General features: G+C 30.3%; 53 protein-coding genes, 3 long non-coding RNA genes and 6 other non-coding genes across 96 annotated transcripts; 31 read left to right on the top strand and 31 right to left on the bottom strand.

The window, feature by feature from the left end:
• Positions 1-23,886: 23,886 nt before the first annotated feature.
• Positions 23,887-26,916, bottom strand: LOC109594734 (cysteine--tRNA ligase, cytoplasmic). Its single transcript, XM_020009971.2, has 10 exons — positions 26,762-26,916; positions 26,516-26,702; positions 26,271-26,457; positions 26,140-26,219; positions 25,870-26,086; positions 25,603-25,813; positions 24,651-25,471; positions 24,436-24,598; positions 24,167-24,378; positions 23,887-24,107 (listed from the first exon to the last, which is right to left on the bottom strand). The coding sequence occupies exons 2-10, from the start codon at positions 26,689-26,691 to the stop codon at positions 23,988-23,990; spliced, it is 2,187 nt and encodes a 728-aa protein (XP_019865530.2). The 5' UTR covers positions 26,692-26,702; positions 26,762-26,916; the 3' UTR covers positions 23,887-23,987.
• Positions 26,917-27,076: 160 nt separating this feature from the next.
• On the top strand, positions 27,077-28,737 carry LOC109594744 (eukaryotic translation initiation factor 3 subunit M). Its single transcript, XM_020009986.2, has 6 exons — positions 27,077-27,232; positions 27,325-27,504; positions 27,558-27,652; positions 27,707-27,925; positions 28,021-28,430; positions 28,481-28,737. Exons 1-6 carry the CDS (start codon positions 27,188-27,190, stop codon positions 28,681-28,683), a joined length of 1,152 nt encoding a protein of 383 aa, XP_019865545.1. The 5' UTR covers positions 27,077-27,187; the 3' UTR covers positions 28,684-28,737.
• A 647-nt stretch (positions 28,738-29,384) lies between these two features.
• On the top strand, positions 29,385-32,229 carry LOC109594740 (uncharacterized). The gene is made up of 8 exons (XM_020009981.2): positions 29,385-29,973; positions 30,028-30,201; positions 30,263-30,371; positions 30,428-30,602; positions 30,733-30,847; positions 30,906-31,050; positions 31,101-31,234; positions 31,294-32,229. Exons 1-8 carry the CDS (start codon positions 29,854-29,856, stop codon positions 31,402-31,404), a joined length of 1,083 nt encoding a protein of 360 aa, XP_019865540.2. The 5' UTR covers positions 29,385-29,853; the 3' UTR covers positions 31,405-32,229.
• A 57-nt stretch (positions 32,230-32,286) lies between these two features.
• On the bottom strand, positions 32,287-36,522 carry LOC109594764 (ubiquitin-protein ligase E3A). Of its 2 annotated transcripts, none has more exons than XM_020010007.2 (11): positions 36,207-36,522; positions 35,874-36,048; positions 35,409-35,628; positions 35,104-35,289; positions 34,753-35,052; positions 34,457-34,695; positions 33,932-34,396; positions 33,525-33,875; positions 33,301-33,468; positions 33,088-33,243; positions 32,287-32,870 (listed from the first exon to the last, which is right to left on the bottom strand). In XM_020010007.2, the coding sequence occupies exons 1-11, from the start codon at positions 36,248-36,250 to the stop codon at positions 32,532-32,534; spliced, it is 2,643 nt and encodes an 880-aa protein (XP_019865566.2). In that variant the 5' UTR covers positions 36,251-36,522; the 3' UTR covers positions 32,287-32,531. The 2 variants fall into 2 exon arrangements, with proteins under 2 accessions (XP_019865566.2, XP_049820248.1); XM_049964291.1 differs by having other exon boundaries at positions 35,104-35,286.
• A 353-nt stretch (positions 36,523-36,875) lies between these two features.
• On the bottom strand, positions 36,876-78,526 carry LOC109594763 (cyclic AMP response element-binding protein A). Of its 2 annotated transcripts, none has more exons than XM_049964301.1 (6): positions 78,131-78,526; positions 41,014-41,212; positions 39,174-39,346; positions 38,748-39,068; positions 38,551-38,694; positions 36,876-38,487 (listed from the first exon to the last, which is right to left on the bottom strand). In XM_049964301.1, the coding sequence occupies exons 1-6, from the start codon at positions 78,215-78,217 to the stop codon at positions 38,278-38,280; spliced, it is 1,134 nt and encodes a 377-aa protein (XP_049820258.1). In that variant the 5' UTR covers positions 78,218-78,526; the 3' UTR covers positions 36,876-38,277. The 2 variants fall into 2 exon arrangements, with proteins under 2 accessions (XP_049820258.1, XP_019865565.2); XM_020010006.2 differs by having other exon boundaries at positions 38,748-39,053; positions 78,131-78,525.
• Positions 78,527-82,623: 4,097 nt separating this feature from the next.
• On the bottom strand, positions 82,624-94,893 carry LOC109594760 (phosphatidylinositol 4-phosphate 3-kinase C2 domain-containing subunit beta). Of its 5 annotated transcripts, none has more exons than XM_020010002.2 (22): positions 94,811-94,893; positions 94,300-94,498; positions 93,699-93,942; positions 93,209-93,645; positions 92,823-93,034; positions 91,912-92,017; positions 91,706-91,861; positions 91,433-91,653; positions 91,072-91,374; positions 90,885-91,017; positions 90,392-90,602; positions 89,902-90,340; positions 89,683-89,849; positions 89,410-89,626; positions 89,214-89,351; positions 88,215-88,743; positions 88,006-88,156; positions 87,797-87,953; positions 87,492-87,742; positions 87,232-87,432; positions 84,129-84,552; positions 82,624-84,078 (listed from the first exon to the last, which is right to left on the bottom strand). In XM_020010002.2, exons 2-22 carry the CDS (start codon positions 94,454-94,456, stop codon positions 83,899-83,901), a joined length of 5,034 nt encoding a protein of 1,677 aa, XP_019865561.1. In that variant the 5' UTR covers positions 94,457-94,498; positions 94,811-94,893; the 3' UTR covers positions 82,624-83,898. The 5 variants fall into 5 exon arrangements, with proteins under 5 accessions (XP_019865561.1, XP_019865560.1, XP_019865559.1 ...); XM_020010001.2 differs by having other exon boundaries at positions 94,736-94,825; XM_020010000.2 differs by lacking the exon at positions 94,811-94,893 and adding an exon at positions 94,625-94,795.
• On the top strand, positions 84,691-86,653 carry LOC126264826 (probable serine/threonine-protein kinase kinX). Its single transcript, XM_049964299.1, has 2 exons — positions 84,691-85,395; positions 85,450-86,653. Exons 1-2 carry the CDS (start codon positions 85,290-85,292, stop codon positions 86,526-86,528), a joined length of 1,185 nt encoding a protein of 394 aa, XP_049820256.1. The 5' UTR covers positions 84,691-85,289; the 3' UTR covers positions 86,529-86,653.
• A 280-nt stretch (positions 94,894-95,173) lies between the features above and the next one.
• LOC109594751 (uncharacterized) lies at positions 95,174-96,038 on the top strand. Its single transcript, XM_049964303.1, has 3 exons — positions 95,174-95,580; positions 95,628-95,772; positions 95,829-96,038. Exons 1-3 carry the CDS (start codon positions 95,219-95,221, stop codon positions 95,931-95,933), a joined length of 612 nt encoding a protein of 203 aa, XP_049820260.1. The 5' UTR covers positions 95,174-95,218; the 3' UTR covers positions 95,934-96,038.
• A 141-nt stretch (positions 96,039-96,179) lies between these two features.
• LOC109594745 (peroxisomal biogenesis factor 3) lies at positions 96,180-97,505 on the top strand. The gene is made up of 3 exons (XM_020009987.2): positions 96,180-96,648; positions 96,700-96,906; positions 96,961-97,505. Exons 1-3 carry the CDS (start codon positions 96,319-96,321, stop codon positions 97,462-97,464), a joined length of 1,041 nt encoding a protein of 346 aa, XP_019865546.1. The 5' UTR covers positions 96,180-96,318; the 3' UTR covers positions 97,465-97,505.
• Positions 97,506-98,556: 1,051 nt separating this feature from the next.
• Positions 98,557-103,106, top strand: LOC109594736 (suppressor of cytokine signaling 5). Of its 3 annotated transcripts, none has more exons than XM_020009977.2 (4): positions 98,557-98,789; positions 100,443-101,032; positions 101,320-101,738; positions 101,795-103,106. In XM_020009977.2, the coding sequence occupies exons 2-4, from the start codon at positions 100,473-100,475 to the stop codon at positions 102,271-102,273; spliced, it is 1,458 nt and encodes a 485-aa protein (XP_019865536.1). In that variant the 5' UTR covers positions 98,557-98,789; positions 100,443-100,472; the 3' UTR covers positions 102,274-103,106. The 3 variants fall into 3 exon arrangements, with proteins under 3 accessions (XP_019865536.1, XP_019865535.1, XP_049820729.1); XM_020009976.2 differs by having other exon boundaries at positions 98,558-98,735; XM_049964772.1 differs by lacking the exon at positions 98,557-98,789 and adding an exon at positions 99,912-100,068.
• A 7,557-nt stretch (positions 103,107-110,663) lies between these two features.
• On the top strand, positions 110,664-123,713 carry LOC109607298 (uncharacterized). The gene is made up of 8 exons (XM_049964883.1): positions 110,664-110,821; positions 118,874-121,001; positions 121,784-122,090; positions 122,146-122,216; positions 122,356-122,552; positions 123,035-123,165; positions 123,227-123,391; positions 123,447-123,713. The coding sequence occupies exons 1-8, from the start codon at positions 110,764-110,766 to the stop codon at positions 123,579-123,581; spliced, it is 3,192 nt and encodes a 1,063-aa protein (XP_049820840.1). The 5' UTR covers positions 110,664-110,763; the 3' UTR covers positions 123,582-123,713.
• Positions 123,703-124,818, bottom strand: LOC126264786 (uncharacterized). The gene is made up of 2 exons (XM_049964083.1): positions 124,767-124,818; positions 123,703-124,713 (listed from the first exon to the last, which is right to left on the bottom strand). The coding sequence occupies exons 1-2, from the start codon at positions 124,816-124,818 to the stop codon at positions 123,716-123,718; spliced, it is 1,050 nt and encodes a 349-aa protein (XP_049820040.1). The 3' UTR covers positions 123,703-123,715.
• A 361-nt stretch (positions 124,819-125,179) lies between these two features.
• On the bottom strand, positions 125,180-130,483 carry LOC109607301 (mucin-2). Its single transcript, XM_049964472.1, has 3 exons — positions 130,417-130,483; positions 126,383-130,304; positions 125,180-126,325 (listed from the first exon to the last, which is right to left on the bottom strand). The coding sequence occupies exons 2-3, from the start codon at positions 130,277-130,279 to the stop codon at positions 125,498-125,500; spliced, it is 4,725 nt and encodes a 1,574-aa protein (XP_049820429.1). The 5' UTR covers positions 130,280-130,304; positions 130,417-130,483; the 3' UTR covers positions 125,180-125,497.
• Positions 130,484-165,353: 34,870 nt separating this feature from the next.
• Positions 165,354-165,893, bottom strand: LOC126264984 (uncharacterized). The gene is made up of 3 exons (XR_007547541.1): positions 165,795-165,893; positions 165,608-165,745; positions 165,354-165,486 (listed from the first exon to the last, which is right to left on the bottom strand). It is a non-coding gene; the product is annotated as an uncharacterized LOC126264984 (long non-coding RNA).
• Positions 165,894-167,927: 2,034 nt separating this feature from the next.
• Trnae-uuc (transfer RNA glutamic acid (anticodon UUC)) lies at positions 167,928-167,999 on the top strand. Its single transcript has one exon. It is a non-coding gene; the product is annotated as a tRNA-Glu (tRNA).
• A 5,673-nt stretch (positions 168,000-173,672) lies between these two features.
• On the top strand, positions 173,673-181,687 carry LOC126264785 (putative gustatory receptor 28b). The gene is made up of 3 exons (XM_049964082.1): positions 173,673-174,593; positions 174,643-174,894; positions 181,613-181,687. Exons 1-3 carry the CDS (start codon positions 173,673-173,675, stop codon positions 181,685-181,687), a joined length of 1,248 nt encoding a protein of 415 aa, XP_049820039.1.
• On the top strand, positions 176,259-176,330 carry Trnae-uuc (transfer RNA glutamic acid (anticodon UUC)). Its single transcript has one exon. It is a non-coding gene; the product is annotated as a tRNA-Glu (tRNA).
• On the top strand, positions 181,137-181,208 carry Trnae-uuc (transfer RNA glutamic acid (anticodon UUC)). Its single transcript has one exon. It is a non-coding gene; the product is annotated as a tRNA-Glu (tRNA).
• On the top strand, positions 181,293-181,364 carry Trnae-cuc (transfer RNA glutamic acid (anticodon CUC)). The gene has a single exon. It is a non-coding gene; the product is annotated as a tRNA-Glu (tRNA).
• Positions 181,682-182,979, bottom strand: LOC109605567 (nucleoporin Nup43). The gene is made up of 4 exons (XM_020022153.2): positions 182,684-182,979; positions 182,379-182,628; positions 182,110-182,325; positions 181,682-182,058 (listed from the first exon to the last, which is right to left on the bottom strand). Exons 1-4 carry the CDS (start codon positions 182,903-182,905, stop codon positions 181,697-181,699), a joined length of 1,050 nt encoding a protein of 349 aa, XP_019877712.2. The 5' UTR covers positions 182,906-182,979; the 3' UTR covers positions 181,682-181,696.
• A 140-nt stretch (positions 182,980-183,119) lies between these two features.
• Positions 183,120-185,118, top strand: LOC109605564 (crossover junction endonuclease MUS81). Its single transcript, XM_020022147.2, has 4 exons — positions 183,120-184,135; positions 184,190-184,619; positions 184,668-184,781; positions 184,833-185,118. The coding sequence occupies exons 1-4, from the start codon at positions 183,126-183,128 to the stop codon at positions 185,073-185,075; spliced, it is 1,797 nt and encodes a 598-aa protein (XP_019877706.1). The 5' UTR covers positions 183,120-183,125; the 3' UTR covers positions 185,076-185,118.
• LOC109605568 (leucine-rich repeat serine/threonine-protein kinase 1) lies at positions 185,110-203,211 on the bottom strand. 4 transcript variants are annotated; one of them, XM_020022154.2, is made up of 27 exons: positions 203,081-203,211; positions 202,769-202,966; positions 202,445-202,610; positions 196,259-196,418; positions 196,040-196,205; positions 195,863-195,978; positions 195,528-195,684; positions 195,341-195,469; positions 195,117-195,287; positions 194,218-195,063; positions 193,986-194,161; positions 193,553-193,935; positions 193,315-193,499; positions 193,116-193,254; positions 190,663-190,931; positions 190,123-190,292; positions 189,703-190,067; positions 188,947-189,645; positions 188,563-188,893; positions 187,831-188,509; positions 187,317-187,775; positions 187,118-187,259; positions 186,828-187,060; positions 186,390-186,772; positions 186,086-186,334; positions 185,721-186,027; positions 185,110-185,669 (listed from the first exon to the last, which is right to left on the bottom strand). In XM_020022154.2, exons 1-27 carry the CDS (start codon positions 203,132-203,134, stop codon positions 185,316-185,318), a joined length of 7,686 nt encoding a protein of 2,561 aa, XP_019877713.2. In that variant the 5' UTR covers positions 203,135-203,211; the 3' UTR covers positions 185,110-185,315. The 4 variants fall into 4 exon arrangements, with proteins under 4 accessions (XP_019877713.2, XP_049820088.1, XP_049820090.1 ...); XM_049964131.1 differs by having other exon boundaries at positions 193,556-193,935; XM_049964133.1 differs by lacking the exons at positions 202,445-202,610; positions 202,769-202,966; positions 203,081-203,211 and adding an exon at positions 200,648-200,785.
• A 248-nt stretch (positions 203,212-203,459) lies between these two features.
• LOC109605566 (suppressor of fused homolog) lies at positions 203,460-205,980 on the top strand. Of its 2 annotated transcripts, XM_020022152.2 has the most exons (7): positions 203,460-203,616; positions 203,677-203,839; positions 204,287-204,558; positions 204,615-204,843; positions 204,895-205,124; positions 205,176-205,266; positions 205,320-205,980. In XM_020022152.2, the coding sequence occupies exons 2-7, from the start codon at positions 203,691-203,693 to the stop codon at positions 205,597-205,599; spliced, it is 1,251 nt and encodes a 416-aa protein (XP_019877711.1). In that variant the 5' UTR covers positions 203,460-203,616; positions 203,677-203,690; the 3' UTR covers positions 205,600-205,980. The 2 variants fall into 2 exon arrangements, with proteins under 2 accessions (XP_019877711.1, XP_019877709.1); XM_020022150.2 differs by having other exon boundaries at positions 204,895-205,266.
• A 104-nt stretch (positions 205,981-206,084) lies between these two features.
• Positions 206,085-280,123, bottom strand: LOC109605565 (Kv channel-interacting protein 1). Its single transcript, XM_049964929.1, has 5 exons — positions 279,242-280,123; positions 222,073-222,142; positions 218,704-218,774; positions 209,489-209,683; positions 206,085-209,433 (listed from the first exon to the last, which is right to left on the bottom strand). The coding sequence occupies exons 1-5, from the start codon at positions 279,395-279,397 to the stop codon at positions 209,305-209,307; spliced, it is 621 nt and encodes a 206-aa protein (XP_049820886.1). The 5' UTR covers positions 279,398-280,123; the 3' UTR covers positions 206,085-209,304.
• Positions 280,124-280,529: 406 nt separating this feature from the next.
• Positions 280,530-284,711, top strand: LOC109601684 (formin-binding protein 4). Its single transcript, XM_020017951.2, has 9 exons — positions 280,530-280,690; positions 280,742-281,060; positions 281,113-281,191; positions 281,536-282,261; positions 282,317-282,450; positions 283,901-284,172; positions 284,232-284,320; positions 284,384-284,545; positions 284,598-284,711. Exons 1-9 carry the CDS (start codon positions 280,621-280,623, stop codon positions 284,688-284,690), a joined length of 1,944 nt encoding a protein of 647 aa, XP_019873510.2. The 5' UTR covers positions 280,530-280,620; the 3' UTR covers positions 284,691-284,711.
• A 448-nt stretch (positions 284,712-285,159) lies between these two features.
• LOC109601677 (40S ribosomal protein S13) lies at positions 285,160-286,033 on the bottom strand. Its single transcript, XM_020017945.2, has 3 exons — positions 285,878-286,033; positions 285,565-285,692; positions 285,160-285,507 (listed from the first exon to the last, which is right to left on the bottom strand). The coding sequence occupies exons 1-3, from the start codon at positions 285,898-285,900 to the stop codon at positions 285,203-285,205; spliced, it is 456 nt and encodes a 151-aa protein (XP_019873504.1). The 5' UTR covers positions 285,901-286,033; the 3' UTR covers positions 285,160-285,202.
• A 1,010-nt stretch (positions 286,034-287,043) lies between these two features.
• On the top strand, positions 287,044-295,219 carry LOC109601681 (PHD and RING finger domain-containing protein 1). Of its 7 annotated transcripts, none has more exons than XM_049965463.1 (11): positions 287,044-287,459; positions 288,211-288,923; positions 289,566-289,661; positions 289,753-291,313; positions 291,562-293,545; positions 293,600-293,910; positions 293,982-294,236; positions 294,294-294,552; positions 294,615-294,715; positions 294,771-294,899; positions 294,956-295,219. In XM_049965463.1, exons 1-11 carry the CDS (start codon positions 287,247-287,249, stop codon positions 295,082-295,084), a joined length of 5,751 nt encoding a protein of 1,916 aa, XP_049821420.1. In that variant the 5' UTR covers positions 287,044-287,246; the 3' UTR covers positions 295,085-295,219. The 7 variants fall into 7 exon arrangements, with proteins under 7 accessions (XP_049821420.1, XP_049821416.1, XP_049821418.1 ...); XM_049965459.1 differs by having other exon boundaries at positions 289,729-291,313; XM_049965461.1 differs by having other exon boundaries at positions 287,045-287,459; positions 289,729-291,313; positions 294,615-294,709.
• A 186-nt stretch (positions 295,220-295,405) lies between these two features.
• Positions 295,406-297,584, bottom strand: LOC109601676 (lysosomal aspartic protease-like). Its single transcript, XM_020017944.2, has 7 exons — positions 297,389-297,584; positions 297,209-297,338; positions 297,021-297,144; positions 296,409-296,527; positions 296,154-296,353; positions 295,736-296,099; positions 295,406-295,681 (listed from the first exon to the last, which is right to left on the bottom strand). Exons 1-7 carry the CDS (start codon positions 297,466-297,468, stop codon positions 295,520-295,522), a joined length of 1,179 nt encoding a protein of 392 aa, XP_019873503.2. The 5' UTR covers positions 297,469-297,584; the 3' UTR covers positions 295,406-295,519.
• Positions 297,585-299,082: 1,498 nt separating this feature from the next.
• LOC109601680 (serrate RNA effector molecule homolog) lies at positions 299,083-300,833 on the bottom strand. Its single transcript, XM_020017948.2, has 3 exons — positions 300,673-300,833; positions 299,887-300,071; positions 299,083-299,828 (listed from the first exon to the last, which is right to left on the bottom strand). The coding sequence occupies exons 1-3, from the start codon at positions 300,696-300,698 to the stop codon at positions 299,704-299,706; spliced, it is 336 nt and encodes a 111-aa protein (XP_019873507.1). The 5' UTR covers positions 300,699-300,833; the 3' UTR covers positions 299,083-299,703.
• Positions 300,834-304,754: 3,921 nt separating this feature from the next.
• LOC109601683 (cAMP-dependent protein kinase catalytic subunit 1) lies at positions 304,755-310,037 on the top strand. The gene has a single exon (XM_020017950.2). The coding sequence runs from the start codon at positions 305,079-305,081 to the stop codon at positions 306,138-306,140; it is 1,062 nt and encodes a 353-aa protein (XP_019873509.1). The 5' UTR covers positions 304,755-305,078; the 3' UTR covers positions 306,141-310,037.
• Positions 310,038-327,395: 17,358 nt separating this feature from the next.
• LOC109601678 (diuretic hormone class 2) lies at positions 327,396-370,215 on the bottom strand. 3 transcript variants are annotated; one of them, XM_020017946.2, is made up of 4 exons: positions 370,081-370,215; positions 348,229-348,342; positions 344,605-344,712; positions 327,396-327,822 (listed from the first exon to the last, which is right to left on the bottom strand). In XM_020017946.2, exons 2-4 carry the CDS (start codon positions 348,336-348,338, stop codon positions 327,687-327,689), a joined length of 354 nt encoding a protein of 117 aa, XP_019873505.2. In that variant the 5' UTR covers positions 348,339-348,342; positions 370,081-370,215; the 3' UTR covers positions 327,396-327,686. The 3 variants fall into 3 exon arrangements, with proteins under 3 accessions (XP_019873505.2, XP_049820295.1, XP_049820294.1); XM_049964338.1 differs by lacking the exon at positions 327,396-327,822 and adding an exon at positions 336,492-336,682; XM_049964337.1 differs by lacking the exon at positions 327,396-327,822 and adding an exon at positions 336,861-337,052.
• LOC109601646 (liprin-alpha-1) lies at positions 350,086-518,348 on the top strand. Of its 9 annotated transcripts, none has more exons than XM_049964328.1 (19): positions 350,086-350,102; positions 495,886-495,987; positions 506,893-507,057; positions 507,112-507,300; positions 507,918-508,016; positions 508,480-508,767; positions 508,826-508,963; positions 510,536-510,907; positions 510,962-511,189; positions 511,252-511,593; positions 512,526-512,615; positions 513,091-513,245; positions 513,936-514,161; positions 514,219-514,367; positions 515,109-515,285; positions 515,340-515,636; positions 515,695-515,851; positions 515,909-516,025; positions 516,093-518,348. In XM_049964328.1, exons 3-19 carry the CDS (start codon positions 506,947-506,949, stop codon positions 516,171-516,173), a joined length of 3,216 nt encoding a protein of 1,071 aa, XP_049820285.1. In that variant the 5' UTR covers positions 350,086-350,102; positions 495,886-495,987; positions 506,893-506,946; the 3' UTR covers positions 516,174-518,348. The 9 variants fall into 9 exon arrangements, with proteins under 9 accessions (XP_049820285.1, XP_049820279.1, XP_049820281.1 ...); XM_049964322.1 differs by lacking the exon at positions 350,086-350,102 and adding an exon at positions 379,355-379,871 and having other exon boundaries at positions 513,945-514,161; XM_049964324.1 differs by lacking the exon at positions 350,086-350,102 and adding an exon at positions 379,355-379,871 and having other exon boundaries at positions 515,124-515,285.
• LOC109601679 (transmembrane protein 183) lies at positions 375,522-377,258 on the bottom strand. Its single transcript, XM_020017947.2, has 2 exons — positions 377,088-377,258; positions 375,522-376,927 (listed from the first exon to the last, which is right to left on the bottom strand). The coding sequence occupies exons 1-2, from the start codon at positions 377,134-377,136 to the stop codon at positions 375,921-375,923; spliced, it is 1,056 nt and encodes a 351-aa protein (XP_019873506.2). The 5' UTR covers positions 377,137-377,258; the 3' UTR covers positions 375,522-375,920.
• On the bottom strand, positions 439,052-439,124 carry Trnam-cau (transfer RNA methionine (anticodon CAU)). Its single transcript has one exon. It is a non-coding gene; the product is annotated as a tRNA-Met (tRNA).
• LOC109600372 (RNA polymerase-associated protein CTR9 homolog) lies at positions 482,548-839,805 on the top strand. 2 transcript variants are annotated; one of them, XM_049964330.1, is made up of 6 exons: positions 482,548-482,552; positions 835,827-835,871; positions 835,927-836,025; positions 836,087-836,788; positions 836,847-837,779; positions 837,839-839,805. In XM_049964330.1, exons 2-6 carry the CDS (start codon positions 835,830-835,832, stop codon positions 839,639-839,641), a joined length of 3,579 nt encoding a protein of 1,192 aa, XP_049820287.1. In that variant the 5' UTR covers positions 482,548-482,552; positions 835,827-835,829; the 3' UTR covers positions 839,642-839,805. The 2 variants fall into 2 exon arrangements, with proteins under 2 accessions (XP_049820287.1, XP_019872077.1); XM_020016518.2 differs by lacking the exon at positions 482,548-482,552 and having other exon boundaries at positions 835,740-835,871.
• LOC109601648 (hapless 2) lies at positions 483,737-486,367 on the bottom strand. The gene is made up of 4 exons (XM_020017908.2): positions 486,181-486,367; positions 485,860-486,124; positions 485,497-485,809; positions 483,737-485,446 (listed from the first exon to the last, which is right to left on the bottom strand). The coding sequence occupies exons 1-4, from the start codon at positions 486,252-486,254 to the stop codon at positions 483,798-483,800; spliced, it is 2,301 nt and encodes a 766-aa protein (XP_019873467.2). The 5' UTR covers positions 486,255-486,367; the 3' UTR covers positions 483,737-483,797.
• On the bottom strand, positions 518,534-522,761 carry LOC109601649 (dentin sialophosphoprotein-like). Its single transcript, XM_020017911.2, has 3 exons — positions 522,623-522,761; positions 522,207-522,570; positions 518,534-522,138 (listed from the first exon to the last, which is right to left on the bottom strand). Exons 2-3 carry the CDS (start codon positions 522,556-522,558, stop codon positions 518,708-518,710), a joined length of 3,783 nt encoding a protein of 1,260 aa, XP_019873470.2. The 5' UTR covers positions 522,559-522,570; positions 522,623-522,761; the 3' UTR covers positions 518,534-518,707.
• On the top strand, positions 523,077-523,923 carry LOC109601647 (acireductone dioxygenase). Its single transcript, XM_020017905.2, has 3 exons — positions 523,077-523,301; positions 523,354-523,653; positions 523,716-523,923. The coding sequence occupies exons 1-3, from the start codon at positions 523,179-523,181 to the stop codon at positions 523,845-523,847; spliced, it is 555 nt and encodes a 184-aa protein (XP_019873464.1). The 5' UTR covers positions 523,077-523,178; the 3' UTR covers positions 523,848-523,923.
• Positions 533,714-534,302, bottom strand: LOC126264835 (uncharacterized). The gene is made up of 2 exons (XR_007547453.1): positions 534,183-534,302; positions 533,714-534,116 (listed from the first exon to the last, which is right to left on the bottom strand). It is a non-coding gene; the product is annotated as an uncharacterized LOC126264835 (long non-coding RNA).
• On the bottom strand, positions 595,905-597,098 carry LOC126264836 (uncharacterized). Its single transcript, XR_007547454.1, has 3 exons — positions 597,019-597,098; positions 596,462-596,648; positions 595,905-596,286 (listed from the first exon to the last, which is right to left on the bottom strand). It is a non-coding gene; the product is annotated as an uncharacterized LOC126264836 (long non-coding RNA).
• LOC126264831 (uncharacterized) lies at positions 603,610-619,652 on the top strand. The gene is made up of 7 exons (XM_049964333.1): positions 603,610-603,860; positions 604,405-605,090; positions 607,845-607,966; positions 608,554-608,743; positions 609,934-609,993; positions 616,816-616,979; positions 619,392-619,652. Exons 1-7 carry the CDS (start codon positions 603,610-603,612, stop codon positions 619,650-619,652), a joined length of 1,734 nt encoding a protein of 577 aa, XP_049820290.1.
• Positions 661,274-662,102, bottom strand: LOC109604186 (pheromone-binding protein-related protein 6). The gene is made up of 6 exons (XM_020020715.2): positions 661,996-662,102; positions 661,867-661,945; positions 661,762-661,808; positions 661,676-661,711; positions 661,519-661,624; positions 661,274-661,464 (listed from the first exon to the last, which is right to left on the bottom strand). Exons 1-6 carry the CDS (start codon positions 662,050-662,052, stop codon positions 661,385-661,387), a joined length of 405 nt encoding a protein of 134 aa, XP_019876274.1. The 5' UTR covers positions 662,053-662,102; the 3' UTR covers positions 661,274-661,384.
• On the top strand, positions 684,230-685,032 carry LOC109604185 (GS homeobox 1-like). Its single transcript, XM_020020714.2, has one exon. It carries the CDS (start codon positions 684,247-684,249, stop codon positions 684,991-684,993), a length of 747 nt encoding a protein of 248 aa, XP_019876273.1. The 5' UTR covers positions 684,230-684,246; the 3' UTR covers positions 684,994-685,032.
• On the bottom strand, positions 697,546-829,735 carry LOC109604187 (uncharacterized). Of its 2 annotated transcripts, none has more exons than XM_049964332.1 (14): positions 829,494-829,735; positions 745,381-745,592; positions 727,192-727,742; positions 726,282-726,431; positions 720,664-721,018; positions 710,435-710,565; positions 702,834-703,085; positions 702,531-702,783; positions 702,255-702,470; positions 700,317-700,485; positions 699,773-699,931; positions 699,546-699,660; positions 698,874-699,201; positions 697,546-698,820 (listed from the first exon to the last, which is right to left on the bottom strand). In XM_049964332.1, exons 2-14 carry the CDS (start codon positions 745,511-745,513, stop codon positions 698,402-698,404), a joined length of 3,231 nt encoding a protein of 1,076 aa, XP_049820289.1. In that variant the 5' UTR covers positions 745,514-745,592; positions 829,494-829,735; the 3' UTR covers positions 697,546-698,401. The 2 variants fall into 2 exon arrangements, with proteins under 2 accessions (XP_049820289.1, XP_049820288.1); XM_049964331.1 differs by lacking the exon at positions 829,494-829,735 and adding an exon at positions 771,223-771,366.
• Positions 703,176-704,894, top strand: LOC126264832 (cilia- and flagella-associated protein 157-like). Its single transcript, XM_049964334.1, has 2 exons — positions 703,176-703,764; positions 703,818-704,894. The coding sequence occupies exons 1-2, from the start codon at positions 703,177-703,179 to the stop codon at positions 704,829-704,831; spliced, it is 1,602 nt and encodes a 533-aa protein (XP_049820291.1). The 5' UTR covers position 703,176; the 3' UTR covers positions 704,832-704,894.
• On the top strand, positions 708,589-710,127 carry LOC126264833 (cilia- and flagella-associated protein 157-like). The gene has a single exon (XM_049964335.1). It carries the CDS (start codon positions 708,589-708,591, stop codon positions 710,119-710,121), a length of 1,533 nt encoding a protein of 510 aa, XP_049820292.1. The 3' UTR covers positions 710,122-710,127.
• On the top strand, positions 761,126-762,017 carry LOC109600361 (uncharacterized protein DDB_G0290685-like). Its single transcript, XM_020016507.1, has 3 exons — positions 761,126-761,292; positions 761,381-761,799; positions 761,851-762,017. The coding sequence occupies exons 1-3, from the start codon at positions 761,126-761,128 to the stop codon at positions 762,015-762,017; spliced, it is 753 nt and encodes a 250-aa protein (XP_019872066.1).
• Positions 774,403-774,930, bottom strand: LOC126264784 (uncharacterized). The gene has a single exon (XM_049964079.1). The coding sequence runs from the start codon at positions 774,928-774,930 to the stop codon at positions 774,406-774,408; it is 525 nt and encodes a 174-aa protein (XP_049820036.1). The 3' UTR covers positions 774,403-774,405.
• Positions 775,514-776,490, top strand: LOC109600362 (uncharacterized). Its single transcript, XM_020016508.2, has one exon. It carries the CDS (start codon positions 775,514-775,516, stop codon positions 776,378-776,380), a length of 867 nt encoding a protein of 288 aa, XP_019872067.1. The 3' UTR covers positions 776,381-776,490.
• LOC109600371 (uncharacterized) lies at positions 777,489-778,099 on the bottom strand. The gene has a single exon (XM_020016517.2). It carries the CDS (start codon positions 778,092-778,094, stop codon positions 777,555-777,557), a length of 540 nt encoding a protein of 179 aa, XP_019872076.2. The 5' UTR covers positions 778,095-778,099; the 3' UTR covers positions 777,489-777,554.
• LOC109600370 (fibrous sheath CABYR-binding protein-like) lies at positions 779,067-779,739 on the bottom strand. Its single transcript, XM_020016516.2, has one exon. It carries the CDS (start codon positions 779,731-779,733, stop codon positions 779,098-779,100), a length of 636 nt encoding a protein of 211 aa, XP_019872075.2. The 5' UTR covers positions 779,734-779,739; the 3' UTR covers positions 779,067-779,097.
• On the bottom strand, positions 780,977-781,709 carry LOC109600363 (uncharacterized). The gene has a single exon (XM_020016509.2). It carries the CDS (start codon positions 781,659-781,661, stop codon positions 781,026-781,028), a length of 636 nt encoding a protein of 211 aa, XP_019872068.2. The 5' UTR covers positions 781,662-781,709; the 3' UTR covers positions 780,977-781,025.
• Positions 783,298-783,871, top strand: LOC126264834 (uncharacterized). The gene has a single exon (XM_049964336.1). It carries the CDS (start codon positions 783,325-783,327, stop codon positions 783,829-783,831), a length of 507 nt encoding a protein of 168 aa, XP_049820293.1. The 5' UTR covers positions 783,298-783,324; the 3' UTR covers positions 783,832-783,871.
• On the bottom strand, positions 815,287-815,366 carry Trnal-uag (transfer RNA leucine (anticodon UAG)). Its single transcript has one exon. It is a non-coding gene; the product is annotated as a tRNA-Leu (tRNA).
• Positions 839,806-839,874: 69 nt separating the features above from the next.
• Positions 839,875-842,799, bottom strand: LOC109600369 (solute carrier family 35 member F2). Of its 2 annotated transcripts, XM_049964863.1 has the most exons (7): positions 842,428-842,797; positions 842,072-842,375; positions 841,659-841,812; positions 841,445-841,601; positions 841,183-841,387; positions 841,002-841,132; positions 839,875-840,946 (listed from the first exon to the last, which is right to left on the bottom strand). In XM_049964863.1, the coding sequence occupies exons 1-7, from the start codon at positions 842,487-842,489 to the stop codon at positions 840,763-840,765; spliced, it is 1,197 nt and encodes a 398-aa protein (XP_049820820.1). In that variant the 5' UTR covers positions 842,490-842,797; the 3' UTR covers positions 839,875-840,762. The 2 variants fall into 2 exon arrangements, with proteins under 2 accessions (XP_049820820.1, XP_049820819.1); XM_049964862.1 differs by having other exon boundaries at positions 841,445-841,812; positions 842,428-842,799.
• An 18-nt stretch (positions 842,800-842,817) lies between these two features.
• LOC109600368 (ras-related protein Rab-39B) lies at positions 842,818-844,544 on the top strand. Its single transcript, XM_020016514.2, has 2 exons — positions 842,818-843,011; positions 843,072-844,544. The coding sequence occupies exons 1-2, from the start codon at positions 842,904-842,906 to the stop codon at positions 843,618-843,620; spliced, it is 657 nt and encodes a 218-aa protein (XP_019872073.1). The 5' UTR covers positions 842,818-842,903; the 3' UTR covers positions 843,621-844,544.
• A 281-nt stretch (positions 844,545-844,825) lies between these two features.
• LOC109600367 (facilitated trehalose transporter Tret1) lies at positions 844,826-846,508 on the top strand. Its single transcript, XM_020016513.2, has 2 exons — positions 844,826-845,960; positions 846,017-846,508. The coding sequence occupies exons 1-2, from the start codon at positions 844,904-844,906 to the stop codon at positions 846,319-846,321; spliced, it is 1,362 nt and encodes a 453-aa protein (XP_019872072.1). The 5' UTR covers positions 844,826-844,903; the 3' UTR covers positions 846,322-846,508.
• Positions 846,509-901,875: 55,367 nt separating this feature from the next.
• On the top strand, positions 901,876-1,096,724 carry LOC109604748 (ecdysone-induced protein 74EF). The gene is made up of 8 exons (XM_049964080.1): positions 901,876-902,374; positions 950,966-951,027; positions 953,413-953,695; positions 953,752-953,964; positions 954,643-954,892; positions 1,081,021-1,081,122; positions 1,084,589-1,084,816; positions 1,094,010-1,096,724. Exons 3-8 carry the CDS (start codon positions 953,606-953,608, stop codon positions 1,094,579-1,094,581), a joined length of 1,455 nt encoding a protein of 484 aa, XP_049820037.1. The 5' UTR covers positions 901,876-902,374; positions 950,966-951,027; positions 953,413-953,605; the 3' UTR covers positions 1,094,582-1,096,724.
• On the bottom strand, positions 909,036-937,700 carry LOC109600364 (U7 snRNA-associated Sm-like protein LSm11). Its single transcript, XM_020016510.2, has 4 exons — positions 937,376-937,700; positions 922,229-922,344; positions 909,374-909,512; positions 909,036-909,322 (listed from the first exon to the last, which is right to left on the bottom strand). Exons 1-4 carry the CDS (start codon positions 937,683-937,685, stop codon positions 909,114-909,116), a joined length of 774 nt encoding a protein of 257 aa, XP_019872069.1. The 5' UTR covers positions 937,686-937,700; the 3' UTR covers positions 909,036-909,113.
• Positions 1,096,725-1,099,716: 2,992 nt separating the features above from the next.
• Positions 1,099,717-1,102,238, top strand: LOC109604747 (carboxypeptidase Q-like). The gene is made up of 4 exons (XM_020021278.2): positions 1,099,717-1,100,109; positions 1,100,883-1,101,530; positions 1,101,583-1,101,765; positions 1,101,820-1,102,238. Exons 1-4 carry the CDS (start codon positions 1,099,769-1,099,771, stop codon positions 1,102,148-1,102,150), a joined length of 1,503 nt encoding a protein of 500 aa, XP_019876837.2. The 5' UTR covers positions 1,099,717-1,099,768; the 3' UTR covers positions 1,102,151-1,102,238.
• On the bottom strand, positions 1,102,234-1,113,767 carry LOC109604749 (protein unc-80 homolog). Of its 4 annotated transcripts, XM_049964372.1 has the most exons (38): positions 1,113,691-1,113,767; positions 1,113,489-1,113,637; positions 1,113,288-1,113,423; positions 1,113,074-1,113,233; positions 1,112,881-1,113,016; positions 1,112,716-1,112,828; positions 1,112,467-1,112,657; positions 1,111,796-1,112,414; positions 1,111,659-1,111,744; positions 1,111,447-1,111,606; positions 1,111,185-1,111,399; positions 1,110,853-1,111,136; positions 1,110,423-1,110,582; positions 1,110,120-1,110,367; positions 1,109,850-1,110,057; positions 1,109,607-1,109,793; positions 1,109,000-1,109,551; positions 1,108,807-1,108,947; positions 1,108,558-1,108,751; positions 1,108,162-1,108,502; positions 1,107,913-1,108,108; positions 1,107,640-1,107,858; positions 1,107,444-1,107,589; positions 1,107,067-1,107,394; positions 1,106,810-1,107,013; positions 1,106,631-1,106,747; positions 1,106,442-1,106,576; positions 1,106,263-1,106,386; positions 1,106,125-1,106,208; positions 1,106,008-1,106,070; positions 1,105,769-1,105,953; positions 1,105,562-1,105,718; positions 1,105,339-1,105,509; positions 1,105,034-1,105,132; positions 1,104,194-1,104,331; positions 1,103,257-1,103,405; positions 1,102,849-1,103,108; positions 1,102,234-1,102,792 (listed from the first exon to the last, which is right to left on the bottom strand). In XM_049964372.1, exons 1-38 carry the CDS (start codon positions 1,113,763-1,113,765, stop codon positions 1,102,513-1,102,515), a joined length of 7,410 nt encoding a protein of 2,469 aa, XP_049820329.1. In that variant the 5' UTR covers positions 1,113,766-1,113,767; the 3' UTR covers positions 1,102,234-1,102,512. The 4 variants fall into 4 exon arrangements, with proteins under 4 accessions (XP_049820329.1, XP_049820327.1, XP_049820328.1 ...); XM_049964370.1 differs by having other exon boundaries at positions 1,106,008-1,106,208; XM_049964371.1 differs by having other exon boundaries at positions 1,106,008-1,106,208; positions 1,111,659-1,111,738.
• An 805-nt stretch (positions 1,113,768-1,114,572) lies between these two features.
• Positions 1,114,573-1,117,599, bottom strand: LOC109604746 (protein unc-80 homolog). The gene is made up of 10 exons (XM_020021277.2): positions 1,117,568-1,117,599; positions 1,116,942-1,117,154; positions 1,116,723-1,116,892; positions 1,116,460-1,116,668; positions 1,116,283-1,116,404; positions 1,115,846-1,115,875; positions 1,115,319-1,115,643; positions 1,114,989-1,115,266; positions 1,114,675-1,114,913; positions 1,114,573-1,114,601 (listed from the first exon to the last, which is right to left on the bottom strand). Exons 1-10 carry the CDS (start codon positions 1,117,597-1,117,599, stop codon positions 1,114,573-1,114,575), a joined length of 1,647 nt encoding a protein of 548 aa, XP_019876836.2.
• Positions 1,117,600-1,122,794: the final 5,195 nt, after the last annotated feature.

Here is a 1,122,794-nt window from a genome sequence, read left to right as displayed (position 1 = left end):
AAACCTCCAAACACAGTCCTTAAACTAAATTTCAGCAAGTCCCATTTCTTCCAGGTTGACTTTAAGTTGACGATAAGAATGGATTGTTTTATAAGAGTTGAATTATCAATTTATAGATTCTTTAAAGTTTTTCGATGTCACTGAATATGTTTCGAAGCTATATTTTTCTAAATTTTTTATTAATACCAATTTTTCAATTGGGTTTAGTTCCGGACAATTAAGAACCTCAAGATGATAATCTTTAAATCAATTTTGAGCAACTTATTATTGTATATAAAAAGATGTGTTACAAAATAAGCAAAAAAACGTATGGAATATTGAAATATGCTTTATATTTACTAACTGGCCAAATTTTGAATTAAATCATTTTATGAAATATAGTTACGTAATTGTTGCTATGGAATGTTTATTCAACAAATATTAAATTTTATTCTATTTTTTCGGCCCTCAATGTATATATTTGAATACAACAATACGGCCATATAATTGTTTATTAGTGGGTTTAGTTAGTTATTTATTAATATTTGAAAAAAATTCAAGAGTTTATTCAAATTTGACAGTCCTTTTGTACAGACTGTATACTAAGTTTCGACACTTAGTAATTATAAAATTAAATTAAATTCAAAAGAATTGTTCTTTTAACAAAATTATTATGTATTTTAATTTGTTGCTCTACCTTTGAGCGACATATTTTTAATAATAAGTTGCAATGTTTATTTTTCATTATCAAAAAGATTTAAAACCACCCTTTCCCAAAATTAAAAAGGTGGGACTAATCTGTTATATTTATTACTGTCGATAATTGCATAATCTTAAAAGTCATGTGCGTTTGGCATCTGTTGTGCCGCCGAGCAACAGACTGGCAGAAGAAGGAACCCCAGAGGGAAACCTTCGGCTTGCTGAATGGCTTTGGACGAACGTTTTGCACGCGAATGCGGTCAATAAATTTATGGAAATAATAGAAAATGTTTCTATTAAAATAATTGGTCGGTCGTTAAATTGAGATGTGTTTTTGTTTATTATTGCCTTTGGAAAATAGAACGGGAACAATTTATTTGAGAGCACTTTTTTAAATTGCACGCTAAAGGGTAGGAAAGCATGCGGCGTGTGTCGTGAATAGTGACCGTAACGCCGAACTATCCCCAGGACAACGTCGTGCAAGAAAGGGGTGCACTTTTTATGCGTGCCTATTTTTTATTCCGCTGTGAAGGTCACTGCCACAACCAATTTGGTTTTACATGTGTGCACCCCCGAAAAAAGGGAGATCAATCGATACCGGATGATTAATAGATTTCACCTTTAATTGAGATAATATCTTGAAAAATTTTTTAAAGTGAATACGTTACTTGTTTATTACTAATTATGTCAAATTTGAGTACTGAAATTGAATTGTTATGTTCTTTATTTTCTTCTAAAATCAACAAATAATTCTTTCGTACCCTGAAATCAAATCTATTTAAAAAAGAATACAATAAACAACCTTAAAAGTTAAGCAAAATTCGCATTTGAATGTTTGAGACGTGGCCCGGTTGATGTGGAAACACACGGAAATTGATACGTTCCACATATATTGCATGTAACTTCCTTTAAAGTTGTGTCGTGTGGTTGGCGGAGTTGTCTTACAAAAAGCATATGTAATTGGCATTGTAAGAAGTTAAGTAAGAAACTGAAAGTGACATGATATCTATGTTGCGTGTTCGCTGGCACCTGCTGTACAGTTGCTATAGTAACACTCATCCGGGGATGAAAAAAGCGAGGGTGAAAAAAAAACCGTGGGGGTGACTCAAATAAAAAAACGGATCAATATTAACTCTTTCCTGCCCCACGCGACTGTCTGATTGTGCTTTAGTAAAACTCTTTACTTGATTGTTATACTCGAACGTTCTCTCGTCGGGTCGGTTCACGTCCTGTTCTTTCACAGAATCTACACACTACTTACCATCAATTTCCATTTGTTATTGCTTACTTATTGTATTATTTATTTTTGTAGTACCAATTAATTTGTTATTAATTTCCTTTATTATAATAAATAATTATTGAAAACGAAAGCATATGGAAACTACATCTTATTTAATTAAAGCATTCTAACAGTTTACAACTTTTATTGTCTTTTATGATATTTTTTATTGCTTATTAAGTATATATTTAGTACTAAATTTTCTTCCGAGATTTCTCTTTATATTTTTTTAACATTGTTTATTTATCATACTCTTATCAGAATTTATTAAAAAAATATGTATTATATAATAATATACATGGTATCAAATAATTCTTTTTTATAATTTTTTGCTAAATGTTGCTATTTAATATTTCTCAATAATTATGGGTATATAAAAAATTTTAAAAACAAATTAATTTAATTAAAGTCAATTATTTAGAATCAAATAAAATTTTCTAGCAAGATTTCTCTTTATATATTTTTTGCTACATTTATGTTATTTAATATCGTTTATTTATTATTCACTTATTTACAATTTATAAAAAAATAATTTATTTAAAATAAAATTATCTAATAATATGTTTAGTATCAAATAATTCATTTTTGATATTTTTTATTTACAGTTTCTTTATTAAATGATGTTATTTAATATTTTTCAATAATTATTTGCATATTAGAAATTTTAAAATGAAATTAATTTACATTAAGAATCAGATTTATAGAACAATATATTTAGTGTCAAATAAAATTTTCTTACAAAATTTCTTTTTATATATTTTTTGTTAAACTTATGATATTTAAGGTTGTTTAAATAAAGTTTTCTTATAAAATTTCTTTTTATATAATTTTTGTTAAATTTATGATATTTAATGTTGTTTACTTATTTATCTGCCTATTAGAATGTATAAAAAAGTAATTTGTTTAAAATACGATTATATAATAATATTCTTAGTATCAACTAATTCATTTTTGTTAATTTTTTATTTACAGTTTCTTTGCTAAATGTTATTATTTAATATTTTTCTATAATTATCTGTATATTAGAAATTTTTAGAAAGAAATTAATTTAACTAAAGTCTATTTATAGAACAATTTTGGTATCAAATAATGTTTTCTTACAAAATTTCTTTTTATATATATTTTTTAAAATTTATGATATTTAATGTTATTTACTTACTTATCTGTCTATTAGAATTTATAAAAAAGTAATTTGTTTAAAATATAATTATATAATAATATACTTAATATCAAATAATTCATTAATTAATTAATTTTTTATTTACAGTTTCTTTGTTAAATGTTGTTATTTAATATTTTTCAATAATTATCTATATATTTACAATTTTAAAAAAGAAATTAATTTACCTAAAGTTCATTTATAGAACAATATCTTTCGTATCAAATAAAATTCTCTTATAAAATTTCTTTTTATATATTTTTTGTTAAATTTATGATATTTAATGTTGTTTACTTATTTATCTGCTTATTAGAATTTATAAAAAAGTAATATATTTAAAATATAATTATATAATAATATACTTAGTATCAAATAATTCATTTTTGGTAATTTTTTATTTACAGTTTCTTTGTTAAATGTTGTCATTTAATATTTTTCAATAATTATCTGTATATTAGAAATTTTTAAAAAGAAATTAATTAATCTATAGTCCATTTATAAAACAATATATTTAATATCAAATAAAATTTTCTTACAAAATTTCTTTTTATATATTTTTTGTTAAATTTATCATATTTAATGTTGTTTACTTATTTGTCTGTCTATTAGAATTAAATAAAAAAGTAATTTATTTAAAATATAATTATATAATAATATATCAAATAATTCATTTTGTTAATTTTTTATTTAGACTTTCTTTGCTAAATATTGCTATTAAATATTTTTCAATAATTTTCTGCATATTAGAATTTTTAAAATGAAATTAATTTACCTAAAGCCGATTTATAGAACAATATATTTAGTATCAAATAAAATTTTCTTAAGAGATTTCTTTTTATATTCTTTTGCTAAATTTATGACATTTAATGTTGCTTATTTACAATTTTTTAATAAATATTGCTATTTAGTATTTCTCAATAATTATCTGCATATTAGAATTTTAAAAAATAATAATTTACCAAGTCCAGTTATAGAACAATATGCTTAGTAACAAATAAATTTTATTATTTAAAGAATTTACTTAAAATATAATTATAGAATACTTTATAGAACAATAAGAGATCAAATAAAAGTTTAATGTTTTCTTTGTCTTATACACTTGTCATTTAATTTTTTAAATTTTATAATGTAGTTCAGATTAATTTTTGATTATTATTTTTTATTTTCTACAACAACAAATTAAAAAAAGTTGAGTGAAAATTTCTCGTTCAGTATTCCTCATTTGAAATCCGCCTGTCACGTCATAATTTTATGGTTTAATTTCATGGTGCGCAATTTAATTCCGAATATTATATGTCCAAAGTCACCGTAATTGTTTTAAATTTCCCGTCTCATTTGTTCAGTCAAATAAACCTCCACAACGCGCCACATTTCTCGGCGTCTCCTAAAAATCTAATTTCCTACGTTTTGCGTCAGATTACATTTGCTAAAACCCCCGGAAAGTAACACTAAAACTTAAAAACCACCAGTGAAAACGTTCACATACATGAAAACAGGTGTCTCTTAAAACCGTTAAGTGTCATTTCTTAAATTAGATCCCTGATAAATTTGCAAAGTGACGAGAACTCATCGGCTAATGTATTGTGCTGTTATCTATTACACAGTGTCCTTGCGGGAAATGCTAAGGAAGATAAATTAAAAAATATAATTACGAACGCTCCCTAAAAAAAAATCTACCCCACAATTCTCTGTCACCCACAAATTACACCAGTGCCAACCAAAAGGTTTTAAGCCCACTCAAATCCCTTTAATATGTTCTTCCTTCTAAATTATAACATTACCAATAAGTAAATATTTTATGTGATTTAATTACTTATAAATTCTTTTATCAAGTTAAGGAAAAATTCAATTTTTTATTTTTTCTACTAATGTTGATAAACTTAAATATTTATTTTTAATATATCTATGTTGTTAATATATGTATGTATATAACTACCCAATTAGAAGTCGTCCCCAAAATAAAGGAAATAATTTAATATAATTTTAATTATTTCTATATTTATGGTCCAACAATGTGAACTTCTCAAAAAAAAAGCAGGAAAACTTTTGGTGGCCGCACGAGTCCTACGTAAAAAGCGGCGCTATAAAAATGCATGAACCCCAGCGAAAGGGTAGCGTCTCACCCCAGGGACGTGGAAAAAAAATCTACATAAAAAATAACCGTGCATAGCGGAGGCAATTTCTGCAAACGGGCTCCATTAGCGGGGCGGCCATTGTTTAGCGTACCAAATTAATTTAATCTCCCCCCGTTACTCTGCCCCGCAACCGTCAAGAAGACCCGGACCCACGAATAATGGCCATTCCCCAAAATCTAAATTGTTTGGTTTGCCGTTTTTCAACCGTCCCACGTGAATTATGTGTCTTTATCAAAAAATATAAATTGGAGCAGTTGAGTTAAAAAAAAAAAAAAATGTTCTGGCAAAAACAAGATGGGCCCACTTAAGAATACAGAAATCTTATTAGTATCACTTTTAATTAGCATTTACTCCCTTTGGGCAGCTCTGAAGCGAAATTAATTAAATCACTTTTGAAACAAAAGGAGTGAGATCAAACAAAGAGGCTCCTTTGTGCAAAACTTTACTATAAAACATTAATTATAAGCTACAAAAGGCTAAAGTAAAAAGGAACTGAGAGCCTCGTGGAAGGATAACGTAAAGTTTCCGCCCCTGACTAATTACTGCAGGTGAATCCCCACCATCGCCGCCAACGTCTTGGTCCCCGTTAAAAGCCATTATATGCTTGTTCTCTTTACTTTTCACTTTGGGCGCTCCTTTCTTGTTAAATCCGGCCCTTTTCTTCTACGGGAGTGTGTATCCTCATTTCTCCGTACATGTACTGGGTATTGGAACTAATAAAATGTACCCATTATTTTTCCAGGAACAAAAGTCTGAAGAACAATAACAGGTTATTTAAAATGTGGGGTATATCGAGTCTTGCAGAGAATGATGGTTAAATTGAATGTGTACTCTTTAAAGAAAAAAAATCAACGTACCCAATTAATGTTTTGAAGGGATCTTGATTTACTTTACAAAAAAAATATTTCCTTATTCACATGTTTGGAATTTATAACAACTTCAGCATGTAAACTAGGAAGAAATTAAATTAATAAAAATGACGAACATTAATGGGAAACTTTTTAAAATATTTATACCCTAGGTTCTTAAACTTCCACATTCACACAACTTTTTAATCAGCTACTTACTTCATATTTTAGATCCTAATGGGATTTTACTCACATCCAATTTTCGTCAAGTTTGTTGCCAATCATAAATTATTATGGTGATCAAATTAATAAGATTAAATTCTCCAACCGGACTGAACCGCATAAAATAAATTATGCGAGTAATTTTCATAATCTAAAGCGCTTTTGGAAAAACGTCGACTTTTATGTGGAAACTTGTAGGACAAACAGAAAGATAAACGTTAGATAAGGTTTTTATAAATGCAAATTTGGGCCCCAGTAATTTCCCCGAGGCAACACCTTTCACAGTTATAAATATGCCCTGGTAGATAAAACAATGGTATTTTTGGAATTACAAGAGCAGATAGAAGAGTAATATCATAAAACGCACTCATTTATTCATAACATTAACGACACGACTTTAAGACGGCTAATATGGACGAAATAAGCCGTTTTTGATTTTAAACGACGGAGATTTTAATTACTTTTTTAATTCGGGCGGTTAATTTCGCATAAACGATTTTAATTGGATCTCGGCAAAAGCTCCGGAATAACTTTGTCAGGTAACGTAATTTCGACGTTTTTTTATATAAACGTCGAAGCTTAAATTTTTACAAGGTATAAGGTCGAATTCCAATTTAGTACCTTTATTAATATTAAGCATATCTTTTTATGTTTATAAATGTTTTTTTTTTATATTTTGAGATATAATTTTTAATAGCTTCGGACAAAAAACTTTATTTTCTTGATGGGAACCAGACATCTTAAATAATAATTTAAATATTGTAAACACTTTGAAACTATTTAAACTTTATAATATATAAAATTATTATAAATAATTAATATAAACGGTAACATTTATATTTATGCTGAAACTTATTTCTTGTTCTTATTTATTTGTTTTAAATTTTAATGTTGAAAAATTCCCTAAATAATAATATAAATAATTTTATCAAAACTCTTTAGACTTTTTTAGGAAATTTTTAAATAGTTTAATCGATTGTAAAAAATATTTTAAATATTTATCTAATGAAATTCCCCAATTAGTTTAATTTATACTGGATTTTATTTTCATACTCACATACTTAGACGTTTTCACTTTTAATAAGCAATTTGCATAAAATATTTCTTAAATAATAATCTAAATACTATAATAATTTCAAGTCTGATTTAGACAAATCTAGGGGAGACTTCAAACTATAGAATTTATACTTAATATAATTTACTACATAATTTTATTTATACTTAAATTTATCTATTACTCTTATCTATCTATCTTTTTAGTAAATTTTTAAATATATGTATACTTTATCTTATATTTATTGATATATGAACTGTTTTAAATTTTACTTAATGAGCATTTAAATAATTAAACTAATATTAAATCATCTCCCAAATATTATTAACTAATGTTAATTTATAATATTATCTAAATAATAATATTATCTAATTTTTTAAATAGTTTAATAAGGCTTAATGAATTCAAAAGTATACTTTTTTATTTTCTTACACTACTTTTTATGAAAAACTAATAGATTTAGACTTTTTCACATTAAATAAGCAATTTGTATAAAATATTTCTTAAATAATAATCTAAATACTGTAAGCCTAGTCTAGACAATACTTAGGGAAACTTTAAACTATAAAATTTACTATTATATATTTATACAGTAATTTGTTACTTTATCCTATATTTATTGAAAAATGAATTGATTTAAATTTTAATTAATGAGTATTTAAATAATTAAACTATTGTTAAATCATTTCCTAAACTAATGTTTATTTATATATTCCTTAATTAATAATATATATAGTTGTTTCAAAACTCTTCAGACTTTTTTATAAAATTTTAAATATTTTAATAATCAGTTCTAAAGAATAACTTAAAATATTTTGAACTTATGTTTATGTAATGAAATTTAGTACTTTAATTTATACTGAATTTTATTTTCATTCTCTATGTCTTTTTATGAAAAAAAAAACAGATTTAAACATTTTTACTATTAATAAGCAATTTGCATAAAATATTTCTTAAATAATAATCTAAATATTAATAATTTTTTCAAGTTTAGTTCAGAGAATACTTGGGTAAACTTTAATCTATAACTGCACGAAGAAAGTATCTTTAAGTTATGTTTTACAGAATGCAATAATTCGACAAATTTACAGAATTTTACAAGTACTGATTATTGTTTTGTAACCAGAAATAAACTATTTGTTTTTTCGATGTATTGACCTGTTTAATATCATAGAAAAATTAGCTATTTTATCGGAAAATGTACAGTTTTGACATTACTTTCATGAATGAATAAATAATGTTAAAATGTATCCTTCTCATACACAAATGATAATACATGTATAACTATCACATGATCCGATATATAAATCGAGGGACTGAAAGGCATACGAGTCACATTCACCGGATCGTAAGTAGTTTGCGAAGTTGACTTGATCCGTTTATCCAGTTTGAAGTGTGTTTAGTAGGAGTTCGACGAGCAACTCCACAATGGTCCAAATCCACAAAAAATCCGTTTTATATTCTTACTTGTGTATAATGTTATCGAAGTGTAATTAATGTATCATAGTTTAATGAATAGAAACGAAAGTATACTTTTACTATTTTGAAACACGCTCTTCGTCTTACAACTGTTGATTAAATTGCACACTTCTTTATGATTACCATTAACTCTAAACTGTTTTGATGTGTTATTGATATTTAATAGATTTACAGGAAGATAAATTTTATATTTCTGCTTTTTTTATTTGAATTTTGGGCCAGGGTGCGATTTTCGGCGACAAATCCGCCTCGCCACCTGATGAACGACGCGAAACCTCCACGACATGTGAACGTGTGTGCCGCTTCTGCTCGCACATCGGCACAGGCTAATAATTCACTCTGCCGTTCCTGCATGCGTCGTATCCTTTTCCTGCCTACCCGGAACACGCCACCTATGCAAATTGCAACTAACCAAACATTTATCGTCGCCATAAATCCACCATTATGCCATCGGTTATTGAGGGAAGCAACCAAATTGTTCGCAGTCAACTTGAATGGGTTTATTTTTCACAAAAAATGACGCTAATTGAAATTTAAGAGACTAAAAAGTAATAATTATCGGGGTCCTGTGAAAGCTCCTTAACATTTTAATTTGGAAATTAATCACCTTTTTTGATAAGTTGAAAAATGATGCAGGCAGACAGTGATTCGTGCAGAGTAATTAATTAAAGAGGCATTAAGCAATCCATCACGACTTTAATTCGGTTGATAATAGAAGTAAAGTGCACTGCTCTTAGCATTAAATCCTCTTCCCGTAGAACAACGGACTGAAAAACCTAAGCCTAAAATGTCTTGATGCTATTTACCCTAAAACTTCCTCATTTTAACGTCTTCGGAGACACGATGGCTTAAATTATAATGAAAAAAATGAATTTCGCTCACGGTAGAACTGTTCTTGTTAAACCGGATGGGACGTTGAAAAAATTAAGGTAGCATTAATTCGGGGATGGGGATTTACATAAAAAGAGGCAATTTTTAATTGTTTAATTAATGTAGTCATTACTGGATTCGTATTTATAAAGTCCGTTGTCTCAAGGAGCTCCAAATTTAATGTATTATTAACAAATATGAAAAAGGAAAAAGAAACGGTGTTGATTGTCAAAGAGGCACAGATGACAAGGGTGATACGAGATGAATTTAATTAGAGCAAGAAACTTAAAGGCGTATAAATTTCAAATTGATTATATTGATGGGGAAAGGCAAGTGGGTTTTTGTTTCATTATCTTATAAGGAGATAGCAAGTGATTAAAAACTCATTAATCTTGAAACAAAAACGCCTCTTTCCAATAAAAACTTATTTACATAATGAAATTAAATTTGCCAAAGCTAATCTAACAGATTAAAAAAAAAAAACTTCCACGTTAGATACAACGAGCACTTTTAAAAAAATTAATTTAACTCGACTCGCATGAGTCATCCACATTTTCTTCTGCCATTCCGTAATATCCTAGACTATATTTTAATGGTAACCCATCGCGTAAAACAACAATGCAATTTAATTATGTGATGGGGTGGATTTTTTATTCCGCAGGGCACGATGCATTTTTTCGACATTAAGGAACGCAGTATTGACACAGGGCTTAGGGATGCATCCGCCACCCGAGGCGACCTCACCCCGCGGAAGGCTCACTCGAAAAAAAAACGTGCCCAGAGTTTTTTAACCCTACGTATTTCATTCAACGTTACTTGATTTGAATTCCGGGTCGATCTTTGGATGGGTTAAATCCAAATCTGCACCTACAAAACGGTCCATTTGATTTTATATTTTTTACTTCGAGAATCGTTTAGTAGTTTGTTTTGGAAAAGTTTATGCCTTGGGTGTAATTCTAATTTACATTGTTTCTCTTATAATTGGCTTAAGTTTAAGCTGCAATTTTGTGATAAAAGTTCACTGTTTACTCTGCAAATCATATTTCATGCATAATAATTAGCATAATTGGATCCAATCTAAAATTATAATATCTGAGGTCCCGATTTTTATTTAAAATGTCAACTGCCATCTAAAAGTAGAAATACAATGGGGAAAAAATAACAAGTAAATTACAGACTACAAAACGTAAAATTATATTTAGATTTAAAGGCACAAAAATATCATCAAAAGCTTTCTAGGAAAATTTATAACTTAACATTTTACTGGCCCAAAGGTCTCAAAGCACATTTGTTCACAACTTTTTGACTTCATTACAATAATATTACATTTCTTTTGAATCCCTTTAAAAAATATCTAATGCCTAATAAGGTAAAAAATATGATTTTCTATTCACTTTTTGCCTTGTCATTAAATCACATTTTGCATATGAAAGTGGCGGCCCCGGCAAACTTATTTCGAATGAATTTCGTTCAACCCTTATTTTTTCTACCCCAACTAATTACGTTAGGGTTCTTAGGTGGAATTACTTATCCTTCATCTATAACGAGTGTCGGTCTATAGCTCCGTCTGCTCCTTATCGAACCCACCCCGGCCAGATCCTGCGAATCCTGCCCGGAGGATCTTGGCGTCGCTCGGCATTTCCAGGATAATGCGGGGCAAAGGAGAATCAGGAAAACTTCTTTAACATTATAAATATGTAATGAACAATATGGGGGGCTTTTATAATTAATTTCGATTTTTTATTTCGCCCAGTCTCTGTGCTTACGCATCAACATTATTTTTTACATCTTCTTTTAGTGCTTGTTTTAGCCATTCTTCAGTGCCTAATGTTTTTTAATACATTAATAAACAACCAGAAACGTAACAAGGATAAACCCGAATCAATACGACAATAAATTTTAGGGCGGTTATAATTTTTACAGTTATTTTACAATCCGAATATAAAAGGTCGGTTCGTGCCAGTTTTTTAAGGACGCAAACACAATTGTTACACGGCATTGTGGTAGACGGTGCTACTGAACGGTAAACGTAATGCGACTTTTTAACTTTCCATGGAACATCATAAACTGCTACTTGCATCCGAAAAACTTTTATTGCACGAAAAACGGTATCTCCTTTCAAATTTATGGGTCCGTCCGAGGTAGTTTTTATTTTATTTGTTTTTCACGTAACAGCTGTTTTAAATATCAAAGTTGGAGCCATGCAAAATAAGCAGAAGGCCGTTGTAAATAATTACTGTACTTTTCTAGATTATGCTAATTTTGTTCGAGGAATTCCCTTTTAGATTTTTATGCGATTTAACTTTAAGATAACTTTTAGTCGACAAATAAATAATAATTATATTATATATATATATATTTCTCTAGGTTCTAACCTTAGTTTTTTAGTTCTTAATAAACACTTTATATATAAAAAATTGGACACTGATGAAAATAAATTGAAAAATAGGAACCTATGGTGGATGAGGATGAGGTTCCCATTTAACATTTTGAACATTAAAAAGTGACTTTTTAATTAAAAAATAAATCTTTGAATAAGTTTTTCATTATCTTTCTTAGTTTGGCCCCATGGTGGTTAGTTAATAAGTAAGTTTCTATACCCAGCCCATCATAAAGTCATCAAAATGCTTCTTGAGTTAAGACTTTCTTAACTACTATTCCATCAGGTTTACCAGTTTAAACACATTGACCAAATCGAGGAGTTGTCAATGTCAACTCATTCGCATGTAACAATACGACCAATAAAAGGTTCATTTGCTTTGCGTGCAGAAGAGAATTGACAATTTTTACTTATTTTGTATGGAATATTGTACATTTATCCAACTTGTTCTTATAATTTATAGGAAGCCTCTTTCTAATGATTGATTCATAGCAGTTTAATTATTAATTTATTTACTCTCAGATTTCAGGTCATCTTTGACGTTCTTCATCTTCAATGCACTCATTGCCACTTGTAAACCAATGAAATCATAAAATTACAATAATTGTTGTACTTGAATTTTAAACAAATAGTAAGATAATTTTTGTCCAAGACAGTTTAGATATTGTCAAAAATATTTTATCTAATTTATGAACTAAGTTTGCATATTAGCTACAACTATAATAATTTAATAATGGGTTGTAGTCTGTCTCATGCAATGTGACTAAATAAGTCAGTGTTTACTGTTTTAATAAAAAAATTAGGGAAATAAGGCAAGTGGCTACAAAAAATATTCAACTAACTCGAAAGAATCGCGAAGTGGGTAATTCCAATGTCAAATTAAAGCTGGAGGAAATTTAGTTTAAGTATTATAGGAAGAAGATTACTGGATAGGAGTTTGTTTGGCTTGAGATCTGTAAAGAAAATCCAACTTTGTACAAATAATGTAAAGGTTCAATTTCGATTTGCTCACAAAAAGTATATTGTCTTATTTTAGAATTAAATGATTATTTATTCAAAATTAAAATTGTAATAGAATTGTAATAAAAGAAATAAATATCAACAAGAAGTTAAAGCAAAGGCAACTTAAAATTTATTAAAAAAATAAATAAATAAGAAATGTTGTTCCCACATATAAAATAAAAAATACACTATTTTTTTTAATGTCGCCTCTGTTCCCTATTACAATTTGTACCCCAGATGACAGATATTCTTCTTATCAGGACAGCCAAAACATTTTCATCCAAAGCGTCCCATAATTCTGGAAGAATTTGTCTTAATTCTTTGGCAATATGAGCACAGGGATGGTAAGCACTTCCAATCTATCCAATCATATCTCAGGCATGTTCTATGCAAGTTCAACAATGTTTGAGATAATGTTTGTAGAATAAATTTTACCGGTCACACTACGACCACAGATGTAGAGCTCCATTCTACCTCCTAGAGAAATACCACCCCATACCATTATGGACTCATCTTGGTAAACGTGAAATTCCTGCATACAATATGGAATTATTTTTTGACTTGGAGGTCTCCAAACTCATATTGACGTTCTATCACTAAATACTCCAAATCAGCTTCCTCCTGTAAGCATCACATTATTCCACTCTTCATGTCACAATTCTCTTTTTTGATATCAAGGTAATTGCCTTTAAGTTTTAAAACTGTTATTGAGCTTATATGACGTCCAATAGCCAAAATTAGGTCCTGCCTGAGAAGTATGCGGTTTCTGAATGGGTCCGCTCATACTCCTCTGATTAATAATTTGTCTTCCTAGTTAGATCAACTTTTGGTCGACCTTCTCTAGGTCGATGTCGCACAAGTCCAGTCTCTAGAAACCATTAGTAAAGTCTCCACACTACGAAATGGTCAATATTAAATGCAGGGGCCACATCAACTTATCCAGAGCCAGCCTGAAGTATTTCTACAGCACGATGTCGATCAGCTTCTGATAAATGACATCTACGGATGATTTTTAAAAAAAGGTAGTTGAAATTGGTTGTTAATTCTTGAACAGAGATAAAATCAAACTGAATATTTAAATATTAACCTTCGTTTATTGTTTTTTCGACCTCGTTGTTTTTTGTCTAAGATTTTATTGTTTTCATTTTTATATTTTTATTTACCATTAAAAATACTATTTCGGGCGTATGGATCCATCGTACAGAAGAACACATGGACCAGGTATATTAAACAACAATTTGCCTCTACATATTGAAAAAACAAAGCCCTTAAATAGTGCATTTTAACAAAATATCAATCCCAAACACAGATCCAAAATTATGATGGACTGGTTAAAAAATCAAACCGCCAATGTTTTGTCTTGGTCGACGCAACCTCCAGATACCCAAGAGAAAACACAAAAAAAAAACATCTACATTATTCTATTTTTGATATATTGATACAATAATAATTTGAGGAACTAACTTGCCCTAATCGAAATAACTCGAGTTATATAGTTCAATATTTTTTTATCATATCACAAAATAAATTAGCACATTGTCATGACCATGACATGAAAATCAAGGACTATTATTATTTTTAACTTCCTTTAATAGGGTATAAAATTTCAAGTTGAATTAAAAATCTTTTATTCTACGTCAGTCCCCCTGTTTTTGTTTACTGACATATTGACGGGATACTCAAAATCATTGTAATTGACCCGGGAGAAATAAAATTGGGGATTTTGAAAGTTTTTTAAAAAATTAGATGATTTTCGTTATTTTACAAAAAATACAGCCTTATGAGTCTTCTGCAACGAAGTCCTGCGTCATTTAACCGTTTTAAAATTGTCCTTGGCTTATATGTTATTAACTTGTCCAGGGCCAGCCTGAAGTATTTTTACAGCTCGACATCGATCAGCTTCTGATAAATGACATCTGTAGATGATTTTTAAAAAAGGCAGTAGAAATTTGCTGTTAATTCTTGAACAGAGATAAAATCAAGCTGAATATTTAAATATCAATCTTCGTTTATCGTTTTTTCGACCTCGTTGTTTTTGTCTAAAATTTTATTGTTTTCATTTTTATGTTTTTATTTGCCAATAAAAATACTACTTTGGGCGTATGCATCCATCGTACAGAAGGACACATGGACCAGGTTTATTAAACAACAATTTGCTTCCACATATTGAAGAAGCAAAGCCCTTAAATAGTGCATTTTAACACAATAACAATCCCAAACACAGATCCAAAATTATGATGGATTGGTTAAAAGATCAAACCGCCAATATTTTGTTTTGGTCGGAGCAATCTCAAATACCCTAGAGAAAACACAAAAAAAAACATCTACATTATTCTATTTTTGATATATTGATACATTAATAATTTGAGGAACTAACTTGCCCTAATCAAAATACCTCAAGTTATATAGTTCAATATTTTTTATCATATCACATAATAAATTAGCACATTGTCATGACCATGACATGAAAATCAAGGACTATTATTATTTTTTAACTTCCTTTAATAGGGTATAAAATTTCATGTTGAATTAGAAATCTTTTATTCTACGTCAGTCCCCTTGTTTTTGTTTACTGACATATTGACGGGACACTCAAATCATTGTAATTGACCCGGGAGAAATAAAATTGGGGATTTTGAAAGTTTTTTTAAAAATTAGATTTACGTTATTTTACAAAAAATAAACCGATTTTTTACAATTGGATTCAATTAGTCAATTCATGCTATAAGAATTCACTTCAATTCAAAACAGTAGCCAACGCGGGAACAACTTCCCACTTCTATGATAATATTGTTAAAAAGTTCGTTACGTTCATTTCCAAAAAACTAAATGACGCAGATGCCGTTCTTTAGAAACTATTTCTTTCTAACTTGGCATTCAAATAAGTAGTAGGAACGTTCGAAACGGTTATTTTTTTCTTGCACTCCATTTTTTTATTTATATTCAAATAACTGATTTAATCACGAACGAAAACTTAATAACAGAGCCGCTCACGAAATTCTTTTGAAAACATGTAAAATAGGTAGAAAAAAGTGCGCACCCGACAAGAAAATAATGATGTGAAAAATGTCAATCTTTGTCAAATTTCCGCCAATTGACTTCCTGTATTGAAATTAAGTGCGTTTTAAGTATGCATAAATTGAATGGAAACGTGGACAATGCAAGGAAACCGTTGCCCGAAATATAATAATTTAATACCCACTTCGCCTTGTCCTGTATCCTATTTTGACTGACGCGTCACAATACGACCACGTCACCGTGTGCATTCCTAACGAGGCAGCTGATCTACGAATTTTTGCGGATTGTTCAATTGCACAATTGCACTCGGCGGTTAATCTGTTGGAAAGTCGATTTCCGTTTTGATTTTTATCGCTGAATATCATTAAGTGCGGACGGATTTTCTTGACCGTTGTACAATTCGTTTTGCATAATCGAATCTAGTGTATATTTTTGGGTGAGTTACTTCCAATTGGGATTAATTTTGATTAGGGGACTGATTAAGTTTGGGAAATGAAGATCTCATCGCTTTGGACCATGTGAAATTTTTCGAATGTTCCTCGCAAACATGTTTATCTAAAGCAACACAACAAAGCTCATAAATCAAATGAAAAATTGACAATTGACCAAGAAATTTTGGTCAGCTTTTTAACCTGGACTTTTACGGTTATTGTGGTCCCCGGCCAAAAAAACCGTTATGTGCATTTATAAATAATTGCTTATAGCCAATAATAGGAAATAATTGTATAAGTAATATTAAAAGAATTGAATTTGTTAATAAATTTATTAATTTATAAACAGTAGTGACCAAAGAAATAGCACATAATTTAAAATCAATCATTTTGCAAGATATTTCATAAAAAAATTTAATTCAAGTTTTTTCCAGTGAGTATAAAAATTATTCTTCAATATTCTATACTTTCTTTTTTGCTTTTTTTGATACACATTTCATAAACGTCAGAGATATTACTTTAAACGCACACTCTTAATAGTTAGAATACATTCTTAGTAGGATTTATATTATTTTATTAAATTCACTTTCAGTCAGATAAAAGAAACATTGCACTCCAGAGAAGAGGAAAATAATTAACATGAAACATCGAGATCTAAATATTGCTGATATATCTGAAAACTACATATTTTCTTATCCTCTAGGTAAAATGAAAATGAATTAATTGGCTCATACAATATCACTGTGTTTAGTAGAACAATCAGGCATCGACTGAATAAACTTTCAAGAATTTATTTCAGTAAAGAGACCATTGGCATCAAAAATGAATATTCAAACATATTATTTTATTAAATAAATTCACTTTCAGTGAGAAAAAGGGAACATTGCACTCCAGAGAAGAGAAAATTAATTAACATGAAACATCGAGGTCTAAATATTGCTGATGTAGCTAAAAACTACATTTTTTCTTGTCCTCTAGGTATAATGAAAATTAATTAATTGGCTTATACAATATCATTGTGAACAATAAGGCATCGACTGAATGAACTTTCAAGAATTTATTTCAGTAAAGAGAGCATTGGTATAAAAAATGAATATTGAAACAAGACTAGACATTTGTTCAAGAATATTAATTATCCTCCAGAATTTTGGTGAAAGCTACTTTGAAGTGATAAATACATGTTCAATAGAACAAGATCAGAAATTACATCGTCCTCCTAATAAAAGTTTGTATCCCAGATACATTACTAAAACTTTCAAACTGGATGGAGGAAAAGTTTTAGTTTGGGTTTCCTTTTCTTGGCATGGTATAGGACCATTAAAAAAATTATTAATTAAATGGACCGTTTCTTATAGACATCAAATGGAACCATTTTTCAATGATAATTTACCAATTACATGGATTTTTGTCCATTTTAATAATGTAAAACATGCATCAAAAGTTGTTCAAAGTTTGTTAAAAAATAATCATATTGAGATATCGATTGGCCAGCATAAAGTCCGGATCTAAATATAATTGAAAACTGGAAAAACATGTAATCTTGATTACAGCCAATAAATAAGTAATATTAAAAGAATTTAATTTGTTGATAAATTTATTAATTTATATACAGTGGTGACCAAAAAAATACCACAAAATTTAAAATCAATCATTTTGCAAGATATTTAATAAAAAAATTTAATTCAAATTTTTTCAAGTCAGTATGAAAAGTATATTTTTTTTGCCTTTTTTGATATACATTTTATAAACGTCAGAGATATTAATTTAAACGCACATTCTTAATAGTTAGATTATATTCTTAGTAGGATTTATATTATTTTATTAAATAAATCCACTTTCAGTGAGAAAAAAGAAACATTGCACTCCAGAGAAGAGTAAAATAATAATTAACATGAATCATCGAGGTCTAAATATTGCTAATATAGCTAAAAACTACATCTTTTCTTGTCCTCTAGGTAAAATGAAAATGAATTAATTGGCTCACACAATATCATTGTGTTTAATAGAACAATCAGGCATCGACTGAATGATCTTCCAAGAATTTATTTCAATAAAGAGACCCCTGGTAAAAAATGAATATTCAAACAAGATTAGACATTTTTTCAAGAATATTAATTAGATTAAATAGAACAAAATCAGAAATTACATCGTCCTCCTAGTAAAAGTTTGTATCCCAAATACAATACTGAAGCTTTCAAACTCGATGGAGGAAAGTTTTAGTTAGAGGTTCCTTTTCTTAGCATGGTATAGGTCCATGGACCGTTTCTTATAGAGACATCAACAGAGTTATAATGGAACCATTTTTCAACGATAATTTACCAATTACAAGGATTATTATGCATGATAATAATGCGAAACATGCATCAAAAGTTGTTTAAAGTTGGTTTCTAAACAATTGAAAACATGTGGAACAACATGTAATCTTCATGAAAACACCAAAAAGCATCAAATTTAGATAACAAGAACTTATACATAAATTATTTACCAAATACATAATTTTCAAATAAAAATAAAAGCAGATAAATAAAATATAAAAGTGTCCTTCCTAATTAATGTTAGGATGATAATGAGTGTTATTTCTGTGACCACCACTCTGTAAAGAGAAAGATACTAAACCGAATTTATCTTGTAATAAATGCAAATACAGGAACAGTAATGTTAAAAAGTGCTTTTAATCAATGTAAAATAATAATAAGTTAAATGGCACGTGATTGAATGGATGGCTCGTGTCGGCCACGCATGCACACACAAAAAACAGAAACTACCTGTTCGTGTTTTGTCAATTAATTGGGTACATGTCATCGCAGCCAGGTAATTCTGGAGTGTGCGACCGCGGATCACGGGTATTAAATTATCGCAGGTAATAAATTACGGTAACGTTACACATACCGCTGTTCGAACATGTTTATTGTTCAGGTAATTTTTTTTCATCGTTTTGTGATATATCATCTCCTATATTTTATATTGTGCATCTTGTGGGAGTTATAAATAAATATTATAATTAATTATTTAAATTTATAAATAAATAAATATTATCAATAATTGTTACAGACATAAACACAATTTTGTCATAAATAAAAAAATTATGTTCCTATTGTTAAAAATGAATAGGTTCCAAAAATTGTCACCACAATTGTTGTTTAGAAAATATAAAAAGTGATAATTTGAGATTTTTAAGATGTAGATCACAAGATAAATTGATATATTGTTAGAAATTTAAAAAAAAAAACTCGTTTTATTTTTTCCAAATTTCCTCCTTAATAGGGTATAAAGTTGCAAGACTTTATAATCTTTTATTCCATATTTGTTCCCCTGTTCTTGTCTACTGACATATTGAAAGGGCACTCAAATCAGTGTAATTGACATAGGAGACAAGAGTATAAAGATTTTTGTAGATCTACTTCACATTTATACTTTTTTCATTCATTCATTATTTTATAAAAAAATCCCAATTGAATTAGTTAATTTATATTATTGACGAATATTGTTAAAAATTTATTGTTATCCCAATTGAGTTTCACACAAAATATAGGAATTTCAAATAACAAATATACAAAAGTAAAATAATTTTTGTCTTTATTCAGTTTCAGATCTTGAGTTTATTTATTCGTTTAAAAATATGCTAAATAGTATTTCACATTAAACAGCATTGTAAATGTGTCAATCTCTGTCAAATTTCCTCTTTTTGACTTCCTGTCGCCGATTTATGTATATTCGTATGAAATGCTTGAATAGATTTCACTCAATCAGTAATGAAAAGAAAAGAAATATTTCCACTTCATAGGACTATAATTTTGAACGTAATTTTTCTTTATTAAAGTAAAAATTACTGAATGAAAAGTAAAACAATTATGTGTTTTGATTATGCTCTAAAAATAAGTTGTTTATACACAATAAATATTGGTATGATACAAATTTTTATTTTCAGTGATCCTTGTCGATTCAGTCGATTATTTACCAGAGGTCATTTGCTTATTATAATTATTTAATGATGGATCGTAGCCAATGTATACCACATCAAGCACTGTAAGTAAAATTATAATTCAGCCTTACCATGTCCGAGAGAAATAAGTAGATATTACTAAGAGTTTACAACTAAATAAGCCTTCCACGTCATAAAACTATAATTTTAATTAATTTAATTTTTCTTTATTAGAGTAAAAATTACTGAATGAAAGGTAAAACAATTATGTGTTTTGATTATGATCTGAAAATAAGTTGTTTATACGCAATAAATATGGGCATTATACAACTTTTTATTTTTCATATTTTTACTTTAGAATATTTCAGTGATCCTTGTCGATTCAGTCTATTATTTACAAGATCATTTATAAATCAATATTATTTTAACAGATCGCATTAAATAAATTAGTTAAGTCCATAACTTTTTAAAAAGTTGTTGTAATAATGACCACTATTGTTTGCTATCTCATATATGTATAATATCAATTAATTAATTTGATTGTAAACGTTAATTATATATTTTGTATATGGATGTTTATCAAAAATTAAATTATAATTTATTTTAATTTACTCGTGATCTATTTTTCAAAATTTCTCCAATGTTTGTCCAATTTTCTCAGAGAATAATAAATATATAATAATTATTATTTTTGTTATAGAATGTTAAAATCTTAATTTTTAATAATCTAATTATTGTAATAATGCAAATAAATTTAATAAAAGAACATATTTTAGTCTTATTGCTAATAAAACGTTTAATAAACCCTCAAAGTACCGCACGCCATAAATCAAACGAGCAATTTTTCCGCAACTGAGTCAAAAACGATATTTATTATTTTTAAGACAGGGCACCCGACAGATTAATAATGTATAACCCACAGCAAATAATACATACTCGTGCCTCGCATGTCCCCCGTTTAAAACAATCTTCCCGATGCTGACATACACGTTCCAACATAAAATTACAACGGAATGACTATCCAACAGCAACGCAACGGTGTGTGTAACACGGCATTTAAATGGTGGTACCGTGTAAAAACAGTAAAAAGTGGAAAGTAGTGCGCTCCAACCCCCCGGCATTAATTTTTTGAGGGTTTCGGTAAAAAATAGCATGTGCCGACGAGAAGCATTTGTGAGGCTGTCACCTGCCTCTGGGGTGTGTGCGAGCGTGCTCCATATCTGCCAAATCGCAGACAATGTGCGTTTGTTCGAGAACAAGGTAAATAACGACACTATAAAACTTTGTCGAGATGTATGAATGTGATGTGTTACTTTTTATTACTACGATGGGGCACCGACAAATTTGTCAAGCATTATTTGTTGCAACGTTTGTGTGCCCAACAAACTGAATTTACAAAAATGTAAAGGTTGCAGTGGAGGCTAATTTGTTTTTATTTAATTAAAAGCACCGCATTGTTGTACGTGTTGAATTTAAAATTCATAGAAACAACTCAGCGGCGGTCCCCGCCATTCAAAATTCATAATAAGGGAACGAAGTACAAAACAGGAGTAAGTTTGCGGGGGTGGAGCACGAGTAGAGCAAAGAGACCGGCATCTTACGCACAATTTAGCATTTTTAATTAGTGCTACGAGGGCGAAGATTTATATTTTAAGCTGGCGGCGGGGAGACAATGAAAGGTTGTCACGGAGCGTGCATAAATATAAATTATATTTTGCGATTACAAAGAACTTTTATAATTCATAAGCTCGGCGTACGTAGTTAAGATAATGGATCCCATCCATTGGGCGCGTAATTTTCAAGTTTAGTCTTGATTAAAAACAATGCCCGGACCGTTTGAACGGCCCGAATTAATGGAATTGTTAAGTGAAGAACTTTTACTTGAATTAGCATACATTGTGTCATATTTTGTATGTTTAGAAACATTTCTCTAATTTTATTGATGAACTGTTTTTGATGATGTTTGAATGTTATCGGTGTTTACGACTTAAAATTGGAAAAATTAAAAAAGAATAAATTATTTAGAAGAGATTAATTAATTTTCCGAAGCTAAATACTTTTTGTAACGCTTTTCCTACCTTTGGTACCTTCTTTAAACGTCCTTTACGGACATCCTTTCCTTCATGGTCATATGTAGGTATAACTTGCAAGGTAACATTATGTTACTTATCTACAACATATAATATATATAACAACAATAAGCTTACATTCTCATCAAACTTGAAATATTTATCAGTTTCTAATTTCCAACTTGACTTCTTTTGTTCTTTTTTTTCTTAGTAAAATTTCTTTATCAACAAACTTTACAGTACTGGGCTCGCCTAAATATACGAAATAATAAATCACACTGTTTTAAGATTTCTGTCACCTTAACACTTTTGGTTTGTGTTTCACTCCGACTTCTGAATTGAACGAAAAGTAATACTAAAGATACATCAGTAGAGGCTCCTGTTGAAACTGGAAAATCAATTTTTGAAGATATGCTGCGACTCCAAATACCCGCAACATTTAAGTAATGTACATTCTAATGTCATTCAATAAAACTTGATTTAGATATTTCCTGTCTCACAAGTACAGATTTCCGACCATGACCAAATTTTTGAACACCTCCAGGGGCGATCTAGTATCAATATTATCGAACGAAGCTGCAAAGTTGTCTCGCCGCGAAGAATTTCTTATTCAGTTCCATTTCGAACAAATCCCATTTTCTGAAGGTTTGGAAAGAGGTTTGCTTAGCAAAGTTCTGGTTGCCTCTTTAACATTGAGGAAGAATTTGTCGAAATGTTTCTCATAATTAACGGCGCATTCCACTGTGTTTTGACTGCAATTCAAAGTATCCCTCAACGAGTGTAGCAGGAACTCAAAACGGAGTTGCCTCGCCGAATATTTCTATAAAACATCTCGGATTGTTGCAAAATTGTTAAATGTTCCGGGTCCAAAATTGACTTGACCCATTCTGTTTTACCAAAATATGCCTTACTTTGGGCGTGGTGTGGAAACTTTGGTTGGTTCTCCCAGTCTACTCTTTTTCCACAAGGCTGTCCCAAATTGGACGACTACCTTTCTGATTAGTCTTGATTAAAAAACAATGCCCGGATCGTTTGAACGATCAGAATTAATGGAATTGTTAAGTGAGGTACATTTACTTGAATTAGCATACATTTTATCATATTTAGTGTATAGAAACATTTCAATAACTTTATTGAAAAAATAATATTAATGAAATGTTATTAATTGATTTACAATATGTTATCAGTGTTTACGACTTTGCTGTCATATCTTATATATAATATAACCGGATAAATTCGAACAGATTAACATAATCATTTCGTAATATACAATATTATGACTGGATATTTATATTCTTACATAGTCAATCAATTGATAAACATAAATTAAACACTTAACACAACTTAAAATAGTATGTATTAATTTATTCATAAATTAAAATACTGGGTGTTTATAAAATTTGAAAAATTAAAAAAGAATAAATTATTTAGAAGAGATTAATTAATTTTGCGAAGCTAAGTACTCCTTGTACCGCTTTTCCTGCGCTTGGTACAACTTCTGTAACTTCTTTAACTGGCCTTTACTGACTTCCTTTCCTTCATGGTCATGTGTAGGTATACCCTGCAATTTTATATATTATATATCTAAACATTTTTGTTTTTATAATAATACAAGCTTACATTCTCATCAAACTTGGAATATTTATCAGTTTCTGATTTAAAAAGTTCACTGGGAGGAATCTTTTTCTGAGCATCTTTCGCGGCTTGAGCGACCGCAGCTTCAGCCTTTTTCCTCTCTTTTTCCGCCGCCTTTTCCAACTCGGCTTGCTTCTTCTGTTCTTTCTCTCTCAGTAAAATTTCTTTATCGACAAGCTTTACAGCACTTGGCTCACCTAAATAATACATAATAATAAAATATATAAAAATTAAACTAATTGCTTGTTTATCACCTTCTCTGTCTTCTAATCTCACTCCCATGTTTGGTAAAATTTCATCTCTAATCAAATCACATTCTTTTAAGATTTCTGTCGCCTTAACACTCCTGGCTTGCGTTCTAATCCGATCTCTGAATTGAGCAAGAGTTGACAAATAAGGCATAATAGCCTCTTCACTCTAAAATTATTAATTATACAGTAATTCAACAAAAAAGTAATATTAAACATACATTAGCAGTTGCTCCTGTTGAGACTGGAAAACCAATTTTTGTAGGTTCTGCAATGACTCCGAATACTCGCAACATTTGAGTAATGTACACTCCAATGTCATTCAATAAAACCTGGTTTGGAGGTTTCCTGTCCCTCAAGTAAAGATTACCGGCCGTGACCAAATCTCTGAGCGCCTCCAGAGATGATCTGGTATCAATATTATCGCACAAAGCTGCGTGAACGTTTTCTCTGGCCGCCAAGAATTTCTTATTCAATTCCATTTCGAACAAGTCCCACTTTCCGAACGTCTCGAAGGAGGTTTGCTTGGCCAAAGTTCTGGTCGCCTCTTTAACGTTAAGAAAGAATTCGTTGAACAGTTTCTCGTACTGAACAGCGCATTCCATTGTGTTTTGACTGTAATCCAACGTGTCCCTCCACGAATGCAGCAAGAACGCGAAACGAAGTTGTCTCGCAGAATATTTGGACAGAGCATCTTGGATGCTGACGAAATTTTTCAGAGATTTTGACATTTTGCAGCCGGCTATCGTTAAATGACCCGAGTGCAAGAAGTACTTGACCCATTCTGGATTACCAAAATGTGCCTCACTTTGGGCGATCTCGTTATCGTGGTGCGGGAACTTAAGGTCGACTCCTCCAGTGTGAATGTCTAGTGTGGGTCCGAAAATGGCGGAAGCCATCGCCGAACATTCGATGTGCCATCCGGGACGGCCCATACCCCACGGCGAATTCCAAGCTGGTTCTCCCGGTTTACTCTTTTTCCACAAGGCGAAGTCGTTCGGCGAGTGTTTTTCGCTATGTTGATCTGCTGTTGTCAAGTCACCTAGTAAAATAATTAATTATTTTGTATTTACTTTTACTCAACCTACAAGGAACTGTAAATGTTTACAAAATGTGACTAATGCAAAAGTAAGCAATAAATAAAATTAGCAATTAAAGCATTATTAAGTTTACCTTCCCCTTCCTGCAAACTGTTTGTATCACCATAAGCTTCTGGTACAAGTTTTGCATAATGATGTTTCTCATTTTTGTCAAATGAGGACACATCAAAATAAACAGAACCATTCGCCTCATAAGCAAAGTTATTTGAAATGATTTTCTCAATGTAAGAAATGATTTCAGGTATGTATTCACTAACCCTTGTCAACACATGTGGTCTAAGTACCTAAAGAAAACATATATTATTGACTAATACAGATTTTAGTCAAACAAATAACTTACATTTAAGGCATCCATATCTTTATGGAACTCATTTTCCCAGTGTTTAGGCAAAGCACTAAATATAGCATTATCTCTAACAGTTGCACCAAATTTGCTGTCTAGCCAGTCAGAAAGTGGATCTTTACTTTCTTTAACAAATTTTACCTTTGCCTCAGTTTCCAGCTTCCTATTACCACTTTTCACTGCTTTTTCGAGGTCCTCAATTGCTTTTTCAAGTCTAAATTAATGACTATTTAAGTTTACATTAAAATTACAAAGAAAAATTCTTACCTCATGAGAAGTTTTTCATACATCTGTTTTTTATCTGGATCAGTGGTATTTTTGGTGGTGGAAGATAATTTTTGAAGAACCTATAAGAGATTCTATCATTTCCAATTGGATTTAATTATTTTTTTACTTACCTGTTTAGAATCAGTAAGTATATCTTCCAGTGATTTATTTTCAGCAACATATTTCTCAAACAAGTAATTCTGCCTAGCTCTCTTGATAATTTTATCATCAATATCAGTAATATTCATAACAAAGAACACATCATACCCAAAATAATCAGTGAGTACTCTTCTTAGAATGTCAAAAGTAATGTATGACCTATAAAAAAATGAACATACATTTACATTTCAATTTGAATTAAAATTTTATTCATTACCTGGCATGTCCCATGTGAGAGGCATCATAAACAGTGGGGCCACAACTGTACCATGTAACTCGCTTACCAGCCAAAGGCACAAAAACTTCCTTTTGTCTGGTTAAACTATTAAATACTTTCAATTGAGGACCATTTGGGGCCGGCAAAACCCATTCAGGTTGTACTCTCTTCGACATTTTTACAAGTTCTACGATAATTTCGATAACAAGACTGATTTATGAGAGGAGCAGTATAATATTTTTTTACCTGATAAAAAGTTTAATATTATTTATATAAATAAAACGTTCTGAACGCGAATTGCATCAGATTTTAATCCTACGTGTATGGTATTTAATCGAAATTAATCATAAAGTGACACATGGACAAGGTTGCCTAACCTAAAACGTTCATAGAACCATACGGAACAACTGAACTACCGTCCTAGAAACCATAATATTCTATCTATTTAAAAATATTTTGAAAATGATTTTCTTTAATTAATAAAACATTGCGAATACTCACATCACTTGAAATTTATCATTTTTATTTAAGATAATATAAATAGGTTTGTTTGGCAAATTGACCGGAAAATTTTGTCAACAAAAACTTTTGAGAGCCTCTTTTCACCGCTGGTGTGGTGTGTATTTGTCAGATTTTAAAACCCACTAAAAATAACCCACATAAGGCGTAAAAATGCAAGTCCCGCCGGTGTTTATAGACGTTAACTTCGAGGACCAGGTAACGCTACATTTAATAACGAAATAGGAGTTGCCCCATCGAAATAATCGCCTCCATATGACATTGATTTTGAGGTTATGCATTTTTTGTAGGCTCAAGAACTGAGGGTGTATTTGAAGAGTGTCGGTGCCGAAATATCCGAGGAAAAGTCCGATAAGGGTATTGAAGATGATTTGCACAAAATCATTGGCGTTTGTGAAGCCTGTTTCAAAGAAGGCCAAGATGCGGAGGTTGAAATGGTTCTCAATGATATTGTCTCCATTATGGTTTTGGTATGTACACAAAACAATGATTGCATTAGTGTATTAATTGCATTTTACTGTAGATTCCATTGGAAAGGTCAGAAAATTTAATCTTGGCATTCTGTGAGAAACTTACTAAAGCACAAGGACAAAAATTGGGACTTGTCTGCTTAAGAGCGTAAGTGCAACAGACGCCTTTGATAAATACTTTACTAAATTATTAAATGTTTAGGTTATGGCTGTTGTTTCAAAGTTTGGATCAAGCATCACCAATGAGATATCATGTGTACTATCACTTGATTCAAGTAGCCAAACAGACTGATCAAGTCAAATCTGTCTTCCAAGATGTTGAGCACTTGAAACAACAATTTGCTGCTTGTGTACCTTCCAGCGAACAATTGCAAAAACTTTACAGGCTCCTTCATGAAGTTTTGGTTAACAGCAATCAAAGGTATAACTACAAAATTATTAAATACAATATTGGAAGCTTTTTTAGTTTATTCAGACTACAATTCCGAATATTTTCTTATTAATTTTTAATTTTAGTGAACATGCAGCCAAAGTGATGATTGAACTCCTTGGCACCTACACTGACAAGAATGCAGCTCAGGCTCGTGAAGACGCAATTCGTTGCATTGTAACTGCATTGGCTGACCCCAACACCTTCCTCTTGGACCCTCTTTTATCCTTGAAACCTGTTAAGTTCTTGAAAGGAGAATTAATTCATGACCTACTCAACATCTTTGTAAATGATAATCTGGCTGCATACTTGAAATTTTACAAGGAGCACAAGGAGTTTGTAATTAAACAGGGATTGAATCATGAACAAAACATGCAAAAAATGAGGCTGTTGTCTTTCATGCAGCTGGCTGAGACCAACCCTGAAATAGATTTTGATGTTATTGAGAAGGAATTGCAAATCAAGCCTGAGGAGGTTGAAGCTTTCATTATTGAAGGTATTAATTCTCCATGTGCTTATAACACAATTTATAATTGTATTTTTTAGTATTAAAAACCAAATTGGTGAGAGCAAGAATGCACCAATCTGCGAGGAAAGTGTTTGTTTCAAGCACAATGCACAGGACTTTTGGTAGAGCTCAGTGGCAACAGCTCAGGGATTTGTTACATTCATGGAAGACCAATATTAGCAGTGTACAAGAGGGAATGAAGAATATCACCCAAGCACAGATTGAACTTTTAAACCAATAAATTGTAACGTTTTTTACAAAGTTTAAATAAAATATAAAATAGGTAGAACGTTTATTTTGTGAATGATAATCTCTGTAAGATAAACTTTAAAATCAGTTAAATTATTAATATCATTATAATTGAAAATTCTTGTAAGCACATAATCGCCTAATTACGTTGACTCTTGAGTCTATATACTGGAAAGACGTGAAATGATTCTTGTTATCATTTGAATTGGAATAATAGTACAGAAATGAACAAATTACTACCAGTTTACACCAGTATTTATTTGAATACCCAAGAATTTCTTTGGTGATAGATATTTCTTCAAGAAATCCTAAACTGAACAACAAAATTCATTGAGATGAATCTTGAGGAACTTTTTGAATAATATACTTAAAATTCTTTGTTCAATATTTAATCAAAGAAAATAAATAACTTACAGTGAACTATATCCAGAGTCTAATAACTATATTAGACTATAACACAAAAATTTCAACAAAATTTAAATAGGTCGATTTGACCTATTTGGCATGTAGTCATTGTTATTATAATTATTATTTTATTATTATAAGGTACATTATTTTATGTAGATTTTTAAATATATAATTTGTTGTGTACAGAATACAATATGAGAAAAAGTACTATTAATTTTTGTCTATGATCCAAAACCATAGACTGAAACAACCGTACATTTTTGTGCGACTGTGCGGGGAACCTACTACGAAAATAGGCAACAAACATAATAAATATCGATTTATTCACCCCAATAACAACAAAACATTTACAAATCGCACAGATAAGACTTATTTTTAAATTGCCTATAAAAAAATGCAAAATATTACGCACTTTCGTCCGAATGTCTACGCATTGTTTTGAGGTTGCTTATTCTGTTTCCGAGTTCCTGTCGTTCGTGTGCTCTTTGTTATTAGTTTAACCTCCTATAAAAACATCAATCCCTTGGTAAAACCATCGCGTAAATCAATCACAGTTAAACACTGGCCCATCTAATTTTGCCATGAATGTGCTTACAAACAAAGTGGCGTGTTAGACTCTTTTAACAGCTGAAAACCGACTTTGCCTTGAAGTAATTAATTGATATGCGTTTCTGAGCGCTACGTGATTTGTCAACCGAGATTTGCTATCGTTTAGGAATACTATTTATCTATTTGTTGACCAAGATTCATTATTATGAGGTCCTGTAACTGCCTAAACATTCAGATTGAATCAGAAGGTGATGACTTTGAGAAGGTTATCCAAGAAACTCTCAATTTGACTGAATTCGAAATAAAGGACAGCTTTTTCAAACAGGTACTAGTTTATTTATAATGTCTAGTTGCACAATATTAATTTTGGTTGCTTTAGGACTTGTTGAAAGTGAAGAAGTTGGTGAACATCAGCAAGATACTGCCCGGCATTGTTCAAACAAGAACAGTCGGCTCATGGACTGTTTCTAGGTGTATTAATTGCAATGTTCAAACTCATGCAGTTCACAAAGAAAAAGGTGCCTCTCTTGTTCTGATCTCACATTGTTTGCTGGTAAGTTTTTAAGACACGTTGGTGTGGTGTTTGCTAATTACTGGAATATTTTTTGATTCAGAAAAGTGATGTAATTGGAAAACTTAAAGCAAGTGGAGCAGTTTCATCCATCTATAATATAGTGATTAATCCAGATAACATTGATTTTGACAATGGTCTAATTGATACATGTAAGTTGAACTCTTATCTTTATGATTATGTGTTCCATTTTATAAATGTGTTTTAGATCTTTCACCAGAAGCACAACAGATAATCAAGAGCATTGGTCAAATTTGCTCCGACGTTTTAAGGAAAGAATCATTAGCCATAGAAGATAGAATACGAAAATTCAAGGAACAGCAATATGACATGTTAAACAACTTAAAGGACAAAGCTTTCAGAGAACAACAGCAATTAGTTAGGTAAAGTGCAAAACTTATATACTGTATATTTATAAACGATTTTCAAAATTATTTTGGCAAAAATTTGTATAAAATGGTACTAAAAATACTTTTTTTAAAGTTCTATGTCAATAACGTAATTTTTGTACAGCGTTATAAAAAGTGATACCGGAAGTACAAATTTACATCCAAGCGTGTTGAAACGCAGCACATCCGCACAGTCCCAAGAGAAATCATCTCAGGTGAACAACTCAACTGGCAATGCGGTATTACTCAACAAACACGAATATTTAATTTATAATGTTTATATTGTTGTTTTGCCAGAACCCTAAAGTGGGACCCAAACGTCAAAAAAGCACCCCAATAACCCACACGCCTTCGTTCGATGCGGAAGGCCTGTTTGATTTTGAGGGAGCTGAGGAGGCGCAATCTGTGCCTAACTCTGATGTTGATGAGAGCGACAAAGAAGGTAATAATTGTTAACTGCATTGGACTCCAAGTTTTACTATATTTTTACAGATAAAGATGATGGAGGTAAAATAGGTAGAGGAAGAATCGGTAGTATAAGCATAGCTAAATCTCTGCCGGTTAATATTCCAGCCTTTTTGACACCATCGAGGTTTGAAGATCCAGACGACTTCGATGATATACTGGTAAGTAATTGGCACGTCCAAACTATAGTCAGATAACACTGAATTGAACTTTTTTAAAGCCTAAGGATCCAATGGAAATAGCTGCCAACATCCAGGCACTGGCGAAAAGTGTCCACGGCGACGCAGTCTTCGGCGATTTGCCACGACCCAGATTTAGCAACCAGTATTAAACTGACCAAACACTTGGGATTGAGTTCTTCCGAAGCATCTTCCTTTTTTTATTCCGTTAAAATGATTAAGAATATTTTTCAGTAACGTTTTATTAGGGTTTTATTGTCTTTTAACGTTAGTTTTTTTTATTGTTGAGGGCCATATTAGCGTACAGGGAAATTGAATAACAGTTAACAATAGTTGATTATTTTTTGGTTGCTGACCCTATTGTGAAGATTCATGTTAAATGGTCTTTGTTTTAATGTGGCAAACTGCAAAAATGATACTGCATGTCCTGGCTTAGTTTGATGCTTAAAAGTTTGTAATCATGGAAATAATAATAATAATAGCTGTGTGAATATTGCGCTGGACATGCCGTACATAAAATTGATTTTAAATGATATTCATTTGCTTATTATATATATAAAAAAAATGTTTGACATTTAGTGTACTTCTGATTTCTTTATAAGTCGGTCAGTGAATACATATCTGAAATTTAATTAAGTTCAAATTTGAAAGTTGCAAATTATGGTGGAAGTAATTTAACAATTCATTGATGCAATTCAACCTAGAACCGAATTTTTTTGTGCCTTTATAACACCAAAGCGTTCAATAACCCCAAAGTAGGGACGTGAAAATTCATGCTGTGCTATCTTATAAGTTTAATGGATCTGTTACTTTTAGTTGCTTTTTTTAATGTTTTGTATGATAATTTCGCCATTTGTTAATTACACTTTGTTGTTGTATATAAAAAAGATAAATTTATGAACTGGAAATGTACAAGTTAGATTTGTAATTTTTAAGAAAACGTTCTTTCACTAATGAATAAACAATTTAAATATAAATTAGCATTCTTTATTACACTTAAATTGTGAGTAACACAAGGTGAAAAAAAATATTAGTAACATAAAAAAGTTTTATTTTTATCAATCATTTTATCTTATATTTGGTTCTAAATAGTAATAAAATATTACTGAAAAGAACTCTGTTGTTGTTTTAGTATCTACAGTGATAACAGTAAAATCACAACTGAATTTTAAAATCAAATTCTGCCCGAATTATTCAATTAATAACAATTACAATACTTCTTATTACTAATAAAAAATTGTACACTACAAAACGTAATCACATTGAACAAAAAAAACTACTACAACATACCAAACCCTTTAGAATAGTTGATTGCTTTTACAAGTCTATCTTTTAATTTTTCCTTTGACGAGTATTCCGGCAATAATAGTACATTAAAACATGTGTGTGACGTTGGTAATCTATCTGTGTCCGAACCATTTTTAGCGATGACCAGTTTCAACCTGCCAAGTCCGCCGACTGGAACCCTGTCTGAACCGGTTGTAAATTGAAGCAGCTTTCTTTTATCTTCAACCGAGAAGGCGTGTACTATACTCCAGAAGTCTTTTATAATCGGTGTCTCATTCGTGTAGCCCCCGTCGTATTCAGTTGAGTCCTCTAGCTCTCCAAAGTCAAAGTTCTAACATAGAAAAATTATTAAATTATAGTTCAATAGGAAGACTTTTATATAAATATGATGGCACCAATGCAATTATTATATTACCTCCATTAGATAATATTAAACAAGATGAATAAAGCATAATATTTAAACGTCAAACCCGAGGTAATTGCATTGGCTATTCTTCTTCTTCTTTATGTTCATGTTATATGAAATCAGAGATAAACATGTTTTTTACCTTTGATCCACAAATTAGAAGTTCAATTTCTTCTGGACGGAACAATAATTCCAAAGGCGATTCATCAACCACCATTTGGAAACCCTTGTAAAAAGCGTGGAACTGCTTTTCCACTGATTTATTCAATAAATAATTGGCATATAAATCTACAAAGTCCTAAAAAAAATATTATAATGTGATAACTGAAAACAAGAACATTAAAAGGGTAAGTACATATTTATTCTCTTGTGTCACGTTTATGGTGTCGCCGTTTTCCTTTAAGTCATAAGACATTACAGAGCCAAACACGTCCGTATAATTTATCCTGAAAGTTTGCATGAACACTTCTTCAAAATCCGACTCGGTGTAGTCCAACATAGATTTCAAACTGTTATAAAGCAGCTACAACAAACATATATGATGACGACAAATAAACAAACATGCATTAGTTAACTTACGGGATTCCACTCCTGCAAATCCTCGAACGAACCCCTTTTCCCCATCAACTTTCTATAGACAACCATGGGGAAGTTGACGGCCAAAATAACGTTGTTATAAATAGCCAGTCCGAGAACGATACCAATCAACGTGAACTGAGCATCGCTCTCGAAACTCGTCGGATTGAACCACACCGACTGAGTGTCTGGCAAATTGGTGAACATTCCGTAATCGGGATTGAAGATTTCCTCAATCACCAACTGGAAGAACTCCTTGGAGACTCCACCCTCGTCTATACCCTGTTCTCCCTCGAACTCCACAACGAGTTGCTTCTTTAAATCGTTCGGATAGTCCATAGAGATCATTTCTAACTGAAATATTACAAGTAAATTAGGGTATTTTGTATGCATTAATAAAGGAGTGGTACCTCAACAAGTGCGTCGTCGATTATGTGATCCCTACGCACTTTTAGCCTTAAATACGGCTGTGATGGTTGCCCAGATACGGCCTGCAAAATACTAATCCGACGTTCAGAATACATTCTTATCCTGTTGTCGAAGTACAGGCCCATAATTTTGGTCGCGGGCGTCAAAATAAACGGATAGTGCATAAAACTGAACTTCCCAGTGTCGCCCTTGTAGTTGGCAAAGTCCTTGTCCATTTCGACGGCTTCACTGAGCGGTTCATTGTAAAATTCCGAGAATGGCAAGTATGGGGTCCTGCAGTCGAGAACGTTAATGCCTAGTTCCGTAGCCAGCGGATCCGGCGGTGGGCTATTTTTGCTGAGCTTCATCGCCACGTAGGAGTCCTCCATTGAGGCGCTCATGTCTTCAATGTTTCTCAGTTCTGACGATTCCAAGACGCCGGCTAACATGTTGGCGTAATAGAGAATCTAAAAATTAAAACAGTGTTCGTAGTTTTACATTCATATTCGCGGTTTAAGAATGATTACTTTCATAAGTTTTGTGGCGGATGTGATTACGTTTTCGTCTTGAACAAAAAATTCCCTGTGAAACTGCGAAACAATCACCCTGAGAGTGATTAATTGCTGCAGGTTTTCCAAGATATTGCGCAAGCTAGATCTGTGCGGTCCTGACCACATTCTAGCCAGCTTCGCTTGCACTTCCACGCTGAGGCATTGCGATGCCCTACAAATTGCCGGAAGGGCCGTTTCCAAAAAGTCTCCTGAACCTAATTTAATACTCAATTAATTAACTTGATACAGAGTTTCAACACTAGAACTCTTACCAACAACAGGAATTTCGAAAACAATCATGAGCACGTTTACAATATCGTCGCAGTGGACTTTATCTTTTCTGGTGGGTAGTTCCATTTGAAGGTTTCCGGCCAACGTCACGAGGGCGTTTACTAACGGTGTTTCATAAATTAGCGGATCTAGTTCGAAAATGGCATTGTAACATCGTTTTAGGGAAGGCAGATCGACTGGTGGGATTGAATTTTTACTAACCACCGCCGACGAATCCACGTCTTTATCTTTTTCGCCTTCCAGAGCTCTGACTGTCTCTTTGTTTAAACCTTTGATGCTATCTGGAAAACAATACTGAATGATGTAAATTCGTTGAACGTTATTCACATTACCTCCTGCTGTTGTATTTTTACCGTCCAAGAGGGAATCGTCGGTTTGCAGGAAACTCCTCGATAAACATTCGATATTACTAAAAATTTCGCCTAAGGTTCTAATCAGCGGTGAAAAATTGTCGTTACGCTTGCAGTCATCTATTAGGTCCATCAGAATTTGTTCATTTAAATATGTTGTCTTTGCTACTGAAATTTAATACATAATATACACTTTGTAAACATAACAGAAATTAAAATATACATATCAGAAAATGTCTCAATTCAATAATTTCATTTTAGAAAATTTTTAATAAGAAAGAACTTGCCGACTGGTCTGTTGTTGAGGGCGTTGTCGCCGTGGTTGTGGGCCTTGCTTGAGGTCACATCATTGGTCGGTACAACTTTTTCATTTTTAAATGGTTTAATGTTAACGGCTTGTAAATGAGTGCGTGCGATTTTGTTGGGGTGTCTTTCACAAAGTCTCGCGTCCTGTGAGAACAGGTTGATAGCTTGAGCGGCTGCCTGGTCAGGTGTCAGGGTTTCCATCTAAAAAATAATTTGGGGTTCATAAAGTTGCTTGTGAAAAGATCAAATAACATTTTCTTTGTGTAACTTCCATTTTTGATGTTATTTATTAACACTAAAATAGTATTTACTGTATTTATAAATATAAATAAAACTGGTAGTATAACTGCAAACTGATATTATGTTTATACAGTAATCTGATAACAACTAAACTGATAGTTTACAAGGACACCCTAAATACAAACAATATAATAACAAACACTGACCTGTCCACTTGAAGCACAATATTTGTTGTCACAACCTGGATTCCCACAGCCATCGGTCAGCTGGTAAAAGTACCTCTCAATAAGCTTCTTGGCAGCAGCCCGTTTCATTCTATCCTCTTTCTTATCTGTATGTGGTTGTTTTGTATCACTACTAGACGAGGCTTCTTGGTTACTCCTGTGTATTATTATGTTTATTTTACTTTATAATTACAAAGAGAGTTAATGTGAAGATGACATTCAAATATGACTTTATCAAACATAACCTATATGTTTGGTTAAAGGGACAAAAAGACATTGTGATCGATAACTTGTTTTCTTTCAGCTGTTACATACCTTGAAGCTTCGTCTTGTTCGGATAATTGTTCTGATGAGCTCATAGAATTGGATTAAAAAATAATCTCTATTACTAAAAAACAAAAGGGATAAGAAAGTCATTCACGGTTGTGTTAGAACATTGAGGGGATCATTGTGCACGCTAACAATTTCTTGATATATAAAAGATATTTATAAATTTCGATATATTCTCCAACTTTTATTTTTACGCTGTTGATTCTCAGGGTTTTGTTGGTTGTGTAAAAATAACAGATGACAGATGTGTTGTTCTCTAGCGTTAGCCAAGCGGCAGATTTAAAATTTTCACGATATCCAAGCAATTTTACTTCTTATTAATTTAACTTAAATTTTGACTTGACAAATGTCAATAAGTTAACATTAAACTTAAAATGTCAAACAATACATGAATGCTATGGAAACATGTATGTTATGTCATAACATGTTATATTTAAATTTGACATTTATATTTAAAAAAGTGAAGATTCGGATAATTCGTTTTTATAATATTTAATAATTCATATTTCAATGACTTCTTGCATTTATTTATAATTTTAATTGAATGTTTATTAATAATTAATTCATTATTCATGTTACATTAAACAGAGTAATTTTACAGGTAATATTTTTTCATATAAATTAAAATAAACAAAATAAATAAAAAACAACAACTATTATTATAAATTTTATTTGTCCATTCTATTATACAGAATAAACTTTAATGGTACCCAGAGTGCAACAAAGCAAGACATCTCATCACTTAAACAAAACACTTCTCTACATGAGGAGTAAATTGCACACAAAATATTGTGTTTAACACATAAATAAATACACACAATTGTATGAAAACAATAAATATAAAATCATTTTGAAATAAAATGTTATTAAGAAGTACCTAACATATTTTGGAACATTAAATTATCAGTTCTTACCTATACAATTAACGCTTGTCCTGCTTTAAAAAAGAAATTACACAATTTCTTATAATCTAAAAGCACAAACCTATTTAGAATCCCAAAATTATTTGCTAAGTAAAGGTTTCGACCAATTCAATTCACACAAGTCACACATATAATATACAAATGTTTCATTTGCAATTTATTGTATGAATTTAATTGCATTATTTATAAATTTCACATAGTTCCTAAATTTGTCTAACAAGTTTAGCATTAAGTTAAAAAAATACTTTATAATTGCCTATATTTTCAAATGCGTAACAATATGTATAAAATTATAAAATATAATATTTAGACTCTGAATTATTTAACATACTATATACAATATATATGTAAAGTTCAAGGCATAATCATGAAGTGTACTAATAAAATATATAAATTAATAAAATATTAGTGGACAATGACTTAATAAATAGATTAATCCTACTTGAAATACTTTTTCTGAATATCTATTCTCATCATTATAGGTGACGACACTAAAAACGTGAATTCGGCAACACGCCGCAAATTCTTCAGTCTGTTATAAGTAGGAAGGAAATTTTTAAGTTTAACTCTATATCTTTAAAAAATGCACTCTATATGTCACTGACATAATCTTCTATTGGTCCCAAATAAGGTGGACTCAACATTCGGCGGTATTTTTGTACATTGCACTAACATTTTATATAATATTTTCAATTTTTTCTTGTATATTGCACTAAATAATTTCAGGAAATACTCTGGTATCTGCACAAAATACAAAAATACGCTCTCATTTAACCACTGAGCCTGTGTAGTAAGGCACACACTGAATGTATATATACATTTTAAGTACAGTATATTAAAAATATTTATACAATTATTTGAGCTTATACATTTATATAATTTTTAAACTTTGGTTTATGGAATGTATTATTTATAGCGACGTTTTAACTACTATTTCTTGAGATAATCATGCAAAAAATGATATCTTTTCCATGATTTCCTCCAATATAGCTTTTCGCAACGCCGTTCGTTATGTTATTAGGCTAGTACGCTTAGGAAGACGTTTAAAGTGTTAGACAAAAACAATTATTTTGTACTTTAGACCTGTTAAAATTTGTCATATTACAATTAAAGGCAACGGGGATTAATTTCGCTCATTGTTTAAGTTGCTTAATGATTTGCGGGTGGGTTTTTGCCACTATAGCCTCAAGTTTTTGCAACTGGCTCATTAGGGTCGTGTTTTTATCGACCAGGTCGTCGATTTTCTTTTTGTAGTCGGTATTTTCTGTGACCAGAATTTCAACTTTTCTCTCCAGCTGGTCCATGTACTCCTTCTTTTTTCGTCGACTTTCCTGGGCTGATATCTGTAAATATACAACGGTGTCAAGTTTGTTTGAAGAAGTTTGTAATTTTTTTATGGTGTATACCTTGTTTTTGATTTTCCTGCGGATTTTTTTCAATGATTTTTCTTCCGCTTTAGTTAGAGGCAGGCGAGTTGGAACGGGGTATCCTTCAGCGATCAAGGTCCTCTTTTCCTCCTCCGTCAAGACTAACATTCCCGTTGACCCTTTCTGTAATTACAATTATTAGCACAATTCAACAGAGCCACTTCAAATTTACTTACTGGTTGGGAGCTAATTAGAGGCGTGTGAATCGGTTGCCTCGGTGTGGAGTGGTGATTGAGCATCATCCGCGCGGTGCTGATCTTCCTGGAGGCGGGTGACGATGGCTGGGAAATAGTTGCGTTGTCCTCGCTGTCGTCGCTGCTGCTGCACGACGGCGGCGTCGGCGGTAAATGGAACGCCGTCCCCGGCTCGATTTTAATGTTCAGCTTCTGATGTTGCAGCTGTATCCTTTGGGGGATTATCGTGTGCGGGGAGCTGATCAGAATGTTGGACGGCTGTTTCACTATGCAATTTTTCGATGTCGTCTGAAAGAAATCGTTCTGTGTTTATACAGAAGATAAAAGAGAGAGTGTTGAGTTAATTTATGGCTGTCAGATAAACTAAGTGGAATGAATGAATTGGTATAAAGTGTGCGTGATATTCACCTCAAAGGACATGTCCGCGGGATTAATGATGATTGACTGAGGGGACGATGGGCAGGAAGAATGCGGGCTGTTGTCCGACTCGCTCATGGGTTCGTCTTTTATCGAAACGCATTCAGATAGTCTGCCACACGCCTGGTTCATCGACATCGCGGGGAAACATTCATCTTCCATGTCTGAAATAACATCATCATCATCATCAGTAACATTCATAACAATTTAAATAATAAATTTTGTTTTATATCAGACATTCAAAATATTATAATAGTTTTAAGTAGGTCTTACTACACTAGTAGGAAACAATATAATAATATGAATAATTTCTATTCATATCTGAGAACGAAAAACATAATCTTTATATCCCAATTCACTTAGCAACTAATGGAACATAAAAAATAAAAAAAGAAAACAATCGAGGAAAAACATTATTTATAAACAATGCTGTAAATCATCTCAGGTAAGATTATAAACATGGTTGTCAAACAATTCCATTAGGATAGTTACATAAAATCCAGAGACAGATAATTATTTGCGTAGCATTAAGGACAATTGTTTAATAAAATATTTTGCAATCATATTTATAAAGTTTAGTTTTATGTTACGTAACATACCCGAGATATTGTACAGGTGCTTAGAAAGATTCCAGTGAAATTTTTATCATTGTAGATAAACAAGATAAGCAATATGGACGCTTTAGTTTGTATCTTCAGACAGAAAAATACATAAGCAATCTATAAAAATATCTGTTTCGAATTTGTTTTTTTTTTGGGTAACATAACAATTACAATTACAATTACAGTTTTTATAATGGAAAAAAGTAGTGCAATTTTATTTTGAATAACTATTTTGAATAACAGTCTATTATTTACAAGCAGTCTTTTACTTATTATAATTATTTAGTAATGAATCGCAGCCAAACTGTATAATTCTCAAGACCTAGAGAAGCAAGTTGAGATTGCTAAGAGTTTACAGCTAAATAAATCAGTCATTTCCTGTATTAATATAAACTTTGGAGGAACATAGAAAGTGGTAACTATGAAAACTATTCTGCGAGTTCCAAGATCTTGAAAGAATAAATGAATAATTCTAACGTCAAAAAACAATCCAATCTATTTAAAAATGGTAGTTTAGCTTATTTTAGATGTCCTACAGAGACAAAACTACTTCTTCAGAGCAATTCAAGAGGCTTGGAGGAATATAGGCATGTCATATATTCAAAAATTGATCGAATCAATGCCTCGGAGTTCTGCTGGAATTATATAGCAAAAAGGATATTATACAAAGTATTAAGATAAATTAAACATTTCTGATTCAGTCAATAAAAATTCCTTCCAAATTAAAGTTGATATTCCTTTTTAATCCTCCATTAGAACCCCAGAATTATAGGCAATCGTGTCGAATTTTACAGTACAAAAAATAAAGCAATTTTTCCCACTTAAAGTACAATTTGCAGCATAAAAAGAATAATCGCATGCATTAATTACTGTTATTTCAAATTAAAAGTAAAAACTGAGAGATTAAGCGGTCACGTTTAGTGTGCTGTGCATATCGCATACAATAATTAGGCAATTATTTTTATATGACGTGGAGGTCACGACGTTTCCAGACGATTGCAGTGTCCGGCATTATCGCAAATTATGAGAAAGATTAAAGCCTTCGATGATGCTAACTTGGGAAAGACCTGGACAAACACCGAAATTCCCACTAGTCCAAGATTTCCAACGAAATCTTATCAAAGATTGTTATTTGTTTATTAAACTGATGTTAAATAATTCCAAGGAATGTTTGTTTATGTTTTAACGAAATATGTTAATAAATAGTACAAAAACAAGTTGTTGCATACCGTCGACTTTTTGATGTGGAATCGGCGAATCCGGTAAAGAATCCCCGTCTGAGGCCAGACTGTACGAGTGTTCTGTTTTGATGGGGCGGGTACCTAGGGCGGCGTCTGTCATGAGTCTATCATGGAGCACCACTCCGGGCATCACCCTGTCCAAGTAGCTCCACTCCGTCATGTCCGAGGACTGCAGTCGCAACACCTCCTGTAGAAAACAAACAAAAAATATTATTACTATGTTGAAAATTCAATGCAATCGATTCTTTCACCGCACCATTAAATTATTATGTGGAACAAACAATTGCGGTGAAGAGTTGTCTGCGAGTTTTTACGTTGGGTAATCAACTATTCATGTACCCAACAAAACCACATTGTGAAGGGTTTACAAATAATGAAACGTACGATATTGTTCATTATTTAAAATTTAATTTAGGTTTATAACTAGAAGATGTTAAATAACAGTTGGGTTAGATAATATACGAAGTCTGCGTTAATAATTAAAATTATTTGACGACTTCCGCCGACACAGGAAGCCATGGACTATGATATAATGTACTTATAGGATACATCATAAAAATCAGTTACAATCTAAGTTTTTAAATTAACTTATATTTAATAAGAAGGTATTACTAAGATATAGAGAAACCAACTGAGTCTTTGGTTTTACCAACTGTTTAATGTCAAATATTATGGACGTAATTATTTTACTTAATGTGAACTTTTTAAATAATATTAATTTACTAATGTTCTTTATACTCTAACATAAACAAAATTTATTCTATAAAATCTAACATTTATTTTTCTAAATAGAACTGGACACAGGTCTCTAGCCAAACAAATCCCACCTTCTTCTCAGAGTCATTAAACTAAATTTCAGCAAGTCCCATTTCCTCCAGGTTAGCTTTAATTTGAGTTGTTGATAAGAAAGAATGGTTTATTAACATTCGAATTAACTAATTATCAATTTTTTCATATTTTCAGATCTTCTGACCATTTTTCCAAACTACCTTTTTCCCTGTTTATTTAAATTTTTATTAATACGAAAACGATTGAGTTATTTAGCTTTAAACTTTTAGAAATCTCCACTTTTTCTTGGGCTTGGTAAGTCTTAATTATCATTTTTCTTATAGCACATGGTACAGCTTGACTTTACAAAAGATTTCTGGTAAATAATCGACTGAATCGATATGGATCATTGAAATTCTATAAAGTAAAAAGTTGCTGTAATTTTGTCCAACAAAAAATAAAAAATGTACGAAATTCATTAAAGAATAAAATTGAATTGACCAACTGCTTAGTGGACGAAATAATAATATTAAAAAATGAATCTTATAAGAATTAACAGTTTATTATAGCAATCTGGTTAGCAGTAACCAACTTAAAAATAGTATACGTTACATAAGTTAGTCATTATACTTAAAAATATAAATTTATCGTATTTAAAGTTGTGTTAAATAATGTAAGTATGTTAAACAGATAAAAAATAAACGTATAGAGAGAAATGAATTTAACAATCGGTGAATTCTCGTCGCGTTTTAAAAATATGAGCAATAAACAGTGATAAACTTCAACGTTAAAAATAAGTATCGCTGTGCAAAAGTTTCTTCAAAATAATGATGGTGTACTGCATGCGCTGTTGATAATTTTTTTTATGCGACGGAGTACATGTAGTCGATAACGAAGCCCGATACGAGGCGAAACTCGTTAATCCAAACGCCAAACGTCGATATAACTGCACTTCTAAACCGGTCGATTATTAGGTTTTACGATCGGTCAAAATTCACATGACGACCATTTCCACGGATTCGTCCGGCTGGAATGTCGGTGAAAGTTTCGACGAATTTTTTACTACCAGTTTTTGGCTTCGAGCGTACTGCAATACGATTAAATCTAATCGTGCGCCCGGACAAGACAATCTCTATGCAAATGTTTGTCTTCTGGGTATTCGGACATAATAATAACTGAAATATAAAGATTTGCCCATCTAATAAAACAACCGGGACTTTAATCGTACAACTGACGATCTAAATAACCAAATTCAATTAACCGACAACCGAACCGCACTAATGTTTTCTTAATTCCTTCGAAAGTCCGTTGAACAGGAAGCCGACCATCGCACGAATTGGATAATTCGTGGCGTTTAAGTAAAACGAACATATTGCCGACGGACGCACAATGGTGTTTTTTTTTTCTAAGACGTCTCCGGCGTTAGAATAGCAAATAATTACGACCATGACCGTGTACGGTGCTTCAGCTTATAAGAAGGTTGTTGACATCTTGGTACCGGGCCAACCACCTCTATGTCCGAATTTCTACGCAATTGATTAGCGAATATTCTCAGGCCTACGAATCTCTGCCTTATTCGTTAATATTTACTCAATGCATGCGTGGGTGCTTTATTAAAGACTCAGACCCAGGCTCAGACTCATGAAAATCATTTTATTGAGATAATATTAATACCAAAAAGTACATTTTTATGTTTTTATTCTTTAAAATAATAATATTAAACAAAGCCAGAAGGGTAATATGATGTAAAACCAACAATTAAACAAGCTATCAGTTTCATATTAAATTTCAATGTATATTTTGTGAGCAAGTTCTTCAGAGGCACTTTTAAACGTGTCTCTTCGGGACAGTTCCTCTCCTAAATAAATCTTGAATATTTCTATTTGGTTTCAACTATTGTTTCAATAGTAGAGGGCCAATGAGATAACTTCAGTTGTGGAAATGATTTCCTTCAATATATTTACGTTTCATTTTCATAAAAAATCAAATATTTTTTTGTATTAAAAAAGAGTATTTTTTTTGTATTTGTTTAAAAAAGAATTGTTCAAAATATCCAAAATAGAAAAATATTGTTTTAATCTGAATGACAACTAACTTTTTATTAAATTTATACAAAATAAAGTGACAAAATTTTAAAACAATATATTTTTTTTGTTATAAGAGAATCCTTCAAAAAATCTAAAATAAAATAAATCTTAAAATATTATGATTTATATAACTTAAACTATTTTAATTTCTGTAAAAATTTGATTATTTACTCAAGAATTAGTAAGATTCTTTAAGAAAAATCCTTCAAAATATCTTAATATTCCGGTTTCATTAAAAATTATTTAAGTTAATTATTTATACAAAATAATTTGTGTAAATTTGATAATAATTTTTTTATTATTATGTTATACAACAATTTTCTTAAATTTATATAAGAGTTTATTAGTAATTTTCAGTTTTATAAAAAATGAAATATTATAATTATTTATACAAAATAAATTGTGTAAATTTTAAAACAATATTTTTCTATGTTTGATTTAAAAAAGAATTTTACAACATTTACATAAAAATTGATTCACTCAAGAATTAGTATTTCGTATTTTTTGAATTGATTTAAGAAAATTCCTTCAAAATATTTTAATAATTCAGTTTCATAAAAAATAATATTTTAAAAAAATATTTTTTATATATTTGATAAAAACAAATCTACAAAATTTATATAAAAAAATTGATTATACATTCAAGAATTAGTAATTAGTATTTTTTTAATAGTTAAAAGATCAAATTAGTCAGCAAACTCGCCAGATATGAATTCGGTCGAGCACGTGTGAGATGTGCTAGGTCAAGCAATTTTAAGAAGAATAAATCCACCCACAACTCCTCAAGAGCTAATGGTAGCAAGTCAAGACGAGTGGGCCAACATTTCGAAAGAAGATATCCATAATTTAATTCTTTCAACAGAACAGAGGAAGATTTACAGGGTGTTAGAGTATCTATGTGTTTCTTTAAATTATATTATTTGGCAAAATTACAAATTTCAATAAAATACTTTTTGGTTCTAGTTTCTTTTCATTTTTCTTTCTACGAATGCTTCACCAAACCAAACAAACAAATATGCTAAAAACGTTTGTAATAAAGTAACAATTATGTACAATTAATTTAATATGTTATTCTCTTTTATTTTCAAAAATAAGAGTGGCCTTATTTATTAAAATGTATTAAAAATATTATTTTAACAGATCATTTATTTTACTACTAAATTTTAGCTTATAATTAGGTAAATCATTCTACGAATTTTTTTTATTATTATCAAAATAATCTTGACGCCTTAATAACTATGTACATATTTGTTAATAGAATAAGTGATCTTTAACGCAATAAAAACATAATCTAAATCTGATAATAATCTCAATATTTTGTAACTACTTAAACAAATATTTCCGATATAAAAATATTCGTGATTCACATGAAGTATTTTATTTTTAAACCAATTCCTATGGTGATTGGCAATAAAAATTATTCATCATTTAGAAACAGATTTCACACCGAATCATCCTTAAATTCCTATTAAAAAAACTTTCATAAAAAAACGAAAATAGTTTCTAATTCCTGAAATAAATTTGTCGTGAACAGCGTGAACAATTTTTATAAGAGCGTTCATTTCACCTCGCAACGGAACAATCTAACCGTGACTTCAGTGCTCGAACATAATTGTGCTGTTCGAATCCAAGGAATTTGTTTAAAAACTACGTTTCGATGAAATAATTTAGTTTCTGTGTGACGGCACGTGCTGTTTTTAAAACGATTAAATTATCTAAGCAGTCTAAATTATGCAATTTTTTTCAGAATAACGCTTAGTTTATATTAATTGTTCGACTGTTTTCATTTCGTTATCTAATTAACTTGGGTTTAATTATGCTAAATAATTATTTTATTTTGTATTAGCCCGAGCCAGTAATTTCCTAAGCTTTGATCTTTTAATAAACATTTTAATAAGCAGTTCTATGAATACTTTCACTTGTCGGAGGCCCACTGATAACTTAATTCGTGCCATTATCATGAAAATGTTTATCAATATATTAATGAATAAAAAAAAAGTCAAGTCGTGCGGCTACATTTTTTATTGAAGATTAGAGAGAAAGGAGGTCTTGCACAATAAAGAAACTAGGGCATGTTCCCATTCGCTTAGGGGTAACTAATACCATTGTCAATCAATACGTTCATTTCGATTTTGCCCACGCTTTACTTGTACGTCTATTTACGTTTTTTATCAGATAATTGATTTATTGCAGCCCCAATTTATTTACTACGTCAACTTTTATGCAGACAAAATGGTGAAAACAATTAAGTTTGGCACCAGTGGAATGTCTTGGATGTACAGGAAGTCGAAGATCTCGTTATCTAGGAAAGTTAAAGAGATGTTTCCGGGTTGTTATCACAACGTTGGGATTTGAGATTTATTTAAAGCGCATAGATATTGTCATTGTCTAAAGCTGAAGTCAAAACATCGATTTGTCTTGCTCTTTTATCGCTATGCTTAAATATAAATTGTATACATCAATCTGAGTTTGAAATTTCTTACTAATACAACATAAAAGTAGTTTTTATTTAGTTATCACCTTTGGCCTACATTGAGGATTTTACGTAAGGCTCAATTTTATCGCCGCATTCGCATACTTTCTTCCATATTTATGCAAGAATATCAGTAATTCGTTTTTTGCGTAAGTACGTGCATCTCATTATATTTTCCCTTAATTATCATGAATAATTAACAACACGTGGTAACTGGCTAGAACACGGTAATTGAAAGCAAATTAATACAAGTAATTACTGTGTGATTTAGAAAATCGACTGTGCACTTGACCATGTAATAAAATTAGTAAATTCTACGCGTATCTATAACCCGTTTTGCGTTTGTCGCTAATAAACAAATGACTCAAACGGTACCGTTAATCTGCCAATAAAATTTGCACATGACCATTTGCGGTCACACCCAAAAAAAAATACTAAATAATCAATCGGTCCGAAGAGATTGGGAAGAAAAAGAGAAACGTCGTTTTTAAATAAATTATAAATAGATAAGAAAAGAGGTATGAAATACGTGCGAAGCATGAACATGGGAAAAGTCAACGATCTTATTATTGGACACGGTTATGATTTTACGAATCCTTCACCTTGCTATGCGATTCTCCTGCCTGTTGGCTAATGGAATCACGGTCGGAATAATTAACGATTTAATTCGTGAAAATAACAACCATTGTTTATCTTATCCGCGTTTGTGGTTACTGAATGAATCAAGTTTCATCTGAAAAATCATATTGGCCTCTCACGAACAATACCGGATGGGAAATTGCAACTGAAGTTATTTTTAATCAAGAACTGTTTACTAAAGCTAAATTTTAAACATTGACACACCTGTTAAATTATGTAGTGAAATCTTATTTTGATATAAACTTTTATTTAATTTAATTTAAAAGTGCCGGAAACAAAAAAAAAACTAACTGCTAATGAATTTGTTACAAAAAACATCGAACAAGTAAAACTGGAAAATTATAAATACTTTATTTTGTTGCAAAATGAGAATAAACTAATGGGATGTATGTACTGTATATATAAATATTATACTTTGAATGTGTTAATAGAAGATTGTCAGTGACCACAGAGTGTAATTTTTAAAGGTATATATTTATTTATATTTAAAAATTTCATTTCTACTTAAAACTAACTACGCTAAGTAGAATTAATCAATTTATAAAGACATTATCCATTAATATTTTATTAATTTATATAATTTATTAGCACACATTAAACACACAAAATTATATTGAATAGAATCATGGAGAAAATGTCGTTTTGTATGATTATTCCAAAAAATAGTAGTTAAAAAGTCTATAAATAATACATTCCATAAACCAAAGTTTAAAAATTATATAAATGTATAAGCTCACAGAACTGGATAAATATTTTTAATATACTGTACTTAAAATGTATCTACACAGGCTCAGTGGTTAAATGAAAGCGTATTTTTGTATTTGTGCAGATACTCCGTTCTGCGGAAGAAAAATCATTGAAAAAAATCCAAAGGAAAATCAAAAACAAGGTATGCACCATAAAAAATTTACAAACTTCTTCAAACAAACTTGACACCGTTGTATATTTACAAATATCTGCCCAGGAAAGTCGACGAAAAAAGAAGGAGTACATGGACCAGCTGAAGAGAAAAGTTGAAATTCTGGTCACAGAAAACACCGACTATAAAAAGAAAATCGACGACCTGTTCGATAAAAACACGACCCTAATGAGCCAGTTGCAAAAACTTGAGGCTATGGTGGCAAAAACTCACCCGCAAATCATTAAGCAACTTAAACAAAAGAGGTCTAAAGTACAAAATAATTGTTTTTGTCTAACACTTTAAACGTCTTCCTAAGCGTACTAACCTAATTAACCTAACATAACGAACGGCGTTGCGAAAAGCTACATTGGAGGAAATCTTGGAAAAGATATCATTTTTTGTATGATTATCTCAAGAAATAGTAGTTAAAATGTCGCTATAAATAATACATTCCATAAACCAAAGTTTAAAAATTATATAAATGTACAAGCTCAAACAATGGTATAAATATTTTTAATATACTGTACTTAAAATGTATGTATGTATGTCTTATTACACAGACTCAGTGGTTAAATGAGAGCGTATTTTTGTATTTTGTGCAGATATCAGAGTATTTCCTGAATTTATTTAGTGCAATATACAAGAAAAAATTGGAAATAATATATAAAATGTACAAAAATACCGCCGAATGTGAGTGCACCTTATTTGGGACTAAGAGTCACCTTGTCAGTGACATATAGAGTTAAATAATGCACTCTATATGTCACTGAGATATAGAGTTAAACTTAAAAATCTCCTTCCTACTTATAATAGACGTTTTTAGTGTCGTCACCTACAATGGTGAAAATAAATATTCAGAAAAATTATATCAATTAATTTAATATTAAGTCATTGTCCATTAATATTTTATTAATTTATATAATTTATTAGTACAACTCATGATAATGATTTGAAATTTACATACAAATTATATTCAGTATGTTAAATAATTCAGAGTCTAAATATTATATTTTATAATTTTATACATATTGTTAACATTTGAAAATAAAGGCAATTATATAGATTTTTTAAACTTATGCTAAACTAGGAAAATTTGGCAACTATGTGGAAATTATAATTACTAGAATTAAATTCATACAATAAATTTCAAATGGAACATTTGTATATTAATATGTTTGACTTGTGTGAATTGTATTAGTCGAAACCTTTACTTTGCAAATAATTTTGGTATTCTAAATAGGTTTGTGCTTTTAGATTATAAAAAATTGTGTAATTTCTTCGAGACAATCGTTAATTGTGTAGGAAAGAATTGGTAATTTAATGATCCAAAGTATGTTAAATACTTCTTAATAACATTTTATTTTAAAATTATTTTATATTAATTGCTTTAACACAACTGTGAATATTTAGTTATATGTTAATTACAATATTTTGTGTGCAACCTACTCGTCATATGGAGGAGTGTTTGGTATATGTTAAGAGATGAAATATCTTGCTTTTTTGGACCATTAAAATTTATTCAGTATAATAGAATGAACAAATAAAATTTATGATAATTATTTTGTTTTATTTGTTTTATATTTCATTATATGGAACAATTATTCACATATAATATTGTTATTAATAACTTTAAACCAATTATAATTATAAATGAATACAAAAAATTAATTGGAAAATGAGATAATTATTAAATATTATAACATAAATTATCTGAATATTTACTGTTTAAATACAAATTATATAAAATATAAAAAATAAATATTTAATATAAAATTTAAATATAAACGAAATGATATTATTTCAAATTTACTGTAAATAACAAGTATTACAATTAAATTCCTATAACAAATTGCAAAAGGTCAAAACGTTTATTTAGCAAATAATTTTTGGATCCTAAATAGGTTTGTGCTTTTAGATTTTAAGAAACTACTTACTTTATGTAAAATTCGTAACATGTACTAGGGTTTTAAACTTAATAAAACAATAACAAGAAAGTGTTTAAATCAGTTTAAAAATGTGTAAGTTAAAACAATAATAACAAGGAAATTATTCCAAACTGTTTAATAGGTGTTAAATTAGAAATTACCACTGAAAATTTATGCGGTATAAGAATTTCTAATGAATAATTTACTCATTACAGAAACACAATAAATTAACAAATGCTAGTCAAAATGACAAAAAACATTGTTTAATTAAATTGGAAAGTATTTATACAAAAAAATAACTATTAAGTATATATAATTGTTAAATAGAGATCAAACGACACATCGGCATAGGTATTAAATTACTGCCAAGTATATTATTTTTTGTTGATGTTGCTTCTTTTGTGAATTGAAGTATAAGTTTAAAAAATATAAATACATAAATAACTTATTACATATTAATCAATCTTTAAGATTCTTCTTTTATAAATTGTATTTAAACTAAATATATATATTTTTTCTATATATAAAATGAATAAATACATAAATTATCTTTATTTTATTATTTACTTAACATAATATGTTCACATTTTCTATATATATATATATAAAATCAAGTCACCTCTTTTTTAAAATTTTGACAGTTTGATAGTCTAACTGAAATGCCTGTAAAACTATCGATTTTGACGAAGAAAAGTTCATTTTTACCAAACATGTAAACTAAGGAACATCCCATAAGGAGTCATGATTAGTACTTAGAAATTTTACACAGGATGTTCGTTATTTACGTTAAATTTATTTTCAATGTAACACCATGTATATTTTAACATAATTAAATTGAATATTAAAAAACGTTTCGATTGGTATAAGCATTCCATATATATAAAATGAATATTAACATAGATTTTACCATTTTAATGTTAAAACAATATAAATAAAAAAAGCTACTTTCTGTTTACCATAATAGATGTTAAATCACAAAAACAGCAAGGAAACAGGGCTGTAACAACTTCATGTTTTATCGATTATCAAATTCATCTTCCGCCCATCCCCCAATTAGTAGTTATTTTTAGAAAACCAATTGCATACTCCTTAGAATAATGTCTGGCGTTTACACAATGAAATCTGTCACACACCCACACTTGACGCGAGGGTGTGTTGTCGAGGGATAAATTTGCGTCACACATTGCCCGCCGATTATGCAACAATTAGTTCTAAATGTAGAACCAGTTACAATAACCAACCCACATGTTTAATCGTACACGACATTTATTAAAAAAAATAATAATATTAAAAATGACGTTGGGGCGTAACCGACTGGGGAGTTTCTCCGTATAAAGGACAAGCACGTGTTCGAGTAGAAGGTAAAAATTCGAGTTTAAAGTGGTAAATTCAATGCGATCACGTAGCTCTTTTCAATTTCTCACGGTTTGTACGTTCACGAATTCTTTTCCGTCGAAAATTTTCGTCGTTGATTAATATTCAAAAGCGGTAATGCCGGATAAACGAGCGCGAGCGGTGTCAATGCACCTTTCTTCGGGCCGTGCTGTTTTCGGTAATCGGTAATCGGTAACCGGCGATCATCCCGTTGACAAACGACCTGTTTGAATAAATTCCTTCGACGCCGCAACGTTCGGTTTCGTAAGGTGATTTGTCCATTTTTTTCTTCTGTTTATAACGGAAGATATTTTATTACTACTGGCAGATATTTTACGTTATGTGATTGTTAACAAACACAATAAAGTTGCGTGCTAAACACAATTTTGTTGTGGAAGCATGCTGACTGGTGAAATATTCTGAGGAAGGTAAGTTTATTGATCCCAAGTGAACAAGTTTTATAATTAACACTAAAAATAAATTGGCTTATGTAAAATATGGTTAGAGAGTAAGCGATAATTGAGAACGGATACGGGAGGGTGTTTAATATTTCTTAAGATAATGACCTAAAAATAATCACTTCATCCTCTAAAAAAAGTAAGAGACTGGTTCTCTTAAATTTATAAAAAAGTTAAAAATAATATGTGTACTAGATTTCTTGAAATTCTTATAATTGTAAATGAATATGATAAAAATTATTATGGAATAATGTTTAAATATTGAATGATAGATTATAATTTTTCAAATAAATGATACGAGATGAACAAATATAAATATAAGTAAAATCAATCATTAACTGTTGTAAAAAGAGTGATGAACAATTCCCATTAAAATTATTATTTATAAAATTTAGTTACATAGACCAAAATCTGCATTATATAAAAAAACAAAAATGGAAAGTGACATTTTTACAAATAAGAAAAAAATGAAGTAAAATTATTCTAATTGTAAAATTAATTTAATAGAAATTATTATATTATGTATGGTATGTCATAATTTTTGAAATAAATGTTAAGAGTTGAATAAATAAAAATTTCAGGATAAAAAATCATTAACTCTTGAAAAATATAAGAAGAGTGATGAACAATTCTCTTTAGAATTATTATTAACAAAATTCACTTAAGCTGAGAAGACCAACTTCTGTATTTTATAAAAAAAAATAAAAATGGAATGTGACTTCTTTACAAATAAGAAAAAAATGAAGTAAAATTATTCTAATTGTAAAATAATTTAATAGAAATTATTATATTATGTATGGTACGTTACAATTATTAAAATAAATGGTAAGAGATGAATAAATAAAATTTTCAGGATAAAAAATCATTAACTCTTGAAAAATATAAGAAGAATGATGAACAATTCTCTTTAGAATTATTATTAACAAAATTCACTTAAGCTGAGAAGACCAACTTCTGTATTTTATAAAAAAAAATAAAAATGGAATGTGACTTCTTTACAAATAAGAAAAAATGAAGTAAAATTATTCTAATTGTAAAATAATTTAATAGAAATTATTATATTATGTATGGTACGTTACAATTATTAAAATAAATGGTAAGAGATGAATAAATAAAATTTTCAGGATAAAAAATCATTAACTCTTGAAAAATATAAGAAGAATGATGAACAATTCTCTTTAGAATTATTATTAACAAAATTCACTTAAGCTGAGTAGACCAACATCTCTATTTTATAAAAAAATAAAAATAGAAAGTGACTTCTTTACAAATAAGAAAAAAATAAAGTAAAATTATTCTAATTGTAAATTAATTTAATAGAAATTATTGTATTATGTATGGTACGTTATAATTATTAAAATAAATGGTAAGAGATAAAAAAATTTTTCTTAATTAATAAGTCGATATTATGTAAGTAAAGTTTTTAATAATTTTTTCATATGGTTTTTGTAAAAGTCATGAAGATACTTAAGTGGTACTGAAATGTTAACGAAACACATTTATTTTAAGTAAATCAAAATTTATATTTTATATTATATGAAAAACGAAAGTGAAGAGTGAAATTTATCTTAAAATAAATGAGGTTAATTAAAAATATGCTGTTAAGGTTGAAAGTACAATTATTGTAAGTTAAAATCATAAATAACTATTATAGTAAAATATTTGTTAAGTAACAAATCAATGAAATTATTTATTTTATGTATAAGTTTTTAAAAAGTTGAGTGAGCTCAATGTTCACTTATTTTTTACATAACAATTCTGTAGTTGATTAAACTAATAAAATGCAAATGAAACATTCGCGTGTGAGTGATAGGGGCACCAGATACCAGACAAGTCAAAATACTATTTCCTTCCGAAACCGATAAGCGTTGTAGGTGTAACTGTTTTTTATCTCTTCCTGCGAAACGAAATCCATTGACACGCTTTGGCTGCGCCATCCAGATCTATTAACCCATTTATATAATTGGACCGAATCTCAGCAACATTGTCTAACAATTATCGGTCGTTAAACTCGTCGTCGTGGTGTCGTTTCGCCGACAATTTACAAACCAAGAATGTACAAAAGGACTTTGTTGCAATTCGGTCGTTATAACCGCAACAAAACAAAAGATACGATCGCATCGTGGCTCACTCATACAAATCGACGATTAAATAACCGCATTACGTATGTATCTTCACGGAATTATTGCTAGGGTTTCCCGCATGTTGACCGATTTCCATGACGCGAACGAAAACTGGGGTAAAATTGATCGTCGGTGACGCTAATGTGGACAGAAATTTCAATATTCCATTTTATTATGCATGAGTTTTAAAACAGTGCAGGGAATGTTGGGTCGGCCTCTATGGGTGCGACTTGGGTAAATACAATGCCGTTAATTCGAGGAGGAGATTAGTTGGTTTAGTCGGCTGAAAAATTCAACAAATACGTAAAAATTTACGTACAGTATGGGCCATAGAAATAACACAAAATTTAGAAAGCATTTAATTCAAATTCAAGTTAAACAATATATTTCAATATTCTATACTTTTTTGCTTTTTGTTTTGCTGTTCTTTAGGTAAAAAAATTAATTGAATGAAGATGCAAAAAAATACTTGAATACACGGTGGAAGAAAATTTCTGGTTTAGTATTCCTTTCCTTGACATGGTATGAGACCATTACAAATAATTATTAGTCAAGTGGACAGTTTTGTATATAAAGACATCATGAGAGATGTAATGAAACCATTTGCCAACGAAAATTTATCAATTACATGAATTTGTATGCATGATAATGATACGAATTATTTATCCAAAGTTGTTCAAAGTTGGTTACAAGATGTTGAGATTCTCGATTGGCCAGCGTAAAATCCGGATCCAAATACAATTGAAGACTTGTGGAACCTCATATAATATGGATTGAAACACCAAAATGCACCAAATTTGGATGAATTATGGTTATTAACTGAAGAGTGGTGTAATTTAATTTCAAAAGACCATTGTGGATATTTCATTAAATCTTTGCCTCACCATTTACAGGTGGTTACAGCAAACAAACGGTACCCAACAAAATATTAACAATTTTGTTTAAAGTTATGTATTAAATTAGTTAACAAATATATATTTTTTAAAAGTGTGCTATTTCTGTGACATTTCACATTTATTTTGTTTAATATTCAATTTAAGTAGAAATTATTTTCAAATAGACACAAAATGAATTGTGGAAAAAAGAATGTAGTGTAATTATTTCAAATAATATAGATGATTACATTTAATTAGTACGTTTCCTAATTAATATCAAGATGGAAATGGGTGATATTTCTCTAGTGACCACTGCATAATCTTTTATTTATGAACGTGGATTATTGGTCGTTAGTGATGAATATTTTTAAAGATATGAATAAAATTTTCATTAAAGTGCTTATTTATTATGAATCACACAAATAATTGTTATAATTTTATGGCCCAGTTCTGGTGACACACTCATAAATCCACGCACCGACTTACTTATCTTATCATTATTGATTTCAGATAAGGAACTAGTTCATTAAAAAATTTATTTATCTGCTATGCATTATTATCACTAAATAGCCCATTATGAAACGAAAATGCCAATTACTTAGTATATGGCATTTCTCAGCAGCCATAAAACGAATTAGTTTTGTGCATTGCGAAGGATTTATTCATGCTTTCCATGCAAAAATAGCACAAGGAATTTCAATTGCATCAATCCCATAAGAACCGAATTTGCGGTGACATCATCATTATAACTATCATAAACTTCCACAGCTAAAAAACCTTTTCACATCATTACATAATTCCTAAATCGAGCCGTTGCCTAAGTTTTACGATAAATGCACAATTGTACTCATATAATAATCAATACAACAGCATAAACTTGATTTGTGTCAAGATCGACCCCTTTGTTCAATTAGCACACAACAAATACTAATACGAGGCCCAAACATCTTAGAAACAATGCCTTGTAAATTTTATCACCTTGCATTTTAACGGTCGTTACCGGATTCATGGAAGCAGTACATACCTGAAACAATAACAAAAACAATTCAGAAAACAGTGCAAATTAATAAAAATAATATTTTGTGGGTAGGTGAAATGTTTCACGATCACGTTAATTTGATCTACGCCTAGTTAAGTGTGCGAAATTCAAGAGTTCGTTAACCCCGGGCGAAATATTTTGACCTGGATTTATTCACAACTATTGACAGAAGTAAATTATGATCGTTTACGTTTTAATTTAATCACCACCTTTCCCCAGCTGTACTTTACGTTCATGACGTCAATAATTTTTCCTGTTTGTATCGAATAAAAATATTTTTCGAATTTCGAATCAATCTGTGGCTACAATCAGATGTAATGCAAACAGTATAATCTTATCGCATCGAACACCGAGCCAGTAATTAAATAACCAGTCTTGGAAATATGTAATTACCCAATCAATATTACCAAGAAATTGATCACATATTAATACAAGCATCTTACATAACCAATTCCAAGGTTGGATCTGACAATTGCCAAGGTAAAACCCGACAAGCAAGTGACATAAAGCGAAATGTTACAACCAGAACAGGGAAAGAACAGGTCAGTTGACTGCCCGCTTTCTTGCACTTTATCGTTTTACATCATTCCGTAATTACATATCTTACATGTGGGTACTGCTGAGGCAATGGCCTATCGCGTTTCTTCGCCATTCATAAACCTTTTATCTTTGCAGAATGAAAGTTTACGTATGACATATCAGTAAAGCATTTATTATTATGTAAACTATCTTATTCTATCAGCATTCAAGTTGTTGCACATTTTTTGTCGAGTTGTAATTGTGTGAAGATTATGTTACCCTAACTTTATGTAAAAAACGTTTTTTGTAAAAATATTTTAACACAACTACATTACTGTAACTGGACATAATACGAAGTGTAAATGAAGTAGCTGTAAATTATATAAACTTAGTGTCTAAAAATGAAAAGAAATTAAAAACATCAAGAGAACAGTGATCTATATCCCAAAAAGAATAGATTTTATTATTATGTCTACTATTCTATTAGAATAGAAACTGAAAAATTAAGATATTCTAATAAATTGGTACCATGTTATGTTAAAGGAAAATTAAAGCCAACATAATTTCCATAATGTTCAAATAAGGGAAGACCAAACTTGTTGCACAGGTACTCATAGTACCTCTTATGGAATATGCACCATATAATTTAAATTCAAGGTATTTCAACAATCTCCTTTCCAAAATTTGGTTGTAAATTTTGTAATATGTAAAACAATTTCAATTTAAATTAGACAATTTCTCATAATGAATCCAAGAGACTTATATGCAGAACTAGACATCTCCTTAATATATATGTATATGTTTATTAAAAGTTAATTTATCATCTAATCATTTGTAATATGGTTGTGGTAAAGAAAATAATTATGCAAGATATAATTAAAAACAATAGGTTTGAGTCTCCGAGAGAAAGAACAACTACTACACTTAGACACAATATTTAATTTATTTCCTATATAGCAGTCACACAGCATCACAATTTACATAATCAGAGACGGAATTGACAGAAAAGAAAATCTTGAAATCATCAGCAAACAATAGATTATTACACTTAATGGACAATGGTAAATCATTAATGAATAGGAAAAGAAAAGGTCCAAAATTGGATCCTTGTGGCACCCCAGAGAATACCAGGATGAATTTTGACTTCAATCCATTGTAGCTGACATATTGTTCTCACTCACTGAAGTACGAAGACAGTAGTTGAATGGTGGAATTGTTAAATCCAAGATAATTTAGTTTGTTGAGAATTATAGAGTGGATTATCTTGTCGAACGGCTTCGGGAAATCTTTATAAGTAACATCGACTTGAACACCTTTATTCTTTTCACTTGACTTATACTCAGTAGCATTGTTAATTGATACAATAATGTATGGACTGTTATTTCAAATACTTTTGAGGCACTGATTAGAATAAAAATTGGTCTATAGTTTTGAATATTACTTGAATTTCCTGGTTTTAAAATAGGACAAATACTTCCAAACCTTTGGAAAATAATCAGACTTTAAAATCGAATTGGGAATGAGCACCTTTATTCATTACACTTCACTTCATGACACTTGATGATGATGACTTCAAGTATTTTTGAGACACTGATCAGAAAAGAAATTGGTTTATAGGTTTGGATGTTACTTCAATATCCTAATTTTCAAATGGGGCAAATTCGTTCAATTTTCTAAACTTTAGGAAATTAACCAGACAACAATTTTTCAGATAAAAAACGCAATATTGCATCGTGTCCAAAAGTAGTTTTGTTAGGCTTTTAACAGCTTTAATAATAGTGTCATCAGTAAACTCAAATACATTGTGTAGTGAATGTGGGTATGGTGGCTCCACTAAGTTTGGTTTATTAACTGTTAAAACACTTACATACTGATCTTTAACATATGTTGTGTCGTCTTAACATCTCTTTAGTGAATAAACCCTGTAGTGGATATACATATTTTTTTAGGGGCTATACAGTACGGCCTATTTGACAAGTGGGACGTCCTCATAAAATTTGTAATTTTTGTCTGATTTTAACAAACTTTTTTCAGTTGTAAAACATGGCTAAAAATATTTTTTGGCTAAAAAAACAAACCTACATGGTAATTTTTAGACATGATAATTGAAGAAATCATTCTAGCAATTATATAAAGCAAATTTATATACCCATTCCAGAGGATGCTTCGTCCAGAGATGTAGTTAGATTTGCTAATATGATTTCTTCAATTATCATGCCTAAAAATTTCCCTGTAGGTTTTGGATTTAGACCAAAAACCACGACATTTTGACTATAAGTACATATTTTCATGCTTTACAATTGAACAAAGTTTGTTAAATTCGGACAAAAGATACTAATTTTATTAGGGTGTCCTGCTTTCAAATGGCATTTTATTAATTCTCTGATTTTCTCTAAATGTACTTCAAAGTAGTGATTTGATGGAAGGCACCATGAAGGCAAAACAACAAGGCCACACTCATATTTTATATAAAGTGTTATTTATAGAAAATATTTAAAAAATACAATGCAGTCGGTACTTATTTCGATCAGTTTCCGCTGGCAAACAAGTATGTAATAGCTTTATGCACCGACGAGCTCCATCCACCTCTTACATCGCCATTCCGTTCATGACGAACGATTTAAATGTTCATACAGACCAATTTCGTGTGTACTAAAAATAGAATTTACAACTCGAAGTGGCTGACCGGCATTTTCGCTTCTCCTCCGATCCGTTCGATCCATCCAGTTCGCCAACAATTAAAGAAAACAATGCACACGCGAAGCCGGTTGCATCCAGCGATTCGTGCGACTAGCCATCTTAAATAATGCGTAATCTTGGGCCGATTAACAATGGCATTGCAAAAGAGGAAACAGGATTAATTTTACAATAGAGCATTGTTTATTTGCGCCGCATAACTGGCTGTGTAAAGTGTGTTAACTATACCAGTGCTAACTGTACAATGCCACATGTAATGGTTTTATTTTTCCGTCTGAAAAAAGCGTTTTTCTCAAATTAAGTGCTCGATTAAGATTCGAAGCCATGTGTGAAATGGCTTCAACGCAAACAGTGATAAATCCCCCCAGAAAAAATCTTATCTTAAGTAACAGCAAAGTATAATTTAGAAATTATGATCCAATTTAGTTTTATTGGCTGATTAAACTGTAACTCAAATACCGATGGATGTTTTAGTGTCGACTATCTGGAGTGGAACTTGGCCGTTAAAGAAATTTAAATGCACATAAATATTTGCGGTGTGAAAATAAAAAGGAGCCTCTTGTTGCCGACATTAACATAATAATCCCCCCAACAATTGTCATTATTCAATTAACACGTAGAAAGTCGCGGTCGCAGTCGCAACTAACGAGCACCCAATACAATTAATATCGAAACTATTTGCATCGTGAAAGCGTATTATATTTTTACATTGTGCCGTTCACAAAACAAATAAATCATAGTCCAACAAAAATATGACGACCATTCAACCTCATGACTAATGGATTTTTGCCAAATTGAATTTTGCAACTGATATTGTACGCGATTTTTTCCTTCTGCACTGAACTTTTGTTTCGCAACCGTGCAGGAATATCCGAGACAGCCTTTCACTTGCGAATTCACCGTAGAAAATGTCGAGCTAACATTCACAGGCTCCGATCCATCCGTCGAAAATACCAGTCCCATTCGAAATAAATTTTTATGCATACAACGTCAATGATAATAAAATTAACACATGTTTTGATAACGGTACAGAGCTGTGTTGTAATAATAGTAAACATCGCACGATAAATGTGCTGTCGTACATCTACAAATCTGGTTTGAATCGTCGTTGTGAGTAAACAATGGTACTTTGTTTATTTTATTAATAACGATTTTGAAAAAAATATTTTATTTATTGTAGAAATTGGTATTTAACATAAACGGAGCAACACGACGAAGGTCAAACGGTTTAATTTGTCTGAGATTTGGAGTTTTATGTAGATAGTGTGAACAAACTTACATTTTGCATTTGTTATTTGCAATGCCCAAATATTTTATTACTGATAATCTATTTGCTTAATAAAACATTAGTAATGATAATGAATTATAAATAAAATTCTATAATAATTTGTTAATTATACTCAACCAAATCATTGATCTGATTTTCGAACTTTGAACGAAATGTTTCATTTATAAATTGGCGTTAAAAACAATTAAGATCAAGTAATTTGATTTTATTTTGAGATTTATTAAACAAACAAAACATTTACAGTACTACTTTTTTATAATGCAATCTAAATTTTTTAAAAGGAATTATTATTATTTTTATTGTACATTAATAAAAGAATTAATTATAAAAAATATTTTTAAAATATGAATGAGGGTTTCGACGTTTTGTTCACCAAAATAAATTTTATATTTTATATTTTATTTTATATATTTTATAACATTAAATGAATAATTTAGGAAAAATAATAAAAAAATGAATAATTGACAATTTATTTATATTTCTACTTTTCTTCCAAAAAAATTATTTCTTAGATTTTTTTAATACTTTATATAATATGAATAAATAGTATTTTTTATCAATAAATAAACAATAAATTGAAATAAACAAAATAGCAATAAAAAAATTGACTATTTAACAATAATAAATAAAACAAATATGGAAGAAAATTTAAACAATATATCCAATTGTTTATTCCTACTTTTTTCAAAAAAATATTTCTTAGAATTTTTAACAAAATTTATTTAATAGGAATAAATCGAATTTTTTATCAATAAATAAACAATAAAAAAATTAAATAAATAAATAAAATAGTAAAAAAATTAATTAAAAAACAACTTTTTTATATGAATAAATAGTATTATTATTTATTTTCTATAAATATATAGTTTTTGTATATAAATTAGTAAACAAAGAAAATATAGTAACAAAATTAATAAGATATTAATAAAACAAATGTGAATGAAAATTTAATCACATACACATTTTTTATTTGTACTTTTCTTCCAAAAAATAATTCTTATTATTTCCTAATTTTTAAATTTTAAGGACCAGTTTGCTTTATTCACTTCATATTTTTGTTTATTATTTTATATAAATGTAGTATTTCCATATCAATAAACAAACTCAATGAAAAATGAAATAAAATAAATTCTTCACTTTAAAAAATCTTAATATTTTTTAAATTACTGTATTTTAACGTTGTATTATATTTTAATATTTTAATTTTAATTTTAGTACTTTTATCTCATTAAATTATCAATCATCAATAAACAAATTCAATAAAAAAATAAAATAATAATTTTAATATTTTGTATCAATAAATAGTATTTATATATAAATCAATAATAAAATAAAATAAATAAAATGATAATAAAATAATAAAAAAATAAAACAAATATGAAAGAAAATTTTAACAATATGTGGATTTTTTATTTCTATTATAATTAACTTCAAGAAAAAATAATTCTTAGTATTTTTTAATTCAAATTTTTAAGGATCACTGATTTCCTTTCTGTATTTTAACTAAGTATTTAATTTAATATTTTATATGAATAATTAATATTTTTATGTCAATTGATATACAAACTAAAACAAAAATAAAATATAATAAATAAATTTCATATTTTATATCTATTTTACCAAAAAAAAATAATTGTTAGGATTTCAGTTTAATATTTAGCAGCAATGTTTTCATTTCTACTTTAGTTTTCGATTATTTAATTTTATATGAATAATAGTACCAGTCCTATACCTTCAATCCAGTAATTTCTGAGTTATTAATTTTTTTCTAAACTAAAATCTGCCTGTCAGTAAAATTACGAGTTTTAAAGCTGGAAAGTTCATTTTTGGCTACACGTTAACCAAAGACAGTCGTATAAAGAGCCATTATTAGTAGTCCCAAATTATATACAGGGTATTCGTTATTTAAGTTTACGAACATCATGTATGTTTTGGCATAATTAAATTGAATATTAAAATACCTCGATTGGTAAAAGCATTCCTTATACATAAAATGAATATTATCAGAAATTTTACCAAAAGTGTAATGAAATGTTGTCAGATAAAAAATAAATAAATTATTATTACGAAAACTTTTTTATGTTATAATAATTTTTTTATGCTTTTTTTACTTAAATTCTTCAAACATTCGATATAGTTGAGTTTTCCTTTAAAACATCAAAATGACAAACTTTCTAAAAATGCACAATTTGTAATATAATATAAACCTTTAGATAAGATATAACATCTCTGCTATATTTCTAGATAATTAATCACGTTGTCTATGAAACAGTTTGTAAGTGATAATTTATTTTATTCATATGTTTAAATGTTTTATATATAAATACATGCACGGCAAAATTGTAAACTTGAAACAACATGTAAAAAAGTTCAAGAAGAAACAAAGAAAACAAAGTTCCCGATTCCATTTACGATATGCGAATAAAACCGTCTCGACAAACAACGAATTTGAACTGTGAGCCGAAGCACGCGCTCTGCCTCCAAGATAAATCGTAATAAGGAAGTTGTGAACGTCCTCAGTGCAATTGCCAGCACAATACGAAATTCTCCGGCGTGATTCACTGGTTGGGCAATGAGCATGATGCAGATGCCGCCTGCCAGCATCACGGCCTTGTTAAGTCCAATAAAACCGTCGTCTTTTATTTAATCCTTGCGCACAAGTGGCGGAATGTCTGCTAATGCGACCAGATTCGTTTCCCGTCTTCCCATGATGTAACCACTTCACACAGCGGTTCCAGTCCAGATCGTTTAAACAGACGGCCGCGGCCGACTCAATTTGCCATGCCGGCATGTAACGAATCTGGTCCCGGCTTTTTCAATGGGATGTGTAGATTTTAATCGGGCGACGAACGAAACCGGCAAATTCGTCCGTATGGTCTCGATGGAACGGTTTAAATGACGGGGAATTTCGGTGTCTCACTCGCATCAAGTTTGACATTTAAATCTATTGAACGTTTCATAAATAATTTATGAAATTTGTCGGCTAGTATCAGCATAAAATATCCATGTAGATTGGTAACCTTTATAAATGCAAGGTCCTTGGAATGGCCACTAAATAATACAAATATACCCCATAGGAACGATTTGCAATGAAACGTGGAAACAATGCATCCATTAATGTGTATTTATTTAACGCGGATTGTCTTACTGGACTTAAAATGGAAGGTAATAAACTTTAAGAACGAAGGTCGAATCTATCACGTTGTGGATGCAACAGACACAAATAATTATGATCATCTCTAATTCTGGCACGGCGATTTTATGTAAAAGACCTCACCAACACTTACTATGGTAATGGATGCGCCTTTGTTGCGGCAAATTAAAATTTTAAACCATCCTAACGCTGAAAACTTCCAATTAAGCCATCCCGTGTAATTGATCCGCTAATTCAATCACTCGAACGCAAACGATAAAATTTTTTAACTGCACGCCACGTTCGTTTCATTGCTAAATATGTTTGTTTCAATTACCATTTTCAGATACATCATAAATTGTATTAATTAAGGTGAATGGGTCTCTCGTTAATTCAATTACAAATTGAATTCGCAGTTCCACTTTAAATGTGTTTGAAAGAGAGCTGTTTATTTAATAATAATTATCTAAAAATAGACTGTGATAATAATTTCTGAACTAATGTTATAAAGATTACGGTTTTTAAACCCATCTATTAAAATGTACTAAATCATTTTATTGGTAAATGTTTATAAAAGTATAAATGTATTTTTAAACCAATACTAAATTGTAATTTAAATTATCAATTTTGGAACTTGAAAATTCAGAGTGCACAAATAATTTGTAAAAATATTATTGGAGTGTCTATTATACAAATATTGTTATTAGTAAAATGTAACATGATAAGAAGATATGCAAATAAAAACGCTTTAGCAAAAATAAGTATTATTCACAGATAAAATATGTCCATAGCTGTATTAGTATAAAATATATGGTTAAATTTCGTCTAATAATAGTAATAACCATTTTTGCCCAACAGAACCTACAGTAGTGACCACAATTATAGTAACTTATTAAAATTTATTAATATTATATATTCCGAAAGTGAAGTATGTGGTGAAATTATAAAGTAAAAAGAATATTATAAAAAATTCATTGACTCAGCCAATAAAAACTAATTTCAAAATTAGAGATGCCATATGACCAGCTCAATTCAAAATAATAAACGTTGCACTTCATAAAATGAGTTGACATTAACATTAAATAATACATCCCAATAACTGAAAAAAATACAAAATGTAAATAAAGTAGTAGTAGTAGATGGCAACTATATGTTACTAGCAGCTGAAAAACAAAAAACAGTATTTACCCTCACAAACAAATATATTTATTACAGAAAGAACTGATTTTAAGTTTTTACATGTTGTTGAAAAAGTAGTAGTAAAATTTGAAATGTTTACCACTATGGAAAGTGTAACAGAAAGGAATGACCGGAAATTATTTCGAAAACTATAAATATTGCTTGTGCTGCACTTTTATGATTTTATTTTATTTATATAGGTTGTTGTTATCGTGTTCAACATTTATTGATGATTTGGTACGAACTGTTTTGATGTTTTTGTAGATCCATACTGTTTATATACGCACATTAAAAAGTATTTAGAAATGTACAAATTGAGGTAAAATTATGGATTCTGTGAATATTTTTAGATAATTTCATTGAAAATTAACTTCCGGTTAAACAGGAAGATCTAATAACCTTAATTTTTGCACTGATTGCTTGCAACATACAAATACCACAATGTATTTTTGTTCATTCAAAATTCATTGTAAAATACCTAAAATATTCCTATTACAAATAAAACTCGCATTATCTGTGAACTTTTAACTGAAACCTGACTCACAAAACAGAACAGAAATGTGTAATACACAAACATTATGTCTAAATTTAAAATTTACAGTCTGTTTAATTTGTTTATAGTAAAACATAAAACGATTCTTTTTATACTCTCACTTTTTACTTCCTGGACATTAATATTTAAACTTTTTTGTAACGAAGTTGTCCTAAAACTTACTGAATTTTCAAAATCTTTCGTACTTCTTATTTAAAGTTTATAAAATATAAAATAAAATAATATAAAATAATATAAAATAATATAAAATATAAAATATAAAATATAAAATATAAAATATAAAATATAAAATATAAAATATAAAATATAAAATATAAAATATAAAATATAAAATATAAAATATAAAATATAAAATATAAAATATAAAATATAAAATATAAAATATAAAATATAAAATATAAAATATAAAATATAAAATATAAAATATAAAATATAAAATATAAAATATAAAATATAAAATATAAAATATAAAATATAAAATATAAAATATAAAATATAAAATATAAAATATAAAATATAAAATATAAAATATAAAATATAAAATATAAAATATAAAATATAAAATATAAAATATAAAATATAAAATATAAAATATAAAATATAAAATATAAAATATAAAATATAAAATATAAAATATAAAATATAAAATATAAAATATAAAATATAAAATATAAAATATAAAATATAAAATATAAAATATAAAATATAAAATATAAAATATAAAATATAAAATATAAAATATAAAATATAAAATATAAAATATAAAATATAAAATATAAAATATAAAATATAAAATATAAAATATAAAATATAAAATATAAAATATAAAATATAAAATATAAAATATAAAATATAAAATATAAAATATAAAATATAAAATATAAAATATAAAATATAAAATATAAAATATAAAATATAAAATATAAAATATAAAATATAAAATATAAAATATAAAATATAAAATATAAAATATAAAATATAAAATATAAAATAAATATAAAATAATATAAAATCGCTGTATATACAAGAAAAATTCGACAAATTTTAAAAATTTGTATGATTGTACACGTGTGTGTAACATATTATCAGTTAATTCTACATTTTTCAAAATATTTACAATTTCTATGGCTGTTATAATTTTTACATTTTAAATATTATTTAAATTTTGAAATATATTTAAAGTCGTTTTGAAATTTAAATTAAAAATGTATGTAAACAAATTGGTAGCTTTTATTTTTTACTGTGGATCATTTATTATAATTATTATTGTGTTTAGATGGTTGTAAATATAAAAGAAACACTTAACTGTAATTCTGAAGATAACAGCTAATTACAGTTAATTTAACCACACTAAGATTGTGTTTTTAGTTAATAAGCCACATGTAGACAAAACGAAAACTTTTTAAAATAAAGCGGTTTTATGACTTGAATAACTAGTTTATTTAACTTTGTGCGACGTTTATTCAATTATTTTTATACCTATCAACATAAAGCTCTCATCAGATTTACCTTTTTCTAAAAAAACCTCACAGCTTATAAACATATAATGGGAAGAGATTCATGGTCAAGGTCGCAGCTCGTCTTGTATGGTCAACGCGATGGGATTATGTAATCGGAGGACTACACACAACAGGTGCTATGCGCCCGTGCAAACGAACGAAATGGTACCCGACGAGTTTGGTAATCGGTATCTGGGTACCTGGACGAAACGCCGTTTTCTTACTTTTGAATTAACGGCCTCTTATGCTCGTTTGAAGATGTGGACTTTCACGCCAGACGAAGATTACGTAACACAAGAAGATGGTGTTTAATTTTTTTAAATTAATTACTTACTATATATATTAAGTTGGTCTGCATATTTAAAAAAGTAAAAGTGCTTCGTTTTGGGGTGTTTTCAAGGGAAATGGGTTGGTGGCTTGTTTTTTATTTTAATCTTTTTTAATTTGTTTATTTTTTGGTTTTGACCAGTTGTTGATTTCAGGTTTTGTTACCTTAATTTGTGACGTTGTTGTTGGAATGGTCACAAAATAAAATTTACATGGCAAATAATTAATTAGTGATAAGCAAATTTTAATGGTACCACTGAAAGTTATTATCAATAAATAAATGTACAAAGTATTAAAATAAAATAATCTATGTGGTAAGGTTAATGTCAAGGCCAATAATCATTCTTAGCCATTGACATTTAATTAATTAAATCAATCCAAAAGCACATATTTAAATAAGTATGTGGTAAATGAGTAATTTCATAGTTGAGCACATAATAAATTCTCACCTATACAAAGTAGGAATGGGTATTGAGTCACTCCGGCAAAAAATATGTTGATCGGCCCATTAGAATTCATACATAACTAATAATTCTTTTATTTTCCATGGACTAGATGTGTCGTTAACCCCGACTGGAAGTAGGTTCATTGAGTCTCGAAAGTGCTCATCCGCGGTTTCGTGAAAGGTGCTCAAATAACACGAAGGTCATTTACACCAGGATACTGTTAACTGGCAAGGCAAAAAATATGTTACAGTATGTACAGTGGAGGAATCGGTATCGGCAGCACTGACTATCACCGGCAGAACTTAATTTCGCCTTGGTATTGACCCGAAGTTGCGAATGTTGCTTTCGGCCGGCACGGATTTTAGAACGGACCGCCGTTTCAAGTTCCAATTCTAGACGTGCCGCAAACTCGTTTCTAATGGACATGTTGCCTACCGCGTGATCGCGAAAATTACACCACCAAAGTCCAGGAAAACAAACTTAATTTATGATCATCCTGCTAATTAAATCGCATTTTTCGGTCTGAATCCCCGCTAATGAGCAATTACCGACGGCTTATGGCGTTCTTCGTCTCTCAGGTGAGGGCAGATTGGTGACCCAAAGGAAATAGGAAACGAGCCGAGTGCATAATTGCACTCGATAAATATGCACAAGTGTGGAAATGTGAACGGAGAAGGATGCCTGTGACCTTTACCGGCTGCACCTGAGCTCAAGAATTCCTCTTCCCAGTTCCAACTGTTAAACGTCGCGGAGATTCATTGTTTATCTTTTTGCATCGGCACTCGTAAAAAGAGACACTTTAATTTACTTTGAATGAATACATTGTCTGAAAATAGCAACTGAGTCATACTTTCTTCTTTTATTTGTACACTTAAAGTTTGCATGAATGAATTACTTAATTATTTTTTAAACAATTTAAAATTCTATACGTCTCCATAGAAGGAAAATGTTTCCTATTACCTGATTAGAAGTTTATTGAGAACGAAAAAAATTATTGATTTAAAATTTTTATAGATATTATTTATAACTTGATTTGTATTACTTACGTATTATTTACTTTGAACAAAATTTGTGGCATCAATAGTCATAATTTTGGTGTTAGAATGTTCATTTTTGGTATGCAGGTTAACAAAGGACTATCTAATGGGAAACCCTTATTAGTACTTACGTTTAATTTCGGTTTATACCCATCGAAAGGTTTTTCAATATTCAATTTAATGATACCAAGTTAATGATGTTTTAAGATGCACAAAATTAAATGTAAATAACGAACACCCTATATAAAATTTACGAGTACTAATAATAGATTTTTATAAGTTAGTCGTTGGTTAATGTGTGTGCCAAAAATGAATTTTCCAGTATTAAAATTGATGACTCTACAGATGTTATAGCTAGACAAGCAATTTGACAAAATTTTTGAAAAAAAAAATAATAACTCAAAGACTATTGGGTTTAGGCATAGGACATGGTATAGCCATTTTATTTAAAATCATATGTAAAATTTGAAAATACAAAAATCTACAGGGTGTTTTATTGAAAATACCAGAGTTAATTGATGTTTTAAGATGCACAAAAATTAAATGTAAATAACGAACACCCTATATAAAATTTAGGATTACTAATAATAGATTTTTATAAGCTAGTCCTTGGTTAATGTGTATCCCAAAAATGAACTTTCCAGCATTAAAATTTATGACTCTACAAATGTTATAGCTAGACAATCAATTTGACAAAATTTTTGAAAAAAAAATTAATAACTCAAAGACTATTGCGTTTAGGTATAGAACATGGTATAGCCATTTTATTTACAATTATATGTAGAATTTGAAAATACAAAAATCTACAGGGTGTTCTATTGAAAATAATAGATTTATTGATGTTTTAAGATGCACAAAAAATGTAAATAACGAACACCCTATATAAAATTTAGGAGTACTAATAAAAGATTTTTAAAAGCTAGTCCTTGGTTAACGTGGATGCCAAAAATTAACTTTCCAGCTTCAAAATTGATGATTCTATAAATATTTTAGTTTATTTATTATTTAATCTGTCAAATATTTTGGAAAAAAAAAATCGTGACTAAAAAACTATTGGATTTCATTATGACATGGTATACTCATTTTATTTGTCGTTGCTTGTAGAATTTAAAAATTCAAAAATATATAGGGTGTTCCTGGAAAAATAACATAGTTGAAGTCATTTTCGACAAAATCGGAAATAAATTTGAAAAGTATATTAAGTCAAGTTGTAATTACTATACAAATTTCAAATTAAAACCTTTTTCTATTCTGTATAAATTTCTAATGATTATATGAATATATAATATTAGAAAGAGGCCTTTCCATGCGTTCTTTTTATCCTAAATGTATGAAATTTTGAGATAGTGGATAGTTTTTAAAAAATTTTTTATTGTATTTATGATATTAATGCAAATAGCATCAATCATTAAGAGGCCTTTTCCGATGTAAAACATTTTTTTTATTTCGTTGTTCGTGTTTAAATTGATCTAAATATTATTAAAGTGGTACGCCACTGCTTTTTTTCATAACAAAAATTATTATATTAATTCTTATTCACTTGTGAGCTAATTCGATTTCCTGATTTTTCCAACGACTTCGACTTTTGATCGAATCACCTAAAATGTTAAGTACAAAGCGATAAATAAAAACGAAAGGTTAGTATTTCAATGTGACAATTTACTGCTCATTAAAGGTGAATATGAATTTCGAAATGAATTATGTATAGAAAATTACCATTCAAAGATCTCATTAAGACCATTTATTAGTAATAAACTTGTGCGAAACATTTTCTAACGACCTCCCAAGTTTGTCCCCTCAGTTTCCAATACAACTGGATCGAATCACAATTTCACCATCGCCGAGTTAAAATCGTCAACAAATCCCAGTCGAAAGATTAACGAATGGAAAGTCGGCGAATTAACCCGACAACCTTTTAAAAATTGCGAACTGCGATGATGTAATTGTATCTAGAAAGCAATTAATAGGTTTTTAACCTGGGGCTCGTCATGTGGGAGGTGAAAGAATTCCGATTGGCATGCGTAAAAGTCAATCGTCGATCGAATTGGGTTATCGGAAAAACGGTAAAATCAATCATTGTTGCATCGCACACCGACCATTTTTGGTTTTGACCCCATAGAAATAAACTATTCGACGAAAAAAAAAATAGAAATCACAATTCTGCATTAAATGGGTAATTTGTTTCTGTTTAATAGTGGCGTAAAAAGCAGCAGTGTGTAAATACAATGTAATATAATCTCACGGGAAAGGAAAAAAAATGGAATCGGACTTTCCTTTTTGATGCATCAGTGGTCTTTCAAATACCCCAGTTGTGACGTTAATTTATTTGTTAAAGCCCGCATCCAAGTGTATTGCTACGTGTGTCATAAAGATAAATGTTATAATTCAAATTGTGTGGTTGTTGCAACGAACAAATTTCGTCTGTACTTCGCTTTAAATTCGCTTTTAATGCTTTTATAATAATATTTATGGGAAAATAATATTGTTAAAACCTCGTTATAGTTAATTAATGATCTATAATATTTTCTATTCTTATATGTAAATTACGAGCAATTTAAAATTCAGATCTAATGTGCCATGAAAGATAAGAATTGTATTTAAAACTGACATGTTTTCTTCATATTAAATTAATAACATCAAGGTTTGTTTGATATTTTTGTTTTATTTAATAACTGACATTTTAATTATACCAGTTAACAAGTTTTTTATCTCTGAATTACCTTAACTATTAAGTTTTTCTGAATAAAATAAAAATCCTTCACTTAGTTATTAAAAAAAGTAAATCAAAAAATTCAAAATGGCAATAAAAAGTGTAAACTAGTGTTTTATGTATGTTTTAATTAAACTATTTTACATGGTTTTTTATCTCTAAATTGTCTCAACCATTAAGGTATTATGAATAAAATAAAAATCCGTCACTTAGTTATCAAGAAAAGTAAAGCAGAAAAAATTAAATAAAAAACTCAAAATGACAATAAAAATTGTAAACTAGTATTTTAATTAATTATACTAGTTTATATGATTTATATCCCTGAACTGTCTCATCTCAAGATATTCTGGATAAAATAAAAACCTTCTCTTGCATATTAAGTAAATAACAAAAATGGCAATAAAATTTATAAACTAGTATTTTATTTAATAATGGATATTTGAATTAAACTAGTTTATATGATTGCTATTCCTGAATTGCCTCAATCATTAAGAAATTGTGAATAATTTAAAAACTTTCACTTGCTTAATAAAAAATAAATCATAAAAACAAAATGACAAAAAAATTTTAAAATTAGTATTATTATTTAATAATAGATATTTTAATGAAACTAGCTTACATGTTTTTTTATCCCTGAATTGCCTCAACCATTCAGATATTCAGAATAGTAATTAATAAAATAAAAAATTAAAAAAAAAAATTATCTCATTTTTAAAAATGTGATTTTGAAAACCATATATCTTCACTTCAACAAAGATTTATATTATACGATTCATCTGACAGACGACCCCTATAAAACAACTTTTATTCAATTTACCAACCCTCATCTTAACCTTCTTTTATTTTTTTCTCCCTTATTTACCTCATTAATATTTAATTAGCAGACAACAATTTTATTCAGATTCAATTAATCACAAAAAAAGTTATAATTTCAGTATTACTGACCTTTAAATTAAGTAATAAAGTTTGTAACATTTCGAATGCGTCATTAAAAGCTTTCCCATGAAAACCGAAAACAAAAAAACAAGTTTTAAATATTAATAATTTGAATGTAGGCCGTAACAACATATTTGGAAATCAATTCGTCTAATTCCTAGACAATATTTCTTTGTCAATATAATTCGTAATAAATTACCTATTAAGTTTAGCACCATAAATGAGCACAGGTAACATAATTATAAAGCTGCGACTTAATGACGAAGAAATGATAAGAATATTTCATTTTAATGGCACAATTTCACAAGCTAATTAGGAACGCCGTATTTGGGAGTTAGCATAATTCTTAATTATATTTAAGGGTTCTTTTAAAAAGTCACAAAAAAGCATTTACGTCGTTTCATAAAAGGTTGGAATATCATTGATAAAGAGGCTAATATTTTAGATTATAAATACACTAAAAAATGGATGTATTGAGTAAATAACACCAGGTTCCTGTGGTTTCCCTGTGATTCCCCTGTTCCCTGTATCATATGTTAACTTCATTAATAATCTTCAGTGATATTTAGGTAGTTTCGGGCAATTTTTTTATGTTTTCAGTGTTTCAAAAGACTAAACATCATCTAGTTTATATATAAAATAGATACAGATAACACATTTTTCATTATTAAAGATTCAAAATGTTTTCTTATAGACAAGACAATGTTAGGCACGTTTTATAAAAATATAACAATAACAATATATAAACAAAAAATATCAATATATAAACAGTATTTTGACAAGTGTATACGTTTAAATTTATAATTTCCCAGAAAATTTTTTGTACAGATATACACTTATTTACAGGGAATATTTCCATCACTGACATGAAATGAATGATTCTGTTGATACTGGTTCATGTATTTGAACCTTCCTCCGGGCTACAGATCATTCATTTACATACATTAAGAAGCCTTACGTATTAATATGCAGTAAATTGACCGAATCACACGGTCTGGGGATTTCACCTGTGTTTATTAACGTTCTCGATAAATAAAAAACACGCTCAAGGATTTGCGTTTTACACAAGAAAATACAATAGAATTTAATGCATTTTTACAATATGCGCACGTTCGATTTAAAAAACTAATCGAAACTTACACAATTGAGTATTGAAAAATAAAATATACTTTATGGAGGGTCATAAAAATTATCAATGAAATAAAAAAAAACGATAGGGTTTAAATGGGATTACGCATGCTACAATATATCAAGCTTTTCTAGAATTATATTATTAAGCGATAGTGACTTAATTCCGTTATCAAATTGGTTGTCAAGTCCTAACAGAATATACAAGAGTCATTCGAGAGGATGCGGAGAATTAATCGTTTGGACTTCCTGGCATTTAAATTAAATCATTTTTGTGGCGATTTCCTTTTATTACAAAAGCTAGAAAAGACATAATCCGCGTCTTAATTGCAAAACCCAGATTCCATGTTTAATCGTAATTATAAAATGCCGTTTCGATTTCACCGTGCCGTTTTTTTTTTGTATTATAAAATCAAATGGTTTTCGAACATTGTGGCGCAGGAAATTTTCATGGCGGTGATAAAATGAAATCGTACGTTGTTCCAGTTTTGTGGCACAACCGTGTGTAATTTATGTGCATATATGTGTGTGTTATCGGCGAACTAAAAAATATATATTTATGCATGTATTACAATAAATATTTCAGCGATTTTACCAGTCGAACATGTAAACAACTGGCTGAATTATCGGAGTTTTTATTTTTCAATATAAACTGGTCGGATTGGCTCGATCGTCGAAGGCAAGAATATTGAGAAATTCCTAATGAATTGAAACAGGAAATGCAAAGAAATTTCAAACCGGTACCGTGCCGGATACCGTATGACTAATTCCAATGCCGTCTCCTAGACGTACTGTTTGGCTACCTGTTAAACACCTTATGCGACTTTAGTTGACTTTACTTTATGGTTACCACTTGCTTTACGTTTAAATGTCAACTTTTCAATCCTGTTTACGAGTGGATGACACATTACCAAGCTAATTCGCAATGCACGTAATATTTTTAGTCTTAAACTACAATTTACAAATAATTTCCTCCAGTAGTAAATTACACCAACTGGTTGCATTCAATTAACTTTTGTAATTTAATTGTGTGTGTACCAGGAAAGGTAATTTCATTAATATTCTACATAAATAATTTTAATTCAATTGAAATGCAAGGTTGAAATGTTTTATTATATAATAATTCATAATTTTTATCACATCTGTGTGTGTTCAATTAAATAATTCCAATGATTTACTGTCGAATTTTTAAAAGATAAGATAAGAAGTTTGGTTAATCAATTTTATTAATCTGTATAATAAAGCAAGAACAAATATTCCTACTTACATTTAACTCCAATAATAAAGCTGTTTAGATGCTTATAAGTAAAATTTTTATTCGAATCTCAAAAATAATTAATGATTTTGATAAAAATAATTTTCAAAACAATTAATAAAATTTTAAAAACTAATTATACAGTAGTGGTCATAATTATAGCTACTTATTAAATTTTATAACCTTATATTTTATTGCAAACCTCTTTCAACAATGAGTAAAAAATTTTGCAAATTGTTCTCCATAATTTTTTGGCTAGTCGTTTGTATAATTACAGTTATTTTATTTACATTTTGTCTTCGTCGACTTATTGGAATGTACAGTAGTGGCCATTATTATGGTAACTTTTTAAAATATTAAATGTTGTGACCATAATTATTTTACTTATTGTGAACAGTTTAAGATAAGAAGTCTGATTAACCAATTTTACAAGAAAAAATATTCCTACTTACATTTAACTCCAATAATAAAACTGTTTAGATATTTATAAGTAAAACTTTTATTAGTATCTCAAAAATAATGAATGATTTTGATAAAAATAATTTTCAAAACAATTAATAAAATTTTAATAACTAAATATACAGTAGTGGTCACAATTGTATCCACTTATTACATTTTATGCAGAACGTTCTCCTTTTTTTGACTATTCGTTTATATAATTTACAGTTATTTTATTTATATTTCGTCTTTGTCCACTTATTGGAATGTACAGTAGTGGCCATTATTATAGCAACTTTTTAAAATATTAAATGTTATTACCATAATTATTTTACTTACTGTAAATAATTTAAGATAAGAAGTTTGGTTCATTAATTTTACAAGATTAAGTATTACTACTTACATTTGACTCTAAGACTGTTTAGATACTTATACATAAGTAAAACTTTTATACGTATCTCAAAAATAATGAATGATTTTTATAAAAGCAGTTTTCAAAACAATTGATAAAATTTTATAAAGTAAATATACAGTAGTGGTCATAATTATAGCCACTCATTAAATTTTATAACCTTACTTTTTATTCCAAACCTCTTTCACCAATGTGTAAAAAATTTTATACACTCCAATTATTAACTTCAATCTGTTTAGATACTAATAAGTAAAATTTTTATTCGTGCCTAAATATAATGAATGATTTTGATAAAAATAATTTTCAAAACCATTAATATAATTTTAAAAACTAAATATACAGTAGTGATCATAATTGTAGCCACTCATTAAATTTTATAACCTCACATTTTATTCCAAACCTCTTTCAACAATGTGTAAAAAAATTTATACAGACTGCTCTCCTTTATTTTTTGGCTATTCGTTTATATAATTTAGTTATTTTATTTACATTTTGTCTTTGTCGACTTATTGGAATTTACAGTAGTGCTCATTATTATAGAAACTTTTTAAAATATTAAATATTATGACCATAATTATTTTAGTTTCTGTGAAAAGTTTAAGATAAAAAGTTTGGTTAATCAATTTTACAATAATAAGTATTCCTATTTACATTTAACTCCAATAATAAAGCTGTTTAGATACTTATAAGTAATTTTTTTATTCATATCTAAATATAATAAATGATTTTAATAAAACTAATTTTCAAAACAATTAATAAAATAAAAACTAAATATACAGTAGTGGTCATAATAATAGCCACTTATTAAATTTTATAACCTTACATATTATTCCAAAGCTCTTTCAACAATGTCTAAAAATTTATACACTGTTCTCCTCTATTTTTTGGATATTCTGTTATGTAATTTACAGTTATTTTATTTACATTTTGTCTCTGTCGACTTATTGAAATGTACGGTGGTGGCCATTATTATAGCAACTTTTTAAAATATTAAATCTTATGACCATAATTATTTTATTTTCTGTGAAAAGTTTAAGATAAAAAGTTTGGTTAATCAATTTTACAATAATAAGTATTCCTATTTACTTTTAACTCCAATAATAAAGCTGTTTAGATACTTATAAGTAATTTTTTTATTCATATCTAAATATAATGAATGATTTTAATAAAACTAATTTTCAAAACAATTAATAAAATAAAAACTAAATATACAGTGTGGCCACTTATTAAATTTTATAACCTTACATTTTATTCCAAACCTCTTTCAACAATGTGTAAAAAATTTTATACAGACTGTTCTCCTTTTTTTTGGTTATTCGCTTATATAATTTACAGTTGTTTTATTTACATTTTGTTTTTGTCGACTTATTCGAATGTACAGTAGTGGCCATTATTTGAAGCAACTTTTTAAAATATTGTTTGACTATTTTACTTACCGTGAACGGTTTAATTTATTAATATTGTTTATTGAAAACTAATATTTTCTTTTTCTATAAAATGTTACATTTATATTTCTGAACTGTGCTGAACATAAATATAGCAATTTTAATTTGGAACAAATTTTTATTGATTAAATGAATAAATAACGTTTAATTTAACATTAATACCTCGTATAATATCCTTTGTGTATATGTATGACAAGCCCATATTCCTCCAAGCTGCTTGAATTCATATAAATTTGCATAATTTTTATGATTTGGCGAAGACAAAACATTGATGGTTTTATCTTTTAACCAACCCGTCACAATTTTAAATTTGTGTTGTAACATATTACTTAAAAGCATCGTTTCTTCAATATTCCAATATATAAATCGGTCTATGCTTCCTTCTATTCAGAGATGGTGGCCTAGGCTAGAACCAAGAAAGCATTCCCATACCATAATGAAACCACCACACTGTTTCACAGTGGGTATAACAAACGTTTTGTGTAGTTTTGCCCTTGTAGGACATCTAACATAAGCTAAACCGCCATTTTTAAATAAATTAAATGTAGACTCAAAAAAACTACCCATAACCACTGTTCTGCGGTCCAGTGAACGTGATCCTGAGCAAATAGAAATCGGGCCTTCACATTTTCTATACAGGTGTTTGGCCAAACAAAACCCCATCGACTAATATTCTTCTCACAGTTCTTAAACTGAATTTTAGCAGGTCCCATTTCCTCCAAGTTGGTTTTAATTTGAGTGATCAGAATTATCCATTTTTAGATTCTTTCAAACTGAATACTTTTCGTAGATACCACTTGCCCTGTCTCTCGGATTTTTTTATTAATATAAGAAACGTCTGACTTATTTATTTAACTGTAAAGTCTTAGCAATCTCTAAGACAGATACAAACAGAAAAAACAATAAACATTACATATACTGCTTCATTTCAAGCAGTGCAACTCATATTTTTAATGCATTTTAGTGAGTTGTTATAATTATGACCACTACAGTTTATATTATCTTACTACTAAATTCTATTTTAAAAACCACAAACCACAGAACGTCCAAAAAAAATGTAATTATATGAATTAGAATTTCGTCTGGCTTTTTCAACGTAGACCATAAATATAATCAAAACACCAGAATTCAAGCCTAGTTTATTGTATTAAATTAAATTAAAGAGCATAGAAGCCATCATTATTAGTAAACACTCGTTTGTAAAAAGCCATAACGCAGAACGGAAAAAATGCCAAACATAAAACCGAGATGCACAAACAAAAATCCATTAAAAAAATTCAAACGTACAAACCAAACAGAAAATTGGAAGGAGTGAAGGCCGAAACGCGCCAGTTAGAATCCGATTGAAACAGGTAGAGAACAATTATTTTTCCCTCGGCCCCAGGAATTCGGTATTAATGATGAAAACAAGTCGGACGGAATTATGCAAATGCCGACTTACCGGATCCAAATCGTCGGACTCCCACAGTTTCAGATCGTCCGCCGATCCGATGTCGTAAAACGATTTATCCACCACGAACGTTTCCATGTTCTGTTCCAATTTAATTATCAATTAATAGGTCGAAGTTTTTCACAATTGTCACAGTGCCACTTTGATTGTCGCGTCCGGACGTATTTCCATATGGAGATTGGGCTGGCGTCGACCTGCGTGTGTCGTAACTGTCCAGTGCACTTGAATCGATGCGGTTTTCAATTCATAAAACCCAAACACCTGTTGATGGGACCCACAAAACACGGCGCGGAACGCGGGATGAAAAAGGGGACGGACCGCACGGGATGGGTATTTTGACGCGGACCGATTTCGAACTCGGGAGTGAATGGTTACGGACGGCGAAGTGCCGGTACCGGTTTCGGACTCACGTGCGCCGTTTCTATGCGCACTGGGGCGGCATTAGCGTCGTTTAGGCGTTCGGCGTCCGACAGTGGCGTGTTATTGGCCGCGTAGCGATGCCGCTTTTGTACCGAACAGGTATATTTTGATGTTTGAGGCGCCAGCTCTAATTGTAAACATCATTGAACGATACCAGAAACTAATCTTACAACTTACCACATAATTATTAAATAATTACAGATTGATAATGGATTTGAATGAAATTACAATCAAAGATTAAATATTTATACAATTTTCAACTATATATTTATAGCCTATATTAAAAACTGAAGACTATAAAATAAGTTTTCTAGTTATTGAATTTTAAATTACTAGTTTATAGATTTTAATAGGAAAATTTATGCGCTTTCTTCGTTACACAAATTCTCTGCAAAATTTGAATATGTTATTAGTTTTTGAAATACCCACAAAAAAGTAATGTTTATGCAAATTGCAAATATCTGCAGTGGAGACAGGAGAAATATCACAAAATTTAAAATCAAACGTTTTGTAAGATATTTCATAAAAGAATTTGATTCAAATTTTGTCCAGTCACTATAAAAAATATATTTCAATATTCTATACTTTTTTTGTTTTTTTTTTCTTACACATCTTATAAATGTTAGGAATATTACTTTAAACACATAAATTAGTATGATTTCATTGGTCAAAGAAATAGCAAATGTATTCACGTGCATTTAATAGCGAGAATTTATTCTTAGTAGGATTAATTTATTAAATAAGGAGAAAGAAACACTTGAATCCAGAGAAGAGGAAAATAATAATTAACTTGAAACATTAAGGTCTAAATATTGCTGATGCTACTAAACCTAAAATAGTTTACAATACTTATTAAAAAATTTGAAACAACACATTATTCAAAATACAAGTTAAGTTAATGTCCTGACAAAAAAATAACTCCGTTTATAGACAAATTGGAAAAATCAGTAAACGACACCCTTCATTGTCCTCTGAGTAAATAAAAATGGAATTAATTGGGTCATATTATATCAGTGTGTTTAGAGAACAATCAGACGTCGACTGAATAAACAAAACTTGCAAGGGTATATTTCAGTAAAGAATCCATTGGTATCAAAATAGAATATTCATACAAGACTAAAAGTTTGCATAAAAATGTAAAATTATCCTCCACAATTTTGATGAAGGGTACATTGAAGTGATGAATCTATGTTGAATAGAACAAAATTAGATGGTAAAAAATACATTCTTTGTCCTCCTAATAAAAGCTTGGATCCCAGTTACAAAAACTGAACCATGAAACATGATGGAGGAAAAGTTTTAGTTTAGGGTTCCTTTCCTTGTCATGGCATTACAAAAAATTCTCAATAAAATGGACCGTTTTATATATAGGGCCATCATGAGATGTAATGGAACAATTTGACAACAATAATTTACCAATTACATGGATTTTTGTGTATGATAATAATATGAAGCATGCATCCAAAGTTGTTTAAAATTGCTTAAAAGCTAAAAATGTTGAAATTTTCGATTGGCCAGCGTAAAGTCCGGGTCTAAATACAGTTGAAAATTTGTAGAACGACATGTAGTCTCGATTACCGAAGGGTTGTTCAATTCAATATCTACTTTAAATAATAAAACTTCATAACAAAAAAGAAACTTCATTTATAGACAGACAAATTGGAAGAATCAGGAAATCTTACTTTGTCTTCTAGACAAATAAAAATTACAATATCAGTGTGTCTAGAACACCACAGCAAACTTCTTAAGGATGTATTTCAGTAAAGAACATTCGAACAAGACTAAAAGTTTGCACAAAAAAGTAATTATTCTCCAAAATTTTGGTAAAGGGTACTTTGAAATGATAAATCCATGTTCAATAGAACAAGATCAGATGGTAAAAAATACATTCATCATCCTCCTAATTACAATTTGGACCCCAGATATACTAAAAAAAAAATGGTGGAGAAAAAGTTTGGATTTCCGATTCCTTTCCTTGGCATGGTACAAAAGATTATTAGTAAAAGGAACCATTTCGTATATAGAGAGATGTAATGGAAGCATTTGTCAACGATAATTTACCACTTACATGGATTTTTATGCATGATAATGACATTCATAGTTATTCAAAGTTTGTTAAAAAATAATTATGTAGAGATTCACAATTGGCCTGCGTAAAGTCCGGATCTAAATACAATTGAAAACTCACATTTAGATGAATTGTGGATATTAATTGAAGAGTAGAGAAATTTAATTTCTTTGCCTCGTCGCTTCTAGATAGTTATAACAAAGGTTAGCCAATAAAATATTAATAATTTTGTTTTATGCATAAATTATTTAATAAATATATGTTTTTCTAAGATGCATTTTGCATTTATTTTGTTCAAGATTTAATTTAAGTAAAAATCATTTTGATTTAAGTTTAAAATGAATAATGGGAGAAACAGTATAGTGTAATCATTTTAAATAAAATATTTGGATTGCATTTAATTAGTCCTTGTTAGATACCTGTTTCCTAATTAACTATAAGATAGTAACGTGTGCTATTTCTCTGGCCATCACTATACGTACAATATTAGTCAGTAAAAAATAGAACACTTAGTGAACATTTTAAACCATTGTGTAATTGCAACTCTAATAGTTCATTAACTATGAAACTTTTTACCATATTAATTTCAAGCATTAAGAATCGTATAAAAGAAACTTTCACAAATTGATGGTATACAGGTATACGAAAATGTACATTTTCGTATGTAGTAACATGAATTATATAATCAGTAAGAATCAGAAAATTAACAAAGAGTTGATCATTTTCAACTACTAAATTAGGAGGAAACTAATCTAGATGAGATGCAAAAAACCCATATTGATTTTAAAATTCTAGAATTAATTAACTATATAAGAAACAAATTAATTTTCCTAATGTATACAGGTATCCAAAAAGACGTTATAGCTAAGATAAATTTATATATACTCCAAAGAATTATAATAATAAAATATACATATTACATGTAATATAATTGTATAATTGCAGTACAACCATTTTATAGCTACATTAGTGGTCATTAATATAGCAACTTTTTAAAATGTTATGGCCATAACTATTTTATTTAATGTGAACTATTAAAATAATATTAATTTACTAATGTTGTTTTATATTCTATTCTAAAAACTATTATTCCCTTATTAATATTATTCCCGTTCTTATATTTTTTTGAATAAAACTGGATATAAATTTGAATTTTTACTCATTTTTGCTTTATAATTTCAGCACATATCTGGGGCATAAACTCGATCAATTTCCAAATATATAACATATTTCTCCAAGCTTCTTGAATTGCTAAAAAAGGTCGTTTAAATTCATATAAATTTTATGTCGAATAATCATCGTGATCCCACTTATTTTCTGTAGGGTTGGTGTCTGGTGACTGTGGCGGTAAAACATTGATGCTTTGATCTTTTAACCAGTCCGTTATGATTTTGGCATCGTTTCTTTAATATGAGGAACCAAATAGTTGTTTAATATATCCCTGTAAATACATACACAATTATTTTTTGTATGATTTTAAATTAATGGAAAATAGTGTAAGCATAAGTATATAGTAATTTATTAAAATATACCTGTTATTATCGTTAAAATTAGTAAAAACGTAGAAGGAAAACATTTTATATCTGTTGACGTAAACTTGTCTATTTACTTATGAATATTTCTTGCGATTGGAACTGATATGTAAAGTTTAATATATACGTTTACATTTAAATTATTTTTGATTTAAATTACTTCCATTTTCAACACGTAATTTGTCTAAGTTTGTTGTTACAAGTCCCAATGGATGAAACAATACAGTTATTATAAGCTTAATAACTAATAAAATTTACATTTTAATAACATTCTTATGTAAATTATAATATACTTTGATGCTTTTTTATACATATTAACATAAGTAACAAAATATTCAAACAAGGCAAGACCAATCAATAATTTGATAATAATAATAATAAAATGATTCTTTTATGTTTCCATAGAAGAGTTTATTATATTTTTGGCTTACAAATCTTAATAAGGTGAAAAATAAAAGTCAGTATAGAAGAGATTGTATGTATACAAAGGTACAAAATAAATGCATCAGTTACAGTTTTACAGCTTACAAAATACTAATTGATATACTTTATTTAATACAATTATTAATAAATGACATAATTAATAAGCTGTTTATGATTACAGTAGAGTAAATGTAATGGCAAGCATATTATATGTAAAATAATGAATTTGACCTGCAAATTCACAATTTAGCTCAATGAAATATGATGAAGTTGTAATTTATTAATTACGTCTTAAGGTAAGATTACATCCATCTCACAATTAAAATATTGTTAAAAATTTTAAAATGCAGTTTGACATTTAGATATTGAAGATTCCATTCATTATAGATAAAATATACAATTCCACATTTATATTGAGTGTTTAGTTTGAGTGTATCACATTTACTGAGCTTCATTAAATTATTTTATAAAACATTTATTTAGGCATCAAAAATTATTGCAAGATGCATTGCCATATTTCTAAGGCCTCAGAGTTTTAAAATTCGTCACAAGTTGATTTGGCTATATTTTGGGAACATCAATAGCTTATAAGTATGCAAGATCTGGAAAGAGTCAATTGATTTCTACAAAAACTTTGGCATAATAATAAAATATCTAAAAATTATAAATACATAACTACTAAATATGAAAAACTAAGTAAACAATAACAAAACACGTTTTAATAAAATTCATATTAATAAATATAAATGCATATATTAAAAGTGTATAATAAATGAAAATCTTGATTAAATATAGAGATTTTAGTGGTTGGGCAAACTTTTCGTTGTGAGTGCTCTATTAGTACATAAATAACATGCTTTTCACTATATATCACAGATTATATTTAAATTGAAGTGTAAACTAATTAACTTTACAATAAAAATGAAAATTCTATAGTGTATATAAATTACAAATAGATAAACACAGCAATAAAAGATGTATAAATTATATTGTGTTAAAATAGTTTCATTATTTTAGAATATAAATAAATAAAAAGGACAATAAAAAGTGACAAGGCAATTAACTGCTAAATTCAATAATGTTTTAGTTGCCTACGAGATAAGTGTATAAACGTACACTAATTCTATTCTGAACTGTATCTAAACGTGCACCCTGTATGAATTTCCATCCAACCCACCAACACATCTAAAGCCCATTGAAAAGTTTGCCCAGCTTAATGAACAATTTCGAACTGGCCGCAAACGAGGTGCGATTTATTGGAATTGTGCGTAGCCACCGTGCGTCCTCCCGGCACGCAACACCGGCTGATACAAGTGCTATTTGCTGACCAAGTTGCCCAAAGGATACCACTCGGTCGTCTCAACCTCCAGGTTGAAGTTGCTCAGGTCGAGCTCGACACCACCCATGAATTCGTTCTCCTGCAACGCGTCGTAGTTCCAAACCGTCGCCTGCAGTTTCTTGTCTTGGATTCTGTCTTTTTGCAGCCGATAAACCAACTGAAACACCTTATGTTAGTCAAATGTTGAGTATTAATTAGTAAGCTCACCATTTCCATAAAACTGGGATGGCAGTTCCTCTTCACGACTTTGGTTTTTCGTTTCGTTTCCTTGTTGTCGTCTGGTCGTAGGTAGATCTTCACGTACGTCGACGGTTCCTGCCCGTTCGACAGACGCGGCAACCCCCTGACGTGGTGGACCATGACGGTGAAGGCGTCTTTCGAAAACTGGAACGCCAACTTTATCTGGCCCGACAGTTTACCGTGCACGTGAACCGTGTTGTCTTTCAGTTTTTTGGAATGATCGTCCTGTTGGTCTCGCAACAGCGGATGGAAAAATGTGAAGACTAAATTCGACTGGCGAATTTCGTCAGCACACATCAAAAGGGTGGAGATGAATCTGGTTATTTCGGCAACTCGTTTTTCAGCCACTTGCTTTATGTTCGATCGACCCATGTGAAGGCCTGTTGTCAAGCTGAAATAATAATACGCCTGTTTAAAGAGGTGTTGGACGAAAAATAACTGAGTTACAGCTGATCAAAACTTCAAATTTCCTGTTTTCACTTAACTCATATTTTATTTTGAATAACAGACTAAGATTTGTAAAAAGATGAAAGGGTTTGATAGAGAAAAGTCTATACATCTACCTTAGTGGTCATTATTATAACACTTAATGTGTTAATAATATAAATTGACTAATTTTTTATACTGGAGATTACGTGGGCTTAGGCAAAACATTGATGGTTTGACCTTTTAACCAATCCATCATAATTTTGGATTTGCATTATCATGTTGAAATAGTACTGAATATTTGCTGCTAAATGTCATTATTTTTCAACTATACAAATCAGGTAATGATATCAGGGACAAGCAAATCATGGTGGATTATTAATAATACTGATTTATCACTTCAAATGAGTAATCTTCGTATTTGGCATTCTTTAATTGCTGTAAAAATGTAAAAGAACTTTTTTTAATTTTGTGTAAATTAGTGTTGGCCATGTAAAATTTTGTAATGGTTAAAATCAAATACATGTTCAATTGTATTTTAATTTAAAAAATCGTTAAAAGGAATGTGTACCTTATCAGGGATTTCATTGAATGATTATTAATGGCGAATAATGATAAAATAATCAGATAACAGATATTAATCATTGCTTCAATATCCATAATTATGATAGTCTGCCTTCTAAACAACATACACTGTGAACAATGGGGCTTTTAACTGGATTTAAAGCAAAATTTAAAAGCGGCCGACAAGAAAAAAAGCACCATCAAGATGTCGTATGTTTGACGTACAAAACATTCAGCTTCGATGGTGAGTTACAGTTTTAATCATGAGTTTGTTTATTACTTTATCGATCGTTTTTAGGTCCACCCGTTGCTTACCACGTTTTAGACGTAGGGCCCTCCAAAACACAGACTAAAGTTTCAGAGAGAAAATCACTGTCAAGTTCGTTTTTAAAAAACAAAAATAACCCGAATAAAGGACCAACTTTTCAATTTGTAACGTCAGCAACGGCACCCTTAAGTAGCACCTCGACATTCGAAACAAAAGTTGAAAGGCAAGTTAATAATGTGGAGGAAAAAGTCAGTGTGGAAAGAAAGATTACTATTAAAAGTGATAATAATGTGGAGGATGATTACGAGAGATTTGAAATTCACAATCCTTTACCAGCAATAGATAATTTGTCTGAAAACGACTTTAAAGTCCACAAGTCCCATACCAGCATCACTAATTCAAATCACAAACAAGAAATTGACGTAGGAAACTTTAAAAAAGATGTAGACTCATCTACTTCTTCCGACATTGAAGATGACGACGATGATGACGATGAAGAAAACTTCAAAATAACCATTGTGTCTCCAACTAAGAATACATCTACAAGCGAAGTAAATATTTCTAGTGATGATTTTGTTAATACTCAAGCTTCAAGTCACATAAACATATACGAAAATATAAATGAAGATTCCGATGATGAGGATCACAAAAATGAAGAAATACAAGAGGATGACGATGGCAATTTTAAAATCCATTTCGTTCAACATTCGCAATATGCCAAAAATGATAAAAATGGAAATGGTTCCAAAAAAATAAATTTTGTTGAACCCATTCACAACGAAATGGAAGAAGAGGAAACACAAGACGAAGAAGACGAAGGCAATTTTAAAATCAATGTCGTGCAACATCCTCCCTCAAAAACAGTTGACAACTTTGATAACAGTGATGAAGATGAAGAGGACGACGGAAACTTCAAAATACAGATTGTCCAAAAGACAAATAATAAAAAAGATGAATCAGAAAAATCGGAAGAGGAGGACAAATTAGAAAAATATACTTCGCAAGGATATAGTAACCAAGCGGCGAGCATTTTCTTAGATAGTGATGACGAGTACGAACCACAAGTCATGAGACCAAGACACTTCCATGAAGATGAAGAGGATTGTTAACAATTTATATTAAATATGTGATATACAAAAAATAATTTATATTGTATAATGTATGTTGTCAAATCAGGTATTATAAAATATTTTATCAAATATGTTTTTTTATGTATTTTTGTATAAAAACAATGTATAAGTTCCTTAGATATTTTTAGAAAAAATTTATGCATATATGTTAAATTATATATAAAATATAATAAACACTTTTATAGATTAAAAATATAACATAACTGATAAGATTTGTTAATGCAATTAAAATATTTGATTATTTATACTCAAAACATGTAACAAATTTTAATATAAATAAAATAATTACATAAATTGATGTTAATGTGTATAATAAAAAGGTTTGGCCCAACTAAATTTGATACTTTTTTTATTCTATCTTATTAAAAAATATTCAACAACTGTATTAGTTAAAGAATTAAATCATAATACTGTTGGTTTTAATATATAATCTTAAATTTATCTTATTTTATTAGGATTCGTTGTTTCTAAATTATACTAATCATATTGATTTATGTCAAGTAATCAATCAATGTTATAATATCTATTTAGTTAATTTATATAATACTTAATTTTAATTTTGAATTTTACTTAAAATTAAGCATCTATTGTTTTTAAACGTTCACATAGAAAACAAATATAATACGATAATTTTCATATCTATTTCATTTTCACTTATATACATCACCAGAAAAGGGCTTACCTAGATAAAGTGGCTAATGGAAAAGCCATGCACAGCTTTTGATGAAGTTCACACAATTCCTTGTACGTTCTCTGAATTATCATCGGCTGTGATGAATTCTCACGGTAGACTTTCAACAAATAAACATAATATTTGTCGGGATCATACCGTTTTTTATAACCCAGAACTTCAACGTCGACGATTTTACCATCCACATCTTTACTATATGAACAAACAAACAAATTATTTAAAAAAATATCAATATTGAACATTGTACTAACCTGTAGACTTTAGGAACGAACGAGAGAACGGAACAGTCGTCCGTCTCTGAGCTGAACTTGAGCTGGGCGATGTTGTGGAGAAAGAAGTTGACTTGCGTAAACCACGACTTGAGCGAACTCTGAATCATCCTAGCAAACTTGGCGGCCGCTTCCGCATTCGAAACTTCATCCTCGTTCCTCAACAACAGCGCCTCTTTCAAATACTGAACGGAATCGGCGGTCACGCCCGCAATTGCAGACGACGAAGCCATCTACAAAACCAAATTATTAACGAAGAAACGGGATACGGATGAATGGGCAATTACCATGGTGAACAGGCATATGAGAAGGTTGGCGTTGTTGCGAATGATGTTGAAGGCCTGGCAGCACAAATCCACAAAACGGTGGAACTTTTCGGTCGGTTTGTCACCCCCGTTGATCACATACGCCATGTCCGAGGTTAATACAAAAGGCACTCGATCCCTAACGAAATTATTTGTTTAATACATTAAACTATTTTAATCACACGACGTACCGCTTAAAATTCTTAAACATTTGTGCGTCCCCCAGGAACTTTCCGAAATCAATATGAAACAAGTGCCCCGAAGTTTTCAACATAATATTATCATTATGTCTATCACAGATACCCAATATATAAGTCGCCACACAGTAGCCAGCACACGAAGCTGCAAATCCAACAATTAACTTAACAGTGCAATTAGCGGCGACAACTCAAAAACTCACCGGTGAAATTTTGAACAGCCCTCTCGTATTCCAGCTCTGAAGGATTGTGCTTGCCCAACCACTCCGCAATCGGTTTGTCTTTGAACGAACCGGTTAAACCGTGCTCGGTCTGTATCTTCCTCAGCGTCTCCGCGTTGGTTACCATTTCAATCATTCCCTTCTTGTCCGACGTTGGCACACACTTGAACGTCACGATTTTCAAGTCCAGACCTTCGTTCAACCACAGCTTGTCCATCAGTCTAACCATTTGCAACGTCAGCATGTCCTGTTGCAGGTCGTCGCCCACTTTGTAAATAGCGGACATCATTGAGGTGTCCTTCATAATGAAATTGATTTTGAGCGGCAAAGTGTTGGAGGGAAAATAACTGCTGGTGTGCACGTCGATGCCGATTACTCGTAATGACGGTGATAGAGGTAAACTGGTTGGTTCATAGTTTAGAAACTCATTTATTGCTATAAGTTCAGTTGAGAGGCATTTCTTGGGTTGGTCTTTCGCTTGTTGAACAGCCAAAGCGGCGTTATCTAAATGCTACAATAATTCAAATTCAAACAATTACTTTAAATTACAAATGATAAACCTGAAAGTTACACTTTTTTGAGTACAACTGAACGTCTAATTGACCCATTTAGCTAAACAAGCATTTAAATTAAAGATAATTGAACGTAAAAGAATGTTCTTTAAGAAATTCAAAGTGGACATAACTTCGTCATTTCTTTTACTCCCAGCATGATGTGACTATTTTAAAACGACTTAACAAGTTAATAAAATCGCTGGGGTCTGAACTATTTGGAATAGTCTCAAAACAACCTAAATAAAAGTTGTAATATGTTGATTTATCTTTAATTTGAATGCTTGTTTAGTAGAATTTGACAATTAGATTTCGAATTATATCAAAATTGTCGGTACAACTCCGAAATTTTCGTGTTTATTAGTTATAGGAAAGTCTCAGTGGAATATGAATGCCAAAGTGGCTGTAAACTAATAATAATTTAACCTACTGTAACAAGTGCGTCTTGTCGGAAAAGTGTTTTTCTTAAAGCTTCGCCGCAAATCGCGATTAAGGATCGATACATCAGCCTCATCCTCCTCAAATATCGTATTTCTAAGTTCTCGTTTTGGTCCCAATTTTTATCATTCTGAAAAAAAGTTTTTGTCCACAACATGTTATAATAACAAATATATGTAATAACATACCAGTTGTCGCAGTTTGTGACTCAACAACCAAAACAAGCAGTGCGCAAATCGCGGTGAACGAAGCGAATACTCGAGAAGCATTTGAGCAAGACTCGAAGTGTCGTAAGTCTCAAATCTCAAGGCCACAACCAATTGAGGTAAATAGTCGATTAGTTCGTCTTCGGGAAATCCGCAGATTAATTTTACTGCCAGCTTTCGGACTTCCAAATCCGGATATCTGTTTATTAATATTGTTAGTACTTAAACTTGATCAGTTGTGCAGTTTTTACTCACGTGGGTAATAGTAACTCTAGTGCTTGTATCGGTTTTAGTGGCTTCCACAAGTTGACCATGGCGTGCAACTCCGACAAATCGGAATACGCCCAACTTCTGGCCGCCAATAATACTTTAGGTAAGGCTTCGGGATATGCGAATAAATAATTACGTTTCTCCCATAAAACCTACAAAAACTCGTTGAGTAACACAATAACCACAACTTAACTCAAAACATACTTCTCGGACAGTCGGAGGTATTTTATAAAGCATGTTCTTGCTGCACACATCCATCAGCACTTCCTGCGTTTGATTATCCAAGCTTTTAAAGTCACCGATCGTCAACGGGAACGTCGGCACGTGTTTGGGAAATTCGATGTTCGACGGCGACAAAATCTCGACGCCGATCATCGGACTTCCAGCCGGCGACGATTCAGACGCGGGCCCGTGATGCAAGAAGTTCGATTCGGCCGGCCATATCGACAGCAATATGTTACCGTTCCTGAATTTCCTGTCGACACCGAAAAATTGCACGGACGCCCAACCGATCTCCTCCTCCTGGAACTTCTCGACACCATTGTCGTTCGAATCCGATTCGTCCAATGTTCTGCCGTGAAGCACAATGACTAGTCTTGTTTCTCTCGCCAACGAGTTGATTTTTACTTCGTCGAACTGAAACCTGAAGAGAAATTTTAGTGTGGGAGATGATTAAGAATGTTTTTGGACGTACCAGCTGTCGACTACAATTCTGCCCGGCCAAAAATCCTGCTCTATTTTATATTTGTAGTCGTTCTGATAACATATTTTATGTATTGTTCTCGTTCCGTGACAGATTCGCACGTCTATGTTGTAGGAATGGTATTTCCATTTGACCGGAGGGCGGTAAATGGAGCAAACTCTTATCAAAACTGAATCCTGAACGTCTTGCACGTATAAAACTTCTGTAAATTAATATGTATTACAAACATGTGGAGGATTTCATCAATTAAAATAATCTGAATGAGCACGAATTTTTGGGTTTAGGCAAGGTGTTCTTCCTAAAGTGGTACCAAAAGGTACCCTGACGAATCTCGATTTTGAAAGTCATAAGAACCCGAGGAGGAGAAAAACGTAATCTAATACATTTTGTAGTATAACATGTGGCTGACAGACTAATGATTTGAATGAATATTCAAGCACCCCAGGGTTTTAGGACAACATTTTATTAATGAGCAGAATTTTACCTGATTTTGCTGGAGGTGTTTTTATTTCAAAATCTACTGAAAATGCCGACGAATACATTTCCACCAAATTCAAGACGGCCAATCTAATTTTGTTACACGTCCGTTTCACGTCTTCCTCCAAATTATTACTGGCCTAAAATAATACATTATAGACCCATGAAAATATTACAAAGACGCCAACACTTACCATAGAGTTGGAGCAAACTTTTTGTAATTCTTCCACACTGTCCATGATGTCCAAAGTATACAAATTGCCCATCAGATTCACAACACATTTCACAGACTGCGTAACTTTTTGTGGCTGCGTTAACGGCATGTCCATCGGACTAGTTTTGTTGGTTACTTTTTTCGCGGCTTCTTCCAACTTCTTCATTTCGCTTTCCAGCGTTTCGAGGAGAATTATCAGACTATCATAGTTTATGCATGGCTCCATGTCGCATGGAATTATATCGTGGAATTTGATGTGCTTATCTATTATATCATCTTGGGACTAAAATATAAAAAAAAACTGATTGACACGTTTATTAAATTAGGATTAGAAAGCTTACGGTTCGAGCAAATGGTTTTTCTTTCTTTCTATCTGGAATCAATATGAGGACGATATCTTCTTCCAATTTAATACAGTTATGCACATACTCATAATCTGATAATAAACTAGTAGGGACTAAATATTCATCGTATCCTTTCACCTTTAACGTATAATTGTCGTCTGAAGGTGCCTCCAAATTGCAAATAAGCTGCAGAGTTACGTGTTCAACACTTGTAGAAACTAAAACGACGTATTTAGAAAACAATCAATATCAGTGGTAAGTTAAATGTACCAGCACAGGTAAAATAAATGGGACTATCAAATTGGGCTCCATCAAAGTCTGGATGTACACAGAGTTTAACGCTCAAGTCTTCAGGACACCTGAGTTTAATCATGGGACTCACTATTAAACCAATGTTTCTGTTTACTTCATTATGTCGATAGTCGTCTAAAATGTAAGAATTTAAAAACTGGTATTATTTTATTATTGCAACGTACTTCTTAATTTGTACACCATTTCGTAAAATTCTTTTAAATCTGGATCTTTTATTTGCCATGCTTGATCGCCGCTTTTTCCGACCTTTTCTAATAGATTCAATTCTCCCTAAAACAGAAATAAAATTTGGCATGTTCAAATTGTAACAATTAATTTGATAATTTGTAATATTAATTTTTGCGACAATGTAATGTAAATATAAATAATACAACCTCAAGATAAATGTTCATATATAAAAACGAAACAATGTAGCGCAATGCAAAAAAAACGACAACCAATTCACTTATTCAATTTCTATTATTAACTAGTTAAATATAACTACACATAAAACAATCCGTAGATATCTGTAAATGTAAATCATATCGCAGACTTTTAAACAATTCCAACAAATTATAATACCTGCAATAAATGAATTTTTTTTCTGAGATGGAAATTTATGGCGATACACAAATTGGTGTAATCGTTCAATATCGGGTCCATCTGTCCTAAAAAATTATTACTCCCTGGCATCAATTCAATAACAAGCTCAAATGCAATTTACCTGCTTGGCATATCAGTGAGAGAAACATACACACTAAATTGTAAAATCAATTTAACAAACATAAAATTCTTTCTAAATATTTGTTCATGATATAGAAAGATAAGTGTAATATGTTACAATCTAATCTATCAAATTGTGTTAAGTTTATAAATTTAATTCTATTTTTAATTAAAAAACAATATTAAACACTGTAATAAAGTATAATTAGTTAAATGTAGTTATTAAAATTTTATTAAATATACCAGAATAGATTAAGCGTGTAATTTTAATATATTAAAACAGTATATACACGAACTGTTGTAATCACTTACAAAATATCTATCAACAAATCAAATAACAACATTTCTAATCAGTGTACACAATCAAACCTACCTTAAGATGATCAGAATTAGAGGACAGAAGACTGTGCACTTTTTCAGCCCTGGGTGGTAACGGTGGCGGAGGCGATTGCGGCGAATGTTCCGGCCTGTTGACCGTGGCATAGATTGACTCGATCAGACTGTTGTTGCTCGATCCCTGCTGAATGTAATCGTACGGATCGTAATCGCCATAGACGCTGTCGCAGACTGACGCACCATCATCCACTGAAACACCAAGAAGAAATTAAGTTAGATTGAACGTATATCTATTTTTAACCTGTATTCAAAATCGTTTGATAGAAACACTTGCAAAACAAATACATAGTAACAATTAAACAAAACGGTTGATAAGCCCTGCATTAAATTGCAATAAAGTGATAATAAAACGGCTCAATTCACCTTGACATTCGGGACTAGTTGCTCTGTGTGTGCTCGAACTTGATAGCGGATCAAACTCATCTAAAATGCTGACTCTGACCTGTCCAGTTGGTTGTAAAAAGTCAATCAGATTGTTTGACGTGTCTTTCACCCTTTTAGTTACAGGTGTGTACTTTGTTGTGTTCTTGGCTGGTAGAGGCGGTGGCTGAATCTGTTTGACCGGATTGTTGACGTAGGGTACGGGACTGGTGCGCACTGGTTGAAAAGTGTTAATTTGCGCAGGGGGTGTAGCCGGATAATGCTGCATCATGGGCATGTTCGGCGTCATGTTCAGCTTCGGTCTGGGCGACGGATTCATCGGGTCCCTCTTGATTCCGAACAACAACGGCGGTTCCAAGTGTCCCTGGTAAATGTTGTACGGACTTCTTGGTTGCGCCACTGTTGTCGAACTGTTGTAACTGTAAAATGAGCACGTGTAACGGGTATTTAAAAAGTCTGATAAGCCTGTTACATCTGTTGGTTGCAGAAATTGATGATCTCGTGGGTGGAAGTAGGCGGGCTGCTGAATGAGATAAGGTCTGGTCCAGAATCGAATGATGATGAACTTTGCTTTCTCTGGGAGGAGGGAGGCGGCGCCAGAAGTGATCCGGCGGGACTGCCAGTCGATCCGCCGCCTCCGGGTCGTGGTCGGCTCAATTGGAAGTCGTATTTCGCTTGCTGAGATTCGGTCTCCTTCATTGATGATGCCCTCACTACTGAAAGTTTTTTTTTGGTAAAATACAAACTTTATCATTTCTAAAACCTTTAAATATACATAATGATGCAGTGAGCACACTCAAAAGAAATTTACAACAATATTTGGAAACAGGTAAAAAATCATGGAAGAAGTCTCTATAAACCATGTTAATGAGGAACAAACATGTTTTGAAACTGGTATTCAACTAACTATAATTTAACAGAAAAAAACACAGTTACTCACATATCCCTCATTTATTATACATTTACTATTCTACTGTATTAAAAGTATGACATATTTAAAACTTTTAACTAAGAAACAAGGATAATGGTTTCATGCTCAGAAAATAAACATTGGGTAAAACTTTACAACCAACCTGTTGAGTTTTTAACTTTGACCTTGTCTGGTGTCATATTATGTTTTGACTCTTGTATAATTTTTTTCCTTCTAAATTGCTCTAAGGCAAGTGACTCCAAACTAAGAGCCTGGGCTCGCTCCAAATCTTCTTCATACTGTTTATCCAAGTTGGACATTTTGGAATGTGTGTTTAAATTTATTTATTTATGTGCTAGAACCTAAAAATTTCAAGGATTTTACTTGTTGTATTAGTTCCATAAAGTTATAATAACAATTATGTATGTTTAACAAACAAATAACATATTTAACGTTATGAGCAATAAAAATTACTGGATACCACTCACATATTATATTTGATTGTGCATGTATTAGTTAAACATAAATACAATTTACACTTAATATGACTGTAAAACGTAGTCAAAAAAACAGATGAAACTTTAAGTTACAATTCTAACCTTCACAAATTTCAACTCACAAAATACACAACTGTCAAATAGTAATAGAAATCACTCAATATCAGAACCACGTACGATAGACAACCATCCACAGGCTAGTTTTGGAAGATGAGTCGTTCTTGGAATCATAATATGAATCAAACACAACGCATGCGCAGATTAGATTATTATGGTTTAAGATATCATAGATTAGGCTTATCAACATTAGTCCTTTATATTAATCATAAACTGATTAACTGAACAGATAATCTTTATATTAATTCCCTGAATACAAACAATCACAAATTAAAATAATGAAATATAAATAAGGGTTGTTCTAGGTATTGTTATTTGTAAAAAATTCAAATTCAAAACTAAAATTACATATATACATTTATAGAAGAAATTATATTTATTATATTCAAAATATATATACCATATCCATAAAAAAGTGAACGTCAGGATTGTTTGACAATGTGACGTTTGGCAGAAACTATTTAAATCATGTCTGATGAAGAAGAATTTTACGATTCCTTAGAAGAGCTTGAAACTGATTTTAATGGAACAAACAAACCCACAAACGAATCCGCAGGTTTCGACGACTCGGAAACGATACCGTTCTACAACAGGGAAGCTGTCCGCAGCGAAGTATGTTTAGCGCCGAAAAAGAGCGTCACGCAAATGCAAAAGGAGAAACGAATTAAAAAACCCTTTCCGCCACCCAAAGAGAAAACGGTCAATCGAACGTATCACGAGATTTTTTTGAAAAGATGTTCGTTACAATCGCAGCTGACGAGAAACATTTCGGAGTCAGATTTGTCTAGCACTATTCAACTTCAGTCACCCATTTCGCCCAGTACCAGAAGGTGAGTTCTTAATGGTCTCGTTTCAATTAGTAAATGTCTGGTTTTAGTCAAGGATTTTACAATTCCGACACGGGAACTGCAGGAAGTAAATGCAGTTCGCCTAGAAATTCGCCTTTTATTATTGTTTCAGAAAGTTATTTAATGAATCCGGCTAAGAAGCTTGTAAATAAAGAACCTGAAACTAATCAAAAAGTAAGATATATGTGGATACACTTTTTATATAGAATTTTAATTGTTTCTTATTTTAGTTGTTGCTATTAAAGAAAAGAATTTCATATGGGAAAACTGTTAGTGATAAAAATAGGCTTTCCATCAAGGAAAAAAATATTCTTCCAAATTTGAAAACGGCATGATTATATCAAAATTTCTACGTACAAAACAATATATTCATTTATTTAGATTTTTATTAATATTACAAATATTATAAAATATACATATAATAAATTAATCGAACTATTGGTTTTTTATTAGTTAGTAGTTCAACCGCACGTGTCGCTCTGATTTCAATAAAATTTGTAGTTAATGATTTAATGTAACTTAGAAATAAAATGAAATTCACAAAATATAAGAAATAAAATAAATACTAAATAATTTCTATTTATCTAAAAAAATCATATGTCATTTGATTGTTTATTGTCATCGGGAAGAAGAAGATAATTATGTGACAAGTCGTGTACTTTGATATTATCAAAAACCGTATAATTAATTTGTTATAAATGAACATAAAGTAAAGTTAGAATGAGTGTGTTCTCGAAAGTAAAGGACTTTTTTGTGAGAAACAAAAACAAATTCATATTAGGGGGAGTTGTTACAATCGGCTCTTTGTATTTTCTTAAATATGCACAACAAAGGCTTAAGCAATGGCAAGAAAAGGAAGCATTGGAATTTCTGGAACGCAACAGAAAACAGAATCATTTTGAGAGCATAGATAGAACATGCAATCAAACAATATTAAACCTGTCGACCACATTAATTGATGTTATTTTCAAGAAAGTCAACACTGATGATGTTGTAGAAGCACTGAAGTCTAATCCAGAGAACAAGTTGGAACTGTGGAACACTCTTAAAGTAAAAACCTAAAAATTGATCTATATTTTTATTATAATAATTGATTTTCAGGTGTTGGTTTTTGTTAAACTTGCTTGTATTATTTATTCTCTTGTTATATTGGTGGTGACTCTAAGGATACAACTTAATATTGTTGGAGGATATTTATATAGAGAGCCTAATTCTATTACAACAGAAATACAGGAAAAATATTTGTCACTTTGTCAGACCTTTTTGAACAACACTATTAATACTTTGGTAGATTTAGTTGAAAAAGAGGTAAAAATCCATTATCACAAATCATGCTAAAATGTGCTAATTATTGTGTTTTAGGTTTCAAAAATTTTGAAAACATTTGAACTAAACAAGCAATTGAAACTGAGCGACCTGGAAGGAATATTTTGGACAATACAAACTTCAATAGCAGCACATGAACAAAATCCAATTGACAAATTACTAGAGTACATAATTCCAGGTGAAATTCCAAGGGCATCTGACTTATACAGCAATTTAATATCTGACACGGCTGATTTACTGGACTCTGATGAAGTGAAATCAATATCAACACATTGTTTGAACAGAGGCTTTGTGCTTTTGGGTGACCAGATGTCAGAGTTTTATCTTGGAAATGATCCTAAAATTAAAGATGTTACTAACATTGATCCAAACACTCAATTTCAAAATCCTTTTGATGCCAAAAAGCCTTTGGCAAAACTTTTGCCTATTTTGAATGGACTTTTATTGAAACAGTCCTTTCCACATAATTTAGTGCAACAGTTGTTGTCCAATGAAAAACTTAAAGTATTAGGAGCTAATGTCTATGAGAGTTTATTGTAAGACTTATTTTTATATGTACATGTAAATACATCTTTTAAAATAATAAATTGTTTTATTATAACATAAGATTTCAAGAAGAAATTTAATTATTGTTTCGAAGAGTTTCTATGTGTCATTTATGCCGTCTATTTTAATTTAATGTTACCAAAAAGTCAGTTTTAGTTTTAAAAATAGATTAATTTATTCAACTATAAAATCAATTATGATAAAAAAATTAATGTTATTAAGTTTTCCATTCATTCATGAAAATTCAACAATGATGATTTTTTATTCCACGTTAAGAATTTTTATCATTTGGTTCAAAGATTTTCAAAATTTGAGAATTGTCAGTATTTGTTTATATTTCTACAGCATACACAGAAATCAAAATTCAATTTACGTACAGTATGTTTAAGAAAAAACAGTAGTCATTTGAACAACTTTTTGTTTATTTTTTGACCGTATGACCATATACCGTATCAAAAATGATGAGCGTGTCTACTCGCATATTGAGACGGAACATCAATACCCCTTTGTAAACAAAAAGGAAAGATATACATGCAATTATGTGGGCGGGCCGAACTGACTGGAGGGGATCATTTGGGTTTGCTGCGTTTAGCATGCGGTTCGTCCCCGCAGACGTTGTTTTTAGTATATTTTATTTAATTTTTGGGATACATTTTTATTTTGAAAAAAGTAGTTTATTTTTAGAATACTTATTTTTGTTTTTGATATACCCTCAAAAAATATTTCAATTTACAGATTGAAAATTATACAAAGTTACGGAATTTAAATGGAGCATCCGAAGAACTCGAACTACATCCCTACGCATACGGAGAGTTACTAAATGCATTCGCAAAGATTAATTTACATTGTGCGCCGGCGCGCACCAGCACGGCGCATTGCCTCTAAGAGTAGGGATTCTTACTACCGGGCAAAACTTTTCTCTCTTTGTCGTGCATCCATCTCTTACAACATCCAGACACGAAGAGCATTTTTCGTACGGTATATTATTAGTAATTACGTGAAATTCACAGATTTGTTTTCACTCTGTTCTTCAGTGGGGGTTTGAGTAAGGGATTGACAGTTGCACACAATCGTTCTGCGGTTGGCAGCACTGTTTACATGTGGGCATGACATTTCTGTTGTCATTTTATTTTTCACGTATATTTATACAAAAAACAAGCGTTCCAATCTGTTTTTGTGCAATGAATCTTGTGCGAGTCGAGTCTGATGTGTGCTAGTTATTAATTCCATGTTTGGTTATTGTATTTCATCCAATTACACCTAAGGTGAGCATTCGTAAAATGTGCCATTCCCTCGAATCGCAATTAAATGCGTTAATCGTAAGTAATTGATATTCACGTATGCAAACAATAAACAAATTATATGTTGCACGTTTACAACTTTCTTGGACATTTGTCTTTATTAAAATTGATATATTAGGGAATAGTTGCTCAAGATGGCGGACTTAACATAAATATACAATTTTTGTTGACTTAAACTATGCACAAACTTATATTTAGCATCGTGATCAAATGATTTGAAACGGTTGTTGAATAATAACTATTTGAGGATAAGCCAAAGTCACATAATTAATTTACAGTTAAGTAATATTCGCCACATGCATTTTGAAATTATTTTAATCACAAATACAGTATTATGCGTCTTATTATGGTACAGGGCATCAATTTTAGTACAACTTTATCTCTGTTATCCAGTGGAAAAATATTTGTACTAAGTCTACTCTTGAAATCTATAAAATCGACGTTTTATTGGAACACTTGAATCAATTACTAGCAGCTATTTTTGTAAGATGTGAACATGTGTCAACATTCAATTGTGTTTAGAAATGCAAAAAGATGATATGAAAGTTAAAAATTTTTGTTGGATTTAGTTACTTTTACAAAATATTTAAATTAAATGAAAGTACAGGTGTTTCTGTGTCAATATGATTTCTATTACAATATAATCAAAATTAGCTTATAAAAACAAAGAAACTTCTGTTTATTGTCTTGTAATGTTTGCTGAGTTTAGTAATTTCTTATTTGCATTTATTATTAATTGTGTAAAATGTTTGTATATTTTAGTATAATGTTAAAAAGTTACAAAAATATAATAAGATTAATTTATCCAGTTTGTAGAGATATAAAAATAGATTAAACCAGTTTTTTGAGTTTGTTTACCAAATCTTGATTCGCATTGTTTACGACCTTCAAAAATAAATAATGCAAAAAATATCCAGATAAATTTATCAGTCTGCCCCCTTTCATAATGCCGCATTTGATAACATAAATTAAGAAGAATAGTTTGGTAATTAACAATTAAAAAAATTACATAACTACAATAAAAATACATCGAAACAATTAAGAGGTCAAAGCGTGAAATAAACATTTTGCATCTCGTCGAAATTGGTCTTGACTTGAACGATAAAAAGGCCGATACGTAATTTGATTCGACACTGACTAGTCCCAACTAGTCGGTACGAATTCAGCGGCATACAATACAGTAATTGAGTCGTCGGTCTAGTTTTCAATTTGCCTCAATTGAGTCGAGCCGTCTTGGAATTGTTTGTGCGCCTTATACATGTATTAATCAAAGTTAATGTGTTTTATAAACTGTATTGTAAGTAATGCAACGGAATTGCTACAGTAACGTAATAAATTGTGTGTTATTTGTTGTTTAACGGTGGTGTGAACGTTTCAAAGGTGACATGCATGATATTTTTCCAGTTGGAATCTAAATATTTGTTGTATGAAACAATACAAACTAAAGTAAACATGTTAAAAATAATTTACCCGTATTTCAAAACCAGATTACTGCAAATTTAAATTCTATTTATATGTAACTTGTGAACAAAATGTTGAAATAAATATAACGTTCCAAAATTTATTGGCAGAAAATATTTGAAATAGTATTTTAATATACTATGAGGTATTCAACTTAAATTAAAAACCTTTACAATGTTCAATTAAACACACAAACACAATAATTTTCAGAAATGTGAAAGGACCTCCCAATAAGCCGACATGGACACCAGCAGCAACTCCAGCATAGAAAAATGCTCGTGCGACAAGGCGGAGCAGACCTTCGAGAGCGACAGCAGCTCCTCCGACTCGCCCAACACGAAGGAGAAAAAGAGCAAGATCCCCTTCTTCAATTTCCATCGCGGTCGCTCCTTGCACTTCACGAAACGGACGAAAAAATCGACGTCGCCCGTGGCCGGTTCGAGTAAAACGTCCGGCACGACGATTAAAAAATCGCCCAAGTGGAAGATCAGGATAAATTGCGCGAAGAAAGAGCCCAAAGTGGCGTACAACCATTCGAACGAGAACTGCTGCACGTGCACGTGCTACAAACGAACGGAGGAGACGACGCAGGACCCGCCGGGCTGCGCCAGTGCCGAGGTGCAGACTGTAGAGGCGCCCAACGTGGTGGACGAGGGCGGTGTTAACTGTGGCCTCATCAACGAGGATGCCGACGTCGTCGTTGTCGAACCGCAGGTCATGCAGGCGGACGACGACGTCGTCATTTACGGCACTGCCGCCTCTAACATCGTCATCAACGCCCCCTTCGCCGATATGCATTGGTAATTTTTCTTATTAATATATAAGAATTTGTTAAATCTCAGAAATTGTCAATATTTCAATTTATATAAATCCTGTTTATCTGAGTCACCTTAACTTGTTTGCCATAGCCTTATATAGAATATAATATTATCTACTTAGAGTGTCATAAAACAGGTTACTTTCATTCAAAAATCCCTGAAGAGGGAGATATATCTCTATCTGTGTAATGATAAATTTTATTGTGTGTTGGATTGAACTAAAACTAAACGTAGTGCACCATCCTATATATTTATTTATATTATTTCAGGCTTCGAACGGCCCACGAAGACTGCGACGAGGCGGCCCGACTGGCTCGCGCTCAGGAGATAGAGCAGGGCGTGGAGGCGCCAGCTAACTTCAGGCCGGTGCGTCGCGTCCAGCTACTTTGTTCGGACGTGCCGACGCCCGCCGAATCGACCACGCCGAGCGGCCCGAATAACACTGGCGGCTCCCAAAGCGGTGCACAGACGCAGACCACCAACGCCGCCCAGAACAGTGGATTACGCAGGTTGCAACTGGTGTGTCCGCCCGACCTGAGCGTAGAATCGTTGCGGGCGCTCTTCCAGGACCACGTCACTCTCAGATCGTGCCCTCTGGACAGCATTACCGGTTGTCACACCCAAGTGGATTTCATTCATTGTCTGGTGCCGGACATGCTTAACATTACCAACTGCAGCTTCTATTGGGGTGAGTCATATTAAATTGAAACACGTATTTGGAAGGTACATTGTTTGATTTTTTAGGTAAAATGGATCGATACGAGGCTGAGAAGCTGTTGGACGGCAAACCAGAGGGCACTTTCCTTTTGCGGGACTCAGCCCAGGAAGAGTTCCTCTTCAGCGTTTCGTTCCGGAAGTACGGTAGATCTTTGCACGCTCGAATAGAACAGTGGAACCATAAATTCAGTTTCGACTGTCACGATCCAGGTGTCTATACCTCAAACACAGTATGTGGCCTTATTGAACATTACAAAGATCCTAGTAGTTGTATGTTCTTCGAACCGATGTTGACGTCGCCGTTGCATCGGAATTTCGTATTCAGCCTTCAGCACCTGTCAAGGGCTGTGATAGTTAGCAGGTTGACCTATGATAACATCAACCTGCTGCAGTTGCCCAAGACACTTAAAACTTACTTGAAAGAGTACCACTACAGACAGAAAGTCAGGGTTGAGAGGTTTGATGACGATGTTCAGTGGCTGGAGGTGAGGAACATGCCGCCTTGATTTCGTTCAGTTACGCGTTACTATTTGCAGCTACCAAATAATTGTTTTGATGTTTGAAATTTTTTATAATTTTATTTAAGAATCTGACATTGAATATGTGGCAATAAGTTTCGGCGCTTCCTGTTCAATACAGCGATTGTGTTTAGGGTTTGATATGTTGGATGTTGTGTGGCTGTGTATTTTGAATGAGCCTTCTTATTGATTGAATCGACGTTGTTTTCTACACGGTGCCAAATTGTTCGTCATTTGAAATGTTTTAAAAAAAGTGTGATTTAAAATTATGGAATGTATGTATATAAAGAATTAGTATTATCTTTTATAAATATTATTCATTTGTTGTTTAAGTATTAAAATTTGAGTTTTATTATTAAATGAATAAAATATGAATAGTACTTGAATGGTGTTTCATGTTTCACTAGGGGGAAATAGGTACAATATAGTTTACATGACAGTGATTATTCACTCTAAATTAAATATTAAGATTATTATAAAGAAATTGTTGTATTTTACTTATGAATAAACTAGACTAATTTTACTCTGGACTGTTACTTAACAAGTTTTAATTAAACAGTTTCAGATACGTTAATTAAATTGACTATGTTTTAAAGTCTACTTATGGAGCAGTGTGACTTATCTAGTGATTAGAAATCGTTTTTACTTAGGCCAATGTTGATGTTTATTCAATTTTTAAGTAATTAGGTGGAATTAAAAACTGAAATATGAAACATCATTGCAGCAGCGAGTTGAAAACTTATGCTGCTTTATATAGGCGATATTGTAATATTTAATGTAACATATTGTAACTTTAAAAAAGTATTAAAATGTTTATTTTATTCCTCTGTTTTATTTACTCCCTTTATTATTTATACACTTGTTGTCTAGATTACACTTGGTAAATTTAAACTGCTTAACAAACGGTGAAAGCATTATCCGATAAGTTTCCCGGATAAAATTACGCAATATTTATTAAAGCAATGTTTTGTTCTTAATTTGTTGCCACACGAGTATTAAAAAACCGGCCAGTCCAGTCAAGCATAGAAAAATATTAGCGTGTTTTTTAGACCTCAACTATTGAATTAATCAGCATGATAATAAGTATTAGCCGGACTCTATATTTGTTATATTTGTTTACAGGCTATGTAATACAACAATCGCGAGATTTGCAATCGAAAATAAAAACAAAGTTGTTCATTATGTAAGGTGTTAAATTTAAAATAAAATGAATTTGTGGGATTTCAGTAGAGTTACATAAATAATATTTTTTATTAGCAAAAAGTGTAAGCAAAAGCATTTAATGACTAAATATATAATAATTATGTATTTTATACAAATAGTAGCAAATTATCAAAATTTAGTAAAAATATGAGCTGTATTACTTGATTTGAATTCCATTATACATAATGTTTATTGTTTTCTCTGTTATTATGTACTCATTATGTAGTTGGTTGATTTATACTTATAGCAACTTTTTACTTTTTAGTAATTTTCAATAATTATTTAATTAATAGGTCTTAGTAAAACTGTAGTTTTAAGAAAAATTATAATTCAGCCCAACAAAGTCGAAGAAAATTAAGTGGAGGTTGCTAAGAGTTTAAAACTAAATAAGTCCGACGTTTTCTCTATTAATAAAAAAATAAGTGAGACAGGGTAAATGGTTAGGAAAATCTTGCTTTCTACCACGAATGTGAAGGCTTGATTTCGAATTGTTCTGGACCACAGATTCACTGTGAAATAGAGTGATGGTTTAATTTGGGTATAGGAATGCTTCTCTGTTTCTGGCGTAGGCCTCCATCGTACAGTTCATATATATTTCAAATACAAATCCAAAATTGTGACGGAGTGCTTAAAAGATCAAACCATGAAGGTATGCCAGGAAGACGCAATCTTCACATTTGAACCCTCACACATAAAAGTGATACAAATTTAAATAAATTCTAAATATAGGCATGTCATATATTCTAAAATTGATCGAGTCTATATATCGGAGATGCTGATGATGTTATAGAGCAAAAAAGATATTATATAAAATGTTAAATTTAAGGGACTTCATTTAGTCAAATTCCTTTCAAAATTAAAGTTGCTATATTTATGTCCAACTAAACAATTAATGACATTTTAAAGAATAAGAAATTAAATAAATTTTAGAAGAGTATAAAACAACATTAATAAATTAATATTACATTAATAGTTTATATTAAGTGAAATAGTTATGGCCATAACATTTAACATTTGAATATATAATGATAACCACTACTGTAATCTGCATTCTATTATTAGAGATGCAAGCAAGAAATATTTGATGGTAAAATATATAATAAATTACGTATTTTAGAAATTCTATTCAAATTCTCATTCGTCACCTTCGTTTTAGAATGACTAGTTTCAAGCTGGTCATCTGTACAACAAAGTGAGTGGAATTTTGGCTATAATTACCAGACGACAATAACCAATATCAGGGTCAATTGAGACAGACAATCAAATTCGATTGCAAAACGATTATTGTAAAATGACCTATTATATTAGACCGACAACAAAAACACATTCAAGCAAATTCAATTTGTAACTTTGAAATGCAAATCTTACAAACGAATCTTATAAAGAATAAATGTATTTTAGGTTGACTCAGTGGACCACACGGAGATTCACTTGCATTGTTATTGATGTAACTGCATTTCGAGAGTCATTGGCCTCAGTAACACCACGGGGTGCGCAATCAACGTTTAAATTAAAACAAACTGGGATATATTTTACACCGCAAGAGATTTCGGTTAAATAAATGGAACGAAAAAAGTACAATTAAAATGAGAAGTTTCATTTAAGAGATTCAAGAAGGGCTATAAATTAGTGCTTTAGAATTAATAAGCAATAATGAGGCAATAAATTAAATAAAGTAATCATTAATCAAAATTATAAATACCCACTTCTCATTTTTAATTATACAAATCAATAATCAATTTATAAATATTTTTATATTTAAATCGGGTTTCTACCTAAACTTTCTCATTCACTGGTCGTGATGTAACAATGAACTGTCCTGGGTCAAAACATACATACACGTTTTACAAACCACAACATTTCAGGAAACGTATTTATAATAATGTATGTAATTTGAAAATCAATTTCCCTTCTCATATGCCAGATTATCTGAAGTCATTATGCCCTCTTGATTATGTAGAAATTTGTCAGGTCTATTAACTTTCTACCTTTGTGCGTACTATTCTGTAGAATTTTTTAACAAACCAAAAATTGAAATGTTCAACAACAAAAATTGGCATCCAAAAGAATACAACGCAGTTCGTGACTCCTCAATTTTGCAGTGCAAGTGCGTTCGAATAAATTGCAAATACGAGTTTTGTTTTTTACATTTTTTAAGTGAAGTACGTGCTAAAATCTGGTTCTGTAATCCGAAGATATCAGGACGTTGAACTCGACAAAAGTCTTATTTATATGCAAAAACTGGATACTATAGACCTTTGTGTTTTTCTTAAAAAATTTTAATTGAATACATTCATTAAATATTAGTACCTAGCAACTTCAATGTCATCTGCTACTTTATTAGGTGGAAATAGTTAGGTTTATGCCTGAGTGAATCATTGAGAATTTGCTTCAAATACTAAGAATAACAAAGTATCGTTGTAACGACACTATAAAGTCTAGTATGGCAATTCATTCATCATCCAGGACAAATAACTGTTGAAGATAATTGCGAAAAACATTGTAATGTATTTATTGACTACGGCCTACCCATATTTTACCTACGAAAACGCGTGGGAGTTTTAATCGTTTGGCAAACGAAAATCTGTTATGAAACCGCAAAAATGACATTGAGGGTCAAGAAACTACACAATTTATTGCAATTATTGAAATATCTTTGATGTTTCATTATGATTACAAGAATATTTCAGGAAATTTTAGAAATACTGATTCACTGATTAAATATCCATATTAATTCAAAAATATTGCCAGATTCTTTCATTAATTTGAATTGCTGAATAAATTCATTAAAAATTTTAAAAATTCTGGTTGCGCCACGGTTCTAGTGAGTAGTAAGTAATAAATACAGATGGGAGGCCGGGTGTTCAAATAGTGGAGGCCATGTCTCAGAAATTTCTAAACAAAGAAATATAAAAAAGAATTATTAATAAAAGAGGACCAAAAATACTGTCAAAGAAGTTCTTTATTAATTATCTAGAGAACATGTTTCATATTTTTTATTAAAATTTTGTATTATAAAATAATGTGGTATTAAACATGTAAAAAGATAAAACTCGATAATTTCAATTTATCTTATCGAAAACGCTAATTGTAATTGAAAAAGAAGGAATTTTCTTTGGCCTCTCTTCAAATTTTAAGAAAATTTTGTATCCGGTGACTAATTTGAATTTTTTTAAAAGTTTGAACTGAATGTGTTTTAAACAGCATTTTGAAAATTATATGGTGGGCATTTTCACTTTTTCAGATCAAGCAATTTACTGTCCTTAACAGCATATCTACTCAGTGTAGAATATGTAAACATTATTTGATTAACTTAATTCAAAAGATATATCAACACAGATTATGATTGATTTTTATCTAATTAGTATATTTTAGAAAGAACTAAGAAATATTATTTAATTATAGTAAACTAACAGATTATATCCAAATATATTCCACTAATTTTAACAGACCTGAGTAAAATTCAGTTTCTAGTATCTCCGTAGAATTATTGCCACTTCAATTAGTTTAGACACAGTAGTGGTCATTATTTCAGAAACTTTTTAAAATGTTAAATATTATGGCCATAACTGATTTATTTAATGTGAACTGTTTAAATAATATTAATTTATTAGTGTTGCTTTATACTCTATTCTAAGAATTAGTATTTTCTCATTTTAAAAAGTCTTAAAGCAAGTAAGCAACTTTAATTTACAAGGAATTTTTATTTACCAAACGAGTAACGATTAATTTAACATTACTACTTTGTGTAATATGTTTTTTTCTTTATAATTTCAGCACATTACAGAGGCATAGACTCGACTTATTATGACATACCTATGTTCCTCCTACCTTCTTGAATTGCAGTGAAGAATTTCTTCAAATTTGTGTTATTTCTATGTCGAATTTAGTTATCAAAGTTATCCGTCATGTTTTCTGTGGGAGTGGTATCTGAAGATCAGTCAAGGCAGAACATTGATGGTTTGATCTTTTAACCAATTTTTCACAATTTTGTATTTGTATTTGGAATTGTTATCGTACACATTGTTTTACGCCATCGTTTCTTCAATAAGTAGAAGGAAATTGTTGTTTAATATATCTCGGTACGTAAATCTGTCCATGCCTGCTTCTATACGATGAAGATGCCCTACATCAGAAGTCCCTGTTCCTCAGTGGATGTAATAAAAGTTTTGTATAGTCCTGTAGGGCATATAACATGAGCAAAATCGAACCTTCACATTCTTAGTAGAAAGCAGGGTTTGCTTTACATGTCTTTAGTCAAACAAACCGTCATCCACTAACCTTCCCACAGACCTTAAATTAAATTTCAGCAAGTCTAATTTTTTTCACGTTGACTTTAATTTGAATTAACAAAAAAAATTGATTGTTTTTTGACATTCAAATTATTCATTTATCGATTATTTCAAGTTTTTCAACTCTGATATTTTTCATAGTTCTGCTTATCTAATATTTTTATGAATTCAGAATGTGACTGACTTATTTAACTATTAACTCTTAGCAATATTTACTGCTTTATTTCGTTCTTGGTAAGGCTAATTTATATTTTTTCTTACAGTACATGATACAGTTTATATTTATAGTTTAAGTAAAAATTTACTATAATTTTGTCCATTATAACGTGGTAACACGTTAATTGTTGCTAATAAAAAAAATAATAATAAATGAGAGAATAAAATTAAACTCGACTGCTGTTGAGTGGACTCAACAATAAATAAAATATCTCAAGATTGATTCATTGAAAATTTGTAAATCTGGAATCAAAAGAGAAAGAAGAGAAGAGAGTTTTTTCTGTATTTTATAGAATTTTTATATCAGTCGTTAAAGAGATTAAATGTTCACACATACTAAATAAGTTAGTAACAGTGGCATCTTAATATTTTTTTTATTAGCAGGTATATAAAAAATTTGTAAAATATGTATTGCAATTTATTTATCTGTAGATATTCTATAAAATATTTTGTGGCACGTATAATTATATTTTATTTATTGTTGAGTCCACTCAGCAGCAGTCGACTTTAATTTTATTCTCTCATTTATTATTATTTTTTTTATTATCAACAATTAACGTGTTACCACGTTATAATTTTAAGAAATATAGTAAAATATAGTTAATAAAAAATATGGAAAACAAATAATCAATTATCTTAAATGTACCTTTGGTACCATTAGACCTCCTAGTTTAGAAACTACCCACTCGATTATTAATTTCTCATTCACCGTCAAAACTACCAACAAGCTACCTAATAATGGACTACCGGTTTATCAGGTTTATCCCACTAAAATCTTAGATTACCTCGTGGTTGAATAGAAATTAGTGATAATAACTCAAGTACCAGCGCCGAAGGGTACAATGGTTCACGTTACTCCTGAATCTTCGCTTAGCAGGGAAAAACATCAAAAAAAGAGTCGCCTACCTCCACTGCTTCGCCACTCGGTGTAAAATTTTGTTTTACCTTAGAATGTCAACAATTATTTTCAAAGATGACAATTTGTATTGTAATTTCTATTAGAAAATTTAACATTTTTAAGAAAAATTAAGTATCATGTGTGTGAAAGTAAGTTAGATAATTCTGGTACCATTTACTTTTACTTAATTAAATAAATTATGAACCTAATTACATTTAACGTGCGACAATTCTTTTCCAACCATTAAGCCCAGCACCATTTAACACTTTAAACTATGCTTTATTAATGATATTCAGCCGGTATTAACACATTTTATATTGCAATACAAATTGTTATAACGCTTAAAATACCATTGAACTCAATAGGTATTAGATAGGTAAATGTGCGCTATGTATAAAGATCTTAATCGACAAACAAATATGAATTCTTGCCTAACGCCAACTAACACGTGAAATGTGCTTTGACTTTCTATTTTAATTACAAAAACAATTAGTGGAAAATATTTTCATTGTTTTCTGTAAAAAAATTTAAAATATTTTAATTATAACAAAATTTTAATGGAAGTTTAAATATTTAAGAATCAAATGATTTTGTGAAATCAATTTATTTATTAAATTTGTGAAACGGGTAATAAATTGCCGGGCGCATCCTCCATTTATTTAAATATTTTGCTGGTTGCTCAACGTTAATGAATTATGCAGAATTTTAAACAAACAAAATAGATTTCGTGTTTATTTTTATTTGTATCATCTTTAAAATCTTGATATATACAGAAATAAGTCACGTTGGAATTGTGGATTAGACACGACACTTTCACTTTTGCTCGCTATCTGTATAACTAATATTGCCATTTGTTATATATATTGTTATATAATTATATTAAAAATTAAAAACACATTAAAAAACATGTGTTAAAATTTGAACTACACACTTATCTTTGACATTAATACACAATTTCTTGTATTAGCTTTGCGAATTAACATTGTCCAGAATTAAGTAGTGTGGGATTATTTCGTTCTTAAAACGTAACATTGTTATGGGAATTCTTTTGACCAAATGTTATACGTGTGGCAATTTGGTGACTTAATTAATTTAAAATATTTTTGCGCAAATTCTTAGATATTCGGATTTCACAGTTTGAATCATTTCCGCTTTAAACTGTGACATTTAGAAATTACAACTCCGTGATTTTGTAAAACAAACATGATTACTTTAAAACTTGACCTTCCTCGATTGTTGATCTCCCATATGATTTAGAAATGGACAAAAGTGTGGGTACGTTATCGACAACAAGAGCAAGCTGAGCATTCCAACAAAAAACCGAATGTCTTTAGTATCGCAAGTATTTTCGAGGACACACAGAACAAAATAAAAGTTGGATATTTAATTAGGGCGCACCCAATATAGTGGTACCACATAACGTTTTCATACTGTAAAACCTAAGACGGTAGAATTCCCGTCGACGCAGTCAGGCCTCAAATAGTGTATCGTCCACAACAATGCTCAAGGAATTAGACCATTGCAGCTTGAATAATTTTAAGTCGTACCGAGATCTAAGACAATGGGCTCTACGAGGGACGTTCGATGAGTCGTTGGTGGTCGCAGTTGTCGCTCTTACCTAACAGTATTGTTGCATACATTACGCCACTGGTATACGTGGCGTACCTCTGCTTTCATTTCTTGAAGGTGACTACGAAATAGTTGTTTTACGACAGGGTCATCGAGTTCTGCCCGTTAATGTTGTTTCCTTTCAGTTTCAACCGCAACTTCAGACACAACACTTGGTCGCTAATCAAAACAGTGCTTCACACACTCGCCGTGCAAATGTTTGATACAAATGATTGACTATTATGTGAAATTTAATAAAACATGTTCAAATTAGTGTTGCATTGTACCGTGCTGGTGATATGTGTTCAATTTTGTCGAGGTAATTGCATTTATGATATTTTTTTTTTTAAATTTAATTCAGTTGCGTAAGTGGTTCATAATTTAAATTCTTTTGGAAGGAACGTGTTGCATGAAAAGTGCAAAAGTAAAAGTGGACGTGCCCCTTGACAACTGCCCCCAAGACAAATAAGAACTCATTGCATGTCTAGGCCAGATTATCAAGTGTTTAAATGTCAATAAATATTTCGCAACTTAAAATATCATCGGAGGTGCGTCAGAGAATTACTGATATGGTGTTTATTGGCATTTCATGAAAATTTTACTTGATTATTTGGGTGGAATTTATAATCATATTTGATATTTTGTTGTTATTAAAAATTGAGCCTTTCCTAAGGCTAATAATTATTATTGCCTCGTCTTAAAGTATTGTTAATATTTTTATTTTTATATTTGATAAACATTTTCATGAAGAAATTATTCTAACCATATAATTCTTCTTTATTAAAATCTTGACAGTACTAAAATGTTACAAAAAATAGAGGATATGAAGAAACATTTCTTTTTAATTGTTTATTGCTTTTACTTAACAGGTTGGTAGTGAAATTAATAAATACTCGACATAGCACACTTGTATGATTTCTAATCCGAAAAGGAAAAACGGTTTAGAGAATAGTAAAATCTGTGTTTATGAGAGTGATCCATATTCGTTCATAAATGTGGTACTTCCTGTTTCCCCTAAACTTTTTTTTTAATTAAAAGAGTTTTTAAACATACCCTAACTTATTTTGATAAAAATTAATTTAAAAATACTCAAAAGTTATTTTCTAAATTTGGTTGAAACTATTTTTAAAACTATTTTAAATATTTCTAAAATTTTTAGAAAACTATATACAGCTTGGAAAATATTAAATCCTTAAATTAGTTATTGTTTTAATATGTCAACAATTGGAAAATAGTTAAGTTGATGGTAAAATTTATGTTTATGAGAGTCATCCACATTCTTTCATAAACGTGGTACTTCCTGTTTCCCTTGAAGTTTTTTTTTAATTAAAAGAGTTTTTAAACATAACCTAACTTAATTTGATAAAAATTAATTTAAAAATATTCAAAATTTATTTTCCAAATTTGGTTGAAACTATTTTTAAAACTATTTTCAATTTTTTTAAATATTTAAAAAACTATATACAGCTTGGAAAATATTAAATCTTTAAAATAGTTATTGTTTTAATGTGTCAACAATTGGAAAATAGTTAAATGAATGTTTATGAGAGTCACCCATATTTTTCCATAAATGTGGTACTTCCTGTTTCCCCCATATTTTTTTAATTAAAAAGTCTTTAAACATAATCTAACTTTCTTTGATAAAAATTAATTAAAAAATATTCCAAAATTATTTTTTAAATTTGGTTGAAACTATTTTTAAAACTAATGGTAAAATCTATGTTTATGAGAGTGATTCTTTCATAAATGTGATACAGTCCATATATTTTTTAATTAAAAAAATATTTAAACAACCTAATTTAATTTGATAAAAATTAACGTAATTAAAAAATATTCAAAAATTATTTTTTAAATTTAGTGAAATTATTTTTAAAATTTTTCTGAAATTCTTAGAAAACTATATACAGTTATGAAAATAACTTAAATTAATTATTGTTTTAATGTGTCAACAATTGGAAAATAGTTAAGTGAATGGTAAAATCTATGTTTGTGAGAGTTTTCCATATTCTTTCATAAATATAGTACCTGTTCCCCTATTTTTTTAATTAAAGACGTCTTTAAACAAATATTTTTTTAAATTTTGTTAAAATTATTTTTAAAATAATTTTACATTTTTCTAAAGTTTTTAGAAAACTATAGACAGTTTTTAAAATAGTATATCCTTAAATTAATTCTGGTTTTAATTTGTCAACAATTGGAAAATAGTTAAGAGAATGCTAAATTTGTGTTTATGAGAGTGATCTATATCCTTTCATAAATGTGGCACTTCCTGTTTCCTTTATTTTTTTTTAATTAAAAGTGTTTTTAAACATAACCTAACTTGATTTGATAAAAATTAAATAAAAATATTCAAGAATTATTTTTTAAATTTTATTGAAACTATTTTTAAAACTATCACATTTTTTAAAAGTATTTAGAAAACTAAAGACAATTTTGAAAATAGTATATTCTTTAATTAATTATTGTTTTAATGTGTCAACAATTAGAAAATAGTTAAGAGAATGGTAAAATCTGTGTTTTATGGGAGTTATTCATATTCTTTCATAAATGTAGCACTTCCTGTTCCCACTATTTTGATAAAAATTAATTAAAATCCAAAATGTATTGAAAACTATAAACAGCCTTGAAAATAATATGCCATTTAATTATCGTTTTAATGAACAATTAGAAAATGGTATTTAATATAAATTGTTAAAATGTCAAATTCAAATGTTACTTAAAAAGTTCAGTCAAGTGATTTATTCATACCTCTTTTATAATCATTTTGAATATTGCATAAAAAATTAGTTGCAGAATAGATAATTCAACAAGTTCTAAAAATTATGGTCTTAAGATAAGTTGTATAAGTCATTACATAACTAGAGAATGTTATACACACATTAGTATGTAAAATAAATTGGTCTACTTAAAAAGTGTGATTAAGCTCTAATGAATAACATTAGTCTGAATCTGTGCTTAAAATAAACGTAACTGACAATAAAATGCAGGAATTTTTTTTGACTTGCATCTTTCCGACTCGGATTCACTTGAATTTATTCATCACGTTCCCCGAAAAGCCAAAAGGCGTCGGTCATCGCACTCGGGCTTATCGCCCCGCAATCTGTACCTTAAGTATATTCGAATGTTCCCAACCGAAGACCTTGGAAGGTACCATATGCAAAAGTGTATCCGGATTATTTATCTCAAACATTTGGAACCACAGCGTCCACTGAGTCATCGTAATTAATTTTAGAACTCGTTTGGGTGTGGGGATATGTTTTACCAATGTCTCATTATCTGACCTTTTGCAAAAAAGGTGCCTACCTGTGTTTGAATTGTTTTTAGCACGTTCTTCTTCAAGAAATTTGAAGTGCTTCCACAAACGATTTAGCAACGTAAAGGAAACACCGCTGACCTCCTCTCTTAGATATTATCAATATCAATTACTGGATTTTGCAATTGCTAAACATTTTCACAAACAGAAGAATGTTATGAAGATCTTGAACTAATTTTACTTAATTTTTTTTTACGTATTGTGTTGCCTTAAAGAGAAATTTGAAGGCATTTATTATTGATTATTCTAAAGATGACAATAAATCCTCAGGTTGTAATATGGTGTAGAGTATTAATGATATTTTATGGCCTATTCATTGTTCCATGCCTGTTAAGAAATAACATAACACTATTCAACTTTCCCATTTTTATTAATAAGCCAGTTTCCTTGTATTTATAATGTTAATGTAGGTAAAATGTAAACGGTTAAATGTCAGTGCATAGAAATTGTTTTTATTGCGATGGAAGGCAACGTTTTATGTGTCTCATATTAAATTAGAAACTAATTTATTATACGAGTTTGTGTACTAATAATGACGAAATTACAATGCAATTTATGAATATTAAAGAAACTATGTTTGTGAAACACAAGTTATTTGATATGGTTTTATTGATTTGTGTAATTATGTATTTGAAGATTCTCCTCAGAGTGATTTAGAAGACTAAAAGTGAAACGATAAGCTCTTTGTTGTTGGTGCAGGGATTAATGATAGAAATCCACACAAAACAAAGTGTTGACATAAATGTGATAAATTAACACATCTAGAAAATATAATAAATGAATAAACAAGATATCTGAATAAAATTTAAATAAGTGAAAGTAACATTTTAGAGATTGTTTACTAATTAATTTTTTACCCGTGCTTGATTGATTTTTTTAAAGGTATCTGTAACCAAATGCCTTTGGCTTAATATCAAATTTATAATGTCACAGTTTTAAAATAATTGGTTGTCATATAAGGTCGCGTCGAGTTTCCGCTCGATTTTTTCATTAATCGTGTTCTTTGTTCTGTTTTAATTTGTGACTTGTGTTCCAATCGACTTTGTTATTTTCGACGTAATTGGAGTTGGTGATCCCGTTAAGTGTTTGTCCCAGAAAAATCTTAATCGTAGGTTGAAAATGCCCACTCTTTGTGCATGTACAGTTTTAAATTGATCAAAATTCAGACATGATCTAATGTTTTACTGCAATAAACATAAAAAACTGTATTTCCATATTTTTATTTTGTTTTTTGAAACGCCATATTTATAATACTTGATATTCAGACCGTTATGAGCGTCGAGATTTCTTGGAACCCCGGTGCAAATTTATGCACCTGCATTAAAATAAGTTTGAGGATTTATTGCACGGCGTTAATAAAAATGTAAACCCCATATGGTAACTTTGAAGTTGAAAAATTGAAGGTACCGTTATTGAGGGCAAGGAACTTGTACATTTTTTCTTTTGCAAATCGGAGTCTGAATTACCTTTGAATGGAACCACTGAAGTCTATTTTTAAAAGTGTGTATCATTCGTCATACACTCACGCATAATGTGGTTAGATGTTGAAACAGCAATAGAAATAATCGCTGACAAAGGCTTGTAAAGCATCATTCATAACAATCAAAGGGGGGAAAATGACTCAAAAGAATACATGGCGATGAAGAAGACAACGAGGAATACTACATTGATTCAATTAACATACCTTAACTCCAGACTCTCAGTTTAAATCAGTGATTTCTTTAGTGACAACGAAAAGTGTCATCAACAATACTGTTATTCCTCACTTTGTTAAACCAAGGGGTGTTTTGGAGTCTGCTGAAACATGTCAAGAGGAAACCACCGACAACTGGGTGGTATCGTGATCCATACAAACTAGCAAAAGTGTTTCTGAGGTCAGATTTGGTGAGACAAACAAATTCTCGATTATTAAGAGGAAACCATTGTTGAAAATATTGAAACCACAAAAGACAAATCTAAATCTTCTACTGAAAGTTTTTTAGACAAATTAGATAGAGTGCAGTCAGACATTTCCAGCAAATTGTTGTCTGTTAATTTTAAAGATACAAAAACAGTATTACTGCTATTCGAGAGAATGAAAGGGAGAATAACCACGGTGAGGAGGATGAAGTAGAAACAACAACTAGTAAGAGTGTTGAAAATAGTTTCAAGTGTCCAACGATCAGGCCAACAATAACAACAACTACAAAAGCCGCTGTTAAAACTACACATTTCACTCTTAAACCCAAACCAAGCAGGAGGAAACCTGTCAGTGAGGAGCAGTATCGGAAAGCATTGCGTGCCTCCACCACAACAGTGAGAACCACCACAACAACCATCAACCCCACCAAATTTGGGAACCTGTTCAAAAACAGTCAGGATGACATCAGTGCCTTTTTGCCTCCTGGTTATAAATTAAGCTCTACTACTACTCCCAGTACTACCACAACTACTGAAACTCCCAAAATAGTTAACAAACTGGAGAGTTTATTCAAGGATACTCAACCTGATATTAATGCTTTCTTGCCGCCGGGTTAAAAATTAAAACCTTCCAGTAGTACCACTGAAGCTACTACGTCTACTACTACTAAAATTAGTAAATTAGAAAATTTGTTTAAGGATTCTCTACCTGATGATATTAGAGTATTCTTGCCGCCAGGCTTTAAATTGTCATTGACAACTGAAGCCACCACAACCAAAAAGACAATTAAACTCAAAAACCAAAGACAAATCCAAATCTTCTACTGAAAGTCTTTTAGACAAATTAAATATGTAGTCAGATCTTGCCATCAGATTATTGTTTGCTGATTTTATGGACATTAAAAACAACATTATTGTTATTTGGGAGAATAATGCATTAAAATAAGTTTTAAGATTTAATGCACGATTTTACTAAAAATGTTAATGGTAAACATGGTAAACTGAGAAATTAAAAGGTGCCGTTATCTGGAGCAAGGAACTTTTAAGATTTTTTCTTTTGCAAATCACAATCTGAAGTACCCTTGAATGGAACTACCGAAATCTTCTATTTTTAGAAGTGTGCATCATCCGCCATACACTCACGCATAATATTGGCTCGATGTTGTAACAGCAGCCAATGTCATTGAAAGGCATCCCGTTGTTTTTCATAAAATTTACGTTTACTCATCAAAATAACATTATTGGTGCATGTACGACATTGTTTCTTAATGGGCTGTTACACTTTTGAAACCTTGGAACAGGAAACGGCCTGCTGATTGGGAAATCATGGGAAATATTTAAAGACATTCTTTTGCTTCCCTTTTTGTTAACCTTGTTGTAACATCTTTCCGACAATCTGTGGTACTTACTGATCAAATGTAATAACGGGAATGGTAGGGGTAAGGGAACTGGCTAAAATGAATATTAATTAGAATTTTTAATTAACTTTAGTTAGTTAAATTCAGATAGTTACATAGAAAACGACCTGATGATTGAGAAATCAGGGAAAACATTTAAGGACATTCTTTTGGTTCCTTTTTGGTAACCTTGTGCAACTATAATTTATTGTAACATCATTCAACTATGGCCAGAAATCTACTACTTACGACTTAAATCTTATGGTGGAGGTGCGGGAACTATTAATATATTATATATATATATATATATATATATATATATATATATATAAATTAGTATTTTCAATGTAAATCGGTAGATTCAAGTTAGTTAATTTCGGGAAATTACACAGGAAACGACCTAATGATTGGAAAATCATGAAAGATATTTAAAGACATTATTTCGCTTCTTTTTTGTTGACCTTGTGCAATTATAATTAGTTGTAACATCTTTCCCACAATCTGTGACCAGCAGTATGGTACTTACGGATCAAATGTAATGATTGGAATGGTCGAGGTGCAGGAACTGGCTAAACTGAATATTAATTAGTATTTTCAATGAACTTAACATGTAAATCGGTAGATTCAAAGTTAGTTAACTTCGGGGAAAGTGTATACTTATGCAAAGTTTAGTAATCCTAAGGTCATATCGATTTCGTTTGGTAAAATTAGCATAGGTGCAAAGATTCCCATGTACGAAACAATATGAAGATCTTGAACTCATTTCTAATTCATATCTCATCAAATCTTCTACGCATTTATGGATGTAATCGTTTATTTACGGAATACCATGAATAATTCCATCTGGCACGCTCACTTTCAGTGACTTTCAACCACTGCATGTTCAATTATGACAATTCAAAGTGCACAATGATGTGCTAATACCAAGTGTAAATGACTAGACACAAAAATCAAATGGAAAGTGACGGTTTTTTTCCCTTTTGATCAAATGGTACCGTTATTGCAGTACCTTTCAACAATGCTGTTTTGATTAACGTCACTTTGGTATCTATGTAATTTGTGTGATTGTCTGCATAGCGAGAATTATTGAATTATGTTGAGGATTGCGTGAACGCCGCCACAATAGACGAATTCCCATCTGAAAGATTATATTTATGAACGGCCATTTAGTAATGTCCACTTGGAGCAACCTCGTTGCCTTGAAATTCTATTGTTTTCTACAACATTAACCGATACGGCATTTTCAACATTATTTTTTATGTAGGGACCTAATTGTATGCCGTTGGAACAATACTAATTAATGGAATCGTGTGCAATATTACAATAATTGTGAGATTTAACGTTTTGAAATTGGAATTATTAAATTAATAAAAATGTTTTATAAGAAAATCATACGTTTTAAAAGAATGTGTTTCGCCATTGTTTCGGAAATTCAAATGTGTACTTTCGAACAAAAACATAACAAAAGATTTTATAAACACTTCACTGCTCATATTTTCCGCACTATTTGTCTTAGTTCCAGATAATGGTTCACGCCTATCATAAACCAATTTATATTAAACAATTCATGCGAGTTTTAACTGTTAAAAGGGAAATTTCACTGCAGAAAAACTACACTTTCTTACGCTCTATAAAAAAATTGGTATTCTGTGCACAAAGTTAACGATCTAAACTTTCTATGCAGCAAAAAACTAAAGTATTATTAATTTAAAATAACATCTACGTTAAACATTTTGACTAAACAAATTTATTAATATTTCAGGTCAAGATTTCGATTCTTCCAGCCCTGAAGACTACGAATACTACGATGACCAAGACAATAGTGATCTACACACCTACGTGCCCTCGTATTTAAACACACCGGATTTACAGACGTCCGACATACCTCAAAACTTACAAGAAAATTTACCTCAGTACAATTACAAAAATTTAAATTATAACAATTTGTATACGAACATTCCCACAACTCACCGTCCAAATTATACAAATTTATTTATTAATAAGCTTAATTTTAGTAGAGAGACTCTTTTGAATGAACCCGAAAAGACTGCACCTTCGGTGAGTTTGGATGACTCCAAGGAGGTGGATGATAAACTATTTGAAGAGTTAATCGCCGACAAAGAGCTGCAAAACATCATCCACAACAATCAAAGGAGGGAAAATGACTCCAAAGAATACAGTGATGAAGAAGAAGAGGATGAGGAAGACTACATTGATTCGACCACCCTCACACCAGACCCCCAGTTTAAATCGGTGATTTCTGTAGTGACGACGAAAAGTGTTATCAATAATACGGTTATTCCTCAGTTTGTTACTCCAAGTGGTGTTTTGGAGCCTATTGAAACGTCCCAAGAGGACACCACTGACAACTGGGTGGTACTGGGATCCATACAAACTAGTAAAAGTGTTTCTGAGGCCAGATTTGGTGAGACAAACAACGAAACTCTTGATTATTCCGAAGAGGAAACCACGACTGAAGATATTGAAACCACTATACCCCCAATCACAAAAGACAAATCCAAATCTTCTACTGAAAGTCTTTTAGACAAATTAGATAGAGTGCAGTCAGACCTTTCCAGCAGATTGTTGTCTGCTGATTTTAAAGATATCAAAAACAACATTACTATTATTCGAGAGAATGAAGGGGAGAATAATCACGGTGAGGTGGATGAAGTAGAAACAACAACTAGTAAGAGTGTTGAAAATAGTTTCAAGTTTCCAACGATTAGACCTACAACAACTACTACAAAAGCCACTGTTAAAACTACACATTTCACTCTTAAACCTAAACCAACTAGGAGGAAACCTGTCAGTGAGGAGCAGTATCGGAAAGCATTGCGTGCCTCCACCACAACAGTGAGGACCACCACAACAACCATCAACCCCACCAAATTTGAGAACCTGTTCAAAAACAGTCAAGATGACATCAGTGCCTTTTTGCCACCTGGTTATAAGTTAAGCTCTACTACTCCCAGTACTACCACTACTACTGAAACTCCTAAAATAGTTAACAAACTGGAGAGTTTATTCAAGGATACTCAACCTGATGATATTAGTGCTTTCTTGCCGCCAGGTTATAAATTGAAACCTTCCAGTAGTACCACTGAAGCTACATCTACTACTACTAAAATTAGTAAATTAGAAAATTTGTTTAAGGACTCTCAACCTGATGATATTAGCGCATTTTTGCCGCCAGGCTTTAAATTGTCGTCGACGACTGAAGCCACCACAACCAAAAAGACAATCAAACCTAAAAATCAACTCGAAAATTTGTTTAAAGACAGTCAACCTGATGACATAAGTGCATTTTTGCCACCCGGCTTTAAACTTATAACCGAACTGTCAACCAGTTCTTCCAGTACTACGGTTAAACCTAAAGACAAGTTGGAAAGTTTGTTTAAGGAGGCAAAAACAGACGACCTTAGTGCTTTGTTACCGCCAGGTTATAAGTTGAAACCATCTACAACAACCACCACGGAAAAATCTAAAGTACAGCTCCTCCTCGAGCAGTCGCAACCCGATGATATCAGTGCCTTGCTACCGCCTGGTTATAAGAAACCTTCGGCAAGCGCCCCGAAGAAGGATTCCAAGGAGGACATATTTAAGAACGCCAAAACCGACGACATAAGTGCTTTCCTTCCGCCAGGCTACAAACTCAGGTCGTACTCATCAACGACAACCGAACCGACAGCGCCGACGGAACCTTCCAGCACCACTGCCAGCTCCAGTACTGCCGCCTCAAGTGCCGGCGGTGCGAAACCGGTGAAAATAGTGTTCCCGACCAGACCAGGAAAGAAGAACTCCCGCACGACGACGACCAGTCGCAGCAATGCCAATTCCGAGTCCCGCAGCGTGACACCGCCCACCATCCACATAGGTTGGCCCTCAAGGTAGTTCAGTTTTTTCCGTTTGGTTTTATTTGGTTTTTTATCGCTAACCCAGATTGTCGTAATTGCGTTCGCGCACAGAAATCTAATTGGGCTTTTAATTTATGCGTGACTGACATTTGTTTCGCGTCGAACTTAATTATTGATTCGAAACGTGTGTGCTTTAATTGGGTGGTAACAATAAAGGCATTGCTATAGAAATAATTGTGCCGTTGCAAAATTGCACTCCGTTTGCGGACTTTGCTGATTTCGAACTGGCAAAAGTAGAAACGTTTAAGTGGGGTTATAATAGATGGATTATGCCTTTTTTTATTTGCTCCAAGCCAAGTTGTAATAATATTCTTCTTCGTGACAACACAATGATCATTATTATCTGGTTAAATACCATGCAGAAAATTCACTTGCAACGATTGCATTCTAGTTCATTGAAATTCAGACACTCCTAGAAAATGCACGAATAATTAACTGTACATGGTGTTTTTCAATGTTACGGATTCCGTTGTTGAATTGATAAACAATGCATAAAGTAATATTTGTACGGTACTCGCATAGTTGTGATCTAACAAAATTAATAAAACATGGAAACAAGAAAAACATAACTGATAATTATAAGAGTTATGTAAATAGCTGAGCACATGCATATTAAAATTACCGTGGAAAATGGGACAATGTCAAAATTAGTTACGAATTCCGTGCGTTGAATTGACCACAATACGTAATGTGACATTTTACGGTACTTGCTCGATAGAAATTAGCATGAATTATAAATGAAAATATTTTTATAGGGCGACCACAGAATTCACAGGTTGGCCGACACCTTCGACGACCCCGATTTCGATAGAAAAACTTCTGGAGTCGGCTAAAATCGCCACCAGCAGTACGACTGAGGTGGACATTTTGACAACCTCGACGACAACCACCACGACAACCACAACTACGACCACACAGAGGCCCACGACTCCAGGAATATGCGAAAACAACTGTGATTTGGCCAGCACTATTAAACTGGTCGGTGGTGCCAAGTGGGTACCGGAACTTCTAGACAGGAACACCAATGAATGGCAAATTTTGTCTAACGAAGTGCAAAGTCAAGTAAGTTCATTACGTTTAAAAAATGAGTCCAACACATTATTGTTTGTCGTTTTAGTTGGAAGACGTTTACAAAAAGTCGTACCAGCTAAGTACTTGGTTCAAAAAAGTGAGGATAGATGGATTTAGGTGAGACGAATTAAATAATCTTCACCAGTAAAGGTCAAAACAACTTATAAAAACTAGTATTGTTTGTAATTGTTTCCTTATTTAAAAAATTAATTTGTTTCTCCAACAATATATGAATTTAATGATGAACGTTTTTCAGCAAAGGAAGCGTTCTAGTTGATTATGTCATAGAACTGAACAACGTCGACAAAAAAATCAACACTGCAGAAATAAAACAGTTATTCCATGACGCCCTTGTACAATACTCGAGAAGTGGCAAATCAATAGACTCCGAGCACCTGGATAATCTAACATTGGGCAAGTTCGTCCTGGATCCCAAATACACAGATTTCGTCGGTGAGTCGAAACGCTAATCGATTACAAAATTCAGACTAATTGCTGTAAAATTACGCTTTATTAGCGGTTGATATTTAAAAGATTATGTGGTTTGTAATTAATTTTAAATACGAGAGTCAATGGCGATGTCGCAAGTGTTGGCGCAATTCTTTTTATGTTTATATTTACCATTTTTCTTGTGTAAATTGTAAGTAATGAGATTATAATTAGTTGTGAAATAGTGTTTTCTGCAAAGCTTTTATGAATAATATTTAAATTATTGACAGTAGTAATCAACATAAAGTTAAAAATTATATATGGTTTTTATTTACGATTATTACACAGCACATAAATGTTTTATTTTATCTTGTGCCTACTCGTTTGTCTAATTGCAAACAAGTCCGCCACACACGACCAAAAAGCTAACTTTACAGCTCATCAAATTTTACACAACACCTACCAGCATCAATTTTTTTTAACAATTTAATGTTTGTCCAAATTAGTTATTCCAAGCCAACCAGAAATACACCTAGATAACAAAGAAGACCAACTGGCTTTGCCACAATGGACCATCGCTGCCATAGTTATTGGTCTTGCTTCTCTTCTGTTCATCATTATTTTTGGAGCAACTGTTGTAAGTGTATCGAATATTATTAAAACTGATCATGGTGTTAACTTACTTTTTGCATCCTCAGCTCGTAAACAGAGAGAAGAACTCAAAGAAAAAGGTGGGCACGCCGCTGAGTCAGGACATGTTAAATGAATTGGACAAAAACCATATGGGTGGTTTAGAAAATTACCCTGTGAATGAAAGTATGTATGATATGGAATGGATTGATGATAGGGATCTTCCCAGGAAGGTAATGATGGCCACTAATACCAAATCATTATTTAATAACCATTGATATATTTTAGGAATCGATGAGAGGACCGAGTGGTTTTGACAGTTGGAGATCAGAATGGAACGGTCATTACTTTAACGCATATTACGGAAAGAATAATATGCAGATGTATGACGGCGGAATGCCGCATTCTAATAGTCATTTTTGATATTATTTATGTACGTAATTTAATCTAGTTTCGTAATAATTACGCTGTATAAATGAAATTATAATTAAGTGTTTTGAAATTAAGTTATTTCAAAAAAAGAGTAAATTTTTAATAAAAAATTCTTTTACATTGTTTCATTTTTTACTCATTTTACGCGGTACACATTTCCTTATGGATAAACTACCTAAATATACAAACTTGCGGCATTTACATTCGGGCGTTTCAACGTAGACACAAACTTGAGGGATGCCGTATGTGGTTCTGTAACTGTTCAGTTTTCTTTTGTGCTCCTCCAACTCCTTTCTCTTGGACACGTCGTCCAACCACTTGGCGAAGGCCTCCTCGTTCTCCTGGGTCCTCTGCTCCCTGATTCTGTTCAAGTAGCTTCTTCTGTAACATCGCCTAATCTTGTGGTACTTCTTCAGGGCCTTTCTTTGTTCCAATTGTTTGTACGTCAGTCCGTACTCCGACCTTAATCCGTTGTAGTTTGGCAAATTGGAAGCGGATTTTTCGGTGCAACACTTCTTCTCGTGCAGTTTCAGTGGAGGACATTGGGGCGTTTCGTTGCGAATATGTAACTTTTGAATTCGTTTTGAAAGATCACATTCGATTTTATCTATGCAATGGCTACTACATTTTATATTATTTTGTAATTTTTCTCTAGATTTGGTTTGGACCGTTCTCTTTTTAGTTTTCTTTTTAATGTCTTGTTTGCTTGCTTCTTCACTTGTTGGTTTATTAAACAAGTCATTATCTTTAAGTATAATATGGGCGGTGTTCGTAGAAGTGGTGTTGGTGTTCTCTACAGTCAGATCATCAATGTCTTCTTTTATATCTTCCTCAACAGTTTCCTCCTCTACTTCCTCAATATCAGAAAATATCTCAGTTGGGTCCTCATTGGTCACAGTAGTGAAACTATTAAAAATTATATTTTCCTCCGTTTGTATTTCAATGTGGTCACTTTCAATACTGTTGATATCATCATCAGTTAGTTCTGATTCGAAGGTTACTAAACTGTCTTTAAATTGTACTCTTAAAGTTTTGCAAGTTTCGATGTTTGTGTTCAGTAAAGCTTCGTTTGCCTGTTGAATTTTCTCAACTATATTATATGGCGAATGCGCAGGTTGAAGAACTAAAAAAGTTTGTAGTTGCTTCGATTTATGAATCTATAAATTAACTACTTACAATATGAGCCGTAATCTTCCTCGCTTTCAGTAGGCGTATTCTCATTTTCCATGGCTTCAAAACTGAAATCTTTGATTGTTGTTTATCAACATGTTGCCAAAGAAACCGATTAGGTGCGCATGTATATTGTACATAATTTTCTATTATGTATATATTTTTGTACTTGCTTAAAATAGTGTAGTCGCTTTTAACGTGTAGTTTTATCGATTATCACATAACTTAATTGCTTTGTTATGAATGTAGCAAGTAAGTTTGTACGTGACATACAGGAGTTGAGGCGAAAACTGTTTCTGGGCATTATTATTGATCACACAAAGTGTTTTCAGTGTTCATTGGGGAAAATTCAAATAGATACTCATGTTTATTTGTTTATTTAAATTTAAAGTAATATAAATACAAAATAATTGCACAATTCTACCTAATAAATAATTTAAAAAAAGAATATTCCACAATGTAATACATGTATTTATTACAGTGTGGAATAAACATGGTATAAATAAAATGCATTGGATGAATTTACAATAATATGTTACGATCTCAAAATAAATTATTTATTCGACATGTAACTAAATTTTTATATATCGCAAGTTTAAATCAATTTCATCTTCTCACGTCTTGCTTTCATATAATACATAGTTACATTTCAAAATCAAGTATATAAATCTAAAGCTATTTACAAGTTATTATTTTTGTTTAAATAATTTGGCAAATCAACTAAAACATCCAATCATTTATGGCAATAACCTAGGATTGAATCTTCCCATGTGTAGTATAAGTCCTGTTGGATTGTGTCGGACCATGTACAAGAAAGGCCTGTCGAATCTCAACCTTGGAACATCCGGAATCCTTGCTTGTCTCGGCCGTAGAGGCAAAGGAAGAGATAAGTAACGGGGATCGTGCAAAGGATCGTGGAACGCCCTCTGATAGTCTCTCGGTTCCTCCAGAAAATCAGTTTGGTCATTGAAATCAAGATATCTCGCACTTCGGGCACTTGATGGAGTCGCCGGATAAATTTCCGAATGATGGGTGTCACCAATCCTTTCCTCTCCGCAGGTTGCGAAATTATTAATTTGAATCATTTCCGAGAAGTGCAGCTCGTGAGCGACTCCATTTAAACCTCTCAAATCAGCCTTAAGTGGATTGAACAAGTCTTTGAGTCCCATCTTTTGTAGTGCTCTGGTAGCATTCACTACCGACCTGTGAGAGAATCTGGGAATTTGTATCTCCAGTCCTGGACGAGGGATCAAGGCTCTGAGTAATCTGGACCAGGCACCCTTCTTGAAGGAACTTTCAACCAAACGTTTCTCTAATCTGGCTAGACCGTCACCTGGTGCGGCAATTCCTTGTTGACCAGGAATTACAAAAATGGTGCTGACGACTTGATCCTTGGTACCTAAAGCAACGGCGGTTGCATCTAAACTTGGTTCGTAACCAGCTAAGAAACCAGATTTGTAAACCACAGCTGGAATGGGAATCAGTCTTCTTTGTCTGATAGATGGGAGGACTACGAAGTGGATTTCCCCATCTCTACCTTCGGTGGAGGCTTGAGAACAATCAGTCTGGAATTAAAGAATAAGTTATTAACTTGTATAAGTTAAGGTGATTAAAATATTTACCTGGAAAACATTGACACTGACTCCAGCAAGTGGGGATCGAACCACAATACTGCTGTCCTTTAAAAACTCACTGATTTTGCCATCAGAGTGTTTCTTTACCAATAGATTTGTTCTTCTTCTTATAACATCTCCAATATCCTTGAAACTGACTTCTTCCACATGTCCATCGTAAAACTGTTTCGCCCTTTCTTTGTAAAAACCTAACAGCTGACCCTTACTCCTATCACTGTACAATTCTCTAACAATCGCAGAAACCGATACTCCAGAATCGGGAGTGGTTTGTATGGATTCGCTAATGTTTTTGAAAATCAAATGAGGATTGAACGTGACCATATCGTCAAGTTTAAGAATCTCGTTCATTTCTCCAGAAGTAGCACCACGAGCTCCCAAAAACACCATGGCCAACATGGAAGAGGCGGCAAACGGTGATACCACGACGCTTCTTGCAGTGCTTATACCACTGGTTACCGACCTCCAAAAGCCAAAAGCTAATTCGTTGCACAGTTGTGCGAATTGGAAAATATCCGTGTCCAGTTGTGAAGTACTGTCCTCTAAACCAAATCCTTGCAACGGTTTTGGCACCAAATCGACGGGAGTTGGAGGATCGATTATTGTAACAATTGGATGACTTGCAGTGCTGGTTTTGTTGAATTCAGATTCTGAATGTGGTGCAATTGTTGGAACCAATGTCCAAGATTGTTTGTTGATGTCTTCATTTTTAGTGTTGGAATCTATGTTCGTACTAGCTAGTAAATCTGTTGACGGTTGGTTGTTTGTACTTGTTTCTGTTAACAGTTCAGCTTCAGTCGTGAATTTAAGTGTAGAAATGGGGGAACTGGTAAATTCATCCATTATCACTGTAGTCGATTCTGTAACATCTTGAGGAATGACGACAGGAGTTTTATTTCTTATTGCGCTATTTTCATTTATAGTAATTTCAATCATTGGTTTGATTTCAGCGAAAGTCGTAGTCTCGATTGGTTCTTCCCTGGCTGTAGTTGTTGTTTCAACATCCACAGCAACAGTGGTTGGTTCCTCGTCTTGAATTCTCTCAGAATTGGCCAAAGTAGTAGTTTGAATTGTTTCAGCAGCAGTAACAATTTCAGGAGTAGTAACTTCAATGTTTCCTATTGACATGTTACTAGCATTTTCTACATATACGACATTTTGAGTAGTTTCTTCAGATGTTTCCGTAATCAACTCCGTTGTTGTTATTTCATTTTCAGCTTCAGTTTGTACTTTATCAGAGTATGAAGTTGCCTCGGTTTTCAATATTTCATTTTGAATTTTGTTTTGGGTTGTGTTCTTCAATTCTTCATTTAAGAATTCTTCTTCCTGACTTAAATCACTTTTGGCTGGTTTTTTATCACTACTAATAATTGTAATATTAATGATGTGTGGTACATAATCATCAACAGTTTCATTTGTAACATTTTTGGACAATTCGTTGTTCACATTTGTTGTAGTTGCTTCGGCCAAGTCAACTTCAGTATATCTAGTTGTAGTAGTCTCCAAAATTGTAGTAGTTTGAGGAGTTTCAGTTGTCTTCAAATCAAACGTCATTGTAGCTTCATCTGTTTTACGATTAATAAAAGTGGAAGTCTTTATATTAGTTGTTGTATAAGCTTCAGTTGTCATTGATCCTTCAACAGTTGTATATCTTGGATCTTCTCCTCCATAAATCTGTGACAGAAGCGAACCAACAGAGTCGCTAAGAATGTTAGTATTATCAGCAGTGATGTCACTTAAAATGTTGCTTTGAGTGGTTGTTTCTTCGTTGCTTTCGTAAGTTTCCATCAGGTTTGAAGCTATAGTTGCAGCCTCCATTTGAATGTCAGACATATTCTTTTGACCTGAATTGTCCAGCATTGATTGAATGATTACATTTTGTTTCTCATTGGAGACAGAATCTTCAATTTGTCCAACAGCTTGGGATATAAGTTGTTCGATGCTGGAAATAAGATTTTTATCAGTTGATGGTTGTTTGGTGGGATCACCAAGATTGATTACTACAGTATTAGTGCTTGGAGTAGCTTCTTCGGTCACTTCATCACTGTTGGTGGTTTCAAATCTATCATCTTCAACGTATGGTTCTTGTACTGTTGTAGGTTTTTCTGACAGTTCCGTGTTTATTTCGTAGATATTAGTAGAAGTTAACAATAATTTATCTAGTATTCCAGTGGTTGGAATATCGTCTTGTTTTGTTACTGGCAGTGAAGCAGTTGTGTAGTAGATCACAGGACCGGTGGTATCACTCATTTCAGTTGTGCTCTTAGTAAAGTTTCTCTTAGGAGTTACATATTCACTGGCCAATGTGCTTAAATCATCATCAAGGATGGATTGTGGATTATCTTGTAGCAACTGATTAATTAAAGGTGTTGCTTCCCCTTTGAACTCAGTTGTGGTGGGATAATCGCTATTGCTGGACACTAAAGTATACGTGGTGAATTCAGGTGTTGTCTCCTGTTCCGGCGTGCTTATTTTAATAGCCGGCAATTTTGTTGTTAATGCAGCTAGTGTGGACATTGTGGGTGATGACGATGAAATTTGTTGATCACTGTTCATATGCAACAATTCTGTCAGTGTTGGAAGCGAGTTTTGGAGAATTTCTGTGTTTATAGGTGCTTCAGTTGTTGGCAATTCGGTTGTTGTAGGGCGAGGACGCATGGTGGTACTCGCGGGCATTCTTGTTACCACGTAGGCAGGGGTTGTTTTCATATTAAACACAGGAAGTCTTGTTGAAGTTATTTTTGGCAGTTCTGACGAGGAGGTCATGTATATAAACGTTGTGGGCGAGGAACTAGTTGGAGCAGGTTGTTTTGTGGTAGTAGTAGTTGTTGAACTTGCAACTTTAGTTGCCATCGGAAGTCTGGTCGTAGAGGTTGTTATAACTGGAAGTCTCGTTGAAGAAGAAGCCATAACTGAATGTTTTGTTGAGGAAGAGGTTGCAATTGGGAGTCTCGTTGAAGTCGATTGTTCTAAAATTGGCTTACTGGATGAAACGTGATAAATCGGCCTAGAATTTTCTTTGGTCAATTCTATGACCGGGTACTTTTCGTTGTTAATGAAACCTGGACTTCTTTCGGTGGTAGATTTAGAGTGGGAATATATTTCTACGTTAATTGGTGACTTGCTACTAGAAATATGAGGAGTAGATACAAGTTCAGGTCTAAATGTAACAAACTTATTGGTACTTGAAGCACCTTGTGTCGTAGGAATCTCACTGGGAGTGATTTTGGAAACGTCAGCAGCAGGTGTAGACCTGGGAGTTGTGTATGACGTAGACAAAGGCCTTGGAGTTGTTGCTTTTGCAGAAGTATAAACCATATTGTTAATAACCGTAGTACTGTGGAAAGCCGGAGAAGTTGCAGGGTTAGTTGTGAACTTAGTGGGGGCGGAAACTTTAGCTGGCGGTTGCGTAGGTTCAATCATAATTGTGTCGGGTGTGACATGAGTAATGGGCTTTTCAGGTTTGATATCTTCACCGGAGTTTCCGAAAATCGCCGGAAGAATCATACTCCAAGAACTGGAAACGTCGGGAGTGTCAAACAGAGGTTTGGTGTCTATCGTGTCCTTGTGGACCTCCATTTCTTCCTTGAGTACGTTCTGCACGTTGTTGACGATGTCGTTGACTCTTTTTTCCGGGTTGTACGCCTCCATGGATAGGGGATCGAAGCTGAAACCGTCCGTGTCGCCCGTCGCAACGATTCCTTGGATCTCGTCAAGGGTCATCAGTCTTTTGACCAGGTCACCGCTGTCGTCGAAGGTGTAGAATTCGTATCTGTCGGGGTTCAGTAGGTTTATCGGACTGGCCAGGTCGGAGGCTGCGTTTGGTTTGGAAACAGGTTTGCCTGCGGCATCGCTGAATATCGCTTTGGATCCGTTTCCGGTGTCCATTATTACTGAGACCGACGTTACGACACTAGAAAGAAAAAAAATTAATTAGTACAGTGGGCTATATTTGTGTATTATCTTGAGTGATCCATCAATTAAGAGCAGTCACGCCTAGAAAAGTGTTTTGTATAAAACATTACCATCATAAATCGGGTTACCAGTTAAACACGCACTAGACCTGTAGTACCAAAGATAATTAACTCGATTGTTCCTAACAATAACCTATTTTCTAAATCCTACACCGGCAACCGATGTCAAATGAGTTAACTGTAAAACAATCCAGAGATCAACGTTGGATTATGATTTATCGACAACACCTGTTCGAACTCACACTTAAAACTACAAGCGGAAAATATTTACGACCCAGTTAGTGTTGTGACTGGTCACTAGATCGGATGGCTTTGTCATCTTGACTCTAAACGTCGATTAACTGGCTAATAAGATTTATTATTTAGGCTAGAGAGAGGGACTAATGAGAGACATAACAATAAATAACCATCAAGATCAGTTATGTCAACGTATTAATTGTTGGATTATGTACTGTTTGTTTTATTTACACGCACGCGGTACTGTTAACAAAGGAGGATAAGTGGTTTAAGTCAACTTAACAGTTTATATTTCTTTCATTTGGTATGTCGTAGCTTTCAACATACTTTTGTATTGTTAATTTTTTGGCCTTTTACTTACAAAATTAATAATTAATTATTTGTACTCAACTTTTTCAATTAGACAGGAAGAATAAGGATCATAAATTTTAGTTACTGCATTGTTTTTAACAAATTAAAATTTAATAAAATAAGATTTCTTAAGTAATAAAACTAAAATACATCAGTTTATTGTTGTATGGCGTGTAATTATGTAGTAAACTGTAACAGATTTTAATGTTTATTGTTTAAGAAGTAATTATTTTAGTTAAATGAATATTTCAATACTTTACCTAGATCCTAAAATCTTCCTGGAAGACTCTCCATCAATTTCGGCTGGTTCATCAACTGGCTGAGCAAATGCTCCAGCCAGGAGGAAGAGAAATATCCACATTCCCTGTGGTGATTAATATTCTGTAAAAAATAAATTATAACTAATTTAAAACATTCCCATCTTTGTTCTGCAAAAAAAAAAATATCCGTTACATATAAGTGATGTATTAGCTTATTATAAAAAATATTTTATTGTATTAAATAACTGTGCCACATAAACAGGTCACATTTGCCACATCAATAATGTGAATTTTTCTCACCTTACTTGGACCTCCAATGCAACAAATTATGCAGCTTTTTAATTAATAAACCTCAAGTTGCCAGGAATGTGTTTTTGCCAATTTAATGGTTTCATCCCGGGATTTTTTTGCACATGAAAAATGCCGTTCAATCATCAACTAATTTGTCAAATTAAACGTAGGCATTCAATTTTTTGACTTGTTAAGGTTAATTGTATCAATTTAAGTAGTCGTTAGTTATAACTGTACCAATTAGTTTTTATGTTTATTTCTTTACGTGAATGCCATTTTATATTATTTGATAAAAACAAGTCGGCTGCTTTAATAATTATTAAAGTGTGTGTAACTGTGCAATGACTATTTAAGGCACAGTCGACAACAAAACGGAAATTCTTTGGTATTTTTTTCGAACGCTAATAAAGTATTAAGGCATTTTAGCTAACTGTTTATTTGGACAAACGTTTCCCTAGTTATTTAATCAATTATGAGGTTTTCCGACGTGTTCTACAAGTAAAAATCTCGACCAATAAATTAATATTGACAGCGCAATTAACCTCGGTGCGGACAATATCTGATAATTAACATTTATGCACTTTAATTAATTAAACTGTTATTTTGACATATTGAATAATCCACCAGTAATGTTATGGGAAAGGATGCGTATAATTTCTTTACTTTCTTCTCTTTGTGGGGCTCTGACTGAATATTATGCAATTGGCGGACTATCGCACAGATTATTCAATTACGGGACCGTACAATAGATTCCATTTTGCAAGCAAATATGTTTAAAATAGTGGCGAAACCGGCGGGATTATTATTAAAATAATGCGCGGTTCGTTTTAATTATCGGTTTCGGCATGGGAGTTCCTGGTTAACGAACCTTCCATCAAATTTGAGAGTTTCGCACGTTTATTATTTACTTTGATGCTATTATGTGAATTCTAAACAATTAACGCTGTAGTGTCGAAAACATTTTGAGATATGAGACTCAATATTTCAATATTTGTTAACTGCTTTATTTTTTCTTTGGACATTTTCATATGTAATAATTACATAAATCAAGGTTGATCTAGCCTCCTAAAATTCAATAATTTGTGCACCATAAAAGGAACAGGATACGTATAGCAAATTTATTATTTATATATGTGTCTCATTCAAACTCTAATTCATGTTAATGAAATGTTGCAAAAAATCTAATTATTTACTACTAATCACCTGTATAGGCCATTGTTCAATTTAAACTATTTCCTTAGATGAAATTTAAATTAATTTTGCCTATAATTTATTCCTTTATATTATAACATTCAGAGACATCTTTAAAAATTTTGTTGATCTTATATGTAGAGTAGTGGGCCATAATTATAGTAACTTATTATTTTGTATTTGTATTAAATTTTAATAAAATACTTGAGTTGAATTATAAATCAACCTTATCAGGATAGAGTAAAATAAATAGATATTGCTTAGACTTTCAGCTAAACAAGTCAGTCATTTCCTGTATTAATAATAAAAAAATAATTAAAATTGGCAGTTATAAAGACTGCCGATAGAAGTAAAAATTTAAAACTTCTATTATTAAAATTTGAAATTTCATAAATTGAACTTTTCACAGTGCTATACGTCAGCTGTATAGGTACAGATATACCGGTATAAGCATGTCGGTGACGCGAACTCGCGAGATTTCACCCATCCAATCGATAAATGTATAATTTGAATGCCAAAACACTATTCTTATCTTCAACTCAAACTAAACCTAACCTGGAGGAAATGGGACTTGCTGAAATTTAGTTTAGACTGCGAGAGGAAGGTTAGTAGACGGTGTTTTGTTAAAGACCTGTAAAGAAAATCTTGCTTTCTATTAATAATATTAAGTTCCAAAATAGATTTTCTTAGAGTCACGTCCACTAGACCACAGTCCATCATCACTGTGGTGGGTATTTTCTATTGATGAGTCTACATTTAATTTATTTAAAAATGGTAGTTTAGTTTATGTTAGATGTTCTACAGGGACCAGTCTAATGTTTGTTGTACCAACTGTGAAATAGGGCGATGATTTAAGTTTGATATGAGAATATTTTGCCTCTGGTGTAGGCCTTCTTCATCGTATAGGAGGGCACATGGATTTATTCTACATATTGAGGAAACGATACTGTCAAATAAAGTGTTTCAACACGATAACAATCCGACACAAGTTCAACATTTTGAAATATTAGTTAAAAGATCAAAGATCAAATCAAACTTCTTGCACCAATTCAAGAAGTTTAGAGGATATATTATAAAAAGTATTAATGCTAAATTGAAGATTACTTATTTAGTGTTTATAATAATAACCACTACTGTATATAAAAAATTAAATATTTATCTCTTTTTCGGTCCTATTAAATGCCTATACAGTACGAAAAACGTTTGATACGTCTGAATTTCGGAAGAGACATTATGCACGAGACAGACAGTAAAGGTCTCTAGTTTGACCCGTAGAGAGAGACTTATAATTTTAATTTGAGCAGATATGTAAACTTCATTAATCAACTCTATCAAATCGATAATATAAATAATAAATTTATATGAAAATAACAGAAAATTTCTTTAGAAATCTTCACACATTCATAATGAATCTCCACAATAGCATTAATGTATCCAATTTGCATTTATTTAAAATATAAAATTTCTTGTGCATACTTATGATTAATATGTTAAAAGTGATAAAAAGCAAAACACAGACAGTTTAAGTGCATGTATAAAATAAAAATCCATAATATGTGGGTCATTTCAACCTGTAAAATATTAGTAAATTTTCAAGCACAGGTTGAAAATATATTTCTAAATTGAAATTGAAGTTTTAATGCTAAGTAGTAAAAATTTAATGTTCATTAGAGAAACTGTTTTATGGCAAAAATAAATAGTTTAAAATTTTCCGCTTTGCTGCCATTTATAACTTTTTAATTTAGATTTTAATGTTTTATAAAAAACTGTTTAGTTTTAATATAAAGAAAAACTTTAGTAGAATGTAGGTTTTAAAAATAATAAACTTACCACTTTTGTCAAATATATATGTGTGTCCTTTAACAATTGTCCTATATTTGGTTGTTTGCTCGCATATATCTGAAAGAGACAATAAATTATTTCTTTAAGTTCGAAACCCTAATAAAGACTGAGGACTATCATTAGATTGATGTACCATCAATTGTTCCCACGAGTTTCTGAGAATATAAAAGTTGTAAAACTTCTCCCATCCGTTGCCACATTTGTTTTAAAAATGAAACTATTGCAACAAATATTTTTATAACGTTTTATAATGTTAATGATATATTTTGTAACAATCGTAGCAATTTATTTAATAGAGGACAAAAATTTACCAATAAACATTACGCCTGTTACAAATTTGGTACAAATAAATCTGTCAATTAAGTAAGGTATGTAAAAGATTGATTTACAAGCCACCGAAAACATTCTCATCGAAGAACAATGCCGGTCCGTCCAGTGACCAGGCAATATTCATTCGGTTGTGACAAGCGATGAAAAGTCGTTGCTTCACTTCTGTCTCCCCGTTTCCTTTATGCCAACGAAACATGCTTTGTCATAAGTAATTATTAAATTGGGAGGCGTTCTGCTGCTATAAACAGTAAACCATAAAAATTTGCATAGCCAATCGCTTCTGAATTGCCCAGAGATCGAGATTCAATGACCTCTCGAAAAAAAAATTAAATGAATTATTCTTCTCATACGTAACCTCTGTATTTATTTAAACGGCGTGCCAAAAGGGAATTCGGGATCCAAACCGAAGAGGTTTATTTGCTTAAAGAATGCAAATCGAAAGTAAATGTTTGTTTTCGATTTTATATTCGTTTGTATGGTGGATTTTTATTTGAGTTTAATACGTTTTTTTATGACTGTTTTCTAATATCATATGTAATAGTTTTACATTAAAGGGGGAAACTATTAAATTATCTACGCATTTTTAAATATCTATTTAGTGAAACTGAGTAAAAATATTAAAAAAAGTTTAATTTGAAAACAAAAATTAATAAAATAATTAAATATTAAATAGAAACTTTAAAACTTAGTTGTTGTTGGCAGTTCTTAAATGATTCTCAGAAGATTAGAGAAATTTTTAATCAAAAAATTATATTGTAATTCACAGAAAAACGCATAATTTAGAATTTTTAACTTGTCTTTCAGAAAAAAAAACGACAAAAAGTTATGAAGATAACGGTGTAAAAGAACTTAAGATTATATCTAAGAAAAAAAAAACAAATTTCAAGAAAACCAAAAAGATTTTTGTGAATGTAATTTTCTCAATAATGTTTTGTCTATTTTATGGAATTCTGTATGGTGGTTAACAAAGTTTTTAAATTTTTTGTGATGCACCAATTTAAATGTTAATAACGAACATCCTGTATAAAATTTAGGAATTCTAAAAATGGATTCTTATAGTATTACCCTGAGATAATGTATAAGCCAAAAATGAACTTTCCAGCATCAAAATTGGTGGGTTTACAGACATTTTAATTAGACCATAAATCTGTTAAAATTTTTATAAAAAATGTTAACTCAAAAATTATTAGATTTAAGAATAAGACACTTGCACATATATAGATTTATAAATCCAAAAATAAACAGGGTGTTACATTGAAAATAATAAAGTTGATGTCACTTCCGGCGAAACCGGAAATGAAATTTTGTTCAAGATAAATTAGAAAAGTAATTCAAGTCAAGTTATAATTGCTAGAAAAATTTCAAATCAATACTCCACAAACTTCTAATGAATAAGTTAGATGAATTAGCCTGTACATAGAAGCAAATTAATATAAAAAGATTTTTATTAAAAAAATATTATTAAATTTGTATTAAATTGATTAGTTAGTTTTATTCGTTTCAAATTAAATTCCAATTAATAAATTAGACACAATAATATGGTAGTCAATATATAATATATTTATATATAATTTTCATATGGTAGTCAATATATTGTTATTTGAATTAAAAAAGAAAAGATTTTTGTGAATGTAATATTTTATCACTAAGAACTTCTTAGTAATGCTTTGTCTATTTTATGGAATTCTATAAGGTGGTTAACAAAGTTTTTAAATTTTTTATGATGCACCAAATTAAACGTTAATAACGAAAATCCTGTATAAAATTTAGGAATTCTAAAAATGGTTTCTTATAGTATTGCCATGGGTTAATGTATATGCTCAAAATGAACTTCCCAGCATCAAAATTGATGGGTTTACAGACATTTTAATTAGACCATAAATCTTTATATATATATATATATATAATATAAATTTTTAGAAAAAAATGTATACTTTAAAGATTGTTGGATTTAAGTATAAGCAAGTATATATAGATTTATAAATCCAAAAATAAACAGGGTGTTTGAAATTGAAAATAATTTGATGTCACTTCCGGCGAAACCGGAAATAATGTTTTGTTGAAAATAAATTAAAAAAGTAATACAAGTGAAGTTATAATATATATAAAAATTTCAAATCAACACTTCTTTCGAAATTCCAGAAAGTTCTAATGAATGACTGAATATAAAATGCTTTTTATTGGAAAAAATATTATTAAATTATTATTAAACTGACTAGTAAAATTTATTTATTTCAATTTAAATTCCAATTAAAAAATTAAACACAATAATGTGACAGTCAACACATTTTTATTTGAATTATCCGATTCTAGGTAGAAAATCTTCAAAAGTATCAACAAAAAGATCAGATATAACTCAACAAAAAGCGGATGTCCATTTATCTCGGGCTTAACCTGAGTTGAATGCAATGAAATATCTACCTATTCCAACTATTTATTACTTTTAATGCTGAAAAACTGCATTGGAAATGTCATTTATAGTAAGAACCAACTTCCGTTTCTTGTACACGTCTTCGATTTATGTCTTTTACTTTACGTAAGGTATTTAAGTATTTCCTACTTTAATATCAATAGTTTCATCATTTACGTGTACGTCTACAGGATATAACAAAGAAGTTATTACGTAAATAAATTAAACGTTTGCCCTAATTTACTAGATGCTGTGCAAGTGGGCAGTGTTACTGCACCAGGAACGTACGAAACTAACTGTTATTCTAATAATTTGTGTATATTAGCATTTTTAATACCCCCGGGCAACATTAACAGTCATTTTACGTCGAACACCGATACATTGTTCCTACAAACCCAGATTTTACAGCGGCTCACACATCATAAACATCATCGGTTCATTGTGATTCATAATTTGTTCTTCGGTTTAACGTATCCATTCTAAATAACAGCTCATTATGGTAATTTACTAAATGAACTATAAATTTGCGTTGTCTCGATTCGCGGCACGGTTTTCTCCGGGTATCCAATTCGCCAATTTGACGTTGATTAAAATCAGCAGCAACGATTATTGTAAAATTGTAAATTTGAAACGAGAGCGTCTTTAATGGAAAACGTTGTGTGTGAACGAAGTGTCGAGTGGACGGAACGTTCCTGGCACAATTAAGAAATCCTTTGCTCGAGCCGAGCAGCTTTATAATAATTATGACATTTCCCTTGCGAAAAAAGTTGTTTAATGATTACGTTCACCTTTAAAGCACATAATGTAAGATTGCAGTTCCTTATTTTTATGTAAATCGTTGCGATTCGCTCGACTCTTTTGCTTATTTGTGCCCGCCGCTTTAATTATTGGCTCCAGTACGAAAGGAAGTGATGCTCAATTTAATATTGCCTGATATAATTGTCGGTACTTTGTTCGTGTGGATACAATACTTTCAACCACTTTTACTTGGCATTTAACAAGAGCTTATTCACGTTTTTTGATTGAAGTTTGCAGTTTGTGCAAGTGGTACTAGATCTGTATTCGAATAACGTTTTTGGTGTCACTTAAGTGAGTAATTACTCAAAAATGTTGTTGTATTTTATCTTAAAAATGTTAACAATTAAATTTCTAACATAAAATTTTCATTATTTAAATAAAATAATTAACAATTAAAGATCACGTTTGTGCATTTATTTATTTTTTGCGATGAATCTTTTGAAGAAATTTATTTTTTAAATAATTAATTAACGTTAATATGTTATATATTATTTTAAATAAATTTGAGATCTAAAAAGTATTTATGGAGGTAATTAATTTATGAATTTCATAAATGGATAATCACTGAAAAAAATACAAAAGTATTTTTTTATATTTCTAAATTTTATTGTTAAAAAATGAACAAACAAACATTAATCAATTTTATGCATTCATTAAATTTTCGAAGAAATTTTTAAATAATTAATTAAATTTAATATTTTATATATTATTTCAGATAGATTTAAATTCTAAAAATTATTTATAGAGATAATAAAGTATTTTTTATAAATTTTATAAATGAAAATCTTCAATAATATCAGAATTTCAAATACAAAAGTTTTTTCGTATTTCTCTATAAAAATCTTAACAATAAGATTCCAAATATAAAAAATTAATTGTTAAAAAATAAATATATAATGACAAATTGTGCATACATTTATTTTTTTATAATCAAGTATTTGAAAAGATTTTTAAATAACTAAATAATGTTAATATTTTATATATTATTTCAGATAAATTTGGATTATCAAAAATATATATCAAGATAATGAAGTATTTTTTATAAATTTTAGTAATAAAAAATATCCAATAATATATGAGTATTTTAAATGCACATATATTTTTTTGTATTTCTCTATAAAATATTAACAATAAGTTTTTAAACATAAAACTTCATTGGTAAAAAAATGAACAAATAATGATAATAATTATTATTTTGGGCATACATTTATTTTTAATATTTAAGTATTTGAAGAGATTTTTAGATAATTTATTAATGTTAATATTTTATATATTATTTCAGATAAATTTGAATTCTAAAAATTATTTATGGAGATAGTACAGTATTTTTTATAAATTTTATAAATGAAAAGTTTTTTCATATTTCTCTATGAAAGTCTGAAGAATAAGATTCCTAATATAAAAATTTCATTGTTAAAAAATGAATAAATAATGACAAATTGTGCATATATTTATTTTCTATAATTAAGTTTTTAAATAATTAAATAATGTTAATATTTTATATATTATTTCAGATAAATTTGAATTATCAAAATTATATATGAAGAAAATGAAGAATATTTTATAAATTTTAGTAATAAAAAATATTCAATAATATATGAGAATTTTAAATACTCACATATTTTTTTTGTATTTCTCTATAAATATTAACAGTAAGTTTCCAAACATAAAACTTCATTGGTAAAAAAATGAACAAATAATGATAATAATAATAATTTTGAAGTTTTTGAAGAAATTTTTAGATAATTTATTAATGTTAATGTTTTATATACCATTTCAGATAAATCTGAATTCTAAAAATTATTTATGGAGATAATAAAGTATTTTTTATAAATTTTATAAATGAAAAGTGTTCAATAACATCACAATTTCAAATACAAACACATATTTTTTTCGTATTTCTCTATAAAAATCTGAACAATACGATTCCAAATATAAAAATTTCACTGTTAAAAAAATAAATAAATAATAATCAATTGTGCATACATTTATTTTTTTATAATTAAGTTTTTGAAAAGATTTTTAAATAATTAAATAATATAAATATTTTACAAATTATTTCAGATAAATTTGAATTATAAAAAGTATAGTAAGTATATTTTATTAATTTTATGAGTGAAAAATGTTTAATAATGTATGAGAATTTCAAATATAAACATATTTTTTGGATTTCTCTATAAAAATATTAACAATAAGATTTCAAATATAAAAATTTAATTGTTTAGAAAATGAACAAATAATGATCAATTTTGAATATTCATTTATTTTTTTTTGTAATTCAGTTTTTTAATAATTAATTTATGTTAATATTTTATATATTATTTTAGATAATTTAAATTTTTATTAAATTTATAAATGAAAAATTTTTTCAGTTCATATGTATTTTTTATGAAAATAAAATTCCAAATACAAAAATTTCATTGTTAAAAAAATGATCAATTGTGCATATATTTATTTTTTTTTGTAATTAAGTTCTTGAAGAGATTTTTAAATAATTAATTAATGTTAATATGAGAGATGACAATTTCAAATATAAACATATTTTTTTGTATTTTTTTATAAAAATATTAATAATAAATTTCCAAACATACAAATTTCATTGTCAAAAAAAAAAATGAAAAAATAATGTACTATTTTGTAATAAAACTTTTGAGGAATTTCTTATTAATTGATTAATGTTCTATGTATTAGTTTATATAAATTTAATATCTAAAATGTATTTCTAAAGATAATGAAGTATTTTTATATAAATTTTATAAATAGACAGTTAATGAAAAATGTTCAATAATTCATGAGAATTTTAATTACAAACATATTTTTTTGTATTCCTCTATAAAAATGTTAACAATAAGATTTGAAATATAAAAAATTATTGTTAAAAAAACAAATAGTTATTACTTTTGTACATTAATTTATTTTTATCATTAAGTTTTTGAAGAGATTTTTAATTAATTAATTAATGTTAATAATGTCACTTCAGGTAAATTCTAAAAAATATTTATGGTGATGATGAAGAATTTACTCAATTACTGAAAAAAGTCCAATAATACATCAGAATTTTAAATATAAACATAATTTTTTGTATTTATTTATAAAAGAAAAATATTAAATAATATTTCAAATATAAAAATTTCATTGTTTAAAAATAATGTGCACTTTCTTAGTATTTAACATCAGCTTATTCACTTTTTTTCGAATGAAGTTTGCTGTTTGGGCAAGTGGTACCCGATCGTTATTCGATCAACGTATTCGGTGTCACTAGATTTCACACAATCATTGGAAATGTGTCGCACCACAAGTGAATTTAAAACAACGCGTTAGTTGTCCCGTTTAAGAAAAAAATAATATTCCGAGACACGCTCGGGTTATGTGCAAAACACATAAAATGAAACGGACGATTTATTATTGTAAGAATAAGTCGGACGTTTATTGCTGTGCCCATTCTTTAAAACGGGTATTAACACTTCACTCACGACCCTACAAATTAAAATCATCCCAGTTATCTTTATGCGTCAATAAATCATCCGCACAATTAATTAATACTCGTTAATTATTAAATCGTCGCAATTTAGCGGTTTTCAAGTTCAACTCGTCGCCTTGTACGTGATCAAAATTTGTGTAATAAATAACATAACCCGTTCCACATACAACGTACAACGTACAACAATCGTTGACGCAATTACAAATGTTGCGTCTAGTCACTTCGTACGACTTCATTACACGAGTTCAAAAACCGGAACAACGACGTTCGTAACTCGTCTTTTAATTTAATTCCAGAACGTCTCCGGACACCGCTCCATGAAATCTGGTCGGCTCGGAAATTTAAATATAATTCCGAGACCGCTAATTGTTCCTTTAACTTCTCGTATCAACGAAACGACACGGCTAATTACCCTTCAATTCGTCATAACGGCGATGTGATTCGAGCGTCTGAAAATAGGAAATAGAAAATATTGTCATCGCAATCACAATTAGAATAATTATTTTCTCATGGCTCATAATGGGCCTGTGTGTATTTTTATTCTCACACCGGCATATTTCGGGCCTAATTGTATAAGTTTACAACACATTTTATTATATAATACTTTTACTTATACTTTATAAAATGGGCATGTGAATGTGCGAATATAGGTAAATGTAAATTTGTTTCTGAATTTTTTTTTAGCATATCTCATAATCGTTAAATGCAAATGTGAATCTAGACAAACGGTCCAAACGATTGGAACAACTGTAAAACGGATGGAAAATGGCACATTCTACAATTTACGATTTTATAAACGGAAACGGTACAAAAATGTTTTTTAGTTGTTTTTATTTTTATTGCCCATTATAATCTATGTACTTAATTATATGCTTTTTTTAGAAAATAAGTAATTTAATAATGAATTGTATAATTTTAGAATACAGTGTGTTCCATTATGAATTAATTATATTTTTTAGAAAATAAATAAAATAGTAAAAATAATAAAATATTAATTAAATTAATAAATATATTTTTTACCACATTTTTACTAATATTTTTATAATGTCAGGAATGCCACTGATTTTTTTTGTTTCAATTAAAAATTGAAGGTTTTTTTATTTTACTGTTATTTGATATTTAAAATAATTATATTATTTATAAATGTAGATATTTTAATATTTTATTCAAATATTATTCCAGATAAATTTGATGTATTAACCCAAATTTTGACGGTAATAAATTATTTTTTATAATGAGTAAAAAGTATAACAATAAGTTTTCAAATATATAATTTTTGATTATTAAGTATTTGAAGAAAATTAGTTTTTAAATAATTCGATGGAAAAATGTCATGTCTTTGAAATTATCTTCTATTATTGAATATTTTTTAGTAATTTTCCATTTATAAAATAAAAATCGTTATAAAACTTGAGAGAGACATTATGCACGACAGAGACAGTAACAGTCTCCCACTTCAGGGAGACTTCTACTGTCTCTGTCGTATATAATGTCTCTCTCAAGATTCAGATGTAGTAAATGCTTTTCAATCGGTATATTATTTTAGATAAATTTGAAATTTATGGAAATAATTAAATATTTCTTTTATGATCAATTTTGAGAATTTTTTTTGTAATTAAACTTTCCAAGAGATACTTATATAATTAATTTGTGGTAATAATTTATATATTATTTCATATAATTTTAAATCCAAAAAGTATTTATGGAAATAATGATATTATTTTATAAATTTTATTAAGTAATAATAAACAGAAAAATTTTCATTAATACATGAAAATTTTAAATTTTTTTTGTATTTCTCTATAAAAATGTTAATAATAAGATTTCAAATATAAAATGAACAAATATGATCAATTTTGTACAATGATTTACTTATTTGTAATTAAGTATTTGAATGGACTTTTAAATAATTAACTAATTTTAATATTATTACTAATTATTATTATATGAAATATAAAAAATATTTATGGAAATAATGGAATATTTTTTAAAAATTTCAATTATTTTTTTGTATTTCTTTACAAAAATATTAACAATCAGATTTCAATTATAAAAATTTCATTGTTTCTAGAAATGATAAAATAGTGATCAATTTTGTGCATTGATTTATTTTTGTAATTAAGTTTGTGAAGAGATTTTTAAATAATTAAATGTTAATATATTATTTCTGATAAATTTGAAATCTAAAAAGTATTTTTTTATTAATTTTATAAATGATAACACACGAGATTTTCAAACATATATAAAAATTGCATGTTAAAAAAATGAACAAATAATGACCAATTCTGTACATTTTGATTTATTTTAAAAAATTTGAAATCTTAAAAGTATTCATGGAAATAATGGAATATTTTTAAAAAATTTTATAATCTGGTAATTAATTATTGAAAAATGATCATTAATACAAGGAAATTCTTAATATTTTTTTGTATTTCTCTATAAAAATGTTAACAAATAGATTTCAAATATAAAAATTTTATGATTTATTTTTGTAATTAAATTTTTGAAGGGATTTTTAAATAATTAATTAATGTTAAATATTATTTCTGATAAAAAGTATTTTCTATTAATTTTATAAATGAAACATATTCAGTATTACATCAGATTTTCAAATGCAAACATATTATATAAAAATTCCATCATATACATTTTGTACATTTTGATTTATTGTAATTAAGTATTTGAAGAGATTTTTAAATTAATAGTAATACTATTTATCAGTCCAGATAAATTTGAAATCTAAAAAATATTTATGGAAATAATGGAATATTTTTTTAATAATTTTATAAATGGGTAATTACTGAAAAATGTTCATTAATACACGAAAATTTCAAATAAAAAACATATATTTTTTGTATTTCTTTGTAAAAATGCAAATAATAAGATTTCAAATATAAAAATTTTGTTTAAAAAAATGAACAAATAGTGAAAAATTTTGTGCAGTGCTTTATTTTTTTTAGAGATTTTTAAATTATTAAATAACGCTAATATATTATATAATATTCTTGATAAATTTAAAATCTAAAAAGTATTTATGGAGATAATATAATAGATAATAAGTATTTTTTTAATTAATTTTTATAAATTACTGAAAAAAGTTCAATAATACATATGAATTACAGTCATATTTTTTTATTTCTCTATAAAAATGTTAACAATTTCAAACAAAATTTTTAGTGTTAAAAAAAATGAATAAATAATGATATATTTTGTGCACTGATTTTTTATGTTTCTAAAGATATTTTTAAATAATTATTTAATGTTAATATATTATATATTATTTCAGATAAATTTGAAATCTAAAAAATATTTATGAAAATATACATTTTTTTGTATTTTTTCTATAAAAATTTGATTAATAAGATTTCATATATAAAAATTTCATTGTTAAAAGAATAAAAAAATGACTTTTTTAATTGAATTTTGTTTTTTGAAGATTTTTAAATGATTAATTAATGTTAATAAATATAATATATAAAATAGATAATTCTGAAAAATATGTATGAGATTACGAAATATTTTTTTTAAATTTTATAAATTAGTACTTCACACTTTAAAAGCAATAAATATTATTTTAAAATTTATGTTAATATATTATATTATATATTATTTCAGGTACATTTTAAATTTAAAAAGTATTTATGAAGTGTACAAAGTATTTAATATAAATTTTTTAAATGAATATTTTACACTTTAAAAAGTATATTATTTTTTCATTGAATTTTAAATTAATAATTATTTAAGTAAATAATGTAAAATGTTAATAATTTTATATAAATAATCTCCTTCCTTTGTTCAAGATAAATAGTAACATTTTGAATTCAAAAATTATGGTGTTTTTTAAAAATATACAAAATTACCTATTTGTGACATTAAAACTATTTTTTAAATATTTTAGTACAAACATAAATTTTAAAACAAATATAAAAAATGTATATTTTTATAGTTAATTCTACAAAAATATTACTAATAATCTAGTAACATTTTAATATTATAATAAAAAATAAAAAATGTGTGAAAATTTCCAGTTTGCGAAAATAAAAAAAAAAATAAATAAATAAAAGAGGAAAAAAATCATACCGCAAAAAAAAGGGGAAAAACCTGATCCAAGGTCCTGGGGTGGTACCGAATCACAAAAAGCACAAGGATAAGCCGGCGGTTTACAAGAGGGAGGCACCGTGAACCGGTATGTGATCGCACGCGAACGTCAACCGGACAGCGGCAGTCGACTGGTCGGCAGCACAGAACAGCCTCTTGGCCCGAGACGAAGACGAGGACGATCTTCAGGTGGTGGGTCTGCGGTCGCGTCTTCGCGTCTTCGCGTCTTGGCGGAGTCAACGTATCTACTACCTTATCCACTGCCGGAGGATGGGCAGCACAGAACGGCGGTGGTCAGGTGCTCGACCTTGACCGTTGCCGGTCCGCGCGAGATGCAGCACACCCTCTCCCGCACGCAACGCGGGGGCAAAACGTCCGCTCCTCATGCATTCGCGGCTATCCGCTATTTATAGACAATCGGGATTGGCCATTAACATTGGCACAATGCCAATGCCGATGCCGATGCCCGTGCCGCCGTTTTTACGGCCGAGATAACGATGCCGCGTATTTAGGTGGAATGCAGGGTTGCAATTATCCATCCATTCGCCAACGACCGACTATTGTTACCATACTTTACTTTTCTTCTTCTTTATTATTACAACTGTTGCCAAGGTCCCTTACTGCTTAGTTACCACAATTAAAATAAAATAGCAAATGTTTACTAGGTGTTATTATTAAACAAGTTTTCTGTCAACAAAAATTATTTATTTGTTTATTTTATTAATACGTCTTTTTATTTCCTTACCTTACTTTACCTTTCTTCTTCTTCACTTTTACAACGGTTACCCAGGCTCTTTATTTCTTAATCACCGAAATTAAATAAACAATATTTACAAAGTGTACTACTACGATACTAAAAAAAATTAAAATAAAATAAATAATAATAAAATTTATGTATATTTATTATTTTTTATTTTACCTCATTTTTTTTTTTTTTTTTATTTTTATCACAGTTTCCAAAATTGCAATAAAACATCTAATATTACTATGTATTATTATTAAACATATTTTCTATAAACAAAATTTATTTATTTTTAAATATAATTTTTATTTTTTTTTTATTATATTTTACTTTTCATCGTTATGCTTATCCTTGCCAGGCTCCTTGCCATTTTGTTACCAGAATTACAATACAATATCAAATGTTTACAAGGTGTTATTATTATTAAACACGTATTTCAACAAAATTTATTGCCAAGATTCATTACTACTTAGCAACCAATATTATAATAAAATAACAAATGTTTTCTGAGTGTTATAATAATAACACATTTACCACATTTTACTTTTCTTCTTCCTTATTCGTATAACACTTTTACCAAGTCTCTTTAATACTTAGTTAACAAAATTACAATAAAGTATCAAATGTTTACTATTAATTTATTAATATTTTATTAATTATATTTTTTTAACATATTTTTTTATAATATATATATATATATATATATATATATATATATATATATATATATATATATATATATATACCAAGGTTCATTACTACAATATTATAATAAAATAACAAATGTTTTATAGGGGATATTATTATTATTATACATGTTTTTTATCAATAATTTATTTTATTTTATTAATATATGTTTTTATTTTTTTATCACATTTTATTTTTCTTCTTAATTCTTACTTACTAATACTTTTACCAAGTCACTTTAGTACTTAGTTACCAAAATTATAATAAAATTTCAAATGTTTATTGACTGTTATTTTATTAAGAATATTTTTTATCAACATAATTTATTTTTTTTTTTTCTCTACTATATTCTACCTTTCTTCTTCCTTATTTTTACAACTGTTACCAAGGTTGGTACTTAGTAACCAATATTATAATAAAATAACAAATGTTTTCTAGGTGTTATTATTATTATTAGACAGGCTTTTTATCAATATTTTTTTTTACCTCATTAATATATGTTTTTACTTTTTTAACACATTTTACTTATCTTCTTCTTTATTCCTATAACACTTTTACTTAGTCTCTTTAGAAGTTAGTTAAAAAATGACAATAAAATATACAATGTTTAATGGGTGTTACTTTACTAATTATACTTTTTATCAACATAATTTATTTATTTTTTCTCTACTATATTCTACCTTTCTTCTTCTTTATTTTTGTAACTGTTACCAAGGTTGGTTACTACTTAGTAACCAAATTATAATAAAATAACAAATGTTTTCTAGGTGTTATTATTATTAAACAGGCTTTTTATCAATATTTTTTTTACCCCATTTATATATTTGTATTTACTTTTTTAACATTTCACTTTTCTTCTTCTTTATTCCTATAACACTTTTACCAAGTCTCTTTAGAAGTTAATTAAAAAATTACAATAAAATATCCAATGTTTACTGGGTGTTATTTTACTGATTATACTTTTTATCAACATAATTTATTTATTTTTAAATCTTATTAATATATATTTTTATTTTTTCTACTATATTCCATTTTTATTCTTCCTTTTTCTTACAAGATTCATTACTACTTAGTAACAAATATTATAATAAAATAACAGGTGTTATTATTATTCATATTATGTTTTTTATTAATAAAATTTATTTTTTTATTTTATTAATATATGTTTTTTTATTACATTTTACTTTTCTTCTTCTTTATTCTTATAACATTTTTATCAAGTCTCTTTAGTACTTAGTCATCAAAATTACAATAAAATATTAAATGTTTACTGGGTTACTTTATTAATTATAACTTTTATCAACATAATTTATTTATTTTTAAATCTTATTAATATACTTCTTATTCTACTTTTCTTCTTCCTTATACAACTATCGGCAAGTTTCATTACTATTATGTGTCACTAATATTATATTAATATATATTATTAGGTGTTATTATTATTATTTTATTTTTACACATTTTACAGTTCTTCTTTAGTCTTATATTACTTTTACCAAGACTCTTTACTACTAAATCACCAAAATTACAATAAAATAATAAATGTTTACTAGGATTATTATTATTATTATTATTATTATTATTATTATTATTATTATTATTATTATTATTATTAAAGAAGTCCCTAACATTTTTAAAATATATTAATATGTATTTTTATTTTTTACCATAATTTACTTTTCTTTTTCTCTATTTTTACAATTGCTAACAAAGTATTATTTTTTTCACACAGGTTTTTATCAACAAAATACAGATATTTATTTTACTATTATACATGTATTTTTTTCATATTTTACTTTTCTTATTATTTATCCTTACGACTGTAATTTAAAAAATAGCTCTCATCTTCTAGCGTAGTTTAAATTGGAAACAAAAAACAAATCTAAACTTTTATTTCAAGTAAAGTTTTAAAAGTAATGCAAATTGTTTTCCGTTATTATTTGGCACAAACTTTCTGTATTTACTGAATGACTGAAGTTAAAAAAGTTATATGCATCCTCTTCATCTTCGTAATACCACATCATGGTTTCACTCGTGACTCATTAAATAAAACAATGTCAGTATCACAAAAGCAACAAGAAAAAAATTATAAAATTTACTCATTTTCATTTCCATACCGGATTAACGGACGAAGGAAAACCGTAGATTAAAACGAGTGGAGAAACGTAAATTTCTATTGTCGTCGCAATTTGACGGAATTATAAATGAACGTTTCCTGACCACTCTTGAACTAATGTATGGATCTGGAATTTACGTTCCTGTCATCCATACTTAACTTAATTTCATGACCCATTCGATTTCCTAAAATAAACGAATCAAAGTAGGGTACGAGGAAGTAATTTATGTCTTTTTGTTTTTGGTTAAGAAGCACTTATAAAGAACTGTTTTGTATGGATGTTTAATATTTTTATTCTAATTTAGAAGTTCCTTGCCAACTTTGCTCCTCCTAGTTATAGGTTATATTACAAAACATTTACTTTGTATTTAATTTTAACTACGAATAATTTAAATGTACGGCCACACTCCTCAATCAATACAACTAAGTACAATGTATTCACCGAAACCACACCGGACTTTTGCCAATGAGACGGCACAGATTCTGACATGAAACAATGTGAATTAGATGTAAATGTGTTTGAAAAATTGGTTGCAGTCGCTCCTCGTTTTCGACGTTACCGTTCGGAATTTTTGATTTTTATCCACACCGACTATTTTGAATGTTCAGAAAACTACGTAAATGTTAATGCAAAATGTGATTTTTTTTAATGGGTACATTGTCCGGTTTAGTGTTTTATTTCGGTTGTCAGATTTATGGGAATGAACCAGTTGAAAACCGCTAGTCTTGACCTGTATTCAGGCAAATATTGTAAACCGCGAAAATAATGCAATTAGATGCTCCAATAATTTGCATTGTTGGTTCGATTCACGAATCGGTAATTAATTGTGGCTCAAATGACAAATGGGCATGAACGCGATGGTTTATCTTTGCTTCGATGCTATTGAAAACGATTTAGAAGTGTTGAAAGGAGCTTTTATGTTTTATAATAAAATTTAGAATTATCCACCTTAAAAAGAATATAATGTAGTATTAATAATTCAGTTACTGTTAACTGAGGGCCTGTACAATTATTTAAATACGGATTTATTTGTAAACATTCTTAATAATATATTAACTCCATTGAAAACTTAACTGTATTTCTATTTTATCAGCTTTAGTTTTTTTAATGAAGATTTTAGAACCTACAGACTGCCGATAGAAGGGAAAACTTTTAGTATTTAAATTTAAAATTTTATGTTTGAATTAAAATTATCAACATCAATCTGGTTTTCACATCTATTGACACTCCGAGCAACAATTATAACCATGTTTATAATGGTTTTATATTATTTAAATATATTACGGGCTGTGCAAGATCAAAATATAAATACAATTTAATTGAAATAATAATTAATATACAATCATATTATTTATGGATAGTATTTGCATTTACTTAAATTTCAATGTACTTGATTTTTAAAATTATTTTAATTGTTTGCATCATTGTCAACATTAATTTCAACAATTTATTTAGACTTTTTATACTTTCAATTATTTCATTTTGTTCTAAAAAAGATACAGTAGGCTTATGGTAACTAAAGTAAGAAATGAAAATGTTTTATTCAAATTTATCCAAGTATCGTGTAAAAGCGGCATCGATTGTCGTTTTATGTTTTGTAGTACTTAGTTTTCGATCAATGGACATATTTAAACAATTTTTTCACTAAAACCATTCAATTTCACTTATAAGATATACACAGCACTATACAGTATAGTCACATATATACTGGTATAAGCATGTCGGTGACGCGAACGCACGAGATTTCACCCATCGAAAAAGTGTCTAAAACGCACAGCACACTGCGCGTGCGCCAATCATGAGCATGTCAATGACGCGAACGCATAATATTTCCCTACAAAGTGCCCAACGTGGCTAAAGAAGTTTTCACTTTTAAAAACACATTAAATCTATTATTATTTGTTAGGAAAACCTAATTTTCAGTTTACACACTTTTGTTGACGGTATAAAAAACAAGTATGTTTTACTTTTCTTTAATAAACATCTCCTCAACTCGTTCGATTGTAATTGGAACCGTTGACTTAATTTCAATACTGATCTTGAACGATTATTTGGGAAATTTATCTTCTAAACATACCCCCCACGATATTTGGTAACAAATGGTAAGTGATTTGAGCGCTGATTTTTTCCTTGAACACCCCACTTTCAAAACAGCAATAGATATTAGCGTCAAACTCATTTCCGGCTTAGCAGGAGGCTTTTAACGAAACCACTACATTAGTAAAATTTTACCTGGTTTCAAAATGCTCTCAAATGTACAGCTATAACTCACCCTCTAGTTCCAGAATTTTATTCTTAAGGCTTAGTTTTCGGTTACCAATTGAAACGCCGGCAGACACATAGTTTGTTGGTCTAGTAACCGAGGTTACCAGTCAAATCAACAACTTTTTTCTTTTGTCTGAATTTATTAACAAAAGAAGGACGAGCATGTCGGTGACGCGAACCCATACGATTTTTCCCTTCAAAAAAGTGACCAACGCGACTAAAGAAGTTTTCACTTCAAAAATGCCAGGGTATCCGTTAAGTAATGAAATTCGTTTATAAATAATATGTCTTCACGGGGAAAGTTTGGCACATAGAGGCATTTCTCAAAGATTGAATATTCATCACAGAATAGTTACGAGGAGGCAATGTAAGGGGTTCTGTAGAAACTAAACGAAGGGTAACAAACGCCAACCAAGACAAGTACGTAGTCCAGATATTTATGAAGAACTGTTAGCAGCCTTAGGAGTTATTATCAAGCTACATACCAACAACATTTTGAATGCAACCATCAGAAGACGAGTTTTTGTTTTTGTATTAAGTCCTAGAAGACCTTTAAGAGTGCCTAGACTATTACTTAGACATAAAACATCAAAATTAGAATAGACTCATCTTCTTCAGAATTGGCTTTTGTCCCAATGGTCGAATATTTTCTTTTTGGACGAAAAGAAGATAGAATTGGAGTCTGGAGAGAAAGAAGTGTCATCGGATAGAATCATGTATGGTAGTGAAACTTTTGGTACATGTTCCTGTCAAAATGATTGAACTAATTCACACAGATCAGATAATTCGACTTATTGTATAACCGTTACGAGAGGAGGTGGGTCTCAATTTTGTATTTATGGAGGACAATGGTCGCCCACATCGAACCAAGCGGTCCGGGACATTCTTAGAGAAGATGAAATTCTCATTCACTTTCTCTGTATAAGAATCCAATTGAGCATGTATGAAATTACTTATCCAGATTAATTCGATGCCGTTTAAATCCTTCCATAAGTATTCCAGATATATTACAGGCTGCAGTTGAAGAATGGAATAATATCCCTTAAGAATTTATTGTTATTTTAATCATAGACATGAACAGGCCTCTAAATGCTTTATTACAAATCAGAGTTTGAAATACAAGGTACTAAGTTCCTTAATAATGAAGATATTCTACAACTATTTCTATTTTACTTAATTATTCTATATTTGATTAATGTTTATAGAGCTTTAGGAACTCTTTAAACATATGAAGTATAAGTATGGTATTATAATAACAACAATATTTTATTAATTTAATTTTGAAATTTCTTTTTATTTGTGATGTTTTCTTGGGGTTTTTGTATCCTTATATGCTGAATTCAAATATGAGATCAATTTTAGTTTTAAGTTTTTAGTGAAGGTAAGAAGTAACATATATAAAATGTGTATATAGGTTATAAGCAGTCAAGTGAGTTATCAAAGATTAAAAGAAAAAAAAGCTTAAGTCACAAGTAACAAGTTTTTCATTAGATTTTTGTTGTGCTACGATTTCTTTGAACCTAGCAAGTTGTTACACACATTCCTGCAGTCAGTCTATACCCCATTTTCTTACTTCCTACCTCATAAATATTCCCTTTTTAAGCTTAACCTTATTCATAAATAAAGAAATGCATTTCCTCCTCCACTTGTGGTGTAAAGGTTACACAAGATGAAATTATTGAAAAGTAAACTTTGATAAATGCGATTGTTTTGTTGCTTCAACGTATAAACATAGTTTTTTTTATAATGTCGGTTATTAATTTTACTTTCAAACCCATGCAATTAATTTTAATAAAACAAACATCGCTGGTCGTTAACGAATCCGTTCCGTAATCGAATTACAACATTGATTACAGCAACATAAAATCGCCGATCGATTCGATCTCGATGTTATCGATAAATCAGTTCGTACTCCTAGTACCGATAACCATTTTAATTAGGAGTGACGTATCACATTTGGACTAGTGAACCATGACCGTCTTCATGAAGGCCCGTTATTTTTGGTTAAGTCCGGCGTCCAGTTATAATAAATATTTATTGTACGGATAGTGTTACCAGCCTCGTAAAGAACGTCTCGTATTAAATTGATTTCGGTGCTGGTGCCGGACAAAAAAATGCCGACCAGTTTCGATTCAAAATTCATTTCGTGTGTGTGTTGGAGATTTTATCACATTCGTTATTTATAAATTAATTACGGTTTTTCCAATAAAATGTTGTGTTTATAAAAATAATTTTTGGAAATTATTATAAGTTTTCAGAAATACAGACAGTATTTGATGGTTGAAGACAATTACCGTATTATTTTACGACGATTTTCTGAGAAATATGCATATTGACACTAACTATTATTCATAAAATTTTCACAACCTACCTTACTGGTTGGAGATTTGGGTCAAACTAAAAATAAGATACGACAAACTGACGTAATTTAGAACGAATAGACCGAGATAATTTTTGACATCTTTGATGAATCTCACGATTGTGTCTAATGATGGTTTGATGAAATTATTGGGAACCGTTTTCGCTTTGAACCGATAACTGATTGATTATTAAAAACTTTCAGTACTTTGAATTTCAACTGAATAAACGGAAATACAAGTGGACAAGAAATTTATGTGGAATAATTTAAATCATCTGTTACAGTTAACAAAAACGTGTCTTGTTTTTGTTTCCATTTATTATCGATTATTATTCGCCAGTAATCTAATAGGATTAACTGTTTCTGTTAGAATTTTAAACAAAAATCTGGTCCATCTCTAAAAGATTTTAGTTCCAATGAACACTTGTATAAATATGAAAGATCACAAGGCAGAGTTTGTTTGTTTATGTTAAATATGTTTGAGGTATATTGAGTTCTGAGACCTGTGAAGTTAGTTAAACCTTACATGTCCGTTAGAACAAAATCTTTGTTTTATAGTTTGTTCCACAAACATTTAATGAAGTTCAAAAATTGTAAAAAGGTCACCAATAGTCTTTCTTCACGAGGAAGGTTTGTAACTTAGACTGAACATTCATCAAAATACGGTTATGAGGACCATTCAACGATACAACGATAGATGTTCCTTATAAACTAGACCTCGAAGCAGACGTCCAGGTAACAAATGCCACACTCAGCAGGTACATAGTTCAAATGGTTATGACAAATAGGTAGATAACTGTTAGCAGCTTAAGGAGTCATTATCAGGCTACCTACCACCAACTCATTTCATATGCAACCATCAGAAAACGAATTGTTGCTAGTCGTTGCTGTAGATCTTTAAGAGTGTTAAGACTATTACTTTGACACACAGAATATCAAGGTTGAAACGAGCTCATCTTCAACAAAGTTGGCTATGGCCTTAATGGTCAAATATTCATTTTTCGGACGAAAAAAAAACATAGGATTTGAGAGTGGAATCATGTATGGAAGAAGAACTTCTGTCACTATGACTGGACATATTTACATAAATCTTGTAATTCGACCTATTGTATAACCATAACTATATAGCAGTATATCTGTAGCTATACAGTTGATGTATAGTGCTGTGTATATCTTAGAAGTGAAATTGAATGGATTTAGTGATTAAATATGTCAAATTATCGAATTATTTGAATCAAACATTTTCATTTCTTACTTTAGTTACCATAAGCCCATTGTATCTTTTTAGAACAAAATGAAATAATTGAAAGTACAAAAAGTCTAAGCATTGTTGAAATTAATGATGACAATGATGCAAACAATTAAATTAATGTTAAAAATCAAGTACATTGAAATTTAAGTAAATACAAATACTATCCATAAATAATATGATTGTATATTAATTGTTATTTCAATTGAATTATATTTATATTTTGTCATGATCTTGTACAGCCCGTAATATATTTAAATAATAAAAAACCATATAAACATGCATAAAATTGTTGCTCAGAGTGGATAAATTTAATTCAAACATTATGAAATTTCAAATTTTAATAGTAAAAATTCACTTCTATCGGCCAGCTTTTTGATAATTTAATAAGAAACATATAGAGACATGAAATTGCTTTATTACAAAGGAGGGGTAGAAATACGAGTTACTAAATTAAATTGTTAACTTATATTTTTATCGTTTTAGATAATAATATAAGTTCGTCTGTGATGAAGGTATGCTACTACTGTTTGTTTTTAACTTAATATTTCGTAAATGTTAAAGCGCTTTAGGGCTTTTTTACAGACATACAGATATTCTAACAATAGGTGTGGTACAATAACATGTTAATTTTAAATTATATTATAGTGTGGTGCAAGTCTTTTGAAACCGAATGAATATAATAATAACATTTGTAAATTTTCAAACAGGAAATAATAAAGCTGTGGGGTGTGCTAAGAAAGAACTGTTTACTAGATACAACTAATATATCTAATAATATAATTTAATGGTGAAAAGTGCTTTACGTGCTGTACGTCAGGAATAAATTATGGTACCGAGTTTTTGTGGTAGATTAATATCGTTTCTTGCATCAGACCACAACGTTCCGCCGATTGATACGCGAATCAATCCGTGCTAATACATTATACAAGTTGTTTCTTTACTGTTCCGTGAAAATATTCCAAGAATTCGTTGAAAATTTGGATAATCCAACTGGATTTCACGAGAGAGAATAATTAATTGTATTAATTTATTTTGAAACCAGTGTGCATTTAAATGGTCCACATGTCTGGAAATTTAAACAAATTGAAATGACTTAAGTAATTTATACTTGTATTTGGATCACCTGGTTATTTAGTGAACTTCACACTCCTACTGTAAAATCCTTGTAATTGGAACCGATTCTCGATTTTCCAATACAAATTTCACAGTTATTTGTTTAGTAAGTTTTTATTTGCTTACGTAAATGTGTGCGTAGAGAACAAATTAATGCCGGAGACTTGAACAGTTGATCAAGATGGGAACCGTAACTTTTAGACAAAATTAAATGAATTAATTAATTTTCACATAAAATTTAAATTAAAAAATTATAATAAATTAATTTTTGTATTCTCTTACTTCATTCGAACAATGACGATTTAGAAAAGTAGTAGACATATTCAAAAATTCTATTGTATCCAAAATGCCATTAATTCTCCATTGTTCTGTGCAAAAAAATATCAGAAGCGACTTAATTGTTTTCAAAATAGTTAATTATTGAATTGCAAATAAAACTGCTACTTTCACCACAAACATTTTTACACATACAATGAGAGGCATAGATTCAAAGGAAATGGTTTATTTCGATAAGCAATTAGGTAACTTTTACCCTAATTTTTTTAAATTAGTCTTCATTTCATAATTCATATTAAGTTGTGAACATTTATTTAAGGTTTTTTTCATATTTAAGTTACTTTCTTTGACTTTAGATTTTCTTCCATTCCACTCGAAACGGCTTTGTAATAAATTTTTATAGTAATGGAGGTAATACCCAACGCAGTCTCCAGATACAAATCCTTCAGAATGTTATGTTAATAAGCAAATTTTGCATAAAAATTATACAAATTTAAACGAATTCTTCACAAGAATTCAAGAAGCTTGGACAATATTGGCTTGTCATATATATGACTTAGAGTATATGCCCCGGAGTGCTGAAATTATGAATCAAAAAGGATATTATACAAACTATTAATGTTAAATTACACGGTACTCATTTAGTCAATAAAAATTTCTTTCAAAATTGGAATTGTTATATAATGTTCAGCTCAATTAAGAAAAGTAATTATAACGTTTTATAGAATAAGGAATTATTAATTTATATAAAGTAACATTAGTAAATTAATATTATTTAAACAGTTCAAATTAAATATCATAGTTATGGCCATAATTTTTATTATAACATTTTAAAAAGTTTTTATAGTCATGTTTTCAATTTATTACACTTATTTAATTGTATTCCTTTTATTTCTGATGGGTCTGTGATCTCTTTTCCATTTCCTTGATAAATATAATTTATCAACTGTTAATGTTCAGTTAGTTACACGTAACCACAATAATAAGATGCAAAGAGAGCACTGATGACGTCAGCAGATACTCCAAGACGCCCTATAATAAAATTTAAATAATTTATATGTTAGAAAGTACTCAACGTATTAAAATGAAACCAACGCCATCTTCATATTTTATCCAATTTATGTATTCATTTAAAATTATATATATTTCACTTATATAAAAAAATTTAAAGTTGGCAGTTATAGAGACTGTCTACAGAAGTGAAAACTTAAAACTTTTAGTATTAAAATATGAAATTTCATAATGTTTGAATTAAATTTATCAACATCAAACTGGTTTTCACATCTATTTACACTCCGAGCAACAATTTTATGTATTTGTATTTACTTAAATTTCAATGTACTTGATTTTTAATATTATTTTAATTGTTAATCATTGTCATCATTAATTTTATCAATACTTAGACTTTTTGTACTTTCAATTATTTCATTCAACTAAAGTAAGAAATGAAAATGTTTGATTCAAATTTATCTAAGTATCGTGTAAAAGTGGCAACGATTGTCGTTTTATGTTTTGTAGTACTGAGTTTCGATCATTGGACATATTTAAATAAATTTTTCGCTAAATCCATTCAATTTCACTTATAAGATATACACACCACTATACGTCAACTGTATAGCTACAGATATACTGGTATAAGCATGTCGGTGACGCGAATGCACGAGATTTCACCCATACAAAAAGTGTCTAAGGCGCACACCACAGTGCGCGTGCGCCAATCATGAGCATGTCAATGACGTGAACGCATAATATTTCCCTACCAAAAAGTGCCCAACGCGGCTAAATCTATTATTATTTGTTAGGAAAAGCTAATTTTCAGTTTATACACTTTTGTTGACGGTATAAATAACAAGTAAGAGAATTGGGTGCTGATTTTTTCCTCGAAAATACATCAGAAATAAAGATGATCTTGAAAATTTTGAATATTTCTATATAAAGATTCCTTTCAGACGGCATTCTCCTCTATGAACCCTCCACATTCAAAACAGTAATAGATATTAGCGTCAAACTCATTTCCGGCTTAGCTGGAGGCCTTTAACGAAATCACTGCATTAGTTAAATTTTATCTGATTTCAAAATGCTCTCAAATGTACAGCTGTAACTCACCCTCCAGTTCCGGGATTTTATTCTTAAGGTCTATTTTTCGGGTACCTCTTGAAATGCCGGCAGACACATAATTTGTTGGTCTAGTAACCGATGTTAGCAGCCAAATGAACAACTTTTTTCTTTTGTCTGAATTTATTAACAAAAGAAGGACGGGCATGTCGGTGACGCGAACCCATAAGAATCTCCCCTACCAAAAAGTGCCCAACACGGCTAAAGAAGTTTTCCGTTCAAAAATTGGTGTATCTAAAATTCAATTAATGCTCAATGGATACAGTAAACAATAAATTAATTACAATATAATTTGACTTGGTTACAATTTAGGTCACAGTTTCAATAAAAACATGGGATCCCAAAAAAACCTGAATTGATAAATGTTTCATTAATTAGTAAACAAATAGTTGCGTGCAATAAACATTTACAATAAACGATTATTGAAATGTCCGCAATCGTCACGCCAACACTTATGTCATTAGCTTTCTCCGACGAATAACTACACACTCTTTATCTGTTTTTATTATTTTGTGGGAGTTTAACATTTCGCTTCTTGACATTTAACCTACATTTAACCGTTCACAGTTATAATATTTGTCGTGTTATACCGAAATTGCTTTAATCTTTAGTGGGCAACGAGAATAGGAGTATTGGTGTCAGAAATTGTTGGGGAGCGATTTTTTCGTTTGTGCAGATAATAATCGCGATCGGTGACCTAAACATCAAGTTAATGGTAATAGTAGTTGCTAACAAAAGTGTTTAACGTTTAACGGATCGTGCACTTTATGTTATCCCTTTCACAAAAATCCCAGATCTATTAGTTAGATTTATTGCAGTCAATATTTAAATGTTTCGAAACGGCGCACGTTCGAAATTAAAATGCCCAAATAACGGCTCGACACGGAGCAATTGCATTTCCTGGCTTAATATTTCAGTCGCACTCCACCCCACTAAGTGAACACACGAACGAACACCATCGCCGGACAATCATCCTGTTACCTCTCGACCCGGGGCACAACAAATTTAATGATAATACGTGAAATTACTCAACTTCCTACCGCAAAACCGTTCGTTTGTGTCTTTCTCGTTCTTTATTAGTAAGCGCATTCACATAAATTGTACTATCTGATTACATCCAAGGATTATATAACTATGTTTCTAGCGAAAGGCACCGTTTTTTCAACTAGACAGCATGAACGGTATCATCTTCTCAAAAACTGCGTTGGGAAACTTTTCATTAAATGCATTCTCTCTCGTAAAACGTAATTAGTCGGGAATATTCCGTTCGGTTTCATTCTCTAATTGTACCAGACAATTATGTTCATTCTAAAACGTCTATTTTATGCTCAAGTCAAAATAAAACTAACTAATCACCGTTAAAAATCACTCTACGCACTTACAACAATGATTTCGTTGGTTTTTTTGAATTTAAAATGCAGATACATTAACTGTACATTTGTTTATGTTTACATATAGACGCATTTACGGTATTTGTTATTAGCTAAAACTGTTTTGACACTTGTTCAATAAGTATTTATTGTGTTAATTATAAAATTATACTGTCGATTCAACCTATTTTTATCTACCATTTATCTCAGCATCGTAAAAAATTGCAGAGCTTAGAAATTATTGTCTCAATCCAATTACGGTGCAAATCACGAGTCACAAAAGTGCATTTTACAAGGAAATAATCACTTCGCTCGTTTCTAGTTCAGTCGTGACTTAAAAAATTTACTGCTCGAAAATGGTTGGTAAATAAAATTAAAGAATTTGGGTTAGAATTATTTCTAGCAGAAAAAACAGGGCCAATAATATTTAATCTAAGCTTACAAAGAATTTAAAAGGGTAAATCATTTTGCGTTTGTCAGATTTGTGAATGAGGCCAGTAAAAAACTATATCTCGAGTCTTCTGCAGAAGAAACAATGTTTATATTTCACACAGATTGCGCTATCTATGAGATCAAGACAACCGAAAACCTCAGGTGTTTTTATTTCAATTTGATTAAGAATTTGATTATTTTAAGTCATCTCTTCGTTTAAGGTTCTGAAGAGAAAATTTCAGACATTTCTTTACCTTCCAACTCGATGGGGAACCATCATTGATTGGCAGTCATATTTTCTACATACATAATCTGTTTATTTACTTTATAAAATTGACCAAGTAAATTTCACATTGTCAGATGTACTTTCCCATAATCTGAGACAATTGTTTGAAAAATTTTTTAACGTCTCAGGTATTTTAAATTTTATCTCATTTTATTTCAATTTGGTTGATTTAACATGTTTTCTTTACGGAATACATCGAAGAAAAGTAAGATATACATTTAGAAATGAACAGTTATTGATTTTGTATTAAGTTTTTATAGAAAAATGTATTTTTCCTACATATCATAATCTGTTTATTTAATTTATAATATCGACCAACTAAATTCCACATTGGCAGAGATACTTCCCCGTAATCTGAAATAATTATTTGAAAACATTTTGAACAAAATCTCAGGTCTTCAAACATTTATTTAATTTTATTCCAATTTGATTGACTTGCTGTGTTATTTTCACGGAATACATCGACGCTGAAGAAGTAAGATATACAGTTAGAAATAAAACCAATAAAAAATATATCTTGAGTCTTTTGCAGATAAAATATGGTAATGTTTATATTTCACAGAGATTGTACTGTCTATGAGATCTAACCAATTAAAGACGCTCAACTGTTTTTATTCCAATTTGGTTAAGAATTTGATTATTTTATGAAGAAAAAGTGTTCCTTTAATCACCTCTTCGCATTAAGGTCCTGAAGAGAAAATTTCAGACCCTCCTTTGCCTTCCAACTCGATGAGGAATCATCATTGATTGAGAGTCACATTTCCTACTTACATAATCTGTTTATTTAATTCATAAAATTCAGCAAATAAATTTCACATTATCAGAGGTACTTACTTTCCCATAATCTGAAACAATTATTTGAAAACGTTTTAATAACCTCTCATGTATTTGAAATTTTATCTCATTTTATTCTAATTTGATTGATTTAACGTGTTTTTTTGAGGAATACATCGACGTTGAAAAAGTAAGATGTACATTTAGAAATAAACAATTATTTATTTTATGGGCGAGGAAAACATTTTGAACAAAATCTCAGGTTTTTAAGCCTTTATCTCATTTTATTCAAATTTGATTGACTTGCTGTGTTATTTTTACGGAATACCTCGCAAGAAGCTAAAGAAGTAAAATGTACAGTTAGTTAGAAATAAAACCAATAAAAAACTATCCCTTGAGTCTTCTGAAGATAAAATATGGCAGTGTTTATATTTTACACAGATTTTCTATCTATAAGATGAAAGCAACTAAAGACCCTCGTGTCTTTTCATTCAAATTTGATTAAGAATTTGATTATTTAATGAGTAAAGAAAGTGTTTCTTAAATCATCTCTTCGCATTTAGGCCCTGAAGAGAAAATTTCAGACGTTTTTTTGCCTTCCAATTCGATGAGGAACCATCCATAACATAAAATTGACCAAATAAATTTCACATTTTCAGAGGTACTTCCCTGTAATCAGGTTTTTAAATCTTTATCTCATTTTATTCCAATTTGATTGACTTGCTGTGTTAGTTTCACGGAATACATCGACGCTGAAGAAGTAAGATGTACAGTTAGAAATAAACAATTACTTATTTTATGAGCAAAGAAAATATTTGTTAAGATAATTCTTTGCATTAAGGTCCTAAAGAAAAATGTTCAGACGTTCCTTTATATCTCACAATCAGTGATAACTCGATAAGGAACGTAGACTGAAGTAGTAAGGTTCTTTTTAGGAATATTTCGGAACCATCAGTGATTGGCGATCATAGTTACCACATACCATAATCTATTTATTTAATTCCTAAAATCGACCAAAGGAAACAAGAATTAATTATTTCATGGACAAAAAAAGTACTTTCCCTAATTGTTAGAAAATATTTTGAACAGAATCTCAGAAATAACAGAAGCCAACGTAGTACCCAAATTAATTTTTATATTTATTCTTATTATTTAAGAATTTATGATATTATTTGATTGTTTACTTTTCCAAAATATAAAAATGTAAATCTATTATTCAATATTCAACTTTATTCAATAACTAACTGTGTGCTGATTTCAAAATACAGAAACTAATTTTTTTTATTATTTAGTGTAGAATATTTTAACAATTTTCATGCAAATCTTGACACTTCATGTACATCTTAAGAATTGTTTCATGCATATATCAAGATTCTCTTATGGCACTGAAAAGTTATAGGCAACTAACATTACAAAATTGACTATGTATTATAAATAAGACAACTAAATTTTAACAATTGTAGTCTACCACTATTGTCACTTAGTCTAAGGTATTGATTTTCTATTATTTTTTTCTAACACGTAGACACTAAATATTTCACATTCGATCAATAAATGATTGACACATTCCAATCATTTTAACAAGTCAAATAAAAATAAAATAACTCAAAAAACAACTAACTTAATATTATTATGATTAATACTTATCCTTTTGTATAACGTGATGACTGCAACATGCCAGTTTACTTAAAATATAAATATTTCACTCTGTTGTTTCGTTTAACGAAAATTTTAAACGTGGGTGTCATTAACGACTTTGACTCCCCGAGTTCAGTAAGAGTTTACGCCACTTGGGTTGCAATTGTTTCAGTGGCAAACATTTCTTTATTCATAATCGTAATAAAATATTTATTGACGCATCGAAGATTTCAGTACTCAGATGCTGCTTATTATTTGGAGCTTCTGACAGTGGTATTGTTTTCTTGCATGTACATATTTTCCGTACTGGAAAATTTGTCCATGCACTTCAACACGAAGATTTTGGCGGTTTTGCATAAGGTGGACAATTTCCTGCAACTTATTTCCTACACAAGGGAAAGGAGCGTGTTTTTGTTTGCCGTTTTCGTCGTTATTTTTCTCTCAAAATTCGTACTGATGGCGTTTAAGGTATTCATCAATTTTTACGTCTTTGGTTGGTTAGAGTATTGGTTCTTTTTACCCTTTCACTTATATGAAATTTGCATTACTGTTTTAACATTTCAAATTTACAGTCTGATTATGTATACTTATTATTTGTACAAAGATTGGAACGTTGAGTTTCAACGCTACGTAACGAAATGTATAAATCTTGGTTCAGGAACAAATAATATCATTTTAAATATGTCGTGTCGTTTGTCACAGTTTAACAGGAATCATACGTATTTATCGAATGTTGTTGATCTGATTGATGGCAGATACTCCTCACATTTTTTAGGTCTATTGTTTTGTATTGTGGTTTTAGCCACGAAAACTATTTACAATATAATTTGTGCCTTTGAAGACGAATACGACATTACTAATTTTAACATTCAATTCATTTGTGCGAATGTTTTAGAATGCATATATTACATGGTGAGGGATTTCAATTTGTGTAATATGTAAATAAATTAGTTTACTTTAAGGTTCTTGGACTTTTAATAACTATGTCTTGCTCGTTGACTTCTCGAGAGGGAAATTTTACATCAACCCTATGTTACAAATTGATGCTCTCAGTTCCAAACGATCAGTCCTACGAACTGGATCTGTTAAAGGAGGAACTGTTCCAAATGGCTCTGCAGGTCGAACAAAGAAGTCCAACATTTTATGCTGGTGGATTTTTTGTTGTCGATAACACTTTGTTTTACTCGGTTATTGGCACTATTTTAATGAATATTATTATTTTAATTCAATTTGATGACAAATAAAGTTTGTTGATTGAACTCTATTTAATGCAGTTCACCTTTTAAACACGGTTATTTGCCCGGAACTAATCAATTAAGAAAATTAACAAATATTTACTCATCATTTAATCCCATTGAGGGCACAATTTGGACTAACTTTGGCTCCCTTTACAAATAGACCATGAACTACCCAGCAGAAAAAACCACCCCAACTAAATGGCACAAATTGAAAATAGTAAAAGTATTAAACAGTGTGTGTTTATTTTTCTTTCTAATCCCAATTTTAAGGAAAACCAAAACAAAACTTTATATTTTTTTGACAATTTCGATGTGTATAACAAACATTCTAGGTACGGCATATGTAATATATGTGAAACAGGCATTCTCTTTTGCTCCAGTGTTGCCCACACATAAATATACGGATTTGGCTACTCAATTGTCGTTCGCAATCACAAATACTTTGGCCTTTTGCAAAACGTTCACTCACAAAACTCTATTCTTTCGGATGAACAAATTGGTCGCCGTTTTAGATCATGATATAGGAGTGTTTACGGGAAATCGAAACATTTACAGTGATGAACCATTAATAACAACCTTCGTTATCGTTCAATCGTCCGTTTGTATCTACATATTGTTTGATTGTTTTGCAGTTTTTAGCATCGATTTAATTTTGATACTAATATTCGACCACTTGAATTTATTTTTGATTTCGTTAAGTTTGCTTCAGATAATTTTTTACGTTTCATACGTGCATGCCGTTTGGAAATTAGTGAACGCTGAATTATTGAAGCATGTACGAGACGATTCAAACTTGACGTTTCTGATCCGAAAGATCGAGAATTTAATTGACTTAGTGGGGTACATCAATCAATATTTTGGATCGCAAATATTTTTCATTATAGTTGACATAGAACTCCTTATAATATTTACTATAAACACGCACATAAAAATGTACATGAAATTTATTAATGGAATCGCAATGATTCACATTACTACTTGTCTTTGTATCATTGTGATATGTGTAAGTATAAATAAAAATAATAATAACCTGCTCAATTTTTGTATTTGTAGATTGTTAGTATTAGTTTATTAATGAATTGTCACAAACTAAATTCAGAAGCAAAACACACGTCACCAGTATGTCTCGAGGTATTAGAAAAGTTGCCATCTTTATCAACGAATGAAGCTGAAAAAAATAGAAAACAGGAGTTATTTTTTCTCTCCAAATACGTTTTAGAAAGACCTATTTACATTACTGCCGCAAACTTTTTTAATATTGAACATAAAACTGTTTTTATGTTACTCACCTCTGTCATTTCTTATTTAGCTGTTATAGTGCAATTTAAATAAATAGTTATGTAGTATTGATTATGTATTTGAATAAATGTCAATTTTGTAGATTTTATCAAATTGTACTAATACCACAATGTTCATGATAATAAAACCTAAAAGGGACAGAATTAAATTGTTGTTTATACTGCTACGTTGTTTTACTGCTTCAGCAAACTGAATAATACTTCTTCTCAGGAACGTCATCTTCAAAAATTTGATATTTAATAACAAGTTAAAACAAATGGTTGCAGTGTTATTCAATTTTTTGGATAAATTATTACAGGAAATAATCAACATTCCACAAAAAATCTAAAAAAGTTCGAATTTAGATTAATAAAATTTGTACAATATAATACCAAGTACCATGTTAAACAAACAAAGTAATATCCTAAAACTCATAGTAAAAATCCGTATCCTATTATCAAAATATACATAATTAGCAACAATTGTAGGCGCTAAAATGTAAATATAACATGTGATTAATAAAACTGTTCCTATAAATACGCACAAAAAATGCAAAGCCATTTTTATTTTCATCATGTCAATAATTTCAATAATATCTTGATAAACTTCTTTCAATTCGTTCATTTCATTTTCCTGAAGGAATTGTATTTCTATTTTAAAACAGTTTTTAATACGTTTGTGAAAATGTTTGTTGTACATTTTTATAATTAAAAAATTTAAAATAACCATTACATACAGTTGTTTCTGAACTAAAATAAAAGCAAGTTCATAAAACACAAATGGAATTAAATACCAATATCCTACAAGTTTATAATCGACTATATTCAATGTACTAAATATAATGGATGGCAAAAAATTCATCCAAAACATTATTGAAGTGATTAATGTTAACTTATTAGAACTATCTTCAAAATTAAGTTCCAACAAATGGTTATGAATTGATTGTATTTTGTTTAGTAATAGTGAATTAGGTTCTTCGACAATTGTTGATATAATAAAATATATGTTAATTACTACAAATGAAAGTATTAAAACAAGATCCAAGTAAAATGAAATTTTCAAGGCATAAGACATTTGTGTATCTAATATATACTTTGCAACCTGATGTAATCCTCCTAACTGAATCAATAGGTGAATTAATAGATATGTTTTTCTTACAAATTCAAAATATTTACTTTTAAAATGTTTATAGGTTGATATACCCAATATGTCGGAGAAAAGAAATAAAAACTGGATGAATTTAGAGTCGAATATTTTTGATTTTTTCATATTCTGACTCGGACCAGTTCTCACATTTTGTAGAACTATAAATATTCCAGTATTTATTTTTTAATGTAATAAAGGGAAATCAATTTAAAAAATTGAAGGTTTGTATCATTTATGAAATTACTAAAGAACATTGAATTATGAAAATATGGATTGTAGAATACCTCTAGGAATTCTAATAAATTTCTTAAAAAGTAAACTCATCTTCAAAACTGTTTAATAATATTGCTTAATATAAAGTGATATATCGTAATTAGTCAGAAAAATAATTGGATGCAGAAAACACTTTTTTTTTATTAATTTTAATGTTTACGGAAAATCAACATTTACACTGATGAAAAACTAATAAAAACCTTCGTTATCATTCAATTGTTCGTTTGTATTTACATAATGTTTGGTTGTTTTGTAGTTTTAAGAGTTGATTTAATTTTGATATTAATAACTAATCACTTAAATTTATTTTTGATTTTGTTAACAGTGATTCAGATATTTTTTTACGTTTCGTACGTTCATTCCGTTTGGAAATTCGTCAACGATGAATTATTGAAACATGCACACAACGATTCAAACTTGACGTTTCTAATTCGAAAAATTGAGAATCTGATTGACTTAATGATTTATATCAACCGATATTTTAGATCGCAAATATTTTACATTACAGTCGACATAGAGATTCTTATAATATTTGCCACAAACACATGTATATGGATACTTCTTATGGTACAATTTAAATAAATAAAACAGTTAGTGATTATTGATTATTTGAATAAATGACAACGTTGTAAATTTTATCAAACTATACTAATAAATACCATGTTTATGAGAATAAATCCTAAAATAGACAAAATTAAATTGTTATTTATAGTGAAAAATTCCCGGTATTTATAACATTATATAATGTTATTTTCACGGGTACATAAAATTATAAGTTTTATTTCCAAGAGACAATTATTGGATTTGATTCGATTCCCGGTATCGGAAATCTTTTTCCGCTTTATTTCTAAAATTATCTATAAATTTTTGAATATGTGGTAGCGAAATTTTCCCGATCTAAATTTAATAAGATCCGATATGGTCTAGTGGCTAGGATACCTGGCTTTCACCCAGGAGGCTCGGGTTCGATTCCCGGTATCGGAAGAACTTTTTTCCGATTTATTTTAAAAATAAATAAATTTTTAAATAAGTTCTGACGAAATTTTCCCCATTTAAATCTAATAATATCCGATATAGACTACTTTATTTACATATATAATATACATTTCAGCATTACATTATATAATGTTATTTTCACAGATACATAAAATTATCAGTTTTATTTCCAAGAGACAATTATTAATTTTGATTTAATTATGACTAGATATTTTATAGGGATTAAGTTCAGTTATTGCACACCATCATCACAATAGTTTTCATAGTTTTTTCTTCTAAGTATGATTGTCGATGTCGAAATAGCTACTGAGTAACTGATCTTGTTCATCATACGTTCTGCTGCCTTTTCTGAGAGTCCTAATCTTTTTAACAGTCCAATCAACGTTTTATACTCACTGGTGTTTAGAATTTCTCAATAGCACCCAACTACGAGTATGCCTAGGTGTACAGGGCAGTTATGAATATTTTCCAGTTCGGTAACTAGGTTAACGTCTCTGGTGACTTCTTTGTAATTGTGGTATTCCACCTTAACCGGTGAATTTACAGCATATCTTGTTCTTGTCAGTTTTTCCTGAGATTCGTAATTTTGAAGATATGCCACAGATGGGTTTGTAAGTTTTGTTACCATGTCCGGTTTGTTGTGCTTAAGCGTCGTGTTTGTGAGAAATGTCGTTCCCGCGTCTATTGTGAATTGTCTGTTGTTAAGTTTGCCTTCTAAGTATAGGATGGCCTTGCCGAATGGTAGTCTTCGACTTTCTTTAGGGATTTCCCAGTTTTGAATAAGTATACGTAAGACCCAGTATACAACGCAATCATGTTTCGTTATGTATGTCTTGACAGGGCACCCTGTGGCAACAGGATTTGAATTGTCAACACATTGACAACCCAAGAGGCACATTCTTCTGTTTTCTGGGATAGCTCCCAATGCACGTATTTGTTCTTCTGATGCTTGATGTAACAAACATAGTTTCCAACTGTCCAGGTATGGAGAACTGTAGGCTGAAAACTTTATCTTCTCCCTTTCTTTTATTACTACTCTACCGTAGTGTATGTTGTTTCCCCATTCCTCTTCTATTTTTTTCCATTGGACCTACTCGACGTGGTGTGTCGCTCTTTGATACATTTTTTGTAATTATTTTGTGTGTCTGGTTGTTGGTAGTTATATTTTTCTAATATGCAATACAAGTCAGTGATTGTATTTCGCCATCCTTTGTCTTTTAGAACATTGTAGTCTTCTTTTGTTTTTTGCATCTCAGGGCGTGACTCAAGATATATTCCTTTTCTAATTATCTGCTTTTCTGTTTCATATTCTATTGATTTGAGTCGTAATTCTCCTACTTGTTATCTCAGGTATACTCTAGGACACGTGACTGAATATCCTTTTATGTTTTTAACAAGTATTTTTCTAACTTTAGTGTACAGTTCTTTATATTTTTTTAGGAGTGTGGTTCATTTCTCGAAAGCGTACAGATTCCCCAAAACATAGATTGCTGCAGGTATGACGGTAGTGTTAAATCCAAGAACTTTCTGAGTAGTTGTGATAATATGTGGTCTTCAGGTGCTTCATCTCTACACTTGTTCTTGTACCCTTGAGTAGTCTTCCCGTGTAATTTGGCCAGTTTTACTATTTCTAAATCGCACTGTTTCCACCTGTTCATATTGGTGTTTTTTCTATACCTCGCCTTGGGCTTCTCTGTGACAATTCTTGTCCTGGCAAGTGCTGGCGAAATTTTCCCGATCTAAATCTAATAAGATCCGATATGGTCTATTTATTTATTTACATATATATAACATACATTTCAATATTACATTATATAATGTCATTTTACAGGTATATAAAATTATCACAGTTCACAATTGTTGGTTTATTTATGATTAGGTTCAGTTATTGCACACCATTATCACAATAGTTATCACAGTTTTTCCTTCTGAGTATGATGGTCGATGTTGAAACAGCTACCGAGTAGCTGATCTTGACCATCATGTGTTCTGTAGCCTTTTCTGAGAGTCCCAGTCTTTTTAGAAGTCCAAGCAATGTTTTAAACTCACTGGTGTTTAGGATTTCTCCATAGCACCCTACTACAAGTATGCCTAGGTGTACAGGACAGTTATGGATGTTTTCCAGTTCGGTAACTAGGTTAACGTCTCTGGTGATTTCCTTGTAGTTGTTGTATTCCACCTTCACCAGTGAGTTCACAGCATATCTCGTTCTTTTTAGTCTTTCTTGACATTCATAGTTTTGCAGATGTGCCACAGATATTTCCAATATTATAATCTCATTTGGGTTGGTAAGTTTTACTACTATGTCCGGTTTGTTGTGTTTAAGTGTCGTGTTTGTGAGGATTGTCGTTCCCGCGTCTATTGTGACTTGTCTGTTGTTAAATTTGCCTTCTAGGTGTAGAGTGGCTTTGCCGAATGGTAGTCTTCGACTTTCTTCAGGGATTTCCCAGTTTTGAATAAGTGTACGCAAGACCCAGTATACAACACAGTCATGTCTCGTTATGTACGCCTTGACAGGGCATCCTGCGGCAACATGATATGAATTCTCAACGTGCTGACAACCTAAACGGCACATTTTTCTGTTTTCTGGGATTGCTCCCAATGCTGGTATTTGTTCTTCCGATGCCTGATGTAATAAGCATAGCCTCCAGCTGTCTAGGTATGGAGAACTGTAGGCTGGGAACTGTATCCTCTCCTTTTCTCTTATTACCACTCTACCATAGTGCATGCCCTTTCCCCATTCCTCCTCAATTTTTTTCGATTGGGTCTGTTCTATGTGGTTTATGGTCTAGTGGCTAGGATACCTGGCTCTCACCCAGGAGGCTCGGGTTCGATTCCCGGTATCGGAATACATATTTTATTTACATATCACCAAAACATCACTTCATTTTTTTAATTCCGAATAAATGTAGAATGCAGACTATTAAAAAAATTCAATAAATAGGAATTAATGAATTTTTTGTGTTCATTAAAAATTTGTTTTTTTTTATTTTGTTATTTATCAAAAACGCATTTAATATAGTGTATTTATTTATTATAACATATGATAATAATAATTCACAAAATTTTGTCAAGCCAGATCAGATATTAATTATTATTCAAGTATTTTTCATTACAAAAATTGATACAACAACTTTCAATTGACCGTTAGAAGAAACACACAACAAACATAAAATAAAGATTTAATTATGCTTCGTAACACCATTAATTAAATATATTGCTTCATTATCGCAGCTACAAAGTATTGCCCAAGTTAGGCATGATGATGAAAACTTAAATTTTTTCTTAAGATTATCCAGTGACAACCACACATTAGTATCACCATCATCCATTGACATAATGGATCTTTTCTTTGTGGACCAGTGCCAAACTTCACCTGCACTAGAAATCTTAATGAGCATTAGGAACATTCACTGAGAATGTATTTTGTCTTAAAACCCAAACTATTAAGGTCCCTAAAATTAATTCATGTAATTTTTAATGGTATAAAGATCATCTACTAGTTCATCTCCAGCATTGATGAGGTGCTTTGAATGGGGTGATAGGTGATATATGTTGGTATTACGTGGTCTCCACGTGGTTTTAGGTCTGTTAGTTAACATAGAGCTCCTATTTACCTCATATATGTATATGGATTTTATTAACAACATCGAAATGAATACTACTTCTCTTTGTGTCACTAAGATAAATGGAAATATAAATTAAAATAATAATTTGTGCAATTTTGTATTTGTAGATTGTTAGTATAAGTTTATTTATTAATTATCATAAAGTAAGTTGAGAAGCAAAACACACATCATCAGTATGTCTTGAAGTATTAGAAATGTTGCTACCAATCAAATCAATAATGCTGAAATAAATAGTAAGCAGGAGTCTCTCCAAATACATTTTAGAAAGATCTAATTACATTACGGCTGCTAACTTTTTTAATATTGGATATAAAACTATATTTCACTTCTGTTATTTCTTATTTGGCTATTATCATTCAATATAAATAAATAAAACAGAAAGTGATTATTTATTATGTATTTGCATAAATGTCAATTTTGTAAATTTTATCAAACTGTACTATAACTACCATGTTCATGACAATAAAACCTAAAAGAGACAAAATTAAATTGTTGTTTATAGTAAAAAATCCTCCGATATTTATTTTAAAATTGCGTTGTTTAACTGTTTCAACAAATTGAATAATGCTTCTTCTCAAGAATGTCAACTTCAAAGATTTAATATTCAATAACAAATTAAAACAGATGTTTGCGGTATTATTCAATTCTCTCGTCAAATTATTACAGGAAATTATTAGCATTCCACAAAAACTCTAAAAATAAAATAAAATAGATTATAAAAATTGGCACAACATAATACAAAGTACCATGTTAAACAAGCAACGTAATAAACTAAAGCTCATTACATAAATCCGAATTATTTTATCAAAATATACATATTTAGCAACCATTGTAGATGCTGAAAAGTAAATATGACATGTTGTTAATAAAACTGTTCCTGTAAATATGCACAAAAAATGCAAAGCCATTTTTTTGTTCATCATGTCAATAATTTCAATAATATCTTGATAAACTACTTTCAATTCGTTCATTTCATTTTCCTGAAGGAATTGTATTTCCATTTTAAAACAGTTTTTAATACGCTTGTGAAAATGTTTGTTGTACATTTTAATAACCAAAAAATTTAAATTGACCATTACATAAAGTTGTTTCTGAACTAAAATAAAAGCAAGTTCGTAAAACAGAAATGGAATTAAATACCAATATCCTACAAGTTTATAATCGATTAAATTCAACGTACTAAATATAATGGATGGCAAAAAATTCATCCAAAACATTATTGAAGTGATTAGTGTTAACTTATCAGAACTATCTTCAGAATTAAGTTCCAACAGATGGTTATAAATTGATTGTATTTTGTTTAGTAATAGTGAATTTGGTTCTTCGACAATTGTTGATATAATAAAACATATGTTAATTACACCAAATGAAAGTATTAAAACGAGATCCAAGTAAAATGAAATTTTCAAGAGATAAGTCTTTTGTGTACTTAATATAAACTTTCCAATCTGCTGTAATACACCCAAATGAATCAATAGGAGAACTAATAGATATATTTTTCTTGTAAATTCACAATATTTACTTTTAAAATGCTTATATGTTGATATACCCAATATGTCGGAGCAAAGAAACAAAAACTGAATAAATTTTGAATCAAATATATTTGATTTTTTCATGTTCGAACTCTTTAGATTGATTTTATGTACATGACAATCAATTTGGAACCAATTGCATTAGCACATATTTGTAGGATTATAAATATTCTAGTATTAATTTATTATTGTAATAAAGGGGCATCAATTTAAAAAATTGAAAGTTTGTATCATGTATGAACAACAATTATTAAAAGGCATTAAATTATTATATTAAATTAATAACTAAATAAATAGAATAAGAACTCAAATTTGTTAAAAAAATAAATTCATCTCCAAAAATTCCTTAATAACATTGCGTAATATGAAATAATACATCGTAATTGATTAGAAATAATATTGGAGTGCAGAAAACACTTTTTAATTTGATAATTGTCTCCAGTGTCGAGAAAACAATCCATTACTGTTGCTTGTTAACCACTCACTCACTAGTGTTCATCATGCAGACCGACATGAACACCGCTGACTCAACAATTTGGAAGTTTGTGATCGCCCCTGTTTTAAAGTTTTGCAAAATATTTGCCATAACACCATGGGATTCATCCAAAACCGTGGACACGTCAAGGCAAAACAAATTATACAAGTGCTATGCGTTGTTTTTGATCACGACGTTCCTGTTGAGCTTGGCCAGTGCCATTTATGGTGTGGTGGTTTATTTCCCGACAACTTCCACGGGAAAAATAATGAAAATCATCGACAGCATCCTATTTTTCTCCATCACGGCGGCAAATCTAACGGCAATATCGGTTACGGTATTCCTCAAGTCGGATGTTATCAAGGATTACATGTGCAAAGTTGTGGTGATCGACGATTTTCTACCGATGAAAAGATGCTCTCGCTTCTTCTGGAAGATGATGATCGGGTTTTCGATTATTGTTGGCGTTACAGTTTGCCTGGACAGTGTCATATCCATTTCATCCGGTGGCTGGCACTATTTTCGGTTTTACATATTCAGAGAGTACCAATACGTCCACTATTCCGTCATGGTTTTCGCCTCGTTTTACTTCGCTTGCATCATAAGGTGTAAGCTAATTTTATTGAACAAATTCTTAACGGACTCGGTCATACTACAACTGACGGACGAGACCAAAACGGAATTGTGGCCGGTGATGGACCCGGAATTGTCCGGATTCATGAAAATCGATCACAAGTTCCATTGTCAGATGTTGAAGAATGTGGCAAAGTGGTACAACCTTATCGCTGATTTGGTTGAAGTTTACAACAGTATTTTTGGGCAGTTAATTTTTATCGTCACCTTGTGCACCATCACTTTATTGTTGAACTACGTCGTCATTTTGATTGTCGGACAGTTCAAATTGCAACTAATCATTTTGGTCGTGTTATGGGTTGTTGTAGCATTGGTAAGTTAATTCAACGTTTTTCGGACTTTAACTTACGGTGAATTTTTAGGCCCAGACTATCATGTTAGCCAACGCTTGTGATGGAGTAGCGAAAGAAGCTAAGAGAACCTCAGAAATATGCTACTTGTTACTGAACGAACTCCCAACATTTCCAAAAGTGGATAAAGAAAGAGTGATCAAGGAAGATTTACTGTTGATTGCCCAACAAGCAGTTTGCAGAAGCCCTTGCATTTCAGCTTCCGGCTTCTTCATAGTAAATCATTCAATTTTAGGATTTATACTTGCTAGTGTTACTTCTTATGTTATTGTTACTATTCAATTTGTAGGTCAAGGAGATGAATATCATAAACTATAAAAATCCATACAATTTCAAATAGTAAATATCCTGTAATTATAGCTTTTTTTATAAGTTTCATTAAGGTAAATTGAAAATAAATCGTTAATGGAAAAATTAACAAAAAGTATTGACGATTATGGCCAAAATATCGGCAATTTAACTGAAAAAAAATATCAGTTTTGGAAAAACAAATATATTCTGATGGTATCAAGCACTTTAATTTCTTATCAGATTTATGAATTTTCTATTTCTAGAAATATTTTCAAGAAAAATTCTTTAGACTATAGAACCAAAAAAATATTATATATTTATATTATATTAATTGTATAAATTTTCTGACTAGAAATAACTACATAATTTCAAGAAAATTCTTATTTGAATTTGTACAAATCTATAAAAATTTATACTCCAGTATTACATACTAACATTGTTATTAAATAACTATAATTACTTATATATTAAAAAATTAATAAATTTATAAATGTGAATATAGTTTTGCACCATTTTTTTATGTCTTTTAACAAATTTAAGAGTAATGTAATAGAATTTGTTTATTTTAATTATTATTTTCATTTAACTGATTCTCATTGCAGTACAATTTACTTCGAAAGTTTTAGCGACTAGTTTATTATTTAGGTTATTTTTAACTAGTTTTATCTTGTTTTATTAAATATTTGTTAAGAGCTCTTACTATTCCTTTATTACATTTCAGTAATTTCGTCCTCTCATATTAACAAAAAAAAAATTTTCAATTTATGTTAGTGTCTAATAATTACGAATTTCCTACAATGACAAATGTAATAACTCTTAATTAGTATAATGGCTTCCAATATATCAAATTATTTTTCCAGCGAATAGAAGCTTTTACAATTATAGTCAATGTAATTTATATTTTGCTACTCGGGTGTTATTTGATCATTTTTCTGAAATATCACTAAAGGAAAATATTGAAAATTTACCTATTTATTAAATCATGTTACCAATTCTATGTCAAGAAATGGTTATAAATAAAATATATTAGCGTTAATTTAGTACATAATTTTATTTTTTATCAATCAATCGAATTAATTGAATACCCAATTTAGTAATTACTTTTTTCAAAACAATAATAGTTATTGTAATGATACAATATTCAGAATTTGTGTATATTCCAGTTAATTAATTTCTTGAAGTAAAAATAAAGTATAGTTACTATTTTGTAACTTCTGACTATACAAAATAATGTATTTAAAAATAAAAATTCCCTCGATGTGAGAAATCAAAATAGAAATTATAATTTTAGATTATGTGTGTAATTTTCTCAGTCTTTACGCAAATATTTACAACAATCCGATATGGTCTAGTGGCTAGGATACCTGGCTTTCACCCAGGAGGCTCGGGTTCGATTCCCGGTATCGGAAAAACTTTTTTCCGATTTATTTCAAAATTAAATAAATTTTTGAATAAGTTCTGATGAAAAACTAAACTAGTTTTGACGTAAACAACTATGACATCTAGGCTGAAGATCTGCACTTGGAACGCTAACAGTGTTAATAACAAAATACCATGTTTAATTAATTTTCTGCACACACACAAAATAGACATAATCTGCATAACAGAAACAAAACTGTCCAGCAGACATAATTTCAAAATTAAAAACTATCTAACTTACAGAGAAGACAGGCAGTACAACCCGGGTCACACCCGCCACACACACGGAGGAGTTGCAATCCTTGTTAAAAACTCCATCCCACACTCCAAAATAGATAGTATACCTAGTCATATAGAGAATATATCAATCAAACTAGCCGACGGAACCGTAATAATGTGCGCATACAACCCTCCATCCAACAATTTTTCTACACCACAAATAGACCAACTCTGCAAAAAGTATAACAAAACCATAATCTTAGGGGACCTTAACTCTCGCCACACAGCCTGGAACTGCCACAGAAATAATACCAACGGAGCCACCCTGTACAATTATATACTCAACTCGGACGTTGACCTCCTTTTCCCTGAAGAAGCCACGCACTATCCCAATAACGGGGGCACTCCATCAACAATAGACCTAGTCATAAGCAATGGAGTACGCAGAGTGACTGAACCAACTGCACTCCATGAACTAGACTCCGACCATGCCCCAGTGCTAATTAATATCCAACAAAAAAGAACAAATGTCCTCCAACAAACCAAATTCTGTTTCCGAGAAACGAACTGGGACATGTACAGGCACGAGCTAAACACTCTGACGGTCCTAAGAGGTCACATCACGGATTTGGAATCACTAAAGAGAGAAGTGGATTCATTCACACTCAATCTAAAAATAGCCAGGAACAAAACTACTAAGGTAACAAAAACCAAACCACCAGCAGATGATCTTCCAGATGATATAACAGAAGCTATCAAAACAAAAAACTACCACAAAAAACGTTGGCACAAATACAAACTCGACAATGACAAACAAATAATGAACCGGCTCAAAAACGAAATTACATATAAAATCGGGCAACACAGAAATAACGTGTGGCGGGACCTTCTGGGCAGGCTCCAAGCCACGGATTGCTCCTTATGGAGATACGTAAAGAAACTAAAAGGGGAACGTCCTATATACCCGACCATCCTCTACAACAACATCGAGCACATGTCCAACAAATCTAAAGCTACAGCCATCTCCACACACTTTGCAGAAATTCATAAAACTGATACGACAAACCTCACACCGGAACAAAACTACATACAGCAAATGGCTCAGAATATACACAAAGCTCAACCAGAGGTAATTCAAAACAGTGAACTTGCTAAACTACTCACAAGGCCGAGTGAAGTGCAGCAAATTCTGCGAAAGCTGTCAAATAACAAAGCTCCAGGACCAGACGGTATCCAATACATCCTTTTAAAAAACATACCAAGGAAGACACTGGTCCATCTAACCTATATTATCAATGGTATTATTAGGCTGCAATACTTCCCAGAACAATGGAAGCACGCTGTGGTTATCCCCGTACTAAAGCCCGGTAAACCGCCACATAACCCCAACTCATACAGGCCAATATCGCTACTAAGCTCTATTTCCAAGGTAGCCGAAAGAGTTATACGGCGACGCCTGGAAACAGCCGACTCACACCTACACATAACACCACACGAGCAGTTCGGATTCCGCCCCAAACATGGCACAGTCCTGCAGGTGGCGCGAATTGCTGAACACACTAAGAAGCACTGGAACTTCGGGAGAAACACAGTTGCACTCTTTTTAGATATGCAGAAAGCCTTCGATACCGTATGGTTGGATGGACTAGTGTATAAACTGGACCAGCTAAAACTGCCTAAATGTCTGGTCAAACTAATCGACTCGTATCTACGAGGAAGGACCTTCCAGGTAAAAATCAGCGGGGAATTATCCGAAACACAAAACACTTCGGCAGGAGTACCTCAGGGAACGGTGCTCGCACCAAAACTCTACAACTTCTATACCTCCGACATCCCTAAGTTTTCCCACACTAACTTGGCATTATACGCTGATGACACTGCCATCTACAGCTCGTCCTTTAGCTCACAGGTCGCCACCCAACAGATTAAAATCCATCTGGGCATGCTCACTGCGTTTTTTGAGAGATGGAAAATTAAAATAAATCCTGAAAAAACAGAATTGATCAACTTTACAAAAAAATACACTAACACAAGGATAGTATCTCCACCCACTATAGACGGAACCATCATTCCATGCAAAAAAGTCGTGAAATACTTAGGCACCTATCTGGACAATCGGCTGACCTTTAGACCTCATATAGACAAAATTAGACCAAAGATATTTGGTGCAATCAAGCCACTATATCCCCTAATCTCTGCAAACAGCCCCATGAGTAGAGATAACAAAATTAACTTATACACCACAATCCTCCGACCCATCATGACATACGCATGCCCCATCTGGTGTGGAGCCTCAATAACCGCCATTAACATACTACAACGACTGCAAAACAAAATACTGAGAATGGCAATCAGCGCACCCCAAAGAAGCAGAACCCGACACATACACGACACAACTGGAGTGCCATATGTACAGGATTACATCATCCAAGAGGCTAATAAATTCTACGAAAAACAAATACACCACTCGATACTCACAAAACACATAGCTGACGTCAGAATCCACAACATTGACCCTAATCACAAACACAAACCCCTCTACCATAAACTTCCAATTTTTCACAAACTCCCACCATAATGTCTGCCGCGCACTCAAAACTTTCCACTTAAAACGTAAAACGTAAAAACACCCACTAAACCACAAAACATTATCCGAACAACGCGAAACCTCCCCCAAAAATACTTCAACGGGTTTTTCTCGAGCGCACTAAATTGCAAAGCTGGCCATCCAGCAACAGTTTCCGCTAATTTCATCTACAGGTTCCATTATCTAAATCATATTGAGACAAAATGCCCCCAGAAATGCAACGACCATGTGAGGGGGGTCTTGGACCCATTTTGCTTTCAACATCGTTGCTGACGCTCGGAGATGCCACGACACCGGCAATTGGCCGTGCCAATCTCCAAGAAGGTGGACAACCCCGGACTCCATTCGGTAACCCACCCCCACAAGAACGGAGCCTACTATATATAGTGCCCACAGGAGTCTCGAGCTGTACGAGCCAATGATGTGTATTTTAACAAAAAGACAAATAAAATATATTTTAGTTTAGTTTAGTTTACATTATATAATGTTATTTTCACAGGTACATAAAATTATCACAGTTTTATTTCCAAGAGACAATTATTGATTTTGATTTAGTTATGACTAGATATTTTATAGGGATTAAGTTCAGTTATTGCTCACCATTATCACAATAGTTATCATAGTTTTTCTTCTAAGTATGATTGTCGATGTCGAAATAGCTACTGAGTAACTGATCTTGTTCATCATACGTTCTGCTGCCCTTTCCGAGAGCCCCAATCTTTTTAACAGTCCAAGCAACGTTTTAAACTCACTGGTGTTTAAAATTTCTCCATGGCACCCAACTACGAATATGCCTAGGTGTACAGAGCAGTTCCAGTTCGGTAACTAGTTTAACGTCTCTGGTGACTTCTTTGTAGTTGTTGTACTCCACCTTCACCAGTGAGTTTACAGCGCATCTTGTTCTTTTCAGTTCTTCCTGACATTCGTATTTTTGTAGGTGTGCCACAGATATTTCCAATATGACAATCTCTTTTAGGTTCGTAAGTTTTATTACTGTCCGGTTTATTGTGCTTAAGCGTCGTGTTTGTGAGGATTGTCGTTCCCGCGTCTATTGTGACTTATCTGTTGTTAAGTTTGCCTTCTAAGTGTAGGGTGGCCTTGCCGAATGGTAGTCTTCGACTTTCTTTAGAGATTTCCCAGTTTTGAATAAGTGTACGCAAGATCCAGTATACAACGCAGTCATGATTCGTTATGTATGCCGTGACAGAGCAACATGATATGAATTCTCAACGTGCTGCCAACCCAAGCGGCACATTCTCCTGTTTTCTGGGATAGCTCCCAATGCAGGTATTTGTTCTTCTGATGCTTGATGTAACAAGCATAGTCTCCAAACGTCCAGGTATGAAGAACTGCAGGCTGGAAACTTTATCTTCTCCCTTACTTTTATTACTACTCTACCGTAGTGCATGTTTTTTCCCATTCCTCTTCTATTTTGTTCCACTGGGCATGTTCGACGTGGTGTATCGCTCTTTGATACATTTTTTTGTAATAATTTTGTGGGTCTCTTCGCTGGTTGTTATATTTTTCTCTTCTATTATTCTTTAGTCAGTTATTGGATTTCGCTATCCTTTGTCTTTTAGAACATTGTAGTTTTCTTTTCTTTTTTGCATCTCAGGGTGTGACTCAAGATATATTCCTTTTCTGATGATTTGCTTTTCTGTTTCATGTTCTATTGATTTGAGTCCTAATCCTCCTAATTATTGCCTTAGGTATACTCTAGTAGTCGCGACCGAATATCCTTTTATGTTGTTTTTAACAAGTATTTTTCTAACTTTGGTGTCCAGTTCTTTACATTTTTTTAGGAGTGTGGTTCGTTTCTCATAAGCGTATAGATTCCCCAAGACATAGATTGCTGCAGGTATGACGGTGGTATTAAATCCAAGGACTTTCTGAGTAGTTGTGAGAATGTGTGGTCTTCAGGTGCTTCATCTCTAGTGACTAGGATATCTACAAGTGCTGGCGAAATTTCCCTGATCTAAATATTATAAGATCCGATATGGTCTAGTGGCTAGGATACCTGGCTTTCACCCAGGAGGCTCGGGTTCGATTCCCGGTATCGGAAAAATCTTTTTTCCGCTTCATTTCTAAAATTATCTATAAATTTTTGAAAAGCTGGCGAAATTTCCCCGACATAAATATAATCACATCCGATATGGTCTAGTGGCTAGGATACCTGGCTCTCACCCAGGAGGCTCGGGTTCGATTCCCGGTATCGGAAAGCATTTTTTATTTACATATTAGTTTTAGTTTACCGAATTTTTTAAATTCCAAATAAATGAAGAATTCAGACTACTAAACGAGAGAAAAAGAAAATAGAAATCAATAAAATGGGGTTAATGATTTTTATGTGTTCATTAAAAGTATTGCTTTTTTATGTTGTTGTTTATCTCAAAATCATTTAAAATGTTATATTTATTTATTATAGCATAATAAAATAGTTCATAAAATTTTGTAAAGTGAGATCAGATGTTAATAATCATTCAATTAACTTTCATTACAAAAATTGAACCAATTGAAGGAAAAAAACAACGAAAATTATAAAATAACAATTTAATTGTGTCTTGTAACACCATTAATTAAGTAAATCGCTTCATTATCGCAGCTACAAAGTACTTTATTCCTGTGAAGATCTAGCGAAGTGATAGGTTTTCCCAAGTTTGGCATGATGGTGAAAACTTCAAGTTTATTCTTAAGATTATCTAACGACAACCACACATTAGTCTCACCATCATCCATTGACATAATGGATCTTCCCTTTGTAGACCAATGCCAAACTTCACCTGCACTAGAACAGCTGAACAATTGATCTGGGTTATCTGGATGGAATTGAATTTCTGAAATACTATCTTGATGAGCATTGAGAACGTTCACTGGGAATGTGTTTTGTCTTAAATCCCAAACTGTTAAGGTTCCTAAAATTAATTCATTTAATTTTTGATGGTGTAAAGATGATTAAATCTTACCTAGTTCATCACCAGCAATGATGAGGTGCCTTTGAGTGGGATGATAGGTAATACATGTAGGTGTTACATGGTCCCCACTCAGTTTAAATGTGGTTTTAGGTTGGTTTTCCTTTGAGCGCAGGTCCCATATTTTCATTTGACCTCTTAAGCCACTGGTTAAAAGTTCGTTGTGTTTTAAAAATATTACACATTGCAATGAACAACTATCAGCTTCATCTGTGAAATTAAACAATAAATACAAACTAAATTATGGTGTTATTATTTTTTACCAATTCTTCTGATAATAATATTTGATTGAGCTGATAATAAGTTGATTCTTCCATCTTCTCCAACAGTAACTATATCATTTTCATAAAGTGCTAAACTTGTGCAAGGACTGGGTTCGTCATATTGAAAATAATGTAGTTTTTTCCACATTATTCCTTCATTTAGAGTAATAACTTCATTTTTAGTCTGTATTTTATATAAACAAGCACTACCATGCGATGATGAAGCAACAAAGTAATCAGGATTTAAGAACTGCAAAGATCCTAGACATAACATCGAAAAGTACATATATATTGAATAGTACTACCTTCATTTCCGTGACATCACCAGGGTGGTTATAAGAAGCAACAGGAAATGGGAAAAGATCGTCGTCTTCATCGTTTTCATTAAAATCCCACAGTTTGATTAAATTTTGTTCATCATCCCAACTGCCGGTTACGAAAAAGTGAGCATTGTTGAATGGGTCCGGTCTCCAACGTATTTTATTGATTTTTTGTGATACAAATGTGCCATGAACATTATGTGACATGTTTAAAATGTTTGTTTTAAAAATTTATCAAAATGCTTTCCAACAACACTAACCAACTTTTTAAATGTTTGCTCTGAAATTATGCACGTATGGAGTCATTTGAACTACGCGTTGACGATATAAAATTCCTACAGTATTTCTATTTGAAAATTAGTTCTTAAGTAACAACATGTTTATGTATGTTGTTGATTGACAAGTTTTAGGATAACAAATAACAGTGATGAGCCAAAGAAAGAGGGTAACCGTAAAATTGAAAGAACCAAATCCTCTCTTTGTACAATGGTTAACTGAATGGAGGGACAAAGCAAGAGAAAGTGAATCAAAAATGCAATACGCTTTTAATATAGCTTTGCAATCGTTGAAAAAATATCCTTTACCTCTTGACACAGGCAAAGATTGTAAAATTCTTAAAGGGTTTGGCGATAAATTGTGTACTATGTTAGATGATAAATTAAAACATTACAAAACTCAAAATGGTAACATCACAAGACCAAGCATACCTCAATCGCAAGGTTCATTTAGTGGAAAAGATAAGAATTCCAATGCAATAACTAAAGCAACTAAGTCAGAAAGAATATCTAGAGGAGACAAAGAATATATTCCTCAATATAGATCTGGTGGTTATGCATTATTATTAGCTTTATACAAACAAAGCTTGGAGCCTGATTATGTAGGTTACATGTCTAAAGTGGATTTGATTAGAAAAGCATCAGAATTTGCAGATACCTCTTTTACCAAAACAGATACAGGTTCTAGATACAATGCTTGGTCATCTATGAAGAAACTGTTAACTGAGGAGCTTGTTATAAAGAAAAGTAATCCAGCAAAATTCTCATTAACTGAGAAAGGTCAAGTGTTGGCCAAAAAATTAAGTAACTGTGATATATCAAATAAATCTCAAGAATCTGCACATCAAATGGATATTGAAGCAGTTGATTTATCTGAAAATGATAATAAATGTGATAACCAGCAACAAAATATTTATAGTAATATAATTAAAAGTCCAGAAAAAAAGAATGCTCTCCAACCAACAAGTACTTTCAAAAAATATAATTCTTGTAATATCATTAGTAGTGAAACTAGTGCTAAGGCATTACAAAATTCAAAGACAATCAAAAAATATAATTCAACAAACAGTGCCAGTTCAGTGCAATCAAACTCAGAATATGTGGTGTATGGTCCAAATAGTTTTGATGTTTTATTAATTGTTGATACTCAAGAAACATGTGGGTAAGTATACATAAGAATTATACAAATATAACAGACTAATACCAAAGATTATAGAAAAAACACGGAAAAGATGGATGATCCTCTTTTAGCTGAATTGGAAGTACTGAATGTGTCTTATGAAGTTCAAAACCTAAAAGTAAGTGATTACACTTGGATTTGCAGGAGCAAAACTTCCAATGTAGATTTAATCCTTCCATACATTGTTGAGAGAAAAAGAATGGATGACTTTGCAAGCAGTATTAAAGATGGTCGTTACTATGAGCAAAAATTTAGACTGAAAAGATCTGGAATCCAGAACATCACTTACTTAATTGAAAGTTATGGCAAAAATGATCACCATGTAGGTTTGCCTCTAACTAGTTTATATCAAGCAGCAACAAATACTGCCATACAGGATGGATTCTGCGTAAAATTCACCTCTAATTTACGTCATACTGCTGAATATTTGGCGTGTTTTACTGGATTTTTAGAAGCGACGTTTAAGGTAGACCACAATTTCAATGTTTATATGACTTTTAATTGAATTTTGCAGACGAAAACCGTTGCCAGCTGTCTCAAAGATAACTTACCTGTTTTTTCTTTAAATGATGAAATTGTTTCTCTCATGACACTGAAAGAATTTAATTCTTCTTCAGTCAAAAATAAGGTAGTTTTCAATTTGAATCTTTAGACAGCAAATTAATAGTTATTGTTTTAGAAAATGACTGTCAAGGATTTGTTTGTTAAGTCTCTGATCCAAATAAAAGGAGTTTCTGTGGAAAAAGCACTTGCTATTGTTCAAAAGTATCCAACGCCTCGACTTCTTTATGACGCATATCTGGAAAACCCAGGTCCAGCTGGAGAAAAATTATTATCTAATATACAATGTGGTACTGCTCGGAAGAATATTGGAATTGTGATAAGTAAAGTTGTGTATCAACTTTTTAATTCAAATTTTTAGAATTCATTGTGATTATTATTAATAAATTACTATATTTTATCAACCTTGTTATATTTATTTATATAAACATGAGTATATAAACAACAATTAAAACAAATGACGAGAAGAAATCACAGTCTAAAAAATTACAGTCACAATTATAAAAAAATAAAATACCAAAATAAATTAATTTAAAATCAGATCTCAGCTAGTATCACTTTTTATGGAATGAATTAAAATTAACTAAACTAAAAAGGCAATCTATGTAGCATTCCAATGCTCAGCTCTCCACAATAAAACGAACATGTTAGGTTTAGTTGAAGTATATGATGTGCCACCCATTGGGCTTGGTAATGGGGTACCAATATTAACGGTGACATCGGTATATCTCGACAATAAATTTCGGTAGCCTCTTCCTATTGTGGCTATTAATGGTGTGTTCTCTTGTCTGCCACTAACATTTTTGCACTGCGCCAAAGGCACAATCGCTCTAACTTCTTCTTCATATGGTCTGAAAATCGTGACGGGGCGAAGTGTACTTCTTTCAGCTATAATCACACAGCCCCAAGTAGTGCCAATGTACAAATCGGTATTTAGAATAACCAAGCTTGTCACCTAAATAATAACAAATAAGTTTGTTATATAAAATTATCTAAGTTTAGTTACCTGGCAATTTGTTGGACTTAAATGTTCCTCAATAGCAATTGATTTAAGACTCTCAGAACAAGGTACCAATTTAGAACAGTCTAGTTTGTTTACGATGGTCCTGGATTTTTGATCCCACTGGTAAACAATACAGCCTGGATGGACGTAGGAATAGACGCAATTATCCACTGCAACCAAGTTCATAACATCTACTTTTTCAATCACTGGTTGATAATGATTTAAAACTTCTTGTCCAGCAACAACTTGGTCTTTTATTGTGTAAATAGATATTTGCCCATTTGATTCGCCGCACCACAATTCACAAGCACTATAAGAAAATAAACATATAATATAATTTTTGCATAGAGCAAGGGAAAAGCCCTTACCTAGAATTTTCTAATGAAGCTGCACACAAGCAATTGATAGACGACTGAGATCCCAGCTCTGTCATAACGAACGAGCCTTCTGCAGCAGTAGGAGTTGAGGGATAAAATTCTGAATTGACAAGGAACAGTCTGCCGTTCGATAGAGCACAAGCCACTCTTTTAAGGTTTGCTAAGTACAACAGCGCTTCTACTTGAACATTAACCTCTGACTCCAACGAATAAGTAAATAACTTATAACCGTCACTAGCCCTGCAATAATATCAAAAATTAAAAACAAAATAACCTTGTAAAGTTAAAAATTTACGAATAGGCATGGAGGTTTCCCGCGTAGTCTCCAATCCATACAGCATTGCCCACTGTACAAGCGGCTGTCGGTCTGATAGGCAGAGGCATGGTGTGGTACTGCAACCAACCTCTGTCTGCGGCCAGGAGCAAATCAATTCTTGAATTAGCACACATCAGCCACATTTCCGATCCAGACAAACCGTCTTCGGTTATGTGTGTAAGAGCTGCACTTGTTGAAGCCACAACCGGGGCTTGATGTTTCAAAGAAATCACGTCGCTTAAATGGGTGAATTCTGGAGCACTGGCTATTGAAACTATTTGGCTTGCTGAAGGGCGGTCCTTAGGTTGTTGAGACCAGCACAACACCATCAGGTCTAGGAAGTAGCTCGGATATAAAGTCTCCTAATAAAAATAAAAATTTTTAGGCTGAATTACTTAACAATTTAACTTAACTTACTCTGTATGTCAGCGGTGGTCTTCCACCTTCAAGTATGCACTCTTTTACGGATTCATGGCCTTCAAAAGGCTGATGTAAAGTCAACAACTCATATATAAACATTCCAAAAGAGAAGCAGTCGACCTTCTCTGTGTACTCTTCTTCGCCGTTGTATCTCATTATTTCCGGGGCCATGAACCCTTCAGTACCACCAAAACCTTTCGTACCCGAAGGTAAAGTTAACCTACTAATTCCTGTAAGAAGGAAAATGTGCTTTATACAGAAATAAAAAGGACTGGTATATTAATTACCATAATCTGCAACCTTAATATGAACGGGATGGTCCGGATGGTCTACAAAAGGTGGAGGCATCTCCCAAACCAACACATTCTCAGATTTCAGGTCTCTATATATAATATGTTGTCGGTGCAAATACTCTATGGCTTTGGCAACCTGATAAATAAATTAACATGATTACTGATATTTTTTATTCAAAATCTAATAACGAACCTGTAAGATTATGGCCTGTAATGTGTAAGGTCCAACCTTGGCTCCAGACCTCCTGTAATGTCTTAGAACCAGATCTAAAGCACCTTGTGGCGCCAAATCCAACACTAAAGCCAAAGGACTAGTGCAAACTCCAACAAATGGGACAATGTTGGGGTGACGCAAAGACAATAAGATGTTCAGTTCTTGTCTGGCGGTGCAGTATGCTTTACACGCGTACTGTAAGGGATCTCGGTCCCATTTACCCTGTGCAGCTTTATAGGCGATGGCGGCAGATTGGCGAGCATTCGGTCCAGGTTGGACTGGTTGTAACATCTTCATCGCCACATCTATCATGTTATTTGAACCTCTAACTTTGCATGTACCTTTGAATACAAAGCCAAAAGCACCTCGGCCCAATAATCGACCTTTTTTAATGTTTTCTGGTTTTATAATGTACCTCTCTCCCAAGTCCATGAATATCTGTAAACAACAACATAGTTAAATACAGGAGTAAATGTAAAAAATGTTAACTTACAGCATCAGGTGCTACTCTAGATAAAGGTATGTCGTCGTGTGTAGGACAATTAACAGTTTTGCTTCCGTACGCGGCTAAAATGCACTCCTCCACCATCCAAGAGTACGACACGTTGGATGGTTGTTCGTCTGTCTGCACCCCTGGATGGCCCTCCATTGACGGCATACGGCTGGAGCACGACGAATCTGGTCCAACTCCGCTGTCACATTCCGAAGTATACGATTCTTGGGATTTTCTGACACGATTATGGTGCTGATTGTGATAGCCGCCCTCCTGTTCAGCTTGTTGCATCTCTTCCATTAGATTTTTAGGCTGACTAAAGTCAATTGGGTTCAAACTCTGGTCACACTCCATGGATTTGGCAAGACACTGAGGACACGGGACCAGGCGAGTTATCAAAAATTTGCCTTCGGAAGTGTGCACAAATCTTGTTCCCAATGTAGGGTACCAGTCTTCCAACAGGATGTCGATGTGATCAACGGCCAAGGCAAGTAACTGGGCGGTACATTCTGGAGTGCTATTTATTACGAGTTGGTCCTTTACTTTTAGATCGGATGCGTCACCCATTTCGGTAATGATGGGTTTGACCACCAGTGAATCAACTGGGAAATATATTTCTAATACCGAAGTACTTTGCAAGTCCACGTCGCACCAAATGCCGTCTTGTTTCAGTCGGAATCTGTAAGGAGTTTGTCATGGTATGCTTTTCTAGGAATAAGAATAATTACTTACTTTAAATGTCTGTACTGGGCAGATGAATTGTGTAATACTTCCCGCATCCTAAATAGTGTGATGTCACCATACTTTAGTTGTAAGCCAGTCTGCCACAAAACCCATTCTGCCTTCAAATCTAGTAGTTTTACTAAATGAATATCTTGTGCCACATCTTTTGGTATAACAAAGTAAGACCGAATTATATCGATGATGGTATCATCGGCTAAAATTCGGGAAATTAATCTGGACCAGAATCCAGACGGAAAATACGACATCAAAAGAAGGCGTGCTATGGATTTATCTGTCGGTTGACTTCGTAGCTGATAGTGGGCGATTTCTTCTGGAGGTTCTATAAACAATTCATTACTAATTAAAATTAACTAAATTTGTTATAAATCTTACCATTAGGAATGGATGAGGTAGAAGGAAGGCTCATTTGGAATTTTCCCTGAGAAGGATCTCGATACAATACTGACTTAGGAGAAACGGCAATCTTTTTGTTGCGCACCGCCCAACCTCGGGACCTTAGCGGCACCTTAACTTTGATTAGCGGTGGATACTGGCCGGGATACATCAGCGCAAGCTGTAAATCTTCCTCAGACGGCAACAAACTGGGAATCAACAACGTACGTGAGTCCCACGTGAGGGCCACTTCGAATTTATTCAAAAGATTCACTATATAACCCCTTGTGTCCATCGGACCAATACTGCTGGTTTTGAATATGTGTTTCAAGTCGTCCAGCTTCATGACGCCACTCCTGGCGAACGGATTGATCTCCCTGATGGTGACGACGTGTGCCAACATGTCACACAACCACTGAGGATCTAGGAAATACAAGTCTTTTAAAGTGGCATCGTCGTAATGTAATAAAACCCCGTTGTCGTGTAGAAACAGCGTGGCCTGATGCAACTCGGCCCAATCTCTGAACGTGCGGTTGTACCTTTGTTGCATTTCCGTCGTGACAATGCTTCGATACTGGTCCGCAGTCAAGACTGGGTCCAAACCGTTCGCCCTACGTTCCGACGCGACGTAATTGACTACGTCTTCAAGTGCTAGATATGTGGCAGGTACTTTTTGTTCCAGTAACAATTCTTTGCTTCCTAAAATATTTGATTTTTGGTTAGTATCTTAGTGTGGAGCACATGCTGGATCTTTACCTGGAGGTCGAAGACTGAATACTGTGTCGTATATGAGGTTGCAAAGTAACTTGACGTTGTGTCTAGTTTTACAGCTGATTTCTATGGTGTCTAGAACTCGGGGAAGACCACACTTTTCGGCGTCTACGATATTTATGAACCTATCTCTGATGATTTGTTGATAATCTTCAGAAATGTTTGGATTAAATTCTTGCACCACATCGTAATGCGTCCCTACTATTATTACTGGTGAATTTGGTGCTCTAGCTTGTATGTTCACTAACCATTGTAAGATTTCGTTTATACCCCGATGACCGTCGGTGATTTTCCAAACGACTAAATATAGACTTCTTTTTGAAAGGAAATACTGATGTGTGGCATAATACCTACAAACCCCAAAGAATAAGTAATTGACATAAATAAGGATAAACTGTGACATACTCTTTTTGTCCTCCAAAGTCCCACGTTCGGAATATGACTGGGCCATGTGAATGTGATTTAACTTTCTTTTCGTATATCCAATCACCGATATCTACACCAACTGTAGACATATTTGTACCCCTCGAAGTTTTTACATTAATATTTTTATTTCCCATTCTTTTTGCCCAGTGCTAAAATGGTACAATTATAAGTAAATTTGTTCATTTTCTTTATTATATAGAATCATAGTTAAAAATATTTTTGCCAAATATATTTACGGAAATATAAATATACAATTTTGACAGATAATTCAACTACCATCATTAGAACTACTAATTTGTTTGTCGAGTCATATTTAAAAATAGGTCAAATTGAATAATAAGAACAACAATGGGAGGACAGAGAAATATACAGTTATAATTCGCACGCTTAAATGAATGTCAGTTTTAACGTAATAGGAAGATAAACAGGTGACCCGAGTGGCAAAACATAAACACAAGTCACATGGTGCTAGCGAGTTACGTAAGACATGCGCCGCACAAAAACCATTCAAACACTCACTTCTGGCCGTCGCCTAGTGACACCTTCCTGCCTCAGCTGTTCCAACAGGCTCGTCTTTCCGATGCCCTGCACGCCGACGATCATCAGCTTCATGCGAGCGTAGGGCCGCGCGTCTTCGAGCACGCTCTTAAGATAACCGACTATGTCCATCGTTTTGTACTTTTTACTGTCGATCATCGACTTAAGCGGGTCCTGGAGCGAGCAGCCGCGCGTGTTCAGGTTCCACAGGCGCGACAACAAGCCCATCTGCGGCGGCAGCTCGTTGATATCTAAAATTAGGCGAGGAAGCGATTACGACACACGTTGTTTACGTGTTTTTATGAATGTGCGGAGAAAGGTGAAGGCGAATGTCGCACACTTGTTTGAATTGCTCGTGCTGTCGGATAAAACCGACGGATTACATTACTTTACAAATCTTAAGAAACTTGAATGACAAACATATTTTTTGGGAAAAATGTGCTGTAATATTTGATTACATTATTTGTTCATTAAAAACAGCACATTTTCAAAATAAATTCGATAACAAGTTTTTCAATATTTTATGAATTTTTTAAAATTTAAATTTTATTATTAAAAATCAAAAAATCAATATTTTTTCATATTTTCTTTTTAAATTGATGTAAAAAAAATAATTATATATTTGAACAATACAGATTTTTCAGGTTTTTCCTTTTATTCAATCAAAATTAGAAAATTCATAAAAAATTGAAAATTATTGACATTTTTTTTTTTTGAAAATATATTTTTAATAAATTTTCTGAAAAAAAAAAATAGGTTAGGTTAGGTTTCTATTTCTTTTTTTTTTTTGAAAATTTTCTATTTTTGATAACATTCCTGAAAAAAATAGGCATGCTGTATAAAAAAAAGTCATTAAAATTTCAAGGAAAAACGTCAAAAATCAATATTACTCAAATTTACAATTTGTTATTAATTTTATATTATAAAATATCAAAAAATCAATATTTTTTTTAAATTGATGGGGAAAAAATTAATTATAAATTTGAATAGATTTTTCAGATTTTTCCTTGAAATTTTTATATTTTTTATACTGCATGCATATTTTTTTTCATAGTTCATCAAAAATATGTTCAAAAAAAAAAAAACTAATTTAACCAACAATTTTTTTTTTTTAAATTGTCAATTTTAAAATTTAACAATTTTTATATTATAAAAAAAATCAAAAAATCAATATTTGTTCTTTTTTAAATTGATGGAGAAAAAAATTATAATTATATTAATTAATTTGAACAATACTTATTTTGAGATTTTTCCTTGAATTTTTTTTTATACTGTATGCATATTTTTTTCATCAAAAACAGAATATGTTCAAAGGAAAAAGAAAATAGAAACCTAGTCTAACCTAACCGAACCTAACTTAATCTAACCTATTTTCATCTAAATTAGATTTTCAAAAAAAAAGAAAAAAAATGTCAATAAATTAATTTTTTAACTTTTTATGAGATGAATACGTAATTTTAAATCTAAAAAGATACTGATTTTTTGAGTTTTTTCTTGAAATTTTTATAAATACATTTATTAATTCAATCTTTTTTGGCTCTAAATTTCTAAATATTTTAAAAATAATAAGATTTTCATATATTTATATAACAAAAAACTTTTATTTTTTTAAATAAATAAGATCATAAAATTCCAAAAATATATGATATAATAAATTCAGACGATAATAAATATCTTTATTAACTTTATCTGTTGATGGTAAAATAGAAATTGTTTAAAACAGAATATTAAAAATTTTAATATATATTCAATCAAAATTTTTCGTAACTTACTGAAAATAGGGTAATAGAGTATTTAAAATATATATTTATTTTCAAAAATTCATAAAAAATTGAAAAATTATTGACATTCTTTTTTTTTAAATTTCTCAAAAAAAAATAGGTTAGGTTAAGTTAGGTTAGGTTGAGTTAGGTTAGGTTAGGTTTCTATTTTTTTTTGAAAATTTTCTATTTTTGATGTGCTTTCTGAAAAAATAGACAAGCTGTATAAAAAAAATGTCATTAAAATTTATTATATATTATTCAAATTTAAAATTAATTTTTTTCTAAGAAATTTTGATTTTCTTCAATTGACTAAGACAATTTTTCCATCACGGCAAAAATTAGAACATCAAAAAATTAAAAAAATAATGATTTTTTGATTTTTTATGATATAATAAAATGTGAAGCGAAACCTTAATTTAATAAAAATTAATATTTCTTCAAAAATTCCCAAAAAATTAAAATTCTCAATTTTTTTATTTTATTTTTGAAAATATGCCATTTTTGTTAAAAATAGGCAAACATCGGCATTTTTTCAAATCTCGATCAAAACATATTCTTTAATGCGCAGATGTTTTATATATAATGTGCCTCAACAGACTCAAACATTGCGAACAACAAAATGAAATTTGTCATTTTCATACTTTCTAACTAATAAAATATTTAAAAACTTACCTAGATTGCCGCTGATATTCAAAACAGACAAGTTATTCAACTCGTAAATATTATAAGGAATTTCTTTCAAAAGATTGTTGCTGACATCCAACATCGATAGATTGGGGAACATAAGTCGGGCTTTACTAACAGCCGGATTCTAATAATTAAAAGACTAACATTATACAAAAACCATGTACCTCAAAACCTCTGGACTTACCCTTTCCATGTCTTCATCTTCGGTGCTGCTTAAATCGCCGTCATCGTCTGTAGCCAATTGAATGCGGTGCAGCTGATTGTCGGCCAATATCAGCGTGCGTAGATTATCCAGTTTCAAATGCCTCCGATGGGAGCAAACCGAATGAAGCACTGTTGTACGCACCGACCTACTGGACTGCCTCCTCACTAAAACCGGAAGTGTTTTTAAGATTTAGTTATTTAACAATAACAGAACTTACCACCTTCGGGAATTTTTCCTTTGGCTGCCAAATTGTTGGAGTAACAGTTCAAATTAGCCTGTTCCATTTTATCCTGGGCTTCGACTTGAGGCAAACTGGGCCAGACGGTGATTTGGTTGTGGCTAAGGTCCAGCTGTTTTAAAGAACTGGGATAACTAGTAATGTGTGACATGGATCTTAAGGTGTTAAAAGCCATGTTCAGTCTTGTGAGATTAACGGCAAGACATGGCAAGACTACGGGAATGTTTGTAAATAAATTATGGGCAAGATTCAAGGCTGATAATTGGGATGACTTCTCAGTTATCGACTCGTCGTTGTGAAGAATCTGTTCTGTTACTTCAACACTTTTACTCCAAATGTGGTGTTTAGTTAACTCCATTTGTCTACAAAAGAATTAACATAAAGGGTGATTTTAACAATATTGAAACAGTACCTATAGTCTCTATCCTTTTTCTTGTACCGAACGGCTTGCACCGTGTCCTCTAAACCAAGCAGTTTAGAATCAATATCAAATTCAGACATGTCTGATTCAGAGTCTTGCTCCGCATGACTAGAAAGTTGACTGTCACTAGAACTTACACTTAACTTATCAAACTCCTCCTTAGCACTCTGTTAAAAAAAATAAGTTTGAATAAGTTTTCTTTTGGAGTTGGTGGAAATATTACCTCATTCTCACTCGGTAAATCTTTTAGAAGATTAAATGCAGCATTCAGTTCTTTTAATTTCGGTGCCAACCACATAACATACGGCAACTGTTGTAACTTATTGTTGGAAACAACCAAAGTCACCAAAGACGGCAGCCTAAAAATGGCCTCGGGAATGTGATCCAACCTGTTGTCCTGCAAATACAGCTCCTCCAAAACGGGGCAAGAATAATTGAGTTCTTCCACGTGTTTGCTCCTGCGTTTGTAGTTTTTTTTGGTCGGCGACACAACCGGGACGGGCAGTTTGTCGATTTTGTTTTGCGCCATGTTCAAGTACTTCAGACTGTGTAATTGGAAAACAGTCAGAGGAACTGAAGTCAGACTATTGTTTGAAATGTCCAGCCTGGTGATTGCGTACAACGCCACATCGTAGCTGCGAGGATTCTGCTTCAATTTGGGGTTTTGATGTAGAGCCGCGTCCGTAAGCCATTGCGTCTTAATTTGGGTCAGTCCGCACTTTTGATTGTGCCAGTTTATCATTGTGGGGGTGTTGGGGAATATGGTGCTATAGGTCAGACTGGTCACGTTGGAGAAAATGGTGAACTGGGAGGAATTTATGTTTTCAGTCATGGCCTTTTTGTTGATTTTGTACTCGGGATCTGGGTGGGCCTTGGTGGATAATAATTTTGGGATTAAAGTTTCATCTTTATTCGCCACGGCCACGGCTAAAGCTTTGCATTCATCATCTCTGGCGCCGTACTTAAGCAACAAGTCCACTATTGGGACGTCACGGTTTTTACAAGCCTCAACCAGACCGCTGGACTGACCATAATTGGAGTCTTCCTCCACTGAACAACAAGCCAGTGTCTAAAAATGGGACATGTACACCTGAGAGTTGAAGTTGAAGCTGTTTTACTTACATCATTAATGTCATGATATGCTTTGATGACTGTGTTGGCACTGGCCCCTGCTTTAAGTAAAGCCAGGGCAATATCATAATGTTTTCCTTTTATTGCTGCATGTAACGCCGTTTCCGTGTTATTATTACAATACATATCAATCCGTAAGGGACAGATAAGCAGTGAATCCGTCTAAAATTAGCAACGTTTTACATAAATGTTTAGTTAAACTGATTTTGACTTACGTCATTGTCGAAAGAGTTTTCTTTGGACAAATTTAGTTTAGACATAATTGACTGTATTCCATCTGATATTCGTCGCTTAACTGGGCTGAGAATTAGATTACTCTCCGAACTGGGAGTAATTTCGTCACTCTAAAATAGTTCCGTAAATAAACGCCAAAAAAAAAAAAAAATATTTCTATAAACTTACGGGTTCTATACGAGTGGCCTTTACTTTAAATTTCAATATTACATCTACGAGTTTCTTATTTCCCAATACACTAGCTACATAGAGTATGTTTTGACCTGTGGCGTCGCGTTCATTAATATCGAATGGCATATAATATTCCCACTGTTCCGTTATATCTCTGTAAAGGAAGAGAAACGACGTAGATTTACGAGACCTCTGAGCAACCGCAACGATAACACAATCGAAAGAAAATTAAGCATTCTGTTGATTACACTTTGTCTGTTTCTAACCAATATTTGATAATTGCATACATAATTAATAATGTGTGAGATAATGAGAAACATAGATACACATACCTAAATTTTCGTTGTATATGAGATGGATATGGAAAATGGAAGAGTAGTTCTAAAACTGCTACATGGCCGTTAATACAGCAGGCGTGAATCGGAAGCCAACGCTCTACAGTGTGTTGCTAGAATAACAAATAGAATAAACGTCAGCGGAATCCCCAAAAGTCATTAAAACCCTCAAACCTGCACCAATTCCGGGAACTTGAGCAGGAGCAGCTCGACAATGTCCCGGTGGCCGTGGTAACAGGCGATGTACAGCGGCGAGTATCTGGTGACAGAGTGGAGCCTGCCGTCTGCACCGAAGTCCAGCAATGTTTTTACGATTTTCCTGTTGCCGACCTGGCAGGCACTGCAATTAGGACACATTAAACTGATGAACGGTTTGATCAATTGGAAATATACGTGAATAGCAGGGTGTTGGCCCCACTGGGGGCCATATTGACGATGAGCTCCGCATCGTCCGACAGCGACGATATGAGCTGCTGCACGGAATTTGTGTCTCCCTGGCTGCAAGCGTCCCGTATCGCCGCGTGGATGTCCAGTCTGGCTTTCTCTTTTTCATCTGTAACAACATCAAAAAATCTTAAAACCAACAACTTAACATTAAACATTATTAAAATAAATTAACATTTAATTCGTTAATGTAAAACATTTAATGTAGATATCAAACAATGTAATATTTTGAAGCACTTTAGTGTAAAACATGTTCGACTTAACAAGGTTAAAATAGCATGCAAATTGTAATTACATTAACTCGTGTCATTATAATAATTCCACAATTTAATTTGAAAACGCATTGAACTTCATATAACATAGAAACTGTTTCCAGTAATAGAAATATGACGTAAACATTAATTGGAACACAATATAGTAATGAGATTAATATATGTAATTGTAACCAAATGAATGTAATGTAGGTAACTGTGTCTTTAATCACCTCATTATAATATTTGTACATATTACTTTAGATTTTAAACGTTTTCGTCTTCCTTTTTAGCTGCAGTATAAATTTTTATTGTTGGTAATTGATGTGCTGCCCACAACTTTAATTGTAGTTTAAGAGAATGGTAAACAAAAGAGAAATCTACACATATAACGAATGGTAAAGCCAAAAAAATTATTAGTTTTATCATTTTCTTAACAAATTGTATTGTCATACCAGTTTAAATATAAAGATGAAGAAACGGTAAGAAATCTGTAGGTATACAGGAAGATTGTCAACATTAATTAGAAGTTTATGGAGATCGAAAAAAAGAATTGAACTTACTTATTTTCTATGGAAAATCCTGTATATTTTTGGATGTTTAAATTCTACATGTATTTTTGTGTTTTTTTTTTCAAAAATTTTTATAGATTGATAGTCTAACTGAAATGTCTATAAAACCAACAATTTTGATGCTGGAAAGTTAATTTTTGAAATATACGTTGACCAAGGACCCAAAATTATACGGGGTGGTCGTTATTTAAATTTAATTAATTAATTTTTTATTAATTTCCAAATAACTCTGTAAATTTTTTACTTTAATTGCAAATTAAATTGCTATACATTCTCCTGTTCCTAAACATAATAGTTTTTGAGTTACTAATTTTTATTTCAAAAATTTTGACTAAACTACTAACTCTCTAATTAAAATGTCTGTAAAACCAACCAATTTTGATGTAAGAAAATTCATTCATTCGTTATTTATGTTTAATTTTGGGCATCTTAAAACATCAATAACTTTGATATTTTCAACGGAACTATATGTATATTTTACTAAAATTAAATTGAATTGAACCTTTCGATTGGTATAAGCATTCTATAACATAAAAGAATATTAACAGAGAATTTTACCAAAAATATCTCTGTCAATATTCATTTTATGTATAGGAAATGTTTATACCAATCGAAATATTATTTGATATTCAATATAATTATACTAAAACATACATGGTGGTCCACTGAAAATGACAAAGTTATTTATGTTTTAAGATACACAAGATTAAATGTAAATAACGAACACCCTGTTTAAAATTTGGAAGTACTAATAACAACTCCTTATAGGATAGTCCTTGGCTAATCTGTATATCAAAATTGAACTTTCTTGTATTAAAATTGGTAGTTTTACAGATATTTTAGTTCAGATCATCAATCTTTCAAAATTTTTGGAAAAAAATTATTAACTCAAAAACTATTGGGTTTAAATGTAGGACATGGTATAGCCACTTTAGTCGCACTTACATGTAGAAATTAATAATCCAAAAATATACAGGGTATTCTATTGAAAATAAAAAAGTTGATGTCCCATCCGGCAAAAATGAAAATTAAATTTGATTAAAATAAATTAAAAAAATAGTTTAAGTCAAGATATAATTGCTATGAAACTTTCAAATTAGTACCTTTTTTCTTTCCCCATAAACTTCTAATGAATAAATTAGATAAATCACCCTGTACACTGGATGATTTGATAATGTAAATAAAACAAATACTTGCATTCAGTCACACAAAAGATAAGTATGAAATTATACATCTTCCACCAACAAAAAATCACTACATAAATTATCTTAATAATATAAGCAATTTAAGATGGTCTTGCTATAACAATTTCTTTTAATATGTTGCTCACATTTGGTCAATTTTTAACTGTTTGTTGACAGTTTTTATATTCATTTTTCATGGTTATTGTTTTTATACATTTAATATTAAAATTGTTCTAGTATTGATATTTTACAAGTATAGTTTCTATCAATATTTGATTGATTTAAATGAAAACCTATAAATGTATAAATATTATTTATAGTTTACAGTTCAACTAAAAGTATGTATTTCGTCAGAATTAATAAATTTTACAAGTAACAGTATTTTCCTATAATAAATATATCTACTTAATTTATGACACCATTGCCCAACACAGACAAACAATTTTCAAAGAGTACTTGCCTATTTCCACAATAAAATCGTTGAGGTCATCGGTGAAGTATACACAGGCATCGAAAGCGATGTCAGGGGAGCTTTTAAATATTCTGGCCTTCTTAGCCATGCCGACAGTGTAAAGTCATAGAAAAATACGATCGAAACTACAGTAGAATTCGTAAAAAATACAAAAATATAATATTGAACGAGTGTCAATTAAACTAGCCGGCTAAGACACAACCCCACCGCTTTAAATCACATCGCCGCGAATAACTCACCCCCTCGGCACCGAACAGCTGATCGCACCGTGGACTGGGGAAAATCAATACGGACGCCCGCAAACTGGTTATTACGACGGAACGGAATAAAATATTCATTGGTAAAAAAATACATCTTCGGCCTGTGGTTACATGAGAACCCGTCGGAATCGGATCGTTTCCGTGGCTACTCACATTAGTCCGATTGTCCGGCGTCCTGTGCCGCGAACCAGGCGGAAAAGTTAAACTTCCTCTTCAGCAGCAGAAAAATCAGATACGTCAAAATTAACACGAGCACCGTGGTAAACAGGCAACGACCCAGCACTTTGCACGCACACATTTGTCCCATTTGTCGGGTGGTTTTTTGTCGTTTTTGACGCCCGATATGTATGCGTTAAGGCACTAAGAGTCTTTTGTGTGTCGAGAGCACGGGAGGGAGACAGGGTGTACGTCGACTGTATCGAATTGTCCGCCCTTTTATCGGGAGGTAGTCACGAGTCCGATACAATTTTTTAATCATTTTTAGACTGGTTCGTTGACGTTGGTGAGGCTCTAGAATTTTGTTTAGAATGTTTAAAAGTAGGATATATATGAACGAATAGTATTAATATTTTTTCGTAGACGTTAGGCCAAATCACATGATGGGCTTGGTTCAAAAAATGATTTTATTATGTTCATAATGAGTAGGTTTACGTAAATTAAACCTTGAAACTAAATATTTTTAAATCTGCCTGCATGTGATACAAATTAGATAAGTATCAGTGTGTCGGATATTCAATATTTTCCTAAAAATAGCATGTTTATGTATTCTTTTCCTCGTAAATATAATTTAAAATAAGGAATTTATTACTTTAATTTAAGTTTTGGAATGTACGGTTTAAGTGATTTTCACAGTTAAAAATATACCACTACTTAGCTAATTATAGAAACAGTTGAATTAAACATTTTCGTAAATATTATCTTATTATAAATCGCATTTAATTTATAAATATTCAAGAAACGATTATTTGAAAAATTGCAACTTCGACCTCACTGAAATTACTAAATTTAATTTTGAATTAAAAGCATTATTAGTATTTAACAATGAAATTAAAAACATAAATACTTGAAAATAATGCAATTAAATATCATTAAGCTGCAATAAATTATGCAAAATGCTCAATATTTTTTTATAATACAAATAAATTGTTTTACTCATTAAAATACATTGAAATTTTGTACTGCATATTAATGAAATAATATTAAAATATTATTTGTACAATAAAATTGCATATAAATGCATGAAATAATTAAAATGTTGCAACTAACATTTTTTAAAAGTCATTCAGATAAATCGAATTTAGTCAAAAACTATATTGTACTGAAATGTATTCTTTAATCACATATTTATACAATATACACATATAGATAACAAGACTAATATTTACTACTGAAAAACCACTTCCCTTTTGATTCTAAACATAAAAAACAAAAATTAAGAATTCACAATTGTGTGTTATAAGTAGTGTTTCTTAATTAATTTATTTGAATTGGGGTAAAAATAAACAAGTAATAAAATAGCACAATTTTCGTAATAATTGTGTTAAGAAACCTAAATAATAAGCGACAATTTTCAAATTAACACAAAATAAATTCACTCACATTAACTAGGTGTTATGAATCCAATGGAAAATTTGAATTTCCTGGCCAGCAACAGAACAATTAGGCACGTCAAAATCAACACCAGCACACAGGTGAAAACGCACCGTCCCCACATAGAACACATTTGTCCAATGTTTATTTTTTTATTATTATTATTCGTGGTGAGCGTGAACAGGAGCGCGACTAACTGTCAGACCAGTAAAGCACGATCGTTTATCGTGGACTGTAAGCTGGTCCAGTGTCGCATACACACAAAATTATCTATTATCATAGGTTATCGCCAAACTGTGGCTTTATATGCTTAATTAAGTACATTGATGTGTGTGTGTGCGCGTTATGTCTGATAACGTAACTTGTTCCCACAGTTTTGATAACAAGGGCTCAGTTTGATTCTTTTAATTACAAACGTTACTTTATTCTTTACACCTATAAAAGTTATTTCTGTTTTTTCTATTTATATGATAAGCCATTTTTATACTCACATTATTTTATATTATATTTTCACTTTTGATATATCTCCAAATACAAAATAATGTTTTATTATGAAAATCGATAAAAAAATAATTGGTTACCATGAAATTTATAATTGATAACAACGACTATCGCTGATTTCGTAACAAAATTATTAGTGTGGGAAAGGAAGTCACAATAAAGCAGGGCCGTTGTGTAAGTGGTAAATAATATACCCTGATATGATCATATAATTGTGTCAATCAACTTCTTTATCAAGCAAATATTGCCTCAAACTTTAACACAAGATAAACATGAATCACATCAAAGATTTGAAGTGGTTTTTGGAATGGAAATTTATCCTTTATATAAGAAACTTTCATGTGAATATTAGATATATTACCTAAAATGCGAATTAAACATATGGCAAATATTTTTTACAATACCATCATATCTATAAATATTTCAGTTGTTCAGAATTAAAATGAATTTCAGTGAATAGTTTTTTGCATAGACAATTGTTCTTGTGGTTTATTTTGGTAAAATAAAAACTTTACACAACTTTACAAAAATACTATTTTACACTGTATCTGTATATCACAAAACAAATAAAATAGCTTGCTTAAAAAAAACTATATTTATGAATTTGCTATTATTTCAATTATTCAAATATTAAGAAATAAACAAATAAGATTAACGAAAAATAGATATAAGATATAGATATTTAAAAAGGTTTTTAAAAATAAATCAGGAATACACAACAATTTTTCGTTAATTTTATCTGTATTTATTTTATTTCAACCGTCACGCAAAATTATACTTTTTTAAAAAATAATTCAGGAATACACAACAATTTTTCGTTAATTTTATCTGTGTTTATTTTATTTCAACGGGTCACGCAAAATTATACTTGCAAAATATATTGGTTATAAATATCAATATAATGCGGAAGTCAAGAAAACATTGTTGGTGGTAAATCAATATAAATAGATATATGTATTTATGTTTTCTATTCTCAAATCCATGTAAAGAATTTGAATCAATCCAAGAATTGAACAATTATTTTATTACATGCCTTTATGGATTTTTAATATAAAATATAGTTTATGTCTATGTTTTCTTTCAAGTATGAATTGTATATGAAAATACTAATTCAATTTTATAATTCTTTCAATAGTATAAAATTTTCATATTTAATTTTTTAATTAGTAAATACCTTAGTTTGTCATTTAACTCAAATTCTTAATATCTATTTAAAATATAATTTTAATAAAAAGTACATATATTGTTGTACTTGTTTTATTTCTAATTTTTATTCATTATACCCACCCCTCAAATGATACTTACTTGCAGCATTTTTGAGGAGATCAACAGCTTTTGAATGTCCACATTTATCAGCCAAGTCTGCAGCTGTCAGGCCATTGGAATCTCTCATCAAAAGATTGGCATTGTGTTCCAACAACATAGAAATGTTTGAACAATGACCATGTTCAGCACTTAAATGCAGTGGAGTCTACAAACAATGACAATGAGTTAATTAAAATACACTATAAACTAAAATTGAGTAATCATAATTAGAAACACTTTCCATTAATGTTCTGCATGAAAACCTCCAGTTGATCATGCAAATGTTTCTAATTTTTTTGCATGCTTTCTAATTTTGTATTTTACCTTGTTATCACCCCTAGGACCACACCGAACATTTGGGTCAGCCCCTGCATTCAGTAATATTTGCAAGCACCTAGAATTTTCCGTGATTGCACCAGCATGTAAGGGTGTTCTGCCCCAGCTATCTTGGGAATTTATAAATGATTGTTGACCACCTGCTAGGAGATCTTCCAGTAACTCTGTATTATCCCATAATGCCGCCTAGAAAAAATATATTTTGTTTTAGATTTTGTTTACTTATTTATTTAATGTATACATTTTTATAAAAATAAAAAACACTTTTTAATATACATAAAGATAAATAAATTAATTTACCTGATGTAATAAGCGTCCAGGGAAGTCTTCATCTTCAGGGGACGTGTCCAACATTTCCACAATTAGCTTCTACTAATAATACAACAATTAAAAATACGGACAATCACAACATATTAATTTTATATTTATAACAATTAACAACAAATACCAGATTTGTTGACACTTACTAATACTGTGTACCAACTTTAGAAAAGTAAAATTTACATATTTCTGAAATTAAATTGTAAATACAATAAATGAAGGTTTTAATATTTGAAAATATCATCATTAATTTGGTTATAAGATTGTGACCTGGAATTGAATATATCGTATATTTTATTAAATTTAACTAATACACTTATCCCATTTTTAGGTTGGCTGTACTCAAGGACGTGCAATGTTGTTTTGTCTGGTGGGTTGTCTACAAATGGATTTTTAAGGCCATTTTTACATATTTGGAATATTTCCCAGTTTAGTGAATGAAAACGCTGTAAAAATAGTTCTGAGCTACGAAAATGCAATTCTAAAGTTTCAGTCGGCTTCTGTATGGACTCAAGGTGAAGGCTAATAAATAAAACTGGTGTTAATGAGGTTTTAATGAAGTGTTTTATGAATAGTGGCTCAACAAACAATGGATGAGGCTGCAGCTCTGCCCCACGGGCCCCCACTGAATATTTTACCACCAACGCCTGCAGGATTGGAATCGTTATATTCGCTATGCAGAAAAATTTATCCAGGACAAGTTAACCCACTACAGGTTACAGCACTTTTGAAATATTGGTATGTTACTTTAATAATTCTTAGATTATATGTATTTACGTCTAAATAAATAAAATATTAATTTTATTATAATATTAATTTTGATGTGTATTTTGATTGATTAGCATAATATTTCGCATAGATCTATTTTTAACCACCTAGTCACCCTAATATGTATTTCCTGTGTTGATCTATTTATATACTGCTTCCTTTAATTATTAGGGGTAAAGTCTGGGACAACAGACAATGTTTATAACATAAAAAATGAGGCTGTTGAACTTTCAACTAAATATATGTTATCAGTATTAAATTTTCTGATGTCTTCTGTAATATTTATTATTGTAAAAAAATTGGAAAAACATTTTTCAAGTTGTTAAAAATTACATTATGTATTCTTTAAAAAAAAAAAGAAAAACTACACTCATTAAAAAAATCTATTTTAATACTCATGAATTGTTTAATTTTTAGGTTGGGAGGTCCCGATCCTCTTGATTATATATCAATGTATGCCAATCCTGGTGACCCTCAAGAGAACATTCCACCTCACTGGCATTATATAAGTTTTGGATTATCAGATTTGCATGGAGACGGTCGCGTTCACGAACCTTCGGGTCCTGAAGACTCATCAGGCTTCGGTTTTGAATTAACCTTCCGCCTGAAACGTGAACCTGAAGAAACAGCACCTCCTACTTGGCCGGCAACTCTTATGCAATCTTTGGCAAAATACGTATTCCATTCAGGTATGCCGTCAAAATTAATCGTTCATAAAAATAGAATATAATATATAATATTTCAGGCAACACATTGTGTTCTGGCGATCACGTCTCGTGGCACTGCGCATTAGACAACAGCGAATCTCGAATACAACACATGCTCATGACCACCGATCTGCAACTTAGAACAGCTCACACCCCCTTTGGAACTGTACAATTCATCCAAATCGTCGGCATTTGTTTTGACGAACTTAAAGCCACACAACAATGGAATGGTGCAGGTGTTTTAGACATAATCTCCAGAATACCAGCGTAAGTTTTCTAAATTATAAATTAACAAACCTAATTAATTCAATTTTGCAGAGCGGGAGGTCCGTGGCACGTAACAGATATGCGAAGGGGTGAAAGCATTTTTGAATTGGATCCAAATGCACACGATGAAGTTGAGCGGGGCTTCGAGCTGGAGGGCTCAAACTTGAGTGGTGTAAGTGCTCGGTGCTCATGGTCCGAACCTGATCCGGCGAGGCCGGATAAGAGTGATTGCGAGGGTAGACTCAACGATGAAGAAAATTTTAACTCAAAATCTCTACAAGGTATACTTGACAACAGGTCATTGAAATCGTTTATTACCTTAGACTTTTCAGAATCCACCGAATTATTACATGTAAAGAAACTGGAAGGGGTCCATCTGATTTTCAACCTTGAAGCAGGCAGTTTATTACCTCTAGCTATTAGGTATAAATCTAACCAAACAAATTGTGTGAAAAAATCTAAAAATATTTTTCTAGGGGAAGAGTGAAACACGGCCGACATTTCACCTTCAAATCTGTTCTGGGTGAAACAGCTATTACTTTGGTTGCCAACTCAGTGACAGGAACTTTGGTGGATCAGGAACATCCATTTGTGGCTCAAGGTTCTTGGTTACAAGTGCTAATTCCAGATGATTTGGCACAAGATATGGCAGCCACTTTTCAAGTGTTGGCCAGTCCTGAAGCCCTGTCATTACCCAAACAGTTTGCATGGCCTGACAGAAAACTATCCATTACCATTGTAGCTGATAAGCTTTGAGAAGATAGTTAAGGTTTTGTAAGGGATTTGTCTTGAATGAGAATGGAGATTAATTTTATATTATTGTTTGCTGCTACAATGGTAATTGTGGAATTATATCATTGAGGAAGTTCATACATTTAAACATGTTTATTGTTTATTCATTTTTGTCTGAATTTGTATTTTCACCTATAATTTTAAAATTCTATTTATTTAATTGTTTAGGCCATTTTAATTAGGTGCTAAATGTAAATTATATTTAAATGCAATATTTACTTATGTAAGACTACAACTTTATATTTTAGACTGACAATATTGATATTCAAAAACGTATTTTATCATATTTATTGAACCTATGTGCCTTGTATATTTATATAAATTTTGAAAATATATATTTTCATTATCTAATCGTCTTTTTACTTTAAGGCAGACTCTAAAGAACATTTTGGTTCAATTTTAACACTCGCATTAACGTATTTATAAATAAATCCAACTACTTACGCGGTATAACAATTTATTAATTAAAGATAACAATAATGATACATTTACATTTTTTTGGTTGATCAGTCAAAATTATTTACTGCGTATATTGCTGATTATACTAAAATAATTGCATATTATGAGCCATTTGAACATTGAAATAGACATTCATAGAATTTTTAGTACGATTTTAAAACAACTCTCAGACTTCTATTAAGCAATTCTTTATTCTATATTTACACCGATACAAAAACTATCTTGATCCATTTATTAAATATTATTTTATCATGCCTTCAGGAAGTATGAGCTTGTTTCAGTTTCTTGATTATCAATCTTAAGGACGTTCAATAATTGGCTAACGAATGGCTTAAAATTCCTACAAATTGTGCCCTGCCTTTAATTAATATAAATAATAAATACATTTAGATTCTTTTTTATAAACTTTATCACTTTATACAATGTAACTAACGTATATAAAACAGCTGTTTTTACTAAAATACTAGTCTGTTAGGCTGAAAAATAAACTGGAATGTACTGTTAATAAACCAAAATTAAGTTTTGAATTATCATGACTTTTGATGTACCTGACAGAATTTGCATTTTAATAAAAGCAGTTGCAATGTAGGACCTTAAAACATTTTATAGATATTAATAGTTAAATTTTAGTAACAGTATAAAAGAAAGTAACAGACTTACTCCAAGAAACTTACTGACAAGTTTAAGTTCGTTTCTTGAAATTATGGTATTTCACACAATTTTTGGAAGATTGTGTCAAATCGTAATGTTAGAAGCTCATTAAATTGGTAAATTATCGATTAGATCGAGTTATGATTGTAAAAATCGATATGCATAACCTATTTTAATCATATCAAATATTAATGGGCTTTTCCACTTCTGACGGAAATCATGAAAAAAATTTTAATAAACACATCTATTATTGTTAAATATCCCTATTAATTTCTAATATACAATCATACATTTTTTTTTGATTAATATCTATATTTATATCAACTAAACTAAAAGAATATCACTAGAAAATTAATCATTCAAAGTAAAAAACATACATGTGATATAAGATTTACGTAAAACGACCTGACATTATCCTGACGTTTCAAATAAAGCAAATTTCACCTTTCTATAACTATACAGTTAAATCATTTACAGTCCAACAATTTTCTAGTTTTACTTTTTAATTCGATGACGTATCTATATTTTTTTTGTAAAACATGTAAGGAAGAACAAGGATCTTAAGCTAAAATGACGCATCAACATTTCTCAATACATTTAAAATTCCACTTGCCATCATGATGATAAATTGACCACAATATGAACAATTATTTTATAGTTACATTAAAATTAACTTATGTAATTTAATTTTCGGCAATAAACAATTTATAGATGATAAAATAGAAACATGACGATAAGTGGAATATGTTACAATCTACGATACGTTTAAAAAAATACATTTTTGTATGAAACATTCTGAAGTACTTCCGATCGAATATTAGGTGTTATATTTTATGAGTAGCCCCTCTTATCCATTAGAGTTTATGTATGTACAAATTTATATGCTGAGGTTTATGTACTAGGTTTGTTTGGAAACTTTTGTACTGTACTTATGTTTAAAGCCAATATTATAAATTGAGTCAGATGTTTTCTATCAAAAATACAATTTTAGCCGAATTTTCCTTATTTAAAATATACAAATAAGAGTCTTCCCTTTGAAATATAGTTATGGCAAGTTCATATTTGACAAATAGTTAGGTAATACTAAAATAGAAAAATTGTTTATGATTAGGAAGAGGCACTTCAGAACATAATATACGGGGCCCCAAAAATTCCATCCACAATTTCGAGACTGCATCAATAACAAAGACACAAAGACTGTTCACTGAATAGTTTATAAATTGTTGATGCATTTTTTGAATATCCCGTTGTTCAGTGAGATACGTTGGGATCATTTAACGTGACATTTAGTAATAAGTTATTATAAAAGTCTCACTATAGCAGCAGAACACGTCCGCTATTTGAAATAAATTACATTAAATTATACTAATGTACAATTAGTACAATATCCACAGTTACAAAGCATTGTATTTTGTTTATAAAACTGAGATACTCAAATCCAATAACATGCAAATCGTACTCAAAAAATTGGTGGTTTGTTGCGAAATCTGTGTTGAATATAGGCCTCTGACATATTTACAAATTTAATGTTGATGTTTGGTTATGGCTGGTTCTTGTCGCATGCATATAATTTGGTATCTCTAGACGTGACGCACTAGCAATAGCGACCTATTTATTCTAACAACCCCTACTGAAACCAGATCAATTCGCAATACACATCGGACAAATGTTTTAATGCGTTTAAAAATGAAATGGTTAAACTATCAAAATTCGCTGGCACCCTCCAACAGTATTAAAAATGTTAAATAAAAAGTTCAATTCGTGGCGGCCTGATCTAAAAGCAGCATGGGTTTTTTTGATGTTCACAATCACCTTGTTTTAACTTTAAATTCCTGTACAACAATTACACACCACCGACTGTTACATGCTGGTTCGGAATGATGATACTCCGTTGAAGAGGTATTTTAGTGCCGGATACAAGCATGGTCGGTCAACGGATTGAGTTTTGTCAATATTTACTTCGGTCTACGGGTACAGCGGAGACAGCTCACGCGATACCCACTCCCAAACTGGCTATTAACCACCCCCATGCCATACACACAATAGCAGACTTATACACTTGTTGAAATTAATATGGCCCGTAATTACATTGATGGGAAGTGAGATTTAATTAACAGCAAACAAACATACCTTGGTGGTGAACCGTCAACGATAATCTTGGGTTAATGCATAATTAATATTTAGAGATAGAAATCATTGGAGCCCTGTTGCGCCTACTTCTTAAAATTTAAGATTTTAAGAGTTTGGTTGTAAATAATTGTGTACAGAAATTTGAAGTTGTGGCTGGTGATTTTTATTGTCTAAATATTTGAAAGTACAAGAAATGAATCCAATAACAAGACGGCAGTAACGAAAGTATTTTTTTCGCATGTTTTGTTGTGTGGCGTAACATATATCATCGAATTTTCCTATCTAATAAATGTTCCATCGCGATCACTGTCACATCAATACTGAGTAGCAGATATTGTAGGGAAACCAAGAGAACGCACTGAACGCACAGCTTCGTCCAACCCAATAATTTCATTTTGTTCGTCAATTTCCATTGTTCCGGCACTATCATCATAGCACTGCGTCGAACATCTGGAGAGACCTAGTGATCACATCGTCTTTGAGGCACGATTCCATGAACTCCTCGATGGTGATGACGCCGTCCTGGTTCAGGTCCAGCTTCCGAAACACTCGGTCAATCTGAAACAGCACAAATTGTATTTTATAATGCATTTTATAATGTGATGACACTCACTTGTTCTCTTGCTTTCCGATCGTCCTCGACCTGATGCGCCCTCCTGCCCATCAGTTCGTGGACGGCGACCACGATTTCGGACAGTTCACCCCTACTGATGCACCCGTCACCGTTCACGTCGTACAATTTAAATGTCCATCGTAACCGCTCGTAAACTGACCCTCGCAACAAGGTCGACAGGGTTATCAGCAGGTCCTGGAACGAAACGAAATTGATTAATGAACCGTTTCATTTTGAAGATACACATCGCATCCTTCTAGTCAAAGGTCGAGGCTTTTTGTGTTCAATATTAAAGCATGAATTAAGCTTACTTAAATAAATAACGTCGGATTTCCTCACACAACACGTATAAAATCGGGTTTTTATTTCTCCACGGAGTCAGGGAAAAACACTAATGGCATGATACTAAATCGTTGGGCGAAGTGATACCTTTGTTTCCTATAGGTATAATAAGAATCGCATGTTTGCTAAACATTAATATAATGAGAGCCTTGAGCTTCCTTGGAAGTTCTGTGCAACATAACTAGACACTTTTGAGGTACACTATAAAATTCTTGACGCTCGGACAAGACACCTCCTGTATGTAAATCCGCCTTAATAAACTGTTTGCCAACAACTAATTGGGTCAGAGACAAGTAAAAGTTTCCGACATTTTAAAAATAATTACTATTAAACTATTTCTGTGACAAGACGAGGGAGAAACACCACTTACACTTACAGACCTTAGTTTTGTTGAGAGTTTTGTTAATTGAGACTGAGCCTCCATCGAAACTAATAGATTAATTCGATTACATTATTAAGCCAGTTGTTTACAAAAGCTTTCAGAATCGGTGCACTTGGATTACTTTGCCACATTGAGAATACGTTGTGAAACATGTCAACAAATAAAATAAAATATGTAGCTTTTGTATACGAGTTGTATTTTTAGAATAGACTAGCTGACGACGTCTGTCTTTATAAGGGCACTTGTCAATGCTCATCCTTTTGGATGCGATATGCAATGTCGATCGTTTTGCACCGCTATTTGTGTGACATGAATTTCCTTTGACAATTTCCTTCCTTGTATCATACAGCAAAGGTATTTACATGTGCGAACTAAATTTAACACCATTAAATTCAATAAAATATTAGACCAAAACAGTTACACGGGTCTACATTTTATTATATCTGAATTAAATTTAACAGCGTCCCAATTTTCAACGTATTATTTCAGTGTTCAGTTAACCGAGCTTTTATCGGACACGATACACGCTCATCCCGGCTACTAGTTTCACAAACACCGACGTTGGACGGTGTTAACTCATCAAACAAAGTCTTACGTGTATCCAGTCAATTAAAGCAATTTAATTTTCAGCTACAATAGACCAGAGCCTGGTAACGTGCAACTTTAATGATGATTGAGTAGTTTCGTCGCGTAGTTTCACAGAAAATTGTGTCGTCGTACGCGTGGAAGCCGTTTTATTGGAAACTAAACGAGACACTTGATAGAATTGGATGTTTTACACAGAAAGTTTGTTACTTTTTTTATTAAAGTGTGCTTTTAATTGGATTCTAAAACACCGCTGCAGAATTTCTAATTTAACTCAACAAACGTGCTTTATTTTCTAGAGATGTGTTACCAGTTATAATTAATTGATTAATTCTGTACTTCTTAGTTGAAATATTATTATTATAGAGGAGTATTAGTTTTTCAGGGATCATAAAAAAATACAATAAGACAGAAACTTTTTTGAATTAGTTTATAAATTTCAAAAACTCAGAGGGTAATTTAATTTGTTTTATTTTTTTTTTATAAAAATTTATTTTAGAAATATTGACAAACCAATTTAAAAATTAATTACAATTTAATTTAATTAATTTATATTAATGATTAGTATTTGACAACTTTAGTCAAATATTTATATACAGGATACTAATTTAGATTAAATAGTACTTTATTTATACGTATATTCAAATAATTGTAATAATAAGTTTTTAAGGAATAGTAAAAAATATGAGATAGAAACATTTTTGTAGATTAGTTAATAATTTTCAAAAGTTTACAGTGAGTAATTTAATCTAACAAATCTGTTTTTCTCTTCTAAAAGTATACTAACAATTATAATTAATTGCTTGAACGAAAATGTTTATAGAAAGTTTTCATAAATTTTAATAATTTAAAATTTACATAGTTTTATTATATTTATTAAAATTTATTTCATCAATATTAACAAACCCATTTAAAAATTAATTATAATTTAATTTAATTAATTATAATTATTATATTTGTATGCAGGATAATAATGTACACTTTTAAGATTAAATAAGATTATAATTTTTAATTTATTGTTTTGTTTATAACTGTATTAAACTTAGTTAATAATTTTCAAAAGTTTGCAGTAAGTAATTTAACTTAACAGATCTATTTTCTCTTTTAGAAATGTGTACTACCAATTATAATTAATTAATTAAAGTGGAATGTTAATAGAAAGTTTTCACAAATTCAGTTTATCAATATTGACAAATCAATTTAGAAATTAATTTTAAATTTAATTTAATTAATTTGTAATAATGATTAGTATTTAACACTTTATTAGATAGTGTATAAGATTAAATAGTATTGGATTATTTAATTAATTGTTTTGTTTATAATTGTATTAAATTCTTTATCTTCAGATATTCGAATATTCAAATAGATAAAGTTTTTCAGGAATAGTAAAAAAATATGTGATTAATTAGTTTAGTTTTCACAAATTCTAACAATTTGGGAGAAATGAAACGTGTAAAAATTACGTTCTTTTATTTTATATATTAAAATTTATTTTATCAATATTGACAAATAATTTAAAAATTAATTATAATTTAATTTAATTAATTTATAATATTTGACTACTTCAGTCAAATATTTATATACAAGATAATAATTTACACTTTATTAGATAGATTTATTGTTTTTTTTATAATTTATCTTTAAATATTCGAATATTCAAATAATTGTATTAATAATAAAGTTTTTCAGGAATAGTAAAAAAATGTGAGATAGAAACTCTTTTTAGACTAGTCAATAATGTTCAAAAGTTTGCAGTGAATAATTTAACTAAAGAAATCTATTTTTCTCTTTTAGAAATGTACTACCAATTATAATGAATTAATTAAACTGAAATGTTAATAGAAAGTTTTCACAAACTCTAACAATTCAAAAGAAATGAAACGTGTGATATTTACGTTCTTTTATTTTATATATTAAAATTCAATTTATTAATATTGACAAACCAATTTAGAAATTAATTATAATTTAATTTAATTAATTTATATAATGATTAGTACTGAATTATTTCAGTCAAATATTTATGTACAGGATAATAATTTACACTTTATTAGATAGTGGATAAGATTAAATAATACTGGATTGTTTAATTTATTGTTTTATTTATATTTGCATTAAATTCTTTATCTTCAAATGTTCGAATATTCAAATAATTGTATTAATAAACATTTCAGGAATACTAAAAAAATATGAGATAGAAACATTTTTTTTAGGTTAGTTAAAAATTTGCAGTGAGTAATTGAACTTAATAGATCTGATTTTCCCTTTTAGAAATATCTACTACCAATTATAATTAATTAATTAAACTGAAATGTTAATAGAAAGTTTTCACAAACTCTAACAATTTAAAATAAATGAAACGTGCAAAATGTACGTTCTTTTATTTTATGTATTAAAATTCGGTTTATCAATATTAATAAACCAATTTAGAAATTAATTATAATATAATTTAATTAATTTATATAGTATTGGATTATTTCAGTCAAATATTTATATACAGAATAATAATTTACATTTTATTAGATAGTGTATAAGATTAAATAATACTGTATTATTTTATTTATTGTTCTGTTTATAATTTTATTAAATTCTTTATTTTCAAATACTCGAATATTTAAATAATAATTAATAATAAAGTTCTTCAGGAATAATAAAAAAAGTTTGCAGTGAGTAATTGAACTTGACAGATCTGACTTTCACTTTTAGAAATTATAATTAATTAATTAAAATGAAATGTTAATAGAATGTTTTCAAGAACTATAATAAAGTTTTTCAGGAATAGTAAAAAATATTTTATAGAAATTTTTTTAAAATGAATTTACCTATGTTAAAATTAGTAGTTCATTTCAGTCGTATATAATAAATTTTTTCAGAAATAGTAAAAAATATGTTATAGAAGCTTTTTTAAAATGAATTTACCTATGTTAAAATTAGTAGTTGATTTCAGTCGTATATAATAAAGTTTTTCAGGAATAGTAAAAAATATGTTATGGAAACTTTTTTAAAATGAATTTACTTATGCTAAAATTAGTAAGTTGATTTCAGTCGTATATTTATATACATTATTTAAAGTTTATTAAAGGGTATCTAAAATTACATAGTCCTTGAATTATTATTTGACGTTGTTTTGTTAAATATTTGATTATTCAGATGATCCATTTTAATCAATAATTTAATTTATAAACGTCCTTTCCGGAAACTTAAAAAAACGATGAACATGATTGAGCTCGAAACTTTTTCCGATTAGTTAATAATTTTTTCAAGAGCATGCAGTAAGTGACCGCAATCAGGAATTTATGGTTCGGTTTCTGCAGGTCGGCCGCTCGCGGCTGATACACGATACCGATTAATATTTCACCGTCCGGAGAATTAGGTGATTTGTCAGTGTGTCTATGGCGCCACAGCTGTGTGTCCCGAAATCTAATCAGGGATGAATTACGGTCTGCTCTTTGTCAAAACGCCACCGAGCGGCAACCGATTGTTCACCCGGCACCAGGAAAATAGACAAACTTTTCTCGCTCGCGTACGAAGGAACTTCTATCTAGTTTCTGTTAGTTCGCAGATTACGGTACAATTTTGAATGGGTGGAGCGAGTGCGCTCCATTTGATTTAATTTCGTCGACTGATTTTCCTTGTGATTAAATAACGTGTCCTCTGCGCTAAATCAAATCTTAATCGGGCGACGGTGAAGCTAAATTAAATTAATTGTTGTGATGGCACATTCTCGGAGTTTGAGTATTTTCAGGACAAATTCCAAATGGAGTTTTACGTACTTTACTTGTTAAACCTGTCGTTCATCAAACATTCTCGAGGCTTTTGAATCTAAGAGTGTTTTTATGTACCACACATTGCGTGTTGTTTAAAGTGGAAAATTGAGGACGACTATAAAATAGGAAATACTGTAATTTTCATACAAAATAATTTTTTATGATTTTTAATTTAACTGCTGAAGTGTAAGGATTATAAGACGACATTTCTATGACAACCTAATTTAATAGTAGCTATTGAACTGCCTATTTTCAATTCTTTCATTGTAGGTAATTCAAACAAGTCTTTTAATAATCTTTGATTGAACCTGGTAAATCTGATGGAACAGTATATAAAATCTCTTAGCTATTAAAAATACTATTTTTAATTTTTTCTTGTACACAATCCAATTGAGTCTTTTATTTATCCTATTATTACAAAACATGAAAAATAAGATTTAAGCTTTTGGCGCATTCTTACATCACAATCAAGAAAAATTTAAATTTAACCTGTTGACCAGAACTATGATTTTGGAATTGTCAGTTTGTGGCAATTAATGATTTAAAAATGGCCGTCAATATCGTCCGGAAATCTGTGCCAAAGGAGAAATTATGCTATGTCTAGTACAACATATCTTTGGAAATAGGTCAATCATTAAACTGCGATGAATCAACCATCAAGTAAAGGCTTGGCTGGAGATATTCCCAAATAAGTAGATTGAATTGGATGATAGTGATAATTTAAAAATAACCACAAAATTAATTGCAAATGTTAAATTTAATTAAATATTCATCCCAAAACTAAATATTAATTAGTTTAATAAAATAGTATTATTTACTGTTAAATATCAATAATTAACCCTTATACTTAGACTAGTAATGCTTTTTTATATTCAAGCAACGATTTATTTATTCATTTTATCCTAACAAACTCCTCAAAAATATAATTGAAAACTACTTATTTGAGTACTGAAAATGGTTAACTTCAAGGGATGTTTTGGTTACGATGTTAGCAACGCAGTGGGCAAAGCAATGTGAGAACTGAAAAAGAAAATGTCGTAGTGGAGCAGTATCCGAAATATATTATAATTCGAAAAGAGGTTAATTAAGCATGGAAATAATTTTTACTAACAAATTACACTGGGCCTACAAGAAAACAGATGAAGCTTACGAAGAAGTAGAAGGAGGCTACGATGAAGTAAACTGATAGAAAAAAGTTAAGCATGTTACCTTATTTTAGAACTAAATGATTATTTATTAAAAATTAAAATTGTAATAGTAGAACTGTATAAAATAACTAAATATTAATAAGAAATTAAATCAAAAGCAACTTAAAATTTATTTTACAAAATAAAAAGAGAGAAAAAGAAATTTTGTTCCCATATATAAAATGGAAAACACCATTTTTTAATATCGCCTATGCTTCCTATTACAGTTTGTACCCTACATGGCATACTCCTTATCAAGTCATCCTGATGATTTTGATCCAAAGAAGCTGTCTTAATTCTCTAACAGTATGAGCACAGGGATGATGATCAGTTAACGACCAATCATAACTCCAAACCATTATGGACCCACCTTGATGTGCGTGAACTTCCTGCACATAACTTGGATTTATTCCTGGACTCGTGCTGACCTTGTCACTAAATACTCCAAATGTGCTTTCATCTGTAAACGTCACAGTACTCTTCATGTTGAGAATTGTGATTCTCTTTCCTGACACCAAGTTAACTCGTTGCAGGATGTACAGGCTGGAAACATAATTGTCTTAAGGGTCTCCAGCAACGAAATCCTGCATCATTTAACCGATTTAAAACTATCCTTGGGCGTATAAGACGTCCAGTAGACAAAGTTAGGTATTGTCTGAGAAGTGTGCAGTTTTATCTTGTGCTGCTCTGACTAATAATCTGTATTCCCGGTCAGATGTCGACATTCTCTAGACTGATCTCGCACATGTCTAGTCTCTAAAAACCATTTATAGAGTCTGCACACTACGGATTGGTCAACATTAACTGCAGCGGTCACATCAACTTGTCTGGAGCTAGTCTGAAGCATTCCTATGGCACGATGTAGGTCAGTTTCTTATAAATGACGTCTCTGCATGATTTTAAGAAAAGGCAGTAGAGATTGGTTGCAAATTCTTGGACAGAGTTTTTCATTTTAATATTTCTATTCACAAATTATCAACGTATACAGGGCATATAAAAATGTGTGATCAAATTTATGTTTTGGTCGAAATATATTAATATACTTAACTTTTTTTGACCAGGTTAGATGAAGACTAAGAAGAAGTAGATGAAGGCTAGGAAGAAATAAATGAAGACTAGGAGAAAGTAGATGAAGAGTAGGAAGAAGTGGATGATCACGAAGAAATAAATGAGGGCGACGAAGAAGTAAATGAGTGCTACGAAAAAATAAATGGAAGCTATAAAGAATTAAATGAAGATTATGAAGAAGTAAATGACGATTATGAAGAAGTCAAATAAGACTATGAAAAAGTAAATGAAGTGTATGAAGGATTAAAAGAAAACTAAGAAGAAGTAGATGACGACTACGAAGAAGTAAATGAAAACTACGAAGAAGTAGATGAAGACTACGAGGAAAGAGAGAAAAATTGTCGGTCAGCTTCTGATGAATGACAACTCTGCATGATTTTAAGAAAAGGTAATAAAAATTGGTTATTAATTCTCGAAAAGAGTTAAAATAAAACTGAATATTTAATATCGACTGAAACCCCTGATGCCTAGATGTTTTTTGATTGAGATTTTATTGTTTTCATTTTTATTCACAAATAATCAATGTATATAGGGCGTATAAAAACATACGGTTAAATTTATATTTGATCGAAATATACTTAAATTTTTCGATCAGTTTGAGATAAGTCCACTTTGAATTTTTTTTACATGAAAATGACACTTTTACGAAAAAAAATATATATTCAAATGAAAACGAAGGACACATAATGCCTTTTTCCGATCAGTTTAGATCAAGACTAAGAAGTAGATGATGATTGGGAAGAAATAAATGAAGACTAGGAAGAAGTAGATGAAAAGAAGGAAGAAGTGGATGAAGATCACGAAGAAATAGATGAAGATTACGAAGAAGTAAATGAAAAATAAGAAAAAATAAATGACGATTATGAAGAAGTCAATGAAGACTATGAATAAGAAAATGAAAACTGTGAAGGATTAAAAGAAGACTATGAAAAAGTAGAAGAAGATTACAAAGAAATAGATGACGACTACGAAGAAGTAAATGAAACTACGAATAAAAAAATTTAGATCTACTAAATATAAAAATTTTACTATAAATGAATTGTTGTTTAATTTTAAGTCTATTAACCACATAAAAAATTAGTCTAGAGCTCCAAATATTTTTAAATCTATTTAATCTAGGAATTTAAATTATCCACTTCAAAAAACGTGCAGTATGTACCATAAATTACTTTTCTGGCACCGAATATTAAAGAACGGAGATCGAGAATATAAATAAGAAGGAAGGAAAAATCAACACTCAGCTAAAAATTTATTCACAAAACCTGGACACAAAAACTAGTTCCGAAGTCCAGGTTACCAAGACACATTAGCAAATCCCGTGGGAGTCGTTCCAACGATTTTCCAGTTGGTCGTGTGCATGGCGACGCCTAATAAAATCTCCACTGGAAATTACGGATTAAGCGATTATAAAAAATGCACGGCCAATCATCTATGAAGGATCTAAATGGCCCCCGAAACGTGCCCGACGTTGAAAAACTTTCGGCACGTCCAAGTATTTTCAGATAGGTCACGTCGTTCGCGGAAAATTGCATAATTTGCACAATTTTTTTAGTTGCCGCTTCCGGTGTATCAATGCTTGGCACTCCGGAATTCTGTGATTGTCTCCAATTTAAGATTATAACGTTATAAAAAGAAGCGATGTTTTAATTTATTCAAATGCATGTTTTCCTGTGGCCCCAAAAAGACACGGTAGTTCATGTCTGGCTAGTCCCTTTTCAACTTACTTTATCTATTATTCAGACATTGAATAGATATACAGTTTGTGGTAGTTTCTGCATGGTTGAAATAAAATTATGCAAAAGAAGACCGCAATAAATTGTACGTCGGCGATTTTCCTTATATTTGTGTTTTGCGGTGCTTCCCTTTTTCTTTGTGCTGCGTACTCACCCTGAAACTAATTGCCCCATTACAGTTGACATCAAAAGCCTTGAACACGTAGTGTGCATATAAACTCGAATCTGAAATGGAAGAGAAATTCATGTTAATATTTCGGTCTCAATGTGGTGTATGTTCGTGTGAATTGGGCTTGTGAATAAAATCTACTCATTTGGACATTTCGTATTATGCGGTTTGAATTCGAAGTGGATTGTCCGCAATTGGACCATCTGCCAAGTACGTTCGATCATTTAATAACTATTATTTATAGACAGGAGAGACGTTAATGGGCTTTGATGCCCATGCCTCGACAAAAGTTATTGAATAAAACGTTTTAATATGCGAATAAATCCCGCATAAAATTCCTCATAATGGCTGTTCATTAAAGTTGACCCAATTTTTTTTATTTTTTCGGAAAATTTCAATGGAAGTTTTCGTATAACCGACGTAATTTGTGATTAAATTCTGCAAGAGTGCAAAAATATACAAAAAGAAAATCGCTGGAGAGGTCCTGTTGCGGCAACAAAGGAAATTAGTTCATCTCGTTGCTCGGAACCCGTTTGACATTTTGAGACCGCTAATAAAAGTTACGTAAACTTTTACGAGGTTTTCTCAACTACAATAGGTGAAACCTCGAGAAATTCGTACCGAATTCCGTATCCCGTTGTAAATACCAGGCCCCGGCCGTTCATTATGTTTGTTTCGAAATGAAAATTGAAGTTTCATATTTACGGTCCACGGGCACGATGAAAACTTAATGAACTTTTCAAAGTACCCGTCGACGACTTTGACAATGGCTGGCGGACCGATAACACTCGTATTTCCACGGGCTTATTGGCGTTCGCGGCGGATTTAGCAAGTTAAATGGATTGTTATGATTTTTATTCGACTAGGTGGGCGACGAACGTGACGAACGCCCTATATTTTATGGACGCGACGTTTTATGTTTGTCTTCGGCGCAATGTACTTACATACGTGCTGCAAATCCATATTTTCTCTATGAAATCGTAAAATTTGAATGGAACATTTACTTTGGCATTCGTTGTATATTGTGCATTTGATTTTCTATCAGAAGGTTGCATGCAAAATATGCAAGACGATCAAGTGCAATATACCCAGTGACATATGTTAGAAAATGGAAAACATAGATCCAGTGGTCAGATTTCATTGATTTTTAGTGTATCTACCTATAATACCTTACATTATTTACTGCTTTTCTTAATGCTCAGGAAAAAATGTTTCGATCTATGGAACAACATATTTTATTCCTGTCCATAAATAAAATCGTAAATACAGTCTGCTAATGAAATACATTTTTATTATTTACTGATTAACTTCAAAACAAGACGATTTTAAATAAATAAATAAACGTTATTTATATTTATTAACTTAACAAATCCTAAGGAAAAAATGTGTCGACATATGGATCAATATAATTTTTTTTATCAAAATTTAAAATGAAAAATATAGTTAATGAATAAGATCAATTAAAGAAATAAATTATTATTATTTACAACATAACTACTATACAACAAATTCTCAGGAAAATAACATTTAGAACTATGGAACAACATATTTTATATCTATCTAAATATAAAATAAAGAAATAAATTTTTATTATTTACTGCTTAACTGAACAAATCCTCAGGAAAAAATGTCTCGAACTATAGAACAATATATTTTATGTCTGCCAAAATATAAAATTAAAAAACATTTTACTAGTCGATTTAAAATGGGACAATTAAAGAAATAAATTTGTATTATTTACTACTTAACTTAATAAATCCTCAAGAAAAATATTTCGTCCTACGGAACAACATAATTTATTCCTATCAAAATATAAATCATATAAGCAATCGACTAGTCGATTTAAAATGGTCCAACTGAAGAAATATATTTTTATTATGTACTTCTTAACTTAACAAATCCTCAGGAAAAATGTTTCGATCTAAGGAACAATATATTTTATTTCTATCAAAATATAAAATCATAAATACAGTCAATTAGTCGATTTGAAATGGGCCAACTAAGGAAATAAATTTTTATAATTTACTGCTTAACTTAACAAATACTCTGGAAAAAATGTCTTGACCTATGGAACAATATATTTTATGTCTATCAAAATATAAAATTAAAAAACATTGTACTAGTCGATTTAAAATGGGATAATTAAAGAAATAAATGTGTATTATTTACTGCTTTACCTAATAAATCCTCAGGAAAAATATTTCGTCCTATGGAACAACATATTTTATTCCTATCAAAATATAAATCATATATGCAATCGACTAGTCGATTTAAAATGGTCCAACTGTAGAAATACAATTTTATTATGTACTTCTTAACTTAACAAATCCTCAAGAAAACATGTTTCGACCTAAGGAACAATACATTTTATTTCTATCAAAATATAAAATCATAGATACAATCGACTAGTCGATTTGAAATGGGCCAACTAAGAAAATAAATTTTTATTTTCTACAGCGTAATTTAACAAATAGTCAAGAAAAATTATTTCAACTTATGGAACAACGTATTTTTTCGTATCAAAATATAAAATCGTGTGTCGACCAAACGATCTGAAATGAGCACACTAAAGAAATATATTTTTATTATTTACTGCTTAACTAAACAATCATAATTACAACAATTAAACTTTAGTGGTGTATTATTATACACACGTAACGTGTAACATAAACAGTTTTAAAATTGACCCTCATTATTTTCCACGTGTAAACTCTTTTTATACCGTTTTATTAAATTTGTACATATCAACAAGATCCACGCAACAGTTGTTCAAAAATAATGCTCATTCCGCCATCGATTCGATTTTAAATATAGCAAAGGTACAGTAAACCATGCGATTTGCCCCGTTGAACTTTGATAACATGCCGGACCCATAAAATTTGCAGCTTATTACAAAAAAATGCTTTTTCCGTCAAGCTGACCGAGTTTGAAGACTTATCTCACCCGGCTATCGGCAACTGGGTAATTTCAGTTTTGCTTTATTGCCTCTAAATCTGTTTTTGCCGATATGAATAAATTTAAATAATTCGGGTGGCACAATTATCTAAAATCGCAATCACAAATAAAACGATTTATTTCATTTGTAGTTTGCAAACAAGTTACGAACTTAAATGGAGTTTGTAACACAACTAAGGAACTGTAACTTAAAATTTGCCAATGCATTTCCGAAGCAAATTAGCCATATTATCGTTGAGAACTTGTTCACTTACTACAGTGCATTCACTGTTCCATTCGGGTCTAACTGCTCAATCAAATCGCATGCCCAACGACTATGATTTATGATAATCAGCATACTCAGCCACTCCGAAGTCCCTAATGGCCAAAGTTTAATTAACAATTCACCGTTATACTTACTTCCATGCGGAAAAAACTTGGAATAAATTTCTTTAAAGCTATCTTCGTGGACGACGCCCTCTGGGCATTCCTGAAAAAGAAAAGAAACTCTTTTAATAATTGTTGTCCTAATTAGCTGGGGCGAAACATGAATGTATACAACAAAAAAATCTCATAAAACTTATTGTTCCATTATTCAATTCGTTTTGTTTGAAACTACGAGCACTGTTCAGTTCCCGTTATCGACTACCCCCTTTAGTAATTAATTCTAATTAAATTCCATTGCATAAATACAGCAAAAACGTGCATAAGTAACGTAAATTGCACGTCATGTTGTGGTATTAATTACATAGATTAATACATTTGTCGAACCCCATTTTCTCGCACAGGATGAATAAATTATTATACGTATATAAATTGTTACGTTCGACATTTTAATACCATAATATCGATTTAATCGTAATCAGAGTTTTCTAATGTGTAATTAATTTATACGTGTGCGAGAGTCCAGGCTGGCGCAAGGATTAATTTATCAGGCGGGCATTACGACAGATTTATGCACCGCCATCCATCAGTAAATTCATTAAATCCATTATCGGCGGTAATGTATAGATAATTAAACAATGTCAAAGCGGCCAGAGTGAGTAAATTAGTAGTAATAGGCTGTTACAATATTCACTTATACTCAGTGTCGGAAAATGTGGAACATATAGATCTGGTGGTTTAATTTTAATAAAATGTGTCCAAATGAGGACAGGACAAAAATTGATTACACTTTTAGGGTGGTTTCATTTTATTTTTGGTGGCGTTTCTGTGTTGTAAATCTTTCATGCAAATTTTAGACATCTTAGTGACTTCAATAGAGGTTATTGGCTTAAAAGAGGCAGGACTTTGATTTGTGAGCAGGATGGACCGAAGTCGAATGTCTGTGTGGAACTGCTGGAAGGCGTGGTCTGGACAAGATCCTGAACGATGTGTGAGAGGTCCAGGAAGACACCAAGACTGTGGTTTGAACTTTCTCTCATATTGTAAAATTGGTGTCAAAGATTGAAGTGGCTTGATACGTATTAGAAGGCAATGTGGAGGAAGAGGAAATTCACAATTTATATATCTAGAAACGGCAGGTTATCCAAAAAATCTTAATAAAAAAACTCATTTTGTTTTCTAAAATTAAACATTAAATAAAGTTAAAAAATATCGATTTTTAACAGAAAAGTAATTTAGACTTATTCAAATCATCAGAATTTATTTTGTTCAACATATTCCGTTATCAAGGTGACTTTGATATAGATTATTGACTTAAAGAGGTAAGTCGGAGCTCTGTCAAAAACTGCAGGAAAGCTTCGTCTGAAGAAGATCCTGAGCGACGTGCGGGAGGTTCAGGACGCCATGACTGTGGTTTGAACTTTCTCTTATATTAAAAAATCGATGTTAAAGATTGGAGATGTGCAGCATACGTGTCAGAAGGCAACGTGACGATAGACAAAATCCACAATTTGTGTATCAAAATATATTAAAAATGTATTTCTTCAAAATTAATAAAAAACTCTCTAGAAATGGCAGATCATCCAAAACAATCTTAATCAAATAGATTCATTTGTTTCCTAAAATTAAACGTTACGTAAAGAAGAGTATAGAGTTGAAAAATATAGATTTTAAACAGGGAAATAAATTACACTTATTCAGGGCATCAGAACTTATTTTAATCAACATATTTCGTCATTTCAGTGACTTTGATATAGATTATTGGCTTAAAGCTGGAAAGCGTGGCCTAAAGAAGATCGGGAATGAGGTTCAGGAACACGTCCAGCCTTTAAACGTCCTCTGATATTATAAAATCGATATCAAACATTGGAGTGACAGAATGAAACGTGAAGAAAGACGAAAATTCACATTTTATGTATCAAAATATATTAAAAATGTTTATATTTCTTCAAAATTCATAAAAAAAATTCTAGAAATGGCAGTTTATCCAACAAATCTTAATAAAAAAGCTCATTTGTTTTCTAAAATTAAAAAATACATAAAAAGCTAGATAATAAAGTTAAAAAATATCGATTTTTAACAGAGAAGTGTAAATAACACTTTTTCAAGTTATCATAATTTATTTTATTCAACATATTCCGTTATCTACGTGACTTTGATATAGATTATTGGCTTAAAGAAGTAACACACTGATTTGAGAACAGGATGAATCAAAGTCAAAGCTCTGTCAGGAACTGCAGTAAAACGTCGTCTGAAGAAGATCCTGAGCGACGTGCGAGAGGTTCAGGACGCCATGACTGTGGTTTGAACTTTCTCTCATATTATAAAATGGATGTTAAAGATTGTAGAGTTGCAGCACACGACGAAAGACGAAATCCTCTATTTGTGTATCATAATATATTAAAAATGTATTTCTTCAAAATTAATAAAAAACTCTCTAGAAATGGCAGATTATTCAAAAAAAAATTAATCAAATAGATTCATTTGTTTTACTAAAATTAAACATTACATAAAGAGGAGGATAGAGTTGAAAAATATCGATTTCAAAACAGGGAAATAAATTACACTTATTCGGGGCATCAGAATTTATTTTATTCAAGATATTTCGTCATCTAAGTGACTTTGATATAGATTATTGCCTTAAAGGGGCAAAATATTCGATTGGGAACAAAAACAAAGAGTCGAAGTTCTGCCTGGAATTGCAGGAAAGCGTGGCCTGAAGAAGATTGTAAATGAGGTTCAGGAACACGTTAAGCCTTTAAACTTCCTCTGATATTATAAAATCGATGTCAAAGATTGGAATGGCGTGAAGAAAGACAAAATTCAAATCGAATTTTTGTATCAAAATATATTAAACGTTACATAAAGAGTAAGATAATAAAAAGATTTAAGATATCTCAGGACAAAATTGACTAAATGGTTCAGACCCAAGACAAGTCAATGAATGTCTGGATTATCCTGGTGGTCCTTACATTATTAGTTTAAAATTGGGAAATCTAAATTCATTCATTACTGATTACTGTCCCTTACCCCAAAAAATTAATGAAATACGACTTCCGAATTTATGTGTTCTATTTTCTTTTTAACTAAGAATATTTTTTCAGTTTTAAGATCATTAATTTCAATATCAAAAGCTAGTTTTTATTTTATATCGCTGTGGTTTCCTCTAGAGCAACCTCCTCATAAGAGTTTATGTCTTACAATGCGCAATCGCCATCAGTAACAATTTACCAACTCCGCAAGACGGCAAAGGAGGAACACGGAAAACCAGTCGGACGCCAGTAACTCCTTATTAATTTTGGAATTTAGTGCTGCGCACATTCCGTAATTACTTTAATGCATGTGCTAAATTTAAACCAGCATTATCATAAAAATGTGATATTTTCGTAGACCACTACACGGTTAATAAATTTCCCGTTTTTTAGTATTCATGTACACGACGGGGTCGTATGGGAACTTTTATAGACAGGCATATTCACTTATGTAAATTAAATCACGCAACTAACGTGTTGCGCCCATTTTTCATTGTCACGGTTTCGCGTAAAAACCTTTTGCAGTTTCCAACGTTCCATCGCTGAATCTTTCATTTCCGGCGACATTAATGAACGACATTTGTCACACGTGAGCCGGGACGCTGCCGTGTTTGGTTGTTATGATTTTACACAAGAAATCCTATAAAAAAAAACACGATCAACTGATTTATTGTCTTTTTAAACTGATCCACTGAATAAATCAATTTGTTTTGTGTGCCGATCCATTCGGTCGCATCAAACTTATCTGAAACATGCGCTTTTTGTGACGAACTGGAATGTTGCCAGTTCAAGATAATGCACGGGTATTCGAGAGGAAGGAAATAAAACAGTAACAGTTTTGTTATTTTAATTTTAACTGGCACAATCTTTAATTCCAACGCTTGTTTATTCAAAGTGGGATATTCTGGTTGAAAAAATAGGAGTTTAAATCCGCCAATCGGCTATAAAGAAAATTCACTGTGTACTGCGAAGTGGAACAAGTGGCAATATTCTCCGAGGGTTATCTTTCTGTTATTGACCCGAATTATACTTGCAAATGTCGGGGTCTTCGCAACTTGTGAATTTTGCTACTGATCTTCAAATTACTTATATGAATTATAGGACAGGGTTGATTTATGGCGATCAACGCGAATAGACATCAGAATAAAATATTATACACATAACGAATATCTATAATAAAATTGGAATATGAGTATTTTTGATTTCGGTCTGTTAGGTTAAGTTAGGCAAGGGTAAAATAATATTAAAAGTAAGACTTCCCCCATCATGTTTCACAGTACTTGGTATTATACTTTTCATTAATTGGTCTTCCCACCCAAGAAATTCCATCAGATTTAAATAATTGAAACCGACCGACTTTAATCGGAAAAAACACATAAATTCGGAAGTCATATTTCATTATTTTTTTGGGGTAAGGGAAAGTAATCAGTAATGAATGAATTTAGATTTTCCATTTTTAAACTAATAATATGAGGACCACCAGGATAATCCAGACATTCATTGACTTGTCTTGGGTCTGAACCATTTAGTCAATTTTGTCCTGAAATATCTTAAGCCTTAATCTATATCAAAGTCATAAGGAATAAGATTCTGAAAGACATGAGAGATTCAGAAAGACTTTACTTCAAAAAAAAAAACATACAAATCCAACGACATTATTAAATTTAGATGAAGATATTACGAATAAAAAATGTCGTTTACATCCTCATCATATAAATAGTTGAAATTTCTAAATAAAATTATTGAGAATATCGATCGATCGAAATCCGTTCGATTAAAATCCCATTCCGACGCCGAAAAATCCCGTCCGCCATTCGATTTCCATTTAATTTGTGTTGTAAATTACACCGGCGTAACGGAAAAAATTTAAGTTCTGCTAAATATTTTGTTTGATACAACCGGCAGACACGCGAGGCGAACGGCTCCCCTATTTTTAGAATTTAATAGGAACGTGACAAACGCAAATTGCATAAAAGGAGTTGAAACTATGTTTTCTACATCTGTTATTAGGATATCGGTTATATTTATAGGCGTTTCGTTCCGTTTTGTGGTTGACAAAATAATGGTGTTTTTACTATTCCGAATTAACTGTGTACTACTTGTTCATTCTTGCAGGACCTATAAAATATCTCTGGAAATTATCAATGATACTTATTCAAAAATAATTGATATACACTTCCCGCTAAACCAGAAATTAAATTATGACCATAATAAATTAATTATAAAAGAAGTTCCAGTTTCAAAATAATATTTTTTTCGTTCTTCGAAAATGAATAAGTTATGTTATGTCAATCACCCCGTATATTTATAAATATACACTTTTTTAAAAGAAGTAATTTTAAATAAAATGAAAGCTAAATGAAGCTGATCTCTACGGTAGAAAATCAGAAAGAAGCCCTTAATTTCTACAAGTATCGTGGGGTAAGTTTAGAAAGTAAATTTCCCAAATAATCGTTATTATTAATCAGTATTGAAATCAAGTGACCGGTTGTACATATTTTGGTTCCAATTACAATCGAAGGAGGGATGTTTATTAAGCAAAAGTAAAACATGCTTGTTTTTTATACCGTAAACAAAAGTGTGTAAATTGAAAAATAGCCTTTCCTAATATATAATAATAGATTTAATGTATTTTTAGAAGTGAAAATTTCTTTATCTGCGTTTGGCATTTTTTGGTAAGGAAATATTATGCGTTCGCGTTATTGACATGCTTATGACTGGCGCATGCGCAATGTGCTGTGCGCCTTAGACACTTTTTGGAGGGGTGAAATCTCGTGCGTTCGCGTCACCGACATGCTTATTTAAAAATTTATTTAAATATGTCCAATGATCGAAAACTCTGTTCTATAAAACATAAAACGACATTCGATGCCGCTTTTACGCGATACTTAGATAAATTTGAATCAAACATTTTCATTTCTTACTTTAGTTACCATAAGCCTATTGTATCTTTTTTAGAACAAAATGAAATAATTGAAAGTACAAAAAGTATAAGTATTGTTGAAATTAATGATGACAATGATGCAAACACTTAAAATAATATTAAAATTTAAGTACATTGAAATTTAAGTAAATACAAATACTATCCATAAATAATATGATTGTATATCAATTGTTATTTCAATTGAATTGTATTTATATTTTGTAATGATCTTACATATATATTACCCGTAATATATTTAAATAATAAAAAAACATATAAACATACATAAAATTGTTGCTCAGAGTGTCAGATGTGAAAACTAGATTGATGTTGATAAATTTAATTCAAATATAATGAAATTTCAAATTTTAACACTAAAAGTCTCTATAACTGCCAATATTAATTTTTTTAACTATAACTAAAACCTATTTTTAAATAAATATACAGAGAGTGTATACGTTTATTTTCTCCGTTTCCAAAATATATTAATAACAGTCAATTGTTATTTGTGTGGTGGGTTAATTTCTTGGAACAGTGTATTTTTAAATTTGTTCAATCTAATAAATTCATATTACCCACGTCAAAAGACACACAATGTATGATAATATCCCCATTTTGGCTCGAGTCAATTTTATCCTAGGATTAAAATATTTATTACATTTTGAAACAGCCAAGAAAACATTGTCACAGATGTCGACCACACTTTTAGTGCCTTATCAATAACACTTGATTGGGCAATGAAAAACTGCGACCGGTCACAAGAGCGCTTTAATAAACCTTTTACGAGACCCGTAAATTATGGGCACCGTAATAATTATTTGCGGGTACAACAACGGTCGTAAAATCATAAAGGGGTTGACGCAGTGCGTTTCTAATTTCGAACATATACAATATAAATTTGCGTTTTGCCGCCCGATCTAGATGTAAGGCCCCTTATCGCCGCCACAATAATACCCCAGATATTGTGTATTTTGTGTGTTCGAATGCGAGATTAAACGGCACAAAATCACGCAGAGGTCAGACCCGTTCGCCCTCCGATTTTTCGTTAGGTTAATGCAAATTTTTACGGGCCCCCACACGAAATTTCGGCCCGGGTCATCGCGTTATAAATTGTGTAAATGTTTTGTTTTCAACGAACGAGACGACGGTTTTACGGTTTGGGGTGTTGATGGTGCTTGGTCAGGTTTTTTTTAAATTTGCTTGCCGAGATGTTCTCTCGAAGGATGATGCTGGTTTACAGAAAAAATATGTAATGAAAACCGTCTTTTGTATATTTTTAGGGTAATTCGTATGTGCTGAACACGAAAAACATTTATTTTCAATTTAAAATGTGCCACTCAAAATTGAATCAAAGGCAACTTAAAATTTAGTTTAAAATATAAATAAGACATTTTGTTCCTACATATAAAATGAAAAGTACACCACTTTTTTAATATCGAATAATTCCTATTACAGCTTGAACCCTACGTGGCCTACTTTTTTATCAGTCATCTAGATAATTTTGATCCAAAGCATCCCATAATTCTGAAAGAAGTTGTCTTAATTCTCTGGCAATATGAGCACGGGACTGGTCATTTAAATTTAATTAAATGTTTATCTCAAAGCTAAATATTAATTAGATTTATAAAATAGTATTATTTATTGTTAAATACTTAAACTAGTAATGTTATTTTGTATAAAAAAATTGGCAGTTATAGAAACTTCTCTTTTTTTTATAAAGGGGAAAATCATTAATTTTTGAAACAAAGTACATGTTGAAACAGAATTTGATATATACATATAACACAAATATATATTTTTATTTTGTTTAAAATTAAATATAAATTTGTAGTGATCCACCTGCTGCAGATTTTGAAATAAATCCATACTAGAAAAAACCCACAAAAATGCATATTATTTATATCTCGTATAACAACACAAAACACATCTGGACGTATTTATTATTCTCGCTTTATTAACAATAAAAATTCATAATTAATTACCTCATTATTACATGATAAAGTGTTACGCTTATTGTCCTTGTCAAAAATTACTTTACATATTATTTTTTACTGTACGACATTTGCAGCGAGAATTTGAAAAATGAATTTAGCAATATCAAGGAAGTCGCAAAAAGATATGACGGATGCGAGAGTAAGAAACGGGGAATAAACTTCGGAATAAACAGGGATTCCCACCGCTTGATGCATGATTACTAAAATGAACGCACTAAAAACTTATGGTTAGGAAAATTGATACCACATAACATAATGTGCTTTATTTGTTTTTTCTATATAATAAACGATTGATTGACTATTAAAAGTTTTTTATTTATTAAATGCAGTTAAGTATGTTGTTGTACAATTGTAAATAATTAAATTTGTGCTTGCTTTTGTCGTGTGTCTTTAACTAAACGACAGTATCTAAATTTTAGAAAAAATTTATGCCAACGAGGAGAATTTCACTTGATTTAGGAACTGATTCACCACATCCAGACAAGTTACAAAATGATATATTGAACATGAATGAAATGAAAAAATTATTTAGTATTTTGCCTTTATTTTTGTGTATTTATGTTTGTAATAACAAATTATGAATAAAACTTTGCATTAGTTCAGTTTTTTTTTTATTTATTTTGGTTGAATAATTTGCACAAAAAAGTACCATTAAGAAATGAAGTTAAAATTAGTTGTTCATTAAACAGAACACAGAGTGTGTTTGATAAATGTCAGGCCTCGACAAAAAAGTACTTTTTGTGTATTTATTTTATTTATCAACATAATCATCAATTTTTCCATTGTTACTTTCTTAGAACCAACAAATTTTTGTTAACGTTCTACAAGCAAACTTAAGCCACGAGAAAAAAAAATTAAAGTTGACAGTTCTAGAGACTGCCGATAGAAGTGAAAACTTAGAACATTTAGTATTAAAATTTGAATTTTCATAATGTTTGAACCAAAATTATCAATATTAATATGATTATCACATATATTGATACTCCGAGCAACAATTATATGCATGTTTATATGGTTTTTTATTATTCAAATATATTACGGGCTGTATAAGATCATGACAAAATATAAATACAATTTAATTGAAATGACAAATAATATACAATCATATTATTTATGGATAGTATTTGTATTTACATAAATTTCAATGTACTTCATCTTTAGCATTATTTTAATTGTTTGCATCATTGTTATCATTAATTTCAACAATACTTAGACTTTTTGTACTTCAATTATTTCATTTTGTTCTAAAAAATACAATAGGCTTATGGTAACTAAAGTAAGAAATGAAAATGTTTGATCTAAATTTATCGCGTAAAAACGTCATCGATTGTCGTTTTATGTTTTGTAGTACTGATTTTTCGATCATTGGACAAATTTAAATAAATTTTTCACTAAATCCATTCAATTTCACTTATAAGATATACACAGCACTATGTCACTGTATATACAGGTATAAGTATGTCGGTGACGCGAACACACGAGTTTTCACCCCTCCAAAAAGTGTCTAAGGCGTACAGCACACTGCGCATGCACCAGTCGTGAGCATGTCAATGACGCGAACGCTTAATATTTCCCTACCAAAAAGTACTCAACGCGGCTAAAGAAGTTTTCACTTCTAAAAATACATTAAATCTATTATTAATTGTTAGGAAAGGCTATTTTTCAGTTTATACACTTTTGCTGACGGTATAAAAAATAAGTATGCTTTACTTTTACTTAATAAACATCCCTCCTTCGATTGTAATTGGAACCACAATATGTTCAATACTTCAATCAATACTGATCTTGAACGATTATTTGGGAAATTTACCTTTTAAACTAACGCCCCACTATATTAGATCCATTACTTTTCAACGAAATTGAGCGCGTTGGTAACAGATGGTAAGAGAATTGGGCCCTGATTTTTTCCTTGAAAGTGCATCAGAAATGAAGATGACTCTGAAAATTTCGAATATTTCTATATAGACATTCCTTTCAAATGGCATTCTCCTCTATGAGCCCTCCAGTTTCAAAACAGTAATAGATATTAGCGTCAAACTCATTTCCGGCTTAGCTGGAGGCCTTTAACGAAATCACTGCATTAGTTAAATTTTATCTGATTTCAAAATGCTCTCAAATGTACAGCTGTAACTCACCCTCCAGTTCCGGGATTTTATTCTTAAGGTCTATTTTTCGGGTACCTCTTGAAACGCCGGCAGACACATAATTTGTTGGTCTAGTAACCGATGTTAGCAGCCAAATCAACAACTTTTTTCTTTTGTCTGAATTTATTAACAAAAGACGGATGAGCATGTCGGTGACGCGAACCCATACGATTTTCCCCTACCAAAAACTGCCCAACGTGGCTAAAGAAGTTTTCACTTCAATATATTATTGAAACGTGAAGAAAATGGAAAATATTGATATCTAGAAAAATTTGTAATCCACTTTATTGATTTAACAAAATAATCTATTTTAATATATTTTAACAACACAATTTATTATTGATCACATAAATAATTAAATTCAACACTGTCAAAACCAGAAAATTTAATTAAAATATTGTAATTTAGGTAGGAAATATTCCTTAATAAAAATATTTTGTTAGTGCATCTCAGTATTTTAAATTGAAAGTAAATTGAATTATTGCAACAGAAAAGTAGAAAACGTTAATACAATTTTGGAAATTAATTTATATGATTCGAAGCTGAATCATTTATTTGCGACAAATCCCCGGAGCTTAAGAAAGCGGCGAACAAAATATTTACCGATACCGGGAATCCGGTTTGACGCGAAGGTCGACTCAAAAGCTGCAGCGAGCTGCTCTCAATGATTAGCAAGCTAGAAGAAGTGCATTTGTTGCCGGGGCAACCTAATCTACTAATAGGATTTTTCGACGTAACAAGTTTAATCTTGACTCTTGTCGATTAGATCCCGTGCAAATTAATACGATCTTTTTTCCTAATTGGATTCCGATCTGTAAACTGGGAAATTACAATTCGCCACTTCGCCACTTTTCGCTTCTGCATAATTGAATTCGTTCATTATTGTCGAACCGTCGGTTTATCCGAGCGGAAAAATAAATTTTTAAATGCGAACACAATTGTCAGTTCAGTTCGAGAAGGGTGAAAGATGACTTTTTTCTTCTAGCAATTAAACAACGCAACCGTTTTCGGTGTGTAATTAAAATTTCCGAAGGTAAACGCAACTCATCGATTTTCCGTCAGATTAAACAGACACATATCAATTATATAAAACATGTCGAACCATGTTTGCCTTTCAAATGATCATCCATAATTGTTTGGGACTGCACAACTGATAAATGAAATTCAAGCGTCCAGCAATTAAATGGGAACCAATGTCGAATTCAAAATGCTACCGCAAATTGATTGTTCTCCTCCATCATTTTCCACTGATGCAATTTTAATTGCACCCTTTTCATTGACGTAACTCAAACATCGACCCCAATTTCAATTCAAATCGAATTTAATTAAAAAAGTTTGCTCCAATGTTTGATTGAACTCGATGCAGTTTCCATTCGAGATTTTTTTTTCAAGTACGAATTATGTAAATTGTTAGAATAGTATCACTAATTAAATGGATAATAAAAAGGAATTCGACAAAAAGTTGGTGCGGTTGTATTATTCTGTTTTACAAATTTCAACTTTTTGTGTAGAAAGGAATAACTAAGATATAATTAGATAGTTGAAATTTCTTATGCAATAGTTGATAATGAAAATACAAAAAATTTAAGGTTTTGATTAAATTTCATATTATGAGATTATAACTATAATTGAATTATATTCAACAAATATATAACAAATTGTTATAAAACTTCCATTTCTTTCATATCTATAACCTTTTTATGAGTTTCCTTTTTAATACATATTAACTATATTCTAAAATACCCTAAAATATCCAAATAAATTTTTCTATTAAAATCGATAAAGTGGGTTATGATTTATTTTAGATTTCTATAAACATTTTCCATCTTTATGTTACAATAATAAAATTTTATTTTTTTATTTTTTTTATATTGAGTGCTTTCTATATAGAAAACTAATAAATGATTATAATTTCTCAAATTAGGGTTTAACCACATTTAACCTACAGAAAAAATAAAGGTGCGCAATATTTGTCAACTTTTAATTTTTAATGATATATTTCCAAAAAAAAAATATTTTATCAATTATGTAAAAATTTTGTTTTGATACTTCCACTTGATTGTCATATATTAAAATTTTTGTATATACAGTGTGCCCTATTTGAAAGCGGGACACACTCATAAAATTTGTATTTTTTGTCCGATTTTAACAAACTTTTTTTTCAATTGTAAAACATGAAAATATGCACTTATGTCTCATTTTTTGGCCAAAAACCAAAACCTACTGTGTTAAGCACCCCCTGAAATGGGTATATTCCAAATTTCATATAAAAATTTACACATTCATAATTCTATAGAAAAATTAAAAATATTTTCTAAAGTAGTTTTTGGAAGAACAGACAAAAATAGCACAAATTATTTCATTTGCCATTAATCTAGAAATTTAATACTACACTTATACAAGATGTTTCACAACTTATTCGAAAAATTTTAACTACATACTCACTGTTATATAAGAGTGCATTTAAAAAAAATGTAATAGAGCAACAGGAAACGAGATAAAAAGTAATTCAATCCATCTACTTAAGCGGTTCGAAATTGTTTCCATTGATTTGAATGCAAGCTTTGACCTGCCAAATCCAGTTTTGGCACATTCTTTATAGTCTTTAGATTTTTTAGATTTTTTAGATTCTTTAGATTCTTTAGATTCTTTAGATTCTTTAGATCCTTTAGATCCTTTAGATTCTTTACATTCTTTAGATTCTTTAGATTCTTTAGATTCTTTAGATTCTTTAGATTCTTTAGATTCTTTAGATTCTTTAGATTCTTTAGATTCTTTAGATTCTTTAGATTCTTTAGTTTCTTTAGATTCTTTAGATCCTTTTCTTTAGATTCTTTAGATTCTTTAGATTCTTTAGATTCTTTAGATTCTTTAGATTCTTTAGATTATTTAGATCGTGGACTTTTTATGTAACAGAGAGTAAACACCTTGTATATTTTTTATGACGGAATTAAAGAATCATTAACGGAAATTACTCCAGTACAAGTGAGAAAGATTACCACGAACTTACAAAAAAGATATAATAATGCAATGAATTCAATGGAAATAAAATTTGGATATTACCATAAGAATTATAAGTATACTATTATTGTTATATTATTACAATATTCTTGAGAAATAAGGTATTTTGTGCTATTTTTGACAGTTTATTACATATACTAGATGTTAAATAAAAAGAATATCTTCAGTAATTTTTTATAAAATTTAATATACTCATTTCAGGTGGTGCTTATCCAATGGTGTAATTAGATTTTCCATAAAAAATATGCATATGATTTCCACAATTTTCATGCCTAAAAAGTGTCCATGTGGGTTTTAGAACAAAAAGCGTGACATTTTGTGCAAAGATACATATTTTCATTCTTTAGACTAGAAAAAAATTGTTAAAATTGGCCAAAAAATGTAAATTTTATGGGGGTGTCCCGCTTTCAAGTTGGTCACACTGGGCCAAAAGAATCACGTACTTTTTTTGTAACTTTAACTGACACTGAAAAATTGATTCACATTTTAAAAATGCTCTCCAAAGAAGAGCTTTTAATTTTAATAGGAAGGTTCTCATCTCAGTTCTCCCTTTTTTCTTCAGTCCCGTATGTACTTGATCGTACAGAAAATTTCTATTTACATTTCTTGTAGAAAACTGAATCCTCTACAAAAAAAGTATGTTACAATTTTTTCACAAATTTTACTGTTTAGAAGATATTTGAGGTCAAAGTTTAAATAAATTTAACAAAAATTTCATTTTTACTTCTAAATTTTATAACTCGTATCGTAAATAAGTAAATATTATAAAATGCGTAACATGTATCTTTGTAGGAAATTAAACGCTCTACAAAAAAGGTCTCTTGTGGTTAATCGATTACTCTAACCAGTTAGAAGATATTCACATTCGAATCCTAATGTGTACTGATTTTAGTAGTTTTTTAATAAATATTTTACATTTATTCGTTTAAGTCATGAATTTTCAAATTATTCATAAATGTTTGAGTTACATTTTAAATAAACCTGTTGAAAAATATTAAATTACGGTACTAAATTGTGATATGATCAAAATTGTGAAAAGAAAATATTGTTAAAAAATTGATGAAAGAAATATATTACAAAACAAAAGATAAGACATAACTGTTATTCTATCAAAATAAACCTATTTGTAGAGTATTTAATTTCCTACAAGAAATGTAAATAGAAAACTGAGATGAGGGGGACCTTTCTATTAAAATTAAGAACCATCTTTGGAGAGCATTTTCTAGGAACCAATTTTTTAGTGTTGGAAGTTAAAAAAGAAATAGTGGGTCTGAAAAAAAATGGAAAACTGAGACGAGGAGGACCTTTCTATTAAATTAAGAACTCATCTTTGGAGACCATTTTTTCAGTGTTGGAAGTTAAAAAAGAAATAGTCGATTTTGTTGACCTAAACTAGGCCACACTGTATATAATATTAAATTTTAATCAATTGTATTATTTTATTTGATAATTAAAAATAAATGTAAAATACTACTTTTTCAGTGTTACTATATTTCAATTTCGGACGCCAATCGTCGCCATCAATTCAGTTATTCCGCACAAATCTCGCCGCACCGAATCAGCCCGCCGAATGTGGCCGACACATTCGTACGGCATAAATTACATGGAGACTAAATTTGAATTCGCAGCAAATCCACAATCGTGCACAATGAATAATTTACCGGCAGCAACATGCGAGCGTGGCTAAATGTTTGCATTTAATTTTCATGTGCACATTGTTCGTCGTTTCGGTCGCGCGACTAACAAAGACTGCACCGCCGAAATACGCGGCTACGTGCACCGTTCAAACGTCACTACTTTATATATCGAGTGATGAATTTGACACTTGTTGAACTTGATGGATTGCGTGCCATTCCCGGAGGGCTTAGATACGGTTTCGGTATGAATACGTGGCCCGAGGATTACGCATTGTTCAATGAAAATTTATGACCGCGATCGAATTTTAATGAAATAGTATCGGGGACCAAAAAAATCGTTTTTTTTTTTTTTGGTGCCAAAATAACCAACTAATTGAATATACTATTAATGTGCTAATTTCAAAGATGTTATCAGATTTCACCTGTCAGTTCTAGTTTTTGACCAGGACAAAATTTCAGAACTATAATTAAAATCCAATTAGTTAAATATACCTCTACTGCCAAAATTGGGCAAACCTTCTTATAATGTTTATACTACCCTAGTCCCATATTATCCTCTGCCTACATTTGCTTTATCCAGCTCAGTACCAAAGTGCCACTTACAGTATTGGTCAAAAGTAGAGCAACTTTAAAAATATATAAATTGCCTGTATAAGTAAATCTAATATAATGTACCTATACCAATTGTGAACACACTGTATACAAACATATCGGTGAATATTTCTTGTATTAGAAATAATTCCGAATTAAAATCACGGATTGTATCGTTCTTTCAATCCGATGAGAGAAAAATCATTATAACTCAACAGTTTTCAAGATTTGGTAATGTGGAAGGAAAAAATAAAACTGGAAGATCAAGAAACAGCAATCGGTTTCAGGATAAACAGATTTTATCCTACTCCAAAGATCCTTTCCTTAGTTCCAGCAAAATAAAAGGTCTACTTGAGACACAACTTGAAATTAATGTTTCTTCAAGTAAGAGATAGATTACTACAAGGGGTTCTTCATGCCAGTCAAAAAAACACTACTATTAGAGAAGAACAGACAGGCCAGAGTTGAGTTTACCAGTTCCCTTTACATTGGACTTTAAATGATTGGAAACGAGCCATCTGGAGTGATGAGGTCAAATTTAATCTGGTTTGAAGTGACGGGATTTTTTATGTAAGGCAACCCATTCATGACAAGTTTAACCGAAACTTGACCATACTCACTGTTAAACACGGCGACATGGTATGGGGCTGCTTTTCGGTATTTGGAATTGGTTAGGTTAGAATAGAGGGTATCATGAATCGTTTTATGTATAAAGAAATATTGGGGAACAATATGGTACTTATTCAGATAAAAATATGCCATTAAAACTTTATTTTCAACAAGATAATAATCCGAAGCACACTTAAAAATATTTGAAGTCATGGCTTTTAAGGGAAAAAATTAATGTTATGAAATGGCCATGTACATGTAAATTTCCCGATCTAAACTCTATTGAAAACTTATAGGAGATAGTGAACAACAAAATAAGACACAAAGATTATAGTAATCAGTAATATCTATTCACGGTTCTGTAAGATGTCTGGCAAAATATGGATCCAAATATTATTGACCATCTGTTGCTTTCCATGAAAAAAGGTGTTTGGAAGTTAATTAAAATACTTATTACAAATTATTTGTAGTAATAAAACTTTAAATATCATAAGTTGCTCTACTACTAATCCAAAAAAAATCATCAGTAAAATTAAACTCTTTATTTTTTTTATTGTTTAACTATGTAATTGTTAAATTTATAAAGGGAAGTTAATTCTCAATATACTTTTTATATTTTTTTTTTATAAATTTTAAAAAAGCTACTCTACTTTCTGCCAATGCTGTATATTGAAAAGCTATTGAAATCAATGAAAAAAGGGTGTTAAGAAATTTCTAAAAATAATGGATATGTTACTAGAGGAAGACTAAATGCATGTAAGATTGTTTTATAGTTACTTTACTTTTGATACTTGATTTTTTTTTCTAATTCTAGTAGATAACAAGCAAAATTACTGATAAACAATTATATTGCCGTATTGTTGCCATAAACACTTTTATCAAAATAAATGGAAAGGCTTAAAGTTGCTCTACATATGAGCGATAGTGCAAAGAAATTGCAACACCAATAACAAAATATCAAAGATTTTAGATTTTTGAAGTGAACCTAACCTAACCTAACCTGAAAACTTCTTTAGCCGCGTTGGGCACTTTTTAGTAGGGGTTCGCATCACCGACATGCTTATAGCAGTACATCTGTAGCTATACAGCTGACGTATAGTGAAATTGAATGGATTTAGTGAAAAGTTCAATGTTTATATACTGTGCATTATTGAAATAGTGTTTTTGTTTGATTATTATTTGAATGACCAAGTCTAATGGTCGAAAACTTCAGTACTACAAAATATAAAACGACAATCGATGCCGTTTTTACTTAGATAAATTTGAATCAAACATTTTCATTTCTTACTTTAGTTACCATAAGCCTATTGTATCTTTTTTAGAACAAAATGAAATAATTGAAAGTACAAAAAGTCTAAGTATTGTTTGTAAATTAATGATGACAATGATACAAGCAACTAAAATAATGTTAAAAATCAAGTACATTGAAATTTAAGTAAATACAAATACTATCCATATCTAATATGTTTGTTATATAATAATTAATTATTATTTTAATTGAATTGTATTTATATTTTGTCATAATCTCGTACAGCCCGTAATATATTTAATTAATAAAAAACCATATAATCATACATAAAATTGTTCCTCGGAGTGTCAATAGATGTGTAAACCAGATTGATGTTGATAATTTTAATTCAAACATTATGAAATTTCATATTTTAATACTAAAAAGTTCTCTCTTCTGTCGGTCTCTATAATTGCCAACATTAAATTTTTTTCTAAAGATTCTCCTGAAGAAAATTCACCCATATACCCAACTTTACATTCCAAAAATTGTATTTTACTCATATTTCCATATTAGAGTAGATTCTGGGACATTGCCCTCTTTTTATCGCTACTGAATATTTTTAATACTAAGCTTTTTATATGCATAATTTAGAACAAACTGATTAATTTTGATCGCAATCGTTTTTGAGATATTTATGTGTATTTTAATTTTTAATGAAAATTAAAATAAACACTTAAGCTGAAATGTATCAAAAACGACTGTGTTTTTCAAAATTAATCAAAAGAACCTTTTTTATATGAAAAGTTTAATATTTTAAAAAAATATTCAATGGCGTAGAAGAATTCTTAGGGTTTCTCCTATTTTTTGCTTTACTTTCTACGCCACTGTATATTTTTTAAAAACAATAACTTCTATCGGCAGTCTCTATAACTGCCAACTTTATTTTTTTATTGCTTAATAATGTAACAGTTATATTTATAGAGAAGTTAATTTTCAATATACATTTTTTTGGACATAATAATCAGAACAAGAATTATTTAAATTTTAAAAAAGTTCTACTTTACTTTCTGCCAATACTGTATAGTGACAAGCTACTGAGATCAATGAAAAAAAGATGTTTTTGAAAATAATGGATATGTTACTAGATTAAATAAAGGAAAACCAAATTCACTTGACGTTTTTTCTAATTCTAATAAATACCTAACTAAACCTACCAATAAACACTTATATTGTAAAACATACTGCATAACTGACAATAACATGGATATTTACATGTACACTTTTATCAAGACAAATGGAAATGTCTAAAGTTGCTCCACATATGAGTGATAGTTAACATATTTAACGTATACTCAGTGGCAAAGAAACTGTAACACTAAATATTGTTTTGGTAAAACAAAGATGTTACAACAAGGAGTAAACGATTAAAATCTGGAAACAAAATATCAAAAATTTTAGATTTTTTAATTAATATAATCAATAATGTGTTTGTTTATCTAATAATGTGTTTGTCTATCTAAACACTCCCCAACACGTCTTGGTATTAATTCAATGGGTGGTGTATTTCCTCTTGTGTTTTAGTATTCCCAGTTACCTGTGCTTTATGTCTTAGAACCTCCCAAACAAGTTCTATCGATGAAAGGTCGGGGGATCTGACTAGCCATGGCATCAGATTCACATGGGTCTCTTCAAAAAAGTTTAAACTAATCCTGGCAACAGGGGGAGAGCATTATATTATTTTATAGTTGTCTATATTTTACAACAACAATTCAACTTAAAAATTAGATAGATAATGGACGAACTTTCTCGTTGCTGGATGTTATTTCATAATTTCGGTTATTTTTTTTTTAAATATTCCAAGTTACTAAATAATTGAATTTATTACACTGTAAAGTGTATGCATATCCATTGTAGACAAATACGAATTTACAAAATTATAAATTAAATTTAGAATAGGTTGAATCCAGTTTTCCCAAATTTCTCAGCCTTCCAACGCATGAAAAATGATTTCATACAATTCTTCGGATGTGAAAGGGAATTGTGTGAAACCTTGACATAGCATAGTTTTTTAGAGAAACATTAATTCTTGGCGTATACTTCAATCCATTATGATATTTTTATGAATTCTTCCCCTCGGTGTGACCGTAAATGGGGGCGAAACTTTCATGGATCAAAATAATTTCCTCAGATTTTTTTTACTTAAAATAACATCAAGCGTGTGGATTAATTTTCCCCTTTCTGGTTCTTGGTCCCTTTTCAGTTTCGCCCAAAATATTTATTGCGATGTACGGAAATTAAACTCACGACGTAAAATGGAAAATAGACGGAAGCGAAAGATAATTCGGCGAAGGGTTGTTAACAGGCAGCATGTTATATGCAAAATATGTTTCCATTTATGATTGATAAAATTAAATTTAATCCAGTACTCGTGCAATATTTATGTTGCAGTCTGCAATAACAATTAAGTTTTCCAGGTAAAATAACATTACAAATTTGAGCGCTATTTGTTTTTAATTTAGTTCAAAGTACATCCAATCCACGTTGATAATTCAAAGCAAAGTTTACGTAAGGCGATGAATTTTTCAATGTAATTTTATTCAAGTTTCCGCCCGGCACATAGTGTAACAAAAACACAACTATGGAGAGGCTGTAAAATAAGAAAATAGACACATAAAAATAACCATTTCATGTGTTCATTTTCGCCCGCCGTTAAAAGATTACATTGTGTATAATATTTTATGCCGCGCTGTTACCCAGGAAAAATGTGGTACATTTCAATGCGCCGGTTTAATCACATTTATAAACTTATCCAGTGCACATCGGAAACGATAAGGAGAATGCGACTGAAATCGGCTGAAAAATTCGATTATTTTTGTTCCACCGCTCAGGCAGATTTAAAAATTTATCGTGAAACTAAAATACGTCGCATTTATCGATCCCGAATTAAATTTTACCATGGCTACTTGTTATCTGGCGCTCATTTTTGGTAATTTGCTTACGGACCCCGCAAATAAATAAACGGGTGGAACAGATTTTCCATGGAAAAAAATGACAAATGTGCTTTACGCTTCGAATGCTTTAAATTGCTACTGCTGTTATTCAACTCGGGAAATCTACAGAAAAGCTATAAATTAATTTTATGGATATGAAATATTGCGCAGCTAAGGATATCCGAGATAAAAATGATGGCAAAAACCGTCTTAATGGCCGAGGCTGTCTTAACAATTAGAGGATATTAAACATAGTACTGCAGTTATATTTTAAATATCCAAAGTTAAAATATTGAGTTTGGCACAGTGATTCATTTGTGGGAATTAAACTGATACATTGGAATTATTGTTAGAACTTATCAGTGCCAACTGTGAATAACTTTTATGAATCATAGAAATGATTGATTAGCTTAAATATTTTATTAAGTTTATGAATAAAAAATAGCAATTCATAATAAATATTGATAATTTTAAATTCGATTTTTTGCGTCAGAGTAATTTAATATAATTGGACAATTGTTATTCCATTATTTGTAATATTGTTCTTCTATGCCTGAATTGAATAGTATATAAGTTATTTTATTTTCTTAAAATTTTGACAAATTCAAGTTAAATGTCTATAAAGCCGCCAATATTGATTGTAAAAATTTTTTTTGCATATACGTCGTACTCCCAACTTTTATACAGGCTGTTCGTTATTTACATTTAATTTTGTACATCTTAAAACATCAATAGCTTTGCATTTTCAGTGAAACACCCTCCTTATTTTAATTAAATTGAATACTAGGAAACCTTTTGATTGATATAAATATTCCCTAAACACAAAATTAACATAAACAGTTAGAGCATCAATCTGTCAAAATATTTAGAAAAAAAATAGTAACCCAAAAACTATTAGGTTAGGTTAGGTTAGTGTAGAACATATATATTATAGTCATTTTGTTTGAAATTACATGTAAAATTTTAAAAAACTAAAAATATACATGTTATTTCATTCAAAATACATAATATAATACAAAGTTATTGATGTTTTAAGATATACAAAATTAAATGAAAATAACGGACATCCTGTATAAAATTTGGGAGTACTAATAATGGGTTCTTATAGGATAATCCTTAATTAAAGTGTACACCAAAAATGAATTATTCAGCATCAAAAATAGTGACTTTACAGATATTTTAGACTATCAATCTGTCAAAATTTTTGAAAAAATATTAATAACTCCAAATCTACTAAGTTTAGGTATTGAATATAGTAAAGGCATTTTATTTGCAGTTATTTGTAGAATTTAAAAATCTATAAATATATAGGGTATTCCATTAAAAATAACAAAGTTCTTAATCTTTTAAGATGTAATAAATTAGACGTATCTAACGAACACCCTGTACTAAATTGGGGAGTACTAATAATGAGTTCTTTTAGGATAGTTCTTGGTTAAAGTATATACCAGAAATGAACATTACGTCACCAAAATTGGTGACTTTACAGACATTTTAGTTAGACCATTAATTTATCAAAATTATTGAGAAAAAAATAATAACTCAAAAACTATTGGGTTTAAGTATAGGACATGGTATAGGCCTTTAATTGACACTTACATGTGGAATTTAAAATTACAGAATTATACAGGGATCCATTGAAAATAACAAAGTTGTCACTTCCGGCGAAACCGGAAATTAAATTTTGTTCAAAATAATTTCGAAAAATACCTCAAATTAAGCTATAATTGCTATAAAAATTTCAAATTGACACACGTTTCCCTCCTCCATAAATTTCTAATGAATAAATTAGGTCAATCACCCTAAAATTTATAGGTATTTATTTAATATCCAATAAGAGTTTAGAAGTGGTTAAATAAGAAGTAAATATTATTAATAATATTCTTTACAGGTTTTATACCCATAAAGCTACTCTTTAAGGTATTATTATTCATGAAGTTTTCCTGTGAGATGAATTAGAACAACATCTTTAATAATTCAGCTTGAAAAAGTATGACTTGTGATTTAGAATGTTTAAAAGTATAATTAAATTTTACGAGCAATTTCAAGATTAAAATAAGTTGGGGTTTCTTTTAAAACAATAAAGTCACTCTGACTGACTGAATACAATCGAAACTTCCTAAAAGAAAAGTTTTATTATTTAATGGGCTGGATGGTTAATTATTCGCAAACGTAATTAAATTTATACGTCCACAATAATCAAGTCAACAATTACTTCATTTTTCTAACGTTAAAAAGATTTTCATACTTTCAGTACGAAAGTATTTTATCATAACTCATTTCACTTGAATAAAATAGTTATGTACACAGTTTTTGTAACAGTCACTCAAAGAAAATAAACCGTTTTAATTCTCATCCTCCGGATGAATTTTAATGAGAGCCGAGTACACCACTTATGCACGTCTCATTATAAATGAAAAATAAAATGTGCGACGACTAAATTTAAATTCAGTCAAATGCATCACACAATTCCGCAACATAGTCGAGTGAATGCTCGGAATATATAAATAGGGCGACATTTCGGCATCAATTAAACTGGCCCATGGAAGTTGAATTTAATTTTGTTTTGTTTGTCTTGGTAATATTGCAAACTAGATGATTGCGGTAACACGTGGGAGAACATGTTGAAATGTGTCGCGGCATTAATAGATGAATTAATTAAACTTGCGAAAACCATTAAGTTAATTAAGTACGAACACGACATACTTCTGACGGTGGCCTTTTTCCGGTGTGCTTTACGAACGGCTCGAACATGTGCAATTTACTGACAATAAGAAATCGCAAGAACTACTTTTATTTCAAAAATTAGTTATGTGATTTGTGAATTATTAGCACTGAATTTATTTATTTATTTATTTATTTATTATAAATTTATTGGTGTCTGGATAAAGTATTCGTAGATTCCCTCAATCTTGGAGCAAGTAATCACAAAATTCTTTTTTATGAGACTTTCTAGCATGGAATTTACTTAGACAACCTCGCTGAAGACTAGTTGACCATCATATGGCCATCTTATCAGTGTTAATGTAGACCTTCTGTAGTTTTAAGCTGTTGCTAAAGACTTTCGCTCTTTTTTATATTGGTATTTGGATAAAGTAGATTCTTTTAATTTAATCTTGATGCAAATAGTTCCGCACACTCCTTTCAGAGATGCGGGTTCTTCATGAAATCATTCAGTTCGGAGTCATTATAAAACCATCGATTTTTGACTACTTAAAAGTAGTTTTTAGCTGCAGAATCAAAAATAGGCATTAGATTTCGTTCTTCAAATCTAGTTTAAAAGGAAGCAATATTTATTGTTTCATTTTTTAACTTGTATTGTTTTCACATAATTACTAAGTCAGTTGGTTTTGACCATAAGTTAAAAAAACAACAGAAATATAAATTTCAGTATCTGTTTTAAAAAGTAGTAATATATAAATAACAGACAGTCATTACTTAACACAAAATTTTCTTTTATGAGACTTTCTAGCATGGAATTTACTTGGACAACCTCGCGGAAGACTAGTTGACCATCATATGGCCATCACATCAGTGTTAATGTAGACCTTCTGTAGTATAAAACTGCTGCTAGAGTCTTTCACTCTTTTGTATATTGGTATCTGGATAAAGTAGATTCTTTCGATTTAATCTTGATGCAAATAGTTCCGCAGACTCCTTTCAGAGATGCGGGCCCTTTATGAAATCGTTCAGTACTGAGTCATTATAATGGGATCGTTTTTTGACCATTTAAAGGTAATTTTTAGCTGAAGAATCCAAAATAGGCATTAGATTTCGATCTTCAAATCTAGTTTAAAAGGTGGCAATATTTATTATTCCATTTTTTAACTTATATTCTTTTCACATAATTACTAAGTCAGTTGGTTCTGACTATAAGTTAAAAAAAACAACAGAAATATAAATTTCAGGATTTGTTTCAAAAAGTAATAATATATAAATAACATACATTCATCACTTATCACAAAATTTTCTTTTATGAGACTTTCTAACATGGAATTTACTTGGAGAACCTTGCTGAAGGCAATCCCATCAATGTTAATGTAGACCTTCTGCTGCTAGAGTCTTTCACTCTTTTTTATATTGGTATCTGGACAAAGCAAATTCTTTTGATTTAAATTTGAAGTAATTTATCGATTTTTGACTATTTAAAAATAATTTTAGATGTAGAAACCAAAATACCCAGTAAATTTCGTCACTTAGATCTAGTTTAAAATGTAACAATTTTTTTATGTAATTTTATAGGATGGACATTTAGACAGCTTTGTTCAAAATTTAAAAAATAATCGGCCATCATCAACATATTGTTTTCTAGTTAAAGTATATTCTTTTGGTTTAACCTGGATGCAAGTAATTCAATTTTTGTTGAATAAAACATTGAGGAATTGTTACATCTACTTTAAAAATTTTGTTATTCTCTGTATCGCAGGATGACGTTTCTGTATCATATTCCAGTAGAGTAAGAAAACACTTGATGAAATGGGTATTTCTTCAAAATACGGTACAGATCATATTGTTGAATCTAGATTGAGATATGTCAATTTGTGTATAATGTCCCAATTAATTAATATCTACTTAAATTACTTGTCTTGATAATGTCACTTCAAATCCATGGAGAAGGTCAATAGAAAGCAATTTGTTATATCGTAATAAAGTTAAACATTGTGATCAAATTATTGTGATTAATAAATGTGAACTAACCTATTTCACGTTGAAAAATTTAGCCATGTAGCCACCCCTCAAAAGGGGATGTTGTGCATTTTTTTATAAATATACACAACAATTAAAACAATGAATTTGTTCCATTTGGCTGCCGCACAATGTACATTATTATAACGTCACATTTAATGGTTGCAGAATGTCGTGATTAAAAATTCGTCTCATAAATAACCAGACTAATACGAAAATTCCATTAACGCACCAACAGCCGTTATTGATGGGACAGACAGGTGCGGATAAAACACTAAACTAATTGTCGAATCAATAATTCGTCGGCCCAAAAATGACGCCGGCCCTGCCCATTAAATATAAACAAGTTTTCGACGGGCTTTAATCACCGAAAATGGGGGAGAAGCCGTTTTGCAGCAAACTAATCTCTGCCCGTTCAACGGACAATTAAACGATATTACGTTCGGGAATCGTTTTGCAAATGTGTTTTTATGAATTGGCGGCGATCGTCGGGACGACGTAAATTTTCCGGAAGACGGAAGGAGTTAGATTAGGGACGTTTAAAGGGATCTTAACACGGGATTTCCATTTGAGAACTGTCCCTGCTCTACTTTGGGATTATTACGGTGAAATATGTTCCTGATGCAACGGACTGACTTTGTTGGAGTTGATTCTTTAAATTGATACGATTGAGATACGTGTTTAACTTATTACTTGGGTTTAGAACTTTATTATTGGACGTCAAACCAGCGCATTCACCATAGTTTGAAATTCTATGCATTTTGTAAAGAGAACTTTTAAGTCTCCTGTTAAATAAGAATATTTAATTATTTAGGTTTTATAATATTATAATTACAATTTTAATGACACTACTGCATTAAGCAAAATATTAAAACTACATCATATTGTTTATTAGTTTTCAGGTGTTCTGGATTAGGTCAGTTAAAAACAATTATAATTATTATGGTATGATTAATTAAAATTACATTATAATAATATATTTTATAACGCTCATTTCCCTATGTGCACTCAAAGTGGTGCGCCGTATATATTTAACAAGATAATGATAATAACAATACGGCAATATAATTGTTTATTACTGGGTTTAGTTAGGTATTTGCATGGATTTTCCGTTCAATTTCATCTCAAAGAGTTTCAATTGGATTGAGGTATGGCTTTGTGCTGACCAAGAGATTATACGTACTAATATAAATACAATTCAATTGAAATAACAATTTATATACAATTATATTTATGGATAGTATTTGTATTTACTTAAATTTCAATGTACTTGATTTTTAACATTATTTTAATTGTTTGCAATTATTAATTTCAACAATGCTTACACTTTTTGTACTTTCAATTATTTCATTTTGTTCTAAAAAAGATACAATAGGCTTATGGTAACTAAAGTAAGAAGTGAAAATATTTTATTCAAATTTATCTATTTTATGTTTTGTAGTACTGAGTTTTAGCACATTGGACTAATTTTCAGATTACACACTTTTGTTGACGGTATAAAAAACAAGTGTCTAAGGCGTACAGCACACTGCGCATGCGCCAGTCATGAGCATGTCAATGACGCGAACGCTTAGTATTTCCCTACCAAAAAGTACTCAACGCGGCTAAAGAAGTTTTCACTTCTAAAAATACATTAAATCTATTATTAATTGTTAGGAAAGGCTATTTTTCAGTTTATACACTTTTGCTGACGGTATAAAAAATAAGTATGTTTTACTTTTACTTAATAAACATCCCTCCTACGATTGTAATTGCAACCAAAATATGTATATATATACATATATATACCGTATGTCAGATCCATTACTTTTCGACGAAATTGAGCGCGTTGGTAACAGATGGTAAGAGAATTGGGCGCCGATTTTTTCCTTGAAAGTACATCAGAAATAAAGATGGTCCTGAAAATTTCGAATATTTCTATATAGAGATTCCTTTCAGACGACATTCTCCTCTATGAACACTCCACTTTCAAAACAGTAATAGATATTAGCCTCAAACTCATTTCCGGCTTGGCATAAGATTTTCCCTTACCAAAAGGTGAAGTTTTCACTTCAAAAATTAAACAACGAACATCTTGTATAAAATTTGGGTCCTCTTTTATTTGCTTAAAATGTATTTTTCAGCATTTAAATTGCTGTCTTTACAAATATTTCCATCAGTATGTCAAAATTTTTGGAAAAAAAATAATAACTAAAAAACTAACGGGTTTAGATATGGTATAACCATTTTATTTACAATTACAAGTAATATTTAAAAATCCAAAAATATACACAAAAAAAGTTGTATAATAAAATAGAATTCTAAATAAGGTGAATCGCCTATAAAAAACATAATAAAAGTAATAATTAATTGAGTGTTTCTATATAAATTAATCTATAAAGAAATAGGTTAGTATTTTTTTTTATCTCAAGGAAACAGTAGGTTATAAAAAATAAATAAATAAAATAGAATTATTAAAAGAACAAACAAAATAAAAATGAAAACTTTTTAAATTCAAAACTGAAGGACTCTAATGCATTCTTGATTACATTTTTAAAGAAGTTGTTATAAAAATGTTAAGGCATAGTATCATTAAAAGTGAATCATGAATATAAGTGCAACAATAGGTCTTCGCAATATAATAATACTCAATCAACCACTTATATAAAACCAATTAATTTTGGCATTGATATCGAGGTTATTATAAATTCATTGTTACACGTGGTTTATTGAGTAGTAGATTATATACAAAAGAGGAAAGCACTGTTACACACCATTATTAGCCTTTATAGGCTTTGAAATTAATAGTTCCGACAAAGACTTTAGATCGATGATAAAATAATAACGCGACTTTTCAATTCGAATTAATGTGGAAATTACGTTTCCGTGCTTTAATGTGACTTTATTTTTCCCAGATTGTCAGATTGTAGCAATCTAAATTATATTTGTAATTATGCACTGACGATGGTATGATTTGAAAATCGACTTCAGAGTAATTTAGATTTAATAGCAAATGGAAGAACTAAACAAGTGTTTTACTTAGGTTCACTATTACTGCATTGTGAATCTTATTGATCTACCATAAAGTGTAAGAATATTTTAATTACCTCTCTGACCTAATATTTACAAATGCCTAAAATAACTACATTTTTAAAATTGAAATTTGTAAGTTAGGACAATGAAATTTAAATAATCAATCTCTGTAACAAAGACTCCGTTTTGAACTCTGGATATTTATTATTGAAGAAAATGTTCACGAATTGATAATGCTCTGTTTATATGTAATATTAGGTTAACTTTGTACGTGCTTTTAATATTTTATAAAGCTTAGTCCAGTTGTATTTCCGACTACTGGTTATACTCAATTCTGTTTTAGTTTAAAATAAATAACAATTAACTAACGAAATGTTTAGAATAGAGTTGTAGTTTCTTGGAAATTTTTAAATAGACTGAAATGATCTGATTTGTAAATAATTCAAATTGTTGAAGAAATTAAGCTGTACGACAGCTTTTGAATAAACGCACCAGATATGGAAACTATCGATCCTAAAATAGTAATATGTAAGTGTATTTATGTTAAATGTTTGTCATTCTCTATTCGATAATTAGTATTATTCGCTAGTTCATAACATATATATATATATATATATATATATATATATATATATATATATATATATATGATAGATTAGCGACTGTTAATCTGTCTTTTTAGTTGGATTAAAACACTAAATTCACAATAATACGCTTTATTACAACAAACGTACTTTAACCCTCGACATCTAAAGCTTGACTGCCTGGTTCTTTCTTAAGAACTGCCCCGATTATTAAATGTAAACAAATACTTCAGATTTGCTTATGAAACAAAACTAGTCTAAATAGATGTGAGCACGTCGCATCGGTCCATCGGTGAAGGTGATGACGTAAGCTAACACGGCCTTCCTGACATGTGGGGCGTCCTCGACCCTTCCACAGTTTTGCAAAGATTCACCTGACACCGGTAATCTGTAAACATTATAACAGCAGTACAAGCTCAAAATATATTCGAAGAACTAAGTCTAAACCTTATTTCATTTAACAAAATAGACTGTTATGTGGCACAGTTAACAACCACTAGAAGCTCAGAGGCGGCTCAACCATCAACAGGTCTGTTACACCCATGACTCTCAAGTGCTATCAAAAGATACCATATTCTAGCCAGGAGCTCAGAGGCGGTTCAACCACTACCAGGTCTATTACCCGCTTGTCTCACAGACCCAGAACACAACAATCTAAGCCTGCAGAGCAGGGACCTTAAAAATAGCCTGCCGAGCAGGGACTTTTAAACATAGCCTGCAAAGTAGGGACCTTAAACATAGCCTGCAAAGTAGGAACCTCAAACATAGCCTGCGACGCAGGGACCTTAAAAATAGCCTGCCGAGCAGGGACCTTAATCATAGCCTACTAAGCAGGGACCTTTACATATAGCCTGATACACAGGGACCTTAAACAGCCTACTAAGCAGGGACCTTTACACACATTCACACATCAATCTTATTAAATAAATCTATATCCATCATACCTTATAGAATTTCTGTATCTGGCCAGGTTTGTAACTGTTCATGCGCTGCTGTTGTAGTTCTACCTCGGCTGCCAATCCTTCGGAGTGCGTACCTCTCATTAGGTAAACAATGCGTTACCTCAAAGGGTCCGTGATACTTTGGTTTCAACTTTCCTCTATTCGACAGCTAATAGCGACATCTAATCCTAACGAACTTGCTTTTGTATGTAGTTCGGTTGACAATTCCAGATCAAAAATGTTGAAAATCGGATAAGAAGTCAATCGTACATTTTCACATTTACATGTCCATTCAAACGATTTTCCATCACGTAACAGTGCAGATATTGGTGCTGTTAAAGTAGCAAAGTTTTTTCACAAGATGTCTAAAATATCCAGCCAGTCCTTTTTCGATCACACCTAAATATTTCACAGATGTTTGGAAAAAGTTACATTTTTGTATATTTAAGGGCGTCAATGTCCTTTCTTAAGTTCTTAAGACGTTCTTGAATGGGTCGAGCAGGGCACAACACATCATCAACATAAACAAACGCAATATCGTCTTTAAGTGGTCCAAGGGCTTTAACGATGGCGCTCTGATAATCTGATGAAGAGTTTATGAGATCAAACGGCATTCGGTTGTTCTTTTATTTCTTTCGTAACCCACTCGTCCATTCCTGACAAATTCAAGTCATATTCCTCAAATGCAATTTCTAAATCTTACAAGTCGAAACTGCGCTGCAGCCACACTTAAACGTTCTGCGCAGTCATCTTCAATGTTGCTTGAGTAGATGGGCGTTGGTCATTGTCGATAAAATTTCCATGTTTTGTTTTTGGAATCTGTTGTTACTTTCATGCTGCTAGCCTCTCTCCGATGCACTTTTGGTAATGTTCACAACGTTCGGACTCACTGCGCGTTTGTGTCTTTCACCATTGTCTGTTCGTTCACAAAGAAACACAAAAAAAAAAATAATAATTTTTTTAGGTCCTTTCTTCCGGAAATAATTCACGAGAAGATATCCCACTTCTGATGATAGATTAGCGACTGTTAATCTGTCTTTTTAGTTGGATTAAAACACTAAATTCACAATAATACGCTTTATTACAACAAACGTACTTTAACCCTCGACATCTAAAGCTTGACTGCCTGGTTCTTTCTTAAGAACTGCCCCGATTATTAAATGTAAACAAATACTTCAGATTTGCTTATGAAACAAAACTAGTCTAAATAGATGTGAGCACGTCGCATCGGTCCATCGGTGAAGGTGATGACGTAAGCTAACATATATATATATATATTTACATACATACAACTATTAAGCTTCTCACATTTTTTTCACGATTTAGAAAGAAAGGTGATCTTGATTAATTTCGATTATCATAACCAATTTTGAGATATTTCAGATACAATTTTCATTTTAATTTTCTTAGAATATTTAAACTGAAATATTAAAAAACAGATGTGATAATCAATATTAATCAAGAGTACCTTTTTTCTTGTAAATTGTACAAAGAATATGAAATATTTAATAATTTTACTAAAATATTCAGTGGCGTAGAAAAATTCTCGAGGTTCTCCACTTTTTTTGTCCTATTTTCTACACCACTGAATATATTTTATAACTAATAAGCTTTTCATATTCTTTGCATGATTTAGAAAAAAAAGGTACCTTTTATTAATTTCGATTATTACAACCATTTTTGAGATATTTCAGATTAATAATTATTCACTTTAATTTGCCTCATACATTAAAACTAAAATATCTTCAAATCGAATGCCAATCAATATTAAACGAAAGCACCTTTTTTGTTGTAAATTATACAAAGAATATGAAAAACTTACAAATATTCAGTGGCGTAGAGAAATTCTAGGAGTTCTCCTCCTTTTTATGCCTATTTTCTACGTCACTGAATATTTTTTAAAATGGTTAACCTTTTCATATTCTCTGAACGATTTAGAAAAAATAGTTCACTGGATTAATTTTGTTCAATACAATCGTATTTGAGATATTTCAGTTTTAATGATTATTGTATTTTTTTTTCACACATTAAAACTGAAATATCTTAAAAACGGCTGAACTAATCAAAATTAATTACTCCAACTTTTTTCCTATATAAATTAATCTATAAAGAAATAGGTTAGTATTTTTTTTATCTCAGGGAATAATTTTGTTCAATACAATCGTATTTGAGATATTTCAGTTTTAATGATTATTGTATTTTTTTTCACACATTAAAACTGAAATATCTTAAAAACGGCTGAACTAATCAAAATTAATTACTGCAACTTTTTATTCTAAACCGTGTAAAGTATAAACAGGTTAATATTCTTAAAAAATATGCAGTGGCGTAGAAAGCAGAGCAAAAAAATAGGAGAAACCCTAAGAATTTTTCTACGCCATTGAATATATTTTTAAAATATTAAACTTTTCATATAAAAAAGGTTTTTTTTGATTAATTTTGAATAACACAGTTGTTTTTGATATATTTTAGTTTTAATGAAAATTTAAATAAACATATACAAATATCTCAAAAACGACTGAGTTAATCAAAATTAATCAATTTGTTCTAAATTATACATACAAAAAGCTTAAGAATATTAAATCAGTTGCGTAGAAAATAGGGCGATAAAAAGAGGACATCTCCCAAAATCTACGCTACTGTATCAATATGTTTATTACATTGAATTGTAGTAACATACTTTAGGATAATACATACCAAATTTAAAAACGATTAAACCAACGAATATGGAAATATGAGTATAATACAATTTTTTAAATTTAAATTTGAGGGGGTGTATAGGTGATTTTTCTTCAGGAAAAAAAATTTAAAGTTGGCTGTTATAGAGACTGCCGATAGAAGTGAAAACTTAGAGCATTTAGTATTAAAATTTGAAATTTAATGAAATTTATTTAAATATAAATCCATTCAATTTCACTTATAAGATATACACAGCACTATACGTCAACTGTATAGCTACAGATATACTACTATAAGCATGTCGGTGACGCGAACTCACGAGATTTCACCCATCCACGGGAACGGTGTTCTCTTGGATTTTGAAATTTTTTAACTCTCGTTAGAGATAATATTTCAAAATGATCAAAACAGATTTTTATAGAAAATTTAAGGTTCTACAAAAAATTTAAAATTTTGACATTTTTATCATTTTCTGACGCAACCATCAACGCGAACCCATACGATTTTTCCTTACCAAAAAGTGCCCAACGCGGCTAAAGTTTTCACTTCAAAAATTTAGATTTCCTTCATTATCGAATGTATTTTAATTGCTCCCAAATTTTGACCACCTAATTTAGAAATACACCTTGTAAATAGAATGAGAATAAGAGAGGCAACTGAATCTACGCCACTGAAACAATATGGACACACCACATTGAATTGTAGGCATGTATTTTAGGATAATACATGCGAAATTTAAACATGATTTGAGGGAAAAATTTTAGAAAAAAGATTATTTATATTTTCTTCATTATTGAATATACTAACCGTTCCTAAATTTGTGCGTATATTCAATTAGGTCATGGCTAAACATCGAAATCAAAGTATCTATTGAATGATAAGCAATCATTGGATATTTAACAACTTTCGGTATTTCCCCATCTCCAAAAATAAACCTTTCCATTCACAAGCACTCATCGGAAAACCGGTTTAATTAACCCCCAAGCCAATTAACCGGATCACGGACCGTCGTCCTAACACACAATCATGTCCCGTGCCAAATCCAGATTAAATCCGGGTACATCTCTCCCGGGGTGGCGAAAGCGCCGCCGTTGCGGTCCGTTGTTCCTCGCAATCGGATGCAATGTGCGTCTGGCGGGCCGGCGAAAGTGTGCCGTGCGTTTCGCGCGATGACGTCACGGGATGGAAAACGGGATGATGATGGTGGAGACGAGCGGAATCGATAAAGCTTCCGCGCCGTCCGTGTGCTCTTCCTCCGGCCGAGATGCCGCCGTTTGTGTTCCGACACTCCTGCCGGTGCACGCCGCACGTACGCACACGCACGCCATTAATTCGACGTGTCGATGATCGTTATCGCGATTTATGTCGCGATCGTCGGCCCGCCGAACCGATAATGGTAATTAAGGACCATCCGATTCGGCGGCACCGGCGGCCTGAGCCGTTTGATCAATTTGTGCGTGCCCGGTTCCGCAAGAAGTTACATACATTATGGTTGCATTGTGTATAATCGGATGGCCTATTTCTCTTATCAGATGAAGTAATATATTGGGATGTTATCGATTCGCTCAATAAAAATTTACCTAGTTGTGTTTACTTGCAATTTATCGTTTCCCCTATTTAATGATATTTGCTCAATAGTTTAGAATTGAACAATGAAAATAAATTTAAAATGTTTATAAAACACAAAATTCTATAATGAATAAGAGCAATAGGAAAGTAATACATTATTCCATAATTTTGCTCTATAGACATTTTTACCATTTGAAAATAAGAATATTTTGGTGTACAGGGTGATAATTGCAAAAAAAAAAAATGTATTGAAGCCAATAGTTACTGAGTTATTATTTTTTGCCAAAAAATTGATAGTATGTAAAATGTAAAAGTATGGTTAGCTTTTCATTGTATATTTATTAAATTTTAAAATTAAGAAAGTTTCTACTTTATACAATACATTAAAAATTAAAAAGAAAGAAAGATTAGTATAAAGGATGATAATTGCAAACAAAATTAAGATATCATGGACTAAAGCCAATAGTTACTGAGTTATTAATTTTTGTCAAACAATTGATGGTATATGTAAAATGTCTGTAAAGCCATCAATTTGATTGGAAAGTTCATTTTTGACATTCAAGTTAACCAAGGATATAATTTTTATAAATATTTTCTCCATTTTGTCAACAAATAAAAGTTAAGAACTATATGGCAGATATTATATAATTAAAATTTAATGAAACTAATGACTCATGTATTCACCCCAGGACAAAAGTTTCGAAACTCTAGGATATAATAATCTAAAATAGCAAATAAACAATAATTTTAAAAAATATTAAAATCAAGATAATATAATAATAATACACAGTCTATACTGCAATTTATTTTGGTATTATAAAAAATATTATTATAAGTTGACGAAGACCCATTTTTTTAACAAGATATACGTTTGGAAACCCCTTAAATTTCACTTATTTTGACCATCTACCAGTATTGTTTAACTTTTCATTGTACATTTATTAAATTTTAAAATTAAGAAAGTTCTTTCTTCATACATTAAAATTTAAAAAGATAATATTTTAGTGTACAAGGTGATAATTGCAAACAAAATGAAGATAGCACATACTAAAGCCAATAGTCACTGACACATTAATTTTTGTCAAATAATTGATGCTATATGTAAAATGTCTGTAAAGCCATTAATTTGATTGTAAAGTTCATTTTTGACATTCAAGTTAAGCAGGGGCCAGGGGGTTAATATTACTTTTATAATAAAAGTTTTAATATATAATTTTTATAAATGTTTTCTCCATTTTGTCAACAAATAAAGGTTAAGAACTATATAGTAGATATTATATAATTAAAATTTAATGAAACTAAGGACTCATATATCCACTCCTGGATAAAAGTTTGGAAACTCAAGGATATAATAATTTAAAATAGCAAGTAAACAATAATTATAAAAAATATTATAATAAACGCTTTGTATATAAAAATACAAAATAGTAATAATACACAGTCTATATTGCAGTTTATTTCGGTATTATAAAAAATATTATAAGTAGACAAAGACCCAGTTTTTTACCAAGATATACGTTTGGAAACCCCTTAAATTTCATTTATTTTGACTGTTTAGCTTTTCATTGTAGTATGCGAAGTAAAAATATATATTTTTGGTTTATTATTTGAAAATTAAATTATTTAATAAGGCTTTCAAACTTATGTCCAAATAAAAAAGTTAATGAAACTAAGGACTCATGTATACTCTCTTGGACAAAAGTTGGAGACTCTAGGATATAATAATTTAAAATAGTTAAAATACTAAAATAAACGCTCTGTATATTAAGATACAATATAATAATATCCAAAGACCCAATTTTTTAACAAGGCATACATTTGAAAACTCCTTAAATTTCATTTATTTTGGCCATGTACCAGTATTGTTTAGCTTCTCATTATAGTGTGGTTTATCATTTGAAAATTAAATTATTTAATAAGGTTTCCAAATAAAAACGTTCAATTATGTATAATATTCTATTTTACTTTATAATATCCTAAAAAAAGTATTCTTTATACAGGAATTAAACAGTAATTTTATTTAAATCATTCACTGTTTATTAACTAATCAAATAATAAACAATTTAATTTTAGGGTTCCCAAATATTTGTACAGGAGTGTATATAAATAAACAGAAAAAAAAATATTTATTAAACTTTAAGTTCTTAAGAAAGTTCTTTCTTTATACATTAAAAATTAAAAAGAAAATATTTTAGTATACAGGGTGATAATTGCAATCAATATGAAGATACCATGTACTAAAGCCAAAAGTTACTGAGTTATTAATTTTTGTCAAAAATTTTTGGATAGTATATGTAAAATGTCTGTAAATTTGATTGGAAAGTTCATCTTTGACATTCACGTTAACGTTTTTAACGTTTTGACCATTCATTAATTTTTCTACATATTGTCAATCCTGCAATTAATATATAAAAATATAAAAATACTGACATTCATGGCCTGAAAATGTGCCACACAATTTTTCTCATTTCATTTATTGCTTAAGTATTTTACAACGTTAACAGAAATTTATGGCCATTCATAAAATGTAAAATAAAATACGTATCAGTGACGTGTATTTACTTTTATGTCCTGAAAATAAATCTGGAAATAAGACCCGCGATTGTACACATAAAAGGGTTTTTCAGTGAATCGTGCCGTTTACCACCGTCGAAACTGCCCCAAACTAATAAATCACCCTGTAAAGTTATTTATCGGATTTCACAAATAATCACACTGTATCATACTCTCTAATGCAATGTAATTTCATTTCCTAACCGATAACAAAGCCCAAACCTCATTAGTTTTTTCAGACACGTCGGAAAAGTGGGTCAGCACTGATTTTAATTTATAATGTTCTTTTTATTGCGCGAGCATTACGCAAACGAAATTAAATAAACCGCCACTTTCGACTAATTAAAAGCGGCATTTTATTTTTATGAACATTTAGCACTTCACCGGTCGCAGCCGTGGATGCCGTTCAAAATAAATGTTTCAGTGCGAAATTTATGGCCGGCTTAAATTTATCGGAGCATAGTGTTAAATTAGATGTTCCCGCAATATATTTTGAGAAACTCCTCAAAAAACCCCGTAAAGACGGTTGATTTATTGCCGGAATTGTTTTATGGGAGATTTATATATAAGGATTCAATTTATCTTGGGCTAATAACTTGAGAAAAATGGCAAATGAATTATTGAGGGAAATATTAAATAATAAATACAATGTTTGGAAACGCAGTTTCAGCTTAATGTTTACAATTCGACTTAAGAGAGAAAAATCAATTAGGTTATTGGGAAAATGATAATTTAATTGTAACGTAGTGAATTAAACAAATTTTTGATGGTTACACCACTCAGTAAATTATTACATTTTGAGACAAACATTAAACAGGTAAGTGGGAAATTAAATAAAGAAATATTTCTTACAAAAAAATTGTAGAGATTATATAAGATATATTTAACTATACTAAATATACATGGTGTTCCACTGAAAATAACAAAGTTATCTGTGTTGTGCAAAGATCAAAGTTAAACGTTAAAAGTGAACACCCTGTATAAAATTTGGGAGTACCAATAAAGACTTCTTATAGAATAGGCATTGGTTAAGGTGTATGCCAAAAATAAACTTCGCATCATCAAAGTTGGTGACATTTTAGTTAGACCACATATCTGTCAAAATTTTTGGAAAAAAATTAATAACTCAGAAACTATCAAGTTTAGCTATAGGACATAGAATAACAATTTTATTTACAATTACATGTAGAATTTAAAAATCCAAAAATATACACGGTGTTCCATTGAAAATTACAAAATTGATGTCAATAATTCAAAATTAGAAAAGTAGATCAAGTCAAGTTATAAAATCTTCAAATCAATACCTCTTTTTGTTCCACATAAACTCCTAATGAATAAGTTGGGTGAATTACCCTGTAAATGCATCCACAAATCTTATATGGTCGAAATAGTTTGGAAGATAAAGAAGATGCGAGTTTAAAAATAATTTAGAAAAACATTTTATAGGGTACTATTAAAGGTAATAACAATATTCTGATTAATCAGGCCAATTATAGAAATTCATTTTGTTTTTATGTTGATAGACAGTTGGTATGACCGCTAATAAAAATCGTTATCTGGCTCCAATACAATTTTATTTCCTCCGAATATTCTTGGCGATTTTGTGACGTGCCCATAAAGACATTTCCAATAAACCGCCTAATACACTTAGCCCGGCTAAACGTGGAATTAAGACCGGCTGTTTTTGGCCCAAATTGAAAATAAAATGGTGGATTCTGTGTCAACTCATCCAATATTCAATAAAACGAAAGACAGTGGATAATAAAACGTCTGGAAGGAATCGATGATGGCCGGTTTGCATATTTTGGCGCCGCGGATTGTCTACATGACGATCGAAGACAACGAGGCCCTCATCGTTGCCTTCCTCGTTCCTTCCTTTTATTAAATTTTCGGGCTCACACATTGATAAATTGTATCGCACTCTTACGATACGTGATGGTATGGGCCGAAGTAATTGCACCGCCACGAGATAACAATAAAACATAAATGAAACGAAACGTATCACCGGGATTCGAAACGGATTACACATATACATTGTGGCCGGTCTTTAACTCCATTACGACATTCAAGTTGTAATCGCGTAAATCATAAACTTGGCGTTTCGGTTTCGATCGTAAAGTGTAATGGACGAAATTATCAGATAGACAATGTGTGCTAGTCGTGTTTCACTGTGCGCTTCCGCATTTTCCGTTCCTTTTGTTCGCACCTGTCGCATTCGATTTGTATGGGACCACCGAAATGAACGGTGCTCATAATTTTTATCACAAAAATAGATTTTAGTAAAAGCTTTTCACTAAAATGTTCCAGGAAACTCGACTGTACTATTTTATACTTAAAAATAGTCCATTAGTCCTAAATTTATGAAATAATTAAGTTATTTTAACATCTAAAGTGACTAGATTGAAGAAGTGTAGAAGAAGAATGAACAAACATGTCATCAAAATTACTTTTTAAGTCACCAGATTTAGTCTGATTTTTGAGACATATGTTAATTGAATTTAATTCTAATAAAAGGCATAAGTAAAATACAGATATTCTTTGTCAAAATAGAATTTTTTAACCTAAATCTAATCAGCCCTTCCTAGGCTATTTTATCTTCTTTATCTGGTGAAGTATGGTGCTAAGCTTTCATAGGTAAAATCACTGCATCAACAGACAGATATAGCTGCGCTTGTTACTATGTATATGAAAAAATACTTTTAAAGAAAATAGAAAACCTATTTCTAATTTTGTGATCAAAGTTTATCTTGATATGTAAAAAATGTGGTGAACTTTTACGACTGTGAACCAAGTAAAAAAAAGCAGTGTCTGAGTGTGATGAAAGGTATTAATTTGAAACATATGACATAATTAGACATATCCAAGTCTAGATTCAGGAATAAGGCTTGTGCCATATTTAGAAGAAATATCTATGTCATATTTCAGAAGTCTCCTCCATCTGAAAATGATACAGGACCAGTTCCTCAATGTTTTAATCAGTAAGAACGATTTGATCAGATTATTAAATAAAAAACTATTTTATCCAGTCTCCAATATATGGACTCTTTCACCTAATTGATGTTTATGGAGAACGATGAAAGATGTTGATTTGAAATTCTTATAGAAATAATAACATGATTTAAACTTTATTTCTAATTTATATTGAACAAAATTTCTTTTTTGGTTTGGCCAGAATTGTCATAATTTTCAATGGAATGGCCTGTATATTTTTACATTTTTAAATTCTACGTGTAATTACAAATAAAATGGCTATAACATGTCTTATAGCTAAATCCCAATTTTTCCAAAAATTTTGTCAAACTGAAGTTACTAAAATGTCTGGAATACCACCAATTTTGATGTTGGAAAGTTCATTTTTGGCATATATGTTAACCAAGGAGCATCTTATAAGGAGTCTTTATTAGTAGTCCAAAATTTTATACCGGATGTCCGTAACTCCTATGTGTACAGATAGTTGTATTTTGATAAAATCTCTGTTAATATTCATTTTATTTATAGGGAATGCCAATACCATTCGAAAGATTTTTAAATTTTCAATTGAAAATAACACCTTGTAAAGCCAAATATACAGAGTGTTTAATTTAAAATAACAAAGTTGACTTCCTGCGAAACTGAAAATGAAATTTTGTTCAAAATAAATTAGTAAAGTGGTTCAAGTCAAGTTATAATTCCTATAAAAATTTCTCTGTTCTCCAAAACCTAATGAATATATATATTAAGTAAATCACCAACATAAAAGAAAGAAAGACTCGATCAGGACATGAAATCATGAAACAACGATAGGGTAATAGATTAACCACATGCTGGGAGACCACTGTTGGAATCTTCAGCGAAAACGCCCAAGGAAACCATCACAATAACTGCTATTTTTGTTTCATAAATGTCAAGGTTTTTAACTGAAGCAATACACACAACTGAATATATCCTAATCCAGATTCAGAGATAAGATTATGAAGAAATACCCATTTCATCTTTCAGTAGTATTCTTTCACATGAACTACCCAAAGAATTAAGATTAAACGAAAATCTATTTTTATCTAGGTGTCAAAAACTAAATGTGATAAGGAAATTATAAAGACTATTTTGGATTGTGGATCTAAAGGTTACCCAATAATAGTTGAAAAATCGTAGGCATCAAAATGGCTCTTGGTCTGTAATATTTAGTAAACTATAGAGAACTCGTGTCTTTGTCTCTGTGTCAGTTTCTGTACATCTATCAAAAATAAATTCTCTTTACATCTTATTTATAAAATATCACAAAGACAAATAACTGGAAATTAATTCAATTTGTCATCGTCCAAATAGTATGAGTAAAAATATTTTAACTTAACATAAGTATGATTGAATTAATGCTATATTACCATGCAATTGGAACATTTATGGAATAGTAGTTTAAAAACTCGCTAAAGGGTTAATAAAGTAAACACAAACACACAATCTTATCACAGAACTTATGCTTAGTTAGTTTTGATAAATTATACTGATTACTTCCTAATATATTCTAGAACGGATTACAGAAAAATTTGCTCTAATTTGTGTTTCTTTTGTTGACCTTTTTAATGACTATTATTTATTAGTCTTAAATAATCAGATCAAATGCATAAAAAATTTTATTAATAATTCTCCCGGCAAATATCATAAAAAAGTAGTTAAAAACAATAGAAATATTGTTTGCCTTACCACAATAATTAGAACAAATTAGTTTCTATTGACCTCATTGGTTTTGGAGTGGCATTATCAGAAACTAAAATTAGTTTCGTAACTTTTACATGGACTGTTTGAAAAGTAATTTCAAACTTTATTTCTTATCTGATAAATTGCATAAGAAACTGTTAAGTCTCCGTGCAATCTTAATTCAGAAGTTCGGGTTAAGAACAACTCACACCGTAATAAAGATAAGAAAATATTATCTCATTGAGCATTTAAAATTTGCTCAAAGCACAGGTGTGAAGTTTATGAATCGATACATCCGTAAATTATACGTCGAGTTCTATTTTTATTTGCTAGGTTTGTCCCGATGTTGATAAATGATAAATGTTTGTTTGCGAAAATGAACTTTACAAAGAGGGAACGTTTTGATTAATGTCGGTATTGAGAAGGTTTTGGGAAAGACGATGTCGCTCGTGTGAAATTGTTGGAAAGTTGGAGGCACATAAATCTATTTAAAATCAAAATTAAATCGGCAAAAATATAAATCTCGTGAATTTTAATTGGAAACATAAAATTGCACATGCAATATAAATTACAGACCTTAATAAGGCGGTAATAGTTTTGGCACAGTTAAGCCATTTTAGGGGAGAGCCTCAACTACGGTCTAATCGCGGTTAATTTAATAACCAGGAAATTAAGGAGTTTTGCCATAACTAAATCGTTGCCTATTCACAACTTCGCAATGCAGATCGCCTCACGACCGATTCTTCAATCAATCAAACCCAGTATTTAGATTAATCACATTACGAAACCCAATAAAACAACGAATTCGATTTAGGGGATTAGTTTTAAACAGTTAAGCTTTAACAGGGCGGATTATTTCGTGTTATTGATTTTTAATTAAATTGTTACCGGATTGACACAGTGGCTAATTTTCCGAGTCATCATCCGTAATAATAAACCAGACGCGATTGGGCTTTCGAAAGAAGCCCAGATGGACGTATAAACCGACGGACCAGTAAACTCGAATATTACGGTCGGAATGTGCACCGCCATTGGTGTGCCGAACTTTTAATTGCACCACCTATAGGTTCATTAAAACCTCAATAATAGCGTATAAAGCTCCCGGAGAAAATAAAGTTTGGTCATTCGAGAAAACTCGTTATTTCGAACCGTAGTGGCGTGAAGTGATGGTTTTAAACCGCCGATAAATGAATATAAGGGACCCAACCATTATTTGTCGGCGCCATTGAAGAGATGTAGATAAATAGTCCGGTTCAAAATAAGTGTCATAATAGGATTACACTAGTTTACAGCGATTTATATGCAATTTTTAAAGATTTTTAGCCATAATTCCCATGTAGTTTATTGAATTACAGACATTTGAAGCCCTTGCAGACCTAGATAAAATAAAATGGTTGATTGAAATTCAATAGTATGGATGACATATATCAATGGTGTATGACTACTAGTAAAATTGAAGCAAGTATATTCAATGGCCCTCAAATTGTTGAATTATTTAAGGGCAATGAATTTTATTAATGTTTGAATATAGTTCACTTAGAGCAATTCCAGGAGGATACTGACATTTTCTGTCCCAAATTTATAAAATTAATTTAAATTAAAAAGTTTCGTCCTTTTAATAAAAACTGAAATTGTTGTCTATAAGAATGTGGATATGATGCAAATCTTCTAGCTCGACTAAATAATCACTTCAGAAATTATTGATAAAATCCACAATTTTTTAATAAATGTTCAGAGAGTAAAAGTACGTGACAGAATATTTTAACAACTCATTTAGAATTTAAGATTGATCACAATTGATAACAAACATAGGATCCATCATATTCACCTGATTTAGCACCCAATAATTATTTCCTACGTACAAATATGAAAAAGTTATGAGAAGAAAATGGTATTAGATGAAATATATTATTTAGTGTAATTCAAAAGGTAGAAAAAAAATTTAAAGTTGGCAGTTATAGAGACTGCCCATAGAAATGAAAACTTAGAACTTTTAGTATTAAAATTTGAAATGATTGAATTAAACATCAATCTTGTTTTCACACTCCGAGCAACCATTGTATGCATATTTATATGTGTTTTTACTATTTAAATATATTACGGGCTGTACAAGATCATGATAAAATATAAATATAATTCAACTGAATTAACAATTAATATACAATCATATTATTTATGGATGGTATTGATTTTTAACATTATTTTAATTATTTATATCATTGTCATCATTAATTTCAATAATACTTAGATTTTTTGTACTTTCAATTATTTCGTTCTAAAAAAGATACAATAGGCTTATGGTAACTAAAGTAAGAAAAGAAACGTGATTCAAATTTATCTAAGTATCGCGTAAAAGCGGCATCGATTGTCGTTTTATGTTTTGTAGTACTGAGTTTTCGATCATTGGATATATTTAAATAAATTTTTCACTAAATCTATTCAATTTCACTTATAAGATATACACAGCACTATACATCAATTGTATAGCTACAGATATACTGGTATAAGCATGTCGGTGACGCGAACGTACGAGATTTCACCCATCCAAAAAGTGTCTAAGGCGCACAGCACACTGCGCGTGCGCCAGTCATGAGCATGTCAATGACGCGAACGCATATTTCCCCACCAAAAAGTACCCAACGCGGCTAAAGAAGTTTTCACTTCTTAAAATACATTAAATCTATTATTATTTGTTAGGAAAGGCTAATTTTCAGTTTACACACTTTTCTTGAGGGTTTAAAAAACAAGTATGTTTTACTTTTGCTTAAAAAACATCTCCCTATGATTCTAATTGGAATCAAAATATGTTCAACCGGTCACTTGATTTCAATACTGATCTTGAACGATTATTTAGGAAATTTAACTTCTAATATATATATATATATATATATATATATATATATATATATATATACTATATATCAGATCCATTACTTTTCGACGAAATTGAGTGCATTGGTAACAGATGTTACGAGAATTGGCCGCTGATTTTTTTCCTTGAAAGTACATCAGAAATAAAGATGATCCTGAAAATTTCGAATATTTCTATATAGAGATTCCTTTCAGGCAGCATTCTCCTCTATGAACCCACCACCATCAAAACAGTAATAGATATTAGAGTCAAACTTATTTCCGGCTTAGCTGGAGGCCTTTACGAAAGCACTACATTAGCAAATCTACAGATGTAACTCAGCCTCTAGTTCCGGGATTTTACTCTTAAGATCTAGTTTTCGGGTACCTCTTGAAACGCCGGCTGACACATAATTTGTTGGTCTAGTAACTGAGGTTAGCAGCCAAATCATCAACTTTTTTTTGTCTGAATTTATTAGTAAAAGAAGGACGAGCATGTCGGTGACGCGAACCCATAAAATTTTCCCCTACCAAAAAGTGTCCAACGCGGCTAAAGAAGTATTCACTTTACTACTTTACTATTACTAAAATAATGCCTTGTTAAGACCAGGACGTCGTAGCTATTGTTATTCAAAATATACTTTTATAAATGAAGGTATAACGTGCGTATTATACACGAACCAAATAATCGAACAAATAAAACAATTTAACCACTTTCTCAACTTCCCGTAGGGTAATATTTTGGTTCGGCGCTTGTTAAGTGGAACGAGAGGGGCGTTTTAGAAGTCAAATGAATTCCGGGGCAAATATGCCCCATGTAGGTCAATGAATTAATTAGATTGCCGCGATTCCAGCCGAAAACTATAAGAATTTCATATCGGAGCCAAGCAACGGCCGTATATTTTCACGTCACCGACCCCGGCACTCGCATATCAACAACCGCGAACTTGGCGAATTGTCAACAACTACTTTCCTTCCGTCTTCAAGAATTTCTGTATCGCTAACGTTCGCATAAATCATGCGAGCAAGTGTTGAGCCTCTCCCATGTGACATACTCTATTTTATTACTTATCATAATTCTAAAGTGTGCACATATTTTTTGGATACACATCCTCTCGTCGCACTATTTATCCGTGTGACCTAAGTGTCACCAACTCGTGTTTAATAATAGCAACCAGATTCATTTTTAGTGTTTGCTTATCCAAAACTAAAAACATAATTTGTAAATGAAGTCACTTACAAAAATATTAAATACTTAGGTGTATTAATCGTCCAATCTTGTCCAGAAATATAACGAGACACGTCAGAGCAAAAACACGTATGTCATCCGGGGCCAAATGACGGCTTGCGATGCAGGAAATTTAAGTTTAAAGAACGCCCTGACGTTTATTTACCTGTCGTAATTTTACGTGAGTACTATTTACTATACTATTTGTATTTATGGGTCTTTACAAAAGAAACCTTTTTAGTCCAAAAATTAATTTATATTTTCTTAAATTTTAAGATTTCAAGCTTTTTTCTCATCGAGTTTAATAGGTTAATCAGAAACGAATCAGAAATGTTCATAGTATCGGGCACTTTGTGGGTTAACTTAGATAAAAAGCATAAAAAATTGGTTATTTTTGGACCTCAAAAATGTTTTCACTGAAATAACTGATCCTACAAAGAATTACTTAAAATTTATAAAACAAAAATTATTTTTAGTACCAAAATTTTAAATTTGGGTCTTTATTCAGCATAAATAAAACCTGAAATTCATATGCTGTAAAAATTGCTAATTCGATAGATGTAATTGTATAATTTCAATAATTTTCCAGTTTAAATATAAACTTACTTAAAATTTTAACAAAAAATCGATTACATTTTTGTTTTTCAATTATCTTCAGCTTATGAAGTACCAAACATTCTTGTTAAGTGAAAACTTTGTTTATGATGAATACAACTATACAAACTCACTGAGATACCTACTTTTATATAAAATTACTTAAAATTTATTTTAATTTCAGACCATAAAGTGTCCGAAATTCCTTTTACGTGAAAACATTGTTAAAAACTCTTGTTAACTGAAAACTTTATGTTGAATATAACTATATAAACTCACTGAGATAACTACTTTTAGATAGATTTACTTAAAATTTATAAAACAAACATTCTAAAGCCCAAAATGTTTGCTTTTAAGTTTTTTTTTCAGCTTATTGAGTGTCCGAAATTCCTGTTATATGAAAACTTTGTCTATGATAGATACAACTATAAAAATTCACTGAAATGACTGATCCTACAAAGAATTACTTAAAATTTATAAAACGGACATTATTTTTTAAGCCCATAATTTCAAATAAAGGTCTTTGTTCAGCATAAACGAGTCCTGAAATTAATATGCCGTAAAAATTGCTAATTTGATATATGTAACTGAATAATTTTAATAATTTGACAACTTAAATATAAACTTACTTAAAATTTTAACAAAAAATTGATTATTTCTGAAGCCCAAAATGTTTGTTTTTGAATTATCTTCAGCCCATTAAGCGTCGGAAATTCTTGTTTGTTTATGATGAATATAAATTATAATCTCACTGAGATAACTACTTTTAGATATATTTACTTAAAATTTATATAACAGACATTCTAAAGCCCAAAATGTTTGCTTTTAAGTTTCTTTTTTCAGCCTATTGAGTGTCGGAAATTCCAATTACTTGAAAACTTTATCTATGATAGATACAACTATAAAAATTCACGGAAATAACTGATTATACACTGAAATAACTGATCCTACAAAGAATTACTTAAAATTTTAAAACATATTTTACACCCAAAATTTTAAATTTAGGTCTTTATTCAGCATAAAGAAAGTTTGAAATTCATATGATATAAACTTACTTAAAATTTTAATAAAAAATCGATTATTTTTGAAGCCAAAAATCTTTGTTTATGAGTTATCTTCAGTCCATGAAGCGCCGAAAATTTTTGTTAAGTGAAAACTTTGTTTATGATGAATACATCTATACAAACTCACTAAGGTAACTACTTTTATATAGAATTATTTAAAATTTATAAAACAGATAATCTGAAGTCCAGAATGTTTGCTTCAAATTTTCAACCTATAAAGTGTCCGAAATTCCAGTTACGTGGAAACTTTGTCTATGATAGATACATCTATAAAAAATCACGGAGATAACTGATCTTATAAAGAATTACTTAAAATTTAACATTATTTTTTTAGACTAAAATTTTCAATTTACGTTTTTATTCAGCATAAAGAAAACCTGAAATTCCTATATTATAAAAATTGCTAATTCGATAGATGTAACCGTAAAATGTAAATAATTTGAACTTACACATAAACAGTTCTGGTAGTGCCGATATTTTCGTGTAAGAACGTGGTTTATGATGAAAACAAATTCATACACTCACTGAGATAACTATTTTTATATAGAATTACTTAAAATTTATAAAACAGGTATTTTAGAGCCCAAAATGTTTGCCTTTAAGATTTTTTTTTAGCCTATTATGTGAAATCTTTGTCTATGATAGATACAACTATAAAAATTCACTGAGGTGACTACTTTTAAAAAAATTACTTAAAATTAATAATATTTTTTATGTCCAGAATTTTTAGTTTAGGTCTTTATTGAGCATATAAAAAGGCAGATATTCCTATATATCAAGACGTAAATTCAATGATTAACAGCTTGTGTATAAACTTAATTGAATTTAAAATAAAAAATCGACTATTTTTACATCCTAAAATTTTTACGTTTTGACCGAAATTTCTCGACAATGTAGCCGAAATTCAGGTATTATCAACACTCCTAATTCAATAGAATTAATAATTTAAATTTAATGAGAAAATTTCGTATACATAATAATCTTAAAATTTAAAAAACACCCATTAATTTTTTTAAGTCAAAAGATTCTAATTTTAGGTTTTCTTCAACCCCAACTTGTAGTTTACAAAGTTAAATTCAATAGGTCCATGAAACTTAGACGACAAAAATTTTTACTTCTGGATCTAAATTAGCCCATATAGAACTTAAAATTCCCATATAGTTGATATATCGTTTAGACGTGAAAAGTGAAGCTTTACCAACCTCCTAAATTCAAAACGATTAAAACTCTATGTCAACAGTAAGATTAGCCTTCATCATCGCCAGACGTGTTTTATAAACAGGTCATCGCGGACAGATTAATTAGCAAACGCATCCGCCAAATGGATTTCCGTCCGTCCGAAATCGGAAAGCGCCAATTCCGATTTAAACCGAAGAATCAGCATCGAAATGGAACAAAATCAAAAATTCGGTTGACGCGATAAAGCAAAATTTAACGTGCGGAGTTGCGGAGCCGAGGTGGCCGGGGGAGAATGAACGTTGGGTTTGGCCCTTTATTGGTGTTTACTGGCCCCCAAATCCCAATATCCTGTCGATCGGTGCCGTAAAGTTGCCCTAACGGCGGCCGACGCCTGCAAAACGGTTTCTCCCAGAACGTGGCCGCTTTCATATTCCCGAGCTCCCTTAATAGATTCCGCCATCCGGCCGATGTCGCGTTCGCGTTCGCCTCCCTCAGATTAAGCGGATTTTAAAGAATTAGGCGACACGTCCTGGGATGAGGAAAAAAACGTCCCGGAGGACGGCAGACGGTTTTTTTTTATTCGATGTCGCCTCTTTGCATGTGGTTTTGCGGCGGAAAGTGGCGCGTCTACGAAAGTAACTTAATAAATCACGTAAAATTTTACATTTTTTACAAAAAATTGTTGTTTCAATATTAATTTAAAAAGCAAAGATTTTGCTCACTGAGTCATTAGGAAAAGTAAACATGGCCCATTAAAGGTGAAAACACTCCCGTAGTCTCTTTTTACTTGTAACTCGTCCTTGCTGAATAATACATCAAAAGTCGAACATTAAAAGACTGGTTGGTTACCTAAATAAGTTTCTATATGACATTACCATAACGATAAAAAAATTTCATTTTCTTCTAAATTAATTAGTACGAAATATCTCAGAAGATATTAACAATTAATATCAACTCACTTCTCCACTTTATATACAAATAAAAGTTAAAATTAATTTCTCTATTATAATATTAAGAAAGTGTTTTTTTTTATTTAAAAAAAAAAAATTCTAAATATTTGTAGCGTTTTGACATGAGAAAACAAAAAACAATTTAATTCATGGATAAATTACTCAATTAATTTGTAATAAATATTTTACTTATAAATTTTACATACACATTAAGGTTAAAAACTAATAATTGTAAGTAAATCACAGAATTCGTATAAAGAAATCTATTTTGTACAAAGTTAATTGATAATTATTTTTTTTATTATAATAATAATTATAATAATTCTCTTTTTTTAATTTGAACAGATTTCTAAATATTTCTAGCATTTTGACCATTTTAAAACAAAGAACAATTTAATGAACTATTTTAATGGATAAATTTGTCTTCTAACTGTTACATATAGATAAAGGTTAAAAACTATATTATCTATAATTGTAAGTTTATGTCACAGAATTCATATAAAAAATCTATTCTATATTAAGAAAGTTTTTTATTTTTTATAGATTTCTAAATATTTCTAATGTTTTGGCCATTTGAAAACCAAAAACAATTTAGTGAACTATTTTTATGAATAAATTGCTCAATTAATTATGAATACAGTATGTGTATTTTTTACTACTCTTTTTTATATAAAAATATAAGTTAAAAATTAGTCATTATAGTTATCCTATAATTGTAAGTTTATAAGTCACAGAATTAATTATAAAAAAATTTATACAGTACATAATTATCTGAAAATTAATTTTTTTGTTATAATATTACGTTTTTTTTATTTTTATCAGATTTTTAAATATTTCTAACATTTTGAAGATTTAAAGACAAAAAACAATTTAATGAACTATTTTTATAAATAAATTATTTAAGTAAATTTTAATAAAAAGTATATTTTATTTAACTTCTCCATTTTATATACAGAAAAAAATTAAAAACTATATAATTATCTTATAATGTAAAGTTTATGTCACATAATTAATTTTATAAAATCTATACAGTACAAAATTGATTGAAAATTATTTTTTCTATTGTATATTAAGATTTTTCTAAATATTTCTAACGTTTTGACCACTTGAAAACAAAATGCAATTTAGTGAATTATTTTTATGAATAAATTACTGAATTAATTTTGAATAAAAAGTATTTTTATATAACTTCTCTATTACTTTAAAAAATAAAAGTTAAACATTTTATAGTTATTCTATAACTGAAAGTATATGCCACAGAATTCATATAAAAAATCTAATGTATATGGTACAAAATTAATTGAAAATTAATTTTTCTATTATAATATTAAGTTTTTTTTTATTTTAACTGAAAGTCACATAAATAATTATACCATACAAAATTAATTACTAATGAATATTTCTTTTATATATTAAGTTTTGTTTATATTTAATAGATTTCCAAATATTTCCAACATTTTAAATATTTGAAAAAAAAATCTATTCAGTACAAAATTAATTGAAAATTAATTTTTTATTATATTAAGAGTTTTTTTTTATTTTTAACAGATTTCGAAATATTTCAAACTATTTTTATAAATAAATTACTAATTTAGAATAAAAAATATTTTTATATACAACATCTACTTTAGTTTATACCACAGAGTTCATATAAAAATCTACACGGTACAATTAATTGAAAATTAAGATATTTTTATTTTAACAAATTTCTAATTATTTTTAATATTTGATTATTAATTATTCAATTAAATTTGAATTAAAAGTATTTTTATATAACTACTCACTCAATTTTATATAAAAATAGAAATTAAAAACTAGTTAGTTATCCTGTACATAATTGTAAGATTATAAATCGCAGAATTCATATAGAAAAATATGTACTGCATAAAATTAATTTAGAATTAATTCGTAATATTAAAAAAGTTTTAAATATTCGATGATAGATAGATAGATAAACTATTTTTACGAAAATATTACTTATTAATTAATTATTACTTATTTAATTTAAAATATAAAGTATTTTTTATTAATTTCTCCATTTTATATAAAAATACAAGTTAACAACTATAGTTTATAGTATAGTTTATTTATACCTTATAATTGTAATTTTATAGGTCACAAGATTCATATAAAGAAGTACAAAATTAATTGAAAATGAATGTCTAATATAATATTAAAAATTAATTAATTATTAACTTCTAAATTTTATATATAAATAAAATAGATGTTTTAAATGTTTAAAATGTTACGAGTTGCAAGATTCATATTAAGAAATCTAAACTGTGCAAATATAATTGAAAATTAATTATTTTTTTAATTTTACATATTATTTCCCTTTTTTATTTATATATTTAATATATAAACAACGTATTTTAGAAAACATAATATATGACTTAAAAGACCTCTTTTACCATTCTAGAATACTTCTACTGTGGAAAATAATATTTATAAAGAAAATTCGTTGTAAGATATATATTTGATTTTCAATTCTTTAAAGTGTAATATTACTATTTCAGTTTGAATATCATATCACTAAATTTACCATCAATTATTAAATGTTCCAGTTACAATGTTGGGAGTGGGTTAGTACTAATTTTTTTATTTTTTGATAGTCTTGTTTATTCTTGTTAGTAATTGTTCAAAATACCGCTAGACTTAAATATTAGATAGAATGAAAATAGCAGTGTCATAATGTCATGAAATAGTAAACCTAATAGTCGTGTCCAATAATCAACGATAATTATTAATCGTTATATCTAATAATTACACGATATATTGCTGTCAGAAACATAATCGTTTTACAAAAAACTAAAATTAGTTTAAAATATATCAAAATATTGTATAATAGTTTAATGCAGTCCAACTTCGATAAAGTTTTGATATTTGACACTACGATGAAAATTCGTTATTCCATTGTTAACCATTCCATCGAATTTGTTTATATTCAAGTACAACATTTATATGTTGATATTTATAATACCTCATATTTTCTGAAAAATTCTTGAAAAGGACTTGAAAAAGAAAACAAAAAAATAACATTACAAAATTTCTTTAATAGACTGACCTAAATAAGTATAAAACGTAGATCTTTTATTTATACTTCCATTCAGTCAAATTGATTGATTATGATAAAAAATATGGTAAATGTCTTAAATGCACCTAAAATTGATAAATTAAAAATAATCTTACAAACTTAAAAATATATATTGACGTCTCTTTCAGTCACTTTCTTTTTTCTTTTCCTACATCTATAGTCAGCAGTTTTCTAATAATTTTCCTGCCCAGTCTTAGTTCAACGTCCAAGTATTTTTATATTTTTAATTCTACCATAAATTATCATACTTAGTTATTTTTTATTTGTATAAACCATTAATAACAACTTGAAACTTGTTTTTAAAAAATGTTTCTAAAATTACATGGAATTTGATCAATAACAACTATATTTCATCTGATCAAAACAGTAAACTATCTAATCCAAATAATACATCTATTATCTGATGTAAAACCGCAAAAATAAAATAATTGGAAGTGTTTTCGATCTATTTGTACAATCAAGTATTTAGCTATCTGATCTAATATATCAAAAGACTCGACAGGAAATCAAAAGTAATTAACTCTTATAGTTATTGTTCCGAGTAGTATTTTAAACATAGATAGGATGATTCGCATTTTCAACGAACAATAATCTATTTTGAAACAGTTGTATCAAAACAACTGTAAGATTTTATAGGCTTTCTTTATTGTTTGTCTCTGCTCACATTTCCTCCGCATGTACCGTAAATCCAACGTTAATTAGCTAAACGATCGCAAAATTATAGTCAACAAATGTTATTTATAATTTTTATGATGAATTTTCAAACGTATTAATGTTTCGGAATCAATAAAGTTCTATTTATGTGCCACGCCAGTTTTAAAATGCGTTTTGCCGCATATTGAAGCTTGTTAATTGCTTTATTATATGTTTTTTGTTGTTTCGCGTTGTTACTTTGGGAGGGCAATTAAGGGAAGCGGACGATGGAAAATCAATTACTTTTTATAACCGGCAACCCAACGGTGGTTTGCGGAAGTAATTAGGAGACTAATGACTCTTAAAATTCAGTGTGTTTAAGGAAATCTTGTTAAAGAAACATTACTCAGTCACTGAGGTTGCCTAATTAACAAATATCACTTCAAAATTTCTAATAATAGGGGAATTCTATCAATTGCCATTTCAAATTTCAATTATTTCGGAGTACACAATGCACACAAGTCGCCGTGCAGGCTTTCGGGTTACTTAAATCAAATCCGGGGTCTCATCATTTTTAATTATGCACCTCGACATTGTGCGAAAAATTGTGCGCCCGTCAGCAATTCCATTGACACGGAGCCCTCATTCATTTTTTGCTTCCTCAATATCTGGTTTATTGCTGGCCTCTTTACGAAATAGGGAGGCGTATCTTTATGGTCGTAATTTTTGTGCCGCCTCTTATCGGTCCCATTTAAACTGGAAAGTCACCATTTAAAAATGCGCTCGGTATTTCTAAATTTTCAAGTGAACGCCAGAAAAATCGTTGCTGTCAAACAAAAATTAGTATTATTCGGGACGAAGTGAATGTTGTTGTTTTTCACGATTAAACTGTCGTGGTCGTGTTTATAAAATGTATCCGAAACTAATGGAGTTTACTTCTAAAAATACCATTAAACGCGGCATGACCCAGCCTATATTTCATTGAGTATCAACTTAGACAGAACAGTGTAAATATTTCGATTCAATTATAAACTATATTTACACAGAAGTTATATGCTCACCTTAATAAAACAAACAACGCTAAGTACACTCCCTGAATCAATAATTAATGTTGTTTAGTCGTTAAATGCAATTTGTTATTTTAACGTGTTAATGTAAATTAATACAGTAATATAAACTGAATTATATTATACAATATATTTAAAATATTCAAAGCAAATGGGGTCAAATATTGTAACTGAAAATGGACCTTGGAAAAAGTTAAATTAGGATGAAATTGATCTTAAATCATCACTATTAATGTAATTGTAGGGCCCAGGCCCCACGGAAATTTCTCGAATTGTGTTTTGCTGGGTTCTTTAGCGTTGTTACATTTTATGATGTTTTGAACTCTGTATTCCGGGAAGCTTCGCCAGATGTGGAGTACCGAGAGGACTTGCCAGATGTAGAAAGTGCTGTCCTTTGAGGCACACATGTGTGGCGTTAGAAAGTGCGTGTTCCACGAAGGCCCACCAGATGTGGAAGTGCCTGGACACCCTTTAAATAGCCTTAGCGCCCTGACTCGACCTCTTAGTCTCTCTTAGTCTCTCTTAGTCACCCTCAGTCTCTCAGTCGTTCTCAGTCACTCTCAGTCTGTCATCCGTCTCAATCACGGCCCAGTCACTCTCAGTCAACTCTCGTCCGTACTCCTCCGTCTGGATCAGCTTCCATGTGTATCACAGTGATTAATAAACCTATCAAACTCAAGTGCATTTCTGTAGTGTACCACCCGTGTTCGTACACCCATCCTTTACTCCAGCAGACAGTATAACTAGGTGTTCAATCCACAAGCGAACGCCAAATAATAAATACAGTCGTGGCCAGAGAAATAACACACATTATTATCTTAACGTTAATTAGGAAACGCACACCTCTAATTAAATGCCATCACAATATTTTATATTTTGTTTAAAATAATTAAACTATGTACTTTCTCCCATAATTCATTTAGTACCTAAATCAAAATAATTTGTACCTAAATTAAATCTTAAACAGAGGAAAAATATATATTTGTTAAAGACATTACTTTAAACAAAATTGTTAATATTTTGTTGAATACCCTTTGCTCATTAAACGATGAGGCAAATATTCAATATCGGCAATTGTCGTCTGAAGTTAAATTCCATGATTCTTCAATTAATAACCTCAGTACATTTAAATTAATGCCTTTTGATGTTTTAATCGAAATTAGATGTCGCTCCACAAGTTTTCAATTGTATTTAGATCCGGAGTTTACGCTAACCAATTGAGAATCTCGTCTTTTGTGTTTTTTAACCAACTTTGAACACTTTTGGATGCGTTCTTCTTATTATTATCTTGCATAAAAATCCATGTAATTATTAAATTATTCTTGGCAAAGGGTTCCTTTACATCTTTCATGATGTCTCTTTATATGTAATGGTCCTATATCATGACAAGGAAAGGAACCCCAATACAAAACTTTTCCTCCAGCATGTTTCAAAGTTTTTATATTGTATTTGGAATAAAAACTTTTATTAGGGGAACCATGAATCTATTTTTTACCATTCTATTGAAAGTGTATTCGTCACTTCAAAGAACCCTTCGCCAAAATTAAGGACGAGAATTTATAAATTTTAGTGCATATTTTTAGTCTAGGTTCTTTACTGAAATACTTCTAAATAATAAGTCGATTTCTTAAAAAAATTTTAATAAAAGCCCAACAGAAAACGAGATTAAAAAAGTTCATAACAAACTCTACTTCGTTTTCTGTTGGACTTTTATTAGAATGTTTTAAAGAAATCGACTTATTATTTTAAAGTGCATATTTGGTAAAAAATTTCGGATAAGTTATGAAACACCGTGTATATTGTTGTTCATTCTGTCTGTTTCTGATTGTCTCACTAGACGCAGTGATATTGTATGTCTCACTTAATTCATTTTTTATTTACCTAGAGGACAAGAAAGTATGTCGTTTACTGATTTTTCCAATTTATCTGTCAATAAATAAAATTGTTTTTTGTTAGGAGATTTTGTTATTGTATTTTCAATTGAGTGAATTGTTTCATATCTGTTAACCCTTTTTTGATAGCATTACGAATATCGCACAGATTTTTAGCTATATTAGTAATATTTAGACCTTAATGTTTCAGGTTTCTTTTTTCTCACTGAATAGTGAGTGAATTTATTTAATAAAATAGTATTACTAAATACATACACAAAACGTAAATACATTTGAATGTACTATTCCAAATTAGACTAAGTATAGAATATTGAAATATATTTTTTATACTGACTGGATAAAATTAAAATTAAATTAAATTAAAATAAAAATTTTTTAAAGAGTTTGATTTTAAATTTTGTGCTATTTTGCTAGCCATTACTGTATATCAATCATTCTTGACATTTAAAAAGTTATTCACAACAACTTTAGTAATTACTATACTAGTAATAATATAATAAAATAAATTACTATACTAGTAGTAATATAATATAATAATATTATATTATATTATATTATTAAGAACATTTTACAATACTCACATTACTTCATTAAAAATTTTTGGAGAACAGAAAAAGGTATGGTTTTGAAAATTTTATAACAATTATAATTGGACCTGAACTGCTTTTGTAATTTATTTTGAACCAATTTTCACTTCCGATTTCGTCGGAAGTGACATCAACTTTGTTAATTTCAATGAAACACTGTGTATATTTTCAAATTTTTAAATTCATGTAATTGCAAATAAAATAATTAGTTATTGAGTTATTTTTTTCCAAAACTTTTAACAGATAAGTGGTCTAGAATGTCTGTAAGGTCACCAATTTTGTTACTAAAAAGATCATATTTAGCGAAACTGGAAATTTTGTTGAAAATATAAGAGTTATAATTGCTATACAAATTTCAAATCAATACATTTTCAGTTCTCTATAAACTTATAATGAATAAGTTCGATGAATCACCCTATATATAAAAAATATTTTAATTTTATAAAATTTAGTATTGTTTGTATTAAATAATTGTTATTAAATTATTTAAAATTATAATTTTCAAAAATGTTATCAATATTAAACTGTGAAATATCTCAGCGCATTCGCCATTATTAATAAAATGGATATGTGGAAAAGTATATTAAATAAACTTTGATTAACAATTACTTATAATATTAAAATAAAAAGTGAGAGTTTTATAGTACAATTTATTTAACTCTTATTCCTTTCTGAAAAATAATAATAATAAAAATATTGTGATAAAATATAAATTACTCAGTTCAACTATTACTTTTTATTTACTTATGTTAATAAACTGTGTCCCTTTTTCGTTAAAATAGGCAATAAAATTTAATGGGATGATTGTCACGAACGAAATATTCTTATGTTCTTAATAATTTTAAATAAAAGTACACAAAATATACTAAGTAATCTCAATTAATTTAATTAGAATTTAACATTAAAAATGTTCTTGAAACTTCTGGAGTAAAACAAAGAGCACAGCTACAATGTAAAACTTTGTATTGTATGGATTTTTTTAAAACTAAGCCTAAAGCACTAAATAATGTAGGCGTTTTATTATTTTTAATTTTTCCCTCTAAATAAAGCTCTGTTTATCTCAAAATTTGGCAAAACATCTATATCTATCTTTGTGCATTAAAATTTATTAATTTTTTAATAACAACCCATTCCAGATTTGAAAACATTTATTTACATGGTTGGAGTAAGGAGAGAAATTAATTAAAACAAACTAACCGTTTTGAATCCCCGATACATGATCCTGATTTCCTGCCTCGTGAACTTGGTAAGTCTGCAGAGATCCTCCAAGGCGACAGGCACAGGCTTGGGCACCCTGGACGGCTCGATCTCGTAAACCACATCCTCGACGGGACTGTCCGACGGGGTAGCCATCTCCTCGGCTCGGCCTCCCTCAGCCACTCAGCTCTAGGCCGCCACTCTTAACGGACACATGCTCCGCGAGACGCGAGGACCGCACGCACCGACGGATCAACCGTCTATCATCATCTGAGCCAGTCCTCCGCGTACCAATTGCACAGCATCCCGGTTTATTTTCGGAGAGGATCGGACCCGCGCTATGGACTAATTGGTGTTACGGGGTGGACGTTTATCGGTGCACCACATGCTCCCGTAGGTGTGTTTCGGTGGTGTCACTTGGGGGGGTGGCGAGCGCTGCGGGCTACGGCGATGGGGAGAGCCGCTCTCTCCCGGATTCGACCCAGCAAAGACTGGTCCTTGATGGAAGAGCTGCAGAGAGAGGCGCTTCACGGCGCAGGTCCCCCGCCGCCGTCCGAAACGTGTGTTCCGCATGCCAGACCGTCGTAAATCGGCGGAGGCGGTGGCGGCAGTAAATCTGATCCGGCCGTCCGACCGGATGACGTATATTTCGTTTCTGAGGCCGGGCGACCGCTCCCCGATGACATAAGACGGCAACGAGACACGGCGCCGGAGTCGATGCACTTTTGCACCGGACGGGCGCCTCTGACAGTGTTATCCAGTAAATCACTTCACTAGTTGAGTCTGTCTGGTTGAAATGTGAACTTTTACAGACTTCTCTTTGTTGATCAACAGTATTTAACTGGTTAATTGTTATAACACTGCGTTTTGTGCAGATATTTGAAGAATTTGAGAATAAAACAATATGTTTTCTATCTACATTGTTTGTTTATACACCACTTTTCAATCCAATAATGAATGAATCATAGATCTCAGCAGACACTCCACATATTTATATTCAGCTTACTCATACATCAGAACACAATTTTCTTATTATAAAAATTCGATTAAAAGGCTATTTAATTTTTGCTACGCAGTACTATTTAAAATTGTGTTTTTCTTTTAATTAATCTGTGCTAATCACTGAGGAAATAGATTTGTAAACTGGCGCCATCCTGGCTGAAAATGACATACTACTATTTAAAATTGTGTTTTTCTTTTAATTAATCTGTGCTAATCACTGAGGAAATAGATTTGTAAACTGGCGCCATCCTGGCTGAAAATGACATAAACATAACCTCAACATCTAACAGTTTATTGTCAAATACTTCCACACACACTTGATAAGTTTTTCTACTACTTAGCTTCTGCAGTCATTTAATTTGATAAACTGTTATAATATGGACGCCACAGTAGATGACTTCTTGAATGAAATAAATGAATTGGTGCCTCTAAAAGAGGACACCTCGGGTAAGTCCGCAGTTGTACACTATCAATAGATTTTGATTAGTTTTATCCCAGCCTGGCAAGAATGTTTCGACGACAAAAGCGGATTCCACTATTATTGGAACACCAAAACGGATGAAGTCACATGGTCCAAACCAGATGAATATCAACCAATGAAAAAATCAAACAAACCATTTCTACCACCGCAGAGGGTGCAAGTCCCACCTGCTGCTGTGAAGATTTACAAAATCGGCGACACCAACCAACCCATATCCTTAAATGGGAACAGCTTTAAGGACAAACCAAAAAGTAAACCACCAACAAAGCCGCCACAAAAGGATCCAGGGAAACCAGTTGGTCGGTTTAAAAAGCCTAGTAGTGATTCGGAAGATGAGTATGTACAACTAATGTGTGCCATGTTCTTTTGTATAATTAATTGATTTCAGAAAAATTGTTTTAATTTCATCATATGGTGGTGACACAGAATCTGAAAGTGATGAAGATGATAATTCTACCAAAAAAAGTGTAAGTTGCTTTTCAATAGTCAAAGTGTATTTAATGTTAATAGAAATAATTATTAATAAATAAACCTACTAAATGCATTAATCTAAACAAAATTAGATTTGTGGGATATGATGATGAAAATGTAGGCGATGCAAATACAAATTCTGCATATGACCTATAAGTTTTCAATCTGATCCAGTTCCAATATAATTGCAAATGATGATTTACTGCTAGAGTTCTCTCATTGGATATTCTGTGTATCTGTTGATTGAAGAATTCGCAGTTTCTGAGCAATAATTTGACCATTATTTACAATGAATTAATTAACTTGCTGCCTCTGATTAATACACACTTAACTAATATAGGATTCAACACGTCGTTCCCCATTGGGTGGGTTTAAGAAACCAGCAACCACAGGACCCCTGTTCCCAATTCAAACTCAACCCAATGCAAATAAAGAAATTAAAACTGAATCAAATGTTGCCTCACAACCTGCAAAAAAACTAAACACAATCGCAGGATTTTCACTAGTCGCAGGATACAGTGACAGTGAAGATGAGGAGGAGAATGAGGAAGTGAAAACTATATTTCCATTGCCTCAGCCCCAGACGGTTGAAAACAAAGTCTCCCATAGCACACTGTTTCCCATTACTAAGCCCATTGATGTGAAGGATTTCATGGAACACCAGGAGCAAGAGAAGGTGAAGGAAGAGACTACTCAGAAGGCGGATTTCGTAGACGTTAAAGCGTTTCAGAGGAAAAGGCGAATAGGTATTGACTTAGTTAACAATAGCAAAAAACCTAAGGAAGACAATGAAGAGGGTCTAGAGAGGAAAGGTTTTGGATTTTCTTCTGAAGGCGCCAAGACAAACACATACCCGGGTTTTCAAAAGGGGGGTGTTTTGTTCATTAAGTCGGACGTGCTGAATCCGGCAAGTGAGGAGGTCAAAAGGGATGAAAGTGATGAAACAGGAGGGAAAACCAGGAAACAAGTTGAGGATTTGTACACGACGCTGAAAGAAAAATTGGGATTTTTGAGTGAGGGAAGGTCTGAAGTGTCTCCTGTCCAAGTCATGATTATTCAGGCAGAGGTATAAGTTCAATTAACAACTACATTTAGAATAAGAATTCATGGTGTACTTTCAGATGTTGTTTCTGGCAATGAAAGAAGGCGGACTGAAGCAGACGTATCTGGAAAAGTGGCTGAAAGAAACGTGTTCAGACCTAATAAAATTGGAGAAAGAGGCCACCCCAGATGGTTGGAGTTTAAAATGGGATAGGTATGATTTCATAATAATTACACTTTTATTGTCAACGACCTGCCTTTCCTAATTTCCTTGATACCCCCATTAAATGAAAATAGTAGGAAGAAACCAGATTTAAAGCAATTAAAGGTAAGATTATTTATCTTTTTTTACTAATTGATGTGTTCCATTAAAAAAATGTTGAAATACTCTCAGGAAAAAAAGTTTTACTGAATTTTATTATAAAAATAATAATTATAAAAACCTTTTCCCTGATGGTATCACTGATATCAGCTGCAACTATACACATTATAAATTCTAATAATTAATTAATAAAATTCTAGCTGTATAACTATGTATATTTACAGGTGATCTCTTTTATAAAATTAATGAACTGGATTATGATTTTTGCAATTGACAAAAACTAACTTACTCTTCCTAAAATAGGCATGAATATTTAATACAAATTTTTAATCTAGTTCAATTTTTTAAATTACTATCACAACTTTTAAATTTTCACCATAGCAACACATTCACCTGACTTCAATTGGTTGTTTTGTAGTTCTACTTAAGTATAATATATATTTAAAGATTCAAAATCTTGTTTTAACTTTTGATCATCAACTATAACGAACGATCATTTGGATGGAAGAAGAATTTTAAGCCTTTCAGTTTTCTATGGAGTCATTCATGTTAATTGTGGGTCAGTTACATTAAAACACAATATTTATAAAATATATAATCATCCTACACATCTAGAAAAATTATCGACGAAGAGACTTTTGAAATACCTTAATTTTGCTTTTCAATAATTGAAGCAAAATTAAAAGTTTTGTATACGGTTATACAACGGCAGGTTTGTAAATCTGTTAGTTTTTTTAAATTTTCTATTTGTGATTAGATCACTGATTATATAAATACTAATTATTTTTTTATGTATAGGGATGATACAAGTGAACGATTCATCGTATGGTTACAACTGGTCTAGGAGGATTACTTTTTTAAATTATTAAGTAAATTTTTAAAAGGTTCAAGGTTCCCGACAGGTATAGTATTTACAAGGATTTTTCTACAGGTTGCAGGAGGCAAAATTCGAATATTCCTATAATATTTTTAACTAAATTTATTTTTGTTAAATGTTCTGTAATCATTTTTGTATATGTTAAAAAAGATTGTTTAATTGTATTTATAGTAATTGGGACCCAATGATCTTGCCTACAATATAAATTATATAATATTTAATTGTTATGTGTAAAGGCAGTTATTCAACCCCAAATTTTCTTTCAATGTGATTTTGGATTAAACATACTCCACATGCTTTTATGAGTATGTGTTAATAAATTTCCGACAAAATCAGTAATGTCAAAGGGGGGAATATCTGCCTTTCGATCATTTAACTCGGATTCCGCCCTCTTAGCCCTTAAGTCACCTGTAACGTGAGCCGTCACGACGACCGCTAATCCATCGTTTTCAAACCGTGTTTTAGGTCACACAAACGGTACTATTATCAGAACGACTCGACGGGCGAGGGCCAGTGGGAGTACCCGCAGCCCGACGTCGTGCGGTGCGACGAGGCGATGGACATTTCGACGACGCCGCCACCGCCCGACGAACTGGAAACACCTAGGGTTGGTGACGAACCTCGGTCCGACGGGGCAGATGTGTTGTCGCCGCCGTTGCCGCCTAACATTCAGTGTCCGACGCCGCCTCCTCCACCTCTGATTAGCCAGGAGAATGGGACACAAGCAGTAATGCAAGGTTTTTATTTTATTGACTATATGTTGGTTTGTTTTGTATTAAATTTGTTGATCTTTTAGATGTTCCTTTACCTCCGGACCCCAAAAAATCGCACAATCAGCCGTTACCACCCGGAGTAGATCCACCAACCAATACTGATAAGAAAAAGGTAATGATTATTTTACAAATATTTAATAACTGACAGAAATTATCAATTTATTAAATTTTTTAGGACCAACCTATTAGTGAGTCTTTAACTACAGCATTAGATTCATTTTACTCAGATATTGCGGCAATAGAAAATTCTAATTCGCCACCTGTACCTCCAGAAGAAACCAAAGTTGAGGCAGTAGATAAGTTAACTGAATCAGGGAAGAAAAAGAAGAAGACAAAGGTAAAAATTAGTGATAATTATGAATGTAAAATAGTTGATGGTGATTTTCTAGGTAAAATTAACACAAGGATTATCAATGAAGAAAAAAGGAGTATCTAAACTAGTTGAAAAATGGAAAAATGTACAATTAGGTCTTGATAATTAATAAATGTATTGGTATATGTAATTAATGTAGTTTTATTGCTATTTTAAAAGTAAATTTTATTAATACCTTTTATTGAAAACGACGTATATCCATGAATGATTTCTGAATTAATGTAGTTTTATACTCTTCCTCCTTTTATTTAAAAAACCATATTTTATAATTCAATTAATACAAGTTTCTTTTCTAATTTTAATACATCAAAATTACAAGGTATTACATTATTTATGGATAATTATATAAAAAAGAAACAAAAAATTCTTGTAATTTTCTTATAAGTCAAATTTGATTTATTTTATTAAATAAAATAAAAACTAATTATTTGCATTTTAATGTAAAAGTATAGAAAGATATTTAGTAAATTAACGTTTAGAAATAATATAATTCACACTGGTTTTCACTTACCTTAATCTTGAACTTATAAAATATATAAAGTAATAGTGAAAGAAGGAAGAATGAATAATCAAACAGGTTGATGTGTTTTTGTTTATTGTTATAAAACATTATATCTTAACTTAAGCCACCAGGGCGGAAGCGGTGCTAGATTCGTATTTCCATGTTGGTGGCAATACGCTCTTGGTCTTGTAGTATCTGGCCAAACGGTGGATTCTGGATTCTACCAAAATAAGACGGAATTTGCTGTCCTTGTCTTTCCTGTTACGTTCCAAATGCTTGCGGATAGCTACGGCCTTCTTGATGAGGTAGTACAAGTCTTCTGGTAGGTCAGGAGCAAGTCCCATGGCTTTCATGAGACGCAAAATTTTGTTACCAGAAACAAACCTGACTTGTGCAACACCATAGGAATCCCTGAGGATTACACCTGTACAACAGTGATTTTAGTTGTTGCTCTTAAACAGAGGATATGGTTGTTGCTTACCAATTTGAGATGGGGTCAAGCCTTTCTTTCCAAGTTTGAAAATGTGTTCTTTGACCTCCTCAGGAGTAACTTTAAGCCATGTTGGGACGCTACGTCTGTATGGCAGGGCTGATTGGGCAATACCCTTTCTAAAAATCAAAATATTAGATTAGTTAAACATCTTGTGTACTGTCGAAACATCAATCCACGAGGTATCATAACCTCAAATCGGCAATGAACTAAGTTTATTCGATTTTAACACGATAAACGCAGTTTATTAATTAAACATCGTACGAAGCACATTATTTTAGCCTTAGACAATGCCAAAACTTACCCAGGTGCGTGCATACGACCCATTTTTTAAGTTTATTTAATCAACACAACGACTATTGTGAAGTACGACGTCAAAAGGAAGGAAGCCTACGAAAACGACATTTTGTTCTACGATTTGGTACGCACATGCGCAAACAACTTGATCAGAAATGAGACTACGCAGACTGCAAAGGTAAAATGCTTTCGGTAATATTCGAACTACGGTTCGAAACAAATCATTGGCGTAGTTGTAAACATTATGTTTCGGATAAATATTAATTATTAATTTATAAATTATAATTATTAATTTATAAATTATAAATTTACTTTTATGTAAATTTATAATTTATGTTTTATGTTTTGGCGCAGTTGTAAACATTATATTTCGGATAAATATTAATTATTAATTAATTTTATATAAATTTACTATTATGTAAATTTATAATTTATAATTTATATTTTTTATTTACAAATACAAATATTTTTTTATTTACAAATATCATCTTGTAATTATTGACCCAATACAGTTTGAATACCCCACTGTTAAAGGGTAAATATTATAACAAGAATAACATTTTTTTTTACAATAAAAATAATTAGGTAATTACGTAATTTTAAAAGTTTCATCAAATTGCCAATAATATAAAATAGACATATTCCATAGAACTTAAGTTAAATCATTAAGTTATATTTAAGATATTTACAAACATTTATTCGTTTATAATCCAGAGTAAATAAATGTACATGTTATTGGTTTCTGATTATAATCGTTTTATTGGTTAATTTGTTGTCAAATTTATTGAAAGCAATTTGCGTATATTGTTATGAAAAACAGAACAATTGAAAATCAAACAATAAATTGGTCAATTTCTGTATTACACGTTACAATAAATTGAAAACAGCACTTATATTAAAAACAAATGCCATTAAACATATGTATATACTTTATATCTAGTGGGCGCTGAATACCGTCAAAATTAATAAATTCTCCACCAAGTTTTAAATAAAAAAGCTTTTTGTGCTTTTTACAATAAAACAGAAATATAACCAATAATGCTGTATGTGACGCAGGACCTAGCTACTCCGCCCATGTTAGATAGCCAGTTCAGAGTGCGCTCCGCTCTCAGTCGATGCCACTCGTATCATTGTTTGTTGTTGCTTTTCATAATCCGTTGAAAAACGCCTACGGTTTGGCGTAGCCTGGCTGCTTGCTACGTTGAATGGATGTCAAAATTGGTGGCTTCTTCGTAAAGTATTTAACTATTTGCACCTGAACAATTTACCTTGAGTAAATGTTGATTTAATTACGATTAATTAATTGAAAACAACACGAAACGTATTTTAGTAGTGCAAAGTGGCGTATTTATGTAGCTTAGGTATTAGCAGTAAAAATGAGTGACGATAGTGATGCGAGTCCTCACCAAAAACGCAAAAGAAAAGCTCGTAGGCTGGAAGACAGTTCTTCTGAAAGTTCCAGTGATGACTTTTCCGCGCCTGTTCGAACGAGAACAAAGAGCAGGAACCGAAATCCGATAGCGGATTCTTCCTCAGATTCTGATAGTGATGATTCTTGTGTTGTGCGAAGGAGAAAGAAAAAAGTTGCGGTATGTATACATTTGAGACATTCACAATTGTTTACATTTACATTTAGGGTGTTCAGTATGCTTTCATGGAACATTCCAGTAACCGTTTTTTTTAATTAATCTGTTTTTAATATGTATAAAGAATTTTAAATTTTAAACTTAAACTTGTACCTTATGTTTTTAAACTCATTCAATGTTTTTTATAATTTATTAATATTTTGATAAGATGGATTGCCATAAATTACACTGATAAGAGATAAACATATTGTACACATAAACTAAGTGATTCTGCTGCATTACCACTTCTTTAAGCAAACAAATAACTTGTTATAATGAAATGTTTTGTTTCATTGCAATTTCCAATTGTGTACAGCAGTCCAAGAGTCATAACTAACCACATTCCAGTCATATTCCTTTAAGTATACACTTAATATGTGCATGTAATCCAACTTCTTCATCTTATTTTACTCTCATTATATAAAAAAAAAACTAATATTGTAATTAGAATGTGACATTGAACAAGAGAAAGATCTCAGACTGCCTTGTAAATCATTTGTTATATAATCGCGTTTCTAATAATTAATATTCTTTTATAAGGCTTAATACAATAATGAGAGAAGTTATGAGTTTTCTATGTTATTTTAATGGATTATTGTAAAATCTTTTGATACAAAATTATTGTGTATTGTCCACTTTTTTTATTAAAAATAAGGCAAGATATTTCAAATATGTACATGTAAAAAGTATCATTTCAATTTTGCCATAATTTTAGAGAGTGACCTCTGACTCAGACTCAGACAATTCGTCCGGATCGTCCATCGTTGTGCGCATAAGAAGCAAGAGCGGCGCCCGAATTCTGTCGGCGAGCGAGAGCGATTCGAGCCAGTGGGAGACGGAGGGCAGCGATGCGGAGCCCGACTCGAGAACGGCGGTCGCCGCCTCAGTTCAGGACGCCAACGTCGACTCAGACTCGAGCGACGGCCAGTCCGACAAATGTCCCATCTGCCTGGCGACGTTCAGGACGCAGGAGATCGGCACGCCCGAGTCCTGCGACCACCAATTCTGTCTCGAGTGCATCCAGGAGTGGTCCAAGAACATGAACACTTGCCCGGTAGATCGACAAGAGTACAACCTGATCCTGGTGCGGCGGCAGGTCAACGGCAAAGTCGCCCGTCAGATCCCGATCGAGAAGCCGCAGCCGCAGAACGACGTCGAAATCACCGAGGAGCTGACCTTCTGCGAGATTTGCGGACAGAGCGAGTACGAGGACAGGATGTTGCTGTGCGACGGTTGCGATCTCGGCTTCCATCTGTTCTGTCTCACGCCGCCCCTGGACGAAGTGCCAGCCGGAAGGTGGTACTGCAACGATTGTTCGGCGGACGATGTGGTCGATCGTGAGATCTCGCTTTTCGAAATCCAGATGCTCTTTGATGACCAGGTTAATATGATTCAACCAACGGAGCGGCGTAGGAATCAATCTTCGAGGTGACTGAATTTAAACTCTTCTATTTATAGATTTTAATTTATAGGCTAAACCAATATCTGTTTGAGATATCGCAAATAATTTGTTTGTGTTCATTTATTAGATGTTTGTTTGTTCTTTTTTTCTGTAGAAGTTTAGTCTCAGTGGAATTGATTGATATTAGAGCCAAAGCTGCCTTAATAAGTTCTAGGATATATGTATTTTTAAGTCAAAAATAAATTTTAGGATTTTTTACATCTGTATTTTAATATCTGTATTTTAACATGCACCCACAGTCGTTTGTTGGCAGTATTGTTGAAATAACACTTAACAAGTCGTGTACAACAGGACTAAACTAAAAATGAGAACCAAATACTCAAGAAATAATACTTCAGAAATAAGAGTCAGTCAATAATATTTTAAGGTTTTCTTTTGTTCTATTTTTTTCATTTACATCTCTATTCTACATGAACGTAAATTGCTTCAAAGTTTGACTTAAAAACATACAAAATATGCATAATACTGCCTTGTCAATACTCTAAATAAAAAATATCAAAAAGTGACATTAAAACAAAACAGCCTATATCCAGATTCGTTTTTATGAAATATGAAAAAAACATGTCACTTCTATTGCGCTTTCAAATTTCTCTTCAATTTCCCAATAGATACCAGTACTCGATTCTCGGTCGGTTGTACAAAAGGCTAGTAGTTCGCTGCAAACGTCTAGCCCTAATTAGTCATACGCTGCAGCACATATCCAGGTAATATGAACCTCCATTTACTAATTAACATACATAAAATATGTAGCCGATTGCATCTCATAGGAAGACCATCTATTTTTCTGATCGACAGATTAATACCTCGCACGAGACAATCGGAACGCGTACGTCGACAGATACAAACCAACCGCATGAACCAGTCGTTGCGATTACAACAGGAAATGCCCAGCACATCGTCGGGAGCGGACAACTCCATCCACTTGTCGGACGGTGTCACCAGCACAACGAGTCGTAGAACCGCCGGAACAGCGAGAAAACCCCGCAAGAAAAAGACGAGGAAAACGAAACGTCGCCGACGTGTGTTCGAAGTTGACGAGGCCACCGGTGAGATGGTGGAAGTGAAGAGGAAGAAACGGAAGTCCAGAGCTAAGACGCGGAGACGTAACAGAGTGGTGGCGCGTCCCAAGACCGTAAAAAAACGATTGGCCGCCCAGTTGGGTATTTGCGCCCCAAAGAGTGTCCCCCAGAATCTTCCAGACGTGAGAGTTCCGTCGACTACTGCGAATTCGATAGGGGTTATGCGGCACCAGGCTGGCATTCCTGCCCTCCATCTCTTCGGACAGAATCACGAACTGGATTACTTCTCCGATGAGGATATCGATGGTTCGGACATACTTGTCAGGCGGGCGCCCAATCATTCTGACGTGGCGGCTATGAGGAGGACAGCTAGGCGGAAAGCGGTGGTTATCCCATGCACAGTCTCCAGTTCCAGTGATCTTCTTGATAGTATTATGGATAGCCAGGAACGACTTCATTCCAGGAACACCGTCTTCTCCGTAGACAGGGACGGCAAGTTCAAGATGGAACCGAAATTGGGTAACAACAATAACAATTACATAAACGTTAAACAGCAAGATAGTGTGGTCAGACAGTGTCCTACCTCATATACAAACAAGACTACCTCCAACAGCAATAACTACAGGGAAGACGCGGAAACCAGCAGAGAATACCACGGCAATTCATCGTACCAACATTCCACCCCATCATCAACAATGGAACCGGCTGCAGGTTCACGATCATCTTCCAGCAACGATCAGGATCAACCCCAAGACTACTCCCAACGGACGCTGTCCGCTTCATGCGATGCAACATACGATGATCCCGATAAAAACAAAAAAGGATCCGACAGTGGCAGCAACTCACCAAACAGCGATTCCGACGTGGACATCTACAGCGACATAGAAACCGTAAGCACAAGTAAAGTCGACGATGATGAATCGTACAATAAACCACCGCCGCAACCTGCCGCCCCACAAAACGATTCCAACGCCGGCGACGATGATGATAACAGCGAAACCGAGATGGTCATCGACACCGAGAAGGAGCCGGAAAAACATACTGAACACGACGAAGAAGACGCAAAACAAGTTACGAGCACGGTCGATGCGGAGATCGCACCCCAAAACCGGCCGCAATATTCCGCTTCCGAGATCCAATCTGAAGCCGTCCAGTCGTCGAATCAAGTGGATTACTTGAAAAATGACTACCAGGATAAAGATCAGTACGACGATGACGATTCGGAAGATGGATGTCCAAATTTCAGTATTTACTCAAAGGAGAGCATCAAATTAGCCAAAGATTCGGATGTTGGAAATAATGAGTCAGGCTCGAGCGGGGACAATCAAGTTGGAGAGGTGAGCATTATTTTCTTAATTCTGTTCCAATCTGATTTACAATACGGCTCAGTAAACCAAGATACGTCATGAATTCCACTGATATCAAGTACATTAAATTAATTAAGACCATAATTTTATAAGTAACTAAAGCTCTTACATCCGATTTAAATTTTTTATTTATAATGACTAAAAAGGGACAAAAACTTACGATATCTCATGTCAGTTTCCATAGAAATTGTTTTAATTGTCTTTTGTATCATTTCTAGGTAAGTTCATCGCCGAATGGACCTGAAAGAAGTGTACACAGGACACAGGATGTAGCAGGCCCTTCAACCAGTCAACAATATGAAGCCTATGATCCCGAAATGGAAACCGAATCTCCAAGACCACCAGAAGACATTGATGATGATGACCAGGAAGAAAACAAGCCTGATGGAGCCGAGGAAAGCAGACCCACTGAAGTCATGAAAAAGCCAAACGTTTCATCGGGTGGTCTATATAGCGACTCCGAAGATGAGTCGGTGGTCAGGAAGGAAGCCGTACAATTTGGAATGAATGACTTACGTAACATGACAGAAGACATCAGTGAAGAAGAAAGAAGCTATACTCCATGTTTGGACGAGAAGAACACGTCGTTCAAAGAAGGAATCGAAGGTTTGGATACTGAACTGATTTCAGACGAAGACAGGAACGACTTCGATGAATCGCACGAGCAAAAGGCGGTATCTGATGGTGGAGATGCGTTGGAAATCAACGCAAAAGAAAGCGAACTGGACTTCACTCGGCCGGAGGACTACGAGGAAGGGGAAATAATTGACAAGTTGAAGAATTCCAAAAAACCTGAAGAGGAGCCCAAGAAAGAGGATGAGAGTCCCAAAAAGGCAAAGAAAAAAGAAAAGACAGCAGACAATGAAGGCAACAAGGAGAACGAGGTGCAAAACAAAGAAACGTTCAAGAAACTGAGCAAAAGCAGCAAGGACAGGAATTACCGCGAAAAAGACAGGAGTAAATCACGCGAAAAGAAATCCGATAAAGACAAAGACAAGCAAAAGGAAAAAGAAAAGAAGGATAAGAAAAGGCGTAAGGAAATCGTACGATATAATGTACGAGCTCTTATTGCAGTGAAACCGAAAAGAGACCAATTTGGTAGAGATATACCACAAAGGAAGTCTGAGTCCAGAAATCGATCGTTTACGCCACCAATACGTAGATCTTCCTCACGACCCCGTCAATCACCATCACCTAAACGTCGTGGCAGATCCAGAACGAGGAATCGGAATCGCGTGACCCAATCTAGATCGCGCAACCGGGTTGGTTCTCGCTCTAGATCACGTAATAAGTTGTCCAGGTCGAAAACTCCACCCCGACGCCGATCCAGGTCCAAAGATAAAAAGCGGAAACGATCGACAAGCAGAAGCAAAAAGCCCACGAAGACAAGGACAAGTTCCAAGTCGAAACGGAAAGCAAGGAGTCACAGTAGACGAAGATCGAGGTCCAAGTCACCGAGGAAGAAGAGGGACTGGAAAAGAAGGAGATCCACTGATTGGACACCATCGTTTTCCAGGTCGCCTTCACCTGACCAAGCCCCGTTTTCGCCTTCTTGGACTCCACCTCGGATTCTAGATAAGGTACAACAGAAACAACAGCACAGCAATCTCAAAGTTATACTGCCAAATGATGGAGGGAAAAAGAAAAAGGAGAAAAAGAAGAAGAGTGAAAAGAGGAAAGATTCTGACCGTCAAAGGAAACGAACACGTTACGACAGAACTCCGCCACCTTCAAAAGAAGTTTTCGCCTCCGGTGAAAACATATTGGTTAGTGTTAGTTTCAACAAAGAAAATGAGACAAGGGACGTCACCACAAGGGATAAAAGGCGGAAAACCGTGGAAGAACCGCCGAAAAAGAAAAAGAAGTCCAAGAACAAGGCACAAAGAAAAGACTTGTCGGGTGTAAAGCCCGTAGCCATAATCGATTTAGAAAGATCACCGTTTCAAGTGGTGTCCTCACCTAAAGACGTAATCGTACTCAGCGACAGCGACAACGGCGAGGATGTACAAAAGAATATATGTGACTCGTCGCAGCAGGTCGCCAGTCCGGAGAGATGCGGGGTGAACACCTACACGATGGGACCAAAAACGCCACCTGAACCTCAAGTGAAGTTCTCACTTAATGCTAAACCGCCTACGATCCGTGCAATAAGCAATCCCCTTCACGAAGCAGATGAAATGGATGTTGAACCAGATCAAGAAGGTATGTTGCTCATAAATAACATAAATGTTAACTAAGTATGACGTTTGGTTGCAGATATTACCGATAGCGTGCACAAAGGACCAAACACGCCTCCGGAACCACCAAACTCACCACCCAGTTCGCCGGATGCTTACGATCCATTCGAGCCCACCAAGTCACGATCACCTACCCCTGAGCCTCTGGAGACGACTCAGTCCAATGAGCCCGATATGGCCGAAGCGGATGACGACAAAATACACAATCAGTCGCCCGACAAGAGCCTCACACCTCCTGTCGCCGATATCCAACCTGCTGATTCACAAAGCAGTATCCACGCGACGCCCGACATTAAATCGCCTGAAAGGATTGGGGCGACTATAAATCAAGTACGTTATACTTTTTCCAAAAATCTTAATAGATTGTTTGTGGATAAGTTTATAAACATGTTTTTTTATAGCCTGCTGCAAAACCTGTTGCACAAACGACGCCATTTTCAACCGGGGCAACATCACTGATTAACTCCGCTCCAATTAACAATTTGGCTCCGCCTAGGATTAATATTATCAATTCGACGATAGTACAACAGTCATCGATACCACAGCGGATCGTCCTACCCAATGTACAGAAGTCGAGTCCGGTAAAAATAGCACCAACAAAGTCCATAAAACCAATGCCGTCCAAGCAGGCGAATAACAAGAATTCCCGCGGAAAGGCAAATACTTACTCACTATGAAACATTACAGGTCATTAAAATGTGTATATTTTTCAGGGCCGACAGAATGGTGCCAGCGACGATATGGTGCTTGATTTAGATTCACCTTATTCGCCAGGTTCGAGCGACTACGAGGACTTGTTCGAGCCGCCTCCAGAATCCGGTGGTAAATCGTCGAAAAGCAGTTCTAAAACCACATCGTCAAAAACGAAAAGTACATTCGACGCACTGTTCGGCTCGCCTTCCTACAGTGCTTCCAAACCAACGAAAAAAGACAAAGTCAAGAAAGTGCAAGTTTCGCCCACCAAAGGTGAGAGTTAGTACACACTTTTTTATTATATTGTTTGTATAAAACCTCATTCATCATTACGATTGTAGGTACTAAACAAGTTGGTGTTAAATTGGATGAGGATAATCTCAAGATTTTGGATGAATTACCAAATTCAGCCGTTGAAATGCAAGTGAAAGACAAGGTACAGGTATTTATTAGCTGTCAGTATTTTTATTTATAATCTGGCCATGTCTTTATTTTAGTATTTAAAGAAATTGAACAGGCAAGAAAGGGTTGTGGAAGAGGTAAAACTGGTCCTGAAGCCGCACTACAATAAGAAACGTATAAACAAAGAAGAGTACAAAGATATTTTAAGAAGATCCGTACCTAAGGTAAGGGATCAAAGTATTAAAATATGAATTTTATTGATATAAATTTTTTACTTTAGATTTGTCACAACAAAAGTGGTGAAATAAATCCTACCAAGATCAAAAGTCTTATAGAGGCTTACGTGAAGAAGATTCGCCACAGTAAAAAAGTCACATCCAGCAGTTCTGTAAATCCTCAAAAAGTATAAATTCTGTAAATAATTGATATGATTAAGTAGCAGTGATTATTTTTATTGTAATTATATTTTATTTATGATTAACTGTCAAATCAAATGAATATTTGTGTGTTGTTTTAATTTTAAATATATACAATCTATATTGTATTTTATTTTTAATTAGAACAAGCGATTTGTTTTTTATTGATTTATTTATTTTAATATTGTAGTAAGAATATTTAGTGTATAATTGTGTGTGCTATAAATTCTTACTTGACGGAAATTTAATTAAAAAATAAATCAAAATAAATAATTTTATTCTAATTCACAACCTCAGGAAATAAAAAATATATGCAATTTAAATTAACTTTATTGCAATACATACTAACTTATCCATAAAATGAATGTTGATCACATTTGTTCTGTATCAATATTTAAACAACTAATCTTTGGGTACTGTAGAGAGCTTTAGACAGATTCAGCAAAGCCTACACGGTTATTGCCAAAATCAAATTCAGTATAATATTTTCCAATAAACACGTCACCCAAAATCCACAAAGGACCGTTTGGTGGAGGAATATCTATGCCCATAAAACCGGACAAACACATGGTTTTACCCATCTGAGAAATCTAAAAATACCAAATGGATTTGATATTGGAATTCCAATATATTTTCAAGCTTACCCTTAAAATATAATCCTTTCCTTCAAGTTGGAACGATTTGCCACCCAAAACAAAATTAATGGCTGGCAATTTAGGAATTAATGTACAGTCAACCATATATTCGCCTCCAACCAACGGAGTTGCGCCGATAGCTTTGTTGATGTTGGTGATTTCCTCAACTGGTCCAGCAATCAGACTGGTACCGGTGTCGGCAATAGCCTCACATCCGTTTTTGCAGAACGACTGGGAACCTACCTTCACACCATCCATCTTAAATTGCCAATAAGCCTGACGGTCAACGGGTAAATAGGTGAAATCGCCTTTGTAATGAGCCGGATCAGAACCCCCCAGGATCAATTCACCACCTTGGGCAGCATCTGGGTTTCTAGGAAAAAATTATATTTTACAACGATGACATTATTATTTGAACAATTCATACCTATCAAGATAGAACGAAAATACGGGCTGCGAAACTAAGCCTTGGTCCACCATGTTATTGAATAGGGGTTTCACTCCATCAACGGATATTCTACTATAAGCTAAACCTAGAATACCATCAAACTTGGCGGCTACAAATGCCAAACCGGGTTCGGACATGGCTTCAGCGAATGTTTGACCCTTCACTTTCAAACCACCAACCTAAATGGAAATATATTTAATAAACTTTATTATGCGACAAGCATTTTAAACTTACGCTGACAGTATCAGACGAGAGAAAACCACTTAAACTGCCGGATCCGTATCTAATTTCGAATTTGGTGCCATTCTTTTGGTAAGATGAGGACTTAGTAGCATCATATTTGTTATGCAGTACTGTAAAGGCGTACGATTTATTTAATAAAAAAATCTTGTATAAAAATAATATGCAGTGTAACTCTATCAAAAAAGGCAATTCATAATGTTTCATTACAATAAAGAGGTTTTCGTGATGATAACTTGTTTATGTATATTGTGAATGTAATCTTGTTTAGTAATGCATCAATACCATTCATATATTATTCAGAAATGGAAGTTAATGTGAATCATAACAACATATAAGATAAACTTTCTTTTGTTTTGAATTTTAATAGAAACATCCAAATATTAATGTGCTGTGATTTCAACATTAAAATGAAATTAAGTAAAATAAATATTTACTCAACTTGTAACATTGAACAACAAAGCAAAAGCAAAATTCTCAATACAGTTAATAAAATCTTCCTATTATCTGTGTTTATATAATTTGCTATTTACTTATCTGTTATTTCTGTGAACACAGACCTCTGACCTTTAGATATAAAATAAGTCATAAAAAGTAAATACTTACAGCAGGCAATGTTTGAGTAGTAACACTTCTTGGAGGGTACCCATAGATTTGATGAACCAGTGTCGAAAACAACTTTAAAACTCTGTGGAGGAGTTCCAATGCTGATTGGCCCATAATATTGAGCCTAAGGACAATTATATTCAAATATAAATATTTATAAACGTTGTACAAAATGAAATGAAACTTACGTCTAAATAATTGGACAATGGTTCAGGTGTGGGCCCATTTACTGCTCCATATCTTAGCTGTACCTGTTGTACATGAGTGCCAACATCTTCTAAAGTTCTTCTCACAGATTTGAACTTGTATAAGGGAATCCTAGAAAATATAATTAAATAAGGAAACACATTATTTGATAATTTATTCACCTAGTGAATTGAGGTGTTCGTAGTTCCCCAAGTACGAAAGTATTGCACACAACAGCAAAAAGAATCAGCAACCGAAACATTCTGAAGCCGGAATGACCACTGCTATTGTGAATTTCTGTTTTTAAACTCCGACAAGTCACATGAACTAATGAATCACTTAATGTCCGATTTGTTTAAATGACCTGTAACCGTCCGACATAAAAACAAACACAAACATTTGCGGTATCAACGGCATAGAAAAATCAACGGCAGGCAACCAACTGAGGAAAATAAATCCATACTTTGAATTTGTGAGTGGGCTTTTATTTTGTTTCTTTTTGTGGTGGACAACCTGTTGGTCAGCAAATGTGGGATTTAAATAGTCATCAATCTCATGAAAATAACTAAAAAATTGTCGATTAAGACCTTGTAAGCAGTTTACATTTGTCGTTGTAAGTGTTATTACTTATACCGTTAACAATTATTTTATACATACTAAATTGTTTTGCGTAAAATATTCATGTGCATGCATAAATTATACTGTTACGTTCGTAAAATGTTTAAGATGTGTAATGTGCTTTTACAAAGGGTGATTATTGATTTTTATACTTGGGTTTAGCTTGTAAGAAAATCTTTCATTGAGCTGGGTCAAGGCACTTCACTCTATTCAGCAAGATTTTTTTGTTACAAGAGTATCTTACTACAACCCTCAAGTCATGTACTATAAAGGAATTTAAAATCATACTTATGATGTAGGTAAATATAAATACGTCTAGAATGCTGAAATGAACGTTATACATTCAGTAATATTGCAGTTGAACTGTATATGTGGAACCAGTAGTGGACATGCGTCAGAATTCAAATAATCCTTTGTATGTATTTTATTTTATTCTGATGTAAGTATTTAAGTTGTTTTATTTGTTTTAAAATATAAATAGTTCAAAACTATTTCGTTCAAAATTAAGTAATATTTAATCAGTTAATTTTATTAAATAAATTATTACTATTAATGTAAAAATAAGAACATTCCACATACAATTTTTATTTCAATTGTGTCTATCCTCTAGAGTTAATATATATGTTTAGACCAAGAGTAATATTATTAAAATATGTACTTTTGTTAAGTGCACTGGCGCCAAAAGTATGTTTAAATTACTTGATATCTATATTTGTAAATTTTCTAATTATCATTGGAATATTCCATAATGAATAATTCATTACCAGCACCATTAAACCACATTTGGACTAATTTTAACAGGAAGTTTAAATATATTATTTCTTATTGTCTTCCACTGCTTTGAAACATAAAATATTTGAGTTACTTAAGTGAGTTATACTTAAAATTACTGATCATTTATATATTTTATATTTTAATTAAAGAGTTTTTTTGTGTTTTACGAATAATTATTCTTATTATAATATATATTTTGTTTTAAATATACAACAAATATTAAAAAATTTATAATTAGTTTAAATTATATTCGTATATAAATTTGAGGTTTGAAGGGTTTTGAGCTGTGCTATACTGTCGCCCAAACAAAGATGTTATACAAGAGAAACGTTAAAGAATCATTGACCAGAAAAGAATAGACCAAGCATGACCTTGGAACCTGTATAATGAAGACTGAATATCTTGATGAACTTTGTTAAATGTCATTCAACTGTTGGTAACAAAAGATCATTAATTTTGTCGAAAAAAATAATACAAAGTAAAGTACTGGAAACTAACTCTTTATTGCCATTCCATTAAAAAATACAAATATTTTGTACTATATGGAATAGAATGTTTCACCAGGTAATAATTCATTCACTATCATAAAATACTGTTAGTTGGCAAATTTACAACATATTTTATCTAAATGAATTTAGTATAAAAAAGGCAGTACAAAATTAGTAAGTTTGATATGAACACATTTAGAAACCACTGTTAGTGAGGTAATGGCAGAGCTGGCTCCTAGAGATTCACCACATTTTACATTAACAGAATTTATAAACCTTCTATGGGCAACAGTGTGCCATAATATATTATTACATTCACACAACACTGGACTTTTTACGAAGAGAAACTAATGTAGTCAAAATTATGTAAAAAAAAATTAAGTACACAAACGCACCTCTAGTATTTTGGTACCAGTTTCGACGAAATTCAAAAAATATGAACACCGATTCGAGCGTCGGAAACCAAGTGCCAAAACAACGAAAATATTAAATGCAATTTACTAATAAATAGTGGTGTCACGTTTTAAAAATATATGTGCAATGTTAGGGTTGCCAGCACCTACCAAATTTTCATACCCTACCATTATACATATAGCGACTTAAAAACTAAATCATGATTAAGCTACTACTTCAGCCTCTGTGGTTTCATCCAGTTTGGCCTTCTTTTCAGGGGTCGCACCTTCCGCTGCTGCCTCTTTGGCGTCAGCAGCGCTGGTTGATTTCCTCTTGATGCAGCACTTGTCTGTTGAAGGAAATTAAATTTAATGAATTAATACGTGAATGTTTTGGTTAATGTTTACCGCCAGAGTCGGCTTCGTCTCCGTTCTTCTCGGCTTCCTTTTCCTTTGGCTCTTCCTTCTCTTCGGAATCGCCGTTTTCGGCTTTGGCGTCGCCGTTTTCGGCTTTAGTCTCCTCCTTTTCTTCAGGCACTTCTTCGGCCTTCTTTTCTACCTTCTCCACTTCCTCAACGGTGGATTCAACAGGTCTAAAACAAATAAAGATATTAAATTAAAAAATAAGGGGAGCGTGGGCGTTTGTTTGTTTAGCGACCATACAAACATTATTAAGTTTTCATGTTTACGCGGAATCGGTTAAATGTAACAGTTAGATAACGCCGAGTTAGAATAATGCATGTGCGCCAAATTCACTTTCTACTTTCACAAAGTCATTTAAATCCGAGCCCACACAAGTAAAACGCCGCTTCTCGTTTAAACGAGACAAAAAAAATGCGCATCGGGGCGGCACACAACGGACAAGTTCCAAACACGTTGAGCGTGCTTAATAAGCGTAATCAGATACAACAAACGGTGCACCGATAAGAAACCCAAGCCGAATACCGGTAACGGACTCGCGCGACCCGAAAGCGCCAAATCCGCGTAAACAAACGTCGATATATTCGAATCTGGTCCTTTTCGAACGCGAACGCCGGCAATAAAAACTTACAAAAACACCACAAAACAACGGCGAAAACAAACGGACGCGTAACACGTACAAAACGTTGCGCCGGAACATCGGCCGCCGTCCAAGTGTCGAAGTGCCGCCAAAACGTGAGAAGCGTGCGAAAACAATTTTGTGCGTCTACTTACTTTTCGTCAGCTACTTTATCGGCCATTGTGCGATGGTTTTTTTGTGCTTTTTCGGCGAATATCCCAAAAAAATCGGCAAAAATGAAGAGAGCGTGCACGCTACGTACGTATGTAAGCGAAACGACAAAGAGAAGGAGGAAGCGCTAGAGAGAAACGCCAGGAAGGAAGCTTGTCGCGTTCGCGCTCCCATTGGTCGGACGCGTCAAGGTGAAATCGGGTAGGGTTTGAATCGTGCGCACACGACGCTTACATTTTTCTGTCAATAGTTTATTTTTCCGTTAAAATTAATTTATTTATAGATTTCACTTTGTGAAATTTGTGCCGTGCTGATCCGGTTGAGATAATGAATGGAATAAGGGACGGCTGATAACCGTATCGATAAGGGATCGCGAGAATTTGTAGCTGGAATATTGTTTATTTTTAGCATTTCAATTTTCAAAAGCTTGCGCTGACGGGTTTTACACGAAAAATTCCACGAACTTTTGCTTAATTTAAACCGGTGGTTTTAATTTTTACCGGTTTCTTTGAGTGCTTCTACCCATTGCTAGATGGAGCGCTTTTCCGGTCGTTAATTCTTCAAACTGGTTTAACAAAAACTTATTTGTTCAATTGATTTCTGCATGGATATTTTTATTTACGTTCTACATAACTTGCACACAACACACACGTGTGCAAGTAGATTTCATTAACTCTCTATCCTCAACAAAAATATACACATAAAACGGAACACTCCAACATTAGTATTAAACTTATTTGTACCCCTTTATAAAACTAAAAATGTATAAAGCATTCCTAATTATGATTTTTTCCATATAAACCTACGGTTATTGTAGATTGTCGAGAAGGGGAGCATCGAGTGTAATTAATTTATGGGGAACACTAATCGATTAAGCGGTAAGTTATAAGTAACATCTGCTTCCCAATAAGGAGGAAAATGACACCTAAAAATGTTCTATTCCGCTGGGCAATTAAATTTTACTAAATTAAAGATTTTTGGGAAATTAAAATAGAGTTTGTGTTCATTCAATTTATTCTGGATTAACTGGATTATTCCGGATATTGAAAACACAAGTAATTTCACACTTCACCCCGTTTTCGTTCGTTTTTCTTTCTCTACTCCTACATTTTTAATGGTTAAGGGCATCCGAGGACAAAAAACTATTTGACCTTCATATGCCCTTGGCAAGGGTAAATGAGGTTGCAGTTAGTTCACCGGCTTTTTTTCCTTTGTCTAATGCTGTACGTTTACCTATTTCAGCCCATCATTTACGTCAGACTTTGAGTTTCGAATTTTTCTGGTAAATGGGCAGCCAGTTCTTCCAACGAATTTACAACAAGGACTTTTGTTTTAGTTATACAGCAATGGTCATTATTACAAGAACTATTAAATATTATGGCCACATCTATTTTATTTAATCTGAACTGTTAAAATGATAAATTTTTATTAACTAAATGAAGAACGTTTAACTTAACATTCAAACATTGTATAATATCTTTTTTGCTTTAAGCACATCTCTGAAATATGGACTCGACCAAAATTCGAATATATAGACTTTGAGTTTTGAAGTTTTGTGGTAAATGAGCAATGAGTTCTTCCAACGAATTTACAACAAGGACTTTTGTTTTAGTTATATAGCAGTGGTCATTATTATAGAAACTATTAAATATTATAGCCACGTCTATTTTATTTAATCTGAACTGTTAAAATGATAATTTTTTATTAACTAAATGAAGAACGTTTAATTTAACATTCAAATTTTGTATAATATCCTTTTTGCTTAAAATTTCAGCCCATCTCGGAGATATGGACTCGACCAATATTCGAATATATTACAAGTTTATACCCCTCCAAGCTTGTTGAATTGCTGTGAAAAGTTCATGTAAATTTCTATAATTTTTACGACAAATTTGGTTACCGTGATCTCACATTTTCTGTAGAGTTTGGGATTTGGAGACTGCGGCGACCCATGCTAAAACATTGATAGTTTGATCTTTTAATCAACCCATTACAATTTAGAATTTAGTGTTTAGGATTGTTATCATGTTGAAACAAATTGTATAAAGGCATCGTTTCTTCAATATGTAGAGGGAAATTGTTGTCTATGTATCCTTCTGTTCTATGAAGTAGGGCAACACCAAAAGCAAGGTAGCATTCCCCTACCTTAATTAAACCACCACAGTGTGTATAATACACGTTTTGTATAGTTTTGTCCCTCTAGGACATCTAACATAAGGTAAACCGCCATTTTTCAATGAATTAAATGTAGACTCGTCAGTAGAAAACAGGGTTTTTCTTTACTTCCTTCGGTTTTGATTGAATTATACTTTTTTTACAGCATGATACAGTTTGACTGAGATCCATTATTAAATAATTATAATAAGTAAAAGACTGAATCGACACGCTTCAATAAAATATTATAAAATAAAAACTAGCTATAATTTTGTTCAACATGAAAAATATTAAATGTTCGCAGCTCATTAAGTAATAAAATTAAATTGACAAACTACAATGGAGTGGAGTGGACACAACAATAACAGAAAAAAACAATAAACGTTACATATTCCGAAATCTAATTCAAGTACAGTTCATATTTTTAACACATTTTAATAAGTGGCTATAATTATGACCACTACTGTATATGAAGTTCAATATTTTTGCCAATGAGTATAACATATATTAGGTTCTTATCTTATAATAGACATACAGGGTCGCTGAAAAGTCTGGCAACGGTTGATTACTTTAAAAGCCGTTAATAAATTTGAAAAAAAACATCATTTAAAGTTGTTGTTAAGGTTTAATCTAAACTTCCTAAAAAGTGGAATAAGTATTTTAGTAGATTAGTCAATAACACAACACAACAAATGGAAACCTTTGAATATATAAATAAATAACTAACTTTATTGAGGAATAAATTGGACACTCTAAAAATTTAAATTATAATAAGTTGACATTGAAAACAAATGAATGTTTTACTTGTTATGAGTTAAATGAAAAGTCGGCTTTGTAATGAAAATAAGTTGATATTTCAAAGGTGCCAAATTTACAGAGTGATCCACCTAATTTGTTCATTAGAAATTTGAGTGTTTTGAAACAATTATAACACAATTATACTTCCTAATTTAATTTCAAGTTTTTCGTTTTCACCGGAAAAGACATCAACTTTGTTATTTTCAGTTCAATTTCAACACACTGTACACATTCGGATTTTTAAATTTTGCATGTTATTGCAAATAAAAGTTATATATCTAAATCTAATAGTTAAGTTGTTAATATTTTGACCCTTTGTTAGTCTAACTAAAATGTCTGGTAACTTCATAGATTTTGATGATAGAAACTTCATTTTTGGCACATATATTAATTTAGAATTATATTAAAAGAAACTATTATTAGTATTCCCAAATTTTATACGGGGTCTTCGTTATTTACGTTGGATTTTATTCATCTAAAAAATCAATAACTTTGTTATTTTCAGTGGAACAACATGTATGTTTTAACATAATTAAATTGAATAAGCATTTTTAAACTTAAGATGAATATTAACAAGGTTTTTAACAAAAATGTAATGTAATGTTGTCAAATACAAAACAAATATTATCAAAACATACAGAAAAAAAAATGTTATTTTTGGAAATTTAAATTAAATTATTTAATTAAAACCTTAATTTCTTTTACCGTATCAGCAGAATTTTTATTCGTTCAGTTATAATCAAAAAAGTAAATATAAATACAAAATATTATTGACCTGAAAATTCACAAACAAGTGAAACATTAATAAAACAATTGACTTTTGTTTTCAGTCCAACTAATTTTGTTTTCAATTAATTAAAAACAGCACAAGAAACAATAGTACGTGAACGGAAAGTTCCAAGCAATCAGATTTTTAGCATGTTTGCAAAACTCACTTGGCGATTGCAGTAACCGAAATCGACATAAAACCAATTCGGCCTCCCACCGCTAGGTGGCCATGACTGGTGTTAAAATGACAGCAATGTCACAGATAACTACGATTAAAACGATGGCCAAAGTGCCATCTGTTCGAACGCAACCGACCTTCTAATTGACTGTGATCGTGGAGCGAGCTTGTATCTCACAAATGAAGTGAAAATCTGGGCACCTAGCAGCCATTTTAACGTATCGCCAGTGGCTCGTGTAGAAACAATCGGGTCGACGTATCAAATACACCACCGCAAAATCGTTGGCTGTGAGACTTAGTGTTTAGTTATAGTGTGTAGGACTGGTGTCGAACTGATACGATTTCATTTGCAATGTGTGTGCACGAATTGTGTTGACGATTGTGACATTTGTGTCCTCCGCTGCCTGCAAACCGAGAATACGACTTGGTGTGCTTTAGGCGGAGCGCGAGCAAATTAAGCTAGAAGCCCTGGAAGGTTTAAAAGTACAAAACATGGGCAATAATGCCGCAACGGCGAACAAAAAAGTCGACTCTGCCGAGAGCGTAAAAGAATTCCTCGACCAAGCCAAGGAGGATTTCGAGGAGAAATGGAAGAAGAACCCGACAAACACCGCCTGCCTCGACGACTTCGAGCGCATCAAAACGTTGGGTACGGGCTCGTTTGGCAGGGTGATGATTGTGCAACACAAACCCACCAAGGAGTACTATGCCATGAAGATCCTCGACAAGCAGAAGGTGGTCAAGCTGAAGCAGGTCGAGCACACCCTGAATGAAAAACGCATCCTGCAGGCAATCAGCTTCCCATTTCTTGTCAGTCTCCGGTTTCATTTCAAAGACAATTCTAATCTGTACATGGTGCTTGAGTATGTGCCCGGTGGTGAGATGTTCTCTCATCTGAGGAAAGTGGGCCGGTTCTCAGAGCCCCATTCGCGCTTCTACGCCGCCCAAATCGTGCTCGCGTTCGAGTACCTACACTACCTAGATCTGATCTACAGGGATTTGAAGCCGGAGAACCTGCTGATAGATTCACAGGGCTATTTAAAAGTTACGGACTTTGGCTTTGCCAAGAGGGTCAAGGGACGCACCTGGACGTTGTGCGGCACCCCGGAATACCTGGCGCCTGAAATCATCCTTAGCAAAGGTTACAATAAAGCAGTCGACTGGTGGGCACTCGGTGTGCTGGTCTATGAAATGGCGGCCGGTTATCCGCCTTTCTTCGCCGACCAACCCATCCAGATCTACGAGAAAATCGTATCGGGCAAGGTCCGATTTCCATCGCATTTCGGCGGCGACCTCAAGGACCTCCTCCGCAACCTGCTGCAGGTCGACCTGACCAAGCGCTATGGCAATCTCAAGGCGGGCGTGAACGACATCAAGGGCCACAAATGGTTCGCCTCGACCGACTGGATCGCAATTTTCCAGAAAAAGATCGAGGCCCCCTTCATACCCAGGTGTAAGGGACCCGGAGACACGAGTAATTTCGACGATTACGAGGAGGAGGCATTGCGTATCTCATCTACAGAGAAGTGTGCTAAGGAGTTTGCAGAGTTTTGAATAGGTCTTGTGTTTGTATATGGCTCTTCCAGCGTCTGCCCTGTGCTTACAACACAAATTGGCATCTCTGCACTTCCACCTTGTCATTGTTGTTGTTCTGCTTCAGATGGGATCATTTTTAAAATAGGTACAGTAATAATAATAATTGGTTGGAAAGTATTACATGTGAGATGGCTTAGTGTAAATTTTATTGTATTATTATTTATTAGTCATTATTGTATATATTGTATAATAGCGATTTATGCTGCAAGCTCACTATTTACATTAAATAGTGGTCAAATCATGTTTTAGTTCTCCCTAGTGCAGAGACACCAATAATGTACCCAAAAAAACTCCACTTCCATGTTGATTCAGCCAGTAGCTGAATGTACTGTCATGTTTTAATGAGATTTGATATATGTAATTCATATACAATCAACTATTTATGTATAAAATACATAACACACATACATTTCCACTTTCTAAGAACACAGTCGCTAGTTAATTTTAATTTATAGTGCCAAATCACTTATTTATTAATGAGCCCAAACCTTTGATTTAGATGACACCAAAGAATATTAAGAAGTCGGGATGTTTGTCTATTATCTGAATTAACATGGAATGGTTATGTCAGCTGCCTCTATAGCTTTCCACTATTCCAACAGTGTTTTATTTTTATAAAAAGGGAAACTCTTCTTTTTCTTGTTACTGAGCTGATAATTCCCTTGTTCACATCAAGAAAATGCTAGTCAATTACAAAATACATTTAAAATTAACATGATGCAATATTTATTAATTTCTAGTTCCAAATTTGACCACATTTTTTTATATTCAGATTTAATATTTTAACATATCTAAGTGAAGAGCTTTACATTTCTCTCATAGTCTCAATTTTTAATAAACAAATGATCTGATATTTATTTTTAAGTACTATATATTTATGCAAAGCAATGAACATTAGCAACAACCATAAATGTACTCATACAAACATTTACTTTGGAATTTTGCATGTATCGATGTCAAATGATTATTGGATCCAGTATTGTTATTTATGCTAACCTGTTTTGTAAGATGGACAGGAATGTCACTCGGCGATTACGTCAAAATTACTCGAGTGAAAACAAATAAATCCATTTTGAAAAACGAGATCGTTCACTGTTCCTTCGTTATTTCGATAACGATCAAGTGATTTAATACATACAGGGTACATAAGAGATCATTCTTACCGCAATGGAATTCTTGTTGTCACAAAATTTGTTTATATCTACGCCGTTATCTGCTGTGTAATGTTTACAAACACGAATTTTTTTTATCTTACGTCGTAACAAAAATAGTTTTGTGTTTGCTGTTGCTGCACAAGGTTCTTCGAATCGATTCGCCGTTATATTAATCGTTAAGGTGACAATACAATTCGGGAGGTATTCGTAAATAGAATTTATAATGAATCGTGTTATTTTTCAATTTAAAAAGAACGTTGGCCCAAACATCAACACACCCGTAATTCGTTTAATCTGTGATGATCGAACTGCTACGTGCAATTAAAAGCTGTGTGGGACGCCTCCACTGATTATGTACAAACTGTTAAATTGCATTATGAAATTAACAATAGTTCTCGATTTTAATTAACTGGTTTATCAACTTTTACCCGACGACACGTAATTTTTAATGAACCAATTTTTTAGCCGTGCAAAACAATTTGACTGTAATAATTTAGAACACCAATTTCAGAGAGGTATGTTACATAACGTGGTTGTTGGAATGTTTATGTGAACTAGTTATTTTATATTAAAATCAAGATGATATGTGATATGGAGAATTGGGAATGTTAATAAGACATTAAGCAGCAATTTAATGAGATTTTCAGATTTTAATTATATTTGTCAGATGTTTTATTTATCAAATTTGTTGTATTATGTGTAGGTTTTTAAGAATGTTTGTCAATCAGTTGCACATCTATATTCGTACCTTTTTTCGGTGGATTCGGGAGGAACTTTTGGACTTGGAGTCTTGTATAGTGTTGTTTTATTTATTTAAATTGACTCGAAATATAAATTTTGAATTCTTAGTGAACCACGCCAGATTTTCCGGAAGAATCGTCCAAATCCAGGCGGCCCTCCCTGATCCACATACGTTAGTTTGTAAACTATAGTTTTTATTTGTATACCCTAATTTGGTGCTTTGCAATATAGCTTTATTTATAAAGAAATATGAATCAAGGAAAATGACTCAAATCCAAAGTTATTACAGCGTATTGTTTCGTTTCTCCAATCCTTGGTAATACTGTTGCTTACATATTATTTAGGATATGTACAATTTTCTATTATCAAAGAGTTTGGCGAAAGTGCGCCGATGTTTTAGTATGTTTGATGTAAGTTCCTTTATCATTACTCCGCAATTATATGTAAAATGTATTCGACGAGACAATTATCGTTTAATTAGGAAGTGTTACCTTTACGTGTAATCAATCGTCCATCCCAAACAGGCGCATTTTCGTCTGGTTCTTTGACGGGATCCTTCAGTTCCTCCAAAGACCCTGATCAGGACACCTTAAGTTCCAGGGAACAGGCAACCTGGGTATTAGTACGTTTGCCCCCTGAAATTTAAGCCCTTATATCCGCACAGATGGCAGATTTGTCAAGGACAATGCACGTCCCATTAATTAAAGAGATACATAGAGTATAGACTAGAGCAAGAGGCATAAATAATATCATTTGCAATCATATTTTTTAATAAAATAACAAAACGGGTCATTTATATTGGGCGATTTGATTACGCTGTGCCGGTGAGATTAATACAGGGTGTCAAAATTGGATATTCACGAGTGATGTATAATTGGGACACAGTTCTGGTAATGAATCGCCCTCTATAATATGTGCACTCACCTTCGTTTGAATAGATAATCCATTGATCGAGCGGGCAGTTCTATTTTGAACCATTTAAAAGTGTTGTACATATTGTTTTTTAAAGAATCCAATATAAATGGCTTTGTCTCAATGTGCAAAACAAAACTGTGTGAATGGAAAATGGCTAAGTTAATGTTGATACCACTGACATTGTTACGTTCTCGTTTGTTTTAATTTAAGAGAGGTCAGACCGTAGAAGGGGCTCCACCATTTTCTATCCATGAACTGTTCCAGCCTGCTTCCCGAATTAAAGAATTAAGAGTCGTTTTTTGGGGATTTGCGAGCTCTCTGTGAGTTTGATGCTCTATGGTTTGACCGCAGTTTCATCATTAGTCCGACTGCAAGTGCTTATAATAGAGTGTGTATATGTATGTCGTTAAAAACACTATCACTCCATCGGTACACTGAGCTCTTTATGGTTATTAAATATTATTAAGAAGTAATTGTGCTTTCAGAGTCCCGTTATGTCCAAAATAAAAAAAAATCGCGCTGATCGGTCTTAGTAGAAATTAGCCTTCATAGGAATTGGAACACTGTGTACATTTTATCTTAGATCTTAGGCCTTACGATGAAGAAGCGGTTCTTGTAATGAGCTCCCAGTTTAGCCCCAAACTAAAAATTTGCGTTTACAATGGTTGTAAACTCAAATTTTACAATTATTGATTATCGTAATAATGTAAGGAGTATTCTAAAATTATGGTAGGTACGCCGAAATTAGTTTTCTTTCCCCAGAATTTTTATGGGACGTTATTACATGAACCTTAAAATTAATAGTCGATCAGTAAATGTATTATTTATAATTTTACGTTTAATGGTAATATGAAAATAAGAAAAAATTACATGATTTTGCATCAAATGCGAATTTTTGTTGTATATATTCAGTTGTATTTGTATAGAATTTTTGTCCTCTATTAATGCTACATTTTAAATACATATTGTCATTTAGATCGCTCTTTGAGAACAGTTTTAAAATGTTGTTTTGAACAATTACAAAATAAAACAAGACTATCCTCTATATTATTTTTATTTATTTGACCTCACCCACCGTCACATGACTCTCGTTTGTAATAAACCGCAATTGTTTTATATTGTTGCTACAAAATTGTAGATTTATCGTTTCATATGATGAATTATTGCTAATTTTATATTTTTTACGTTTAACACAATTTTTAAATTGTGGAATTGATTTAATTACATAAATTGTTTTGAACAATGTAAAAAGTGAAGTTAACAGTGTAGTATGCATGTGCACGGTAAGTATGTTTTAGATATGAGACTTATGTCATTTAAAAAAATAACTCGCTATTCAATAGATAATTTGTCATACTCGATATTTAAGTAGTATTTAATGTTCAGGCATTTAAGGCGAAAGATTAAATAATAATTTAATTTGGTTTTTATTTATATTTTAACCTTTGTATTATTTATCTTGCCTCACGTATAAATTTACGTTGCCAGGCTATTGGGTACAGTTTTATTAATATTATTTTAAAGAATTCATGCTCAATATTTCAGTAATATTTAATGTTCAGGCATTTAAGATCAAAATTAAATAATCCAGTTTTTAAACTTTTTTTTTGTTCTATACGAAATTTATGTTTCCAGATCATTGGTAAAGTTTTGTTAATATTATTCTAGAAGTTCCATATTTGATATTTATGTTATGCTGTATTTAATGTTCATGGATGTAAGGTAAAAGTTTAACAATTTAATGTAGTTTTCAAATAATTTTTAATTTTTGTCTTCAGATCACTGGGCAAAGTTTTATTTATTAATATTCTGAAAGTTTTATATTAGATATTTAAGAAGTATTAATGTCCATGGATGTAAAGTAAAATTTTAACAATTTAATGTAGTTTTTAGATATTTTTTTATTTGAATCGATTTATCTTACCTCAGATCACTGAGTAAAGTTTTATTTATTAATATTTTGAAAGTTTCATATCAGATAATTAAGGAACATTTAATATTAATGGGTGTAACGTAAAAGTTTAACAATTTAATGTTGATTTTGAATATTTTTTAATTTTGTCTATTTACCTTACCTTACGTATAAATTTTCTTTTCCAGGTCATTGGGTAAAATTTTGTTAATATTATTTCGGAAGTTTCATATTAGATATTTAAATAATATTTAATGTTCTTGGATGCAAGGTAAAATTTTAACAATTTAATGTAGTTTTTAGATATTTTTTAATTTGAATCGATTTATCTTACCTTACGTATAAATTTTCGTCTTCAGATCACTGAGTAAAGTTTTATTTACTAATATTTTGAAAGTTTCATATCAGATAATTAAGTAATATTTAATATTAATGGATGTAACGTAAAAGTTTAACGATTTAATGTTGTTTTTAAATATTTTTTAATTTTGTCTATTTACCTTACCTTACATATAAATTTTCTTTTCCAGGTCATTGGGTAAAGTTTTGTCAATATTATACCGAAAATTTCGTATTAGATATTTAAATAGTATTTAATGTTCTTGGATGCAAGGTAAAATTTTAACACTTTAACGTAATCTTTAGATATTTTTTAATTTGAGTCGATTTATCTCACCTTACGTGTAAATTTTCATCTTTAGACCACTGGTAAAGTTTTATTTATTAATATTATCCTGAATGTTTCATATTAGATATTTAAGAAGTATTTAATGTTGATGAATGTAAGGTAAAAGTTTAACAATTTAATGTAGTTTTTAAATATTTTTTAATTTTTGTTTATCTTACCATATGTATAAATTTTCGTCTTTAGAGCACTGGGTAAAGGTTTATTTATTAATATTATCCTGAAAGTTTCATATTAGATATGTAAGAAATATTTAATGTTGATTAATATTAACCTGAATGTTTCATATTAGATATTTAAGAAGTATTTAATGTTGATAGATGTAAGGTAAAAGTTTAATAATTTAATGTAGTTTTTAAATATTTTTTAATTTTTGTCTGTGTTACCTTACGCATAAATTTTTGTCTTTAGAACAATGGGTAAAGTTTTATTTATTAAAATTATTCTGAAAGTTTTATATTAGATATTTAAGTTTATGGATGTAACGTAAGTTTAACAATTTAATGTGGTTTTTAAATATTTTTTAATTTTTGTCTGTCTATCTTACCTTACGTATAAATTTTCGTCTTTATACCACTGGGTAAAGGTTTATTTATTAGTATTATCCTGAATGTTTCATATTAGATATTTAAGAAGTATTTAATGTTGATGGATGTAAGGTAAAAGTTTAACAATTTAATGTAGTTTTTAAATATTTTTTAATTTTTGTCTATTTAACTTACCTTAAGTATAAATTTTCGTCTTCAGATCACTGGATAAAGTTTTATTTATTAATATTATTCTGAAAGTTTCATATTAAATATTTAAGTTCATGGATGTAAGGAAAAATTTAACAATTTAATGTAGTTTTTAAATATTTTTTAATTTTTGTCTATCTTACCTTACGTATAAATTTTCGTCTTCAGAACACTGGGTAAAGGTTTATTTATTATTATTATTATCCTGAATGTTTCGTATTAGATATTTAAGAAGTATTTAAAGTTCATGAATGCAAGCTAAAAATTTTATAATTTAATGTAATTTTCAAATATTATTTAATTTTTATCTATTTATCTTACCTTACGTATAAATTTTCATCTTGAGACCACTGGGTAATGTTTTATTTATTAAGATTATACTGAAAGTTTCATATAAGTTATTTAAGTAGTAATTAATGTTCAAGGATGTAAGGTAAAAGTTTAACAATTTAATGTAGTTTTTAAATTTTTGTCAATATTTATATTATTTATCTTATCTTACGTATAGATTTTCATTTCCAGACCATTGGGTAAAGTTTAATTAATATTATTCTGAAACTTTTGTACACGTTATTTAAGTAATAATTAATGTTTAGAGAGTTAAGGTAAAATAATAAATTATAATTTAATTCTTTTAACCTTTATTATTAATCTTATCATATGTAGAAAGTTTTGTTTCCATGTCATTGGGTAAAGTTTAATTAATATTATTCTGACAGTTTCATACTCGATTTTTAAGTAAAATATAATTTATATTACAAGATTAAACAATAATTTGATCCTATTTTTGACTATTTTTTAACCCTTAACTTATGTCAACATTTTCCTTTCCAGGCCTTTGGATACATTTTTATTAATGTTATTTCTAAATGATATTGGCTAGGGTACAGGTGTATAAAAGACTCATTGGCATAATGAAAACAACCTTTGTCCTTTATCTAGTTAATTAAAAAAGTTCGTTTGTCATTACTGTAAATGTAAGAAAGAACAGAGCTTAAGAGGTATTATATAGTTTAATTTCATCTAAATGAGTTTCCTGTCCCTTTCAGACTAAGATAATTTCAGTTCAGGTTGACAGAATACCCAGATAAACTGCCAGTGATTGCAGAACAGTATGCTTTAAATCTCTAGCTATACTCACGTGAGTGTGTGAGTGTGTTTTATATGGAGTCTCGTATTACCTTATTTTTAGCAGGTGTATCTAGTGGACTGAAAGAATTGTTTCAGTCCTGGCCTGGTGATTGTTTAAATTTATTGTTATTATTAGCAACGGCGTTTATTTTTAGGATTCGAAGCTTATTTTTAGTATTTACGTAAGGTAAATAAAGGCTACATCACAACGAATTATTTGTAAACTTTAGATAACCGTTCATCCACATGCGACTTAAAGTGATATTTGTATAGAAACGGAGGAGTATCTGTTTACAAACATGACACGATATTATAAAGTATAATGTCTACTGTTATCTCACTACGTGGAATATAATAATTCATTTTTTTGAACAGGTTCACTTTATAATAAAGTGTAATGTTTATGTGAATTATCACATTTGGTAGAACATAACAATTCAATTATCAGTAATGTCGTTTTAATTATAATTAAAAGTAATGTCTGTTTAAAGCACTGTGCTGCATTCCGACTGAACAAATAGAGTTTTTTAATTTTATGTTCTAAAAACACATTTTTTTATTACAGAGCATTGGTATTTATGTTCAAATAAATTGTTTGAAAACTAAAACAATGGCTATTCTTCCGTAGCTGGAGTTTGAGTCAACAATTATCTTTATAAGATATTGTTCTATTTAAAAAAAAATAGATAACATTTACTAAATAGGTACACTATAAAGGTATTATAAAAGATTAACTTTTAAATTGCTATTATAGTCCATATTTCATTTTTTATATACTTATATTATTATTATTATTATTATTATTATTATTATTATTATTGAGATAGTTGTCTATAAGTAAAAGACTTTATTATTTCAATATTTCACTAATTTATTTTTATATTAAGGTAATAAATGCTAACAGACATACTACTACCCCAAAAAATGAGATAAAATTATGTGGTTGATAAATTGTCAGATTAATTATTATTTATATTTTTGAAACATAATAAAAATCTACTCCTTTAAATTTATAATTTATATAGTTTAACTTTGATAAAAGTGTTGATAATTCACTAAATTATAAAAGTTGAATTTTTGTAGAGAATCTGTATTGTTTATCACATTATAGATTTCTGAAATTGACCAATAAATAAGTGATAATTTACAACATCTTATGTTTTTTTGAAAAAATCCTTGAAAACATTTTGAAAGAAAAATTAATAAATAATTAATGATTGTATAAGTTTATCTAACAGCTTATGTAAAAAAAGGTACATAAATATAAAAGAAAACTCATTCTCTTTATTGTAAGTTTATCGATTTCTAATTGAAGTTATAGTGTTCTATCTTTTTCAGATTTTAAGGTGTTACCACCATTTTATTTTAGGAGATTAAAATATAGAAAATAGAAAATGTTTTCAAGATAAATAATCAAATATCTTAAATGCAATCTTAAATTGATTTTTCTGATAAGTAAGTGGTGCTAGCCCCTAACTGCTATCTTTGATACTTACAAATATGTTCCGTGTTTCTTCAACTGGAATAGGTTGCGTCGAATAATGTTACATACATAAGAAACTAGATAATCGTTATAATAGATATATAAGGCCTTTTCATATGAATGAGTGAATAATAGTGATGTTAAATATATTGAAACAAGCATTTTTCTCATGAATCATGTAAAAAAGGTGTAAAATATAAAATAGGAGCCAAGGAAAGGTCTTTCTTTTTGATTCTAACTTTAAAGACTTTTGCCCAGGAAGATTCTATTATCTCCACTCTATTTTAGGCTATGTCAAGGAGATTAAAAGTTAGAAACTAGAAAATTTATACCTTTAATTTGTAAATTGGAAAGACGAATTAATTTTCTGATAAGTCACTGATATTAGCCCCCTAACGAAAAGAAACTAAACTAAGAGAACTTAAAAATATGCTACACGTTTCTTCAATTCTGTTCAGTTAATTTGAAGCTACCCTTTTCACTATTTAAATTAATCTATTTAGGAGTTACGGAAAGGAGATTAATATTTAGAAAATATTTTCAAAAATAAATAGTAAAAAAGTTGGTTAATTGGTAAATTAGAAAGAAAAAAGAAAGTTAGTGGTATAAATCTATTTGTGAAACTTCCAGGTTTTCTGATAAATCAGTTATGTTAGCTCCCTAGAGACCATTTTATGTATTTAAAAATGTATTCACCGTATCTTCAACTGAAATAGGTTTGATCAAATTATGTTACATACATAAAAAACTAGATACACTGTTATATCAGATATACAAAGTATTAAAAAAATATAAAAAAAATTAGTAGAAGATAGACCAAAGAAAACTCATTAGTTTATATCTGTTTAGCCATATTGAAATTTTAAAGTTTTATCTTTCTCACTGTTTTATTTTAGAAGATTCGACGAAAATATTAAAATTAAACAATGGAAAATGATTCCAATGTCTTAAATGTACGTTTAATTAGTAAATTAGAAAGAAAAAATGTTTTTCTAATAATTTAGTGGTATAAGGCTTTAGAAACTTCCAAGTTTCTTTCAGGAACCTTTTTATTAGTAATATTATTGATCTAAGCTATTATTTGGTTGTCAGCTAATTACCATATTCTTCAGTTACCATCTGCAGTGTTACCACTGTTTTATTTTAGAAGATACGACGAAAATATTAAAATTAAAAAATGGCAAATGATTCCAAGATAAATTATCAAATGTCTTAAATGTACCTTTAATTAGTAAATTAGAAAGAAAAAAATGTTTTTTTGATAATTTAGTGGTATAAGGCTTTAGAAACTTCCAAGTTTCTTTCAGAATCCCTTTTATTAGCAATATTATCGATTTATTATTATTAGTTGCCAGCTAATTACCATATTTTTCAGTTACCATTTGCAGTGTTACTATTTCTTTATTTTAGAAGATGCCACGAAAATATTAAAATTAAAAAATGGTAAATAACTCCAAGATAAATTATCAAATGTCCTAAATGTATCTTTAATTACTAAATTACAAAGAAAAAATTGTTTTCCTTACAATTTAGTGGTATAAGGCTTTAGAAACTTCCAAATTTCTTTCAGAACCCTTTTATTAGTAATATTATTGACTTAAGTTATTTGGTTGCCAGCTAATTATCATATTTTTCAGTTACCATTTTCAGTGTTACCACTATTTCATTTTAGAAAATACGACGAAAATATTAAAACTTAAAAGATGGCAAATGAGTCCAAGGTAAATAATCAAATGTCTTAAATATAGCTTTAATTAGTACATTAGAAAGATAAGTTTTTATTTCCGATAATTTAGTGGTATAAGGCTTTATAAACTTTAAAGTTTTTTTCGGGACCTCTTTTATTAGTAATATTGATCTAAGCTATTATTTGTTGCCAATTAATTACCATATTTTTTCAGTTTATTTGATAAGTCGAATTATTTTGCCGTAATCGATTTTTTTAAATCGAAAAATTAATTTTGGCTCACTTTATCAATTGTCGGCGGAATAAATACAAAGTCAGAGATGTAGATAAAGATCCAGTATCAAAGATTACAACAACTAGATACTTATGATCACTTATCGTAAATATTAAATTATCACATCTACAACAATTGTAAATCATGAATAGGACGATTATGTTTACAACATAAAACGACAAATAAAACTGGATAAATCGTACCTATCGTTTCTTTTTGGTAAATCTCAAAACTCAAATAATGTGCAATAGAATATTCCAATAATGGTAGTGCAATTTAAATTATGGCTAAACATTCGCAGTGAAAAATTCCAAGCTGAACTATGCAGATAATTTGAACGCCAATTTAGTTAAATCTGGCGGATTGCAGAGTCCTGGGAATATTGCTTGCAACATTCGGAATCTCTTCCACACTTGGTGTGATTTTTTTTTGTATCGATTGCGAATTACAACGGTTGTGACGTTTGTTTATTACTCTTTCCCCTGTACTATTTATACCACGTCACCATTCCTTCCATTAAAATAGATAAAGTTAATACACGATAATCCTCATATGTTGATTTGTAAATTCGTTTTGTTTATTTAGTCTCTTATCACTTATATTTATATGATTCGACAACGGTGATATTAACTTTCTATATCTGAACTATTTACATCGTACCGAAATCGAAAATTCTGTGTACGGTACATGTATGTTTGTTTTATCGTTAAATGGTAATAATTTCACTTTATCGGCGTACAACAAACTGTGTTCAATACACTGAATAAATAAATGTTTAATAATATTATAAGTATTTTCCTCCTTAAGAGAATTTCCGTTTTTCATACATAATTTGATGGAAATTAAAATTCCTTCGTTACCCTAGATAATTTTATAAGAAAATTTAATTCCGAAACGCAATGGAAAATCTTAGACAATAACTCGAAGTTTCATTACAACGTAGATGCTGTTTGACTGCACGCAAAATCAATAGCTAATTAGCTTTTGAAATATGATCAAGAAAACAACCATTTCTAAGAAAGCGTATGCAACAAAGTGGAGCACTAACCCAATAAATTTCCCTATTGTTTTCCCAATGGATCTACTGTCAAACTGAACTGAAATAGATTTGATCAAATTATGTTACACACATAAAAAAACTAGTTCACCATTATATCAGATATACAAGGTATTTTTCCTTTTCGTATGGAAGTTTCTTATGAATCGCTGGACGATAATGTTAAAAATTTATTTAATTTTTAGCGTGTTACCATCATTCAATTTTACGACAAATTGAAGTTATAGAGTTTTATGTTTTTGAATTTTTAAATGTTACCATCACTCTATTTTAAAGGATACGGTAAGCAGAATAAAATTTACAAAATAGAGAATGTTTTCTAATTAAATAATTATATACCTTAAATGCATTTTGAATTGGTGAATTATGAAAAACAATTGTGTTTTTTGATAAGGCAGTGGTATTAGCCCTTTAGCGGCTTTCTTAGATACTTTAAAATTTACTCCACGATTCTTCAACTGAAATAGCTTTAGTTGAATTATGTTATATACATAAAAAACTAGATCATTCGTATATAAGATATACAAGATATTTTTCCTTTTCGTATGAAAGATTCTTAAGAATGAGTGGGGAATAATAATGTTAAATATGCTGAAACAAACATTTCTCTGATGGTTTATGTAAACAAAGTAAAAAATATAGAAGGTAGACCAATGAAAACTCTTTTTATATTCTAAGTTTATCATCGACTTCTTTTCATCCAAATTGAAGTTATAGAGTTTATATGTTTTTGAGTTTTTAACATGTTACTATCACTCTATTTTAAAGGATATGGCAAGCAGAATAAAATTTACAAAATAAAGAATAGAATGTTTTCAAGATAAATAACTAAATGTTTTAAATACATTTTAATTGGTAAATTATGAAGAATACTTGAGGTTTCTAATAAGATAGGGATATTGGCCCCCTAGCGGCCATCTTAGATACTTAAAAAATACTACTCCACCTTTCTTAATTGAAATAGCTTTAGCCGAATTATGTTACATACTTAAAAAACTAGACTATTCATATACAAGATATACAAGGTATTTTTCCTTTTCGTATGAAAAATTCTTTTAAAGTGGATAATAATAATGTTAAATATGCTGAAACAAATTTGTGTAAAAAAGGTAAAAAATAGGTAGACCAAACATTTTTTTTTTTTAATTCTAAGTTTAACGACGACGAAGAGATTAAAATTTAGAAAATAGAAAATGTTTTCTATTTAGGTAATCAAATTCTAAATTTATTGACTTCTGTTCAGTTATTTTAAATGAGACTGCAAAAAAAATTAAAATTTAGAAATGTTTTCAAGATAATCAAGTATCCTAAACTCACCCTTAATTGATAAATTAGAAAGAACAATTGACTGAATTGAAAGTTAGTAGTGTTAGCCCCGTTTCTTCAACTGAAATAGATAGTCAAATTAAAAAACCTAGATCATCGTTATACCACATACACAAGATATTCTTTTTTGTTTTGAATGGAAGATTCTTGTGAAGAGTAGAGAATAGAATGTTATATATGCTCAAAGAGGGATTTCTCTGAGGGTTGTTGAAAAAAGCTACAAAATATAGAAAATGGACTTAAAAAAACTGTTTCTTTTTCATTCTAAGATTGGAAAGAAGATTGTTGAATGTCATTTATGGTCCTTTCTAACGAAAAATAATTAATCTCAATCTCTGTCTGGTTGTCCACTCTAGAAGTTTAATTAAAAATAATTATTAGAAAAATATCTTCTGAATGGTTGTAATAAAAAAGAATACAACTCAAATGTGTTAAAAATATTAGAGGAAATTTCCAGAGATACAAAATTTAAATTGATAAAATAAGTCTAATAAATATTATTGGACAAATTGCTAAAATTTAACGAGACACGCGTTGAAACCAGTTCAACCCAACGACTGAATAAAATTAAACGATAAGACGCCCAGTGTGCCATGCACGTGTATTGTTTTACTTGACTTTTTTTGTTAAGCGCATTACACGGGCCGTGTGTTAGAGCCACTGATGCAATTTTCATTAGGAGATTTCCTTCACCATCTGCTAAAGTGTTGTTTTAAATCAGCCACGAGTTTGGTATCTTTGCTCAAACAATAACAACACATCCATAAATTAACAGGTCTTACTCATAACTTAGCTAGTTACCTAGATAAGTTTCACGTTAACTACAATGTATAATAAATATTGAGCTATTTTCATAAGTTATGAATCATAACAAATTTCTGAGCAACACGTTGAGAAAATTGCATTCGACAAAACGACGTGTATTTTCCTTCGGATTTACACTTCAGAAATGGTGTGATTTAATAAAAGTGAGGAAGCGATAGTTTCCCCTTTATCTTTTATCTGATATATTATAGTGAATCGTAAATTTCAGCGAACTGCCTCAGGGCTACTTTCCGGTAATGGATGGACCATTTTAGTTTTAGTCATATTGATTTTTCCATCCCGCTTTGTTATTGATTCATCTGTAATTTATTGAATTACCTGGAAAACAAATAACGAAAACATGTTTGTGTACAATTAATTGAACCGGAATGATTTGCTACGCGGATCTTGATCTGTCGATTAAAAATAAATAAATAAATAAATAAATCGTGTCGCAGCGGATCACATAAAAATAAAGGTCCGCATTCGGCCTGCTCTATTTTTATAATTGACCCGAGGTAAATGAAAACAAACATCGCATCGATGCAAATGACGGTAGCGTCATTATCGCGTTACACGGTTTGCATAAACAATATTTAGGCGAGAATACATATTTCGTGTTGGACCGTGTGGCGAGAGAAGCGGGTTTGCGCATCGTTGTGGATGTGGATATAGTGGATATATGTTAACAACAGGTGCCACGACCCACAGGCAACTACTCCGGCCAGCCACGGATGGATGATGACTCGGTCTATTTATAGAGGAGACCGTGTGCTATATTGTCTGACACTCGTTCCAATTTTGCCGATATGTTCGTGTTCTCAAATCGTTCGCTTTTAATTCTGACGCCCGCAAATCAATCCTGGGACGAAGGGCCCCCCTTGTGACAATCGATGGATTCGAAGCCTTGTTTTTCTAATTTACACAACAAATATGTTGTAAATTATTTTATGGGCTAATTAGATCGATTGCTACGTGGTCAAAGGTCGTTAGATAGAAAAAATTATATAAAAATATGTTTACGAATATCATTTTGCATTCGCAATAATTTTTATCTAACGACAAAGTCTCAAGACGTAGTTACAGTTTTGTTCAAGTATTTTACCCATTGTTTTACTTTATTATAGACAGAAAAATAATGTATAAGGTTTCTTTATAAGGTTTTTGCACCTACTTTTCCACAGTTTACTTTAAGATTTAATATAATATCCCAATGAAGTGTTGTGTCAATAACATGGAGTGTAAGTGTATTTGCAGCGTGTATACTCTCACAACAAATAAACAGTTTGCCTTCTCGTAGTTTGCTATTGTTAATTCTTATTATTAATGGATGAGTCGTTTAATAACACTTGTAACAGATTTCGAATAATTTCATACTGATTCTCAGTATATTCTTTAGAGTAAAATTTGCTGTAGAATTCGAAAATCTTTTTTGTTTTCAACTTAAAATGATGAAATACAAAATAATGTTAGTTATTTTCTATTTGTAAAACAATATTCATCTAACTACTCAATTTCCAACTGTGATTACTTATTTCCATAGCAATTAAATTCTAATGAAAATGTTCATGTTGTTCATCATTTTCAGATTCTAAATTAGAAGGAAAGTGATATATATGGAAGCACGTCATTAATTTTTTTAATTTTTTTAATCCTATTTTATTTTAATTTTTATAATTTTTTAAAATAAAATATATAATATTAATAAATTCTATGAATTTATATTGCTAATTTCTTAACTTTAATTTTATTTTATAATCTCTAAAATTCTAAAAATTTGATCAATTATTTTTTTAATTAAATTAGTAAAATTCAATTTTTTAATTTAATTCTAAATTTAAATTAATTTTACTAATATATATTTTTTACTATTTAACTGTTTATTTTTAATTTTTTAAGTTTAGTTTTAGTTTAAGTTTTTGTTTTTTATTTCTTTTTAATTTAATTAGTAAATTTTAACTTGTATAAATTTATAAATTTTATTTAATTTCAATTTCAATTTTTTTATATTTAATTTATAACTTTATTTTTTGAATTAAAGAGTTAAGTTGAATTAATAATTTAATTTTTAATTTCCTAAATTTAAGTTAATAATTTTATTATTTCTTTTAATTTAATCGGTTATTTTTAATATTTTAAGCCTATTTTTAAAATTTATAATTTTAAATTAAATATTTTATTATTATTTTTTTAATTTAATTGGTGAATTTTAATTTTTATAAATAAATTGTATACGTTTTATTTAATAACTTAATTTTTTATATTTATTTTATAACTTTATTTTTTATTTATTAATTAATTAGATTGAATTAATACTTTAATTGTTAATTAATTTTTTTAGCTTTCTAAATTTAAGTTAATAATTTTAATATATTTTTTAATTTAATTGTTTATTTTTATTTTTTAAGCTTATTTTTAAAAAATATATAAATAATTTTAAACTTAAGTTAAATTAATAATTTATTTTTTTTTTAATTTAATTGGTACAACTTAATTTTTAAAAGTTAATTTTTAAAAATTTTAATCAATAATAATCAACCAATTTTTTAAAATTTTATTTAAATTTTTTAAAATAAAATTATTAAATTAATAAAGTTAATAATTTTAATATATCTTTTAATTTAATTGTTTATTTTTAATTTTTAAGCTTATTTTTAAAAAATATATAAACTATTTTAAACTTAAATTAAATATTTTATTATTATTTTTTATAATTAATTGGTAAATTTTAATTTTTTAAAATAAATTAATTTTAATTTTTTCATTTTATTCTTTAATGTATTATTAAATTAAATTAATTTATTTTTTATATTAATAATTTTCCTTTCTTTTTTAATTTAATTATTCTAATTTTTAAAATATATAAAATTATTTTTTTGTATTCAATTTGTTTAACTTTAATATTTTTTAAGGTTAATCTTTAAAATTTAAGTTAAATTAATAATTTATTTTTTTTTAAATTTAATTGGTAAAACTCAATTTTTAAAAATTTTAATTAATAATTATCAACCAATTTTTTTTTAATTTTATTTAAATTTTTTAAAATAAATTTATTAAATTTAAATTGTTAATTTTCTTTATTTAATTTGTTGTTTGTATTTTTTTTAAATGTTAATTTTAGCCATGTAATCTAATATTTTATTCATATAAATTAATTTTCTTTTTTTTTTACTTAATTTAGTTAATTTCTTTAAATTTTATAAATTGTTAATTTTGTTTTCTTTTTGAATTTTATAAATTTAAATTAATTTTTTAGTGGTTAGAAAAATAATTTTAATTTTTAATTAAATTTGTTTTTTTTTCCTTGAATTTTAAAACATAAAATGTTACTTATAATTTTTTATATTTTTATTTGCCAGTTTTGGGTCCAAAATGTTGGGTTTACTTTTTTTTTATATTTCTTAATAAATGAAAAATAGAAAATACAGAAAAGAATATAGTTATGGACACATGCAATTTAAAAAAAGTAAAGACTTTTTAGAAAAACGATTTTTGAATTCTACGTAGAATTTTATACAGAAAAGTTTATGAAAGTGATTAAGGTAGTATTATCTAAAAAAATATAAATAACAATTTTAAATTATATAAATAAAAAACATTTTATTTTGCAAATTTCTGTTGACATTTTAAATTAAGCAATTAAATATGAATTGAGGCTAGTTATGTGCGAATATTTAAATTTTCCAGCCTGCGACTTAATTTTTATTCGTTTGCATTACGTCATGGTCATGTTAAAAACATTAATGATTTGTATAAACACAAAATTTTAGAGTATGCCACACAAACTTTAAAGGAGATCGTTTTAACCTCATCATTTCTCTTAAAATAGATTGATGTAAATTTAAACATTTACACAACTACACAACTGTAAAAATTATAGTAAATTATGATACAGATATTATCTCATTTTTAAAAACATTATTGTAAAAGTTTTTTGACCTTTGATTTAATCAACACAGTACAAACACACACACATATGGTAGTTTAGACTTGCCTAAAATGTTTATAAAACATATAGATTTGTGTTCAATCACTTTTCTGGAGAACAGACGTATTTTGATTAAGAAATAAATAAATGTAGACCTTACTCATCCGACTAGTCTATTTTTATCGCGGGCGAATAATAACATAAATTATTGTGACACCGTTGTTTTTCTCTAACAACTATCGTATCGTAATAATTTCAGTGTAATAACTAAAATGTTTGAATTCAAACGTTAATTTTACAAGATTGTATAAAAACACTTGCACAAAATTCATTTCGCCGTGCATTTACTGAGTATTTTTAGAAAAGTGATGGTCTGCAAATGATAAGCTGGCATTATCTCTATTAATAGATGTCTAACAATTTAAATAGGATTCATCAAGCTGTTATGCGAGCAATGAGTCAAACATAACACACAATCTTAAAACTTCACCAAAATTAATTAACGTTAACGGTACAAACTTCGAATTGATTCGATTCATAGAAAAAATTAAACGATGAACTGCAACGAATACATGCGCTAACTCATTAAAGGTTTTAAGTCTAAATATACACATGTACTACATTTGTAGGTTTCATTTAGCTGCACGAATAGATTTTATGACCGCAATCAATGACATTCACAATAAATGGTTTGTGTATTTAATTTCGCAACGTTATGAATCTTGGAAATTAGCCGAATCAAACAATTACTTAATGAGATCCATAAAAGATGATGGGGACATGAAATGAACGAAAATTTAATTTAATTTGTTCAATGTGTGTACGCTAATTTGTTCCAATTTGTTATCCATTATTTATTAGTTATGAGAGTGGCTTTTTTATTATTTTTTTTGTACCAATACTTTTGTTGTACACTTGTTTATTCAGCGAAGGTTAAAATAATTTCAAAACGTTTTTGTTGGGGTGAAAAATCGTTCGATAGAAGAGAGTAATGTTCAAGCACCTAGAAAATTTCTATAGATTTCCCTTAGACACTAGGGTTCACTGTATATCCACTAGATGGCATCAGATGCTTATTTTCAGGATTTTTCACGTTGAAGTTGAAGTTATTTTTACACCGTTGAACAAGTGTGTTATGTGAAAGATCTGCTTTTGATGTCACTTTACTTTATATGGTTTAAAATCGACTTCTTTTAATTTGTAATAAAAATGTATTTTTGTTTATAACACTCAATTTAACAAACTTTTGAAACAATCTAAAACTTTTAAATAATTCGAATATCACTAAAATTTTTATTTTGTATTTTATCCATTGATCTCAATAGTTAATTGAAATTTCGTGTAATTTTAATTGCATTTAACTGCTTCCTGAAAAACTAATTTCCGGTATTTCCTAAATGTTGTGGATATTTCAGAATTATCACGTTCACAGAAATTTATTTAATGAAGTTTTTTAGACAATAAAAATGCATATAAAACTGGAAATATGGTAATTACTTGTTGTTGAAAAAACACTCAAATCATGAAGGTAATAAATGGGTGAATATATAGAAAACCGTAAGTTTAATTATCAATATTTTTTTTCCATCATAACATTTTTATTTTATATCCGATTGTGGTCTGTCAGAGCTTGAAATATTGCTAATTGAATAAATTAACGGCTAAAAACATAAAACTTGGGAAATTTGAATTATTTTTTGTTGAAATCGCGAAATAGGAGATATTAGAAATTTAGGAGTAATTTAAATATCAGCTTATTTTTTATTTTATCATTACATTTTCATTTTGTGTCTGATTTTGGTCCAACAGAGATATTTAATTATTACTTTTTAATTTTTAATTAAATAAAATAATTATTTTTAAATTAAATCAATTTATGTTTAAAATTTTACTATTTTAAATTAAATAAAATTATTATTTTTTTAATTTAAATCAGTGTATATTCAATATTTAAATGTTTTCTTAATTTTAAACCAAATATTAAATAAATAATTTTAATTTAAATCAATATTCAATATTTTATTTGTTTTTTTTTACTAATTTAAATTAAATAAACCAATTATTTTTAATTTAAATCAAATTATATTTATTTTTTTTTATTTTAAATTAAATAAAAAAATGATTTTTAATTTTAAACAATTAATATTCAATATTTTATTGTTTTTTTTTTTCTAATTTAAATCGAATAAAATAATTATTTTAATGTAAATCAATTTATATATAATGTTTGATTCTTAATTTCTTAATTTTAGATTAAATAAAACAACTTTAATTAATTTAAATCAATTTATGTTTAATATTTAATTATTTTCTTAATTTTAAATTAAAAAAAAAACAAATATATTTAATTTAAATCAATTTTTGTTTAATATTTAATTGTTTTTTTCTAATTTTGAATCAAATATTTATTTTTAAATTAAATCAACTTATACTTATAATAATTTATTTGTCATATCAGTTTATTTTTCTTTCCATCATAACATTTTTATTTTAAATATGAATTTGGTCCACCAGGACTTGAAATGTTGATAATTGAATAAACTATCGATTAAAAGCATAAAACGAGGGATATTGGAATGATTTGTTGTTAAAAACACACTCAAATCATGAAACTTATAAATAAATGCACACATGGAAATTTAGCAGTAACTATTAGTTCATTTTTTTTTTTATGATAACATTTTTGTTTTACTTCTGACTTTGGTACACCAGGATTTGAAATATTGGTAATTTAACTATCGATTAAAAGCACCGTCAAATCTCGAAAGTGATATAAAAAAAATTCTCAGTAAATTTAAATATCTGTTCATTTTTCATTTCATCATAGCATTATTGGTTCATATTTGATTTTGATTCACTAGGACTATCGATAAAAAGCGTAAAACTTGGGATATTGGAATTATTTGTTGTTGAAAACACATTCAAATCTCGAAAGTTATGAATAGAGGAACGTATAGAAAGTTAGTTGTAAATTTAAATATCAATTGTGTTTATATTGATAAAATAATCAAATTAATTTTCATTGACATTAAAACAACGTTTCATATTCTACTTTACTTCTTGAGTATAATAAGTTGGAAAACTGTTATGAGAATAATTTTACTGTGATAAAGTTGGGAAAAGATTTATTCATACATGTGTATTCAATATGCATTTATGTACAATTTAAATTAATTATACATTTTAAAACAAGTACACAATATATGTACATAATATATTTGGAAGAAACTTGATCAATTTTAAAATCTACTTCAACAAACAACAAACAAGTTTATAATGTGACAACAAAATTGTTCACAATAATATAAATGCCAATTTAATGCTTCAATGTGCTTAAACTCATCACCAGTAAATGCAAACAAAGAGAGAGAAAGAGACCTAGTATTTGGAAACTTTATTTAAATTAATTAGTTTGCTGTACAATAGATTTCCTTAAATAACTAATAATTAAATTACACAATCAAACTTAGGTGCTTCTAGACATGTGCTTTATTCGATTCAAACATGAATGAACAAACAGAGAGTATTACATCGTCACAATACAAGTAGTCCTAAATTTGAGTCTACTTTTTTAGTTGCTACTGAGAGATTTAGAGATAGAGGGGGGATTTTTGGAGGTAATTGGGGGGGTGGTACATGGGAGTGTTACGGCGGTGGAGAACGGCGAAATCTACTCTTCGTCGTCGCTGCGACGTTTCCTGCCGGGGCCGCCGGCGAAGTTGGCCGCGGCCAGGCCCATCAGGTGTTTGGCCGCCTGCGATCCGGAAAAGCCGCGTCCGAGTCCCAGGTCCAGGCCTCTCTTCGAACTGAAACAATTAAACAATTTCAATCAATCATTCGAAGTCAGTGCCATGCTTTATGTTGAATGTAACACATGTTGTTATTTAGAAACATTATCAGTTACATTAATGAAATAATTTTGAAACATTCTTATCAATGTAAAAAAAACTTGTGTGGTAAAGGCATTATGCAAATTACGAATATCAGCACGACGATATATACCTTAGAATTTTTAAATTAAGACTTATAGACAAATATAGATAAGATTGTGCACTCAAGGTCGAAATTTATTGGCCATAAAAAAATAATTAGACATTTTGATATTACTCCATATTTTCCAAGTATAATTGTTTGGAATATAAAACTACATTATTAACTTACAATACGCTGACAATGCAGCCAAAAACCATTACCTCAGAAGAAGCCCAACGAGAAGACAAGGTAATCCTGGCAGATACAAAAAACAAAATTAAAAATGCAGCTCTACGTCTATGGCAAACAAATTAGGAAAACCTTTCAACGAAATTGAATGAAATTAAATTAGCACTCCTAAAGAACCGATGATAAGAAAAGAACAAATTATAATAATCCGTCTCAGAGTCGGTCATACAAAACATACACATGGATACCTTCTAAGCGCCGAAGCACTACCCCGTTACGAGATCTGCCATAGTCGACTAACTGTAAAACATATTCTAACCGAATGTGAACAATTCCGAGAAGAAAGAACAGAAAACAACATATCCAACACTATCCAAGAAATCTTAACAGACAAATTAACAATTACTAACCTAATACAATAGCTAAAAATATTCAAATAAATGTATAATAAGATATAATATAAACTATATATACATATTCGCTAATAACCCTTAAGTGGTTGATGCGATTAACAATAAAAAAAATTAAAGTTGACAGTTATAGAGCATGTCGGTGACGCGAACGCACGAGGTTTCACCCATCCAAAAAGTGTCGCACAGCACACTGCGCGTGCGCCAATCATGAGCATGTCAATGTCGCGATCGCATAATATTACGCTAGTTTACAGCAAAGGTGTAAAAATTCTTTTTATTCCAAAACTAGAAAATTATATAAATTATTATTTTTATTTGCACACTGAAATAAGATTTATTCTAACCTTATTAATAAATAATAATTTGTTGTTTTATTTAATAAAGATATTAACCATATTTTGTTGTCTGTGCTTTCGTTTTTATCTTAAATTGTTTGAACACAAGTATTCGGATAGTATTTGTTTATATTTAACTAATAATGAAATAATGTAATTAACTCCTTATTTAATTTTATTCGGTTAAAAATACTGATTAGATATTGTCCGCTTAAGAGAGAAAAAGAAGGAGTAAATGTGTATTGAGTGTGTCAGTAATTATAAAGAGAATTATAATCAGTTTGAAATAATATTTATTATTATCAAACATTCAATCAGGTAATTAGTATGCTAGTAATGTACTTTTCACTTTTTAATGGCCGGTCTTAAATTGTTTTTCTTAGAATTTAGTTGAGAATTAATTTTTTAATTTTTTGTCGAAATATGTTAATATGCTTAACTTTTTTCGTTCAGTTTATATATTATTAATCATATATTTAGTACGGTTTCATTTTTTAATGACCGGCATTCAATTGTTCTCCTGGTCTATTATTAATAGATAGAAGTAGCGAACATTTTACTTATGACATCTATCATGCGTTAGTCGTGTGTGAAGGTTGTCTTCCTTCAATTCTATTCGATTTAAAATTCGTTGGTCCATACAAGAGAGATGCTCACGAGTATTAGAGAAGGATAAAACAAGAGGGAGCCGGTGTCGTGCCGGTTAAGTAGGCGGTGCAGTTTCGTCGTGTGACGTCCGTTTGTTTTTAAGATAACAATTAATTATTAATTACTTTTCCTGGTTGTCTGTGTGTCAGTAGTTAATGGAAAAAATTACAATCAGTTTGATATAATATTCATTATCAATCAGGCAATTAGTACGGTAGCAATAGTAATTTACTTTTCACTTTTTAATGGCCCGTATTCAATTGTTTTATTAGAATTATAGTAGAGGGACATCGTAAACATTAGATATTTTAATTATGACAGCTTTAATGCGTTTGTTTGTGACTGAATACTCTCTTTATTCGATTCTATTTGACTTAAAATTCAAATTTTGCGTTGATTCGTGCAAGAGAGATGTACATGAGAGTTAGAGAAGGATAAAATAAGATGGAACCGGTGACGTGCCGGTTAAGTAGGCAGTGCAGTTTCATCGTGTGGAGTCCGTTTGTTTTTAAGATAACAATTAATTATTAATTATTTTTCCTGGTTGTCTGTGTGTCAGTAGTTAATGGAGAAAATTACAATCAGTTTGATATAATATTCATTATCAATCACGTAATTAGTACGGCACTAATAGTAATTTACTTTTCATTTTTTAAGCCGGTATTCAATTGTTTTTTTAAAATTTTAGTAGAGAGGAATAGTAAACATTGGATATTTTACTTATGACAGTTCTTATGCGTTTGTTCATGTGTGAAGACATTTTTATTCGATTCTATTTGATTTAAAATTCGAATTTTGCGTTGGTGCGTGCAAGTGAGATGTTCATGAGAGTTAGAGAAGGACAAAACAAGAGGGAGCCGGTGTCGTGCCGGTTAAGTAAGTGGTACAGTTTGAGGTAATAACTAATTATTATTTTTTTATTGTCCGAATATCAGTAATTAGAATATAAAAAAATCATCTAATTGATAGGACATTTGATTGTGTTTCTTAGTGATTTAGAAGAGTTAAAAGGGGGTACAGTAGTGACAATAAATATGTTTCCATTTTGTATACATGTAAAAATATGTATTTACATATTTTTAAGATAATTCGGGGAAGCTGGACATATTATTAATTTTTTTCCATTTAAAAATGGCAAACTAATATTTTTCTGTTTATTTTACAACGCATTTAGCGCAACTTTCAGAATATACAGCAAGTCCCATCGAGGTTAATAATATATAATATAATAAGGTAAGTAAATTAATAAATTTTTAATTTATTTTAAAAATTTGTGGTAACTACTGTGTTGTACTTAAATTTGAGTTATTATTTGTAATCCATATAAAGTTCAAGTAAGAGTTCACTTCACATCTTTCTGAGTTTATTATTTTTATTGTAAAAAAAGTAATAGGCAATGTTAATAAATAATAAAACAACAAAAATTGCTGGAAACATATCTGATTGGACATTGTCTTCGATAGAAATGTAATCCAAAATAAAAATAAATAAATTCCGTATAGAAAATGGAGAAAACTAAAGTCAATCTATATATTCCTTAAATATACGTAGAAGAGTCAACATTGCTCAAGCCACCTTATATTTATTCGACCGTAAGAAGAAAATATTGTTTTATTGATAATAAATTCCTTGTAAAGTGGACAAAACAAAGGTATCAGTTTTAATAATTTAAAAAAAATATTTAGGTAATACATTTAATCAACAATTTATGTTTTATTTATTTATCTAATTAATCTCAATCTGATTAATCAATTGTAACAACAAACGTAAATTTACAATTAAAGAAAAAATATTGTTAATACCTTTTCAGAAATATTTTAAGAAATAAAACATATTAATATATAAATTGAGGACATGTCAAAATGTTTTAAGCATGATTTTAATGTCACCAACATAAGTTATTTAAATTTATATTTATAAATTGTCAATCAACCCAAAATGGATGAAAAATGGTAATGTACATTCACAAACCACCTGTATTCAATTGTAGGATGAAAAAGAAAATGTTTTACTAATACATTTCTTGTAAAAAAGGAGAATCAAAAGAATATAATTAAATTAGTTTTAATAAAATGAAAAAAGTTTTATCTTTGATTTAATTATTTTTCAGATATTTTAAATTATTTTAAAGAATTTTTGTTGACATTTTATTTAAGAGAAATTTAAGATATTTAAAACATTTCAGCACATTTTTTAGCATATCTCACCAACATAAGTTATTTAAAAATTTGTTTTTATTTTTAATTGATGTAATAAAAACAGTTAATAAACAAATTTATTAATATATCTAATAAGCATTCTCAAACGGAATAGTTAAACAATGGAAACAACATAGGTAAATTTGCAATTAAACAATGATTTCCAATGTTCTTAAGGTTCCATAATATATAAAGAAACTCAAAATTTTGGCGTTATTACTAAAATCTTAAAATAAAGTTTATTCCCTGCTTTAAAATAAATTAATTTATTACAATAACCATGTTTTTATCATGTATTTAATATGCCACCAACATAAATTATTTATATTTAATGGAAAATATAATACAATAATTCAAATAATCAATCAAAATGTTTAAAAAATATTTATTAAACATGATATTAATAAATTACTTAACTTTTATTCAATAGTCAGAGATAAAATACTGTTTTAATAATAATATTAATAATAACTTTTTCATAACACAGGGAGAAAGAAAGGAATATAAATTAATCGATATTAATAAAATAGAGACAAGTTTTTGCCTTCTATTTCGGAAATTAATTTAATAAATAATTTTTATTAGTTTATCTCCTGATTTAAAATATATTAATTTATTATAATAACCATGTTTTTATCATGTATTTAATATGCCACCAACATAAATTATTTATATTTAATGCAAAATATAATAAATAGTCAATCAAACCAAAAAGGGATAAAATGTTTACAAAATAATGTTTTAAAAAATATTTATTAAACATGATATTAATAAATTACATAACTTTTATTCAATAGCCAGAGATAAAATATTGTTTTAATAATAATAATAATAATAATAACTTTTTCATAAAACAGGGAGAAAGAAATGAATATAAATTAATCGGTATTAATAAAATAGTTTTTGCCTTCTATTTCGGTAATTAATTTAATAAATTTTATGTTTTATTAATATTTTAATGGAAATATACAATATAAATTTGTTATATTTGAACATTATTAAAATCAAATATTTAAAGTGCTTTTCTCCAGAAATATTTTAAAAAATGAAAGTAATTTTATTGGCAATGAATATTTTTCTTTGTGTAAAAGTAATTAATATGTAACAATACATTATAAGATATGTGAAATATTTCAAAGAATTTTAAGCATATGTCATAACATAAATTATTTAAATTTGTGGAAAAATCTTTTGTTTTGCTTAGAACAAACTGTTGTTATGTAGCAATTTAACGTGCCGTGCCAAAGGCTATTATTTTGTAATAAAGCACACAAATAAATTTATTGAAAAATTCAATTATAAATAGTCAATAAAACCGATTTAATAAAACGTGCACAAAGTAAATTTAGAAAAAAGTATATATTAAACATGGTAATCTGTCATGTGCTAAATGAACAGGTCGTTGAAAATGTATAATGCAAATGAGATGGAATGTTTACATTTAACATTCAAACTGTTCGAATTGAATTAATGTCAATTATCGCGGACTTTTTTAACCGTTTTCTTGCAAATATCAGCCATGAATCAAACAACAAATATTTAAAGTATTTAACAATAATTGGAAAATCACAAATAGATTTCAATTAATATGTTTTATCTGTCGCATACAAAATAAATTATTTAACCTTTGGATAAAAACGGATATTTGCATTATAAATTTTTATACACACAGTGTGCTGAAATTGCCTGTTTAACATCGATCCAAGATAAAAAGGCGGTTGGTTCATTCTGCGGAATCAAAGTGTATACAAGTACGCGTGGATCAGCAGGTAGCCGCAAAAAAGGAAAATTCAGTTGGAGGCAATTTGAATTTTCCTATCGTATCCTAATCCACGATCGAAACGTCTGTTTCGTCCGTAATCTAATTTACCTTCCTGTTTGACATGCGTGTACACAATCGTTTTGCATAATTTACTCGAATTTGAAATGATTTTGTCGCCACGCATGGCGTACCCCCATAATATGTGTGTGTGGTAGTAGGTATGATTTTGTTATTGTACGTTAACACATTACGGCTGCGTTAATGAAAATATAAATAGACGTTTATTTGTAAAGCATATTTTTTGGAATTAATGGTGCACACATTGCATAAACACGATTAATCAGGCTTCTGGCAACGTATCAGTAAAAATCCTGCTCACCGGCACTAAACTAATAATTGTTAACCCAATTTTCTGGATTACATTTCGAAATATGCATTCTTGTAATATAATAATCAAGTGGAATTGTATAAATGGATAGGCGGAACGACCGTTACCATTAGCTTTTAGCATATATAGCCTTGTTTAAACATTTTTAGATACACTCGATGCAGTTTTATCCGTGCACAATGGGAAACATGAATTTAATCCTATTTGGAAAACGTAATAATATTAATAAACAACGTTTCCCGTTGTCGTAAATTTTATTTATGGACGCGCCGAGGATTCTTATCTGCTAAAATGTGGCTTAAAATATTCTATTGATATATTTTATTAGGCATGTCATTTTTGGAGCATAAAACATATGGTCAATTCCTTTGTTTTTTAATGATGGAATAAATCACGATAAAAAAATCCCCAATAGATATTTTCCACTAAATCTATAAATAAACTGTTTTAATATTTAACTGTCATTGTAGAAATTTATGTTACACTTCGTAATTGAATTAAACATGTTTCGTGTGGTTTTAACTTTTTTCCATAATTACATAATTTTTTTGTTTATATGAAGGCTAACATTATAAGTACCTATCCTAGTCCAAATATGTCTTCAAGACCTATAGTACCTGAAAAAGTAATATATATATTTGGTTCATTATATATTTGAATAAATTTTTATATTACATTTTAACATTTTTGTATTAAATTGTTTTCCTTAGTTTATGGAGAACAGAAAAATGAATGAATGATGAAATTTATATAGCCATTATAACTTGACTTGAACTACTTTACTAATTAATTTTGAACAAAATTTCATTCCCGTTTGGTCGAAAGTGACATTTTCTTTTTTATTATAATTTATGGGATTTTTAAATTCTACAAATAATTGCAAATAAAATCGCTGTACCATGACATAGACCTAAACCCAATAATACGTTGGGCACTTTTTTGTTAGGAAAAAATCTTATGGGTTCGCGTCACCGACATGCTCGTCCTTCTTTTGTTAATAAATTCAGACAAAAGAAAAAAGTTGTTGGTTGGTAACCTCGGTTACTAGATAAACAAACTATGTGTTTGTTGGCGTTTCAAGAGGTACCCGAAAACTAGACCTTAAGAATAAAATCCCGGAACTAGAGGGTGAGTTACAGCTGTACATTGAGAGCATTTTGAAATCACGTAAAATTTTACTAATGCAGGGGTTTTGTTAAAAGCCACCAGCTAAGCCAGAAATGAGTTTGACGCTAATATCTATTACTGTTTTGAAAGTGGAGGGTACATAGAGGAGAATGCCGTCTGAAAGGAATCTCTATATAGAAATATTCGAAATTTTCAGGATCATCTTTATTTCTAATATACTTTCAAGGAAAAAATCAATTTCCCAAATAATCGTTCAAGATCAGTATCTGGTTGTACATATTTTACAATCGAAGGAGGGATGTTTATTAAACAAAAGTAAAACATACTTGTTTTTTATAACGTCAACAAAAGTGTGTAAACTGAAAATTAGCCTTTCCTAACAAATAATAATAGATTTAATGTATTTTTAGAAGTGAAAACTTCTTTAGTCGCGTTGAGTATTTTTTGGTAGGGAAATATTATGCCTTCTCGTCATTGACATGCTCATGATTGACGCACGCTCAGTGTGCTGTGCGCCTTAGATACTTTTTGGATGAGTGAAATCATGCGTTCGCGTCACCGACATGCTTATAGCAGTATGTCTGTAGCTATACAGTTGACGTATAGTGCTGTGTATATCTTATAAGTGAAACTGAATGGATTTAGTGAAAAATTTATTTAATTATGTCCAATAATCGAAAACTCTGTACTACAAAACATAAAACGATAATCGATGCCGCTTTTACGCGATAATTAGGTAAATTTGAATCAAACATTTTCATTTTTTACTTTAGTTACCATAAGCCTATTGCATCTTTTTTAGAACAAAATAAAATAATTGAAAGTACAAAAAGTCTATATATTGTTGAAATTAATGTTAACAATGATGCAAACATTTAAAATAATGTTAAAAATCAAGTACATTGAAATTTAAGTAAATACAAATACTATCCATGAATAATATGATTGTATATTAATTGTTATTTCAATTGAATTGTATTTATATTTTGTCATGATCTTGTACAGCCCGTAATATATTTAAATAATAAAAAAACATATAATCATGCATAACATTGTTGCTCGGAGTGTCAATAGATGTGAAAACCAGATTGATGTTGATAAATTTAATTAAAACATTATGAAATTTCAAATTTTAATAGTAAAAGTTCTAAGTTTTCACTTCTATTGGCAGTCTCTATAACTGCCAACTTTAATTTTTTCCTCATGGCTTGAATTTACTTGTAGAACGTTAACAAAAATTTATTGATTCTAATAAAGTAATAATGGAAAAATTGATGATTATGTTGATAAATAAAATAAACACACAAAAAAGTCCTTTTTTGTCAAGGCCTGATATTTATCAAACACACTTTTCTGTTCTGTTTAATGAACAACCCATTTTTACTTTATTTCTTAAAGGACTTTTTTATGCAAATTATTCAACCAAAATAAATAAAAAAAACTGAAATATTGCAAAGTTTTATTCATAATTTGTTCTTACAAACATAAATATACAAACAGAAATAAATGCAAAATATTAAATAATTTTCAACCATAATTTCTAAGAAGTTCATTCATGTTCAATATATCATTTTGCAACTTGGCTGGATGTGATGAATCAGTTCCTAAATCAAGAGAAATTCTCTTCGTTGGCCTAAAATTTTTCTAAAATTTAGATATTGTCGTTTAGTTAAAGACACACGACAAAAGCAAGCACAAAATTAATTATTTACAATTGTACAACAACATACTTAACTCCATTTAATAATTAAAAAACTTTTAGTAGTCAATCAATCGTTTATTATATAGAAAAAACAAATAAGGCACAGTATGTTATGTGGTATCAGTTTTCCTAACCATAAGTTTTTAGTGCGTTCATTTTAGTAAGCATGCATTTTTTCCAAAGCGGTGGGAATCCCCTGTTTATTCCGAAGTCTATTCCCCGTTTCTTACTCTCGCATCCGTCATATCTTTTTGCGACTTCCTTGATATTGCTAAATTCATTTTTCAAGATCAAATTCTCGCTGCAAATGTCGTACAATAAAAAAATAATATGTAAAGTAATTTTTGACAAGGACAATAAGCGAAGCACTTTATCATGTAATAATGAGGTAATTAATTATGACTTTTTATTGTTAATAAAGCGAGAATAATAAATACGTCCAGATGTGTTTCGTGTGATTATACGAGATATAAATGATATGCATTTTTGTGGGATTTTTTCTAGTATGGATATGTGTTATATGTGTATATCAAATTCTGTTTCAACATGTACTTTTTTTTAAAAATTAACGATTTTTATTAACAATGTTTACAATGGTAACAAAACAGAACTGAATTGTCATTGGGTGACTTGTAAGAATATCAGCACATACAACTCAACATTTTTACTTAACATCGAAGTGAGATGAACCAAACGGTATTTGCTTAGCGATCCCATTTCACATGAAAATAATAAGGCAAATGCAATACGAGTTCTCGGACGGAACTAAATGAGTTAGGGACTGAGTGATAAAATCTCGTAATTCCACGAAATTAGCACCTTATTTCGTCGTTTTACTGGTGGTACGTAAGTCGAAACTGCTGGGCCCCAGGCGCACATTTCGAGTCACCCCGAATTTGGTTTATTGTGTTAGGCCAAACAGGTAAAATATGTAACAGTAGGCTTAATTGATTATGTTCCAGGCCCGTAGTCATGATTATATTATTATATTATTTAATACAAGTTATGGAAATGTCAAAAGGGTGGTCGGGACCGTTCAGAAACTGAAACTTCAGGCGTGTGAAAATAGTTAATATAAATTTTTATAATTTCTAGCTGGCACGATCGCCTAAATCTTGTTTTTAAATTATGTATATAAATAAACCAAATACCAAGACTAATATTATATCTCACTATTCTGAAAATAAATTTTGACTATCTATTTAAAGTTTTGTCTAGGTAAAGGTATATTTGTTTTTATATGTTACAGAGATGACTTATTTATGTAATTATTACTAATAGCAGTCAATAAAAAAATTAATACATTCAATAAAATCAATTTTTTAGAGATTAGCATTGGCTGTGTTATATATATATATATATATATATATATATATATATATATATATTAGATTATATTTAATTTTAATATATATTATAACCACTTTAATTTAAAAATGTCGAATTTTTAGTTTAATACGCTGTCTTGATCTAAAGTATCGAACACCCTATAGATATCTATTTTATTACAAATAAGACTTCAAGACCTGTAGTACCTGAAAAAGTAATTCACGTATTTGGTTCATGATATATTTTAATAAATTTTTATATTACATTTTTGTAGTAAAGTGTAGTGAAGTGACATTTTCTTTGTTATTTTCAATAAAGCAACATGTATTTTATGAGATTTTTAAATTCTACATGTAATTGCAAATAAAATGGCTATACCATGACATAGTCCCAACCCAATAATTTTAGAGTTATTAATTTTTTTTCCAAATTTTTTGAAAGGTTGATGGAAACTAAAATACATGTAAAACCACCGATTTTGATGCTGGATATTTAATTTTTGGCATATACGTTAACTAACTGTCATATGTGCGTTTTAAAACATTAATAAATTAATATTATAAAACAGCATAAGTAACTAGTTTCATAATTAGATTAATTCTTAGTGCTAACAAGAAGCACAGTTCAATATTTTTTGTTATAGACTGCTATAAAAAGATTTTCATTTCTTCCCCATCTTTTAGTTAGTTTGATGATATAATTTCATTAGAAAAATGTGATTAATTATATGACTGTTTTACTAATACATAATATTTTTATAAAATTTGAAGGATAAAAACTTCATAAAAAGTGACTAAGGAGAAAACTCAGTTTGTTAGTGATTGGGATTGGCTGACATTATGTTGTATTAAATTATATTTAATTTTAATATATATTATATTATATAACTTCTTGTGTAATTTTTGTAATTTGTTTATTTTTTATTAAAAAATTTAAAAAAGAACAATTTTAGTTTAATACATTTTCTTGACCTAAAATATTAACACCATAAATATCTGTTTTATTACAAATAATATATATAGGTTTTAAGTTGAAATAGAACAAAAATACTTTTGTTTTTTATTTATTTTTTTTATTAATATTCTGTGGGTCCCTCTTTCACTGTTTTTAATTACTGTATACATTTTTCTAAGAAGAAAAGTGAATGGTTATTAGATCCCATCTTTTTTCAGGGTAACTCTTAGGCCTACCTTTGATTTTATATTGTATCCTCTGTGTTTTCCTTCTTGAGTAACCCCACAAATGCCCAATTGCGTTGAGATCTGGCGATTGGAGAGACTATTCTAAATTAACTTAATTTGTTTCTCTTGGTAACAGTTGATACGTGATACCAAGCCTTGTAATTTTACATTCTTCAGGTTTGTTACAATAAGTTTTTTTTAAATTGGTTTCCGGTATTGTTAGTTAGTTTAGTTGAGATTATATAATTTCATTAAAAAAGTGTGATTAATTATATCACTGCTTTCCTAATACACAATATTTTTATAAAATTTGAAGGATAAAAACGTCATAAAAAGTGCCAAAGGTGAAAATTCAATTTGTTAGTGATTGGGATTGGCTGACATTATGTTGTATTAAATTATATTTAATTTTAATTTATATTATATTATAACCTCTTGTGTAATTTTTATAATTTTTTTATTTTTTATTAAAAAATTTAGAAAAGACCAATTTTTAATTTAATACATTGTTTTGACATAAAATATTAACACCAGAAGTATCAGTTTTATTACAAATAATATCTGTAGGTTTTGAGTTGAAATAGAACGAAAAATACGATTTTATGTTGTATCCTCTATGTTTGCCTTCTTAAGTAACACCACAGATGCCCAATTGGGTTGAGATCTGGCGATTGGAGAGGCTATTTTAAATTAACTTAATTTATTTCTCCTAGTAACAGTTGATACGTGATACCAAGCCTTGTAATTTTACATTCTTCAGATTTATTACAATAAGTTTTTTTAAAAAAGGAGTGTAAATTGGTTTCCAGTACTGTTTTTTTCATGAGTCATCCACAAATGTCTAATTTACTTCTTTATTCAAGATAGATACAACAGAATCAGGAAATTATACAATAATTATACAATATAAAAGTTAATTATAAATTTATGGATATTATAATTCCAAATTTAAAACAAATCATTATATATAATGTTTGCCAATTTTATTTAGTGAAATACCTATCCTGTCACTAAATCTGTTCTAAATAAGATTTGTATATTGCTTTTAGAAAGTCATGATTTCTTTTATACGGCTTCTCCCAACAGTTGTGACTCTTATTGGTCCAGCAACTTTAAGAAACAAAGAAGAAGCTAGATCAAAACAACTTTCCCAGGATTTTAATTTTTTAATTAAATTTTATTTATATATTTACAGATGTTAATGTTAAAAAAATGTTTATCTTATTATTGAAAATTTTGGCAATGAATATTTCTAAAAATCCATAAATATGATTAACAAAATTGTAATAATAATGTTAACACCAACAAAGACAAATTACTTAAAATTAAATTAAAATTGATTTGCTTCGTGCCAATAGTTTTATTTTAGTTAAAAGCACACTTAAAAACAAACTTTACGAGACATGCACATCACTGTTGCAAGTGGAAGCGCCGTTAGGCTCTCCAAATATTTACGGTCCGGCAAATTTGTGTGCATTAACTCAATCTGCGCGAAATATGAACAATTTATTGTACAACCACGAAAACCGTTCGACTTAATTATGTAGGTAGTAAACGACTTGTTAAAATACATTTATTGACCATAAAACGAAAGAATTTTTGGCATGCCAAATCCCAGATGTACGGGCGCGCTTATGCAACTTGATTTAAGAGTTCCTGCCGAATGAACCGGGGCATAAACGTCGTACGAAAATCGCACACGCAAAGCAACAATGGTATCAGGTGCCCACTCGAACATTCTAATCCGTTTATCGTTTTTTCACCGTTTCCTAACGTTGATTTTTTAATCCGCCATTCCGGCAATGTATTTATTTTCAATTTGCGGGACAAGTCGGGCTTAGGAAAACTCGTTTCATAAGGTATTATATTACATTTGTCGGTGGTTTTTAGGACATTGTGAAAGTGTGCTTTAAAACGGAATCAATTTTCCACGTCGCGGATGCAATTTCGTATGTTCCAAAGGGGTTTTTACACGTCGGCGCTCTTTGATTCGATATCGTGAATATGCACACGTATTTCCAATTGGATCGTCGCATTCGTAAATAAAAAATTATACGTTTAGTTTCGACAAGATGGTTATTAATACACACGCACAGTTACATAAGGCGTTAGGGACTCATTACACGAATGGAATCTTAAATTAAATTCGCCGTTATTGTGGATTATAAATAAACTAGACGATCATGCCAGATTTTATTAATATCCCACCCACTTACTAATAATATGAATAGTGTAATATTTATGGGTTTATTAATATATAATTTGTGATTTACAACAATTGTCTCTGGTATTACTTACAATAATATAGACAAATTGTGTCACTGTTGTCAGAATATGTTAAAACAATAATGATAAATTATTTAAGATTAAATAATAATTTATGTGATGGTTTTATTATGAATAATAATAATAATAATAATAGTAAAAATATTTTTTATAAATTGATGTAAATTACATTGTTATTATTTCAATAAATAAATCAGGCAAGTTATTTTGTCTTATGAAAATTAAATTTTCTGATATAATTATTTCCTAAATAATCATTATTTTTTTTTTAAATCCTTGAAATAAATATTTGTAAAACATGTATATTATCAAAAGTAAATATTGTGACATGTTTATTTTATTTGAACTATTTATTGGTTAAATATTTGGTACTTATTAATTTGATTAAATTGATGAAATAATATATAGTCAAAAGCTAATAACAATTGTTTTCATTGTTGTCTGAATCTTTTTAAACCATAAATAATAATTTAAACAGTTATAACCATATATAATAAGATTAAAAAATAATTTATACAATGATATTATTATAGATAAATAATAGAATGATTTACGCCTTATTAATAAGTATATCGAAATTATATATAACAATTCTTATTATAACAATAAATAAATCAGATAAGTTACTATGCCTTTCAATTATAATTTTATGAAAATTAATTTTTCTGATATATTTATTTCCTAAATAATCATTATTTTTATTTAAATTGCTTGAAATAATTTTTTGTAAAACATGTGTATTTTCAAAAATAAATAATGACATGTTTATTTTATTTTAACTATTTTTTTTTTGACTAAATATTAGAAATTAGTAAAATAATATATAATCAAAAGCTAATAACAATTTTTTTAATTGTTTTCTTTATCTCTTTAAATCAGACATAATAATTTAAATAGTTGTAACCACATAAAACAAGATAAAAAAATAATTTATACAATAATATTATTAAAGATAAATAATAGAATGATTTATACCTTTTTAATATAGAAATATTTGTAAAAAACATATTTTCAAAAGAAAATACTGTGACACATTTATTTTATGTTTAATGTGTAATACTTATTAGAAATTGATAAAATAATAGTCAAAAGCTAATAACAATTTTTTTCATTATTGCCTGTATTTTTTTAAACTATATATAATAATTTAAATAGTTGTAACCACAAACAAGATTAAAAAAATAATTTATACGATGATATTATTATAAATAAATAATAAATAATTTAATAAAACTAGTCAAATTGCAATATTATTATTGAACTATATTTTGGTTGAATATTTGGTACTCATCAGAAATTGATAATATAATGTATAGTCAAAAGCCAATAATAATTTTTTTCATTGTTTTCTGTATCTTTTTAAACTGTAAATAATAATTTAAATAGAATGATTACTTACTTAGTATTTTTTAATAAATTTATTCATCTGACATTGTTAATATGACAATAAATAAATCAGATGCCCTTCAATTATAATTTTATTAAAATAGTATTTTCTCATATAATTATTATTTTTATTTGAAATCCTTGAAATAAATATATGTAAAACACGTATATTTTTAAAAGAAAATACTGTGACACATTTATTTTATTTGAACTATTTTTTTGGTTAAATATTTGAAATTGATAAAATAATATATAATCAAAAGCTAATAATACTTTTTTTCAGTGTTGTATGCAAATTATAATTCAAATAGTAAATATTTATGACAAAATAATTTATACAGTAGTTTTATTATAAATAATTATTTCTTTTCAATAAATTAATGTAAATTACATAAAACAATACATAAATATATATATATTTTTTTTTTTTTAAAATAAATTTTCTGATGTATTTATTTCCTAAATAAATTCATCATTTATTTAAAATTGTTAAAATAAATATTTATAAAATAATAAAATCTTCAAAAGTAATTATTGTGTGTTATTTGAACATTTTTATTTAAATATTTGGTACTAACTTAAAAATAATCAAAAATTTATTAAATATATTATAATATATTTTTCTCGTTTTGTCAATATTTTATATTTTTTGTTTTAAATAGAACATATCTTTATCATAAATGCCAAATAATTTTAATTTCATATGTAACCCCTTTTAAATCTTTTATGACTGTCGTATTACGATAAATTATAACTGACAGCCTTGTTCGATATGATTTATTTATGGTGTGAGAATGAACTTTTGCATTTTTGATGTTTTCGTATTCTGGTTTAAAATTTATGACACGAGATTTATGAACCCATTTTACGTCCGCAGATAAAGATCTCGATTACTCGTCTATCAAGATAATCAAAATGATCTGACATAGTATTAAGCGATTTTGACAAATATTGATCTAACTGTAGTGAAACTCTCGGGAGGCAATCGTAGAGTACACACTTGGCAATAGTTTGAGACAAACTAGTAGAAAATTTAACATCCTCTTGGCAGAAGTTCATTAACCACTACGCTACTCTCTGAAATATTCACGTATACAAACACCAATAGGCTGACGGAAATGGTTGCCTCGACGCCACTAAAGGCACTCTTCGAAATTAGACAACGTCCTGCGAAAATACCTGTTGCAAACTCATCTCCCGACGCAGTAACGGATATGAATCTGCAAAGTCGCGGCTCAGTTAATGTAACTTTCAGTAGTCACAATCGATTAGCGTCGAGAATTGGCACACATTTGTGACGTTTGTTGTACCGGAAGCGTATCTTGATGCAGATAAACAGCCTTTACCCTAATCGATGGGAAACGATTGAAGTCCTCACGTCCCATTAGACGTGCATCCTGCATTCGGTGGCAAATTGCACGCCTCCAAAATCAACATTCTCGAGGCGTATTACGTCGAAAACAAAAACACATACGTACCTAATTATTGACAAAGACAGACGGCACTCGGGTGTTTTGTACAGCGTTGTGCGGAACACGGATTAAACTTGCACGTAAGAGATATTGCGTTTTTATTTGTCCACATTCGTAAACACGACAAGAGATAAAAGGTTATACGAATTAGGAGAAAAATACGCAAATCGACGTATTATCATTTTAATGCGGTACTTACTTTTCCAAATCGTCGGCGTTAAGGGCTTGTCGCAGTCTGGCTATGGTTTGGAGTAGGTATTCTGAATTGGCGCCTTCCATTTGCATTGGAGAGTAGTAACCAGGATAACTGAAATATACGTGAGATGTCTTGTAAGTACTTGCTCAGCTTTCAAATGATATAATCATTACACAATACAATAACTCTTTAAAATTATTACAGTTTATTTTTTCTTTTTTTAACTCAACACTATTATGAGTTTAAAATCTGGTGAATGCGCCAGTTAACTGTCATGTGTAATATTTATTTTAGATATGAAGTTACCAGCACTTTTATTTTATTACTATTTTATAACTGTTTATAAAAATGAGCACAAATTGGCATACTTTCTAAATCTTAATCACTGATTACTTTAATTAATAATTCTTTCATTGACTATCAATGGAATTCAACTAATTAATCAGTCATTTTTACTGATTAATAAGTATTATTACACTGATGAATCTATAAGTTAAACGTAGTGATTAGTCCATTGATGTATAAGTATTCGTATAACTTCACTTTGTAGTCAACAACTTTTGTAATCAGTACAATTTCATAGATGAAATAGTCAAATTTTCCTGATAAACTCAGTTCCATTGATTAATTAATAATTTTCACAGATGAATCATTAAATTCATCAGATTAATTTTTAATATCAACGTATTAATTAATATAACTCTACTTTGAAGTCATTACAATTTCATTGATAAATAAGTCAATTTTAATAATAACCTTTTAAAATTATTACAATTTATTTTTTCTTTTCTTAATTCAACTATATTATGAGTTTAAAATCTGATGAATGTGTCAGTTAACTGTTATGAGTATTTATTTTAAGTTATCAGCACTGTTATTTTATTATTATTTTTTAACAGATTATAAAAATAAGTAAAAATTAGCGTATTTTCTAAATCTGTATCACTGATTACTTTAATTATAATTCATCCATTGACAATCAATGGAATTCAATAATTAATTAGTTCATTTTTATTGATTAATCAGTCTTATTACACTGACGAACCAGTATAATTTCATAGATGAAACAATTAAATTTTCCTCATAAAATCGCTTCCATTTATTAATTAGTAATTTTCACAGATGAATTATTAATTTCATCTGATTAATCTGTAAGAAGAACTTGTTAATTAAAATAACTCTACTTTGAAGTTAGTACAATTTCTCATAATTGTTCAGTAGGTTTCTTTGATTAATTTTTAATTTCCATGATGGAGATTAATTAGTATAACTCCATTCCTGTAAACATTTCACTGAATTTCACTGAAGAAACAGTTAAATTTTCCATTAATCAGTTATTTTCATAGATGAATCATTAAATTCCTCTAATTAATCTGTAAGTCGAACTTAATGATTAGTATAACTTTACTTTGTAATCAGTACAATTTCACTGAAAAATCGGCCAAATTGTTCAGTTTGTTCCTTTGCTTAATTTATAAATTTCATAAATGCATTAGTAAGTCAATTCTATTGATTAATGAGTAAGTTCCACAGATTAATTAGTATAATTTCACTTTGTAATCAACAACTTCGTTGATAAATCTGTTCAATTTTCCTGATTAATTGAGCTCCTCTGATTAATCAGTAAAATCCATAGATGAATCATTAGATTCGTCTGATTAATCTGTAAGTTCAACTTATTGATTAGCCTAACTTTAGTTTGTAATTTTTTACTAACTTTCTTTGATAAATTTTTAATTTCCATGAATGTATTAATAAGTTCCACTGACTGATAAATTTAATTTTACTGATTAATCAGTAAGTTCCACCGATTAATTAGTATAATTCCACTACGTAAACAGGACAAGAAAGTTAAATATTCTTAATTAATTAAATTCCACTGATTGATCAGTAATTTCCAGTGATGAATTATTAAATTCCTCTGATTAAACTGTAAGTTTAACTTAATGATTAGTATAACTTTGTAATCAGTATAATTTCATTAAAAAATCGGTCAAATTCTTCCAATTGTTCAGTTTCTTCCTTTGATTAATTTGTAATTTTCGTAGTCCACTGAGCACAATTCTACTGATTAATTAGAAAGTTTCCACGATTAATTAGTAAAACTCCATCTTGTAAACAGGACAATTTCACTGAATAAACAGTCAAATTTTCCTGATTAACTGAATTCTACTAATTAATCAGTAATTTCCACAAATGAATCATTAAATTCCTCTGTATTAATCTGTATGTCCACTGATTTATGTTATAAGTATAATTCTATTATTTATTATAAAGTTTCACCGGTTTCTTAGTATAACTTAACTTTTTAATCAACAACTCTACTAATTAATCAGTCCAATTTTTCTGATTAATTGTGCTTTATTGATTACTCAGTAATTTTCATATATGAATCATTAAATTCCTCTGATTAATCAGTAAGATCAACTTATTGATTAGTATAATTTTATAATCTGTATAATTTTTCTGATGAGTCGGTCAAATTCTCCTGATTGTTCAGTATTTTTCTTTAACTATTCAGTAAGTCCAATAGATGAATTAGTAAATTTCAACAATCAACAAATTAGTTCCACTAATTAATTAGGGAATTAAATCCACATTGTGGTCACTACAATTTTACTAATGAAACAGTATAATATTCCTTATTAATTGAATTTAACTAATCAGTTATTTCAATAAATGATCATTAAATTCCTTCGATTATTAAGTAGCACAATTTCGCTGATTAGTCGATTAAATTATCCTGATTAATCAATAATTTTTATAAATGAATTCCATTGATTTCCATGGAATTATCAATAAATTGATGACTCCGCCATATTCTATTGATTAATAAGTAAAATATTTTATGATTCACATTTACAGGGTGACATTTAATCATAGCTTTTTAAAAAGTTTGAAAAACTGCTCCACGAAATTGTTCAAGGAACATCATATTTTATTTGTATAAAAATATAAAATCATGACCAGAATCGGAATATATAATAAGTCTGATAATTATATTTTACCCATTTAATACATGTTAATTTAAAAACCAATATCATGTATCGGTTGCTGTCAGTTTACAACATTTACTAAGTAGGAACAGGAGCAGTGGGTGGCCAAACAAGTCCGCAAGTTGCGGTTACCGTAATCCACCGTAACGAGACGCGCGTACTCCAAAGGCCCTCGACTCGGCCGCAACGACGGTTCAGCAATAATTAAGATATCGATTCGACGGGCCACTTTGGCGGCCGCGACGAAACTGAATTAAAGGATCAGTGAATTGAGGTATGCCGGTGTGTTTCCAGTTAATCTTACGGCTCGTACCGCCGGCGACATTTTCCAAGTCGCCTCCATACAGGAAACTTGACAACTTGCCTTTAAACGGATCCCTTATTGAAAAAGTTTAACGATCTTTTTTAATGAGGGTAATTTTGTTTTAACGACCGACAAAATGTTAAATAATTATTCGGGGCTTTGGCAATTATGATGCAGTTGATTGAGTTCATTTTGTTCGGCGATGCTGCAACACCCAAGCATTGGTAATCTGGCCTCATAAATATGTCAAAATAACGCAATTTAATTTGCTATCATAACAGATAATAATAATATCAGAAACATAGTAGTCATTGAAGTTGATACTACTACCTGGCCGGGTGTGGAGCTGCGTACGTCGTCGTCACTTGCAACAGAACTATTCCAATTACCAACAAAACAAAGATGGATGCTGCATTGTTGACCGTTGATGGCTTCATCTTCCTGCAACAAATATTTTAAATTAGTTTATTTTTTGACCTTGTTTATTTTACATTGTTTTTATGTTGGAAAATTGTGTGTATAAAGCGATACATTTAATCTACATACGAATATTCCATTTTGGTCCTCGGGGGAAATTACAAAATTTTCCCTTCAACTACGATTTAGATGATGTGATAGATTAAATCTCGTTGTTCTTTGTATGGGAGGTAAATTAAATAATATCGAAAACAATTTCATGCAATAAGGGCGCATTCACCATAATTTTAAACAATTACAGTAGTGGTCATGAATATATTACCTTGTTTAAAAAATTTTGAGCTCTAATATTTGAATTGGATTTCATTATATTTTATTTTTCTGTTATTGCTATGCCAACTTTACTACTAGTCAATTTAATTTTATTGTTATAATTATATATTATTATATATAGTATTTCAATGATCTGTCTTTATTAAGTCGATTACTGAAAGGGGTCTTTTACTTATTATAATTATTTAATAATAGATCGTAGTCAAACTGTATTATCGATCAACAGATAATTCGAATGACAAAAAGTAATCTATTGATATCGTTAACTCAAGGCAAATTATTAAAGCCAACCTGAAGAAAATGGGACTTAATAAAATGTAGTTCAAGATCTGTCAGAGGAAGGCTTCTACAAATAAAGTGAAGGCCCGATTTCGATTTGCTCAGTATCACATCCACTGGACCAAAGAACTGTGCCAATTGGTAGTATTTATTAAGGAGTCTACATTTTATTTATATAAAAATGGTGGTTTAGTATATGTTAGATGTGCTTCAGGGATAAAACTACATAAAACGTTTGTTTTACTCACTGTGAAACAGGGTGGTGGTTCAATTATGTCATAGGAAATAAACATCACTAAGAAATTTAACCAGGGACAACTTAAAATTTATGTTATAAAATAAATAAGAAATTCTGTTCTCACATATAAAAGGAAAAGTACACCATTTTTGAGGCATACTTATTTTCAGGTCATCTAGATGACTTTGATCCAAAGGATTCCATAATTCTGGAAAAAACTGACCAGACTGGCTGGTAGGGTAGGTTCAATTATGATATAGAAAATAAATATCGCTAAGAAATTTAACCAGGGACAACTTAAAATTTATTTTACAAAATAAATAAGAAATTCTGTTCCCACATATAAAACGAAAAATACACCATTTTTGAGACATACTTCTTTTCAGGTCATCCAGATGATTTTGATCCGAAGGATTCCATAATTGTGTAAGAAATTTTGTTAATTCTCTGAGTGTACCAGTCTGGCTAGTAGGGTAGGTTCAATTATGTCATAGGAAATAAATATCACTAATAAATTTAACCAGGAACAACTTAAAATTTATTTTACAAAATAAATAAGAAATTCTGTTCCCACATATAAAAGGAAAAATACACCATTTTTGAGGCATACTTCTTTTCAGGTCATCCAGATGATTTTGATCCAAAGGATTCCATAATTGTGTAAGAAATTGTCTTAATTCTCTGAGTGTACCAGACGGGGTGATAGGGTAGGTTCAATTATGTTATAGGGAATAAATATCACTAAGAAATTTAACCAGACAACTTACAATTTATTTTACAAAATAAATAAGAAATTCTGTTCCCACATATAAAAGGAAAAATATACCATTTTTGAGGTACACTTCTTTACAGGTCATCCAGATGATTTTGACCCAAAGGATTCCATAATTCTGGAAAAAATTGTCTTAATTCTCTGAGTGTACTAGACTAACTGGTAGGGTAAGTTCAATTATGTTATAGGAAATAAATATCACTAAGAAATTTAACCAGGGACAATTTAAAATTTATTTTACAAAATAAATAAGAAATTCTGTTCCCACATATAAAAAGAAAAATACACCATTTTTGAGACATACTTCTTTTCATGTTATCCAGATGATTTTGATCCAAAAGATTCGATAATTCTGGAAGAAATTGTCTTAATTCTCTGAGTGAACCAGGCTGGCTGGTAGGGTAGATTCAATTATGTTATAGGAAATAAATATCACTAAGAAATTTAACCAGGGACAACTTAAAATTTATTTTACAAAATAAATAAGAAATTCTGTTCCCATATATAAAAGGAAAAATACACCATTTTTGAGACATACTTCTTTTCAGGTCATCTAGATGATTTTGATCCAAAGGATTCCATAATTCTGGAAGAAATTATTTTAATTTTCTGAGTGTACCAGACTGTCTGGTAAGGGTAGACGTTTAATTTAGAATATTATCGATAATGTCTGTTGCATAAATTTCACTGGTCATATTACGGTCGCAGATGTAGACCTCCTTTCTACATCATAGAACAATACCACCCTATACCATTATGGATTTTTTTTTTTGACTTAGAAGTCTCTAGACTCGTACTGACCTGTCACTAAATACTCCAAATCGTCTTTCATCTGTAAATATCCCAGTTACAGAATTAAAATCAAACTGAATGTTTAAATATCAACTGAAACCCATGATGCGATTTTTTTTTTGTTTTACTACTTTAATTTTTACGTTTTTATTCACAAATAATCAACGTATACAGAGATTATTAAAATGTATTTGGAATGTTCATTCGGAAATTCGTCGTAGATTCGTAGAAGAAGGTTCTTTTTAATTCAGAAAAATAAATATAACATTAGATTAACAATAAAATAATTTCTAGAATGGACTATATAACAATATTAATAATTTAATATTGTTTTAATAGTTCATATGAAGTTAATATTTTAAATAGTTGCTATAATGATGACCACTACTGCAAGTTGTGGTGCATCCACCATAATTTTAAAAAGCAAACAGTAAAGTTGTGGTTGAACCACGCAAACATATTCCTTGAATGTGTGTTCAGTTTAATTCCAATATTGACTTAAAAAACAATCATTCGAGTATGCACACGAACAAACAGGATTATAATTGATTCAAACTGATATCTGAGTGCCCGTAAAATATCAGGAATTAAACCATCCAGAAATGGGGAAATCTCTGTTTGGCGAGACACCTACATTCACGAAGAATGCGCCTGTTTGCTTAGGAAACAATCGGGCATTACAAGAGGCCTGAAGTCGAGAACCAAGACCCAAGTTTAAATCTTATTTGCGTAAAATATTTAACCCGGTCGTAATTCATACTTATTATGTAAAGTACGTGTTCCATTATGAGGTTGCGGATTTCAACAAGTAAAACAAGCTTCTGCCTCGTCGGGATTACCACCGTTTCTTTTGCATTTACTTTTGAAAATCGGTCTTCGACTTAACTGATTAATTAAATTGAGGACCTCTGTAATCTCTGTATTAATGTGAGAATTCCTATTTTTTGTAATTTTAATAACGCCAAGTACTCCATTGTGTGTTTCACAATGGAAATTACACGCTATGCCAAAATTTGTATAATACTTTGTAAAAGGAATATCAAAGGATCGCATATTTAATTAAGACTTCCGTTAATTGTGCAACTCAAAGCACATTTGTGTTTTTATTTTAATTTAACTTGATGTTTACATTAGAATAATTAAATCTCAGCTTTGACAATAAACAGACACATCAGAGGTACGGAATTAATTGATCCTTGAAGTGCATCAAACTAATATTATTGTGCAATCTCACAATGGGACGCGTCACATGTGCAGTTGAATTAATCCACGTAAAACAAATTTAAATTTTCATCGAATTTTTTCCTAATTTCGAATGCGTTTAGTCAGATGCACGGAGGTAAAATTAATAATCGCCGTTTTTATCTACACGAGCAGTTCAGATGTATTCCGACAAAGTGTGCAAACATACAAACGGGCGATAAAAATAAAATTAATTCGAATGAATTTTTAATTTAATTTTTGTTCAGCTTCTGTTTGTTGCGACGATATTTATTTGGGGCATTTTGTCCTGCGGAAAAATAACCATTTTAAACATATGTTTGTGTATGTGTGTGTAATATGTGAGATGGAAAATAGTTTTTTCTGCATAGTTTGCATGTGAATCTGGACAACGTTGCAAAATATTACTGTTTGTCTTCAGTGTGGACTATTTAAGATGGTTTTTTATATATGATTCCATTTTAATGAATAATGTGTGTCTAACAATGCTATTTTTTTCTTACACTGTGTATAAAACATTTTTTTTTGAGTTAAAAAATCATCTTAATTCGTTGTGTCAAAAGTGATAATGAATATGTTAAAGATAAATAACATCAAAGTAAAACTTGATGTTACATATCTTCTATGATACAATGAAGAAATTGAGAAATATCTCGTGGAAAAACTTCGTGTAACCTATGAAATACGCCTTTCATCAAATTGTCATGAATCAATCATTAGAAAGAGGCTCAAGCTTCAAAATCTTATTAACAATTCTTTAAATTGATTACAAGTTTTGCCGGTCTGGAAAATGAATTGAAGCTGGTAAACTTATACTTAAAAAAGTTTTAAATGAAGATTTTGATGATAAGCTACTATATTCTCCAAAATGTTAAAAGGGAACTTCTTTCAGTCCCTCCATATGCACTGTACATTCCTTGAAATAAATGATTTGAATCTCCTTGATTAAATTGGTTCGAAACTATTTTCAATATGTTTTATTTCGAGTAAGAATATTATTTGAAAATTTGCAGCTCTTGAATATTTCTCTACATCCAGGCTTTGTACAGACGTTAGAATCACTGTAAGTCTGTCTATCATCAAAAGAAGGTTGCTTGGATCTGGTCTTAGAGCCAGAAGACGTTTCCGACACTCTTTGTTAAGCAGGGAGCTGCCAAAGAGATAGATTTTTGTATAATTTATGCAAGAGATTACATTGTTTATTAAACCTTATTGGTGTTCTGATTTTTGAAACTTTGTACTACAAACTAATGAATTAATCAGTACCTTAATTTGTCAAATATTTTCCACATTTATTTTTTTATGTTTAGGTTAGTTTAGTTGTTCAAACAACATATTAATATTATTAACTTTGATACAAACAAATATAGAATATTTGTACGGAATTTGAAGGCTGAAAACTTCGTTGGAAAACTTTATTTTTCTCATTTTAGGCACCACCATATACACTATGCATCTCTTGAAGTAGATGAATTGAATCTCCCAGATATAATTGATTTAAAACTATTTTCAATATGTTTTATTTTGAGCAATAATATTATTTGAATATTTGCAGTTTTTGAATATTTCTCTACATCTAGGCTTTGTACAGACGTTAGAATCACTGTAAGTCTGTCTACCATCAAAAGAAGGTTGCTTGGAGCTGGTCTTAGAGCCAGAAGACGTTTCCGACACTCTCTGTTAAGCAGGGAGCTGTCAAAGAGGTAAACTTTTGTATAATTTACGCAAGACAATACATTGTTTATTAAAACTTATAGGTATTCTGATTTTTGAAACATTGTACTGCAAACTAATTAATTAATCAGTACCTTAGTTTGTCAAATATTTTCCACATTTATTTTTTCATGTTTAAATTAGTTTAGTTGTTCAAACAATATATTAATATTATTAATTTTGGAACACACACATATACAATATTTATACGGAATTTGAAGGATGGAAAACTCTCATTTTAAATGGGTTATTAAATTTGTAAAATTTAAATGATCAGGAAACGAAGATCAGAGAAGGTGCCAAAGGGGAAAAGTTGTCAGAACAAACACACTGAGCTAATACTTTTTGATATCTACACATCAAATAATTCTTCTACCAGTATTAAACTGGCGAAGCTGGAGGTGTGCCCGTTAGGCTAATAGCATGAAATGTTTCGGAAAATGCAAATATCTTTGTGTTTATGTAACAAATAAAGCTGCGTTTCGTTGGTTTTCTTTGTTTGAGGTAAATTTGATGACACTGTTGCAATTAAGCTCGTTTAACTGAAGTAATTTTATTCATTTGTCTCGTTCCACAATTTGAGGACGATATTTTAATATAATTATGTCATGCGATTCCAATTTTGCAGATTAAACAGGAAACTCGACAAGTTGATGATTTAAAATTGCTCGCGTTTATTTAAATTTGAAGTCGACTTGTAAATTATGAAAACGGCGGGACCCTTTTGTTTTTCGGGGGGTGATCCTGAAAAGTGATTTAAATACGCTCATAAAGAATTTCAATTAAAATTTTTTACAACATCTCTTATTTGCCCGTCACCTCCCGAGATACTTGCACTTAAATAAAAAAATGCATCAAATATTTACAGTCAACGGGACAAATTAAAAACACCGTGAGACATTTACAAAAAAAAAAAAGTAATGAGAAAACTTCGTCGGATGTTTAGCATAAATATTGCGTCTGGCACTGGGCATCAAATTTAAATTATTGAATCGTTGATACAAAGTTGTTGGCTGAAAAAAGTGATAATTTAATAGCCCCTAATTGAATATCGACGCTGGAAGCCACACTAAGATAGTTAAAGGGTGTCTAGAAAACTGTTAAAAGTAGCTACGCGAACATTTCCTTTCGCCACCCTGAGGGAGGCACACTTCGGCGTGTGCAATAAACTTCCTCGCACTTCCTATTTATTTCCTCCCGAAGGATGGACGTGACCACCTCATTTCGAAGTAACACACATTTAATTATCTGAAATACAGCCCCGACATTTTTCTTCGGATCAAATCCAGATTTTATTACTAAAATCCTTAATAATCGAAATGGTTGGCAAAAAAGGTGGTGGCATTTTTATACATGAAAGCCTTTTGTGCAAACCGACCGCAAAGCACGTAAAATAGTTCGAGTTAATTTGCATACTGTTCAGTTTTTTTTTGTAGGCGTGGAAGTTAAATATTTTTAAACGTGGGCAGACGAATTGTCAATTTCTATTTGCATACGTCAGTCAAAATATGCGTACCATAAACTGCAACCGTAAAAACGTCCTGGTTATTCGCCAAGCACTAAATAGATGAAATGATGCGAGTGCGAGTGTGGGTTTCTTTAACACCGCATTTACAAGCAGATAAAAACTTGTCCACCCGTATAAATATTTTTTTTTTGTCAATAAAATTTCGTCTTTACATGTTTATAGGGAAATACAGTAATATGCCCTATAACATTTTTATGGTATTCGGTGGAAATATACACGAACATTTTGTTTACTTTGTTTTTGCAGTCGTCCTGATACTTTGTACCATGTGGATTTGTTGTGTGTTTCATCTCTTTGATAATCAAATTTAGCATGTGAAAGGAATCAGAAGTAAATGCATCCTGCGGGCATTCCTGATTTGGTGGAAACAGCAGTTTGATAAGAGGAACGGAACGTTTGTTAATTAAAATAATTGAAAATGTACAGTTTAAATGTGCATTACATGTTCTAAATTTGAGAATCATAAGTACACGTGAAATTATGGTGAATTAAATACTTGTAACAATTGTTGCTGGATAATTTTTGAGTGCATTTTTTATATTTAGAATGCCATAAAGATCATCAAAACTAAATATTTATTTTCAATACAATTGGTTAAAGTTTATTTGGGCAGTTAATCTCATCGAAGATTCTAACAGAAATCAGTCATCATTTTTCTTATTCTTATTCTTATACAGGTACTTTTCGTTTAAATAATACGAGCACAACTTTAAGAGATTCTCTTCAAAATCTATCTCTTGGTACTTACGAAATGTGAAGTACAACATTTATCTTATACTCTCAAATGAACTCCGAAATTTTCTAGATAAGTCTTTGTATTTGTATAATTTAGACAGCCACATCTTTTAGATATTACGGTTTTAGTTCAGTGTTTTACTATTAAACATCAGAAATATGTATAAGATAATAACTTCCTAAGAAAACTCAACAACATAATGAGTCCGGTGAGGCAGAGGTGGACAGAATATCATATGGATCTAGGGGAGATTAATCATTCATTAGTTCTGTGGAATCATGGACAGCTCCAGTTATATCTGCCTAATTGGATTTCAGTTTTTGTTATTAAATTTGTATTATAACCTTTAAAAATATTTTTATTTCTTTACATACCTATTATCTTAAGTGGTGATGAACAAAATTTGATCATAATTATAAGATCACCGCTTTAAAAGTATCCTAAATCAATTTTAAATCATCAAAAAATTGTGACTTATGTTGCTCTATCTTAAAACTTTATACCATTACTAAAAAGAACAAAATAATTGTATTTTTACAGTGATTTTAATGCAAGATCATATTGGTTTCGTGGTGAGTTTGAGAAATAATATTTTATATGAACAATATAAATGTGAAAATGTTTTATACAATCTTTATCAGAAACTGCAATTCAAAAATATAAATTTTATATAAATCTGCTGCATTTGCAGCTGTAAATATTTTTGAGAAAAAAATGTTTCCTTGAAATCTACCGGATTTACTCTAAATCCTCCAACATTGACAACGTTTGAGCTTATAAATCTGAGTTCCTATTTGGTCAACAATGTTTAATTTAAATGTTAATTCAAAATATACATGTTATAAACAAAAACCATAAATAATTGAATGTAATAAATCACACATCAGTTCTAAAATAATATACTATTTTAATCTGATAAATATTTTAATTATTCAATATAATAAACATTGTCAAAGCATTTAAACAATTAAAATGGGTACGTAAATTTAATTAAAAAGTCAATTTAAATGCTGATACATTACCGGTTTATTTTTAGTGATTAATTCTAAACAATAATTACGTTTAGGGTAATCTCCAATTTAACTTTATTTAATTACAATTAGTGGATTATGTAAAGCAGACAACAACAAATCTTTTCAGCATTGATAAAGTTAACTTTTATGCTTTTAGTACTACCGTTGTAAACTCGGGGTTGATGTGAAATTGAGAAGTGTATTTGGAACAGAAATAAATTCTTTGTTTCCTGAATTTATTGCTTATATTCATGTTTATTATGGAATAAAGGTATTTTCAATAAAATTTCTGACAGCTTAATAATATTTTCAATTTCTTTTGAATTGCCATATCTTTAATTTAAAGCAAATTTTATTACCGTATTAAATGAAATGAAACATTGCTCACACGGAAATTCAATAAACTCCAATTTATGGGTAATTTAAAAATACCATAGAATGCATAAAAGCTTCCATCATGAAATATAAATGGACTGCAAATCTGTCATAAATATTTAAACAACATATTTTTTTTACACTTCTAAAGTAAAAAGTTTACTCAAATTTTAATTTAATGGTCGAAAAAATTATATAAAAAATACTGGCGAGTCGCGATTTGCATAAGGAACGAAAATCAAAGTTGTTATTGAACTCCACTCAAAAATTTAATCCCGATTAGAAGCGCACTTGACAAATGGTTGCCGAATTTTAATTGAAAATTACTCGACGACTGGATTCGGTTATAGATTTTCGTAATTGCGTTAATTAATGAATGTTTACATAAATAACTTTCCCAAGACAATTACGAATTCAAATTGTAATAATGGAGGCTAATTGTAATGAAGAAAGTCATATAGATTTTTGGTCAACTCCCCCGCATTAATGAATTTTCTCGTTGTTAAGTGATGTGGTGTTAAATTGGGGGCAAACATAATCCAAGTTTTCTGATTACTTAACAGAGATTTGGATTCGTAATATACAAACATGTATTCTCATCATTTTGTAAATAAAAGACATTAAATATTTGATAAAATAAATTGGGCTGGTTTTAGTTTTAACGTCCTTATTAGCCACAAAGTTTAATTGATCGAATATGTAATAAACTAGACAAAAAAATAAATTGTTAAGAAGTGGGGATTTAATTAGATGACGTGGAAATGAAGAGGGATGTTGCATTAAAAAATATTTCGTGTTTCTCTAATTAAGAATAAATTTGGGTTTATTATGATGGATGTTGCGTATAAATTAATTTTTTTTATTTTAAAAATATTGGACTAAAATATAAAAGCTTAATAAAACTTTTTTCCTTATTTGATTTGCACACACCATAATTGAATCTTTGATGTAAAGTTAAAATTAATTTTGTCCAGGATAAACTTTTTATCCTCATTCAATTAGAAACAACTTATTGAAAAATTAATTATTTTACATATTAAAGTGCATTTTTTATATTTGTATGTAATAAGAAATTAATTCAAGCACATCAACAGTACCAACTATTCAATTTTAATTACTCTCAACTTCAGCGAGAAATTGGACTCGACTCTTACGATAAACACGTTAGACTTTCACTGTCTTAACAGGATAAATTTTCAAGTTCGGTTCGCAAGTGATTTACATCAAATGTTTGAAAAGTTTGAAAATTGATCGTTAAGTTTTTGCTCCCTTTTAAATACACATACATTTAAAATGTTTCATTTAATAATCGAATACGCGTTCAGTTCACGGCTTTTAAAAATTGATTTGATTGATATTGCGCATCAATTTCCCTTTGAACGAAGATACGTATTATATCGAATCATTTTTTAAAATTGCCACCAAGTACAATCCGAGACATCCGGCAATTGAATCGGCGACGGTGATTGACGAATCTGGAAGTGGATTTTAAAACGCTGCTTGTTCAGGTGTTGGTGGGAAGAAAATTTAATTTTTCCGGTGTGAGCGACTGATTGAATTACGTGGCGCGTCGCCAAAGGTCTAATTACGCCGTGAAATTAAAAATTTATATATATTAGGGGTTCGTATAATTTCAATTAATCTAATTAGGGGAACGAGGCGTCAAGGAAATTTATGGTATTTAAAATTATAACTCAGTTATATATTAGTAGTTTTTACAATGCCTGTACAAAATGAAAGTAAACGTAACTCAATTAACATTTATATTGGAATCCGAATATTCACTTGTCTCAGTTTACCTGGATATTAATTTTAGTTAATTTTTTCTGTTCTTGTAGATTTCACTATGTAATTAAAATTTAATGAGATTCGTATCGCATGAACAGTAAATTGTTGGAAAAAGAAATGGAAAAGTGCTAAATATATCAGATCGTGAAGATTGAAAGCCTAAAATAATATTTATTCTGTTAAATTTAATTAATTAATATCCATGTAATTGCCTAATTTTAATTATATTGAAACAGACCTTTAATACAAATTGAACATCTTCTAAGAAAATGGTAAAATAATATTGGATTTACTGTTAACTTGAGAGCTAATAAATGTTGTGTTACTTGGGCCATAATATTTTTATTGAAAATAAAGATTAGTTAGTATAGTTTTAGTAAAATTTGTTTAAAATGCAAAATAATTTTGATAACAATAATACGGCAATATAATTGTTTATTGCTAGGTATAGTTAGGTATTTATTAATATTAAAAAAAAAAATTAAAGTTATCAACATCAATCTGATTTTCACATCTAGTGACACTCCGAGCAACAATTTTATGCATGTTTATATAGTTTTTTATTATTTAAATATATTACGGGCTGTACAAGATCATGATAAAATATAAATACAATTCAATTGAAATAACAATTGATATACAATCATATTAATTACGGATGTTATTTGTATTTACTTAAATTTCAATGTACTTGATTTTTAACATTATTTTAATTGTTCGCATCATTGTCATCATTAACTTCAACAATACTTATACTTTTTGTACTTTCCGTTCTTTCATTTTGTTCTAAAAAAGATACAATAGGCGTAACTAAAGTAAGAAATGAAAATGTTTGATTCAAATTTATCAAAGTATCGCGTAAAAGCGGCATCGATTGTCGTTTTATGTTTTGTAATACTGAGCTTTCAATCATTCAAAGCGTGTCGGTGACGCGAACGTACGAGATTCCACCATCCAAAAAGTGGCACCCAACACACTGCGCGTGCGCCAGTCATGAGCATGTCAATGACGCAAACGCATAATATTTCCCTACCAAAAAGTGCCCAACACGGCTAAAAATACATTAAATCTATTATTATTTGTTGGGAAAGGCTAATTTTCAGTTTACACACTTTTGATGACGGTATAAAAAACAAGTATGTTTTACTTTTGCTTAATAAACATCCCTCCTTCGATTGTAATTGGAACCAAAATATGTACAACCGTTCACTTGATTTCAATACTGATCTTGAACGATTATTTGGGAAATATACCTTCTAAATTTACCCCCCACGATTTATATACATGGTAAGAGAATTGGGCGCTGATTTTTTCCTTGAAAGTACATACAATAAAGATAATCCTGAAAATTTCGAATATTTCTATATAGAGATTTCTTTCAGACGGCATTCTCCTCTTTCAAAACAGTAATAGATATTAGCGTCAAACTCATTTCTGGCTTAGCTGGAGGCCTTTAACGAAACCACTGCATTAGTAAAATTTTATCTGATTTCAAAATGCTCTCAAATGTACAGCCTTAACTCACCCATTAGTTCCAAGATTTTATTATTAAGGTCTATTTTTCGGGTACTTCTTGAAACGCCGGCCAACATATAGTTTGTTGGTCTAGTAACCAAGGTTACCAGTCAAATCAACAACTTTTTTTCTTTTGTCCGAATTTATTACCAAAAGAAGAACGAGCATGTCGGTGACGCGAGCCCTTAAGATTTTCCCCTACCAAAAATTGCCCAACGCGGCTAAAAAAGTTTTCATTTCAAAAAATAATTATAAAATTAATTTAAATTAAAAAGAATTGTTCTTTTAATAAAATTACGTATATTTTTCATATTACAACGTAACATTTAAAAATAAACATATGGACAAGGATCAACCCACGGAACCTTATTAAAAACAGATAAATGGATTATTAAAAATCAGTTACTTTTAATTGTTCCACACAAAACAGGTTACTATAAATAGAACGTTTGGCACGAATATACGAATCGGTTTTGTTTGCATCACTGAAAGTAAAAGGGCAAAAGTAATTGATTTCATTGCATCCAATTTACCTGCACAAAATGTAAATTAATAGGTCAACCGCAGGTGGTTTTATCCGCCACATAATTGTTATTAATAAAACACCCAAATTAAAATTGCTGTTAAATTTATTATGCTTGCAAATTGTGAAAACACCAACTTGTAACCAATTAGAGTAAAAATTTGTATAACTTTTGGTCAATGTTTGTTTTTGTTTGTCTGTTTTCCATTATGTGGCCGGCGAAATTTATGTTTGTGATACGGAATAGAAGAATGAAATCTTCTTGTGTAAACAAAAATGTTCGTATATAAATTAACGAGGGTTGTAATGGAGACCGGGCTTTTGATCACAGTTAATATTCAAGAGGCCAATATCAAACTAATCTTGGCACACACGAGGTGCTGAATAACGATCGCGACCGCTCAAATAAAACCATGCAAGCAGAGTCAAATTCATAAACTGGTAAAGGAACACATGCTTGTGCTGAAATCTTGTGACAAAAACTCTCAATGGCATAATTTACAGATGTTGGGAAATTATATACGCATCCTCTGAAACACAACATTTCTACGTACACTCTATTTTGCTCTTTTTGTTTTGAAATTATAGAAGGAACCTAGAGTTTAAACCATTATGCGACTTTATAACTGTCGAAGTTCATCAAATATGAGAAATGGAATGAAAAAATTCGATTATTATTTACCTTTTTTCCGTATTTCCCAACTTTCAGGCATTAAGAATCACAGAAATGGAACAAAGTGTCTTGACAGTATAAAGGGCTCTTTTACGAATATTTTCAGCCCATATTCATATATCAAACATCAAATATTCGATAAATACAGTCATTTAACTGAAAAATTGTATTATACTGCTTTTTGTAGATTTTGTTGTGCTTTAGCTGAAATTAAATCAAATAAAATAAATTCTAATAAATCTTTTTTACATTTTAACATTATTTATTTTTTCAGTATTTTATTAATTTATTTATTTCTTAGTACTTCTGATAATCAGTTTACTCCATAACTAGTATGTCTTCTTCCAATAATCTTGATATCATATTTTTTAGTAAATAAATAAAGGTAAAACTGTTCACTTTATTCATCATTTTTAACTCCTAAATAATGAAGAAATTAATCTAGATGAGAGTATAGGAAATAAATATTCCATGACATATTCAAACTTAGAATAATCATTAAAATATAATAAATTCTCAATAATTTTTACATAAATATCAACTCTCTTATTTAACAAACATGAATAATTATTTTAAATGACCTCCAAGATCTTCCGACATTTTCATCAAATTTTTCTACAAATTCGTCATTTTTCAGCTTCATCTTCAGATTTTAGGTTCTCTAAAATATCTACTACTAAATCTTTATCATAATTATCGGACTATAAAGTTGTAAAGTCATAAAATGGTGTAAAGTAATGAGATAAGAGTACAGGATGTGAATTTTTAAGTAAATACTTACACGTATATCATAGTAGTTTGAAAATGCTAAATTTTTAATAATTTTTTACGTCAACTCGATTCCCAAAATGACTGCCAACATCTTTCTTCATTTTCATTTAATTTCATCACACCTTTCTGAATTAACTCACATTTGACAAATAAACGTTCCTTAATGCATTAGAAAAACAGTGATAAAATGTAGAACTAATAAGATTTAAGTCTTAAGCTTTTCGTTAGACAAAGATTTATATGGTCAGGATTTAACATAACTTTACTTACTTCGATAAGGATTAACACCATTCATAAACTTATCGAACTCCTTTCTTACCACCCAATTTGAACATATATAATGCTCTGATCTTGCTCACTTAGAAAGGAGGAGAATTTGGCAACGTTGCAAACCAGTAATTATTGCATGAATGGTCTCAAAATGTTCGTAAATGAACCCACTATATAATGAAGTAATGAAGCCATTGGTTTCGATCTCTTTTCCGTTATTCTTAATGCTTGAAAGTTAGAAAATGTGAAAACGGAAATTAAAAAAATACTTTTTTCATTTTTATCAAACTATCGTAGTTATGAAGTAACAAAGTGATTTAAAATATTTCTTTACCCTTCCTCTATAATTATTAAAAAAATCATACTAAAATACCAAAAATAAATATTTTTTAACAAATATTACTTTAATTGAGAAAAAATCATTCTGAAATCTAGATAAAAATTTACTATTTGCCATTTGCCTTTTTCCGCGTAATTTTGGATTGATTGTTCACTAAATAATGCACCGAATGAATTTTACATGCGGTTGTTGCGGCTGAATATGCACAATTTGCGGTTGACATGTGTGTTACCCGTTTGTCACCCGACCGATTTTCGGATTTGTCACCTTGTTCCCGCCAATCGACAAAGAAAACTGTTGCAGGTCCAAAAATAAAACGTGCCAACGCGATGATAATTCACCGCCGGTCGTGTAATAATCAAAACATGCGTTTTCGGAATCGCCAACAGAAGCACGAATCCGAATTAATGCATCCGAATGTTACGGCGTGTAATTACGGTTTACCGCACTTTCATTTATGGAATGGCTCCGCTTGATTTTATTGGATTAGCAGATTTGACGCGTACCTAAACTGTCTTAATGTACGTATGCAAACAAGCTACATACGTAAATGGTAATGCAAGAACGGAATTTGGAGCTCGATTTATGGTTGGATAAATATACAAATTATTATCTAAAATTCAATTTGTTTCGTGTAGACAAACGTGCCTTGAAAATTAATTGATAAAATAAAATATTTTAACCGAAAGTTCTTGAACAGAAAAATTTTGAGTAAAATATATTAATTATAACAGTTCCTGTAAGCAATGTAAATATTGAATCAGCTGCATTAAATTAAAAAACACGGAAAAGGATTTGTATTAAAAAGCATCGTCCTGGGAACCACTTTTGCAGTTTGCTTTGATGTAATAAAAATGTAGAAAAACCATTTTAAGTTCATCAAAGTGATATTTAATTAAACACTTGCCTTCAACTTGTAATAAATCTCTGTTTTCTTAAAAATGGCGAATGCACCACAATGATTTCTAAGGCTCTTTTAACACTTGCCTTCAACTCAGTGCATGGGTATGTAAAAACTCCTGTCTCCTTCTGTCTTATTTTATCATCTACTTAAAATAAAATTAAGAATAAATGGTTGTTTTAAACTTATATTGTACCAACTTATTTTCTTAATTAAATAATTCTGTCTATTAAATAAATATATAACTATCTGGGACTGTCTCCAAATTCCATCGAGGCACTTTTAAATAATACGTCAATTTCTTTAAAAAAATCTAATAAATAATACAATTATTTGTTTCATAATTAATTGCAATTATTCACTTATTACTTAAAAGTATATAAAATGATTAAAATAGAGGAACAATTTATTATTCCACATCACAATCATTTTAAAAATATGAACAACTCATGCGTTATTTGTTTAACGTAATAAACATGTAGAAAATCCATTTGAAGCTCATCAAAGTAAACGATTGCTTTCTGTTTGTAATAAAGATCTGTTTTTTTTAATGGTGAAACGTATATACGAGTTACTGTTCATTCGAAAATTTTAATAAGACCTAAGTTTTCATTTTATCTCTCACCTTACCTAATGGGTGAGATTAAATTTATTTTTCTGTGATTCTCCTGTATCCTTTTGTCTCATATAAACTTTGCGCCTCAATGTTTTGTTTTTTACATTAACCTATAAACTGTGGTCTACATTTTGATCATAATCTTCGATTACTCTTATTTCTTTAATAATCAATTATTAATCCTCATTAATTAATAAATTTATATAAAATTTTCCAAATTGTTGGTAATCTTTGGATAAAAATATTATTTACTATTATAGACAGATTCAAATATAATTAAAAAGAGGAAAACAATTTACTTCACATCAGAATCAAATTTAAAAATATGTAAAAACTCATGAATTATTCCTTTAAGATTCATCCCTGGATCGTTTCCCGCAAGACCATCTTGTGAATGTACCAAATTTAAATGTATTTGCATTTAACAACATACCACATCAAATATCTGTCATGTATCGATAACATTTTATTGAACCAGGTCTCAAATATTAAATTTAAATAGCTTCGCATCAGCAATTCCAACATAACATTTTTACCACTCAACATTACGAAATAAATCCGTTTCATTTGTGTTTACTGTTTTCGGCGGTAATCGCGATGAGGTCAAAAAATTTAGGGAGGAAAACATTTGATTGTTGAAATACATGCTGCTCCATGTCGACGAGAATATTCCCAAAAGCATAATAGGCGAAAAAAATGAAAGCGACATTTTAGGGGTTATCGCCTCCAGTGATCGTAAAATCGCCCAAAACAACTTTCTTGGTGATTTGAGAGTATTTTATTTAATATAATTTTTGATTATATTGCCCTTTACAATGATTATTACACACAATAGTTCATACAAACATTGACAAATCAAAACCGAATCTGAATTTATATTTGAGTAGACGAAGGGATTAAGTAAACTGTGGATTTGTGAACAGTATTTAAATTAGAAAAGCCTAATCTGATTTGGACGTCTGTTGTTTTCGTTTGAATTTGCATTATTAGATACGAGAGGTTTACTGTATGTATATCATTTATGTGACAAAAATGCCTTATTCTATAGTTTAATTCAATAAGGGGGTTGTGTAGGAATTCGTATAAATTGAACCAAAGCAATAAATCTTTTGTAATTTCACTCTTTCCTAATCTTAACTTATTTTAGACTCATTAATGACTAATTTATGATCTGTTTAAGTGCTTCAAGTGTACGTAAAACAGTTGATTCAGGTTGAAGTTATTTAAGAGATTTTTTATCCATCCTATTTATTTTATAAAACTGGAATTGAGCCACAAAATTTTCACATTTTTATTGAACACTTTTGAATATTTAATAACAGTAATATACATTTCTGAGTTGAGTTGATCTAATATAAGATAGATAAACAAAAACACATATGGACAACGAAAGTGGTAATATTCATTTAACGACGACAGCCTTATAGGAAAATAAATTTTCCATATGAGCTTGCCGCACTATTAAAATATATTTTATGTCTAATAGAAATGTACTTAACAAGAAACGAAAGGGATTGTATCACTTTAACGACCAATATTGTTGTATATTATCAATAAAACGGATACGTTTTACTTGAGTTCATACAAGCGTCTTTAATTGGTAGGTAACAATATTTTCCGACTCAATTTCAAGAACAAAATTATCTACGGAACCAAGTGCAACAGTAAATTAGAAGTTAAACGTTACATTTTTTCGTTTAAGACTTATTAATCAAAGTCTAATTAAAAAAAGCATTTAATATTAATTTTCCTTTATGAAAATGAAAGAAAAGAAGCTCTTTTATCAAACTTTGATCAAAACACATCAGATGAAAAGATGAATTAAGCCCCAGTTAATTTAATAATAATGCCCGTGGCCTATTAACAAGGATAATTAGTTGTTTTGCCACAAGTGGTTTTTACTGACTTCCGTGATGTGTTAATTAAGGAAACTTTAAGAACGATTAAAAAGGTTGAGCATTTTAACATCACATCTTCAACGAATTCAGTTTAAACGTGAAACGATTCCTTTGAAATGCATACATTTTCAAATTCTGTTACAGTTCACTTGGAATATTTTCCAGATGAATAAATTTTCTATCCTAGAATTGCAGATTTAAATGAGAATCACATATATTGAAATGAATAATTTGAAAGTAATAAAACTACCAATTTCAATTTACCACATGCTTATTACTTCCACACTTTATGGTTAAATAATAATGAATATTTTAGGACGGGCGACGCATTAATTAACTTGTTTGTTATTATCACGTGTCCATTACATTATTATAGTTAAACATGTTTATAATTATAGTATGTACGTCGAACTTCAAAGCACCAGTTTCTCATTAAATGTTTATGAAAGGTAAAAGTATTCTAGGCACTGACAAAAACCGTCCACGAGATGATAAGTTTTGCGTGATTGTATAGAATTGGAATATCAACTAAAACAACAACTCATTGTTTCATGTTGAGACGCAGCAATGTACTGAAAAGTTGGTTGTATGGTGTATAAATTGTGGTGTACTCTATATGGGTTTGTGAGTTTACTTTAATTAAATTTATAAATTTTAATAATAAATTTATATATATTTATGAATTTGTTATAAATAGTTATGCAAATGTGTATTTTATTTATATTAATCCACCATTTATCGATTATTAAAACTGGAATATTCGATTGATTAATTATATTAATATTAACATTTTAGTAACGATTATTTTCTAAATTCCCCATAAATTGAGATAAATTTTATACAGACTACATTTAATTTAATGTAATATTATCTGTATAACAAATGGTTTTATTAATTATTTTAAATAAACAATTGATTGATGAGTTTCTAAAACATTTATTTATTGTTAATTGAATTGTTGTTTTAATATCAATATTAAAAAAATATAAATTTAAAAATTGTGACTTACATTTACTTTTAAAATTAATTAGTATTTAATGGTATTCTAATGTTAAAGTATAAATTTAAATTATCAAGCCATAATTCACTTTAACTAAGCTACAAATTGGTCATAATATAACAATGTCGGTTAAAAGATTATTTAATGAAGAGGAAAATTGTTCAATGAAAGATGGCTCTTATAAATGGTAAAAAGTTTTGAAATGTTTTTATTATCCATCAAAGATTCCTTAACAAAAAAAACTTCAAAGTACGCAACTTTAAGCGTTTATTAAAATGTGCCGTAAATGTGTGTCATAAAACTTGAAATTGGTCTTTTCCTATATAAGTCCAATTGGATAAATTAACCGTAGAAATTTTATCATTATATTGTTGATACAAATTAATGAAATATTTCGAATACATATGTGAGAATATTAAAATAATATTAATTAATTAGAAATTAATATTTCTGTTGCATTATAAATATTCATACTGTTGAGATAAGATAAAATTAATATTTTCCTCTTTACGATTCATATTTCATTAAAAATAAAACGATGTGCAAAGTGTGTTAATGTCAACATTTCACCGGTAATTTGAGTAAAGAAATCGCTTGATTTATGCATGAAATCTTGCTTAAGATGTTGTTAAAATGTTGCTATAAATTCTAATCAAGATATAACAAAACATCAATTAATTTAATAAAAATGTGAGATTCGAAGAAAATTGTCGTAATTTTTCTATTTTTTAGTAGGTATAGGTAATTTTTAGTATTATAATATTTAATAAAATACAAACTCAATACGAAAATTAATAAATGTAAAATAATATAATTGCCAGAAATGATTTTATCTAAATAGTTTATGTCAAGTTACAAAAATAGTATATTTTTTACAATATAATTATGATCGTAGATATTTTATAAAAATTAATTAATTTAAATTTAATTTACATATCTCTACATTTTTTTGTTACTGTAATATAAAAATTGAAATCTAAATATTATTCAGATTATACATTTTCATCTTCAAAAGGATGACAAATTAAATTAAAAACTCTTAAAAATTTACCAAAACATTGATGATAAAATTTTATATCTGAGAATAAAATTTGTGTATAATATCATAATAGATTAGTTTTGACAAAGTATTATTAATAAAAACCTTAGTTTGAGACAACACATATCACACTTTTTTTAGTCTAGCAATTAGCCTATAATTTTAGTATTCATAACTAATTCAATATAGGTTTATCTGATAAAAATTTAAAAAAAAGTAAAATGTGTCCACTCTAAAAAATTTATTGAATTAACTAACTAATTGTAATTTAATGAAATGTAAAAAATGAGAATTTATAAGTTTTTTAATGTATATTTAATACAAATCAAAATAAGAAAAGCTTAACCATATGAATAAACTCAATTATTACTCTTATAAATTGATTGAACTACAAAATTGTTGTCAATTTTATGTTGAAAAAAAAATATGTATATAATATTCTAACAAATTAGTTTTCACAATTTTTTAACAAATTAATTTAAAATCATACTTTGACACAACATATTTAATTTTTTTTATTCTAAAAATTAATTTATTATATTTTATAGTTAGTATTTTATATATAGTATAATATTTTGTAAATATTCATAAATAACTTAATCTAGATTTACTTATTATTAAATGTAAAAAAATGGTGATTTATTTATTTAATATAAATTTATTTTTTAAAAAATAGATATAAAAATTTAACCATATGAATAAACTCAATTATTACTCTAATAAATTTATTTAATCAGAAAATTGTAAGCTGATAAAATTTTATGCTGAAGAAAAAAAAGTATCTGTATAAAATCTGAATAAATCAATATTGGTCATTTTTTAACAAAATATTATTAACATAACATCTTACGTTTACACAAAAATGTTACCAATTGAATTAAAATATTTTACGAATGTTGATAAATAATTCAATTTAGATTTATTTATTATGAAATATGAAAAAATGAGTAAAAAGTAAGAATATGAAGAAGATGATAAGCATTAATTTTGAAACAAAAATGGTTATATAATATCATATTAAATTAATTTTAGTCATTTTTAACAAAGTATAATTAAAATAAAATCATGATTTAACTTTAATTTTCTAGAAATCAATTTATTTATTAATTTAATAATTATACTTCAACTTTTGGTGGATGCGCAGTTTAAATCAAAATATTTTCCAAGAGGTTTAATTTACGATTCAAATATATTATATAAAAGATAAATATATACATTTTTACTTATAGAATTTAAAATAAAATAGATAAAGTAGATAATATCAAATTATTAATTATATTAAAATTTTTATAGTAATTTTATTTTTGAAATAATACATCACAGAGATAAAAGCCTCAAAAACTATAATTCGATAAATTTAAATATAATACAATATTACAATCAAAAATAAAATTAGTAAAATTGCTAAAACCAAAAACGAAATCTTACCTTGATCACCTGTTGGACTTCTAACTAACAAAAGTCTAGGAGCGATGGCTCGCCGGATTCTTCGCGCTGAACAATCGTACAGGTGCGTGCTGAACTCTGGAACTCTCTGGCCTCTTCGGCTGTGGGGTGTTGGACCGTGTGGTGCAGAAACTGTGAGAGCATCGCCACGAACCCGAACATCTTTTATAGCGGCCGCGGCGGCGTCCCGCCAACGCCCCCTCGCCAATCACACTCACAATCCGTTGCATCCGCGCCGCCGTTCACCAACACGTCGGCGGCTGCCAAGAGGTGTTACGCTAATTGATCTATTGCCGATCATACAAGTGTTAGAATGTAACCAAATTCTACTCCATGTTTCCAAATTTTTGTTTCATTAACTTTCTATTTCTGACATACAAATGGATGGATTCTTTTAGTTAAGTTTAACTTTATGAAGCTAAAATAGAGGAACAAGTTAAAATAAGTATTTGTCTAATATTCGGAATAATGAGCTGGTGAATAAACTTTAAATTAATTGGAATTGTTATTAGACTTCAGCAGCAGCGTTTGCCTTTGTTACAATACATTCAGGGTAAATAAAGAAACAAAATTTCAAATTTTGCTCTATTGTTACGTTTGCTTTTTGTACGGTTATTGTTATTGTATGCTCAGCAGATCGTATTCTTACAACCACGTCTGTTCTTTTTCAGAACTGTAGCACCGTTCGCATTTGAAGTTAATTACCAAGATGAAGACTCGGAGAGCTTATTTTCGATTTTACAACGGCCATTATACAGGAACGTCATAAAATTTAAGGGTTCAACTAACACACAATAAATACGTATTTGTGTTCCTCTTCAAACTTATAGATGTCCAAACTTTTAATTTCGTCAGACGCCCAATTTCTTGTTCGCCTACATTGGGAAAATACGGTCGAATAAAAGTTTGATTGGAACGAAAATTAAAAAGTTTAACGGAACAAAAATTAATAATACACCTGGGCGAAATTAGTTTTTATAGGTTTTTGAGGTTCTGTAGACTAAGTCTTTTTTATTTAAGGTTAATTCTTACCTTTTGTTGCAGGCTGAATAGAAAACTATTAAAATCAAAAGTTCATGTACTATATAAACTTAAATTTTAATAAAATTGTTCTCGATGTTCTCAAAGATATTATCTAATTGTTTTGCAGTTTTAATTGCACCTTGAGGCTCAATGATGAAACCGAGTAAATAAAACTTGGCAAGTGTAGGAAAAACTGAGAAAAATTTAAAAGAGAATAGTTGTAAGATATTATATTTATTCAACTAAAATTAAATCTTAAAAATAGGTTAAATTTTCTCAGCCAAAAAATTCAAATAGTCAGAGTTAATTAAATAATAAATTGAATTTCCAATTCACTGGTTACACACATAAAGTTAAGCTTTACAAAAACCATTGTATAAATTAATAGTAATTTGAAGAAATTTTCTAGAATTCCAGGTGCTGTAACACAATATGCATGCAAATAAGTTTCCTCTGGAAAAATTTAACCATGTATAAATATGCATTTTATATTTATTTTACTTGGAGCACATGCATGTACATGAAAACTAAATACAATTTAAATTTACCTTGAAAAGTTCTCAAATTATCCCTAAACTGTGTTCATATTTATTAAGTAAAATATAAACTAAAAATTCTAAATATTAATTGAAAATAATGAGAAATTGACTGATGTGATTTTGTCTATAATTTAAAAAGTTGACAGACATAATTTCATACTTTTAAAAGGTAGTTTGAAAAACCGGCCGGTTGTTTACAGAAAATGTGACACAATGAGATTAGTGCCATTGCAGCAGGCTCGTCAATCTGGACACTAATTAATTACTTTAATAAGTATCCCTTTTTGTTATTTATGTTAACATTGTTAGGCAACAACTAGTAATTAAATTTATATACAAGGAATAAATATAATTAGTATTACACAATAAATTTAAATGTTTATTTTCGCCGATTCTGAATTCAATGTAAATAATATTAACATTAATTACCTCGAAATCCAATGCTCTAATTAATTTAATTATTAAATATGAAATGATAAATTTTAATGTTGAAAAAAGTATCATTTTTAAAAAAGGTATTATCAGTCTCCTAAGTTGTACAATATTTTTTATTCTTGCAATTCATTATTTCTTAAAAAAAAGTGAAGGACTTATTTAATTTAAAAAATCGTAGGATGGTGGAACTTAATTTTGAAGAAGAAAATGTTTGTATAATACCTTAATAAATTAGCCTAGGTTATTTTTTAATAATATTATTAATATAAATTTTTACTTTGCCACTGTAACATACGAATCTGACCAATTAGTTATTAAACCTATGTACAAGGATTTTAATATATAATAATTATTAATGTATACTTAATTTATTATTTTTTAGTTTTTAATTTTCGCCATGTTTTAACAAATTAATATAAAATCTTACTTTGAATTTTTTATTCTAGAATTTATTATATTTTATAGTTGGTGGATGCGCCAGTTTGAAGTAAAATATAGGAATATTCATAAATAATTCAATATAGATTTATTTATTATGAAATATGAATAAATGAGTAAAAAGTAAGAATATGATTAAACTCAAGTATTATTCTAATAAATTTATTTAAGCAAAACATTTTAAGATGATAAGCTTTAATTTTGAAACAAATGGCTATATAATACCACATTAAATTAGTTTTTTTAGTTATTTTTAACAAAGCAAAATAAAATCATGATTTAATTTTAATATTTTTTTATCTTCTAGAATAGTTTATTTATTAATTTAGTAATTATGATTCAATTTTTGGTGGATGTGTTTAAACCAAAATATTTTCCAAGACGAAAAAGTATCATTTTTTAAAAAGGCTCAACTCTTACTTTGACCTAAGTTATGCAATATTTTTTATTTTGAAATTAATTAATTAAAAAAATTTAGTATAGTAAAACTTAATTTTGAAGAAGAAAATGTTTGTATATTGCCATAATATAATAATAAAGGATTATTAATATAAATTTTTACTTCGCCACTGTAACATACGAATCTGGACCATTAGTTATTAAACCTATATACAAGAATTTTATTACATAATAAATTTAAAAGTTTATTTTTACTGATTTTGAGTTATCAACAAAAATGATTTAAATAATCATTATCCCAAAATTCGAAGTGATAAATTTTTATATGAAAAAAATATATATATTTTTTTAATAAAATTTTATCAATTATTTGAAGTTATTCAAAATTTTATTATTCTATCAATATATTTATTTCTAAAAAAAGGTGAAGAACTTATTAATCAAAAAAATTGTTTGATGGTAAAACTTTATTTTGAAGAAAAAATGTGTACAGAGAATTATTAATATAAATTTTTACTTTGCCACTGTAAAATATTTACGTATCTGAACACTAATTAATTAGAATTGTTAGACATTTACAATTAATAATTGAATTTATATATAAGGATTTGAATAAAATTATTATTGTATAATAAATTTATATGTTTATTTTCTCCGATTCAAAATTATTCACAAAAATGATATTAATATTCATTATCTCACAATCCGATTTTCTAATTAATTTAACCATAAAAATTTAAGATGATACATTTTTATATTGAAAAAATACATATAAATTTTTAATAAAAAATTATTAATAACTTACTCTATTTAAGTTATTTAATATTTTTTTACTTTAACAATTGATTTATTTCTTAAAAAATTTGTAGAAAATTACGTAAGTAATCTAGACACTAATTAATTATTTTATAATTATATTTTTTTATTCTATATTTTAAAATCGTTAGACATTTTCAATTAGTAATTAAACTTATATACAAGGATTTAAATATAACTATTATTGTATAATAAATTTAAATGATTATTTTCACCGATTCCGAGTTATCAACAAAAATTGTTATTAATATTATTATCTCGAAATCCTATGCTCTAATTAAAATCACATGTGTTTTAGAAATAATTTAATGCAATGATGTGTAACATCTTCCATATGGCATTATTGAAGTTCCATAGTATGATTTGATATTACCCGATAAAAATTAAATAACATCAGACAATGTCCATATGATGGTGATTATTAATTTGTTTCCGGAACCACTGCTTAGAAAACATCCACTAATGAGAATTATGAATTATCAATACTCCATGGTAAAAATAGATGTTTACGATTTTAATGTAATTGCCATTAATTACATTTATGATTAGCTTTTGATTTATAATGAATTTATATAAATGTAATTATGACAAATATTTTCAATCAATTGAAATTGAAAATCTCAACGATTTATGTATTTTTATGTCCGAATATGTTACAGTTATGGGTTCTTCAAGTCATTCATCAAAGCCAACAAATATTTAATGGAGTATCTCGGTAAATATCATCAGGGAACATAAATTCCAACGTACATATTTGATAAATATTGGTGCGATACGAGCAACGATTAAGGTCTCGGTGACTGAACAGTATTTACATAATTAACGGATCACCCACTTTTATATTTGACTACGTTTATCGTTTGATTTTCTACGGAATATTGCCTGTTTCCGCACGATCTTTTGAAAAATTTCCCTATTAATGGTCAGATATTTTTAATTCTTTAAATTTTATGTGTCAAGTAAAACTGTAATTTTTGAGATATTCTACCCCATATATTAAACCGTGACATATTTTAGCAAATAGAAGTTTTTATTTCAAAAGAATCTCGGCCCCACATAAATTGCGAAATACCACTGGGACTTAAAAATCGTTTTATACAAAACATCTTATTGGATTGTTTGTATGTTGTGTATTTTAATGGGAGGCAGTTATTTACGTACTTGTAGCTCATATTTGTCTGTGTAAGTGGGTAAATTTAAAAATAACATTCCGAAGTTGTTATAAGAGTTAACGTTAGTTGCTTTATTTTTAATCAGCATTTTCATTATTCACAAGAACAATATCTTTAACGACTCAATGTTTAAATTGCCCCCATGGTGAAATTAGCAGAACAAACCCCTTTTAATTAAAAACATAGATAAATTTCTTGTTTTGACCTACGTCACGTAATAGCGCAAAAGCTCAGGAGTACTTTTACGTTTCGAATCCCGAACATCCGTCAGACCGTCTGGGGTGCACTTGTTATTAACAAATGGATCGTGTGGGCCCAATTCAACGCGGATTTATTGTTTAATATACCCATTTATCGTACGCTATGGCACAAATCAATATCAATTTCAGCTGAACGAGTTCTGTAATTATTATTTCATTATGCCCATTTTTCCATTACGATATGTACCATTGTATTTAACGAGTTCGTCTCGTCAATTTCCGCTTTTGATGAACTTCCATCCCGTACATTTGTGTATAAACTGGTTTTTGTTATATCTATTCACATTTTGTTCTTTAAATTGACAAGTTTTTAAATAACATGGGGAATGAAACTCTTCAAATATACAATATTTTTTATTGAAAAATATTTACATTAACGGTACTTTTATTTAAATAATATCCGAATTGACTTAAATAAAAAATATTTATTGGCGACGCATTTTTATCATAAAAGTTGTCGCCAAATATCAGTGACAAAGAATAAATTTTCAAATAAATATAAACAAAGTACGATTTCTATCACATCACAACTGCTTACTGACCAACTTAAAAGTTTCGACATTCAGCGTCAAGGAATTTATACAAAAAGAAAAATTAACGGTTTAAAAAATTTAAACCACCTGCTAAAAAAAATCTACAAAATAGATGCATATATTAGGCGCCCTCAGGATAATCTATGAGACATTTGTGGGGTATAATATTATTATAGCTTTGATCAGTCATCAGTGAACAATTCGAAATTATTCTTGGTTCAATAAATGTTCCATGCTGTGACTATGGGGATAAAGAGGGTGCCACCAATCAAGGACCTTCACATTGATCACTGGATCCAGGATAACGGACACACCGGTGCCGCCATCTGTCGTGCGGAGGCAACTCTGCACCCCTGTGTTGAATCCCAACTGCAGCTTGTGATGTATGAACCCGCTGGATAGGGTAAACATAACAGATGTCAGTGTGAGTCCCAAAACTGGAGGCACTGGAATGAAATCCTTGCATGTGACCTGCAGAACTTGACAATATTCATCCTGGTTAGCTGAGACATCATCTAGGATTTCCAGCAGGTCAGGTCGATGTTTCTCAACTTTTCTTCTTGTGTGGGGAAGCACATTGGTGTTTCTTTCTTTCATTTTAAAGTAATAAAACCAGTGGCTTTTCTTTTTCTCGTGCCACATTAAAATGCATTCCCTTTTTGTGACTTTATCTGGATGTTGCTCCTGTTTTGCTTTTATTCTATCTATGAAGGGGGTGTACATAAAATACAATGCCCTTATAACAGAGGTTCTCAGACTGTATTTTCTGACCAAGCATTCTGGCTGCAACTGCTCTGGAAGGGTGGGTGTTGTTGCATAAAAACGCTTGTAGAGGTTAAACCAAAATTGTGCTGTACATACTACTTCGTATGTACTTTTACAAATTCCAGCGAAACGTCCCACATCTTCAGGTCTAATATACTTTGATAAAATAAACCACACATCTAATGGATACTCGTTTCCATTTTCATTGACACTTTGAATGTCCTCACTTTGTGAGACTGCCTTCCTGTTTTTTCGAAGTTCCTTGCTTATGACATAGGATATGGTACCATCCTCATTTTCCTGTTCAACAAATTCACCCTCATACTCATCATCTTCTTTTTCATCCCAACTCTTCTCCACTTCAAATTGCTTTAAAACTGTCGTTGAGTTGGTTTTTTTGGTTCTGTTTTTGCATACAGTGGAATTAGCGAAATCATTTAGGGTTACGTCTAAAACAGAAATATTCCAGAATTAGATAAATTGTTATAATTGGTTGTCGCTTTAATACATTTCACTTGAGGCACATATTTTATTTATCTCATTAATAAATCAAAATTGCACAAAATTGCATGATGTGTACAAATATGGTCAATTTGTTTAAATTTTTACCTCCGAGATTTTTAGTTTTGTTTTTTTTCCCTGATTTCTTGTTCGGCATTTTAAGGTTGACCCAACAGGAAACGTTAAATCATAAAATTTGACCATAGTAATGATAAAAAATAAAAATAATTGAAGCAATGTTTAAAATTGAGACCACCGCTATCAACCGCCATGATGGACTGAACTGTCAATTTTGAAGGTTAAACTGACAGCTGTCTAATTAGACAATTAAAAATGAACGTTTCACCATAGAAATATAAGTTCAGTTTTATCTTAATGTGTTGTGAATATTACATTTAATTTATCTATCTAAACATAAATCTTTACTACACCATAGATGATAAAAATAATAGATTAAGTATTATATGGCAGTGCCTCACCTACGAAAATTATTTTAGTGACATAACATTAATATTAAAAAATACATTTTTTAATGTAATAGAATATATCTTAATACTTAAACAAAGTTAGAAGGGTATCAAGTAATATTGCAGAATCCACAATTATAAGGAATACATTTAACGCGTGCGTCAATTTGATTTGAAATCATGTGTTTAGAAGATTTTAGACAGCATAGTTGCCAGATTTCAGTTTCAACAAAATCTATAAAGAAAAATGTTATTAAAAATCTATATGTAATTTATTTTGTTTTTTATGTATGACATGATGATGTCACCTAAAATTCATTTTATGAATTAATATTTTATTTACTCTATATGTCTTTGATACTTTAATATCTAATTAAAATTTCATTATTAAATAAATTTAATATTTAATAATTAAGTAAATTCATAAAGGGGAATAATTTTTATAAACAGCCGAATAAGTATATTAAATTAATATAATATTAACAAAAAATATATTTATAACATATATTTTATAATAAAAAACACAACACAATTAAAACAAAATCAAACCTATTAATATTTCTTCATATAAATAAATAAATAAATAAAATTATTCAATAAATTGGAAATAAGGTGAAAACGAATAAAAATTTATTTAATTAAATACAATACGTTTGTCTATATAGTAAAATAAATTAAAATTGTATTTATTAAAAAATAATGTTAATAATAAAAATGTAATGTTTTAGAAATGCAGCACCTAAATAATCTATAAAGTAAAATAACTTAAAAAATGACTACCAAAGATAATATAATGTTTTAAAAATGAAAAATAATCTGTAAAAGTAAAATATATTAAAAGAGCATACCAATAAATTAAGAATATAATGACCTGAATATTAAGATTAATACATTGTTTTTAAAAATACCACGGGAATATATAATGTAAAATATTTCAATTAATGATCAGTAATCATCAAATTAGAAGAAAAATATTCTTAGTAAAAAAATAAAAAAACAGTGACAACACTGCAATGTAAAATGTTCAAGAAGTGCGAAACCAGTACCTCATGACGCATGCGCTAGAAATTGTTCCTTACAGTAGTGGATTCTGCAACTTTACCGGGTAACATGATATAAAACCGACAATTAAACAAACAATAATAGTTTTACATTAAATTTCAATCAACATTTTGTGTGCGAGTTCTTTGGAGCCACTATGATAAAAGCTTTAATCATTCGTATTGTATTTTATTAATTATATGTAAATAAAAGTAAAATATTGTGTTTGTTTTCTTGTTTTATAATGTGTCCCACCAGACTCCAATCTCACGAATCGTCACTGGAGACTAGATAAAAAATATTATATATATTCAACTAAAATTAAATCTTAAAAACTGGGTTGAATTTTCTCAAAATATTACTGAAGTATACACTTGGTTTACTAGATAATTAAACAAATAATAACTCCGGTTTTCGATAATAATGTACAGTAGAAATATATTTTATATTCACTATTTGAATGTTTTTAAATATGTGACAATTCTTTTATATATTAAATTCTTATTAACTAGAAACTTTGACTTAGAATATGTATCATAAATGGTTTATACAAATAAACAAGGATAAAGGCAAAGATGGTACGGTATTAGGAAGATTATGATACATTTCTTTCTATTTAGTTATGAGTCATAAGTAGAAATAAAGATTTAGAACTAATCGAGTAAGATTTATATTTAATAGTCCTTGTTAACAATAATAAAGAATGAAAAATATTTATAGAACTTGTCTATATTTATTTTGTCGATGGGATACGATCGAACGTAGGCTTTTTGGCGCCACCTTTCCGCGACAGGTGGAGTCGCGCTAGGACGCTGCCTCCTTTACCGGCTCCAATAAGGCTTGTTTGACATGGGTTTTAAAATGGCTGGTAGGCGATAAGTTTGTGTATGTAGCTAGGACAGTGAGGGCCGGAATTTTGTAGGTGTGTCATAGTGGATACGAAATAATTATGTTAATATTTGTAAATAGCGAAGTAGTAACAATGTGCTCGTGCGATTTTCACTCGCGTATCCAGTGTCATTCGCCCGAGTTTAGTTAATGCAAGTGTGCGGATATTTCCTAGGGGGTTAGAACATCTTCATGGAATTGTACGTATAGTTTTCCGGGTGTTTGTGCTAATAATCGAACCGTCAAGATGTGGAACATGATGTGCGATGTTATGCCGACAATCTCTGAGGACAGCATTAGCCAGAGATCGTCGCAGTTCTCTAGTGAGGATGCGAATTTCGAACAGCTTATGGTCCAAATGCTGGACGAGAGGGACAAACTCATGGACAGTCTCAGGGAAACACAGGAGCGGCTCGGCGAGACCGAAATGAAGCTGGTGGACGTCGAAAAAGAGAGGGACTCTCTTCAGCGACAGATCGCAGCGAATTTGCCACAGGTAAGACTTGACAGACCCAACCACCTATGGGCATTATCGATTCCTCCTGGCGGTGCTCTCCGATTTTCCGCCGTCACCGGTGTACTTTTCATTCAGAAACCGTGGCTCTTTTCCACCGATCGGCCCGTCGTGTCCGACAGACCTTTCAGTTACACGGCTGAGAGTGTTCCGAGTTAACGATTGCAATGGGATCTATAACTCCGCCCTTTGCCACTTCGCAGCCGTCAAATTTTCTGTAACCTAGGTTACCCCTATACGCTCGCTCCAAATCATTTCAATGTTTATAAAAAACCACATGTTCACTGTCGAATGTATTTCGCACGTTTTTCGGCCGTCTAATTATATACTGTTTGTCTTATTGGAACCCACCGAAAAATTGATTTTACATCCTAATCTGTGTTGTTTATGGGTGATAATTCCTTTTAAACAAATAAGGCAAATTCCACTCGACTTTTTGTAACAATATAAACTAAGGACATCTAATTTTTTAGTACATTTATTTAATTGTCGGTTAATCGGTCCACATTTTTTGCTGCTCTGATCTTTATCATTCAAAATTAAGTATCCTTGAATTTATTACAGATATGTTATCTAAATAAATCGATTTTTAATAAACAAATTATTTATAGGAAAAAGTATTAAAATTAACTAATGTACTCAGTGGCGGCCTTTGTGGTTTGTCTAGTGAGTCACATTATATATAGAACAAAAAAACAAAAACATTATTTTATTTTTATTTACCCATAATTAAAAATGTACAATATAATTTGAATGATCAGTGCTTTTGTCCGCAAGATAGATTTTTCAAACAAAAACATGACCAGCAAGATAATTTATTTATTACTGTACCCGTTAGTCAATCAAATTTTTCGTAACAAGATAGATTAAACCCACGTTTTCTTGTCTCATATTTATTAAAGTATTAAAATTAGATATTGGACGGTTTATTTCTTTAACAACAAACATTTTGTCACAAGATTTTACATTTATTTGATGAAATATCCATCACTCATTTCTTTTGTGAATAAATTCTTTCGTGTTATTACTGGTTGACCCTATATCGTAATAAAAGAAGAGTTATTGCACAACTGAATTCACGAGACACACACACGATTAAGTCGTTTTTGAAATTGGAGAATCGGTATTTGGAGTTTTGTCATTGGGTTGAGGCATGCCTCGGCCCCCCTCCCATTAAAATAACTTTAGAGCGCATGCACGAATGTTGGAACGAAATAGAAATATTCAAAATTTACTTATGAAACGAGGAGGCACATATAAAAATTCATTTGGAGAACTTACACACAATATATTCATTGAAATTTAATGTAAATCTGTTATTGCTTGTTTAATTATCGGTTTTACAACACTGTACCCTTCTAACTTTGTTTAAATGTGTAAATAGTAAGTTATTCTATTTTAAAGAATTTAAGTTAATAAATTCTTTTCCTGCCTCATCTGAGTAACCGCCACTGAATTAACTTTAATGTCGAATATTATTAATGATTGACAAAACTCTTTACATAGCTACATAAACTCTAACAATTTAGATACGAGCAAATTATAACAGCTGTCTGATAATCTGTGGGGCAGACAAATGTATAGATAAGAGCTAACGTAAAGGGTAAATAGCAATTTTAAAAACTTATGCATATATTAAATCTTGTTTTGTATCTATTAAATCGTTTGAATTTGTGATATGGCAATTTTATTAATATTTTTCAATGCTTATTGACTTCAAATGTTTTATGCATACACTGGACAGATTATCGATAAAAAATTCTGTATATTTCTGTGTTGAATAATCGGCTAAAGTGAGCGAAAGTTCTTTTCCATTCAATAATCGAAAGTTACCATTGTAATATTTGATAAAATTTCCCTCGCTTGTTTTTCGTTCTAATTAGATGACGGGAGGGTGGTTATTAAATCGTCATTAAATGATCAGAGGAGACTGCTCGAGGCGCGTAATTGAGCCCACGATTGAAAAGCCAATAGAGATTATTTGCCGAAACTGTGGGCGTAATTGATAAATTGGTTGAACCTTAATGCAATTTAAACTGTAATAAAATTTATTTCTGGTGTAACTTTATAAGCGACGATGAGAAATATAAAATGGAACGGCTAAATAAACATCAAAGTTGTCTGTTTACAGTATCCGGCTGAATCTAGCACTAGTCCCAAGATTTTTCGTTCCGGGTCATTCTAATTTATTTGTGTTATCAAACTACTTTTCATTCATCCACGCTGACCATCGTCTAAGTCATAATCTATTTAGTACTTTCCTCAATGCTTACTTTCACCTGTTTATATAATCAGTGATTACTAATCACTAATTATTACCCTATTATTACTTCAAACGCCATGAAGTGAATATAAAAAACTCATAATTATGTACATATCTTTAAAAATGTTCTTCACTTTTTCTGAAATCAACGGGATTCAGTTCAATTTAAATGTTAAACACTATAGTTCTATATTTGAACTTGGATGCTGAATAATCCCTCCACCCGTTAAATTCATAATTACTTCCTGAGGATGTCGCACACAATTTTCAAATAAATCAACAAGGAAAAACCACTGTTTTATTTATAGACTGAAGCAGGGGTAGAAAACGTTGGACCGAAATCTGCAGCGGAAACAAAATGTTACCACTGTAATCTGCATAAAAATAATAAAATATCCTCCGACGCTTTGTTCCCTTCTTTACTTACGTTTTTTTACTTGTTGCAATTCTATTTTTAAGAACAATGAAATTTCGTGAATTGTTTGTGTATGAATGGAGCTCCGACGAATGTTTTCCTAATTGACTCGGCTACTGCCCACATCCCAATCGGGCCAGTCACTGCATACAACAACTAATTAGTTGGCAAGTGCACACAGACGGAAATCCAAGACAGCACGCCAAAGAAGATTATCCTCTCGGACGTACAAAGGCATTGTTAATTTGTCCTAATCTGCAACCCATTATTGAGTGTTACTTAGGTAATTGCTACTCTCTGCCGAAATTTGATTAGAATCGGGGGCTGTGGGCGTCCGTTTCAATTTTTCATCGCGTACGAAATCGATTCCGCACGGCTATTTATGATTTTAATGTTTAATAATAAGGGCTAGGTTGTACGTGGACGTGGGTGGCTGATAAAGTGACGTGTGGCGATGATGAGGGTCCCAGAAAATCCGATATTTATTATTAATTTCAGATTATTATAAAAACTTGGCAATTATACGAATGATTAATGAATGATTAATGTTTTTAAAACTATTATTTTGCTTATTTTTTAGGGGATCCACCTAAATCGATTGAGGCATAAGACAAAAAAAAATTAAGAAAGGATTTTATACAGTATATATATATATATATATATATATATATATATATATATACTGTATAAAATCCTTTCTTAATTTTTTTATATATATATATATACTGTATGTACTGTATATATATGTACTGTATATATATATATACTGTATAAAATCCTTTCTTTTTTTTTGTCTTATGCCTGACAATATATATATATATATATAAATATATATATATATATATATATATATATATATATATATATATATATATATATATATATATATTGTGAAATTATACATTTGTAAAATTTCAAATATGTCCTGGAGTATATTTCGAAAGATTTTTTAACGAACAAGTAAAAATCTTTACTTTTATCATTATGCATTTTTCAATATATATGTATTTGAAGACAAATTCCTATCATTGAACATTCTTTAGATGAATGAAGATAGAAATAAAAATGATAAAAGATAATTTATATTTGTAGTTAAATAAATTTACTTTACACCAAAATATCATTAAAAAATATTACTATTCTAAAAATTAAATAAAATATAATATTATGAACATAAATTATTAAGAATATAAAATAATACAGTTAATCAATAATAGTAGTAAAGAAAGTTTATTTTCAATTAAGGTAAGTCTTCACCAAGCTTCCTTAGTATCTAGCAATATTTTTATGATATAACATATTTCCAAGAAAGCCATTATATTCTGATTCATCCATTTATTAGAAGTTTATGAAGAATGTCAAAATATATTGATTTGAGTGTTATAGAAATTATAACTTGACTTGAACTAGTGACATTAACTTATTTTCTCCAGAATATCCTGTATATTATGTATATTGATCTTTAAATTATACATAATATACTTAATTCCAAATAAGAATGGTTATACTATGTAATTTACTTTAGCTTTTGTGTTATAGATTTTTTTCCAAAAATTTTAACAGGCTAATAGTCTAACTAAAATGTCTGAAAAGTTACCAATTTTGGTTCTGAAAGGACCTATAAGGAATCATTGATAGTATTTGGAAATTTAATTTAACCTAATTATTTAGATAAAAATTCGAGGACCACCTGTATATTTATTATCTATCTCTGACTCTGTTTCATTATTTAACTATTCTAAATTTTTAATAGAAATATGAAATTGGTTTATTAAACTTGCATATTTAAGGAAAATAGCCAGAATTTTGAATTTTGTTGAATATCATTAATTCATTGTATTCACTTTTTTAATATGTATTGAGTTTAATTATGCTGAAACATACATGAAAATAAAGTTATTCATGTTTTAATATGCACAAAATAAATAATGAACACCCCATATAAAATTTGACAGTGCTAATAGTGACTTCTTATGGGAGGGTACTTGATGAAAGAGTATGGCAGAAATGAATTTTCCAGCGTCAAAATTGGTAGTTATACGGTCATTTTAGTTGTCAAACTGTCTAAATTTTTGGAAAAGAAATAAACCAAAAACTATTGGGTTTAGGTATAGTAATGGTATAGCTACTTGCAGTCACATATAGATTTTAAAAATTCAAAAATGTATAGGGTGTGTCATTGAAAATAGTAGTCAAATTGATGTCACATCCGGTGAAACCGGAAATAAAATATTGTTCAATATAAATGAGAAAAGTAGTTCCAATCAATACATACCTAAGTGCTATAAAAATTACAAATCAATATATTTTTTCGTTCCCCGTAAACTTGCACTGTTAGGTTAGTTAGGTGAATCACTCTGTATAAATTGTGACATCAGCCATAAATGATGAATAATTCTCATTCTAAAAAAATGTGAGATAAGTTAAAATTCAAATATATTTTATGTTAAGAGTATTGATAAAGAAAACACATGGGTGTTGGGAGAAAAATAATTTCTTATTTAATATAACTGACCAATAACCCTTCCAAGAAATCTTAGACAGTGATATTAAAAATGTACAAGTCCTTCTCAGAGTCTGAGATGATGTATATGTAGAGTACGTGAAACAGACAGATTCTGTCAATGCTTTCTTAGTGACTATCCAAGACTGAAGAGGGATAATTTTCTCATGGAAGGCGTATTGCTGCTGAGACACACAAGGAAAACAACTAATTTAACTGTACATAAAATGGATCAAAATAATATCTCATATTCATATTTACATAAAAAGTAGAATTTTAGGTTGACTATATATGTGTATTATATATAGTACATTACGTATTTTGTCAATATATATGTTTGACTTTATATTCTTTATTGTATGGTTTAGTTTTAATAATTTAATAAATAATAAAATCGTCAAGTTCTTGGTCTTTAAAATCAAATCAATGTAAATCCAATAAATAACAATATATATATATATATATATATATATATATATATATATATATATATATAAAGAAACAATAGAATACTTATTGAAGCATTGACTAGAGGAAAATCATGTTTATAAACCTCTACCCACATTGTATCAGTAAAAACTGATCGACCAAGTCTATTGACCACAAACAGCCGGCGGCGGTTTGCACTACGAAAATCCGACAGTCCCGAAACCGCAATCCGATTACCCCAGACATTGCCCCCGTTGCATTGTTCCGCACCGTCGAGAGCGACGAAAAATAAAAAACCGGATCCGATTGAAAGCCGGCAACGCGGGGCTGCTTCCGTGTGTGTGTGTGTGTGTGTGTGTGCATTCCGGGGTCAAACGGGGCGATTCATTCATGGCGGAGTGCGTGTCTTCGGACGTAAGGCGGCGGACGTGTGGGGGGGTGGACGGCGTGTACAGCGTTGTTCCGCGGTCCTGCGTGACTCCGCGCCGTAATGGCCATCGTGTGTCCTGCGAGGAGGATAAACGACCCGTGCATACACGCGTTGTGCACTGAATTTCTTATTCTGCGCGCGCTGTTTATTTTTAGATTTCTCGCCGCCGACGACACAACGGCCGCTGTCGATGTTCGAAGTCGCAGTTTATTTATTTTACTTACTTATTTACTTACTTATCGTTCAATCCGATTTGGGATTTCGAACAGAAGAAAAAACAGTTCACGAGCCCGGAGCTATTATATTTTTTGTTCTGGCGAAGGTTCGGAATAAAGCTATTTAAGGATCCATTAAATTTGATCCGTCCTGTCTGGTCTTTTGTGTCGGACAAAAATCCTTGGCCACGCAAATCGCAGTTGGTCTAATAGAATCCCGCCCCGGGCTCCCTTTAAGCTACCCCGGCACATTTGCATGACGCTGTTTCCCGTCCAGAGGCCGACGTGAAAGGGTTTTGATCCGGACGACCCTATAATTTGCTTCGGTGCTATTCGAAATGCGTAATGCTTGGGAGCATGGCGATTCACTCCTGTTTTGATTCGTGAATTAGCTTCCGAATTTGCTTTTCATGTGATGATTTATTGGGGAGCACAAACGACCCTGTCGTGCGGTGTGGCCCATTTAAGATGGAAATACCTCTACCACTGTTTTCTTAATAAGTTGGTTTAATGAATTGGGTCTTAAAGGGACACAGACAATAAAGAATATCATGCATGTCATAAAAGTTGTTTTCTTTATCTTCCACTACATTATTTTTAAGTTTTACTGCTTGAGAAAAAATGATTAAGCCATATATCATGAAAAGATCCCTAGAAAAGTGTATAGAAAATATTTTATATTTGCGTAAAATCTAAAATATAGATACACACTCTACAAACTATTCAAATTTAACAATCACGTCTATCCCAAAACCTTCAGAAAAGATTTTACAATAACTATTTAAAAAAAGGTTATTATTACCGACGATAATGTCTATAAAACGCTGCAGAATCCAAAGATCCTACTGTCAATTAGCTGACAATATGCAGAAAAATAGCATATAAATTGAGAAAAATATATTAGAGCCTTTCTTATGAAGATATATAGAAAACAATTTATTTTTATATTGGAACAAATAACATAGATACAGAATCTACCTGACCAACATGTCTTTGTCAAGAATTACGTCAATCCCAAGAACCAGAATGCTCAATTCAAGGCAGTATAGGTACAACCAGTTGACGGTTCATTGAAACGAAATTCTAGTTCAATATACCTGATAAGGATACCAGGCAATCTAAATAGAACCTTTAGAAAAGCTCTTCCAAATTAGATGATCTTTATGATCCTTCTTTGAAGAAAAATCTATTATTATCGACGATAATTTCTATAAAACGCTGAATAATCCAAAGACCTACAATCAATTAGTTGAAAATATACAGAAAAAATAGCACATAAATTGAGAAAAAACTTTTAGGGCCTTTTTATGAAGAACTATAGAAAGCAGTTTGTTTTTATATTGTTACAAATAACATAGATACAGAATCTTCCTGACCAACATGTCATTATTAAGAATTACGTCTATCCTAAGAACCAGAATACTCAATTCAAGGCAGTATGGGTACAACCAGAACCCGCAACGTCATTGAAACGAAATTCTAGTTCAATACACCTGATAAGGATACCAGGTAGTCTAAATAGAACCTTTAGAAAAGCTCTTCCAAATCATTATTTTGAAGAAAAATCCATTATTATCGACGATAATTTCTATAAAACGCTGAATAATCCAAAGACCTACAATCAATTAGTTTAAAATATACAGAAAAAATAGCACATAAATTGAGAAAAAACTTTTAGGGCTTTTTTATGAAGAACTATACAAAGCAATTTGTTTTTATATTGATACAAATAACATGATACAGAATCTACCTGACCAACATGTCATTATCAAGAATTACATCTATCCCAAGAACCAGAACGCTCAATTCAAGGCAGTATGGGTACAACAGAACCCTCAACATCAATGAAACGAAATTCTAGTTCAATATACCTGATAAGATTATTAGAGAGTCTAAATGGAACCTTCAGAGAAGCTATTCCAAATCAGATATCTTTTTGATCCTTCCAAACATTATTTTGAAGAAAAATTTATCATTACCGACGATAATTTCTATAAAACGCTGAAGAATCCAAAGACCTACTATCAATTAGCTGACAACATACAGAAAAAATTGCACATAAGTTGAGGAAAAACTTTTAGGGCCTTTTTATGAAGAATTATAAAAAATAATTTGTTTTTTTACTGATACAAATAACATAGATACAGAATCTACCTGACCAACATGTCATTTTCAAGAATGACGTCTATCCCAAGAACCAGAAAGATCAATTCAAGGGAGCATAGGTGCAACAGAACCCTGAACATCAGTGAAACGTAATTTTAGTTCAATACTCCTAATATTTAGCTTACGAGAATTACGTTTTTCCCAAGGACTAAAATGCTCTATCCAACAAAACCCTGAACATTAAGGAAAAAAAATGTTTGTTCAATATACATGATAAAGTTTCGAGAAAGTCTAAACAGATAAACTCTTCTCTCGTCAGATGAACTTATCTTGATCCTTCCAACAACTATTTTAATGAAAATAGTTTTATTACCTACGATAAATTTCTATAAAGCACTGAGGAATCTAAAGATCACTATCAATTAGCCTACAATATACAGAAAAAACAACAAACATCCTCTTTAAATTACCAGCAAATTAAATCATGTTATTTTTGGTTAGAATTAGACCACAAATAAAACTATTAGTCAATACCAGTCAAAATAGAACCTTAGAATGCAACTCACAGTCAGAGTGATGTGCTTTGAGCTTTATTTGAGGAAAATAAATGAATTGAAAGAGTTTGATAAAAGATACCAACCTTTCTATACTGAACTTAAAAATCTAATAAAGTTAATGAAAAAATGTTTATGACAATAGTAATAGCAAATTAAAGTTACATAAATCGCCTTGGAAAGGTATGAAATCCAGACTAAATGTTTATCATACTCTACAAAAAATGGGCAGTATCAATATTGTTAATTCACTTCTAGAGGATCCACTACAATCTAATACGACAATTTTTAATCGCTGATAAAAATTAAAATCAAATTAATTTTTTTATGGATCGAAAAATTATGGGTATTTTATTACCATAATAACTACCTGTCGTAATTGTATTCAAGGTAGTTGCCGCGAACGCTATTAAATGTAATTTTGTGTAATACTTATATAAGTTGTGTTTGAACTTTGGTCATTCCAATGCGACCGTAACTTAGAACTTGCGTGTGCAACACTAAAATTTTATTTACCATTTGATACACACGTGTAAAGTGCACCCTAATTATCTCTATTTTTATATAATGGAACCTGAAAACGACTGAACTAAAGACGTCTCCGAACAAGCCATCAATTTTGCAAGCAGCATCTGTATCCAACGTCGCCCGCCTCCTCCAGAGTGGAAGCATCAGATCCGTAATGTGCATCCGATTATAACGGCTCCGTTGATTAATTTTATGGTTGCTACGTTCCGCCCCTCCCAGAACGGTGGGGCTGTTTTTTATGCTTGTTCCGCATATGCCAAAATTCAGTCCCCCGGTGCTGACTGACTATAGAATTCTTTCCCGATACTTATACGCAATTGCAAAAGACACTTTAGGAGATCCCTCCGCTGCACTCGGCGACTGGAATATTAATTACATTCAATTGCGTTTCGGAGCGGTTATTAATGTTGCTTTGATGCGTTGTTATCGTGCCTCAAGCGGTGGTTGGATGTGAGTGCTATTAGAAACAATAGATTTGATTAAAGCAAATTTTAGTGGCGAAAGAGGAATGCTTCAGTCGTCGCTTAAAAACTAATTAATTTACTTGTTTGATTACGTTTGTTTACCAAGATTACAAATTTATTTTTGGTCATTGTTTAACAAATAAAACGCATTTAATTAACAATTAATTATTTTGAATGCCACTGTTGCTAATTAATTTGTTTCATTGTTAAATATTGTTTAATTAATAATAAGGAATAAAAATTGTTAAATTAATTGAATCATATACAGGGTGATTTAAAATTTTAATAGTTATTATACGTGACTTGAACTATTGGTGTAATTTATTTTGAATCTAATTTCATTTCTAGTTTTGTAGGAAGTGATATCAACTTTCTTATTTTCAATAGAACTCCCTATATACTATATTCTTAAATGTTTAAATTCTACATGTAATTGTAAAATGGTTATACTATGTCCTATACCAAAATATATTAGTTTTAGAGTTATTCATTTTTTTTTTCAAAAAATTTGACAGATTGATGAAATTTTTTTTTCAAAATAAATGGGAAAATACCCCAAGTCAAGTTATAATTCTCAGAAAAATGTCAAATTTATACGTTTTTGCGTTCTTTATAAACTTTTAAAGAGTCAGTTAGGTGAATCACCCCTTATACTATTAATATTGTTGCTTTAATGTGAAAATATTATACCATAAAAGGTGGTTAGATATGAAAATACAAATTCAATTACATTTGTTTTTATTGTTTAAATTTTTGTTTTCCAAATTTATTTGTTTATTGGATTTTTGAAATGGCTAAATTTTAACTGCTATTGTTGTTAAACAACTAGTTTCATTGTGTTAAATGCTGTTAAATAAAAATATTGTAATATAATTTTAAAGAATAATTTTTGCTAAATTAATTATTGTTCAATTAAATCATCATATTTGGAATTAATGTAGCTTTGATGTGAGGTTATTACGCCACAAGAGGTGGTTGGATTTGAGTATTACTAGAAACAATAGATTTGATTACAGTGAATTTTAGTGGTGAGTGAGGAATGCTTCAAATTAATTCACTGTTGGATGTATTTGTTTACCAAAATTACTAATTTATTGAGGTATTGAAATGTGATGTTAGTTATGGTTTAATTAACAATTGATTAATTTTTGTCGACTTTGTTAAAAACAAGTTGTTTCATTGCGGATTAATATTAATAATAATCATTATTATTAAATTAATTATGTATAACGTTTTTATCATCATCACATTTAGGTATTTACAGTGAATTTTAGTGGAGGGAGGAAATAAATTAATTTACTTGTTGAATTATATTTGTTTACCAAAATTACAATTTTGTAATTAGGTAATTGAAATATTCTAAATTGCGTTATTCATGAAATGTCCAATTAGTGATGGTTTAATGAATAAAATCCATTTAATTAACAATTAGTATAATAGGTATTAAACGCCGTTGTTGCTAAACAGTTTGCCTCATTGCGTTATACTGTTAAATAATATTTTAAATAATAATTGTTATTGTAAAATTAATTTTATGCACGAATAAATCCCCCACGTGAAACAACCAGCAATGACGATTGTTTTGAGGAATCCAATTCTTTTGTGGTTACCGGGACAATACTGCGAATTAATCGACTGACGTCAAGATAAAATCAAGGACCCTTCAATAACGCTTATTGCTATATTCGATTATTTACATCAATACACGCATATACTTAATTGGTGTCGTCCATTATTGAGCCGTAAAATTTGACCCATCACGATAAGCCTTTGTACAAAAATTAGGGACAAATATAATTTTGGTTTATTATATTTTTGTTAGTTCAATTTGTATACAAAATTGATGTCAAGGTAGGAACAAAGTAGTTAAGTGGCTCAATTTTAATAATATAAATATAGGTACTGTGATGGCTAAAGGAATAGCATAAACTTAAGGCTTTAATTTAAATTACTATGATTTTCAGTGAGGGGAAAGAAACGTTGCACTTCAGAGAAGAGGGACATAGTATTGACATAAAAAGGATCAAGAACTTAATATTGCTAAAAGCTTAAAATGCTCTCCAAAAATGGTTTACTATATTATATATATTATAATAACCTAAGTCATACAAGATAAGTGTGTCTAGTAAAAAAATTAGACGTCGACTCACTGAACAAAACTTGCAAGGATATTTTTCAGTAAACAAATCATTGTTGTTAAGAAGAATACTCAAGATAAGATTAAAAGTTTGCACAACAATGTATTATTTTGTATTATTAATTATCCAGAATTTTGGTGGGGGGTAATTTGAAATAATGAGTACATGCTCAATAGTACAAGGTCAGTTGGTTAAAAATACATTTATGGTCCTCCTAATAAAAGTTTGGGTCTCAGATACACTACAGAAACTTTGAAACACGATGGAGGAAAAATTTTGATTTGGTGTTCCTAGGCGTGGATTTGAACCAACCACAAAAAATTATTAGTATATAGAGACATCATGGGAGAAGTAACGGAATCAATTGCTGAGGATAATTTAATACATGATAATTATACATGCATCTAAAGATGTTTAAAAATGGTTAAAAGGTAAAAACAATTGGCCAGAGTAAAGTCCGTGTCTAAATCCAATTGGAAATTTATGGAACCATATAAAGTTTCAATTAAAACACCAAAAATTGTTCAATTTAGATAAATTGTGGTTGTTAATTGAAGTCGTGGAATTTAATTTGATAAATTATATCTCTCTGTTGAATTAGTCATTGTTTATAGTGAAACAACTAAAAATATAACAAGAATAAGTTTCTATATTTTATCAATATGCATTTTTTATGTATTTTAAAGACAATAATATTATATATCCACGAAATGATAATTTTGTAATACAGATTCAATATGATTTAAATCTAGTTCCAAACACCAGTTTTTGTATGTATTCTCAGGAAAACCCAACAGCTAATTTAGGACACAGAACCTTTGTTTTTAACCTGGCGAAGAACCTGTAATATAACTAGTTTCAAGACAGATACGACAGTCACTGGTAAATACGAGGTCATAAGTCTTCAAGATTTTGTTTTTATTTGGAGGACGTGAACAAAGCTTGTGCAACAATAAATATAGCACAAAAATGTATTAATTATCCTCCAGAGTTTTGGCTGTGGGTAATTTGAAAAGATGAGTACATGCCCAGTAGTACAAGGTCTGCTGGTTAAAAATACATTTATGGTCCACCTAATAAAAGTTTGGATCCCAGATACACTACAAAAACTTTGAAACACGATGGTGGAAAATTTTGATTTGGAGCTCCTAGGCATGGTATAGAACCAACCACAAAAAATTATTAGTACATAGACATCATGGGAGATGTAATGGAAACATTTGCGTGATAACTATACGAAGCATGCATCTAAAGTTGTTTAAAGATGGTTAAAAGGCAAAAACAATTGGCTAGCGTAAAACCCGTGACTAAATTCAATTGAAAACTTATGAAACGTTACGAAGTATCAATTAAAACACCAAAAACCGTTAAATTTAGATGAATTGTGGTTGTTAATTGAAGTCGTGGAATTTAATTTGATAAATCATATCTCTCTATTCAATTAGTCATTGTTTATCGTGAAACAACTAAAAATATAACAAGAATAAGTTTCTATATTTTGTCAATAAGCAATTTTTTTATGTATTTTAAGGACGATAATATTAAATATCCACAAAATTTTAATTTTATAATATAGATTCAATATGATTTAAATCTAGTTCCAAACACCAGTTTTTGTATGTATTCTCAGGAAAACCCAACAGCTAATTCGGGACACTATACTTTTGTTTTTAACCTGGCGAAGAACCCGGAGTATAACTAGTTTCAAGACAAATACGACAGTCACCGGTAAATACGCGGTCATAAGTCTTCAAGCTTTTGTTTTTATTTGGAGAACGCGAACAAAGCTTGTGCAACAATAAACGTTTCAGGAAAGAACTAATTAAACTTTAATCAGAGTTCAACTGGAAATAAAGTGGTAAGGTGTGGAAAACGCCATACCTACATAACCACCAGAAAAATAAATAAAATTATACGTGCACGTGGATATGGTCCGGCACGGAAATTTAAAAATTTCTCTTTGTACCGCAAAATCCCCTTTGAGACTTTCCCATTTTACCGTTCATTAAACCGTCGTTCCAACATCCGTCTGGAAAAAATGAAACATGTTATTCACTTCCACATGACCGGCGCCCACATACCAATTATTTTTCCGACGTTCGATCCATCACCGATCCCCATTATCTCCAAATAACAATAAATTCGTCACCAATTAACCGACGGACCGATGGTATGTATGTGAGTGTTTTTTTTTAAACGAGGGTCCTCCCCATCAAAACTATTAAAGTGATTAGTCGACTGGTGCGGCATTTAATTCGGACGGAAATTCGGTTCGTCGGTGGATTTACGGCCGGCCGATATCAACAGTGCCACAGCATTAAGTGGATTTATGTCGTTTCATAACTCGGACGTTTCGAACACAATTGATGTTTACAAACAAAACCGGCATGCGGCCAGGCAATGATGGCGTCCAAGTTTCGCTTTCGTTGGTGTATTTTTAATTTATTTCGCGTGTGTGATCTCATACAGAATTCTCAAGCTACGAAAATAAATATCGGGCAAGTGTTGTGCATTTTTTTATTCGCCCAGAATAATGCAAGCACTGATTTACATATGGGAGGCAGATATGCTGAGTGACATAGAAAACAGATTTCATTGAGTTATGATGAAAAGATTTTCAGTAACATGTGGTATATGACTCAAAATTTAAAAAAAAAATATAGTTGGCAGTTATAGAGACTGCCGATAGAAGAGAAAACTTAGAACTTTTAATATTAAAATTTGAAATTGCATAATGTCTGAATTAAATTTATCAAAATCAATCTGGTTTTCACATTTATTGACACTTCGAGCAACAATTTTATGCATGTTTATATGTTTTTTTATTATTTAAATATATTACGGGCTGTACAAGATCATGATAAAATATAAATATAATTCAATTGAAATAACAATTAATATACAATCATATTATTTATGGATAGTATTTAATTTACTTAAATTTCAATGTACTTGATTTTAAACATTATTTTAATTGTTTGCATCATTGTCATTATTAATTTCAACAATACTTAGATTTTTTGTACTTTCAATTATTTCATTTTGTTCTAAAAAATACAATAGGCTTATGGTAACTAAAGTAAAAAAATAAAAATGTTTGATTCAAAGTTATCTAAGTATCGCGTAAAAGTGGCATCGATTGTCGTTTTATGTTTTGTAGTACTGAGTTTTCGATCATTGGACATATTTAAATAAATTTTTTACTAAATGAATTCAAATATAAGATACTGGTATAAGCATGTCGGTGACGCGAACGCACGAGATTTCACCCATCCAAAAAGTGTTTAAGGCGCACAGCACACTGCGCGTGCTCCAGTCATGACCATGTCAATGACGTGAACGCATAATATTTCCCTACCAAAAGCCGTCCAATGCGGCTAAAGAAGTTTTCACTTCTAAAAATACATTAAATCTATTATTATTTGTTAGGAAAGGCTAATTTTTAGTTTACACACTTTTGTTTTCGGTATAAAAAATAAGTATGTTTTATTTTTGCTTAATAAACATCCCTCCTTTGATTGTAATTGGAACCAAAATATGTACAACCGGTCACTATGTATGTATGTATGTATATAATAAATTATTTCTTCTCCGTACTTTGGGCATGTTAAACATTTAGTATAAGTTACTAAATAAAACAAATTGTGATAAAAACTAAGTACACGTCTGTTTGAAATACTTTAAAGATGTGAAGAAAAAAGGACAAAAAACCGACAATACGCTTTCCGATTGACTTCAAATTTTAATTATTTCTTATTTCAATAGGTACCTACTTGTATATTATATTTTATGAAAATATCTGAAAGCGTTCTGGGTTTTCTTTTACAGTTAGTATATCAGGCCTCCACGATGGTCCAGATATTCAAAGATTCGCCTTGTTATTGATCCAAATGAGGTGGTCTATTTCCTTCTGAGATACTTCATTTCATGTATTTTACTCGCCGTTGAAGTCCTCACCTTTCTCACATTCATCACACATCATTTTGCCAGTTTATTGATGATTACATTGGTCTATAGCCATTTGACCTTTTTTATCATATTAAGATTAAAAGAAACAGTAAATCAATATAAATAACAATTCATCATTATTTTAAAATCATAACTTCTTCCAGTAAAGATATCATTCATTATAAAAATATGTAAACGTTATAACTAGTATACAATAGAGAAAATATTTTATACAAAAATAAACCCACACTCACAAGTGTTTTCATTGCAGTGGTTTAATGACGGATAATTTGTAGTTGTCATTTTATACAAACATATTAACGTGTTCTAAATTACCTACTAACGTTACTTGAAATTACTTATTAAATGGTATCATTATGACCCAACCATTTATTATTTCCACCCGTTTTTATTCAAATGATTTATTTATACATTAATTAAAATTTAAAAACAGTTGTTAAAGTTAATATTAATATAGTTTTCCATATAATGCAATCACTGAAATACAAGATTAGTTATCTAAATGGATGTTGTAATCTGAAATTATTTACAAACCCATGTAGAAGTTAAGAGAGTCGGAACAAATTGCTGAAACAAGTTTATCTGCCAGTTATTTGAACATATGGTTTCAATAAAACTCGGGTAAAATGCGTTGGGAACAACGCAGGCGATAAAAGTAAATATATCACTCTCTTTGCCTGTATAATTCCGTATTTATTTACTGCACACAGCAGGAATATGTGCTTTATTATTGTATTGTTGTTATGAAGTGTACACATACACTATCGCTCATGTAGAGCAACTTTAGAAATTTTCATTTGTCTTGATAAAAGTGTACGTTTAAATATCCTTATTATTGTCAGTTTTGCAGTATGTTTGATAACAACAATACGGCAATTTAATTGTTTATTAGTGGGTTTAATTAACTATATATTAAATCAACCTTAGGTACATTTTGCCTTCCTTCATTATTTTTAATATCTTTTAGTAGCTTTTCAATATAATCGTTCGAAATTTCCTTCCATTGATTTTGAACTTCTTCGTTGGGTTCATTCAAATTTGAAAGTCTTCATCCCAAAGGTTTCCAATCGGCTTGAGGTTTGGGCTTTGTGTTGGCCAAGCCATTATACATACTCCTTAAGAAGCGAATCATTCTTTAACTTAGACCAGTTTAAACTCATGTTATCTTCGGCAAATGGAAGCATAAAATTCTCCAGAATGTCACTATAAACGATCAATTATCCTGTCTTTCTTAACATGCCAAACCCAGAAAATCATCCCCAAACCATTACGCCTTCTCCACCATGTTTCATAGAAGGTCTGGTCTACTTGGGTTATACCTTTCATTAATTTTCTAACCCATGAAATGCCATCAGATTTAATATCATAATTACGTTTTTAAATTTGTCACTTTACATGTGAGAGATAGTTTGTGATAATAACTCTTACTTGGAAATTAATTATTACCGCATCGATAATTTGAGAACACTCCAAAACAGAAAGCCGAGAATTGCCGGTAAATAATTTAAGACAATGGTCGATCGTCAGAAAAGGCTGTTGCTTCGCGCAAACTGTTCCAATTGCGGGAATTAACGCAATTCAGGAAACGATCGCCGGTTTTGATTGAGCCCGACACCCTCCTCCGCCGTTGTTTAATTTTAATCTCGCCCGCTGCAGAGAATGAAAACGGCAATTTCCTTACAGCCACATTCGGCGATGCATCGCCGTTGTCGCGGGCCCCGCATTTACATTTACGATTTCCACGTTCGTAATCGCATAAACGACTCCGCACGTCTGGGCGCCGTACTTTCGAATCTGTGCTGTTGTTCGAGCACTTGCCGATTTATTTTAGGCGACGGTAATTGAAGAAAATATACTCGGTTATATAGAAAATAGGACACATAGATCTGGTGGTCCATTTTTCACAAAATTTGATCTGTGTGCTCAGGGTATTTAAAATACTTGTACTATTTCCAAAATTTTGTTGTAAGTTTTGTATAATGGATTTCAACCTGAAGGGCAATTTCGATAGCACAAAGCCACGATAAAGTTGTTTCATGGTACCAATTTTTTAAAATGAATCCAAGAGACACTGAATTCGAGATCTCTATAATATGTCTATCATCAAACAAAATTTTGTTAGAATATAGTTGTGATGAAGAAAAAAAATAATTTTACATATACGAGATTAGTAAGTGTTAAATCCTCACAATCAAAAACAACCCAATTATGTTTTGTGATTGGTCCAGTAGTTTAGATGTCAGCGATGTTAAAAACTTGATGCCGAGAATTCAGATATTGTGCTGAGAGTAACAGAAATAAGTTATTACGTGAAGATGTCAATTTTATGAAAAAAATAGGCTGCAGAAAAGGAAAATGGAAAGACAATTTATGAAGTTTATTTATAGAATTTTACAGTGCTAGATCAATATTCAGCTTTCTGACAATTTTTACGTTTTTCCTTCTTTTATATATATCAGATTCTAGTTAAATATTATTATTATAGTTTTTTAATAAAAATCATTTCACTGGAGTTTATTTTGTTTCCATAAATTTTAAAATTAATGGCTTATTAATCTACTCTGACTTCAATTTGTGTTTTACTGATTTAATTGAGTCTTGTATTTCATTTCTTCGAAGAAGTATAATAAAACTAGTATTATACATTTTGTTCCAGTGAATCTGGTGATCAGATTCTAATTAAATATTATTATTATTATAGTTTTTTCAATAAAAATTATTTTACTGGAGTTTATTTTGTTTCTATAAATTTTAAAATAAATGCCTTATTAATCTAATCTGACTTTAATTTATGTTTTACTGATTTAATTGAGTCTTGTATTTCATTTCTTCCAAGAAGTGTTTTACTGATTTAATTGAGTCTTGTATTTCATTTCTTCCAAAGACTATAATAAAACTAGTTTTATATATTTTGCTACAGTGAATCTGGTGATCAGATTCTAGTTAAATATTATTATTGTAGTTTTTTTAATAAGAATCATTTCACTGGAGTTTATTTTGTTTCTATAAATTTTAAAATTAATGGCTTATTAATCTAATCTGACTTTAATTTGTATTTTACTGATTTAATTGAGTTTTGTATTTCATTTCTTCCAAGAAGTATAATAAAACTAGTATTATATATTTTGTTCCAGTGAATTTGGTGATCAGATTCTAGTTAAATATTATTATTATAGTTTTTTTAATAAAAATCATTTCACTGAAGTTTATTTTGTTTCTATACATTTTAAAATTAATGGCTTATTAATCTAATCTGACTTTAATTTGTGTTTTACTGATTTAATTGAGTCTCGATTTCATTTCTTCCAAAAAGTATAAAAAAAACTAGTATTATATATTTTGTTCCAGTGAATCTGGTGATCAGATTCTAGTTAAATATTATTATTATAGTTTTTTTTTAATTAAAATCATTTCACTGGAGTTTATTTTGTTTCTATAAATTTTAAAATTAATGGTTTATTAATCTATTCTGACTTAAATTTGTATTTATAAATTTATTTGTGTCTTCTATTTTGTTTCTTCTAAAAAGTAAAATAAAACTAGTATTTTATATTTTGTTCTCATGATCAGAATCTAATAGCACATTATTTTGTTTTCCTAATAGAAATCATTTCTTTTGAGTACGTCTTGTTTCTATAAATTTCAAAATCTATGATTTATTACCTTATTTGAAATTGGTATTTTATTGATTTACATGTAGATTGTATTTTATTTCTTAAATTAATAATTAATAATAATATAAATTAGTATCAAATATTAAATTTTAATAAATTTAATATTTGATACATTCCACTGTATCTAGGTAATTGGATTCTAATTGCATATTTTATTTATTTATTGATTTTATTTTAATAAAAAATATTTTACTTCAGTATGTTTTTAATAAAAATACTTTTATTTCAATATATTTTGTTTCCATAGATCTAAAAATCTATAATCTCATCAGAGTTAATTTTGTGGTTTTATTTGTTTACCTATGTCGTGTATTTTATTAGTAACACTATTATTGTGTACCGGTTTATCTGGTGACACATTCTGGTGGCATATTGTTATGTTTTTTTTTTTAAATTCCTTAGCATTGTTACATTAACCTTCTTTCTTTATTTGAAAAACGTTTAAGGTAAACAAATTAAAATAATATTAGACAATACATAGGAAATATTATCTAATAAAAAATTGTTCTTTACAATCCAAATTGTAAGTTAAATCTGAAATAACCAAACATTGTGTTCGTGTCAATGAGCCAATCTTGTTAACGTTTTGTTTCGAACTGTGGATGGAAACAGTCTCTCCAATCGCCTGCCATTATTTCGGGACGTTCACAAGTGTCACCTTGTTAAATTGCGTTCGACGAACGCCGCCAGAAAATAGGTACCCACCCGAACACGGGCCGGTCGCGGGAACAATTTCCCGACGAACGCAATTTCCGTTTCATTTAATTCGGAAACGCCACAACAACTACAGCCACCACATGGATGGCGGTGTCGAATCTATACGTGTATGTGTGTGTGTGTGTATTGTAAACTGTATCGGCAACAATCGATACGTGTGCCCGTTTCGGGGCACTATTGATGGCCGACGGCCGAGGGTCGTTTTGCGCTTTGAAACCGTGATTGGTCACTTCGGAATGGAGAAAGCTCACGTGGATTTGTGGTCGATGTGTGGAATGTTGCAAATGCGAAATGTGTTTAAAAAGTTTTAACGGCGTCGTAACGGATTGATGCTAATTTGCTGTGAGCAATTTTGTCTGCATAAAGCGTTTCTTTTTATAATGATTTAGATTATCTTAGTTGGAGGTTTGGTGGATTTATCAGTGATATTGTACATTATTCATGTTATCTAAAAATGTGGATTTGAGTCTATGAATCATTTGAACATTTGCGCTTTATATCATTCTGGAATATTTATGAAAATTTTTAGAAAATTGTTAATTTATTCTTAAAGCTGAAATTTAAAAGAAAAGGTACTTACCGAAAATAATTCGTGATTAAAAATACATATACTAAGTTCCCCAAATGGATAAAACAATAAACTGGATTATTATAATAATCTTTTGGACAAAGTATATAAAAAAATTATCAAAAAGATTCGGTTTTCAGAACAAAAAAAGTATATTTTTCGTCAAGATAAAGGTCTTGCTTACACAGCCCAATACGGATAAAACAATAAACTGGATTATTATAATAACCTTTTCGATATAGTATATTCAAAAATCATCAAAAAATTCAGTTTTTATAACAAAAAAAAAATATTTTTTGTCAAGATAAAGGTGTTGCTCACCTCTAAAATAGTTTTAGTTACTAAAGTATAAAAATAATGAAAATTTAATGTTATTTTTTTTTTAATCAGCATGAGAAATCGTCCAGAAAATTAGACCCAATGAGCAATATTTTAAGTATTGGGTCTCTAAAAACATATTTGAGTATAGCCTTGTCAGCAACATTTGGAAATATTTAGAGCTGGTAGAATGGATTTTTGAGACGTTTCGTCATTATGGAAGAAACTGGAATCTATCACCATAATCTGAAATTAAGACATGATACAAAGGAGTGGTGTAACCCATGTTTGTGTTTTTTTGTGATTCAAATCTAATTTTGATTGTAGCCTCTGAACTGATAAAACAATAAATTAGATTATTATTGATATCTTTTGGATAAATAGGATGAAAAATTCATTTAAAAGACCTTGAAGATTTACAGAAAAAAATAAATTTTTCTTCAAGATTTAGTCCTTGCTAATATAGCCCAATAAACTGCTGCTAAAGTCGCTGAACTAAAGCATGAATAGAAAATCATTCCGGAATTGCATATGTGTTAGAAGAATCTTCCCCATCAAAGACAATAGTTTGTAACTAGGTTAGCTTCTTTAATCCTGCATCATCAGCAGGAGAAATCTTCCTGAAAATACCGGATGTGATTTTGAAAGACCGTCGATTGAACCATGTTTAATAGAAGCTCTAGGGATTTCATTAGGTCCAGTTAGCAATATTTTTATTGGGTCTTAAAAAGCTCTGCAGTAGGTTACTGTATGTCTTAATAATGGTATAAAAATTTTGAGTACAACCTTGTCAGCAACATTTGGAAATTTTTAGAGAAGGTAGAAATAATTTTTTGAAACATTTCATCATTAGAGATGAAACTTGAATCTACCGCTTTGATCTGAAATTAAGACATGATCCTGAGGAGTGGTGTAGACCTAAGTTCGTGTTCAGAAATTGGCCAAGAAGGTGTTTTTTGTGATTTGTAACTAATTTTGTTTGTGGATTACATTGGAGCTGACAAGACAATAAATTAAATTATTATTGTTACCTTTTGGATCAATAGGATCAAAAAATTCAGTATAAAGACCTTAAAGAATTACAGAAAAAAAAATATTTTTCCTTAAAGATTAAGCCCTTGCTCACACATAGCCCAATAAACCGGTGCTGATGTTGCTAAACTAAAACATGGAAACAATGTGAATTAATTCTGAAATTGTAAATGTGTTAGGAGGATCTTCTCCTTCAAAGACAATATTTTGTAACTAGGTTGGTTTGTTTAATCCTGCACCAGCTGGAGAAATCGTCCCGAAAATACAAGAGGTGGTTTTGAAAGATCGTCGTTTGAACTAGGGATATTCAGTAAGGACTCTAGAGATTTCATTAAGCTCAATGAAAAAAGGTTTTGGGTCTCAAAGGGTTCAGTACAAAGTGGGTTACTACATATCTTAATAATGGATTAAAAACATATTCGAATATAATTTTGTTAATAATATTTGGATTTAGTGTTCAAATATTCAGTTTTTTATGATCTAAAAAGAATTTTGTTTGTGGATTACTTTACTCCTAAACTGTTTAAACAATAAATTTGGATAAGTTCGGAATTTAATGAAAAAGCTCATGGAAAAAAGACTCCATTTGTGGAAGGAAAAAATCATTTTCCGTCAAGATTAAGCGTTTCTTCAGACAGCTCAATAAACAACCATCGCTAAAACCACTGAACCAAGGTGTCAATGGTTACAACATCCAACCTCTTTACCAGATTTAGCTTCTTCTGATATCTGTCTTGATGGAATATGATTTTTATCAAACGAAGGGGTAATGGTTGCCAAAGAGGGGTATTTTGTAGACTTTTTATATATTTGATAAGCATAAATTGGAGAATCGTTGAAAGTGTATGAAAGTTGAAGGAGATTAAATTGAGAAAGTCATTTTTTCAACTAAAAATTACAAAATTATTAAGTGGAGATTTTTTACAATTTACTTAGTGATTTACTGATTATATGAATTTATTATCAATATAGCTATAAATCAACATTATAAAACATCAGTGCTTATTATATAAATACGATAAAAACTCTGTATCTTCTGGAATTTATTTGCTTACATTGAAAAAATCTCCCAAATATTTGTGGAATCGCCATATTGAACAAACAAATTGAATAAACCTCTTTCAAATTGGTTCAAAACATTACAAATGATGTCATTCCTTATTTTAATTTTTTCGTTATGAACGTTTTTTAATGGGCAAATAGCTGCATAGGTTTAATGAATTCATAACACGTTGCGGCATCCCATTTAAAATATTTACGGCAGTTCGGTCCGCAAATTAGTTCGAACCGCCGCGTTCGTTACAATGAGCACTCCTGATATGGTGGCGGTAAATATTTGCGAAATTAACGAGGACGTATTATAAATTAAGCCGTTAGACGACTCAAATTGTTAATAAACTGGTTAACAGTCGATGGGTTTTTGTGTGTGTTGATTTATTTTTATTTTTAATCGGAGAATGGAGCCAGAAATTGCTTCGGCCACTGCTTTATTGACGGTGGATGTCGTGTTCGATTGGAATTATCGACGCCCACGTTCGCGTTAGTACATCCAGTTCGCCCTCGCGAATAAATGCAATAACCTCTAAATATGCATCTCCGCACACTCGCACCGAGAACTATGCATGTTCCCAGATAGGCACCTCATATTATAAACCAGGCGGACATGGCGGGTCGAAACTAGTTCGATAAATTCGCCAGGGGAGTGGCCGCCTGATATTTTATAATCTCCGATTCAACCTTGTCCATTGGCAGTCGGGTACAACAAGTGTCGCACCGTGAAATGCGAATTTTGCGGAAAAATCACCGAGGCCGTTCGTTGAAAATTATGTGGGTCACAACGCAGGCGGGCCCCAGCCCCCTTCACCCCTAAAAGATAATTATTTCCGAAAGCGTCTAGGCAACAATCGCGTTTAAAATGCGACACAAAAGCCATGTTCAACAATAAAACGGGCAGACGTCCCCCATTACGGGGATAAAACTCGCAAACGTCCAGAGAAAAATACTCGTGCTCTCCGGACGCGGTTTATTATTCAACGACCTTCTCAGCCATCCTGGAGAGTCTTAAGGAAATGTGAATAATATTTACATACATATTTCTTCGTCAATACGATTATTTGTTCGTCGGTATTGGGGAGTTGTTCAAACCATGATTTGGGCACCACTTCACAGTAAGATAGAACCGTAGTTTTGTGGGCAATATCATGATTTTTTATATCGAATAATTGTACTTACTATGACCTATTTCATAGCCACTTTCTTACAGGGCTTTGAAGTTATATTATATTTAAGTTTCTAAATTAGTTTCATAAAACTAAAAGTTTGTTTAAAGCGCCTTTAAAGTTAAAGTTACATATACGGCTATTATGGCCAATTTTACAGCCATTTTCAAAGTTTCAAAATCGGTTTTATAAGGTCAAAAGTCAGTTTAGAACGTCTTTAAACTTAGTGACAAATTAGGCTTCCACGACCTACTCCATAAAAGCTTTTTCACAGAAGCTTTAAATTTAAATATTTATATATTTTTTAATTATTGTAGTTTTGTAATACCTGAAATCTATCTCACATCTTTACGGATACCTTTATAATATATGCTAAAGCAGGCTTTAAAGTTAAAATAACTTTAGTTTCAAATTTTATTTTATGAAGCAAAATATTTGTTGACGCATATCTAAAGTTAATATTTCACAATCGACTAATATTACCAATTTCATAATTTGTTTTCATAGTTTTAAAATTGGTTTCATAATGTTAAACGTCTATCTGGAACGCCTTTAAAGTCAATTTAGAATGCTATTAATATTAGTGAAAAATTGGAGACCCCATGGGCATATTTTTTAAAACTTTTTAATGAAGTTTTAAAGTTAAAGTAAATTTAAAGCAGGTTTTAAAGTTAAAATAACTTTAGTTTTAAATTTCATTTTATAAAGCCAAAAATTTGTATAAAGCATCTCCAAAGTAAAAGTTACAAAATCGACAATTATTACCAATTTTATAATTATTTTCACAGTTTCAAAATTGGTTTTATAATGTCAAAAGTCAGTTTAGAATTAAAGTTAGTGAAAATTGGACAAAGTTGTAATATTTTATTAAACTTCTTAATGAAGCTTTAAAGTCAAAGTAAGTTTAAGTTTCAAACTTGGTTTCATAATATTAAAAGTCTATCTTAAATGTCTTTATGGACATTTTTTTTAATCATTGTTAAAGCAGGCTTTAAAGTTAAAATAACTTTAGTTTTAAATTTCATTTTATAATGCCAAAAATTTGTCTAAAGCGTCTCTAAAGTAAATGTTACAAAATCGACTATTATTACCAATTTCATAATTATTTTCACAGTTTCAAAGTTGATTTTATAATGTCAGTTAGTGAAAATTGGACCAAGAGGGCATATTTTATAAAACTTCTTAATGAAGATTTGAAATCAAGGTAAGTTTAAGCTTTAAAATTGGTTTCATAATATCTTTACAGGTATTTTTTAATAACTGTTAAAGTAGATTTTAAAGTTAAAGTAACTTTAGTTTTAAATTTCATTTTATAAAGTCAAAAATTAATTAATAAATTATTACCAATTTCAAAATTATTTTCAAAATTTGTTAAATAATGTTAAAAGTAAATTCAGATTGCTTTTAAAGTTAGTGAAAAAAGGCCTTTTTCATTAAACTTTTTAAAAAAGCTCTAAATTTAAAGTAAGTTTAAGTTTTAAAGTTGGTTTCATAATATTAAAGGTCTATTTTACATATCTTTCCGGATAATTTCATAATCGTACTTGAAACTTCATTTCATAAAGTCAAAAGTTTGTCTAAAGCGTCTTTAAAGTTAAAGTTATAAATTCAGCTATTATAGTCAATTTCATAATCATTTTCAGAGTTTCAAAATTGTCGAAAGTTTAGAAAGCCTTTAAAATTGAAATGATAAATGACATTTTAAAAACTTTAAGTACTTTTGAGACATTACTAACTACTTTTTATATTTGTATATTTTTAAGAATGATATGAAGATTTATTATACGTTTATGGATTTATTCAGGTGATAATATTTTAAAATGAGTATCTATGGAAAAAGTGTAGACTTATGTAAATTTTTAACAATTATTTTTTTTTGTACAAACTCTAAAGGCATATATGCTCAATATTCATTTATATGTGTATTAAAATTCCGAGATCAGATTATGAAAATTTGAAGTATGCATAATTTATAATTTCATAACGATTTAAATCCTTTTTGGTCCAAGACTATCTCGCGGTGCACCTGTCCGGATAAAGCCGAGATGAAATATAATGCGCAATTATTATTCGACCGTGCAACAAAAATCTGACGCGTGAATGGTGAAAGATAAGAGATTTTGCCGCCATCAATAAAGCAAAGTTGCGGCCGACCGCTTATCGCGGGAACAAATGCGAAAGCCCGGGCACACGGTAACGACGACAACGACGTTTTGCGGCGCCTCCAAAATGATTTAGTCGAGGCTTGGAGCCCGACAAAAATTCCGCCGGCAAAAACGGGCGTCTAATTCAATCCGGCCACCGTCAAAGCCGCCGCCGACGCCCGCTAACGCCGGCACGTTGGAGGTGGGGAAAGGTGAAAGTACTCGGGATCACAAGAGACTGGCGCTACGGCGATGAAATATTGTTGCGATATGATGTGGCGGTTTTATTCGTTATTGTATGTGATTTCTTTTAAATGTGACCTTTTGTTTAGAGATGAGCTAGGTCAGATTTTACTTGAATCGAGTTAAGCCGGTTGAAAATTTGCCTAGACCGATTTTATATCGGGTTGATACGATCAATATGAATAACATTTATTAATCATTTGATGTGAAATATTGAGTTCAATGAATATTTAAGAGGGTGTTAAGTGTTGGATAAGAAACATCATTATTTGGAAAGAATATCTTTAAAGCCTTACCATATCATTATATTTCCTTCACCATGCTTCAAACATTTTTTACACAATCGAAGTATTATATATGCTACACGTGAAGTTTTTAAAAAAGAAGTGCATTTCATTTGAAACCTTTAATATGAATGACATAAAAGTTTTATTACAAATTTATGGATATTATTGTTCACAAACTTTATATAAATGTAAACTAATGCTTTCCTGAAAATTAGACTAATAAAACCACTTAATGTTTGGCCAATCTTCTTCCAGACATGCAGTCCAATACCATAATATTACCTTCTTCGTGGTCCAAGGTGGACACAACACATTCAAAACGATATTCCTTACCAAATCAAAGTCCTACATATGCTATTCCAGGTGTAACAAACACCTGACATTTTTAAAAAGGACATGCATTTCATTTGAAACCTTTAATATGAATTACATAAAAGTTTAATTACAAATTTATGGATATTATTGTTCACAAACTTTATATAAATGTAAACTAAAGCTTTCCTGAAAATTAGACTAATAAGACTACATAATGTTTGGCCACTCTTCTTCCAAACATGCAGTCCAATACCATAATATTACCTTCTTCGTGGTCCAAGGTGGACACAACACATTCAAAACGATATTCCTTACCAAATCAAAGTCCTACATATGCTATTCCAGGTGTAACAAACACCTGACATTTTTAAAAAGGACATGCATTTCATTTGAAACCTTTAATATGAATTACATAAAAGTTTAATTACAAATTTATGGATATTATTGTTCACAAACTTTATATAAATGTAAACTAAAGCTTTCCTGAAAATTAGACTAATAAGACTACATAATGTTTGGCCACTCTTCTTCCAAACATGCAGTCCAATACCATAATATTACCTTCTTCGTGGTCCAAGGTGGACACAACACATTCAAAACGATATTCCTTACCAAATCAAAGTCCTACATATGCTATTCCAGGTGTAACAAACACCTGACATTTTTAAAAAGGACATGCATTTCATTTGAAACCTTTAATATGAATTACATAAAAGTTTAATTACAAATTTATGGATATTATTGTTCACAAACTTTATATAAATGTAAACTAAAGCTTTCCTGAAAATTAGACTAATAAGACCACATAATGTTTGGCCACTCTTCTTCCAAACATGCAGTCCAATACCATAATATTACCTTCTTCGTGGTCCAAGGTGGACACAACACATTCAAAACGATATTCCTTACCAAATCAAAGTCCTACATATGCTATTCCAGGTGTAACAAACACCTGACATTTTTAAAAAGGACATGCATTTCATTTGAAACCTTTAATATGAATTACATAAAAGTTTAATTACATATTTATGGATATTATTGTTCACAAACTTTATATAAATGTAAACTAAAGCTTTCCTGAAAATTAGACCAATAAGACCACACAATGTTTGGCCAATCTTCTTCCAGACATGCAGTCCAATACCATAATATTACCATTCTTCGTGGTCCAAGGTGGACACAACACATTCAATACGATATTCCTTACCAAATCAAAGTCCTACATATGCTATTCCAGGTGTAACAAACACATGACATTTTTAAAAAGGACATGCATTTCATTTGAAACCTTTAATATGAATTACATAAAAGTTTAATTACAAATTTATGGATATTATTGTTCACAAACTTTATATAAATTTAAACTAAAGCATTCCTGAAAATTAGACTAATAAGGCCACATAATGTTTGGCCAACCTTCTTCCAGACATACAGTCCAATACCATATTATTACCTTCTTCGTGGTCCAAGGTGGACACAACACATTCAATACGATATTCCTTACCAAATCAAAGTCCTACATATGCTATTCCAGATGTAACAAACACATGACATTTTTAAAAAGGACATGCATTTCATTTGAAACCTTTAATATGAATTACATAAAAGTTTAATTACAAATTTATGGATATTATTGTTCACAAACTTTATATAAATGTAAACTAAAGCTTTCCTGAAAATTAGACTAATAAGACCACATAATGTTTGGCCACTCTTCTTCCAAACATGCAGTCCAATACCATAATATTACCTTCTTCGTGGTCCAAGGTGGACACAACACATTCAAAACGATATTCCTTACCAAATCAAAGTCCTACATATGCTATTCCAGGTGTAACAAACACCTGACATTTTTAAAAAGGACATGCATTTCATTTGAAACCTTTAATATGAATTACATAAAAGTTTAATTACATATTTATGGATATTATTGTTCACAAACTTTATATAAATGTAAACTAAAGCTTTCCTGAAAATTAGACCAATAAGACCACACAATGTTTGGCCAATCTTCTTCCAGACATGCAGTCCAATACCATAATATTACCTTCTTCGTGGTCCAAGGTGGACACAACACATTCAATACGATATTCCTTACCAAATCAAAGTCCTACATATGCTATTCCAGGTGTAACAAACACATGACATTTTTAAAAAGGACATGCATTTCATTTGAAACCTTTAATATGAATTACATAAAAGTTTAATTACAAATTTATGGATATTATTGTTCACAAACTTTATATAAATTTAAACTAAAGCATTCCTGAAAATTAGACTAATAAGGCCACATAATGTTTGGCCAACCTTCTTCCAGACATACAGTCCAATACCATATTATTACCTTCTTCATGGTTCAAGGTGGACACAACACATTCAAAAATATATTCCTTACCAAATCAAAGTCCTACATATGCTATTCCAGGTGTAGCAAACACCTGAAGTTTCTAAAAAGAACATGAATTTCATTTGAAATTTGAATATGAATTACATAAAAGTGTAATTAGAAATTTATGGATATTATTGAGATTTTATATAAATGTAAAATAAAGCTTTCCTGAAGTTTAGACTCATTACACAATGTTTGACCAATCTTCTGTAACTTCAAACCTATTCTAAATGGGACTCCAGATGGCTCTTATATTCCATGTCTTCCTCTAACAATTAAGGTCTAGCAACATTTACTGATGTGTTTTGATGAATTCATTCATTCTTCAAATCATTCATTCATCATTGGTCTAAATTATTTTTACTCAACGGTTTTTGGGTAATAATATTTAAAATAATTATACAGGAATTCAGTAATTGGTAATTAAAACTACTCTTTAGGGAAGTCATTTACAGACTAATGTTTATTAAATAAAATCGTAAAAGTTTAGTGGTTTTCTAAATCAACATTTGATGCCATATTGGGAATGTATGACTTTATGCAATAATATTATTATAAATAGGCAATAAAGATTATTATGATCCAAATATTATATGTTTTCTTTTATTATACTTATAAAAGTAGCCTCTGAGTCTTTTATAATAAAATATTTAAGAAACATTAATTTAAAACATATAACTATTATAATCTCAACTAAATATTAATTACCATAAATAATATTTATTAACTGCAGTAGGAACATTTTGCCCAAGTAGGAACTAGTCAGAGCTGAAGAAAGTAATTAAATGGCTAGCCCAACTCGAATTACCTTAGTATTAGTGTAAGTCCTCCAGTTTTCTTGCCACGTGAATCCGGTGACATTTTATGTCGAAACATAGTTATATACCTAAAATTGTGACGGCCGTGGGAACGTGTGTGTGTGCGTAACGCTGTCGTAAATTCCTCACGTGTCGTCGCATCCCGCTCCTTATCCGTCGCAAAAATGCGGTCTTCTTCCGTGAACCGTGTGGGCCGATCGAACGACGGGTCCGTTTACCTGGAGAGCGGCGCGTACCCATCGGGCAGGCGGCCCACGCTCGCGGGTGCCGGTATGAATTTCGCGCGGCGAGGGACGCAGGCGCGCCGTGGCCTTGCAAGGACGCGCGCGCCTCTCCGCGTACGGCCGCCTCCTTGCCGAGCGTACTACGAAATTTTGATTCATAAAAGTCTATCGGACTATCGCACAATGGGTACGGCCTTCGGAAATTTGGAATTCGCTGTGTACTCCCATAAATCTGTCAATAAGTAAACTTCTGGCGTACAGAAGTGGTGAACAATTAAAATTTTCCTAATTAATATGGAGTAGTAGAATTTTACTAATTAATTAATAGTTTTTTAAACTGTCTAAATGATTGAGTTCTTCTTATAAATTGAGTGAGTTTTTAGAATTGCTGAAGGAACCATTAGAATTTCAAACGTTTCAATTAATCAGTTTCTAGACTTCTTGGATGAAGTAATTTGGTGAACTACTGAATAAAATAGTTTACTAAAGTACGGAAAATGTAAATAATGAAAGTAGTATTTTTTGCAATACTGAATTAAATGAAAGAATTTTGCTAATTATCTAGTAATTTTCTAAACTACTGAGTAAAATAAAAAAAATACTAATTAACTAGTTCTTAACTGCTGAATAAAATAGGAGAATTGTACTAATTAATAAGTAGTTTTTTTTATCACAGAATTAAATAAAAAAATGTTACTAATTAACTAGTAATTTTCTGAACTACTTGGTAAAATAAAATAAACTAATTAACTAGTCCTTAACTGCTGAATTAAATGAATGAATTTTACTAATTAACTAGTAATTTTCTGGAGTATCGAATGAAATAAAAAAATTACCAATAAACTTTTCTGAACTGCTGAATAAGAGAATTTTACTAATTTATAAGAAGTTTTTTTGATTACTGAATTAAATGAAAAAATTTTACCAAGTAACTAGTAATTTTCTGAAATACTGAATGAAATAAAAAAATTTACTAATTAACTAGTAAGTTTGTGAATTGCTAAATAAAATAAGAGAATTTTACTAATTAACTTGTAAGTTCCTAAACTGCTAAATAAAATAAGATAATTTTGCTAACAAATCAGTAGTTTTTTTGGAGTATTGATTTAAGTGATATAGTTTTATTAATTAGCTAGTAATTTTTTGAACTACTAAATGAAATATTTTTGTTTCAACTGGTAAATTTCTGAACTCTTAATCAGTAGTTTTTTGAATATTTGAATTAAACGAAAAAATTTTACTAATTAATTTGTAAGTCCCTGAACTGCTGAATAAAATAAGATAATTTTACTAATTAATCAGTAGTTTTTTGCATTATTGATTTAAGTGACATAATTTTACTAATTAGCTAGTAATTTTTTGAACTACTAAATGAAATAAAAATATTTCATTAATTAACTGGTAAATTTCTGAACTCTTGAATAAAATAGGAGAATTTTACTAATTAATCAGTAGTTTTTTGAATTATTGAATTAAACGAGAGAATTTTACTAATTAACTTGTAAGTTCCTAAACTGCTGAATAAATTAAAATAATTTTACTAATTAATCAGTAGTTTTTTTGGATTATAGTTTTAAGTGATATAATCTTACTAATTAACTAATAATTTTTTGAACTACTGAATGAAATAAAAATATTTCATTAATTAACTAGTAAGTTTCTGAACTTTTGAATAAAATAGGACAATTTTACTAATATATCAGTAGTTTTTTGAATTATTGAATTTAACTAGTAAGTTTTTGAACTCTTGAATAAAATAAGAGAATTTTACTAATTAGTCAGTAATTTTTGGATTACTGAATTAAATAAAATAATTTTACTAGTTAAATAGTAATTTTGTGAATTACTGAATGAAATAAAAAAATTCTAATTAACTAGTAAGTTTTTGAACTGCTGAAGAAAATAGGAAAATTTTACTAATTAATCAGTAGGTTTTTGAATTACTGAATTAAATGAAAGAATTTTATTAATTAACTAGTAATTTTCTCAACCACGAAATGGAATAAAAAATAAAAAAAATTAACAATTGAAATAGGAGAAATTTATTAATTTAATTAGTAGTTTTTTTGGACTACCGGTTTAAGTGATACTAATTAACTAGAAATTTTATGAACTACCGAAAGAAATAAAAAATATTACTAATTAAATAAAAATTTTCTGGACTTTTGAATAAAATAGGACGATTTTACTAATTACTCAGTTGTTTTTTCTGAACTTTTAAATAAAATAGGGGGATTTTACTAATTAATCAGTTGTTTTTTTGATCTATTAAATTAAAGAATTTTACTAATAAACTAGTAATTTTCTGCACTACCAAATGAAATAAAAAAATCATTTAATTTTAATGTTTAATTCTGAATTGTTGAATTAAATATAAGAATTTTACCAATTAGTCAATAGCAATCAAATATTGAGTAAAATAATTCAATTTTACTAATTTAAGTAATTTTAAAATTACTAATTAACATTTCTAATCTTTTGAGTGAAATGAAAATTTATTAATTAAATATTAGATTTTTACTAATTTCTCAGTGGTTCTCTAAACCACTTGAATGAATTTACTAATAATTTATTGAATTATTGAAAAAGAAGAATTTTTTTAAGTATATTTTATTGATTTGCATTATAACACCTCTCATTTATGTTGTCGATATTAAATTGTAGTAGTTGTTGGTAAGTAAATTTCAAGTAAAATTCACACTTAGCCAATTAATTCCTGTGTAAATGTCATAAACTTCGGATTAATAAAGACATTTGCATACGTTTGCAGAAATGCAATCGACGTTCTTTATTACACCATTTTTTCATTTGCAGTAACACGATCACCTTGAACGGCATGTAAATCAGATGATATAATACATAATAATTACTTGCTAATAATTTAATAAGTTGATTGGTGTTGGCAATGATAATTTCCATTCCATCTTAATAATACTAATTCGATGTGCATCAGGACGCAGCGATATTTCACAATTTACTTTCCCGATGATTTATTTATAAAGCTGGTGCTGTCGCTTTTTTAGGAAGACACTTGAGAGGCAAGTGGCTGGTACGTGAGCATTAAAAGTAATTAGGTCTGTAGTGGAGCACATGTTGTCGCTTAATAATTCTTTGAACTTGGCTCATTAATGATTTTCGTGCGCCGGACTGCATACAGAACGACGTTGCATGCCAATGAATATTCAACGGCTCTCACAGTATTGTTTATTAAACGAGGACTCTTTGTTTCAAATTTTAAAATAGCGCTAGAGATTCGGTGGCCGTTTTCAGTACATCTCCGGTCTGAAAAACCACAAAACACGGTGGTTGAAATTAGTCGGAGCCGCATTTTTTGTTGCGTGCGAACAATGGACCATTTCCGGCATGTGTAATTGACGAGGTCTTCATTTCCCCGGAGCCGAAAGTGGGTTCGACGACGATGCGCCTTTGATGTCTTGCCACTCCACCTACGTCTCTGACGTACGCTCCACAATGCACTCAATAAACAGCGTTTCACGGTCGATTCCCTTCTATTATCGGGGCCTGGCACCTCTTATGCACTAGCGAAATTTAATTTCGCCCCCGAATGGGGAAATCAAACGAGAATTGGGTTCGGGGAGTTTCTAAGGAAATATGTCAATCATTATTTTATGTGTTTTTGGTGGTTGTGGGTTGCAATAGATGAGAATTTGTTAGTTTTATGTTGATGTGTTGAAGTATGAACTGATGCAATATAGTATTATTATTCTTTCGACAGTGTTTAAAACCCACTACATTTGTTAAAACAGGTTAATTACTTTCAAAAGTTTTATTTTATGGTATATAAGGTGATTCATCTAGCTAATAGGAAAATGTATTGTTTTGAAACTTTTATTACAAGTTTAACTTGATGTGTACTACTTTTCTAATTTATTTTGAACAAAATTTTCAGATTCGCATGTATATTTTTAAATTACTAATTAATTGGTTCCTTTTTAACTGCTGAATGAAATAGGAAAATTGTACTAATCAATAAGTATTTTTTTAACAACTTAGTAAATTAAAAAAAAAATTACTAATTAACTGCTGAGGAAAATTTTACTAATTAATCAGTGGTGTCTGGTATTAGTGAATTAAATGAATAAATTTTACTAATTAACTAGTAATTTTCTGAACTACTGAATGAAATAAAAAAAATACTAATTTATCTTTTCTGAACTGCTGAATAAGAATAGAATTTTACTAATTTATAAGCAACTTTTTGGACTACTGTATTAAATGAAATGAAATTTCTAATTAACTAGTAATTTTCTGAAATACTGAATGAAATAAAAAAATTACCTAATTAACTAGTAAGTTTCTGAACTGCTGAATAAAATATTAGAATTTTACTAATTAATCAGTAGTTTTTTGAATTATTGAATTAAACCAAAGAATTTTTCTAATTAACTTATAAGTTCCTGAACTGCCGAAAAAAATATGATAATTTTACTAATTTATCAGTAGAGTTTTTGGACTATTGATTTAAGTGATAGAATTCTACTACTTAACTAGTAATTTTTTGAACTACTGAATAAAATAAAAATATTTCATTAATTAACTAGTAAGTTTCTGAACTACTGAATAAAATAAGATACGTGAACTACTTTTCTAATTTATTTTGAACTAAATTTTCGGTTTCGCTTGTATATTTTTAAATTTTTAAATTCTACATGTAATTACAAATAAAATGTTTTTTTTTTTTTTTTTTCAAAAAATTTGGACAGACTGATCTAACAAAAATGTCCATAAAGTTACCACTTTTAATGCTGGAAAGTTAATTTTTATTATACACGTTAATCAAGAACCATCCTATAAGGAGTCATAATTAGTACTCACAAATTTTATACAGGGTGTTCATTATTTACATTTAATTTTGTGACTTTTAAAACATCATCATCGTCATTAGTTTCAATGGAATACCATATACAGTGATGGCCAGAAAAATAGTACACTTTATTTACTATCTTAACGTTAATTAAGAAAAGCACACCTTTAGTTAATGTAATCAAAATATTTTTAAACACCTTTGAACAACTTTGGACGAATGCTTCCGTATCATTATCACGCACAAAAATCAATGTAATTCTTAAATTATTGTTGGAAAGTCTCTCATGATGTATGTATATATCATATAGGAAAGGAGTCCCAAACCAAAACTTTTCCTCCATCGTGTTTCAAAGTTTTTGTATGTATCTGGGATTCAAAATTTTATTAGGATGAATAATTTTTTACTATCTGATTTTGTCATATTGAACATGATACCCTTGGCCAAAATTCTGGATGATTATTAATAAATTGTTATGTAAACTTTACATAGTTACAGATATACTGCTGTAAGCATGTCGGTGATGCGAACGCATGAGATTTCACCCATCTAAAAAGTGTTCGTGGAGGGTAAGATTAGAAGGTAAATTTCTCAAATAATCGTTCAAGATCAGTATTGAAATCTAGTGACCGGTTGTACATATTTTGGTCCAATTACAATCGAAGGAGAGATGTTTATTAAGCAAAAGTAAAATATACTTGTTTTTTATACCGTCAACAAAAGAGTGTAAACGGAAAATTAGCCTTTACTAACAAATAATAATAAATTTAATGTATTTTAGAAGTATATACTTCGTTAGTCGCGTTGAGCACTTTTTCGTAGGGAAATATTATGCGTTCGCGTCATTGGCATACTCATGACGGGCGCACGCGCAGTGTGCACACTTTTTGGATGGGTGAAATCTCGTGCGTTCGCGTCACCGACATGCTTATACCGGTATATCTGTAGCTATACAGTTGACGTGCTAGTGCTGTGTATATCTTATAAGTGAAATTGAATGAATTTAGTGAAAAAGTACATTGAAATTTAAGTAAATACAAATACTATCCATAAACAATATGATTGTATATTAATTGTTATTTCAATTGAATTGTATTTATATTTTGTCATGATCTTGTACAGCCCGTAGTATATTCCAATAATAAAAAACCATATAACATGCATAAAATTGTTGCTCGAAGTGTCAATAGATGTGAAAACCAGATGGATGTTGATAAATTTAATTCAAATATTATGAAATTTCAAATTTTAATACTAAAAGTTCTAAGTTTTCACTTCTATCGGCAGTTTCTATAACTGCCAGTTTTTTTTTTTTTAATTAAAAACGTGTCCCCCTTTTCCTTGAATTAATTCTTAACTATTGTAGGGACTATTTATATTTAACTGTTAAATTTTAATTTGTTGACCCTATATAGTCTTTTTACGATATGCTAATATTAGCAAAGCAACGTCATCGACGATGCTGTAAAATGTATAAATACGCCGTCATAAGTCTCTCTGCATTAAACATAGATAATTTATTATGATTCACAATACATGTCAGTCTGGTTGGTTTGTTTATTTTTCGTTTTCACTTTCAACATTCCTGCTTCGTTTCCTGCATGCACCGCGTTAATGTCACGTCTGTGTTTCGCATTATGTCAACCGATAGGTTTAAATAAAAGAATCCGTCTCGGCCTCCGCTTCCGGATGCTAAAATTACTCTTCCTGTCCCGGCACCTGACCGTGTACCGACAATCGTCCATTAACGACGTTTAATAGACGTCAATTCCTTTTACTCGGCCCTTAAAAATTTTCAGGTCCAATTAAATTTACGCGGACCGCAACCGGACCACTTTTGTTTTGATTACGTTCCGTCCGGCTTCTATTTATAGGCGGGCGCCCACTAATTAGAAATCGAAACGGAATGCGAAACAGATGTAGATACATCGGTTTTGGTCGTACAACATCTGCATAAACGATTTAAATATCGGATACGTAACTGAGAGTTTCTCAAGTAATGCACGGACATTATTTTCCAGTTGTAAAATCTTTTGTACGTTAATTTCCTGAATTTCTTTGTGTTTTAATGCGTTTGGGTAATTAAACTGAGTTTTAATTGTTGGTTTGTTTCGTAATTTGTTTTGTTGAGTTTGGATTTGGTAATTCACGTGAAACGCTTTGCACATATTGGTCGCGCCATCTAAGTTTTAACGTTGAAATTACAGTCTGCATCAAGGAAGCGTTTTGCAATGCAGTTTCGTTGTGCGTTCACAGATGGAGCCACCAGTTTTGTGTTGACTATTTGATTTTATTCATTTTGTTTGACTTATTTTTATTTTCTTCGGATATTGAGGAATTTAAATTCCATCGTATAATTTTTATTAGATACATAGTTTGATTTTACCTAAATTTTATTAAAGAAGGAATTTAATAAGATAAATTTTTACCATTACTAGGAATTTATATTATGAACGCAGTGAATGAATGGTATTTAATAAAATTCTGGTATGATATGATCGAATAATAAAGGTTAGTAAAGCACCTTTATATTTATATTAAAAATTAAATTGTTAACTATTTAAATAGATACGGTAGATTTGACGACTTTTTGTCTATATAATTAGGTTAGGTTAAGTCAAGTTGGGTTAGATTAGATTATGATACATAAAATATGTTAATATTCATTTTATGTTTAGGGAATTCTTATACCAATTGAAAGGCTTTTTAATATTAAATTTAATTATGCCAAAGCATACAGTGTTCCATTAAAAATAACAAAATTATTGTTGTTTTAAGATAAACAAAATTCAACTTATATACAGAACACCCTGTATAATATTTGGGAGTACTAATAATGGCTCCTTATAGGATGATTCTTGCTTAACGTGTATGCTAAAAATTAATTTTCCATCATCAAAATTTATGGGTTTATAAATATTTTAGGTAGACCATCAATCATTCAAAATTTTTGAAAAAAAAACTGAAAAACCATTGAGTTTTAGTATAGGATTTGGTATAACCATTTTATTTACAATTACATGTAAAATTTAAAAATTTAAAAATGTACAAGATGTTCTATTGAAAATAACAAAGTTGATTTCACTTATTACAATAAATTTTTTATAAAATTCTAATGAATAAATTAGTTGAATCACCTTGTATATTATATGTTAATGTCTAATTGATTTATAGCTACATTCTACTACTTTTTTATTAAAAATTTTTGAATGTTAAATGGATAATTTATATTTTACTGTTAAACTTTATTATTATTATTTGATTATTTGACTTTTACTGTCTCTGTCGTTCATGATGTCTCTCTTAAAATAATTGCTTTAAAATTTTCATCAGTACTAATTTCGATTCTTCATAAATGTCTAAAGAATAAGTTTGGTGAATTTATAATAAAAATAAGTGTACATTTAAATATAAAGAAACGATTTTAAATACATAAATTTTTATAAAGTTAAAACGTGAGAAGTGTTGAAGTAATAGTAAATCAATAAACTTATCGTTATATAATTTCGTTCTCCAATTTGTGACTACATTAGACGAAGACCAAGACTTAAACATCATTCATTTCTTAATAAAAGGACTCCATATTAATTTAATATTTATTACTTTCCACATTATTTAAATGTCAGACTGTGTAAATTTGATTAATGGAGGAGTAATGCTTTATACTGTCATTGACAAATGTAAAATAAATATACTTCATGAATTTATTAATTCATTTTTTGACTTGTTACATATAATGTCTTAATTAATGTAAGTTTACGTTATAATATTTCTAAGGGATTTAAAAGTTTCTCCTCCCCCAACCCGGCTAAGCTCGCCAACAGTAAATAATCACTGTAAGAACTAAAGGGATGATCTATTTGGGATTTGCATGGCGGGGCTATCGCCGTTTGAATTACGGTCGGTTGGAAACTTTACCTTTTAGCATATTTCAGCTGCCTTTACTTAATTAAAACGTGGAAACTCTTAGCCCGGCAACCGCATATTCGGATTCATCGTTTCGCGGTTTCATCGGTCCGTCCGAAAGTTTTACGGGGATTCCATGTGCACTAGTTTCTGGATTAATTCGGTATGCGCGACACAGACTCAGGCGCTCTCGGTGAATACGTTAATCCGGGTGCTTGACAATCGTCTTGCGGGAGCGGAATGGGCAAAATTAAAATTTCATTTTTACATCCGCCACCGAGGGCCATTAGCGCGATTTTATTCTGTTTCGGTGCCGGGATTTTAACAATCTGCTCATTAAAAATAAAACTATCCAGTGAGAATCTTAACAATCCACACCGAACGCTGTAAAAGTTAAGCAGGGTAAAAAAACAAAGGAACTTTGCTATTCCGGATAGTATTTAAAATGAATCTGTAATACTCCTTCGATTATACAGGGTGGCCCATAGGTTTCCGACAAACGGAACTCCTAAATTTTTGGTAATATTTATGCACTGAAGAAGCATAGAATGTTGACAGAAAAAAAAAAGTGTAATTGTGAATAATTAGTAGAATTTTAAAGATGGTTTATGCTATAAATAATTCAGAAGTAGAAGCAGCTAATTTACAAAAGAATTAAACTAAAACCAGCCAGATAATAGAATTTATTCGACATTTAATAGAAACGAATTGGTATAATCTCCAATCTGCATTGTAACAATTGATGAGAGAATTAAGTAAATGAGGGGGAAATAAAATTAATTAGTTCTTTAATCCTGTTCTTAATGTCGAACAAATTGCGCCTTTTACTCTGGTTTAACCAGCTCGAAAGAACACTTCTGAGACTTTCTTTGAGGGCAAATTCCCCTATTATGTCCCGATTAAGCAGCAAACAATGGAATTCGCCACACGTTTTAAATATGCCAATTAAACATTTCATCGTGTGGTTCAACGTGGGTAATATACGGAGTTATTTTCAGAAAGGGAATGTTTGGTACACTCGAGTTTATCGTTTATTAAATCCCTTATCCCGACATTTATCAAGATCTCGGGATCTTAATAAAATTACGGCCCCGAGGCTCCACGGTATGTAAGTCTGTTTGTACGGGCCCGTAAAGCTCCGCATTACACACAACGCCGACAATTTCATTTATCATAAGTTGTTGGTGTCGGGACCCCATTACACATCCAAACCGCCCGCAGATAACGAGTCCGACAAAAACCCCGTCTCTGTTTTACATTTAGATGAGCGAAGACGCGAACTTTTTGCCCCGACCAAAGTTCGCGTGCTCGAAAACCAGAAGGCCCAACAGTCGGAAATAAAACGACCTGGAGGGGAATGAAGGAAAAAAAAGGATGGCGAACACACATCCCGAGGTCCCGGCCAACAACATTTAAACTTTCCGGCCAAGTTTTGATTGCCATTTCGGCAGTGACCTTCAGGCGGAGGCGGACCAAGAAGCACCGGGATTACGGGCCAATTACTCACGTTCAGCGCGGAAACAATTCGAAGGCGGGGGCGTCGTAGGAGTAATACGTGAAAAGTCGCAGGAAATGGCGTGGGGGCAAAGAAAACATGTAAAACACGGGCCACGAACCCGCCGGCTGAACTTTTGGTGAAGGAACGGATGTTACGTGGAATTCGAAGTAACTTTGTCGCTTTAAATTCTAGTCGGTGGGATTACTTTTAAATAGATTTATTGAATTGTAGAATTTTTGGCTGAAGTTGCTGTCACGTGTGGTACGACGTGTTCAGATAATTGTATAACACTCTCTGCTTCATAAATTGTTTCATTAGATATATTTTTTCATACTAGTTCAAAATCAAAGTATAAACATTTGGATATTAAATAATACTGTGTTTTTTACTATAAGACTTATGCTGGAACCTTTAAGTCCATCTTCAGTTAGGTTTTAAAACCTGGTTACTTTTCTAAACTGTGGAAGATTGCTTGAATTGGTCTTGTTATAAAATCAGTTAATTCAGATGACATCCGAAAGTAAAGACCATTTTAATTCTATCCAGTGTCTAAAAGTATTTAAAACAGCAGTTCATATATCATTGTGTCATGATATTTCCCAACAAATAAGAAGCGACGACTAAATTTTCAAAGTTTACTGAATGACATGTCATGTGAAATGAAGAAGTGTAAATTCTACTTGGAATCCTCTGGAGTGCCACAAGGATCCAATATTGGGCCCCTTTTTTCCTTCATTTATTAATGATAATGTATATTAATTACAGTAACCTATTTTTTGATTATTATATTAAAAATCTTCGTTTTGTCAATTCTTTGTCTGATTATGTGGAATTATAATTGCAATCAATCAAACCCATTGTTTTTAATTACACCTAGTTCTATATATAAGTTTCTTGGACATATTTTGAGAAATTGTCAAGATTTTAACAACCTTGATTCTTTAATACTTAATTGTTCCTTTGATTATTATTATTCAATTCAATTAAGTCAATATGAAATGAAATAAGCCAACTATTATTTCTGCTTACAAACATTCTCCTTTAAGTTTATGAAAGGTTTTAGTTGTACCTTTTGTCTCCATTGTGCAGTTTATGTTTGTACCCCAAATCCATGTATTAAATCGCAGTGATTATCGGTGTTCACACAAGTCTCCGTCGATACCATCAAAGCCACGCAGATACGCTCGTTACTCAGTTAAAATGATGCAACGGGACCGTTTTTTTTGCCTTCGTTCTGCCTTCTCGACTCGTTAATTCCTAGTGGCGAACCGGGACCGCTGAACACAACTGGAGGCATTTTTATCCGTCGTATTATTTTGCATATTTCCCTTTCTTTTCTCCATTTCCTCGGGTTTCCGGCCACTGTTATTACAAGTTACTGCGTGCTACGCTTTGACAGCGACTTTCTTTCTGCAAATGGTAATACACTACTCGGGGACCGCGTCTGGGCGAGTTGGAATGTCAGGGGAACGAGGAGGAAATTTAAAAGATGGGTTTTAATAAGGTCGAGACAACTGAAAAGTTTATTGGGAGAGGAGGGCCGGCAAATGACAGTTGTCTCGAAATATAAAAACTGTAATTCCTTTACATCTTCAGCCACATGAAATTATCGTTTTGTTTTATTTTTTTTATGTAATGCTGAAATGTCAGTTAGCTGTAATATTTTAAAGTGGGCTGACTTGGAACTTCTTTTGAACACTTCTGTTTATGTAGGTTCCTTTGTGTCTTTTAAGTTGGATGGAGGTCCCTTTGACCACTGGTTGTTCTAAAGAATTATGCTTTGTTTGCTTTTTCATATTTATGCTCAATTCACCATCTTGTGACACTACCTGTACATTTTCTTCTATTATTTCTAGTATCTTTTTTAATTTCCCCTAATTGAATATACATATATTTATTACCTTTAGAACATTGTGTATAAGAGCTATATTAATTACACATTTCATCTTCATCTTCAAATGAGGAATGAAATTTGGATGGATCTGGTTAGCTGCATTGATAGAAAGCTGTGTCTATATATAGTCTTGTTGAAAGAGTAAATTTCTAACATTTAAGGCAAAAGTTTTAGAATGAACAACCAATCCATCATCTCAGAGAGAGCTCACAGAATGTGAATTATTTAACGAAAAAAGAATGACCAGAATTCGATTACAATGCCGGATTACTTGGACCATGCATTTCAACCTGTAACCCTTCTGCAGCGGAATTAAATTTTTCACCCTTGCGAGCGAATGCCCTCGCACGTGTGCCCACGTAGGTACTTAGCCGTGACTCCTTGGGGCGAGAGAGGCCGAAATTGATTTTTCATGCTGCCTTAATCTAATCATATTGTTAGAGCCGGTCCGTCCCTGCATCGGAACGACCCCTTTGAGTGCGGGAAGGGAAACGTGACATTTTCGCTCCGGCGTGCACATTTGTTACAATTAAATGCACTTTTACACAACGGCTCGGATATTTACGCCTTGTTTGACTAATTAGTTTTGCAGATAGGCAACTGCGGTCTGTTTTCGGGGGGAACAACGTTTTAAATAAACTTATTTAGTGGAGTGATTCAAACTGCACCACCATTGTACAGTTATTTTGTGGGCAATTAACCCTATTTGACGTGCAGAATTGTAGTGGTTCTTTCTTTGGGGTTAAGTGGCTGCGACTTTAAGAAGGGATTCCGTAAATCAACATCAATGGACACAATACCGGATCGGGGACGGGACAGTTTTCAACTTGTGTGATGAATCACCCCTCCGTTATTTCACTTAACAGGTTTTTCTGAAAACTTTTGGCATCCACGGACAAAAGTGGCGGTTATTGGAAAATCGGACCGCCCAGCGCCTTGGGGGTGGCGTGTGTTTTGCCTCGTTCTTCGGGGATTGCCGCCGCATTTATATATATATTTTGATTGGGTTTGCGCAGTCCTGGAGTTTTCATCAATTTTAAATCGTGGTTCGCAGCCCACGCGGATGTCAATTTAAATAATCTGGACAATCACTTCGTTATTCAATTTGGTTGAATTATGTTGGAGGAGGTGATTCAATTATTTATTTGGAATTGGATCCAGTATTACATATTACATCACTAACAGCTCAGCAGATAGACAATGGCGAATTCTGTATTTATGAAATAATAAAATGTCAAACAAATTTAGACCATGTTATAGAAACATAATAAAAATTAGGGGGTTGTTTTCATCATAAATGCAACATTATGCAGAGTGATTCTTCAACTTATTCAATAGAAGTTTATGGATAATGGGAAAACGGGATTTTAAATTGACATCAACTATGTTATTTTCACCCTGTATATTTTCAGATTTTTAAATTCTACATGTAATTGCAAATAAAATAAATATACCTATATCTAAATCTAATAGTTTATGAGTTATTGTTTTTTTTTTTCAAAATTTTGATTGATTGTCTAATTAGGTTAGGTGAATCATCCTGTATATAAATAAATAGTTTTTAAAGGTTTACCGTTTCATTTGTTTATAAAAGGCAATGAATGCTTGGAGAGATGGACAACTTTAAACTTCCTGAAACCTGTAAAAAGGATGCAATTAAGTAATATTTTCTAATAAATCCTCAGGGCAGTTATGTTAATTTTCACTGTGCTGGACAGTGGGTTTCAAGCTGGTAAATCTGGTTTAAGGAACATTATTTAAAAAAGTAGAAAAATTTTGAATATTCAATTTTATACATTGACTATGTTATCTAAGGGGTTAAACAATTAATGTCTACTTCTTGTATGTTGTCTAAGTTGATGAAGAACTTACACAAAGATGAGCTTTAGTCATTAGAAGAGAGGTGGAAAATTCTACCTCATCCACTATATACTCCAGATATTTTTCCATGTGATTATTTTTTTGTGTCATAGTCATAGTAATTTTTTCATGTTATAAATTTACTAGAATGTTGGCAAAAAATATTGATTAAAATAGTGATTAAGTTTTAAAGTTAATCGTTAAAAACTTAAATTAATTTTTAGTATATCTAATATTTGAATTTTGCCATTAGGGAAACATGAAACAACTAACAATATTAGCTGTTCCTTAATTTGCTGCAATAAATTTAAAATGTTTACAAACTAAACATTTTTTCTGATCAGCATGATGAGAAATGTCAGCATCCATCTTACTATATCTTCACACTGACATAAGATAACTAAGAGATTTACGGATGTCTAAAGCACAAATTCCTAAGGATAACTTGGCATAAAAGGATAATAGTAAATACATAAATGATTTAATAAATTATTAAATTTTCATCTTAATACTAATATACGTATTATGATAATTTTAATGTATTATCTCTCGGCCATACAATACGTGACCATTGATGCCATTGTGCGTTGTTGATGCCCTGTTTCCATCCCACGTCAGTCCTGGCCAGATAAGCCAGCCAAAAACCAATTTCGTTAAAGCTCCTCGTCTCCGCACCAGATAAGTAAAACACAATCTTAAAGAAAAACTAGTTTTTACAATGGGCCGGAGGACCAACCACGGTGCGAAATTGCATCAAAAGTATCTTGAGATCTGATCGATGGAGGACGCATTAAGGGATTGTGCAAGGTCTCCGAGGCGAGGTTGTTATTGGAAATTATCTTGAATAAAACTTGAGACATTCATTTAATTTTTTTGCTTATTACTTTTATTAAGGTCTGATGCCATTAATTTGTGCTTTATGTACTACTTTTCTTTGATAAGGAGGCGTTTAAATTTAGTCAGGCAATTAGTGCCCGTAACCCTTCCATTATCGGGCTGCTCATAAAAATTGTAAAGCAAGCAGGAATTATTTTTATTTGCCCTGTTTCCCAAATAAATTCCAGTCAATTAGTACTCCCAGGAGATTTTATAAATACATTATTTTATAATTTATTAACTCCAATTACTCCATAAAGTGATGTAAATGTAAAACAATTTGATAACGAACACGAACAAGTTTATTATTTTTGTTGCGTAAATTATTAAGCAGGTTATATTCTATGTAAACCTAACAAAAAAGGACCCGTCTGCATGATTTATTTCACTGACGGACGGTTCACTATTTAATTGGTCTGAAGTGTCCGTCCTAAACTAAGTCGATTATCCTTTGATGTGCAGCGTCCAACTGTTTAGCCTTATATGACAATTTGCATAATTTATCAAGGGTTTAGTGCACGGGATAGCCTAAGTAAATAAAACTTTTGAGCATCCGTTTGTCTCCTTCTGATTATGGAAATTGGAAGGATTGATGTTGTTTTCGGGGGTGCGAGAAATAAATCGTTTGACATAAAATTGTTGAATCCCGAATTTGAAATTGAATATCATGTTTAGGCAATTCGGGGTCGTCGGACGAAAAAGGTCTCAGAAAGGCGACGAAACTGCCACAACATAAATTCCATTCACTAATTTAAGAATGTGCAGTTGTTTGCCAGACCCTTTTTGAGAATTCCGTTCAGACCGCATGTATTCTGGAGGGTGTATGTTACATAGAATATTGTGCAGTCTCCGGGCATATTTCATTAAGGTTTATTGGTTCTTTCCTAAAACTGTCTGGCGGCACACAATCCGAAACATACGCCGCTAATATATCAGTTTCCCAATTACTGTGAGGATTCTTTTTATTCTTCATTCAAGCTAAATTATTAGTACTATTTTATACACGACTCCTTTTAATTTTCTTGCTCCCGGAGTTGCACGGAAGAGGGGAGCTTTCGAAGCGCAAATTTTTTACCGGAATCAACGATGCGAAATTACATTGCCTCTGTTTATCAAACACGCAGTAATACCCTTAACGAATACAAATTGCCCGTACGTTAAACAAGACAGAAAAAAATCACGGCCAGTTTTTTTTTCCTACCGGTCGTCTTGTTATATCTTTACAAAGCGGAATGATTAAAATAAATGTTTAGCGGGTATTTAGCGGCTTCCTCCCGGTTCGGCGCCCTTAAGTAAGCTAACGAGCCCCGAGGCGGGCCGTGAACCTAATTAGACGTGTTGGCTGGGACGTATTCATCTCAATTAATATTATCAGACGAGACGGCATGTAAAGTTTGGGAACGTCGCACTCTGGTGTGCGTTAAATTAAGCCGACACCTGCAGTAACTGACTGTGTGGCGTTAGTTTTTGCGCTGGCTGCACGAAATTTGTAATGGTGAGCAATTGCTTCCGTTATTTGGAGCATTGTTGGTGGATTAAGGCTCGTCGAATGGGGCGCGATCAGTAGTCGTGCGGAAGCTGACGTGAAGTAGACAGGAGCATGGCGAACCCGGAGCACTAAATCCGGAAATCTGGCTAAATAGTGGTCATATATTATATAAACCACTTGATCCAGTGGCGGACCTAATCTGTCCCTACAGGATCGATAAAATCCTTCTTACCGCCCGGCGAGCTTTAAAAGATACGACCGACGCGGATATATAATGCCACCGAAAACAAAACGTTTGGTGGTTTTATACGTTTCACACGTTCGGCGACAAATCGAAGCGTATAGTTTCGTGTATCCCGTATTAAAGCAGTTATGCTACACTTTACACGAGATCACAAGATACAAATCCGGGTTTACGAAATCGTTTTTCAGATTATAAGGTGTTTTCCGGTGTACTCGGTGGTTCAGTCCTTAGTCATCTCAATGACAATTACTAAAAATATTTAAAATGTTTACACTGGTAATAACATAAATATTTTTTTCTCTCTAATTTGGCAACTAAAAGAGTATTTAAGATTATTTATATATTTACTTATTTTATTTTTTAATTAATAAATGTTGAGGTAACAAGTTAAATACTGAATATAGTGGGGGTTCTTAGTCATATCTTGGAAATTACAAAATTGTGGTAAATATTTACATTGAAAAATCATTTTTTCTTTTTAATTTGTCAAGTAAAACTGTATTTACGATTACCTATTTATTTACTTATCTAGTCTTGAGAACATTAACCATATTTTCCTAATTTGAAAACTAAAAGTGTATTTAAGATTATTTATTTATTTGTTTGTCTAGTCTTGGGAACATTTACCATATTTTTTATTAAAAAATGTGGTGGGAACAAGTTAAATATTGAAAGTGCTAATAATAGATAGATTTCAAATCACAAGGTGGTTTAAATTCTTTCCATGTTCCAAATGGCCCAGTGGTGGGGTCCTTGGTTGAAACTAATAAAAGACTGGAAAATATTTACATTGACTAATCTGAAAAATATATATTTTTTTCTAATTTGAAAACTAAAAGTGTATTTAAGATTATTTATTTATTTGCTATGTAGTCTGGGGAACATTTACCATATTTTTTTATTAAATAATGTGGTTTGAACAAGTTAAATATTGAAAGAGCTAGTAATAGATAAGATTTAAAATCACAAGGTGGTTTAAAGGCTTTCGATGTTACAGATGCTTCAGTGGTGAGGTCCTTGGTTATATTACAGAAACTAATAAAAGCCTGGAAAACATTTACATTGGCTAATCAGAAAAATATATTTTTTTTCTAATTTAAAAACTGAAAGTGTATTTAAGATCATTTATTTATTTGCTTATCTGGGCTGGGGAACATTTACCATATTATTTTATTAAAAATGTGATGATAACAAGTTAAATCTTGAAAGAGCTAATAATAGATAATATTTCAAATCACAAGGTGGTTTAAAGGTTTTCATTGTTTCAGATGGCCCAGGGGTGAGATCCTTGGTTATATTACAGAAAATAATAAAAGCCTGGAAAATATTTAAATTGACTAATCAGAAAAAAATATATATTTTTTTCTAATTTGAAAATTAAAAGTGTATTTAAGATTACTTATTTATTTGCTTATCTAGTCTTGGGAACATTTACCATATTTTTTATTAAAGAATGTGGTGGGAACAAGTTAAATATTGAAAGAGCTAATCATAGATAATATTTCAAATCACAAGGTGGTTTAAAAACTTTCGAAATTCCAGATGACCCAATGGTGAGGTCCTTGGTTATATTGCAGAAACTAATAAAAGCCTGGAAAATATTTTCTTTGACTAATCAGAAAAATATATCTTTTTTTTCTAATTTGAAAACTAAAAGTGTATTTAAGATTATTTATATATTTGCTAATCTAGTCTGGGAAACATTTACCATATTTTTTATTAAAAAATATGGTGGGAACAAGTTAAATATTGAAAGAGATAATAATAGATAAGATTTCAAACCACAAGGTGGTTTAAAGGTTTTCATTGTTCCAGATGGCCCAGGGGTGAGATCCTTGGTTATATTACAGAAAATAATAAAAGCCTGGAAAATATTTAAATTGACTAATCAGAAAAAAATATATATTTTTTTCTAATTTGAAAACTAAAAGTGTATTTAAGATTATTATTTATTTGCTTATCTAATTTTGGTCACATTTTACATATTTTTTATTAAAAAATGTGATGAGAACAAGTTAATATTGAAAGAGCTAATAATAGATAAGATTTCAAATCACAAAGTGGTTTAAAGGCTTTCTATGTTCCAGATGGCCCAGTGGTGAGGTCTTTGGATATATTACAGAAACTAATAAAAGCCTGGAAAATATTTACAATGACTAATCAGAAAAATATATTTTTTTCTAATTTGAAAACTAAAAGTGTATTTAAGATTATTTATTTATTTGCTATGTAGTCTGGGGAACATTTACCATATTTTTTTATTAAATAATGTGGTTTGAACAAGTTAAATATTGAAAGAGCTAGTAATAGATAAGATTTAAAATCACAAGGTGGTTTAAAGGCTTTCGATGTTACAGATGCTTCAGTGGTGAGGTCCTTGGTTATATTACAGAAACTAATAAAAGCCTGGAAAACATTTACATTGGCTAATCAGAAAAATATATTTTTTTTCTAATTTAAAAACTGAAAGTGTATTTAAGATCATTTATTTATTTGCTTATCTGGGCTGGGGAACATTTACCATATTATTTTATTAAAAATGTGATGATAACAAGTTAAATCTTGAAAGAGCTAATAATAGATAATATTTCAAATCACAAGGTGGTTTAAAGGTTTTCATTGTTTCAGATGGCCCAGGGGTGAGATCCTTGGTTATATTACAGAAAATAATAAAAGCCTGGAAAATATTTAAATTGACTAATCAGAAAAAAATATATATTTTTTTCTAATTTGAAAATTAAAAGTGTATTTAAGATTACTTATTTATTTGCTTATCTAGTCTTGGGAACATTTACCATATTTTTTATTAAAGAATGTGGTGGGAACAAGTTAAATATTGAAAGAGCTAATCATAGATAATATTTCAAATCACAAGGTGGTTTAAAAACTTTCGAAATTCCAGATGACCCAATGGTGAGGTCCTTGGTTATATTGCAGAAACTAATAAAAGCCTGGAAAATATTTTCTTTGACTAATCAGAAAAATATATCTTTTTTTTCTAATTTGAAAACTAAAAGTGTATTTAAGATTATTTATATATTTGCTAATCTAGTCTGGGAAACATTTACCATATTTTTTATTAAAAAATATGGTGGGAACAAGTTAAATATTGAAAGAGATAATAATAGATAAGATTTCAAACCACAAGGTGGTTTAAAGGTTTTCATTGTTCCAGATGGCCCAGGGGTGAGATCCTTGGTTATATTACAGAAAATAATAAAAGCCTGGAAAATATTTAAATTGACTAATCAGAAAAAAATATATATTTTTTTCTAATTTGAAAACTAAAAGTGTATTTAAGATTATTATTTATTTGCTTATCTAATTTTGGTCACATTTTACATATTTTTTATTAAAAAATGTGATGAGAACAAGTTAATATTGAAAGAGCTAATAATAGATAAGATTTCAAATCACAAAGTGGTTTAAAGGCTTTCTATGTTCCAGATGGCCCAGTGGTGAGGTCTTTGGATATATTACAGAAACTAATAAAAGCCTGGAAAATATTTACAATGACTAATCAGAAAAATATATTTTTTTTCTAATTTTAAAACTAAAAGTGTATTTAAGATCATTTATTTATTTGCTTATCTAGGCTGGGGAACATTTACCATATTTTTTATTAAAAAATGTGGTGGGAACAAGAAAGAGCTAATAATAGATAAATTTCAAATCACAAGGTGGTTTAAAGGCTTTCGATGTTCCAGATGGCCCATTGGTGAGGTCTTTGGTTATATTACAGAAACTAATAAAAGCCTGGAAAATATTTACATTGACTAATCTGAAAAATATATATTTTTTTCTAATTTGAAAACTAAAAGTGTATTTCAGATTATTTATTTATTTGCTTATGTAGTCTTGGGAACATTTACCATATTTTTTATTAAAAAATGTGGTTTTAACAAGTTAAATATTGAAAGAGCTAATAATAGATAAGATTTAAAATCACAAGGTGGATTAAATGCTTTCAATGTTCCAGATGTCCCATTGGTGAGGTCTTTGGTTATATTACAGAAACTAATAAAAGCCTGGAAAATATTTACATTGACTAATCTGAAAAATATATATTTTTTTCTAATTTGAAAACTAAAAGTGTATTTAAGATTATTTATTTATTTGCTTATCTAGTCTTGGGAACATTTACCATATTTTTTATAAAAAAATTTACACATATTTTACTAATATTCTGGAAAATAGTTATACTGATTAAACAGAAAAATCAATTTTTCTTTCTAGTTTGAGAATAAAAATGTATTGATTATTTATTTAGATTCCTATTTGTTATTAAAAAATTTTAAAAATTATTTCTAGCTATTATCATTTATTTTTTTGAATATTTTACATACATATAGGTAACGATTCAATAGTTGTTTCTATAATATGGCCGACGATCTCCACTGTTTGGCCTCCCAGAGTAATTATGTGTGCCAGGTTGCAAATTCCACTTAGGAAGTTGTGTTTGTGGTCGGCTCAGTTTGTATTCAAACCACCAGGGTGCAGGTGATTAATCTTTCAGCGATCATAACGTGATACATCGCTAGCGTTATCCCTTATCGTTAACGATTAATAACTGCGTCTGTCTCGTCTCGTTTACGTGTAATCAATACAACAAAATTAAAGTTCCCCCATTAAATTTGAAGCTAGTACAACTCTGTTTCAAAATACGTCGAGCAGTTCAAAAATAATGCAGGCAAGCTGTGTTTAGCAAATCGTAACGCAATTTACTCGAAATTGTTTCTTAAGTGACAGGTCCGCGATTTTGTTTTTCTCCAGCGCAAGTGTACAAGCGACGCTTGTCATAAATACGAAGTTTATTGCGTTAGTCAAGTTGCGAAGTTTGCGCGAAAAATAAGAAGTTTATTAAATTGGTGGAAATTTGCAAGGCAACCGATTCTGCGGCGATGCGATCCGCGGAACTGGAAGTGACAAGTTGACCGTATTCCCAAGTTTTATTGCCGGTTAAAAATTCGAGGTCGCCGAATTAGACGGGCGGCACCGTCTTGGATGCGACCTGAAAGTTGCAAATTTGCGGAAACGGTGCACTCGCGTCGCAATCGACGGTCGGAATATTGAATATAATTTTCTGTGTGGCTTTAAAGTTAGCACTTAAGTTTTTATTCGTCGGGTTTCCTGATTCGCCCCATTCAAGGATTTCAATTTTCTTTGCGCTGTCGTCTAATGTTGCTAAATACTTTATCACAGCCAAAATGTATATTTTAAGTTTTTATATAGTTATATATACAGGGTGATCACTTAACTTATTCATTGGTTTTTGGAGAACGAAAAAAATTTGATTTGAAAGGCCATGAGACGATAACATACCGAATCGGATTTTATTTTTTTTCAATATGGCGTACCGTTTTTAAAAATTCCCAAAGCTCATATATTTATCGGAAATTGGACGAGGAATTCAAAAAAAAAAAATAGTTTCATAATTGTGTCGTAATCGTAAGATGGTTAAAAATTGAAATTAAGAAAATAAACTCATTTTTTTTAAGTTCCTTGTGAACCGATATAGCTCTCATTTTTTTTCCGAAAAGCTACCATCGTCCCCCAAAACATATCCGGCATTTAGATCAATCGATTCACACAGCGCTGAGAAAATTAATTTTTCCGAATTTTCAGTATTTTCGATTTACTCAGAAGCGGTTATAGATAAAGACTTGAAACTCGCACTATCGAAGTATCTTATTAGTACTAAGATTCCCTGAAATTATGAGCCCGATCTCTTTCTGGGGCCGATTCGGTATATTTATCGTCTCATAGCCTTTATATAGCAATTATAACTTGACTTGAACTATTTTCCTAATTTATTTTTAACAAAATTTTCATTTTCGGTTTTGCCGGAAGTGACATCAACTTTGTTATTTTCTGCAGAACACCTTGTATATTTTTGGCCTTTTAAATTCTGTATCTAATAGTAAATAAAACGGCTATACCAAGTCCTATACCTAAACTCAACAGTTTTTGAGTTTTTTCAAAAATTTTGACATATCAATACGTTAGCCAAGGACCATTCCATAAAGAATCATTATTGGTACTCTATGACACATTATTAACGTTTAACTTTGTGCTTCTTAGCACATCAATAATTTTGTTATTTTTAATGAAACGCCATATTTGTTTTAACATAATTAAATTGGATAATAAGGAAACATCCGAATGGCATAAGTCTTTTTTATATATAAAATCAATATTGACGGATATTTTACCAAAAATGTAATGTAATATCAGATACAAATCAAATGCTTATTTATACTTTTTGACATTATCTATTAATATTCATTTTATGTATAGGGAATGCTTAACTAATCCAAATGTTTTCCAATATTCAATATAATTATGCTAAAACATACAATAGACATTTTGGTTAGACCATCAACCTGTTAAAATTTTAAGGAATAGGATATGGTATAGCCATTTAAATTGAAATTACATATACGAGAATGACATACATTACATATTCATTACATATACATTACATATATATTACATATACATTACATATACATTACATATACATTACAAATACATTACATATACATTACATATACATTACATATACATTACATATACATTACATATACATTACATATACATTACATATACATTAATGATACGAGATTATGATATGTAGTAGAATATGAAATTGCGAAAATAAAGTTCACTTCTGTATATTAAAATTTGAGGTTTTTAATATGTAATGTGTGTAATTATTTTAAAAAATAGGGTAAAATTTAAATAAACTTTTAGTTGTCTAATTTAAAAAAAGTTAAAATTTTGATAAATAAGTGATTTTCTAGATTTACTTTCAAAGCATTTTACTAATAAAATTTTTAAGCCTTTTTCTGAGTATTTTAAATTCTATTTTTGATTTCCAAATTAAGGAGATAAACTGATTTTTCTGTTAATGTAATCTCTAAACAAAAATTTTAACGATTTATGTTCAGAAAAATTGAATTTATCGGTTTTTATCTATTAAAATATTTAAAATAAAAAAAAATAATAAATTTTAATAAAAATAATGGTAAATGTTTTCAAGATAAATTAACAAATTTCTTAAATACATTTTTCTTGTTAAAAAATTAAAAAGGAAGATTGACTTCTCTGAACAGTCAGACCTCCTAAATGTTAATTTAGAAACTTAAATGTTTTCAATAATTTTACTAGGTTTTTATAATATTTTTTTTTTTTAATCGAAGAAAGTAATATTGTGAATTTAAAAATAAAATAATATAAATATCATTTAAATCATTTTTTTCACAACAATTATCTAACAACTTTTACATCGATACATATTGTTAATAAAAGAACTAGAAGTAATTAATCACAACTACATAAATGTTGAATCCAGTCAGGTATATAATTTAATTCTGTGATAAGAAGTTACAAATATTTTATATTTATCTTTTCATTTTAGTGTTTTAATAATAAAGATATTTTATTGATTTGTTTTTTTTTGTTGAATTACCTTTTTTGGAGATTTTTAGACAAATTTTACCTGACAGCTTTAAGCGTGATTCCGATAGAAACTGACAATTACCACTCAGTGCCGGATACTCCCGTGTTCAATTTTAGGTCGGCCGCGCGCATGACGTCACGCGTAGAGTAACTTGCATTACGGAGATATGAATTTTATACGAATATTCTCAGAAATGTGTTTATTTTCATAGTTTACAAAAAAATCTAATATAAAAAATGCTTGTTATGCCATATTTTATAAATTAAAGATAAAAAAATTTAGCGTAACTGTGCTATAAGATGCATTACTGTTGCCGTAAAAAAATTTTTACTTAAAAGTTTATTACAATATTAAAGTTTATAAGGATAACCAACCATGGTTTTAAATATAAATTTTTATTAATACATTTTGACAGGTAAACATAGAACAAAAAACATAAAAACCTAACACTTGAATCTACGAAACAATTTTTTTCCATTTTCTTTTGCCGATTGATTTGTCTCTTAAAGCCCTGTTGAGTTCCTTAATTCTGAAGAACATTCTAGTTCTAAAAAAAAGCTGTTTTGCTTGTATGGGACAATCAATTTTACTACTTTTCATTAAAAGATCATGGATAAAATTCTGTTTTTCGGTTACTATGAGTTCACCATTAACTTCGAGAAACACTTTGTTTAATTCTTCAACTTGAGACATAAAACTTAACGATGGTTTTGATAAACCACCCTCAGTGAGGTGATCAATCCATGACCATGATTGACTTGGACTTTGTAAGGTGGAATCTTTTAGCTTGTAACAAACAAACCCTGCCAAATTTTGTAAAGCGTCATTTTCACTAAAAACCCGTTTAATTGCAGCAAGTTGTTTTTTAAGTTGTTCATTTTCAAGTGCGAGGTCATCTAAGTTTTTCCATGTTTCGTTTGTTTGAACACTAAAATTTTTAACACATAAGCAAATGATATGATAAATGATTTATAGAAAAACCATTACCCTTTTCCAAAGTAATATTTGATTCCACTACCATATTATTATCTAAATTTTCCTCCACCTTACAATCATTACTAACTACAGGCTGAGCTGCCCTTTCCCCAACCCTGTTAAGCAAAAAGATAAGCTAGTCTCATACAATCAAAGCAACACACCACCACAATTTGATATTTCAAAAACTTACGTGTTTTCAGCCTCAAGCATGTTCTTTATAAAACGTGCTGTTTCTCTTTTTTGTACGCAACTTTTCTTCTTTTTCCAGCTCCAGAAGTTGAAGGTGATTGTACAACTGATTGGGGTAAATTTTGCGTAGGAACAGCATCATCTTTCAGTGCGCGAAAATTTTTAGGAGTGTAACCCAGAAGGATATGTTTTAAGATAACTTTGTAATCAGTTTCACAGAAATGTTTGGAACACATTACAGCGTTTTTTGTGTTTACTTTGTCTTTTCTCTTTGTGAGATGTAACCACGTTTTGCATAGATTATTGTCTTTAGGAAATCTAAAAAATCTAACGTTTCCGATAGGACTACGTTTAGACTGGTTGTCAGAATTACATCCTACAACAGCACACCGCATTTTTATCACTTTAATACACAAATTTAATCCAGAAATTATGTAAAAAACAATACACACAGAAACAAAACGCCGAAAAGAATACCGTACATATGTTAAATAAGTATATGTATGATAGATTAGCGACTGTTAATCTGTCTTTTTAGTTTGATTAAAACACTAAATTCACAATAATACGCTTTATTACAACAAACGTACTTTAACCCTCTACATCTAAAGCTTGACTGCCTGGTTCTTTTTTAAGAACTGCCCCGATTATTAAATGTAAACAAATACTTCAGATTTGTTTATAAAACAAAACTAGTCTAAATAGATGTGAGCACGTCGCATTGGTCCATCGGTGAAGGTGAAGACGTAAGCTAACATGTATATTCAACTATTTACTTTTAATAATGCTTATTGAAACAAAATTGCCAAAGGGCATAGTAATTCGCAGATTATAGGTCAAAATCATATTGTTCAGTTCAAAACCTACTCTACGCGTGACGTATTCGCGCTAAAATAAGCACCGCCCACCATGCGCAATATCCTACCTTATATTCAGTGTATCATGATTACCACTATAAGTATCAAGATGATCATCAGAGCAGAGAACCGTGGCATTTTTTGCTTCCCATTTAGCGAAACTTTTTTCCTCAAAGTCAAAAATCTCCCGACCTTGTCGACCCTTTCAACTTGTAACTTGATTAATCGACGAAAAAGTATTAACTAGACTAAACTCCTTTAATTTTGTGAAATTAAAAATATTAATCATAATTTATTTTTTGTAGGTATGCCTTGACGACACGGTAGACAGTAAGTTGCATTTAAACCAGTCAAATTAGTGATGACCTCCGGTGATCAGTTATAATTAAGTAATTATTTAGTTATGTGACGTGAACAGAGTCGACTAAATTTAGCCTAAAACGACAAAATCAATATGATAAGTGCACTCAGAGCTGTGTCCTTTGGGCCGTAGAGTCCGATTCGTGTATCCATGTCTGCATATTGCGAATCCAATTTGGCATAATCAGTTCGTCGCCGTCTAAATTAAAATATTAATTTAAAATCGAGGCAATTCCCGGAATATCGACTTACGTCTTCGACTTCCCGTATAATCGCTAATGAAAAGAATTGTACGGAGCACCTGCGAAATGTCAAACTGCACGACAGGAATCCTGGTTTAATGGCACCACTTCCCCCAAAGTGTTGTAACATTTGAAAACCCTTTTGTGGCGTTGTTTTTCCACTGTTATCACCGACACGATTTCCCCGCTAAATGTTCCCTTAACCTATTGTTCACTAACTGACTATTTGATTTTTTGTGCATGAACTCAATGGATTAGTTATTAATTGCGCTTTGGGGAAAATACATTATTAAATGACAGTAGTCACGCATGGACATAAAAAAGTGTCCCTTGTGCATAATGTAGACGGTCGATCGATAAGTTCAATTAAAATGGCCATTTGCGGTCATTGAAATAGTTCATTTAACTGTTAATCATGGTACTGAATTTGACAAACTATAATAATTGAGCCGCACTTGCCGTACAAAATATCAACACATGTTCTGGATTAGAGTGCGGGCTGTCGCATTGTCGTTTGCTGATATTATATTTCGCGGTCTGCTAATGAAGCATTGTTGATTTTACAATTCGTTCAGCTTTGTGTTTTTATTAATAGGTCCATTTTGATGGGGGCGGTTTTTACACGCGTAATACCATATTGATATGTTTATGAAGCGTATCAATTTTACACGGTTTGTGTAATATTATTATACCAGTCATGTTCATTTATTATTAAACAATTAAGTTTTAATCGTACAAATAAAGCACAATTGGACAATTTATTGCTGCCATCAAATTAGGCTTGGGGGACTGAACACAAGTGCCGTGTACTCACTTAATTTACTTCAGCCATTAATTATCAATTACTTATGGGTTTCTAATATTTTTATTTATGTACAGCCTTGTCCAAAAGTATGAAGCATCATCCCATAAATACACTCTCGCTCATATGCAGAGGAACTTTAGAAATTTCCATTTGTCTTGATAAAAGTGAATGTTTTAATATCCATATTAACATGTTGCCAGTTATGCAGAATGATTGATTACAACAATACGGCAATATAATTGTTTATTAGTGGGGTTTAGTTAGGTATTTAATAATATTTGAAAAAAATTCAAGGGTCAAATATAAAATAAAAAACCATATACATCTATACATATTAATAAAATTGGAGTGTCTGTTTGTAATATTGAAATAACCATTTTTTTTACTACATGCATATGAATATAAATACCGTACATGCACCAAAATAACTTTTTTTACAATTTTTGTCTCTCTGTCTATGTGTTTGTTCCGGCTAATCTCTGAAATGGCTGGACCGATTTTGACGGGACTGTTATTGGCAGGTAGCCGATGTAATAAGGAGTAACTTAGGCTACTTTTATTTTAGAAAAATTCTTTCATTTTAGAAAAATAAAGTAATGTTGCAATGTCCAAGTACTGTCCAGTACCACGCACAGCTCATGCGCATGTCACCACTAGGTCATTAATTTAATAAATTTTAATGCCTTTATAAAACTTTAAGATTTCCAAAAAGTTCTGCCCCGGGTGAGGATCGAACTCACGACCTTAAGATTATGAGACTTACGCGCTGCCTACTGCGCTACCGAGGCTTGTGTAAATTAAAAAGAATCGATTTTTCAATAAAATTATTCTGTTTTTTAATTTGTTACTTTATACTTTTGATATTGAGTCCACTATTTCTCTTCTAAAGTTATGTTACATTATTTTCTAATTTTATTTTCCCCAGACTTGTGTCACCATATACTATTTTTCTATTTTTCTTTTCTTATTTTATTCCTCACAAATATACAATTGGTCAGCTCCATTAGCAGCCATGCAGCCCAATAGCATAAAATTACTTTCTTCAGGCTTTAAGACGAACATAGAACATTTAAGAAGCAGCAATTCGGAGTCTTACATATCCTAACCCATATATAGCGAACACCGAAACTTTTTAAAAAGTACTAGAATTTTGTTTTAATTTTTTAATATGAATTACATAAAAGTTTAATTACAATTTTATGGATATTATTATATAATTATAAATAAAGCTTTCCTGAAAACTAAACTATATATGAGCGATAGTGTATATGCTTTGAGGTTTATTTAGAATATATTTTGGTTGAAATAAGACTAAAAATGTTGGTTGTTATTTTGATCTATTTGTATTTATTTTCGTAGAAGTTTCTCAGGGGAGAAATTTTACTAACACCGTGGTCCACTTTTTTTCCAGGAAGATTTTTTGGACTTCTTTTGGTTTTATGTTATGTTGTGTCCACTATTTCTCTTCTTAAATGTAATTTTATTAACTTGATTCCTCTTAAACTATTTTTTGAAGAAGTTAATACGTGACATGGGACATTATGTTCTAATTGTATTTTCTCCAGACTTGTGTCACCATATACTTCTGTTACGTTAAGAGTGTAAATACCATAATATTCCTTCCCCAGATTTCAAGATGAACATAGAACATTTAAGAAGATATTTCTCACCAATTCAGAGTCTTACCCATATATAGTAAACACCGGAAATTTTTAAAAGTTACCTGAATTACATACAAATTTAATTATGATTGTATGAATATTATTGTCCGAAAACTTTAAATAAATATAAATAAAGCTTTCCTGAAAACTAAACTAATCAGACCGTACATTGTTCAGAAAGATATTCTTCACCAATTGGGACTGTTATATAAAAACAACAAATTTCAGTTTAAATTTTAAAGTGAGATACGTAAAAATTTAATCACAAATTTAAGCAGACTGTTTAAAAACGTTATATAAATAACGTTACTTGAAAATTTGACTAATAAGAGGAATTCTTTCTACTCTTTCAGCCTTTTTTCATTTCTCAGTATTTCCAAGTCCTCCCCTAACAGTGGTCCACTAACTCTCTAACAGACAAGATAGCAGCTTATACTTTTTTACTGTTTCATAAAACATATATAAATAATGGACATTTAAAATTTATACCTCGTTCAAAGACAAAAACAGTTTAATACTTTTCTAAATTAAAAGTTTACGGATGTAAGTAACTTAAGTGCTGCCTAATTTTATTAATTTAACACAGTAAAATTTGCATAAATAGTTTTATTACAGGTACCTGCACAACTAAATTAGTTTTACATATTTAACGAGTCGCAACATCGGAAATAACTGTAAATTTAATTAAAATTAGCGAACTGCTGAACAATAATAATACGGTTACGATCTTTGAGTTCATAAAATTTGCATGCATTCGAAAAAGGCGACGTCAAACTATATCAGATCCGGCATTTATAATACAAGTGACTAAGTGCACAGTCCATTAGAGTTAATCATGGTGTTGAATTTTTAAAAGATGTGTAATTGGTTTATGTGCATTGATAAATGTAATCGTGCATGATTGTTGTTCGGATCCATTTCGATTGTTTAGATTTCGCCAATTGTTGTTTACGAGTCGTATTGGATGTGTGAAAAAGATGCGATCGCATCGCCAAGGGGCTGGACGCCTGCGTCGGCGGCGTCGGACGCTGGAGATGCACGCGCCAGGCCGGCCGTCCGTCCGTCGATCAGTGAATCCGCGAACGTCGCGACGCCGCCACCGGTCCGCCCCACGTCGCCGTCGTGCACATGCAACAGACACACGCGCGCGTACCTATCGTGACCGATTAACGCGTATTTTCAGACGATTATCAGTAGTAAATTGGGTGTTCGCCGGAGTAATTGGTGTTAAACTGTTAGGGTGTTAGTTGACATGTATGTAGGGTTTTGAGGTCGATGACGTTTAATGCATCACATTAATAGTAGTTTAAAGTTTTTCATAAATTTTCAGACGCGTCAGTTAAATAAATAATTTCGATATGAATCAGATATTTTAAAAAAAGATTGCGTACTGCGTTTTATTTTTGTACATTGAGGCGGAAAGTCATTTTGAATTTTGTGAAACCATTTATTGGTTGTAAGTGTTCTTGGAGGAAACCGTCTCTTCCTGGATATATTTCGAAAATGCAATATCCAAACTAATACATTTATTGAAGATTGCATTTGCTGGTGGCTCTACGGTTTTGTTTATTTTTTATCAAGGATAAAATTTTACGATGTGAGTGAGTGGAAGTTGCTGACTCAATTTTTCGACATTTCTATAATTTTTAAGCCACTCTTATAAGCGAAATTGATATTGGAATTAAACCACTTCAGTGTGCTTGAATGAATGAAAATAATATTTGATTTAAAGGGGCAATAAATTGGTCTCAAAATAAACATATGGAACAATAAATAACAATATTTATTGTTCCATATGTTATGTTATTATTTTAATATGTATAAAAAGAACATGTTAACAATGTTAAATTTACATAATTTTTAAATTATTATATTAATTAACCATTTCAATATGTCTGAATGGTTTAAAATAATATTTGAAAAGATGTTGAATATTTTATTAAAAGATGTTTCTTCTAAATTAGACATTTGTTGTTTATATTTTTTGTGACTTTTTTCTTAAAATCCAATTTTAAGTTGAATTATTTCCTAATAATTCAAAAATTCAAAATTGGAAGGAATAAACAACAGTCAGTAAATATGATTTTAGTTTTAATATAAAAATTACATTATTGAAATTTCATTTAACTCTCTCCACATTTCTATAATTTTAGGATACTCTCATCAACTATATTATTATTGATTAACCATTTTAGTATGTCTGAATGGCTTAAAATAATATTTGGTAAGGAGGTTAAAAAATGTGTCTTCTAAATTAGGCACTTGTTTTTTATTATTTTTTGTGGCTATTTCTAATAATCCAAAAACTCAAAATTGGGAACAATAAATGACAAGATGTAAATATATTTTTAATTTTAATATAAAAACTATTAAAATTTCGTTTAAAACTCCACATTTCCACAAATTTTAGAGTACTCCCATCAAATAAATTATCATTGATTAACAATTTCAGTATGTCTCGATGACTTAAATTAATATTTGATAAGAAGGTGAATGTTTTATTAACAGATGTTTTTTTTCTAAATTAGGCACTTGTTTATTGTTTTTTTTTTGTAACTATTTCTTAATAATTTAAAAACTTAAAATTAGGAACAATACTATAAATGACAAAATTGAAATTTAATATAAAAACTAAATTATTAAAATTTAGTTTAACTTTCCATATTTCTACAATTTTTAGGATTGGCTCAATGGTTGATTAACCATTTCAATGTCTCGATGGCTTAAAATAATATTGGATAAAAAGGTGAATGTTTTATTTAAAAGATGTGTCTTCTAATTAGGCACTGATGTTTATTATTTTTTTGTGGCTATTGTCTAATAATCCAAAAACTCAAAATAGGGAACAATAAATGACAAGATGTAAATATGTTTTTAGTTTCAATATAAAAACTATTAAAATTTTGTTTAACACTCCACATTTCTACAAATTTTAGAGTACTCTCATCAACTAAATTATCATTGATTAACAATTTCAGTATGCCTCGATGACTTAAATTAATATTTGATAAGAAGGTGAATGTTTTATTAACAGATGTTTTTTTCTAAATTAGGCACTTGTTTATTGTTTTTTTTTGTAACTATTTCTTAATAATTTAAAAACTCAAAATTAGGAACAATACTATAAATGACAAAATTGAAATTTAATGTAAAAACTAAATTATTAAAATTTAGTTTAACTTTCCATATTTCTACAATTTTTAGGATTGGTACAATGGTTGATTAACCATTTCAATGTCTCGATGGCTTAAAATAATATTGGATAAAAAGGTGAATGTTTTATTAAAAGATGTGTCTTCTAATTAGGCACTGTTGTTTATTATTTTTTTGTGGCTATTGTCTAATAATCCAAAAACTCAAAATAGGGAACAATAAATGACAAGATGTAAATATGTTTTTAGTTTTAATATAAAAACTATTAAAATTTCGTTTAACACTCCACATTTCTACAAATTTTAGAGTACTCTCATCAACTAAATTATCATTGATTAACAATTTCAGTATGCCTCGATGACTTAAATTAATATTTGATAAGAAGGTGAATGTTTTATTAACATATGTTTTTTTTTAAATTAGGTACTTGTTTATTGTTTTTTTGTGACTATTTCTTAATAATTTTGTTTAACATCTCTACAATTGTTAGATTTGTCTCAATGGTTGATTAACTATTTCAATGTCTCTATGGCTTAAAATAATATTTGATAAAAAGGTGAATGTTTTATTAAAATATGTGTCATCTAATTAGGTTTTTGTTGTTTATTATTTTTTTGTGGCTACTTCCCAATAATCCTAATAAATGACAATATGTAAATATGTTTTTAGTTTTAATGTAAAAACTATTAAAATTTAACACTCCACATTTCTACAAATTTTAGAGTAATTATCAATGTTTAACAATTCCAGTATGTCTCGATGACTTAAATTAATATTTGATAAGATGGTGAATGTTTTATTAACATATGTTTTTTTCTAAATTAGCCACTTGTTTATTGTTTTTTTTTGTGACTATTTCTTAATAATTTAAAAACTCGACATTGAGAACAATACTACAAATGACAAATTTAAAATTAAAATTAAGTTATTAAAATTTTCCATATTTCTATAATTTTTAGGGTTGTAAATAATATTTGATAAAAAGATGAATGTTTTATTAAATGATGTTTTTTCTAAATTAACCACATACTTTTCATATAAAAACTAAATTATTAAAATTTCGTTAAACTTTCCACATTAATCGAATTTTTAGGATACTCTCATCAACACAATTTTCATTGATTAACCATTTTAGTATGTGTTGATGGCTTAAAATAATATTTGAAATAAGGGTGAATGTTTTAGTAGTAGATGTATTTTTGTATTTCCTAATAATCCAAAAAGTAGGGACGATAAAATACAAAATGTAACTAGGCTTTTAGTGTTGATATAAAATCTACACTATTAAAATTTTATGTATTTTTTCCAAATTTTTTTAAGGTTACACTCATCATCTAAATTAATATTAGTTAATCATTTCAGTATGCCCAGTTGGCTTGAAATAATGTTTGATAAGAAAGTGAATATTTTAATTATTATTTATTCTAAATCAGAAAGTTGTTGTTTATTATCATTTTATTATTGCCATCTTCTAATTATCAAAAAGGAATAAAACTAGAAACAATAAATGTCAAAATGTTAATGTTATTTTTAGTTTTCATTTAACTGTGATTTTAATGAGATGATTTTATTTATAGTATGAACATCAGTGTTAAAATGTCATATAACTATGTAAATAATGTAAATACCTTGATTGAATTCATTAATATTATATCTTAGCTAAATGAAGATGAACAGGTAATGAAATTATTAAAGGCATCTCCTGTTGGTTTTGCGCCACATAAATCATCGAAATTTGGTGCATTTATCTGCATTATGCAAATGCCAGATGCATAAATAGCGTGGCCGAGCAAAATAATTCAACGTATCAATTGGTCTGGGGGACGGGTAAGTGTGCCGCGTATCGATTCTTTATTACCGCCGCTCGATCGAGTTAATTCACGCGCGTCTTCCCGCTGAATTACTCCATCCAAAAGCCCACATTGTCGATAATGTGCCGCACTCGTTGCCGGAGATGAGCCTAATTGCCGAGTCTTTGTTTGTCTAGCGATTGACGTTGCTTTCCGCAAATATTGCCGGCTTGAAAAAATCGTTCCGGCATACGTACGCATTTATCAGTGCAGTTCTGTATTTTTTTTTTTTTGTTCCTGTGCTGCACACTAACGCGTAGAATAATTGATGAATTGCGGTGTAATGAATACGTGTTTACGCATCTAGGCCTATCAATTGCTGACGTGCTGAAATTTACTTGGAATCGATTCTTAATTAGGCGTCCTGTAGGGTTGCTGCTTTGTTACAATTGAATTAATTTACGTTTCTTTAATTCGATTTCTTTAACTTTATTGACGGTAATATGCTCTTAGGGGCATTTAATTAAAGCCTTCTAGATGGGCAATTGAATTTTATTATTTCTATTGATAATTTATGAACGTTGACGTTTCGGTGCAATTGTTCTCAGATTTAACTCCTGTTTATTAACTCAGTTGGGTTCTGTTGAATTTTTAATCAATGTTTTAAAGAAATTCGTTACTTTTATATTATAATATTATATGAATATCTATTAAATTCAATGTATTTTTGACTAATTTTTAAAATTTAAAAATTAAGTACACTACTATTGTTAAATTCTCTGTGTAGTGTTAATTTTAATCTTAATATTTTTTTATATGTTTGTACATCTACTATTTTAATTTCTAAAGTAACTTTAGATAGATTATTAGAATTGACTCGATATTTAAATGTCCACATTATTGTTAGTTATGCAGTATATTGGATAACAATATGGCAGTATCATTTATCAGGGAGTTTAGTTAAATATTTATTAACATTTAAAAAAATTTGAAGCGTCTAAAGTACAGGAATTATTAATTAAAACAACCTTACGTACCTTCGCTTATTTAATATAAGCATATCAATCAATTATCTTTAATAACTTCAATTTTTGATTGATTTCAATAGCTTTTCATCATAGTCATTCAATATTTCTTTCCACTGATTTTGAACTTCTTCGTAGAGTTCATTCATTAACTTTCCATTATTCTACAATTTTTAAGGCTGTCTCAATGGTTGATTAACCATTTCACTATGTCTCGATGGCTTAAAATAATATTTGATAAAAAGGTGAATGTTTTATTAAAAGATGTGTCTTATAATTAAGCACTTGTTGTTTATTATTTTTTTGGGGCTATTTTTTAATAATTCAAAAACTCAAAATTGGGAACAATAAATGGCAAGATGCAAATATGTTTTTAATTTTAATATAATAACTATTAAAATTTCGTTTTACACACCACATTTTTACAAATTTTAGAGCACTCTCATCAATTAAATTATCCTTGATTAACAATTTCAGAAAGTCTCGATTATTATTTGATATATCGGTAAATGTTTTATTAAATTAACCACACCCTTTTAATATAAAAATTACATTATTAAAATGTCGTTAATCTTCCCACATTACTACAATTTTTGGGATACTCTCATCAACAAAATTTTCATTGATTAACCATTTCAATATGTGTTGATGGCTTAAAATAATATTTGAAAAGAGAACTTAGACCCATTATCCTGTTTAACCTAACCAGCGGGCGCATGTCAAACCTAGAACATCTCCAAACCATAATACCTTCTCCACCATGCTTCACAGTAGATCTAGTGTTCTTGAAATTCTTCTCACTTATAAAATTATGATTTGTTTTTTAATTTATTGCTCTAAATATGAAAAATTGATTAACTTTTTTGAAATATTATATTATAAAAATTCATTAATATTTCAGAAAAATTGTTATTACAAAAATTGACATATTTAAATTGTTTAAGTTTACTAAAATTGAATGTAGGTTTGAGGGATAATTTGTGTTAATTTGATGTGTAGAAAGTGTTGAATTTATAATTTATTTCATCATTTCTTTTTTATTTCATGGTATTTTTTATGGATTTCATATTAATAAATGTAAGATAATTAAATTTCAACATTTTTTGTTAAATTTGAAAGTCAATGTGTTTTTTAAATATGTAGAACGTGTTTTTGCCATTTCAGTACTGATATTTTTATTTACTCATTCATATTAATAGAAATAAATTTAATACTCAATATTTTTAAATGCCTACGAAATTTGTTCATGCATATTATTGTTCCCATTTTCATTATTATTTGAATAATATTTACTACAGTGAGATTTGATTTTATATTTATTTTGTTAGTGCAGTTTAAATTATTCTTTCCACAAACACATAACTCCTCCTCCACCATGCTTCACAGTAGATCTAGTGCACTTGAAATTATACCTTCATTAATTGGTCTTGTCACTTATGGAATTATGAATAAGGTTCTTTAATTTGTTGCTGTACATATGAAAAATTGATTAACTTTTTTGAAATATTATACTGTAAAAATTCATTAACATTTCGTTTTTACAAATGTTGACATATTTAAACAGAAACCTTGTTTAGTATTGTTTATGTTTACTAGAATTCAATTTAGGTGTGAGGGATAATTTGTGTTAATTTGATCTCTCAAAAGTGCAGAATTTATAATTTATTTCATAATTTCTTTTTTATTTCATAGTATTTTTTTATATAATTCATATTAATAAATGTAAAGTAATTAAATTTGAATATTTTTTATTAAATTTGAATGCCAATGTGCTTTTTAAATATGTAAAACGTTTTTCTAATATTTCAGTACTGATATTTTTATTGACTCATTCATATAAATAGAAATTAATTGAACACATAATATTTTTAAATATCTATGAAAATTGTTCATGCATATTATTGCTCCCATTTTCATTATTATTTGAATAGTATTTGCTACAGTGAGATTTGATTTTATATTTACTTTGTTAGCGCAGTTTAAATTATTCTTTCTAGTGTTCAAATAAAAATTAATTTTAAAATTCTATTTGAAATATTGCCTTGTATAAATTTATTAAAAAACGACTATTTCCAAATGTAACCACTGTTGTTTTTTTATGTTCTCTTGTGTAATTCATTATTATCTGATAGAAAATGAAACAATCTATCCCGCCCTGATTTCATTTAGAATTGCCTTTATCCATCAGTGTCAGAAAAAAACGACATATTATTTGCCCTCAATTTTTTTATTCCCTTAAACTAAATTAAATAATTTTTCTTTGCTTTTCACAGTTGTTGATTTTAGTGCTTTTTTCTAGTGACTTATATGGTAAATTTTAGTCATTATTATTGTTTGTATCATACACGACTTTTAATAACCTTGTGTCCAATAAAAGTGCTTATTTAAATTGAAATTCCTTCAATTTTTTAAATCCATGCAGATAACCAGACGATATATTGAAAACTCCAATAAAGTTGTAAAACAATTTTGCCGAAGAGCCTTTTTATGCACCTTCGATTAGCATACAAATTAGAAATCAAAAATTCATTGGACGACCGCATTGAAAAATAATCTAAACGCAGAAGCACATTCAATTATTCGTCAGTCCGCAATCACAATTAGTCCGTGTTTGTGACATGGTGTAAAAGATTCTATAGAGATACCGGTGCGTTGAATATTCACGTGAGATTAGACCAATGTGTATTTACACGACGCCTCCGTCCGCTTTAGTGTCAAAATAAATTTCCTCTTCGGTAGGTGACGGCAATGCAATCGATATACATTCGACTGCAGCGGTACGGGATCGCATGGAAAAAGAACGGGGTTGGGATTTCATTAAGATCGATGCGAGAGAATATCACACGGGAAGGATTCGTTAAATGGACGCCTAGTTATTTATGTCGTGACGTGTAAACTGATATTATTGTAAGGCAGAGTTGTTTTAGATTTCCTTTCTTGTTCTTTGTACCTAAACTGAAAATTGTTGTTAGAAGTATGATATATGCCGAGACAACACGAAGTGTAAATAAACCGTATAAAATCTTCTGTGCAATCCGAACTTAATACCTCTTTTCCCGTCTTGGTTCGCATATTTGCATAATGGAATGTAAATTCAGCGTAATTGTGTATGTTTGAACTTAATTCGAATTAAACTAAATAAACAGGGCGTTCTTCAGGAAACATTTTAGTTGGCCAAAGTGCAAAGTATGCAGCTTCAACGTTCGAATACGTATTTATACCACCAAATTGTTTTGACCCACATATATACAAACAATTGTTCCACGTTTTACAAACAGTAACCGAAACCGCAAACTCGCGTTGGTATTTATATTTAGACCCGAAATTATCTAAACAAAGTTATTTAATGAAATTCCCCTTAAAAACGCACGGGGTGGATCATTTTAATATTTAAAGATGTTCGTGGTTACGACGGAGGTTTTGAATTTTTGATGTACTACGGTGCATATTTTGTTCCGCATTGTTGTATCGCGAATTTGTTTGACGTTCTTACGCGGCACAGACCGCAGAAATCCACTGCAGTTTTCGCTTTAATTAATTTCGTACGTGCCTTATCTGGCTCGGTGGATCGCGCAATCCTTTTATTTTATTCGGTGGTTTATTGACTTTATTAAATGGGAAATTCGCTTTGAGTTCTCTTGTTGGAGGGGTTAACTTACAATGTCATAATCGTAATTCTTAATAATGGCGAATGCGCCGTGACGACGAGACAATTATTACACTGCGGTAATTTGAGGATTCATTTCAAATCACATAATTTAGTTTCAAGAAAGGTTTCAATAATATTAAAGTAGGACCTATCTATTAACTGTAACAAAAACGTAAATAAGTAAAGAAATTAATCAAAATATCTAAATATAAATTAATACAATATATCACCAATTAGATTATTATATTTTGAAAACTTTATTTTTATTGAGAAATGAAATCGTAATGTCTTAGTTAAATATAATTTAATATTATCAACAATTATACATTTTTGGAAAGTTTGATTTTTATCTGATATTTGAATGACAAATTCCTATATGTCCTTTGAAAATGAAAAATTGTACATATCTAAAAATTGTAAGAAAAAATGTATATTTTTGAGATAAGAAACTTTTATTACATATTTGTGTGCCTTTAAGGAGTTCTTAATATTTCTCACAAAATAAAAAATGATCATATCTTAACTGAAGACAATTTAATATATCACAATTTATATACTTTTGAAAATAAAAAAATCACATGTCTCATAATACATAACTGAGTACTTATTAGAAAGTATTTAATGGGTGGTAATATTTTAGCTAAAGAATATTTAACATATCATAAATTATATATTTTTGAAAAGATTGACTTTTTTCTGATATCTTAATGACATTTTTTTTAGAAAGTCTTTAACGTTTCTCACAAAATAAAAAATGATCATATCTTAACTGAAGACAATTTAATATATCACAATTTATATACTTTTGGAAATAAAAAAAGCACATGTCTCAAAATTTCAAGGAAATATATTATTTTTTGAGATAAGTAACATATATTACATAATTGAGAATGAGATTTATAGATGTCTTTAATATTTGGTATTTTCTTAGCTAAAGAATATTTAACAAATCACAAATTATATATTTTTAAAAATATTGATTTCTTTTTCTGATATTTTAGTGACAAATTCGATTATGCCTTCCTTTGAAAATAAAGAAAATGCACATAATATTTCAAATTTTTTTAGAAAGTCATTAGGTCACAAAATAAAAAATGATCATATCTTAGCTAAAGATAATTTAATTTATCACATTTTAATGACAAGGTCGATTATGACTTCCTTTGAAAATAAAGAAACCACATATTATCTCAAAGTTTTAAGAAACTATATATATTTTTTGAGATAAATAACTTGTATTACAAAATATCAGTATCTCTAGAAAGACTTTAATGTTTTTCACGAGATAAAAAATGGGAATATTTTAGATAAAGATAATTTAATATATCATAATTTACATTTTTTAGAGATAAGTAACTTATATTACATAATTTAATATCTCTAGAAAGTCTTTAATGTTTTTCACGAGATAAAAAATAGTTATCTTAGCTAAAGAATATTTAAAATATTAAGTGCCTTTAGAAATACATAGTAAGATAATTTAATATATCACAATTCATATATTTTTGGAGATAAGTAACATATAATACATAATTGAGTATCTCTAGAAAATCTTTAATGTTTTTGACTAAATAAAGAATGGTAATACCTTAGAATATAATAAAGTAACAAATTATATATATATATATATATATATATATATATATATATATATATATATATATATATATATATATATACAAAATACACATATTGTCTCAAAATTTTTAGAAAATATGTATTTTTTGAGATAATTTAAGTAACTTTTATTACATAATTGAATGTCTCTAGAGTCATTAACAACAGCCATTCTGACAAAATAAAAAATAATTTTTATTTATATAATTTATATATTTTTGAAAACTGAAAAATGCACATAACTCAAAATTTTAAGAAGATATAAAAATGATAACATTTAAGTATTTAATATATTATAAATTATATATTTTTGGAAAGTTTAATTTTTGTCGGACATTTTAATGACAAATTCGATTGGGACATTTTTTAATAAAAAAGAAAATTGGATGTCTAAACATTTAAAAATTTTAGAGATAAGTTATAATTTTTACAAACAAATTTACATTCAGTATACAAAAGGTTTTCAGTAAAAAATGTATTTAATAAACTATTGCTCTATATAAAAATAGCAACCAATGAAATTCTTGTATAAAATTGTTTCGTTTTTTTTTTTTTTGACAACAACAATAAAATAAATGTAAAACATGTCATAAAAATAAAATGTTGATTTGAGAAAAATTATTTAATCACACAATTTTTTAGTGTAACGTATTTCGCTATTAATCAATTTATATTGCTAAAATTTATAGTTTAATATGGGGATAAATTTTAATGATGATTTCAATTGCGAAAACAACATTTATTTAAATTTTTTGTCGATTTTTTTTAATGCAGGCAATAAACTACAATTTATGTGATGCATTATCTGTTAATAAATATGCATTTTAATAGCCATTTTCACATTTATCAGCGTTGTAATTCGTTGTAAGTCGAAAACATCGAAAAACGCGATCGTTGGAATGAAATATTGTTGAATCACTGTCCTAAAGGACGTCCGGCAACAATGTAGAATGGCCCGATTCATCAACATTATAAAATCGCATCAATGAACTGGTAATTAAATTGGTGCAATCATGTGCCCGCACTGACAATTCGTAATAAACGTGTTCCGACGTTCCGTGTGAACAATGAACAACAATGGCAACAACATCAACCACATGCAGGACCGCAACAACATGAACGGCCACAACAACGAGGAACGTCCCAACAACATGTTCTTCACGCTGAGCACGATCAACAACAACAACAACGGCAACAACAACAACGGTTACCGACTGTTGTCGGCCCAGGGCATGGAGACGCTGCAGACGTTCCTCAGGGAGCACGGGAACGAGTGCATCAAACAATTCGTCAAGGTACCACGAATCCATCTCGGTTAACACTGGGATTTATTCTTGGAGCGTTTAGGCTCAATCAACCCACCCACCCCCGGTTTGCGGCGTTTCGGTTTTGTGCGGCAGCTTCACGAGATTTTCCGCTAGATTTATCCCGGCATTTTATCGGCCGTGCCTGTCCCGCACTATTTGTCCGCGGGACGGCCGGCAAAAGTTTCCCGAACTATTTTATTTATGGGGACACCGGGTCCCCATCATTAACCGCATTACAATTAGATTTTAGTTGCTGCGCGTTTAATGCTGGGTCGGAATTTATTTCTTCGCGTCGCAGTTTGTTACGCAGGATTGATTTATTTATTTTAGGGAAAACACCTCCATTATTTAATTTATTATAGGACATAAAAAAAGAAGTTTTAACAAGGTGTACATTTATGGTTTAATTGAACGCTTTGTATGTAAAGTAACGGGGAAAAGTAAGTTTAACTTTATTTAAAAATATGTCACAAAACAATCACCTCTCCAAAATTTAACAATCTATTTTATAAAAAATTGGTTAATGACAAAAAAAAACTGTGGTTAAATGGAACGTAAGATTCTTACATTTTGAAGATGCCTTTGAGTCGTTAATTTGGCATGCGATCTTGTGTCGTCATAAAAGAGCATAACGTCTTTTCTATTGATTAAAGAAATTTATCATATAGTCCTCAAAGTTTTTCTTGGGATAAGACTTTTTTTAAGTACTGTTCCACAAGTTTCACCAGCTTCAACTCATTGTCCTGATCAGCACCTGTTTCCTGAAACAATTTCAAAAGAAGTCAAAAAATCAGAGACTATCAAATAAACACTTAATAAACTTTTAGGGTGCACAACACATATCTTTATAGGAAATTAAACGACCTACAAAAAACGACTCTTGTGGTAAATCGATTATGAATCGATTTTATTAGTTTTTTAATAAAAAAATATAAAATAAATTAATAATAAAAGGATAAATTTAATAATAATTATTATTATTATTAAATTTATCCTTTTAAGTAATAAATTTTGAGATAAATTGTTGTCTGTTCTAGAAAAAATCAAGTTATTTATTTAATAAATATCATAAATATATAAATAGAAAAGAAAAAAGTTCCATTTCTCTATAAGAAAATTTTATATTTTGACACAATATTAATACGAAAATGTTACATTGAAAAAATATTTTTTATTAGCTTGAGTTATAAAAATTGATTTTTATTATAATTAGGATTAATTAGGCTTTTATAATATTTACTTATCTAAGAATTATAAAATTTAGAAGTAAAACAGAAATTTTTGTAAAATTCTTAAAAAAAATTATGAGATACCTTTTTTGTAGAGCGTTCAATTTTCTACAAAAAGTGTAAATAGAAATTTTCTGTATGATCCAGTGACGACAAGTTATACATTTTTATATATAGAATATATGAGATGAGGAGGAGAACCTTCTTATTAAAATTAAGAGTTTCAATTCTCTATACGAAATTTTATATTTTGACACAATGCAAATACGAAAATGTTACTTTGAAAAAATATATTTTATTAGCTTGAGTTATAAAAGTTGACTTTGATTATAATTAGGATTAATTAGGATTTTATAATATTTACTTATCTACAAGTTATAAAATTTAGAAGTAAAAAAGAAATTTTTGTAAAATTCTTAAAACTTTGACTTGCAACATCTTCTAAATGGTAAAAGTTATGCAAAAATTGTCAGATACCTTTTTAGAGCGTTAAATTTTCTACAAAAAGTGTAAATAGAAATTTTATGTTTGATTAAGTGATGACAAGATATAGAAATTAAAATTAAGAGTTCCATTTCTCTATACGAAATTTTACATTTTGCACAGTGTTAATACGAAAATGTTACATTGGAAAAATACATTTTATTAGGTTGAGTTATAAAAATTGATTTTTATTATAATTTATATTGCATTGAAAAATATATTTTATTAGGTTGAGTTATAAATATTGATGTTTATTATAATTAGGATTAATTAAAATTTTATAATATTTACTTATCTAAGAGTTATAAAATTTAGAAATAAAAAAGAAATTTTTGTAAAAATCAACAATCAATGTTGTACGGCAAAACCAGAAATGAAATTTTCTTCAAAATATATTAGAAACGTAGTTCAAATCAAGTTATAATTGAGTTTCAAATCAATTGTTTTTTTTTTCCGTTGTTCATAAATGAATAAGTTAGGTGACTCATCCTGTATAAATCATGCTGTTTCCTAAAACAATATACTTTAAAGATAACACTTGATATAATGGGACCTAAGGACAAGTTCCTCGCAAAAAAAAAAAATAAATATATGTCCCTCGAGATATGCAAGAGTTAAATGTATGTTAGACAACCACGCAATCAGCAAATTAACACCCGATGTTTACTTCTCCATTTACACTAATGCAATCCGTTTGATTATAATCACTATTTGCTGGCAAATAGTCGTGGAGTCTTTTAAATCTGTGACCACATTTAAGTTCTACTCCGGTAAATCCCCACTTAATAGAAATTCAAACGAAAACGCATTTTATACAAACATTTCATTAAAACCAGAACTTTCGGTTCTATTATTTTTTACCCTGCATTAACAACTTCACTTGATCATTCGCCACTTTAATTATTTCCAGTGTTTGGAGTGTGCTAAGGCGATTTTAAAAGTTTGTTTGAAAAAGGTCCAAAAAGCTGGTTGCGTGTTAATTAAAGGAGTTCAATAAAATAGTATCGAACTCTGAATCGGTGTGAGAACTTTTGTGTTAGTGTTAAATTTTCGTGTGGCTCACATTCAAGACTCCACTTGCCAATAAAACTCAAATAAATGATAAGTTACGAATTATTAATGGTCCAATTTTGTTTGTATATTTCATTGAAAAATATCATCGCCATGCAATTTTTCACGGCGATGACTGTCACCGTTAGTTGATAGCCGAACATCTCTCCAGGTTCGCGTTTCCGGTTCTCGGATGTATTATGCATTATGGTGAGTTTCCCGTTACTAAATAAGGAATGACACGTTCCGAGCCAGCCGCGTCTATCTCCGGAGCCGACCCGGGAGGATAGACCCTCCCAAATCCCCACACAATATAACTTGTGCAAAACGGGAAACGCATCTTACTTCGTTTTCGCGGCCGTTGCACCAAGTCGCCTGCATTATTTTTGCGTTTTTATGTCCCACTTACCGCTCCACTTTATCCTTCGTTCTTCCAATTATTCCCGGGCTTTTCAGCCGGGCTGGGGACGCTTAAAAGTTTGCGACAAAAGGAATGACTAACGAATCGGACGTGTCAATTAAATGGGCCAAGAAAAAATACAATTATCAATTTAATATCGTTGTAACAAGTATAAACAGTGAATTTAATAGTACAGGACATCAAAAGCTTTCCCCAAACTCATTCGATTTTGAATTCAAAGCCGTGTCTAGTTGAAAGCGAAACTTCACAACAATGAAATTTACACGTTTTGTACGGGACAAAGGACTTTTTAATTATAGAGGCAACAAGCTTTTGCTAACACCGTGACAATGGGTCCGGACATGTTCATTCTATTATGCATGTCTGCATAAAAATGCGACAGGGTTCACGTAATTGTTGAACCCTTTTATTCTAACATATGTACAAAAATGTGTTATGCATTTATATTGTGTGCATTTCATGTATCGTGTCTTTGTGCCCGATGTGATCTCATTCTGGTGTGGATTCATTTTGTATTAAAATACTTTTGCCATAGTAACTTTTACTAAGCTATTTTTAAAATGGAGGATCTTTATTAAAACGTAGAGGATTGTGGGTTATATTTTCACCTCTCTAGTATCAATTTTAATAAAAAAAAATAGAATTGAATTCTGTATTTTATTACTACTTTTTTAATACTCAAATATTCAACTATTCACATGATATTTCCGATAATTTCATTTTTATCGGTGTAACTAAAATTGTATGTATAAAATAAAATATATATGCGTATTAATATATTGATATATCTGGTAAGTTTCTATATATTTAATATTGTCATCTATAAAAAAATATAGAAAATAGTATTTTTTATAGATGATTACGTAAAAATACGAAAGAAATCAAACTTAAAAAATTTAAAAATTTAAAAAATTTAAAATAAATTTTTTTTATAGGTAACTACGTTAAAATATCGGAAAAAAGTTAACTTTCAAAAAAATTTATAATTTTTGATGTATAAAAATATATTTAGCTAAGATAGAATGACATATCTGATAAATTTGGGATATTTAATGTTGTCCATAAAAATATATAGAAAATAGTATATTTATAGGAGATTCTGAAAAAAAAAATAACTTTTCAATAATATATAATTTCTGACGTCTGAAAATGTATTTAAGATATAATGGTATATAGAGAATTTTTTATAAGTAACTACGTTAAAAAATAAATAAAGTTTTACAAAAATATATAATTTCTTATGTATGGAAATACATTTAACTAAGATATAATGATATATTTGATAAATTTTGAGATATTTAGTGTTGTTGAAGTTTTCGAAAAATATATAATTTCTGATGTCTGAAAATATTTTTAACTAAGCTGTAATGGTATATCTAATGAATTATGAGTTATTTAATGTTGTTGCCTATAAAAATATTATTTTTTATGGGTGATTAAAGTCGGAATTAAACAAAACTTACAAAAAATTTCTGATATATGAAAATATATTTAAAAGATTTAATGATATATTTGATAAATTTTAAGATAATCAATGTTGTTGTCTATAAAAATATAGAGAAAATATTATTTTTTATACGTGATTATCTCGAAATTTTTACATCTGAAAATATATTTAACTTTATATATAATAATATATCTGATAAATTTTGAGATATTTAAATTTTTTTTTATAAAAATATTATTTTTATAGGCAATTATCTTGAAAAGACGGAAAAATGGAGCTTTCATATATAATTTATGATATATGAAAATATACTTAACTAAGATATAATGATATATTTGATAATTGATTTTGAGATAATTAGTGTGTTACCTATAAAAATATAAAAAAAATATTATTTTTTATAGGTGATTAATTTGAAAAGTCGGAAAAAAATCAACCTTTCCAAAAATATATAATTTTTAATATATGGAAATAATATATTTGTCTAAAATATAATATTATTTGTGATAAATTTTTAAATATTCAATATTGCCATCTATAAAAATAAATAAATTATAGTATTTTTTATGTGTTAAAGTGACAAAAAAAATATATGTTTAATTAAGATATAATGATACATTTGACGAATTTCGAGATATTTAAAATTATTTTTTGCCAAGAGGTAGTGATTTATTTGGTATTTATCTTATGTTGGAATATTAAAATATTTTACTATTATATCATTTAAGTGTTTTTAAAATGAATTAATTATATTAAATACTTATAAGTATAATTATGTATTCTATTATTAATTAATTTAAAAGAAACGAATGAACATTTTTTTGTATTAGAAATTCGTGGCCTTAAATATTCATAATTAATTTGCAAATAATAAAGTATGCAATTTAAAATTTGACTAAATAAATTTTATAAATTGAGAATTTTCAACTTTCCGAAAAACAATACAGACAAATTTGCATCGAAAAATAACTCCCGCATTTTCTATATTAATGAACTTCGTTGTTGGGAATTTGCATGTAATTTAATTAGCGGGAATTTATAATTTAAGTGTTGTTAAATATGTGTGCAATTAATCAAACTATTTTCATTTACGTTTTGCCAACCAAATTGATTCAATTCATTGATAAGCACACATAAATTAATTTTCGAGTTAATATGTAAATACGAAAATTGAATTTCCTCGAATTTTATTAAAATTAATATTAATTATCGAAATTTTGAACAAATCAGCTTGTTTTTATATGCTATTCAAATTTCATATTGGTTAAATTATTTTAAGATGATTAACTGATTGAATAAATCATTTAATTGTGAAAATTAATTGAAAGTCATGATAAACAATCAAGTGCAATCGAACATTCCATGTTATTCAGTCACTGCAACTGATGCAGGAATGTAATTAGGTTTGGAAATTGTTTGAATAGCGTTTGGAGGTAAATAATTGATTTTTTCTGTATAAGCTTGGCGATATGGCTTCTTATTTAACGTTTTTGAGCGATGCTTAAATTTTAATGGTAGAAGTAATAAAAAATAAATGTTTCAAGCAGCAAGGCATCAAATTTCATGTTCCGGCCGAAATAGAAAATAATTATCGCCTCCAGTTTATCTGCATTATAAAACGCCGTCTGTACTCATAAAGCAGCGGATATTAACACATAAATTCGTAATCGATAGCGAGTATAATGGCGGAGATTTGCCGTTACATTTAATAAAATAATTGCGAATTTTCGGTCACCCTGCTTCGCACCCAAAAGCAATAAAATCGTCTGCACAATGTAAATTTCGACATTCGTTTTAATCTGCTTCATTATCGGACGTATTGGAAACGTGGCAGCGGTTCAAATGTGCCGTTAAGTCCTTAAAAAAATGCAAAAAAAGAACTAGCACGTGAAAACGAGATTCGCAAGAAGATAAATTTATTAAACCCGGTCGATTTATTCCGTCTCTGATTGGACGCGGCATAGATCAAATTAAGTAAAGAACTGGAAGTAATATATCTTGCGAAGGTTCGCCCTAAACAGGGGGGGCATTTAAATAAATTGGAAAAACACATGCTGTAAACCCACGTTCAATATCAATTTGTTCGCTTTCGTTGCCTCCACGGTCCGAAATGGACAGCGAAGCTGTGCGTGGTCCGCACCCGTGGCCCGTCGTCGTATTCACCTCCGCCCCTTACGGCTTTTAAATTCACCTTCGAGGTGGAGGATATTGTATTGGGGATTTTATTATTTTCTTTTTTGTGCTCGTGCTTTGAACGTCGCCATGGGAAATGCGCCGTTTTTACGAAATGAATTCCAATCGAGTCAATCGATGAAAACGTCACCCTGCTTACGGACGAGACTGTTCAGTTTATTGTGCAGCTATCTAAACAAGTAAAACAACTGTGGTATAATTTATTGATTTGAGGATGTTGCGAACAAGAATGTTGTATGACTACAAGATGTAATAGGCATCAGTATCAAAAACTGTTATTAAGATCTAGCTAAGGAATGTTTAAAATAAACTGAAAAATATCAAATTTCATCAATTAATTTTAATAGTAATCAATCATCATTATCCAAAGCTTGCAACGTTTACTTATCAAGAAGAACTATTAGCCATCTCCAATGGTCGCCAATAAATAACAACTTGAAAACTCAAGAAATGGATTTTAATAACAGATTCTACTTATTTTCTACAAGTTATTCCTAAAATACCCTGTACAGAAGTAGATTAAGGTAATAGTTATAAAGGTCATTCAATAACTCATGTGGATAATTAGATTTAGCTAAGGAAAGTTTGAAATAGACAGAAAACTATCAAATTTCATCAATTAATTTTAATAGTATTCAATCATCATTATCCAAAGCTTGCAATGTTCACTTGTCATGAAGAACTATTGGTCATCTCCAATGGTCACCAATATAACATCTTGAAAAGTAAATAAATGGATTTTTATAATAGATTCTAATTATTTTCTACGTTATACCTAAAATACCCTTGTAAAGAAGTCGATTAAGGTAATAATTATAAAGGTCAACGAAAAATTCATGTGGATAATTAGATCTAGCTAAGTAAGGTTTGAAATAAACTGAAAAATATCAAATTTCTTCAATTAATTTTAATAGTAATCAATCATTATTACCCAAAGCTTGCAATGTTTACTTATCATAAAGAACTATTGGCCATCTCCAATGGTCACCAATAAATAACAACTTGAAAAGTCAATAAATGGATTTTAATAACAGATTCTATTTATTTTCTACAAGTTATTCCTAAAATACCCTATACAGAAGTACATTAAGGTAATTATTATAAGACCTAGGAAGATTTGAAAAAACTGAAAAATATCTAATTTCATCAATTAATTTTAATGATAATCATGTCCGGAGCTTGCATCAGCTATCTACAATGGTCTTCAATATATAAATCAACAAAATGAAACCTCCAATATGTGCCTTGAACAATATAGTAATCCTCTACTCATAGATTGTTTAAATATTTATTGCAACTAAGATAACACACAGTCAAAACTGACATCAAGACCGTACTTACAGAAACAAGCCTTTGAAAACTCACTGAATTACTTAGTATACATAGCAGAGTATGACTTATAATAGTTAATTATTGTTTTGATAATTAGCCTTAGCCATCGATTCATTAAATAAAAAAATACATCATAATAAAAAACTATGTTACAAGCCATAAACCACATCGTAAAAGTGGGCATACGTAATTAAACCCCACCGGGACAGATTTGCCTTGGCTTATTTGACCGATAAGTCAGTTCAAGACTTGTAGCGCACCGACGAAGCAATCCATTTCGTTGGGGTTATTACGTGAAAATTATCGTTAGGCACGTTAGCCACCCCCCGAAGTCGGACCGACGTGTGTGTAACAAATTTGCATAGATTTATTGCACAGTTAAGTCGCACGGGTCCCGTTACACCCCCCGGTGTCCCGGATCAATTGCTATTCCGGTGAGACCTCGCGCGTCTATCTGTCGTCTGCTCGGGAACCGCTTCGGAAACTTTTCAGACGACGCCTCCCTGTTTAATTCTTCTTGCCGCGGGAGTAATTTTATTACGGAGGTGGGCCATGGAAATCGTCTTGAGTTTTGTCGCCGAATTACAACGACTTTCGAGTTATTCATGGCTATAAATTATAGCAAAATTAATTGGAATCCATTGTTGATTAAATAAGCCACGTGGATGAGTGGAAGTATCACTTCAGAAAACAACTCCTGTTAAAATGCAACCGTCGTCTTCACCAGGCTTTGTGCAAATAGAAAACTTTAAATTGGCATTAAGAAAACATTAAATTTCATATCGACCCCTCGGTCCAATCGCCCAGCCTCAAAGGAACTTTTCTTTTATGAAATAATGAAAAGGCGAAACAGAAATAAAACAACGTATCTCCGTTTCGGAGGGACACGCAAAAAGACAAAAGATGTGCGGCCAGTGCTGGATTTATTAAATTGTTCCGGATATAAAATCTTTTCAAACACGAACGTCTCCAAAGAAACTTGAATTGTTGATGACACAAAAAAGTATTGTATTTAATTTTTGTATCCGCCCTGTTCTATTTCAAGTCTGAGTGTCCATTCTGGACATCATTTTATTGTTTAATGGAATTCCTGGTGATGGAATATTATTGTCCAATTTTAATATAATTTGATGTGTACATTGAGGTTTAAAAGGGGTAAGACTGACAATGGAATAAAATGGAGTTGAACCTCTGTCTGAAATGAGGAGAAGAGTGTGATTTAAAGAAGGTTGTGAACGACAGAAGAAGTTTCTTCTCCCATAGAACAGCATCATCAAATATTGAAGTGGTGTGAATAATGATATCTTTGAAATGTGGAAAAGAATAAGTGTCAGAGATGGGTACATGATAAAAGGCAGCACAGAGGAAGACAAAATCCACATTTTTTTTGAGAAACCAAACACCAATAGATTAAGGTAATTATTATAAAAATCATCGGAAAACACATGTGGGTGACAAGATGTAGCTAAGGAAGATTTGAAATATTTCATCATCCATGATGGTTGAGTACATGATAGAAGGAAGCACAGAGAAAGGCAAAATCCACAATTCTTTTAAGAAACCAATCATCTGGTGTTATGGTTTGGAATAATTGTGGAACTCCATTTGGTGTCTTGCCTTAAGACCCTTGAAGATCCAGTTCACTAATAAGATATTGTCTAACCATAAGGTCAGCAAAATTCTCAAAAATGAGGAGAATTTGAAATTCAGCTCATCCTCCACAAACTTTCAGCCTTAAAAGGGATGAGGACGAAATTGATCACTTAATTAAGTTAATTCCAACGCGAGTCAATGAGGTTCTGGAGCATCGTTGAGGTCCAATAAAATATTTTAAAGGAATTCAGTTAAAAAGAATCTGCACATCGAAATACAATTTGAGTGTCGAGATGCAAATCAAATAACATTCAACCATAAAGCCACCGATTCAGGGAATCTATATCAGTGTTGAACCACCGAAGCGTACGAGCCGCCACCGGGTTGCGTTTCAACCCTTTCATCTCACTTTTCAAGTGCACAACTGACATGTATAATTACATTTCGAGCGTGAACGATGGATGCGAAGGATTTAACTTCACGCCATCGCTTTCCTGGGAGTTAATTGCGGTGCCGCAAGGAAAATTAAAATCCTCATCATCCGAGTGTGTGCTTTAGGTATTCCGGGTTAAAATGTGGGTTAGCAGTGATTAATCAATTCAAAAACAATTCACCAGTTAATTGTACTTTCAACGTGCACGAAATGTGAGCTTGTTAACTACCAAACATCAGCCCAATCCGAGGTAGTGACAATCGTAAGCTGTGGGTGGAGTAGAAAGGGGAGAACAAACGTCAGGAATGCAATTAAGGAAATTTCAGCGGTGGTCTGCGCCCGTTGGAATTAGTTGGATGCCGCGTGTGCGTCTTGTCCTCCTTAACTACATTCACACACACACACACATATAGTCACAGTGCGGGGGAGGACAAGACCCACGACTCGGCTCAACACGACGAAGGATGGAACGGAGGCCGCAAATCGCCGCCTCCCGTTCTTCTCTGCGATGCAAATCCAGTTGCCGAGGCTACGCTAAAATGCGATACACCAAATTCGCTTAAAATAACACAGGGCCAGACGAAATTGTATTACTGAAGGTCTGCTGGAGTGGGTTTGTTTTTGTCGTTAGTTTTTTAATGTCTGCACCTAAAGGGGTAACATAAATTGATACAAATTAGGGATGTATAAACGGCCTTACAGGAACTTTATAGACGGACAGGCCCATAAAACCGCAATGCAGCTATGGGCACAATGACTGCGACCACAAACTGCTTAACTAACTACTCCTCCCGACTCTCCTAAATAGTTTTACGTTCGTTGGCAATGATGGACGAGCGTTCATTCGATTTAAACCGCCTCAATTTAAGTTTATTGCGGAATGCCGCTGGGTGCAATGTATTTTGTAAAAGTCACCAATTGCTACGACAACGTTCAAGACATCAGCCCTTGTCTTTATTTATTCTTTGTTTAAAAGAGTTCGTAGGAATACAATTTTTTAAAGCTAATTTACAATAAAATGTTATTACGTCACAATTTACTTTTCTGTAGTTAAATTTTTCTTCGACTCTTCATTTTTGAATATTAGGAAAATGGGAAAGAAGTTCACTTCCATTTCTTTTCTCTGAAATTTAAAAGGAAACATATACTGCATCAGAAATGTCTTTCAAACCAACTTATGTGCCCCAGTTTATATAAATGTAAGTTTTGGACTTGGATTTACTTAATATTTAATATTTATTTATTATTATTAGGTACCTTACCTAATTTAGTGCACAAAATACTTGATTAGTTTTATCAAAATATCCTAAAATTTAACTTAATTATGTTAAAACATAACTATAATATTCACAACAAAGATACCAAAGTATGGTTTGGTTGTGTCACAAACTTTTAATAGAAACGTTCGCCTCCCTTCATAACTATATTAATATCAACAACTTGCCTGACTAGATAACGTTTCTTTTCAAACTCCTTCAGTTTATTTAGGTTTGCCGTCTCGGAGTTTTCCAACTTACGTATTCATTTCACCTAATTTTAAGTTTTCAATAATCTCCGGAGGATTCTCATTAATTCCAATCTGGAGTTTTCTTGTTGAAGGCGGTAAAAGAGATGTAATTCGGATTCAACTTTCGGTGGCTCATATTGAAACTGCATTAAGTTTTAAGATGCCGGCTGTCGAGCCGGCTTCGGCTTTTCTATGAAAATTAAAAATTTAATATTAAACTATGAGCATCAGAAAGGATGAAAAGATCATGAGGAGGCATTTCGTAAATTAAATTTTAAATTCTATACAATCTCCTAAAGCTGTTAAATTTCTAAACAGATATACCGTTACATTTTTAACAGGTTAGTTATCAAATTACAAGAACTTACAAAGTTAAATGCAATTAGCATCTGAATTTACCCTCGCTAATCTAATCCGATTTGTTGCCGTACAATGGCACAACTCTTTTTAAATGTGCCGTCTGAAGTAACCGTTACACTCTTCGTACTTAATCGTACAAATTAATTCAATTTGGTTGTTAATTGGCACGGTTTTTCCCCACGATTTTGTTCTTTTTGGGGACGTAGTTGCACTATTAAGGATGTTCCACAACTTAATTACTTGGGCTTTAGCTAAATCCTTAATGATATCATAAATTCTCTCCATAAAACAATTTAAAATGTCACATTTTTTTCGGTCTAATTTACTTAATTGCCGGAAAAACTATCAGCTTAAGTGGTGGCAGGTTAGTTTATTTTGGAAACATGGGAAGAAATAGTAATTACATAATAAAATCTTTGTAAATTTAATTTCACTATTAAATGTTGGCTAAATTTTGTAAATTAACTCATCGAAAAATACACATATTCCTTAATTCCCACAGTTAATTTATGGTGACAGGTTAGTTTATTTTAGAAACAGGAATGGAAGAAATGTTAACTATATGGTAAAGGCTTTGAAATAAAAATTTAATTCCATTATTAGCAGTTGACTAAATTATTCAAATTAACTCATCGAAGAATACACATATTCCTCAATTTCCACAATTAATTAATTGCCTGACAAATTATTAGTTCAAGAGATGGCAGGTTGCTTTATTTTAGAAACAGGAAAGGAAGAAATATTAACTACGTAATAAAATCTTTGAAATAAAAAATTAATTCCACAACTAACAGTTTGCTAAATTATACAAATTAACTCATCCAAAAAGACACATGTTCCTTAATTCCCATAGTTAATTAATTGACTGAAAAATTATTAGTTCATAGGATGGCAGGTTAGTTTATTTTAGAAACAGGAATAAAAGAAATATTATCTGCATAATAAACTTTTTGAACTAAAAATTAAAAAAAAAAAAATAGAAAACAGTTGACTAAATTATTCAAATTAACTCATCGAACAATACACATATTTCTCAATTTCCACAATTAATTAATTGCCTGAAAAATTATTAGTTCAAGAGATGGCAGGTTGCTTTATTTTAGAAACAGGAAAGGAAGAAATATTAACTACGTAATAAAATCTTTGAAATAAAAGTTTAATTCCACAACTAACAGTTTGCTAAATTATACGTATTAACTCATCCAAAAAGACACATGTTCCTTAATTCTCATAGTTAATTAATTGACTGAAAAATTATTAGTTCATAGGATGGCAGGTTAGTTTATTTTAGAAACAGGAATAAAAGAAATATTATCTGCATAATAAAGTTTTTGAACTAAAAATTAAAAATAAAAAAATAAAAAACAGTTGACTAAATTATTCAAATTAACTCATCGAACAATACACATATTCCTCAATTTCCACAATTAATTAATTGCCTGAAAAATTATTAGTTCAAGAGAGGGCAATTGGTTTATTTTAGAAACAGGAAAGGAAGAAATATTAACTACATAATAAAATCTTTGAAATAAAAATTTAATTCCACAATTAACAGTTTGCTAAATTATACAAATTAACTCATCCAAAAATACACATATTTCTTAATTCCCATAGTTAATTAACTGAAAAATTATTAGTTCAGGGGTGGCAGGTTAGTTTATTTTAGAAACAAGAATAGAAGAAATATTTTCTGCATAATAATAACTCATCAAAAAATGTACATTACCTTAATTCCTATATTTACTTAATTGTCTGAAAAAATATAAAGTGATGTTAGATAAATTTATTTTAGAAACAGGGATAGAAGAAATATTAACTACATAATAAACTCTTTAGATCAAAAAATTTAATTTCACTATTAATAATTGATTAAATTATGTAAATTAACTCATCAAAAAATATACATACTCGTTAATTCATATAGTTAATTGTCTGAGAAATATTTACTTAATTGTCTGAAAGTTAATGAACTTAATTTGTGGTAGGTTAGTATTTTAGAAAGAAGAATGAAAGAATGAAGAAATGAAATAAAAATTTAATTTCTCTGTTCACAGTTGGCTAGATTGTGTAAATGAATTCATCAAAATATACCTTAATTATCATACTTATTTAGGTGCCTGAAAAAGTCTGAACTCAACTGGCGTCAGGTTGGTTTATTATAGAAAAAGGTGTGAAAAAATTATTAACTACGTAATAAAGTCTTTGAAATAAAAATTTAATTTCTCTATTAACAATTGGCCAAATTGTGCAAATTAACTCATCAAAAGGCACACATATTACATGAAGCATCCCCTTTCAGCCTCGTTGAGCAAACGTAATTGCCAACAGGAAATAACATTATGAACTTTATTCGCAGAAAAACCGGAAGAAAGTTTTGCATAATTGCGGCCACTGATGCAAATTTCGCATTCAAAAGTTTGAATCAAAATAGTTAACAACCCTATTCATAATAAGAATGCTCTCAGAAAGTTAGTGTTGAAACTATTTTTCACTGTTACGATTCAGAGAACTTGTCAAACTACCGTCCATCAAGTTCACCGACATATTTAAATAATACCAATAAAAAACGCACAATACAACTCGTTGTTTAGTTTAAGAACTCGAAACCTTAATTTTAACGAAGAGCTTCCCTCCCCGGGGGTGCAAAATGAAATTCGCTCCGCAAACCCACAAACTTTATCCTTTGTGTAACAACTTTTTCTCTCGCGGAAGATCCGCGTACTTCAACAAAAAAATAAAAAACCGTTCGGATTGCGGGGCGAGACCCGGGGTCTCATCTCGTCGTCGTCTAATTAAATTGGCGCCCGACTCGCCCGTCATACGTGTGCGTCCCGTTCTTTTTCCATGTCGGCCATCCGCGACGGATATGTGGGTCATCCTTAATTTATGAGTTGAGTGGCTCACGAACAACGCGAAAAAAATACAAAACAAAACTAAACAAGGACCGTGGTGTAATCTGACACCCGTGGTTACTTTTTTTGTGTACTAATTGTGGTCGTTTGTTTCAGGTAACGTTTGTGTTCCGCCCGATCCGTCAGTCAGGGTAAGCCGGTTGGTTTTTGTGTTTTTCAATTAAGTTTTTCGCCGCGTTGAGATAAATTTCAATTCGGTGCTTTTAGGAGGAAAGAGTACGGAGTGCTGGAGATCTGATTTCGTCGGACGATAGGGCACGTATGCCTTAACTTTGGCAATCAAACGTTCGAATTTATCACGGCCCATAAAAACGCCCCGTCGATATGGTTGAATCGGAGGTTGCACTAATTCGATCTGTTCGTGACCGATTTGTTTCAATTAAGGGGGATAATCGTACCACTTTGGGTTACCGGTTACATGCACCAAGTCAAAATGCAGACTTTCAAGTGGTTTAACCATCCGCACAATGACGTTCCGTTTAGTTTGATTTTGGTTGTTCATTGACACGTTAGTGCAAACTGACTGTTGGCGTAACCGAATCTTTCGCATAGTTAAGCATCGGTTTGATATAAAGTAAACACATAGATTGGACGGCCGTTGTGTTCGGTACCCGATGTTCTACGATTTGGCAAACACAACAATGGGCACGGAATTCTAATTTATCGCGTGTGTAACCTGTGCGTAAATATAAAGGGGCATTTTCCAATCCGGAGCGTTTCATAGATGAAAAGTTTCAGCAAGGTGTGAACTAGATAGCGGCGCGTTCGAATATAAAACCGTATATTTGATTTAATGTATGCGACATGGATGCAGGCGTGTAAATTGAATCGGCGGGGTGGTAAAAAATAATAGGAAATATGAAATATTGCCATGTGTGTCGTTGGGAGGTTTTAAATGCACGTGGAAAACTTTACAGCATTAAGGCGTGTTTTGTATTGTACCTAATTAATTGTTTTTGACTGCTGGGAGTATTTCCAGACCATTCAGGTATAAACTATGGAGTATCTCAAACCGAATTTTGATATGTCAGATCATTTCTTAAATATCTATGTAAACTGACCTTTTATATAAAATATAATTTTCTGTTTAAATCGATTTTTAACTTAAATACAGTGATATACTTGTGAATTTCGAGATAAATAATATATGGAAAATAGTATTTTATATATGTAATTTGTATTATATAGAATTATTTTTAGATAATTTGTAAGGATATATTTTATAAATTCCGAGATGTTTAAAATCATTTTGAGCTAACATATTAGGACATATTTTATTTTCCAAAAATATATATAAGTATATATAATAGTAATTATTAATTATTAAGATATATCTGGTAAGTTTAGAAATTTAATATTACCTTTTTTAGAATATTTGAATTTTTTTATAAGTGGCTATATGTAAATATAAATTTAATTGTTTATTTTCATTTACTATTTACTTACTATTATGTTATTTAAAAATATTTTTATTTAAAAATTTATTAATTTAAATTAAGTTAATATTTTGCATTTAAAAAATTTAAAATTACATCTTTAATTTTTTTAAATCTAAATTGTTAATTTTATTTCTTATGCTTAATATTTTAAATTTTATAAATTTAAAATAACTTTTTTTTTTAATATAATTGATTACTTTAAATTTTTAAGCATAACATTTCAAATTTAATATTTCGAATTTTTTAAATTTAAATTAAAAAAATATTTTTAAGCTTAATATTTTAAATATTACATAATATTAATTTTTCTGGTTATTTTTAATTTCTTTTAGACAATTTATTCAAATAAGCTAAATTTAAATTAAAAATTTTATTTATTTTTTCCAATTGTGTATTTTGAATTTTTAAGTGTAATATTTTGAATTTTATAAATTTAAAATAACAATTTTAATTTTATTTACTTTAAATTATTTTTTTTAAATATAATTGGTTATTTTGATCTTAATATTTCGTATTGTATAAATTTGAATTATTATTTTTTTTTAAATATAAATGGTTATTTTTAACTTTCTGTGGTTAATATATTCAAATTTGTTAAATTTAAATTAAAAGTTTTATTTGTTTTTTCTAATTGTTTATTTTGAATTTTTAAGCTTAATCATTTAAATTTTACAAACATAAATTAATTTAATTTTATTAAATATTTAAATTTAATTTTATTAAATATTTAATTTTAAACTTAATATTTCAATTTTTTTTTAAATTGAAATTAAAAATTTATTTTTTATATTTATTATGAAATAAATTTAAAGTAACAAATTTAAATTGATAATTTTATTTCTTTAAGCTAATATTTTAAATTTTATAAATTAAAAATTTTATTTATTTTTTTTTCAATTGTTTATTTTTTAAGGTTAATATTTTAAGTTTACTAACAATTTAAATTTTATTATCTTTAAACTATTTTGTATTGTATAAATTTGAATTTATAATTTTTAATTTTTGTAGTTAATATATTCAAATTAGATATTTTATGTTGTATAAATTTGAATTTATAATTAATTTTTGTAGTCAATTATTTTTTCTAATTGTTTATTTTGAATTATTTAAATGTAAATTAAAAATTTTGTTGTTTATTATTTGTTTTTTAACTTTTAATTGTAATTTTATATATTTTTTAAATAATATTTTTATTATATATTAATTTTAAATTTATAAATTTCAAAATATTATTAAATTTATATGGTTAATATTTTAAATTTATATGGTTAATATTTTAGATTTATATGGTTAATAAAAATGTTAAGCTTAATTTTTCAATTTTACAAATTTGAATTAAAAATATTGACTTTTTTATAATTAATTTTTAATTTTTTAAATTTAATATTTCAAACTTATTGATTTAAATATAAATTTACAAAAATATAAATATCTTCTACATATTTTGAGAAAATATATGTCTTTTAAATTAAGCTTTTCAAAAATGTATAATTTGTGATATATTAAATTATCTATAACATAAATATAAAAATATTTCTAACAAATAGTTAGTTAAACACAAAAATTATTATATTATTAAAATTTAACAGAAATATTGTTAATTCAAAAATTAAGATAATTTAACATATAACACATACCTTGACCTTTTGAAGGCAATTTTAAGAAATAATATTTTTTTGAAATAAAAGTGTATCCAGAAAATTAAAAAAGAAATAAATAAATAAGTCAATTTTCGTTTATATTTCAGAAACTTAAAATGTGGTCTGAGCATTTAGTTCGGTATCTAGTAGTCTCTAGTCTTGTAAATCTCGGAAATAGCCAAATACTACCCAATTTGAAACCTAAAAATTCAGATTTATTAACGCCAGCTCCAACTTTGCTCCCCGAAGTGTTACTTCCTCATTGAAAAACCGTACAATATGTTTGTTTATGCGGGCCCATTTTATTTCTTTCCGTTCCGAAAGTGCTAAAACATGCATCCGCCGAAACGACGACAGGTCCTTTTATCCACAGAAAACCAGCTTCATATTGAATAATGGGCGCATGAAATATGGTTTCGGGGAGCGGCGTGCCCCGTCACGGGAATAACGGGTGCATCGACACCGTTTCGCTTGTCGCTAGACGGTTTTTATGGATCCCTGGACGAATCTCCTCGGCTCGGACATCGCCGCGGTCCGAAGGGACGCGGTCCCCAATTTCGTCCTCTCCAAATTTGCAGAACGTATGGCGGCACGTCAAATGTGCCCTCATCATCATTCCGATTACACTCTGCCGCCGTAAACGGCAACATTACAATGGATTTATACGGAGCCGTTCCGAAATGCTACATAGTTTTCTTCTTATCATAAGCGGATTCCGCTCATATTGTACTAGGAACATGTTTATGTTGGAGGCTCGGGAGCGTGGATATTAAAATGCCGGCTCGCCCTCCATTCGCACGTTTGGTATTAATAAAAAGCGTAATAGTGGCCGTGTTCCAAACCACTACAACATCTGTGCTTTAGCAGAGCTCTCTTCAAATATTTACCTTTTGCACGGTTTATAGGAGGGGTCGACGCACTCAAATAATATGTTAAAACGTGGGGGATTTAATTTATTGTCGACGGGGACTGGTGCAATGATTTACATCTATAAGAGGTTTTTTTACTTCACCTTGAGTATGATTAAATTTTACCTAATTGCATATTTCTTACTTTTTATGTCTGCTTTTCAATTTATAGTGGAAAATGTTATTAAATTCTGCAGGCATAATTATGTTGCCATGTTAATGAAATTTTTCCTTATGTATAGAAAATTTCTTCTTTCCCAGAGTTGGGAGCTTACATCTTATATTCTCATTATTGTGCACCGTTTACAGTTATCAAATGTTTCTACTTTGTCTTGGCTGTGTTTTATTTTACACAATTAAACTATTTTCCTTCCTTCAGACATAAGGATCTGCATTTTTATTTGTAGTTTTTTCTAAAATAGGCACTTGTTTATTGTATTTTTGTGACTATTTCTTAATAATTTAAATAATAAATAATAAAATGAAAATTTAATATAAAAACTAAATTATTAAAATTTTGTTTAACTTTCCATTTTTACAATTTTACAATTTTTAGGGTTGTCTCAATGGTTGATTAACCATTTCAATGTCTCGATGACTTAAAATAATAGTCGATAAAAGGATGAATGTTTTATTAAAAGATGTGTCTTCTAATTAGGGACTTGTTATTTATTATTTTTTGTGGCTATTTTCTAATAATCCAAAAACTCAAAATTGGGAACAATAAATGACAAGATGTAAATATGTTTTTAGTTTTAATATAAAAACTATTAAAATTTCGTTTAATACTCCACATTTCTACAAATTTTAGAGTACTCTCATCAACTAAATTATCATTGATTAACAATTTCAGTATGTCTCGAAGACTTAAATTAATATTTGATAAGATGGTCAATGTTTTATTAACAGATGTTTTTTTTTTCGCGACTATTTCTTAATAATTTAAAAACTCAAAATTGGGAACAATACCATAAATGACAAAATGGAAATTTAATATATAAAACAAAATTACTAAAATTTTGTTTAACATTCCATATTTCTACAATTTTTAGGGTTGTCTCAATGATTGATTAACCATTTCAGTATGTCTCGATGGCTTAAAATAATATTTGATAAAAAGGTGAATGTTTTATTAAAAGATGTGTCTTCTAATTGTTTTTTTTATTTCACCTTGAGTATGATTAAATTTTACGTAATTGCATATTTCCTACATTTTATGTCTGTTACTCGGTACTGCTTTTCAATTTGTAATGGAAACAATGTTATTAAATTCTGCTAGCATAATTGTGTTGCCTAGTTAATGAAAATTTTCCTTATGTATAGAAAATTTATTCTTTCCCAAAGTTGGGAGCTTATATCTTATATTCTCATTATTGTGCACCGTTTACAGTTGTCAAATGTTTCTACTTTGTCTTGGCTGTGTTTTATTTTACATAATTATACTATTTTCCTTTTTTCAGACATAAAAACTGGATTTTTATTTGTAGTTTCAATCAGTTTAATTAAGTTGAACAAGGATATTTGTATTGACATGTGTAATGAAATTTTTCTGAATGTACCAGATTTCTTTTGAAAGGCCTCCTCTTTCCCAATTTAAGTATCATAAACCTGTTGTTTATATTGAACTGAACTTAACATCCCCCTTGTACTCATTCCGAATTTGTGTGGGCACTCCACGCCGACGGCGTTCCTGAATCATTGACAACTAATGTACCCGCTCTCCCTCACCTTGCCAACGTGTTTTACGGCCGTTCTCCCCTTGTTCATTTTTGCTGGGGGACTCGACAGGGCCACTTTGAAGACACAATGCCCCAACAAAATGCCTCCATTATTTCGCATTTCCTTTTTTACTCTTCACACGTCCCTGCATCACCTGTGGAACCGATGTGTGCATGTTTTTGGGGGTACATACAACACGTTTTGCTTGAAAAATTAATGTTGGCTTAAGACAATTTATAACCCAGGTGATTTTTAATGTCTTCCTCTTAAGAAACGACTGTAATTATTCAGAATATGTGCACACACGCATAGGGATGGAGTATTTGAGAGTATCGTACGATTCAACAATTCAAATGATGCAGGCACTGTTCCTACGTCTGTACATAGACGCGATCTGAATTATTTATGAACGGTTTCTCCGTCGAGCTCCACGGTTTCAGTTTTTGGGAATATAAGATGCACGGTGTGCAACGCATTTAGCAGCGAGATACATTTTCAACAGCCATACATATTTAACGTACCCCAATTCCCGCCACTTTAAGGTTTTAATTATTATAAGCGATAGTCACTCACTCGGGGGGTTGCGTAAAAGAACATTTCAACCTATGGAGTTTCGCTTATCCATTACTCGAAATTGGTTCCATCCCATGTTGCTTATTGCAAACGTCTGGGATTAATGGTTGTCCAAATGGACGCGGGAATGATCTAATGTAATTAAGAAAGGCGAATCAAACGTAACCGAGCGTATTTTAGCTTTTCGCCAGTTTCTCGCACAGTGTGTTCGCATTTCCATATTGTTAATTAATGCTAGTGGGTAATTCATTCAATATGGCGGGCCGTGGGGGATGATTTTCGATTTTAATTTATACAATGACTATCAATTACATGCGTAATTTGTTTTAATTTAGTTTTTTGTGTAGGGTTTTAATGAAACGTAATTGCCATTTGAATTACCAAGATATATTTGGGAAAATTCTTGAAACAAAAACCCTGTCTATTGAGGAAAAATAATTAATGTAAAATACCGTTTTTAGCAATTAAATATTATATATATATATATATATATATATATATATATATATATATATATATATATATATATATATACTTAAGTGAGACAAGGCAACGTCGCATGGCAATAATTGAAACAATCATAAAGAGATATTATAACCGTTATATTGTTCATCTAGTCGTTAATAGATGTCACTAAAAGGGGGTAAAAGGCTCATTTCAAATTGAATCTAGTACTTGAAAATTTGAAATTAGAAATATTAGGGGGGGCAAATGACTATTTATTTTTAACTTTCGACACTAAATAATTGGTCCCAAAACACATTTAAAAAATGTTCTCCAAAGATAAGCTCTTAATTTTAATAGGAAGATTCACCTCATGTCAGATTTCCATTGTTTCTTCAGTACCATATGGCAAAATCCATATATCGCCATTACTTGATCGTACAGAAAATTTCTATTTACATTTTTTGTAGGAAATTGAACGCTCTACAAAAAAGGTATCTTATAATTTTTTCATAACTCTTACCGTTTAGAAGACTTCAGAGGTCCAAGTTTGAAGAATTTAACAAAAATTTCTTTTTTACTTCTAAATTTTATAAGATAAGTAAAATAAAATGCCCAATATATGTTTTTGTAGGAAATTAAACGCTCTACAAAAAAGGTCTAATGTGATTAATCGATTATTCTAACCATTTAGAAGATATAAATTTAAAATATTTATTAAAAAATTATTAAAATAAGATACGCATTGGGATTCAAATATGAATATCTTCTAAATAGTTAGAGTAATCGATTAATCACAGGATATCTTTTTTGTAGACCATTTAATTTTCTATATATTATAATATTTACTTATTTACGAGTTTACGAAATTTTTGTTCAATTCTTAAATTTGACTTCCGACATCTTCTACACGGTAAAAATTATGAAAAAATTGTAAGATACCTTTTTTGTAGAGCATTCAATTTTCTACAGAAAATGTAAATAGAATTTTTTTGTACGATCAAGTTATACCAAGATATGGATTTTACTATATCGGATTGAAGAAAATATGAAAAACTGAGATGAGGAGGACCTTCCTATTAAGATTAAGGCCATAATTATATCAACTTATTAAAATGTATTAAAATTATGAGGTGTACTACATGTACTACTTTTATTGTTGTGTTCACTATACACTTGTCAATTTAATTTCATTATATTCAATAAAAATTCCTTTCAAAATTCCAAAAAGTCCAACTCTATATAAACACTTTTTTTTATTTTAACAGTTAACAGTTTAGTTTTTGCTTGTTAAGTTCAATGCCCAGCTGCTTTTTGATAGTAGCATTTGTGATTCGAGACCATGGTGCGTGGAGGCTAATAATTCACGTTCCCTACTCCCGTAATTTGGCCACGTTCACCTTTTTTTAATATTTAATGACTCGTCCCGCTTCCCTAAGCTTTCATGGACCTCCTCGGCGCGTGGATTAATTAAAACCTGAAATGAAAATACATAAAAACGAAATATCAGCTAGGATTAACGTTTACTTGAGACTGAGTAGCTGCGTGGCATTCGTGTAGCTGAATTAAATTAGACTGGTAAACAAACTAAACTTTTCCTTCCCTTTCACCGAAGTATACGTCAAAGTTGTCGTGTTCTTGGTGGAGTTCGTTTAGAAGGAGGAACGTTGTAAATAGGGACAACTAGGATCGGAATCCCAGACCGGAAATTGAGAGACGAATGCAATTTCAAACGATAACGGTCCCGAAACACCGTTTATAATGCTGGAGGAGTAGTGTTTTCAAAAACGAATTTGTTAGGACGCCCCGAATATTGAGAATCAATTGGATTTATTGTACCTATTCCTGTTTCATTTGGTGGGGGATGTGAATAGCTTAAACGTGACGAATTAGCTGTGCATATAAATAAACCTGATTAAGATTCGTTCTAGGGGATTGTAAATGGTTTCTCAAATTGATTTAGTGTAGCTGTTATGAGTATTTCCAGACCAGGTGGAAGAAAACTGACTCAACTGTCCAGGGTACAATTTTTTTAAAACTTATATAAAGGATTGAAGATTATAATCACAACTACAATTACAATTAAGATCATTCAATCCCGGATATTCTGTATTTTTTTTAAAATCTGTGGTGAAAATTAATAAAATATGCAGTTTATAATTATGAAATCCTACATTTTTATACACCCTCCTCTAAGTTCAGTGAATAAATTTATTTATAAATGTAGCACTTTTTAGTTAGTATATATTTCCACGCAAAAATATGGCTTGAAACTTGAAGAAGTTGAATAAAATTCGTCCTTTTGGAGTATGTAATTCCGCTCGGTGTTATTAAAAGTTCAGCAATGTAGAGCGGGAAATTACCGCGTATTTCTCAGGCTCGCACCGCCGTAAATTACTTTATGCAAAGAAGTGGTGCTATCTATTAAGAGGAAGGCCACTGTCATTAATCAAACAAATAAAAAGGAGCGAAGAAGTAAACATATTCATCACGGCCGGGATGCACATTATGGTGGTTTTTGCTTTAAATTTTAAAGCACCTGCAAACACCTCGGGTCGATCATCCCCGGCAATTTTTGTTGAAATTATCAAATTTACTATCGTTACTGGGACGCGGTGCACGTCGAATTAATGTTGAAAAGGAAAAATCTTCCCCGAATTGGGTCAAGATTGCATTTGCTTTTCTGCACTTGCAGGATAATAAGCAGCATTATTATGGTGGGAAGTGCGAAACGGAGGAGTGATTAATTTAATGAACGTTCGCTGAAGAGGGATCCGCATGACCTACACCGGGAGTCACCACGTCCACCGTCTCGTGCTAAATTAATGAATAAATCCATTGTTTTTTACTAAATAAACGGATTATTCGAATTAATTTTCGGGTAGTGGCACAGAAAAATAATGGGACCGTTGATTACCGGGAACAACAAGTTTTTCGACCCCCACCCCGAATACGTGCGGTTAGATTAACATCCACCGTCTTCTGGCCGAGACAAAGTGTCTACAAAATTTCAAATGCGAACACGTCTCAGACAATAAGAGTCGTAACGGGATCCGATTATTTCGAAAGGGTTTAGCACAAACTCCCCGAGGTTATTCGAGGCGTCCCTTCACGATTTCCACATGGCGAGGCGGGTTTACTTTCTCGTTTAATATGGCGGAATAAGATGGATTAATTTTGATACTTTTTAGTTGGTAATTACTTTTCTATGGGTACACGGCTTCTGTTTTAATTTTTTATGTTGTGTTAGTCCGTACCGGTTTTCATGTCTGTGATAAACGTTTACAAATTTATCTGCGTGTCTCATATATTACTTTATATAAAAATGTATTCTGAAGTGCTTGTAATAAATTGTGAGATATACATGCACCGAGAAACATTTATCTCTAATATACACCACATTTTTTGGTTTTTCAGCATTACAAAGAAAGATACCAAACTGTAATTTATTTTTTAATGGTATACTTCAAATGGGAAAATAAATCAGTTTTTACAGTGGTCATTATTATAACAATAATTAGGAACCCTTATTGTATGTGATAAGAAAATCAATTTTCAAATGTTCAAAATATGTGAAACTTGACTTTACTGTGATTATGAATATCAATATAATGTGTCTTGCAATAATTATTGTTTATAACTAATCAAATTAAATGATCTGATCTCAATTTTAGAAGAACATCAAAAGGAAGGTTTTTTAATCAGTTATCGACAACACAAATAATATATATATATATATACTTCATTAATTAAAATAAAAATGACATAAACAACATAATTCTGAACAACAATTCTCACATAATAATTTAAAATTAGTAAACAAAAATTGTCATAAATAAATTTGTAAAAATATTATATATTATAAATATGTTTGAAAACATTGCTCTCACATTAGTTTCCAGAAATAAATGAGAAAAACTATTTTACAAGAAAAATAATAAAATGTATGCAAATTTGACACATTATATTAACAAAGATGTGATAGATTCAAAATTAAAGATAAAACTCAACATTTAAACAAATAGTACAATACAAATACAGATATTCTTACAATGGGATTATTTTTATGCAAGAAACATAATAAATATAAATTTTTATATTCAGATTTTATCACTGTTCTCGACATCTTATCAGTTCAGTTGAAACCAAAGAGATCGAATCATACTGGTCAAGGGTCGTAGTACCTCTTCCTATTACCAACTTGAACAAAAGGGTGGAATAATAAAAATAAAGAAGTGTAATATTACATTAATTAACTCGAATCCATAAACAGTATACAGCAATCACATTTTAATATAATAATACATATGTAAATATTTATAAATAATAACAATATCTCTGGCGGAAATTTTAATGAACTTTAAACAAATAGTACAAATACAGATATTATTACAATTGGATAATTTTTAAGCAAGGAATAATAAATATAAATTTTTATACTCAGATTTTATCACTCCCCTCGACGTCTTATTAGTTCAACAGTGGTAACCAAAGAGATCGAATCATACTGGTCAAATATCGTACAACCCCTTCCTATTACCAACTTGAACAAAAGGGTGAAATAATGACAATAAAGAAGTGTAATATTAGATTAATTAACTCGAATCCCTAAACAGTATAAAACAATCACATTTTAATATAATAATATATATTTAAATATATATAAATAATAACAATATCACAGCTAGCGGAAATTTAAATCAAAATATTCCTCAGCATACAGTCCAAAGCTCAATCCAATTGAAAACCTTTGGGATGAAGTTGATCAGATAATCCATGCAAAAACACAGTCAAATGTGAATGAACTCTACCAAGAAGTTCAAAATCAGTGGAAAGAAATATCGAACGATTATACTGAAAAGCTGCTCAAAATCAATAAAAAAGGAGTTTAGAAGTTATTAAATATAATGGACATGCTACTATATAGTAAAAAAGGTCTAAATGTAATGTAATGTATTTTATAGTTGCTCTCCTATTGTCCCTTGAATTTCTTCCAAATATTATGTATACCCGCTAATGAACAATTATATTGTCGTATTGTTATCAAATGTACTGCATAATTGACAATAATATGGATATTGAAACGTAGTTTTATCAATTCAAATAAAAATTTATAAAGTTGCCCTACATATCAGCTATAGTGTGTGAAAAGTAAAATAAATAAATAAAAAATATTTTTAAATCTATTTAATCTAAAAACTCGAAGTTACCAACTTCATAAGAAGTACTGTATCTTACTTTACTTTACCAATATATATAAGAACCCTGTTTTAAAAGTTTAAATTTTCAACGATTTTACTGAAAAGACAACGGCAAATTTGGTTTACTTCCACGTTTGACATTCCTGTTTTGCTCTGCCAACCCATCACTCTCAAAGCATTCAAAATATTTTATGCATCCGACGATATTCGATAAGACGAAAGTTTCTCAAAGTTGAATAAGCACACCAGCTGGAATAGATAATGCGTCATTAGTTTACATTAACGATTTATCACAGGAGAAACTTCTAATACATGCAACCTCAAAGCCCAACAGCGATAAACTTTAGCACATGATAATTTAAACAATTTATGCCTCGCAAACTTTAAAAAGCCCCACTTAATAACTTATTTAAAAACATACGCTCCCACGTACACGATTTCATACATGTTAATACATTTTTAGTGGCTGCAAAGTTTCCATCGACGTCTTAATTAAAAGTTCGGTACAACTTGAATGTGATATGAGAATTTGAGTGTCGACGTTTAAGTAATACGCCATCCAAATCTAATTAAACTTATTTCGTACACTCGATGAAACGTTAAAAATTGTTTTCAATTTGTGCTTTCCGAGCAATTTCGTGGTCACAATGAGCAACTTGGTTTTGGAATGAATTCAATAAAGAAAGGCATTAAAATTTAATCATTTTTAATAGCGAAGTTCGGAGAGCACTTGGAACGCCTGGAGCAAATCAATCCAATACAAAATACAGTTTGTGTGGGGGAAAGGGAATTAAATAAGCGTTTAAATTGCCCGTTCCTATGTATCCTAAATCAATATTAATGGAAATATTCTGTTCATTGATTGTATCGGTTTTTGTTCCCTGCGGGTTGATAATTGTTAATCACAACAGTAACATCCTTCGTAATAAGCTTTCGTCCACCCCCCAAATAAATTTTATTGCCGGGAATTGAATTCGGCCGCCGGCGTTTAACCAAGTTGGGAGCCAATCAGGAGTTAAAGTAATATTGCTAATACAATGAATGAATAATGCAGCAAAGTTGAATCTTCCTCCGAAGCGAAGTTATGTGCACGAACACATGTATGTTGTGTGCCGACGTGTTGCAATGAATTATAAATTCCTCCCCGGCATAATTAGCATTCAGGAATATCTGCCACGGGCACTAACCTACATAACTTATAATAGACGCACACTTAAAATAACGACGAGTTTCAGAATGGGTCTGGGTGGTTTGCCAATACCTGGTTTTAATAACTGAACGCTTCAAACTTTGTTTCACGTTTCGGTCCTGATCTCGCCGAATACGTGTAAGAACAAGGATAAAAGCTGAGAAACATTTTTTCTTTTATGGCCGCGTGTTATCAAGGTGTCAACCCGGAGACTAATTCTCGATCCTGTCGTTTGTGCAGGCACTCGTAAAGGGAGGAGACCGTGTTCGCCACTCTTCCTTTTTTTACTGACACTGACACTACGTTCCGGTTCGCTTCTTAAGCGAATTAGGGCATATTTTTGTTGAGGGTTTATTTATTAATCGAAAACGTGATCCGTATAAAATTGTTTCGTTTGGAACCACAATAAGTGTAAATTTACATGCAGACACATACACTTTTTTAACGTCATTAAAACAAACATTGGCTTTACATTTATGGTGGAAAATTTAATAACGCGGATATGACATGTTTCATGACGCAATAACCGTATTCAGAATTTAAACGTAGGACTTTTTGTTTGCTTTTTTACGACAAAATAAAGGAAAACTGCGGAGAATATCCTTTACGGCACAACAAATAAAATGTGTTCGGCAGCTTTTTCTTCTACTTGTATTGCTTTTATTGTGGAAGTCGCACTTGTATTGAACCCTTAAATTGGAGTATCGAAGAAAGTTTCTGGGGTGTGTGAGTTATAAGTAAATGGTGGTTGGTCAAATTAATTTTCAGTGTGTATTTATTTTGTCCAGAGATAATTAAAAAAAAATGGAAATATTTATTTTATTTTATCAAAGTTATGTCTTAGAGAGCTTTACAAAAACTCAAATAAAAGTGGGAACACTAACTTAATCTTATTCACGAAATATTTAAAACATTGTAAACTATCGCCACCAATGTAAAGAAGATCATGGATAATTAAAATAGTATCTGTTTGCTGCCAATGATATGTTTCAAAATCTTTTGTTTCACTTTATTCTTATCCATTATTTCTAAAGTTCTAAGCACCTTTTTTTCAGTAGTTTTCAATAAAATCGTTCAATATTTCTTTCCACTGATTTTGAACTTCTTCGTAGAGTTCATTCAAATTTGATTTTTTGCCTTTTTAAACTCATGCTATCTACAACAAATGGAAGCACATGATTCTCCTGAATGTCACGATAAACGAAACGAACCATGTCAAACCCAGAAAAACATCCCTAAAAACCATAACGGCTCCTCCACCATTTTTCACAGTGGGTCTAGTGTACATGAGATTATACATTTTATTAATTGGTCTTCTCATCCATGAAATGCCATCAGTTTTGAATAATAGAAATAAATATTATATATAAACTCAGCAACCTTAAGGGAATAATGTGTAGGGAAAGGATGTGAAGGCAAAAATAAGAAAAATATATGACAGAAATCCTAGAATTGGTTTTGTCTTCATCTTTATAAGAATTCTGTACATAAGCAAGTAGTTTGATAAAGGAATTAAGGGTAAATAGAGTGTTTTGATAATACAATAATAAATGGAAGAAAGAGCATATAAATAAAATGGGTCACATGAAGGGAATGATGTCTAGCAAAAGAATATGAAAGCAAGAAGAGTTAAAAGCCAAAATCATAAAGATTGGTTTTGTCTTTGTTTTTATAAGGATTGAAACAGGTACCTAGGATAAAAAATTAATGAGAGATATGTGCTTTTTGAATACCCAACTACTCAAATCAATATTTGCCAGTTTTATAGTATAATAGCATAAACATTAGCTAAAGAAATTGTTTAAACCTCAATCGGACTTACAAAACTGTTCAGAATGCCCATTCTGGTTAAAATAACAAAAAATAAAACATTGACAATTAAAAGAACTCTAGTCATAATAAGCAAAAAAATAAATAATAGTGGTACTTCAAAAAACTGATTGAAATTTAACGTTCATTTTCAATAAAACGAGTGATTAAATAGGATATTTTTCATTTCTAGCTACTCCTCATTACCCACCGATACGTTATACTCTGCTATCCATCAAAGTTGATGAATATCAAATGTTATGTTCAGAAAGGTACAAAAAAGCACATTCTTATTCAAATATGTATATCCAATTTTCGAAGGGTTTCAGTTAACCATCTCACACGATTGTGGAGAAGAGGAGCAGCGTGAAACTCCTATCATTGGGCAAATATCAGTGCCGGAATGAAAAAAGCGGCCCTCGACTCTCGAGACAGGATTTGGGATTAACGGGTTGTTGATTAATGATCCACTTTGGACGTGTGCATACACGTAAGCCGTAATGAATAATGGGCTCACTTTAAACGTGGCCGTATTTAATGGAAGAATCCGTTATTGACTATTCACATTCCGGCTGAAAACCGACTTTCAGATGGAATTATATATTTTGCATTTTTCCCCATTTAGCTTCGCGTGTGCCTCGCAGTGATTCAGGCTTGGCCACGGACATATAAAACAGATCATATATTTCGAATGCTTAATTTAGTTTAAAACTTTTATGCTTCCAGTCGTAAACCTGTGACAATGGAACCGACACACATAGTCCGGTTTATCGTTTCAATGTTTGGCGGATTAGCTTCGATAATGAAATCAATTTTTAAGCGTTTTTCATGCATGATAATTTCCAATAGTCATCGAGCCTGAAAGAGCAGTGGATGCATGTTCGTTCCCACACTGTGGACGGCCGCGTAAAATTTCCTCTTGCCTTTCATAAAATTTTGGGCTGCACTCGAGCTTCCACTGTGAAAATTAATAATTAAATTACCATTAATAATAACTGATGAGGTTATAATTTTAATGAGTGTTTGCTCTTTGATTGTACGTCATTTACAGACTTCCTAACATTTTTATGTGTCTATTATTATAAAAATTGATTCCTTTTTTACATCACGGTAAACATACTGTCCTAATTTAAGTTGGATAGGCTCATTTTTTTATGAAAATCAATTTGTAACGTCGAAAGAAGACTAAAAGAGTAGATGAAGTTAAAATTGTCTTGACACTTTTTTGTCAGCAAAATTGATAAATTATCTCAGAAACTTTTTCACGTTCCAGCACTTTCATCCTTAATGCATTTTAAAATTAAAGTTAGTTATTTTATTATTAAACTTTGTTTTATATTTACAGAAAAATATATGTATAACATGCATATAATAAAGTCAGTTTTTTTTGTTGAAATCACCAGAATTAGTTTGCGTGACATAATCGTGTTTGGTACCGTATGGTGAAGAAAATATTTTCTTAATCACAATGCAACATACAGAAAACGGGAATATGATAAAAAACACCACGTTCAAGCAAAACTCCGTCGAAACAGAGGTGTTTCTGACCCTTTCTTTGGTGTCAGGATGAATTGGCCAGCCATAAATATTATAGACGACTTTTCTTTGGCGCAGACTACTTTCGTAATATCTTGAAATGGGTTTTGGCAAATCCAATATAATGTCCATCCCCCATAAGCCAATGTTTATGTTTACAAATATTCCTAAAAGCCCCTTCACCAGTCCCATGATCAGGAGCAGGAGGCAAAGAAATAGGATAATGTACAACATCGTTGATATCATGTCATCCAAGAATGTGTAGCGTACAACGTGCAGTGACGTGGGGAAGCCTCCTTGAAAACCTGCGGCTAAATACGCGTCTAATGATAGCAGGCTACACTTGAGTCCACCATCCGTTTTATAGCATGCACATTGGCAATACCACGTGCACAAACATCTATCACCAGTTTGTATTCGGATTCTGCGAATGGCCAATACTTCATCTTTGGCGTTGATTGCCTGCAAAGTACAGTGATAAACACTTCTCTTGGGAAAGTCGTAGCAAATATCCATATTGTAGATGTGCTGATGTTGTGGAGCTATCAGGGCTGGTTTGGTAACCAAGGTATTTATGTGAGCTGGAAGTTCTGAACTGCACTGAGTAAGACCAACATAGAAAATCCCCGATAGTAGTCCAGAGTTGGTTAATTTAGCCGTAACTACTGCTTTACTGGGACTGGTTGCTTCAACGTACACTTCAGTTATCATCACCAAAGCCTCAGGTTTAATCATCACGTTGTCGTCAGCCGTTAATTCAATATTTAGGACGCTCGTGTGCAAATCCAGGAAGTGCATGCTCAATGTTTTGTTGTTCGGGTTCTCGGGGTTTTCTTGAATGGGCTCAGCCGTGAGAACTCCGTAGTTCTTAAGAAAGTAGCACCCTTTTTTACCATTACCTTCAGCCACCAGATCATTTTCGAACAGCTCTTTCGGTTGATTACCTAAACACGTCCCCGGAGGCTTCTCACATCTGTTTGGCTGTTTGACGAAGGCTTCGTATCCTACACCGGACACGTCGCATGTTTTTCCACCCCTGGAAATCTTGTTTTTCTCGACCACCAAATAGAAATTCGGCCCGCCTTTGAGCTCTATTGATTCGGGGTCTGCGTTGGGGTCCGGTATTAGAAGTTTTTCTGTTTCTGGATTTAGGGAGAACATGAGGCTGTCGCACGAAATGGACTCATATGTGACTGAAAGTGTGGCGTCCATGTTTAGTTGTTTGTTCAAATTTTCACTGCCCACATTGATGGGTGTTGCTTGAGTTATGTCCTTCCAATGGGTGTTCCCGCACGCCTCCTCGTGTTTCTGGAAGACTTCTAGAGTTAACGAGTGGTCGATGCGAGGCTTCCCAATTCTGTACACGGAGTACCACAAGTCTGAAAATTCCAGACAGTGTGTGCTCTCGTGGTATGTTACTTTGTTGACATCTGGAGGGGTCGCCAAATCGTTGCAGTCTTGACCACCTCTAGTCTGATATACTGGACGCTCTATAAAAATATATAAGTAAATATATAAATATAAAGTTTAGATTTAATACCACAAGTTTTATTGCCCTCCAAGTCAGCATCATCTTCGTGATGATGCACGTGCACTTTGACGGATGTCTCCAATCCGCTCCTTCCCTTGTAGAAGGTGTCCAAATAATTTCTCTGTTGCAATCGTAGGGGCGACGGCTCATTGTTGGAGGAAGCATTGACTTCTTGGTTTGGTTTCCACATTCGATACTGGTTATTCAGGGGAATACTGCAGGAACCTGCCTTCAAGTCACTTCCTTGAGTGTCTGCATCCTCCATCATCTTGTTTTTCGCTTTGTCACAAGAACAGCAAAAACCTGTACTAAAGGGAATCACCTAAAATGTTAATATCTTTTTATGAACTCAAAGTGTAGTTGTTAGGTTACTTCGTCCTTGTACTTCATGACTTTGCAGGTTGGATGACCTTTGGGATTGGTGCAACAGCCTTTGTAATCGGGAGTTTCTTTATTGTAAATTTTTTCTTGAGCCTCAGAATTGACCAGGTGCTCGAAGTTGAGGTCGTATTTTTGCAGCACCATCTGCTGATTAATCCTCAATACGTACGGCCTAAGGAGACGCTGTTTTTGCTCCGTTTGTTCATCATAGACGTGGTCTATGATGATGTATTGATTTTTAGTGTTCGTCAAACCTCTGTTGTTGATTTTTACAGTCAAAACGATTTTCAAATTGCAATTTATCTGTGTAACCTGTGGAGTCCTGACTCTGCGATCACTTCTGTTGTGGTCCAGCGTGTTGATGTTCTTGGATTTGATGTGGGCATGTTTGTTTGACCTGACGGCTTGTTTCGAGCATTTCTCTATAACAGCTTTCACCTCAAACTTCGTCGGTTCCTGTTGTGGCGTGTTGCAGCATTTCTGCTTGGTTGCACAGCATCTCGTCTGTATGTCTTCCGGTGTGAAATTCTCCACCACGCATTTGGGACCAGCGTGTACGGCGACAAAAAATGTGCATATAATTAATGTATATTTCATCTGTCTAAGAATTGTGACAGGTGACTTAGTCTTTTTATGTTTAAAACAGTATAATTTTATCCAAATTGAATTCTGAAATTTATTTTGCTTATTTAAACTAGTGTTGAGGATTTATGATCCATGGAAATTGTTCTAGCAGACCTTTTTGTGCCAAAATATGAAAATTAGTTAATAAAAATTCAGTTTCACATCTCGAGATTAAATTTTTTGCAAATATAAAAAAAGGAATTAATTACGAAAACAATTTAAATTCTAACATTTTATTTATTTAAATAAAAATCTGTTGTAACTTTTTATTATGTAAATATTCCGTGCTGCACCGTGGCTAATACGTTTAATATTGTCCTGGAGAACGTTAGAACGAACCTCTTTTACTTTTTTCTTTTTTTTTTGAATTTATAATATATGAAGGCACGTATTTCAGTTTTTTAGTAGTTTGTATTTGAATATATTTCAGTCACTTCTTGGAGCGATGTTTCTTTGAGTGCTTGTTCTACAAAATTGCTGTGGGAATTCAGTTTTCTCTTCTTCGGACCCAACCCAGCTGAATTACAAATTATATATTTTGGTAAATAAGGTAATCAATATTTATCGAAGTCCTGTCTTTATTGAATAGTTTCCTGCCATTATTGAACAATTTTTCATTTGTTCAAAACATAATCATAAGTAAAATTATATATTAAATATATATATATATATATATATATATATATATATATATTATAGTTTAAATATACTAAATGGGAAGTATTTCCCTCTTCCTGAAGCCATTGAATACAATTGCAGGGAGCTCATTTGATTTAAAAATAAAAAAATTAACAAATTTTTATTGAAGTATTACCATTATTAAATGGTTTCATAATTGTTTTAAACGTTAATCATCTGTAAAATTAGATGTTAAATTTTAAATGTACTAAATGAGAAGTATTTCCTTCTTCCTAAAGACCCAGAATATAATTGCAGAGAGTCTATTTTATTTAAAAATAAAAATTTAACAAATATTTAGTGAAGTATTGCCATTATTGAATGGTTTCACAATTACATAAAACGTTAATCATCTGTAAAATTAGATGTTAAGTTTAAATGTACTAAATGAGAAGTATTTCCTTCTTCCTAAAGCCCCAGAATACAAATACAGGCAACCCTTTTGTTTTAAAAATAAAAATTTATTCTATTCAAATCCTGTCATAATTTAATGGTTTCTCATTTATTTAAAACATTAATCATATACAAAATTAAATGTTAAGTTTAAATGTACTAAATGGAAACTATTTCTCTCTTCCTGAAGCCCTGGAATACAATTACAGTCAGCCCTGGTTTTAAAAAATAAAAATTTAACAAATTTTTATTTAAGTCTTGCCATTATTGAGTGGTTTCTCAATTATTTAAAAAATTTATCATATACAAAATTAGATGTTAAATTTAAATATACTAAATGGGAAATATTTTCCTCTTCCTGAGGTTCCAAAATATAATTACAGGCAGTCGTTTTGTTTTAAAAATAAAAATTTAACAAATTTGTCAAAACATTGTTCATACGCAAAATTAGATGTTAAGTTTAAATATACTAAATAGAAAGTAGTTCCTTCTTCTTGAAGCCCCAGAATACAATTACAGGAAGCCCTTTTGTTTTAAAAATAAAAATTTAACTAAATTCTGCCATTATTGAGTGGTTTCTCAATTGTTTAAAAAATTAATCATATGTAAAATTAGATGTTAAGTTAAATGGGAAGTAATTCCCTCTTCCTGAAGCCCCGGAATACAATTAGAGGCAGCCCTTTTGTTTTAAAAATAAAAATTCATAATGGAAATCTGGTCGTCACAGGCAGACCTCCTGAGAGATATACTACAGGAGAACGCTAATTGGGAAAATGGCATTGACGTTAATTAGAATAGCCAGAGAGAGCTGCGAGGGCCTGCTATCGTTCGACAAAGTTATCTTCGGGTTCGAACGCTGCGAAATGAGCAACTGATGTCTGGAGAATTTGTCGGTCAGTCGGGAAAAGGCTCTTCATTGTTCCACCATCCATTCCTGAATAATATCATATATTAATGATGAATATTTATTTTCATGCTAGTTTGTAAAATAAAAAGTAGTAATTCTATATTTCCTCTTGTTTTCCAGTGTAAATAAATTTCTTTTGTGGAAAAAAAAGGTTATAAATTTCGAGCTTGATTATTTCAGATCCATTTTAACAGGCTTCTCCTTTCCGGCTAGACGTGCCAAATGAAATATTACTCGAACAACGTTATAAATTAAAATGGAAATGAAAGAAAAACAAGTAGCACCGCAAATACAAATAAATGTTAAGCTTGTTAAATGGATATTTATATTTGTTGCGAAATGTTACATCAATTTCCACGTTCATAAAACTGTAATGACGTGCCAGTGCTTTTATTTCCATCAAGTACCTCGTAAATTAATGCGTATCAACTTTAACGACCACGCTGGCTTTTTGACTGTACGTTTTGTTAATGCAATTTTTGTTGTTGCTGCTAATGTATACGTTCCTGTAGGATCTGCTTTTATGTTGTTTGTATACTTTTAATTCGAAACGTATACCTAGGTTTTTGATACACTTTCTGTGGCTTTGCACAAAAACTACGTTATAAATAAATAAAAACACGATCCCCACCGGCCCTCGTCAGTAAAAGAGTAGACGGCCGTTCATTGGCTTTTTATTCGGTAACTCTGTTACTGACTATTAAGGCACTCGTATATTTCGGGAGCTACTTGTTACTGGGGAGCAGTCGAGTGCACAATTGTTCTCGGGATAATGCTGAAAGGATTTTTTAAAAAGGGCCAACACATACAATAGGGGAAGAAAAAGTTAATGTAATGTAAGTGTTCTCGAGTTGGCAGGCCCAGGGAATTTATCACCGACTCGAATCACTGATCTAATTTTCATAATATGATAATATTTCATAATGATAATATTTCATAAAATGCATCTCCGTCCCAATGTGCGTTGGCTTTGAATTAAGCTAAAATGGAGGATTTATCTGAGTGCACCGAAATTGATATTTATTGCATCCTTTTGAAAATTCTCCTGAAAATTAACACAATTAATCGACGCATAAATCCTTCATATCTGACACGAGTAATTTTCTCGTGTACAATGCCGAATTAAAGGTATATTTTATGTTATTTTTGTAAGGCCAGACTGGTGTCCGCATCCCGGGGTATAATTAACATTAAACCGGAATGGATTAAACATAAAACACTTCCCTTTCTGTTTGTTCTTCCTAAGCCTTCCTTAGACCGTCTTTTGTCCCGGGTATTTCATAGCCAATTAGATTAATTTGCTGTCCGAAGTTTACCAAACAAAAACGACGGTACCGTACATTTTCAGGATCAGTCGGCCTTTCAAGTAAATTGCCGCATAATCATTCTAGATACATGTTTGATGGTTTTTATCTATTTTACATAAAAAAACACAAAAGTAAGTATAAAATCGAATAACTGATATGTTATTTTTTAAAATAATTAATTCACTGTTAGGTTTTATTGTTTTTTTTTTACTTTATTTAATTAATAAAACTTCTTTATTTGAGGAAGCAAATTAAAAGTGAAATTGGTGATCTTTTCATTCATAACTAATCGTAATTAAATGGTTTCAAAAGTTCCAAATTTTGTGCAAAAGTAGTTTTTATTTGGTTTAGTTTCAGTTATAACAAACTATAAAAATGTACGAAAAGCGGTATAAAACACAAATCAAATATTTATACTAATTAAAAAAATAACATGATAATCATTCGAGTAATGATCACAAATGAATTATTCAAACCAATTCGAAGGTATTATTTTATTTTATTATGATTTTTTTTTATTTTTTATATTTATATTGAATTAAAAAATATTATTATTGAACGAATTATCAAATTAAATTTTTATTTATTTTCTAATAGGATTACAAAAAATACGATATTTATGACAAATTTAAAAAAACGGGTAATCATCAAAAATTAATTTTTATAATCCCAAATAGTTTCTATTTATGTTGAATTAAAAGAAACTAAATAATTATCAAAAATTCGAAATTATTCTTTTATTTTTTACAAAGGTTTCAAAATCCTAATATTTATAGTATATTTAAATTGCTTATTAAAGTATTTTTCAAAAATTTAATATATTCTCAAGATTAATTAATTAAAAAAAAGATTAATGATTATTCGAATAATCATCAAAAATTAATTCTTATGATTCTTCCAAAGTTCCAAAAAGTTTTTACTTATATTGAATTAAAAAAAAAACTTGATAATTATTGAAATAATTTTCAAAAAATTGATAATTATAGTAAAAATATCATTTTTTTTGAAATATTTAATATTATTATTTTATTTTTTTGATAAAAACGTTTCAAAATTCTTATATTTATACTATATAAAAATAAATAATAATAATAATAATAAATAAAATGATAATTATTCGAGTATTTTACAAAAATTTAATATATTTAAAATTATTGTACATAATCATCAAAAATTAATTCTTATAATTAATTCTATTTCTAAGTTCCAAAAAGTTTTTATTTATGTTGGATTAAAAAAAAACTTGATAATTATTGAAGTAATTTTCAAAAAATTGATAATTATAATATCAATTTTTTTGAAGTATTCAATATTATTATTTTATTTTTTGATAAAAGCGTTTCAAAATTTTTATATTTATACTATATTTAAAAAACTTTTTTGTGGAATATTCAAAATTATTATTTTATTTTTTGATGAAAGCATTTCAAAATTCTTATATTCAATAAACTTGATTATTATTCAAGTATTTTTCAAAAATTTAATGTTAATTCGAGGAATTATCAAAAATCAATTCTTATATTAATAGGTGATATTTTTAAAATTATTTTTATTTTTTTTATATAATAAGGGTCCAAAAAGGCAGATATTTTGACTGCTGTAAAAAAATAATCAAAATAATCAAAGAAACTTTAATTATTCGGGTAATCATATGAAATTGATTATTTTAACATAACACATATTTCTACTAGTAATATTTGTTTATAATAAGATTTCAAAGAATACGTTATTCGAATAATTGATTATAATAACAAAAATATGAAATTTAGATATATTCAAAACAAAATTATTTATTATTTTTTATATATAATGGTGTTCCAAAAAATTCTATATTTATACCAAGTTAAAAAAAATGTTTTTAACAAAAGTATGAAATTTGAAGTGAATCTGATATTTATACTATATTAAAAAACTTTATAATTGTCCATGTAATCATTAGAAGTTGATTATTATAACAAAAAAATGGATGATGTACTTAAAATTATTTTTTTATGGTTATAGGGGACCAAAACATCTGATATTTGTACAAAAAAAAGTTTAAATTTATTGGGGTTATTATCATAAATCGAGTAACTTAATAACTATTTTTATTTATTTCTTAATATGGTACAAAAAATATTATATTAAAAAGAAATGGTAATTACCATAAATTTATTATTTAATTTTTTATATATATATATATATATATATATATATATATATATATATATATATATATATATAAAGTATTCCAAAAAATCAAATATTTATAGGTTGAATAGGATGGATTTATAATGAAAAACTATGGAAGTTTTGCATTCCCTTTAATCTAATAAAGTTAAACGATTACATTTTAATATTGTTATTTTACACATAATTTTTATGATTTTAAATAATAAATGGTTGATTGCAAATTTTATGTTCAATTATGAGTGACAGTAGCTACGTACATTAAACAATAAAACAGATTTACGTTAAACGTCGTAAATTAAATTTTTATAGTTTCGTGCAATCTTGTTTTACGACAGAACGTTGACATATCCAGTCTTATTAAAATGATGTCAGCTACCGGGAACCATAACTCACTTAATTTAATCAACATAAATTTTACACATAACCGTATTATTTTTCATAATAACAATAATTTTGTATGATGAAAATGCAGCGAACGTTTTTTATATTCCGTCGGCGTATTATAAGCAAAATCGAAATAAATTGAGTAACCCGATTAAGAGACAAGAACGCCAGATGAATAACTAATATTTCAAAGCCCACTAATGGACGACAATCAATCATTCAATCTCCGTCGTCGGATGTCGATTGTGTTTGCAGATCCGTTGATTCGGATATCAATCATTTCGAGCAAAAATCGCCTTAATTATTCCGGAAATCTAATTAGAAAAGTATCGTCGACTGCTCTCGCATTCGGAACAAGCTGGTCACAAAAAATATCCGGATTATCCTCGGTTTTTTCGTGTAATTCGTTTGTAACATTAACTCGGTGAGCCGTCTGCTGAAGAGGTAATTTAACCCTCGTAACAAAACTGTATGTACCATAATTCAGGGAATCCTTAATCAGATCGTCTGAAGGATGTTAACGCCGCCTTCGGAACTTATTAGGCACGCGTTAACTGACTGCTTGAAAGCTGCACATCGCCCGGAACGTTTTTAATATGAAATCGAGTGAATCGCAATCAATTCGATTGTGGAAAGGCCTGCGGGCCAGCGCGAACAAATTTATCGAACGTTCCTGGGGGAATTTGCCGGGGCGGAATTAAGCGCCCCAACCGCCCGGCCACGGAATGGGTGTTTCATAACGCGAATCGGAATTGGATACGTCTAGACGGTGCGATATTGTTCCAAAGAATAAGTTAATTTCTCAGCGAACGCGTTCTGCAGTTGACTGAGCCGCTCGGCAGATGTTTGTGAAGTTGTCGTCGCGTTTTATGCACATCCCCAAAATGGATAATTTGCTCCAACAAACCGTTATTCAACCGCCGGATGGATGTGTGCTTGTACAAGCTAAATTTCACGTGTGTTATGAATAGAAACACGGCTCTATCCAGACTGGTGTGCCTTGTCGGGTTTTACACTGGTATTTAGTCGGTCTTTGTGTTCTCTAACGAGGCGTATATAATTTAAATTTTACTCTATTGTTTACAACAAATTTTTCAAATATACGTCAGTAATTTCATAGGAAAAGTTATAATTGGATTTTAAACTATACGGCAATAACTAAACTTGATTATTATATTAATTTTTAATATATTCAAAACTCGTTTATAAAAGGGTCCAAAATTTACAGTAAATCTAAAGAAAAACTTGATAATTATTCGGGTAATTATCAATAAACTAATTAAATATAATTCATTTTCAGTGAATTCAAAATTACTATTTAATTTTTTTTTATATAATAGGGTTCTAAACATCCAAAAAAGCAATTGTTAATTTTATGGATAATTATCAATTTTTGATAATATATATTATTTTCTATATATTAGAAATTATTTTATTTTTTATAACAGGTTTCCATACAATACAATACAATATTTATACTAAATTTAAAAAAAACTATATTTTTAGGATAATTATCATAAATTCAAGATTATACTAAAATATCAATTTTTTTGCTATATTGAAAATCATTTTATTTTTTAATAGAATTCCAAAAAATCTATTATTTATATTAAATTAAAAAATCTTTGTAATTATTGGGGTAATTATCAAAAGTTGATGAAATAAAAATATTAGTTTTTTTATACATTCAAAATAATTATTTTAATTTTTTATAATATCGTTTCAAAAATATCTTATTTATAAAAAAAATTAAAAAATATTAATCCTATATTTACTACATTTAAAAAAGTTGATAATTATATGGCTAATATCAAAAATTGATAATAATAATAATAATAATAATATAATTTTTGGATAATATATTGGAATTATTTTATTTATACCAGGTTTCCAAACAATCCGTTATTTGATTAAATTTTTTTATAGGACTCCAAAAAATTTAATAATTAAAAAAAAATTATAATTATTATAGTAATTAACAAAAGTTGATATTATAATAAAAATATTGATTTTTTGATATATTTAAAGTAATTATTTTAATTTCTTATAATAGTGTTTCAAAAAGTTCTTTATTTATATTAAATTAAAAGAAAAATAATAAAAATCAATAATTGATAATAATATTAATAATAATATCATTTTTTTATATATAGGAAACTATTATTTTATTTTTTATGTCAGGTTTCGAAACAGCCCATTATTAATATTAAATTAACGAAAAACTGGTTGAAAATCATTATTTTATTTTATAATAGAATTCCACAAGATCCATTATTTATATTAAATAAAAAACTATTATATTAAAAAAAAACTATTATATTAAATTAAAAAAATAATATAAATCCTACAATTACTATATTTAAAAAAAAAACTTTATAATTATACGGAAAATTATTATTTTATTTTAGGTATCAAAACTTGATAATTGTAATTATCATAAATTCAAGATTCTACCAAAAATATCATTTTTTTCTTTTTTGATATGTTGATGTAATCATTATTATTATTATTTTACTAAGATTTCAAAAAATCCATTATTTATTAAATTTTAAAAAATATATATAATTATTACGGTAATTATCAAAAGTTGATGATTATAATAAAAATATTATTTTTTTTTTTTGATATATTCACAATAATTATTTTAATTTTTTATAGTTTCAAAATGTTATATTATTTATATTTATTAAATTAATAATAATTGTTATTATTAGGATAATTATCAAAAATTGGTAATTTAGTTTTTCAGAGTTCCAAAAATATTTAATTTATCAAAAATTGATGAGTATTAATATGATTATTATGATTTGATATGCTCTAAATTATTATTTTTTCTATTTATTTTATATTTTATTTAAAAAACTTGATAATTATAAAGGTCATTATAAAAAATATGATATTTATTCTCGGATGTTTGTCAAAATTTGATACATTCAAAAAGTTATTTAATTTATAAGAGGATTCCAAAAAATCCTACATTTATATTTACCTAAAAAAACCTAATTATTAAAATTTGATTATCATAATAAATTATTATTATATTTTTTATAACAGATTATACCAAAAATCATTTTTTTGATATATTGAAAATCATTTTATTGTTTTAATAGGATTCCAAAAAATCTATTATTTATTTTAAACTTGATCATTATTAAGACAATTATAGAAAATCTGATATTTATACTAAATTAAAAATATGTATATATAATTTTTCGGGTGTTTGTCAAAATTTGATACGTTCAAAAAATGATTTAATTTTTCATAATCCAAAAATCCGATATGTATACTTACCTAAAAAACCTAATTATCAAAATTTGATTATTTTGATAAAAAAATCAATTTATATTTAAACTCATTATTTTTTTATTTTAAAAAATTGTTTTGATTTGTTTGGATATTTCGAAATCTTTTCAACTACATTATACTGATATCAATACAATTAACCATCAGCACACCTTGATTTACGGTGAGATAAATTTACGGAATTAGTATGGAAATCGGCTAAAGTCTGACGCCACTCCTGTTTGTTAACCTCAGTCGTTTTGTTTGCAGGAATTCGCCGCCCTAACGAAAGAACTGAACGCCGCCCGGGACAAGCTCCTGGAACGGGAAGAGGAAATATCGGAACTGAAGGCGGAACGGAACAACACTAGGGTAAGTTCGTTTCCAGGTCGGATTTATTACGGCTAACGCTAGCCGTAAAGTCCGGCTATTTCAACGGTGCAATCATAGTTGTAACTCTTTATTGACTGAACGTAAAAAGGCTACCTCAGCGTTAAAAATATAGTACAATATAGTTTTTGCGAACACTATTTCAAATTAACTTTTATTGTCAGTTTAATGTTCGATAAAGCAACGTTGAGAACACTTAAATTTAACTGATAAATTCCAGTTGACTGTATTTTTATTGGAATTGATATATATTAAACTAAACTTGAACGAAATATAACTTACTAACTATAAATCATATTTTAAATAGTGCCTATACATCACAATATAGTTTCTACGAAACTATTTCAAATTAATTTTTATTCTCGATTTAATATTGGATAAAGGAACATTGAGTACAGTTGAATTTAAATGATAAATTCCAGAAAATTATTTATTTTTTAGAATTAATAGATTAAGCTTGAACGAAATATAACTTCCTAACTATAAAACATATTTTGAATATCCCATTTTTGCGAAACTATTTCAAACTAACTTTTATTATCAGTTTAATATTGGATAAAGGAACGTTGAGAACACTTAAATTAAACCGATAAATTCCAGTCGGCTGTATATTTATTAGAATTGATAGATTAAACTTGAGAGAAATATATCTTGTCTAACTATAAATCATATTTTAAATAGTACTTATGCACCACGTTTGGTGTGTATATCAGACGCAAACGAATGGATGAATTCGAAGTGTTCATTCGTCAATAAAATTCGATTGGAAAACCGCGAAATATTTTTCAATATCAACCATAATCGCATCATATAGACGTCTTTATTGCGCCTCCTCCAGATCGTTCATCAAATTTTTGTAACTCCCCTACTAAATAACTGCACGGCGAGGCCGTTATTCCTACTCACTGGCCCTTATTGTTTCTGCTGATGCTCGTTAATAAATTCATAGCGGAAGTTGATAACCAATTCATCAACATCAAAGTTTTGATATGAATCAAATGTGTGCATGCAAATAAATGGTACACTGTACGATTTAATCAAAACCAACAGGGATAGCGGTCTTAGATAAGAACGATTGATGTTCAGTCAGTCCTTCGATGTTTGATCCATGGAATTAGTGCGGCTCAATATGTGTATTGCGCATGGTGTACGTAATGAGAGATGTGCACGTCATGTGGAAGATGCATTTAGGTCGCCATAAATCCTTGGGATAATGTACTCCGCTATTAATACATTTAGCAATAATTACAGGTCAAATCACCGTCGGGGAATAAAATTTAATGGGCAACAGTGCACCTGGCCCGAAATAATTGTCGCGTCTGTGGCCCGGGGTCCGGTTAATTAGTTTGTATTTAAAATTATCGGATTGGTTATTTTCGGTGATTGAGCTAAATTGATTTGTGTTGTTTAAAATGGTTTCACTGTATTTAATGAAAAATATACAGATTTAGTGTATCTAGGGCCCAAACCTTTATTTGGAGGACGATAAACGATTTAATAACCATCTGATCCTATTCTATTGAACTTGGATTCATCATCGGTGAAATTCTGGAGGATAATTAATATATTTTTGTGCAAACTTTAATTCTATTCGAATATTCAATTCAATTTTTATTTGCCTAGAAAACGAGAAAAGATTTGGTTTACCGATTCTTCCAATTTGTCTGTCTATAAAAGGAGTTGTTTCTTGTTATGACGTTTTCTTACCATATTTTCAATTGGGTGTCCTGTTTCACATTTATTAATAACAATGTAAAGCACTTTCGGGAGCTTTTGAAGTTTTTTGCAATATTGAAAACTTGTTCCATATAAATTATTATTTTGCCCCTTGTCTGAAAAGCAATATTTCTTTCTTCTCACTGAGGGTGAGTTATTCAATAAAATAATGTAAATTCAGATAAATATAAGTTCTTACAATAAGATTGTTAAATTTTGTTCTATTTTTCTGGCCTTCACTGTACTTAATCTATCTTTATAATTTATGTGGCTTATTCTCTGTACTCTAAACTTTAATTTACGTAAAACCATAAATTATATCGTGGCCTTTTGATTTCTACACCCCCAAATTATAAAAAAAAATGTCAGAAAAAATGTCTACGTTTCTAAAAGTGAAATTTGTAACCCAGTGTTACAGAACAATACAAGAAAAACGAAAGTCAGACATTTGTATACATTAAAATCAGAGACAAAAACTAAGTAAATTAGATTTGGGTTTTAAATGTTTGAGGTGGTCTGAAATTAAAAGGTGTCACGTCTGGGCGCCAATTTAGATTTTTGTCAGATTAAAATCTCATTAAAATTTAGGACTTCAGAACAATCTTTTGGTTGGTTTTACTCTCGGAAAGTGAAATATTTAAGGTGAACATTTTTTCATTGTAAAATTTAATTTGGTTCGATTCTTGATCATAAATATAAGTATAAAATTAAAATTTTAAAATGACGTAATTGTTTTTTCAACGTATGACATTTTATTACCAGCAATTTTATTAATTTGATTGCTTCCCATGCATACTAAATTTAGAATTATACACATAAATAAATTTGTCCCGTTTTATTGTTATTATACACTGATTAATATTTCACGTCCTCATATATGAAATGAATGATAAAGTTATACATATTATAGTTTCCATCTCGTTTAGTAATTGATACGACGGGACACCTAAAATAACTGTTCGTATTGATAAATTTATTTCCAATAATCAGAAATGGGTCACTCAATTTTTATTGTTCCTATCAAATACGTTATTTTTAAATATTGTGACCTTCGTATTAAATGAATTTTTATTGTTTAAAAATATGATCATAGTTGAAATTAAATTAATTATTCGTCCACTTGACTTTATTTCATTTAAAATTTCAATATAAAATACCATCGAATTGAACTGAATTAAAAACTGTGGTTTTACTAAAAAAAGTCGTTAATCAGATTTTATATTTCTATTAAATTCATAGGGAACATATTTAAATAAAGTGTTTATTAAAAGAAATGTGTGGAATTGAACTGAAAGTTTTTTACATTTTTCCTTTATTCCATTTATTTTTATATATTTAGTTGGCAACTGGTTAAAATCTTACATTGTTGAAATTGAATAAAACGGTTGTACCACTTGACTTGACCATTTATCACTGAACGGTTTAAAATTTCAATATAAAATATCATCGAATTAAAATAAATCAAAAACTGCGGTTTTTTCAAATGTGAGAAATTGCAAACAACATGAATTTCATCAATTTGTGGATGTCGTTAATTAGATTTTATGTTTCTATAAAATTCATAGAGAATATATAGTAGTTAATGTAGTTTTATTTTTAAATATAGTGTTTAATTAAAAGATTGTGTGTAACTGAACTGAAAGTTTTTCAGTTTTTTTCCTTCTATTTATTTTTGTATATTTAGTTGTCAAATGGTTAAAATCACACATTGTTGAAATTGAATAAAACGGTTGGAACACTTTACTTGACAATTAATCAATGAATGGTTTAAAATTTCAATATAAAATGTCATCGAATTAAAATAAATTAAAAACTGCGCTTTTCTAAAATTTGAGAAATTGCAAAAAGCATGAAATTTCATCAATTTGTGGATGTCGTTAATTAGATTTTATATTTCTACAAATTCATAGAGAATATATAGTATTTAATGTAATTTTATTTTTAAATATAGTGAAGTGTTTAATTAAAAGATTGTATGGAATTGTACTGAAAGTTTTTCATATTTTTCGGTTGGATCACTTGATTTGACCATTAATCAATGAATTCCAATACAAAATGTCATCGAATTAAAATAAATTAAAAACTGCGGTTATTCCAAATTTGAGAAATTGCAAAAAGTATGAAATTTCATCAGTCGTTAATCAGATTTTATGTTACTATCAAATTCATAGAGAATATATAATAGTTAATGTAGTTTTATTTTTAAATATAGTGAAGTACTTATTAAGAGATTGTGTGGAATTGAACTGAAAGTTTTTCATAATTTTCTTTCCATTTATTTTTGTATTATTTAGTTTGACAAGTGATTAAAATCACACATTGTTGAAATTGAATAAAACGGTTGGACCACTTAACTTGACCATTCAATGAATGGTTTAAAATTTCAGTATAAAATGTCATCGAATTAAAATAAATTAAAAACTGCGGTCGAAATTTGAGAAATTGAAAAAAAAAGCATGAATTTCATCAATTTATGGATGTGGTTAATCACATCAAATTCATAGAGAATATATAGTAGTTAATATAGTTTTATTTTTAAATATAGTTTCAAAGCTCAAAGAAAGTTTTTCATATGTGGTTAAAATCACACATTGTTGAATTTATATTAAAAGGTTCTACCACTTGATCATTAATCACTGAATGATTTAAAGTCATCGAGTAAATGAATTAAGAACTGAAGTTTTACCAGGACTGAGTAATTACATAAACCTTGATATTTCGTTAATTTGTAGTCATTAAAAATGCTCTAAAACACAACTTCATCCACCATAGCACATAGTTAATTCCAAAATTGAAATGCAATTTAAAAAACCTTTAAAAAATTAGCTCCGATTTACAAATTAGTTTCGACTGCAGCAAAAATCTCACGTAGTTAGATACGTAGCGCACCGATTAAACTCGTGCGCCAAATTAGAGCGTGTCCCATCAGAATCCGGGGGGTGATTTTCTCGTCGTCGCGGTTGCAGGTCGTTTCGTCGCACGACGCCCCCTTTCCGTCCTCGACTAATTCGCGTCGTCTACATACAAATGCACCGGGTCCAACGTTAATTATACGGACGGGCGGGGCGGAATGCACGCCGCCAACATATTTCGGTAATTTGTCCGGCGGACGCCGCCCGAATACCGAATCAAACCTGTATCACGGGTAACGAAGTCCTTGCCGGATTGAACGGCGGGCAAAAAATGTTTTATAATGATTTTATTCGGCGTGCACATTTAATGGGGATTTAATTAATTTAATGAATGATCTGAAATAACAATTAATGCGATTTCGAAACTCGTTTTTCCATTATGAAGGTTTTCACTACGGTACATTAAAGAAAATGATTAATTAACGACGAACAATGGCCAGTTCTAACTTGTACAGAAGTAACAGAATTCATAGTTTAGCATTTCAATGGAAACTTAATGAAATACAGTAATCTGGAAATAAATAAGTTGCAGTATTTTCTCAAATAATAAATCTTATTTTCTTTGATTTGTCGAAGTTACTTCCCTTTTCTCCATTAACGTTTAAATACCTTTTCCCACGTAAATTATTCGTATTGTATTATATTCTGCGTCACTTAAATCAGACCAGAAATAACAATTTCGCAATGGAAAGACCAGATAAAGTGTAAAGATGTGGAATACTTGAGCACAAGATTATCTGTAAAACATTTACGATCTGCAGCCTCTTAAATATTCAAAAAAGGGAAGGAAAAGTAAGCTTTCGCGGCAGATGACAGGGTGAATAAAGATGCAGCCTCGATCCCTGTAAATTGGACGAGACAACCGATTTTAAATCGTTTCATGGGTATTTATTCGAAATGTCGCTCGACGCCTTTACTTATTTAGCATTTCAAGTGCATATTAATTGGTAGTATTTATAGATTGCTGCGACCTGATGCTAGTTGAGTTTATTTAAGTTAATTTATAAAGTTAGTTGGCAGGACAAACATAATATTTCTTTTACATAACTAAATGACACTTGTAGAAAGTTGATTTGAGTCAGATTCAGATTTGAGTAATATTTTTCAACTATAAATAATTTTAATAGTTGATGAATACTGAAATAGACATATATTTAAATTTATTGCATAATTCTATGTTTCTTTCATTTGAACTGTTTGAAGATCTTCAAATTGAACTTTTACGTTTTATTTTAGTAGGATCTTCTTCATAGAAGAAAGCAGCAATTAATCTGCCATAATTTACTCGTCCTTGAAGCTTTGATGTCTTCTTTCTTTCACTTTGTTCTTCTCTGTGACTACCTAGATTTTTTGAGAGAAAACCAAATGACTGAAACTTAATCTTCTTGTTTGAACATGGAAAAGTAAATTGAATATTTTAGTCTGAATTTGCCTACAAGAAATCTTACTTACTTTTAAAACACTTTACAAGAGCGTCTTCAAAAGAGCAAAAGACATGTTTGTATTTTTTTCCACTGGGGAATGTTTCTAATTTTTTTACATGTAAATTGGTGAAAAAGCAAGAGATATTAGAAATATTTTTCATGCCAAAATTAGAAGCTGAAATATTCCGGATATTTAGCAACCTGAATATAATTTTTATTGGCATTATTCGATAATTAAAGCAACGTTTTAAAAAATTTAACCTGTTCGAACCGATTAACTCGACGTTGTTTTCAATTATTCATGTAAATCACCGATAAAAACAAATCCCAACACAATAAAACCACTGCAATCCGACCCGACAATGGTCGTCGAATTACTCCATACATTTATGTATGTTGTGACTCAAAAAACTTTTACGTATTTGCATTTCAATTTGCACGCTCCCACGTTTTTCCTTCGCCAACGCAATCTGTTTTGAGTTTTCATCTCCGCATCTGTAAAGAGCTTACGTACGGAAAAGTTAAATGGACAAAAAAAACTGTCACGGCACATTAACAAGCTCTCGGACCGGGATTTAGTCCGAAACCTGACGTGAGCCGATGCATACGTAAATGAAAAAAACGTGCCCGGGCTAATTTCCAATGCGACCAGCCTTAATTTGTAACGCGTACCTGCATGTTTTTTCGTGGATACAGTCCCTTTGATATAAATTTTCGTCGTACCAATTAGTCGGTCACCGTCCGCCGAGAGTTCAAATTAGAACTTAATGTTGTGTTGGGAGTTTTGTAGTTGGACTCGTGCATTTTATTTATGTCCGGTGCAGAATGCTGGCTGGATTAATTGAAAATAACTGTAAGATTAACTAATTAGTTTTATTTGTGAACTGCTGGAACTGCAAATAAATAAGTTTTTTTGTTTTTTTTTTTTAACTGGAACTGTAACAAGAAAACACGATTAATTTTATTGATTGTTTAATGTTGCTTTGTCATTGGCAGCTTCCTTCAACTTCAACACAGCTTCCAAGAAATTCGAATGGAATGCGGAATCTTGGAAGAAACTTTCGGTTTTTTTGTTCAATTCGATCAGGTCCTCCACCTCGTCTTTTCCCATTTCCTTCCTCTCTGCAGTCGTGCCGGTTCCAACACCAAGTGGTTCCGAAGAAATCAAATTAATTGGTTCAAGATCTTTCTTGACGTTGTGTATTAATATGCCCAGTTCACGGGACAAGAGGTGTAACATACCGTGTGTGGAAGGATCCATTGGGTTCTGGACTTCGTCTTCCTTCAACTGCTCCAGCAACTTCTGCAATTGGATATAATTATCTTTGAACATATTGATTTGTAGGTTTTGACAGCGAAACTTTTTTAAATGTTTTCCCATAGACATATAATCTGGGGACATCATTATGTTCAATCGAAATTCATTTTTAACAATAAATAATCAAATTTGATGCAATTTTTTGTTCCTATCATAAAATATTTATTTTTATCGTGACTGCTACAACTTGAAATGTTGAATTAATCATCCATTAAACTTATTTAATCTGGGATTTTAATTTTTAATTGATGTTCCTAAAATAGTGAAAAATTATATCGACTTTGAAAATTCTTCAACAGTAACTTCTTCCAATCAAAGCGAACTAAATTCCATCAGATGAGTTATTCAATGATCTATTTAACTATAAAGTGAGGTCGTAAAAAGTCACTCCTAATAATCCTTGATCCAGATATCGACAACGACTAAAAACTAATTATAAAGTTGCCAATCCAACTAAATTTGGTCATAAGTTGTCATTGCTATATTGCCCAGTACTATGTGGGCTATATCAAATATTTTTTAATAAAAAGGATACATTTGAAATGTATTTGTATTCTGATTTTATTGCTATGTAGCTAGCTGAAATTTGATGAATAGTTACAGAGTTATGAGCAATTAATTTAATATGTGCAATAAACTTTATAAAAATATATTCAGAATTTTATTTCTATACATTCATTCCTTCAACAGAAGAGTAACAGAATAAAAAATAAAAATTTTATGGTAGGAAGAATAAAATACTATTTTCTTAAAGCAATTAGAATATTACCTCCAATTTGAACTTTCGTGGGTAGTAAGTTATTTAGTTTTTTTCCAATCAAAACGAATTGAGTACCACTAGACGAGTAATTCAATTATCTTTCTAACTACAGAGATCCTAAAAAGTTCTTCTCCCTGATAACTTTTAAATGGAGCAAGATATCGACCTCGAATAAACTGTTTAATATGTTGTCTGTTGATTAAATGATAAATGATGATTAAATGATAAACTGATGAATAAATATAGAGTTGTGAGCAATTCATTTAATATGTGAGATAAACTTTCAAAAAATACTATTCAGAATTTTATTTCTATATATTCAACTCCTTCAAAAATAGTTATCACAGACTAAGGGAATAAAAAATAAAAATTTTATGATAGGAAGAATAAAACCTATTTCCTTAAAGCAAGTAAAAAAATACCTCCAATTTGAACTCGTGGGCAGTAAGGTAATTAATTTTTTTTCAATCAAAACGAATTGTGTACCTCTAGACGAGTAATTCAATTATCTTTCTAACTACAGAGATCCTAAAAAGTTCTTTTCCCTGATAACTTTTGAACGGAGCAAGATATCGATATTTGAGGTAAATATAAAAAAACTATTTAGTGCTTTATTGCCAAAAATATAGAAGAACAGCAACAGAAAACAGTTTGAGTCTTGTGATATCTCATCTGAAAGATATTTTTAACCTCTGTCAATATCATTTTCTGTCTAAAAACTGATTAATAGATATATAGTTGTGAGCAATTCATTTAATATGTGAGATAAACTTTCAAAAAATACTATTCAGTGTTTTATTAATATAAAATCCAATATTTTTTCAAAAAATAGATTTTACATATCAACAGTGTTGTGATAGAAAGAAAAAAATAGAAAATTGCATCCAATTTGTACTTTCTTCAACAGTAACTAAATTTTCTTCCATTCAAAAAATTTAATTAATATGTGAGATGAATAACTATTCACTGTTTTGTTACTGAAAATATTGAAGAACAGCAGTGGAAAACAATTTGAGTCTTGTGATATCTTGTCTGATATCGTCGGGATAAAAATAAAAATGTTGTGATAGGAAGAAAAAATAGAAAATTGCATCCAATTTGTACTTTCTTCAACAGTAACAAAATTTTCTTCCATTCAAAAAATTTAATTAATGTGTGAGATAAACAAAAAAACTATTCACCGTTTACTGAAAATATTGAAGAACAGCAATAGAAAACTGTTGAGCATCTCGTTTACTTTTGAATAGTTGGTTATACTTGTAATAGTTATCACAAAAGAGGGATTCTTTTACTATTTCAGTATATATTAGAACTCATCTAGAAGAGACTTCTTCATTTGGAAATATTTTGAGTAAAATAAAAATATATGAAAAATTCAAGTATCTAGGTAGAATAATTTTCCATATTTTTTCTGTAAAATAATGCAATTATTTCATCTTAACAGAAAAACGTTTCATTTAATTTCTGTTATTTTTTGATGGATAAATTGGTCGTAATAATACGTTATTTTAACCGCATATGGAAATCATATAAAAATACTGCTTCACTTATGCACTTTCCTCATGCATATGCATGTGGAAAGTCCGCATTAACAATAAGTTTCCTCGAACAAACGTGGGACGGAACTGTTTGACACATAAATAATACCGTACGGACATTTGAGTCTTGTTCCGAAGTGCACGGTCCTCATAAATTGATTTGCGGCCTGCCTGCGGGTGGCCAGATCCACATCCAAATTTCAAAGTCCCGGTATTTTATGCCTAAAAGTTAAATTAAACGGCGCCGAAATGCTGGAACGTTGCCCGTTTTAATTCATAACATCCCCGCTGTATTGTGGTCGGACTTTATCATTGCCGGTTCCTGCGGGGATGGGACGGTGTGCCCGGTGTCGAAAACGTCAACAGTACAGCCTCCCAGGACAACTTTAATAAAAATTTTCTTGGCTTTGGTTATTTTGTGGAATGTATTTTAATTGAGAAAAGGGTGGGTAAAATAAATTTCCAACAGTTTAGGGAACAATGGGGGTGTTTAATAAAGAAAATCAATCATACGACGCGTATTAAAATATATATTAGGCCGAAACATCGTGGCACTCTACGTGTGACGGGAAGGTGTGCGATAACCTGGCACATTAATCAAGTTTGTGTCGGTTTAAGTCTGACCCCCGTCGGTCGGCCCCCCCTTGTGCGCATACGAGCCCGCTCATCGGCGCTTACGATATTAATTTGCCGCTCGGCGTGGCTTGGCTGCGATGATACGGGGCTAATCATGCGGCCACCGCGAAAGCCGATCTCGCGACATGGCCGCACGTCGATCCCTTAATGCCACGGTACACCGTGCACAAACATGCATGCCGGTATCAACAGTTCGTGCACGTAATTCCCTGGCCGGCTTCAACAAGCTATACAATGTCATTGTAGAAACGGTTTGCAATCGTAGTTTGAAAACTTATTCCAGTGCATACCGTCTTCCTAAGTTAAGTCTTAGATACCTGTCAGTGGGTTGATAATCCCCCCAATTCTCCAATACCCGGAAGGGATTATTGCTTACTAAAGGGAAAATTAACGAGGGTGTAACTGAACAAAGACCCGGCGAATGATTTCAATTTTCCGGTACTTTGATGTTTTTCACACTAAGCTGAGGCATCTGAGGAACGGTCCGAAAATTACTTTTAACCGATGCGCATAGTTTAAGCAAACAACTCAAGCGTTTATTGTTTTATGAATTCCTAAACTAAACTTTGGCTTCTCTTTCCAGTTATTATTAGAACATTTGGAATGTTTGGTGTCGCGACACGAGCGGTCCTTGAGGATGACCGTGGTAAAGAGGCAGGCGGCCGCTCAATCGGGCGTTTCCAGCGAAGTCGAAGTGCTCAAAGCTCTCAAGAGTTTATTCGAACATCACAAAGCCTTAGACGAAAAGGTAACATACTTGGTCATTTAAAGGACATTTTTTATTAATAAACGTCTATTTTAGGTTCGAGAGAGACTGAGAGTAGCGTTAGAGGGAAACTCCAAGTTAGAAGAGGAACTAGCTGCAACCAAAGAAGAACTGCAACAATACAAACAAGGACTTATACCAACCAATGTACCTGCTGTCGAAGACAAGCCCAAAGAAAACGGACAAGTTGAAATAGGGGACCAAATAATAAATGTTAACAATAAGGTGAGCTTGTCATATTTTACTTCGTTACCTTCATCGGCATGTCATACTCTCAGAATTAATTATTTACGTGGAGCTTTCATTCTATCGCTTACCGTACATTTATTCAATATGTATCGTCAATGTGTTTTCTGAACTTGTGAACAAATCACTCGATTATCACAACTTTTTTATGTGATTTGAGTGATTTTTCAATCATACTTTATACTCGGGCTGTATTCTGTAATTTTTGTATTTTCAATGTTTGTATTTTGGCCTTTTCATTGAGCTTCTTTCATGCTTTACAGTAATATTATTTGGGCATTTTAATTATTATACTACAAGAAAAACAATACAAAATTATTATACACTTCTAAAACATTGTACCAAGTTATCAGACATTTTATATTACAAAACTGGCACAGTTCACGTACTGTATAACACATCAATTTACAACATTTATATACCTCCTCCTGAGTCAACATATACTATGCATGTGTACCAATATTATTTCTACTTATCCGACTCAACCAAAGAGAAACAAAACGCGAACTCAATAACCTCAGAATTGTTTCTTAGCGGTTCAGTGCAGATACTGAATGTTGTTGTGACGTGATTGCATGTTGTTGTTGCGAACGCAGGCTGCGCAGAAGCCCAGACTCACCAATGGGGGCGTCGAGGCGACAGACACAGACAGCGCCGCCCGAATTGCCGACCTACAAACGGCGCTCGAACAGCAGGTGAGTTACCCACCTCCAATTCAGTGTTTATTATTATTTTTTTTCTCTCTACGCATCTCTCTGCGTACATCTTTTTAGGCCTGTAGATGTAGACTTGGCGGTAGGGATTTAGCACAAATAAATGCAAAGCAAAATGTTTGAGGGGATTTGTTTTAATATGTTTTTTCTGTTCTCAGATATCAGTTTTCAATGCTGATTCAATGAGTCAAATATCGTAGTCATATTGTTATGGGAATGTTATAAAATGGTTGTTAATAAAATCGTCTCAGATAATATAGGTAATCAAAAAAGTTCAAGCACATTAATAATCAAAAACATATTAATGATCAACTACTAATTATAACATCAATGTTTTTAATTTCCCACATTAAGAAAACAAAAGTTTTACACGTAACAAATAATTTTGCCTTGCTACAATCGGCAACAATCTAACCTGGTAACGTTCACACTTTAATTTGTTTAGACTGGCGAGATTAACACGTGGCAGCGGCGCGTCGTGGAGATGCAGAACCGCGTCGGTGAGCTGGAGGAGAACTTGGCCAAGGCCCAGAAAGAGCTGCTCAAATCGCAGGATGCCAACTCGAAGCTGCAGCGCGACCTTCGGGAGAACGTGGCCCAGAAGGAGGACCAGGAGGAACGTATAGCGACTCTGGAGAAGCGGTATTTGAACGCGCAGCGCGAGTCCACGTCGCTGCACGACCTCAACGAGAAACTCGAACAGGAACTGCAGCACAAGGAGGCTCAGATCAAGGTGAGTTTGTCCCACTAACCTGTATTATGAATTTGACGATTGTTTTGTGGCGTTTCAGTTGCACGAAGAGAAGATTGCCGCCATTCAAGAGAAACTTGAACTGGCCGAGCAGAAACTTGCACAGTATTCAAAGTTACCGGAAATCGAGGAACAACTGAAGCAGCGCATGGAGGCGCTGAATCAGGTGAGACCCCAGGTACGAGGCTCTCAGCTCACTTATCACTCGATGTTTTACTTACCTTACTTACCCGCAGTTCTCTTACTGTTAGCGTTCTTGCTCGTTGTGTTATTTATTATGGGCACAGACACTCTTTACCCATTTTGTCTTTCCAATTGTTGTCCCTGTTCAACACCAAATCTGTCAGCTGTTCTCTCACGGGATAGGTGTAATGTAACTGGATTAACCAACTCATTCATTGCTTAATTGGTGAAAGATTATTTTCGTTGCTTTGTTACATACAAGTTCATTTCGTCTCGAGTATCATGTAAAATAACAATAAACATGGTGTTTTTATTAGATTATTTGAGGTGAAACGTATCTCTTGAAAGTAGTGCAATGTTTGAGGATAAAATGAGAAAACATCAAATGTCTATCAAATGTCTAGCATCCGTTCTGTACACCTCAAGTGTTTGTTAATCTAATAGATATAACTTAAAGTAAACTTTTCTCTGTAACTGAACCCATCCATAATTTAATTTCAATCCAATTTGAAGCTTTTACATATAGATTAAGTTTCTTTTAGTAATGTGTAAAGTAATAAATTTTATTTTAATTACTTGCCACTTTGTAGTGTTTTACAATTACATAATACCTTTCCCGTTATTAATGCGATATTTCCGTGATAATGAAGCTTTAGATGTAATAGATGAGACTAGAAATAGATGAACAAGTGAGCCTTGAGCTAACCAAAATGAAAATAAATTTGATTAATAAGAAACATTTTTGGACCAATATTTATTATGGTTTTAAGGCACTTGATTATAAATTTATTGCATGATTAATGTTTATATCGTCCATTCACTACAAAAAGATACTATTGCATATTGATTTATTTGGTTATACATACTACTTTGAAGTTTTTGTAGTGATATGGTCGATATTGTATGATAGAATATAAGATTTCTTGGATGGGAATATGCTGAAACTAGACGTATGAGCTGCTATGACTAGCATAATCCTTAGATGTATTAAAAAATCCCCATAGTTAGAAATATTATTAGAGCAAATATTTTAAATGTTCAGCATTATCTCATATTCTCATTATATGTAGGCAAAAGAAATCCAACAAGTTTAAAAATTAAATAATACAATACTAAATTTTAATTATTATTTTTTGGTATAAAAAAAACTTTTGTCCTTCGTCTTTTAGTCCCGGTTAAGGATTACTTATCCAGTAATAATGTTGGAAGTCAAACAAGAGACACCTCAAAATTGGACGATTCTTCTGCCACATTCCATTTATACTTTTATTGACACTATTCCAATATTTTGCACCTTTTTAAACAAAAAATAATATTATTTAATTGAATTAAACAGACAAAAGAGTTTATATAATGACCTGCCAGACATGTATTTGAGTACGTTAGCGAGATTATTTAATTTGGCACGATATATTTAGAATGTTTAAAATTTACATGAAAGTCTATAATTATCTTAAACAAATCTAATAAAACCGCACACTTCCATAACGTCCATAACATAAAATCATCGTGCAAACGTGCCTAAATCGGTGATTCACGTTCCGCCACTCGGCCGCTCATTTTTCAGGCGCAAGAACGTCACGGCTCCGCCGAAGACCGTATCCAGCGGCTGGAGGCGAACCTCGACGAAAAGAATGCCGAACTGGTCCGGCTGAATCAGCGTCTCAAGATGAACGAGGACCACAACTCACGGCTGTCGGCCACCGTCGACAAGCTGCTGTCGGAGTCCAACGATAGGCTGCAGGATCACCTCAAAGAGAGGATGCACGCGTTGCAAGAGAAGAACAACCTCACGCAGGAGCTGGACAAGACACGGAAGCTCATGGAGGACTTGGAATGTCAGAAGGGTGACATCATGAAGGAACTGGCCAAGTCCCGGCTGGAGATCGACAACGTTAAGAGGCAGATGCTACAGCAGGAGATCGCCTACAATATTCAGGTGTGTTGTTTTGAGTTTTAAAGTGACGGTTGTTTTAATTAAATTTTAATGTAGCAAACGGATGCCCTCACGAGGTCATTGTCACCCAACGGAGTAGACCCCAACGGCTTTTCACGTAGCGCTAGTCATTCGAGTTTCGACACACACTCGCTGCCCCGTAGACAGAACAAGAGTCGAACACCCATCGATGAGGAGCCGAAAATGCCGTTCCCCTCTCGATCGATGGCCGAACACGAGTGGGAGAAACTGCAACAAGCCCACGTCTTAGCCAACGTACAACAAGTGAGACCAGTCCTGCAACAAGAAATAATAAAATAACCTGTATGAACTTGTTGGACTTTCAGGCGTTTGACGTGTCCAGCGATGCGGAGGGCGACGACAACGACAGCATCTTCAGCACGGCCGACATGCTGTCGCCGTCGGGCCACACCGACGCCCAAACCTTGGCCATGATGCTTCAGGATCAGTTGGACGCCATCAACAACGAGATCCGTCTGATCCAGGAGGAGAAGCAGAACACGGAGGCGCGGGCCGAGGAGCTGGAATCCCGCGTTGGCAGCATGGAACACATGAATCTGCTGGCGCGTGGTCGCAGTCTCGAACGACAAAGTCCACCTGTAAGCGGTAGATCGACGCCTAAGTCGCACCACTCGCCGCAAAGGGACTATTTGCATAAGTATCACACGGTGAGCTGGGTCCACTCCTTTCTTCTGTCCATTCGACAGTTTTTTTTGAAGTCTTGTATATTTACCACTATTTTTTTTTCACCAACTCTGTAAATGCTTCTTTTACTAGGTAATGGGTCCATGCCATGTTCTTTCTCAATTTATCCATATTCCAGGTCTTACATTAAATTAAGTCATACATAACTTAAATCTTTAGTTTATTTTGATACTATAACATTTTATTTTCTTCTAATTATGAGTACTTCACTAATTATTCTTTTATGGACCCATCACCAGCTTTTTTATTTTTATTACAAGAATTCACCACGGTGGATTTTTCCTATCTATCTACCCAGTTTCTACCGATATATTGAAAGAAATATTAAATAAAAGAGTAAACAGTATTCAAAATAGATTCTTATGCTTATAATTTCCCAGGAAACAATAACTTAGCAACTAGAATAGCAAATAGAACTAACAAATTGTCTGATAACTTAGCTGAAATGGGTCATATGGTGTGCTTTTAGTGTTTTCTGTTAACTTGTCCTTGACCAGACTAAACATTAAATAAGAAAGACAACAATTATTAATTGTTCAACTGTAGAGTTTAATTTTTAGCCTGGTATTTTAACATGTGATAGTGATGGTGGTGAATTCTTCAAGTTGTTGGATGGCATGCATTCATTTCCGACATCAATCGCACAATTTCATTTCCTTCAGTCGTTATAAAGCCAACACAATGGTGACGCTACAACAGACGCGCACAGATCATCATTTGACTGGACGAATCTCAATCGGAAGCCTTCGAAGTCCAATGTTAATTAATAAAAATCACAAGGAATTATTGGGTGTGGCTTCGAATGTAACCCTTGATTTTTCTGTTCCGGTGAAAGTGTGCGTCAAGTGCGCGCGTTGTTAACTTGAGGTTGGTTTGTGAACCTGTAATGTTATAGGCACCAGCATCAATGTCTCCGGCGCATTTGCAACAATATCATTCCACACTGAGTCCCGGCACGTTATCAGAATCATTGCCGTCTAGTCAGGTTTGTTATGAACATGTCCTGTCCTCCTTCGTAATTCGGTTTAACTTAAACATGAGAGCGTTTGGCAGCACTGCCAGAAGTCTGATCTTGCTGCTTTGAACTTTCAACTTAGTGCTATCACAGGAACCGTCACCCATTTGTCAACATTTATTAATTAACTTGTTTACGATAAATTTAGTATATAGAGACCACATAATGAAAGATTATTTTATTACAAGTAAATATGTATAAGTACCGTAGATTTAACAAGGGCAATGGGTGACGGTGCTCCACCAGTGACCAGAACCGATCACGTCGGGGGGTGTTGACCAAATCGAAGGAGTATTTTGTCGGCTTTAACAAATACATCACACGCACATTTATCTCTATTCACTAGCTGCATGCCTGTGTGTCTGATAATTACATGTAACTTTCATCGACAAATAAGCGGCCGACTTCTCTAATATGTTCCTTTTTTTCTCGTGCGTCGGTTCAGCTGCAGTTGGCACCGCTTTCATCCGAGATGTCCAGGGAGGACATGCATATGGGAGACAGCAGCAGTGGCGGTGGCGCCTCTCCTCTGACGGCGAGGTCCATGCGACTTGAGAGGGTGGCACAAGCACTAGCTCATAGCCAAGAAGAACTCAGAAGGTATGTAAAAAGTATTGAGTACACTCGTTGGTGATGATACTGAGTGTACAATTTACAAAATAATATACTAAAATGTCTTCATTATACTAATATGTCAAATTCTTCTGCCATGCTATCAAAAGGAGGACAGGTGCAAGTGGCTTACCACCTGGAGTGGCATACAGGTTATTACTGTTGTTATTGTTGAATTGCACCTAAACTCCAAACATTTTGCACACATTGAAAAACTTTGTATATACCTACAAGGAAACATTTCATTCAATAAGTGTTAATATTGGAGTATTTTTTCTATTGTAAATATATTTTTCATAGTTTTCTTAAACATACTCAAAATTTCAGAAATACGTAATTATGTTTTATTTATTATTAATTCGAGTAACATCTGAAATTTTGATGTTTATAAGGTTTGAATAGCTAGTTAATGCTTTCAGTCAGTTAGTAGCTTTTTTTAATCATTTTATTTCGAAGGTAACTATCATTCATCATTTTTATAAATATTAATTACATAGTCAAATATCACGTATGTACAAAGTACCATGAGTCTTTTAAAATTTTTGTGCATGGTAGTTTTGTGTCCCCACCATTCTTTAGTTCCCTACACATGTCAAATAACAAAAAGTATTCCCCATCCTTCCGAGTATTCCCCCGCACTGGGACATTTAGAGATAGAGCTTAGACAGTAGAGTGTAGTGTGTTTAGGCACGGACAGACACACACACCTCCATCACCATTGTCTTCTCGTCACAGCAGCCAGGAGAGCCTGCACAAGAACAGTCTGGGTGGCGGTCTTGGCGGTGTCGGAACGCCGGGTCGTGACGGCAGCATGGTAGGCGTGTCCCGGGATATGTCGTCCGCTGCGCAGAAAAAGAAGGGCATCAAGTCATCTTTGGGACGATTCTTTAGCAAAAAGGAAAAGGTATGGCTGGCAACTCACTGATAATTCATCAGTGTTTTATTTGATTGACTATTTTAGGTGAAAGGAAAAGAAATGGGTGGTACCGAAAGCAGCTTAACTCTTAGCCAAAGCAGTATTGGTATGGCTGATGGAGATATCAGCGATACAATGAGCATTTCGAGCAAAATGGGCCAGAAGGGCGACTTCGATCGCAGACAAAAGAAGAAGTGGGTCTTTGTATACTATTATTTTACTTCTTTTAATATAATTGCTTTAGCTGACTCATTACACATTATCAGTAGTGTGTAGCTATTGGTAATTGGTGAGTTGGCTGAACTACGTTGTTTGGAAATATTACTATTAACCTTAATCTAACATTTAATATTAAATTCAAACAACTTTAGTTATTGATATGAACATATTTTACAACAATTTAAAATGCTTACAATAATGCAATAAACTAACTGTTGACAGCTTTACACGTTTTTTGATAAATAAGGATAAGTACGTAATTGTTTAATAAAAAAATCACTTTTTTACCGACAAGGTCACAGATTAGTTATACATGCACCAAGCCTTAAATCACGCTTTCTCACGAAGTTGGTGGCGCATCTATGTCGACTTGTATAACATTTTTTACATCTTTAATGTAATCTGTGGCCTAGTGTTTTAGAAATAAACTTACGAATCATAATTGTACGGAATAGTTATTAATATAAAATTGAGGAATTTTCGTAATTTTATTTCGTATTAAATTTTTTACACATACTTGCACTAAGCTATGTCTGTCACAATAATAAGCTGTATATGTGGGGCTTTACTAACCAATATCGAAAGCAACATCACCTCAAAACGACTCTATTATAAAAAAATGGAATTATATTTGGAAGCATTTTAAAATGAAAACAAAAATTTACCAGAGGTGCGTGATGTTGACTAACTAAACTTAAATTGTTGTCCTGTAAAAGGGAGCGTGATTACAGACACGAGTTGTTGGCTGAGGCGATGAAAGCAGGAACTCCATTCGCTCTATGGAATGGACCAACGATAGTGGCGTGGCTCGAACTGTGGGTTGGAATGCCGGCCTGGTACGTGGCAGCATGTCGGGCCAATGTCAAATCGGGTGCCATCATGAGCGCATTAAGGTTTGCCCATATCTGACGTACTGTAATTTTATTATTAATTTTGTTTTTAAACAGCGATACTGAAATTCAACGAGAGATCGGTATCAGCAACCCGCTGCATCGGCTAAAACTAAGGCTGGCCATTCAGGAGATGGTGTCACTGACATCGCCTTCGGCGCCGAAGACCTCACGCACAACTTTGGCCTTCGGCGACATGAATCACGAATGGATCGGCAACAGCTGGTTACCAGCCCTTGGTCTGCCCCAATATCGCACCACGTTCATGGAGTGCCTGGTAGACGCCCGTATGCTTGACCATCTCACCAAAAAGGACCTTCGAGGGCAGCTCAAGATGGTTGACAGCTTTCATAGGTATTTGCCAGTAAGGTTGAGGCGTGTTTCAGTAAAATATACTTTTATTTGTTTATAGAACTAGTCTTCAGTATGGCATATCATGTTTAAAAAGGTTAAATTACGATAGACATCTTTTAGAGGAGAGAAGGAAAAACTGTGAAAACTCCATTTCGGACCTTCTAGTGTGGAGTAACGAACGACTAATAAGATGGGTAGCTACAATAGGATTAAAGGTTGAACAATCTAACCCGAATATTTATTGATTGTTAATGTATTTGTTGTAATTTCAGGAATATTGTAATAATTTATTAGAATCAGGTATACATGGTGCTTTAATTGCGTTGGATGAGAATTTCGATGCGAACAACATGGCTCTAGCGCTGCAAATTCCAACACAAAATACTCAAGTACGTAAAATTTATTTGCACCATTCTTGTAGGACATGAACAATTTGTAATGTGGTAATTCTTTAAGGCGAGGCAGACCCTAGACGCGGAATTCAACGGACTGCTGCGTATCGCGACTGATCGTCGACCCGAGGACATACGATCCTGATACGAGGCGACGACCGATGTCAAGTAGACGACACGACTACGCAACACTCACTAACCATGTAGTGTTCGACTGCGGCCAAGGCGCACCAATGCAACCAACGCCTCCGGAATCCCCGATTGTAGACCCCATCAATGAGTATGTGCCCCCTTGAACAGTCCACTTCGCCCCGCCAACCAGTCGGCCCTTTTTCATGAAGTCGCGTACGCCGCAGTCCCTCAGGATCCCCCGCACATGCGCGCCGTATATGCCGGTTTTGCGATCGTTTCTGGGGTGTTGGACGGGTTGGAGGCGGATATAATTGTGCGTTGGTATTGGTCGTTTTGTTGTTAAACATTCGTGTATAGGAATTTACTCGTTTTAATGTTTAATTTTCTTTCACACAGATTGTTAACTATTATTGTCACTAGTCATACATAATAAATGTAGTGTTGGAAAGTTTAAGTTATGCTGAAAGACAAAATTAAATAAAGTATTTTTAATATATAAATAACAAAGTTAATACCCAAAATAACTTGTTGTCCAAATTAAAAAAAAAATGTCAGTTGTTTCATCATATTTACGATGAAATGGTGATGAAACTTGGTAATCACCAAATAAGACAATATCAAAATCTAAGTACAAGCAAATACTAAAACAAAAAACATGATAATTTTATTATTATTTTTTAACAAGTAATACGATGTCACATAAATGACTACACTAAAGGTGAGTAATAATCTATTACTATTATTATTTGTCGATGTGGGTGGCCCTTTTTTATTTAGAGCAGAGTTGAAGTTAATTTAGTTGAATAAGTACATCACAGAATATACTTGAGAACTGCACAAATCTGCCTTCAACTCGAACAATTCGTTTCTCGAAGGCGGGCGCGACTGCGGGGAATCCTCGTTTGTACAAATCCGAGACACATGTGTATGATATGACATATGAGCTTTAATGAACTGAAAATAAGAAACAAAAACCAGAACCTGTACCGTAAATAACTTATAGTATTATTAATTGTACATTAAAATTGTTGTTTATCTGTTGGGTTACCAGCGAGTATATTGTTGAATGTGGCAGTTGGCGATGGTCAGTATTAATCGGGTAGTTTTCAGTCGATCCAATCAATTTACCATTTCAAAGATTTAGTGTAAAATGGTGAGCAATCGTTCGCCGGATAAACATTTCGATTTTGTAAAAATACATAAAACATCAGCTTTCAAATGAACAATTCGATTGGCTTGACGAGGAACTGTACGAAACCCACGCGTGCCTCACCCGGTGCTGTCAATCTGTTGAGCTTGTAGAACACTGTTTATTTGCCGATTTATCTAGTACAAAGTGCGGTCCTGATTGCAAAATGTTTAAGGGTTTTTTTATATTTGTGAAACCCCAATTGACTTAATTTAGAAAGCCCCAATATTAGCGGTGAGAATGAATGGATAAGAGATTTTAAGCTTTTTACTAAACAACACACTAATCTAATCTGATCTAACTAAAAATCCGTGATGTTGTACATAGTTTTTGTTACAAGATCAGACATAGATTTTAAAACCGTCATTCCATTTTGCATTAATCTGTACCAGTGATCATGTTCCCATCATATCCATTGAATATCATTTAAATAGATTGCAATCAGTGCCAAAAAATCCGGTGTCCAGTATCCCCTGTACAAGCTTCTGGATGTGGATGGATGATTTGTATCTGATTTGTACTCAGCTATTTCACATCTCGATTAGCGCCAACTCGGCGGACTCACCAAAGAACTTGGACCTGTAACGTGTCCAAACAATTGCGAATGAGATTTTTTTGGTGACTTCGTTCAGCTTGGATTAGCGTATCTCATTCAGAGTGACAGTTATTTCCGTTAATCTAATTCCACTAACTAACTACCTTACCGTATTATTATACCAATACAGTCATTAGTTGTAATATTCTGTATATATTATACAGATGATATATTTTCATGTTTTTTATTACTATTTAGTATGTTTTATACGATGTTTGTAATATATTTTTACTTGTTATTTATTTTTCATCCTAAATATACAATTGTGCTTATATTACCTGCTGTTATTAACTGACACGGAGTGTCGCTTGCAACGCTCCGGAAATGATTGTCATTATTCGTATTTGATCTAATGATAGTGTTAATTTATGTATATATTACATAAATACAAGGAAAAATCGAAATACTGTTATCCTTTTTACTACACATATAACCAACCACCCATACCTTATCCAGTTTGGTCAAGTTGAAATATGGATTGAGGACAGAAATATATAATATAGTATTTACAAATTGGTTTTAAAATATAATTGTCCATAAGGATGAACCGCAGATCAAAACAATTTCATGATTTCAATTAAAACAAAAGGTAAGTAAAATTAGTTTATTCAATTTTATTAAAAAATTGCCAAGTAAAACAATAAAAACTCAACTTTCATTATCATAATCTAACATAATTTATTAAAAACAAAAAGAAGCCTAACTATTACAGTTAAATAAAGATACATAATATAAGCTTAGTAAGTAATTAACACATTAAATATTAGTTATTATTTCTCATCTTCATCATAAGTTCGAATCTTCTATTAGTCCTCACACCTTGAATGTGTTTTCGCCGATCCTCAACACCAGCCCTTACGATATGTGTCTTTGAAGCTACAGCCTTCACTTGCTCTACTTTGGTGGCCTGTTTATCCACCTTGAAACCAAACTTATTGACTTTGTTCTTTGGTGTGGTGGGTTTCAAATTAGATTCTGGTCGGCGTAAGAAAAGCGGTATGCGTGACTTCTTTTTAACAATGTTTTTGTTGGACATGTTTGCCTTTGTGCTTACGTCAAGTCCGATTTTTGGTTTCTGACCGGACATGAGCAGTTGCGCCCTTTGTTCCTTTCTTAGTTTCATGGAAGCGATATCTTCCATCTTTTCCAAAGCTCTTTGGTGAATAAGCTCAAAATTGGGAACCTTTTTGGCAACGAATTTTTTAGTTGATGGTGTCTTCGCTGATGTATTCATTTTTAACGATACATCCATTGCCCGTTTTTTGACAACACGATTTTCTTTGGGTGTACTTGAATGTGGATGTATTTTATTTCTTGATTCGAGTTTTTTCAAAAATGGTGTGACATGTTTGGATAAATTCAAAGCTGCGGCAGATTTTTCCAAGGCTTGTTTCGGTGTATCGACATTAATTGGTTTAACACCAAGTAACTCAAGGGATTCGTTTAGACTTAAATTGGAAGTGGATTCTTCTCCTCTTGTCCTTCTTAAATTCATAGTAGAGGAGTTTTGTTTCGATTTTCTTCTCTCAGAAAATGTGGGCGACTTATTGTCTGATGTATTAGAAGGCCCAACTGCCTCGCAAACAATTTCTCCTGCTGGCGTGGCAATTTTTCCCAGCGAATTATCTTTATTAATTGAAGAATTCTTAGTTGGGGATTTTTTGGCACTTGATGGGGATTTGCTATTTGGTGTGGTCTGATCAACTTTTAAACTCTTCGATTTAATCGAAGTGTTGAAAGTTTCATTTAAATTATATGAATTATCAGGCTTCTCTTGTTCACTTTTGTCCAATACGCCTTTTGCAGACATTATGGAGGTTGAATTCACTCCAAATAACTCTTGAGAATCATCTAATGTCATACTGATTTGATCCAATCGAATACTACTATTTCTCGATTTTCTAAAAAGCGAAATTTTTGATAAATTATTTTTTCCGCTTTTATCAAGTCTTCCATTTGATGTTTCACAACATTCTATATCTTCTTTGTTAAAAGTAGTATTACACAAATCTTCGTTTTCTAAACTGCCTCCTAAATGTAGGTTATCAGTTGTAGTTTTTGTTTTAATCATTGATGTGGAAGAATCATTTAGACTGGTCTTCTCAGGAGACTTGTCAGTTTCAAGTTGTGGCTCATTTTTATCATAGGTGTTATTTAAAGTTTCTGATTCTATTGGTGACGTTGCTGAAAGTGTAGAATTCTCTTTTTCAAAGGTGGAATTTAATTCAGAATCTTCTCTTGACGTTTTAGATTTTCTCATGGGCGTTTTCCCTGGTGATTTTAACGAAGTCAATGGTGTTTTAGTTGGTGTACTACTATTTGATAGTATACTAGAGTCATTACCAAATAGCTTTTTAGGAGATTCATCATCCTCCTTGTTATAAGTATTATTTCGTATTCGTTTACTCTCTCTAGGTACAAAGCTTACAGACTTCTTTACTTTATTCCTACCTTCATTGGTGGGTAACTCGTTTAAACTACGACTCCTTCTTTTTAAAATACTCCCAGTTTTTCTTGTTAAATTAGATAATGACTGCAGTGATATAGGATCATTAACAGTGGGTGTTGACTTTTTATTCTTTGACTTCCTGAATGGCGTGGCAACTGATTGTCGTTCATGTAAATTGCTAGTGCGTGTTCTAACGTTTTCTTTCAAACTATCTTCTAATGCTTGTTTAGTTTCAGATTGTCGACTTACCCCTGTACTTCTTTTTCTACTCTGGTTAACGGGCTCTTTTTCATTGACAACATGTTCTGTGCTGTCCCCTTCTGATGTATTTGAAACATTATGTGCTGATTTTTCCGATTCGTCACTCATTTCTTTATCATTTAAGTCATAAGTATCATTATCACTGACCACTATAAAACTTGCAGACCTTTCTTTCCTCTCTTTTGGATCTTCAGATTCATCCAAATCATCCAACATTATAATTGAATCATCTTTGGAACCCAAAGAATCTATTTGTTTATTCCCCCTGGAGGTGAAATGAAGAGTATGTCTTAATTTTTTGTCACTAGGAAGGTTGCCTTCACTTTGAGTATTTTTCTTTAAAATACTATTAGTTTCTTTAGGCGTTGAAGACAGTGACTGGACTTGAGATGATAGATCATTCAAACTTTCAGATACCGCCAGCTGCCTAGTTATCGATTTTTTCGAAGCGAAATTTGTTGACAATGATTGTCTTGTTACTGATTTTTTAGTAATTGGTGTTGATACCTTTTGAGATGTGGAAGGTGTTGCACCAGTTGTAATCCTCGCGACAGATTTTCTTGTAACAGGTGTAGCTGCGGATTTTGATACAGTCTGAGCAGCAGCTGAATGTCTGGTCATCAATTTTTTGGCAACTGGCGTAGCACCAGATGTGGAACGTTGTTGATTCTTAAATTGTGAAGATAAGGTTACAGTTGAATGTCTTGTCAGTTTTTTTCCAACTGGTGTAAGCACTGACTGCCTTTTAACTGAAGTTCTGGTACTCATCTTCTTTGTTGTTGTTGTTGATTTGTCAATTTCTTCAGAAGTTTCAGGTTCATTTTCAGTATTTTGATGGGTTAGTACTTCAGATTCAACAGGTTGGTCAGCATTTGACATCTCAACATGATCTTCTAGAGTTTCACTTGCAATATTGGAATTTCTTTTAACTGGTTGCTCTTTCATATCACAAATATTGTAAAGGTCTTCTTTTATTGTAGATAAAATATTATTATCATTTTGTGTATAATCTGAACTTTCAGTGCTATCATTTACAAATACTGTTTTAATAGGTTTTAAATTTACACTTATATCAGAATCATCTGCTGACTGTGACTCATTTAAATTATTTATGGAATCCTCTTTTACTGTAGAATCTCTTTTTACAAGGGACACATTTTTTGATGTATTGGAAGGACTGTCAGAATGTGATTTTGAGAGAATTGTGGAATCCTCTTCTACATGTTTACTGTTATTTGTCATGCAGTCTTCTTTTATTATAGAATCTCTTTTAGGATTCACAAGGGGCTCATTTTGTGTTATATCAAGAGGACTTTCAGAAAGTGATTTGGAGAGGGTGGAAGAATTTTCTTGAGATACATTAATAGTTTGCTGATCAGAGTTTCTTTTCTTCTTTCGACCTCGTTTTTTCTTAATTGCTACCAAATTGTTGGTTTTGCTTGTATCGGCAGTTGTAGATCCAGTATCTTCTGTGGATGCATTATCTGTAATAAATAATAAAATATTGAGTTAAATAATGAATTGTATTAACAAAATTTAGAGTAAATATTACCTGCATTTGCCAAATTTTCTTTATCTGATGACTTCTTCTTTTTCTTTCTCCCTCTTTTCTTAGGAATATTTTCATGCTCAGGCATTGCACTTTTTGTGGTTGCCTCAATTATTTCATTATCGATTGCAACATTATCAATTTGTGGTAATAATACCAATTTACTTGATTTCTTTGTTTTTTGATTTACTTCTTTTGGAGAAGTATCACTAGTTAATGTTTGATTGAATGTCTGATGAAATTCTTCAGTCTGGCGGATTTTCCTCCTGCCTTTTTTTTTCTGCTTTAACGGTGACGCTTCTGATAATTCAGATTCAAGCGTGGAAGTGTCTGTATCTTTTCTTCTCGGCCTCATTTTTTAGATGCACTGCATGAATTATATGGTTAGGTTACTAAATGTAGAATAAAATATTAAATACCTTAATTAACTTGTTGTATTATATGACAATGCACTACACAACACAATCACTTAAGATTATAATTAAACACCACCCAAAACTGATTAAAAATTACGTTGATGATTCTTAAACAGAGCTCAACCAAACAAATTTAAAGATGAAGCCGTTATAAATACTCTCAGAAATACTTGTTTTTTATTGGCTGTCCGACAATGAATATTGTCCAATTATTGGCTAGCGCTCAGTGCCATCTATTAAGTGACTCTTATAAATTATTAGATTAATAATGTGAAATTTATATTCATTGCAATTTCTCAACGTTAAAATTAAAAATTGTTAATAACTTTAAACAAAATTAACATGGGTTTAACATAAACGCTTGATTTCATAGAAAAGTTTTAATAAATACGACCAGTTATGCTATCAATCCATAGATGTCTTTGCATCCATTAACTTCGCACTTATTACGCACGGTGTATTCGCACTTGTTGATCTTATAGTATATAGCTTCTGTTTTTGATATTATTTATTTCGTAATTGTCGTTGCTTATCCGTAATAGGTTTGTAATAATTAAAAATGGTACGGGCCTGGTACATGGACGACGATCCAAGCGATCAAAGGAACGAACATCATAGAAATCCGCCGGCGTTCATCGACATTGATGATTTAAAAAAAGTCTCCGGTGTCGAATATTTTAAGGTAAGATCTATTTACGTTAGCAATTCGCGCCAGTTTCCAACAGAAATTATAGTTGAATCCGGCCACGTTTTCAACTGATGGTGTGTTAGATAAAATCAAAAAAGAAAGAGGTTATACTTACGAGGACGAATTAGTTTGTTCTAAAGAATGCCTTCCTAATTACGAGGAGAAGCTCAAGATATTTTATACGGAGCATTTACACACTGATGAGGAGATCAGGTTGGTTATTGAGGGCTCAGGATACTTTGATGTAAGGGACAAAAATGATGAATGGATTAGGATTGAAGTAGTGCCAGGGGATTTGTTAATTTTACCTAGTGGCATTTATCACAGATTCACGTTGGATAATAAGGTACAACAATGTTTAAGTAACAACAGTAAATTCGTTAAATTATGTTATATTACTATTTTTAGAATTTTATCAAAGCTAAACGGTTGTTTATTGGTGAACCAGTCTGGACAGCTCACAATAGGCCATCAGATAATATGGAGTGCAGATTGAAATATGTGGAAACTTTGAACAGTGGCAAGTTTGTTGCCACATAAATTGTTTTTTGTAGAATGTTATTAATGTTTGTATATTTTATCAATAAATACTCTATTTACAGTTGTTTTAATTAGAGATTGTAATTATTATTACTATCAGTCAAAAAATATAATAAATCACCTATTTCAAATATGGAAAAAATATATACAGTACAAAAAGTGTTTGATCCATCTGAATCCTGAAAGAGACATCATGTACGATAGAGACAGTATGTCTCCCACAATGGGACAGACTTCTACTGTCTCTGTCCTGCATGTCTCTCTCTAAATTCAGACAGGTCAAACGTTTTACCTACTGTATAACTAATATACAGTGATCTGAGAAAAGGCGCAAAATTTAAAATCAAATATATTTTATCATATTTCAGGTTTTAATTCAGATTTTGTCATACATTTTATACACGTCTTAGATATTACTTTATATGCATATATTAGTCTGATTTGGTTGACCAAAGAAATAGCACGTTCAAATATATTTAATAGTAATGGTAATAATTCTTTGTAGATTTTGTATTATTTTAATAAATATGTCGCAGCGCGGTCAGGATTATCGGCCATTTCGAATATTAAATAACACACAAATAGTCCTTACAATGTAATTGAACTAACAGGCACAGGATTATAACTAATAGTCAAAGAATTAGAAGTATGAAACGCTGTGATCCCGCCGGTTATGCCAAGCCAAGACTTCTACACAGCTTCCCTGACGGAGCTTAACTGTTCGCCCTCGCAGGTCTCTACCGTCACCCTCGGTTCGAGTACCATCCCCTGCTTAGCACTTCCGCTGATTCCACCCAAGTACTATAAGTATGCAACCATAGAACTACTTGCGTTTCACATGAACCCTCCGACAAATATATTTACTTTCAAAGAGACATTGCTAATTAACGTTATGTACTATTTCACTGTCCTTTATTGTATGTATCAGATAATATATAATTATTGTGGCAACGTTCGAGTTTAATACACTACAATGCAATTGAAATGAATTAACTAAATTAGGTCGACAACAATTCGAGGAGGCAGACTGTTAAGTTGCATTTATTGGTTTTCCAGTATTCAATTGAGATTTATACGCAATTCGGCTTTCCCAGTTGCCAGAGCCCTGGTTAACTGTACGCAATCTAGGACGCAGTAGTTTTTATTCGTTTACGCCAGAATTAGATTCCAATATTGTTAATTCGTTTAGTTTAGTTCACGTGAACGCAATTCAATATCGATTAAATTTTCTTAATGGCAAGCCTTATAATGGTATAATAAAATAAAAAATGTAAATCTCATTACAACGTGACAGAGTGACGTGACGTAGTATCCACCAGGAAACAATGTTTTCAATTTATTTATTGTTCTCGTTCAGTTTGTCTATTATAGTTTTACAATAATTAAGTTTTCTATTGGAATTCTCAATATTCAAACTTCTAGTGAATACCATTTTCATTCACTAATGTGTCCATTTTGTTACTTGGGGAATTACATTGTCTATCCACCTACTCGAGATATTTGATTATAACGTCTTTAATTGCCATTTACAGTCTGATAAGGTTTTCTTTCCTACTGATTTTCTAGATCTTTGTCTGTCTCTTATGTTACATATCTAGAAATTACTCCAACATTGTCATACTATTTAAAAGATTCAAAGTTTCAGTATCTGAACTTACTTTTTGTAATACAACGCAGCTTGAGCGGTAGACAAATACTAATTTGAGCGTTATATTTAATAAGACAACAAATCGATATATGTACTTACCTTCATTAATTTTCATGGACGCAAATAGGCGTTACGGTAAGCTGTCACCGTACATGTTAATAAAAAAATTCATAATGGTGGATCTCCATACGCTCAATTAACTTTATTAAATTAAAAATAAATAAATTATTAATCATTACGAAAATTCGTATTAGAGAATATAGAAAAGACGTGATTTTATAATAATACAAAATAAATAAATTAAAGATTACTACAAAATAAAGCTGACGATGACAAAAACCATAGAGTAAAACTAGTACCAAACTACCAAAATGTAGTTAAGTAACTTACTTAATTATATTATAAAAATATTTACTTTAGTGAGTAAAACTTATATTTTATCTTTCGTTTTATTAATTGAATTAAACTCAAATAATTGTAATAACTAGAGAAATGTGAAAGTTAATAAAAATAATTGAATAATCAACAATCTTCAACGATTGCTCAATTTACATTTCAATATTTGGAAAACGATGATATACAGGGTGATTCACCTAACTTACTCATTTGAAGTGTATGCAGTAAGGGGAAAAGCATTTTATAATAATTGTAAGTTGGATTGAATTACTTTTATAATTTATTTTGAAGAAAAGTGTTCGTTGAAAGTGACTTGAACTTTTTCATTTTCACTGGATCTCCCTGTATATTTTTTCTACGTGTAAATCCAAATAGATTAGCTATACCATGTCAATGGTGTTACAGTGAAAGTAACTAATTTATTGATGTTTTAAGATGCCCAAAATTAGACGTAAATAATGAACATTTTTCATTATTGGTTTAGTTATATTTTTTTATATTTTTTATTTTATATGGTTTATTTTTGTTCATCAAGATACATAAAATATATTGTAAATTAATTCATTTAATAAATAATTCGAATATATTATTGTTTAAAAGTTTAAATACCACCCAAAAATTCATGTTATAAATATTATGATCCATATTAAAACTAAAATTGAATTCGATCAAATAATTATGAGCAGTTTCTCATATATAAAATTCTCAAAAAATGAAAAACAAAATAGTAGTTATTAATGATAATTAGACTTTCAAATTTAATAACAGTTTTAAATTTAGACATATTTTTGTATTATTGTTTCCTTGTTTCGAGGCATCTTTACCTATCGACAGTGCAAGGTAGATTAATTATTTTTAATCAGTTATCATAATTTATGATGATTCATAACACGCGGAGTGAGCGGGGAGTATGTGGTGGGGAGGAACAATGCACCGCAAGCGATTCTGAATTCGAAGTGTAACTGCAGATCTGACGCTGACTGTACCAAATTTATTCATTTGAAGTTTATGCAGTACGAGGAAAAGCATTTTATAACAATTATAAGTTGGGTTGAATTACTTTTATAATTTATTTTGAAGAAAAGTTTTCGATGGAAGTGACTTCCAAATAGAATAGCTATACCATGTCAATGGTGTTCCAGTGAAAATAACTAATTTATTGATGTTTTAAGATGCCCAAAATTAGACGTAAATAATGAACACTCTGTATAAAATTTGGGAGTACTGATAATGGCTTCTTATCGGCTGGTCCTTGATTAAACAATGTGCCAAAAATAAATATTCCAACATCAAAATGTATGGTTTTACAGACATTTTAGTTTTTGAAAAAATAACTCAAAAACTATTGGGTTTAGATACAGGATATTGAATAGCAATTACAATTAGCAATTATATAAAGAATTTAAAATCCAAAAATATACAAGGGACATTAACAAAGTTAATGTCACTTACAGCGAAACCGGAAATTAAATTTTAATCAAAATAAATTAATAATAATTAAGTTAAGTTATAATTGCTATAAATTCTATACAAATAAGTTAGGTGAATCACCTTGTACAGTATAGAATATGTATGCTATTTCATTAAAGTTCAAAAATTTAAAAATACCATATATGAGCATCGATTAAATCACGTGTATACATGTTTTTTAACCTTTTGATTGATTTGTAGTAAACTACACAATTCGCAAAAAGATTTATTTTATTTTATTTTAGACGTTTAAAGTAGCAGAGGGTTGAAAGACCTAATTTCTGCCTCAACTTCTGTACGTCCATTTCCTTATTAAGACACTTCATAACTTTTCCATATTGGAAATTCTGTCAAGAGACTGTCAATTATCCTCATACTTAATTCATACCCTCCGAAAGTTCTAGTGATACATTGCAGACATGCATCGATTTACCATAATATATATTGTTAGCAACACATGTGACATGTACGACAACCCCATATTTTTACCTACGTACATTTAAATATGTATAGACAAATATGAGGAGGTGGAGGAGCGTGAGCTCGTCTTCGGCGTCGCGGCGTATTGCGCGAGACGGCGAGGGCGTCGCGACATCGTCCAGGTGACGGTGCCGACGCTCAGTGCAGAATCGACGGCCCCGGTCGACGCGCGTCCTCCACAGCCGAACCGACTCAATCGACTCTTGCGCTCTACATTTGTGTATGTGTGTGTGCCGAGACGCCGACGACGCACATCGGCCATCCGGTTCTTCATGTTAGGCGCCGGTCGACCGTGAGACGTTCTTCGCTTTGGCACCAGAAACTGCAGGCCCTCGGTGGAGCTGTTTGAAGACTTCTATCGGATATCGATAGGTAATTGTTTGTTCAGATATATATTTGTTTGGCTGTGAGTGTACGCTCGCATATTTGTGTCCTTGGAAAAGTATGTTTAATGTGTGGTCACAACTTTTATTTGTATATTTTTTAAAATGACCATACTTTACATAAATGTAAAACATATGTTTGACCACAGATAACTTTTCAAATTCAAATTCAAGGTGTTTTTTTTAATTTATGTTTAGAAGATTCAGTTTGTTATTATAAAAAAAAATATATGAAGAGGCATATTTTAATTCAAACTTATATACAATAAAATTGTATTAATTGTCAAATTTACAGTCCTGATGAAAATTGATGAAATAAATCAGCGGAGAAATGACCTTTTTTTGTTTTTTTAATTTATGTTTAGAATATTCAGTTTGTTATTACAAAAAATTTGAAGAGGCATATTTTAATTAAAATTTAAATATAATAAAATTGTATTAATTGTCAATTTTACAGACCTGATATAAATTGATGAAATAAATTAGGGGAGAAATGAATTTTCCAAAAATAAATAGAAACTTTGGCGACTCCTAATAAACCTTTATTTCGAAACTTTCGTTTCCTAATCAGAAGAAACTTTATTAATTAGGTCGAAGTGACAATCGAATTTATTGTACTTCTTCCACCGGCTGAAGCCTAATATTCTGATTTATATCGAAAAAGTTCGGCACAAGGACAAAACAGTTAAGGCAGGATGTATGGCGACTTCAGTCCTACTAAATGTTAATCGGGGCACTTTGATTCGACAAATAACTATTGGGTTACGGGATGCGTGTAATGAAAGAAGCCTGAAGGAAAAGGTCGTTGGTCCGGAATAAATATACTACGTATTTCGTAAATTTTGGAAGAGCCTCGTCAGTAAAAGTATACGACGTCGAATTCTTCTAAGCATTTGCTCTAATGTTATTGAGCTTTTTACCCTAACACAACGGTTTATTTTCTCTTTCACCGGGAATAAATAAAACATGTTTGTAAACATAAGAGTACCGATTAATCCTGAGAATCCACGGTTTTCCATGTACGTTCCTCGACTTACCACTTGTGAATCGCCGAATCGATAACGTGAAGGACCGCCAGCAATTTTTCCAAGACGACTCCTCGAAGAACACGAACAAAACGAGCGTCGTCAATGTAACGAATGTGGTGGAAATTTTCGGTGTGTTCGCGTCCAAGATAGTCCTCGGCTTTTAATATACGGTCGTTCGGCTGGACGGAAAGAAATGTGCGAAAGCGAAAAGTTGGGATGGAAGTAAGGGGCCTGGAGAATGTAAAGTTTTAGCGTTATTTGACCGCTCCGGTTTCGGAACACTGGGATTCGATAAATAGCCAACGTGATGGGTACTTGAAACAGAGAATTCCCGAAAGGAAAAGGAATGGACAGATGCCGTACATAAATCAAGATTCTTTTCTCTGCCCGTAAAGGATAACGATGTCGTTAACAGTTGGAAACTAATGATTATTCACTATAATAACCCCATCACTGACTTAACGATGCGTTATTAAATATGTTCTTATTAGTAGTTTTTCTGATTAAATTATGATCAATAAAAAAAAACAACTTTCTGTACAAAGCTTACTGGTTATTAACTTTTTATTAATAAATATGATGTCACCTTCTTATGTAGCGATATGGAAAGAAGTTTTGTTCATTTTGAGGTACATGAGTCGATGTTTTATGCCCTTTTGAAAGCGGTACACCCCTATAAAATTTATATTTTTAGTCAGATTTTTTCAATTGTGAAATATGAAAATATGACATATTTTGACATAAGACCAAAACATACTGGGTAATTTTTAGGTATAAAAATTGAAGAAATCATACTAGTAATTTTTTGTAATGAATTTAATTAAACCACTTAATTAAATTCCCCCTTCAATACCAATATATATGCATATTCATTATTCTGTGGAAAAATTAAAAATTATTTTCTGCTTAGAATTTATTTTTTTAAGTTAAACTATGGATTAAACATTAAAAAATAGTACTATATTTTCATCATTATTAATTATACTAATAATTTTATACTTATACTATAACTTGTAATACTCAAATTTTATTTGCTTTCACGAGTCCACCATTTATTTAAATATATTCTTTGTTAGTTCTCTCAATTGTCTTTTTTCTTTGGGAAAATTTTGTCACATGATTAATTAATTCTATCGCGAATTGGGAAAAGATATTATAATTGCATTGAATTGAACGGTGGATTGGTGGAAGCAAATAAAAGTTGTATAAGTATGGTATAATTAGTGCAGCATTATTTGTATATTTCAATTTTGTTGAAAGTTTAATTTCTAATATAATTTTTTTAGTTTAGTTAGATTTTTTTATAAAAAATTGTCTAATATGATTTCTTCAATTTTCATGCATAAAAAATACACAGTAGGTTTGGTTTTATTTGAGAAAAATTTTGTCCATAAATACCATGATCTGCAATTAAAAAAAAGTTAGTTAAAATCGGACAAAAATACACACTTTATGAGGGTGGCCAGGTTTCAAATGGGTCTCACTGACTTACTACTTCTTACTTATAACTGACGATTGAACTGATGTATGAAAACTATTCATTCGATTGACGATTGAAATCACTCAAATTTACAATAAATGTTAGTCATATTTATCAGCGTTACTCGAGTAATTAGTTATTGTATATATTTTGAAGTGGATAATTTGAATTATTTCAAAAATTAGTATACTATGTCATTATATTTGAACAAATATGTTATCAAAATAAGTTTTACTAAGCAATATAATCTCCTGCAGATATTAAATGAGAACATCACTTTTAAACCATTAATAAAAATATTTAAATTTTAAAAATATAAAAAAATCAAAATATTAATATTTACATTTATCAAATCAATACTTGGTTTGTCTCCCCTTTGCTCTACGAACTATATTCTTTATCCATAGCTCACCGTTTTTCTCTAACAACAAGCTCCTCCAAATTTTGAGGCTGGTGGGTTTGAGAGTAAATTTGTCTTTGAAAACGGCCCATGCATGTTGAATTGGATTGTAGAACAGTTAATGTGCAGGTCACTGTAGCCGAGTAATGTTATCATTTAATAATTTATAATTCTGGCACGATGGGGTCGAACATTGTCTCTACAAAAACGTAAACTAAACGTACTAAATTCTTGATCAAATGGAGCAATAATTGGCTGAATAATTAAGTAATGATATCGTCATTAACATTCATAGATTCTTTGTTTAATATAACTGCGTGACTTGAAATTCCACCCCATCCTGTTACAGAACCATCTCCAAAAATAACAGTTGGAGCCATGATGTCTCTCATCAAGGGTACATCATGTCGAAATTCAAGTAATATAAGGTTTCCCATATTTAGACCCATCTGTGAAAAAACAATCAGACAACGATTTTTACTTCTACACTTTGTAAAACTTTTGGGCTACTTGTCAGATTGTCTTGTTCCAAAAATTGCAATTATAGTTGCAAAATCTTCATTACACAATATTCTTTGAGGTAATTTACGGTGTTAATCTGCAGGTAAATTAAGAATGAACCGAATAAAAGGTCCATAAAATAAAAATTTATCAAGAAATGGAATGTTGTATATTTCTATGTCTAATAAACATATATAAGTCGTCAAATAAATTTTAAATAGTGAACCTCTAGAGCATCAAAATACTGAAAATATTTAAAAATCTATTTAAATTCTATTGAAGGAATAATTACATTTAAGTGAAACAAGACAACGTCGCATAGTAATCGAAACAATTACAGAAATCTATTATAACAAGAGACAGAGTTTGTTCTGCTTTTCTAGTTTATTCAAATAATATAATTGGTCAAAATAAAACTAACTGAAAATATTTTAAATTCTATTTAATATGGAAAATTCAAATTGTACACTTCAAAAGACATTCAATGTCGTCGACTATTTCCAATCCTATTTTAAATAAAAATTTATGCTACTGTCATTTAAATAGGATCAGCTTTATGACCTGGAAAATTATTATTAATAGAGATATTTTATATTAATAGAGTTTAGTGTATTAAACACCTCCACCATTAACCCACATTAGGCATTTTTTCTATACACCCATTTTCCACCACGTGTGTAATTTTGATCAACAAGTGATAAATACGACAAGATATTTGACCAACAATGCGCACATAACCGACAGTTCACAGTTCACTGAAGGTCGTTTTGATCGATGTTTATTTCTATAAATACACAATACTTTCAGTGTCCGGAAACGTGGGGTTAGTGTAATTTTTACAACAATGTGGCAACCTACGAATCTCAAATAGTTTGAAACGTCAGACCATATATCATAAATTTTTTGTTGTTGTTAAAATATTAGAATTTGCATTAGATATATGTCACAGCAAATTGCCTCAAAACATCCATCAGATTGTTGGATGTGGTATGTTTTGGAATTATAATCCGAAAAGTTTATTTCGTGCCACAGGATTGAAATGTATAAGTTTGTGTCTTATATATAACCCCAGGGAGAACCTTCATACATACGATAGAAATGACATTGTATATTGCGAATTGAATTATTAATGAATTTCTCTTGCGTCGCGCGTAAACGGAAACGTTAACCCCGCGTTTCCATAATATTAACAAAATGTAGACAATTAGGTGCGAATCCCGGAACGAACCGAATTAATTTTACGACGCAATATTCCAAACGCAATAAAATTTTCTGAATTGATGATGGCGCACGGAACGGAACAATAAAGGCTGTTTCATCAACATCCAAAGTTCGCGAATATCCGGTGCAAATGAAAAATGACTGGATGCGTCTATCAACGCGGAACAATTGACTTGCAGTCCAACTCTTTAATATTTCAACGTATTACATACTAATACGAATGTGTTACGTTTTTTTGTTGGCATGAAAAAAGTGTCTAGGACTCTTCTGGTCCCTTTGTTGAAAGTGAAACAAAAAGGTCGATAAAGTATAAAACTCATGAAAGTCACCAAAACGGCCTGGGGTGAAATAATTTCGTCTGGCAATAAAAACCCGACTGACAATTTTTTACCTGGTTTTCTTGAGCATCTATCTCTGGATAGGTCTTGAAAAATATTCTTAACGTGAACATAATTTCTTTTGCTCTTGCTTTTGAATAATGATTATCAAATGTCTCTCACTATAGTCTATTCATACAAGGTATGATCTTTTTTAAAATTAACAATATCCATATAATATTTAAAAAATATTATTTTGGAATCAATAATTTAGCATAATTGATATTGTTTACCATAATTTTAAATAAATAATATTAATAAATTAAATAAATACACTATATGAAGAGCAACTTTAGAAATTTTCATTTGTCTTGATAAAGGTGTACGTTTAAACATCCATATTATTGTCCGGTATGCAGTATGTTAGACAATAAGGCAATATAATTGTTTATTAATGGATTTAATTAGTCATTTATTTATTATTATTTGAAAAAAATTCATTTGTCAGAAGTAAAGCAACTATAAAATAAAACAACTTTACATACATTTAGTCTTCCTTTATTTAGTATTTAGTAGCATATCCATTATTTCTAATAACTTCTGAATACTTTTTTCTCAGTGATTTCAGTACCTTTTCAATATAATCCTTCTATATTTCTTATCATTGATTTTGAACTTCTTTAAATTTGACAGTCTTTTTTCATAGAATTTCCGATTAATTTCATCCCATGTATACAACTAGATTGAGGTCTGGGCTTTGTGCTGGCCATGATATTACACGTAGTCCTTGAGAAGTGAACTATTCTTTAACTAACTTAGGTGTGTGTTCTGAATCGTTATCGTGCTAGAAGGTCCACCTTAAACACATATCGTCTTCAGCAAATGGAAGCATACGATTCTCCACGTTTTCTATCACTTTTGGGGCTACTTTCCAGTGTATTCCTTCTGTTAAAATTGGAAATCGTCTTGAAATGATGAATTTGTTTAAATTTAAATCGACTACAATTTTACCATGCTTTCCACCATTCCGGAATTTTTATATAATTTGTTGTTTAATTTGTATCGATAAATGGACACCTCTAAGTTTAAGGACCCAGAAATAAATTATAAAATCAACTGTATTAAATATATGGTTTGGTTATGAACTCTTGAAATAAAAAGTTATATAAAAACTATGTAAATGAAGACATCTGTATATAAAGGGAGTCCCAAATGTTTAGATATTTAATAATTATGAGATTAATTTAAATTAAAAAGAATTAAGAGAATTACCTGAATTAACGTGCTTATCAGGCAACTAAATTTGTTCATGTTACTCCGCAGCTAGTTTGAATGGAGTATAGTTACTTTCCTTTAAATTTATCGTGTAGGCGTATTAAAAAAGTGTGTATATATTTTTTTGCCGAAGTACACAACAATATTCAATCAAAATTCCAATCATAAAAATGGGATGTAAATATATTTTCAATAACAACACGGTTTGTTTTCATACACCATGTCGATTGCAGCGATGTTTTCATAAATTAGAAGCGTGAAAAAGCGAGTCTAAAAATATTATCCGAATCCACTTCTATGTTGATTTATCATGGAAAATCAATTCGTACCTGTGACTTTTCCCATAAATAAAACAAAGCTATGGATTATTTTAACTGTATTCAAAAAATATTTTTTATCGATAAAAATAATACACAAAATTGAAAGGAGGCACGAAAAATACACAAATAAAATTGTTCGCAGATAATTTGTTTCGTGTTCAACAACGTTTTCGACAAACACGAGAGAAACACGCCTCCTTAAAAAATGTTAAACGAACTTGCGGAAGCTGCAAAATTATCTTGCGGCAGAATAATTTAATCCCGTGCATTGTTATCAACCCGTCTCGAGCCTATGGCAATTTTTATAAATAATATATTGTTTCCTCAAAATATTAAGTCGGCCTACACACTCTATTATTCCACGAAGCTTACATACGTCCGTACTTCGTACGCAAATGGTAACATTCATTTCGGTGTGGGGAAGGGAACGCAGAATAATTGGACGATGTCGCTTTAAATTTGTTTTTATTGATGGGCTGTTTGTTGAACAAATACCAATTATGTATCAACAAAAATATTGTTAAAAAACAGAGACACAATTTGTATTTCATTTCAGGTGGTTTATGATTTGTAAAATGCTTATCAGGTTTGATATCGACCTGGAATAAAGTTGACATGTGCCAAATTGTTCAGTACCATATGGATACTATAAATTATTTAGATATTAAGTTAGAAATGTTTAAAAAGTAACTTCTAATTCTTGGTTGACCTCATAATAGTTTGTGACTTCACTGTATATACAGGGTGATTCACTTAACTTAATTATTTTATTAGATGTTTATGACAAACGCAAAAAGGTATTGATTTGAATTTTTTATATCAATTATAACTTGACTTTAACTAATTTAATTTGAATATAATTTCATTCAGTTAAATTTAATTAATTCAATAGAACACCAGGTATATTTTTAGATTTTTAAATTCCACTTGTAATTACAAATAAAATGGCTATACCATATCCTATACCTAAATCCTAATAATTTTTGAGTTTTTAATTTTTTTCCAAAAATTTTTACAGATTGATGGTGTAACTTTAAATGTTTGTAAATCAGCTAATGTCGATGTTGGAAAATTCATTTTTGACATACTCGTTAATCAAGTATGTTCCAAAAAAAAAACCATTATTAGTTGTCCCAAATTTTATACAGGGTGTTCGTTATTTACGCTTAATTTTGTGAATCTTAAAACATTGTTATTTTCAATGAAATATTAAACCAGAATTAAATAAACCTTTCGACTGGTTTAACCCTTATGGACGACATTTGTTTTGTATCTGACATTACATTACATTTTTGATAAACTATTGATGTTTTAAGACACAAACATTAAACTTACACCCTGTATAAAATTTGGAAATAACAATGAAGACTTCTTATAAGATGGTCTTTGGAAATTTCCAACATTAAAATTGGTGACTTTACAGATATTTTAGTTAGACCATTACTATGTCAAAATTTTTCAAAAAAAATTGATAATTAATAATTTAAAGATATACTGAGAAAATAACAAAATAAATTAGAAGAATAGTTCAAATCAAGTTATAATTCATTTAAAAATTTCAAATCATTTCAATTTTTTTCTGTTCTTGATAAACATCTTATGAATAAGTTAGATAAATCATTCCGCATATTTTCATATTTAAAAAAAATCAATAGATTGATATATTACCAGTGGGGTGAGTCCAAACATATACTTTAACAAATTTGTTAGTTCCAAAGTAAATAAGAGAATATTAAAAGAGATAAAAGATAAAAAAAACTTTAAAGCACATATAAAAAACTTAAAAAAAGTAGTTAAAAAGTTATTTTAATAAAGGTATTTAAATAATTAGCATACATAATTAAATTTATATTCACCCACTATATCTGATTAATGTTGTTACAGTTAGATCATGAAAACGATACAAATGCAAATATAATTCATTCATTTAAATAATGAATACGAATTTAAGTATGTCCCCACTTTTGGAGATTGTATCTGGTTAGAAACAATAATGAAAATGGATGTTGATGTCTTAATCATGATAATTGTCCCGTTTCAAATTTCCAGAGACAGTTCCATAATTTGAGGCGTCATTTTAGATTGTATCGTTGTGAGTTAACGGACAATTACGAGTTTTGTGTTTGAAATGTAAAATGTTAAGCTACTTGAAATGCGAACAACTTTTTGCGGTTGTAAAACTTTTATGCCAAATACTAAAACTCAGTAAAATAAGTTGAAACACGTTGAAAGACGTAAATATGTTAACAATTTTTAACCAATAATCCAAAGAAAAGCTCAGCAAAACTACAAAGTAGTTGGCACAGTTAAGCGCCGAAAAGCCAGCTCCGGCAATTGAATGGGAAGGACCATTTGGCCAATAATCCTCTTTACATCTATCGGGTTTATTTGGCTATGCATTCCTGCGGAGTAGCAGGTGGTGTCGCTTTCAGGAGCTTAAACGCTGCGGAATTAGTCGGGACGGGCGGACATCTAGAGTCAATAGTGATGAGCTGGCCATTGCTAAATTAATTAAAAGGGTCCGCATGTCGCAAAAGATCTTGGCCCGAATTAATACCAAAGTACTCGATGGCGGTGCTGAATTGATAGTGTTCCGTCGCTCAAATTGAATTGACCTTTGGAATATTTTCTTAGGACGACTTCTGCGCCGTTGTACTGCGAAAAAGGCAGATCGATTATGACCTACGTTTTGTGATTTTTAGCCTATCAATCATAAATATTTACGGTTATTAATTATGATTGAATTGTAAATATTTGATGGTTTAATTGATTAATGGGTTACTGTTCAAAGATATTATGTTGCATTTTAATGGCGTGCACCATTTCTTCCAAAAACCTTCCCTAATTGCCACCAATTAGTCTTGATTTTGATAAATATTTAAAAAAGTGAATATAAAAGCTTTTAACTTAAATTTAAAGTGGCTTAAATATCAGGAAAATATTAAATTGAAACTAAGTTGGGAATATTATACAGTGAAATCATAAAGAGTAGCCAGAAAGACCTTTCAAATAAGATATTACAAGCCCACCATTAAAAAATGTAATTGATGGTACTGTCCAATTTAGCACATGTCTACTTTATCGTTAATTTAGTCAGATTGTCAACATTTTACGTGGTGTTTATTCGAAATTACCATTTTACTTCATTCAAAAGTTATTAGAGGGAAAGTTTTTACAACCCCACTGTATATCCCAACGAAAAGATGGTTCCATCCATCAAGTAAAGCCCCAAAATAATTTCCGTTAAATAAGAACTCGTCCTTGGTAGCATTTTACTTAAGACAGGTCGTAAAACTGTGACATTTCAACTGTAAATCATTTTAAAACCGTAAGATATTACGACGCAATTTACTTTAAACATCGTATGCCTTTTATTGTCAATGAAGCCGGAATGTTAAAAAGGTGAACACGAAGTGCGGGCATAAATTTTGAAAGGCTTACAAATTGTTTTACACGCGAAGCATTATATTCGCAATGAAATTGATCCCATTATCTATTGTCCGACCTCAATTCCTACAAATTGTTCGAGAACGGACAAATAATCGAATTAGACACGTATCAAACCTTCAGATTGCACATGGGGCCCGTTTACAATTACAGAATCGACTGATGCGTTAATAATACTACAAACAGTTTGTATAGTTTGCCTTATTGTATGTCAGCTGCAGTTTCAGGTTAAATTTTGGCACAATAAATAGAATAATTATTGCGTGATCCGTTCGCAATTTGATGTAATTGTACTTGTGTTAACATGTATTGTAGTAGTGTAATTTAAATAGGTCATCACAGCTTGATTTCAAATGTTTAATTTTGTTGGACTATTGGTGATAGTTTGTAAATTTTAACTTATAAATTTATAAATTTTCATTTTTTACTTTATGTATTCAGTATTTCTGATTTTATAATTTATATTTTTTATTTTTCGTTAATAGGTTTTTCAATTAAAAATGTTTCTAGTTCTAATAGACAGTGACTGTTATATTTCGATATTTTTCCTGTAATTTCAATTATGGGGGTAATATATTCTTGAAAAAGAAATTTCCGGTATTACCAAAAAGTTTAACTGAAGTAAGCATTTCAAAATGGTCTTTAAATATAATGTATAACGAGAATGTACTTAATAAATATTTGAACGCAGTTCAGGGAGTCCTTAACAAATATTTGGGACAACACAAATGTCCCAACTATGTCAGAAAGATCAGTGCAAGTATAACCAAATTCATATGTATTAATCACAACATTTAATTATTTCTCGTTCATACATACACGAATAATATATATATATATATATATATATATATATATATATATATATATATATATATATATATATATTATAACCTTTTTGTTTCATATCTGATTTTAGTACACCAAGGGTTGAAATGTTGGTAATTGAATCAACTGTCAATTAAAAGTATAAAACTTGTGATACTGGAATTATTTGTTTTTAAAAAACACTCAAATCACGAAAGTGATAAATATGTGAACATATAGAAATTTAACAGTAAATTTAAATATCAATTCGTTTTTCTTTCTCTTATAACATTTTTGATTCATATCTGATTTTAGTCCACCAAGGGTTGATTGGTAATTGAATAAACTGTCGATTAAACTTTTAACTTTAATAAAAATTGTGATATTGAAATTATTTGTTGTTGACAAAACACTCAAGTCATGAAAGGGATAAAGAAGTGAACATATAGAGATTTAGCAGTCAATTTAAATATCAGTTTATTATTCTTTCTCTCTTAACATTTTTGTTTCACATCTGATTATGGTCCACCAAGTATTGAAATGTTGGTATTTCAATAAACTGTCGATTAAAAGTATAAAACTTGTGATACTGGAATTATTTGTTTTTATAAAAACACTCAAATCAAGTGATAAATATGTGAACATATAGAAATTTGGCAGTAAATTTACATATAAGCTTTTTTTCATCATAACATTTTTGTTTCACATCTGATTTTGGTCCACCAAGGGTTGAACTGTTGATAATGGAATAAACTGTCGATTAACAGTATGAAACTTGTTATATTGGAATTATTTGATATTAAAAAAACACTCAAATACTGAATGTGTGAACATATAGAAATTTAGCAGTAAATTTAAATATCAATTTGTTTTTCTTTTCCTTATAACATTTTTATTTCATATCTGATTTAAGTTCCCCAAGGGTTGAAATGTTGGTAATTGGATAAACTGTCGATTAAAAGTATAAAACTTGTGATATTGGAATTATTTGTTATTATAAAAACACTCAAATCCCGAAAGTGATAAATATGTGAATACACAGAAATTTAGCAGTATATTTAAATATCAGTTTATTTTTCTTTCCATCATAACATTTTTGTTTCATATCTGATGTTTGTTCCCCAAGGGTTGAAATGTTGGTAATTGAATAAATTGTCGATTAAATGTATAAGACTTGTGATACTGGAATTATTTATTGTTGAAAATATACTGGAATCCCGAAAGTGATATTTATGTGAACATACAGAAATTTAGCAGTAAATTTAAATATAAGTTTATTTTTCTTTCCATCATTACATTTTTTTTTCATATCAGATTTTGGTATTGATGCTTGAAACATTGATAAATAAATAAACTATCTAGTAAAAGTAAAAAATTTGGTAAATTAGAATTATTTGTTGTTGAAAAAATATTCAAATCATGAGAGGCTAAAAATTACATGAAAATTAAATTTTCCTTACACCCGAAAATTATCCCAAAAATATGTAAAACAAAATTCATACATTTTAGCTGAAAACTAATGTTATTTAGACAGTTTTAAACAAAAGATTTAACATGCACTTAAATTATTTTTACATTTAATAAAATAATCCATTAATTAACTTAGTATCGTAATTTAAACTTTAAGATGTGATCATAATCAATCAAAATCAAATTAATTAACATTCCGTTTATATTGACATAATTAACGAACAATGAGAATTGATTTTCGCCCACGAAATCTTCTCGGCAAACATTTCTCGTAATGAATCGCATGATTATTGCAAATAGCCGTAGACACGAGTGCTCTTCTGCTGATTGTCATTTCATTATTATTTTATCCTTCCTGCGGCACTGACAGGTGGAAAAATTGTATAGACACGGTCTACATCCATTGTTGCTTATCGATTTGGATCTCGACCCAGAGATGGGGTCCCATTGTGTATTTCTTTATTTTAAAGTCTTTGACTCACTATTGGTAATTCATTTTTAATTAAATTTGAAATGAGCATTCGCATCAAGACGCTTCGAATACCTCCTTCGCCTTTTACGGCATTGGAATATAAATATTTAACGCCACGGCGCATCGCCAGTAATCTATGGACCAATAGATGAGCAAAATTGAATTAGAATTTTTATTTGTTTTTGTACTTTATATTCGACGTAAAAAAAGTGACTGCATTAATTTCCAATTTCAATATTGGAAGAAACAATCGTTCCATTATAATTTTATCATTGTGATTGTTTTCAATTATGTCAAACGAGAAAAGTTCATTCAATTGACGTATTTGGAGCAAACAACGTGCGTGCTGCACCAAATCAAATTTGTCTGTACATACATACAACATTTAGCCAAGGGACGATCTCCGAAATAACAGGCGGATTTCAATTGTCAACTGTACAATTAAACTAATCATTCTGTCGTTGTATACACTGTAGTCCCATCATCAATTTTTAGCGGTAATGGGATTTCGATTCGTTTAAATGGTTTGTTGTCCAATTCAAAACCAAGTTATCGTTGGCTAAAATGCTGATTCCCTTTTTGCAGATTGCCAATGATATCGGGACTTTGAATTGAATTAATAGGTAATCTCACTTAGTTTAAATTATAATGTTGGCTTATGATATTTTTATTTTGATGGTGTAATCGAACAATTAATAATAATAAATTAAGGTTTTTACTAAGACGTACAAAATTAAGAAAATTAATATTAATATGTTTTAATAATAATGTCAATAATTTTAATAATAGATCTGTTGCCTATCAAAGCTTTTATGAGTGAATTGGAGACAAAAAATAGAAAATAGGTAATCCAATAAATAATAATGATGATAATTTTTCTAACACATTGTGAAAAAGCATTTATCAAAGAAGTTAATACAAAAAATAGAAAAAAAATTCATTGTGAATTAAATATACGACTGTTCATAATAATGATAATAATTTTAATAATAGATTGTCTGTTGCCTATCAACGTTTTTATTAAATAAATAGATACAAAAAATAGAAAATGGATAATCCAATAAGTTTTGCTCAACATGAGCACCCCAGCAACCGTGTCGAAACTTCATTTACTAGATTTTAATTAAATCATTCTTAATTAATTATAAATTAATAAAGAATCTGAAATAAATTTAATGAGGAAGTGAGACTAAGACTCTAGTTAAAATTTAAATCAAATTATTTTTGTCAGTTTATGTTAATGAATTAATTATATGTAAATTAATTCGATTTAAATTAAAATCATTGTTTAAATTGATGTTTAAATTAAAATACTGTATACCTATTAATTAATTCTACATATAAGTTGTAGTTTGAGGAATAATCATGAACTTTATAAAATATTTAAAAGTATAATGAAAAATAAAATCGATAAATAATCGTTTCACCAATTGAACAGTAACTTACTGACAAGTTATGATATAAGGTAAATGGGAATTCATTGAAAAGGAATTTTTTATTTCCGTAATACTATTAATAATTATTATTATTCAAGATATACAAACTAATTATACACTTTTATGTTACATTGGTTAAATAAAATGCACATCTCAATACAATAATTAAAATAATTCCTACTTAAATTAAACCCTAAATAAAATAAATGTGAAATGTAGCTGGTAATAGAAATACCATACTTTCGGAAAATACATATTTGTTAAATAATTTATACATAACTTTAAACAAAATTGTTATTATTTTGTTGACTACCCTTTGTCCGTTATAACCACATGTAAACTTCGAGGAAAAATTTCAATGAAATATCGACAATGGTAGTTTGAAATTAAACTTCACTACTCATCAATTATGTTAATAACCACAGTTCGTCTAAGTTTGATGCTTTTTGCTGTTTAATCGAGGTTACATGTAGTTTTTAATTGTATTTAGACCTGGACATTATGCTAGCCAGTCGATAACCTCAATTTATAACTTTTAACCATCTTTGAACAATTTTGTATGCTTGCTTCGAGTCATTATCCATGTAAGGAAAGAAACTTTAAACCAAAACTTTTCTTCTAACATGTTTCAAAGTGTTTGTAGTGAATCTGGGATCCAAAATTTAATAGAAGGCCGATGAATGTATTTTTTGCAACCTGATTTTGTTCTATTGAATAGATTCATCACTTCAAAGTACCCTTTACCAAAATTTTGAATATGCTTTTTTGATACTAAAAGTTTTTGAAATATATTCTTGCAAGTTTTGTTCAATCAGTCGACGTCTGATTGTTCCACTAGACATACAGATATTGTATGACACACTTAATTCATTTTTTAGTTACCTACAGTATAAGAAAGGATTTTGATTACTTTTTCCAATTTGTCTGTCTATAACTTAATATAATTGTTTCTGTGGACTATAATTTCAGTGTACAATTTTTATATTGTTTACGATAATTGATAAATTAACATTCGCCAAATTCCAAAAAACAAAGGTAATGGTGGTTAAAAATAATTAATTTGTATTTGTGTTACTAGTTTTAATTAACAATTAAATATGTATTTTAAATACTGTTTTTTGTTCTGACAGAATATGCTGATAAAATAAAATTTTTATATTATATAAAATTTAAAAATAAGACCTGATTAAAGCTAATTTTTTCAAAAATATATTGTAAAGGTTATTTAGAGAAAAATTCAAATAAATAAAAGGCGTATTTAAAATTCACATTATAATCAATTTCCACTTTTTAATAAAAAATATAGTAAATAACTAGTTTATACTCCTTTAATATTTATAAAGTCGATAAAAATTTTGTTTACATTATATGCTGAATATTTAAACAGTGTGCATTTGGAGTTAATAAATTATATTTCGACAGGAATTTTAAATGAGTTATAAATATTGTAATTTTTTTATAAACTTGTTTCCAACCTATATGTGTGTACTTCGATGTCGTTCTGCCACCTGTTGTTGAACCACCTAAATGATATTTTATCGAATCTACACCACTTGAAACGAAAACGTCTGTTGTCATTTTCCACGTCAGTCAGTCTATGTGATTAAAAGACAATAATCGATAGACACCTGCGGTACGGAATAGTGGAAATAGCTCGCCCACCCCGACCTACATACCAAACCCACCCAGGGTCGAATCCAGCGCCGTACGTCCGATACGTCTTCGGATTAATTTAGGAACAAACCCCCCATTGTCCGTGTTCAGTATCGGCGTCCCAGAGATTTATGTAGAAGCGTTTGATTTACGCGGCGACGTCGCAATAAAATCGAACCGGCACCTTCCGCCTAATCGTATTATGTTCCGCGGAAATTCAATACTTAAGTAAACAGGAGTGCTTTCGCAGAAGTTCCTCCGCGACGCGATGATCCTGGATTAATGGTCGACTTATCTTTTTGCTGCGCCGCAAGAACATCCGACGTACTCGACTGCCAATTCCACGACGGCAATTGTTATTGTTGAACGTGCAATTAGGGCATTAGGACCGGTTCGATATTCGACGGTGGAAGCGTTTATTGTTCGGTATTTATGCATGTTGCCGTACTGAAGTGCCGTTATGACGTTATGAAAATCGGTTTGCCGTTATTCTAAACGTTCTCGACGTTAATTAAGAGATGGAAAACGGCTGCTCACAAAGAGCGGACAATAAAATTTGACACGGATTCGAGTTTGCCAAAATTAATGGCTTCTTTCTTCTGTTCCATTTAAAAATGAATGAGAGGTTTCGGAGCGAGTAATTATTCTTTTAATTATATATAAGCTCATAAGCCCAACTTATTATTCCCGAAGGTTTATGTCTTCCACAATTTTAATCATATTTTTATCATTATTATTATAAAGGGTGTTCCAAATTATTTAAATTTGATTGTTACAAGTGGGAGACTTGAGAAGTATCCACACTTATTCTGAAATATATCTATGAAAACTGCCATTTAGCATATTTTTAAAAACTTTTTTAGTTTATTTTTTTTTGATAAATATGATATACAATTATAGATTTTTTTATATTACTATTTTATAACAATCAAATAGTATGGGCAACTTTTGTATTTAAAATGGAAACTATGATTAAGTTGGCCTTTAAAATGTGGGAAAAATTTCAGCTTTCTAAATATTTTTAATTTATGATAGTTTGACATATCATATATTTATTTGAGATACAACGGAATTTCTGATAAATTTCGAGTATTTAATGGTGTGAAAAAAATAGAAAATATAATATATTATAATGTATTACATATCGAAAAATTTCGAGATATTTAATGATGTCGTCTACGAAACAATTAGAATATAGTTTTTTACACATCACTATGTAAAACTACCAATTTGAGATAGTAAGGGCAACATTTTTTATTTCAAATAGAAATTATGATTCAATCATCAAATCATCTTTATCTAAGATATATCAAATCATCTCAGATATATCAAAATTTCTGATAAAGATATTTAATGGTGTCATTTAAGAAATAGATAGAAACTACTATTTTTTATACAAAGTTATGTTAAAATTATCAATTTGAGATAGTATGGGGAACTTTTTTTATTTCGAATGGAAATTATGATTAAATTTGCCTTTAAAAGTTGAAGAAATGTCAAGTTTTCAAAAATTTATAATTAATGATATATCAAATCTATCTTATCTTTATCTAAGATAAAACAAAATTTCTGATAAATTTCGAAATGTTTAATGGTATCGTCTATGAAACAAATAGAATATACTGTTTTTTATGTATAACTATGTTAAAACTATCAATGGGCAACTTTTTTTTATTTCAAATAGAAATTATTATTAAATTTGCCTTTAAAATGTTGGACAAACATCAAACTTTCAAAAATTTATAATTTAATCAAATCATCATTATCTAAGATATAATGAAATTTCTGTTGAATTTCGTTATATTTAATGGTGTCGTCTATGGAGCAAATAGAAAATATTGTTTTTTGTTCATCACTATTTTAAAATTAGTAATTCGAAATAGTAGGGGCAACTTTTCAAATGGAAATTATGATTAAATTTGCCTTTAAAATGTTGAACAAACATCAAGCTTTCAAAAATTTATAATTTATGACATATTAAATCATCTTTATCTAAGATATAACGAAATTTTTGTTTAATTTTGAGATATTTAATGGTATTTTGTACATCACTATGTAAAATTATACATTTGAGATAGTAAGGACAACATTTTTTATTTCAAATAGAAATTATGATTAAATTTGAGTTTAAAATGTTGAACAAACATCAAACTTTCCAAAATTTATAATGTATTACATATCAAATCATTTTTTTCTAACTCTATGAAACAAATAGAAAATAATGTTTTTTTATACATAACTATGTTAAAACGATGAATTTGGTATAGGAAAGGCAAGTTTTTATTTCAAATAGAAATTATGAAATAGAAAATAGTGTGCTTTATACATAACTATGTTAAAACGATGAATTTGAGATAGGAAGGGCAACTTTTTATTTCAAATAGAAATTATGAATGAACATCAAACTTTCAAAAATTTTTAATTTATTTTTTATTTATTTATATCAAAACATCATGATCTAAGATATAATGAAATTACTGTCGAATTTCGATATATTTAATGGTGTCGTCTATGAAACAAATTAAAAATATTTTTTTTTGTTCATAACTATTTTAAAATTAGTAATTTGAGATAGTATGGTCAACTTTTTTATTTCAAATGGAAATTATGATAGTATTGCCTTTAAAATGTTGTACAAACATCAAGCTTTCAAATGGAAAATACTTTTTTTCATAAATTACTGATAAGTTTTTCAAAATTTATAATTTAGGACATTTCAAATCATTTTTATCTAAGAAATTTGTGATAATATAAGCAACTTTATATTTTAAATAAATGATTAATGTTGAGAAAAATTAAGGAAAAGAATTATAATTTATGATATATTTATTATATATTAAACTTTGTCTAAGATATAACGAAATTTCTATTAACTTTAGAGATATTTAATATTATATATGAAACATAAAAAATATTGTTTTTTAAACTTCATTATGTTAAAACTACCAATTTGGGATAATATGGGCAATATTGTTATTTTAAATGGAAATCACGACTTAATTTGCCTTTAAAATATCTGTAAGAAAATAACAAATTATGTAAGTAACGAAAAGTAAATACGAATTAAGACATTTGTGAACCAATAAAGTGAAACGACTGTAACATACAATTGTAAACATTGAATTATAACAGGGGACATAGAATCCACTATCTACATTGTAAATAGTGGTATCGATCGAAGATAAATTATTCACTCAGGTTATCAACCTAGTTGCATTTGAACACCTCTGAATATTTAATGGCGAATAGATCCGAATGCTCCAGAAAGTTATGTTTTTTATAATAATGAAAAATATGATGATGATTATATTTATGAAAACAACCATAAAATTGTTTTGTTCGAGTTGCAAGAAAAGCACACCGATCAAACCTTATATAAACATTTTTACACATAACACAAGGATATTTGATGTTATGACAGACCCTCGTGTCGGGATCCCAAAAAAGTGAAATAGAATAATCCCGGGACAATACCGGGGGGTAGGCCACGTCGTCGTTGGGCGTTCGGAACGTCGTGCCCGCTCGCAGGAAATGAAAACACGTATAACATGGAAAATCTCGGCTCGCATTAGGGGCATTACAGTCTGCTAGAGACACTTAATCAACCGCAACCAAAGTGGAAATAAATTGCTAGTCGAGGAGTGCGCGAACCGATACTTCTGCCTCTCGCATTGACATTCTCTTAAGCTCTTCCCTTTCGACGTCGGTTTTATTTTCTTCTTGCCGTCCTTAAATGTATATTAACTTTTCGAGAAAAATGGCGCTCCGCTCGAAGCGATCGGGTGTGTGTGCTGTTAATTAAAAAACTGAGCCGTCCACAATTAATTTTCATTGTTTTTAAGAATCTTCGTGTCGGTCTATTAATATTAATAAGTGACGGCGACAGATTGTTGTTTCAGGGAAGAGATTAAAAGTTAAAGATGGGGAGGAACATCTGCAAACAAATTGCTTCCCGTAAAGTTTTCCTTGAACGTAATTCCGGAAGATGTTGTAAACAGATAAGGAAATATTAATACTATTATCGGTGGAACTGTTGAGGGGAATTAAAAACTTTACTTTAGCAATAAGTTTTACTTAAAAATATGTATATGTTTATTAAAAATTTTATTACATATTAAGCTGCAATCTAAAGTTTTAGCGTAATATGGTAACATGAAAACGACTGTAAATTAATAAAACAAAGCAACAATTTACAGTCACAACATTAATATGTTAAACACACATTCCCAGACACAATGTGTGACATTACGTTGGGGGCGCTTCATTTAATCTTGCATAAATTTCATTTAACCGCTGGTGAAACATAATACTTCGTGTAATAATATTTACATTTAGCTTATAAAATAAATATTTGAGCCCAATCTTGTAAATAATAAATCATCTTACTGGGAACGATAGCACGGGGTAGTTTTAAAAATTGAAGAACCTTAGAACTTTCTTATCTTCTCTGTATTACATGTAACAATTTATCGCAATTCAGATAATTTTAGTTAGCTTACTTTAATAAATTTTACTATTAATTAATTTATTAAATTTAATATAAATCAGTGATCTACATTGTATATCCTCTGAATGCTTCCAATGAGGCTATTCAATTCTTCTTTTGGTATATTGTATATATTGTTAATATTCATCTTAAGCATCGAGAATGTCAATTGAAAGGGTTTTAAATATTTAATTTAATTATACTAAAACATATTTATATTTCAACTTTTAAAATTTTTCAATTAAAAGTAAGTTTTCGTGAAAAAATAAAAGAGTATAATTTGGTAAAAATATTAATTAACTTAATAAATTTAATATCACTCGGTGATCTTTCATAAACATATATAAATATTTGACACTTCCTCTGCGTGCCTTCAATGAGGTTATTCAATTCTTCTTTTGGTATATTGGTAAAATCTCTGTTAATACTCATCTTATACATCGAGAATGTCAATTGAAAGGGTTTTAAACATTTAATTTAATTATGCTAAAACATATATATATCAACTTTTCAATTAAAAGTAAATTTTGGTGAAAAAATAAAAGAGTACAATTTGGTACAAATATTAATTAACATAATAAATTTACTATAAATCGGTGATTTACATTGTACATCTTCCATAAATATAGATAAATATTTGACACCTCCTCTGCAAGCGTTCAATGAGGTTTTTCAATTCTTCTTTTGATATATTGGTAAAATCTCTGTAAATATTCACTTTATGAATCAAGAATGTCAATTGGTAGGATAATTTGGTAAAAATATTAATTAACTCAATAAATTTAATATAAATCAGTAATCTACATTGTATATCCTCCATAGGTATAAGTAATTGTTTGACTCCTTTTTAATTAATACTCAATTTAATACTAAAATAAACAATAACAAATAATTAAATATCAAAACATTTTATATAAAATTTGGAAGTACTAATTAATAAGGGCAAAAGTGAACACTAAAATTGGTTATTTTATTGACATCTTAGTAAGACTATCAAACTATCAAAATTTTTGGAATAAATATTAATAACCTAAAAATTATTGGATTTATGTACAGGATAATAATATACAGGATGTTCTGTTGAAAATAATAAAGTTAACAATGTTTTAAGATTAAACGGAAATAACGACCTTATAGCATGGTCTTTGGTTAATGTATATGCCAAAAGTAAACTTTTCAACTTCAAAATTAGTATCCTTATAAGCAATTGAGTTAGACCATCAATCTGTGTTTGGAAAATAATTAATAACTGACAAATATATTTATAATATATTAATTATATACAATTTAAATATATAAAATTATACATGTTTTATTGAAAATAACAAAGTTGATGCCAATACCAGCAAAATAAAAGTTTGTTCAAGTCAAGTTACAATTGGTATAAAATTTGTAATATCTTAAGTAGTAAAAAGTTATTAGAAAATGGATGATCCTGATCTTTCAGCAACTTGACCAATAAATTGGTCAATTCTTCTGTACATGTAAGGCTCAACATTGGACAATAAATTGGTTTGTTGAAAACAATTATTAATAAATAAATAAAAAATGTTTCTAATTTTACCATTATTTCGTGCACTATTACAACTGTGAATAATTGCTGAATATTCCCCAACTGGTACAAATTTCCGTAAATGAACGTAAACAAATATGGTCATAATCACTGTAATTAATATATAATTCATTGGTGAACATTTAATTATGGAAATTATTTTTGTTAGCTAATACCAATTATAAACCCACAATTGCATTAGACACGAGAATAATTACATTTAGGCTTGTACGAACTGAATGGAATTAGTCATACCGGCGGTATTTTATGTTTCCAATTAGATGTGGATATTTGACTAATTGCAAATAGTGTTGTTCAGTGGATGTAACGTGATGCGACCATATAAAATAGATATCCAATTTTCACTCTGACTGATTTTGCGAAGATTATCTCTAAATAAACTGTTATTTATGATTGCGAAATAAAGTTCGAGCGTCAGGAAAAATTCACGAGCCAGTGACTAAAACACACACATTAAGTACATTAAAAGTATATTTTGTAATTATTGTTTAATTAGACATCCGGGTGCACTGCAATGTGTACTTTGGGACCATTGTGCAAAAAGGAAGGGATAATGCATTATAAATGTTGTTGTCCTTAAATATTTGCTCGATGGGAATTCTGGGAGATGATATTCGAGCGTCAAGGTACATTAAAAATTTAATAACTGTCTCACGCCACAGAAACGTGTGTGCAATTTCTACACCGGAACAACGAACGTTGTTTAATATATATTTAGATATCTCTCAGCTTATAATTTTTAATAATTCAACTTATTTAATTTTTATTGTATATTCAGACTAATAAATATTTATTTTCTTGTTTTATTATTATTTTTTTAATTTTATTTCAGTTTATTCCTCAAGTTTTTGCTCAAGAATGATCCAATTTTCATTTTGCTCGTCAATTCAGTATAAGTTTACATATTTTCATATTTTTAAATTGTAAGAAATCAGCTAAACGAAAAACGATTTTAGTAAACTTGTCATATTCATAAAACTGTAAAATATCGAGAAAATCGTTAGGACAAAAAGAAATTGAAACTCGATCAGGACAATTTTTGCGTTCCGGAATTGTTTCACTCACATTGTCCGATTTTTATACAACTTTAGCAACGAAACTATCCAATTTATTTTCGTATTTCATAAAATACCATTCCAAGAATAACTTGTTTAAAGTGTCACTTAAATTATGCAAATAATAAGATCACCGAAACAAATGCTTTTGTTACTCTGCTGAAGTTATTGAAAAGCTTCTAAAAGTGCTCTCGACTCGTTCCAATTCCGCCTACTTTATTTCGCAATTTCATAATGAAAACCTGCGATACTAATACCGTAGAAAACGTAGTTCAACATTCTTCAAAAAACTTCTGACGTAAAAAAATAATTCGACGCATTATTTCGTGATAAAACTAAAAAGTTTTAATCAAGCATAAAAGAATATCGAGTTGCGGGTCGAGCCGGTGACAGACAAAATGCAAATGTATTCAAAAATATTCAAAATAACGCCTGCATTTATAGGACGTGGTTTGTCACATCTAATTTTAATATTCCAACAGGACAAATGTTTATGCATGACGGCAGCGTCGAAAGATGTATGGTTTTTCAGATTTTTGCCTCATGTTTAAGCAAATATCCGTCGGCGACGACAGATTGTTTCATTTTCTTTGTACAATGAAGACCATCATCGTAAAAACAGTTTTCGAGAAGAGGCAGTCGTATTTAACGTGGAGAATAAAAAAATAACCCTTTTCTATCACACAGCTTGTTATCATAATTTTCAAGTCGACTTTAATAACAAGCCAAATCTCCAATATCTCCTCTTCAAACATCCTGTAGGTATGTGTGTTGTAAACATTGTTAACGTCCTCGTTAAACTTTATCTTCGCACTTTTTTGCGGATCAGGGTAATGTTGTGTTCTTGTTAGGCCACACCATTTTAGCGACGTTAACAAGGATGAATTTTCAAGTAATGTTATTCCTAATTAATTTTCGTTCCTTCTTTACGCGTGGGTTTACGTCAAAAATCTCGACCGTCAACATTTGAGTGTGAAGGCATGGTTGGTTTTTGGGTGGGCACGGAGCGGCATACTAATTTAAATTAGCCAGATACACATTCTGTTGGCGACGGGCGTGCAAAAACAAGGCTGCTAATTTGTGTTGGGAGTCTGGCATTGGGTAAAACGTGAGCAGTTTTAAATGCCGGCTTAATCCCAAGGGTTTCAAATAATTTTTTCTCGTGAACTAATTCGACGACTAAAGATCGCTTAACTCCAATTAAAAGTTCGTGTTTTTATTTTTTACCTGGCGGGTCGTGTCCTATTAAGATCTTTAGCTGAAAGATTAGATTAATAATTTCTTTAAAAATGTATTTAAATAAAGTAAAATAATACACAATTTTAACAAAATTTAGTATTTCGTCTTTATCAGGACAAAAAATCTTGAAGGTTTGTTAAATAGTTCTACTTTATATATAAGTGTGTAAATTTTAGTCATCAAAGTGACTTTGATAGGGATAGAATTATTAACTTAAAAGGGGCAACACGTTTGGTCTAACGAAAGTATTAATCGTCTTAGAGCTTTAGTTTTATTGAACTTCTTCGTGACTACTCGTCACACATTACTAACCAATGGTTTACTGACCATCCTAACCATCCAAATAACTTAGAGGGTGTGGAGCGTCTTCTACTCGAAATTTGGAAGATTTTTAATCAAAATGAAATTCGAATTTGAATTCATAGTAAAGGTGTACCTCATATTAAGATCAATTTTTTTTATAAATATCAAATTTTCTTAATTTTTATTTTTTTTTAGAAAAACAATATTTTTTAAGATTTTTATAAATATTAAAGAGTGTATACGTTTATTTTTCCCGATTTTTGAAAATAATATGGTGCATTAATTTTTTGGAGATAGGCCATCAATCTGTCAAAATTTATGAAAAGAGATTAATAACTCAAAAACTATAAAATTTAGGTCATGACATATCTCTTTTATTTGCAAAATGCAAAATCAGTTTTTTTTTTTCAAATAAATTAAAAAAGTAGGTCAAGTCAAGTTGTAATTGTTATAAAAATTGCAAATCAATACCATTTTTCGTTCCCCATACACTTTTAATTAATAAGTAAGTGAATCACCCTGTATATACTATATAACAAATATGGTATTATAATTTGTGCCTTGTACATTTATGCTAAATTAAATAATAAATTATACATAAGTATAATATGAATATTTATGACAGACCAGCAATTATTATTAATTAAATATAATAGGGAAAATAATTGTTATACGACCTAAATAAAATTATAATTATTTATGTAGATTTGGCGTCGAAATCGTTGGTTAAATTTTATATTAAATTTTGATCTGAAAGATTAGATTAATAATTTATTTAAAAATGTATTTAAATAAAGTAAAATAATACTAAGTGACCTAGAAAAGAGAACACACAATTTTACCAAAATATGAGTATGAACAGAAGATGTGAGACTGTTATTCGTAGTAAAGATGGATATTAAGTTCAAATTTTTATTTTTTCTAAAAATCAAATTTTTTTTAGAAAAACAATATTGTTTAAGATTTTTTGTAACAATTTTAAATATCAAAGATATAAGATATACCTTTATTACAGTGTAATTAGACCATCAATCTGTCAAAATTTATGGAAAAAAATTAATAACTCCAAAACTATAAGATTTAGGTATAGATGACATATCTATTTTTTTTTTTTGCAAAATGCAAAGCCAAAAATGATTTTTTTTTTCAAAATAAACTAGAAAAGTGGGTCAAGTTATAATTGCTATAAAAATTTCAAACCAATACCATTTTTTGTTCTCCATAGACTTCTAATGAATAAGTAAGGTGAATCACCCTGTATATACTATTTTAATAAATATCGTATTATAATTTGTGCTTTGTATATTTATGCTAAATTAAGTATAATATGAATAATTAATACAGGTCAGCAATTATTATTAATTAAATATAATAGAGAAAATAATTGTTATACGAAATAAATAAAATTATAATTATTTATGTAGATTAGGCGTCGATAATCGTTGGTTAAATTTTATATTAAATTGTGATTTCAATTACATTCGCGGCTAAGAAGTTGAAGAGTTCACTGTCTGCATAATAACTACTTGGTTGGAGTTACTGTTCAAGTTTATTTCCAATCTGGGACTCGTCTAACACCTGATTCAAATTGGATTCTCCGCAATGTCTATATTGTCATAATCGAGATCTACAGAAACGCCATAGATGTTAATTACAGATCTGACTTGTAGTAATTCCCTACATAATTAAACCGAACACACCAATTCAATCATAAATACATCCTCCGATGAATTCGACAAACTTAATTCTATGTTAATGAAGAGGATCTGTGCATTTTTTGCGTGTAAAACACCGTTCGAATTGTACTTAGGCTTAGAGAATGGATGGCGAATCTGGTCGAACCCTCGTTGTTCCACAATCAATCAGGCATTATAAAGACGTCAAAGTCGAAACTCCACGAACGGATTTTAATGTTACCTGGAAATTAATTTTCGAATATCAGCCGGCTGGAGTAACAGCCGCATCCCTTAACTTTCCGGTCCATCATCATCAAAAAAGTTTTCCATCCATCGGAAACATTTCACGGAAATTTAATTAGATTTGCACGTCATAAAATAATTATTTATAAATTTTTTTGTTTTGGAATATCGATGGAATCTAACTTTTCGTTGACTGTGGGAAATCCAACGTTGCATGTGATAATTCAGGCCAAAGAGGAAATTAAATATCTGGAGAGCACTACGTTACAATCAACAGCACTGTGGTGAATTCGTTAGTTCTTAACACGCATAGTTAAAAACGGAACTTTGTTTGAGCATTTTATAATTTACTATATAAATAACCTTCAAGGAGAATTAGAACTTCTCCCATTTCCATTAGTTAGTTGGATTGGATCTGAATACATTTAGGAGATAAATAATACACTGATTTTTTTTATAATCAGTGGGTATGATGTAACGGATAAATGAAAGAAATATGGGAAGGGTACGCCGGAATGATTTGATCGAGGATGATAAATTTCCCAAATGCTGTGTTTAAGTTTCATGTTGATTATAGAATGAATATTTACTGAACACGCAACCATTTTATGAAATAGAATATTTTGTTTATTACATGCATGTGTCAGTTTTTTTGCACTAAACTAGATAAGAGTTAAACTTAAACATAACACTAACATAACAACATTAAATCTAATATATAAGGTACCAGTGGACAATAAAATCTCTCGGTTTAATCAATTAATTTTAATGATAATCTTAAATCAAAATATTATAGAAAATGAAGGAAAAATGGTAGGTTCTAAATTAATAAAAAACAAAATTAAGTTAGATTAGGTTAGTTTTATAAACCTTGCCAGTAGGCCTTATTTCTCTATAGTAGGATAGGAGGTTTTAGTATAGGTATTAGGACAATCAAAGTCATCAGGATCTTCTTCTGTCAGAACAACTCTTCCTTCATGATACTGTAATGGTACCAACCGGGGTATCATTAAAATTTACGTAAAAGTACGAAGAAATGGCCACGTGATCAACTAGAAAAATTAGAAACCCTTTTTGTGTATTATAAGAAAATATTTACGAAATTGTAGTAATCCCACTCTGAATGCGTAGAACTGTATAGTCAAGGAATACCACAAATAAAAAACAAGTGAAATTAACAAATATGATTTATTTACGTCTTTGGTATTATCAAATCCGTATTCGTTCAAAATATATGCAACTTGACATCAAAAGAAAGGTCTTTTAATCAGTTGTCGATAACAACACAAATAAAACATATACATATACATATATAACAATTCACTTGGAGTTATGTCCACGTCTCATGAACAATATAAATAAGTACATAAATAAATACTTCAATAATTAAAATAAAAACAACACTCAATAAATGGATAATGACATAAGAAACAATATAATTCTGAGCAATAATTATCACACAATAATTTAAAATTAATGAAAACAATTATGTCGTAATATCATAAATAAATTTGTAAAAATATTAGAAAGTACTGCTCTCACTTAGGTATCCAGAAATCTATACATGAGGAAAACTGGAAAGGAAAATAAACAAGAATAATAATAAAATGATTGAAAAGATTATGATATGATGAAACGTGGCGGACAAATTTAATAAAGACACGCAAATTATATTACCATAGATATGAAATAACAAAAACTCGACATATAAACAAATACAGATATTATTACTATGAGATAATTTTTAAACAAGAAATATAATAAATATAAATTTTCATACCCAAATTTTATTACTTTTCTCGGCGTTTTATCGGTTCAAAAGGTTCGTACTACCCCTTCATAGAAAACCTTCTTAGTACACTTTCCTATTACCAACTTGAACAAAAGTGTGAAACAAGGACAACAAAGAAGAGTAATATTACATTAATTAACTCGAATCCCTAAACAATATCCAATAAAAATCAATTAAATTTTATATACCGTTTAGAAAGCCTTTGATTCGATTGAATTTAGAGAGATATCTTGCATGACAGAGACAGTAAAAGTTTGTTGTTTGGAGTAAATTTAGTAGTATTAATATTAATAGATACCTAACTAAACCCACTAATAAACAATTATTTTGCTATATTGTTTTTGTCAAACAAAATTTCTAAAGTTGCTCTACATATGAGCGATAGTGTATATATAATAACTAGCTGTACTCGCGACTTCGTCCGATAGCGTGTTGAATTCGATCGTTTTCTAGACGGTGATCTCGAGATTCCAAAGATTCTTGAGCTCTTATTGTAATCGTTGATTCCTCTCAGAACTACTCTCATTCTATCTAGGCATGAATATCCGTAATCTACAATTTGTAAGACGACTTTCCCTATTTTGTTCAGATTCATTTTCACGTCGCAATCTTTGGCTTTTGGCCCTTCTCATGTTTTTATAGACATTTGACTTTCTTTTAGGCATAACTAAATATTAGAAAAAACAACTATCTACGTTACTAACTAAATATAATAACCTATAAATAATTTATCAATTTCAATGTAAATCTGAATATTGAACACAAATGTACTTAATTTATAATTATGTATGATTATTACTAAAAGGTGAAAAAGGAAAGCAGTAAAAATGTAACAAAATATTTTGAATTAAGATAAGATAAGATAAGAAGAACGGATCGGTGGAATTATAAAAGATACCTATCAATAATATCAAACTATCAATCAATCGTTGGTGGGAGGCGCCCGACGTGATGGCTCAGTGGTGGTATGTGCATGAGCTGCGCGTGGTACTGGACAGTACTTGGATATTGCAACATTACCTTATTATTCTAAAATAAAAGTAGCCTAAGTTACTCCTTGTTATATCAGTTATCTGCCAATAAAAGTCCCGTCAAAATCGGTCCAGCCATTTCAGAGATTAGCCGGTACAAACAGATAGACAGAGAGACAAAAATTGTAAAAAATGTTATTTTGGTGTATGTACCGTATTTATATTTATATACATGTAATGAAAAATGGTTTATTAAATATTACAAACAGACACTCCAATTTTATTTATATGTATAGATAATAATAATAATATTTATAGTTTTTTAATACAATACTTATTTGAATATCTCTGTTGGTCATATTCATATCTTGCACCAGACATCACAGGTAACAGGAATTTAAATTCAAAATCCTGACCACTACAAAGTTATTAGAATCTTTCTCTGCCAGAACAATTCCCCTTTAGTCATATTTTTGCTGTATTAACACTTATAGTAGGACAACAGGTCTAGGGTTTAGGTCATTCTTTTGACAGAACAACTCCTGTTTCATGGTACTATTTCCCACATTTAAAACTTTTTACATTATAGTAGGATAACAGGACTACGGTTTTAGCATAACCATCAAGACATTTAAAGTCATCTTCCTCTGATTTTATTTTATTTCTCTGCATTTTCTGTATAATTCCTTTATGTAATGTTGACACTAATACACTTAAAAACAAAAGTTAAAAAATGGCGTGGTAATAAAAGTAATTAATACCGGTGGTCATCCGTTTCTATAACAAAAACAAAGGGTAATAAATATTTGGGACACGATATGCTTTTTAAATATTGCGCATCATAAAAGCGTTCATTAATGGACAAATAGACGACGAATTTACATAGTTACATGCAATAATAAAAAAAATACTAACGACTGATTAAGGTTGATTTTTATTATTTGTGTCGAACGTCTGCCTCACACAAAGTCTCAAAGAAATTGGCGACAAAGAATAGAATAACGGGCGTCCACAAACGCGTACTAACATGTTTATGTTTCAGGCGTTTGTGGGTGTAATTTTAAGTGTTTCCATTTCAAAAACAATTTTCTTTCGGTTACCCGCAGGTACTTTAGACGTTTCTTTAAAAATACACCCACAAATGAACACACGAATACGAGAATAAAAATGTAACGACGATATGTGCATCGCACACTCCTTAACAATGTGCAGATTTCCGAAGTCTTTTCAGCGAAACGGACACGTGTATGCAGAATTTCATATTCGGTAGCTATTTTAATAATACCGACGTTCGTATGTTCCGTGTTCGTTCGGAGGTAAATTTTGATATTGCGCCCGGTGGATTGTTGAAAAGGGTCAACTCGGCAATGACGTGAAATTGATCTATTCGAAATGCTGTCGTTTTATTTAATATGCGACTATGATATACTGTCGCCCATTGTGATGGGTGGTCCCTTAGAAACATAAAGCATTTACGAACGAGAACACATTAATTGGGTTTCAGGCAAAAAAGGTCGTGGTATTGAAATACAACTAAGGTTGTGGTATAAATGTGATTAAAGGGGCACATTTTGGGGTTTAATAACTAATTAAAATGTATAATTTCATTGTTACATTTAGAAATGTATTAATGTACGAAATAATTATAACTATATTCATTAAAGCGTTATTTTCGGATTAAAACCATCCACGCATTAAATTCTCTTTTGTTTATAAATTCAACAAATTAGAATAATGGGGTATTAAGTTCACTTATTTTCTCTTGTTTCAATTAAATATTATTATTAATGAAACAATAATTTAAGTGAAACTCGACAGTGGTTAAATTACTTTACACGTATAAACAATGATCGGGAATGTAATAAATGAAACAGTATGGTTCACGTCTTGAGACTGGCTTAATTTAATAAGATCATAAACTCAGTTCCTTGAACGTGTAAGCAATAAAAGCGGAACTATATTATTGTATGATATGTTGTGAATGCTAAATAAAACGCTGTAGACATGCCGGTAGTGTCAGTAGGAATTCCAATAAAGGTCTTATTATTGAACACATCTTACGTGCGAAACTTTGTTCGCACGTAAGGTTGATTAACACCAATTTATGATCGGTTTTCGGAAATATGGAGAACTTACCAAATTGAGTAAAAGTTCGCCAAAAGTTCTTCATCGTATGTTTACCAATTTGTTTGGAATAATTTGAATTAACTAGAATTTCAATAAGTCCATATCTTTAGTTATTATAATAATAAAAACTTTTAAAACTTTTAACTACACAAATCACGAAGCAAAGTTGATTTTCCCTAAGTTCATATTTTTTATATATAATAAGAATAAAACTTTTTAAAAATTTAATGAATCATTTTAATGATTTTATTGAATTTATTCAAATATTTTTAATCATAAAGGCAAAAATTGGATAAAATTTAAACTACACGATTAATAATAAAAACTTTTAAAACTTTTAACTATAAATTACAAAGTAAAGTAGAATTTCCAGAAATTTATATTTTTATTATGACGATAAAACTTATTAAAAAATTATAATGAACGATTTTAATAATTTTATTGAATTAAATCAAACAAGGCAAAAAATTGTTCAAACAAATTAACTAGATAAATCCAGCAAAGTAGAATTTTCAAATATTCATCTTTCTTTTTCATCTATTAGAACCATTTTAATAAATTTATTAAATTTATTAAAACATTTTTGATCATTAAGACAAAAGTGTACAAACCATTTTGGGTAATATGCACAAATAAACAAACGTTTAATTTCCAGAAATTCATGTTTTTTATGTTAGGTTATTATTTTAAAAATACTAATATTGAACCAAATCAAACATGATCCTAAAGGCAAAAAATTATTCAAACACTTTTGCCTGAAACTTAATTAGACAAATACAAGAAAAGTAGAATTTCCACAAGTTTATATTTTTGAGGTAGCATTAAAATAAAGCTTATTAAAAAACTTACCATAATATACCATTTTAATAATTTCATTAAATTAAAGAAAACTTTTCTAAACTTTTCTTTAGTTTAAAAAAGTTTGTGTTTAAAATGTGTTTAAACCATTGTGGGCAAAATTTTAACTACACAAATAAAGCAAAGTAAAATTCCATGTTTTTTAGGAATTATAAAAATAATAATATTGAACAAAATCAAATATTTTTGTTCCTAAAGGTAAAAAATTCTTCAAACAATTTTATTTAAAATTTGAACTACACAAATACAAGAAAAGTAGAATTGCAACAAGTTTATATTTTTTGAGTTATTATTAAAATAAAACCTGTTACTTAATAAAAACAATTTTGCCTAAAATTTTAACTACACAAATATAAGAAAAATAAAAATTCCACAATTTATATTTTTTGAGGTATTATCAAATTAAATCCTATAATAAATGTTAATGAAACACTTTAATAATTATATTGAATTAAAAAAAAACTTTTTGATCTTAAAAACACATTCTTCACATTCTTTAAACAATTTTGGGCAAATACAAGAAAAGTAGATTTCCAAAATTTTATACATATTTTAGGTGTTAAATCCTGTTAAAAAATAAATGAACTCTTTTAACAATTTTATTAAATTGAATCAAACATTTTTCATCATGAAGGCCACACAAATCAAGTAAAGTAGAATTTCCAGAAATTTATGTTTTTTTTTATAAAAATAAAATCAATTCTAATGAACCATTTTAATAATTTTATTGAATTTGGGTAAAAATTTTACTACACAAAGACGAATAGAGCAGAAGTTCATACTTTTCTATGTACTACAAAAATAAAATTTATTAAAAAATTTAATGAACCATTTTAATACTTATTTGAATTAAATTAATCATTTTTGATCCTACCTAACCTACCATTTTTTTTAATATATTAGATTTGTTCAACCTTCAAACTTAAAATTAAAAAATAATGATGAGATATATTAATCAATTTTATATTTTTTATTTTAATAATTTTGAATAGAACTATAATTTAATTTAAAAAATAATTTATTTTCATATATATCATTCTGAGCATATCAATTTAAATCCCAAAATTTCGACATAAATCTAATAGTATGTGTACCATTCTGGATAGATTATAAATTTCACAAGATCTAGTAGACCAAAATGTACACCACAAGGGGTGGCAGTAAAGATTTATTGCACAATTCTAACCATAAAATAAATTTTCGTTCCTGATTTTACCCATAATAATCAGTAAATCTTTCAGATAGATTCAATTAATCGTTTAAGAATGTGTGCACTAAATTTAAAATTAGAACTTAAATAAATGTTAAAAATAATTTGAGCTAAATTTAAACTGCATTATGTATATGTATGCACATAGAATATTTCAATATTCTTCAGCATCATCTTTCTAATGAAAAATGTAAATTGAAATTTAAAAATTCACAGCAATTCCAGCGATGTAGGAATCTACCGAATACAAATCTTAAGATGCATAGAATTCGAGTGCAAACCTTCCTTGACAGCGAAGATTAATGCTCCGCATTAAGGGATAACAAATTAAATGTCAGTCTGTGATTTCATACCGAGTAGTGGGTAAATATTTCCAGCCTCTTCTCTTTATAGGGAACAATTAATTAATTTATTTAAAACAAACAAGAGATACGAACCGGTTATTCGTAATTAGTAATTAAATTATTGGAATTACGTGCTATCCATATCGTAATAATAGCTATTATATTCTAGGATGTGCAGAGTGGAACACTCAGGTGGAATCAATACATTGCATTAATTATGAAATTATTTGAAATGAGTTCCTGCAGTGACGAATACCAAAACCATCATCTGTGACGTTCCATTTAAAAATATGGGGGCTATAACTACCATTCAAAGAGGATTACATTTTTCCCTTGGAAAATGCCAGTTATTAATGTAAAAATGACTTGTGGCGAGATTTTTTATAATTCTGTCCTTTACATGTAAATAACGTAACAAATTCCGGACTTTTTGAACGCCAACTTTGTCGTTTATTACCAAAACGATAGTTTCACATTATTATGTTTGGCGTGTGATGGAACTTCTGCAACGGGATATCTTATTTAGCGGCACCGGCAGCGGACATAAACAGATTACTTCCCGGTCACAAAAACAACTTTTCCCAACGTGTAACAAGCTCCGAGACGTTGCGGTGCGCGGCGGTCCTGCCTTATTACATTTGCCGCTCCACCTCGTTCCCAAATCGTTTTATCTCATCAAAATAAGTTACGAATTTTTGTTGTCACATAATTTCTGATTTACGACGGAAGTTTAAGATTTGTCCGACTATTATCAAATTTCTATCAGGGTTTAACCACCAGAGAATATCACCTTTGGTGTAAAGAAGTGCTACTTGTTGATTCCCTCCTGGGTAAGTTAATGTTTGAGGTATTTTTACTCGTAAAGTGAAAAATGAGCTTATGCACACTTGATGTGGAGTACTAGCCAGAAGGGCGGACCCACTACTAGAACCCTCACAGTTGTACCTTACAATGGTACTACTGGTGTTGTGTGGCAGGAGGAGCTTACTTATGAGACTACTCCTGAATTTGAGTAATCATATTCAGGAAATATTAATATGAAGAAGGATATGAAGAAATAGTAAAAATGAAGTGTAAAGGCTTCTAAAAGATTCTAAAAAATGGTACCTGAACAAGTAATTTTTCAAGGACAATTACTGCTTTCTTCCATATAGTTTAGTCTTTAAACTCCTCGTCAGTTTTCCCTGAGAATTTTAATAAAGAAGTTCATTTCATGTAGCTTTAACAGCAACTTATTTATACTCAAGATATTAACCCTATTGAACAATAGAACTTTCCATGGATAATTTCTGCTTTCTTCCATAAAGCTTCTCGGCAATGTTTCTAAAGAATTTTAATAAAGAAGTTTATCTCATGTAGTTTTCACAATGAACTTATTACTGTAAAGCCTCACCCTATTAAACAATATGACCTTCCATAAAGCTTTATTCTTTAAACTTCATATAGCTTTAACAGAAACTTGTTTATACTCAAGTTTTTAACCCTTGTGAGCTTTTACTACAAAGCCTCACCTTATTGAACAATAAGATTTTTCATGGACAATTTCTGCTTTCTTCCATAAAGCTTTAATCTTTAAACTTCTCGGCAGTGTTTCTTAAGAATTTTATGTAGCATTAATGGCAACTTACTTATTTTCAAAATATTAATTAACCTTTGTCAGGTTTAATATTTAAACTCCTCGTCAATTTCCATAATAATTTAATAGAAGAGTCCATTTTATGTAGTATTAACGACAACTTACTTATTTTCAAGATATTAATATTAACCTTTATGAGTTTTTGCCACATGGCTTCACCCTGTTTAAGGGCAAATTCTACTCTCTTCTTTATTTTCAAGATATTAATCTTTGTGAGCTTTTACTGCAACACTCCATCTTGTTGAACAATAAGAATTTTCAAGGAGAATATCCACTTCATTCTTTAAAGGTTAAATATTTAAGAGTTTTAAAAAAGATGTTTATTTCATGTAGCCTTAGTAAATCTTATTTATTTTCAAGGTGTTAATTTGTATGAACATTTGCTACAAAGCTTCACAATGTTGAACAATTGGATTTTGCAAGTTATGCAATAGATCTTTTCAAGGGCGACAATTTCTGCTTTCTTACTTAAATTAACCTTAAATATTTTTCTAAATCTGCTGCTGAACTACAATGTCTATGTAAATTTCATAACTTTACAAAAGAGAATGATTTTATTATATTTAAATGGAGTTAAAATTGCTTCCTAACCATCAGGGAGGTTCACATGCTTATTCTTGTAAAATCTTTACAGAGAAAATACTTAAATTCCTGACTCTAAAATAGTTTTCAGTAGTAATTCCAACGTTTCGTCAATTACCGACCGAGTCGGGCTTAACGGAATGCACATTTCAGCTGAATCCCACAATCCTCTTTTTCCTACGAATCGACCCGCAATCTATTTATTTCACTTGCATTATTGAGTGCGGTCCCTTCAGGATTCACTGTTACAATTACTAGCGGTTCAATTGGGTCGGCCGCAGTCCGACTCCCGATCCCTCCAAGTTAAAATAATTACAGTCGACTTGGATGTGCAACCGAACGCACGGTTTCGGCTAAGGCAAACGGCCACGTCCGGTCGGACGGTGGGCTTCCGCCTCGATTAATTCGGGGAATCCGACGGAAAAACCGAACTCGTGCGTCCGGACGTAATTCGCTAGTCCTGGAACTATCCCTCAATTAGTCGCGATGGGCGAATTTGCATTGTGGCACGACAATATTTTAGATTGGTCTGACGTATTGGAACACTGGTAGAATTGTAATTCGCGTCTGTAAATTGAATTAGTAAGATTAGTTTAGTTTATCCAATGGTTCAATGATTGGATTTTGAAGGTTGTTTTTTGTACACTTTTTGTGCTGATACATTTCAGTATTCATTTCACTTATTTTGCCTTTAAAAGATTCATTCAAATACCAACGGCAATCCCTACGTTAGGATCCTTCAAAATTCAGTTTTCCGAATTTCTGAATTCAGTATCGACTTGATGGTGATAAATATCAGAATCCTAATCCTGAAAGTTACATTTTGGACAAAACATGTAATGAAGGATAAAGCTCGACTACATACAGTCCAGATTCCAATAGAATATACCTGAAACATTTTTAGGACACGTTTAAGGGACCATCTTAGTCGTCGGATTTTACAGAAGATGTGAGGCTGTCATAATAATAAATAATTGATTATTTGACTTCATTTTGGGAGGATTAATTTGGAGTAGTTCAGTCTGTCCTCCATAAAGTTTGACAAATTTTCAGCATCAATTAAAGGAGGGATGAAATGAGGTACTTAAGAATCAACAATAAGACTACCCAAAATGTGTGGATCTTCATGGAAGTCAAATTCATTATTAGTTTGAATATTCAATATTTATTACTACATTTTTAGTCATTTACTATTCCCTCAAACTGGACACAAAAAATCAATAAAATCTGACCTCTGGATCTAAGTGAGTATACATAATTTTTAATTAATCTACTGATATAATCTACTCGTATGACTAAAGTGTACTTCTCTACTATTATTTTTATTTTACATTAAAATGTTACATGTTTCCCCCTTAATGGGTCATTAGGGGCCACCAACTATGGACAAAGTTTGAACGCCCAAAATAAATTAATTTATTTTGTGACTCCAATCTAAAGTTCGTGCCTTACTTCGTCAGTGTTATTTATTTACCTTAAATATATATAAATATATGTCAGGAATATTAATGTGCATATTTCTATTAAAGAAAGAATCAAATTCAAAGTAGTTCGCTTGAGTTTAAATTGTAATTAAAAATTAAACGAAGTTTCCGAAAGATTAATTTGACTTGCAATTAGTGCTCCCCTATGAACTTTTCTTAGTTCTTGCATCAGACTAATTCATAATCGTAAAATCGCGAACTGACATTTAATCTTAGCAGTATCAGGGTAAATAAATCTTTCGCTTGTCAGGGTGGAGTTGATGCCACGATTGAATGCATTTTAGAGGCTGGTAATCTTGATTGCTGTCTGAACACGGGTTTAATTCTGAATGTAAGTCACTGAAAAACAATACCTGCACCTAAATGAACACGAAATTCATCAACTGTCAGTTATTAACTGCAATAACGAAACCGGGTTTTGGATATTGTCTATTTTAATGAAATTAGTTGCGATTTAGTTGGGACTTCAAACAGGTAAATGTTATGTGCGATTTGATTGAACAGCATCGAATTAAATAAGCTTTGACCTTTCCCCGACTGATTTCATTGAAAAAAATCGTTTAAATTAATGTTCTCCCATTTGTCCACGTTCAATTCCAGTCTGTTTGAATAACGTTATTCCGGTCAAATGTGAAAAAATTCGAGAATCAATTTCAATCATGAATTTCCCCGTTCAATAGGATTATGTTTATGTGTAATACTTTTTAAAACCGGGTAAACGTGGGGGGTCGAAATACGACACTAATTAGTTTCATTTAACATACGTTTTCAGCCTTCAATTAACATGGCTTAAATTGTCGGCTAATGAGAGCAGTAATTGCTATTAGTTGATGGAATGTTTCGCATGAAATTTTAATCTTCCGCAATACCTACATTCAGTAAAAAATTAAAATATGTATAACATTGATTTTGTATAAAAATGAAACGGTTTTAAAATTTGCTTTTCATTAAATTGTTGATGCCACGCTGTCAAATGGTGGAGCACAATATAATTAAATTCGATAACGTAAACAGTTTGTTAACGAATTACAATATTATCGGTTTACATAAAGAATGCAGTTACCTGTTTATACGGTCACATTGTTACATCACCGTGAAATGAATTATGTAAATTTAAGCTTTTAATAAACTCCTCGTTTTTAAGTATCTCTCTCGGTCATCTAGACGGAGCTCGATTTAATTTATGACGTAAATAAAGGCTTTTACGGAAATGTCTTATAAATGAACTGATTATTTTTCTAATATTGTGTGCATTAACTGATTTAACGAAATTTTTTTATGTAATTTATTTGATAAAATAAGTAAAAAATCAATGTGGTAAATTGGCAGTAAATCAATGGCATCTTATTGCAACAAATATATTGTCAAAATAAATTTAAACAAAAAATGTAATATCCTCTAAATTAGAAGCTAGTGATTTCGAGTAAATTTATCTTTCTTTGAATATGGTTCGATATATGTTCAACTGGATTACAGTCTGGTGAACACGGGGGCCACTATAGTTTCACATGGCAATTAAAACGAAATTTGGCTCAAATTCTTAAGCGTTCACAACATTTCCAAATATGGCTATGTGAGTGAAACAAAGATTATCTAGGCTCATCTGTAACCAAAAAATTTTGCTATTCGACTGCAATCTATACGTAAGTGATGCTCTGCTGGCAACCCGATTTAACGGAGGATATCGAAAACGTTTTCTAGTTCTAAGACCAGCATCATGCAATCTTATTCTGATGGTAGATAAGCTTACAGTAATGCCAATACATTGCCATGATTCAAAATTGGAATTATAACGTAAAAATCTTCCTTTCTTTAGGAGAAAGTCTTATTTGAGACATTTTACGATTATAAACAACAGATAAATTAAGAATGAAATGAATGAAATATGTTAAAATTAACAAAATGCCTTTTTTGGAAATAAAAATTTTACAAGAAATAGAATGTTGTTTATTTTTATATCTATTAATTGTATGAAAAGTAAAACAAATCTAAAATATTGATCGTAAAGAGCTGAAAATATTCAATACTTCATCTTACTAGTCAAAATAAAACACATTGAAAACATTTTTAAATTCATTTTGTCTATACTCCATTCGAACAATAGAGTAGCATAAACAAATGTCAGTGATAAGCACGTAACCGCAGGCGATGCATAACAGTATCATGCCCATGATTATTTATTTATTATTATAATTATTTAAAAAAAGTACATTTTATTAATATTTGTCTAAGAATTTTATAGGAATATTTGTAGTTTTAAATACAACAATCACGTGCATGTATAGTCTATTATCTAATGATTATTGTTTACTTCACTCGGTACTTTATGTGAATACACTATAGGATATTCAGATTGTCTACTTCAAAACATGGGCAATGTAGTTGTATATAAGAAAAAATACTCATTTGGTATTAATTTTATTTAATATAAAATGTTTTCAAGGGTTACGAACTGAAGAGAAAATTTAGTTTAAATGTAGAGAATAAATTAATTGTTTATGTAACTGATTCAATAAAATGAGTAAAAACCAATGTGGCAGTAACATTTGATGAAATTATTTAATTTTGCTACGTCAGATACAGTATCGTGCCCGTATATATTATTTTAATTTGTTATTATGATTAATTTAAAACTACGGTAAATAATTCCAATTATAATATTCATTTTTGTCCAAAAGTATATTTTATTAATATTTGTCTAAAAATATTATTTGGACATTTGTAGTTTTAAATACGACTCTTTCGACAATCTCGTGCATGTATAGTCTATTGTCTAATAATTACTTCACTCCATACCTTATGTGAATACACTATAGAAAATTCAATTTATCTACTTCAAAACAAGGGTAGTGTATTTGTATTTCAGAAAAAATACTTTTCTGATATTGCTTTTATTCTATATAAAATGTTTTCACGAGTTTCCTTTAATAGGCCATCAAGATTTACGAACTAAGGACAAACTTTGCTTTAAATTTAGAGAATAAATTATTGTATATGTAAATTCAAATTATCTATTTCAAAATACGGGCAGTGTATTTGTATATTAGAAAAAAAATTCTTCTCTAATATTATTTTTACTTAATAAAAATTCACGATTTTGTCTTATTAGGCCATTAATAGTTACGAACTAAGGACAAACATTAAATTTAAAGTTTAAATGTATAGAATAAATTAATTTTTCATGTAACTGATTTAATAAAATGAGTAAAAAACAATTTTGTAGTAACATTTGATGAAATTATTTAATTTTATTTTATCAGTTATATATTAGTAAAATAATTTAATTGAAACAATACATCTGAAGTACTTGTTTTCAATAAACGGAATAGTTTTGTATGAATTCAAAACCACAATAAAATAAATTAAATTTTTTAGCTTAATTAAATAAAATTCTCGTTACAAGTTAAATTCATGTTTTATTTTAAAGCATTTATCCCAAATTCCAATTTTATAAACGTTAAAACTTTAACCTTTCATTGAACATCAATTAATAATTAAATTGAATAACGTTTCAACAGTGACGCATTGTTCAGATACAGATCATTCTGTGCACGTCAAAGGGTTGGAGGAAAGTAAACATCGGGGCTCACATGAATAATTATACTGTATAAGATACAGTCGAAGTGTTTAATTATCAATAGTTTGGAATAAACCGAGAAACTTCACAGGCAATGGCAACGGGGAAGTTGGTTTTGCAGTTTCGTGTCATGAAACAATCCACCGTCGCGCAACAATTACCATAAATTTACATGCAGCACCAAATTTATGCAATTGATATCACCCCGAAACTTACATACAGTGTAGAAATTGACGGAAACGTTCCGATGCAAATTTCGCAAATCGCTAAAGTCATAATTCAGATTTTATACGGCGATGAATAAACAGTTTACAAATAAGACCGCAATTGTTCCGGCGTCCGGGTTTCAAAATCGGTAAGTTAAATAGAATTTCGGGAGACTCCTTCCGATGTGGACGTTCGACACAATAGCCTAAATCTCTTTCTGATACAACAAAACAACATTAGTGCCGGGCACCATCTCCCGAACGAGTGAATATTTCAAGGTCCCAAAGTTTATCTATCCGGTTACAAAAGCACACACCACTCCGTCCGGTAATTACGGCACGTGACACACAAGATTTTCAACATGTTTACCTCCGCGGCTGTGGTTGGGGGGGTGTAGCAAACACAATGTAGAAACACGGTACGGTAAACAAGGGCCGTTAATATTTGCAGGCAATTTCGTAGGCGTGACATTTTTTCCATTCGATTTATCGATTCACCATCGGTGAGGCTAATTTTTCGCGCTTAATTCAACAAATACACTACAAAGAATGGGGGGAAAAATTGATAATGCCCCACGGCACTCTTCTAACACTTTTATTATGCCGCCTACGTTTCTGAAATTAAAAAGTTTGCGTCAACGCCTTTAAATTCCTCTCATAATATTTGACGTTCGTTTCAAAATTTAAATTAATTTAAGTAATTTTATATCTCGGAAATTTTCTTCGGCCGATCTTTTTCTTATTTTTTATTTTTTATTCATGACGTCCGACGCTAGGCGAGGAAATGGAAAACCGGGCGAGGGTATTGTGTTTTATTGAACCCGTACTTTGGTTTTATTGAAACCGTTCGGCGTCGAAATCAACGTTCAATTTGTTTTTGTGGCCGCCTTTTCTATTTCGTAGATTATTTTAGCAAAAGAATGAGATATCAGGCACTAAATTGAAACTAAGTTAAAGGAAGGCAATAATTTTATTGTAAACAAAGTAGACTCGATTTGTATTCTACTTTCAAGTAAAGGTTATAATTTTAGGTTTTATTGAAACCCCACATTTGTTTTTGTGATCACCTCTTTTGTTCTGTAGATTGTTTTGGCCAATCAAAGACTATATTTACAATAAAGGACTCAACTTCATGAAGAATTATAGCACATAAAAATTAAGAAAACAAATGCTACGCTGTTTTCAGAGAAGGTGAAGAAGATAAATGTTGGAACAAATTTGTTTTATTCATCCAAATTTAAAGGCCATAGTTTTAGAATTGGCTCTGTTGGAACTTTATAGTGCTGAAGTCATCCTCCAATTTGTTTTTGTAACCATCTTTTCTATTTTGTATATTATTTTATCGAACATTGAGGTATCTGACACTATAATGAAAATAAATTAATGAAAGACAATATATTTACTGTAAAGGATCAAATTTATGAAGTATATAAAAATTAGGAAAATTAATTCTACATAGTTTTCAGAGAAGGACAAGTACTGGACCAGATTTGTTTCACCTCATCCAAATTCAAAGGCCATTTTAGAATTGGCTGTACTGAAACTTTACTGTGCTGAAGTCAACCTTCAATTTGTTTCTGTGACTATCTTTTCTATTTTGTAAATAGTTTCATCAAACTTTGGGGTATCTGACACTATATTGAAAATAAATTAATGAAAGGCAATGTACTTACTGTAAAGGATGAAATTCATGAAGGATATAAAAATTAGAAAAATTAATGCTACACAGTTTTCAGAGAAGGACAAGTACTGGATCAGGTTTGTTCTAGCTCACCCAAATTCAAAGGCCATAATTTTAGAATTGGATGTATTGGAATTTTACTGTGCTGAAGTCAACCTTCAATTTGTTTTTGTGACTACTTTTTCTATTTTGTAAATAGTTTCATCAAACATTGGGGTATCTGACACTATATTGAAAATAAATTAATGAAAGGCAATATATTTACTGTAAAGGATCAAATTTATGAAGTATATAAAAATTAGGAAAATTAATTCTACATAGTTTTCAGAGAAGGACAAGTACTGGACCAGATTTGGTCTAGCTCATCCAAATTCAAAGGTCATTTTAGAATTGGCTGTATTGAAACTTTACTGTGCTGAAGTCAACCTTCAATTTGTTTCTGTGATTATCTTTTCTATTTTGTAAAAAGTTTCATCAAACTTTGGGGTTTCTGACACTATATTGGAAATAAATTAATGAAAGGCAATATAGGATCAAATTCATGAAGGAAAATTAATTCTACACAGTTTTCAGAGAGGGACAAGTACTGGATCAGATTTGTTCTAGCTCATCCAAATTCAAAGGCCATAATTTTAGAATTGGCTGTATTGGAACTTTACTGTGCTGAAGTCAACCTTAAATTTGTTTCCGTGACTATCTTTTCTATTTTATAAATAGTTTCAGCAAACATTGAGGTATCTGACACTATATTGAAAATAAATTAAAGAAAGGCAATATATTTATTGTAAAGGATCGAACTCATGAATTTTCTGTAAAAGGTCATCTTCATGTTTAGTAGTTTAGAAGTATAAAGACAGGGTCAGATTCATTGTAAGTCTAAACTAACTAAATATCCCCATGAATAACTGATATAACTATAAATTACAGAAACGAGTTCCACACAATTTTCCATGATTTCCACCAAAGCGCAAACACTGCACCTGATTTGTTTTAACTCGTACAAAATAAAACGGCCATAATTTTAGGATAGCTAATTGGTAGAAGGCGATAGAAGAAACCGACTTCAATACGAAAATACCGAAATTGCCGGTGTTCTTGGACCGTAATTGCAATCAAGTTCCTTCGTACGTGATACGACTCCGGATCGAGCCAGCGACGAACCGACGTAATCTCTGCTCCCGTGAAATATGGTATTGTTCGTGACCCAGAAGGTTCATATATCCATCTAGTGCAATTAAATATTGCGGTTCGTCTTCTTTTATTCATACGTTGTGTTTTACTTTTGTTTGTTTTTGTACTGGAAACACCGAGTCATCCGCAGGATTTACGGTTATGGCACAGTTAATGGCATATTCATCAAACATTTATATAAATATACAGAAAGAATCAGTTTAGAAACATTATTATTCTTACCAATGTAAATTTCATCGTTGTTTTATTTGTTTTTATTAGCATTTATAATTTAATAGCTTTATTTTATTATACATTTTGAAAGAAGTTGAAGAAATCTAATTAACACTACTAAAGGCAGAAATGAATGAACCAACAGTTTTAAATAATTAAGCAATTAATATTAAGAAAATTTAAATTAAACGTTGGCCAACAAAACTTTCTACCTATCTAAATTGCTAAACATCTTCACGTGTCTAAACTGATAACGATGATTCACGGAAGCAGGAAGAGTGGAGTGTACTAGTAAGTTAAACAAATTTAAACTGAAAATACAGTGTTATTTGAATAAATTATCATACTCACACCTGACATAATCTAACCGAAAAAACAGAAATAACTGCTCCACCCCCAAAGTTCTAAATTAATTCCCGCATAAAGAATAACCGTTGTGCTCTAATCATTTCAATGGACAACTTCCGCAGTACGACTCACTGAAACGTGTTAAGCCTGTAAATCGTTTTGGGGAGAATTACGGTAAAATATATTTAGAAAAGTTTTTCGGACTCAAAAGTGTTTCCATGAAGGACGTATTTTAAATTGGATATATTTATTTCTTCCGGTAATTTCAACAAGTACAAGTTATTTGTGTTGGTTATTTGGGGCGAATGAAAATCAGTTGGTTTGTAACTTCTCTTTTGTAATTCCGAGGTTCTGATTACAAGAGGGAAGAGGCCGCAAAAGGAAATCTGAGAACTAAATGAACGTATTGCAATGAATAAATATTAAACGTAGTTAGGATCAATGGGTTTCAAAATTGCATTACTGAAATATTCAGTAAGGGATAAATTGTAATTTACTGGGCACAACCTCTTTAACATTACATAATCCAATTGAAAAGATTGGCTAATCCCAGAGGGGAAATTGAAAAATTCCACCAAATACATTCGATCTTCGAACATCCTCTTTAAAATGTATACACTTATGAATATTGTATAGCGATTGGTCTTCTGACATCTAAAGTCCATTATTTAATCTACAAACAACAAATATTTATCAACAAATTACAAACATTTTATTCATATCTTGTATGCTGTAGCTTGGATCATTATTAACCATTAATACGAGCTTATGTTACGGACAAATTTCCTCTTAACTCATCATCGTAACGGATTAACTTCACAGCTAATGTTTCAAGATAACAGAAACGTTCAGCAGGGACGGAGAATTAATAACAGATTTAGGGAGCACGTTAAGCAGATATTAAGTGTTATTAAATTGACAAAGACCGCCTTTGGTCATCCTTGAATGCACGATCTATGCACTATTAAACATTTATCCGACAGTCGCCGGGTATTAATGTTAATTATTTACTGAGAGTTAATAGACTACATTGGATAAAGCGAAAGCTAAGGTAGTCATCCCAATTATTACTCAGAAAGATTTATCAAACGGAATCTGTAGAACACTTTTAATAAATGGATCACAATAAATATATAAATATCAAAGGTTTTGTGTGTTTTGTTTTTTGGCTAATTAGTCTTTCGTTGTTTTCGAAATAATAATTTTAAAACATTGACTTTGAGCTTTTTGTAGGGAAGAATGGAAATAACAAAAAATTAATTTTGTTCTGTGCATTAAAATTTGATTTGTATTAGGGTGATTGTCATTAAATGTTTTCAATAATTTTTTCTTTGAAACTCAATATTTTGTTTGTAATTTGTAACAATTCTAAAATATTATGGGATGAACAACTCGTTCATTTTTACTTTTTTCTACCTTTTTAATAAGTTTATTCTGTTCATGCAAAATATACAATATTTTCATACTTTTGGAGCTTTAGTATCATTTATATGGCAAAGTTTTATTAGCAATAAGCTTCAATGTTATATAATATAAATAAATAATAACAAGATACAATAAAAACAAGAAACAAATCATGGAAAATCAAAAACAGGACATTCCTATTTAAATATGTTTCTTCTGTTAGTGATTTAAACATTTTCCCAATGATGGTGAATGCAGCAATTTTCTTTTAAAATAATTTCAACAATGTCTTATTTGTGATGTAGAACATGCAAATTCAAAAGTAGTACAAGATTACCAACTTTTTTTCATTGTGTTATTGTGAAAGTAAGTGAGTATTCATTTAGTTCTGTGATTATTCTGTGTATTGAAACTTTTAAATTGTGGTGAAAGCACAATTAATTGTTTTTTTTTTAATTAATTTCTACAATATTTTATTTGTGATTTAGAACATCATCGATATTATAACATAACATACTTGTACTGCATAGTTGTAAAGGTCTAATTTACTTTTTTATTTGTCCATTTGGATTTACAGGATATTGTACCGATGTTCAGATTTGAGAATTGAGTCACATTTTTTTAATCGGCGAATAGTGAAAACTCGAGTGCAGCGCATTCGCCATTTTTAACAATAGTTGTAAAAATGGTGGATGCGAAACAAAAAAACTTAATTAAAATATTCAAATGAATTAGGATAAGATATTTGAATACATAAAATTAATTGTCTTTTGGATGCAGTTGTAATTATACAATTTATTTGTGCATTCACCATGTTTAAACATTTATTAAACATCAAAATCATATTTTTTATAAAATTTTAAAGGTTACTTTACTGATTAATTAAAAAATTTAAATAGTACCTGTTAAAAATGAATCTAACAGTGGATAAAATAAATTCTTTTAATATAATCAACTTATTCTTAGAATTTGTTTAACGCCATTTTTAACAACAGTTCTATAAATGGTGAAAGCGAAACAAAAAACTTAATTAAAATATTCAAATGAATTAGGTTAAGATATTTGAAAACATAAAATTAATTGCCTTTTGAATGTAGTTGTAATTATACCTGTTAAAAATGAATCTAACAGTGGATAACATAAATTACTTTTAATATAATCAACTTATTCTTAGAATTTGTTTAATAGTAATTAATTATGTATTAAAACTTAGTTTGTGTTTTTCATTGTTCTGAAACTTTAATATCATTTAAACTCAAAAGAGTAAAAATTAGAAACAAAACATCCTTCTTTTTAAATAAATTTATTCTGTTCTAAATTTGCAAAAAAATACAATATTTAAATTGATTTTGACCATTCATTTAGTTCTGTGATTATTTTGTGTATTAAAACTTAGTTTAAATTATGGTTAATGCACAAGTTTTTTTTTTGTTTAAATTAATTTAATATTTTATTTGTGATTTAGAACATGCAAATTCAAAAATATTACGGGATAAACAACTTTTTGTTTTGGAGCTTTTATATCATATATAGCTTAGTTTTATAAAGAGTAAGCTTTAAAGTTTGTGAATGAAAAATGAAAAACAAAACATCCATTTTTAAATAAGTTTTTCTTTTATCTAAATTTGCAAAAAATATAATATTTAAATTGACTTTAATATCATTTATATAGTTTAATATTAGCTCGTTGTGCTCCACAAAAAAAAAATAAATTGGAAAGATCGTGTTTTATTATACTTCTCTAATATTGCAAAGTAATAAAATACTTAAGTTTTCTTTGAGTATTTTTTTAGTTCTGTTATTATCCTGTATTAAAACTTAGTTTAAATTATGGTAAAATTCACTCATTTGTATAGCTTAAACTTAAGTTTACGATAAAAAATTAAACGAATTAACCATAAATCAATAATCATTTTTTTTTTAAATTTAATTTTATAAATTTGCAAAGAAATACAATTTAAATTATCTTTGAATATTTATTTAGTTCTGTGCTTAAATATTTAAATTTTAAAGGACATACAAAAAATATACGAAAAACCTCACTATGTAAATTTGTTTAATACGGCAAAAAAAGTGATAAGTATATGCCACATTTTCTTTTCGTTTCTTCCGCGCAAATGTTTTCTTATCTGCTGGTAAATATTTGTGCGCTCCACATTTTACGACATTAAACCCTAATGACTCTGACCTAACGTGAAGATAACCGAACCCTGTTTTCATCCCGAATTAAGGACGAACGTAACATTATCATAATTATGTAATGGTCCATATAAAAATTTGTCTTCATACGTAAGTACGTATATAATTGAAGCTCTAACTAGTCCGTCGTTATCTAAGTAAACTTTCCGGATAAAGGCGGCATAATTATTGTCTAGTTTTACTTTTCTTGGAGCCGTTCCGTACTATTAGAGCCGAAGTAACGAATTACAAGCACAGCAAGTTGTCGTTGTGAATTACGTACCGCACACACTCACACTCGGTCAGCCAAAATTGAATTGTTTCAGCCCCCATTCCATATTCAGAGGTTGCCATTCACGGCACACAGATTCTAACGGAGTCTATGACTAGAATTTCTAAACGTTTTGTTTTTATTTCAGTTGCATGTACATAAAACGTGGCGGAGCGCGAAATAGAGCGAAACCGAAGTCGCATAGTTTTTTAATCAGCGTTTCGTGCCGCTGCAGGTTGCATGCAGAAGGTTGCGTTTTGCTTCGTGAATTCAAAACTGCACATTTGCGTCGGAGTTGCAAAACGACGTACTAATTAGCTGCTTCGGTTCCAACCTAGGAGGAGATTAGTTTATTCAAGCGATAGTTCTAATGAGTTAACGAATGGCTTCGAAGAATGGAAATCGCACGGGCACAAGAATAAAATCGATACTGTTGAATTGTTCACACCGACGAATGTTTATTGTTATTAAATCCGTAAATATGGAATTTATAAAAGCAATTCCGAAAGCTCCGGGCAAAAACTAACGCTTTATGGAGTCGTTGTCTTTTTATTTGTTTCATTTTATATTTTCGGGGCAATGGGAGAGATTCGAGAAACTTTTCGGGTGCAAATCTTTTAAAATGAGTTCAGTCGATTTTATGGGGTACTAAATTCCGGTGAATATAAAATTATTCTCTAGTTGCTTTAATGGAGAGGCTGAATAATTTAATTTTTGTTTCAGATTTTTTGATGATGAACCTCTGATTTGGCGTAAGTATTTTTTATCTACAAAAAATGTGAACGTAGACGGAGATAGTAAATTATGATTGGTGATATTTGACAGCACACATTTACATAGTTTACAGCCCTTCAGGACGAATAAAGAAATATTTAGACGTGCAATATGATATAAAATATTCACGTCTCAAACAATTTTCTGGTAAATTTTAGCTACTGTTCTGAATTGGTTATTCGACGCACGCACTGCAAAATTTCACTTTCCTCGTTCCTTTACGATTTATTTTAAAAATGTATGGCCAACCCCTCGGAAATTTAAGCCCCTAATAACGGTATCACTTATTTAAAAGGGCAACGGCTTGTTTCGAAATGGCAATGAAAATAATCTCCTTGTTGTAAATAAAATATTTACGTTGTCATTAAATTATCAGAAAATTTTGTTTGCGACACAATATTAAAGCGCCAACATCCTGAAAAAAAAAGAATTCCGTCCTGAAAATCCTTATCAAACAGCGAAATCTCCCCAGACAAAAAATAAATTTTAAGTAGAGCTTTAGAAGATCTACGATGCAATTTGGAAAGTTTTCCATCAAATTAAAAACCCGCACAATATCATATTCCCATTGAATTCCATAAAGCCGTGTAATACCCAATCTGGAGGACCGCAAGCCGTTCCTTCATTGTATAATATTATGACAAAATGCGAAAAGGGTAAACGTCAATTTCACAGTCAATTACGCCAACTTCGCAATAGAATAGAAAGTCGACGAATGGCGAGTAATAAAATGTGCAGTAATAAGTGAAATTGTCTGAATTCGAGTAATGGACTGCTTAATGAACAGAAAGGTTGGAACGTTTTGGATATAACAATGATGCCAGTTTTTTTTTCTAAAGCTAATCTGTGCAGAGCACCTACACCGAATATGAAAATGAATAGACCATTCGGGGACCCATTCTCTTAATCGGATCTGTGTCGAGTGTCTGGAAATGTGCAGGAATTTAATTGATTACTGCAACCGACGCTTTACTGAAATTGTTCAGTTGTTCTGTTAGTAACAATTCAGGTAACCCGGATATAATGCCCGAGGTTTCTTGTTTTTGGTTGTTACGAGTATTTCAGAACTGGATTGCCTAAACCACATTTTTAGTTTTTCAGTTTCTGAAATACTTACGAAAAATAATTTTTATAGATTTTGAATGCTCTTTTCTTTTGACAAACGTTAAGTATTTTATAAAGGTAATTTAATTATATGACAAATTGTATATTGTTAGAAAGATTAATTTTTTCTAAGATTCGAAAAACAAATTCAGTATATTTTTTGTATAGATATTCAAACAATGGTCACGATAGTCTCAGCCATTTCAATAAATAACTAAATAAATAAATGTGACAAATTATATATTTTTAGTAAAGCTTTATTTTTTCCATTTATAATATAAAAGTTCAACCTAATATGTCGAAAGTTATAAAAAATATATTTTTCTGGAAAAGTAGAGTATATTAGAGATAAAAGTTCCTGTAGAAAGTTTTTAGAGTTTGTCGAAAAACGAATAAATATTAAAATAATTTGACACAAACAAACTTATTTAGGTAATTTAATAATACGATCAATTATATATTGTTAAAAAGCTTGATTATTTCTAACATTCTGAAGACAAATTCAATATATTTTTTGTATAGATATTCAGTTGTCAGTTAGCGTTAATCTTTACAGTAAATAAATAATTAAAAAAATAATATGACAAATTATATATTTTTAGAAAGCTTTACTTTTTCAGTCATTTTAAAGGCAAATTCAATTATTGTTCCTGTAGAAAGTTTTTACAGTTTCTTGAAAAACGAATGAATATTAAAATAATTTGACACAAACTTATTTGGGTAATTTAATTACACTACCAGTTATATATTGTTAAAAAGCTTGATTATTTCTAACATTCTAAAGACAAATTCAATATATTTTTTGATTAGATATTCAAACAGTGTCACGACATCGTTAATTTTTACAGTAAATAAATAATTAAATAAAAAAAATAATATGACAAATTATATATTTCAAGAAAGCTTTACTTTTTCATACGTTTTAAAGATAAATTCAATTATTGTTTCCATTTAAAATATAAAAGTTCAACCTAGTATGTCGATATTTATAGAAAATATATTTTTCTGGGATAAATAAAGTATACTAAAGAAAAAAGTTCCTGTTGAAAGTTTTTACATTTTGTTCAAAAATGAATTAATAAAAAAAAAAAAAATAATATGGCATATTATATATTTTTGGAAAATTTGATTTTTTTTTGATATTTCGCTTTAGATTTGAAAAATAGTGTCAAAGTTTATAGTAAATTTAGTTTTTGAGATTGTCAAAAAATAAACAATTAACTAAATAAAAAAGTAATATGGCAAATTATATATTTTTAGAAATCTTCACTTTTTCAAGGCATATTCGATTATCGTTTCCATTTGAAATTAATATTTCAACAAAATATCTTTACATTTTTAAGAAATATTTGTTTGTTCAGGAAATAATAGTAATAATCAAAAACAACCAGCCCCGTATATTTCATTATAAATTTTGTTTGTAACGTATAAAAATATTAAAGAAATATATTTTAACATTTTGTTCCGTTGCAGTGAGGAACAATTTGTTATTCGAGTCATGAAATGCACAGTCCACTCAATTTAATTCCAGCTTTAGAAATTTGCATTACGGTTTCTTTGAAATCACATTTCTGCGGGCCCTCATTTTGAATATTCAAACGAAACTACCACGAACCAACGATTAAAGTAACATATTAAAATTTATTGTGGTTTCTTGCTATGCTTTTAATATGCATTACGTTTAGCTCTTTACATTTTGATGAACAATGGAAATTTTATTTAAAAAAATATAAAAAATCAGCGTAAAGCTAATAAGTAAATATTAATTTATATTTTAGGTGTTTTAATCAAGCATGATGGTTGAATTAGTAATTTTGATTAAAATATTTCGTGGAATAAAAACTATTTACACCAGATTTATTTTAGGTAAAACGAAAATAATTAAACCAAGATGGAAACTCATAATTGAAAAATTCTCCGTTGTTGGAGATGTTAATCCAAAGTGTGACTTGTAAGAATACCCTTGAAATGAAGAATAAAAGTAACATTAAATAAGAAGTTGTCAGATTATTCTTTTTTACACCCGAAAAATTCATTAATTCTGATGAAAAACGTTTTTCTTTCATTTATATACGAGAAAATCATGTCATAATAAACTAGATTATTTTTTATTTAATGTTGTCATTTACTTATTATAAATGTTAAGAAAACGGGACTAATTAACATTAAGAAACTTTTAAATTATTCTATATAAGTGAGCAATTCTATTTTATTAATAAAATGCATAAATTTGGTTCTTACTCGATTTCACTTTCACTATAAAAGATTAAAAGATTAAGATTCGAACGAAAGTTTTCTTTGAAAAACTTTATTCATTAGTTTAAATTTCGCCGTAAAATTGAATATTCAAATTAAATTTTGGCCAATCGTTGGCGCATTCTGTACAACGTTTTTGTTTGATCTTGCGTTTTGGTGTTTTAATCAAGAGTGCACAAAGGATTACTGAATATTTCAAATTTTTGAATGTACCACCTAATTAAGTAACTTTACTATAAACGTGCTTTTTAGTTTATTGTATTAAATAATTGAAATTTCCAAAAGTTGGACCAGCTACACAACTCTAGAATAGAAAAAATAAAGTAATCACATTTCATGTGTACGCCTGACAAATGTACGGGTTTTATATTCACTCGTTTTCGCTTTTTCTTAGACGTTCCAGTTACCGCAGGAATTTTTAAAAATAAATTGATTACGATAAAAACGACAGTACAATTCCTCAGCCGTCCGAAAGTAAAGTTTCTACCATTTATTGTATCGACACAAGTGTGGTAAAAAGCATAAATTCTGGCAGTTAAAATTCCACCGTAAAAAAAGTAAATTGAAAAAGAGATTGATTAACTTTATCAGTATTATTTATGGAGAAATTATCCCCGTCTGAGGTCTGCGGTTTTTTACCACGAGTTATCCCCGCTTCAGCACTTTTTAAGCCGCCTTTAATAAATCCCGAATTGAACTTACGAAAATAGAAAGTTGACCAAAGTTTAAAAATCTTCTCGCATTATCCGAAAGCACAGAAGTTTGCCGATTGAAATCGTACGAAAATAGACCCGAATAGTTGAATGTGATAATTAGGTAAAAACACTTGGAAGTGCAAAAACAAAGTTTAATTACGATTTTTTCCTCTTATTCGTGTTCGGCTCAGTGTCACATTCGAAGTCTTCGACTTTCGTGACTTTTCAGCAGTACACTGCCCGGTTTTCAAGTTAATTGTCTTCATGAGATATAAAATGTGGGTCATCCCGATAAATTAGAGGCAGGGAAATATGTGCGGTTAACACGAAGCGTCCCGAAGACCTTAATATCAACTTTGGGAATTTCCCACACACCTAATTGGCGAACGGTAATTTATTAGCCTCGTCGGACGTGGGCCTCACCATGTATTATGTTATCGGATCGAACCGGAATAAATCTTTTTGTGAAATCATTTTGTCCAATTGAATGAAAAAACTTGGAACTATTAACGATATGGGAACGTGTTAATACAATTAAATCGGCGGGCTTTTGTTGGATACAAAGTATTTTGCGCATTCCTGGAGGAAATAAAGCACGTTAAGATCTTTATCAGTCAGTTTGATGTTAATGTTAGTTTTATGTTTCGTTAAATGTTGCGTTTAGTACTTTTCGTTGTTTTTTGATGAGTTTTAAACATTGTATGTTCTGTTACAAATGTACTATTTATATTTCAGTGGGCACATTTAATGTGTGTAGCGGATGTGGTTTCATTAATTCATTCATTGCATGTTGTACAACTTTAAATATAATATTTATGTGAGACGTTATAATGATTAATATTATTTTCATATTTTGTTGTAATATTTTTCAATTTCCTGCTGCCGAACAATGCTTGAAATTTTAACCGCACCATAAAAACCGTTTCTGAAAAATCACCCATTTACACGCGACATTTGACAATCAAAACAATACATATCGATATCGCTACGACCGTATTTGAATGTTATATCGAAATAAATTGAAGAAAATTTATCACCAGTACATTTCGAGGATCCGTGGCGGGAATAACTCCTTTCGCAGACCAATTCAGTTTATTACACTTCAAAATTCAATGTTTACTAAAACGGCGTTTATTTATGTTTGTTCTACGTTCCGTTCCTCATCTGTTTGAACTTTAGCGATCGATGAATTTACTTATGCATCGAAAAAGTACGTTTGATGAATGCTGTGCTTTTATGCAATGCTTTTACAAATTACCCGTAATCATTCACAAGTTTCAATCTACGGTACCGGTACAGTTTTACATTGCAGTATGTGAATGAAATTTTTATGAAACTTTCAGTGGCCATATTTCATCAAATATGATTGGTTTTTGGGGTGAAGTTTAGGCTAGAGTAATAGAGTAAATAATTAAAAGTTGAAACAAAATTCACGAACTAATAATGAGTTGGACCATCATAATGATTCGGACATTCATTGGCCAGCCTCGACATAGATTTAATGAATTGTGTCAATTTCATTCTGAGTCTATGGAGACAAAGCTGAATTTTTATTTTGTCTATGATGTCTCACACTTGTTCAATCGATGATAAGTGATAAGTGTTGGAAACATTCTTCTATTGAAGTATTAGAATTTTGGGGTGTCCTACGTTAAGACAACAAATAATGTTCCACATTTATCTGGGTATATCGTTAGATGAACTAACTAACCTCATGATCGTTGTTCAGGATCTTCTCCAGACCACCTTTTCTGACAACTCCATGGAGTGCTTCGACTCCAGTTTATCTGGTTTGTCGATTTTATCCAATGAAAGTTTATATTATTTTATTAGATCTTTGGGTAAACTAATTTGAACTACATTTAGATAAAATGCAATACTGTATTTTTTACAGAAAGACTGCTATGCTGGAATCTTTAAAGACCACCTTTGATCACTCGAATTTGTCCCATTTTAAAATCGGGAAACTTAGACATCAAAAACTACAGATTATTTTTCCTCATCTCCATTGCCTAAGTCTGAAGATAATAATTAATCAATATGGTTAAAAACCTCAATTAAATTGATTTTTTATATATATTTGTTCTTTATTTTATCACCTAGGTTTCTTTATTTACGGCATATTTACGGCAAACATAATAAGTTGATTATATTAAAAGTAATTTATTTTATCCACTGTTCGATCCATTTTAAATTTTTTTAATTAATCAGCAAAGTAACCTTTAAAATACCATAAAAAATATGATTTTGATGTTTAATAAATGTTTAAACATTGCAAATTCGCAAACAAATTGTATAATTACAACCACATCCAAAAGGCAATTAATTTTATGTTTTCAAATATCTTATCCTAATTCATTTGAATATTTTATTGAAGTTTTTTGTTTCGCATTCACCATTTTTACAACTGTTGTTAAAAATGGCGAATGCGCAACCAATCCAATAATTAATTACTATTAAACAAATTCTAAGAATAAGTTGTTAATATTAAAAGTAATTTATTTTATCCATTGTTAGATCTATTTTTAATAGGTACTATTTAAATTTTTTGATTAATCAGTAAAGTAACCTTTAATATACTGTAAAAAATATGATTTTGATGTTTAATAAATGTTTAAACATCGTGAATTCGCATACAAATTATATAATTACATCTACATCCAAAAGGCAATTAATTTTATGTTTTCAAATATCTTGTCCTAATTCATTTGAATATTTTAATAAAGTTTTTACAACTGTTGTTAAAAATGGCGAATGCGCAACTAATCCAATATGTATATGCAGTTTAATATAAAAATATTAAAATATAATCTAGGTGTAGTAGTTGGCAATTTAGAAATGCAACTTGCATTTCCATATGGTTGTTTTATTGGAAGATGATTGGAGTTACCACAGAGTAGCTGAAAAGTTTGGTGTATTCCATATATCCCGAATGTTACAACGGCACATGGAGACTAGTGACAATACTGGGAGACCAGGTCAGGGTAAAACTCGTGCTACAACCGTTGAGACAACGTTTGGTGACTACAAGAAGTTTGCAGTCTCAGTTAGAAAACGTAGAATAAGTAGGAAGGAAAATGATACACGGAGAGTTTCTTGGATTCACTACAGCGGATTTAATTTTTCTTTATAAACTTAATTTTTAGTTTCTCGTCAGAATAGTAGACATAAGCTTACATTCAATTCCAACCCTGGCAAAAATAAAAGAGAAGTAAAACAAATCTTCGATAAACAACATTCAAAGTCTAATGTTGTTTATACTATATGAAATATGAAATTTATCCAATTTTATTTTTATATCATTTTTGTATCCAAATTGTATAGTTCTCTAAATTTCTAAAAATGCCTTTAAAAAAATACAACAGTCTATTTTATACATAAATTTTTCATAATTATTAAAATAATAAATAGCGAGAAAAAAAAATATATGGTTAAATTTTAGTTTAATAAAATTAAAAATTAAATAAATTAAAAAAATTCTTATTGCTAAATAGTAAATTTAAAATTCTTTTGTTAATAAAATTTTACAATCGTTTATTCATATTAAATTGAACAATTATCTAAATTCCTTAAAAATAAATTTTCTCTTAAAAAAATGCAATAGTCTATTTTATACTAAATTTTTCATAATTATTAAAGTAAAATGTACTGAAACATAATGTATTTAATAATAATTATATAGTAAAATTTTTAATAAATATACACCTTTACCATTTCTTGAGATAATATTAATAAATTTATAACTACGAAAAAAAATTACTGTAGATGTCTTAAATTTATTATTATTATTTTTAAATTTACTAAATTTATAAATTATTTCTTATATCTTAAAAGTACATTTTAAGCTATTTTTTACTTAAATACCTAATTCTAAATTTATAAATATTTATTTTATATTCTAAATTTCATAAGAATATGTTTCAAGCTTTTTTAAATATAGAAAAATACAATAATCTATTTTATAAATCCACTCTTTTTAAAGTTTAAAATTTATCATAATTATTAAGGTAAGTTTGTATGGTAAAATTTTAAAGAAATATAAAAACTTTTACAATTTCTTGATATAATAATAAATTTTCTAAAACTAAACAAAAATATTTCCTATTTTATTTTTTACAAATATTAATAACTGTCGAAGACTATTTCAATGGTACTGGTATAATAAAAACAAACGCCTGTAACACATCCTTGAGTTTAAATCGAAACGAATTCAAAAAACTACCAAAAATTTAAACCAATCAATTTTTATTTCAGCAAAATGCTGATGACGTTGGGAATTTAAACGCGATCAAACCGTAGATGGTGGAAAATCTCGTGTAAACGTCCGTCCGCCTTCATTTGCACATGTCAAACAAATCTATCGAGGCCACTATAAAATAAAGATCAAAAGCTTGGGACAATTTTCGCCGGATTGTGACGGGGAATCAGTCTAGTCTCCGATTTTCACTTCGAGGTGAATCACTCCCAATGCAGATAAGAGTTTCCCGATATCGGGAAATTTACTTTGGAAATTTCGACGAGCTAATCTCCGAACGTGGGGCGGCACTTTATGTGTTTACGTTTACTTTTCGAGACTGTCAAGTGCAATTTTGAATTTTTTTTTCTAGTTTCTCTCTTTGAATTTAATTTATTTTAATCTGTCATGTTATGTAGGGTTAGTAAAATGTGGGATTCAGTCCTAGAATAATTTCGTCTAGTTTTAAACTAATTAAACTCTCATATCCAATCAGGATTGGAGTTTAGAAAGTTAATTTGTTGCGATCCCGTTACGTGTTGGTGCCACGTCCCAAATGCTGAAGTTGTCAAGAGTTTTATTTAATTTTCAAATCATCCCTACGTTTCGTATGATACCGGCAAAATATTAATGCGACGCCTAGTAATATGCAAATTTAATTAAAGACAAACAAATTGCGGGCTGAACGATTAAACTCGCGGGAGGATGATTTATTGTTTTCGCATCACACCTTTATTTATGTTAAGTGGGTGAACGTCCTAAAGAATTTAAAACCTCCAAGAACTTTATTTATTGGAAAAGTTCATAAGTATATTTATTTGAAAATTATTTTAAGAAGGTGAACATAAATTTCCAATGATCTCAAAGTAATGCTGCATCTATCCCAGCCATAAAATTTATATGAAAGGGGTTATTGAAAAATACCTCCTGTCTTTATTTCCATCCACGTATGTGTGTGCTCAGGCGTATTGCATTTTTTTACGTACGTGAGTGTGCAGATGGAACAACTTAACATTATCGCAATTAAAAAAGCATTAAAGTAAAATAATTTTAGTTTGTTTTTTATTACAGGTCATTATGTTGTGGATGGCGTAAAACTTCTACTACTTGGAACGGTAAGTACAACTTTACCGATAGTTAAAAACTAAAGTTTACGGCCGAATGAATATGCATGATCACAAATAGAATACGTCGCAGCAGATAGTTTTACAACTGTATTATTTAAAATTACCGTCGTCGACACGAGACATTATCTGGTCGGTGAATTTACACTTGCAGCGGCTGCGACTGCATCGGATTTAAAACTGAGGTCTAAATTACGTTCACAGGGAGAAACTTACTGTTCGGATGGCCACCATTATCTGCCGGCTAATGCAATATTCATATTGTTCATTTAAATTGCAACGTGATTTTATTTGATTCGCCCATGAAATATTTATTTGATGTTCCGAGTTTATGACCATTGTCATTGGCTATTTTAAAATGTCCTTCTATTTTCATATTTATGGTGATAAATTATAAATTATTATTATAAATGTTAATTTTAGTATAAAATTTATGTAAAAGGTCATTAAATTTTAATTTAGCAGTATTCACAGAGAAAATGTGGTACATTTACTGATGAAAATTTTCTTTTTTTATGTATTGGTGACTATAAAATAGATTATTTTTCTTCTTTGAGTGGTTCAGCACTCTTAGGACATAGTTCAATTCTTACTGATTAAAACGTTGATTCAAAGTCATTGGTGAAGTGAATAATTTGAATTAGTTAAAAAAAATATCAATGGCATTATAAACTGATCGAAACAAGTTAAGTTTGTAACATATTTCTACTAAAATATAAACTGAATCATACATTTTTATACGCTCTAAATACATTATTTTTTGTGAATGAAAACGTAAAAATGAAAAAATAAAACCTTAGACAAAAAACGAGGTCGAAAAAACGCATCATGGGTTTCAGTCAATATTTAAATATTCAGTTTAATTTTAGCTCTTTTCAAGAATGAACCACCAATTTTTCCTGCCTTTTTTAAAAAAATCCAAGACAATAAATTCACGTTATGTGTAGGAAGTTACTCGTATCAAGATGAGTATATACATATACATATTCGCTAATAACCCTTAAGTGGTTGATGCGATTAATAATAATAAAAAGAAAAGATGAGTCCATAATGATATGGGGTAATATTTTTCTAGTTATGTATGTCAAATATTATAGTTGAAATAATTAAAAATTTAACATCCTAAGTTTTATATCAAGATTTTTACAGTTTTGGTTATTATTAGAAGTTTAAAATATATAAATTAATAAAGTCAATACACTTAAGGCATTATATATGTTACTGTCAAAGTGCAATCTTAACTAGTTTATAACCTAACTAAAAAGTTTCAGAATCTTTAGCTATTTTACTATTTTATTATAAAAAGTAAATTCATCGAAATTAGAATTGAGATATCTAAAACAAAGGTTGACGTCCTAAGTTTTATTTTTTCTGGAACCAGATATGGAACATGAGCATTACTCAATTTTATTATTAGAAGTTTAAACATGTTTAAATTTATAAAATCAATATATTTATGGTATTATATTTGATACTGTCAAAGTGTAAACTTGACTAGTTCATAAACTAACTAAAAAGTTTAAGAATCTTTTTCTATTTCATTAGAAAAAGCAAATTCATCGAAATTAGCAGATAGTTTATGAGCTACTCAAGTTTGTCAAATATTGTAGTTGAAGTAATTAAAATATCTAAAACAAAGGTTGACGTCCTAAGTTTTATTTTTAGAATTTACATTAATATATTATTTTTAAACTCCTAATAATAAAACTGAGTATTGCTCATGTTCCAAAGTGAGACTTTCAACAATAAATAGTTTCAGTACCAAAGCGTATGTAAAATTTTTGAAACAAAAGTTGGGACGTCAAACTTTGTTTTAAAATTTACTTCAAGTACTATATTTGACATACTTAAGTAGTTTATAAATCTCTTAACTTCGATGAATTTGCTTTTTATAATAAAATAGTGAAATAGCTAAAGATTCTTGAATTTTTTAGTTAATTTATGAACTAGTTTCCCTTTGACAGTAACATATATAATGTCATACATTGGGGGACAAAGTGGAAAAAATGAGGATTTTTTATTTTCTATGTGGGAACAAAATTTTTTATTTATTTTATAAAATAAATTTTAAGTTGCCTTTGGTTTAATTTCTAATTGATATTTATTTCTTTTACTACAAATCTACTATTACAACTTTAATTTTTAATAAATAATCATTTAGTTCTAAAATAATTCTTAACTCTTTAAGATCAGTTTTTATTAAACACATTTTTAAATTTATTTGATCTAAGAAATTCAAAGTATCCACTTTAAAAGCTGTGCAATGTATTTCACACTCACTGACACTAACAGCTAACGAAGTCGTGGAAGCGTCCAATAATTTTCGATATTGTTAAAAAAAAATCCCAAAAACTTGCCATAAGTTTCCTGCAAAATTTAATTTCATCCTCCCTCGCCGTTTATATAAATTCAGGTTGTTATCACATGTCGAGAAAATAAATATTGTGTTTACCAAACAATATACGCGCCTCTAGTTTGCTTACCTCAGCTCGAGAAGTTTTCGGTGCAAAACTTTCTATTTACTCGGGGAGCTTGGTTTGACGTTCCTCCGGGGGATCGATCACATTATGTCATTAGAGCCAATATCGTGAGAAATCTTCAGAAAATATTTATTCCGTTTTATTTTTAGATCCAGCAACAACATACCGTTTCTATTTTTAGACTTTCGGCGTACTCCACTGTTTTGCTCCGGCCAACAAGGGCGAACGATTTTATTTCAGCGCTTTTTGTGCCGATGTTTGCGTGTTTTCAACCACTTCCGCAAGAAAATGCGCGCAGTAGTATTCACCATTTTTGTTCGGAGTGGTAAAGGCATTTAGAAATTTTAAAATGGAAAATAAAGATCTTTTACCGGAGTTTAGAAATGTATAAAGAGCATCGTTAGCGCACACAAAGGGAATGGAAAAACCGGTAGCCAATTACTCGATGGAAAATCGTTCGGAATGTAAACATCTGTGATTGGAGTTGCGACAGCGGATTTACTCGTTTGTGAACAATACATTTAAATTTTACTTTTTTGTATATGTTGACAACTGCTATTTTAGATTAAATTGCGTTTTCTAGCAAACTAGGAACAAAGGTTCATGAGTTATTTTGCATATTAACAGTGATATATGTAATATTACCTGTCCAAATGTGAAACATTTAGTAATATATAGTTTCACAATAAAAACTTATGTAAAATTCTAGAACTAAAACTTGGGACATCTTTTGTTTTACATCTCTTAGTTTAGCTACAATTGCAGACATACATATTGAGTATAGTTCATTAACTATCTGCTAATTTCGATGAAGTTACTTTTTCTGGTACAATAGCTAAAAATTCTAAAACTTTTTAGTTAGTTTATGAACTAGCCAAGTTTGAACTTTGACAGTATCATATATAATGCCATAAATATATTGATTTTATATATTTAAATGTTTAAATGTTTAAACTTCTAATAATAAAATTGAGTATTGCTCATGTTCCAACCTGTGACCTGTGAATATCTGGTTCCAGAACTGTAACTTATGTTAATTCTAGAAATAAAACTTAGGACGTCAACCTTTGTTTTAGATATTTTAATTACTTCAACTATAATATTTGACGAACTTGAATAGCTCATAAACTATCTGCTAATTTCGATGAATTTGCATTTTCTAATAAAATAGCAAAAGGTACTTAAACTTTTAAGTTAGTTTATTAATTAGTCAAGTTTATACTTTGACAGTATCAAATATAACGCCATAAATATATTGATTTTATAAATTTAAATACTTTTAAACTTCTAATAATAAAATTGAGTATTGCTCATGTTCCAACGTGTGACTTTCAGTAATATCTGGTTCCAGAACTGAAACTTATGTAAATTCTAGAAATAAAACTTAGGACGTCAACCTTTGGTTTAGATATTTTAATTATTTCAACTACAATATTTGACATACTTGAGTAGCTCATAAACAATCTGTTAATTTTGATGAATTTGCTTTTTCTAGTAAAATAGCTAAAGATTATTAAAGTTTTTGGTTAGTTTATGAGCTAGTCAAGTTTGCACTTTGACAGCATATTTAATGCCATACATATATTGATTTAATAAATTTAAATATTTTTGAACCTCTAAACAATAAAGTTGAGTATTACTCGTGTTCCAACATGTGACTTTTAGCAATATCTCGTTCCAGAACTGAAACTTATGTAAATTCTAAAAATAAAACTTAGGACGTCAACCTTTGGTTTAGATATTTTAATTATTTCAACGATAATATTTGACATATTTGAGTAGCTCATAAAATATCTGCTAATTTCGATGAATTAACTTTTTAGTTAGTTTATGAACTAATCAAGTTTGTACTTGATTGAATCATATATGATGTCATAAATATATTGATTTTTTAAATTTAAGTAATTTTAAACTTGTAATAATAAATTTGTGTATTGCTCATGTTCCAATGTGTGACTTTCAGGAATATCTTGTTCCAGAACTGACCCTATATAATATTCTAGAAATAAAACTTAGGACGTCAAGTTTTGTTTTAGATATTCTAATTACTTCAACTACACTATTTGACAAATTTGAGTAGCTCATAAATTATTTGCTAATTTCGATGAACTTGCTTTTTCTAATGAAATAACAAAAGATTCTTAAACTTTTTAGTTTGCAATTTGGCTGTATCAAATATATTGATTAAATATATTGATTTTATAAATTTAAATATTTTTAAATTTATAATAATAAAATTGAGTAATACTCATGTTCCAACCTGTGACGTTCAGCAAAATATAGTTTCAGAACCAAAACAAAAATTCTTGAAATAAAACTTAGGACGTCAATCTTTGTTTTAGATTCAAGTAGAATATTTGACTACTTAAGTAATTATTATTGAGTATAATTATCTGCTCATTTCGATGAATATCTTTGTTCTAGTAAAATAGTTAAAGGTTCATAAACTTTCTAGTTTGTTTATGAACTACTCCAGTTTGCATTCTAACTGTAAAATATATAATGCCAGAAATATTTTAGCCTTGTAAATATAAAACTTTTAAACTTCTAATAGTAAAGTTGAACTAAAGAACTTTGTTTTAAATTTCTTAATTGTCTCAGCTACAATAGCAGACATACTTAAGTAGTGTAAACTATTTGCTAATTTAGATGAATTTGTATTTTCTAGCAAAATAGCTAACGGTTCATAAACTTTCTAGTTAGTTCATGAACTAGCCAAGTTTGCACTTCTAATTCTAAACCTTTAATAATAAAGTTGAATATTGCATCCGTTTCAGCATGCAACTTTCAGCAGTATTCAATATCACAAACCAAACTCATGTAAAATTCTTGAAAATAAACTTAAAATGTCAAACTTAGTAATTAATTACTCGTATCAAACCCGTTTATGTTGATTCCATCTCTATCCGCTTTAATTGATGTTTAACGGCAAATTAGCGGCCGAAACTTCGACCTTCCTAATGGACTTCGACACAGGAATAATGACGTGGGGCTTCCCGTAACAGTTCGCCTATTCAATTTCGTTACGGATTTGCATAAACTTACAACTCGTCCAAGTGTCATCGAATTCACTTTAAACTCGCATCCGCACAACATTCCTGGGTCCCATTTCGGTTTCCGGCGATTCTCATTGCTTGATTAAAAAGTAAAATCGTCGGCTATTTCGAGAGGACCGTGCATAATTTAGCGACTCGGTTCGTTCATTTAAATTTTCAGAAAGGGAACTGGGGCGTATTTCAGTCCGGATTTGGGTTATCGTTTAATCTACATTTTCCTAATTGGAAATTGTCAATAAGTTTTTCTTTGTTGACGAACCGTCAAAATGAAAATGTCAGACATACACCCTTATTGATTTGGACATGATCTATAAGCAATGTCAGAATAAATATCAGTTTTAAGGTGTAACATAAGTTTTGACCTGATTTCCAAATGATCCGGGATATTTTGTACATGACGGCTTTATTTACCATTTTTTATTTTCTGCTGTATTTAATTGTGAAGTATTTGACATTAGAATCTTGATAATAAAATTATTTTATCTCCCTGATAAGTGTTTTAATCAAATTTAAGGTAATTTACATGAATTTTTATGCGACTGTAAACAGGAATTAAAGAGCTTTGAATGTTGTATAAAATTTATATATTACCCCTTGACATTTATTTGGGCCATAGTTTTACACCTGCTCAAAGAAAAATAATATTTACTAATTATCCCGAGCTTATTTCCACGACCGCTTTTATGTTGTTTTTAATGAATACGACTAAACGTGCTCGTGTTTCCACTGCATCCCGAAAAGTTCTGAATTAATTAAAACCGCCTTTAAATTTTAAAATTTTCACAAGCCCATTGCTATAATTCAAACGAAATAGAAGTTTGTCTATCTTATTTCAGCACTTTTAATTATAATAAAAACACCAACCAAAATTATTTTCATTCCGTGCCTTTGTTTCAAGTTTATGGAATGAAGAAATTATTTTTTTCATTCATTCCAAATGAATACATTAATTATAGTGTAAGGTACTTTTAAATTAATTCACCGCATTTGTATTCCCGATCTATTTAACCTAATAAAAACAAACTTCTAGTGTTTAATTTGAACCACAATAAAAATAAAATAATCGTTACGAACACATTCACGTGCAAATTATTGTTGCGCCTGCCCCTTCGAAAATCTAATTAACTCGGAAATTCCGAAATTGTATGCGCCCTCGGGACACACCAAATACTAATAAAATTTACTCTTCTTTCCCGTAACCTTAGCGAGTCCCTGGCACATGGAAGTTCGAACTGTGACAGCCGTTCGCTCCTCTACACGGCACACGGGAGATTCGTAATGGCACCGTTTCACTCACGTAGGAATCAGAGAAGACAGGTAATGTGCCTACCACTTTGTACGGAACGTGTGGGGACGTACGCCGGGCTGACAATTGGGAATATATTCCAGAAAAGGGGATTGCTCACAATGAATGGTTTCCAACTTTGAATAAGAAATTTCGTGTGGGTTGCTTTAAAAGGAAAAGAAGTTCAATGTCTCATGAAGTTCTGGACGACTTTTGTATTTTATTAAAAGTCTTGATATGAAATAATGAGACAATTTTTGGAACAAACTTAAATCAATAAACTCATTAAAGAACAGAACATTTTATATATAGATATATTAATAAAAAGAGTACTCACCTGATCAAATAAAAATTAATCAATTGGAAGAGTTTCTTTCATAATAAGGTAGCTTCATATGAAATATATTATTTTCAATATATCAATAATCTGAATGAAATATAGAGAAGTTAATGAGGAAAGTGCTCACATTAATAGCTTCCATAAGCCACTTCTTGAATATACAATAGATTATATTAATAATTGAAGTTTCAAAGAGGTTATTTTCATTATAGTACTTAAATCAACAGCCCAGATAACAGATGTGAATAGAAATAAAAATTATTAAAAATTTATATATTACGAGAAAAGTACTCACCCACTCCAAGAAAGTGGACCAAGGTAGATTGAAACAACTTCTTCATAATAAAATTGCTTAATCTAGAGATATTAATAATGAAAGTACTCTCCTAATCAAAGTAAAATTAATCAATTGAAAGTTTCATTTAATATAATTTATAATAAGGCAGCTTCGTTTTCTTTTAGTAATTTGTAAAAGCCACTTCTTGAATATACAAATGATTATACACATATCTGAAGTATGGAATGTATTATTCTCAATATAGTACTTAAATTAATTGTCCAGATATAGTAAACCTGAATAGATAAGCAAGTGATTAAAAATAGATATATTCAAGAAAAATTTACCAAGATAGATTGAAACAATATTTTATCTTAACTCGTAAAAACTACTAAAATAAGACGAAGTTGTTTTATTATGAAAGAAGCTATTTCAGTCTACCTTGGTTTATTTTTCTCGAGTAGGTGACTACTTTTCTAGTTAACATATATATTTTTAATAGTTTGTACTTCAATTATCAGTATAATCAGTATAATTTCTTTGAACAGGTGAGTACTTTTCTCATTAATTTCCCTATATTTAGAATTCTGTTATTTCATTCAGATTATCTATATCGGATCCGTTGTTTTAAGTATCAATAATCTGAATGAAATATAGAGAAATTAATGAGGAAAGGCATCAAAAATATTATTCTCATTATGATGCTTACTTAAATCAACGAATCCAATATAGATAAGTTGAATAAAAAAACAAATGATTAAATATTGATAAATTAATCAGGAAAGTTTCTCTGATGGATGAAAAATAAATTAACCAAAATAGATTGGAACAGCTTCTTCAATAAAATTATTGCTACATCTTTTAATAGTTTTCATGAGCTATTTATTGAATATACAAATGATTATAGAGATATCTATAACTAAGTTTCAAAGACATTATTCATATTATGATTATTTAATTATATTTAATTCATTCGGAATCAAAAAAATTTTCACTATCTGTCACTGTCTCAATATCTGGATGTAGTTGCAATTTGTCATATTCGAAAGCAATGTGATTAAATTGCAAATTTAATGCTACGTTGTGCATTTCGGTAGAGTTATAGCATCATTTTACCAGTCAATTAATGGGTCAATTTCACCACGGTCAATATTAAACGAGAAATTCTGAAATAACCGGCCGCATCGAATTACAACCGGTGCAGATGATTACCGGATATTACCGAAATTTTGTGTTAATTGCATTTTGTACGAGCGTTCCGGAGTTTATATTTTACGACTATTAAAATACATAAAATTTGAGTCATGCATAAACGTTGAATTTTATTTTTCCACGGAACGATCTCGGTTCGCCATTGAGGTCAAGTGAGCATGTAATGACGATGGAGCCATCTGCCAATTAATGCGAGTCGGACGACTCCCAAGTTCTCCATTTGAGAACGAGCAAACATCCATCTTCAGATTCGCCAGTTGAGCAACGATCAAGATGTTCGTCACGGGCTCACTTACCGCCGGATAGGTGTAACTAACGATTGGGGTTATTTCTGAATTGTTATTGTGGTGGAATGGCAACTAGAGATTTGAGGGTCATTTGAATTTTCTTATTTATTCTTCTAATGACTGGAGTGGTATTAGTATGGGACGTTCATTTTTATTGACGAAATATCCATAATTAATAGATTAAAACTGTAATTGATTTCTTTGATCACCCTTTTAATGTTAATTTTAAAATACGTATCTGAAGGATTTTTTGTAGTTTTTAGGAATAACACAGAAATCTCGTGTGTGTTCTAGAATGTGCAGTATGAGTTATAAAAGTGTGTACTATATAAGAGGACTCCCCTAATGTTCCAGATTCATTTGTGAACTTAAAATTACGACACTCTTTTCATGGTAGAGAGACTCCAAGGTTTACATTCAATTTAAATTTTGACGAGTGATAACGCTGATGATTTTTTCGATGCTGGAACATAAAGAACATATGTTAATATATTCTATTTTTCGAGATAACGCAAATTGAATTTAGTTTTGATAAAGTACATAAGTAAAGAAATGAAGATATTTTATCAAATTATTATTGTATTAAGAAAGTTTTAAAATTTAATGTAAAATCTTACATAAATTAAACAAAATCGTACCTATCTTTCAAGACAGTCTCATACGTGTTCAATTGGATCGTAGGTAAAGGCAGGGGCCACAATCTGGTCAAAATTCTTGACTCCTCTCTAAATAAATTCCACCCCATACTGTTACAGAATTACTACCAAAAGTAACACTTTTTACCATATTTTGATCAAGATATCTGTCACCACGTTCAGGCTATAACTAAATACAAGAGATGTTTATGTGTGAACATACAATTACACCATTCTTCTGATGGTAGAGAGACTCGAAGATCTACAGGAAACCTAGATGTACAGAATGTGTGATATGGTTTAGTTGTTGACTGTTCCATGCTCCACAAATTACAATTATAATGGTAAAATCTTCATAAGAAAGTCTCTTTTGAAGTATTTTACGATGCAACAGAAAAATCAAGAATGAGACTATTACAATGTGTTTAAATTAACAAAATGCCTTTTTTTGGTACGAAAAATTTTAAAAGAAATGGTGGAAGTTTGTTTATTATTATGGCAAATATATAAAAAGTAAAATAACTATAAGGAAATACAAATTATCCACTTCAGATACGTACCCAAGATTAAAATCCAATTAACCAGATATATCTGAAATTGACCATGACTGAACAGACCTTCTTATACCTGTTACTTTGAGTAGAATTTTGACGTACGTCAAAAATTACATCTTTTAGAAGAAAGTGAGAAAATAGAGATATTTACTTAGATTCATCTGTGAACATACAATTACATCATTCTTCTGATGGTAGAGAGACTCGAAGGTCTACAGGAAACCTAAATGTACAGAATATGCGATATGGTCTAGTTGTGAACTCAGAGTTCCATGCTCCAAAAATTACAATTATAATGGCAAAATCTTCATAAGAAAGTCTTCTTTGAATCATTTTACGATGCAACAGATAAATCAAAAATGAGGATAATACAATGTGTGTCTACAAAATGCCTTTTTTTTGGAAATAAAAATTTTAAAAGAAATGGAAGTTTCTTTATTATTGTGGCAAATGTATAAAAAGTAAAATAAATATAAGGAAATACAAATTATCCACTTCAGACACGTACCCCAGATTAAAATCCAATTAACCAGATATATCTGAAATTGGCCATGGTGGAACAGACCTTCTTATACCTCCTGAATCCTCCTCCTAAGCCCAAATTATCTTTTGTCTACCCCTGCATTACCCAGCTTAGTATGTTATTGAGCTTTCGTGAGTAAAGTTGTGCTGTTACTTTGAGTAGAATTTTGGCTTACCTCAAAAATTACAACTAATAGAAGAAACCTAATGACTATTTTGGTTACTAAACACAAAATTTAACCAGAAATGGTTGAAAAATCGTTGGCTCTAAAGAGCTATGACTTGTGTAATGACCATCAATCAATTGGTTCCTAACCTTAAGATGTTTTTGACAATTTTTATAATAATAGAATAAAACTAGGCAAAATGTAAATGGAATAATAAAATTTTAATGTTTAATACGGAACATCTAAAAGAAGGATATCGATTTCAGAAGTAATAGCCAAGTGTGCTGTAATTCTATTAATCCCTGGTTGACAAACATAAATAATTTATTTGCAGAGTTCCCATCGTTAACTTAAAATATTACTTTCTACCTAGGAATGAATAAAAAACCTATAATAAAAGAAACTCAACTAACATACAGTAGATTTTATCTATTTATTTAATGTCTCGATTTGAACAAAGCGAGCTCGACTCAAGTAAATAGAATTGTCGTTTTATTTGGATTAGATTTATTTTATGAATTTTGTTTCGTTCCCATAGCAAACACAACTTACCCGACATCGACGTTGTTTTTTTCCTAACAAACAAACAAAAACATAAAACAAAATGCCACAATCAGACATGCCTCATCCTCACCCAACCCTTTCGGTCCTTGAATTTATAAAACCCAAGTTATTAGTCTGATTACTCCTATTCATAAGTTAGTTCCTTATGTAAAAACCGAAAGCTGTTGAAAATCCCTGTTTATTACGCAACCACATCTCCTTTATCTCATGCCGCTTCGTTTTCCAATCGTATGAAATTCAATTTAGTTAATGACGGGAGGCAAATAATTTCCCGACTCAAGCAACAAAGTCACGCCAAATCGTTTCTATTTTAAGCGACCATAACAATATTTTAACTCGTATACAAACATAATCCGGGGACGAATAGAAACTTACAAATTAATTGAGTCTCTCAGTGGCAATTTCTCTTGCCAGAAAATATGTAGGCAGTGGGTATTACATTTTAGACGTGATTTATGCTGCAGGAACAATGCCCTGTCTTATCATCATGCATTTTGTATGTAATAACACTATTAGGTCTAGGTTTATTTTAAGGAAACGAAATAAATTAGTTTAATAACAAAAATTAAGACTGATATATCATTCTGCTGCTATTATTAATAATTACGCCCCATGGAAATAGCACATCAATTTACTAAATGAACATTTAAATTATAATTTTCTCATCAAAAGAGAAAGTCTGAGCTATATTTAGACTTGGAATTCCATATTAAAACAGTAATTTGTAGTTAATGGAATAGACGTAATTTCCTTTCAAATTGTACGTGAAATATGATACGATGTACGCATCCACGTGTAATTTATATTTAATTGCTGTGACACAGGATTTGTTATCGTCACAACAAATCAAATAATTGACGACAAAACTACCATCAAATTGGCTAAATTCCCGGATTAATGAATCCGTCTAAAAGTGAACTGTAGCCTGTAAAAGTACGAAAACATCGAGTAAATTTCTTTAATTAAAAGACTAACTAACTTCCATCCAGTTCGGCCGCAGGAAGTGATTAAAAGCAGTGATATCAGCAAAAATGTCAATTACAATGCCAAAGCCAAAAATCCACTAGAAACTAATTATCCGTCTGTTGTTTGTGACGCCGTAAACACCAGTTAATCCTTGGCTAACTCGACAAATTAATAATTTCGGTCGACAGCAAATTGTCGCTCCGCTTAAAACTTTGATTTGATTACTAATCAAAGTTTGTTTACATATCTCAGTTACGACTTAATTAACGCCAATTTTGGCGGTAGGGGACGGGGGTAATTAGTAATTAATCTGTTTTTGATCTCAATCTCTCGAACTAATGCGACCAGGTGTGACCAATTGCCCGCGATGGCTTCTGGTTATTTGCAATTCGATTACCAAGAAACGATTATGAATTACGTTGGAAATTAATTTCCTCGCGTAATTATCGAAGCCCACTTTCTGTTAGGACGCAATTGTTGAATCATAATATTTCTTCATAATAAAATTTTTGCGAAATTGTCCATTATGGATGATTAATAAAAGCATTTTAATTATTCGAGACGATAAAACAGAAGCGAGAGAAGCCCGTTTATGATTTATTGTATACATCTCGTGTTGGCGAAATTAGCTAAACTCATCGGTTTAATTAAGTCCCCTTTAGAATTTAATTTTGATTTATCCGTTTTATTTTATTTAAACATCGTAAGTAATTAAAAGTAAATATAACTAAGTAAGTCAGAAATTTGTGTTTGGATTTAATTAAATTAAAGAGATGGGATGCATAAATTAGGTTGGTGCGTGTCGAGATTTCCAATTGAGAGAGACGTTTAGCGAAAACAAATGTCAATGTTTGTCAGAGGAGTGATTACCAGGCGTGGAACTGTTTTACTTTTTATCATGTCTTGGAGTAATACGGCTAATTGGATTTTTGATCCTCGGCTGGAATTATTTTTAACTTGCCTAAATGTCGTGACTTTTATTAATAATTGGACCGCCACGGGGGTTTAAGAAATTGCTTACAAATGCTAATCTCTGATGTTATTAATTTTGTTGATTAGGCCTTCAATAACACAGTGATAAGTGTTTTCATAGACAAAAAAGTTTAGTGATTTTTTGTAGACAATTTTAGTTTTAAAATTTCAATTATAAATATGACAGGTGAATTAAATTCACCAATTTTTAAAAAGAGTAATTATTATTTTATTTTACAAATTGAAACTAAATCGAATAACTAAATGTAAATTAAATAAACATTAACAAAATTTTGTGTAAAGTGATTTCTATTTAATGAAACCAAATATATTAATCAAATTAAAAGGGATACATGATTTTTATTTAATAAATTGATATTAAAACATATAAATAAATGTATTAGTCAAATTAAAGAAATGAGAGTTCTAAATTAAAATTAAAGGGCATCCACCAATTTTCAAAAACAATCAAATTAAAGGTGTAACAAATGTAACAATCAAATTAAAGATTTGTGTCAGATTTGTGCAAGATGATTTTTATTTAATGTATATAAGATAAACAAATATAATCATCAAATTAAAAAGGTGAGAACTAATAATTTAGAATTATATTTATAGGCGCATTTATAAATTTTTAAAAAGGGTAATTATTATATCTATTTAATAAATTATAGATTTAAAATTTTCTCCAGTTATCAAAAAGTGTCACATCTGTAATCAATTAATCAAGAGATGAGAAGTCTAAATTAATAATTTCGGTTAGCTGCGCATTCACCAATTTTCAAAAATATTAATATCTAATAAATTCAAATTAAAACGTACAATCAAATTTAAGAGACGATATGTTTAAAATTGGAATTAAATAAATATTCACCAATTTTCAAAAAAGATAATTTGTATTTAATAAATTAATACTAAAACAGATAAACAAACATATTTGTCAAATTAAAGAAATGAGAACACTATATTTGGAATTAATTTTTAAAAAGACTAAAGTGAAATTAAAGTGACAACAGATTTAAAATTTTTACCAACTTTCAAAAAGAGTCACATCTGTGTAAGATGACTATTTAATAAATTAATACTAATATAATTATAATATTATATAAATTCACCAATTTTCAAAAATATTAATACCTAATAAATTCAAATTAAAACGTACAATCAATTATATTAATCAAATTAAAAAGACGATATATTTAAAATTGAAATTAAATAAATATTTACCAATTTTCAAAAAGTGTAAGATTTATGCAAGATTATTTTTATTTGATACAATAGTTACAAAAAATAAACAAATATATTAATCAAATTAAAGAAATGAGAACACTAAATTCGGAATTTTTTAATTTTAATTAAATTTCATAAATATTCACCAATTTTGAAATAGAGTAATAATATAATAATTTCATAATAAGCTCTAACTTTGGAATTAAGGTTAATAAGGTATATTTACAAAGAGTAATATTTGTAATAAATTCAACTAAAACATATAACTAAATGTATTAATCAAATTAAAGAAACGATACAAAATATTCGTCAACTTTTAAAATGGGAAGAAGTTGTACCCGAATATGTATAATTAATAAATATTTTCTAAAACATGTAACGTAATAAATTAATTAAATTTAAAAGACTGTTTTAAACTTCACCAATTTTCAGAAACAGGTTTATACAAAATAATTTCTATTTAATAAATTAATACTAAAATATATAAGTAAATATTTTAACCAAATGAAAAATATTACAACTTGAACTGCATTAAAGTAAAACGCGCATTCACCAAATTTCAAAAAGTGTAAAATGGGTATTTAAGAAATAAAATGTAACTTATGAAATATTTTTAAATTATACTTTTTGTGCAGTTTCTAAAAATGTTTAATAAGAAATTATAAATAACAAAAAAACACTAAATATACTATATAAAAATATCTAAACCGAAATGCATTTATTGATTCGCATATTCCAAAATTAAGCTCACTTGTGTTCATGATGCCACTTTAATTTATGCATATTTACAATTTTGTTATATTAACAATCGCATAAAAATGCTCGAACGTGATGTGACAGAAAACGAGTTACTTGTTTCCAATTAATTGAACCGACCAGATATTGTCCGTGTGTTATGTTAACACCGGCCGGTATTCCCGCGGGGATTTCAATGATGGAGCTGACTCAATTACGCCACGCCGACGAATACCCGGGCAATTCGCATTTATTTGCAAATATTGCGGTCGCCGTTTCCAGAAACAAGAGAAACAAAAACTTCATGTTCTATAAAACTTTACATGCATATTAACTTTACTTTTTGTTCATAAAATATATAGTTGCTCGAGAATTGGTGGGGTGCAATGTAGTGTCGTGTTGGCGACGATGAAATGTGCAAATTCCTTCGAGAATTGAACACAATTATCGAATTCCTGGAATTTAATGGGCTTGATTGTGGTATTAGAGGTGAATTGGGTATCTAATACGAACTAATAATGTGGGAAATAATAGATTACGTATCAATTAATGTGTTTAACTAAATTTATTCAATTATTATTGATTATTATAATTAATAAAAATGTTTAAAATTTTTGTTTATTTATTTTTCATTAGAACATAAAAAATATTAGTTTTTTATTATATCTTGGATAGATTTATTAAATATTAAATTGTTTAATCAATTTTATTAAATTAATATAATTAAATCATATCGATACTCGATTTTAAATACATGCACACTATCATATAAAAAATGATTTAATGGATATTTAAATTTGTTGTTATAATAGATCATAAATTAGAGCCAATTAAATTAATGTAATTAATGTGCATAATAAATTCATGTCCCATTTCCTGTAAATGAGCACAAAATCCAATATTTAAATGATTTTATCAATAATTTACGGCAACACCACAATTAAATGAAACTGTTAATTTACCCCTCAACAAACAGTTGCCAACGGTATAAAATTTCTGCGGTTTAATATTGCACGAAGAGTGGAAGTCTCTATGTAATTATCCGCACCGGATTTATAACTTCCAACTGGCAACTATTTAATTACTTATTCATAAAGTAAAGAATTTTTATATCCGCTAATCTTCCTTTATTAAAGATAGATTACCTGATATTACGCTTATAACTTCTACTTTTAAGAATTATTATCGACGGCGTAAATCTCCTGGAGGACTCGAAGGTCACGAGCACATTGAAAATTTTAAAAACAACGTAGTCGACAAAACTTAATCGGCTCTCACTGTCGTCGAGTCATCAAAATTTTTTGTTGCGTCTTTACGAGACGCCGTTTTAATGAGGTAATTAAAAAAAATTCCTTGACTCTTTTCAGGCTCATCGGTCTGTAGATGGTGATTGCTTTGCCCCTTAGGGAGGGAGCGAGTCGGAGGCGAGTACGGCAGCCCGATGTTGAGCAGGAGCACCTCGTCGCGACGTCGGAGGGCGTCGCGAAGCGCCGCGTCGTCGCCGCAGACGCGCGGCACCAGGTCGGCGGCGACGTCGCCCGGACGTCGCGCGAGCATCGCCGTGTCGCCCGTGGACAGCGAGCGTGCCTCAAGGAACGCTCTCCTGCCCGAGGTCAATCGCAGTCCCAGACACAGCATCATTCCGGACATATCGCTCGACACGCACACGATCAGGGATAACGACAACGCCCTGTGAGTGAATTTAGAATTTCCACAACAATTAGTTAAACGAAATTGAAATATTTTGTTTATCGAATATCGAATATACTCAATTAATTTTATAGCCTGAAAAAATAAAATAAATTTGGCTTTAAAAAACTAATTACTTATAAAATTTTACATATTGTTTTTCATTATTGTAATATAATAACTGTACATGTTATTATTTATTAGTTAGTTTTTAATTAATTCATATTTTGTTATCCATAAAATTTTCCAATAACAAAGCCTTGGCTATATAAAAAATATAAAAAAACACATTTACGTAGAAATATTCGTAATGTTCAGTGAGGATAAACCGTAAAACTTTTTATAATACAGGAATTGAAAAATAATTTTACAACCTATTCGAAATTTACAAGTTTATGAATATTCCAGATACTAATAAACTCAAACAATTTGTAAATTTTATGACTTTTCCTTTTTTATTTTGCAAGCTTAATATATAAGAAGCTTTGGGCCTCAACAAAATAAATTTTATTACGTTATAAATTTACAGGAGAAGTCCTCGACACAGTCTTGCCCCTGACAGTGCTCTGAGCCCAAGAAACAGCCTCGTTCCCGATTCATCAGCCCTGAGAAGTCCCCGCCACAGTCTAGTGCCAAACGACACCTACCAACGAAGCCCACGCAACAGCCTAGTCCCCGATTCCGCCCTCAGCCCCAGAAACAGCCTGGTCCCCGACCAGTTCAACCGCAGTCCCAGAAACAGCTTGGTCCCCGACACAAACCGCAGCCCCCGTCACTCCCTGACCCCCGACAACAATCCGTACGGTTCCAGATTGAGCATCGGCCCGGACTACAACCGGAGTCCCAGGAACAGCTTGGTGCCGGACGTGGGACGTACACAGAGACAAAGCTTGACACCGTCGGAGTCGACGTTGTGGAACGGACCGGAGGAGATCGGTCGCAGTCCCAGACACAGCATTATTCCGGACTCGAATCGCAGTCCACGTGGCAGCATCGCACCAGAAAGTCTCATTAAGACCAGTCCTAGGGGAAGTATAGCCGGGGAGTATGTGGGAGACAGGAGTCCTAGGGGCAGCATAGGGCCGGAGAGCTCCGAGAGGAGTCCCAGGGGAAGTTTGGCGAGGAGCACCTTGGCCACCGACGAATGTGGCAGAAGTCCGAGGGGCAGTTTGACGTTGACCTTCCAGGAACCCCTCGCTTCGGAAAGGAGGAGCAGCGCAGATAATGCTACAGGTATTTTTATGTTTCTTATTTTATTTCTGATTGTGATTAATTGATGTATGAAACAGATGGTACAAATTTAACAAAATAAAATGTAATAATTTTCGTGACGGATGGACGGTTCGTGACTGATAAAATAATATATCACGTACAAGTATTCAATAATGATTTACCAAATTATACTAAATATAAGACAAAAATAAAATACAAAAACAATATTTCTATACCTAATTACATGACAATTGAGTTTTATCACGAACAATTTTATATATTTTGGTGTATTTTAGTGTGATTTATCTCCAAAATCTTTAATATTGATTTCATTACATATTAAATACCGGATTTTTGAAATTGACCTGGATAAATATCTAAACTAATCTGTTCCAAAAAATTAACATACCACACTGATAATAATTAACATATTTGAAAACGAGAAAAATGAACGTATATACACTCTTTATTTAAAAATAGATTGATATTGTTGCACAATATCTTAAAAAATATTGTTTTTCTAAAAAAATCGATCGAATCGAATATCGAATAACGAATAACACAAACAAACAATAAAAAAACAAACAAATTTGTTTTTTATGCGTATTTTTTTTTTTTTCAAAAAGTTCAACAAATATAGAATGTTTTTATTTGTTTATATTGTTATATTTTTTATATTTGTAATATTAGCCTAGATAGTTACATTTGTGATATTCCCTTTTTCCCTCTTTTTCCCTTTTTTCTTTTTTTTTTCATTTTTTCTTTGTTCCCTTTTTTTCATTTTTCCCTTTTCTTTCGAAAAACGAATATCGAATATCGAATAACAAAAAACTAATAACAAATAACACAAAGAAACAACAATAAATAAATGACATAACGAATATCGAATGACGATCAACGAATAACGAATAATACAAACAAACAACAAACAAATTTGTTTTTTTTTTTCAAAAAGTTCAAAAGATATAGAAAATTTAAAAAGAAATTGTCAATATTATTTTTTTATACTATTATATTTGTTTATATTGTTTAACAATTTGTTATATTTGTAATATTAGCTTAGTTAGTTAATTTGTAATATTTCCTTTTTCCCTTCTTCTCTTTTTTCACTTTTTTTTCTTTTTTCCCTTTTTTCTCGAAAAACGAATTACGAATATCGACTAACAAAAAACAAATAACAAAGAAACCCCTTTTTTCCCTTTTCCCTTTATTTTCCTTTTTTTCTCTTTTTTTTCCACCTTTCCTTTTTTTCCCCTCTTCCCTTTTTTCTCTTTTTCTCGTTTTTCCCTTTTTTTCCACCTCTACTACGAATAGCAGCCTCACAATTTTTGTTAATATTCAAATTCTGGGTTCGAATTTTATTTTGGTCAAAATCCTGCCTAATTTTGAGTAGATGAAGCTCTACATCCTCTTAAGTTATTCGGATTGTTAGGATAGTCCCTTAAACGTCTCCCAAGAATGTTAGATTCTCGGATATATTTTATTGGATTAAGGTCTGGACTGCGAGCTGGCCAGGCTATAGTATTAATCCCAACATCAGCAACATAATTTCGAACAACATGGGATATCATTATCTTGCATTAGTTAAACATTTGGACCAATAAAAGGCATAGAGAATTTGGACCAAAATGAAATTCGAACACAGATTTTGAGGATGATATATAAAAAAATATTTTTAAAGATTTTTTCTAACAATTATAATTAAAAATCTATTTTTAAATAAATGTTCAAAGAGAGTATACAACATAAATCTGAACAATTAAATTATGAACCAAAATCTTAAATTACTTTTTTCTAAGCGTACTGCTATTAGATTAGCACGTTTGTATGATTGTACACTTTCAAGATGCAGGCTTCCATTTGTTTGTTAGGGCAATTCATCATCTCGTCCGTAATAAATCTCATTTTGCAGCTACTGACACAACACCATAATATATCACCTTCCTAGAAATATGTTTCTTTTGCTGCACGTTTCCGTTGCACACTTCCGCTAAGATTGAAACTTTCGACTCATAGAGGCGTAAATAAGGTTTATCTAGGATGCTGCTCACATTACCCAAAATTTTATCAATTCTTTCAACTCCGGCGGGAATCATAAATTTCCACGCGGCGCACTATCTTTCCTCACAAAAATTTATTGTACTTCTGTCTATTGCCCCGCGACCTGAACGGGCCCGACAAATTCACGACTCTTCCGCTTTCCCCCCAGAAAAAGGTTTAGTCTGCCCAGGAGGCTTTTTATGTAAATATAATGGGGCGTTTTATTTATTAAAATCATAAGTTACCAGGAAGCATTTGTGTTTTATTATCCCGGGCACCTTCAAAGGCACAGACTGAGTACGTTTATTACATCGGACTCATGAGCCACGCAACCTGTTTTATTTACTTAATGGGACACAATAAGTTACGGAGAGTCTTGAAAATGTAAATTGATGTTAAATAGGGACGTGTAATCAAAAATCTGGCCGATATAAATCAGCGCTCGGCTCAAAATTTCATTTTAAATTTATTCCACGAAAATGCTTATATTACGCTCCTTAGCCGTATTGACAAATCTGCCTTTTTTCTAGATGTAATTTCTTATTTATCGTGAATATTTAATGTGAAAAAGTGTTTTTATCTAAAATAGCGTTTAGGGTTGTAATTTATGGCTCAATAAAACCGCTTTATCGGAAATAACATTAATTTCTAGTCATAAAGCAGCTGGAAACACCACTTTAGTGATTAATTTTAACTGTTATCATAATCGAAAAACTATATTACTGTTTTTTTCAGGTGCCCGAAGAAGCACGTCGCCCTACAGGTCAGCGTCACGGGGTACCGTCAACATGGGATACAGTGGCAACTCGGGGTTCTCTGAGACTGGCTCCAGAAGAGCCAGCAGCTCCGTTAGTCAGGTAACGAAAACATCAACACATTTCGGCTGGCTTCAGTGCTTTATTTTTACGTTATGGTCTGCTTTTTTCGAATAAGTTTCCTGCCATTTAAATTACTATTTTTCATTGTTAAGGTGGATCTATTTATTTATTTTATTTACTCGAAACTGGAACTGGAGGAAATAATTTCAGTTTTATGGTACATTAACACTAATATATTACTCCATAAAAATTGACCTTTGAAAAGACAATCTTTTCTGCCATGTTGCCCTAATTGAATTTACATTTTTATTTTCCCACTTTACATTACAACCAAATGCCAGATGTTGTCGATAAAAGTATATTTTTATATTTACAAAGGTTTAGTTCCTTATTCCGTTTATTTTACGTATTGTTGTATATTATAGACTAAGTATTGACATTACCCAGAAATATTTTTTTAATTTACTAACCTGGTTCTTTAGAAGCAAGCTTCCCTTGGCTGTGCGACGGCTCTACGCTTGTTAGTTGACCACGGTCTTTAGTTCTGTGACCGAGTCTAGAAATTAATAAATAAAAATCGAAAAAGACTATCCTAACCGATTGACTGACAGGTGGGACTGCCGCAGGTGTCCGGCGACGAACAGCGTCGCCTCTGTGCCGACCAGAAATATGGGCCTGCTAGCGAACCGGGTCTCGGTCTGGGCATTTCCCTGACCACTTACGGTTCCGTTGCCTACCAGCTGAAGGATGCCAATTTGGAGGCCACAGGCACGTGCGATTTCGTCTGCAAAGCGATGAGTATTGTCAATAAAACTGGTAAGTTTTGTCTATTTATAAAACACGAGAAACATCGATATTTTCAAATTGATATTACCCCTGCACTTAAGACCACTAATGCATTCTGACCACGCTAAAGCGTGGCAAGGGTACCTTTAATGTAACGACAGTTCGGTTGATTAAATTAAGTTTAATCTGAAATTGAGCTGAACCCACATAAAACTTGACATTATTAAAACGGAGATTCAACGGCGACACACATAAATGTTAAATAAAGGAACTGAAAAACTTTCAACATTGATTTTTTTGTTAGCATTTTTTATATCACTTTCTGGCCTGTTTCCAAATCGTAAAACTGTCTTTTAGTATACTTTATTATCAAAATAACGTCATAAATTTCGTTTATTGAACCTAAATTAAATAATTTAATGAATTATTCCTATTAACGTTGTTGGTCACTAGTCCAACAAAAGTTGCTTAAAAAACAGTCTCGACGCTCTATAATTAGACTTAATTGAGATAATTATAGCCTCCATAGATGGCTGCATTTAAGTGTATTAATAAGCTCAAAAAGTACAAAATAAACTAAAAGATTTATAATGATTTCATTAAAAATAATAAAACAAGACTGCTGCATCCTATTGTCAAAGGTTTATACTAATAATACAGTAAATTTTATACGTGCAATTGTGCTAAATATAGAACAAATTACGTTTATTTAAACTGAAGCTCTCGTTGATATAAAACAAACACTTTAAATGCATAAAACAATGGTTCAAAGAAACTTCATGTTTATAAAATGATGTTGACTTGTACTGCATTATGTTAAATATTAATGTCTGCTATTATAAACTGTCAAGTTGCTCTAATTGTTTTAAATATTTTTTTTTACAAATATGAATGTCTACATTTACTTAACTTTAGAAAATTTATTTAAAATAAATATATAGCAAATAAAAAAATAATTGAAAATGAGTTTCATGTTAAACTTCGATTGCAACACAAATTGTTCACGAGACTAATTTCTATATTTGTTTAACTTTAGGAAATTTATTTAAAATAAATATAGAAAATAAAAAAATAATTGAAAGTGAAGTTTCATGTTAAACTTCTTTACGAGACTAATTAATACATTAATCATGGTCACACAAATAATTGTTTCGAAAAAAATGTACTTGTTTCTAATGTGCTTCTTGCTTTGTATTAACCTATTTTTTTTTCTTTTCCAGTTGTTGTTACAATCGTGTTGGTGTGTTTGTCAATTCTGCCCGTTATAATGCTTATCATGGGTGAGTAGTACACCATTAGCGTGTGAGCGATTGTTTGTGGTGCGTGTGGCATGCGATCGATCTCTTATTTCAATACTCTTCGAAGTCTCTGGAGTTTACAACTCCAGTTACTCCGAATGTATGACTTATTGCGAGTTCGTTATTACTTTCAATATTTTTTAATGGGAAAGGATAATTTGTAGTTTTGTTTTTAACCTTATTAGTTCTAACAAGTTGTTAATTACACTAGACTGTTGTCACTTCTAATTTGATCATACTAGATTAAAATTAAATGTGAGAGATTAAAGTGGTTTTAGAAAACATGGAAAATATATGGATAGATAGATTAATGAATCTTTTATTTAATTATTATAATTTTATAAAAAATTGAATATTTAAAATCTTCTATTTTTGATGTTAGAAAATAATTCAAGCATATACTAAGTGAAATAGTGAATTTCGTCAGTCCTATCTCAGAAATTACTAATCGAATGTAATTTGTACAATTAAATATGATAATCAAAAGTGGCATTAGAAAAGCAAGAAAAATATAATTTAAAATAATTTTAACAAGTATACTAGTTTATTTTTATTTTTGATTTGGTCATGCTAGATTCGTAGATTAGTAATCAATCATTGAAATAATTATTATTATTTTTATTATATAAATAAAAATTGAATATCTAAAATTTAATATCTCTTATTGTTGAAGTAATAAAATTTAATATTTCAATGGTATAATGAAGTTTGTTAGCCCTATCTCAGAAATTACTAATTGAATGAATGTTCAAAAAAATATGATAATCAAAAATGACATTAGAAAAACGAGAAAAATATAATTTAAATTTATTTTAACAAGTACACCAGTTTATTTTTATTTCTGATTTAGTCATACTAGATTCGTAGATTAGTAATCAATTATTGAATTAATTATTATAGTTTTAATTATTTAAATAAAAATGGAGAATCTAAAATTTAATATCTCTTAATGTTGAGGTTATAAAATAGTGAAAATTGTCAGTTCTATCTCAGAAATAATTTATGGAATGAATGTTCAATAAAATATGATAATCAAAAGTGGATTTAGAAAAACGTGAAAAACATAATTCAAATTATGTACACTAATTTATTTTTATTTCTGAATTAGTCATACTGTATTCGTAGATTAGTAATCAATCATTGAATTATTATATTTTTGATTATTTAAATAAAAATTGAATATCTAAAATTCAATAGTTTCTATTGCAGATTTTATAAATCTAAATAATTCAGGTATATGGGTGATAGTAAAGTTAGTCAGCCCTCAATAAAATGTAATAAACAATGGTAGGCTTAGAAAGGCCTAGAAAATTTAATTTATATTAATTCTAATATTTTCTTAATTACTATTGTTATTTCAGATTTGATCATAATAGATTCGTAGATAAATCATTCATTTAATTATTAATTATAATTTTGAGTATTTAAACAGAAATTGAATATCTAAGTTTTATTAGGTTCTATTACAGATAAATAATAAGATCAAAAAGTAAAAGTTAGTCAGTCCTATCTCAGAAATTTCTAATCAAATGAGTGTCCAATAACATATGAAAAACAAAAATGGGCTAAAAAAACGTAGAAATATTAATTTATATTAATTTTAACATTTTCTTATTTACACTAGACTATTATCATTCCAGGTGTGGTCATAATAGATTCGCAGATAAATCAATAGTTTAATTAATTATTAAATTTTGATTATAAAAATGTAAAGTGAATATCTAAAATTTACTAGTTTCTTTTGCTGATGTTATAATATTAAATAATTCAAGTATATACTGGGTGATCAACTAGTAAAGTGAGTCAGCCCTATCTCAGAAATTACTAAGCAAATGAGTGTCCAATAAAATGTGATAAACAAATGTGGGCTTAGAAAAAAGGGGAAAATTTAATTTATATTAATTCTAACACGTTCTTAACTACACTAGACTATTGCCATTTTGCATTTGGTCGTAATAGATTCATAGATAAAGTAATCATTTAATTATTAATTTTAATTTTGATTATTCATTTACTAGTTTCTATTGCAGATGTTATAAAACTAAATAATTCAAGTATCTACTGGGAAATCAAATAGTAAAGTTAGTTAGCATTATCTCAGAAGTTATTAATCAAATGAGTGTCCAATAAAATGTAATAAACAAATGTGGGCTTAGAAAAACGTAGAAAATTTAATTTATATTAATTCTAATATTTTCTTAATTACACTAGACTATTGTTATTTCAGATTTCATCATAATAGATTCGTAGTATCATATAATTATTAATTAATGTATCATATAATTATTAATTATAATTTTGGTTATTTAAATAGAAATTCAATATGTAAATTTTACTAGTTTCTATTACAGATAAATAATTCAAGAGTACACTGGGTGATCAAAAAGTAAAGTTAGTCAGTACTATCTCAGAAATTATGATCTACTAGTGATGTTAGTCAGCCCTATCTCAGAAATTACTAATAACCCAATAAAATATGATAAACAAAAATTAACAAGTTTTTAATTACACTAGACTATTTATTACCTTTTTTATTTGGTCATAGATTAGATTCGTGGATTAATCATTCATTTATTTTTATAATTGTGATTATGTAAATAAAAACTGAGTATCAAAATTTAATATTTTCTGTTGCAGATGATGTAAAATTAAATACATAGGTACTGGAAGATTATATAGTGAAGTTAATAAAACCCAATTTCAGAAATTTCTAATCGAATGAGTGTGCATTCCACTAAACTGTCCACTCAGTGAAATACTTTTTACAAAATATCCAACATCCATAATCTTTAAATACCAACAACAATTAATCAATCATTGAACGTGTTAAATGCATCTCCGAATTGAATTCTAAATCTATTCCTGACCGTTGTTCGATTGCGTGGTTCACACCAGTATGCGTTCGGTGTTAAAATTGAAATACGAAACTGTGCGGAATAATTCCATAAATGATCCATATGCAACCGAAATTGATTCTTCAATTGATAAACACGCAAGCTTTTACGAGGCATTTAATTTGATAATCCGTGAAATAGTATATATGGTGGGTAATGGAATTTATATGTTCAATTAAATATACATTAATGGCTGATGAAGCTGCACTGGACCAAATAAACTGAGAATAATTCACACAATTACTCTTCATGGACTTTGTAATGATCAAATTTTGTTGCAAGTGGTTTTTGTTTTGAATTAAACCAAGGCAATGGTTATAAATAAACCTCTGGGTAATGCCAATGAAGGGCATAAAATTTTGGCAGGGTTAAAACAAATTCAAAATGTATGAGTGTGTGTATATTTAGTTAATACAGTTTAAGACCTCGTACCTCATATCACTCACGTTAACGCGAATTGTTTTAATTGTTAATTTCATTTTACACCACAAAATGGATTAACGTCAGAATTCCAACACGTTCCCCCAGTTTAATTATGCATAACAACTGCGGAATGTAATGTGTTACACCTAAATTAAACAAAATTAAAATTGATCGTTTCCTTTGTAAACTGATCAGGACACTTTTCTTTTTCTGCGGTCTTTAACGCAATCAGACAGAATACATAAACCCAAGGACGTTTGTTAATATCCCAAAACGTAACAGTCGTAGCTTTAGTGGGGATTTTACTAAATCGGCCAATCCAATCCCGAAATCTAATTAAAGAAATGAGTCCAGTAATTCAACCGCTGTCCAAATTATCTCTCCTCTTGTTCATTCAAATATTGTAATTTTGTGATGGCAAAATTAAGATAAATCGTTTTGTATTCGATGCGTTCCTGAACATGTTTCGGACTATTGATTTTCGTAAATATTTTTTACCGTGTTGAACACAATTTTTGTGGGATGAGTGTTTTAATGCATTTTTTTAAGGGTCCGTCAACTTCTGTTTGCTCCCTGTTTCATTCAAATAAGAGGCTTATCTAAAAATGTTTTTTCCCTTTTTTTGTGATACACAAGAGCACACTCAATATTTTTTTACGGTAAACCTATTGATACCACTTTACCTTAAAATTGGAAAAATTAAGTAAACATGTTCAGATTTTATTAATATACACTGTGTGTCTTTCGAAGTGGATAATTTCAAAAATCAGACCAATATAATAATAAAAAAAGTTTTAATAAACAATGTAATATCCTGCATAAACATAATCAACAGAACTTTTATGAAACTAATCACCAAATTAATTAAACAAAATTATTAAAAGAAAAACAGAATATTAATAGCTTTCACTTACCTTAGCGTACCCAAAATTGATAAACGAATAAATTCTTAACCCATACCTCCCTCGGTATTCTTCTCTAAAACAAGTACCTCGAAATTTTTGAGACAGGTCGTTTATAAATAAATAGTCCAGTTTCGATAGAACAAAGCTGTAATAAAGTAATTTAAAGGTATTAAGGTTGTTAAATCGACAATTTCTCAAAATAAACCAAAGAAACTTATACTCCTGGACAAAAGTTTGGAAACCCTAGGATATAAATATTTTACAGTTCTCACACTCAGGGACAGGACAGATCATTTCAATTAATGAACAACAGAAAATTATGAATGAATAGTTATAAAAAAAAGTTTCATACTCACAGTTAATTCCAACGATATACAAATGAAGAAGTAAGAAACGTGTAATCAGTGTCACTTAGAAGAGGTGTGTCCTTTTTGATCTACGAGACACCCACTTTTTAAAAGTTCCACAAAACTAGATGATTATTATCTCCAACCTCATTAACGTGTCTCGCTTAACAATAAATTTTACAGCATCACTTTAAATTTCAAGCTAAGTTTACAAACTAGTGTTAAACTGAATGAACTCACATACATTACACAACTCGAAACTCGTTCTTGCACAATGGTACAGAGTAATATTACAATAGGCTACCATAATAAATCTCACCATACCGACAATTATTCTCCTTATTGGCGTAATGCTACTAATGTCGGTGAATTGTAAGAAAGACATAGGTAAATTTAAGGCTATTTAAGTCAACCAGGGTTCAGATGTTCAGGAACTGGGAATGGGTGATTGGACAATACCACGTGTTTTGTATACTACTGTATACTAGCAATATATACTTGTTTTTGTCGGACTTGATTGTGCTGAATTATAATTTCTCTTACGGTACATTCTACAGTTTGGCTACGACTCATTATTAACTAAATAAGTAAAGTAAAAAGTTAATATAATAATATAATTTTGTCCAAATAAAAAGTGAACATAGTTCATTAGAATATAAATTTAAATTGACCAGTAAACACAATAATGATTCAAAAATCAGTCGAATCGAATATAAGTAGTACTGTTAATATTTTTAAAATATTACAATAAGTTGCAATAATTATGGCCACTACTGTATATAAAAAGTAAATTAATATAAAAAATTGACTGTTCAAAGCTGCAAATTTTCTAATATAATAAATAATACATGAAATTATTTTCAAATCTATTTCATCAAGGAAATACAAATTATCCACTTCAAAAGATATCTTGATATTTTATCAAAATTGTTTTTAATACTACTTATATTGTAAATGAAACCAAGTGTACACAGTGACATCAATCTTTGTCAATTTCAATGCTTCACATATATTATTTAACATTGGTTTCTGATTTAGGGTTTATTAAACAGTAAAGCAAATCCATCAATTTTGATTATGTCATATATCATAAATGTAAAAAGTACTTTTCGTATTCCTTAGCGTGTGAGAGCTAAAAACACTAATGAACGTATATTATTTCAGTTGGTTTGTGTAAATTCGCCGCAATTTAAGCAACTTGAGATCTTAACGACTGGTGCTAAAACAATAAATAAAACCAAACTCTTGGCTGCACTTTATTCCTAAAAGCGAAAGCGTATAGGTTTGTTTTATTTTAGTGTAGTACAAAAGGCGTAAATGAGAACTGCAAACTGCATCCAAACTGGTACTTAACTAGAAAATTAACAGCTTTAAGTTTATGTTCTATTTAATTATAGAAATTCATTAATTTATTGTTAATTAAAAGGAATAATAAATAAATTTGAAGAACTGGCTGTCACTAATTGATTAAATGGTTGTTCCATAAAATAGTGAAGCACGTTAAACAATTGACCCGAAACTGCAAAAGTGCATTCGAATGAGAAATCGCAGCAGTTATTTAATTTAACTACCATTAACGGAAGTAATTTCCATTCGAAAATAAAATGTTACGGCTCACGTTCACACCGTCCCTGTTTAATTGCCGATTTCCAATTATTTTGTTGAAAAACGTTGTATTTGAACTGGTTTCTGTCTGTGTTAACAAATATTTAATCAGTCCCGTTCAGTGTTTACCGAAATCAGGAAAACAGTCAGTTAACAAAAATCACTTTCCCAGTCCCACTTCAAGGGTCGCAATATTCTATGTGATCGAACAAAAAAAAAAAGATATTGAATAAAAAACATTCTCTTTCCGAGAAAAAAAAAAGGAGCGGAATGGGAGTCCCATGTATTATTTATCACGGTGAACTACCGAAGTCTTGACCACGACCCGTGAGTCTCGATGACCGGCACTCGAATCGTCCGGGGACCGCGTCTCTCGCCGCAATTTGAAACTTGTTAAAAACGACATCCGCTCCGGGAGTCTGGAGAGTTTTACATTAAATCCCGTACGACCGGCGCAAATGAACGTTATTGTTTCGGAGCGGGGATCCGAGCCAGTTTATCGTGTTATCCTTAATTGTCCACGTTATGTTTTAAGTGGATTTAGAGAGTTTAACCGCTACTTTTTTTTTTTGTTTTTAGTTTATTAAGCTTTTTATTCAGTGTTCATTTTTGTTGCGGTGTTTGTTGCAGGAATACAATTTTTGCGGGATTGTCCGAGGGAGCCCAACATTCCTATTTACATGGTCATCGGTGGTGGGGTGGGATGTGTTAAAATGGGGATGACTCTTTACAGTCAACTTCACACTAGAAGAATGGAGGTCGGAGTTATGAATGCTACTTCTATTGGTTCCAAGGTCAGTATTAATTTTTATTACTTTATATACTTTTAGAACTATTTTTAAATAATGAATAAGGATTCCTGATTCTGATTTGGTTCATGTTTCTTTGACATTTGAACTGATGCTCGAGAAATTTCGTTTTGTTCATTGGCTGTTCTTATCTGCTCAGGGATTTCCGTTTTTTTTTGAGCACTGCTGTCGATATTTTATCAAGTTTCAATGTTTCTTTTTTTCTGTTGAATGGAAATCATAACATAAAATTTCAAGATACATAATTGCTTGCCTCGGTAATTGGCCACCAATTTTAATTACATATTGTATCTACAATATTAATCTGAACGTTTTTGGATCAATAATTTAATGTAAATTAAATACATTGTTCTCACATGTTAAACAGAATTAGCCGTGTGATATTTGTGGTAATCGATATATACACAGCAGTGGCGCATCCGCCAAATTTTTAACCGAAATTTTGTAATTAATGAGGGATGCGTCACCAATTTAAATTACATTTTGTATCTGTAATATTAATCTGAAAGTTTTTGGATCAATAATTGAGTGTAAATTAAATACATTGTTCCCATATGTTAAACAGGATTATCAGTGTTATATTTGTGGTAATCGATATATACATAGCAGTGGCGCATCCGCCAAATTTTTAACCGCAATTTTGTGATGGATGTGTCACCAACTTTAATTACATTTTGTGTCTGTAATATTAATCTGAACGTTTTTGGATCAATAATTGAATGTAAATTAAATACATTGTTCCTACATGTTAAACAGGATTATCAGTGTGATAATTGTGGTAATCGATATAAACGTAATAAAGTGGTTCATTACATTAATACAAACTCAAATCCTAAACTGTTTTAGTGGTATATTAAACTAGAAGCTCGCGTTATAAATTTAATTTTAAGTTTAAAACATCTTTACAACAAAAAAGATAAATAACAAGCCTGTACAGACTGCTTATTAATACAAAATATGCTTACCTCTTACATATTTTCTCCCTAAACATACAATTACAGCTTTTTACAATTTAAACAAGACTACAAATTATAGAAATATAATCCGAAAATTATATGAACGTAGAATCTGTTCAAATCGAAGCTCTTTACATAGTTGAAATGTATGAAAGAAAGAGAAATATGTATCTAATTTAAAAATTCATTTATGTCTATCATATATTCTTATTTTATATAATTTTAGTCTAATCCAAAAATTTCTAATTGAATAAAATAATGATTAAAAATGGTAAACTTTGGTTACTAGAATTATTTGTTGTTGGAGAAATTTACTCAAGTGGTCAATAAATGTATGAAATTTGAATTTTCCACAGTGCTAACTCGGTTATTTTCGCTTCGATCGAAACGTGTTATATACTGTTGAATGAACAATTTACTCATCTTTTAAACGAAATATTATTCATCTCGATCGGACTTGACGTTAATTATAATTTTGGGCACCATATTTAGTAAGATAATAATCCCAAAAATACAAATTTTTCATTATCTAGGTCAATGAAAATGAAAAATAAAAATGAACACATAATATGATGATAATATGAAAAACGAAGAGAAGATATTGATTTAAATAACTTGACTTTTACATTTCTGGTGTATTTGCAAATAAAATGGGTAATGTCTAGTCCTATACCTAAACCTTATAGTTTTTGAGCTGATTTTTTTTTTAATTATTAACTGATTGATGGTTTACTTAAATTACATTACGAATGTGAATTGAATTGAATAAATCAGCATGTCGGTGACACGAACACACGAGATTTCATCCATCCAAAAAGTGTCTAAGGCGCACAGCACACATGTACAACAATACTGATCTTGAACGATTATTTGCGAAATTTACCTAAACTAAACTTATCCCCCACGATATTAAGTAAAACTACGAAAGTAAAACTCATTTCTGGCTTAGCTGGAGGCCTTTAACGAAAACATCGTATTAGCAAAATTTTACCTGATTTCAAAATGCTCTCAAATGTACAACTGTAACTCACTCTCTAGTTCTGGGATTTAATTCTTAAGGTTTAATTTTCAGGTACTTCTTGAAACGCCGGCAGACACATAGTTTGTTGTTCTAGTAACCGATGTTATCAGCCAAATCAACAACTTTTTTCTTTTGTCTGAATTTATTAACAAAAGAAGGACGAGCATGTCGGTAACGCGAACCCATAAGATTTTCCCCTACCAAAAAGTGCCCAAAGCGGCTAATAGAGTTTTCACTTCAAACAAAAAAAAAAAAAATGAAATTGATGTTTTAAAATTGTTTGTGGAGAATATATATTTATTTTGTTAATTGCGTATTTGTATTGTAAACATAAACAAAATTTATTATTCAAATATTGAAATGTAGTAAATTTTTTTATTGATGATTATTTATTAATTTTCTTTTTCCAATACTTTACAGGTTGCTTCGGTGGCCTTGACCGTGCTCCTGATCACCTGGTTCGCCCTGGGCAACTACTGGATCCTCCGCATCAAATGGCCCGACTACACGCCGACCCTCTACGACCCGAACCGCTGGTGCCACCGCACCCTCTACGTCTTTTCGCTGGTGCACCTCTGCATCGTCTACTCTGTGATCGGCATGATCGTGGTCCTGGTCGTGGTCCTTGCCGGATGCCAGCTATTCGGCTGCCCATGGCTTGGACCGGCCAGGTACAAATAGCAAAACCCGCCCGACTACTTCGAGCTCTGGGACGTGCCGAGGACTTACCACTGACTGTGTTTTATTGCTCAATGTAAGTGTGCGGGTGCTTGTTTATTCGTTTGTTTATTTTAGAAAATTGTGCTGCTTCCAGTGGGTTATTTTTCTTGCGTTCCGTTTCAGCCGTTATCAGTCGTGTCGGTCGGACGTGTACAAATTCACTTGTAACGCACAACACAGCTAGAAGGAAATATAATTTACAAGTTGCATGCATAAAAACGGCAATTTGAATTTTCGCCTTCGGTTGCGAAACTTGTATCTCAATATTGCGGCAACGTCCAGACCTGGAACTTTTTCATATTTCCCATGGTTCATGTGTGAGAACTGTTCGAAAACTTTTGTTCGAGTTATATTCCGTTACAGCCAGAGAAAAAGAACAAAGTTTATACGACTTTAATATGAAATCACTTCAAACGTTTCATTTTTTTACTAGTCTGCTCCGTTCCGAGGAATTTATTTATGAATTGCGACCGTTTTAAATGAATTCTCGCATTAATGCGTTCAGAATTTCTTTTTTTATTTTTTTCGTCGAGAAATTCGGCTTATTTGCGTGCAGAATTTATGTAGTGAAAATTCCTGGGATTATGCCAAAATCTATAGTATAAATTTCTATGGCCATGTAAATTTTCGTATGTCTGACATTTGTGGGTTGTTTTAACGACTGCGAACGGGAAAAGAATAAAATGATGTAAGTTATATTTTTTATATGCTGTAACTAAACTAGAATTCGCACACGACTGACAACGGAAAAAAAGTTTGCTATATCTATATCTATAAACTGTGACTATATTAGTTTTTAAGAAAACTTGTATATCGTACTCAACTAATAATAATTCATAAAGTTATTTGAATATGAATTTAAGCTTTGAAAGAAACATTTACGGGCGGCTTTTGTAAATTTACAACTGCGTCAAACATTTAAGGTACAAAGCTTTGTTACATATTTAGCCGTAAATCTGTAACTTAATGATTGATAAGTCAATTAGTCAAATTAACATAGATATTATATATATTTTTAACTATTTTGTAAAATATGCTACTGGTTCTTATGATAATATTTGAATTAAATAACCAAGACAAATTAAATTTGAAAACTGAACAGACTGCAAATAATAGAACGTTTTTTCCCTCAATAATACAAAAATCTCAAAACTAATTAAACGTGCTAAAATGTTTTGAGGCGTTGCAACTCGTTGTGTGGAATATTGAATTGTTCTCAGTAGAACAAAGTTAAATTAGCGTGATGCAAAATTAAATTATACATTCCAAAAATGAATTAAAGCAGTTTACGGATAGTGTTAATGAAAGAGCAAAATTGTATAATCCACCATTTAAAATTGGTTTGCTTTTCATTGAAATTGAACATTTTTATTTTCTAATAAGTTTAATTCAGTTTACCAAATTTTATCAAAAAGTTACTGCCTATTATTCGTGGTAATTACCAAAATTGAAAACATGCGTTCGTGGTATAAACAAAATAAAGTTTGGCGCCTGTTTGAAACCTCCGGAGAACGCGTCAGAAATTGAGTTGCAAAGTTGATTAAGTATATATTGGAAACAAATATGGCCTGGTCGTCGAACTCGGATTCAATTATAACTTGTAAAGGCATTTTCTTCTTTATTGATTATTTTATCAAGACGTAAATATTAATAAAAACATTGGAATTATATTAGTGATGGTTGGAGGAAATGTGCCTCAAGTCAAAAGCAACATAGAAATGATAGTTAATTGAATTATAATTTTCTTATAAATACAGAGTGATCTGCTTGATCCACTATAAGTTCATAAAGAGATATAATTTCTTTCTTATCCTGAAATATGTTCAATGAGTTGTAACTTTTTTTCCAGAAGGAACTATATATTTATTATTTATAATCGATTTACTATCTTAATTTGTTTTTGAAATATTTAATTGTGTCAGAAAAATATCTCACTAAAATATTAATTATCAAGAATTAACACAAGAATTAACAACATAATAGCATCCCAAAATGTTAAACATGTTGTGAAATGTTTCTAACTGTAAAGAGTCATGTCTGTAAATTTTCGCAAGTAGTTTCCCAAGTTATAATTGTTATAAAAATTTTCACTCAATATCTTCCCTCTCTCCATAAATTTCTAATGAATAAGTTATTTGAAACACCTTGTATAATAAATATAATAACAAAAGTTTGTGAATAGTGAATCAATAAAATAAATAGACACATGTATTAACTGAAAGATATATTTCTAAGGAGTATATCGATTAAAAAATAAAATTTTTGGTTTCGTTGGGCGCCAATTTAAATTTTTTTATTTTAAAATGAACAAAAACCTGGTTAAATTTTGAAAAGAGACTAGAGCTGGTAATGTGTTTAAATATAAAAATATTGGAAATTTAATAAAATCAAATAAAAATCATATAAAATAAAATTGATATCCATCTAGTCCATAAGTAATCATTACATTAATAATAACAATTTTAGATTAAAACAAAGTGACAGATATTCATTTTGTAGGACATATTCCTAACGAGTTTTGTGGTTAAAAAATATATACCTAATATTTTGTTTGGCGCCTATTTAAAATATTAATAAAAACAAATAAGAGTCATGTAAAACAAAACTGGATGGATATCAGTTTTTATGACATAATTAACCATTACTTTAATAATTATAATGTTAGATTAGAATAATATGTGGTGAGGAATAATCATTAAAGTAAATAATTACAGACCGGTATTAACTTTGTAAGACATATTTCTAACGAGTTATTGATTAAAAAATATATACTTAATATTTCGTTGGGCGCCAGTTTAAAATTTTATATTTTGAAATGAACAAAAACCTAATTTAATCTTAAAAGGAGATAATATAAAAATATTGTAAAATCAAATAAGAATGATAAGAAAAACAAAAGTGATATGAGTTTTTATCATATAAGAAACCATTACATTAATAATTACAATTTTAGATTAAAAATACAGGTATTAATTTGATTAAAAAAATATTCTTAACATTTTGTTGGGCGCCTATTTATAATTTTATATTCTAAAATGGACATAAACCTCGTTTAATCTTAAAAAAGAAAGCTGATAATATGTTTGATTTTAAATATATTGTTACACTAAATTATTTAATATCAATTCATAAAATCAGAGAAATAAATAATTATCCTTCATATTAATAATTATAATTTTACATAAAAAAATTAATGGGGAATAATTATTAAAATAAATCAGTACAGAGAGACATTAATTTGTAAAACATATTACTAACGAGATATATAAAAATATATTTATATTTCGTTGGGCGCCAATTTTTTCAATCAGATTTTCGACATCGATCAATACGATTAATATTACTTTTCACTACGGTAAAACTCATAATCAGATATTAAAATTCTACTTTGAAAGATGTGAAAATTTTGTGATTATACTATTTGAAATCAAAAAGTTATTGATTGATTTATAATTGAAAAAAAAAATGAAAATACCTAAAATATTATTTTTCTTGTTAATGTATCTGCCAAGAATTAATATTATAATTGGTGATAACAGACAAATTTTAGTTACAACGTAGGTGAAAATTTAGCCAAAAATTAAATATATTAAAAACTAATAAAGCCAGGAAAACTATTTAAAATGCACTAGATCAGAATTTTCCATAGAATTAAAATATTTAATCATAAATTAGAGACCTTTTTGAAAAAACAAAATTTCAATTGAAACAACTAAAATTTCAGTTATAAACCAGAATCAGTAAGTACACACTTAATTTATAAAAGTAAAGAAAATCAATAAAAAGATCTACTTATTACATTAATAACTGATACTGAACCTTTAGATGGTCAAATCTCACTAATAGACACTAAAATCGAAGTCCCATCTAATTTACGGAACGCGATACGAAAAAGTTTTACGTCCGGTATTAAAGTGTCGATAACATATTTCCCGAGCAATATTCCGAGCATGACTTTACTGCATTTTTATGCGACTTCAAGTATAAAATACACTCGTAAATGGAAAGTCACAAAGGTATCGTTTTTACCGGTACGTCGGGTTGTAACTATTTTAAAAATCGTGCGGATGCAAAACGAAAATCACGACGCCGCAAATACATCCGCAACCGTTTCTAGTTTGCATTGAGAAACGTGGTTAAACGGGCAAATCGTTTTCAATGTGGGTCGATCACATAACTCAGATAAGCATCGAAATTATTATAAAACATATCCACATGAATATTCAACTTGGTGTGTGGTTAATGTGCGTATTAAATTGTGACGTTTTTCATTATCTCGGAGTGTGTTTGTTGTATTCGAAATCTCGTAAAGATTTAGACGCTCGATTGGATAAAATTATGGGACTGTTTGAAAATAAAACATGCCCGGATAAGTCGGCCGCATTTGCCAAGAATATAAATTATGCACGCTTTGAGAGAGTGCAGTTCGGTAGTTTCGTTTTAAAATTCATATTATAGTGGTGACCTAAAAAGGCACAACTTAAAAATCCTTAAAAATCTTGACAGTTTTAATCTAGAAATGCGGATTTAAATGTAATAGACATGCGATGCTGCAGTCAGACCAATAAAATAACCTCATAATAAAAAATTTGGCAAGCAGTAAAGTCTTCATTAAATTCGTAGCTGGTACAATTAAGCGGTTTTAATAGATACGGTAATCGCGGGGTTTCAAGCCTTATGTCCTTACGAAACTCTTAAAAAAGCTGTAATTAAGTTTAAGGATAACAAACACAAAGAGATAAAGAAGCAATTATGTAAATATGCATTTTTTATTCAAATTTATCTCGCCACGTATTTAATAATTATTATATTCTTCAAAGACATAAGTTCTAATGTTTCAACGTTTAATTATGGATTACAGGTCTAGACATAATATAGTGAAGCAGGACAAGGAAAATAAATTTACGAAAGGGCGTGTAACTGAAAATTTACGTAGTTAGCAGACAGCAAGCACATAAAACTTAATAAGGTACTTTAAAACTACAAATCCACTCATAATACCTTGATTAACAAACATATAAATAGATAATTAAGTTTAATGACAATGAACATTTTACAGACTAGGTAAACTTAAAATTATAATTTATATAATACCAGTTTACAACAAATTTTAGATAAATAAATTAACTAACTGAGTTATAGCTATAAACATTTCAACAATATTATGTAATTTTTAATCATATTTAGACTTCAACTCTAAATGAATCTAATATTTCAAGTTTTACATTCTTATTTATTAGTTTATTAAATTAGATGTAACTTAAGCCTTTTTAATCCAAGATTTGTCAAGAATTGGAAATGAAAAAATAAAAAATAAACGAGTAAATCTAAGTTACTTCTATATTTTTTTATTGTTCATTTACTTGACTTGTGTAAAAAGCTTCGACTTGAGATTTTTCGTATTCTGTCAGTTGAATGTTTTCTTAGAAAAAACAAAAAAAGTCAATCTTCATTTGCTCGTCTCTGAATCTTTGATATCATTTTCTATTTCTGTGCTTTGACCACTTTTTCGAAAAAAACTAAATTTAAGTGACCATTACATTAATAATTACAATTTTAGATTAAAACAAAATGTACTGAAGAATAATCATTCAAATAAATTAATAGAGACATGTATTCATTTTGGTTAAAAAATATACTTAATATAATGTTGGGCGCCGATTTATAATTTTGTATTTTAAAATTGACATAAACCTCATTTAATCTTAAAAAAATAAAGCTGAAAATATATTTGATTTTAAAAATATTGTTATATTAAATTATTTAATATTAATTCATAAAATCATAGAAGAAGCATGTAAATAAATAATTAGCCATCACATTAATAATTATAATTTTATATAAAAAAATTGATGGAGAATAGTTATTGAACTAACGAAATATATAAAAAATATTTATATTTTATTGGGAGCTAATTTTTTCAATTAGATATTCGACATTGGTCAATACGATTAATATTACTTTTCATTTCATATCTCAGTAAATATTTATTTTATATATATAGGCTATACGGTAAAACTCATAATTAAAGATTAAAATTCTATTCTATTCTCTATTACAGGGAATTTCAATTAGTCATTTTTCATTATTTTTAACACATTTTACATAAATGGAGAATATCATCAAACTTAGACGTTGTCTAATTTTTTATTGTGGTATGGTGATGGTTGAAATTTTTGTAATTATAATATTTCGATTAAAAGTGTGAAACTTAGGATGTTAAAATTATTTATTGTTGAAAAAAATGGTACCTGAAAATCATTAAAAATTACTTAAACTTTAAAATTTTTTTACTTCAAAACTTGAAATTTGTAAATCAATAAAAGTATTTTCTGTCAGTAAATATTTAAGTTTCATAACCGAAAATCACATAAAGTTAACCTTTATTTCTATTTTTTGCAGTCTTGTTCAAAATTGTAAAAAGCTGTAATTAAATGTTTAGGGAGAGGTAAGCAACATTTGTATTAATAAGCAGTCTGTACAGTGTAAAGACTTGTTATTTGTCCGCTTTGTTCTAAGGGTGTAAAACTTAAAATTCAAAGTTCGTAACACGGGTTTCCAGTTCATTATACCACCAAAATCTTGTACGATTTCAGTTTGTATTAATGAACCGCTTATTATACCAAATTTGAACGTTTATATCGATAACCATAATTATAACAATGATAATCGTGTTTAATATGTGGGAACAATGTATTTAATTTACATTCAGTTATTGATCAAAACACATTTCGTTCAGATTAATATTACGAACATAAAATGTGATTAAGGAGCTAGGCGTATCCACCATTAATTTAACTCCACGGTTAAAAAATTGGCGGATGCGTCCCATATAATATGTATTCAGAAATATTTTTCTGAACGAATATTAATGTAAAATTAAATGTTACTCGACGAATATATTTAGCGTTTAAAGCTGTAGGACAATAAGTCTAATGAAAATATGTAATCGTGTTTGTGTTGGATATTCGTATTTTCGAGTGACGCATAACAAAATTACACTCCTAGATTAACGACATTGTATAAAAAACACTGTGTGTTGTAATTTCCCCAAAATATTCTACAGCTTGCCGTCATATTCGAAAAGGACAACTAAAAATTGTAAATAAAAAATTTAGCTTGCTTTTGTATTTGGATATTATATTTTATAAAAAGTATATTTGACTGATATGCTTGTCTTTTCTAAACTAGATGTTGAACTGTTTGTTTGTTTTAAATGTATGACAAATGACCAACTTATCTTTTACCAAAAGGAACAATGTCATTTTATATATACATAGTTGATAAAGTGTTAGAAGGGCATGTGAATGATTTTATCATATCGATGTGGTTGTGTTTTTTTATCGATTAGGTTACTAAAATAGCCATCTATTTTAGTAGGCAAGACGGTATGTTAGATGTGCAGTCTTGTTCGTTGCAGTAGCAAACATTTGTTGAGAGGTTGACATTAGGACCAAGATCGTATTTTAGATCAAGGCTGTACATGGTGTAGAGATTTTTAGTCAGTACAGGGTTATTTTGGGAACACCAATTGACACTTTAAAATGAGTTGGTAAGCTATTTTTGGTTGTTGAAGAAAATCAAAATATTTGTACTTAGGATAGGGAACAAAATGTATCGTGTTAAAATATTATTGTCAATTTGGACAAATTTTCAATTTGCCTTTATCGCCGGCACATCGGAAATTAAATCGTTTTTACATTGGCCATAACGATAAATTAAACGGCTCATTTCGGGGAATTACCCATTTGTCATGTTATATCGCCTTCTTTATTAGCAGTTCAACAAAACATGTTCATTTAGATTATATATCGCCCCAGTTATTCTGTATTCTCTACGACCAGCATTCTAATAGGCACAGGTATTAACTGAAACAAACTCATTTAGATTGACAATAGTATTTCGACTCGGCATTCATAACAACATGTGTACTTGTCAGCTATCATTCTGTGCTATTATAAGATGATTTTCTTATTATGTACTGTTGCCGAATTGCAACAGTTTTATGCGGTCCAGGCTTTAAATAAAACATGTAACATAATAATAGGTCATATTTCAAGTTTACACGTCACTGCCCCCGGTATTAAATATCAGTGTGACCTTTTTGGAAATCTATTAAACTTACAACAACTTAGCACCGCGGGCATTGATCATTTATCTTGTATATATTTTCTGTACTTGAATATACCTATTTTTGTATAGTAAATAAATTAGTATTCATAGGTTGTGTGACATATAATCTCGTGGTTTTCTCCAAGACACAATTTATAACTCAAAGGATATCAGTTTCTGGCTTGAATGTTAGTTTAAAATGTGAACTCATATTGTTTGAGTTGATACTGCGTTTAGGATGTACCACATTAATCTGCATAAGAATGTTCTGATGAAGCACGGGGTGATTTTTGATTATTGCGCCTCACTCCGTCTTATTAAACAAACAGATTACATCGAATAAAACATATTCGCATATAACTTATTAGGAAATGTAGTTGAAATATGTTACGTAATTAGATAATTTATATATACATATATGGATATATTATAGGAAATTAGTGAAATGTTAACTGTGCATATATTTTATTAAATATTTCCGCTATAATTTATTTTTGTTAACTCTGTGATATAATATGGTTTGTTAATTTAATTTATTATAATAGGTATTTGTATCGTTTGTTTAATAAATTATACATAATAAATTTTCATTTTATTGCTCACGTAGGGACAAATTCGGACAGTTTTATTGCCGACGCAATGTTTACATTAAAATTGTTTTTCACGCCATAATCATCAAACACGTTTCCAACAATTGTTTCCAACTAATTCAATTAATTATTGAGGTAAGTGAGAATTTTGTTATTTCTGTCAGTAAATTTACAACTATAAGGTTTTGATTATATAATTCGATATCTAATTCACCGATTTCATTCAGTATTCAAGTATTCAAATTAAAAATAAATCAACAGTCTACAGCTTTTGTATATATAGTTTTGAGATTTGTCCAGTAGTTCAGGTGCCAGCGATTTTAATAACTTAATAAAGTACCAAAAACCATTATGTGAGTAATACAAATCTCAAAATCAAATAGACTTTGAATTTTTTTTACGTACGGATGACACTTTTATGAAAAAAAATAAACTACTAGAAATTAATGTTGAATGATAAATTATGAAGTTATGTATTTTACTCCTTAATTCTGATGATTTTTACGTTTTTCTCCCTTTTATTGAAATAAATAAAATTAAATTTACATTTGTTATAATAAAATTATATTATAAAAAATGTTTTTTAATTTTTTGCCTTTTATTACTCCCGTAATATGTTTCTCATATAAGAAACCAACTGTACCTTCCAAACATAAAAATCGCCAAAAAGCTTAATTAAATTAATAACCTCAGAATTTATTACCGGATTTTTACTTTCTATTGCTTATTTTTTTCGTAAAAGTGTCATCTTCATGTAAAAAAATTTAAGTAGACTTAACTTTGTGATTTCTGTTACTCTTAACACAATATGTGAATTTTTAGCATTGATTTTTGCCTAAAAAACCGGCTTTGTCAAATATAAAAACTATATAAATAAAAGTTGTAGAATGTATAATTATTTTTAATTTGAGCGATTGTTTAACGAAATCGGTCAATTAGATCTTAAGTTATACTCAAAAATGTGAGAGCAACCCGTGAAATTGAAAAAAAGAATTTCAAAAATTCATTGTTCGAAAATGCTCTCATAAAAATATATTTAACCATGATTTTCAGGTTTACTGCACTAAAATTTACATGAAAATCATAGTACAAAAGGCAATATTGTATTCAGTTAAATTGAAGTTTCGATTTTTACCTCTTTCAGTATTCAACACCTTACCACCAGTTTATTTTAAGAGATACAAAGAGATTATAATAAAAAATATGGCACATATTTCGAAGATAAATAAATTAAACATTTAAAATGCATTTTTAATTAGTAAGTTAGAAATGAGGAGTCAGTGGTGTTAGGCCCCCTTACGACCATTTTTAGAGACTTACAATTTGGTTTCAGCTTTTTTTAGACCCAGTTACTGCACTAAAATGTACATGAAAATCATAATGGGATATAAAAGGCAAAATCGTATTCAGTTAAATTGTAGTTTCGATTTTTACCTCTTTCAGTGTTCAATGCATTACCATCAGCTTATTTTAAGAGATACAAGAATATTATAATAAAAACTATGGCACATATTTCGAAGATAAATACATTAAATATTTAAAATGCACCTTTAATTAGTAAATTAGAAAAAAAAACATATTTTTGAGGAGTCAGTGGTGTTAGGCCCCCTAACGACCATTTTAGAGGCTTACAATTTGGTTTCAGGTTTTTTTTTAGTGCCAGTTTTATTAGTATTTTTTCTCTACACCTATTCCATTAGTAGTTGTTGCTTGTTGACCTACTATGTCCACTATTTGTCCATCCATTACATTCATTTCAGTTATCGAAGCTCGACCATAACTATTTATTTATTATAGCACATCAATTTGTATTAAATTCATTTCCAAGGCGTCAATTAATTGTACCAGTGCGGCGCACCAGCCAGTATTGAAGTTAATTAATGGCCCAACACATCGAATCGGGTAATAAATTCGATAAAATAATAAATCCGGGAATCATTCCATTAATTCCATCGGAACACGTACGTACAAAAAGCTCATTAAAAACCCATTTACCGGGGAAATTGTGCCGCACTTTCCGAAATGGACATCGCGTCAAGTAACACCGTAATTACCGAACTACTTTTCAGTCGAAGTAAATTGGCTTGAAGCGACGGTGCTCGAACTTAACTGACCCAACTGACGGAGTGTTGAAGCAAGAAAACAACAAAGCATGAAAAGCGTTGAAAGCTCGGAGGCAGCAAAGTGTCAAATTGTTAAGCGTCCGTTATTTAAATATCGTCATTTCCACGGCACAAAATGAGCGGAAGAATTGTTTCGTGCCAAACAATTTTACGGCTTAAACTCACCCGAAATGTGGAGCAAAAAATTTAAGGAGGATGTGTTTTTATCGTGCCACTATAAATTTCGGGATGCGGCAAATGAATTTTTATTTTCGTGTCGCTGAGTCGGGATTAATACTCTTTTTTGGTATAACTTGTAGCTTCTTTGAAATTATAAGATTGTGTTCGTAACAGAAATAAGTATTTATTTATCAAATGTAAGAAGCTCTCTTGAAAACTTACGAAATATTGTCTGTGTTTTTATGATGTACCTTCAATGTTTATATTACGTTTCTTGTAAAAGCTACATAAGTGGCTTATACATAAAAATTAAAGGAATAACTAACGTTATTCTATATAAATACTTCGTTTCCCCTTTTTTGCACCCTTTTGAAACTGATAAATAGTTATTTTTATTAATAGTCGAATTAGAAACAATGATATTTTTTCACAGGAACAAAATTCAATAAATATGAAAATTTCATTAAAAGTTTGGAGCTTTTTTCATTTTAGTTTCTTTAAAATTATAGTCTTTAATACTATACAAATGTTAGACAAATGTTACCATATGTGAGTTCATCATCGTTTTTGTTTTTATTAATTAAAAACTTTAGAAAGCTTTTGTTTGATAATATTGTAAATTTAATTTTCCTAAGACATCTTTTTTTTTAATTCGTGTATGAATAAAACATTTTTTTGACAATTTTAAGAGAATACGAACAAGTGAAAACAAAATATATAAAATCTGTCTTAATATTTAAAAACTTTTTACAGAGCTTTTAAAATAAAACAGGTATAGTATTAAAGGCTGTAATTTTGAGGAAACTAAATTTAAAAAAGCTGCAAAATTTTAATATTATTCTAAACTTAACTAAATTTTGTTTTGTTTTCAAATTGAGTATGAATTCTTTTATTTTATTTGTGTTGGTGAAATCTTTCACTGAAATAAGAAGATGTCAAAGCTTCAGAGATGATCCAGTGAGGGCAAAGAACTCGTTTCTTATACGAAGATCCGATCAATAAAATTTAAAATATCATCAAAAGCTTTGAGCTTTTTTAATTTTAGTTTCTTCAAAATTAGAGCTTTTAATATCATATACAAATATTACATGTGATTCATAATAGTTTTTTTTATTGATTAAGAGCTTTAAAAAGCTCCAAACTTTATTTTGTACAAACTAATAACCTCGTTGTTAAAATTCGAGTTTGAATAAAAGAATTTTTGGCAGTTTCAAGTATAAATAAAAACAAACTATTTAAAATCTGTCCACATGGAACAACAGATTTTACTTCTGTTATTCAATTTCATTTGGCATTGTTTTTAGTTTGCCTTGAAAATAAGTATAACCGATATACGTTACAAAAAATTTGACACAATTTTAGCTTTTCCATAATAACGGATAAAATTTATTGTTTATATATAATTTTATATTTTTTTTTGTCCTCAGAAAGATCAAAAATATTTTTTCAAAAAAAAGGAGAAATAGAAACTAAACCTAATCTAACGTAATCTATTTTTTTAGGAAGTTCATCAAAAATAGAGTATTATAATATATATATATATATATATAAATGTTAAGATTTTGTTTTATAAAAATTTGAAAATCTTATTATTGTTAAAATATTTAAAAATTTGTAACAAAGCCGAAGTTTGAAGTAATAAATATGTTAATTTCAAAGAAAAAAAACTCAAAGATCAGTATTTTTCAAACTTAAAATTATTTTTCTCTAAGATTTCATTTCATAAAAAATAAAAACGTTATTGACAATTTCTTTTATTTTTGAAAATATTCTATTATTTTCCATTTCTTTTATCAAAAATGTATATACTTTTATATTTTTTTTTCTTCAAAAAGGTCATAAAAAACATTTTTTCAAAAAAAAAGAAATAGGAACTTGACCTAATCTGACGTAATCTATTTTTTTTTGGAAGTTCATCAAAAATAGAATATTACAATTACAAAAATAGATAAATAAGTTTTTTTTGTAACAATTATAAATAAAAACCTACTTTTAAATAAATATACAAAGAGTGTATACGTTTATTACTCCTGTTTTCAGAAAATATTAATTATTATTGTTAGCAATTATTATTGGTGTGGTGCGTTAATTTCTTGGAACAGTCTATTTATATTGAATGTAAAAAAAAACTATTAGGAACTCACATATGGGGTAACATTGGTCTGACATTTATATATTATTAAAAGCTCTAATGTGCTGAACAGACAAATATAATCACGCCCAAACAAAAACAGTACTTTCTTGCTTTTTTTTGCCCGTTATGGTAATTTTCCCTTGAATGAAATTGAACGAAAACCGATGCGACGGGTCTGGGAACATATTCGTCCCGTGCACGCGGCGTCTTCTTCTCGATTCAATTACCCGCATTCGACCTGGTAAAAATCGCCGAAAGCGGTGTGAAAATGTTTAAAAAGGTGCGAATAATGTGTGTGAAAACCCGCAATAAAAATAAGCCCACAGCAACGTCGAGGACTGACTTTTATCAGACGCCACGATGGAGTTTCGTTCGCAGTCTTTCCCTCAAACTTTCCAGCTTCGACACTTCAAGTTGCCAAGTGAATTATCTGCGGTGCCTCGAGCGTAACGTGTTTAATGTGTTCCGTGCACTACGTTAATGACCTTGTCATATTTACACGTAAGTGTTCTATTTATCACAACGGAAAACTAGACTGGAAAGTTTTACGCGACGTCGGAGGTAAGACGGAGGTAAAACCCGATTTGTCGGGGTGAATCATTGATGCATCGAGACCCGTACCGACATAAACTCGATAATAGTGATGCAGGCGTCCGAAGGAACTGCGAAATCTGACCGTTGATCAGATTTATATCGGCATTATCTGAATGGAATTGATGGAGCAAAGTATCATGACTTACGGACGCGATTATCTGCGCCGGCCAACTTACCGAACACGATAAATTCGACCTTTTGAAGATTTACTTGGCCCAGAGAAACCGTGATACGTCTTTTATGCGTTCGATACGTGGCGGACGGATCAAATTGTCTCATCACCGGAGTCGGAGGTTATTGGCGGACATTTTTATTATTCATAATATCGTCTCGCATTTTTGCCCTTCTGTCGGGCCGACAGACAGTAAAATTTTATGGTGGGATGCATACACATGAACGGCATCCAGCTTTGTTTTTATTTAAAATATTCCACTTGGCTTATTCATGTCATATTTATTAATGATCATTGCATGGAAACTTCATCATCGACTAAAATAAACAAAAATGATGAAATGATTAATATTTCATTAGAAAGGTAAGTAAATTGTCCCATGTTTCCAGTTTTACATTTTTAATAATTAATTCATCAAATTTTCAAGCTTTGGGTGAGTATTGAAAATGTTATGGTACAAAGAAAAATAAACGAATACTAATTCACTGCCATATTTCTATGTTTCATTCAATTGATCTATGTAAAGAGATTCGACTGGAGCTTTTACGCTTTCTATCCGTCGGATAGAATCGTATAAGCCACCAGCTATATGCCTCATTTTCTCATCTCTGAAGCTGCTATTTTAGTGAAAAATTTCAACAACACAAATTTGACATTAACTGAAAATCAAATACAAAAATTAATAATCGAATTTGAAGCAATATTTTGTATAATACTTATACCAGATTCATTTTCAAGGCTACATAAAAAGTTTGAGTATGTAATTGGATAACAGAACTAAGATCTGTTGTTGCATGACTTGTTCGTAACCTCTTGAAACTGCCGAAAAATTCTTTTATTTATACACGAATTTAATACAACGAGGTTATTTTTTTGTAGAAAGTAAAATTTACATTATTGTCAAAAGCTTGAAGCATTTTAAAGTTCTTAATCAATAAAAAGAAAAACTATTATGAACCCACATGTTGTAATATTTGTATATGGTTATATGATTTTAAAAGCTCTAATTTTGAAGAAACTAAAATTAAAAAATCTCAAAGCTTTTAATAACATTGTAAGTTTTATTGAAATTTATTTTTTCAAAAACATTGATATAAAATAAAATTTAACGTCTTAATCAGTTTCCTGAAAAGTTTTGATACTACACATATTTCTTAACTTTGTTTGTTTTAAATCATAAAATTTTAATTAATTAGAATTATTAACAATTCTGACATTTTTTTTTATTTTATCCTATACTTATTAACAATAATATACAAAATTCTTACCCCATTTTCTTCTTATAAATCGTAAAATTCACAAATTTTTTACTACGTATAACTTCAGTTTAATAGAAATATTCCATTCGATTTTTTTTTTTTTTGCTATTGCTGGATCTGTCTGTCTGATTTACTTTTATCCTAACTAATATGTTAAATATTGATTAATCAGTAATAAAATAAAAATAATTAATTAACACAATCAACAAGTTATTTTTTAATTATTTTCCTGAAAAGTTGTGATACTGCACATAATTCTTAACTTTGATTGTCTTAAATCATAAAATTTTAATTGATTTGAATTATTAACAATTATTATTCTGACATTTTTTTAATTATGTCCTATGCTCATTAATAAGAATATATTTTATTTAATTTTTATTTACAAAATTCTTGGTCTGTTTTCTTCTTATAAATGGTAAAATTCATAAATTTTATACCACTTATAATTTCAATCAATCTGAATCTCTCAGAAATGTTTTATACTTTTGCCTAACTAATATAATATTGATCAATCAATAATAAAATAAAAATAATTAATTAACGCAATCAACAAGTTCCTAACCAATTTAGAATTTTGTGGTTGTCATAAAAAAACAAAATTTTAAATTTAAAAATTTAGAGCTGTACTAAAATTTTTCAGACAAATAATCAAAAACTTTTAAGCTTCAAGGCTCTAAACTTTTGATAATATTTTAATAAATTTTACTGTTTATTATCAAAAACGTCAATGTGATAAATTCAAGTGTAAATTAAAATATAATGATAATATTTGTACTAAGAAATTTCTTTCAAAAGTTCATATTTGTAAACTCCTGTTATAAAATTTGAATTTTTTATTAATTTTCAATAAAAAATGTATCTTAAAAGTGAGGTAATAATACACTTTCCAAATTTTCTTTTAAAACTCACTTATTGTTGGTTTAAATCCCCTGTTTAAAATTTTATCACTCTTCCAGGAGGAGACGTAATTCAATTTTCATGTATACGCATTAGTACAACAGTCAAGAGACATTTTGTATTCTGAATGCCACAGCAATATTTATCTTAGGAAATTTTTTATTGTTTGTTTAAAATAACAATCATGTATCCAAGCAATAAATCCGAATCCGAATTATTTTAGTAAATTTCCACACAAATGAACTTTAGACATCAATTATTGTACATATGGTTTGAAATGCCAGTTAATACAAAGCTATAATGTCCAAACTAAAGGCTACTAACCTTTGAATGAACAGTGAGGCTTTAATCCCTTGTTTGCTAATATTTCATATGCGATATATTACATTTCATAACCGAGATGTGGGGTGAACCGTCACAATCGCAGCAATAAATATTTCTGCCTCAGGCCAAATATAAGTTACATTGTTAACATGTACCGATCTTGTTTTATGTGTTTGCCCAATGTATCAGCGAGTTCTTTGTAATTGCTTTCGAAATAAATTTATATTAAGCTCTGTTTGTTCCTTATGTTGATTTTTGCTGGATGATTATTGTATCCGGATTATAACTTTATTAGGGCAGGTATGTGACGGTTGAAACACGAATTATTTATATCATGAGAACACAAATATGAGTCTCGTTAACATTTAAGACTTAAAATATGTTTCCTTTGGTTTTTATCCCGAAACCACAGAAACATTTTTATAAGTCAATCGTTCTATGTTTCGTTAACATTTAAGACCACCACTCATTCATACGACTTTGTCTGTAAAAACGAAAAGATTCAATTCACATTTGACAAACCAGCTAAACATACAACTGGGGGGCGTGACCCATCAAACAGATGTGCGCCCTTTTAAAAGTTTTAATTTGAAATTTAGCACATATCTGTGACGTTCCGTGTTTCGTCATGGCCCCGATTGGATCAAGCCTTTATGCAGCTTTATATTGCTTTCGGATGATGCAGGTCCGCCGTTTTCGGAGGGTGGACGGTTTTAATAAAGCGGCCCCTTTTCTGCGACAATTCTGCACGCTCATACGACAACATAACGCGGATAACAGGCTTGGAATTTTAATCTTCAAAACATTGTCTAACCTGTTTTTATTATGTCCGTCCCCGTCGCACAAGCACTCGGCGCAATTCGATTCGCATTGCTCGGATCAAATGGGAATTATTGAAGTTTTATGAGGGACGAACGACGCTTCGGACAATGTACAACGAAGTGTCCTGCTTTAGTTTAATAAATTTTTATGATACATCTGAATATTTTTGTATTACACTGTTTTATGTGTGTATTATTTTATTTGAAAGTTTCAAACCACGTTGTATTTAAAACCTATTTTAGGGATTAAAAGTGTTATAATTAGTATACATTTGCTTTATACTGTGGGAAAGATATTTTAAGTGATGAAGTCGCACTACCTTAACTTTGTCAGCTTAAAAGAGGTAATTAATGATGAACAACATCAAGGTCATCCTGAAATCTGTATCGAAGAAATTAAGCAATTACAGGTGTAAAATCCTCATGCAACAAGTTTGGAAATAAGAGGCTCCAAGAAAGTAATTTTATAAAAATCTATTGGACTAATGGATTCCACTTAAATAACGTGAGAAAAATTAGACGTTTGATAGTTACCAATTTTTTCCTCGTATCGAAAATGGATTGATTACAATAATTCTTGTCGTTCTGGACAACTGAATAAAACTGGTACACCCGATGAAACATACTTAAAAAAAACTCAAAACTTAAAAGCTTCTTTACTCAATAGAAAAGATTTTTTGCTTCTTCATTACAATGCTTTCAAAGTAGGATTCAAAATGTTAAATGGGAAGTTCTACTACAATCACCATATACCTCAGATATTTCTTGCTGTGACCATTATTTATTTTTTGATTATCCATTTTTTTATCGAATTCACTTGTAGGTTCTTCGCAAAGTGTATTAATTACCCACGTGATTATTCTGTTTTATAAAAGTTATTTTAAATAATGTTAAAGAAATTTAAAATGAGGTTGACATTTTCTTGTGTTCAAAGAATACAAATTTTATCTTGGCAAATTGTTAAATGTATTATTCATTAATCTGTTGTATAAAAGTTATTTTAATGAATGTTCTTTTATGTTAAAGATAAAATTTAAAACATGAATAACCTTTTATAGTATGTATCCTAATATTAAAGAATGTTAAAACTGAAGTTGATCTTTTCTTCAGTCCTAAGAATTTATTTCTCGTGGCATAAATTTGCTGACTCCTGGTAAAAAAATTGTTAATTATTTATATCAAAGAATGTTCAGTTATATTAAGTTAAGGTTCAAAACAAAAATTACCGTTCCTGACACCTAATGTTAAAAAAGTTAAAACTCAGGTTGACATTTTCTTCAGATTGAATAACAGTTTTTTTTTCTTGTGGCGTGAATTTTATCAAAAAAATTGTTAAATATATTAGTGATATATAGTGTTGGGTAAAAGTTAGTGATAAAGGTTAATAACATAACTGTCTTTTTCCGGTACTTAATATTGAAGGAAGTTAAAACTGAGATCAATGTTTTCTTCAGTTCTAAAAACGAATTTATTTCACATGCCAAATGAAATTATTAATTATATTGATGATTACCTAATATTAAAGAGTTAAAACTGAAGTTCTTCTTTTCTTCATTTCAAAGAACACAGATTTTTTCTCGTGGCGACATTTTGCCTAGACTCTTAACAAAGAATATGTTAATTATATTATTCATTATTCTGTTGGATGAAACATTTTTTAAAGTTAGGCTTAAAAATATAAATCACTTTTTCCTAATAGTTAAGGAAGTTAAAACTAAGGTTAACCTTTTCTTTAGTTGTAAGAACACAGATTTTTTTCTCGTGAGATGACTTTGCTTGTAAATTCTTGGCACAAAAATTGTTAATTACACTAGCTATTATTCTAATGAAACTAAGGTTGATCATTTGTTCAATTCCAAGTACTCAGAACTTGTTTCTGGTGGCTTTAATTTAAAGAAATTTATTATGTTATTTTAAAACAAATCATTTTTTTCAATATCTATGTTAATGTATTTTCATAAAATATATTCCACATTAATATTTATTGAGTTATCATATCATTAGCATACGTTCAAATTTACAGAGTTGTAACATGCTATTGCAAATATACTATGTGTGTACTATTTGAATTGATAATTATAATGTTGACACACTATATTTACAAATTTACATAACATTTACAAACACAGAGCAAGTGATAATTTTGCCTTTAATTATCCAACACATCACAAAACTAATTTACGGGAAATACAAAATTGATACACGAGATTATTGTTATAAAATATTTAAAAACATAAATCATTCGGGGGGATTACATAAAATTTATGTCTTTTATTTTCATATCAAACATAGCGGAAAACAATTTACATTATAAAAAATTGGCGATTAATTGATCCCACGCCAAATTGATGTTATCATGTCATTTACCACGGGCATCGTTACGAATCGGATGAGTTGCATTGTGCATCGGATGGGATTAGAGGATTATCCGGATACGACCGCAAAACAAACGTCTAAACACCCGTACGGCCGGAGGCGTTGCGTGGATCCTTTCACGGACATTCTCTGCGTGAGATAGACAAACAGGAGCGAGGAACAAAACGAATTTTCGGTCGGACCTTTCAACGGGGAAAAACGCAGCGATAAATTTAAAAGAGTTTTAAAGTTTTATTATAGGAAATTGCCCAGAAGGAAGCGTTTGTAATCCAATAAAAGGCCCGGTCTCGAATTGTCGCTTTCGGTGAGGTAATTATTTGAGGCCTCCGAATTGTTACTGTGTTTACAATGATTGTTGGTGACCGCTGGGATATGTTTGTATATAAAGTTTAATAATTTGCAATTTTATTCAGGTTAGATTAGTATCACAAAAACTATTTATTACTATACATTTATATAAAATTGATATACATGTTTTTATTTCATTTTACTACGTATACTCATATTTTATTTTCGAAAGCACATTTCAGAATTTATATTGAATTCAATTTTAAATTTATTTTCCAATAAACTATATTTTTACCACTCTAAATAAAAATATACTATTGTCCAGTCAATTATATAAACAAATGGGTCACGAAGGAAAATATATATCCTTACAATTTTATATTTATATCTTAGCAATTAGCACACTCTACTTCTGATAAATTTCGAGATATTTATCAAGTCGTCAGTGAGATATATGAAAAATAAAATTTTAAAGCTGCCAAATATCATATTTAACAAACTTATTTAAGTTGTTAGACTCTTCTTATTTCATAGCCTTCAATATTATATAAATATCTTGTAATTTACCGTTATATCTTATCAATTAATTTACGATACTTCTGATACGTGATGTATGAAATATAAGAGAAATAATATTATTCATAGGTGACTATCCTAAAGCTAATATCTATCATATTTGGTAAATTTATTTGAGCTGTCAGATATGCCCTCTTTATTTCATTGACTACAATATCATCTAATAAATTTCAAGAAATTTACTACATCATGTATGAGATATATAAAAAATGATATTTTTTGTAGACTATTAACTTAAAGCTAAAAATATAATTTACAAACAAATTTGAGTTATAGGAGGTTATTGAAGATACAATATTAAATATCTTGAAATTTACCATTTTATCTCAGCAATTAATACAAGATATATCTGGTAAATTCAGAGATATTTACTAAGCTAAGATATATACCACATATCATATTTCATTTCTTTCGTAGACTACAATATTAAATATCTTGGAATTTACCATTATATCTCAGCAATTAATACGACTGGTAAAATTAGAGATATTTATTATTATATTTATGTCAAATATCATTTTTTACAAACTTGTTTGAGTTACCAATTATGTCCTCTTTGTATAGTAGACTACAATATTAAATATCTTAGAATTTACTATTATATCTTGACAATTAATTTACGATACATCTGATAAATTTCAAGATATTTACTACGTCATTTATGAGATATATGAAAAATAATATTTTTCATAGACTAGTATCTTAAGGCTAACAAATATCATATGTGACAAGCTAATTTAAGTTATCAGATATGTCTATTTTGACATATCTGTCTATTTTGATTCATAGAATACAATATTAAATATCTTAGAATTTATCATTATTTCTCAGCAATTAATATAAGATGTATTTAGTAAATTTAGAGATATTTACTCTATGTCTCTACGAGATATATGCCAAATATCATATTTGACAAACTTATGACAGTTATCTTTTTGTTTCGTAAATTAGTACAATATTAATTAATATTAATCTTGGAATTTACCATTATATATTGGGAATTATTCACTATATGTTAGTATAGATGATGTGATAGATTTCGAGATATTTTCTACGTCGTGTCTCCTCTTAGCTACCTAATATCATATTCGACAAACTGATTTGAGTTATCAGATATGTCCATTTTGTTTCATAGAGTACAACATATCTTGGAATTTACCATTATATCTCAGCCATTAATACATCTGGTAAATTTAGAAATATTTATTATTATCATCTATGAGATATATGCTAAATATCATTTTCTACAATCTTGTTCGAGTTATCTTTGTATCGTAGACTACATTACATTACATTACAATATCTTGGAATTTACCATTAATACAAGATACATCTGGTAAATTTAGAGATATTTACTATGTCTCTATGAGATATATTCCAAATATCATATTTGATAAACATGTGTGAGTTATCAGTTATGTAATTTTAACTTCGTAGTTATTAAATATCTTGGAATTTATCAATTAATTTACCATACGTATAATATATTTCAAGATATTTACTACGTCATGTCCCATCTTAAAGCTACCAAATATCATACTCGATAAAATGATTTGAATTATCAGATATGTCTATTTTGTTTCATAGACTACAAAATATCTTGAAATTTATCATTATGTCAATGCCATAAATACATCTAGTAAATATAGAGATACTTACTATGTCGTCTATGAGATATATACAAAATATCATTTTTGACAAACTTATTGAGTTATATGAGTCCTCTTTGTTTTGTGGACTACAATATTAAATATCTTGGAATTTATCGTTATATCTTGGTAATTAATTTATACATACATCTCATAAATTTCAAGATATTTACTACATTATCTACGAGATATATGAAAAATTATATTATTTGTAAACGACTAACTTAAAGCTTACAAATATTATATTTGACAAACTAATTTGAGTTATCAGACACATCAATCAATCAGACTGCAATATTAAATATCCTGAAATTTACCATTATATCTCAACAAAAAATACAAGATATATCTGGTAAATTTAGAGATATTTACTATGTCTTTATGAGGTATATACAAATATCATATTTAACAAAGTTATATAAGTTATGAATTATATACTTTTTGTTTCGTAGTCTAAAATATTAAACATTTTGGAATTTACCATTATATCTTGACAATTAATTCATTATACGTATGATAAATTTCAAAACATTTACATCATATTTATATCATGTTTCATCTGAAAAATCATATTCGACAAACTAATTTGAATTATCAGTTATGTCCATTTAGTTTCAAAGACTACAATAACAAATATCTTGGAATTTACCTTTATATCTTAGCAAATAATACAATGTAATATATAATAATATATGATAAATTTAGAGACATTTACTACGTCATGTATGAAGTTTCATAACTATCTATATCTTAAAGATTATCTGATACATTTAGAGATATCAAAAAGGACATCTGTTTCATAGGCTACAACATTAATTATCTTGGAATTTAGCATTATATCTTAACTAAAGAAAATTTAAGATATCACAAAATATATCTTTATATTTGCTTGACAGTTTTTATCCATCTGGTCTGGAAATATTCATAATAACCAAAGACAACCAATTTCTGACACGATTAATCAAGAACTTGACTTAATAAATAATTGTTTAGTGACTCATAAAATCTTTCAAGTTTTCCCCCAAACTGAAAACTTCTCCGTGCCTAATTACCGCCTTAAAACGCGGTAGCTGAACCAACAACGGAGCGACATAATAACACAAACACCGTTGTGCTCGAACGATTCAAAAGGATGTTACATTCGAATCCGTAACACACACACACACATAAGCAAACAATCACAAAACTCATTGTGCCAGTGTTTCGCGTAGGTAAAAGAAGACAATGAAACAATCCTTTGAACGGCAAATAAAAAAAGTTCGACGGTGTCTCCCACAACTGGAACACAATAAAAACGGTGGATGTTGGTGGGGTTGTTCTTATGTGTGCCGAACTGAAAATGTAACCAGCATAATCGGGCCGTATAATGGTAGCTTTTTAAATATGGGAGTAGTGCAGTTTAGCAAGGCAATAATAGTCGGCAAACATCGACGTTGATTCGGAGTGACGTTGACATGAATTGTGTATGGGGTGCGCACCCTCTATACGAGTATACACCTTTATTAGTGCAACTTATATCTGATAATTACACATAATGGGATGTTCACCGTGTTGTTTGTGTAAAACCGGAGGATGCGCCGACTGAATGAGATGACAAACGCATGAGTTACTTGTTCGATAAGTGTAATATTATCCTATGTGTGGTTTCGCCACAGTGCAAACAAGATTTTATGGGTTTTGAGCATTATTTGTGCTGCTGATTAGACTTTATGACTAACGTTTTCGTACGTGCACAATGTATTGATTGAAATTATTAATTGTGGAATTTACGGACTTTGAGCCCATTATCTTTAAGTGTACAAAAACAAAGCTTTTGTGTTGGCACAATTAATACCGGGCTCATTAAGAAGGCTACGCCACAAAAGCGTGTGTAAGGAAGTAATGAAATAGCAGCAATTACCCAAGAATCACTACGAGTAGAAGGGCTAATTAACTTCGGCATTGTTCAAAGCTGCGAGAGCAACACCAAAGAAGATTGAGTATTTGTGTTGTTGCTGAAATAAAAAATTGAGAAGTTCAATGTTCTTTTTGTGACATTGGGATATAATTTAACGTCTGCCGTTTCAAATTCCCCTTACATTTTTAATAAGAATATTAAAGTATTAATTCCAATTTAATCAAAAATGATGGAATTTCAGGAGGGAACGAACAGAAAGCGAAATTAATCAATACAGATTGTCAGGCTTACGATTCCTTAATCGACTTATTCTCATTAAAATTAAATTTATCTGGATTCCCACCGAAGTACAGCTCACATCAAATGGGCAGGTATTTAATATTTTAAAGCAATATGTTTTAGTTAATCCGCACTTGATGCGTTATGAAGTGTTCTCATAATTAGGCCGCCACCCCCAGCAAAATCATAACGCAATAAACGCAAAATTCGGTGCTCTTAAATATATAGATGATAATGGTAATAGTGGAGAGTTGGGATGCGGCCTTTGGATGCGTACGCTCCGGGCATTTACGGACCCAACGGGAGATTGCACTTGAGCGTGTGGGAAATAGCAAACAATCACGGCGGGAAGCATGGACGGAGCATATGTCGGTCACGCGGCCTCTAATAAGCGGCGGGGATTGTCGAAAACAGGCACCGTACAATTCCGGGGGAGCGCGTGCCGCCGCGCACCACCTAATTGGGGAACCATTAAACTTTAACATTTATTCTATTTGTTTCCAGCAGGAAAACTACTTCGGACAGATATTAATTGTCCTTGCGACTAATGGGTGTATTTACGGCCGTTTGCGACAATGCATCCGTACCGTCGTGCATTTTACGAAGGAATTGCGGGGGTAATGTTCAATTGGACATAAAGTTTGGTTTATGCGGTGCAACTTCAGAACTAAACTAAAAATATAACCATTCATAAATTTCGTATTATTGTCGGTTTTCTCCCTTATGATTCGTGAAACAGTTTAATTTACAGTTCGCGTTCATAAACAAATATAATATAAACTCTGTTGGTCACATTACACACATATATTTTGAAATAACTGTTTGCAAACTGCGTTTGACTCTTTCAATGTGAACAATATAACTTGTCACTTAATATAAAGTTTAATTAAATATGAACCCATATACATGTGGCTAATTCAGTGGAACAACTTTTATTAAACAAGTTTTGCCAACGTTCTAGAGTTGTCTAGATGCCACGAGAAAAAATGTTGGGTTGTTGGAACTATTGAAATGGTCAATCAGTTTTAAAATAATATAACTTTATTTAAAATATACTTTGTTTAACAAAATAATTCATTATAAGAGTTTAAAAATCTAAATTAATAAAATTAGTAAATAAAAAATAATAAGATTAGTAATTATCTAGCTAATATTTTTAAAATTTAAAAACTGGCGCTTATATATAATTTAAAAAATTAAAATGAACAAACATTATAAAAAATACATTAGAAATTTATTTTTATTTTTAATTTTAAGCGTTATTTTTTTATTTATAAAATTTAAAACATGGTGCATAAAAAAGTATAATTAACAAAATAAAATTAATAATCTATTTTTTTTTGTAAATATTAAATTACATTAATCTTAAAAAAAATAATAAAATTAACAACTTATATTTATAAAATTTAAAAAAAAATAATAATAATAAAATAAAATATAAAAGAATTTATTTATGTAATTTGCACATATAAAATTAAATTAATATAAATTTGAAATATAATAATTAAACTAGTAATTTACTTTTTAAAAAAAATTAAGGCAAACCAATTAACCAAATTAATAAATATAAAATTTATAACTTATTTCTATAAAATTTAAAAAATAGTGCTAAAAGAAGTAAAAATTAACAAAAAAATAAGTTTATTAATTTATTTATTTTTTTAATTTAAAATGTTAAATTTCATAAACTTTAAACTAAACAATTAATTAAATTTAAAAAAGTATAAAATTAGTAACTTATATTTCTAAAATTTAAGAAATGGTGCATAAAAAAGTAAAAGTAACAAAATAAAATTAAAAATACTTATTTGCATGCATAAAATTAATTAATAAATTTAAAAAATATATATAATTAATAATTTATTTTTTTAATTTAATACATTAATCTTAAAAAAGAAAACTAATTAACTAAATTAAAAAATACAAAATTAGTAATTTATATTTAAAAAAATTAGAAAAAAAATTAATAAAATTTGATATAAAAAAAATTCATTTATTTTCATGTATAAAATTAAAGTTAATATAAATTTAAAACATAAATAATAAAGTTAGTAATTTACTTTTTAAAAAATTTAAAAATTTAAAACTAACCAATTAACCAAATTAGAAAATACAAAATTAATAACTTATATTTATAAAATTTAAAAAATAGTGCTTAAAAAAGTAAAATTAACAAAATAAAATAAAAAATAAGATTACTAATTTAAAAAACTTAAAACTAACCAATTAATTAAATTAAAAAATATAAAATAAATAACTAATAACTAATAAGAATTTTAAAAATGGTTCTTAAAAAATTAGAATTATCAAAATAAAATTAAAAAATACTCAATTTACATGTATAAAATTTAAATTTAAATAATTTAAAAGTAACAAATTTTAAAAATGGAGTGTAAAATTAAATTTAACAAAATAAAATATAATGAAATTTACATTTTACAATTTAAAGGATTAAAAGACAAATAATAACATCAGTAATTTATCAAAATATTAATCTTTAAAATATCAATTAACCAAATTAAAATATATAAAATTAGAAATTTATATTTATAATACTTAAAAAGTGGTGCTTAAAATATATAATTAACACAAATTTAAATATAAAAGCATTTATTTTATTAATATGAAATTTAAGAAATTAAGCGTAAAATTAAATTTAACCAATTAAATTATAAAAATTAAAATTACTAATTTAAATTCAATAAATTTAAAACAATATGTGATGTGTTACAAGTGTTTCAGTTGTCTTTGTCAGAAATAGACCATCAAAACCTAAAATATTTGTTTAGTTATTATTTATTTATTTATAATAAATAATTAATAGAATAACTAGTATTAAATATGTATTTATATTCAAAATTAACAAATTAAGTTTGCGGTGTTGTGAAATAGTAAAATAATAGTAATAATCGCGTTTGATAATCGACGATTACGGTTAATCATTAAATCATAATAAACGTAGTATGAACCGGAATCGTAATCGATTTATCACTATAATAATCCAAATCCAAATATAACGTCAATGTTTTTTACTATTTCGGATTTAATATCACTGTAGATGTAGATTTTTATTAATACTTTTACTATTAGAAAGATTACATTTTACTTTTCTTGCCATTAATTTTCTATGAAAAATGTATCAATAAATCCGGGCTATATTTCAGTACTACATAACATCTACTTTATGAGTCATTTAATTTCTGTTCAATTTAAGATTACGATGAAAATGAAGTTCGTCTACTCTGTTGTTAATTTTGCAATTTTGTATCCTAACCTTGTTCCTATCATAATTTTACCTGAAAATGTGTAAAATTATGTAGTTCGGGTTTATCGTTTAACTTTGCCATTAAATATTAATTGGAAAATTACTAGGAAGATTTTAATTGCACATAAACCTGTAATGATTTGTTAATTGCAAATTTTTATTCTTATTATATTTATAATCTATCAATTAAATGATTTTGAATTGGTACTACAAAACTTTAAATAAAATTCTTTTATTTGGAAAATTTAAGAGAAATTGGGAAAACGTCATTTCACATGCCCCTTTCGAATCCAATGCTCACAGAAAATACAGCTGACCTAAGAGCATAAGTTGAAGGACCATCCGAACGAACGTTCGACTTTTTCAATTACCGCGACCCGCAGTTTCGCAGTAACGATAAATAAACCATAGGCTGAACTTGGCAAACATCATAATTCGATTATTAAACCGTTCCACATGGACTGATATCTTTTATTGACTGCCTCGAGAGGGTTTCACTTTAAACACAATTATTAAATCACAATGCGTGCCGCCGCTGAATGAAGCCTTCAAACGCAATTCACCCGCTCAACTCCTCATTGTTCCCGATGAGTAGAAATAATAAGAAAACGAAGCCCCGCTCGTTCATTTTCGATGGATTTCGTTGGGGTTTTGTTGATTCATCTACGGGGTTACGTATGAAATGGAACTGCCCAGACTTTTACCTAATTGTTGCTACTTTATATTTCATTATTTCTTTGTATGGTAAGTGGTGTCATGGAACCACTCGTATAAACTCTTTGTTTTCCTGTATTAAGTTAAGGGGGCACTAAATGCTGCGACGACAATTTGTGCGTTTAATGGTTGTGTTTGTTATGTTTGGTTATTGTTTAGTGGAATAATGGGGTGAAATGTATACATACTTTATGGTCTTTATGTGATGAAAGGAGAGCTGTACTTAGTATGGCACGGGACAAATTATAAACAGAACTTCATAATGAATGGCATTTAATATTAAGTACTAAAAAAGTCACTTACTTTTTCTTCATAAAATATATATTATATTTCACATTTTTATATTAACTACATGTTATGCACATTCCAACAAATATTTTTTATAGTAAAAATGGTGTTCTGATTCACCAAATTTGAGTTTATGACATCTAAAGTCATCTGTGCATCTGAAGTAAAAGTGATGAATTGAGAAGATGAACATAAATAAAAAGACCGACCTGAAACTTACACCAATACCGAATTTGAGCAATATCTGGTGTAAAATTTGTATGCAACATTTTTAGAAATAGGCCAGCAATGAATTAAGTATTAGAAAAGGATGTACCGAATTTTTTCAAATAGTTGTTCTGGATAATTGGTTGAAGCAGTAAGGAAAGTTGTATTAATTTAAAACTGAGGCAAACTTTTTCTTTAGTTTCAAGAACCTAAATTTTTATTTTTGGAGCATAAATTAACCACAGAACGGTGACAAAATGATTATTTTTGTTAAATAAAAATTATTTTAAAGAAAGTCATGTTATTTTAAAACTGAGGTTTTCCTTTTCTTCAATTAATTAATTAATTATAAAACGTCGATAAAAAAAATTGTTCATAATAATCGTTATTATTTTGTGGAATAAATGTTATCTCAGACTAACTATTCATCAGTTTCAAAAACTCAAAATTTAAGTTACTAATTTTAATTCTTTTTCTAAATTTAATTTTATAAATTTTAATTTTAATGACTTAGTTAATTTTACTTTTTTAAAATTAATAATTTATTAGATTTTATAAATTTAAAATACTCTTTTATTTTTCTTTTTAAATACAATTGGTTGCTTTATTATTAATTTTTCTTTCAAATTAAGTGATTAATTTTATTTTTTTTTAATTTATTGTTTTAAATTTTATAAATATAAATTGCAAATTTTATTATTTTTTTTAATTTAACTGGTTTTTAATCTAATATGTTAATTTAGTTTTTGGCTCGTTTTATTTTTTTTAAATACAATTTTTTAAATTATGAAAATTTAAATTTTAAATATTAAATGACTATTTTTTATTTTATTTTGTTAATTTTAATTTTTGAAGTTTAATTTTTATAATTTTATAAATATAAATTACAAATTTAATTATGTTTTTAAACTTAATAGAATTTTAAAACTTAATTTTTTAAATTTTATAAATTTAAATTACTAATTTTAATTATTTTGAAATTCGATTAGTTATTTTTTTAACCTTATATTTGTAAATTTTAAAAATTATTTCTTATATATTTTAAAATTTAATAGATATTTGATTTTAAATTTTTAGATTTTATAAATTTAAATTACTTTTTTTATTCGTTTTAAATTTAATTGGCTAGTTTTAATTTTTTTTTACATAAATGTTTTAAATTATAAAAATTTAAATTTTATAAAACTTTAAACTTTTATAAACATAAATTACTAATTTTACTGTTTTTAAATTTAATTGAATTTTAATGACTAACTTTTTATTTTACTTTAAAATTACCCATTAAATTTAATTTTAAATTAATTGATTAATTTTATTTTTTTTTTAATTAATGTTCTAAATTTTATAAGCACAATACATTTTTATTATTATTTTTTAATTTATTTGATTTTTAATTTTAAATTTTTAAATTTTATAAATTTAAAATTCTCTTTTATTTTTCTTTTTATTTTATAAATGTAAATGACTATTTTTTATTTTATTTTGTTAATTTTAATTTTTAAAATTTAATTTTTAAAATTTTATTAATATAAATTATGTCGTATTATGTTTTTAAATTTAATTGGATTTTAAAACTTAATTTTTTATATTTTATATATTTAAATGACTAATTTTAATTCTTTTGAAATTCAGTTAGATATTTTCAATTCTTTAAGCTTAACTTTTTAAATTTTATAAATTAATTTAATTAATGTTGAACTTAATTTTATAAATTTTAAATGCTAACTTTTTTTTCAATTTCATGTAATTATTTTACAAGTTTAAATTACTAATTTTAATATTTTTAAATTTAGTTGATTAAAATTTATAATGCTAGTAATTAACATAAATGATTACTTTTAATTTTTTAAATTGGCTCAGTTAATTTTTTTTTGATTTTTTTCTAAAATTTTATAAAAATAAAAGAAATTAATTTTAATTTTTATAATTTTATAAATTTTAATTATTAAATTTATTTTTTTTCATTTAATTAGTTAATTAATGTCAATAATTAACTTAGTTCAAATTGAATTTATTTCCCTATTAATATGTTGTAGCATACCCTATAGCTAAAATGAATATTTAAAAGGCATTACATAGTCCCTCTTGTTCTCATTATACCATTGTTGATAAAGGTATAGATGCTAACATAATCGTGTTACAATAATCGTTTCATCACTAGTTAATTAATAAACACGATTATCATATTCACCAAAATTTAATAATTAAACTGTAAATGATTTGCATGGTGGATTCAGTAGAACAACTTGGATGATTCAATATAAACTTGTGCAACACATTGTGTTTAAACCGTTGAACCATATTGACGTGACTTCTAAGCTCCAGGATCTTACGGAAATTACTAATTTAGTCTATTAAAACTTAAAACAATATTCTTAGTCAACTGAAGTGCATAATGTGAATATTACGCTTGATGACAACATTCAATATGCATTTTGCCTGCTACAGAAGAGTTTATATTTAGCTTTGTGAAGTTTTGCTAGTAAAACTCCTTGCGAATTTCTAAAGGTTTTGATGAAATAATACAAAACTAAGTACATTAAACAAACGTAAATAATAGAGCAGTGAGAAACCAAACAAATTATAAACACCGTGGGCGGAACGGATCAATAAAAAAACAAACCCGTAAAGTAAAGAATAACTAACGGACCCCATTCCTCTATTTATCGAAAGTCAATCAGTGCGTGTATCCAAATCGAACGTCTCTAGAAGATCAAAAAGAAAAAAAAGAGACGGTGCCTCCGCCATAGATCATGGACGGTGGAAAAGAAGAAAAAAAACGGCAAAGATAAATTTCTGCATCGCATGAGCTGAATTGGCGGCCCGTATGTGTGTACACACGGACCGAATCAATCGGGATCGAACGCACACATCGTCGGATAAGATCTCGATCTCGGGGGGTGAGAAACAGTTCGGCGGCAACATTGAAAGGGTTCACTTTGGCACACAGATTCGGTCAATTCGGATCCGCCTAATTTCATTTTCTGTTTAAACACTCTCCCGTTCGGGGAATCTTTGTTTCCAGTGAACAGTTATCGTCGGCCGGTGCGCCTTTATCGAAAACTACTATGGCATTCCATAGGTGGAGGGTTTATTGTTGTGTTTATTTTCTATTTTGATTTATATGCATTTTTGATCAATAGAAAAAAATTAAACCGTTATGACTTCACATAGCCGGGAACGGGGGCATTTACGATATTTGATTAATCTTTCTTTAGGAATTGGAAAATAGGCAACGACTTCGATCGTGTATCAAACTGATGACGTCATCATTGCTCATGTACATGTTCTAACGTATAGTAACATATGACATAAAATTGAGGTAATAAGAACTGGACAAACCTATAAAAATATTAATAAGTGAAATTAGATATTAAAAAAATGTTGAACTTTTATCAACAACTCGTAGATTTTGCTGTGAAAACATTTTGAGATGATTGATATCAGTATCAAGTATTCCAAACGATACAAAGTTACCAAAAAATTTGGTTGAAACTTAAGAAAAAATTATTATCAGTACTAATTATACTAAAGAATGTGAAATTACCAAAAATTGTGGGACAAAGCGGTGAAGAGAGGTAATGATAAAATTGTTGACCTTTCATCAAGAAGTCTTAGATTTTAATGTGAAAATCATTATGGGATAAGTTGAAATCAGCATCAGGTATTCCAAACAATGATAAGTTATCAAAAAATGTGATTCAGAGCTATGAGAAGAAATAAAAATGTTGAACCTTCATCAACAAGTGTTAAAATTTTCTGTGAGCTCATTTTAATGTTAGTTAATGTTTGGTTTATTGGTTGAAATTGATAAAAATAATAATTTTAAAGAAAGTTATGTTATTTCGAATCTGAGATTGAATGTGTGAATTGTGTGAATGTTTTTTAATCTTGATTTTTTTAGATTTTATAAATTTAAATGACTTATTTCTTATTCTTTTTAAATTTAGGTTAGTTTTAATTTTTTTTTTAAATTCAATGTTTTGAGGTACAAAAATTTGAATTTATTAAATTGTATAAATATAATTGAATATATTTTATTTTATTTTGTTAATATTATTTTTTAAATTTAATTGGTTTTTCAAACTTTTTAAATTTCATAAATATACATTTCTAATTTTTAATTGGATTTTGTGGATTTTAATTTTGGAAGCTTAATTTTTAAAATATTCTAAATATAAATAAGCAATTTTATTATTTTTTAAATTTAATTAGTTTAATTTTATAAATATACATGTATAATTTTATTATTTTTTTTAATTTTTTTGAGTTTAATTTTTTAAATTTTATAAATATAAATTTCTAATTTTAATATTAATATTTGTTAATTTATTTGGTTTTTAAACTTAATTTTATAATCTTTACTGACTAACTTTTTTTAGTTAATTTTATTTTTTTTAATTTAATATTCTAAATTTTATTATAAATTTTTTAGATTTTATAAATATAAATTATAAATAAATTTTAAATTCAATGCTTAAATTTTAAAAAAATATTTTTTTTATTTTATTTTAATTATTTTAATTTTTGAATATTAATTTTTGAAATATTCTATCTAATATTATTATTTGTTAATTTAATTGTTTTTAAAATTCAATTTTATAAACATTACTAATCTTAATTTTAATTAGTTAATTTTATTTATTTTTTATTTAGATTAATTTTTTAGATTATATAAATTTAAAATTATTTATTTATTATTTTTTTTTTAATTTAAGTGATTAAAATTTTATTTTTCTTTTAATTTATTGTTGTAAATTTGATAAATATATATTATAAAATTTATAATTTTTTAAACTTATTTTTTGAAATCTAATATTCTAATCTAATCTATTATTTGTTAATTTAATTGTTTTTTAAATTTAATTTTATAAACTTAACTAACATTATTTTTTTTTAATTTTAATTAGTTAATTTTATTTATTTATTTTTTAGATTAATTTTTCAGATTTTATAAATTTAAAATTACTTATTCATATTTTTTTAATTTAAGTGATTAAAAATTTAGTTTTTTTTAATTTAATATTGTAAATTTTATAAATATAAATTATAAAATTTATTATATATATATTTAATTTAATTCATTAATATTTTATATTTTATAAATGTAAATTATAAATAAATTTGAAATATACAATCAGAAAATCAGTATTAAGTGTACCAAAAAATGTGAAGTTCTCAAAAATTATGTTTAAAGCTTTGAAAAGAGATAAAAATGTTGAACTTTCATCAAGTGTTACATTTTGCTGTGAAGTGTGTGCGGTATTTTCACATCAGAACTAAGTGTACCAAATAATCTGAAGCAACCAAAATTGAGAGAGAATAATGAAAATGAGGAACATCTTTTAACAACAACTGGATTACTTAATTTTTACAATTATAAATCTTGTAATCACATGAACCTTGAATAATACTAGTAAAAAGTGCAAAGGGCATAACGTCATGAGACTCCCGGTAAAATATAAATAAGTTTTGTCCGCTTAAATAATCAACATGGTGAAATGAAACAAACGCCAGTCTTTTTGTGATAACTATATCTAAAAGGAAAAGAATTTATATCCTTATAATTAGATTCCGTGAATTAATTTCTCAGGGCAATTACTCCTAACGATATCCAAACGTTGACAGTCATCGCATCAAAATTAACGCATCAAAAATCAACTGACTCATCATTTCAATTCATCTCGATTTCGAGTGTGTGCGAGTCCTCGGATGAGGAGCGCACTTTTTGAATGTGCCGATCCGGTGGACGAAAGGCTACCTTCGCGACCCCTACGCCCGGCCCTATTGTCAGTCGCTTCTCCCCTAATTTAATAGATTAGCCACCCCAGTACTGCCAATATTACACCACTTTATTACATCATTAATTACATAAATTATCTGTCGGGGGACACTCGAACCAGTGTCCGGATCAAATTGTGTTTGTTTTCGTATGTGCGTCCTCTTCATGGGTAATTAACAATCGGAACGTACGCTCGTTTTGGATTTATTAAATTTCATACGTGCGTAGGAGTAAAGTACGGACTCGATAATCATGTATTTAAATTACAGGTGTATATTTGATATAGCACGGCTTGATGATTAAAATTAACGAAGCCAATTAGCACAACAAAAATGTAAAGTAAGTAGTGCGAAAAATAAATTTTTAATTTAAAGTTTTGTGGAAAAGGCGGAGCTTGCAATTTATCGATTCGATGTGGTGCTGCACTTCACACTTACAACCCTCGGAAAAAAACATAATTTAATATACACTGACGAACGGTCTCATCAATGGCTAATTAAAATTGTTTATTGAGAACAAGTTGGGCTGTGACGGTTTTAAAACGCGTCTGGCACTTTGAAAGTTGTTTTATTAAAACTATCCATTACAGTAACCCATTAACGTTCAAAGTGGCGTTAAAATCACGCCGCACAATTTCATGTCATAAATGTTAAGTGCCCTTACAAAGTTAAACATCAGTGCTAATAAAAAATCTAAATCAAATTATGAAAAAATGTCGGATGCTTTTAAGTGGAGTTGAGAGAGGGAATTTCTCATTCAAAAATGTTTTAATTTAAATTTTAACGTTTCCATTTTTAATATTGTTATGTGTGTACTTCTAAATTAAAAGGAAATACATTATTACAGCCCTGTTGTGATGGATGACATGCAGTTTTACGCAACTGGCAACCCTTCTGCAATTAAGGCAATAACTTTCTAGTTACACGCTGATTATCACGTACTATTGCGTCAACCAAACTATCGAAGATAAATTGTTTAATTCGAATTTACATAAAAGTTCAATTTGGCTATACGTTCACCGTTATTTATATGCTAATCCAGGATGTTTTGGGAGTCTTTCAAAAGGTGCTTACAGTTTTTATTTTAAATCCATTATAAAGGGTGATAAGAAAAAAGTGACAATAAGGCCTAAGTCGCCCTATTGACTAAATTACAAAAGAAAGACGATAATACGTAAGGGGCAAATTAAATTGCTTTCATAACTGATTGAAACTTCCAAAATTAATACAAAGTATGCATAAATTCCTGCATCTATTTTGGTTGAAATTTAATTCATGGTTGCTCAGTGGATAATTTTGGTAAGGTCCCATATTGCTCCTCCATTAAATTACACCACTCATGTATAATAATTAGTGTAGACTTATTGACTGCACACAATACGGAACACATGTCAGCCGGTTTCTATTTACCAAGCTCCTTCGAACGTGCTGACAATGATTTACCGTGACAAATTGCGCAGATCTCGTTGTCATAACGATGGATTATGATGAAATACTTTCCCTATAATATTTATGTGCAAAAATTACACCAAAATCACAATCAACAGCTAATCGATAAGTTTCCCATTTTTATGCATTGATTTAAAAACTTGAAGTGTACTTCTGGAGGGTGGTTGCAGAATTCATTAATATTCATAACAGAAATTTGGTTTACTTTTTTTATTTTTTTGACGTATTTGTAGGCATTAAAGCAGATGTTCCAAGGGCAAAACATCATTAGTGTAATTTGAATATTTATTGTGATAAAAAATATAAAATCACCCCCATCCAATAATCACAGTATCGGTATTATTAATGACAAGTTTTGCGTTATTTCCACTCAGTTAGTTGTCCAACAAAAAACTTTGAAACATAATAAACACTATTAATTATAAGTCTCCGAGTCAAACAACGTGCTACTGCCGTGCCTAAAGTTCGAAACTTTAAACAATAAATTCGCGAAGCTCGATTCAAACTTTGGCCAGTGAAGGTCCTCATTAAGCCACCTAAAACCTTTTTTGCTCAAAAAATGCGGCTACACCTAGCCCGGCATAATTTATCAGGGGTTGGGTTTCTTCGCCAGTTAATGGCGGTTTCAGTGACTAAATAAATCAAGATATCCATTCGCGATAATTAAAACGGCGTTCAAAGTCAAGCGGCGCTCTCGAAAAATATTGCGGTGTAAGAACTCTCGCGTCCGGGCACGCACGTAACGTTAAAAAACCTCGATTTTCGAGTGTGCACTCAATTCGTAAATTTTAAAATCTTTCGTCCATTATCGACGTTATTTTCCGTTAGCGATTTATTGTTGCCACCTCGTTGACACAGTAACGAGTTAAATTGTCAATTTTCGTGACCTCTGGTGTTACATTTTTTTTATTATTTCGGCAACACTGAACGAATTCAGTCTGAAAAATGTGCAGTTCGTTAGAATACTTGTTATAGTAATGGCGGGGCATATTTCAGTTTGATTCATGTCAAGCATTTTTCAGTGTTCAACCGACAAACCTTTTTTGTAGTGTTTCACGTTTCACACATTCTTCTGCTTATTTATTGAACCAATTTTTATTTTTGCTATTTTATTTACATTCCCAACTATATATATTTTTTTATTGTCTGACGACGTAATTGCTCCGTGCTTTGTTAATAACAGTAACATCCATTTTTGTGCCCTAAAGAACATTCAGTAATGTTTCATATTAAGGCAACTTTTTAAGATGGTAAACTACTAGGCTACCTAGTGTTAAATCTTAAAATGATATTAATTTACTGACGTTTTATACTCTATTCTAATATTTTCTTATCCTATGAAATGTCACATTTATTTTTTTCAATTGAACACCTTTAATTTTGAAAGGAATTTTTATTAACCAAATGAGTAATGTTCAATTTAACAATGCTAAATTATATAAAATACCTTTTAGTTAATAATTTCAATTCTTCAAGCTTCTCGAATTGTTGTGAAGACTTGGTATCTGGAGACTGCGTTTAAAAATTGATTTGCATTTAATTATTCTAAAAAACAAATCAAACAGATAATTATTTATATTAAAAAGGAACAGAATTCATTAAAGTTTTTACATATTGATGAAGTTGTATAAAGCTGTAATAAGAAAACTTCCAGGTATCAAAGTTGTTGGATGGACAATTCTTGAAAATAAATCAAACATATATTTTCAGAACTAGATATCTCCATAATATGTATATTAAGAGTTAATTTATCATCAAATAACACTTTTAAATACTGGGTAATATAGTTGCTCTCAAGAAACAATGAGTTTGATTCTACGAGTAAAATGATATTAATTAACTGACGTTTTATACTATATTCTAATTTTCTTATTCTATGAAATGTCACATTTATTTTTTTAATTGAGCACCTTTAATTTTAAAAGGAATTTTAGTTTATAATTTCAACATATCTCCGAGGAATAGACTTGACCAAATTCTGAAGACTTCGTTCCCTGAAAGGTTGGTATCTGGAGATTGTGTGGGCCAAGACAAAATATTGATTTGTGTTTCTTATTGTTATCATGTTTAAACATATTAATGGCATCATTTCTTCAATACGTGGAAGCAAATTATTGTTTAATATATCCCAGTGCATAAATCGGTCTATGTATCCTTTAATAGGATGACTGTATCACAGTGGGTATAACAAAGGTTTGAAAATTGATTTGAACAACATTAATTGCCTTAAAAACAAATCAAACAGACAATTATTTATATTAAAAAGGAACAGAATTTATTAAAGTTTTTACATATTGATGAAGTTGAACACAGCTGTAACGAGGTAACTTCCAGGTATCAAAGTTGTTGGATAGACAATTCCTAAAAATAAATCAAACATATATTTTCAGAACTAGATATCTCCATAATATGTATATTAAGAGTTAATTTATCATCAAATAACACTTTTAAATACTGGGTAATATAGTTGCTCTCAAGAAACAATGAGTTTGATTCTACGAGTAAAATGATATTAATTTACTGACGTTTTATACTCTATTCTAATATTTTCTTATTCTATGAAATGTCACATTTATTTTTTTGATTGAGCACCTTCAATTTTGAAAGGAATTTTTATTAACTAAATGAGTAACGTTTAATTTATCGATACTATTTTGTATAAAATACTTTTTAATTCATAATTTCAACATATCTCCGAGGGATAGACTTGACCAAATTCTGAAGACTTCGTTTCCTGAAAGGTTAGTATCTGGAGATTGCGTGGGCCAAGACAAAATATTGATGGTTTGATCTGGTAACCAATCTATCACCTTAGTTTCATTTGTGTTTCTTATTGTTATTATGTTTAAACACATTAATGGCATCGTTTCTTCAATACGTGAAAGCAAATTATTGTTTAATATATCCCAGTATATAAATCGATCCATGTATCCTTTAATAGAATGATTGTATCACAGTGGGTATAACAAAGGTTTGAAAATTGATTTGAACAACATTAATTACCTTAAAAACAAATCAAACTGACAATTATTTATATTAAAAAGGAACAGAATTTATTAAAGTTTTTACATATTGATGAAGTTGTACAAAGCTTTAATTAGGTAACATCAAGGTATCAAAGTTGTTGAATGGCCAACTCCTCAAAATAAATCAGAGATATATTTTCAGATATCTCCATAATATGTATATTAAAAGTTAATTTATCATCAAATAACACTTTTAAATGCTCTCAAGAAACAATGAGTTTGACTCTACGAGTAAGGGAGCAACTAAATATTTAAATTATTTTACAATTGTAAATCCTCACAATCAGAGCCAGTATTGAATGAATGGAAAAACCTGTACTCATCAGCAAACAATAGATCATTACAATTAATGAACAATAGTAAATTATGAATGAATAGTTACCAAATAGTTTCATACTCGCAGTTAATTCCATCGATGTACAAAGAAAGTTAAGCAAAGAAACGTTTAATCAGTGTCATTTAAAAGAGGTGTGTTCTTTTTGATCTACGAGACACCTACTTTTTAAAAGTTTCACAAAACTAGACGATTATTATCCCCGACATCCTTAAAGTATCTCACTTGACAATAAATTTTGCGGCACCACTTTAAATTTCAAGGTAAGTTTACAAACTAGTGTAAAACTGAATGAACTCACATACATTACACAACTCGAAACTCGTTCATTCACAATGGGACGGCGTAGTAAAATATTACAATGGACTACCATAATAAATCTCACCACACCGACAATTACTCTCCTTATTGACATATTGCTACTACTGTCGGTGAGTTGCAAGGAAAACATATTTAGGTAAATTTAAGGCTATTTAAGTCAACCAGGTACCAGATGTTCAGGAATTTGGAATCGACAACTGGACAATACCACGTGTTTTGTGTACTACTGTATGTAGTTCAGGTAACTTATAATTATAACGCGTCATATCACATACTACAAATTATTATAATAGGCAAAGGCAATATGGAAAGTAATTTATGTTTTAGGCTCATGATTTATTTGAATACAATTTTATATTTATTTAATATTTTTGTATTAAACTGTATATACAGCAACGTCAAGGTCGTCCTGAAACCTGGACCAACGGAGAAATTAAGGAGTGGCAGGTTCAACATATTTTTGTAACGTTTGAAAATAGGCCAAATGACGAATCAACCATTAGAAAGGGTGTGCCAATTCTCCCAAAGATGATTACGACAATTTTCGTCGGCCTTGACAAAGGATTGAAGATGGAAAATCTGATAAAACAATACTTAGGTAAGTAGGTACGTAGAGTCTAAAGGATCAGTGCAATTGTCTACAGCTTCCAAATTTTAAATCGTACTTAAAGATGAGCTCCTTTAGTCAAAAGAAAAGGCTTTCTGCTTCTTCATTGCTAAAATCATATGTCTCTTTAGAGACTTAAAGGAAGCTTCAAACTGTTAAAAATACCTCATTATATAGTCCACGTATTTTTTCATGTACATTTTCATACTTAATTTTCAATCAGTTGAGAGAGATAGATTAAATTAACTTACATATTTAATCTCTTAAATAAAGAATTTTTCTTAAATTTACGTAGTTTGTTATTTATGGCCAATTTTAAATATTTAAATTCTGCACCTGGTGTTGAAAACTTCTAATCCCATAAGTTCCAATGCATCAAAAAATTTGAATCAAATTATGAGGAGGGCTGACATGTGCGATGCTCGTAAAGCACGTACCTTGATCTTACAATAGTTAAGTGACCGCTTTACAAGGTGTTTAACGTCGAAAAATATTTCTTTTACGGCTACGAGAGCCCCACTAAGTATCAGCATTGTTGCATTTCACACTTTAGTAAACATGGCATGCATTATACAAGAAGATTTCATTCATCTTTACTACCTCCACGTACAAAGGACCAATAATAAAAGTCAAGGGATTTATTGCACAAAGTCCAATACTATCATATTTTTATACTACCCTTGAAATTCTTTTCTAATTTTTAATTTAAAATATTTTAATTATTTTGATAAAATGTGTTTATTAACATTAAATTAATTAAAAGCAATTTAATTTTTACATTCAAAAAATTGCATAATAATTTTATAATCTTTATTTGGAGAAGCACTTTTTCTTCTGATATATTTCCACAAACACAACTTGAAAACAATTAAAAATAATACCCAAGAACCAACTTTGAACAGATGCACAAATTAATAAATTTCCTAAGAATCTTAAAGATCGAGAATTAAAAACTGGGGGTGGTCTTGGTCTTGGATAAATTGCCCGAACGAGCCAGACGTTTGGTAATTTTATAGCCAATTTAAATTTTTTTACATAATGGTCGTGTTCCTGCGATCTTTTTTGGCTCATTGCGTTCGTTACAAGGAACACGTGTAGCTGACGAAAATTTCTAACAGTAGTGAAAATTAAGCGCGCAATTTTCTACCTGAATAAATCTCGTGAATGGAACCGGGGCTGACAAAAGTTGGATGTTTCTTTGACTGTATTCTGATTTATGGAAGCTGTTCGATTGTCGGCCACTTTCGAATGCCCGTAACCAGAATTTTAAGATCGGGACACGATTTTTGAATTGACCGATTAGTTGGTGTTGTTGCTTAATGAAATAAAAAGTTAGGTAATATGCTCAATATATATTTAACAATTACTAAATATATGCAAGTCAAATGTCGTTGCCATGGTCAAACATATGGTAAATAAACTCATCATAAGTTCATAGTTATACAAATTTAAACAAAGAACCAATTGTTGGGATCAGCTTCAAACATACAGTAGTTAAAGTTATAAGCTTTCTCCGCTAAATCGGCTCCTGCAAATTATTTTAAAATTAACTTTATTTATTATAAATTGTGAGATAACTCACCTTCAATATGTCTGCATTGATTGAGTGCTGCCATGAGTAAATCCTTAATTTTAGGATGTGCACTATCCTCAATAAAACTATATTCTATCTCTCCAGATGGGCTCATCTAAAATACCTTACTTAAGCAATTTATTACAAAGAAATAAAACAGAATTACCCATTTCGACTCCAGCATAAGACATTTCATATATTCCTAGAAATATAGTTTGATTAACTCATCACAGGCATAAAAGTTTTACTTACCATCATTTTCGGGTCCTTGTTTTTGATGTCATATTTTGTATGATCCTCTTAAAAATTATTATTAGAATATTATTTCATTTCCTTATTTTAACATTACTAAGTTACCGTCTGTTATTCCACTTTTTTTGATGCACGTGTCGTGAATGTCATCAATAAATTCTTGCAAGTCACTAGGAATTTCCACCTGCACCAATTTTTATTAATTAATTACATAATTAATTTAAGAAAAATTACCGAGAACACTCCGACAGTCAAAAGTGCCAGCACAAAAACGACTGATTTATTTGCCATGTTTAACTTTTAAATTACGAATGCGGCGTCTCTTCGTTTTTATACAAAAAGTTAAACCACTAGGAAATATTAATGAGATGTAATTAAATATTGTAATATCTGCTTTCAACTCATTACAACAGCCCGCAATTGTATTAAATTACGGTCTTGTGCTTTTTAATTTTGTCAATTTATGTGTCAGGAGTTTTAAAATGTACATGTATTAGATGAAGAAATTATATGGAATTTACGACGGAACTGTTATTTCTTTTGTGACTAAAATTTAAGTCACAGAGACATTTTTGAAAACAAGAATAATGTTATTAAAATTAATGTGTACTTTTATTTACCTAATATTTCAAGGAAATTGCTAATATTCGCTGGTTGACCAAACCTTTCTTATTCCATTGTAACTTTTCCAAAATTTTTAAACTATACTTTTAATTTTGAGAGTTCCTTGAACATTTTTCAATATAACTCGAGATCTAATTAACCGATTCGACTAAACAAGCATTCAAATTAAAGATAAGTGAACATTCCTTTATATAATTAATTATGAAAAGTCTATTTGTCAATCCGAAATGGATACCTAAAATTGTGTGTAGCCCATTTGAAAGCGGTACACCCCCATAAAATTTGTTTTTGTCCGATTTTGACTAATGTTCGTTTCAATTATAAGCATGTAAATATATACTTATAGATAAAATGTCACGTTTTTTGTTGCAAAACCAAAACGTACAGGGTAATTTTTTAGGCATGAAAATTGGAGAAATCATTTTTTTTTTACAAAAAATTTCACTACATCATCCCCTGAAATTGGTATATACCATATTTTATAGAAAAATTGGTTTAAAAATTTTTGAATTTTTAACATAAATGTGCCAATTAAAGGGGCAGATGAATGACATTCATCGTATATATAAAAATATATGAAAACTCTAGTAATTATATATTTATTGTATATATATGGTTATAGTTATATACAAGAACTCAGAAACTCCAAAAACTATATATGAAATATAGAAATATAAGGAAAATGTGAAAAAAAAAATTGAATTACATATAAATAAATCTATTGAAAAACATCTATCTAAATCTATCTATTTGTGTATCTATCTATCTAAATTTTTATGATATTTTCACGATTCATGACTTAAATGTATAAATTTAAAATATTTATTAAAAAACTCAGTACGCATTAGGTTTCGAATGCGAAAATTTTCTCTAAATGGTTAGAATAATCGATTAACCTCAATACCCTTTTTGTAGAACCTTTAATTTTCTACAAAAATGTGTATTGTGCATTTTATAAGATTTATTTATGTACGAGTTATAGAATTTAGAAATAAAAAAGATTTTTTTGTTAAATTCTTCAACCTTTGACCTCCAATAACTTCTAAACGACAAGAGTTATAAAAAAATTGTAAGATACTTTTTTGTAGAGCGTTTAATTGCCTATAAAAAATGTAAATAGAAATTTTCTGAAGGATCAAGTAATGGCAAGATATGTATTTTGCCACACGGGACTGAAGAAAAAATGGAAAACTGAAATGAGAAAGACTTTCCTATTAATATTAAGAGTTCACAGAGCATTTTTTAAAAGTGTCTAGGAACCAATTTCTCAGTGTCGGAACTTCGGAAAAATAGTCGATTTTTTTGACCCACCTTAATATACATGTTCATAATTCTGTGAATAAATTAAAAATCATATTCATTTTATGAATTTATTTTTTATATCAAATAGTTTGCCTAATAAACTGTTAAAAATTGCATAAATTATCTTATTTTTGAAGAATATTGAAATATTATAGTACTAGTATAGTCCTTATACTATAATATTTAAATAATCTTGAAAATTAATATAATTTGTGCTATTTTTGACAGTTTTGACAGACTATTTGATTAAAAACACGCCTAAAAATTATCTTGTAGGTTTTGGTTTTAGATCAAAAAACGTGACATTTTGTTTATAAATACATGTTTTAATACTTTACAATTGGAAAGAAAGTTTGTTGAAATCGAATAAAAAATATAAATTTTATGAGGAGCCACACTGTATATTGGGTGTAACAAAAATCACAAAGTGAAAATGAAGTAATAAATTATGAATTTATGAATTTTAATTTAGTTGATCAATATTCAATATTTTCACAATTGATTTCTCAAACGAATTACGGCAGCAATAATAGATAAAAATAAGCCAGGACTTTTTATGATATAATTTTATTATATCAAAAATAGATTTAATTGAATTGTTTCAATAAAAACGAGAAAAAATGTAAATATCGTCAAAAAGCTGAATTTTGGTTAATTTTCAATATCTTATTATTTTCGTAAAAGTGTTGTCTTTGCTGGAAAAATTTAAAGTGGACTTAACTTTGTGATTTCTATTACTACAAGCACGGTATGTGAATTTTCAGCTTTTATTTTATCCCAATAATCGACTATTAAGTTCGTTGGCATCTGAACAACTGATCCAATCTCAAGACTATATAAATAAAAACTGTAGAATGTTGATTTATCTTCAATTAAATCTTGAATTATGCTCTAAAAATGTTCGTGCAGCTCTGAATATTCAAAATAAATTTCAAAAATATGTGACATTTTCAGGTTTAATGCGTTCTTTTTCCAATTTGTAAACTAGTATTATTATTTTAAACTTAATTTGATATAAAATAATGTAAGATAAAACCAATCAGTACTCTCAACACAAAGTTGAAATCAAAGAGTTCGCTTAATTAAAATGATTGTGCATCCCAACATCATTAAACCAACTCCTTCGTGATAATAATAATTGAATTAAACACCGGCCGTGGCGTATTTTGGGTGAAAAAAGGGGGGTGCCTCGCACGTAGGGTACAAGTCACCGCCAAACAAACAGTAGACCGGGTCCGGAGCGTCGCAGCTGCGTTCGCCGCGCATCTCATTACATCTCCCAAACAACAGATTTTTTATCGCCTAATGCGACACAAAAAATCAGTCTAATTTATTGCGGCACTTTACTACGTTTCCATCAATTAGACTGCGCTTATATCGTCGGGGACGTGCCTGCGAAATGCCGAAATTAAATTAGCCTCTACTTTGTTTAAGCACTCGTCCATTTCAACGGGACATAATTCACTTTTTCATTTTTCCGCACCCCGGAACGGTTACAACTTCATGCGGTTCATTTTATGAGGCGTTTTTTTGTGATTTATTATTTATGCCCGGCAATTAATTCGGTTTTTATTGCGCCACGAGATAATAAACTTGAATTTGGCTTAAGTAATTGTCGCACCTAAAACACCGGTCTGTTCATTTGGGGGGTATTTATATGTTAATGTGTGTTAATTACGCGAAATATGTTTATTGCCTTATTCAAGTGTTCGGCGCAATAAACTATCTTTTGAGGGTTTGAGAGCAAAAATTGCTTTTGCAGTTTTATTACCTGCAAGTTGTGTCGTAAAACAGAGATTAAATGCATAAATATGAAACTGTTTGCACACTTTTAATTGCAGCCACATCGAGAATTGTCGACGCCGTAATTAAGTTTATAATTACAATCAGTTCAACGGAAAAATCAGGCAAAATAATTTAAAATTGATAAGCGTGTTTGTCACAACTTGAGGGGAAACATTTGTCAAAAAAATCCGTTTAATATTAATGCTGTGTGAAACCTTTTTTCTGTCAGTACAGTTGAAACCCCCATGACTTTTTCATATGCCCGGAACTCTCTGCGTTACTTTATACCGAACACGGTTAAAGGAAAGTCCGGATTCGAATTTCTTTTTATATAAAGGACCCGTAAATAAAAGAACGGCATATTTCACTGCATTTCCAAAACAAAAACCGAAGGTAATCCAGATACTTTATTTCGGTGTATCCACTACGAGTGGTTTAATCAGGAAATTGTTCATGAAAAAAACACGACCGATAGAAACGGTGAACGTTTATTTATTTGCTGCGTATCCTTTTGTCAAAGGACAAGGAAGTTGTGAGAAGATGGTGGGAATTGGAAACAATGGCGGAGTAATTGGTGAGCACAATGTGTGTATACAACGTCATGATTTTATGATTGTGTAGCTGGAAGGTTAATTTATTTATGAACATCCCGATTCGTCACAGATAGGCCATTATCTGGTGTATTTGCATACACCGATATGTAAATTACGCCACCCCTCGCATTATTTTATACAACACTTGCACATTAACTGCAGTAATGAACATATGTTTACCACGATTAAGTTTACGAGTCGCCTTGTATCGAATTTTTGAACTGATTCGCCCAACACGAAGATTAAATTATTGCTGATCCGTTGTTCGAAACTTTCAACAACTTAATAATGGAGAATTTTGTTTGCGCAGATTAATTTCTAAACACATTAAACTTCTTAGAAACACTCCATTATTACGTGAGCACAATTATTTAGTTGAAACTCGGAAGTTTACGCCGCGTCAAAACAATAAAATTTTAAACTCACCTCTTTCGATGTGGAACTTTCAATTTCACAAAAACGCCAATACATTTCGCCCCGAAACGTTATTATAACTCTCGGACAAACAACTTACAAAAGATTACATTTAAAAAATCAATATTTGAAGAAGTTTTACTAAACTTTATTTTAGAACTTAGCCCCAGGGTACAGTTCACAACTTCAATCTTCCTCTTTATACCTCGACTGTCCGCGATACAATTTGAGGGTGGTTTCTTTGGCACCCCCACAAAAAACACACCCGACGTTCGCACGTCGATATAGCTTTTAAAACGGCGTTGCTTCGCATATTTTTGCTTATTGAAATACCCAATTCGTAAATGAAAAAAATAGATTGTGTTGTTAAGTGAAATGAATAATTTTGAATTTATTAATTTGGAATGATACGGACAGTATTGAAATGTGGAATATTAAAAAAAATATTCAACATAAAAATTAAATTATTCCAGACACAATATAATATTATAGAACGATTAACAATTTTAAAAACTTTTTTGAAATACTCCTTTTATTCAATGGGCACAATTATTTAGTTATATCTCAGAATTTAGTGCATGTTAAAACAATAAATTTTAAATAAACTGCAACTTGCTTTTTCTTTATTTCCCAGAAACTTTAATGTAAGACTTGGACTAGCAACTTACAAAAGATTGCTTTATACAAAATCAATATTTGGGAAAGGTTTACTACTTACTTTATTTTAGAGTTTTAAAAATCAGAATGTGATGTAAACCATAATTTTTTTTTATTTTGAATTATATGACAGTATTAAAAGTTAAAAATCAATATATTTGAACAAGTTTCGAGTTATATTAAGTTTATATCATTCAAAATAAATAAATAAATTTTCTAGATTCCTGGATAATGGATAATTATTATTAACTATAATTTATGAATATTAACTTATGAGTACTTTAAAATGCTCATAACTTTTTAAAAATGCTCCCTTATTCTATGAGCATAATTATTTAAATATATTTCAGAATTTGTAGCATGTCTTGAAACATCAATTTCTCCAGAAACATTAATATAACTCTTATAACATAATTAGAGTATGAAGCAAAATGCGTATTTTTAAATTTATTAATTTTGATTCAAATGGTGATCAAATTAAATTGTAGGGAAGTTAATGAAACTATTTTATTGGAACAAATTTACAAACTGTGTGAATTCGAATTTATAAAGTTATACCACTCAGCACAAAAATTAAATTATTCTAGATTCGTTGTTTGAAACTTTTACAATACAATAATGTAGAATTATAAACAACTTTTATTTATGGAGATTAATTTATAAGTACATTAAAAGCTCCTTTATATTTTGAGTATAATTGTTTAGTGGCATTTTAGAATTTAAAGCCTGTTGAAACTATAAAATGTAAAACAAGGTGCAACTTATCTCTTTGTCTTGGATCTTTCATTTCTCCAGAAACTTTATTATTACTCTTGGACAAATATGTGATGACCTTATAAATAAATCAATATTTGAGGATGTTTACTACTTTATCTTAGAGTTTTAAAAAACAGATTGTGTTTTTAAGCTAATTACATAATTTTACATTTGTTAATTTTTGATTAAATTGTCAGCATTAAAATGAAGGAAAGTTAAATAGTCCAATATAATGGAACAAGTTTACAAGTTAAGTTAATTCTAATTTTTAAATTTATACCACTCAGCACAAAATTATATTACTGTAGATTCGTTGTTTGAGACTTACACAATACAAAAAGGAGTATTATGAACAATTTTTATTTGTGGAGATTAATTTATAAGTACATCAACTTTTTTGAAATGCTCCTCTACGAACACAATTATTTAGGTATATTTCAGAATTTACAGCATGTCAAAGCTATAATATGTTAAACAAGCTGCAACTTACTCTTTGGCCTTGAAACTTCCATTTCTCCAGAAACAAACGACTTACAAAAGATTACATTATAGAAAATCAACATTTGAGAAAGTTTTCCTAAAATTTATTTTAGAGTTTTAAGCATCAGATTGTGTTGTAAAGTGAAAGTCATAATTTTGAATTATAAAAACGGTATTAAAATTTGAAAAGTTAAAAAATTCAGTAAATAGGAACAAGCTTCGAGTTAATTTAATTTATATCTACTTTAAAATGCTCTTAGCCTTTGTGAAAGGTTCTTTTATTTTATGAACACAGATACTTAGATACATCTCAGAATTTACAGCATGTTAAATCTATAAAATATTTAACAAGCCTCAACATTCTCTTTGGACTTAAAATTTCTAATCCTCCAGAAACGTTATTATAAAATATTACAATTACAAAAAATCAATATTTGAGGAAGTTTTTAAAAACTTTATTTTAGAGTCTTAAAAATCAAATTTTGTTGTCAAGTGAAAGGCATATATATATATATATATATATATATATATATATATATATATATATATATATATATATATATATTTATATATATCAGAATATGTAGCATGTCAAAACTATTAAATATTAAACAAACTAAAACTTGCTCTTCCTCAATATATACAAAAAATTAGATTATAAAAGATCAATATTTTATTTTAGAGTGTTAGAAATTAAATTGAGTTGACAAGCGAAATAACATACTTAATTTCAAATATAGCAGAAAATATAGAGGTCAAAATTGTCCAATATATTGAACCGGTGGACATTTTAATACCATGACGTGCACACAAAAAAACATAAAATGTGGCATTAATTTGTTATTATCCTGTACCTGATTAAACCTAGAAACATCCCGTCTAGAAATTTGTGTTAGCAATCCGGTGAGAAAAAATGGGGCAAGGGAAACTGTGGCCGACAAAAACCAGAATTTACGACGCGTGTTTGGCCATGACAGATAATTACCGGCCACGAAATACTTATAAGAAAATATTACATCAAAGATAGTAGACGGTCTAAACCATCTTAGGCACTTAATTACGACAAAAAGGCTTAACACTGTTGGGGTTGTAGGTAACGACCTCAGTTGGCTCGTTGCGGGGCGTGTATCGTTTTATTTCAAGGGCTGGTTTGGTGTCGGTCTGATGTATCGATACACGGCGACGTTAATTACGACAAAACCAACACAAGATATTCCTAACGGAATTGCTTGTCTACAATTATCAAAATCAATTTGTAATAATTTTCCGGTTATCTTTCCGTTCTTGTGCCGGGTAAAAAACCCTCGTAACGTCGCAGACTCCGAAGGGCCTTCCCAATTCAATTTATTGAAAGTGATAAATGATACAAAAAGACAAACCATTTAAAAGTGTTTCCTTTGTGCTTTAATAATGTTCTCACAATACATGAGCCCATTTAAAATCAAAATATCACACCCTTTTGCGAGACACTGATGAGTTAAAGTGTATAGAGGTGACAATGCGGCCTTGTTACATTTTAAGATTAACAAAGGAATTCACCCCTCGTCGGAATTGTTGGTTTAAGTGGTTACGTTCGCCTCTGGTGGATTTTAAAACCGAACGCAATGAATTCCACAATTGAATTATGCAACAATGTACCACTCAATTGTTGAAACGGGGGATAAAGGCATATCTGTATGAAATCTTAGCAATTGGGTTGCGTTTGGCATTTGCAAATTTCTATAAAACATTATAATGGGTACCGGAAATTAACGTTTAGTTTTAAAACAATATAACTTTCTTTGAAATAATTTTTATTCAACAAAATAATTACCATTAAAATCAACAATTTTTTACCAACGAAATGTTTGACAACAGTAAACAATATCACTTGGAGACGTATCTGGTCAATGCGGTGGATGAGGTAAAATCTTCCGAAATAATCTTCTAAAACTAACTTTGAGTTTCTAGTGTCTGATGTGGTCCTGGGTTATCAAGAAAAAGTATAATAATACCTTTTGTATTAACTAATGAAGCCCGTCATTGAAGTTTTTCATGAACTAGGTCAATCTGTAAGCAATATTTAATTGTATTAATCGTTTGGTATAAACTGTAAAAGTTATTCTGGCAAAGAACTAAAAAATTGGTTTAATAAATGGGAACAATGTAGTGTAAAAGTTTACAAAGAAAAATTAAACTCTTTGTAATTTCTTCCATATTCCAATAAGGGAAGACCAAAAGTCAAACAAATATTCTTATGTTATGTTCACTCAAGTTTCAGCAAAATAATTACAGTTTTACAAGAAAATTCAAGCCACAAAAAAAGAGAATAAATTTTTGGTTTAAGCTTCTCTTCAGCATTAAATTCTTTATTATTAAATATAAAAGTAAATAATAATCACATGAAGACATATATGGAGTATATGGTGGATGAGATAAAACTTTCTAAATAACCTTTCTTTGAGTTTCTAATTACACATGATATCTTGGTTTGTCATGAAAAAGTATAATTTCTTTTCTATGGACTAAGGAACCTTGTCCTTGCATACATTTTTTCTGAACTAAGTTAATTTGCAAGCAGTACTCAGTTGCATTAATCGTTTGATATAAAATATAAGGTTATTCTGGCAAGGAACTAAAAACACTGTTCTAATAAATTGGAACAATCCCATGTAGTGTAAAAGTTTACAAAAAAAATTAAACCCTTTGTAATTCTTCCATGTTCCAATAAGAGAAGACCAAAAGTCATACAAATATTGTTATGTTATGTTCACTCAAATTTCACTAAAATAATTACAATTTTACAAGAAAATTCATGCCACGAGAAAAGAGAATGGATTTTTGTTTTAACTTTCTCTTCAGTATTAAATTCTTTATTATTAAATATAAAAGTAAATAATAATCACACGAAGACATATCTGGGGATATGGTGGATGAGATAAAACTTTCTAAATAACCTTCCTTTGAGTTTCTAATAGCAGATTATGTCTTGGTTTGTCATGAAAAAGTATAGGTCCTTTTCTATCTGTCCTTGTATACATTTTTTCTGAACTAAGTCAATTTGCACACAATACACTATTGCATTAATCGTTTGGTGTAAAATCTTTGTTAGGTAATGTCTACTATTCTAGTAAAAAACTAATATATTGAGGCAATCCTCCATGATATGTAAAAGTTTATGGAGCAAAATGCCAAAAGGGAAAAGTCAAATATTGTTCACAGGTACCTCTTACGGTATATACGTCATAGTGATCTAAATTTGGGATATTTATAAAATCTTCCATATATCCTTTTCCATATTTGGTTGTAAGTTATTATCAAACAAATCTCTTAATTCTTCTGAGAATATAATTGAACTGAATGATGTGATTAAAAACAATGAGTCTTCTCCTACGAGTGGAAAAGCATCACAAATTAATATTTAAATTATTTCTTAAATAGCAGTCTTGACAATAAGAGACAGAATTGAACTTGTTTTTTTAATCATTAGCAAACAATAGTTTGTTAATGGGCAATGATAAATCATTAATGAATATAAGAAAAAGAAGTGGGTCAAGATTGGATCCTTGTGGCACCCCATGTAGAGACGAACTGCTTCTTACAGACCAGACCTGACAATCAGAGACAGAATTAAGAGAATGGAAAATCTTGAAATGGACCAAAATTAGATTCTTGTGATAAACCATGTAGGGTTCATCTCAAAATTACTTTTTGACTATTATTTTTAAAAATAGAAAGAAATGTTTATTTAAAAGATACTTGAGAATTCATATAACGCCACCGAATCACACCGATAAATTCCCCTACTCAAAAAAACCTTATTTAAAATTCATAATTCTCATGCCTCTCAATGGCAGCGGAGTTAATTTCAGTGACTCGTTATACCTGGCCTTTGCATAAAGAACTGTTGACATACCTTGATAAATTATAATGGATTACGACCAATTTATATTAGCCAACAAATAATAATTACACGAGTGAGCGGTCCCGAATTCAAAAACGAAGTAACGTACAACACACATAATCGATCCCGACTGGTTCCCCAGTAACGGCTCCACACATGAGTACGCGACACTTCATGTGACATTATAATAGGTGACTGACAGGTACTTAGGTGACAATCACAACGTTCCGTGCATGTGCGCTGATTGCTTGCCGCGTACAAGAGAAATCCGTTCACATCAAACGCTACACGTAGACTCTTTGTGGGGGATTACAAGAACCGCAAATTTACCCAGATTAAAACTGAGGAACCGATCTAACGTGCAAATTAGCTTTAGAACGCAGCTATTGTATCCAAACTGCGCGTTTACAATGGAAAACTTGACATCTTGAGCCGTCTTTAATAGCTTTTTCCATCGCGGTGCCAGTTTTTGACACCATCACCTTTCACGAGCGAAAATGTGGCAAATGACTTGCAAATGTCGCCGCGCTTATGCACATTGTTTTCCGATGCGTTTCCACCGACAGGTAAATTGCAACAGATCGTCCGCCGATAAGAAACGAAGTGCTTTCAAATGCTGATGGGGTTTTAAAACGTTCGTTGATATGAAAAAGGTGTAAGGTGTTGGGTTTCATTGCACATTTTAAGCTATTGTTCGTCGTTTTTGTTACAGTGAGAAGACAGTTACGCCGTAACAACCGTATCATTCCGTAAAACGGAATTTATTATTTTAATATAGGACGACGGGATGGCTTCCTCGATGACTCGGACGAATTCGATCGAGGAAATGTGCACGTCCACGGTGTAATTTATCAGAAAATAATTTAGTGAGTGGACGAAAATTTTGTAATTCGTTTTAAAATTGTTTACACTGGAGTAACTTAATCGTTTGAAGCGGTGTTTCGCTTGAAGTACAAGCTTTATGATATTAATGCGAGGTCAGCAACTTCGTAAAATGCATAATAGAATTGCATTAATGTTCGAGCTTTTGTTTAATCTGTGACAAAATGGTAATCGACTGCGTCAATATTTTTGTTTCCGCGTTAGGTTGTAGATTGTATTGTATTGTTCTTTCAGCTACGTTATGCCGTGCAGAATTGACGAAACATCTACATCCATTTGCAAAAATATAATAATTTACTAATCTCTCACAAAAATCTTAAAAAATTAGTTGGCTTGTCGAAGAAAAACGACGTACTCCGAACTTACCTTTTCAAATCAATCTATTTCTCAGTTACGACGAAAACTATGTTAAACCTTCAACTTTATTTCCCTCAGTTATTAATCCCTCGTTTTATTAATAAAAAAACACTCTTTACCATGAACGTTGTTATCGAGTACCCATAATAAGATCTCGCAAAGGAAACTTCAGCAAGCTAAACAGTTTAATCTCGAAGAGAAGCTTAAATCCAATTTGTTTTCTTGTGGCGTGAATTTACTTTAAGAACGTTAGCAAAAAAATTGTAATTATTTTGTTGAATCTTGAGCTGCATATTCCATAAAATGTACCCCTAAACAATATTTATGCAAGAAGTTTGGTCTCCCCTTTTAGGAACATAGGAATATTATGATGGGTTTAATTTTCCTTATAAACTTTTACACAACATGGTAGATTATCCCAGTTTATTAAAATGCTTAATTTTTTGGTTATTGGTTAGAACGGAAGACATAACTTTACATTTATATCTTTTGCTTGCAAATTGACCTAGTTTATGAAAAGCTTACGCAAGAACAAGCTTGATTAGTCAATAGTAGTATACTTTTTTCATGACAAGGCCACATCTGGTATTGGAGGCACAAAGGAAGTTTTAAAAGGTTATCTAGAATCCCACCTCAGCCACCAAATAGCTCAGATTTGTCTCTCTGTGATTATTATTTATTTTGTCTTTTAGTAATAAATAATTTAATCCCAAGGAGAAATGTAAACTTAATTTGTTTTCTCGTAACATGAATTTACTTGAAGAACATTGTTAAAAAATTTAATCTCTCCTTTTTGAAACATATGAAGACATAAACTTACATTTTATATCAACTGTCTTTTACTTGCAAAAACTTACTTTTTTTCATAACAATACAAGACGATATCTGGTATTAGAGACACAAAATAAACTTTAAAAGATTATTTAGAAAGTTCTACCTCATACACCATATACCTCAGATATGTCTCTCTGTGATTATTGTGTACTTTTGTCTCTTAGTAATAAAGAGTTTAATTCTGAAGAGAACCTTGAGCCCAATTTGTTTCCTCGTGGCATTAATCCACTTGTAGAAGGTTGGCAGAAAATTGTTATTTGCATTTTGTTGAACCTTGAGTTTAAATCTGATGGTACATATCATGTAAGTGGTACCTGTAATCAATATTTGTGTACGAAGTTTGGTAGTTCCTTAATGGGAATTTTTCTTTATAATTTTTTACACATGGTGGTTGCTCCCAGTCTATGAGAACATATTAATATGTTTAGTTTCTTGCCAGAATAGAATACATTGTCTTACATTTTATACCAAATGATTAATTCAACTGAGAATTTAGAATTGCAAATTATATGTCTAGAATTCAACAAATAATTTAAATATTCATGTGTCTGATTATTTGTAGAATCAAATAGATCACTTTATATATAATTATTTTCTGCAGCCCAACTTTACTATCAAATATTCAACTCTCTGCAACTTACCTTTAATAGACATGTTATGGATTTATTTGATTCTACATAAATTCTCTTGGATTCATCTTGATAATTTGTTAAAATTTTAACAAACTTTGTTCATTGAAACTGGATTATTCTTCTTCAGTTTGTATTCATAAAGGAAAGGATGCAGAGGCGATTTTTGAATTACCATGAGTTTAGGTCCGATGGTACATAAGAGAATTAAGATGAGTTTAATTTTCTTTCATAAATTTTTACACAACACAGTTTATTAGAACATCTTCAATTCATTTTATATCAAATTATTAATACTACTCTATATTGCTAGTTCATAAAAAAATATTATCCAGAACACAAACCATATCTGGTATTAGAGACTCAAAGGAAGCTTTAAAAGTCTTTGTCTTCAGTAATAGATAATTTAATCATGAAGATTATAGAACATTGGCAAAAAACTAGTTATTTTGACCTTTCAGTTTAAATTCTATGTTCCATATTCCATAAGAGATACCTTAAGTATTATTATATACATTATATTTGTGCAAGATCTTTGGCCTTCTCTTTATTGAACCATAGGAGCAAATTTTGTAATTCGTTTTAAAATTGTCTATACTGGAGTAACTTAATCATTTAAAACACAGGCTTTATGGTATTAATGTCACACCATCAACTCCGTAAAATGCATAATAGATTTACATTAATGTCCGAGCTTTTATTTAGCATATGATAAAATGCTAACGGTCTGCGTTATTATTTTTGTTTATGTATTAGTTGTAAAATGCAGCGCTACTGTCGTTTCAGCAATATTGTGATATGAAAACTTGATCAACATAATAAATTAAATTGGAAAGAAAACTACGTATTCCGACCTTGTCTTTTCCAGTCTTTGGGTCTTTGCATCACCAGTTCCACTAATGAAACCCACATCAATTCAATCTATTTCCCAATTACGGCGAAAACGGTGTCAAACCTCCAACTTCCATAATTCCCCTCAATTATTAATGCCCCGTTCTACTCGTACCTAAAACACTCTTTACCATAAACGTGGTTGTCGTAGAGCACCCGCAATAAAAGCTCGCGTCTCCGCATTCCGTATGCAGCGGCTCAATTATACGGGGACCCAGCACGCGTACACTCTATATTTGATGAAGACACGTTTCCACCATGCGAACTTCATTTTAATTCAGTATTCATTTTTTTGAAAGCGAACGAAAGGATGCGCTTAACATAAGGACCGTCGTAATCTAATGAATATTAGATGAGGTTGAAAAGTTGAGGTCACACGAAATGCTAATGCAATTATTGAGATCCTGGCTCCGTTCCTGCGGCAGGTCGGTCGTGATTTTTAAAGAAGCACAATTAATTATTCAAGAAGGTAATTCGATAATTGCGTTAATAAATCATAAACGTTTGCCGTAAAATTCGGCTGCTGTTTAATGAATTTTCGATTTGAATTTCGCTATTTTTGACCCACTAATCTGTTTAACCGCTATGACGAATTAGTATGTTTGTGGATGGACTACGGTTCTATATGTAACAAATACATATTATTAACGACGTGTATCACATGCATTAAATATAATATAAGCAAACTCATGTTTTGTTAATTAACAAGCCAAAATTAAAAGCTAGTTTCAAATTCATATTAATTACTTAACCACTTTATCGAATTGATTTAAAATAGCAAAAAAAATTGTTAGTTCATGATTTATTTGAATAAATTTTATTTTAACATTTTCCTATTAAACTATATATATATATATATATATATATATATATATATATATATATATTATAAACTTTTCTATGTACTTTTTAATTATTTTATCTATTCTCTATATGATATCTTTAATAAATAGACATGTTATGGAAATATTTGATTCCGCATAAATTCTCTTGGATTCATCTTGATAAATTGTTATAATTTTAACAACCTTTGTTCATCGAAACTGGATTATTCTTCTTCAGTTTGGATCCATAAAGGAAAGGGTGGAGAGGCGATTTTTGAAATACCATGAGTTTAGGTCCGATGGTACATAAGAGAATTACGATCAGATTAATTCTCTTTCATAAACTTTTACACAACATGGTAGATTACCACAGTTTATTAGAACATCTCCATTTCATTTTATATCAAATTATTAATACAACTCTATATTGCTCGTAAATTGACCTAGTTCATGAAATAAATTTTATTTTAACATTTTCCTATTAAACTATATGTATTTGTTGTAAACTTTTTTATGTATTTTTTAATTATTTTATCTATTCTCTATATGACATCTATAATATATTTTCCTATTAAACTATATATATTTTTTTTAAACTTTTTTATGTAGTTTTTAATTATTCTATCTATTCTCTATATGACATCTATAATATATTTTGAGTCGAAATTCCACACTCTAGAAAATCCAGTCTTGGGTCCCTTCTTTCCCTTCTATTAATGAATGATTGTAATAATTTATTGTTTTCTGATGATTTCAAGATTTTCTCTTCAGTTATTTCTGTCTCTGATTTTGAGGAATTAAAATTACAAATTATGTGTTCACGAAATAATTTAACTATTGATGTGTCTGCCCTTTCATTTATAGAATCAAACCCATTGTTTTTAATTACATCATATATAATTCTTTTTTTGAACCCAATTGTGTTATTAAAGATTTGGGAACTCTGTTGATGATGAACTAACTTTTAATAAACATGTTATATAGATATTTAGTTCTGCATAAAATCTCTTAGATTTTATCTTGTCGCCATTTTAACAACCTTAATAACGTAACTATAGGTATCGATTATTGACCTTCAATTTGAATTCATATTACAAAACTTACAAACAAATTTTGATTTTGATTAGAAGTTTGATTTTTTCTTATTGGAATAAAAGAATTACAATGAGTTTGATTTTTCTTTATAAACTTCCACACAACAATCTGTAAAAACTACTCTTCTTTCTGTAATTTAAATAATTGTACTCATAATTTTTTAGAGCAATTATTTGTCTCAAAAATAAAAATATATGAAAAAGTCTTAATTTTATGTGTATATTTTGTTTTTTGCCATATAAATAAGCACAAAGCTTTATAATAAACTGTAACGATCCTCCCTCCGTGCGTCAAAGAAACAAAATGACAATGCTGATAAAACACTTCCAGCTGTTTTGACACGGACGTATAATTACTTTATCACTTCACCAATCTTCAGTTTTATATAAACATAATTACAGAAAAGTTGAATCGAGTGGGACGCCAACGCCATTTATCCCCAAGGTAACTTGATCCTGGATTAGGGTGTCTAGCAACTGTCACCATTTAACAGTTACGGCAACAGCAATGATTTTTTTATATCCGCCAAAGGTCAGCGTCGTTTTAAACGATTTATTATTTATGTTTCATTGTGAGTGGGGTCATTATGAGCTGATAAGAATCGACGTGTGTGCATACATTTTGAAATGTATTAAAGAACTGATACAATCAACGCTTATTTTTTTAAATACATTGTTGTTAAAAATGTTTGGCAGTATATTCATAATTATTGGCCAATGTGGAATTAAAAGATGGGGGATAAAAAGGGAGTCTCATTCGAGTATAACAACTCCGTTGACTGCATGAAAATTTCCATATTAAAACTTCTTAATGCTGCATCTTATGAAACTGAAACTCACTCCAGTTCATTACGTGTAAGATAAGATTTATCGCCCATTATAAAATTTTAAATCGTTACTAACTTCCAACAAATGCACCAACTTTTAATGAAAAATAGTACGTCCTCCATGAAACAAATAATTTGTTCCAAGATTATGTGGTAAAATAAATATTTGCATGTTTCAAGCAAAAAAAAAACTTCGTTAATGGGTATGGCGAAGTGTGGCTTTGATCACGGATGGAACCAGAATAAAAGGAAAACAGCTCTATAATTGTACTCAAACAAAGCGAACACGCAGTGATAAAGCAACCCACGACACGTCGTTAGGGAAAATTATCTTCCACACGCTCCAGTATTATTATGTCGTTTACCATTATTATTATTTAACATAGGAAATATTTAACGCCGACTTGTGTTCACCTAGCGGCAAAATGCCCAATATTCCAAACAATAAATGATCAAAAATCTTCGAGTCACACCTGGATGCTGCGGTTCGATATCCACACGGACCACAATAAATCATTGCACGGTTAATATTTGGCAAATTATATCAAGGTGCAAAAGTTGCCCAATAATACCCTCTTACTCCACCTCATTAAAATAATATATGACGTGGTGTGCATCCCGGACAGCTATGAAATCGTAGTAAAATGGGAAATACTCGGGCCCGCCGAACAAAAACTCCACACCAAGGAAACTTTATATAGGTTTTCAATTAGACACGGAACTTCAGAAAACTATTGTGCCCCACTTGAATGAATGGTTTACTATGTTGCGTACAATGGACACTCCAGAGTAGATTATTTGTCATTGTGGGGCGCAACTTGGTGTCCGTTTTGCGACTTGAAATTGTTCAAGATTTCGACCGCGGTCGGAGGGAACGCTCATTCATTATGTTCACGAAGAGGTAAATAAATGAAAGCGGAGTCGTTCGCAGCAACTTTCTATGCGAAATTGTATGCAAGTTTTTGCAAGCGGAGTAGAATTTTCGTTTGCAACGGAATATAATGGATACTGTACTAAATGTAATGTGCTTTCATTTCATTATTTTGCTGGGTAAAATATTTATTTTGAATTTCTGAATTATAAATAAAATAATATTAACGTAATGCTTATTTGCTGTTATAATATTATAATTAAATTGTAATTATTAAGTTTATTTCTATTTAAAATTAAATAATTGTATATAAAACATTTACTAATGTTAAAGATATCAAATTGCATAATAAATTATAGCTACAAAAAGGCACTTTTCAATGTTCAACTTTAAATTAATGTAACATTATTTAAAATAACCTCTATTCAACAAAATATCCTTCGTGATACTGAAGAAAAGATCATCCTTTGTTTTGAACTCCTTTTCAGAATTATTATGTGTATTATGTAAAAATAAAAGATTAAAGTAACTAATAATCACATGAAGAAATATCTATATTGTAGATGAGATAAAAATGGAAGATGAAACAGGACGACTTTTTTACTGAGTAATGAAAACATAAACAGTCACATTGATAATTTGGCTTCTTGGTAGCCAATATGTAAAATACAGTCATCAAAGACTTGGATTAATCACATGTAACACAACAATTAATAAAAGGCTCATTTACGTTGCATGCATGAAAAGAACTGCCCATTCTAAAACATTTTACATGAAGATTTTACACCAGATATTGCTTAATGTTTTCATTAGTACGGGTTGTTGGAGTTGTTTATCTTCAGTTGTATTCAATTCCCCTTTGAAACAGACTAATAGATGAAGAAATTATACAGGGAGATTCAATTATAAGAGTGAAAATGAGCGTTATTTTTACATTTTTGATAAAACCTCTGTTATTTATGTTAAAATACACATGATATTCAATTGAAAATTGCAAAGTTATTGATGTTTTAAGATGCATTAATTGACACATAAATAACTAACATCCTTTATAAAATTTGGGAGCACTAATTGTGTTGTAGGATGATCTTTGGTTAACATGTGTCCCAAAAATGAACTTTTATTTTATTATCAAAACAGGTGGCTTAATAGACATTTTAGTTAGATTTGGAGATCACTTGAACTGGAGTTAAATCAATAATATTTTTTTATAAAATTACAAATAATCCTTTTGAATATTTATATATCTTCTAGTCAATATTTTTACTAATATTCTAAAGGCAACAAACTAAAGAAAATAATGATCTCAGTTTTTGCCTTCTCTCCAGAATTTTTTGATGTAAGAAAATACTAATTATTATTATTTGTAAAAAAATAGATGACTAAAATAAATAATAGGCAATATTTGAAATAAATTAATTAATAAAAAGCTGATTTGTATTGCGTGCAAGGAGAAAATTGGCATGTATCAAACGCCCAATTTAGTTATCCTCATTTAATTTGGAGAAATTCTACTTTTTGATGAAATTAATGGCAGACCTATTTCCAAATATGTTGCATAAAGATTTCAAACCAGATTTTGCTTAATTTCTTCATTAGTACGGGTTACAGGATGACTTTGAAGTTATTCATCTTCATCAGATTAATAGATTTTGCTTAATTTCTTCATTAGTACGGGTTACATGATGACTTTGAAGTTATTCATCTTCACTGATATCATCAACTTTTCAACAGATTAATAGATTAAGAAATTATACAGGGTGATTCACTTATGAAAGTAAAAATGAGCATTATTTATACATTTTTGATAAAATTTCTGTTATTTAATCTAAAATACACATGGTGTTCAATTAAAAATGACAAAGTTATTGATATTTTAATATGCACAAATTGAAACGCAAATAACGAACACCCTTTATAAAATTTGGAAGTACTAATAATGGCTATTTATAGGATGATCTTTGATTAACGTGTGTCCCAAAAATTAACTTTTCAGTGTCAAAATTGGTAGCTTAATGGATATTTTAGTTAGATTTAGAGCTTAGTTGAACTGGAGTTGTATCAATACTATTTTTTTATAAAAATTCAAGTAATCCTTTTGAAGATTTATATATCTTCTAGTCAATATTTTTACTAAAATTCTAAAAGCAAGAAACTGAAGAAAATAATGATCTCAATTTTTGTTACTTCTCCAGAATTTTGTATGTAAAAAGTACTAAGTATTATTATTTGTAAAAATAGAAATAATAGGAAATATCTGAACTAAACTAATTAATAAAGGACTGATTTACATTAGGTTCAAGGAAAAAATTGAGATATGTCAAACACCTAATTTTATTATCCTCGTTTATTTTGTTGGATATCCAACTTTTTAATGAAATTCATTGGATGAAACTTCTTTCTAATGATTGATTCATCGCAGTTTAATCATAGGCCTATTTCCAAAGATGTTGTACGACGATTTTGTACCAGATATTGCTTAATTTTTCTATTGATATAGGTTCCAGGATGAACTTTACGTTGTTCATCTTTAAGCACTTATTGCCAATTTCAAACCAACGAAAACAAACTATTGTGTCTTTATAACTTATAACATTTCCTTATAAAGCAATTTCACGAATTATAGCACCCGAAGACACAATTTTAAATCCAAAACAAATGTTTTAAATACTAGAGTCAGACAAAAATTAATAGCATAGTTAGAAAGAGCATAAAAAACCTTTCAAATAATAAATACAGTTTAATACAAATATGGTAAAATATAATTTATCCAGATAAATCATAAACCAAAAACGTAAATTAGTTTTGCCCGTGCATAATATTACAAATAAATGCATTTTGGCCAAAATAAATGATGCAACCACATATTTATTTTATTTAATATCAAATGAGGTTCAATATTTAAACCATCAAATTTTAAATGTAAATCGGATAACCGTTAAATGCTGCTCCAACAAACAACACGGGATAACAACGATATAAAGAAGTTCCGTTTGTGCACAAGCTTCAGATAGTCTAAGCTATCGAAGTTATTGCAAACAGCGTCTGGGTGAAGTGACATTAAGTCCCGTAACATACGTTGGGAGTTGCAGCGTGTGTTTTAGTATTTTCATATGTTCTTTATGCTACCCACTCTTATGTGTATCGTACTTTTTGTTGATGGAGGTCCAGATATATATTTTTTATAGACTGTAGATGTAAACCGTATTATTGCGTTATAAAAATGTGCGTTATCATTGTTAATGAAACCGACCAAGCAAATTTCCGACCTGCGACAGAAATATTTTCTCACAGACCTGCATCGATTGTTGTCGAAACTCTAATGGCACAATAGACACACCAATAAAATTAAACGGGATCGTCAATGCGAGTCGGTGCCGCTTTCTATGCGCACTTGACTTTTACATTGACGAAAAATCTTACAAATATTCACCGAGGAGCAGTTTTTTTTGTGAATGAAACCCGAGTAGCTACCTGTGGCATGAATGAACCGGACAACACCCCCATAATGGGGGATCTACTTGACAATATCGTCGGATTCATTTAAAATATTGTTAGGCTTTGTAACTCGTACTATGGCTACACTCCTTCAAGCATATTTATGAATGAACTTTACATAATGAGAGGCTTTTTTGCACAGGTGTGGATTTTACACTTGCCAGGTCCATGGACATTCCGCAGAATGTATTTCGTTTGGGAATTACTGTCACAATGGATATAAAAGTCATTAAATCCGCATACTCTTTGTTATGTGGTCACTGTGAGAACATCCAATATTGGATTTGGGATGGGCGTCACCATTTCATCTAATCATATTATTATATGTTATATAAATTATACTTTCTTGATGTATTTTTTATTGTCATTCAAATACAGAATAATTTAGAAAATTAAATGTTACATTATTTAAAAATAAACATTGGAACTTTTAAGTTTCCAAAGAGACAAATTAGTAAAACTTCTTCGAATTTATTGGTGAATAAAATTTGTTGAGAAGTAATTGAAAACTTTCCTTCGTCTATTGTAAAGTTGCTTACAAACTATTTTTTAAAATTAACATTTTCAACCCGTCTTTTAAACTAATTAAAAACAACTTTTACACAGATTTAATTAAAATGTTACTGCTGCAATATTTAAGTGCATTTAAAACTTTTTATTGCCACAATAGACATTATTTAATATATTATAAATAAAATAATAGAATAATTTTGAAAAAAGTAAATTAAGAATATTTTCTACTATCTTATTTGAAAATAAAAGGAGTTTTTTAGTTTCCAAAGAAATCAATATAATAATTAGTACTTCGAATTTATTAATTATTATTTCATAAATTTGACCACATTATTAATAAAATCAAATAAATATTTTTTCTATGGAACCAAACGCAGCTTTTATTCTGATTATAAATACAGATTATGCTTTTTATCAAAACGCTGCCTCGGCAATATTTACATTAATTTGGAACTCTATAACGCTGATAATATTCATGGAACTATTATAAAATTACCCCGGTGTTTATATAACGAGGTTAATAGTAACCAGATTCTTTTTAATTTTAAATATTGACTCACCATTGGATGTAACGTCAATTAAAGTGGGTAGGTCCGGTAGGGCGGAGCGACCAACAAAAGATTAAGACCCTGCGGGGTTGTACCATACACCCTACCCATCAACCGACAGTGGGGGCCTTGCATATAAGTGCAATCCCGTCCAAATTTTACGTCAGTCACCCTCTAACAGTCTATCAAGTTGTGTTAAGTTCAGTTAAAAGTGTGTGCCAAAATGGATATGTCTCGATCATTTTTCGTCGACTCCATCCTCGCCAACAACCAAAAGGATTTACGCGGCGGTTACATGCCTCCAACCAGTGATCCAAGAGGCATGGTGCCTTACCCGCCAAACTACATTAGCAGTTACTTGTTTTCGTTGAGCCTGGCAAGGCAACAGCAGCAACACCTCCAACAGCTGAGCATGGCCCAGTTTAACCCGCACAAAACTTTAGTTAGACCGGTACCGTCCATGGCCAAAATGGTGCCACCCCCAGTAAAAATGGAAAAGGTTTATCCGAACGTTTATCCCGAAGTTAAATTGCCTTCACCGCAAGGAAACACATCGCCCAACTACCACAGCCCCCAGGCATCTCCAATCCACATGACCTCGCCGCACAGGGAAAGCCGGGAATCGACTCCGACTCCTCCGTTGAGTCGTTCAAGTGAAAGCTCCCCTTCCAAAGAGTCGTCGACGAAGAGGATCCGCACCGCCTTCACCAGCACCCAGTTGCTCCAGTTGGAAAGGGAGTTTGCCACCAACATGTACCTTTCGAGATTGAGGAGGATCGAAATCGCCACTTGTCTGGGTCTGTCCGAAAAGCAAGTCAAGATCTGGTTTCAAAACAGGAGAGTCAAGCAAAAGAAGGACCCACCTACTCCGAGTCAACATTTAAAGTGTTTGTGCTCCAAAAAGTCCCAGGAATCGATGACTCAATGTGAGGAGATTGATGTAATGAACGTTGACGATCATTGCCATTAGATTTAAGATTTGTGATTAGATTTATGATGTTAGCAAAGTATGATCAATACTTTGAGTTTAATTTATTATGATGTATATAAGATTGTATATTTTTGTAAAACTTTATTGACCCAAAGATCTATTTAATAAATTATTCTAATAAATTTAATTGATTTATTTAAAATATTCTCAGATTTTAAAATAGCAATAATTAAAGGTACTTAGTATTTATTTATAAAAAGAAAATTACGTTAAACTCTTTATAAAACACCTTAATCAACTTTTTAACTTTTAATTGATGTTTTGAAACATAATTAAATTTTTTTCTATTTAAATTTCCGAGGATTAAACTTAATTCTTAATCAAATAAGATTTTAATGATATTTTATTTAAAGTGTTTTCATCCCAGAGTATCTGAATGTATATATAGCTATGATATATACAGGATGTTCCAGAATATGAAGATAGAATTTAAATTTAATTAATTTATTTAAAATATTATCAGTTTTTATAAGATAAATAATTTTAAAAATAACAATAACTAGAGGCGTCTAGTATTAATTTATATAAAGAAAATTACGTTAAACTCTTTAGAAAACACTTTCAACGACATTTTAACTTTTAATTGGTGTTTTTGCAATATAATTAAATTTTTTTGTTTTTAAAATTTCCGAGGATTAAACTTAATCCTTAATCAAAAAAGATTACAGCACTTACAGATAAAATTAAATATTTTTTATTTAATATAATTGGCTTAGCTATTGTATTTCAACAATCAAACACAATCAATATTTTTAGAGGCATATTTCCTAAGGGAGCCTTTATGATAAAAGAATTATGGAAGGCTCTCATGTTTTTTATTAATTCTACTCGAATTGGAGATCTAATAATTATATCCTAATAATTTTTCGTTAATTTATGTCTTTTAAAATTCATTTTCCAAGTTTCACGATTAATTAAAGTTTAATCACCATTCCTTAGTAATTATACAAAAACAAAAAGAAATGAACTAACTCAACGGTTATTTACAAACAATTAATTAAATTGTTTTATAAATACTTTATTAAGACTTTAAAAGCGTTTAATCCAAACAATCTTTGTTGATTAACTGTTTAAACTTTATAATGCCAGTACTAAAATGACTTTACATTCAGGCACATTCATGAATGCCCCATTTCAATTACGAAATATTTTGATGTTCTCAAGATGATGTATAACTGTTATTTGAGCACAAGAAAACTTTTAACATTTCATTTATGTCATCCCATTGTTCCTCAACGAATACGAAAGGCATATGCAAACTAAAGATGCGGTTTAAACTCATCATAGCCCTTTGTGCGCCCCTTTCATATTCATAAATATGTTTCAAATACAATGCGTCACAATTAAACGTATTGCCGGGCAACATTCGAAATGTTATTATAACAGACGTGTTTAAAAATAATTGCTACTAGTTTAAGGGTGAAACCCTTCAACAGACCATCACCATTGGCCCGGAGTCCTTTTAATCATAAGTCCGGGGCGGAGCCACGCTAACAAGGGCGACGAGCAAAGGGGTCGAACATACGATGTTAACAAGATAAAAAAACAAATGTAATTTGTCCGTAGACGGTATCTAAATTCAACAAATGAAGATCTATTACCCCGACACAACAAAGGGCCTTATTATATAGTTGCCGGCAAAAGCAAACAGGGTTGAAACGTATAGCCATCTTTATGTAAGCCATCGATGCATAAATCGTTTGCAGGCTGTCCGTGATAACGTCTCGTGATATTTCAGTGTGCACGGTCCGCTAAATTTATTTTAGACCATCCCGTGTAAAGGATTACTTGTAACGTTTCTTTTTGCAGCTGAGAACGGGAAAACTAGTTTCATGTTCGGTTAATTCGACGTCCACAAATTTATCTATGTCAATTTTGTAGCAGATTACTACTTAAATAAGTAAGTATCGGAAAAAGTAATTTATGATTCCACTGAACAAATTTTTATACTATATTTGAACTTTTTTATGTTATTATTAGAAAGCTTTTTTATGATCTTTCTAACTCCACCGTTTATTTTTTTCTACATTATATTTAAAACGTTTCTTTGGGTCAAAAATTGTGAATTCAAGTGCTATAATTTGCTTTGTGAGTTCAAAAATAAGCTTAAATTAACAGAAGAGGCACGACACAAGCGTTTGGAGAGGATATTGTAAGTTATGAAGTTTAGTTTCCTTGAGGATGCGTTTATTCTCATCAAGCTTTCCTTTTGCAGCTAAGACGGGAAAAATTAGTTTCAGGTTAGATTAATTCGACGTCCACAAATTTATTTATGCTAATTTTGTTAGCAGATTATTATTTAAATAATTAAGTATCGGAAAAAGGCATTTATGAGTCCACTGAACAAATTTTTATATTATATTTTGACTTATATTATTATTTGAAACCTTTTTCATAATATTTTTAACTCTTCTAGGCTAGTTTCAATTTCAGTTAATTCGATATTCACAAATTTTGCTGTATCAACCGGATTACTATTTTAACAAATGATTATAGGACTGAAGCAACTGATACCTAACATCTTATCAAAAACATTTAATTTTAAAAAGTTATTTAAGAAAATTAATATTTTAAAACCTGCTTTAGAGGCATGTTTCCTTATGTTTCATTTTTAGAAAAGAGTTTTATAAAAGCTTCTCATTTAATTTGGATGCATTCTATCTGACATATGCATACACATCTTCCAGCAAGTAACATTTTCGATTGCTGAGGTAATATCAGTAGTGCAGGCAAACGACTCAATGTTATGAAGTTTTTAAAATTGTTGGATTTAATGAGGTCGTGATGCATTAATTTGAAATGGTAGTTGATTGACTATGACAAACAATATTTAATTAAATGGCTGTATATTGCTGTTTTCTAATATCTATGAAACTCATCACATTTATTAATAAAGTTAAAAGATAAAGATACATTCTAAATGTTTTTTTAAGGAAAACAATTATTTGTTTGTAGATTAAACATCGTAGAAAAGTTACAGTAAAAATTCCCCAAAGTATTTGCTTAAAATAAATATAATAATATTAAGAGATCTTTAGTAAATAGAAAAACTCCACCATTGCTAATTGGAATTTACCTTCAAATTTCTTTTAATTTGTTGTATTCTTTTATCCAGAATGGAAATTTTGTCAAAGTTGTGTTAAAAGACTTTAAAAGAGTATTTCAAGTTTCTTTTAAATTTAATTTAACTGCAGAATATTAATTGAAGGTTTTTTCAAGTTATTTCTATTTTAAAAAAATTTCAAAAGTTATTTAACATTTAAAAACATTTAGCGGTAAATTTTTGTATCAAATTTCTTTTAAATTTTATAGAACTGTAAAATATTTATTGAAGCTTTTTTCAAGTTATTTCTATTTTTTAAAAAAAATCAGAAGTATTTTTTTTATTTGAATAAATTTCTGTACATCATATTTTAACATTTTTGTATTAAATTGTTCATTAGTTGAAAGCTTTTGATGATATTTCTAACACTGTCATTAACTTTTTTCCTACATCATATTTAAAACATTTTTGATGTTAAAAATTATGCATTCAAGTAGTATAAATTAGTTTATGACTCAAAAATCAGCTTACAGCAACAAAGGAGACATGTCAGATATATTTAGAAAATATGTTGTATGTTTAGTCACATGAGTTAAGTTTTTTCAGTTTTAAAGGGCAATAAAGGCATTAAAAATAAACAACATGATTATCGATCAAAATGCTACACTAACATTAGCAAAACCCCTAAATATATTGAAAATAGGCCAGCCATTAAAGTGAAATGAATCAATCTTTAGAAAAAGCTTTCATTTAATCAATTTCGTCAAAACCTCCTTGCATGCAGTTCAAATCAGTATTGATCTGCGTAATAGGTTGAAGCTGATAATGTTGAGTAAACAGTATTTATAAAATTATTAATCTAAGAAAGAATTTCATCACGGTATAGTACGAGGAATTTCACAAATTAACTATCTACCACGAAGCCAAATGATCAATGCGAATGTCTTCGACTCACAATATGTTTATTCTTGAAAACTTTACTTACAGATCATAAGGCAATAAAATAAGCTTTCTGCTTCTTCATGACCACAAGTTGTATTAGAGACTCGAAAAAAGTTTCAGAACGTTAAATGAGAAGTTCCACTCCAAAACTTTTTTCTTATGACGTAAATGAGATTTCAGAATGTTGGCAAAAAAAATTTCGAATATTATGGTGATTATTTTATTCAATAAAAGTTGATTTAAAGAAATTTATGTTATTTTAAAGTTAAACGATAAAAACGTAAACTACATTTTCCATTACCTAATAGAATTGTATTTTGCATAATAATATAATAAATCACGGCAAAAATTACACGTGTTCGTGAACATCGAGCACGGTCGGATAATTTATTACCTCAATAATTCGGTTTTTGTGGAAACTAAATGGAGGAGTGCAAACGGTTTAGGTCCTAATGCGAGTGACCGTTCAAATAAAAAATCATAACAATCAAAAGTCGATGCACTCTTTTACTGAAATCCAAGGCGGGCGATAAAAGAGCAGACGCGCGCTCTTTTGTTGCCCCAAAACTTACACCTGGCACTCGACGCATCCGATCGTGAAATTACCGAAAAATTACTGAAAAAAAGATCGAAACGTATATTTGGGGATAAATTTTGTGAAATGGCAATAAAACGTGTTTAACATGTCGGCCCACCAACGGTATAGGTTTTTGTTGTCCGTTCGGTCGGGGATGCACTTCAAAAAATTATCATTGTTTTGTTCACCACCCGGATCAATTCCCGCAAAATTTATGAAGTGAATCACGTTCGTCCGATTCATTTGTGTATTATTGACTATAAACTCGGGGGATATTCTATGAATATTTATTTATTGGATATTGACTTTTGGACCCAAATTTTGGTAGTTCTTTATAAATATTTCGATGAAAAGGCAAAAGAAATAAGAGAAAAGAGCACGATAATCTTTCATTAATGGATAACTTTTCCATAATTTAAAATCAATATTCTTTTTAACCCGCTTCTTGTAGCCTGTTGAACTACGATTAATTTAAATATTAAATAACTTCTGAAATATTATTATGGATGAAACAACTTGAAAAAGCTTCAATCAATACTCTGCAGTTGAATTAAATGTAAAAGTAACATGAAATATCGAGTGTTTTTATCATTACTTTGACAGAATTCCCATTCCGGATAAAAGAATACAACAGAGTAAAAGAAATTCGAAGGTAAATCGCAAATATCAATGGTGGTGTTTTTCTATTACCAAAGTTTACTAAATGTCTCAAAATATTTACTCTTGTATTTCAAGCAAATACTTTGTGGAGCTTTTACTGTAACTTTCCTACGATGTCTAATCTACAAGCAAATAATTGTTTTTCTTTAGAAAAACATTTAGAGTTAACGTAACATACTTTTCTCTTTTAAATCTATTATTGTATGTGATTGATTGACATTACAAAAAACAATATATTGTCATTTTATTAAACATCGTTTGTCATCGTCAAGAAACTGCCATTTCAAAATGAATCGTTCAGGTACGCTCCTCAAATTGGTCCGTCAAGGACTCATTAAATCCAACTATTTGAAAAACTTCTCGACATTGAATCGTTCGGCTGCATTACTGAAAGTGCCTCAGCAATCGAAGGTGTTGCTTGCTGTGAGATGTGCCAGCAAGGCGGACAGGATCAAGGACATTCAGTCCAAGTACTGCCTCGACGACGGAATCCCAACTTGGAGGAAAATGGGCGCCCGCGACTCCTTTGTCTATTACACCACGTTGGTGATGCTCTTCGTCGGTTTAGGTTGCAGCGTTGTTACTTTGTATGAATTGATCGTGAAATAATGTGCCTGTATTGATGAACTTAAATAAATAAATTGCTGTTTTCTTCATACAATGCGTTTGACTGTATATTGAATCGTAATAAATTTCAAAGTTTCTGATAATGCACAAAACAGACTGAACAACACAAAAGGATTACGTCGAATCGTCAACTCGGTAGTTTATTTTGCAAGGAGTGCGGTCGCACCCCTGACAAGAAAACCAAACTGAAATTCATTCACGACCAATTTAACGCCAATGCTGTTTCTCAAAGCACATGGAGGCATTCAAGGTGCGGCTCGAATGTGCCAAGAGACAGCCTTAATCAATTATATTCTTAATTGTGAACGGTTTAATAGGTGTTTCGCAATAGGCTTTCGGTAAGAACTTTGTTTTGGAACAAGGCACTTGCTCCAGTCGATAATCAAAGCATACAAGTAATACACTGTAGTTTAGATTAACAGATGTTTACTTTAGGTAATTGTAGTTGTTGTTGTAGACGTTTATTTTTGCAATATTGTCTTACACGCAGAATAGTGTGGAGTATGAAATTGTGATGGAACATGTGATGCATAATTTTCTCAAAGGGGGAAACTTTTTTAATAAATGTCAATTTTAATATATGTCATGTTGACTTTCATTCCCCTTGTTATTTGTAAAAAACTAAAAATCGACGAACTTTGAGATTAAAAAGTAGTATAATTATTTAATTTTACTGTTAGATTAATCTTTCTATACAAAATCAATTTATAAATATTGTAAAAACACATTAGAAGTTTTATTTCAAATTTTCACTTGTAATTTAATTTAATTTTTTAGTTTTTCAAGTTTTGTAATTAGTGAATATTGTCCTCAACAAAATATTCTTTGATATTTATTCTCCTTGATATTAAAACTAAAACTGAAAATTAACTTTCAGGTTAAGTAACAATTTTATTTTAACTTAAAAATCTCTGTTTATAAATGTTCAAAAGTAATTCTAAAAGATCACATTAGAATTACTCTTTCAAATTTTTACTTGTAATGTAATTTTGTCCCTTAAAGTATATTAAGGGTGAATATTGTCCTCAATAAAATGTTCAAAATTTTAGTTAATATATGTATTATTCTCTAATGTGTAATGACTAATTTAATTCGTATTAATTTCTGTCCTCTTTAATGTCTTTGACAAAACTGCAAATTAAGAATAACTATAAATAACTATAATAACTTTACTTTGAAATTAATCTATTTCTGCGAAATCAATCAATTTATCAATTATGAACAAGAGTACTAACAAATCGCATTAAAATTATCTTTCATATATTTGTAATATTAATACCCTACTTGGTTTGTGCTTATTTTAATATGTCATGTTGACTTTCACTTCCCTTATTACTTGTAAAAAACTGAAAATCGATGAACTTTGAGATTAAGAAGTAGTATAATCATTTAATTTTACTGTAAGATTAATCTTTCTATAGAAAATCAATTTATAAATATTGTAAAAACACATTAGAAGTTTTATTTCAAATTGTTACTTGTAATTTAATTTCATTTTTTAGTTTTTCAAGTTTTGTAGTTAGTGAATATTGTCCTCAACAAAATATTAATTGATATTTATTTTCCTTGATATTTTCTATTCCATATAAAACTGAAAATCAACTTTCAGGTTAAGAATCAATTTTACTTTAAGACACTTAACTTAAATATCTCAGTTCAAAAATAATTCTAAAAAATCACATTAGGCTTACTCTTTCAAATTTATACTTGTAATTTAATTATGTCCCATAAAGAATATTAAGGGTGAATATTGTCCTCAATAAAATGTTCAAAATTTTAGTTAATATATGCATTTTTCTCTAATGTGTAGTGATTAATTTAATTCATATGGATTTCTGTCCTCTTTAATGTCTTCCATAAAACTGCAAATTAAGAATAACAACTATAAATAATTAACTTTACTTAACTCTATTTCTACTAAATCAATCAATTTATCAAATTATGAAAAGCAATAGTAAAAAGTTTCATTAAAATTCTCTTTCATATATTTGTAATATTAATACACTACTTGGTTTGTGAATATTGCCTTCAATAAAATTATCAAAACTTCAGTTCTCCTTTAAAGTACTTTCCATTGTCATATAATTACGTCATAAAGCATATTCTGCATCCTAAATACCAAATCATAACAAAAGTTAAAGTTTCAGCTAGTTACTGCATTCGTTTAGACAGGAAGTGTGTGACACGTGCTGAACGTCCACCACTACGCCGAACAATTACTTCATGATTAGTTATTTGCACCCCCTAGTGCTAGAGAAAATCGTGTAACGCATGGACTATTAATCTATTTAATTTAAAAATTGGCTACGCCCAACGTTGAAGTGGGAACGGGACTTTCAAAAGTCATTTACTTGCTCGTAATTATTCAGTGCTTTCATGAGTATCTTGTCAGCAAAGCACCAATGACCAACAGCTGCAGTTGACTTATATTTCAAGACTGTGGACTTAACAGAAAAGCTATGGTATAAAGAAGTCCGGTCTGACAATTTCCGTTATTTTGTAGTTTACATAAGGGTTAGTTCAATTTTAGTTCCCACACGTTAACACCATAAACACAATGAAATGAAAATTACAATCAAATCAACTTCATGACCAGCGTGTCCTATAAAAATGACTTATTGACGAAACATTCAACACCAATTAGAGTCTTTTAACTTCGTTTTGAATCATCACATCCGGTTCGCGATGGGACTTTCACAAGGCACGTGTCTTGTGGAATTGGAATTGGCACTGCGTACGTCCGACGCCCAGGAAATAAAGTGGGTGACAAATCGGAAATGCGCCGTATTTTAAAACGTTTTCGCCGCCATGGACATAAAATTCGAAATAATTCATCGTATTAATAAAACTCGTAATTTCGGCCAGTCCACGTATTCACGGCACTAATGTGTGAGACAAGTAGGTGGTGTTCAGATAAGTGTTTACAACCCCCCAGAATATCCACAAAGAGCGTTATTTGTTAACTCGTAATAATTTTTCCATGACAATGGGACGATCCGACAACAAGAAGTGTCATCTGCCACCCCTGCGTTCCTTTCGGATGAATATTGCAATTCATCCGTTTATTACTACATTCATTTGTTGATTGGGTCGCAAATAATGGAGGTGAGTGCAACGCACAGTTGTTGGGGCTATTTGTGTTTTGCATCATTATTTACTTTCAAATTCTTTCATTTTAATTTTGGTATCCTTCACTACTGTATATTCCATTAACATAAATTAAAAAAAAAAATGTTCTGATTTGCTGATAATTATTTGAATTGAACAGGATGTAAGATAATTAAAGTACTTTCCTGAAATATTTTTTGGAGAGTTTTTAAACAACTATGTGAACATTGTTTAAGCTAATAGAATATCATATTTTTTAATTTGACTGTTTTCATTAAAAAAGCCACTACTGGATTAAATTGTTTTAATATTCTCGATTTACGTACGTTTTTTGATTTCATTTACATTTTGCGGTCTTGTTTGTTGGAAAAACCACAACGTGATGCATTATATTATATAAACAAATACAAGGTAAATTATTTTTATTCCATTTAAACTTGTATAACATCACAATTTATCACTTTATATTATTTTAATCTAAACCAGCTTTCAATATTTCAGTGAGCATTATGGTATTACTATATATGATTTTCATAATTTTAATGAAACTGGATTAAAATATATCCACGTTTTGTTGTAATTATCGATAATGGAACATTACATTATGTAAAGGTAACTGTATCCTGGCATATAAATATAATTTGTATGAACCATGTATTATATCACACAATAACTAGACAATAGATCCTTAATCCGATAGAAAAATGGCCTATATGCCTAGAAAATTACTGTTAAACTGAATACATTACAGTCCGTATTGTTCCCAAATCCAGGATTATAGGTAACGTACGTCAAAATCCCTTTATGCACATTTTGTGTCGCGTGGAATATGTCACATATGATTAAGATTAATTCTGACGGCATATAAAAAATCCCTATTTTACAAAAAATCCGTTCAGGATTAAAGATATCAAATTAACATTAATTTGTTGTATGCAGTTTTCTGTTGCCATGGAAATTATTATGGAATAAAAATAATGATTAATTTACTGAAATTTTAGAGTTTAATCAATTAATTATTTTTATTTTATTTTAGAACCACAAGTTTGAACCACACATAATGATACAAACTAGTTAATTTTAGCATCCCTCTAATTAACTGGAATGAATACAAAGATCTCCTCAACAATCAATTAAATTAAACGAATTGACGATTCATCTACCGTATGTTTGTGCTTCCATTTGTGGCAATCCTGACGTGTACCACGAACAGATTGCTTAATTCTTCGATTACCCGGTGATAAATGGTGGAAATTGCGTGACTCATGACTTCTCTACTCTACACCAATTCCAATTCTCATCACAAATGTTATAGTTAAATTAATGAATTGTTGGTTTCAATTTGTATTTATTTGTAGCTTAAATATTTATAGCAAATTTTTATTGTCGTCTCATGTGTGCATAACTAAATGAATATTGAAATTAATCAATAGGAAGTTGTCAGTGGTTTACTGAAACAGTTTCATACATTTTATTGCCTGACATAAATATGATTTTATTGATTTTGTGCCTTTCCTAAATAGGTAACTATGAAATAAACGCAAATGACAAAGAAACTGCGGTGCTTTGATGGTGACTGCACATTTCCCTTTCCCTGTTTTGCCCTAAATTTCCGAAAAAAGGGACCCTTAATCCGTTTCACTTCTTTACTCGGATGTCTATGCCTCCGGGACATTCCATTGAATAAAAATAATTAGAAAATTAATTTGTATGTAATAAAACAACAAAAACTTTTTGTTTATTATTAGAAATTAATTCCAATTATTCGAAAAAAATTGGAACAATACTAATTTTGATAAGATCCCACAAACAATTTTTATACATTTTTTAATGAAGTGAAATAAAAAAAATCATGTTTTATTAGTAAATAAATATATATTGTAAAAAATAATATGAAATTTTTAAAATTTTGTTGCGTTATTTATTGTTTACCTGATGTGGAATGTCTCCGTATATACCGGACGATTTTAGCGGATGAATGGACCACATATTCATATTTATTGAACTGAAGGCAGATGTGGCGGAAAATATTACAAAAACCATAAATATCGCATTATGATCTTCCGGCTAATATATCCCAAAGTACGCAGTAAGGACGCCGTCAACATAACTTTTATTTCAAACCTATTCTAAGGTATATTGTGTTCAGTGGCAAGAAATTGAAAAATAAACAGTTACGATACGTATCCACGGCGGTTACCTTATATACGAATAATATGAAAAATGCAAGAAATCAAGAAATGAAAGCTTTCAAATGCAGTCGATATAAATTTAAAATTCCACTGCAACCAGGAAAACGGTTTTAATGTAAATCAAGTGAAGTGAAATGCACACATTTGCGGTATCAGAAACATATTTACCTTCATATTTTCATTTACAGTTATTAAAGATTTCCCTTTGTATTGAAACAGTATAATATTCACGGGGACGGTAATGTCGTATACCTGGTTCCATCCGCGTCCGATTTTACAGAGGGGATTTAACATATGGCTACTAAACGAGATCCTGTTCCTTAATCTGTGTATTAACACGAAAGCTAACACGGATATTTGTATTAGTGAAGTTTAATTTATGACGCTATTTAGAAGGATTAAACGCTGGACAATAGAGTTTACACTGTAACAGTTGAACTTTGACTAAAAGAAGTCTTATTAGATAGCACATAAAGTATTGATTAATCTGTCGGTAAACAAGAATATAACTGGTAGGATTACAACATATACAAATACGTATACATACAATAGTTATTTCAATAATTTGTTGTAACAGATGTATTTGTAAGTCAAAGTTTACAAGAAACTAAGAAATTATGTACAAACATTTATAAATATGATTCATTTAGTTAATATCATCGTTGATACAATAACCATAAAGTACTGATAAGATGTAAAAGAGACCTATAATAATACATTTTTATATCTTCACATGAGAAGAAATGTTTTCTTAATTTGTTTTTGAATTATTGGACATTAGAAATACAATTAAATTAAATTAAATTATCGTTTGAATTGAAATTTTAATTCTAATGTTCAATGTGTTGAGTTCAAGTAAAAAAATCATTTGATTTCGTGTATTAGTAATGAATATAAAATGTTGTTTTTTAAAAACTGGCATATTACATATTTTGTTCTATAGGTTGTCTATGCACATTTTTGTATCCAAGTGTCACCTACTCGGAAACTCTTGAACTTTATTTATTTTGAAAGAGTTGCTTAGTTACTAGAGTTTACATACTTTGCCGCTAGATGACACAATAAGTTAGTTTGGCAATCTGACATATAGATGTTGCCTAAAATTATTTTAGTATCCAAGTGCCATCTATTGGAAAATTCTTGAAATTTCATTTTGAGTTAGTTAAATAGGTACTAGAATTTACACATTTTAGCACTAGGTGACAGACGAAGTAAGTTCGCTAAAACTTAACAAATTATTGAAAAATAAATATATTTATTTAAAATGTTACCGATAGGTTAAATATGTTGGGACAAATCATACCGATTATTTAAAAATTATAGTTTTAATTTAAAGGATTTTATATTTGTTTTTTTTAAGGAGCATGATGAAATAAAGAAAATTAAATACATAAACTTTATTTGCAATAAATACATATATACCCAGATCGTTACCGATATAATTTGCAATATAACATTTTATAACAAAAAATATAACTATATACAATGAACATAAAAACAATGTTTAGCAAGCTCTAAATTGTATTAAATAGTTAATTTCCTAGAAATATATGGACCTCATATTTGAGTGCTTTTACATATGACACGTTTACATTCTTCAATTTTTTTGAGAACAAAATAAAAACCACAAAAATAAATTATGTACAAATTAAGGTATTAAATAAAATTAAATGAAAGTAACTAAATAAATAATTAAATTAAAATATCACAAGAGGTAATAAAAAAAATATTTTTTTTTATTTTAAATAAGCACCCATTATATGTTCCTGCTTGTATATAAATAAACTTGGGAAAAATTTAATTTTTCAATTGTTTTCGTGTCATAAGTGCAATTTCATTATACAAAACAACAACCTACGCCTACAGACTGTATTCACAAGTATTAAATTAGTTTGTTAATTACAAATATGACTAGATTTATGACTAATATATGTCCAAACCTTTCAAACAACATTCAGTCTCATACGAAATCCGCTATCCTGAGAAAGCTTTTGATCATAATGCCTCTTAAATGCCTTTTGTTCAAGAAACGTAACAATATCATAGATTTTCGGTAACTCTTTTACAACTTACTGAATTAATTTGTTTTAATGATGATAGTGCTGTTGTTATTATATTGCACAATGAACTTCACTATGAGAAAATATGTACAAATACCGATTAATTTTAAACTACTAATTAATTAAGTAAGTCGCATTAGCCTTAAAATATATAAACTCTCTCATATGTTCGTCAGTCTTAACTGGAAGATATAATATTCGAATCCTGATATGCTACGTCGTTATTGCACTGATTTTCAAGAAAATCGCCCTCGTCATCGTCATCGGCAAATTTGATTTCGTCAAGAATGTTACTTTCCACACTCGGTGACTTTTCTACTTTGGTCTCTTTCTCCATTTCGGTTATAATCTTCGGAGAGGCGGCCATGTACTTGTTCTTCGGCAAATCGTGGACTTGAACCAAATGCTTGTTGATTAGTTGTTCGTTTTCGTATTTCTCGTTGATTTGGACTTTGTTCTCTGAGTACGGATGGATTTTTTTATTTTTGGCTTTCAACAAGGGTGACATTTTGGGTGTGGAAGATTCGCTTGTCGTTCTAGGCCTAGCTTTTGGTAGGAGCATCTCCTCTTCCGGGGATTCCTTGTTACTGCCTGGATCTGAATTAAATAAACATAATATTGAATTCTTTAATAGATATTAATAAATTTACCTATATAAACTTTCGGTCTTATGTCTTCCATTTCGAAGTTGTCACCTCCTTCCATAGGCAATATTTCTCCGCTTTCATCTAAAGGTGGAATCCAAACTAAAAACGCTGGATCCATTCCCAAATAAGAACCAGGGGCAGCACCCGCGTTTGTCACATTATAATCGTAATAGTCCATTTCAAGATCCGTGTCCGGGACGGCGATAGAAAACTCCGACCCAGTGGGACCAGCTAGAAGTTTCTCCCTATTTCTGCGGTCTTTGCTTTCTTTTATGTTAGTACTTCTGATGGTAGCCGTGCTGATTATACTGGCAGCTGGCGAATAGCATCCCTGGAAAATAATTTTATTGTAAGTTTTAGGGACATCACTGTTTAAGTGAGAAATGACAAATGAATGTACGAATTGAGTTAATATTAGAATTTAAAAAACATACAGGTTATTCAGTCATTCTGGTAAAACGTTTTTAAATTGGTTAAACAAAGTGCAATATATATTCGAAGGTTAAGGATTAGGAAACGTGCTCAAAAAGTGCCCAAGTGCCTGTACAAATCATGAAATTTATATATACAATTTTGGATACAAAAAGTACTGATATGTGCAGGTGGTATGAACCCGAAAATTTAAATATACGTCACCGGATCACTTTTTGAGCACAATTCAGACGATGCTCTCACATTCGTCAGGGTGGCTGTACTGACGTTACTCAATCTCCTCACGTCCTTATTGGACCTCGTCCTCAACTCGTCCTTTTCGTTATAACGGTCCTTGTCACTGGTCAATGTTGATGATCTACAATGTTATTAGTAGATTATTTAAATCATTTATTTTCAATTCAATTAAGAAAATATGATTTATATTAACTTTTAATTGTTTTATGGACCTAATATGGAAAATTACGAACCTGGGTATCGTCCCCGAACCGCAGAATTCTTGTGGAGAACTGGGCAAGCTGCACGTGACATCCTCCGGTTCGCTTGCTGTGGGAATCACCGCCGTGGTACAAGTTTCTTGTTGCGTCAACGTCGTCGTACTGCAAGCACTCAGAGACTCTTCTTCTTTCCTATAAACGAATTTATTTAACTTTAATGTGCCTGAAATCATGAAGTTTTTTATCCCCATTCTTTACCGACACTCATCTCTTCCAAACAACTGTTTACATTGTGTGTAACATTTCCTCTCGTCGAATTACCCAACGCAAATAGTCATTAAGAAAGTTTCCCATCCCCCTACTACCCATATTCTTAACGATACAACGTGTGGTTTGCTACAGCACAGCCCTCACATAAGAACAAACAGGGACGCTACTTAATGTATTTCATCCACTCAAACTGTTGTTAGGCTACGTGTTGTATTAAGTTTAGTTATTTACATTGTTACTTAGTTTAGAGTTAAAATATGTTCGTAGCATTAATAGACGGTAGGTGAAATTTTGAAAAACAACTTACGCTAATGTCGCCTCCTGTTCGTCTTGTTCGCAGTCCATCGACTCCCTGAGTCGACTGTGCTTGTTCCTTGTCTTGATATGCGGTCGCAGCCTCGTTAAAGAAATCACCTCCGATAAGAGCGTCGCATTAGACGACGCCCTCGTCGTTAGCGGCAGACTCGTGCTCGACGCTGCAAATAATAACAATAAATAATTGTGGGTTTGGTGCAGGGTGTTAGAAGGGCCAGAGAGAATAGTGCGGCAGATTTCATTATGGTTGCAGTGTTTGTGACACATTGGTGCAGTTCAATTTGTTATTATTGGAAAAATTGAACAAAATTAATTTTAAACGCTGGTCGATAAAAATACTGTGAGATTTAATTGGTGATAATCAGTCTGCACAGCTTTGCAATCTCGTAATTGATTCAGCGATGTTTCTTTGTTAATTAGATCGTTGTAATCAATCAAATATATACGCCGCTGGCAGAAAGTTATAAGTTTATAATTCCACCAGATTTATGTTACAAAGATTTAGCAAGCTACAATCCGGAACTCAATCAATCACTGCAATTAAGACTGAATTCGTTTATTTTAATAAATACGGATGTACAAGATGATGCTCATGCCTTATCGATTATATCAATGGATTACAAGGCTTCATCAGATGTAAAATTCCCTGATGACATACCATTACGAATAGTATATCCTGATAAATGAGAACGAGCAATATTTGTTGCGGTACCGGGTGATGATAAAGACAGAAAGTCGTCGAAAATGATTGCAGAAATGCCTATGTTGATGATGATGGTGGAGGAAGAAGAAGTGAAGGAAGAGGAATCAATACACACAATGGAAAGTATTCATAGTGATCCATTCTTTAAAGAATCAGAATTGAAAATTACTATTATTGATTAAGAATATAATGAAATGGGATCCAAAACATCATCTATGGAACTTGACACTGTGGAAATATAGAATTCTATCAAATTATACAAAACATTTATAAACATAAATACATAAATACATTTATTATTATGAATATGATTTATTTTGTTATTAAAAAGTAGTTTTTCCACTTCTTCTTCTTCTTCATTTATAAGTTAAGACTGAATTCATTTATTTTAATAAATTATATTCAAGGAAAATTTATTTATTAATAAAAAATTCTTTAGTTGTATCTGTCTAATGTGAATGGAACACTTTTAGAAAGATATTTAAATATAGAATTTGTCCAAAATTTAATAAGAGGGGAACTGAATATTCCTTTTCTGGCATGGAATTTATAATTTCACGGAACATTTGGTTTCCAGGCCCACTTTTATATTTTACATAAGGTGACACATTGAACGTATGTACTTTTATTATAACCTGATTTTGTGGAAAAGTCAATTCTCTTACGTTTTCCTCATGATTTACTTTTATTACTAAATTTCTGTTACATGAAACCAAATTTTCATAACTGCAAACAATATGACTTATTTCATGGAGAATCTATGAAAGAATGATTATGTTAAATATAATTTACCTGTAATATTATACTAATTTTATTTATTAAATATAGCTTTTATTTTTGCTTTGAAAAACCTTTGTTACTTTTTTGATAAAATGTCTGTTAATATTCATTTGATACATATGAAATGAGTATATCAATCGGAAGGTTTTTTAATATTCAATTTGAAAATAATAAAGTTATTGATATTTCAAGATGTCAACATTAAATGTAAATAATAAACACCCTGTGTAAAATTTGTGAATCCTACTAATGACACCTTATAGGAGGATCATTGGTTAATGTGTATGTCAAAAAGGACCCTTCCAGGATCAAAATTGGTGTGTTTATTGACACTTGTATTATCAAAATTTGAATTTTTGAAAGAAAAAATATGTTTTAGTTTACTACTAAATATTATAAAATATATCTAAATTAATATTCTAATAATAAGCTATTTTGGTGTCTTACCAGCATCAGCAAGAGAATCTTGATCTTCAGCCTGTGCCACATGGTATTTCCTGTATCGAAAAAGATACTGTGCCCCCAAAAGTGCCGTAGCCAGAAGCAATCCACTCAAGAAGAAAATTGCGGCAATATGAATTGCAGTCATTTTCAAAACACTCGCTGGTAACACTCCCACACTTTGTGCTATGGGAATTGAACTGATGTTGGTTCTAGTATTACCTTAAAATAGATTAAATAATATAAAAGTGCAAGAGCATAATAGTATTTGACTTGACATACTTATTTGCGTGGCATGTGCGAGGAAACCTCCGCCACAAAGTTGCCCACCAGCAGTTATCTCGTCGGAGAAAAACTCCAAAAGTAAATTGGGACCAGTTGAATTTACAACCGAAGGTGAGTTTTCAGGATCCCCTGTGAGATGTGCCAGGAGGTTTGAGGACAGCGAACTACCATCCCTAATCTTTAACCATTGAGTGCCGCAAGGAAGATGAAACTGCTCAACTCGGAATTGGATTATGAAGTCCTCATCGGACTGAAATAAATGGTGATTAAAATGAACCTCGTAATGAGTATTTGTTTTACCTGGATGAGCCAGAAAGTTCTGCCGGGGCAGCTCTGCGAAGAGGTGGCTAAAAGTCGCTTGGGTTTGGCGTGGCCCAGGTGGACGACGCATCCGCATCGACAGTACGGGCCTACTTCTGCACGTATTTCGGGTATTTCTGCCACGATGTCGCTACCGGAACCGGCTGTAAGACCTCGTCCGCCAACGCCGTACAGGCATTCCCAACTTTGTCCTATGCTACGGCCGCACTTTTCAGTTTCCACGGCTTTTCCCTGGAATTGGAAGTGTTGGTAATGTCTGTGACATATGACACTAATGACTTATACAGAGTATTTTCTGTCATATGAGTTAAATATTTAAACTATGCCTAAAAAGGGGAAGAAAAAGTATGTTGCTCCGATTACAATTATAACAGAAGTCGAAAGAAAATTCTACGAACTACATATAGAAGACTTACGTAAAAGAATAGAAAGGCAGGAGTTATTACTTATTGAACTTGAAGAGAAAAAGTCAGAATGTAAACTTAATATCGAAGAGATTGATGGTAAAAACCTAGAAATTATTAAAGGACTACAAGTATCATTGTCAGAAAAACATGCTGAATTAAACGATGTTCAACAAGCTATTGTAAATTTAAACAAGTCTACAGATGATAAAACTCAACAATATGAAGACAAAATTGAGGCGATGGACAGAGAGTATGACGAAACTCAAGCAAAGCTTACATCACAAAATAAACTGCTAACAGGTAGTTTAAACAACTTGGAAGAATTCAGAAACGTTCAACAGGAGCTCCTGGAGAAATATGATGAACGCCAGAAAAGTATAGACGAAGAAGAACACAGACATGAATTAGCTAAAAAGGACATCTTAGAAAAGTTCGAAATTATGAAAGATAAATTGACCAATGACATGGAAAATAGGTTACTACAATTATCATCAGACTTTCAGGTAGACAATAACTAACTAAGTAATTACATATTATTAATGAAATTATTTCGTAGACTCATGCAATGATAAAAATGCCAGCAACTGTATATCGTATGACAAGAGAGAACACAGTAATTAAAAATTTTATGGATATATTACTGGGAGCTCAACACAGTCTTCAAGAAGAAATGTTTGATTTAGAATCTCAAGACAAGGACTTAAAAGAAGAAGCTCAAGAAGAAACGGAAAAAAATAAAGTGATATTGAAAAAACTTCAAGTATTGAAAAAAGTCATACGTGATCTTTCAGCAATACTTCATACAGCCAAACGTATGATTAGAAAAACTGTACAAATTGCAGTAGTTACTTCAGTACGCAATCATTTGGAAGAACTTGAGGAGAAAAGGAAAATTGTGAATGATCTGATATATGTTAATAGAGTGTTACAACAAAACATATTAGAATTGAAACGTTCCGAGTCTCATATTGTTAAAAAGTACAATAATTATATGTATAAATATGACCACTTGTGTGCAGTACACAAGGAAGCTAAGTGTTCTATTAATGAAGCTTTGGATCACATAAAACTTAATAATTCATACGATGCAATTCCGATACTGAAAAGGTTGCTTTACTTGATTCAATATCCTACAGATGTACAAGATGATGCTCATTCCTTATCGATTATATCAATGGATTACAAGACTCCACCAGATGTAGAATTGCCTGATGACATACCATTACGAATAGTATATCCTGTTAAACGAGAACGAGCAATACTTGTTGCGGTACCGGAGGATGATAGAGACAGAAAGTCTTCGAAAATGATTGCAGAAATGCCTATGATGATGATGATGGTGGAGGAAGAAGAAGTGAAGGAGGAGGAATCAATACACACAGTGGAAAGTGTTCGTAGTGATCCATTCTTTAAAGAATCAGAATTGGAAATTACTATTATTGATGAAGAATATGATGAAATCGAAATTGAGGAAGAGGAGGAAGAAGAGGAATCCTCAGATAATGAAGAAACCAACTTAGAAATGGGATCCAAAACATCCTCTATGGAACTTGATACAGTGGAAATATAGAATTTTATCAAATTATACAAAACATTTATAAACATAAATACATTATATATTTATTTTAATGAATATGATTTAGTTTTTTATTTAAAAATACTGATCTTCCTCTTCCTCTTCTTCTTCTTCTTCTTCTTCATTTATAAAACTCGATATTCGATTCATCAAAAATATTACTAAATATTCATCATCATCCATGTCCACCGATTCAGATACGTCATCTTTGAAGAAAATGTCACTTCTCTGCGATATCAATGAAATTTGAGGTCCTTTAAGTGCCAAACCTTGTGTTAACGATTGGTGAGGACTCGGCTTCAACGATTTATATCTCACTAATACGTCGAAAATGCAAGTTTGTGTACCTATACAGCGTGTGACTTTAAAAGTAGAACGAAGTATGATGTCAGAAGGTACATCTGAAGCTCTGACACCATGTGAGGATTTAATAGTTGATACACAAGACAACGTGGAAGATGTCTTCGACTTTGAAATGATTGCAAAAAGTTCGTGTAACATTTGACGTAAATTGAACTTCTTTGATTTCTTCCATTTTTCTAAACCATGTTCTATAAAACAAACGGCCTCGAATAAGCAGTGACTTAGTTGTTCATATTTATTTATATTTCTTTTCATTTCATATTCAGCAGTAATTTTGTCTGATTTCAGTTTGTGCAAATTTTGATGTAATGCTTTGTTCATAAATTGGAAACAATGTGCGTCAGTTTTTGGCTGGGTAGTTCTCCTGGGTTTTTCCGTAACTATTCCCTTAGTAAGTTTAGTTTTTTCTTTCTTAAGTTTTTTTATTACTTTCTTTTGAATTAATACAGAGTTCATTAATTTCTTCCTTTCTTGCTCACGAAAATTAATTTTTTCTTTATAAATATCTTTTTCGGGAATTAAAAACGCTAATTCATGATTTAACGACATTGTGGATTTTAGTACTGCCACAAGTTTATTTTCTATTTCATGATTTTCATTAAGTGTTTGGAGATAAGTGTGATGGAATTTATGGGAAAGTAACCTATGGTGACATTCCGCCGTTACAGGCAAAATTTGTTCTTGGGTTTCCATAATTAAATTCTTTTTTAGTGTTTCATGTTTTAAGTCAAATTCTTTAATTTTCTTTTGGTGTTCATTTTCTTTTTGCTTCATATATTCTTCTTGTGCATTATAGGTTTCTTCTAATTCATGGTGGACACGGGCAAACTCATTCAAAACATTGTATCTTCCAGATAACTTTTTATAGTCGCACACAACTTTTAATTTTATATCTTCAATTTCGCTGCTTAATTGCTCAATTTTTTCCGCTTGGGTCGTTGTGGTACTCTGGAACGATTCACGCTTATTTAACATCCGTTTTTCTATTAAATCTTTTTCTTCATGTCTTTCCATTAATGTCTTTCGCAGTTGTTTTATTTCAAAAGATAATTGATCACCGAATTCAATTTGACTTTCTTTATTTGTCTGCTTTAACTTAAGTCCCTCTATATCATGTTCCAGACGAGATATTTTCAGTTTCCTATCCTCTATTTCCAGTTGATAAAATTTTCTTTCTACTTCGTTCATTGCAATCGGAGCCCAGATGACCTGTCGAGCTTTACGTCTTTTAGGCATCTTCAAATTTTGACTTCACTTAGTATTCAATTAATGTAAAATTTACGCAATATACCCCACCCCCCAATGACTTACACTGTCATAATTTGGGCCAAAATTTCAATGACATTTGTGCAGTATATAGGGTGCCAAAATTCGATTAAGTCGACAAAAAATATTTTTAATTTTATCTTTCAATTGATTAACCTTGATTGTAATTAGAGGTTTTGGTAAAATACTTCACAGTTCCAAAATCGTTTTGGAAATTGGAAATCTAATACAATTTAAATTAAATTAAAAAGAGTTTAACCATTTATAAAATTTTATTTATTCTAGAGCATAATTTTGGATAAACCCGATTCGCATCAAAGAAGAAACAATATCGACATCTCTTCTGTTAGACTATCAGAATTATCTTCTTCTATTTCCGAAATAATTTCAGAAAAGTCATCCCTGAAAAACCTTTCCTCTTCCTTGGATACATGTGAAGCCACAGATTCTTTCTCAGGAACAATCTCTATTATATCATTGGATATTTTTGATGTCACTTCGCTAATTCTTGCAAAATCCGTTTGTATCCCCATACTACGATAAAATTTAAATTCAGGACGAGCAAGGAGGTCCTTTGAAGAAACATGTAAATCCTCGTCAACACGTGCAGACTTAATTGTTGAAACCGATAAAAATGATGGAGTTGCTGATCTGGTAAAATATGCCTTGAGATCTTTCAGCACTTGTCTTAATTGAATTTTATCGTCCCGATATTTATCGAATTCGATTTCAGTAAAGTAAACTGCCTCAAATAAATATCTTTGCAGTTGTTCAAGTTTTTTTTCATTTGTGTTCGTTTGTAATTCGAGTGAAGCTCTATCAGATTTTAATCTGTTCAAATTTTGATGCAGTGTTTTAAGCACATATGTTAAATTTTGAAAGTCAATATTTGTTTCAAAGGTCACACACTTTTTATTTATTGGTCTATTTTGATACCACATATTTTTCCTTTCCTTGAGACCTTTTATTACGTTATTCTGGACAAGAACGGCTCTCATTTTTTCATTAATATCTTCTCTTCGTAATATTGAAAGATTCGTTAATCTCTCCGTCTCGCATGTAAAATATTCCAAATCGTTCTCTAACTTTATTTGAGAATTATTTAAGAAATCAATTTCATTATTAACTCGGACATTTTCTCTAATTGTTCTCGCAATTGTATGATGAACTTTGAAAGTAAATATTTTCCTTTGGAATGCCTTCGATACGTGGAATAGCCTTTTTTCTGTATTATGAATTAAATTCTTTTTAATAGATTCGTAACCTTCTTCAGTTAATTCCATATTTCTTTTATGACTTTCTTCTTTTTCTTTCATATACTCTTCCCGTTCATCGTACTGAATTATAATTTTATTGTAAACTTTATTGAACTCTTCCAAGAAGTTGCATTTCGCAGATATTGCTTTGTATTGACACATAAAATTATATTTTTCCTCGTGAAATTGTTTGTCCAGTTGTTCGATTTTAATCTCTTGATTTTTAATTTCATTATTAAAAACTGTATTTTTTTCCGTCACACACTTTTGAATCGAATTCATTTCCTCATATTTTTCCGCCAATGTCCTTCGCAGTTGTTTGATTTCGGACGAGAGACTCTCACTTGTCTTAAGCGTAAATTCCTTTTCAATTTCTTGTTCTTCCAGTTCTTCGATAAGGCATTCCATACGATATATTTTGCTTTTCCGATCCTCAATTTCTAACTCATAAAATTTTCGGTCTACTTCGGTCATTGCCACTGGAGTCCAGACGACTTGGGGGCCTTTACGTTTCTTAGGCATCTTGTTTTTTTTTTTTTGGTTTTTTAGCTTCAGTAATTAAATAAAATATTACTTAAACAAAAATAGGAAAAACACATTCTATTGACTTAATGTGTCAATAACACAAACCATAGATTAATAATTAATTACCAACTTACGTTGTGTAGTCATAATTTTTTAAAATATAGATTTAAATATTTATTATAATCATCCATAAGTATAATAAAATTTTTATATCACAGTGTGATAGAATTATACAAAGCTGTGTAATCAATACTGCTGGTTGCTGCGGAAACTAAACAACAGCTGTAAAATAACATCAGTCGCCTGCATATCTCCATTGAGTCTAGTTATATTCTTACAAAATGCCCAAAGGAAAAGGAAAGGGTAAATCCAAAAAGAAAAAGGAAGTAAAAGTCGACCCAAATGCTCTAACTGAAGTGGACAAGACATTCTATGAGCTGCAAATCGCCGACCTAAACAGGAAAATCAACCGACTTAGGACCCTCACTCAGGAACTGGAGGAAAAGAATGAAATCGGTAAGGAGAATTACGAAAAATTAGACGAAGATCGCAACGATATTATCACGTACCTTCGGAGGACCTTAACGGCGAAGTCTGAAGAAATCAACGAGTTGCAAGAAAGGGTCATTTCTTTGAATGAGTCACGAGCCGAAGATGTCTGCCAGTACGAAAATAAAATAAAGCAAATGAATGATAAGTACAACCAAATGCACGACCAACTCGAGTCCGAAAATAAACTTCTGGAACGTAAGCTTAACACTTTAGAAGAATTTCGTGTGCAGAGAGAAGATTTGCTGCAAAAGTTCGACGATCAAGAAAAGAAATTTCAGGAACAAGAGGCTGAACATCAAAAACAAATATATGAAATAGAAAAACAATTTATTATATCCAAAGATAAGCTGCGACAAGATTTGGAGAACAAGTTAAGGGAGCTAGCAGAAGATTTTCAAAAGGAGAACTATCTAAGAATTGCAGCTTCCACTCACAGAGTTGTCCAGGAGAATATTTCCATTAATAACGAAATTAACGAATTATTGATGAAGCAGGAAAAAATGTTGGAAGAAAATGAAAAACTAAAAGAACGTACCAAATATTACAAACAACTCTTTGAATTAGAAAAATCCGAGAAGATGAAGGCCTTAAACATCAGCAGGTTGCAGAAGAAATTGGTAACGGAGTTAACACAAAAATGCCAAGAATTAACCGACGACTATAATTGGATCAAAGAACAGGAAACAACCGGCAAAAACTATGTTAAAATTATTGAAGACCAGAAAAACACCATCGACTCATTGAACTACAACAACAAAATGCTGAAACAAAATCTTCACGCACTTTATTGCGAAAAGTCATCCTTGGTTACAGAATATAGACATTTTAAAGATGAAAATGTGAGATTGTCATCGATCCTAATGGATGCCATCACCAGCACAGAACAAGTATTAGCAGCGATGGACTCAAGAGATGCATCTTTGAAAGTTTCGAAAAGGGAAGACTTTTTAAACAAACTTCTCAATATCCTGTGCAACGTTGAAAACACTCCTATGAGAAAGCCATCTTTGGACTCAATTAATTCTGCTATTTATAAAATTGGGGACCTGGCGTTCGTTCCCAGATATAAAAGTTTTGAAGAAGTTGAAACGAAACAATCTAAGTGCACTCAAACAAAAGCAATTGAAGAAACAGCATCAAATTCGAGTAGCGAATTTAAATGTGTGACACACTTTGTTGATGTAACGGGAGAACCCATTTCTAAAGATGCAAGGGTTGATGAAGATTCTCCTATCGATAGAGAGAACTTCCACAGTTATGAAGAAGCTGAATTAGAATTTAGAAGTGAATCTGTCTCTGAAATAAATTATTCAATAGATTAAGTGTTAACATGGACCTTGTACATATATGTTATATTAACAATGATATATATTTATAATTAATCGTCATGGCAGAAATAATACTAATGAACTAGTTATAGAGAATTTAGTGTAGCATTTACCAAATAGTAATTAATAAAGTGAATATTATAATAATTTAATGTTGTATTACCTTTTAAATTGATTAACCAAACACACAAATAAACTTATTTGAGCATAATTTATGAACATAATTTTATTCCCTGCTATTTGCAATAAATTTAGATCATTCCAGCTGAATGTGAATATACATATGAATAAATTGACAATTAATTACCTCACAAAATTTAGCCCCATAACGTGGAGGTGGAGAATCACAAAATCTATATCGACTTCTTGTACCACCAATGCAGGTACTGGAACACGGTGTCCAAGCACTCCAATCACCCCAGCCTCCACTTTCCGATTCTGAAACAAAGTTTAATTGATAATATAAAGTGAACAATTATACACGCCATAAATGCTCTAAATATTTCAGCACTCTGAAGAGGTACTTCAAAACTTCTAAAGATAAAACCCTGAACAAAAAATCGATGTCACATAAATAGAGTTATCTTTGTTGTTAAATCTGAAAAGTTGCCAGGCCATTCGCATAAAAATAAATTCCCCATCCATAAGTGTCATCCTTGGGGCCACCGGGCCTTATGTGCGCACTTATGCATTAGAGAATTAGAGTGGAGGCACTCCTCTCCCCTTTCATGCCCACTTGTTTGATATGCCCCGCAACTTAAAACCTATTAAGTCTATCTTTCCACCCTAAAAGCAAACTCGAGAATTTGCTTATCTACATTTCTATGGGAGTTCATGCTTTTCACGGCTGTTTCGAACAACTGCACTGTGCGAAGTTGAAAAGACTCATTCAATATAATTTACGTACGGATTTAAGGACAAAAATAACAAATGATCTGAATTGAAATTTTTAAGTCGTATATTTCTATGTTTACATATTTACAACTAATATTACAATATATATTATAAAGTTATAACGTCCATTTAATTGGTGGAACCGGTATCTCTGACGGGCTTGGAGGATTGATGAAAGTACCTAATGAGAAGTGGGATGAGGGCGGATCAATGTCAGCCAACTTACTTTCTTCTGCGAGGCTTTCAAGATGAAAATACGCATTAGTAATGGCGTCAGCGAACGTTGAAATGTATTCGGAATCAAAATCTACGTAATGCGAATATTTTTCAATACTTGACAGATTAAGTTTTTCATAAATATCTTCTTCAAATAACTCCTGATCACAATAGTCACTGTCTTCCAGTTGATAGTCCCAAAACAGTTGTGATGTGTAATCTTCATGAGAAATTTCGGACGAAAAAGGGTGATGCCCAGTCACTTCATATTCTTCGTGATAATCTAACAACACTTCTTCATATTCATCAGGAGATGGACTTCTACTTCCCGCAGATGTAGGAGAAGAGTAACCACTCTCTTTAGAGTTAGAATCACTATCTGAAGAGAAATATTGGGCTGAACTCCTTTCTCTAGGATTAGAGAGGGATGCCACTAAGCTTCTAGGTCCATCATAAGATACAAGACGGTAATATCTCCCTTTACTGCAGGCAGATAGAGAGACTCTCCTGTTTTGCCCATTCTTTCCAAATCTTTTGTACTTTTTACGGTGCAAAAAAGATGTTTTCTTTCCTGTGCAGACACGTATGGGACTGTCTGAGTCATTTTTATAAAATATTCTTTTGTAACTAACTTGAGAGGTTGACATGGTAAATTTTATATTAAATTCTTCTTTCACTAGAAGGTATAACATATACACTTTGAAACTAACAAACATATATATACATATTTTTTCTTTACCTATTCTTACCTCTAGAAATTTTCAAAATTCAAGAATTTACCATCAAGGTTATAATACCTAATGATTAATTAATGTGAATGGAATGTCACATACACACATCCAAATTTAGCAGGATTTTAAATGATCACTAAAATGAAGCAGGATATTGCCATTACTATAGCAACTTTTAAAATATACTAGTTAGTTTATTTCTTTCTTATGTGGAAGCAAATGGTTGTTTAATATATCCCAGTACACAATTTGGTTAATGTGTCCTTTTATATGACGGAGAGGGCTTACACCAGAAGCTTAGAAGCATTCTCGTAGTATAATTAAACTACCACCCTGTTTCACGGGAAGTATAACAAACGTTTTGTGTATTGTTGCCTCTGTACGACGTTTAACATGAGCTAATTCGCCATTTTTAAATAAATTAAATGCAGGCTCATCACTATAAACTACATATCGCCACTGTTCTGTGGTCCGATGTACATGATCCTGAGCAAATCGAAATCTGGCCTGCATGTTTCCTGCCTCAGGACTAGTATCTGAAGATTGCATTAGCCAAGATAAAACATTGATAGTTTAAACTTTTGGTTAATTCGTCTCAATTTTGACTACGAGTTTGGGATTTTTATGGTGTTAAACATAGTAGTTAATTAACCCCTCATATACGATGAGGAGGGCTTAAGCCAGAAGAAGAAGCATCATCATAACACATCTAAACCACCACCCTTTTTCACAGTGGGAATAACAAACGTAGCCTTGTCTCTGTATGACGTTTAACATGAGCTGATCCACCATTTTTACGTCAATTATTAAAAACTACACATCGCCACTGTTCTGTGGTCCAGTGGACTTAGTAGAAAGCAGGATTTTCTCAGCAGGTCCCTGAAAAAACATATTCTCATCCACTAATCTTCTTCTCACAGTTCTTAAACTAATTTTCAGCAAGTCCCATTTCCTTCAGCTGGTTAATTTGAATTGACGATAAAAATGGACTAATTTTTGACATTTGACTTATTAATTTATTGATATTTTTCCTAACTACTACGTGCCTTTGTTAATAATACAGGAAACGACTTATTTAGCAGTAATTTCCTAGCAATATTCACTCGTATCTTTCGAACTTGGGAGGACTGAATCATAATTTTTGATACATTGATGATGGAGTTTAACTACGACTCATTAAATAATTTAAAAAGTGAAATATAGCTGGAAAATAATTGACTAAATCGACACGGTATGTTAAAATATTATAAATTAAAAGCCATCATTTTCTCCAGTAAAAAATGAATAAAATACGCAGTTTAAGAGGGAATAAACTTAAGTTAATCTGCTACATAATATTAATAATAGAAAACACATTAAACATTACATTAGTGGAATCCATTTCAAATGGTACACGTCACATTGCAAATTATTAAGTTGTTATAATTGACTTATTGATTTATTAATTTTGAATTAAAATTTCTCATCCTTACCTTAAGGCAGCACAGGTACGATGTTTTAAATCAAATAATTTAATCACTTTTATTTTTACATGTATGGTTAATTAATTAATTAGTTAAATTTATCTAATTTATCTACCTGTTTAAAACAATGAACATGAACATAATGAAATGCAATAGGTATAAAAATTAGTGTCACTACAGGTAAACAATAAATTCAAATATTATTGAACTATTGTGTAAATTCGATGGTTAAAGAAATTTCTCTATTTAAAAAAATAGTTGTTTTAAAAACAAAAAATTCCCAGTGATCATACAAGTTTTCTACCGACCGAAAAAATACTTGTTATTTTTACATGAATGATTAATTAATTGATTAGTTTATGTGGAATTAAATTTATCTAATATGTTTTACATGTTTAAAACAATGAAATACATCAGGTATAAAAAAATTAGTGCTGTTGCAGGTAAACAATAAATTCTAACATTCTAAATAAATATTTTAAGAAACATAATTTAGAAACATTTTTATTCATTGTCAGTCAAAAAATAAAGATTTTATACACCTTTTTGTGTAAATTCGATGGTTAAAGAAATTTCCCTAATTAAAAATTAGTTGTTTTAAAAACAAAAAATTCCCAGTGACCATAAAAGGTTTTTGCCGACCGAAAAAATAAGTATTATTTTTACATGAATGATTAATTAATAATTAGTTTATTTAGAATTAAATTTATCTAATATATTTTACCTGTTTAAAACAATGAAATACATCAGGTATAAAAAAAGTTTTTCAAGAAATATAATTTAGAAATATTTCTATTTATTTTCAGTCAAAAAATTAAGATTTTATGCACTTTTTTATGTAAATTCGATGGTTAAATAAATTTCCCTATTTAAAAAATAGTTGTTTAAAAAAATCCCAGTGATCATACAAGTTTTTTACCGACCGAAATATAAGTATTATTTCTACTTGAAGGGTTAATTAATTAATTAGTTTATTTAGAATTAAATTTATCTAATATATTTTACCTGTTTAAAACAATGAAATACATCAGGTATAAAAAATTAGTGCCGTTTCAGGTAAACAATAAATTCTAAATAAAAAATTTACGAAATATAATTTAGAAACATTTTTATTTATTTTCAGTCAAAAAATTAAGATTTTATGCACATTTTTGTTGTGTAAATTCGATGGTTAAAGAAATTTCCCTATTTAAAAAATAGTTGTTTTAAAAACAAAAAATTTCCGGTGACCATAAAAGTTTCTACCGACCGAAAAAATAAGTGTTCATCAAAATACAAAATAGCCATACATTAAAATATATTTTAGGAAAATGCACTCACTAATCAGTTTTTTATTCCCATCATTTTAATAATAATAATGTAACATGAAATGCAACTATTCAGTTTCCCAGTCAGCACTAACAAATATGTAGTCGTAGTTTTCCTATTTTAGCAAAAAATTTGGTTTGCTAATTTTTTAGTTATTCCATGTTTCATTGTAATAAACCATGGAACATATCAAATTTTGCAGCATTTCAAATTCAACGTTTGCTTATTTCAAAGTGCTGAACGTTGATAATGGTCCTTAATTATTATTTCCATTTTGCAAAAGTGACACGGGCCACTTTTCACAATTAAATATACGCCTGTGGACGAGGATAATGTCGGATGTGCTAGTTTATTAAAACGACCGGACATTTCTCTCTTGAAACAGGACAAAAATATTATTATAGTGTGTGCTCAGTTGGCAATTCATAACAAAAACCTTTAATTATTCGCACCAAATTAAACGATTATTTACATTTAAATTTATATTGTGTTGTTTACTTAATTTATTTATGTCTGTTTACGTTCCATATAAATCTGCAAGATTAATTGGGACCAAATTAAATTGAGAACGTTTAACGATTTAAACAAATATTTGATACAATTTAATATGGTAGTGGATGAACAATGGATTTTGGATCCCCTAAAATATTTAACGTTATTATCTATTTTAAAACTAAGCAAAAGATAGGAAATTTAATTATCAATTAATTTATTATCAACGTAATAGATTTCCTGTTCAAATTAAAGGGGAAGCAGCAACGTCTTTAAGGGTAAAACTAAAATTAACTATACAACTTTTGCTTTTTGAAGTGGATAATTTGACGTTTTTTAAACAGAATTAAAAAATTGTCTTATTTTGGCTAGTGACCTTATTTCAATGATTTCAGCTCTATTATAAATTTATTTTACTTTTTATATATTTAATTCTTATTAATGTGTTGTTTAGCACCGTAGAATACCTCAAAGAAGACTTCTGAAGATTAGACATGGCGTGAACGTTGTGAGAGATATCATGAGCAAAAAATGGCTCCAACTGTTCCTTTTAAAGTTAATTCTGTAACAGTGTGAGGAGGACTTTCTTTAGAGAGAGTGGCCCATATGTTCCCCAAATTGGAATCCAATTGAGCACATATGGGACAGTCTCCAAAGACAAATTTACAATCGAAACCACCAACCTCAAGTTTTGGAGGACCTTACCAATGTTATTAGAGAAGAATGCCGAGCTACGGATCAAGAATTTACTCGTTTACTAAATTTGTAAATGCCAAGATGTGTGGAAGCTGTTATTAGAACAAGGGGATTGGATTGATTAACCTAATTGTAAAAATGTAGTCCTTCTACAATCGAAGATGTGCTAAATTATCCGGAAGAAGATGCAAGAAACCGAGGCGTAGAAGGTATGGTACTATGATGGACTCTAGCAAATTGTTAATGTAACCAGCAGCATTCAAATTACCTAGGAGGATAAGTTCGGCTCACGCTGACGAATTCTGGATATTTTTAACGTGTTTTCTACTCACATGGATCTTGATACAAAAAATGAAGAAGTGGTTCCACCCTCATCGTTTTATTAGAAATCTCTCAATTGCTAATTAAGAAAGACAAAACATAGATTAGAAATTTCCCAATCCCTAATTAAAAAATAATTTAATTAATAACCCATATTAATAATTAAAATATTATTCAGAATTTAGTTTTTCTTATTATACCTGATGATTGTGTGTCTTGGTAATATCAAATTTATAAGCCTTGCTGATTTTTATTCTTCATTTTGAGTTTCCATTAATCATAATATAATATTCATCCTAATTAACATTGTTCCATCATTGTATTCATTTTAGTAATGGAAGAGTTAGTACGACCCTCTTTATTAGAAATCTCTCAGCTCCTAATTAAGAAAGAAATTTAATCAACACGTAAATTAGAAATTTCACAATTCCTAATTAAAAAATAATTTATTTATTAACAAAATAATTAAAATGTTATTCAGAATTAAGTTTCTCTTATTATAACTGAGGATTTTGAGTCTTGGTAACATCAAATTTGTCAATGTTCCTAGAGAAGAATGGCGAGCTATGGATCAAGAATTTATTCGTTCACTAATTTTGAGAATGTCAAGATGTGTGGAATCTGTTCTTAGAACAAGGGGACTGGATGGGCTAAATTGTCATGGAGTAAGGAATGGAGGCGTAGAAGGTATGGTACTATGATGAGTTCTAATACATTGTTAATGTAACCAGCAGCATTTAAATTACTTGGGTTGATAAGTCCGGCTCACGCCGACGAATTTTGGACATTTTTAACGTGTTATCTACTTATGTTACATGCATATTGATAAAAAAACACTTATTCTGAAAATTTTATTAAATTTGCTCAATAAAAACCAGTATATTTGTTGCAAAATAGTGCTTTTAGATTCTGATTTTTGAAATGATTCACGTCTTGGTTATACGTTCAATTAATTGAAAGTAAATCATGGTAAAATTGCATACTCATACGATATTTTTGTTTCCAACACGTCAACGTGCTTAATGGATGAAAATGAATTGCGATCGCTTATCGAAGCTTCACAAAGTTAAATTTTGTCTTTATACATATTATGTAAATTTCCCAACGTCTGGCACAAGAGATAAACTGTTGAATAGGTTTATCAAGAAAAAAAGACTCATCCATGTTCGAGGTTCTATCAAAAGAAGGGAGTGGGAGTTGTAAAATATAATTACGTATTCGCAAAATTATTTACAACGTACTTTCGAAAATCCTCCTGGCGAAACGGTGTTTTTGTTTCATATCCGCCCGCACAGCTAATGGACGAAAATGAATTGGAATTCGTTATCGCGGCCCCGCAGGCACACACACACACATATAGAGCCAAATGATCCGCTCCTTTTATTTGATATTGTTTTACATTGTAAATTCGGTGAAGTCGTCGGCGAGAGTAGTGCCGCTTTTCTACATCGGATCCATTGTAATCCGGTAATACTAATTTTCGACGACGTCGTTTTGCGGCTCGGAGATCCAATCTCGCAGCCCGAATTCGAAGTGATTCGATATTCGGGGCTAAGTAATTAATTGATTTATGCTGAACTCGAGCACTTCTGATCCGACTTGCAAGTCGATTAATTGTTTTATAAAGATTATTGGCGGTGGGTCGGTTTTGAATTTTAATTCCCCGCTAATCCACGGTGACGTCAAACTGCGCAAACCGAAGGTAAACTGAGTGCGAAATTTCAGCGTGACTAACTGTGGCAATCAACTAAGAATTGTAAGTCAAAGTAAAGTAATATTACTCTTCAAAAGTATCATTGTTTCATCTATTTTCTTTATGTTGGACGTGGAAATGGTGGTACCCTCCAATTCGGGGAGAGATGGAACCATTCGCTCTCTCCAACATGACTCATTCATTTCTTAAAATCTAGAAGTGATCATTATTAATGTTTCATTTAATTTATAATATTTCCTTGTTAAATTCAATTGTAGTAAGTTATACTTGTTAAATATTGAACTTCTCTTATTAGATTTGAGTATTTAGAGTTTTAGTAATATTAAATTAGTAAATTTCCCAGTTCATTTGTAGACTTTTATTCTTCATTTTGATTTTCTATTGGATCATAATATAATTGTGTTTATGTTGGTAATAAAAGAAGTGATACGACCCTCTTCCTCTTAAAAATCCCTCAATTGCTAATTAATAAAGAAATTACATCAAAACTAATAAGAAATTTCCCAATTCTTAATTAAAAAATAATTTATTCAATATCTAAAATCGATAATTAAAATGTTAAAATTTGTAAACCTCTTTGTACTTTTGTTGGTTTTTATCCTTCGTTTTCAGTTTCCATTGAATCACAATATAATACCTATCCTAATTAACATTGTTCCATCATTGTATTCATGTTAGTAATGGAAGAGTTGGTACGACCCTCATTCTTTTATTATAAATCCATCAAGACATTAATTCAAAACATAAATAATAAATTTCCCAATTCATAATGAAAAAATAATTTATTTAATAACTCATATCAATAATTAAAATGTTTATCAGAATTGAGTTTTTCTTATTATACCTGATTATTTTGAGTCTTGGTAATACTAAATTTATAAGTCTCTCAGTTTTTTTTTGCTGATTTTTATCCTCCATTGAATCATAATATAATACTCGTCCTAATTAACATTGTTCCATCATTGTATTCATGTTGCTAATGAAAGAGGTGGTATGACTTACATCTTTTTATTAGAAATTCCTCTATTGCTAAGTAATAAATAAATTTAATCAACACGTATATATGAAATTTCACAATTCCTAATTAAAAAATAATTAATTTAATAACTGAATCAATTATTCAGAATTGAGTTTTTCTTATTGTACCTGAGGATTTTGAGTCTTGGTAATATCAAATTTATGAGCCTCTCAGTTCTTTGATTTTTATCCTTCGTTTTGAGTTTCCATTGAATCATAATATAATATTCATCCTAATTAACATCACTGTATTCATGTTAGTAATGGAAGAGTTGATACGACCCTCATCGTTTTATTAGAAATCCCATAACTGCTAATTAAGAAAGAAATTTAATCAATACATAAATCAGAAATTTCACAATTCTTAATTAAAAATTAATTCATTTAATAACTAAATCAATAATTAAAATGTTATTCAGAGTTGAGTTTCTCTTATTATATTTGAAGATTTTGAGTCTTTGTAATATCAAATTTAAATTTCCATTGAATCAAAATATAATATTCATCCTAATTAACATTGTCCCATCATTGTATTTATGTTGATAATGGAAGTGGTGGTACCTCACTCGTTCTTTAATTAGAAATATTTTAATTACTAATTAAGAAAGAAATTAAATCAAAACATAAATCAGAAATTTCTCAATTTCTAATTAAATAACTAAATCAATAATTAAAATGTTATTCAAAATTGAGTATTTCTTATTAAATCTGAGGATTTTAAGTCTTAATAATATCAAATTTGTAAACCTTTACGTTCTTTTGCTGATTTACATCCTTCATTTTGAGATTCCATTGAATCGTAATATAATATATAATAATATCCTAATTAACATTGTCCCATTATTGTATTCATGTTGATAATGGAAGTGGTGGTAACACACTCGTTCTTTTATTATAAATCTTTCAATTACTAATTAAGAAAGAACTTAAATCAAAACATAAAGTAGAAATTTCCCAACTAAATCAATAATTAAAAATGTTATTCAGAAATGAGTTTTTCTTGTAATATCTTATCTTGAGTCTTGATAATATCAAATTTGTAAGCCTCTTCGTTCTATTGCTGATTTTGGTGATGGAAGAGGTGGTACGACCCATGCCCTCTTATTAGAAATCCCTCAATTGCTGATTAAAAATTAAAAGTAAATTAATAAACACGATGAAATTAGAAGTCCCTCAGTTCCTAAAAAAAATCTTATCTTACTAAAATTAGAAATAAAAAAATCAAAAAAAAAATCACAAAAAGTTAAAAAATTACTGACTAACACATGTTACAGAACTTCACATATTTTTCTGTGAGGTGTCTTGCATACGTGGTTTCTCCTAAATAATTCATCATCTTAAAGCCAAAGACGACAGGACTGTATCGTTACCACAAAATATCGACCTTCGCATTGCGTCCTGTTGAATTCTAAATAGATGTTCACATAGTAGATAACAAGCCGTCCTGAAATATTTATTGTATTACAGGCGCTGCGTTTCCGTTGCCAATGTAACTGAAATACTCGACAAATAATTTATTATCACCAGTCAAGCCTGCAGGGAATTCGTTTTTTTTTTCAACTGAATCGATAGCTAATACTGAAGGAACACTGTCCTCATGTACCCTTTGACACTTTACACAATTTATTTGGTGCCCCTTTTTATGTAGGATAACAAATAACCCATTACTCCGTCGGGTTCTTACCTGAAACTGGCAAAGTTGGCACGCAGTCCATCCGGACGTCGGCAACCGCACCGGTGATGGCCTGGCTGACGTAGACGAAGCAGTACTCCACGTATCTCTCGGTGAACAGATCGCAGTCAAAATGAAGACTGTGCTGACCCCTCACCACCCTCTGTTCCGCCACGTACTCGAGGGTGGTGGGCGGCGCTAACGAGGCGACGTTCGCACGAAGCCGTGCGAACAGACGGACGCGATCTCCCGCCGCCAGGATGCACGAGGGATACTGGAACAGCACGGTGATTCCCCCGTTGTGGACGTCGCATGGAAATATGCTGCGGGCGTGCACGTTGAACACGAATTGTTCGCTCCAATCAGCCTGAAACGTAAATATTGATTATGGGATTGTCTTGCCGCGGCTAATAGAATAATTCGAATTGTGGCGGACTTTTAAAGCGAACAAAGCGACAATTCATTTGATCTGGTTATCCGATTTTAACGTCGCGACGCGAAAAGCCGTAGAAAACCGGTCCGCAATCACAAACGACCGGTTCGCTCCAATCAGTCGGAATCAATCAGAATTTAATTTGAAAATCGGTCCGGTATGTTTTATGGGGGCGCTTCTTCTAATGAATTTCCTAACAATCGTCCGGATGAACGGCAATGAAACTCGACGACAAATGTTACCAGTTGGGAACGGGGTCGTTTTTACTGTCACCCTCACCCGGCTTGGGGTCTATTACTGTCGAACTAATCTCGATGTTGGATGTACCAAAAGAAAATTAGTTATTCGCTTTACGCGTCGCAGAAGTTGTCGATTGGAAATTTCTTCAGTGAGTCTTTTGTTTATTTCCTGCTGCAAGTCAGTTTGATAAATGTTCTTAAGGAGCACGAAAAATTTTCGTCGAGTCTGTAATTGGCTACATTAATTATTACTAATGATAATAAAAGAAAAACATTAAATAGCCATTATACATTTTCCACGACTATAATTTCCAATAAGCGCCGTCCTGCGTTTTTCATATCCCAAAGATTAATGGTCTGTCGGAGTTGGTAATGTTCACTTCAATTACAAGATTGAGGGTCCGCTTATTTATACCCCTTCTTCTTTGTCTAATCAATAAATATAAATTTTAATTCGTCGCCTTCCGCCGAAATAATTTCCAGCGTACACAGGTCGTTCAATAAAAAATGTTAATAAATTATTCGTTAAATAAACGTTCGGCATTGGAAACGATCAATTGGAAATTGTGTAAAAAACGACCGTCTACATTTCTTTGCGATCTGCGTAACGATTACTTCCAGGTGAGATTGTTGGGCCCATCAGAAGTAAATCAAGGGGCATATTGACCGCAATAAATGTCGAAGTAGCCGCCGCTCCGCGCCATTAATTCACCCTTCGGGTCTATTAAGTCCCGGGGTAGTTTTGGGAACAGTATGGGAAAACCGAATGAAAATCATTTTCATTAATAACTCATAGTAAGATGTCATTTGCTGAGTCATAAAATTCCTTAACTGGTTTAATACAATGTTAATCATCCACTCATCATAATTGCATTAATAAATAACTTAATAAGTAGGGTGTAATTTACTGATAAAATAATATAAAATTTTTAACACCCACTCATCGTTATTTCATTAATAACTTATAAGAAGATATAATTTTCTAAAGACAGAATTTAAACGTATTAAGAATTGTGAGTGTTCAAAAATTCTTTCTTTATCTAAAATAAAATAAAATAAAATAATCTTCATTAATTTATGTAATAATAAAATCTCTTGATAGCTTCAAAATTAAATTAATCATTCATTCAACATTTTTCATTGGACATAATATACCATAAACGTCTTAACAATTGTCAGTGTTCGAGAATTCTTTTTTTAATCTTGAATAGAATAATTTATGTCATCATCAAATTCCTTAACAGCTTCAAAATAATATTAAATATAATTTATTATTTCATTAAAAACTCATAAATAGGATATAATGTGTAGGTTTTAACTATTGTCAATGTTCAAGAATTCTTTTTTAGATCTTAGATCATAGATTTTACAAGAGATTATTTAAGATTGTGAGCTGTGGTGAAGTGAAAAAAAGTTCTACCCTAGTTGACCTCTTTTTCAGTATTATCCACTATTATATATAATATATAATTTACTGAAAACTGTATTTCAACGTGTTAAGAATTCTGTTTTTGGACCTAAAATAAAATAAAATAGTCTTCGGTAATATATTTAATCATAATATCTCTTAAAAGCTTCAAAATTAAATTAATCATAATGTACTGAGGACATAATATACCATAAACGTCTTAACAATTAACAATGTTCAAGCATTCGTTTTTTTTTAATCTTGAATAGAATAATTTATGTCATCACCAAGTTCCTTAACAACTTCAAAATAATATTAATCAACCACTCATCATTATTTCATTAAACGCTCATAGATAGGATATAATGTATAGGTTTAACGATTGTCAATGTTCTTAGATTTTACAAGAGATTATTTAATATCTTTTCTCCTGGATTCATTTTGAGAAATTATTATGATGGTAACAACCTCCATATCTTGAATTTATTTTATTACTACGTTGTGCGATCAAAACTGGATTATTCTTTTTCATTTTGGAATCTTACAATCGAAGTTTGGAAAGGATACAGCTGGAAATTTTGAGTTCATATCCGGTGATGTACCTGTTAGTCTAAGAGCCCGTGGGCGGATAACTATATGTATTTGACCAGACCTGAGTTTTTGTGCATTGAGGCCTCTATACCTACCCTACATGAGATGGGCACTCACTAAGCCCAAAGTGGCGGACGCAGGTACTGCGCATGTGAGACAGGTATCCTTTTTTCGCTTATTTCAAATCCATTTGACCACGTCTGCCACTTGGAAATTTTTAAAATATGATATTATTACTATCAGAAAATACCAATGGCAGACGACCATCACGCCGTTAACATAGTGGCAGACAATTTTGAAAATTCCAAAAAATAAAAATTTTGAATGTAAATGACCATGTCTGCCATTGATATATTTTATTCCTAATAGTATTAAAAACTTATATTTATTACGGCAGACGTCTACATGGCGTACAAATATCAGCAGAAAAAAAAACTCAGCAATCACCCGGCCTGATAGTATGCATAATTGATAATAGAAATTAATATTTTTTTGTAATCTATATACGATATTTTATAAGCTAGATGAGGAAAAAGTAGATTTTTAACGCTAAAATCATAAATATTAAGTTATACTGCTGGTAACAAAAAATATTTGTAATCTTTATTTAATTTTTTGTTATTTAGTTAAGACAAATTTTAAAATGTTGAATGAAAAAGAAAGTCATGCATGCATTACAATGTATATATATATATATATATATATATATATATATATATATAATAATAATAATAATTCAAAATTTTGATGCAAGCTCAATACCACCGTGTAAGAGTGAGCTTTATCAACAATTTTTAAGAGCCCACTATATTTCCTCTATTTGGAAAAATGCTTACAAGAAGCAACCTACAACGTTGGACCCATTGGAGTATGGTTGGATTGAGCAGGATAATAAATTTGTATTCAAATGGTTCGAAGGTGATCAACTTCCGGATTATGTGAGTGACTTTGTCACCGATTCCACGACAAAGAGAGAAAAATTTTGCCCGGTAGTAGGAATCCCCACTCTCAGAGACAATGCGCCGTGCTAGTGCGCGCTTGCGCACTATATAAATTAATCTTTGCGGATGCATTTAGTATTCTTTTTTAAAATAAAAATGTATCTCAAAAATTAAATAAAATAAATAAATGTATAAGTAAAAAAAACTAAAAACAATTAAATAAAGTGTACAAAGACACCAACTCGTCTGCGGAGACGAACCGCATGCTAAACGCAGCAAAACCAAATGATCCCCTCCAGTCAGTCCGGCCCGCCCACATAATTGCATGTATATCTTTCTTTTTTGTTTACAAAGGGGTATTGATGTTCCGTCTCAATACGCGAATAGGCACGTTCATCATTTTTGATACTGTATATATATATATATATATATATATATATATATATACATTGTAATGCATGCATGACTTTCTTTTTCATTCAACATTTTAAAATTTGTCTTAACTAAATAACAAAAAATTAAATAAAGATTACAAATTTTTTTGTTACCAGCAGTATAACTTAATATTTATGATTTTAGCGTTAAAAATCTACTTTTTCCTCATCTAGCTTATAAAATATCGTATATAGATTACAAAAAAATATTAATTTCTATTATCAAAGGGATAAAGTTGATTATATCAATATAAAACAAGGACATTTATGCATACTATCAGGCCGGGTGATTGCTGAGTTTTTTTTTCTGCTGATATTTGTACGCCATGTAGACGTCTGCCGTAATAAATATAAGTTTTTAATACTATTAGGAATAAAATATGTCAATGGCAGACATGGTCATTTACATTCAAAATTTTTATTTTTTGGAATTTTCAAAATTGTCTGCCACTATGTTAACGGCGTGATGGTCGTCTGCCATTGGTATTTTCTGATAGTAATAATATCATATTTTAAAAATTTCCAAGTGGCAGACGTGGTCAAATGGATTTGAAATAAGCGAAAAAAGGATACCTGTCTCACATGCGCAGTACCTGCGTCCGCCACTTTGGGCTTAGTGAGTGCCCATCTCATGTAGGGTAGGTATAGAGGCCTCAATGCACAAAAACTCAGGTCTGGTCAAATACATATAGTTATCCGCCCACGGGCTCTTAGACTATGTGTGAACTACATATTGTGCAATAAGTGTAGTCTTCCCTTATTGTACCATTGGAGAATTACAATGAGTTTAACTTTCCTTTTTCACTAGAATAGTAGATATAACATACATTTGTTACTAAACCTGTCACATCAAACTCACTTCTTTCAACAATTTGTACAAACTTTAATATGATGTATTCTTTCTTGATATAAATAATATTCTCTTGATTGGTTGTTAGGATAATTACTGCTTTCGTAATTTATTCAAATTATGTTGATAATTTATTTTTTCAAATATATACAGTTTAATAAAAAAGTTTTCAAATCTAATTAATACATAAATTCTTTATTCCGGTACCTAATAATTCAAAACTGGTTAATCGACACTCAGAACTATCAGAATCATTGATTTAACTGATTTAATTAATTTTAAATGTCAGTGATCATTTTGCACAGCCAGTTACTGCGCCGATCAAGGAAAGTTTCCTGCTTAGCGTTGACACTTAAACCTGTTAATTACAGTTTTTCCCCACTTGAATTTCCCACTTATACATGACAAGCACCATTTCGCCGATGTTTTAGGTGTCGTGTATCAGGCTTTAATTAAAACAGCTCTTCACTCCGAGACTCGGAGATTTTAAAGTGCGATTAGGAAACCAACATCTTCTAATTAATTCGTCCCTCAAGCCGGGAAACGTTCGCAAACACTACATTTTTTCGCAATTATGCTCGCCAATTAGTCCGGTAATGTAACTTTATAGTCCGGAGATTGTTTCGAAAAGGGTCGTGTTTACTTTGAGATGGCGAAACTTCACAGATGCCAGTCGTTTAATTCATTATTAGTGATTGATGGGAACACGTGGAATTGTCAAAGCGTGTACTGACCTTTACGTAAGCTGCGGTGTGCGGCAATATGGGGGCTCCTGTTGTGGGTCGCAGGAAGAGAGCGTAGTGGCCGGCGAGTCCAAAAAGTTCGCAGCGGAGCGTCAGCATCCGACGACCTGGGAAACCGCGAACTTGCTCCGAATACAGCACCTTAAATATCAATAGTTAAACTATAACATGAATACTCAGGAATTAATTATTTTCATCTAAAACACAAGCTTTAAAGTTGTTGGAATTGGTAAGCCGCTAACGTTGATCATTAGTTAAAAGGCTTGTGGAAAACGGATTGACAATAGAACGTGAAAAGGTAAATTTTAAAAAGCGAAATTGGATTAAGGCAGTAAATTGTTTGAAGCCAGGATTAATCGCCCACGTCGCTGAATCCCTTAAGACTGGAAAAGAAAACTTTTCTCTACTACAATTTGTATATTTAATAAGATTATTTTCTATGGAAGTGGAAGAAAGGAGATTAAAGGGAAAAATGCATTGTTTGCAACTTTTGTCTTGATATTTCTGTAATGGCAGCAAAATGTTTTAATCTTATTGGAAATCTGCATGTTTTTTTTAAGTGGCCACACTTATCAAAGCTGTTTTACATAAAGTCATCCTTGTTAATTCGATCATTTATTTGCACGGATAAAAGGGACAGCTTAAGTTTTACGAAAGGGAAGTTAGTGCGTCCTATTTACAAGATGGAAAACTTTTTAAGTACCAGATGTTTTGCAGGAATCCGTGATAAACGACTTACACCTTGCAAGGTGATGGCAGTTAATGGATACTAGATTATTTAAGCTCAAATTCTAAGGCATTTCCAGGGTTCTAAAATGGTGTATTGAAAACAGATTCCACTTTAGATGTTCATACACACCATGTTCCAAAGAGGAAGACACATATAACTTTGGTTTCTTACCTGTGCGGTCCTGTTCAGTTCCGAATCATTGTTATCACAGGTAAGCAGCGAGTGCCCGCAGTAGTTCAGCTCCAGCCAGAACTCCGGTATGGCGCTGGCCGGGCTGTCGGCCATCGGCGGACACACCACCTCCGGAAACTCGAGTATCGCCGTGACCGGCCTCTCCGGATAAGTCTGTACATGTTCCGGCGTCAGCGACAGCTGGGGCATCGGCCATCGCACGTCCAGACTCCTCGTGATCACTAAACCCTGGTCGTCGCCCGTCGCATTGTCACTCGGCACCGATTGTTTTTTGAGCAGCACATAGTACTGTCCGCCTCGGGAGAAGTAGCCGCACGGTATTTTAACTATGGTGGTGTTCATCTTGAGGGCTCTCGCCTCCGGATAGACGGGGAACGTGGTCAACGGTTGGGCCACGTTGCCCTCCAGCCTGGACAGTTGCAGGAGCAGCGGCGGGAACGAGGACGAGGTTATCTGTACGTGGAAGTCGCCGCTGAGGGCGGTGTGGGAAGGCGCCATCGACAGCTCTATTCCGGGGATGGCTCCTCCACCTGCACATAAAGAAAACTAGGTTGAAACCCGGAAGGCGGGGAAGCTTCAACACGACACCGACGTGCACCGGTATCTTGGAATGCACGCATTTTCTGTGTAAATTCAATAAAGTTCATTTCCAAGCCTTAATGGTACGTCTCTATGCAGTGCATTCGAAATATGGCCCAAGTAGTTTGTATGACGAATATTCAAAGAGGAAACTTAGCTAATTAACATTCACATGCATTTTCCAACACAAGATAAGATGTAATTTACTAAGAACATAATTTAAACGTTTTAACAATTGCCGCTGTTCAAGAATTTTAGATCTTAAATATAATAATATAATCTGTAGTCATTATAAAATTCAGCTTCAAAATAGTATATCACCCACTCAGCATCATTTCATTAATATGTAAATATAACATAATAAAATATTCTTCAGTAATTTATATCATCATAAAATCCCTTAACAGCAGAATTCTTTATTGAATCTAAAATATAATAAAATAATCTTTAGTAATTTATGTCATCAAAAAGTCCCTTAACAGCTTGAAAATAATATCGAGCATCCACTCATCTTCATTTCATTAATAACTCATAGATAAGATGTAATTTATTGAGGAAATTATATAAACGATTTAACAATTGTCAATGTTCAAAAATTCTTTGTTAAATATAAAATATAATAAAATAGTCTTCAGTAATTTATGAAATCAACAAATCCCTTAACAGCTTCAAAATAATATCAAGCATCAACTCATCATCATTTTATTAATAATTCATAGATAAGATGTAATTTACTGAAGACATTATATAAACTTTTTAACAATTGTCAATGTTCAACAATACTTTTTTAGATGTTATATACAATATAATAAAATAATTTTCAGTAATTTATGAAATAAAAAATCCCTTAACAGATTCAAAATAATATCAAGCATCCCCTCATCATCATTTCATTAATAACTCATAGATAAGATGTAATTTACTGAGGACATTATATAAACGTTTTAACAATTGTCAATTTTCGAAAATTCCTTTTTAAATCTTAGATATAATAAAATAATCCTCAGTAATTTTTGATATCAAAAACTCCCTTAACAGTTTGAAAATAATATCAAGCATCCCCTCATCATTATTTCATTAATAACTCATAAATAAGATGTAATTTTTTTGAGGACAAAATATAAACGTTTTAACAATTGTCAATGTTCAAAAATTTTTTGTTAAATCTAAAATCTAATAAAATAATCTTTTGTAATTTATATCATCATAGAATCTCTTAACAGCTTTAAAATAATATCAAGCATCAACTCATCATCATTTCATTAATAACTCATAGATAATGTAATTTACTGAGTACATTATATAAAAGTTTTAACAATTGTCAATGTTCGAAAATTTTTTGTTAAATAAAAAATATAATAAAATAGTATTCAGTAATTTATGAAATAAAATATCCCTTAACAGATTCAAAATAATATCAAGCATTCACTCATCATCATTTCATCAATAACTCATAGATAAGATGCAATTTACTGAGGACAAAAAAATAAACCTTTTAACAACGTCAATTTTCGAGAATTCCTTTTTAAATCATAAATATAATAAAATAATCTTCAGTAATTTTTGTCATCAAAAACTCCCTTAACAGTTTCAAAATAATATCAAACATTCACTTATCACTATTTCATTAATAACTCATAGATAAGATGTAATTTACTGAGGACAAAATATAAACGTTCTAACAATTATCAATGGTCAAGAATTATTTTTAAGTGTTAAATATAATAAATTACTCGTCAGTAATTTATGTCTCACAAAATTCCTTAACAGCTTCAAAATAATGTCAAGCTTCCACTGATCATCATATCATTAATAATTTACTGAAGACATCAACTTTCAAGAATTCCTTTTTAAATCTTAAATATAATAAAATAATCTTCATTAATTTTTGTCATCAAAAACTCCTTTAACTGCTTCAAAATAATATCAAGCATTCATTCATCATCATATCATTAATAAGATGTAATTTACTGAAGACCTTATATAAACGTTTTAACAATTGTCAATTTTCAAGAATTCCTTTTTTGATCTTAAATATAATAAAATAATCTTCAGAAATTTATGTCAAGAAAAAATTCCTTAACAGTTTCAAAATAATATCGAGCATTCACTCATCATCATTTCATTAATAATCATAGATAACATGTAATTTACTGAAGACAAAATGTACACGTTTTAACAATTGTCAATGTTCAACAATTCTTTGTTAAATCTAAAATATAATAAATTAAACGTCAGTAATTTATGTCATCATAAAATCCCTTAACAGCTTCAAAATAATATCGAGCATCCACGCATCATCATTTCATTAATAACTCATAGATAAGATGTAATTTACTGAGGACATTATATAAACGTTTTAACAATTGTCAATTTACAAAAATTCCTTTTTAAATCTTAGATATAATAAAATAATCCTCAGTAATTTTTGATATCAAAAACTCCCTTAACAGCTTGAAAATAATATCAAGCATCCCCTCATCATTATTTCATTAATAACTCATAGATAAGATGTAATTTTTTTGAGGACAAAATATAAACGTTTTAACAATTGTCAATGTTCAAAAATTTTTTGTTAAATCTAAAATCTAATAAAATAATCTTTTGTAATTTATATCATCATAGAATCTCTTAACATCTTTAAAATAATATCAAGCATCAACTCATCATCATTTCATTAATAACTCATAGATAATGTAATTTACTGAGTACATTATATAAAAGTTTTAACAATTGTCAATGTTCAAGAATTCTTTGTTGAATCTAAAATATAATAAAATAAACTTCAATAAGTCATAAAATCCCCTAACAGCTTCAAAATAATATTAATCATCCACTCATCATCATTTCATTAATAACTCATAAAATTAATTTGGGGTCGATACCGCCGAACCAAATGGAAAAAGACGATCCCGGACAATAAACGTGTCGCGGGGCCTTGCAGTTGGCGTGCGAAATCGAGCGCGTAATATTAGTTAGAAATGACTTTTCGAAAAACCATTTCCTAGACGCCGGCTGCTCATGCCGCACCCGTTTTATAGACCTGTCCATATTTCATCCTTTTCATTTCCTAGCTCCTTCTTCGTGTCGGTTGTTTTATAAATACGTAATTTAAACGGCTTTTGCGGCTTTATAAATCAGCTACGAATAAGCACCATGCATGAATTATCTCGCATAAACTATTTGTGGTTCTGTCATCCTATTTTAAGTTCCTAGTAGATTAATGCACGCTGCCATATTCACAAACTGGTACGTTGCTGAAGCCGATTTGTCAGTTTACTTCTGTAACCCCTTTTTTGGTGCCCATATATTAATGCAATACGTCCATGTACGTAGGTTTTAGGGGATGGCCAGTTAAAATTTATTTTAAGGCTGATATGAAATTATCAATTTAATACTCTTATCAGACATAATCGATATTCGCATACACGGGACAAAATAGCATAATTAGTTTGGATGACAAAGCTCCGATTAATTTTAATGCGCCTGAATTCACTTTTATTATAGCTATTGGAAAATAACTCATACCTTGTTATTTAGTTACTCAAACAATTGGCTAAGCCTTATTCATCATTGTAAGTTATTGTTATCGAATTATACGATTTAAATTGAATTCAGGTAGAGGACTCAATTCAGGCCGCAATTAAATCGTGCTTTGAAATTATTTTGATCATTTATTAAATGTATAATATATTGTTTTTATTAATAATTATAATACAAAATATTCAAATTATTAATTAACTATTGTATTTGTGACTTTACCGTTTAAAATTTTCACGTAAATAGTATTCAGGTCTTAATAATTGCAGCATTAATAAACACACATTTAATTTACGCAGCTTGTTATTTCGAAATATTTATAAAACATATGCAATTACAAATATACGTTTCAATTCAATATGAACAGTTATATAAATAAACACGTGCAACAATGAATATTATAAAATTGCCTTTTACAATTTTAAATTTTTAATGTATAATATCTACAACATAGGTTGATTACATATAAACACAATTGAAACAAAATGAAAATGCGATTCTGGTTTAATAGAATCACAAATAAAGGCTTTAATTTTAATTGGAAAATTGCTGGACGATGCACGCAAGGCGCCTCGGATATCAATAGTTGCTTTGATATCTCGGGAGAAGTGCAAAGTTGGAGGCCAGCCAACCGGAATGGGTCAATCCTTTAAATGGATTCTTACTTATTGTTGGTTGTGTTAGTGCTCTTTCTTAGAAATATTATAGAAAAGTGGAACCTTTTTATATTGAAGTTCTCGCCAAGATTGTGTTCATTTTTCAAAATATTGATTTTAACTTTTCATATGAGTGTAACTGAAATATATAGAAGTAATAAAATATGAAACATATTTAGTTATAAAAAAAATAATTTAATATATAAATATAAAAATAATTACAAATATTAGCTAAACAATTAGTTGTCTAGAAAATAGAACAAATGATTACAAATTCAGACAAATATATCATACCACATTTTTAATTAATGAAATGAATCTCCACAATAATTTATACACTCATTAACTCGCGTTGGCAGTCCCCGCCATCTCCACTTGACACTGAAGGTCCGCTAGACTCTATGGAGAAAGGGCTGAATTTCGAAGCACAAACTGGGAACGGTAAGAAAAATGTTCAAAAGATGATAAGACATGATAAGAAGTTTTCCCCTCTGGGATGCAGTTGCACAATCTTATTTAAACTGGTAATTTTGTCACCAAACGAAATCGGTGAAGATGACCTCTTCCCATTCCCAATCAAAATGTGTATTTCTATACACAGTGAACACTTGGTAAGAAATATTTCTTCTTTTGTAAATCACTGGTGGTCAATTTCACAACTTTTTCTGGACAAAACAAAGTGGAGTTCATTTCCCCAATCTTTGACGAGGATGTTGGGGCACATCTCTGAAGATGACCTCTTTCTATTCCTGATCAAAATGTGTACTTCTGTACACCTCTCCAATCGCAAACTGAGGAAGGTAAGAAAAAAGTGTAAAACGCAGTATTCTACTGTAAACATTTGTTAAGAAGTATTTCTTCTTTTGTAAACCACTGGTGGTCAATTGCAGAATCTTTTCTCGTCAAAACAAAGTGGTGTTCTAGCTAGACAAAAATAGGGCCCATCTCTGAAAATGTCTTCATTCCATTCTACATAAAAACTTGTCTTTTTGTACACCTCTCTAATTACAAACTGAAGAAGGTAAGAAAAAATGGCAAAACACTATATTCTACTGTAAATATTTCGCATGGTAAGAAGTCTTTCTTCTTTTGTAAACCACTGGCGGATAATTGCACAACCTTTTCCAGACAAAACTAAGAGGAGTTCTAAAGTTTTCCAACTAGACAAACTTAGGGCCCATATCTGAAAATGACTTCATTCCATTCTACATAAAAACTTGTTTTTTGTACACCTTTCTAATTACAAACTGAAGAAGGTAAGAAAAAATGGAAAAACACTGTATTTTACAGTAAACACTTCGCATGGTAAAAAGCCTTTCCTCTTTTATAAACGACAGAAGATAACTTTATTCAAGTATACATCAAAAAGTGTCTGTGTCTCTGTACACCTTTCTAATCTTTGACAAGGGTGTTGCAGTGAGAGGAATTATAAAATGGGGAAGGTAAGAAAAAAGTCCAAAACACAGGAATCTACGGTAAATTCTTTGCAGGGTAAAAAGTATTTCTTCTTTCGTAAACCACTGATGGATAGACTTCTGTAATCAGACAAACTTGGGACTCATTATTAAAGATGATCTTATTCTGTTGCATCTCAAAATATGTGTACACCTTTCCAATCTTTGATTGAGTGTTGTAATGATCATAAATTAAAGGAGGGAAGAGAAAAAACCAAAACACCGAATTCTGGGGTAAGCTCCTCGCATCGACCTTCTCTGGTCTACATTCTCCAACAACTACAACAGAATTGCAGAAATTGTCCAAAATATAATGTGTCACAAAAATTTTGACAAACAACTTCATTCATTACTGACTACTGTAAGTAAATAAATCAGAATGTAAGTATAAAGTTAAACATTATATAATCCATATTCTAATGAAAAATACATATACCATAAAAGTCGGTTACATACTTGGGCAACTTTATTATTAAAATTAATTAGCATGATAATTTTCTAATTAAATTTAAATCCTCGAAACGCGTTACCGATCCACAGGTACAAAATTATACCGTCAAGAACAAACAATTAGCGCGCTAAGCATAAACAAAGCTTTCAGATTTCCCTTTGGAGACCGTAAATCCTCCCTAGTCGGTTTAATTATGGGAGTTTAAAATTTTCGTAGGCAAATTTGTACCGCGCCATAAATAAAACGTTGGAAGTGCATAATCGTAATATAAACACACTTAATTACCTTCATAAATATTTAAGGTGTTCGGGATTCCATCAACGACAATTTATGTAGTCATTATTATCATAAATTGTGGCACACATGCTTAGATGCAAGCCATTATGTTACTAACATAGTTCGCCCTACTATCAAGTGGGGACATATTTTAGATAGTTTTCGAGATAAAAATTTCCCTTATAAAACTTCTTTTACGTTATAATTTCACATTTTTAACAATATTTGACGCATGAAAAGATAACAATATAAATCCGGGTTTATGATCCAGCACAAGTGTTTCATTGAGTGGTTGACACAAAGGATGAACGAGATTTAGGGGTCTCTTAGAAGTCTCGTCGAAATTACGTCGAGCACTTTAATTATCATAACAATTCAAGTGGAATAGCTAACCATATTCGGTCTGATTTCCCCCCTCGTCGACATCTACGTGTCGTTACTTATAATTGCCGTTTGATTTCACAAAAGGATTTAGTTTCGAGGAGGGCTCGCGTAATTTTATGCGGGAAGTTCAAAAATTCAGGAAATCCGTTTAGGAAGTTGACTCGCTATCAAGCTAAAAGGATTAATTTATTCGTTGGCAAAGCAAAAAAAAAAAAATTAAGCAAATTAATTATATTTTGCACCCCGACAAAATTAAGTAGTTGTTGAAGTAACAGGGCAAAAAATTGTGAGAACATGGGGTGCATGTAATTTAGATAACTTGTTTTAAAACTTCGCTTAAGCCCATTTGGTTTTCAACGAACATGAACTTACGCAACTAATTTAATAATTAATACGAAAGTTATATGAAATTCTAAAAGTTTGACTTGGCCGGCTTCCATAACAATTTCAATTAAGATAATCATAACATTTCCATATATTGTTACGGGTGGAAATACTTTCGGTAAACGAGTTGTGATTTGACTTAATAATGAGAAACACCAACAGTATTGAAAGACTGGCATGTCTTTTACATGGTGTAATTCTCATCATTTCATAGTCAGATGTAATTTTTTTATTTACACAATAGCTTCAAGAGTCAAAAATTATATGCAGTTGTTCGATAAGTTAAATTTTCAAGAAAATCTCTAAAATTGAAGGATTGTGATTAAGTGATATACAGAAACTAGAATATCGGCCATATAATTAAAAATATATCCAATGTATTCTGGAAGTGAGGAATAGGATGAAGTTCTTTGATTTCTATAAGTTAATGTCCGAAGGAAACAAGTGAAGATATTCAGCTTCAAATATAATTTGAACATAAATTAGCAGAAATACATCTTCTTTGATGGTTTTCATCAGCTGAATTATGAAATCTACAATCGATGATATTGTCGAGGATTGAAAGATCTGCTTTTGCCTTTGCTGCAATGTGGTGAAGATAGTGGGGATAATGAATGTGGTGAAAATAGTTCGACAATATCAACAAAGACAAAACATTGCAACATCTTTCAAAAGAATTGGTTCATTAGAGATGATGGAGATGATGGGGATGTTGGAGGTGATGAAGATGATGAAGATGATGGAGATGATGTAAATGATAGAGATGGTGCAGATAAAGGAGATGACGGAGATAATGGAGATGATGGACTTTATGTAGATGATATACATGATATAAATAATATACATGATATAAATGATTTAGATTATATAGATTATAGAAGTATGTATAGATGTATAGATGTATAGATGTATAGATGTATAGATGTATAGATGTATAGATGTATAGATGTATAGATGTATAGATGTATAGATGTATAGATGTATAGATGTATAGATGTATAGATGTATAGATGTATAGATGTATAGATGTATAGATGTATAGATGTATAGATGTATAGATGTATAGATGTATAGATGTATAGATGTATAGATGTATAGATGTATAGATGTATAGATGTATAGATGTATAGATGTATAGATGTATAGATGTATAGATGTATAGATGTATAGATGTATAGATGTATAGATGTATAGATCTATAGATGTATAGATGTATAGATGTATAGATGTATAGACGTATAGATGTATAGATGTATAGACGTATAGATGTATAGATGTATAGACGTATAGATATATAGATGTATATTATAAATATAAGTATAATTGTTTAAATGATTGGGGAAGTCATAGGAAAAACTTTCATAATTGAAATTTGAAAGTTTTTTGAAAATTTAATAAAAATATGTACATTCAGCCTTATTTTGTATTTAATAACCACAATCTTAAGTGAAACATTTTGTGTTATCAAACTTCCACTGTATCTTCAATGGTTTATAAATTACTATTTCATTTGGTTTATAACTTTTAATTTGAAAATTCATATTCTCTATTAAAACTGGTCAAGAAATTGTCGTGGAATCTTGTGTTGTAAACAGAAATAGGATTGTACATTTTTCAAATATTAAACATACTTTTATTCGGTTAAAAACCATTTTTTTCTTTTCCTTTCAATTCAATTCAGGTTTGCAGCAAAGAACCATTTCATGTGCTATCTAGAATGGAACGTAAGTTTTATGCATGAGACTCTCTCTGTTAAATAATTTTTCACTGAAATGTCATGCGATAGAACATTATTTTTGTTTAATTTTAAAGCGTTGTTTGTTACAATCGTAATTAGTTGTATAGTAATAAATTAGCAAATAATTAAGAGATGAAAATTAAATAACGCTTAAACATAATTATACAAATTTGCATATAAATGATTATTTCACGTTTTGGTCCATCTAAATTTATTCATCGAATAATGCAGGTCATTACAATTTGCACTGAAAATCATGATTAATTCAATCAGTAATTGGCATACAAAATATAAATTAAAAGTCAAATATTTATAAAATAAGTGTTGATAATTCCAACTTCGACATTCGAATTTTTCGCCTTGCACACAATCCGAAAACTCCAATTATTAAAGTCATTGTAGTTTTTAATTATTAATTAAAAACGACAAAGCCACCCAGAGGAAACCGGGAGATACTTATTAAGTAGACATCTGCAATATCACCGCTGCAACGCCGGAAGCGAATTTGAAAGAATAAAAGGCGAATTGTTTCGTTATTTAGAGGCAAAAATCACTGATTGCATCTGGTCCCATTGTTCGAGGGAGAAGCCACTCCAAACCGCCGTACCATTACATCTTAGTTAAAGGTTGTTTTTCGCGTGGCAAGACAATGCCACTCGTCGTTTCGTCGAGAGAAAGGAGAAAAAACGGGACACGTAAAGTTGTGTGTAGTCTTGGGGCCCCCCCAACGTTGAACTGCACAAGTATGAAGTGTCAATTGTGCCCCAGAGTGCAGCAAAACTCTCCGTTTGTCCCATTACAATGGCCGACCCGCCGAGCAATAATGTAGTATCCTGCACGTAGGATCTCGCTACAAAAACACTTCCGACTAATTGTTGTTTAAATTGGAATTAACGCGATACACAAGGTGCTCAGTTTTGCAGGTTAAATTGCGACGGGTTTCGGAGCCGGCTAATGGACCGTGCCAAGTTTAGCGCTTGCATAAAATGTCGGACAATTTCCTACAAGCGAAGAATTTTGTTACAATGTAAAATATGTATTTTTATTTGAAATTTTTACTGCGTTACTACGTTTTCCTGTCAAAAATGTTAAAATACGCCTTTTATTTAAAACTCTAGATGATAACTTCCAAAATTACAAACTAATGAATATATTTAATTTTTTAATATTATTTTTTAAAGTTTATAAATTCAATCAATAATTTATTTATTTAATTTAATTCATTATTTACTAATACTACTACTAATACTATAAATTTTAATTTTTTAAAGCATTATTCCACATATTTTAATTTTTAATTAATTTAATCGATTACAGTTAATTTTAAATTGGTTATTTTTTATTTTTTAAGCGTAATGTAAACTTTTATGGATGTACATTATAAATATATTTTTTTAATATTATGCATAAATTTTAAAATTTTATAAAATTAATTTAATGATTTAAAATTTTTTAATCTAACCTAATTTTGATTTTTTTAAAGTTAATTTCTTTAAAATATATAAATTTATCTTTTAGTTTTAACTTTTAAGATTAACTTTAAAAAATTACTTTTATTATAGATTTATGTATTTAAATCTCTTTTTTTAGATTTAATTTTTATTAAGGGGTATTTCTAAAATTTTATAAATTTAAATTGTTAATTTTATTTTTTTATTTAATGACATATTTTAATTTTTCAAGATTGTTTTTTTAAATTTTGGTACTTTGAGTATTATAATTTTATATTGAGATTAAATATTTTAAAATTTTTAATCTTATTTTTTAAAGCTTATAAAAAAAATCAATACTCTATTTATTTAATTTCATTGGAAATTTTCAATATTTTAAGATATTTTTTTATTTTATAAATTTAATTTGCTAATTTTATTTTTTTACATATAATTGGAATAATGTCAAGGTTTATAAATGTAGAATAGAAATTTTAATTTTTATTTTATTTAATTAATTATTGATAATTTTTAGTTATTTTTTAAATTTAATCTTTAAACTATTATGGATTTACATCAATAATTTATTTTTTTTATGTAATAAAGAAATTTTAACTTAAAATTCCAATTTTAAAAATTTTATAAATATAAATTAATGATTTATTAATATATTATTAATTTTTTAAAATGTATAAATTTAGCTTTTTAATTTTAAGTTTTAAGGTTAACCTTAAAAAATCATAAATTTAAATTGATAATTTTGGTTTATATTATATTTAATTAATTTAATTTTTAAAGTTTAATTTTTAAATTTTATTAATTTAAATTATGTTTTTAAATATTTTCAGATTTTTAATCTTATTTTTTAAAGCTTATAAGTAATCAATAATTTATTTATTTAATTTCATTAGTTATTTTCATTTTTTCAAGTTATTTTTTTATTTTATAATTTTAAATTAAAAATGTAAATATTTAATTTTAAATTTTAAGGTTAACCTTAAAAAATCATACATTTAAATTGACAATTTTGGTTTATTAAATTTAATTATTTTAATTTTTCAAGCTTAATTTTTAAATTTTATAAATAAAATAATTTTACTTTTCTTAAATCGTTTTATATCTATTTTTTAGATTTAACTTGTTAGTTTAATTTTTACTAAGGTTTGTTTCGAAAATTTTGTAATAATTTTAATTTTTATTTAATTTAATTATTTAGTTTTATAAGCTTAAAATTTTATAAATTTAAATAAATAATTTTGCTTTTTTCATCCAATTAGTTATTTCTTAACCTTAACTTTTTTAAATTTATTCAATTGAAATTACACTTTTTTACATTTAATTTGTTAATTACAATTTTTATGTTATCTTTATAAATTTAAATTGATAGTTTTAATAATATAGATTATAATTAAATTACTAATTTTATATTTTTTACATTTACTTTTTCAAGCTTATAATATTAAAATCCAATTAAAGTAATAATTTTTAATGAATTTATTTAATTGGTCACTTATTTCTTTAAGCTTAATTTTGAAATTTTATACTTAATCGGTTAATTTTAATTTTTAAGCTTATTAAATAATAATATTTTATTTTTGTTTTAATTTAATTAGTTATTTTTAATTTTTAGGACTATTTTTTGAATTTTATGGATTTAAATTACTAATTCTATTTTTTTACATTTAATTTGTTAATCTCAATTTTTTGTGATATATAAATTTAAATTTATAATTTTATTATTATTTATTTTAATTAACTAGTAGATTTTGAATTTAGTTTTTAATATTCTATAAACTTTTATTTAATTTAATTGTAGTATATTTACATTTAAATGTTCAATTAATTATATTTATTTCATTATTTTATGCTCAGTTTTGATCTTTCAATGTATTCAGAAAAGTATTGTATGTATGATCAAAAAGCCATAAAATTATTTAATTCTATACTTATTATGTACATGCCTCACAGAAGAGTATATGTTCAATTCAATGAAATGTGAATCAACTGCATTTAACATCGGATCCTCGAATCCAACATGGCAAACAAACAGTACAACCTGTCCAGTTAAATGTAAATATAAAGTCCAACATGTAAATAGTGAAGATAAAGTATAATCCACTTCCTGTTTTCCACAATTAATCTTCCAGCGTACAACGCTCGAGGCAGAGTCCCATGTAACGCAATAATTATATCCTAAACACGGGTTTCATTAGATAATTTAGGCGTGCGGAACTGGAGATTCGACCTGTTTTTGCGGACAACCGCGTATAAAACATGTTTGTCACTTCGTTGACCCTTCACTAATTAGTTTCGAAACTGAAAGCGAGCTTTCGGTTTCGGACTGGATGGTATGTAAATAATAGAGGGCTTTGTGTTTGGCCAAGCACTTCGCCTTTTGTTTGCCAAAAATTTGATTGGAGTTTTTCAACAGTCGTTAAAAATTAAACAGCAAAAAGGTCGCTGTTTCGCATAAATCATTCGTTGGTGACATAATAAAAGGCAAGTATGGGAAAGGTGGAAGTAGAAACGTATAATGGTCGGTGCCCAATAGTAAAACGTAGGCGCTGTAAAGAAACGTTGTAGCTTAGAATAAAAATAATAAAAAAAGACGAATTCAATAACGTCTTCATTACTATCATAAAAAAGCTGTAAAACTTGGCCCAGGGATAAAAAACATTTTATACACAATTGGCAACACAGACTGAATCGTGCTATCGTTACTAAAGTCGTTTGAAACCATTGTAGTGTGTGACAATGTTGAAAAATGAAAAAACCCTTTTGTGAGAATATTTTTATTATTCGCAAAATAAAATCGTATTGCTTTATTGTCGACACAACGATTAGTGAATCGGTTTGTAATCCCATTATGGGACATCAATGACTGCCGATATAATCTAATTAAAAGCTATAATAGGGAACGTAAATCGTTCTCATTTGCTTAATTATTTTCGACTATTTAAGCAAAACGTAATCGAAATTACGCCATCACTAAACAACTAGATCACACATAAACCAGAATAATTACCTCACAAAAATAACCACCTATAAATTATTTAATCCAACATCCCCCCTAAACGAAAGTAATACCGAATCGCATCAATTTTTAAACATACCAAACAGACTTACTCCCTGTCGGAAGTTCGGCTATCCCCCGCGACGCCTGTGTGTATGTGTGTGTGTGGAGGATTCGGTGGAATTTTACGACGCAGACGGTTCTCTTTCGGCGTATGTTGGCCGTGCTGTGCCGCGTGTAAAGTTCGCACTCGTATATCGCTACGTTTTGGTTTTCCACTTCCCTAGGTGGGAGCCGCCACCGTAAACTAATGCGGGATCGTAAAGCCTAGGGCTTTTCCATGGCAGGACGTGTATTTTAAGTATTTAATTTGTCGATACATCTTTTCCACAATGTAGCGAAGCTTATAATTAATTGTGTGTTAATTAAATTGTTAATTAAATTGGAATATAAAAGTGAAGAAATGTTATAAATTTTGAAATAAGTTAATAGTAAATAAAAAAAGAAGTAAAGTTTTGTAAACATTTAATAACTTAGATTAATAAATTAATGAACTAATAAAATGTCAGAAATGAACGAAACTTTCATCTCAAAAGTTTTTTATTAAAGTTTATAGAACTGACATTTACAATTTCAATTTCAGTTTTATAATTAAATTTATTATAATATTTACTAACGTCCTTTTAATAATTTTGCAGCAATAAATCTTCCAATATCCTAAGTTTTTTTTGATAATTTATTCAATTACAAATATTTCAAGTCTTAGCAAATCATGACAACTTTCAGAAGTTGTTAAATCATCAATTTGTCTTTTTACTTTAAAGTGATGTCTAAAATAAATGGTTAACCCAATAGGCACCATTAAAATGTTAATAAAAATTGAGTAAATTATGCACCCAATAGTATCTAATTCGTTTTGATTAGAAGAAAAATAATTGAGTTACAGCTGCAAAAAGATTTAGTTAGTTTCGACATTTTACGATTTTTTTTAAACAATAAGTAATTTCAATACCTCAAGTTCTTCAATTTTAATTGATAGCTTATTGAATTACAAACATTTAACTTAACTTATTTAATAGACCAAGATCGAATAAAAGATATAAATATTGTGAAGAGACAAAGAGGAGGATAAGTTACTAGTTTATCATTCATATGAGAATAACAATTCTTGAAATATTTAATTACTTTCTCCACTTTTCATTTTTAATTGATAGATTATTCAATTACAGACATTTCATCCCTTAGCAGATCATGATCGGTTAAAAATTTAAAATATTGTGATTAAAGAACAAGAAGTCAATAGAAAATTAAGTAAATTATATATCCGATGCTGACTAATTAGTTTTGATAAGAAAAAAAAAATAATTGACTTGTATCTGTAAAAACTTAATCCGTTTTATTAATTTTTTTCAACAATAAAAAATTCCATTATGTCAAATTTTTCATTTTTAATTGATAATTTATTTAATTACAAATATTTCAAGCCTTAGAAGACTAACATCGAATAGAAGATAAAAATATTGTGAAGGAAGAAGGAAACGGATAAGTTGCTAAATCATTATCATTCAAGTGACATCCAAAATAAACGGCCAATTAGTGTCAATTAGAAGAGAACTAGTAGAGTAAGAGATGTAGAGTAGAAGTTCAAATTTCAAGCAATTTTTGACATTTTTAGTTACTTTCGCCACTTTAGTAACTTCTTTCAACAACAATTCCAATATCTCAAGTTTTTCATTTTTAATTGATAGATTATTCAATTACAGACATTTCAAGCCTTAGCACTCCATGATCCGTTAAAAAAATTAAAATGTTGTGATTAAAGAACAAGAGGTTAATAGAAAATTAAGTAAATTATACATTCAATGCTGATTAATTACTTTCTATCAGTATAAAAATAATTGAGATGTATCTGTATAAAGTTCAGTTACATTCACAATTTTATTATTATTATTTTTTTGTTTTAAGTATAAATAAATCAAATATCCCAAATTTTTCATTTTTAATTGATAGCTTATTCAATTACAAACATTTCAAGTCTCGGCAGACTAAAATCTGTTAAAATATGAAAATGTTTTGATGAAAGAACAAAGAGACAGTGTACAAATTGTTAAATTATCTGTTTGTCATTTTACATTATGTGACGCCCAGAATAAACAATTAGCTCAATCAGAATCACTAACATACCATTTAAAAATTGAATAAATTTTGTAATTCATTTTGATAAAAAAAAATAATTAAATTATACCTGTAGTAAATTCAGATTTATGGCAAATTTTGATATTTATCAGTTACGTATGTGATAAAAATGGAAACTGCTATATATTTATTTGATCAAATAAAGAAAGTCAACTTGAAGCATTAAAATTTATCATTGAATATTTTCATATAAAAATCCATCAATAGTTCATAATCATTTACTCATTCCGGAAGCTTTGAAAACTTCATTCTATTTCATTCGTTACTGGAATCTTCTTCCTTGTTCAAAGCTTTGACCATTTAGATGTTCTGAGAGGAAAACCAAATGACTGAAAGGACAATTAATTTTTATTGTCTTGTTACAATCTATGAATATACCTCAGAATGAATGACATTTAAATTGTAAAACTTTGTAAAACGACTTCAAGTGTGAAGAATTCATTTTTTACCAACAACCAATATTAAAATTGTTTAAATATTGTAATTATAGTATTTATTATGACAAAAAAAATCTATAATATATATAATTTAAAGTAGAATAAACAATAATTCCTTAAATTGTTTATAAGAAAGAATGTTTTCTTTATCATAATAATTATGGAGTAGCAAAAATGGCGGATGCGCCATAAAATAAAAAATAAATTATTAAAAAATCCATAATATTGTCACATATGGATAATAAGGCATTCCCGAATGTTTATTGATTATAGTAACATTATATTTGACGCTAGTTCTGTATGTACTACATGCTGAATAAGGTAATCATATTTTGGTATACATTAGTGTATTCTCTAGTTAAATAAAATGTAAAAGATAACAGTTGACTAGTTGGGAGACAGGAGGATAGTGCCATACAAGGTGGAGTACAATCATGTAGGGGTTAGTCTCTCTTCATCCTTAGTGTAAGTTAAAATTAAGTATTAATATTGTTTGTTAATAAACTACTTTATGTATATATTTGGATTCTGTGTTTATCTGAGGTACCCTCCAACTCCCATTAATTCAAAAGTGTGACAATATTTATAATATAAGGTAGAATAAATAATAATTTCTTAAATTGTTTACAAGAAAGATTATCAAAATAATTATGGAGTTGCAAAAATGGCGAATGCGCAATAAAATAAAAAAGTTTATGAAAACTCAAATATTTCAGAATAAGCCAGAAAACAATTAAAATTTCCAATTTCCTTTTATAAATATTAAAGTCAAAATTACTTAACAGTTATATTAGAAGTACCCGTCTTTAAAAGCGATCCAAGAAACAATATTTTAAAATAAAGTTATGAAAAGTTTACGTGCCTGGAATGTCCCGATCCAGATCATAAAGACACACATATCTTGTTAAAATTTTCCCCAAGTTCGAGGGATAGGGTTATTGTATTTTCTTGACGGTTGTTCCGCATTTTCCATATGGCTTTATAGTACTAAATAAAAGTCTGATTCATATTTATTAGTTATCTCATTCACTTTATACGTTCTCTTAACATTTTCTGACATAACGGTTTCCTTAGAATATGCAGTATTTAATTTAATCGTTTTATATTGAATTTAAACTCCACAAAACCACGTTTTGCATATCAGTAGAAAAAAATATAGGCACACCACTTCATCACTATTTATCTCTTCTGAACAATTAGATTACACAGTGAAGTTTTAACAGGTCGTTAAATCATTTTTGGTCGGCGCACTTTCGGGTTTTAACGCCGATGCGGACGCTGCGTGCGTCCGTAAGTAGACGTGAGCCATTTATTTTAATATAAATGACCGTCGAGTGCGTTTGTGTGTGAGGGGCGGTGAAAACCCAGTTATTTTATTTTTTTTTTTTTACTTCGGCCAACACAACCGATGTACTACATCGTGCGGGTCATTGTTAGAATCCGGGCTCGTTTTTTATCCGCGTTCAGCTTTCCCATTTGATCCGTCGACGACTCGAATATATTTCCCACTTTATGTGGCGAAAAATTTAACTTTCTTTGTCAACGATTTGTTTCGACGGTGATGATGGAGCGGTAATTGTTCGTGTGTTCGCAAGTATGAAACGATAAGGGGTTTATTGTTGTTTCTTACCTGCGTCTCCGTATTCTATCATATAGAATAACAGGAGGAACAGCAGAAAACTCTTCAAGCAGCAACGAGTAGTTTTCTTCATATCGTCTCCGAAGGTCATTAGACATCTTGGGTTTGTTGCTGACCTCCGCATCCACTTAGTCGCTCATTATACTTCTCCGGCATGGACTCGACGAAATATCTCTTCCATTTGATTACACTATTTGTATGGTCTGGAAAAAAAAGGAAAATAAGCTTTAGTGTTGTTTTATATTCGCGTATCCTTTACAAAAATTAAATATTTGCTTTACTGAACAGACAAAAGCCGGCTCATTTCTAGTTTGGCTATTTCAATTTTATTACGTAATAAATAAATAGGAAAATGCGAAGGTAAGCTGTTACCGTTTTTCCAATAAAGGGGGAAACGTATATTTGCGACGTTTGATATCGACAATATTTAGATCCTAAGCAAGTGCACAGCAAACTAAGCAATTTAAGTTGGGCAAAACTCGTACAGTTCATAAAGCACGTGACGCACACTGGTTAAAAGACTTGGGTGAATCAAAAATGACAAAATTATTATACTATTTAAGTGAATAACGTAAAATTTCATATCAAGTTTTAAACATATATTAGATTATTTCTCAGGAAGTCCAGACACAAGCTAGACCAAGAACTACAATAATCCGGCCGGGCTTATTTTTTAATTAATAATAAGGCTCAACAAATATATTTTTTTATAGTAACACTTTTTATATTTCAATTTTTATACTTATTAATTGGAGAAGTTTTTTACAGTAAATTTCGGTAATTCAAAAACGGACTAGTCCAGACACTTTATTATTTAGATTTCAAAAATAGATACTTTTTAAAGAAACAATTTCTTATTTATATTTTATCAGTAATTGTAGTAATTTTTTAATTATAAATCTGAGGGAATTTTCTTTTACAATAAACTTTGGTAGTCCGGTCACAGACTAGCAATAATCCAGATGCCCTTATTATTTAAACTTCAGAAATATATTTTTCTTGTATTGTAACAGTTTTTTTATTTATATTTCATCAGTAATGTAATAATTTCTCTATTTATAAATTAGAGTGAAATATTTTTAGAATAAATTTCCTTAATTCACCTACAGGTTTACCCGGAAACTTCAATAATCTGAATTTCCTTATTATTTAGGCTTCAAAATTATAATTTTTTTATTGTAACAGTTTTCTATTTATATTTTATCAGTAATTGTAGTAATTTTTTAGTTAAAAATTCGAAGAATATTTTTTACAATAAACTTCGGTAGTCCGGAAACATCAGTAATCCGGATACCCTTATTAGGTTTCAGAAATATATTTTTTTGTATTGTAACAATTTTTTATTTATATTTTATCAGTAATGTACTAATTCCTCTATTTAGTAATTAGAGTGAAATATTGTTTATAAGAAAGAAGGTTTTCTTTATCATAATGGAGTTGCAAAAATGGTGAATGCGCCATAAAATAAAAAGTTCTAAATTTCTCAATTTACTAATTAGAGTGAAATATTATAGTAAACTTCGTTAATCCACCCGCAGGCTAACCTGGAAACAATAATCCGGACTTTCTTATTATTTACGGTTTTAAAATTTTATATTTTTTAATTGTAACAGTTCTTATTTATGTTTTGTATCCGGACGCCCTTAATATTTAGACATTTTTTATTTATTTTTTATTACTTTTTCTACTTATAAAGTAAATAAATATAATATAACTTCGATGGTCCAGACATCAGCTATCCCAGAAATTTCAATAATTTGGACACCCAATTATTTATTCCTCAGAAATATTGTTTATTTATTTTTAATATTATTTTTATATGCCAAAAAAATATTGGCAGGATGTTAGGATTAATATTTATAAATTTTATAGGATATATACTAGTTTTGAACAGTTCCGCCAGAAAATGGAGATTTACATCACCGTGCATTTAAACTAGATTAGGACGGACGCAATTCCGGGCCGAAAGTGAAGTTACGGACAAACTTGGCGTCAGCCGTGGCGGACGAAATAAAGGTGAGGGTGCAAGATGAAGCCGTAAAACCTGCAATTTGCCGGCCGCGTAATTGAGATCGGGGGGGCCGTCGTACACATGTACGACCGCCTCCGGGGCTTCTTAAACTGCACATCCCGACCGTCCGTGTGTATGGGTGACTCTGCAAGTCTGAAAAGTGCGCCAGATCGATACGCCCTGCATTTATTGTCAATCTCATTAGCGACGGAATGGCCGTCTGTACGGCGCAATATGTAGGTACATAATGAAGTTACCGATTTCTTGCTGAATGGGGCATGTGTGGAAAAAGGGGACCGCTTCCCATTTGTAGCACACGTTGGAGAGATATTTATTAAAAGAAAATCTCATTTATGTTGCTATAAGTTTGATAACCGTGTTGTACAATAGAAATCTGGAAAGTTACACATGTAATAATCGATCAAGGCAACGCAGTGATATATTTAAAATAAAGTATTATAAAATAAATTTCTGGCCCAGTACACGTTACTATTACTTAATTAATTAAGAAATATTTCGTCACATTTATTTTTACTTTTATAACTGAAAGATTTCAGACCCACAATATGACATATCAATAAAGAATAAAATTTTGAGTAGTAATATATTAATGTGTATACCAACAATGATACAAATATCACAAAAATAAATGCGGATTGTATATTGATAAAATGCATTAAGTGGAGAATTTTACGTAGAATTAAAAAAAATTATTGGGTTTCGTTTGAAGAAACAAAGTTATTGACATTTCTAACTTTTGTTAATTACACTATGTCTGGAATTTTTTGGAAAAAATTAAATACTTCAACAACAAATAAAGATAGTATAATGATCAAAGTGCATTATATCAAGAATTTTACGTACAATTCAAAAATTAAATTATATTTACAGAATTCCATTTGAAAAAACAAAGTTATCGTCACTTCTAATTTTTGTTAATCACTCCATGTCTAAAATTTTTTGAAACAAATTAAATATCTCAACAATAAATAAAGATACCATAATAATCAAAGTGCATTATGTCAACAATTTTACGTACAATTCAAAAATACAATTATATTTACAGAATTCCATTTGAAAAAACAAAGTTATCGTCACATCTAACTTTTGTTAATCATTCAATATCTGGAAAGGATAATACAATAATTAAAATTATTTAAGTCAAGAAATTTATGTAGAATTCAAAAGTTTAATCATTTGAAGAAACAAATGTATTGTCACTTTTTATTTTGGTTAGTTACTTCATGTGTGAAATATTATAGAATATGATTAAACATCTCAAGGACAAATAGAGATAATATATGACTAAAATGCTTTAGGTCAAGAGATTTACTTGCATTTCAAAATTCAATAATATTTATACAGTTTCCTAAAAAAAACACAAAGTTGTTATGATTTTTGGTCGAACTGAAAATATTATAAGAAGAATTTCAAGTTGATATCTCGGTTAGTCTCTATAAACATAATTTATAACAGAATATCCTTTGGAGTGATTTAATAGTACATGGTTAAGTAATTTGTTATTAAATTATTGGGAAGAATATTTAAATTATTAAATAAATCTTTAGAAAATCAGTTAATCAATGAAAAAACAATTAGGTAAAAATATTTATTTGTCAAAACAATATAAAACGCAAAAATTAAAGTCAATTAATTCACCGTGTTAAACAGTTATTCCTCTATTAAATAAACATGAATTTCTGCAATTGACAATACCATAATGACTTGTTTTTTCGGTAAATTTTTATATTGTTAAAATGTGGAAACATACAGAATTTAATTAGATTTAAATTTAATTGTATGCATAAAATGCTTCTGTTCGTTAAGCTTATACTGTACATGTTATTTTAATTACCCTATTTTTATCATTATAAAACATTGAGTGCTCTAAATTAATATTTAAAAGAGAATATTTTAGTCGATAGTCAGTAAATTCTTCAGGACCAATAAATTTATTTAATAAAACCATTCTATTGGCAATCGATAAATTATCAGGTCTGTAGTCTTTAGAACAATGGAAATAGACAAAGGGAAGTAAATTAATTTGTCTGTTTGTGGAGAAACTCTCCACCATATTTTCCTTAAAACTAATGGCCTTAATATTTTATCGGTGTAGAAAAAAATGCAATAATTTTCGTTGTTGAATGTTTTCGATTACACTTCCCGCTTCGTCCTCTAGGAAAAGTTCGAAGATTAAAATTTAATTGAAGCGTTAAAACACCAAATTGAAACACTTTCGTCAGACACCATAACTAGACGATAAATAGTTTCAAAGTCCCTTAATTAAAATTTGTTTGCCGACGGAATTCTATTATTTCCTCGTTAAATTCTCATTCCCTTTGTAGTTATTTCTAATCCTGGCCAAGTCAACAAAGAAAAAACAAGTAATTAAATTAAATCCTGAATGTCGTCCAATTTATCGGTGCACATTTCACGAATCGCTTTTATGTTTGGCATAATGTAAATGTTTGAAATCCTAAACATGACCGTCGATGAATGTGGTGCAACCGAAAATGCAAACTCTGATTTCCCATTAAACCGGTTACTTAGCTAATTAATTTAAACGTGTACCATAAATAATCAAGTATCAAATTATAAATTAAAAATGAAATTGATTTTTCGTTGTAAATGGAAGCTAAACGCGTTTAAAAGTTATTTCGTGTCGATGTTGGGATTGAGGTTTACTACATTAGGGCTTTGGCTTAGTATCAATAATCGAATCTCTGAACGCATTTGGTGCACCAAATCTGAGTTTTCGATATTATTATTCGAAATACAAATTTGGTTTTGAAGTTTGTAATTTAAAATAAAACAATTAGAAAAGTATATGATTTTAAAATTAATCTGTATTATCTGTATCTGTATTTATTAATTTATTTTTAGTTTCTTCGGAAAAAAATAATTATTAAACTCCATATGTACGTTATACTAACTTTAAAATCAAAATGCTATGTACAGACGTAATTTAATCAAACCTTTGACAAAACTAAAATCATTTAGTTCTGACAGTTTGAGGACTATACATTTTTTTTTTTGAGATTTTGGTCTGTAAATAAAAAATAAATAATAAAGTTCTTCAGTATATATTAGTCAATAAATTAATTAATTGTCTACGTTACACTTATTTTAAAATTTAAACACAAAATTGTTAATTTTCTCCAAACTTTGGAATCCTTAGTGATAGTGATCTCTAAATAAGAGTCTTTATTATATCCATATATCTTCTTCGAGATAAATTAAATAAATTAATTATCTACTTTACACTTATTATAAAAATTATTATCAAAATTTTGACAACACTAAAAATATTTATAGTATGTTGTCTTTGCATTATTATTATTAGTAGTAGTGTACACTTTTAAACAAAATTGAACAATAAAAATTTTCTCAAAATTTTGACACCAAAAACATTTATAGAATGTTGTCGATATTTACACTTTGTATTATTTTTAATAGATTTGAGACAATTAATAATATTAATATTAAATTATTTTGACAATTTATCAACCCTACAATTTTATCTTGATATCATTAAATTTTTGAAATAATGGTCTGTAAATAAAAGTTTATATTATATTTTGCTAATTTATTTGAACTTCTGAAGAAATTAGTTATTAAATTAATTATTTGAGTAACACTTATTTTAAAATTAAAACACAAAATTATACAGAGATAATTTTTTCAAAATTTTGACAACACTAAAAACATTTATAGTACGCAGTCGATATTCATTTGTATTATTTGCATAATAATTATTTTAAAATTAAAATACAAAATTGTATGTCATTTGTATTATTTGCATAATAATTATTTTAAAATTAAAATACAAAATTGTACCGGGATAGTTTTCTCAAAATTTTGACAACACTAAAAACATTTATAATATGCTATCAATATTTACTGATTGCATTATTCTTTTTAGAATTGAAACAATTAATAATATTAATATAAAATTATTTTGACAATTTTACCTGGGAATCCTTCATTCTTTTGAGATAATGGTTTATAAATAGATATCTTATTTCAATATTTCACTAATTTATTTTAGCTTATTCGAGAAAAAAATAATTATTAAATGAATTATCTACTTTACACTTGTTTTTAAAAATTCAGATTGTACGGAGGAAAATTAATCAAAATTTTGATGACACTAAAAACATTTATAATATGCTGTCAACATTTATTCTGTGTATTAGTTTTGGTAGAATGGAGACAGTTAATAATATTAAAATAAAATTATTTTGACAATTTTTCCTTGGAGTCCTTAATTCTTTTGAAATAATGGTCTATAAATAAAAGTCTTTATTATCTCAATATTTCACTAATTTACTTTACCTGTTTTGTGAGAAATTAATTGTTAAATTAAATAACTATCTACTTTGTAATAAACACAAAATTGTACGGAAATAAAATACTCAAAACATTGATAACCCTAAAAACATTTATAGTATGTTGTCAACATTTACTTACTGTATTAGTTTTGCTAGAATGGAGATAGTTAATAATATTAATATAAAATTATTTTGACAATTTATTGACCATACAATTTTATCCTGAAATTCTCAGTCCTTTTGTGATAATGGTCTGTAAATATTATCTCAATATTTCGCTAATTTATTATAGCTTCTTCTAAAGAAATTAATTATTAAATTAATTTTACATAGTAGTATTAATTAAAATTAACACACTGCATTGTACAGAGTTAAATTACTCAAATCTTTGACAACAAAAATTATATTTATAATATCCTATTAATATTTACACATTATTTAGTATAAATAGAATTAAAACAGTTAACAATGATAAAATAAAATTATTTTGAAAATTTATCCTGGAATTCCATTTTTTTTTTTTTTTTTTGAGATACTGATCTTAGTTATCTCACTATGTTTCTAATTCATTTTAAGTACTTTCAGATTTAAACTAATCATCAAATTAATTTTCCGAATTTTGACGGCTTCAAATACTTTTTCAAATTTATTAATTATGGGTTTCTATGATTTATCATATACATTTTTTAAACATTCGCTTTAGTTAATTCGTTTCATTACCATACAGTTTACTCACAAAGTACATAGTGTTAATTGCAGCAAATTTGCAATAGTTGCAAATCACACTGTTTAAACAGCATGAATTTACTTGCATAATGTCATAAATACCACCGTTAAACACATCAACGAATCATGTAGTTTTAACATTATTTTTTTGGTTTTGTGCTCAACGGGATCATTAGAATTAATATTTTCGACGACCCTCAACATAATAAACAAACATGAGAAACATATTCTAATGCACCGGAGTAATTAATTATCAAAATGACAAATTTCTAATCCAACACGCAAAGTACATTTCGCTAATTACTTTTGCACCGCTATCAAAGAAGATCTAACCAAACATGTTAGCACTCTCCATTGTTTGAAGTAGCATAATTCACTAACAAACCAAACTTCGCTGCTATTTCCTGAAATATTGATACGAAAATAGGTGTGTGGAGAAGACGAATTCCATATTTACTACAAAGGGTGCAACTTGCTACAATGTTTACCCTTTTTTAAAAGGCTCCCTCCGACAGTTCCGTATTTTTATTTTGAAAACATTTCCTTGTCTCGCCTTGTTGCTTTGCATCCAATTTCTTAGAAACCGTCCCATTATTTATTCACCTCAACTCTTTATTTCCCGCCGTAAAATTAAAACATTGTTACTTGGCCCAGACATTGTTGCATTATTTCCCACTTCCAAATTGTCCAATTCCAAACATTCAAAATCCGTCTGCCCCCCTCAAAGACGGGGCCTCCTTTTCTTACACACGGATCGTTATAAATCTCCATTCAGTCGCCGTATTTAAATATTTATCGTTCAAGCGCGAATGTGGCAATCCACTCCGTCCCTTTGTTGCATGCGGGAGATGTTTCCTAGGCGGAAAACGGTTCCCCCAACGATCGAGGCGACCAGGTTTACACGAACGAAGAGATTGTAGTCTGCCGTGTACACTTAGCTCAGGCCATTGACCACGAAAGGAAAATGTCCATTATTTTGATTAGATTTTCCTTCGCGGACACGCAATGCAAATGCCATTATGCCCTTATGCCGCCGGTTTTCCTGCGAAATATTAACGGTCGTGTTGATGTTGCATTTTAATTAGTCGATTTCGTGACATGATGTTTCCTTGTAATGTGGCACCTGGGAACAGGTGTTTTATTGCTATTTCGATTGTCTGCGGTGGTAAAAAAGATATGCAAGTTTGTCTGGCACAAATGCATCGATACATCAATCAATTTACCATAATTCTAATTAGTTTTTTAGTTACGATGAAGGAATAAAAATGGCTCAGATGCATAATAAAATTTTAACTAGTGAGTGAACGCAGTTCAGTACATATTTTATACTGAGACTGATTAAAACTTTCTGTCGCATTGCTCAACTTGCAAAAGGCCATTAAAATCTATAATTCATAACCATATGAGTTTATTAATTAATACAACTCCTTCGACTCCAATTTTTTTATTATAACTTCCGACAACAAAAATAGATATTTCTAAAAAAATGAGTATTTAAATATTTGACGATAAAAAATATTCACAAAAATTAAGTTTACGTAATACTAAAGAATGAAATTTAAGTTATCTTGATGTCTACTGAGTACAAATTCTTCAGTAAGATTAAAATGAAATCGATATTTATAAAAATATTGATTAATAAATATTTGGCAACAGAAAATATTCACAAACATGAAGTTTACGTAGAACTAAAATATGAAGTACCTATTTAGAAATCTTGTAGTGTTTATTCAGTACGTATTTTTCAGTACCATTGAAATGAAATAGATATTTCTAAAAATATTAGTAAGTAAATATTTAGCACCACAAAATATTACACAAAAATGAAGTAAAATATATATAATATATAATAAAATATTTACAAAAATTCAGTTTACGTAAAACTAAAGTATAAAACTTAAATTAGTTGGGAATATTACTTAATATTCACTATGAATTATTCATTAAACATTAAAATGAACGAGATATTTCTAAAAATATTAGTTAATAAATATTTGGCGAAGTTTACGTAGAACTAAAATATGAAGTACCTATTTAGAAATCTTGTAGTGTTTATTCAGTACGTATTTTTCAGTACCATTGAAATGAAATAGATATTTCTAAAAATATTAGTAAGTAAATATTTCGCACCACAAAATATTACACAAAAATGAAGTAAAATATATATAATATATAATAAAATATTTACAAAAATTCAGTTTACGTAAAACTAAAGTATAAAACTTAAATTAGTTGGGAATATTACTTAATATTCACTATGAATTATTCATTAAACATTAAAATGAATGAGATATTTCTAAAAATATTAGTTAATAAATATTTGGCGATAGAAATTATTCACAAAAATTAAGTTTACATAAAATGTATGAAATTTAAATTACTTGAAAATGTTCTGATGTTTATTCTCTAAGAATTCTTCACTAATCTTAAATAAAATAGATATTTCTAAAAAAAATAGTTTTTAAATATTGGTGATATTTACAAAAATCAAGTTTAGGTAAAACTGAAAAATGAAATTTAAATTATTTTGAAATCTTTATGTTTTTACTGAGTACGAATTCTTCAGTAAGATTAAAATGAAATCGATATTTATAAAAATATTATTTATTAAATATTTAACAATAGAAAATATTCACAAATATGAAGTTTATGTAGAACTAAAGTATGAAATTTAAAATATTTGGGAATATTCTATTTAATATTCAGTACAAATAATTCAGTAACATTAAAATGAAATAGATATTTCTAAAAATATTAGTTAACAAATATTTGGCAAAATGTATGAAATTTAAATAGTTTTTAAATATTGCCGATAGAGAATACTTACAAAAATGAAGTTTACGTAAAACTAAAAAATGAAATTTATTTTGAAATTTTCTTTTCTTTGCTGTGTACGAATTCTTCAGTAAGATTAAAATGAAATCGATATTTATAAAAATGTTATTTAATAAAATATTTTTAAATATATTATTTTATAAATATTTGACAATAGAAAATATCCTCAAATTATAATTCTTCTTCAAAATGACATAGATATAGATGAATATATTAGTTAATAAATATTTAGAAATACAAAATATCCACTAAAATGAAGTTTACGTAAAACTAATATTAAAAATTTAAATTACTTGGAAATATTCTACTGTTTATTCACTAAGAAATTCTCACTAGCTTTAAAATGAAACAGATATTTCTGCATATAAATATTAATTAATATATGTTTGAGAATAGATCTGATATTTAAATTTCAGACTCGAGAATCTTCGGGTGTTTAGTCAGTAGGAATTCTTTATTAGCATTAAAACTATATAGATATTTAGGAAAATATTAATAAATAAATATTTGGCAAAACAAATTATTCAGAAAAATAACGTATGTAATAACTCTCTCATATTCTTTTATTTAATTAATTTTCTTTACTAGTTTTAGTAGAATTGAGACATTTTAAATATTAATTTTTATAAAAAATCAAATATCCGGAGACAGAGTACTCGCCGTTTGCGATCCGGTAAAAAAAATGACAAGTATAATTTTAAAAATTTAATTATAAAACACCGAAATTAAAAATTAATTTACTCAACACAAAAAATGACAAAATAAACTTTAACGAAATAAAATAAAAATATTGCAATATAGCAGCGCACACTTAAAATAAAAAGGAATCTTTCCCCGAGGATATCCGTGTAATTCATATCCAACAAAATTAGTTTCCATGCTTTAGGTCGCTGTGTGACCTCTAGAACTTGTTTAAATTCAAGTTTTATTTGAAACTGAAACTTCAAAGATACACACAATGGTACATTGTACATTTCGGAGAGTGAGCTTTAAAAAACTTTGCGGCCTCAATCTGTTAATGAACTCCTCCTCCCGGAGCAATCAATTTAAATTATCTTTTACAAAGGACATTCGAAGCAATTTTGTACAATTAATTAACAAATTAAGCCGGATGAATTCTATTGCGGAGGAACTCGAAAACTCTAAACAAGTGATAAATAAATCAAATTTATCTGTGCTGAACCCTTGTTTTCAGAACACCGTAAATTTATGTGGTAGATATTTTCAAATCAAGATCAGTCGTAGTTATAGCGGACATGATAAATAGCTCCACACCCTCCACCCCTTTGAAAGGAAACTATCGTTATCTCGATGCTACTACATCTTTTAGAATTTTTTGTCCAGTTTAGATTATTCTCTAGCACAAATTTAATTGAATTTTACAGACACAAAGACGTTGTACAACTAAAATTAGTTTCCAGCAATGATGAAAATAATAACATTATTAAATGAACATAATTATAAAATTATACATTAATAATTTTTGTTTTAGCTAAATTAATTAGATTTAGACAAATTATGTGAAGTGAATTAGTAGCTAAGCACCCAGAATTCCACATCCAACTAGCTTAACAATTGTTAGGTGCTTCTAAAGGTAATGCCGTGGAATTCATAGTTTCGCAGACAATAGACGTCGTAATATTAAGCAGAAACAAAATGTAATGAAATAGGAACGACGGATGAACGGAAACTCGGTAAGAAAATTTCCAATGGCATCTTGTTCAGTGCTGAACAAGGCATTAATAAGCCACTACATCGCAGCTGACTTAATTTATCAATATCTTAACAAATATAAAAACAATTTCTGCCGACGCAATAATAGAAAATGGAAAAAATAAATGACGATTAAAAATAAATAATGAAGAGTTTCGTGTGTAATGAAAACGGAATTCATTTTGAATGATAAAAATATGTTGACGCAGTTAGGCAAATTAATAAAACGAATATTAAAATTTAAAATTGAGAGAACAGACACAAACACGGACGCAATTTCGCCAAATGACAAAATGAATTCTAATAAGATGGATGACATTTTTACATTTATCACGTGTACACGTATAAATCTGAATTTTCCGGTGTGACGTTTTATTTATTTATAAAAATTATTTATTTTGTACACGTATCGGTCCGGAATATGAACTGGAAATTACTGTAAAAATATACAGGAGCAGCGTCATGTAATAAATATTAGCGTTCACCACCCGAAGGGTTTGTACGAATGGAAAAACAGAATATAGAAACAAAGGAAAATTTAATATCTCCTACGCTCATTATTTCCGTAAAAATAATTTTTTGCTACAGATGTAACAGTAAAGCTTTGTTTACATCAGTTTTGTGTTAATAAAATAATCGTAGCTTTATAATTTCTAAACGACAACTCGACTTTTAAGATGGTGCCATTTGATTTAATGTCGGACCATTTGGTATATTGTTAAAAAAATTTTATTTAATCTAAGACGTTTGGTAATGATATTTAAAGTGAAAATTATATGTAATTTCTATTTAATAACTAAAAGTTTTAATTTTTTAATTTTGTATAAAATACAAGAAATAAACTAATATGACCAAATATATCAATTGTCTAGAGTAGACATATTGTTGCCGGAGACTGATTTCTTTCTCCTCAAGATTTCTGTACAGTTAATGGAAGTTTATTGATGTTTAACAAGCATCCAATCTAGAGTCCTTATTTTTTTAACTTCAAGATTTTTCCTTCTCATCAACTGTGCCTCTAAGTAATTTTACTTTCATTTTTCACTCGAAAAATCAAACTGAAACTGTTTTTAATTACCCCATATATAATTTAACAATTTAACAATTGTCAAGAATTTTTTTTAGATCCTAAACATCCCTTAACAGCTTCAAAATAATATGAATCAACCACCACATCATCATATCATTAATAACTCACATATAAGATGTTATTTACTGAGGACAAAATAAGAACGTTTTAACAATTGTTAAGGATTTTACACAAGATATTGTTATTGTTATTCCATCCTCTGGTTATCTCATCAACACATTTTTTTTTTTTTTAATTGAAAACTTGTTTAGCCGTGTTGGGCACTTTTTGGTAGGGGAAAATCTTATGGGTTCGCGACACCGACATGTTTGTCCTTCTTTTGTTAATAAATTCAGACAAAAGAAAAAAGTTATTGATTTGGCTGGTAACCTCGGTTACTATACCAACAAACTATGTGTCTTCCGGCGTTTCAAGAGGTACCCAGAAACGAAACCTTAAAAATAAAATCCCGGAACTAGAGAGTGAGTTACAGCTCACAGTACATTTAAGAGCATTTTGAAATCAGGTAAAATTTTGTAAATATAGGTTTCGTTAAAGGCCTCCAGCTAAAGCGGAACTGAGTTTGACGCTAATATCTATTACTGTTTTGAAAGTGGAGGGTTCATAGAGGCTGAAAGGAATCTCTATATAGAAATATTCGAAATTTTCAGAATCATTTTTATTTCGGATGCACTTTCAAGGAAAAAATCAGCGCCCAATTCTCTTACAATCTACTCAATTTCGTCGAAAAGTAATGGATTTGATATATGGTAATATCGTGGGGGTAAGTTTAGAAGGTAAATTTCCCAACAATCCCAAAAGATCAGTATTGAAATCAAGTGACCGGTGTACATATTTTGGTTCCAATTACAATCGAAGAAGCAAAAATAAAACATACTTGTTTTTTACACCGCCAACAAAATTGTGTAAACTGAAAATTAGCCATTCCTAACAAATAATAATAGATGTTATTTCAATTGAATTGTATTTATATTTTGTCATGATCTTGTACAACCCGTACATGCATAAAATTGTTGCTCGGAGTGTCAAAAGATGTGAAAACCAGATAGATGTTGATAAATTTAATTCAAACATTATGAAATTTCAAATTTTAGTACTAAAAGCTCTAAGTTTTCACTTCTATCGGCAGTCTCCATAACCACCAACTTTAATTTTTTTTTAAAGTAAATAAGTTTTCCAAGATTCTGTGACTGCAATAGGATTTCATAATTTCTATAATACCTATAACTTTTTAGTTTAAAGATTCCTTTAAAAAAATATATTCTTGGTTGACAAAAACCAACTTCAATCGAGTCATAAAAGGTCCTGCCCATTTGTAGTCATAATTTGTAGGCAAAGCAAAGACACCACAGTGAAGTGATCCCCCAAACAAATACGTTCACATGCTGTGAAACGGGATACGTAATCTTTTTACGTGAAAAGGATTGCGGTAGATTAGGGACGACGAGTCTGGGCAAAAATAATTTTTACGAGCCATGTTCAGTACACCGACGAATTTTAATGAGTGTAAAACTGTTTGTAATTACTGGCGAACATAATGAAACGGGGTGTCCTGCACGGCACATAAAACGGCATAAGCTCCTCTAATCGTTCTCTTAACTAACAGACCGGCAACTTTGGGGACATATTGGAACGGCCCATTACCAACATAATTACGCCGTGCCCAGAGATTTAAATTTCGTATTTCAAACCCAACCGGAATTTATGTTGTAAAAACAACGATACCAACGATTGTTGGTAAGGGAATGGTGAAAATGCAGCGGAGATTCACTCTCAAGGAATACACGCAATCTGGGAGTTCTAATTCAACACGTTTTCTATTTTTGAGCACATTAAAAGAAGTTAATAGGTTGGATGGCGTCCAAGAAAGTTGATAATGACAATCGATAGTTTGGGAAGCGGTTGGATTTCGCACGGGGACTGAATCTCAATATCGCAGCTGAAATGGAAATTACGTCTAAGACATCTAATTTCGCAATTGCTAGACGGCAGTCGAGGCTCTTGGTTTGGTGACCGTAAGACGAATTAATTCGATGTCAATGACGGTAGACGTTTACATTTACAATTGGGACTGAGTTGATTATAATGTGGTCGCTGGCAATAATTATGCATTATGTCCGTCCGAATTGGCAAGTTTGACAAAGTAAATTAATCTGTCTGGTTTAACTTTATAGGTATGCTTAGAGTTACTAGAGAATTCCTGATTTAAATAAAGAGAAAGATAAAAAGTACAAAGGTATCAAGGTTATGAAAAATGGATCCAAGAGATTTACAGGAATAACTAAATATCTCCATAATATATCTATTAAAAGTTACTTTATCATCAAACAACCTCTAAATCTTTGGTAATTTAGTTGAGTTGAAGAAGAGAACTGAACTTGAGGTCCAAATTCAACTTAAAGCAACAGAAAGGACACATCGCTTTCATAATAGGTTTAGAGAAGATGCTGTAAATTATGAAGACTTGGAAACAACGTCAAGTTAACATGAAACATATACCAATGTTAAAAACTCAGATTACATCCATTTGATTTAAAAAAAATGCCTTTAAACATTATTCTAACATGATGGAAGAGGATGAATTCCTTTAATTTCTATAAGTGTACAAGTAAAGTGATTCATCTTCAAATATAATTTGAAACTTAGAAAATTGTTAGAAATATTTACGTTTACTTTGAAGGATATTTTGTAAGCAAAATTAAGAGTTTCCTAATTAAATTAAGTTACAGGAAGATTAGTTAAAATGATTTTTTTTAATAACATAATAAAATGGTGAAGAAGAATATGGAAATAGAGATCGAGATGGATATGGAGGTGGAAATGGAGATAGTGATGAAGATGATGGAGATAGTGGAGATAGTTAAGATGTAAAAGATGGTGGAGATAATGAATATGGTGGAGATGGTTAAGATGGTAGAGATACTGGCGATTGTAGAGATTGTGGAGATGGTTAAGATGGTAGAGATACTGGAGATTGTGGAGATAGTGGAGATAGCGGAAATGGAGATGAAAATATAGACAAAAAGAAATATGAAGTTGGATGTGGAGGTGAAGATGAAGACGGAGATGGAGATGGTGATGGAGATCGATATGGACATGAAGATGAAAGTAGAGATCGAGGTGGATATGGAGGTGAAAGTGGAGATGGATGTAGATAGAGATGGAAATGGAAACGAAGACGGAGATGGGAAAATGAGGTGTTGGAGATGGTTAAGATGGTAGAGATAGTGGAGATAAAGAAGATGATGAAGATGGTTAAGATGATAGAGATACTGGAGATTGTAGAGATGGTGGAGAAGTGGAGATGGTTGAGGTGGTAGAGATACTGGAGATAGTGGAAATAGTCGAGATGGTGGAAATGGAAATGAAGTTGGATGTGGAGATGAAGATGGACATGGAGATGGAGATGGAGAAGGGGATTAAGAGAGAAATGGAGATGGAAAGGGAGATCGAGATGGATATGAAGATGGAAATAGAGATGGAGGTGGATATGGAGGTGAAAGTGGAGATGGATGTAAATGGAGGTGAAAACAGATACGGAGACGGAGATGGGGGATATGGTGATGATGGTGGAGATGTTGAAGATGGTTATCATGGTAGAGATGATGGAGACTGTGGAGATGGTACAGATGATAGAGATGGTGGACATAAAGAAGATGGTGGAAATAAAGAAGATGGTGGAGATAAAGAAAATGGTGGAGATGGTACAGATGGAGGATAAGGTGGAGATGGTTAAAATGGTGGAGATAGCCAAGATGGTGGAAATGGTAGAGATAGTGGAGATGGTCGAGATGAAAATAAAGACAGAAAGGAATATGAAGTTGAATGTAGAGGTGAGGATGGAGATGAAGATAGAGATGGAGATGGAGAAGGAGATGAGGATGAAGATGAAAATGAAGATGGAGTTGATGATGGAGATTGAGTTACAAATACATATACAAATACAGATATAGATATAGTAGGTGTAGATATCGCTGTAGATACATATATGGACACAGACACAGTTACAATACTAATTGTTGGAGATATTTAATTTAATAAAAGTACATTCAATATTTTAATAAATAATTCGATCTATTTTCAGGGCAAGTCCCGAAATTATCGAAGTTCCACAAAATTCCTTACTGCCAAACTATCAGACTGCCGTGTCAGGTAAAATCAAATTAAGAAATATAAATATTTACAGTAAATGCGAGCTATGCTCATAAACCTGAACGGTATTTCATTTCGCAGGAATCCGAAATAAACGTAATATAACCGGCGTCTACCTCTTTATCGGGGCGTTATATGTGATTAAATCGCCTTGTTACTTCGCCAGCGGAAAACTTCGGAAAATAGTTATTTATAGATATATAAAATGTGAGTGGCTGAGTGCATTAACGAAGGGTCGTCCTAAAACGTGTCATCAGAAACGGATAAAAGTTTCCTGTGTGTTTTTTATTACGTACCACGGTCATTTTCTTCACTATGTCAAAGGAAATGTTGTACATTACATGGGAGAATGTGTAGGAACTTAACGTCAAAATTGATGGTTTTTAAAAAGATGCTGACGCCGGATTCCGAAATGAAATTAAGCCAAAGTTTGGCATTTAAGGTGCTGTTTAGCAATTTGACTGAAATGTACCTGCCACTTCCATTGTATATAACTATTCGAAGCTCGTAACCGAGGTATGCAATACTTCGAATATCAAAGGGATGAACTACGAATTTCATGTATCTCTTTGGGTGTTGTCTTTTTTCTTTAATAGAACTGGATGGCGACATTCATAAGAGACACGTTATTAATCCAGCATCTTTTCACTTCAATTATATTCAAATGAGGCCATAAATATTAAAATCTTTGTATATTATTTTTTAATTCATAGTCAATTTGAGTTATAGTAAACAAACAATCAAGTAGAGCTTAATTAATTAACGCAGTTTCCGCAAAATTGACGGAATTTTAAATCTTCAAACAACAGGCAGTTCATCACATGTTAATTACGCCCTACCGCCATTAATAAATGTAATTATTAAATCACAAAATTTAGTTTGTTAATTATTACAGCCCAAGTCTGCATTAGTTCGCCTATTCAATTATGAATGTATATACAAACAGTTATTTCATAAATTTAAATTGCTATACAATATATCATTCATTAATCACTCTAACTGATTTCCGCTAAAACGAATTTATTTTCGATGTTATTTCGTCACAAATTTAATTTTCCATCCTCTGGTGCACGGCAATTTGTTTTGTAACATACGGTTCATCAATTATGCAGGGGGGGGGTACGATTAGCTTTGTTTATTGAAAATTAATTTGCGGGTGTCATGCTTTATCCCCAAAAAAATTAACATTAAACGAACAGTTTAATTGTGGTTTTTAATATTAAAAAACGAAGTCAAATAAATTTATCAGTGCATTGGAGAATTGGCAGTTGCAATTGTTACTACTGTGTAAATTAATTATTAATATCATGCAATTGTTTCATGATAGTTTGACTGGATTTAAGGGTAAGCCCTTCAGGTGATGTTCTAATGTTGATACAATTTAGTGAATTGTCCTTATGTTAGTCCAATATTAATGATATTATCTCACAGTGGATGTAAAAGCAATTGCATTAGATTAGACATTGCCATAACAAGAGATTATCTCGCATCAATTATAATACTGGTTTACAGCCATTTTGTCTTTAACATCTTATGGTTCACTAAAGATGAAAGTTTTTTATGGAAACTTATTCGGAGTTGCACCAACTTTTTTCTATAATTCGGAATCTACTGACCGATTTAACTAAAGAAAGAGTCAAATTAAAAACAAATAAATATTCTATTATACAACTTTTATTCATATAGTTTTGAAATTGGTCCACGAGTTCAAATGCGAATGATTTTAATAACTTTATAAAGTCGATTGTACTGGCAAAAAATGTTGAAAATTCACATATCATGCTGGGATTAATACAAATCACAAAGTTAAGCCCACATTGATTTTTTTACACGTGAGTGACACTTTTACGAAAAAAATTAGCTGCTGAAAATGAAAAGCAAATAACAAAGTTTGAATTTATTAATTTTACAGTGTTAGAACCAAATTTAGCTTTTAGACGACATTTTCGATTTTTCTCCCTTTTATTGAAACAATTGAACATAACTGTATAAATAAAAATTGTAGAATGCTCATTTATTTTTAATTTGATTGATGGTTTATATAAATTCGTCAATTAAATCTCGAGTTATACTCAAAATTGTCGGAGCAACTAAATAATGTGTTCAAATTCTCAATACACTTTTTTGGAAATCTAAATTTAACAAGAAATAAATTGTTGTTTATTTTTATATCTATTAAATGCATCAAATGTAAAATAAATTTAAATATTGAGCGTCTGGAGCTGCAAACATTGAAATATTGGTCAAAATAAAACAATGAAATCTTTTTTAAATCTATTTAATCAAGAAAATTCAAATTATCCTCTTCAAAAGATACGCGGTACACTTTAAATATAATTAAACAAAAACCTAAATTAAAACACAGTTAGAAGTTGAAAGATCAATTAGATTTGCATGATCAACTTGAATATATTAAACTTATGATCAACCCGAATATATTAATATTAAGATTGAAAACCCATCGATCGTTTGGACGAAACTACTTAAAAAATCTCACAACTGAATAAATCAAAGTTGTAAAATCTCAATTATTTTTAATTTGATTAATGGTTTAGTTAAATCGGTCAATTAAATCTCGAGTTATACTCAAAATTATCGGAGCACCTCCAGAAATTGAATAAAATATGTTCAAATTCACAATACACCTTTTTGGAAATAAAAATTTAACAAGAAATAAATTGTTGTTTATTTTTACGTCTATTAAATGCATCATATGTAAAATAAATTTAAATACTGACCGTCTGGAGCTGCAAACATTGAAATATTGGTCAAAAAATACAATGAAATCATTTTTAAACCATTTAATCAAAAAACCTCAAATTATCTTCTTCAAAAGACGTGCGGTGCATTTTAAATATAATTAAATAAAAATCGATATTAAAACACTGTTTGAAGTTGAAAAATCAATTAGATTTGCATGATCAACTTGAAAATATTAAACTTATTATCGACCCGAATATATTAACATTGAAATTATTAAAATTGAAAACCCATCGATCGTTTGGACGAAACAGATTACCTGACAAACGTCCAATCACTTAATTAAATAAAATGCCGAAACTGAATCGACGAATTTACATTTAAGAAAATTCAAGAAAATTACAAACAGTAAATACATATTTATAAAGGGCAGCTTCGAAGAAAATCAGTCGAGTTAAACGAAATTTTATTTCACCCCTCATCTGATTATTCAATTTACAAGGGTCACATTTAAATATGAATGGTTTGATAATTTGTTCCTGATTGCCGTTTGAATCGATAGCGATTGTTAAAAAATACGTTTCGACTCGAAGGAACTCTCGAAACGAGTCAAGTGAAAAAATTATCAATCAAGGTGGAAGTTCGGTATTGACCTGTTCGTTTTCATTATAAATCAATTAAGAAACACAATTTAACAACAACAATGCTCTGCAAGGATGCCTTTCTGTTGTACTCGTTGAATAAATGTGGTCTTAATTATTACATTCGTATTCAGGCGGCGTACTTTATTTAAGGAAGCGGTTTGTGACAATGATACTCCTTAATTGCTCGAGTCTTGTTAGTAGACATAATAATATTCTTTAATAAAGTTTTAATGAAACGAACTAACTCTAAATTTTTTGTTTTAACTAATTGTTTAAAGTAATTAGTTTGTAAACCAATTACCTTTATTACCAATCAGAAATTTCAGTAATTTTAATATTATTTATTAACTACGAACATATAACGTTATCAATAAATTGCTTTATTTTATTTTATTATACATGCATAATTAATTTACATATTTTTATTCACAATTAATTTTGCATATTTAATTACATTTCAATCATCAATACAAAATGACATTTATAAACGAAATCTTTAATTTATACTGATTCCATTTCAATGAGGTAACCCCCCGAGCAAATGAAGTAAATTGATTGGGTGCAAATGGGGTAAATCATCATCGTTATCGTTTAAATTTACCACCAAATCTATACTAATGACCAAAACCATTAAACAATAATCTTTGTATCAAGAATAATATTATATAAATATATCATTTTATTCGATACCACCCCACGCCTGATAAATACGGTTTACGATAACGCAGATTTACGATAATGGAACTTTCGTATGCAATATAAAATAATAAAAATGTATTTTTAATACTGCACTGAAATGAATATGCATGACTTTTACGTACACGCACGTTCGTTGAAAAATTATGCTGGAAAGTAAATCGGCAAATGCGAATTTGCCTATTTTAATAGTTGTTTACTTACGGATTGAACACAAACATTTATCCTATACTTCTTGTATTCCCTACGTATTCGTAACTTCTTCGGCACGAATCTCATTAGTCTTGTTATTTTACATCTGTACGGTCTGCTTTACCTGTATTCGATGAGGCTAAATTATATGCATAACTTTTGATGCATTTGCTCATCTGACGGAATTGAACTGAAAACGTCTTCTGGATTTAGTTCTGTATTACGTTAATTTGTAGCAAAACTTTTCTTTACTTATTTTTAAGGTAAGTATGATGGACAACAATAAATTCAGACAATGTTTAATAGGAAACTTAAATTTCAGACAATTTTCAGTTAATTTCACAATTTTAGAAAATTTTTTTAACAATAAATAATTCCAATATCCCAAGGTTTTCATTTCTAATTAATGGCTTGTCAATTAGAAATACTTCATGACTTAGCAGATAAAAATTTAATAAAAATGAAAATATTGTGACGAAAGAACAAAAAAAAGAGTATATAAATTGCTAAATCATCAGTCATCATTTTATTTAAAGTGACATACTAAATAAAATGCTAACACAATCATAATCAATAATATGTCATTAGAAAAATTAATAAATTATACATACATGTATCCAAAGTACCTTAATCCTTTCAATTAGAACAAAAATATCTGAGTAACAGCCGTAGAAAGTTTAAATTTCTGGCAATATTTAGCATTTTTCAGTTACTTTCACTATTTCAGTAATTTTTTTCAATAATGAATAATAATTTTTCATTTCTAATTAATAGCTTATTCGATTACACACATTTCAATTCTTAGCAGACCAAGACCTGATAAAATATGAAAATGTCGTGATGAAGGAACAAAAAGATGAGAGTGTATAAGTTACTAATCGTCACTTCATCATTTTACTTAAAGTGAACTACTAAATAAATGATTAACCCAATCAGAATCAATAATAAGTCATTAGAAAAATTAATAAATTGTACAACCAAGGTACCTTAATCATTTCTATCAGAAGAAAAATAACTAAGTTACAGCTGTAAAGTTTGAATTTCTGACAATTTTTGACATTTTTCAGTTATTTTCGCTATTTCAGTAATTTTTTCAATAATAAATAAATTCAATATCCCAAGTTTTTCATTTCCAATTAACAGCTTATTCAATTACACATATTTCAAGACTTAGTAGACCAACATCTGATGAAAATGAGAAAAAAGACAGTGTATAAGTTTCTAAATTATCAGTTCAACATTTTATTTACAGTGATATGCTAAATAAAAGGTTAACCCAATCAAAATCAATAATAAATTTGATAAAAATTGAAAATGTCATGATGAATGAGCAAAAAGACAGTGTATAAGGTTGCTAAACGGTAGCTTCATTTTTTTACTTATAGTGAGATACAAAATAAAAGGCAAACCCAATCAGAATCAGTAATAATTTTTTAGAAAAATAAATAAATTATGCATTTAAGGTACCTTAACCTTTTCGATCAGATAATTCGTAAATTACATCTGCAGAAAGTTTAAATTTTGACACAGTCATTTTATCCATTTTAATATTTTTTTTCTACAAAAAATAGTAAAATGGAGTATCTAAAGTTTCTCAGTTAAAATTGATAGTTTATTCATTTAGAAAAATTTCAAGCCTTACGAGATGAAGATTTGAAAAAAATGAAAATGTTGTGATAAAAGAACAAGAAGACAGTGAATAAGTTACTAAATCATCAGTTTGTTATTTTACTTAAACTGACGTCTAGAATAAATGGCTAACCCAATCGGAATTAGTAATACATCATTAAAAAATTGAGTAAACCATGTATCCAATGACATCCTGTTCATTTCGATTAGAAAAAAAATAACCGAATTATAACTGCAGAAAATTTAAATTTCCAACTATTTTCAGATTATTTGGCATTTTTCAGTTATTTTCGCAATTTTAGTAATTTTTTTCAACAATAAATAATTCTAATATCTCATTTTTCGCACTTCAAATTGATAGATGATTCAATTACAACCATTTCAATAACTGAATTTCAGCTGTAGAAATTGTAACATCGTCGAAAATTACAAGAAACTTTCTTCAGCTCTAACTTACTTATTTTTCATGTCTACTTATATATATATATATATATATATATATATATATATATATATATTGTTTTCGAGTTATCTGAAAAGGAATATTATAATAAATATTATAATATTTTAAGTCGAAACTTGTCAAATAATGAGTTCTAAAATTAATTCATCAGTCTTTATTGAATGCCTATACATAAATTATTGATGATAAATATTATTAAAGAAATTCACAATAAATATTACAGAAATTACAATTCTAAATATGAATCAACCTCTGAAAAACAAAAGTCGTGGGGTCATAGGTGACGACAGGCTCTCGTATCGGTTGCAGCACGTACTGCACCTCTCCCTGCACGGGCTCCACATTATCCACCGGATAAACCACCTTCTGAAACAGCCCGTTCGGATGGTAAATATAGTAAACCCCACCGTCCCCGTTCAAATCGTCCGTCTCGGTCGCCTCGGTCAGTTTTTCGGGCACGGGTCGACCATTGTTTAGCGGGAAATTAATCTGCTCCCATTGCGGTTCCGCTGTGAATCCGTCCAGATCGGGAACTTCGGTCGCATCGTCCGGCCCCTCCGTAAGTTCCTCGACTTCGCCATTAATTTTTTGCGTCGTTCCTGCAAACGAACCAAAACGATTATCTCTCTGTGTGCACGCAAATTGTTGTCGAGTCGATATCTGTTTCAGTCCGATGAGTGTAAAGTACGTAAAATCTCATTATACTCGACTCACAATGAGAAGAATTAACTAACACATTTCCATTCCCAACGTCGATTCACTCCAAGTGTGATCAATCCAGTCCTGTTCTGACAAAGAACCATTGAAGTCATATTTAAATACGTACAATGTAAATTGGAATGAGCGTAATTTCCATGATTTACTGCCGTTAATCTAATAGTAAATGGTATTAATTCCAGTTGAAACGAAGACTCAAATAAAATGAACAGAATCGCCCTTTCGTTCACCTATTCCGTTTTCTCGTGGCCATAATTCCTCCAATTCGTATTCAACGTTTGAAGAAAGACTGCAACTACATCGTGGAAATGTTGTAATATTATTAATTCATTTTTCCCCTCCGACAAGTTTCGTATTATATCTCTATAATGGTATCGTTATAAATGGCGATGTAGTGCGTAATGTCTAACGCATAAATATTTATGGTGAGAATTAGAAGTATTATAAAAATGAAATATTATACTCTTCTCAACATTATAAAACTCAGGAACGGAACACGATAATAAAAATTATAAACTAACTTTATATTACATGCTACACTGCCTTTTAAAGTGGATAATCTGAATTTCATATATTAAATAGTGATAAAAATATTTTCAATATGTTTCATTTTGACCAGTAATATTGTATAAATTTTTACAGCTTTAACCGGTCAGTATTTTAAATTTATTTTAGTTTTTATATATTTAATATACATTTAAAAATACCATAACATTTTATTTGTTATGAAATTTTATTTCCCAAAAACGCATTTTGTGGACTTGAACACATTTTATTCGATGTATTTTTAATTTATCCATTGTTTAACACTGTAAAATATTTCAAAAAAGGCTTTCTTCTGGATATTGTGCCGTCATAATTGTAATTTTGAAACTTGGCAAGGTCTAATAAGTCACCCTTGGAGTCATTATTGGCAAACTGGTAACAAATTCTTCATCCAGGCTTCGACTAGACGTTGGAATGACTGTAAGCCTATCATTACAGAAGAAGGTTGCATAAAATTGGTCTTAGAGCTACCCCCTGTTAAGCAGGGAACATTGGGTTACATACAGAGCATGGACCAACAAATAAAACTAGATATACGTATGGGACTGTCATCAAGAACAAATTTATACTCGTAACCCCAACATCAAAATTTGGAGGATATTGTAATGTAATTAGCCATGGATTAAGAATTTTCAGTAAATTTGAACATGTCAATGAGGGTGGAAACAGTTCGTAGAGCAAGGTGAGCCAAGCACTGATAAAATTTAATGGTTAATATTTAGTTTTTCTTGAATTGAATTAATTTAATTAATTTTTATTAATTTCCTAAGAAATTTGATGATATTAGTTTTTTACTGGTTTAAAAATAATAGATACTACACAGTTTATTAAAACTTATTTTGATAATATATTTATGGGAATCGTGGAGCAAGGTGGGCCAAGTACCGATAAAATTTAATGGTTAATATTCAGCTTTTCTTGACTTTAATTTATTTAATTAATTTATATTAATTTCATGAGAAATTTGGTTATATTAGTTTTATTACTGGTTTAAAAGTTCTTGTTGATTCAATTATATTTAATTCATGCAAGATACTACACAGTTTATTACTATTATACATATTTTGATAATAAATTTATGGAATGGTGGAAACAGCTCGTAGGACAAGGTGGGACTGATAAAATTTAATGGTTAGTATTCATTTTCTCTTGATTTTAATTAAATTAATTAATTTTTATTAATTTCCTAAGAAATTTGGTGATATTAGTTTATTACTGGTTAAAAAGTTCCTGTTGATTCAATTATATTTAAATCATACAGGATACTACACAATATATTAAAACTTATTTTGATAATAAATTTGTGGGAATTAGTATTCTGATTTTTGAAATTAAATGATCAACTCAAAAGACGTGCAGTGTATTTTATACTCCTAGCTTTTACTTACCTAAATTATTCTCTTGCACTTGTAATTTCTCACTTAACACTTCCTGCCTTCTGGATGGCTGATAATGAACATTAGCATAACCAGAATTAATAGACGGCCAAGATGTTTCAGCTGAAACGACCGCCAAGGTCAGCACGAGACAGATTAAAAACTTCATTGCTGTAATATTGCCGTACACTAATTGAACCATTATTAATTTTTTCTTTATATATTTTAACAGTTTCCTTAATCGTACCAACTCAAGGTACGATGTAACATTGACCCAGTAGTTGCGAAACGTCGGATGAATGAATAAAGAATAGTGTGAGGTGAATTAATTAAATCCATTTTATTAATAAGACGTACTCAATTGAACCGAAAGAGAATTAAAGTAAAACACAAAGAAGCTTGAAATTTCTTTCGTAAGATTTGCGTCCCAATTTTATTTCGTCGTTTTCTAAAAATATCAACTCCGGCTTTATTAAAACCGTTCATATTGTGTTCCACCGTAATTTTTCGACGGCTACTTTCGTCAAAAACGTAATAAAATTTTAATAAATAACGAACGATCATTTAATATTAAACATTGTTCATGGAAACAAGGAAAATTGCTGGGGAAAAATTAAATCTCGTAGGACAGCAGTTTTTCCATCTACTAATTTAATCCGGAAGTGCAGTTTAATCGAGAAAATACAGACTTCGACGAATTAATATGGCATTAAAAAGTCGGTGGCGAATGGTACTTGATAAGCAATTAGGAAAGTGCAGTGCATGTACCGGGCAAAGCTGAAGTGCATTAATTGCGTCCTCCAAACCTTGCACGGCACTAATCTTGTTTCATATGTTTCGAACACGTAAATTCCGACAGGGAGATTTACAAAAACACACGCCGCTAAAAATGCCAGTCCAGAAGGACTCTAAAAAATTGCTTTTAACGTTGCATTGTTCGAATCAATGAGCCCAAATAAATAATGCATTTTTCTCGTTGTTCCAGCACTCGGTTATTAACAAACCGAGGCCGGAACAGAAACGGCGACCGGAAGTTAAGTGGCCCGTATTTCAGCGTCGTGGCCCCCGCGGTGTTCGAATGCGAAATGAATAAGGGAACGGAGAGCTACCTGTGTTGCGTTCGACGGGTGAGGATGTACCGATGGGCCCCGGGAGACGGGCCCCCGCCCGTAGTACGTCCCCGAGGAAATCAAAGATTCGGGCGTAAACGGAGAAGCCGCGCTCCGGCAGAAATTTAGCGGGTCTGGTGCCCGATCATCGTTGTAATTCCAGTTCGGTCACTTATCGGACGCCGATGGGACCGTTTCGGTCGGGACTCACCTGAAAATCCAACGTAATGGTTAGTGGATGTGAATTATTGTGGACATGGGTATAATGTTTACAGGCTAGGAACAACTAAAGCAGAATGTATTTGAGAAAATGTTCAATAATTCAAAGGTTACAAAGAGCAGAATTCAACATTTGTTGTACAATAAGATTTATTATTTCTGTAAGACACATATTTTAATAAAAATGTTCTTCCTAGGCTATTATAATTATGTATTATCCAATTTAGTTGTGTGCATTTAAAAGATGAACAGTACCAGTTAAATCATAAAAATTAATTCATAATTTGTTCCTTTCTAGGCTCTCATAATTGGAAATTATCCTTTATTAATTTTACTATTATCAGAAAAAGATTGCTAATTACAAATTACTCCAGAAAATCGCTTGATTTAATGAGAAAATTCAACTATCTATAAATTAATTAACTTGTTAATGAGACAATTTTTAGTACTAGTATATATAACCTTCAAAATTTTAAAAAAGTAATTTAATTGCTTACATGTAAAACTTTAATCTATTATTTTTTCTATCGAATTAATAAAAAATTAATTGCAATAACTACAACCTCAAATAACATGTAATAACTAAACAGTACCAGTTAACCACCATAAAAGTTAATTCAGGATTTGTTCCTTTCTATCCTTTCATAAGTGTATATTATCCTTTATTAATTTTAATATTATCAGAAAAAGTTTGTTAATTATTTATTACTCCAAAAATTATCTGATTTAATGAGAAAATTCAACTATCTATAAATTAATGAACCTGTTAATGGGACAATTTTTAGTACTAGTGTATATAACCTTCAAAATTATAAAAAAGTAATTTAATTGCTTGTATATAAAACATTAATCTATTATTTTTTCTGTAGTATTAACAAAAAATTAATTATAATAACTACAACCTCAAATAACAGGTAATAACTAAACAGTGCCAGTTAACCACCTTGAAAGATAATTCAGCATTTGTTCCTTTCTATCCTTTCATAAGTGTATATTATCCTTTATTAATTTTACTATTATCAGAAAAAGTTCGTTAATTATTTATTACTCCAAAAATTATCTGATTTAATGAGAAAATTCAACTATCTATAAATTAATTAACTTGTTAATGGGACAATTTTTGGTATTAACGTATAAAATTAAATTATAAAAAGAAATTTAGTTACTTGCATGTCAAAAAAATAATATATTATGTTATCTATAGTATTAATATTAAATTAATTACTATAACTAAATCCTCAAATAACAACTAAACAGTACCAATTAACCACTATAAAAATTAATTCAGTATTTGTTCCTTTCTAGGCTTTCATAACTGGGTATTATCCTTCATTAATTAATAACTTGTTAATGATACAATTATTATTGTATGTAACCTGCAAAATTATAAAAAAATAATTTAGATTCCCGCATGTAAAAGTATTATTTTCTATCGTATTAATAAAAAATTAATTACGATAACTAAGACCTCAAATAACATGTAACAACTAAATAGCATTCATCAACCTCCATAAAAATTAATTCAAGACATGTTCCTCACCGAATTTACTCTAGGCTAGAACGTAATAATTTTGCCAGTTCATCATACGAATCATTAAGTATTTTGCGGTCTTGAGGTCTACATGAAACACAATTTATTAACTTCACCTGTTTGACGATATAATAAATTATGAGGGTGACTATAAACAAGCCCCCAGAAAGCATTAGTTTCCCCTGTCCGCAGCGCCGGATATATATTTTCATTTCCTCGACGGCAATTAATAGAAAAAACTAACAGTTCAGTAACCGGCAATGTGTCTTCATTAAAAGCGCTACATAAAACACAGATATATGTTTAATAGTATATTAAATTAAATACAAATGAACATTACACAGACAACTGACTAAAAACATAAGTGTTGGGGTCGTAGGTGTAGATTGGTTCCCTGATTGGAGCGACATCTTGGTACTTTAGTTGGGCCAGAAATTCCTTGTTCTCGGTGTCGTCCTTCCTCAAGTACTCCACTCTTTGCAACAATCCGCTTGGATGGTAAACGTAGTAAACTCCCTGCTCCTGATTGGCCTGCAACTTCTGGTTCTTCACGTTGCCGTTAACTGAGCTAATTTGCTCAGCTTGTGGTTCAGTGGTCGTCTCAACCTCGGACGTAGTTGTGGAGTTTTGTGGTGGTCCATAGACGGTGTGTGGAGTCTGTTGTCTGGCAGATTTTCTCGTTTGAGTCAGTCTTGAATTGGGGCGGTACTGCGCCTCACCAATTGCAAGAGCAACGAGGAGAACCAAAAGGAAACTTGTATATTTCACTGACATGTTTGCTTTGGACGTGAACACGATACTATCTATTGGAATCGATTTTCTTTTATATAAGGCTCCGTAGTACGTTTTCTTTTGCAACATTGACCTAGTGCAATTAGTATTCGCTAAATGTATTCTGCATAACATAAAAAATATTAAATGTTATTAATTATTAAATAACACACCAGTTGTGCCTTGAATAATTAATTAAAAATTGTGGCAAAATGCATTTTCTTCTTCTAATAATATTCCAAGACACTTTACTGCACAATTTAACATAATATTAGTCTGAATAACTTTTGGTAAATTAAATAATTGATTTTTCCTGAGAAGGTGATAGAAAAACAAAAATGGATTTACTAAATAATATCATAAAAAAAACAGATAAAATTACAGTCTGAATTTGATATGAATTTTCATTCAATAATTAGGCAGACGTAACTGAGTTTATAATTTCGATTAACAGAAATGCTTAATTTACAATTCAACAAGCGCGTCGTCCTTTACGTGACGCGTCGTTTTCACTCGGCAAAACCTTAGTGCGGTGAAATGTTAAATTAATAATTTAATAGGGCCAATGTCACTTTTATCGATTTTAGTACTCAATCCCATGGCACTGTATAAAAACCCGTTATCATCTAGCCAACTCATTCACTTCTAGTGTATTGCTTAGCAATATATCATCATGAAAGTGCTAATTAGTCTAGTGCTCACTGTTTCGGCTGTGCTGTGCGATCAGCCCAGTGTTGAGGTTCAGAGAGTCCAGGTATACGAAGTTCCATACCAGCCCTCAGGATGGAGACCAGCTGCCATCACTCAGTTGCCGCAAAGATTAACAGCTTTCACTGAGTCACCCCAAAGACATCTTCCGGTTAAACCAGCCGAAAACTTCAAGGTGGCCAATTTTAAAGTGGGGAGGTTGCAACTGGCGCCACAATTTGAACGCATACAGAGACCAGCTTCGTTGCTTCAGCTGCCCAATAAGCCTGCAGGTGTTTTCAGACGAGTGGGACCACAATTTGAACGCCTACAGACACCAGCTTCGTTGCTTCAGCTGCCTAATAAACCTGCGGGTGTTTTCAGACGAGTAGGACCACGATTTGAACGCCTACAGAGACCCGCTTCGTTGCTCCAGCTGCCCAACAAACCCGCGGGTCTTTTCAGAGCTCCGCAATTCGCTAGATTGGAGACGGCAACTCCGGCGACCAAGTATGGTCCACCTTCTCAAGAATACGGACCACCTTCTCAAGAATACGGTCCACCACCAGAAGGCACGACTGAGGCAATTGATGCAACAACCACTGAATTACCAACCACAACAGCAGCCCCAAGCTCCAAACTTCAAGATAAAAGCGAAAAATTCGTCGAGAGGGGCGTCTACTACATTTACCACCCCAATGGTTTGTTGCAAAAGGTTGTTTATGCCACCAAAGATGACATTGAAAAGATGGAATATTCGGCAAGACTGAGGTACCAAGATGTTGAACCAATTAGAGACCCCATCTACACCTACAATCCAGAAACTAGAGTTCTAGAAAGACTGAGAGTATAAAGACTTTATTTTTAAATGTATATATTTTATTTCGGATATTTTAAACCACGTTATTTATTTATGTATATATTGTATTTGTTTGATGTAAATGAGTGTTCAATAAAATTTATTATTGGTTGACATATTATATTATTGTAATAGACACCACTCAAATGACTAAAAGTAACACCGAAACAGTTTGTTGATGATGTATCACCATTTAAATCATTTTTTCGAGGATATGCGGCATTTTCACATTCAAGTGTAAATTGAAAACATTTTCTCACACCCATTTGAAAGCCGACGTCATCAATCACATGAGGCCTCTTACACGGAATTCCGCCGCTTTATTGAGCTGGTGATCCTTCTATTTGTCTCTTAAGTCCTTAACTGTTTAAATAATACGACCACGAAAGACAAGAAGATGTATTGGGAGTATTTATTTCTATCCATTGACTAACGACATTTAACATAAGCATAGATGCCCATCAGCATGATTGATGGACTGCCTGGGGAATTACAAAGTTTTTGTATTTTGATTTCCTTTTTTTCTTGTCATAAACGTCAATAGAGGTCGGCGTAATCTGATGTAGATTAATTTTAAATTATGGGGACATCAGCTTCGTTGATTAGTCTAAATTATTTTTGAAATTGTAACAACCCTCACTGTTTTTTCTCGGTTAGGACTGGTGAGAAACAAGACATAGGTACTTTAATTTCAAAGTAGAGCACGTTATGTACAGAACAGAGTTTATTACAGTTGTATAAAAATTTAATAAGATGTTCTCAACATCACTAGAACTTTCTTCCTTTGACGCTGGAAAGAAAACTTAACTAGGCAATTTCTCGTCCAAAATCTTTACTGCTCTCTGAATGAGTTTCCATGCGATGTAAATGTAGAAATATATATTATTACTAATTGTTTTTAATAAACTTTATTGACTATATACTCCTAACAAGCTACTTTATTATTCATTTGTGTAATAGACACAAATGGATATTTATAATCAATAAAACTGCAAATTTCAAATAAAGTGCATCAACATTAAAATTTAATTTATTCAACAAAATACCAACGCGACATTTTATAGAACAAAGGTCAACCTATTTATAAACGAATATAGTTCATACATTTTCAGGGAAGTAGAGAAACACAACAGCCACATTATTTTAAAATTATATTTATTAACAACATTTACAATCTTCTTAAGACGAGGTCGTCTGGGCTATAAGTGTAAATTGGTCCACGAATAGGCTCTACATTTTCATATCTCAACCTTGCGAAATACTCCATATTCCGAACATCATCTTTAGTAGCGTACACAACTCTCTGAAGACGTCCATCAGGGTGATAAATATAATAAACACCACCCTCTTGTCCGTTCTGCAGCCGTTGAGATTCACCGCCTTCTATTGGCTCTACAGTTTCAGCTTCTTCATTGAACTGAGTAGTAGTTGGTAATTCTGTGGTTGTCGGTTCATGAGTGGTTATTTCTACTGGTGGCCCGTATTCCTGTTGAGGTGGTCCATAAGTTTGGGGTGGTGGTCCGTATACTGCGTGAGGCACTGGTTCTGATGGCAGTTTGAAAGCAGGTCCTGCGGGTTTCCATCCGGAAGGTTGATACGGTGCTTGTTCTATCCTTTGGAATTGTCTTGAAAATTGGTTGCGTCTGGGTGGTTCGGCGGAAACCACCATGGCGGTGATCAGAAGAATGCTGGAGACGATTTGGTACATTTTAATTGTTGGTAGGTGTGTCGGTGTACTGATGGTTGATTATTTTGGCAGGCTGTTATATACCGTTATTTTTTGCAATGACCTATTGCTGCAATAGTACGCAAAATAACTCAAGTACAAGTTGGTTCCTAAACTGAATATTAATTTTAAATGGTATCTGTATATGTGCAGAATTAACTCAGCAATATTATCATAATTAATTGAGTTTCATAAAAAATTATTGGTGTAGACTATGCTAATAACTGTAGAAACGTCAAAAATAATGTTATTAATTATTTGTCGAGTTTGCTTACACATGTATACAGTTAAAAATTTTAATATTTATGATTAATATTTAAAACGTCTACAGTATATATTATCTGGGGCATAAAATCGTACATATTCTCGTTGTGTAAATTAAGTACAATTACTCAAACTACTCCACATGAATTTTAATAACCTCCATATTTATTATGTAACTAATGCGACTTTTGAATTGAATAAAATTAAGAGAATATTAAATTTTAATATAAACCGTTACAAATTTATCGATTAAAGCTAATTATTTTACATTTATAAATAATAATGTAGAGGAATATTACTTCCTTAAAGAAATTTTGATATTAGGTACACAATCATAATAAATTTATTACAATTGTTATAATAATTTATAAACAAATATTAGGATAAATTTGATTCTTTAAAATATAAATTATTTCTATATACATATACACCTTAGTGAATGACTATTTCAACCTATAATTAATTATTTGTATATTTTAATTATTTTAATATATATACATATATACTATATACATAAGCATCTTAGTAAATGACTATTTCAACCCATAATTAATTAATTAAATATTCGTATATTTTAATTATTTTATTATAATAAAAATTCAATTAAAATATTTAACTTTTAACTCTAAATAACTTTTGGAGTTCAATAATAACAAAAGACAAAAATATTCAGTTAATCTTTTATTTCAATAGTTTTTATCACAGCCAATATTCTAATAAATCACAATCTTCTGAGTACGAGATCATCTTTACTATAGGTATAAATTGGTCCGCGTATCGGCTCCACATTTTCATATTTCAACTTTGCCAAATACTCCATTTTTCTAGCATCATCTTTAGTTGAGTACACGACCCTTTGTAGCAATCCAGTTGGATGATAAATGTAGTAAACTCCGTTTTGTTTCCCTTCCTGAAGTCTCCCAGTCACATCTGGCTGAACAGTTTCAGATTCTTCATTAATTTCTGTGGTTGTTGGTATTCCCGTGGTGGTTGGTTCAGCGGCTTCGGTAGTAAAGTCTATGGGAGCTTCAGATGACGGTGGTCCGTATTCTTGAGGTGGTTGTGGTAGTCCGTATTCTTGTGTAGGTGGTCCGTATTCTTGCGGTGGTGGTCCATATTCCTGTTGAGGTGGTCCGTACTCCTGTGGAGGTTCCTGCGATGGCGGTCCGTAAACCGTGTGTGGTACTTGTTCAGTCGGAAGTTTAAATGCAGGCCCCTCCGGTTTCCATCCAGACGGTGGATAAGGAGCCTGTTCTATTCTCTGGAACTGCCTCGAGAACTTTGAGTTGCGTCTAGGTGGTTCGGCCGAAACTGCCGCCACCAAAACAGCCAACAAAAGTACGCAAGGAGTCTTCATTGTTACACAGACCAAATGTGTGAAGATGTGTACTGATTTTATCGAACAATTAAATGTTTTTATATAGTTGAATAGCAATGACCTATTGCTGTAATAGTACACAAATTATTTCAAGGACGAATTGGTTCCTATTTGGAATATTAATTCCAGTTTCTTTAAATAATTAAAACGTGTCAGGAATTGAACAACTCTATAACTTTTGATATGTAATAATTAACTTATTTTGTCTTATATCTTTAATAATGTAACGAAATAAAAAATATTCATAGACTAAATATTTATTTAATTAAATATTTTAACTTTTAATTTTTATAGTTCAATAAATACAAAAAAATATTCAGATAATCTTTTATTTCGATAGTTTTTATCACAGTCAATCTTTTAATAAATCACAATGTTCTGAGTACGAGATCATCTTTATCATAGGTGCAAATTAGTCCACCTATCGGCTCTACATTTTCATATTTTAGCTTTGCCAAATGATCCATTTTTCTGGCATCATTTCTAATTGAGTACACGTCCGTTTATAGTAATTCACTTGGATGGTAAATGTGTTAAATTTCGTTTTGTTTTCTTTTTTGAAATCCCCCATTCACATCTGGCTGAACAGTTTCAGATTATTGATTAATTTCAATGGTTGTAAGTATTTCAAGGGTGGTTGGATCAGCCACTTCAGTCTATGCGAGCTTCAGATGTTTTTTTGTGGAGGAGGTGTGTAAACCGTGCTAGGTACTTGTTCAGCCGGAAGTTTGTATGCAAGTCCTCAAGGTTTCCAACCAGGTGTTTGATAGGGACCCTGTTCTAGTTTCTGGAACTGCCTTGAGAACTTTGAGTTACATCTAGGTGGTTCAGCCGAAGCTACCGTTACCAAAATAACCAACTAAAGTACGCAAGAATTCTTCATTGTTAGACGAACCAAAAGTATGAAGATATGTGCTGATTTTATCAAACGATTAATCGTTTTTATATAGTAGAATACTAATGTCCTATTGATGTAATGCCATTCAAATAATTCCAAGTACATATTGGTTCCTATTTGGAATATTAATTTCGACTTATTTAAACAATTAAATTATTCCAAAAATGTAAACTTTACAACTTCTGATATATAATAATATCATATTTTATCCCACGTCTTTAATAATGAATCAAAATAAATAAAATTAAAATTATTTTAATAACAACATTCTTTTATTAAACCATTTAACTTTTGGAGTGCAATAAACACAAAGAAAAGTATACAGTTAATCTTTTATTTCTATAGTTCTTATCACAGCCAATATTCTTATAAATCACAATCTTCTGAGTACGAGATCATCTTTACTATAGGTGTAAATTGGTCCACGTATCGGTTCTACATTTTCATATTTCAACTTTGCCAAATACTCCATTTTTCTAGCATCATCTTTAGTTGAGTACACGACCCTTTGTAGTAACCCAGTTGGATGATAAATGTAGTAAACTCCGTTTTGTTTCCTTTCCTGAAGTCTCCCAGTCACATCTGGCTGAACAGTTTCAGATTCTTCATTAATTTCTGTGGTTGTTGGTATTTCCGTGGTGGTTGGTTCTGCGGCTTCGGTAGTAATGTCTATGGGAGCTTCAGATGACGGTGGTCCGTATTCTTGAGGTGGTTGTGGTGGTCCGTATTCTTGTGGAGGTGGTCCGTATTCCTGTGGTGGTGGTCCGTATTCCTGTGGAGGTGGTCCGTACTCCTGAGGAGGTTCCTGCGTTGGTGGTCCGTAAACCGTGTGAGGTACTTGCTCAGTCGGAAGTTTGAATGCGGGTCCCGCAGGTTTCCATCCAGACGGTTGATAGGGAGCCTGTTCTATTCTTTGGAACTGCCTCGAGAACTTTGAGTTGCGTCTAGGTGGTTCAGCCGAAGAGGCCGCCACCAAAACAGCCAACAATAGTACGCAAGCAGTCTTCATTGTTACACAGACCAAAAGTGTGAAGATGTGTACTGATTTTGACGAATGTTTGATCGTTTTTATATAGTTGAATAGCAATGACCTATTGCTGTAATACCACACAAATTATTTCAAGAACGAATTGGTTCCTATTTGGAATATTAATTCCAATTTAAATAAACAATTAAATTGTGCCAAGAATATAACTTCTGATGTATTGTATATTAATTAATATTTCATTTACTATGTTTATTAGAGCTGTAAAATTTTACAGATTGATAACATTTTCATGTCTGCATAAAAAATACGTTACAAACTGGTTGTATTAGAAAACCTGAATTGGCCTTAAAGAGCAACTTTTACGATCATTTTTTAGTTTATTCACACATAAAACTGAAATTTTTATTACCCAAAAACTTAACTGAATAACAAAAGTAGTTATAATCTGAAGTTTTATTAAACTTATATGCACTTATAGTAATTACAATAGACCGCAACATCACACTTGGGTATTTGAAACCGTAAACCACAAGTGTAGAAGGCCACAACTACTGCATTGCACGAATATTCCGAATAACTAAGTCGGACCTAAAGCGGCAATTTCGACGTTAAAATTGCGTCCGTAATTACGGAAGAAATATTCAACTCATTATTCGAAACATTCGGGAAACGTTAATTACCGTACTTAAAATGTGGAATCCGTGATTTAACTAACAAAGTGATCCTGGCGAAAAACAAAAAGGAACAATCGTATTGTCGCAACACATGTCCCGATCCATTTCGATGGCAATCGATTCTAGTGGCCATTAAGTAATGGAAATTCGGTGGAAATGCATAAACCGAGTTTCGGCAAAGCTGAATCCGATTGCGGAAAGTTATTGTATTACCTATGTTATGAGGTAGGTGTTCAATACTGCATATTCAATAATTTAATTTAAGATCGCGACAAACTTTGCTGTTTTGCATAAAAGTGGTTTTCCTACTATTCCATCGATTAATCTATTTTCGTCTTGAGAGTTTCAAATGATGACGTGACATTTTGGTGTTTATATTATCTATATTTAGAAAGAATCCGAATTATTAATCAATATGTAAAAGTAAATTTCTAGAATACGTTTGATCATTCTGCGCAAATTATTTTAAATTGGAACTCTAGGCAAAATAAAATCGATACAAAATAGGTAAATATAGGATAAGAAGATTGTGTATAAATTCCAGCAAATCCGATGGTTGTCTTTTTACTTCAAGTAAGTAGGTAGAGTAGACACTGCAAATACACTAGATAAACAGATAAGAAAAATACGAGATATATTGATACGAAAACTTTTGTTGGATCTGACGTTTATTCACATTGGTAAGCTATGTTGAATAACATATCAATTTATATATGTATTCAGACACGTTCGAGGATTTTTACACAGATAATCTTTAATAGAAAATCAACAAAATCACTGGGTACTTTAATTTATAATAAATAGAAAGTTAAATATTTACAATATATGAATTGGAAAACAATATTAAGATTCAGCTCACACGATTCAATACACATGGTCATACCACAAAAATTATCATTGTCGTTTGTCCAAAAATTGATTGACTCATTAACAGCAGAGAAGTAGTACCTATATAAATTACAGTGGCAATATTAGCCATCATATTCACCGTTCAACTTTGATAAGTAACCATGTTCACAAAATTAATATTTGTCCTCCTTGTAGGAGCAGTAGTGAGTGCGACTCCACGCCAAGGTTTCAGGTACAGAACCCGCAGCCAAAGGTTGGAACAAGCTCCAGTTCCCCATACGGTGTACGGCCCACCTACGGTACCACCCCAACCCGAACAACCGCCTCAGGAATACGGCCCACCTCAACCACCTCAGGAGGTCACCACGGTAGCCCAGGAGACTACCACGGATGTACCCACCACTACTGAGGCAGTTACTGAGGAAGTAGCCACTACTACTGAAGCTGATGACGGGACTAAAGCTGAATTAAACAATGGACAGGAACAAGGTGTCTACTACATTTATCACCCAAGTGGAGCCCTGCAGAAGGTGGTGTACTCCACCCAAGACGACCTGAAGAACATGGAGTACAGAGCCAGGTTGAAATACGAAACGGTACAGCCCATCAGGGAACCAATTTACACGTACGATCCAAACACGTTCGTGTTCAGCAGAATCGCTTTTTAATTAAGATAATCACAATGTATATTCTTTAAGTCAATAAAACATATTTATAACCAAATTCCAAAACTATATAACAACTTTTTAGACGTCCCCCTAAAACACGAACTGATCCAATTGGATTGCCGTGATATTGATCCACCCCGAAATATCCTTTTCTCACTTTCCCTTCGATCCTCTTTACTAATTATTCATTTCAATGGCGTTTATCTGCTTATACTATTTTTTTTTTTTTTTTTTGGCCAAAAAAAAAGTTTTAGTTCAAAGGGGCTTTAATAGAGAATTTACAGACTCTGTAGGTATTTATATTTAAATATAATAGAACGTTACTGAATTGAAAAACAATATTCAGATTCAAGTCACACAACAGAATACTCACAGTCATACCTCAATAAATATTATTGTCGTTTGTCCAAAAATTATTAACACCTAACAAATAGTACCTATACAAATTACAATGACAATTTTGGCCATCACATTAATCATCCAAATTCGATAACTATTTTCAACAAAATTAAAATTTGACCCTGTAAAAGCAGTAGTGGAGGCACTCAAGAGGTCATCACGATAGCCCAGGAAAGTACCACGGTTGACGAATTAAAGTTTACTTAAACATTGGACAGAGAGAAGGTGTCTACTACATTTATCATCTAAGTGGAGCCTTGCAGAAGGTGGTGTATTTAACCCAAGACGACTTGAAGAACATGGAGTACTGCTCTTCAGGGAATATACGACCCAAATACATTTGTGTTCACCAGAATGGCACTTTAATGAACATAACCAAGATGTATATTAGTTACGTCAATAAAGGAGTTTTCATAACCAAATTTCATTTCATACACCCCAAAACTAAATAACTCAATTTTCGACGTCCCTCCAAACCACGAACGTATCCAATTGAATTTAAATGCGAGGTCACTCTGCGGCGAATGTCGTGACGTTGACCCACCCCCAAATACCCTTTGTTCACTTTCCCTTCGACCCTCTTCACTAATTATTAATTTCAATGACCTTTATCTGCATTTACAGTATTTATACGTCTGGCCCCGAAAACGTTTTATGGACTAGCGCCGTGTCTGCGGGAAAATCCGGACTTGAAATGGCAGGGTGCAATCAGCGAAAGGGTTCGTTACACCGAAGTGGCGGAAAGGGAGAATTTTAGATACAAGAAATTCTGTTACTTATTTTATGGCTTTAAAGCAGCATTTTCAGGATGAATAATATTTAAATTTGTGACGGACGTGGAAAAATTCTGAAACATTAACATTTTAATTCGGAAAACAAAAGTTTGAGTAGTTTTATGAATGGAGTGCCATTTGTTTTAAAGTTTTAAATATGTAAATGTGCAATTTATTTTATCTGTATATGATGCCCCATGATATATTATCCTGGTGATACCATCTCCTATAAAAAGAGCGGAAGTCGTTACAACTATGCGAAATATGACAATCAGTTTTAATGACAAAAGTTATATCTGATTTCGCAACAAAAAACTAACGCAATGAATAAATTAAAATGTTATTGTAATTTCGTTTTAAGGGCAAAATATTATTACCGCAGCATATAATATAATGCCTCGAGGAAATAATTTTAAAACACACGTTGATTAAGTCGCAACACGAAAACACTTCGCCTCTTCGCGGCCGTTTCCTACGCAAAATTACGAAAAATCCGTTCCATTACTTCATTTCACCCCCGGGTTGTTTACGAAAAACCTGCAAACTCATTTATGTGGGACTTTTTCCAAGCGATTATGCCTCCTCGGCGTGTGTTTTCTGGGTGAATAAAAATAAAACAAATAAATTATCCAGACACAACAGCGCCTCATAACGCAGGGGTGGCGTGTCCGTGTGGCGCACAGTTAAGTTCAAAGTTACGACGGAGGGGAGCGGATAAGTGCAACCGCGGTCACGCTAACATTTTTCGGGATACCGTTGTAGTTTCCACCCCAATATCGGAACGAATTTCACGGGTCATGCACAAACGATACCTTAAAATAATTTTTTTTTGAGGAATTATTTAATTGCTTGCAACTCAGGTGCAACAAAGTGTTGAATTTGTTTCAGCATATCCGATTCGAATGACAACTTCAAGTTACGACTGTGCTCCTTAGTTTTAGGTCAAATTAAACTTTGCACGGTGTAAAACTTGGTCCGCCATAGATATGAATTAAATCAATTTATGAACTATTAAATTTTAGGAAAGGTTGTAATAAATGCAACTGCAAGTTTTAACGAGATAACATTCGGTTAGTGACTTTAGAGCATAATAAATTGAAGCCAGAAACTTCATATAATAGTGAATTCAAGATGTATGATATTTCCCTTGTCTTTGTTAGGAGAGATTCTTTAATTATGCAACTTGTCTGATGAGTTTATAGCAGTAACAATTAATCCTATTAAATTTCTAGATGTGCGTATAACTCATTTTCCTCATTGGATGCGGAACTAAGGTTGTTGAAAATTAATAATTTATTGACGATAAAGAAACGAAGGAAAGTTCCATATGCACTTCTGTATTAAGTATTAAGTTTTTTGAAGTGAATAATTTGAATTGTTTCAAGAATCAGAATACCAATATTGGTCGTCTACAAAAATGAAATCTGGTCTAAATTCTTGAACAAATGGAATAATAATTGGCTGGATAACCAAGTCCTGATGTGTGCCTCTAAAGAAATTCCACCTCACACTCCAAAAGCAACAGTTGAAGCCATGTTTCACTCATGATACCTCTCACCATGTTCACACCTCTGTTTAACAGAGGGTATCCAAAACGTTTTCTGACTCTAAGATTAGCTTCTTGCAACCATTTTCTGTTGGTAAATAAATTTACAGTCATTCTAACGTCTACATGAAGTTTGGATGTAGAGAATGTGCGATGATACCTCTACCACGTTTACGTCATAATCAAATCCAGCTATCCAAGCGATGTATTGTGTACCTAGACTCTTCTACACCTAGACTCTCTGGGAATCTCGATGCTCTCTGCTTAACAGGGGGTATCCAAAACGTTTTAACAGAGAGTATCTAAAACGTTTTCTGGCACTAAGATTAGCTTCATGCTACCTTCTTCTGCCGGTAAACAGATTTACGGTAATTCTAACATCTACACGAAGCTTGTATGTTGAAATTATACTATGATACCTCTCACCACGTTCACGCCATAATCAAATCCAGCTATCCAAATGATGTATTGTGTACCTTTTTCTGGCTCTAAGATTAGCTTCATGCAACCATCTTCTGTTAGTAAATAGATTTACAGTAATTCCAACGTTTACACGAAGATTGAATGTAGAGAATGTACGATGATACCTCTCACCACTTTCACGCCATAATCAAATCCAGCTAATCAAGTGATGTATTGTGCATCGAGACTCTCTGAGAGTCTTTCTGTTTAATAGAGGGTATCCAAAACGTTTTCTGACTCTAAGATTAGCTTCAAGCAAATAATCAAATCCAGCTATCCAAGTGATGTATTGTATACCTAGATTCTTCTACACCTAGACTCTCTGGGAATCTCGATGCTCTCTGCTTAACAGGGGGTATCCAAAACGTTTTAACAGAGAGTATCTAAAACGTTTACTAGCACTAAGATTAGCTTCATGCTACCTTCTTCTGCTGGTAAATAGATTTACGGTAATTCTAACATCTACACAAAGCTTGTATGTTGAGATTATACGATGATACCTCTCACCACGTTCACACCATAATCAAATCCAGCTATCCAAGGATGTATTGTGTACCTAACTCTTCTACACCTAGACTCCCGGGAAATCTCCAATATGTACACGATGGTAGATCTTCCAGATTAGAAAATAGTCTTGTCTTTTAGTCGTAGCTCGTCGACCACCACCATATTGGCATTACCAGTTTACCCATAACAATTCCAAGCACAGCTTATTTTACTTCTCACTTGTCACTCACTTATTAGTGAGACATTATACATTTACACTACTTTTTGTGTACTCAGATGTTCCATGTTCAAAAATTACAATTATGGAAGTAAAATCTTCAGAAGAAACTCTTCATTGAGACATTTTAAGGTGCTAAACAACAGATAACTTAAGAATGAACTGAATAAAATGTATTCAAATCCACAAAATGTGTTTTTTGGTAATAAAAGTAAGTAAGAGGTGGAATATTGTTCATTTTTATGTAAATTAAATATATAAAAAATAAAATAAATATAATATTCTGAAGCTGAAAATATTCAAATAATATTGATACAAATTAAAAATATTTCATGATTATGCCTTAATTTTAATTATTTACATCAGAATCTTTTTAAATTGATACATTGTCTGCCTTACACCTTCCTTCCATTCAGCTAATAATCTTTGATTATCCTGTTATGTGAGGGTCTCTTCACACCATAATCAGAGTCCCCTCGTTACCACGGTAACGCATCGTGGAGGAAGGGTTGCGGCAAAAGGACAGAGACTGTGTGAAACGGGCTGACGTCCACTTATTTCATTATTATTGGTTGCGTATGCAAAACCGCCCGGTCCCGCTGCTACTGGATATTGCCGACCTTCCTCTATCTAATATGCATGTTCATTCATCATGACCCGGGCCAAGTGATTGGAATCCAGCGGCAAAATTACTGCGGAAATGTGTGCAACATCGTCGAAAACATGATTTACGTACTGGTACCCATTCGGAATATTTATATCGATAAAGCGCCATGAATAAATTGTTGAAGACGATCCTGTGCCACGGTCTAGGTGCGGATGTGAGTTATGTCTGCCAGACGCGACGCGTTTTGTTGTTACGGTCTCGATACATCGGGGTTTTACGTGGAATTAAAAGGAATTACGCCACGTACTGAGCCCTTTAGAAATATTACCATCGTTTTGTCCCGACGTTGCTAATGGTAACATGTGCAATTGTTCGGAATTAAACGGTATCGCTTGAGGAAAAATCCACGCGTTTTTCTTTGTTGTCTCGAAAACTATGTGCGGCAGGATTCACGGTTAACTCGGATTGGACTCGCCGGTAGTTCACGCCGGAGTTGTTCGTGGCAGACAATTTTACACCGCGATTACTTGAAAGTGGGGGCTTCATGAGAATAATGAATAAAAAGATGATTATAATTATTGTCTGAAAAGCTCGTATCTCGTTCCATTATTAGAGCATCGTCGTGAGGGCTACGAAAAAGATTAAAAAGTTTCATAATTTATGATAAACAAGTTAATTAATCTGAGGGAGGTATAATGCGGGACCTCGGCGACACCTGTTTACGACAGGCTTGCCATCATTATCTTGTCGCCTAAGTGGCCTCCTTTTCATTGGCGGCTGCTCCCCTTCCATTTGGCAGGATAATGTATTTTTCTTGCTCGGCCAAGACTAAAGGAATTTTATCAAAAAATAGAATTACCGGCATGGGAATTTACGGGAAATGCCTTTATTCAGATTTCCTTATGTCCGTCTCGCAGGCATATTTCATCAGAAAAGGACGAATGCGGCTGGCTGCGGAAATGCTCAGTGAGAAATTGGTCCATTCATGCGGCATAATGTTCTCCAGCTAAGATAAACATTATTTCCTGCTTGAGATACACTTTGGGCTACTCATTACAATTAATAAACACCAACGTAGACAATTTAAGGTAAATGATCAATACAGATAAGGAATATTTAAAAAAGTTTTATCTTCAAATATTAACACGACAATGGATAACTCTGGTAAATCAGGGGTGTAAATCAAACGTGCATGAAAAATGTTCTGACTGGGCATTACACACTTGAAGGCCCGTACACCACTAAGTATGTCATCATTCATAATGTTACAATAAATCTCGGAAATTTTCGCGACAGACACAAATTGAAACTTTGAAATATCGCCGAATTTGTCTACATCGAATCGAGCATCGGACTAAAACGCCACTCAATTTACTTCATCAGACACTTTGTTACCGATAAAGGAAAGCAAAAATGTTTCTCGCCTTTCCTAGGGTTTCCACCGTAATTTCGATGGTTTACAAAATTAACTGGCAGAAGCCAACAAACGCTTTTAAGCTCTTCTGTGTGCTTAACGAGGTCTTCATTACTTAATGGATCTGAAACCTTATTGTATATAATAGTTTTAACAAAGTACAGCATAATAATTATTTCACTTCTTCCATTCGCAACCAACGTTGACCAAAACGGTTCACTTTCCCTATTTCTACGTCAATTAATACCTCAGACATTGTTTATTGTTGGAACCAACACAACAGCGTGCAGGAGAAACAAGTTCCCACCGCTGAAACAACAGACTATTAACTTCCGGAACAGGTTTATTACGGTTTCGAGGGATGTTTCGATGTCATTTGCAGTTCTGCATCATCGGCGGGCGTGTTCACTTCAACAATGTTATCCGCGAACCTGTTTAATGTCTATTTGAGTAATGTTTACCCCGCAGTTCTGCAATTAATTGTTGCACTTGTGATTTCATAATGAAAATTGAATTTAAATTATGTCAATCCTGCATTTTCCATCAATATTACTTATGATTATTGTTTGATTGTAGGGCTCATCATCTCCAGACATCATGATATTTTCCATATTTACAGAATACAGGGTGTTACAAAAGGTATAATATTTAGGGGAATGATTCTTGTGCTCAGTTTAAGAAAAAAATTTAAAGTTAGCAGTTATAGAAACTGACGATAGAAGTGAAAACTTAGAACATTTAGTATTAAAATTTGAAATTTCATAATGTTTGAATTAAATTTATCAACATCAATCTGGTTTCACATCTATTGACACTCTGAGCAACAATTTTATGCATGTTCATATGGTTTTTTATTATTTAAATATATTACGGACTGTACAAGATCAGGACAAAATATAAACACAATTCAATTAAAATAACTATTAATATACAATCATATTATTTATAGAGAATATATGTATTTACTTAAATTTCAATGAACTTGATTTTTAACATTAATTTAATTGTTTAGACTTTTTGTACTTTCAATTATTTCATTTTGTTATAAAAAAGATACAATAGGCTTATGGTTACTAAAGTAAGAAATGAAAATGTTTGATTTAAATTTATCTAAGTATCGTGTAAAAGCGGCATCGATTGTCGTTTTATGTTTTGTAGTAATGAGTTTTCGATCATTGGACATATTTAAATAAATTTTTCACTAAATCCATTCAATTTCACTTATAAGATATACACAGCACTATACGTCAAATGTACAGCTACAGATATACTGGTATAAGCATGTCGGTGACGCGAACGACGATGTTTTACTTTTGCTTAATAAACATCCTTCGATTGTAATTGGGACCAAAATATGTACAACCGGTCACATGATTTCAATACTGATCTTGAACGATTATTTGGGAAATTTACCTTCTAAACTTACCCCTCAATTAGCACAATAGCTTCAGCTTTTATTTTTCAACATTTTATAATATTACATTAATTTAAATATTAACGCATAATTTAATTTTTGTTACGCCCTTTTCTACTATGATTAAATTCTGCAAAATCTATTATTTAATTATTTTTATGCGGGTGTTAACTAAAAATGATCAAAATTTCATTTCAATGTAGTTATTAAATAAAAAGTTGCGAACACTATTTGAAGTGATACCAATTTCATTGTGATTAGTTTATAAATGTTAAACTTTTAATTAATCCATTGGATGACTGTTTCAACTCGTAGCGCTTCATCATACCCCAAATCACATGTACAGATTTAATGGATCGTTAACAGCCAGAAAGCAATAAAATACCAGACCTAGCCCGCCATCAATCTTCGGATATATCCAATATTGTCTTGTATCATATACCCTTTAATGGCGTCAATAAAAATAATTAATGACATATATAATTCAACTTTAGCACACATCAAACATAATTGTCGTCCAGTCGATTAAAGTGTTCTTCTCCACAAGGAAAAAATATATCACCGACAGTCCTCAAGAAAACGTCTCAACGCGAAAAATAGATCCGTTACAATAAAAATGTCGGTCCCATTGAATTTTTTACACCCGTACAATTTCCTATCTGAAGAATGGAAAAGGGCAAAAACGTGCGAACGGACAGATGTCCGTAAGTCCGTGGATGTGCAATCAAAAATAGTCCCCGCAGACCGTATTTCCATGATAACTCGCCGTTTCGGAAAATGTGAGTCTAAATAATATACATACATATCGGATGGGGGGTGAAAGGGGAAAGCAATCAAAAACCTTTTAATGACATACTTCATTTACATGTGAGAATGAACCCGTTCTCCGCTTTTTTTTTAATTGACTCTTCTCTAATTAGATTTGGCGATTCATCATGGGATTATCTTCGGCGCGTCGATTGGATTCATGCATTAATGAGGAGTTTTCCGATTATTTTGTCTTTGTTGTCTCGACTTCTGTTTTACGGTCGATAATTTTCGTACAATTTATCTGTAATCCCAATGGAATCCAATTAAAATTCTGTTCATTTATCTGATAAATGTATTTGTATTGATAAATGTGTTGAATTAACTATTTTTGATAAGATAAAATAATTATAGAGATGATCTTAAGAAAAAACTTTGAATGTATGACCCAAACGTATTAAATTTTTATATTCAGAGTCATAAAGTTTTCAAGAAATTACCCTTTTTATAAGATGTTACTTTAGATATTTTAATGAAATTTGAGATCAAATTTTGTCAGAAGTGAATAGAAACTATAAACATAATTTTTGTTTCGAGAAAAAGCAGTGGTATATCATATATTTCTAAAAATCTACTAACTAAAAAATTATCAAGAAGGGAGTGTTAAAATTTAATATTGTTTTGGCATAGATTTTATAGCAATGACATTAAAATTTGGAAATAAAATATCAAAGATTTAATTTGTGAAAACTTCTTTAGCCCTGTTGGGCACTTTTTGGTAGGGAAAAATCTTAGGAGTTCATGTCACCGACATGTTCGTCCTTCTTTTGTTAATAAAATTCAAACAAAAGTAAGTTGGCTGGTAACCTCGGTTACTAAACCAACAAACTATGCGTCTGACGGCGTTTCAAGAAGTACCCGAAAACTAGACCTTAAGAATAAAATCCCGAAACTAAAGGGTGAGTTTCAGCTGTACATTTCAGAACATTTTGAAATCAGGTACAATTTTACTAATGCAGTGGTTTCGTTAAAGACCTCCAGCTAAGCCGGAAATGAGTTTGACGCTAATATCTATTACTGTTTTGGAAGTGGAGGGTTCATAGAGGAAAATGCCGTCTGAAAGGAATCTCTATATAGAAATATTCGAAATTATCAGGATTATCTTTATTTCTGATGTAGTTTCAAGGAAAAAATCAGGGCCCAATTCTTTTACCATCTGTTACAAACGCGCTCAATTTCGTCGAAAAGTAATGGATCTGATATTTGGTATATCGTGGGGGATAAGTTTAAAAGGTAAAATTTCCAAATAATCGTTCAAGATCAGTATTGAAATCAAGTGACCGGTTGTACATATTTTGGTTCCAATTACAATCAAAGGAGGGATGTTTATTAAGCAAAAGTAAAACATCGTGCGTTCGCGTCACCGACATGCTTATACCAGTATATCTGTAGCTGTACAGTTGACGTATAGTCCTGTGTATATCTTATAAGTGAACTTACTTGCTTTTTATACCGTCAACAAAAGTGTGTAAACTGAAAATTAGCCTTTCCTAACAAATAATAATAGATTTAATGTATTTTTAGAAGTGTTTTAAGAAGTGAAAACTTCTTTAGTCGAGTTGGGCACTTTTTGGTAGGAAAATATTATGCGTTCGCGTCATTGACATGCTAATGACTGGTGCAGGCGCAGTGTGCTGTGCGTCTTAAACCCTTTTTGGATGGGTGATATCTCGTGCGTTCGCGTCACCGACATGCTTATACTAGTATATCTGTAGCTATACAGTTGACGTATAGTGCTGCGTATTTATTTAAATATGTCCAATGATCGAAATCTCAGTACTACAAAACATAAAACGACAATCGATGCCGCTCTTACGCGATACTTAGATAAATATGAATCAAACATTTTCACTTCTTACTTTAGTTACCATAAGCCTATTGTATCTTATTTAGAACAAAATGAAATAATTGAAAGTACAAAAAGTCTAAGTATTGTTGAAATTAATGATGACAACGATGCAAACAATTAAAATGATATTAAAAATCAAGTACATTGAAATTTAAGTAAATACAAATACTATCCATAAAGTTTTCACTTCTATTGGCAGTCTCTATAACTGTTTTAACATAATAATCAGGACAAAAATTATTTGAATTTAAAAAAAATTGCTCTACTTTCAGTCAATACTGTTTCCTATGTTCACTGACATTATAAATCTGTTATACTTCACCTCTCTGAATTTTTGGTACCATAATTACTTTCAATTATTAATTTATGTATTTTCATAGAAATAATAAATATTAATGCACGTCGTATGTGTTGAATTATGACAATTACAAGAGGTTTTGAAACTAGATAACCGCCGCCTAGAACAATACGAGACATCCTCTTTTAAGCCGTGCCTCATTAGCCGCAGCCTGTCACGAACAATCCGGCATCCGGGTGCCCAACGGAGCCGTTTCCAGCAACAGCTAATCGTCCCGTTGTATCAACAAAGCGGACAGCTTTTCCAGGCTCCCGACCACCCATTCCGGACAATAATTAATAATAAGGACTGTCGTAATTGAGGGCGAGACACGGTCGCATGCCGGGGCCACCGGATCGACCCTCCGGAACCCCGCGGAATCGTGTCGCAGACTGTGCGGCGTCCCGACTGGCCGCAACACCCAGTACGAAAACGTGTCCCACATCACTGCGGCACCGTTTGGACCTGAAACGTTGCCAGGATCTTTGCGCGTTCAAGGATTCGATTCTAATCGCTCACTGTCCAGGTCGGATTTCAACGATGGAGCTCCTTCCTAATTAAGGATTGTGTTAATTAATATTTTTAAATAAATGTTCGGGCTCACGTTGAATATTCTTCTTTGAAATTGAGCAAAACGTTTCGTTCTTTTTGTGATAAGTGATGTCTAAAGTTTTTTGCCCTAGAGGCTAATATACTTTTGAATTATTTTTTTTTTTTTGTTTTCTTTGCTTTAGTGTCTGAAGAAGATGAAAGGAATGCCGAGTTTATTTACATATTGCGCATACGTGTATTGTTTTTTACTGCATTACAAATTAAATGAAATGTGAAAATTTTAACAAGGTTCATAAAAATGTAAAATAACATTGAGATATTTTAAGGTTTATATATAGTACAATAATATTTAATAAATTAAAAAATTTCAACTTTGTTTATTTTATAAAATATGCATTTTAAATTAAAAAATTTTTTAAGTAAACATTCCCTTTTAAATTTCAGTGCTCTAAAACAAATTTCACGGCCTCATATTAGCAGTATCAAAAAAAGCAAAATCATGAATTCTTTATTAAAATTTGAATTGATTTGTGATTGAAACAAACTTAATGTAGTAAAATATAAATTATAAAAACTTTACTATTCGTAAAATGTTGCTTTTACCCACTACGAAAAACGTTTGATCTGTTTGAATTTCGGAAGAGACATTATGCACGAGAGAGACAGTAAAGGTCCCCAGTTTGTCCCGTAGAGAGAATTTTACTGTCTCTGTCGTGTATAATATCTCTCTCAAAAAACAAACGGATCAAACGCTTTTCATACTGTATATTTTATTCAATATAATTTTAATTTATTAAATTAACCCAGTATCAAATTAATATCACTGTTGTATGATCAATGAAAATTTATTTAATTAAAATACTTTGTGCTAAAGATTTATTTTACTTGCATATTTCAAACTAAAATATTTCTTATTTTCTTATGTGTTCTGTCGGTTCTCTATTATACAGAGTGTTGCAAAAAGTCGGTAATTACTCGTCTGATTTGAGGCAACAAATTAGCATTGAATAGAGAATTAAATATCTTTAAAATGAGGTATCTCAAGACCACCCTGTTGTTTAATAAATAGTTAGTACTCGTATGATTAATTTCGCACATTATTAATAACATTTAACGTGATTCGTATACGAGATTCTAGTCAAAAGTTGTCAAAGGTGACTTTTTATGTCCTCACTCCATATAATAATATATTACTAAATCAATTAAATAAACATTTACACGGTAAATTAAAAAAATATTTTATATTGTTATTTTAGCATAAAAATATTTTTATATACATACGGCTATTAAAAATCGAAAATGTTTTATTTAAACAACAGTTTGATGCAAATATAAACTATTTATAAATATTTTTATGGTTCATAAATGTTAAAACTTTTATTTTATTGATTTCAAAAATAAAAATTAAATGTATATATGGAAAATCATTGTAATTTGGAGGCGATTGATTTAAGGTAAAATTTTGCTAATGCAGTGGTTTCGTTAAAGGCCTCCAGCTAAGCCGGTAATGAGTTAGGCGCTAATATCTATTACTGTTTTGAAAGTGGAGGGTTCATAGAGGAGAATACCGTCTGAAAGGAATCTCTATATAGAAATTTTCGAAATTTTCAGGATCATCTTTATTTCTGATGTACTTTCAGGGAAAAAATCAGCGCCCAATTCTCTTACCATCTGTTACCAACGCGCTCAATTTCGTCGAAGAGTAATGGATCTGAAGGTAAATTTCCCAAATAATCTTTCAAGATCAGTATTGAAATCAAGTGACCGGTTGTACATATTTTGGTCCCAATTATAATCGAAGGAGGGATGTTTATTAAGCAAAAGTAAAACATGCTTGTTTTTTATACCGTCAACAAAAGTGTGTAAACTGAAAATGAGCCTTTCCTAAAAAATAATATTAGATTTAATGTATTTTTAGAAGTGAAAACATCTTTAGCCGCGTTGGGTACTTTTTGGAAGGGAAATATTATGCGTTCGCGTCATTGACATGCACATGACTGGCGCACGCGCAGTGTGCTGTGCGCCTTAGACACTTTTTGGATGGGTGAAATCTAGTGCGTTCGCATCACCGACATGCTTATCTGTAGCTAAACAGTTGACGTATAGTGCAGTGTATATCTTATAAGTGAAATTGAATGGATTTAGTGTGATGAATGATCGAAAACTCAGTACTACAAAAGATAAAACGACAATCGATGTTACTTTGAATCAAACACTCAAAGTATTGTTGAAATTAATGATGACAATGATGCAAACAATTAAAATAATATTAAAAATCAAGTACATTGAAATTTAAGTAAATACAAATATTATCCATAAATAATTGTATATTAATTGTTATTTCAATTGAATTGTATTTATGAAATTTCTAATTTTCACTTCTATCGGCAGCTTTAATTTTTTTTTAAATATTTTTATGGACATATGACTATTAAAAATTCATTTTATTTAAATAACAGTTTGATACAAATATAAATGTTTTGAAAATATTTTTATGGTTCATAAATGTTGAAACTTTTATTTTATTGTTTTCAAAAAACTCAATTTTAAATAATCTGAAATGCATATATGAAAAATCATTATAATTTGGAGGCGACTGATTTTCAGTTTAATCTGTTGAATATAAAAATATTAAATATTTCATATAAAGTTATATGTGTGACATATTTGGAAAAAATATCTTATTTCTGTACATATAATTTAGGTGTACTTTCGACGAAACTGGAATTTATGAATAAGTTAGGTGAATCGCCTTGTATACCTATGAATTCGTTTATAATAATGTTTTCAATTTAAGAAAAAGTTTCTATAACCTCATTTTTAAGAGAAATAGAAAGTGCAGAATATAACAATAAGAATTAAAATGACTATAATTTTGGCATTTCAAATTTAAGAATCCTTTGAGTTGAAGCTAGTCACAAATTTATTATTACAATCTCATAAAACCAATTAAACACCAGAGGTGTCCATCATACAAACCGTACCTAAAATTTGAAGTATTGTCCACACTTACATTGTCTGCTTATCTTAGAAACAGTGGAAGTGACGAACTTTATTCGTTACACACCGGGACAGTTATTAATCTTTATTTGAACAGCTATATACGTTGTCTGGCGGACAATGAACATAAGCTTTTAGCATGGTTATCGTACCCAGTCCATTGTCAGGCGTAGCGCCATTGGGACCGAGATATGGGTGTTTATTGGATTAGGCATCGGTGTTGTCGTTCAAAACCTACTCATCGTAGTCAATTTACGGGATAACGGGATTTTCTGGTATATGAAAGATGGGAACAGATAAATTCACATAAAGGCGACATTCAAATTATCGTCCCCCTTAAGCGCCACTGGGAACATTGTTCGGTGTAATTAGACGTGTCCCAATCAGAGGGATGATCAACGATATTTAATTCTAAACTAAATATATAGATGCTTTATCTGTGTTTACTTTTCATTAGCCACTCTTTTGGCAATTAATCAAGTCTGCCGGATTTGCTACCATGAACATGTTGTGTCAACAATCAATAAGCCAACGAATCCCATAACCTTTCGACGGGCACGACGACGTTGCTGAATAATTGATTAAATTTCTTTCCGCATCCATTAAACATTTTTCAAAATTATGCCCGGGCCGGCTCGGCTGAAATATGCATTCAATAATTCAATTTGTTAATAGCGTGGCAGTGGCAGCAGTTCGGCCTAATTTTACACTATAAATAAGTGTCGTCGTTTATATTAAGAAGGCGAAATTTACGAAGCGTATTACTTCAAAGTTTCGGAGACAATAACTGTCTTTTAAATTTACGCCCCTTCGAACGGAATGACCTATCAGACATTGAAAAATACCGCCATACATCCAGTTTATTTTCACAGGAAGTTTAATCCGGTGAAACTGTTGAAATATACATGGTGATTGACGTAACTTATTCATTAGAATTTGGAGAACAGAAAAAGATGTTATTTTGAAATTTTTACACCCAACTATAACGTGACTTGAACTAATTTTTTAATTGAATTGGAACAAAATTTCGTTTCAGGTTTTGTGACATCAACTTGCAAACCCAGTTTTTGTTTTTCTAGAACTTTTGACAGATTAATGGACTAACTAAACTGTGTTTGTAAATCCTCCAATTTTGATATGGGGAAATTCATTTTTGGCACACACATTAACCAAAGATCATTCTTTAAGAAGTCATTATTACTACTCCCAAATTTTATACAGGGGGTTCATTATTTACGTTTAAAGAAATACCATGAATGTTTTAGCATAATTAAATTAACTTTTTTTAAAATATTTTGATTAGATGATCAATCTGTCCAATTTTTAGAAAAAAAATATATCAAAAACTATTGGGTTTAGTTATATGACAGGCTATAGATATTTTACTAATAATTAATAAGAGTAATTCAAGTCAAGTTATAATTGATATAAAAATTTTAAATTAAAATCTTTCTTTGTAAACTTCTAATGAATAAGTTATGCAAATCGCCCTGTATATGGAAGTATAACATTTGTTTAGTTTCTGAACATGCAGAAATTGTATTTTAATTAAAATTTTACTGCGCTCCTATTTATCTTTTAAATTTCCACTTACAATTAATTCAACTAAAAGCTCCATTACATACAAATAATCATTTATCCAGCTGCAGTAAATTGCAATATAATAGTTGAAAATTATAAATTTATTTGCGACATAAATGAAATATATTAAAATATTTATTTTGCTGCAACAAAACATGGTTTTCACAAAGGCATTTTAGTATTAATTAGATTTAAGTATGTTTTAACTCAATTTTCCTTTATACGAACCTTTCATAAAAAATTGGTATGATTACCGTAGCTCTGGAATTTTCTGTGCAAAAAATTCAATTATGTCACATCAAAGCAATATTAACTTTAATCTTTACTTCCTTTTATTAATTAATAATTCAAAAATTGACTTTAATTTTACGTAGATTTAAATAAACACAATCAATTTTTTTACCCTTGAAAAGTATTTGCTCAAAATAAAATTGAATAATATCAAACTGGAGTGGATTGACGAAATCTAGCGTTTACTTTCCTGAACCGGTTCCCTTCCATTCAGATAAAGCCGTCTATATTTAGATTCGATAGAAAAGTGTTTTCCATTCTATTATATGATTTTTTGGACACAAACTTCTTGTTTGTTATTCGTCAGAATGTCGGACGGACGCTTCGATGGAAACAATTTGGTGTAGTGAGCGGAGAAAGCTTTCATCTTGCTAAATGGAAAAAAGATCCTGCATATACATAAAAGTGAATTGGTAAAATATTGTTTAGGGAACTGTAAATTTATGCTTTTCATTAGATGAAATGAAAGATATTTCTAGTAAAAATAAATAAATAGACGAAGGTCATCATCCATTTTATTTCATTATAAAATATTTGCCCCAATGTAGTGACAAAAATCACCGATTGATTTCAAATAATTTCGTTCAATAAACGGAATAATGAAAAGATCAGTGGAACTAAAACAAGATATCACCACGAATAATATTTAACATCCGCATTGTTTTATCTTGTTATATTAAACATGAATCCAATTACAATGAAAACGTGAATTAACAATTATGATTTAAAATTCAATTGCAAATGCATTCTGAATAAATGCATAAACAGTAAAGCAAAACTATTATTCGTGGTTGAATCAAGTATTTACATAAATCTTTGAAATGGAAACTAAATAGAAAATGTTTATTCCAGTGTATTTTCTAACTAAATTTAACTTTTTATAAGAGCTATTTTTATAAATAAAGATTAAATTTATTTATAAAATTAAACTGTTAAATATACAAACCAAATTTGCATTTTTGTCATATTTTAAACCATACTACATCCCCTTTTTTACATGCCGTATAACCCACCTACTTTTAAGTCAAACTAAGTACTTGTGACATTTTTTAACTGCCTGTATAACTTACATAAACTATCTTTTTGAATAATTAACAAATTATTAAATAATAATTATAGTAGATTAATATTTCCATTGTTCATTAATTAATAAAATCTCAGCAAGGGCTAAAGTGAGCTCCTATCAATATAACCGCAATAGTCAATTTAATTCATAGTTTGTATAATCAATGGTTCGAAATTGGTGAAGATGATGCGGTGTCGAGTGAAAATGAAGGGCCCACTTGGCCGTTGGACGTATTAATTAGTGCCATCCAGACTCTATTGCCATCAGACTATGAAAATGAAGAGTGCACGTTGGACGAATTAATTAAGGTCCTCGAGAATTTGCTGTAACCGAAAGATGAACAGCCCAATCGAACTAGTAAGTACAAGATGGGCAGAGGAAAATAGCCAATTCAATAGTTCATTGACGGAAACACTCGAAGAGTTATATCGAATGCACTCGTAATCTGTGCCATTTAGACTGTCAAACAAAGACGAAGATACCATCCATCCTTCTCCATCAATTAATTACTAAGTGGTGTATTTTTTTTTTTTTGAATTTGGTATAACTTATATTTTTATGTTACATCTAGGGTTAGTTAATTTAATTAGACATTTATGTCACTGATATAAGACGTAAAGTAATTTAACCAGCCGGTTCATTAACTATAATATTATTTGTAAAAAACCAAAGATGGATATTAATGTGGAAAACCTATTACAGATCAGCAAAGAGAAACTGGACAGACTTAAGAATGGAGAAAACATGAGGAAGGTGGCGTTAATTAAAAATTTCATGAAAAATCTTACCAGCATGCATGAGGCACACTCTAGTCATGAAATGTCAGGTCCGGAAATGGGAACAACCGAGGAATCTGAGACAAAAGATGACTTGGAGGAAGCCAAACCAGAAGACAACCATGAGGACTTCGAAGAAGAATTTAACGTGGGACTGTTGGAAGTTGAAGTAGAAACAACTAAGGAATCTGAGGCAGAAAAGGAAGAAGTAGGTGAACTGTTAGAGAACGTCGAAAATTCCAATCAAGTTGCTGATGAAAATTAAGTAGTTTAAGATTTTACAAAATAAATAAATTATTCACTATATTTTTTGTTTTAATTTCATATTAATCATCATTTGTAGAAGTCAAAATCTCACACCAACATAAAGAACTAAATTGACATAAGTTAATATACGTTTATAACGCAGGGTATAAGCAACTGACATTTTGAAATAAAGTAAACATATAAATTTTAGTAATGAACTCTAATTAAAGGCATTTTAAATTACGATTCACTGAAAAAATTCAAAATATAAATTTTAATTATGAACAATATTATTTTATGTGTCCAACAATATAGAAACTTTGGAGGAATGAACATTTAGAAAACAACATAACCAACAAAATTACGTGTTATTAATTTATTGTGTACGTCCAAGATTAAGTTTGTGCCGTGTGTGATATTTATTAAATTGTTATTTGGATGGTTTAATCTGTATATTTATTGATGACTTGGTGTATGGTGACCTAAGGACACTAAAAATGAAATAAACAAAGAGCATACGTGCTTTAATTCAGGTAATAATAATAGTGTGATACAAATCCATGGAGGTAAAGAATTAATCAAATCCGTATTTGTATAAATACTTGCCCCCAAATTTTAAACTTTGTTAACCGGTCACGATGGCATACAACTGGTCAAACATGTATCTGATTTGTCAAAGAAAATTACAAAGATATATAGCACAAGATAAACTACGACGTGTAACAATTTTGAGATTGTTTCTGAACAAACTCAAGCTTCATTCGGACTATTCGTATTCGATCCCCCCCTTGGACCCAGGGGGTATCTCAGATTATGAAGAACCGAAAAATTATCTGGAAGCAATCTTCGGTGAACAAGGACTAAAAGATATGGAGGACCTGTTTGGTTTCAGCCCAACATCTGAGGCAACTCAACCACAACCACAGCCTTCTAATGAACCAAAAGTTGAAAAGCCTATTAATAACGTACCAGTCAATTATGACCCTGAAATGGAGGTTCTTGATCAGCTGTTGAGTATTTTGGATCCACCTAAGAAGAATTTAAAGAGAAAGAGATGTGACGAAGATTGTTAATATGCTAAAATGGACAAATTCAATATTGAGTACTAAATTCACAGTAAAATGATTAATTGGTATGTAATTCTGATATATTTTAAATGGACAAATTCAATATTGTGTACTAAATGTGTATTATGTAAATTTAATATATTTAATTTTATAATAATTTATAATATATAAATCTGTTTTTAATGTTTGTGTTTTTTCCGACTCCTACTATATATATTATATACAAATATATTATACTTACTTAGCATGGGTAATAACTATTGAACAAAACTGAACGGCTCAAGAGGGCAACGTTGTTAAATTTGTGCTACTAATAAAATTATGCGAAAATAAACAAAAAAAATGAGACTCTATGAACTAAAAGTTGATAAGCCTACTAATAATGTACCAGTCAATTATGGCCCAGGAAATGGAAGTTCTTGATCAACTGTTGAGTATTTTGGACCCTGGATTTAAAAAGAAAGAGATTTGAAAAAGATTTTTAATATGGTAATATGCTGAAATGGAGAAATTCAATATTTACAATATATATTTAATTTTATAATATATAAATCTGTTTTTAATATTTGTGTTTCTTTTCCTACTCCTAGTATATGCATCATGAACTATATATTATATATACTTAGTTAAAATACGTAATAAACATCGAATAAAACTGAGAGGCTCAAAAGGGCGACCCTATTAAATTTATGCTACTAATAAAATTATGCGAAAATAAACAAAAAAAACAGAAAAAGACAAGCTCATTAAATTCTTATACGTTTCATTCCCTAAAAGATTGTTTCCCCCTCGACCGCTTTTTCCTAATTTATCGCCTAAATATAAAAATGTAATCCATTAAGCGAGCCAATTAATTAGATTAAAAAGTTAAACGAGTAACTCAAGCACCAATTTTAATTTGATAATCTCAACAAATTGTGCATTTATAAGCTTCTAAAATCTTTATTACTTCATAGTTTTAATTTTACAGAAGTTCGTCGGAAAAGTTCACGAGCTGCGGAGATGAGGCCCGATAGAGGACGGAGATGAATGGTGCTTATCGCCAGGATTATTTTTTAATGAATGGACGAATTAATAATTCACATTTTGAATTAATTGAGGCCGTAAATTAATACGCGCAACGTTCCGTATTTATCGATGCAAATTTGAATAAGCTGCGTCAGCAATTCAAATCCACTGAAAATACAAATAAATTATTGTCTTAAAGGTTTTATTGTTGGAAATAGACCGACAAACTTGCACAACTTTCAGTAAATGACTAAAATCTTTTGTATACTTCTGTAATTTTACACCACAATGGGAATATTTAAAGGCAATCTATCAAAGCGGTGCTCTTAAATGTTTGACATAAAAATGAAATATAGCAACCCGCAAATCCTGGGAGCCTCAATAGTTGATAAAAGTAATACAAATAATGGAGCGGGTTTTGCGGGGATGATAGTTTATTTTTCTTAAAATGTAGCCATAGAATTTCAAAGAAAGCATATCAAGTGTTGAAATTGATGGATAGAGACGACTTGCAATTGAATACATACCCACATATCATCGATTCAATGCGCCCTTAACAATACTCGTGAATTGAAAATAGTAAATAACAAATTCGAATCTCAAATTAAAGCTTTAAATACAGATTTCGAATTATCCGTTGGTTGCTTCATGTTAATAATTATTTAAAGCAAACAGTTGAAATATTAATTTTCTTTTGTTTAATTCCAATTGTTTCCAGGAATCAGGGATCATCGCAACCAAAACAAAGACCAACAATGGAAGATAAAACAAAGTAATTAATAAAGTTTATGAATTATGAATGGTTTGTTCTTTCGAACCGTTGTAAGCTGCCTTTTAATGAGAACAATTGTTTCATCTGTGATTTTTTGTAATCACTTCAGAACTTTCTATACTATTGTACATAATACAAATGTGATGGTGACACTAAAAATGTTCTGCTTTTTTTCAGCTTGGAAAATATATGCTAAACTTTACAAGTTCTCTCAGTTGAATAAAATTAAAGTTATTAATCATTTAACCATTTATTTGTGAATATTTAAATTCAGTAAGTTTAAATAAGAAAAATCAATGAACGATTTTATGGTTGTATAAATGAATTTATTTCCAATTTAGTTTGATAAAATCAATTGACATAAATTAAGATATTTTAAGAAATGAGGAGAGCCAACAATCAGAGAAGCAAACTTAGGCATCGTCAATAATAAACAGCAGCTATTACCTCTTTGACGAAAATGAAGATTTTTGAAGAATAAGAAGAACCAACAGTCAGAGGACCTAAATCTAAAGATTACCAGTAATTGGTACTTGAGTATGGCTATTGTAGCAATTATTTTTTTCAATTAGGTTACAGAAATAAATTTACTTTTCAGAATATTCTCCCTTAACTTCAATACACTTGTTTCAACTATCCTCCAATTTATGGACTCTTTTTCAGCAGCTCTTACGTCTTCGTTTGATGAAAATGAAGATTTTTTAAGGAATGAGAAGAACTAGCAATCAGAGAAGCAAAATTACACTAGCTATTACCTCTTTGTTTGACGAAAATGAAGATTTTTGAGAGACAACAGCCAGAAGAGCAAAATCTGAGTATTGCTAATAATTGGTACTTGAGTTAGGGTATTGTAGCAATAGTTTTTTTATCAATAAGTTTACAAAAATGAATTTATTTTTCAGCATATTCTCCCTTAACTTCAATACACTAATTACAAATATCCTTCAATTTATGGATTCCTCTTCAACAGCTAATACATCTTCGTTTGTTGAAATTGAACATTTTTTAAGGTATCAGAAGAACTTGCAATCAGAGAACCAAAATTGGTTATAGGCAATAATATCTACACCAGCTATTACCTCTTTGTTTGACGATAATGAACATTTTTGTGGAATGAGAAGAACCAACAGTCAGAGTATCTAAAGCTGAGGATTGCCAATAATTGGTACTCGAGTTTGGCTATTGTAACAATAGTTTTATCAATTAGTTTACAGAAATAAATTTATTTTTCAGTATAACATATTCTCCTGTAACTTCAATGCACTTGTTTCAATTATCCTCCAATTTATGGAATCTCCTTTAGCAGTTATTACATCTTCGTTTGATCAAAATGAAGATTTTTCAAGAAATGGAAAGAGCAGCAGAGATGTAAAATTGGGGATAGACAATAATATCTACAGCAGCTATTAACCTCTTTATTTGACGCAAAATGAAGATTTTTTAAAGGATGAAGACCTAAATCTAAGGGTTGGCAATAATTGGTTCTTGAGTTTGGCTATTGTAGCCATAGTTTTTTATCAATAAGTTTACAGAAATGAATTTATTTTTCAAAATATTCTCTCTTAACTTCAATGCACTTGTTTCAACTATTATCCAATTTATGGATTCCTCTACAGCAGCTATTATGTCTTCGTTTGACAAAAATGAAAATTGCTGACTATTGGCAGAGAAGCTAAATTTAGGAACAGGCAATAATTGGTTCTTAGGTTCTTTTGACCTGTGTGGCCAGGTTCGTCATCTTGAAGGAAAACTATTTTTGAAAACTTTTGATGAATTTTTGAATCCAATAAATCCAAATGGTTAGAATAGTAATCTGAGATTAACACCTTCTTGACATTTTTTTTAGTCTCCAGTTTTGATTTAGAATTATGATGATTGATCAAACATCATTGACAAAGTTGTACTGAATATTCAGATCTTTTTGAAATCCAAAAATTTGTCAACTATACCTAGTGAGATGCCTAAAGATTCTATTTCTTCCAAAACCATATCTTGTATTTCCATGGTGATTTTTGGACTTCCTTCTTATGGATTTTCTCCAATATTATGATCTTATAACATATTTACCATTTATGTACCATATAAAATTCCATGGCTTTCAACTATTTTCTACAAATAATTTCTACTAGAACCATTATTCGAACAACCCTTGATTAATCCATTTATTGCATGTTCAGTTTTTAAGTTTTTAATTAAAAATTACATTTATATAAAAGTTCTCTCTAAAAATATTCACATGCATGCCTCACATCACTCGATAGACGCTATAAAAAAACATTTTGCAACTTAATATACTTGAACGCAACATAAAAGCCAAAACCACGAATTCCAGTTAAGCATTTTACATCAGGTGCACGATAAAAACTGGCAAAACCAATAAAAATGACAAAGCCCATAAAAGCACGGCCGCCATCCTAATCACACAAACCAAGCAAATAATTGATGCTAAACCCAGATAAAACGAAATTATTCTTCCACTATGCCGAATTAAAATTTGATTAGGGGATAGCATGTTGTTGGGACCGTAATTACAAACCTCTATCCAGGCTAAAAGATAACATTATGGCCGACACACACCTGGCCAAAATGGAATTTATCTACATTACGTGATAAATTTCTATTTAGATCGTGCCTGCATTTATTAATGTGCAAGTTTAACTATTCTGTCAAAACAGCTCCATTTTATTGTTGGATGAATCACGTTTTATTTAATGCTGGATTATTATTTGCCTGAAACAAATGAATTTTTCGATGCAAAACAAGTCAATTATCTGCTAGTTATATTATTTGGACTCGAAATGGAAGTATCAATTTAATTAGCGATTTGAGTTGGCCCTTTAGTTTCTCGCCTCAGTTCACAAATATAATGACTATTTGAATGAAACGTGTGCCCTCCTTTGTTGTTTTCCAATTTACTAGCAACGAATTGAAGACAACAACGAAGTCATTGGAGCACAAAGATGAATAATCAATTTGTTGCCCATTAACTCCTAATGAAGCTGATATCAATTTTCCCTGCTGTTATTCAATAATAATAAAAATAAATAAATAAAAAAGTTACTTCTGTGACTTTGTGACCATTGAGAACTGGTTCATCAGAAAGTTTGTACAAAATCCGAAGTTACCGGATAAATTTCCAGATAGTCCCGTTCCAGCTTTGCTCCAACTCTTCATGTTGCGCCCCGCGACAAAAAAAGCCATGTGATTTTAAATCTCGCTGGTTAACTGCGTCCCGAAACTAAATTACGTCGACGGCCATTTGTTGTGCCAGGATGAGTTTTCCGCTGGGTTTCTTGCAAGATACATGCCCGAAGCAAATGGAAACTTTTAAGTTGAAAACTGTAATTAGTTTAGTTTTAAGGGTCAGCAACGTGCACGCAGTACGACGGAATAATGAATATGACTCCGGATGCACGAAGTGTTTTTAATACCGGAATGCAATTTCTTTTTTATTGAGCTTTTCAATAATTTCTGACACGAGGCTGTTCTTTTTCTTGTTTGTTGGTTGAGGAAAATGACGAACATGGAACAGTGACAGCGGATGTCGGAGTGAATCATTCTGGTGTCGTGTATCAAGTTTCGTACAAAATCACGGCAGTGTCACCAGGGAACGCGGTTCCCCGGGGAGCAGGACGACTAACTTCTAGGAATATTTGCACATTTTCGACGAGATTGTTGGCTCACTATGCGCACGAGTAAGTGCAAAAACGTCCCGTTAATGTCTGCGTATTTTCGACATCTCGAAAATTCTCTAATTGGGAGTAGATGCACATAGTTTGTAGTGATATTAAAATGTTTGACGTGGGGCTTCAATTTTCCTCTTTGTGTATTTCTCATGTTCAGTTTCGGGACAGTACATTTTAATAAGTGGACAAGGTACATTATAATTTAATTAGAGAAATTCGTGTGTAATGCAAAGAGAAAATAGTCAAATGTCAAATGCATTGGAGCATTTCCAAGCGTCCAATTTTAGGAATTGTTTTTGATATCCATCAAAGTGAATGTTGGAGTTCAAACACAAACGAATTCTCATTAACGTTGAAAAATATTTTTACTAAAAAAATAAGTGCCCATTTGACTATATTAAAATACTAAGCGGGTGTTTTTTGCTATATATATATATATATATATATATATATATATATATATATATATATATATATATACATATATAACACTTAAAAATATTTGTGTTGATTTATAAAATCTAATTATTATAAATGTTTAAACAATGTAGATTGTGATGAAAAAAAAAGTTTTTTGGACAGACATTATTATAATTCTTATAATTCTTTGCATCTTTCATAATGCAATAAATACTTTTTTAATATGTTTCATTTATAATATCTATTATTATAAAAATTAATAATCATTTATAAAATTAAATTAAAAGAGCATGGAAGTAATTTTTAATTGTTTTCAAAAATGATCTATATAAAAAATAAGACTGCTAAAATGGATATTATAATTCAAATTGGAAAATCTGTTAAATTATACATATAATTACATATACATATGTATAATATAAAATCAATTTTTAAAAATTATTAAACAATTAATTGTAAAATTAAAAACTATTAAAAAAACTAATTTTTTGACATAATGCAATAATCCGTTTTTAATATTTATTAAAGTATATAAAAATGTATAAAAAATGCAAAAGCTGAAATGATACAATTCAAATTAAAAAATCTGTTAAATAAAATACATATAGTACCAAATTAATTATTAAGCAATTGTAAAATAATAAACTTTCTTTATTTCGCCAACAAATTATTTGGTCAAGAAGACTCTGTTTTTCAGGCATAATACAATATTTACTTATTTAATATGTTTAATTTAAAATATCAATAATTATAAAAATTATTAGTCAATTAAAAATTTGACTTCATAATAAAAATTATTAAAAAATACTACTAAAATAGATAATACAATTTAAATTAAAAAATCTATTAATAAAATACATATAATGTCAAATTAGCCACTAAAGATTATTAAATAATTAACTGTAAAATAATAAATTATCTATTATTTACTTCGTCAACAAAATAGTTGCTTAAGATTCTTTGATTTAGACATAATTCAATAAATACTTTTTAATATATTTAATTTGAAATATCAATTATAATACAAATTAATAGTCAATTAACATAATAAATTAAAAAGCAAAGAAATATTTTTTTATTTGAAATAAAAATGTATAAAAATATCAAAGCTGACATAGATGATCAAATTAATACAATTTGTTAATTAAATAAAAACATATAGAATCAAATTAATTTATAAAATTTATTCATTTAAAAATTTAAATTATATAACAGGGAAGTATTTTTTATTTGACTTCAAAATAAAAATGAATAAAAAATACTGCTGAAAAAGATAATACAATTTAAATAAAAAATTAAAATTTATTAAATGATTAATTATAAAATAATAAATTATCTTATTTACTTCGTTAACAAAATAATTTATTAATAAGACTATAAATAAATAGATAAATTATTAAAATTTAATAAACAATTATAAAATAATAAACTATATATTACCAATAAATTATTTGGTCAAGAAGACTTTGTTTTCTAGATATAATAAAATAATTACTTTTTTATAGGTTTTATTTGCAAAATCAATAATCATAAAAATTATTAGTCAATTAAAAATTTAAATTATATAACAAGAAAGTATTTTTTCAAAATAAAAATGAATAAAAGGTACTGCTAAAATAGATAATATAATTTAAATTAAAAAAAAAATATATTAAATAAAATACATATAATATCAATAAATTATCTTAGTTAGTTCGTTAACAAAATAATTGGTTAAGAAGACTATATTTTATAGACATAATTCAATAAATATATAAATAAGTTACTTATTATTTACTTTGTTAACAAAATATTTGCTTAAAATTCTCTTATCTAGACATAATACAATAAATACTTTTTCAATATGTTTAATTTCCATTTTATATTATTATAAAATTAATAGTCAATTAAAAAATTAAAATAAAATCAGGGATTGTCTCCAAAACAAAAATATGTAACAAAAAACTACTGTTAAGAAGATTGAAACAATTCAAATTAAAAAAAAATTGTTAAATAATAAAATAATAAAAAAATGTAAATACACAATAAGTCACTTTTTGTAATTAATCACGTTTTAATTTATACACATACGAATGTTTGTATGTGTAATTACTATTCGGTTTCATTAGCCAACCTATAAATAATACATATGTAATAAATAAACCATCGTGTGGAATTTAATTCCTGACAGCATAACTGTTATATTTATCAGCCAAAACCATTAACTTTTTAATATAAAATATTTATTTGGACGTGCTTTAAAATTAAAATTGATGAATACAATAGTGATAGCAAAACATGGAACTGGTTTCACGCATACATTTTGGCGGACGAAGATTAAAAATATTAATCTCTAAATTATTAATTAAAATGTGCATTTATTCGGCATTTTGTCGGATCGAAATTTGAACCGATCGCGGCAATAATTAAATGCGATGATTGTAAATAATGGACTTGTATGTTCGGTGTGCCATAAATATAGTTTAGTAATAAGTATTTATAAATTATTGTATGTGAAAATAAAAATTATTTATATACAATCAATTTTTTATTGAAGTGTCATAAACGGCAAAATGTGCGAAGATCTATAAACTTGATTTACACCTTTCAGACCGGAATATGCCGACAATTTCTCACATGACGAAATGGAATGTGTAATAGTTTACGTCGGAATCCGGTGTTTTATTTCGGCGACGAAGCTAAATAAACTAAAATATAATGAAATTTATGTGAAGCTGTACACGGACGGTCGCGTGGCATCGGAGGGGAGTGTACGCATATACAGTGGGGTTCGAACCATCCCCCTCAATGTCGGGCTTCTAATAGGGCCATTCCATTCTAATTTGAAACTAGACTTATCGATCTGTGTATCTATCACTCTATTATCAAAATATATTCTTACACGTGTAATAATAACCCTAGGACAAAATGGGCTTTTTGAACTATTCAGATTGGTCAGTTTATTTTAGCCAAAGTTAGGTCCAAAAATGCCAAAGATTCACATCAAATATACTTGACTACCTAAATTCTAGTTCATCTCAACATAAATTCTATTCAGTTTGTGATATACACACAATAAATAGGGACACATAAAAAAACTAATCTGGAATATCCCGGTTGATGAGTGGTTGGGGGATCGTCAATAACATGGTCCTTGTATTCTATCTGTCCATATCCATCCATACAGACATTATCAGTGGACGGGACTCGCCGATTTTTTTACCAATTTCCAATTCACGGTCATGGCTAATAAGTCATTTGGGGCATAAGCCGTCGAATTTATTGGACGCAGCATGCGCTCGGAGGTGATTATGAAAATTTAAAGCAATATTGATTCGACGTGACGGTTTTTATGGTTATTGGACTTAAAAGAGGGATAAAAACCGAAATCAATGTACGGGAGGCTGGCGAGGGAGATAGTAGTGCTTATGAACGATTGCAATTCGGTAATTGAAATAGGACTGCAATCGGTTAACCGAATGCTAAAAATAGTAAATCCCCAGACGGTTAAATGTGTGCCAAGACGGTTTAATGCTTTTTCATGTTTACCACATTTGCGTGCTCAAACTTGTTTAAGTTGAGATTAATAAACGACTCCATGTTGATGTTTTGTTAAAAATCAAGACGGGATTAATTGCCAGGTTCAACAACTACTATACCTTGACAACATTTGAGGAGACCATTTTAATCACAGCATAAACCTTTGAGATTATAAAGGTTGAGGAATAAACAATACATTCTCGTGGAATTTGTAGGAGTACCAATTTATCTAGATTATTCACTAAGTAAAATTATGACGGACTTACAGGGAATGTTCATAAAATTTATTTTGTTAGAAAAAATGAAAATATTGATTATATTAATCAAATAATGACATGTCCAGTTCAAAATAAATTAGAAAAGTAGTTCTATAACAATATCCTTCCCCATACTCCAAAAGTTTGGTGAAATAAGATAATGAATATTTAAATGAAATTAACAAATTTATTTTCCAATTTTACCTTTTTATAAATAGATAAAGGAAGCTGTGGCGTCCGGCATATTAAGGGATTTATCAAATTTAGGTACAACAATATTGATCACACGTGACCATTTTCATGGATATTGAACTAAAAGAACATGAATACATGAAATACGGGGGATCAGTGTGTATGAGGGTATAATCTGCAACATACAACATAAAAAATTACCAAATTTCTTTTGCATTAACTGAATTACTTCCCTAATTACAATGTAATTACAGCACAGATAAAAATCTGTTTAATTAAAATGGTACAATTAAGAAGATTAAAAAAGGTATATCGCAATAAGGCAAATAAATACATAGGGTTGTCATAGGTAATACGAGACATTGTACACAGTCTTGTGCACCCCACAAATTTATACTCAATTAGATGGCTTCGAAAGTTCAACTTTGTTGATGTTATCAAAATAAGAATATTAATTGAGTAAATACAGATACAGCAACATTGGGTTGCTTAATTTAATTAGTTTTCCATTATTTGACTTCGCACAAATAAACGACAATGTATTATTCGGACATTTCGTGAATTTTGCCTCTGGTTTTTGGGCGTGAACATAATTCATACCAAAAACAATATTGAACAAACAGATATTACATATTCACTTTAATATTGTGCTTTGCTTGGAGCCATTATGTTAAACAATCTTGAAAAAAATTAGGTAAAAACTAAATGTAGCCTGAAATTACAAAATTAAAAAACTGAGTTATTTCTCTCCCAAAATTCCAAAAAAAATAGTCTTTATGAAAAAGATTAAAAAATTCACCAAATCTTAAGAGGTATTGATCCAGAGGATAGGCGAAGACACATGAGCTGGGGAAAAAAGATATTGGTTTAACTGGGGAACAACCAATTTAAGAAGCATTAAAGAGCAATCTTAGAAAAGTAGAAGGTTCAGGTTGATGTCTCATGAACTATTCAATGGGCTGAAGAGAATAATGACCCCATAGGAGACGTATTACTTCTGAGGAGACCCAAAGACTAATAGACAACATATTCAAACGAAAGGTGATTTTGCTAAAAATGGTTGATTTGATCAAGTTTTTGGAAGGGAGGAAGAGGATGATCCTTTGATTTCTGCAAATGGACGTTGGAAGAGAACACTTCTAGATATTTGAAACTTGAAGAATTGCTAGAAATATAAATATTGTCTTCTTTAATAAAGTTCATCAGTTATGTGACGTTATAGTTATGTTGCTTTTTCATAAAATCCTATAGGCGAAGATACGAAAGTTGGAAATTCACTTGAAAACTGTTTGAATAGATATTAAGAAAATGATATTATTATTACTTAAAACCGGTTTTCATCAGTATTCTGATGGATGGAGAAGATGAAATTCTTGTGATCGTTCAAAGGATAAAATGTCAAGCTTTAAATCAAGCATGGAAGATAACAGGTCAAATTAAACTCATTCTACAATGTTTAAAAATCTGTTATTTCCGAGATATTGATAATTATCCCCTGAATATTTATTAGGGTAATTACTGCTTTTCTTTTTATTTATTAGCTACTAGTTTTATGTATGTATATTCTGTTAGGCAAACAAATTAATAATTAATAACTTTATGAAACACATTCATTTTTTATTAAATGATAATAATTATAAAAAAGTTTTCTAATTAGAGTAGTTTGTCTATGTTTATTTGAAATTCGTAAATTTTCAGAAGCTCCATAATTTTTATTTGGAGTTCCAATTAAAAATTCGAATACATGTAGTCGACGTATGTAGTCCTCGTTTCTATTCCAGCCAATAAATTTCCGATGTACAAATTCTAATAACACAACCAGCGACAGAGTTTGATAATAGTTTATTCATAGTCAACCACCAAACAGTACCTCGTTGCATATCTCTACCGCTTGAAATTCCTGTTATTGTCAGTAACAACTTTTCAAATTACAATGTGCAATGATTTAGAGTAAATCCGACAGTTTTGCAACATCGAGAGTATTGGTGGCTTGTGGCTTTTAATTATGTTCAAGTATTTTGCACATCATTGCTAATTATCGCATTTTGAATATTCAATTAACCAGTAACCACAACGGCTATTGAATATGTCGACATTTCCCTCTAATACATTAAATTTTTAAAGACAACATTAGTTAAGCCTTATAAAATAAATACCGTTGGTAATTTTAACCAACGAAACAGCGTCTAATTAAACACACCTAGACAGAATGAACAAAAAATAAAATAAAGCAGAAAAATTGTACGGACTCATTTAAACGGAAATGAATTCGTGTGTTTAAACCGAAACAATTTGACATTTAATTTCACAACTGAGTAATTGTAGCTGCATATTCGGAACGTTCAGACCGTTTACATATTTAAATTTTGCATGTCGGACAATGAGGAAACAATCATAATATTTATCGCGACACGTAAACTATTTTTCAAAACGGGACCGCAATAAATAACTGCACGAATTTGTTTAATTTAATCAGACTGCCTCTCCCGATTTATACGAATTAACCCGTCCGAATGAAATATGTCCAACGGGAGTTCGGTTTTCGAAATTAATTTGGCGGTGTTGTCCGGCCAACATGTGTTTTATCAGATGTTTCAACTTTTGATGCAAAAAAGTTTGGCCACACGATAAATAAATTACATTACATTAAATTTTGTTATTGGATTAATGACTATTATTTAAAAAAGTAGTGACAGCGGTGGGATTCGAACCCACGCCCTTTCGGACTGGTGCCTAAAACCAGCGCCTTAGACCGCTCGGCCACGCTGCCGATGACAAAAAGTGGTCTAGCGACGCATTTTAATGGCAATCACAAGAATCGAACTTTATCATTTAATAATACTGCAAACTTTCTGATATAGAAGTGTTTTTTTAATTTAGTTCCAATAATTTTTCATAATTACGTTTTGGGTGACACTTGGTGGGCATCGTCTCCGACGTGGACCCTCTTCAACGGGTCCCCCAGGACCTGGGGAATACGTTTATGGCCTACCTCAAAAGAGGTGGACACCATCTCCAAGGGGTAGACACCATCTTCAAGGAGGTCACCAGGACCTGGTGGAGTAGGACCTCCGGGGGAAGTCTGACCCACGAGGGGTTGGACATCCTCTCCGACCGGGTAAACCAGACCTGGTGCCCCCGGTGGTAAACAAAAGTGACCTAGACCCCAATAAAAGACCTGGACTTGACACTTACGTTCACGTCCGCGAAGATGAAATTAAATGCCACTGCTTTTTTTTTTTTTTTTTTTTTTCTTTTTTTTTTTTTTCTGGGGACAGAGAGGGGAAAGTGTAAACCCCCCTCCGGGCACCGATCCGGAGATCATAACCAATTGGAAACCATATGTGCTAGCACATATGGGGGAAAGGGCGTGTATATACATACACGGGTGAAGTTGAACCAGAAGACGGGACTGACAAAGATGCCAGCCCCCTGTCAACTGGTTCCCGGAAGAACAAGCCCAATCTGAGGAAGGTCCTAGAACCTCCCTGGGTGAGGATTGGGCTTGCAGTTGATCCGTCGGCCTCCCGCCACCACTGGCTTGTGGAGCGGGACTGCCCGAGAGATATGCCACTGCTTTTTTTTTTTTTTTTTTTTTTTCTGGGGACAGAGAGGGGAAAGTGTAAACCCCCCTCCGGGCACCGATCCGGAGATCATAACCAATTGGAAACCACATGTGCTAGCACATATGGGGGAAAGGGCGTGTATATACATACACGGGTGAAGTTGAACCAGAAGACGGGACTGACAAAGATGCCAGCCCCCTGTCAACTGGTTCCCGGAAGAACAAGCCCAATCTGAGGAAGGTCCTAGAACCTCCCTGGGTGAGGATTGGGCTTGCAGTTGATCCGTCGGCCTCCCGCCACCACTGGCTTGTGGAGCGGGACTGCCCGAGAGATATGCCACTGCTTTTTTTTTTTTTTTTTTTTTTTTTTTTTTCTGGGGACAGAGAGGGGAAAGTGTAAACCCCCCTCCGGGCACCGATCCGGAGATCATAACCAATTGGAGACCATATGTGCTAGCACATATGAGGGAAAGGGCGTGTATATACATACACGGGTGAAGTTGAACCAGAAGACGGGACTGACAAAGATGCCAGCCCCCTGTCAACTGGTTCCCGGAAGAACAAGCCCAATCTGAGGAAGGTCCTAGAACCTCCCTGGGTGAGGATTGGGCTTGCAGTTGATCCGTCGGCCTCCCGCCACCACTGGCTTGTGGAGCGGGACTGCCCGAGAGATATGCCACTGCTTGTGATGCGCGATATTTATATGCGCGTAGATGCGCAAACTAGGTGCGCGTTACACTTAGATATATATGCGCAGAACAGAATGCGCGTGCCACTTGAACAAACTAAAATGTCTCAAAAAAGCAAATCTATCATATACTCCCGTTCTAAAAGTATAACTTTTTAGAGATATTTCAAAAAAGGAGAAATAATTCATCTAAAATAATCACATTCGTATTCTACATAAAATATTTTATAGAAAACATCATTTTCAATTATAAATTTCAAATGAGCAAGCCAATATTCAATATTGATTATATTCCACCAATTTTTTTGTTGTTTACAAAACTTTAATGACCGTTAACATTAGAATTAGATTAAGCCTTGCTTAAGGCTATTATTGCTTCATTAATTCAGCAATAATGTATACAAAAATTCAAGAGTTATTTACACAAACATTAACAAATTAAAATACGGATAATTTCCTTTTCTGGTAACCATTAAAGGAGTTAATCTCCCGACCGAAGCTCCGGTACTAAATTTTCGTGATGTTTTCCTGAAAACATCCAGTTCGCCGTCTCGCACCGTTTGCTGCGTAGCTCCCGAAAAACTTATTCCATCAAAAACCACTTCGTTGATAATAATATGTATAAAATAGTTCAGCAATTTTTGCCCGAACAACTTTCAGCCAGACGAACGAGAATTGAAAGTGGAACGTTTTGTTAATAAAACTTTTCTATGAATCTCCAGATGTATGTGCACTTCTCTATGAAGTATGAAACTCCGGGGAAGTTTTCTTTTTTTAAAACGCAAATTCCTCCAGGGAAGTTTTCCATCTGGTTTACTGGTTGAATATTAAAACGATTTGTGTGCTTCCTTACGAACTAAGCCAATAGTTCTTAAATCCTTCGACGTGAACGTCCTCCGTTAATTACGCCACTGGGACGCACAACTTCAACACAATATTATTTCAATAAAACCATTAAACGTATAAAACTAGTTATTAAATTATGTACGCCTTTTAAAATATTCCGGGCGACCCCATTGTTTGAACATTTATTTGCTTTTCTGACAGCCAAAATCAATATCGAACTAAATTTTATGAACTACGTGGAAAAAGCGTCGTGCTTTGATCATAACGATCTGAAGCAAGCAAACGGCCACTTCGCGGTCTGGCGTCCCCGTTGTAATACCGAAACCGCAGTGACCCTAACTCCCTGTACATGACATTATCCTGGCCGAACTAATTTTCTGAACCGCGCCTATCTGTTAATGAGGCACGTACAATTGTAAATTTAATACGACAAAGTGAAATGTGCACCTTAACTTGCACGAAAATTTAACGCCAGATCGCCGTTTACGGCCACCCCAATTTGTAATAACTTTTGGATGTAATTTTGTTGTCAGGTGTTTATGACTCACTACTACAGTTCACGATTTTAGAAACAAACAATAAAAGGGATGGCTAGCACATATATAGATATAACGACAATCAAATAGTGTTTGATTGTTTCAAGTATCGATTACGCTGGAGGGTTTCCTTACACAACATTATTGACACCAACAGCAATTTCATCTATCAAGTCAATATTGGCATGTTTTTCAATTTAACCAGAATTTAATTCGACATGATTTTAAATTCAGTACATCAAGTGGTCTATCGATTTTAAAGTTAATAAGAAAATGGAGATCTTTCAGTTAAATCAAAAATAATTAATCTTTGCCCAGCACTTTGTTTTTTAATGATTAATATCAATTTGTGTAAACTTTAAGAAATTACTGAATGCAGGTAAAATAATGAATGCCAAGAAATTGCATTGTTCAATTTGCATGTGCAAGGAAGTCTGATGATTAAAGTACATCCAACACAAAATCCCAGTTCGACATTAATATTATATAATTATTTGCACTTTAACACTGATGTTTCGCAGACAATATATAAAATTAACTTTTGATATGTAAATGGCATATTTAACAAATTACTAAGAAACAGCGAACAGGTCCATTGTTTCCCTTTCATGCAACCAACATAGTCCTTTATGCCAGTAATTATAACTAGTTTAGTTTCTTGGTCGAATCGGCTTAAGACGCCGGAAACAGGGTAACCTATAAATCTTCCTCTAGGCACTCCGTTCGCCGAAAGCCAGTCCCAAGGTGCATCGTACTTGCTAAATTAATCAATGCCTCTAGTTTTGTATTATTCGCATGTAAAATGGTCGACTAAATTCAACAAGACCAATCACCAATTAGAGTATATTATGATTCAGTGACTCCATATAGCATAAGTCAAAGTACTATACGGAGATGAGTTCCCCCTTGACAACTATTATACAGGGAGATTCACCTAACTTATCATTAGAAGTTTTCTATATATTTTTGGATAATTAAATTCTACATGTAATTATAAATAAAATGGCTGTGCCATGACCTATATGTAAACCCAATAGTTTTTGATTTAATAATTGTTTTCCAAAAACTTGATAGTCTAACTAAATTGTAAGTAAGGCCACCAATTTTGATACTAGGAAGTTTCTTTTTAGTCCATTGAATTCACGTATTAATGAAGTTTTTCGATTATTTTGTCTTTATTGTTTCGACTTCTGTGTTTACTGTATCATAATTTTTCAACAATTGTCTATTCCAAATGGAATTCAACTAAAATTGTTTTCATACATCTGATGAATATCTGAATAATATTTTTGAAAAATTTACCACCTTGAATCTCCAAATATAAGTTTTGTTCTTTAAATATACCCAAGAATCGCCCTCTTTTGAAACACCCTATATAACTATCTAATTAAATAAATAATAACATACCTAGTTTTTACAGCAAGTTATCGCTAAATTAAATTGATACCCATATGGTCATGAACAATTTGGCACATGTTTTTGAACTTTTAATATGTTTTTTGTTTGAGGTTCTATTCAAAAGTTATCAGGGAGTTTTTTATAACCTCACTGTATATACCGATATGTTATTAATGAAATTAAATAAACATTTATAGGGAAAATTAAAAAAAAAACCATACTCGCGTATTGGTTTTAAATATTTTGTATTATGTACATAATGTACATGTATACATACAGCTATTCCAAACAAAAAATGTTTTATTTCAATAACTGTTTGATGCAAATAAAAAGTATTTGTAAATATTTTTACGATTCATAAAAGTTTAAACTTTTATTTTATTGTTTTTGAAAAGTTCAGTTTTAAATAATCTAAAATATATTATGAAAAATCATTGTAATTTGGATTGATTTTCAATTTGATTTGATATACATAAAAATATTAAATGATTCTTATACAGTTACTAAATAATATTATTTCTGTGCATATTCATTATTCATATTACGTTATTTATTAGAAGCTTATGGAAAAAAGAAAAAATATTGATTTAATAACCCAATTTTTGAGTTATTTTTTTTTTTTCAAAAATTTTGGCAAATTGATGGTCGTAGTTAAAATTACAGTCACCAATTGTGACGTTAGAAAGTTCTTTTTTGGCATACACGTTAACCAGAGACCATCTTATAAGAAGTCGTTATTAGTACAGGGTCTTCATTATTTCCGTTTTGTGCATCTTCAAACATCAATAACTTTGTAATTCACAATGGCGTATCATGTTTTACATTATATAAGTATACTCTATATATAAAGTAAATATTTATAGAGATTGTACCTCTTCTACTTTGTAAATAAGACTTCTAACCATATTTTTGTGGGAGTATAAAGTTACTTTGTAATAAACATAGTTTTTTTATGTATCTAAATTAATATGACAACTCTGAATATGACAACTGAAATACACATAATAACTAATTACTACATAATTACTATATTACTCACCAGATTTTAGCCATCAAAATAGCACTGAATAGAGAAGAAAAATACTTTTTAATCGAGAAGACAGTCAAACTCACTGTATATTCATTGTTATACCAGTTTTTAAAAACATAATTCATTTGAAAATCGTCTTTTGATTATTTGTTTTACATGGATTTTGATATCAATAACGTATGACATCACATGAAATGGCAACGTAAAGTTTGATAGAGTAGACTTCACCCAGTAGAGCCTCGTTTAATATATTTCCTGATGGAAAAATGTTTAATATCCAACTTTAAAATTGTTTTTTCCGGTATATTGGATCCTGAAAAAAAGCTAACTATTTGAACGTGTGAATGAACCCGGAAGTGTTTCAAAAATGTGGCAGTGATATATAACCTAACTTAAGAAAAATGACACAAACTTTTTGTTACTTGTTAAAAACTATTTAAAGTACAATTAAGGCAAAATTAGAATAAAACAAACAAAAAATATATCAAATACAGAATTGGATTGTAAATATTCAATTTTAGAGATCACAGGGAGAACAAATTACAAATATTAAACGTTTTATGAAAGCATATTTACACTTTGAAGAGTTTTCTGATCGAAAATATTTAATGTGCAGAATTTAAATTGTTTTTCCAGTAAATTTGTTGCCGAGTCTTGTTAAGTGTTCGATCAACAACATAAACTCACAGATAAGTGGTTCAGGAGCGACGTTGGGATTTATTATTGAGGAATAATCGACAGGAAAGTGGAAATAAAACTATTATCACCATTTTAATAATACTTCTTATTTGAACAACTTAATACATGGAATTTTCTTCGTTGATATGTCCATTCCAACAACAAAGTCTCGGAATTTGTTCCAAACAAGGTTTATTATGTTACGCGGTTTCAAGTTCATTATCGTCAGTTTAAGGGCTGTTTCGCGTGCGTCAAAGTTGCGTGTTTAATTCACCATAATGAACGTATTATATTTTACTTGCAAAACTTTCCGACGCCCGTTTACAAGAAAATCAAGCCGGAGCGCTTACAAGAAATTGCTGTTGTACGACTTGGGAATTAAATCCAACTTTGCCGTGGTAAATTTGAGAATGACACCCACACAAGAAAATGAAACTAATGGACCACTAATTAATTGAGACAATGGCCTCATACAGTACAGCAAGACCTACGTTTGAACACAAAGAAAAATCCTTTATACATACATAACTGCAACAAGCATGCTTCTTGGGGTTGTTATTTGTTGTGTACGTACCCCCATTTATTTTAACAAGGTTTGTATATTAAATAAAACAACAGCAAAAGTTCAAAATTCAACCCTGGCCTTATTATAATAACGGCATAAATATAAATAAGTAGTTTTTTGGTTGATTCGTTTCGTACGTTATGATTTATTTTACGGTCAATCATGTTCATATCAAAGGACTCACCCTCCTACCAACAAATCAAAATAACTTATAACCACTCATCCTTTCAAACACCATCCATACAACAAAATTCTTCCGCATGATTCACCACGTATATTTGGGGACGAAACCGATTGGATTACGAGAGGAATTATCCGCCGTCTACACAAGTTGTTACCGACGGGACATTCTTTCAGCGGCAATTCGGCTTGTCTGTCGCTTGCAGTTTTATTTCGAGTACAGCTGCAGTCGTTTAATCAGTTACGCCCATTATGGGATCATTTTTACTGTTCCGGAGACCTTAATCACTATTAAGACGTTCCCCGTGGAGTTTTTAACGGGCTTACGGAACGGCTTTAGGCAAGCAGGAGCTTCGTGTTAATTAATTTCTCTGTTTGAACTACTTGACGGATAAATATTATTTCTAACCCATGCACTTGAAACGGGAAGACATTTATAACGTGTACATTGTTCAAAGGAGGAAATTATCGGAAGTCGATGAAACTTTCAATATCTAGAATGATTTATTCCGAAGGAATTTAATAATGCCTTTAAATACTTCAGTTTGTTCCTTTAGTTCCAATCTTTCAGTAATCGGGAGGAAATTGGAGTTATTAAAGAGATTAAATCGATTTTTATAATTACACTGGAGTTAATTAAAATGGTGCACAAGAAAATAGGTGGTTGCTATTAATTATAAAATAATCTGTAGTCGATTAAGCTAATCGAAAAGCAATTCAACTCATTTACATCTTCCATTTTGTGCTGCACAATTTTATTTGAATTATAGATTATTGTGAATTGAAACTGAAAGGTACTTACATTGGAGTCACTCATCGTTTCATATTCAGTATGTGTTGCAGAAAGCTTATTCTAGTATTGAGTGACCTATAAATACATCTTTGTCAAAGGACTAAGAGTTTGTAGAAGTTTCACTTTAAGCTGTAACTTATTTCGACAGCAATAATTAGGTACTCCTACTAGTTGTGTAAAATTAAATGATATTTAAACCGTCTCTGTTTCCTTAGGAGTTTGTCCACCCTGCAATTAGTATTATTGCAAGAAAAGCGGGCCATTTGTCAGGACAGAATCCGACTGAGAAGTATTAATATTAATCGCAAGCAAAGGACGATAAGGAAAGCCTCGAATGGATGGGGATGCAACGACCCATTTTATCAAGATGTCTTTTAAAAAGATCTTTCTTTCTCCACTGTGTCCGCAATATTGAATAAGATTATGGTGTGCTTTTTTAAAATCCATTAAGTTTTTGGATAAATTTACCATTATTCAATGTTAAATTGCTGTATTTATTTTAATTATTGCACACACAATGGGGGAAACTGTTTAATTAATGAAATATACATTTTTGCAATCATCATTGTAAAATACATTGTGAAATACACATGTAATTATGTAATGTAAATATAATATTATACATAATTATTTCATTCGAATTTTCAAGCCCTTCAGTTACCATACAAAATTTAATAATTAATGACTGAAATTGTATAATTGCAGTTATGAACAGAAATGAAACCGAATCAGAAATACATCAAATCATTTGAAAAAATTGAATATTCATTTTATTATTAATGTTCCCCGCACATTTAATTTAACGATTTATCGACCTCCGTAAAATCAACTGGAAACGGCGGTATCGCCGGGGGTACGGTATTTAGCTAATAAAAAAGAACAACAATTTATAGCCCATTTGCAGGTCCCATAAAAATACTGCTCGCCTTAATTGCTTTCGCCGAATCGATTTTAAATCTGGGCCCGACAATTATCAGGAAATATTTCAGGTCGAAATGCGAAAGGTTATGAAAAGTGAAAGGACATTTGCGAGTCGCACCTTGCCGAGAGGGTGGCCTTTTGACATTTATTATAATGATTTTACACCCCTGTAGAACAAAACGTTCGAATATGCACAGATGGTGTACACGTATATCCTCTTAACGATGGGATGTCGAGTTAATGGCATTTAGAATACAATATGACTCGATTATTTCGATAAGGTGGTTGATTTTAGGAACAGAAAGAGGAATTTTATAGTACTGAGAGCAAAAATTAGAATATTAAACGAAGTGCAAATAGCCAAAGGCAGGATTAAAATAATAAATTAGCCTCTAAGTTTACTTCTTATTGCAATCTTCAAAGTTTCTGTAAAGTATATGAATATTTAAATTAAAAATTATTAATTTACATTACTTAAATTTCTATAAGTTAACAGTTGTGTTCCTAGTGTCCAAATAGAGCCAATTTTTTAAAAAATTGTTGATACTACTGTATCCCTTCTTAAAGTAAAATGGCGATAAAACTATTGAAGAGACAGTACTCGATAACTTCAGTTTGAATAAATCAAAGGCAATAAATTACAAGCTCAAATTACAACATCGTTGTCAAAGACTGAAGTACTGCAGAAAAGAACAGATTTGTGAAGTAAAATGGAATGAGAAGAATATTTACCATATTTTTCTATTTTATCCTTTGTACTGTTCTTAAAATAAAATGGTGGTCAACATAGAAAAGGATAAAGCTCGATAACTTCAGTTTGGATGAACCGAAATCAATAATTTCCATATCAAAAGAAAGAACTCTTTTTGGTGTGTCTTCCATAATCCATAATCGTGTTGTAACTGTTTAAAAGAAGCATCAAATAACAAAACCCTCTTCAGAAATTGAGATGGTGTAGAGAATGACAGCCTTGAAATGTGGAATGGAATGGGGTTAAAGGTACATTTAAGAGATCTGATTAATTAGCTGGAGAGTATTAACCATATTTTTTATTTTACTCTTTGTACTGATTCTCTAAAAATAAAATGATGGTCAATAATGAAAAGGATAAAACTCGATAACTTCAGTCTGGATGAACCGAAGTCAATAATTTCCATACCAAAAGAAAGAACTCTTTTAGTATAATTTTTACATTTGACAAACATGTTGAACTGTTTACAGTAGATTCACATTGCAAAATCGTCATCAAAGATTGGTTACAAGTTTTTATCATTTCTTCTGTGTCTCTTAAAATATTATATTTTAAAAAAATTGTTCTAGTTGTATGATTTTTTTATAAATTGTTACCACCTATGTTTTTTTATTTTTCATGTGTTCTACGACGATTCTATTCATTAAAGGAATTAAGTGAGCACGTAACAAAATTTTCAGGCACACTTCAACTTGTCAATTTGTATGTCACAACATTACTTCAACTCTCCAGTATTTTTCCCTAAATATTAAACGTGGTAAATTTAATAACTTAATATTAAATTTGGCCGTAATATTGCGTACTTCATTTTCCCGACAGCTGGTTTTAAACCGGCTCTTCAGGCAACAGGACTAAAACAACTTCGTAAAAGTCTTAATTAAGTGGAAACGAACGCAACACGAAATCCGTCTAAGAATTCATACATCTCGATAAAATAACGTCGTTACGGATGCGAAACCGACAAAATCAACGTGTTAGAGACAAGCGGTCGTTCCGACCGTCTACTTTGTGGTGTTCACTTGCTGCTAACTCCCAAGCCAAACACATCCTTTAAGCGCGCCCCCCAGTTTCATGTAATTTTCGATTAATGTGCTGCTTGAACGTGTTTGGTAAATACACTCGTTGTGTTTGGGGTCTGTTTGTATTTGCATCCGTGTTCCGCGGTTCGAAAGGAAAGCGGACCGTTTACGGAGAAAAACGGTCGCAATTTACTTAAAGTAGCACGCGAAGGAAGGGGGGAAAAAGGGTGAAAGGCGACTCAGCACCGGACTGACGGAATTTGTATTTGCGGGACAATGTTTTCATTAACTTGCCAATAAATTAACTAGCTGATGGACTTTGTTGCTAGTAGTTTTTAAACTTGAAAGTGAGGTCAATAAGTTTATTTTTATTGGGCCAGCCAGATTTGTTTGTTTTATTTATTACTTACCGAAATTCATAACGTTCCCCTTGCATGCACGGTATTTCCGTTTGCGTTTCCGTACTTTCCCCAGGCCCGGTTTGTTTGCGCTTCCTATCGGCGAATGCACGGCGACACGGTTACACCGAATCTAATATACCAGAACAAACTTTGCCTATTCTTATTTAATCGTCGGTCCTTTTTGTTCGCCAATTCGGCGGGCCCTATTAAATTAATGGCTTTAATTTACGAATAGTTCGGGAGTTTTGTACAGGTGGCTGTCTGTTACGGTGAAGATCCGGATATAATCGAACTTTTATGGCAATGAAGCTTTTAGCAGAATTAAAGATTTCCATTGTTCCGGACGGTTTGGAATTTTATTTTAATTCGACGACCAGGATAGAATTACGTTTCATTTGCTGGTTGGCTTTGTATTCCTTCCACCAAAATGGTCGTGTCGATATTTAAAGCATTCTTTATAGACAGACATTATTGAATCCAATATGAAAATGAGTATATTTTTATTATCTTTTCTACATTTATACAGTTTTTCGATCAAATAAAAATATGAACAACCTATTGTAATGTAATGTACCTTACTCGCCATTACAATAATTAGACTATATTTTCCCATGATGATAAATTGGTATAGATATACATTTGAAATTATATATTTTTTTTTTTGACTGCCACAATGTCAGAGTAAGAAGATACTTAAATGCCATCTATAGTTTATTAGAAACATAAATACATATAAAATATATACAAATGTTATGTATATTATTATTTAACATTTACATCATTTAGTCATTACAATTTTTTATTATAATGGAGATGAAAAATACACAAGGTTATTTATTTAACTTATTTATCAGGAATTTATGGGGAACGGAAAAAAATATTGATTTTAAATTTTTATCGAAATTATAACTTATCTTGAATTATTTTTATAGTATATTATGTATAAAATTTCATTTCCTGTTTCGTCGGGGACATTAACTTCGTTACTTTTATTGGAACATTTAATTGTTTAATTTCGCTAATAAAATATTAAATTTTTTTCTATTTTTTGACATTAATGAATGAATATTTGATTGACTTGCCGCAAAAGTGTATCAAAATTTCTTATTATTCCACACATTTTATAAATTTAATGCAAAATTTGAATTAGTTAAAAAGTAAGTAACCAGAAATTTCGGATTTTCAAAAATAAAGGAAAAGAGAAAATGAAAAAAAAACTAAATTTTTCATTCTTGATTAAATACCAAATATTTTGAGAAAAGAAGCCTAAAAGTATGATTTTTAAAAGTTGGCATAAATTTATTAAAGACGCATTAATCAAAAACTTGTAATAAATGTAAAATAAATTTAATTAATTTGTATATTTATTTTTAAAATAAACTGGAAACTCCTTGTAACATAGTCCAATTAGAATATCAAGAAAAAAGAGGTAAATTGATTTTAAATTAATTAAATTCTTTTTAATATCTGTTTCTTTAAAAAAAAATATATATTTGTCAAGAAATTTGTAAATTATTTTAACTTGATTATAAATATACTTACAAAAATATTGTTAATAAAAAGCTTATGTTAATTTTTAAAATTTTTTCTTTTAAGAATTCTTCTAAAAAGTCTAAGAAACATAATAAATTTTAAAGAATTAATCCCATTTTTTTGTAACAGATTATTTTTTAAATTTTTAAAATGTGTAAAATTATTGAAATAAATTCGGACAATAGTGTTTATATTTAAAATTATTATTATTTTTTATTTTTTTAAATTCTATATGTAATTACAAACAAAAAGATTATATCATGTCCTACACATAATCCCAATAGTTTTTGTGTTGTCCTGTTTTTCCCAAAAATTATGACAGGTTGATAGTTCAACTAAAATGCCCGTGGGGCACCCAATTTTAATACTGACTATTTCATTTTTGATAAAAACATTTATCAAGGACATTTCTAAATGAGTCAGTCATTGTTAGTACTCCTAATATCTAATTTTGTTCCTCTCAACAATTTTTTTATTTTCAATAGAAAACCAAGTTTGTTTTGGCATAATTAAATTAAATATTAAAAAACCTTTCGATTGGTGTAAATATTCTCTACATATTAAATAAATATTTTACGAAAATTGTTAAAATAAGTATATTTGTCCTCCATATACTAATACTAGTTTATCCATTTTTCCTAAAATCTATGTTAATATGTATTTCATTTATAGAGAATGCATTTACTAATCAAAAAGTTTTTTAATATTTATTGTAATTATGCTAAAACACATGGTGTTTTTATTGAAACAAACACATTAATTATTGATGTTTTAAGATGCACAAAATTAAATGTAAATAACGAACACTCTGTATAAAAATTGGAAGTACTAATAATGGCTTCTTCTAATATAGTTCTTAATTAACGTGTATACCAAAAATGAACTGTCCAGCATCAAAACTGGTGACTTTACAGACATTTTAGTTACGACCATCAATCTGTCAAAATTTCTGAAAAAAATTAATAACCCAAGAACCATTAGATTTAAGTATAACACATTAATTAGCCATTTTATATGCAATTACATGTAGAATTTAAAAATCGAAAAATATATAGGGTGTTCAGAAAAAAATTTAATATAATAAAGTTCATGCTACTTCCGGTGAAACCGAAATTAAATTTTATCCAAAATAAATAATAAAGAAAATTAGTTATAATTGCTAAAACCTTTCAAATCAATATCTCTATTGGTTCTCCATAAATTTTTAATTAATAAAGTGAACCATCCCGTATATACCAATATTTTAAAAGTAAATTAAAATATTTAAGGAGACTACTATTCTTTGCATCATTTTAAGAAAAAAATTTCATATAAACGTATGTTTTAAAAATTTTAAATTTGTAATAAAATATGTCTTTCTATCTCTCTAACCAAATATCTTCAAAACAGCAAAAATGTATAAATTCTCACATTAATTCAAGTAAAGTAACAAAATAATTTTTATTACGAGGAAAAGCAGTGGCATTATCCTTTTCTTTAATAATTTCATTAAGATATCTATGGTGGTATTATGGGTATTAAAAAAATTTTGACCCTTTGGGTCATATATAAGTTTTTTGTTAAAATGAACCCAAAAATCGCACCATTAAATAGTCTACCTTACTTTTGAAATAGTTTGAATATTTATAGTTAATTTCAAAAATTATAGTTAATTACAGCTATTAATTAAATGTGTTAGTTACGTACTAATCTGGACATTTTAACAATGGCTAATTGTTTCACGTGGATTCACTTGCACGCATTTTTACTGCTTCCTTCCTGTGAGTCAGTATTTATAAAATGTAACAACCAAAAAAACATAGTTATAATTATTGAAAGCCGTTTAAATAAATATTCCATAATTTATTTAAATGTTTCCAGTACTGTTGAGTACTATATTTAACAGTAGGTTTAAATTTAAAAAATAATAATGCAATTAAAATAAAAAATACATTAATATACTTAAATACTTCTCTTACTTAACGAATAGTTCAGTGAGATAAATAGAACATACCTGTGATCATATCCATGACAGACGCTCAAGAAAATAAAACAAAAAAAATTGTCCAAAACAACTGTCAACAAATGATCACAATCACCAACTCATAAAACCATCACCAAACAACCAGAAAAAGTGTCTAGCTCAATTAAAACCTCATCAAAGAAAAAGTCGGTAGCGCGAAGTCCGCCGCCAAAAATTTGTGGCTTCGACGCCGCTTGCGAAACGCGACCAGTTCGTAGTTTAGAAGTCGCGTGTTAGACGCGCACTGCCGCCACCGCTACGAACGGGGACGCTCACCCTCTATTGTGGAGCGTCGCGTTCACCCCCTCTCGAATTATATTCGCTTCGTCGTGTACGGAACGCATCCCTTAAAAACATCAACCCCGGCGACTTAATAAGCAAATCGAGAGGTCGAATCTGACGGTCGAGCGACATAAACAAAAAAGTGGCAAGGTCGGACTGAACCCGTAAACAGTGTGGCCATTCAGCAAACCGGGTTTCTCGGGTCTAAGACGATTTTGGAGTGCTCGTTTTCGTTCATCATGTTCGGTTTCCGAATCGAAACGCGACTGCCGTGGATACGCATGCCGTTTTTAGTATTAGTTTTTTCCAATTTTATATTTACCTGCAAAGCGTTTTTAATAAGATTTGCGGTCGGCATTAATTGACGATCTTGCATTATTAGAATAAAATTTTGAAGTCGGTGTGAATATAGTACATTTTTGTTTCAATATAATTATGAAATTAATAATATAACTACAATTATAAAATAAACAATGATAATAATGTAATAAACAATCAATATTTATTTATGGTTAATTTAATTGTAAAAATATATTATATAATTATTAAAATAAACTTATACAATAAAATAATTCTGAGAGAAATACTATGATTTTGATTTCAAACACAAATGTGTTAATTAACTACTCGTTTTGTTAATATTAATATTGTTCACCGTACAAATTGTTCATTAAATTCTAAATTATTTAATACAAATGTATATTTAATATAACTATTAAAAATAATTATATAGTAGGAACATTATTGCAGATATCATATTATTCGGTTTTAGGACTATAAAAAAGGACAAACATTTATTTTATATCTAAAGTGTGGAAAATAATATTCAATTATAAAATTACTGATAAATCTTAAACATTGGTACTTTTTAGAATAAATTTGGTATAGATTTTATTAATTACACAGCACGACTCGTTCAATAATAATCATAATAACAATTTAGTTCAGATTAATGAAAACCAAAAGAGAAATTTTCTTTTATATTTGAAGAACTTCAAATTATTTACTGAATTATTAAATTTGTCTAATTGAACTGATTACAAATGTTAATATTAAAAAAGTATGTTGATTAAAAATAAATGTTGTATTTAATTTAAATATTAAACGAAAACTTTAAATTAATTTGAACCATACAATATAATTAAATATAATTATTTGACTTTTTTAATAACTTGAAATAACTGACATTTTATAACTTGAAATAATTTACTTTTATTATAGTGGAAATGGAATACATAACGATACAATTATAATATTTATAATATTTTATTTTTTGCTGATGGAATATTCTCCGTATAGTCCTTAATTTAGTAAGTTTTTAAACACTTGTTTTGAAAGTACTATGTTGGGATAAGATGGCAAAGTGCTTTGAAAATTGGTTCACATAAAAAAAATTGTGTCAGTCTTCATGGAGAATATTTTGAAAAACAAGAAACAATTAAATTTTGTTCATATACGTGTATCTCGAAACTGATCGAACATCCAAATTTAACTTCTGGCAGTCTTAACTATCATATTTGTCCAATAATTTAACAGTATTTGCACTTTGTTTGATGTATTTGTAATATAAATATTCCGAATACTACATTTGTGTACAAACTTATAATAAATATTTAATTTTACATTTGTTGTGTTATTTAGGTCTAAGATAGTTTTATTATTAAATTAAATATCATGTAAGACTTAGTTTTAATCCTAATATTAAGGTACCTTAATTACCTTAAAGTTTTAGATATTTTTTACAGTTAGCTGCTGAAAACTAAAAATTTTATTAAATAAATGTTATTTTACTGCTTAAAATTAAATAAATAAATTTTTACTAAAAAAATTGATTGTTTATTATAATCAAAGTAGTATATATCGTTACACTAACAGACTTTTACTACAATTTAGCAATTTGACAATGAAGAGCAATTACAATATATATATATATATATATATATATATATATATATATATATATATATATATATATATATGTATGTATATATATATATATATATATATATATATATAGTATTGTAATTGCTCTGATTTGTGATGAAGCTCGTGTTAAAGAAAATTCTAGACTATGATACATTTGTGTAGATCTTTAGTCGTTCACTGAATAAGCGGTTTTTAATTAATACACGATATATGCTTAAAGTGAAATCGTGACCAATGATCACATAATAATTTATTATCCCAATTGCTTACAACTAAAAAGTATGACTATTTTTTAACACATCTATAATAAATACTAAAAAGCATTTAGTTAATGAATTCTCAAACAAGCGAAATACACAACATATTTTATACAAGTTACATAATATATTACACTGATATTTTCAAATAGTTTAACGGAAAAGTAATGTTGTATATCAGGGGTGGCCAGCTCCACCCCAATGTATTAAAAAAATTTGTTCACAAAAATTATACTTATTGAAAAGTACAAAATATGTGTATTGAATTTAAATATTAAAAATTGACCATTTATTTTACTTCTCTTGATAATTCTGGAATGAAAAGGGAAAAGGGGTACATTTATCGAGAGCCACAAATATTCCTTCAAAGAGCCTCAGGTTGGCCACCTCTGCTATATATTAATAAAATCATAAATATCTTAGTTTATGTCAATAGGATTAATTTTAGTTCAAACAGATGAGAGAAAAATAAAGAATTTTTTTTCTAATTTTATACATTTTTATTAGTTTTTATAAATAGGGCTATTATATTTAATTTATGACTAACTGTGATAATAATTTACAAAAACTAAGTTTCTTTAATTTAGTCAATCTCTAATTTTCTCAAGAAGTGTTTCCAAAAATATGAAATACTTATTATATAATCGACAGGAGTAAATTTTTTGATCCGCAATTAACCCTTTGTTACGTATATCTGGGTTTTACGGCCTACATTTTTTTAGGGTTCTGGGCGAGGCTTAACGAGAGAGGGTCGCAAAGGATTTTGTTTGGAAAGTGGTAATGTCATTCTGCAGCCGACTGTACATAGTAATATTATTGTGTTTTACTTTACTTTTAATTAATATTGTTAGTAATAAACAATAATTATTATAATGTACTTAAATTTTACTCAAGAATAAAAATATAATTTCAATCTTTATATACCATTTTATGATTGAAGTAAATTAATCTTTAGTAACGTATAATAGATAATTTATGTATAAATTAACGAATGTTTTATGGTTTTTACTTTCTTAAAACATAGTTTTTATTAAGAACAATTCAAACAATTCGTTAAATTATATATCAACAACAATGTTGAAGATTCGCATCGAGTTCCATATATTCAAGTTTGTGTAACGCTATAAGAAACAGACAAAATCTTGTTTACTTCGCTGCTAATGTATTATAAACATGTGGGTCCAAGCAGTTCCGTTCCGATTCAGAAACCGAACCGTGCCGAGTCCAAAGGTGCCGAACGTGTCTCACAAAAATATCAAGTTCAGAGGGGTACGGTTTGCTGAATGGCCACACTGCCCGTAAAACGCAGATGGGTGGTCTCTTCGAACAACGACACCGCCGAACAACATCGCTGTTTTCATTTGGGATATTGAATATTGGGTTTTGGGTGGGAAAATATGACACGGTAAATAAAATAGCTATAAATTTGTGAAGCTTAAGGAAGCACAAAGTTGTGCTGTATATGGAAACAGCTTCGACGAATTTGTAACCATATTTTAATTTATTTACCGTCAATGATTTAGCCACTAAACGGGGTCTATAGTCAAATTTAAGTCGCTTCTGAGAATTCATCAAAATACTAATTATTCCATCCATTATGATCACTAGATGTATAATAATATGACGTGATAGAAAATAAATACAAAAAACATAATTTTAAAACTTAGAAACATCTTAGAATATTCAAAAATAGTTGGATTAAATGAATTTATAGAAATTATTTGAATACATTTAGTCATATAATGTCTGTCTCATTGAGTATTTGACAAGAATGAACAAAGCAAATCTCTAGACAACTTATATGGTATAGGTATCCTAAGTAAAGATATGTCCATATTTAATAATTTTACTAAAGTATATTATTACGCCTGTAATAAAAATCATTTCTGAAATTTTATAAAATAATAAAAGAAATTCATTCACCTTCTATAAAAACGGAGGAAGAAATTCAGCTTACTCTCCACCCAATTTCTAAATCAAGAGAAGTTGAATTATTTTAGGGGAATCTCTTGCATTACTTGGTGTAAATCCAATTAATGTCAATTCATTGACAGACGTCTTGAGAAAATCCATTGCAGCTTTAAATTAATCGAATATGTCACACACTGCTTGAATCAACATCTAAAAGTCTACCATCACATACACGTACAGTCAAAGAAAGGAAAAATTAAATGATAACAATTTGAAAACACTTTTAAAACTCATTGTGTTTAACTTTCCTTCATGAGTTCAAATCTTCTGAAACCCTTTGTATAAGGACAAATCTGTCTAATAGTCCACACACCTTAAGTGATTATGATTAATGATTATTAAACTGATATTTTATCCAGTTCAGTCGTGAAAACTTAAAAAATAAATAGCATTGAACTGAAGCCAAAACATGTCTATTGATGTCTATTTACTGTGTGGACAGAGCTTATGAAAAAAATGTTATAAATACATTTTACCAAAAATATTACGCCTGTAAGAAAATTATTTCTGAAATTTTATAAAATAAAAGAAATTCATTCACCTTCTACAAAAACGGAGGAAGAAATCCAGCTTACTCTCCACCCATTTTCTAGATCAAGAGGTGTTGATTTTAGGAGAATCCCTTGCATTATTTGGTGTAAATCCAATTAATGTCAATTCATTGACAGACGTCTTGAGAAAATAATCCATTGCAGCTTTAAATTAAACGAATATGTCACACACTGCTTGAATCAACATCTAAAAGTCTACCATCACATACACGTACAGTCAAAGAAAGAAAAAATTAAATGATAACAATTTGAAAACACTTTTAAAAATCAATGGGCTACCAAGCACACAAACGACTAATTTCCAAAGTGATTTATGTGTTTAACTTTCCTTCATCATGAGTTCAAATCTTCTGAAACCCTTTATATAAGGACAAATCTGTCTAATAGTCCACACACCTTAAGTGATTTTGATTGATGGTTATTAAAATGATATTTATCCCGTTCAGTCGTGAAAAGATAAAAAATAAATAGCATTGTACTCAAGCCAAAACATGTCTATTGATGTCTATTTACAGTGTGGCCAGAGCTTATGAAAAAAATTAAAATGCATTAAATTGAACGACGGATTGGTGAAAGCAAATTAGATTTGTATAGTATTTATATTGTTAGTATATTATGTAGTAGTGTACAGTAATATTTTCTGGTCTACCTTATTCCTTACCTTATCTAAAATAAATTCATAAGAAAAAAATAATTTTTATTTTTTCCACAGCAAATATTTTTATGATATATTCATCCATTTAAAATTTACTAATATGATTTCTTCAATTTTCATGCCTAAACATTATTCAGTAATTTTTAGTTTTATTACAAAAAATGGGATATTTTGCCCATAAATATAATTAAAAAAAAAAGTTTTCAAAATTCACCCTGTGTATAAATAATATATAAAAATAATGTATGTTAAACAAAGCGCTATAATTTAGTTTTTTAACTCCCATCTATTTCTAAATTAATATAAAACATAATACAAATAGTTTAAGGTTAAAATTTAAATTTAGTTACCCAATCCTGAATTAAGTAAATTTAATAGTCATTACCTTCACATTGTGCTATGAATATATAAAATACTAGCCGATATGGGCTTCTAATGTAACTTCACAAACCTTATATGAGATATAAATTTTAATAAACATTTAAAACTTAAAAATATAAATTAAATTAGATTTAACAGGAAACTGTAATTTTACGTTATTTCGAGCGACATCTATATTCAGTATACAGGCGATGCAGACCTTCAGTGGCTCCGTTCGAGTTTTTGCCTCGTAGCATTGTTTGTATATTTATATAAGTGATAATAAATTATAATTCGTTGCTGGAAGTTTTAAAAAAACTTCGTGATGGCAGCGTCCATCGAAATCCCTCTCCGTGATACGGATGAGGTAAGTAATTTAATTGGAACCCCGACGAGAAACTAACAAATATGTGGATTTTTAGGTTATAGAGCTGTACTCCGATCAGCTTCCTGATGGTGATGAAGTGCTGGGTATTTTGCGCCAAGAAAATACCCATCTTTCTATTTGGGTTAACTTAGCGGTAAGTACACCCAATTAAAAGCTAAGTCCATGAAATAACTCTTGTATGTTTATTGGAACAGTTGGAGTACTACAAACAAAATAAAATCAGTGACTTCATCAAAATACTTGAGGCTTCTGTTGACGCAAATGTCGATTACCGTGACTATGAGAAGGATCAGATGCGAGCACTTGACATGCTTGCTGCACATTATGTGCAGGAAGCAAATCGTGAGAAAAACAAAGATAAGAAAAAGGACTTGTTCTCTAAAGCTACAGATTTATACACAACCGCAGATAAAGTTATCATGTATGATCAAAATCACTTGCTTGGCAGAGCATATTTCTGCCTTCTTGAAGGTGATAAAATGGAACAAGCTGATGCACAGTTTAACTTTGTCCTCAATCAGTCTCCTAATAACATTCCATCACTTCTGGGAAAGGCTTGTATTGCTTACAACAAGAAGGACTTTAGGGGTGCTTTGGCATTTTACAAAAAAGCACTTAGGACTAACCCTAACTGTCCTGCTGCTGTTAGACTGGGGATGGGACATTGTTTTATGAAATTGAATAACCAAGACAAAGCTAGATTAGCTTTTGAGAGAGCCTTGCAACTTGACCCAAAGTGTGTAGGAGCCCTAGTAGGTTTAGCCATTTTAAAACTCAATTTACAACAACCTGACACAATCAGAACAGGAGTACAGATGTTGTCCAAAGCTTACACCATTGATTCTTCGAATCCTATGGTTCTTAACCACTTGGCCAACCATTTCTTTTTCAAAAAGGTATGCACAACTTACTAATTGTCATGTGTGATTTTTTTTTAATATCAATTTGTTATAGGATTATAATAAAGTGCAACATTTAGCATTGCATGCTTTCCACAACACAGAAAATGAAGCAATGAGAGCTGAAAGTTGTTATCAACTAGCCAGGGCCTTCCATGTACAGGAAGATTTCAACCAAGCTTTCCAGTACTACTACCAAGCCACCCAGTTTGCACCAGCTGCTTTTGTGCTACCACATTTTGGACTTGGACAAATTTACATTTTTAGAGGAGACACCGAAAATGCTGCCCAGTGTTTTGAAAAAGTACTAAAGGCTCAACCAGGAAATTATGAGACAATGAAGATTTTGGGTTCATTGTATGCAAATTCTTCGTCGCAGTCAAAACGTGACGTCGCCAAAAATCATTTGAAAAAGGTTACGGAACAGTTTCCCGACGACATTGAAGCATGGATTGAATTAGCACAAATTTTGGAGCAATCTGATATACAGGGATCTCTAAATGCTTATGGTACGGCAATCCAAATTCTCAAAAAAGACGTACAAGCCGAAATTCCCACTGAAATATTGAACAACGTGGGCTCGTTGCATTATCGCTTAGGTAATCTGGAGGAGGCTAAGAAGAATTTGGAGGAGGCACTGTTCAGGGCTCAGACAGAGGCTGCTGAGCATGATACACAGTATTATAACTCCATTTCTGTTACAATAACCTACAATTTAGCAAGACTGAATGAAGCACTCTGTTTGTTTGATAAATCAGAGAAGCTTTACAAGGATATCATTAAAGACCATCCAAATTACATTGATGGCTACCTCCGGTTGGGTTGTATGGCCCGCGACAAGGGTCATATTTATGAAGCATCTGACTGGTTTAAGGAGGCAGTAAAAATCAACACTGAACATCCAGATGCATGGTCACTTTTGGGCAACCTTCATTTAGCCAAGGCTGAGTTGGGGCCTGGTCAAAAGAAATATGAGAGAATTTTAAATGTAAGTTTATCTCTGTATACTTTGAATTGAAAAATATTTAACTCAATTTAATTTTTCAGAACGACGCGACCGCCCAGGATTCATATTCGCTTATTGCATTGGGCAATATTTGGCTACAAACGTTCCATCAACCTACAAAAGACAAAGAGCGTGAAAAACGTCATCAGGAACGAGCACTGTCGATGTTTAAGCAGGTACTTAAAATCGATCCAAAGAACATCTGGGCTGCAAACGGTATAGGGGCGGTCCTCGCCCACAAGGGCCACGTCAACGAGGCTCGTGACATCTTTGCACAAGTACGAGAAGCGACCGCCGAATTCTGCGATGTGTGGCTCAACATTGCCCACATCTACGTCGAACAGAAACAGTTCGTCAGTGCCATACAAATGTATGAGAATTGTCTACGAAAATTCTTTAAATACAACAACGTGGAAGTTCTACAATATTTAGCTCGAGCTTATTACAAAGCAGGTAAACTGAAAGAAGCCAAAATGGTTTTGTTGAAGGCCAGAAGGGTGGCACCACAAGATACCGTACTTTTGTATAACTTGGCGTTAGTACTTCAACGTTTGGCCACCTTTGTACTCAAGGATGAGAAGTCCACCCTTCAAACTGTGTTGCAGGCTGTGCATGAATTAGGATTGTCATTAAAATACTTTACATACTTGGCTGAGTTCGGTGATAAGATGCAATATGACGTAACTTTGGCCGGCATGGAAGCGAGACAGTGCAAGGATCTGCTGTCCCAGGCCCAATATCATGTGGCGAGGGCCAGAAGAGTCGACGAGGAAGAAAGACAGCTTCGCAGGAAACAAGAGGACGAACGTACGGCTTTCAAAATGCGACAAATGGAGGAACAGAAGAAGATGGAAGAGGAACGACGGTTGACGAAGGAGCAAATGCTGCAAAAACGTCAAGAATACAAGGAGAAAACTAAAAATGCTCTTGTTTTCATGGAGATGCCCTCAGAGAAGAAAACCAAAGGTAGAGGTAGAAGAGATCAATACGTCAGCGACTCAGGTAGTGACCAAGAAAATCGGGGTGGAGAATCGAGAGAGCCGAGAGAAAAGAAACAGAAGAAGGAACGAGGAAGAAAACGAAAAGGTAGCGGAGATCGCAAAAAAGGAAAGGGTAGGAAACGGAAGGAGAGGAGCGACGACTCCGATTCAGATAAAAGTGATAGGCCGAGGAAGAAGGGGAAGAAAAAATCACTTAAGGAAGTCAAAAAGGATGACGGGCTCAGCGCCAAGCAGAAAAGTCGTATTGTGTCCAAGGCAACGATTTCGAGTAGTGACGATGACAGCGACGACGGAGGCAAACTTAAGATTGCCAGTGGCGATGAAAGTGACACAGGCACTAGAAGCAGGAAGAGGAGGATTTCCTCAGGTTCGGACTCGAGCCGTTCTAGATCCAGATCCAAGAGCGGTTCCAGAAGCAAATCAAGATCCAAGTCGAAAAGTAGGTCTAGGTCCCGATCGAAAAGCGGCTCAAGGAGTCGATCTAGGTCGAAGTCCAAGAGTAGGTCGCGTTCCAGGTCGAAAAGCGGATCTAGAAGTAGGTCTAGGTCTAGGTCTAAAAGCGAATCGAGAAGCAGATCGAGGTCGAAGTCAAAATCGAGGTCTAGGTCTAGATCTAAGTCTGGCTCTAGAAGTAAATCTAGGTCAAGGAGTAAGTCTAAATCAAGGAGTAGGTCTAGGTCAAGGAGTAAGTCTAGATCAAGGAGCAAATCGAAAAGCAGGTCTAGATCTAGATCCAAGAGTGGCTCAAGGAGCAAGTCGAGGTCTAGGTCTAAAAGTGGGTCTAGATCTCCCGCAAGAAGTCGCTCAAATAGTCGGTCGAGATCCAGGAGTAGGTCAAATTGAATTTTTGTTATGTTATCGGTTTTTAATTCAACAAAATCATTGTAAAGAGCTTTTTAGAAGTTTATTAACGTTGAGGTTAATAAACATTATTGATTATCATATTTTTGTATATGTATTATAATCAATGATTGGTGTAATATAAGTGAATAAAACAATTAAGGACATTTTCATATTTTATTTTACATGTTTCCTTTGAAGGTTTGAAGGAAAACGAAAATTTTGTAAATAGATTTTTTTATTCAGACTTAATAGTGTAACAATTGGATATAAAGTAAAACAAATAAATACATCTAAAACCTTACAATTACCCTACGAAATATATCATCGAATATTATTAAATTGTAAAATATAAGGTACATGGAGAAACTATTTAATATTGTATAAGAATTAAATAGTTAAATTATTGCATGTGAAAGAATACAAATGCCTCTAGTAATTTTGCAATCTTCATATTTAATATATTAAGTGGTTTCACTATAACTATGTGTATGAGAAGTGACGATTTTTAAAAGTCTGTAAAAGGTTTGCTTGTAATTAAGTGATTGGTCCCAACCAACTCAAAAGATTGCAGATCCTTATTTCAGTATAATGCAAGGAAATATTAATTCCGTAGATTGTTCCGAAGAATGTTTTCATTCTATTACCTGATTAAGTAATAATCTTAAGTTATGAAGGCTTTGATATATGAATAATTGGTTCATCCAGTGCTTATTATATAAAATTACCAACTACCCTTGTACATGTTGTATAATATCTAAGTTGAAACTATATCTATCTTGATTATTGAGCGGTTACATACATAGAAGCTTCGATATGTGTTTAGAAATATCGTATATAATTATTGTGCATTGAAGATACCTCAAAATCACTAAAAACACTTGTGTCAGTACGGTAGAAATCGAAAAATTCGTTGCATTAATGCAATCTCATTAGTTGTACACAGCAAACTGTATGGCCAACCATCAAAATTCTTATTAATTAAGTGGAAGAACTATGTGTACTTAAAATTTTAAGAACATTACAAATTCTAAAAAAATTATAAAAACATTTTTTTTCACAAATTTCTACAAACAAACAACCCGTATATTTTTTAAACTTTTATAAATTATAGAAAAACTCCTTTAAGTAGTGGTGGTGTGAGTATTGAGTACGTCATGACTGCCATAAAAGGAAGTGAAGGTGGTGTTTGTACTGTGACTTAGGGGAAAGGTGTCGTTACTGTTCAAGGTGCCAAAAGCCGAAAGAATTTCTGTGCCACGCTCCGGACTATCGGTTATCATGTGTTCCCTCAATTGGCACTCAGACCTAGGACAAAACATGATCATACTAGTTAAGTTAAGGTTCTGCGTAGATAATTTACCTTGTTGAATTGTTCAATTCAACATTTTGATTTGAAGGCAGTTGGTGAGATGCAACTGGTGTTTGTTTTATTGCATACACATAGACTCCAGTCATTGACAATGTATAGGATAGAAAATATAAGGCGTGGAACTAAAACACAATATATTAATATAAAATTTGAAAAAGTTATGGTTAAATACTTTATAATTAAACAGTAGTATTCCTACAATTAAGGTATAAAAATTCCCCGAAAGTAGGGACAGGTGTAAGGCGGTGGTTCCCATGTTCAGAAGGAACACTGACGAGAACGTACAAAACATGAATTGACACGCTGAAAATGACGATATTAATGCACTTGAGTTTCTCCATGTCGACGATATCAACGTCTGCTTCTCTAGAACGAACCTGGAAGAATTTTGAATTTAACACAAATTGTTTTTGTAAATATCTAACCATGCATACATCTGTAAACCGCTTATAATACTACCAAAAAGACCCAACAGTCCCAAGTACTCGACAATATCTGTAGTCTTAACTGATAATTCTTGTAAGACAGTCACTATGGCAAAGAGAACAGAGCCTCCCAGACATAACATGTCTCCCACCAACTGATTTTTGCCTACAACATTCGATTGACATAAATAAACATCAATAAAATAGAAAAGTCCAAGCATACCATCAATTTTAGTGTCCTCGATGGTAGCCCAGACGAGACATCCGACGCCCATCAGACAAACAGACACAGCCAGAATATGTACCATGCGGTAGCGGACACCAAGCACCAAACAGCTCAATGCAAGCGCTACTGGTATGGCAACGCAACCCAGAAGCTGAAAGCGACCAATTTATACTTACTACATTATATAAACAACAATTAAAAAATGGACAGTTTGATGAACATTCTTAATTTAATATTTTATACAAAACATATCAGTATTTAATGTAAATGTTTTAAATAAAAATTAAAATATAATGATTTAAAGATTTAATATAACATTCTTACAAATAACTGATTAAATATTATACAAGTTGCATTTTGAATTATTAAATATATTAAAAAAACTATAAAAATATGCAAGCTGCCCCAACCTGTATGCTTGTGAGTGTGGTAAACTGGTGTGCAGTACTCAGCAATGTGTTTGCCTCAACATCAATCAAACAGAGCAAAAGATAGCGCCAACCTCTAGCTTTTATCACTGATATCAGCCCTTTGTCCCCTCTTCGAAATGCCAACCAGCTTGTGTAAATTGCACACAGGAACATGTAATGGGGAAACGATTGTCCTGTGGGTTGGACTGATGAGGGGTTGGAGTTTATGTAGTGAGCAAGTGTGTTGATACCACACAGTACAAGCGACAGGAATTGTCCGAGGATTATGTTTTGCCATACTTGCCTACAAAACAATAACATTGAATAAAGCCTGGGAATAAACATAAAATCTTTACCATTTTCCAAGTTCGGATAAATTGTGTCCTATTTTATCACAAAAACCGAGGTCATCTCCCATTTTTCGAATCAATTCATCACAAAAATTTATAATTTAACTGGAATAAAAGAAGGGCGGGGCACCCTTTCAAACTACCCCATATTTATTTTAAAATAGCCGCGCAAGTGTTTTGCGCAGTTTACAGGATTCTGCGTTGCATGCGATTATACAACTTGGATTATATAATCGAATTAAATAGTTCCAACTAGTTTTGTAATCATTTCATATTAGTTTCTTCTATTTTGAAAGTTAAACTGTTGTTTAAGTGCTTTAAAATTTTTTTGCTTTTAATTCGACAGGTAAAGATCACTTTATAACCGACTATCATATGACAAGCAAATGTCAGTTGTCAGTTACAATAACAAATAAAATATAAATAAAAATATTTAGCAACGACGTTACGAAAGAAGTTTAAATTCAAGTAATGCTTTAAAAATGGTAGAGCCAATATTCGATTATCAATTCCGATTGATATTGATAGGAGACAGTACCGTTGGCAAAAGTTCTTTGTTAAAATACTTCACTGATGGGAAATTTGCTGAGGTAATTCACCATTGAAACGCATGTCACCAAGGTTATTAATTAATCAATTGCGTCTTTCAGCTTTCTGATCCAACTGTAGGTGTAGACTTTTTTGCTCGACTGATTGAAGTGAAGGATGGGACTAGAATAAAGCTTCAACTATGGGACACTGCTGGTCAGGAAAGATTCCGATCCATTACGAAGTCCTATTATAGAAATTCTGTTGGTGCATTACTAGTTTATGACATATGTAACAGGGACACTTTCGAACATATACCCATATGGATGGCAGAGGCTCGTAGACACATTGAACCACATAGGCCAGTTTTCGCATTAGTTGGATGCAAAGCAGACTTGGTTAGCAATGGAAAAGAAAGGGAGGTATCAAAAGAAGAAGCAAAGGCATTTGCCGATCAACATGGGTTGTTTAATGTAGAAACATCAGCTAAAAATGGTATGAATGTGGAAGAAGCATTCAGATCTGTCACACAAGAAGTATACAATCGGATTTTAACTGGGGAATACAAGGTGGAGGATGGTTGGGATGGTATTAAAAATGGATTTGCTAGGCCAAATGGAATGGACCTCAATCTAATTGAAGCAGAATCTGCTAAATCATCTTGTTGTTAGTTACTTGCTTGTTGTAAGCAGCTGTGTATATAAATTAAAAAATAGGTTGTAAGAAGTAAATTATAGATTTCACATTTTATATATCTATAAAGTGATTTGGTTTGAATAACAAAGGAAAATTTACTAGGAACAATGTGTAATGAATATTCTCAAAACAATTATAATAAGTGGTAAAGCTTGCTACTGTTGTATATATTTGCTATTCATGAAATAGGTATTTTCAAGTTTTATCTAATTATTTATTTTTAGTTACTGATAATATGTTTAAAAACAATTTTAATAGTTTATCTGTTTTTAATTAATTGACATGGTGTTCATTATATTTAGGTTTATTTATGTCTAATTATTTAGATAATGTTGTATTAATAAATTCACATATTAAGGATCTTTAGATATATAAAAAGAGAAAATTCATTAAATGTTTATTGTTCTCATTTCTATAAATAGATATTTTTGTATGGAGTAATAGTTTAATTGCAATATTTATTCTTAATATGTGAATCTTTAAACACATTTTTTGGAATATAACAATTTCATCACATTTCAATATTTTATAATTGTTTACTTGAAAAAATCAAGAATATTTTAAATTGTGCTTGTCACATTGTCCATTTCCTATTAGAAGTTCAATTCTACTACAGTACCGTTAATTTTTGAAATGACATACAATCTTCACATTTCAGTAAAATCTTTTATAAATAATATAAATTTTCAAAAAATTTGCTCAATATTTTATTTTGGTCTTCATCTGCTTAGGATTTCTGGATTGTGAATGATGTTGTTACGCATAAATTAGCTGATAATCTAGTCTTGGAATGTTCAATTAATTTTTATAGAAAGTTGTATGTACCTATAACACCATAGTTCTTTTGTATAATGTTGTACGTTACAACTTATGTTTAATAAACTATAATTTATAAAGGATATTGTGTCTTACTATATCTTTTCAAATTTAGTCTAATATATGATTGTCATTACTCCTTCAAAATAAAATTGTTGTTACTTATCTTTAATATATACAGAACGAAAAGTGTTTAATCCATCTGAATTTTGAAAGAGTTATCATGTATAACAGAGACAATAAAGTCTCTCACTACTGGACAAATTGGAGACTTTACTATCTCTGTCGTGCATGATATCTTCTTCTGTCTATATTTATCTATCTGAACAATAAATTTATTTGTTAAAATAATAATAGAACAGAATTGTCATTTTTAGTTTGATTGACATTTAAAAGCAAGTCAAATAAATCGCAGCTATTTCACATTTTACACGTACTCAGGATGGCGAAGATATTCCAATATTTGGCGGCGTTTAGCATTTGCATTGGAGCACTGTGTACAGGTATTTTGATCGCATGGACATCCAATATTGGACCAAAATTGAAAGATGGCGATTTGAATGATTTGGAATTTACGGACACGGATTTTTCAATTTTCGGAGCAATGATGTGTTTAGGTGCCGCCTGCACATGTATTCCCGTAGGGTTCCTGCTCAATATATTGGGGCGGAAGCTGACCCTGTTTCTCACAGTCATTCCTTTCACTATAGGATGGGCTTTGCTCTATTTTGCTAGCCACATGGCCATAACGTTTGTTGCAAGATTTATCTTGGGACTGGCCGGTGGATCATTTTGTATCGGGGCGCCGCTTTATAACATGGAAATAGCCGACACGAAGAGCAGAGGAATGATGGGCACCTTCTTTCAACTGTTCATAACTATTGGGATATTTTTTGCCCAAGTTATGGGATATATGCTTTCTGTTCAAGCATATTTAATAGTGTGTGCCATAATTCCGTTCATCTTTCTGATATGTTTCGCCTTACAACCCGAATCACCAGTTTTCCTAGTCAAGAAAGAAAAAATAGAGAAAGCCGAAAAAGCACTAAAAAGATTGAGAAATGAAGATGACAATATTGCCGACGAAATGAAGCAGTTACAGACGAACGCAGCCAAAGAAATCGAAATGAAAGGCAAATGTAAGGAGACTATGAGTCATAAAGCGACGAAAAAAGCAACATTTATCTGTATGATGTTGATGGTCTTCCAGCAATTCACTGGCATAAATGCTATCATGTTTTATACTGAAACTATCTTCTCTTGTGCAAATATCGAAGTGAATTCAGCATTACAGACCATCACAGTGGGACTTGTTCAAATTATAGCTACTTTGGTATCAGCTGTCACAATCGACAAGTTTGGAAGAAAATTACTCTTCTTGGTTTCAACTTCCATGATGGCGGTTGGGGTCTTTCTGTCCCTCATATTTTATATACCTTTCGTTTACAACATAAGCAGCGAATCAGCAAATGAAAAACTAGCATGGTTTCCTCTAATTGGTAAATTAACTCAAAATAATGTATATTCAAAATTTATAACTTAAAATTGTTCCTAGGTATATGGATTTACATCGTCGGCTTCTCGCTGGGCATGGGCCCGATACCGTGGATGGCGGCTGGAGAATTGGTACCAGTAGAAGTCAAACCACAGATTGCTGCAGCCGCTGGCACATTAAATTGGTTCTGCGCCTTCCTGATTACACTTGGTTATCCCATCATCAACGAACAATTTAAGGCTGCTATACCATTCATTTTCTTCTTCATAATGTGTATTGTTTGCATTGCTTTTACACTCATATTCTTTATTGAGACGAAAAATAAGGATTTCAATGAAATCTATCAGGAATTGGGTGGGGATTGATTAAATTTCTTGTTGCAGAAAATTATTTGTGCTTTGCAAAATCACTTTTTGATATACTACAAGAAATTATATGTGTATATATGTTGGCATATATAGTGCCAACAAATTAAAAAGTCACTTGTATCATAAATATATTTTATACACTTATATTTTATATAACATATTAAATAAAGAATTATTATTGTGACTTAATTGTTTTGTGCTACTTAAATATATTTTTTTTATTTAATTTTTGCAATATTTTCTTAAATGAATACGGAAATTTTAAAAAATATTATGCAGGGTATTATCAGCATAAACTTTTATTTTTTAAGATTTTCAGAACAACTAAAATTAGTTAATACAATTTGTAAAGGAAATGTGGGAAAAGTATATATACAGCAGGAAAAGCGTTTGACCCGTCTGAATTTAGAGAAAGACATCATGCATGATAGAGACAGTAGACGTGAGAGAGAGACTTACTGTCTGTATTGTTCATGTTCTCTGTTTCAGGATTCAGATGGATTAAACTCTTTTCGTACTATATGTATATGTTGTTGAGGTTAACTGGGTTGCCTATAATAACAGGCATAACATGATAAATGTTTCAAATAATAGTACTACGACAAATTTTAAACATGATTTGTAATGAAATTTAATTCTTTTTATTCTATGGGGATAAAATTAAATAAATAAATAAATAAAAAATAAATTTTATTTTTTAATAATAATTAAAGTACAAAATTTCATTTTTCGATATTCTTATATATTCCATATATATATATATATATATATATGCTTATTAATATTCATATACCCATGTCAAATATTTTGTATTATTTCTATTACAAAACCTGAAACAATCTTTTTCAATTAACAAATTCAGTTTAAACAATATTAGAAAAGTATCAAACACACTACAAAATATATGATACGTAAAGTTTAAGGTTGTTTGATCTTCCTTCAGTTTTGATGGCCTTTACCTTTGGCAAGCTTAAGGTGAACTAGAAAATCCAACGTGTAAAACGAAAAAAAACATGCATGATTTTTCACCATATAAATTTCCCTTTATTGTTACGATCATTTAGAGACTAACATCATCATTGGGTACTGTCGCGAGTGATCGCACCTCATTCGTTCAGTAGGCTAGGGCCATGGTCAATTCAATTCGATCGGAGTTATTGACAATGAAACGGTTGTAAGTGGGTCACCTACATTGTGACACACTTTATCCATCGAATACGGGTCAATGTTGACGCCGAAATTCACCAGAAATCATTTAAATCTAATCATATCCAGTTATTTTGATGTAATTACAATTGTTTTCGTTGTGGTTGAATAATACAACATTGAATTTGATTCATTGTGTGTTGGTATTAATATAGTTTGAGGTAATTAATCACATGCAATGAACCTAAATCTCTTCATTGTGTAATCAAATAACTAACTAGTATTGTGGAAAGAAGATAATAAAACATTTTTTTTTATTTAAATATATTAGATACTGAATATTTAAAGCAATAATAACGATAAACCTGTGTATATTAATCGAATGTAAAAAATAATCTAAGGCCATTTAAATAACTAATCAGCAAAGATAATAAACAAACAGGTGTAAACGTTAATTTTCTTAAATGTTTAATATTGCTATCAAAAATAATGATTTTATAACTAACAATAAGAGTTCACAACATATAATATTATAGTAATGAACCTGAGGTGAACGCACTTGTGTTTGGCTTTATCTCCCTCTGACATTACCGAATTTTTAATTTTAATTTTCACAGATTTAAAATAAAACTATTTTAATGCGAGGTTAACGACACAACAGTAAACAAAATAAAACGGCGAAGTCCGATTAGATCAATTCGAAACTGATCGTCGGGACGCGTCGGGCATTTTTCCAATAATCTTACACAGTTCCGGATTATAAAGCATGCTGCATGCCTGAATATATTGTTTGGGTAATTTTATGTTTGACGAGGTGTTGAATTCAGCGTGGCACATTTATTTTCGGATGTAGGTTAGCTAGGAACAATGTGTTTCGTTTTCTGGAAAGTTGAATGACACCGTCTAATCAAAAATTGATATTAGTTCAGTGAACTTGGAACAAAACATCATTTAAATATTATTTTTTATAAAAGGAATTATAAATACACAATTTTAATGATTGAAATGATGCAAATTCGACCGTTAATGTGATAAGGAAAAAAATGTTTATCGTAACAAACGGAAATTTTGTGGAAATATTCTGGGTGTTGCCCTAAATATCAATATTTTCTAAATAATATGAGGTTTATTTATTTCAGTGTACTTTTAGAAGCTTGTGAATAAGTCTTCTTATTTTTTTCAATAACCTCGGGGAGTTACTAGGGGCTTTAAATTGCGTATCATATTTACTATGAACTTTATACAATCTATTGAATCGAGAGCCCATTTTAAATCGACAAGAGGTCAACAATATTACCGGGTATCATGACGCACTGGTACGGGGAGTGACCGTGTCCGTTTTTTGTTGGGGGAAGATCGGTGCGAAGGAGGAGATCGAGTCGAGGTACGCAGTGAAACGAAGAAAACAGCAAGAAGGCACGGCCCAAGCGCACATGGATTAGTAGGCTGACGCACGCTCAGATAAAATGAGGAAATATAATACCAAAATGATATTATTGTCTTCTAATCTATTATTCGAGAAGTGACATCCATTAAAACAATATGAAGCTGATTAAACATACCCTGTAAACTAGTCGATGTCAAATGTTGAGCTTAAAATCTAAATTAATGGTGAACAAACTTGCCTTAATGTGACGAAAACAAAAAATTAGCAATACATTAATGGACTGTGTTAGTACCAGTGCATGGAATATCTATTTATAACTGTCAGTTTTGAAAAATATTCGGGAAGGGAGGAAGAAGTCCATTGCCTCCTTTGATAATTTACATCGGCTTGGTGACCCAATTACTACATGGAACTGTTCTAAGAATTTTGACTTTCTATTAAAAATTAAAATTAAATTGAAATTATTAATATCATCGAATATATTTCGTCCACTTGTACCGGTTGATAAGGTGATTGTGCGACGGGGTGGATTGAAGCGGGCGCACAATGACTGTTCTGAGTCGATGAACTTGGCGCGTGCTCAGCCCACACAGTCCACTGAGATGCGCTCCAACAACGGCCTAACTGTACTTTGCACGGCCGCCTGTTCGCTCAGCCAAGCTCCCACCCCCTCTACGGCCGGATCCCCGATCTATCCCAACCCATTCCTGCTGAACTATTTCATATTTATATTCACTCCGTTTTCTGTACTTAAAATAAAAAGATTTCTGAATTATTATAATAAAATTTATAATACTTTTTATGTTTTTGGTTGCTATAATATTAAAGCATTTCCGATTAATTTCTACAGAGGTTTTTATAACAAAGAAATCAAATGTAATTGGAAGATCTAAGTTGAATTGCATTGGATTGTAGAGTCTACAATTGTCATAATGAAAACTTTAATAATATATGATAATAAAAATTTTCAGACAACTTTGGTTATAAGAAAATTTCTGTAGAAGTCTTTATAATAAACAAAATATTTGTTACATCCAAACTAATTATAAGATCTAGACTTTTGTTTTGTCACAATGAAAACATTAATAATATATGGTAATAAATATTTTTCAGACAACTTTGATTACAAGAAAATTCCTGTAGAAGTGTTTATAATAAAGAAAAATATTTGTTATATCAAAATTAATTAGAAGATGTATATTGACCTGTAGTCTTTTGTATTGTCAAAATGAAAATTTTAATTAAATATGATAATAAATATTTTTCAGACAATATTGTTTGCAAAATTTATCTATAGAAATTTTTATAATAAACAAAAAAATTTGTAACATTACAATTAATTAGAAGATCTTGTAGTCTTTTGTAATGTCAAAATTAATAATATATGATAATAAATATTTTTCAGACAACTTTGGTTACAAGAAAATTTCTGTAGAAGTCTTTATAATAAAAAAAAATATTTGTTATATTAAAATTAATTAGAAGATCTATATAGACTTATAGTCTTTTGTATAATCAAAATGAAATCTTTAATGTTATATGATAATAAATATTTTTCAGACAATTTTGGTTCCATAAAAATTTTATAGAAACTTTTATAATAAAGAAAAATATTTGTTACATCAAAATTATTAGATGATCTACATTGACTTGTAGTCTTTTGTATTGTCACAATGAAAACTCTAATAATATTTGATAATAAATATTTTTTCACACAACTTTGGTTACAAGAAAATTCTTGTAGAAGTTTTTATTATGAAGAAAAATATTTGTTAAACCAAAATTAATTAGAAGATCTAAATTGACTTGTAGTATTTTGTATTGTCAAAATGAAAAATTTAATAACATATCATAATAAATATTTTTCAGACAATTTTGGTTGTAAAAAAATCTGTAGAAATTTTTATAATAAAGAAGAATATTTGTTATCAAAATTAATTAGATGATCTACATTAACATGTAGTCTTTTGTATTGTCAAAATGGAAACTTTAATAATATATGATAATAAATATTTTTCAGACAATTTTGGTTGCAAAAAATATCTATAGAAATTTTTATAATAAAGAAAAATATTTGTTATCAAATTTAATTAGATGGTTTACATTAACCTGTAGTTTTTTGTATTGTCAAAATGAAAACTTTAATAATATATGATAATAAATATTATTCAAACAATTTTGGTTGTAAAAAAATTCTGTAGAAATTTTTATAATAAAGAAAAATATTTGTTATCAAAATTAATTAAAAGATCTATATTTGTAGTTTTTTGTATTGTAATGTATTATTATAAATATTTTTCAGACAAATTTGGTTATAAGAAAATTTCTGTATTGGATTGTAGCATTTTGGATTTTCTAAATAAAAACTCAAATTGTAGACAATAAATATTTTTCAACAAATTTTGAATATAAAAACAATTTAGTTTTCCTAAATGTATTCATTGAGACGTCTTTATCTGAAAACAGACAAAAGCCATCGGGTACCATATGACTTTTTTTTATAAAGAAATCAAAGTTTAATTACTACTTTCGAATTTAATTCAAGCAAAATTATTAACAATACCTTTCTTCATTTAGCATTGATTAAAAGAAATTGTATTTATCAATTTTATTTTCATTAAATTGTACTGATTTTTGAATTTTTATATTGACAGAAATACAATGAGAAATTTGCAGTTGGATCATATGAAAATTTATGAACCATTTCAGAATCCTAATCTGTGTATATCAAGCTGGCACATCAGATGGGAATGCGTTATCAACGTGAGCGATTATAAGATAAATCGCTGATTCTCTTTGTGGTCGTGGGAACCTCGCAATATGAACAAACGACTCAATTAACTTATTACCTTTAATTGAAGTAGTCAAATTAGTTATGATAAATTAATATTAAGACTAAGAGCGAAAGAATCCCACAGAATCGCCTGCAATTACGTAGAAATCCAGTTACTTTGACATTATCATTTATCTGAAATAATATTTCACTCCAACGGTTCTTTAATTGGTTTCGTGTATTCTGCAAGTGATGATTATAAAACTGTAGATGAGGGTGGTCTTATATTACTTCATTAAATTAAACAATTACGTTTACGACCATCTTCATTTGCATCTTTCCTGTGTTTTTATATAATTTCTAAGGTTATATCATTAATGATTTAATGTGGCTTATAACCGCAGCCCGATCAAAGAAAGTAAACTCCAACATCAACAATTAATTCATATATTAGTACAATGCACACACATAAAGGAAAATTCAAATTAGCTATTTGTAATTTCTCTCGGCTTTTAACCAACTTCATTTACATTTTAACGAATAAAAGTGAAATTTAATGTTTATTATAATACTGATGTACGTATCACATTCTGATTAATACGTAATAAAATGGGAAAAAAATTTGCCACTTTCTCCCGAAGTTGTAGACCGTTGGACTAGTCAAGCAAATGCACCCAATAGGAAAGCACTCGTAAAGTAATCAATGCAATCGACTGTTGTCTATTGTAATACGTTACCAGCAAAGATTGTTATTTAATGGCAAATTGTCCATAATAATATGTGTGATTGCCATGTTAGTACGGACAATTTTATTTTCTAGCTTTGTCTAAAAAAAGGGTCCACAATTTCTAATTACACATCCATCGATTGTTTACTTTTTGAAGTGAAAACTTCTTTAACCGCGTTGGGGACTTTTTGGTATGAGTTCGCGTCACTGACATGCTCGTCCTTCTTTTGTTAATAAATTCAGACAAAAGAAAAAAGTTGTCGATTTGGCTGGTAACCTCGGTTACTAGATCAACAAACTATGTGACTGTCGGCGTTTCAAGAGGTACCCGAAAACTAGACCTATAATAATAAGATCCCGGAAGTAGAGGGTGAATTACAGCTGTACATTTCAGAGCATTTTGAAATCACGTAAGATTGTACTAATGCAGTGGTTTTGCTAAAGGCCTCCAGCTAAGCCGGAAATGCGTTTGACGCTAATATCGATTACTGTTTTGAAAGTGGAGGGTTCATAGAGGAGAATGCCTCGTTCAAGATCTTGTACTTATTTTGGTTCCAATTATAATCGGAGGGATGTTTATTAAGTAAAAGTAAAACATACTTGTTTTTTATACCGTTAACAAAAGTGTGTAACCTAAAAATTAGACTTTTCTAACAAATAATAATAGATTTAATGTATTTTTAGAAGTGAAAACTTCTTTAGCCGCGTTGGGCACTTTTTGGTAGCGAAATATTATGCGTTCGGGTCATTGACATGCTCATGACTGGCGCACGCGCAGTACGCTGTGAAATGGGTGGGTGAAATCTCGTGAGTTCGTGTCACCGACATGCTTATAGCAGTATATCTGTAGATATACAGTTGACGTATAGTGCTGTGTATATCTTATAAGTATAATTGAATGAATTTAGTGAAAAATTTATTTAAATACATCCAATGATGATGAAACTAAGTACTACAAAACACAATATAGATACTTAGATAAATTTGAATCAAACATTTTCATTTCTTACTTTAGTTACCATAAGTCTATTGTATCTTTTTTGGGACAAAATGAAATAATTGAAAGAACAAAAAGTTTAAGTTTGTTGAAATTAATGATGACAATGATGCAAACAATTAAAATAAGGGTAAAAATCAAGTACATTGAAATTTAATTAAATACAAATACTATCCATAAGTAATATGATTGTATATTAATTGTTATTTCAATTGAATTGTGTTTATATTTTGTCATGATCTTGTACAGCCCGTAATATATTTAAATAATAAAAAAACATATAAACTTGCATAAAATTATTGCTCGGAGTGTCAATAGATGTGAAAACCAGATTGATGTTGATAAGTTTAATTCAAACATTATGAAATTTCTAATTTTAATACTAAAAGTTCTAAGTTTTTACTTCTATCAGCAGTCTCTGTAACTGCCAACATTGAATTTTTTTTCTTATTGTTCATGAGGGCATTTCCTCATTCGCAGAAACTAATAACATTAATTGTAGTGTGCATTTTTTATTTCCATCAATCATCACCTGTTACAAGGCAGCAGTTTTTTCCGACGTATTAATCACATTTATTAAGTGCGATCTCGTTGATAAGAAAAAAAGGCTACAAATGAATTGTACGTATCCCATGAATTTTCGCGTCGAATCGCATAATAAACTTTTAGTTTCACTTAATTTTTACCCACAGATTGTGCCGACGACGACGTCGAAGCGGTTCCCATAGAAAAGCAATAACCTCCGGTGGTTCTTTTACGGTGCAGTTTAATTGTTACACGAAGTTGACTAATTGCAGTGACGGCGGCAGCAGCGGCGGCGGCGGCCCAACGTCGAGTTCTTTCACCCTGTCGAAGCGGTCCGGGTGAAAGTGGCCATCGACATTCGCTTTTACTTTCCACCGTGCAAGGATTACGATGGCCTGCGCTCCCCGCGCCACATTAGAAATTTCAACGGCGGATTCGCCGGGCCGCTTGCGGAAGCGTGCACTCGCCGAAGCGATAGTTATGGAAGTGGTCCCCGCGAATTTCACAATTGCATTGGCCGGCTACGTGATTTGCGATTCGCGTTCGTGTGCAATCTAATGGAGATGATTTGCATAGGGATATATTGGAATATTCAATGGGTTCCGATAAAATACTAACACACGAATCGACGGATTTATTTATAAATTACATATGTATAAAAATTAGAAACTTTTCCTATAAAAGTCTGTTTCCGGATAATATTTTCTTTTTTTTATTGTATCATTAAATTGAAAAGTATGTTTAATATTACTTGTATATATTTTCTCTCGGTTTAATGTCATATTTATTTGTTTTCATTAACCGGACGGAAACGTTAATATTTAAAATATTATTACTTCTGTAGAAATTCATTCAAATTAAATTGAACCAGATGATACAAAAATGTGTAAGTGAACGTTCAGTTTTTATTCCCGTTTCTGAAGTAGCCGTGAAAAAACATATTTTTGATATTTCAGTACATGATGGCATATATTAGTCTGTAAATTCTATTTTTTTTTTTTAATTATAGAGACGAATATTTTATACCATTATTTTGTCTCCATAACTATGGTAATAATCTAATATGAATAAATGTATCTTCCTCGTTTATTTTTCTATATTTTTTAACTAGAGTATGCTGGTTGTATATTAAGCTCTTTTGAGATCATAAATTAGTACTGTCCCTAGCTAAATCAAATAAAAACATTAAAGCATTAAAAATATGTATATTAATAATATAATATTAGTATTAGGATTGGTACTGTGTCACTCTTCTTAATGAAACTAACTGAAGTAAAAACTTCAATATTTAAATATTACTTAAACTTAGTTGTATACTGGACTCTTTTACGAATAGTTTGAGACCACAGGTAGTACCGTGTATCTTCTCTCCTAACTGAAACTAAGTCAGATATAAACTTCGACATTCCAGTATTAAAAATCACACAAAATATATCGAAATTAATGATTTGTTTAGCAGTTTACATACTGGGTTCTTTTAAGAACATTTTGAGACTACATATAATACTGTCTTTTTTCTTCTAACTGAATCAAAATCAAATAAAAATTTCAATATTGTAGCATAAAAAATTGGAGAGAATAGATTAAAACTAATAATTTCTTTATTTGACTCTATGCTGGGCTCTTTTAAAAATATTTTGAGACCGATTAGTACTGTGTCTCCTCTCTTCTGACTGAAACTAAGTCAAATAAAAAATTTAACATTCTTGCATTACAAATCACAGATAAGATATCGAAACTAATGATTTTTTTACTTGATTTTATTTATGATTTATTTTCTCTTCAATTCTAACTGAAATTAAAACAAATAACCCCTTCAACATCCAGGTATTGAAAATAACATAAAACAAATATAAACTAAAGATCTCTTTAATTGGTTTAAAACTGGGCCCTGTTAGGAATACTTTGAGACCATAGATTAGTACTGTGTCCCTTCTTTTTTAACTGAAATTAAATCGAATAAAGATTTCAATATTTAGGTATAATAAACAAATATAAACTTTAACTTTCATATTTAATGTAACAGAAAAAAAATAGAGTCAAACTGACGATTTCTTTACTTGGTTGTAAACTGAAGATTTTGGGACTATAGATTAGTACTGTAACCTTTCTCTTCTACATGAAACTGAATTATATAAAAACTTACAATCCCAAGATGAAAATATTATATACGTCCAATTTAACCTGTGAGAATAGAGTTTGAAGTAAGTTCATGGCTTCAGGTATTGGAAACAATTTTTCAATATCTTATCACTATTTTTTCAAACCTATCTTCCAAAAATATTAAAGAACATTACTATAAAGAACCATTATAACCATTCTCTGATGAAAAAGATGACGAATTTGTGGAAAAATTAAACGAGAATGACGCACGACCTTGGTTGTCATTTATAGCCATTTTTCATGGTTTCTTTGAGAACAAAATGGTTGATAATTACGTTAATCCATTATGAGGTTATGATTAAAAATTGGATGGATAAAATTTTATGAAACACTAAATTCTATGATACAAATTAAGAATATACGTTTTTATTGAAAAAAAAAAAATAAATGTGTTAGCAATTATTGTCATATAAATTCCTAGAATAATAAAATTGATTTTTCTTTCAAAAATAATGATAATTTGTTAGTTTGACTTCATTGGAACAATTCTGAAACATAAATTTTATTACTTAACAATATTAACGAATTAAGAATTTTATAATATATCCTGTTATGAGGATTTACAATTTGGTTGTCCATTAATGAAATATATGTCATTGACTAGTAAAACTTACAGTTGTTATTATTTCTGAAAAAATTAAAAACAGTTTGATGGATCAAGTGTGTCATAGTATAAATATGGTATATGATAAAATATTTATCAAAAATTATAAACAAAAGAAAATGTTAGAAGAAATTGATTATCAGATTATTATTACGTAGTCCTTAAAAATCAAGACTGTTTAGATAGTTTTTTTTTTGGACAAAGGGGGGAAAATCTTTATAAAAGACGCACTCCTGGAATTTAGAGGTATCGGATTCACAGCGACTAAAAACCCCTCTCTGGGCACCAATCCAAATGTCATGGCCAAATGGTATACCTATATGAAAAACTCATATATGGATGACAAAGAGCATGTACGGGTTTGCTGAAGCAGAAGACGCAAGACTGGCAAAGATGCCAGCCCCTTGTTAACTGAATTCGGAAGAGCAAAACCAATCTGAGGAAGATCCGAGATCTTCCTCGGGAAGGATTAGATTTGCGGAGTTGGATCCGTTAGCTTCCCACTGCCATTGGTTTGTGGAGTGGTACTGAGCCCCAGGACCACGACAAGGTGGATCCATCCTGGGGAACATTTTTATGTATATTTTTGAAATCATTATAATAAATATAATTACTATTTAGTCGTATTTTTAAGAAAGTCAAACTATTTCAGTAAATGTTATATGAACTGTTAAAGTTTGACTTCACTAAAACAATTTTGTAATATTAAGTTCTGTATTTGTTGAATCATCATTAATCCTCATTAAACTAAATTATGAAATGCCAACTGGCTCTTGAAGAAGAAATTTAAAAACAAGAGAATTTATATCTTTTGTAAGCCTGTAATGTAGTTAATATTACAATGTGAATAAAATTATGTAATTTTAAATTTTATTATACCTATATATCCTATTATGGAGATTTACAATATTTCTTTCTATTAATGAAAAATAAATAAATTAATGTCAAGTAACTATTAAAATTATGATTAATAAAAGACTTATCAATTTTGATAAAATTAAAAACAGAATTATGCCAGAAGTAGTTGATTAAAAGAATATTATTATGTAGTCCTTAAGCCATTATAATATATATGTTTAGCAATTTTTATAATAAATCTGAATAATAATTTCGTTCCATTAATGAAAATCTTATTTTTTATTAATAAAATGAAATTTAATAAATAAATGTTAAATGGCTATTAAAATTATTATTATTAGAAATTGATTATAAGATTATTATTATTATGGCCTTAAAAATCAAGCCTGTTTGTATATTATTTTACTGTTATTTTAAATCATTTAGAATTTTATTTTATTTTATGTTTATGTATATTTTTCAAGTCATTATAAAATTACATACAATACAAACTATATTAGTAAATGTTACTGTTAATGTTTGACTCTATTAAAACAATTTTGAAATATTAAAATATTTATTAATTTCGAACATTAATTGTTATTAAACTAAATTATGAAATGCCAACTGATGATGATGAAGATTTTAAAATTAAGAAATTTGTATTTTTTTATGACTGTAATGTAGTTATTATTATAATGTGAATAAAATTATGTAATTTTAAATTTTATTATGCATCATATTATGGGGATTTACAATATCTTTTTCTTTTAATGAAAAATAAATACTTAACTAACTATTAAAATTATGGTATGGTAATATTTTGATAAAATTCAAAACAGATTGATGCCTGAAGAAATTGATTATAAGATTATTATTAGTAGTCCTTAAAAATGATATTCATTTTTACTTTTAAGCGGTTTTTATAACAAATCTGAATAATAATTTAATTAAATTGATAAAAATATTTAGTTTTATTGATGAAAAAAAAAAAAAATAAATAAATAAATAAATACACAAATGTTAATGCCAATATTCAGAATATATTTTTATAAACAATTTGAAAAAAATTAAATAATTTGAAAAAGTTAATAATATTTTATTGATGAAAAAAAAATAAATAAATACAAAAATGTTAATGCCAATATTCAGAATATATTTTTATAAACAATTTGAAAAAGATTAAATAAGTTGAAAAAGATAATAATTCATTAATTTTAAAATATGTTGATAATCAAATTAATTTAATTAAAAAATAATTAATAATATTTTAAAAATTATTAGTAGTTTTTTTATATTTTTATAGAACAAATATTTCCAAATTGTATTTATGTATATAAACTCCAATATTCAGAATATATTTTTATAACCAATTTGAAAAAGATTAAATAATTTGAAAAAGATTAATAATCTATTAATTTTAAAATATGTTGATAATCAAATTAATTTAATTAATTAAATATATTTTTATAGAAAAAATATTTCTAAATTTAATTTATTTATGTAAACTCCAAAATTCATAATATATTTTTTACAACAAATTTGAAAATGGTTAAATAATTTATTAAAAAAAAATTTTTTATCCCTTTCTTTAAAATAGAAAATTTTAAAAAATGTTGATATTCAAATTAATTAAATTAAAAAATAATTAAAAATATATTAAAAATTATTAGTAGTTTTTTATAGAATATTTCAAAGTTATATTTATTTATGTAAACCCCAAAATTCATTATATATTTTTAAAACAAATTTGGAATATATTAAAAAATTAATAAGGAGTTCATTTCCTCCCCTTAAAATTTTGATTTTGATATTACAATTAGTTAAATTAAAAAATATTGATATCAAAATTGGTTAAATTAAAACAATTATAAATATTTTGAAAATAATTAACATCATTTCTTCCTCCTCCAAACTGTATTTTTATTGCAAAATTTATAATATATTTCTAACAACAAATTTGGAAAAAATGAAATAATTTATTAAGGAATTTTTACTCTCTATTTTTCTTTAAAATAGAAAATTTTAAAATATTTTTTTATTTTTATACAATAAACATTTCCAAATTGTAAATTTCAAAATTCATTTTATATTTTTTATAATACATTTGGAAAGGATTAAATAAGTTATTAAGGAATTTTAAAATATGTTGACATTACAAATAGTTAAATTCAAAAATAATTATACATATTTTAAAAATTGTTAAAACCATTTCTTTTTTATTTTTATACATATATTTCCAAATTGTATTTATTAATGTAAATTCAAAAATTCATAACATAGAACAACAAATTATATTTCTACAATAAAGGATAAGATGGAAGAAGATCTTTCTCATCCCCTTTCTTTAAAATAGCAAATTTGATCCCTTGATTTCTTTTCAATCATTTATCATTTTCGTATTTAACATTTAAATATTTCTATGAATGGTCATATGGACGTGAAAATTTATATAAATAGGCTTTTTTACTGTTGTGACTCTCTAGTAAAAAGATTTGTGACCTAATAATCAATTAATTTTTTAAATTTTCCCCGAAAGTCAAACTATGTTAGTAACATGTATACAAAAATATGGTTTATATTCAGTGGACAATTTTAAAACGACAAATATAATAATACTAATAATAACAGAATATTCATTTTTTTTAAGCTTATAGTTGATAGAAAAATAATTAATTTTAACAAAGGCTTGAAACAAATTATGCGAAAATTGTTGGTTACAACAATATGATAGTGTAATCCTTCAAAGTCCAAATCCGTCTGAGATGCGAAATTAATTGAAAAATAATGAGAACGGCGCGCAAAATAATATCAAGTCGTACATAAATTGTAAATAGCTCGTCATTATTTAGCGCCGTAACAGTTATACTAATCTGCAACAGCATCGTATTATTAGTTGTGGCGGCAGTTTCTTTTTCCAATTACGCAGTTATTATGTAACACACGGCAAATTTCCAAGCGATTTCCCGCTCGACGCGAGAGAGGCGATCGTCGGTGTCGGCGGTGTCGGCGGTGTCGGCGGTGGAACGCGGTGGAACGCGGTCGCGGCGCGCCGATGTCGTGGAGCCTGTGCCGTTCGACGAGGAGTCCGCGGTCTCCAGAGTTCGCGTTGAGAAAGGTCCGGACAGGACGATGACCCGGCCGGCCGCGGCCGCTGCCTCGCCGGCCCGTTCGGTCCCTTCCCTTCCGTTCCCTTCCTTTCCCGTTTCGCGCCGCCTTTCGCACCGCCACGCCGCGGCGATCGCCGCCAAGAAGGCGCACGGCGCGAAACGACACCGGTTTCGCGATCGTCGTTCGCCCGACGGATTTCTATTTCGTAACCGATTTCGCAATACGATTGGAAAGGCGTTATTATTCGTGGACCAGCTCATCGTCCCAAAAAACTACTTATTTTATCTGTCTTGGTTTTCCTAAATTTAATTTTTCTTAAATTTAATTTTCACCATACGTTAAAATCAAAATAAAAAACTGGACCAAACATTTATTTTATTATTCTTTAATTTTTAATACAACTGATTGTACAACTAACAAATTTTTAATTTTTAAAAAAAAATTAAATTACTGAATTTGGTAGTATTTTTTGTATCAAAATTTAGCTGTTTTAATATTTCATATTATTTTTGAATTTAACTATGTGGAATATGGACACATTTTAAATAATGGGGGAGAGAAAGACCTCCTTAATATATTATTTTATATTTCCGAAATTTGTTGTATAAAAATCTAAAAAGAAATGGTGCTAACAATTTTTAAAATATTTATAATTATTTTTCAATTTTTGTGATATTAACATACATTCTGTTTTAAAGAAATGGGGAGAGAAATTTAATTTAGTGTAGAAATATAATTTATTGTTTTATATTATTTGAATTTACGTTAATAAATACAATTTGGAATTATATGTTGTACAAAATTGTAAAAACAAATATATATAATTATTTTTGAATTTAACTATTTGTAATATCAACATATTTTAAAACATTCTGTTTAAAACAAAGGAAAAGAAAAGAACTCCTTAATAAATTATTTAATCCTTTCTATATGTATTGTAAAAAATATAATATGAATTTTGAAATTAATAATTTGGAAATATTTAAACTATAAAAATCTAAAAAGAAAAAGTACTAATAATTTGAAATTATTATTAATTATTTTTTAATTTAATTAATTTGAATACCAAGATATTTTAAAATTTTCTATTTTAAAGAAAAATTAAGAGAAAAAATGCTTCAATAAATTATTTAATTTTTTCCAAATTTAATGTTAAAAATATATTATAAATTTTGCAATAAAAATACAGTTTGGAGGGGGAAGAAGAAGAAATGGTGTTAATTATTTTTAAAATATTGTTTTAATTTAACCTATTTTGATATCAATATATTTTATATAATTTATATATATATAAGTTATTTTTTAATTTAACTAATTGTAATATCAAAATCAAAATTTTTCATTTTAAGGGGAGGAAATGAACTCCTTAATATTTTTTTAATGTATTCCAAATTTGTTTTAAAAATATATAATGAATTTTGGAGTTTACATAAATAAATACAATTTTGAAATAATAAAAAACTAATAATAATTTTTAAAATATTTTTAATTATTTTTTAATTTAATTAATATGAACATTTTTTAAAATTTTCTATTTATTGTAAAAAATATATTATGCATTTTGGAGTTTACATAAATAAATTAAATTTAGAAATACTTTTTCTATAAAAATCTAAAAAAACGGACTAACACTTGTTAAAATATTATTAATTATTTTTTAATTAAATTAATTTGATTATCAACATATTTTAAAATTAATAGATTATTAATCTTTTTCAAATTATTTAATCTTTTTCAAATTGGTTATAAAAATATATTCTGAATATTTATTTAAATAAATAAATTCAATTTGGAAATATTTATAATATAAAAATATAAAAAAAAACTACTAATAATTTTTAAAATATTATTAATTATTTTTTAATTAAATTAATTTGAATATCGACATATAAAAAAATTATCTAAAGAAAGAGGGAAAAAAGAACTTATTAAATTATTAATTTTTTTTCAAATTTATTGTAAAAAATATATTAAAAATTTTGGATTTTAGATACATAAATTAAAATCAGAAATATTTTTTCTATAAAAATCTAAAAAGAAAGAGTACCAATAATTTTTAAGATATTATTAATTATTTTTTAGAAGAAAAATATATTATGAATTTAGGAGTTTATATAAATAAATGCAAATTGGAAATATTTATTCCATAAAAATTTTAAAAATGTAATAATAATTTTTTAGATTAATTATTTTTTAATTTAATTAATTTGAATTTTAAAATTTTCTGTTTTAAAGAAGGGGAAGGGAAAAGAATGTAATAAATAAGTTAATTTTTTCCAAATTTGTTGTAAAAAATATATTATAAATTTTAGAGTTTACATAAAAAATACAATTTAATATATAATATATAATTAACCAATTTTTATATGAATATATTTTAAAATCTTTTAATTAAAAAAAGCGAAAAGAAAATTTTAAAATAATTAGAGATAACTTTTAAAATATTTTTTTATTATTTTTTAATTTAACTAATTGTAATAAAAGTATATTTTAAAATTTTCTGTTTTAAAGGAAGGGTATTATGAATTTTACATACAATTTGGAAATATTTATTTTTTTAAAATCTAAAAAGAAAAAGTACTAATAATTTTTTAAATATTTATTATTATTTTTTAATTTAACCAATTTTCTAAAATTTAAAAAAGGGGCAGAAAAAAAAATTAAAGAGAATTAGAGGTAACAAGTATTCAAATATTTATAATTATTATTTAATTTGACTAATTGTAGTTGAAATATAAATTTTACATTGGTCCAATTTATTACAGAAAATATATTTTGAATATTAGAATTTACAGCAATCTAAAATTTAATCACAATTTCCTTATGCAGATAAATGCAGATTGCGGAAGTATAAAGATTAGATTTTCATGAAAATTTCCATCCGTGCGTCGCTGCATCGGCCGCCTTGATCTTCTATGCACTTTCCAACTAATTGCGGGCTGCCCACACCTCGCCACGGTGCCTGCGCTCGGCCAGATCTTCCACCAATTTTCAACTTTCTTCGGCCTTTGATATTTTCCATACAATCACAGCCGAATGGAAAGTAAACCCCGTTGATCTTAACCGAAAAAAATCAGGAAATCTCATTGTTAAAAACTGTTTCTACGTCTTAGGTTTAAGTGCAGTTAGTTTTTTGAAAATTTTCTTCTCCATATATTTATTTATTTTGTGTACTTATTTATTTTACGTTAATTTATTCAATACATTTAAATGAATTAAGCTTCTCCAAAAATATTTTTCAAGTTTTGAACTCTAAAAAGTTTATATCATATATAAATTAAAAAAATAAATTTAGAACTTTTAGTATTAGAAATGTCATAATGTTTGAATTTAATTTATCAATTTGGTTTTCACATCTATTGACCCTCCGAGCAACAATTTTATGCATGTTTATATGGTTTTTTATTATTTAAATATATTACGAGCTGTACAAGATCATGACAAAATATAAATACAATCCAATTGAAATAACAATTAATATACAATCATATTATTTATGGATAGTAATTGTATTTACTTAAATTTCAATGTACTTAATTTTTAACATTATTTTAATTGTTTGCATCAATGTCATCATTAATTTTAACAATACTTGTTTTTGGTACTTTCAATTATTTCATTTTGTTCTAAAAAAGATACAATAGGCTTATGGTAACTAAAGTAGGAAATGAAAATGTTTGATTCAAATTTATCTAAGTATCTCGTAAAAGCGGTATCGATTGTCGTTTTATGTTTTGTGGTACTTAGTTTTCGATCATTGAACATATATAAATAAATTTTTCACTAAATCCATTCAATTTCACAAATAAAATATACACAGCATTATACGTCAACTGTATAGCTACAGATATACTGGTATAAGCATGTCGGTGACGCGAACGCACGAGATTTCACCCCTCCAAAAAGTGTCACACTGCGCGTGCGCCAATCATGAGTATGTCAATGATGCGAAGGCATAATATTTCCCTACCAAAAAGTGCCCAACGCTGCTAAAGAAGTTTTCACTTCAAAAAAAATTCATTAAATGTATTATTATTTGTTAGCAAAGGCTAATTTTCAGTTTACAACAGGTCACACACTGGTACGAAAAGGATTTGATCTATCTGAATCCTGAAAGAGACATCATATACAATAGAGACAGCAGAAGTTTCCCACTATTAAATTCAGACTTTTCCTACTGTGTGTATATATATGGGCGCTGATTTTTTCTCTGAAAGTACATCAGAAATAAAGATAATCCTGAAAATTTCGAATATTTCAATATAGAGATTTCTTTCAGACGGCATTCTTCTTTATGAACCGTCCACTTTCAAAACAGTAATAGATATTAGAGTCAAACTCTTTTCCAGCTTAGCTGGGGGCCATTAACGAAACCATTGCATTAGTAAAATTTTACCTGATTTCAAAATGCTCTCAAATGTACAGCTGTAACTCACCCTCTAGTTCCGGGATATTATTTTTAAGGTCTGGTAAGCACGAGCATGTCGGTGACGCGAACTTATAAGATTTTCCCCTTCCAAAAAGTGTCCAACGCGGCTAAATAATTTTTCACTTCAAAAAATAAAAAAAATTAAGTATCTGAAAATACATTCATAAAAACTTTGTTACAAAATTTATTTTTACTAGTTGGCTTGAAAATCCTGAAATGTTTAAATTTTTTTTTAAATAAGTGTGAATTTTTTCCTGTAAAAATCGAGTTCAATTATGGTATGATGAAACATAGAATGCGGACAGAGGTCAGCACCAGTGAAATGACAAATCTCCGCATCGCAATCTGAAAATCCTGACCAGTTGATATTCCTGGTAGTACATTTTCCATCCTGACACGGCCACATTCTGCCAGCATGAAATAAAAGCGACCGTACCGCGGGAGACTGTGATAAATCGTATGCATCGATTCGAGCTAGTTGCGACGCAGCAGATAAGAAGTAACAACGGCCATTTGCCGCAAGTCTATCCGCCTGAGTTGCGGAATGAATGATGGATAAAATCGGAACGTACATGTGTGTCCCGACTATTAATACAGATAGATGAATAGACGAATAATTCACCGAGGCACGCAACGCAAAAAAAAAACGATTGAAACTGATTTATTTCTTATTACCGTCCGGCCATTTATCATGTGCCGTGTTGCTCTTGCTGGCCCGGAACAATGCGAACGATAATCGCTGTGTGACATGATAATTTTGTACTAATTGTGTGGGGTGGCGGTGGCCATTAATGTTCCTCTGGTCGTTGCAAGTTGCCGCTTGTAAAATCACGCCGAGGATCTACTAAAGGTTTGGTTCCGCAGCTTCCACATTTCTAAATCATCTGTGTGAACCGTAATAAAATTCCAATCACCATCGATTAAACACATCATCCCGGAAGTTTTGAGGCTGGATTACGATTGGAAGGAACGAAAGACGTTTCCTATCTTTCACGGTGAATAATCTGGCACTTTTACACAATACAATTAATTTAAATAGGATTATAAAAACGAACGGTAATAAAATTGTATTAATTACTATGCGATTTGTGAAAAAATGTATTATAAAGTAAATAATACGTGTGAGTGATGTTGGTTAATTAGAAATCCAAGTGAACGCGGAAACGTTCATTAATCTATAAGTAGTTACTTTCTACGGTAATAATTAAAAATAATAATTTAATCACTTTTACTCTTTAAATAATTGCTATCAATTCCAACCTATTGCATACGTTCTCACTCGAACGTTTATTTTCATTTTGTGTGTTTCAGGACTATGGGAAATTACGTTTTACCTTATTATAATTCAGGAAGTGCCTCTTTTATTTATGCATTAATTGGTAGTTTTAAACTATTTTACTGATTATACTGATTTCAGGTTAAATTGTATTTTGCCAAGCTGTAATTTACTAAATTATTTCTGAGTTGTTCAGTGATGTAACTAAAGTTCAGTAGTTTTTATCTTGGAGCTTTTAAGAACTTAATTAAATAGCAAATCATGATACAACTGATGAGATATATATAATATTGGCAATTTTTCCAGTTTCAAAATCTACTTAAAATTATGCGTCTTCTCTTTTTTTTCAAATATTTACTTATAGAAACCAAAGTAAACATATTCCTCTCCCAAAGAATATTGATAAATTTTTTATAAAATTAGAGGTGTCAATACTGGTTGATGAAAGAAGATGTTTTCAAAAAAGTCATAAAAATTATTATAATAATATGTTTTAATCAATACATTCGCTTGTAGAAAATTCTGAGGTACCTATTTCGTCACTCAACTGATGAATTTCATCAAAGAAGACATACTTTCATATTTCTGACAATTTTCAGAAAGTTGCAAATTATAGTTGAAGCTGGAAGTATCAGCTTGTCTGAACCGAAGGTAATTGTCTAGAATCACGACTATTTACAGTCATAAAAAATCGAAAAATTGAGCTATGACAATTTTTTATTCAATATATATTTCTAAGAGAAAAATTAATTTTAAATTTGTAAATATGACAATTTTTGTTTTTTGCAAAAATATGTTATACTATATGACCTTTTTCCAAAAGTTTATGAAAAGAAATTGTTTATTTTAGAAAGTTCATCAAAAATCGAATATTTTCAAAAAAAAAATTGTCAATAACATAATTTGTCAATTTTTTATCAATTTTTGAAAATTTTGTAATTTTTCATAAATGAAAATTAATTATAGAGTATTTTAAAAATGGTGAATTAGAAGGAATCATGAAAAAAATATAAATATTTTTTATTAAATTTAATAGAAATAAAAAATTGAAAAATTATAAATTAAATAATATATCAAAATAAATTCTATTTATGATCAACTTTCTGAAAAAAAAATAGGTAAGGTTAGGTTTAGGTTACGTTTAGATTATAGTTTTTATTTATTCATTTTTTTTGCACATATTCTATTTTTGATGAATCAGAAAAAATAGGTATACAATATAAAAAAAAAAAAAACATAAAAATTTCAAAGATTTTAGTATTGTTCAAATTTATGATTAAATTTTGTTTTTTTTCTTCTAATTGACAAGTTCTTAAATTTTCAAAAATTAGTATTTAAAAAAACATGAGAAATCATGAAAAAAATATAAATATTTTTTTATTATATTTAATAGAATTTTGCAAAATTTTCAAAAATTCATAAAAAATTGAAAATTACGTTACTGACATTTTGAAAATGTTCTATTTATAATGAACTTTCTGAAAAAATAGGAATACAATACAAAAAAAATATATATAAAATTTCAAGGAAAGACTTTATTATTATTTTTGAAAATATGCTATTTTTGATAAACTTTTTGGAAAAAAAGGCATACAATATAAAAAAAATGTGTAAGCTTATTTTTTTCAGAAAGTTCATCATATATTATAATTTCAAAAAAAAGAAAAAAAATTGTCAAAAACGTAATTTTTTTTTCAAATTTCGAAAATTTTTGTAATTTTTCATAAATTACTGAAAATTAATAATAGAATAATTTTAAAAATGGAATATAATTATAAAAATATAAGAAATATTTTATTAAATTTAATAGAAATTACAAAAATTTCAGAAATTGAAAAATTAGAAATTAAATATATAATATATAAAATAAATTCTATTTATGATGAACTTTCTGAAAAAAATTAGGTTAGTTTGATTTTTTTTAATTGTATTTAAGTTATTTGAATATTTTGATTTTTTTTAATTGACCAAGACAAGTTATTCATCGTTTTGGCATGAATAATTTGTTGACAATTTTACAGGGTGATTCGCATAACTGCATCAGAAGTTTATAGGATCATTAACATACAATTTTAGCAATTTAATGAGTATATAATCTGTCTTTCATAATATATTCAATGTTTTCTATCTACAGCAATTTGGATTCTTTTGCATTTTCAATTGTTTTTGAGACATATATTTAAATTTTTCAAAAACATTTTGCAGATAGAATGACCAACAAAAATGTCTGTGTTGCCAACAATTTAAATGTTAACAAATTTATTTTTGATATACAAAATAGGCATATAGTATAAATTTTCCTAAACATTTCAAGCAAAACCTCAAAATCAGCATTTTTTCAAATTTAAAATTCAAATTCCGCAGTTTATAGAAATCAGAAGTTTCCATCTTGTTCCTGTCTTCCGTGAATTTTGAATTTTTTTTAAACAATTGTACATGTTTATTTTGGTTGATGAGAGATATTATGATTTTCAAGAAAGTAACTCACTTAAACTATTATGTTTTAACTTTAATATGTTATAAATAGAAACTTTCGGTGTCGTTGATATTATCGAGCTGTGCAGATTTATAATGAGATTTCCAGAGCTCCACAACATCTTCACCTATAAAAAGGGGCCATTTCGTTATCCAACTTATGAAATCATTAAAGAAATAATTGGATGTTAATATTGATTGATAAGAGATGATATTGTCATAATTTTGAAAAAAAGTAAGTCATTTAATATGTATATAATTTTATAAATGAAAATCCATTGTAATCCTTCTATGTTCTAAGAAGGAAAAACCAAACTTGTTGCTCCTCTTATGAGAAGGCACATACCTCATATGCTTTACACTTCGCTTTTAAGAAAGTTGGTTAGTTGGTTTTGGATATAATGTGGATTCCAAACATAAGAACATTAATACAATTTCAATCGAACAAAGTTGTAATAAAATAATTTCGAAGTATCAACGTTGAATCGCATTCTCATCACACATTCTTATCATTTTACAAATGCAACATTTTTTCATGACGTTAAAACATCTTATCGGCTTATAACTCTTACAAGATCGACAAAGCAGCGACGTTACTTTGACGTGCGGTGTTAATTAACGGCCAATTACTGTTCACCCATCGATGCTAATTATTTATTTATGATCTGAGAAATGTTGTATACTTCATTAAGGTGACAAACTTGATATGTTACCGTATACAACGATGCGAATACCGTACAGGTGGGAATCCGGCAGAAAATTTGACTCCACATAACTCGATCGGCGGCAACTTAGATTTTTGTTAATCACCATCCAAGCCCGCGTCTGATTGTCGAACCAATCAATTTCCCGGTTCAATCGCCGCATCGTGAACGGTCGCAAAACGTATGAAATTTTGCGTGTGCATAAGTGAGTCCGACGTTGTTTGTGCAAAAGCCGAGCGCCGCGATCGAAGAAGAACCGTGGTGAATTGACCGCGGCCGCGTTGACCCATTTCACGGTCCATGCACGCGGACTGTGACGACGGCGGCCGCTGAAACGGCGGCGGAGGCGGCGGCGGCGGCGGCGGCGACCGCACAGGTTCTTCACCTCGCGGCGTTCGCTCGACCACACACTCGGACCGAGCGACTGCCCATCTGCATATCAACCGGCCCCGCTTTCCAGATTCGTTGCGGGAAAAATCGATGTCGTGGCGCATATTAACGGTTTTTAGTCTATTTTTAAAATTGGTACAAAAAAATAGGTTTGATTTATTTCAGAAAAATATATATATATAAAGTGAAAAATGTATTTTAAGAATTATTATTATGATAAAGAAATTTGAAAATATTTATACATTTATTTATTCGCATAAATGATTCATCAGAAGTTTATGGACTCATTGACATATAATTTTACCAGCTAAATGAGTATTTTATCTATTTCTCAAAATATAGTCAATGTTTTCTATCTACAGCAATTTGAATTCTTTTGCATATATTCAATTGTTTTTGAGGTATGCATTTAAATTTTTCAAAAACATTTTACAGATGGAATGACAAACAAAAATGTCTGTGTTAATAATTTTAATGTTAATTTAATTTTATTTTTGGTAGACGAAAAGGAATATTCCGAGATATTAATAATATTTCCAAAACTATAAATCTTTTTCGCATTTTAATTGAAAATAATTTTTTATTCATAAAATACTTGTACCATTCGGAAAAAAAATTATTATATATTAATATGTTTGTAACTCACTTTATAATAATATAAAAAATATAAAAAATGTTCATTTAACTCGTGTAAAGTATAAAATAAAAAGAGTGTCTTTTTTTCTATCAATGTTAATATATAGAACATATTTATATATTAAAATATACATAACTTTTATACATCAGTTGTTAGAAAAGCTAATATGTCTTCATAAAAGTGCCAAATTTTAATTTTTATTTTAGTCCTTTCAAAGATTTTATTAAAAAAAACTAAGGTAACACGACGGTAAGAGTTAGAGAAAGAGGAAAAGAGAGTTGATAAACCTTTAGTTACTATCAAAAAAGCTTTTTTGACAATCTTTTATATTTTATACTTTTTATACATCAGTCCTTAGAAAGGCTAATATGAGGCAAGTCTATAAAACGGAGAGATGTTGCTTTTTATTTTAGTCCTTTCGAAAATTCTTCAAGAAAACAGTAACATTCACAGCAATTATAACGGTAAAATGTAATAGTATCAGTAAGAGTAACATTAAGAATAAAAGTAAGAGTAAAATTAACAATAAGAATGTTTAGAATAACACAAAAAATTTTAAAAAATATCATTTTTAATTACAGAATTAAGTGGAATTCTACATAAAATCTAATTAATTAAATATTTTAGAAACAAATAAATAAATAAAAGGATATTTTTTCATAAAATAAAGTGGGTATTAAGCATCAAAAGAAATAGATTTTTTTTCTAACATCAGTCGTTAGAGAGACTATAAAACGGATATATTTTGTTTTTTATTCTAGTTCTTACAAAAAATTTTTCAAAAAAAAGTAAAATTCACAGTAATTGTAACAGCAAACCGTAAGTAAAAGTAAGTGTAAGAATAGGAATATGAGTAATATTAAGAATCAAAATAAGGAGTAGGTATAAAAGTAAGAATGTTTAAAATAACTTAAACAATTATAAAAAAATAATTGTTTCTAATTATTCAGATATTTAGAATTCTACATTAAATTTAATTAATCAAATATTTTAGAAACAAAAAAAAAAAATGAAAATTTAAAGAGAAAGATAGTTGATAATTCTTTAGTTATAATCAAATGAAGTTTTTTTATCTCACTTTCATGTTTCATACCTTTTATACATCAGTTGTTAGAGAGGCTAATATGAGACTCCTTTATAAAATTTTGTTTTTTATTTTAGTTCTTATAAAAAATTTTTCAAAAAAAGTAAAATTCACAGTAATTGTAACAGTCAAAAGTAAGAGGAATTAGAGTAATATTAAGAATAATAATAAGAAAAAGTAAGTATAACAGAAAGAATGTTTAGAATAACTTAAAAAATTAAAAAAAAAATTAATTGTCTGTAATTACTCAGATATTTAGAATTCTTCATTAAATTTAATTAATTAAATATTTTATAAACAAATAAAAAATAAAAATATGAAGAGTCAATGAAAAAATATAGAAAAGCCGATTAGAAGTCTCTAAACATTTTATTAGTATCAAAAGAAAGAGATTTTTTGATTATCTTGATAAGTCGTTAGAGGGACTTATATAAAACTGACAAATTATATTTTTTAATTCAGCCTTTTCAAAAATTTAATTAAAAAAACTAATGACACATAACGATAAGAGTTAGAAAAAGAGAAAGAGAGAGTTGATACACTCTTAGTTACTATCACAAGTTTGTCTTTTAGATTTTGTATGTTTTATACCTCAGTCGTTAGAGAGACTAATATGAGACATTGTATAAAATGGATAGATTTTTATTTTAATCCGTATTAAAAATAGTAACAGTCACAGAGATTGTAACAGTAAGAGTAAGAATAAGGGTACCATGAATATTAGGGATAAAAATAAGACTAGGAGTATACTTTAATAATTTTCTATTATTCACATATTTGAAATTCTACATTAAATTTCATTAATCAAATATTTTAGTAACAAAAACAAATACAAATATAGAGAGACCTTGAAAAAAGTATAGAAAAGAATATTTTTTCTTAAAATTTACACATCACGTTGAACACTAAAAACTGTTTATACATTCTATTAGTATCCCAATAAAGAGATTTCTATAAAACTAACAAGATTTATTTTTTATTTTACCCGAAGATATTTTGAAAAAAACAATCGATAAGTGTAATGTAAGAGTGTGAGTAAGAGTAAGAGTAAGAGTAAGTGTAAGAGTAAGAGTAAGAGTAAGAGTAAGAGTAAGAATAAGAGTAAGAGTAAGAGTAAGAGTAAGAGTAAGAATAAGAGTAAATAATCAATTTTCATTACTCAGATATTTAATCCAAAATTAATTAATTAAATTAAAAATTTAAATTAGGCAATCAAGAAAAAATAATATTTTCTTTTATAGTATACAGATAAACTTTTTTTAGTATTAAAAAAGTCGACAAAGATTTATTCAAAAACATTTAAACGATTCTTATCACTTTATCACTTAAATACAATGTCCATGCTATCGAAGTTCGAGTTATCAGGTAAAAATTACACATAATTGTCACTCTCGAAGGTTTCCTATGGTCTCGAAGCAATTGCCAACCAATTGTATACGACTTATCAAAGTCCGACGCATTTGATTTATTTGTTAGATAAAAACATTTTCAATTAAAAAATAAAAACAAAATTGTATAGATAAAACGGAAGTAATTTAATATGACGATAACACTAAAAAAAGCTATTTGTGATAAAACAAAATTTACTTTTATGGGGTAATTTACACTTAAACGAATTAACTGTAAAATATCTTCGTATATTGAGAGTGTGTTAATGGCGAATTCGCTAATTTAACGCTTTAGTCCTTGCAGGTAACTAATTATATTATTAATACCTACGTATTGTTCATCCATCCGCAATATTTATCGATTATTTTGAAAAATGGTGGAGGGGCTTGTGCATTTTCAACACAACCCGAACAGTTTCGATTATTAAGTAAGTTGTTCGTCGTAATTAGTGTAATTGATACTTTACGCCGAGGCACAGAAGCCTTCATGATAACCCAGCGGTTTTAATTAAACAACAAATCGATCGTGTTATTAATTTAACAATTTAGTAGTTATAACCAAACTGAGTAGGCGTATCTTACATAATAAACGCTGCAAAGAATGCATAAATAGTAGGAAATACATGCAAATTGTATCGTACTATCATTATAAGCGATTAGATGAGCTAATGGCTTACCTTTAGACGATTTCTAAAGGAAACTAAAATTGTTTTGCATTTAAATAACCTCCTTAATGGCCTAAAATTACACAGGCGTCGGCCTAGTAAAAACCCTAAAACCAAAACTCAATTTAAAGCTCATTTATATTTAATCAAAGGCATTTTAATATTCCCCGTTCACGTTCCACGGACGAACCGATAAATATCCTGAAAAGGCGCACGCAGAATAATTAACACGTTTCGTTTCGAATTGTGTGAAACGGCGTGCGTGCGTGATCGTGTGTGCGTTCGTGTGCGCACACCCGCCGATCACACAAAACTTCTCCGTCGGCGATTTAAATGATCGAAGAACAAAATAATTCAGCGGGGAATCGTAATGCATGACCCTGATTTGGCGGTCGCTCAGCTAGGAATTACATTCTGTTTGGCCTTACTTTACTACGTGACGGAGGTCGTTCAGTAAATTTACATTTTATTTCATATATTGTCGCTTTTTTGTTCTACGTATGGGTATTGAATTTAAATGTTGGACTTGAGTTGTTTTCAAACGATCCTTCCTAATAGAAAACGCGTTAATTTGCGTTTGAATTAGACCGCGTTTGTTAACCATACTGTTTATGGGCTTGCATAGTTTTGAATTAAAATCAAAATCTCTGTAGAAATATTAAACATCCTGTGAAAATAGGAAATACTTGGTTAATAATGTTATGTTCCTAGTAAAAATTATAAATTAACAGTAAAATTATTTAATGCAATGTAAAAATAATTTATTTTTATGAAGTATAAAAACATTAATTAAGAGGTAAAAATAATTAGAAGTATAAAAACGTTTTAATCAGCACAATTATTGGACCATTTTCGATTTAAAAGGTCATCTTTGACATAATTCTAATTGGAATAAATTTGAGCACAGGAGAAGTTGAAATCTTACACACGTAGTCACAATATACTTGCATCTATAGTTTTTTTAGTTTTGGACAATTTCTTTTATCCACTGTGTCAGAAATAGTATGAAGTGTGAATGAAATAGTGAAGAGAATTGAATATATTCTTTTCAAATAACTGAAAAGCAAGATTTTAAGAATCCTTGGAATGAATCAAATAAGTATGGACAATTTCTGTTTTCTCTAAAGTAATTTTCTTCTGTTGCCTTGTCCACTGATAGGACACTCCAAGAGAGAATTGCCTTTAATTTATTGAGTACTGAAGTGAACAGAACTTCTTAATATATTGTTTTCAAATAACTGAAGAACTAGATTTTAAGCGTCTTTTGTAGGAATCACATAATTATAACCAATTTATGTTCTTTTTGAAGTAATTTTATTCAGTTGTCTTGTTCACCGATATAATGTAGTCCAAGAGAGAACTTCCTTCACTTTATTCAGTACTGAAGTGAGGAGAATTGAATATATTCTTTTCAAATAACTGAAAAGCAAGGTTTTAAGAATTCTTGGAATGAATTAAATAAGTATAGACAATTTCTGTTCTCTCTAAAGTAATTTTCTTCTGTTGTCTTGTCTACTGATAGTATGTACTCCAAGAGAGAATTGCTTTTAATTTATTGAGTCCTGAAGTGAACAGAACTTAATATATTGTTTTCAAATAACTGAAGAACTAGATTTTAAGCGTTTTTTGTAGGAATCACATAATTATGTCCAATTTATGTTCTCTTTGAAGTAATTTTATTCTGTTGTCTTGTTCACTAATATGATGTAGTCCAAGAGAGAACTTTCTTTTACTTTATTCAGTACTAGAGTGAAAAAAATTGAATATATTCTATTCAAATAACTGAAAAACAAGATTTTAAGAGTTCTTGGAATGAATTAAATAAGTATGGACAATTTCTGTTCTCTCTAAAGTAATTTTCTTCTGTTGTCTTGTCCACTGATAGGATGCAGTCCACGAGAAAATTGTCTTTAATTAATTGAGTACTGAAGTGAACAGAATTTAATATATTGTTTACAAATAATTGAAGAACTAGATTTTAAGCGTCTTTGGTAAGAATCACATAACTATGGCCAATTTATGTTCTATTTGAAGTAATTTTATTCTGTTGTCTTGTCCACTGATAAGATGTAGTCCAAGAGAGAACTTCCTTTTACGTTATTCAGTACTGAAGTGAAAAGAACTGAATATATTCTTTGCAAATAGCTGAAGAACTAGATTTTAAATGTCTTTGTTGGGAATCATATAACTATGACCAATTTCTGTTCTTTTTTAAGTAATTTTATTCTGTTTTGTCCACTGATAGGATGCAGTTCACGAGAGAATTGTCTTTAATTAATTGATTACTGAAGTGAACAGAACTTAATATATTGTTTTCAAATAATTGAAGAACTAGATTTTAAGTGTCTTTGGTAAGAATCATATAACTATGGCCAATTTATGTTCTCTTTGAAGTAATTTTATTCGGTTGTCTTATCCACTGATAGGATATAGTCCACGAGAGAATTGTCTTTAATTAATTGAGTACTGAAGTGAACAGAACTTATTATATTGTTTTCAAATAATTGAAGAACAGATTTTAAGAGTCCTTGTTAAGAATCACATAACTATTGCCAATTTATGTTCTCTTTCAAGTAATTTTATTCTGTTGTCTTGTCCACTGATAAGATGTAGTCCAAGAGAGAACTTCCTTTTACGTTATTCAGTACTGAAGTGAGGAGAACTGAATTCTTTGCAAATAGCTGAAGAATTAGATTTTAAATGTCTTTGGTGGGAATCATATAAGTATGGCCAATTTCTGTTCTTTTTGAAGTAATTTTATTCGGTTGTTTTGTCCACTGATAAGATGCAGTCCACGAGAAAATTGTCTTTAATTAATTGAGTACTGAAGTGAACAGAATTTAATATATTGTTTACAAATAATTGAAGAACTAGATTTTATGTGTCTTTGGTAAGAATCACATAACTATGGCCAATTTATGTTCTCTTTGAAGTAATTTTATTCTGTTGTCTTCTCCACTGATAAGATGTAATCCAAGAGAGAACTTCCTTTTACTGTACTCAGTACTGAAGTGACGAGAACTGAATATATTCTTTGCAAATAACTGAAGAACTAGTTTTCAAGTGTCTTTGGTAGGAATCACATACCCACGGCTAATATCTGTTCCCTTTGAAGCAATTTTTTTTCTGTTTGTCTTTGTCCACTGATAGGGTGCAGTACAAGAGAGAATTTCCTTTTACTTTATTGAGTACTGAAGTGAACAGAACTTACTATGTATTCATTTCAAATAATTGAAGAACTAGTTTTTAAACGCCTTTGGGAGGAATCAAATAACTATGGACACTTTCTGTTCTCCTTGAAGTAATTTTCCTATGTTGTCCTCTCCAATAATGGAGTATAATTTAAAGAAATTTCGTTTGATTTTATCGATTACTGAAGTGATCAGAACTTCACAAATACTAAAAAATTCTTTATTTTAACATTTAATTTTTTTTTACAATGTGTGGAATTTTTTTAGTTAATGTACCAAAGTTACAATTTTATTAAGTATTAAAAAGTTTCATGTTAGTTACAAAACTGTAAAAAAATTAATTGGTTTTATGAAATATTTGGCCTGGGTTTTTATTGTCGGACTCGGAGATCTGAGTAATTTGTTAACATGATTCGCGAGTAGTTTTCGCCTAAAGCCGGGCCCACAATTAAGCGTCGTCTATCCTTCATATGCGAAGGATGAATCACTGGCAAATGTGTGTCAAATGTTAATTAAATTGTGTCTCTTAAGTCTACAATCGTCAAAATTATATGCAAAAATGCTGAAGGTTTCCAAATTATGTAATATAATTTTTATTTTCGAAACCAAACCGTAAAAATTTAATTAATTAATGGATAAATTGTAAATATTAAAGTATATTATTTATTGCAGAATGTTATTAATAATGTTTCTGCGTCTGTGTAATCAAGTAAAAACAGTTTTCAGCTGAATTTTTATTCCAGAGAGACAAGATAATAAATCACTGACGGACGTTGTTCGTCTTTATTTTGTCTGAAATAATATCAGCGTTCACAAAAAAATTATCAATTTATACCCGTTGCAGAAGTTGATTGTAAGATACACGGTTATTATAAATTTTCTTGTCAATAAGTAGAGAACCAATTATTCAAAATTATGGTAAGTGCATTCCTATAACTCATCCAACTATATAATCTTATAATCATAACATTATGAAAACGTACGTACTTCCTACCAACTACCACTCCTTTGACTAGTGTAATGAGTGTAAAAGTATGTAATACAATTTGATTAATGTTGGTTATAGGTAAAAAGTCCAACGGAATACACTTCCTCGCCAATAATTTTTGTCGGTTCTGGAAATATTATCTATTAATAATGGAGATTCTTCACATAGATGACTACGTTTCGTTTATATATCGGCACTTTCACTGTTAATATAAAGATAATTCCACGTATATTTGATATTTTGACAGGTTTATTATGGACCAACTATGTCTATAAGGAAACTTTTAAATTTGATGGACACTTTTAAGTCATAGAGTAAAAGTCTTAGTGTGAAGTAATTTAATATTTAAATATATAATAGCGTAATAAAGAAATGAAATTATGGCTGTAGCATAAAACTTCTTAAAGCAATTCGTTTGCTATAAAATAATAATTATATTGTTTAATTTTATATTTGTATAAGAATTCAAAGGAAGTATTATAATACTTTTACGAAAGAAAATTAAGAAAAGTATTGCTCTAGCTGTATCCACCAATCGGACATTGACCAAGGCAGTCTTTGGGAGGAATCAAATAACTAGACAATACTAAATTTCTTCAATGCATTTTTCAATTTTTTACTCAATGTATACAATTGAGAAATACACAATATATTTTAATCATTAAAGACAATTAATATAACATTCCTTTATTTAATGAAACAAAGTTACAATTTTATTAAGTATTAAAACGTTTCATGTTACAAAACAATAAAAATTAATTGGTTTTATGAAATATTTGACATGCATTTTTATTGTCAGGCTTGGAATAATTGAAAAAGTAGATCTTTCTATTCTCTTTGTTGTAATTTTCTTCCATTGATAGAATATAGTTGAAAAGAATTTCGTTTGATTTTATTGAGTACTGAAGTTATCAGAATTTAATAATTGACCAGACTATAACCTGGAACTCTTTCAGAGCAATTGAATAACCTGTCTTCTCTAATGCTCGGATGTAGTATGAAGTAATTTCCTTTGATTATATCTAGTACTGAAGTGAACAGAACTTAATATATTCTTTTCAAATAATTGAAATAATAGATTTTAGGAGTTTTTTGGGTGGAATCAAATAACTAAGACCAATTTCTGTTCTATTTGAAGTAATTTTCTTCAGTTGTCTTGTCCACTGATAGGATGTAGTTCAAAGGAATTTAATATGTTCTTTTCATATAAATGAAATAACAGATTTTAGGAGTTTTTGGGAGAATTCAAATAACTAAGGTTCTGTTCTATTTGAAGTAATTTCCTTCAGTTGTCTTGTCGACTAATAGGATGTAGTTCATAGGAATTTCCTTTGGTTTTGTTGAGTATTGAAGTGAACAGAACTTACTACATCCTGTTCAAATAGTTAAAATATTCGATCTTATGAGTCTTTGGGAGATTGAAATAACTGTAGTCAATTTCTGATCTTTTTGAAGTAATTTTTTCTGTTGTTTTGTCCACTAATAAAACATAATCCAAAGAAATTTTCTTTGATTTTATTATGTTCTAAAGTGAGAAGAACTAATATATTCTTTTAAATTTTTGAAAACGTAAATCTTAAAAGTCTTTGGAGTGGAATTAAATAACTACGCCAAATTTCTGTTCTCTTTGAAGTAATTTTTCCAGCTGTTTTATCCACAGATAGGATGTAGTCCAAATGAATTTTCTTTGATTTTATTGAGTACTGAAATAATCACTGATCACTTCTTATATTCTTTTTAAATAATTGAAATATTAGAATTTAGGTGTTTTTAGGAGGATTCAAATAATTATGGTCAATTTCTAAGCTTTTTTAAGTAATTTTCTTCTGTTGTATTGTTTACTGCTCGTTCCAAAGAAATTTTCTTTGATTTTACAGAGTACTGAAGTGAGGAGAACCTAATATATTCTATTCAAATTATCTTCTGGGGAGTCTTTAGAGTGAACTTGAGTACTAAAGTGATCAAAATTCTATATCCTAGCAGTTTTTGGGGTAATTCAAATGATTATGATCAATTTCTATTCTTTTTGAAGTAATTTTCTTGTGTTGACTTATTCATTGCTAGGATAAAGCCCAAAGAAATTTTTTTTGGTTTTATTGAGTACTGAAGTGAGCAGAACTTAATATATTCTTTTCAAATAATAATCTTGAGAGTCTGGGAGGAATCAAATAATTCAGTTGTCTTTGAAGTAATTTTCTATTGTCCTTATCGACTACAGAGATTTTAAAAATGACATTTTAAAATAATATAAAGAAATAAAAGTAAAAAATATATTATATATTAACCAATTTTTAGTATCTGCAATAAATATAAATAATAGTAATTGAAAAGGGGTCACAATATTTGTTTAACAGAATTTGAAGCATTTTTGAACAAAATTATTTAAAATAAAAGTAAAAACATATTTTTGGTAATCGGAAATACCCTAAATAATATATTTAAACATTTTATGAGAAAAATTCTAGGGAGAAAATTGCTGCGATAAAATTCGACGGGACTACATCTCAAATAGAATTGTCCAGGACGGGGATCGTCGTCCGGTGACGTCAGGAACTGCACAGAGTGCGTAAAGACTTCCTGCGTGCGATTCCTAGTCCTGCGCAAGGATGTGTTACATCACGTCGCCCGACGTCGTCTAGTTTGTTCGCCTGTTTGTTTTTATGTCACTCCTATCAAGGTTACCGTCGCATCGACCGGTGCAACTGCACCACGCTTTTTCGATTTCCTCTCCGAACTGCTCTTACACTCGATTGCGTATTTCGTTGTATGCGTCAAAACAGCAGATCTTTTTTTTCTGTTTATACGACTCTGACATAACAACGCGTCTCTTTTTTATTATTATTTTTTTAAGCGAACAGGCCGACTGGTAGCGGGAAAGGAATGGACAGGAGTAAATCGTCGCGGGACCTAAAAATAGCCGGGCGGTATAAATAAAAGTGCGCCCGGTGTTGTAATCGCGGTTTGCGGTGCACTCGCTCCGACGCACTGTCCTGTGAAACATCACACTTTTTGATTTTACGCGAAAAATAGATTTTAATAAAATATTATTCTTTGGATTACATAAATTGCTAATTAAGGAGCGTATAATGGGGAGCAATTAACAAAATTATACAACCAATTAATATTTACGTTTCCTTACATGTAAGCATTAGATTGTGCAGCATAGTATTCTTTTTTTTGTTTTTTCTTTAAGTTATTACTGCTATTAATACTAGAACAATTTTATTTTATTTTTTTTTTTTAATAAATTACTGTTTAATATTATTAGCATAGTTTTCAAAAAATATACAATGATAAATTTTCAACTGAAATCTGAAATGTACAACAATTTTTATGTCAAATAAAAACTATAATTAAAATTGGTTTTAAAATGCCTAAAAAAATCAAGCTTTCAAAAAATATATAATTGTTGATATATTAATTTGTTTTCAGCTGAAATTTAGCGGTACATTTGGTAAATTTCGAGATTTATTTATTTGAACACTATAAAAGCTTTCTATAATTAGCCTTTTTACGTAGTATAAGATACTTACTTCAAAAAATAAATATATCTTTAGAATTTCGAAATAATATGTACAATTTTTATATTAAATAAAAACCATAATTTAAATTGTTTTTAGAATGATTAGAAAAATTAAGCTTTCAGAAAATATATAATTGTCGATATATTAAATTATTTTCAAATTGAAATCTAGCTGTAAATTTGGTAAATTTCGAGATGTGATATTCGACCGTTTGCCAAAAGGTGTATTAGATTTTTATTTATTTATTTTAACATTATAAAAGCTGTCTATCAACAGTTGTTTAACGCAGTGTAAGATACTTACTTTAAAAAATAAATATGTATTTCGAGATAATATGTACAGCAAATTTTATTTTAAAAAACATAATATAAAATTGTCTTTAAAATGTTTAGAAAAATTAAGTTTTTAGAAAATATATCATTGTTGACATATTAATTTATTTTCAGCTGAAATCTAGCGGTAAATTTGGTAAATTTCGAGATATGACATTCGACCGTTTTCCAAAAGGAATAATAGATTTTGTTTTATTTATTTATTTGAACACTGTAAAAGCTTTCTGTAATTACGTAGTATAAGATACTTACTTCAAAAAATAAATATTTCTTTAAAATTTCTAAATAATATGTACAACAATTTTTATTTAATAAAAACCATAATTTAAATTGTGTTTAAAATGCCTAAAAAATTAAGCTCTTTCATTTCAGCTGAAAGGTAAATTTGGTAAATTTTTAGATGTGATATTCGACCGTTTTCCAAAAAGATTTTGATTTATTTATTTATTTGAACACGTAAAAGCTTTCCAAAAGCAAATGATCAACCTTTTTATAATGTATTACTAATTTTTATATCAAATAAAACCATAATTAAAATTGGCTTTAAAATGTCTAGAAAAATCAAGTTTTTAAAAAATATATAATTAATGGTACATTAAATTATTTTCAGCTGAAATCTAACAACAAATCTGGTAAATTTCGAGATATGATGTTTGAGCGATTTCCAAAAGATGTAATAGATTTTTATTTATTTTTTATGTTTATTTATTTATTTGAAAACTGTAAAAGCTTTTTATAATTAGTTCGTATGTACAGCAAATAATAACCATAATTAAAATTGGTTATAAAATGTTTAGAAAAATCAAGCTTTCAGAAAATATATAATTGACGATATATTAAATTATTTTCAGCTGAAATCTAACGATAAATCTGGTAAATTTTGAGATATAACATGTGATCAATTTCCAAAATGTATAGTATACTTTTATTTATTTATTTATTTGAACACTGTAAAAGCTGTAATTAATTTTTTATATATTTTGTATAAGATACATCAAAAAATAAATTTTTCTTTAAAATTTTGAAATATGTACAGTAATATTTGTTCAAATAAAAACCGTAATTAAAATTGGCTTTAAAATGTTTAGAAAAATCAAGCTTTCAAAAAATTTATAATTGATGATATATTAAATTATGTTCAGCTGAAATATACCTATAAATCCTGTAATTTTCAAGATATTTGCCTGACTTCCAAAAGTTGTAATAAATTTTTATTTCTTATTTATTCGAACACTGTAAAAGCTTTCTACTATCAAATTTTAAGAAAATATATACAGTAATTTTTATTTCAAAGAAAAATAGTACTACAAATAACAACAGGCTTTAAAATATCTAGTAAAACTAAGTTTTCAAAAAATATTAACTTAATTAAATTATTTTCAATTGAAAATTTTGAGATATAGGATTTGATCAATATTCAAAAAGTGTAAACAATTTATATTCAATAATTTTTTCAAAAGTGAATAAGAATTTAATATTAGTTGAGCTCTTGACACTTAATTTTTATTCTGTCTGATCTTCAAATGTTTGTAACAGCCAAAATGAACAAGTTTAGGACACCCTGTACTCTGGAACAAGATAAAAATGAATTAAATAAATAACTGATGTTCTTCTCCATTCGAATTCGAATCTGATCCGACAGTGCGGGGTTTGTTGGCCCGGTGGTGCGGTGTCGTCGCACGCTAGATGCAACCAGCAACATCCACACTCTTCGGCCTTGCAGGCCACTGCACTTTTACGACTGTGTCCGCGAATCGTTGCATCCTCGGTCGCCGATGACCGCTTCCATCCTACCACATTTTCTCGTAAAATTACATACAATTTTATGTTTTCGGTTTTGCCACGTTATTGCCACATATCTCTAAACTCTTACGTATTCGCCATTAAAGTGTTGCCATGCATTTTTGCGCTAGGATCGTTTGATGTTTAAAATTGCCATCGCATCAGTGTTCTAATTAAACTTTTATCTGGAACGTTTTAATTAATGAAATGTTTGGGAAATATTCCAAAAATGTTGTCGGTTTTGGTACTAAATAAGTATAAATTATACGGCGATAAATGTTATCAACTAGCCAATAATATTTTATGTGTTTGGCATAGCCGGACATCTGAAAACACACATTTTGTTTATTGTTCACGATAAATACAAACAAAACTATTATCGTAGCTTATATCCTTGGCTGAATAATATAATGTGGACTGAGAAGGTTAAATCATTGAAAAATTTAACCACGAGATATGACTATAGTAATTAATTAAAATCCAGTGTTAAAAAATGTAAAACATGGCATTGAATTTTTAAAACAGATATGAGATAGCTGGAATAGTGCGTACTTTAAGAATTTAACAATGATACGCATATTATGTAGGACGTAATTAATTAAAAATGTGTTGATTGGAATTTTTAAGTAGATGGCCATTAACCACAATTAATTATAATAACAAACTTCTGGCCTTATGAATATTTAAAATAAAATTTATATTTTCCAGTAACCAAAGTTTTATACCTGTAGTCACAAATACACTCAGTTTTAGAGATAGACGGACTATTTAATTTAGTGCCTCTTATATCCACTCCCAAAAGCATTTACACGTCAGTATATGCTTCTTATTAGATTATCAATAAATTCTTGAAAGAAATTATTCCATTCTTCATCTGCAGCATGTAGTGGCTGTGGAATACTCATGGAAGGATTTAGACGCGTTAGAGTTGTATTAATCTGGATAAATAACCCTATACAAACTCAACTGGATATCTATATTTGTTCAGAGGTCTGAAGAATATTTATTTTTTAAAGTAAGTAAAAGTATTAATAATAGGTCTAATGTCATATATCCTTCCATTATATTTATCCCATTATTCCTAGATTTCAGCTGAAAATAATTTAATATATCATCAATTATATATTTTTTGAAAGCTTGATTTTTCTAGACATTTTAAAGTCAATTTTAATTTGTATTTTTTGAAGTAAGTATCTTATACTACGTAAAAGAGTTGATCATAAAAAACTTTTACAGTGTTCAAATAAATAAATAAATGTCATATCTAGAAATCTACCAGATTTATTTAAATATAGTTTTTGTATGACATAAAAATTGCTGTACATTTCAGATTTCAGCTGAAAATTTATCAAAAATTACATATTTTTTGAGAGCCTGATTTTTCTAGACATTATAAAGCCAATTTTAATTGTAGTTTTTATTTGATATAAAAATTGCTGTACAAATATTATCTCGAAATTTTAAGAAATATTTATTTTTTGAAATAAGTAATGTACCATTAATTACATATTTTTTAAAATCTTTATTTTTCTAGACATTTTAAAGCCATTTTAATTATGGTTTTATTTGATATAAAAATTGCTGTACATATTATCTCGAAATTTTAAAGAATATCTATTTTTTGAAGTAAGTATCTTATACTATGTAAAAGAACTGATCATAGAAACATTTTAGAGTCTTCAAATAACTAAGTATATAAAAACATGTTAAAGACAATTTTAATTATGGTTTTTATTTGATATAAAAATTTTTCTAGACATTATAAAGCCAATTTTAATTGTAGTTTATAAAAATTGCTGTACATATGTTATCTCGAAATTTTAAAGAAATATTTATTTTTTGAATTAAGTATCATAGTATGTAAAAGAACTGATCATAGAAAGATTTTAGAGTGTTCAAATAAGTAAATAAATAAAAATCTATTACACTTTTTGGAAATCAGTCAAATGTCATATACATATACATATTATATATATATATATATATATATATAATATGTATATGTATCTATATATATAATTTCTATTAACGTATAATTTTTCTTATTAATTATAATTAATTTAAAAAGGACCAACAATATCCTAAAAATTAACTAACAAGTAAGTGAAAGTAATGTAAATTTAGTAACATGAAATTATTATTATATAAATTAAAATTTGCTTATATTTATACAAATAATTAAAGTGTCATTATTACATGACATATTTTAATAGAAATTATTTTAATTATAAAATATATTGTTATTAATTATAATTAATCTAGTCTTACTATTTTATTTTAGCAACTAATTGGAATTTAATTTAATTAATTTAGCAATTAATAACCCAGATAACCAATTCACCGACTGAGCAAAGTTTTCAAAGATTTGTTTACAACGGTAAACAAAAATGTGAAGAATTTCAAATTTCCATCGTTGTTGCATACATCATCCAATTCCCGATAGTATGTCTTCGATAGAATTTCACTTTCACCGAATCAGTCGGGGCATGCAGTTAGTAAACGGTGACCGAAAAGAAATATGCAAACATATTTATAGACATGACCTTTTGCATAGCGCGACTGACCTGCCGCTTTCGAACTATTATTTTGATCTTGAATTTTTGTAATCGAACCGCGTCTTATCGGCTTTTTTGCAGTGGGAGTTTAAGGTCTGACCTTTCTTCATGTGTTTTTCGAGTGTACAGTCCAAAAGTGCACACAGAAACTGTGGATTCCGACTCAACAGTATCGGAAAACTACGATTGTTTTAAAAACCGTTTTAGAATATTTAATGAAAATAAATAAAATCGGTCGAACTACATTGTACGCTTCGTATTTATTTTAACATACAAGTTGTTTACGGACGTAAGCTCTTAAAATAAATCGGCAGACCATGATCATACTCAACCTCCATTACTCAGCGAGTACTCTTAAATAACTTCGTATCCTTGCTTCGATCTGACACACTGCCAACTATATCCGTATATTTAATGCAAAAATTTACGATATGATTTGAAAGACCTCGCTCAGGCATTAACTTCTCTGGCTATTTAAATTATATGGACCGTTTTCCAACGGTGCAATTTTGATTTATATACTCAGTTTCAAAAGTCTTGCGCCACCCTATGAATTATGATTTTACTTGTTTATATTTAATTTAAAACTTTGACTGTTTTGTGTCAACAAAATTAAAACAATTTCATTGGATGTCAGCCAGGACAGGTATATACAACTATATATTGGGACAGTTTACTAACAATTAATGATATCAATGAACACAAGAAACAAAATACGCTTTGCATTATAACTTATAAAGAAGATAAATATCAATTTGGAATGTCAAAAAAATATTGGAACAATTAATTATTGATTAATATTGTTACTATGAAATCAAGCTTCAAAAAATATACAGTTGATGATAAATTTTCAGCTAAAATCTGTGTGCAGCAGCAATTTTTATAACAAATAAAAACTAAAATTAAAATTGGCTTTAAAATGTGTAAAAAAATCAAGCTTTCAAAAAATATATAATTGAGATATAAAATTATTTTCAGCTGAAATCTAACAAAAAACCTGGTTTCGAGATGTGATATTTGACCCATTTATAAAATTGTAACAGATTTTAAAATGTCTAGAAAAATCAAGCTTCCAAAAATATATAATTAATGGTGATAAATCTGGTAAATTTGGAGATATGACTTTTGACTGATTTCCAAAAGGTGAAATAGATTTTCATTTATTTAGTTATTTGAACACTTTAAAAGCTTTCTATGATCAGTTCTTTTACATAGTATAAGATACTTACTTCAAAAAATAATAATATATGTAGAGCAATTTTTATATCAAATAAAAACTACAATTAAAATTGGCTTTATAATGTCTAGAAAAATCAAGCTCTCAAAAATATGTAATTTATGATATATTAAATTAGTTTCAGCTGAAATCTAGCGATAAATCTGCTAAATTTCGAGATATAATATTTATCCGATTTGTATAGATTTGTATTTATTTATTTATTTGAACACTGTAAAAGCTTTCTATGATCAGTTACTTTACGTAGAATAAGACGATTTCTTCAAAAAATAAATATGTCTTTAAAATTTCGAGATAATATGTACAGCAGTTTTTATACCAAATAAAAACCATAATTAAAATTGGCTTTAAAATGTCCAGGTAAATCAAGTTTTCAAAAAATATATTGATGAGATATAAAATTATTTTCAGCTAATATCTAACAATAAACCTGGTTTCGAGATATGATATTATAAAGGCGTAACAGATTTTTGTATATTTAGTTATTTGAACACATTAAAATCTTTCTAAAAATAAATATTCTTTAAAATTTCGAGATGATATTAGTAATTTTTTTATATTTCAACACTTACTCATATTACAACACTCACTTAAGATTTTTTGTTTAATAAAATTTTAAAAAAATAATAATTAGACATCAATAATTAAGAAATTAAATATTATAATTATTGTGAAAATATAGCAATTTAGCTAATACTACTGACAAATAGTAATGCACTAAAATTATAATATTTATTATCAATAAATTTCAATTTATGATTACTTTTAATACGACCAAAAAGTTATTAAATATTATAATATTATATCACTTACTTTTAGGATATTATTTATCCTTTTTAGATTAATTAAAATTAATAAATAAAAACTTTTATTAATATTTCTGACAGACCGTGAATTATTATTTTTAGACTAACACTTATAAAATATGATAAACTTGTGCAAATATCAATAAATTTCAATTTATAATTACTTTATAACGATTGAAAATGTCAATATGAGTAATAAGTCATCATAATTTTTAAATACCTTACATGACTAAACTTATTTGTCGTCTCATCCTGGGATATTGTTTGTCTCTTTGGTTAATAATAATTAATACTAAAAATATAACAGATTATTAACATTCTTTCTTGAAATAACTATCAATATTTAAGATATTCTTAAAATTTTCAGTTTCATTTTATTAATATTGCTCTTATTATCGTTAAATTAAAATTTGTAATATTTGATGATATTGTGCAAATATCCACAAACCTGAATTTATGATTACTTTAAAATAAATGAGAATTTCAATATGAGTCATAATTTATTGTATTTTCAAATACCTTACATTAATCAACGTCATTGATCCTGTTTATATCAAGAATAATTTTATTTATTATTGATAATAACAGTAAAAAAATGTTTTTTTAACATCTATTGAAATATGTATCAATAATTAAGAATTCTGCCAACAAAAAGTAGTGAAGTATTATTTATCTGAAATTTAATTATTTCAGGTATACAATGCGGCAAAAAAACACAACAAAACACCTTAAGGAAGTATCCTCCTCAATACCTCAATATATTAATGTGACTCTTTATACTCTTCAGCGTAACTAAGACACATCAAATAACTGTGAAGTAAAGAGGACGTCAATTTGTCAACTTCCGTGCAATTTCTCGAAAACCCAAACACACCGCAGTATTTCTTCAAGGTAAATCATTAATGCAAAAACACCGCCAATACTAATTTCGCAACGGCTAGATTTTAGCGAAACTATGTGAATCGAAACTGGCGCCATGGTCAATGTTATTGGGTTATTGCCGAATTTTTTGGGTTAAGTTATTATATAATTGCACGCGATGAAGAAAGTACGAACTTGACACCATTCGTCCGTCCGAAAATGATAATCGACCACGTTTGAAGACTAAACGCTGCCATTGTGTGTCTTTGACGGACCTTACCGTAATGAAGATGTTACGTTTATCAAGGGTTTCGATGAAGAAATGTTCGGTCTATAATAACGGTGACGCGTGTTCGTATTGTGTTCGAAATTACGTACTGCGATGCATTGAGAAACAATCGTTTTTGACACTTTCTATTTGGAGGATGCTATTGCCGTTAACGTCGGTTTGAAATCCATAAATTTTTGTTAGAAAATATTTGTTTAAGCGAAGTAGATAAATATTATTTTGATAAACATGATGTTCTTAATATAAATTTTTGCAGTAACTAACCTCGCTAAACCAGACTGTGTTGCATTTTAGAGATAAGATAATATTAGCAACGTGTCACGTAATGCAATAAAGTGCATAAAGTAAATAGTAATAAAAGTAATTTTCCAGGTAATCAATATATTTAAAGGTGAATAAATAAATTTAATATATGATGATACGATAATCAGCTCAGATAACATATGATGATGTTACAGTAACTGGCAGACAAAAAAAAATTAAAGTTGGCAGTTATAAAGACTGCCGATAGAAGTGAAAACTTAGAATTTTAGTATTAAAATTTGAAATTTCATAATGTTTGAATTAAATTTATCAACATCAATCTAGTTTTCACATCTGTTGACATTCCGAGCAACAATTTTATGCATGTTTATATAGTTTTTTATTATTTAAATATATTACGATCTGTACAAGATCATGACAAAATATAAATAAAATTCAATTGAAATAACAATTAATATATAATCATATTGTTTATGTATTTACTTAAATTTCGATGTACTTGATTTTTAATATTATTTTAATTGTTTGCATCATTATCATTATTAATTTCAACAATACTTAGACTTTTTGTACTTTTAATTATTTCATTTTGTTATAAAAAAATATAAAAGGCTTATGGTAACTAAAGTAAGAAATGAAAATATTTGATTCAAATTTATCTAAGTATCGCGTAAAAGCGGCGTCGATTGCCGTTTTATGGTATAAGCATGTCGGTGACGCGAACGTACGAGATTTCACCCATCCAAAAAGTGTCTAAGGCGCCCAGCACACTGCACGTGCGCTATTAATATTATTATATATAATATAATAAACATCCCTCCTTCGATTGTAATTGGCAATAAAAAAAAGGTACAATCGGTCACTTGATTTCAATATTGATCTTGAACGATTATTTGGTATACATATATATATATATATATATATATATATATATATATATATATATATGTGTGTGAATACAGAAAAAAATTGCGAAATTGTAGTAAAAGTCTGTTAGTGTAACGATATCTACTACTTTGATTATAATAAGCAATCAATTTTTTTAGTAAAAATCTATTTATTTAAATAAAATGCTTAATTTTAAGCAGTAAAACAACATTTATTTAATAACATTTTTAGTTTTCTGCAGATAACTTATGATCTGTAAAAAATATCAAAAACTTTTTCGGAGATAAATTATAGGAAATTGAATTCTCTACAAAAAATGTAATATAAAATTTTCCCATAAAGTTGATGGTTGCGTCAGAAAATGAGAAAAATATCAAAATTTTAAATCAATCCAACTTTAATGTTAAATAACTTTTGACAAAATGAATATATCAAAAAACTGTAAGAGACATTTTTTGTAGAGCGTTAAATTTTCTATAAAAATCTGTTTTGATCATTTTGAAATATTATCTCTAACGAGAGTTAAAAAATTTCAAAATCCAGAACACCGTTCCCGTGTTATTTAAAAGGGAAATTAAAATTTACGATGCGGCACCTCTTAATATTAATATTAAGAGCTGTAACTTTCACAGTATTTTTTTACCATTTCCAACAAGATTTTCGATATAAATAAGAAAAAAAAATTTGTTGTTTTTTTTTAAACAGTCTATATATATATATATATATATATATATATATATATATATATATATATAAGATCCATTACTTTTTGACGAAATTGGGCGCGTTGGTAACAGATGGTAAGAGTAATGGGCACTGATTTTTTTCCTTGAAAATACATCAAAATAAATATGATCCTGAAAATTTCGAATATTTCTATAGAGATTCCTTTCAGACGGCATTCTCCTCTATGAACCCTCCACTTTCAAAACAGTAATAGATAATAGCGTCAAGCTCATTTTCAGCTTAGCTGGAGGCCTTTAACGAAACCACTGCATTAGTAAAATTTTACCTGATTTCAAAATGCTCTCAAATGTACAGCTGTAATTCACCCTCTAGTTCCGAGATTTTATTCTTAAGGTCTAATTTTAGGTACCTCTTGAAACGCCCACAGACACATAGTTTGTTGGTCTAGTAACTGAAGTTACCAGCTAAATTAACAACTTTTTTCTTTTGTCTGAATTTATTAACAAGAAAAGGGCGAGCATGTGGGTGACGCGAACCCATAAGGTTTTCTCCTACCAAAAAGTGCCCAATGCGGCGAAGTTTTCTCTTCAAAAATGATCGAATTTTAACGATATTTCCCCGTAATTTAGTGTACTTATTTCTGCACAATTGAAGGATGAGTCAGGCCGTGCCCGCAGTATGTGGGTGAACGCTAGATTCCATGGTAATAATAGTCCGCCAAAACAAAACAAATCTGACGAAAAATAATGTTGTTCGCATATTTAACCTGCGCCATAATTTCACCTTGTGTTAAGTGCATGCTCATACCTAACATTAAATATTATATTATTATTAGTTTTGTTTAATCACCAAAAACATTTTGTCGTTCCGTGAACAATTATTATCCTTTGTTTTCGAGCATTTGACGTAATTATTCTAAATTTAACACGTTAACCCATTTCGCTTGCATATTCTAGGAGAATAAACTTTAATTTATGCTAGAAAATAGCAACCGATGCCAATAGGTCGCCACTTCCACATTAAAATTCAAATTAATTTTGACAAAATTTTAAACAAAACAACACTTTACATTACTGACTGATTTTTGGAATTTTTGGCTTTTCATTTTCTCACAGTAACTTCTCATGTACAGTAATTTACATTAAATTAGTTCAATGCACTTACTTATATGTAAATAATAAAATATATGATTATTACAACGTTAATTATACAACGTAAATAGGCACTTTTGCATAATTACAACATTTATCCACTGTATATTATAGATAAATTTATAGAGTATTACTAATAAAATCATCAGACTATTTCTTAATTAATACAAAACTTACAATAAATTATTATTCATATTGAAATTCTCAGTCCTTTTAATGTAATTGTAAATTGACGTTTGTTGATAATTGATATGATAGAATAAGTGCAGTAAATATTGTAAATTTTAGTCCATAGTTCACTACTTTTTGTCAACAGTACTAAATTTAGAAATTACTAATGTCATTTAATTTCTGAATTACTGATGACTGCTTTAACAGAAATTAATCTAAAAAAGTCACTAATGAGTAAGTGGAGTAATGTATATTGAAACTTTCAGTATTACTAAATTTTGAGATTGATTGTATTATTTAATTTCTTGATTATTGATATTTATTTTAATAGAAAATGGTCAAAAAAATATTATGTTTTATGAGTTTTTTTTTTCATTATTAATCGTAATATAATATAAAAAAGACAATCAATATCCTTATAAGTGACAACAAGTAAGTAAGATATTTAACAATTTATAACGATTTATTGTTCATATTGAAATTTCTATTCGTCTTAAGGTAATAATATCAAATTGAATTTGTTGATAAATGCATAAGTATATGAAATATCATAAAGTTTAATCTAAGGATAATGGTTCATTACTGTCTGTGTCTGTGTTAGTAAATCTTGAAATCAGTTGTAATTTAGTTTCTTAATTATTGATTTAATCTATCTATAATAGATAATGTTAAAAAAATATTATTTTTACGAGTTTTATTTTTTTTTTTCATTATTAATCATAATTAATTGAAAAAGGACAAACGATATTCTAAGAAGTGGACAACAAATAAGTGGAGGAATGTTATACATTTAACAATTTATAATAAATTATTACTCATTTTGAAATTTTCAATAGTTTTAAGGTAGTAATAAATTGAAATTTGTTAATATTTGCACAAATACATCAAATATTATAAAGTTTAATCTAAGGATCATGGTTCAGTACAGCCTGTCAATAGAATCAGTAAAATTAGTAAATCTTGAGAATAATTGTGTCATTTGATTTCTTAATTATTTACTGATATCTATTTCTAATAGAAAATGTTAAAAAAAATATTATTTTTTATGAGTTTTAATTTTTTTATTATTAATAATCATAATTAATTTAAAAAGGACAAACAATATCCTAAGAAGTGGTCAACAAGTAAGTGGAGTAATGTAATATATTTAACAATTTATAACGAAGTATAACGATCATGGTTCAGTACCGCCTGTCAGTAGAATCCGTTAAAATACTAAATCTTGAGAACAATCGTGTTATTTGATTTCTTAATAATTAATAAAAAATCATTATTTTTTATGATTTTTATTTTTTGTTTTTCATTATTAATTACAATTAATTTGAAAAGGACAAACAATATCCAAAGAAGTAACAAATAAGGGACTAATAGATATTTTAAAATTTATAACGAATTAGTACTCCACTGAAATTTTCAGTTGTTGAAAAGAAATCATAATCTGAAATTGGTTGACATTTGCACAAGTGCATCAAATATAAATTTTAATATATTATAGTTTGCTACTTTTTGTCAGTACTATTAATAAAATTACTAAATTTAGAATAATTGTGTCACTTAATTTATTTTAATTTAATTTGAAAAAGACAACAAATAAGTGGAATAATATTAGTAATTAAACAATTTATAATCAATCAAATACATGAAATATAAAGTTTAGTCCAAGGATTTTGAAAACAATTGTGTTTTCTTAATTATAGTTCATTTAAAAAAAAAATGTTAAAAAATTATTGTTTATAATTTTTCTTTATTAATTATAATTAATATAAATAAATAATTATTATAATAGTACTAAGACTTCTTACATATCAAAGTAAATTTTAATTTTTTAATTAAAGACACAGAAAAAAGGTGAAAAATTTGGATCATTTTCAGTTTTTCCATTACAACAGACAGGGACAGTTGATTATCTATTTGAATTCGGTATAACAGTTAACCTAGCATATAGTTCACAGACAATAAAACATAAACTGGTGATAGTACAACGTAACAACCTTCGATTGGGATTGATTAATCGATTAATTTATATCAAAATATTAATTTCATTGGGATAGATATTTATTTACGTGCCCGTGGAACGTTTGTGTGAAAACCTTGAGTTTTAAAAGGGACCTTGTAATCGCAAGTCTTATCACGTCTATTTTATTAAGGTAAAAAGTCACAAACAAAATCTCCATTGCCAGATTATTAATCTATGCGGATATTTTCCGCGGCGAAACAATACAGTTATCCTTAAAAATAATAATTTACAAGTATAATCGAGAGAGTCGAATCAGTAAAAATAAAAATAAAAAAAAAATCGTTTTAGTAGTTCGCATTAATTGACACGCTTGTTCTCGTGTGCCGGGACCGAGATGAGAATAGAAACTGGCTGGTATCATAGAGCAGTTAAGATTTACAGGACATAGCCGGGCATAAAACAGCGTGTGACATGTGCAGAATGTACGAAATAAATTGCGGATAAGCCGGCAACGAATAAATAATGGCACCGCAAACGGGCATAGGAGGAGAGAAAGTCGCCTTCAATCGACGGATAATTTGCAGGTTGCGGCGGACATTCAGATCGTGTTACACGGGGAACCGTTCGCGAAGACGAATTTCAATTGCAAATTTTACGTGCTTTCAGCGAGAAAATTGTAATTTTACCGATGTCAGCCGTAATGTTGCGTGGTGTCCCGGCGATCCTTTACAATTGTATCAAACACCTGACGTGCGCAATTGTCGTTCAAGTTAATCGGTTTGCATGTCAAATTGCGGGGATGCGTCGGATGGATTATTATTTTTCAGGCGCTCTGCTTTACTGGCATATCATTTGCAATCGTAAAATTAACATTATTTTACATCATTTCACAATTCCATCATTGATTCTCTGTGATTTTTATAAATGTTATTATAATTATTTAAATAATATATTTAAATCAATTTTTATATTGCCTGAAGTAAAATAATATTATAATTTTAGTGAATTATAAAATAAAACTGAATAAATCTAACATATTCAGGGAGAAGAATTGAAAATGTGCCAATTAAATGTCTTGAGAATAACACAGTCATATTTCGTTTTATTTATGATATTTCAGTTTATCCAATACTTTATATTATTCAACTTGGAACACGTAACATCTTAGTCAGGTTCTTAAGATATTATTTGTCCTTTTTACTATTTGTATTAATTTAAATTAATGAGTTACATTACCACTAGTCAGAAACAAGTCAAACAAAACAGAATTGAAAATGTGCCAATAAAATGTCACAATCAGATTTCTTTTTATTTATGAGATTTCTGTTTCAATTTATCAAATATGTTATATTATTCGACTACTTGACACAAGAAACTTGGTAGTCAGTTCTTGAAATATTGTTTGTCCTTTTTATAGTCCCTATTAATTTAGATTAATGTGTCATATTGCTAGTAGTCAAAAAGACAGAGTAGAATAATTCAAAATGTGGTAATAAAATGTTTCGTGGATAAAACAATCATAATTAATTTTATTTATGATATTTCTTACTTAATTTATTAAATTCCTTATGTTACTTGACTTGTATTCATCAGCAATATGTTTTTGTGATATTTTTTTGAATATTATTTGTCTTTTTTACCACTACTATTAATTTAAAATAATATGTTACATTGTCAGGAGTATAAAATCAGACAGAATAGAATAATTTAAAATGTGTAAATTATTAATTTCTTTATTTTACTTGATTCACTTGTAACCAGCAATTTGTTAGTTATTGAAATATTATTTGTTCTCTTTATTATTACTATTAATTTAAATTAATGTGTTACTTGTTAGTTAAAAATCAAACAAAGTAGAATAACTCAAGATGTGGATAAAACAATCATAATTATTTTTATTTATCATATGTCTAGATTAATTTGTTAGATTCTTTATGTTACTTGAGTTCCTTGTAATCATCAGTAATATTTTAATCAGTTCTTGGAGTATTATTTGTTTTTTTATTATTACTATTAATTTAAAAGAATATGTTACTTAAATTAGACAAAGTAGAATAATTCAAAATGTCCCAATAAAATGTCTGGTGGATAAAACATTCATAATTATTTTTATTTATAATATTTCTAGATTAATTTATTCAATTCCTTATGTTACTTTGTAACCAGCAATTTGTTAATCAGTTTTTAGAATATTATTTGTCCTCTTTATTACAACAATTAATTTAAAGTAATGTGTTACTTTGTTAGTACTCAAACATTTGACAAAGTAGAATAATTTAAAATGTGTCAATAAAATGTCTTGTGGATAAAACACACATAATTATTTTTATTTATGATATTTCTAGATTAATATACTGAATTCTTTATGTTACTTAAGTTATTTGTATTCATCAGTAATATGTTAATCAGTTCTTGGGATATTATTTATCCTCTTTATTATTACACTTAATTTAAATTTATGTTACTTTGTTAGGAATCAAAAATCAGACAAAGTAGAATAATTTAAAATGTACCAATAAAATGTCTTGTGGACAAAACATTCATAATTATTTTTATTTATGATATTTCTAGATAAATTTATTAAATTCCTTATGTTACTTGGCTTACTTGTAATCATCAGTAATTTGTTAATCAGTTCTGGGGATATTATTTATCTTTTTTACCATTACTATTAATTTAAAATATTACAGTGTTTGGAGTCAAAAATCACACGCAGTAGAATAATTCAAAATTTACCAATAAAATGTCTGGTGGAAAAAACACTCATAATTATTTTTATATGTGCTATTTTTAGATTAAATAATTACTTTCCCTATTTTACTTGATTAACTACTTTGTTAGTAGTCAAAAATCAGTCAAAGAATTATTTTTGTTTATGATATTTCTAGATTAAATTATTAAATACCTTTGTTACTTGATTTACTTGTAACCAGTAATATGTAAATAACTTCCTGAGATATTGTTAGTAGTCATAAAATAAAACACACAAAGAAAAATAACTGGAAATGTGCCAATAAAAAGTATAATTATATATTTATGACAATTTTTACTTCAACTTCTGAATTCATTTATCAATTATCTTTAAAAAAACCTCGAATATAATGATTGGATTTAAAATAAATAATCCTGAAATAAAACATGAAGTTAAAATTAATGATTTGACATTTAAATACTACAAACAATTATTTTTTATTATTACGTAATCATAATACATTAGATTACACATCTGGTAAAAATACAATACACACTTTTTCATTAGGAGTTTATGGCTGATAAGGTTTACATTGTAACTAACCTTTATTAAGCGTCAATATGTTAGGGAATGTATAAAAATTTTTAGATAAGATAAGAAATTATTCCAAACAGTTGTATGTCCCAAGGCGTTATTAATTACTGTTAAAAGGAAGAGTTTAAAATAATTGTAAGGGTTTTAAAAGCTCATGTAAAATACTTCCAGTTGCTATGTGTTATGCCTTAATTATATTTGTTAAAACAAATGAGTACAAACAAAATTGTTAAAATATTTGCACACAACAAATAGATAAAATTCATTTCTGGTGCGAAAATAGATTTTCCATTTAATGCCATACATATATGCGACAAGAACGAAAGTAAAAGTTTTCTCCTGCCGCAATTAAATATTGCTATATGGGGACTAGAAGCAATTCGACTAGAACAAAAATGTAACGCTGCAAATTGTTGACAAGTCCTTTTTTTATGCGGAAGCAGGAAGGAAAAGCGTTGTCATATAATAAACGTTTGCTACTTTGCGTTCGATACTGTTGTTTGTAAATATTCAATTATAAAATAATTGCTGTTTACAGTAAAAAGTTTCACTTTCATAAATTAATGCTGCCTTTACCATTCATTAATGGACTTCTACAATCAACGAAAACCGTTTTGTAGTTTAACGTGCAAATTGTTGCGCCGGGAAAGGTTTTGTTTACTTCACAGTTTACATCTTTCAGTTTCTTTTTTTTTTTTTGCTTCAATCCAGGAAACAAAAATAGTTGTAAAATTGTGGGTCAAGGATTTGCACGGCGGGGGCGTTATAAAAATACCTTGGCTTGCTATCATTTATTTTGGGTTTTGATAAGTTAAAAAAAGATGTTATAAAAACACATTTTTTATTTGTATTTAGGTCATCAGAAGTGAGTCAATTGCGTAACATTTTCTTAAAAATCGTCTCGTTGGAAAAATTGTGTGAGGCAACAAATCTACTGTACAAATGTATATCTGCAAAACAAATAAATTAAACTTTCACAACATGCACAATGATTGATGGAATTTAAGCCTTAATCAGCATGTATGTTTTAGATGAAATTGAAAAAAATATTCAGGGTCGATCAGCTGCCTTGATCCATTGTAACAAAATAAACCGTTTCATTAGTGTGTTTGTCTATTTTGCACTTATCTTTAAATTATTATTTGATAATATTGTTAGCGTTTTATGTGTTTTGGTCATGCTTCGGATGTTGAAAATTCCTAATCACTTCAACACGATTTAATTAACTTTATTGTAATACTTCTGATGTCACTGTTAATTTGTTGAACAATGGGGAGTAGGATTTTTTCCCCACAACACAAAAAAATTACGAGTTGCAATTATTGAATATAAATAAAGAGTCCTCGAACTATAGGAACTCAGCAGGAACGAAATAGAATGAAAGTCTGACATACGAGCATAATTACACAAAAGCCCTGAGCAGATATAAAATGTAATAATTAAATTTCTTTTAAAAATCTTTACAAGGGAATAATAAATTGTTTTAAGAAAATATCAGCACATCTGCCAGCCATACACCTTAAACAGCGTTATTGGAATGGATTTGGAAAAGTAAGAAATTAAATTTATTGATGAAATTATCAATTAATTATCAATTATGTTGGCGCCTATAACGGAAAAATTTTTACATTTTAATTAATAGAATCCTTTAGAAATAAGACAAGTTGTAAACAACTTGTTGAACATTGGCAATCTGAATGGTATCAACTAAATATTGTAGTTTGGGCTAGCAGGAGGAATAATTCAATTTGAATGATGGAGAAGTGGATACATAATTTTTAAAAAAATTGTAGGTTATAAAACAGAGAAGGCCGTTAATTTTGATGTTAATGATCGGTGCTATGGTCTATTACACTTAGTTTTCAAATGTCGTGAATATACATTGCTATCATTCAAAGTTATTTAATAATTAAATTATTAGAACTTTGTTTTGACATAATAGTAAGTAAATAGAAAATGAATTATTATTATTCAATTACTAACAATTATGGTAAGTACGTTGATAGTTTTTCAATCACCTCAAAAAATAATTGTCAAGCTAATTTCTATCATCGACAGTTATTTAATAGTAATATTTTTAGGACTTTCTTTTGACAAATTCATGATTAAATTCAAAATTATTGACTATCAAAGATAATAATTAAATTGACAGTTTTTCAACTACCTAAAAATATATCAACAATTAATTCCAAATAATGAAGTACTTTGAGATTTGTAAATTCATCTTAAATAACCGTCAACCTATTTGTTATCACTGACAGTTAATTTAATAGTTCTATTGTTAGAACTTGCTAGAAGACAAATTAGGGAGTAGCCTCAAAATATGTTAACTATCAATGATGATAAGTACGTTGACAATTGTACATTCACTTCCAAAAATGTCATATTAATAAATAACTGTAAACCTACTTACAATCAGTGATAGATATCGAATAGTTATAATTTTAGAACTTCGTTCTGATAAATTAGTGAGTATCCCCAAAATGTGTTAACTATCAATGGTGACAAGTACATTGACAATTGTATGTTCACGTCCAAAAATATCACTTCAGCAAATAACTGTCAACTTACTTGTTAACATTGACAGTTATTTAATAGTTCTTATGTGAGAACTTCGTTTTGACAAATTAGTAAATAATCTCAAAATGTGTTAACTATCAATGATGACAAGTACTTTGACAATTGATATTCACCTCCAAAAATATCACATCAACAATTAACTGTCAACTTATTTGTTATCATTGACAGTAAGCTGAAAAATAATGAATTACAAATGACAAGTACGTTAACGACTGCCCATTTACCAAAAAATATCACTTCAACAAATATTTGTCAACTTACTTGTTATCATTGATAATAGTTCTATTAAAAGAACTTCGTTCTGACAAATTAGAGATTAGCCTCAAAATGTGTTAACTATCAATGATAACAACTACTTTGACAGTTGTATATTCACCTTCAAAAATCAATAATTATCTGTCAACTTACTTTGCTATCATTGATATATATCTAATTTTAGAACTTCGTTCTGATAAATTAGTGAGTAAGCTGAAAAATAATGAATTATAAATGACAAGTATTTTGACGATTGTTCATTTACCAAAAAATATCATATCAACAAATAACAGTCAATCTACTTGCTATCATTGACAATTATTAATTAATACTTATATCGTTAAAACATTGTTCTAACAAAGTAGTGAGTTATCTCAAAACGAATTAACTATCATTGATAATAAATAGGTTGATATATTCCTCTAAAAAAAGATATCAACAAATAACTGTCAGCCTACTTCATATTATTGACAGTTATTTAATAATTAAATTGTTAGAACTTTGTTCTCATAAATAAGAGAGTGAGCTCAAAATGAAAAGTATTATAATTTTTCAGACAAATTAGTGAGTACGCACAAAATGTATTAATTATCAATATTGATAAGTACATTGACATTTGCACATTCACTTAACTTATTTGCTACCATTGACAGTTATTTAATAGTTTTATTGTTAAATCTTTATACAGATAAATAGTGGGTAACCTTAGAATGTATTAATCTCAAAAAATTAGTCAGTTATCTCAAAAGTTATTACCGGATATTGTTCAAAGACGTATTGCCATTAGCCAACTTTGATAGACTCTATCTATTTATCTTCTATCATAGAAGCTACATTTTTTTATTGACAGTTTACATCTACATTTGCATCAGAAATCTTAAATTGTAGTTAAAGGAAAATAACTGAATGAATCAGTAAAAACAATAGATATAATTTTTTTATAAAAAGGTAAGATAACAAATAAATAGATAAAAATTATACGATATTATTTTGTTTGGAAAGTGGAGAGGAGAGCAGATGTATTTGTATTAATACTAAGTGGACTAATTCCAAAATGACTTGAAAGGGTACCACCGCAGTACCAGCAAATCATTCAAATTAGAACCCTCAAGTAGGCCCTGCCGAGAAATACGACGGCATCCTTAGCGGGATTCGTGTACAAAAATGTACTACAACAGGAATAGAACGTAGCATCGGCCTAACTGGCGTGGAACCCTGAGCGCGGCCAAGAAGGTCCTCCTGCAAGTGTAACTGGTCGCCGACGGTCGAATTAGAAATGCTAAAACATCAACAACCTCTAAACAAAGAGTTTAGCCTGCATGCAACCTTGCGTTCGGTGGCGGTCGCGATCGCTCGCAGGAGAGACGCCGCACTGCCAGCTTAGAACGACTTAGCTAAGCAACGCGAACCCACGACGGCACCGCTTTTAGTGCTTAGGCTACCAGCGCGCCGACAGAACGGCGCAAGCTCTACTCTTGTGTCCGCGAGACCGCCACTTCTTGAATGCACCGTTACGTGCGGCAATTAGCGAGCAAAATCGGGATCGCATTTGTTTTTGGGCACCACGCATCGCGGGACCCATGTGTTTCGTTTGTTTTTCTGCGTCCGCCGGCCGATCGTGTTTTTTTTTTTTCATTTGATGTTGCGCGGGTGATTTGACTTAAGGACGTTACTTGCGCACAGTGTCCTCTGGAACGAGGTGACAGTGCCGGGATTACCGGGAACACGGGTTCGGGTTTTATGGAGTGGTGGTGATTGATTTTTTTCTTTGAATTTTTTTTATTGGAACGAGTGAGTCTTGACAGGATAGGATAGAGAGTTAGGGTAGTGACAAGATTTTAGGTGATCAGTGATTGTGGTTTATTTTTGTGGCCCTTTTTTGGATTACTATTTAGGATTTTCTCTTTTTTCCAGCGCATGGATTTAAGGTACAAATTTTCTTTTTTGAAACAATAATTATTTATAAACACAAGACCTTAAATATGTTAACATAGCCTAAATAAATTTTAATGCAGATATAAAAAGGTAAACATTGAATTAAATTATTTAGTTTTGTGGTTGTAAAACTTGAATCATCCATCATCTTTAATATTTATGCATTTGTTTATAACAAGAATTGCTGTATGGTATTTCCGCGTTTTATTTTATTTCCATCACAAAAATTGTAAACATTATATTAAAACATACTGCAATAATTATTCAATTTATTTATGGGATCTATCTGATACGAAGCCAATGCATGTTTTATGCATTTTGGTGAGTTTGTGCAGAACACCATTTTATCTTATCATAAAACAAATATACTCGACATATAAAAATTAATTTACATACTTTTTAGTCATAAATTCAATAAAAATAATTATATTATTATAAATATTATAAAAATTAATACAATAAAACATCAATATCCAAATATATTTGTATACATATTAAAAATTAATACGTAAATAAAAAATAAATAAAATATACAATTTTTGTTTTCACTAATAATAATAACATTTTAATTTTGACATAATTAATATTCTTATTTATCTTTAAGGGGCATCCACAATTTTTAATGTTTATTTATTTTTTTTATTATTTTATATCAAAATAAACTTAAAAATTAATATACAAAATATACTTTCACAAAAAATACATTAGTTTATTATGTTTTTTGTAAAATGAAGAATTAGACAATTATTGTGTTATTTGATCTGAACATTCAGAGGATTTTGAAAGTTTTATTATAAAATTATATTGAATTAACTGTCACGTATCTTTAATAAATATTTTATATTTAATGAAGTAAATTTTAATTGGAGTCTAATAATTAGGTACTTAAATTTAATGTTGGCAATTTTTGGGTGTTTTCCTTTTTCTAATTCGATTGCTTATAACTATCCAATACGTAATTAATTAAATACATAATTTTTGTAAAATGAAAAATTAGACAATTATTATGTGTTATTTAACCTGAACATTCTGAGGATTTTAAAAGTTTTATTATAAAATTATATTAAATTAACTGTCACGTATCTATAATAAATATTTTAGATTTAATAAAGTCAATATTAATTGGAGTCTAATAATTAGGTACTTAAATTTCCTGTTGGCAATTTTTGGGTATTTTCCTTTTTCTAATTCGATTGCTAATAACTATCCAATATGTAATTAATTAAATACATATTATTTAATAATATACGAAAATTAATATTTAAAAGTTGTTGTAAAAAAGCCACGCCTAGTAATAAATATCTATATGGAAGATTTTGTCTTAAAACAATAAATATATCTTAATAAGAAGGTTAAATGAATGTATTAAAAATTCTTATGTTCTTTAAAGTTGTTATTACATAAAACTGTTAAATTGCCAACTTAATTAAATATATAAATAATAATTTAATAGCTTTTATGTATAACTAAAAATTTGAGTATCTTACGATAATTTTAAAACAAAAACAAATTCTTGAATCATACATTATTTTGATAATTAATAATTTGTAACTTGTTTTTTTTTTATAAATAGTCAAAATATTACTTAATTATGACATATTAGGAATGACCTTCTCTCAGTAGTTAATTTAATAATAAATAATAAAAATTAACCCCGATATAGTTTATTTTATTTGCTGTTTGTTGTCTGTAAGTTAAGTATAAAATAATAACATTTCATATCAATTAAATGTCCTTCAAATTCAAAATTTGACACAATTTTAATAAAATCTATTATTTAAAAATAATAATAAATATTTTTATAATAATTATATTAACATACATCTATAAATTGATATACATAACAAGATATATATGAAAAACAGAATAACTAAATCATTAAATTCAATGGAATTTGCGATACGACTACAATCGTATAAAGTTAAAAATATCGACTTAACTATACGGTTTTATAAAATGTAGTAATTTCAAACTGCGTTTCATTTTGATAATAATAAAATTTATAAAATCATTAAAATGTCTGGTAACAACTTTTTTGTTATTAATTATATTTTAGACAAGGATTAAGTCATAATTATATTATTTATAATATAGTAGAAAAAATGTACCAAATTGTTAATTAAATTTTAACTTTTCTATTTTATTAAAAACTATCAATTATTTTAACGTTTACCTTAAATAACTAATTATTTCTTAAATTATTTTAGAGACTTTCTTCTTTTTTTGTCGTTTCTACTTCTATTCTCATTATTTATTAATTATTTGTGTTATTAAAATGTTAATGCTTGTTTATTCCCTGATACTTTCATTTGGTGGTTTAATCAAAATATAGTAAATAGTACAGTTTCTATTGTCATTTTTGTCTGTCCTAGGACAACTGTCTGGTGAAATTTTTATTTTGTAACTTGGGGAATGCACGAATAAATTTAATGTGGATTCTGGTATGCCGAATAAATTAAGATTGTAACATAAATCAGTTTTTATTAGACAGTCGAAAATATCTGTGTCACAAAATTTTCACTCACTATCGTGAAATCGAAATTAAAAACGCAACAACAGCTTGTTCGACATTGTCATAATTTTACCAGCCATTTGATAATACACACAACTAATTTGGACGCAATTACTTTTGCTATTATTTCAACGCTTTCGTTTCCATTTCGACGACATCTGTTCGCCGACCGCCGAAAAGTAGGTAACGCAACGAAAATCTTCGTCGTCGGGGAACCCGAAAAAGTGTGTTCGCCGTGACACTGAAAACCGAACAAGTACACTTTTTACACATTTCGTACACGGTACACGTTACTTTCTCCTCCTAGTCGCCGGGCGAAAGCGGATCCGCCGCCACCGTCCAAAATTTCGGAATGCAGTTTTAACGCTCCGACGGCCACGGATTTCGGCCGACGAAAATTTTTTGATGAAAGTACGGCGGTTTCGATCACAATGCTCGGCTCAGCTTTCGTTTTTGCCGTGTATTAGTATTTCTATATTAATTAATCGAATTAACGACGGAAAGTGAGGACGGTCCATTGATGGGATCTGGATCGGTAAATTTGTGGGTACTTTCTTTCTGTATTGAAAACGAAATTTTTACTGTGCCTATTATTACGTTGAATTATGTTTTATTGAATATAAAAAAAATTTCTAATTTATTGGTCGGTGTGTAAAATTTGCGAATTCATTCGGTCATTTGAGAGTTTAATTATAAAAAACACTGATTAAAATATAATGCAACAATAAATAAAAATGGTTAGCTTTACATAAAATATCATATATTTTTAACCTTTTATTTTGAACTGTGAAATATTTGTTCGCCTTGATATTGAACTTTTAATATGTTATTTTATGTAACGCAGATATATTAATTCGTGGAATTGACATTTTAAATTTTTGAACATAAAATAAATACTTCAATGGAATTTTTTATTTACTTATGTTCATTTAATGTTTAGATAATAACTAACGTATACTAGATTCATTCAAACAGCATCTATAATTAAAATTTAATCTTTCGTTGGGGGAAATACACCTGTACTAAAATTGATACTCCTCCATCAAGGTGGGGCAACGTATAAATACCTCGGTTTTATTGCAAATCCAAAACACTTAGGATTTACCTAAAATATTTTTTTCGAATTATCATATACGATTCTATACTGTTCTTTAAATATCCAAAAAAAAATAAGAAAATACGTTTCTTAGATGTGAACTGTCTTTTGAAATGAGTATAAATAAGTAGATTGAAATAAAAAGCCCCCATTTTGAGCATTAACTTTAATTGAAGAGATTCGAGTATTTATCATGAATTGAAAATTATTCTACACATTTTTTTATGCAAATTTGAACCAGCAATAAAAAATTATTACTTTTTGAAATTTCAAAATTACCTCCTGCTAATATTGAAGGGGGGAGGGAGAAGTATCACTAATTTTAGTACTAGTGAAAAATACAGTTCTTAGTTATGCACTGTATTTGGAAAAGTCGATAATTATTATTTTGTGCCTTAACTTTAATGATGAGGCTAAGAAATTCGAGTACGGTACTATTCATCATGAATTGAAAAAAATACGTATTTTTAGATGCAAAATTTGAATCTACAATAAACAATAATAATAACTATTTAAAATTTCGAAATTACCCCTGTAGGGGAGAGTACCATTAATTTTAGCACCAGAATAAATTAAAGAAGACAGATATACTTCACAGTTATGAACAGTCTTTGAACTTTAAACAAAGATGAGTCGAGAAAACTAGAGTGCAGTACTACCTATCATGAATAAAAAAATTTACGATACTTAGATTTAAAGTTTAAATCTCAATAAAAATATGAATTACTGTTTAAAACTACCCTTGCCCAATTTGAATTTTAATCAAAAGATGTCGAGTCGAGGAAATTCTAGTACAGTACTATCTACTATAAATAAAAACAAATTGTACGTATATTTAGATGCGAAATTTGAATCCGTAATAAAAGACTAGTATTTAAAAATTGCTCCCTGCTCAACTTGAAGGGAGGAGGGAGCACTACCACTAATTTTTGCTTTATTATTTCTAAATTTTGAGCACTAACTTCAATTGAAAGATCAGTCGCGGAAACTCGTATACGGTACTATCTATTGAGAAATGAAAAAATCTTACATATTTTAGACACCAAGTTTGAATCTGTAATGAAAAATAAGGATTACTACTTAAAACTTAAAATTACCCCCTGTCCATCTTAAGTCGTACCACTAATTTTTGAACTAGTGTAAAATTCAAGAGCACTTGACAGTTGTGAACTGTCTTTAGAAATATGAATTAATAAGAAGACTGGGGTTGAAAACTACAATTTTAAACACTACCTTCAATTGAACGATGTTGAGTCGAGGAAAATCGAGTACAGTACTACTATCATAAATCGAAAAATCTATATATTTTTAAATGTAAAATTTATACGTATAATAATAAACAAAGACTACTATTTAAATCTTCAATCCGCTTGTCCAACTTGAAGGGGGAGGGAGAGTACCACTGATTTTGTAATATAATCTTAAACGGATTTACTGAGACAATTGAACAGCACAAATCCAAACTGAAATTTGTGAGCTATCATATAAAATTTAATAATATTAAATAATGATTTAGAATCACATTCAAAAAACCATCCGCACCGACAAGTCAATACGCCGTCAATAATAGAATAATATTATCAGCGCTTTACGCTGATTCATTCTAAAAATAAACTCGTAACATTAAATAATAGTTTATGCGTAAAACTGTCGGCGATAATTCATTTATCGATTCATTGTGGAAGTGTTATTATGAAGGACGAATATGTTCCAAATCGGCAAGCAATTCATTGCTGTTGCTCAAGGTCTCTGGCAAATTGGCACAAACTACAACACAACACTAAACAACAATGTTATAAAAAAATTCATAATTTATGACCGTTGTTTACTATTCGGAAAGCTTTTTCGACAACGTAACCGTTGCCTTCGTTCGTGGTGCCATTCAAGTGTGTTGCCACATGTTTTACCATGTCTATTTTAAGCACGTGATATGGGATAAGGTGTTTGGAGAGTTTGGACGATATAAAAAACTAGAACTATTTTTGTAAATAATGGTTGTAGCTCATTTGTAATAATTAAAAGGTTGCGGAGTGCCAACTATGTTTTGGCTAATTGAAAGGGTATCACTGCCAAAACGGTCATTAACCCCTAGTATTTTTGTTATTGCGTTCATGATTTTTCATCATGAAATTCCTACAAAAAAAAATTGGCTGATTGGCCTGGTGCTTTTGTCCGGTATTATTACGATCCTTTCACCGAATAAGTAATCGATTTCGCCTCATACTTCAGCCAAGGTCCCATCCTTGAACACTTACCAGTTAAAAAGGAAAATAGATTGATAGGTTTAATAATAAACATCCACTTTTCCGGCTGGTACTCACAAAAAGTGGAACAAATTTTGAGAGGCTTACAATTTACTACAAGTTAGCTACGACGTTTTGTTTTATGTTAATGAAAATTTCCGACAATTAGTGATTAAGAAGGATAAAACGATGTTTGCCGTCACGGATTACCACAACTGAAATTACAAAGTAATAACTTTCAAAGCACGTCGCCAGGCTGCGAATAGGGGACACGACATCGGAAAATGAAAAACAAAATAATAAAAGTTAAAAGCGCGAAGGTGAAATGTATTCACAACATCAAACAAATATGCGTAATTACTAAATAAACTAAAACTAAAAATATCCCGGCCTCTGTCTCAGATTTATAGTACGACACGGGGATAAGGAAGTGGGTAATTGTTTTTCCTTCTGTCACATGCAATTTTTGGAACATTAATTAAGTTAGGTGGATCCGCAAATGCGTCAATCGATGGTCAACAGTTACAAAGCCATCGCGTCGGATTGACGAGGTGGTAATGGCTTCCGCGGTTCACTTTTTTCCAATGCAATGCGGGTACTATGACATTTTATCGTTTTCAATGAATGACAAATCGAGTGGATGGCGAGCAAAAAACAATTTAAATGACTGTTGTTGGACCTTGGCTCCAGTACAAGCGATGTGTCAGTCCGTTCCAAGGCAAACAGTAACGACATGTTCAGCTACTTAAAATTTTTCAGGACTAGCACGACCAAATCAGTGTGATCACCAAGGAAATATGAGGTTGGAGGTTTGCCAAAATTAATAATTTATTTCATATCAAAACAATTAAAAAAATCACAGATTTCAATTACGGGGGACATTATCTTATTATCGAAGTCAGCTGCTTGATTAGTAGCTCCATGTCTTGAGACTCTTCCGTTTGGTTTAGGGTTTTGATTACAGCCACGTGCTCGCCTCTCATCACAATTTGTTCGACGTACCTTTGGCAAATTTCAAACCTTTTTGTGGTCTTTAGAACTGTGACTTTTGGAGGCTCCAACTTATAAGGCACGTTTACTTTTAATGTTTCTGAAATTTGTTTAGTTTAAGTTCAATACTCGATTGGAATGAAAAAATTACCTGTTGCATATGTTTTCCTTTTCTTCGGCCGAATCCAGTATTCAGTCACATCCTCCATGGCTAAATTCCACTGCTTGTCAAAAGCCACGAGGTAGGCAATGCAAAATCCTCGAAGGCCCCAGGCAAATCTCGTCCAAATCTGTGTTAAAAATAAACACAAAATTATGCTAGAGTTCCGCTAAGCGTATACTAAAAGAAGTAATGAAAATAACAGTTGTTGCCCCGTAGCCATAAAATTAGTGCAATAAAGTTCCTTTGCTTCCTGCACCATGTCGATGCATTCAAGTTTATTTACCCCGACCGATTACAAACAGGTACACATATTTTATAACATGCATTTCTCCGTGTAATGACGAAAGTGAAATCACAGCCGCAATTTTCCTTTTTCAATTCTCGTGCGACGTCACCACATCAATACGGAGCCCCATTAAAAAGACTTTCATTAGGTCCGCTATTATTGCTTGACCATAGTTTAATAATGATAATAATAATAATAGGAAAAACACAATCTCAATTAACAATAAAACTTGGTTTTCAAAGCAAAAGTGCGCGTGCAGATGTTGCCGAGGACGCGCCGAGATGTTGGTCTCCCCGTTTCAGTCGCTGCGACTCAGGCCGATCCGATCAGTCAACTTTCTCCGGCTAAAAAGTGAATGTAGTGTTGTATGTGTGATTTTCTAATGTTTATGCAGGAGATTTGGCTCCGGACCGACCATAAATTTTAATTCGTCCTACGAAATGATGTTTTTTCGATTTTCCCCTCTATTTAACATCTAGATTTACTGAAATTACCCACACTTAAACGTGTTTTTTATGGAAAAAAGCTGAAAGATTCGCTCTAGTAATAGTAAGCCACAATTTGATTAGTCACTTTAGTTGGTGCAATCGAATACTTCTATTATGTTACTAGTTAATACTGATTGATTTCAATGAAGACATGTTGAAATTACCGAAGATATTTAGTTTCTATTATTTTTTACGAAAAACCCCTTAGATTAGTGAATGGAGAAAGTGCTGAAGCCTCTGAAAGGTGATAGTTTATTGATCGTCGCAAAATGTCAGTACTCCTTTATAAATGCATCAACATGATGATTATCGTAAACTGTTTCCATATTAAAATAAAAATTTAATTCGTTTTCGATCTCAGAAAACGTGACTACTTGTTTCAAAGATGTAAACAGTTAGAGATTAGATATTATGCATTTACTCCACTTAATTATTTTGTCATTTTTTGTTTAAATACTTAATTATAAGTTTCATAATGTTTTCGCTCGTAGTAACCGTCATTATCTGCTTCAATTTTATTGTATAATAATGGCAACATGCATAGACCTCTGCCGTTTACAACTTACTGTTTATTTGTTTATTTATTTCCTGCATTTATACAGAATGGCCAAACGTATTCGTTAGAATTTTATCGCGAATGAAAAAAGGAATTTATTTGAAAATTTTTGGATTTTTAAATACTACATATAACTGCAAATAATGTGGCTATACTATATCCTATACCTAAACCTAATAGTTATTGAGTTATTGATTTTTTTTTTTTTTTGAATTTTCACAGATTAATGGTCTAATCAAAATGTCTGTAAAGCCCACAATTTTGATGGTGGGAAGCTCATTCTTTGCATACATGTTAAGCAAAGACTATCCCATATGAAGCCATTTTTAGTACTTCCAAATTTTATACTTTATTACGTTTAATTATGTACATCTTAAAACTTAATTTTGATATTTTCAACGCTCTGTTCTAGTATAATTAAATTGAATGTTGCATCACTTTTCGATTATATATTGATTGAATTCCCTATATATAAAATGCAATGAGATTTTATCAAAAATTAAACGCAAATAACGAACACCCTGTATATAATTTGGGAGTATTAATAATAGCTCCTTATAGGATAGTCCTTAGTTCACATATATGCCCAAGATAAAGTTTTCAGCATCGAAATTGGTGGTTTTACAGAGACATTAGTTAATTCGATGTGTTAAAATATTTGGAAAAACTCTTAATACTATTTGATTTAGGTATAGGACACGGTATAAACATTTTGTTTGCAATTATATTTGGAATTTATAAATCCAAAAATATACAGGGTGTTCCAGTGAAAATAACAAATTTATTAATGTTTTAAGATTAAACATAAATAACGATCCTCTTGTATAAAATTTGTAAATATTAATAATGCCTCCTTATAGAATAGTTTACATATATGCCCAAAATGAACTTTTTAGCATCGAAATTGGCGGTTTACAGACATATTAGTTAGACTCTCAATGTGTCGAAATATTTGGAAAAATAATAATAATTCAAAAATTATTGGATTTGGGTATATGAGATGGTATAGACATTTTACATTATGCGAATTTAAATAGCAGGGTGTTCCATGAAAATAACAAAATTGATGTTAAAGCGGAAATGAAATAAATTAGAATAGCAGCTCAAGTCAAGTCAAGTTAAAATTGTTATAAAAATTTCAAATCAATACATTTTCCCCTTCTTTATGAATTTAAAATAAGCTAAATTTTAGGTGAAAATTTGACCAAAATTATTTTTTTATATGGGAATATTTTCACCTTTTGCTGGTTAAAATATTTTAAATTATTAAAACAATAATGTGATCAGCTTAATTGAATTTAGTATAAAATAACATTTGTTGAAGTGTTAAATGAAAATATTTACTACAAAGAACTTGTAAATATTTTAATAATGTGCATATTGAGTTTCTTTCTAATTAAAACCAGACAATAAATTTTCACCAATGGCCATCGGCACATTCGCTGATTAAAACACATAATTCTAGAGATTCGTGGGATAAAATCCAGAGATTAATATGTTTTACAACGACGTCGTATTGTTGTTGTTTACAACTACACCCAGAGCCTCTAATGACACACTTTCAATTCTTAAAATATTCAACACCTTTCTATTTAAAACACATCAATGCTTAATTCTTTATTAATAATCCAGCAATTTGGTTCCTGTTATACAACATTACATGGACGCTGACCAGTTTACTACTAATAGCAATTTTGTTAGTAGAAAGAGAAATTTTGATTTGTGCACGTGTTTTATCTAAAAGCGAAACTACCTCTTAATAATTACAACGAAATTTTTAGTGAAACTGCAATGTCATGGTCCAGTTAAATGAAACATGAAATTTAAGGTCATTAAGTTCAGTGGCGGCGTAACAAAGTTTCCAAGTGAAGTTCAAGTAACTAGTTTTAAAGTACATTCGGCAAAATAATTTATGAAGCCTTATAAGTCAATGGCTTGAGGAGTTATACCATTGATAGATGTAACAAAGTCCTATGTTGTCCTATGCAAAATTATGAAATATAATTAACGATTACAGAACCGCAACAGCAAAAAAACTGAGAATAACATCCTTCCATTAAATCAACTGTAATTCGCTTTCGTTGTATGTTAGATGATGCCTTTCTTCTCCGATACACAATAGTTTGGAACAATGAAACTGTTGTTTTATTTTAAACAACTAAATTTCAGCCATGACTAGACATTGTGGTGTTTAAAATAATGGTGCATCTGCGTAATTAAATTATCCACTTACGTCGACGTAATAAAATCAAATCCGAAGTGTCCGCGTTCATTTTCACTTGCCACAAGAGTGCGTCGTGCTATAACAATAATTATGGAAAGTCGATGATTATGGTCTGATGTGCAGATGGTTTTTAACTTGCGATTTTATTTCAGACATGCGGAAATTGCCTCACTCGCACTTTTTCTTTGTCCGACAATCGTGGTCTAGTAGAAAATGGTGAAAGTGAATGTTTTTCTTAATTTTGGAGCTGCCACAATAATATCGATTACATCGATCAAAGGCCCTTCACTGTTTGAATACAATCAGTTGCCTCTGGTACTTTTTATGTGAAAGTTGGAATCGAATTTTTCGATGGAATCCCTGAAGGATTTTGATGACTATCTGTTCTCAGGCACTACTATACATTTAAGTGAAGATATACTATTTTAAAAAAATCTCTACAATGAATTTGAATAAGAACAAAATAATTAATATTACAAGATTTTTCTATTTAATACATGTTCATATGAATCCCTGTGATAGCAAATTGAAGAATTTTATCTTTTTCAATGTTTAATCAAATATCATAAATACATAATATTAATTGACAAATTGGAAAGAATAATTGATTTTTATGTCAATAAAGTCAACACTTTTCCTTATAAGCTGTGCTTGGAGTTCTTGAAATTCAAATATATTTTTATATGTCTATTCGAGAAGAAGTTTCTTAGATTTTGCTGGCGACTTTCATTATTTGACCATCTTGTACATTCACAATTATTTTGTAGTTTTTTTGATAATTGGAAGACTTGATAAGTCAAATACTTTTCCTTATAAGTTGTGGTTGAAGTTCTTGAAGTTCAACTCTAGTTAAACAAAGTAAAATATATTTTTTCTATGTCTATTCAAGAAGAAGTTTCTTAGATATTGCTGGCGACCTTCACTATTTGGCCATTTTGTACATTCCCTATTATTTAGTAATTTTTTTGATAACTATAAGGCTTGATGAGTCAAAGACTTTTCCATATAAGTTGTGGTTGAAGTTCTTGAAGTTCAACTCTAGTTTAACAAAAGAAAATATATTTTTTCTATGTCTATTCGAGAAGTAGTTTCTTAGATATTGTTGGCGACCTTTACTATTTAGCCATCTTGTACATTCCCTATTATTTAGTAGTTTTTTTGATAACTAGAAAGCTTGATAAGTCAAAGACTTTTCTTTATAAGTTGTGGTTGGAGTTCTTGAAGTTCAACTCTAGTTAAACAAAGTAAAATATATTTTTTCTATATCTATTCAAGAAGTACTTTCTTAGATATTGCTGGCGACCTTCACTATTTGGCCATTTTGTACATTCCCTATTATTTAGTAGTTTTTTTGATAACTAGAAAGCTTGATAAGTCAAAGACTTTTCTTTATAAGTTGTGGTTGGAGTTCTTGAAGTTCAACTCTAGTTAAACAAAGTAAAATATATTTTTTCTATGTCTATTCAAGAAGTAGTTTCTTAGATATTGCTGGCAACCTTCACTATTTGGCCATTTTGTACATTCCCTATTATTTAGTAATTTTTTTGATAACTATAAGGCTTGATGAGTCAAAGACTTTTCCATATAAGTTGTGGTTGGAGTTCTTGAAGTTCAACTCCAGTTAAACAAAGCAAAATATATTTTTTCTATGTCTATTCGAGAAGTAGTTTCTTAGATATTGCTGGCGACCTTCACTATTTAGTCATCTTGTACATTCACAATTATTTTGTAATTTTTTTGATAACTGGAAGACTTGATAAGTCAAAGACTTTTCCTTATAAGTTGTGGTTGGAGTTCTTAAAGTTTAACTCCAGTTAAACAAAACAAAATATATTTTCTCTATGTGTATTCGAGAAATAGTTTCTTAGATATTGCTGGCGACGTTTACTATTTGACTATCTTGTACATTCCCTATCATTTAGTAATTTTTTTGATAACTAGAAGGCTTGATAAGTCAAATACTTTTCCTTATAAGTTGTGGTTGGAGTTCTTGAAGTTCAACTCTAGTTAAACAAAACAAAATGTATTTTTTCTATGCCTATTCCAGAAGTAGTTTCTTATATATTGCTGGCGACCTTCACTATTTGGTCATCTTGTACATTCACAATTATTTTGTATTTTTTTTTTTTGATAACTTGAAGACTTGATAAGTAAAAGACCTTTCCTTTTAAGTTATGGTTGGAGTTCTTGAAGTTCAACTCTAGTTAAACAAAACAAAATGTATTTTTTCTATGCCTATTCCAGAAGTAGTTTCTTATATATTGCTGGCGACCTTCACTATTTGGTCATCTTGTACATTCACAATTATTTTGTATTTTTTTTTTTGATAACTGGAAGGCTTGATAAGTCAAAGACTTTTCCTTATAAGTTGTGGTTGGAGTTCTTAAAGTTCAACTCTCGTTAAACAAAACAAAATATATTTTTTCTATGTCTATTCGAGAAGTAGTTTCTTAGATATTGCTGGCTACCTTCACTATTTGGCCATCATGTACATGTACAATTATTTTGTAGTTCATTTGATAAATCAAACTTTTGCCCTTTCAATTGACATCGAAGGTGTTATGGAAGTTCAGTTTAAGCAAACTAATTATTTTTTTTCCTATGTCTGACCGAGTAATTTTCTTCACTTTTCTTCAAACATTTTATTTAGTTCCAGGCCCAAATCAGATACGAACAAAGTACGAATGAGCAACACCTCCAGCAATTACTGAAATTAGCAACATTTTATGCGATATGAAACGAGTCATAAATCAAGGAACTGCAATTAATATAAAATTTCCATCAGACATAACCCCGCCACGAGACGAAATCTTGACATTTAACAAAACGGCATTCGCGGCAACGGCCAGACGCAACGCGACCGCCGTCGCAAATTCGCGCTAGCGGTTGCATCGCTGAAACAAACCGTGCCCCCGAGTGCCGGTATTAAATCAGCACGAAACTGTACCGATCAGGTGGTACCTGCGCTCGGTAGCCGTAACACCGTACAGTACCACACACACACACACACATGGAATACGCGGCAGCGAGGCAAAGCGCAACTTTCGTGGACCTTGTTTCGAGGTCCCAGCGAGGTCGCGTCGCAAGGTTGAAGAACGCCCGTCTCGCTGTGCGACCTTTTCCGCCACCGTCGTGACGCCGCCAAAGGGCGTGCGTCTAACGGTACTTGTCCGCAGTATCAGGAAGAAATTTCTTTAAGTACCTTTAAGTGTTCAGGAAAAATGTAATGTTTTTTAGTACCTACCTTATTATTTATACCATGTAATTGTTTTGAAGAAGGGTACAAGTGTTACAAGTTGAAGCAAGGTTCCCTCCACTTCCTGACTTGCCGGAAGTGACCTTAAGGCAACCTAACAATGTTTGTTTCGTTCCCTAACAGCGTGGTACCGCGTACTTCAAAGCTTAGTCAAAAAGTTTCAAATTAAAAAGATTTGACCATCAAATAAAATCTTGAATGTTTAATTTGAGATCTACGGAAACTTCGAGAACAATGCTTTCTTTAAGGAATAACATTGAACCTAATTAAACTCGTGTTCCAAATTTCAATTTTGCCAAACAATGGCTACAATATCTTTGTTCCTAGATGGATGTTAATATTAATATTTCTATTTAAACCAAATCAGCCGTCTTGTGAGTGACTGTTTTTGAATATCACAAGGTTACATTACGAATACAAATAAGGATCCAATGCATTTTTTTTCTGAAATGATTAATTAAATTAACAAATTTATTCACCACATGCATCGATGGATGTAGATAACATTCATCTAGTTTTTGCGTTAAAACTGTGTTCATTACTTGCAGAATGAATGTGAGAATTATACCATCGGATGATAGGTATGGAGTAGCATAGAATATGATGCGGCTCTCCGGAGCCGTATCATTTTTGCTTATTATCTCGAATTACTTTCATATCGCCGATTGGACGTCTGCTCAAGGAGTTACAACACATGCAAAAAAATCACTACTCGTTATAAAATGATCGCAGTAATTTATTCTACGCCTACTCTCAAGTAACGACATTGAACCATTATTCTAATACACATCCAACATTTTCAACGCCTGAAAATTATAATAACCGGCTCAATTTAACGAATTAAAAGTGTGCAATGGAACGCCGAAGACTAAACGAATCCTGGTTAAGGAAGTGGAGCGGACCACTCCTAATTGGTGATCAGGATTTTCTGAAGGCCGATGGACTTCTGTTCTCTTCCGCGTTGTTTACGTTACTATATCACAACGTAATAAACATCAAAACTACGTGTTTATTTCGCTGTTGTTTTTGGCGGCGTGACGTCCATCCATTTCGTCGTGTTAATGGTACGTTTATGACTTGATCCGAGGAACAGATTGTGTGGAGGAAAATGTCAGGGTTATGAATTTTGGAAGGCATTATAAACAAAATGCTGATGCACTTCAGCTAATTAGGTGAGGACAAAGAAATGGAAGGAAATCACTTGGTGTGTGATCAAAGTGATCGAAATTGATCGGCGATTGTTGCCGGACCCTCGTAGCAACGAGTTGCGGCTCAATGTCACTTCTAATCGGCCGAAGGCGTTTTCAATGAACGCGTCCGTCTCTCTCTCGTCCCGTTTCGGATTCCCTGGTGCCGGACTTCTAGCCCCTGCACCACGTTCGGTATCTGTGTCAAGTTCTACGCGGTGTACGCGGCACCGTGTCGCAACCCGCGACATTAACCCAAAAACATTGACAATGGCACTACTTTTTGTCGTGGTGACCCCGGTGGCGGCCGTCCACGTAAGAATCCTACCGGGGTTTACGTAATTGTAGTATTGTTGCGGGCATGGTTGTGGAAGACCTTGGCTTCGGGTTTTGGGCGATACAAACAGTGTGGTTGGGGGTTACAAGAATGGCTTCATGGGTGCTACGATAGCACCGATGTTGTAGTAATATCTGGCTATGTTTATAGTGTTTGCTTAAGGTGGGATTTCCTTCTCTATCAAAAAAATCTCCGATAACTTTATGTACACAATGATAATCTTTACTATAATTAAAAAACACTACTTGAATGTGTTTTCATCTGATTTGATAATTCATTGATGTTGGTTTTTCCAGTACTTGAACCACAACAGTTCCTCATTGTTGTTATATTTACGGTTATTATTTATATTTCAATTTGCATTACTTTCCTCGTATAAAAATAAGATTAAAGTACGAGAATGAAATCTTGATTATCAAATTCTCAAGGTTCTAATTATAATATAATGATCATAAAATATACAGAGTAATTTGCCTAACTTAGTTATTAGAAAAGTTCGTGGTATTTTTATAGCAATTATAACATCAACTTCTTTTCTAATTTACTCCAATTCTGTCATGACATAATCTTTATTATTTTCAGTAGAATATCCTGTATATTTTTGGATTTTAAAATTCTGCATAAAATGCCTATACCATGTGATACGCATAAACCCAATAATTTTTGAATTATTAATTTTTTTTACAAACATTTTGACAGACTAATGGTTTAAAATGTCTGTAAAATTAATTTTTAACATACATGTTAACCAAGGACCCTCTTATAAGAAGTCGTTATTAGAACTCGTAAATTTCGTGTTCGTTATTTACGTTTAATTTAATACACAATAACTTTGTTATTAAAAGGTATTTATTTTGTGAATTATTTGACAACATATTTTTGGTAAAATTTCTGTTAATATTCATTATATTAGAGTATAAATATGTCAAATTTTTTGGAAAAAAAATAAATCAAAAGAAATTGGGTTTAAATATAGAATTTAAAAATCCTTTGAATTGTTCCATTGAAAATTAATTGATGTATTAAATTAAGATGCACAAAATTAAACCTAAATAACGGAAACCCTGTATAAAATTTGAGAATATAACATATTAAAGAATGTTCTTTGGTTAAAGTGTATACTAAAAATGAACTTTCCTTAAATTAAAATTAATAACTCAAGAACTATTGGATTTAGGTGTAGAACATGGTACAGCCATTATATTTGTATTTACATGTAGAATTTAAAAAACTAAAAACATACAGGTTGTTCAATTGAAAATAACAAAATTATTGATGTTTTAAGATTCACAAAATTAAACAATAATAAGAAACACCCTATATAAAATTTCTTATAAGAAGTTCCTTGGTTAATGTGTATGCCAAAAATTAACTTTCCAGCACCAAAATTCGTGACTTTATTTTAGTTAGACCATCAATATATTCATTTTTAATTAAAAACTCAGAAACTATTGAGTAGTAGTTGAAGTATAATATATGGTATAGTCATTTTACGGGAAATTACATGTAGAATTAAAAAATCTAAAAATATACGGGGTGTTTAATTGAAAATTCGAATGCGAATCTGAATGTGGAAATGAAATTTGTTCAAAACAAATTTTAAAAATAGTTTAGGTCATGTTATAATTGCTATAAAAGTTTCAAATCACTATATTTTCCTGTTCTCTATAAACATCCACCTTTTATCTTATTTGCTGTGCTGTATGCACAATAATAACATTTAATTTAATTAAAAAACACTACAACAAACTACTTAAATGTACTTTTTCAGCTGATAAAAATTCATTCATGTTGGTTTTTCCTGTATTTGAACAATAGTTCCTCATTATTATTATATTTACGGTTACTCATTATATTTCATTTTCTATTACTTTTCTTGATTTAAAAAAAATAAGATTTAAGTATTGATTATCAAATTGTCAAGGTTTTAATTATAATATAATGAACATAAAATATATTTTATGAACAAATACTAAAAAATAGAAATATGGTAATAAATTTTTATAAAACTATTCTATGTGATTGTAATTCCAAGGTTTTAGAATAATAGTAATAGTAAATATTAATAACTTTATTTATACTTTATGCTTATTGTCAAATTTAGGTCCAAGCAAATTTTCTCCAGAACTTATTAATAAAATAAAAAATATCACAAAGAAATTTAAAATAACTCACCAAATAAAAATAATCTAATCATGTTTAAAGCGGGGAATGAAAAATATGTGACTCACTGCATGTCTGTCTTGTTTAATTAACAAATATTTAGTCTAATAACATTACAGGAAAACATCATAATTTAAACTTTTTATCAGCAATTTTTTTTAAGACTTTAAACCACTTTAATCCACACTATGGATCTTGAAGTATTTATTGACTTAAGTCTAGTTTTATTTAGTTCTAATTTATAAGAACTTACTAGATATATTTAGACTTATATCAATAATAATTTTATTATCTTTGTCTGTTTTTTTTTTTCTTTTAATATTGTAACAAGATTGGACGATTAATCTGCCAATGCATCATCGTACACCAGACGATCGTTTGGTGTGTTGCAACACGACATTGTACCAAAAACATTGACAATGGCACTACTTTTTCCAATCGACATTTACGCAACCTTCCCAGCCTGGTGCGCGAGATCACGTCGGTCTATTCTGCGGCACTCTAATTACATAATTTTAAATATTTTATTGCGTACCAGCACCACAGGCCGGCGGAATCCTTTTCGGCTGCTGTGACCTTGTGCACAAGACAAGATGAATCACTGTTCTCGAACGGACCAAAACTTGAGCAACTCCGTTCGTTTTTTTGGATGCTGTTTGATTTCACAAGGATATCTTTGTTTTAATTATTTTTATCCTGGTGACGTTGAATGAGTATGAAGGTTTTAGTGTGAAATTACCACGCCTTTCGTCGTCCTTACAACGTACAATTGTTGGTTGGCATCGCCGCCAATACTTTTATTAAATATAAATGTGTCCTTACAATTGTAATTAAAAACGTATTTTCAATGCGCTCTGAATTAAAAATGAACGTTCCAACAAAAAAACTGTAACCTTAGAGTAGAAGGTACTGCTTATAAATAGAAAACGAATCATTCGATCGTTTAAGGTTAGATTCAAGTTGTGGGAAAAGGGGCAAAGAGTAATAGGAGTAAAAAGTACTAAATAACTTTATCTTTTGGCCCATATTTGACGGGTACATTTTTCGATAATCCGTGGGAAAACAAAACATTTAATGCCCGTATATAGTTCAAATTGAACAATAATATTTGGGTCAAGGATTCCGATTTGTTTATGTAAAGTGTGTATTATTTTCCCCGTTACTCCATTATTCACGCCTATCACCCGATAAAATTTATTTACTAATAGATTACTTGTATTTGGTAACAATATTTCACGACACTGTTGTAACTGTGACACTAATTGTGATGCTTTTTTGCAGGTACGACCAAAACTGTTTAGTAGTAAGTGGCCTATCAGATCTTAGTTAAGGTTGACACCCATTTTTCTACCTAATTCTCCTTGACCTGAAATTTTCGTGAATCGCAACTAATCGAGGACCACCATCAATGTCGTACCGTACTACTAAAATTGCGGTGCGTATACGACGAATAACTTGCAGGTGCCAAGAAAAATGTTTTAGAAAGGATAAATCACGAATACTGAAATTAATTATTAGTTGAATTGAATTTGGCCCTGGCGTTGACCATGACGAGCAGCAGTGGACCTGGCAATTGTTCGATTAGAGGCGCACAATAACTTCAATCACATAAATGTAAATCAAGGAAAGATTAGGAATTAGCTCTCTGTACCTTTAGAAGATGTAACTAACTATAACTAAATTACTTCTAATTGTCAATTTGTATCTAAGTTATTGGTAATTTGTAAGCGTACCACGGTACTGTGAGCAATGGGCGACCAATATAAATAATAAAAACGTGGTGTGAAATAATTTTCACGTTCACGATCGCACTGAACGATTGTATTGCTAACCAACAAGAAATCCAGTAACCTTCTGCCATGGTTTTCCTTGTTGAGCAATGGACATAGCCAGCCAGTAATAAAATAATATACAAGAGGTCATCAGATGGATTTTTACATGCACTAGTTGCCATTGACTGTTCTCTATTTGGTAACACCGCTTCGATGCAGACGGGAACGTCGATTAGACGACTCCATCGAATAGGAAACGATCGAAGATAATGATAAATAAATGCCTAGGAGTGTTTAATGAATATTTGATAAATATCAATCAGAATGTTTGCTGTTGCAAATGGAGGACGAATTGAGTTATTGGATTTTCAATGTTTTGGGAACGTCAAGTAGAAATTACGATGAATTGAATCAACGATTCTTTGTTTTCTCCACGCCACCATTGGTATTTCATTCACGAATTCAGGTTATAATCGGCCTTTATCGACACGGCGATCGTATATTTATAAATAGCAAATGTCACAGATAAATTTAAATATAATGGGACTATATATGTGTGATAAACAATGATTACCTTGATTTTTATCCGCTCGTCCTTGCATTTCCTTAACAAACTTAAGGGACCTGCGATTGATTCCATTTTCGTGTAGATGTTGGTTTTGTTCACCTTCTTCGTGTTTTGTACGGGCACTGAAAATAAATAATTGTGATAAAATCGTTGTAAAACGCGTCTTATTTGGCGATAAATCTTAAAATTACAAATATTAAATGTGTAAGTACTTAAATGCTTCAAGATTAATTTACATTTAGATAGTGCCATGAAAATGAAAATTGGCGGTAGGGTTTTCAAAGAAGTAATGTGTACATTCATGTTTCATAATGACTCACATGTTAATAACTAGTTATCTACCTATTTGACTATTTTAATATATTGCTGATAGTAATATGACGTAAATGTCAAGAACCTCTAAAACATTAACTATGTACAAGAACAATAGATTTCACAGTTTATTTAAAACTGTATATGTAAATCTAATTTTGATACTTAATACTTAAAGATGACTAAAAATTGCATAGTATAATTAGAACAACTTCATCAGCAAATAATATGAATAACAGAATTGATACATGACGATAATTAACACTTCTAGACACAAGATGACTAGAAAGTACTAGTACTATAAATGTAAGACAATATCATTAGAACAAAAATCAAAACGACTTATGATATAAATGAGCCTTTAAAATAACATTGATACATGATAATAATTAACATCTCAAGATGACTAGAGAGTACTAGTACTAGAAATGTAAGAAGACAATAATTCAAAAGAAAATAATTAAACTAAACCTCAAATTGATGATAATTTACACCTAAAGATGTCTTGGGGAGTACTAGTACTAGAAATGTAAGAAGACAATAATTCAAAAGAAATTAATTAAAATAAACATCAAATCGACTTATGATATGAATAAGCCTTTAAATTAACAGAACTAATACATGATGATAATTAACACCTAAAGATGTCTAGAGAGTACTAGTACTAAAAATGTAAGAAGACAATAATTCAAAAGAAAATCATTGAAATAAACATCAAATCGACTTATGATATGAATGAACCTTTAAAATAACAAAGCTAATACATGATGATAATTAACACCTAAAGATGTCTAGAGAGTACCTGTACTAGAAATGTAAGAGAACAATAATTCAAAAGAAAATCATTAAAATAAACATCAAATCGAATTATGATATGAATGAGCCTTTAAATTAACAGAGCTAATACACGATGATAATTAACACCTAAAGATGTCTAGAGAGTACTAGTACTAAAAATATAAGAAGACAATAATTCAAAAGGAAATCATTAAAGCAAACATCAAATCGACTTATGATATGAATGAGCCTTTAAATTAACATAGCTAATACATGATAATAATTAACATCTAAAGATGTCTAGAGAGTACTGGAACTAGAAATGTAAAAAGACAATTTTTCAAAAGAAAATCATTAAAATAAACATCATATCGACTTATGATATGAATGAGCCTTTAAATTAACATAGCTAATATATGATGATAATTAACATCTAAAGATGTCTAGAGAGTACTGGTACTAGAAATGTAAAAAGACAATAATTTAAAAGAAAATCATTAAAATAAACATCATATCGACTTATTATATGAATGAGCCTTTAATTTAACAGAACTAATACATGATGATAATTAACACCTAAAGATGTGTAGAGTGTACTAGTGCTAGAAATGTAATAAGTCAATAATTCAAAAGAAAATCATTAAAATAAACATCAAATCGACTTATAATATGAATGAGCCTTTAAATTAACAGACCTAATACATGATGATAATTAACACCTAAAGATGTCAAGAGAGAACTAGTACTAGAAATGTAATAAGACAATAATTCAAAAGAAAATCATTAAAATAAACATCAAATCGACTTATGATATGAATGAGCCTTTAAATTAACAGAGCTAATACACGATGATAATTAACACCTAAAGATGTCCAAAGAGTACTAGTACTAAAAATATAAGAAGACAATAATTCAAAAGGAAATCATTAAAGCAAACATCAAATCAACTTATGATATGAATGAGCCTTTAAATTAACATAGCTAATACATGATGATAATTAACATCTAAAGATGTCTAGAGAGTACTGGTACTAGAAATGTAAAAAGACAATAATTTAAAAGAAAATCATTAAAATAAACATCATATCGACTTATTATATGAATGAGCCTTTAATTTAACATAGCTAATACATGATGATAATTAACACCTAAAGATGTCTAGAGAGTACTAGTACTAAAAATGTAAGAAGACAATAATTCAAAAGAAAATCATTGAAATAAACATCAAATCGACTTATGATATGAATGAACCTTTAAAATAACAAAGCTAATACATGATGATAATTAACACCTAAAGATGTCTAGAGAGTACCAGTACTAGAAATGTAAGAAGACAATAATTCAAAAGAAAATCATTAAAATAAACATCAAATCGAATTATGATATGAATGAGCCTTTAAATTAACAGAGCTAATACACGATGATAATTAACACCTAAAGATGTCTAGAGAGTACTAGTACTAAAAATATAAGAAGACAATAATTCAAAAGGAAATCATTAAAGCAAACATCAAATCGACTTATGATATGAATGAGCCTTTAAATTAACATAGCTAATACATGATAATAATTAACATCTAAAGATGTCTAGAGAGTACTGGAACTAGAAATGTAAAAAGACAATTTTTCAAAAGAAAATCATTAAAATAAACATCATATCGACTTATGATATGAATGAGCCTTTAAATTAACATAGCTAATACATGATGATAATTAACATCTAAAGATGTCTAGAGAGTACTGGTACTAGAAATGTAAAAAGACAATAATTTAAAAGAAAATCATTAAAATAAACATCATATCGACTTATTATATGAATGAGCCTTTAATTTAAAATAGCTAATACATGATGATAATTAACACCTAAAGATGTCTAGAGTGTACTAGTGCTAGAAATGTAATAAGTCAATAATTCAAAAGAAAATCATTAAAATAAACATCAAATCGACTTATGATATGAATGAGCCTTTAAATTAACAGACCTAATACATGATGATAATTAACACCTAAAGATGTCAAGAGAGTACTAGTACTAGAAATGTAAGAAGACAATAATTCAAAAGAAAATCATTAAAATAAACATCAAATCGACTTACGATATGAATGAGCTTTTAAATTAACATAGCTAATACATGATGGTAATTAACACCTAAAGATGTCTAGAGAGTACTAGAACCAGAAATGTAAGAAGACAATAATTAAAAAAAATATTAAAACAAACATCAAATCGACTTATAATGTGAATGAACCTTTAAAATAACAGAACTGATACATGATGATAATTAACACCTAAAGATACAGTACTAGTACCAGAAATGTAAGAAGAGAATAATTCAAAACAAAATCATTGAAGCAAATATTAAATTGATACATTATGGTAACCAACACCTAAAGACGACTAGACAGTACTAGTACTAGAAACGTAAGAAGACAATAACTCAAAATAACTTCATATACACAAACATCTCTTAAGGTATGAATGAATCTTTAAAATAACAAAATTAATACGTGATGAGAATTAACAAATGAAGATGAGTACAAATTTATAAGTTTAATAAGCTAATTTAGAACTATACCATATGAAACAACTTTATCTTCAACGTTAAAAAATCATCTGATGATAAAAAACCTTAAAAATAACAAAAATTGCAACACAAAAAGACGTGAACGCAGCAACAGAAAAATTGGATGTAGGTACAGGCGATGCGGCCACGAAACCGATCAATCTCAGCTGGACCGGAGCTCGAGGCACGAACCGCGGAACGTCTTACGGTCGGCCGTCGATGATGCAGTTTCGCATTTCTTATGTAATGTGTCACAAAAGGATTACCCCGCCGACTCGCGGCACCGCGAGAGCAGAACTCAGCGCGCCGCATTCTTAAAATAGCGCTCTGCCCTCGACTTGCCAAGTTGCCATGTGCAACGGCCGATGGAGGCCGGCCATCGTACTCTCCCAGATTATCTACCAAGACCATCTGAATCTTTCGTGATTCCAGTAAATTATTTTGTATGCAGTTCATTTTTCTTCTTACACTTGTTATTTGTTAATCAGTATTAGAATTAGATTAGAAGTGGTAGTCATCATCGTGTTCTCTGTGCCAATCATTCAGATACCACGAGAACAAATCAAGTAAATATTAGTCACATATTGTGCAATCTTAAATTATTCCGCTTATCATGAACTAAAATCCCACCGCAAGTTACTGGTTTAAGAACAGCATCTGCGTATCGACACAATATTGAATTGCTTTAAGCACGATGAATGATGATATTTATCCTTAAATAACATCTATGTGGACACTCAATCGGTTCCAATTGCATCAATCGAAGGTGTTATTAAATCTCCGGCCACTTGAGGCTCAATTGACATGGTTGGAATAGCTGGCGTTAAATCGACCGTCTGGTTTGTCCGCCGTGCAACTCAATTTGGGCTTCCAGTAATTGGCAGGTTAATTATTTTTTTCTGCATGAAATGATTGAAATAAAGAAGCTCTCTAAATGGCTGGACCACCTGGAGGAAAGCATTAAACATGACCTGGTTCACTCACTGAGGAAGAGAGTCGTCTCCTTTTGATGATGTGGACGTAGAAAAAACAAAACAAGGAAAACCTAGAGCTAACATGTTGGCAGATGGAAAACCGCCAACGACCTGCAATTTTTCCAAGTGACGTGGCAACGTGGTGCTACGTTCGGTGCGGTAACATCAACATTGGCTCTGCCCGAGGTGAATGAACCGGCACGGAGTTCGCACATATCGCGGTGTGCCTGCGATGTCAGTCGCACACTGCAGCGACGGTTCCTTGCTGTCGGTCGTGGCGACGCGGGAAAACTGCAGGATAGGAAATTCGGGATAGGGGACACCTCAATGTGGCAACCTCTAAGGTACAAGCTGAAGGAGGAACATTTTTGACACCAACTAGGAGAGCAGAATAAAAAGACTTCGAAAAGAAGCAAATGTAGATGAAGTTTCTATTATTCCACTTTACTATATTAATTCAAAATATCATTAGAACAAACATCAAATTAACTCATGATATGAATGAGCCTTTAAAATAACAAAATTGATACATTAATAACACCTTAATGATGTCTAGAAAGTATTAGTGCTAGAAATGTAATAAAAGTATAATTTAAAACAATATCATTAGAACAAACATCAAATTGGCTTATAATATGAATGATACTTTAAAATAACAAAATTTATACATGATAATAATTAACACCAAAAGGTGACTAGAGAGTACTAGTACTATAAATGTAAGAAGACAGTAATTCAAAACAATATAATTAGAGCATGAATAGAATGAGCCTTTAAAATAACAGAATTAATACATAATTATAATTAACACCTAAATATGACTAGAGAGTACTAGTACTAGAAATGTAAGAGGACAATAATTAAAAAGAAAATCGTTAAAACAACTAATACATAATGATAATTAGCATCTAAAAATATCTATAGAGTACCAGTACCAGAAATGTAAGACCACAATTCAAAAGAGAATCATTAAAACAACATTAAATCGACTTATGATATGAATGAACCTTTAAAATAACAGAGCTAATACTTCAGTACTAGTACTAGAAATGTAAGAAGACAATAATTCAAAATAAAATCATTAAAATAAACAACAACTCGACTTATGATATGAATGAGGCTTTAAAATAACAGAGCTAATACACGATGATAATTAACATAAAGATGTCCAGAGAGTACTAGTACTAGAAATGTAAGAAGACAATAATTCAAAAGAAAATCATTAAAATAAACATCAAATCGACTTATGATATGAATGAACCTTTAAAATAACAGAGCTAATACTTGATGATAATTAACACCTAAAAATGTCTAGAGAGTACTAGTACTAGAAATGTAATAAGACAATAATTCAAAATAAAATCATTAAAATAAATAACAAATCGACTTATGATATGAATAAGGCTTTAAAATAACAGAGCTAATACACGATGATAATTAACACCTAAAGATGTCCAGAGAGTACTAGTACTAGAAATGTAAGAAGACAATAATTCAAAAGAAAATCATTAAAATAAACATCAAATCGACTTATGATATGAATGAACCTTTAAAATAACAGAGCTCATACATGACGATAATTAACACCTAAAGATGTCTATAGAGTACTAGTACTAGAAATGTAAGAAGACAATAATTCAAAAGAAAATCATTAAAATAAACATGAAATCGACTTATGATATGAATGAGCCTTTAAATTAACAGAGCTAATGCATGATGATAATTAACACCTAAAGATGTCTAGAGAGTACTAGTACTAGAAATGTAAGAAGACAATAATTCAAAAGAAAATCATTAAAATAAACATCAAACCGACTTATCATATGAATGAACCTTTAAAATAATAGAGCTAATACATGATAATGTGGCAACATCGAAGATACAACCAGAAGAAGTCAATTTTGTCACCAACCAGGAGGAGCAGAACAAAAAGACTTCGAAAAGAAGCAAATGTAGATGAAGTTTCTATTATTCCATTTTACTATACAACAATAACTGTTAGGCAAAATTTAAATTTGTAATCGGGTATCACTCATTCATGTATCTGTAATGGCCTCATGTGGTCACATTTGAATGTATAATGGTCTATAAATATTAAACCGGAGTATTAGTATCAGAATAAAACATACCGTGAATTTCTACAAATAAATTAAACCTTTACATTTGATGAAAGTCATCAGATAATATAAAACAATGTAATAATGATAAGTTGAGCAAAAATGCCTATTAGAAATACACGATTATTTATGATACAGTCCATTTACTTCAATTAATGATTACTAATTAATGAATTATCTCAGATATAATTGCTGTTAACGCATTTAAATTGATTCGCGTCGGTACACAAGGATTTATAGGTATAACTGTCTCGGGCCATTTATATGACATAATTTCTTGTTCCTGTACGCAGACGGAGATTATTTACTTACGTGTGTTTATGTCATTCCAACGTTTTTCCAAACTTTCCCTTTATTTACTAGTGAAAGGTTTATTTGTTGCAGTCAAACCATCAATCGCGTTCCCTCTCAATACCCATATAATTGCTGGAAGATTTTAAGACTACTTAAAGTGCGCATTATTCCTGAAAATAACTCACTTTCACAGAAACCACTAAAACAACGTCCATCCAGACGTGGAGCGTTTAAATTCCACGATAATAAAATTGTGACGAATAACGGGCCGCATGATTATCGCCTTTATTAGACGAGGTTAATGCATGGGTACAAAACATGAATTGAAAATTATTTACGACCGCCATAAAACACCGTTTGTAATACAAATATCACCCGAGTGAGCCTAAAAATAATGCAAGTTATTATGTAAGATTATGCCGGGCATTTTTATTACGGACCGTGATTTACGATCGTGCAAGTAACAACCTACTGAAATTATACACAAAACGAAAATAAATATCGGAAGAAAGCGTAAACAGTGTGCGCATTGAATGGGCAATTAATGACGGGAATTACACTGGTCTTCTGTCTATTGGTGCGATGGCGGAAGACAAAACTTGGTGATTTGTCCCGTGTAGTGCACTCTTAAATTGAAATATAAATATTCCATGAAAAATATCACTTCAAACGAATTCTTGGCACGCTGAGACTCGCACTTAATTTAAGCACAAAGCTTTTTCAAATTGTTTGGACAGACTAACAAAATAAAAAAATCATCTCAATCCCCGGCATTAAAGTGTTGAGCAGATGTTTTAAGTTTTTCAAGTGGTTTTGAAACAACACAATGATAATACATAACCGCCTATCATCATGGATTTAAATTGTGCCGTTCGTATTTTTAGATGAAATTTACCGTTTTAGATTGATCTTAAGGTCTCGTACACAAGGAGTATGTGGAAACTTCCAAGTCGGCAGAATATTTATGAGGCTATTTTTATAGGTTGTAATAAATCAAAAATAGATTTTTACTAGGTCCGTCTGCGACTGCGAGAATAGAACAATAATCGAACTGGAGCAATTTCTTCTTGAAACATCTTTGTAAAATATATTCCAGTACAAAACCTTTTGAAGAATTTGAGAAAACACTTTTAGAATCTCAGTACTTATTCTAATTGGAATGTGAAATACAGAATAAATTGAGTGCTATCAAATATAATAAAAGATAAAATTCACAAAATGTGAAATGTATTTCAAAACAAAAAATGTTAAAGGATTTGAGGAAACACTTCATAAATATTAGTACTAAACTAAGTAATAAAGTGAAAAAAGTGAAGATTAGGAATTAGAGAAACAGAATAATTTGGGTACTATCAAATTCGAAAAGAAGTTCAAAATTCACAAAATATGAAATACATTCCATTACAAAAATGTTGAAGGATTTGAGAAAATGCCTTTTAAATATTCATACTCATTCTAAATTGGGTTAAAATGTGAAGGAAATGAATATTTGTAATGTGAAATGCAGAAAAAATTAGGTACTATCAATTGTAAATTATAAATTGGGTCAAAATGTCAAGAAAACAAAGATTTGTAATGTGAAATACAGAAAAAATTAAGTACTATCAAATATGAAAAGAATTTAAAAATTCACAAAATGTAAAATATATTTCAATACAAAAAATGTTGAAGGATTTGAGGAAACATTTCATGAATTTAGTACTAAATTAAGTAATAAAGTGAAGGAAGTGGAGAGTAGGAATTAGAAAAACAGAATAATTTAGGTACTATCAAATACCAATCAATTATAAAGAGAATTTAAAAATTCACAAAATGTGAAATATATTTCAATATAAAAAATGTTGAAGGATTCTAAATTGGGTTAAAATGTGAAGGAAACGAAGATTTGTAATGTGAAATACAGAAAAAATTAGGTACTCTGAAATATGAAGAGAATTTAAAAAATTACAAAATGTGAAATATATTTCAATATAAAAAATGTTAAAGAATTTGAGGAAACACATTCTTGATTAAGTCAAAAAATGAAAAAAACGAAGAGTCGAATGTGAAATATAAATAAATTGGGTACTACCAAATACGACGAGGAGTTAAAAATTTACAAAATGTGAAATATATTCTAATACAAAAAATGTTGAAGGATTGGAGGAAAGAAATATTACTCATTCTAAATGAATTCAAAAGTGAAAAATTGGACTGTGAATATAAAATAAATTAAGTACCTCTAAAAGTGAAGAGAAATTAAAATTTGTAAGTAGTATTCCAATACTAACAATTTTAAAGGATTTGAGAAAACATTTTTGAATAGTACCATTAATTCTAAATTAAGTCAAAAAGTGAAGGAAGCAAAGAGTCGAATGTGAAATATAGAATAAATTGAGTACTATCAAATACGAAGAGGAGAGTTCCAAAAGTGAAGAGAAATTAAAATTTCTAAGAAGTATTCTAATACTAATAATTTTAAAGGATTTGAGGAATCATTTTTTGAAGAGTACTATTAATTCTAAATTTAGTCAAAAAGTGAAGGGACGGAAGAGTTAGGATGTAAAATATACAACAAATTGATACTATCAAATATAAAGCAAAGTTTAAAAAAATCTTTTGAATAACAGTATTCATTCTAATTTAACTCAAAAAGTAAAGGACGCGACAAGTTGAACTGTGAAATACAAAATAAAATGAGTACTAACAAAAATGAAGAGAAATTAAAAATTCACAAAATGTGAAATATATTCCAAGAAAAAAAATTTAAAAAATTTCGAATTAAGGTAAAAAGTAAAAGAAGCGAAAGAGTTGAAATATAAAATACATAAAAAATTGGGTACTACCAAAAATAAAGAGAAATCAAAAATTAATAAAATTGAAATACATTCCAGCACAAATGTTTTGAAGGATTTGAGGAAATATTTTTTAAATATAAGTACTCAAATCACAGTTGGAATATGAAATACACAATAAATTGAGTACTATCAAATATGAAGAGAAATTAACACACAACACAAAATTGCCATCTTAAAGAATGACAGTTGTGTCATTGATACTTGGTCGAGAAAACTAATTGACATGGAACGGTGTCGGAAAGTGTGCAGTAAAAGCGTGATGTAATAGGAGTTAACCTTCCTGGTCGTACCGGCGTCCATTTCGGTTCAGTTGAGTGCATGCTAAAAGCACGGTGCATGCACCAACCACTACTGTGCACCGTCCATGAAATTGCCGTTCGATGTTCTTCACCTCGCCCATTTAAATAGTTAATTTCCTGGAAACCCGGCTCATCATCATGTTTTAATCGTAAAAAAATCCGCACTCCACGATGAACAGACACATCAAGACCGGTTTTTAAAGAATATTGTTATTAATTAAAACACTATAAGTACACCTTATTGCGGATATGTTAGTTAATAGATCTGTAACTGTATTAGTTACTAAAAAGTTTCCTGGTACCCTGTAGCACATAAAAGCCACGTGCTGGTCCATAACGAAGAGAAGCCTTTAATCTTACGCTGTTCCAGCGGGCTAAAAATACCAAAAATATGTTAGTAGATACGAGACGGTGTTAAAATTAGTGAACGCAAGACAGTGAGTGGGTCATCAAAACAGACAAAACGGTCGGAGATGCGTTCCGAAGATTGCACCTCGGCGCAGAGCACCTCGCAGATAGCGATTTTGCCCATAATCGAAAATAGCCCAATTATGTAAGTGGCAACAATAATAAATAGTAAGTTCCGTGCCAAGTCTGTCAGGTCGGGCTCTGTGAGGCACGGGCACCGAGCCTTCGGTACATTGCCCCCTAATAAAACCGCATAACATCCACAAGCAGTTGCCGAGTGTGTTTGTGCCTCCATGCCGGTCGCCTCCGTAATATCTGCCAGTACCGAACACAAAAGTCTAAATTTAAATCGGCCTGTCAATGACTCCTCAATGTCCGATCATATGTTCGTGAATCGCCCGCACAAATGCCCTACTTACGCTCGACGCTAACCTGCGGGATAACTCGGGCGGCGTTGCCGCAATCCCGGTACCAACGACTGGTAAAAACGTCGGGGATTGCGACTAACGGTTCAATAGTAAAGATTGACAAGTTTCTCAGATTAAATTTTAGTATTTGCTTCACATCAGCCTAACTTAAGGATGAAATAAAGAAATATTTACTTTTTAGTAGAAAACTAAAATACTTTTTCATCGTCCAACTTTCTTGTTCTAAAAATCATCATAATGTTGATGATAAACAATTAGTAACAATTGAATAATGATGAGTTACTCAGATTCTCTTCATTTCAGCTTCACTTAAAGCTGAAAACTGATGCAAAATCTACTTCTTCATCTCCAAAAACTACTACCTTCCTTGTACTACCCATAATTCAAAATTCTATCAGCAAACTAATAAGATAATACAAGAATCAACCATAATTTTGGTAATCTATTAATAAAAATTAGGTAACGATGAGTTACTCAGATTCCCTTCTTTTCAGGGGCACTTAAGACTGAAATTCAGAAATATCTACATCTTAGTATAAGACTGATATAAAAGCTACTTCTTCACCTCCAAAATCTATTACTTCCTTGTTCTATCCAGAATTCAAAATGCTGAAATAAAGAAATATCTACTTCTTAGTTGAAAACTGAAGTAAAAGCTATTTATTCACTTCCATATCTATTAACTTCCTTGTTCTACCCAAAAATCAAAATTTTATGAGTGAACTAGCAAGGCAATACAAAAATCATCAAAATATTGATGATAAACAATTAGTAACTATTGAATAATAATGAGTTACTCAGATTCCCTTCATTTCAACTTCATTTAAAGTTAACATCTAGTAGAAAACTGAAGTAAAAGCTATTTCTTCACCTCCAAAATCTATTGACTTTCTTGTTCTATCCAGAATTCAAAATTTTATGAGTGGATTAGCAAGGTAATACAAAAATCATCAAAATGTTGATGATAAACAATTAGTAACTATTGAATAATAATGAGTTACTCAGATTCCCTTCATTTCAACTTCATTTAAAGTTAACATCTAGTAGAAAACTGAAGTAAAAGCTATTTCTTCACCTCCAAAATCTATTGACTTTCTTGTTCTATCCAGAATTCAAAATTTTGTGAGTAGATTAGCAAGGTAATACAAAAATCATCAAAATGTTGATGATAAACAATTAATAACTATTGAATAATGATGAGTTACTCAGATTCCCTCCATTTCAGCTTCATTTAAAGTCAATATCTAGTAGAAAACTGAAGTAAAAGTTATTTCTTCACCTCCAAAATCTATTAACTTCCCTGTTCTATCCAGAATTCAAAATACTGAAATAAAAAAATATCTACTTCTTAGTTGAAAACTGAAATAAAAGCTATTTATTCACCTCCAAAATCTATTAACTTCCTTATTCTATCCAGAATTCAAAATTTTATAAGTGAAATAGCAAGGCAATATAAAAATCATCAAAATGTTGATGATAAACAATTAGTAACTATTGAATAATGATGTGTTACTCAGATTTCCTTCATATAAGGCTTCATTTAAAGTTAACATCTAGGAGAAAACTGAAGTAAAAGCTATTTCTTCACTTCCAAAATCTACTAATTTCCTTGTTCTATCCAGAATTCAAAATTTCATGAGTAAACTAACATGATAATGCAAAAATTAATCATAATCTTGGTAATTAACTATTAGTAAAAATAGGGGAATTACACAAATTTCTTTCATTTCAGCTTCACAGAAGGATAAAAAAAAAATATACTATCTACTAGAAAACTGAAGTAAAATCTACTTTTGAATTTCCAAAAACTAAGTTCATTATTCTATCCAGAATTCAAAATTTCAAGAGTAAACTAGCAAGGCAATGCAAAAATTGATTTGATCGTTGGTGATTAACCATTAGTACATATTGGATAACGACGAGTTACTCAGATTCCTTTTTTTCAGTTTCATTTAAAATTTATCAGTTTGCCTTTTCTATTCAGAATTCAGAGTTTTATTAGCAATAAATACTTTTATCACTGAATAAAATGTATCAAACAAAGAACATTAAATAATATTTAATCAGACATGTTACCGCACACTTCGGAAACATAGAAAGTCATTTTTCAATCGTCGCCGTGGGTTTTCTTCTAATATGCATATTTGATGGATTATCGGCGCTAATGGGTATGCACGAGCCGTTTCAAACGGCCCGAGAAATTTCTCACTTTCAATTGGTAATTTATTCGTCGAAATCGATGACCCGCCTGATTAGCATTTAAATCTGCAAAGTTCGACAGTCCTACGACGCAACATGAGGAACATCCGAAAGTGAATTCAATAATCGATTAAGAGCGAAACGTTTCCAAGTGAATTTACTTACATGTTTTGCCAATTTTTAACAGCTTACAAATTTAATTAAGAGAAATATGCAATCTAATGTTTAAATTGTGATTATCTTAGTAAAAAAATAAAGTACATGATGATGATATTTATTAAATGCATATTGGAATATTTAATAAATAATATTAAGTAAAGCTCAATAGATTAAATACACTATAAGAAATTATCAAAGTAATTAAATTAGCTAGTTTTTACAAAATGAGTAGTCAATGGACAAAAGTAAATTAACAGTATTTCCGTAAAAAAGAGCAAGAATAATAATTAATGATCATATGATTAAAATCTTTAATGAAATGATACAACAAAAACTTAAATATTCAGTGAATGGAGAAAGTTTAAAAATGCACATTCATTCATTTCCTGTAATATTCAATGAACTAAATGTATCACACATTTATTATTTAATCAATATAGAAATTAGAAAAGACGATTAAATTAAAATATTTCTCCAACCATTTTATGGAATATAATAAGTAATCTCTTCCAAAGATTTTTACTAATATATATAACATTTTTTTAAATTGTAAAGCATGGTGATATATACTTATAGATAAATTATCACGTTTTCTTGTCCCAATCTATAAAATAAACTCTATAATAAATACTACACTTATACTAATACTCTTAATACCCCAATTTTATTTACTTCCACTAATCCACCGTTCAATTCAATACATTTATTATATATTTTTCATAAATTCTTGATTCTTCTCAAAGAACTTAAGAAAATTACTATTAATTATATCACCAACAATATTGGAATATTATCGGTATAATACTCCAATATTGTTGAAAAATAAGATAATTTGTGCTATTTTTGACAGTTTATTTCATAGTCAACTTAATTAAAATATAAATTTCTGAGAGGAATATGTGGAATTCTTCCACAGAATTATTAATGTGCAGAATTTTCATTAAATTTGATAAATACCCATTTCAAGGAGTGCTTAATTTAGCGGAGCACCCTCTAGGTTTTAGTTTTCGGTGAAAATACCTGTCATTTTGTCTATAAATTTTCATGGTTTACAATTGAAAACTAAGATTGTTAAAATCGGACTAAACCTACAAATTTAAAGGTATTCCACCTTCAAATGGGTTACGCTGCATACAAACAATTGAAAGTAGTCAACATGATACAAGGAGATAAAATTTCATACAAGAATAATATAATTTTCATAAAATTTATTAGACAGATGTTTTTAATGGCACCAAATTTAAATTGGAAATCAGGTTTTAAAAATAATGTGTTGATAGAAAAATATGTTATAAGCATTACACAGGATTACTCAACATGCGAAGAAATAGTTTTACTTATTCCTTGGAAAAAATTAATTCATTTGAATACAACCAACCTTAAATCCATCTTGAACTATTTTTGAAATATTAAGGTACAAATTTCTTCTGATCTAATTAACATATGCTGGCGTCGTAAACAAATAAAAAAAAACTTTTAGATTTAATACTTCTAACACACTCAACAATTTATTACACAATTTATAATTAAATATATTAACAAAAATTTGTGTATTAAACTCACTAATTTTTTGCCAGTGCAGGCAACATATTTATTTTAGGTTATGTTAAACTGGATATGCTAGTAACACTAGCACTTTGTTTTTAAGTTGGTATATAAAATTTCTAAAGAGTTACTAAAAATTAATTAAAATTTAAATTAAGAATGCGTACGACATTCAATTTAAAAGACATCATTTTAAGTGAAATTCAATTTTACAGTACGATAAAAGCGTAAAATACTCACTTTGATGCGGCTCGAATCTGCGGACCGATTCGCCGCTCGCTGTAGTTTTCGAAGTGCCCGCCGCCGCATCGTCGCGCTTCTTCCCGACAACAGCTGTGTTTTGTTTACGTTCGCTCAACAAATCGGGCAACTTGAGTTTGCTCATGTTGTCGTGACATTTCGCCTTCGGCACCGGCGGTTTCAATCCCGCAGTTTTTAGGGCCAACAACGGATCGAACTTGTCACTGAAGAAGTCCAGGCGCGGATTATTTGCGGAGGAATCGCGATTTTTGGGCGGGATTTTGTCCGCTGGCTCACCGGCGGAAGCCATGTTGCTAGCGACATGACGCTCTGGCGGGAAACCGGCGCAGATTCGGTGTCGGACCGTTTCGGTGTCTGTTGTGTTTATGTTTGTGTTTGTTGTATCAATTAACACGTCACTGCTGTAAATATTTATTTTCGATTGTTTAAAATACATAACGTAATAATAAATTATACATATGTATAGGCTGATAAGAGTAGGTCGAACATTTAATAGAGTCAAATTGGACTAAACTATCTAATGAATGGATGAATTATACAGGGTTATCCAACAATGCATGCTGAATTAATACCATAGAATATATTTGCAATTTTGATTTCTTAAAAATCTTTGCAAAAATTATATACAGTTCTTAGAGAATGAAAGTTGATCAATATAATTAATAATCACATAATGGTTTTATAAAAAGTTATTAATTATTTAATTATATTATAATTAATACTTTGACAATTTTGGTAATCAATACTCCAACTTTAATATTATTTAATAGAGCCAAATTGGACTAAACCATCTAAAGAATGGATGAATTATACAGGGTTAGCCAACAATGCGTGCTGAATAATATTAATTAATATATTTGCAATTTTGATTTCACAAAAAACTTTGTAAAAATTGTATACAGAGTGATTCATCTAATTTTTTTCATTAGAAGTTCATAGAGAATGTAAATTGATCAATTAGAACTTGACTTGAACCACTTTTTTAATTTATTTTAATAATTACTTATTATTCTAAAACCTTGGAGTAACAATCAAATAGAAAGGTTTTATAAAATTTATTAATTATTTCATTATATTATAATTAAAACCTTGACAATTTTGATAATCAACTTTAATATTATTTTTTTAAAAAATAATACAAAATAAAAGATTATACATAGTAACCTTAGATGTAATAAAAATGGAAACTATTGTTTAAATATTGGAAAAACCAACGTGAATAAATTTTTATCAAACAAGTTGAAAGTATATTTAAGTAGTCTGTTGTATTAAGTGTTTTCTTTAAATAAAATTAAATGTTATGATAATGCATACAAATTTATCGAAGATTTTTGATGGGAATTCCTCATTGAATAAATTAAATAAATTTAGTCAATAATTATTTTTAATGGATTCCAACATTGGTGCAATTGTGGCTTACATGGAGCCATTTCACCCAAACTATGAGTACTTCGAGGGATGCCTCCTAGAATTTTACAAAAAAAATTAATTTTTAGTATCTGCTCATTATATACAGGGTGATTCACCTAACTTATTCATTAGAAGTTTATAAAGAACAGGAAATGATATTAATTTGAAAATTTTATAGCAATTATAACTTGATTTAACGAACTTTTATAATTTTATAAATTTCATTTCCGGTTTCCCCCGGAAGTTTATATTTTCAATTCATATAATTATGACTAAAATTGCTATCCACATCCAACACCTAAACCCAAAAGTGTTTAAGTTATTAATTTTTTTTCTAAAAATTTTGACAGGTGGTCTCAAAAATCACTAATTTCGGTATTGGAAAGTTCATTTTTCGCATACACGTTAACCAACGATGATCTTATAAGAAGCCCTTATTAGTACTTTCAAATTTTATACGAAGTGTTAGTTATTTACGTTTAATTTTGTGTATCTTTAAACAACAATAACTTTGTTATTTTTACTGGGATATCATGATGTCAAATATAAAATTGAATACATCCATGGCACATTCAGTAAACAATATAGACGATTAAGTTAGGTGAATCACCTTGAAGAACAAACATACCTTTTATTCATCTTGAACATTTTTTTAATATTGAGAAAAAAGTCCCTCTTGAATTCTTATTCAAATTTGTTGGTTTTGGAAACAAAGACATAAATTATCATTATTTATCATTGTTTTATTTGTTCTGAATATAATTGATCAAATAAGTCGGCCTTGAAAATAAATAATATATAATTGACTAATATAAAAATTATAATTATTAATAATTATTAATTTATAGGAACAATTTTCTAAAATTAATTTTTAAAAATAACTTTGTGGCAATTTATCAAGCATTTTTTTTTTGTTCACTTGTTCTTCCAGATCTTTAATCTCATTTTTCCTAAAACTTTACCAATAACTGATATTTTACGGATAATTTTCATTTCAAAAACATGACAAGGTGATAAAGAATATTTTCAACGTTTTCTGCTCTTTTAAGAACTCAGTTTTTTTTTCTTGTATCAAAAATTTGCTGATATATCGTTATCATAAAACAACTGTGCAAACAATATTATTCCACATTTTTTAAACTACTGTAAAGATTACTTTATTGATTGATTTTATTACTACATTGAAAACTGTTGAAAATGATAAAAAAATCGTATAATTTTTTGTTTCTACCTATTGAAGACCTCAACCATTGTTACCATTTCCTCAACTTTATCTCATTTTCTAAATCGTGTGTAAACTTTCAGCACGAGAAGGTTAAACGTTACGGTTCCGTTACTTAGGAAAGTGAAATTTTGTTAAATCACTTGTTAGAATAAAAAAAACTCATAAACAAACTATGACTTTGCCTTTTAACAACACATAAATAGCACATAAACGTGGTGACCACTTCTTGTGCTCTGCAGAGGATGTGTTAAATTAAAATTTTGTATACAAAATTTATGGCTGATCCACTTAAAACGTAACCAAGATGTGTGCACTATGTCTACAACGTATAAGATATCTTCCACTAAGGTTGTTCAACTTTAAATTTATTTTTGTAGTGTAATAATTTTAACAGGCGTTGATAGGGAGGTATATATTATAAAATATGAAGCTAATGAAAGTATGTTTTATAAATATTTATGGTAATAAAGTCTCATTTAGATTTTATTATCTAAAACGTTTAATTGTTGTAATGCGTTCTAAGAGATTATAACAATATGAATAATTCAAGAAAAATTTGCCGCCATTGACCCTAATTAATAATACGTAATTATTTTTTTATTTTCCACGTGTATAATTTTTCGTGTCACGTTGTAGTTGAGACGGTGTACCAAAAAATAGTTTGGTGCGACCTTTATATTACAAATAACCCGCACTAAGGTGTAAACAGGATAAAACTAACTTATTTCAACACCTGTTAATTAAAAAACCAGTTGTCATTGTTATGTGATACTCCAAATATTCATGCACGTGCGAAAAACAAATGTGAAAAATGTAATTAGAAGTTAATTAAGAATAAGATGTTAGCAGTATTTTATACGAAAATTTTGAAAAATTTCAAAATTTCAGTTTTTTATAAATTTTCGGTTTATACACATTTTTTTTTCTCTTCCTTTCCCATCCCTTCCCCTCTCTCCCCTTGTCAGCCCTTCTCTTCCCTTATCTTCTCTCTTCTGCCCTTCTTTTCTCTTCTCTTCTCTTCTCTTCTCTTCTCTTCTCTTGTACACCATTCCAGATATTTCTCTATGGGACTATTATTTATTTTCTATATTGTACAAATTTTTATGTATTAAACAATTTAATTCCAGAGGGGAGGTCGTTTTTTTTTCTCTTCCCTTTCCTTGTCTTATCTGCAATTCTAATAACGCAGCATTTTTTTTGTAGCTGCTCTCTTCCTTTCCCATCCATTCTCTTCCCTTTTCTTCCCTTCTCTCCTCTTCTCTTCTCTTCTCTTCACTCCTCTGCTTTTCTTTTCTCTTTCTCCTCTGTTCTTCTCTTCTATTGCCTTCTCTTCTTTTCCCTCCCTTTCTCTTTTCCCCTCTGCTCTTCTCTTCCCCCCTCTGCTCTTCGCTTCCCTTCTCTTCTCTTCTCTTCCCTTCTCACCCCTTCTCTTCTTTTCTCTTCTCTTCTCTTCTCTTGTACACTATTCCAGATATTTCTCTATGTGTGTATTATTTATTTTCTATGTTGTACATGTTTGTATGTATTAAATAATTTAATTCTAGAGAGGAGGTTGAATTTTTTATTCTCTCTCCCATTTCCTTGTCTTATCTGCAATTCTAACAATGCAGCATTTTTTCTTGTAGCATAAATTTGCTAGATCCTCTGCACTTCCCTTCTCTTTTAGTTTTTTTACTATTTTTTAGTTTTTTTAATTCTCCTCTTCCCTTCTAAGAACCTTGATTTTTTTAATATGTTATGAATTTGCTGACATATCGTCGAAACAAATTATTGATTATAAAAATGATTATTTTGTTGAATAATGTGTTAAATGTTATTTCCAATTTGACAATGATTTCATTTAATTAACAGATGACGAAAGACATTTCTAATGCCTGATAACAGACCATAATATTGACATGTTCAACAAAAACACGTTCAACCGAACTGAGAGTGTGTTCAGTCCAAGCTGAGTAAACCACAACGTTATCGAATGTGACGGAGACCGTTTACGTAAAATTACGTGAACGGTCGTCGAACACTTGACATCGCAAGTGCAGAAATGCGCTCGCACATCGATCGGAAAGCGCGAGAGAAAAAGTCGGTGGCGCATACACATACTTTCGCCCGATGAGATAACGTTTCGTTAGAGAGCCAGCGTAATTGTTAGGCAATGTAAACAAACAAACAAACAAACGAAGCGAACGACCTGGCGGAAAAAGTGCACATGTATGGATGTGTGCGCAACGAAACGCGTCCGAAGCGGAAAGAGCGGCCGCCAGGAAAACTCGCTCGACGGTTTCGCTTTCACGCCAAGATATTCGCGGCACCCTCCGGCACCGCACCGTCACAATGTGACGTAAAATTGTGTTGATGATATTTTTATACGTCCAGTCCAGTTTAAGTTCAAATTAAAATTATTTTATTTTATTAACTTTCTACTTGATATTTCTTAATGAAATTTGTTGTTAAAATGTTATTCAACTCAAACTTAAGAACGAAATAGGGGCGAACTACATGATTTATTACCTGTACTAAAACCATCATTCAATTAAAGTATGGAGAAGAACAAGAACACTATAAATTAGAATCACCCATTATAAATAACTAGTTAATTAACTATCTAATCATTTTTTATGACATTTCTAATTTAAATATTATTGAGTTCAAACGTAAGCATGAAATGAGGAAGTAAATCTTCAATTTCTAGTAAATAGATACGGTAAAGGGTATAAAATTTCATTCTTAATTTAAATTTAATATCGTATTTCGTTCTCCATTCACAAAGAGATGAGGAAGTAATACTTCTAATAAGAGAGTAATTGAAGATCCAAATGTAGTCGTTAAATCTTTCTATTTGAAATAATTGCAACAAATTCATATAAAAAAGTAAGGTAAGTAATTATCATAATTCATTTTTATTTCTGTAAGATACTAATTGGAGAAACAAAATCTTCCCAATAATTAAAAGGTAGTACACAGAGGTACCAGATAGTTTACTTCCTTTCAAGTTCTGGCAAAGATATGCAGTAAAGCATATTAAAGAGAAGATGTAAAATGTCATTTTTACACTTTACAAAGTACCATTTGAAACAATTATATCAAATTTAATAAAAAAGTACTACACAGAGGTATCAGAGACTTCAATTCGTCCACTAAAAATATTTTTAAAGATAATATTCAGATCAATCTCGAGGATAAAATAGTAAAGTAAATTTAATAATGAAATGTAGAAGTAAATGTTTCAAATTCTACCAAAAATATGCAGTAAAGGCTACAAAATTTAATCCTTGAAATATTTACTCCCTTAAATTATTCTCAATTTTTAGAGGAAGTAATATTTTAAGTAAGAGAGTAATTGAAGGTGCAACATGTCTTCCTTAAACTTACCAAATAACCTTTTGCAACAACTGTTTTAAACATAATAAAAAATTACTACTCAGAGGTACCAGAAAGCTTTATTTCTTTCATTAAAAGTATTATTCACTCAATATACAGATAAAATTTAAGGATAAAATAGGGGAGTATGATAAGAATTATTCAATTAATATTCAGTTCTTGCAAAAAGATTAAAAGCTACAAAATTTGATCCTTAAAAAATTTATTATTTTAATTTATTTTCAATTCTCACCAAGATATGGAAACAACAGTTTTATAATCAAAAATTACTAGTCAGAGGTACCAGAAGGCTTTATTTCCTCCATTAAAACTCGTATTCAGTTAATATTCAGATCAAAATAAAGATGAAATGAAGAAGTAAATCTTTCAAGTTCTACCAAAGATAACCAGTTAAGGCTACAAAATTTAATCCTTGAAATATTTACTATCTTAAATTATTTTCAATTTTCAGACAAATGTGGAAGTAATACTTTTAGTAAGAGAGTAATTGAAGATGCAACATGTCTTCCTTAAACTTTCCAAATAACCTTTCGGAACAGCTGTTTTAAATATAATCAAAAATTACTACTCAGAGGTACCAGAAAGCAATATTTCTTATGTTAAAAGTATTATTCACTTAATATAAAATAAATAAAAATTACTACTCAAAGGTTCCAGAAAGCTTTATTTACTCCCTTAAAAGTACTATTCAATTAATATTCAGATCTAGCTTCATAGTAAATCTTCCAAACTTTGGCAAAAAGATGTAGCAAAGACTACAAAATGTAATGCTTAAAAAATATATTATCTCAAACAATTCTCATTTACTACTTTATGTAAAAGACTAAATGAAGAAGCAAAATGACGTCCTTAAACTTCCTTAATAGTTATTTAAAACAGCTGTTTTAAAAATAATAAAAAAGTACCCTCAGAGGTACCAAATGTTTCACTTCCTCCACTAAAAATATTGTTACTACAGATTAAAAGGGATGAATTTGTACGTACATTTCAATTTATGTAATTTAATGACAAGAATTATTCAATTAATATTCAATTCTCTCAAAGAGAATAAAAGTTACTAAATTTGATCCTTAAAAAATGTATTATTTTAATTCATACTCAATTATCACCAAGATGTAAAAGTCATAAGGGAGTAGTTGAAGATGTAAATGTCCTTAAACTTTCCAAATAAACAATTGTTTAAATATAATAAAAAGTATCACTCAGAGGTACGATATATTTATTTCCTCCACTACAATTATTATTTAATTAAGTAGAGATTCAAAGTACGATATATGAATGTCAATTTAAGTAATTTAATGTAATGATAAAATATTTGACGTATCTTTCAAGTTGTTTATAAGTAAGTTACAGATGAAAGAGGTGAGACTTTCTCCCCACAACCTATTATTCCATTTAAGCCTAAACTATTAAAATGTAAAAAATATTTTATTAATCTTTCCAGATATATATAGTAGTAGTTACAATTTAAATAATTATTTTTATACACGTTTAACATCTCATTAAACCTCACATTAAAACCTTTTCCTAACCAAACAAAACTAATAACATTCCTTAAAATTCACTTAGGAATTTCTCAATAGTTCGTTGACAATAAATAAAACCATTAAGTTATGTATTATGTAACATTATGCGGAAGTATCATTAAACCAATCACGTTAGGATAAGAAAGTCGGATCCATTTTCACCGGTCGAGTTACCCGATTTAGCAGAAATAATCTAGCTCTTACCTTAATTAATTTCCAACTACCAATTTAGAAATCCGTACTACATGATCACTTCTACATTAGATTTTCAACACCTACAGCATCTGTATCACAGTTTAAGTCGATCGCCGAAAGAAATTAGCCGAAGCAATTTTGCGATCGTTTAACCTGAAAATAAACAATTTCCGGTGTGCATTTCCCGAGGTGTGGGTGTGCGATTTTCCCACAGTGCAGCGGTCAACGGCGCAAATGGGACTTTCTACCGAGCGGGCGTAAAGACAATCGCGGGCCGATGCAGTTTTGTTCACCTTTCATTGTGATCTTAGCGTGCGATGCCCCGGCAAATGCACCTTTGTTTTACGTGCGAAAAACATTATACCGGCACGATTACTTTATAAATTATTATTTTGTGTGTGTGTCGAAATAAATTTACGATCATTCTGGTCATGTACTATGTTATTGCTTACTGTTCAATAAAAAGTTACAGCCCCTCCTACCTTATTTATGTTTTATTTAAAGTTTATTATTAAAAAAGAAAATTTAAAGGTGGCAGTTATAGAGACTGCCAATATAAGTGAAAACTTATATTGGCATTACTTCATAATGTTTGAATTAAATTTATCAACATTAATCTGGTTTTCACATTTATTGACCCTCCAAGCAACAATTTTAAGCATGTTTATATGTTTTTTTTTTATTATTTAAATATATCGAGGGCTGTACAAGATCGTGATAAAATATAAATACAATTGAAAGAACAATTAATATACAATCATATTATTTATGGATAGTATTTGTATTTACTTAAATTTCAATGTACTCGATTTCTGACATTATTTTAATTGTTTGCATCATTTCCATCATTAATTTCAACAATACTTAAACTTTTTGTACTTTCAATTATTTCATTTTGTTCTAAAAAAGATACAATAGGCTTATGGTAACTAAAGTAAGAAATGAAAATGTTTGATTCAAATTTATCTAAGTATCGCGTAAAAGTGGCATCGATTGTCGTTTTATGTTCTGTAGTACTGAGTTTTAGATCATTGGACATATTTAAATAAATTTTTCACTAAATCCATTCAATTTCACTTATAAGATATACACAGCACTATACGTCAACTGTATAGCTACAGATATACTGGTATAAACATGTCGGTGACACGAACGCATAAGATTTAACCCATCCAAAAAGTGTCTAAGGCCCACAGCACACTGCACGTGCGCCTGTCATGAGCATGTCAATGACGCGAACGCATAATATTTCCCTACCAAAAAGTGCCCAACGCGGCTAAATAAGTTTTCACTTCTAAAAATACTTTAAATCTATTATTATTTGTTAGTAAAGGCTAATTTTCAGTTTACACACTTTTGGTATAAAAAACAAGTATGTTTTACTTTTGCTTAATAAACATCCATCCTTCGATTGTAATTGGAACCAAAATATGTATAACCGATCACTTGATTTCAATACTGATCTTGAACGATTATTTGGAAAATTTCGAATATTTCTATATAGAGATTCCTTTCAGACGGCATTCTCCTCTATGAACCCTCCACTTTCAAAACAGTAATAGATATTAGCATCAAACTCAGTTCCGGCTTAGTTGGAGGCCTTTGACGAAACCACTGCATTAGTAAAATTTTACCTGACTTCAAAATGCTCTCAAATATACAGCTGTAACTCACCCTCTAGTTTTATTCTTAAGGTCTAGTTTTCGGGTACCTTTTGAACCGCCGGCAGACACATAGTTTGTTGGTCTAGTAACCGAGCTTACCAGCCAAATCACCAACTTTTTTCTTTTGTCTGAATTTATCAACAAAAGAAGGACGAGCATGTCGGTGACGCGAACCCATAAGGTTTCCCCCTACCAAAAAGTGCCCAACGCGGCTAAAGAAGTTTTCACTTCAAAAAACACATTTCTATAATTAAAAATAAAATACACATTAATATGGACTAGATGAGATAAATAAAGTGGGTGGTCACAAAAGAAAAACCCATCTGTTATCTGGTGATGACGTATGCTCCACATACAAGGATAATTCGTTTTTAATAGTTTTTAATTAGGTATTTATAAAAACAAAATTAGAATAATTTATTGTGATGTCTTCGTGTGTGTGTACTTAGAGTGCACTAACCCATTAACACGAGAGAGGTCATTAACCAGGCTACGTGTTTATTTACATAGTGACTATCGGTGAAAAATTTTAAAATTTGTTTTTAATTAGATATGTATGATAAAAGTACTGGGTCATTAATAAAAATGAACTCTTTATGAATGTGTCCAACTAACAAAGTATTTTTGTGCACGTGTTTATTTTATCCTAATTCGTTTAGTAGGAATCGACAAAAAAAATCGTTGCTTTTATTACATCCTTATTTGTGGTAAAAATCCATGTACGAAATGAACCGTTGAAAGTGACATTACAATATTACGGTTGATCTACAATTATGACATCCTTATTCGTGTTGTTCTCATATTTAAGTGAAACTTCTGTCAGTAACAGTTTCCTATTTCCTATTGGTCATTAACCGATCTTCTATAATTAATTTAATTTCTCGATGCAAAACACGCTCGTTATTGTATTCGTGCCATTATTTTACGGACTACATTAGAAAATTAACAACTAGGAAACGTTTCGTTGTTTATCCAGTTTTTTATCGAGAAACGGTTTCTCCTTTCAAACACTTTTTGTTTATTTACTTATGCAAGAAACAAAATTAGAAGTGGCATACGAAATAATTATGCACAATTAATTTTCAAATACAAATAATAGATAACTTAGATAGTACGATCGGATGTTCCGGTGTATGTCCGGACTCTCGTAGTATCCGGATTACTGGAGTTACTTTAAATTTTTTATTTTTAAATTTTTTAAATAATTAACTACATAAATTGTTTTTTTTAGCCTTCTTTAGTTTTCGGATTACTGAAGATAATTTTGAACTCAAAGTTTCATAAATTTATGTATTATATAAAAAAATTAGTGAAAAAAAATATATAAAAATGAAAGTAATCAAGTGAGATCTAATTTAATGATTGACAGTAGTTTGAAATTGAACATTGTCAACATTAATGAAGTTTTTGTATTACATAAATTGCACATTAATTTTGTGTTTGAAAAAAATATATATACTATAAACGAAAGTAATCATTAGACATTTAATTTAATGATTAACATTAGTTTGAAATTGTACATTGAATATATAAATAATGGCTGAAATGAAAATAGTCTCCATTAGTGAAGATAGATATACTTTAATTTTAAATTGGTTAATAAGTTTAATTAAAAAGGAATATTGGATAACAAAATATGGTAAAAAATTATATAAACGAAAATAATCAGGAGATATCTAATTTAATAATTGATATTAGTTTGAAATTGATTTATTAATGAAATCTATGGATTATATAAGTTATATTTTAATTTTTAACTGCTTAATAAGGATTAGTAAATAGATATATTGTATAAAACATGTCATAATCATCATATAAATGAAAGTAATTAGAATACACCTAATTTAATGATTGACATTAGTTTGAAACAATATTGTACATATAAAAAAAATGGTTGAAATAATAAATTGTGATCATTTTGTGGAGTCTTTAGACTGTCTTATATATACTTTAATTTTGAACTCTTTAAAGTTTAATTAAATAGGAATATTCTATAAAAAATGTGGTAAACGAAAGTAATCAGGAGATATCTGATTTAATGATTGACATTAATTTGAAATTAAATATATAAAAAAAAAATGGCTGAAATCAAAATTATCACCATTAATGAAGTCTTTGGATTACCTAATTAAATAGGAATATTCTATAAAAAATGTGGTCAAGAATTTATAAACGAAAGTAATCAGGAGATATCTATTTTAATGATTGACAATAGTTCGAAACTGATCTATGTATAAAAAAAATGGCTGAAATCAAAATTGTCACCATTAGTGAAGTTTTTGGATTACCTAATTAAATAGGAATAATCTATAAAAAATGTGGTCAAAAATTATATAAACGAAAGTAATCAGGAGATATATAATTTAATGATTGATATTAGTTTGAAACTGAACATTGTACACATAAAAAAATGGTTCAAATCAAAATTGTTACCATTGGTGGAGTCTGTGAATTACCTAAGTTGTACTTTATTTTTGAACTGATTAATAAAGTTTAATTAAATAGGAATATTCTATAAAAAATGTGGTCAGAAATTATATAAACGAAAATAATCAGGAGATATATAATTTAATAATTGACATTAGTTTGAAACTGAACATTGTACATATAAAAATGGCTGAAATCAAAATTGTTACCATTAGTGGAGTCTTTTGATTACCTAAGTTATACTTTAATTTTGAACTGACTAATAAAGTTTAATTCTATAAAAATGTGGTCAAAAATTATATAAATGAATGTAATCAGGAGATATCAAATTTAATGATTGACATTAGTTTGAAACTGAACATTGTACAAATAAAAAATGGCTGAAATGAAAATTGTTACCACTAGTGGAGTCTTTCGATTACCACAGTTATACTTTAATTTTGAAGTATTTAATAAAATTTAATTAAACAGGAATATTGTATAAGATATGTGGTAAAAAATTATATATACGAAAGTAATCAGATATATCTAATTTAATGATTGATAATGATAGTCACCATTAAATCAATTAGGAATAAAAAATATGTTAAAAATTATATAATAATATAGAAATGAGAAGTCATGTAATTTATTGATTGACATTAGGTTGAAACTGTACATTGTACATATTAAAATATGTCTAAAATAAAAATGTTGTCATTAATGAAATATTTAGATTATACTTTAATTTTGAATTGTTTAATAAAAATTAATATGTTATATGGATAAATTATATAAAAATTAAGTTAATAAAATATATAAACGAAAGTTACATCTAATTTATTGATTGACATTAGTTTGAAACTGAATATTGTATGGACAAAAAAATGGTTTAGATGAAAATTAATGGAGTCATTACATAGTATTACCAATTTTGAACTGAAAGTGTAATAAATGGATACATTGTATAACAAAAAAATGTAGTAAAAAAATACATAAATGAAAGTCAAATCAGGACACATCTAATCCACTGATTGACATCAGTTTACGACCGAACATTGAACAGATAAAAGAACCACTGAAACGAAAACCGACATCATTCGTTCGCCACACTGTTGAACCGTGACGTCTGACAACAAAACGTTTCGTGTCGCTCGTTTTTTTCACTTTTACTTATTTTACAGGAAGCAGTCGACGTATCATAACAGCGCAAATAAAATAATCAAATGGATTCCTAAGTTTATTGACATGTTCATTTTCCATTTTCTTCACTTTCACTCGGACCGGCTGGCTATCGCGGTGAAAGTGCGCCGAACGACTGCGGCAGCCGTTCGGCGGGGGCCCATTATAAAATTCCCAGGCCATTTTTCCTCGCTTTTGTCCGCTAATTGAACCGGTGGTTGTAATTAGATGGATTTGAATTAAATAAGGATTGTGTTTCGCCACACCGAACCGAAGAAATCGGCACCCGAACGCCGCGGATCGGTTAATGACCAATAGGAAGCAGGAAGAGTTTCACTCGGGGTTAAACAACTGCGACCAGTTGGCTGATCAATTTCCATTCGTGCTCCGGAAAATGTTCGTTGCTTCTGGGAAAATTTTACGTAACACTGTTGTTGTCGCTGTTATAAAAAGTTTGCGTTGTTAATAAACAACGACGGTCGAGATTGATGCAATTATTTATTTAAAGACAATTACGAGAATTTATCGTTACGTAATTAATAAAGGTAAATAATTTTTAACGCAATTTATTTGTTTGTTACAGAATTCCAGGGAGCTGGCGTACATGTTTTGGAAACAGTTCGACATTCGTCGAGACATATCGAGGTGAAATATTTTTAAATTAATTCTAAGAATAAATAATATTTATTTGCATTTATTATGTACTTTTTTATAAAATAAATACAAGTACAAATTTTATTTTTTTCTTATATGTATTTAAGTCTATTTAATAAATCTTAAACTATTATAATTATAGTAATTTACACTAATACTAAAAATTGATGCTAAATAACTTTTTATAAAAGTATTATCCTGATATTTCACTTTATATTTCCCTGTTTATAATTAAATTATTCTATTTACGATTACATTATATTTAATAAAAAATATTTATTTTAAAATTAAAAAATATTTATGGATGATAAATAATTTTTAATACTAATAAAAATATATTATATATAAAATCTTTTTAATAAATTTGAAATAAAAATGTACACTGTGATTTCCTGTTTATATTCAATTATTTTTCCAGGATTATAACAATTAATAAAAACATTTTATTTTAGGATTAAAAATTTATAAGAAATCAATAAAATTTGAAAAATACAAATATTTAATAATAAGAAAACTTTTATTAAAAGATGTTATAATAGATATTAAATAATAAAATAATTAAATTTTATTTTCTTTTTGATGATAGAAAATTCAAAATATATATATTTTTTATAAAATAAGAACAAAAACAATTTTTTTTTTCTTATATGTATTTAAATATATTCAATAAAATTTGAAATATAATTGTTACAATATTTTTTAATGCATATAAAAATATATTGTATGTATTATTGTATATGTCTTTTTAATAAATTTTAAATAAAAATGTACACTGTGATGTTTTCCTGTTTATGTTCAATTATTTTTTCCAGGATTATAACAATTAATAAAAACATTTTATTTTAAGAATAAAAATATTTATAAGAAATCAATAAAATTTATTGGTTGTGAAAAATACAAATATTTAATAATAAGAAAACTATTATTAAAAGATATTATAATACATATTAAATAATAAAATAATTAAATTATTTTTGTTGTTGATAGAAAATTCAAAATATATTTTTTTATAAAAAAAGAACAAAAACAATTTTTTTTTTCTTATATGTATTTAAATATATTCAATAAAATTTGAAATAATAATACTGATTATAATAATTTACGCTAATAATTAAAATTTATGAAAAATAAATAACTTTATAAAAGAATTTTCCTGATATTTCTGTTTATATTTTTTAAATTTAAATATTTTGTTTAAAATTAAAATAATTAATAAAAAATATTAATAAATCAATAAATTATTATTAATAAAAATGTTCAAAAAATATATGAATATTTAATAATGGAAAAACTATTTATATAAAATAAACAAACAATAATTTTGAATGTTTGGTAAATATAATTGGTCTATTTTTAACAGTCGAAGACAATAAAGTTGACATTGAATTTTTCGTGTCATTAAACAACTTTTTTTTGTATAGTCCTAATAATATTACTTGGAAATTTTTATTTTTAAAGTTCATATTTTGCAATTTAAGAATACTACACATTAAAACTTTAAAATTAGAAAATATTATTAATGTTAAACATTTACAAATTTATTTATACAATTTTTATTCACATATAATTCAAATATTTTACTAATATTATATATTTTCAATTACATTTAATTATAAATTAAATTTGTAATATATTTATAATTATTAATTATGAAATTTTTTTCAGTCTATGTGTAAAAAACCATTTTGGTAATATTTTAAAATCTAAATAAATATATTTTTAGCTACTTTTTATAAAATTTTTTACTATTAATAATGCTGAAATCATGAATAATTTTTTTTATATGTAATAAAATGATGTGAAATAAATAATTTTTTTGTGTTTAATTTTATATATCAAAATTTATATTATATTTCGTATAAGTAAAAAAATATTACATTAAAATTTGCATTAACATTTGAAAACCTTTGGAAAGTTATTGAAGAAAAGAATTAATAGTTTTTAATTTTCTAAGAAATGGTACAATATTAAATCATAAGCTAATTATTATCTGGAAAAGTATTTAATAAACTTCTTACAATTGTAAATAATTGGTTAGATATATGACAACTTAATAAATTATCATTAAAAATGATTTAGTATCAATTTTCTCTTTGTAAAAACAATACTCGTGCGGTATGCAATTAATGAATAATGAATTCAAATTCATAAACATTTTATTACATTGTATCTATGTAATAAATGTCAAATTATAAAAATTATTTAAAATTATTTTATTAGAGTATTTGAACTTTGCTTAACTAACGACTTATAAAAATAAAAGTCAATGATAATTTATGGCCTGTAATTGGTGTTTTATTAATCAATGTGGATGTCAGTAAATTAAAATGAAAATTGGTGCGATACTCGAAATTAATTGCATAACTATTATTGCAGATCATTGTTAAAGTGTCACCACCGGCGAGTGGGGTGACGGAACGGTGGAGCACCGCGTCAACGGTTAACGTAATAGTCGTGGGGATTGGGGGCGGTGCGTGGGCCGTCGACCGCCAACATTCTCGAGAGCGCCCTGCTTAGCATCCTCGGCCATACAGTGGCGGGGGCACACGTGCTGGGCGCCCAGTCGCCCATGTCGCTGGCGATGCCCTTCATCGACAACGACCTACTCTGGAGTGCCGATCACGACGGCAAAATGGTCGATCTCTCCGCTTGTCTTCAGGTTAATTAATCAATTAAATATTTTATTTGATAATCGCAACGTAAGTTCGTTCGCAGGATGCGTCAGTAGCTGTTGGACAGCAGAACGGTGCGATGGGAACGGGCAGCGGTTTGGGAGAGTTGTCGCAATCTGATCTCAGTTCGTTGGTGCCTCCGATGCAAGAGGGACCCATCAATGATACGGAGGACATTTTCAAGCATCTGTCCGACACCACGAACATCGACATTGAAAATATTCTCAGCGAGTTTAGCGGTACGCCTTACATCAAGGTATGTTCGATAATGGCGGATGCGCCCAAAACACGTACTCAGAAAATTATCGTAAATACGAAAAACAATTATTATCATTTTATAATGTTAAGTTCACCAATTCATTAGTAATCTAATTCAAAGTGATTAGTTACAAAATTTAGCTTAGAATATATTTATTTAAAATTTTGGCGAATGCGTTCCTTATTTTTGATTTATTATTTTATACTTATTTGTCTTTACATACTCTAAAATACATAAATCTTTTATTTAATATTTTGAACACAAAAAAACTAATGTCTCCTAATTACACTAATATAAAAATAATTTTTTAATTAAACTGTGAACCATACTAAGAAAATTATCAATTCATCAAAACATCACCAATTTTTTATTATTTAAGTATAAAAAGATGTTTTTCTATTTTTAAGAATAAATTATAATCAATACTAAAATTCATAAAACAATCAAATGCATAAAAAAATTTGATCTAAAATATCTAGCCTTAAATATGGATGTGGAACAAGAAAGTATCATCGATATATGAAAATATATTTTGTGAATTACTTAGAAATCATGTTATACTGCTGTCATCTACCTAAAACAATTTAAACATGCCACATTACAGTTCTCTGTCACAGTATCACATTTAGTTTAACCATTTGCCGATAGATAATGTAACATGTACTTTATATTCAGCAAGAAGAAAACAACAACAGCATACCGTCGTCATGCGATGGCGGCGCCACCGGAGATCCAGGTGCTTCGATGTCGGGCCAAAAGAGTGCGCAGGCCGCGATGCTCGAGATGCGAAAGTTCGGTATCGCGGCTGCGAATCCTATTTTGGCCGAAAAACTGGCGACACCTGCCGAGCAGACGTTGCACCAGTTGGGCAATAGTCCCGCCAACCGACCACAGCTGGCGCCACTCACGCCGAAAGTTGAAAAAGGTAAGTCCGATTTCAAGACGACACACCAGGGACCGTAGGTCCATCCCAGGTGTTAGTTTTTATTATATGCTATTAAGTATGTATTACGTATGATAATTTTCTGTAATAAAAATCGAAAATTTATTATTAACTATGTTGACACAGGATACATACATAAATTTAAAATAAAAATAAAATAATTACATTAATATCCAAGAATTTTGATAAAAAAAATTAGAACAGGCTACCCAGAATTTTTAACTTATTTATCTGTGTGTAGTTGAAAAAGGTTGTTTTTAATAAACAGTCCCAGTAAATTCCGATATAATACATAGAAATTCTACATTATAATCTCATAAAAACAATGAGATAAAATATAAAACATGACGCGACACAATACCCAACAATTTTAATTAATTAATGACTGCTAAAACCACCAAAAAGCCTAGAATTCTCTAAAAATTTATAAAGTTACATTAGATGATAACCAATGTGATATGTGATGTAATAAAATAAAATATGTGTAGGATTTCTGTAAATTATTTATTTAATTTATTTATATTAATTTTGAAATAACATTGTAAATTTGTTTATTGATTTATGCTAATAATTAATATTAATTTATTATTTTATATTTTTTATATGTTATAACATTTAACAATTTTTAATATTATTATAAATATATATATATATATATATATATATGATAGATTAGCGACTGTTAATCTGTCTTTTTAGTTTGATTAAAACACTAAATTCACAATAATACGCTTTATTACAACAAACGTACTTTAACCCTCGACATCTAAAGCTTGACTGCTCGGTTCTTTCTTAAGAACTGCCCCGATTATTAAATGTAAACAAATACTTCAGATTTGCTTATGAAACAAAACTAGTCTAAATAGATGTGAGCACGTCGCATCGGTCCATCGGTGAAGGTGATGACGTAAGCTAACACGGCCTTCCTGACATGTGGGGCGTCCTCGCACCTTCCGCAGTTTTGCAAAGATTCACCTAACACCGGTAATCTGTAAACATTATAACAGCAGTACAAGCTCAAAATATATTCGAAGAACTAAGTCTAAACCTTATTTCATTTAACAAAATAGACTGTTATGTGGCACAGTTAACAATCACTAGAAGCTCAGAGGCGGCTCAACCATCAATAGGTCTGTTACACCCATGACTCTCAAGTGCTATCAAAAGATACCATATTCTAGCCAGGAGCTCAGAGGCGGTTCAACCACTACCAGGTCTATTACCCGCTTGTCTCACAGACCCAGAACACAACAATCTAAGCCTGCAGAGCAGGGACCTTAAAAATAGCCTGCCGAGCAGGTACCTTTAAACATAGCCTGCAAAGTAGGGACCTTAAACATAGCCTGCAAAGTAGGGACCTCAAACATAGCCTGCGACGCAGGGACCTTAAAAATAGCCTACTAAGCAGGGACCTTCACATATAGCCTGATACACAGGGACCTTAAACAGCCTACTAAGCAGGGACCTTTACACACATTCACAATCTTATTAAATAAATCTATATCCATCATACCTTATAGAATTTCTGTATCTGGCCAGGTTCGTAACTGTTCATGCGCTGCTATTGTAGTTCTACCTCGGCTGCCAATCCTTCGGAGTGCGTACCTCTCATTAGGTAAACAATGCGTTACCTCAAAGGGTCCGTGATACTTTGGTTTCAACTTTCCTCTATTCGACAGCTAATAGCGACATCTAATCCTAACGAACTTGCTTCTGTATGTAGTTCGGTTGACAATTCCAGATCAAAAATGTTGAAAATCGGATAAGAAATCAATCGTACATTTTCACATTTAAATGTCCATTCAAAAGATTTTCCCTCACGTAACAGTGCAGATATCGGTGCTGTCAAAGTTGCAAAGTTTTTCACAAGATGTCTAAAATATCCAGCCAGTCCTTTTTCGATCACACCTAAATATTTCACAAATGTTTGGAAAAAGTTACATTTTTGTATATTTAAGGGCGTCAATGTCCTTTCTTAAATTCTTAAGACATTCTTGAATGGGTCGAGCAGGGCACAACACATCATCAACATAAACAAACGTAATATCGTCTTTAAGTGGTCCAAGGGCTTTAACGATGGCGCTCTGATAATCTGATGGAGAGTTTATGAGATCAAACGGCATTCGGTTGTTCTTTTATTTCTTTCGTAACCCACTCGTCCATTCCTGACAAATTCAAGTCATATTCCTCAAATGCAATTTCTAAATCTTACAAGTCGAAACTGCGCTGCAGCCACACTTAAACCTTCTGCGCAGCCATCTTCAATGTTGCTTGAGTAGTTTGGGCGTTGGCCATTGTCGATAAAATTTCCATGTTTTGTTTTTGGAATCTGTTGTTACTTTCTTGCTGCTAGTCTCTCTCCGATGCACTTTCGGTAATGTTCACAACGTTCGGACTCACTGCGCGTTTGTGTTTTTCACTATTGTCTGTTCGTTCACAAAGAAACACAAAAAAAAAAAAAAAATATTTTTTTAGGTCCTTTCTTCCGGAAATAATTCACGAGAAGATATCCCACTTCTGATGATAGATTAGCGACTGTTAATCTGTCTTTTTAGTTTGATTAAAACACTAAATTCACAATAATACGCTTTATTACAACAAACGTACTTTAACCCTCGACATCTAAAGCTTGACTGCTCGGTTCTTTCTTAAGAACTGCCCCGATTATTAAATGTAAACAAATACTTCAGATTTGCTTATGAAACAAAACTAGTCTAAATAGATGTGAGCACGTCGCATCGGTCCATCGGTGAAGGTGATGACGTAAGCTAACATATATATATATATATATATATATATATATATATATATATATATATATATATATACAGGGTGATTATCATTCATTATTCATTAGGATTTTACTTGAGTTACTGTTTTAAATTTATTTTAAACAGTATTTAATCTATAGTTGTAAATAAAATGGCTATACATAGTGTTTGAATTATTATTTTTCTCAAAATTTTGACACATTGATGGTCTATCTAATATGCCTGAAAACTCACCAATGTTGATGGTGAAAACTGCTAAATTTGATACAGAGTGTTCGTTATTAACTTTTAATTTTGTACATTTTAAAACATCATCAATTTTTACTCAAGTCTCTGTTAATATTTGTTATATGTATAGAATATGTATATAAGGTTTTTTAATTTTCAATTTAATTATGCTAAAATTAAAGTTAAGAAGAAAGAAGAAGTTTTGTTCAAAATAAAATAGAAAATAGTTCAAGTTCAGTTACAATTGGCATAAAACTTTCAAATCAATACCTTTTTTCGTTCTTCAAAAATTTTTAATGAATAAATGAGGTAAATCACTCTGTATATCAGAAAATGAATTTGTAATATATTAGTACAATTTTATATATATATATATATATATATATATATATATATATATATATATATATATATATATATATATTTATATTTATATTTATATTTATATTTAAATTGAAAAAATATTTAATATAAATTAGGGAACATAAGTTTTCAGTCATACTTTTTTCTCATGTATCTGTGGTGACTTTTAGGAACCACGTTAGTCTCGAAACATTTTGATAAGTGTGTAAATATAACCATAATTCACATTAATAAATTAACATTTTTAAAAGAATTAGGTTTCGAAACCTAGTTTTAGTAGTATGAATTTTTAATGTCTCTTTCATCATTATTGTTCCATCCTCAACAATTCAGTGGATTTTCCAATAAGACACATTACCTTGAAGTTGTTAATGCGTTTTGAGCCTGACTAATAATATTACAGGTAATTTAACTGGTAAGGTTCATAAATTGTCACATCACTAACGGAATAAAAGAAGAGAAACATCAAGATTTTAAATGAAAATATTATTAATATTAAAAAATAATAGAATAAATAGAAAGTTGTGTCCTGTAAGAACGAAAATGTTGGGTTTACACCGAAAATATGAACCGATAAATCATGTGCCTCCATGAGAAAAACCCGCCCTCGCACTCCATAAGGCAGTAAAAATTTTATAACCGCTCCACCCCAGAAATGTTTGTCGTGACATTTTCATTATCATCCTTAAAATGTAACTGATGGTTTTTTTCGGGTGTTTGTGTTCCTTCTTAAGGTCGCTCCACTTTAACGAGGTACATAATGAATGGCATTATGTCGTTTTAACTAGGAACATGTGTTTCGTCTTACCGTCCGACAGCTTCTCTTCACATCCCGGTGTCTCAAAGTGATTTTACAGGGAAAGGCCACAATAAGTGTGATCATGGTTTATTACGTACGATGTAAATTAATGCAATTAATTAATTACCTTGGCAATGTGGTAAAAACATCAGTTTATTAGCCACATGTGCCGACAGAAGAATTATGTGAATTAAAATAATTAATAAGAAACAATGTTACTGAATAATTTTTGGTTTACCACAAAAGTAAACCCTAGGCTACTTCAACTTATTTGACTCACACACGGGCGATAAGAAAATGTCATGCATACTTCGACAATTGCCTAATGGTGTTCGTATTTGTGGAACATGATTCAGTTAGAGATACCACATAAAAATGGTGGATTAAAATCCGGATCAATTTTATGCCTAATTAAAATAACAAGTATTTATTGCGGTTATTACACTCGGTTGATTTGCATGTGTAACGTGACCGAATATAAAAAGGCAGCGTTGAATAAATTAAATAAAAGAAAGTTATTAATCATAAATTCGTCTGGTAATTTTAAACCACTTCCCCAGAAATTAATTCACGTTGGGGTGAAATGAATTTATGAAATTTTTTAAAACCTGGCATAAACATTAGTGCATTAAGTTTAATAGTACACCGTGTGTTTCCTGTGGATGTGTGGCTGACTCGTAAATCACATGGACAAATCTAACATAATCGGGGTAATAAAATCCTGTACAAGGACTCGGGGCAGAACACGAGGAAATCTTTATCGGGATGCCCACGTTTTACATTTTACGGTCGGCCGTAAATCATATTTCTTGTCTATCCATTCGATAAGTACAGAATGCTGAAATAAAACTACAACGAGGCCATTAAAACGGGACGTTTTTAATGCTAAGTATTAAGCTCAGCCCGGGCTATTTATAAAAATAAAACTCGTAAAAGTTGTTTAAAAGTTATTTAGGATAAACTGCAATTTGAAACATGAATTAGCCAATTTAGAAGATGCGAAATGCAAATGTCCGTGAGGGGGCCTAATTAAGGAAACCCAATTTTTGGCTGACATTTAAAGTAATTGCCGAAAACCGCAACGACACAATCCAATTTGCTTTAGACATTGCAGTTGCAAAAATTAATTATACACGTGCAACACATTCGGTTTCGCAATCGAGTAATCTCCGACGGATCTATCGTCCTAAATATCCTGTTGGTTGCGTGTTTATTATATTAACAGATTTATCTGGAATTGGATAATATATAATATAATAACGGGATAATTTATTGGTATAAATACAATCGAGAGTGTGTGGTGGTCGTCGTGACGAGATCGAGTGGAAGAGTGCCTTGGAAGCGGGTCATGGTTGTCTCGGAGCCGCTGAATTGCGTCAGTTTCACTTCTCTCTGAATAAGGAAACTGAGAAAGGGAAATCCTAGTTATGGCGACCGACCGTGGTGGCTTACGCTCATGTTTTAATACTTAATTATTTATAATTTGTCGAACACACCCGATGTTTTGGTCTAGATTTAACAAATATTTAAATTAATTGGTTTGTTGTTAAGTTATTTCTGATTATTTATCGTTATAAGAAATATTAAATCTATTTTTAACTTGACACACCCCTTTGTATAATTTTAGATTTTCAATAACAAGGAAATTACATCAATATAATAAAAATTTCTAAGTCATCAAATTACCTTTCTATTAGGAAAATTTTAAAAATATTTATACAATCACACCTCCGTTTAATTGTTCATCTTTTAGAAATAAGTACTACAATATTTCTTAATTCATTTATTATTTACAATTTTATTTTAATAATTTCTACAAATGGTACATATACAATAAATTAAAATTAGTGAATTTTAAAAAATATTTTTTATAATTAAAATTAAAAATCTAAATAATTAAATTTTAATAAATTCAATAAAAATTTATAAATTGAAGAGTGAATTTTTGGAACAAAATTATATTAATATTAAATTTAATATTAATTTTATATTTTTAATATCATCTATGACATTTAATAAAATATTTAGAATAAGTATGTTGAAGATTGAAAAACTAAATCATTAAATCTTAATAAATATATTATAACAAAAATTTATAAATTAAAAAAAGATTATTTGATTAAAATTACATAAATTTAATATATTTTATACTACTATTTATATATCAATAAAATTTAGGAAATATTTGTATTAAAGTCATTTTTTATAATTAATATTGAAAATCTAAATAAATAAATTCAATGAAAATTTATAAATTAAAAACGTTTAAAAATTTTAATAAATATAAAAAGGTCTAAATAAAATGGATTTTTTTATCTTATACTATTTTTATTATTATATTAATATTTATTACATTACCAATATAATTTAGGAAATATTTATATGAAAACTATTTTTTATGGTTAAAATTGAAAAAAAAAAAATAAAAATAAATTTGAATAAAATCAATGTAACATTTAAGAAAATATTTAGATTAAAATATTTTTTATATTTTAAACTAAATTTGAACTAAATATATAAATGTTATTCTTATATTAATATTTTTTACATTACCAATGAAATTTAGGAAATATTTATGTTAAAGATATTTTTCATAATTAAAAGCATAAATAAATAAATTTTAATATTCAATAAAATTTTTAATTTAACAAAATTTATTAATAATAAATTATTATGACATATTTAAATTAAGAATATTTTATATTGAAATTGAAAAATTAAATATATAAATTTTAATAAATATATTATAACAGAAATTTATAAATTAAATATGGATTATTTGAGTAAAATTACATAAATTTAATACATTTTGTTTTTGTATTTATATTTCTTATATTTCCAATCAATTTTATGAAAAATTTATATTAAAGTTATTTTTTGTAATGAAAACTGAAAATCTAAATATATTTTATATAAATATATATATATATATATATATATATATATATATATATATATATATATATATATATATATATATATATATATATATATATTAAATTAAATTTGAAGAACTTAAATAAATAAATTTTAATAAATATAACAAAAATTTATAAATAATAAATGGAAATTTAGATTAATGATATTTTTTATATTTTATATTGAATAAACATGTTTAAACAAAAATTTATAAATTAAAAATGAATTATTTGGATAATTTGGTTCTTGTATTTTTCTTATATTTCCAATGAAATTTAAGAAATATTTATATTAAAGTCATTTTTTATAATTATCCAATAAAAATTTATATATTAAAAATGTTTAAAAATTTTAATAAATATAACAAAAATATATAAATAAAATGTATATACTAAATTTATTTTTATATTAATATTTTTCACATTATCAATGAAATTAGCAAATATTTATATTAAAAATATTTTTTATAATTGAAAAACTAAATTAATAATTTTAATAAATTCAAAAAAAATTATTATAAATTAAAAATGTTTTTTTAACAAAATTATATTAATAATAAATCATCTAATCATTTAAGAATATATTTAGATTTTTAATATTTTAAATTAAATTTAAAGAACTAAATAAATATATTTTAGTAAATAGTGACAAAAATGTATAAATAATAAATGGATTTTTTATACTTATTTTGTTTTTTATTAATATTTATAACATTACCAATGAAATATTTATGTTAAAAATATTTTTATAATTAAAATTGAAAATTTTTTTTAACAAAATTTTATGAATAATAAATCATTTATGACATTTAAGAAAATAGATTTAGATTAAGGATATTTTTATATTTTAAAATAAAATTGAAAAATTGAGTAAATAAATTTTAGTAAATATAAAAAAAATTATAAATAAAAAATGACTTTTATATTAATGTTGATCTTATGTACATATTTTTATATTGGAAATGAAATTTACGAAATATTCATATTAAACAAATTTTTATAATTAAAATTTAAATATAGATTATAAATATTATTTAATTAACATATTTCCTTAATTTTTTGGTAATATTGAAACTAACAATATAATAACAAAATTAGTATAAAATCAAAAAATCCTTGTTGAATTATAAATTTTTATTGTAGTTATAAAAATGTATTTATTTAGTTATTATATTGCTAGTTTCAATATTACCAAAGAAGAACATATATATAATCTATCTTAACAGCTATGTACAGTGTCTGTGAGAAAATTGCAAAATAATCGGTACTTAATAGTTTTCCAATACAGGGAATTGTTTTGTTCATAGATAAATCCTATTGAATTGTGTGCAATCGACCTGATTTTCCCCTTGTTTACATCAATTTCAATTGTAAAGTACACAGAAAAACCACCGTTTTCTATAGACACACAATAAACCGTCATATCCTTGCAGTTCATTATTAATCGTTTTTTCGGCTGGTCGGTTTGATAATTGGTTTGCACTGTTATAAATGCACGTTTATTATTGTCGACTTGTTTTTGCATTAAATTGAATTAGAACGGCCGTAATTAAGATATCAATGGACAAGTGAATACAAGGTTGTGGGTTCAATCGCCCCGAAACCATAATACAAAACCGACTACCTGCCTACTATTTTATGTGCATGATCACATTTTTTATGTAAATTGAGACGGTTCAACTGAGTTTTAATTAAATAAACGTGTGATGGGATTTTCTAATTGGTAATAGGAACGCTAACCTGTTGGTTACAATTAGATGTGAGTTACATATAAAGAACTTGACACTGCAACATGTGGCCGTTTTAAAAGGGGATGAATCGTTATAAAAAGTCCGTCGCTTATTATTAAAAGTAACATTGAAACTTCATACTTTAATATTCGGGCGTTTTCTTGGAGAGGAATGGATTGTTATTGAAAGTGTAAGGGTTCCGCAGGAGACATGCAAATGTGTGGGTCTGACGTTATAATAAATGATCGCTACAGAAAAACAACAATATTAAAGTCACCCCTGTTTATCTTGATTTTACAGGCGCGTCCTGTTTTGTCTCTATTAGGAGACCGATATTTTTTACGTTTATGTCGGATTTAACATAGAAAAGTAAGACACAAACATAATGACATTTTATTTACTCTAGACAAACTGTGGTATCAATTATTTGGTGAAAAATATATATTTTACAAAATTATAAATATTATGACTATAAAAAAGATTCGTTTTCATTAATAATTTATATATTGTGATAAACAGGTTCTGAGTTATAACTGCTTTGTATTGCTGTGTCATACAAAAATTGGCCAATTTATTGCCCAATTATTAACTGGTCAATAACTTCCTCAAAAAAGAACAAGATTTTGATTCTTATTAATTTTTTGATTAGATTAACTTTTTATGTTACCAACTTTATTTTATCAGAAATAATATTTTGAACCATTATAATTATTATGACTATAAATATCTCACGTGTGAATTAAAAAAAAAAAAAATCCATTCGTTTCCATTAAGGGGAGAATAAAAATTATATATTGAGTAAAACAGATATTTTGTCCAATTTTTAACTGTCCAATAATTTGCTTGAAGAAAGATCATGATTTAATTCTTATCAATTTTCTGGTAACTTTTGAGTTACTTTTTATATTAACAACTTTATGAGAAACAATTATATTTGTTATGACTGTGAGTGAATTAAAAAAACACATTTGTTTCCATTAAGAGAGGAGTAAAAATTATATATTGTGATAAACAGGTTAGTTATTCCTAATTTACACACGTCAATTTTTTGTCTAATTTTGAAATCTTACTATGTGTAATACAGAAATTGACCAATTTATTGACCAATTTTTAACTGGCCAATAAAATATTCGAAGAATGATCGATATTTAATACTCATCAATTTTCTAGTCATTTTTAAGTAACTTTTTACGTCACCAATTTTATTTTATGAGAAATGGTATATTTTAAATAATTATCATTGTTATGACTATAAATATTTTGTGTGTGAATTAAAAAATATCCATTTGTTTCCTGTGAAAATTATATATTGTGATAAAGAAGTTTCTTAGTTATAACTGATCTACACACGTGAATTTTTCTCCAATTATTAAATCTTTCATTCCTATATGAAATAGAGCAATTGACCGATTCATTAACCAATTTTTTACTGGGCAATAAATTACTCGAAGAAAGATCCAAATTTAATTCTCGACAATTTTCTGGTAACTTTTGAGTAACTTTATATTACTAAATTTATTTTATAAGAAATAATTTATTTTAAACAATTATATTTGTTGTCACTATAAATATTTCATCTGTAAATTAAAAAAAATAATTTGTTTATATTAAGAGGAGATTAAAAATTATACTTTGTGATAAATAGGTTTGTTAGTTATAATTGATTTACACACGTCAATTTTTTGTCCAATTTTCAAATCTTTCTTTACTTTGTGTAATACAGAAAATGACCAATTCATTGTCCAATTTTTAACTAGCCAATAAATTACACAACTTTCTGCATTACCAACTTTATTTTATGAGGAATAATAATATATTTTAAATAGTTATGACTATAAATTTTTCATGATCGAATTAAAAAAAAATCATTCGTTTTCATTAAAAGGAGAGATTACCAACAGATTTATTAATCATAACTGATTTATACTGTCAATTTTTTATCCAATTTTAAAATCTTCTGTTATTATGTGTAGTACAGAAATTGGCCAATTCATTGTCCAAATTTTAACTAGTCAATAAATTTCTTTAATTAAAAAACATTAGTTTCCTTTTAGAGAGGACTCAAAATTATATATATTGTCCGATTTTTAACTGATTAATAAATTACTGTAAGTATAATTATGACGAATAAAACTATATATTTATATAGGTGACAACTGCATCCTTATATTTTCGTTACCAAACGATTTATGGAAATTGTAGTTAAATTATCTATGGGAATTTCTTAATGAATCATATCAAAGTAAGGAAATTAATTTATGTAAATGATTCGATTACACCGTTTTTCTATTTTTATTATATTGATCCTCGGAAATAAAAAATAAACAATAAATATAGATAATAAACAACTTTTATATTTCCTCAAAAATTAATTACCAAGTAATGTCTAGTTCAAGTTATATAAGTAACTCCACACAGAGGTGATATGGTTCATTATAATATAATTCAAAGAAATATTAAGTAGTGGCAATAAAACTAAATTCGTTTCAATATATCAAACATGAGTTGTCTCAAAGAGCATTTAAAGGCTTCAAGCTCAATTTATCAGTTAAATTCAAGAAGCTTTAGATTCTATCAAAAATGATTTTATATATTTATTAAATTTCCTTTTTTATTAACTATAGTAAAAAAAAAAATTATGAACAGCAATAATTGATATGTTGCTAACTATTCAATGAAACTGTAGACGAGTATTTTTATTTAACTTAACAGTAAGCTTTATATGGATGGAATTTAATACCAATTTTATCGACAATAAAAAATCTGACTTAATACAAAAAAAGAATATCTAGCATTCATAGAACTATTCGTGAATTGTCTTATTCATAAATAAACATAATGTTCATTAACCAATATTAAATGTCATTCAATATAATAAATCACTTCTAGTCAAAGGTACAACTTAATTTTACCGTAATTACACACGTACTGCGACTCCGAAACCAAACAAAACACACCACGTCTGTTATTACTCCAAACAAATCAGCATCAGTCTGAGCAATCCCTCTCCGAATTCCAGTATCAAATCGTCACGTTTCGTAAACAAAACCAAGAAAAAACCGTGGCACAGTGCTCGTCCTCTGGGCGAAAAAAAGCCACCACCATCCATTAGCACCCCATTAATAATTGCGTGTAAGCACTTAAATCAAGTGCACCATGTGTCGTTCTGTGTCTTTTGCGAACGCCGCCGACGCTCGTTTTCCTCCCCCTTTTGCCGTGTCAAACATAGCCGAGTGCAAAAGTCACGACGTGGCGGCACGCTATTTTCGATTTTTTTCACCCACCTTTTTTAAGGGTATTTTTATGTTTCCGAGAGGAAATGTTTACACGCGGACCTCGAACGGAGGAAATATAAATACTCGGGGACGGGCAGCACATGTGGATGGTTTTTTTAAAAACAAAACCCGGGGGATTATTATCAATAATAGGGGTTGGGAGTGGGGCACATCCTAACGAGGTAATGAGGGTCGTAACTCATTTGAAGGATGTGTCTAGTTAGATGTGCAGTTGAAATTTGTCAATGCTTTCATCCACGTATCGATGGTTTTTTTGGGGAAATTTACTTGAAATCTTGTGAGATCCGGTCCTGCAACATCCATAACATTAACAACAAAGCCGTTCATTAAACTATTAGGTAATTAATATGCGCGGACACGCGCCACTGGCTAATTAAGTACAAGGATGTCTAAACACAATTGCAATTATTATAAACGTTTTTATTGGCTTTGATTTGGCGGCGTCCCAATTTGCGAAAAACCAATGTTCAAATATTCATCGAAAGCGATGGACTATTGTTATTATTCAATTCGTTTAACCTTGGCATAATGCAGTTGCATTAGTTTTTAAAGTCCAAATTTTGCATAGCTAATGAAACAAAGGCAGTTAATTTTTTTTTGTAGGTAATTTTTAATGGGAAATCAAAATAATTAAGATTATGAGGAAGCAATTTAATGTCTATATATAACTATCAAAGCATGTCATAAAAAGTTAAGTAATACATTCAAAAGATAAGTATTACTGGTATTCTGAATGTTAATTGGAATGAAATATGTAGTTACTTACGAGTTAACCATAAACTTGTGTTTTAAAAAATACATAATTTTATTATGGCAGTAAAGGTTTTAATGCATGCAATTACGTTGACAGGACAATGACTTCCACTTTTTTATTTAATGGTATAAAAAGTTCATTTTATTGTTAAATTGTTTTAAATATTTAGAATTCCCTCTTTATTTACTTATTTAATCTAATTAGACAAGAATGATCACTATAATTTCAACAAATTAATATTCTTTACACTACTATCTACATAAGTCTAGAAATTCTACTTGGTATCCTTTGATCTACAACAAGGATCCTATCTTGGACCCTTTCTTTTCTTATATTCATCAATACTATTAATTGTAATCCTAGTAATTACTATTAATTGTAATTCTTGTATCAATTTGTCTGTGGCAATTGCAAATTGTTTTGTGACTAATGTACAAGAAATAATTTAAGTATTAATATGTCAAACTGTATTAGTTATTGCTCTTTTCCTCGTAGTATGAAATCCATTGTTTTTAATTACACCATGTATAACTAATTCTTTTCTTCAGCCCAACTATATTGAAAGATTCAGAATTTCTGTCATTAGATAAACTAACTTTAAATAGGCATATTATGAAGATATTCAGTTTATGTATATAAGTTCTTTTGTATCCATTTGAAACATTGTTATAATTTTAACAATCTTGATAGTCTGAAATTACTTTATTACTACTTTGTACTATCGATACTGGATTACTGTTCTTCAGTTATTGAAATGTATGTACTGTTGAATGAACAACGTCAGGGGCACTTTACAACTGGAAAGTTTCGATAATTGTCAAAAAATATTTGATTAAACCTTTGATAAAACCTATTTATGATGAGACTCTAACGAAAAGTTAGAAGGCATTATCCACCACTTCCAATTGTTCCTATAAATATGATTTTGATAAATATTCTGGAATGTAAAAAGAGGATGAATTTCTATAAGTGTTCAAAGGAAACATGTGAAGAAATTCAACTTGTAAAAAATATAATTTGTAGCCTCAAAAATTACCAGAAACATATTAATGATTTTGATCAACTGGATAAATAAAGATGCAGCTACAGATTGAAAAGAAAATGAAAGTGGAGATGAAGATGGAGATGGAAGTGAGGATGGAGATGGAGATGAAGATTGAGATGGAGTTAGATATGAAGACATAGATAATATAATGTCTTCATTGATAATTTTGATCAACTGGATGATAGATTCAGATACAGAGGCTGCTACAGATAGAGAAGAAAATGGAAGTGGAGATGAAGATGGAGATGGAGATAGATATGAAGGTTTACATAAATATAGAATTGAGATAGATGAAATTGGTTAGAAATAACGTCAAGACTGAAAATTAGAAGTAATTTTTACTTTGGAATTCAAATTTTTAGATAATTGACAAAAAATGTTTAACCAAAACTTTGATAAAACTAATTTTGAGGCGAAACTCTAATTTAAAGTTCATCAAATTTGTCTTTTTCCACCAAATATGACACCGAAGTTTCAAGTAGTTCATCAAGATATCATTCAAAGTGTATAATGCCACTACTTGCATAGAATTTTGAAAAAATCTTTGTAATTAAAGGAAACAAAAAACTAGTACACATTCATGAATTGTGGTGATGAAAGACCACTTCCTATTGTTCCTAAAAATCTGATTTTGATTAATATTCTGGAAAGTAAAAAGAGAATGAAATTCTTTTGATATATATAAGTGAAAGGAAACAAGTGAAGACATTCAGCTTCAAATATAATTTGTAGCCCCTAAAATTGTCAGAAACATAATATGTTTTCATCAATGATTTTGATCAACTGGATGATAGATACAGTTAAAGATGCAGCTACAGATAGAGAAGAAAATGAAAGTAGAGATGAAGATGGAGTGGAGGTGAGGATGGAGATGGAGATAAAGGTGGAGGTAGAGATAGATATGGATACGGGAATAGATATGAAGATGGAGATAAAGATAGAATAGAGATAGAGATAACTCGAAATTGATTAAAAATAACGTCAGGAGTGAAAATAAGCAGTAATTTTTACTTTACAACTCGAATATTTGGATAATTGGCAAGTTTGTTTGATAAAAACTTTAATAACCCCAATTTTGAGGCGAAACTCTAAGTTCCCTTTCTCCACCAAATATGACACAAAACAGAAAAATTAGAAATTATAAAAGAATTAGAACATGAGCTGTGTTAATGAAATAACTAGGACATGGAATATTAACGTAAAAACTGAAACCACTTCGAATTGTTGCCAGAAATCTGGTTCTGATCAATATTCCGGAAACCAAAAAGGTGGATGAAATTCTTTTGATTTCTATAAGTGAATGTTCAAAGGAAATAAGTGAAAAAATTCATTTAAATATAATTTAGAGCGTCAAAAATTACCAGAAACATGTAATAATATCATTAATGATTTTGATCAACTAGATGATAGATTCAGATACTGAGGTTGCTACAGATAGAGAAGAAAATGGAAGTGGAGATGAATATTGAAGGTGAGGTTGGAGATGGAGATGAAGATTGAGATGGAGATAGATATGAAGACTTAGATAATACAATGTCTTCATTGATGATTTTGATCAACTGGATGATAGATTCAGATACAGAGGTTGCTACAGATAGAGAAGAAAATCGATAAGGAGATGAAGATGGTGATGGAGGTGATGTTAGATACGAAGGTGGAGATGAAGATGAAGATGAAAATGATGATGAGATGAAGATAGATATGGAAATGAAGATACAGAAAAAAGAGATAGAGATAGAATGTAATAGAAGTGGAGGGGGAAATAGATATGGAGATAGAAATAGATATGGAGGTAGAAATGAGGACGGAAATGGAGATGGAGATAAAGATAAGGGCTATAGATTGAGATAGAGATGGCAAGGAGATGGGGATGGACATGAAGATATACATGGAAATGAAGATAGAGATAGTTATATATTCATATATCATTCATAAGGTTATTTATAATACCAAAAAATATTAAAAATACCAGGAAATTCGTAATTATTTTTAAGGAATTAATATTGACAAATTCCAATATTGTATTTTCTTATTGGAAAATAAACTTTCCGGTAAATTCATAAATTCTATTATCACCGTGGGGTTCTAACAAAGGTGCCCAATGTCGTTTAAATCGTTTTGCCAGCCGTCCGTTCGGTGGGTCAAAAAACCCGTCATTGAATTTTTTTCCCGTCGCATTTTTATCTCGGCCGAATCCCCATTTAGCACCTGATACGATCGGCGTTCGCAGTAAAACACCGCAGACACGTAAATGCGTAAAGTTTAATATACCCGGCGTTACACAAGCGAGGTGTTATCCTCGTTCTGAATGTTTCGCGGATTCGGACTTTGGCATTACCATCACGTCGCTCCCGCCGGGAGACACGAATACCTAATTACCGGCCGGCCGATTCGGTCGGTCGTCGACGGCGATGGCTTTTTGTAAATGAGAAAAAGTAAGAGGAACGGCCAGTCCTAAATGGCAGTGTGCGGCTTAAGACACCTATGGGTGTAGTTTGATGTACCGAAATGGGTTTGACACCGGCAAAACCTTGTTTGAGGGAATTAAATAATGGATTGGGCATGACGGTTTGGCTAGACCACACCGGAGTGTCACACTTCGTTTTTTTATATCCAGACTCACAAATTTGGGGGTTAAAAATAGTATTGAACATAATAATAATTCAAAGTTACAACTCAAATGAATGAATCTAAAAGTTGTCATTAATGCTCCAAAGCATAAAAAGAAAATATGGCAAGATATATTTAAGAATTCGTGTAATTGACAGTTGCAACTAGACCGAACAGCAAACTGACGATGGGAGATAAAGGGTCCATAACCGGACACAATCTAAATATGGCTTATCTGTGTGCGATGTGGTTTTTCCGTTGAACAGTTTTGTCACTTTTGATTTTTGTTGACCCAATTGCGGACGGCGCACATGTACGCGTTGGGCCAAGCCCATGGCTGGTCAATGCACGAATACTTTCAATACACCGGGTGATGTCATAGTCAGGGTAATTTAAAATGAACCAACCAACTCGATAGTTATATGACCAAAAACTAACAAGATTTAATTGGGACCATATTTTATATACATCTAAATCAACTTCTTTCTTTAAGACTCCTCAGGATAATACGTCTTCCATGGGGAGGTTATCCTCTTCAGCTCTTTCGATAGTCAAAGACAACATATTGACAGCACCTGCATGTTTTACTTTTTGTACATTTCTACCTTCTGTGACTCTGAAAAGCCCTTTCACATTTTTCCTTCCTTTACTTTCTAATCACTCCTTCTTCAATTAAATATATAGTAAACTCTCTTTCTTACAAAGTCCTCTAGCCTCTTTTGGCTTCACCTCCTGAACGATTTTGTAAATTTACAAAGAATATTAATGATGCAAAAATTTCTTTAAAACATGAAATATTATAAGGATCTTTTAAGTATAATTTATTAATGTCATCAATATCATTAATCGTTATAAGAAACCAGCTACCAGTTGCTAATTGTGAATTAATTTGCTATTCAATCCCAACTAATCAATTTCACACGTTTGTTTCTCAATTTGGTTTGTTTACATGTAAAGTAGGTGAATAATTGTTTTTAATTGTAAATATATGGTTGATATATTTAAATTAAATGACTAAAATCAGATTATATAGTGCGTTTAACTGATGATTAATAAGGCTGTAATTAAGTCGAGGATATAGAAAATTTGCATTAGTAAACAAGTGACATTATATTAATTAAAATTTGAAAAATTAAAACTGATTATAGCTTTTGGGCTAATTAGAGACTAACTTCAACTTTCACAGGTTTGAAAGTTTGTCGATGCATTTTCTCTGTATTTATTTGAAATATTAAGTGGATTATTATTATTTTCTGCGGATTGATTCTGTTGTGTTAGTGTTTTTTATTAAAAATATTCATTATAACTATAAAAAATATCTTTTTTTATTTTTAACATTCAATTTACTAAAAATTACAGTTTCATTAAAAAAAAGTTTTTTTCTATGGTGTTTTACTTTATTTGTTTATTTGAAAGATTTATAAAATTCAATGATAATCATTTTAGTAAAAATTGAGTATTTACTAAAAAGGAAAAATATATTAATTTAATTATTACAATTAAAGTATTATAAATAACTGCTTATGCATAATTTACACAGAATTATAAAATTTCAAGTTTGTTGTTTCATTTTCTTTATAATTATTTATAATATTAAAATAAACATAAATTCAGATGATAATTATAATTTTCTTCGTATTAAAAATATGCATTATTCATTTAAATTTTTAATATTCAGAAATTATTTCACTATTTTTAATATTTAGTATTTATTTAATAAAATTTATATTTTTGTTGCAAAAAATATAATTATTTTTTAAAAAGTTTTCTTTCTAAAGTAATTTATTAGAACTAAATATCATATTTAAAAATTATTTCAGGTGAATATTTTAATTAATATTTTGAAATTTTTTACTAAAATTTACAATTTTTGTTATAAAAAATTACATTTACCATTTAAAAACTTTTATTTCTAAGGTGTTTTATTATTTATTTATTGGATCTATAAAATTAAATGAACTATTTATTTATAAAATTAATTTTTATTAAATTCGGAATTTATTAAAAAGTTCAAGTCATTAATTTATAATAAATGAACGTTTTACGAATAATAATGCAGAATTCTGTACTATTTTGTACCAAGTTAAAATTTATCATTTCATTTTCTCTAATATTATTTAAAATATTATATACGAATTAAGGTGATTATAATAATTTTCTTCAAAATAAAAATTTATTGTTTCTTTTTTATTAAAAATATGTGTAATTCATTTAAATTTTTCATATTTAAATATTAGATTTAGATATTATAGATAAGTATTTTAATTAATATTTTAATTTTTTATTAATTAATTTTTACTATAAAAAATACATTTATTATTAAAAAAAATCATTTTTAAGGTGTTTTATTAATAATTTATTAGAACTATAAAATTCAAATAACCGTTTATTTAAAAAATTAATTTTTAATAAATAATATGTATATAAAGAATCACCTTAATTCAATTTATATAAATACAATTCTTATGAATAATTAATTATAAATAATTTACACAGAATTCTATACCATCAGTTTGTCGTTTCATTTTATTTTGTAATTTTAAATTTAAAATATTAAAATATTCTGTATGAATTAAGATGATTTTCTGTTAAAAAAAATACATTTATTATTAAAAAAATATTTTTAAGGAGTTTCATCATTTATTTATTAAATCTATACAATTGAATGAAGTTTATTTAGAAAATTATTTAATTTTAATTAAATAATGAATGTATAAAAAACTTCAAAACACCTTATGAATAATAGATTATAAATAATTTACACAGAATTCTATACCATTTTTTATCAAGCTAAAGTTTCATTTTCTCTGTAATTATTTAAGATATTAAAATAATATATACGAAATAAAATGATTATTATAATTTTCTTAGTATTAAAAGTTTATTGTTTACTTTTTATTAGAAATATACATATTTTATTTAAATTTTTCATATTTAAATATTATTTTGGGTATTTTAATTATTTTTATAAAATTTATAATTTTTGATGTAAATAAAAATTACATTTATTATTTAAAAAGTTTTCTTTTTAAGGTGTTTTTTTATTTATTTGTTAGAACTAAAATTGAATGAATTGTTTATTTAGAAAACTATTTTTTTAATACTCACTGTTTGGAAAATGACAAAATACATTAATTTTATTATTATAATGATAGATAATGTATAATTTACAAAAAATTATATATGCTATTAAATTAAAGTTTGATTAAGATTATTAGAATTGTGCATACACATATTTTTTTAAAATAAAAACAAAATTTCTTTTTAAAAAATCAAATTTATTATTATTGAATCATTTATTTATTAGAACTATAAAATTTAAAGAGCAGATTGTTGACAAAAATATTTTTACTAAATAACTAATAATTAAGAATTTTACATCATACTAAAAATGACAAAATACATTAATTTAATTATTATAATAAAAGTTTTATAATAATAGATTACGCATAATTTACGCAGAATTCTATTAACTTAAGTATATTTAATAAAATAAAATTATGTAATTAAAATAAAAAACACTTATCCAAAGAGTATGTAATAAAGTGCAATGAACATGTTTGTTTATCAATTTGTTTGTTTTTTATGCACATTGACATATGCGATAACAGTTTCTAATAATAAATATTAAATTAGTTATTTTTTTAAATATGGACAACGTTCAAAAAGCAAATTTTGATACGAACGACTTCAGTAAACAATAAAACAAGGCATCCCCGATTAAAAAGTGAAAATTAAGTTGTGCCAAAACGGCACGACTCTCGTTTGTCGCAAGTAAAGTAGACACTTGGATCGTTCGCATTCCCGCTAGACATTTCCGAGAACGGCGACGAGAGTGCAAAAGCAGTCGAATTTCCCTTTCGTCGGTGAACAACCGGGCCGCATTCCTCGCTAATTTGCGAGCGTCGCGTTCCGCCAAACCGAACGAACACGTCGATCGATTGGGGCGGCGGACCGGCGAAGCGCACCGGCGGGCGGACAGACTTCCCGCGAGGCGGACGACGGTACGACGTTTAATTTTGCACAGCAGCTAGTGTCATTCATCGTCAGCCGGCCCCGGTTTTGCGGCTGGTCCTTGACCGCATAATCCCGATAACCGTACCGACTTATTGTACGTGTTTTTCTTCGTCGACGTCGCTTTTTCTGTCACAACATCATTTTTTTCGAACAGCAGACGATATCACAGTTTTTTCGTAAATTTATTTATGCGTAAATATTTAGATTGCGATGTGAAAGATAATGTGTACTTATCGATGTTTCCGTACAAGTGTATACACATCGCAATATTTATATGTTTGTTGACTAATTGAGTTCATCCTGTCTTATCTAACTATAATTCCTTGAAAAATGGTCCATTGTGATATTTATAATATGTTATAAATTACAAGCATATTAATAATTAGTTATGAAATTATCAATTGTATAAGATGACAATTCTAACTTTAAAAATTATTCGTAAACATATTAAAAATTGATTCCTTCAACTTTTTTTAATAATTACAATTATAATTCGTTATGTTTATGACAAATTTAATTAAATAGGTAAAAATATATATTAATACTATTAAATTTTGATTGTCACATTTAAAAATTATTTCAGTTCATTATTTATAATATTTGTTTAATTAAAAATTAAAACATCTGTTTGTAAATCATCGTACTTATAAATTTTCCTTTTTAATTGTTTATTTATTAGAACTATAAAATGAAATATATATGAATTAATTTTCATTAAACTATGAACATTTACGAAAAAGGACAAAATACATTAATTTTATTATTATGATAAAGTCTTATAAATAATGAATTATGTATGCATAATTTAAGCAAAATTCTATAACGACTTCTTTTAAGTTAATGTTTATTGTTTCTCTTCTATATAATTATTTGAAATGCTAAATTTTATTACATTTAAAAATTGATTCAGTTCAGTATATTTATTATTTAATATTTTTTACTAAAATTTATAATACATGCTAAAAAAATCACATTTATTATTTTTTTTTTTTTTGAAAATTTATTATTTTTTAATTAAAGCATAAAGTATACATATAAATTTTATCATACTTAAAAATTCAGTTCAGTAAATTTATTATTTAATATTTTTTTACTAAAATTTATAATATCTGCTTAAAAAAATCACATTTATTATTATTTTTTCTTTTTAAAGGTGTGTATTATTATTTAAAAATTGTATTAATTATAATTTTTTTACTATAAATTAAAATATCTGATTAGAAAAATCATATTTATTACTTTTTCCTTTTTAATTGTTTACTTATTAGAACTATAAAATTCAAAAACAATTTTATTTAGAAAAATAATTTTCACTAAGCTATGAACATTTACGAAAAATAACAAAATACATTAATGTTGTTATAATATATTATAATTTAAGCAAAGTTCTATAACGTCTTTTATTAAGTTAATGTTTGTTGTTTCTTTTATTTTTTTCTTTTTTAAGATTTTTTATTGTTTATTTATTAAAATTATAAAATTCAATAAAATGCTTATTTGAAGTATTAATTTTCACCAAACAATGAACATTTACTAACAAGTATAAAGTAAATTAATTTTATTACTATTATATGATAACAGTCTTATAAATAATGAATCATGCATAATTCACCACAATTTTATGTCTTATATTGAGTTAAAATTTGGTGTTTTATATAAATATTATATACGAATTAAGAGGATTATTTTATTAATTTTTACATATCAAAAAATATTTTTATTTTTTAAATTAAAAATATGCATAAACAAATAAATTTTGTCATATTAAAAAAAAATATTTATTAATATATTCGTTTTTTTTTTAAATCACATTTATTATTCACACAGTTTTATTTTCTAAGGTATTTTATTATTTATATTAGAATTATAAAATTCAATAAACAGAATATTTAGATAAGTAATTTTCGCAAAATAATAATAATCATTTAGTAAAAAGAACAAATACTTTATTACCATTATATTTTATAAAACAAACATATAAATTTTGTTATATTTAAAAATTGCTTCAGTTCAGTATTCTTAATATCTTTAAAAATCTATAGAAGAGCAGATATTTGGTGAAGAATGTTTTAATTCTTGGAAATATAGTATTTATTTTTATTTCAAATGACAACCAGATTTGTCAGAATAAAATCAAGTTTTCCAAAAATATACTGAATAAATTGAGTATTAATTTGTAACATTAGATTTTTTGGCTTTTACTATTTTTTATATTCTAAAATTTGGGAAATTATTAGATTATTTAAAAAAAAAAACAGGGTAAAATATTTCTACATATCGAATAAAATATTTTAATTAACTTTCCATAAAATAATGTGGAACGTACAATAAATCCATGTATAGAATAAATATATATTTTTAAATACATTCATTTATTTTATAATAATTAATATATAATTATTTTTTAATATATCGTGGAAAATCAATTAGATTTATCATTGAAAAATAAATTCCTCTATCCAAATGACCTCTAATTCTAAAACATATTGATTTTAATGATTCTGTAGTGAGTGGTAGTTACTAATTAGTTTTTATTTGTAATTAATTAGGTATGAATTAAAAATAAAACAGTTATTTCTAATTTTTTCAAGGAGTTTCCAAAATAAATAAATAAATAAACAAATATAAATCTTAAATACATAACAAATAACAAAAAGATTTCTCTGTTGTCGACTTATTTAATGAAAGTCCCTACTAACTGTAATCGTATTGTACCATAAACCCTTCGACAAATTTTTAAATATGCACGAGGCCGTGACTTTTTAAGAGTCGCAGTACCACAAGTTAATAACACGTTCCTGTTTAATTATAATAATTTGCAATTTCAAGCAGCAGACTCACTTTCTGCTGAATGTCGGCACACCAAAAGTGAATCGAACGGGTACCAAAAATTGGAGCAGCCCATAAACAATACAACGTTACCTTTCCGTTAATTAATTCGATGCGACGAAAAGTGTTCCTTCAACTCCGTTTCGTCGCACCTATCGCTCAGAAAAATCGTAAAATTGTTTTCGAGCAATTAGTGTCACGAAGGGGGGACGGTAATTATCTGGTTGCAAATTAGGTGCGATGTTGCAAGTGTTGAAAATTTAGATAACCGACCTTCGCCAAAAATCGGCACAATGGCCGGAATCGTTTCGCAACCGAACGTCGGTGGTTTTGCAATCGGTACACTTTCAGATGAATCTGAACGTGAATACGATGCCCAACAAAAAATCAAGTTTATCGAAGTTAGTTTAGGTTTGTTTTAATTTGAAAGTAACTGATTTGTGGGCAGCTACATCAGTTTCATTGAGCCTTTATGTCTTCCAACGGATGGACCTCTTGAAAGATAATTGAGCTTCATTGACAACAAATTCATCTTTGACTTTCTCAATATTTCATTCATCCTCAGCCTCTAAAGAACCCTTCCTTCTACATTTTTAATAAATTACTCTTTAATACTTCTTTGGTCAGTTGCTTTTCAGATAATTTATTGGCCCAAGAGAAGTTAAGAAATATTAAAGCCCTTGTAGGTCTTCTGTGTTCCAATGAGGGAAGACCAAATCCTCTTATGAAATATGCAGCATTGGATCTAAACTAAAGGTGTACTTGAAAACTTGGTAAAAGTTTTGTAGTATGGATTCCAAAGTGAAGAACAAGTAGTTTTGATTACACAAAGGTGTAATAAAGTAATTTTAAGGTGGTATCAAGGTTGTTAAAGTCCAGACAATTTCTCAAAATGAATTCAAATATTTGGTAATATACTTGTGCTGAAAAAAGGATTATATATGGTGCAATTAAAAACAATAGTTTTGATTCTACGAGTGAAGGAGTAACTACTACACTTAGACACATTAATACTTAAATTAAATCTTTCACACAGAATCTCAATTTGCAATTATAAATCCTCACAATCAGAGACATAATTGACAAAACGAAAAATCTTGAAATCATCAGCAAACAATAGATTATTATAATTATTGAACCATGGTAATCATTATTAATAGAAGGAAAATAAGAGGATCAAGGTTGGAACCTTGTAGCACTCCAGAGTATATCAAGTAAATTTTCGACTTAACACTGTAACATATTATTCGAAAACATTAGATAAATAGTAGAATTATTAAATCCAAGTAAGTTTAATTTGAATTATATACTGGTCAGTCCTGTCAAATGTTTCAAGAAATCAATTTATGTGGTCGACTTGACACCTTTATCCATTTCTGTCTGGTTGGAAGACAGATAATATTTCATTTAGTTATACAGACATGTTAGAAATGTCATTTCAAATATTTTTGAGAGACTGATAGAATGGAAATTGATTTCTAGTTTTGGATACCTCTGAACTTCCTTAACTAACTCACAGACTCTCTTTCAGTTCCGTATAATTTAATGAATCAGTTATTCCTGTATTTTAAGGATAACCACAATAGACTTATTCCTATGTTTATATTGTTTGTTATGTTACATTTTTCAAATTCGGTTAAAAATAAATTTAAGAAAGTGGGCTGTGGATTTTTTTTTGCATTGTATCCATCTACCTACAGTCCGCATATTGGTCGCATCGCAACATGTGTTCGGTTGCCTTGAACACAAGCGAAATTGTACGTACCATTGACACAAAATCGAATTGCAAAAATGCCAACGTACACACCACACAACAACAATAAATTAGTAACTGATCGCTGATATATTCTGATATATTCGATGATAAAGAATGGCAACCGCATAAACTATTGCTGCGATTGCTTTTGCAATAACATACATATGTGGACAAAGTGGTTGTACAATTAATCTACAGGTTTGTTTACCTCTTTAATAAATCATTTGTTTGTGTTTGTTGAATTTTATTAGTTTTCTTGCTAAGGAATTTATTTCTAATGGATTATATGTAAAGGCAGTTCCTTAAACAGCAATTAATGTAGTAATGGTATACTTAAAACAATATTGGAAGCAATAAAATGCATCTAATTTAAATGAGGTACATTAAAAACATAATTATCTTGGAACAATACCTCCTAAATCTGCCAAGGCCGCAATATTCTTTCCATAAACGTAAAATCTGCCATATGTATATCATGTCCAATTCAACGACATTCGAATCACTTTCATAAACACTGCAAACGGCCATGACTTCTTAGAACAATATAAATAAATAACACAACCTTTACAATTTCCCAACACACTTCCAAAAAACGGTGACGTTGTTGTTGGAATTACGGTTAAATTTAGAGCTCCAACGCAAACCGCATGTTTATCATACACGGTAGCAACATCCTGTAAATCAAAACCGCAACAAGTTGGGGAAAAAATGACATGTCGACAGTGGATGCAGTTGCAAGGAAGTGCCCTATGGTCAGTACTTGCTCGCGTCAATCACCGGCATCCCACGTTCAGCATGTTCGCTTCCTCCTCAACGCACCCCAAGAACGGATAACGCTTGTAAGTGTCCGACGATTGACACTTACGTGATTTCTTAATTAATTTCTTCTCGGGATCTGCGTCCCAGTCACTCCTGGGCATGAGAAATTGTCGTGTTCTGGTGGCCTGACAACTTGTTGGAACGTTTGTTGTCATACATACTAATACTGATAAGAAGATTATTAAAGTTTTGAATAAAAAGTAATAAATAGTTCTAAAATGTCCAACGGTGACTCGTGAGGTTTGACCTGTTAGATTTGAGTAACGAAAAAGCACCTTTAAAAGTGCCTCTGGAGAACTTGCGCACAGAATATTCATTTATACTTATTATAAAACTGTTATTCCTTGTTTAAATATTAAGCTAAATTCTATTTTAAAGAATAAATACCTAAAAAATGTATTTTTTAATATTAAAGTTATGTCAACAAAATTATTTTCCCTGTCTCACCTGCTTCATCTAAGTATCCACCAATGAAAATACCCAACTTGACACCCATTAAAAAATAATATTAAATACAATGAAAATTACACAAAATTTGAGGTTATCTTTAGATATTAATATAACATACTCGTACACATATTAAGCATGCCTGACAGAAGTATCAAAAACTTACTTGATGTAGGCCGGGGACTTACGAGACGATTCTGGAACAATTTGAAAACAATATTAAATTAAACTCGAACACAAAACATATTTCACAATTCTCAAATTAGTCCAAGAAAACTAGAAACCAATTAATTTTTAACTGCGCATGCGCCAAATAGTCTTAAAATTCTTCTATCAGTAAAAACAAATAACTTTTTCGGGTGCTGACTTTAACACAGGATTATTTAGGAATTAATTCCCCTTTAGTACTAAACAACACTTACTTATCAGATCGACTCCAGTAAGTAAAATAAAAATTGTAGATTTTTAACCACATATTCATATTGTTGGCTGTGAATTTGTAATGACGACAATTAAAAATATAAAAAATTATATTGAATTTATTAATATAATATTTATCTAATTGATGTGCATAAATAAAATTTTAACGTACCCTTTACTAAGATATTTCAAATTAAATGCAAACAAATGAAATAGGTCAAACGCGTAAGTAACGTTTCCAGGAATCACAAGAACCGGTATGTGTTGCATTTTTATCGATCGACGGTTGCGAAGTGCATTTTTGACAGATTTTGTAATGAGAATAACACGCATCCGTTCTTTTGCTCGTTTTGTGGATAATTTTCGCTAATATTTTTATTATATTATCTTTGTGAAAGTGACGTGTCGTGTTCTACTATTCCTCTGATTGTTTTGTGTGGTTTCGACGCAGGATTTTACGGAAATTTGAAGAAACTACTGGTATGTTACATTGAGATTGTTTGTTAGGTTAGTTTAGGAATTAATTACGTTTTGAGATACATTGATGTTTTTACTATTGTACTAAATAATACTTACATTTTTATAATTCCAATAAATTAAGTAAAAACTATTAATTTGCTACCACATATTATTGTAGCAGGCTATGAATATGTCATGACGGCAACTGAAAAAAGAAAAAAAATATTAGTTTAATTATAAATATATAAACAAAAATTTATATCTTAAATGAAATTTTAATTTCTAAAATTTAATTTTTATTATGGTTTAAATTAAATGCGAATATATTACATAGGACAAGCGTGTTTATATCATATTCATGAATTACAGGAACTGATAAATTCTGCATTTTTGTTGGCAACAATTGCTATATGCATTTTTGACAAATTTTGGTTCGAATAAGACGCGTCCGCTGTTTTTACACGGTTTTTCATCACTTTCACTTTATATTTATTGGATTAATATTTTAAACATGTATTGAGAACTGTGATTTTGTGTGATTTTGATGCAGAACATTATTGAAACTGTTTATTAGGTGAGTTATTTTGTTTTGAAACTCATTATACTGTAGTTGGCTGTGAATTTGTTATGGCGGCAATTTAATATTCAACAAATTAATGTAAGTAAATTTAATTTTACAATTATAAATATGCCTCTTACTTTTATAGTTTCAATTAAATGGGGATATTTTAAATAGCTCAAACGTGTATGTGTTAGTTCTAGGAATCTCAAGAACTGGCAAATTCTACATTTCTGTTGGCGACAGCGAAATGCATTTTTGACAGATTTTGATTCGAATAAGACGCGTCCTCTATTTTTATTACATGGAAATGTGTCGTGTATTGTGATCTCAATACAGGATTTTGCGGAAATTCGGGTATGTCTTATTAATACTGTTTATTAGGTTGGTTTAGAAATTAATTTCGTTATGAATTGGCTATGAGACTGTCACGGGGCAACTTAAAAAAGAAAAAAATTATCATTTCAAGGAATCTCAAGAACCGATAAATTTGCATTTCTGTTGGGGACAGTGCTAAATATATTTTTGTTAGATTTTGATTCGAATAAGAGTGCTGTTGTTACTCGATTTTTAATACTTATTGGATCAATTTTGCAAATGTATTGTGTATTGCGATTTTGTGTGATCTCGACGCAGGATTTTAGGGAGAATCTTCTGGTATGTTTAATTTAAACTGTTTCATAGGTTAGTCAGGATTTTTTTGTCTAGAAACACAAATGAATAAAAATAATATTTAATTTAATAAAAAAATATGCAAACAAATGTCATTACTTTAATTTTATTAGTTGCTAGAATATAGTATAATTAGGAAAACCCACACAGCATGAAAACTACAAAAAAATAATTAACAAGAACGTTGGCAAATATTACCAAAGGGTCCCACAAAGAATAACAGCATTTAAAAGAGTAAAGCCATAAAGAGAAAATGAATAGCCAATTTTTCTAAATGAGCAATAAGCTAAATTAAACGATATGTTCCAAAAAACCTTTCGATTTACATGTTAGGAACTTCGATACACGAGCACCAGCACTAGCATCTTCCATAATAAATTGCAAAACCGCATATAAACAACGATTTGTTGCCGTCCGTGGTGTGCGGAGCGGAGTTGGAACGGGCCCGAATAGGTGTTGCATTGCCACACATTCGATCCGTGTAAATTGTCGCAATAAAATATTGTAAATAAGAGTGTCGGGCATTTATTTCATTTAATAAGTTATCCTTGGCCACGGTGATCGCTAGACTGTGTAATTCCAGCCCCGCAGATATAGAGAGTAGTTTCGTAATGACCCAAATGGCGGGACTGCAGAAATCACACGAGCACATTTTGCTGCGCACAATGGGCAAACAACTGTGTTGATGGTTGTTAATTGTTGAGGAATTGTGATAATTCGAAATGGTTTCGCTCTGTTGTTTCTAAATGGTTTTGGAGTGTTTATGTATTTTCATTTGAATTGTGTTAAATAAACAGAACAGATAAATTAGATAAACAAACTGTTTTCGACATGTTTTATTTTGTTGTTTTACGTTGTTATAAGCATTTAAACAGTTAAAACAAAAATTTATTAAGTTTTTGTAATAAACATTTATAAAATATGGTCTTATAATATATAGAATATTGCTTCTTTTAACTTGTAACAGTTTGAAAATAAATTATTGTTTCTGAAATATTTATTCATCAGAAATAAATAAATATCATTGGATTGATTGATTGATTATTTTCCTCACTCTTATCTTCAATTAAAATTATTCAACTAAAAAATGAATAATTTGTAGAATATTCTTTTGAAAATATAATTTTATATAGAATTGTTTCTCTTAACATGTAAGAGTTTAAAAATAAATTATTTTTTTTTTTAAATATTTTTTCATCAAGAAGAAATAAATATTATTGGATACTTTTTGGCTATTTTTCAGTGTCTAAACTTCAGTTAAACTTGTTGAAATAAAAAATGATGTTTAATTTGTGGAAGATTCTTTTAAAAATACAATTTTACAATGTTCTTTCAATTTTCCAGAATTTGTAAATAAATTACTCTTTCTAACATATCTTTTCATCAGATAAAAATGATTATTACTGGACTTTTTTTGGCTATTTTCTTCACTCTAGTCTTCATTTAACATTATTGAAATAAAAATGATGATTAATTTGTGGAATATACATTTAAAAATACAATTTTATATAGAATGTTCTTTCTTTTCAATTTTCAAGTGTAAATAAATTATTCTTTCTAAAATATCTTTTCATCATGACACTTTTGTCCAATGATAATCATTTTCATAATAATTTCATAATTTCTTCACTTTAGACTTCAAATAAAATTATTAAAATAAAAAATGATGAATAATTTGTGTGAAACTTTTTTGAAAATATAATTTTATATAAAATGTTGTTTCTTCTCACTTGTAAGAGTTTGAAAATCAATTATTCTTTCTAAAATATTTTTTCATCAGGAAAAAATAAATATTATTGGACAGTTTTTGGCTATTTTTTAGTGTCTAAACTTACTAAAATAAAAAATAATGAATAATTTGTGTGAAATTCTTTTCAAAATTCAATTTTACATAAAATGTTCTTTTTTTTTCAAGTTTCAAGAGTTTGTAAATAAATTATTTTCTCTAAATTATCTTTTCATCAGGAAAAAATGATTACCACTGGACACTTTTTGGCAATTTTCCTCATTCTGGTCTTTAATTAAAATAATTGAAATAAAAAAAATATGATTAATTTGTGGAATTTTCATTTAAAAATACAATTTTATGTAGAATGTTCTTACATTTCATTTTCAAGAGTTTGTAAATAAATTATTCTTTCTAAATTATCTTTTCATCAGGAAAAAAATGATTATCATTGGACACTTTTGGCAAATTTCTTTACTCTGATCTTAAATTAAATTTATTGAAATAAAAAATGATGAAGAATTTGTGTGAGATTCTTTTGAAAATATAATTTTATTTTGAATTTTATATAATATATATATAATAATGTCAAACAATTGCATAGATCATCAAATGCGATTAGAAAACACCTTTCAACCATTTACTTCAATTTAAAAAATGTTCCAAACAAAATAATCATTAATAACTTTCATCAAAAGAAGACTTTTTACCGTTACAGAATTGTGCAACGGAAGACATTTCCAGGGGTCCAATTCCGCGAGTCCTCCACCCATTCGTTCTGACATTTTGCGGCGTTCATTAAAAAATTCTAATAGCATCGGTGTCCAAGTAACATTTAAGCATTTCCTTATACATCATGCGGCTGAAGTAAGACGATATCGCAACGACATCCACTAATTAATTCCACATGCAATACGTGAAATATGTCTATATAAAGGCCGAGAAGATGTCGGCACGACCGACCGAAACAATCTAAGCATTTAAGTCGGAATTGTGTCACAAAATGGAGACGGCATTTAAGAATCGCAAGGGTAAACTGAAATGTTTGAGCGTCAGTTCCCATAAGCGCACCTAAGGAAATTAACACCAATTGCGAAGGCCTTCGACATGCGTCCACTTTTTATGCCGCGCTTAATAACTGCAGATATAATGGTTTTTCGAGTACGTTCGCTTGTGTAACCGTTTCAGCTGAAAACAAATTATCTGATTAACGGCCATTGTTTTATTAAGATTAATTGATCAATTGTACAGGTTCATTTTAGCAACAACTATCTGCGCCGGATTAAGGTTTACCGATACGTAATTTTGTAGGTCAATCATATTTGTATTGTGTGTCGGTTTTGAAAAATGTCTTGCGGTAAAAGTGTCTTTCCTCCGGACTTGTCGTATGCTCTTGACCTTACTCCACTTTATCGGCTTCAAGCTGATTATATAATTACCGAAATGAAAACAACAAGACACCAAGTCTAACGATGTTAAAATTAACATTTTTTATTATTCATTACAACATCTTATAAAATTATATGCAAAATTTATACAGAGTTTATCAAGGAAATGAAATATGTCTACAGCTGAAATAAACGATTTCATTGACGGAAAAAAGTTTGGCTCTGATGAGGTCATTGCTGAAATAATAATTTATTTTGAAGAGTTAGAGCAATTATATTTTTTAGATAAATTAGAAAAGATATAAAAACTTTGGATTAAGTGATTCCAACTGAAAGTTTAATATCTCGACTGAAATAAAATTGGCTCTAATGGTTTGGTCATAGCTGAAACAAATACAACTAATCTGGACTAAGTGCATCCAACTGAAAGGTTAATATGTTGACTGAAAAAATTGACTCTAATGGTGAGGTCAAACATTTATTTTAAAGGTTTAGAGCAATCGTATTTTTTAAACAATATAAAAAAGATATAAAAATTTTGGATTAGGTGTAACCAACTGAAAGGTCAATATGTGGACAGAAAAAAATTTGGTTGTAATGGTGAGGTTTCTAGCTGAAACAAATACTTATTTAGAAGGGTTAGAGTAATCGTATTTTTTAGACAAAATATAACAGACAGAAAAACTTTGGATTAAGTATACCCAGCTGAAAGTGTAATATGTCGACTGGAAAAAAAATTGGTTTTGATGGTATCATCATTGCTGAAACAAATACTTATTTTGAAGGATTAGAGCAATTGTATTTTTTATATAAAATATATAAGATACAAAAACTTTGAATCAAGTGTATCCAATAAAAGGTTAATATGTCAAAATTGGCTCTATTGGTGAGGTCATTACTGAAACAAATACTTATTTTAAAGGGTTAGAGTAATCATATTTTTTGAACAAAATAAAAAAGTCAGGAACATTTTGGATTAACATTTCAAAATTCATCATGGTATTTTATAATTTACAAACCTTTTTTGTGTAAAAATGTGTGTTTTTTTTAAGTACTTCTTGTATGTTAATCTATGTTAAAATGTTAATGTGATTAAGTGTATCCAACTGAAAGTTTAATATGTCGACTGAAAAAAATTGGTTCTAATGGTGAGGTCATTGCTGAAACAAATACTTATTTTAAACGATTAGAGCAATTGTACTTTTTAAACAAAATAAAAAAGAAAAATTTTGGATTAAGTGTATACAAATGAAAGTTTAATATGTTTACTGAAAAAAATTTGGTTGTAATGCTGAGGTCCTACCTGAAACAAACTTATTTAGAAGGGTTAGAGTAATCGTACAAAATACAACAGATAGAAAAACTTTGGATTAAATATACCCAACTGAAAATTTAATATACTGACTGAAAAAAAAATGGTTTTGATGGTATGATCATTGCTGCAACAAATACTTATTTTGAAGGATTAGAGTTATTTGAATTTTTGAAAATATATAAGATACAAAAAATTTGAAATAAGTGTAATTAAACGTTATTATGTCTAAATTGGCTCTATTGGTGAGGTCATTGCTGAAACAAATACTTATTTTATGGGGTTAGAGTAATCATATTTTTTGAACAATATAAAACAGACAGAAACATTCTGGATTAAGTGTATCCAACTGAAAGTTTAATATGTCGACTGAAAAAAATTGGCTCTAATGGTGAGATCCTTGGTGAAACAAATACTTATTTAGAAGGGTTAGAGTAATCGTATTTTTTATACAAAATATATTAGAAACAAAATCTTTGAAATAAGTGTAATTAAATGTTAATATGTCGAAATTGGCTCTATTGGTGAGGTCATTGCTGAAACAAATACTTATTTTATGGGGTTAGAGTAATCATATTTTTTGAACAATATAAAACAGACAGAAACATTCTGGATTATGTGTATCCAACTGAAAGTTTAATATGTCGACTGAAAAAAATTGGCTCTAATGGTGAGATCCTTGGTGAAACAAATACTTATTTAGAATGGTTAGAGTAATCGTATTTTTTATACAAAATATATAAGATACAAAAAATCTGAAATAAGTGTAATTAAACGTTAATATGTCGAAATTGGCTCTATTGGTGAGGTCATTGCTGAAACAAATACTTATTTTAAAGGATTAGTGTAATATAAACAAAATAAAAAAAAACAAAAAAATTTTGTATTAAGTATATACAGCTGAAAGTTTAATATGTCGACTGGAAAAAAATTGGCTCTAATGGTGAGGTCGTAGCTAAAACAAATACTTCTTTAGAAGTTTTTCGTCTGGGCAATGTACTTAACATACAGCCCTCGTAATATAGTTAAATAATATTTCACTGAGCTTACTTTCTACTAATATTGATATTGAATTTATTTCTTACTTCAGGCACTTTGAAACACCTTTGATAAAAAGTTCATTAATTTAATAATTAAATCCAACAACTCCGTATATTATCCTCAAATCGTGCCCCCAATACAGCATCGAATCATTAAATATGTAATAAATCAAACTCGCAGCGAACCGGCGTTTGTTATTAAACAAATCGGTTTATCACACAGACAGAATATGTATGCCATGTTTCCATACGTAATTGATGTAATCGAAATGGGCCCCGGTGCTCCGCTTATTACATCATTCATTATTTGCGGATTTTGACTGTGGACTGCTTTCACTTTGACCCACCGGTTTACCCAACCGACTCTTGTGATCGAAGCCACTGGTTACTGAACCCGTGATTCATGTATTTATTTACGAATTCCGAAATGTGTTTGCTGGATTTGCCTGTAATTTCGTCGGGCTTATCATTCAATTTTGTTCATTGTTATATACGATTTATACGGGAGCATTTACAGGATTCTAAACCGCAATGGTGAATAATTTTCCACAGTGAACACGAATGATTTATAAATAAATTTATAATTCCCATTAATTAACAGTTTATACATTTTAAAATGTTTGTGAGTGAAACAATAATAATGATAACAAATTATTTTTGATTTTGAATAGATTATTATATTATATATGTTGACACAACAAAAGTAGGAAGTGTTTTTCAAACTCGGTATCTCTAAATAAGGTATAAGTAAAACAACAATAACAACTTAATCAACTACGCTGTAAATTGTAAAGATTTATTATTTATTTATTTTTCGCATCCATTTCATTAAATTAAGTTTCAAAGATTAATTATTATTAATGTTAGTTGTAATGAATGTTTGAATGTATTAAAGAAATGTTTTCAATATTTTGTAACTGAAAAAATAAAATTGTTAAAATTTCTACACTATATTTTACATTTAGCATATTACTTTTTTATATTTATTTAAACAAAGTATACTCAAATTATATTTATATTATATTATATTGTTTTAAATAATTTCTAATAAAAAAAACTAAAAATCTCAAAATTCATCATGGTATTTTACAATTAACAAACCATTTTTGTGTAAAAATGTGTTTTTTAAGTACTTCTTGAATGTTAATATATGTTAAAATGTTAATTTTACTAATGTAGATAAGCAAGAGTAACAGCAAATATTGCTTCATAAATCTAATAAATTAAATTCAACAACCATAATACATGATAAATTGTAAATATTCATTGTAAAAAATACATATTTAAAAGTTCTTTAATTAATTATTATTAATTACACACACACACTATATGTGTGTGTGTGTGTGTAATTTATTTATATTTATAACTTTTTCAGTTCTTCAGTCTTTCAATGCAGTTATGAATAACTATTACCTCATTCATTTATAATATTTACAATCCTGTGGCATATTTGCGGTCAGTCATTTCTAAAATCAGTAAAGGAAATGCGTCTTTCAGGAAAATTTCATCAAAGTATTCCAAGAAGTTTGTTATCAAATATCATTTTAATTTGCCACATCCTGTAATATAACGTGCAAGATTTTGGAAGTCACAAAAGAGAAACTACTTATTACGGATAAACAATTTTATACAGGACCTTGACCAGTCAATTCATATTATTCGTCGATTATCTTTAAAGTGTGTTGCATGTGCAATACCTGCGTCAGTGAAATATATCCACGGGGTCCTAGACATTCTCTGCGAGTTGTAAAATGTGACACGCGTATATCCGGTAAAAGTGGAACGCGCTGTAACTTTAGGTTGGGTAGATAGTTTGCGGCTTTAAGACTGGTTTAAGAATCATCGAAACCTATGTGAAATAAATAATAATTTTATGGTTAGATTTGGGAATTTTGTAACGAATTTTTACGTTATGTGGTTATTATACTCAGGCATAAAATATGCATTCAGTATATAATACATTATTCGGTATGTAAATTAAGTGAACAGCATTTTTTACAACCCTCATTGAATATTTTAAACTTATTTTATTAATAATTAATAAATTGATTTATATACAGGGTGATACAATCAATTTATTCATTAGAAGTTTTTGAAGAACTGGAAAATATGTTGATTGAAAGTTTTTGTAACAATTATAATTTGACTTGAAGTGCACATCAATTTATTGTTGTTTTAAGATACACACAATTAAACGTAAATAATGAACACCCTGTACAAAATTTGGCAGTTCTAATAATAGTTTCTTTTAGTTACGTGTACGCCAAAAATGAACTTTCTAGCATCAAAATTGGTAGCTTTACAACTTTTTGAAAAAAAAAAAAAATAAATAAATAACCCAAGAAGAATTTAAAAATCTAAAACTGTATAGGGTATTCCATTAAACTGAAAATGTTCAAAATAAATTGGAAAAGTAATTCATGTCAAGTTATAATTGGGATAAAATTTTTAAATTAATATTATACCTTCTTCCATTCTCCGTATACTTTTAATGAATAGTTAAGTGAATCACCCTGTATATATTTTATACAAACATCGACATAACCAACAGAAATGTTCAGAAACATTAACTACACTACATTTTTAAAAATTCTCATAAAAATTTGATTTGAATTTATTAATTGTAACTTAAATATTCAGTATGATAAAAGTTGATTTGTAATTTATAGTTATGATATAATTGAGTGCAGTGTTTGTAATATCGGAAGGATTTATCTGCATAATTCGACATCAAGGTGTTATTACATGCCACAATGTAATTCAGGTGCATTAACATTGATATATCAAACAAGAATTAATATTCATAAACATTAAATTAATTATTTTTTAAACAAATCATTGAAATACATATATTAAATTAATACATTTTAGTAGATTTAAGTCTGGCAATGTAGATGAAGTGAATGTTTTACCTTAATATTCTTTGATTTTATAAATGATTTCATAATATTCTCCTTTAATATGAGTAAAAGCTCCAAATTTCTGCCAAATAAAAATGTGCGGAAGATTCCTAAATTCACAGATGCGAAGTTACTGAAGCGTATTTAACAAATAGTTTAATTTGTTAACACAATAAATCAACGTGTTCGACATTGGCCTAATAACTTAAGTGCTTCTGTTTATGTATACTTGTGGCATAGTTCCGACATAAATAGGTATCATGTAAAAGTAAAAAATAACAAGATAATGAATAAATTTATGTTATTGCATTTTAGTACAAACACTGTTTATACTAATTATCTAACCCATCATAATAAATAACCGACAAGCAAATGACTCAAGTTTATTTATTAATAAATTGTTTCAAGCACAAACTCCTGAATTATCCGAATCGATTTGTATTTTTTTGGAATGTATCCTCAGAACAGGTGTGTGGAAGTATGCCGTCTGTTCAAGACGCCGCCATTTGAAACGGCGATGGAAAGGAAAGGTTCCCATTACGAGATTATCACTGTGAAATAGTTAAGTTCCACTTGCGCCTGTAGGTATGCGAAATATCCTAATGGGCCTTTAGCATCCCCAAAATCGACACCTGTGCTCAAGTCGAAATTGCCACTTTATGGAGCGTTCTGAAAACAAAACGGACCATTAAGGGGCAATTAAGTGCGTGCGTAATTATGTGAAAGATGTCACCTTTAAGGAGGGCGTTCGTATGTTTGTTGTTTCGTTCTTAGCAGGTTGATGTATTGGGTGTGCAGGAAGTTGTGAGAAAAAATGTTGGAAATATTTAAATGTGGATTACTAAACGTGTAAAAATGTTTGTGGGTCTCTCGTTTAGATAAATTTATGTGCTTTTTCCGACAGTTCACTTTTTGTGATGAATACTAGGGGTGGAAACTTGTTTCATGAAAAAATATTTGCTTTTTCGCATTATAATCGTATTCATTTATTTTCAGGTAAGTCTGTAAATCCCTACTCAGTACCCAGAGGAGAAGTACGCTGCAAAAAGGTAACAGTTTATTTTGTTTCAACATTATGCAAAAAAAGTTTAACGTTTGTTACATTAATTGATATTGGGCTAACGAAATTTTTCCTTTCATTAAAATTCCTGTGGAGTTTTGTAAAATCCTGAACTTTTCTCATTTCAAAGTTGTATACACCCGCTTTCAGCTTTCAGCCCCCATTTTGTAAAAAGGCTGATACAACTCAATAGCTCTCTAAGGGAGATCAAAGTGACTTTTTAATTATGTCGTTTCCTTTAAGGAATTCAATTTCAGACGAAATAATATGAATAATTTGTGATACATTTCATTATCGCTTGTTTCGCCAAATTACTTTCAATTTGACGTGTTAGTGACGATGTTTGATAAGGAACCAAATTAATATATTTAAATGTTTAATTTACATTCTTTCAATTTTTAAATTTTCACTATAAAAAGTCTAAAAAACGTCTTTCATTATTTTCTCACAATTACCAAACTGTGCTGTAATATTGTAAATGAGTTTCCTCCTTTGTTCACGTCCAGAATTTTAAATAAGTTCCCAAGACATATACAGGATGATTCTTTAGAAGTTTAGAGAGAATGGAAAAAAGTATGTATTTTGAACAAAATTTGCCTTTATATTTTTAGATTTCTAAATTCTACATGTAATTACAAATAAAATGGCTTTATCATGTCCTATACCTAAATATATTTTTTTCAAAAATTTTGACATATTAATAATCTAACTAAAGTGTCTGTAAAGACCAATTTTTATTCTGGAAATTCATTTGGTGTACCAAGAATCATACTATAAGGACCATTTTTTCCAAATTTTATACGGGGTGTTTGTTATATGTGTTAAAATATCAATAACTTATTTTCTTCTGTGGAATACTATGTATGTTTTATCATAATAAAATTATATTCAAAATAAAGTTAAGTTATAATTACTATAAAAATTTCTGTTCTCCATAAAATTATAAAAAAAGAATTATATGAATCACCCTATACATGTTACTATATAAATTTATTTTAAAGTGTACAAATTATATTTACTTCTCAGCAAATAACCTTGATGTAGCTGTCAAATCGTATGTATGCGTTATAAATGTAATAGTGAGGATTTATCTTCTCGTTTCCTCAGGTTGCTCCGAATATAAGATTCGATTAGTTCGATTGGTGATTGCGTGGCGCAGCCCTGTCTAATACCGTCAGCTTCCTGTTCCCCTTGAGACCCTCCATTAATGATGAGCCGAGAAATCGGCACGTCAGAAACGTGAAGTGTTTTGAGTGAACCAGGTCCGGCGTATCGGATTTCAAAGAGGCGGGGCTCTTTAATATTTTAGCATCTCGGACGTAGCGCCAGCGTGTGAACTGAAATTTACAATATATCAAACGGGCATTCCTTAAATTATTAAGCGGACGGTGCCTGGCTATCGTGTCCAATAATTGGGTGTCTTTTTGTGTTAAATTGGCTGAGAGACGGGGACTGGAGTGGATTTTTAAAACGAATAAAAAATCTGATTTATGATTTCAGGAAATTTCGTATACGAAATAACGTGGAAGTTTAATAATTACATGGTTTGAAGGCCGCTAAATTTATAAATGTATCTATTAAATAATGCGTTCATACAACAATTTTAATTACGCCCTGGGAAGTCGAACGGAACGAGACAAATTCAAGGAGCAATTAAGTCGGTTGTTGTTGGTAATTTTATTGGGATATTTCAGCGACTTGTTAATATTTTATGACTGGTTGATTTTTTAACACATTATTGTTGGAAATTATTTTAATGGGTTGTTATTCATTAACTCGGTGTTTATTGATCATAAATCTTGTTGTAAATGCACTTCAGAATTTGTATTGGAACAAAATGTCAAATTTCTATTACCAACTTTCAAGAACACCCGAAGAAAAATGTTAAAAGTGCACATTTGGAATGCACAACCACACGTCAAATTCAGGGCAACTACGTGAATTCTCCCCGTGGCAACCGGATAATCAAAAATTCACGCCGTTCCCGAACGTTCGCTCGTAACGGTGCGTCAATCAATAACGCCCAAGCCCGAAAGCCCAAATTGAAATTTTCGCCCCATCCATCCTGCTAATCTCGTCTCGTCAATCATCCGAATTATTCAGCGTGGCGGCGGAGATTTTCGGTACGGTGTCGGGTCGTCGCGGCCATCCTGACCTTCCCGGACCTAGCACCGGGTTGCGAGCCGGTTGCCCTGGATACGGCGGCGGCGGTGGAGCTCATCAAGGTCCCGGGGACGGCGCTGGAACGGTGTCACTTCCCAGCGCCGAGGTCTGTGTCAAAAGGTCAAAAACTGGGGCCCCGAGAACGGTGGCGCACTTAAAGAGCGGGGCCACTCGATGGTAGGTCGATGTGTTTTACCTAGCTGATCCGGATGTTTGATGGATGGTCCTTCCCTTTCGTGCCCCATCTTTTTTTGATGGGCGGAATGTGTTGGAAAAAGTTATGGGGTCATTTTTCCTTTAGAGTCCTTCAAATAAATATATTGGCAGTTTAAGCGTATTAATATATTTTAGTAGGATCGTAAATTTTTTCAATATGGTTATCAAATATGTTATATACCAAATATCCCTTTATAGAATTGTGTTAGCTTAACAAAGATACAACAAAAGTTGAGTGAGAAAAATGCCAATAATGATTCTAAATATATAAATACAGAGTGATTCATCGAACAACTATTCTTGTGGTTATTAAGTTTAATATAATATAATTTAATAGATTTAATTTTTTAATTTAATTACTTATTTTTTATTTCGTAAGTTTAATATTTTATATTTTATGAATTTAAATTGAAAAAAATATATATATTTTTTTAATTTCAATAACTTTTTAAACTTAATATTTTAAATTTTATACATTTAAATGTACAGTTTTATTTATTTATTTTTTTAATTTATTTGTCTAATTATTAAGTTTTTAAACTCTCCAAATGTTTTTATTTTTTAAGCTCAATATGTTAAATTTAATAAATTTTACTTAATAATTTTATTTTTTTTTAGATTAGTATAAATTTAATTTTTAAATCTAAATTGACAGTATTATTATTTTTTTAATTTCAATGGTAATTTTTAATTTGTTAAACATAATATTTTAAATTTTTTCATTTAAATCAACAATTTTAATATTTATTTTTAATATATATTTTTTTAAAGTTAAATCATTGATTTTAAATGTTTAAACTTATATTTTTAATTTTATAAATTTAAATTTATGATTTTTATTTTTTTAAATATGATTGTTTTTTTTTTAATCTTTTATTTTAATATTTTGTATATTTTAATATTATTATATAATAAATTAAATTATAATGTTTAACAATTAAATTGTTTTTTTTTTAATATTGAATATTTTAAGAAATGTTATTAAAAATAAAATGTTATTAAAAATAAAATTGTTTCGTAAATGACATAAGAATATTATAAATATGACATATGAATTTCATAAATCTTATAAATTGAATTGAAATTTTGAATATTCTGTAATATAACAAAAATGGACGGATAAAAATGGAGGTCCATTGACAGTAACAATGGATCGAAAATACATAAATTACAAATAAGGCTGAATCGCCTTGTACATGTTTTTTTCTTTTAAAACAGTATAAAATCTTAAAATAGAACTTTGAAATCGATTTTAAATAAATTTTAACACAATAAAAATTAATTCCACCCAAAACTTCATTTTATTCCAGTTGATTGTAAAAAAATGAATAAAACTACAAAGTAATTACGTTGATAACTACAAATTGAAACCACCTGAAAGCTTTTAGAATTATTCTGCAATAACAGTAACTATCCTTTTATTACTTTTCAGGAGCAGTAAATTCATTATGTGTTTGTTCCAAAAAAAAAAAACGTAATAACCGGTACATTTATTTTGTCATTAACACACCTTTCGAAAGAGTCGTCCGGCGAGGATGAAAGTCACGTACGCGTAGCCATCTTTTTGGAAGGCAATCCACGAACGTAACAGCGTAATTAACAAATGTGTGAATTAGGAAATTACGTTGCGTTTGGGTTTCTTTCACAAGATTAATCCAATTTCAATTAAACGAACGTATTTCAAAAAACCCTTTCGGCCTTTTTTTTTAAATTAATGGATTACTTAAAAAGTAAATTTATCAATTTATTTAAATGCTTTCCTCTAGAATAATTAACAGATTATACTACAAAGTATCGAAATTAGTCGGACTGTTTTTAATTAAAAAAAGTTTTTAGATGCTACGTTAATTTAACGCACGGTCATTAACGCGTTCAATAGATTTAATTAAAATACTTTTATTTTCGTTGTTTCCACTCGGCTGGAGCCGTTTTCAAATATGTAGATTAAAATTGATGAAAAATTAATTTCATATATCTTATTAGAATAATTTTGCATATTTTATTATTTGTATTCGTTTTAGAGTTCAAAATGTGCGACTTATTTCAATAACTGACTAATCGATGATTGATTCCAACCAATTCAGTTACCTGATCAGTTGTTAGTTCACAACTTAATTATTCAAGTTATTTTAAAAAACGACTAATAGCACAAGTTCTCTACTACCGACTATTTGAATAACTGACTGATCAATATGATTAAGTTACTTAGTTCGGTTACGACATATTTCAATTGTTAATCGAATAGTTGAATTTTCAAACGAATGATTTCCAACAAATATATGGTTAGTTGTTAGTTGATAATTGTATCATATAATCCAGTTATTTGGGTTTTTAAAAACCGACTAATAGATTATTTGTTAGTCAACTAGTCAATCACTAGTAATGATTTATTAGTCGACTGAAAACAAATTAGTTACTTGATACTGATCAATATGACTAATTCCAATCGTTTATTAAGTAGTCGGGTTCTAATATGGACCAACAGGTTTTCATATGAGTGATTTTTGGCAATTATATGATTAGTCGCTAATCGTTAGTTGTATCACTTATCTCAATTACTCAGAATTTTAAAAACAGACTAGTTATATTATTTTTAGTCAACTAATCCCATCACTATTAATGATTGATTTGAATAACTGATCGATTAGTCAACTAAAATCAATTGAATTATTTGGTACTGATCAATATGACTAATGTTTATTTAAGTTACTTCTCATAAGATTGATTTTAATCGTTTATTGAACAGTTGAATTCTAATATGGACAAATAGGTTTTCATATGAGTGATTTTTGGCAATTATATGATTAGTCGCTAATCGTTAGTTGTATCACTTATCTCAATTATTCAGAATTTTAAAAACAGACTAGTTAGATTATTTTTAGTCAACTAATCCCATCACTATTAATGATTGATTTGAATAAGTGATCGATTAGTCAACAGAAATCAAAAGAATTATTTGATACTGATCAATATGACTAATGTTTATTTAAGTTACTTCTCATAAGATTGATTTTAATCGTTTATTGAACAGTTGAATTCTAATATGGAGTAATAGGTTTCCATATGAGTGATTTTTGGCGATTATATGATTAGTCGTTAATCAATAGTTGTATCACTTATCTCAATTATTCAGAATTTTAAAAACAGACTAGTTAGATTATTTTTAGTCAACTAATACCATCACTATTAATGATTGATTTGAATAACTGATCGATTAGTCAACTAAAATCAATTGAATTATTTGGTACTGATCAATATGACTAATGTTTATTTAAGTTACTCCTCATAAGATTGATTTTAATCGTTTATTGAACAGTCGAATTCTAATATGGACTAATAGGTTTTCATACGAGTGTTTTTTGGCAATTGTATGATTAGTCGCTAATCGTTAGTTGTATCACTTATTTCAATTACTCAGAATTTTAAAAACAGACTAGTTAGATTATTTTTAGTCAACTAATCCCATCACTATTAATGATTGATTTGAATAACTGATCGATTAGTCAACTAAAATCAATTGAATTATTTGGTACTGATCAATATGACTAATGTTTATTTAAGTTACTCCTCATAAGATTGATTTTAATCGTTTATTGAACAGTTGAATTCTAATATGGAGTAATAGGTTTCCATATGAGTGATTTTTGGCGATTATATGATTAGTCGTTAATCGTTAGTTGTATCACTTATCTCAATTATTCAGAATTTTAAAAACAGACTAGTTAGATTATTTTTAGTCAACTAATCCCATCACTATTAATGATTGATTTGAATAACTGATCGATTAGTCAACTAAAATCAATTGAATTATTTGGTACTGATCAATATGACTAATGTTTATTTAAGTTACTCCTCATAAGATTGATTTTAATCGTTTATTGAACAGTTGAATTCTAATATGGAGTAATAGGTTTCCATATGAGTGATTTTTGGCGATTATATGATTAGTCGTTAATCGTTAGTTGTATCACTTATCTCAATTATTCAGAATTTTAAAAACAGACTAGTTAGATTATTTTTAGTCAACTAATCCCATCACTATTAATGATTGATTTGAATAACTGATCGATTAGTCAACTAAAATCAATTGAATTATTTGGTACTGATCAATATGACTAATGTTTATTTAAGTTACTCCTCATAAGATTGATTTTAATCGTTTATTGAACAGTTGAATTCTAATATGGAGTAATAGGTTTCCATATGAGTGATTTTTGGCGATTATATGATTAGTCGTTAATCGTTAGTTGTATCACTTATCTCAATTATTCAGAATTTTAAAAACAGACTAGTTATATTATTTTTAGTCAACTAATCCCATCACTATTAATGATTGATTTGAATAACTGATCGATTAGTCAACTAAAATCAATTGAATTATTTGGTACTGATCAATATGACTAATGTTTATTTAAGTTACTCCTCATAAGATTGATTTTAATCGTTTATTGAACAGTCGAATTCTAATATGGACAAATAGGTTTTCATATGAGTGATTTTTGGCAATTATATGATTAGTCGCTAATCGTTAGTTGTATCACTTATCTCAATTATTCAGAATTTTAAAAACAGACTAGTTAGATTATTTTTAGTCAACTAATCCCATCACTATTAATGATTGATTTGAATAAGTGATCGATTAGTCAACAGAAATCAAAAGAATTATTTGATACTGATCAATATGACTAATGTTTATTTAAGTTACTTCTCATAAGATTGATTTTAATCGTTTATTGAACGAACAGTTGAATTCTAATATGGAGTAATAGGTTTCCATATGAGTGATTTTTGGCGATTATATGATTAGTCGTTAATCAATAGTTGTATCACTTATCTCAATTATTCAGAATTTTAAAAACAGACTAGTTAGATTATTTTTAGTCAACTAATACCATCACTATTAATGATTGATTTGAATAACTGATCGATTAGTCAACTAAAATCAATTGAATTATTTGGTACTGATCAATATGACTAATGTTTATTTAAGTTACTCCTCATAAGATTGATTTTAATCGTTTATTGAACAGTCGAATTCTAATATGGACTAATAGGTTTTCATACGAGTGTTTTTTGGCAATTGTATGATTAGTCGCTAATCGTTAGTTGTATCACTTATTTCAATTACTCAGAATTTTAAAAACAGACTAGTTAGATTATTTTTAGTCAACTAATCCCATCACTATTAATGATTGATTTGAATAACTGATCGATTAGTCAACTAAAATCAATTGAATTATTTGGTACTGATCAATATGACTAATGTTTATTTAAGTTACTCCTCATAAGATTGATTTTAATCGTTTATTGAACAGTTGAATTCTAATATGGAGTAATAGGTTTCCATATGAGTGATTTTTGGCGATTATATGATTAGTCGTTAATCGTTAGTTGTATCACTTATCTCAATTATTCAGAATTTTAAAAACAGACTAGTTAGATTATTTTTAGTCAACTAATCCCATCACTATTAATGATTGATTTGAATAACTGATCGATTAGTCAACTAAAATCAATTGAATTATTTGGTACTGATCAATATGACTAATGTTTATTTAAGTTACTCCTCATAAGATTGATTTTAATCGTTTATTGAACAGTCGAATTCTAATATGGACTAATAGGTTTTCATACGAGTGTTTTTTGGCAATTATATGATTAGTCGCTAATCGTTAGTTGTATCACTTATTTTAATTACTCAGAATTTTAAAAACAGACTAGTTAGATTATTTTTAGTCAACTAATCCCATCACTATTAATGATTGATTTGAATAACTGATCGATTAGTCAACTAAAATCAATTGAATTATTTGGTACTGATCAATATGACTAATGTTTATTTAAGTTGCTCCTCATAAGATTGATTTTAATCGTTTATTGAACAGTTGAATTCTAATATGGAGTAATAGGTTTCCATATGAGTGATTTTTGGCGATTATTTGATTAGTCGTTAATCGTTAGTTGTATCACTTATCTCAATTATTCAGAATTTTAAAAACAGACTAGTTAGATTATTTTTAGTCAACTAATCCCATCACTATTAATGATTGATTTGAATAAGTGATCGATTAGTCAACAGAAATCAAAAGAATTATTTGATACTGATCAATATGACTAATGTTTATTTAAGTTACTTCTCATAAGATTGATTTTAATCGTTTATTGAACAGTTGAATTCTAACATGGAGTAATAGGTTTTCATATGAGTGATTTTTGGCAATTATATGATTAGTCGTTAATCGTTAGTTGTATCACTTATCTCAATTATTCAGAATTTTAAAAACAGATTAGTTAGATTATTTTTAGTCAACTAATCCCATCACTATTAATGATTGATTTGAATAACTGATCGATTAGTCAACTAAAATCAATTGAATTATTTGGTACTGATCAATATGACTAATGTTTATTTAAGTTACTCCTCATAAGATTGATTTTAATCGTTTATTGAACAGTTGGAATTCTAATATGGAGTAATAGGTTTCCATATGAGTGATTTTTGGCGATTATATGATTAGTCGTTAATCGTTAGTTGTATCACTTATCTCAATTATTCAGAATTTTAAAAACAGACTAGTTAGATTATTTTTAGTCAACTAATCCCATCACTATTAATGATTGATTTGAATAACTGATCGATTAGTCAACTAAAATCAATTGAATTATTTGGTACTGATCAATATGACTAATGTTTATTTAAGTTACTCCTCATAAGATTGATTTTAATCGTTTATTGAACAGTCGAATTCTAATATGGACTAATAGGTTTTCATACGAGTGTTTTTTGGCAATTATATGATTAGTCGCTAATCGTTACTTGTATCACTTATTTCAATTACTCAGAATTTTAAAAACAGACTAGTTAGATTATTTTTAGTCAACTAATCCCATCACTATTAATGATTGATTTGAATAACTGATCGATTAGTCAACTAAAATCAATTGAATTATTTGGTACTGATCAATATGACTAATGTTTATTTAAGTTACTCTTCATAAGATTGATTTTAATCGTTTATTGAACAGTTGAATTCTAATATGGAGTAATAGGTTTCCATATGAGTGATTTTTGGCAATTATATGATTAGTCGTTAATCGTTAGTTGTATCACTTATCTCAATTATTCAGAATTTTAAAAACAGACTAGTTAGATTATTTTTAGTCAACTAATCCCATCACTATTAATGATTGATTTGAATAACTGATCGATTAGTCAACTAAAATCAATTGAATTATTTGGTACTGATCAATATGACTAATGTTTATTTAAGTTACTCCTCATAAGATTGATTTTATTCGTTTATTGAACAGTCGAATTCTAATATGGACAAATAGGTTTTCATACGAGTGATTTTTGGCAATTATATGATTAGTCGCTAATCGTTAGTTGTATCACTTATCTCAATTATTCAGAATTTTAAAAACAGACTAGTTATATTATTTTTAGTCAACTAATCCCATCATTATTAATGATTGATTTGAATAAGTGATCGATTAGTCAACAGAAATCAAAAGAATTATTTGATACTGATCAATATGACTAATGTTTATTTAAGTTACTTCTCATAAGATTGATTTTAATCGTTTATTGAACAGTTGAATTCTAACATGGAGTAATAGGTTTTCATATGAGTGATTTTTGGCAATTATATGATTAGTCGTTAATCGTTAGCTGTATCACTTATCTCAATTACTCAGAATTTTAAAAACAGGCTAGTTAAATTATTTTTAGTCAACTAATCCCATCACTATTCATGATTGATTTGAATAACTGATCGATTAGTTAACTGATCGATCAAATGGATTACTCGATACTGATCAATATGACTAAAGTTTATTTAAATTACTTCTCATGCGATTGATTGCAATCATTAATGGAATAGTCCTAGTTTTTTATGAGTTTCTGATCCTGCATCACATGAACTAATTATTCAGGTTATTCTAAAAGCCGACTAATAGATTATCGGATTGTCGACTAATTCCATCACTAGTTCTTTTCCCATATATATGAATGTACTTTGGTTTCAGGTTGCTATAACAGAAATAAGAATAATTTCGAGAAGCAACCTTTTTTAAAATTCTTTTTTTTTGTGTGTTAATTCTGTTGTCTGTTGCCGTAAACATGAAATTAGATATTCCCATTGTTCAGTTAAGCGCCCCAGCAATTTAGGAGGGTGGAAACACCTAACGGCAACAATCTATTTAAAACATCAGATCCATTGCTCCCAACATTCCGCCCGTTTCTGCCAATCATCTCCAACCACTTGAGCGTTTTCGAACCGCTCCGTAATCCTCCCGTAATCTAGTAGGTGCGCACTTCGTACGTGATTCCATCGCCGTCGTCTGTCAAGTCAGACAAAACAAGTTTTTCCACGGAGCGTCGCCACCGTCTGGAAGTGGTGAAGGTCGCAGACGGGACGCTCACCTTCCACCCCCGTTCCGGTGGCCCGCGTTGGCGGCCTCCCACACCACCGGAATAACGTTCACTTCGGTCAGGTCTCTTTTTGTTTGGCTGTTCCCGGTCTGCGGGATTTTTAATTACCGGAGGCCGGGATTTTGAGAGGAAATTAATATTAGTAGCGGGGTGGGAAAATATTCGCCGAAGGCTGTTGTTTTAAAGCGGGTCTTTGTGAATGTTGTTAACGTGGACGTTGGCCAACTTGACTGTGTTTCCTTATAATTTACAAAAAAAAATAATTACACAGCTAAAATACAATTTAAAACTTTTTGTACATAGTTGGTGTTATCACTTTTACAATGTAAATTGTTTTTGGTAATACTTGTAAATTTTTTCTTGAGTTAATGGAGCAGTAATTAAATACAACCAAAAATAGTAGGAAGACAAATTCTAATTAAATAATGGGATACATGAAATTGTTATTAATAGTTAATTGGATAGGCAATAATTTCACGTGCCTAATATACATTTACAATTAATTCTGGATCTCTCTAGCTAAATAAAACGTATTGATTTCGTCCTCTGAATGTGACTTGAGATAAAAGTGTTTGATGTAGGTCAGTACCATTCGTTACTAAAAAAAGTTAATACAAACATTATTCCGTCTGGATCATTTATTACGCATTAGTCTGCTGGATTACAATTTTATTATAAAATCGATTAAGTTATTCATGAATTTTGTCGTCTGATTTAATCAGGAACTACAAACTGTTCAGTAGTTGTCTAGAAATAGTAAATCATGGAAATGTTCAGCATAGCGTGCTCGTACACGTAAGCATTTATTTATAATTTTAATTTTAAAAAAGGTCATGCATAATTTTCAAATTTGCTTTGATGAATTGATAAAATAAAATTCCTAATACAGTTCCTATACAGTTTAGTATTTTATGACTGTCATAGAAAGTGTAATTTGTGGACTCTTTAATTTTATGATTTATGTCCTTATATGTAATTAAAATAAAATGATACTAATTATTTTTTGTGGTGGGTTAATTTTTATAATTTCATAAGGTAACGTGAGCTGTGAAGTTTTTCATAACGTCCTGGAATATTTGATGGTGTAATTAACGAGTAAAGCCAGCAAAGGCATCGTGCATTAATTACTGACCTAAGCTAATGCAGATTAATAGATCAAATATTAATAGCCTCATAATAAAAGGTGGTGTGAAAAAGGGCCAGACGACCGACAAAAACGCCTCAAATGTCTGTCTTCTTCCACAAGCCATTAATCAAATCAAAACATGTCGTAACTTGCGGCCGAATCCAGACATCAATTACGAAATTTCCAGAGTCTAGCCGAGTCTCCCGTTTTCCCACTCCCGCTCGGTCGGTAAATATCGAAAGGTTCCAACCGCCACCCCCTCAGTCCACGGCCAAGGACGTCTGAGTGGTGCACAATGCGAGAGGGGCCCCCACAACACTAGACTCGGCAGGATGAGTTGGGTTAGGTCGGGACAGGCAGAGAGAGAAAGTGTGGCCAAGGTCAGGGTCGCCAGACTACGACGCCCGACGCCGTGCCACCGACGCCGCCGTCCCGCCGATACCCCGGAGCCGCCCCTGGAAGCGGTCTACTCCTCGTCCTTCGCGTCCTTCTCGTCCTGCCATCGACCTTCATCCGCCTCGCTCTGAACGCCAGACTTATTATCTTCGGCCGTCTGCGAATAAAGAGCTAATGGATCGCTTTTGTTTTTGTTTACGCCCCGGCTCCTGTCGCTGCTTGTAAGCCGGGTGACGGTTTGATAAAAATTATTTGCTGTCTTTTCGAATCTACAAAGAGAGGACCTATATACATACATAATTGTACATAAAAATCAATAAAAATGTTAATTAATCTTTTATTTTAAGAGACTGAAATTATGGTTAATTAAAATAGAATGAAATTAAGGTTCTCCTGTTTGTACAGACAGTTTTAAGAGACATAATAAATTAAATGTTTATAAAAAATTAAGAAAATAACACCTAAAAATAAGAAAATTATGTGAATTAAACAATGAAAACAGAAAAAAATGATAATATTTGTTTTTAAATCTTCTTTTAAATAATGAATCATTTTTCCTTTTTTATTTGTCCACAATCTAGAATTTAATGTGGATATTTTGGTAATATTTCTTTTTAAATCTTAGATCCATTAAAATGGATGGATAGATTAAAATCAATTTTGTATACATCTACTAATCTATAATATTCTGCTAAAATATTTTTTGTTTTTAAAAGGGCTTTCTTTTGTGTCCAGAATTATATTTTGGATAAAATAAGTTAGGATTTATCTTTGTATACTCAGACTAATCTAATATAAAAATAGATAATTAATATTATGTTAAATTATTTTTTAATATTCTGTTAAAATATTCTTGAAATTATTGCAACATATACACATTGAGAAGTTATAAACCTAAACCCCGCCCTCTGGACTATTAGATTCAATATCAATAAATATATCAGAATTAATAGATCATTCGCCACTCTTAACGATGAACGTTTTTTGCGTCTCGAATTTTCCACGGCGCGATCGATGACGTGCGACGTACATCAATTTTCCGACTGAAAAACAGACAGCGAATGGGGAGGAAAACAATTTTTTTCGGGGCTAGACTAAAGCGTCGAATGTGTGTGTGGGAAATCGATGCGAGGAACATTAGGTTTGGGCGGCTTGATGTAGGTCAAGTTTCTCATTATTCATTATCGACACAAAAGGGCGGCAAAAAATCACCTAGCTTTTCTGGATAAAGTGGTCTGTGTGTCTGCGCCCAATTTTGTCGGTGGTCATGGTTTCCATTGTACCTATCTACCAATTGGTAATGTTTTGTGTTTGTTCGGCGGCGATCGATGGCAATTAGGAAAGCCACAAAAGTCACGTGTTGTACGACTTCTAATTTGATATTGACACATACGTAAATGTGGCTGTACGAGTCGAGTAAGGCGTCATTCTTCATGGTTTTTTAACGCTTGCTTTGGGTAATCTATTTGATATATTTTCCTAAGACAAGCCAATTATACAGGGTGATTCACCTGGCATATTCATTAGAAGTTCATGGACAATGGAAAACGTAAAACAATTATAATTTGACTAGAACTACTATTTTAATTAATTGTGAACAAAATTTCATTTCGAGTTTTACAAATTTTGATATTTTCAGTGATATACGATGTACATTTTGAGATTTTTAATTCTACGTGGTGGAACCATGTCCTATATTTAAACCGAATAGTTATTAAGATTATTATTTCCAAAAATTATGACAGTTTTATGGAATAACTAAAATGTCTGTAAAATCCACATTTTTGATGCCGGAAATCTAATTTTTGGCATTCACTTTAATAAAGAACAAAGGAAACCATTAATAGCACTGCCAATTTTTTTATATGGATTATTCGTTTTTCATTTTATTTAAATTTAATTATGCTAAAACCTACATGGTGGTCAATTGAAAATAACAAAGATATTGATGTTTTAGGAAGCTCATAATTAACTTAAATAACGAACACACTGTATAAAACTTGTTTAAGTCAAATTGTACTTACTATAAAAATTTCAAATCTAAAAAGCTTACTTTCTTCATAAACTTCTAATGAATAAGTTAAGTAAGTCACCCTGTTTATGTGGTAATGTGATGTTGGTTATTTTAATAAAAAATCAATATAACTCACAAATGAACTTTGATTTAAAAAACGTAAATTATAAAAAAAATAAATAAATATTATAATATGATTATATATATTTTTTATTTTAGTTTTTAGTTAATAAAAATGTAATTAATTTTAAGTACATATTTTTTATTTTTGAATATTGTTTCCTTTTTAAGTGGCCAATAAAAAATCTCTAATAGTTTCTCTCATAAATTTTATTGTTGTACCACATTAGTATAATAAGTTATTGCAAATAAAAATTCCTTTTCTTCTTATAAATTTTCAAACACACGTTTTGTAATATATTTATTTTAATTACAACGTGCAAACTTTTACTGGTTATAAACCTATAATTATTTTTATATGGAGTTCAGGATCAATGCACTGAAAAGGTGATTGAGTAAATCTAAAGATAAACTATAAATTTATTTATTAAACGTCTAGACAGGGGTGTGTAAAAACGGTACATAACTATTGAATTATTTAGATAAAAATCATTATTGCACATCTAATAGGTTTGTTACTTGATAGGATATTTTTAAAAAATTAAATCCATTCGATAAGTCATATTATTTTTAAAATTTAATTGAGTAATGACATAATATTATGTCATTAAGCACAACAACGATTTCATAATAGGTATTTAAAAGCATCAAATACATTTATGAGGATATTTTTAGAGTGTTGACGATTGACAATTGATAATCTGTTTCTGAAAATACCTCATGAATAGATAGATATTTGTTACAGCACTTTATAAATACCTTGCATTATTCATACTATGTTTTGATTACATCAAAATTAGTAACGATTACATTATGTTATGATTTGGTTTTGTGTCACTTCCACTGTATAAAGGACACTGACATTTTATGCAATCTTTAAATAACCCACGTTATCATAACAAAATGAGTAGCGGGTTTATTTATAGGCGAGTTGTTTTAAATATATAATATTCCAGAATTTTGAATTCAAATCAAATTTAATTTTATATTTATTTGACATTGTTGTTTCAGGTGAGATTCAGAGTTTCAGATATACATTGTAAGTAGTACTACATTACAACAGTTTACTTATGTCTTGCTTTAAAAGATATTATGAATAAATAAAAGATTTAGGGAAGTGACAAGAATATAATTTATTTTAATTTAAATAGTCCTTTAACTTAATTTTTACAAACTGCCTAATTAAACTGAAACAACATTACTTTCAACTTTTCCTTAATATTTCACAACATGTATCCTTTTGTGACTTTAATTATGACCCTGACGACAGCCGTAACATTTCTCGAAATGTTTAATTCCGTCCCGTATTTAATTTCAACTTTGACGACTTGGTAGAGATCTTTTGGGGCCTTGTAATCCGCATAGAAGCCGAAAATTCCCTGTCGACATTCGCCGGGCGAATTTCTGCGAACATACTGGCAAAGTTGCTAGCTGTCCCCGAGGGTGTTTTCGCAGAGGGCCTTTGCGCCGTCAGAAACTGTTTTCGGGAAGTTTACGACGACCGTTAATAATCTGTCATGTGCCAGTTTATTTCGTTCGGGCGGTTTTGATTTTTTCGTGTCGAACCGTCAATTTTAATTTGTTCAGCTATAAAACTTCTAGCATAAAATTCTAAATGATCGTTAAAAAATTATACATAATTATTATAATCCTAGAAATGTATTTCTATTTCAAATACCTTTAGAAATGATTGTTAATTTTCAATATTTAGATCAATATTTGTTTTCACCTGAACGAGACTGCTTCAGAGAAATAATACCTGTTGCAGGAAGTAAGTCGACTTATCAGGATAACATGAACCGGCAGTAGAATCCTTGGAAACTCTAACAGGTTGTGGTGTAGTTGAAATAACCCAGTACAATGGGGTTTTACGTTGTACATTACATATTCATAAGTTTATCTTTCAATTTATAGCCAAGAATAGAATATTGCTTTGGACTGTTTTTATAGAACGTTTGACAAAATAATGATATATTTTTAATCTATTTTTCTACATTTTATTTACATAATAATCTAAGAAGTGTATAGAAACATCTGTAGATTAATGAATAATGCATTGAAAAGGACAAAATACGGGAATTATTTTTAAAAATCTATTTTTTGAGTCTAATAATTTCAAATTTTCTATTTTAATATCATAAATTTTATCATTTCATAATAATATAATTTTACTTGTTACTTCAAAAATTTCCTATGTCTTGTAGATTTCAGATTATTATACAACGAATTATTTGAATTTTATTCTGAAAAATTGTTTAGAAATATAATTTGTTAATTTTCAAATTGTTGTCATTATTTATCTACATTTATACAATAAATTTAATAATTAAAGATTAATAATGTTTTCAAGAATATTAATTCTGTATCAACAGTGCTCCAAAAATTTTTTGAATCTGTTTAGATTGCAAAAAAAATATGTTTTTAGACCATTATAAATCGAATTTTTTAAATTTAAAGTTTGATCATTTCCCAATTATTGACATTTTATATTTATAAATTATATTCTAAAAGTGTTGAAAAATAAAATTTTGTAAATTCTAAATTATTGGTAGATGTTAATTATTACGTATTATTTTTGAATTTTTGTATTAATATTATTTATCTATATAACTAAATTATTCATTAGTTATGATACATTAATAAAATGTTCCAAAAATACAAGAATTTTTTTATATATTAATTTTGATAACTCAAATTTCATTTTATAATAACATAATTTTAGTTGTTACTTTAAATATAGTCTATATTCTGTATTTGGGATTAATATAAAACAAATTTTTAAGATTTTATATATTTATATCGTATATTTATATTTTAAAAATTATTTGCTAATATATTTATACATCGAATAATATTAAATTAATCAGTAATATTCTTTTGAAAAATAAATAGGGGGCTCCAAAAATACGAAAATTATTTTAAAAATTTTATTCTTTGAGCCTAAAAATGTAATAACTTTAATTTTATAATAATATTACTTCAGTTGTTACTTTGATTGTAGTCTATTAATTTTATTTCTAAAAATTGTTGAAATAAAATTTTCAAATTATTGACAAATTTTATTTATTAAGGCCGGTTTTAAATTTTCTTGTTAATATTATTAATCTACATTTTCACAAAGTTTAATATTAAAATTATTGAGAAATAGTATTTTGAAAAAATACTAAAGGGTTCAAGAAATGCGGAAAAAATTAAAAAAAAAATAATTTTTAGTAGAGTTTTATTCGTGACTTATTTGAAATAATAGGATTCAACGTCTGTACAAAATTGGCGATCTTCGTTTATTGGACAGTAAAGACTACTAAACCCGTTATCCCGCAAATAAACAATTTTTAAGCAAATTTATCCGTTTTACGTTATCTCAACACGGACGGATACACCGTTCAGACGTACCCAAGACTATTCCAGCCGTCGACCCAACCGCATATAAAGTGAATTAGATGGCAATAAAAGTTAATGAAATAAACAAACATAAAGACCCAGGCCGAGGGATCGGGCCCGCCGAAACAATCTAAAATGAACGTTTACGTTTATGTGGAATCGATGCTGGTCTCTCTGAATAAGACTAAAACAACTTCATTTATTTATGGGGGTTTTGTATGTTGCCTTGTTTCGGGCGTATGAGCAAATAACGCTACTGCTTTTTGCGGTCGGTATGTTATGGCAAAATACACCGGGAATACATTGTGTGCGGCTTAAAACTGGCAGCAATCTGCTTTTATCACTCATGTTCCTGCTTGTATTTACATTTACCTGTATGTGTTCAGGCGAATCTTATGCTTTAATGTGTTGATTCAACAAAGAATTTTAGGTCGGTTACCCAAATGTGTGTGTATTAAATTATACAGATTTAAGATTTGAGACGTAAAATTATAGTTGTATCGTTGTACTCTCCCAATTTCAATCAACGCTCAACAATCTCCGAGTTTTATTAGCTAATTCCAATTTAACAGCTTGCGTAGCCTCGATTATGCAGATTATACCTCTACCTGTAAACCCTTTTCGCGGCCGTTGGAATCGGGGTCCTGCAGGAATACTATCGGGCGGGCACGACACGGAATTTGCATTCATTTAAATTCGGCAGTCGGTATGCGAACAGGTGTAATTCGGTTTTGATGGTCCCGGACGCCTTCGAAATTCGCAAATAGAACGTAACGTTGAACGTTTGTTAACAGGTTTGATTTTTTAAGCGGCTGAAATGCAAATTCTGTCAAAATCTTTCCCCCGGCTTTTTCTGCGACACATTTAATTTACATAAAAATGATCCCCCCTCGGTTACGTACGAACTTCATTCCTGTTGGTTCGTCGTAAAACTCCCTACCCAATACTGGAAACAAAGGAAATGACTTTCCATATATTACTGCAATTTTTTACGACCTCCTTATCTAAGCATCGACATGCAACGACCGGGTAACACGAAAAAAACAAACGTTCGTGACCATCGCACCGAAATTCCCCGTTTCCAGCGTTTCCAGGGACCGCTGACAGACAAGCGACCATTAATTTTTGCGTCGGAACTTCATGGGGGCGGTGGTTGTGTGTGTTTTCATTCCGGCCGACGACGACACGGTCGCCCCGAAAAACGGCGAAACATTCGGATGTCGGGTTGTCGGCGGAACGACACAAAAAAACAATATACGTGTATATCGGGAGAGACCCCGGGACCTGTTCACTGTGGTTGGGGAAAATCGATATGCGGCTCACGTACTCGACAAACTTATGCGGTGGGTACACGGCAACAAGGATGTGAACCTGATTTAATTAAACGTTCACTTCTGTTATCCTTCCACGTTCCTGTGAACTTATGTCAAACTATTAGTATAAGGAAGTTGATTTGCTTGCGAGTTTACTCTTTGGGTTTATGTTTGTAAGAAACGTCAAACATACCTAAAAACTATATAAAAATACATATTTATATAAAACATAAAAATATAAAGAATTTTATAAATTTTCTGAACAATATTGTACACGTACTTGTATATTTTTTCACAATTTTATTTTGTATATTTTTATATATTGACTTATGAATAACTTTGTATATTTTTATACAATTCTTTCTACAATTTTATAAATTTTCTTAAAAATATTGTATATTTTTTCACAATTTTATATATTTTTTATATTTTTCTACATAATTTTCATATATTTTTATGTTTTTTATATATTGTATGTATATTTTTATATATTGTTTATATAACTTTGTATATTTTTTATATATTTTTATGCAGTTTTGTATATTTTTTATACAATTCTTTCTACAATTTTATAAATTTTCTTAACAATATTGTATATTTTTTCACACTTTTTCAATATTTTTTATATTTTTCTACATAATTTTCATATATTTATGTATATTTTTATATACTGCTTACACTACTTTGAATATTTTTTATACCTGTCTTTCTACAATTTCATAAATTTTTTGAACAATATTGTACGTATACTTGTATATTTTTTCACAATTTTGTATATATTTTTTATATTTTTTCTACATAATTTACATATATTTTTTATATATTGTATGCATATTTTTATATATTGCTTATACTACTTTGTATAACATATGTTATATATATTTTTATGCAATTTTTTTATTTTTTTCTACATAATTTTCATATATTTTTTAATTATTTTATGTATATTTTTATATATTGTATATCTTTTGTCTATTTATATATACATAACATGTTTTTCATGATTTTTATATATTTTACATATTGCTTTTACAATTTTGTACATTTTTTATATATCTTTTATAGAATTTTATTATTACTTATATAAAATATGAAAATATATAAAATTAATAATATACTATATTTGTATAAAAAATACATATTTCACAATTATATACAATTTTTTGCATTTTTTACTTATCTTCTGAACAGTCTTATATATTTTTATAATTTTTTTTAAATTTTATACATTTTTCATATATTTTTTAAGGTTTAAAATTGCATCAAAAGTATATGAAAATATATAAAAAATATTATAAAATATATAAAAATGTATATTTTTTATACAATTTTATACATATTTATTATATAACTCGTATATATTTTTACAATTTTTTATATTTTTATATATAAATTTAAAAAATGTTTTATATATTTTTTATATAACTTTAATAAAATTTTATATATTTCGAATTTTTACATACAAAAATAAAGATACATAAAAATGTATAAAAATATACAAAATATTTATCAAAATATAAAAATATAGATTTTAGTTAATTTAATTTAGTTAATTTTTTTTTAATTTAAATGTATTATAAGAAATATGACCGACCCATGTAAAAATAAGTTATAAATAATTTAGTTTCTAAATTCTAAAATATTACTTGAACTTTAATGACTAAGATGAATTATTATTATTAATTGTTTTTTTTTTTAATTTTGTTTGCTTATTATTTTAATAGCCTTTTAAATAATTTAATAATAAAATTATTTAAATTTTAGATTAATTTGTAATAATAATTTCCAAATTATTGTACTTCTAAACTGTAAAGTAATTGTAAGAATATAAATAACTTTTTAATATTTAGATCGTCCACATACAGATGTACATCTAAATTATGTTTGGTAGAGCATACATTTTTTTATTTTCCAACAGCATATGATTTATTAATCTATTATTAATGTCGTTTTATGGAAATCCTTAATAAATTCTGGTCCTATGTCGTATGTATAAGCCGGAAGCATTTTTCATGAATTTCGAAAGGGCACGACATCCATAATGGCTTTGCCATTATTTTATTATAGACATTTTTTCTTATCGTTTCGAATTTTCGGGACCCAAATTGCTATAATAATCCTCTATCAGCAATGTAATGTATTTTATTATTACTTTTTTTATAAATGGGCAACACATCGATAAAACTTAAATACTTTAATGTAACTGATGTAAGTTGTTTATTATGCATACTTACAATATGTACATTTAAAATTAAAATATTTATCTAACCATTTCACTGCCAAGGATTTTCTATTAATAGCAGTGAATATTTAGAATAAAATATTGTTTGTATAACACACGCTGAGAGATAAATTTTAATCAAAAATTTAAAAACAATGTTCAAATATCAGGAGATAAAATATTCAACAATCTGTCCGAAGGTATTATTTATTGTACCACCACAGATATTATCTATCTGTATCTGCGGTATCCAGATTTTAGGGGACCCTCTGCGCAAAACCCTTGTAAATAATTTGTTGCTGTAGCGACAGGATAATCCTCTGATAAAGTAAACTCTTACGAAGCAATAATCCGTCCTGAAGGAAACTTACCCGAAGATTTCCAGTCTGTCGGGACCGAGACCTTCATCAACCCCGTGAAGGCTAATCCTTTCCCATTTCTGTCCTTTCGGCCTTCGGGGGTCGATACAAAATATTTCGGATAACTTACTCCAAGTGGGTCGGTCACTTCGTAGTATGTGGGGAATTTCGACCTTTTGTCACAGCGTCCGTCAGATAATTCACATCAAATTTCTTAATTAATTAATAATTTTACATTGACGTCTGAATTTTGACAAAATGTAATGAAATTGTGTATTACCCATTAACACTTATGTTGATTAATATGCCAGACATGAACCTAAATTTGCTTTCATCAGTAATTAAATCAATTTTACTGGATTAAAAAAGGGTATCTGGTGGGATTCCCATCGCAGACAAATTCGTAGCCATCAGTTTCCTCGGACGGGGCAAATTGTGCAAATCCGTTTAGGTTCGATCGGCGGCCACCTTGAACTTCGCGCGACGAACCCGGCGAGAGGCGGTAGCGTTCCAGACGGGCGTCGGTGGCGGCGGCGGCGGCGGTGGCGGCGATCGATGGCCGTCGCTTTCGCTCTCGACGCGGACTTTCCCTTTTCGGCCGGGAGAGGGTACCCGGGGTGGGCCGTCTCCTACGTCTCCCTACCGCCGACGCCTCGTTATTTACGTCCGCCCGCCAATCACGAACCGGCAGCGGCACGGCGGCGGTTATTTATGACGGGCGGCGCGGCGTCTGGGTCGGATCCAGGAAAATTCTTAACGAGCCGATTTTTTTCACCACAAAGTTGTCAGACGACGCGTAATGGAATTTGATTGAATAAACGATGTGCCATAAACAGGTTTCATCGGGAAAATGAACCATAAAGTTTTAACGATGGGGATTGTACGGCTTAACAAGCAATTTCTGCATTTTTTATTCGATTATGTCAAATAATTGAATCGAATTTTTGTATAAAAAATTGTTTGTGTCTCAACTGAAAGTTTAATTCATTAACTATAAAATCTATAAAAATATTCCTCATTCTCAACATTACTACATAGATATATTTGTGGCTGTAATCTTTTAAGCTTACTCCAACATATTTAGCACTCAGAATATATGAAAATAAGTCTGTTGGAAAAATGATATGTCTAATAATATAGCAACGACCTCCAAGTAAATTTAATTGGAGGCGAACGCCACCCAGTCTAGCAGTTGCCTGATTTAATCCTGAAGGTTTCGGCTCCAAGTTCAAGGAAACAATTTGAGTCACCGCAACCCGTTTCAGCGTCTTTTCAGAGGAAGCGGTGGGATCAGACGTCATAGCAAATTCACCACCAATTACACAGACTAGTTGGAATATTTTAGAATACTGTTTCTCGATCATAATTATTTTATAACAAGTTTATACAAAGTTTAGATTAATTATATATTATATAACTATTGTTTGGTAATTAAATATCTACAAAAAAACTGATATTTAGCAGACATATAATATTATACGAGGTATTTCAAAAAATTATCTTTTTTCATTGTCAGTAATTATATATAAAATAATAACAAACATTAAGGAAAAGTTTTATAGGTATTATTTTTTGAAGTGAAAACTTCTTTAGCTGCGTTGAGCACTTTTTGGTAGGGAAAAATCTTATGGGTTCGCGTCACCGACATGCTGTCGCGATTCAAGAGGTACCCGGTAAACTAGACCTTAAGAATAAAATTCCGGAGCTAGAGGGTGAGTTACAACTGTACATTTGGGAGAATTTTGAAATCAGGTAAAACTTTACTAATGCAGTGGTTTCGTTAAAGGCCTCCAGCTAAGCCGGAAATGAGTTTGACGTTAATATGTTACTGTTTTGAAAGTGGAAGGTTCATAGAGGAGAATGTCGTATGAAAGGAATCTCTATACAGAAATATTCGAAATTTTCAGGATCATCTTTATTTCTGATATTCTTTCAAGGAAAAAATCAGCGCCCAATTCTTTTACCAATCGAAGGGGGAATGTTTATTAACCAAAAGTAAAACATACTCGTTTTTTTATACCGTTAACAAAAGTGTGTAAACTGAAAATTAACCTTCCCTAACAAATTATAATAGATTTAATGTATTTTTAGAAGTGAAAACTTCTTCATGCTCATGACTGGCGCACGCGCAGTGTGCTGTACGCCTTAGACTCATTTTGGATAGGTGAAATCTCGTGCGTTCGCGTCACCGACATGGTTATAGCAGTATATCTGTAACTATACAGTTGACATATAGTGTTGTGTATATCTTATAAGTGAAATTGAATGGACTTAGTGAAAAAATTATTTAAATATGTCCAATGATCGAAAACTCAGTACTACGACAATCGATGTCGCTTTTACGCGATACTTAGATAAATTTGAATCAAACATTTTCATTTTTTACTTTAGTTACCATAAGCCTATTGTATCTTTTTTAGAACAAAATGAAATAATTGAAAATACAAAAAGTCTAAGTATTGTTGAAATTAATGATGAGAATGATGCGAACAATTAAAATAATGTTAAAAATCAAGTACATTGAAATTTAAGTAAATACAAATACTATCCTTAAATAATATGATTGTATATTAATTGTTATTTCAATTAAATTGTATTTATATTTTGTCATGATCTTGTACAGCCCGTAATATATTTAAATAATAAAAAACCATATAAACATGCATACAATTGTTGCTCGGAGTGTCAATAGATGTGGAAACTAGATTGATGTTGATAAAGTTAATTCAAACATTATGAATTTTCAAATTTTAATACTAAACGTTCTAAGTTTTAACTTCTATCGGCAGTCTCTACAACTGCCAACTTTAATTTTTTTGTGTTATTTGAAAATCTGCGCATCCACCATTTTTGGTATCTAGAAATCAAATGTTAAAATTTAAATAATAACATAAAATTTAGGTGTTGGAAAATAACCCAAGTATTTTTTTACTTTCACATCATCTTTTTGTGCATTCATAAGTACCATAATAAAACGCACCCAGTCCTCTTTTCCAGCATAAATACAAATTTCAACAGCATTTAAATATACGAGCATGTCCTTTGCGACAATAAAAGAACAAGTAATAAAACACGAGACAAAATCATATCAGTAGTAATTTTAAGATGTTTCTGGAACAAAATTCAAATAACAATCGCATAAAACAGATGGAGTCGGATCGCCTCACACGACAACTACATAATAATAAATTCATGACGCGAATAAAATCTCCATTTCGCCCAGAATTCCATCACTTATGTACGTCTTATTGGACGAAGTGGCTTTTTCAATGTCTCATTCATCTCCGGTTTCTATGGGGACTAAAATGTGTTGAGACATCGAATTACACTTGTTTAATTTTGAAATGGTACTCGAGACTACTCGTTTCCAACATTTATGTTTGAAATAAAGATGTACGTTTCATAAAATTTACAAAAGATATTTATAATTTGCAAAAATTACAATAATTTTCAGAACTCGGTATTGCCAATTTTGTATTCATCGGATAAACACGCCTCCAAAGAAGTTAAGGAATTAGTTTTAGGCGCAAAATACAATTAGTGTTTGAAATTGAAGTTGCCTCATTTAAATAACTAAATTTTAGCCACATCCTACAAGTAATGTAAAGTTTGCGAACTGTCAAATAATTTTTACCAAAAAACTTAGTTAGGCCAAGTTTTTGTAACAACTAATGGGCTTTTAGCTACCACATGAACGTAATGTTATTATTATGTTTGGGACAGACACAACATAACAGGCCAGTAACGATTTTTCTTCCAACATGACAACGGCCCTTTTCGTCCAATTACTTCCGTTTATTAGATTTTTTTTCTGTCATCAGACTCTCGTGTCGCGAACAAAAGAAACAAACAGCTGGAAAAAAGACCGTTCCAGAATTGCCGGCGGCACGACGTGTATTAGCGCAACGGCCTTGGCTTTATGATACGTACACGTACAGAAGAAGTTTCATATTTTCAGGCGTTTTCAGATGGAGGTTAATTAAACCGACCTGAAAAACTCCCGACTTACTTTGATGTAATTTCGCTTTACACCATGGAAATTGCTTTTTCTCATATATCCCGTACGGTGCGTGGGCCAGTTCCCTCTGTTACCGGGAATCACCAGGAGTCAGGTGAATGGGACAATTTAAATCGGGATTTCGTAGCTGCTGTGGATTAAACCACAAAGAAGCAATTTTGTTTTTTGTTCAATATGGATCGTGTGTAATGTCTTTTTTATGACCACGTTATAAACTGGAAACACCCTTCGATATTTATTTAATTGTTACACAACGTACATAATATTATAATAGGTATTATGGTAATATTATTAATTAAATGGCTGCCTGATATTAATGTTTTTTAAACAATTGTGTTATTATAAATTGTTGAGTGGCGATGAAGTCATCGTTAATTACATTTATAGGTCAGGATTTATGGATTATCTGTAAACTGTAATTTCAACACGGAGAAAAAGATAGAAATTACATAATATAAACTTACAAATAAAAACGCCTCAATCATTTAAACCATAAAAAATATTCCTCAAGGCTGTTCCATTATTATATTGTATATCTGGATAAAAATAATTTGTAATATCCTCACCACAGTCCTGTTTCTTTTTTCTTTTGAAATTCGATAATAGCAATTGGAAATGTCGAAGCCCCGAGTTTATATTGACACGATTAAATTTTAGTATCACGTCGGCTTTATGGCCATTATATTCGTCGACAGAGGTTCAGGTGGGCTTCCCCCGTCGACATTTTCGTTTTATGATTGTCAATAAAGTCGGGATGGAAAAGGTTTTCGGTCCTCGCATCCGAATTAATCTGTCGGTTTGGCCGGCACAACGGAAAACTTTGAAACTTCCTGAATTAACGAATACGCAGAAACGGATCAAGGAAATGTTTCCTTAAAAACTTCCTAACTCATATTTTTCGTTCCTATTTCTCTTCAGATATAGATTCTTTAATGTATCACAAATTGTATAGGGTGTTTTAAAAGTATGAAAATATGCGATTCCAGACTTCATTAAAAATAAAATCAATGTGTGTATGTCCTAACCGACTTAAATTTTGAGATACATGGTGGGAGAATTTTCAAAAAATTATTTGTTCATATAAAATTGTATAATATACATATATATATATATATATATATATATAATACATAAAGTTGTATTGTATAAAAAATATACAAAAAATGTATAAAAGATATGTAAATTATAAAATATATAAAAAATGTGTAAAATTGTAAAAAAGATATCTAAAAAAATATAATATATTATAAAAAATGTACAAAATTGTATAAAAGGTAAAATATTTAAGGGGGAGACTTTTGGGTTCATTTTAAATATATATATATATATGTGTGTGTGTGTGTGTCAGTGCTTGTTCTTATCGTCTTAAATAAGATACAGAGTGGTAAAATGTTCAAAAAATCATTTTTTTTGTTTAATATTGTATAACATATTCAAAAAACTGAATAAAATATTTAAAAAGTGTGTAAAATTATGTACATTACGTACAAAATAAGTAAAATAATATATAAACTGCATAAAAAGTATTATAAAAAATGTACAAAATTGTATAAAATATATATCAATGCTTGTTCTAACTGTTTTCAATAAGATACAGAGTTGTGAAATTTTTAACATATCATCTTTTTGTTTAATACTGTATAACATACATAAAACTACATAAAATATTTAAAAAGTGTACAAAATTGTAAAAAGGAATAAAAATATATAAAAAATGTGTAAAATTGTAAAAAAGATTTCTAAAAAAGTATAAAATATTATAAAAAATGTACAAAATTGTATAAAAGGCAAAATATTTAATAAAGATAATGTATAAAAAATATACAAAATTGTAAAAAAGAATAAAAATGTATAAAAAATATATAAAAATGTACAAAATTGCCTAAAAGAACTTGAATAATAATTTTCCCAGACTTCCCTATCTAGAACCCAGAATTTTATCCAATCCGTTGGAACGAACGAAAATAAATTTCCTGTGTGGAAAACTTGGTTACCCATTCAGTAATATTTTATGCACGGAACATTAATCAACGGACACACGCACGACACACCATGTATGCCGTGGAAGTTGCCATCGATCCCACCATCCCAATCCGAAACAGAGACGCAAAATCCGAAATTTGAAAGTGTCAAACAGAGAGAACGACGTTGGGGGCATAGCCGGAAAAGCCGGCGGCGGCTGCGGCCGTACGGGGTGCGGGCGGCGAATGCGGAAAGGGAAAGCGACGCTGGCGACAGACGGGCGTCCCGGCGACAAGCGTCTCTGGGTTGAGGTAGGCAGGCGCATGTCCCGTACCATTTAACCACGAGAACAAAAAGTTAACGTTTCCATCGCATCGATTATTTATTTTAAACACTCTGTATTTATTGATGTTGATGGAATTAATCATTTTGACTTACCTTTATGGGTTTTATGGTTGTATTTCCATGTTTTCTAAAGTCATTAAAATGTTCGACTTGATTACTTTAATTATAATATTTTTAGTTAATTAAATTTAATCATTAAAAATATGTGTTAATGTTTTTTCAATAATTTTTCAGTAATTTACTTTGTACTGTGTATATTCCAAAAAGGTTTCCTTGTTAATCTATTCAGAATATAACAAAAAGATTTAGCATGAAAAAATCGGACAACAGTAAGAAATCGAGAGTGTTCTCTCGTCTCCTCTCGAACCCATTTTGTTTTCGCTTTCGTTTGGCAAGAGGGCCGACCCTGGCGCCACGAAAAGCGTACGAAAGGGAAAAGCGCCGCTTCGCGTCACAGAGCAATTTCACTTTCTACCGCGACACGGATAATTTTAATACGGTTCAGGTTTTTCTTGTCTGTTCGCCTTGTTGCGCTTCGCCATCGCTTTACTCGGCCAATTCCCCTTTCTTTCACATGTTTTTACAATAATGCTTCGTGTTCGTGCGTCAGCGCTTGCGAAAATACTGCGGAAAATTTTGTTTGTTCGGGAGTTCCTTAAAGAAAACACGTTTTTAATTTAAAAGGGTCCTTATGATGTAAAGGAAAATATTGATTCTGATTTAGAAAACTAATTTGCATTAAAAAATGTAAATTTGTGCACATTTGCCGTTTTAGTAAACATTATTAAACAAAATAGGGCCCCAAAAATTAAATAAAAACCAAAAGAACTTGTTGCTAACTTACAATTTTCCTGAATAAAAAAATTTATATTGAATCTTCTCGATATCTGCTTACTTATCCTGAAATATTCATACTAAATAAACCATCTATTTACACGCCCTAATTAATTAAGATCCGAAAATTTCGAATCGATTCGATTAAAGCCTCCGCGGCACGGTGTGTATTTTTGAGGGCAATGTTTGCACAACAGTAGTCTCACTTCTGTATTCTGTTTGCCCAACATTTAAAATTCACTTCGAGACTCCGGTATTTTTTTTCGTCTGTCTACAGCCCGAAATTGTGCTTACTCACTTGTCTCTCTGTGTCTTTCGCAAAAGGATAAGGAACAAGGTCGCCTTCCACAAATATTGGCTCTTATTTAATTCAGATTTACGAAATTATGCCGGTCCCAGATTCGTGTTTTTTATGGGGTTTTAATATACATAACTCGGTACGTTAGCGACGACGGTAAACAATCTGATAAAGTAGGTAATACAAAAGGTATTTTGTTACAAAGTTGGATCTGTTAATTTACTGAAAATAAGAAACTTCAAAGGTAACCTTCTGCTGTGTTTTATTAGACTTAATTATAGAAACAAAATTCAATAAAAATGTTTAATTATTTTTTAAGTGCCTTCAATAAGTTGAATGTAGCTTTTTTATAGTAAAATATAAAACTGAACTTTTATTTGAATATTATTATTTATTACAAATATGCAGGGTTAAAATTTATTATCAAAAAAATTGAAAAAAAGGAATAATAATAATAATTATAATTTAAGAAAATCAAATAAAAATTAATTGAAGAAGGAAAAACGATTTTACCTAAAATATGATTAAATATATAATTTTATGTTTTATTCATTATATTTTATGTAAATAAAATCTGAATTAATTAATTAAAAAATAATTTAATTTAAAATTCGATATTAAATATATAAGTAACAGATTCATTTTGTTTTATTCATTAAAATCTGAATTGATTTATTGGAAAAAAATGATTTTATTTGAAATTTTATATTAATATGTAAGCAAAAGCTTCATTTTAGGTTTTATTAATTATAATTTAAGAAAAAATGGTTTTATCTAAAATTAAATATTAAATATATAAGGAAAAGCTTTATTTTAAGTTTTATTAATTAAAATTTAAGATAAAATCTGAATTAATTATAATAATTTGAAAAAATGTTTTTATCTGAAAATAAATATTAAACATGTAAGTAAACACTTCATTTTAAGTTTAATTAATCATAATTTAAGAAAACAAAATCTAAATAAATTAAAAAAATGATTTGAACTAAAATTCAATAATAAATGTATAAGTAAAAGTTTTATTACTTATAGATTAAGAAAGTAGAATCTAAATTAATAAAATATAAAAAAATGATTTTATCAAGAAATTCATATCTAAGTAAAAGCTTCATTTTAAGTTTTATTAATTAAAATTTAAGAAAATAAAATCTGAATAATTAATTTAAAAAAACTTATTTTAACTAAAATTCAATATTAAATTTATAAATAACTAAAAGCTTCATTTTAAGTTTAATTAATTATAATATAACAAAACAAAATCTAAATATATAAGTAAAAGCTTTATTTTAAGTTTTATTTATTCTAATTTAAGAAAATAAAATTTAATAATTTTAAGTTTTATTAATTATAATTTATGAAAATAAAACCTAAATTAATTGAATATGGAATTTTTTAATTACAATTAAAAAAATAAATTCATACTTTTATATATATTATTATTATTATTATTATTATTATTATTATTCTAATTTTATTTATATATGTATATATATATATATATATATATATATATATATATATATATATATATATATATATATATATATTATTATACACCATTTAAATTATAGTTGTAAATATATAAATATATAACTGTCAATATAATTAATTAAATAGAGATTAATCATAAATATTTTCATAAAAAATTATTTAAAAAGTATATTTTTCATCTGTATAATTAAAATAAAAAGTGAAATTAATTAAATCAGACACTTTATTTAAATTTATTTTATGCACTACTTAATAATTCAAAGTAGTGTACAAAAGAAGACTATTTATTTATTTTTCCAAATTTAGAAAATATGTGGTGTGATGCTTTTCAGAATAGTTTCCATTGAAGTGCCACAAGTTATTCAGAGTTCCAGTTTAGCAACACTATAATAGTATTGTTTATCCACTTGTATCGTGACATATTAATTAATTTTTTATTCAATTGATAGAAACACATCAAGGTGAACGCTTCGACCCAAATAAAAAGGAAAAACCGCATACGCTACGATCGTAACGTAGCTGCCATTACATTATTCATATTCTTACCTGGGTAAATCAACTTAGCGAAACCGCAAATATTTTTGCTACAACAAAATGGGATAAAAAGAATGATCGAGGTAAATTTGTTTGTCAGACAATTTCAAGGAACCTTAGAATTTATCTAGTTCTTCATTTAGCATGCAAATTTTGACATTTTATTTATTAGGTATGGAGTTAAGTAAGGATAAAATCAGATTACTTCTGTTTCTTGTTCTATTTTCCCACATTGTCGCATCTTCCCACATCAACCGCTTAATGAGTACATGCCATTTCCTAATGAAATAATAAAATCATCTACGTGATTGCCACATTAACAAGGAATAATTTCACAGTCAATTAATCCCGATAAGTGCGGCGTTTTGAATAAAACGAATCCAATAAAAAAAATGGTGATGATCGGACGTGTCGGCTGACCTACGGACCCAGCGAAGTGTGAAAATTATGTGTGTGTTCAATTCCAGTAGTCAATGAATGGATTGCGACGTGGTTGTTGGTCAATAAAGGAACTTGTTTAACAGACACACGGAAGGAATTCTGAAATCTTATTGCCAATAAGATGATTACATTGTTTTTGTGAAGGATAATCACGTTGTAAAAAAGAATAAGCCTCAACGATTGTTAATATTACAACAATAACCAGTAATTAATGTAGTGGCGTTCCGGTGTCATCTTTGCAGGAAAATGAATTATTGTTTAGCAGTGGGATTAAACTTGCGTTGCTAATTTATCTAACTTGATTTGGCATGCAGGTAATTGTATAAAAGCCGGACTTGGCGCTTGTGCCCGCACGGCTGTCGTCGTCGTTCGACGAATCGGGCATATAACCATGTCAAGGTGCACCACACATCCATACGTAGAGCCAGTACCAGCACCAATTGCGGGTACCGCACCACATTCGCACTACGCCATCGTGAGCTAATCACCTGGCAGCATGTTTTTAATTTTCTGTCTTTGAAAATCATTGGAGTTTTAAATTAAACATTCATTTTTGACCTAAGAGTTAAACAGATATGCTCAAAATCCGGTAGCAAACTTGTTAATTTGAATATAACACTAATTAAACTTACGGCCATAACTTGTGGTAAATTATTTTAAACCAGGCATGCCATAAAGTTTCGTAACTAGTATATTTGATAAGAACTAATGACACCATTAATATACAAAATGGTAGAGTAAAGCGCCATTTCAAGCATTTGAAATAAGACAGAAGAAATAGAAACTTGTACAAGGCTGTTGGGTGCATTAAATACGAATAAAATTGTCCAATTGATACGGTAAAATACGGCTCGTATATCAATAGTCGATTGTAAAAAAAAACATGTGTCCAATCTACGCACGTCGGTCGGCGTTGCACAACCAAATGTCATATGTAAACGTCCGCTTAATATTTGCAAACAATCCTAACCTAAAAAGTAATTCCTTTAATTCTTATAATAACTTTTCATCAAGGTAAATGCCTCAACCCAAATAAAAACTATAATAATTTATTGCCAGTCAAGCAACCAACCGCTCGTTGTATATGCTTTATGCTGTCGCGTGAAGGACAATCAACGATTTTTTTATGGCTGTTTTGCAACGGTATGACCGAGTTTTGAGTCCGAAAAACAAGCGGATGCGGTACCGAAAGGTTGAAATTGGTTATTACGTGCCTCCGGTCTCAGAGGTATTATTCATCAAATAGATAATTGCAAATGAATTGTTTAAAACTTGAATTGATAAATTAAACATGAAGCACGAAGTCTTGGTAATTTTTTGATTTTCTTCAGACTGCTAAATTATGTTCATGTTATTAAAAATGAATTAAATATTCACAATTTTTTACGTTACAAAGATGAATTAAAATATTATAATGAAAAGTTCTCCAAGGCATATTGAATGAATGTAAACTTCAATGATTATGTTGTTTATAATGATCATTTAAACTGAAAAATGATTTATTGAGTATTCGAAAATTTTGAGATATATCTAGATAACTTTATGAAAATAATATTTTATGAACACTAAATTTGGTACTTTTTAAAGTGTCTGAGCTTTTCGTAAAAGCTCTTTGTTTTAATTTTAATGAATGATTTTAATTTTCTGCTAATTTTAAATTTTTATGTTCAATTTAATTTTTACGCTTAATTTTATGTTTTTTATTTTATAAACTATTTTAAATTTTACTAATTTAAATTAGTAATTTTAATTTTTCTTATTTATTAGTTGGTTATTTTGAATATTTATTAGTTTTAATTTTCAAAATTAATAATTATTTTAAATTTCTTAACCTTAATTTTTTAAATCAATAATTTTATTTTGTTTAATTTAATTGGTAAAATTATTTATTATTATTAGCTTAATTTTCAAAATTTATAAATGGTGATTAATAATTTTCTTTTTTTATAAATCTAATGAGTAAATTTTAATTTGTATTTTAATTAATTTTTTTTTATTAAAATAAAAATCCATTTAATATTTTTTAATTTTTTAGATTTATTTTTTAAAATTTTATTATTTTAAATCAATAATTTTAATATTTATATTTAATTTAATATTGTAAATTTAAATTAATATATTTTTTTTTTAATTTTAAGTTTAAATAATTTTAAGATTTTAGTTTAAAAGGTTATTTTGAGCTTATTTTTTTCAATTTTGATTGGTAAATTATATATTTATTAGCACAATTTTAAAACTTGAAACTTTTTATAAAGTTAAATGATAAATTAAACTTTTATTTTAATTAATTGGTAAATTATTATCTATCATTATTTATTTATTTTTAATTTAAAATAATAATTTTAATTTTAATTAATTAGTAAATTTTAATTTTATCAGTATAATCACGAAGCTTCCTCAGTTATGTTGTGTGTTCAATATTTGATGTAAATAATGCGTTGTAATTAATTGCCCATAGTAACATTTTGTTGAGGTTTAGAAAACAAAAAAAAAGTAATTTTTATATTTTATTTATTATTTAATTGGTAAAATTATATTTTTAGCTTAGTTTTCAAAATTTATAAATAGTAATTAATTTTCTTTTTTAAAATAATAATGTTAATTTTAATTAATTAGTAAATTAAATCACGAAGCTTCCTCATTTATGTTGTGTGTTCAATATTTGATGAAAATAATGCGTTGTAATTAATTTTCTATAGTAACATTTTATTGAGGTTTGAAAAACAAAAAAAGTAATTTTTATGCTGTATCAATTATTATCCATTTATATTTTATTTATTATTTTATTGGTAAAATTATTTTTTTAACTTAGTTTTCAAAATTTATAAATAGTAATTAATAATTTTCTTTTTTAAAAGAAATTTTTATTTTAATTAATTTGAAAAATTTTAATTTTACTTAACATTTTTTAATTTTTTAGGTTTATTTTTTAATATTTTGTTAATTTAAATTAATAATTTTAATATTTATATTTAATTCAATTTTGTAAGTTTAAATTAATATATTTTTTTAATTTTAAGCTTAATTATTTAAATTTTATGCATTTAGCTTGATAATAAATAATTTTAATATTTTAATTTAATTGGTTATTTTGAATTTTTTAAGCTTTTTTTTTTAATTTTGTTTGACAAATTTTATTTTTATTAGCTTAATTTTCAAACATGAAACAAATAATTTTTATTTTTATAAATTTAATTGGTAAATTAAAAGTTTTTTTTATTAATTAAGACATTATCTATTATTATTCATTTTTTTTTAAATTTAAATTAAATTAATTTTAATTGAACAGTAATTTTATTTATTTTATTTTATAAATATAATCACGAAGCTTCCACAGTTATGTTGTGTATTCAATATTTCTTAATTATTTGGTATAAATAATGCGTTGTAATTAATTTTATAAAGTAACATTTTGTAAAGGTTTAAAAAACAAAAAAAAAGTAATTTTTATTCTGTATCAATTATATTATTATATATAATTATAAAGAGTTTAATTTCTATGTAACCTCTGCAATGTGATACAGAATATAATTTTAATGACACTTTCTTTATTGTATATTTTTTTAACCATTATTCATTAAATTTATAAAAGAAAACTATTGACAATGAGTAAATAAATGAATTCCTAATAATAATAATAATAAATAAGATGTTGTTAATATAAATAATATAACTAATAACTATTATATAATAATTAACTTTATTACAGTTTAAGGAAGTAATTAATAAAAAATTCTTATTTGACCTTAATTTTTTGTATTCATTTATAAGTTTCTAAAACACCATCATTAATTAGTTGTGGCAGTATTTATATTGAGTTTTCACCATATTTTAATGGTCACTTTTGGTTGATATTAAAAAAGTACTTTATTTAATTGTAATATTGACGATTCATTGATATTTTCCTACAAACCGATAAAATCATATCTTTATGATCATCAACCTCAACCAGCTGTTATAATCACGTAATACCGTTTACATCAAAATACTATTAAAAACAATAATTATTTAAATCAGCCATTTTAAATTTACTTTCATTAACAAGCTGTAAAACATTAAAACATTAAAAATACAAACCGACACAAGTTAAATAAAGTAGTGCTTTGATGTTTATTTGGGTCATTACGTGTGATCACCTTGAAGTTTTATTAACCTACCACTGTCCAAGATCGAACAATGTAAACAAGGAAAGGTCCTCAAAAAATGTAAATGATCAAAAGTTGCAGCGGAATAATTCGTTTCAATGGAGAAGTGATTCATTCGGAACCGAATTTCATGTTGCGAAATACTAATTTTAATTGGGAACGTGCCATTATCAGTTCCAGAAAATGTCTGCGAATAAATTAATTGACAATCAATTGTAGATTTCAACGGCTCACCAAGGCTGCACGACCCAATCCAAATCGATTCACGAATATTTCTGATGTACAATATTAATTGTGCTTTAATTAATTGATAAACAACGTGTGCTGTTTGATGTTTTAATAAAAAAAAATGATTTAGTGAAACTGCGACGGAATTTGTAATTTTCATTAATTATTTCTATTAAAATAAAACCGGTAAATAAATCAAGAGGCAAGTATAAACCGTGTATATCAATCCCATGTCGTTTACGCATTAATCATGTGGTTGAGCCCAGGTCTCATGTGCTTTGGCATATTTATCAGGCCTAAGTGAAATCTGAATTAAATTCAAACAGAAATGTACGGAGTGGTTGTACCATTTTATTGACACAAGGTTAATGAATTCATCAACAAGATGTAATCGCGCCCGAATTTCCAAGGAAAACACAAATTTTCGTACACTTGCGCTTCTAACAATCGAACAGTTACAACACCATCCGCTGCAATTTACCTTGGGATTGTAGTGTAATTAAGTTGAATTTAGGTTGCTTAATTTTGTAAATAAGGAAAAGCCTTTAAAAATGTTTACGGTAATCGCGATGTCGCTAGGAGATATTCGAAATGGGACCATTCTAGACTTACAAAACGTGTTGTGTTTGTTGAGTGGAAAGGTTAATGCTGTTCAAATAAGGCTGAAATACTTGGTAAACACTAAACAGGACTTAAAAATGGTAATGGCTCGTCAAGTCCGACAAAACATATATTTGTTTTAATTATGAGGATAACCGTTATTTTATTTATCCCATAGGATGAAATAATAAAAGTCTCGTGTTACCAATTAATTGCTAATGGACATGCTTATGGTTAAATATGCAGGCTAAAATTTGTTTCACAATTCACTCTATAATTTTATAAAATAAATGTCACGTTCATAATCTTACAGAAAAATATTTTCAAACATTAATGGTAGATTAATATGATGTTTCCAATTTCTTATTGTTGGCAATAAAATAAATATTTTATGATTATTTATGGCATAAAAGTATTTTAATGAGATAAAATTTATTTAAAACACTAATAGTTATTTAACTTAATGAAGTTAAATTGTTCATAACAAACAGAGGAATATAATAAAATTGATCAAATGTTATTGGCAGTATTAATATAATACCAATTTCTTACTAATGAGCATATAAAATTTAATGGTAAAAATAAATATTTTAATATTATTTATGATATGAAAAATATTTTAATAGAGACAAAGTTTACACGAGTTAATGTAATAATTATTAAACCCCATGAAGTTAAAATGGTCATAATAAAAATCTTACAAGAAATACAAGAATAAAATAATTTTGGTCAAATATTATGTGTAATATTTGTCTAATTTTACCAATTTCTTAAATAAAAATAAAATTTAATTATAAAAATAAATATTTTAGTATTATTTATGATATGAAAAATATTTTAACAGAGACAAAGTTTACACGAGTTAATGTAATAGTTATTTAACACAATGAAGTTAAAATGGTCATAATAAAAATCTTATAAGAAAAGCAAGAATAAAATAATTTTGATAAAATATTGTGGATAGTATTAATCTAATGTTTCCAATTTCTTACTAATGGGCGGATGAAATTAAATGGCTAAAATAAATATTTTAATGTTATATGTAATATTAAAAATATTTTAATAAAAATCTTACATGAAATACAAGAATAAAATAATTTTGGTCAAATATTATGGGTAGTATTTGTCTAATTTTACCAATTTCTTAAATAAAGATAAAATTTAATGATAAAAATAAATATTTTAGTATTGTTTATATGACAAATATTTTAATATATTTTAGTATTATTTATGATATGAAAAATATTTTAATAGAGACAAAATTTACACGAGTTAATGTAATAATGTATTTAAGTTATTTAACCCAATGAAGTTAAAATGGTCATAATAAAAATCTTACAAGAAAAGCAAGAATAAAATAGTTTTGAACAAATATTATGGGTAGTATTAATCTAATGTTACCAATTTCTTACTAATGGGTGGATGAAATTGAATGGTTAAAATAAATATTTCACTATTATATGGCATATGAAAAATATTTTAATAAAAATCTTACAAAAGATACAATTTTGGTCAAATATTATGGGTAGTATTTGCCTAATTTTACCAATTTGTTAAATAAAGATAAAATTTAATTATAAAAATAAATATTTTAGTATTATTTGTGATATAAAAAATATTTTAATACAGACAAAGTTTACACGAGTTAATATAATAGTTATTTAATCCAATGAAGTTAAAATGGTCATAATAAAAATCTTACAAGAAAAGCAAAAATAAAATAATTTTGATCAAATATTATGGGTAGTATTAATCCAACGTTACCAATTTCTTACTAATAGGCGGATACAATTTAATGGTTAAAATAAATATTTTAGTATTATTTGTGATATGAAAAATATTTTGAAATAGACAAACTTTATTTGAGTTAATGTAATAATTATTTAACTCAATAAAATTTAAAATGGCCATAATAAAAATTTTATAGAAAAACGGAACATAATTTTGATAAAATTTTATTGGTAGTATTAATATGTTAACAAATTTCTCACTAATAAACATATATAATTTAATTATTAAAATAAATTTTTAACTACGTATTAAATTAAATAATGAATATTTGTTTCAGGTATGTACAAAAACGTTTAAATTGATCGACCCACGCCCCTGAAGGTAAATATATAATTACGCGAACCTCGTGACAGTGCGCGGTCATACGCATTCAAACCTAGGAAGGATATAGAAAGTAAAATTGCAATAAGATGGATTTTTGCGCCCAGATTCCACTTCCAGGAAATGTACAATTTCATATTTTTTCTTATTATTCGACTTGTGTGTGTTTCTACTTTCTATAGCCCGCGATTTGCTCTCGCCACCGATCGTTCGTATGAAATCATGCGTGGGCACCAAAACGACAACGACGCCGAAACAATTGCGTATTAGTTTTTCTTTTTTTTTATTTCGAATTGGCGAAGCGATTTTGTTTTCAAATTGTCATCGGATGTGTTTCGAAATCAACCGAGATCCGAATTAGCATAGAAAAGATTGTCGGGTAGACAAGGCAAGAGAAATTTTGTAATAAACAATCACATCCTTAAACGTCATTAATAGGACTTCCTCTAGTGATTTATTTATATTTTTACAATTGATTCAACTCAACAAATTATAATTTTTGTGTACATTATAATACCTTATTAATTATTTTAATCTTTTAATTTCTTTAAATAGTATGGATTAGTTAAATGGTTATTAATTATAATTACGGTAAATAAATTATTAAATTTCTTTTCGTAGATAAAAATTTATGACCTTAAAACAGTGATTTTTTTATAATCCAGACTTCAGACTTATTTTATTTACAGTAACAATTAATTAATATGACAACGATATTAAAAACGCGGTCGCCTCTGAATAATCCGATGCGACAGTGGCGCAAAAAATCGTGCAAATCCAGCTTTATGTAAAGCACCCTCAATTAATCACTGCCTACCCTCCGCCCAGACTATTTTGAAACCCCCGTCACTTTTAATAAATAACCGCCGTCTCCGCGTTAATTGTGTTTTTGCGCTTATCATTGACCAGACCAAAAACACTAAAATAACGAAAAAAAAAAAAATCGGTCGAAACGACGGCGTTACTTCACGAAGGCAGACAACCCTGACCCAGGATACGAAAGGCCACCTTGAGCCCCCCGAAATGCGTCACCGACGCAACGCGTTTAGGCGTCGTTTCCCGGGCAACAGACGCGCTATGCGTCCATCCATAAAGCGGCGCCCCGCGCCCGTTGTCCCCAACGTCCGCATCGACGCCCGCCCCCGCGGCGAATGTGTCACCTCTCGAAATGTCCTGGGGGGTGGTTGCGTCCACTGGCGGCGGCGTTATGAAATTTTCATTGCGTTGCCAAACGCGGCGGCTCCAGGGCCGGAGGCGGTTTAAATTGTTTTGGGGGAAATTCGTTGGTTCCGTAAAATAATTTTACAAGAATGTTCCAAACTTTTTTTGGTGTTTAAACGCTCGTGTAAGGAGCACAACCAACAATTCAGAATTAAATTATGTTCTAAAAAAATCTTCTAATGACCTGTAATTTTTTATAGGAACATTGAGTATATTTAATTATTTTTTTCTAGTTAATGTGATACATTAAATGAATTGATCATAAATGTATAATATATATGGTATATTTTATTATTCCTTTACTTGTATTATAGATAATAATATAAAAGGGATAAAGGTTATATAAAAATTATTCCCGATATAAATAAATAAATAAAAAATATTATTTATAAAATTAAAAATATTTATAATAAAAATTTTTCAGAGAAAGTGAAATAAAATAATTTAATTTCTTAATAATGGGTACATATTACAAATATATAAAAACATTTGATTATTTTATTCATAAATAAACAATATAAATATTCTATCAATATTTATAATACGGAAAATTATTACAAAAAAGAGATAAAAATTGTTCAAAATTTCAGCCCAGTGATGTTTGTTGAAGATGATGGAAGATTCACGAATTAAATAAATTAAATAAATGTAATATAAATAAATTATTTTACATGTAAAATATATAAATATATAAAATATATAAAATATATAAAATATATAAAATATATAAAATATATAAAATATGTAAAACATTTAAAATATATAAAATATATAGAATATATAAAGTACATAAAATATTAAAAAGTTTAAAATTTATAAAATAAGTAAAATGTTTAGCATATATATAATATATATATGTATATATATATATATAAGGTGTATAAAATATAAAAAATATATAAATGCATATTTATAATATATACTATATACTATACACTATGCAACTGTATAAAATGTATAAAGTTTATAAAATGTGAAATGTATACAATGTATACATATATAAAATATAAAAAATACATACATACATACACATAAATGTATAAAATATATAAGATATAAATAATGTAAAAAATGTATAAAATACATAAAATTATAAAATTTATATAATCTATAAAATTCATATAATAATAGAAACGTATGAATATAATTTGAAAGAATGAAAGTATTAAATAAATAATAGATATGAAATATAAATTTGTAATCGTTCTCCCTGATTTTTTTTTAATATTTTCGGTATATATTTTCATATATATCCGTGGTAACTAATAAATTATAAACTTTGTATACTGGTATGCAAGTTATTTAGCAATATGATCGAAATATAGAGTGAACAATAATAATTAACATTATTTGAACTTCATTAGCTGATTTTAAACACAGTTAAGTGGAAAATCGTCACGCTTCCTACCGCTTGGCGAAATACACGTTCAATATATGGAAAAGGAAATTCTCAAGTCGTGTGTAAACACTCATTCATTGTCTTACCTTCTTTTATTTTTTATTAAGTGAAACCGATAGAAAATTTTACTTTTTCATTCGGTTTCACCTTTCTTGCCTCGATTGATCAATACGTGGACAAGATAATATTTAACACAAATACAAACACAATGGATATTATATGATTGTTCATTGATCACTTCACCTAAATTGAATAAAACTTGTGTCTTTTTTTTGTTTTTCTATTGATTCGAGACTAGACAAATAAATACAAATTAATTTGGAAATAAATCATTAAACCGTTAATAACAGACAAAGGCTTTAATTATACATGAAAGCTTTGCGAAGCTTTCGAAGCTAAACAAAACAAAAGCGCAGACATCATTACCCAATTCAAATATTTTCTTCGATAATTAACTGCAGATCATTAGAACCGTAAAATCTAATTTCCACCTAAATAGGAGGATAAAAATTATAATTGAATTGACTAAAATTGGAATTTGTGTTTATTATGCTTTAATTGTTTGTTTTATTTTATTATTGGTGTAAACATTTTTTGAATTACATAATAATAATAGTTATAACTCTTATTAATATTGTTGCATAATTACATTTGTAGTTTATATACTTTACTACGTTTTTCAACCAATTCGCGATTTATATATTAATTCACATATTAGATGCTTTTACTCTTAATCTATAGTTTATTCATTTAACTACAAATATGTCAAGCCCTAGTGACAAATCAAGATTAAATAAATAGTAAAAATATCATGATGAAAAGAAATTGCGACAATTATTTTAATTAATTTATTTTTTATTAATAAATGTAATTAATAATTGTAAAATCGCTTCTCAAAATTAAATATATACGTATAATACAACGAATAATTGAGCCCCAATACGTAAAGTGTAATTAACACACACGAGTTCTTATTTAGCAATTTTCGCAATTAATTTTATGTCATAACATGAAACAAAGGTAAATTGATTGATAAAATACCAATTATTTCTAAATTTCGAAACATTTTATTATAGAAATGTAATATTTTTATATAGTTTTATTATAAAATATACATTCTATTAAAAAATTGTAGTTTTCAATCAAGTTTTAACTCATCAGCCAAAAATATGAAATGTGCCGAAAAACAATGTCAATGTCAGGTGGGCACACAAAAAGACCGCATTGAAACAGGTGAAAAGGCTATTTCGCAGACGCTCCCAGCAAAAAAAAAAAGCTGATTAATTTGGCACAATTAAGAGGAACAGGGCAGTTTTGTAGTCGAATCGTAGCCGTCGTGGTCTTGATCTAAATTTTAATTCAAAACGCGGTTTTCACGCTCCGCCGGCCACGTCGGCCATTTATCTTCTGTCCGCAGGCCTCGGCTTTAAAATTCAGATTCCTACTGACTCATTTAAATCGCTTTGTCTGTTTGTTTTCCGTCGTTTTTCTTTCTTGCAGAACGGCCGAGATCTATGGACGGGGCCGACGTTTGGACACCCGGGTTATTGATTGGATATTGCACTTGCAGTTTCTGCCTTTGTTTCGTGCCGTTTGTGCTGGCTTGTTTATGAGGAACGACCTCCGGGTCATTGTGAAGGAAAATAAAGCAATTCGGCCTTCTATTGGTTCCATGCCTGCAGTCGGTTATGTAAATGCAATTTGACATTAACTGGGACAACTATTTTAATAGAAATTGTTAATATGTTTTTGTTTGTTTGTTTTGTGTTGGAAATTTAATTCAAAAGCTATTAAAATAGTTCATTACAATAATGCCAAGTTACCCACTTACCTTAGATAAATTGGAATGACAGTAATTATAGATTAAATAAGTTCACTTTCGATTTATTGTTTGTTGTCGTTTTCCGTCGGTTTTATAAAATAATAGTGTGAGAGCAACTAATTTTCATCAATATACATATAAGTGTAATTAACATGCGATTATTGAGAAAGTTTACTTAGAAATTGAAAGCAATTAATAAAGTAATTTAAAATAAAAAAATTGCGCTAAATACACACTGAAATATCTTACTACTTGATATATAAACCGATGTAAAAATTACGTTATTTATTATGAACAATTAAACATTTGCTAATACTGTTTATTATAAACAATTAACCATTTGTCAATATTAATTAAAACAGCAAATATCAGAAGACGTACAAAAAATTGTGCCAAATAACCCAAATGAAAGCATTTTCGAAAAATTAATTTTTTATTCTCAATTTTTTGAAGTTCCACCGATATTTAAGTAAATTTTCTAAAAATTAAATTAGATTATAAAAATCTATGAAAATCAAGTAGAAAAAAATGCGAAAAAAGTTACTATTATTGCTTCACAATTTTTCAGCAAATCCTCAACAATCAACTTAAATGAATTTCACGTTCCAGCTTCAACAGATGGTAAAAATGTTGAAAATTGTTCGTTTTCAGCAATCTTTACATTTGGTTTTTCATACGACAAATAAACTACAGGAGCAATAAGATATATAGACAGATAAAATACAATTTTATTAAATCAAAGAAAGATTTAATTTCAATTGCTCCAAAAAAGGGGAAAAAGTGAAAAAGTAATAAACTTCTTAAAGTTTACCACTGTAAAATTCTTAACATGATTTGTCAGCCGATTTTCATTTTCAGTAACCTATTTTTTTTTCGTAACAGTGTCAATTTCACGTAAAAAAAATCAAAGTGATGTTAAATTTTTTATTTTTATCACACCTACTAAATATATCAAAAATTTGTTGTCCAAAACTACGCACAAAAAAATTTTTTATTTTCATTTTTTTGGAGTTTCACCGACATTTAAGTAAATTTTCTATGACTTGTGAATATCTGCTGAAAAAAAATAAAATTATAAAAATCTATGAAAATCAAGTAGAAAAAAATGGGAAAAAAGTTACTTTCGTTGTTTCACAATTTTTCAGCAAACCCTCAACAATCAACTTAAATGAATTTCACGTTCCAGCTTCAACAGATGATAAAAATGTTGAACATTTTTCGTTTTCAGCAGTCTTTACATTTGGTTTTTCATACGACAAATAAACTACAGGAGCAATAAGATATAGATAGTTAAAATATAATTTTATTAAATCAAAGAAAGATTTAATTTCAATTATTCCAAAAAGAGGGGAAAAAGTGAAAAACTAATAAAATAATAATTCTAAAAGTTTATCACTGTAAAATTCTTAACATGATTTGTCAGCCGATTTTCATTTTCAGTAGACTATTTTTTTTTTTTCGTAACAGTGTCAATTTCATGTAAAAAATTCAAACTGGTCTTAAATTTTTGATTTTTATCATACCCACTAAATATGTCAAAAATTCATTGACCGAAACTACACCCAAAAAATTTTTTTCGAAACCAATTTAACCTGTTGCCTAATAAGGCAAACTTAATTAACCGTAAAAACTTGGATAACACTCAAATTTAAATCATCAACTGTTTAATTTTAGCAGCATTTTTTACGACAAGGTCAAGTGGAAGTGAGCAAATGAACCATCCCCCACGTACGTACGTTCATGACTGTACCGTTCTAAAAGTAAATTTCCTGGTGTGCACGACGAGAGCCAAAAATATATATATATATATATATATATATATATATATATATATATATATATATATATATATATATATATATATATGTTTGTCTGATGACCTTGGATGTACATCAGAAAAATGTGGCGGTGATTTTTCTGAATTAGTAAGCAGGTGACCGGACACGATAGTTTTGAATTATTTTTAAAACCTGTCGTTGAAATGGGTTAGTAAATTACTAGGGCACTGTCAACCGTAATGTATTTGTGGTTTTTGATTAATTGTTTACATCGATACATATAGGACGACCAAACGTTAGTAATTATATCTAATTGGTCAGGATGTACGAGGACAAAATTTTGACAAGCTTATTTTTAAATACCTACCAATTTTAATTTGCTATTTATGTGTTATGACATTATTAAAGAAAAGCCTGTTAAATTACACAGCATCCTTACTTAAACACGTTTAAAAATCATAATGGAAAAATGTAAATAAGGCCATGATGTAAAGAATGTTCTTCATTATTTTAAAAACTCGTAAACCTCGCAAATTAATATTTGCACAATTTTCATTTTCATCGTTCCACTGTATTACAATATTAATCTTTTTAATAACATTTTTCCTTGGGTGATGATAAAATACAAATAGGAGTAATAAAAAGTATGTTTATTTAGAGAAGGAATGTCTAAGTCTTAAAACGATATATTGTACTAATAACAATAAAAGACAGTTGGTTTTGTTTTATCAGAAGAACAGGCATTGAGTTGGTTGCTGTTAAATTAAATAATTACAATTGAACCCTTCCTGGCAGAAGTGAGCGGACAAAGGGTCGGATGAAATTCTGGAAGTAAAACAGACATAGTTGGCGGAAGGGAATAATTGCACCAGCACCGACCGAAGAATAATTATTTTCCGGTGTGTGATTTCTTACTGTCCAAAGCTGTTGTGAAGACGACAGGGTGGTATTCTACTAAAAACACCACTGGAGCGAAAAAATACGTAAAATTTATTATTTTTCAGGGCTAGTCTATTTATTTTTATTGACACCATCAATTTTTCAGGAAAAAAGTTTTAATTTCAAATGGCTCATCAAAAATAGAAACATTATAAATAAAACTCCGTGGCACCATGTTCAATTTTATAGTTCCTAATTGTTTTATTTTAAAATTAATCATCAACTTAATTTATAATAATGTTTAGATATTAATGTGAATTGTTGGGCCAGTGGGTCCCTGTCTGCGTAATTTAAGACGGAACACAAGACAATGACGGGCTTATTTTTTATAGTTTTCGAATTAATATTCTTTAAGACCATTTCCCATAACAATGAAAGAGATCCCACGACAATAAGGGAAAACAAATAATATTTAAATTCATTCAGTTTACATGCATACTAATACGACTGGAAGCGTTCGCGCACTTCCACATTTCGTGTGCGTCTAATTTATCGTTTCTCATTATGTTAATTGTGATTTTTTTCTTAATTGCTTTGTTGGCGGTGTTTTTAATAAAATAATTTCTAGCCTGGGAGGGTAAATTAATAACACTCACTTAATTATGTTTTAAATTTATTTATTGTTTTATTTTACACTTATTTTATGTGCAGTTTTTAATTATATATTTTCATAATTTTTAAATGACAAAATTAAACAAATTACAAAATTAAGCAATTTATTTATTTTACTAAATTGCAATTTTTTAAATATTTCATTATATATTTCACATTTATATTATGTTTCTTTTTTATATATAATGATAATATGATTTTCCAAATTACAAAAAAAAAAAACAAATTACTTATATTACAAAATTATATTTTTTAGATTATTTAAAAAATATACATATTGTGTATTTACATTATTTAAGATTTTTATTTCATAATTTTTTAATTCAAATTTAATTTTTTCAAATATTTTATTTTAAAATATGCACATTGTTTTATATTTTTATTATGTATGGTATTTATTTATATTTTTTATAATTTTTAATGACAATTTAATTTTGCAATAATATATCAAAATTATATTATTAAATTATATTTTTAAAAATATATAATTAAAAATTATTTATATTAAGTATAATTTTTATTGCACATTATATTTATATTATGTATGGTATTTATTTATATTTTTAATAATTTTTGAATGACAAAATTTTTTGAAATTACGAAATAAATCAAATTGGTCATATCATTAAATTATATTTTTTTAAATGTTTTATTACAAAAAATACACATTTTACATGTTTTTAATATATGGATCTTATTTATAAGTTTTCATAATTTTTAATGACAATTTAATTTTATAATATATCAAAATTATATTATTAAATTATATTTTTAAAAATGTATAATTAAAAATTATTTATATTAAGTATGATTTTTATTTGTAAATTAAATAAATTATTTATATTACTAAATTATATTTTTATATTATTTAAAAAAATGTTTTATATTTATTTAATTTATAAATCTTATTTATATATTTTCATAATTTTTGAATTTTATAAAATTTCAAAATTATGGTGCTAATTTATATTTTTTCAAAAGTTTTATTTTAAAAAATGTACATTATTTTATTTATATTATGTATAGTTTTTATTTACATGTTTCATAATTTTTGAATGACAAAATATTTTGAAATTACAAAATTAAACAAATTGGTTATATCTCTAAATTATATTTTTTAAAATGTTTTATTTAAAATTATTTATACTAAGTATGATTTTTATTTGTATTTTTTATAATTTTTAAAAGATATAATTTTATGAAATTATAAAATTAAACAAACTACTTATATTACTAAATTATATTTTTTTAAATACTTTGTTTAAAAATATACATATTGTTTTATATTTTTTTGATGTTTGGATGTTATTTATTTGTTTTCATACAAAATTACAAATATATGTTAATTAAAAATACACAATGTTATTTATAATTTTTGAATATCAATACAATTTTAATTAATAAAACAACAAAATTACACAAAATTTGCAAATCATTGTATTGCAATAAATTCTTAATTATACCTAAATTTTTAAAATTTAACTTGTAGTTGAAATTTTGTATTGTCACTTCAAAACTTTCCACAATGTCGTTAGAAATCAACAATGAACAATTTATAACAAACGTCATTTACTTGTTTACTTCAAAGCTAGGAAAACTATTTTTGTTTTATATTAAATTATATATAGACAGATTATTAATAATCTAAATTTATGATTCATCACTGCCAATAACAAAAACGTGTTGAAATTTTGTTTTTCTTTTTTTGTATACCATAATATTATTTTAATATCAATGTTCAACAATTTCCTATATTTATGTGTATAATAAAAACATATAAGTTATAGAATTTCTAATCTTAAGAATGTTTGTAGCTATTTTAATTATTTATTTATTAATTTATATTTTGCAATATTAATAATGCCGTATTTAAACAAAAATTTATTTTTTAAGTGTTAGCAAATCATTGCTATTAGTTAAAATTAGAAAATTGAAATAATTTTCTTAAATATGTGAATGAAAATATTAAAGTTCTATAACGTCTTATATATACCATATATAATTAATAAATAATGTCTATTACACAAACAATGTTTTTAGCGTACTGTTAAGGTGTGTTAAATGTTTAAAATGGTAAATATGTCAAATTAATAAGAACAGAAGAATTTTTTCATAAAATTAATTTTATAACCAGTAATATATTATAGAGAAGTCGTACTTGAAATTTCGCAATAAAGAAACTTCGACGAAACCCGTTGAAAAACAAATTTGAACGATGTACATAATTATAAATAATGGCTGTTTGCACGTTGTTTACGACGGAGCCAGGAAAACTATTTTCTCAAAATTCTTGTCGCGAAAAATCATAAAAGTAAAATGTGTCGCCTATTAATCTCGACGGACCTGTTATCTTTGTTTTTAAAAATACAACCAGCTGCCCACACACTGGACAGTCAGTCACAACGGTAATCGCAAACAATTCTAAACTATCTGGAATTTATTCGGACCGAGTCCCCAGCCAATGCACATCGGATTCCTGGCGGACATGGCGGAAATGACCGCCGGGATTTATCGCCAACGAATGCCCACCAAATCGCACCGATTATTGATCGTCTAATGGGCGTATGTGGAGCGCCGCTCCTTCTCCGACTTCCATTTTTTTTTAATTGTTACGAGAATTTATCACAATGGGCCGGTTTACTCGCAGCAGTTCCAGCCGATGTGGTCGTTTATCACTAGGAAAATATTGGCATGTTACGACAGTACTTCAGACACGTGGAATTGTAGCATGTGTTTGTCGATATTGGTGCCCGATTAATTCAGGAATTAATTTTAATGGGGCACCTTAAATCTGTCTGTGACTTAATGCTGAGCACGGTTCCCCTAAGGCTGGTTAAGTTAATTTATATTAGTGTAAAGTTGTCTGTATTAAGTCACAAACTGTGTTGCAGTAATTTCCCAAATCAATTAATAATTACCAGAATTGTTAATTGGCAAAAAACTCTTATGGTGACTGAGTTTTCAGAATTTTGTTTTATATCCAATGTTATGGTTGTCCCTTTGACAAATTTAATGACAAAATATTGCTTTTTGATTTCACATATACACATAGAAATTGTTGATGTCCAACATTTGTGTTTCTGAATGGCATCATCCTGTATGAATGAGTCTGGTGTCCAAAGCCTGTAAAGTGCTCATTTTTATTTAACTAACCGGGGGCAACAAATACGTATAGAGATTTATGTTCGGTTTAATTTGAATTCACAGTTTTAATGTACACCATACGTTTATATGTAGGTGTTTTAAAATGTTGAGAGTCCGGTAAAAAAAAACTGGTTAATCCATTCAACAAATTGTTGAATTGATTAATCTTTAATAAAAAAAGGACAAATCAAAAGCTTATTTAATAGTCTATCATTGTTTACACTGACCATGGTCTGGTTTATTAGTGAAAAAGTAAATTTACCAGAAAAAAGTACAAGTGTTAAGGAAGCTTTGAATTTTTAATGACATGGGCACAACTACAGGAGAAAATTAAAATTATTAAATGACATTGTAGTGGAAATATAGATATATTAAAAAAATAAAACATACATACTCAGAAGCAACCTAAAAATGGTCATAAATCTAAATTTTGATATACCACCGTAATGAATTATTTCATAATTTGATTTTCATTTTTAGTAGCTTTTTTTCGTAAGTGTCTTCAGCACGTAAAAAAGCCCTAAGTGAACTGAACTTTATGACTTCAATTACTTCCAGCACGATATATGAATTTTCGTCAACGTTTTTTGCCTGAGAGACTGACTTAATCAAGTTATTAAAATCACTGGCATCTGAATTACTGGAACAATTTCAAAACTATATTAATGAAAGTTATAGAATGTTCATTTATCCTTAATTTGAATACTTGTTCAGTTAAATCAGTTAATTAGATCTCTAGTTATACTTAAAAATGTAGGAAATTGAAATTGAAAAAAAATCATTCCAAAAAATAATAAAGTGTGATTTTCAAGTTTAACGTTCCAAAATATAGGAAAATTATACTGCGATATAAACGGCAGAACTTCTTTTTTCCAATTTGTAAACTAGTATTATCGGCCGAGGATCGCCGTTCGAGAAGCGTCGAGCTTTTAGCTCGCGGATGCAGCCGTCGCACTTCCAAGGCCAAAGGTCCGTTGGCGTTGACCCCGGCGGCCTAACGGAAGACGTTCGCCGCTCGCGTCTGCCGATTCGGAGAGTTGACCGGTCGCCGCGGTCCGGACGGGAACCGCGAGAACCGGAGGAACGGACGTGAGCCGCATTTCACGTTCGGCAATGGTCTGAGAACCGCTCTCGATGCGGGCTGCAGCTTTTTTCGGCTGATTTACCGTTGCTTTCGGTCGGACACCATTTGCAAACAAAGAGCACCCGTTTTTGGAGTGCACGTCGAATTTTGAGAGGGCCTTTGATGTATTTGCTGACGGTTGTGCTGAAATCGAATTTTGCTAAAAGATACTCGAATATAATGAGTCTTAATTTAAGACTTAAAAGTTCGTCAAAATGTTACGATCCAATCATTATTGGAGACGAAGTTTAATGGAGATAATGAGCTGTTTAATTGACTGTCAATCTATTGATTTTGTTCAGCATCCATTGTCTTCGAATCCCAATTTTAAAGGTTTCAAACTAATCAAGCTTAATGCTGGTATTGCATGTTTTTTACGTTTAAACAATCATTTTATATTTTTAAAATTGAATGTACGACGTTTTATTATCATGACCAAACTTGGTGCACAAATACTGTTCACTGGTACCTCTTATGGGATCATCTGTACCTTTTCCAAATTTTCTTGTTTTGTATTATGAATTCAAAACTGAAAGACAAAGTTATAATAAAGTAATTTCAAGGTATCAACTGTTACTTTCTTAAAATTAATGATCAACGGTAAATCATTAATTAAAAGAAGAAAAAGAGGAGGCCCAATATTGAATTCTTGTGACACTCAGAGGATGTCTATTAGAATTTAAAATTCATTGTAGCTAACTTATTGTTTTGGCTCCCTATAGTACAAAAACAAAGACAGTAGTCAAATAGTACAACTGTTTAACCAAAGAAAGTTTAACTTGTTGGGAATTATAGAGCTGTCAATACACCATTATCATATAGAATGAACCATGAGTGAATAAATAGGAAGTTGTTCTTGCATCGTTATGCATTTTGTCTCATCGCCAATAAAATGCATAATATTTGCCGGTGACTCACAGATTTCCGAGTGACTTGTCGATGAGCAATGCTATTTGCATATTGCACGTAGAGAAATAGAGGAAATAGAGAATGATACATGGAGATATAAAACTATTGTGTTCTTTAATGTATTCAAAAGATCCTGCCAGCCAGTCTGATAGGAAAGATATAAGGTGGAATTAAATAAAGCCTGGCAAAGTTGGTGGGAATTTTAATTAGCTTAAATACTTGAAATTAGAATTTTCGCAGCGGTGCCGCCTCCCAGTATTTTCCACCACTGTTCCAGAAACAGAAAAACCACATTCGATTCATAAAATGTCGATTGTTTTTATTATTAATTATTGCCGGGGTCTATAAACGATACGGCACGCTATCGCCGATAGTTTATTGAACTGCAAACGAGGAAGAAGTCGCTGATAATGAAACGAAAATATCTGATTCATCCACTTAATAATGAAGTTTATGTTGCTCTTCCGGTGGATATGTAGCCACTTGTTTTTGCATTGCTTACTCAATGGAAAACAATTGATAATTTTAATTAACATTTGGATTTATTGTTATTAATATTCAGTGGATGGATGCTTGTACAGCTAAAAATTAAGATACACGGCTGCATTTCCTAAAACCAAAACGGCTACCCATATACATTCATGCATATAATATATATATTCGTAAACGTGGAGAGTCCACTAAATAAATATTTGCCATGCAATTTCAATTGAACACGTCTGGAAGCCCGAACCGAATCCCGACGGTGACGTCCGCTTATGCGCGCCTAATTAGGATTATTGGCAATTTGGAATGAAGGGGGGCATGGCGGGTGATACGGGGGCCCGCTGTAACTGCCGACCGAATTTACGGTAATGGCGGAACGAGCCGCCGCATAACGAATTCATGAGCCCGACCGAAATTGTAAAAAGTGACTGCGACGGTTTATAACTGTACGTGCCTCTGCCTGTTAATGTTTCGCCGCGTATTTGCCGAACGCCAAAATGACTCGGAATATGTAATTATTGGTTTTTTGCCATGTTAAATGTATACTGATAATATTTCTGGTATTATTTTTTCTGCAATATTTAATTTTTTATTTCATCAATTACTGTCAAAATTAGAAAAGAAATAGAAAAAGTAAAACTACACAAGCAAAAAGATACAAGCAAAAATATTTGTAATGGAAGTGACTTAAAAGTACTTAGAACAAATTTCTAAAATGGCTCTAAGGGGTCTAACACTATTGACTCGTCACATTTACATTTTACATTTCATATATTGTTTTATATTTCACACTTACTTTATATTACATACATTTCAGAAAGTCTTTGATCCTACTGAATTTTGAGAGAGACATCATGTATGACAGAGATATAACATTCAAACGATGGAGCAAACTTATAGACTTTTACGGAGAGAAATCTTTCCAAATTCAATCGAATCAAACGCATTTCTGTTTGTATATTGTATATTTAAAATAAAAGGATTTTACATTTTACACTTCACATTTTACATTTTACACATTTCACATATTTCACATATTTCATATATTTCACATAATTCACATAATTCTCTTATGAGAATTTTGTGAAATATGAGAATTATTTCTCATATTTCACATATTTCAAATTTTCACATATTTCACATATTTCACTTAATTCTCATAATTCTCATATTTCTCATAATTCTCATATTTCACATATTTCACATTTTCACATATTTCACAGTTTCACATATTTCACATATTTCACATATTTCACATATTTCACATATTTCACATATTTCACATATTTCACATGTTTCAGATATTTCACATATTTCACATATTTCACATGTTTCAGATATTTCACATATTTCACATATTTCACATATTTCACATATTTCACATATTTCACATATTTCACATATTTCACATATTTCACATAATTCTCATATTTCACATATTTCACATATTTCACATAATTCTCATAATTCACATATTTCACATAATTCATATATTTCACATATTTCACATAATTCTCATATTTTACATATTTCTCATTTTCACATATTTCACATATTTTATATATTTCACATTTTACATTTTACATACATATTACACTCATAATATTTATATATAATTATTTTATTAAAAGAACGATTCTTTTTAATTTAAATTAATTTTATAATTATTAAATGTCGGATATATTTATTTATATAATTTTTATATAACTTTTTGTTTTAAGGAGGATTCATAATAAGTAGAGCAACCAAACCGTATACTCAATACTGTTGATTTTGGAGAATCATGTGCTTCATTTGCCGAAGATAAGATGAGTTTAAGGTGGATCTTCCAGTACGATAACGATTCAAAACACACATCTAAGTTAGTTAAATCCAATCCAATTGAAAACCTTTGGCATGAAATCTACAAAAGATTTTATTGATTTATTTATTTTTTTGAAACGGACAGTCATATTAAAATAAGATTACTAAAAATCAGCGCTTCAGTAAACTGAGTTCTGAAGTTTTAAAACTTTTTACATTTTTTAAAAATAAACATCTAAAATATATTTGTGTTTATTCATTCTTTTTTCGAGAATAAATCAAATAATAATTTTATTGTACTTTTAAGCAATTTCAAACATGTAACACATAAATGATTTTTGACATTAATTTCTTACTTTTAAAAATTTACTTCGTATAATTTACTATACCAGAAATTATGCAAATAATCTATAATATTACTTAGTTTAGGTAAATTTTATGTATAATATTTATTCCTATTATATATGATAATGGTTACTGAGACAATTGAATAATATAACATCGACTCATATAACTCACGAGATAAAATTATGTGATCGTCGCTTAAGCATTTATTACAAAACGTTATAATTATCTAAACAGATATAAAATAGATCCCATAAACGCTCATTATCAGCCAAACTGCCACCACCAGATCGAATGAAGTATAAAAACAGTTATCTCCCTATTTTTAGATTTCTGTTTTGGCACCGCCATCAATGATGTACCGAAAGGATAACGCCGGTCGCAGTGCGGCAGTGTCCGAAACTGCGTCGTCGCGATACAAAAAACTTTCGTTCAGATTAAATAATTTTTATATACGCGATCTTTAACCTGCGCAAAACCGAAAATAGCCTCTAATCCGTTGCTAACCAGGAAATGCTTCATAAATAAATCGCTGTAAAAATAGTTCAATTTAAATTCAGTCTCGTCCTATTTTTAGCAATGTCCCAAACTAACTTTCGTTTTCTTTCTGTTTCAGGTAAACGCATTTTTCAGTACTGTTTGTGTAAGTATTTTAAACTAAACCGGCCCGACGTTCGATAACCCTTCTCAAAATTCGGCGTGCGTTCAATTTTCTCGAAATAATTATACGTCAAAATTTCGTATTTAATTGCGAAATTTACATGGAAGATATCGCATTTTTTGAAAGTTCGTGACCATAATCCTGAATATTAATGCGCATCACATGAATTGTGCTGTTACATGCATATTTATAAGGTGATTATTCGTATAATTCAATAATTATCGCACGAATTTATTACATATTTGCTTACAATAATTTTTATTAAATAAATCTTGACCTTTCTTAAACACATGATACGAACGACCGAATTAAACTTGACCAGTTTTATTCTTGGAGACGTTACACAATCGACTAACGATGGAACGTAACGCAAACACAACCATTATCAAGTGTTTCGTTCGCTCAAGATAAATATTTATTCGCAAATTATGATCCATTCCAGAACCGTTCGCTCTATTTCGGGCATCGGCGAGGAAGCGTAGAAACAGTAATTGTCTGAAATATGCGAATTATTGCAATTTTGTCGTGCACGTCGTTTCCAAGTCTAACATTAAACCGCAAATGTCACAATTAAGCAGCAGAAAGGCAAAGAGGCCATGTTAACGGAGCACATGTGCTGAAAACGTCGAGGCCACGAAAAAAGAGCAAAAATTGGTAGAGAACCGGGAGCGCGGTAATTGCGAACGGCTGCTGCGAAAAATAAAACGAATTCGGTTCTAGCTTCTTCCTACGACGTCTTTTCCGGCCGTGTTTGTTCTAGAGAACGAGAATATCGCTCGATCGCAAGATAAATACATACATTTATGTATGTATGTATTCGAAACAAGGTTACTAGATTTTATTCGATTGTGACACCGGAAACTTTATTTCAATTTTGTTTTGCTACTTTTTATTTTTTTATTTCTAAGAAAGTGTTATTTGAGACAGGTAAATATTGATTCATTAATGATTGTTTATCTGAGGAATGGAAGTTGTAAATTAAATTTTTAGAATACAAATTTTGGTGACACATTGTTATACAAATTTCTACTGTGTATATAATGTGTTTAAAAAAGTCCCTTTCAATTGTCGAATTTTTTACTAATACATAAGCATATAATAAATATTTCATGTTAGAGTTATACTAAAATTTAATTATTTAATTTTCAAAATTTTGACAATTTACAATATTTTACATTATTTTTGGAACAATATTATTAATTTCTTCCAAAAATTATCAGAGATTTTCATGAGTATATTATATTAAATAAATATCTATATTTTTTCTGTAAAATTTCTAAAAAATTGATCTGAACCTAAAAATTGACAAAATAATTGAGTACATATTTTATATAAATATATAAGGCGTGATTAATTAAAAAAAACAATATTTGATTATTTTATGTTCCAGGACTATATCTTGTTTCGTTCAAAAGATATCCCAGGAATTTCTATATCAATATTTTCGGATTAATCCTGAACCTAAAAATTAACAAATTAATTAAATGTTTTATTTTATTTCAAGTGTTAAACATTTTATTCCTAAAATTTTAACAATTGTCAATATTTTATATTATTTTTATTCGGGGAGTATATCTTGTTTCATTAAAAAGATATCAGAGAAGTTTTTATGATCTCACTGTATTTTATATTATGTATGTATATTTTCTAATTAATCCTGAACCTAAAAATTGACAAAATTGATTGTGTAGAAATTTTAAAATAAAATATATAAAGGAGTAATTAATAAAAATGGGTTTTATTTTCATTTAAAAACATTAAATATATAAAAAAATGTCATAATTTAGAGTTGTACTAAAATTAAAATATTTTATTTTAAAAAAATTTGACAGTTGACAACACTTTACATAATTTTCTTTTGTGGTCAATATTTTATTCATTCAAAAATTATCAGAGAAGTTTTTTATAAGCTTAGTGTATATTATATATCTATACTTTTTCCTCTAAACTAACTTAATTATTCTTGAATCTAAAAATGGACAAAATAATTGAACACAATTTTTAAATAAAATATAATGATTAATTTATTTTATTTCTAAAATTTTAACAGTTGGCAATATTTTATTTTTATTCGAGGACTATATCTTGTTTAGTTCAAAAGATACCAGAGTAATTTGTATGACCTCACTGTATATACTATTATATATCTATATTTTCAATCAAGATTGAAGAAAAAATCCTGAACCTATAAAAATTATCCTGAACAAAATTATTTGTGTACTAATTTTGAAATAAAATATATAAAGGAGACATTAAAAAAAGGGTTTTATTTTAAATAAAGTATTAAATGCATAAAAATAAATATATAGAGTTGTATTAAAATTTAAATATTTTATTTTTAGAAAATTTGAAAATTGAGAACATAATTTGTACATAATTTTTATTTGAGGTCAATATTTTATTTATTCTATATTTTTTCCTGTAAACTGGCTTAATTATTCCTGAACCTGAAATTTATAATAAAGGTGTAGTTAATTATAAAAATGTTTTACTTTATTTTAAAAATATTACACATATGTTACATATACAAAAATGTCATAATGTTGAGGTATACTAAAATTTGTATACATATTTTATTTAAAAAAAAAAATGAAAATTGACAACATTTTTTATGATTTTTAATTAAGAATGCCATATATGAACCTCACTATATGGTATATCTATATTTTTCCTGCAAACTAATTTAATTATTCTTAAATCTAAAAATTGACAAAATTATTTGACAACAAATTTAAAATAAAGTATATGAAGTGTAAAATTTTATATCAATTTTAATGAAGTTAAAAAATAGCATATGGTATTAGGCAATTTGGCACATGCTAAAAATTAGTTAGATTATCTCTGAGCCAATATCTTGTTCCATTCAGAAGTTATCAAGGAGGGACTTTTACGACCTCACTGTATAAAAAACACATTCATAAAATTGTTTTAAAAGTAAAAACATTAATTAACACACATCGCAGAACTTACCATCAATATCCTGATATGAATTGTTTATTATTTAATAAATGAGATAATAATCTGTTAAATTAATATGCTGTAAAATGTTTGCATTGCATAAATTTATTGTACGGTCGGATAGTTTAGTTTGCTTAATTTGAAAACCTTGTAATTGTTGACTTTATAAACGGGAAGTTTCGAACACCAATTTTAAACATTCTACATACGCAATTAACACGACAGTAATTAAAACACAAAAAATGCTCGAACGATAAAATTATGAAGTTTACGACATTAAGTGTTGTTTAAGTAAAAAATGGCGCATCCACCACTTTCGAGAAATGAAATAATTATATATTATTACTTACTTGTAATAAAACAATGTTTCAATTAAATTATATTTATCATTCCCTATCAACCATGACGACACCACTGACGATTAAAATTGGGCATCTGATGACACAGATTTCGTCATTTCTAACTTAATAATATTATTTTATCATTGATATTAAATAATGAAATAATAATTAATAAATGCGTTGAAAAAATTGAAGTTAAATACAAATATTTTTGCTCAAATTAAATGACACAAAAGTTGGCGTCGTCATTTCATAATTAAAATAAATATAAAATAAATTAGTTTAAGTACAACTAAAAACAAAATTAAATATACAGTGAGACCAAGTCAATTCTTTTTTTAAATGACAACATGTCGACCTCCAATAGTCCAAATGTTATCAGTTTAACTACATTTGGTCATAATGTTGAGCTGCCCATATGGTATTAATTATTTGGTTGAAATAAAAAAGATGCTCTTGTAATACCTCATTTGAAAGTTATAATATTTAATCTCTATTCAATGGTATTTTTCAGACCAATATCGGTTAAGTAAATGCAGAGTAATTTTACAAAAAAAAAGGTATTGTACGTCATACGAGAAAAGACAGTTATCAAGGGGGAGAACTTTTTACGAGCTCACTGTATATTAAATAACTTCGTGTGTAAGAAAATATATTGCCAAATGTAAAAATTTAAGCTTCAAGTTATTTCCATCTAGACGCCTACAGCAAGTATTTATCGACATCTCGAAAACGGGCGCAAACCTCCACTTTCATCGAGAGCCATCATCCTTTCAATTTCTTCTGCCACTTCCTCGGAACGACACTCGTCGAACGACCGGCAAAAGCGAATCGGCGTGTCTTCGAGCCAGTCGCTGCCAGTACGAAAGCTGTACGCGTATGACGGCGCTGTTGCGGAGCTTTTAACCTAAAAACCCACTTGCCCCATTACATTCAGACACCATTACTCTCAACTTATTATTATTATTATTATTATTATTATTATTATTATTATTGCTTGTCAAAGGAACGCTTCATCTGCGATTCGGCTGGGGGATACGGAATGGGGGTGCAAAGCACGACAATTTAAGTAATTAAGCACAAGTATTGTTGAATGCGGCAACGATTCCTTTTTATGTCTATTTGTGGAATTATTGCTAAATTATTTTGTCGACAGTTTATCAGCATGAGTTTGTTGATAACTGCAAGTATGCCGATAATAGCAACAATAACATTTAACAATAAAAATCAATAATTTAATATGTTGCCACGTGTATGACTATAATGAAATAATATTTACAAATGAACATGAATAGGTACATTAATAGCAGCGACTACAGATAATAGTCGTTGTAGTCAATATGCATAGGTGTGAGTATTTATTTTACGTAATTAACAAATTGCAGTAAACTGTGTAAATATGATTTTAAATTAAGCATTTATTCATTCACACCGTATGAATGCCAAATCGCGAAAACTATTTTTACCACACCATATTCATTAAATAATTCATTACTTAAAAAATGAAACGATCGGCCATTGCATAAACAACAATGCCCGCCGAAAATTGATCAACACGACGGACATTTCCGAGTGGCACAAGTGCACGTTGCACACATATTTATAGCCTCCAATTTGCGTACGGACTCCCGCGGGACGGCGGCTCCATCGACGACGGGTGTGGAGGGAGCGCGGGCCGTCCGCCCCTCGCGCTGCACCGGTCCCCCTTTTCTGCGAGGGGGTCGGGCAGCCGCAAGCGGGAAGTGCAAGTGCAGCGAACGTATTCAAGGACAGGCCGCATACCAGAAAACGGTGGCGTTCTCGAATCCTGATCCGCGATGGACGGCGGCCAATTTCTAAGAGGTTTTTGTGGTTTTTTCGTGTTATAAATGGACACCGTTCTTGGGGGGAAGTTTTAGCTGCAAAAAGAACGTTTTCATTCGTCCACAATGTTGAACTTTCTATGGTAATATGTTGGCTTTGGAAGTCTGGAAAGTGTTGTAATCTGAACCTCATTATTCATCCAGATTTCCTCTACTTGGGCTCATTTACGAATTTTTGTTTGATAAAGATGCCAAACTAATTATATTAATCGTATGTTATCGTGACACATTTAGTAGTAATCGTTTTCATTCGTTCACAACCAATTTTCTTTACAAATATGTTGTTTTACAAGTCTGAAAAATTTTGTACTAATTAAGTAAATGATTATTTTTATTTGACATAAAATGATCATCTTAATCGTGTATTGTCATTACTTATTTAATAATTTCTTTAAAAATATATTAATTTTAAAGTCTGAATGGTTTTATACTCTGAAATTCATGATCTATCCAGATATCCTCTATATGAAGTCTTTTATGAATTTTTGTTCTATTTTCTACACTGAAGGTATGATATCATAAAGTATTCAATAATATTAATGTTTTCATTCATTTACAAACTTTTATAAACCTGAAGTATGTTCATTCTAAACATCGTCATTCATCCAGATCTCTTTTATTTGAACTCATTTACGTACATATGACAAAAGATCATATTAATCGAATGTAATCATGACATATTTAATTCGTCGACAAATTTGAGAATTTTATTTAAAAATATGTTAATTTTACAAGTCAGAACGGTTTTGTACTCTGAACTTCATGGTTTATTCACATCTTTTCTATATGAATCCATTTGACAACGACTCCAAACTGATCACATTAATCGTATGTTATGGTAACGTACTTAATAGTGAATGTTTTCATTCGTTCCCAAACTTGGAAATTTTCTTTAGAAATATAATTTTATAAGCCTGAACACCGTCTTTCATCTAGACCTCTTTTATTTGAACTCATTTACGTATTTTTGTTTAACAAACACTAAACTGATCATTTTATTGGTATTTTATTGTGATATATTTAATTGTGAATATTTTCATTCGTCGACAAACTGTGTTAATTTTACAAGTTATAATTGTTTTATACTCCAAACTTCATGATTCACTCACATCTCCTTTATATGAATTCATTTACGAATTTTTATTTGACGAAGACTCTAAGTTCATCAGATTAATCCTATGTAATCATAACATACTTAATAGTGAACATTTTCAGTCGTCGACAAATTTGAGAATTTTATTTAAAAAAATGATACTTTTGCAGGTCTGAAGGGGGTTTATACTCCAAACTTTATGATTTATCCAGATCATCTCCTCTATATGAATTTATGTATGAATTTTTGTTTGACAAAATCTGATCTGATCACATTAATCACATGTAATCATAACGTATTTAATAGCGAATGTTTTCATTCGTTCACAAACTTTAGAAATATGTTAATTTTGTAATTCTGAAGTATATTTTACTCTGAACATCATTATTCATCCAGATTTCTTCTATTTGAATTCAAAATTTTTGTTTGAAAAAGTCACTAAACTAATTATATTAATCGTGTATTATCAATATATATTTAATAGTGAACATTTTCATTCATCGATAAACTTTAGAACATTTCTTTAAAAATATGTTAATTTTACAAGACTTTTTTACTTCAGAATTTTCTTTACAAATATTTTAATTTCATAAGTCTGAAGAGTGTTTTATTCTGAACATCATGATCATCTGAAATGTTACTTTTATCAGTCTAAATTTTGTTTGACTAACATAAACATCATATCGTATGTTATCATGACGTATTTAATTGTAAGATTTTCATTCGTTCATAAGAATTCCCATTCTTTTCTTTAGAGATATGTTAATTTTACATATTTAGAGATATGTTAATTTATTAATTATGGTTTCATAAAGATACTAAACTGGTGATATTAATGAATGTTGGTCGGTAACATTTACAGTCTGAACCTCATTATTCATCCATATATCTTCTATTTAAACTGATTTACCAATTTTTGTTTGACAAAAACTGATCATATTAATCATATTTTGTAATGACGAACGAACGAATTGAATAGTGACTATTAGATCTAACCAATTAAATATGTTCATTTAAATAAACACTCAACTACTTCGCCTCAATTATCGTTCATGACACCGAAGTTGATGTGCATAAAAGTGGGGCATAAAAACAAAATTCCCTTTCATGTGTTACGAAACTGTGGACGTAACTTTGCGCTGAACGTACCAAGAGCAAAAATCCCGACAAAAGGAAGAAAAACCTCCATCCGCAATTAAAGTCAATCTAAAAATCGCCTCGGGTGCTCGATTCGCCTGTGCCTCTGCAAAAAGCGGTCCGGTCGCTCGCTTCGACTCGCGAATAGGCAGATTCAACGTTGCCATTTATATATCGGGGTATTTTTAAGCTGATGTGCTCACATAGGTTTGTAAATAAAAGAAAACGTTTTTCAACTCTAATAAATATTCGGCGAGATAGAAAATTGAATTTTGCTGAACTCTTTGAGGTAATAGAGGGGGAAGTAATTCAGTCAAAAGTATGCTGAACACTATTATCTTTTTAATGATGAGTTAGGCACTCTCTGACTTGTTCTAGAATTGGTCTAATAAGATGGTCGATTTAAGTATATCGGTCTATATTAATAATTCTCCAAAGGGGGGCTCAATTTCTACCTATGATATCTCAAAGAGTTCAATGTGTGATCAGTCAGGAAATCTTGTTGGCCATGACAATAAATTTACATCAGAAGGTTGAAAACACACCAAAGTAACCCTCTCAGTATGACGTCGAGCTTTATCCTAATGTAAAATTGAATTTTAAAGAGTAAAGTAAAGTAAGATAGCATAGGGGTTTCACAATTTTCTGGAAGTACTGAAAAAATGTGAATTTCGCCTTTCTCTAGTATACCTTGAAACCAGAAACTCAATAATTAAGACAGTGCCTCTTCTCTAGTTCATACAGTAATTTGTCTTCTATCAAAGTCCCTTAGATGACTTTAACTTATCTTCGTACCCTTTAAAATGAATGAAAGAATCCTTTAACCACAACAAAAATGATTACCTATCTGTGTCTTTTTTTTGGATCTATGTTTTCTATTTTTTATATAACTTAGTAAAATTGAAATTCAAGACAGAAGCGATATTTTGGGCTTAAAATTAATTCCAAAAAGTTCACTTTTACTTGCCGAAACTTTAAATTAATACGAAACCAATTACAGACGGTTCCATGCTGTGTGCCCGCTCACGAGAGCAGTTGGGGACAATTAAATTTAGCGAAAGAAGAACAAAAGAGTCCATCCGCACTGGCACAAAAGCGAAATGTGCAAAGCCGGTGTAAAAGGGAACAAAAAGAGTGGCGCGTTCATCCGCAATTAAACCTAATTTAAAAATTGCCTCAAGTCGCGAGTAACCGAGTTACTTCGCTTATGCAAGCGGGTATTTATAGTAAACTTAGGTACTGTTCGTTATCTGCCTATCTGCAGTTAGCGAAACAATATAATTGTTGTTATTCTGGTGGAGGCTTGTGGTTTACCATAATTTCAGATGCAGAAGAAGCACAATGGGAATGAAATGATTTCCAAGAAGGAATTAACGATAAATATATGTATGGATGTGTGTGTATTGCCAGTGATTATCCTCTAAATAGTCAATCTGCAGTGGAAATGGTGGAAGTAGTTAGTTAGTTGGTTTCTCTTTAGCAGCACAAGAGCTGGAATGAGTTTTTAAAACCAGGGGCGTAGCTATGGAATGTAAATTCAAAAAATGGTACGTCAACCATCTAGAAAATAGGAAAACACTCATTTTTCCATAAAACACGTTTCAAAATTCATTGCACGAATCTTTCACCAGAAATCCCATAATATTTATTTGTTTAAACGGCTGATTACATTAAAAAACCCAACAGTGAATATATTGACAAGGCCAGTCGACATTTGTTTTTCCAAGCCACATCTCCGAACGTATCGTATGACACCACCACCAGTGCGACGGTTCAACCCTGTACGCCAACCCCCCGCACACAAAAGACCGCTTTGTGGTGTTCCGTGTTGTAACATAAATATTTTAAGTTACTGACTCAATATAGTTTCTGTTAACTAACTAACCAGACACTTTAGACGCAATAAAATTACTTTTAGAACATGTGTATGATGCAGGGCGTAATAAAATTTTCACTTTTATTTATTTCTGATACGTTCAACATAGGCGTGATTATTGGGATGATGTAAATATAGACGGAATGTTTGTTTAGTCTGAGCCGCATGAAAAAAAAAATGTATGCAATATTTGATATTTTACGTCGAATGTTGAGAATTTATTATCATTCAACTAGTTTTTGTGAGCAACAGGAATGTTTGGTGTTAGTCAGTGGTTCCGGTACGCGATAAATAATGTAAATATTGTACATTAACCAAGACGTTTTAAGAACTGCCGTTTCACTTTCGTTATTTTACTATTTGTGGCGCCCAACTATTTTCATAGGAAGTGACTGAATACAATAACAATTATTTTTAGACGAAACTTTCCAGACAAGCAATAAACAAGTATGCAGGAAGAGTACCAGATAAAAATTTCCAAGATTCATAATTGGCACTTATCATAGCGAATTACACACAAACATGCAAATTAGTAACAATTTAACGTTATTTAAATTAGGACGCAAGATATCAATTCGGTGTCAGTTTCCTTAAACAAACCATTTGCAAAACACATCACTATCAATTAATTACAATATGGCATAATTGCATTGTAATAAGGCGACTGTTCCAACTCGTAATTGGGTCGATTGGTATTAATCGACAGAGACTACTTGTTTATACTGTTTAGTAATCGGCTAATTAAAATAATCTCCAGGAGAAGAGAGATTTAACCATTAATATCTTGTGTATCTCACTGAATTTTTTAGTCGAGTTTATAAATATACAATAAATTCTAGAAATAACCAACGTTGACTAAGATTTCCTTGTTTATGCGTTTGTTGTTGTGTTCACTTGAAATTCTTTGCATTCAGGTTAAGGACAGTGAAAAATCGTCGAATAATGCTGTCGTGGATCACGTTCTTCGGTTAAATAATATTATTAACTTATTTGCTTAATCGTTTCTGCGTAAAAGTCTTTACAATAGGATTTCTACGTTTGACAGCTTTAAATTTTATGTTCTCACGAGCTTGCTAATTCATTTAAACCGTAATATTTGATTACAAGTTCATTTACCTATATCTTAATCATGAAATATGCGTACAATTATTTAAGGCTTTTATAGAGTCCATAAAATATGGTATCTTGTTAAGAACCGATATATGAGATATTCGTTCATTAGGTATTACCATTTTGGTATAAATATTCAGAGCTGCATATTTCCTAGAGTTTAGTAATTTTAATTAAGCCTAGCTCAGTCGGTGGAAGAGAAATGGAACATAAAACGATCGTGTTGAGTATGTGTTAAAGGATTTTTTCCGTTGTAAACGACTTAAAAGACGTACTTGTCAATGGATTCAAAGAAAATAACAATGCTGAGGTATGTCATCTCTCTGCTTAATCGATGGTGAGGGGGGTAACATAAACAGTTTAGTACCGGCACCTTATAAAAAGTAGGTTTGTGCATAATAATATTGTTGTGGCGTTCTCCAAGCGGGGGACTTGGCAGCACGTGTTTACGTGTTTTTAAAAGACACACTTGTCGTATAAATATTGGGCACAAAAACGGCCATATGTCGCCCGTTACTATAAATAATCGATATGGAATGGCAGCATTTGCGAAATGTTAAAAATATAAAGGCAGGCTTTTTTGGGATACCGAGATGACATGGGGGAAATTAAAATTGTATTGACTAAAATATATTTCAACTTTTCAATTTTTCTTTATTTCCTTAATTTTTTCAAATCTAGAAACATTGACGGGATTTTTATTTATTAATTAAATTATTTTAAAAATTTAAATATATAACTTAATTAAAAATATTTTTATATACAGAGAAAGTCACATAACTCATTCATTAGAAGTTTAGTGAAAATAAGATAAAAATTAATTTAATAATAAACTGTTCATGTCATTTATGACGTGGGAAAATGAGGATTATCCATTATTTTTATATTTTTGGTAAAATCTCTGTTTCATGTAGAGAATACTTATACTAAACCAGAGATTTATAATATCCAATTTAATTATACCAAAACACCCGTAGTGTTCCATTGAAAATATATTAGGGTGGGCCAAAAAAATCGACTTTTTTTAACTTTTAACACTGAAAAATTAGTTTCTAGGCACTTTTACAAAATGGTCTCCAAAGATGAGCTTTTAATTTTAATAGGAAGGTCCTCCTCATCTCAATATTCAATTTTTTCTTCAGTTCCATATGGCAAAATCCATATCTCGTTATTACTTGATCATACAGAAATTTTCAATTTACATTTCTTGTAGGAAATTGAACACTACAAAAAAGTATCTCACTTTTTCATAACTCTTACTGTTTAGAAGATATCAAGCTCAAAGTTGATACTAAATTGTGATAAGAGCAAAATTATGAATATTTTCAAAATTCATGACTTAAATGGATAAATTTAAAATATTTATCAAAAACCTATTAAAATCAGTTGACATTGGGATGCGAATATCTTCTAAATTGCAACAGTAATCGATTAACCATAGAAGACCTTTATTGTAGACCGTTTAATTTCCCACAAAAATGTATGTTGGACATATTATAATATTTACTTATCTACAAGATATATAATTTAGAAGTAAAAAAGAAATTTTTGTTAAACTTTGACCTCCCATATCCTCTAAACGGAAAGAACTATAAAACAATTGTAAGATACCTTTTTTGTAGATCATCCAGTTTCCTACAAAAAATGTTAATAGAAATTTTCCTTATGATCAAGTAATGGCAAGATATGGATTTTGCCATATGGGACTGAAGAAAAAATGGAAAACACAGATGAGGACGACCTTCCTATTAAAATAAAAGCTCATCTTTGAAGAGCACTTGTTAAAGGTGTCTAGGAAAATTTTTTTCAATGTTTAAAGTTAAAAAAAATATTTTTTTTGCACACCCTAATTATATATGTATATATTAATTTTTCCTACATTCGTTAATTTTGTCAGATCTGGACACCTCGACATAATTTTTAATATTTATTAACACAAGTTTCCATTAAAACAATGTTGTTTACATATATGTAGGAAGTGTAACTCAGCAAATATTTAACTTGACTTGAAAATCCATACTATCTTTATGACTTACTTAAAGGTATGTATTACAAATTAAAGGCACTTAAACATGACAAAGCATCTTTTTTATTTCGGTATAAACTAGATTCTTGGTTATTTTAATAATTATCTCTAGTTACTTGATATATAAGTTATATGACAAATTGATTAATTAATTCACAATTATATTTTTTATTTACAAGCAACAGATAATTACTATAACTAGCACGTGTATTTCCTGACGGAAATATTTCTAATACAATCTAAATATCGTATATATGAGAATTCATTCTAACACGCAAAATGAAAGTAATCTAAGTTTCGTGGACAAATTTTTATTTTAATTTCTGAGATATACCAAACAAAATTAGGAACAATGGGATGCATTTTTCAATGATGAATTTATAATACACGTGTAAATTTTTAGATAAACAGAAAATTACGCATTTCAGTCAATTTATTGGTAACAACAATGTACAAATTTGGATACAAATTTCTAGGATTAAGGAAAAAAACAATACGTCGAAAGATAAAGATCATAACTTACAATATTTACAAGATTTGAGACTGAGTTCACTGAGTCATAATCGTACGTCAATTAATATGATGTTTTGCACAACAGGTCATCCATTTTAATATACTAAAACCAATTATTTGTATATCCGTCTGTATGTTTATCTATCATTATTACACATTTACTGTTCGTCTCACTGATTTTGTTTGTTTACGTGCCTTTCTTCGAGTTTATTCGTACTATACTGACGTAAATAGCAAATCTAAATGTAAACATATCACAATACCTTCAGAAACGTGCCACCTGTTTCCTCAGATATGTATTTAATTACGAATTGCAGTGAACAACAAAAATAAAAATTGTGACAGCTTACATTTCAAGCAGGTGTTCTTTGGTCACTAAATCAGAACTAACCTTTCCCAATAAAATAAATTATTGCTTTATTAATATGCGTCTTGAATGTCAGAAACCATTCGATAATTAATATGGTAAAGTAAATTTAATTTCGGCATGGACAAGTCCACTTGGTTCACATTATGTTTGTATAAAAGAAAAAAGCTGAGTATCTACTCCAGTTGTTTTCGACAATAAATGCGAAAGGAGATCGATTACATAAGGAAAGGTGTAGTAAACAAATACGTAATTTCACGTAAATACTTCCATATTATCTAAAATTGCACAACAATTTGTCTTTTTCTTACTGTGCACTAAAATTATTTTATAACATAGTATATATTTGTTAATTTCATAAAAGTCACCAAAATTCTGCGCATTTGTTTATCTTATTAATCAATATTTGAATGTTGATAAACAACCTGAGGTATGGCCCGTAATTTGGAAAAAAACTATTATCAAAATTGTATTAGATCACTATCAATACCCACGTGTAGCTCGAATATATTTTGTAACATTGTTTTTGGTGGATCTAATCGGATCGGCATTTCCTAGTTGGCATCGTATCTTAATCTAAACACCAGTTTATCTGTTTACATTGGGTAAATAATGTACTTACTGTTATTTTTGTGTTTTTTCTATTAATTAAAACAGACGCCAGTCAAAACCCAGATCTTTTTCTTGGTAAGTGATTCACTAGAAAAATACATACAATATCTACAGATTGTAAACATTAATATGTCTCCAAATATAATCTCTTTAAAATTTAATATGGGACTAAAATTATCTTCAAAATGTGCCACAATTTATTACATGTTTTCAATGGAATTTAAATTTTTATTGGATATTATTTTAAAAGGTTCAAACATTTCAAATTCTTAAGTGAAAAGTTGTAGTCAGAAATGACTACACAAATTTTTGCTCGTGTTTATTATGATTTTGGATTGCTTCCAAAAAAGCTTCTGCTGAAAAACTAGAAATATTAGAATTTTACCAGAATTTAAAAATTTCTTTTTAATCCTACTTTGAAAAGAAAGAAATTATTATTAATTGTTTATGTTTGAAATTAGTTTATTTAACCACATTTATATTAAGAAATATAGTAGTAAATGTAAATATTTGTATTCAGATTTACCTTAGTAAATTTACGTATTTATTTGAAAAACGTTAATGGAAATTCCATTTTGAAATAGTGTTTGTTCGTATAAAATTTGATGTAAAAGTTATTTCCTGTAAACTGTTGTTGACACTGTCGAAAAGTAAAATAATATTTTATTCTTCTAAAAGAAGGTAACACAGAATAAATAAATAATGTCTTAACTTATCAGAACAAATAAAAAATTGCCCACGATATTTTCGAAACTTTCCTTAAAAATAGTTATTTTTAAACCAAGGTAAATTCAGTAAATCCAACGTGCAATCAAATTCGGTTAAAATAAAAATGGACACGTGCACATTATACGCAAATCTCCAGCGATAATTTCCCACAAACAACTGATGTTTAACGTAAGTCTATAGATCCTTGTCACTTGCGTTTAGATCTTAACAGTAAACAACTGCATCATTTCCTCATTTAAAGAACTAAAATTTATTAATAATAAATATAAGCAAATTTAAACAATCTTTGGCAGTTTAGTATTTGAAAACACTGATGGAAATTTGGGCGCCACTTACACAAATTAATCAGAAAAACAATTAAACTAAAATTTCTTATCACAATACACCTTGGAAGTGCACGAGCGATCAGGCCACAAAAAAAAAGTAACAACATAACCGTGAATACGAAGGTTACACATTCAGGTGTGTTTACAGAATACTGCGATTATTTCATTTATCTCAAATTAATTGTGATACAAAAATGCGTTTTAATTGGAATGCTCTTTGAAGTCGGGCACGAGGCACTCGTGTCGATTGCCAACAACTGACAAATGATGTTACTTAACTGAGAAAGACAGTGAAAAGTCACTGAGAAAATGGTCTGTTTTGTTCTGATTTTATATTAGAAATGGTGTTACAAGAAAATTTAATAGGGGTGATGTATATTTTTCTCTTAATCAATTCACCATTATGCAATAAAAGAATGAACAAGGAAAAGGTTTTTAATTTGAAAATAATTGCAGTTTAAATATAGAATTTGTATTTTTAGTAGCATCCAAAATGTAAACATTAGTAAAAAGTAAGGTATTTAATTGTTTGGCAACACCTAAACTTTTAGTTAGACCATAAATCTGTCAAAATTTTTGGAAAAAAATAACTCAAAAACTGTTGGGTTTAGGTATAGGATATTTTACAATTACACATAGAATTTAAAAATCCAAAAATATACCGAGTGTTCCATTGAAAATAATAAAGATTATTCTGTCAAAACCGGAAATGAAATTTTGTTCAAAATAAATTAGAAAAATAGTTCAAATAAATTATATTTGCTCTAAAAATTTCAAGTCAATACCTTTTTCTGTTCTCCATAATCTTCTAACGAATAAATTAGGTAAATCACCTTGTATAAGATGTAGGAGATGTATATATAAGAAATATATTTGCGTTTTACATTAGTAACATCAATTACATGTATACAACGTATAAATAGAACAAATCTGCTTAGGTTTCCTGTTTTTATGGAACTTTTGATGTTAGATTTTCCTACAGTCAATTTGTTTTGTTTATAACTTAGCTATCAATAGATTATTTACACTTTTGAACATTCGATGCACGCGTACTTATGTAAAGTGCTTTTTTGATTGCACCAAATAAGAAATACTACTTAATATCCCGATAACAATTATTTACGTGTAAATATTATGTTGATTAGAATAAAATCTTTATAAATTTTATTACAATTATTAATTGGTTAGCTAGAAAATAATTAGTTTTGAAATTAAATTTTTTTATTTAATTGAGTTTGCAATAAATAACTGACTAGTTATCACACATATTGACACAAATTGGAAAAATATTGTGATGGAATTAATGCACGTATTAAATTTAAGAAGATAATTTAGGAATATTTCAATTATGATTCAGAACTTAAGATAAAACAATTGATTTTTCTACTAATAATTCCTAGATACAAATAAATGAAAAATGCGTGATTATTATGTCAAAAGTTCTGACTCATAACTAAAACGTTTTGTGTAGGTATATTATATACAAATAAAAATAATTTGTAATTTTTTGTTAATATGTACAATATTATTTATTTAATATTTATTTATGCGGTAAAGACTAATTTATAAATAAAAGTCGACATAACTATTCTACCATAAATATAATTTTGTCACGTAGTCAGGCAAAATCACCGTGGTATTTGTGGGAGTGATTATAAAAAACGCATGAGTAATTATTTAATTTGCGTACCTTATCACTTAATTAATGAGTCAAGCGTAATATATTCAAAATATGCGATTAGCAAATAAACTTAATCAATTAATGTGCAACATCCTGTATATTTTTGTTGAATTTAAAGAAGTTCGGTATAACATTTTTTTGACGCCACAGATTTATTATTCAATATTCCGGATTAAAAAGTGACACTTATTGTTAAGTGACCGCTTGCTTTTTTTTTATTTTTTTAACACGACCGGTTGTTACCTGGCGATCGAGAGGAATACCCCTTCACGTCTAATCACTCCGTATGGGAACTTAAGCTTGCAAAAGTTTTTATCATTAATTATAAAATAAATATGGTTGTCACCTTTTTTTAATTTATAAGATTATTCGTTGGTAAGGAACCAAACCTGCTTGGCGGTGCAAATTTTTGTTTGACTTGTTAATTACAAGGTGAAGCGTAATTTGGGACGTTTGACGACGGTTGTACACTTTCCTACGTGCAGTATCAGAGTGTGCAATCTACTTTTGATTTCTAACGTTGATTGAAGCATGTCCGCATAGTGGGACGGGTAAGTGCACGCGATCGACGGAAGAAACACACACTCGGAGAGAAGTACGGTAAGCGAGATGGCAGCGGTCTATTTACGGAAAAAGAAATTGAAACGTGAAACTAGCGAGCGTAACGGCGTGAGTGCTGCACTGAACTTGACACTCTATTTCTAATTTCTACTTTACGGAGACCATTAACTGGACTACTGGCTCGATGCTTAAACATTATGCGGGGTAATGCTGACCAAGCAGCCGTGAATAATCGCCGATAAACGTCTCCAGATACACGGAGATGGGTATTTGGTTTGGAAACTTTGGCTTGAGAAGGTCGGGGTTTTTACCTCACTTATTTTATCTTTGTGAAACAATAATATTAATTAATTCGTTTTGTGCGAAATTAAGGCACTTAATTAACAGATATTTTAATGTTTTCAGTAATAATTAATCAAATTATGGAATTTGAGCACGCATAATTAATTAAATGACCTATTGACTAAAGATAAATCTTAGAAGCTGATTCTCATAAGCCAATTAGATATTTTGGTTATGCATATTTACATAAATAATAAAAAAGGAAGGTAAAATATATGAAAAAGAAATAAATAGATAAAAAAGTATAGTACTTTCAGGTAAATTAAAGCCTTACAAAAAACATTTGTTGTCAAATTATTGTGGGATTTACTTAAAATACATTTATACAGATTTTTTAACCTGAACAAGATCATTAAAATAAATAAAAAGAGATATTAATTTTAACATTTAAGAAATGTTTTTAAAGAGTTATTTTATTTAAAAATTTATTCAAATGAAAACCTTGTTTAATCTTAAAGAGACAGTAATTTAAATAATTCACAAAAAAGGTATCCATTTGAAACTTTTTTTGTGAGTTAACGTGAATGCCAGAAGTGGACTGAAACAACAAAAATTTTATAAACAAATTAATAACTCAAAAACTATTTGGTTCAAGTTAAAATTGTTTTAAAATTCTCATATCAATACCTTTTTCTGTTTTCCATAAATTTCTAATGAATAAGTTAGGTGAATCACACCGTATAAAAAAAAAGTATACTAATACTTTAACTATGATATAGATTAAGATATGATAATAATAGTACTTAGTTCCTTCCAGAAAACACTTGTCAACAAATTATTATGGGATTTCCTTAAAATTTGCTTGGATATCTGTTATTTTTTTTATAATCTTCGCAACTGTTTAATGTCACCTTATATTATTCAAAACAAATTGGTTTGACCGAAAGAACAGTTACCCCCGGATCAAAGAAAATTTTTGAGACTTCCACACTAAGCCAAGGAGGAATATTAAAAAATTCTATTATAAATTTCTACCTACTGCGGATTAAATATTTTGATGCGGTGGACTTTCTTAATGTCCGAGGGTGCGCCGTCCCTCCGTGTTTTGATTAATTAAAAAAGGGACAATGGAGGCATCGTGACAAAATGCGAGCTAATAGTGACCGTTAGAAATTCGGGACATAAAGGATTTGAGTACGTGAACCGTTTTGTATGAGGTGGGCCAAAGGAGTTTCGGCAACAGGTAACCGATGACCTTCAAGAAACGGGGGAATTTGTGTGAATAATTTTATTATCGCAGGCCTGATAACGTACGGATCCTTGTCTTCGGGGTCAAAATCCGAGGGTGTTCTGATTCGGCTAGTTATGATTAATTCCAATTAATATGTGCATTATCAATAAAAAATATTTTGTAAAAACACACTTATCTGTTAATAATAATAGCAATGTTTACATCTAAAATAATTGTAAAATTGTTGTCAACATTAAAATAAAAATTTATTATCAGAATTATATAATTTATAAAGGTTGATAAAATGATAATAAGAAAAAAAATATATTTTATCGATTATGCGTTTTCTTGGAAATTGTTTTTGATTAGATAACTCTTGTAATTTTTCAAAATATTGAAATATTACCAGTAATAGATTCAATATTTTAAAAAATGGATGAAAAATCACCAATAATAAAAGTTTGACAATGAGATATGCTGACAATTCTCACAAACCCATTTATTTAATGATTCCATGTACGTTTAATTACGAATAATTTTTGCAGTCGGGTTACCTACAAATCACTTACAACTCAATATGGCATAACCGACATGTATGGATGGTATGCGTACGTGTATGTATATTCATGGCATCATTTCTCTCCGTTGCTAGCATGAAATATTGAAAAGTGAAGATAAGTGCAATAGAAAGTTATTATTATTTGCAATAAATGCAAAATAACGTTTCTTTTATACCGGCTTGATTTTCTCATTACAACTATTTCAGTGAAACTTACATCTAAACTTGTATAGCAGACTCATTCATCTTAGTATATTGTTCTCTCTTTGTGTTATAAAAAATGTGTGATGTGTTATGAGAAATTTATAACATAATTGTAAATTAAAACATATTTAGTTTTTTGATAAATAATTCTTATTGACGTTTTTAAACATGTTCGATAAATTTGGTTACATGTTAATTTTGTAAATACAAAACAACATTTCCTAAAGGATAATCATTAAAACAAATAAACATAGACAGGTACTAATTTTTTAAGACAAAATTAAATGTTTGAATATGAAAATCAAATAAAACAATAAAAGATAAAATTTTATGATAACTTTAATAATTACAATTTTAGCTTGAAGCTGTAAGTTAAACAAATTTAATAAAAATAAAACAAAATTTCGTGAAGAAAAATCATTAAAACAAATAAATATAGACAGGCGTGAATTTTATAAAAAATTATTGTAATTTAAATTTTTAAAATGAACCCCGTTTTATTAACAAAAAACAAGCTAGACCTGACGATGTGTCTGAATAATAGAATATTGTGATAATACATTTAAATAAGACCATACCATAGTTTTTTTATTAAAAAATAAAATTATTATTTCGTTGGGCGCCAATTAATAAAAAAATTCTGTTTTAAAGTGGATAGAACCTTGTTGTATTAAAACAAAAAACAAACTAGAATTAAGGATGTGTCTGAATAATAAAATATTATTATAATAAATATAAATAAGACCATAGTTTTTAAAAAATAAAATTATTATTTCGTTGGGCGCCAATTAAAAATTTTGTTTTAAAATGGACAGACAGATTAATTAATTTAAAAACAATACAAACTATACCTGACAATGTATGACAATAACAAAATATTATGATAATAAAATTAAATGAAACTACACCGTAGTTTATTGATTGGGAAATAAAATTATTTTTTCGTTGGGCGCCAATTAAATATTTTCTGTTTTGAAGTGGACAGAACCGTGTTTTATTGAAATAAAAAATATTGTGATAATAAATTTAAATAAGATCATGCCATAGTTTTTTATTAAAATATAAACTTATTAAATATTTCTGTTTTTAAATTTTATATAGAATATAAAAACATATGTATTATACAAATTTTGTAAAGAAGAATCAATAAAATAAATAAATTTTGACAAATATTAATTTTATAAAACATATTTCTAACGAGATTTTTACTAAAAAAATATTATTACGTTGGGCGCCAATTTAAAAATTTCTGTATTAAAATAGAACCTCGTTTAATCCTAAAAACAAATTAGACCTGATCTGTTTGAATAAAAAAATATTTTAGATAGAAGACACGTAAAATATATGCAATAAATATAAAAACAAAATTTCGTGAAAAATTATTAGAATAAATAAATACAGACGACTATTAATTTGTAAAATTTCTAACGAGATTTATGATTAAAAAATAAATTAAATATTTATTATGTTTTTGAATGAATGGGGAATTAGCGTTAAAAATAAATAAATAAGGATATCAATTTTCTAACAAATATTTAAAAAATGTTTCGTTGGGCGCCAATTTAAATCGTAATTATTGTTAATCAAATAAAATCGTATAAAATAAAACCGGATGAATATTCATAATTACAATTTTAGATATAAATAAGAAATTGAAAGAGTAGTAATAAAAATAAGAACGAAGGAAGTCGTAATTATAAAATTGTATACGAATTCCCACATAAAGATGGCTGCATAGAAAACATCGCATATTAGATATGTAAACATAGTAAATGAAATCACCATTAATTTTGATACCACAAAACACCTCCATGTCCTCCTAATAATCCTCATCAAAATGAGGCGACAACTTACAACATCATCCAGCCAAATTAAAAAAGAGTATGTATAACCACGAAGGGCGTGGTGTCCGAAATATGGATAAGAGGAAAAAGTGAAACGTGCGTCCGTAGATAAGCGTTCCGCCTACAAGTGGCGAGCGTTTGGAGAGAGCGTGGCCTAGGAAGCAGTCGGATAGACAAGCGGCGATTGGTAATCGGCGACGCTAGGTGCCTAACCTAACCCAACTCGGCGTGTGTGGAGTGCGCGCCTTGTGTGCCGTCGACGACGCCTCAGCGCCCCGGCGCCGGCACCGGCACCCGTCTTCGAGGTCCTCCTGCTGATCATTTCACTTTCGTGCACCCGACGCGCCGATCCTCGCCGAGCCGCGCCGGACGAGGAATTGAGTCAGTGGGACAGATACCAGAGTCTAGTCCGTAAAGCGACACACTGCGAAACAGTCGTGCCGACACACCGACACTCGCACAGCGACACTCCACTCTCTGGCTACCACAGTCACGGTGACACACGCACGCGAGTGTTGTTTGATTTATTTATTTTTTCACGTTCACGCGGATGGTTCTGGTTCAGAGTGCTAGTGACACATGTAACTGAGGCTGCGGACGGGGTGTGTTTTTCGACAACGGTTTTCGACTATGCTACTGATCAAGCCGCACAAAATGAACGCGGAATTGCCGGTGTACAAGGGACTGCCGTCGCCTCCCAGGATCAAGGAAGAGTGCGAGGACTATATTTGCACGAATATCGAGGACGATTCGCCACTCGATTTGCGGATTAATTGCGGCCGGCTCAGTCCCAGGGACTCGGGCACTGAAAGTGACGACACCGAGGAAAAGATCGCCCAGGATGCCGACTATAAACCCTACAAGAAAAATCTGATCAAACGATGTAAGTCCTTTCACCTAAGCTATTTCGGACGTAGTGCAACGTGGAAATTAGAAAATGAAACTTGTTTGTTCCGGCTCGTCTCTTGCAAAATCTCGATTATTTAGAATCGTTTCCTAATTGGACAACATGTTGGTCTGCTTTAAATTTATTTATTTTTTGAATCTTATTTTACACAAAACAATTTTATTACCAGTACACGAAATTTTTTACAGTATTGCATATTGAAAAAATAAATACATTCTCTAAATTACAATTTGTATTGTTTGTATATTAATCACATCAATTGTATACTTTAATTAGTATATTTTATTAGATTATATTGTTTCGGATAGTCTTGATATGAACATTAATGACCTTCTAAAAATTTCTATTGGAATAAATACTACTTAACCCAGAATTTGTATTAAAACCATCAGATTTATTTTATCTTCCTTGAATAAAATATCTTTAGTTCGACCTTAATTGATCAATATTTAATTGATACTGAAATATGTCAATTTGTTATTAACTTTTTAAAATTTATCAAAAAATTAGTTTTATAAATTATTTTTGATATCAGCGTTTTATGAAATAATATTTTTAATTAATTTTCTACATACATTAATTTTTATATTTTGGTTGTATAAATCTTCAACTGCATATTAAAAATCTTTGAAACATTTTTAAAATTCATATTTACTAATTATTTGATTTACTTAATTGACCTTAAAATATAATTTTAATATTAATTACGAAGTATTATATTTTATTATAATTTTTTATATAACATTTCTGTTTCTAATTCAGCATGATAATAAAGTAATTTAAACTAAAATTAATAATAATTTTTTGAAACATAAAATATTTGAAACATTTTTAAAATTCATGTTTATTATTTAATTCATTTAATTCATATTATTTTATATTATTTATAAACAACCATTTTTTATTTGAAAAGTATTTCATATAAATATTCTCTTCCTAATTTGACATTATAGAATACTTAACTAAAATGAATAACTATTTGTTGAATAAACATAAATTCTTTGAAAAAGTTTCAAAATTTATATTTAATTTATATTAAATTTTGTTTTTTCTTAAAATATTAATTTTAATATTAATTGTGAAATATTGTCTTTTATTTTATACAAATAGTCTCTTTCTAATTTGGTATAATAGAAGAATATATAACTAAAATGAGTAATAATTTTTTGAATCAACATAAATTAAATCTTTAAAACTGTTTCAAAGCTCATATTTATTATATTATTTGATTCATTTAATTCCTATTAAAGATAATTTTTGTATTTTCTTAAAAAAATAATTTTAATTATAAAATATTAATTTTTTTATTTAAAAATATTTTATATAAATTTCCTGTTTCTAATTTGACATAATAGAAAAATAATTTAATATTTAACTAAAATGAATAATAATTTTTTAAATAAACATAAAATCTTTGAAACTATTTCAAAATTCTTATTTATTATTATATTAAAGACGAAATTTGTATTTTCCTTAAAAAAATAATATTAACTCTGAAATATTTTTTCTTTTTAAAAGTATTTTATGTAAATATTCTGTTTTTATTTGGCATAATACGAGAATAATTTAATATTTAAAAAAATAAATAAAATAGTTTTATGAATAAACATACATTTTAAAATTAATTATTTAATTTTTTAGTTTGGATCAATAATTTAATTTAATCTATTTTTTTTTTAATGAATAAAAAAATTATGAAATATTACATAAATGTTATTAATTTGGTGTAATTTAATTTTTAAACAAAATGTATATTTTTTATCAAACACGCTCCTAATACAATTTAATCTAATACGATTTAATCTAAAATGTAACATAAACAAAAAAGGTAATAATAAAAGCACACGTGTATCGAATATTTTACATAATAAATTGCATTTACCTGATGCATTTCATAAGGGAGGAACAGATTGCGTTAACGGTACCGTGGGCTTCGAAAACGGGCTCATCAAATTACAGGAAAAAAGCATGAATTTAGTAGAATCGCTTAATAGTACATCTGATTGACCCATTTTTTAATACCGTTACATCTTACCCTGTCCCACAGGTAGTTCGGTTTTTTTACCTGACGGTTTTGGCCCTCGAGAGGGTGTCGGATTTTATTTGGTTACAGGTCCCGGTATTTTTTTTTTGTGGGTGTTACATTATTATGGATTTTTTGCGATACGATCTACGGTAGAGAACGGTACAATTCGCACCGGTTCCGGTTAAATAAGTTTTAATGACTCAATTTCGTCTTATTGATAGCAACAATTGGGGGATTTTTAGCGGGAGCTTTTTTTTGTATCTATGTGGAACATTTACGGTTATGATAAGAGATCTTTTAGGAAATGACATATCTTTTGATTACAGGTGACATATTATCGATAATAGGAAGGTTGTTATTGTTACACATCAATTCTAGCGATAAAAGATCATCGTAAATAATTAAAAGCCGACAATGATAATTTACAAGTTTACCCTTGAAACGAAATAAAACAACGTCGAGCCTTATGCATTTATTCCATCGGATTTTCGCCGGCGATTGTTTTTTTCAGGATCTGGATCGCGACTCCTCTTGTATTTTTGCATTGCAAATGACAACCGTCGATCGGTCCGGGTACTTGACCCTTTCAGGGCCGATTATAACATCCGCTCTACGGGGACCGCCACATACAACACTCGCATCTATCAGCCTATCTCGTTTGAATTTTATAGCCGACAGTTTCCTCTGAATATTAATAATAATAATAATCAGCGCTCGGGCCTACGGGCTATTAATTTAATTACACCGACAGACCGCTTGAAAATCGAGTTCTATTTAAGGAAATCGTTAGCACTGATTTATAGCGACGCAGTTCGATGTGTTAGGCACTCGGGTTTTTTCTACGTGGAGAAGGATCTGTTACGATTTATTACGATTGGAAAAAGTTGCAGTGCTAACGTTAATTAGACGGCGATATTAATTTGAGTGTTCCACACGCGATCGCCGATGAATTTTTCATGAATCCGGCGTCTTTGTTTAACGATATTGTTGTGCGAGGCGGATTTCGCCGTGTTTCAACCTCTTCGTTGCTCATTTGGGCGACACTTCCGGATTCTCCGTACTCCCCCTACGGAATACTAACTACCTGTGCATGCACCTTGCGGTGACCACTCACCGAGACCGATTCTTTTGTTTTTCGAAGCAACGTCTTGAGAATATCCTCTGTGTGCGGGTTGTGTGTGTTATATCTCCGAGGCGAATCGAAGAGGAAGCGACCACGATGGAATTTAAAAATGCTATCTTAGGCGGTCGTGGGGATATCCGTTCGAATACGGGGGTTAATTACGCTCGTTCGGCGATCAAACTTCGCCCCAGACATCTGTTAGATATCTTTGAGAGTGTCGGATTTTTATGATGTAGTAGCTGGTTTTGCCATCACCCTTGAGCTGTTGTAAAACCGGAGGCTGACATTAACTGTACTCAAACCCCGGACTAACGGTCTGTTTTATTTACGGTTCACAGTTTTTCTAACGCTGGTGATTTTATTGCCCCATTTTGTCGATGATCGATTCTGCAGTTTGTTTATCCCAAGCTGGACCACCAACGTCACGCCGATGTGGATATCGCAAAATCATCCACCCAATTAAGAAAACTAATTTATTTCATGAAATTGTTTACTGATTTACTTTAAACCAACCGGGTATTTATCTAAGTTGGTCCTTCCACTTGAATTAGTTGGACTAAATTAGAAAGAAGCTTGTCATAGTGCACAGCAAAGCCTGAGTCAGTGGATCGCCATCCGCGAATTGTTTGGCGGTAGACGGCCTTGCACGAAAAACAACAAATAACAGGAACTGTTCCATCCATTCGCCGCAAAACAATTGTTATAGCTGATACCCAGATGTTTTATAAACTGGCCGTCCGCGACCTAGAGCTATCTGTCCAATGTCGCCGTCGTGGTGCGGGAGATCGAAACGCGGAAAAATCGTGTTGTGTGTCGGCTCTATCGATTGCGTCGTGACCTTGGCCCAGAGATTGTCGGGGGTGGCGAGGGTTAGACGGAGAAATTCGGGCCTACGAGAGATCCGGTTACCCGTGGTGATTGTGTTCGCTCCCACCAAATTAGTTCGTCCAAAGAGAGAGAGGAAAGGACCCCATTACTATTATTGGATTTCCTGAAAAATTTCCCTCGATATTCATGATGAATTAAATTCAATTAAACGGTGAAATTTTTACGAACAATTTAATATCAAGTATGCGGAGTCCGTGAATGTTATTGTTGTAACCTTTGCTGTATTTCCTCTTCAATTGGAATAAGTGCATAAAAACGAAGTAAATTAGTTTAAGGAAAACTAGACTTGTTTACTAATTGCAAATGTACATACGAATCTAGGTTAAGGACTAGATAGTCACAGTTTGAAAATTGTTGCTATCGTTCCTCGTAGTTTTTTTTTGTTTCAAAATTATGTGGCATCTTTACACTAATATTTACCAGTAGTCTGACATTTAAAAGCATGTTGCAACATTGACGCTGTTGGGAAATAATGAATTTGAAATATCCATTCGGACTCTCCGTATATCATTAAAACACGCCGAAGGAGCAGGTATAAAAAAGCCCCAGTTGACCTATAAAAAATTTAACCCTTTTATGGGACCACCACCTGATCATCACACAACCAGTTAATAGTCGTCGTAGACGAAAAAATACTCTTCTTAAATAAATTGGGATGTCTGTAAGGGTTGATTGAAAAGGCTACCTATCCCTTTAAAAAATTTTTTGTTTCTCCTCTATTTTATTTTAATAATTGATTGCCGATCAAAAATGTCTGTAAGGGTTGATTTTAACATTTTTTTAATAATTGATTACTGATAGAAAAATTATATTTACAAATAAAAGTTACAAAACTATATGAAAAACAAGTTAATGCTGTTTTATTTTGGATTTTTCTTTGGGGTTGTTTACATGTTTTTGTTCATTTTACTTTAGTACTCAATTGGTAATCAAAAATCTTTCCAAATAACTGTTTTATTGTGGTTTTTGATTTGATTAAAAAAATCCTTTCTATTTCCGTAATTTATTGCTAATCAAAAATGTGACAAATAACAGTTACAAAATATATATAAGATGGAGTTTTATTTAAGGGTTGATTAAAAAAAATGTTTCTCCTCTATTTTATTTCAATAATTGATTGGCAATCAAGGATGTGGTTTTTACAAACAACAGTTACAAAACAATATAAAAAACACGATAAACTGTTTTATTTTGGTTTTTGCGATCATATCAATTCATACAATATTTTTGTCTACGATTTATCATGAATACCAAAAAAAAAAAACATTGTTTACGAAACCCATTTGAACTTGAACTTCAAAGGCGAGAAATTGCTTGTCACTTGTAAATTATTTGTACGCGTCGGCAAAAATTGTTTTTCCATGATTTCCTGTAAAAATGTTCAGTTGACAAGGAAAATAAACAATTAAGAGTAATGGACACGAATTTACTGTTGAAGTCGTTAAAATTTCATCAGACTCCTTTGCTCAATATTTTTTTCGGTGATTACCGTTAATTAATGCGAATGAAAAATTGTTAAGAAGTAAAAAAAACGTCGTTGGCCTTGACCCGAATATAATATCAAAATTTTCATTGACATTTTTGGTTGCGCGTTGCATAAAATTGTTCACAAACAATGCTACAATGTTGCATTATACAACAACCCAGCTACACATTTTATTGCAACGGTTTGGCACTGAACCGCTAATTAATTTCGAACGTGTTGCGCTAAAACTGTGCACGGTTTTAATTCTGGCTCCGTGGAAATTTGTTTATACAAAACACACAGGAAGGACGTAATACATTCTTGATATTAAATCAAATTAAGTAAACAATGACGCCACGTTGCCAAATGGAACGGTGTTGTGTGCAAGGTGACACCCTTTTTTATTTTTACGATGATCGAGTTCCGTTTAATCCCTGGAAAACAGGCACCAGGCCAAAGTTAACGTTTATTAATTAATACATCGAAAATACCACTTCCGACCTTGTGCCTCATTTCGTTTTATAATTAGCGCTGGATGGCGTTTCGAAACGGATTTCAGCGGGAAGAACGTTCCTGCTTCGTTGGTACAAAGGCCGGATGCGGCAAGACGGAAAACAATGATCCCCGGAGCCTTGACTGTCTTCTTGTCACTTTCACTCTTTTGGCAACAACGTGGCCACAAACATCTCCTGAGGTCACGTGGTGCGACCCAAATTCACGCATGCAGATTTTGTAGGAGTCGTGTATGTTACGCACTCCGAACGTCGATTATATAACGCCACCATTGTCTCTTTAATTGTTGCTGAAATCGTAGCCTCCAAATTTGTACCGTACCGCACGCGTTGGGTACTAATTCGGCCGCTTTGTTCTGTTGGCCAATTTAGCTCCGAACGCTGAAATAATTTGGTCGCGTTTTGGCATGCAAATCGACGTAGCCGACGAACGTGTTGAACCCGGTGGCGTCGCGACGTTGACCTATGAAGGGGCGTCTAGCCGTATCGACCGCTCCTCCAGGAACAGCATAGCCATTAACCCGTGGCGGATGTGTGCAAAAACAAATGGATTTTCCATCCGAGCCGCCTCCGTCTGTTTCCTGCGACACCGTAAACAACGCAGGATACATGCAAATGCAAACAGATTTTGAGCTAATTGAAATCGGTAAAAAATTGATTTCTTAATACCCCGCACATGTGTCATTGTGTTTGTAACGGCGGTGACATGTTGCCAATATTAATTAGGCGTATTTTTCGGAGATAATGTACACGTACATAATAAAACGAGTGAAAGTCTACCATTAAATTATCGGTGTCATTGCCAAATTGGACGCAGTGTACGCAAATTTTGCCAGGTTTGAATATGTATTTATTAACATATTTAAATTGCAATTTTCGACTGTTTTCAATTGTAGATTTATATTTATCGCTGTTGAGCAACACGTATCCACTCGGATCTTAGTTAGTCGATTTTCCAGCTGGATTCCGAGAAGTGATTAATCAATTTCGTAACTGATTATGCCACTTTATCTCCTTTTTGTTTTAATTTACAAACAATACGAGCCAAGATATGAAGGCTCCATCAAAAGTCGGTGTTATCTTGAGCGGAAAAAGAATAATTATTTCCTTTATTTGTACATTATTATTTACATACCGACAGATACCCATCTAGGCAGGAACTCGACCCGGCAATTTGCTTCTAATAAAGACTCCTCAAGAATCAAATTTTCGTTCTCTGCGCGGCATTCATATGGAAATAATGAAACTTAGAAACTGAAACCGAGAAAATTACTTTTAAATATTATTATAATGAATTGTAGTATACTTTCGCGACCTACTTACCACGGATAACGGCTAAACCGGAGCGAGCCACAACAATCAGGATAATGCAAAAAATGGCTAATTAGATGCCAGTGTTTTTATGGTTTTAGACACAATTATCGAATTATCAAAATTGCTTTGATCTATTTTTTGATCGTTACCCAACCGACGTTTTCACAATCCGGATCCTTTAGCGCCTTCTAAAATTCCGTTAATTTTAGAAAACTATAAATTAAAATTGCAAAAATTGTTGTGAAAACCCGTCGTCGGAAATTGGGTCAACAAGTGGTTTATTTTTCGGCTCGTATAAATTGCAATTTAAAAATACCCACCGAAATGCAGATGCAGCCGTCAAAATTATTTGGCTGACCCCATTTTTAATCCCATCAACATTAGTTTACAGAATGGAAAAAAAAATTCTATATTTCACTTGGTTATCCCCGAAACTATTAGTTTTTTTAAGTATTTTCGAACAATAAATTTTTTCTGTTTCCGAAGTTGTTCCAACTTTTTTATTATATCTTGAGATCTAATTGGCCGATTTGGCTAAACAAGCATTTAAATTAAAGGTAAATGAACATTCTACAACTTTCATTTATATAGTTTTGATATTGGTTCATTAGTTCAGCTGCCAGTGGCTTTAATGACTTGATAAATTCGATTTTTTTAGCAATAAAATAGAATTTTAAAAATTCACATATCGTGCTAAAAGTAATAGAAATCACAAAGAAAAAATTAAGCTACTGAAAATGAAAATGTGACTGCAAATTATGAATTTTTAATTGGTTGACTAAAATTTGACAGCTTTTAGTTTTTTCTCCCTCTTATTGAAATATATGAAATTAAATCTAATCGTGCTTTTGTCTATTATTGCTTCCACAACCGATTTCTCGTATGAGAAACCAAATGTAATATTCCATCACGGCTGTATCTCAAAAACTATGACATTGTCTCTTCGTGTCCTTCATTTGTTGGTGAAAAGGTTCCCCATATTCGATCGGAAAAAATCCAGATATGGAAGACCGAATGGTTGTGAACCAACGTATATTTCCCCGAAGTGGTGTTTGCACATTGGCTAGGCCTATTACAAAACCCGGTGAGATAACGCCGACTACATCGGCGTGTTAATGATGTGTCGAAATTGGGTATTTGGGACGGCTATCGATGTGCAATTACAATTTTAAAAGCGCCGGGTCTTCGAAAGGTGTTTTTGCCAAGCAATTTCCTTTTCCGAGGATGCCTTTACGCTTTCCGCCTATCGTAAACTGTGCCTAACTATTGTTAATGGAAGATAGCGGATTTCTACTATTACAAAGCCGTAAAATGCTTGCTGCATTCGAACATATGGCCGGTCTCAGTGAGAGTTATTGGCCTATTTAACCTTCATTTACTCGATCTCTGGTCGATTTTGAGGTTGCTGGCTCGCATTGTATGGTTAGATTTTTGTGTCGTCGGTCATCTTTTGAAACTTCCTGTTCAAGTTGAACAATCGCGGAAACAATCAATTTAATCCGTTTTGTGTGTTGTTGTTTGTGTTGATTTGGAAACTGACGCAAGTGGATCAGCAAAAATTCGTTTTACGTAATTCAAAAGTCATTGACATGTGAAATTGGGAAAAAAATATGTGAACGTACACACACAAGTGGAGTACATAAAAACATCCGATATAAACAAATAATATTCTGTATAAACAATTATAAGATATAACGTAAAATCTTATACGAGATAAGTAGGAGATTTATGGTTTTCTACGGTTTAAAGTCTCACATCAGCCTCCAGTTTTTACATGCATTTCGTCATTTTTTTTTGGCTAACGGCAAATTCATTTGCTGCGATCGGATTACGTAAGGATCACGGGCGGTTTATTAATACGCCGATCTCTGTACGAAGCCGGGCTCCAAGTTGGTCAAGGAAACTTTCCCTTCCGGGCGAATTCATTCGACTCCCACTATTCGTCAGATATCCGCGAGAAATAAATCTACGTACGCACGTTCTGCAAAAGATCACCGTTAATTTTTTTATGAATTTATATATATTTTTAATTTTTTATTTTCAGTGTTCAGTTGCCCGACATTTTTGGGCATAACTCGAGATCTAATTGACCGATTTGGCTAAAAAGCATTCAAAGTAAAAATAAATGAACATTCTACAACTTTCATTTATATGGTTTTGATATTGGCCCAGTAGTTTTTAATAATTTGATTAATAAGGTCTTTAGGGCTAAAATCGTTAATGAAAATTCACAGGTCGTGCTGGGAGTAATACAAATCACATAATTGACAATTTTTACGTTTTTTTCTCCCTTTTATTGAAACAATTGAAATGAAATCTACCTTTGGTATAAGAAATTCTGGCTCATTTTTTGTATATTGAGCCACATGAGAAACCAAACGTAATCTCTCATCATGGATGGACCCCAAAAACCGAAATATCGTAGGCCCATGATTTTCATTGGTTGATAAAAACATTCCTTGTACTCACGTTATCCAAATAGACTTTTTCTGGTCAAGGGAGGCTAATTCTGGTTTCTCAAGCGAGAAACCATTGACCTGCTCGACCAATCTTAAAACTATATAAATGAAAATTATATAATATTCATTTATCTTTATTTTGAATGCTTGTTTAGCCAAATCGGTTAATTAGATCTTAAGATATACTTAAAAATGTGGAAGAAAATTCGGAAGTTGATAAAAAATTTCAAAAATTCATTGTTTGAAAAAGCTTCAATAAGTTTAGTACGCCAAAATTTATATGAAAATCATGGAGTGAATATATAAAGCAGAATTTATTTTCCAATTTATAAACTGGTGCTACCTTTGATGATTAAAGATTCGTCGTCTTCCGAATACGTCCAACACTAACTAAAACCATTTGCGACGACGTGATTAAAACCCGGAAGGCCCCGGCCACATATGAATAATAATAAATATCAATTAAGACCGATTTCCGCGTAATTTTTTTATTGCGGAAGCGCTTTTTAAACAGGATGACGATGAAACGAATGAACCGGAGAGCGAACGACGCGAACGAACTAGTTCATTAATCCTGGGCCTTCGAAAAGTGCAAGTGGCCCCGCGGATCGCTTGCATCTCTCGGTGCAACGGCGTCGTCGGGTTTTGAAACGAGGTTAAAAAAACGAGTCCATATAAAGGAAGTTGGTATTTCTCTCTCTCGGCTGTTATGTAAGCCAGGCTTGCTAAACTTTTAATTTGGGTTAAGGCCGCCTTCTATAGAAAAAATACATACCGGTATATCTGTGCGTATGCATGTCGTACGTACCGTGCGGCGTTACATAATGACGACACTCAGACAGATTGTTGTTGATTTGTCCCAATTGCGGCGAGTGGAGTTCCACTTTGAAACGGTGCCAAACGCAACAACAATATTTCTAGTCGTTTTTAATGGACGGCCAACCCCGCATCTTCGGTACCAATTGTGTACCGTCACTTATTATTGACTCCTCGCGTTTGTGAATCGCGAAACAATCGCCTTGCGCAAGGCCTTTCCGAAAACCACGTATGCATCGCGACACAATGGCCACCGTTAACCCAATTGCGGTGGGACTTTTCAAGGAGCTTGCGACAGTGTAACGATGCACACTTCGTCGTTTACGTCAATGAACAAAGACGAATTTTGACTAATTGATGGTGTATTTTTGTTGCAGTTGACAAGGAACAGAACAACTACCTTCACCAGTTATTATCAAGACAGCATCCCTCGCTGTGCGACTATGGAAGAAGGAAATCTGTCTACCCACCCACAACTGGTACGTGCCACTCAGCAAATAATACCATTTAAATTAAGCAACCAAAATTGTACAGGGAACGGCGATAACGCAATTCAGCGATTACAGACCCTATTGTAATCATTGCACACATCTTGCAAAAGCCATTCACACAGTGTGTTGGGAATATTTCAATAAAATCGTTGCGAATCCAGAGAGCAACCCGATACGTTGTTTTGATAAGCCATATGCCACGTTTGTTCTGTTTTCTGGCGATTCACGTAAACCAAACACTCCGGTATGCGGGTCCGCATCTGTCAGATGAAATAATATTGAACAACCCTTTGCCCGACACGTGCTTGTGCCAAAACTGCATAATGCTGTGCAATATGTCACTGGACGTGTACACATGCACAATGCAGGCAAATAATCCTTTTTCTGTTTGTTCTACCAGCTGCATTTCGGCTTCGTATGGATGTTGTTCTCACCCTTGGCCACTTCACGAAATCCCAAACGCAAAGACGTTCGACGCAAATATTTGGTCACTTACAAACCAAACGAGATTATCGGAACCCCAAGAAAAAATAATAACTCATTACGTATGAATGGCAAATGTCACGTCATCCGAACGCCTCAAGGATCTCAATTAGGACCAGCATCGTTCGGTGACTCCATTAATGACATTACCTGCGGATAAATCGTTACGCCGTCCGTGTTTCATACAGGTTATATCGAATTACCTCTTTTTTTTCGGATTTTTACGTCGAAAACTCGACACCATGTCCATGTGCAAGCCCGTCCAGTCCTGTCTTTGTGTCTGCATAAACGGCAATTCTGACAGTTTAACGTTGGATGATTTATCGAGATCGGGTTGGCCGTTCAGGTAACAGCCCGGTCAATAACAATTTTTATTGAAAAGATCGTTATATAAAAACCGGTATGTACGATTTTTCAACAAGTTGAATGGCCATCCTTTGCGAATATATCTTGTTACAAATTTTTGTTGTTTTACCCCTTCAACAGGGAGGGTTAACCAAGGTTTTAATAAGTAAAAATACTACGATTTAGAAAATAACCAGTTGAACTTTACATGCAAAATCTTCTTGGCCTCACCAGACATAGCTTTTGTTTTGTTCCTAAGTTGTAACTGCCAAATAGGTCCGCTGAGATAATGTTATGGACCCACCGTGAGTAGCCGGTGATTTTTAAGTGAAAATAATCTTCAACGAGAAAAATGACCATCCCCATTCATCGCCAACCCCTTTGGCATAGTCTCCAAAAATTACATAACAAAGAGGTGTATCGGGAAAAATTACATAGAAACTGGCAAACCAGTTCTGCGGTGACCGCTCACTTCCAACTTGTCGGCCACTGGTCAGTTTCCTATGTCGAAAATCGACCCCTTTTTTGACCGGTACTAGATAAAAATGCGTAAGTACCTTATCTGCATGTGGGAAAATACCATACTAGATTCCGTTATTGCACTTTCGTGGTGGTCACTCAAACCAGAAACATGATACACTGGACATGATTAGACAGCTGACGACTTTACATTTTTTCACCCTTAGGTATCACCGCTTCCTTCCGTTTCATGACCATTAGGATAATCTGGTTTGCCGACTTAATCCTCAAGTCGAATCAGTTATCTAATTAAATTATGTAAAATTGTTTTTAACCCTACCAAAGACGAATAAAAAGATAATACAATTACACTACAATTAAGAGCACGACCTAATCAACAGTCAGTCCTACACTTATCACCGACTAGTCTACTTGTGATAAGACATTTTAGGCCATGGTTTCTAGACCAGGCTTTAGATCTTTTTAACGAGAATGCAAAATAATCAACGATTACACAACCATAATTAGCAATGTTTTTGAAAATTAACGGCGCATTAATTTCGATAACGGTGTTAATCGTGCTTAAAAACTTCTGTGGAGATAAACAGATCCACTGGACCAATTTAAACATTCGACTGCGGTCAATTTCCCACCCTTCCGGTATCCGTGCAAGGATTATCCCGTGGCTTGTAAAACGGTTTAGCGCATTAGGCAGATATCCCGGTCCAGGTAGTTTGGCAAACTGACTATTAGGCACAACAATGTCATTACAAGTACCACTACAAAGAGATTTTGACACCTGATATGGACCAAGTGGCAAAACAATGTAAGCGACACCATCCCCTAAAAAACCATCGGAGCCTGGATGGGAATCATCCTTCCCAGTGTTAATTCGAATGTTAACAGTGGATTTTTATCAGATAAAACGTTGCTTAAATATTTGTTGGCTGTAATTGAGGTTGTACAAATGATAGTGGCTTAGCTGACGTTACCGTTGAGAAAATTCGGTTGACCCACCGCCCGAATTATGCAAATACCCCCGAAATCCGTTTGATAAAGCCCACGGAGAAGAAAGAGTTGGAAAAAACCTGCGAATCCACGTCGATGGCATATAAATCAAAACATTCGGCTAGTGGTGAATTCGAATGCAAATTGGGGACAATCGCCAAGAAGGACGAGGACGCAGCCCCGAACGGAGAGAGAGACAATTAGAAACCCCAAGTTCTCACGTAGTAAGCATTGAAAAAGCAGCAAATCGCAATCAAAGTAAGCAACGGTCAGCGAAGGTAACGACATAATCGGGAATCGTCCAGTGGCCCAGCTCGAAACGCCGCCACGCTCACCCCTCGAAACCACGACCACAACCGTAAAGGACGACGGCGAAGATGGTCCCTGTGTGACCCCGTCTTGTATAATAGATATGATTAATGGACACACGGGTCACGGGGCCAAGCCGGACATTCGAGGGCTCTCGCGGAATCGGAAAACAGGTTTGGTCGGAACGGACACCGACTATTGGGGTGTGTGTGTGTGTGTTGTTTATTTACTGCCCGCCGAAAAGGGGTACGTGAGGCATGCGTGACTAATGGGGCCCGTCCTGTGTCCTCACACGGGGAACATGACACCGCACCCGAAATATCGGGATAATGCGACCATTCACATGGTCAAATTTCCTTGTGGCAACATTCCAAAGGACAAAGGACGAAGCGGGTTTTTCTTCCTATTCACTTTCGGTTTTTTTTAACTGTTCTGATGATGGCTGGCTGTGTTTGAAACAATTAAATAGTTGGGTATTGAAAACATAATGTGAAACGTGACCGAATGAATTTTTTACTGATTATTATTTATGTAGTTGCACAATTGTAACCTTAGTTTATTATCAAACATCGATAAATTATTTCATCAGGAACATATTTAATAAAACCACGATAAAAATATTATCAAAAATCAATTAGGCTGTGTGTACGTTTGAACCTAGCCTAAGGTGACCTTGTCCCTATCAAAAAAATATCATTGTTTAAACACAAAACTTGCATAAAGCCCTCAATTTGTTTTTTGACGCCAGGTCCAAACTCCACACACTGAATAAATAATCTGTAAAAGATAAACAAATTATTTGTTTTTTTTATTTCCTCTTCTGAAATTTTGCCCCCGGTTCGTTTTGCAGGTTCACTGCCGCCCAGTCCGGCGGATTCGGGCGTCTCGGACGTGGACAGTTCATCATCGGGACACACATCGACGGACGAGCTTAAGGCCAGACTGCAACCGCCATCGATACACTCACCTGTCGGCAATCTATTCTCAAGACATCCCATGTCGTGGACCTCGTCGGTCCACCACGCTCCGAGGACGACCGGCCACATGTCCCAACAGTTCTACCAACCCTTCCCGTCAAGTAAGTTCATTTTCCGCATTTAAAATCGCCGATAAGTGACCTAATAAATTATGCATTCCGAATTGATAACGAAATAAGCCGTGGCTTTGTTTCCGTTTCGATTTTTGCGAAAATATTCAATTCCTATCGTTCATCAAATATGTCGGCGATAGCAGTTATCACTTGGCTTTGCACACGCCACATTCGTTTCGAATGCATCGATCATAATTTGTCTGGACCAGCACTCGTTCAACTTTTTTATCATGGATGTTATGTAAACATCTAGATGTTTGCAAATGTCATCTGATTAAATTGCCAATGCAAAAGTGGTAATTGGCCGTTTTGATTGCAAAATTACGACTAATTTGGCCGCGAGGATTTGCCACGACCATTGCCCAGAATGCTGATATCATCGGCGCTAAAAAAAATGTTTTGTTTGTACAACCACGGGCTGATTTACGAGTCTGTTCCTAAACTGCGTCGATGCAAGTACTATAAAAAAATTCGCGCCGATAGCCAAAAATTCCTGTTTGTTTGCAATTTATATTTTATTTTCGTGTCTTAGGTACCAGGAATCTAAATATACGAAAAATTTCCTCACTTTCGTTTTCTGGCAAACTTAACTTTTTACAATTTAGGGCAGGTCAGCGAATTGAGCTTATAAGTCTTGTCACTCGAGACCGCACCGTTAATTCGTCAAGACCCAATTTATGAGGAGGTAAAGAATATTAATAATTCAAACCCAATTTCCATAATTTCCGCCGCATTTTTTTCTTAATTAGAAAAGCAAATTTTATCGCCAATTTCGGTGCGTAATCGCTGCGGCGCCAATAATGAGTTTGATAAGCTGCGACCTTGGAACGTTTTTTTTTTTTTAGCCGAAATAAATAAATTTCGGATGAGACGCCACTTCGCACCTAATGCACGGCGAGATAAAAAAATGTTCGCAACGATACGAAAGACAAATAAACGACGGTTACGTAAGTACTGACCTCGGACAATGTCATGTGAGGGACCCACAAAAATAGATGCGGAGCTACTTTCGGTTTCTATGATTATGGCGCGCACATACGCCGCGGGCCTCCCAAAAATAATTTATTCGTCGATTTCCGCTAGACCGGTAAACATATTGTGTTTAGATGGAATACCGACCGAGTCTTATGAATCTGTTTGTTTGTCTATTGCATATTCGAGTTACTCCCACAATCTGGAATATTTTGGTGGTCTTGTAAACATTATTTTGTAAGATTTTTTCTCCCGAGTGTAATTTAAGTGGCCAACAACTCGTTCGCAACAATTAAAGGTTTAAAAAAGTTCAATGTCAGCCATGATGAGACGGTGGTAACCTAGTTCAGGCCCCCTGCATAACGAACTTGGTCAGATCTATTTCGGTGATTGCCAAAAAATGCACTTGAACAATAACAACACGGTTAACAAGAGACGTATCTGTTGAGTAACTTGTCTGCATAATATACGTGGGATATGTTTAAGTTCCAAAGTCCCTCCAAGGTGTTATCTTCTTTGAAAAATGTTCCTTGGGAACAGTGGTTATAAGTGTCACACACTCAAGCAAATAAAAGATTTATAAAAAAGCCAGTATTGTCGCTATTTACATTAGGCAAATAAAAAAGTAAGGCAGACAACTAGTCTATCGCAAATATTGACACAGGTTTTTTCATGCACGCATTGTATTATCTTCATGGTAATGTATCTGACCTATCCAACAGAAATGTGACTTGAGCCGCTGAAGACTTATCTAATCTGCATAAATCGTTTAGGATCGAAACGTATGGATTTCAAAACAGTGGTCGATATTAGTGTGGCCACTCTTAAAAATACCATGTTATCGCAGGTCAAAACTCGCTATCAGAACGTTTAATTAAATTTACACCAGATACGAGCACCAAATCGACACCAAGGTTATCTATTATTAGTTGTAGGCCTGTTTTTTCGACTGTGATGAGGTAACGGCTAAAAATTTTCTAAACACTTGTTTTGGTGCTTCGTTGGCGAAAATGCTGACCTTTCGCAACCGAGAAAATGTTGCTGAAGCCAAATATTCACCATCACGGAAATTTTTTCATACACCTAGTTTTTTCCACACAATTAAAGATTTGCTTATAATGGATTCCTTTGTTTAATTAACCTTTCTTAAATTAATCAAGGTCATTTTTTGACTTGCCTTAACGTTTTTTTGCTACTGCAGCAGTTTGTTACGTTTTACTACTCATTTACTACAATAAAGAGTAACAATTCAACAGATGGCAATCGATGGGTCGTCTTAAAATGTCCATTGAATATTAAAAAACGTGTACTTGCGGCGTCTTTGCATATTTCGTCTCCACTTGAACGTAAACAAAGCAATAAATATTCAAATTTAATTCAGTGAGGAACTAGTTTGGGAACGTTCTAATCAAAATGTGTCTCGGTTTTGAAACATTCATTACAAGTCAAAGAGGCAAATTTTGGGACTGAGACGTCCCGGTTCACGGATATAAACAAATGATTCATTTGGTCGGCAAACCACGTAACAGTAAACCAGTAGCCTATAATAGTAAAGCTGGTCGGTGTCTAGCGAGCACGCGTTGCCATCGTTGCACATCACACCGTGTCTAGGATAGGTCAGTTTTGATGACTATTCATAGAACTCGCGCACACGGCATGGCGGCAACGCTCTCACTCTCTGGGCTTCGGCGATTTTAATTAATTTGAAGTTAAAGGTCACTTCCAATTGGATTTGGGCTGCTTCAAGCCTTTTCAGACTTTAGAGTTATCTTGGTGTTATGGGAAATTAATAGGATCATTAATGGTGCAGTCACGTCAGGTTAATTAACGAAATATCCACGCATTATCTAAATAGTTACTTCTGTTAATCGAAACATTTCCTGATCAATTAGTCATAGCGATAGGTGTTGACAACAAGTTGGATTATGGAAACGTCCTCATAATTGGATTGTACTTCCTCCTTTAGAGATTGAGGAAATCAGTCGTAAAACATGTTTTGTCGTCGAATTCAAAAGCAATAGCACTTTGCCTAGTAATTGCTCAGTTCTTTCGCCATTACATTTAAGATGAATATTCAGGAAGTGGATAACTATGTGTAATGACGATAATCGCGGTTTGGTCGTGGGTCTCTAATTGTTTGGCCGTTTCACCTCGTGCATACGGATAGTCGAAGAGGGAAAGAAAGAAACCGTGCAATTTAATCGGCCGGCAGCGGAGCATTTGAGCGCATTTAAGCGTCGGGCCGGCAGAGAGGCAGCCGTTTCTGTGCCCACGATTGGGACCTTGAATCGGGCGGTCACCCCGGCCTGCCTCCCTTTCCGCCGTGCGGCCAGACGTCCCCGGATTGCACTTGCAATGATATAATTATAGAAGCTGCACATGCGCCTCCCGCACGGCCTTCACCACTTACACTTGTACTTTTGCCTATATACACCTCCCGTCCCGGTGATCCCACACTCGCTGTCCACGTCCGACCCCCCACCCCCCTTCAGTTATTGCCCTCCACACGGGTTTACGTGCAGAATAATGGATGGAAATAAAAAATCCACCTTGGATGAGATTTGGAACGGCAACCTAGATGCGCAAAATGGTTCAAGTTTAAAAACCCCGATGGGAGCTGAAACCCTGCCAAGTTGCCCGTTTCAGCTGCGCCTCCATCACCGGAAATGCCACAACGTCGACAATTGTTTTTCTCGTTGACCGGCAGAAATCAAATCGGCGATTAGTCGCAGGTTCTGCGCAACAGGTTCTAGACTAGAACGTCCATAAATTCGATAAAGCCGGAAATTGCCACATATCTTATTTATGCATTAAAAATATCAATTGGTGGGTTATCGCCTGTTCAACATGCATCAAGGACGTAATGACAATATTATTATTTTTTTGTAATCTTAATGGCCACACGAAGATTGTTTTCGCAACCATAAATCATTAGAATTGCACAAGCAAATTTTGACGGCGAAAAAAATATAAAAACACCATAATCGACTGGAACCGTAAAAATTCCCATTTCCATTTCGAAATGTTTTCAACCGAGATAAGCTTGGAAATAGATGTCTAGACCAAATATGTTTTCCTTCCGTGTTTGTTCAGGTAATCTTTGAAAAAACAAAAACAAGTGCAAGTCTTGGCGTCGATAAAATGTTAGTAGTTTTTACCGCAATACATGGACATTACGAATTTCCTGTGCGTAACTGCGAAAATAGAATAAAACCCGGTACCACTGAACCCCAGCCGAGGAAGCGGCTCCCGATTGGCTGGCTGCGGCCAATCGTTGATCGACAATCGGCAGAGCCAACGAGACCCGAGTGCCGAACAGGGTGCAGCAAATATAGAACGGACGATTATAGATGCGGGAATGCCAAAAAAGCGCATCTGCCACCAATTCCACGTTTGAACCCGTGATGTAAGAGTGACACAATCCATAACTTTTCGGCTTACAGCAGCGCGAAACGTTTAATTAAATCACTCCACATTTTTTATTTGCTCGAAATGACGTCAATGTTGATAGCAGCTTGTCAACAAAGTGCAACGTTTCTTTTTCTTTATTTCTTTCTGATTGTGAGCTTTCAAAGAGATTATTTCCTAATGGAGAGAACACAGCTGGGTCATCGCGGTGTCACGTCGAATCACCTCACGCTTCATTGTATCACATCCATTTTATCGTGGCAAGTGTAAATTTATATAATAAACCTAAGTTAATTAATAAATTGATACTCGCACTAAATAAACACAGATTGAGTGTTATTATCTAAATTAGAACAATTGGATTCTTGTTTACTTCGTTGCATGCACACCTCTTGCGACAAAATGTACAGGGTGAAACACACAAAGGTGATAATGAAGAAATTGTAGCTTCCTTCCTACTTATTTAAACTATTAACATTCCTATACTCTATTCAAATTAGGTACGGAATATCACAAACCAGCAAATACACTATAGTCTAATATTTTGACTAATTTGTGTCTTCGATTGTTTAATTAATCATAAAAAAACTTTAAAAATATCTCAGATTATCAGAGAAAACTGATGCATCAGTTCCTGAGGGTCTCAGATAGTATCTTCATTTTATTGTATTATTTAGTTTGTTTAGTTGAATTGATAATAATAAATTAGAGTTAGAAGTTGTTGACCAATAAGTATGACAGATTTTTAACAAGGGGGTTATTGTTTACTTTGTTACATGTACATATCTTAGGTGAAAATATACAGGGTGTTCTGGAGAAACACATTCCTGATAAAAAAGGTAAAAGGAACGATTGTAATGATTGGATTCTTGTTTACTTTATTACATGTAATACATCTTGCATTAAAATATACAGGATGTTCAAAAAAGACACATTCCTGATACAAATAAATGTGTAGTACTCTACAAATGAAGGAAGAAGTTTTACCTTTGTATGGGCAAAATTAGAAGGTATACTTATACCTATATCTAGTCAAAATATACAGAATGTTTGAAAGAGACACGTAAAATAAATTGAGCTTCAATAGCTGCTGTTAAAACCAACAAGTATGTATCTAGAGAAGTTGTACATTCACATCAGAAAATCTCACATTTGAAAACAAAGTCTACTTCACTATGATTAACTATCTCTACTTATTGAAGCTACAAATTTTTATTAATATTTATCCATATTTTTTGTGATAATGAAGAAATTGTAACTTCAATAGCAGCAGAGCTAAAAGCTATTGACCAATAAGTATGTTTCTTTTGACAAAACTTTAACAATTGGGTTCTTGTTTATTTGTACACCTTAGGTGAAAATATACAGGGTGTGCTGAAGAAACACATTCCCAATAAAAAAATATATATGAAAGGATAAAAAAGTTAGAAGTCGTTAACTAATAGGTGTTGGAAGAGACACATTTTTTATTAAAAAAAGTGATTATACAAAATGATAACAAAAAAGTTGTAGCTTCAATAGCACTAAAGCTAAAAGGAACGATTATAACGATTGGATCCTTGTTAACTTTTATATTATGCGTTAAAATATACAGGAAGTTTAAAAAAGACAAAAGCGTTTGGAAGAAGCACATAGGAGAAATTGAGGTTCAATACCAGAAGAGCTAGTAACTGTTAAAACTAATAAGTATGTCTTGAGAAATTGCACATTCACATCAGAAAATCTCATATTTGAAAACCCTTCCATCTCTGCTTATTGAAGCTACAAATTTTTATTCATATTTAAACATTTTGTATCAGGAACGTGTCTCTTCAATGTCGTGTCAAACATCTTATATTGTAATAGTTTGTACTGTAGTCTCAAATATGATTAAGAATTAACACAAATAACAGAGACATTGCCAGACGCCAATTCATCGCATTATTTCGACGGCCAAGTAACGCGGGAGAGAGTTCAGATTCGGTTTCATTGTATTGGGCGACACACCTCGAATTATATCACTGGTGCAAGTGAAAAGAAAGAAGTGGCGCGTCGCGTGCCCCGCAATAACAGTCGCAATGGCGGCCGCACACACACACACGCACCAAGAAAGCAGAAGCGAACGCGATGAGAAAAGGAAGAGCGATGAGGAGGAGCGCGGGAAAGGAGGGAAGCGATTGCAACTCGTCGGTCAGTAGTTCGTCGACTTTGTTGCGACTTTCCGCAACTTGAAGGTCACAGCGACTAGTGCAGCAGCGTCGCCTTCTATAGATGCTCCGCACACACAATGGTCCCTTCTCGATCGGCTTCCGTTTTCTGAGCACACCGGGAACGGGTTATCCGTCACGGCGCGGATTCAGGTTGCCTCCGGCCGAACAAGTGGAACTAACGAGGCCTCCGCGGACGGATAACAAAGAAATGCGGGAAACTCGATCGTGGTTGGCACCTTCTTCGAGTTGTTCGAGGGATTTTATTTGGGATTGATGATCTGATTAATTGGGCAACTCGAGTCGTAGACAATGCAACGAGCAATTACCCCGTTTCTAGGCAAGACGCAGTGTGCAATGCGTCGTCTTTCCCATGACGAGAGATCGACACCATGCAACACCGGTACGAACAATAAGTAATAAACTGATATTTCGTTTGACTCGGGTACTCTCTCTAAATGAAAGTCCGTTTTCTCAGTGAAAACAAGGTCTGGCGCGCTAGAAAATGGCAAAAACGGTTAGAAAACTGCACTGCATTCGTCGTCGTTCACTCATACTCACTTTTATATGTATTTGGAGGATGTAGATAGTGATTTTCACTGCGGTGCATTTTTTGGAGGAAAGTTTGCGGTCGCAATTAATATCTTTGCGTCGAAATTGCGCCTATCCATTACGCCACACTTGCAGGAGGCCCCGCAATTAAACGAGCTAAGACAGCGCCCACTTACAGATGCGCCGCATTTCCGGTTTATGCAAAAACAAACAAAGAGCCGCGACCAACACGCTGAAATTACCAATTGCCCGTCTAAATATTTGCCAGGCTCCGGCTAATTATGGCGTTTTAATGGGCCGGGAGTGGATGATTTTACGGTGCGAATTTTTTACACGCGGTGCCCGATTGTTTGTTTATCGGGGATCAACGTCCTGCTGACATTGGTTGCAGGTAGATTTTTTGGCCGGTGACGCCTTCGTGTTGACCGTTTTTATTCGATTGTGTCACGTCTAATTATTGGTCTTTTTTTTGAGTGGTGCTGAAGCACCGCTATCGATTAATTGCGGAGGAAGTTGAAATTACAATTTAAAAAGATTTGATAACCTTAAAATGACGTTTCCTGCTTGTGGAACAATTCACGTTTATTAAGTCATGCCGGAGCATTTCCTGAATTGTAAACAGACTGACGAACTTCTAAAGTTGTTGTGGTCGTCTGTGGAATTTTTCGCCGAATTTCCTGTCACCGCCCCGTACGATAGTGGCACAAATACGAGCGGCCGGATGTGGAAGACCCGATTAAACATTTAAATCCTTCATTTACTAAAAATAAACCATTAACAAGCAACAAAAATTAAAACAGTAGATGACGGTGATGGTGGTTAGTTGGTTGGTGCATTTGGCGGTCGGAGAGTTTCGTTCGGTCGGGGCGTGCTGGTGTGCATGCATCTATTTTCGCATTACAAGGACAGCGCGGTTGAAGGTTAGCCCATGTTTCCTGGTCAATGTTCTCCGCAGGGCCGTAATTTCCGACGACCCGCCTTGCCGCACACTTCCAGACAGTCAACCACCACGTTGCCAATAACTCCGCACACGGCTAAATCCCATCGATGATTCTAGATACTTCGACTTTCTCTTTCTAACCGTCTCGGCCGTGGAACGTTTATGAGGGAGCTACCGGCGAAGATTTACCCACGCGGAGCCGTTGGATTAGTTACGAATCTAATCCAGGAGTGAGGCATTAATTCGGCAACAGTGCTAACGTCATGCCTCTTAATCCTGCTGAAACAGTTTGCAAACGGCTTCGAAAATTACGACGCAACAGGCCTAGCGACTCAGGCAATTATCGTAGGTGCTTTCAACAGAGATGAAAGAACATGTAAATGTCGTCGCAATTTTATTAATCACATCTTGTATTTTTGCGGTGCCAAATCGGCCAGCGATAATTTAAGCTTGTCGTAAAATTGTGAAACAATCGTAAACCGACCTAAAAATATCGAAGATCGTGTGAAATACCCTAATTAAAAAAATGTGTGCCCCAAATTCCATCACCTGCCAAGGGATCGAATTGAAAGTGGGTCAGCAGAAGGTGTAAAACAATTGGTTGAGGGTTGGCTAGACTATTGTCTATTTAGAAAAAACATTCCGGAAGCTTAATACGCACGGAGGGGACCGACAGGTAGTCCCCATTTCTTCAAATTACACGCCTTTTAAATTATCGGAGGCTTTTTCTGTTTACAAACTGTTTGTTGACCCCCAATTATTACCGATCTCATTCATCGAGTAAATAAAGGAGTTTGTGGGAAGCAATCAAGTTAATTGCCGGTTCTGTGAGATTGCTGCACAACTTTCACTAAAAAAAAACTTGGAATTGCATACTTATCAATTATAAATTTCAATGGCTAGTCATGTATGATAAAAGAGCGGTAAATTTTCTATTGGAAACTACGCTAATTAAATTTATTTATAACAACATCAAATTTTGGCCGATTGTAAATATTTTGGACGCGACATTAGGTGATATTTTTAGACTCGGGAAGTGGACAAGCCCGGTTTATTTTTAAATCCTACCTACAGTGTATTAAATTTACACAATGATCTAATTATACGATTCTCTTTGTTGCAGTAACCGACCCCTACAACAACTATTTATTACAACAGCATCAACACGTCCAACAGAACCAACACATACATCTACACAATACAGGGTCCCCGTTCACCACGCCATCACCACCGTCCCCACCAATGAGACCAATCCCCACGTCCGTCATCCAAGCGGCCACATCGAGCGTGTACGACGATCCCTACATGCTGGGATTCTCGCCCAGGAAGTTGAAGAAGGTGAAGAAACAGAAAATTGGCGAGCCCGGCTCGGTGAAGAGGAAGAGCAGGGAGGGTTCGACCACCTACCTGTGGGAGTTCCTGCTGAAGCTGCTCCAAGACAGGGAGTACTGCCCCAGGTACATCAAGTGGACGAACAGGGAGAAGGGAGTATTCAAGCTGGTGGACTCGAAGGCGGTGTCCCGATTGTGGGGCATGCACAAGAACAAGCCCGACATGAATTACGAAACGATGGGACGAGCCCTGAGGTATTACTATCAGAGGGGCATTTTGGCAAAAGTAGACGGCCAAAGACTCGTATATCAGTTCGTGGAAGTTCCCAAAGACATTGTGGAAATCGACTGTACGGGCGCGTGAGCTACTAAACAATGCCACTATTAAAAATCAGTGAGGTCGATCACTGTCTCGAAAGTACAACAATTTTTTTAACAAATTTATTTATTAGATAAATGATCACTTTTTATCAGATGTACATAATAACTCAAAAGACGTTTCCTGTTTCGTTTTTTGTATTGAATACAACGAATTAAATGCACTGCGCACTAGAATTCATGCGAGATCTCAAACAATACGATGGATTCACCAAAATGGACATGGGGGCAAACCATCTTGAATCCCGAGACCCCAGACGTATTACGAAAACAAATACTGCCAATTAAAAAAAGTTTCGTGAATTGTTGATGGTCTGTCCAAATGTTTTTTTTTCCGTACTGAGTTTTTGTCAATCAAGATCATTTCTTGTCACATTCATTTTCTGGGACTGTTGAAACGGTTGTGATGTGAAAAAAGTTATATTAAACGCGGTTGTGGTTACTTATTAAGAAAGTTTTGTCAGTGAAATTGTCAAACACTATTTCATACCTAACAGTTAAGCTGCCCAATCAAGACCAATAGAAATGCCGCTACTTCTTTTTGCATTTAAAGGTGCTTTTTTATTACCTACTGTACAATAATATTAATAATGACTGTTGTTTTTATTGTTATATCAGACGTTAAAATCAACTATTTGCAATGAGTGTTTGTATGAATGTTATTATACTTGTATGGAATAGTGAAATTTTGTTATAACTTGTAGATTTTTATAAATTTAAGATATTAAAATGTTTAGCAAAGTCTTTTATCAATATGTATCATAAAGTTAGGATGGTTTGAAGATTAAATAATGAAATGTGATAGAGAGACAAGGTATTTTGGAAAATTTTTAACATTTTGTTACGAAATTAGTAAATGAAGCAAAATATATCCCCTGCGAAACACATCACTGTTTTTATCAAACATTTTATACTCACCGGCGATGTGATAGTTGGGGGGTAATATTGCAATAATTGGACAGAGGTGCTGTATAAAAAGAGATATAATAGACTGTGTGGTGCCTGAAGATTGACAAATAGAAAGAGAAACTTGTCAATGATAGCTCTCTTTAGTTAAGAATTGCAGAGTGTTTTTGGCAAAATCCTTGTTTTGATCTCAGATGTACACGCATGAGAAAAACAAAAATTGTTGGCAGAAAATTGAGAAAATTTGTAAATATTTACAGTTTTACGTACTTATTTCAATTCGGATGGATCCTTTTGTAATTTATTTACGTAAGAAATGTGTACATTCTGTATAGTATTTATTTTAATAATTTCGAAATATCACATTTAAGTTGTAAATTTTTGTTGTAACGTTCTGTGATTGTATGTTTAGTTTCCTTTGTAAAATTTTCTAAATTTTATTGTATAAGTGTTGTTAACGTTGTACCTAAGGTCAAATGTGTCTTGAAATTACATAAAACTAACTCAGAGACGCAAATCAGGACTAAAAAAATTATTATTATTATTATTATATATATAATATTAAAAAAGTAATTTTACAATAAAAAAACTAACCCAGGTCACAATCTCAGTGAAAATATTATATATACACGTATGTGTAGAGGTATATATATGTATAAGTGTTTGCACAACAAACAAAATTTTTGGATCGTCCAATCTTGTGATAACCATCATAAAAAAAAACAGAGAAATATACCCTAAATGCATGCTTTATCACTTAGATAGATTTTACTCGTTATACATATACATGTTAAATGGTATCTGATTTTGTTTGTTGTTGTCTCTAGAACCCCTAACGTTCCATTTCAAAAATTATTGCTTCAACTGTGGAATTTTTGAATTGGTGCGGCAGGCAAATAACGTTATTTAAGAACCACATATATAATCTCTTCCCCCCATTGATTTGCCGTAGGTAGCTAAATTTATATCCAGAATCGAGAGTAAACCCAAAATATATTTCGATTGGTGATATTGTCATGTAATGAAATATACTTGATGCAGTTGTAAATATAGAATAATTTTTAATATATCAAAAAAATACCTACCCTAGGATTTAAGGAATTTTATTGATTTTAAATACAATATGTATAGATTTATTTAGTGTAAGACAAGGTACTTTATTACATAGTTTATTGTAATATTTTGTCAAAAATATAATATGAATAAAAAAAATTTTGGTTTAATTTCTGATATTTAATATGTTAATTTTAAGCGTCTCCTTATATACAAATATACATAAATAAACAATATACAGGTAAGTAAAATGTATTACATATGAATTATTTTGTAATACATAAATATTAGTACACATCTCACAACATTCAACGTTAATTTAATAAACTTGTTTCCTTATTACAATCTAAATTTATTTAAATATTTACATTATATATACCGATTAGAAGTTTAGAATTTGTTTTAGAATAAAAACACTTGAAATATCCGTATAGAATCAGTTGTGCCATCTAGCGACCAATAATTGAAGTTTTAGTGTGTTCAAATACTTCTATAAACATGTTTAGCGGATTCAATCACTCGCGCCATCTACACATGAAGTAACCAATTACTTTATTTTAAAGAAGTAGGTATCTGTCAGGCTTAGTAGTTAAGGAAATAATTTCAAAATAAAATTTATTTTATATTTGAACTGATAACTTCTTTAGCCGCGTTGGGCACTTTTTGGTAAGGGAAAACCTTATGAGTTTCTATATGTCTGCTAGCGTTTCAAGAGATACCCAGTAAACTAGACCTCAAGAATGAAATCCCGGAACTAGAGGGTGAGTTACAGCAGTACATTTGAGAGCATTTTTAAATCAGGTAAAACTTTACTAATGCAGTGGTTTCGTTATAGGCCTAAGTCGGAAATGAGTTTGACGCTAATATCTATTACTGTTTTGAAAGTGGAGGGTTCAAAGATGAGAATGCCGCCTGAAAGGAATCTCTATATAGAAATATTCAAAATTTTCAGGATAATATTTAGGTGGGATGTTTATTAAGCAAAAGTAAAACATAACTTGTTTTTTTATACCCTCAAATTGAAAATTAGCCTTTCCTAATAAATAATAGTAGATTTAATGTATTTTTAGAAATGAAAACTTCTTTAACCGCGTTCGGCACTTTCTGAGAGGGAAATATTATGCGTTCGCGTCATTGACATGCTCATGACTGGCGCATGCACAGTGTGCTGTGCGCCTTAGACACTTTTTGGATGGGTGAAATCTCGTGCGTTCACGTCACCGACATGCTTATACCAGTATGTCTGTAGCTATACAGTTGACATACCGTACGAAAAATGCTCTTCGTGTCTGGATGTTGTAAGAGATGGATGCACGACAAAGAGAGAAAAGTTTTGCCCGGTAGTAAGAATCCCTACTCTCAGAGACAATGCGCCGTGCTGGTGCGCGCCGGCGCACAATGTAAATTAATCTTTGCGAATGCATTTAGTAACTCTCCGTATGCGTAGGGATGTAGTTCGAGTTCTTCGGATGCTCCATTTAAATTCCGTAACTTTGTATAATTTTCAATCTGTAAAATGAAATATTTTTTGAGGGTATATCAAAAACAAAAATAAGTATTCTAAAAATAAACTACTTTTTTCAAAATAAAAATGTATCCCAAAAATTAAATAAAATATACTAAAAACAACGTCTGCGGAGACGAACCGCATGCTAAACGCAGCAAAACCAAATGATCCCCTCCAGTCAGTTCGGCCCGCCCACATAATTGCATGTATATCTTTCCTTTTTGTTTACAAAGGGGTATTGATGTTCCGTCTCAATATGCGAGTAGACACGCTCATCATTTTTGATACGGTATAGTGCTGTGTAAATCTTATAAGTGAAATTGAATGGTTTTAGTGAAAAATTTATTTAAATATGTCCAATGATCGAAAACCCAGTACTACAAAACATAAAATGACAATCGATGCTGCTTTTTTGAAACAAAATGAAATAAGTATTGTTAAAATTAATGATGACAATGATGAAAACAATTGAAATAATGTTAAAAATAAAGTACATTGAAATTTAAGTAAATACAAATTCTATCCATAAATAATATGATTGTATATTAATTGTTATTTCAGTTGAATTGTATTTATATCTTATCATGATCTTGTACAGCCCGTAATATATTTAAATAATAAAAAACCATATAAACATGCATAAAATTGTTGCTCGGAGTGTCAATAGATGTGAAAACCAGATTGATATTGATAAGTTTAATTCAAACATTATGAAATTTCAAATTTTAATACTAAAAGTTCTTAGTTTTCACTTCTATCGGCAGTCTCTATAACTGCCAACATTGAATTGTAATCATTTTAAAAATGAAAATTTTCTGCAATATTCAAAATTGAAAGAATTTGTTAATAGTCGTTTTAATAAATGTTTGTTAATAGTAACTAATAATAATATAATTAGTTAGTTGCTTAAAAAAAAACAAAAAACAAAGTGATATTTTTTATTACCTTAAAACATATACTCCAACAGGACGTCATGAAACTTTCAACAATTTAATATGTTTAAAAATATTCCAAATAAATGTAGCTGTGTCATCCTTTAAATATAATAAAATTAATTAATATGTAGATATGTATTGTTTCAATGCTAACAATAAGATAATTAATTATTCAATTAAGATTATTTTTTGTGATTTTATATCTAACAATTTATTTAATTAATTTATAAAAAATGATTAGACTAATTTTATAAAAGTATTTTACAGTTTAATCAAATACCTATTTAATTATTTAATAAATTGATATTTTTATCCAGAGACAAACTTGAATAAATTTGATTCTGTTTGAATTCTTGGCAAAGTATAAATAACCCATATTTTTATTAGTTCACAGATTTTATTACTTATTTCTCTGAAAAAGAAATTATTATAAAATTAATCTTATCACATATCATCATCTTAATGTGACACCAACAAGTGCTCTAGAACAAAAATGTAAGAATGTAAACAAAATGCAGCAAATTAAACAGATAAGCAAACAAATCGAAAGGAACATGTTAAATAATTTAATATTCGAAGTTCAAAGTACATTTAAAATCACTAAATGTATAAAAATGTTATTGTTTATTGTTAAATAAGCTGTAACCTTATGGCGTTCTCCCACAACGCTTTTACATGTCACTAGATCGATACCAAGCCGGTCCTGCATATCAATCACGATATAATAGCATCGTCGACCACTGATACGTTCAGACAATTGTACAACAGAAACATGTGGTCGATGAAAGTATCGTATCTACTGTTCCTATTCGCGGTTGTCTACTGCGATGTAATCGACAACAAAGTCAGCGATGAGTGCGACCTGTCCGACGCACTCATCAAAGAAATCCAATCGTACCAGCCCATAGTGGACAAGATCATCAGTGCAACAACAAATGGAAGACACAAAGGGGCGACATACAATGAACTGGCAAAATTTGTGGATAAATTCGGAGCCAGAGTTTCCGGTACGCAGAACCTTGAGGATTCCATTGATTACATGCTCAATTTGATGAAAAAGTATGGACTCGATAATGTCCATGGAGAAGACGTAGAAGTTCCTCATTGGGTCAGGTAAATAGAATTAATTTTAATTATTTTCTTTTGTGAATATTAAAGGGAAATAATGTTTAGGAGTGTAATGGCAACTTAGCCAGTTTTTCCAAGTTTTGGAAATTAAGGAAAATATTTAACCAAAAATTCTACTGAATATTAATGTTTTGTAAAAAAATATTTAGGAATTATCAATCACAATTATAAAAATATAAATATAACAATTTTTCAATCCAAGTTTTGGAAATTAAGGAAAATATTTAACCAAAATTCTACTGAATATTAATGTTTTGTAAAAAATATATATTAATTATCAATCACTTCGGATTATAAATATATAAATATAACAATTTTTCAATCCAGATTATTCCAACTATAATTAAATAAATATTTGGTTTTGATCAAGGATAGATTGAATGTACTTGTGGCTATCTGATATATTCATTACAAATTAAACAAAATACCCTATTAATAACAATTAATTGTGCTTATTTGTTATTAAATTTTCTATTTATATGAATGAAGAAAACCTAAATTAATTAATAAGGAATTTGATTATTGAACTTGTTGATTATCTAGTCAATTAATATTTTTATATTTCATTTTAGTCGTTACTCAACATTTATTTTCGTGAATTGAAAGTTTAATTCTGTTATACAAGTAAATGTTAAATGTTATCAATAAGGTTGGTTACTTGGTATGTTGAATAATATCGCAAACATCTTCTTATCTGTCTTCAGAGTTGTATCCAAATATATTTCACTTCAAAAACAAATACATTAATTTTATTTTAGAGGTAAAGAGGAAGCCTGGCTCGTGGAGCCAAGGGTAGCCCCACTCCCCATCTTAGGTTTGGGATCATCGGTATCGACTGCAAAAGAAGGGATCCAAGCTGAAGTACTGGTGGTACGGTCATTCGAAGAACTAAACCAAAGCAATTTCTCAGAGAAGGCTGCCGGCAAAATTATAGTCTTTAATAACGATTGGGTCTCGTACGGAGTTTCCGTGGCATACAGAAGTCAAGGTGCCTCCAAAGCGGCGGAAAAAGGAGCCGTGGCAGCTTTGGTGCGGTCGGTCACGCCCTACTCACAAAGAACTCTTCACACCGGACACCAAAGTTACAATGAAGGTGTCAGACAGATTCCTGTGGCGTCGATTACTGTAGAAGACGCACGATTCTTCCAAAGGCTCCAAGACAGGGGAGAGAAAATCGTAGTTAATCTTACAATGTTCAATGAAAATTACAACATGTCTACGTCACGAAATGTTGTGGGAGAAATTGAAGGTAGCGTAAAACCAGAAAAAGTCGTTATTGTGTCCGGACACATTGACAGTTGGGATGTCGGTGTCGGAGCTATGGATGATGGAGGTGGTGCCTTTATTTCCTGGTACGGATTGGCTGTTCTGAGATCTCTCAATCTGACTGCCAAGCGTACCGTAAGGTAAGCGAAACAAAATTTTGTAAATTAGTAGATATTATTTATATAATTGCAGGTCTGTTCTGTGGACGGCAGAAGAACCGGGCCTTTACGGCGTCATTGGATACAATCAGACGCACTCCCAAGACTTGGATAACTTTATGTTTGTTATGGAATCAGACGAAGGCACATTCACTCCTCTAGGTTTGGAATATACGGCTGGAAGTCAGGGTGGTTGCATCATCAAAGAAATCCTCAAGTAACTTTCCCAAAAAAAAACTTTGTGCCATTATACTTTATAAATTTGTTACAGACTTTTCGAAGCCATCAACACTACAAGAGCAGAATATGGTTATGGAGTCGGATCTGACATTTCAATTTGGACTAGTACAGGCATTCCTGGTGCCGCACTGTTAAATGACAACGAAAAATATTTCTGGTACCATCATACTGATGCTGACACTTTGGATATTGAAGACCCCGATACTCTCGATAAAGCTACAGCTTTATGGGCAGCTTCAGCTTATATTATTGCTGACCTCAGTATTGATTTTCCCAGGGAATCTGTCTCAGTAGCTGATGATAAAAATAAAATATCTGTGATTAATGCTGCTATCAACAGAGATCCTTTAAATACACAATAGGCTGTTGTATAGAAAGTATTCAATAAAAATAAAGTTAGTTTTAAGTATATCCCATAAATTGGGTATAATAAATAAAACAAAAATATAATTTATATTTTATTTTTGACGTATAGTAACACGACTATAATTTTCTATCACTTCTGCAGAGGCCTTTTCATAATCAAGTTCACATTGCCTCTGGCTTAATCAGTCTTCTACAAGGTTAAATATTCATATAACAACAACCATTCTAATGTTGGCACTAATTTTTCTAAAACAAGTATTTATCGGAAAGAAATACTCATTAACATTGAGAATGGTCTATCCATTGACTATTTCTTACTGTATTTTAGTGAAAAAATAATAAAATAAACAAATTAATCCTATATGAGAGTAGTCTCGTCTTGTCTGTCGAAAACCATCAATAGTGAATGTTGTGACGGGGATCTGTCTCTGTCATCTTTCTTCAGCAATGCTGTCTTTTCACCGTTCCCATCCAGAGAGCAATCTGGTGAGCTGTTGTCTGTGCAATGCATGAAATTATTAGTGGTGGTGGCGCTACTAGTGCTGGGCAGATCGTGAATATCTGGCGAAGCCAATGGAGGAAAAGCTTTTGGACTTGTTTCTAGTGGTTCCTTAAGATGCATTACTGGATAAGACTCCCTGAAATTAATGTGACACATATATTTACCGATTAAAATTAAGTAAATTAAAATTACCTGTACCCTGATGTACTGGACGTTTGCGATATGGCACTGTCTTCGTCCCAAGACCCTTCAGTCATCTTTCCCCTGGTCTGTATCCTCAGTTTGTGCGGATCTTGTAACGGTTGTGGTGTGTGCGTCGGTTGCTGGGTTGGTGTGGCGGCGCTACTGGATGTTGGCAATTCCTGGGATTGCGAAGGTAACTGAGCAGGCGGCGATGTTTGCTTGGGGCTTGGCGGCGGCTGATCTTCTGATTCCAGTTTTACATGGCCGACCTGAGTATTGAAAGAATCAATCTCGAGGATTTTTTGTGGGAACGGCGAACACAAAAATTGTTTGTTTGTGTGTTGTTTACGAAATTTTGAATATAGCCAAATCGTGTTTTAATGTGTTGTGCATGCGCAGTTGTGTAAAAAGTTTTACCTCAGTCTTGCTACTCTTTCTACTTTTCCTCAGTCGGAACGTTTTACGACTTTGCGGTTTAATGCGTTGCAATCTGGACTTGTTGGGCGTTTCTACTGAACTGTCTTCTACTGGACTGCCAGGACTTAGAGGAGTGGTCGAGGTCTCACCTAAATGGTCAGCTTTTTTAACTTGATATCGTACAATAATTGCGTTAACGGGTGTGTTCGTGTCGTGTTTTTGTTATTGGTGTTTTCAGTTGTCAATTGTGGTTTAATATTTACATTCTTTAACATTCACATGTATCCTGAGTTAAATGCATTCAAACTTGTGTGTTGTGAAATTTAAATTAATTATTCATAAGTTAGTTTAATGTTTGCCAATGTGTAATTGCAGTGATAAGTTTTTCTAACTGTATTACTAAGATTATAAATTAGTAGTACTATAATTAAATGTACAAATATATTTAATACGAAATGTAAAAGCACTAGTTAGGCTACATTCTACACATAACTACTTCAAAGCTATTTTAATCATATGTACTACTTCAATATATTTTTACAATTATTAGTTTCCAAATTAAAATATATGTGTCAATTTCATGTTGTTCCACGTATTCCCAAAAGTTGCACTTCAAGACTTAAATTCAAAATTACTCATTGACTTGTTGACTAATTACAAGAAATATAACATAACTTATGAATAATTGTATTGATAAGTCATCCAAAGGAAACAAGAGTTATGTCAGGTTTGTGCAGTTAGTGCAGAAAATAGTGGTAATTGAAGTATAGTTGAAAATAAGACAAGAAGTAAATATGTCTGTGCTGGTCATAGAATTTTTCCTCAAAATTTCATCTGTTAAGGTTTATTTATTTATTAATCTTTGAACAACATTTATAAATCAGAATTGAGCAAAAACCCACCAATTGGTCCGTACACAGACTCTTTATAGAGTTACCTGAGGAATGTCTAAATTCTACAGAAGGGACAAAGCGGAGTTTATGAGCCTTGTGAGACATGATAGATTCGGATTTGGGCACGGTGGATGGCACTCCTCCGTGATCGTCACTGACAGATGACCGTTGCGAGGAACGATCTGAAACATGCAACACATCGAACACCACTAACATCAACGCGGAGAGCTAAACTGGGACCTCGGGGAAACACCTGGGTTACATTTATTGTTGATACAACAATCTCGATCCCTTTTTATTCGTTTTTTCGTTTAACCTATGTCGTTTTTATATTTTTACATTGTATTATTAAGTTGATGTTGGATTTTAAAGACTGGACATAATATTAGTTGTTATTTACAAAGATGGTTAAACTGTTCTTTGAACATTTAAATGCTACCTCCTCTAACAAACCAAGCGTTCTCTAACAACGACCTCTAAAACGATACGTTACCTTATTGCATCCTGCATTATAAAACAAGATAAACAAGAAAAGTCATGCAGAATGTCGATGGGTGGGCATCTAAGAACGATTCACATGAACGATGAGTTGCGACATCAAAAGCATCAATTGTTGGTTGCGTTAAAAGTACAATATTAGGCGAACATGCTTAGAATAACCTAAACCCTAAAAACAAATTTAATGGGGACCAAATTGATAACATTTGGAGTGGCATTATTGGTATAATTTTATGTTTATGTGCTGATGGGATTGTTTAATATGTATAAAAATGTCCAATTCCGATTTAAATATGGATGAGTTTTTTGAGATTTATAATGCCACTCCCTAAAACAGTGTGGCAAAAGCTCTCTGATTTTGTGAACGTTCTCACAAAATGACTGACCAGCGGCATTTTGGGGCGTTGTGGTTCCGTTTCCTTCCTGCCCATCAACCTGACCCTGATTGATCGACGCAGATCCGTGGCTAGTGCTAGTCGACGATTCTAAAACGACGGGTTTATCATGTACGCTTTGAAACATGAAAGGCGACAAGAAAACACAAAGAAAGGCATTGATTACCTTACGATGAAAGAGATGGAAAGTGGAGCATTTGTTGTAAGAGATGCATCATTAAAAGTATGAACTTATCAGAAGCAATGGCATCTTTAAACTGTCACTGTATTAATTTTACTTAGATCAAGACTCATACCTTTGATGGTAGTGCCATGGTGGCCGTGGTGTTCCACGGGTACTTGTTTATGATGATCCCCAGTGAACAATCCAATGAGGGAATGTCTTTGCCTTCCTGTTCCTGTTTCGTTGACAGTATGACAAGTTGGTTGATTTCCTTCTGGCTTCTTAGGTTCGGTGCTAGCAGAACCTTAAACTCTTTACATGCAAAAACAGTTTTCCAAATTAAATTAATTTAATACTTTCATCAAGTTCTTCTTTTAACTCCTTCATCTGATGTGCTAGTTCCATTAGAAGGGCACCTCTACTTTTAGGAAATGGAAGACCAATACCTCTCATTTTGTCCCTTATTTTGGAGTGAACGTTCCTTTCGAAGTCCGAAATTGGTGGTTGTGCAAGCTAAAATTTACATTTCAAACACATGTTATAGGTCTTATAATACATCAAACCTTTTGAAAAATAAAAGGCTGCATCAGTATAAACAGTGGAGTTCTGTGTGTGACAACAAAGTCCAAGAAGTCCCAAAGAAACGTGGCTGCTTCGTTCCTCTTTCCAAGTTCCCGCATTGTACGTGCTATTCTAGACCAGTCCGTTATTAGTTCTCCTTCGAAGCATATCGTCATAATTTTCAAGGCTAAAAATGTAAAATTACAAAAAAAAAAAAAAATACTAACGTTACAAATTCTACCTAAAAATGCCACTTGGTAAAGTGACGTATTGATTTTGGAGGTGGTCTTGGTGTCTCTAGTGCCTGTAAATGTTAAACTGCCAGTTCGAATTTCAGCAACTGATTTCATATTTGGACCTGTAGCACCTCCTGGTGGACTCATGGCATGGAGAACCAACGTCAAGGCAAAGCTTATGTCGTTGCTCTTCATTGAAGGAACATCTAACAAAGGAAAGAAACTTAAATATCGTCTTTAAAAATTATCCATAGTGGTACCTTTTCTTCCACTGCCTACACGTAAACACAAAGGCATGATCAAATTCATGATCATACTTTCGGTTTTCTCTTGAGATGGGAAGGTGGAACTGCCTCCACAAACTTGCTCCAAAGTACATGTTTCCTTAAATGATAATGGATGATTACAAGAAAGTTTATTTTAATTAAACATAACTCACTGGTGTATTTTGTATTTGTAATGCAATTAATCGTACCACCATTGTACAAAAATGAGGAGGTGGTGCTTGACTCATCAATGCTGCAGTAGCTGAAGATACTCCTTCAGTTACACAAGTATCACTGACAATTAATGACTGAAATTCATTTATAGTTTTTAAGATGGAATTTATTGTTTTCTAATTACTTACCTGACAAGTATTTATTAAAGCTTTTATATGTTGCCAATGAATAATATACGGATATTTGATCATGGTATCATAAATACCTTTTAAGAGACCAGCTGCAGCATCCCAATCAGTGTTTCTCTATAAAAATAATGTATAACATATTTTCTAAAACAAAAATTATTTCTATTTATAATACATACTCGTATAGATGCTTTCTTTTGTATCTTTTGAAACACTTTGTCAAGTCTTCTCAAAATAGTCACCAAGGCAGGTCTCATGGCATCATTTGCCCACTCCGTCGAGGGAAGAATATAACTCATATAATGTTGTAAACCTCTGCATCCCATAGATTCAGGATCGTATGGGGAAACTTTAAGCAGGGTGTGAGCAATGTCCGCCAGTCGCTGAAAGCCATTAAACATTAATAACTATATTTATTTGCTTTAAAAATACCTACTATATGCGATTTAATATCCAACAACTCAATTATTTTTCCTTCTTGGTTATTCTTTTTATTCAAATCTTGTAATCTATTTGTAGCTCTACAAACAAACTCTCCTACAAGACTGAGCAAGACATCTCTTGGTCTTCTATATTCGGCTCTTAAAACTTCTGAATCTTCAACGTCATGTTCGTACATGCTTTTGGCTCTGGAATGTTCACTCATAAATTTAGAATGAGAATCATCCTCAAAGTCAAAACCAGGAGAATATGGACCTCGACTGTAGTTTCTTTGGCTTGAGCCTTTGTGCTCTGGACTCGATCGGTAAGGACCGTTGTAACTCCTAAAATTAGCTTAATAAGAATCTGAAAATCATTGGTTCTATTTCTTACTTTGTAAGGGATTCACAATTGTTGACTAATGTTTTCATTGCAACTGCTAGTTGGTGTATTATTTCTTTTTCCGTCTTCCCTTCTTTGTTATAAGAAGGAAGTTGAATATGTTGTACGTAGCAAGGCAATATAGCTTCCAGTATAATCTGAAAGAAAGTTTTAATGACAAGTAAATTGCCAATAACTTTGAACTTACCAGCATCTGATAGCCCCTTATACTTTCAGAAGAATATGAAACAACCATAACGCACATAGAAATACAATCCAGAATTGTGACCATTTCATTCTCATCATGATAACAGAAATCAATAGCTTTTAAAGGCTTGTCTTCTTTGACAAGTTCTCCAATATTTAAAGGATCAGGAGAGGGAGTCTCCAAACTTAAGAGTAAATTAAACAGGCAACTTGACTGAATCTAAAACAATCCAAATTTGTGATGTAATCTTATGACACGTCTATTATAACCTACTTTATGTGCATCTCCATAAGTTCCTTCTTCATCTGTATCTAACATTGCTGATACTGACCCAAACATTTGTAAAATGAATGGTTTTCTGTTCATTAAGTAAAATTGTTTTACTGCATATTCTATTGTGGTTGTTACTAACGTATTTGTTTGATGATTGGAGTAAATTTTCAACAAGGTTGGCATTATTAATAAATATCTAAAAAAACATTTCACATTGCAAGAAAAGATAATATAAATTTTATTGTTTACCCATTAGTGGAGAAAATGTTCTTGAAATGAAATGCAGCATTGATGTAAGTAGCCATGACGTATCTCAGTATACACGCATCTTCAGAATGTAGAATAACAGCCCCATTAAGAACATTTACGAATAGGTGTATATCACCAGAGTAAGCAAAATTTCCTGCCATAGCTTCAAACATTCTCGCAATTAGTCGCACCCACATAAACTTGTGAAGTACGTCCAATCCAAGCAGTTCTTTTCCAAGCTCCCCTCCTTTATATAAGTCTGGATCAGATTCCAATGCCTTTCTGGGAAATGAAGGCAGCTTCATCAATTCTTCATGAAGAAATACAACTCTTTGCACCACCTTCAAAGAGAGTATATATTGAATACGACTTCAAGTTGAAATTGAAATTGATTACCATATCAACATTTTTTAATATAGCCCAGGTTAGAAGAACTTTTCCAATTTCTACGAATTTATGAACTAGTTCTTGCTTTTGAAGAGCATTAAAAGCCTTGTCAGGTTTCATGTGAACCAGTTCGAGTTGAGGATATTGGGACCTCTTAAAAAAGTAGTAGTCCCTTACATATGAAGCGGGATTGCGAATTTGATCTACATAACAACATTATTAGCTAAGAACGATGATTTATTATAAAAGTTATCTTACGAGTCTTGTAGTCCACAAGGAAGAATTCTTTGTGACGGTTTTCGTCGATTCCAAAGAAGTCCAAAGCTTCACGCAAAATTTGACAAAATTGTGTGTCTTCCTGAACAGGAAACTGAGAAGGAATACCTCCAGCATCAGGGTCTATGAAAAACACAGGTTACTTCACTTTAATTTTTCCATGTATTTAAATTACCTTGAGGTCCATGAACTATAATTTTCTTTGCAGAAGGAACATTAGCAGTTAGTAAAATTGAAGCGTCACATTGCTCCTTTCTTAATATTTGCTTCAAGTCTTTGAACATAATTCCATGTACGCTGTGAACCACCATCCACAGCAACGATAAAGCAGCTCCTATCATAAACTGACCTTCTTCATGAGAACTCCTTACATAGAACATGACGTAGCCAATAATGTAATTGTATAGAGCAAAAGCAGCCTGTTGTGGTAATTTAGGGATGAATCGAATAAGGTGTCTCAGAATCTTGAACATAATTTCTTGTTTATCTCTAGTAAGACGTTCAAGAATGTAACGCAGAAACAGCGCACTGTCTTCTACCAAGCAAGTCCAAATCACTTGATATGAAACTTCATAAACTGCGTTTCCATCCGGAGATACTGCGGCGTCATCCAGAAGGGTTATGATTTGAATTACAGCCGAGCAAAGACAAGAAGGGAAAAGAGAATGAGCTGAATGTAAATGATGACCGGTGTTTCGAGGCTGGCCCTCAACTTGCTCATCATCAACTGTAACATAACACAAATTATAAATCACAAAAATTATATAATTTTGAACACATACCTTCTTCGTGGTCCTCTCCGGTATGATACAGACTAGGCTCGTGAGCCGCTTGGATTGTAATGGGAATTGTTGTTATTAAGAAATTCTCTCTTTCTTCACGTTTCTTATCATCTTGAGCTTGAAGAGCCATTTTTATCAATTCCGTTTTTTCTTTCTTTCTAGTTTTAGTCGCTGTTACCAATGATCTCTAAAATAGTACAATTATTTAAGTAATGTGTGTCATTATTTTAGTTAATTCATTACATGTCTCTCTTGATTTATTGTTACTTCTTCAACTTTAGTTTTAACTGAAAGTTCCCAAGGAGAATCTACCACATCTAAAGACTCAATTCCAATTTTTGGTGACGGCAGAGTAAATTCAATACCGGGTGGTGGAATTTTAAAAATTACATGTGCATTTTCTTCCATTCTAGGCCATACTTGGTACCTCATCTTCCACAAAACTTGAAACCTATAAAACACATTTTAATGAACAATACTTGTTGTTACTTTGTGTCTAATTAAAAGTCCTACCTTAAAATAGCATTAATTCGTATCGCCGGATCTGAATGAGATAAACCGTGTTGCATCAAATCAGAAACAACCTGAGGTGCCTTCACTGCTGCTAAAATGAATAGCGAAGCTGCACAGGCAGTTACTTCTCTGTTAGATTCTAACAGTAGTTCCCATGCAACTGGTATAATCTCAATGAAATGTTCTTCAGTTAATATCGTAGCACCTTTAAGTAGTACTGCTAAAGGTGCATGGAACACATCTTTAATCTAAAATATTTTAAATCAATTTGATTGCTTCCAAAATATGTCATTAAAGTAGTACTTGGCTCTTTATATATTTGAGAATTGCTGGAGGTTCCTTTGGTTTACCATCATTTGATTGTTTTGAAGGGTCAGCTCCAATGTCGGAGTCTGCAATGTCTCTTGATGAATCTTTAGATGCCAGTTTGCTCATTTGAGAGCCATCCAAATTTTTGTCGATCCTAAACACAAAAATAAATAATTTAATGGTTCGTAACACAAATTATATTTGTGGTAAAAAAAGCAAAAAGTGTCTTAACTTGAAAATAATGGGTAGCAGTTGATTAAAGAAAGATATAAATAATTCCGGTACCAAATTTCGTTTCTTATTTGATACATCCAAAGCCCAACTTTTATTAATACATACCAATTAAAAAGCAATTCAAGCAAAAGTGACAATGTGACAAGAGCAGCAAAATCGTGCAGAATGCATTTCAAATTATTTAACTTACTTATCTTTCTTTCCAACGCTATCTTTTCTACGGATAGGGGAAACTTGACTACTGGTTTGATCTGATACTTTCCTATTTTGATTTTTGTCTTTCTTGTTTTTCTTTTTGCTGTCGCAGTCCATACTTAGTTTATCGTCCAACACTCCAAATTCTTCACCATAAACTTTCCTTACTGCCTTCACTAATCGTGAACAAGCTCTCATTACACGTCTGTAGCAAAATGGATGGCAGAAGTTTTGATGGGTACAAAAATAATAGAAGGAATTGGATACTTGGACCATCGTCTATAAAAAAATGTTTCACTGAAAGAAAAAAAGAATATGGAAACCTACTTTCATCCACGGCATATTTTTGGTTGTGTCATCCGTGTCGTTGCTGTCACTAGGGCTTTCCGGAGGTTGATCATCACTCAAAACACCTGGCGACTCCTCACCACTTGCTTCACCAGCTATTCCTGGTTCTGAAGTATCACTTCTATCTGACAACGAGCTGACTTTACGCTTAGATTGTATAGAATCTGTTCGTTTCACAGTTTCCGGAATTCTCCCTAAAAACACTCTAAAAATCACCACTATATTATATTTTATTACTCACATTCCAATTCCATGTCCTTTCCTTCTTTTGTGCCACGTCGCAATTTCAAACTTCTTCTTTTAAATGATCCACCTGAACTGGTAGGAGCTGTTGTGCCTCTTCTGAAGTAATAAGGCCTACTTTGTCCACCCGTCCTTTTTTCTTCCGACTGCATCATTTGCTGCAAATAATTTTAATTTTATCTATATAATCTTGTATTAAAAAATGTTCACCTGCATAGTAATAGTGGTATTGCTACTCCCTTCAGACTCGTTATCAGGTTCGTGAAGTACGAAACTAATTTTCCTCTCAGCTTGACCTACAATTCAGCAAACGTAACTAATTAAAATTGCTTAAACTGTAACCATACCGGAATCTCTGTCACCAGCAATCGACTGTAAACTCTGAGCAGAGGTTTGTGAATGTCCCATTGAAGATAGAGCCATACTCCATCTTCTGTTGGCCTCTTTGCTGTAAAGCTTTTCCCATGGAGGAGGCCTTTCCTTTCCCGTAACTCTGGATGATTTCGGCAAAGTTTGATACGTTTCCCTCAGAAATGCCGTTATTTCGTGTAATAAGATACATGCAATTAATCTTAACGCCATAGGGCAGCTGGATCCATACGTATTAATGCTTGCCTCGTCTAAGAAATCTTCTTCTTCATCTTGCATCAAAAGTTCCTTTTGTTTCTGTTCATCTAAAATCATGGCTGCTATTTGAGGTTCCAAGTTTTTGTCTTCGTTGATTAATTCTTCCAGCCTTTGACCTAACACTTCGGCCCATTGATGGAACATTTTTCCCGCAGCTCTTTGCATGATATGTGACCGTCTGATGCCAGTGCTGTTGCCTCTAGGTGGCAGAGGGCCGGATGGTCTAAACATGGGGAAATTTAATTTCATCCACGAAGGCCACTGTCCTTTATTGCAACAATGTACAAAGTAAGAACACTCTAAAAGAACTGCTGCTTTGGCTACGACCGCAGAGTGGGGCTAAAAAAGGGTATCAGATAATTTTATCAAAGTTTAACACTGAATACTTTACCAAATCCAAAATTGAAGCTAACAAATATGCATCAGGAACAGAACCTGGTGGGCAGGTTTCTAACAAAAATGATAACCTTAATGTTCCACTGTAGACCAAACCCGTTGAGATAAGTTTTCTTTCTTTTAATACCACAAACTCTGATTCTCGGGAGTTTTCACCAAATTCGAATGAATTTCTTCTACTATACACTGAAATTCAATTTAATAATGTAATTATTAGAATTTTCAGTATAACAATAGTTCATACTTCCACCTGCTGAATCTTCCAAACTACCGTCTTTCTTTTTGCCCTTCTTCAAGACAAATTTAAATTTATCTTCCATTCTTCTCTTAGCTTTTTGAATAGTATGACCCACATTACTGTAATGAACAAAGAAATTAATTATATAATTGAACCATATAATATTTATACCTTCTTCCTGATGTCTTTTGTTGGTATACCTTTCCAGATTGTCTCAGAAAACTCGAAGTGTCTGTGAATGATTCCCCATTCTCTATGTTATCAGATTCTTCATTTGAATTTTGATCCCCCTTTTTAAACCAGTTCACTGTAAATTATTATAAATTTGTATTATTAATATTAATATTGATAATGAGAGTTTTACCTATGCCACCAAGTTTTGATTTCTTTGGTTTGGATGTTGCAGTTATGTGGAAAGCCTTTTCACTCTGTCTGGGTGTTAAAATATAATGCTTCCTACGAATATTACCTAAGGGACTTTGACTAGCTTTGGACAATTCTTCAGCTTCAGTCTCTAACAAACTCTAAAATAGGCAAGATATAAAAAATTTGAGTCATAGAAAAAGGGAAAATACAACTTTCATGCTAACTGCACAAGTGGAAGAAGTACTTCTTTTCTTGAATAGTAATTTTCTCACTCCTTTTTCATCTATCGTATAAGAAGCTTCAGCAGCCACATCTGGCTGATCTTCCATTTCAGACAGGTGAACATGTCTATTGAAAATAGAAATAATAATATAATCAAAATTGATTAGGTTATTAAGGAAATGTATGTGAACCTTATTACTCGTGTCGTCTGAATGTTAGCTTCCTTCTTACTAGGACGATCTGCCGTATCAAGAAGAGCACTCAAAGCCACTCTCCTAAAGGTACTGCCATGTCCTTCTTTGACGTGGGTCATTAGTTGTCGAATTTCACAATACAGACCCTAAAATACGTTCCCATTGAAGTCCAAGGGCGTTTTCAATGTTTTACACTTACTAAGTTTTCTTGGGTCTTTAAATCTTTGCTGCTATCAACGAATCTAGTGACCAGAGGTTTGAAGACGTGAGACATGATTTGACCTTCAACACCACGGATGGAGCCGCCTCCCACGCCTGCGCCAAAGTTGCTCACGTGACCACCTTGCTGACTTGTGTCTGACGTTGACTTGGCGGCCCCTCCTGCCCGCCTCTGGTCTGATCGAACGAGACAGTGACAGTTTTTCAAATTACGCAGCCGCCGCCGGGCGGCGGCTGCCGCATCTCTAAATTACGCGCACAGCAAATAACTCAACAAAGCGGACCTTGAAACGAATGGCTCTAGTTCGCCAAATGCACGGCATACAGTGTTTGTATTGAGATTTGCTAGCATGACAGAGGTGTGCACGATAGATGCATGATAAACTTGTTCAACCTCAAACCAAGGTTATAGAGGACTAGGTGCTTTAATGAAAACTTGCCTCCCAAAATTGATTTGAGGATTGAGCAGATGTTGGTGTTCAATGTAAATTAAATGTAAAAAAATGTATCTTAGGTAAGTGCATTTGAAACAAGTGCCATTTTTCAAATATCCAAATACTGTTCACTACTACACTACTCTAAAAAGACCAAGTCACACTCGAAATAAAATACAGGAAGGAAATCGAGACCAGCCAGTCATACACTAGTCTTACAAGGTGAAATAAAGTAATACAGTTTTCAGGAAAAATCTTCAAAATATTTACTCATATAGTATCTTTTTAGTCAAGTATATTTTGAAAACCCTTCAACAAATATAAAAGATTACAATTTATGCTATCAAATCAATCAAAAGTGACTATACAAAACGATCAAACATAATTTAAAATAGTATAAAGATTGCAATAGACGACCACAATATATTCTAATTGCAGAAACAAACAGCAGGCAAATCTGCAATTGTGATAATCTATATAACAGAATATTTCTGCAACCAAAATATTTACTAGACTGCTAATGGACTTACTCAAGGGGGAGAGCAAAGAGTTAGGATCAATGCAATAACCGACATAGGCGTGGAAAAAGTCTAGAATATCAGTAAGTGTATTATATTTCACATAATCACGCAAGAAGTGTTTGAACTGTTTGCTGCTCGCCCTATTCAACTTTGCCAATATGTTTTGGCACTGCGTTCTCAGGAATTCAGCTGCGGGACCTCGCTGACCATCAGCACAGCCATGAGGACAGCCCAAATGCTTTAAAACTCTAAAAAGTACAACGTTACATGTTATAAACAATTCTATAAAAATAAATCTATTCATAAAAATTATTCTGTTTTACCTAACAATTGTACTCATGATAATTCTATGTGAACTCATAGGTTTGGTGGCTTTCTCGGGCTCATTTCCTATAGAAGTATGAGTGGCACTAGTTGGCACTTTAGCACTACTTTTTCCGGGACTGCTGTCTGGCAACGGTGTCGATGATGCCAACGCCTCATCCCTAAGAAATTGTTTCAGGACTCCCATATCCATCAACAGTTCCACCAGATTCAAAATCACCTCCAAGACCCTCAAGGTACACACCGTGTTATCTCTAAGTGAAGTTCTATGAACGGCCTAGAATTTTCAAGGGATAAACATTTTTTCCTAAGACGTTAAAATGTTTAACCTTTAATAAAACTTGATAGTCAATATCGCCCTCTTTGGTGATATAACAGACAGATCCTGGAGCTTCAGGAATGTCTTCTCCGGCGTATGTGATGTTCGAATCAGTCTGTGACCTGGTTAAGCTGGCTTTCCTTTCTTGCCAGTTGCCTAATTTACTGCCAGACAAACTGGCAGCATCCAGCTGACTGTCCATTGAACCCTGCCTTCTAAGGTAATCTGGTGATGGTGTGGGTGTGTGTTCTGTAACTGTTATTATTGGGTTTGCCATGGGTTGTGTACCGCCATGTTTGCTGGGTCGTCTATAGTCCCAGTGTTCTTCAATGTATCTGTTAGAATATAATTTATTATATAACTGAAAAATGGACAAATTTCTATTTCTACAGCAATACACCATAATAAATAATTTAAAGCGAGGCTAAGCTAGGAAAGGAAATGATCACCACAGCCAAAAATCAATAATCAATAATTAATAAAATACTTATTTTTAGCTGGTATGATTTGAAAAGACTAAGTAGGTACAGAACTTACCCTCCGGCAGCCATTTCATCTATTAAACAGCTAAGAGAAGAGAATAATTGTAAGAATACACGCAAGTGTAACTAAGAGAAGAGGGGTGTAAAAGACTAACAAACATTCACAGGTAGATCTTTAACAGTGAAACAACAGCAATTACATACATAAAAGGATTTTGTGTTATGAGCCACAGACGAATCATAACTTTTAGTTACATTTAAATCAAAGCTGGTGATTGGTGATAATTAATAAATCTAAAATGTATATATTATTCTAAGGATTTATAGTAATTACTTTGGATACAACTTCTAATTAATATTTGTGAAATACGGTGATCTTAAAAGCATTAGACTCTATAATATTTAAAAAATACGTGACATAATTACTTAAAAGTAAAGTTCATAGTACTGTATGTAAATAAAAGAGATATTTTAAAAGATGTAGTTAATCACCTTAGACTGGGCATACTTTTTCCCTTGACCAAATTGCTGGGTGTGGGATCAAACATCTTTGACATAGCTGAGCTAGGTCTTGTTAAATGCTCATCTCCAGTATCCAAGCTTCTATGGTACTCCTGTTAAAAAAATAATATTACAAAAAATAAATAAAATTAAACCAAATGTTCTTACATTTATAATTCTTCTACAATCCATGGCTCTTTCACTTAAAGACTTGGACGATTCTTCCTGGCCAATTTTCTCCAAAGCCTTATCCGACTTAGAGAGAAGTTTAGTTTCAACAAATGCCTTCAAATCGGCAATTTTCATTCGTCGTTTGCTCTTTTCGCTTGCCGTCCGTTTGTGTAGTGATTCCTCGGATAATTTCGGATAGGGCGACTCTGTAAAATAATCTATAAATACATCACAAATTGTAATATTGTTTAAATTTTAACCAGCCAGTAAAGACACATCTTTCAGTTCTGGCACTTCTATAAAATCTTTGTCAGGTTTGCGTGATTCGGTGCTCTGATACAAAGAGATTTCTATCTTTGGAATTGGTAGTGAATTGCTCCTTTTTCTCGGTTGTTGCTGGCCTGCGGATTCTTCACTTATGTCCCTCAATCTGTAACATTTAGTTGGTAAATAAAAATTATATTGAACTGAGATATTACCTGTTGTAGAGATAATGTAAAGCCCAATAAATGCCTTCTTCTTGCCAATGAGTTATAAATAGACATCTCATAACGCTGACATCCAAAAATGTAGCAGCTGATATATCATATGGTTGCTGGGGTGATCCTTTTTGGCCACTGTGAGGGTCAGATGAAGCAGCATCATTACAGGGATGTTTTGCACTGTCCAAAGAGTCTTTATCAGTTGAAGATCTATAATTAATTTTTTTTAGAAAATGCTTCTTAAAAGACATTAGTGTATTTACCCTATTTTTTGTATAGAAGGCTTAGACTTAGCCTCTGTAGTAGCTGCAGTGGTTGTCGAAGCTTCGGATTTAACATTATTTTTTCCTCCACTCTTGTTAATCGCCAGTTGAATAATACTTGTGTCTGCCTAAAATTATTAAAAGTAATAAAAATGTAACTATAATGTTTCTAAAATATACATTTTAACATTTTAACCATATTAATATTAAATATAAAATCAATATAAACCGGAAACAGTTCATTATATTATTAACTTAATCATTGGACACATAAATCACGTTTATTTTTCAATTTCCTGTGACTTGTAGGTTATAATCAAAACCTCATATTGCATGAATTTTTAACAATAATTTACTTACTGTGTATATGGATGGATCTCGAAGGAAACCATCTGACTCATGTAATGAGGGCAATCTAAATATTACAACATGCTCTTCTTCAGTGCTAGAACTTTCCTCTGGTATAGTTTCAGGGAAAACCGTATCTTTCGGGGATGACACCCAAGCCTTTAATACAGAAATTTAAAAAAATAAACCTGTAACGTTAAAACGTTTGATTTACCTCATCATCTACTTTTGTAATGGTAGCAGTGACAGTAACAGTTGTAGGAGCTATCGAGGAACTCAAGGGATGAACTTCCGAACTAGAAGCACTGACTCCTTGACTTGGTGGGCTTTCCCTGCCCAACATATCCTCATGAGATTGTTTTCCTATAAAAATATTTAATGTTTTTGTTGATGGTTAATTTTGAGGCACTAATAAAGCACAATATATTTTAAGCCAATTATTTACTTCTTAAATTTCATACAATCAGTATAAAACTTCTATGACAAATACAATTAAAGCTAAAAGGTATCCACTTATTAGACCAATAAATATTCCTTGCAAATTGTGCAAATTAATATTTATATGCAACTGACCACTGTAGTCTTTAAAAAGTTTTTCCATGTATCGAGTTTCCTTCTGTCTAGCAAACGTCTTGTGGTAGTAGAGTACCAAACCGTTTTCCGTGTATTTTTGAATTATAATGGAAAGGTACTTTGAGAATGGTGAATTATTTTGTAAGGTGAACACTCCATAATTTGTGCTCAGACACCTCTTTAAAACTTTCGTGTGCTCCTTAGAATAACTGTCCAGCTCTTCAGCCCCCATCACATATTTTTCAGGCAGCAACCTCACCAAAGTACTGTACTTTTCATACCGTAATTTATAATTTAACATCGTCACACTGTCACCATAAACATAAAGATCAGCAAGCTTCCTTAAAAATGAATCTCCAGATTTTAGTAATTCGTTTTTCACATCAGGTGTTGGGTCTTCCCATACAACTTTATTGCTAACAATGTCTTCAAAACTCTTTATATCGTTTTCAAAACGAGGAAAGCTTAAGGAAAGATTAATGCCGGCCATGTAATATATCCAGAAGTACATACAAAATATTGACAACCAGAACAAAAACTGCCTTAAGGCCAACATGGTTTGAGGAGGAGCCGTTTTTAATGGACCTTCGGTGAATATTCTTAGTATAGAAAATAACACCGAGATAACATTTAATTTCGAGTACATGTCCTGGGGTTCATAAAGTCGTACAACCACAACCAGTAAGTTAAAGACCAGAAATACAAAAATAATAATTGCCGTGGAAGCAACCCATATGCTTATGTGAAAGGGTTGAAGAGGAAAAGTAATGTCAGGAAGTAGCTTAGGCTTCGCCAGCAAAAACGTCAAGCACATAGTGGAAAATTGTGGTGTAAAGTCGGCATTTACTGAGGCAGCATTTTGGACCCAAACTCCACACAATACAAGATCAGCGTTCCGGTGGGAGATGTCGTACAACATTTCGCCATACAAATTCCTCCTTGAATCTTTGGGTTTTCTCCGATGTATATACTTTACGGGCCACTTAGCTGTGATGTCGTTTATTATCCTTATTTCTATCCCATCTAAAGGTACTTCACCATTTTCATCAGGTATTACGAATGGTGGACAACGAAAGTATGATATTTTAAAGGTTGTGTTGATTTTGGCGAAATAACTAGGTGGTGTCCAAAAGTTGCCCTCATCTTTAGGTTCTACAGTCTTCCTTTCAGCTATTGAGTACAAACTCAAAGCTTCTTTCGTTACGTTTACATAGACCAAATTTAAAGCTTTTGTGTAGGCCAAAGTTTCTTGCTCGGTGAAGCTCTCGTTGACACATAGAGGGCAGAATGTGAGAAGCTTTGAGTGGACACGAAATGATACTTTTTCTAAAATGTATTGCAACTGCTGAATGGATTTGACATTTACTAAATAGCCAGTACATTCTTTGGATGTTTCATTCATGGAAAACTTCTTAATACCAAGCTTCAAGCTGTGAAAAATTATCTTAAGTATATTTAAAGAAGTTTCCTCAGATTCGACATAGCAAATATTCGATAAGTCGTAAAAGCTTTCTTCAATCACCGATATTATTAATTCGTTTACGTCCCCATTTACAAATGTTAATAAGAGCAACACAAACAGTTTATGCATAATTATGTAACATACTGTCACTGGTTAAATTCCGGTTATTCTCATATATATCCTGTTCGTGTAGGAATAATTTATCAATGAGTATAAATAATTTAGAAACCGCTTGTCGGGAAACAATTACTAATAAAAATTGGATATATTTTTTTCATGCACGAATAAATTAAATATTTATACCACAAACCGGGGGAAATCATGATACTGAAGTGGTAAATTAAATAATTAGAGCTTTTTATAAAGTTAATGAAAAACAAGAAACATTTATTTAGTGATTATCATCTAATTAATGTCTTTTGTAAAAGAGTTCAAAAATGTACACCAATATACTGTTCACTAGGCCACTAATTAAAATGTAAAAACCGCCCTTCATTCTTTCAAAATAAATGGTTATGGGTCCATCCATAACGTCTGAACTTCCGCTCTTTAAGAAGTCCATGTTCTCACCCAATAAAAATAGTTTCAGAACAATGAAGCTATAGTTCCAGTGACTCAGGAACTGCAGCAGTTTATACTCAATGCCATGAACGATTTTGTTGTCCTCAACGTATAAAAATGGTGGACATTGAAATCCTGACACTTTTATGGGAGTTTTCGGAAGCCACCGCCTGGTGAAGTAGTTTGAAGTAATTTTACATGTTTGAAAAGTTTGTGGGTCACACTGAATGATTGTTTCGTTTGTAGAAACTGAGTGTACATATATTTTATTGCTGTTTGTTGTTGTGTTTGTTTTAAAACCACCTGTCTCTTCATAAATATTTTTGGTATAATAAATTTGATTCCCAAAATTAACCAAAGAATTTCGTAAACCTTTCGTTACAAGATTTATATTTGGTACAAGTAATAACATTTTCAATTGAGATTTGAATAAAAAAAGTGTGATCGTTGATTGAATTTAAATAATACTGAAAACTACTTATATTGTCCAGAAATAAAATATAACTACCACAAAAAATTTTGGAGGCAAAATTGATGTCTTTTGTAAAAGTGTTCGAAAATGAACACCATTATACTGCTCACTAGACCACTAATTAAAATGTAAAAACCACCCTTCATTCTTTCAAAATCAATGGTTATGGGTTCATCTCGTTCATTATTTAAGTGGAAAAAGTTGTACTGCGGTTTTTCCAATGTGTCGACAATTCTGTTGTACCAAAAATTTAGAAAACCATGCTCCTTAAATAGTGCTGCATACTTATTTATGATTTTTGTATAAGGTGAGTTTTTTTGAAGCAACAGTGATGCATAATACAAAGAGAAACATTCTTTCAACAATTTAAAGTCGTTCCTCTGTTCATTCCCAATGTCGTCGGTATCACAAACAAAATTATTATTTAATGTTTTGACCATAATGGAGTATTTCTTTCCTTGTTGTTGAACTCTGTATCCAATGCGACTCAGATCAGCCAATTGAGACAAAAGTGGTACTTGTAATTTTCGTAGCTCATCAGAAAATTCCAGATTGGGCATGTAGTAAGGAATTTTTTCACCAATCATATCCTTCAATGTGTCAACTGATTTGGTGTACATTGGATGTGTCAAAGAAACCATTGTGCCAGTAGAATAATACGTTGATATCAACAATGACATAACACTGTAAAAGCACATCAAAAGTCGTATCTTCCAATAAAACGACATTTTGTAAACGGATCCCTGCGTGAACAGCCTACATATATCCACAAATGCGGCACATTTATCCTTATTGTAAAAGCACGACAGTATTATTGTAAACGAAGCAACAAATAAAATAATCAACGCCCAAACTTGAACGCCGAAGGATTGAAATAAAAAGGTATTTTTAGGCAACAAACGTGGTTTTGGAACCAAGAATGTTCCGCAGGTTACATGAAGCGGATACACGAAGTCCACGTTTTTTCCAAACGCGTTGTTAATGTAGGGCGAACAACCACAGACGTCTGAACTTCCCCTCTTTAAGAAGTCCATGTTCTCACTCCAAGAAAATGGTTTTAGAACAATGAAGCTATAGTTCCAGTGACTCAAGAACTGCAGCAGTTTGTACTCTATGCCGTGGACGATTTTGTTGTCCACAACGTATAAAAATGGTGGACACTGAAATCCTGATACTTTTATGGGAGTTTTCGGAAGCCACTGCCTGGTGAAGTAGTTTGTAGTAATTTTACATGATTGAGAAGATTGTGGGTCACACTCAATGATAGTTTCGTTTGTAGAAACAGAATATACATATATTTTATTGCTGTTTGTTGTTATATTTGTTTTAAACCCACTTGTCTCTTCATAAATATTTTTGGTATAATAAATTTGATTTCCAAAATTAAATAACAAATTTCTTAAACCTTCTGTCACAAGATTTATATGTTGTACAACTAATAACATTCTTAAATGAGGTTTGAATAAAAAAGTGTGATTGTTGATTGAATTTAAATAATACTGAAAACTACTTATGTTGTCCAGAAACAAAATATAACTACCACAACAAATTTTGGAGGCATTCCCTATTTTTTTTACATCGTATCTAAAATAACTTGCGTCTGCTTTCAAGTATAATGTTTCATCAAAATTTGAATTACTGCATTTTGTATCAAAAAAGACACAAACTGGCTGTTGAAAAGAAATGTGCTGAAATATTTCCAAGAGAGAATTTCTTATTGATACTTCATTTGTTTTATTTATCATCACAATTACTAGGATAGATAGAAAAATATTCATGCTGAAACTTACTGAGGAATCAACCACAAAACTATATAAATATTTGCAACTCAGGAAATTACATAATTAAAGGATATGCATGAAATTGTATTATTGTATTTTAATTAAAAACTACTTCAGAAAATGATGTATGGGTCAAGTCATTAGTACCTTCTCTGTAATTACCGACATACCTATTTTATGTACAGTTCTTGTTTTCTACAACATAATGTAATGATAAATACGAGTTATCTTCATCAAAAACAACGAAGCCTAATGCTGAAATATTAGTATCCAGTTTTTTTAAGTAATCATTACAGGTAATAAACCAAGTTCCATAAAATTTTAATTTACAGCCTCAATAAATTAATGTGGGGTTTTATTTATAATAAATGTGAATTCAAAGACAGATAA

This window comes from Aethina tumida, chromosome 3 (assembly GCF_024364675.1).
Source record: "Aethina tumida isolate Nest 87 chromosome 3, icAetTumi1.1, whole genome shotgun sequence".
Taxonomy (NCBI): domain Eukaryota; kingdom Metazoa; phylum Arthropoda; class Insecta; order Coleoptera; family Nitidulidae; genus Aethina; species Aethina tumida.
Note: the sequence above shows the minus strand (reverse complement) of the source record. Positions and strands in the feature narration are given on the sequence as shown.

Bases quoted from the DNA above. Each gene is read 5' to 3' on its own strand.
- LOC109594734 (XM_020009971.2), bottom strand. From the start codon at position 26,691: ATGTCGAAGAGAGTACAACCTGAATGGGTTTTGCCGGCCCCAAATGGT. The intron at 26,220-26,270 runs GTAAGTAAAAAA...AATCTCTTATAG, and splicing joins TACTTACTGATTCTAAACAG to GTTCTTCAAAAATTATCTTC. The intron at 24,108-24,166 runs GTAAGCTTGTAT...ATAAAATTGCAG, and splicing joins ATTCCAAGTTTGATGAGAAT to GGTATACCTACACATGACCA.
- LOC109594744 (XM_020009986.2), top strand. From the start codon at position 27,188: ATGCAAGTCCCGCCGGTGTTTATAGACGTTAACTTCGAGGACCAG. The intron at 27,653-27,706 runs GTAAGTGCAACA...TTAAATGTTTAG, and splicing joins GGACTTGTCTGCTTAAGAGC to GTTATGGCTGTTGTTTCAAA. The intron at 28,431-28,480 runs GTATTAATTCTC...TGTATTTTTTAG, and splicing joins TGAAGCTTTCATTATTGAAG to TATTAAAAACCAAATTGGTG.
- LOC109594740 (XM_020009981.2), top strand. From the start codon at position 29,854: ATGAGGTCCTGTAACTGCCTAAACATTCAGATTGAATCAGAAGGTGAT. The intron at 30,603-30,732 runs GTAAAGTGCAAA...ATTTTTGTACAG, and splicing joins GAACAACAGCAATTAGTTAG to CGTTATAAAAAGTGATACCG. The intron at 31,235-31,293 runs GTAAGTAATTGG...ACTTTTTTAAAG, and splicing joins ACGACTTCGATGATATACTG to CCTAAGGATCCAATGGAAAT.
- LOC109594764 (XM_020010007.2), bottom strand. From the start codon at position 36,250: ATGAGCTCATCAGAACAATTATCCGAACAAGACGAAGCTTCAAG. The intron at 35,629-35,873 runs GTCAGTGTTTGT...ATTATTTTTTAG, and splicing joins ATTGTGCTTCAAGTGGACAG to ATGGAAACCCTGACACCTGA. The intron at 35,053-35,103 runs GTAATGTGAATA...ATTGTTTTCCAG, and splicing joins TAAAAATACAACAGCAGGAG to ATAGCATCAAAGGTTTAAAC.
- LOC109594763 (XM_049964301.1), bottom strand. From the start codon at position 78,217: ATGGAAACGTTCGTGGTGGATAAATCGTTTTACGACATCGGATCGGCG. The intron at 41,213-78,130 runs GTAAGTCGGCAT...TGTTTTCTACAG, and splicing joins AGTCCGACGATTTGGATCCG to GAGGTGTTGCGACTGCAGTC. The intron at 38,488-38,550 runs GTATACACCATA...GTATATTTACAG, and splicing joins GCAGGAAAATCAAAAACAAG to ATATCAGCCCAGGAAAGTCG.
- LOC126264826 (XM_049964299.1), top strand. From the start codon at position 85,290: ATGGGGCTTTTAACTGGATTTAAAGCAAAATTTAAAAGCGGCCGACAA. The intron at 85,396-85,449 runs GTGAGTTACAGT...GATCGTTTTTAG, and splicing joins CAAAACATTCAGCTTCGATG to GTCCACCCGTTGCTTACCAC.
- LOC109594760 (XM_020010002.2), bottom strand. From the start codon at position 94,456: ATGTCCAACTTGGATAAACAGTATGAAGAAGATTTGGAGCGAGCCCAG. The intron at 93,035-93,208 runs GTGAATTGAGCC...TTGGTGTTTCAG, and splicing joins AACTAGTCCCGAATGTCAAG to TGGATGATGGTGCGTCAGTC. The intron at 87,743-87,796 runs GTAATTGCCCAT...TTGGTTTTGTAG, and splicing joins TCATATGCCTGTTCACCATG to ATGGCTTCGTCGTCTGCAAT.
- LOC109594751 (XM_049964303.1), top strand. From the start codon at position 95,219: ATGTCTGATGAAGAAGAATTTTACGATTCCTTAGAAGAGCTTGAAACT. The intron at 95,581-95,627 runs GTGAGTTCTTAA...GTCTGGTTTTAG, and splicing joins ATTTCGCCCAGTACCAGAAG to TCAAGGATTTTACAATTCCG. The intron at 95,773-95,828 runs GTAAGATATATG...TTCTTATTTTAG, and splicing joins AACCTGAAACTAATCAAAAA to TTGTTGCTATTAAAGAAAAG.
- LOC109594745 (XM_020009987.2), top strand. From the start codon at position 96,319: ATGAGTGTGTTCTCGAAAGTAAAGGACTTTTTTGTGAGAAACAAAAAC. The intron at 96,649-96,699 runs GTAAAAACCTAA...ATTGATTTTCAG, and splicing joins AACTGTGGAACACTCTTAAA to GTGTTGGTTTTTGTTAAACT. The intron at 96,907-96,960 runs GTAAAAATCCAT...ATTGTGTTTTAG, and splicing joins TAGATTTAGTTGAAAAAGAG to GTTTCAAAAATTTTGAAAAC.
- LOC109594736 (XM_020009977.2), top strand. From the start codon at position 100,473: ATGGACACCAGCAGCAACTCCAGCATAGAAAAATGCTCGTGCGACAAG. The intron at 101,033-101,319 runs GTAATTTTTCTT...ATATTATTTCAG, and splicing joins CCCTTCGCCGATATGCATTG to GCTTCGAACGGCCCACGAAG. The intron at 101,739-101,794 runs GTGAGTCATATT...TTGATTTTTTAG, and splicing joins CAACTGCAGCTTCTATTGGG to GTAAAATGGATCGATACGAG.
- LOC109607298 (XM_049964883.1), top strand. From the start codon at position 110,764: ATGTTCAAATTAGTGTTGCATTGTACCGTGCTGGTGATATGTGTTCAA. The intron at 122,091-122,145 runs GTAAGTTCATTA...TTGTCGTTTTAG, and splicing joins CTAACGAAGTGCAAAGTCAA to TTGGAAGACGTTTACAAAAA. The intron at 123,392-123,446 runs GTAATGATGGCC...GATATATTTTAG, and splicing joins ATAGGGATCTTCCCAGGAAG to GAATCGATGAGAGGACCGAG.
- LOC126264786 (XM_049964083.1), bottom strand. From the start codon at position 124,818: ATGGAAAATGAGAATACGCCTACTGAAAGCGAGGAAGATTACGGCTCA. The intron at 124,714-124,766 runs GTAAGTAGTTAA...AAACTTTTTTAG, and splicing joins GGAAGATTACGGCTCATATT to TTCTTCAACCTGCGCATTCG.
- LOC109607301 (XM_049964472.1), bottom strand. From the start codon at position 130,279: ATGGACACCGGAAACGGATCCAAAGCGATATTCAGCGATGCCGCAGGC. The intron at 126,326-126,382 runs GTAAATATTTTA...CTTTAATTCCAG, and splicing joins TCAGTGTCAATGTTTTCCAG to ACTGATTGTTCTCAAGCCTC.
- LOC126264785 (XM_049964082.1), top strand. From the start codon at position 173,673: ATGCAGACCGACATGAACACCGCTGACTCAACAATTTGGAAGTTTGTG. The intron at 174,594-174,642 runs GTAAGTTAATTC...GTGAATTTTTAG, and splicing joins TATGGGTTGTTGTAGCATTG to GCCCAGACTATCATGTTAGC. The intron at 174,895-181,612 runs GTTATTGTTACT...AAGTGAGATCAG, and splicing joins TTGCTAGTGTTACTTCTTAT to ATGTTAATAATCATTCAATT.
- LOC109605567 (XM_020022153.2), bottom strand. From the start codon at position 182,905: ATGTCACATAATGTTCATGGCACATTTGTATCACAAAAAATCAATAAA. The intron at 182,629-182,683 runs GTAGTACTATTC...GGATCTTTGCAG, and splicing joins GTGATGTCACGGAAATGAAG to TTCTTAAATCCTGATTACTT. The intron at 182,059-182,109 runs GTAAGATTTAAT...AATTAATTTTAG, and splicing joins CATTGCTGGTGATGAACTAG to GAACCTTAACAGTTTGGGAT.
- LOC109605564 (XM_020022147.2), top strand. From the start codon at position 183,126: ATGAGCCAAAGAAAGAGGGTAACCGTAAAATTGAAAGAACCAAATCCT. The intron at 184,136-184,189 runs GTAAGTATACAT...CAAAGATTATAG, and splicing joins GATACTCAAGAAACATGTGG to AAAAAACACGGAAAAGATGG. The intron at 184,620-184,667 runs GTAGACCACAAT...TGAATTTTGCAG, and splicing joins TTTTAGAAGCGACGTTTAAG to ACGAAAACCGTTGCCAGCTG.
- LOC109605568 (XM_020022154.2), bottom strand. From the start codon at position 203,134: ATGTTGGACACGTCCCCTGAAGATGAAGACTTCCCTGGACGCTTATTA. The intron at 195,064-195,116 runs GTAAGTAAAACA...TCCCATTTTTAG, and splicing joins CATATCATGACATTAATGAT to ACACTGGCTTGTTGTTCAGT. The intron at 186,028-186,085 runs GTAAGGGCTTTT...ATTTTCTTATAG, and splicing joins GCTTCATTAGAAAATTCTAG to TGCTTGTGAATTGTGGTGCG.
- LOC109605566 (XM_020022150.2), top strand. From the start codon at position 203,691: ATGGATGAGGCTGCAGCTCTGCCCCACGGGCCCCCACTGAATATTTTA. The intron at 204,844-204,894 runs GTAAGTTTTCTA...TCAATTTTGCAG, and splicing joins ATAATCTCCAGAATACCAGC to AGCGGGAGGTCCGTGGCACG. The intron at 205,267-205,319 runs GTATAAATCTAA...ATATTTTTCTAG, and splicing joins TTATTACCTCTAGCTATTAG to GGGAAGAGTGAAACACGGCC.
- LOC109605565 (XM_049964929.1), bottom strand. From the start codon at position 279,397: ATGGCTACCCCGTCGGACAGTCCCGTCGAGGATGTGGTTTACGAGATC. The intron at 218,775-222,072 runs GTAAGTATAACG...CTTCCATTTCAG, and splicing joins CAAGTTTTTTCCGCATGGAA to ATTCGAGTTTATATGCACAC. The intron at 209,684-218,703 runs GTGAGTACGCAG...GTTTCGTTCCAG, and splicing joins ATGGGGCAATTAGTTTCAGG to GACCTGCTGATAACCCTGTC.
- LOC109601684 (XM_020017951.2), top strand. From the start codon at position 280,621: ATGGACGCCACAGTAGATGACTTCTTGAATGAAATAAATGAATTGGTG. The intron at 282,451-283,900 runs GTATGATTTCAT...ACCGTGTTTTAG, and splicing joins TGGAGTTTAAAATGGGATAG to GTCACACAAACGGTACTATT. The intron at 284,546-284,597 runs GTAAAAATTAGT...GTGATTTTCTAG, and splicing joins AGAAAAAGAAGAAGACAAAG to GTAAAATTAACACAAGGATT.
- LOC109601677 (XM_020017945.2), bottom strand. From the start codon at position 285,900: ATGGGTCGTATGCACGCACCTGG. The intron at 285,693-285,877 runs GTAAGTTTTGGC...TTTGATTTTTAG, and splicing joins GGTCGTATGCACGCACCTGG to AAAGGGTATTGCCCAATCAG. The intron at 285,508-285,564 runs GTAAGCAACAAC...ACTGTTGTACAG, and splicing joins CTTGACCCCATCTCAAATTG to GTGTAATCCTCAGGGATTCC.
- LOC109601681 (XM_049965459.1), top strand. From the start codon at position 287,247: ATGAGTGACGATAGTGATGCGAGTCCTCACCAAAAACGCAAAAGAAAA. The intron at 294,553-294,614 runs GTTAGTACACAC...TTACGATTGTAG, and splicing joins TTCGCCCACCAAAGGTGAGA to GTACTAAACAAGTTGGTGTT. The intron at 294,900-294,955 runs GTAAGGGATCAA...TTTTTACTTTAG, and splicing joins TAAGAAGATCCGTACCTAAG to ATTTGTCACAACAAAAGTGG.
- LOC109601676 (XM_020017944.2), bottom strand. From the start codon at position 297,468: ATGTTTCGGTTGCTGATTCTTTTTGCTGTTGTGTGCAATACTTTCGTA. The intron at 296,354-296,408 runs GTAAGTTTAAAA...ATTTCCATTTAG, and splicing joins TCTCGTCTGATACTGTCAGC to GTTGGTGGTTTGAAAGTGAA. The intron at 296,100-296,153 runs GTATGAATTGTT...ATTTTTTCCTAG, and splicing joins TTTTCGTTCTATCTTGATAG to AAACCCAGATGCTGCCCAAG.
- LOC109601680 (XM_020017948.2), bottom strand. From the start codon at position 300,698: ATGGCCGATAAAGTAGCTGACGAAAA. The intron at 300,072-300,672 runs GTAAGTAGACGC...TATTTGTTTTAG, and splicing joins GATAAAGTAGCTGACGAAAA to ACCTGTTGAATCCACCGTTG. The intron at 299,829-299,886 runs GTAAACATTAAC...TTCCTTCAACAG, and splicing joins AGACGAAGCCGACTCTGGCG to ACAAGTGCTGCATCAAGAGG.
- LOC109601683 (XM_020017950.2), top strand. From the start codon at position 305,079: ATGGGCAATAATGCCGCAACGGCGAACAAAAAAGTCGACTCTGCCGAG.
- LOC109601678 (XM_049964337.1), bottom strand. From the start codon at position 348,338: ATGAAGCCATCAACGGTCAACAATGCAGCATCCATCTTTGTTTTGTTG. The intron at 344,713-348,228 runs GTAGTATCAACT...CGTATATTTCAG, and splicing joins GCTCCACACCCGGCCAGGTA to TTATCCTGGTTACTACTCTC. The intron at 337,053-344,604 runs GTAAGTACCGCA...CGACATTTGCAG, and splicing joins AACGCCGACGATTTGGAAAA to CGAGAATTTGATCTTGAAAA.
- LOC109601679 (XM_020017947.2), bottom strand. From the start codon at position 377,136: ATGCCGAACAAGAAATCAGGGAAAAAAAACAAAACTAAAAATCTCGGA. The intron at 376,928-377,087 runs GTAAAAATTTAA...TTTCTGTTTTAG, and splicing joins CAAAACTAAAAATCTCGGAG to ACGTAACCCTAAATGATTTC.
- LOC109601646 (XM_049964321.1), top strand. From the start codon at position 379,623: ATGTGGAACATGATGTGCGATGTTATGCCGACAATCTCTGAGGACAGC. The intron at 511,594-512,525 runs GTGAGCTGGGTC...GTAATGTTATAG, and splicing joins ATTTGCATAAGTATCACACG to GCACCAGCATCAATGTCTCC. The intron at 514,162-514,218 runs GTATGGCTGGCA...TGACTATTTTAG, and splicing joins TCTTTAGCAAAAAGGAAAAG to GTGAAAGGAAAAGAAATGGG.
- LOC109601648 (XM_020017908.2), bottom strand. From the start codon at position 486,254: ATGCCCACATCAAATCCAAGAACATCAACACGCTGGACCACAACAGAA. The intron at 485,810-485,859 runs GTAACCTAACAA...TTAACATTTTAG, and splicing joins TCATGAAGTACAAGGACGAA to GTGATTCCCTTTAGTACAGG. The intron at 485,447-485,496 runs GTATTAAATCTA...ATATTTTTATAG, and splicing joins GGAGGGCAATAAAACTTGTG to AGCGTCCAGTATATCAGACT.
- LOC109601649 (XM_020017911.2), bottom strand. From the start codon at position 522,558: ATGAGGCCGAGAAGAAAAGATACAGACACTTCCACGCTTGAATCTGAA. The intron at 522,139-522,206 runs GTAATATTTACT...TATTTATTACAG, and splicing joins AGAAAATTTGGCAAATGCAG to ATAATGCATCCACAGAAGAT.
- LOC109601647 (XM_020017905.2), top strand. From the start codon at position 523,179: ATGGTACGGGCCTGGTACATGGACGACGATCCAAGCGATCAAAGGAAC. The intron at 523,302-523,353 runs GTAAGATCTATT...CAGAAATTATAG, and splicing joins CCGGTGTCGAATATTTTAAG to TTGAATCCGGCCACGTTTTC. The intron at 523,654-523,715 runs GTACAACAATGT...TACTATTTTTAG, and splicing joins GATTCACGTTGGATAATAAG to AATTTTATCAAAGCTAAACG.
- LOC126264831 (XM_049964333.1), top strand. From the start codon at position 603,610: ATGTTGAGCAGGAGCACCTCGTCGCGACGTCGGAGGGCGTCGCGAAGC. The intron at 603,861-604,404 runs GTGAGTGAATTT...TCCTCGACACAG, and splicing joins AGGGATAACGACAACGCCCT to TCTTGCCCCTGACAGTGCTC. The intron at 609,994-616,815 runs GTGAGTAGTACA...TGTTTGTTGCAG, and splicing joins CGTTATAATGCTTATCATGG to GAATACAATTTTTGCGGGAT.
- LOC109604186 (XM_020020715.2), bottom strand. From the start codon at position 662,052: ATGGCAAATAAATCAGTCGTTTTTGTGCTGGCACTTTTGACTGTCGGA. The intron at 661,809-661,866 runs GTAACTTAGTAA...ATAATTTTTAAG, and splicing joins AAAAAGTGGAATAACAGACG to AGGATCATACAAAATATGAC. The intron at 661,712-661,761 runs GTAAGTAAAACT...CTATATTTCTAG, and splicing joins ACAAGGACCCGAAAATGATG to GAATATATGAAATGTCTTAT.
- LOC109604185 (XM_020020714.2), top strand. From the start codon at position 684,247: ATGGATATGTCTCGATCATTTTTCGTCGACTCCATCCTCGCCAACAAC.
- LOC126264832 (XM_049964334.1), top strand. From the start codon at position 703,177: ATGCCTAAAAAGGGGAAGAAAAAGTATGTTGCTCCGATTACAATTATA. The intron at 703,765-703,817 runs GTAGACAATAAC...ATTATTTCGTAG, and splicing joins AATTATCATCAGACTTTCAG to ACTCATGCAATGATAAAAAT.
- LOC126264833 (XM_049964335.1), top strand. From the start codon at position 708,589: ATGCCCAAAGGAAAAGGAAAGGGTAAATCCAAAAAGAAAAAGGAAGTA.
- LOC109604187 (XM_049964332.1), bottom strand. From the start codon at position 745,513: ATGCGGAGGTCAGCAACAAACCCAAGATGTCTAATGACCTTCGGAGAC. The intron at 727,743-745,380 runs GTAAGAAACAAC...CTTTATGTGCAG, and splicing joins GATAGAATACGGAGACGCAG to GTGGAGGAGCCATCCCCGGA. The intron at 703,086-710,434 runs GTAATTAATTGT...TTCCAATTCCAG, and splicing joins ATGGGGCTAAATTTTGTGAG to GGAAAAGCCGTGGAAACTGA.
- LOC109600361 (XM_020016507.1), top strand. From the start codon at position 761,126: ATGAAGTTGGATGTGGAGGTGAAGATGAAGACGGAGATGGAGATGGTG. The intron at 761,293-761,380 runs GTGTTGGAGATG...TGGAGATTGTAG, and splicing joins GACGGAGATGGGAAAATGAG to AGATGGTGGAGAAGTGGAGA. The intron at 761,800-761,850 runs GTACAGATGGAG...GAGATAGCCAAG, and splicing joins TAAAGAAAATGGTGGAGATG to ATGGTGGAAATGGTAGAGAT.
- LOC126264784 (XM_049964079.1), bottom strand. From the start codon at position 774,930: ATGTTGCAAAAGAAAACGTACTACGGAGCCTTATATAAAAGAAAATCG.
- LOC109600362 (XM_020016508.2), top strand. From the start codon at position 775,514: ATGAAAGTGCTAATTAGTCTAGTGCTCACTGTTTCGGCTGTGCTGTGC.
- LOC109600371 (XM_020016517.2), bottom strand. From the start codon at position 778,094: ATGTACCAAATCGTCTCCAGCATTCTTCTGATCACCGCCATGGTGGTT.
- LOC109600370 (XM_020016516.2), bottom strand. From the start codon at position 779,733: ATGAAGACTCCTTGCGTACTTTTGTTGGCTGTTTTGGTGGCGGCAGTT.
- LOC109600363 (XM_020016509.2), bottom strand. From the start codon at position 781,661: ATGAAGACTGCTTGCGTACTATTGTTGGCTGTTTTGGTGGCGGCCTCT.
- LOC126264834 (XM_049964336.1), top strand. From the start codon at position 783,325: ATGTTCACAAAATTAATATTTGTCCTCCTTGTAGGAGCAGTAGTGAGT.
- LOC109600372 (XM_049964330.1), top strand. From the start codon at position 835,830: ATGGCAGCGTCCATCGAAATCCCTCTCCGTGATACGGATGAG. The intron at 836,026-836,086 runs GTAAGTACACCC...TTATTGGAACAG, and splicing joins CTATTTGGGTTAACTTAGCG to TTGGAGTACTACAAACAAAA. The intron at 836,789-836,846 runs GTATGCACAACT...AATTTGTTATAG, and splicing joins ACCATTTCTTTTTCAAAAAG to GATTATAATAAAGTGCAACA.
- LOC109600369 (XM_049964862.1), bottom strand. From the start codon at position 842,489: ATGGGAGATGACCTCGGTTTTTGTGATAAAATAGGACACAATTTATCC. The intron at 841,813-842,071 runs GTTGGGGCAGCT...GGTCGCTTTCAG, and splicing joins CCACACTCACAAGCATACAG to CTTCTGGGTTGCGTTGCCAT. The intron at 841,133-841,182 runs GTATTTAACCAT...ATTGTGTTTTAG, and splicing joins TACTACTGTTTAATTATAAA to TTCCACGCCTTATATTTTCT.
- LOC109600368 (XM_020016514.2), top strand. From the start codon at position 842,904: ATGGTAGAGCCAATATTCGATTATCAATTCCGATTGATATTGATAGGA. The intron at 843,012-843,071 runs GTAATTCACCAT...TGCGTCTTTCAG, and splicing joins CTGATGGGAAATTTGCTGAG to CTTTCTGATCCAACTGTAGG.
- LOC109600367 (XM_020016513.2), top strand. From the start codon at position 844,904: ATGGCGAAGATATTCCAATATTTGGCGGCGTTTAGCATTTGCATTGGA. The intron at 845,961-846,016 runs GTAAATTAACTC...AATTGTTCCTAG, and splicing joins AGCATGGTTTCCTCTAATTG to GTATATGGATTTACATCGTC.
- LOC109600364 (XM_020016510.2), bottom strand. From the start codon at position 937,685: ATGGCTTCCGCCGGTGAGCCAGCGGACAAAATCCCGCCCAAAAATCGC. The intron at 922,345-937,375 runs GTGAGTATTTTA...ATTTATTTTCAG, and splicing joins CAGATTCGAGCCGCATCAAA to TGCCCGTACAAAACACGAAG. The intron at 909,323-909,373 runs GTAATTTTTTCA...AACAAATTTCAG, and splicing joins AAGGAAAACATATGCAACAG to AAACATTAAAAGTAAACGTG.
- LOC109604748 (XM_049964080.1), top strand. From the start codon at position 953,606: ATGTCGCTGGCGATGCCCTTCATCGACAACGACCTACTCTGGAGTGCC. The intron at 953,965-954,642 runs GTATGTTCGATA...CTTTATATTCAG, and splicing joins GCGGTACGCCTTACATCAAG to CAAGAAGAAAACAACAACAG. The intron at 954,893-1,081,020 runs GTAAGTCCGATT...TTTTTGTTGCAG, and splicing joins CACGCCGAAAGTTGAAAAAG to TTGACAAGGAACAGAACAAC.
- LOC109604747 (XM_020021278.2), top strand. From the start codon at position 1,099,769: ATGTGGTCGATGAAAGTATCGTATCTACTGTTCCTATTCGCGGTTGTC. The intron at 1,100,110-1,100,882 runs GTAAATAGAATT...ATTTTATTTTAG, and splicing joins GAAGTTCCTCATTGGGTCAG to AGGTAAAGAGGAAGCCTGGC. The intron at 1,101,766-1,101,819 runs GTAACTTTCCCA...AATTTGTTACAG, and splicing joins ATCATCAAAGAAATCCTCAA to ACTTTTCGAAGCCATCAACA.
- LOC109604749 (XM_049964370.1), bottom strand. From the start codon at position 1,113,765: ATGTCTCACGTCTTCAAACCTCTGGTCACTAGATTCGTTGATAGCAGC. The intron at 1,106,577-1,106,630 runs GTAAGTAATTAG...AATGAATTTCAG, and splicing joins CTTTAATAAATACTTGTCAG to TCATTAATTGTCAGTGATAC. The intron at 1,104,332-1,105,033 runs GTCAGTCATTTT...TGCATGTTTCAG, and splicing joins AACGCCCCAAAATGCCGCTG to ATCGTTCCTCGCAACGGTCA.
- LOC109604746 (XM_020021277.2), bottom strand. From the start codon at position 1,117,599: ATGGTTTCCTTCGAGATCCATCCATATACACA. The intron at 1,116,669-1,116,722 runs GTTAAAATTTAA...ATTATTTTACAG, and splicing joins AGATGTGTCTTTACTGGCTG to AGTCGCCCTATCCGAAATTA. The intron at 1,114,602-1,114,674 runs GTAAGTCCATTA...TCACAATTGCAG, and splicing joins CTCTTTGCTCTCCCCCTTGA to ATTTGCCTGCTGTTTGTTTC.